This window comes from Vicugna pacos, chromosome 2 (assembly GCF_048564905.1).
Source record: "Vicugna pacos chromosome 2, VicPac4, whole genome shotgun sequence".
NCBI lineage: Eukaryota > Metazoa > Chordata > Mammalia > Artiodactyla > Camelidae > Vicugna > Vicugna pacos.
In genome coordinates, this window is record NC_132988.1 from 6,538,995 (window position 1) to 7,692,427 (window position 1,153,433).

Consider the following 1,153,433-nt stretch of genomic DNA (forward strand, 5'->3'; position numbering starts at 1 on the left):
GTGTTATCAAATATCTCAGTGTACTGTTACCAGAGATTAGGTTCTTGTCTCAACACAGAAAGAATTCAGAAAGGAGACACAGAGGTCAAGAAAGTAAAGTGAGGATTTATTAAGTGATAAGGTGCTCTTAAGGGGAGAGTGGGCAGACTCAGGTGAGCAGCTACCCTGTGTTTCTTTGATAAGATGGTTACATAGCGTATAAAAATGAATGGGCAGAATATTCATTGGTGAGGAAAAGGTTTGGTGGTTTTCCCTGATTTTCTTTCCAGCTCCACCTTCCTGAAGGGAGGAGGGATTTTTGTCCCTATTTAGTCCAGATCAGAAGTGTCATGGCGTCAGTGCATGATGTGTACTTCTAATCTGCAGGGCTAATTTTATTGAAATGAGGACATAATAAACAAAAGGTTAAATTTGGACCAGAGATTCTTGTCTTTTCCCACCTATCTTTGTCTGCCTCCAGGTCACTTGTCACCCTAAAATGTATAGTTTCTTAATAGTTCAGAGATTACTGATATTCTGTCTGCCCACAGACCCCATTGTTTATATAGTGCATCATTTCCTGCTGTTTGGCCCATGCCCCCTTTCTCTGCTCATATCTAGCTCTCTGCCTGCTTAACAATAAAATCAATATCCTATGTCCAAATACATGTCTAAAACACATAGATCAAAGATAGCAAATGGAAATGATTCTAAAACTGTGAGAGATAGGCAGATGACCCTATTTGCTAGGTAAAGCTGCGATCATTTTAAGCACAAGGCCAAATTTCAGAAATATTACTGAACTTTGGGCAAACCAGAATGCCTTGATGCCAAATATTTGATGTTTAATTGGGGATTCCAGAACACTCCCTGAGTTGTGATCTCAGCCATCAAAATGACAATAGAGCACAAAACGAATCCAGGGGTCCAGGTTGCTAAGCAGTGTTCATCTGACATCCCTCTCTACCCTGTCCTTCCTCCCAGAATCCATCTCTGTGAGACCTGTCTCCCCTTCATGTGAGTAGCAAAGAGCTGGAGGCAGTTTTGACTTGTGTAGCTTCTTCAAGGTCTTCCAAAAATTCTTAGGACTAAAGAGGGTCTTTGCTGTCAATGGGCAAAACTGACAGGAGCTCTTTCTTTTCTTTCTATTTTTCTCAGCAACAAAGAAACTGACTACCCCACATGATTGATTGAAGTCTTAAAAACAGGAAAAAAAAAAAAAGGATTTCAACTTACAGTTCTCTTCTCTCCCTTAACTCTACAAAAGATGTCTTCCTAATCAATATTTTAAATGTCTTTAAATTCATTTTTAACTCCATCCTTAAATACAAGCTATTTGATTTCCCCTCTATTGACTAGCAGACTTTGCAAGGACAAGTTTCTGAAGAATATTATAGCATGCTTCTAGGGGTGGTCCCAAGGCCATGGGCATTAAGTGCGAAGAATACATATGAAAATCACAGAAGTTTGCACCTGTGGCCACCTTCACACATCTTGCCCCTCTCCCCAACTCTGGCAACCACCAATCTCTTCTCTGCTTCTATTTTTTTTTTTAACAATTAGACTTACTATGGTGATAATTTCACAATATATACAAAAATCTAATCATTGTGATGTACACCTGAAATTAATATAATAACTCAACACTTTTTCAAAACTTATCAAACAGTATTCTTTAAAGGATGACTATAGACAGCAACAACAATAAAAAAATTCTATTTCTTGTAAATTTCAGTCTAGATTTTGATTGATATCGACTATAAATAAAACCAAGCGTAACATTCCTTCCAACCATTATTAAATATTTAAAATATTCAACTTCTGATACCAGAAATCTAAAAGGGACAGATAAATTTGCAATCAAAACAGCTTGACAAATCTTTCAAATATTTTTAGTTTAAAAATCTACATTTTTTTATCTTGATAGTTCCAAACTAACTGCAATATTTTTTTCTATCATAAAATGATTTTTTCAAACCAAAGTATATGAGGGTCCAAGTAAGTGAACAAAGAGTTTATACTTTTTAACTCCCTCTAGATTTCTCAGCTAGGTATTTGTACATATAAATTCTCTTGTAATATTTGTGAGAAACAATTTTAAGTTGTTACAATACTGTATTTTTGAGGTTCTTATTAAAACTTAAAAATTGCATATACAAATATTATTCCATGTTATATAATACTTGCAAAGTGATTTGGGAATACATTTAAATAACAAATATAATTTTATTAACCAATCTATTTTTAATGGGTAATTGTGTGGAAAATTATAAATCATTGCAGTTGTTTACCTATTTATATTTTGTTATACTTTAAAACATGGATGTGATTTTAAAATACATTACTTCAAAAATTATATTGCCATGTTTAATAAGATTAAGAATCTAAATATGTCAGAACTTCAAAAATATGTCATATGTTTCTGACATTCTTAAATGCATGTGCAGAACAGTGGTATCAGTATTTCCAATTTAATTTGCTTTCTTTTGAAAAATTGTGCATATTTATACTAGTCATGCTTTTGATTTTGAACACTTTGAGATATGAAAATGCCTGGAAACTTTGTAACATGGTTAGATGATTATTGCCTTGGAAGTGTAGTTCAATTTTGCTGACAGTGTCTTCTTAATATTTTATGTTTTAATATTTATTATTTGATAATATTTGAAAATATTTGAATATTTGATACCAATGCTCTTTCATGTAACTTAAGGAAAAATAACTTTTGTTATTAGCAAATTTCCTCTATCTAATGTATATTTAATCTAAGTCTCCAAATGTTTGTATTATAACGTTTGTACTGCAAAATAAGTACTTGCACCACGTTTATATTTTGTTTGCAAATGTGGCAGTTCCGGAGTGAGAATTCACATTATGTCAGCATATGTTACAGAACCAAACTTGGGTCCACTCACCAGATGCACAGCAAAGCCAAGCTACTGACACCAGGTTGTGGCGAAGGGAAGTACAGCATTTATTACAGGTGTCAGACAAGAAGAATAGGCAGCTCCTGCTCAAAAGACCCAAACTCCCCGCTGGCTTTTAGGGAAAGATTTTAAAAAAGGAGTGTGAGGGAGTGTCGGAACCAGCCGACAATCGATCAGGTCCAGAAACCTGTGCTGCAGGACTGAGAAAAGGAAAGACGTAACAAAGAGACAGCAAGACAAGACAAGTTGGTGTTGAGAGGGTCTCACTCTAGCCCGCAAGACGCTAGGTCAAGAGTGGACGACGAGTTTATTTCTTGCAGTCAATTTATATGATTTTAACCCATTAGCTCATACATTCCTGCACGTAGGCAATAAAGCCTAACCTCGTGACTCGTATACATTCAACTCAGGTGATACATTCAACTCAGGTGATTGTTCTCTAAAAGGATCACTGATTTGTGTGCCAATTGTATCTCTCCCTCCGAAGGTCTTTTGTGACTTAATAGCTCAGGATGTTTTCCTCAGGCATTAGCGCACCTGGTGCATTCTTTAGTAAAAGAGGTGGCGGGACAGAGATTGTTCTAACTCAATTGACCTTTGAGCCGGGCGCCCCGCACTGTGGAAGTTTAGGCCCATCCTCTGTGCTCGGCAGCCTCAATCTCAGAGCCTGGCGCCCTGCACTTTGGGGTTTTACGCCCAAGTTTTGTGCTCGGCAGCCCTCCCTCACGAGCGGCTCCCCGCAAGGGAGGGGGCTGCAGGTTGTGTGATCAATTTGTGCACCATTCTCGGATTGGTTGATGGTGAGTTAACAGCTGAGGTCACTGCAGTCAGCACTTTCAACCCTCAGGCTCCATCTGGTCTAGGGGTAGGTGCTTACAGTCATAATGCTGTTCACTTCTTCCACCTGCTGGGGTTTTAAGTACCTGCAAAACAATTCAAGGACATGGCTCAGGATACTATCCCTTAGGATAATTAGCCCTTGAGGAGGAACTAAAGATCCTTGACAGTTTTATGGCTAAACTATTATTTTGTCTCTTGCTTGACTGCTTTCCTTTGTTTCTGCCTTTTCTCACCTCTCTGATTAAATTTGCTCTTTAGAACTTGGGGAAGGCTTAGAAGTCCGAAGCTTTTCTACAAACAAGAGATGGTGATATGGGGGTGTGCCCTGGGAAGGCCCCACAGAGTCCTGCTTGGTTTCATATATACAATTAAAATCTTTTTTATAAAATTTCTGTCTTTGTTTATTCTAAATAGAGTTTGAGGTATCTCACAAAAATATCAAAATAAAACAATAAATTTACTTCTGCATACACATTGACAAAATATGTAATGCTTTTTTTAATAGCATGTAGGGTAATATATAATAGATTATTCAGTGGAGAGACTGTTGGTGTATTACTAGATCTTTCTGTATCTCTTTTGTGTAACTTCACAACCTTCATACCATTTTAGAGTGGCAATTCAGCACCTAAGAAGCACTCTGCTTATCAGAGAATATTTTTAAAACACGTTACATTTTAGTGAAAAAGTAGTCCCTAGAACCCAGAAAGAGTAAATATGCCTTGTGGATCTTTTGGGATCCTACTCATACGGTTTAGATTTCCAATTAAAATAGATCTCAAATTCTTATACAAATGCCTGTAAAGACACCCAGGAGGGAAGTCCAAACACCACTCACATTTACTAAGAGTGCATGCTAGCTTTAAAAGTTGTTGATATAAATAAATACTGGCAATTATTGAACCAATAAATCTATACTCACTTGGAAGACTGACTGAGTTCCAAATCCCTGCCACCAGTGAATTTTCTACTTAGTTCAGCCTGAGCAGGACAGTGTTGCATATATAGCTGATTCCTCTATTTGATGGAATTCAAATATTAAGGGAAAAAATTGTAAACTTAAGACTATTTTCAGCCAGTTTTTTTTTTCCTTTTGGGTAAATACAACAGAAAAACATTCACATATTGAGAGACTCAGAAAAAAAATCACTCATATACCATTCCTAAATATTTGCAGACATAATCTAGGGAAAAGGGGATAAAGAAAGCAGTGCTATACTCTTCATTATAAATATAAATAATGAGGAGAGGAAGAAAGTTATCTATCCTGAAAGAACTCTGCAAGAAACAAGGCATATTAGAAGGGCTATTCTGCTATCCCAAATTCTCTCCAACCTAAAAACTTTATCCTCACCTTCAAGATCTATGCTGGAGCCTGGAAATGCCTGTGTTGCAGCTTGAATACAGAGGAAAGAGAGGAAGTTCAGGGCCATGTATTAGTCAGGGATCTCCCCAGAGAAACAGATCAAGCAGATTTGTATATAGATAGAAAGATAGTTATTATATGGGATTGGCTTATACAGTTATGGAGACGGGTAAGTTCAGGTCTGCAGTGTGGGCCAGCACACTCGATTCCCAGGTAAGTTGGTGATGTGGTTCTAGTCGGAAGGCTAGGCACCCTGGAGGCCCAGGGGAGTCAAAAGTGTTATGAAGTCTGAGGTAGTCTGCAGGAGAATTCTCTCTGGCTTGGGAGAGGCCAGTTTTTGGTTCTATTCAAGGCTTCAACTGATTGAACGAGGCTCAACCACTTTACAGAGCACAAACTCCTTACTCAAATTTCACCAATTTAAATGTTAATTTCATCCCCAAGTATCCTTTAAATTGACATATAAAATTAACCATTAAAGGCAGTGATTTCCTTCTGTCAAGTAGAATTTGCTTTCTGTTCATGTTTATTAGCAACAATTTAATAAGATGCCCATGCCTAATGAAACATGGGTGAATAAAAGTCAGACTGAGAAAGACAAATACCATGATATCACTTATATGTGAGATTTAAAAAAAAAAAAAGGACACAAGTGAACTAATTTATAAAACACAAAGAGACTCACAGACAGAAAACAAACTTATGGTTACCAAAGGGGAAAAGGGAGGAAAGGATAAATTAGGAGTTTGGAATTAGTAAATACACACTACTGTATATAAAATAGATAAACAACAAGGTCTTAATGGATAGCCCAGGAAACTACATTCAATGACTTGTAATAACCTATAATGAAAAAGAATATGAAAAGAAATGTATATATGTATAACTGAATCACTATGCTATACACCAGAAATTAACACACCATTATAAATCAACTATACTTCAATAAAAAATAAAAATAAAAAATACATAGTCCCCTCCTGGGAATTTATGTGCCCTGGAAAAGAGAATATAGGTTTGAGAGACAGCTATATGCAATCTCCTGCATATGCAGAAATCCATGGGGATAATTTTTTCAAACTCAAATGCAAAACTATCCCCTTTCTTGAGGTCCCTCAAGTTACTTTATTTAGCAAAAGTCTGGAATCCTTGTGTGATCCACTATTCTTTGCCCCAGGTCCAGATTTGACTGCTTCTAGTCTGGAGACTACAGACTGAAAGGCATTTGCTCCTGCTCCAGCAAATATCAAAGCATAGAGCCAGAACAGGATAACAAAAACAAACCGATACAAATTCGGCCAAATGAAGAACTGAAATTACACAGCAGTTCCTGGTCCGTGGCAATGATGAAATCCAGCTGAGCAGGATTTGAAAGCCTTCTGGGTCTGTAAGTGATGTGCATTCCTTTATACTGTTGGAACCAACTTCTGCAAACTTGGAGGCTTAAAACAATACAAATTTATCCTCTTACAGTTTTGGACTTCAGAAGTTACTTTAGGGTAAAATCCAGGTGTCAGCAGGGCTAGTTCCTTCTGGAAGCTTGAGGGAAGAATTTGTTCCCTTGCCTTTTCCTCCTTCTAGAGACTTCTAGAGATTTCTAGAGTTATGGATCCTGGCCAGAAGCACATAGCTGTTTGTCTTTCTGCTTCCATTACATGCCCTACTGCTGTCTCTGATCCTCCTGCCTGCCTCTTGTAAGGCCGGTGGTCCCACCCAGATAATCTAGATCCACTGGCAAGTTCCTTTTACCATGTAGTTAACTAATTCATAGGTTTTTCCATTTTTAGGATTTGGACATCTTTGCCAATAGTCAGCCTACAAGACCCTGCCTCTTTTCTCTGGGAAGAGCCCCTTTACCCGCTGTGTCATCCATGACCTCTTAGAGGTCTTCCTGGCCATTATTTTCTTTTGACCTTAGTGGATGCTGAAGAACTCTCCTTTAGGATGTACTTTTTATCGCCTGTGACTTTTGATGCATACTCGGGAGCCTGGACCCTTTTACTCAGACCAGGCTTGGAGTCATTAACCATTATATAAAAGAAAAATTATCTAAGAAAAAAAATAATATGTTTCTGGTAGCATGGATTAGTAAGAAGCACATTGTTCTTTTTTTGGACAAAGTTCTTAAGCCTGCCTTATAAAGTGCCTTAAATCTATCATTTCCCCCCTTATTTTATTGGTAGTTGCAATAAAATTACCTGAAGTAATGGGCTAGAGTTAGAAGAGCATCCTTTTAATATGATCTGTGCTGCAGGGTTGGCATTTATTTTAAACGAGAACTCTTGGTATGAGGCCCTCGAGATTGCCAGGAGGAACAGTGTGATACTCAGTTTCGATATTATTATTAATGTTTGACAAATTACTCCAGAACTGGGAAAGAATAACTTCTACTGTCCTAAGCCAGTAAATCTGTGGAAATTTGTTATAACAGAAATAGGAAACAGATGCACGAAGCACTTGCTCGGCGGCCAGGTCAAGGAGGTTTTCAGACCCCACCAGCTGACTCTGTTGTTGCTGTGAACCAGGAACTGTTTTGTGATTTCAATTCCCTCTTTTGCCAGTCCTTTTGTTTTCATTATCATGTTCTCTTCATGTCAAAAAAATTTTTTTAAGTTAGATTTAAGGCTGTGATTTTTCTTTTCTCATACTGGCCTTGTCTGGCTTTACTATCTAGACTATTCCAACTGAATTAGCATAGAAGGAATAATTCCCTTTTTGTCTTTTCTCTATCAGTGTTTAATCCTTTGGCTGTTGGAACTGTCTTGTAAAACTGTCTGGGTCTGGTGTTTTCTGTGTAAGAGAACTTCACAGGATTTGCTAAGTTACTAAAATAGTTAAGGGGCTAATTTAGTCCTTAAGTTTTGTCTCTCTGCCTCATACTATATTCAACTTCAGGATGTTGGGGCTGAAATTCCACAAGGCACATTTTTGCTTTGAAAGTGTGCTAATGTCCTAGTCTCTGCCACAAGGGGGCACTAGAGAGTCTGGAGGAGGAACAGATTTCATCTGTAGTGTCTGCCCTTCCTGTCAACTCTTCCATCAGTGGTGTCCCAGCCTCCCTCCTTGACTTCAGCGCTGACATTTCATCCCATTGACTGTAATTGAGTTCAGTTTGTGGTTTTCCAACATTTGCAGAATCAGCTTAATGTCTCAACATCAATACATTCTCTTCTAAGACACAGAGTCTTCCATTGTGTTCCAAGGGACCACGGGATTTTTTGGGTTGATACACTCAGAGTCGCTACCAAAGATGACAAAAAAAGTTAATTGCACTCTAATTCTATCCGAAACATTTCAGGGAACTTCTGGCTATCCCTCTTCAGGTCACAACCAAGTATTTGACCACTCGCTGTGTATTCATGTCCCAGTATGGGAGAAAGTCATGGCGAACAAACACATCAGTAGATGGGAACTACACCTTGCCCAACTCTACTGACTACATTTAATCCCCGTTACACAATTAATCACTTCTACTCCATCTGCTCTTTCCAAATATATGAGGCATATTCATGATAGTCAAGATATTTTCATTAATATCTGTCTTTACTGTTAAGATACAGGTACATGAAGGGCAGAAACCAAATCTATTTTGCCCTTTATTGTGTTCCCATTGCCTGGCATGCTTCCAGACTAGAGACTCATGTTGAGTTATTGAGAAAAAAGTAATTGTCTTTCCTCATTCATTTTATATTAAAAACTTGATTCCAAGTGGTATTATGTATTATCAAATAAATGCATTCCATAGCTGGAAATTGCAACTTGACCTAATGATGCTTTGTTCAACTATTTCTCTCCTTCTATTATTTGTGCAACAAAGAGAAACAAATACTTTTAGCCTCATTCTTCACTTTGCAGGTCAGAAGGGCTAATCCTGCTACATGTGGCATCAGCTTAAAACATTGCTAATGGAAAATTCATACAAACAAAGAGCAGAGTGGAGGTTGCCAGAGGCTAGGGGTAGGGGGAAATGGGTGATGGTGGTCAAAGAGTAGGTTAAAAGGTGAGTAAGTCCTGGGGCTCTCATTTACAGCAAGGTGACTACAGTTAACAACACTGTATTATATACTTACAGGTTGCTAAGAAAGAAGATCTTAAATGTTCTTATCACAAAGAAGTAACTATATGCGGTGATGAATGTGTTACTTAACCTTATTGCGGTAATCATTTTGCAAGATATAAAGATGTCAACTTATTGCATTGTACACCTTAAACTTGCACAAGTTTCATGTCGATTATATCTCAATAAAGCTGGAAGAAATTCCTAATGGAATGTTGTTTCAAGAGTTGCCATAAACTCATTTTCACGATCAAGACCTGAGTAAAAAGTTAATATATTCCCAAAACTCATTGCGATTATCTTAAGTCATCTAGGTTTTATAACTGGCAAAGTCTAGGAAATCACCTGGAAAGAAAACCATGCACTTAGTAGTTTCTTAATTTAACAATGGTTATTGGTCATTGTATCCAAGTACAGCACGGTGTCCCAAACTCAGATTGTTCTCAGGTCCAGCCTCATTTCTGTAAAGAACGCGGAGGAGCAGGGGGAGGGACTGGGAAGGCAGAGAGAGAGGACCAGAGTTGAGATTTTCTTTTCTTTGGTTGTTTTATAAAAATGCTGATAGCACCGCAAATTCTCTAAAGTCTGGCAAATAAAACAGCTTTTTTTTTAACTAATGTAATGGCTTAGAGCAGAGGGGAAGGGATTCTGTTCCTATCAGTGAAGCAGATTCACAGGAGCCTGATGTCGATCTAATCACACTTCAGTGGACATCATCCAGTATCACCGGCACTGCCCTGGCACCGGTGACAGAAACAGTAAAGCAAGCACTGCAGACAGTTTGGAACGTCTTTAGCCTGCTGAATATTAGCTAGGGAGTTGGCTGGCTTTTAGAGTGAATTTCATCAAAGATAAGCAGAGTCAAAGCAGAAGACAAGGTAAAAGGTGATGACTGTGTTAGTTAACAGCTGTGTTGTGATCAGAGGACCTCAACCCCCGAGGATCTGAAGGACTATGTAGGCAGAGGCTTTGAAAGTCTCCTTCAGATCGAGACACATATCTTCTCTTAGTCACTGAAGTTGTGACACCGCCTTACATCCAGTTCCTAAAAAAATAGGTCCCTTATGCAATATGTGCCGACTATGTCAGAGATATACAAAAAGATATACAAAGTTATGCACTACGTTGATTCAAAACTAAAATATTATATGCCACGTCAGAAACTGACACATTGTGACTGACTGTACTTCATTAAAAAATACATATATACTTTGAAACTACAAAAGAAAAATTTATAAAATTGATGATCTCCTCAAATATAGCATAAATTTAAATAATGTTTAAGTGTGAGATTATAAATATGTTCTGAAATCATAGTTAAAGTAAGCTGGACATCAATAGTATAGATATAACTTTCTTTTCAAAATTAACAAATATATTTTCCAATTAAAAAACAAAATAAAAGATTCACTTTTTCTTCTCGATTTAGATGTTACATGGGAATTATAGAATGCCACCTTAGTTAATGTCATGTATCTGTCCTAAAGGTTGGCATAGGATACAGTTCAAGAAAGTGTGTGTTCATTTATGGAAACTGTTCTTTTTTATGATTAAGTAGATAGAGTGGAGGAGGAATCAGAAAATCTCAGATTTTATGAGTCTCTGAGATGCAAAAGTGTTCAAAAAAAAACCAACCCAGCTGTCCTATATTTGATGTATTTTCCTTCGGGGCTTGAGTAATAAACATAGATATATGGATGGAAGAATTTTATATCAAATTTTAATGAAAGGTTAATCACTTCAGCATCAATAAGTCATTTACTAGGAAAGACATTCTAATTCATAACTGTAAGGTTTGATATGTGTTTCCATTTACTAAGATGTAAGGAGAGAGAAAAAAATGAAAATAACCAAACTTAAAATATAGCTATCAACAGCCTGATGTTTCTTGATGCTAATAGATTCTTGTCAAAATAGAGGTTGACTTAAGATGACCTTGGTTGGATTAGACTAGTACTGAAATTCAATTAACTGCTGCATTAGGGTAGTAATGAGCACACTTTATTGCAGATTAGTAACATCCAGAGGAGGCAAAGCCCAAGGGTACAAGTTGTTAGGTATGCCACAGAGGTGGCAGGAAAAAAAAAATATCAAAGTATATGCAGGCAAATGGAAGCTTAATGCGATGCATTGCTTCTAATATTATAATGAGCTAGACAAAAGTCTCTTGATTCTTTAAGGGAAACCTCAGAGCAGCAAGTGCCTAAGGAAAGTTGCTAATTGTTTCTCTACAATTATGAAAGGCCAACTCTGGTAGATTGAAAAAGTAGCCACCATTATGCATGCTTTTTTATGACTATGCACTTTGGAGAGTGACTTTGCAGGTCTTTTCTTTTTTTTTTAAGAGGTAGAGAATCTTGCCGTACTCCTTGACTTTGAGCTGGTATCGTGGCTGGCTTTGGCTAAAAGAGAGGCCAATAATGTTATATGACTTCCTCCTTCAGACTCAGGAGGACTTACTTGCATGTCTCTGCTTGCTTTTTTTTGGACTCCTGAAACCTCCACACTGTTAGAAAAAGAAAAATCCAACTGTTACTGGAGAGTGCATTCTTGTCTAGTTGCAGAAAGAATTCAGAAATGAGACACGGAGGACAAGAAGGTAAAGTGAGGATGAAGTGATAGGATGCTCCCGGTGGGAGAGACTCTGGTGAGCAACTGCCCTGAGTTTTTGTGGCAAGTTGGCTACACAAAGTGTAAAAATGAATGGGTGAATAATTCATTGAGGAAGAAAGGGTTTGGGGTTGTATTTTCTGATTTTCATCCCAACTCCACCTTCCCAAAGGGAGGAGAGATTTTTTTTTTTGTCCTTATTTAGGCTGGTTTGGAAGCGTCATGGCATCAGTGCATGATGGGTACTTCTTATCTGCAAGGCTAATTTTATTGTAATGAGGGCATGAGGCTAAGGATCTACTGGAAGTCAAGTCTTCCACCATCTTGGGCCCAGTTGGTTCTAACCAGCTTATGTCTTATCCTCAATGGCTGTGTCAGTTGTTTTAATGGTTGTGCCCTGTCCCTTCCTTCCTGTCTCACAACCAAGTAAATTGGAAGCTTTAATTACCTGAATTCAAGAATTCACGAGCCAGGCAACATCTTACCTAGCAACTAGACAGGAGCTCCAAAGGGTTGTACAAAATGGAAGGTTTTTACAGGAAGAAGAGTGGGCAAGGGAGCTATTAACAAAATAAAAGAATTATTTTTAGGCCCGGACATCTTCTTTGGGGATGAGGGTGGAGAGGAAGAAGGGAAGGGCTAGGGCTTTATCATGCGAATAGCCTCTTCTTCCTCTGGGGATAGAAGGGGCCCTCGTGACAGATGACCTCATTGGGGCGGACCACAAAATTCCAGCTGGTTGGTTAAGGTGGCCTTTCTGGGCAGGTTGGAACTGCAGTCATGTCAGATATTAAGTCCAGGTTTGCTCTCCTGGGCTTTAGCACAAGTGGCACCATTTTGGGCTTGTGGTTTCTTCTTAACGACACGAATGCAGCCAGACTAGATTCTGGGAAGATGACAGACTGAATGGAGCAGAGTCAGGGGTCAGTCTGCTGATCCATCCCAGCCACGGCACATCAGAGAGCCGTGTAAAGTTGGTAAAGCTGAAACTCCTCAGTTTTTGCAGCTACACACCCTCCCCACCGTCTCCCCTCAAGCTGACTGCAGCAGGTGTGTGACGCAGGCCAGCCCAGACCTGCCAGGCTCACAGTGACTCAGCGACTCACGAGCTAAGTAAGTGTTCATTGTGTTAAACCCCCAAGTTTTGCACTGGTGTATTAACATAGCAGCAGTTAACTGGTGTCCCACTGATTATAGTGTGGATGATATTGGGTGGGGAAAATGTAACACTCATTGTCTAATACATCGTTGTGTTTTGTTTTCTTACGACTACTATGAAAACACCCTCCAACCCTATTTTATATGCATGTGTGTAAATAAAGAAGCATAAATGTGTACTACTTCTTACCCGATGTCTACATGAATTTTTGGCAGGGTTATGATTGGCACAAGTGATATTAATAGTTAGTAGTTAGCAGGAGTGAATAGAGTCAAGTGACTGAATGTTAGATTAAAATTTAGTGTTTGTATCTGGGACTCCCCAAATCTTAATTTCTCCCTCCCAGCCCCTTTTCCCCCAGTAACCATTAGTTTGTTTTCTATGCCTGTGAGCCTGTTTCTGTTTTGTAAGTAAGTTAATTTGTGTCTTTTTTTTTGTTTTTATATTCCACATATAAGTGTCATCATATGGTATTTGTCTTACTCAGTTTGACTGACTTCACTTAGTATGATAATCTGTAGGTCCATCCATGTTGCTGCAAATGGCCTTATTTCATTCTTTTTTTTATGATAAACAACAAGATCCCACCATATAGCACAGGGAACTATATTCAATAGTTCATAATAACCTACAATGAAAAAAGAATCTGAAAAGAACATATGTATGTATAAGAAACTAACACAACATGTTAAATCAAGTATACTTCAATAAAAAATTAAAAACAAGAACAAAACAAAGCAAACAAAAAAAACTTTGTGTATGAAAGGTTGGGAAACCAGGTGAGACATTTAATTTATTTCACCTTCCTGTCAATTGAGTTAGAAATATAGCATCAACTTTTGCTTCTCGCTTTTTCTCACAATCGAGATTAAAAATCCACCGTCTAGATTAAGAGACTGAAACCCGTAGGCAGTAGCATTTTCTGAGCTTTGGAAAACGGTCTCTTCCATGTCCCTTGGCCAACTGCGTTTCAGAGCCTTATTATCACACAGCACAGGCATGCTTCAGTGGTTTTTCTAAACCAAACCATTTTCCTTTTAAGCCAAGGTTTACCCAGCCTAAACCAAATTTCATTTTTCATTTATCATCCTTCAAAGATGGCTTTATAGCATCTTCTAACATTTGGTCCTGATCTCATAGCATTTCATAGTGTCTTCCTCCTGTCTGCCACTCCCCATTTATTGCCCATGAAATATAGACCTTAAAGGAAGTACAACACCTGATGTATATTTTACCTTAAATTTTTTTAATCTGAGGAACAATGAACTATATGAATGTGTATGTTTCCTCTTTTCCTATAATGCTAAAGACATCAAATATACATTTAATATTCAAACTTCTACCCAAGTATTTTATTTCTCATTTGTCAAAATAATGAATTTGGGAAACTCCCATTTTCTTCTTAAAATAAATAGAAACAAGACATGTAATCAAAAAATAAATTTTTAAAATAGAAGATATGAGGTGATTAAAAATATATATATTGTAGTCAGGGAGAAATATCAATTTCAGCTAAGAAAGAAAATGCTAGTTTAGTGGAAGGGGAACAAGGGTCCCAGTGACATCTGTGTACCTGAAAGGGTGTCTAGCTGTCGCCCTGATGGGCAACGGTTTGAATCTGCCCCTTGGAACTCAGGGTGGTCTAGGAGGTTGGAGCCTTCATCCTGCAAATCAGAAACTGAGGACACCACAGAAAGGCTTTGTGTCCAGGAGGGCACACAGGGTCTTACTTAGGTCCAAAGATATTGAACAGAGTGTAATAAATATGGAATATATTTCAGGTATATGAAAGTAATGAGCTTAGTGCTGGGGGCTCCAAGAAACCAGGGACATTACAAAGCAGTTAGTGGTGAAAGAAAAGAATGAATGGAGGTGAATAATCTCTAGTGTTGTAGCCAATATTGAAACTATGGAATTGAGTCAAAACTCAGACATTTACAAGATGAATGATCTCTTGCTTATTACTAATGTGCCTGCGTTTTCTCATTTGTAAGTAATAGTTTTAGGGTTGTTATAAAGATCGAGTTAATATTTTATTTTAGAGAATATTTCACTTTCTATAATCCTTCTTTCCTCACATTCTTTTTACATTAACCTCAGCATCTCATTGTACTTGCACCCTCTGTCTTGCAACAGTCCTTCAAAAGATTCCCTGGTCTAGACTCTCAGTGGATTCATGTCTCTTCAAATGCCAACTCCTCAGAGTCTCCGGGGAGCGTGGGGGCATTGGTCATCACTGTGTCTAAAATAGAACCCCCTCTCATTAAGCACGTTGTCTCTTCTCACTCCACTTTGCATTTCCTCATAGTTGTCATCAACACCTGATGTCATAGTCTGCATTAACTTGTTTCTTCCTTTCCTTCTACTAGAATATGGTAAGTTATGTAAGGGTCAAGACTTTGACTTTTGTTGTTGGCGTTCACTGATCTAACCCTCTACCTGGTGAACAGGTGACTTACAGTTGTCTCTCACTAAATATTTGTTCAGTATATATTGAATAAAATAAATAATTTTTACAGATGTTGTGGGAGAATAGGTTCTTGCCTTGCTCAAGAAAGAATTCAAAAACAAAGCATGGTGAAGTAAAAGCAAGTTTATTTAGAGAGATACACACCCCATAGACAGAGTGCAGGCTTCCTCAGAAGGCGAGAGAGAGAGTGACCACAAGGTGTGGAGTCATTAGGTTTTATTGGTTCTGTAATTGCATATGCTAATGAGTAGGAGGATTATTCCAACTACTTTGGGGAAGGGGTGAGGATTTCCAGGAAATGACCCCTCCACTTATTTTTGGACCTTTTATGGTCAACCTAGGCATTGTCATGACACCTGTGGATGTGCAGTGAGGCTCAAGGTCTACTGAAAGTTGTATCTTCTGCCATCTTGGTTTCAACTTGTCCGTCCTATCCTCAATGGCTGCGTCATTCCTTCGATGGTTGTGCCCTCCCCCTTTCCTTCCACTTCACAGAGACTTTTGTGCATTCTCTCAAGACAAAATTTTTGGAAAGCCCAGTGACAAGATTTCTTTAGGATGCACAAGTCATATTTAAATAAGACTCTAGTACCTATGGGAAAAGTAGCTATTTTATTTACTTTTATGTCTTCAATAAAGGATAGAAACAGTGATGCTTTTTAATTTTTTCATGTAATTAAATTATCAAAACACAGCCTATTTTTGCCTATAATTCATATTTCCTATTTCTTCAAAACAATTTTCCTTAATAGAGTAGTTTGGGAATATTCATCTATTGTCTTTCAATTAAGTAATATTTTTTGAATTCTTTATGCAGCACAAATGTCAGCTCTATTTTTTGTTTGATAACTATCTTTGATGGATAGCTAATGGATGCCTATATTTCAAATTTGAACAATGTTTCTAATTTGGAATATAAAGGTAAAGTTAATTCCCATGATTAGATCCAGTTGCTCATTGTTCAAAGAAAGTATTCTTTGTGTTTTAGACCTGGAGGAGGGGAACAGCAACCAATGAAGGAGCTTCAGGAAAGTCAGCCTGAATGGTTCTTCCCCATTTATCCTATGGAATAAAAGTGTTACTTTTATTGAAGGAAGGTAACAAACCCTGTGGTCCTTAGGGCTCTGTGCAGCTGGGGCAAAGAGCTGTCTAAAATATCAAACATTGAACTTGTAGAAGAGAGGCAGGGATGTGCACTACAGCTAGAAATACCATCTGAGAGGGCCAAGATGCCTAGGGGACCACCATCCATAAGATCAGGAACTCCATGCCTGCCCATGATGTAACTTACTCAGAAAAACAGAGAATTCCTCCACCACTACCCTCCATCAACAAACACTGAATAACAAGGAAGGGTAGAACATTGCTGTGAAAGGGGCAGGAGGAGGATAAGGATGTGAGGTGGGACCTTTTCGGTGGCACCACAGGAACAGGAAAAACCTAAGCTGAGGATATCACAGCCAATATGCAAGAAGAAATGTGACAGGACTCAGGGAATGGGGAGAGAAGAGAAGCAACTTCAAAACTCATAGGAAGCAATATCATATATAGTAAAATGAGGAGAAACTGAATATATACCCAACACACACACACACACACACACACACACACACGCAGAGGTGGTCTGTACCTGTACGTACAGGTAGAAAAATGAACAGTCCTTTTTTTTTTCTTTAACCTGGGAAAAATATTTGGGTAATTCGGATATCTTATGTATTCAGAGGCTAAGGTTTTTTTATGACCCTGACATCTATCAGAACAGCTCTGGTTACTTACTGAGTAGATAAATCATGTAAAAAATGTTCCCTTGTACTTTCAAAGACTGAAGTTTTGAGCAACTGTCGTGAAGACAGAGCATCAGTCCGCACGGCATGCAGTGTTTAATCAGGTTATAAGCCGTTCCCACTGACCGCAGCCTGGTTTGAGTTAAAGGCAGGACTTGGCCACGTTCATCTCCCAGGTTGGCAGCTCCACCAACTCTCTGACTGCCGTGTTGTGAAGTCCCTTGTACTGTGATAGAGAAGAACAAATCTGACTCCACATTAGATCTGTTCCTCTGGCTCTAACCCTGTGCTCTGTTTCCTGGGCTCAGTCATGCTGGCTCTGCACCTTTTGTAAGAGAATGTTGCCTGGAGCCTGAAATAGACAGGAGAGCCCATCCTCAAGGCTCTGACCTTTAAGGATATTAACATTTTTCCATTTATATAAAGATAACAAGCTGCAGAATAGAAAATAACATTTGTTTCACTGATGGTTTACAGGGACATCATGACCTGACCCACGTGGACAGCTGCAAGAACAAAGGATTCCAAGAACAAAGGAGTCTGACACCAAGAAGTCTGCAGCAACCAAGCATACCTTCTCCCCTTTTTAGTATGAAAAGAGCCTGAATTCTGATTCAAGGAACATGGTTCTTTGAGACATTAGTCTGCCATCTTCTCACTCTGCTGTCTTTCAGAATAAGGTTACTATTCCTCGCCCCAACAACTCATCTCAGTGTACTGGCCTGTCCTGCAGTGAGCAGTATGAGCTTGGACTTGGTAATAGAACTCATAAATTCAGGCCAGTCTGGTTTCACAGATTTGGACACATAAGTAGCCAAAAGAAAAATTTTTTAGTGGAAAATAAAATATATTATTCAACCAAAGACCAAAGATATTAAACATGTTTCAGAAATGCCTAAATGAAATATTTAATTCAGTATCATTGAATGTTAACAGTAATTGTACCGTTTGTCATTTAAAATGTTTTGATCTTGTATAACCATAGTTTTCCTAATGGTCAAATAACATATTTTATTAGACACCTACAGGAAAACTATCCAATTTTTGGAATTACAGTGTTAAATTTTGTGGTATATTTTAAAATAGTATTTTATATAAAGATAGCTGGCTATAGTTTTTTATTTCACGTTATACCATATATAATCAATGATATGATTTGTAATATTATATACATTTGAAATATTATAGTAGTAACTATCTTTTGAAACGAAGTAAGAGTCTTTATTAATTTAAGAAAATAATGTCCCTTTTTTATGACTATCAATATCAACATTTCAAAATTAAAATTTAAATATACTTGATGTCCAAGATTTTTCATGATTATTAATCTCTTTTTCAGCATGCCTGATAACATAAACATTTAAATAGCTGAACAATTAATAAGAATAAATGCCTCTGAAATTTATAGGGATTTTTCCTACCAATAACGAAGCATATACAACACAAGGAAAAACTTTCTTCCTGCCCCTTTTTCTTTCAATTGAAACGGGAAATTGTTGAAAGTAAAAGAGGTCCCGTTTGAAATCCATTATCCCCATTTTATATGAAAACAGTTCTCCAGATCACGATTTAATAAACGAATGAATGGATTTGACATTATGCTCAGAAATTGTCAGATGCTACCTACTCCCTGGGGAAGAGCAGAGGTGGTGTTTCTGGCAGGAAAGACAATGCAAACCTGCGTTCACACCACAGCACTTTTCAGGCTGAAAGCTGGTGGGTCCAAGACAGTAACCAGACGGGGACCCTGGAGCCACGGGCTTAATCCAGAGCTGTCTCGGTCCACCCGGACCTACGGTCCCTCTCGTTAATATTCGCTCTTCCATCTCAGATACTGAGAACTCCGCTCTGCCTTCATCACAGACTTTAGATGCTCACCTGGTCGTTAGGAAGCAGAGACAGCGAATATAGCTGCAGATGGAGCACGGAGAATGGTAGCGAGTTTTTAATAAAAGTTATAAAAGAATTGACAGAAAAGAGGGAGAAAAGACTGAATAGGCTTTCTTTATAGACTTTACTTCCCTGGCATCTGAGATGAAAAATCTGAGCAAGGGAATCGGGCACTGGCAATTTACCTTACTGCACCGGAGCTTGTGAAGATTGATGGCGTTTTATTCCTCCTGTACAGCGCATCAGATACATGAAAAGGGTACACGCGCCTGCCTCAGTGCGCTAAGTTTATGTCTGATTTATAGGCCGCGCAGGGCTCTCCATCAAAATAGCAGAAAAAGGTTTTAGTGTTGCTGAGAATGGCATTCTGACTTTTGTCTCAGTGTGAATTGTGATTTAAAGTGTATCGCCTCCTTGATGGGGAAATCAAACCCCTCCCCACTGCCCAGTTTACAGCTTATTTCAAAATAGGCCCTCTGTTTGGTTTGTGGCAGGTATGGTTTCTTCAGTTTTGACAGATTTATTTTGATCCTGACAATAGCATCACCAAGTAATGGCTCCGTTTTCTAAAAGGGAAGGTACTTCCTTTCGCCTTTGAAGACTTAACAGCTTATCAAGGGGATGATGTTGCAACTACTAAAGTGTCCATTGCGGGATGGAGGTGGGCGCGCCCAACTCAGACTGCCCTTAAGGCTTGAAGAAGCTTAAGGGGGAGGGTATAGCTCAAGTGATAGAGTGCATGCTTAGCATGTAGGAGGTCCTGGGTTCAACCCCCAGTACTTCCTTTAAAAATAAATACACCTAATTACCTCCCTGCCCCAGCCACAAACAACAACAACACTTCAAGAACCTTGCAAATGTGAAAATATACAAAAATGACAGCCTGTCTAATTTTAGGTTAAAAAAAAGAAAATTGACACACAATTAAATAAGAATCTCTCAGTGTTTTCATTAATTTAACATGAGACTATGCTCTATATAGTGTTTGGAATAAATGCTTCTTGTGATTGACCAGTGTCAAATCTCCTTTCTAAATAAATGTATAAATATACTTGAAGAAAGAAAAATAAGAAAGAATGAAAGGAAGTAAGGAAGAAAGAAAGAGAGAGAACCTTTAAGAAGACTTAAAAACCTTAAAGGAATGTTATATAATCTCATTCTCTTAAATTTTTAAAACATAATTTTCATTGAAATATATTCATGAAAGAATCTACATATATTTTGAGCAATATCACACAGGTCTGGCAGCTGGAAAGAGACAGTGGTTAAAGGATATTTGCTTTGACACAAAATCGCAATATTCATACAGATACTGTAGTAAATAGAAAATTTACAGAATATACAATGCTTTCAAGTTCCTTCTAAATAAATATCAAATAGTATATTTTATTTGCTATAGAATCCATTATCTGGCAGGGAAACCATTTATTCAAGGTAAAAAATAGGTATAGATGAAAAGTTTACCATTTAATGAACATATACCTAACTATTTCAAATATCTAAAAAAAAAATGACAATTTTTAAAAATTAAAATACCATAGTATCAAAACCATAAAGTACCTAGGCATAAATGCATTCAAGTATGTGTGATATCTCTAACCGAAAATAACAAAACATTGATAAGTAAATTAAAGAAGACCTAAATACATGGAAAACTATACCTTGTTTAGGAATTAGGGTGATAATATTTGCTGATCTAAACTTCCCAAATTGGTATATAGATTCAATGCAATCTCATAAATTTTCGAGACCTTTTTGTAAAAATTGGTAAGCTTGTCTTAAAAATAATGTGAAAATATTAAGCACCTAGGGTCTCTAAGAAAATCTTGAAGAATCACAAAGTTGGAGTAATGTACAACTATAATTCCAGATTTACTATGAAGCCACAATATGTATGTTACTAGGGCAAGAATAAGCAAATAGAGAATTTAATAGAATACAAAATGCAGAAATAGGCCCAAAAATAAATTTTGGAAAAGAAAAGACAATTTGCTTAGTAATTACATTGAGTCAATCTGTAGAGAGAACAAATAAATATTAACCTCCACCTAATATTAATATAGAAATTACTTTGTGATGAATTAAATAAATATGAAATAAAATACATAAAGCTTTACAAGAAAAATAAGACAACATAATGACATTAAGGTGGTGATATATATATATATAAAAACACAAAAAACACTAATCATTTAAGGGAAAGTTTGATAAATTAGCCTTCATTAATATTAAAAAAATCTTTACTTCAACAGAGACAATTAAGAAGATAAAAAGGGTAATAATAGATAAAACAAACATTTTCATGCAACATGCATCAAACAAATGAATCATCCAGATATTTTAAAGAACTCCTACATGTCAATAAGGAAGAGACAAACAATTAAATTCAAAAATTAGGTAAAGGATTTGAACTTGCATTTCACGAAAGAGGATAACCACACAGCTAATAAGCATATGAAAAGGTGCTTAATATACTTACCAGGAAAATATAGAAAGGCTAAAATTAAAAATATGAGTAACTCATAACAATCATTCATTGCAGGTTGCAACGCCAATTGGTGTAACATCTATGGAAAACTCTTTGATAATATCTACTAAGTGTAAATTTATATTCAATCTATGACAAAGACAATTCTACTCCTACATAAAAAGTAACAAAAGCAACAAGTGCCCATGTGCACCAAAAAGACATATACAAGAATGTTTGTAACATTATTCATAATAGCACAATGTTTGTCAACAGGCAAATAGACTAATGACTTATGGCACATTTATATAAGAGAATACTACAAAACAAGAAAATAAGAAAACAGGGAGCAGTCCTTCAGAGTTATCTGAGAGGCTGTTGCCAAATGAAACATAATTCTCAAAAAAGAAACAAAAAAAAAGAAAAAGGAAACAGAAAAGAAGAATACACTAATACACAGAGCAACATGAATGAATTTTAGAGATAGTCTATTGTGATAAAATTAAAACAGCATATTCCATAAATTTAAATTTCCATCACAGGAAAACAGGGAAAGATATAGAAATAGATATAGAAATCAGATGATTGATTACACTAATAATAGGGTCCAATGGCTCTGAAAGTGGTACAAAGGAACTTCTGGCTCTTCTAGAAACCGTATATTTTCATCTGAGTTCTGTTTATATAGATGGATATTTTTGAAAAAGAAAATACATCTGTGTATTAAAGATTAGTGAACCTTAAGTACTTTACTGCATGAATGTTATACTTCAAGCGGAGTACAGATAAATGTGGAATACAGATAAAGGAATGATTAAAAGAGAGTTAAGAGCCTTCATTAAATATATTAAAAAGAAAAAAGGCTAAAAGTCACTGACCTACACGTCAACCCCAAGACCGTCACATTAATGAATACAGAGTAGAAAGGAGAACATTTATTTTTTAAAATTGAAGTAAATTTAAGTATATAAAATAAATATATAAAGAAAATTAAATTAACATTGTTAAAAATAAAACAGTAAAGAATTGGGAAGATTGATCAGGAATTAAAAAAAAAGGAAGATGTAAATATCAAATATAAGTAGTCACAAGGAAGGCATTACAACATATCAGAAAAGCATCAGAGATAAGATGCAGATAGTATAAAGGACATCACATGAATAAATTAGAAAATGTAAATAGAATGATTATTCCTAGTAAAAAAAACTGCTAAAAACAGGCATTCAAAAAATATAAATAGTCCTATAAATTTTAAATGGAATAAATCTTAATTAAAACCCTTTTCATAAAGAAGATTTCAGGCTCAGTTTGTCCCCTGGTCACTTCTACCAGACATTTAAAGGAAAATGAATGACAATTTTATGACAATTTCAAAGAATAGAAAAAGATGGATTTTTTCCCCTAGTGTGTTTTATCGATTCTTATAGTCTTACTACCAAATCCTGCAAAGATATTAATAGGAAAGTAAAATCGGAGGCCAAATTCTTCATGAACATAGACGTGATAACTCTAGACAGAATATGAAAAAGGCAATTACTTTTAAATAGCAAGGATATATTTATATTGCATCATAAAACAAATTAGGTTCATCCATCGCTAAGTTCTTACAATATGTGAAAATGTATTTATAAAATTATCACATTAACAAAACAAATAAAAGTCATAAACTTTTCCGTATGTGTGGAAAGCCATTTAATAAATAGTTGAGAACTCCCTTAATGTCCCTTAATCTTAATAGGGAATTTCTATTTAAAAAAATCCTTCAGCAAACATCATACTTGCTGGTGAATTTTTGAAAGCTTTCTCTCAGAGATCATAAATGAGACAAAAATGCTCACTAGCAACAGAGCTATCATACATTTTATTGAGTTTCAGACATTCCCTTAAAGAAAGAAAAAATAAATTATATAAATATTAGAAAGAAAAAGAACCACATTACCAGACATTATAACTATGTAAATATCAAATTTAGAATATCTATTAACATTAGAATAATCAGGAATTTAGTCAGTTTTCTACATCAATTTTTGAATATCATCACTTATTAAATGATATTTTAAAAAGTAACATTAAAAAGATACTTAGAAAATAAAGCTACCAAAGATATTTAAGATCCCTCTATGTGTTGAAAAAATTTCAGGGAATTTTAATCTACCTAAATGAATAAGGAAAAATACCATGATTATACATTGGAAACTCAATGTTGTAAAGATATCAATGCTTGTATAACTGACCTACAGATGCAATATGGACACAGCTAAACTCTTAATAGTTTTTATTTACTTGATTTTGATTGTGTTGGACAAATTGATTTTAAAACACAAAAGGAAAGACAGAGGGCCAGTGTAGCTAAGACATCTTTGCAGAGAACAATAATATGCGAGGGTTTACACAATTTATCAAGACCTATAAAAACTAGATTTACTAAACGGTGCTTCTCATTTTAAGGTAGAACAAAGAGACTAATAAAAATAGAATATAGAAACTAGAAGCCATCCTACTCACACCTGGAAAATTGATTTCTGATAAGGGTGGCATTAAAGAGTACTAGGAAAATACTCTTTTATACAAATGCTTCTATGTTAATTATACATCAACATTTTAAAAATCAACTCTGAAGATGAAAGGCACAAGGTCAGATGGGTCTTTAGGTAACCGGTTGTTCTTGTTTAAAGTTTTCACTTTTAATTTTATATTTGGATAATTGACCACAGCTTACTTGTTTTCTTCTGTGAAGTCTCTGATAGTCGAAGTGTTAATATAAACTGAAGTTTGGATGTTTGCCTCTTTAACTTCCCGTGTTTAATATAGGAGGTGGAAAACATAATTATATGAGCATTCATTTTGTTCACACTGGCAAAGGACTGTTTCATGTATAGAATTTAAAAGTTTCCACTGTTGACCTGCCCATCCAAATAGCTGCTTTGTCCTTTTGTTTCCCTTTTAATTTGTCATTTATTAACTGAATTCAACAAATATGTTTGTTGTAAGCTCAAAAAAGAAAGTTCTTCTCAGAGCTCTTGCTTTGTCTAAGAGTCCGCATACAGTGGCAATTTAAAGGACAATATTCTGCACGGTGTGATTAAAAATTCATTCTTCCTCTGGAAATAGGAACTCAGCTTATCTATATAAATCATTTCAGATGTTTGTTGTGGGGTCCAAATTCTCAAGTGAGATTTCTGGTAAAATGTTCTTTACACTTTACAATGTAAAATGCATGTGCATTAGTGGTGATTATGAGATTAAAAGAATCCCAATTTTTTCCCCAGCCAGTTATGGTTGTATTAAGAAGGCATAAATATCCAGACCACAAATGGTCAGGTCTTTTATGACTTAAAAACCCATTATCCAAATGCTAGACAATTGTCATTTGTTATGACAGTTGAACAAGATAGCTTCATGAACAGAATCAGACCTGCTGGCCACATAGTCACATGGGTGTAGGCAGCAGCTCCAAGCAGGACAGTGGGGCTAAGACAGTAGATCCTATGGGGACAGGAGCTGCCTTGTCACATGATTTGAAGTGCTTCTCTTGGATGGGAGGGTGGGGGAAGGGGACGAGGGATATCTTAACCAGTAAAGGTAGGTACCACTTTGCAGAGCAACAAACAACCTTGCCGATACTTGTGACTAGTGAACAAGGTGCTAGAGAGGATTAAATGCTTGCGGGAGCCTTTCTTTAATTATTAAAAAAAAAAAAAGACAAAAAAATTTGTATTGTAAGACATGTGGTCCCATAATGTCCTGTTCACAACCACGGAATCCAGAATTATCCAGACTGAAGCTGGAAATTCACCTCTGCTTTTTATCAACTGTGAACTGGGTAAAGCACCTAATCTCTGCCTTGTTTTATTTTTCGTTAAAAAGAGAAACATCTTCCTTCTCTAGTGTGATTGTTCTGAGGATTGGAAAACAAGGTGAATTAAGTAAAACGAGCCTGCGAAAGAATTTACATATTTAGATTTACCTATTTGTTTATTTGTTCAGTGATCATGATGTCAGTTTAAAGAAGTAAAACCTATAGAAAGAAAATGTTTATTCATTCCATCCAGAGGGTTATGGACATTTATTGTTATCTACTTAATGATAATGAATAGCATTAATTTTAGTTCACCTTCAGTAAAACCTGATTATTTCATTTTGCTCAGCCACGTTTCTCAGCAATAATTCACATTGTATTTTTGTTTTGTGTTCGACCTAAATCAGTAATATTGCAAATGCCAGTCACATACACTAGAAATTCAGAGACAACTTCAAGTGCTTCAATACCTATACAATCCATTTCTACTAACTTCTGAAATTCCCACCCAATATGGTTTTTCTCTGACTACTTTTTCATCTTTATATTTCCCGCTGTTATCCAGGACATCCTGTCTTCTCTGCAATTGTCGTCTAGTTGATAATGCACCATTTTTCTCTTCCCTTCCACTTTCTTTCTGTTATTATGAATAAATGGCCCAGATGTCTATCAAAGCCAGTGTCTACATTCATATTTTAGGTTCCTTTCCCTCCCTCCCCTGCAAAGCACAATTCTATCAGTTTCATAGTCTTTCTCCAGCAGAGTTCTATTTTTTTCTCTAATAAATAATTCAGGCTAACTATAAACATACTAGAATTTCTCCATCTTAAATATATGTATAAATATCTCTACACATATGCTTGCATAAACACATGGATAAATAGATGTATATCAAGCTAAATATATATCTATACATGTGATATATCTAGATTTATCTAGATAAACGAATACACACATTATCTAGATATATCTACGTAAAATCTATCTATCTATCTATTGACCTACCTGCCTACCTACTTACCTATTTTTCTATCATTTTGCCTGTATCTGTCAGCATAGGCAAGGTATTATCTGGTATAAAGAAATGCCAAGATTTCAATGAGTGGCTTGAAACAATAAGACTCTTTTTTGCACACATTGTGTGTCTGCTATCAGTTGGAAGGGGTCTGTGCTCACTGAATTTCTTTAGGATGATAAAGCAACCTTGAATGTTGCTGGTTTCTGTAACGGAGCAACATAAATCTCTGAAGGATCTCAAACCAATTAAATGTTCTGGCTCAGAAGTAATATTTACACCTCAACTCACATATCATACCTTGGGTACCACTCGAGGTTAAGGAAGACAGGAAGTTCAATCCATGTACCCAGAAGGCAGAGTTGAAAATATCTGATGAATGCATTATTTCCACTGACAATTTACCTTTTCTTTTTCCCCAGATAGGAGGTTTTTTTATTTTTTTTTTTTTAATTGCAGTATAGTTGAGACAATCTACCTTCCATCAATAAATATTCAGTTCTCCCCATAGGCAAAATATATCCACCCCATCCCCAAAGGAAACAACCTCCAAAGCTCAGGGCAGTGACAGTAACATGGCATCCAATTTAAAGTTCAGGAACAGTGAGGGGTGCTCAGTTATGTCCTCATCAGACCCAGATGGTGCCCTTTGATCTAGAAACTTACGAAATAAAGATGTAAGCTTGACCTAACCTGTATTCAATTGCAGTAGATGAAACAGGAATAATACGATCACTATAATTGCCTTTATTCAGGTAACTGAAGAAGAGAAAATGAAGCATTTGGTCTACAGCAATTCTGAGATCTTTTGGGCAGATGATTAAGTGAGACTGGAGGCCTCCCGATGGCAGTAGATCCTTTCTTTGGTCCCCGAAGACCCTGACTCTGCCCTCCTGCAAATTATTCCTTTTTGATTTTCTCCTTGCTCTACCTGGGGGGACTTTGTGAAATGTGTGTTTTGTGGGATCTGAGAGACATTTATTAGCCCCCAGCATGGACACAGGAATCTGGGGGCACAAGTTTTGTTTTGGGTCTTGAATAGTTTTCTTACAGGTGGAAAATGTAGTCCTCTCAAAACCAGAATGAGCTTTTTCTCTGTTTAATTCAGGTTGCTTCCATGTGCTAAGAGCCTGAGACTGGTGACATACTGAACCAAAGGGCCAGATTCAAACCTATACTGTGGGACCCAGTATCTCTGTTCCTGGTCTCAATGCTACACCGACTTTTGTTTCTGGACTTTTAACTTTCCCACCTGTAATCACTTTAAAGACCAATGATTGAAATGTCACCCTATTTGTAAACCTTAAAATAGTCAGTATACACTAAAGAACTATTCAGTGCCCATCAAAAATGCCTAGTTTATTTTATAAAGTTTATATATCAAGGTTTTGAGATCATAGAGTGTCCAAAATCCACTCCTTTTTATCAATTTCTCACTATGACATGGTGCTTAATGGTCAAGAATATACTTTAACATGTGCTGTTATCACCTTCATTATATTGAGCTCTTGGATATAGAGCTTACACAATTTTTTAAATATCTAGGCGGTAACATAGCCTTGGCTTTGTGTTTTAGCAGCACATCACATGGTTATATTATTTTAAAATCATGATACAGTCAACATACAAAGTGTTTTTTTTTCCTTCGTCCTGTAACCAAGTATTATTACTAATTTTTCTTTGCTCCGTTCTCATTTATTTACAAATATAATATGATTTTGCAGAATTTTGTTATATTGCTTGTATTGTTCCATAGCAATTAATATTTAAGTTTTCCACCTTTAAACACGTTGATAGCCCGCTGTGGACTAGGTGTGTTTTTATTCGGCGCCCAAATTCACACTTCACTGCAGTGTGATGCAGTAACAATACGTCATTATAACTAATCTGTTTGTGTTTCCAGTATAATTGGAACTCTTTTAAAAAACAATTTCTTATTTTTAATTTTCAACCTCTTTGCAGTTTTATTTCTTCTTGGAATGGCATTATTCTGCACGGAATAAATTGTGCCTAATTGGATGAAGGAAAGCATCACCCATATCTGGGTGACAGGGGCCCCTGAGGAAACACAACTGCCACTCAGATTTGGGTGACATGGTGATCAATATGTTAAAAAAAATACACTGTACCTTGATTCTGTTACTCACGAAATTGACAGCTGTCCCTTGGAGGTGAGGATCATCTGCGGATTTGACAAAAACTTGCCATGGTATCACTGAGATTATTGCTGAACATGCTGAACAGGATCGGAATTACATAGGATAGACCTTAAAATGAAGAATCATCTATCTTGGAGGTCTGATTATTTAAGCAGCAAGAGTTGTCTAAAATATGACCCTATGAATCCTCTATGTGCAGCTTATGTTCCAAGATAATACTGGCTCAGGGTTGTACTTTCTGGAACCGTGGTGGAGGCACCGGCCAAAGATTCGAACATCAGCATCTCTTCGGCGTTCTGATGCTTACACGCGAGGAGACTGGCAGTCACCCTAACACTACAAGTTTTAGCTGTGTGTATTAATGATAAAATGATGGTCCCAAGTACATTATAGGCATGTTGTAAGCATTCTTGTACAATAACATTAGCTTTGTCCTCCATTGTCCTCATTTTATTCGTAGCAGCAGCTCTATCATAAATCACATTCACTGAGTGCTTTCCATGGGAAAAACATGTTTGTTTGTTTGGTTGGTTGCTTTTTATTGACATATAGTCAATTTACAATGAGTCAGTTTCTGGGTTACAGCATAATGTTTCAGTCATACATATACATACATAAATTTGTTTTCATATTCTTTTCATATTTTTTTTCATATTCTTTTGTAGTAAGTTACTACAAGATATTGAATGTAGTTCCCTGTGCTATACAATAGAAATTCGTTTATCTCTTTTATATATAGTAGTTTGTATCTGCAGTATTGAACTCCCAATTTATCCCTTCCCACTCCCTTTTCCCCCGGTAACTGTAAGTTTGCTTTCTACATCTGTTTGTTTTTCATTTGATCCTTTTAATAAGCCTATGGGGTATGCACTGGTATCGCAAATACACCCCATCGTTTTAAAAAGAGGAAACAGAAGCCCGATGAAATTAAACACATTGTTAGTTATTGACAAAGTTTTAGTTTAGGAATGAGTTCTCACTTGAAACATTATGCTAGTCTATAAAACATAATGGATTTGAAAACCCTTTGTTAAGGTGTACAATTTGGCAAACCCAAAGCATTATGCTCCTGAATAGAATGTAATTAAATACACTGCTATGGTTTGACACCAATTTTTATTAGATTACTTTACCCTTTTCTTTCTTTTGTTTAGAGATTATACTTAATTCTATTAATCAATGTGAAAATCTCACTTAAATGAAAGCTCTCTGATAAAATTAAAACTACATTAATAAAATGAAAGCTCTGGAAAAAAATTCCAAAGAAGCAATAGAGCAATTTTCATTAAGTAATAATAGAGTGGCAAACTGATAAAGATTTAGAAGATGCAACAAATAGTAATATGACTAGAAATGGCTGATGAATATGGAAAAAAGATCAACTTCATCAATGCAAACATTGAAAATTTAATTACATAAAGTATGCAAACATTTAATAAGTGTGATAAATACTATTATCCAAGGCAGATTAAGGCAGAAATTCACATTACCCTCAGATAAATTTGAAATAAGTCCAAACTTTCTTTAAAAAGTATTGCAATGGTAAAATTATATCACATATTTTGGTCACATATTTTATTCAGTTATTTCTACCTCCAGTAATTTAGTTACATAATATAAATTATGGTCAAAGATGCATGCTTACAAATATTCATTAGATTGTTACATATCATTTCACCAGAGTTAAAACAATTAACTATTTAAAAGTATGAAAATGGGATTAAGAAATTATATCATAGTCTTCAAATAGAATATTGTACTTCCATCCAACAATAAATCTCTATGAATATATAATAACCCTGGAGTATATTTAAATTGTTAAGGATAAAAGCAGGCAGCAAAATATATAGCAATGCCCATCCTTTTGACCTTGTTAAGATGCCATTGCTCCCAGCTTAATTTATGGATTAAACACCATTCCAGTCACTATCTCAGCAAGCTATCGGGCAGATATTAACAAAATGACAAAAATTTTATATGGACAGGCAAAGACTTTGAATAGTCAACATAATACTGAAGAAGGAAAAGTAAATTGGAAGATGCAGACTACTCAGTTTTAAGACCACACACCAAGCTACAGTAACATGGCATTAGTAAAAGAACAGACCAGAGGAAGCCTTCAGCCAAAGTCCCCAAAGAGACCCCCAGCTGAAGACACCCGCATTCCTGGACTGCATTCTATTTGTCCACGGGGCATAACTTGTGTGTGTGCATTTTGTGATTCCAGTTTTTTTATATTTGAGTTGATGAGTGGCATTAGTCTGTAGCTTTCCTTTTTGTAATGTCTTTTTATCTGCTTTTCACCAGTAATATTGACTTCATACAAGAGTTAGGAAGTGCATTTCTGGAGATTATGGAGAAACTGTGTTATTCTTTCATAAATATGAGGTGGATTCACTAGTGACATCATCTGGGCCTAGTGTTTCCTTTGGTGAAGGTTATTAATTATTGATTGCATTTCTATAACAGAGATAGAGCTGTCAGGAGCCCAGCTAAGCTGGGGAGCGAGCAAGACAGCCAGGTGTCAGAGTCCTCAGTTAAAGCAACAACATGCCAAAATGAAAATAGGCACCAGTGATGTCTTCAATCACTCACTGACTGCGATAGGCTAAACGCGTCCTCATTCCGTTTTCCCCTGTGAGTCAGTAAGTCGGTTCAGGGGCAGATACATCAGCACAGAGGATGGGGTCAGCTCACTCTCATGGGAGAGAAAACCAAAGGACTCCTGTAGTTTTATGGACCCTCAGGTTGAGAGAGAAAACGGGTTGGCGTGGTGATTAGGAGTAGAAAATTACTGAGTGCTGAATCAGAGTGAGGAAAAGGGTTTTCAGGTCTACCTCCCCTTAAGAAGGAGGTCTGAGCACAGGCACCTGAGGAAGGTCTCAGCCAAACCCCCAGATAAAGAGATGGACAACTGAAGACACCTGGGCTGGGAAGGCAGCTACACCTGAGAGCGTGTCCAGTCAGCAGGGCCATAGCTCTTGACTGCAGTGCTTTTCAGAAATTGCAACTCATTGTCTCTGCATCGAGTTCAAAGGCCAGCTTTCCCCTGAGACCTGCCAGGTAAAGCCTTTGTAATTAGTTGCCTATGGGCAGGCTTGAAAAATCACATTAGATTGCCCAGGAGCCAGGCTTCTTAAGAGCTGCTCAGGTTATCTATATATCCTTGTATGAGTTTTGGTAGATTGTGCTTTTCAGGAAATTAGTTGGTCCATCTCATCTACGTTATCAAATTTGCAGGCATAGACTTGTTCATGGTATTCCTTTATAACCCCGTTACTCTTCATGAGATCATTATTAATGACCCCTGTTATTTCTACTATTGCTAATATGCATCTTTCTCATTTTCCTTGGTAGTCTGACTAAAGCCTTATTAAATGTATTGTTTTTTTCCATAAATGCATACTAGACAGTGTTGATCGGTGCTGTTCATGTCATGTCCACCTTTAGTGATTTTTTTCCTGCCTCCTTGATCTAACCATAGTGATAGGAATGCACACGACTCCAGTGGATGTCTTTCTCTCTCTCCTATCAATTTTGCCTCCTATTTTGAAGCTGTGTTGTCAGGTGCATCAGTGTTTAGGACTGTGATGTCTTTTTGGAGAATCGGCATCTTAATCATTGCGTAACGCCCCTTTTGTGTTTTCCATCTTCTGAAGTCTGATATGTTTGAAATTAACACAGAGACTCCAGCTTTACTTGATTGCTCCCATGGTAAATGTTTCTCTGTCACTTCATTTTTAACCTAAGTCTTTATCTTTAAAGTGGGTTTTTGTAGAAAGTATATAATTGGGTATATGATTGGATCTCGTGTGTTTTTTTAAATAGACTCTAAGAACTTCTGTCTTTTATATGGTGTAGTTAGATCACTCATTTTAAAGCAATTGTTGATATAGTTAGTCTCATATTTGTCATGTTTGTGGTTATATTTGTCATTTTTTATATGATATTATTTTATATCCTCTCTTAGCATATCCATTGCACTTTGTAATTTTTTGGTGCTGTTCCAAAGTTTACAGTAAGCATTTTAAACTAAGCTAAATCTACCATCACATAGCACCGACTCACAGAAAGTGCAGGTACTTTTCACCAGAGAACTCCCAGTTCCTCCCTCCCATCTCAGGTGACATTTACTGCCACTTGCTTTACTAATCTATGCACTATAATCACCTACACAGTGGCACTGTCATTGCCTTAAACAAAGCATTGTCTTCTGTATCAGATAGATAAAAGAAAGCATATTTTTTATCTTCATTTATGGCTTCTCCAATGCTCTTCTTTTTTTATTTACCCAAGTTTCTGACCTACATCACTTTTCTTCTTCCGGAAGGATTTCTATTAACATTTCTTGTGGGGCAAGTCTGCTGAAGATGAATTCCTTCAGTTTTTGTTTGTTTGGAAAAGAAATTATCTCACCTCACTTTGTAGGATAATTTCACTTAATAGAAAATTTTTGGTCGGTGGGGTTTTTTCTTTCAACACTTGAAATGTTTCCGTCTATTCTCATGCTTTCTAGTGATGAGTCTATAGTAATTCTTGTCCTCATGTCTCTATATAGAAGGCGCTTTATTTTATTTTACTTTTTTTGGCCTGGCTTTTTACAATCTTTGTGTTTTGTTTTCCTTCTGTTTGAATATACCAGTGTGTGTTTCTCTTTGGTGTTCGGTTTTGTTTTGGTATTTATTCTGTTTAATGTTCTCTGTGCTTCCTGAATCTGTGGTCTGTCACGTGCCATCACATCCAATATTTCTTCTCTCTTTTGTCTCTTTCCGGCGTTCCTGTCCCATTCACACCATGCCTTTTGATGTTGTCCTACAGTTCCTGGATGTTCTGGTCTATTTTATTCATTTTTTTATCGCTTTGAATTTCAGTTAGGAATGTTCCTATTGGCCTATTTTCAAGCTCACTGATTCTTCCTTAGCCATGAGAAAGCTGTCGCTTAGGCCATCAGAGGCATTCTCCATTTGACAGTGTTTCTTACGTCCGTTGTATTCCTTTGATCTTTTCTTAGAGTTTCTATGTTTATGCTTTCATACCCACTTGTTTTTGCGTGTCCCCTATGTTTTCTGTTAGAGCATTTAGTATATTAATCTTAGTTATTTTCATCTTAGTTTAAGTTCCCAGTCTGATCCCCACATCTGCATGTCCGGGTCTGGTTCTGCTGCTTTGCCTCCTTGGCCATGCCTATCCTTGTGTTCTGCCATGTCTCCCAATGTTTTGTTGAAAACTGGGCATAGGTACCTAGGGATAAAGAGTCTTTCCTTAGCCAGACTTCAGCCACGCTCTTCTGAATCCTCTTCCAAACTAGCCCTACCCTTTTGGACTTCCACCGCCCAATGTTAGCAGGAACCCTGTTAAGTGTAGCCAGAATCCCCCACCCTCCATATCTGACCAAATTCCTTATCATCCTCACCACCCCCCAGGTGATTTCTTATTACCCTGGCCTGACTTCGACAAGAATCCTATTAGGTTGAGCCAGAATCTCACTCCCCACCATACTCTTAATATGTCCTCTTAGTAATTTTCCATCCATAAATCAGCTACTTGGTGATCGATTTCTATATTTCCTTGTTGTATTAAAAATTGAGTCTTGTTCTAACTTGAGGTTTCATTCCTGAATAAAATCTGTTTTTCTCACTTTGACTATTGTCCAGTTCTGGATTTCTTTGCCACTGGTAATGGGAACCGAGTTAAATAGGCCTTTCAGTGTAAGGTTTTTTGAAAACCTGGCCAGGAGTTAGGCTGTGATGTTTTTTGCTGTAGCTGTCGGTACCAGGGAGCTTCAGTCTCCTCAGTGCCCTTGCTTTTGTCTTTTATCTTGGCTTTGTCTTTTGAAAGTCCCCCTCCTCTGAAGGAGTCTCTGTTGTAGAGCTTTCCCACCTGTGACCCAGTGTTACACTGATGCTCTATTACTGTAGGGAAAGGAGTTTGAAAGGAGATCATTCTCCAACCTCTAAATCAAATCACAATATTTGCGTGGTCCTATGAATCAAGGCTATGATTTTCCCAAGTATTTCTTCGGTGTTATAGTTTTGTTTGGTATTTTTCCCATGGTTACCATGTTGCCAACCCAGTTCCTTGCAGCCCTGACTCCTGCTGATTCCTTTTTCCCTTTGAACTGTAAGAAGAAGGCTAAAAGGGCTGGGCTGGGAGGAATTCCCTTCCCGCAGCTGTCAACAAACCCTGCCCAAATTTTTTCACTTAAATGAAATCCTTTGTTATGGAGAAAACTCTTGATAGATTTCATAATGATTACCTTTCCTTTTCACCTGCCAGAACCGAAAAGGGACATTTGTTAGATCTTCACCATGGGAATCTGGTGAGGTTCCTAGGAGATAAAACAGACAAAAAAGGTGGGGCCCCTTGAAGACAAAAGCCCCCAGAAGTTTGTCACTCTCATATCAATCTATACACAACCTCCAGCAATGATCAAAATTCCCAGTCTAGTGTTCCCAACTATTTAGGGCTCCTTTAGCTGTAATTCCAGGTGAACAAATCTGGGGTATTTCTCTCAGGATGTACCAGTTTCTTCCTATTTTCTTCTGGCAGTTTTCCTTGCAAATTTAGTTCTCTGAGTCCAAGAAAATTCACTGATTTTTGGTTTCTCCAAGGTTTTCTCATTGTAAAAATGTGTATGTTGTCTACCAAGCTCTTCAAATAAAGCTTAACTTCATTTTTTCTTATAGGTTACCTCTGGCTGATTCCATTTTTTGTTTACTCTCCCTAGTCCAGAGCTAATTTTTAATACATTTTTTGGTTTTCTGAAGTATCTTAATATTATCTAGACTTCTCTAGATTTTTTGATTATCTATTCATTTACATAGTCAAAATTAGCTTAATATTCATGAAACTAAGATTATATAATAGTGCGATGCTGTAATGCAGACCTGATTTTTGCATTTCCATTGGCAAAGACTTGTACTTCATGTAAGTAAAGTAAACACTTATCTGTATGACATGATTTCACTGACCTCTGGGAAGATACTGTAATTCCAAAGTAACTTTTCTCCAACTGATATTTGAAATCCCTTTAACAAGAGATCAATCTTTTATATACCACAGCGAGAAATAAGACTTTAGATATCTCCTTAGAGAAGTAATATCTTGAGTTCAATCCTTCTTGGGTAGAATTAAATAACAAGTCCTTTGCAGGCACTAAAAGCTTGAAAAGAAAAAGTAATGGATCAGATAAGCTGGGGAAAAAAAGGAACAAAAATATAAACCTGGTGTGAAGAAAGTCTGAAAGTGTCCCAGCTTTCATTTAAAACACCAAATCTATAGCTTGATGAAGGAAGATGTCTTAGAGTTGAAGAACAGAAAGCCAGGTAGAACTCACCCATAGAAAGATTGTCAATCACTGCCTGCTGGAAAATCACTAACAGCACTGAACAGAAACTCAGTGACCATTTATTTCATCCCCATAAGCAGAAAGAGATCTGGAGAGCGTAAGGGAATCACTCAATATCACAGAGATAATTAGTAGCAAATAGGGAACTAAAAAATATTGACACTCCATCTTTTGCTTACATTTAGTTTTATAATATACAGTAAAAACGTATTCACTTTGAGATTTTTTAAATCAAATGATAACAAAACATAATAAAATCACAAAAGCAGGATGTTATAAAATATATTTCTCATCTTAATGTCTTGGGCTCTGAAACCTTAAAAGGGCTGATTTGAATTCTGGCGTTGAATTATTTATCTTGCATAATAGCCTGTTTCAGGATGATGGGTTGAACATATAACTCAGTGGCCCCCTGCCTACTTAAATGTGTGATACTGATAGAAAAAAAATTTTTTGAATATGTTAAGCTTTTGTTGGAAAGCTAGAAATGAAATGTTCAGTGGACAAGAAATTTCAAGGAATATCAGAAATAATGGCATGTTATTCCAAGTGATAAAGGCTTGAAAGAAAAGTGTGTATGATCAATATGGAGTGTCAGAGAACAAATCTCCCTTCCCATTTGAAATAACAACAAAATAAACCATAAATGTAGACAATTCAATGGAAAATTTATCTTATAAATAACTGGTTCAGGGAAAGTTAGATTTTCATATACTGAAGAATAAACTGTGACCTGTATCTCATACTTCATTGAAAATTTAAATCAAAATGCGTCTTAGACCTAAATGTGAAGCTAAAACTTCTAAAAGAAAACATGGGAAAAAATCTTTGCCAGCATGATTTAGGCAAAGAATGTTTTGATACAGCACCCAATAGATGATTAATTAAGAAAGGTAATTTGGAATTTATCTAAGCTAAAAACTGCTACCTTTTGAAAAGACACTGTTAAAATAATAGACATGCCACAGACCAGAAGAAAACACTTGCAAATGTCACACTTGAAAAAGGATTTTTATCGAAAATATGTAAAGAACTTTTAATATTCAGTAATGAGAAAACAAACAATCCAATTAAAAAGTGGGAAAATGATTTCAACTGACACTTCAGCAAACACATAAGAACAGCAAATAAGACACATACACCAAAAAAGCTTAATATAATTATTTATTAGAAAAATACAAATTAAAACCACATTGGTATACTACTGTATTCCAGTTAGAATGTCCGAAGTTTAAAGGGCTTACCATACTAACTAAGATGTGCCATAAATCAACATGTGATATACTGTATATGAGAATGTAACATTCTATAGTGCTTTTGGAAGGCATTTATGTGAAATTCTACACTAAAATATAGTGGCATGAAGAACAATGGTCATCTTGGTCATCTTGGGATGGGGCTCGTGAAGCTGAGATTATGTAGTGAACAGATTTGATTTTGTTCATGACGCTATCTTGTTCAACTCTCATAAGAAATAATAACTGTATAGCATTTGGATAATGGGTTTGCAAGACATAATAGACCTGATCATTTGTGGTCTGGATGTGTATGCCTTCTTAATATAATCATAATTATGAAGGGGTAGATGGCAATACAAATGTAAGCAAACTTTTAGGGGTGATGGATGTGTTCATTATCTCGTTCATAGTGTTGATTTCATATAGACTGAATATCACAGTGCACATATAAACCATGTATGGTTCAGTTCATGTCAATTAAATTTTAAAATTTTGTTTTGAAAATTGCATAGGAACTGTAAAATTTGTAGTTCAGTTTGGTTACGACTCAGAAAACTTGAACCATTCATAGCTTCAACAAATGAAGGTTTAATCTATTTTTTTTTCCAAGATAAGAATTTCAGGGTCTCATGGCCTCCTTAACGTGGAGACTTCTTACAAGTTCTTTATTCAGCTGTTACTAGTGGTGTGTCTTTTCCTCATCATATGCGCTGGGTTGCCCCTCTATCTCTAGGAATCAAGAACACATCACAGGCAGTTCAAAAAATTAAAGTACGGATCTTCCTCAATTTATAATGGGATTATCTCCTGATAAACCCATTGTAAGTTGAAAGTATCATGAATTCAAAAATGCATTTAATACATCCAGCCTCCTGAACAGCATAGCTTACTCTAGCTGACTTTAAATGTGCTCAGAACACTTACATTAGCCTACAGCTGGGCGAAATCATCTAACACAAAGCCTATTTTATAATAAAAGGGGTTGGATATCTCATGCAATTGATTGAATACAAGTGAGTACTGAAAGTGAAAAACAGAGTGGTTGCCTAGGTACAGAACAGTTGTAAGTGTATCCATTGTGTATCCTCATGGTGCTGTGACTGACCGGGAGCTGAGTCTCGCAGCCCCACCCAGCACAGGGAGAGAGCATCCCACCACATGTTGCTGAGACAGGCTGGGACCTGGGATCCTATACTTCAGTGCTCACATTTGGACAAATGTTTCTCTCCTCCGGCAACAGAACACAAAGAAACTCTAAGGGACTAAAAATAATCTGTGTGCATGCCATTTGGGACAAATTGTGAACAAGATACAAAAAGATCAAAACCCCAACTGCCATTTCTGAAGTGCCCAGAGCAAAAGCAAGGTACTGAGTATGATTCCTGCACAACACACCACCAAGAGGGTGGGCAGACACCTGAGTGCAATCCCTGACCCACTCCTACCCTCACCCCATATAAGGGACCAGCTCGCCCCCTGTCATGGACTGAGCAAGGGAACCTGTTACTTTTTTGCTCCCTTGTGCTACAGCATGAGTCCCAACAAAGTCTTGCCTGAATTCCTCTGATCAATTTCTATTGATGGCAGCATCCAAGAACCCAGGTCAGTATCTTTGCTAGTCAGGGAAAAGATCAAAATTCAAAATCTGAAGTACAGTTTCTACTGACTGCACGTCTCTTTCATAGTATCATAAAGTAAAAAAAACTCATAATTCAAACCATTTTAAGCTGGGCATCATCTTGAAATGGAAAAACAAGACACCTGTAACAGCCGACCCTATTTTAAACAGACTTTCCTGCGTCTGTATAGCTCTTTGGCCAAAAGCTTGTCTGATGGCAATCACTCTCAAAAGAGAGAGTCTGTGAAATATAGTGTTCATTTTCTCTGTTTATCTTTATCCATTGCCTCTCCAAACTAAATTGAAGTTTGCTTTTTTTTTTTTTTTTATAGCTTCTATTAGTAATGAAGAAAGCCAGGATGGATATGAGGTTGGTCGCTGGCAGTGGGTGCCTGAGGCACCAGCAGTCCTTTTCATAAGTAGGTGTGGATACAAGAGAGAGAAAAGGTCTCGAGATGGATAATATTAAAGCATGTACAGTATGATTTCCAGAGGGTCGGCCCTTCATGCTCAATTCCCATCCGCCTCAGTCCTGACAGGAGTAATGAGTGTGCGCATCACACAGAGGTGAGACGGCTGTGTGATTGGGGTGGAAGAAAAAGGGCAGTGTCTCCTGTAGCCTCCCTTCATGAAGGGTAAATGCCTCAGCCCCACCCGAGAGCAAAGTACCCCCCACGGGAAATGCAACCCCCGATCTTATTTCCTATTTTAAAAAAGCCAGAATGCATACCAAATACAAGACATCACCTTTCCACCCCGTGCCCCCAAATTTATGTCAGGGGTTTGAGGGACTATATCAAATGAGAAGATGACTGAAAATGGTCCCTTCCATGGACAGGATGAGAAATTCAACAAGCCACAGAAATCAGGCATATTGAAATTGAATTGATACTCATTAGCTCTTTTTTTATTAGTTGGTAAAGCAGAATATTTTCTAACATTCTAAAGGGTGTTGAATATTTATCCTGAAGTCCTAAGAAGCATGTTAAAATATATAAGGCATTTAATATTAAAAGATACTTTAGGATGCATTAAAAAATAATATGTCATAATTAAAAAAGAGAAAATACTGATCTAGATTTTTATAATAAGATCATAGGCAGCATAACATTATAAAATTTATACCATAGAATTCTATTCAATGTATGCCAATGTACTTACAAAAGCGATATAAATGAAATGAGAAATCTTCTAAGAAATAATAAATTATCACAATTGGACCAAGAAGAAATAGGAAACTAGAGGAAAGTAATGATTGTAGAAACAGATGGAAAGATTATGAAGGATCTTACACGTGAGATCCAGATCATTTTATAGATGAAACTCGCCAAGTATCATCAGTGGATAGTTCACTGTTACATAGAATATTCCCCAATATTAAAAAAAAATTTTTTTAGTCCAACCAGACATGGTAAAAGTCAGCACATTTAACCACTTTTGAGGTATAAGTGTGACCAGAACATGATAATAAGAAATTAGATAATGGTCACACACTTCAGATATTTCTCCCTTTCAGAAATATCTTGAAGAGTTTTTAGGTAAGCTGCAAGTACAAATACTCCACTCTACCTAAATCAACATGTGCGTATTGCTGTTTGTTTAAATCTAAAAGTGCAAATGGGCTTAGAGACAAGTCTCAGACTAGGGAAATATGAGCTACAGACATTTTCTCCTGAGCTGACAAAGTAGGTGTGAAAGGAAAATTTATATTTGTTTCCAGAGGGAATTAGCTTTGAAATGATTTGTTTTATTGTTTACCGTTCACAATCGAAATTTCTCTAACGGGTGTCAGTCTGTAGCAGGGGCCGGTGACAACCGTGAAGTTTGCTGATATTATTTATAACAAGTAAAGCCCCCTCGCTGACTCTGAGTAGCCCCTATATGAGCCGTATCAGATTTGCCTAGTAAAGCTGTGCTAATAGACTTTGAGCTCTCTGGTACGTCTTTGTGAAACTCACTGGGGAGGATATGGTAGCAGTCACCTACGATTGTAATTTTAAGAACGAATGCAGTACTGAATCAAAATTGAATTATGAATGTGGACATTGTTTCATATTTGGTGATACATAAGAATATTCTAAAGGTTCATTACAGTTTGCTTGAAGTGATTTGTTAGTGTGAGGAAAAGGAAATCATCTTAAATAGCAATGCATATGCATGATGGGCAGTCGCGCTGAAAAACAACTGGAGGCGTCACCGGCAAACACTGTCAAGTTTCAAAACTGAGGAGAAACCAGAGAAACGACAATTAGCAGAGAACACATGCAGTATTGGAATGGCTATCGTCGCATTTAACTCCTGATGCCAATGTAGGTTTTCTTTCCTAGAAGCGGAACTGACGGCTGGCAAGGTGGTTCATTTCCCAACTTTCTAAATATTTTGAAATCATTTTCCAAATTGTTTTACCAGTTAATCTGCGACTAGCCCAGCAGTGCAAGAGAGATTCCACTTTTTCTGTGTTGTGTCCAATGCTTGGTAATGTCAGACTTTGTGTGTGTGTGTGTGTGTGTGTGTGTGTGATAACTCTGGTGTGAAAAATAACTCAGTGTTGCTTTTAGTTTCATGTTTTAGAATATTCAAGTTAGATGAGCAATTTTATGCATATTTAATAACAACCAATATAACATTTTTAGTCATACAGTTTGACTGGTTTTCTATTGGTTTGTGGGTTTTTTTTTTTTTTACCATTTAAAGATGATCTTTCCTGTCTTTATTCTGAATACCAATTCTTTGTTGAATTTGCCAGATGTAAATATATCATTTCACATAGGCACTTGCATTTTCATTTTCTCATGAAATTGTTTTTATTTTAAGAAAGATGAATTTGTCCCCTTTATTTTCTCTCTCTTTCTCTCTCTGTCTTTTTCTTTTTTTCCTAGACATGCACCTTTTAATATGAAAAGGATTCCTGCAATCTGTTATAAAAGGATGAATGTGTCACAAGGGTAAATGGTCACGGACACAAAGACAATGTGCAAACTATAGAAATGATCTTCTGAGAGCTTTTTCAAAAATTTCTTTCTTGTCATGTAAAGAATGTGTCATGTTGAAGCCATAAACAAATTGCACTTTTTAATTAATATAAACATAATACACTTTTTAATCTGTAATGTTGAAAATATAAACCAAATACACGGTTTAATAGTTGCAGATGTTTTGCTGAGTGGCAGTACTGCCAAGGACGCCACCGACCCACCCATTTCCCCAAATGCATTCCTCCTTAAAGAACTCCCCCTGCTGCTCAGACATGGAGCAAGAGACCAGCTCCCTTTGATCCCCCATTGTTCACCAGTTTTTATATTAATGTTGTAGGAAGACCACTGAGCATGCGACCTACCCTCTTAATAATTTTTAAGCGCACCACGCAGTGTGGTTCCCTATAGTGCAGTGTGGTCCAGCAGAGCTCTAAAATTCGCTCACTTCTGTCACTGAAACCTCCCACCTGTTGAACAGCAGCTCCCCATCTCCCCTCCCCCAGCACCAAGTGAGCACCATTCCACCCTGGGTGTTTACGACATGTTTGCCTACGGTGGACACCTCCTAAATGTGGAGTCACCTTGCACTTGCCTTTCTGTGTCAGGCTCATTTCATTTAGCATAATGCCCTCCAGGTTCATCTGTGTTGTCACATATGGCAGTATGCCCCTCTTTTTTTTTTTAAGGCTAAAGAATATTCCATGGTATGTGTTTCCCACATTTTCTTTATCCGTCCATCTACTGATGGGCACTTAGCTCGTTTCGTGGCTATTGTGACTAATACTACCAATGAACACGGTAGCTCATGGAGCCCTGGATTTCAGTTCTCCTGGATAAATACCCCAAAGGGGATCACACGGCAGTTCTTGTCTTAATTTTTTGAGAAACCTCCATATTGTCTTCCATAGAGGCTGCACCAATGTAACATTCCCATCCACAGAGTGCAAGGTTTCCAAATTCTCATTAACCTTGCCAACACTTGTTAGCTTTCGGTTGTTTGATAATAGCTGTCCTCATGTGAGGTGCTATCGTACTGTAGTTTTGATGGAAGTTCCCCTACGTAGTGACATTGAGCATCTTTTCATATACTTGCTGGGCATCTGTGTGGCTCTTGTCACTTTTTCTCCATTGCTTCTGCTTCTTAGTACTTTTAAAAGAAGTTGGCCTACCCACTACTGTATATAAGACAGATAAACAACAAGGACCTACTGTATAGCTCAGGGAACTATATTAAATATCTTGTAATAACCTATAATGAAAAAGAATCTGAAAAAAGCATATGTATATGTAAAATTGAATCACTTTGCTATACTTCAATTAAAAAAAAATCTTCATTGGCAATTAAAAAAAAATAAATTGGCCTCAGATGAATTGAGAGTCCTTCATACGCTTTTTTCTAATATTTAAGTTTTGCTTTTCATAATTAAGCTTTAAATACATCTAGAATTTACTTTGCACATAGGATGAATAGGATTAGTGTAAGTATATAGGGTAAATAAGTTAATGAAGTGTCAACAACAAAAAAACACAACTAGTATGTTGTTAACAATATAATGCAAATTTATTCTCACAGAAATAAGCATAAAATGAGGGGACAGATTAAAGGCTGGCTGTTCATGTAACTGAAAGTACAGTGAGGGAGTACACAGGGAGACAAAAGTGGAGAAGTAACGCCATTTTCACTGCCTCAAGAACTCAAATTTGTTGTCACATTCTAACATCTCTTTAAGTTAGCATGCATCTTACAATTGCTGTTACGTATTGATTTATTTGGCAGGGTTCTCTCTGAATAGCACACAAAATATGATGTGACTTGGCCTCAACAGCACCTTAGATCTGATGAAGCCCTTTAATAAGACTGTCCTTGAGCTGGAGTGAACAGAGATATGTACATTAGTGGGGCCCACTGACTGCTGAATAGGACCAATGGCTCAAGACTCACGGTTAGATAGATTACGGCAAACTACCAGAGACCCAAAATTAGAGACTCTTCTCGGGGACAAAAATCCACTGAACCAAAAAAAGTAAAGAACTGGATTAACATCATTGTCATCAACAATACTGGAAGATAGGAAGAGTAAATCAAGACTTCCCAGGTTATAATGGGATCATTTTGGACAGAAGGAGGACCAGGAAAGGACACAGGGAGATGATAGCCATCTGCAAGCCAAGGAGCGAGGCCTCAGGAGAAACCAGTGCATCTGGCATCTTAACCTCAGACTGCGGGCCTCTAGAAGTGCGTGAAATAGATGTCTGCGGTGTAAGCCACCAAGTCTGTGGCATTTGTTTAGCAGCCTGAGTAGAAGACCGATTTGGAGGCAGAGAAGTGGGCTTCTGCTGCACAAAGCACCTGAGAATGCAGAAGCAGCTTTGAAACTGGGCGATGGGAGAGGCCAGAAGTTTTGAGGTGCATGTGAGAAAAAGCCTGGATTGCTGGAAGGGATCATTGCTAGAAATATGGACATTAAAGGTCATTCTGGTGAGTATCAGAAAGAAAAGAGGAGCGATAAAGAGATCTTCCATCTTCTTTGAGAATGCATAAGTAATTCTGAATGTTGGTAGAGACAGAGATACCAAAGGCCATTCTGATGGGGTCCAAGACAGAAATGGGCGACTGTATCCTGGAAACTGGAGGAAAGACAATCCTTGATATCATGTGGCAAAGAACATGGCTGAACTGAGCTCTAGTGTTTTGAGAAAGATACCGCTCACAGCAATAGCACTGGATATTTAGCTGAGATTCCTCGAGGTGGCCAATTCCTTTTGGTCTTTCTGACGTAGAGCTCAGGCCTTCCCAGGCGGGGCATGTGGCTGGGGTGGGGGGCTGCTTGCACAGCCAAGAGATGCTTTGGTTCCAGGGGAAGTTCCCCTTTCCAGGGCAGCCCTCTTGCTCTTTGGCCTTGGGAATCCCGTGGGCTGTGGAATAGGTACAACTTGACAGCCTGGGCCTCAGGTCAGCCTGGGTGGCACTCCCCTGCCCACCTGGCCTCGCTTTCCCGCACCCACGGGCGTCTGGGAGCCGGAGGCTCCCTGAGGCCCCAGGGCATCTTGCAGGGCAGTCAAGCCGGGATGGAAAGAGGATGATGCACAGGGTCTCCCTGGTGCATCAGGGGAACATTCATTGGTCCAGGCTTTCTGCATGTGACAGGCAACACTCGTCCCATGGCCATCCTCAAGCATCCTCTGTATGTGGAGCCAAGCACAGGACTCCAGGGACTCCAGGTCCCCTGACAGGGCTCGGAGCTCTGACCGCAGGCTTGGTGGTGCTGAAGGACGTCCCTCCAGCAGGGGGCGGCTGTGGGGAAGCTGCCCACAGCCTGGACCCCAAACCACGCTCCACAGCAGGGAAGCAGAGATGCCGCTTTGGTCCTGCAGGGTGGACACTGGGGCCCGTGCTTTGCCCAGCGGTTTCTCCAGGGCAGGTGGCCACCGGCCAGCCCTCCCCTGTTCTCCTTCCTAGGAGGGCTGGGTGCCTAGGGATAAGTTAGTGCACTGCTTCTAAAGAATTTTAAAATTAAGAAAAAGAGGAAAAACAGTATGTGATTCAAAGTTGTGCAATGACTCATCAAATAACTAAAAACTGAAAAAAATTTAAAATAGTTATTTCTGAAGGATGGGCCTAAGGGGGGGGGCTTTTTTTTTAATACCCTGCTTCTTAAGTTGTTACTGCTCATACATAAAGTAGAATGAAATAGTTATAAATAATAGGGAAAATAAAAGGTTCCTCTTCTTTTTTTATACCTGAGTTAGCTAATTTAACTTCAGTTTATTTCTTTTTCATATGTGTACAAATATTTTATTTATTCTTTTTTTTATTCCCCATCCAAACCTTTCCTATTTCCCCAAATGCTTAAGGAAAACACATTGTTTTAACTATAAGTTTATTTTACAAGTAACCCAGAAAACTTTTACATCACAAATACATCCCAAACAGTGAACCATTTTTCAACTAAATGAAAATGCTTCAATAAAATTAGGCATGACTTGAAGAATCACTGATCTCTGAATTATTGAATGATCTAAGCATTGTCATGACAGTTTTCAATCAACTTCCATCTAAATATTTATTCTGAAACTGCTTTCTTTCACAGAAACAACATTCAGCGTTAAATTCAAAACATTTTACTCATCAATGTAAACATTTTTGTCTTGTTAAACTAGTTTTTAAAAATTAATATTTTTATTTGAGCCCACTGAAGACATGTAGTATGTAGACACCATTGAACAGTATATTGATTTTATGGGTGAGCCTGTTTTCAAGCACAGTTGAAAAAGAAAATCTTTCTGAGCATGAATCAGCCAACTTCAAAATAAGTTTTTAGATCAAATCCATGTCTTCATCAGAGATTTACAGATTTTTTTTTTCTTTCTGCTTCTCTAAATACAGTTTCATTGATCCTAGAGGCCCATATATTATAATTTTGTATTTTATTTGTAATGACAAAGGGAAATACATTATTACTATTAAACTTGAAAAGAAATAGTAAACAGTTTCTGTCTGAAATGTGCATGTGTTGCTATAGTAAGGATATTATATACTAGCGGTTAAAATAAAACAGAAGTGATTTAAATTGTTAAACATCAAGCAACTTATTTATAGATTTCCCAGTAGGAACAATGATTAAGATAATGTAGTATGCATTGACTGAAAAATTAAATCAAACTACAAAAGACTTTGCTGATGGACTGTTTGTATTATTCTGTGTGCACATTATTTGGAACCACCAAAATCAAACAGTTATGTACTAATATAAAATAGTACAACCACGCTTGAGGAATGGCGTTGGAATTGATTATGTAAATCACAGAAATATATAACAGGATCATAATTATTGACAGTTGTTTAGCTTGAAGGTGAAACAAACAAAATAAATAAAGCTTATTTTAGCAATTGCATAAAACCCCAAGGTTTTTGAAATATTTCCTGTAGGGAAGAAATTATGACAACTGGATTTTATGTCATTGAAAGATATACTAAGTAGAAAATACGTTTGCATGGCTGAATAATATTGTTTTAACATTTTAATGTCAGAATAAATTATTTTCCTTTACTACTGACTGAATAACTCTCAACCATTTTTGAAAAGAACTTTTATCATCAACTCTTGAAAAGTCAAATTTCACTTAAGGAAATGGTTCTAATGTTTCAGCCTTAAAGATAGTGTTTGCTGTGAGGTATCAGAGAAGTACACGGAGAAATTCTTATGTATCAAAGAGAGCATTGGGGGGGCTATTTTTATTTTTACTTATTGAGATAATTCTTTTTTCTTTTAAATGGTTTGGACGGGCTTTACCAATAGATAATCCAAAACCCCACATCATCATAAGCACAGACCTGTATTTACAAATTCTTATGTAAAAAGAAAAAAACAATCTCCGTTAAAAAAAACTCTGTCCATAACCCAGGCAAAGAAGACACATTTGTGTATGCAGGTGTCTCCCTTTGCTAGAAATGTAGATTTTTTTTCTCTCACTGTCTTTTCACTGAAGCTGTATTTCTTCCAAAGTCTTGACCTTATATGGGGATAGAAGGAAGTTCTCATCCCCTGTTCATCTCCAAATCCACACCTTCTATGAACCCAAAAGCCTTGCCTTTTGCCACTCATGTGATTCCCAAATCCCAAGGCTCCATAGTAGGCAAACACTTTGAGAGTCCAAGCACCTTGCTGGCCTCCCAGCCTTGCTGCACAGAAGGAAATAAAACCATTTTACATAGGAAGGTAAAAAGTGTCATAACCCAGCACTGCCATCTAGAATTCTCTCATCCATGTTGAAATTAGGAAGCTCTGTCCCATGGAAACATCTTCTACTGTTGACTCCATCTAGAAGCAGACAGTCAACACCAAACATCTCCAGAGATGCCTTATTGAAGGAAGTGATCTCTGGACCTTCCCAAGGAATATGATAAGTTGAAGTTTCTTGGATCTTACGTTGTAAATCTGTTCCTGAGACTGTTGCCCCCAGGATCATACCCCTGCCCCTCCCTTGAATAGATACCAAATACTCTTATCTAAGTCTCAAGAGGAAGCTGCAAAGATTAAAAAAAACCTGGTTGGAAACAATTAGGCCCAAGATGGTGGAGGGTTTGACTTCCTTGAGCCTCATTGTAGGCTCACTGTAATGCTGCTAAATGACACACCCACCACGTCATGACAGCTGATGATTGCCATGACAACCAGAAAAGCCCATGCAAGAATTAAAAAGGAGAGCTGCATCGGTTCAAGTCCACTCACAAGTCCAAGCCGCACCCCTGTCCTTGGACAAGTCCGGAATATCCCTCACACTAATTCTTTCCCTTTTACTTCCGCCGCCCCATACACCACATGAATTGGGTTGAGAAATTGATTTGCGTACTAGGTTCCTGTTTCTTCATTCTTTGGCAATTGAATAAAACCCATGCTGTTCCAGACTCAGGATCAATTTTGTTACTGGCTGCACAAATCCAATCAGAAAGAGGACATCCCTGGTCAAGACAGGGGGTGGGGTGGGTCACAGCCTCGCCTAGGACCTGCCAAATTAGGTAACAAATCTAATCCAGCATCACCTATTCCTTGAGACTTTAGAGGACTTCCTTACACACTAAATGTGTACTGATGTCTCAGTCTCACTTACCATAGGGCATTGTTCTATTCAGGGTTCAAGGTGACATCGCAGCAGTATATTAAGCGAGCTCTCTTTTTCCTCTCCAGAATGCTGGATCAAGTCCATTCCTCAATGTATCCTCCTTTATCTAGCCTTCTGTAATTCCTACTTTTGTCTAACTCCCTTTAAAGATACATCTCTACATAAGTGTTATACAGGTTCCTTCCAGTACATATTCAATAAGCTATTTTTTTTCATTTATGGTAGCGTTGGAGCAGGCAGATAGCTAGATATGAGCAGAGAAAGCAGGGCAAGGGCCAAATGCAGGAAACCATACATCTTGTGAACAACGGGTGTCTTTGGGCAGAGAGAAGCAGGAACCTCTGACCTGAGAAGAAATCACACATTTTTGGGGTGATAAGTGTCCTGGAGGCAGATAAAGAAGGATGGGATAAGGCAGGAATCTCAAGTGTCCAAATGCAATATTTTATGCCCTCATCCAAATGTAACATTTTGCTCATTATGCCCTCATTACAATAAAATTAGCCTTGCAGATTAGAAGTACCCATCATGTACCAATGCCATGATACTTATTCAATCAAGACTAAATAAGGACAAAAATCCCTCCTCCCCTCGGGAAGGTGGAGCTGGGATGAAAATCAGGGACTATGACCCCAACCCTCACCTCAATGAATATTCTACTCATTCATTTTTACACCCTATGTAACCAACTTGCAAAGAAACTCAGGGCAGCTGCTCACCTGAGTCTGCCCACTCTTCCCTTGAGAATGTACTATCTCTTAAATCCTTGCTTTGCTTTCTTAAACTCTGTGTTTGTTTCTGAATTCTGTGTACCAAGCGACAAACATCTGCTCTCCAGTAACTGTAGGAGGATAGAGATACTTTTTTTGTTTTTTGGAGCAGAGATTATATTCCTGATTTGGGTGATGCTATGTTCTCACTGTGGTTATTTGCACAGAGAAGTGTGCTGGTTTGGAAGAACTCGAGAGGGACAAGCTTCATCATGTGATATATCTACTTCAGGTGGGGTCCCATGCAGTCTACAGACAAGGAAATTGTTTTTTGTTTGTTTGTTTGTTATTTTTTTTTCTGGAAAAGGAGAAAGAATGTCATTCTTAGCCAGAAAGTTTTGAGAGAATTTGTATATTCAAATTTTCCAAATTTGTGCTCTCAGAGGCTATCATCCTAGGACTAAAGGTCCATTTCCTATCTGATCAGGGATCTGACTTTGATATAATATAATTCCCATGACTTTAGATTACTCATCTTTTATGATTAAACCCTGAATCTGCTGTTTGACCATTATCTCTAGAATTCCAGATAAGAATTTCTACTGAAGCTTCATAACGATGCTCTCACATTCACAGCAGGATCTAAGTAGCTAATTAACACTTCTGAATCTAACAGGTTCTTTTTGCACAGCCCCAACTGCTGCTAAAAGCAGCTTTTCTGTAGGATAATGATCATTACCATTTTACAATTTAAGTACAAAATAACCACTTCCCAACCCCAAAATATTAACTTTCAAGAAATGTCATTCCAGTTGACCACAGGTAAATGCAGTGTGGTCACTGCAAATCGAGGCTGACTCCCACCCTAATACCAATCAGATATGAGGATCCTTATATCATTTTTTAAAAGTGGGAAATCTCGCTGCAGTATGAGATTCTGGCCTCTTCTGGTCTCAAGTATATTAGCCTCGATTGTCAAGAAAGAGGGATGAGGCAAAATATATGCACTGATGCTTTCCTTGGAGGACAATTCTTAGGGGAAACTGAAGGGAAGCAAGGAAGTAGGGGAAACAAACACAAGATGACATTTTAACCAAGCTGAGCAGAGCTTCACAGGAAAACAAGTGCACCAATGGCTCTAAGTAACCATCCATCAGGGGAGAAAATTAGACTTTACCCATGCCTTCAGTTCTCCTGCCCTCCGTATTTCTATCTTGCCTCATGGGGTATTAGCTCCTCTGTGTGTCTGTCATGTATAACCTGGACCACCTGGGCTACCTGGGGGGAGGGTGTCGCCAGATCACATGCCCCACGGTCCATTATGTCACCAGAATCAGGACCTGGTAGGAGGATCCAGATACTCTGTGAGTCCAGTCTGTAAAAGCAGGTACCAGAGCCACTGAAATGTCCTGTCGATGAGAAATTCATCAGTTGGTCTAAGAAAGAAATGGAAAATTTTATTTGAGTTAAATTCGAGGATTAGAACCTGGGAACAGCATCTCAGAAAGCTCTGAGAACTGTTCCACCCATTAGAAATCAAGGCACGGTTATATAAGGTTTTATTTTTTTTTAAGACAGAGGGCTGTACATCAAATGATGTATTATTGACAGTTTACATAATCCAGATCTAAGCATCACGTGACCCTTTGTAAGATCAAGAAGGAATGTTATCTTTAAGGAGTTGCCTTAGGAGAAGTTGCTCTTTATGGCTGAGCAGGAATTTCTGCCGACAGGGGAGGTTTGGTCAATGCATAATACAGATACACAGCACACAGTGGGGGGCGAGGAGGCTAAAGGGCAGAGAAGAATTTTTTTTTAACATTTTTTATTGATTTATAATCATTTTACAATGTTGTGTCAAATTCCAGTGTTCAGCACAATTTTTCAGTCATTCATGGATATATACACACTCATTGTCACATTTTTTTCTCTGTGATTTATCATAACATTTTGTGTATATTTGAGAAGAATTTTTTTATGTTTAAATTGTCCTTGTCTTGTCATAAAATGTGAATTTTATTTCACAGTCCGCTGTAGCAGATCTGATGGAAACTATCCCAAAAGGCAGGCCCCAGTTTTGGGGAGTGAGGGACACCTGCTGACAGTGGGTGCTGAGACAAAGTGGGCTAAGAGTGGAGCTCAGCTCTGAGTGGGTGGTGGGGCCCCAGGGGACAAGTAGTGCCCACTGTCCTGAAGACACAGCAAAAATTAACCCAGCCCAATCTGGCTTTTTTCTCCATACCTAATTTTTAAAGTTATTTCTATTTTCTACATATATATTTTCTAACTTTTATTTTCATATTTTCTGTACACTTCTCTTTTAAATAGCAAATCTTTGACTCATTACCTGTGAATTTGAAAGTTTCTATCCTTTAATGTGTTTGAGCTAGTTGTAGTCAACAAAATCATCATTATTTAAAAACAAAACAAAACAAAATTATCATTATTTTAAGATTTGTTTCTAGGATGCTGTACATTTTTCATTTACCGTACTTTTTTTCCTCTATTTTTCTGACTAGCTTTCCACTGTATATATTTTAAGCACATCAGTAGTATATGTCAAGTTTCGTCCTGTTGAATAAAGAGTCAAATATATATATTTGAATAATAATTTATTTGCACATTTTTCTTTGTTTTGGGGGGAGGTAATTGGGTTTGCTTATTTTATTTTATTTTATTTTGTTTTAATTAAGGTACAGAGGATTGAATCCAGGGCTTCCTGCATGCTAAGCATGCACTCTGCTACTGAGCTATAACCTCCCTCAAATATATTTTTAACATATTAATTAATATATTAAATAATTCTTTAACTACTAGATTAAGATTAAGGCCTATATCTGAGATAATTTTACTCCTGCTAATCTATAAAATTTATTAAAACATATAAATTTCTAAATGAAGACAAGAGTTTGTCATGGACTCACGTTATTTTTATCACCTGTCTTTCTGTAGTAACACTATAATTATATTTTCTACATTTTACTATGGGGTTTTTTGAATATGCAGTTGCCCCTTGAAAAACATAGGAGTTAAGGCCTTTGACCCTCCATGCAGTTCAAAATCCTTATCAGAAAAAAGTAAGAGGATGTATACTTGAGGATAAAATGGAAAGTGAGTCTGGTTTGAATTTAGATCATTGCACCATATTGAGGAAGAATCAAACAATGCAAGTTAGAAATATGACATTGCATTTCTGTTTTTTTTTTGGGAGGCAGCAAATTAGCCCAGCAACTGAGATTGTCTTTGACAAAGTTTATTTAACACAAGTTCACTGTGGGAATTATAATTTCATAGGCCAATTGTCGACAGGATAATGTTTCTTAATAAGCAAGTAAAGAAATAATATTCCAAATCAATGGTAGAGTAATCATACTACTGTTCCAGGCAGGAGTCAATGAAAGGAATAAAGTCCACATTTAATTTGAGATTAATCTTTTAGATGAGTTTGGTGTCTTGGGAGAGAATTTGCCAATGGACAGGTGGAGTCCAGCCTCCAGCATCAAAATAAAAGCCCCTTTGTTGCTAAAGGATGTTGCTAGGGAACACAGGTGTGGTGCTGACAGACAGGCTGATCTCCTCCCAGGGTCCATTGCAGGGTTTGTCACTGCTGCCAGTAAAGGAGTTGTCTTTACCAGGGCAGAAGTAAGTGCCCCCAGTTTTTCCTGAGTCTGCTATGTGGTTGACCACCACTACTAACCAACAGTAGCTTGGCCAGGGCAGTAGCAAGAATCTCAAGATCTTCAGGAAGCTAGATCAGGAAAGGGCAGCTTTGCCCAGACTGAAAATCCACTCTCGGATACTCCTCACAAACCCTCAGTATTTATAGTCTTAGCGTCCCATCACATGATGCTTCTTTATATGATTTTATTGATAAGCCCCCAGCAGGGCCCCTCAGCTACTGAGTGCTTATCCAGGATGACAGATGAGATGATGCCATCCTGTTACAACATTCTTCATTCTTATAGCAAAACAACTCTACTTCTAAAAACAACTTTTTTTTCTGTCTTTGTCATAACAAGTGAATTCGTGATTTCACTGAAGTCATGAATATGTGGGTTTGAAATCATATTACACCAAAACACAACAATCTAAAATAAGATTTCCTAGCAGATATAGTAGCTGAATGTAAGCTTACCTTTTCTCTGAATTGTGAGGAACAGATGAGGAAGAGAGAGAAGAAAGCAGGAGTAAACTGGGAGTGAAAAAGAGAAATCACAAAGGGAGACCTACGATCAGGGCCAGTCATTATTCAACTCAGTTACCTGATGTACTTTAAAAAGTAGCCTTTATATATACAGTGGAATACTACTCAGCCATAAAAAATAATGAAACAATGCCATTTGCAGCAACATGGATGGACCTAGAGATTATCATACTAAGTGAAGTAAGGCAAAAGAGAAAGACAAATATCACGTGCTATCACTTACATGTGGAATCCTAAAAAATAATACAAATGAAATTACTTACAAAACAGAAAAAGACTTACAGACATAGAAAACAAACTTATGGTTACCAAAGAGGGAAGGAATGGGAAGGGATAAATTAGGAGTTTGGGATTAGCAGATACAACTACTACACATAAAATAGATAAATGACAAAGACCTACTGTTGTGAGCACAGGAAACTATATTCAATATCTTGTAAAAACCCATAATGGAAAAGGATCTGAAAAAGAATATGTATATATATATATGTATATATATACATATATATATATATATATACACACACACACACACGCATATATATGAAACACTTTGCTGTACACCTGAAACTAACACAACATTATAAGTCAAATATACTTCAATTTAAAAAAATATAGCCTTTAAAAATTCTCTTTTATGTATTTTGTATATACTCTGAGGCTTCACATTGGTCAATGTTCTGATGCAGAGAACAGATTTCACCCCAAGAAATTTAGAATAAAAGTATTTATTATGGCATGTCAGATGACTTACAGAATTACTGAGATGGCTGAATGAAAATCTGTAGGATGAGATTCCAGATTCTATTCTCAAGTCTATGCTGCAGAACCAGGGTGCCTAAGGAGCTGCTGCTTCTGCCATGATCGGGAGGCTGTTTGTCAAACCAGGAGGTGTCCCTTATTACACATACAGACCTAGGGTGGTTGCAGTCTGAGATGCTGAATTAGCTAATTACTGGCTCCAGAACAGCATCACTGTGCTCCGGTCAGGACACTTCACATGCAAAATCAGAAGGTGCCACTAGAGCTTCCAGGTCCCACGTCATGCCTTTTCTACTATCACGAAGCCATTTCTGCTAAATCAGCAAGCCTGGGAGACACCATCTGGTTCCAGAGCCATTCTTCATCTGTTACAATATAGCCTAATAAAATGCATGCCCAATATTGTCTTCATCTCAGCTCGATTTCAAGTCTCACATAATTGCATTGGATGAAGACCTGAATCAAACTTGGATCACCAGCTGAAAATGAATTGGAGGATTTTTTGTTTTAGCTTTCTGCTCTCCAAAGGAAAGGAAAGTCACAGTAGAAGAAAATTGGAATAGATATTCTGAGCCCAACCGTCATAACTGCACTAGACTTCACTCTCACTTCTCCACTTTCATCTTTGAAATTTTCAGACGTTTTTTGTTATACAAAAAGTTACGTATTTTGTTCATCTTTGAATGTGGTTCCACAATCCAACACATTCCTACTGGAAATAAATACTTAACAAATATTTATTCAAAAAACTGATGTAATGAGGTATTCTGAGATTTGAAAATGCATTTTCCAAATACAGAATATAATGGGAAAATGTTGGGATTTTGCTGTTTGTTTTGTTATGCTTACTTTCTTTACGAAATTCTTCTCTATATGAAGAGTTATCAGCTGGAGCCTCACCTGGAATTCTGGCACATTTGGGAAATTTGTTAAAGGTTAGAGCAAACTGAACAGATTGAACAGTATTTAACAATTCTGTTTACAGAAGAAACTGGGGAACACAGGAGCAGAAAGTTTTCCTAAAGGATAGAATGATCTGAACAATGCAGTTAATCAAGGAATGATCCACAGATGTCAAAGAGAGATAGTCGTTATGAATATAACCCAATGGCTATATTCTTTATCCAGCCCTCATGGGCACATAACTGGTTCCTAGGAGGAGAAAAGGCTGTAATTAACAACCATGACAGCTGTTTTCGTATAACACAAACAAGCAAACTAAAATCTGTAAAATTTTGTAGACCAAGCAGTCATGATCTGGAACACAATGTTATGTAAAATGTAGAGAGATGCCCTCTTCCATACTTCATTTCAGACCTCCAAGAAACGGAGTTCTTTCCAAAAAGGAAAAGTCCTAAATATATATATATAAAAAGCACCAAATTCCAATTCATATCAATTTTTTTTCTCGTTTTGTTTTAACAGTTGGTAGCAAAAACCAGTTTGTTCCGCTAGCTTTATTTGTGTATGGTTTCATACTGCCGTGGCTAAGAGTTGGTGGTTGGTGCAGGACAACTGGATACTTGGGTTAGGGTCTGTAACCAAGTTAGCTTGGGTGAATAGAAAAACGTGTTTTTTGATCTTATACGTAATTGGCAATAGTGCCACCATATTTGCTTCATTCAATTTTTGCTGATATCTTTGGTAGGTAACTGATATCCATGAGCCCATTGTGTTTTTTCCCCAGGTATAAAGAGCCTCCTGCAGACTGAACCTCATAAATGAGCCTTAAAATGGACAAATACACTTGTAATCTTGTAGGGCAGTCCTTTGCTCTCTGCTACAAATTGGCATAGATCTAGTTATTTCTCCTTTCAGACACAATAAGAAAGGTAATGTAATAGTTGAAAGTTCTGCCTACTGTGAAGTTTTCCTTCTCTGTGGTCACTCTGGGACCCTTTAAGCCAAGATCTAATACTATGACGTGATTAGCACCCCTTCTTGCCAGTTAATTGTCACAAAAATCCTTGTCTGAGGTCTTAGGTGTAGATTGAGGAAGAAAGAGCGGAATGACAGGATTGGGAAGACATGTTGGAAGGTCTTCAAATTCACTTGGGCTTTCAAAGTCTGTTTAGATCTTATCTTGATAATAGAATGTTATTGGACACTCATAATTTACATGGCTACTCATATCAGATAATGCTAAATTCATGACAGACAGACGTGTAAATTCTCCTAACTTCCTGAAAATCACCACTGTTTTTTTCAGCCTTCCTCAGAGGCTCATAGCAAGAGTTCCTTTTCAAGAGGAGCCTTTTTCATTATTGAAAAGAAACATCTTTGCTCCAAGAACCCAGACTTCTCCACCATGATGATCCTATTGTGATTTGCTACAGTCTATAAAGAATCCCACATTTTAGTGCCCTTTGAGTAATCATAAAGACTTAGCAACAGAACTCTTCTCTGTGGTCCACCTGGAATATCTTTTCTTGATCTGAGTCCTATGTGAAGTTTGGGAACATATCGAAAGCGAGGTCAAATGGGATAGCCAACTCCGACAATTTTTGTGTTCATGATTCACAAAGACCCACCATATCGTGTCTCATTCTTAAAAATAGCGGAGCACAAAGTTCAGCAATGTGTTCTTAGTTTTAGAGGAGTAACCATGTTACTTAAGACATAAAATCCCCAAAACTATATGCTGTAGCAGGCTCTTGGGTTGTGGGATTGGAGTCTATTTATTTTTGTCTGTAAATAACATAGACACATGGTTTGTGACACACGTGCCTTCCTAAGTCACACAGGGCGTCTGGTAATTCCTACTTTCCAGGAATGGCATTAAGAGGTTAAAAACCTGTGTATTGTATTCTGACACTGTGTAAACATATTGATTTACCCATGAGATGAAATAGTAAGGCTAAAATATGTCCCTGTGTGGGTAAAAGAAAACTACTTCAATTATTTTCTCTTTAACAAAATGGAAGGAAAAAAATCAATCGTAGACGAGATCAATAACTGCATGAGGGACATGAAGAGGAATAAGATAAAGAAAAATAAAACAAACATACAAAAAATCCATTCCCTGAACTCCTCTGTCAAGCCTCCCTCTTACTAGTGAGCCGTAATGGTAGTCTGGGTGCCATGAAATGATTTTGCTTCAAACTAGGGTATCATCTCCCTGAAACATATTTTTTTTTAATTTAAAAATCCTATTACTTAATTTTATATCCTTTATTTTTGGGGGGGAGGGGGCAGTTAGGTTTATTTATTTATATTTTAATGGCAGTAGCGTGGACTGAACCCAGGACCTTGTGCATGCTAAGCACACACTCTACCACTGAGCTCTACCCTCCCCCAGCCTTGAAAATTTCTCATGTCCCACCTTATGCAGTGCACCATGACTCGTGCAAATGGCTAAAGGTCATTTTGGGAATCCCTAAAAGGGAGACTCTTTATATCAACTTGTGTTGGAACCGGAACAATCTTCTTTAGATAAATAAAGTGATCCAGCCAATAACAGACCTTGTGGGTGAGGCTTGACAGCATTTGGTTCCTCTGCTCAACATGAGTGTCCCACTCCTGCGTCTCAAAGCATGTGCAAAATGCTTCTTGTAGCCAGCTGTACCCAGACGTTGCTAAGGAAGTGTGGTCCTGCCTCGTGGTCCAGCCTAGCCAAGTTGGGATATTACAGAGCCATCCAGATACAAGCACTTTAGATGGATAGGGAACGATGGGTTGGACCTAGTAGCTACATCCACATTTATCATAAATTTAAGAACACTGAAAAGATAAAGTTTTCAGAAAAAGAACTAATTGGATTTTGATTGGTCGTAAAACATTTTAGACGCATTGGTCTCATTAGAAACGACAATAAAATACCCTTAAATGTCACTGATTCTCCATAAAAGGGGAGTTTCCATACTGGCCTGGTGCCAGAGGCGAGGGGTCACGGGATGTTATTGACTTTCTACTGCAAGAGAGAGTCTCCAGCTTGGCAAGGGAGTGAATCATGTTCAAACAAGAGAGAAATGGTATTATCAGGTAAGAGGGATGCGCTGATTTGCAGCAAAAGGGAAGATCATTGGGAACCTTCACAGTTCTTCATATTTAGGGGTGCTTGAATCCTTTACACCCTCTCCTGCAGCTCCAAACTAATGACAAGGGTCTTGCTCTTCCATCAGTGCCCCAAGTTTTGCATGAGAGAATACTAAGGATATGAATTGAGTTGATAATATAATTCAGCCAACTCCAAGTTTATTTTTCAGCTACCACAGGGCTGTGAGTAAAAATAGAAGATTCTTTCGACACAGGCATAGTTTCAGGCCATTCCTTGAAATAGAATTCAGAGATTGCTATTCATCACTCTTTCTCTTTAAGTGTCATAAAAATGGTCACAAGCACCCAATGGTTCTCGACTCCTGCACACCGTTCACAATGGAACAGCTCTGTGATCTCCCCAGGGACTGACCTGCCATGCCACAGACACCACCAGCAATAGCTTCATTAGTTATTTTGTCCTGGGGTACCACAGTGGCCAGGACTTTTTTTTTTTTCCTGAATTTGAACAGATTTTCCCCACCATAGGCCCCATTCTTCAAAAATCCCTCACATCTCCCCGACTGTATCCCATTCTTACAAGGACATCTGTCATCAGTTTATTTTCTTCTTCTTATTTGCTTGTTTTTGGCTCTAAGCAACAGAAATCAACTTGTCTAAGTAAAATAGACTGAGCCCTCACAAACCTGATAAATATCCGGGGAAGAGATTTGGAAACGAAGAGCATCCAGCTTCACTGCAGAGACTGAGAAGTAGGAGTGGTCACAGCAGCCTCACAGCAGAAACCAGCCTGTAAGAAGCCACCACCAGAACAGCAGGTGTGCTAAGCATTTTAATTCTTTTTAAAAATTCTTATGAATTTATTTTTTATTGAAGTATATTTGATTTACAATATTGTGCTAATTTCTGGTGTACAACAAAGTGATTCAGTTATGCATATATATTCTTTTTCATTATATGTTATTATAAGATACTGAATATAGTTCCCTGTGCTATACAGTAAGACCTTATTGTTTATTTTATATATAGTAGCTTGTATCTGCTAGTCCCAAACTCCTAATTTATCCCTCCCCCACCCTTTCCCCTTTGGTAACCATAAGTTTGTTTTCTATGTCTGTAAACCTGTTTCTGGCTTGTAAATGAGTTCATTTGTGTCTTTTTTTCTTTTTAGATTCCACATACAAGTGATATCATATGGCATTTTTCTTTCTCTTTCTGGCTTACTTCACTTAGAATGATATTCTCCAGTTCATCCATGTTGCTGCAAATGGCATTATTTTATTCTTTTTATGGCTGAGTAGTATTCCATTGCATAAATATACCGCAGCTTTTTTATCCAGTCATCTGTAGATGGACATTTAGGTGCATGTATCTTTTTGAAGAAGAGTTTTCTCCAGATATATGCTCATGAATGAGTTTGCTGGATCATATGGTAAGTCTATTTTTAGTTTTTTATGGAATCTTCATACTGTTTTTAGTTTTTTAAGGAATCTCCATACTGTTTTCATAGTGGCTGCAACAAATTAAACCCACCAACAGTGTAGGAGGGTTCCCTTTTCCCCACACCCTCTCCAGCATTTATCATTTGTGGGCTTTTTAATCATGGCCATTCTGACTGGAGTGAGGTGATTCTTTTCAGGTCAAGATTCAAATTCAGGAGGAAGCATGTGAATATTCTAACTTCAGTCATATTTTATGTGTGCCCTAGACTGAATTCAAAGGAGACCAAACCTTATTCCTTTAAACGATATCAGGGTGCTTTCAGGAAGTAGCTACTGAGTAAAGTAACGTTCACAGAACCTAATCTAATTTTCTTAGTGATGTCACCAAGAAGGCATGCATTTGATCTTTTTTTTTTTTAAATCCTAAGTGGTTCTGCTACAGTTCTCAGATATAGCATTCTAAAGAAAGGATTTTCATGATTACTGTATGTAAGGCATGTTTGGTAAAAATGCAAATTTCAGGGTCCTAGTCTTAGAAAATGTGACCCCACAGGCATGACTTGAGGCATGTGAATCTGTACTTTTAACAAATATTCCAAATGGAGGTCATAACAGCACTTAAAGAAGTGATGTCCTAGAGAATTCTAAACACATTATCAGAAACAGACAAAGCAGAATCCTTTAATTACCAACTATGCTAATTCCATGGTACATCATTAAACAAAATTCAAATTTATCTATATACCTTGCCAACTTGTTGAATCTATGATATCAGTATTTCCCTAAGTTTTCACTTATATTTCTAAATAATAAGTGATTTCATGCAGATTTCTATTTTATGGTTTCCCTTCCATTATCTAAAATGAGTAATGTGTATATTTAAATGGGCTTACGATATTATTACCTCTACATTTTTATCTTATACACTGTTAACCTCAACTCTGTGAAGAATTGTCATCTTCATTTTATAAATGATGAAAGTAAGGCTTTGAGAAGTTAAATAAAGTGATCAAAGTCTTTTAAATTGGCACAAGAATGATCAATCCAACATATTTGATCAAGATATCTGATATAAATTTATCTAGTTATTACGTGCTACCACCTCAAAGTATTTTGAATTTTCATTCCCTGACACCATCAATTTAAAATTCCACATTCTAGATTGGAGTTAATTCTATGTAATTCAAGAACTGAAAGCAGAACACATATACTACACTGTAACCATTTATAAACATCTTTTTTTCTCCCATATTAGAAAATCTTCACTTCACCCCCCCCCACAGTACGTTATATGCTGGACATTTATGCAATGTATTTATGTACAATATTTTACAATACACACAAAACTGTGAAAGCCATAGTTATATTTTGAAATCACTCTAACAGTTTTGAGCTTTTGCTTCTACAAAGCAGTAGACAAAATATGGAGCAGAGACCATAAATATTTTGTAATCACAGAGTTACCTGAAGAAAATCTTCACACGGAAATTTGAATCACTGATTAAAACAGAGGGGAGATTTCGATACCAACATGGTGAAAAAAGTAAGTTACTGCTTCTCATATGGCCCAGACTGTCGCAAACAATGTCACCCCATCTCTAACTTTACAGCACTTTATTGCTAACATCTATTGTATGCTTCTTTTAAAATATGTATTACAGGTGATTTAGTATATATGTTGTATATCTCTGTTGAACCTTCTTTGATTCATTTATTTCATCTCTCTTACTACCCGATTTCTTATTTCTCAATAGTTAGTCACTTATAAAAATAGCTGGATAAAGACCACATATTTAGTTTTCTTGTCAGGGATAAATTGATTTTGATTACTTTGTGTGTAAGTGTATATAATGGGTAGTAAACAACAAATTTATTACATGAATGTAGGGAGCCCTTACAGACCGTCCCTCACAATGCAGATAATCTCACACTGCTTTGATCTGCCTTTTTGCTGTTTACTAGACCTCCTTAATTATATACTTCAGCCACTGCTACGTAATTACTGAAGTTTAACCATGGTATGCCATTCGGTTTTAGGGAATGTAATATATTTGCATAAGAGTGAGATTTAAAGCTACCTATCTTCTCGTGAAATAAATAAAATCATTAGTTAAAGAAGGAAGCAGAATCGCAACAAGTATAAAAATTTTTGAGGGAAACAAATAATGATTTCTAATATTTGAAAATATTCTCCTTTAATGTGAATGAAATTAACATGCTCGTGTGTGTGTGTGTGTGTGTCCTGTGCGGGTGTGTGTGTCTACTTGGTCCCATAAATGAGATAAGCTACAGTATCACAACCGAAGCAAATAAGATGATTACCATTTTCTACCCATGGAAGTATGTAAGCCCAGGGCTTGCTTTAGGAACATGAATTAGAAACAAAATGATACTATATTCCCATCAGACTTCATTACGCTTCCTGGACATGTCTAATTCTATACATAGCCAGCATACAACTCAGAAAAAACCCTTAAAATACATCATCTGGCTTGTCACTAAAACATTGGTTACCAAATTTACTCTGAAATGAAAAACAAAAAATTAACACCGAATCTACCACTGCGCAAAGTGCCTCTAATGGACATCTGTTAAGTGCATAGCTGCTCCTATTAATGAAGCTTTTCTTTTCTTTTAAAAAAAAATACACATAACTGCACCTGTTAACAAAGTCTTTATTTTCCTTTTTTAAAAAAATCACATGCACAAAGTTGAAGCAAAATAATTCTGGAAACTACAAATATATATATATATATATATTTTTTTTTTAAAGAAATTGTACCTAGCTGTTGATGAGCTTAACAAACATGTTTCTTCATGCTTGATCAATAACTACTCCTAAATTTCAGTGTAACAATACCCAGTATATCACTGCAATGTCAACTCTATTTACTGTGTGGGACTTTTATTTAGCAGATCTTGAGGGTTCTGGAATTGACTGGTAGTTTGAAACTGATCTTGGATTGAATAAAAGAGAAAAAAGAATAAATGCAATAAATGGCAAGTAGGAAATCTTATCAAATTATCTTAAAAGGTCAGAGGAGAGCACTCCAGTGCCCGAGGGACCTTTCTAAACGATGTTCCTTTGGCACATTCAAGAAGTAGTTTGTAATGGTCACTCTGATGGCAAAGTATTTTGTAGAAAAAACATGAGATTGAGGAAAACGTAAAACTCTGAGAAGTTATTATGCAAATATTGCACTGAGAAACTCATAAAAATGCAGAAAACAAAAAACAAAGCTAAAATGATGTTGCATCTGCTATTCTTTGGATCTCAGATTCTCTCCAGTTTCAAAATCAATGCCAGTTGATTGCTCCTCCTATTTCTCTGTTCCATTCATCTGCATATGTTAGATGTTCTCTGCACTTAAAATCCTGGTATATCCAAAAGGAGACCAAAATACTTTCAATTGCAATTTATTTTAAGAAAATGAAGTTATGCACAGAAAATCTTTGTTATAACAAGGAAAATACAAATTGATCTTAAGTATTGTGAAAAATAATAAAAAGCATCCCCATTACAGGAATAACTAAATAGGGGTTGCTTTCTGAATAAGCAATCAAGTCTTTGAAGAAATGCTTTAGACAATACTAGAATTAAAAGCATAAACAAAGGCGTACAGATAAAAATGTGTACGTGGAAGAAAATTAAATCTCAATACAGGGCCACTTTGATATGATTAATATATTTTAGTTATTTTTTTCATTTAAATGTAATGTTATATCTACCATATAACATTAATGTGGTCAAATACAAATTGTATAGTGAGAAATCTAACTTGAACCTTTTTCTACATCTAATCTTTCCCCCATAGATAATCATTTTTCCTAGTTTCCAAAATATCTTCATATTTCTGCTAATAAATCATAATAATGTTCTTTTAAAAGGAGAGCAAAAGCTACTGTATCTTGATTCATTCTTTATAGCATATTATAATAATTCCAAGCCTCTCTGGTATTTTATTTCATAAATAATGAGATACTGTATTTTTCCATCTGGATTTACCTTTTGTCACATAAATCATGCTCCCTTTGGTCAGCCTTGGGGCACAGTATTTTTCCTTTATTTCCTTTTTCAATATCATGAGTGTAAACTTTCTAATTTGGGGACAGAGATTTCCCCTGTGAGATCTCCAAGTTAAACTTTTCTTAAGTTTGAAACAATTGAGGAATAATGACAGGCATCATTTCTCAATCAAAATATCAATTTGGCTGCTGATAGAAATGGCTTTGAAAATCATTCTTAGACAACTTATTATTTCCCCTAACAAAAGAACTTACCTTATCAGCCGAAGAGTAGATAAAAATGTTCTCAAGACTCACATCAAGGATGCTACCCCAGTAGGTGGACAGCAAAGTGTTCCCAAAGTTTTAAACTCATGATCATGCATTGTACTAAGAGCGACTGATCTGGACTCTTCTGAGGGCTTCCACTCCCAGAAGGTATTAATCTAGACTGAAGGACTCAGACCTTTGGTGTGGGTGCGCTGAGCACAAGAATGGTTTTCAAACAACTTGTGTCCATATTTACTGGACGGATTTCAGCAAAGGTGGTTGATAACTCACATGAAGACATTTAGAAAAAGAAGCCAGAGAGAAAGAGAAGCAAAATGTGAAGGAGAGGGAGTGAGTCTGAACTGGGAACAGGAACTCACAGAAGTGGGACTATGTGACATATGTGAACTATGTTCCTTAGTGCTATCTCCTTGCTATACAGGAGCGGGTGTGTGCATCACTCACGCACCCTGTCTTATACAGTCTGTGCCAAGCAGGATGAAAAGGGTGAAGAGTGTCCTTATTCCCTTGATATTTCTTCCATGCTGGACCCTACTGCAAAAACATCGACAATCTGGGATAATATATCCAGAAGTTTCAGGTGGGGCCATGCCCAACTGAGACACACAGTAAAGCCAGGTACGAAGGGGAGAAAATATTCTTCTGAAGAGGGAACTTTTGAAAGCAAGTTTAATTTTGCGTTTTATTGGTCTATTTTCCTTATTCTAGGGAAAAGAAATCAAAATTAACTACAGTTATTCTGAATTTCTTTTTATTTTACATTCAGATTCAAACTATATGTTGGATGTGTATTTTAAATTTATCTTCTAGTTATTATCTTGGGATTATTTAAGAGCAAACTGAGGAAAGGCTGCCCTCCTCCTTTACTGCCCTACACGAAAAGTAACAGAGAGATAAAAGAAAAATGCAGAAAAACCTAGAAACTCAGTGCTGCAAGCAGGTTAGGTCTGTGTCAGGGAGCCCAGGCTGATGGGAAGGGGACCATCAGGCCAGAAGCCCCTGCCCAGAATATGTGAGTATCAAAGAAGGAGGAAGACCCCAGCCATCAATCTCCTCCTAAATCACACGGATGCCAGCAGCTCCCCACTGGAATGATTTATATTATTGCCCATCATCTGGAAGAGTGGGAGGTGAGGATAATTGGTGTGACCTTTTATCTTGGACCAATGAGTGAAAGCAAAATTAGATGACAACAACTGTCTTCATAATTATTTTATGCATTTTTTTTAAACTGTAACTTGGAGTTTAAAGTTATGTTTGTGAGAAAAATTCAAAATTGATCACACTAATCACAGTCAGTGGCCTCTGTGTTGATGTTTTAACTACAAATACCACTGATTAGGAATGTCATTGACTAAATATGACATTTAATGAACTCATAACTTTCTAATGAGAAGAAAAGGCTACTGAGGTTAAACTTAATGGTTTGCAAGGACAGTGGCCTGAATAAAATGTCATCTGCTGACATCTTCAGTTAGGTAGTCTGTTGTGGGGAAAAACAGAAGTCCTTTCTTTAAAACTACTAATGACCTAAAATATAATTTGACACTTTACATATACGGCAAAGAATGAGCCTTCAAGGAAGACCGTTGTGTCAACCGTGACAGTTTTCTTCATAATTCAGATTTCTGTCATCGCTCGTGGATTTTGTGCTTTTGTACAGAATGTTCAACATTTGATTTACTAACTGACCATTTCAACGTCTACATGTTTGCTACTCATTCATTATTTGAAATGAATTAACAATGATGGGAACTGTGAAATCACAGATTCTAAGTCATCCCACGTTTGGAAAAATGCTCGACTTCAATATCAGTAATTTCTATAATTCTAATTTTCCCTACTGCCATTTTTGAGACAATGAAGCTTATCTTTTAAAGATGCTGTAATCAATAAGTATAAAAATCACAGCAGCATCATGCAGTTGATGGTATTTCTACCAAAGTAATACATACGAAATATACCATATTCCATAGATAAAAGGACATCGAACTCTGTTCCTGCCTCATTTTCTTGCATTCAGTTACTTATTCAATCATCCATTCATATATTTATTTTTTTAACGGAAGTTCTGGGGATTGAACCCAGAACCTTGTGCATGCCAAGAGCTGTATCTTTCCTCCCAATCATTCATTCATTTAACAACTATTCATTCAGTGATTATGCCCTGGCCATTGTTCAAGCATCTGGGTGTTTATGGTCCTGTTCCTCATGAGCTCGCATTATAGGATAAACTTGCACTGTTATGATTGACATCTTGTGGAAGTCTATGAACTAAAATGATAGTAATTTAGGGGTTGGTGAATATTGTTTACAGAAGTATAAGTTTTCATACACTTTGAGCTGTAAAACATGTTGCCATCAGCCAATAAGAACAGATGAATAAGCGCAAGCGAAAAAGAAAGAGATGTGTTTGGCTATTATGTGAATTAGTCATTTATCTGAAATAGAATTTCTGAAAGTCTATCTTCATTTGCAAATGTGCATCCCCTTTGAAAACAGGCATTTTGAACTAGTATAATTAAGCAGCCATTTGTACGTATTCATTTATCTAGAAAAAACACATTGGCTAATAAACTGGTACTTTGGCTAACCTTAAAAAATTTCAAAATGCTTTTCAATTGAGCGTTCCCACCTCATAAGAAAAAAAGAAAAGTGTAACTTTCCCCTTCTCCTTTTCCTCCTCCCCCTCCTCCTTATCAGCTTCCAGTGTTTCTCCTTCCATCATCTCCTTCTTCTATTTACACTCCTCTTCCTCTTTCTTAACTCCTTCTTCCCCTCCTTTCTCCTTTTTCTTTCTTGTTTTCTTCCTCTTTCTTATTTTCTTTGTTCTTCTTTTCTATACCTCTAATTATTTATTTGAAAAAAAAAAAAAACTACTTGTATTTGAATTAACCTGAAGAAAGAATCCATTTTCTTCATTAGTGTGTTTAACTATGATCTTAGGACAAAGATTGAAGACAGCTCTTCAGGTCCCCAAAGGATCTTCTTAATGGATATCCTAAGTTCAGAGCTTTCATTTTACCAATGCTGGCCTCAGGCAGTAATAAATCATGTTTCAAACTGTACACCGAATAAAAGAAGTTACAAATACCCCTGGATCAATAGCCTGGGGTTTTATCATTATACTATAATTACTAACATAATTCAACTCTAATGCCATCTAAAACTGAGTTTAATTACCTAAAGAGAACAAAATGATGGAATACAGCATGTGAGGTAAAAAAATTACACCAGTTATTTTGGCAAATACAGACCTACAGTGGAAACAATTTGCTAGCTAGGCTAGACAATTAGATGGCCACTTCAACTCTACATTAGTAACTAGTGATCACTGAAACTTAAAATGGTAAGCAATAGCTTTGCCAACTAGTAAATATCACTGGAATGATGTTTCATAAATTTGAAAACAAAAAAACATCTTTTGTCTCTTCCATCATCTGGCCCCTGCACATTTTTATTTTTTAAATTCCACATTGACTTTATTTAACTTTAATAAACATTTTATTCTTTTATTCTTGAATTGGCAAAAATCCCTTTTCTTTTACCACTGAAACTTTATCCTTACCTGATGCGCGTATGTCATCTGCCTGAAGGGAGAATGATTGAGGCTACTTAATATGAATGCCTGAAACTTTCACAAGTCAGTTAAAAGATTTCATTTGACTTTATCTTTATTCCTTAAGTTTTAAACATGTTGCAAATATTTTCATTAAAATGTATTTTAATCTAATGGTATTGATATTGTCGACCTAAATAAAGCAGTAAACTGAGGCAAGGTGAAATTAACTGAAATTGACTTCACTCTGGAATAGCAGAGGGATTGCGATTTGAGAAACAAGTGCTGTAGCGAGTTACAGGCACATGCACAGAGGGTTTGATTTGGGCTGTATTTACAAACAGGGAGAGCAAAGAGTGGGGAGTCCAGCCAGAGTCCAAGCAGTAAGTTGCTGCTTGAGGGTGCAGAGAGATTCTTGGTGTATGTTCATGGGTGAGGAGGTAAATCTCAATCTTCTCTAAACCAGGCATTTAATGGAAATCAATCTCTTAAGTTCCATTCATCTGAGAACACATGCTTGAGATGCTTCATTTTATATCCTCCAGTTCAATTCTGGATTTAAATCCTTTTACATTTTCCCCTCTTAATCAAGAACTTTCACAGAAAGCACTGCTGATCAAGCAATTTTCATTTAGGCATTTCTTTCTTTCTTTTTCTTTGTTTCTTTTCTTCCTTCTTTCTTTCTTTTTCTTTGTTTCTTTTCTTCTTTCTTTCTTTCTTTCTTTCTTTCTTTCTTTCTTTCTTTCTTCCTTCCTTCCTTCCTTCCTTCCTTCCTTCCTTCCTTCCTTCCTTTCTTTCTTTCTTTCTTTCTCTTTCTTTCTTCTTTCTTTCTATCTTTCCACCATCTTTTTTTTAATCAAAGACATTTTTAGATGGAGTATATATTCAACAGAGCTGCGGAGGACTACCTTCAGGTGTCTTTTCCCACCAAGGATGGAAAGGACAACTGGATTTTATTGGCCTCATTTTAACAAGTGTCAGAAACCTTAGCAACATTCTGCTAGGGTAGTCTACCCATGCAATAGAAATAAGAGCAAAAATAAACAAACAGGACTTATTTAAACTTATAAGCTTTTGCACAACAAAGGAAACCATAAGCAAAAACAAAAAGACAACCTAAAGAATGGGAGAAAACATTTGCAAAAGGTGAGACTGACAAGGGCTTAATTTCTACAATATATAAACAGCTCATACAACTTAATAATAAAAAACCAAACAACCCAATCCAAAAATGAGTAGAAGACCTAAACAAGCAATTCTCTAACAAAGACATACAAATGACCAATAGGCAAGTGAAAAAATATTCAGTATCACTAATTATCAGAGAAATCAAAACTACAGTGAGGTATCACCTCACACCAGTCAGAATGGCCATCCTTCAGAAGTCCACACAAAATAAATGCTGGAGAGGGTGTGGAGAAAAAGGAACCCTCCCACACTGCTGGTGGGAACGTAGTTTGGTACAGCCATTATGAAAACAGTATGGAGATTTTTCAAAAGTTGAAAAATAGATTCACCATATGATCCAGCAATCCAATTCCTGGGTATATATCCAGAAGGAACTCTAATTCAAAAAGATACATGCACCCCAAATTTCATAGCAGCACTATTTACAATAGCCAAGACATGGAAACAACCTAAATGTCTGTGGACAGATTTCTGGATAATGAATATGTGGTATATTTATACAATAGAATACTACTCTGCCATGAAAAAGAATAAAATAATGCCATTTGCAAAAACATGGATGGACCTAGAGATCATCATACTAAGTGAAGTAAGCCAGAAAGAGAAAGAAAAATACCATATGATATCAATTATATGTGGAATCTAAAAAACAAAAACAAAAAAACCCCACACAAATGAACTTATTTACAAAACAGAAACAGACTCTCAGACATAGAGAACAAACTTATGGTTGCCAGAGGGGAAAGGAGGTGTGAAGGGATAAACTGAGAGTTTGAAATTTGCAGATACAAACTACTAAATATAAAATAGATAAACGAGTTTTGCTGTACAGCACAGGGAACTATATTCAATACCTTGCAGTAACCTTTAATGAAAAAGAATTTGAAAAGGAATATATGTATGTATATGTATGAGTGAAACATGATGCTGTACACCAGAAATTGATACAACATTGTAAACTGACTGTACTTCAATAAAAAAAAAATTAGGTTTTGGGAAGTTGTCAAATATCAAAAGATTTGAACCTCTGAATAAATAAAATCATAAATCATTATGAAATAATAACTGTCAATTTAGTCAAAGAAACAGTAGAAGATGTTAAGGCAAATGCAAAAGGTTATATAGTTTATGAGCAAATCTTAGCTCTTTAAATATTGGGAAGAGTGAGTTTTCTTAAGTAATCAGATATCTGTTAAAGAACATGCAAAGCAAAGGAAATTATTTTAATAAAACACACAATCTTTGCTTTCTAAACAAATTACTTAAAAGATAAAGGAAAACCTTTCACAGTTGCTGATCAGGAGAAGACCAACAGTCCCCCAAAAAGTTGCCCATTAGTCAAATGAAAGAAAATTAAGTTCCAACTTTACAGAAGTACTCTGTTCATATTAAAACTTATTTATAAAATGCTTATAATGAGTTAGCTCAATTTGGCCAGCTTGACCGCAAAAGATTCTCTCTCTTTCCTTCCTCTACTTCTGTCTGTCTCTCTCCCTTCATAACTTTCTATTTCCATTTAGTTTGCTTTCTGTTCTCCCTTTTCCTATTCTGAAATAACCGTGTTTAGTTTAAGACAAATTTACTATTTTTTTTACTGAAGTACAATCAATTGCAATGTGTTCATTTCTGGTGTGCAGCACAATGTCCCAGTTGTGCCAAATTAACTTATTTTGTTTTAACAAACATGCATCTCTTTTTCTTAGCCGAAAACACGTTCTACTTTTTATGCATACAGAGATATTTCTCTTACCATTTCTAGTAGTTTTACTACACGTATTAGAATTCTTAACCCTTGGAAACATTAAGTTTAGTGAAAAGTAAGAAGCAGGCAATTGTAGACTGGCAAATTTACAGACACATTGTATAACCTCTAGAAGCATATTCTTTCTCCAAGTAAATTTTCCAATGTGGCACAAAACATGTTTAATATACCCAACTATCTTTAGTTCCTCTGTAAAAAGAAACCAAATGTGGCTAAACTGATTTTCAGTAATTGATATTTCAGTATTTTATCTTGCTTGAAAACGATCCAGCTATTTGATGAATATTCATCACTTAAGTTATTTTAGTATAACTTTAAAATTTCAGGTTACCAAAAAGATTGGGGAACTATTTTTAAGTAGACACATTTAAAGTAAAGCATAATTATTGCTGAAAAGTCCATTTATAAACTTTTATCTTACTTCTATTTAATTTGTTCTTAACAATTATGTTTGGATTACTCACGAAATTTTTATGAAACATTAAACAGCTAACCATCATCTTTATCTTTCTTGCTGAAAAATTCCATAACAGAGATAACGTGCGCTTATTTGATTTCTAGTAAACCTGGGTAGAGTAACAGTTTCAAGACTGCAGTATATTTAATGCTGATAACTTGAAAAACATGCCTATCTGTTCGTTTGTTTGTTTTCTTTTGTTGTTGTTGTTAGTTGGTTGGTTTGGTTTTTATTTTTTGGAGGGGGAAGTACTTAGGTTTACTTGTTTATTTTTTTAGAGGATGTACCGGGAATTGAACCCAGGACCTTGGTATGCTAAGCACGTGCTCTGTCACTCAGCTCTACCCTCCCTCCTAAGACATTCCTGTTTTAATTAAACAGACAAACAAAACTTAAAAGTAACTTTTATTTACCAAAGATTATGTCAGATCACATAAACTAGAAAAAAAAAACAATTGAGTTTCAATATTTCTGAGAGTCTAGAAATACTTAATTTGATAAGCTCTTATTTTTATAAGCCAATTAAATAGAGCTCTTTTACAAATAAATTTTGACAGCACCATCCAGAGGTAGAAAAATATCACGTCTATGACGTACATATAAACCTACAGACAGAGGCAAACAGAGTTCTTACAGCTTTTATTTTAAAATTTTAGCCAAGAGACAGGCACAATAATGCAAGTTTTACTGGTGACAGTCAGATCCCAGTTGTGTTTCTGGCAGATGGAATAAGTTAATGTTACCTGCTCAGCTGACAAACTTTTTACTGATACTTATAAGGAAGATTCAAGATTTTTTATTTGCCTAAATTCCAAACAGCTTTTTCATTTGTCTTTTTGTTTTCTTTCTGACAAGAATTTCCTCTTTGAAGTTTGCATTTCAAACAGATGCCTAGATCAGAGGTCCTGGAGAAGACTGGGTAGAATATTTACATCTCAAAGGCACAGGGAAAGAATGCAAGTTCCTCAAAGAGAGACTTTTATTTCTTAAATACAGATCTTACATAATATCTGCAAGCCTTTTGAGGTAAGTGTGGGAGGTTTGGGGACTGAAAAAAGGACAGGTGGGCTTTGAATGGCTTTGAGAGCTGCCTTTGAGAGCTGCTGTTCTGTTCTTGCAAAGACCAAGTGTGGTTGTTTTTAATCCCTCAAGCAATTGTGTTGCTACTTAAATGACATTGTACGTAGGTAGATCCACTCATCCAACTACATTATCTTCAATTTGCTTCTTTAGATCCTGGAGAAGGTCTTCAACTAAGATGAACATCAAAAGATTCCTATGTTCTGGAATTTTAGAGCTTTGCCTTTGGAATGTTTTAATAAATCCTTCCACAAAAGCTTCAGAGTGTTTTTCCTTCCATCTAGGAATATGTTTTGATTTGGCTTACTGGAGAATACTTAAAAAAAATTCTACCAGGTTCTGAAAGTCGGCTTCCAATTTAGATAACCTCTGATCATAGAGCAACTGACAAAAATTCTTTCAAATATTTTGTCAGGTTTTAGCTGGGACAAATAGTAAATATTTCTGGAAGAATTGAATGAAACTTTGGACTCAAGAAGTGTCCCTGAAGAGGACCAAAAAGACCCTACCCTCCAAGATCCAAAGTCATTCTCAAAGATAACCGAAAGAAAGAAAGATTTCGACAATTCTCCTGAGGGCTGGCAGTAATTCATAGGACCCTAGCTGCAACTGGAGTCCAACCCACATTTTTGTCTAGCCATACATATGTAGTTGGAAATGAGATGCAACTCACGTTTCTGACCGGCCGTACTTGGGGACCTCCAACCTGACAGTTGTCAAGCCAAGTTCTCGGGACACAAGACAAAACAAACAAGAAGACAACAGTTGTCTCCAGGAGAGAAAGGCTCAATGACAAATGCGTCAGGATTTGGGAAGGACGGGACACCGTGAAATTTTCCCTTCTTCTCTTGACTGGGGACTACAGACAGAGATTTGGGAGAGCAGACCTAGTAAGGATTCTTGCCCGTTGCTGGCTTCTGCCAGTTTTCCGAGGCTGTTAGCTGCAGGCTCTGGAATGAGTCGGGTTTAAGTCAGTGTATCTCTGGTATCTCCCAGAATTTGGCAAGGTTTTCTATTAATTTAATTCTAGTTTCCCTTCAGCTGCGTAAGGGACTAACTTGTAGCACTAAACACTGAATCCCTGGGAGTCTTCTCAACAATGAGAGGGACCCATTTGCTGGAATTTCTTTACGCCAAGATATGACGGTGTCTGTAAGGTCATTACTTTCGTGGACTTTTGTTGATGGTCTCTTTAAAGTGGAAAGATAATTTAGAATTAGTAAAACAGGTACTCAAATAAAGGAGGCCAGAAAGGAACAGCAAGAGTTATTTCAGTCTTACAGTCTCTTATTTTAGGTACCTCGTGTATCTTTGATTTTTCGTTAACCTTTTTAGTAAATTTTTCAGTGAAGCTATTTTGGAATTTTGGAGACTCTGGATAATTCTGCCAATTAAAATAGTTCTCTCATTTTGTTTGACTTGGGAACCCTTGTTTTCAAGTGAACTTCTTAGATAAACAATTGTGTCTAATTAGAACATTCCTCATAATGGCCATTGTCATTCTAGACTGTATTTTAGTTTTAGTTTTGCTCTCAATAAAATCCACAAGTTTAAATCTAAACCAAGCACACCCCAACTCAGAAATCAAAAAAAGTACTCATCAGAGGACCATCTGTCTTTATCTAAATCCTGAATAAAGTTGGAGAGCTTGACCAAGAGGTCAAACCAGAAGCAGATAGTGACTTAAGAAACACTGAGCGCCAGGAGCTCAGTGCGGGTCCTTCCTTCGATGCTGACGGTTGGAAGGGTTGTCATCCTTTTGGGAGGTCCTCTCCTTCCGATCCCACTTTCTGTGGCCTTTGAATGTCAAGCTGAAGCAAGCTCAATTTACCTGATATTGAGATGACTTGAGAATAGCAGAGGAATTGCAATTTGGGAATCCCACGCTGAAGTAGGCTACGGGCAAGTCCACTGAGGGCTTGAGTTGGGCTGTATTTACAGGAAAGAGTGCAAAGAAAGGGGAGTCCAGCCAGAGTCTGAGCCACAAATGCATTGGTTTGAAGACAGAGACAGATTCTTGGTGGATGTTCATGGGTCAGGAGATAATAGTCAGTCTTCTGTAAATCAGGCATTGAATGGAAATCAGTCTCTCGGTTCTTTCAGTCTCTTGGTTCTTAAGTCCAGTTCTTCCGAGGGTGCAAGCATGAATTTCTACATTTCATCTCCTCCAGTGCCATTCTAGATTAAAATTCTTTTACAATATTATTTCTATAGGTAGCTTATATATTTTATGCAATCTTCAATCATTAAGAGGAATATGTATGTATAGGCATATAAAATATCACATAATATAGGATACATTTTAATGTCTATTATATTTAATGTAATATAATGTAACAAATACACGAATGTATGTATATATATAATCATTTTAATCATTTTAGTGCAAAATAATCCCGTGGAAGGGGCCATGCCATTTGTGCGTGTAGTTTAACAAATAATTACAAATTGAACACCCATAAGACCCCAGCAGAAGAAATGGAATATTAGAAGCACTGTAGAAGTCCCCTGTGTACCCTGTCTCTGAAAATAACCATTTCTCCCCCCAGAGGAAACTACTCTTCTGCAATTCACTGTGCTAAGATGAAAAACAAGGCTCATTTACTTCATTTAGGATCTGTAGGCATCTCTTTAATAGTTACACTTTTTTGGGGGGAAGATCTCTATGAAAGTAATGATGGGTACCATTTATAAGCCCACAGTATGTGTTAAACTATTCAAAGCTGTTCACATACAGAATTTCACCTCGCAATGACGGCAACTTTCTGAGGCAGGTTCTTATGGTCCCATTTCACAAATGAGGAAACTGAGGCTTAGGTGAGTTAAACGGGTGTTTAAATTTACAGAGGCAGGAACTGGTATGTCTATTGTCATGGCCAGTGTGGCACCCAACATGGTACCAACACTCACTGAGAAACAGCCCTTTTAATCAGAGAAGCATTTTCGTGCCAGTATCACAGACGGCTTCTAGGTAAAATACCAAAGTGAGATACTGAATTGGATGAAAACAATATTTCATCGATTAGATCAGTAGATAAATCAGTTAAAATTGATCAACTGAATGTGCTCCCCTGTAATCAATTTAAATGTTTTCACTTAAAATATTCCCTCAAGATATGGCATGAAAGATTAGAAAAGAGTTATTTTAAAAAACTAAACACTTGATTACACTTTACTTTCAAACAGCTTTTAAATTATCAGAGATAGCTATAAATGCCAAGGAGATAACTTTATTTTAATACATTAGAAAAGTATATTTATGTAGATGACATGAGAGTGAGTTTTCAAGTCTGAATTCAATGACGTCTCATTAGCAACTTGACATTGGCCTTGGTGGGAGGATTTACAAACACAGAAATTGACAAGCACCAAAACACTGGGCATTTTTCTCTCACAGAGTTGGCTTAAGCACTTACTTTTGATGTAACCTTATTTTATGTATGATTTTGTTATCATTTCTAAAATGTTTCCATTTTTCTCATCAAAGAACATTTTCTCAGATGAAAAATTAAAATGTAGATTCAGTCAACCTATCTCAATTCAATATCTATTAAATGTTTTTGTGCACGGAGCCTCAGATGCTTAGAAGCTATACACAAACAAGATACAGATACTGTCCTTCTGTGTTTTAATGTCTAGTAAGAACCTTTAGATTACATTGTTTAAATATAACCTTATATATAATGTGTTGTGTAAGTTTGTCCAGACCCACACAATTTTGCGAGGGAAGAGTACATTGTTAATATTTATACTGGGGTCGTAGGCGTAACGTGGGAGTTTAAGGGGAAAGAAAGAACGCCTGCACAGATACAGTACCAATAAGCAAGGCAGTGATGACAGATTTGAAAGATGTCAACTTTAACTGATGCTCTCAATTTAACCAGGTGTTATCCGGGTGAAAAATGGTGAAAGGAACATTTTAGGTCAAGCAGGAGATAAGGAGATAAAGCATTTTCATTATAGTATAAATCAGTACAAGGTTGCAATACGTCTTTAACTGAGAAAGTCTCCCTCATAGAGAAGTAGATGTATATGCGTGTGTGTATACATAGCCAAGCATATATATTTAAGATCTATAGATAGAGATGTCAATATCTATACTCGTACTGTGTCTTATGCTGCAGCTACACTGAACGCTTCCAAATCCTAAAGAAGATATTTTCCCCTTTGGCTCTTGGTCTTCAGATATCTTCAGCATTTGGCATGGAGCGGGGCTTCTCAGAGGTGGTCTGCGAACCAGTTGCTACCAATCCATCTAGGATGCTATAAAGAACTCAACCCATTTAAAAAGCGGTTTGACATGTGCATGCGGCAACACACACAAGTTTAGCATCCAAATTTATGATGCCACCTGCTCTCACGTCGCTGTCCTTGAACAGAGTAAAATAACCCACAGTTCAAAGAGAGGCTGGAGGAACATGTCAGCCAAAAGTAAAGATAAGAAACATAAAGTCCCTTCAAATGTTAATGTTTAATAACTCAGTTACTTGTCTTCCGAGCCTGTCTTAGAAGATACTTGGCTCTGAGTTAAGTCAAAAATAAACCGTCTTTATCCTTTTACCCACCCAATTGTTTAATTTCAGGTAAAAGAGAAATAGCACCAAATGCTTAGATTTATCGATTACTGTATGTTGTTGTCTTGTTGAGTGGCAATCTTCCAATCTGGTAGACTCTTCAGTCTGATTCTAAGTGGTAATTGTTAGAATTACTGGAATCAGAATTCCTGTTAGCTCAACACCAGAACAAAGACACTGGACATACTTTTTCCAGGCTTATTTATTGAGTGAACATTAATTTACAGTCTTGTAGGCTGGGCAGATAGGTGTCCTGGTATTAACAGAAGACCACGTTAGTCCCTACTTCTGTTGACATATAAACTGTTTCCTCTAAAACAAGTTTCCAGTCGGCTAAGTAAGAAATTTCCTCTTGCTCGAGAGAGACATTTGATTGAAATTGATACTTTTATAATAAAATCCACAGGAAGAAAAGCAAACCTACATAGTGAGAGGAAAGGAAATCATTTCAGTATTAAGATCTGGACATGTGCTATGAACGGATTGAAAAGATTTTCGAAACAAAACTATTCTATTAAGTTAATAAGCAGGCCATCTGGGTTAACTGTAAGCTTTGCCCATTGGTAATATGATTAATATAGACGAGAGTCTGTGTATAAAGTTTTAAAATAATGACTTAAACAAACAAATAAATGATCCAAATACAAAGAATGAGTCAAGAGAGTGACACATATTAGAATAAAATGGTTTTATAAAAGGAGAGGAAATATTTGGTAATGCTAGCCCCTAATACCGGCCCTTCAGCAGAAAGTGACAGTAAAGCATGAGGAAATAGCATTAAGGTTCTAGGAAGCAATAAGAATTAATGATCAATGTCTTAAGTCTGTTATTTTGAACACAAGGGAAAACATATTTAATAATTAAGGTGGATTCACAAAATTTAATCTCACTGGATGTCTTAGCAATGGAGGGCATAAAGAAAAAGGAGTTTAAATCAACACAAGTAGATTGCAAATAATAAACTGAAATTCGTCTAACACTCACTCATCCCCTCACTCCTGAACTCATAAATATTTGGGGAGGTACTTTCAAATATGAATTAAACTTTTACCAATTTCATGGACAAGGCTTACTGTAAGAGGATTACTGTTTCTCATTGGCAGTATACATTTATTTTTATCTTCAAGTTGGACGGTTTGAAGAATCTGGATTAACATCGCTTGAAACAATCTTAATAGAAAGCATGATATCATAGAGTCAAAATCAGGGAGCTGAAGCTGTGAAAATTTGGGATTCTGAACAAGTTTATGAATCTAAGATGTTGGAAAATTAGTGACTAATTGAATGTATTATTAAATGTATATGACACATGGTTACTGTGCAGGGTTGAATATTAAGTAGGAAGTGGAAACAAAATGACTGCTTCTACTTTTGAAAACACTGACGTGGAAATATTTGACCAAAAAGTGGAAGAGCAGTTAAGTAAAATTCGATCCAGAAAAAATACCTGTAACTTGGGGTTTATAGGTCTGACTGTCTTTTTTCTTAAAGAAGTTTACTGTGATGACTTGGAAAAATTTTAAAAAGGGTAAATACTTGTAGGTGGAAAGGTCATTTGGAAACTGAAGAGAAATTCAGCTGTGAGAAAAATAAGGGAAATTGTGCAACATTATCAAATAAGTAAAGATCAATAATAAGAAATATTGAGAAAATTAAAAGGTAAGCCACATCCTGGGAGAAAATACTTGTATCCAGAATATACAAAGAAAAAAGCCTAAATACATTTTTAAATGTAAATCTCATTTTTAATTTGAAGTAACTTTTACATTTGTTTTGTTGGCTTGAATAAGTATACTTTAGTATCTGAATTCATTTCAAATCAAGCATATAGTGACAGTGTTGGGAAAGGCAGCCTCTTGTGCATGCAATCTTTTTTTTTTTTTCACCTTTAAAAACATTTTATTTTATTGAGATAGAATTAGTATAACTTTGTGTGAATTTAAGATGTATGATGTGTTGATTTGATACATTTAGATATTGCAGCATGATGACCACCATCTCTGTGCACACAGTCTTTTGAGTCTTTCATAGTGGGCAGTATAAAAATGGGGCTCCCCTGGGGCTCCACGTCCTCACCAAGAGCTAAAGAGACATCACAACCCAACCCGTGTGGGCTTATCACGTTGTGTGGGATGATCCTTCCCTGCTTCCAACTCAGTGTGTGCTCCTTTCCTCTACTTAAGTGTGTGTGAAACGGCACCTCACCAACCCCCCTACTGCTCTGCCCCCATTGGGGAGGGGAGGAGGTCCTTCATTCTACTGCAAAAGAGGGGTGTGTCCCTGTCTGCTGCCGCTGAGGAGACCCCATGACCAAGGGGGGACTGATGCCCTCTACTGAAGCTGATCTCACTCTGTTTCTTCTCTTTGAGAAGAAAGCCTTGGTCCATCTTTAGCTGGACTGGACTGTGTCTTCCTTGACGACTCCAACACCAAGATGCAGTGGGCAGAAGTACTCAGACTTCTGCTCCTGGTGATGGACAAAGGATGCCACTGGTATGACAGTTAGACTACACCTAAAATGGAAATAAAAGACTTACTGAATTACTACAGAGGAAGAGTTACCAAAACAAGAGTTAACAATCTAAAGAAAATTTGAAGTACATAGCCTCAAAGTTTCTTTGCTATTGTAGAAGAAAATCTTGGGGTGGAAATGAAAAGTTTGAGAATGAAAGTAGAAGAAGTATACAAAGTATATATAGATAAAACTAGAAAAGGAATGATTTATCATTTTGTGTGTGTGCTGAATAAACATTTTCTAGTAGACTTAGAGGGGATATATTTTTATTTTGAAATAAATGCTAAAATAGGAATTTTCAACAATGAAATATGTCATATGATATTTTACATCACCTAATTATTCAAATAACAATGATGATCATGTTTATCACTAATATAACTGCTGTTACCAATAGAATAATAACATGAAAGTCCTAATTTGGAGAATTGGTAGGTTTATAGACATAAAGCTCTCCAATATGCCATTTTTCCTATTTGAATAAGAATACAATATTTCCAAGTACCAGTCAATCTTAATGCATAAATGAATTTCAAATATGTCTACACTGTCCCTTTATTTAAGTAAGCAAACATTATATGGTTAAAATTATATGCCAAAAAGCCCACTCTTAAGTGATGACTTTTTATAAAAGTATATACTCACGTAACCACCACGCAATCAATTTATAGAACACACTTATCACCCCCCAAAATTCCCTTGTGCTCCTTTGAAATTGTTTCTTAATCCAAATGGAGCAATCAGGTTCTACTTTCTGTCACTATAGATTTATTTTTCACTTCTAGAATTTCATCTAAATGAGTCAACACTATGTACTCTGTTTTGTGTTTCACTATTTCATCGATGTTTCCAAAGAATCAATTTTTGATTTTATAAATCCCTATTTTTGTCCATGTATCATTTTATTTTTTCCCTTACATTTTACTGTTTTGTTATGTATGTATATACATACATTTATACATACATATTTGGTTGAATTCTTATCTGCAAATGGGAAGGGCAAATCTCCAAGAGTCTGGAAAAAAACAACTAGGGGGTTACATGGTAAATGATTTACAGAAGGCAAAGTTAGAAGGTATTCAATTTTTTATTATCCACAGAGGACAGACCTGGTGGAAAGCTCAGGGCATTCGGTGCAGGTGTCAAAGGGTAACGCCTTAGTAATAGGGCTAAATTAGCACCAGAACAAAGGATAATCTAAAGCCCCATTAGCAAACCTTAAAAACAAAGTTGTATAGACTCAATTTGGCAGTTTAAATAACTGCCAAACACACTTTGACCTTTTTTAAATCAAAATATACAACACAACGACAATAGTTAACACTGCTGTATAATATGTAGGAAAACTTAAAAATTGTTAAATTTTCATCAGCAAGACGTATGATTTTTCTTCTTATTGTTTCTATAAAAGATGATGGATGTTAACTAAACCTATTGTGTTAATCATTTCATAATATATGTGAATCAAACCATCATGTTATGTACTTTAAGCTTATACAGTGATGTATGTCAATTATTTCTCGATAAAGCTGGGGAAAAAAGTGATAAATTATAAATCCGAACATTCGGCAAATTGATATTCATCAGTACTGATATCTAATAAGATACTAGACATTCTAGAAAGCAGGAATGGGAAGCTCAATATAAATAAATTCATAAATGACATAAAAGACATAATTAGTAGACAAAGATTTAAAACAGCTACCATAAGTATGCTTAAGAATGTAAAGGAAAACACAGGCATACTAAGAGAAAAAGATATTTTTAAAAAACAAATGAAAATTCTAGAGATAATACAATATTTAGAATTTAACAAAGAAGATCATTGGAGACACTCTCCAAAATATAGTCACTGAGGAAGAAAATATCACTGGACTAGATGGCTTATTTAGAATTGATCCAAACTGAAGCACATAGAATGACAAGATAGGAAAAACAATTGGTATTTCAGGGATAATATTATATGTTTGACATACACATAATTGGAGTCTGATAAGAGAAACTAAAGCGAAAAACATTCTGAAGAAATAATGGTCCAACATTTTCCAAATTTTATAAAAGTTATAAATTATAAACACACAGCTCCAAGAAGCTCAAGATAAACATAAGGAAAATCACATCAAGTTACAGCTTAATCAAAGTGCTAACCAAAATGAAAGCAAGAAAACTTTCAAAGCAGCCAGAAAAACAAACAAGAAAAGACAGTGTAACAAAGATAAAAATGGCACCCAACTTTAGAAAAATAAAGCCAGAATATAAATAAAATAATATCTTTAAAGAATTGACAGAAAAAGATATGTCAAAGTGATTCAGGGTGAAAGAAAAATACAAGATGGAAATTTATATTTATGTAAAGAAATGAAGGCTAGAAGAAATAGTAAATATATAAGAATAAAATACAATTCCTGTTTTTTTTAACTTTTAGAAAGCAAAAAATGACTCTGAAGTTTTAAATACTTTATAACTTTTATAAGAAGAACCAATAAAAGTAAACCAAAAGGTATATATATCAATCCAACAATTCAGAGTAAAAGTAAAATGAAAATATTCAATCATCCAAAAGAAAGCAAAGAGAAAAAAAAACTTTTAAAAGGATATGACAGATAGAAAACATACAAGATAATACGCTTCAATGTCAATCATTTTGATACATATATAACAATGGTTTAAATATTACAAATATAAGGTGGGCATTGTCTAAATGGATAAAAACACACAACCCAATTATATTATTACAAGAAACAGTGTTAATATGGACAAAAAAGTTTAATTTAAAATAACATAAAATACATCATATAAAATTTATCAAAAGCTGGAGTAGGTATATTAATTTCTGATAAAATGCATTTCAGAACAGAGAAGTTTACCAGAAATAAAACATTAATTTAACAATTATGAGAGGGTTAATTTATAAAGAAGACACAAATCTTCAATACTCATGCAACTAATAATGTAGCTTCAAACTACACAAACTAAAAATACATAAAACAAACATATATATATATATAAAAATACACAGCTCTAGATTTAGATTTCAGCCCTCCTCTCTCAGGAACTGATAAAACAAATAGAAAATCAGTAAATATATGAAAGCCAAGGACAGCATCCTCACCTCAACTGACCTGACTGATATTCACAAAATGCTACATTCAGTACTGGCAGAGAACACATTGTTTTCAATGCAGATGGAACGTTCACCAAGGTGAGCTGCATGCTGGCTATGAAATAAGTCTCAGTGAGTTTAAGAGTGTGAAATCATACACATTGTTTTTCTCTGACTACAAAAGAAATTAATCAGAAATTAATAAAATCAGAAATTAATAACACACATTTGGAATATCCCCAAATATCAGAAATTAAACAACATACTTACAATAACACAAGTATAAATGAAAATTTGTAAGTGAACTTATAAAATATTAAATGAAATGAGAACGGACAGACCAAAAGTAAATTCTTGTATTAGGGAAGACTGAAAAATCTCAAGACGCTGATTTAAACTTCCAGTTTAAGCAGCTAAGAATGTAAAGTGCAAATTAAAATTTTTGCAGAAATCCTAAGGCAGAAGGGAAGGAGGCAGGGCACAACCACTAAAAGAATGACACAGCAATTGAGGATACGACATACACTGGTTGGAGCCAGGTAAGTCCAAGATGGTGGGAGGCTTAACTTCTAGTAGACCTTGAGCTTCATCACATCTCATTGCAATACATCAGCTGCTGAGTGACACCCACAGGTGCCATAATAATTCCCAGGCTGACCATGAAAGGCCAAAAAGTGGGTGGTGGCCCAATTCCTGGAAATCCTCACCCTTTCCTCAAAATAGCTGTAATCATCCTTCCACTAGTTAGCCTATGAAATTCCCCAGCCCATAAAACCTAACCGTCCCTGCACCCGGGCACATTTCTTTCTGAGATGAACCACATTCTGTCTATGGAGTGTGTATCTCTGTAAATAAACCTGCTTTCACTTTACTGTGGCTCCTTCTTGAATTCTTTCCTGCTCAAAGCCAAGGACCCTCACTTAGAGGCCTGTCCCATGGCCTGAGACCTGGGACATGACTGTCCTCTGCACCCCTTCCCCCCATTTTCTTACAACAATCTGATACCTAAAGCTAACCACAGGGTTAATTAGAAAATGCTCTTTCTACATAGCCTTTCTTCACTGATTATTGGTGAATACTAATATCTGAGATTCAAAACAACATTGGAAAACCATAAAATTTTTTAAATGCTTAATTTCTTAGGAGGACGTAAATATGCCCAGTCTACTGTGGGATTCCTTTGATTTGGCGTGAGCCAGGCGATCTTGCTTCACAGTGTCTGTCATAAACATTTATCGTGTAAGCCATAGTTGGTTAACGTTGTTAAAAAGTAATGCTTTCCAAAAGACAGATGCTAGCCAATACCTTCCCGAATAAAGTAAGTATATAATTTTATATATAAGACATAATTTGACACACAAATGTGCTTATATAGAAAATTAATTTCTAGTCTTTTAATTATTAGGACAGTGTATTCTTTCTGCCGACTTGACAAGTTAGCTTTTCTTTTTTTTCTTTCTTTCTTTTCATTTTAGTTTTCTCTTTCCACTTTGACAACATAATTAATTTTAATTAATAATTATGTAGCTCTGATGGGTAAATATCACCTTTTAAAATGAGCAAACTAGCTTCCTTGAAACCGACGTGCCTCTACGCTGCAGTGGGGGACTCTGCAAATCTCGTCTCTGGGAGGAGGACCACTCTTTCTACCGCTACCTCCAGCTTCCTTTATCTTGGATATGGGATATTTGACTTGTTAATTTAGCAACTGTTACTATTTATATAAATCTAAAATAAAGTCTTGTTTACTTGAAAGACCACATTTGACCATTTTTCTACTTTATGGAGGGGTCTGGAAGTGTAGATGTGACAAGAGCAGTAGAATGAATGCCCCTGGCTGTGGGAAACAGCATAAGGTCACTGATGCAGTGGACAGGATGGAGACACAGGATGGAGACTTCTACCAGCAAAGGTATTGAGTTTTTGCTCCAGGGCTGTCTCTGGTCTGGTTATTGAAAATATATCAGGGGACGGGTGTAGCTCAAGTGGTAGAACACATACTTAGCATACACAAGGTCCTGGGTTCAATCCCCAGTACTGCCTCTAAAAATAAATAAATAAGTAAACCTACCATCCACCACAAAAAAAAGAAATATATTAAATGGTTTAGGAGTGAATAAATCCCTTTAAAATGTTTGAATAAATAAAGGAGAATAGGAGAATATAAAACCTCTGGAGAGAGATACAGTAATTTTCTTGTTAGTATTATTATTATTTGAGGAGGGGTTGTTTCCAGTTTATTTTTCATTTTTTATTGATGATTGATTGATTTACAGTGTTAGTTTCAGGTGTACAGCAAAATGATTCAGTTATACAAATACATACATATGTATGCATTTTTATTCTTTTTTTTTTAATGGAGGTACTGGGGATTGAACCCAGGACCTTGGGAATGCTAAGTATGCTTCTCTACCACTGAGCTATACCCACCCCCTCCTGTTAATTTAATCGGGAAATGATTGTAGCTGTTAGTCTGAAAAAAATAAAGTAAAATGAAATGAAGTGAAATGGAATGAAATAAAATAAAATAAAATAATAAATAAATGACCAGATGAAGGCCTGGAATTGTGGCAGTGGATCATGGTGTTATTCATCTTTCTCAGCATCATAAGGGGCACAAAAACACAGTTTGAGCTTATTCAGAATAGAAATATTATGTTAATATGGGCTTTGCAAATTTATTAATTTGTTTTAAATCACTGATGGATGACTTTGTTTACTGAGCTCACTGATTTTGTGCACCTCACTGTATTTTCCTGCATGTGTTTCCTCTGTGTTGTGATTTCTGGCACTGGCCATCCTGCTGCTTCTGCTATGAAGCGATCTGCTCTAAGAGGACAAATATTTCCTGCCCTCTAACAAGGCACGCTAACTTGGTTGCTCTTAGAGCTGCTGCTGTAAATCTCTTTCTTAATCTCGCACACAACCCATCCTGCTCTGATCACTTCACTGCTCCTTCTGGGAGCAACAGCAGAAACTGCATCCTGCATCAGGATTCTATTCTGAACAAAGAGCATTCATAAAGGAAACTATTTCTCTCATTCTGCTATTTCTCCTCCCTCTGTCCATTTAAGTTTGTTTCACTGGAACAGACTTCACTGCTTACAGAAGGGCCAATATAATAGAGGAAAAGAAAAAAAAGTAACATTTCTGCTCTTTCTCTGATTACTAGACAACATCATTTTTCTCTCCTGTTACTCAGAGATTAATCCATGGATGGTCCTCACCTGCTGTTTTCACTCCTATTCAATTGCTGCTAATATAGGGATTATTTAAATGTATCTGGTTTAGCCATATTTATTTGTGTCAGTGCAAAGCATTCATTTATTTCTCATCTGCAGTAGACTCCCTTCTGTGCCCCCCTAGTCCCCCGCCCCCTGCATGTCACTTCATCCTACAATCCTGAACAATATATTCTCTACTTCAAAGTGATCTTCCAGGATTAGCTTCCAAAGCTAAGCACCTAGATTCTGTTAATAAGTCAAGAAGACATGATGCTTTCCCTGGGGCAGCTCATTTCCTACCTGGGACTCAGAAATAAACTTAAAGGAACAAATATAATATTTACAAACATAACAAATACTAATAGGGAACAACCAAATTACTAAGTTAAATAATAAAATGATAAGGCACAAGTTCTGGTAGGGTGATCAGAGACAGCTTCTCCAATCAGATAGCACTAAAGTAAAGTCCTGAAAAATAGCGTAGAAGTAGATATTTTAAAAAAGAGTACTTGGGGCGAAAATACTGGCATGAAAAAGATCATACATGCCGTTTGAGAAACAAAGAAATCATATGAAGGTGCCTTGCCCTGAGGTGTAAGAAAAGCTCCATGACAAATAAAAAGGTTTTAAAATATCAGTTTGGTGAAATTATTTTAAATGATTAATTAAAGCACTTTTGCATTAGGGTTTTTTTTTTTTTTTTTTTTACACTTTGTGCAATGCTTATTTCTGTTAGGAATGAAATCTGGCCTGTGTTTGCCTGACCTTAGCTGGGAAGAGCTCAAGTTGTGTGGGTTCAAGAATTAGTTAAAGTAAGTTGAATGCTGTTAAAGATACATCTTGACACTCAGTGTCTTAAGTGAGTTAGTTCATTAACACTGGGAAGTGTGGCTACACACTGTCACCTGTAAACTTTACTGTAGGGGGAGTTCTGCTCAACAGAGTTGAATCAGGAACTCAGACTGATGTTGGCTGTCCCTTCTTCAACATTTGACTTCCCAGATCACCCTAGATTAAAAAAAAAAAAAAGCTGTCACATGGATGAAGATGAAGAGGAGAAAGAATTAAGCAAGAAGTTTTGGGAAGGACTTGGTCTGGAAGTGGATTTCATCACCTTTTCCTCACTAATTGAATCTCATTAATTGAAGATTCAGACACACAATTGCATTAACAATAAGGAAGCGTAAAATACAGTCCACTGTGTGCTTAAAAGGGCGTGCCAACTTTGAAGAATAACTAGCCAGTTTCTGACCTAATAAGCAACATAGTTTTTTTTTTTCACTGTAAACTGGAGTGTTTTCCGGGGCAAATAATATTTTTTTCAGGATCTACTGTATAAAAAACAAAAATAAAATTTGCATGGATTCTTTTAGATTCAGTTCATGTTTTTAAATGCTGATAAATTAGGAGTTTGGGATTTGCAGATACTAACTAGTGTATACAAAATAGAAAAACAGCAAAGTCCTACTGTGCAGCACAGGGAACTATATTCAATATCTTATGATAACATATAATTAAAAAGAATATGAACAAGAATACATATTCTTATATGTATTTATATATATATAAACTGAATCACTGTGCTGTACACCAGAAATTAACTCTACATTGTAAATCAACTCTGCTTCAATCATTAAAAAAAAAAAAATAGATCATCACTGGAAGTGGACAGAGGCAGTTTCTATAGAGCACCATGGAGTAGCCATAGAGACATGCTGTGCCATCACATTATGTGACATAAAAATATGGGGCCAATATCTTTTTTTTACATGTAGCTGAATTCATTTTGTGTCCCAGTCGTGAAGGTCTGTGTTCGCATGTCCACGATGTCGAATCATTTGTGTTATACATGCAAGGAGGGACATAGCAGTGGGGACAGAAAGGTGACTGCAGAGTCATTTGGCATATGTAATGCTTCTCGCCCCCTTTAAGTTTGTTTCATTGGAACAGACCTCGCTGCTTACAGGTTACAGAATTTATATCAGGAAATAGAACACCAGGGAACATTTCCAAAGATCCCTGGTTGGGAGAAAGAAATGGCTAGCCTGTTTCAGATCATGTGCCTAGCAAATCCAGTTAGGTATTTTATTTCTCTTCATCAATAGCCTTGACCTGGTTTCCAGTGATGTGTGAGACAGTCCTGGGAGCTGTATTTAGCTATATTTATTTATAGAAACCAAATGTGTAATTAACATGTCTCAGGGAAGTGAAGTAAGTGTCAGTTTCATCCCATTAAGTGTCATCTAATCAAATTTCATGAATTAATGTTCTCAGGGAGCAGTGTTTCCTGGAGGTGTATTGGCTGAGGTGAGAAGTAGGGATGCAGATTAATTGGAAATCAATTTTTGGAACAGACAAGGGGCTCTTAGGTGGTATCTCATTGGCAGGTAAGCTTAAATGCTTTGGAAAATAAAAGGGAAGAAATGATAACTATGTAACATTCTTGACCATCGTTCATTATGTAACAGTCCATAATTTTACAATTACTCCTGGGCCTGTAATTATTTGGGTTTATGTTGGCAATCATATTATTTGGTTTTGAAAACTGCGCTACTAATTATTAGGTTTCTGAAGCTGTATTTTGTAGCATCCATCCAGTCGCTACTATTTATTATCTGTAGTTCTGACCCTGTAAATTCAGAACTTCTATGTGCTCCTGGGAGTATTCTTTCTTTAATGAGACATTTATAGTGCAGGGGTATTAAGATGAAACATTTCATTGAAAAGGTCATTAAACATCTAAATTCATAAGCAAGTCTGTTTAAATGATGCTATAATGGCACGTTCATGAGTACCGGAAAAATCCTTAAAGACGTATTATAGCTAGAAGTAACAGCAAATACATGTTTAAAATTGACTATTTTATTCAGCGAATTAGGATGTAAAAGTCGCAAGAGAGACTGAAGGCCGTTTAGTTTTGTAGTTTTCGTACTTTGGTGTGCATCAGACTATGATGGTCCTTGGAAGTTTTTATTCAGTAAGATTCATTTTGAAGCCGGAAATCTGTACTTCAAAAGTGACAACAAACATTCTGCAGGTAATTCTGACAGAGCCAGGCTGTGTAATTACATGTGAGAATGGCTGTTCAAGAAGAATTCTTTCATTTTACATACAAGAAAGTGATATCCATAAACAATAAGACTCCAGGTTAAAAGACTCTTTTTAATTTTGTCCAGTTTTCTTAGAGTTCTAGGCTGGGGGCGGTGGTGGAGGGAGGTGAGTATCAGTTACTGCAGTGGGGCTGGCAGTGCATTATTTTAATGTGTTATGTTTTTCGTTATATATATTTTAAAATCAACCTCTTTTTATGTTTTTAGTGCTGGTTTTACTGTCAAAATATGCATTTTTTATTTATGAAAGAAGCAGCAGAGTCAAACTTTTATTATTTAAACTTTACACTTCCTGCTTCACGTTTCATCTTTGTCAATTTTTAGTTCCAACCTCCCATTTCTGGCTTCTCAAATGGGATAATGTCCCAGGAGGATAATCGCTTTTATTGACCCTCATATCTATCTGAAAGTGTAATTTTGAGTGTTGTTGTCATGTCTTGTGTTTCCATGTGTGCCATACATCACATTTCACATTTTATTAATTTTATTTTTGTCAGTTTTTTCCTAAGATTATGAAAAAAAAAAACACAGACTTTTACATCTAACCACATCTTTAATTTTCTGGCATCTTCTTTCCTTTCAGGAGATCCCCATTTCTGTTTGGTGTTGCTCTCTTTCAACCTGAAAAATATCCTGTTTCTTTTTTCTTTTAATATTTGTTCATTATTGTATTATTTAATTATTTTATTTTGATGGGGGGAAGTAATTAGTTTTATTTCTTTTTAGAGGAGGCACTGGGGATTGAACCCAGGACCTTGTGCATGCTAAGCATGTGCCGTACCACTTGAGCTATACCCTCCTCCATCCTTACTCTTTCTAATGGTGCAACCAGATCTCCTAGTTTTCATTTGTCTGAAAAGGGTTTTATTTCACCCTTGTTTTCAAGAATATTTTCACTGTCTGTAAGATCAGTTGGACAGAACCTTGTTTTTTTTTTTTTCCCTTCTTTCTTTCCGCCTTTTAAACTATCATTCTGTTATGGAAATGACAGGCCAGCCAAGAAACAAGCACCACTCGGAGGGTTGGAGTACTCAGATTTATTACGCCGGCGGGCTCAGAGGGGCTTCTGCTCCGAAGCTCTGAGCACCTCCAAGACGTGCGCATGAGGTTTTATAGGGTTAACTACAAGCTTGGGGTATTTGGCCAATAGGCATGGAACAGCTTTAGCAACATCATTATCACAAAAGTAGAGGCAGGGAGGCAGGAAACCAACATTTCAAGGCCAGATATGTCTCTTTGGAAATCCAGCTGGCTAGCAAAAAACATGAACAGGGAATCAGCAAACCAGCAATAATTAACTCAGATTTACAAGTTAGCCCAGCAGAACTCAGATCAGTAATCCGACACTTGTTACACTTAGATTTGTGAGTTAGCTTGTTAGCCCAGCTGGGCTTTTCCTTCACAATTCCATTATCTTCAGACCTCCATTATTTCTGATGAAGAAAAAATGAGATTTCCATTATTGTTTTCCTGTATATAATATTTCTTTTTTCTTTGAATACTTTCTGATTATCTTTTGATTTTTCTATTGAATTTCTTTGGACCTGAAAGTTCATTCATTTCTATCATGTTTGTGAAATTATTTTACATTATTTTTTCAAAAACATTCTACCTTATTCTCATATGCTTCTTGTCCTGGAACTATTATTATGTGTATGTTAGTCAGTTTTATTTTGTCTGACAATTGCTGGCTATCCTGTGCCTGTTTCTCCCAATCATATCTCTCTTACTACTCAGATGTAATTTATATTGTATATTTTTTATTGATCAGTGATCAAGTTTACTGGCTCTTCTCTCATCTCCAATCTACAGTGAAGCACAGGAGAAATTTTCACCTCAGTTATTATGATTTTCAGTTTTAGAAATGTCTTTTTTTTTAATGGATCCCATTTCTCTGAGGAGATTACATATATGTGCATTCATTATCATCTTATTTTGCTTAATTCTTTGAAAATAGTTATAGAGTCTGCTTCACCTGTTTTAAACTTGTTGTCTACAAAATCTAACATTCAAGACATCTCTGGTTTGACTCCCATTGGCTGTTTTATTGACTACAAATCACATAGGCTGGTTTCCTTGCTTATCTAAATTTTTAAATTATTATTTTGTACTGAAAAACATTTATGATACACTATAGAGACTCTAGATTCTGTTAACTTCCCCTGAAGTATATTTATTTTCTTCTGATAGGGAGTTCAACCACTGGCTGATCACCTTGCCCTTAGGCAGGCTTTGTTAACCCTTTCTTGGAAAGGATCTGTGCAAAGTCCACAGTGTTCCCCAAGCTCCTCTAACTTGTAGGACTCAGTCTCCACACCCTGCCTCTCCCGTGGGACTTGGTCAGGCCTTGGTTTCTGTTGCATTGGGGAAGGCGCAGTGTAGGCTCTACTTAGGTCCTTGTACTAACTCATAAGCTGTGGTGTCTCTGGTGTCTCACCTGGATGCCTGTGATGTGAAGGAAGTGGCAAGGAGAGTTTTCCACTTTCACTGTGAGACAGGAGGGGAGGGGGCAAGGCACAACCTTTAAAAGAATGACACAGACACTGAGGACTGGACAAATACTGGTTAGAACCACGTAGTCCCAAGATGGCAGAAGATTTGACTTCCAGTAGACCATGCGCCTCATTACAGGTCATTGTTATACATTAGCTGCTAAATGGCACTCCCACAGGTGCCATGACAGTTCCCAGGCTGATGTAAAAGGCCAAAAAGTGGGCAGTGGCCCAATTCCTGAAAAATCCCAGCCCCCTCCCCAAAGTAGTTGGAATGACTCTCCCAGTTGTTAGCGTATGAAATCACTCAGCCCATAAAAGCTAACCACCTCTACACTCTGGGGCTGCTCTTCCTGCTGAGACACCACACACTCTGTCCATGGAATGTGCATCTCTCTAGATAAACTAGCTTTCACTTTACTATGGCTTACTCTTTTTTTTCTGTAAATCTTGATTTTTTTTTAATTGAAGTACAGTCAGCTACAATGTGTCAATTTGTGGTGTACTGCACAGTGTCCCAGTCATGTACATACGGCTTACTCTTGAATTCTTTCTTGCTTGAAGACAATGACCCTCACTTGGCAGCCCATCCCATGAACTCACCTGGGACCTAATACCTTGACCGTCCTCTCATACCCCCCCCTTCTCCTGCAACAGCTGGACTGGTCTACCAGCATCTCCCAGCACTGTTACCTCTTTTGCCCATTTCATTCTCAATGCTGTAGTCAATACTGTTGGGTAAATCCTATAGAGTCTTCTGTTGTGTATAGAGACTTGGTTCTTGGCGCAAGACTTGTTAGGAACCCTCAGGCATGGCTGCGTCTCCTTCAGTGGTCTTACCTGCAGAATTCAGCTGCTGGAGCACCCAAGAATTCTGATGTCTCTCCCCTGGTCTCAACTCAACCATTGTGGTTCCTGTTGGAGAACTGCTTGCTCAGCTGTCATTAGGAAATTGTCTGCTGGGAGAGTGCTTGCTGAGCTCATCTCATGAATGTCCATGCTTCCAAAATGTGTGTTTGTGTGCCCCTGCTGTCCAATGCATAATAACTCACCTTATGTACTTTGTTTGACTGTTTACAGTGGAGGGTCTGTCTCAACTCACCCTATCATACTTGGAAGTGAAATCTCTGTGTTGTTACATTATGTTTTGCATTAACAGACAAAATACATAAGCCTTAATTGCAGCTGCAGAACAGAATAAAATTGCTGTCAACCTTGTCAAAGTAAAAGTAAAATTATAGCTCACATAAGTTCAGGACAGAAAGAGCGCAGGTGCTTCCTTACCTTGTAGGAAGATGTCAATAGATAATGTTTAAAAGTGGTCTACAATTGATATAATTACAAATAAGCTGAGGTTGGAAAATAACATAATTATTCTACATTAAGTGGAATAAAAAAGGGTGTACAGAGTGATTTTAATAAGATAAATTGTTATCTTTTGTCAGTAGATCTAGTAAGTAATATCAATAAATCGGGAGCAAGAACTCTGGGATTCTTTCTCGTGGAAGTAATCATGAGAAATATTCCGCATTAGCTTCTAGAATAAACTATTAATAATGAGAGATGGGAAAAAATAAAGAGGACACTCTTGTTCTTCCTTCTAATGAGTTAAAAGTTTACGTGTGTTAAAAACTTGTAAAACACTGCATATTGAAAAAATATATCCATTTTGACATCCATGTATCGTACAATAACTGGTTACTTCTGGGTTGTATGGTGTAAAGATCCTATTTTTATTTCCTTTTTTATGTTTTTAAATAATTTAAAATTCGTTATGCGAATGTCTTACTTTTATGTTCAGAAGACACGCAGTCACAAGCATTAAGCGCAGTGTTTGGTTTGGGTTTGCTGGGTCTCACTTTGTGTTTATTAGGCTGTGTGTTTGTGCAAGCACTTTGTGTTTATTGTATTTCAAAAGCCTCTATGTAAATCTGCCCACATGTTCCTCCGTGACCCAGAGACCCTGGTAAGTTACTGTCCCCAAAATACCCAAGGGCGTCAAACAAATCTCCCAGTGCTACAGCCAAATATTTTCTGATGAAGTTTGTCCGTTTTTACCAAGAATTAAAAATTCCACGTGCTGTGAGTGAAATGAAAATATCTTCCTCAGAGTGGCACTCCACTTGTGTCCAGAGCTAGCTAGCTTGAGCCCCTAAACCTACTTACGTTTCCTCCTCTGACTTTGGGTTCATCTTATAAATGGGCCCCTGATGGACGGCCATCGCATCTAAGAGACTGTCATGGTTTTGATCTTCATCTTCTCTACTACCATGAACTAAATTTGACACATACAAGGAATACGGTATAACAGTTTAGTATCTGAGGGTACCGTAAGTCCTCATTACTTTGGAGATAATTTTTCTGCATCTGAAAAAGGAAGTGAAAAGAGCATTCTCTGAGAGGATGGCTTCTGATACCATCTGGAAGACAGCAAGCAGATTGAGTCACGATTCAGGGTTTGTGGATTGGCAACTATTTGATTACACTTGCTCTACTGTAGAGCGTGGTTATCCTCACACACTGACTTCTACCACAGGTTGTAAACCTACTACAAAATAAAATGAACAACAATACTTAACATTCTGATTTTTCTGTTTAGTGTTTTCTATGTACTTTTGAACCTTATTTCTTTGCAGGTTTGCTGACATTGCAGGTTATGTTCAAAGTTGTAGCTCCCAAACTTAAACGGAAAGGTTCATTTTCATAAGATGATTGTCCTGCTCAGTTTCATTTCATACCACTTCTCATTTTATGACACAAAAAATAGAATATCTTAAGATAGCACAGTTACGAATCATTTAGCGTCTGCAGCATATGAACATAACTGTCCTCTAAGACAATAGGAAATACATAAAGGAATTTCTCAGAACTTAATGGGCACATTTTAAACCCTACAAATATTTCTGTTTTGTGGAATCCTATCTCATGGAATAATTAGCAAAAGAATGTAGATTGTGTAATTCAATAGTCATTTCCATTAAGAAAAGCCCTGAATTTTGACCTGCATGGTTATTTAGTAGAGGAATAACTGATTATTAATACAGGAAATGTTGAATTTAGCATGCAAGTCATCCTGATGTATTCTTCTGTGATAGAATACATTTGACTTTGATATTTTCCTGAGTTCATCACCAAGAGAAAGGTAATTAAAAATAAAGATGCAATGTGTATTCTCATCACAAATCATATTTTATGATAATGTGTACTTTTAGATACACATTTAAAGGGTATCCATCATAAATTTTTATGTTGTACATGAAGAAAAGTGGATAATATTCCAAATAGGTAATAACTTTACAAATTGCATGGAAATGAATGGCACAAATGTGCTTGGGCGGTGTCTTTTAGAGAATTCATTGCTTTAGAAGTTCTTTATTTGAAAGCTTATACATTCAGAAATCTTCTCTGATCAGAACTTGTTTTTTTTCCCCCTGGTTCCTTTGTTGGTTTTGTTATGAACATAGAAAAGAAGTGAAAAACTAAACCAGAATCCAAGGGGGTATCAATATTTCCCAGTGTGTGTGTGTTTGTGCGTGTGTGTGTTTTTAAGTCCATTGCTAATTACTTGAAACATCTGGAGTCTGTAACACACTCAGAACGTTTCACTCCTCTTTTTCTCTTCCAGGATCTCTGTGGATGGATGAGATTAACATGAGGACAGATAACTCATCCAAGACAAATTAAGTGGCTTTGAAATGAAGTCTGGAGTGTTCAACATTGCCATGGGGAGATAAAACACTACCATACAATCATGTAAACGGTTAGTTGGTGTGCCCCTTTCTTCAAATGAGTTTTCGCTTGTCACTTCAGACTGTGTATCAGCTGCTTTGGCTGAAGTCTGGATGGATTTTCTTTCAGCTTCTTCACGACACCGCTTGGTCTTTACCAGTGTCCTCTGAGTGTCGCCTGTACCTACTAGAACCCAGAAAATGTCGTCGTGAAATCGCCAAAGAAAAATATGAACACTTAGGTTTGAAATGCTCAGTCTCAGTTCCGTGATTTGTAGTAAGTATCTATTTCCTAAAGATACGATGAAAATTAAAATTAAAAATAAATTTTAAATACCCCAACAATCCCTTGAAAATCACAAGCTCTGAATAAGCATTAGTTTTCTTCTCCATGTATTTACTGACATGAAGCACTACCCACAACATGATCACAAAGTAAAATTGCCTCATTTCCTAAAAACAATGAGATACACACTAAGAATTAAGAGCTTAAATTGTCACATAACTCCAGCACTACATTGTAGTTATTTTTATCCTACTTGAGCAGGCTAGACACTGGGAAGAGCTACGAGGCACTCACTCATTCTATTGTTTGTTCATTCATTCAGTCACTAGCTATCTATGGAGAATCTGCTGTATGGCAGACATTGTGAGAAGTTATGGGGATAAAGCATCAAACTAGGCAGACACGCTCCCCCTTTACAGATCCATGAAAAAGTAGAACAAGTACATGCTCTAACCTGTGCACTTACTAAACAAAAACATACCTCAGAATTTGCAATCTGATTTATGGTCTTAAACTTTAAACACAACTTGAAAGTGGTCATAGCGAAAGACAAAATTGAAACAACTCAAGTTCTGTTCCTTTGTCTTTGTAATCATTGTGCTCTTGTTTACTGCAATTCCACCGTTTAAATGCAAGAAAATGTAGCACCACAGGGGTTGCAGGTGATACTAAGCCTTAAGTGAACTGAAACAAATGTATATCTTGAGGAACTGACTCTAAAAAAGTGTGTTTACTCTTAAAAAAGCCAAATCTGTGTTTCAAGCATTAATTGTACAACTGAGAATTTTCCAGATTAACTTCCTTGAAGATTATACGTAAAATACAGTGTTTATCAGGGCATGATAATAAAATAAATGTTAATTAATTAAGTAATTAATTTAAATTGAAGTATAGTTAGTTACAATGTGTCAATTTCTGATGTACAGCATAATGTCCCAGTCATGCATATATATACATATATATATATATATATATATACACACATTTGTTTTCATATTATTTTTCATTAAAGGTTATTACAAGATACTGAATATAGTTCCCTGTGCTACACAGAAGAAATTTGTTTTTTTATCTATTTATATATATAGTGGTTAACATTTTCAAATCTCAAACTCCCAAATTTATCCCTTTCCAAACCCTTTCCCTTGGTAACTATAAGATTGTTTACTAGGTCTGCAAGTCTGTTTCTGTTCTGTGAATGAGTTCATTAGTGTCCTCTTTTTTTTTGTTTGTTTTTTTAAGATTCCATATCAAGTGATATCATATGGTATTTTTCTTTCTCTTTCTGGCTTACTTCACTTAGAATAAATAACAATCTCCAGGTCTATCCACATTGCTGCAAATGCATCATTTACTACTTTTTTATGGCTGAATAGTATTTCATTGTATAAATATACCACAACGTTATCCTGTCATCTGTTGATGGACATTTAGGTTGCATCCATGTCTTGGCTATTGTATACAGTGCTGCTATGAACATTATGGTGCATGTAGAGTTCCCTCTGGATATATACCCAGAAGTGGGATTGCTGGATCATATGATAAGTCTTTTAGCTTTCTGAGGAATCTCCATGCCATTTTCCATAATGGCTGCACCAAACTACATTCCCACCAGCAGTGTAGGAGGGTTCCCTTTTCTCCACACCCTCTTTAACATTTACCATTATTTTAAAACACAGGCACAAATGTATCTGTGCATATGTATGTGTACATACATGTGTGCATTTTAAAACAGCACATTTATTTTTATCACTGACTTTATTTAAAGTCACCAGTGTATGTTGATAATATAAAGCCAACCATGTTCAGTTGGTTTTATTTTTGTTCATGAGTTCTCTATGGAGTGTGTGATATCTTGTTGTCTGCACCAAGGAACAATATCTCCCATCATCTCAGTCTTGCCATGTCACTAGATGACACTTAAGAGCCCTTCTGTACTACTGGGATATGGGACTGGCTGATAAATGCCTTTCTTTATATGTCAGTTGGAGCCAATGAGCCTTAAACAGCACTAGGATTAAACTTTCTTACTGACTCTGAACCAGTCCCATTACACTGTATCACAGCAAGGTGATTTCCTTCTTTAAGCATATCTATCACTAAGTCATAATTTGATGACCTCCTGTTTTATCAGTGGTAGGGAAACAGTACCCAGTCACTTTTCTCATCTTATGTCTATGCTCAGGATGAAAGACGAAAGTCTCAATACCGTCAACATAGTCATTTCTGGTCTTGAAATAATTGACTGTGACACCACCAGAAAAAGTATTCTTCCCCTCTGCATGAGTGGGATGCAGGTTGAGCAACAGAGGAACCAACCCAAGCCTTCAAAGAACCCAGGCTGACAGTCTATGTCTACAACTATAACTGATATAAATTACATAACCCTCAACCCTGCAGATGAGAATGAAGGTTCCCCTAGACCAGGGGGGTTACAGTTTGGTGCAGTGGTCAGTGGGAAAAATTAGAACTGAAGAGAGTAATGGACTTGTGCATGGGGGGGAATATCTAGAAGGAAGTTTGAAATGTGCAATTTTAAATGTGAGAATACCCCCCATAAATACAAGAACACAAGAGATATGCTGAAGGAGCCAAAGGAATGATTAGTAATTAATGGAGTATTTTATAGATTTATATACTATGCTCTATAAATGGGCTGAGGAAGACATGGGGATTCTTTCTGAAAAATTGCCCTGTGACCCCAGTGATTATGCAAATGGCTTTGGATATGTTTAGAAAGAACAGAAAGTGGGGAGATCAGGATGTAGTTCTTCTGATCTTGAGTGTTTGCGGATATTCAGACAAAAAATCAAAGTTTCATTCAGAGGAAAGTTTTCCACACCACAATAGGCTCTTTAGTGAATAAGTCAGACAGAGAAATATGAATATGGTACAATATCACTTATATATGGAATCTAAAAAAATGATACAAATTAACTTATTTACATAACAGAAACTGACTCAGACATAGAAAACGAGCTTATGGTTACAGGGGGGTTGAGGGGAGGGATAAATTAAGAGTTTGGGATTAACAGATACACATTAATGTACATAAAATAAATAAACCACAAGGTCCTGCACAGCACAGGGAAGTATATTTAATATCCTGTAATAATCTATAATGGAAAACAATCTGAAAAAGAATATATATATATATGTATATGTATAATTGAATCTCTCTGCTGTATACCTGAAACTAACACAACATTGTAAATCAACTAAACTTCAATAAAAAAGTTTTTAAAATATTTTTCAGACTAAAAAGCTGCTAGATAGACTGGGATTTCAAAATTGTAGAACAGATAAACAAGATTACACTGTGTAGCACAGGGAAATATACACAAAATGGTATGATAAATCACAGAGAAAAAACTGTGACAATTGGTGAGTATATGTCCATGAATGACTGAAAAATTGTGCTGAACACTGGAACTTGACACAACACTGTAAAATGATTATGAATCAATAAAAGATGCTAAAAAAAAGCTGCTAGAATTAGAATGCATCAACACTCTTCTTTCCCTTTCTTTGAAGAGACTTCAGAACTGTACAACATCTGTCTAGGATAAAGTGCAAACCTTCTGATGTGTTGAAGGTGGGACGAAAAATGCATTTTCCCTTTAGAGCTTCATGACTTGCACCTATTCTGATAAAAATGAAGATTCTGAGCATTTGTATTTTCCCAAAGTGTTAGGGTTAGCAAGAGTCATCTGTATTCCTAAGTTAAAGTCTAACTAGCTGGACTTTACAGACTGAATATGAGGCAGAGTCTGTCTAGCAAAGTCAGGAAACGGAGGGTTGTGGTGCCGATCCACCCTACTTACCTCCAAATTTGACCCTAACAACCGTGCTCATATCCCCCTGCTGTGCTCAAAACTGGGCTAAGAAGAGTCTGGCTCTCTTCCTAACCTTACGCCTCTCACTTTACCAGTGGATCATGTGAGAAAAGGTCGGTGGAAACACCTGAATTAGTAGCCTAGTGGCTCCCACAGCTTCTGTACAGATAGGGTCAAGATGTGGCAAAATGTCTTCTGGATTGTGATGTGATTCCATAAAAGTGCTTGGTGAGATGGGGTTATGTGATTCTTGGCATCCAAAGAGGAGGAACTAGGAGCTAGGAACTCCATGAAGAAATCACAAAAAACAAAACAAAAAAACCCAAAACACAACGGTAGATTTTTCTGACCTGAAATATGGTGTTAATTCTAGGAGGAGATAGCCCACCATTACCACTGCGACCACAGGTGCAAGAAGCTACGTGGAGAGGCGCTCCCTAGCTGTCTCTACACCCTAAGCTGGGAAGAGAGCGTATCCTCACTTTGAATCTATTCAAAGCATTCCACCTGGGAGAGTCTTTAAAAGACCTACCTTCTTTCAGGAACTTAGTCCACTTCCCTCACTTCCTCCTAACCCCAGTGCCCTAACCGACACCAAGAAAGGAAATAAAACCTTGTTGTCTTTGGTAAGGAGGGGAGAAAAGACAGGTTCTCTCTTCCTACAATCATGGAAACAGTTTGGTTGAAAGAGATGTTCCAAATTAACAAGAGAAATGATAATTCACCATATAGAATTCTGTATTACTATTGTTTTAAGTGATCTGAAAAAAACCCAAACATTTCCATCATTCCTACTTCTGGTCTACTGTGGGAGAGCCAGGATCAGGTAGGTGAGGGAGAGCTGTGGTGTAGAAATATCAGAAGACCTTAGGTAAGAGAAAAAGTTAGTGGATTCCTTGATGTCTAGAGGAGGTAGAATTTGTGTGGGTTGATAGCTTACTCAAAGGGATATTTTAAAAAAATTTACAACATACTCTGGACTCTACTATGTGTATATCATCATCTAGAAATAAGATTTCCTTTATGCCTATGGAATACAACTTTTCTTCCAAAAAATTATGGGCATACCCAAGGTTATTTATAAATAAATGAACTATCTTTATAATACTCAAGAAATCTTTCTGAAAAATGATTACAAATTCAGAAAAAAGGTAGAGAAATTCTGCATATTAGGAAACAAAAAAGAAGACAGAGCTCTAAAAAGTTGAAGGGTGTCTATGGTAAGGGTCTTTATTCAACCAACATCAATTAAAAATAAAAAGCCTCCTGGATCTCTCTTACAAGTCTTGTCACCCACCACTTATGGTCAATTAATTTATAACAAAAAGGAGGCAAGAATTTACAATAGAGAAAAATCGGTCTTTTCAATAAGTGGTGTAAGTGGTGCTGGGAAAACTGAATGTCAACATGTAAAAGAATCAAAGCAGAATATTTTCTAACATGATATACAAAAATGAAATGTATTAAAGATCTGAATGTAAGCCTGGAAACCATAAAACTCCTAGAAGAAAACATAGGTGGAACGCTTTTTAACAAAAGTCATAATAATATTTTTTTTGGATCCGTCTCCTAAAGCAAAGGAAATGAAAGCAAAAATGAACAACCATGACATAATTAGACTTAAATGCTTTTGCACAACAAAGGAAACCATTGACAAGATGAAAAGTCAACCTACTGAATGGGAAAAAAAATCTTCAAATGATATGACTAATAAAGGGTTAATATCCCAAATATATAAATGGCTCGTACAACTCAATATCAAAAAAAAAAAAAAACAACTGATTAAAAACTGGGTAGAAGATCTGAATACACATTGTTGCAAAGAAGACATACTGAATGTCCAACAGGCACATGAAAACATGCTTACCATCTTTAATTATCAGAGAAATGCGAATCAAAACCACAATGAGGTATCATCTCACATCCGTCAGAATGGCTATCATCAAAATGAACACAAATAACAAATGTTGGTGAGGCTGTGGAGAAAAGGGAACCCTTGTACACTTTTGGTGGGAATGTAAATTGGTGCAGCCACTGTGGAAAACTATATGAAGATTTCTCAAAAAACTAAAAATAGAGCTGCCTTATGAGCCAGTAATTCCATTCCTGGGTATACATCTGAAAAAAACCTCACAAAATTCAAAAAGATACATGCACCCCACTGTTCACAGCAGCATTATTTACAATAGCCAAGATATGGAAGCAACCTAAGTGTCCATCAACAGATGAATGGATAAAAGAGATGTGGTATACATACAATGAAAGACAATCCAGCCATGAAAAAGAATGACTTTTTTTTCCATTTGCAACAACATGGATGGACTTGGAGGGTATTATGCTAAGTGAAATAAGTCAGACAGAGAAAGACAAATATTATATGGTATCACTTATATGTCAAACCTAAAAAAGTAAAACAAACTAGTGAATGTAACAAAAGAGAAACAGACTCACTGATAGAGAGAACAAACTTGTGGTTACCAGTGGGGACAAGAAAGGAGGGTGAGGCAAGACAGGGACAGGGGATTAAGGGGTACAAACTAGTATGTAAGAAATAAATAAGCTACCAGGATATATTGTACAGCACAGGGAATATAGCTAAGATTTTACAATAACTATAAATGGATTAAAACCTTTAAAAATTGTGAATCAGTATCTTGTACCCATGAAACTTACATAATATTGTATATCAACTGTACCTCAATTGAAAAATTAGGTAATTTGTCATTTTGACAATAATTCTTTTGGCACAATTTTATTATAATTATTTTTAAATAATAAAGAAATATTCTGACCAAAATAAAGTCTTGTCAGTTTTGAAGAAGGAGTAAATCAATCCTAGACTTCTTCAAAATTATTTACAAAATTCTGTGAATCAAATTAAAAGATTAGATTAAATGCCATGAAACAGGATGGAAGCTCTCAAGATCAGGATCCAGGGTCTCTTAAGTGTTATGACCCTGATTCATGAGATAAACAGTTAACCTTCTGCAATTTCATTTACAAAAATGCATGATGATGAAATTCGTAGCAAAATGTTTCATTCGGGGGAAGGGGTCATTAATGGTAGACACCTGCATTTGTTTGTTTTGATCTGCATTCTTCCTAAGATTTACTTGAAGTGTAGGTAATTCAAATTTCAGGTAAATGCGAATTGTAATTCTGTTCAAAGTAGTTGATTACTTCTTGAAGACCTAATGAAATTTGAAACTAAATCATGAGATTTCTAAGGGGTGCTCTGGAACTGAGCTGGTTCTATTTTCTGTCATTAACGTCATCACAACTCTCCCAATGACTGCAGTCAAGATGTACCTCACATGTAAATTAATTAATTTGCACGATATTATATTTACAGACCTGTGGGAAGGGCAAAACTCACTAAATAATGTTTGTCACCAAAAATTATTTTGAGTCTAATCTTAGAGAAAATAAGTTGGTTTTCATGTTTGTATGATATTTACTATTTATACCTCAAAATCAAGAAAGTGGTAAATTTTAAAACCCCCAAAGAAGATCAGCTTATATTAATAAATTTGCATTGTGCTTTTCCAATAGTCTAGTAAATTAAATTTAAGTGGCAACAGGATATTTGAAAAGCACTACATTAAGGTGCATGAAAAAAATAGGCAGGCAGGGCTTTTGTGAGGGTTCTTAAAAATTTCCAAGAATGTGTAACATTTTTTTTCTTTAGTTTAGTTTAGCATATACCATCCTCATAAAATATGGAAGTACTATCTCTAATCACTTAGAAACTAGAAGTTAAAATATAAAATTACTGTGAATCCAAATTAAATGGCACAACCCAGTATGTGATTTCAATAGTATGAGACTACTTAAGTTGTTTCATGGGAAAAAAAAAATCGAATCAGTTAGAGAAGCACACTGTATTAGAAAACCACTGTGAAGATGTGCAATGACCACACAAAATGCCCCGGACGTCCTTCAGCTAAAAAAGGAAAAACACAACAATTGTGTGCAATTCAAAGTTTTCCCTTCCCAGCGTTTGTGTCACAATTCTTGAAACACACTCTGGAAAACGGTAGTAATGATTATTTAATTCCAACATTTAACTCTGAAATGTTATAATATTGGCGAGGAGAACTCACAATTGGTCAGCGGAAAGAGATGGACACAGCTATTGTTACAACATGAATCGTATTGCTGAGTTATGGACCTGGAGGGGGACTGGATGGAGGATACCAGTTAGCAGACAACTGTACTTTTTCTTCACTTGCATTTCCCACTCTGTAAACAGGGAGAATTATTGTGGATGGATTCCCCTTACCTTTAATCTTCAGTTGAGATCTAATGCCTGTGGAAACAAATATAACACCTCACCATTACTTTCTAATCAAAAGATTACGGTCAGGTAACTTCAAAGTTGAATATTATTTTTTGAAAATCGGATATATATGTACGTATAAACACAAGAATTTGTTGAATTTCATTTGATCAATATTCAGCTAATCTCTAGCCACTTTACTGCCCAGTCATCCTGCATAAACCAGAGATTTTCTTATGCTTGTTTATTCTGACGAGACTCAATCCACTTGATTAAAAATAAAATTGCAGAAAATCTTGATCACATCAAACCACACCGTTTGTTTGTAAATGAGCTTATAATTTGGAGTTTGGCTTTGCTTTCCGAAGTTCCATGTGATACTGTTTTGCAAAAGAAAAAAACGTTTAGTTTTCTCTACTACTACTTACAAGATGAATATTCTCTTCACTTTCTTAGTAGAAATGTGGAATCCTGTGCTACTTATAATGTAGAAGTGGGAAGGCCGGAAGAAATCACAGATACCCAGATGCCCTTCCAGTATCCAAGTACCTGTAACCCTACTCTCTATAGTCTCTGTCACCTGGGCCAAGCCAGGAAATGACAAAATGACATTTTTGCCTGTCATGTTTAAGACTGCACAAAAATCGAACTAAATGGCCCTTTGATCCTTTTTCATTAAGTTCTCAACAAATCCCAGACAGACAGAATTTATCATCTCAAAGGCAGAGTAAGATAAAAATAAAAATAAAAACATATAATCTAAAAATTTATCAGCAGATGAAAAAGGATTTATTATGAGGCCCTAAAGCACAGTTTTGTAAGTCAGCTGGAAATGAAAAGAGGACAGAAAACAAAAACAGAAAAATCTGCACTTTCATGTTAATTTACTAGGAGACTGGAAGAAATTAACCAACAAACAGAATCCCAAAAGGTGAATGAAAACCACAAACACCTTCAATCATCTTTCACCTTCTTCCTCCTGATAATAACTCCATCCCTGAGTAAGACAGCATCATCTAATTTCATCATGGATCCTGATCATTAATCTTCTTCTGATTAAGGTCTTTACTGGTCCCTTCAACTGACTAAACTTTAGACAGTTTGTTTCTCATTATAGACCCCTGATCTCCATTTTGTCAGAGCTTTTATTTTAGGAAAAACTTACAACTGTAAGTGTTTTTAGTGCCTCTGTGAGATGTAAATTTTCTCCCAGACTTTTTCCAGCTGGGCTGGTTTTACAATGCAGGAATGTCTTTCTCAGGAACTTGGAAGCCTGCCTTTTGAATGTGATGATTAAGAAAATCGGGCCCCTGTTTCCCCATCCCTGAGGGACGGAAAAACTCTATCTTTGGACAAATGACCAATCCCATCGGCCATCCTCCGCACTAATATCGTCCTGTGCTTTTCCACTTGCTCACCCCAGTGCTTAAAAACTCTCTTGCCTTTGGTTTCAGCAGAGGTGAATTCAGTCTCTACCCCATGTTTCAATAGTCTTGAATACCGTCATCCTTGCTGTTTAACCCTACACTTTTTCTCTACACTTCCTCCTTGGAGATTGAAAGGGGCGTGGCCAAAATTGACCTCCTTTGCAAGAACTGCCACTAAGTATCCATAAAACCAACATTTCTTGTGATGATTTTAAAAAGAAACAGTAGAAGAAATATTAGGCAAATAAACCAGCAAACAAAAAACTCTGCTCTTAGTATGGGAGTTATTTCAACCCTCCTCTGACTCACCTGGCACTTTCTCGCTTACTTAGAATCAAGCCGATGGCACAGGTGGAGACAGGTTTCCCTTTTGCTGCTATCTTAGTTGGCTCATGAGAACATTTTAGCAAAAATAATTATATGTATATTAATTCAAATATAATGAAAGCTGTGCTATTGAAAATCAAGGAGGTATTTGCAAATATGTATCTGCAACTTTGTCCATGGGCCGGTAGTTTAAATAACTGGGCCGTAATTATTTCTCCTTTGCCCCCATACCAAGCGTCTTAGTCCATCTCGGCTACTGTACGAGAAATACCATAGACTGGGTGGCTTATAAACCACAGACATTTATCTCTCACAGTTCTGGAGGTGAGGAAGTCCAAGGTCATAGCACTGGAAAACTCAGTGTCTTCTGAGAGCCCTCTTCCAGGTTCACAGAAGGCCCTATCTTGCTGGGTCTTCACTGGTGGGAGGGGCAAAGGAGGTTTTGGGGGTCTCTTTTTATAGGGGCTCCAATCTTATTCCTGAGGCCTCCACTTTCATGGCCCAATCCCCTCCCCCAAATCCTACCTCCAAATACCATCACACTGGGGATTAGACCTCAACATACGAATGGGGAGGGGCGCTAACAGTCAGTCAAAACCACCAAGAGGTTAAAATTCATTATTTCTTGGACTGTATTCACACACAAAATATTAAAAATGACCTCAATCATTGAATCAACACTGCTGTATCTGACATAACATCATTATCCAATGTTTTGCACTCTTTTGCTCATTACCACTGCTCTACAGAGACTAAAATTTTTAGACTTTTATTTCCTGATCGTCTAGCTTGCACCATGAAATTTGAATATCACAGATATACTGACTTTATGTCCTGTGACTCTTTGGAAGCCCACAAACCACTGTGAAGTCCAAGATATGTCGTCCCCAAAGACCCCACTTTTGTCTCCTTGAAGGCGATATGCCTCCCTTTGAGAATGCATGGTTTAAATGATTCCTTTGTTAAGGTGCAAATCACGCAGTTCTCTATAATACTGCTTATAGGAAAACAAAGTCTTTCTCTGCCAATTAATTTATATGTGTATTATATATACCCCATTAGTTTCACCAATTTAAAATGCCATCTTAGTTTACTAGGGTCAGGCAGGAGGAAGTGGGAAGGCAGGTTTTGTGGGAGGTGGCAGAGTTTCAGATCACCCTTGGGTAGGACATAATTTTGTATGTTGACGTCTAGAAAATGTTATCAAAATAAGCCTACGTATAATTGACAATGACCATAATAAAAGTCGTTAAAGGGCCTCCAGAAATATTGAGGGAAATAATTAATCCCTTAAAAAGCAGCTTTGTGCATTCATTACCATCCTCATTCACAGCTGCTTCATTATATATGTCTTTTTATATGATGCTGAAGAAAAACAGATCATTTTCTCTTTGCCCTGGAAAGTCCCACAGCACGTCAATAGTTTTCCTCCGAGTTCTTAATGAGAGGCTTTAAATTTCAGTAAAGAATGTGCTTCTGTTGGGGAACTCACGAAGAGTTTGTGGCGATTCATTCGCAGACAATATTTTGTGGCACCATTATGCTAAAATCTTCACTAAGTAATTTCATTCAAATAATTCAATAAGAAAACACCTCTGTAAACAATGTTCTAGATCCTTGTAGCATCAATTAATTAACAGCAGTCTTTCTTTCCATCTTGCTACCATAGTATGTTCTTAAATCCATGATGCTGTTTTTAAAAATTTCACTGTGTCAATGCTTCGGTCAGAACAAGTTAAACTGACAAGCCTATTAACGTCATTTTAAATTATATTGTGATATACATTTACCTTTTTAACATACAGTTTAACACTTTTTATTTGTAGTACTTTGCCTCGGTTAAAGTCTGGTTTGCAGGTGAAATGAAAATTTCAGGACTGATTCTAAATACTTTGGTTTAAAAAATGCATGAAATAGTAGGATTTCTTAATTAGAGCAATTGTTTTATTATTAAATTTTTTAGATGATTGTCTTAATTTTGTCTTTCCTTTATATGTATATAGTATGTTAGAGTAACATAAGAGAAAATCCATGATTTAGTGTTAGGCCCTTTTAAAAAAGATATGATTTTAAATAATAATATTTAACAATAAATTTTTTACAATACAAATTTTACAATAAAATTCAAACCCTGAGCCTTTGATAATATATTTAGTTTTTAAGTGTAAATGCATGAAGTTCAAGCAAGTGGACCCTGGACATACTGCTAAGGACATGGACTCTGAAGTCAAATTGCTAAATTTGAACCTGAGCTCAGACATCCACTATCTGGATGATCGTTGGCCAATAATAATTAGTCACCAATTATTTATTCACTTTATCTCTCTTTCCTACTTCGTGTAAGAGAGACACTAATAGTGTCTAGAGAGAAAGAAACCAGACACAAAAGAGGTTAAATTTTATTATTCGATTTATATGACATTTTAGAGCAGACCACACTAACCTGTGATAGAATTCAGCACAGATAACTCTAGGAATCAGGAGTGAAGTGAAAAGATGGTAGGCTTCTGGAGTGAGGTATTGTTCTGTAGGTACCATGATGAGGTGTGCGTTACATGGATGTACGCATTTGTCAAAAGTCATCAAAATTTGTCCTAATATCTCTCTAAATTACATTATATGTAAATAATACCTCAATATTTTGCAAAAATGTGATGACGGTAAACAAAGATACTCAATATAAATCCAATCAGGTGTAGAGTGTATCATAATAGTCAAACCATCTTTGACTTTCCTGGAGGTCAGCGCTTGGTGTGGCCTGGCCTGGCTGTGGGAAAACTGGCAGTCACTAGCTTTGACACCAGCCTTCCTTCCACTACTCCACAAACATTTCTGCACGCCTTCATGTGCAGAGGCATCAGGGTTGGACAGGATAGAACCCCTGCCTTTAAGGAGTTGGAAGTGGAGCTGATGGTGGCATTTCTTATTTGCCTTCTCATCTGCAGGAGAGCCTGACACCCGGAAGAGCTCTTTAAGCTTCAGCGAAGCGGGAGAATTTGTTGGTCCTGAAATAAAAACACAGCCCTAGCGGGACTTCAGGTACCCGGGACCTAGAGACTAAAAAAGGCGATATTTTGACTCATAGCTTCCTCTGTCCCTCTATCAGAGCTACTTTTCTTTGCACGTTCTTTTACTTTTTTTGGTGGTGGGAGGGGATGTAATTAGTTTAGTTTTGTTTTGTTTTCATGGAGGTACTGGGGATTGAACTCAGGACCTTGTGCATACTAGGCACACATTCTACCACTGAGCCATACCCTCCTCCACAATTTTTTTTTTGAGAGGAGATATTTAATATTGATTTATATACTTATTTATTTAATGGAGCTGCTGGGGATTGAACCCAGGACCTACCTTGTGCATGCTGAGCATGTGGCTCTACCACTGAACTGTCCCCCGACCGCCTCCCATCCAAGCACTACCCCCAACCCTTGCACGTGCTTTCTTTCTGATTCCTTCATGAGGCCACTTACCGACACGCAAGTGTTATCTTAGGAAAGAAAGACTTTCCCATGAGACGTATGTCAAAACATGTGTCAGAAGCTAGACATCCTGGCTGTCTAGCCATATGGTATGAGTGGTGGGTGGGATTCACTTCGCATAAATCATACAGAATGGATTTCCAACACCAGGAAAATAAATGATGGGGACGCTGATGACACCAAGCATTACACCAAAACAACTGGCACCTGCCTCACTCCACAGGGAGGCGGCGGAATGCGGAAGCCGACACCATGCTGCCTGGAGGCTGGGTCCAAAAGCAAGTTTTGTGATTTATCTACTTAAGATCCTGCTGCTTCAGTTTCATTATTTTTAAAATGTGTATTATTATGCTATTTACCTTCTACTTAGAAAAATAAGATCATAAAAGAGCATTTTAGATGATAACTGTCACTACATAAATGTTTGCGTAATGAAAAAATCTAAACCCCACAGGCTCGTAGTTAATTAGAATTATTATTTTCATGTCTGTCTTTGCACGAATAGCCAGAAACTAGAGAAGGAGAAGCCTCAGAAAGCCGTGACATTGAAATTACGTTTCTGAAGAGCAGTCACACTAAATAGACCTTCATTCAAGATCTGTTGTTTCTTTGCAGTTTATTTTTGAATAACATAACCAGTACGATGCATTATCCCCTAAACATTCCGGTTTTGGAAATATTATCAGCTCTATATAGACAAGATTGCAGTGTGTGAGAACCACTATGAAACCACAGATATAAAAGAGATGAAGGCTTGGTTTGTTTCAGGAGAAAGTAGATTTCAATCAAAATGACAGTGTTTAAATGTAGCATCTCATAAATGTCAAGCTATGTTTTAGCTAAAATTTGCTAAATCTGAGTTCTTATCAGGGTTATACAATACTGAGAGATCACAGGAGTCTTTTTTATTCCTCTGCAGAATATGGTTGTATTTCCAGAGCAATTTGGAAACCCAGGGACCTCAGGAAAGTCCATTCTCTCTGGTCTCTGTAGAGAGTTGTGTAGAAATAGTTGGTCACTGTGATATTTGGTTTTATGTTTTAATAGCAATGGTGAAAACATACGTATCCCAAATGACTTCTTGGATTACATCTTGATAAAAAGCAAGCATGATTTGCCACCAAACTTCACGCTACAGGTAATTTCCTTTCGGTCTTTAGAGAGTCTAGCAATTTTACACTTTTCACTCGAGGGAGCCACTTCTGGTGTTAAAATAAAACAAAAGTAAAACTCCAACCAAAAAAAGTCCACACCTGATTTTTCAAACTGACATCCATCCAAAGACTTGCTCTGGTAAAACACAGAACAGCTGTGAAATTTAAATGAAGGACCAGAGTCAAATAGCTCCTAATTGCCTGTTTTTTCATTTGCTGCGATTGGTAATGCACCACTATGCATGTAAAACTTAGTTACACTGTAGCACGCTACAAAGATGCCGTGTGTTAATAAAGATCATGAAAACTTGTTAATATTGGCTTCCAGAAATATATTAAAGAAATAAAAGCATGTTTCTTTGTGAATGAATTTTAAATATATACCATTCTTCTCATTTTCCACTTGATTTTGGTTTGTTAATACGCAAAGAATCAAAAATAAGGAGGTTTACTTTGAAGCACTGTAAAATATATGACATTATTTAGGATAAAAAAAAAATCATTGCCACCACTGTTGAACAAATATGCTTTCTTGACCCTCAGAGGTTCTTGCAGGTTTCCAACCATGGTGACCATTGGCGGAGAGTCCTTTCAGTTCAGATATGACCATCCCCTGGCCAGTCAAATATGGAAAGTAACCTTAAACCAAGGATCGGTCTCCATGCAGAAGAAATAATTAAGGCTTGAAATCAATGCTATTAATTCATACATCTTTGTGTGTGTATACAAAACCAGTGATTAAAAGAATGTTTATTTGTGTCTAAAATGTACTCAGTAAAGTGTTTGCTATCATTACTTTCTTATTATTTGGCTTAATCTTCACTGCAAACAATGTGTACATTGTTATCTTTATTACACAAATGAAGGACTGTGAAATCCAGAAATGAGAATAATAAAGTTATGCTGCTGTAAGGGATTTGAACCTGAATCTTTAAAGCCTGTTGATTTCTCATTGGATCACACTTTTGCCTATTTCTCATTTTCTGCTTTCTATTCAGCAATGATTGAACGATTGTTCAGCCACACCACTGTATAGCTCATTGTGTAGAAAAGGTTCAGACTGCTCGCATAAAGCACATTAAGCTTACAATTTCAGTGCACATCACAATAAAATTATCCTTTTACAGTTCCTCTATCTACTGGGCACAGTATAGGAATAAAAAGTATTATCCATTCTTAATTTTTAGAATATAGTGAAAAATAAGTATTTTTTCATTTTATTTTACAATGAGGATCTCAGAAGGCAAGTGATTTGTTTATAATAGACAACCAATTTGTAGAATATCTATTACTTGAAACCATGTCTATCATATTCTAAAATTTATCATATAATCATAAAGCAATATTGTCCCCCATGTGGGTCTAGCAAGTTTGGATTTATATTTTCAGAATTGCTCCTGCCGACGTGAACTGTCACATTCACTTCTGAGCAAAATTGTACCAGGTGACACAGCATACTCCCAGCTTTCATGGCTTCAGTAGAAATATTAAATAGGTGGAAAGTTTAAAAGACCAACTGTCTCCTTCTCCTTGATCTCATCAGAAGCAATCACAGTGCTAAAACTGTTGCAGTATTCTGATCGCTTTGGAGGGAACCAGCCCTAAGGACTGAGGTAAGAAGCATGAAATGCTGGACTTGCCCAGCTTCAGAGAAGTATTATTTTTATATAAAAAAGCAAAATCTAGGCTTATATTTTGAAATACAACTACATACAAAGAATAGGGCAAGGATTCCAGTCCATATTTAGCCTTGTGAATGTGGGATTCAAACCCCAACTCTTCACTGCATGTCAAAGATTTCAGATCAATGATGTGGACAATGTTTCCTTCCAGCTATTAGTTCTTGGGAATCCAGTGGGCGAGAGTGGAAGTTATCAGTTCCACCTGAGAACTTCAGGTTTGCAATCACGTGAGAGCTGCACTCCACAAAGCTGGGAGTGTTGAGCATTGAGGACTGCATCTTTGGTAGCACATTCCCACTTCCCTGCCTTACTCCTCACATCTATGCTTCCAGGGGACTTGTCAATGGCTAACTCTATGGTGGAAATGCATGGGAGCCAATGGACCTGGAAGGATAGATAAGGAATCTGGATGAGACAAAGGAGAGTTTCCAGAATGATCTTTAATGTGGAGTGATCTCCTTGGGAACTTACCAATAGCTAATTCTGTGGAAAAGAGATTCAGGAAAGCTAGAGAAACAGAGCTAATGTTAAGAATAGATGTAGAATTTTTAGAAGAAGGAGGCATGTTGAACATTGTAGCAGAATAGATAGTTTTGGGAGTAACCAAATTGCAGATTGGAAAGAGTAATCACCTGAAGAGGACAGACTCTCAGAGATCAAAACTGTTAATTCTCATTCCAAACATCTGCCGTACAAAGTTCCTTGGCCTGGACGATGACTGCTGTTCTATTAGCTTATTGTGAACGTGTCAAAACAGCAGTTGAAACTGCTTATTGTGACCTTTCCTGATGGCTTCAAAAGAGTAATCACGGCAAACAAAAAAATGCTGGTAGAAAAGTTCACCAAAGAAAGGCAGTCAACACCCGGGTCCCCTACCCTAACAAAACAAGAAAATTAGGTATCTGGGAGGGTGGAGACCTTGAGGAACAGTGCTCTGCTCGCTCTCTCTATTTTTATAATTGCTTTGAACTAATTATGCAGAAGGATGGTTTCCATTGCTTAGATGATGGACAACTGAATGGACACACCTTGGGCAATAATTTCATTTCAGACGGTTCCAAAGCTACTCTCTTATGTTTCCAGAGATCATGTATGGTGACAGAATGCTGTCTGTTGGGTATGAGAGACAGTTAATAGTTAATGAAGAACAAAACCCACCTGAATAGTCATGAACACTGCCAACCCCAGGAAGTGGACGGAGGGTACTTTGTCTTCCTCTCTCTCTTTTCCTATCCTTGATTCAGTTAATTATATCTCCAGATAAAAAGGGCTTATATTTGACTATTCCTTAAGAATTGACTGGGGAAGTAGGAACAGGATTTTCTGCAAGACTAATGACCACGACAATTCTCTTTGCATTGCTCAGTAACCAGTCGGCTTGTCCTGTTACCAGGCAGTAGGAGGAGAATCTGTGAAAAGTCTCAATGTCCTTCCAGGTTTTCCAGTGATGTCAGTACAATGACTGAGCAGCTGGTACCCAAGATCAGACAGTTATTTTACCATTTTAAAGGACATTCAAACACTTTCTGCATAAAAATGTAGAACATATTTTGGGAAAATGACTTTCCTAGAGCACAGTGTTATTTCTAGCTGTGTCTGGCCCAAACATTCCTCTCCAAAGGATGCCAAGAAAATAGGGAACCATTTTCTTTATCCTGTTAGTAACTTTCATCTTATAATTCTGTTTCCGAGTAGGATCCCTGAGAGTGCTGTCTGAGCCCTTCCCTCAGCATGTGATAATAGTTCATCATTTAAATTACACCAAAATCACAATGAATTTCTCTTAGTTTCTCAACTCAGTACTAGACTCTAAGAAGACGGAGGAGAATAATGTGAACAGTATAATATAATCTCTCACACATTTTGGCGTGTGCTTTGACCTTAGTAAAGTAATATATATACACACATATATGTGTGTATATAGATAGATACATACATACATAATTATACAGATGTAGATATATTTCCTAGGCCAGTGAGTAAAATGGAAAATATGTATATAGGTGTGTGTGTATGTATATGTGTGTGTGTGTATGTGTGTGTATATATATATATGGCTTTGTGGCTTTGAACCTATAAACACCCGCAAATGTGGACCTTACAGATTCTCTCAGTCAGTGAAATTTTATGCTCTAAATTAACTCATATTTAAACCATACTACCATAGTAATAGATGTATATACCAATTCATAGAACATTACTTAATAGAAATTACTCAAATTTCTAATAGTAAATTGCCTGTACTAGCAACTTCATCATGATTTCCATAGCAGCTTCCCAAATCCTAGAAGTTCTGGTCTTGACTCACACAGCCAGGCAGAAACACTAAAATAATCCTAAATATTGACTTTCTTTTCATCAACCAGAAAAAAAATCCAGATTATTAAGCAAATGTGTGTTCTTGAAGTTGTGGAGAGAGAATGACCAGGTTACTCCTTTTTATAAGGGAAATACTTTAGATTTCTGAACTTATTGACAGACATAGGCTTAATCAATAGGCTTATATTATACTAAGTTCCAAAATCTAAGATAAATGCCTGGAGGAAAACCTGATATATCTGAGGGGACAAGTGTCTTAATCTTGATACTAAATTATTTCTAAAGCAGCATATAGAAAATAATTAAAGCAGAATTATACCCCTCCCCACCCCCTTTGCCCCTCAGTAACCATAAGTCTGTTTTCTATGTTTCTGAGTCTGTTTCTGTTTGTAAATAAGTTCATTTGTATCTTTTTTTTTTTTAATTCCACATATGGTATTTTTTTTTCTCTTTCTGGCTTACTTCATTTAGAATGACGATTTCCAGGTCCATCCATATTGCTGCAAACGGCATTATTTTATTCTTTTTTATGGAAGGGATAAATTGGAAGTTGGAGATTTGCAGGTACCAACTGCTATATATAAATAGATAAACAACAGGTTTCTACTGTATAGCACAGGGGACTATATTTTATATCTTGTAGTAACCTATAATGAAAAGGAATATGAAAATGAATATATGTATATATATGCATGACTGCAACATTACACTGTACACTAGAAATTGACACAACATTGTAAACTGGCTATACTTCAGTTTTAAAAAAACAGAGTTATATTATATATTCTGAATCTATGAAAGATTACTAAAAGATATTTAATTCAAAATCCATGTCAACATTTTCCAAAATTTCCCTTTCTATCCAATTTTCTTGACACATGTCTTCTGAAGCTTCTCATATATCTAAATCCCAACTCAACAATTTCCATCTCATCTCATAAGAGTGTTTTTCCTCTTTCTGCCTCCACCCTCTTTCATGAACCTTTTCTTAAGTTGAGCAACCTAGTCTCTTTTCCATTAATTAAAGTAATTTTTATTCAGAATACCACACAGTGATGAAAAATGATCAGACTGATACAGTAATTTCAGAGGTCAGTAGTAAGAGATAAAACACTCAGTGTGCACATGTAAATTTTTTCAATGCCCACATAATTTTGTCACCTGATAACTGTCTGACACTAAGGATGGAAAGTGAGAGAATACAAGCCTAAGACGATGGATCATGTGCAAAGACCAGCACAGCACTAACCTCTTCATATCAGCATTTTCCTGTTTCTGCCATGCATTACATGAATGTCCATGGCTATTCTGAGAGAGAGATTTATTTTCCTTCCATAAATGGAACTCAAAAAATGATATGGTTTTTTATTACCCATGATGCAATTTCCCATGAAGTTTTACCTTGAAAAGTAGGAAGCATCTTTTCTCTCTACATATTTTCAGTAAATGCAAGTGAAAAATGGAAGAGACCATAGACAAAAGTTCACAGTGTTAAAATAATTTTTGTTAATTAAAATAAAATACAGTGGGTTTAAAATTTTTAAGGAGAAAGCATTCCTACATTATTTGTTGAGATTGTGGGCAAAGCTGCCTGGAAATAGGATTCAGTCTATTATCTGTCTTTATCTAAGGTTAACGGCATATTAAGTGTCAAGAAAGGTCATGTTCACAGATGTGGTTTCCACTGGTATCCATGAATGGTACTGGGATTTAAAAATGTGTGTGTAGATAACCATAATGCTAAGTTCATTGGTTGGGCCAACTGGGGATTCATTCTTTCTTTTTTTTTTTCTCTTTTTCTTTTTTTTTTTAATATTTAAAAAAAAATTTATTTTGGAGGGGAGGCAATTAGGTTTATTTACTTATGTAATTTTTTTAATGGAGGGACTGGGGATTGAACCCAGGACCTTGTGCCTGCCACTGAGCTGTACCCTCCCCCCTGGGGATTCATTCTTAACACTACATTGGGTCTGTTTGCATTTCCCTTTTGGATGACTTTAAATTCACCTCCTCGGAAGATCCCCAGAAATTTACAATGCATAGTGTTTGTCATCACCCACTCCACTCCTCAGAAATGAGACTTGACTACACACATGTATTTTACATCTACTTAACAGGATTTTAAATAGTTCTAACATGGTTGCCAACAAAAAAAAAAAATTCAATATTTTATGAAACTTCGAAATATTCTTTTATTTCTCATTTTATATCATAGTCCAGTGTCGTAATTGTCAGTTTACTCCATGATTATTTTTGCCATTCATATCATCTATTTATTGCCTTTATCTTGCCTTACAAAATGTTTGGGACAAGTAAAAGTAGAAGTTTTACATCCACTTCCTATCTCCTTCCTTGTGTTTTCCTCATCAATATTCACTGAAACCAGTGTTGAAACCAAGGTGTTTGTCCTATTCATCCATGTCATACTCTTTTGATAGTATTATAACCACAATTTCAACATCTAAACTCTTTGATTATATCATCTAAACACAGTGTGTCAACAACATCATATCTAGTCACCAAAAAGCTTTGTGATGCTTGAAGTCCAAAAATAAATAAATAGATAAAGGCAAAATTTAAATACTCCAAAATTTTCAAAATTTTGAGCATGAGGAGGAAAAATAATTGGTAAAAAAAAAAAGCTAAGATTGGAAACAATATAAAATCTCCTGCACATATGTATGATTGCAATTGAAGAAAATTTAACATTGACATTCTACAGAGGCCATCATTTTTGCAAATGTCAAATTTACCCGTGTCTAAATTTAGTCATTTTTTAAGGGTCATAAATTTCAGTCATTTTAGCATAGAGGCACAGCGATGGACTTTCTGAAAGTAGTTATAGTTTGCCTTTTGATTAGCTGTTTGGGTGCAAACAAGTTTCTGTTTAAATAGGAAAGATCTAAATGCTATTATTCTTAGATTTCTCATTATTTTAATTAAAGAAACCATGATACGTTTTCCCAAAGGTTAATTTGCTTTAGAATTTGTAAGTCAATCCTTTGTTATAGATTATTCCATTTTCCCCAGAGTAGAAGTAATCAAAGAAAGGCTGGAGACATTTACAGTTTCAATTAATTAATATGTAAGTCTACTTATTGGAGCTTATAGAACAAAGATACAACTTTTAGTTATTTAGACTAGCTTGACTGGAAAACTGATTGAATCTCTGTGTATGTTTTATAATAATCTCTCCTGAAGTTGAATAGTTATTCAAACCCACCGCTTATCTCTAATTTACTCTACAGTTTGTGATCCACAGATGTTATCTCACAAGGATTAAAGTTCCCAATTCCCACCCACCTTCCACCTAATAATACAACTTGCTTCACACCTAATAGAAAAACCTGAGTTTTGCACACATCCTGATCTCCTCTCAGTATCGCAGTAAACATACAGGTACCATTTGTAAAATTAGCATCAAATGATATCTCATCTCTGATCCGGGCTTTGTCCATATGAATGTGATTTTAATTTCTAACATGTTCAAGCTCTTGTAAAGTGTTCCTTCCTTTATATCTTTAAATATCTCAAGTTGCTCAATATTTTTTAAATGATTAATTTGAGTATCTCCTAGTAACTAGTTGATCTCATTAAAACTCCTTGAAATGAGGTTTCATCAGAACATTCATGTGTTCCTTATTTTTTATACTCCTCTATTTGACTTCCACCCTTATATTACTTTATACACAGGTGTCCTGAAGTTTACAAAAAAAAAAAATCCAATCTTTTGCATTGTTCTCTTCCCTACTTCTGAAGCATTTGGTGCCACCGATAACCTATTACTTATAAATTTCTCTTTCCTCCTCTTAAGAGATCATGCATCTTTGGTACTCCTGATATATTTATGAATTTCTCTTGTGCATCAGTTTCTTTCTTTCTTTTTTGCTACTCTCTGGATCTTAGTGTCCCTAAAGTCTGAGCTGCTTTGTGTTAAAATTAGTCTTCAAAACTCCAGTTAAGTGTTTATAACTCTTAAATTTACAAACTGATATTGATTAAATCTACTGCTATGACTTAAATTTAAGTTTATTTCTCCTTTACCTCCATGTGCCCAGAACTGAGAAATGTGAAGCATTCAAATCTAAATGGCTCACTGAGTACTTAATGATGACTCAAAAGAATAAAATTAGATCACTATATAGAAAATAAACAGCAAGGTCCTACCGTACAGCACAGGGAACTATATTCAATACCCTGTAATAGCCTATAATGAAAAAAATATGCAAAAGAATGTATATCTGTATGGCTGAAGTATTTTACTGTGTCACCAGAAATTAATATAACATTGTAAATGGACTATACTTCAATAAAAAATAAATTAAAATAGAATCTGTTGAGTTAATAATGTTAAGAATCTGTAAACAATTTATTTTAATATTAGTTTGGTGAAAGTTAATAAACTAACATGTTTATTTCTAAAGTATAAATTAATATGTATAGGGAATGAATAAAATAATAAATGGAATAATAAATGAAAACATTTATAACCTTCAAAAAAAGAATAAAATTAGATCAAAACAAGACAACACAGAAAACACATTTTCGGGAAAAATATACAAACCAGCTTGGCAATGGATTTAACTCTGACATGGCTGCTAAAAGACATAGCGGTGGTGCTTTTAACTTTATGGGTAAAGTGATTTTCTACCAGTTAAAAGCAGAAAAATTAACAGTCCTGCGGGAGGAGTTTAAACAAGAAGGCAGATATATTATTATTTAGAAAGTTTCTCTTGCATCTGCGTTTGTTAAGAAAGTATTTGAGAATGTATTCTGGCACACTGAGACTGTCAACAAGGAAGAAACAGTCTTAGACACCAGGTAACAGTGCCTCTTCCTGTCAGTCACTCCCAAGGTGACAGCACAATTGCAGGGTAGAGAGTAAAGTTTTAGTTCAAGAATGAGGATTGAAAGAGGAGTCTCTCAGAAGGGCAATAAACAAAGGCAGTACGTGAGAAAGCGTGACTGAGGCAGCCGAACATACAATGAAGGCATCATAAAAAGATTCCCCGAAGAAGATTTTATAAGGTCAACAAAAAGCGGTATCACAATTACCCCATCACTACAACTGCTACTGTCTCCAAGACAACCTATGAAAGGAGTAGGAGACAAATTAAATATGACCATAATAGTATAAAATTCTGTTATTTATTTTATTTATTTTGAAGGGGAAGTAATCAGGTTTATTTGTTCATTTTATTTATTTAATGGAGATACTGGGGATTGAACCCAGGATCTTATCCAATCAAATATGATAAATATTTATTGGTTCCTGTGGTATGCCCAAACTAACTCAGTAGCCACTGTTTTAGACAAACAGTTGATATCTTTTGGGGAGGTGGAAAGTCTTTCGATTGATTTAGAAATATTTTTGTGTCTCCTCCTGGGTTTGTGCCTTTCTGTCTCCACATGGACTTTCATATGCTCTGCTCCCCCAGGTCCAGTGACACATTCTGCTCTGCGGATTGTCCAGTACACTCAGTTGGGGTTATTTTCCTCCCTCACACAGTTGGATACGTCCTTCCATCTGCCATTAGTGTAACACAGTTGTTTTGCCCTCTTTTTGGTGATGCCTGAGTCATCCTGATGTCAGTGTTGAGAATCATTCATTTTCATTATCTTAACTCAGAAAAAAGAATCAAAATGTAACTGAGCTGGATCCTGTGGGGCCTTCCAGGGTCAGACCCCTCCCCCATATCCTCTGCTGCAGATCCTTTCCGAAGCACCCAGATAATAGTACCTTGTGTGAATTTCCTGAGTGTTTCAGATGCTTAAAACCACCACCAAAGGGAAGAAATTAACTATTTGAGGATCAAGAACCACAGCCTCCAGACCCTCTGGTGCCTAAGGGTTGATGGTGTTGATCGCCCTGTTACCTCAACGTCAGCCAATCAGAAATGATTGTCCATGAGCTGATCAGGCATCTTGCAATCCTCTCCCTCATCTGGCCTTTAAATAGGCTTTGCTGAAACCCTTCGGGGAGTTCAGAGTTTTTCCTGGGCATGAGCCACCCCATCCTCCTTGCTTGGCCCTGCAATAAATCCTTCTCTGCTCCAAACTTCCAGGTTTCATTTTGTTTGGCCTCATGGTGCAGTGGGTACACGAACTTACCTTTGGTAATAAAAATATACATGTTGCTACAAATTAATCTAGCATTCGCATGATACATTAATCCAAGGACCAGGTCGATGATGGAACGTTAATGCTCAAAATTACAACACAATTCAGTTGCTCACATGGTCCTGTAAATTGGAGTGAGCAAAGATTCTCAGCATCCGTTGCTGGAAACAACAGATCATGGCTTCCAAGATCAGAGGTCAAAGAAAAAGCAGTAACAGGGACTGCGGAAGGCAGGTCATCTCTGTCATATCCATTTGACACTGAAAAGGGTATTGCTTTTAGCTTCTATCTGGGGGCAGTTATATGGGTTCTGTACTTTTCCCCCAGACTTCCAAACTCATCACCCAAAAACAGAATTTTTTAAATTCTGGAAAGGGTTGTTGTTTTTTTTTTAATTTGTACTCTAAGTTGCATGGTTATTATGCGCTCCACCACGGAACTATACTTAACCCCCCGCACCCCCAGATTTAGCACTTTTAGTGCTAAAACTGGAGCAGAAGAACCAGACCTTTTTCCAGCCTGCTGTACTAACATGTAACAACCTATAGAAAACAGTGCACGGAACAAAGTCCTTGAAGAGAAAGTTAAATGAAGCACTGAAAAGGAGAGAACGTAGAAACAGTATAAGCATATTTGTTTGGCTGGGGAGTTTGTATCAGACACATTTTCTGGGAAATGGAAGAGCAGTTTATTAAAAAAAAATCCACAATAGTCAAAAAAATTAGCTCCTGAATAAACAAGGGTCCTTATGAGTAAAGTCAGAAGAGTGGGGTTATTATCTCTTCCCTTTCTCTCTCTCTCTCTATATATATGTATAATATATATGTGTATATACATATCCATATATATGTATGTGTAGGTATATGTCTACCCTCATATATGCATACAATTTAATTACACTTAAAGGTAATGAAATAAAAGTATTATACATATATGCATATATATAATTTTCTTACTCTTACAGTATACCTATTATTTAAGCCACAGGATATCACATTTGACAAGTAAAAAATGGACATTCCAAACTTACAATCTGTGCTTCTGGGAGAGAGCAATGTTAAAATAAAGGACATAAAGGGAAGAGAGAGAAAGATGAGTGGGAGAGAACTGTTCTGAAAGTCACTTGATTAGATGTATAAAATGAAAATACAAAATATGAAGATATAATGATACTTGAACTGAGCAACATGAAATAATGGAATACCTTAACATCCACTAGAAAATGAGGCAGAATTACTCTGATTTTTATAACTATTTTTTGTTAGTTTTAATGTGGCTTACATTTTATTAAATGTGACTTGGTTATGCTAGTTTCTTTAGATATTCTTAGTAGGGGCTGACATTTTGCAAATTCAAAAAATATAAAGTCATATGATTATATTAATTTATATTCAAATAATTCACTCATATCTGTTGTGGAATCAAAATATGTTTCAAAATCTTAGAAGTGTAGTTGTAATCACCTTTTTTTTTTCCATTAATACCACTTTTAGCTGAAGATTAAGTGCTGGCATTTTCTATTTAGTATCTCAGGAGATGTCATTTTTACATTATTTTGTCTTTCCAGTATAAGAACATTATATTCTATTGGTTTTATTCATTTATGGAAATTGCAAATATCATTGATACTAATTTTCAAAAGACGTAATAGTGCTTTTTTGAGAATTTATAGTAGATTAATATGTAATTTATTGTCTGAGCTGCATGGAATCTATTCAAAATGTTACTGCCTTGCAAGTATTCACTGTGACAGACTAGATATTTGCATTGTTTTAAAATATTTCTATTCTGTACCTAAGTCAGGTGTTAAAAGTTAAATGATACCTATTTTTTCTAATAAATTAGTTCTTATTACAGGAATATTTAAAAGTATGTTATGTAAAATAAAGAAACTTGGTAGAGATTTGTAAACAAAGATGCTAAATGTATTTTAATAGGATTTATGGATACTTGTTGAATATATTTTGCAAATATATTGTCTTTATATTTTTCATAAGTTGTATCCTTAAGTTATGGAGATCATAAATTCATGGTATAAGAACTATGGGTATTGCTTCTGTAAATAATACAGGCAAAACTCAAAATTTTGATCGACTTTTGGACAAATGTCATTGATTTGTTGCTGAAAAAGCTAGAGAAACCCCATGTGCACCAAGTTATGAGTAAAATACTAACTGAACTGAAATCCTGTGCTTTGTATCAGGTTGATGGGAAAGAGGGACAGCTTGAGGAAGACGAAATGGGGAAGGAAATGGGATTTGGAGCATGTGATTACAGACAGGAGAGAAGTCTAAAGAGATCTGGTACTGAATCTTGCATGCTAATCATACTGATCTGAATATTCAACACACATCTGATGTAATTTGCTCTAAATTACCGCCCAAACAATTTTTCCTCAAATAGATCATAAACCTTTTCTGCTGAGTGTTTAAAATAAAGATTGGATCAGCTTCTCTATTTCTGTGCATTCTTCTTTTGTTTCTTATTTTAATAATATATTATATATAGTATATTAAATGTAATATATAGTAGTATTGTGTACAAGAAAATATTTATTGGCAATGATGGATTCTGAGATGTCATGGTTTTGTCTTGTTTTTAATTTTATTTTCAAATAAAATTTGTATATATTTAAGGTGTACAACTTCATGTACTGATATACATGTACATAGTGAAACGATTATTACAGTTAAGCCAACTGACATATCATCTCCCAGTTGCCTTTTTTTGGGGTGGGAGCGCCTGAGTCTACTATCTCAGCAAATTCCCAGTATTCAGTACAATATCACTAACCATAGGCAACATACTTTACATTAAATATCAAGACTTACCCATCCTATGTAGCTGCAACTTTGTGCTCTTAAACCAACATCTCCCCATTTCTCCCACTGCCTCTCCCCTGAAAACCACCATTCCACCCCCTGCCTCGGTGTATTTTTTTCAGATTCCACATATAAGTGAGATCAGGCAATCGTTTCTTTCTGTGTCTGGCTTATTTTGCTTAGTCCTCCAGCTTCATCCATGTTGTTGCAAATGGCATCATCTCTTTCTTTTTCTGAGATTGAATCATATGATGTATCTATGTAGATTCATATATATGAATATGCCCAGGTTGTTTCCACGCCTGGACTATTATGAATAATGTTGAAATGATCACGGGGAACCATTAGTTCTTTCAGTTATCGAGTTCAGTTCCTTTGGATGTATAGCTGAAAGTGAAATTGCTGGGGTCAGATAGTAACTCTAATTTTAACTTTTTGAGGAACTTCCATATTGTTTTCTGTGGTATCTGTACCAGTTTACATCCCCATCAACTGTGCACAGGGTTCCCTTTTCTCCACATCCTCCTCAATGCTTTGTTTTTTTGTTGTTGCTGTCTTTTTGATACTAGCCATCCTAGCAGGTGTGAACTAGTATTTCATTGTGGTTTTGATTTACATTTCCCTGATGACTAGGAATGTTGAGCACCTTTTCATGTACCTGTTGGCCTTTTTTTTTTTTTTGGAAAATTGTCTATCCAGGACCTCTCCTACTTATTATGATGATGATGATGATGATGATGATGATGATGATGATGATGATGTGTGTGTGTGATTGAGTTGTGTTATGTTACTTGTAACTGAAATCTAAAACTAATTCAAATGTACTCTTAATTAATTTTCTATGTATTTTCACATTTAATCTGATACTTAAATTACAGAGAAAATTTTCACATGATCATTTGTTGTATCTAAGTAACACAGCAAAGACTTTCTATCGTATAAAGGATTTCAGTCTATGTTGATGTTTGCAGTCACTTCTCGTTTGATCAATTGTTGGAATTCAAGGTGTGCGTCAAAGGACATGCTTGCTGATTTTTACCAAGGATCATTACCTAATTTCTCTCTTATTTTATTACCAATATTTACAATATTTTATGTTTATTTTATCATGGTCTTATTTCTTTAATAAGACCCCAAAGACAGTAAAATAAAAAATGAAAAAAAAGTTTGATCTTGAGTCCATCCAGACCTACGTTTGAAAAGAAGACAGCCTATTGCCTGGGTAACCTTGGGGTCTGGTCAGCAGTCTCAGCCCTTCCCTCTCTCACTGCGGGGATGTGATCTCTTTAGAGTCTCAAAATTTAGAATCCCAAACCTCTGACTTTGCACAATTTTAAAAAGAAGTCCATAGAGTTAACCCTACACATATTATCACACCACCAATATCACACCCAGAAAACTACGCATGCACACCCCCAAAACTATTCCCACACTCTGGGGGATTAAATGAGTCAAGAACTCATTATGCAGCTCTGTCAAAGACCACCGCAGAGATTCAGTGGCAGGTGATTGCAAAGGGAAGATAGAAAACTCACCGCCACGATGTTGATCAATTTTCTCTAATTGTCCAGAATCCGTAACGTGGGAACTCAAGTCAATTTGGGAGAAATCAGGAAAATATAGAGATTAATAATGAGTACTCATGATGCCTTTACCACTTGAGACAGACAATTTAAATTTTAGTTCTTGTTTTAAAGTCATGTTTCCTCGTTTAGTTCCATGAAATACAAGCAGAAGTGCTGAGTGCCATGTCTCAGGCTGGCATGGCTTCCTCCAAGGTCTTTCCACCTCTTGGCTTTCTGATGTGGTTTATCTCAGGTTGACCTTGTAGGACCACGTGTTAAAGTTGTCAGAGCACCTGTGTGAGTGAGTGCACAGACCCTCCGCCAGGCTGTGGACGGACCATGATTCTAATAAAGGCAACACGTAAACGTAGCCCTTAGATATTTGGGACCTTTTATTAAAGCACATTGACTCTTTACAACGACTACAACATGATTCCTTTTTCCAAATGGAAATTATATTTTTGCTCTATTATTGTATTTTGGGCAGGTTTTTTTTTTAAGTCATCATTGCCAAAGTAGCCACAACATGAGCTGAAAGAGAGTGCTTAGGACACATCCCAAGAGATCCTAGAAAGCGGGTGGATATAGTGCAGAGGGGGCACGAGGAGTTCAGCCTTGGGATGGGTGGAAAAATAGCTCTACTTGTGGGAAAAAAATGGAATGCAGGAACACTAGACTGGCCGGAGGGCTGATTTCTCCCTAGACCCTAATTTAAATTGAAGTATAGTTGGTTTACTATGTTGTATTAGTTTCAGGTGTATAGCAAAGTGATTCAGTTTGAGATATATATATATATATATATATATATATATATATATATATATGTATTCTTTTCCAGATTCTTTTCCATTATAGTTACTATAAGCTATTGACTATAGTACCTTGTGCTATATAGTAAGTCTTTGTTGTTTATTATATTTATAAAATCCCCTGAGTTGTAGTTGGTAATGTAGACGCCAAAGCAAAGACTACAATTCCTGTCCCTTAGATGTGGCATTGTGCCTGTAATGAGACCAGCAGAATGAGGGGGACAGATGTGTGCTTGTTCTAAGCTTTCTCTTTCGACTTCCATGGACTAAGACCCAGAGTAGGAAGCCAAGCGACCTATTTAAGATGGCAGAACACACACATCCACTTGGTCTTTGGAGTAAAACTCAACTTAGATGCTTTTGTCTGTCAATATTTGGAAGGATGGGGAGAGAGAATGTAATTTCTATCATACTTAATTAAACTGAAAGGTACACACAACATTTGATTCAAATTCAATGCATCAAATTAAAACATATGGACACATCTAACTGAAAAAGGCTAAAGAACAGATTGGTGGTTATCAAGGTTGAGGGGTGATGAGGAGGGGTGGTAATTATGGGTGAAGGTGGTCAAAGGGTACAAACGTTCATCTGCAGGATGAGTAAGTCCTGGGGATGTAATAAACAGCTTGGCGACTCTAGTTAATGATACTCTATTTGCAAGTTGCTAAGAGAGTTGTTTTTAAAAGTTCTCACCACACAAAAATTGTAACTTTGCGAGGTGATGAATGTGTTACCTTTATTGTGGTGATCGCTTTGCAATATATACATATATCAAATCATGATGTTTACGCCTTAAACTTACATGATGCTTTATGCCCGTTATATCTTTTCTGGAAGAAAAAAAGATGGTGATACAAAGTCAAGGATCTCCTGGTGCTATTTGTAGACTTCAGAGGTTACTTCTACTTATTACCCACAAACCACTCATCTAACATTATGTACAAAATGAAAGTAAAGCCCTTCTTTATCTTTTTTTTTTTTATTTAAATTGAAGTACCATCAGTTACAATGTGTCAATCTCTGGTGTGCAGCACAATGTCCCAGTCATGCAGATACATACATATATTCGTTTTCATATTCTTTTTCATTAAAGGTTGTTACAAGATATTGAACTTAGTTCCCTCTGCTACCCTCTTTATCTTTTTACCACCTACTCTTCCTCCTACTAGGATTTAATTTCTCTACCAACGTTGTCTTGTATTCTCACATACATTAAATTTTTTAATCAGTCCAAGCTGACAGAACCAAAAAGCAGTTCAAACACTTCTGAAATCTATTGGAACTTAGCTTTGAAGTTGGCAAAGATTTATTTTTGATCATATTCCTTTAAACAATGCTTTGTAGTTACTCTTATTTATGATTAATATTTTCATATTAAATTATTTCTTGCTTCTAAATGCAGTCAAACGTTAAAAAATACACTTACTGAATTCCATAAAATCTCCTAAAATACCTCAGAAAATTATTTATCTGTTTTTTGACTCTGTTGATCAAAACAATGGTAGTGGTGTTTTTAAAAAATTAATGATATTAGAGAATATTTACTATGAACACATCAATGTTAAATCTTTACTGAAAGAAAAATTGTGCATAAATGAATATATTTAAGCCAGCAGCACCACATAATAAATCATCCAGAGTATAGTTTTAGAGCAGTTTTGAATGGATAAAGATATCACATTCAAACACCTAAATAAGGAATGAGAGCACTCTAAAAAATAACTGATAAAATCTCAGAAGATGCTCAGAAAAGCCTGTGGAGAGAGGGTTTGTAAGGCCAGTTCTTTAGTTACAGAAAAATTGACCAAGAAGTCTACATGACAGCAGGACTTGGTTTACACATTTTGACTGCAGAGCTTAAAAAATCAAAAAGGAAAAATTATTCTTAACCCTCAAAACATTTGCATTCACTGCTGAAATAAGTCATTAGAAAAAGAAGCTGATAGTCACCAAGGCAGTAACTGCAAAGAAAACTTTAACATTCAATAATCATAACATTTTACAAAAGTGATTTAATCCCCCAACATAACAGTTCTAAGTGAGCAGTGTACTTCTGGAATATTGGTGTCAATCTATATTTACGTGTCAGAATAAGACACAGGTAAATATTTCTGTCCATTTTTTTCTTTCAATATTAAAAATAGTAAAAGAAACAAATAAAAAGCATGATATATACTTTGTATCATGTGAGTGTGGTAGAGAAAAAACCCGGAGGTGTGACACACGCAACTTTATTAAAGATGAGTGTGAGTTTTCCTCATACAAAATAAGTAACAGCTAAATATTATGACATTCTAAATAGTCAAATTCTGGTAAGTGTAGAAATAATACTCATTGTAATTAGACAAATTACTTTGTGTTTATTCACTTATTTATTTTTATTAACGTATAATTGAGTTACAATGTGTTAGTTTCTGTTGTACAGGAAAGTGATTCAGTTATACATATATATTATTTTGCATATTGTTCTTCATTGTAAGTTACTATAAAATATTGAATATAGTTCCCTCTGCTATACAGTAGGACCTTGTTGTTTATCTATTTTATATACAGTAGTGCATATCTGTTAATCCGGAACTCCTGATTTATCCCTCCCCTCTTTCCTCTTTGATAACCATAATTTCGTTTTCTTGGGAGTCTGTTTCTGTTTTGTAAATCAGTTCATTTGTATCTTTTTTAGACCCTACATGTAAGTGATATCATATGATATTTGTCTCTCTCTGTCTGACTGACTTCACTTTAATTCTCGGTATATAACAGTACACAGGTAAGGATTTTGTGTCCCAGAGAAAATTAAGATCAAACTAGTCTCTTTGATTCATTTGCATTGTGACCCTGGCCACATCACTAACTTCTGTGAGCCTCAGATTTGGTTGCTGCTGTTTTTAACATAAAACATAGGGAAATCAGCCTCTAACCTATAGCATTTATATTAAAACCCCTATTCTCTGCCAGACACTATGCTAGGTGCTAAGTAGACAGAAGGTTAAAGAAGACAGATCCTGACTTAAAGGATACGATATCCCAGAGAGGAAGAGTGGGTGCAGGACAGTGTGGGCAATAATGGTACGCACTGTGTGCACTGTGTGCTCGGGAAGGGAGGGCCAGTCTATCACCAGACCTGGTCAAGGTGAGTCACTGTAGAAGACGCTCTGAAAGAGGGATTGGAAGCAGTTGGATGAAGAAGGGGGGAAGCGTGTTCCAGGTAGAAGAAAGTGCATACGCAATGTCTGGGGAGGTACAAAATGACGGGGGACGTTCTTCTGGGACAAATAGAGAGGAAAGAGGGAGGGGTTAGGGTAGGTGATGGGAAGTGAGGTGTGGGGAGGAGACACCAGCCAAATTATAAAAGGCTTTATGTTCTAAAGGAAGCACTTACAGAGGATGCATCTGCTATTGAAATATTAAAGCACGTGGGTGTTTGATTTTGGTGGGGTGTGGAGGACGGTGGAAAGTTGGTGAAAATAAAAGCGAGAAGTGCAATTGGGAATCAAATCTGGATATTTAGGCAGAAATAGTGAGAAGAATAACAGAACTGGGACAATGGGGTAAAAGAGAAGACGAGAGATGCCAAATTTAATAAAGAGGAGATTTCTCAGGCTGATTGGATGACCAGGTGGGTGACAAGGGAGGTTCCAGTTTTCTGCATCTCTTGCTTGGCTGACTGCAGAAACAGGGCGATTCACAAACATGACACTTACAGGGAGAGGGACATTTGGGGATAAAGATCGTCTTCAAATTTAAACATATTTGTTTCAACTTTTAATGAGACATCTCAGTGGAAGATGCCAGACGGGCTTTGGCTCAAAGGACAGAATTCTGACATGGATTTGGAGTTCTTGAGTTTATATGTAGTAATCAAAAAATTGTCCAGCTGAGGTCATCCAGGTGAGCATACAGAGAAAGCAGAGCTCTGGAGTCCAATGATGAACATGAGACAAGCAGAAATATGACAAAGTTGTTTTGTGATGGATAATTTTTTTAAAAAACTTGATTTATCACATAGTAAATACTAAAAATATCCATAATTGAGCATACGTACAATTGGTATATATAATTATGTGTAATATAATATTAATACATAATATATAATATATATTTATTTATAATCTATAAACAATATGGTAAGCATACCCTACACAGATGCATACGTGTATGCATATTATATGTAACATTTATTGTATTATCTACATGTATAATTACTAGATTGCTACAAGATTAGAATATAAGGTAACTCAAAAACAGTGCCTGAGTGATCATAATTTTTTTTTAACATAGTAAACATTTTAAATGTTTCAGTTTATAATGGAATGTAGACGATATTAATTTAACAGAAAATCTAAAGTGTATTTGTATATTTAGGCTACCTATTTTACTTCCTTAGTTAGCTACAGATTTGCTCTATCTTTCCTGTCTTAGCCTTGGAGTTATTTTGACCCATTCTTCCCTTAAATGAGCTCCTTCCTTTCTTCATCCCATTTCAGCTCCTTCAGACATCTTTGAAATATATTTTGTCGTACACATCCAACTGATCAGAGCAAATATCAGACCAGATCTGATCTTACTTTCTAGAAGATCAAAGAAAGATCTGGCTGAGCAGAACTTAGCATTCTATTCTTAGTTTGTATTTGACTTGTTTTTTAAAGAAACAAAATAATCAAAGTGTTTCCCAGGCATTATAACATAGTGATGGCTTATCATTACCTTTGTCAAATGAATAGAAGAAGAGAAAATGTTATTATTATATAAGTGCCTTTTGTGTGTATTGAATAAAGATTTATTGCATGATAAACCAACAGATGGTTGTTTCGTGTGTGTTATGATCTAATAGCCATAGACATCTGAGTGCACAGCTTCAATGACTGTGTGATAAAGTTATTGAAAGTCTGAAGTTGCCTGAAGTCTTCAATTAAAGAAAAAAAGTATCCCCTTCAGGTCATTTCTGGGAGAATGGAAAATTGCATTGCAATTAGACTTTCTACTGGGAGACATAGCTCAATCTAATTCCATTTATAAATAACAAAAGGAACAGTGATAGCAATTTATCATCCGTCAGTGCCAAGAAATACCCTGGAGAAAGCCAGTGACCAGGGACATTAAAGACAGCATCTGTGCGTGTTCTCAGATGCTGAAACCAAAACTAAGGACCACATGTTCTGGGGACACTTAGACTTGGTTCCTTTCTCATTAAAAAAAAAAAAAAAAAGAAAAAAGGACGTTTGTGGCTTGGAAACATTAACGAAAAGAGAAATACAGAGATGAGAAAGTTAAATATATTCTGAGAAACTTGATTTTTCTCGCCAATTAAATTTGCTCTGACAAGACCATGTAGTATAGCTTTAAGCAATGCCCCTGCTACACTGAGATCCTGGAAAAACTGAGGTAGAGTATCAGATGGGAACTGAGACCACCTCCCTCACCCAACGCAAAGTCAGGATGTAACTTTTAGGAAATAACGTTTAGGAAATGTACTTCTGGAATAAATCTTCCAGTGTTTGCCCATACCATTTATTAGCTATGTGAACATCACTGAGTGACTGAAACTTTGTGTTTATACCTTGGATAATAGTGCCAATATAGCACCACCTTCATCGAGGGTTGTTTTGAATTTTAAATAAATTAACATGCAGTTAGTTAGAAGGGAGCATAGGAGATAGTAAGTGCTCAATATGTGTGAGGTATCATTTTCACTTCCTATTTTAAAATGTTACACATAGCTAATATGTCAGTCAGTTCTACTGGTAAAGATAAGTGCATTTTTAAGAAACTCAAACATTTCATCCCATAAATTCATTGCAGGAAGGTAGTCAGGGGATGCTATGGCTAATGAAGGGATGACAAAAGAAGAGAAGAAAAAAATGGATCCAGAAAAGTGTGAAACTAGATGAGAAAAGATTCCCAGAATGACGGCTGAGTGGCTGAGAAGGTAAACATCATATTGAAGCAGAAAAATAAACGGTGAAGAGAGAGGGTGGATTTAGCCAATAAAGACAACTCCACATTACTGTATATAAAATAGACAAACAACAAGGACCTACTGTAGAGCACAGAGAACTAGATTCATTTTCTTGTAATGAGCTGTAATGGAAAACAATCTGCAAACATATATATATATATATATATATATATATATATGTATGCATATGTATAACTGAATTGCTTTGCTGTACACCCGAAACTAACATTATAAATCAACTAGACTTCAATAAAAAATAAGAATTAAAAATAAAGAAGTAAAAAAGTGACTCCATAGAAATTCATTAGTTGGAAAGTTTGGGAAAGTAGTTGGCTAATATATAGACATGTATTTCCTGAAAAATGAAGGTAAATTATTAATTTTGAAAAGCGTATCAGGAAAGAGTTATTTATAAGACATATGACTAGGCTCCATGGGGAAATTTTTCTACACAAATGTACTGTAAACTTTGTTTCTGTCTTCTTACCTCTACACTAACAGTAGACAACGTTATGCTGTGTTTATAGGTCATAAACCTAGAAGACTTAGCATTATTGCATCACAGGTGTTAAGAGTTTGGAGAAGGGGAGCAAAGCTTAAAAAAGAGTAGTGTTCATAATGCCCCTGTCTTCCAAAATACGGAGTTAAATAATAGTTAACAAAAGTGAAAATATAAATGTAACAAAGTATTAAAAATTTTCAAGCAACCAAAAGATAAATTCCAATAGGGTTAGAAATATGATAAGAGACTTGGCAGGAGGGAAGGTGCAAGATGAAATAAATGAGCTAAGTTCTCATCTGTTATCAGTCAAGGAATAGCTAATATCTGAAACTGATAAATCCAGCACAGGTGAGAAGACACATGACTTTGATACATGGTGGTAACTAACACACCAGTCAAATGAAATTACCAGCGGAAGAGGAATAGGTAACTTTGGCAGGAGGTGACTGCATCTTGTTAAAGCCATTCTGTTATTTTTTTTTAATGTGAATATGTTACATATCAAAGGATAATAAAGTAGACAGTATACAAAAAATAAATTATCACCATATGAAAATATATTGAATCACACCAGCAATCAAATAATTATTAAATTTTAAATATTACATAATGTGAGATTCTTCTTTGTATGTTTTTTTTAAATTAACAAAAAATTAAATTATAATGTAAATCAGAGGATGGAAGTGATAAGATGATCCTCACAGAAGCTAGTGGAAATACGTCAAATAATCACTTTTATTAAAAATTAGTTCCTGTGGCTAAACATCTATATATGCAATCTATTGAAAGAACTCAATTTTTTACTGTTAAAAACTAGTATTAAATGTCAAATATTTTCAAATAACCTCGATTTAGAAATCTATTCCCATGCACGAGGTCCTGGGTTCAATCCCGAGTACCTCCATTAAAATAAATAAAGCAAATAAATAAATCTAAATACCTCCCTCCAAAACAAAAAATAAAATGTTAAAAATAAAAAAAGAAATCTATTCCAAGTAAATAATCAGAAATTTAATGAAAGCCAGGCTAAGTTAGAGAACAAATTTTAACAATTAAATTTTCTTTTTTATTGCACCTTCAGTATTACAATTTATTCCTTGATTTCAAAATTGGAAATATATAATTGAGTCATGATGTCATGGAATTCTGATTGCACATTTGGAAATTAAAGTATAATAGTAAGTTAATTTTACATAAGAGAAGTATCATCAATTAATAATTGGTCAAATAGCAAAATCCACTCTTCCCTCATCATATTTATAGCTAAATAAATAAAATCATATGATTCTTAACTCATTAATTTCTTGGGGTAAAGAAAGTCATGTGTGTAGATGACATGTTTCCAGGATGTACAAAGTCATAGCAAGTGGTTATTAAGTGACTACATACCTTTTAAGTATGAGGCAGACTGAGTTCTCATGGGAAAGAGAATTATTCTGTTCTCTCTGCTGAATTCTGAGGATCTAGTTAAGTATTTTCCTTAGCAGGTATTCATTAAAGGCTTGTTAAATCAATGAATTAATTAATGAATCATTTAGGAGAATTTCTTACTTTTCCTTTTACATTGGGAAGAGTGTTTTACCGACAGGAGAAACAGGGAGATGGTTGTTCAATGTATACTTTACTATGGCTGTCAAATCATTCTGGACATCTGTTGTACCTACGTTCTTTGGGTGGATGGGTTCCTTTAGTCATTAATGTTTTAGACGCTAAGGCAGCCAGGAAAATGTGAGACTCCAAGAATGCACTGAAATCTGGGGTGCGTAGCGACACTTCCACAATCCATGAACAAGGGGGAAGCTTACATTGCTGTCTGCAAGTTATGAGCAACTGACATGGGTCAGACCGGTTTTAGTTTAAAGGTGATAGAAATTTTCCTACCTCAGAATAATGGTCTAATAGATTAATACACTAATTTTCTTTTCTCTGCCATTTAAATTCTGAACATACCAAAAGTATTTATTGGGTTTTTTTGTACATTCATTTAAGATATTAGCAACTGTATGAAACTGTATTATGTTGAAATCAGAAAATTAGATTCAGCAGAAAATGGATTAAGGAAAATATAAAACTTGTTTAACCTAGGAGGGCTTTGATTGTGAGATGCGATGGAAAACAAGATTATTTAATATACCTTATGTTAATCAGTTTTATTTATTTGTAGTCACATATTGCCTATTTACTAAAAATCTCCATCTAAACTAAGTTGGAATATTAATATAAATGTATTTGATGTATTTTGGACACATAGAATATTGAGTTTCATGGTGGTGCATATGTATTTGAAAAGTTATAACATCAGAACTTTGCATTTATCAAAGGACTTTTTTCACATCCTGTGGAATTTTTATTTCTTTTCCTTTTTCAAGAGAGTTAATAAAAAGCAGGAGAAAATTCAGAGCCAGATATATCACAGCAGCTGAGGAAAAGCAAACAGCTGGTACATAAACATGATTGTAGATTCATTAGATCATGAATATATATTCACACTTATCTGTCATTTCAAGGTGAGAAAACTTTTAGTTATTGTCAATGCCATAGTGTTGCAATAGCTCATTGGACCCTGAAACTATCTGAAAGAGTATAAACAAGACATCGAAGGCATCCTTAAGGGGAAAAAAGGAAACAATGGGAGCTGAAGCCAGGAGAAAATAAAGCTACCCATATGGCTCTACGAATTACTGCCAAAAAAATAAATTCCCAGAAAATGTGATTGTCTTTATTAGAGGGGTTGATGATTATTCTAAGCACTCTGAAAATAATTCTCCTTTATCTGGAAATAGTTTAAGAAAATACTGCTCTTTTTCTGGCTCAATATTAAACCCATAACCATAAACCTTAAGTTTTATAAGTACTAGCAGTGGAAGAGGAGGAATAAGAATATTTAACTGAACTTAAGATAATAAGGATGGATAAATATTACCTAAAAGCCCACATTTCTTTTTTTTTTTTTTGGAAAAAGTGGAGAAGAAATCATCTTTTAACCTATTATGTACATATATTTTTGTGTGCTAAAAGTAAAACTTCTTTTATTGAAGTATAATCAATGTGTCAATTTCTGGTGTACAGCATTATGTTTCAGCCATATATATATATACATACATATATTCCTTTTCATATTATTTTTCATTATAGGTTACTACAAGACACTGGATATAGTTCACTGTGCTATATAGGAGAAACTTGTTGTTTACCTATTTTATATATGGTAGTTAGTATTTGCAAATCTTGAATTCTCAATTCATCCCTTCCCACTCCCTTTCCTCCCTGGTAACCATAAGATTGCTGTCTACGTCTGTGAGTCTGCTTCTGTTCTGTTAAAAAGTTCATTTGTGTCTTGTTTTTTTAGATACCACATATAAATTATATCATACGGTATTTTTCTTTCTCTTTGTGTCTTACTTCACTTAGAATGATGATCACCAGGTCCATCCATGTTGCTGCAAATAGCATTATTTTATTCTTTTTATGGCTAAGTAGTATTCCATTGTGTGTGTGTGTGTGTGTGTGTATGTATATATGTATATATATATACACATATACACCATAACTTCTTTATCCAGTCATCTGTTGATGGACATTTAGGTTGTTTCCATGTCTTGACTATTGTAAATCATGTTGCTGTGAACATTGGGGTGCATGTATCTTTTCCAATTAGAGTTCCCCCTGGATATATGCCCAGGAGTGGGATTGCTGGATCATATGGTAAGTATATTTTTAGTTTCTTTTGGAATCTCCATACTGTTGTCCATAGTGGTTGCATAAATTTACATTCCCATCAACAGTGTAGGAGGGTTCCTTTTTCTTCACACTCTCTCCAGCATTTATTACTTGTAGATATTTTAGTAATGGCTATTCTGACTGGTATGAGGTGCTACCTCATTGTAGGCATAAAATATTCTTGTTAAATCACTAACTAAAACAGCTACACAATATGCACAGAAATTAATATAAACCATTGTTTAAATGAAAACATGAATCAATGGCATTTGCAAATAATGGCTTGGATGCCCCTTAGAGAAATTTATGTTATGGAGTAAATTTCTTGGGAAATAATTTCACCTGACTTTCCATTGTTTAGGAAGGAACAAATCACAAAAATGTATGTAAAAATGTATATTATTTTCATTTATTTTTCAGTACATAAGAGGTTCCATATTTGTTTCTAAACTTTTGCATAATAAAATATGTAACAACTTCAAAAGGTTGTTTTTCTAGAAACAGGATAGAGATTGTATATTCTACAAAAATATAAAATACTATGTCATATTGTTGGATGAAACTAGTCTCTGCCTATAAGTTTAACTGATTAAACTGGTTTCAGTTCACACATATATGAATATATTCCATCTTTACTTAAGTATTTGTTTCAGTACCCTCCTTTCATGGTTTCATTTTATTCTTTATAACATGAAAAATAGATAAATTTATCATAGTCCTAATTTACTTATATTCTAAAATTGACTCTTAAAGATCTCATATTAAATTCCTTAAGGGGAATTTAATTCAATTTTTTCTTATTTCAATACCTTTATTTTATATGTTGGTATTCTATAAATGGAAATTCAGATAGTCTAAATGCTAATGAATTTTTTTGTTGACCTACAGAAAGCTCTGAATACAGAAATGTTTCAAAATCTGCTGTTTTCACGTTTAGGAATAAAATGACTTTATTGGTTTTTTTTGCCCAAAAATATTTAATGGAGACATTTGAAAACTAATATTTTATCAAAATAATGCAAACACTTTACAATATTGAGGAAAAAATTATTTTTTTTGCATCTAAATCTATTAAATCAAAACAGTTATTTTTTCAAAAAATTGATTAAACACATTTTCTTCTAATTTACACAAAATTATTTGAGATCCCTTATTTGCTATGTTAATTCTCAAATAAATATTCAATAAGAATTTTGGTTCATGCCAATTTTAATTTATAATTTGTACCATTGTGAATATTATTTTTGGTCCCTGAGTCCAAAGAAGTCTTATTTTGCTGTCACATTTCACAGACACAAATTTCATAAGAAGGCTTCATTCTGTAAAGTTTTAAGTACTAATTTTAGAGTATGTAATTTTAGACAACTTCAGTTTTACTTTCTGTTTATTTTTTTCTCCATTTGTGGGTTTTTATTTTTATTGGTCAATTTTTGTGGTTTTCGGATTTAGAAATTATGACACAGAAGTCCTTTTCTTATTTATAACAAATTTTACTGAAAGCAGCTTTAGAGGATGTCTCTTTTCTTTCTTTCTAGCATGAATTATCATTAGGAATGGAAAACAATTATTATGTAGTAAATAATTTATAAGAGGTTAACCACCACTGATTTCTTTTCTAGATAAACGTATTAGCAATGCATTTCTTAAATACATTCCTGATAAGTTTGTGTCATGTACTAATTATTTATGCTTTAAATGTGATTAGAGGAGTCATAATAATCTCAAGGAACAGAAGCATTCTCCTTCCAAAGCAGATATGGTAGGTAAAAAATCAGCATGGAAAATGCCAGGATCAGGGCAATATGCTAAACTCTTAGAATTCCAAGTTGCTTGCAGTTGGCAAAGTGGGTCATCTTAGAGATGTCATATAGAAAACAGTTCTTCAGTTTGAGGTGACAGTTACGTTTATGTCACTGAACCCAAGAGTTCCTGCAGTTTTCTGCTTCTGGGACAAACCAAAACTAACCAACCTAATAACTAATGAACAAAACAACTCTCCAGTTGCCCATTCACTGGAAAAAGAGCTTGCTATAAAATTTGTGTTCCAACTAGCTCCTTCATATCTCCTTATTTTGCTTTACTCGAGTTTAAATCTTGGTTCTTTCTTCTATTATTATATCATTTTGATAATAATGTGACTCAGCGTATTTTTTTCTTTCTCACATAAAAATACTAGCCATGACCTAAAAATGACACCCCAGTGGTAATAAGCATTTCTAACACCCAGATCTTTGTTTACAGTATCATTCTCCCATAAAAGTTTCCACAGCTTCTTAGAGAAATGACTACTTCTAGGTTTGGGGATGGAAATATACAATATGAAGTTTCAGAAAGTAAGGAAGTGCTCGAAAACAAAAACAAAACATATTGATGGGAGTGGGTCAAAGGGGCAAAAAGCCAACTGAAAGAGCTCACAATGCAGGAGGGAAGAGCAAATCTGACTCCATATCAGATCTGTTCCTTTGGCTCTAACCCTGCGCTCTGTTTCCTGGGCTCAGTCATGCTGGTTCTGCACCTTTTGTAAGAGAATGTTGCCTGGAGCCTGACATAGACAGGAGAGCCCATCCTCAAGGCTCTGACTTTAAAGAGTGTAACATTTTTCCGTTTATATAGAGACAAAATGTTGCAGAACAGAGAGTAATATTTGGAGGTTTCACAGGGACACTGTGACCTGACCCACATGGACAGCTGCAAGAACAAAGGATTTCAACACCAAGACGTTTGCAACAACCAACCACACCCTCTCCCCTTTTAGTATAAAAGGACCCTGAATTCTGACTTGGGGAAGATGATTCTTTAGGACATCAGTCCTCCATCTTCTCTGTCTGTTGGCTTTCTGAATAAAGTTGTTATTCAAACCTCTCCCAATTTATTGGCCTGTCATGGAGGGAGCAGATCGAGTTCGGACTCAGTAATAGCAGTAGTCAAAGCTATAAAAATTTGATGAAAAATTAAACAAAGTGGCATTGGATTATAACCCAAATTATAAAATAAATATCCGTAACTTTATACTGATGTAAATAAAAGACTGAAAAATAAATACATGAGTGAGGAATGATAAATCGTTTATGCAGAGAAGAAACAATAATTTATGCAAATTCTTCAACCTCAGCAAGGTGAAGTGTAACTCACTACTCCTTGAAGGCAAGCTGTCCATAATGGCTTTCTTCCAAAGAGAACAGTGTGGAAAAGGTGAGGTGGGGGAAAACAACTTTACAGTAGGGCCACCTGACAAATACTAGCTCAGGAAGGTGACCAAGGTCAACATCCACAATTATAAGTAATGATGGGAATGTGTTTGCCTGATATGATGTGTGAAAATGGCACTATCTGTGATTTTCCTCACAAAACACCATAGTTTCCATATAGTTATGAAAAATAAATGTATAAACTCCAGCAGAAGTGAGTAATACTAAATATCAGACCAGCACTTCCCAAATCTAGCAAAGTCACAAAAGCAAAGTCAGAGAAACTGTCACAGACAAGATGAGCCCAAAAAGACATGACAATTAAATATAATGCATCCTGGATGAGATCCTGGAAGGGTGAAAGAAAGTTAGGTAAGAACTAAGGATATCTGAATAAACTATGGACTTTAGTGGATGAGTATGTGTCAATATTGCTTAAATGATTATAACAAATGTAATATACTAATATAAGATACTGATGTTAGGGCAAATTTTGTACAGGATTATTGAGAACTCTACACACTGTATTCAATTTGTTTGTAAATCTAAAACCATTTGAAAACCTAAACTATATTGAAAATACTATGGATTACTACTGTTAAATAATGTCCCTGTGTGACATAATGTAAGTTGTGTAACCACAACTTAAATTCAAGTATTCAAGACACAACTAGGGGAGGAGGAGGGTATAGCTTAGTGGTAGAGCACGTGCTTTGCATGTATGTAGTCCCAGGGTTCAATCCCCGATACCTCCTCTAAAATAAATAAACCTAGTCACCCCCTCCCAAAATAAAATACTTAAATAATACAATAATAAATAAAATGTTTAAAAACAAACAAACCATGGTCTAAGTGGGATTAGTAGAAGCCATTTTATAGATTCTGTCACGCAGTAAATATTTTAGCAGTGACACAACCAGTTGCACCAAATATCTGTTCTCACTCTTTGAAGCATACTTACACCATGCTTGTCTATGTGCCATTAGATTGCAGAGATTAAGACCTGAAAGTCTTCCATAGGGTAACTTATTCAGATATTACTTTAAAATTCCCTTATTTGAGACTTCTACTCAGGAGTAAGATGTAGTAGGCTGTGACAGGCAAACATTAGCGATGGAAAAAAAAAAACAAAAACTTGACAACTTACAGAACTTAGTTTTTTGCATTTACTATATATGTGTATTTTTTTAATTAACAGATTTTATTTGTTAGATATTTTCCCCTATTATTAATAGTTTGAATTGATGTGTTACATTTGCTAAAACTGATGAACAAATATTAATATATTATTATTAACATATATATATGTGTGTGTGTATATATATATATATATGTGTGTGTGTATATATATATATATATATATATATTTAGCATTAGCATTCACTCTTGGTGTTATACAGTTTTATGGGTTTTGTCTAATGCATAATGTCATGTATCTGCCACTGAAGTTTTCTGTAGAATAATTTCACTATCCTAAAAATCCTCTGTACTTCACCCGTTTATCCTTCAACCCTTCTCCTAGTCCTAAGCAATCACTGATCTTCTTACTGTCACTGTAATTTTGCCTTTTCCAATATATCATATAGTTGTAACCATATAGTAAGAGGCCTTTTATGATTGGCTTCTTTCTCTTAGCAACATGCTCTTAATGTTTCTCCACACCTTTTCATGGCTTGATAGCTCATATTTTTTTTTTGCTGAATAAGATTTGATCATGGGGAGATACATAGTTTGTTTACCCACTCACCTATTAAAGGACATCTTGATGGCTTCCAAATTTTGACCATTGTGATAAAGCTACTATAAACATACGTGTGCAGATTCTTGTGTAGACATAAGTCTTTGACTCACTTGGGTAAATATCAAGGAGTGTGATTACTGGATCAGATGGTGAGAGTATACTTACCTTTGTAAGAAATGGCCAAATTGTCTTCCAACGTGGCAAACAACATAAAAGTCACCCAAATCAAACATCAAAAAATTAATATTGTTAGTGTTTTAGATTTTAGCGATTCTAACAGACAGAATGGTATCTCATTGTTATTTGCAATTTGTAATTCCTTAACAATATATGATGTTGAACATAGTTTCATATGATTATTTAGCATCTGTATATGCTCTTTGCTGAAGTGTCATTCATATATTTTGCCACCTTTTTAATGGAACTACTTGATTTCTTACTGTTGAGTTTTAAGAGGTTTTTTTGAATGCAAGTACTTCATTATATATGTTTTGCAAATATTTTTCTAGTTTGTTCCTTGTCACTCTTTTAACATGATCTTTCAGAGAGCATACAGTTTTAATTCTAATGAGGCCCAACTAATCATTTTTTCTTTCATTATCATGCTTTTAGTGTTGTATCCAAAAAAATTCATTGCTTACCCAAGATCACCTAGATTTTCCCCTCTGTTATCTTCTAGAACGTTTACAGTTTGTTTTACATTTAGTCTATAATTCGTTTTGAATTAATTTCTATGAAAGGTGGAAGGCCCAAGTCTAGATTTTTATTTTTTTTATTTTTATTTTTTTTTTGCACATGAATCTCCAGATGTTCCAGTACCATTTGTCAAAATGATTATACTTTCCCCATTTGATTGTCTCTGCTCCTTTGGCAAAGTTTGGCTGACTGTATTGTGGTTCTACTTCTAGGCTTTCTATTCTGTTCCATTGACCTGTCTGTCTTTTCACCAATATCATACTCTCTTGATTACTGTCGCTTTAGAGTAAGCCTTGAAGTTGGATGGTACCAGTTCTTTGATGTTATTCTTCTTAAACATTTTACTGACTATACTGGGTCTTTGGATTTCCATGTAGACTTTAGAATCAGTTTGTAGATACGCATAAACTTGCTTGGGTGTTGAGGCTGTGCTGATTTTATAGATACCCTTGAGAAGAACTGGCATCGTAACATCAATGAGTATTCATAAACATGAAATATTTCTCCACTTATTTATATCTTTTTAATTCACTTCATTATAGTCTTGCAGTTTTTTTCATATATATCTTATACATTTTTTGAGTTGTATCTGCATTATTCATTTTGTGATGCTAATGTAAATGGGTTGTATTTTTAATTTCAAATTCAAATTTCAATTGCTCATAGCTATATATAGGAAAGTGACTGACTTAGTTTAATTCCTTGTGTTTTGCATCCCTGCTATAATTGATTCTTAGTTTCAGGAATTTTTGTGAATTCATTAGGATTTTCTACAGAGACAATAATGTGATCTGTGAACAAAGATAGTTTTATCTTCCTTTCCAATATCTATACCTTTTATTTATTTGTCTTGTCTTATTGCATTGTCAAGGACATTCAGTATCGTGTTGAATAAGAATAGGGGAAGGTACATTTCTTCCTTGTTTCTGAGGTTAACAGAAAACATCTATTTCTCACCATTAAGGGTGATGTTAGTTTTGTCAGTTTTATAACTTTTTTTGTAGATAGCCTTTATCAGGTTGAGAAAGTTCTCCCCCATACCTAGTTTGCTGAGAGTTATTTTCATAAATGAGTGTTGGCAAAATTAAATTTTAAAAATATCAGAAGATGGTAGAAATAATGAATACTAAAATAGAGAAATCAGATTAACTAAATGTAATTAAAATAGTAGAGAAGAAAGAAATCTCCATAAATAATCTGATCATCAGTAGATCTTTTCTCCCAAGTGGGAATTTGCCAACTCTCTGTGTAGTATGATGATCAGATTTGCCCAGAAAGACAATCTCCACTAAGGAGAGGAGAAAAGTTAAAAATCTTTAAAGTTACTTGGGACTAGCTTGACAGTTTGGAAAATAGTCAATCCATAAAACAGGTCGAATTTACCCTGGGCTCATTTTATGAATTCTAGGGTGGCACATCAAGTGAGAGGTCTGGATGAGAAAGACAAAGTGAAAGCTCCTACAGTGTCACAGTGCTTACCATGCACACATTCCCTGATGCGGGGGCAGTGGGCTCAGGAAGAGCTGGCCACACAGCACAGTGAGTCTCTCCCTTGTGAAAATTGTAGGATGGAGCAAAAGGGCCAAACTCAAAACCTGGGCAGGATAGAATGGGGTCTTCTATAATCCATTAGCTCTGAGGAATCAGTAACCCCCTACGCTCTTAATCAAGAGACTAGGAAGTGCCTACACTTTGTGAACAAAAATTATTGCCGGCTTTATCAGTAAACAAAGGATGCTGTGGCCATTAAGTCATCAGCTGTTACTGTCACCCCCGACAGCGAGCAGGATGCAGACAAGCAGGCAGCCTGGCCTCTGCTTCCACCCACAATGGTGCCCCCTGAGGGAACTCAGGATGGAAAAGAACAGGACACTGGCCCTAGAGAGCTCAGATGCACATCAAGGGAATGGTTTCTATAAGCCCAGATCTTTGCACCTTCCCATAAAAAGAAAAACACTAAATTCCTTAACTTGAGATATCTGGGTTCCTTTAATTAGCAATAATCTTTTGATGTTCCAACTGCCTGGTCTTTGTTGTAAAAGCTCCTGTATACCCTGGCTCTTCCCTTGTCTCTTCGGAGCAGTCCCTCAGGGTAATCTGCGAGGCTGGCATACCAGGTTCAAGGGGTCTGAGTCCTCAGAAACATCCACTTAAGAAAACATGACTCTCAACTTTAAGATGGTGCATTTATTTCAGCCAAGAACTTAGCAGCTAACCTAGTAGGTCCCCCAGGAGCAACATTTGCAGTGAACAAATTGACACTCAATTAAGTGCTAACAACAACTACCTGAAGATGCTGGAGAGTGAAGAAAAGCAGGCAGGCTATGGCTGGCCGCTGGATGAAGGGAGTGTCTCTGAGTGAGTTTCCAGTTTCTCTGACTTTCAGCCTGAGGCAGGCTGCTGTCAGCACTGATGGGTGGCTCAATTTTCATGAGAAAATCTGTGAAGTCTTTCTGGCATGAAGAAGAGCACAACTACAGGGCTGAACGATGAGGGAGCAATCCTGGGAAGGCCAGAGCCCAGGGAGAGCTCCCCACCTGTGTATCAGCGGTTTAAATATCTGGATTACCCTTGAGCCACACGGATACGGGGCAGCCACTGAGCAGCTAAGGACTGGAGACCTGGTTTGGATTTCTTTACAGACAGTTTGCTGTTTGAATCAAATCAAGTTAACTGCCTGTTAAAACACCCAAACAAAATCAACAAAGATTTGATATTTTGAAGCTTCGGCCAGCCTGTCTTTTAAATGTTTTGCCTTCAGTTAGGACGCTTCCTTTCAGTTAATTTTTAAGTTTTGCAGGCTAAATTATTGTGAAGAAAACGTAACATGATTCTGAAATCAGGACATACACAAGAATACTTCAAGCATTTCACGTATTAAGCTGCAAAAATGCACATTCACATTACTCTAAGATGACCCACGTTGATGTATTTATTTATAAGTGTAGTTTTTCACTATAGTACCTGTTTCTTCGGGCTATTTTGCTACACCAGAGGCAATTTTGCATGCCATTTCTTTTGGGACTTGCCAGCTTTAGTCAGTTAAACATGAAGCGCATTAAAATATAATCTGATACATTGAGATGCATATAACATGCAACTTTCCACACTGGCATATTCACTGTTTGAAGTATTGAATGTACTCCATGCTACACAAACTTATGCATTTTGATGATTTCTACTTCTCACCCTCCAAACTACCTATCTCTCCCTTTACCTACCTACCTAGCAGATGCATTTCCTACAATAGTAAAAACTGAATTACAGGGTCAAACAGGAAAGAATATCCATTGTAAGCATCAATGAAGTGAATAGCACACTTGCAATTTACACAGCTCATGATCACAGCAATTTTCTGCAAAATCACTCCTGGATCCATATACTTCATTTTTTTTCCCTCCTGCACTACCCACGTAGTCCTTGAGCCTGATACAGTAGGTTACGTCTGCATGTCACCATGCCGGGTGAGGCAGCGCAGTGGAGGGCAGTTCCTAGAAGGGAGATGGCCAGCCACGTGTTGAAAACCCCAGAAATATATCCTACTGAAACTTTCAAAAGCAAAAGCTTTCCTGATTCAACGTTTTCTCAGTGAGACACCCCCCTCCCCACTAAAGTGGGCATGTTTGTCCAATTTCAGCCCGTATGAGAGAAAAGGCGGCAGATGGTAAAATAAACAAACCATTAAGAGGTAGTAGTCTTTAGCCTTTGCATCTAAAATGTTGCTTTGGCAAATTTTACAGAAATATATAATTGTAGGAACAAATCTCCAGAGACCTTGCTGGAGCTTTAAAAGAAGCCCATACAAGTGAAAAGCTCAAAGTCTGAGTTTTATTAGCTTCATTGCAAATTCACCATTACGTATCATTTGCACAGACAGCATGGTCAGACATTTGCAAATTGCTAGTTGAAATCCCTGATGAAGATATTGGCAGAGTGAAAACTTGAACATTATTCTATACACATCTTCAAGCAGAGGGCAGTGACTCAGCCAGAGGGTCAACATGCACATTTTTCTCATTGATCCATGGAAAACAGAACAAATTAGTATCCCTAAAATTGGACCTGTGTGGAAATTAGTCATCTGTGACTAGAACAGTAAAACTCTACATTTACAGTATTTCCAGGTCTAGTTTATTTCAAAAGTTTTGAAAAAGAAATAGACGGGAAACTTAAAATTCTCCAAAAGAAAAACCTGTTTACCTTGTTAACTAAAACTATCTTTGTATTTTATAGCTTTTTTTTTTTTTGGCATTGGCCGAGGAAAAAGGATAATGACCTTGCCTGGTCAAGGTCAAGGTCAAGCATTTCTCGTTAAGCATTCAAACTTCTCTTCAACTAATGGCTTTTGTGTTTTCCGTACTTCCACCAATTTACTATTCACACGTGCACCATGTATTTGTTTTATCATCATCCATGTTCTTTCTTCTTTCTAGAGTATTTCAGTCTTCCTTTTTCCGAATAATTCTTATCGTTCAGAACTCAGTCTTCAATAAAACATTCTCTTTGTCTTCAGGATAAGATTCATGTGACACAATGTATCCTTTTTTAATGGCAAGGAATGCAGACTTTTCACAAGAAGTTCATCTCTCCTGGTAACCGCAGACACACAAAGATAAAAGTATGAATTTCCATCTTCATTGCCTCTATTTTACCTCTCCAACATCATGCCAAAGTATCTAGATAATTATTTGTTCCCCAACAACCAAAATTATACTATGTGTATTAATAAAAATAACATTGTTAGGAAATAAAAAAATCTACCTTGGACCCAGGAAGCATCATCTCTGGGCTACCTCTGTTGTACAACCCCTGAAGTTTTCTCTACTCTTTCCTCCTATTTCTCTAATTAGACATCCTAGTTTACATGCTTGAAGATTATTTTACTATAAGAAAAAATATAATGAGCAGTATTTTCTGCGCACAAGATGTTTATTTTGTCTTTTATTTTTATATTTAGCATCAACACACTCACCTAGATTTTATTTATTTATTTTTGACTCAGCACAAAATAACAATAACAACTCCAAAACACACATTATTTACAGTAGTTATATTGTAGACTATGATGGAATGCCCCCTTATCTTATAAATCATCAAGTACCGTAAGAATATAAGAGAATGATTTACAAAATTCCTTCTTTAATAGGACAAGAAGGGGACTTCTAGCAGGTTAAAGAGAATTCCTACGGCTTCAGATCTGGAGATAGTTGGCAGAAAATTATCTAAAGGAGGCTGGGCGCTTGTTTGGAAAAATGGGATTAGATTTACACTGAGGGTTATAGGATTATGTGGGCTCTCCTAGACAGGTTTAGCGTGAAGGAGGAGCTTCATGGAAGATTCATGGAAAAAATAAGGACGAATATGAAATCCCTTAGACAAGCCATCTTTGTAGGAAGCTGTCTGTTGGTGAGGGAGCATGATGAAAGGATGAACTATGCGTAGTCCTAGATCTGAAGATCCCTGAAGGCAGGGAGTAATAAAGCTAATTCACATTCACAAATATATCTTGTGTCATAAATCATGTCACTGAGAACTAAAGAAAATTTCTCCTGTTCTTGGACTCTCATTTAATAAATTTTTCTATCACAAAATTATTCAATTAAATGAAATGGCTTGTTACCACTCTGTATCAAGGCACTGTGTATTGTGGTACATTATTAAGGTGTCCTTCTGATGTTGTAACACCATTGCTCCACTCCTACAGAGTATTTTGGTGAAAATGAAATGAATAATTATCACAAATGCTTAGTACTCTACCTTTCTAAATAAATTTTCTGTACTGCTTCTGTCTTTATTATTATTAGTTAGTAGTAGTAACATATATAATATGTCAAGTTAATATTATAAGCAGTAAATAAATTTCATCAATAAATATGTTTCCTTAAATTAGAAAATCACATGCATTTAAAGTAAACCACAGATTTGTATGTGGTAGGGACTAGGAAAAATACATGTCTTAGACTATGATTGAATTATAAGAAAAGAGTCTTAGGTGGACCAAAAAACTACGTAAACCACTTACTTTATTCCCATGACCACAACTAAAATGTTTAACCCACTATGCTTGACTTCAAGCTCTTTTAGATTGCTGGATGACTTCTGTTCACCACTTGTCCCATTTCCAAACAAAATGCAATGATTCATACATTATTTATTCTTGTACATTTTTGTACTTCCATTAGTAGTGGTAACTTAGAATTGATTCAGTTTAAGAAATAAGGGGTTTTAATGCTCACTGGGGAAAATATAAGTTTTGTTGACTCATTCTAAGCACATTCAGACATTTTAGAGATATACTCTCGTTCCAAAAATTATCACTGAATAAGACGTAACATCCAATGTATGTGATACCTACCATGTATGTCAGTAATGACAGCATTTGTGAGTTTGGTAAGTAGCCCTTTCAGAATGCAAAGCGCAAGGCAATGCTTTCTTCACGTCCTACTAAAAGCAAACTTGATTTTGATTCTTTGTTTGCAATAGTGGAGGTGAACATACCACCTTTACACTCACAATTGCTTCTAGTTTGCTGAAGAAACAACACCACAGCAGAGCCAAAGGTAGATGCTAAGTGCAAAGCTTTATGAAGAAAAGCAAAACTCAGCTATGCTTGAAATGTTTGAAATGCAGGCACTATAATGAGGACAGTATATTAACAGGTGCACAGTTGACGACTGACAGATTAAATTAATAGTTCTCACACAAAAAGAAAACCAATAAAGCCCAGTAACGGAGCGTTTGTCCAGTCAAAACATTAGGATGAAACATACACAGACTCAGGAGGTTTATGTAGAGTGTGTGTGTATTAATGTTTCCAAAACTAAAGCTGCGGAAATTTTAATCAGTGCACAGGAGATGACATAGGAGAACCCATAAATTTAAGATAAAGCTTGCCTTCTAATAATGCAATTTGGAAACATTGACATAGAGTGAATGAGATTAGTAAATCTCTCCAGTAAAGTTACTAAAACTAAATAGTAATCTATAAATTGTCAACTAAAATGGATTTTGAATAGCCTTATTCTAATCAAGGTACCTACGGTATAGTCCATTTTATGGGATTATTTTAGTAACTTAGTCAAATATATTTTATCTGCCTGGGCTGTTTATTTCCTCTCTGCCTCACCAAACCCATTTCCCACTCCTCTCTGCCCCTGTGCTCTGTGATGAGAGAGACTGGTTTTAGGGAATGCAAGCCCTGTAAATAAATAAGGAGTGCTTAAAAGCATATAAACCAGAATTAGTGTCAGCATAGACGTCAAAGAAACTAGTCTGGAAAAGAGCGTAAAGCTAAGATTGAAATGATGCAGAAATAAACAATATGTGATGATGAAGGCAGCAATGAAATACACTACAGGCAACAAAAATAAGATGTTTGATATTAGGAGAAAGAGAAGATAAACTGTAAGGATGCTCAGAGTTCTATTAAACACTCGAACGAATGACCTCATAAAATGGACCTCTGTCGTAACAGTTTCTAATTCCTCCTTTAATCTTCATTTTTCACTGACCTATAGCTTTTATTGAGATATAAAAATGCTTAAAGATGTCCGTTGTGTCACCGAATGTGTTGTGATTTCCCAAAGAAATACCTACGGCAAAAAAAAAAAAATCATTTGTGTTCACAGCTTTTAGGGTAATACGAAAAATTCCAGTATCCACAATTTTCCTGTACTTTGAAAGTTCTCTCTTAGGCACTTGAGCTTATTTGCAAATGAATCTTTTATAGTGGTCTCCAAGGACTCTTCCCTCCTGCAACGTTCTGTCTTTCACAGGTGAGAAACTTCAAGTGCCTACAGTAATTTTATTTGAGCCTTTACTGTCCTTTCAAAGCAGGTGCAAAAACCAAAACAGCATGATGTTCATCACTCGGCAAGATTTTTATGTCTGTAACAATGAAAGAAAGCTGCAAATTTGATTTGAGATTACAGGATCCTCAGAGAACCGAGTTACTACTCAGAGCCACGCCTAACGTAAACTATTTGAATCTCGGTTACATTGATTCTGTCTTGTCTGACTTCAAAGAGTTTCATTTAAAATCATACCCTTTGTGCAAATTCTCACAACTCTCCTTCCTCTTATTGATATATAAGGGAGATAATGGTTAATGAAAATAGTATTTTTATATAGGGCATAAGGGATAGGATCTAAAATGTGATAACCAGAATTCTACATTGCTCTCCACTAATCTAGTCGAATTCCGTTTGAATAAAAATGATAACCGTTCATAGCAATGTACTACAGGTATTTGTGTCATGAAATTTCAATGCTCAAACATTACTCTTGGGTTTATATATTTTTTCCAGGAGATTATACTCAAAAGATAAGAAACCAACTGGTTTCTTACTGAGTCCAACTGGTCTATGGTTTACCTGCAGTACCTACTAAGGTCTTCTCTTTCTCTTTCTGAGATCTCAGGTTGTCAATATTTCTGTCCTACCAGAAAATGATAATCTTTACTCACTGAAGCTGTGACTCCATTAATTATAGAGCAGATAATGGGCCAGTTTCCGGAAAAGTTTTTGTAGATGTTATTTTCAAATGAGTCGGAAGATCCTATATTGTATTTATCATACCTCGTTAATGAGATTTCTGACATAGTTTAGTTGTACATTTAATAAATCCAATTTTGTCCTTTTGGGAAAGTGGTATCTTCTTCATCCTAAGCAAATAATTACATGGTCATCCAAAGGAAAAGAACATAATGTAGGCAATTTGGAAAATATTTAAATATTTTGCTATCAATTTTAGCTATTTTGCAAATTAGTCAATTAATATTCATCATTCTTTTATAAATTGTACTAATTATTTTTTTCCTGAAAATTCATTGGCTTATAAACATCAATAATCTTTTTAGTAAGATAATTTTTTTGTTTAATTCTAAGGGTTAGTTGGAAAGAGGTATCATGTAAATAAAATGTTTTATTTGTTTGTATCATAATAACCCCATAAGTTGTGGGTTATAGATCAAGAAAATACAAACGGGTTGTTTGCATACACTATTAATACAAATTTTGCAAGTTTTCTTTGGTCTTTAGTCATAGGTAAGTAATTCTTGTTTTATCAATCTTGACTTATGCAGTCTGTTTTCATGGCATCTGCTTCTGGACTAAAACATTCTGAGAACACTGTGTCAATACAGTTTGAAAGCAGTCAGTTCATGGTGATATTGTCTTAGACCGGGAAGCTTATGTAAACGGTAGATGTTTAGGAGGAGAATGTATTTAATCTTAAGAAATACATGTTGAAGAATTTGTGGTGAAATATTGTGATGTCTCAACTTAATTTTAAGTGGTCCAGTAATAAAATATCTACTGTATTTATACAGTGATAAGAAGCCAATATATCAAAAATATTTTAATTAAATGGAGATGAAACTACATAATTAGTATTAATATTCCCCATTTTTCTTCCTATTTATAAAATTTTCATAATAAAGCACTGGGTAAAAAACTAGAATATAATATCAAACTAAAGTTGAATATTTCATCTAACATCACGGATGATGCTTTAAATCATGTAAATATTTACTCTTCATTTGTTTAACATAACATTGTATTGTGAGTCTTGTGCACATAGAATCTGGAGAATGCTGAACTAGATTAAGAGAAGACAAAAAAAATGGTGCAGCTGTAGGCTCCGAATATTCAAATTGTTCCCTTTTTAAAGAACTGGATATGAAAATTCTACTAGGAATAGAGAATTCTAATGGGTTATATTTTTCCTTCCAGGGTTATCCATCTTTCTCTTTGATATTAAGAATTGATACCATTAAAAGAATTTAAGATTTTTCTTGTGTAGTTAGAGGACTAAAGGAAATAGTGAGCTCCTTTTTAAAAGTTGTACTTACGAGGATGATTAGGTTTAAATATCAACTTTTAAGTACAAATAATATACAAGTAATATAACTTACTGTATGCATATGCATATTTTTAAAATTCATATTAATATGTAATATTATACATGACTATTTTAAGATAAACTGAAGACCAATTTTTCAAGAAAAAAACACTCATGGGTGAATTTTGCTCAGAGAAAATGCATAAGGGGACAGTTACCCATATTTATGTTGTATTATACTAAGATTTCATCTGGGATTTACCTCATGAAAAATGTTTTTAGTTTAGGTTATGACTTCTCTCTGGGACAATAGGGTGCAGCTGGTAGTAGAATGAATCATTAGTTTAAGAAGAAAATATTAGAGATGAATTCACCTGCTAACTGTAAAACAGTGGTTCTTTCTGTCATGTAAGATACGAAAATATTTATCTTGGTGTTAGAAGTTGAAGGTTCTTCACACATCTATTTGTATGGAATGGTTTTTTCTTACCTGAACTTCATCAAATACTCATATTTCTGAACCACACATGATGGAGTTTCCATAGTACTGGACTGAAGTTCTAAAGTGAGTTTCAATTGTCTCTATAGCTTACCTTTCAAAACAAAGAAAAAAAAGGAAACTGTTGCTTTTCATCATATATTAAGGTTCAGATATTTGGTATTTTTCCCCTTCGGGTTCGTTTGACACAAAATCTCATCACTAACATCTACTCCCTAATCACCCACTTGTGTGTTCATTTTATTTATAACCTTATATTTAGAAAAATTATATTTAATAACTGTCCTAAAATTCTCAATATCATGGAATTAAAATATATTTTTTCTGTATGTGACATAGTTAATCTTAGGAGAGATAATGAATTTAGTATGTAAAAGTGTACAAAAACATAAGTTAAAGCTGTTTTTCAATCCCTAGACTCACTCCCATCTACCAGCAATAAAACAGTAAAAACAGTTAATAGTTTGGAATCTACACATGTAGGTATTTTATATGTGTATGTGTATGTGGGTGTATTTATATATTATATATATATATAGAGAGATACTATTTAGCATATTCTATTCTATGATACTATATAACATATTAAATAAACAATATTATTCAATGAGAAGTTTTCACTTACTCATATTTCTTGTGACTCATTCCATGTCCATGGGTGAAAATCTAGCTCATTCTTTTTAAAAGCTTCATGGTACCACAGAGCCTGGAGAAGGAGATTCTCTTTCTTTGAGATTTGTTATAATATTCTGGATCACTGGTTATTCAACTGAGAATTAACACATAAGTTTAGAATCTGTGTTTGGTGTGCTGTTAGCTGTTTTCTTAGTCCTATTTTAACTTAAAAAGGTAAATGAAAAATGATCAGTGTAAATGTGACATAAAAATGTTTCCATGTCAAGTGAAGCCTCAGTGATGATCATGGTGTACAAATGAAGCTTCTGTAACAGACCAATTTTTTTTTTAAAAGATGAGAATTTAAGCATCAAATGTCTCTCATAAATTCAAATATGAAAAACTTGAAAAAAATCACTGGTACTGTAGTTATCAATATTATAGATAAATTTCTATTAGGAATTTGGCTTCAGCACATCATTTATAACATTAAATCAAGGAATCAATTGAAATTTAACTGTTTCTATATTGGTATTTAATTTTTAAATATGCTTTGATTTTGTAGCTGCACAGATACCATAGCATGAGTTTATAAATAAAGTACTATTACATTTAATATTTTAATAAAAAATATTTGTAAGATGAGAAGTTCACAATAATTTAATTTTTTTTAAAATAAGCCACACCTTATTCAATTTTAAGAGACATTGACATTGACAGCCTCAATAAGAATTATGATATCTACTTTCTTATACTAAATATTATGTTTCCAAGAATATGCAGAACTTTTACATTTTAAACCTATTTAATATTAAAAGTTAAAATGGTGGCATATTTGGACTTTTCTATGAAATGAAAAATAAAAGAGTTAAACAGAGGAAGAATTTTCCAATGTCATTGACAATCCACTTAAAATAAAGAATATAAAATGCATTAGGGCAATGACTGCATAGTTAACTCACTATGGTTTTGCCAGTGTCTGGAATATTATGGTTACTCAATAAATACCTGCTTAAAATAAATGTATAGATGAATAGATACATAGGCAAGAGGTATTTTTTTATATTGAATATAAATGTATTGTTTTGCTTGCATAAAAAGTACATTTTGATGAAGAGCGACTTGAGTGGCTATCCAAAGAATTAGTCTTAAAAGGAAAGCATTCAATTTATTGAAAACATTTTGTCTAAATTTTATGACAGAGAAAAGTCTCTAAAAAATTTAACTGCATACTTTTGAACAGAAATAAATCAGGGCACATGTACTTATAAAAAATTCAGGAGAAAGGCAGGACTTCGAGAATGGTGGAGGAAGGCTCTCCAAAAATCTACATTTCCGTAAAAGCCATGACAAACTGGCAAAAAAAGTGTCAAAACCAACTTCTCAGAACTCTGCATTTAACCACAGCTTGCAATAATCTAAGAAGTGGTTGTTCAATAATGACAGCTAAATCTTTATAAGAATAGCTAGTTTTTGACATCTGAACTTGGCCTGTTCCCATCCTCCTCTTCCCAAGTTCACAGGAGACTTTCAAATAACAGCCTCACACCCAAGAAAGCTGTGCGAACTAGTAGCCTCACAGCCAGTGGAAGAGGCGGGCCTTGTATGCAGCTAATCCTGTCCCTGGAGAACCCTGTCCCTGGAGAACCGCCACTATTCGGCACTAATGGAAGCGCCCTGCAGAAATCCCATCCCCAGGCTTGATTGTCTGATTCTGAACTTGCTCAACAGAAAAAGTACTCTCTCACAAGCAGCTGTTGAAAAACTTAGTGACAATTATTTAACATCACAGCAGACTAAAGCAGTGATACCAATTTGGACAAACAGAAAGAAAGTAAAACATTATAAGGAAGATATGAGGAGTAAGATGTCCGTAGATGTTTTGAAAAGATCCTCTTTTTTCTTAGGGATCTAAAAGATCATGTGCTCGTGCAGGGTTGTGTGCACACCCAGAAAAGCCCAAGTAAACATGCTTCCCTTCTGGCTGACTGTGAGGCTCTATGCAAGCAGAAAGTAAAGACCAAAACAATGTTGCAAACTGCCCACAGAAGCACTGAACACATGATCTCAAATAAGAAAAAAACAGTGTATTGACGACGTCTGGGAGACTTTTTGATTCCAAGCGTTTAAGGAAATCTCTGCCCAATTGTAACCTAACCACTAAGCTACATGAGCAGAGACTTCAGTAGCCGTAAATGTCAGGGAATACAGACTGTGAGGCATCAGTGAGGAAACTCACTAAGCAGACAGCAAAAATGACACAATCAGCACCACCAACAAACCATAAGGAAGCAGAAGAGTCTGATATCCACATTTACCAGTTATAATATCTGAGACATCCAGTTTTCAACAAAATGCTTTTTCAATAGATGATAAAATTCATTAAATTATGTTCTTTATAAACTAAACAAAGCAGTTAGTAGAAACTCCCTAGTGAAGAACAGATGTTGGATGCAGTAGACAAAGATTTTTAGTTAATAATTATAAATATGTTCAGAGAAGAAATGAGAATCATATCTAAAGGATTAAAGAAAAGTATGGGTTGATAGCCCGCTAAATATGTAATATCAATAAAGAGAAAAAAATTCCAGACAAAAAAAATAAAAAGAAATTCTGGAGCTGAGAAGTACATTGCTAGAAGTCCCTACAGAATTCATTGAAGCCTATTCCCACAATGTGATGGTATTTGGAAGTGGGGTCTTTGAGGAATGATTATGTCATGAGGGTGGAGCCCTCATCAACAAGATTAGTGCCCTTACAAAAGAGGTCCCAGAAAGCCCCTTCATTTCTTACACACATGAGAAGATGGCTGTCCACCTATGAACCAGACAGAAAATCTGTCAGCACCTTGATCTTGGACTTACTAGCTTCCAGAACTGTGAGAAATAAATGTTTGTTGTTTAAGCCACAGAGTCTGTCACAAATTTGGTATAGTAGCCTAAATAGACTGACATATATTAACTGAAATTTAAAGTAATCACAAGAGGATTTCAAATCTCCAACATAAGAAGAGACTTGGGTTGGCTTAATAAAGAATAACCAAACTTGAAAATAGATCATAGATATTATCCAGTCTTAGGAGTAGAGAGAGAAAAAGAATGAAGAAAAAAATGGACAGAGGCTCAGATGTCTGATGGACACCACAACATGTACCAGTGTGCAGATAATGAGATTGACAGGAGAGCAGAGAGAAAGGCAGAAATTATAATTGACTAAACAGTAGTCAAAAACATTCCATATTGAATAAAAAGCATGATCCATAAAAAAATAAAAGCATGTCCAAAGAATTCGTAACTTCAAGTAGTATGAATCCAAAGATATTTACACATAAACATCTTATAGTCAAGCTGTCAAGAGCCAAAAACAAAGAGAGACTTAAAAGCAGCGTGAGATAAGAGACTCACTTCCAAAGGATCCCTAAAAAGCATAACAGTAGGCTTCTCACAAGAACCATGAAAGTCAGAAAGTAGTAAGATGACATATTCAAAGTCCTGAAAGAAAAAGATCATCAACAAATAATTCTATATTCAGCAAGCAATCCTTCAAAAATGAAGATAAAACTAAGATAAATTTAAAAATTATGAAGAATTTATTGCCAAGACACCTGCACTATTAGAAATTCTGAAAGGAATCCTTTGGGTTGAAATAAACAGATACCTGAAAATAAGTTCAATCCATCCAAAAAATAAAAATAAAAATAAAAATAAAAATAAAAATAAAAATAAAGAGCATTGATAAAAATGTGAGTTTGTTCCAGACCATCTCAGTAAAGCAAATGTCACAATAAAGCAAATCAGATGAATTTTTTGCACATAAAAGTTAGGTTTACACTTTAATATACTCTCTTATGTGTATGCAATAGCATATACAATAATGTAAGTATGTATTTATGTAATACAATAGCAATATGTCTAAAAAAAAAGTACATATCTTAAGTAAAAAGGAATCTTATTGCTAAAAACTGCTAACCATCATCTTAGACTTCAGTGAGTCATAATTATTTTGCAGTAGTAACATCAAAGATTACTAATTATAGATAACCATAACAAATATAATAAATAATGAAAAAGTTTGAAATACTCTGAGAGTTACCAAAATGTGATACAGAGGCATGAAGTGAGCAAATGCTGGAAGAAAAATGGCGCCAATTGACTTCTTCAATGCAGAGTTGCCACAAACCTTCAATTTTTAAAAAATACGATATCTGCAAAGTTCAATAAAGTGCAGTACAATAAAACAAGGTATTCTGTACATAAGTAAACAGGAAACACAATATACATGTGTTTTGATTTTAAACTTTTCTTCTACCTGGCTTAAAAGACAATTGCATAAAGCAATAACTATAAAGCTATGTAGATGATTTATAAGGTATAAAGATGTTACTTGTATGACAGAGGTAACACAAAGAAGGGAGGTAGGGAATGAACCTATTTTGGGGAAAAATTGCATGTTATTGGAATTAAGTTGGTATTAGTCTGAACTATATAAGTTTATGAAAAGATGTAATTATAATCCCAAGCAGCCACTAAGAATATACCTCTAAATATACACTAAAAGAAAAAACAAAAGAATTAAAATGGAGGACTAAAAATATTTATTTCACATACAATAAGGCTGCAATGTAGGAATAGAGTAGTATATGAAATCTAAGACATATATAGACTAGCACAATAGCATATACAGTCTTTATCAGTAATTTCATCAACCTTTAACTGCTTAAACATTCCAGTTTAAAGTCACATATTGGCAGAGAAAAAAAAAAGTTATTCAACTATATATTATGCAGGAACACACGTTAGATTGAAAGTCACAATAGAGTGAAATTTAAAGGGTAAGAAAATATATACCTTACAAACAATAGCCAAAGGAGAGCAGGAGTAGATCTATTAATATGAGGCAAAATAAAATTTAAGAAAAAAATGTTATGGGAATCAACGAAGAACATTTTAAATGATAAAAGGATCAAACATCAGGAAGATATAGCAAGAATAAACAGGCATGTGCTTAATAACAAAGTCCTAAATGCATAAAGCAAAAACACAGAATTGAAGGAAAAGACAGAAAATTTAACAATATTGCTGGAGATTTAAATACCCTACTTTTAACAAAGGGTAGAAAAGATAGAAGAGTAAAAAGAAAATAAAAGTCTTGACAAAACTATAAGCCAAACATATCTAAGAGACATCTACAGAGCATTTCACCTAACAATGGCAGAACATATTCTTCTCAAGTTCACATGGAACATTCTCTAGGATACACAATCTGTTAAACCATAAAACAAGCCTCAATAAATTTAAAAGGATTGACATTATGTACAGTATGTGTCCTGATCACAATAGAATTAGATTAGAAATCAACAACAAAAGGAAATTTGGGAAATCCATGAATATACAGAAAATTTAAAAATTGAGTAATTAATGAGTCAGTGAAAAAATCATAGGAAAATTCAGAAATATTTTTACAAGAAAGAAAGTGAAAACACACAGGTCAAAATTGTGAAATGCAGCCAGTGTCCCTTAAAGTGAAATTTATAGCTTTCAACACATATTATAAAGAAATAAAGATAAAAAAAAATTCTCCAGATTTCACCTAAGCAAAATATGAAATAGAGAGTAAACTAAATTGAAAGCTAGACGTAAAGTTGATTAAAACAGAAATAAAAGAAATGGGAAATAGAAAAACAATAGTGAACATCAATAAAACCAAAAGTTAGATCTTTGAAAAGATTAACAAAATTGACAAATTTTTAGTTTGACTGACCAAGGAAAAAGAAAGATTTATAACATTGGGAATTAAAGAAGGTATACCTCTACTGACTTTACAAAAATGAATATATATATAAATATATATATATATATATATATAAAATAAGGTAATATGATGAACAGTTGTCAAATATGTATATATATGTGTATATATCTAATCAACATGAAATGTAAAAATTCCTGTAAAGACACAAAGTACCATAACTAAACCAAGACGAAACAAAATCTGAATAGACCTACAAAATGTGAAGAGACTGAATCAATAATTTTGAAAATTTCCACATGAAAATCCAAGCCTGACAGCTTCAATGCTAATCTCTACCAAATAGTCCAAGAATATTTAATACAAATCCTTTATATAGTCCTCCAAGAATAGAAAATAAGCAGTTTCCACTAATTTCATGAATTACATGGTAACACTAATTTCAGTGATATTTTGATACCAAATAAGACAAAACTATCCAATGAAAAGGAAACTACAGAACAATGTTTTTTAAGAATATAGACAGACAATCCTTAACCAAATACTAGCAACCAAAGCCAGCAACATATCCAAAGGATTATACATCTTGATCAAATGGGACTTATAAAAATGAAATGCTGATTTATCCCAAAATGGAGCATTTTATTATAAAGGACAAAATCCTCATGATTATCTCAAAAGATGCAGAAAATAAAAAACCTGACAAAATACACTCTTTACTGATACACATTCAAGAAATTAGGAATAGAAAGGAATTTCCTTTACTTAATAAATATCATCTATAGATAAGCCACAGGACATCATATTTAATGGTTAAAGACTGAATATTTTTTCTGCAAATAGAGATCAGGACAAATATCTATACTTTCACCTCTTCCATTTAATGTTGTATTGGAAATTTTATACAGGAAAATAGGGCAGGAAAATGTTTGAAAAGACATCAGATTAGGAAAGAAGAAGAAAAACTATGTCTCTTCATCTATTGTGTGATGTATATGATCTTGCATATAGAAAATTCTCAGAAACCACAAAAACACTATTAAGACTAATAAGTCAATAAATTTGCAGAACATAAGTTTGATATACAAAAATAATTTGTATTTATATATACTGGCAATGAAAAGTCCAAAAGAAAACTTCCATTTACAAGCACATCAAAATTAATATAATACTTAGGAATAAGTTCAGCAAAAAAAAAAAAAAAGTGAATATCTTGTTTATCAAAAACTACCAAATATGCTTGATTGAAATTTTTAAGATTCTAATTTAAAAAAATGTAAATATCAAAGTAATGAAAAACTATGACATGTTTATGAATCAGAAGACTAGATACTGTTATCATGGGGAAATTTTCTGAATTGATCTACAAATTCAGCGCAATCCTTATTAAATAATAATCGTTAACAGTTTAGAGGAAATCATCTTCTAGAAGACTCTGGCACCTGTTCCTTATCTTGTTTGTTAGTGAATTTCAGGATCTCCTATTTGTCAGTTTTAATACATTACCATATCTTTATAGATGATCTTGTACCAGCATTTCAGTACTCAAATTTGGACTCTAAGAACAGAACAAAAATTTAATTTCCTATTTTCTCACACTGATTTTACTAGTGTAGCCTTCATTCTACAGCAAAGAAGGTTAAGCTATTCAGAATCATCATAAAACCATTCATCTCCACGCAGTGAATTTTGTTTGCCCCTGTGATGAAAACAATTTAAAATCACTGCTTGAAAAGTCCTTTTATTTATCTGTTTTAAAATGTCACTCAAAATGTAATGAACCATGATAAAACAACATATCCTTTAAAATCAGTTGATGCTAAAGACAGATTTTCATAGCTGTGATAAATTTATAAACCACATCTATCATTTTTAACATCTTAGCAGAAAAGAAATCAAGATGATAGGGTGTCTCAATTCTCTCTAACAAAGAGGTTCATGTCTTCCAATTGGTAAAATTTAGTCGTGAATAGATCATATACTGAAATCTATAGACATTGTTTATGAGACTAATTTTTCCTCTTTTTCATTCGGTAGGAAGAAGATTCAGCATAATAACACCTGGAGCACAACTGATCAGAGTTTGAAAGGAAAATTAAGTCTGTTTTTTTTTTTTTTTAAATTAGCCCTAATAGGTTCTAATGGAGGTAAGTTGTGTAAACAGAGACCCTGGGAGAAGAGCCTGAAAGCAATTTACACAAGTGTCAAACACCAAGGACGACGCCTAGATGCCTAAAAGCGGTTTCTAACAGCCCCACGAAGTCAGGGAGAGAGAGTAAATGTGAACCTGTACATAAAACCTGGGTCAGATTAAAAGAGAACAAAAACAGACAGGAACACTGTTTAACGTCAAAGAACAGGTAAGTCCCACACCAGAGAGCGGTTGCTTTCAAAAATACGTTTGAGTGAATTTTATTTTAATAATCATAGTATTCAATACTTTATTTCGTTAATACATAAAACAGAGTAAGCACGTTACATGCAGCAGAGTATGTATCGGATGATCGATGCAGGAACATGAAATTCAGCTGATGCAGACGCGGTGGTTTGTTCTGGACCCTTTGATGTTCTTTGGTTACGGGCTCCTCACAGGCTTCCCTGGCGGCTTCACCCGAGGGTTGTAGATTCTCGTCGCCTGCTTGTCTGCTTGCCAAACGTTTAGTTTCACTGTGGACGTACTGATATCAGCATTTTTTCTCCATAATGACGTTTTGAATATTTGCTTTCTCCTATCTGCTCAGTTACCATGACTTCTTTCTTCTCAGATGCCATTTTTCACCTCAAATCTGTCTGTCTGATAGTCTCTCCGTTTCCCGTTAGCTCGGGAATGCAATAAACAGTATGTTTTTTAGCAGGATGTATTCCTTCGCAGTGCAAATAACCACTGAGGGCATCTATTTTAAAACACTATTTTGTCACTGCTTCTAAGCATATTATAAACATCCTGTACTGATTTTAAACGAATGGGGAACTGATAAAAACAGCAAATGGAAAATGCATTTCTGTCTATTAACACAGGATACAAGTAAAGTGGGATGTTGAATGCTCTAAAATGAGTCATGTTATCACTTCCTCGCTTACTAACTCTAAAATTAACTAGCTGGCTTTTTTCTCTAAGACTTGGTTTCAGGATTCTGAAATGGGGAAAGTAATAATACACAATTAGGATTTTACCACCTATGTTCTCAGTTGTTCGATACATGACAGATGGTATTTATCTCTGTTATTATTGCTTGTTACCTAACTCAGAGACAGGAAGTGGGAGAGGACAGGGAAATACAAGAATAGTAATAAAGGCAACTAGAGACCAAAAAATGCAGTTGTAGCGTGAGTAAGATACAAAGACAACAGGAAACAGACAAATATATAAAAAGAACAGTAAATAGGCATAGAGATTCTTGGAATAAGATAAAGAGAGATTTAGGTTTCCATATATTAGAGCAGATAAAAACACGGAAGAGAGAATTCTGGAAAAATAAATTCAGAGAAAAATAAGAAGCCAGTGAGAGACTCTGTAGATACTGAATGGAATTCATTCATAAAGATTAATATTTAAGTCATTGAGTTCTAAAAAAATCAAATATCACTGATTTTAAAATTTCTTTAATGCAGGTTACTTCCAAAATATTTCCAAATATTGTGAATGTCATTACAGCTTTCCTTCTTTTTTTAAAATAGAAATATAGTTGACTTACAATATTATGTTAGTTTCAGGTATATTACATCATGATTTGCATTTTCATACATTGTGAAGTCTAGTAACCAACCGCTCTCATACAAAGTTGTTAAATTATTATTGGCAATATTCCTTATGCTGTGTATTATATATCTCTGGGGCTTATTTATTTTATAACTAGAAGTTTGTACCTCTTAATTCCCTTTACCTATTCTGCCCCTATCCCAATTTCCCCTGCCTCTGGAAACCACACTTTTGATCTCTCTGAGTCTGTTTTCATTTTGTTTTGTTTGTCTTGTTTTTTAGATTCTAAATATAAGTGAGCTGATACAGTATTTGGATTTCTCTGATTTATTTTACTTAGTATAATACCCTCTAGATTTATTAAGGTTGTCTCAAGTGACAAGACTTCACTTATTCTGGCTGAGTAATATTTCTTTGCATATATATATATCTAGATATATATATAGATATATAGATATATATCATATCTTCTCTATCCATTCATCCATGGATGGACAGTTAGCTTGTTTCCATATCTTGGCTACTGTAAATAGTGCTGCTATGAACATTGGGGTGTGTGTATCTTTTCAAATTAGTGTTTTTGTTTTCTTTGGAAAAATACCCAGAAATGGAATTACTGGATTGTATGGTAGCTCTATTTTCAATTTTTTGAGGAGTCTTCACACTTTTCCACAGTGGCTGTACCAATTTACAGTTCCCACCAAAAGTGCATGAGGGTTGCCTTTTCACCATATTCTCGCCATCACTTGTTATTTGTTGTCATTTTGATAATAGTCATTCCAATTGACGTAAGGTGGTATCTCATTGTGGTCTTGATTTGTCTTTCTGCAGTGATTAGTGATGTTGGGCATCTTTTCATGTGCCTGTTGATCATCTATCTGTCTTCCTTAGGAAACTGCCTATTCAAACCCTCTGCCCATTTTTGAATAGGGTTGTTTGGTTTTTGTTGTTGAGTTGTATGAGCTCTTTGTATATTTTAGATATTAACTCCTTATTCAAGATCTTATTTGCAAATATCTTCTCCCATTTGGTAGGGTGACTTTATTTTATTGATGACTTCCTTTCTGTCGAAAAGCTTTTTAGTCTCATTTGTTTATTTTTACTTTTGTTTCCCTTGCCTGAGGAGATGGATCCAAAAAATAAATATTGCTAAGACTGATGTCAAATGGATCACTGCATATGATTTTTTTTTCTAGGAATTTTATGGCTTCAAGCCGTATATTTACATCTTTAATTCATTTTAGTTTATTTTTGCAAGTGGTGTGAGAAAATCAATTTTGATTTTTATGCATGCAGCTGTCCAGGTTTCCCAACACCATTTACTGAAGAGGCTGTCATTCCTCATTGTATATTTTTGCCTCTTTTGTCATAGGCTAATTGACTATATATACATAGGTTTATTTCTCAACTCTGTTATCTACGCACTTGTTTTTGTACCACTAGCATATTGTTTTGATTACTTTAGCTTTGTAGTATGGCCTGAAGTCAGGGAGCCTGGTACTTCCAACTTTGTTCTTATTTCTCAAGATTATTTTAGCTATTACAGGCCTTTTGGTTCCATACAAATTTTAGAATGATTTATCCTAGTTCTGTGAGAAATGCCATGGGTATTTTGATAACGATTGCATTAAATCTATAGATTGCTTTAGGTAGTACGGACATTTTAACAATATTTTTTTCCAATCCATGAGAACTGTATATCTTTCCATTTATTTCTGTCATGTTTAATTTTTTCATCAATGTCTTATATTTATTAGTGTATAGTGTTTCACCTTCTTAGTTAGATTTATTCTTAGGTATTTTTTTTTTTGGATGGAACTGTAAACTGGATTGTTTTCTTACTTTCTCTTTCTGATATTTTGTTGTTAATGCATAGCAAGGCAACAGATTTCTGTATATTAATTTTGTATCCTGCAACTTTATTAAATTCATTTATTAGATCTAACAGTTTTTTTTTTTTTGGTGTTGTCTTTAGGATTTTCTCTGAATAGTATCATGTTAACTGCAAACAGTGAGTTTTATTTTTTCCTTTTCAGTTTGAACTTCTTTTATTTGTTTTTCTTGTCTGGTTGCTGTGTGTAGGACTTCCAAAACCATATTGAACAAAAGTGGTGAAAGCAGGCATCCTTATCTTGTTCTTGATCTTAGAGGAAAAGATTTCAGCTTTTCACCGTCAAGTATAATGTTATCTTTATAATGTTTGTTATAGTCACACTCACAGAAATGGCCTTTATTATTTTGAGGTATATTTCCTCTACGCCCACTTTGCTGAGAGTTTATTTCATAAATAGATGTTGAATTTTGTCATAAGCTTTTCCTGTGTGTATTGAGATGATCATATTCTTCAATTCGTTAATGTGGTGTATCATACTATATTGATTGAATTTTGGATATTGAATCTTCCAGGGATCCCTGGGATAAATCCCACTTGATCATGGTATATGATCCTTTTAATGTATTGATTATTGAATTCAAATTGCTAATATGTTGCTGAAGATTTTTACATCTAAGTTTTGCATCAGTATCATCAGTGATATCACCTGTAACTTTTTTTTTGGTGATATCTTTGTCTGATTTTGATATCAGGATGATATTGGCCTTATAGAATGAGTTTGGAAGTGTTTCTTCATCTTCACATTTTTGGGGTAGTTTAAGAAGACTAGATGTTAATTCCTTTCTGAATGGTTGGTAGAATTCACCTGTGAAGTTTTGTGTTCCTTGACGTTTTCCGGGGGGAGAGTTTTGATTACTGATTCAATTTCACTACTAGTGATCATTCTGTTCAGATTTTCTATTTTTTTTTTTTTTGGTTGACTCTTGGGAGATGGCACATTTCTAGGATGTCAGTTTACTGGGTTATATATAATTTTCCATAGTAATCTCTTCTATTTTTGTACTTCTATTGTGTTGATTATAAGTTCTCCCTTTTCACTTCTGATATTATTTATTTGGCTTCTCTCTTTTTTCATGATTAGTCTGGCTAAAGTTTTATCAACTTTGTTTATCTTTTCAAAGAACCAGCTCTTGGTTTAATTTATCACTTCTATATTTTTTAAGTCTTTATTTCATTAAGTCCCATTCTGTTCTTTATTATTTCCTTTCTTCTACTAACTTTGGGTTTTGTTTGTTCTTCTTTAAAATAAATAATTTAAGGCAAAACATTATTTATCAGTATATTTAAAGATGATATTTTTTAAAGATTATGTTTCTACTTAGCTAATTCAAAGATAACATGAATATTTTGATAAATAGCACATTATAATTTCATGTTTCAGTTTATGTATCTTTTCAATTGAAAATTAAACCGCTTTGGTTTGTAGTATCTAACAGGAGTAATTATGACCTCCCACAAAATACTTCTTGTAGCTTGTGAAAAACAGCTTCCTCAACAACATCCTTTTAGTATCATGCATCTGTGATAAATCTGTTCTTTTCTTGTTTCAGAAGGAAAGGCATATACTGCAGTGACCTCAGAGGGAGATAAGCACTGCTTCAGTTCATATACCTGACTCCTCTCTGTGCCACCAGATAAATCTCTGCCAAGGTGAAGCAGGAAGGAAATAGAAAAGGAAGGAAAAGCCAGGAGAGACCCGTTTTTCTTATCAATTCCATTAACAAAATACGAAGATTCAGAATCTGAAGTCAGTAGATGGTAAATCACTTCCTAACTGACTTCACACTCACAGAAGCCCTCTGAAAGACTAACATACAAGAACTCCTTCTACTGATCATACACAGGCTAGAGATGAGGGCAAGATTTCTTCCAACCCCTTGCTGAAAAATTAATGAGCATCCAGATAAGAAGTCCGTTTTTCCCCCCAAAACCAAGTCAAGAAGTTATTTTCTCACACTAAGAATGCAAACTCAAAGTGGAACCGAATATTTAAACTACAGCAAGATGATTTCAATTCTGTAAGTGTTCTAAGAAATAGTTGTTTTTTTTTTAATTCTAAGAAAAAAAAAACCCAAAGCTAGGAAAATCTCATTCATATGAAAGAGAAAGAATTGTTGAGTAATAGACTTCAATGCTAACTAAGGGTTAATATTTTTGGTCTTTATATTGAAATATAATCATTGTTATAGATAAGGAACACAGCAATGGAGAGTTAAGAGACCTAGACTTCTTAGGAAATTTTTAAAAATATATAAATGAGGTCAAGTGGCACTTAAATAATTTTGAGGAAATTTGAAAATAATTTTGTAAGATTGTCTCTGTAGCAGTGTTTAAGGAAATAGAGAAATTCATTGTTTTAAAAAGGTTCAGAGGTAAAAAATATAATAGGTATTTCCTAATCTAAAACTTTGATCTCTGTATTTCTCAGAAACAATGTAATATCATATATTAACTTTTTATTACATAATAATCTTTTTACTGTTTTTGTAATACACATTCCCTATTTCTATCTCCTCATTGGAACATGTGTACTTTATATATTGAAAATACCACATTGCTCATGATAATAGAAAAATGTTTTAAAAGAAATGATGTTCTAATTTGTCCAATAATGCAAAGTCTAAGTCTAAATTCTTTATGAGAAATGTTAATCAGGTGACCTGATTGTTTCTGTTGCACCAGAGGTGGGCACATGATCCAGGATGGGCCTTTTATACCCTTGGTCACAGTGACTTTTTAGGTATTGAAGTGAGACTGAGTCAAGGCACAAAATAAACCTTTGTTCTTTGACTACTTTTGGAAAGAGATTCTCTTTTTGATCAAAGATATAAACAGAAAGAGAAACCTAGATTGATGCCAATATTTGACAAAATTCAGCTATCCTTGAAACCAGAAAACTGGATTTTCAGTTTACCTAAGTCAACATGTATGTAAGTCTCTGTCTATGTAAGCAAGTTTGATTTGTCTCTTATAAGTGAAAATTATTATCAAATATAAGAGGAATTAAACATGGAATTCCAGGAACATGAGCAGAGAAGTAAGGAAGGTAAATTTCTTGGTTTATTTTGATTTAAAAAATAGATGCCCCTCCACCCTAAGCCCTCTTAGTGAAGTCATCTCTGTGTTGGTTAAAAATAAAGTTAAACCTTTGATTATTTTATAAAAAAAAACTATTTACTAAATTATAACTCCTGTTAGGCATTGCCTATATTTTCAAATGAAGAATGTCACTGTACCTTATACATTTTGGTAAGAACATCTTCCTTCTTAGGGAGAAAAGCAAGAAATTGGGCTCAAAAGAGATCATCACTGGCCTTGCACATCTTGGCTTTTGTGCAAATGCACTCTTTTTAAAAGTAGCATACAAGTGATTAGTTGTATATGTATCCGAGTCCTCTGATCAAGAGGGAAGACAACCAAACAACCTCTCTTAGATGGTGATAAAGATAGATGGTGAACACATATCTTCTTTAACCTCCTGTCAGTGGCTTTGCCAAAGCAAATGAAATATGGCAGATTTACAGTGTATCAGTAAATGAGTGTAAATGACCACCATACATTTCATCTTTATGGGAGTGGAGTAGCTTGTTATAAAAATATAACACAGGTCCTTGACTGATTGCTTAATATTCACTTAGTACCAGTATGAGCTTGGCTGTATGCTTTATTACTAAACTTAGAGAGTGCTATGTTACACTTGAGCAGAACGTATCCTATTTACCCTGCCTCTACTCTCTCGGAAAAAGAGCATAATATCTGGAACAAATATATTCTTAGAATATTTGTTGTTAATTTCAGCTGGCAAATGCAAATGCCATGCTATCGTTAGAAACAAAATTAAAATAAGCATATGTGTAGTAATCTCTTGTTGTACCTTTAAGCAAATCTGTGTGGAAAAATTGTAGGTAGTAAAGCCAGAAATCGTGCTTTTTTTTTTTTAACTAAAAATATTAGACTGTATCAACAGCAATGGGAAACCAAGCTATGTATTTTAGAATTTTAAAAAATGATACATTAATGTGTACCAGTTTGTGTTCTTAGTGCTTTTGTATATAATGATTATTTCTAATTCTGAAATTCTTAGAAAGGCGAATGGATTAAAAAGAGAGATTAGAAAAAATATAAAAAAGGAAATAGAGAAAAGAAACGATTGAGAAAGTGATCTGACATTTCTTTTTTTAATTAAAACTTTTTTTTATTGAAGTACAGTCAGTTACAATGTGTCAATTTCTGGTGCACAGCATAATGTCCCAGTCATGCATATATGTGTATATATACACACACACACACATATTCATTTTCATATCCTTTCTCATTAAAGGTTATTACAAGATATTGAATATAGTTCCCTGTGCTATAGGAAGAAATTTATTTTTTAATCTATTTTTATATATAGTGGCTAACATTTGCAAATCTCAAACTCATAATTGTATCCCTCCCCACACCCTTTCCCCTGGTAATAACCATAAGATTGTTTACTATGTCTGCAAGTCTGTTTCTGTTTTGCAGAAGAGTTCATTAGTATCCTCTCTTTTTCTTTTCTTAGATTCCACATATAAGTGATATCATATGGTATTTTTCTTTCTCTTTCTGTCTTACTTCACCTAGAATGCCAATCTCCAGATCCATCTAGAGTGACTGGTCCTACTGAAAGTTTCCTTACCATGCTTAGCTATGGAATAAAAGGCTTTCTAACAATATTGAGAGTAAAGATGAAATAAGTCACTGGGACTTAAGCATCTGGGTATAAAATAAAGCTTATATCAACAAACATGCAAAGTCATTAAAATGAGTCTTACAATAGTCATAAATATAAGTGGATAAGAAAAGTTTATGTAAATGGTTTGATGGGAAAATAAGATATATTATAACATTGACATTAGGTTATCACAGCCCTGTTGTTCAGGCAGGATTCAGTCAAGGAAGCAGTCACTCTTAGATTTATGGGATAAGGGATTTACTGTACTAATTTGACCTCTTATATTTATCAATGGGACTTGGACAACAAAACCTTGAAAGGGAAGTAGGGGAACAAAGAAACTTCTAACCAGTCCATGTGAAAACACCTCTATCCTCCAATGTAGGCCTGAGATGGAGAAACTCATGGTGGGATCTTTGGGTAGCTGTAGCTCTGTGGGTTCACAGCTAAGTATATGGTGGTGGGCTTGGGGCCTCTGTTGGAAAGGTCCAGCAGTCAGAAAGAAGTGCTAAGGAGATTGTGGGAAGGCTGGAATGCATGGGTCTGTGGAAATCTTCAGTAAGGACTCCTGCTTTATGTCTGTTTTCCAAATTTCATGCACACTTCTCCTTTGGCCAACTCTACCCTAGAATGATACATGGAAGGGGATTCTGGAAAACATAGTTCCAGATTAGTCAAATCAACAGAATGCAAAACGTGACTAATGTTCTGGCCCCTTGGTATATCAAATTATCTAAAGCCAGCCTTTAGAGGAGGAAAGCAAAGAGCGTGCAACCTTGAGAAATGCACACAGAACAACATAGATTTAGTAGAAGAGATGTGCAACATTTCAACTTGACTCAAAACAACCAATTTTGACCAAAATTTGGTCAAAATTATTTGGTCTTGGTTTTTATGTAGGTACAGCTTTTGATTGTGACCAGGCAAAGGTGGCTCATAAAAACTGACTCTAATGTAGGACAGTATGTAATACAAGAAAAGCAAACTATAAATGTTTAAAGAGGACCTGTTTTCCTAACTAGACAGTGAGAAGTGCTTGCATTTAGCAGTGAAACATAATGAATAAATGAACAAATGTGAGGAGACTGAGATAGATGAAAGACACAACCAGCAGCAATAGCAGCAGGAACTAAAGAAAAGCAACAGTCATTACAGTTTAAAGAAATCAGTGCCTAGGGGATCTGAGAGGCCCTGGACCCAATAAATGTTTAAATATCCCTGCCCCAGGAGAAAATTAAAAGTCTAGGAGGACAATACAGATTCCAAGGACAGAATGACCAACCAGAAAACCAGCACAGAGCGGGACCTTGCCTTTAGCTACCTTTTGCTAAAATATTTGAATTGCTCTTGATAAAGAGAAATAAGCAACTTTGACAAGAAGAGGGCTATTAATGGATCATAAAATAAATATACATATTAATTAATATACATATAAACCTTTTAGTTAGCTTATAATCATTTTCTTATAGTGGTATTGCAGATGATTTCAGACCTTGCATTTCATTCCTAAGCACAATTTGAAGTAAGTCATTTGTTGTTAAAATAGAAATCCTTTCATCCAAGCGGAATCAACTAAACTTTTGGGAATAATTTTGGCATACTTATTGGTGACTGCTAAACAACTGGCACATTTACTGTCTGTTGAGCTGACTCTCAAAGGTGAACCTGCCAAAACATGTGTTTCTTTTATAAAAGTCTTATTTGTGGTGCTGCATAATACCAACTGGAATTTGTCATACTGTTGCAACTCTTCAAAACCCCCTCTTTCATCATAGTGGTTGGAAAGCTAAAAGCTACATTTGTCAATCTTCCTTGAAGCTAAAGTTTAGTGTTTATTTAAATTTTTATAGAGATCACTTACATGGGATTTGAAAGCAAGTTTACCTTGGATCCCTTTTTTTTTTTTTTGCACCATTGGTGCCTCACAAGCAAGACCTGACATATGTGAATATTTTTAGCTGATTTCATATTTTTGCATTTAGCTATACATTTCATAGATGTGAAGCAAACAAAGGATGCATAGCTGAAGATTCCTTACAGTCTGTGTCTCTAAATCTTCAACCAATATTGTAACCACAGAATTCCCTCTATTAAATTCTTCCCGGTTGAAATACCTGAAGTGAATTCTTACACTGGTTCTTACATTATGCTCTGACAGGTACACAGGTGCCCCTTATAAGCATTACTTGATCACACACATACTGGAATCTAACAAAATACCACTTACATGAAGTTTTAATATAATTACTTGACCGGGAAAAGAAAACATGATTTGTTGTATTGTGAGATTGTGACTCTGTAGTAATATATTTCAAATACCAAAGGAACTTGAGATCACTGATAGCAGGGTGTACCTTAAACTTCTGTGTGATCTTGCCTTAATTGTACCAAATATTCTGCAGTTAAATAAGAAGATGAAGCATGTGCAAATATATTGGAACAGTCCTAAGTAGCAACTGACTTGTAATAATCATATTAGAAGTTATATAGTACTTCTCACCACCCAAAAAAGTACAGCTATTTTGACTCTGAAATTAAAAAAAAAGAAAACAAATAGAGGAAAAATATTTAAAATAAATTAGTTATTAGTGGAAAAACGGATCCATTATCTGTAATTTTCTTACCACTGTAATGTTTTATTTATGTTTAATGACTTTCTCATTTGATATTGTTGATAAGCTTATTTAATGCAGAAAATGGTATCCAAACTTGCCTTATTCTCTGGCTTTGTTCAATTTACATGAATGTTTATTAGCTAAAGGCCCAGTCTGCCCATATCGTGAGCAAGGTAGTCAATACATTGGAAATTTCATGCACAGTAGCCAACAGGCTCTGTGATTAGTCTGGCTGATGATCTCGTTCCAGGTAAGTGCACTGTCTTTTCCTTCTCTCCTTCCCTAGAAAGAGCCCAGCTCTGAAGAGCCGTCTTGTTCTGCCAGACATGGCCTCCTTAGTCAAGTTACAGTCATCTGTCTTTTTGCTGCTAAACCCCACCTGCTTCAATGCCCCTTTTCCCCCTTCTGTTGACATCGCAGTCCAAAAGCCAAGCTTTTCTCTGCTGGACATGATGCAAGCATTTTAGTTTTCCTTTTCTGTCACACTCCACTGATCTTGTAAATCTCACACTCTTTGAAAGCAAGATAAATGGTTTTCAAGCATATAAAAATTTACTTAGGCATGTGTTTTGGATGTGTAGCTTTTTATTCAGAAGTTTATAGGAAGCTACATAATTATCAACAAATAGTATCAGACTATTTCACATGCTAGGATTAAAAGAAATATTGATTAAAAGGACCGCCAAGCTGTGCTACAAGACACAAACTCTTTACAGTTGTCAATTGCTCAACAAATCTTCCTGACCTGCGATTTCAATAGAAACAGCCTCTCCAGAAGTTTTAAGGAGATCAAAACATGGGATAAAGAAGTGTTAGGTGTTCTCTTTGTAACACCTACTTGCTTCACATATTTTTCTTCTGAAAGGAAAATCCCTTTATGATGATCAATCATAATGAATCCTATTTGTGTTTAAGATATATTTTGAGTACTGAGAATTAATCTTGCTGACACATCTCTAATGAGTAACAATTTAAAACAGGGAAACATCTATTTAAAAAATGTACAAAATAGATAAATCTTCTAAGTGGTATATGAATGTTCACTTTTAACATAAATATTTGCAGAATTTAAAAATAATCTAAAAATAAGTTTTAGGGAAAAAAAAGCAAAAATAATAAACAAGTAGAGTTACATCAAACTAAAATGCTTCTACACAGCAAAGAAAACCATTAACAAAATGTAAAGGTAACCTACTAAATGCAAAAAACTATTTGCAAATCATTTATCTGATAACAGGTTAATATCCAAAATATATAAATAATTCATACAACTCAATAGCAAAAATCCAAGCTGATTAAAAAATGGTCAGTGCATCTGAATGCATTTTTTTTCCCCAAAGAAGACATATAGATGGGTAACAAGGACATGAAAAGATGCTCAATATCGCTAATTATCAGGGAAAAGAAAACCAAAATCACAAACAGATGCCATCTTAGAATGACTCTGTTAGGATGACTAATATATAAAAGACAAGCAATAACAAGCGTTGGCAAAGATGTGGAGGAAAGGGGAACATTTGTGCTCTGTTGGTGAGACTAAATCAGTACGAGCACTGTGCAAAACAGGATGGTGTTTTCTCCAAAAAGTAACAATAGAAGTACCATCCGATCCAGCAATTCCACTTCTGGTTATCTATCTGTAGAAAATGAAACACTAATTTGAAAACATATCTGCACCCCCATGTTCATTGCAGTGTTATTTAAAATAGCGGAAACATGGAAACAACCTAAATGTCCATCTGTCTCTATGAATGGATAAAGAAAATGTGGCATGGACTTTGAGGTCATTCTGCTAAGTGAAATAAGTCAGACAGAAAAAAGTAAATACATGGTCTCACTTATATGTGGAATCTAAAAACTAACAAAATTCAAGCTTATTGATATGGAAAATTACCTGATTTTGGTGATTACCTGAGGTAAGGGATGGGCAACACGGATGAAGATGGTCAAAAAGTACAAATTTCAGTTAAATAATCAGTCATAGGGACCTTATGGCATACAGCATGGTGACTATAATTAATATTATATTGCATATTTGAAAGTAGCTAGGGAGAGTGGATCTTGAAAGTTCTCATCAAAATAAAAAGTATTGTAACTATGTATGGTGACAGATGTTAGTTGGACTTACTGTCATCATCATTTTGCAATATACACAAATTACGAATTATTATATTGTACATCTGAAACTAATATAGGGTTGTGTCAATCATACCTCTGTGGAAAATTAGCAGTAAATGCAATACAGTGTACTGTTTGCATATCTTACATTAAGCCCTCATTTCTGATACAAATCAAATACAGTGTAATAAAGAGTTTTAGGAAAATGCAGACAATAATATACAATTAAAAAGGGAAAATCAGTTTTAGCTGAGAAGGCGCCATCTGTGGATAGGTGTATATGAGACTTGGGGTAAGTAGGCAAATGTCTGGTTTTGGTATCCTCTCTAAAGGTCTGCATGAACTTGACTATTCTTTTAAGACATATGACCTCAAATCTTGCACTGAATAGCGGAGCTAGGCTGAAAAATCGACATAGCCCCTTTCAACTCCAAAATTCTATATCCCTATGAGTCCAAGTCCTACAGATGCTTTGGCACTGCTGTCTAAAGCAGAAATCAGAGCATGTGATCATGTGATGAAATTCTGTATTCTTTCCGTTTGTAAGATGTAGTACAGGAGATGTGGCAAGACACCAAAATGATGCAGGTGGGACAAGTGGTAGCATAGTGCCTGGAGCACGATCACTCAGCAAATGTCAGCTTCCCTCCTTTTTACTCTCTAGAATGATTTTCTAAGACTAAATTTTGATGCATAAGGGTTCTACCAGGGTGGTTCTGAAGTACAGAAGGCACCGTAAGAGAAAATTATGCAAATTTGTCTCTACATTTTAACTGAAGATGGTCCGTATCTTCTTCACTTACATCTAAGCATTCTGGTCTATTTATTGCCTATGCATATTACTTACTTTTTATCTTATAAATATATTTGCTGCCTAAATACAGTGTCACGTGGAGGACAGGAGAGGATAACAGCACAAGCAGGCGTCCTAAGTAGTACTAATTTGATCTTTCCTACAGGAAAGACTTCTTAAAAAACCTAAGTCACCTGAGCACAATAAAAAAAAAATGAAATTTTTTGTGTTCAACCCTGAAAAGCAATCTTCAACAAAATCATGTATTATTTTGGTGCATATCATGATAACCTGTGGTACATTTTCAAATGACAAGTATCTCTCTTAACCTATGTGCTGAGTGTAAATGATATGTTGCAAGTTCTTGCTTCCTCTTCCTCTTGATAATCACTGCAATTGTAGTATGGTGACAAGATGATGTAACCTTAAGGGGGGATAAATGATAGTGTAAATGGTTGAAAGTGAAGCATAAGGCTGCATTTCTTGATTATTCCAAAGGACCTGTTTGTCTTATGTAATTCTTCCCATTTTCACGATATATCACATTTTCAAACATATATCATAAAAGTTGATGCTAGAGAACACTGGACAAACACTGAGAGTTGAATGGACTGATCATTTCTTTTAAGTTCCCAGCGAACTTGGGCATGCGGTCTTCAAGATTCCTGAAGCAGACGTGTATAGCAAATAACTCATATATATGTTTGATAATTAGGCTCATGTCAGGGCTGCTGATAGAAGCAAACAAGTTTAAAACTACTTGTGCTAGACAAACTTAATTGTCCTTTAGAGTTCCTCACAATCAAATTTATTCTAACATTTAAGGAATCTTGGATGAGAAATAAGGCAAAAGATAGGGTACCTGGTAGAAATGTACATTGAAGGGAAAGTTTCAATAATGTGGATGACAAAGATATTTTTTTAAAGATTAAGTAGAGAAGGGTAAATGATGGTAAGACTGGAGGAGAGAGATGAGCCAGGCTTCTATAACAGTCAGAGGACGTTTGTCCTCTGAATTCAGGGGTCACCCAGCCAGTTAGAATTAGCAAGTCTCATTTGTTGTCAAAATTAACCAGATAAATCATTTGTCAAACTCCATGAATTTTCACTCACTGCAAGTTTATGAAATGGATGAATAAAATAAACACATACTTAAAGTGTTATAATTAATATTTTGGCCTCTAAAGCACTTGGACCAAAAGTAATAGGAAATTAAATGCTTTAAAGGAAAAATACCATACTTGAAAAACTACTCAAAGTTGTTTAGCATACAAGCAAAAATTCTATGACAGAGAAAATATATTTGTTATGTTCCTGTACTAAGTTGTGACCGATTGATAATTTACTCACAGTAAAGAAATTCTAAATTATGATCCTCAAATTTCCTAACCTCAAGGAGTTTCCTCCTATGGAGAGGAAACAGGGTGAGTTCTAGAATAAACAGCATTTTAATTTTTATTATGTCTAATATTTGGACAAGGTTGTTTGTTGTATGAGATATTTTAATCAAACAAGTTATTAAAAGAATAAATTCTACTCTATGAAGTAATCAAATAAAAACTCCTGGAATAAATTCCAAATTGTGAACACTTCTCCAGAGCCACACAATTGATTATTTGCTACCATGTTGGACAACACAGCGATAGGCATCTCATCCATTTTCTTGCTACAAAGAATTAATTTATTTGGGTAATTCTCAAATTCATTTTTCCACCTTAACTTCATTTCTCAACATTGCTGTGTATTTCTAAAAGTCTGTAAGACAGCTCCATTTGTTCTTAACATTCAGTTTATTTAAAAACTGAACCCATGCACCACTTCTAGAATTCTTAGTCTTTATTCTTAGGACCACTCATATGTCTTTCTCCTATAATCATACCATGTGAGGGAGTAGAAAGTACCTGAAGTTAGGAGCCAGAGTTAGGTGTGAATGCCTATGTTAGCACTTTCAAGCTAACCATTTCATCTCTATGGACCTCCAATTTTTTAATCTTTCAAATAGTCATATTAATACCTTTCAAGATGAAATATTATGCAAATTAGATATAACTCTGAGATTATTAGCAAAACAATAAGCATACAGTACCTGCTCAATAAATGTCACTTACCCTTTTTCTCATCTGTTTATATTTTTCTTACACTGTCACTTAATTCTGCCCTCACTTACCTGTCAAATAATTTCTTTCCAGGTCAGTTCTCTACTATGTTTCTTGACTGATTTTTTTACCTTCAGGTCTGTATAACAACACCTGTATTTTTGGATCAGATAAACCATCACAAAAATCTAACTCTGTTTACATGCCTATCCTGTTTTTTAAAAAATGAGTCAATATTTATTTACTCAAAACCAAAACAGTAATACCTATTGAATTGAATAAAATAATTACAGCATTTTGCAATACATTCTCTTTTCAAACTTTTCTTATTCCACAGCTCATACCATGTGGCCAAATTTAAAGTGAACATTTATCATTTCCAGAGAGGTCTTGTATTGTATTACTTGAATACTTTCTGGAATGCTATTTTTTTCCAACTGGAATACTCCTTCTATTTCAACCTGACAAGTTACTCTCATTTAACAGGAAGACTTATTACATTTAGATCTGTAAATTCTAATTCCTATTTGTACACCATGAGTAAAAATGACATTCTGGCACCTTCTATTCTACTCATTTTGGATAAAGTAATCCCTTTATAATGACAATTTCTGGTAAAATAAATGCAGCCAAGCAAATAAATGTCAGGTTGTCTTTGATTTTTTTTTTTCTTTGAGAGAATTTGACCTTTTACGGCTTATTTCTTTAGCTTGTTTGACTCTCTGTATTCATATAAACTAAGTTTTCTTGGATCAACTAAATATATCACTGTGTAAAACTCTCATTGATGTATGAATTACAAATTGCATGTTCCTGGACATTGGTAATATTAAAATGACACATTAAGACAGAGATAAAGTCAATGCTCATTGACAGAACAAACATTGACGCTCATTTTGAATTGAATTTTGACTGAATTGAAGGTTGCTATAATATAACATGCATCTTCACTACACTCTGACTGTAAATGAAATTGGAGGGAATGAACAAGGAAGAGAATTCGAGGTGTAAATACCACAGTGTGGTGTATACTGCATTTTAGTTCACCATGTGCACTATAATATTTCCACTATCCCAGTTCCACAATTTCAAAAGATAAAATATTTATGTCCGTGTCTACTGAGAGAGTATGAAAAAACTCCATCCAAAGTGAATTCAAATGACAACTGAAATCAGATTATACTACTATAAAGAATGCATCTGATTCACATATTTTTGGAAATTTTCAATTCTAAAGGTTTTAAGCAACACTAACTGAAAACTCAAAAGATATTTACAAATTATTCTTGAACTAAAAATTTTGGTATAATCTCTTCATGTTTATAAACAAATCATTTATTTCTAAATTTTATAGAGATCACATATTTTGTATTTCCTTAATTTATATCTCAGATCCACCATTGTATACATATATACCATAATATAACGTATGTATATATGCAATAACTTTATCATAATTATCTTATATTAATTTATTTAAATTGTGGCTGAAAGACCTCTAGATCTATGAAAATTTCTCAGTCAATTCAAGATGACTAAAATCTAAAGAATTTAGTAGGAAGCAAGCCAATAATATGTGTAAGATACTGGCACAAATTCTATAAATGGAAATCTTGTATTCTGGAATCTGATTACTAGCAAACAAAGGCTTTTTGATTTTCTCATTTTAATGACCTACCCTTCATGAACCTCATTATTTTATTCCACATTAAAGATCTCGAATTGGGCATATATTATCTCTAAATACAAATCTTTACCACCTTTCTCTAACACCCACTAACCAAATGTTCACAGTTGCCCTAAACTTATCCACTAAACTTTGGCTTCACCTAACTTTAATCAGACTTCTTTCCTCCCCAACCAAGTTTGAGAAAACACTAAGGCCCGAAGTGCAGAATGTATCTCCTCACCAGCTCGATGTGAGAATCAGCGAACTACGCTGAGAGACATTTCTTGATAGTTCATGGCATCCTGATTCATCACCTGCACACTCAAACTGCTTACTCTCCTCTCTCACAAAATCTCTGCCAGCCCTACTTAGGTATATGTATAAGAGAAAAGTGTTTTTTTGTTGTTGTTTGCTTGATTGGGAGAATGTTTGTGAATCACTGACATCAGAGCCTCCTCTCTATTGCAACAGCCTTTTTTCAGAAAGTCTCAGATCTAAGTCTAGATTTCTTTTTATTTGGCACTACATTCTCTTTCTCTCTCACCAAAAGAGCCACTCACTATTCAATTATATTCTTTACTGAAAACTCAGGCATCTACCTAGAAGTGGTCAGATCAATTACTAGGGTTTTATTTTAGAACGGTTTTAGGTTCACAGCAAAAATTGAGAGAAAGCTATGGAGATTTCTCATGCATCTCCTGCCCCCACCATGTAAAAACATTATCCCACATTATCAACATACCAGACAAGTCTCTTTTTACAATCGATGAACCTACTTTGGCACATCACAATCATCCAGAGTCTGTACATCACATGAGACTTCACGCTTGGAGTTGTGCATTCTATTCATTTCGACAAATGTACAATGACATGTATCCACCATCATGGCATCATATAGAGTATTTTCAAGGCCATAAATCTCCTCTGTGCTTTTTATCCCTCTCTTCTACCAACCCTTAGCAATCACCAAATCTTTTTACTGTCTCCATAGTTTTTCCTTTTCCAGAATGCCAATAGTTGGAATCATACAATATGTAACTTTTTCAGATTGACTTCTTTCACTAAGTATTATGAATTTAAGGTTTCTCCATGTCTTTTTATGACTTGACAGCTCATTTATTTTTAGTACTGAATACTGTTCAAGAATTTTGTTTATTCATTAACCTTCTGAAGGGTATTGTGGTTGCTTCTAAGTTTTGGTAATTATAAATAAAGCTGTTATAAACATTCATGTGCAGGTATGTGTGTGGACATGTTCCCAACTCATTTGAATAAATAATAAGAAACTGCCAAACTTTCTTCCAAAGTTGCCATGTCATTTTGCTTTCACACCAATGATGAATGAGAGTTTCTGTTGCTCTACATCTTTGCTAACATTTAATGCTGTCACACTGCTGGATTTTGGCCTTTGTAATAGGTGTATAGTGGTATCTCATTGTTCTTTTAATTTGCATTTCCCTGATGAACTATGATGTGGAGCAACTTTTTATGGCTTATTTGCCACCTCTAAATCTTTGATGAGGTGTCTGTGAAGATATTTAGCCCATTTTTAATCAGGTTTTTTTTTTATTGTTGAGATTTTTCTGTCTCAAGATTATGGTTTAAGGTTTTTTTCTATTTTTGGTAATAGACCTTTACCACGTAAGTCCTTTGCAAATATTTTCTCCCAGGCTGTGTCTCTTCTTATTCTCTCAACAGTGTCTTTCAAAGAGCAGAAGTTTTTAATTTTAATGAAGTCCAGCCTATCAATTCTTTCTCTCATGGACTGCAACTTTGGTTTTACTTCTAAGAAGTCATTGGAATGCCTACGGCCTTCTGGGTTTTCTCCTACATTATTTCCTAGGCTTGCTTTTAATAGTTTTGTGTTTCACATTTGGGCTATGATCCATTTTGATTTAATTATTGCAAAAAGTTAAAGATCAGTGTGTAGGTTAGTTTTTTCTGTATATGAATGTCCAGTTTTTTCAGCACAATTTGTTGAAAAGACTGTTTTTGCTCCATTGAAATGCCTTTGCTCCTTTGTCCGAGATCAGCTGATTATAATTATGGGGGTCTATTTCTGGGATCTTTAGTCTGTTCCATTGATCTATTTGTCTGTTCTCTTGCCAATAGCACATTGTCTTGATTGTATAGTAAGTCTTGAAGCCCGGCAGCATTTGTCCTTCAACTTTGCTCTTCTTTTTCAATCTTGTGTTGTCTGTTCAGGGTCTTTTGCCTCTCCATATAAACTTCAAAATGAATTTGTCAATATCCAGAAAATAACCTTCTGGTGTTTTTACTGGCACTGAATTTAATCCATAGATCAAGTTAGAAAGCACTGACATCTTAACAATATTGAAATTTCTATCCATGAACATGGAGTATCTCCCCATGTGTTTAGTTCCTTTTTGATTTTGTTCATCCGAGTTTTGTAGTTTTGTTCATAAATGTTGTACATATTTTGTTAGATTTATATTTGAGTATTTTACTTTTGGGGATGTGAATATTATAGGTATTGTGTTTTTATATTATTTTTACTTTTTATCTTGTTGATGTGATGGGTTACATTAATAGATATTTAAATGTTGTACCAGCTTTGTACGCCTGTATTAAATCACAATTGGTTGTAGTGTACAATTCCTTGTATACATTTATGGATTTGGTTGCTGGTATTTTGTTGAGAAGATTTTCATTTATGTTCATGAGAGATGTTTGTCCATAATTGTGTGAGTTTTAGCAGGTTGTGTCTTTGAAGGAGTTGTACCATTTCACCTAAGTTATCAAAATTGTGAGCATAGATAGAGTTGTACAAAGTACTCATTTATTATCCTTTTCATAATCTTAGGATCCATAGTGATATCCTCTCTTTCATTTTGGGTATTTATAATTTGAGTTCTCTCTCTTTTTATCTTAATTAGCCTGTCTAGAAGCTAATAGACCTTTTTTATTTTATCAAGGACCCAATTTTTGTTTATTTTCTCTATTAATTTCCTTTTTAAAAAATTTATTGATTTATGCTTTAATTGTTATTATTTCTTGGCATCTGTTTATTTTGGATTTATTTTACTCTTCTTCTAATTTCCAAGGTGGAAACTTAGATTATTGATTTTACATCTTCCTTCTTTTCTAACATATTCATTCAATGCCATAAGTTTCCTTATAAACACTGCTTTTGCTGTATCCCACAAACTGATAAGTTGTGTTTTCATTTAGTTACAAATATTTTCCAATTTCTTTTGAGATTTATTCTTTGACCCATTATGTTATTTAGAAGAATATTGTTTAATCTCCATTAACCCCATGTTTGGGATCCTCCAGGTACGCTTTTGATTTCTAGTTTGAGTCCATTGTAATCCAAGGGCAGGCATTGTATAATTTTTATTCACTTAAATTTGTTAATTTGTGTTTTATTTTCCAGAATGTAGCCTATTTTGATGAATATTCCAAGTGAATTTAAGAAAAAATGTTTATTCTGCTGTTGTTGGATGGAGCAGTCTGTAAATGTCAATTATACCCAGTTGATGGATGATACAGCAGCGATCAACTATGTTCTTACTGATTTTCTGCCTCCTATTCATTTCTGATAGTGAGGTGTTGATATCTCCAAGTGTAATAGTAAATTTATGTATTTCTATTTGTAATTCTATTAGCTTTTGACTCACATATTTTAACAGTCTGTTGTTAGATGTATACATGTTAAGGATTGTTTTATCTTTTTGGAGAACTGACTCCTTTATCATTATGCCAAGCTCTTCTTTGTCCCTGATAACTTTCTTTACTTTGTAGTCTTCTCCATCTGAAATTCTCTTAGCTACTCCTGTTTTCTTTTGATTAATGCTAGCGTGGTGTCTGTGCTTCTATCCACTTACTTTTAATCTATATTTGTCTTTATACTTAAAGTGGGTTTATTTTAGACAATATATATTTGAGTCTTGTTTTTTAATCCACAGTTATAATTTCTATTTTTTAACGGATACATTTAGACCATTAATGTTCAAAATGCTGATTGATGTAGTTCGATTACTATCAGCCATATTTGTTATTTTCTAATTTTGTTTTTTATTCCTACTTTCCTCTCCCATTCTCTTTTTCTGCCATTATCTTAATTAGGCATTTTATATAATTCCATTTTCTCTCTTTTCCTAGCATATTAGCTATACTTTAAAAACTGTGTTGTGGTTGCCATGGATTTTGCAATACACATTTACAGCTAATCCAAGTCCACCTTAAAATAACACTATTCTACTTCATGGATAATGTGAGTACCTTATAGTAACTAAATCATTATAATTCCTCCCTCCCAATCCTTGTATCATTGCTATTATTCATTTCACTTCTATTTAAGCATACATAGGCATATATAGAGATATACGTATACATATACTATATGTGTATGTATACATATATACATATAAGATATGTACACATGCATGCATAATCGAATATATTGTTGCTATTGTGATTTTGAACAAACTGTTCTCTCCCAGATCAATTTAGAATAAGAAAAGCAAAAGTTTATATTTTAGTTTCCTGTATTCCATCTTTGATGCTCCTCTAAGTTTCTCATATTATTTTCAGATATTATATATTATTTATATATATTATATTTTATATATATGATATTGTATATTATTTTCTTCCTCTCTAAAGAAAAATTTTTAAACATTTCTTTGAAGTACAGTTTACTGGCAACAAATCTCATCAGTTTTATGTGTCAGAGAACATCTTTATGTGTCCTTTACTTTGGAAGGACAATCTCACAGGGTAGAGAATTCTAGGTTGATGGCTTTGTTTTCCTCAGCATTTCAAATATTTTCACCCAGCTCTCCTCCTGCTAGCATGGTTTCTGTGGAGAAGTCATATATAAATCTTGCCTTTTCTCCTCAATGTGTAAAGTGTTTTCTCCCTCTCTGGTTGCTTTTAAGAGTCTTTCTTTCTTTCATTTGAAAAATAACATGCCTAGGTCTAGCTCTTTAGGCATTTTCCTTCTGCTTGGTGTTCTCTGAATTTCTAGTATCTGTTTGGTGTTTGATATTAATTCTGGGAAATTCTTGGTCATTATTGTTTCAATTTTTTTTTTCTGTTTCTCATTCTGTTTTCTCTTGGTATTCCCTTTATAGGAATGCTATATGGTTTATGGCTGTCCCATGGTTTTGGGATATTCTGTTCTTTTTTTTTTTTTTTTTTCAGTCTTTGTTATTTCTACCTTTTAGTTTCCGGGGTTTCTGTTGATATATCCCTGAGCTCAGAAATTCTTTCCTGAGCCATGCCTAGTCTACTAATAAGTCCACCAAAGACATTCTGCATTTTTGTTACAGTATTCTTTTATCTCTAGCATTTCTTTTTTGTTCTTTCTTAGGATTTCAATCTCTCTGTTTACATTTCTCATTTTTTCTTGCATGCTGTGTAGTTTGTTGATTACAGCCCTAGCATATTAATCATAGTTATTTTAAATTATGGTCTAATAATTCCAACATTCTGGCCATATCTGGTTCTTATGCTGGTTCTACCCCTTAATTTTGTTTTTAATCTTTGTTTTCTTTGCTTTTTATATTTCTTGAAGTTTTTTTCTTGATGACTGGAAATGGTGGACTGAGGAAAAGCAACTATTATAAGTAGGACTTTAGAAATGTGATGATAAGGTGTGGAAGGAGGAGAAATGGTTCTACAGTCCTATAATTAGCTCCCAGTCTTTCAGTGAGTCCATGCCTCTGGACTGTGAATTTCACAAGAGCTTCCCAGTCTCCCCAACTCCCACTCTTTCGGATGGAACTGAGCAGCTCGAGTGGGCTGGAGTTGGGTACTGTCCTTCTCCTGGGTCAGTTATGCGCTGATAATATCTCCAGTAGGTTAGACTCTAGTTAACCACTTTGTCCTAAGAGCAGACTTTTTTAAGAAAAACTGAAAGATCTGGCATGTCTCACAAGGATTCCCTTCCTCCACTCCCTGCTGAGAGTCCGTGGGGCATTTTCTCCAGTATTTACTGTAAGATCTTTGTCAATCTTTTGAAAGTAAAACTCACAAAAATGTGGGGCCCCTATGACTGGGTCTCCCTGCAGGTTGTAATTCTCAGACTTGTCCTCTCTGAACCACGAGCAATTTGTAAACTCCTGTTCAGTTTCTCCTATCCCAGCAGTGGTTACTCTGAGTTTTCTGCTTGTGAGCCCTGTTTTGGTGATACATGACTCCCTGTCTGTCTCACCAATCTTGGGAGTAGTGGTTTGCCCTTTTCCTTCACCTCCATTACAGATCTAAGAAGTATTATTGATTTTTCAGTCTGTTCAACTTTATATTTATTGTTAGAACAGAATGGCAACTTTCAAGCACCTTACATGTGAAACTGACAACTGGAAATTTCCATTTCTTTTTTTTAATTCTTTTGCCTAGATATTAACACAACCAAACACTTTCTTAGAAATTAGTATTTTCAAATTCCCTATTGACTTTTCTGTAACAAATAGTTTACATAGATTTGAGGACCACTGCATCCTAGAACCTTACCTAAGTTTATGTATATGATATGCTCCACTTCAGTGGGAACACTTACTTGGATTTTGCTGCCTTTATCACAGAAGGATATTTACCTTCATTATTATTACATCTTTTCAATCATTTTTAAACAGTTGGGAATTTTTGCCTCTAATTTTTCTAGGAAGTAAACATAATCACCTTACGGATATTTGAATGTTTTGTCAAGGTTACCAATGCTGGGCTCTAAGTGCTATTTGACATCTATGGTATTTATTTACCTCCACACCATGCTTTCTCCACTTCCCTTTTTTTCTCTTCATATTAGCCACAAACTACTCCAGGCAAATAACCTTACATCTTACTTTAACTGAGCCTCTATTCTCTCATTCACACAGTCTATAAACCTAGTAAACAGATTTTATTTCTGTTTTCTTCTTTATCACTAATATACAATCACAATCACTTTGGATCTATACTTTCTTTACAATTAATCTCTTGTTCATATATATATATATTTTTGCTTTTCAATTTCTTTGCCAATTTAATTTTTTTCTGAATTTTAGAACAGTCCCTTGGAGTATCTCTATTTTAATTTAATTGTATTCAAGTTAAAGTCTAAGTACTCTATTCAATTATCCTTTTTAAAGGACTATTTTCATTATTCTGCTTTCAGTATTTTTCATCTTCCTTCCCTTTATTCTCAGAGAAGCTATAACTACACTTTCCCCTATCAGCATTGTCCTTACAAAATTCAGACTGCATGAGTACAAAGTGCCTTCCATGATTTATAATATTTTTCACAAAATGGGAACATCATTTAGTAAGAAGATTAAATATAAATAGATTGAGGCATAGAAGTGAAAACTAACTTTAAAATGCCACACCAAAAAGTAAGTAAACAGGTAAGATGGCTGCTTCCAAATTAAAGAATCCAGTAAAAATAAAGCCACTCCTGGATCTGTTCAGTTGTTTGCTTGTTTTATTATTTTTCAAGACACACTTGACGGATTCTAACAAAAACTCTTCTACGGCAAACCAGTGTCTAAAGAACAAAAATAATGTGATGAATCGAATTCCTCAGAGTTTTGCCAATCAATGTAAGAAACTGCCCACACACGGTGAATGTATGGTTTAGTTAGCTATTTCAAATGCTCTTCTTCTAGAAACTTCGACAGCAGGACACACAGTGGGGAGCCGTACCAATCGCTGGCAAATCATACTTACTCATCTATTGATGAGAACTTGTACGAGGAATCAGAGCATTTAAGATGATTTAAAGTGTGTATAACCAACCTGGAAGACTATACATTTTAATGGCTACATATCAATTAAAAGAATCATGAACTAGCTAAAAAAAAAAAAAAACCTGGATGTCACTGGATTTTTAATTTTCTTTGATTTTTTTTTCAAATCATTACTTTTAGCATAAGGAAAGTCTGCTAGTGGATAACAGCAATGCAAGGTGCTTATCTTTTGATCATACCACCTTGTAAGAAATAGCGTATAAATTTCCACTTTTAATTAAGGATTAGGCATTGAATAGATTGGTTTAAGGGTTATACTGTAATGCTAAATAAGTTATGAATATTGCAACCCATGAAAGGTTTCTGTAAATCATTCACTGATTTGTGAGAATTTAAAAGAAATTTTAAAGAATAACTATAGGTGGCCCCAAAACAAATTTATTATTTATAAAACATTAGAGCTTGTGAATTTTAGCTGCTCTGCTACTATTAATGTGATCAAATCACAAAATATCTGACTGATTCATGAATCTTAATTATAGAGCCTACCACCCTGGGAATAAAAAAGAAATGGTCCAGTTTCTTGCCTTCATGGACTTCTGTTATGAAGTCTTTAGTTTGAATAATTATTAAAACTCCACCCACAGCTTGGTGGGTGGAGTTTTAATAATTTTCTTTAAAATTGTGGGTGATATTGGCAAAATATTGGGCACGAATAAAAATTATTGCACATGCTAGCGATGGGTTCTCTTTTAATGGGATGCAACATCCTGTAATGGATAATATTTAAATAGCTCATGTAACCTTAGTTTAAGAGCAAATGCGGCACTGGTAAACTTTTACCTTTTTACTGGGTAATCTTATTTCACTTCTCCTCTTGGTGCATTCATTTCCCCTGGTTTTAAAAATAATAATAATGAGGTCTACCTCAAAATGTTATTTTTATAATGTAACACAATGCACTTAGAACTGAGTGAGACTGGTGTCACTATAGAATATATAGATAGATAATGTATATTTGTGTAAGCATATATATATGTGTGTGTTACAAAACTCAGATTCGACTGCTCACTGCTCAAAAGCCAGTAATTCAAGAGGTAAGAGTCTGCAGAAAGGAAACATGCTTTAATCAGAAAAGCCCGCAATCTGGAAAGAAGGTGGACTCGTGTCCAGAGACCAAGTCTGCAGATTCTGCTCAGCTGTGACAGTTTTTAAGGGAAAAGTGGTGGAGGTTGAGGGGGGGTCGATCTCAGTGAGTCATGGAGGCAGGAGGTTGGGTTCTGCACAATCTCCATTGCGTGCAGACTGAGAGACTCTCTTTAAGATGTTATCTTGCTCATGTGATCGGCCTGCAGGATTGCCAAGGGGGCTGTTGAGGATTGAGAGCTAAATATTCTTTAGCTGCTTAATTCTTCATTCTTGCTTTTTTTTTTCCATATAGGAGAAGAATCAACCGGTCAGACAGCGCATAGTGTGCATTCAGGAGACATAGGTCAGGAGTTAGTTCCAATTGCTTTGTGATCTCATTCCTATAATTAGGTCCTTTTAAGGTTAGAAGGGCACAGAAAAAGGACAAAATAACTGCTTTCATATATATGATACATATATTTATAGATTATCTTAAACTTTTATAATGTCATCTTATTTAAGGAAACTTTATTTTATTAAAAAACTTAAAACAATAGATTAAATATTATCATCATGATCACATCTATCAGGTTTTCCAGGAATATCTCTATTTAAAATATTATTTTCCATCACTCCCATACTGTCATCATTCTGTTCACACCTGTGAGATTTATGAGGTTTGATTGTTACAAATGCCAGTGCTATGATGGAATAAAAATTAAAATTCAGTAGGAATGATACTGTGTAGATAAAATCAATATGACTGCACTCTAGCATTACTTACCTTTTCTGCTATTATTCATAAATGGTAACATTTTGTTTTCACAAAACATTGAATCAGGCAACACAAGGTATTTCTAAAAGGTTTCATACAAAACAGAACTCTGCCTGTCACAATTCTAGTGTCTAAAAAGGATTACTGAGATGAAATAAAGTTAAATAGCTTACTCCATTGAGTATTTAAGGATGTCAATCATTGTATCAATAAGATAAATATGAGTAAGGAAAGACTCTCTCAGGTAGTTTTTTGGAATAAACAAAAAGTAGAGCTCTCAAGCTGTCTTGCTGAGTGTTATGTTAAGAGGCTTAACTGTCTGAAACACTTTATTCCTGCACATATGATAAGTCATATTTAATATCACTCTTCCTAGAAGAAGCAAACCTAGAGAGTGAATTAAATAAAATACAGAGGGTCTTCGTGCTGAATTTGCAATATATGACAACAAAAGGAATATCCAAAGGCTTTCCTGAGTCCTCTAGGTCTGCATACTTGGCAGGATATCCTGTATAAACATAAACGAATATTTAAATCAAATCATAGATTATGAACACAATTTAGTTGCTGTTGTGTCTGTCTCAGAAAAACATGAGAATTGTGAATGAAAAATATTGCCCATCATATCAGTAAACAAGGTATGTTGCAGCCGTCAATCTGTCACATTGCAGCCGCCCCCAAAGGTGACCCTGAGGGAATTCAGGATGGAAACAGGTTGCCTGTGATCAAGCCATCAGCCACTGCAACCATCCACAAAGGTGTACCATGAGGGGACTCAGGATGGAAAAGAACAAGATACTGGTCCTAGAAGGCTATGGTGCAGATCAAAGGAGTGATTCCAATAAGTGCAGGCTCTTGCATCTTCCCATACATAGAAAAGCACTAAATTCCTTGACTTGAATTATCTGGTTTTCTTTACTTAACTATAATCTCTTGATGTTCTGACTATTTGGTCTTTATTGCAAAACTCCTATGTATCCTGGCTCCTCCCTTACCTCTTCAGAGCAGTCCCTCAGAGCGATCTGAGAGGCTGTCTCCCAGACTTGAACACCTCAGAATTGTGAATAAAACACAATTCTCAACTTTCAGGTTGGGCATTTTTTCCAGTTGACAGAGTGAATGTAATTATTGTTTTGTAATAAAGTAAAATTAACTATTAGAATGTATTATCATGAAAACATGCTGTTCTTCTAATTATTTATTAGTAATTGCTTTCAAAAGTAAGCTAGAAAACATTTCCGTTTCCACTTGAATTTGTATTCCTCATTAGAATTGTACCTTTCCATTTCTGCTTCTTACTTATCTATAGTTTGAAAGCTGTTCCACTCTTCTAGTTTGGGGCATACTTGAGCATGCTATAACACAATAAACATTCAAATGGAGTTGGAAAAGTATTTTCCACTGACTTTTTTTTGTCTTCCTGTGCTTTTTTATTATCATCATAGTCTTTGCACCAAGATACACAGCAATGATACTAGGTTTCTTTTTAAAGCTTAATATTAAATATTATATATCTTTCCTCATTTTAACTTTATATTATTCTGCCAAGGAAAAAAAAATAAAACTCACATTATTTGAAGCCTGGACACACATTCATATTTAACCAGACTGTGTAAAATTTGATGGCTTTGTTATTCCTGCTGTCAGTGGAAAATATTTTTTCCAGCCATCAACTTAAGGAAAAAGGGCAAATCCTACTGAATATATAAAAAATATTAAACAAGAAAATGACACAGCAAATTTAAATAGAACTGCTACCCACCTGATCTGACTACCTTTATGTTTTTGAAATATTTTATGACCACATTTATATATAAATGAATGAATTATTTAAAATATTAAAATAAAATTAGAAATAAAAGTTTTTACAATTTTTCTAACACATAACCTAGAAATATTCTCTAAACATTTCTATGTACATAATTTTATTCCTTCACTTTTCTATGACTAGAGATAGCATAAGTTTTAAATGGTCAGGTTAAAATGTGGTTGTCAGTATCACTAAGGTTATCTCCAAAACAATTTGCTATGTTTTGTGTTTGTTTTTCAAAATAGCATTTATGATGAAAGTCAATTATTTAAAATAACTGAGTACAAAATAATGAAATATGCATATTTCATTAAATAAAGAAATTGATGTAACTAAATCTATTTTTAACACTTCTCAAATTGCATTTAGGAGACTGAAAAGAGACAAACATAAAGGATGCTTCTCTTGTGGCCCATTGGAACTATATAATGAAAATGATTGATCACCCTTACCTGATTTTTGTGAGAGCCTAGTTTGATAAAATACATTTGAGCTTTTATATCCTTTTGAGACTTAACTGAAGGCAATCTCAAAATAGGTACTTTTAAAGTACATAGCTTAAACTCTTTCTTTTATGATTAAAGTGAATCTTGCGAAGAACTCTGAACTATGGAGAAAAACAGCAAGGTAACACGCCTGACATGGAAGCAGGCTTGGTGTGAGTTTATGGAAGATTCCATCATTACTCCTAGTCCTTCACCCCTTCTCTGTAATGAGTTATACATTCACCTAATGTTGCCATGTTCCTTTATAATGGCTATCAGTACACAGAATATCTCTTTCCACCTTCCACCCCTCGTGTGTCATGTGACTTGCTTAGACAATAAAATGCTAACAGATGTGATGTAAACAGAGGTTTTAAATGTGCTTGCATTGCTTGGCTTAGTCAATTGGACTTCTAACACCTGCCATGAAAAAGAACATGTGCTGTGGAATTGTTGGTCCCCAGAATGAAGAAGATGAATGGAGAAGAATCGTAGGGTCTAGCTGAGCCCAGCTAAGACCAAATAAGCCTAGTTGAGATCAGCCAAACTGCAGCCAACCTAAAGATCCATGAACCCAAAAAATGAACGTTTGCTGCTGCAAGCCATTGGGGTTTGGGATTGTTTGTTACACAGTATCACCACAGCTGTAGCTGCATAATATAATTTGTAAGGTTGTGCTGAGTCAGTCAGGCTCTGAAGACAGACTGCTGGATTTGAATTCTAACTACACTGTTTTTGAATTAAGTGATATAGTTAAGTTATTGACTTACATTAGGGCCCTCTTTAAAGACAGTGAAGTGCAAATAAATTTACAGGATTGTTGTGAGAATTACATGGGTTGAGATATATAATATGTTTCAAACAATACCTCGAATGTAACTGTTTGTTACATATAAATATGTTATAATTCTTAATAAAGTCTAAAATTTCACATAATTTCACCTAGAATGGTGATCTTTATGTAAAAACAAAAACATATATTAACCTTTAATGTCTAAATATAAACTGTAATGCTAGCTGTTTATAGATTATATACTTGAGTGTGCATGTGTGTGTGTGAGTGTGTGTGTATCTAAATCTCAATGTAAGAGCCAACCTGCAATGGCTCAGTGTTTTAGTATTTCTCTAAAGTATCACACTATACAGAACATTAAATTGGATGGCCACAGATATTTGGGTGGAGTAAGACATTGAAAATTCTGAACAGAAAGTTACCCAAATCTGTATTATTTCCCTATTGCTGCTGCAATAAATTATTACAAATTTAGTGGTTTAAATGACACAAATTTGTTATTTTACAGTCAGGAGGTCAGAAACCCAAAATGGGTCTGACTGAACTAAAGTAAAGCTGTTCTCAGGGTTGAGGTCCTTCTGGAAGCCCTACGTCAGAATCCACTTGCTTGCTATTCCATCCTTTAGACGTGGCCCACGTTCTTGGGCTGGTGGTCCATTCTAGCATCTTCCAAGTCAGCACTAGCAGCCACCATCTCTCTTGTTGTGGTTCCCTCTCCCACTTTAAGGATCTTTGTGACTACACTGAGGTTACCCAGATAACACAGAATAGCCTCTATCTTAAGGCCAGTTGACTGCAAACTTAATTCCATCTAATTCCCCTCTGCTATGTAATCTCATATTTCCAGTTTCTAGAGATTGGATATAGCTATCTCTGAAGTCGGGGGACACTATTCTGCCTACAAAGATACTCAGCCTCATTTCTAAGGACAAAATAATAGTGTTACCAACTTTATCTATTACAGTGAAAAACAAACTCATTGCCACATCTTGTGACAATAAAATATTTCTCTGTGTTACTGTGTATTTAAATTTCCATATGTGTTTTTTTTTTCCATTTGGGTGAACATGCATATTTGTCTGAAACAGAATGCTTTTGTGTGCAAATCTGCACATCCTATTTACATTAATAAAATCTTTCAGAAAATAACATTATATATTTTATGTATTCTACATACAAATATATTTTTTTCCTATTTAGAAAAGTCCTCCACAAGAGAAGTGTTTTCAAATAGGCTGTTTTGGGATTAAAAAATCAGTGCACATCTATTCTTTATCATGGCTCTCCTATTATACAAGTTTTTATTTTCAACCTTTATTTTTTTACCCTCTTATTCTAATACTAGCCATGCTACAGGTATTTTTTTTTTTTTTTAGTATTTTTATGACATGAAGTAAAATTCCATTCGGTAACTTTTGTCCAATAAGGTCATTTAGAATAACCTATATGAGCTTCAACTGAAATGGAAAAACTATTAAGAATCTACTTTTATTCTATTATTTTCTTCTTAATAGCAAAGTTTGTGTTTTCATATTGCTCTTCTTTTTCCCCTTGAATTCTTGATAAAACTTATTTTACAGAGAAAGAAGTGAAGTACTTTATAATTTGCTTTTAAGACGCAGTTAAAATGAAAATAAGATAGAATTATTTTATATAGATGTGATTTGCTGTCCATTAACATACAAAGAATAAAGGCGAAAATTTTAATTTAAGAAATGAATTTTCTTTCTTTTAATCTTTTCATCTTGTTAAGAATGTATTATGGGGAAGAGGAAGTTATTGAAAGTTGTAGGGAACCATTACTATTACAAACATTATTAAGCTTTTGCGTTCTGGACATCGCTTGACTGAAATTTTGTAGATCAGAATCCTCTTTTTCCTCCCCTCATTTAGATATTTTTGCAATATGTCACAAAACTATTAGATTTCACGTGGCATCTACAATATCATTTAATTCTGAAATGCCGAGAGCACAGTGGACTGCAAGTTGTTTGTTGGTGTGATCGTTCCAAACAATTCAAGGATAAATCTCGCTGACCGACATTGCTAAAGAAAATTAACGGTGTCAGCAATGTAACCGAGATGAAGGACAAAGACAGGTAGCTGTGGAATCTGAGGATAGTCACAGAAAAACACCAGTTACCCTGCATTCCCAGAAGCCTGTGTATCTGCCAGTAGCAAAAACAACACGATTTGAAAAGAACGCTAACATCACTAAGGGTAGACCAGAGCACTTCTGAGGTCAGCACGGTTTTAGTGCCTCAGCTGGCAAAATTGGGACCATTACTGTAGATTTCTTTCTTTAAGATCATGTCATTTATTTCTTTTTAAAGGCAAAGCATACATTTTAAGGACAATGGCTACCGGACGAAATTCAACTATAAACTCGTCTGTCTTCAGGTTTCAAAATGACAGACCCATTTTAAAAATGCCATAGCTCTTCAGATTGTTCTTAAAAGCAAAATCCTTTAGACGACTTTGAACTTCGTATCTTCATCTTGTTTATGCATTTGTTTCCCTTTGATTTTAAGATCCTCTAAGGGTGAGTTTCCTTCCTCTGTTCTCAGCTGGTTCTGATCTATCATGCTATTTTCAGTGTCTCAACCCTATAAGGCTTAACATTTATGGCTTTAATTTTCAGTGTCATGTTCTTTTCAAATGCCAATAAAAACTAACTTTAAAAAACACAAAAGCAGGAAGTGGTTGACTATGTTACTTTAACTGGCCTATCCGAAATAGGCAAAAAAAACACGTTCCCGATAATTGCTCATTTTTTGACCATGAAAATAAGAGAAATAGTGACAACAGTAAGTTGTTCACGCTTCCTCCAAATAATATGGAAAATACATTTTAATTCCAAATATATCTGAAGGAAATTTAAAGTTTAAAACAATGGCTGCATACTAATCATATTTATTTTAACAAGTGCCTAGATAAAACAGAGTTTAAAATACAGCGTATATGAAGAGGAATATTCACAACACAAACTAATTTCCTCTTACTCCCTTGGGCAACCCGAAGTTAATTATGGCCAAAATGACTCTCCGATCCATAATATTTTGAGAATCAGATAACCCAATCACTTGCCATTGCATTTTTTAATTTAAAAAGTCCTGTTAGATGATATGACTTGAAAATAATAATGGCAATAATCACAGTAAGTGAAAATCCCCACAGTATACAAATATTTCTGTAAATTTTAAATGTGCACAGTCATGACATTACTCACGTGACCAGTTGGAGGGAGAATGTATTTTGACAAAAGACAATCAAATGTCTTTTCCTGAAACATAATTTCAAATAATACCTTCCATGCATGCCACCTTACATTTTACAATGAATAAAAGTTTAAAGTTTTGCATGGATTTATGTCATAATATCTAGAAACTCTATCACTTACTTAGTTCAAGTGCAGAACTAATCATTTCATCCTCAATTTTACAAAAGGTTCAGGGGGAGGATATAGCTAAGAGGTAGAGCACTTGCTCAGCATGTACGAAGTCCTGGGCTCAATCCTCATCACCTTCATTAAGTAAATAAATAGACCTAATTAACCCCCCCACCAAGAAAAAGCAAAGCACAAGTGAAGGATTTAAAAAAAATTGTGAAATCTCTAAAAAAATGAATGTGCATAAATAAAGTAATGATGAAACTAAACAGAACTGAGTTCACTTTGTCCAAACAAAAATATGCCTCTTTTTTCCTTCCCCAGTTAATGCTTTAAAGTTTTCTTAAATAAAATACCCAGACCAATCAACACATTTTTATCTAAAACCATATCCGGAAGGATTTTTTATTTATTCTTTTCACAAATATTCACTTTTATTAGTCAAAGAAGCACATTGACGCTCCTGACACACTTTTTCTTGACATGTCCGTCAGCATTTGCTCAAACTTCCATACATGCCAGTTTCCGCCCCAGAACACAGCTGTATATAATGGCTGGAGTCTTCTATGACCTGAAAACACCTTTCCAAAATCACAGGCTTTCTCTTCCAATATTATACAAATGGTATGTTAGAAAAGCAGAAATCCCTCTCTGCAGGAAATTGAAACTATATTATCAAATCACACCCTGATGTGAAAATGGATACCAAACTATAATCTTCCTGCACACACGGCTAGTGTACATTGATGTGAGTGTGGTCCTGCACTGTGACTGAGCAGCAGATTAGGAGTGGAGTGTTGGGGACGGTTTCTTGGACTGACTCATGAAACTTCCTGTACAGGATCTTCCATAAAATTTCCCTTTTCTGTGGACATGATCCAATGTGTCCGAAAGCCCAAGGGTTGAAAGACAGAGAGCCTCAAGATGAAAGAAACCCTGGTGTGTAAATTACACCTAGGAAGGAAGACACAGGCCAGTCAAGAGCACAATGTTGAAATTTACTTGAGCGATAAACGTCACTCACATTTGAGTACTTGTACATTTATTAGAGTAGCTAGTTTTACATGACCTTACACCAAAATTTTGGTAAAACTGAAGGAGACACAAAATGGCCTCCCTGATGCTAAGACAGCTTACATAGTTCACCGTGATGGGTTAACTTGTTTTCTCGGAGTTCTTTCTAACAGATCCACCTGTTTTGTTCCTTGCTACTCTACTGTTTAACTTGCTTGAATGATTACGTGCTCAGTCACCCCAACCCTGTGATTTACTCCCTCCCCAAAATAGCTTGTAACCAAAACCCAGAAGCTTTTTCCAGGAAGAAGGTCATGGAATGATGACACTGAAGGAACAACCAGATCCTCCAAGAGCCCCCATGACATGGGAGGGATCATACCTGATAATGCCAAGGCTGCGGGGAGCGACCAGAAGTTCCCATGACACACGATAAACTTTTATAAAAGACTCTACTGTTCATTATCACTGATATGCTCCGTCCCATTTGCCTGTACGATCACCAAGCCCCAATCCCAATAGGGATTCACAGTTTCCAAGGCATGAGCCTGCTGTGACTCCCCTGTGGTGGGCAAAGCAATAAACTGGCTCTCTTCTTTACTCCCCAAACTCTGACACTGAGTTTGAATTCACTTTTTGGGGTGCAAAGGCTGATTTTTTGGCAACAAAGCTGGTAACTGGAAATGGCTTGCTCCCTTCACAGGCACCTAAAATGTGTGTCATTGGCTTAGTGGTTGGATGACAGGTGGTAAGAAAATAGATATTGTAAATCTTACAGCTGAAGATCTGGCAAAATGTTCAAGAAAACTATTGCCATTTAATTGTTGAAAATTTTCAAAATAGACTATGTGCTTGCCTAGCCTAACTTCACAGAAATGGAGTTAAGACCAAGTGTGTATCGGCTATGATTGGCAGCTTTTAGCAAAGTACTGTAAGATATGAGATCAAGCAAGAATTGACTGGTCTTCAAATATAGACGCTAATAGAGGAAATATAGAAATAAAGAAAGTCATGGGGTTGGAAAAGCCACCACTCCTAGATCACGTCTAGATATAAGTCAAAAGATTTGAGACTGGAAAGACCCAGTAAGACTCCTTCATTGGATAATTGTCTTAGTCTTGAGAGAAAGATCTTTCAAACTAATACTGACATATCTGAATCCTTTCCTTCAGTTTACCCCAAATTAGTGAAAAATAAGTGGGATTAACTGTAATAGATTGATAAAATAAATTAAAAAATAATGCAGATCTGAGAATTATGCACCAAGAGAACTTTGCATAGTTTTGCTGCCACATTTGCCAAAAAAAAAAGAGCAGAATTCTAATACATTTTAGAGGAATTGTTTTCTTAAAGGAAAAAAATAATCCAGAAAAAAATGGCTTGACTATATTACTTCAAATCAACCCTTGGTGTTCAGAGTTGCCAAGTAAGAGGAACGCTATAAAAGTCACATGCTACCAAATAGGTAATTTTATGCACTTCAGATGTAGCTTTGCAAAATAATAAACAAGGAAAAATTTGTCAGAAAGAAGGAAAAATAAAAGATCAAGCAATCCTGCAGAACAATGTAAAAGGAGGCCAATTAGGGAGGGTCCCACTAAGGTGATGCCCCAACAAAGCAGAAGTTTCTGCAGTGCCTGACCTGTAGGATGTTGCCACTGCTCTGGAAAAGTGATTTCAGTGTGCCTCTCATTCTTCATCTTCCCAGATGAAAATTTTTATTACGATCATGTGATAACCTTACACCTGCCACAATGGCTATCACCGAAGAGACAACAAATGACAAGTGTTGGCGAGGATGTGGAGAAAAGGAAACTCTTGTGCACTGTTACTGGGAATGTAAATTGGGGCAGCCTCTATGGAAAACAGTATGCAGAGTCCTCAAAAAAGGAAAAACAGAACTACCGTATGACCTAGCAATTCCACTGCTGCGTATTTATCTGAAGAAAACCAGAACATTAATTAGAAAAGATATGTGCACCTTTATGCTTATTGCAGCATTATTTATAATTACCAAGATACAGAAGGAACTTAAGTACCCATCAATAGTTGATTAGACAAAGAAGATTTTGTATGTATAATATATAACATATATTATATATAAGTTACTCAGCCATTAAAATAAAAGAATAAAATCTTGGCATTTATGAGAACATGGATGATTTAGAAGATATTATGTTAAGTGAAATATTCAGATAGAGAAAGATAAATTCTGTACGTTTTCACTCATATGTGGAATTTTAACAGCAAAATATATGAACAAGCATAACAAATAAGAAACAGGGAACAAATAAGTGGTTGCCAGGAGAGATGGGGTTGGGGGAAGAAATAAGTGAAGGAGATGAAGAGATACAAACTTCCAGTTATAAAATAAATGAGTCATGGGTATGAAGTGTACAATGGGAAGATAGTCAATAATTACATTGTATCTTTGGTGACAAATCATAACTAGACTTATTGTGGTGATCATATTGAAATGTATAGAAAATTTTAAATATTATGTTGTGTAAGAGGAACTAACATTGTATTGCAGGTCAGTTACATTTCAAAAAACAATAAATAAACAAACAAAGAAGCTCAAAGGGAAAGAGATCAGATTTGCGGTTACCAGAGGCTGGGGTAAAGGGGTGGACATTTAAAGGTACAAACTTCCAGTTATAAGAAAAATAAGTACTAAAGAGGTAATGTACAACATGATAAATATTAACACTGCTGTATGTTTATATATGAAAGATGTTAAGAGAATAAATCCTAACAGTTCTCATTACAGATTTTTTTCTATTTCTTTAATTTTGTTTCTATACAGGATAATATAGATTCACTCAACTTGTGGTAATCATTTCATGATGTATGTAAGTCAAATCATTATGTTGTAGTGCTCGCTCTGGCAGCACATATACTAAAATTGAAACGATACAGAGAAGATTAGCACGGCCCCTGTGCAAGGATGACACACAAATTCCTGAAGTGTTCCATATTTTTAAAATGCTCAATATCACTAATTATTAGAGAAATGCAAATCAAAACTATGATGACGTATCACCTCACACCAGCCAGAATGGCCATCATTCAAAAGTCCACAAATGACAAATGCTGGAGAGGCTGTGGAGAAAAGGGAACCCTCCTTCACTGCTGGTGGGAATGCAGTTTGGTGCAGTCACTGTGGAAAACAGTATGGAGATTCCTCAAAAGACTAGGAATAGACTTACCATATGACCCAGGAATCCCACTCCTGAGCATTTATCTAGAAAGACTCCAACTTCAAAAAGACACCTGCACCCCAATATTCATAGCAGCACTATTTACAATAGCCAAGACATGGAGACAGCCTAAATGTCCATCAACAATGACTGGATAAAGAAGATGTGGTAATTTATACAATGAAATACTATTCAGCCATAAAAACTGACAACATAAAACCCATTTGCAGCAACATGGATGTTCCTGGAGAATGTCATTCTAAGTGAAGTAAGCCAGAAAGAGAAAGAAATATACCATATGAGATCGCTCATAAGTGGAATCTAAAAAAAAAAAAAAATACAAAACAGAAACCGACTCATAGACATAGAATACAAACTTGTGGTTGCCAAGAAGGCGGGGTGGGAAGGGACAGACTGCGCTTTCAAAATGTGGAACAGATAAACAAGATTATACTGTATTGCACAGGGAAATATATACAAGATCTTATGGTAGCTCACAGCGAAAAGAAATGTGACAATGAATATATACATGTTTATGTATAAATGAAAAGTTGTGCTCTACACTGGAATTTGACACAACATTGTAAAATGACTATAGCGCAATAAAAAAAAGTTTTAAAAAATTAATAAAAAAATAAAAGGTAAAAAAAAATCATTATGTTGTGTATCTTAAACATGTACAGAGTTGTATGTCAATTATCTCTCAATCAAACCGTGAGACAGTGAACAAACAAGCCAACAAACAAACTTGCACAATGTGTTATAAGGTAGTAGTTGTGACATTCTCAATGTCATTATAAATGGGTACAACTAAGGTGGTTTGCTTTTCAATTTAATACTTATTCCTCATTCCTCTGACCTTAATTTTATGAAAATCTCAAAGCTGAACAAAAGAAATTTTTTAAAGGAATACTGTAATATTATTCATTTCTGTTTGCAGTTGTGTACTACATGAGACATTAAATACTCTCAGTAAGTACTATTTATTACGATCAGTCCTGGAATTTGCTGGCCTTGGGGTCCTCACTGTGCTCTCTCAACTCATCTTCTCTGTCTCTCGAACTCCAGTTTTCCATCGTCTACTTAAAATCTGATGCAGATTTGTCTACTTTAATAAACAAATAAATATAATAGCATCTAGGGACAATCAAAGGAAATGCAGTGTTTCTTTTTATCCTTGACAGAATTACTAAAATTAACAGGGACACTGATTAGAGGCTTGGTAAATGTAGTAATGGCACAGTGTGCATGTTTACAAAATGCTCCTATTAAATGACGTTAGGGGAAAGACAAAATTGTGAAGTTTATATGGCAGCAAATGCTAACATGTCGTTTGATTTGAAATCCATTAATGAAAAAATGTAGAAACAATTCAATATATATTTGAACTGTGTGTCATGAAAGAAACTGTCCATGCAGAACACAGGTATCAATGGAAAAATGCTAGTGCTTTCATCAGTTTTGCCTTATCATGCACAAATCTAACGTCACTGTGAAGCCACTGAATGGTTTAAGTGGAATGAGTTCTTTATAATGTAACATTTGTGGCAGTACAAATACTTTCAGATAATTCAGGCAGAAATGTGCTGATGCTCCTATTGTCTGATTATTCTTTCCAAACCCAGGGGGAAGGTTTTACTAAGATTTATGTATTTTATGTGGCTCTGAAGTATTTCACAACTTATTTACTGCATTGGTGAGCTTCTTTATACATTTATTATTATCAAAATATGCTCTTGTAAGTACTGTATTTTTATATTTGGGGAGGCTTCACATACAACATGCACTTAACTAATGACATTTCTCAGTTCTGTGATTCATAAAAATTTCTATAGCTTATCCCTCATGAATAGCAAGAGAACTCTTTATGAAAAGGAGGGAACTGTTTATTTATATCTCATCAGCAGAGTTGCCTGCAAGTAGCAGTTTTTTACTGACAAGTCCAGTTTTTCAAAATAAGGGAATGTAAACTCACACTGCACAATTCCGGGATCCCAAAAGATTCCTAAAAGAACTACTATCCTTTTAAAAATAAGTATCCGATATGAAATTATAAATGCTTAAATATTTTAAAATTAAAAATAAAAGTTAAAACTCTATATGTCACACTTTGTCCTTTGTTCACAGCTGCCCTCACTTTGAGGTATATTAATTAAAACACTACTTTGAGAGTGACAATCATCAATATGGTTTTGTTATTTTTTACTAACAAGACTGTTTTGAACTCCCTGTCTTTGAATTTTCCAACCTGAAATGTAAAATAAACTTTGAAAATCATTGTACTAAGTTAGAACAGTAATCCATCAATTTTTCTGCTGCAACTATTAATTGTGTATTTTCGAGATGGCACAATATTCTGCAATGATGCCAAACTCAAAAGTTACAACAGTGTCCAAATATCTATATTGTGTTATGATACATTTAAATATTTATGATAAATATAATATATATCTAATAATTTACCCTTACCAGTGCTAAAAACATGTATTGATAATTGATACTCAAAAGAATAATAATATTTATAACTGAGAGAGAGGAGGAGTAGATCTCTACTGAAGAAGCTTCCACAGTAATAGAAGATAGATACAGGAATCCAGGATTCTGAATAAAATACTTTTATGTTCTGTTTGTTAATAGTCTACAAGATCCTCTATAATTTGCTCTAATATATATTAAAAATATATATATAGAGAAAAAAATTATCTATCAAGCCATGAAAGACATGGAAGAAACAAAAGATCATGGTTTCCAGGTGTCTGGGGAGAGGGAGGGAGGGAGGAATGAATAGATAGAGCACAAGGGATTTTTAGGGCAATGAAATTATTCTGCATGTGGGTACATGTCATTATGCATTTGTCAAAACCCATGGAAAGTACAACATCAAGAATGAACGCTAACGTAAACTATGGACTTTGGTTGATACTAATGTGTCCATGTTGGTTCATCAATTGTACCAAATATGCCACACTGATGAGGGTAGGGGAGTTTATATCTGTGGGTGGGGAGGGCTATGTGTGAACTCTCTGTATTTTCTGCTCAGTTCTGTTGAGAACCTGAAACTGCTCTAAAAGAATAGTCTATTTTAAAAATTTTGCACTAATAACGCAGAAAGCTGAGTTAAAACATGACTGAAATATCTGTATCTTTTTTATGGAAGACATAACTCTTAGCTGCATCTTGTGGGTAGATGGACTTCTGACAGGCAGGGTTTGAGGGGAGAACATTTCAGTGAGAGGAAGTAACTGTGAACAACCTCCCTTTGGTCTTCCAGGGCCAAAAATACAAGTGACAAACCTCAAAAGTGCAAAATCTCTAACGACTTTTCTGTACTTTTGATAATCCCAAGACATTGACCAGCTGTGCTGAAGATGGGACCGGCTCCATCGATCTAAACAAAGTTGTTAGACAATTTTCAGTGTAAGGAAAATAAATTAACTTTGGAAAGGTAATTCTGAAAATTGAAGCATAGAGTCTCAGGATTATAGGGAACCAGAGAAATCACTTAGCTTAAAACTCTATTCTGTAGAAAAGTCTTCTCTAGGAAAATGTCCTTTATAAGTCATCCTGACATCCTTCAGTAATTCCAGTGATATTTTATTTCCTTCCTTATTAAAAACATTTGTTGACCCACAGCTATGTAAAGTTGGGCATAAAAATGTGAATAAGTTACAGTTTTTTTGGCATATGCAAACTAGACGTTAACAAGTTGCTAAAATATCATTCACTAGTGAAAGAATGATGAAAGGATCCCTTGTCTTTTCTCTGTCCCTATCCCATTTTAAGCCTGTCACTGAAATTAGCATATGAAATTATGGTGACTGTTTCTTTGTTTCTTTAAGGTTTTATTTGTATCTGTACCCTCAAGATGTAGCATTTGCCCATCACCTAATATGTGACCCATAAATATTAGTTACTTTACCAAATCAAACTGCAGTAAAATAAGTTTCTATGAGGAGGTGATTTAATTTACATCATAAATATGACAAATGCATTATCTTGAAGGGAAAGGAGCAAAATACAGGGGAAGTTTAGTCTCTGCTGAAGGAAAATTGTATAGAAAAGAGCAATGGCTATAAGGGGTATTAACAGCTGAACACTGAGGAGTTATGATCTTTATAAAGCCTAATAAAAATCAGAATGACTGCTATTCCAACAGAACTGTGATAAATTCAATTATATAAAACTTTGGAATCTTTTTTATCTGTATTCTTAAAGAGTTTAACACATTTTTTTTTAATTTTCTTTTTTAATCTCATTTTTGACAGTTATCCTTAATAAATGAAAACCATATATATTTAAGGTGTACAAGTTCATGTTTTGATATACGTATATGATGCGACAAGTTCACCACAATCAAGCAAATTAACATAGCCATCACCTCTACCACTGGTGTGTGTGTGTGTGTGTGTGTGTGTGACAGCTCTTAAGGTGTTATATAATATATGTAATATATCAAATGGTTCTGTTTCCTCTTGTTCTCTTTGTAGAGTGGTACTGCAAAAATATTATGAGTTCCTTTGCTAAGGCCAGAAAGCTTTTTTAGGGAGAGCCAAATTAGGATATGAAACTGATTATGGTTTAGAAAATCTAGGGAACTTAAAAGCTTTGATGAACGGCAGAGAATAAGGAGCAGGTTGCCTGTGTACTTTAGTTGGTGTTACAAAACATGAAATGGCAAAGAAAGAAAAACAACTTGAAATAGGCAAAAGAAAATCTTCCTTTACTTTTTATAAAAATTTGCTTTGATGGGTGAGAAGAGTCATTACGAGGAAGCTAGAGGGAATAGTATCTTCTTCTGTGACAGATTTGGTCCTTCATGTGACATTTATAGATATGGTGGTTACTGAATCACTAGTAAAGTTTTATTATTTTAGCTTGAGATACTCTGCCTCTGTTTTATCACTATATTTGAAAAAGTTAGTTAATTAGAGATATGGGGTCAGGTGTGGGTCATGAAAGAGCATGTCTTTAAAAAAAAATACATGGTGACTTGAAACTAGTTAGATTTCAAAGAAAAAAAAAATATTCAAGGTGAGAAGAGTGGCAACTTAAGCCTGAAGTGTTAAGGGCTTGGTGGATAAGCTGTGGATGGTGTACTGTGGATGGGATGATGTGGTATGGGTATGTATGGTGTGATGTGGATGGGGTGGTGTGGTGTGGATGGTGTGGTGTGGACAGTGTGGTATGGATGGTGTGCTGTGGGTGATGTGGTGTCCGTGGTGTGATGTGAATGGTGTGTTGTGGGTGGTGCGCTATGTTTGGATGGGTGTGCATTGGATGTGTGTGCTGAACCAAGGTGTTTTGTTTAACTTGATACTTCAGTGTTTTTCAGGTAAAAAAGATAGGGATAGGAAGGAGACTAGAGGCAGCAGTGATTCTTTATTTTCTCCCAGGAATTACATGGAGTACTATATAGCCAAAAAGTAAAATGCTCCGAGAGTTAAATAAGTGATAATATGAAAGAGTCTTCCATTTCTTCTCTGGGGATTTCAATATGATTTCAAATTGGAAGAGCACATGTTCATTTCATTTTTGGACTGATCTAAAATCAGTGTTTTGCAAAAAGAATGAAAGCTTCCACACTGTTAGTTCATATGGTTTTCTCCATGGCTGATTGTTGTAGATACACTAAAAGCTTAAAAAAACTGCAGAGTATTTTGTTACCACTAACGCTTTCTGTATAGAAGTTCAAGTTCATTGAGGGCACAGACTCAGGCAGTTTATAGCTGTCTGCTCCTTAACCAGTATGATATATCCTATCCATTACATACACATATATTAGTATATACATTCAGTTCAATGAGTAAAACAATGGTTATTCAATGGTGAATTGGAAAATAATGACAAAGGTCAGTCGTGTACAGTTTGGCGGCACTTCAGTTTTTTTTTTCTCATTTAAATTCTTTGTCCTAGCCACCTGTATTTAACCTCACCTCTGCACTTTTAATTCTTTATTGTAATTCTTTGTTCATTCACCTCCCTTCTATTTTAGACTCTAAACTACCTGAGGAAGCCACTATGCATTGTTCGCTGTTGTAGTTTGTGAAGAAAGCTGACATTTAGTTTTGGGGTAAATAAATAAATGATAGCAAAGCCATGAGAGTGTAAATCTTAACTAAGTGATGAGATGAAGGCAGTGAAAAGCAAGTAGTGTTTAAAGTGCTCTGAAGCTAAACAAATGAGTCGATTTTGAAAACCGTAACTTAAGGGTAAAGTTTTTAGAGTCTAAGGGACTGGATATTAAATAGTTTGTGTCTTATCATATGACTGATCAGATCTATGCGTCTATTTTCTAACCAATGAGGATCCGGAAATACTTGAAGAATTAGAATTTATTTATTTATTTTTTATTTCCTAAGAGAAAATTTAAACCAAAAAATGATAAGAGGATAACCTTTACAGAAAAATTACATGTCACTAATGCATATAAGGCAAGCCCTGTGCAGACAAGAACACAAGCACGTGTCCATATGTACACAATAAAATGTTCAATGAACCATATTTCAATTGATTCAAAGACAATCGATTTTAGAAGTATGGGACTTGGAGTCAGAAATTGATTTAAATTCTAGTTCTACCATTTTTTTCAACTTTATTGAGGTAGACTTAATACGCAAAACATGTGGCTACTTAATGTATACATTTTCATAACGGTTCTGTAGCCTTAGTAAGATATATGATTATCTTGAACCTAAATTTTCTTTTCCATAAAATGGAAATCCAGGTACCCGTTGGGTATTTATGAAGATAAACTACAGCAGTGTGAGAAAACTTCTAACACGATGACTGCGTTAAAGAAGGATCTCACTAAATATTAATTCTGATCTCTATCCTTGATTAGACATGGCCTATTAGTAAGTGTAAATTGAATAAGCTTTTGAACAGAATTTGGCAACAACAAACCTGAAATATTGGTGGCAAATTTGTCTGAGAACATGTCTGCTGATGGGTCTCTTGGAATAGGCACAGTGTGTAGATATTTGTGTCACATATAAGCACCCACCAGAGGACACCCCCTTTGGAGGAGACTGTCAATATATGATGTGGCTTTGATGGGAGGGACGGAGGCTTTATCTGGGATTAATAAGAGAGTCTTCCTTCCCTGAAGCTGTGTTGTCTGTCAACACCGCTGGATGACTGCATAAGCTTCCAAGAGCAAAGTCCAACACCGAGCTCCAGATATGGTGCCAGAAGGCTGCTTGGATTCAAGTTGATTATGGTCAACTCCTCTTACCCCTTATCCCCTTAGTACACTACAGACAAATATTCCAGATTAGAATATGTCTCCCTTTTCACAAAGCAGCCCGGTGATCCTTCATCCTTGCTGCCTTTGCTGTACCACCCAGCGCAGTATCCCTTGTGCTCAGGAAGCTTGCTGTGTGGCAGAAGAACAGGGCTGTCACACCGTGCCCATGCATTTCATCGAGAACACGTCCTCCATTACTCAGAAGCAGCAGCCTTGTTCCTGTCAATCAGATCTCCAATTTAATGTCATGTCATCGAACAGGCCTTGATGAATACATGTACCTGTGAATATATACACTCTTCAAGAGCCTCGTGGTCACTTACCAGATACCAAATTGTAAGCCCTAAATGAAGGATTCTAATTGTATGTCTTCAGTCCTACCATATTGTCAAACTGCAGAAGGAATTTACAATACCTAGTAGACATTCCAACACGTGTACCTCAATGACCCATCAGTAGCCCATATTCAATGCTCTCAAATCTAAATCCACAGGACACTGCTGAGCCACCAGGCCAAGATGGAATTGTCAGCTGAGGCATAAATCTCCTACTTTTCCTACGTCTCTGTGTCCCATCTACCTTTCTTTCCCTTCTACTAGCAGCCCCAATTGAGCCAATCAATATAATATGAATTGACAAATTTTGACAATTTGTCAATTGTCAAATTGACAAATTTCTGTCTTGTAACATAGGATATTTTGATTCAAAGGGTCACTTTCATTTAAGATGCTTTCCATATGCTTTTTCACCATAAGTTACTACAAGATATTAAATATAAAGCATTGTGTTGTACACCAGAAATTGACACATTATGCTTTAATTAAAAAAAAAATATATATATATATACCAAAAAAAGATGTTTCACAATTTCTTCAAAGTGACTAAACTACTGTATTTGGAGACGACACTCCATGATTATTTCATGTTTCTACATGATCCCATTCTCTGAGAAAAATGTACTGAAAATCTTCCTTGGAAGCTGGAGATAATGTCTCCTTCCAGGTCAAAGGACATTTGTTTGCTGGCCAGTTTAATAAAGAGAGAGAATTTTATCGTATTTATTCTTTTTTTTTTTTTTCAGAAACAGTTCCAGAAAAGTAGAGTCTCCTTTTCCTTCCCAGAGAAGATAGATTTATTTTCCAGAGTAAAAAGGAGGCGCCTTTTACTCACTTGCGGGGACACTGGGTAGGTCACGGGCAGCCCTGGGTAGGATCTGCGTTTCCCGATTTCTGAGTTTTCTTTGTCACGCCTCCTTTGTATGAGCAGATATTGTCTGTCCTTCACTGGGTCCTTGAATGGAGATCAGGGTTAGAAAACCAGTACAAGATATGGCTCCCGCCGCTGCTTTTACTGGGAGTGGTAATTGGTCTCTGACACAGGGTTCTCAGTTTCCCTCAGGATGTGTATGCAACACTGGCAGGCCCACATGTTAACTGAAAAGTCAGTAAAACTCCTAGACCCTTCACAGATTCTGCCTTAATATCTACCTTCAGGAGGCCTTCTAGAACCTTCCAGGTGTGAACTTTATGCCCTCCAGGATTTTGTCTCTCTTAATTCTCTCATCTCTATTTTTTTCTTTTTTTTTGGTCATTGTCATTAGTATTCTTGCCTGGAAACCCAGCAGCAAGCTACTAGAATACATAATTAAATTGATGGCAAGATAGAACTCCTTTCTTTTGCCCTGTACAAACTGTCTGGCCGTTAGCAAATGTTCAATGGAGAGTGAGTTTTATTCATTTAAATCAAACTAGACTTAAAAATGCTTTTTAAAGGTCTCAAATTTCCTCCCACTTTGCTTTTTGCCTCATTTTCATTTTTCTTTGAGCTTTGGGCACTTCAATGTTATATTTCTTTATACCCAGTATTTTTTCCCTCGTACCTTTAGAATTGTATTTAGTTTTTGTATTTAGTGATAGTGGCTCCAGGAAGGTCATATTTGCCATGTCTTTTCTTGTTTTAAATCAGGATTAATGGTTTTTCATCCTAATCAATATTTTCTGGTGTAGATCTACTGTGAAGCTGACAATTTCATCAACTTTTTGTTTATTCTTCAAACAGGTTTTATTTTAGGTTTTTCTAATTGTATTTTATACATTGTATATGTATATATATTTAAAGGTATGCTGTAAATAAAGATCTTCTTATAAACAAATACATTTCTATGAAAGGGATTGAATGAAGTGCCTGGAAAAATTAATACAATATTTATTAACTTTAAATGTTTTAGTGGTAACATTTGACCAGTACAGTTTGCTTCTTTAAAAGATTATATCATTAAGCACATTATGCCCCTTGCTCAAGGTACTTTTTCTTCTATTTTATTTTTAAAGGAACTGTTCTTTGTATGACTCCCTGCTGTTTAAATAGGCTGCACAAACATTTAAACCACAATACATATATTGAAAATAAATCTGTAATAAATCTTTGAACTTCATTCTATCTGCAAAATTTTATTCATGCTGTAGCTTTTCCATACAAAAAAGAATATCAATATTCTGAAAATAAACATCTCTAATAGTAAGTAATTCCATAAGTCATATTTCATTTTTGCTTTTCAGATTAATTCTATGCAAGAAACGCAGTGAGAGGCACAGGCACTTGTGTTTATGTGTAAGGATCTGACTATTAAGCGTGTGTTTTTGAGTATGAGTATGTGAGACTGTGTACGTGAATGTGAGTGTGATGTACCTGTGTGATTTACCTCTTTAACTAGCAAGGATGAAATTTAATCTAGAGTGTTTTGTTGTCTTTTGGTTTTTATCTGGGAAATATATTCCACTTTAAGAACAAGTGACCAAGAACAATCCTTACAAAATCATATGTATTTATTTTTTGTTTAAGTATAATTGTTGCACAATATTAAGTGTTACAGGTGTACAATATAGTGATATACAATTTCAAAGGTTTTACTCCATTTCTAGTTATTATAAAATATTGGCTAATTCCCTATGTTGTACAATAAATCTTTGTAGCTTCTGTTATACATTTAGTTGGTAACTCTTCACTCCGTCCCCCTGTATTGTCCCTGCCCACTTCCCCCTCCCCACTGAAAACCACTCGTTTGTTTTCTGTATCTGTGAGTCTTCTTCTTTTTTGTTATATTCACTAGTTTCTTGTATAATTTGGACTCCACATGTAAGTGATCTCATACAATATTTGTCTTTCTCTGTCTGACATACTTCACTTAGATTAATGCCCTCCAAGTCCATCCATGTTGCTGCAGACAACAAAATTTCATTTTGTTTTTTATGGCTGGGAAGTATTCCATTGTGTATATTTATAAAATACATATTCTTTATTTATTCATCTGTTGATAGATACTTAGGATGCTTCCATATCTTGGCAATTGTAAATAATGTTGCTATAAACTTTAGGGTGCATGTATCTTTTTGAATTAGTTTTTTTTTCATATGTACACTTAGCAGTGGAATTGCTGGGTCATATAGTAGTTCTAATTTTAGTTTAGTTTTCTGGGTTTTTTTTTTTTGAGAAACTTCCATCCTATTTTCCACAGTGGCTGCACCGATCTGCATTCCCACCAACAGTGTATGAGGGGTCCCTTTTCTCCACATCCTCACCAACATTTGTTACTTGTGTTGTATTTGTGTTCTTTTTGATGATAGACATTCTGCCAATTGTGTGGTAATATGTCATTGTGGTTTTGATTTGCATTTCCCTGAAGATTAGTGATACTGAGCATCTTTTCATGTGCTTGTTGGCCACTTGCATTTCCTTTTTGGAAAAATGTCTATTCAGTTCTTCTGCCCATTTTTTAATCGAGTTGTTTGTTTGTTTATTTATTTGTTTTAATTACCAGTAATTAAATTGAATCAGTGGTTAAGAAACTCCCCAAAAACAAAAGTCCAAGACAAGATGGCTTCACAGGTAAATTCTACCAAACATTTAGAGAAGAGTTAACACCTATCCTTCTCAAGGAGAAGAAGGAAGGAACACGAGGAAGGAACACTTCCAAACTTATTCTATGAGGTGAGCATCACCCTGACACCAAAACCAGACAAAGATATCAGAAAAAGAGAAAATTACAGGCCAACATCACTGGTGAACATAGATGGACAAATCCTCAACAAAATATTAGGAAACCAAATCGAACAATACATTAAAAGGATCATGGGATTTATCCCTGGAATGCAATGACTTTTCAAAATCTGTAAATCAATCAATGTGATACACCACATTAACAAATTGAAGATTAAGAAACATCATCATCTCCATAGATGGAGAAAAAGCTTTTGACAAAATTCAACATCCACTTATGATTAAAAAAAAAACTCTCCAGAAGAAAGTGTACCTCAACATAATGAAGGCCATATGTGACAAACCCACAGCTAAGATCATACTCAGTGGTGGAAAGCTGAAAGCATTCACTCCAAGATCAGGAACAAGACAAGGATGTCCACTCTCACCACTTTCATTCAACATAGTTTTGGAAGTACTAGCCGCAGCAATTAGAGAAGAAAAAGAAATAAAAGGAAACCAAATTGGAAAGGAAGAAGTAAAGCTGTCACTGTTTTCAGATGACATGATACTATACATAGAAAATTCTAAAGATGCTACCAGAAAACTACTAGAACTCATTAATGGATGTGGTAAAGTTGCAGGATACAAAATTAATATACAGAAATCTGTTGCTTTTCGATACAACAGATTTCATACAGCAAATTTCTCCCAATCTGTGGATAGTCTTCAGTTTCTTGATCCTCTGAAGTACAAAAGTTTCTTTTATTTCTGTTGAAGTTTAATTTATTTATTTTCTCTTTTGTCCTTTATTTTGCTTTTGCTGTCATATCTAAAAAGCTTTGCTGAGCCCAAATTCACAACGTTTTACTCCCGTAATTTATTCTAAGTGTTTAATAGCTTTAGTTCTTATATTTAGATCTCTGATCTATTTGGAGTTAATTTTGTATATGTTGTGAGTTTATGAGCATCTGATCATTCCTTTGCATGTGGATATCAGTTTTCCCAGCACCACCTGTTGAAAGATTTTTCCTTCCATTTTGAATTGTCCTAGCACCTTTATAAAAAATGTTGGCTGTAAATGTGAGGGTTAATTTCTGGATTGTGAAGTGTATCCCATTGACCTATATGTCTATTCTTAGTTTAGTTCCATAGGTTCTTGATTGTGTTGGCTTTAGAGGTTGTTTTGAAACCAGAAAGTGTGAGTCTCCAAACTTCAAAATTGTTTTGAGTCTTCTGGATCCATTTCCATACATATTGAAACTAGTTTCTCAAATTTTGTAAAAAAAAAAAAATAAAAAATAGCTGAAATTTTATAGAGATTGAGGTAAATCTGTTGACCACTGAAGGGGTTATTGACATCTTGACATTATTATGGTTTTGATTCTGTGAAAGTGAAATGTTTGTCCATTTATTTAAGTCTTCAGTTTACTTCAGTAATCTACTGTGTTTTAGCATACAAATCATGTAAATCTTTAGCTAAATTTATTCATAAGAATTTACTGTTTATGCTAGTGCAAATTGAATTGTTATCTTAATTTCATTTTCAGATTGTTCATTGCTAATGTTTAGAAACACAATTGATTTTTGTGTGTTGATCTTGTATCTTGCAACTTTGCTAACACTTACTTAAAAGCTGTTTATCACTCTAATCTTTATATATGTGTGCATGCCTAAGGATTCTTTCTGTACAAAATCATATCTTCAAAAAAGATCATTCTATTAATTACTTTCCAATATGAAAGGGTTTTATTTTTTCTTGCCTAATTGCCATGGCTAAATTCTCCAGTACAAAGTTGAATAAAAGTGATGACAAGCATAGATATCTTTGTTTTGTTCCTGCTCTTATGGAGAAATCTCTCAGTCTTTTAGCATAAAATATAATACTGGCAGTGGGATTTTCACATATTGCCTTAATCAGGTTGAGGAAGTTCCCTTTCATTCCCAGTTTGTCAAGTGTTTTATCATGTAATGGTATTATATCTGGTTACATGTTTCCTGTGTCTATTGAGGTGATTATGCTTTTTTTTTTTGGTTCTATATTTTACTAATATTGTGAATTACATTGACTGATTTTCATAATTCAATGGACTGAATGTTTTTGTCCCATCCAAATTCATATGTTAAAATTCTAATCCCAGTGTGGTGATATGTGGAGGTAGGACTTTTGGGAGGTAATTAAACCATGAGAATGGAGCCTTCAGGAATGGGATTAGTGTCTTCCTAGAAAAAGACCAGAGAACTAGCTAGCTTTTTCCTCTAGCATGTGAAGACCCAGGATGAACACAGCTGCCTTCAATTTAAAAAAAAAAGACACTCACCAGAACCCTGTAATACTGGCATCCTGATCTTGGGCTACCAGCCTGCAGAACTGTGAGCCATAAATTTCTGTTTATGCCACTTTGATCATGGTGTTTTGTTATAGCAGCCTGAGATAGGGTGAACCCATCTTGTATTACCTGGGTTAATCCCACTTGTTTCCCTAAGTATGATTCTTTTATATGTTGCTAAATTATGTTTGTTAGTATTTTGATGAGGAGTTTTGTATCTCTATTCAGACAGAATCTTGGTTTATAGTTTCGCTCCTTGTAATATTTTTGTCTGATTTTGGTTTCAGGGCAACAGTGGCCTTATGGAATGATTAAGAACTTTTCTCACCTCTTTCTGAAAAGTCAGTGAAAAATTGATGCTTTAATTCTTTTTTTCAAACATTTGGTAGGATTTGCCAATGAAAGCATCTGTCCTGGACTTTTCTTTGTGGAAATATTTTTGATTACTAAATTAATGTTTGTATGTTACATCGATTTAAGTTTTCTATTTCTTCTTGTATCTGATGAATCACTTCTCTTTTGCTATTTTCCTTCTCTTTGATTTTCTACAGTTTGATTAGGATGTATCTAGATGTGCATCTTTTTTGGAGGGGCAGTATTCTTTTTGTTTTTATGGAGAAGAAAAGTTTTGTATGTTCATCCTTCGTTATTTTTGCTGACATCACTTCCTTGCCTTAAATTTTATAATCACAATCTCTAACCCTCTTGATGGTCAACAGTTAAGTATCTATTCTGGGGTTCAGTATTCTGAGGTCAATATTTTAATGTATCTATTGGTAATTAAACTGATATTGTAATTTCCATGTAGACGTCTAGCCTGCCTCTGTCTCTCAGTTGGTCAAGAACTTAAGCAAGGAACATGGGTGTCATTTACTAGCCCCCTCATGCCTCAGGACTATGTATGACAAGCGCTATGAAATTGTGTCAGACTAAAGGCAAAGGTCCTGGATCATGACTCAATGCACTTTCTTGCAAGCAGATTAGCAAGAATTCAGTAAGAGCCCCTCTCCTTAGTGTGTGCCAAATGTTATCCATTCTTCTTCACACGTAGACTACTTACTAAGTGATGCTGGTACAAACTAATATCTATGACTGCCTTACATTGTACAATATTACATATATATCTTAATAATTGACACTTATTAAAAGTTTTCTGATCTCTAACTGTGTTATACATCTTCCCAAAAAAGAGATGTGTCTTCCAGAGAAGAAAGGAAACTTAAAAATGTTTAGTCTCCTCCATGTTAATCCATAGAAAATTAATAAGCTTTCAAGGAATATTGATTAAGTATGCACAAAATATATCAAAATATGATCTGACAAAGAACATGCTCAACTAGAAGGACCACTGATTTTGGTTATAAATGTTTTTATCACTTAAAATAATTACTTCGGGAAAGAGTCTCAAGTCCTTTTCTCATCTGTGAAATAGAATAACACTATTTTGTCAGGTCGCTGTACTAATTAAATGCATTAATTTCTATAAAGTGTAAGGCTTAATAAATATCACTTCTCTCCCTGCTTGTTCTAGGGGTACCACATGGATGCTTTAAAATAAATATGTTATAGTTACCAAGGAAAGGGGATGGGAAGGGATAAATTTGGGAGTTTGAGATTTGCAAATGTTAGCTACTATATGTAAAAATCAATTTAAAAAAAGAGAAAACAATTAAAAAATAAAATAAATATGGCCTAGTGTGTTTAATAAAACCCCTCGACTAATGTGCTCATAAGTTGTGGCTTACAGCCTACCACATCATCCTTCCAAATACATGTGACAGTGCAGCAGCCTGTCCTCTTTTGTTTTGTTTTTCTCCATGACTCTAGAATACACCGTCAATGACAAATATTAAGAAGTATTATTTTTCTAATATGAACCTTGGAGGGTTATGAAAACAAAGTTGAGATTAAGGATAAGATTTTTATCCAAGTTATTTTGTCTTAGCAAAATATTGGTTCCCACAATCAGACTTCAGTAAACAGAATCTTCAGAGACACAGCTCAGTGAGTTTTCACTTCGGTAGGAATGTTCTTATGTAAGCATTCTTCCTTGAGTTTAGCAGCATCTCCAGAAATGAGTAATATCATAGAAATGTCTGCTCGACAGATTTCACGCGTTTGACTTGCCTGCAGGCCTGGCTTACTCCTTAGAAAGAAGGGAGAGGACTGATTGCCACACAGTAGGTATTGTCAGTTCAAAGTCCCTTTCTGAGTTTGCTTAGAATTTTAATGTTGACCTATTCTTTCTCTGCAGTACAAGTTTTTCTCTTTGAAAAGTTTTCCTCTCTCTTGTTTATCCCCACACACTTTCACATATTTTAGAGAACGCTATAATAAACATTATTTTAGTAGTCAACGTTTACTGAACATTTACTATATGCCACTGCACACACACATATATATATATATATATGCTTATTTAATATTTACATCAACACTTTCAGAAGTTTATAAATAAGGAAACAGAATTATAAAGAGGCTGTAGCCCATTTTCCTGGCTGTTAAGCTATTATGTCATCCTATCATGTCTACCTTGCTGATTGCTACCATGCTGAGTTTTCAAATCTGCAAACTGTGTTTTTAATATAGCTGCCTTCTTATATGCTGACAATAGGGGGAAGCACGAGAAGGAAATTGAAAGACAACAAAGGGAAGAAGTGTCTTTCGTCTTCCTGAGCGTCTGCTGTCCTTGTCACCATCACCTCAATGGCGGCACTGTCCTCCAGTAACAGCGGTCAGTTCCAGCCTCCAGATCCGCTTTGTTCTCCCAGAACCAGCGTCGCTGAAACGCCTCGGGTACCAGTAGCGGCAGTGCACACCCCTACCTGGGAGGTCTGAGTTTCTGTTCTATCAGACCAGTCTTCTAACAGTCGTTATGACAATCTCAGCTCTTTCCCGTTATTTCCCAGATGTAAGTGTGATAGATGCTCCTTGCAGTTAGTATTTGTGGCTTACCTCAGCATTTTTGTTTCTGTTTTTGGTTTTTACTCATTCAGTTTATTCAGCACCTGTATAACCAATTCTCTGCTAAATTCCCTCATTTCAAATACCCAGTTTGGTTTCTGTTTTTCCTGCCAAGTCCCTGACTGATTAGCTCCCTTGGCTCATTTCTTTGCAATGTTAGATCTCTTCATTTAGCTCCCTTGAATGGGGACAATGGAACTGTACATTTTAATATTTTTGAATAATTATTGGTAGAAACGAGACATTCAATTGCTTCTCACATCCCAGATGAGAATAATGCCCAACCAAGTAAAGCTGCCATTTGCTCATGACCGTCTGAGAGCTGACAATGCCTAAGCCTTCTAGAATGGAGAACTGGGAGGCCCAGTTCTCTGTGGTTCTTTGTCTCCTGGGTTCTGAACCCACACCAGGTGTGCCGAGAACCTGCCACAAATATCTAACTCTCCATCAATCAAAATCTAAAGCATGCCTGTATCCACATTTCCCTCACCAACAAGCCTCCCTTGTATACCATCCCATTTTTGAAAAAATCTGAACCGGCATCCAAGATTCAAAAGAAAATTAGGCATTATCCAACATATTAATTCATACAAATTGTGTGTGTGTGTGCGTGCATGTGCATGTGCATGCACTGGGAAAGGAATGGTAATTCTACGTGCCTAGTAATCTTTAACCAGTCCAGCAGAACCACCTGACTTAACCACACTGCACAGAATTGCTTTGTTATTTACTAGTTTGGGGATTTTTTTTTAATAAAGTACTTAAGCACCATGTACCCCAGTTTCTTCATCTCTAAAATGGGAGTTTTCAAAGTATGCAACTCAAGGATTATGGGAAATTAAGGAAGTCAATAAATATAAAATGATTATGATGGCGTTGTCACATGGCAATTGTGAAATGACCACCAGCTAGTTTTATTGCTATTATTCCCGACACAGACTGGACTGCACCCTAAACTGACATAGTCTGGAAACCTATGCACTCAAAAAAAATAATGGATTCTAAAACATGCATGTAGGAAATTTCCAGAAGGTAGAAATAGTTTGCCCAGAAATATGAAAAGTGCAAACTTATCAGACAATTTCTCGCTTACATATAAACCAGTTTATTCATTGGGTGGACCTAGCTTATGCATTACTGCTTCACAGCTCTGGGCAAGAAAGCTTCTTGAAGAAAGGGTAGTGTGAAAACACTGTCTTGGCCTCTTCACCCCTCACTCTTCCTTACCAAGCACTCTTGGAAGAAGTGTGAAGGCAGATGCCAAGGCATAAACACTTGTAGAAAACAACAGCAGATAAAGGAAGGTTGCTGTGTTGTTTGTTACACTTAGACACATTGCTTAATCATGTATAGTATTTTTCTAGTTTCTTGGCAGGAAATTGAGAGCTACCCTCCACGTGGGGCTTCCACCCAGCGTGTATTCCCTTGCCAGGTCTTTCCCATCTTGGATTTCTCTGACACTTGCATTTCATACATGTAAACTGCCTTTTACTGGAATTTCATACACGTAGACTTTTACTTTTGAAAGCATTTTTATATCCTTTACTCAAAGGTATCTCATTTATCTTCCCCACTATGAGAAGTAGAGTTGAATCCCAGAAGTGGAATGCCTGAAGGTCTTGGTTGAGCCAAGTCTGAACTAAGTCTCCTGAACCTTAGCCTCACGTCTTTCCCTTAAAATCTAGGTTGGAGGTATACATTCATTCTTTCCTAGGGCAGGGGTCTTCAACTTTGGATAGGTTCACATAGGATGAAAAATTGGTAATAAGCAAATGTTAAGTATTAAAAGAAGCTGAATTTGGGACAGTGACAAGTGCGGGGTCTGTTTAGCAGACGTGCTGCGCACATTGTAGGTCTATGACACTATCTCTGGTCATCTAGGTGGAAAGGACCCAAGTAATTCAGGCTGATCCAGCTTAGCTGAGACCTCTCTGTGGGTTAAAGGACTGAACACTTAGTTCAGAAGAAATCTTTCAGGATGTTGGAGAAACAGAGATTGGAGAAAATACATTACCAAACCTCAGCTTTGTCAATCAGGTTCCCATCATGGGATACTGCAATCACTTTTGTCTGTTTTAATGAAAATATTATTTTCTGCTAAAAGTATGAGAAATATATATCTGAACATGCTATGATGTGGCAGAGACACACAGAACATGCAGCATCAGATCTACCTGTTACCAAGTCCAAACTCGTTCTGCTCACCTCACAACAGGCCAATAAATCAGGAGACAAAGTGCTGGGGCAAGGAATAGTGACTTTATTCAGAAAGCCAGCAGATCCAGAAGATGGCAGACTGATGACCTAGAGAACCATCTTCCCCAAGTCAGAGTTTAGGCTCCTTTCATACTAAAAAGGAGAGGGATATGTTTGGTTGTTGGTAACATCTTGGTGTAGGAATCCTTTGTTCTTGCAGCTGTCCACATGGGTCAAGTCACGGTGCCCCTGTAAACCTCCAGCCAAACAAACATGGTTTTCTAATCTACAACTTGTTATCTTTATATGAGTCCAAAAGTGTTAATATCCTTAAAGGTCAGAGACCTGAGGAGGGCTTTCCTGTATATTTCAGGCTCTAGGCAACATTTCTTTACAAAAGGTGCAGAGCCAGGAAGACTAAGCCGAGAAACCAGGGCACAGGGTTAAAGCCAAAGGAACAGAACTAATATGGAGTCAGATTTGTTCTTCTCTGTTACACACCCCATCTAGTCCCAGGGCATCGCCGACTGTGTTTCTATTTCAGAAGGGAAAACTCTGAAAGCAGGCAGCGGAGACACAAAAGGGCAGGAGAGATACAAAGAGGAAATTTGGTGAGGGTGGTCCTAGAAATCCCTCTTTTTCTGATGCTGTCTCCTTCACCTCTTCCTTCACTTATACCCTCTCAACCCTCCCTCTCTCTATGTATCTAAAACTCTCTGTGTAACTGAAAGCATTTTTGCTTCACAAAATTTAATAATATTTTGGTTGACAGAACAGCATGTCCACGACATAACTTTTTTCTACATTTACTCATTTCTTCAGAACAGCAGCCAACATGCTCCAAAGAAAAACAAATGAACAAACAACCCAGAGGGTTGGGGTGGAGGAAGTTACAGGGATTCCACATTTCCTAAATACTTTTTTGTTCTTGTTCGTTACTAATTCATAGATAAGCCTCAGTCCATCCCTGTCAAATCATCATTTCTAGCAACTTTACCACAAACACTTCTATTCCTGTGAACAGTAAAACCAAGAAACTCCAAGATTTAGGTTTATATATTTTTGAAAAATCCCAAAACAAAAAACAAAAAACCAGAAAAACAGAAGAAATCGTCCCGCTTTATGCCATTGCATTTTTTAAACAAAACTCAATTTATCAATTCGAGAGAGGGGAGAACATAAAAGTAAAGGATGTTGCCATAAAAGTTGGAAATATATCCTCCATAACAGCTTCTGGGGCCGATCTGCATAGCAAGTTCTTGGTTGTTTATTCAGCATGAAAGCTAATAAATCTATTTGTGAGAACCCCTAAAAGGCAATCATTTTCAGAAAAGAGCGAATTCTGGCAAAAGCTATTGTTTCAGCGAATCCAAATGACAAGAGCTTTAATATGACAACATTTGCTGTTCCGAGGGCACAGTACATTCTGGAATCATAAAAGTAGCAACACATTCTGTGTGGCAAAACATACTGTGCTTAAATCTGTCCAACTGAAACGTGCCGCTAATGGTTATGCGCTCTATAGGAAGACGAGGAAGCATGACAAATTATAACCCTACACAGATCTTGGAAAGTTGCAAGAAAATCTTCATTTTCTTTACTTACTTTTTCTTTTCATCTGTTTTGGTTACACAGCCTCTCCAAAGTCAGTTAGAAAAATCTCTCAAGAGCTTTCTTGCTCCGTGTTTCTACTTTTCTTTAGAGGAGATGCATTAACTTTTCCAAGAACAATTTTCAACTCTGTTGGAAGTATCAAATAAAATATAATAATTTTAAAATCTGAATTAAAATAAGTAATTTTTTCTTTTTGCTCCGTGTAAAACATAATGATTCATGATGCCTAGGAAGGTGAAATTCAGTTCTCACTTAATTTACTTCTTCAGTTTCTTCTGTTTGTTGCTGGGATACAGGTACTGAATGTTGTGGAAAATGAAAAGTTGACAGTCTTTGCCCAGAAGTTTACAATCTAAGAATAAAAACTTGAGACAGGTAGAATTACAATAAGAAAGCTATAGCAAAGTGAAGTAAACATTGTAGGAGGTAAGGCAATTCAAAGGAAAAACAATATACTGTGAACTTGGAGGTGGAGACAAACAGTTGTGTTTATTTAAGGACAGCCAGTCTCGCAGGTGGCGAGCGGCAAGGTATCCGCCATTATTGTTGCCCAAGGTAAGATTGTGTGCCCGCTGCACCATGAGGCCAAACAAACTGAAACATCGAAGTTTGGATCAGAGAAAGGTTCAGCAGGGCCGAGCGAGGATGACAGGGTGGCTCATGCCCAAGAAAACCCTGAACTCTCTGAAGGGTTTCAGCAAAGCCTGCTTGATGGGCGGGGGTCAAAGGGTACGTGATTAGTTCATAAACAGTCCTCTGATTGGTTGATATCAAGAGAACAGGGTGGTTAACACCATCAACCCCCAGGCACCAGAAGGTCTGGGGGCCACATGCTCTCCATCATCAAGTAGTTCATTTCTTCCCTTTGGTGGTGGTTTTCAGCATCTGAAACACTCAGGAAATTACATGAGATGCTATTATCTGGGTGCTTCAGAGAGGAGCCACAGCAGAGGGTATGGGGAGGGGTCTGGTCCCGGAAGGCCCCCCAGGGTCCTGCTTGGTTACATTATGGTGGGCTTAGATTTTTTTTTTCATAGTGGATTTATAGAGCTAGCTTCTTGTTTGGGCTCTCTAATTACTTCCTCTATCCATAATTCAGAGAATGGCCAGGAACACACAATGTCTTTGAAGGCATATCTTCACACACTGTAATCTCACTCCCTTTCTTGCTGTCACACTTAATCTCAAACTGTCCATTCCTTTAAAGTTTCTATTATGTGAATCCACCATTTTTTAAAAATTTTTTATTGAATTGTAGTTGATTTACAATGTTAGTTTCAGGTGTACAGCAAAGTGATTCAGTTATACGTATACATACATACATATATACATATTTTCTTTTCAGATTCTTTCCCGTTATATGTTATTACAAGACATTAAATATAGTCCCCTGTGCTATACAGTAGGTCCTTGTTGTTTATCTCTTTTATACATGTAGTGTGTGTCTGCTAATCTCAAACTCCTTATTTATTTTTCCCTCTCCCTTTCCACTTTGGTAACCATAGTTTGTTTTTTATGCCCGTGAGTCTGTTTTTAAAGTGGCAGTTTCTTTCTTTTTTTTTTTTTTAATTATGGGGGAGAGATAACTAAGCTTATTTATGTATTTTTTAATGGACGATTGAACCCAGGACCTCATGTATGCTAAGCATGTGCTCTACCACTGAGCTCTACCCTTCTGCCGTGAATCCTGCATTCTTAAAGGGTCCACTTTTCCCAGCAGATGATCAGGCCTGACTTCCTGTGACCCACTTTCTCCATGTGAAATGCCCGGTTTTCTCCGCTCTATCTATTTCAAATCCTGTCACTGGGGTCCAGGTCTACCTCTTCCACGGTTCTGACTCTGTCCTTTCCAGATCTCAATTACTCAGTTCCACCAAGGTTTGCTTCCTGGACTGTCAGCTCCTGTTCCTGTTTCTTCCTCCATTAAAAGATGTGCCGCTTTTGGAAATCTACGATGTATTACGTGCCTACATCTTTCCAAATGCCCTGAATCGATATTCTCAAAGCCCATCCTGTGTGATGAAATGACAAATGAGTGTGCTGTGTTTCACAGACAAGTTCTTCTGTGAACAAATACATTAAATGTAAGTGATGGGTTCATAAAAATAAGTGAGGTTTGATCTACTTTAAACCTTCCATTTTTCTCCTTAAAAAAGGGTTTGGAATATAAAATCTGGCTCTAAAAAAGATTTCCACTGGAACAATTTTCCTAATTTTTCTCCACTCAATTCTGTCCTAGTTAATGTGAAGAGAGGGGTGGGTTCCTCACTAACAATTTTCAGTTGAAATAATACCAGTGAGAATAGGGTGTATTCTGAATACAGGCAGACACACGTACACACACATTGAATTCAGCTAAAATATTTTAATGGTTTTGTTAGATTATTTTTTTCTTACAGTAAATCTATGTTAAGTAATGAATAACATTATTTATTTTTCCCCAGCTCATAGGAATTATTCCTGTCTCAAATAGATTTATATAGCAATTCTCAAATTTCACTTAACAATACAATTCAAACTCGTTAATTTGTCTCTCATCCAGCTTTTCCATAGCCATCCTTCTCTGGACACAACTCAAATTTCTTGCAGCTTTAAAAATATGACCTTATCTTTCTCATCAATCTTGTCACTTTTATCTCTTCTCTCTGCCTGGCATTCTTTTCATTTTTTTCCGCCTAATTGCTAACATCAAAGATCTTTTCAAGAGTTGCCTTCTATTTGTGAATGTCACGATGCACTCCTTTGTTCAGTCTACACTCTGCCTACTTCTCTTGGGGTCCTGAAGTTCCCAGGGTGCATTGACACTGCACATCATGGGCTGTAAAGTGGGTCTCATGCAAAGAGAATGGCCCGAGTCATCTCTGGATTAGAGACCAGAGCCAGAGGTGGAGCGATACCAGATCCTCAGAAACAAATTCTGCTGCTAGTGCTGAATATAAGCTATGTTGAATGTTTGAGGAAGAATGAAGTTCAAAAAATTTGGAAGCTTAAATTTCCACAAAGAGGGGTTTAGGAGTTACCCTCTGAAGTAATTGTAATAGGGATTTGTGGGCTTCTGTACACCGTGGTTTCCCAGGAGAGCCTCAAATAAGGTGCTATAGGGAAACACAGGGTCGCCCAGTTGCCCAGCCAGAGACTTTCCATCTGTCCTGTTCCCAGTACCCGTCCTTTGTACCTAGTTCTAAAACCACATAGAGTTCTGCACGTGGAAATAGGCAATTGCAATGTCTACAGAAAACTTTTAAGGTTTTTATGACTAACTTGGTACTTATAATAATGATTAATAATATACAGTACAAGTTCACATCATTATGAAGCTTAAAGTTTGAGAAGTCAAAACCTGGAAAAAAAAATTTTAATCAAATCAGTTTAATAGAAAAGGAAAATTCAGTGCAATACAAAATACTTCCATAACCTTGCTGGTGGCTAGAAGAAAGAACAGGAAAAAGATTTATCATTCTTCCCTCTTTTCTACCTGCTGCTTGGCCTTTCCACTCATCCAACAGTTTAATAACTCTAAAGAAGTTTCTGCCTGTACCCAGATTCAGCCCACATCTCAACTAATTTATCAAAAGCAAAGTTAGTTGGTGTAGCCTGTAACCAATGATTCATACTTGGAAGGTGGAGATAGTCTCAAGTCTACTTGTGTTTATTACAGTCTGTCCACATTGTTTTTCAAACATTCTTTCCTGTTTCAAGGTTCCACTTTACCCTGTAAGTTTCACTTCTTCTTGAAGGCTTTTATGTGGAATACTTACATTAGGAAAATTAATTTTTATTTTATGTTTATATCACACATTATTGAGATCGTACTTAAAATTACATGTTCTATGCTGATGGATTAGTTTTATGGATGAAACCACCAGGACCCTTTTCCTGATCTTCACATTCTGTTGATGATTTCAATGGCTATTATCCCAAAGAAATTAAAGGTTTAAGAAGAAAACTCAGCTTTTCCCCACACTCTCCAGCATCTGCACACATACTCCACCTTTCTCCCAATACTCAGGTCCTTCCACTGTGTTCTACATCCTATCTGTTCAAGTACATACCTTTAGCAATTTTCCTTTGTCTCTTTTAATTGTAATAAAAATTCTCTATATTAGATCATTCTAATCACCTTCCATAATGATGCTATTTCTCCTTATTTAAAAAAACTTGAAAGCAATTTTGAAAATGAAGTTTTAGCAAATGAAATCATGCAAAGCTAGCCACTAATCCATTTCACTACCTGGATGTCTTTGAAAGAGTTGTGATTCCAATTTTGCTCTTCTATTTTTTTTTTTGTTTGTCTCTGTTTTTGTTTTTTGGGAACAGGAGGTAATTAGTTTTATTGGTTTATTGTTTATCTTTGGAGGAAGTACTGGGGATTGAATACAGGACCTTGTGCATGCCAACCACCTGGTCTACCACTTGAGCTATATCCTCTCCCTTCATTCTTTCTTAATCCCAATTAAATCAGGCTTTGAAACTCACCTCTGCACCAACACTGTTCTCCTCAAGGTGCTCAATATCATCTCCATTGATAAATCCTCCTCTCAGTTCACAATAGAATGTCTTATATAACATTTGAGCCAAGTTGGATATTTTTAACACCACTGATAGCCGTATTTCACATAGTTTGCAGAATACCACATTACATCATTTTTCAACTAATTCACTCCTCTTTTTCTGGTTCCTTCTATTTCTTTCAAGACTGCTTAGTGTTAATTCTTTCCCTATTTATAACTAATCTCTTGATCTCATTGGTTCCATGCTTTAAAATATGGCAAAAGCTAACAATTTACAAAATTATATCCCTAGCTTGTGTATCAAATAAACATCTCCAAGTCAACAAATCAAAAATTTAACTCCTAATTTTTTCTTCCAGGCCTGCTCCCCCATAGTCTTCCCAATTTCTGTTGATAATAACTTCAACCTCTCATTCACTCAGTCAGAAAAATCCTGAAGTCATTTTTTCCTCTCACCTGCCACATTCATCCAGAAATCTTATCACCTCGATTTCCACCATTTCTCTTAGTCTCTTTACCTCTTCATACGTTAATTCTGGTCTAAGCTGTTGTATCAAGTTGTGATTGCTGCCACAACCACTGGGTCTCAATTTCTACCCATGTCTCTACAATCTGTTCTTAAGATAGTTGCAGCTGTGGTCCTGTAAAATATGAGATAATTTTTGTCTCTTCTTTGGCCAAAACCAAGCAATGAGCTTCCATTTCCCTCAGAGTAAAGGACAAAGACCTTACCATGATCTATAGTGCCTTGCAAGATCTGACTCTGCCATGAATTGAATTTTATCAACCCTCCAAAACCCATATGTTGAATTCCTGCTCCCTCCAAAGTGATGATGTTTGGAGGTGAAGCCTTTGGGAGATAATTGGGTTTACATGAGATCATGTGGGTAGGGCCCTCATGATGGAATTAGTGTTTTTGTAAGAGGAGATACCACAGAACTTGCTCTTTGTCTCTCAGCCATGGGAGGACACAGAAAGAAAAAAGACATTTGAAAGCCAGGAAGAGCACGTTCATCAGAACTCAACAGTTCTGGCTCCCTGATCTCAGATTTTCAATCTCCAAAACTGTAAGAAAATACATTTCTGTTGTTTAAACCATCCAGTCTATGGTCCTTTGTTAAGAGGGGCCAAACTGACTAGTACAGACTTTTATTACCTTTCTGACTTGACTTTCTTTTATCTCCTTGACTCCAGCCAGAGTCTCCTTTTTCTTTCTGAAACCACAAGTGAGATCCTGCATTAGAATCTAGTTTTACCTATACCCTCTGCCTGAAATAGCTTTTGGAAGACATTCACTTGCTAAAAGATTTCATCTCTTTCAAGTCACTTTTTAGATCACAGTTTCTTAGCAATCAATCCCACCTGCCCTATTTCAAACTACAATTAGCCACCACATCTAAACCTGCCCTGCGATTCTCCTCTCTTCTTATCCTGCTCTATTTTTTTTTAATTGAAATACAATTAGTTACAATGTGTCAATTTCTGGTGTACAGCATAATATCTCAGTCATGCATATACATATGCATATTCATTTTTATATTATTTTTCATTAAAGGGTATTATAAGATATTGAATATAATTCTCTATGCTATGCAGAAAAAAACTGTTTTTCCTCTATTTTTATACATAGTGGTTAACATTTGCAAATCTCAAACTCCCAAATATATCCCTTCCCACTGCTTTTCCTCCAGTAACCATAAGATTGTTTACTATGTCTGTGAGTCTGTTTCTTTTGTAGATGAGTTCATTAGTGTCCTCTTTTTTCTTGCTTTCTGTTTTTTTGTTTGTTCATTTGTTTCTGTTTTTGTTTTTGATTCTGCATATGAGTGATATCATATGGTGTTTTTCCTTCTCTTTCTGGCTTACTTCACTTAGAATGACAATCTCTAAGTCCATCCATGTTGCTGCAAATAGCATTATTTTATTCTTTATTGTTGCTGAATAGTATTCCATTGTATAAACATACCACATCTTCTTTATCCAGTATTCTGTCAATGGACCCTTGCTCTATTTTAAATAGAACATATCATCTAACCATAAGGTATCATTTACTAATTATGTTTATTATTAGATGCCATTCTCTGCTTACTAAATTGTAAGCATCTCAAGAACAGGGTTTTTTTTCTTTAATTTTTTTCCCAGATGAACCCCAAATGTCTGTAAGATAGTTACAGTTAAACTATAACCTTTATAGTTAAACTTCAGTGTATTTTATACTCTCTAAGGTATTTTTTTCCTAAGCACTCAGAACATTCACTCCATATGATAATTATTAATCTTTGAGCAGGTATCATAGTCTCATTTTTTCCTGATACAATTTATAATAAAATAAGTGCTTTATCTACTTCCAATCCTATTAACACTAAAATTTTGTATGGAATTAGATTCTTTTTTTCTTAACATTTCTTTTGTTAATGAATAAAACCTCATCCCTTTAGGTTATTTTCATTTGGAATGCTGAATTTGATGCTTCCCAAAATGTATATTCTGTAAAGGTCTAGAGTCCTCATCGTAAACCCCCTTGTAAAATATCACATACGTCTGTGATCAAGACAGAAACATCCCTATCCTCAATCTTGTATTCTAGCAGTCGTATTTCACACATCCCATAAGTACAAATCCAGCTATCTGAGTTTCAAACACTAACGTTTTCTTTTGACACTCTTTCAATTCACAACTCTTGTATTAAAACTTTTTCTCAAAGGTTCTGTTTAAACATTCCCATGGTACCCATACTGTCTTCTCAAATTTATGAATTTTAACCTTTAATTTTTATCCTTTATGTTAAGATGTTTCCCTGAAACCTCCATATGGTTTATTTATTTCTCTTTCTTTTGATGGATTATCAGTTCCTTTTTCTCAACTGAGTCGATACACGCAAAATAACTTTGAAAGTGAATGCAAGTTTTTAACATTCATCCCCCTCTTTTCGCTTCAGACAAGATGTACCTTTACTTTGTTTCATCAGCACTTTAAAAACTTCTAGACTACAACAAAAGCTGTAAACATTTTTTTTGTAAGTACAATTTACTCCTTTACATTTCCATTATTTTGTGCAGATTCTGTTTAGGTGTTTTGTTTGTTTGTTTGTTTGTTTGTTTGTTTTTCCTTTTACCTATTGCCTGTCCATTAGTGGGAATGAATCTAAACAGTTTTAGCCACACTGAGTAAATTCATTCTTCTGTGGACTCAAGTCCCTGTCTGAGTGTGAATTAGGCACTTAGAGAGGGCCATTAGCACCTGCCTTGCATGTGTGATGCTCAAAACAGCACCTGAGTGGCTCAAAAAATTTATGGACCTGATGCCAAAGAGAGTTACAGAGCTTGACTTCAGTACCCATGAGGAAGAGATAACAGGATCTTGAGACATTTTCTGATCCAGCTCCTTGCCTCCAGGAAGGCATATGTTGAAACTGTTCAGGACAGATCGTTTTCTAACTGCTGTTCTGGGTCTTCCATATTCATTTTCTTCTCATGAAATTGCACAACGCAGCCGCTGAAGTGTCACTCACCTGGTGCTTTTCTAATAGTTCCTGCACAGAATGGTGGCCTTGGATCATCTTTATTGATCTTACTTGTAAGTTTCCACCTATCAAAGGTTAATATATTTCACTACCCACTCTTTTAAATTGAAATAAGTTTACCATTCTACTGGTTTAAATTTAAATATCAAAGATAAACTAAGAGGGGGAGGGTGTAGCTCAGGGGTAGAGTGTGTGCTTAGCAAGCATGAGGTCCTGGGTTCAGTCTCCGGTACCTCCATGAAAATAAATGAATGAACAATCAATCAAACCTAATTACCTCCTTCCACCAAAAAAAAAAAAGATAAACTAAGATAAGTAAAAAAATAGAGTAGAAACATTTTTTTTCTCTTTTGTTTTGTTAGGAGTTGAAGAGATTTAATCTGGTTCTGTCATTGGAGCCTTGCTACTCTGAACACTCTGCTCCCTTGTTATGTGTTAAAAATAATATCTCCATTAATTACCGTATTGGATTGCTGTGAGGATTAAATAAACTTATGCATGTACTAGTGCCAAGAAAACTACAAGATGCTATTCAATTATAAGGCATTTAATCAACATCACTTCTGTGTCCCTGGCAGAATTTTGTTTATGTAGCTATTATAGCTCTTAGGATGTTGTTTCTTAGTGTTAAATGTCTCTCGTCTGGTTCCCAGCACCAAAGTTGTCAACTACCAGAAAGCAGAAGCCCTAATTTACTATCTTGTTCCCTGCCTGCAAACAAGTACAGGGCTGCAGATGTAACAGCCAACAAAGAAGTGTGGAATAAACAAGTAAATGAAATGTGCAGATTTCATTCCTGATTATCTGCAATATTAATATGTTGCTATGCTGTTAGAAAGAAAGGTATCAAGAATTCATGTGATGTAATTAAATACCCCCAAATAATGCAGACACAAATGTTGAAGAGAATATCCACACTTTAAAACTATTGGAAAGGTATAACATGTTCCAATAAAAAAAAAATCTGTATTACCATTGTGTTTATGCTTATTTATGGTACCACGGTCCTGTGTACTTTAAAGAGTGATGGACACCAGAGTTCAAGTTCAAGTTCAATAGGTCACTCCTATTTGGGAAGATGGGACCTTTAATGGTTCATAAAGGACAGGGGTGTCTACTACCTAAATTTAAAGTATTGTGAAGTGCTACCTGCTTTGTAACCATCTCAATCTCTTTTTTCAAATTTTTAGTCAAGCCTGCTCCAAATGTTGCTTGAATCAGTGGTAATTTAAGAAATTAGAGGCAGAGAAATCAGCAAAAGCCATAACATCGAGTCCGGTGTAGCCAAAAGGAATGTAAGAACACCAAGGTTCACCTAAAATATTTGAATAAGCTCTGATTTTCTCACCATGCCTGAGAGAAGTATTTACATAATATTATTTTAATATTAATAAAAGAAAGAAATTGTGTCAGTAAGCTTGAGGTGTGGAAATGTTCAGATGCTGAAAAATTATGGTATACGACAGAAAAACTATGAAGAAGTATAAAGCTTAGTCTACTAAGAAAGAAGTGAGATCTTTTTTTTTTCACATGAAATAAAATGCTTAGAATCTGGGTGAACCTTAGTAAGTGGGATTTCACAATACTTAATTCAGAATAATTTGCCTTTCATGTGGTGAGTCTACATTAAAATTCTGAAAGAGGAAACCACAATTCATGATTTTATTGTTAAGAACATTCAAGAAAAAGGTATTAAGAATCTCTTTCCCATTCTCTCCCTTTTATAATTCAATACACCGTTTCTTCCCCCCACAAAAGGAGAAATACAAGAACAAAACCGAAATACTGAGGACTCTTCAGTTCTGAATCACACACTTGTCTAATGCTCTTGAAATTTTGGTGGCTGTAATCCCAGTTGGCTAGAAGAGAGCTAATAATAAGGAAAACAAACAAACAAAGAAACACAAGGGAAACAATGGCTCATGTATGGAGGGGAGACTAGCTAACCACTCAAAACATATTTATGCAATCTGATGTTATTATATTCATTGTCACAAAGTCAACAAAAGCTTGCACAATTTTCTTCTCTCCTTGAGATATCTTTAAATAGCTAATTTTATGGCATTTAAATAAACATATTTACATCTCAGTGTAAAATATTTGCCAAGATTTATTAATATTGTTTTTGATGAAAGGAGAATTTTGTATGTTCATCATGGATGGCTTTTGTTTTTATGAAATTCTGTTTTTTTCTGTTTGGGAGAGTGGAAGATGACCTATCAGTTATGGGGAAAACTTTGGCCAACTAAAATAAGCAACAAGATAAATACAAGTTACATAGAGAATATTCAAAATATTGATTTCTCCAAATGTAAGAGGGAAATAGTGACAGGTAGAATTCCTTATATATAAGGAGGAAAATGTGAGAAGATTAAGAAATCAAAGGATATCCAAGCTATAGAGTTTATCTCACTCCCTCACTTTATAATCTGGCCAAGGTCACAAATATGATATGAAAACCTAAGTATTGTTACCTAGTCCAAGTTCATACTGCTCTGTAGTATAGGCCAATAAATCAAGAGAGGGGTTTTGGGGGAAAGGAATAGCAATTTTATTTGGAAAGCCAGCAGACTAAGAAGATGGTGGACTAGTGTCCCAAAGAACCATATTGCCCAAGTTTGGATACTAGTTTCTTTTATGGAACAAAAAGGGGTAGGTGAGAAAGTAAAGTAAAAAAGGCAATAAGTTGTTTCAAATATTTTCTGGTTCCAGCCAGGCTCCAGAGGGGCTGTGCTAATTTCTTCTTTCCTGCAGCCATTCACAGATGGGCCCAGTCAGGGTGTTTCCTGTGAGCTGAACAAAGGTATTTTAGTGTAATGCTCAGGCATGGGAGGCAAGGTTTTATACTTGAAGCTATAGGCAACATCCCTTTAGTGATTAACTTGTAGCAAAAGCAATAGAATATAAAAGTTAAAGTAAAAGAAGCAGATCCAATATGGAGTCAGATTTGTTCTTCCCTGTTACAATCACACTTCCTTGGAAACTTCGGCTCCTTCCTTTGCTTCCCTTTTTTTAGAAATCATACAATGGCATGTACTCTTTCTATGTAAACAACCAGCTTTGTTGAGCAGGTATCTTATTTAAATGCGTCTTTGGTATCACCTGGTGTAATATTGGGACCTCTTTTCACAGAATTATTTGATATTCTTCAGTAATGGGACTAGTCTCAACCAGCGTCAAGCATCAGGGTAGGAACTGTCTTTCCAAAACAGAGTGAAGGAGAGCATTTGTGTTACTGAGTCCAAATTCCTCCTGCTGACTGCACCACAGGCCAGAAGACTGGGAGGTGAGGTGTGGGGGCAAAATACCATGACTTTATTCAGAAATATGACAAACTGAGAAGATGGTGAACTCGTGTCCTGCAGAACCATCTTCTCCAAGTCAGAATTCAGGCTCCTTTTATACTAAAAAGGGGAGGGGGTGTGCTTGGTTGTTGCAAACTTCTTGTTTGCAAAATCCTTTGTTCTTGCAGCTGTCCATGTAGGTCAGGTCATGGTGTCCCTATAAAACCTCCAAAACCTCCAAAATGCTATTCTCTGCTGTGCAACTTTTTCTTTATATGAATGGAAAGGTGTTACACTCTTAAAGGTCAGAGCCTTGAGAATGGGCTCTCCTGTCTATTTGAGACTTTAGGCAACGTCCTTTCGTAAAAGGTGCAGAAACAGCTTGACTCAGCACAGGAAACAGAGCCCAGGGTTAGAGCTAAAGGAGCAGGTCTCATATGGAGTTAAGTTTGTTCTTCCCTATTACATCTGCTGATCGAGGTCTCTGTGTACACAAACTGTGTGTGCTGCAGTGTGACTGCTGCAGTGTTTGTGTGAGTCTCTGTAGCTGACACTTTAAATGTCACAGAGCAATTGGGAAGTTGTATTAACCTCTTCAGAAACATCCCTTTTGTATGTGATTTGACCTATGTGTCCCCGAATTACATCCAGTTTAAGGTTTCACCAAATCCTAAATAATTTCACTCCTTGATATGTCATGCTAGGACAGACTTCGAAGTAATCTATTTGTAAGCTTTGTTTTCTTTCTTTTTGAGCTGTCAGTCTTAGTATATCACGCATCTTCTCAAACTGAGATATCATTTCACTACTGATTCATGCGTGATGTCAACACGATTTGTCAGAATCCAGGTGGTGAGTGGTTACACTCTCTTGAGCAATATTAATATCAGTAACATCGAACACACTTGTTTCTGGGACAACACACTAGAGATGTCCTGAGTCTTTTCCCAAGGAAATGCAAACTTTTTGTAACAGAGTTTGTAATAGAGCGGGAGAAACCATCACAGACCAGACCAACGTCAGCACACGAATCTTGTCCAGCAGCTGAGCTCCCACTACCCCAGTGATGAATAGCATGGCCTCCGGAGCCAGACATCCTGAATTCATAGTCTAGCTGAATTCAAAGTCTAATATAATCAGATAAGCAAGGTCCCTAAGAGGTGTCTTCATACTCTACTGGGAATTCAACTTGCCATCCTATATCTTAATGGTTGAGTCACGGAAGTGGGTCAGTTCAATCAGGCGTTCTGTTGCTCCCCTCCACCTCCACTCCCTTTATCACCCTGGTGTCTTCCCACTGAGGGTGGCCCTGGATGGTCTAAGGTTTCCATAGCAAGTCATCTAAACTACTCATAAGTTAGTCTGTGCAGTCAGAATACGTAACAGAGAGAAGCACCATTCTTCCTAAGATTTAGTTGGTATAACGTTCTTAAAACTTAAACATTTTCATGTGTTCCAGGAAATAATAATTTGAGAGAGGGGGTTGCATCATAGCTCCAGGAAACTCAAATGAGCCATCCAAACTCGACTTTTTTCTATCTACAAGGCTAGAGACATTGTATCACGTAGTAGCTGAAGTAGGCTGTACGCCTCCTCAGTGTCAGTTTCGGGTAGCACTACCTGCCGTGTGACTACAGAGCGAGGGAGGGAAGGGGACACAGGCATGAGCAGACTCCTCAGGGGTCACCTGCAGCCTCCCAGGCTAAGAAAGCCCAGTGCAAGTGTGTTCTTGAACTCAGAGCTGTAGGGTTAGAACCAGAGTCACATATTCACATTTCTCTGGGAGTCTTGGGTCACAGTCCTTTAGGCAAACCATGGTCTATGTGTAGTACTCAACATTCTAAAATGGATTTGAATGCCCTTATTTGTAATTACAATACAAAAGAACAAATCTGACTCCATATTAAATCTGTTTCTTTGGCTTTAACCCTGCGCCCTGTTTCCTAGGCTTAGTCTTGCTGGCTCTGCACGTTTTGTAAAAGAATGTTGCCTGGAGCCTGAAATATGCAGGAGAGCCTATTCCCAAGGCTCTGATCTTTAAGGATGTTAACACTTCTGCACTTATGTAGAGACGGCAAGTTGCAGGATAGAAAACAATGTTTGTTTTGTTAGAAGTTTTACAGGGACACCATGACCTGACCCACGTGGACAGCTGCAAGAACAAAGAATTCCTACACCAAGAGGTTTGCAACAACCAAGAACACCCTCTCCCCTTTTTAGGATGAAATGAGCCCGAACTCTGACTTGGGGAAGATGGTTCTCCGGAACATTAGTCTGCCATCTTCTTGGTCTGCTGGCTTTCCAAATGAAGTGGCTATTCCTCGCCTCAACACTTTGTCTCCTGATTGACTGGCCTGTGTTGCGGCAAGCAGAATGAGTTTGGACTTGGTAACATAATGATTCATGTGTGCTGCGATTTGTAAAAATTCAGTATAGGGTAGAAAGTTGTATATTCGTTAGTGACTTTAAGTTAGAAGTTGCTTGGTGGCTTTAACTTGCATTGAGGGCAGCTTGCTAAACTTGACAAAAAAAGGCCTTGATAACTATGGGTGAAAGTTCCCAGGCTAGCTCCATGAGACTTCATGCCTCCCTGTTTCAGCATCAGTTAACTTTGTGTACATGTGACTTACTTATTTTTCCCCAGAAAGTCCTGAATGGTGTGATTGAGAACAGTGGTGATTCAAAAGGAGGGCTGACAGAAGCACCCGGGCAGGGCTAAATAGCAAAGCACAGAAAACAGTCATGGGAATTGGCCGAAACACAGCTTTCAAAACCAAAAATAGGAGAGAGTTCAGGTTCAAGGAGTCAAAGAGTTAGGAGAGGAAGAGAAATTTGTCCTCCCAGCTTCCAGCTTCTCCCCCTACTAGAAAGTAAGCCCCTTTCAAGCAGAGTCTTTGCTAGTTTTGCTCCTGTACAAGCAGGACCCAGAGCATAGCCTGCCAATAGTTGGCACTTACTAAATACTTCGTAAATGGGTGAACCAAAGACTAAAAGTAGCCCAGAAAAAATAAAGGAGAGAATTTGAAGATTAGAAGATCAGGGTAGCTGTGGACACACAGAACTCTTCTTCTATAAATGTCAAGTTGCTAATATATGCTATGCCCATTTATTCCTAAAGTGAATACTTACCAGCTGGTGGGGAGCTATGCTGCTGTCTAAAACACAGTAACATCACACTCATGGACCACCTTCTTGGCTGGTCCCCAAGCTAGCCGTGCTGCAAGGCATAGATGCAAAATTGAATTGACAAAAAAAAAAAAAAGAAAGTTGCCAAACAGCTAACTTGATTGTTAAGTTCTCACTGAATTGGAAACTTCTTATAGACAACAGTAGTATCTCATTCATCTTTGTTTCCTGATGGTGCACAGTATCTGATTTAGAGATCCCACCTTTAATTTAATTGAACTAAATCCCAATAAATTTTCTCAGTAAAGCAGACATCCTGCCCAATCAAATAAAGGCCGTTCTAATATCTGCAAGCAGAGGAGGCAGTGTTGTTACTTCTTGAAATCGCCTGCAAAACGGGTAATGCTAAGCAATGCCTCCTCTAGCTGGGAAGAAACGTAGCATTGACACTAACTTGATTTTTTAATGTCTTCCTTTCTATAGTCCCATCACTTTGAGGAATGCATCGCAAATCTGTCTTGTCTGACAGCTGGCTGCCACCCACTGCCTGTCAGCCTCTCTCAGAACAGGGAGGCTCCTGAGAGAAAGTGCATTCACACCCCTGTGATTCCTTGAATTGGTAGAAAAGCAGCACTTCTAACAGAGCTCAGCTTCCACACCACGAGGGAGCCTGGTTCTCTAGTCCCCTGGGCTTTAATTTGATCTGTGTAGAAAAGTATTATCTGGATGAACCAACCGAGACTAGGAGAATGGTGCACGAGGCGGTGCAGGGAGACAGAAATATCTTAAATAAAACAGTAACAGTGGGAGGCGAGATAATATATAGAAACATAGGACCTGAAAATGCTCTAATTGTTTCATTTTAAAGATAAGTAAACCATTCCAAAGTGATTATGGGCTAATAAAGATTACACTGATAAAAAGTGGTAGGAATAAGACTATAAATTAGAAGCCATGCAGCCTGCGTGCTTTATCAAAAGGTTTGTTTTTGAGACAGGCTGGGACCTGGAACCTGGGACTCTATACTGTAGTTTTTCCACCTGGACAAACATCCGACAAAATACAAAGTAACTGTAAGGAACTAAAAAATAACTGTGTGAACGTGCAGCTGGGGCACATTATAAACAGCAAAATACAAAAAGACCAAAAACTCAACTGCCATTTCTGATGTGTCACAGGCAAATTCAGGGTACTGCTCTGCATGCAGGCTCACCAAGGAGGCGGGCAGACCACCCAAGCCACCCCTCCAGTCCAACCCCGGGGCCCACCTCTACCCTTACCCCATTTAAGGGACCAGCTCACCCCCTCTCAGGGAGCGAACAAGGGAAGCTGTTACCTCTTTTTTTTTTTTTTTGCTGTCCAGTGCTGCAGCACAAGTGCCAATAAAGCTTTGCTTGAATTTCTACTGATTGCTTTTGATTAAGGAGTTCAAGAACCCAGGTCAGTATCATTTCTACTAAGTTAACGATTTTCAGACTAGAACTTTGAAGGACTGTTTCTGTAATGTTATAGACACAAGCCACATGTTGTTGAAACTGATATTTAAATTAATTGAATTAAATAAAAGTTTAATTAAATTTAAAAATTCTGTTCCTCAGTCATGCTAGCTACATTTCAAGTGTCCAGTGGTTTGCTAATGGCTGCATCCTCATATTAAATTAAGTATTTCTACAAGTTTCTCCAAATGTGTTAAATATTTGACTGTGATACAGAATTTCACATTTAAAAAATATGGCTTAAAACAGTGTAAATATCATAGCAACTTCTTGCTTTTGTTTCTGTTCCTCTGGGAACATAGTGACACTTCATAGTGATCTTCTCCCCCAGGGTGGCATCACAAAATAAGAATCCCCAGAGCTGGGGTATTAACCAAGGCTTCCATAACCAGCAAATATATAGTTTATTTAACACATCCATCAACATTGACATTAGTAGTACTCAATTCCAATAAAAATATGAATTTTAAGAATACCTATTTTGAAATCATTATAGATTCACCAGAAGTCAGAAAAATATGTACACTAAGGTCATACATCTTATAGGTGATCACACAATATCAAAAAGGATGCTTAACTGTACCATCACAAGATTCTCTTGTATTACAACCACATCCATTTCCTTCCTACCCTCTACTGAGGCCATCAACATTCATCCTCATCTCTACAATTATGTTATTTAACAAATGTTATATAAATGAAACCATGCACTATGTGTTCAAGATTGTTGTTTTTTTTCACCCAGCTTAATCTTCTTGAATGCCATCCAAGTTGTGTGTATCAGTAGTTTGATTCTTCTTATTGCTGAGGAATATTCCATGATATAAAGGTTCTACTATTTGTTAAATCAGTCATCCATTGAAGAACATTTAAAAAGTTTCTAGTTTTTGGCAGTTACACATAAAGCTGCTATAAACTTTCATGTACAGTTTTATGCATGGGAAAGGCTTTCAGTTCTTTTCGATAAATGCCCAAGAGTACAATTCCTGGGTAGCTTGTTAAGATCACTTTTAGTTTTAAAATGAAACTTCAGAAACTAACACAACATTGTAAAACAACTATGCTTCAATTAAAAAAATTAAAAAGCTAAGTAAAATAAGCTGTCAAATTCCTTTTCCTGATTTACTGTACCATTTCACATTCAAACCAGAAATGTACGAGTCATTGGATAATGACAAATCAATTTTGGGTTTATCATTTTTCTTTTAATTTAGCCATTCTTGTTACTGAGTCCAAACTCATTCTGCTCACCGCATGACAGGCCAATAAATTGGCAGACAAGGTACTGGGGCAAGGAATAGTGACTTTATTCAGAAAGCCCGCAGACTGAGAAGATGGCAGACTTATGTCTTGGAGAACCATCTTACTCAACTCAGAATTCAACCTCTTTATACTAAAAAGGGGAGGGGGTGTGGTTGATCGTTGCAAACTTCTTGGTGTAGGAATTCTTTGTTCTTATAGCTGTCCATGTGGGTCAGGTCATGGTGCCTCTGCAGAACCTCTAACAAAATTAATAACATTTTCTATTCTGCAGCTTGTTCTCTTTATGTAAGTGCGAAAGTGTTAATAACCTTAAAGTTCAGAGCCTTGAGAATAGGCTGCCCTGCATATTTCAGGCTCTAGGCAACATTCTTTTACAAAAGGCTTAGAACCAGCAAGACTAACCTTAGAAAACAGGGCACAGGTTTAAAGTCAAAGAAACAGATCTAATATGGAGTCAGATTTGTTCTTTTTTGTGACATTCTGATAGCTGTGTAGTGAGATCTTAGTTTGATTTTAATTTATATTTTTCTAAAGGCTACTGACGTTGAAGATCTTTCCACATGCTTGTTTGTCATTTGCATAGTCTTTTTGGTGAAATGTCTATTCATGTCTTTTGCTTGTTTTCAAATTGTATTGTTTTATTAAATACTGAGTTTTAAGAATTTTTTATTCTACATATGAGTCCTCTGTCAGATGTAGGATTTGCAAATGTTTTCTTCCAGTCTGTAGTTTGCTTTTTTATCTTATTTTTTTTATAAAGAAAAGTTTTAATTTTGATAGTTTCAGTTGACCTATTTTTTCTTTTATGGATCTTGCTTTTGGTGTCAAGTCTCAGACTTCTATATTTGATCCATTATCCATTTTGAGTTAGTTTTGCATAAGATGACAGATCTAGGTCAAGGTTCATTTTTGTCTCTGGTTGTCCAGTTGCTCCAACACCACTTGTTGAAAAAGTTATCCTCTTAAATTCTATTGCTCTGCTCCTTTGGCAAAATTAATTTTAGTTTCTCTATTCTCTTGCATTGATCTAAATTTTTCTCTCCAACAGCATCACACTGTCTTGATTATTCTAGACATAGAATGAGTCTTCATGCTGAGCAGGATGTTCTTCTGACTTGATTCTTCTTTCATTTTTTTTTTTTTCGGTCTATTCTAGGGAATTGCCATAAAATTTTTAGAGTATGTTTTTCTGTATCTAAAATTTTAAAAAAATGATTTTTTGACGGTGAGCACTGCAGTGAGTGTGCTCAGTTTAAGTTCAATTTAAGAAAAACTGATGCATTTACTATGCTGTTTTCCAATCAATGAACATAATGTGCCTCTTCTAGTATTTATGACTTCTTTGATTTTTTCCTTCAAAATTTTGTTTTCTTCATATAGATTCTGTAACAAGTGTTGTTAGATATATACATAATATTTTATTTTCTCTGCGGAAATTGTAAACGGTGTTACATCTTTAATATCAGTCTCCACTAGTTCATTGTAAATACATAGAAATGAAATTGATTTGTGTGTATTGATTTTGTATCTTATGACATACTGAAATCACTTACTAGTCATGGAAGATTTTTTGTAGATTCTCTGGAATTTTCTACATAGAACTTATGTCATCTGAATATTTTCATCTCCATCAACTTTCATTTTTTTTATAGAACAGCTTTATTGAGATAAAATTCAAATGCCATGAAGTATAGCCATTAAGTGTACAATTCAGTAGTTTTCATATATGAATGGAGAGCTGTTGCCATAATCAATTGCAGAGCAGTTTCCTTACCCTAAAAAGAAATCAATGCTCATTAGCAGCCAGTCCGCCCAGTTGTCCCCCAATCACTGATATACTTGTGTCTCCATAGATTTGTATTTTGGAAACTTGGTGTCTTGTAATTATTGAAGATACAGGCTTTTAGACTGGCTTAATTCCATTAGCATAATGTTTTCAAGGTTCATCCATGTTGAAGCATGTAATTATCCATTGTTTTATGAATGATATTTAATTACTTGCATATCCTGTTTTATAATTGTTCAGTCACAAGGTGTTAGGCATTTGAATGTTTCCACCTTTTGGCTATCAAGAATAATGCTGCTATGGACAATTGTGTACATGATCTCGTGTAGACTTATGTTTTCAGGTCTTCTGGGTATATACCTAGAAGTGGAATCCTCAAGTCATTTGATAATTCTGTATTAATATTTCAAGGAATTTTCAGACCATTTTACAAAGTATCGGCAACATTTTACATTCAGGTCTTTTACCTCCTTGGTTAAATGTATTCCTAGGTCTTGTTTTCTTTTTGATGCAATTGTAATTCAGATTTTCTTAATTTCTCTTTCCAATAGTTTGTCATTAGCATATTGAAATGCAACAGATTTTGTATATTGATTTTGTATCCTTCAACATTTGAATTCCTTTATTAGGTCTAACATTTTTTTTGTGAAGTCTTCAAGATTTTCTCTATATATCATATCACATGCAAATAGCAATAGTTTTACTTCTTCCTTTCCAATTATAGTTGCTTCAGTGGATTCAAGTTACTGGCTGATTTAATCTCCATATTCCAATGCAGATTTATACCTTTTTTTCCCATTGCCAAACGTATTATAGTTCTATGTTATAGAACCAACACTACAACTACAGCATACTGTCTGATAAAAATTCATTTGTGAATCAGTTAAGAGAAAAGGGACCATATATGCATTTATACCATCTTTAATAATTATATAATAACTATTATTGTGCTGTCAATGTTTTCTTGTAGATTCAAATTATGGTTTGGGGACTTATGATTTTATTCTGAAAAACTTCCTTCAGAACTTCTTTTAAGTTAGTTCTTCAAGTAATAAATTCCCTGTTATGTTTACCTGAGAATGTTTCATTTTCTCTGTACTATATTCTGTAATATAGTTTTGCTGGATATAAAATTCCTTGTTGTCAGTTATTTTCTTTCAGCATTTCGGACCGTCATACTGTCCTCTGGCCTCCGTTGTTTGTCGTAATGCATCACTATAATCTTCCTGGTGTTCCTATAAATGACATACGGTTTTCCTCATGTTGTTTTGAAGTATTTCTCTTTGTTACTGGTTCCAACACTTTTACCATGACATGCCTGCATGTGGATATTTTTGCATTTGAATTATTTGTGTTAATGGACCTTCTTAGATATGTAGGTTAATGTTTTCCATCAAACTTGGGGATTTTCAGCTCTTATTTCCTCAATTTTTTTTCTTCTGTTAATCCCATGATATCTATTTTGATGTGGTTAGTGATGTTCCACGTTTACCTTAGACTTTGTTCATTTGTCTTTATTCTCTTTTGTCTCTGTCTGCACATTGCATAATCATTGTGAATCCACTTTCAAGTTCAATGATGGTACTTTCTGTTAATTCAGATCTACTCTTGAACCCCAGCAGTGATGTTTTTTCAGTTGCTGTATTTTTCCACTCCAGAAATCCAGCATTTTTTTAAAATTTCTATTTCTTTATTGATATTCTCTCTTTGATAGGACATTGTTATTATCTTTTCCTTTGCTTCTTTTCTTTTAAGCAGAGTTTCCATTCTTTTTTTTTTCAGTGTTTATAATGGCTGCTTTGAACTCTTTGCCTGTTCAGCGCAACAGTTGGGGTCACTCAAAAGCAGTTTCTGTTGCTTGCTTGTTCCTCCTTTTTCATGAGTCACATTTTCTTTTTTTTTTTTTGTATGTACAGTTTTTTGTTGTTTTTTAAAACAAGATATTTTAGGTAATATATTGTAGCAAGTCCACATACCCCCAGTAGAACTTCTTGTTTGGTTGCTTATTTGTTTAGTGAATTTACTAGACTGTTAGAGTGAAATACAGTCCCCCCATACAGTTTGAAGCCTTTGATTCCTCTACACAGAGGGTGTGGCCTTAAGAATTTCCACAATCATCCTGGAATAACATTGGTTTTAGCAGGGCTCTGTTTGACACTTTCTTTGCCGGATCTCTGTATTAATCTGTCTGTCTTTGTTCTATCACACTAAGCTATTAGACTCCATTGGTTGCTGGCTGAACACACTATTGCTGCAATAAACCTTGGGGTCAACTTGTTCAATAGTTGCTCAAATTAAATTCAGGATATTTTGCAGAGGTAGTTTTTGATGCTCATCTTTGTGGTTTATTCTGAACTCCAGCAGACTCTTCTTAGCTGTTTCTTTCTCTGGTTCTCTCTAGTAAACTTGCTGGCCTACAGTTTACTTTGTTAATTGTATGTGGAGCTCCTAGCCTTCACTTAATTGTTTACAGTAAAAAATCTTTATTGTTTTTAAGAGTGCTCTTTGACCCCGATTTCTTCACTCTCTATTTCAAATAAAGTCAGTTCTTTTGTGGGTAATTTTGAAGCTATCTGTTCTTATGGCCTCCTTCTCCTCCTGTGCTAAATATCTGGTTACTGCTCTGAAACTGGGGGTGGGGATGGTACCCACCTTTCTCTGGGTGACACCAGGCAAGTGTTCTTGAATTCTCTCTCCTTGCCAGAAACTCCAAATTGCAAATGAGTTGAGGCAAATTCGAACAAGGCTCCAGTATTTTCAGCTAGTCTAGACTAGTGTAGATTCTCTGCCCTATGACTGGACAGCTGTGGACATCCAGTGCTTTTGTTCAATACATCAGGGACTACCCATTTCATAATGTATAATGTAAGTCATACATGATATTTTGTCCAACATGATAAAGAGTTTAGTCTCTGCTCACTGTCAGTCATAAACCAGAAGCTACCTTTCAATTAAAGAAAGTTTTCTAGCCGAATATGATACGTACGTACTCTGAAATCATTAGCACTTACTCAAGCTTCTTCCAACACCACTAGACTGACAGGCTTAACACAAACTTAGTGGTGAGCCACCTTATAATGCAACTCAGATCTTCTGTGAATCAAATGAACACCTATCCTCTTATTAAGTAATGTTTATTTAATATGTTTTATAATAATATTAAGCTCTGAAATGCGAACGTGGTTATCTTAAGGTCTACAGGTGACTGCACCCCGTATCTTACTAAATAGCTGAATTCTACACACTTCCCATAACATAACTTTACCCACAAACCTCTGTGCTATGTGTATTTGACCTACACATGGACTAGTACACATATCTTGACTTTTTTTTTAACAAATTAAAAGAATATATAATAATAATGGGTTTATTGGAAAAAGTTCTAAAGGGATTTAAAAGTGGTAACTACTTTAAAGAGAAAAAATTCAGCCTGGAAATTTTCAGAAAGAATTCAAAAATACAATTTCTAAATAACTTGCCTAGCACTTCAAGTATAATAAATACATTTATTTATTTTTCTATTATAATTTTTTAAACAGTATGAATTTCTTGGATGGTTGTACTCAGTAAAAATAATGATAACTATTATTAGCAAAAATAGAAACTTAATAATGGAAGGGGAGAGTGAATATACTTGGCTAACACAGTGAAAAGTTTTATGCACAATACGTAAGAGGAAGATAAATCAAAGGTAATTTATATCATGTTGGAATTTGGGAGAAGGATAAATGCATCAAACAGTTAATAGAAATTTTAATAAAATTGTAGTTACTTTCAACAATGAGTGATATACTTTTGATTTGATGAATTCATCTCAAAACATAAATACAAATTAGCCCCAAATATACTGATATTTTTCTGAGACTAAATCTACATCTTTTATTTATTTCATATAAATATGCTTGTTGCAACAAGACTAATATAAAAAAAGACAATCTGCTTCTACAAATAGCTAAAGTATAATGTATATTAATTTAGAGTTTAATTATATATGAAAGGGATTAATCTTTACCATAACAAACATCATGCTTATACAAGCAATTACATTTAATTTGAGATGGCAAATATTTAAAAAAAGACATCATCTATCCAAATGTTCATTATGTCAATTAACTCTAATACTTTAGAGAATTAGAGGGTTTTAAATAGGAATCACCTGCCTGAATTATGCTACTTTCAATTATCATATGTGAATAACATTCAAGGCATACATTTTTGCCATAATGATTTGAAATTCTCAGTTAAACATACGTTCTATGGAGTTGAAAAACTTGAATCTAGTTAAAATAGCAATTCAGTCATCTCCCACATTTTTATTTACCGTCTAATACGTGCCTACCACGTACCAAGCCCTTTTCTGGATGTGGTATAAAGAAAGCAGGCAAAAATCCCTGCTTCCATTTGGTTGCATAACGTGTATGTGTTGGATGGGTTTATAGAGATAACAAACAGACGGTAAATTATATAGAACGTTAGATGCCAATTTAGTTATGGACACGAGAATCAGCAAAAGTGATGGACTAGGCACATCCTGGAAGATGATGTCAAATTTTGAATAGGGTAGTGAGGAAATCTCACTGGCAAGCAGACCTCTGAAGAAAGACAATTCCTAAGACTGTCTGGGAATAAGCACTCCAGGTAGAGGAAACTGTCAGAAGTGGTCTTTCAAAGGAAAAGAAAGGCACTGGTGATTGGAGATGAATGGATGTGAAAAAAAAGTGCTGGTGTGATGATCAGGTGATCAGAAAGCTAAGGGGGCTCTACAGCATGCAGTTTCACGCAGACAATTTAAGAAAGTTCCAGGATCTAGAAGAACAAAGGTCTACCACTGCCCACCCACTACCCAGCTCATAAAACTGGAAGATCTTTCCCGGAGTGGGGAGCAACTATTTCCAACACCAGCTCCAGACCTGCGGCTCAGTATTTCACAGATCGTACGTAAGAATGGGGGAGAGACAGATCGTAACAACAGAGGGAAGCAGACCTCTTCTCATTAAATTCTGACTTGACTTTTGTACAGAGTGTGAAGAAACTTAAACCTGAGGGCTCTCTTAAAAACAATAGAGATTTTGGTGGTAATCAAATAAGACGAAGCTGGTAGCTACACATAAGTAACAAGCTAAAACACAGGTAGCTAATTTTTCAGAGGTAACCAGAAAAAGACGCAGGACAGAAAACCAGGCCATAAGAAACCCCTAAGGCGGGCCTCAAAACCATCCCTGCACCGGAGTCACTTTAAGTGGAGCGGACTGGGGCAACTCATCTCCCAGGGCATTGTTGAAACAATATCAGATTTAGCTGGGAATTAGTGGAGCCTGACAGCTCCGTGTAATGCCAACAGAGACAGACAGCCCAACAGAGAGCTCAGGCAAAGAAACAGTCAACGCGAAGCCTGCTAAAACAGCGTCGTCACAGAGTGACTGTGCACACGCCCAGTGCTGCCCTCCCTGGGGATCGACTTCGGTCGTCACACTGTGGGCAGTCTGTACTTTACTGCGTCTGTCCAGCCAAGTCAGTAAACACATGAAACAGTGAACAACAAGAACAGCTAGCCTAGGGCGGGAGAGCAGATAGCTAGACTTGATATGTTATCTAAAATGTGACTGTTTTCAACAAAAAGCTATGGTACATCCATAGAAACAGGAAAGTGAGTCTCAAACAAAAGGATACACCAGAAACTGCCCACTCAGTGATTCAGTTATTGAATTTATAGGCAAAGTCTTCAAAGTGGCCACCGTAAGTGGGGTCAAAGAAAGAATGGAAATAATTCTTAAAGAGCAAAGGAAGATATGATGATATAATGCCTTATCAAGTACAAAATATAAATTAAACTGATTTGAACTAAACAAATAAAAATCCTGGAGTTGAGAATTTCAATAAAGGAAAATAAAAATTTGCTAGAGTGGTTGCACGGTAGATTAGAATTGACAGATGAAAGAGTCAACCAACCTGAAGACAGATGGGGACATGAAATCCAAAGAAAAGAGAGGCAAAGAATAAAAAGAATGCACTAAGCTTCAGAGAAGCGTGTGATACTATTTATTAATCATAACAGTATACACAAAATGAGTATGGCAGAGGAAGAGGGACAGAGAGAGGGAAAAAAGTGATTTTAAAATGATTAATTGCCAAACACATGCAAACATAATAAAAAGCAATAATCTACACATCAAAGAAGCTTGATATTGACCAAGTTGTTGAAACAAAAAGAAATCCAAACCCAGATATATAATTGTAAAGATACTGAAAGACAAATAGATTTTGAAAGCAGCATGTCACATACATGAGAATCCTAGAGAATCCGCATTTTCATCAGAAAAAAAATGAAGGCTGAAAGTTAATGGGATAACATGTTCAAATTGCTAAAAACAATGACAACAACAAACCCGCCCAAAAAGCTTTCAGTCAAGAATCTTATATCTGGCATCCTGTCTCTGTGGAATATGATGGCTTTTTTGTACAGTATATTTTACAATATTTTACAGTAGCGTGCAGCTTACAGTTGGTGAATTAGCAAAGTTCTAACCATTGTTCTTTTATACAAGACTTCAGTAACGATGAAATTCTCAATGTTTTGAGACTTGTGTCCAAGTTCATTATTAAATTTTGTTGATGAATATTACTGTTGACCTGTGTGCTTTTCCAGTTACTAATGGAGTATATCATTTGTTAAATGCAAACTAACAAAACCATGCTCACATGTTTTGGTTAAGATTTAGCCATCTAGGGGCACGGGGAAGGTTACCATGACTCAAGACTGCAGGTACAAATTTCTATAGCATGACTTTCAGATCATATTTCTGTGCATGGTTTCCAAGGAGAGGCATATGATGCTAGAGCGGGTTTGGAGTAAAAGTGAAAATAGATTTTGGATAAATCTAAATGGTAGATGTGTCGACAAGTGGCGTTAGAAGTGGCCCCTAATGAGTTCTTAAGGTTGTAACATTGGGGTGTCCGTTTTCATCTCATTTTAAAGTTGTATTAATTTGTATGATAGCCATATTCTTCTTAAATTTTTTCTCACTTAAAAATTTACATAATATGACAAGCTGTCAGAGATGATTAAATGTATTGTTTCATCCTGTAAAATCTTAAATACTTAATGTGAAATCCAGTCAAGTTCACTTATTTTTTTAAAGGAAAACACTGAGAAGAACTTCTGAGTGGGAGGCATAAAGGTGAGAGGTTTCTAAAATTGCACTTTAAAAAAAAGTTGCTTCTACTTTACATCATTAAAAAGAGGTGGAACGACACCTGAGAATTGTACTGGTTTGCTCCACATGATGACACATCTCTGGAAATCTGTTCCATTGCCCAGGATTCTCATTTCATTTGTCCTTTATCGAAATCCTCCTCTTCTCACCTAAGTCTGCTGCTTTGCTGGTTTTCTTCTTTTTATCACTGATGTCACATTTGAGACCTGTTGTGTTTGTCTCTTTTTATCATCCACATTTATTCAGTTGTTATTTCAAGTTACATAGTTTCTTAGCACGCTCTGTCTTATAATGCATACTTGCCATTTAATTGTCATGTATTAAAGACCACAAACTTACGTTTTTTTTTGCAGTAGCCTACTGAGTGACATCTCTTGCTCTAATTTCCCTTTCCTGCAGTCATATCTCCATTCCATTGGCAAATAATACATTTCAAAAGTGCTGTTGTCACTGCCTTTAAAAAAAATTATTGTTGAGTTCCTATTATCTGGAATAAATCCAAACTCTTTAAGTTCATTCTCCACTTCCCTCCCTCCAAAATCCAATCATAATCCATTTTTCCTGAATTATCAGTATCATCTTCTTTACATACATATTTACCTTTTCCAGTCAGTTTTGCTCAAGGACCTCCCCACATCTTATTTCCACCCTTGGTTCTGCCCCTTTTCTAATTTCATTCCTTCATGGCTATCACAAAATTATCACTAATTTTACAGTAAAAAATATCATTTCACACGTTTTTGTTATCACTTCACTACTTTCTTCTGCCTATTAAAAATTGACTCTTTGATATTAGAGCTTTTTAGAGCAGTGACCTCATCATTTTATCCTAATTTTTCTTGACTTTCAGTTTTTACACATCCTCAAGATACTGATGAAATCATTATTTGCAACATACTTTTATCAGATGTGTATAGAGTAATGTTGATAGCCCATATGCCATCTCTTACTCTTTTTCCCATCATTGAAGAAAGAAATATCTACTCTAGAAAATATTGTACAGTAATATTACACTTCCTTCTTTTTTAAAGAATCACAAATGTCAATATTTTAAATATTACAATAATTTTTAAAAAATGGCTCCATATTTGTATGGCTGTTAATGTAAAGATGTAGAAAGAAAAGGATTTGAGTCTACTTTTAGTATCCCATTCCGACATTCATTCCTTTAACACATGAGAAGGGATTCTAAAGAAACAGACACTTTACAAGGATAGGTATCTTGCTTTAAACATGAATATGAAGACATACAGTGACTCAAGATTGATAGAGGAAAACAAACTAAATTCTTTTCTTGACTGAGCTCACATTACCTGCCCTTTACTGTATCCCATCACTTTCAAAATAATGCAGACCACTGGAAGGAAAAACAGAAGGAAACATTGGAATGCGCGTTAAAAGACTGACGGAACGCTCACAGGTTAAAATGTAAGAGGTTTATTCTTTTATCAAGCAATGTCTACAGACAGAGCATCCACGTGGTGTAAGCTACCAAAGAAGGGTGTTTGAGACAGACTTCCATTAAATCATTAGGGCACAGACACTGCAGATGGTGCATGTTCACAAAGGAGAAACTTTGCTAAAAAGGAAAGCAGAGAAGTAGAAACGTAAGCTGATTTCTGTTGTTTTTTTACATCTCCTCCCATTATGTGTCCTTAAGCTAAGAAGAAATCTACTGTATCACACAGCTCAGGATGCTATATACACGTAAGATATGACACATTAGAAAAGTTCAGGTTTCTAAGCAGTTTTACACAACCTTGAGAAAAATTTGTATTAAAAAAAGACCTTATTGGATTACCTTCAATAAATGGAGGTCATTTCAACAGCTCATTAGCATTTTTAGCAACAATAACAAAAAAACATAAACAAAAAGATTCTCAAAACATGGAAGCTATCACTTAAAGCCTGTATAATTATCTGCTTATTGCAATGAACCTACTCGCTAGTTTTAATCCACTTCTACTGGCCTCTTCTTTGCCCTGAAAAAGAGAAACAATCATTTTTACCTCTATGCAGTGTCTCAAATAAGAGGATTAGTTAGGTTTTGAACTACACACAGTCAGCGAGAGTCATTTAAGGATTATGTAGGAGTCAAACAGAAGTCATTTAGGAAAGTTAATAAAGAAGGGGGTCCTTTGTAGGGTGATATTTAAACAGCAGTGGCAATGAAGAAGCACATCCTTCCTCACCACTGTGGCGCTGTCCCCCGACTCCCAGGTTCTAACGCGCATCCTCCCAACCCGCTGATGCTCGTCAGTCCTCTAGCCAGTTTTCTTCTCCCGGTTGTTAATTTCCCTATTTGGTTTACTCTAAGCAGACATAAATAATGCTTCTTTTTTTTTTTAGAAATGAAAGTTCCTGCCGATGCAACACTGGACTACCTGAAAGGAAAAAAAAAAATCTCTTCTGCTAACAGCAGACAATCTTAAGCAGCTGACATCCCAGACAAACTTGCATTAAAAATATAACGCGCTCTTGTGATTGAAAGCAACGTTTGAGTGGACAGTACTTTGCAAACATTTTCCCATAATTGTTTTCCTCCCTTCCTCCCCATTTTCCATAGCATGCTGCAGATTGTACAATGAATGTCAAATAGAGTTTGTCACCTGTGTACAACCTAAGGCCAATTTGTGTCTTCAACTGATAGCTCATTGAGGGTTGAACACATGACCCAAGCCTGGGTTTGGTGCAAAAGATGCTAGACTTTGCTAGACTTTTCTCTTTTAATGACAAGATATTTATGGGTATGCAGGTGTTCAATATGCAGCTTTTAGCCTTCCTTTTCCTCCTGTGACATTCCCTTCAAGGCACAAAAGATTATAAACAGTGGATGGGACAGAATTTTTTGATTTAAGAATTTCAAGGTTCCATACCTTTTATTTCTGGTTTAAGCACAGCAAAATAATGGAGAAAAAAAAAATAGCTAAACCACCCTCAGAATGAAATGGTGCTTAAAGTCATTTGAAATTCCCTGCAGTTGAGTTATTCTGGAGTATTTAAATTTCTAGTTTATTGGCTTAAACATAGCTATAGATTTGATTCTTGTGATTGATATGGTTTCCCAATAAATACTGTGTTAAACGTTTCTAATCAACCAATAGTACTAATTGTGTATGTCTTTGCCAGAAAACGATGTCTATTTTATTTGGGCCGACCAAGTAACTTATGTTTGACTCGGCTATAAACTTGAAAAGTTAAGCTGTAAATTGAAACAATGGATTAAGTGCGGCGTACTGGACAACCCTTCATTCAGTGGTTATTTACCAGCACTCCTAGGCATCTCCGACCCAAATGACTGTATTTCCTTTCTCGACTTCAGTGATCTCACAGTTTAACTTGTTGAGTCGTCCGTCTAGTATGAAGAGAGAGTCCTTGGACGGGGTCATCAGGTACTGACCGAACAAGCCACTGTCCTGGATTCGCCTGTTCTTCCGGTTCCAAGGCCATTCCTCTGCCGTGAGAGGCTCCTTAAGGCTCTTTATCATCTTGACCTTCCCCGAGGCGAGCTCGACAAAAAGCACGTCGGTCTGGGTGCTGGAACTGCCGTAGATGTTGTACTGGTGGGCTTCCGTAAAGGACGGCTGAAAGGCCAGGTCAGATATGTGCAGGTTTGTGTGGATATCAAAAGTCTCCTGAATCTCCCCTCTGATGGTGATGTACTGGACCCTCACGAGGCCTTTCAGGTCATTGATGCTGACGAGGTAGTGCCCATCCGGGGAGACGTACGGAGTGCCCGTCACGTCGCTGTTGAAGCCAATGACGGAGTCGGTGACACCGTCCACCACGAGCTGCGGAGGCACCGCCCCAGTGCTGTCGGGTCTGCAGCCAACAAAGAAGTACCCTCCCAGGTGCGTGTAGGCCAGCGACTGCGGGACGCACTTGTAGTCCTTCAGGTTGATCGTCTTGATGTATGACATGGTTTCAAGGTCAATTTTTTGGAGTGCGGCTTCATCTTTATGAAGGATAAATCCGAACCTGAAAAGATGAAAACCAGAGTCAGACAGATCACTACAGAGTGGATACAATAAGGAAATGAACTGGGGGCGGGAAACGCACTGGGGGTGGGGCGAGGGCTGGGGGCGTGGGCTGTCCCAGCCCACACATTAATTGGCAGGTGTCACGATCGATCGTGTTGGAATTCATTTGAAACTGTGCTGCCCGCCTTCTTCCTCTAGGTCACCCTTTCATTACAGCCAAACGATTATAACTCGTGCTGGAGAAAGCAAAATAATTAAAAGCGATAGATCTGGTTAATTGGAACAACGAAGTTTTACTTTTACCATAGAGGGTAAACAAGGAAACATGATTTTGCTTTTCTCTAAACTTTTTGATATTGAATAAGCTTAGTTAACTGCTAGAAAAGCCAGCAAGAATAAATGTCTTGAGCATAAGAGGGGTGGGTGTGGCTCAGTGGTAGAGTTTGTCCTTAGCAGGCACTGAGGTCTTGGGTTCAATCCCCAGCACCTTCATTAAATAAATACATAAATAAACCTAATTACCTCCCCTCCAAAAATTTTCAAAAATTAAAAAAAATACATGTATCTCTTTCACTAACTTCATTTGCTGCTTATATTGTTTATGAGTATCAAATAAATCTGACGTCACTATTTAGATAACTGTCCATAATTTCTCATTTTAATTAACCTCACTACCTCAACAGATGCAGATTTTGGAGGGGTACAGAACTATTAGACTTCTGTTTATTACATTTTAGGATCACCTTGATTAACTATCTTTATGATTTTGACATTTATTTTATTATAAATTTTAAATACAAGTTAAAATTTTCATCCTTGTCCTGATAATATTGTTATCATTTTTAATGATATATCTGCATTATATTGGTTACCTTATAATGAACAATGATGAACTTTGGAAATTTATGGCATTTTTCCATTAAAGTCAATTTAAAAATAAACATATATTTTAATGTGTTGGTGGTGTCTCTAATTACTTCAATGCTTTTCATAGCATTTGTCCTGAATGCCACCTGTAAATTATCAGAAGTCCCTGTGACAAGGATGAATATATTTTGAAACCCTGACCTATAACACCAGTGGCTTCCTATTAATAAGTAGATTAAATAAGATAAAATGAGATAGAAACTACTATACAGAAAATATCCAAAATGCATATTGGCCAACAGAATATGAAAAGTAAAGAACTTTTGATTCTTTAGTCATATTGATTAAAGCACCTGCTAATATTTCCAAAAGATCATTAAAAATAAAGATCTCAGAAATATTGTCACATTGACTGTGCTCCTAAATGGAAAAAAAAAATTTAAGATGACTTTATTGTGAGTGTTAAGACAAAGTGAAATAAAACAAATTCTACAGATAGCCGATTATATTATCATCACCTGTGCAATTCATTTTCAGTATGCTAATTCTTATACAAAGTTTTATTTTTGTAAAAAAAAATTATAGTTTATGCACATAATACAGAAATATGGTGCATTCAGTGTAACAGCTCCTTAAAATTTCAAATATAAGCATCTGGTAAACTCAAAATATAAATAAACTCAGACTTAATATTGTAGAAAAAATAAGAAGAATATTCTCAAAAAATCAATCTTGTGTTGTAATTGTGGAAGACATCAAATGCAGAAGCACAAATGTTTTACTAAAATAGACATAAGACTGTAATTGCTTCTTGAAATTAACACAACATTGTAAATTACCTATACTTCAATTTAAAAATTTTAAAAAGTAAAAAGAAAGACTATAACTGCTTCTACATCATTATATTACATATAATTACAAAATCATATTATAGTTTATATATGTTTGAATATTTGTCAAGAGATTCTTTGTTGTTATTAGAGAGAGTGCAAATTCTTCCATATAAAAGAAAAACTACTCCTTTAAAAATATTTTAAAAATGTTTATTGAACAACTGCTAGGATCTTTTCATTATGCCAAACAGACAGGTTTCACCTATTATAAGGCACCGGGAATATATTGTAGAGCAAAATTACTCCCCCTGCTTTCAATGGGTCTACATATTTTGAATGATTAAAAAAACTGAAAAACTGTTAGGGATTAATGCTTAATTACAGGATTCTGCTAAACTAGTACTGACTTTGTAACTATTACTTTTGCTATATATACTTGAAATGGAAGAAGGTAATTATTGTGAAAATAATCATTCTAGTGTATTTCAGAAGGACATGCACCATTTCTGGCTGATTTCCTGGACCTTTCTCTTTTCTTGTGTCCTTTCAGTAAACAAAACTCACGCTCTACTTTTTCAGGATAAAATTTCAGCCCTGATTACAATCGTATGAAGAGACGTTTACATTGCTAACAAACACCTCTTAATGTCCCCATTAAAATTTTAATACCTGGTGTAGGTATTAAATGCTACCTGAATGTCAAAAACTAAGAAGGAAAAAAGCTCCTCAAATTGAAAACTGAATCCTATTATTTTTTTGTGTATCAGAATCAAAAATATAAAATTCTAAATATCATCACCCATTCTCTTACTTGTGTTGGGAAATCATGAACTTGGACTCTAGGAAAGGATGCTTCTCCACCCACTGACAGTCCTTAAGGATAGGCAAGTGTGTAGACGTATGATGGTGGCTGGTATCCTTGACAGAATTACGAATGATGATGGAAGATACTGTCTTCTTTCTGTTATACACTGTATGTGTGCTCAGAGGCAAAAACAGTAATGTGCACATTTAGTAGAAGCCATAAGCCAATCAAGGTTTGGCATTTCAGCTCTCCTCTTAACTGCACATCCTCTCCTCCCTTTGGGCAATGGTTTTTGAATGCCAAAGAGGAAGAAAGGGGCATGCTCAAACTACTCTCCAACTATTTTAACTGATGCTGAAGAATGTACTCAAGTTTTCTGTGATACCATCCAGCCTCTTTTGGAGGTAATTAAATTTTTTAAAAATTGGTTCAGTTGAAAATGCAAAAGCTCCACGGGGGGTGATCAAATTACATCCATGTTGGCATCCGCACTGTAGGCTCCTGCAGGACTCGAGATCTGGCTATATAAGCAGACGCACTGAGGACGCCTCCAATTTTTCACTACTGATTTATTGGGCAGGAAGTGGTGTCTCTAATTCAGAATTTCCCCCTAGTACAGATTGATATTCAGAAGTCTCCCACTGTTCATTAGTCTGTGATTAATATTTACGACGCTCTCAACTTTCATGCCTGCTTAGTATAATAAAATCCTGCATGGTACTAGGTCTAACATAGTTTGTCTAATATTTGTCAGGCCGTGTCTAGGAAGATGCAGACTATGAGGAATGAGAGAGTGGAAACGTATTCGTGAAATTCCTTCTTTTCGTAGGGAAGTAAAGCAACGCCGAAAGTGCAACCTCTCAGCACGGCGTTGTGTGGATTGGTGTTTAGGTTTGGTGAGGAGGGGAGAGTGTTTCTCAGAGAACTTGTTTTGGAGGAAGTAAGGGGTTTCGAACTGGGCTGATTTAGTTTAATGATCCATTATTTTTTTCCATATAATAGATATGTGACCTTATAGAAAGTCCTTGACGTCCACGAGTTTCAATTTTCTCATCAGCAGGAAGAGGATAAAAATATCTTGTTTTGCAGATGAGAGGGAATGTGTGTTAATTACCAAGAAAACAGTACATTCATAATAAACAAATTGTTCACACTTTACACATTAAATATCATCATTTTCCTATTATATAGCAAATACGATATTTCCTGAGACAACAGGTGGATCTGTAGATGAAAAAAGAAAAATGACCAAATTGTCTTTGTAGCCAGTATTCCCACAATGCTAAAAATCAGCAGACAGGATTACCCAAATATGATGAGATTTATTCATTTGGGAATTCAATAGAGATCACGTGGACAATAGAAATTCACATTTTTATTCTTGCTCTTGCTTGTACCTACAGGATCTATGCCCAGTCCACACCTTTGGCCAATCACCAAATTGTACACGTTATTAGGAATAAAAACTGCCTAACCCTAGTCCTTACTGATATTCAGTTCTTACTGAGGGCATGGAGCAGTAAGCCGTGGAGTGCTGGGGGAATCTGAGCTCTGCACATATGCTGGAATTTGGAGTCCATCCATACCTGTCTTATTCAAGGATTTTCAGTAAAAGTAACAGAACATTTTGTGGCTGACTTTGGGTCCTGGATCTCTCAGGACCTGGAGAGCTCCAGTCAGAGTGGATGTCACAGCAATTCAGGAGCCTTGCAAAGGAAGCAATTTGGCAGAGAGGGGAACAGGACAAATATTTAAAGAGAAGCATGATTGAAACCCTGTGAAGTCTAATAAAGGGCAGCTGGTCAGAGACGTCCACATCCCACAAGACCAGGCTACAGTTCTTGCACTGGAGGAATCAATGACTTCCTCAGATATTTCCCTGGACATTCGCCAGATAGATCTGGTCACATAAAGTCTCCCCAGGCACTGTTTCAGGCACTCACCCCATGCCATCTGACATGTTATTCTGCTCCTGTTTTGCCTTCTAATCCATCACCTGAGATGCTACTGAAGGAATCCCATCCTTTCAGTTGATGACCTGTACTAATTTGCCATGCTCAGTGTGCCAAGGGTCACAACGCCCCAAAACTGAAGTGAAAGAAGCTCCTAAGATTTGCAGAGAAACAATTATTTTTCATCTCCTGAGTCTTAATACAGTACTGCCTCTCCCCAGAGTCCACACGGATGCCCACCAGTTCTCCTTCTAGCTCACATCTAATATATAGAGGTCAGCTAAGGACCAGTCTCCATCCTAGAGGCTGGGACTTGTTCCTGACACTCTCTCTCCACTCTTATATGTTCTCTTTCCTCAAACCCTGTCATCCACACCTCTCCAGATTTTAAAACTAGTCTTTCCACGTATATCAAAGGATGCAAATGCACAGTAGTAAGTGGAGACTGTGTGTACTGGATCATCGGATTAGCCACACGCTATGTCCTGTTGATAAAAACAACTCCGATGCAATTCACAGCTGAAAAAAGGCATTTCTCCAAACTTCTCTGATGTCTCAATTACAGGAACCATATTCTTTGAAATTAAATTTCTGCACAAAAGAATTGGAACAGCCATAGGAATTTGCTGTTTTGAGATTTTACGTGTGAAAATCTATATCTAAAACATATGATCAAGTCAATAATTAGTCCTTCATAAACAGTAATGGGCAGGATTATTAATATCTTGCTTCCCTAATTAAATTCTAAGTATCTTGATTTTCCAACTGGAAAGGAAGAAATGCTTAACAGATAAGAAACTAAAATTATAACCTTCTCTCCTTGTAATTAATATATAAACCTACACACAATGTGCTGTTGAAATAACATCTTCCACTGTGTTACAGCTAACACACAGTTTTCATGTACACAAACCATAAATCTGATGTGTGCCATCAGTCACTAGGTTGTGAATTTCTTTACATTTAGTTGTTTTTTATTATCCCAGACTGATCCTTGTAGGAAAAGATTGAATACTGTTCCCACTCAAGTACCAGAGGATTTAGTTTTGATCTGAACTTCACATAAATAGCTCAGTAAAACACCCTTGCTCATAAACAGTGGTCACATTCACACTGGAGCAAAGGGGAGCACAGAGAAACTGAATTGATACATTTAGCAAAGATTTATAACAAGAGCAAGGGCAGTCTCTGAATTGTCCTAATGCTTAGATGTGTCTGAGAAAGGACGACTCTTTGAAGTTTTCTGTTTTCAACACACACGGCTGAAAAGCAAAAAGAAACTCAAGGATGTCCTTCTGCCTGACTTTCATAAGTATATTGTGGAAATTCTGTATTAAAGATTTTAGTGATATTTCTTTTTTCATATTTTCAGTTTTAATTTTTTTCTTAAAAGAAGGAGACTGTGTTTCTGAAAACTAAATCCCCTCTTTTGTTCCTTCTCAGCTATCCTATTTTCTGTTGTGGAGGGAGTTTGATTCCTCTAGGAAAAAAACTGAGACATAAATACATAATTCAATTACAGCATATTTGGGATGTCTAATTGACAGAATTAACACAGCGTCTGCAGAGTCTACTGCATCTATGAGTAACCAGGATGTACATAAAAAACAGGTTTACTAGGAATTCTGTACACACCACGTAGACTACAGACAATATTTCAAATACCAATGTCTTCCACTTTTTGAAGAGCTTAAGAGGTTAGAGGAAAAAAACAAAGAGAGAGAGAGAGAGAACTATGCCTTAAGATGGCATTTTCCAAGATTGGTTGCTATTCCTAACTTGATTTTGGAAAAACAACATGAAAATCTGAAAACTCTGCCTTCCTGATTCTATCTATTCTTCTGATTAGGAGTGTTCCATGCAAGAGTTGGTAAATGGACTAAAGGTGACATAACAGAAGTTAGTTATCGGAAGAATAGGAGATAATTTGTGAATACAGGGGTGGAATTAGAAAAGGAGATTTAAAAAATAAACAATGAACAAATTAAAAATCTTACTAACCAAAAAATAATACCAAAGTTTCCATTGTACACCTGTAAGACAGAAAAGGAGGTGAAAAAAGGTTCCAAGAGGAACCAGGTTTGGCATAATTTGGATTCTAGAGACTATGAGACCAAATTCAGTCATTATTCACAATCTACCATGTGCAGTACACTTTATAAAACCTTAGGAAGCAAATGGAGAGGAAATAAGTGGTCCCTGTTCTTAAGGTAATTATGTCAAGCAGTGAGGTGCTCATGATTATGTGCCCTGACTTGCAAAGAGTGTTTGGGGAAACTTTTCAAAGAAAAGATGGGTGTAGCCACATCGCTATTACAGCTACTGATTTGCATTTCTGTTTTGCTAGTTTTTCCCTTGAAGAGAAAGCTTATATCAGTCTGGATCCCAGAAGAAAAAGAACAAATTCTAATTGAAATAAATCAAGGAGGATGTAATAAATAGACTGTTTACAAAGAAATGGAAATTCACCACAAGGAACAGGGCGGTAGTCTGTGGAGAGCAACAGTGCAACTATTGCCACTGTTATGTTCTGGAAGGAAGGCGGTATGGGGAGAGGTCTGTCTTGGGAGGCGCTGGAACCTTTATCCGAAGAAACAGGTGGTCTCCGAGAAATCAGCAAAGTGCTCAGGGAGAGTTGGGGATTATACACTCTGGTCCTGTTTTTTCCTTGCAATCTCCAGCCAGGCTTCCCACCGGCCAGATTAACCAGAAACCCTATCATCCAGACTCCTGGGACAGAGCAAGGTGGAGAAGGGTGAAATTGCGTGCAAAGGAGCAACACAGATGTCCCCAGCTAAAGAATCTGAAACACTCCAGTCTAGTGAATGCGTGGAGCTGCATGGAGTGAGGATGGTAACACACACAATGAGTTCTTCTAACTGAGATCATTTGGCAATGGATAAGGAAAAAACGTGTAACTTGGCAAACTGGGAGAAGGAAAATTCTTGATTTTTTTACCTGAAAGGAATGCTTCTTGGATAGCATTTTTTTTTCCTTCTGGTAAAACTGTAGAAAATATTTCTAACCTCCAGTAACTAATAAAATCTTTTAAATAAATGGCAGGTACTGAATGTTCATGTCCCATGTCCCCCACTTCCCTCCAAATTCGTATGTTGAAGCACTAATTCCCCATGTGATCGAATCTGGAGGTAAAGCCTTTGGGAAGAATTAAGTCATGAGGGTGGGGCCCTCATGAGTTAGATTAGTGCCCTTATAAGGAGAGTTATGAGAGAGATTCTCTCTCTCTCTCTCTCTCTTTCTGTCTCTCTCTGCTATGTGAGGGCACATCAAGAAGACGGCAGTCTGCAAACCAGGAAGGGATCCTCACCAGAACCTGAGCACACTGACACCCTGATCTCTGACATCCCAGCCTCTAGGACTGTGACAAATAAATTTTGTTGTTTAAGCTACCTGGTCCATAGTATTTCATTAAATTAAAGAAACAAAGACAGAAGTCATGTAGTCAAAGTTACCCACATGATTAATACTAGTAGTTGCATTATTATTTTCCCATTACTTTTTGCATCTTCTTCAGCCAAGATGAAAATCGCATGAATACTTACCGCTTAACAGGCTGAGGGGTTATATGTAATATATGTTTAGACATTTATTTGGATTTAGTTTTGTTTTTTAATTTTATTCTCCTGGGTGTGTTCCTGGTATGTAAGAGTAAGGGAAGGGGGTTGTTTTGTTGCATTTTTCATTTATTTAAAGGACAATAAGGCATATATCTCACAGTGTGTCTTAATTTTTCTTCTTTTAGCACTGCATTCAGTGTTACATTCATGTCGCTCTGTGTAGTATATTTACTCTCCTATTTTATAGCCATTCACAGGAATCTGTAGGATGACCCACCATGTTTTACGTAATCTGCACACTCAATAATGTGTAGAACCACATGGCTTCATTCCAACCATCGGATTGGTGGTGGACGAGCTCAGCAAGGAAGCCTAGGATTGGTCGGCCTCTCCCTTTCAGTGTGGCTTTCAACCCTCAAGGATGCTATACGAGACTTCCTCACAAGGTGACTATAGTACCTTCTAAGACAGGAAGCACTAAATAGCCAAGTTTGCTTGTGTCCCACTGACATTAACAAATCAAATGGCCAAGCCTAGGGTCAATATGGCTGGAGACTACCCAAAAGCATGGGACACAGGATTCACTGGAGACCATCACTCTATCAACCTACCATATAAGGTAATGGTTCAAATATTGTTGTTTTATCTCAATGTAGCTATTTATTAGCATCTAATTTATTAAATAGTCCATCACTTCCCACTGATTTGGAATGCCACTTGTTGGTGGCATTTAGTCTATGTCAGAATGTTCTATTTATTTCATCACTCTTTCACTTCCTTCTTACCTAAGTTTTGCACTATTTTATTTATTGAGCCTATAAATATGTATAAATATCTAGGAAAATGAATCTTTCACCATTTGTTTCCTCAAAATTTATCGGCTTTTTTTTATGTGTGGTGATCCATAAACTTTGCAGTCAGTTTATCAAGTGGAAATATGATTGGCATTTTTACCTTCACATTTTAGAATCAGCTGAATTAACTTAAAAATGTTGATGTTTTGAGGGGATTTATTGAACTTATACACTAATGAATTGAATGTTAACATGTTTAAAAGGAATATGATATCTATTTCTATTTATTTGATTCCTTTTTCATTGCTATATTAAGAAAAAGTCATCTCTTCTTGGATGTATACATAGATAATTTATCTTTTTAGCTGCTAATGTTAATGGATTTTTTTCTCATTATACCTTGGTTTTTGTTAGTATATATAAAGTTATTAATTTCTTAATATTATGCTTAGACCCCTTAGCATTCTGAATTATTTTATTTTTGAATTAGTAGGATCACAGTTGATTTCCTAGTGTTATGTATATCTACTAATGTCATCTATAAAGACAGATAACTTTATCTCTGCTTTGCAATTTCTAATCCACTTAAGTCTTCGTCTTTGTCATTGGTGACTAGTACTCTCCTCTTATTTTTAAAATATAAATTTCACAACTGGTCTTGACCTAGTGGTGTTTCAGCAATAGAGAAAAATACTGGTGGAATGGAAAAAAGATTTCAGAAGCAGACTCATGTCATATGGGAAATTAAAAATATAATAAATATACATAATATATAGTGTTGAGTTAATCAGCTATTTAGTAAGAAAAAATATATGTGTATCTAATTTCTGACATAAGATGATATCTAGATAGATGAAAGAGTTTACAAATAAAATTAAAATAATATTAAAAGATCAGTATTAACTAGCAGCATTATAATATTACTAAAAGCATCAGCTATTTAAATATTGGAGAAGATGAGGCCTTTTTTAAGCAAGACCCCCACATTTGTTAAGTCAAAAGCTGAAGCTTGATAAAGGTTACTATATTTTTAAAAATGAAGAATAGATAATGCAATCTATGAAATAAGAAAAAAGTCACAGAAGAAGAGTATCTTGACTATATAATGAATTACCAAATTAGAAAAAGCAAAGAACTGAAAAAAAAAATTAGCAAAAAACCAAAAGGCTATTCCTCACATGAAGGAGAGCAGTAAGAACTTACAAACATCAAATGATTCAAAACTTCATAAATAATTAGGTAAATATAAATTTAAACCAAAAAGTGAGATATTTATTTTACCAATCTATTGGTAACAGTAATAAAGTATGTTTAGATTCAATAGTGGTAAGGATGTGATTAAATATGTTCTTTCACATACTATTGGTAGAAATATAACCGTTTTAGGCTTTTCTGAGCATAACTTAGTATTATCTCTCAAAACCAAAATATGACTCTGTTTTAATGAAGCAGTAACATCTCAGTATCTCCCCTTAATAAATGCTCATAAAACACAGTAGCATGTACAAAAATACTCATTGCATTACTGGCTGTGGTAAGGAAATTTAGAAACAATCTAAACTTCAAACAGTAGAGGAATGCTTAAATAAACTATGAACCATCCACCAAAGGAAATCTCATGCTGCAGTTATAAAATTAATAATGTACTGAAAATGACAGAGATATCTACAAAACTGTTTATTTTTAAACAAGTGCATAGACGATTAAAAAGAATATAATATTTTAATGCACTTACATGTAATTGCTTCAATAAATGAACTGAAAGATTACTCAACAACCTGTCTATTCTTCTAGAGAGAAAAGTGCTATGGATGATTTTACTTATTACTATATATACTTCTGAATGGTTTGAAAATTGCATGTAAGCATCACAACATATAAAGGAAACACGTAAGCTCATTATTTTTCAACTAAATAAAATTAGAGCAGTGAGATGCCATTTACATGTCACAAATTAGGAACACATATAATGTTAAAAATGTTCAATTAAATGGGCACATTTTTGTACAGCTAATATCAATCAGTGTAACTTGCATGTTGAAATAACTATTAGTTAGCCTTAAAGATCTTTCATATCCTTATGCCCTCATTAATAGCAATTCACTTCCTAGGTGACTAACCTAAAGAGATAATAATAAATACGGATAAAACTTTATTCTCAAATATATTTATAGCATTATTATACGTAGTAGTGAAAATTTGTAAAGTATTTGTATTTCTGTAGTTGATTATATAGCCATTTGATGCAAAAGAATACCTATGTTGAAAAATATTATAAAGCAGTAATTTAGGGTGAGTGTTTATTAAATAAAGTTATATGAAAAGAGCACAATATTGGATAAATGGTATAATTAAACCATTAAAAATTAAGTAAGCAAAGCCCCTACTTGCACTAAAGATAAATATGCCCAAGGTCAAGCTAGGAGATTGGATTAAATTCATTTGTTTGATTTTGAAGTTTGCAATCTTGGTTCAGGCAATGAATATAATCTACTTTTTAATAAGAGTTAATAAATATACATATGTATTAATAGTAAACATATACACATGTATTATGTATCTATATATATGTGTTTATATTTATTAATTAGTAAAACAATACGTAGGGACTCTAGATTAAAAGCTCAGGTAGCTCTCATGATAATTGCTGACCATCACTTAGTCTGGAATATGCATTTACTAAGTGCCTAGATAAGTCTGCAGACTGTGCTTGGTGCTTCAATAAAAAGATTCATCCGTGTAAAGAATCATCTTCTGAGAACTACAGACATGCTGAAAAAAAATTCTTATGATATCAGCATATGTTTGGATATCAAATTAAATGAAAAACATGTGTAAATACAAAGCATACTTGTACTGAATCAACAAAGGAAATGAGGGAACCATAAATTCATAGTACAGGTAACAAGGATGTAGTAACTGAGTATTAGACAGAGGACCAGTGGGGATGCTGATTCATAACACAAACAAAGAATTTGAGTAGTACACTGAAACTAAATGTTGTCCAGAAGAAAATGTCCAGCTGTGGTTTCAGTAGGCAGAGGGTATGAAAATAATTCCACAGAAAAACTGGAAATAGGAAAGTTTTCTCCTCTGAAGACATCATTTTTCAATGGGAATCAGAGATTAAAAAAGAAAATCTTTAAACTAGTCTCTCTTTGAAAATTTGCTTTTAAGTCCAACCTGACATAACTGATTATTGTTTCACAACTTCTATACTCAAAATAGCACCTTTGATGATTGTCCTCATTTCAACAACATTGGAAGGTTTCCTATTTTTAAGTCTATGATGTGTAGTTTGGTGACTTTACATCAGAATTTAAAATTTAATAAAATTTTATTGAAAATCTCTGAAAAGGACTATTTATTTCAGTTTTTGCCCTACTACAAATATTATGGAATTGAAAGTAAACAAGTCTGAAGTAGTTGAATTTGTATAATTCTATAACTACTACTTCATTTCTGCTTGAAAATGTAATCCTATCCACTTCAGTAGAATGTCCTCATAACTTCTTTTAGTGGCACAAAGATGCCATAGAGAAACATGTTGTGAAGTTTTAATAATGAAGAGAATAGAAAAAGAAAAACCAAAGTGTGCCTGATATTTATGTTGTAAGTCTGCCCAAATACTGTAACTTTATTGGTTTTATTTCTGTTCGGAAATGGTGATTATATTAGTTAATTCTCAGAATACTCCATGAATAAATTAGTTTTAAAAAAATCTCTGGGTTTTAAATTATAAAATTCCTACAAAGATCAAAGGCAACATATATATATATATAACTAAAATGTTTATAATAATAAAAAAACAAAAAGTGAGTTGTATTCTCACTGTGATGGAATTTAGATGGCTGCTATCTTTTTAGAATACTTGACTAATGCTAATTAATTTAGAGTTCTATAATGACATATTTTTCTTATTTTGCTAAATTGATCTAAAATGTCTTATAATTATTTGATTTGCTCTTACTTTTCAATTAGTCATAGGATTTAGACATTTAGAAAATCTTTGTCAAACCACAAACTGACTACAAGCTAAAGAAATAGATATTTCAAAGACAGTATGTAATAAAGAATACAAATTTTAAAGTGTTTTTGAAAAGTTACTTAAAAAACTAGCAACTATTACCTACAGAGAGCAACAACAACAAACCATGAGGAGGGGAGTGAATTTTATTTCTAGGGTTTCCACATTATAATAATGAACAGGGTAAGTGTGAAACAAAAAGTGATAAGGCAGATAAAGAAACAAATAAGTATGGCCCATACACAGGAAAAAAAGAAAATTAACAGAGATGTAAGAGGACTTGCTAGTTAATGACTTTAAGCAATTGTCTTAATTTTGTTCAGAGCTAAGGAAAACATAGGAAAAGAACTAAATAAAACAAGAGAATTACATATGAACAAATACAGAATATTAAAAAGGACAGAAGTTGTTAAAAAGAAATAAAACAAAAAGTCTAGAGTTAAAAATTATAATTGGAATGAAATATTTACTAGAGCATTTCAAGAGCAATTTGAGCAAGCCAAAAGAGAATGAGTAAATTTGAAGAAAGATAAATGAAATCATCTAGTCTGAAGGAAGAAAAAAGGTGTTAAGAAAACTAATTAGAGCCTAAGAGATCTGTGAGACACAATTAAGTGTATCAACATACCTGTTATGGGTGTCCCAGAAGGAAGGGAAGAGAGAAAAGGGGCAGGAAATGTATTTAAAAGAATAATGGCAAAAAACTATCAAATTTAATGGAACTCATGACTGTACATACACAAGAACCTCAAAAAACTCCAAGGACAAATACAGAGATCCACATCAAGACATATTATGATCAAACTGTCAAAAGCCAAAACTCAGCGAAAAATCACAAGAGCAGCACAACAAAAGCAACTTGTCAAGCATAAAGGATCCTCAGTAAGATTAACAACAGATTTCTCATCAGAAACCATGAAGACCAGAAGATAGTGGGAATAACATATTCAAAGCACTGAAATAAAATACTTGTCAACCAAGAATTCTATATCCCACAAAACTACCTTTCAAAGATTAAGGCAAAAATAAGACATTCTGAAATTTTAAAAGCTGAGTGAATCCATGCTACTAGATCTGCCATATAAGAAGTTCTAAAAGGTTTCATTCAGGCCTAAATGAAAAGACATTCTGACAGAATTGAGGGGAGAAATAGACAGTTCTAAAATAATAGTTAGAAACTCAAATACTCCACTTTCAATAAAAGATTAAACAACCAGACAGATTTTCAATAAGATAATAGAAGTCTTGAACAATAGTACAAGCCAACTAGACTTACCAGATGTATTTAGAAGACCCCACCCACAAAACAGCAGAATCACATTCTTGTTAAGAACACATGGGACTTTCTCCATGATAGTCCATAGGTTCAACTACAAAACAAGACCTAATAAATGTTGAAAAACCGAAATCATACAAAATATCTTCTCTAAATACAGTGGAATGAAACTAGGAGTCAGTAAGAGAAAGAAAGCTGGAAGATCACAATATGTGGAAATTAGGCAACACATTCTAAAGAACTAATGTGTCAAAGCGGAATTAAAAGAGATGTTAGAAAGTATTTTCACATGAGTGAAAAGAAATGCACAAAATACTAAAATATACTATATTGAAAACAGTGCTCAAAAGTCATTTATAGCTATAAAAAATCTACATTAAATAAGAAGAAAAATCTCAAAGTAATAATCAAACTGTGTATCTTAAAGAACTAAAAAAACAAAAAAACAAAAACAAAAACAAAAAACAAAGCCTAAAACCAACAGAGTGAAAGGATAAAGATTAGAGTGAATGTAAATGAAAAGAGAATAGAAAAACAATAGGGAGAATCAACCAAAACAGAAGATGGTTCTTTGAAAAATGCAACAAAAGTAACAAGAGAAGAATCAAATTCTGAGTCTGTAATGAAAGTGGCGATATTTCTAGTGACTTTATGGATCTAATAAGGGGTAAAGAGAATGCTATGAATAATTGTATACTAATAAATTAGATAATGTAGATTAAGTGGACAAATTCTTAGAAAAACTCCCAAAACTCACTCAAGAAAAAATCTAAGCATAAATACAGCAAGTAAAGGAACTGAATTACTAATTAAAAACCTCCCAAGAAAGAAAAGTCCAGGCTCAAATGGCTTAATTGGTAAATTCTGCTAAACTTTTAAAGAAAAAAATTCACCAATATTTCTATAAATCTTTCAAAAATAGTAGAGGAAATAGCACTTTCTAACACATATTGAAAGGCCAGCATTACCCAGACACCAAGGCTAATATCAGAAGGAAAGAAAACTACAGGCCAATATACCCTTTGAATATAGGTGAAAAAATCCTCAACAAAATACTAGCAAACCAAATCCTGAAGCACAGACAAAGGATTATCTGCCATGAACAAGTGGAATTGATTACAAGGATGAAAGGGTAGTTCAGTATAAGGAAATCAATATAATAGTTTATATTAATAGAATAAAGGAGGTCATAGTCATCAAAATTGATGCAGAAAATCATTTCACAAAATCCAACACCCTTTCATGGTAAAAAAAAATCAGCCAACTAGGAATCTCCTTAATATGATAAAGGATATTTATGAAAAACCAGCAGCTAACATTATACTCATTGTCACTGAAAACCTTCCATCTAAGATCAGGAACAAGACAAGGGTGCCTACTTTTGCCTTTTTATTCAACATTATGCTGAAATTTTTATCTAGAGCAATTAGGCATTAAGATAAAGAAATTAAGTCATTCAGATTGGAAAGGAAAAAGTTAAACTATCTGAGCTTAAAGATGACCTGATAATATATATAAGAAACCCTAAAGTGTGTGTGCATGCACACACACACACACACACACACACACTCACACACACTCTATTAGAGCTAATAAACAAATTCAGTAAATTTGCAGAGAACATTCAAAATTTCTACTGTGTTTCTATATACTAGCAATAACCAATCTGAAAATGAAATTAAGAAAAATTTCCATTTACAATAGCATAAAAATAATAAAATATTTCAGAATTGAAAAGCTAAAGTTTACATCCATAAGGAATTAAAAAGGATCCAAAATTAGATAATTAATCTTGTAAGAGAAGAAAAAAAAACAGGACTCACATTTCCTGATTTTAATACTTAACTAGAAATCTACTTTATTCACAACTATGTGGTCCCAGGATAGGGATAAAAGTTTTAGACTGATGGATTAGTATTGAGACTTGGAAATAAACTGATATATCTACAGCTAATTTATTTTTGCCAAGGGTACTAAGACTATTCAATTGAACAGGACAATCTTTTCAACAAATGATGCTGTGACAAATAGATATCCACACGCAAAAGAATGAAGTTGGCTTCCTTCCTCATATTATATAAAAATGTTAACTCAAAATGAATCAAAGATCTATAACTATAAAACTCTTAGAAGAAAACAAATGCATACATCTTCATGATTTTTGATTTAGCAATGGATATATTAGACATAACCCTTAAAGTACAAGTAACAAAATAAAAAAAAAACACAATTTGGACTTTATCAATTTTTTAAGATTTTGTATATCAGAGATCACTATCAAGAAAATGAAAGATATCCCACAGAATGAGAGAAAATATTTGCAAATAATGTGTCTGATCAAAAGAACTCTTACAATGCAAGAACAAAAAAAATGAACAACCCAAATAGAAACTGGACAAAGGGTTTGAACAGAAGTTTCTCCAGTGAAGACATACAAACGACCAACAAGCACTGAAAAGGCATTCAACATCATTCGTCATTAAGAAATGCAAGTCAAAACACAACGAAATACCACTTGATATCCATCAGGATGGCTATCATGGAAAAGATGAGTAAAACACTTACTGGCCAGGATCTGGAAAAATTAGAACTCTTATACATTCCTGATGAGAATGTAAAACAGTGCAGCACTGAAGAAAACAGTTTGGCAGTTTCTCAAAAATTTAAACATGGAATTACCGTGTGATCCAGGAAATCAGCCCTAGGTGTAGATTCCTCCAAAACTGTAAACAGGTATGCAAACAAACTCCTGTACACAAATACTAATAGCAGCACTATTCTCGATACCCAAACTGTGGAAAACCCAATTATCCACCCACAAATGAATGGACAAACAAGACGTTTACTTCGTCTGAGCTTTGCTTATTTTCTTTGTTACATAGTCTAATAATACGTAACCAGCGAGGGTTACAGAAAGACGTGTACAAAATCTGATACTTGCAGGTGCTTAGTAAATTCCAGCTATTACCACTAACGGGAATTGTGAGATGTCAAGAAAATATATTAAACGTACAAAGAGTGCAAATATCAGTCTTTGGTCCATTCTTTTCAAGGGTTTTGATCATTTTCCTGAAAAAGGAAGATAAATACATTTAACAGCTCTGACTTTTCCCCCTCAGCAGGTTTTCCTATCTGTTGACGCTTTTTTGAGGTTCGCTTAGCTTTTTGACTTTAAAATAATTCCGCATCTTCTACCGCTTGAAAAGATACATGTTGCATTATCAGGGCTAAATATCCAGCAGTTCAGAGCACCAGCTACTAATCCGTTTTGATGTTGTTCTTTAATTTAATGTCTACAATGGGTGGGTGAGTGGTGGATGGCTGGCATAGACCATTTTTAATTCAGAGAACTTAGCACTCAGATACTTAGAAATGCCATATGGAGAAATATGTCTGCCTAGCACATTCCAAGTATACGAGCTTCAGTTTACTTTGAGGCTGATTCTACATCTTTATTTATTGATGAGCTTTTCGATGCCAATCCTTCAGCATTAAAGTGTGGAAAACAAATGATTTTCCCTAAAACCCAATGATCCAGTGCAATACATAATTGCATTATTATTCTTCCAAGAGAATAAGAGATTTATCTGATAGTAAAATCATTAAACACACCTCTTTTCTTTCTGACTTATGAAAGACTAAATGTGTTGTTTGGTTGCCATGGCTAATTGGAATAAACAACAATTTAGTTTGGAGACTTGACAGGGCCAGTAACCTTCCCTTTAACTTTTTTAATTTCTTTGTGCCATTAACAGTGCTTAAATTGTCATATCACTCTTCTCACGAGCTTTTTCAGTTTTTTTCTTTGTTTCTGCTGCTGATTTTATTCCCCATTATTTGCTCATTTTATTTTAAATATGATTGAAATCATTACCTGTTCTTTCACTATGCATAGTCTTAGGTACATACAAAGTGTGGATTCACCAGCACTTGTCTTCTGAATTGATTTCTGTGAGCTTATGTTTTATGAAATTATACTCAGTATTGGTGCCTTTTCCAGTCTGTGTAAGTTGTCCATTTCTTAAAGGAACTCTATGCTTCTAACACTAAGTACATTATACTCTATTATATATACTATATTAGTATCTGCACTTGACAGTGTCTTTCTACTTAACATAAATAATACGATATTAAATTTCAACAGCAGCCTAATTCTAGAAGTAGTGTATGTAACTGATACATCCTTTCACATCTGCGGGGTTTGCATCTTTGGATTCAAACAACCATGGGTGGAAAATATTTTTAAAAATCCAATAAACAAAAAAGCCCTATGGTATAGTACAGGGAACTATATTCAATATCTTGTGATAACCTGTAATAAAAAAGGAGATGGAAAAGAATACATGTATTTATGACTGAATCATGATTTTCACCAGAAACTAACACAACGCTGTAAATCAACTACACTTCAATAAATAAAGAAAATCCATAAAGTTCCAAAAAGCCAAACTTGAATTTTCCAAAAGCTGGCAACAATTCACATAGAAATTACACTATATTAAGTATTATAAGTAATCTAAAGCTGACAAAGTGTATTGGGGGGATGTGTGTAGGTTATATGCAAATACCATGCCATTTTATACAGGAGCATCGAGCATCTCTGGATTTTGGGCATCCTAGAATCAATCCCCCATGGATACCAATTCACAGTGGCATTCATTTAACTGGTTTATTTGTTTTTAACTCTAGTAAATTTTCTCAAAAACCAACAGCTCTTAATGGTCCTGCAAATTGATGAAACTTCTTTATCTTGTAGTCAAGGCCATCTATGAAATAATTTGTATGCCCCATTTTATACTAATTTTTTGGGGGGGTTAATTAGCTTTGTTTGTTTGTTTATATATTTATGTATTTACTTATTTAAATGGAGGCACTGGGGTTTGAACCCAAGACCTCATGCATGCTAAGCATGCACTCTACCACTGAGCTATACCCTCCCCCTGCCCCATTTCATACTAATTTTCAACAATGTCACCATATATTTCAGCTTCATTTATACAGTTACTAATGAAACCATGGGTAATCACTGATTACATCCATTGCAACCCTCACCTGCCCTCACTGATCAAGGTTGTTTTAATAGTTGCTACAAAAAAACTTGCATGATCACTAAGCAGCAAGTAGTCTAAGCAATAAGATGGTCTGTCCTTTTCCAGGAACTCAGAGTCAGCTGTGTCTAGTTAGAGCTGAGCTGGTTAGGACTGGGTAATACCACTGACCTTCCAAATGGGCACATGTGACTCTCTCCAGGTGACCTTTTGACAACAGAGAGCTGAAAAATGCCACCCTCAGATCAGGCTAAGCAACTCCATGTTTGACCAGGTTTCCCGTGAAGAAGCCTCTAGCTCAACTGTGTCTTCACAGAATGATGACTATGACCTCAACTTCTTATTTCCAATTACCTTTCTCCACACTCCCCACACCTCACATCGCCCTGCTTCTTTACCCCATAAACACCCCAACCCCTTGGCCTTTGGAGAAGCAGATCTAAGACTTGTTCCTCTGTCTCCTCGCTCAGCTGCCCTGTGAATAAATTCTCTCTTTGCTGCAAACCTCGGCATGTCAGCATCCTGGCTCGCTGCATGTCAGGCAAATCAACCTGGTTGCATAACACTGATTTCTCTAACATTTTTCCTCCTTTTCTAACTCTCGATTTCCTCTTCTCATGGTGTCCTATTCAAAACGTGGCTTAGGTACTAAAGATGCATCTCTAAACAGGCAACAGTCATAGTTCTTAAAGCATTTGTAGTCTAGGATTAATAACCCAGCCCTGGGTGCCAGACAATCTGGTTTCAAATTGCACCATGTACTATGCGTGAGGTCCTCTGTGATCTAGTTTCCTCATCTGTAACATGAGTATAGAATAACATCTACTCATAAGGGTTTTGTGAAGCCTGGATTAATTCACATAACACAAACAAAATGGTGTCTTGCACATATTCACTGCCATACCTGCCTGTCAAGTAAATATTTAGATGTTTACTATGGAAGACACAAATTACTTTAATACAATGTATGGTGTTATAGTCAAGCATGAAATTCCATAGGAAAATGGGCAGTTTGCACAGACTGATAGAGATTATCAAAGTCTTTCAAAAGGAACTAAAGTTAGTGTTGGAAGACGGTGGTCAGATGGAGGAGGAAAACACATTTTATTATTTATTAATTTGTTTTTTTAATTGAAGTATCATCAGTTTACGATGGTGTGTTAATTTCTGGTGTACAGCATAGTGATTCAGCTATGTATACACATATATCTGTATTCCTTTTCATATTATTTTTCATTACAGGCCATTACAAGATCTTGACTATCGCTCCCTATGCTATACAGTAGGTCCTTGTTGTTCATTTATTTTAATATATAATAGTGTGTATCTGCAAATCCCGAACTCCCAATTTAATGCATTTTAAATGGAGGGAACAAAATAGGCAACAGTGTCTGTGACGGTGAGTCCAGCCTGCCTTGCACTACATGAGTGAAATGCATAAAGCATAGTTATTTATTTAGATCTGCTTCTAAGCTCTTGGAGAGCCAAGTGTTGGGTCAGTGTATCAGCCGTGCTTGTATCCTGAATCAGAGCTTTACACATAAGAGATGCTTCTCGTCCCATGATTTATTCCTGATAGCTTCCCAAACTTCCCTCCGACACTCCTCTCCATCACATTTCAATCTACTTCACGCAGAGCTTCCAGGATAGCCCACAGGACACACATAATCCCTCAAAAGCGGAGGAGGCAAAAGAATTCCAGTTGCTGCCTGTTCTCGAGGCAGTGAAGACACACTGCTGTTATAGCACGAGTCCCATTTCTCACACCTTGTGGCCTCTTTACTCTTTATTCAGCCCCTCTGTTCGTCTATCCAAATCACATGCATTTGCCTAATGAAACAGACATACTTTTTCTAACTATAACATGTATGCTTTTGAACTGCGTTCTTCAAATCTAGAGGTGAAACAAATGGTGGGGAAAGCAAGGAAAGCCCCAGAAAACAAAACAAAAAAACACTCCTGCAGGGAAGGGATGAAGTCCCCGAGCACTGGCTAGTTCTTCGCACCATGTCCTTGAGGACTGTCTGCCCTGGTGGGTCGGCCCGTGGACTGAACATCTACATTAGTTTTCTCACTGTTGTCCACCCCTTCCTCTTAGAAAATAAACTCCACACCCACTACTGAGACACTTTCCCATCTCTGATCAGATCCCACCCCATCTCTGATCAAAACTTTGGACGGCTTCTACCACACTCACAATCCAATGCAATTGACTGTCCTCCAAACTCACCTCCGACCTCTAGAGCCGAGTGGCCTGCCTGCTCCACCTCAAACATCCCAGCAGGATTTCTGTTCCATAACTTTGAGCTCACAGTTGCATCTACCTCAAATACTTGGCTTGATTGGTCTCTCAACATTTTTTTTAACAATAATATCATCTTTTCACAAACACCTGCTATAGTTCTTGTTGTCAACAATACCTGCTAATATTTTCCTCAATCTTGTCTACATTTTAGTGGGCTAGAGTCAGTTGCTGGAATTCTGGGCATCTCTGTGTATTTCCACATCTGAGTCTCTGGTCCTTGACATTAGTGACCTGTGATTCAGGAATCCTGTAATCTCATCCAGGGACTGCATGGTAAGGTTCTGCTCAATTCCAGCAGGCTGTTCTTTGGTTGGCATTATATAACTCCCATTTTTCATTCTCTATCAATGTCTATACATTCCTTATTTGCAGGACTATTGAGAACACTGTAGACGTTATATAGAAAGTACCCAGTACACTGCCTGGCACGAAATAGTCAGGACCACCTACTATCATTGTTCTCGCTCTTAATGAATCTTAATTAATGAGGTTCATGAGATTTCTGAACAGGAAAACTAGATTTTCCTCCCTGCTAATGAGAATCCTCTGAAGAGTCCAGAACCAGTTTTCTTATTTATCTTGCCAGACTGTTCCAGAAACCAGGTAGGTTTGGAATTACTCCAGAGAAAGTGAGTTAGGTGTCCAAGGCGGCTGCGGCAAAACTATGGAGGTACCAGCATAGCTCAGGGTATCTCAGCTTCGACCCTGGGTCTTAGGGCTGCCTGTATCACTGTGTGTCCTTGATTTCCTCTAGCAGACTGTGTAACCCCCCCCCCCAAAAAAAATAGCAAGCAATTTGAGCATTCCCTGCAGGAGGTCTAAATGCTATTCTTCAAAGTGTCCTAAGGATTTGATTTGATTTTTTGAAAATACATCACCCTATAATGCAGCGCATTTCTCTCTTAGAGGAGAGAGTATGATCTTTCATACTCTTTGTTTCTTAGTGGTGGCGCTGTCCTGGAAAGCGGCCTGAAGACTGAGAACACCTGACAGTGGACTGCAGTCCGATCGCAGCTTCACTGATCTGTTTGGAAGGGGGTTTATATCGCACTTATTACCAAGTACCTGTTAAAGCTGTTTATGGAGACCACGAAGAAGAAATAATTTTTATGCTCCTTTTAGTTTGCTATAAATTCAGAAACAAGTTTGCCTGAACAGCTGATCTGTGAATTAATAATGAGGGACTATAACTTTGTTTCACTACAGTGTGTCAAGTACTTCCTTTGTGTTTAAAAATTGATGAGGCTCAAAACTCCATTTCTTTACATGAAACAGATTTCAAAGGCATACGGAGCGATCACGACTTGCCTCCATGGAAACTTCCTTCCAAGACCAGGTTTTGGCTAATAAAAGATAAATACATTTAAAAAGTTTAGCTTTGAGCTCAGTATGACATAATCATTATATTCTTGCTTAAGGACTTCCTGAAAATATTCTGTGAAAAATCATGCAATAAATAACTTCCGGTCAAATATATCACGCCTTATCTCAGAAATGCAATCTACCTAAAGAAACAATTAACTGAGTCTTTCATCATGTGAATAATCCTCTCCGTTGCTCTCAATGGATCTATGCTTTTGAATTTTTACATCTTCTGTTGTTGAAGTAAGATCATTCACTCTGCTCTACTGTTTATTCAGTATTATCTTGAATTTGCCAAGACTAAGCCATCAGGGTAATGAGCATCCTATCACTGGGGTAGTGGGACAGATAAAGGCTATGGTGAAAATGCCCTCTCCTCCAATGTGATGCCTTAGTCCTGGGGATGGGCACGTGGCAGCTGAACCAAAGTCAACTTGAAGGTGACCCGAGGCAGTGAACAGTGACCTTCTCTAGTATTTTATATTGGTCATCATCAGACGGAGATGGGAGAGAGGACAAAGCTTGCACTAAGGTTGAAAGATTGCCCAGATATCCATGTAGTAAGAGTAATTCTTAAAGTAGTTTTAACATCATTATTTTGCTATTGGAAATGGAATGTTCATTTATTCAAAACATTTACTTAGTGTTTACAGGGGACATTCGACATGACTGTGAATGATAGAATCCCCTGAACACAAACACTCTACCCTTCTTAAAGGTTTTATTTTTGAGGAGCAGGGAGAAAACTTCCTAAATACGGTCTGTGGAAGACTTACATTTTCCTTTATTTAAAGAAAAGCTTATGAGGGTGGGTATAGCTCAGAGATGGAGCGTGTGCTCAGCATGTGCGAGGTCCTGGGCTCAATTCTCAGTACCTTCATTAAAAAAATTAATAGAGAAAGAAAAGCTTATACCTCTTATTTTTCATCCTTCTCTAAATTAAAAAATATATATATTGGTTTCATTTTGCTCTTTTCCTATTGTCTTTATTTCCTTATATAAAGGGAATCTTACTTCTTTCCTGTACTAGGACTCAGTATGCTGAAAGATTTTGTAAATATCCAGTCTCTAAAAGAGAGATTGGAACGTAAGTCAGCAGGTGGCCAAAGACTACTTTGGATTTTTGCAGATACACATTCTTCAATTTCGAGGAGGTTAAAAACACAAAAAGGTTATGTGATGTTGCAAGATTTTTAAAAAGGTAGACACTGACGTTAGAAACTGTACCTAGGAAACAAAATAATTTGTATCATAAAATGTTGCTGTCTTGATTACAGTTCAAGTTTCCCATATTTAGATGTTAACTACATCAGGGTATGAAAAATACAAAATCCAAAGGTCACGGGGTATGTCAGCTTCTGGCCCAACGTCCCCCAAGCAGCCTAAGTTTGGGATTCATTTGTAGTCGAGGCTATACTTGGTAATGCGGTGAACTGAATTTTGTAACAGATATCATAGATGTAGGATGATTGTTGAATTTAAACAGCTATTTATTGCTTGTTTCTATTTCAAACGCTGTCTACCCTGAGAGGATGATTAACACTTTGCAGTCCTTCTGTAGGACCACTGGACAACCACAACGGGACCACAAGGCATTAGACAGCAGCCCAGAGTCGGACGTGCTGGTCTGAGGCCGTCTTAAGACCTGAGACTTTGCTTTGAAGCTGGAGGGACTTTGGAGATGATCTGGTTCAATCCCTTCATTTTACAGATGAAAATCTTAAAACCCAGTGAGATTAAAGGATATACCTGAAGTCACACAGCTCACTTACTGAAGAGCTCGGATTATCAGATCCTATATTCTGAAATTCTATTCTATTCCTCACTCAGGAAAGAGATGGTCATGAGCAGAGCTTAAAACTACTGTGGGAAATGCATTTTTTTTTAAAACTTTTAAATTGGAACATAGTGAAAAAGAAAGGTTAACAATTTGGGAGTGTTAAAAGATTATAAACCAAAAAAAAAAAATGCCAGAAAAATTCTTAAAGAATAAAATGTGCCATCTTCTAGCTAGTATATCAGTCTCTCTTTGCTTAATATTATTTCTGTCATGTAACATAATTTTATGTATCTTTATATTCTTCACTATTTGCAGAGATTCAATTTACGAAAATTAACCATGTATAGTAATTCTCTTCACCTAATGATTGTTCAACAACCACTGGCTGTTAGGTGCTGCACGGAGTGAGTGGTTTTCCAAATTCTTATAGCTTACCTCAAGAAGCTTAATATATAGAGTGAAAGGATAAACAAGATCCTCGGATAGAAAATGCAATATGATAAATGCTGCAATGGCTGTGAACACCATCAGCTTTGAGAATACAGGAAATGGACAGAGTATTACATACGTAGCTAGGAAACGGTACAGGGGAAATCTGGCAAAAAATTCCTTAAAACTAAAGGCACAGTTTGATGTGGGTTTTAAACAAAAGACAAAACCTTGTAGGCAGATATGAAGGTGGATATTTTTTAGCCCAGGAATGACTCCAAGTTCATGTCTACCGCATTGCCTGTTTCCCTCTCCAAACCTGAGGACACAACTTTTTTAAAAGAAGCTAAGTTTTTATTTTAATTATGAATAAAAGTAAAATAACCATACTTTCTCTGATCTCTAGCAACAAGTGATTTGAAAATAATTTCATATATTTAATCAGTTACCTAATGATCTCCAGCAGAAGTGAAAATGTATGCCAACTGCTTCAGAGCATTCAACAAAATGTGGTTTTGAAAGAACTTTTATTCCTTACTGAAGATGGCATTAAGAATAAACTAAGTCAATACAAATGGCCAATAGGCACATGAAAAAATGCTCAATATCACTAATTATCAGAGAAATGCAAATCAAAACTACAATGAGCTATCACCTCACATCAATCAGGTGGCCATCATTAAAAAGTCCACAAACAATAAATGCTGGAGAGGCGGTGGAGGAAAAGGAGCCCTCCTACACTGTTGGTGGGAATGTAGTTTAGTGAAGCCAGTATGGAAAACAGTATGGAGCTTCCTCAAGAAGCTAAAAATAAACTTACCCTATGATCCAGCAATCCTACTCCTGGGCATATATTTGGAGGAATCTCTAATTCAGAAATATACCTACACCCCAATGTTCATATCAGCATTATATACAATAGCCAAGACATGGAAACGAACTAAATGTCCACTGACATTTAGTGGACATGACAGATGACTGGATAAACAAGTTGTGGTATATTTACACAACAGAATACTACTCAGCCATAAAAAAGAATAAAATACTGCCATTTGCTGCAACATAGATGGATTTAGAGATCATCATTCTAAATGAAGTAAGCCAGAAATAGAAAGAAAAATACCATATGATACCACTCATATGTGAAATCTAAAAAAAAGGAAAAAGAGGACACTAATGAATTCATCAACAAAACAGAAACAGACTCACAGAAATAGTAAATAATCTTATGGTTAGTAGGGAAAGAGGATGGGAAGGGGTAAATTTAAGAGTTTGAGATTTGCAAATACTAGCCACTATATATAAAACATAAAAATTTCTTCTGTATAGCACAGGTAGCTATATCTAATATCTTATATTAACCTTTAATGAAAAAGAATATGAAAATGAATATATGTATATGTATGCATGACTGGGACATTGTGCTGTATACCAGAAATTGTAACTGACTGTACTTCAATTAAAAAAATAAATAAATAGACTATGTCAAGGTTTTGGCAATAGCTTTTAATGTGATTTAATGGTCTAGGTCTACTGTTGAGATTAAAGTACACCTTGTGTATTAGTTACTATGGAAAACTAAGCATCACGTATATGCGTACAGTATAAATATACAATATAGATTTGAACTAGAAATTGGAAACCCCTTAAATTAGATGCTAAATGTTCGATAGTGGAAGTTGACTTAAAGATTTTGCACAGATCTCAATATGAATCCTTAGAAAAATATTCCCGTCATTTTTATGGTTACCTGTAATTTAAGTTAATTTTATTCAGCTCTTGGTAAGTACTGATTTCTGTAGGACTCGTGTTCCATGCTGCATCAGACATAAGAATAAGACCATCAGTTCTACTGTGAGGAGCTTGACTGACCGAGGGTCTCAGCTGCTGTGCTTTGAAATCTCTAGCTACACTTGCGACATGATCACGCTGTCCCCAGACTCCTGTGTGCCAATGTCTGAGTCCAGTACTGATAGCAGAAAAGGCCCATTTCTACTCATGTGAGCCATCTCTGAATGTGAGTCCTGGCTCTAGGACATCCAATGCATGGCTAAAGCTTCCTTAGAATCTATGCTGGACTAAGATGCTTCACCCAAACTCATTTCTTTTCTTACCATTCTTCACTCAGACTCAGACAGGCCCCATGATCAGACATGCATCAGGAGAAGACATGCACCAGGGGCAGACAGCTCTCCCAGACATCCTAGGCTCCCTCCACATTTGTTCTCACAGGTGTTTCTCCTAATTTAATATCCAAGTGTTTCTTGCACAATGCTTACTATCTACTTTTCCAAAGATCCACAATAAGACACATGCATATAAATGATACAGAAAGATAAGGTCTGATTACAATAAGCCACATCATGAATATGACAAAGTTTCAACAGAAGCCATAAATTACCATTAATCAAGAAGTTCAGCCTCCATAATAAACAATCAAAACCAGACCATCCCTTGGCAACTCTCAAAAATGCTATTCAAATTGGTCAATCAATACAACACTTTATACTCCTACTATACAGAAAAAAAACCTGGACTTTCTCAAAGGAATCAGAACCGTTTTTGTTAAGTTGATTTTATTTTCTGATTATAAAAGTCAGCATGTAGAATAGATAAACAAGATGACACTGTGTAGCACAGGGAAATATACACAAAATGTTATGATAACTCACAGAGAAAAAAATGTGACAATGAGTGTGTATATGTCCATGAAGGACTGAAAAATTGTGCTGAGCACTGGAATTGGACACAACACTGTAAAGTGATTATAAATCAATAAAAAGTGTTAAAAAAAAAAAGTCAGCATGCCATGATTTGTTAGTTACATGTGCCTTTGCACACGCTCTTTACCTACAATAATCCCCTTCACGTTTCTCCCCTTGTTTGACTGAGACGGAGGATTGCATATTTCTAAATGGGATGCTTTTTTATTTTCCTTATGTTGATGTAGGACCAATGTCTGTAAATGACTGTGTGGGCAAAAAGGGTGCAGAAAATGACTCCCTCCCTCAGACCTACAGCATCAAGGCTGTTTAGAATGAGAGTCCCAGCTCTTCAGTAAGGAGAACGGAATTTATTAAAGGCGAAGAGGGTGAAGAAAATGCTGGCAGAGGTCTGTGGATGTAAGGAAATTTAACTCAAACAGCTGCCTATAAAAGTGGGATAACGTGGAGGTATCTGAGATGATTCTCTGCCAATGAGCCTATCTGACCATTTGAGATTTTTTCATATTTATCTTTAAGTGGCCCAAAGCTTATACTTGTTTTTTTTTTCCTTTAATGTTCATAATGGACCAGAGAGAAAAATAACAACTGCTACTTAGAAATAAGCTCATTGCACTGAATGCGCTGGTCGTGAAAATGAATACACCATTCAACAAAAGCATTTTATCTAAAATCTTTCACATGGTGCCTTTTAATTCCCCTTTTATCTCCTGCTGATGATAAAGAAAAGTGGGCTGCCCAATTAGCATTTTATATGGCTATAGAATGGCATTTTTACAATGTTCCATGAAAAAAAAATTCATAAAAGTCTAAGGAACACCCGAGGTTATTTTTCAGTTCTACAACTCATAAATCTAAATGAACAAAAGATAATTGAATTGAATTAAAATATATCATTACTGGACAAAGATTCAAAAGTAAAATTAAATTGATGTATCTGTGTAATGAATTAACTACTATACTCCAGATGCTTGAATTGTTTACAGAGTACTTAATTATCATACATGAAGCCATGTTTTGAAATAGATAAACAATCTACCCTGATATGATGGATTAGAAATGAAGCAAATCTATTTTATAGTCATTCCTTTCATAGTTGAAACATAAGTATATGTTGTATCCTTTCTAAAGTTGATGCCAATAATATTTGATAATGAATACAACCACTGTTGATCTCAGAGTATTTAACACACTGGCAGCTGTGAAAGAAGCCCTCGGATGATGATGAAAATAAGGAATGAACATGCTTGTGTTCTATTGGAAGTAATTTAACCATTGAAAACACCAGAACATAACGTGACCCAATTATTACTAAACACACATTATAATCAATTTAACTTAATTGATTCAATGTCCTGTAATATAATATACTATTTTTACGTACAGTAAAAATGAGCATACCTTTAAAAAAATCCCATAAAACAAGTTTTAGATCTGTATCTGATCAAATGACAGTTTTGACATCTCTCCACAAAACAAAACAAAAGAAAAAAAGATCAGTAGGTAAACTAACAGTAAAGGCAAATTGTACATAGAGGTCAGCGTGTGTCTGTGTGTGTCGGGGGAGTGGGTGGGTTGGGGGCATGGAGTGCTACCACCTGAGTCAAGTGTTTAAAAACACTCAAACACAGCACTCCAAGGAGACTATGACCATGTGTATCTCAGTTCCAGAATTTAATAACAGTGTGAAAATTGAGGAAGTCATTTCATTTCGCTGTGTGTCTGTTTCTTAATTCATGAAATGGAAATAGTATGGTTGCTATGGTTAGCGATAGGTTAAATCATGCAAAGGACAAAACGTTGCCTTGTACAGATTAAACATTTCTTAAAGCTCAAGTATTTGTGAATGATTTAAAAATATCTTACAACTGCTGGGGTCTGGGCACCACCAATCAGAATGTGTGACGACCTGTGTACACCTGCTTAATACAAGCCCTGGTTATTTAATACACACATCTATGTACATATGTGAAATGTATGTGCCTACAGGGTAAATTGAAAGAAGTCGACACTTTCAAATGTGTATTATTAAAAATTAAGTTATACATGTACCAAATTATAGAGCTACTCTTTAGTACATCTAAGGTTAAGAATGTTCTCCAAGTAATGGCCAAGTGAATTGGCCCTGGCATATATTCTGTAAGTAACTAAAGATGGATTATCGCCATGTTCAGAAGCTGCAGGTCCTGACAGATACAGATAATGTCAAGCAATGCAATCTCTTCTCATTATTAGAGTCGTGGAGAAGAGTAAGGTGACTCTGCAGGTCATCTCACGATGACAAGGCTACTTTAGATTTCCTTTTTCCTTCCTAAGCAGAAAAAAGAATAGCTAAGTATTCCAGAGGAGGCGTTGAAAATGAACATGTTAGGACTGAACACGTAAGGGATTCACCAACATACAGATCTTCGTTCTATTCGTTATGTTTGCCGAGAACATGAGAGTGATTGCATATCTGGATTTGTTGATAACATAGTTATTTCCTTTCTCCCTACACCTACAGAAAGCTTCTGACAACCTCATTTTCCAGCAGGATGGGGTTCTGTCTTGTTTCTCTCACGCTGTTCTGAGTTTCCTAATGAACATCTACTATGCTGGTGATTTGTTCATTCTGTTCAAAACACTGACCTCCTCCTGGACCTGCCAAATATCACGTCTCCATGGCTTTTTATTTTATAGATTTTTGCTTTTACCACGTTTTCCTTTCAGCCTTGAAGAAATGAAGGTCTCTATCATGACTGTGATATCAACCACTAATGATTTTTTTTCCCAAAGGGTCTGAGAAGACTTAAACTGTAGGATTGATGTTTACAGTGGTACATGTTGTGCGTAAGAGAAATAGCTGTGGGTAATTATTTTTTAACTTGTTTTGGGTACATACTGCTGCTCCTAGTAAACTGAGTAATAGATTTTGATAGTGTTCAAGCATTTACCTGCTTGATGCTCATTCGGTAATCAGCATACAGATTTATCGTTGATTACTTGGACACTGACATTTCAAAACATTCTCCTGTAATTGATTTGACAGGTATTTATTAAGAATTCTTCCATGTCATCTTTATTACAGAACGTTTTTTCTTGAAGTATTTCTGGCCAAAGATGAAGTTCTCAACAGAGCTCACCGCAGGAGTTGTGTGAATCATCAGTGTTCACAACTGATCAAAACAAACAAAACATCAAACTGTTCTTGGTTTTGAGCCTCTTCTTATACCCGGTTTGCTAAAGAGTATGATTTGGTTTCTCTACAGCAGCAATATTAAAATTCCAAGTTAAAATGAACAAATAAGACAGCTTCCTGAGTTTTATGAGTTATTTAATACATATAGCAAATGTCAGCAGTCAATGGTAGATGACATTTCACTGTGTTTCAATTTGATAAATTCGATTTTTTTTAAAAAAAGAATCATACATTTTGAAAAAGTACTAGTCATAAAGTATGTAGGGTTCTAACTTACTTACAGACCTTACCAATTGTTTGACATTGCTGTAAAGTATGTTGATGCTAAATTGAAACTGAGAAGCCTAATGAAATATCCACACATTGCTTTGAATCAGAAAAAAAAAATCCACTGAGTAAATATCTCCAGAGTGTTTTTAGAATTCCATGAAAGACATAAATCTCAAACAAACAATCTAGGAGATTTATAATGAAACCTACCTGAGAGAGAGAAAAAAAAAATTGATTCTTTAAACCTTTAAAGAATTATAATGTTCTCAGGGTTCAAGGTTTTCTTCAATCACAAGTTTCAGTCAAATCCTCAATGACATAAAAGTTTTCCTTTAAGGAAAGTCCTAGTGAGTTTTCTCTTCTTAGCACTCAGAGAAAATGTGGATTTGTGCAAGCCACATAGATAAATGACCAGGTTGAATAAGCAAATGCCCTGATCTATAACTGTTGTAATTTCAGGAACTCTAACAAGACTTCTGCAGACAGCAGTCTTACAGGTTTGGTGTGACCCTTGAGCTGACTCAAGTGACCCAGATATTGTGAACTCCATATGGTGCTACACAAGGTGTTACCCAAGATGTTGATAGGTGGAAGCTCTCCTCAGCACCAAAGTCCACGGGGAGGTTTTCAGCAAGCTACAAACTAAGGCTTAGCTCAGGGAACTTCTTTCTTTTATGCAGAATCTCTACCCCAGACAGACAACTCAGACAAACATTACTAAGTGTAGTGTTTTTTTTTTTTTAACAAATATTTCCTGAGTGCTAATTAGTGTATCTACTGAGGAGATACTATGACACCAAATTAGTCATCCCAAGAGAAAAGGGAAATAGCGTTTATGAATCTCCTGTTGGGTGCCAGGAACTACACAAAATGCTGCCATCAACTCAAAATAGCGTGAAGGTGGTAATATGTGTATTTTAGACATAAAGAAACCCAATCTTAGACTTCCATTTTTAAATAATAGGATAACCAGTTCAAAATTTTTTTAACTAAAAAAAAGGAAAAAGATAAAAATCGGAGGGCTCATACAGAGGAAAAAGAACCAGGTCAATTAGAGCTGGACTTTGCTCTATAGTAATATAACCATAACTCATTTTTTTTTCCCTTAATTGATTGTCTCTGCTATCTTCTGTCTTGGTCTCAGATGCAGGCTTCACAGATCCTCTAGACCAGCATGCACAGAAATCAGAAGTCTCTTTCCCCAGCACCAGCAAAATGCGTATCACATAGGTTCTGCATGGGCTTGAATGAATTATTGCTCCCAGACAGAAGTCGAAGTCTGTTTGTCTGTGCCTCTGCCAGGTGCCCTGCTTCACTGAGAGAGGCTGGCTGTCCCTTACTGGCTCCCAGCAAGGGGAGGCAGTGCCAGGCTGATGAAAGACAGGACATTTTTCTTAACCCGCAGCTGGCTCCCTGGTTCCAAACACGGTCCTACGACAGGACTATTTATGTCCCACAGCTGCTGCATCAATCCCGAGGACACACCCCAGTATCTCTTTCTTTCTTCTCTCCCCCACCTCTGAAGTTTCTGTTTTAGGGCTGAGCTCCACGGGAGGAAAGAGCCAGTAGGAGGTAACTGACACCACCGGAACGAAGGTAAAGACGGCAGAGCCTTCCAGTAAAAGACCCCGTGGCCCCATTGAGGGTCGGAGCTGTCTTGACCTGATGGCTCCCCACTCCAGTGTTTTTCTTTTCTTTCTCTCTCTGAGCAATACAAGCAGCTATTTTTTGTCACTTCATCTCCCTCCCTCTATTAGAATTCTTTGTAAGTTGGTGGATGAGAAACTACACATTTGGGGGAGGCTTGCCCATGCTCTTGGTGGGCTTCCAATTTGGGAATCCCTCTATCTGCTAACAGACAGCAGGTAGCAAGTGTAAATACTTATGCAAAAGACTTGGACCTATGAAGAGGGCAGAGTGAACCCCAGCAGACAACAGTCAGTAGGATTCACTAAATTTCAATCTGTGTCCTTACAGTTCCAAAGTAGTTCTTCTTAAAAATAGTTTTTATCCTTTGTTAACTACAGTGATATGCATATTGCACTGTAGGAAAATAAGGCAAAATTTATACTTAATTTCCTGTTGGAATCTGGAAGAATGTCTCAGATGTGAATAGTTACTGCTTAATACAGTCATATGTAATAAATAGATGAAATATACTAACAGTTGACGTGAGGTTGAATGCCTTTAAGAAGAAATAAATTTTGAGGAGTGTGCTATCATAAATGACTGAGGAGTGTGCTATCATAAATGACTGAGGAATAGAAAAAAGTTGCCTGAGTTGGAGAGCATTTGAGTTTGGCCAGGAGATTGATATAAATTAAGAGGATCCAAATCAGAATCCGAAAGAGCACTTGAGACAAAAATAAATAGTTCAGTGGAAACAGCAAAGTCAAGATCTTAACTTACAACGGGGTTAGGCAAGTAAACACTGCAAGTCAAAACACATCTAATGCACTCAACCCACCGAACAGCGTAGCTTAGCCCAGCCAATCTTAAATGGGCTCCGGACACTTACATTGACCTACAGTTGGGTAAAAAGCATCTAACACAAAGCCTGTTTTATAACAATGTATTGGAAATCTCATGTAATTGGCTGAATACTATACTGAATGCGAAAGACAGAATGGCTGCCTAGGTATGGAATGGCTGTTAAGTGCACCTGTTGTTTTCCGTCCCTGGTGGTGGGGGTGACTGGGAGCTACCGCCGCCCACATCATGAGAGAGTATCCCACGGCATATCTCTAACCAGGGAAGAGATCAAAATTTGAACTATGCTTTTACTGAATTTGTGTCATTTCCACATCATCTAAAAGTGGAAAAATCCTAAGTGAAACCATTATAAGTCAGTCTGTGTAGGGGCTACTTAGCGCCACACTGGCCAGCCCATGCGTGCAGATCAGCGTTAGGAGCTCAGCCTGCTACAGGGGGTGGCTCAACACAGTTTGGACTTAACTTAGGAAAAAGAATTTAGTGGTTGTCTGCTTGGTGAACTGAAGTATGGAGAAAATAAGAAGTTTGGAGAAATGGTAAGAGTCCATTGCAGTAGCAAGGTGAGAGGGGAGGGGGTTCAGCTTAGGGCTATGTCTACAGACTGGAGAGGAAGGGATTAATAAACAGACATTAAAAAGTCAGACAAGGGCAGAGAACAAAATACGAATGCAGAGTCTGCCCAGGCCTGTAGACATCACACCATGTATTTCTCTGTCCCTTCTAAATCATTTATCTCTGAAAATCAAACTGATCAAAATGAAATTAAATACTCTATGAAATGTTGTAAAGGGTCTAAAGAGCTAGTTTCCAACCGAGGTCACCTGCTCTCAAGCACAAGTGAGAAAAAATACACGTTCAAAAGGCCACGGGGACCCCAGCTGGGGAGATTATGACACATTTTATGAAAGGTGGTTTTGAGAGAAGCTCATAAGGGTTTATTAGTTGGACAATGAAGAAAAGACATGTTGCAAATAAATGCAAATTGGCAGGAGAGTATGTGTGGATCTGTTGAGTTTTGCTGTAGTGCTGGTACTTAGGAGAGACGGAAACGTCTTAAAGGTGACTTTAGGATAATTTGTAGAGCACATTAGTTGTTAAGTTTTACCCCGAAAGTGAAAAAAGGACTTGAATCCTGTAATGTATTGAGGGCTAAGACACTGAATTTAGACAGAATTGAGTTCATAGCTGGTTCCAACACTTATTAGTGAAGCAATTCACCATACGTAGAAGAGAGCTAAAAATTTATGTAGCTGCTAGTTTTAAATGAGGCAGTGCATAAAAATCCTTAGCTCACTGTCTGATCTAGAGAAAGCGCTCGATCTTTCTTAATCACTATTAACATATTGTACAATAGCAGTAGCATTAAGAACAAAAATTACAACCAGGCAATACAACATAAGACACGCACACGATGCAGTGACTCACACTTGACTTAAGAAAATCAGACTGTAGCCTCTATATTAAAAGAAGGAAATTACAGAGAACCCCTTTAAGTGATTATTGAACAGAGGAAAATTAGAAATTACTTCAATGAAACTCTTAGACAGTGTGAATAAATGATAGTGTGTTTCTTCCATGTCCAGTACGTTTTCGTATACCTGGTCCACTTTTCCTCAACATTGTCATTCTTCTATTTCTTGGTTAAATTCAAGCTCTTGATTTCTTTCTGGGCATGCCTTAGGAAATCATTCACGAGTTTATCATTGTAAAAAAGTGGGCATCTTTAAGTTATTTATAGTATCGACTTATAATAAAAATTTAAGGCTATTGCTTCTATTTCGCTTGTAACTACAATAAGGAAAGCTGTTTCCCTGATGAATTTGAAATTTTCATGATGACTTTATGAATCTGAAGAATAGATATGATCAATCTCTCTCCTGTAAATCTAAATATTATGGTAGTTCAAAAAGTGCTTTCCAGTGTTTTGAAATTTTAGAAGATGTTAAATGGACCACTTTGAAATTAGGTAAGAGGTAGAAGTGCCAAAAGGATTATTGATATATCTTAATTTCACGTTGGCAGAGCACAAAGATCGGATTCAGGAATGTTTTAAATAGGTTAATGCAACTCTCTGTTCATAAGGTCGTAACGATGATACTCATACAGTGTATTTCTTAATTCACAGAACATATAAAAATAATGTAAATCTCAAATGACTGTTGCCAGATCTCACTCTGCTTCTATTTATTAAAAAGTCATTTGTGTCCAACAAAACCTCTTTGAATTATATTTCACTATTTCCTAGTAGGAATAAAAATGTGGACGGCAGTAGAGATTTTTTTAATGTCAAAAATGGCAAGCAAATTAAGGCTATATGCAAGAAATCAGGAAGGCATGTTTAGTCTATATTAAAATGTATAAATCTATATATATGCCACATCTTCATTACCTATTCAACTATTGATGTGCACTTAGGATGCTTCCATATCTTGGCAATTATAAATAATGTTGCTGTTAATAGCAGGGTGTATGTATCTTTCTGAATTAGTTCTTGTTTTGTGGTTGACTTTATTCCTTTGACAACTATGAAAGTTTAAAAAGCAAAAGCTCTAAACATTCTTAGAAACAATGAACAGTACATATATGCAAATTAAAAAATAAATGTGCAGTAAAAAAAAAAAGAAATGAGCCATCAAGTCATGAAAGACATGGAATAAACTTAAAAGATATATTACTAAATGAAAGAAGCCAGTCTGAAAAAGCTACAAACTGTGTGATTCCAACTAAATGACATTCTGGAAAAGGCACAGCTACAGAAACAATAAAAAGATTTTGGTTTCCAGGGGTTTGGGGAGAGGGAGGAAGAGAGGAAGGAACAGATGGAGCACAAGGGATTTTTAGGGCTATTAAATTATTCTGTATGATATTATAGTGGTGGGTACATGTCATTATGCATTTGTCAAAACGCATAGAATGTACAACATCAAGAGTGAACCCTAATGTAAACTATGGACTCTGGCTGATAATATGTGCCCATGTTGGTTCACTGATTGTACCAAATATACCACACTGATGAGGGATGCTGAGGGTAGGGGAGTATATATGTGTGGGTGGGGAGGGCTATGTGCAAACTCTCTGTATTTTCTGCTCAGTTTTGCTGTGAACCTGAACCTGCTCTAAAAGAATAAAGTCTTTTAATAAAAGAATAAATAAAATGTATGTATCTATATTTCTTAACATCATTTTTCTATATAGACTAATAACTCATGTTCTTGTTATTTTCATGTATCAGTTAAGTGAGTTTGGGTGAGTTCTTTTTTGATTAAAAATTATTCAGGGTTCAAAATTATGTATTTGATAGTAATGCAATTAAGTTTTTAAGCAGAATTTTAACAATGAATACTTTAACTAATTAAAACCATAAGCAATGTGTTCTTTCACTCAAAACTGATAAATGATCTTGACTTATTAAGGGAAAAATCTAGGCTGTGTCAGGAATTTCTTGGTTTAATTATATAAATCAGCTGCTACTTTCACAGTCATAGTATAGGTAAACTCTGATTCCTTTTTGTTCCCCAAAAACTAAAAGCTATATTTAGGTTTCGAAAATTACATAAGCTTGAAAATAAGCTTTACATCATGACACAAAATGAATTGCTGTAATTTTAGACCATTTTCTGGAAAACCAGTTGTCAATACGGAAAAAAAATCCAAGTCCTTTTCATTATCCCTTCTTCTCTCAAAAAAAAAAATGAAGTGAAATTTCCAAAGTACAGGGAAAAAGGGAGAAATTTAACTTCAGTCTAAACAAATAAAGAGGAGATTTTCAGCATACCTAACTCAACAAGCAGTTGTTTTTTTTTTTAATTGAAGTATAGTCAGTTTACAATGTTGTGTCAGCTTCTGGTGCACAGCGTAACAGTTCGGTCATACACATACATACATCTATTCATTTTCACATTCTTTTCATTATAGTTTACTACAAGATATTGAATATAGTTCCCTGTGCTCTACAGAAGAAATTTGTTGTTTATTTTATAGATAGTAGTTAGTATCTGCAAATCTGGAACTCTAAATTTATCTCTTTCCACCCCCTTTATCCTCTGGTAACCCTAAGTTTCTTGTCTATTTCTGTGAGTCTGTTTCTGTTTTATGAATAAGTGCATTTGCCTTTTTATTTTTTTTAGATTCCACATATGAGTGATATCATACGGTATTTTTCTTTCTCTTTCTGCCTTATTTCACTTAGAATGATAATCTCCAGGTCCATCCATGTTGCTGCAGATGCTATTATTTTATTCTTTTTATGGCTGAGTAGTATTCCATTGTATAAATATACCACATCTTCTTTATCCAGTCATCTGTTGATGGACATTTAGGCTGTTTCCATGTCTTGGCTATTGTAAATAGTGCTGCTATGAACATTGGTGTGCAAGTACTTTTCTGAATTAAAATTCATTCTGGATATATGCCCAGGAGTAGGATTCTAGATCTTATGGTAAGGCTATTGCTAGTTTTTTGATGAATCTCCATACTGTTTCCCATAATGGCTACACAAAATGACATTGCCACCAACAATGTAAGAGGGTTTCCTATTCTCCACACAAGCAGTTTTAAGGGTTACTTAAGGCAACTACCATTTTTTACTTCCCTCGAAACTGTTTCTATTCATTTTGGAGGCCTGTATACCCTATACCATACTGGTGTAAACACCAAAGGATAAAACCCTGGCAGTTTAATGTTTATTGCCTAATATTTTTAATATACTCAGTGGTTATGGTGAATGTGTCTACTCACAACTGAGGACAGATTAGACTTCAGAGGAGTTTTCTCAATATAAGTACTAATTTGGTGGGGTTTTTCGTTATAGTTAAATTTAAAGGCTCTGTGATATTCTTTTCATGTTCTTCAGTTTTGCTTGAACCAAACCTGACATCATGCTGCCTGATTATTTTTTTTCAATAAAAGTAGCAAGAGATGGAACGTTGTAACATAACAAGTGAAAGTTAACAAGTGAGCATTTTTCATTTAAAGAAAGGAATGCATTTATCTAGACATTCTCTGATTGACTCACAGTATCCAGTTTCTTTTTTCCTACATGAATAGCCATAGGAAGGCTACAGCCAGAGGTTGACAACTAAGTTAAAATGGGACAAAATATTAACTCAAGTGGATTCACATGGAATAGTTTTTCCAGCCTCAAATCATTGTAAAGACAGAGGATATCAGTGCCACCAATGTTGTCCTCCTTAAGACACCCCGTACCACTACCACTATTACTCCATTTAAAATAAATTTGTTTTTATGCCAAAAAAGAGAAAAGAATGTGATGTAGATGTGAACTAAGCATTTTAGCCACATTCACATAAACTTTTCAAAATATTCTGACTGCTATAATTAATTTACGCATGTATTTTCAAAGACAAAATTATTTAATAGCATTGCTTGTTCAGTCACATAGGAGTTCACCATTCAAAAGGGAGTTTTTTGGTTATGATACTTGTATTTAAACTTTTAACATTTTAATAAAACATTTCATCAAGAAAAAATCATGAATTCAGAGAATTAGATGTTATGTTAAATATATGTTAAATATATCACCTTCCTTCAACAGAAAAATAATATATCTGTAATAGAAAAGAGCAAATCCATTTTGGATCTGTTCCTGTGATTTTAATGCTGTGCTCTGTTTCCTGGGCTCAGTCATACTGGTTCTGCACCTTTTGTAAAAGGATGTTGCCTGGAGCCTGAAATAGACAGGAGAGCCCATTCTCAGGGCTCTGACCTTTAAGGGTGTAACACTTTTCCATTCATATAAAGGTAACAAGTTGCAGAATAGAAAATAACGTTTGTTTTGTTGAAGGGACACCATGATCTGACCCAGGTGGACAGCTGCAAGAACAAAGAATTCCTACACCAAGAAATTTGCCACAACCAACCACATCCCCTCCTTTTTTTAGTATAAAAGGAGCCTGGATTCTGACTGGGGGAAGATGGTTCTCCAGGACATTAGTCTGCCATCTTCTCAGGCTGCCGGCTTTCCGAATAAAGTCACTATTCCTTGCCCTAACACCTCATCTCCTGATTCACTGGCCTGTCATGTGGCGAGCAGAGTGAGTCTGAACTTGGTAACATATCCACTTAAAGATGGGAAGAATTAGAAATATCGTATACATTATTGTTTTATATACATGTTTTATGAGAATTGATTAATGATTTATCTGCAGTTTCACAATGTTATAGTCTAATCAATTGAATAAATGTATAAAAGAGATCCTGCAATGCACACATGAGATTCATGTAAGAAATTACCTCAGGTCTCAGGATAAGCCCTGCCTCCCTCTTGTGAAACATCATACTGTATCGTAACTTCTGATGTGTTTCCTCATTCATCATAATTGTTATTTGAGTCTGTTTTTACTACTAAACAAAGAAACCCAAGCAATCTAGGTAGCCATTATCATTCACTCATTCAGGGTAAACTAAGTTTGATTTACCATTTCCAGCAAAATCCCAAATCATATATAACAAAGGGGAAAAGTACATAGAAACGTGCTATGTATACACCACAGCTCTCTCCTAAGCAGAATACTGGGTCCCATAAATGGACGACCCTATGTTTTACTGAACACTTTGATGAGTTAGCATGAGTACCTCTGAGGGAAGAAGCAAGAGCTATCTTACTTTGCATAATAAAACTCAAGAGGTAGATCTTGAGTTTTATTATGTTTATTTATTAGATTAGAGTGTTTCTAATTACATGTCATTAGTGCTCCATTGATTTCTCCAGGAAAAAATGCCACAGAGCAAATCTAGTTAGAGGCTTTATTAACTTGTAGAACTTGGGAGTCTAGTAATATAACTGTGCAAAACTTTTCCTTTTTTAAAATAATTAAATCCTTGTGTTTCAAATACACCTTGCGTTTAAACCCAACCTTATTTCCCATATGACAAAAACATTGCAGAGTTAATACAGGATACTAATCTAAGGGAATATTCTTTCAAAAGAGGTTCATCCACTTAGGGTGTAATAGAAAAGAACAAATCTGACTCCATATTAGATCTGTTCCTTTAGCTCCAACCCTGTGCTCTGTTTCCTGGGCTCAGTCATGCTGGTTCTGTACCTTTTATAAAAGAATGTTGCCTAGAGCCTGACATAGACAGGACAGCCCATTCTCAAGGCTCTGACCTTTAAGGGTGCAACACTTTTCCATTCATAGAGATAAAAAGTTGCAGGACAGAAAATAACATATGTCCTGTTGGAGGTTTCCAGGAACATCATGACCTGACCGATGTAGACCGCTGCAAGAACAAAGGATTCTGACACCAAGAAGTTTGCCACAAGCAACCACACCCCCTCCCTTTTTTAATATAAAGGGAGCCTGAATTCTGACAGGGGGAAGATGGTTCTCCAGGACATTAGTCCCCCATCTTCTTGGTGTGCTGGCTTTCTAAATGAAGTTGTTATTCCTTGCTCCAACACCTCACCTCCCAACTTACTAGCCTGTCGTGTGGCGAGTAGAATGAGTTTTGACTCATTAACACAGGCAATAGGCCCTGTCCTTTCAAGATTGAGATGGAGATTGTTCATATGGGGCAGAGACCAAGTGGGGAAGCAGACACGGCTCTCTAACACAGGAAGCAGTGAAGATAAACCGAATACACACACACACACACACACACACACACACACACAACACTAGGCTGCAAGCACGCAGCAATATTATGTCTAAGCATTTTACACTCCCTGTGTGGGCTGTGCTAATATGCTAAAGAAGGTTGAAAGTACAGCTTAAAAGCAAATCCAGTAACTGTAATGAAAGCAGAAGAATGGCATTACAAGTCAAAGCTCGAAGGGTATACTGCATTCACTTCTTTGAAATAAGATGAAGAAAATTGTGTTTATGTAGAAGAAACTTTGCACCCATGTAAGCATGCAGGGAGGTTTGTCAACAATGATGTACAAATGTGTGTGCACGTGTACTCGTAAAAGGATGTAATTTGCTCAATAAACAATTTATGACAGGGCTTTTCTATTTTTCAGACAGTGCCCTGGGCTCTGGGAATGTAATGACCCCGAGAGGTGGCAGATCCTGACAATCTGGAGTTTGTGTTTGTGTAGAGTGGACTGGGGAAAAAGAGGCTCAGAGACACTGGGAAAGGGAAGGTCATGGTTTCAGAATTTGCGTGTTTCCGACGTTCACTATTTAAGAGAGTAGAGAGAAGAAGTTCCAGCTCCTGGGATATTTGGAATCCCTTTTGTTTGTCAGTTTATTTGTCTTTGTGGGAGGAACTAGTATCTAAGAATGATGGAAGTAAATAAACAAGTTTCTTCCATACAGCACAGGGAACTATAGTCAACATCTTGTAGTGACCTATAATGAAAATGAATACATGTATGTACATGTATGACTGAAACATTATGCCATACACCTGAAATTGACACAACATTGTAAATGGACTATACTTCAACTTAAAAAAAATGGGAAAAAGAAGAATGAAGGGAGAAAAGAAACCTTGAACTACTCTGAATTATGACTTTGTGAGATCTTTATCTAAGACCCATTTTTGGAAAGAATCTCAGTTGCTGCTTATCACTCTGATAGCATAGTTTTCCTAAAAAGTCATGGAACAACTGATGTTTTCAATTTCCAATGTGCTTGGATTTCAATGCAACCAGGTAATTTCAGTGCTGAAACTATCTCTACGCACCTGGCCTGTCCATGAATCAAGTCACAAGTGCAGAGCTGTCTTGATATACGGCCAGCCATATATATAATTTGGCTTTAACAGATTTGATAAAATATGAGGGATGGTGACATACTTTACTTTAACTTTCACTTTCCCAGAATGTTTATTTTTCCCTTGGAGAAGCTTTAAGGAAACATATATCAAACCCAATCCCTTCTTAATCATTTTCTTGCTGTAATTTATAATGGAAAAGCAGTGCTACAGACCTCTCTCCAGACCAGCAGAACGATGCCTGCTACCCGCTATTTCATTTTTCTTTATCCCCTGCAGTGCACACATAGCCATTGGTTGTATGGGGATCACGGCGGATCTGACCCTGGATAAGTCCTCAGTCCCCTATTGCTATATTTGATTGCCAGCACTCATTCGAATTTTGAGGGTTCTAAAAGAATGCCTCCAGTTAACGTTGTCCTTTCCAGCCCACCCAAATTGAAGAATACTATTGAGGTCCACTTTCCACAGGATCCTGAATTATGCAATCTGAGATATTCATTGGAAATAATTTCATCTTGGGGTACGTGATGGGAGAGAGAGGAGTTTTCACAAGGAAACTACTGGAACATTATTTGCTGTTTGTTTCTTTGTTTTGGTTAGCAGGTCAAATGTAGAGGAAGACAAAAGTGTGGCGCCTGGCATTTTTTGAATGTTTACATAAGTACCAGTTGCCGTCAAGCTCTCCTCATCACTGGGATTTACAAATATACTTATTTCTCTTATTGCTTATCATGTAATCATTGACTGAAATACACACACACACACGTCTAATGAACAACAATTAATTTTAAGACACCATGTAATCAATCGATCATCCATGAAGAAAAATAACAATCATAAAAATGTCAATTTCCCATCCGTTCCATTTTTGCCTCAAGAAATAGGAGCACTTTAGAGGTAGATATCTAGGAAAATATAACCCAAAGAAACGGGAGAAGTGGTTTGAAATTCTAGGCAATAAGATCAAATGGTAGTGCTGGGGGCATGATTTCAAGAGTAAGTAAGCCTTTCAAAGCATCTCTGATAGCAATAGTGTTACCTCAGTTGCTAAGTTTCCTTTCTACTTTATAGAACTAGTCCTGGAGTAGACACGTACATCAGAAATCACTGCCTTCTTGCATTTACTGTAAGTGTCCTCTGTGCCAATTGACATTGGCAGACTTGAATGAAATGGGATTAAATCTGTTCCTAGTTGCACTTCAGTCTGAGAGTGGACAAGAGATGGGAGAGGCGTGATTTGCAGGTGCTATGAGGGTCAGGCTGTAAATATGTCTTTTTTCATCATGTGTTTTAAATTTATCAAAGGTATTATTTTAGTCCATGAAATTTTAAAGAATTTCTACGAAAGCCTTAAATAGCCCAAATATTAGCTGTGCCCTTGTAACCAAGGTAAACACATCTTGCTGTTAATCCTTTTTCTTATCTCCCACCTGTTTTTTTCATGACAAATCAAAAGCTCTAAAAGAGACTTCTGCTGATTTTTGCATTTCTGGTAGCTTTACTTGATGGCTTTCTTAGTATCTTGTACTAAACTTTATCAAATTCCCCTGCTCTGAACCACATTGGCCTCCATGTAGTTCTTACTTTCATCTGCTAACTCCCCAAAATAAATCCTTTTTGGAAGAATGACCTGAGATTTTTCGGGGACATCCAGTGTAAATGTTTCTTCACTCATTGGTTGTCATTCTGCCCCCTCATTAGTTCCTCTTATTCTTTCAAGTATCCTCACCCCTCTAAATATTTACACAAAATTAAAAAAAAATGATAACATGATAAATTACTGGCAAATCTATTGTTTTTCATTTCTTATATGCAAATACTAGTGGCACCTGTACTGTAAATTGTAATCTTTACACATATTATAAGAAATTGAAATTTAATTAGTCTTCAGAATGGTTCCAAAAATAAAACAATAATTTATGTAAATATCTATTCTTTTAAAAATTTAGTTGCTTTGATGTTTAATCCAATCATTGAAACACAACTATTTTTTCTGAAAGAAAATTTATTTTTAAATTACTGTTTAATATCTGACTACTTTAAAAAATTGATAACAAAATTATTAAATTTCCGTGCATTAGCCATATCATTAAAAAATTAAGAGTAGTGGAACTATATTATTATTCAAATATACCTATTTACATGTAATGATATAATAACAGTTCTGTGAAATCAAATTTTTAGTAAAATGAAACATTTTGCTTTACATCTGTAGAGCACTTTGATGAAAAAATAATAACTTATTTTGTTTTTTATAATATTAAATAGACATAATTGATTCTTCTGAGAATTACATACATATTTTCATTTTTTACAGTCTCTTTTAATTTTACCTATCTGGATATTTTTGTACATAGAATAAGATATAATTCCAAATTGAAATTCTTCATATAAGAAATTTATATTTCTCATGTCATTACAAAACACGCTCCTTTTGTACTGCATAATCTCTTCAACTTTAGAACTATGATTCATGGTTTGTTAATCACTTATTGAAATTTAAGGTTTTTAAAGAAAATTCTCTATGAACTGCCAGTCTGAAAAATGAGTGTCTACCTAATACACATTGCCAGTTAACTGAAATGCTTGATGAATTACTAATGTGAAACACACATCTTTTATTAAATATTCAACAGAACTATTTTTGTAAAAAATAACAGAATATAAGATATAAAATGTTTTATTCTTACTTAAAATCAAATAAGCATATAATTTTAGAGTGATTGAGATCAATGTACTTCAATAAACATCAGAAAATCGTTTGTGTTATTACATCAATTTCAAGTACTTTATACTTTTTCTAAATATTTGGGGGATGGATTCACCAACTCACACTCAGGTGTATTAAAAGTATCCATTACGTGTTTTAATAGCCTTTTAAAAATAAAGTTTTAGTCAATCAGCGTTGTCAGTCCCTTTCAGAAGTGCAGGAACTAATGGGGAGACAGGAGTGTAATACACTCTCTCATCTTCCAGGAAGAGTAGTTTAGTGAAACTAAATTGTATACACAACTGGGGTTCACACATGCAATTTTTAAAGAATAATTGCCTGCTGGTCTGGAGTTTTTCTGCACAAGCAATCAAATTCAAGAATGAGGAAGGAAAGGACGCAAACTTGCTTCATTGGCCAGAACTCAGCAGTTTGGAGACCATTCTGATTTAGCACAAACATCAGTGGCACTGGTGTGGCTGAGCCTAGGTGTGTACCCAGCCTAGGGCTCAGGTTATTTTCAGATTTCTATAGAGAAGGAGCGATAAGCAAAATCCACAGAAAGGATTTTTCACTAAGAAGCTCTTACCCTCTAGTATAAAATAGAAAGAATGGTATGTGGCCTGGGCTGTGTCACTCAGGATGGGACGGAATTCAGCTGAGTTGTGAGAATGAGTAGGTGGGCCCTCCTTCTCAGGCAGTTTTTAAATGAAAATTAGTCTCCTGAAATTCAAATTCGTCAGGCCACTCTAAAAGACACCTGCTGTTAGGCTCTGAAGAAGTTTTAAAGTGCTGAGAATTTCAAACGGTCTTAAAAAGTGAACAGCATTCCCAATTTTGTGAAGATGGATGCTTTTTTTTTTAAGCTACAAGTTTATCTTTTAATACAGATTTAGGAAGTAATTGTGTTTCTCTTAAAGTCTTTAGTTTCCATTTACCTCACAGAGTAAACAAACTTGAGAATTATAGACCAAAAAAAAAAAAAAAAAGGAGAAAAAGATGAGAAGAAATCAAGCAGAGAAAAATAAAGACTTTCAGCAAAACTACTGCTAATCTCAGGGAAACTCTTGTTCCAATGCAGATTATGCGTAATCTGGACACAGCTGTTATGGGCAACTTAACATTCAAACACTATATGATTCCTACCCCTACAAAGAAATGAAGTCAGCTGGCTGAGATCACAAGCGCCAAAGGGAAAGAGCGTTGCTGGGACATTAAGGCTTAGATCTGTCTGATAGGAGACATAAGTCCTTCTTACTGCAGTTTACAGCTTTCACACCATTCCCTAGACTTAATGCCCAACTCACTGCGTGTCCCACACTATGTAAGATGCTGAGAAATCAGGTGCATAAGAAATGGACTTGGTGAGAATGTAGTTTGGTGTAGCCATTATGGAAAACAGCATGGAGATTCCTTAAAAAATTAAAAATAGACTTACCATGTGATTCAGCAATCCCACTCCTGGGCATATATCTGGAGGGAACTCTAATTTGAAAAGACACATGCACCCCAATGTTCATAGCAGCACTATTTACAAAAGCCAAGACATGGAAACAACCTAAATGTCCATTGGCAGATGACCGGATAAAGAAGTTGTGGTATATTAACACCATGGAATACTACTCAGCCATAAAAAAGAATAAAATCATGCCATTTGCAGAAATATGGATGGATGTGGAGATCATCATTCTAAGTGAAGTAAGCCAGAAAGAGAAAGAAAAATACCATATGATATCACTTACAGGTGGACTCTAAAAAAAAAAAGAGAGACACAAATGTACTTACTCACAAAACAGAAACAGATTCACAGACAGAGAGAGCAAACTTATGATTACTAGAGGGAAATGGGGTGGGATGGGATAAATAAAGAGTTTGATATTGGTAGATACTAACTACTGTATATAAAATAGATACACAACAAGTTTCTTCCATATAGCACAGGGAACTATATTCAATATCTTGTAGTAACCTATACTGAAAAAGAATATGACAAGGAGTATATGTATGTATATATCTGACTGAAACATTATGCTGTACACCAGAAATTGACACAACATTGTAAACTGATTACACTTCTATTAAAAAAAAAGAAATACAGTCTTCATTCAATACTACTAGTCTGGTTTAGGAAAGAGTGTAACAGTTCCTTCTTTCTTTACTTCCATTCCTATGAGAAACATAAATTAAGTGCCTACCAGTCAAGAGGCACTAAGGATATAAAATCCTGACACCTGTCTAGACGTTTTTCAGACATGGGAAATATAAATTATTTGAAATGAGGGTATGGCCATCTAAGAGAAAAGCAGATTAGTGTGATGAGTGATCAGAGGGAGAAGACTTATATTAATTAAACATATATTATGCATCAGATCTTCTGCCTGGCCTGGACTATGTACCAAGCACAATAGCAAGAAAATAGTCTCAAATTTGGGAAAACACAATTCATAGAAAAAGCAATCTCAGAACACGTGCCACATTTAGGCAGAAAAACGTTCCATGAATTGGTAAAAGAAAAGACCATATCTACCCTCAGGTTCTCCTGATGTGGAATAAATCCTCATTATGTTAAAAACACTTTACATATTTAAACGTCTATTTTTGGAAATGCATGCTACCTTCCATTCTTACTCTTCACTTTAGTAATAGGAAGAGTTGCTGTGAAACACAGTAGGAAGCATGATGATCATTCACATTCATTCCAAATGTGGCTCTGTATGCAGGTAGAATTGTGATAGTTTAATTTTGTCTTCTTACAAGTATTGGCAAAACACTTGTGCATTTCACTATACACCCCTAGGTGAAATCAAAACGTTTAAAAATATCCTCAAGCACACTTTTCAGTGTTTCTCATAAGTTATAGAAATAACTTAAATAAAACGTTGCCTTATATGCGTTCACATTATTTGAATGTTCTTGTAATGATTAATAGCTCCAACTTCAGATACGTAATAATCATTTTGACCTTAAAAAGACTCTAAGTTCTAAGAGTGTATCAGTTAAACATACAAACACAAAATGACTCATGGCACTCACTTTATTCAGACAAATTTAGACTCCTCTCCCCCGTAGCTATTTTATCCTAATAACACAATACACTTGTAGGATAAGAAAATGCCCACAACTATATACTATTAACTGTATTAGTGTCATAGACACAGAAATTTGGACTCAAATAATTGAATTAATAGTATATTTTTAAAAAATACACAAAGTTGATAATAGTATATCAGATACAATGACAGGGAATAGGAGAATGAGATAAATAAAAGCAAATGTTACATATTAAATTATCGATTAGTAATAATTTACCAACAACTTGAAAACAACAAAAGCATATTTATTCATCATAACACTCAATGCCAATGAAAAGATGTTTGATCCTCATCCAATTAGTATAAAAACATTATATATATTTTAGACACCATCTCAAGTGGGATCATTTTCAGTTCATATTCTTATTTCTTTGGTCTCTGAATGATTATAGTGCTTGCAGTCAGAGCTAAAAATTACTTTGATGCAAATGCTTTTCAAATATGCTGCATTTCCATTAAGTTCTACTTATTTTCCATAAAAACATGTAATAATTGTGACAGTATATCATGATTTTTAATCTCTTTATTGCTAAGCACATGATAGGCATTCTGAAAACAATAGTAAATTGCTTGACAAATATATCAAACTCTTGGAAAGCATCTATTTGGCTGCACAAAGAACAGTTTATATTTAATTGACTGTGAGCCACAACTCTAATTTATGAATCTCCCTTTTTATTTTTCCAAGTTGAATTCTGCACTCTTTCAGAATTCTTACAACTCCAACTTTTATAAGAGATAATTTTCAGTTTAATTCAAGGGAAACAAATGTACATAAGAACCAAATAATGGCTCATATAACATATCTGAAGCAGTTCCCCTCATCAAAATTTACTTGAAAAAGAGAATAAAATACTAGTTTGTTTCAGATTCACTAATATTGCTAAGCACTGCTTTACATTGTTTCGAATACATTATCAAAACACATAGTATCAGAAATTGTCAATATACAAATTCTCCCCCTTATCATCACTTAAAGCACTTCTGCAGAATCTTCAGAGTGATATCATTGGAAGTTATCACTTTTTTACTTTTTTGTAAATACTTAAAGATAAAACATGCCAACATGTTTTCTGAGGGTACAGACCTCAAACATTTTTTTAATTGATGTATACATGATTTACAACATTGTGCTAGTTTTTGGTGTAAAGCATAATGTTTCAGTTATACAAATATATATTTTTTTCATATTCTTCTTCATTATAGTTATTACAAGGTACCGAATATAATTCCCTGTGCTATATAGTAGATTCTTGTTGCTTATCTATTTTATGTACAGTACTGTGTATCTGCTAATCCCAAACTTCTAATTTATCCCTACCCCCACTTTCCCCTTTGGTAACCATAAGTTTGTTTTCTACATCTGTGAATCTGTGTTTTGTAAATAACTTCATTTGCATCATTTTTTCAGATTCCACATATATGTGATATTATATAATATTTGTCTTTCTCTTTCTTTCTTCACTTAATATGATAATCTCTAGTTCTATCCATGTTGCTGCAGATGGCATTGTTTCATTCTTTTTTATGGCTGAGTAATATTCCATTGTGTATATATGTGTGTGTGTGTGTATCACATCTTATTTATCCAATCATCTGTCATGAACATTTATAGATCTCAAACATTTCAACTTTCCATACTCACGAATACAGTGTTATATTCATTCCTATATGGGCAAAAATGATACAAGAATGTTATTACAATACATTGAATAGATGGTGATGAGAGTGGCTCTCCTGTCTGGGAGGAACTCAGGCCAAGTTCAAACATCAGCATTTTGCAAAATCCTAATAAGAATATCTTAATGATAATCAGCAAAAATATGAACTGTGACATCGATTTTAAAATGCAACCATATCTTTGTAAATTCACTTCTCTATTACACAGAAAAGGAAGTACATCACACAAAATTCATCATCATATTGATAAATGAATGTCCATCAGGCAGATGAGACAAAGCTAAATCATGTGCAATGATGTGTCTATTTGTTGGATAACTGAATTTTTCTTTTGGTGATTTCCCATGGCTTTCTATCAGAAGTAGAGAGAACCCAAAACATGGATACAAGGAGTGGGTATAGCTCAGTGGTAGAGCATGTGCCTAGCATGCATGAGTTCCTGGGTTCAATCTCCAGTACCTCCGTTAAAAAAAACTGATCATAAATAAACCGAATTACCTCCCTCCAGAAAAATCTTAAGTAAATAATTTTTTTTTATTGAAAAAAAAAGTGGATACTCATCTTAGCACTTACCTCATATGGGTGACGACAAGTGTGGGGCTGGGGATGTAAAAGTCGTCCACACGGTCAAAGTGCTTTCCCACCGGCTGGGTGTGGATGGTGTGGTGAGGGGTGTTCCCGCTGGCCAGGGTTATGACCTACACGGAACAGCACGTTTAGACCTGGCAAGCCATGTCCTCCATAGCACCAGATGTGAAGTAAATCTTTGGCAGTTGTCTGCCTAGACTCTTTACTCCCACCCTCAAATTAGTATATTATCAAGCAAATTGGAATTCTGTAATTGGTTGCTTATTTTCAAGGTAGAAGCTGCTGCTGCTACAGAGAAAAAAATCGAAAAAGGTTTGTCTGCTTAAAATATAAAACATGCATGTAAGTAACTTATGTATTCTAGAAATGTTATTGCTAAAATGAGAAAAATAAGAAGTGGACATATGAGGTAAGTGAGATACTCACTTGCTTTTTTTTTTCTTTCTTTCTTCTTCAGTTCCTTTCCTCCCTTCCTTCCTTCCCTCCTTCCTTCCTTCCTCCCATCCTCCCTCCCTCCCTCCATGGCTTTATTGAGGAACAACTGATAAATAAAAACTTCCCTCTCCTATAAAAGATTTGGAAACATAGAACAGAGAACTCAAAAAAATACCACACGAACAATTTTTGCTCTTAGAAATCTTAGAATAGAGCACCACATTTTGAACCTCTTTTTTCCTTTTACACATAGAAAATAACAGATTTAAGTAAGTTTTAATCATAGAGGTTTCTTCTAACTATTTATCATTAATTGGTCTTGGAAACTCTCATAGTTCATTAAAGAAAAGATCACCACTTTTGAGCTCCTTTATTCCTTATACACCATTGCACACCACATTCTATCAGCTCCTCCTCCCGATTTCTCACACCTCCACCTTTGCTCTGTTGCCCTTGTTGCAAAGCCATTGCTCTGGATTTTGCCTTTTGAAGCACCCTCCTGCCTTTATTTTTCCCCTTTAAATCATTTCTACATATTATCACAAAACGAAACTTCCTAAACTAGTGACTGCCTAAATTAAGTAGCATTTCATCCCCCCAAACTGAATGTTTTCCTTTGGTTTTTAAGACAGAAGCAAATAGCATTTTTATTTTTAGGGTTTTTTTCCCCAAAAGGTTAATTTCTCTTCATTCAAATGCGTATAATTTCATGAGTTCCATTGGAAATTGCCAAGCTCAAGAAAATGGATTATTACAACCGTCAGGATAGATGCAGTTATGTGACAGTCAAAAGAAATAAATAAATGAAACAGAAACAAATCTTTACATCTTAGTGGCTTAGAAAATAGAGATTTTGTTTCATACCTGTTGCTTCCTCAGAGGGCTCTGGCAGGAGATCTACTGTTCCTAGTATTTTCATTCCTTTTCCCATGAGGAAGGAGCAGCCCATGAGGGAGGATCTTTGAATGTTTCAGCTCATGAAAGTCCTCATTTGCCGGAACTAATCATATGGCCCCACCCAACCAAAAGAAGACCCCCATGTGCCCAGAGGGGGAGAGAACCAAATATGCGGTGAAGTTTTAAAGACACTATATCTATTTTATTAATGAGTTTCAGTGAGAAACCCCTCCCTGGTTTTTAGCCATTCATAATAATGCCTAAAAGACTTTAATAAAAATCAACAAGATTAATTCCAATGGAACTCTCCAAATTTTCTTCCCTTTGGATTGTATAGAAGTATATAATTCTCAAAATGCATGTACGTGTATTTGAAATTAATAATAATACTTAGACTAACAGAAGTAATAATAATAATGATAATATTTACTAAGAGCATGCTATGTTCCAATATATGTCCTGAATAGTTTACAGGCATCACAGAATTTAATACTCAAACAAAGCTATAATACGTGTATTGCATCCCAAACTTACAATGCAAACTTACACGATGCAAAAATACTTCACACCACTGAAGATTATCTGAACCTCTCTTCTGTGCTTGGCATAGTCCTAGGTTGTAAAAAGACAAAGCCACTTCCCCAGTGTAAGTCTGGGCTTTACTTCCTGATGGGTCAAGGTCCTTCTCGCTGCTAGAACTGAGCAGGAAGTAGTGAATTGCCAGGTTCAGGACCGAACCCACTGACTTTAAGGACATAGGTTGATCTGTGATATACCTTAATCAATAGGGCCAGTCTGACAACAACCTTGCTGGCCTCGCTCTGTGCCACACCTTCTGCAAACCCAGAGCCACCGTCTGCCCCGTCACCCCATCTGGCTGGGACTTACTTCCTAGCCAATGGCAGAGTGTGAAGATTTTATTCCAATTGTTTCCTGAGGATATTTTCTTCTCTAATTGTTTGTACATTTGCAAAAACACTACACAAAGATCCTAAAACTGTGCAGATGATGGACTCATACGTTTTAGCTTTTTACAGAATTTCCTAAATTTTCATAAGGCATAAATGCCCTCTAAAAATACCTATGATACATCTTTTTGAGAATTCGTCTGAGAACACTAGATGGAAAAATCACTGTCTTAATTACCTAAAATTATGACAATTCATGGAGTTTTATGAATTAATTGTAAATATCAGAGAAAATAAGACATATGGCTTTCCTAATTGACAAAGATGTATAGATTTAATAAGATTCAACATGAAAGCACAAAAGAGGGCGTTTGGATCCTTGATAAAAATGCTTCTGCACCTTCAAGGGTCAGTGGGTACCATTATACGTTCTACTGCATTAGGGCTAAACAGCTACCTCCTAGCCTGCACACCCTAGCATCAGTCTCTTTCCAGTAACTTCAATATTATGGCACAGGGACACTCCAGTGAAAAAGAGAGCTTGCCCACATGTTCTGATTTGCTCAATTCAATTTCTCCAAAGGAAAGTCAGTTCCCTTTTTTCAAACAAAACTCGAATCCCATTTCTTTGGGAGATATTTCCTGATAATCCTCTTGGGAGACAATTATCCATCACTATTCTGACATTTCTGTGGAGTCAGGTCTTTCTGAGCAAAAAGCATTGGCTAACTTGGTTAAAGGATGATGGGCCGAGCCAAAATGTCTCGGAAGCCTGAGATGGAGTATTGCTCCTGAGAGATTTAGAGGCTTAACTCATCTAAGTTGTTACTGATGTGCCCGCACACTGACTACCCCTCCTCTCCCAGGAGAAGGTTTGCCAGAGTATCTGTCTTTCTCTCTCTCTCTCACACCAAAGGGAGGGACTTAAAACAACTTAGGGACATGGGATTCCAGGCTCCTTCTAGTCACTCACCATATCACCCTATGTGGGTTGAGGATGGAAAATAAAAACTAGCACTTTCCATGAGTAAGACACAATCTGTTCTCTGATTCCGAGACCCAGTCACTTATCTGTCTGTCTGTCTGTCTATCTATCTCCCTGTCTTTATACATACAGAAATATACACATACAGTCTTTATCTAAATAAATCTTGTTATGTACTATTTTAAGAGCAATTCCTAATTCCTATATTTTATATTTTCAGATGTGAGACTAACCTTTCACTCCCACCTAGCAAATATTTTAAAAATTCACTGAATCTTATTAGTATGTTTTTAAATTAGAACTTCAGAGAAAAAGAACCCATTTTAGATGGCTAGATAATATGTGGGAATTTCTCAACACTGCTACAATGAGTCATTGTTAAAATGTATGCACACACATATATATACATATATATCTGTCAAGTCCTCATATAAACGATTTCAAACATAAGCGAATTCCCCAGAAATGACAGCACATTTTCTCCAATTCGAAATGAGCCTGCACTCAGAGAGTAAAATAATGTGTGTTTGGAGAAAAATGGAGACCTGCTTTGAGATTCTGCCCAAATCTCCTGGTCTCTGTCTCACATGCTCCATCCAACAGGCACCATTTTAAAGAGAAATGGAGACAATAAAATTCTCATGAAAATCAGAAGGAAGCACAGAACTGTCAAAAGGTAAACTATAACTTTTTTATTCCCAATGGCATGTGCTTTGTCATCATAGGTTATTCTTTTTGCACATGAATCTAATGCTTGGTAAGTATGACCTAGAACATTTTCCAACCCGAAAAAAGGCACTTGAGTATTGACAATTCTTCCCCTTCTTTGCAGATCTAGATGTATTTAAAATCCATTTCTCAGATGGAAGACCATCATTGTTAAATGGTTATAAATACCCAGTTAGATATCTAAATGCTTAAAGATCACTATTTTCTCAAATATACTGAAGTGTACTTACCTGAAGTGTCGGAGAAGCCTTGTCCATGGTACCCCAGCTGAGCACCCAGACCTGATCGTGCGATTTGTCATAGTGTAATTTCACTGGGACTGGGTCTGTGCTTACTGCCTGCAATAAACAGGAGTTGAAAAAGTTTTCAGACTGAAATACTGGGCTGAAACTAGGCTAGAAATTATGGAAGACTCCTAGCTTTTGGATATCAGATTAAACATTTCTGTTGTCCATTATCTAATTTTCTAAATCCTTATTTAATGAATTTGGAAACATGATACCTGACTCAAACGTTTTTGTACCCTTTTAGATAGTCTTATATTCATTCATTACTCATGCAAATTGTGTTTGATGGAGAAGCTATTTAAAAACTCAAGATATAAGTGATTAATATGTGTATTTTAATTTTTGAATACAGGTGAGAACTATGTTTACCCTATTAGATTTTTCTAACCCAAAGCTGGTTATTGGATTTAGCCATCTATAATGCTAAAACGCCAATGATTTGATCTACGGTTGTAACTATCATAACAGATTACCTAATTTAGTTTCCTTAATGAGAAATCTAAAACAATAGAAAAAGGAAAAGCATTTTTTTTGTATCATACTTGATATGGTAAATGAGTTTTCCTGCTAACATTTATAATACTTAGCATTTACTGAAAACAAAACTTCCAGAAAACAAATTGCTGCCAGTAAGTTATTTCATTCACCTTAATTCCAAGCTATTTATATTACAAGTGAACACCTTTTTGAAGTAATTTCCTGTAATAGTTACATATTTTCTAATTTTATAACATAAAACAAGTTGTATTCAATAAAAGAACCCTTATGCAATAGTAAAGGCATTTCATCCCCAAGTTCTAGTGAATATATTTATAGAATTTCTCAAATCCTAGTTCATGATGTAACCCTCTTCACAGTGGGTTGAACACACAGATTCATATTTTATCTAACATGTTAGCAATTTAGTCTTACTAAAGTATTTCTTTTCTAAAACCTTGTCCTATATTTTATCTATTTAAAATTCTCAATATTCTTGGATTAGAAGTAATTATTGCATTTCTGAACAGACCTATTTAAATACTTCTGTATGCTTGACCTTATGCCTTTCTTTCTGTCTAACAGAGCCATGATGTTGTTTTGGGTTCAGGTGGGCAGCAATGTTCTCAGGGAAGGTAGCCCACTAGGCTAGCAGCACAGATTTTACCCAATGACTAATCTCATTCCCCTTTGACAAGTGCTAATTGTCCCAACATCTCTAGAGGTTAGAGGTGGTCACATGGCTTATCCTAGTTTATACATTGTAAAGATGAAGATGATGGATGAATTGTGAGAATGATATGAATTCCCATCAAAATAGACAGGTGGAGACTTCCTTGTACCATCCTTTCCCTTTCTTCCCGCCTTAGATGCTGCCATATGAAGACACTAAGGCTCAAATTCCAAAGCCATTTTGAGATCATGAAACAATAAGCTTAAGAAGGAAAAGGCAACAATTTGAGGATTCAGCAGGAGAAAAATGAAAGGAGACTGAATTTTTCAGTAACAGCCTTGAGATGCTGCGTGAACCTAGAATAACTATCCTGAGACTGGATGTTATTTGTGATAATTAAATGGTTCTATTGCTTAAGGAAAAGTTAGCCTGGTATTTGGTTAATGGTACTCAGGTGAATGCCAGATGTTTCATTTCAAGTCTTCATGTACTGATCAATAATTTCAATGGGTATATAGTGAAAGAATCATCATTAACCATTACACTAATAACAAAGCAATAAGATTCTTTTGATTTTTCATATTTTCCCCTTTTATGTTAAACTTGATCTGTGTGTGTTTATAATAGTCACCCAATTCTGCATACAACTTAAAATGGAATATAATCTTTAGGCTCTTAAAATGTTAAAGATAAAATAGTTCAATAGGACAACAAAAGTAACAGTAACAAAGACATTGTTATCCAATCGGTGGGATACCATTAAAAAAAGAACAAAGATCCTTAGATAGCTTTAAATAGTAGAGAACCATTTTTTTAATATTTTATTTTACTTTTTTTGCATTTTTTATTGAGTTATAGTCATTTTACAATGTTGTGTCAAATTGAGAACCATTTGAATAAAAATTTTTGGCTGGCCAGCTCTCCTAAGGTTCTTTCCTTTCTATGAGACTCTTTCATAAATATTATCTTATGGGCATACCACAATCTCTAGGTTCTGTTAATAGCCACATAAAATGGGATAAGACACCTGAGACTGTGTCTTACCAGTCACCAGCCAGCCAGTGGTCAGTGGGCCTGGGGTCTGAGTCTGTGATCCTGCCCAGAGTGGGAACTTCTCTATCTACTAAAGACTATCTCTGCTCACTGATAGTCTCATTTCTGACAGTGTGTGGGTATGTTGCACTCCTATTTATGCCTTGTGGATGAGAAGCATTCTTTTGTTTTTATTTTTGTTTTTTCTCTTTTGGAAGGTGAAAAGAAACCCAAGGGGCTCAATGATATGGAGCAGCATTTGTGTAAGGAGCACAACTGCAGTGGAAAACCACTGGCAGGCACTATACCCCGTGCTTATGAGCAAGCATTTTTATTGTAGGTGATTAGGTTCTTGTCTTGTCACAGAAATAATTCAGAGACAAGACACAGAAGTTAAGAAAGTAAAGCGAGGATTTATTAAGAGATGGGTAGTGCACTCTCAAGGGGAGAGTGGGCAGACTCAGGTGAGCAGCTGCCCCGAGCTTCTTTGGCACGTTGGTTACACAGGGTGTAAAAGTGAATGGGCAGACTGTTCATTGGGGAGGGAAGGGTTTGGGGAAGTAGTCCCTGATTTTCATCCCAACTCCACCTTCCTGAGGGGAGGAGGGATTTTTTTGCCCTTATTTAGTCTGGATTGGAGATGTCATGGTATTAGTGCATGATGGGTTCTTCTAATCTGCAAGGATCATTTTATTGTAATGAGGGCATAATGAGCAAAAGGTTACTTTTGGACACTGGAGATTCCTACCTTTTCCAGTGTTTCTTTGTTGGCCTCCAGGGCACTTGTCACTCCAAAATGTGTGACTTCAAATCTTAGCATCTTTACTTAAACTTTAACAATAACAATAACAGTAATAATAATAATACCATTGGAAGTTACTAACCTTTCCTGTGGCTCCAAATAAAATGGAGACTGTAATAACACCTACTTCAAAGAGTCACTGTAAATATTAGATAAGGTAGTAAATGTAACAAATATAATGTGTTCAGAGTGTGCCTGGTGCCTGTTGAGCACCACAAAATACCACTACAACTACTGCTAGAGAAATTAACTGAACTAGAGGTATAGTCATGACACAGCTCATGACACAGCACCATAGCGTTTTAGAGACACACTACTCTCATTGAGCAAATGAAGAAACTGAGACCTGGGAGAGGTTATTTACTGTAATAAACAGAGTCTGTGTCCTGGAAGAGTTTGCAGGTGAGAGGCTGAAAGAACTTAAAAGAACTTGAAACGCGTTTCGTGAAATAAAAACAAGGAGCAGATCCCATGGGAGCTCAGAGGATGAAGAACGGTGTACACAATGGGGGGGTGATGCTTCAATTGAGCCTTCAAGGATGAACCTTGTTTTATAAGTGGCGAGACAGAGACAATTTTTAAAAATTCACTTATGAGAGAGGGTATGTCCCAGGAAGCGTCAGAAGGCAGTTCCTAATTAATCTTCTTTAAATAAATTAAGAGATACGTTTTTGAAGGAACAAAATACCAATTTTCAAAACAACTTCAGAATTTAAAAAAATGTTTGTCTCCAAAATTTGTGAACATGTTGTGTTTCAGCATTTCAAAGGTTTGGCATTAAATTCAGTTTATTTTGGTGTTTGGTTCTAAAAGCTCACCAGAACGGAAAAAGACATGCAGACAAAAATGAAGAAAAGTCCTTTTGACATACTTTACTGGGAAAAGGTTTAACTCTTAGGAAAAATCTATTTATAAGTTTTCGAGCATGTGGATAGAACACATTTTACACAGAGAATGTTTCCATGGTTTTCAGCAATATCATACAGCAATAACAAAAATCTTTCCAAACAACTGTCTTCAGGATCATCTTGGCTGTAACCCAATTTTCAGTCAAAAAAATATGTTTTCCTCTTGAAATTGTCAACTTTTGAAAGGGTGAAATTCCAGGTGTTGGATGTTATAAAATATCTGAAATTCCACTTTGGAAAATAAGCGATCAGTAAATTTAGACCATCAGCTTTTGTAAAAGAGAAAGACACTATTTTTCTCTCTCTCTCTCTCTCTCACACACACACACACACACACACACAAATGCTTGTCACAATTAAGTCCTTAAGCTTAATGAAAAAAGAAGGTAAACATTGTATTGCCAGTGATGGTCCTCTTCCTCCTAGGCCTCACGTCCCACGTGACTGCATCCTTCTCAACACTGAGCTCTTTGTCGCTCCTGCCCCTCTGCCCCTACACACAGAGCCTCTGGAACCCCCTCTCATGCTTCCTACCTTTGAACCTTCTGCTCATCAACTTTCTCGACCGATTTGTCAGAGCAATTTTTTTTCTTTTTTCAGTAAGCATTAGACAGATCATGACATCCATGTGCTCAAAACACTACAGCATCTTCTCATATCCCGCAGAGTAAAAGTCCAAAGCCCCTATAATGACCTGTCACTCCCCAGTCTGCTTTCTGAGACCCCCCTCCTCCTCTCCTCCGATGTCTCCAATCCAGATGCTCAAGCCTCCTTGCTGTTCCTCCAACACACCAGCCACGCTTCTGCCCTTGGAGAGCTTTCCCCTGGAACCAGGCATCTTCCACAGGTGCCCCAGCAGGTGCTTCCAGAGCACCTAGGCTGAGAATCCACCACCTGGGTGACGCCAGTCTGAACATCCTATTTCAAACTGTAACCAGCCTGCCCTTTGTGCGTTTCCCTTCATCCTCATCTTCACCAATCCCACATGAACCGCTCTGTTTTACCCTTTCCAAGAGCACTGATCACTTTCCATATTGTGTAATTTACATATAAATTTTAGCTATTTTATTTTTCATTGTCTGTCTCCATCCAGTGGGTTCTAGGCTCCAAGCAGGCAGACCTTTCGTGTTTGTGTAGCTTGGCGGTATAACCTATGCACTTAGAACAATACCTTGTAAATCATACACATCATTACATAGTTAATGACCCTCTAAATTGACTTAATTGGGAAGAACAAATCGCAAAATTGAACATGCCAAGAGCATCGTTATTTTTTTACAGTGAGAACAACTATACTCCGTGACAGGCTTATTATGAACAAAGTTTCGTTCCTAAATATTTTACAAATATAAATTATTTTTTTAATCTTCACGGAAGTCTTTGTTGTTGTATCCCATTTGTACAGATGAAAGTAAACAAAAGACAAAGGGAACCAAGTCCATCCCTTCCTCCTAGAAAACTCTCACTTTCCTCTCAAGATACCCTCACCATCCAACAGAAAGATGAATTCAGGCATCCAATACTGGTCCATATATTAAATATTTATACAGTGTACTATGATTCTTTTCTTAAGATAAAAAGAAATGTAAGGGATGTCCCAGGATTCCCTTCCTACAACTGGTCATCTTTCACTTTCCTTGTGTTGCATACACTCCATCTGGAGACCAGTGGTGTATATACATAGTTTGTTTCTGCAGCCACCAAGCATTTATCAGGAAAACTCATACAAGTCAAAAGACAATGTTCGAGACACAGGATTTGGAGAAAGCGTTGCGTATAAGCTTATCTTTCACCACAAAATTAACCACGTACACAGAATGCTGATCTAGTACCCAGCATAAATTTGTTTGGACTACCAATATTATTTTGATAGAAAAGTTGTTTTTAAACTTTACCTTGAGAAGCCTATGGAAATGACTGGAAACCTCACCACAACAGGCAAAGGCAATCCAGTTTGATCTCTTGAATGAGTCTGTGAGACGTTGTTTAAATAAAATGTTCTGATACCATAGGTTGGAAATTTCTCTCCCATCCCATAAACACTACAATTTTGTGTAAATAGTAGCTTTTGCTTGGCCTGGTCATATTCAGATAATTAAGCCACAATCCTTCTTCCAAAGATTTATTGGTTTATTAAACATATTCAGAAATATCTTTCAAATAACCTAATTCTGTGTTGTTATAATTAATGGTAGTGATCTACATATGCAGATCTTAGAATCCATGTTTCTTATTTTCCCATGTAAGTACTGTTTTCAGAGTTAATTTATCATGATGAATTAACTTCTTATTCTGCTCCTCTGTGAAAATGTTTAAAATGTATTATATAAGGTAATAACAAAAAGTTACTTGTTTCAGTTTTATCCAGATATTGATATTTTTATTTAGCATTTTAAAACATTGTTTAATAATACAATGATCTACATATTCAGGTCCTAGAATCCATATTTCTTAATTTTCTGCATAAGTACCATTTCAGAGTGTTATGGTATCATGATGAATTACTTCTTATCCTATTCCTTTGTAGAAATGTTTAAAATGGACTATATAATGTAATCACAAAAAGTGTTTATTTGCTATAGCTTTATAAAGATATTGATAATTTTTTCTTTAATAGTTGAAAATATTGTTTAGGGATACAATTTAGTTATAGTATGAGATTCATTGTCCCTTTTGTAGATCTATAAACCTCAACTCAATCCCAACACACCTAGTGTGATACAAATTTATCAGTATTCCTTAAGGGTGGGTGCACCAATTACAAATAACTTTAAACTGGTGCTCCACTGGTCATGGACCAGTTGTATCAGCTTCTAGAAAGACGGCTAATTTTGTAAAGAGGAAGTACAGAGAATAGCGACAAAGATGCATGGAACTGGAAGGGTAGCTTTGACGGGAAGAAACAGTGAAGCACATCTTGTTTATCAGGCTGACGAGGAGAGTACCAGCTGGCTAATTAAGTGAACCTAATTTAAACTAATGATGTGGATTCTCAGGATAATGTGTTAACTGCTAGAGGAGACCGCGGGTGACACTTAAGAATACCCGGAGTGATACAATAAGCCACTTCTGCATCCAAGCAGAACCTGATTTTGCTCTACAGAAAATAAAATGAGGTCAGCTGTTTACCAGGCAGTCTTTTACATGGCAAAACATCACCTGCATGTCATTCTTACCAAAATTGTTAATGGCCAGAAAAGCAGCAAACCTTTGATGTTTAAAGCAACGCCAAGGTTATAGATTACATTAAAAAATCGAGACCTTTGATTTTTAAGCGACACGTAAAAATGATATTAATGTATCCACTTAAAACAAAGATGCCCCAGTGGTAAAAATTTATCATGTTTGTAGAACCTTATGTGGTCAAGAAAATATTTGTCAGTTTAATAATAAAATATAACAGTGTTGCTCAAGGTTTTGAAATGTTTAATCCTGAAATTACATGTTTAATACCAATTCACACTGTCAAATACATGCAAAAGAAAAAGACAGAAATTTGATTTCTTAGATAAGGTCGGTATAAAACAGTAGGGATCTAGTTCAATCGGACTGGAAAAGAAAGTTTGAAAGATTAAATTTAAGTAAGTGCAGGGTTTTTTTCTGTTTGTTTATTTTCTTTTCTTTTTAAAAAATAAAGCAATTTGATTTTGGACTTCACTGTTCCATCTCTATGTGCACCCTATAAAAATTCTACAGTCATTTTTATCATGTTTGGCAGATGATTAAATTTTGAATATAATTACTATTCTTAGTCGCCACTGTTTAAATACTCAGGTTAGAAAAAGAAACAGATACAACACACCATCAGGAAGTAAAAGTTCATTGAGAAAAGAGGTCAAACTGAGAAAAGGTGCTTTACTTTTTGCAAAATTAAACTTTGCACCTTGCAGTTAACTTTGAGTATGCCCTGCCCTTGGATATAAATAAAGCTTTAAATCACAAATAAAGCTTTTTACCATTATTTTTTTAAGCAGCTAGAAATATTCTTTCTTTGAATTGTTTTAAAGCTTGAATTACTTGGATTATTAATTTACAAAACTAACGTTTCAATATCTAATCTGTTAAATCTCTCATTTACATGTTGTTTTTAAATTAGGAAAACCCTTGAGGGAATTTAGAATTCTAAGAGATGAAGTGTTTTCAAGTGAAAAACAGAGTCATTAGGTTATTTCTAATTCATTTTTATGTAGGTATTTTTGAGGACTAAAATTCACTTCCTCTAAGGTAATGTTAAGGCAAATATAAGGAAGTGTTATTTCATCCAGCAGTTGGTGGACTTCACGGAACTCAGTATCTAAATCTGTTCAGAGGCTGAAACTACACATGGTTGATAAAGAGAGCTTAGCCAAATTCAAAGATAGAAAATTGTAAATTTTTTAAAAGACAATTTTATGGGATAAATATCTAAAATTTTAGGTTGATATTTACAATCAACAGTAGACCTGAAAAAGTGGTCTCTTTATCAGAAAGAAGGTGAGATTGAATGTACCCAGTATGGAAATGTTCATCTCACAACCTAAGGTGGTCTCTGAACGTGTATGGAATAGATTGTTGCAGAATGTCCCACATCCTTGCAGCTGCTACTTTACTCTTCTTCTTTATAGCAAGGTATTCATTCGTTCCCTCACCCCACTTTAAAATCTTTTCTTTTTATTGACAGAAGGGTGATACTCAACTCCATCACATACCTTCTTAGAGCTATGTGAGCAACCCCGACACCGAACTGCCTTTTTGCTTCAAGGATTGAGTTCCCACATTTTTCCTACAATGGGGACCTATCTTTTATGTTAATCTTGGATCCTCCTGTTCTCCAAATGGAAGGCAGCGATAAAAAGTGACGCAATAAGGCTGATAAATGGTGGCACGGGGCAAGATACCTCAAGAAAAGATTAAAATTTGTTTTTGATAGTATGTTAATGAACTCAGGTCTGGTTGCTTGCTGCTCAAAAATCAGTAGTCAAAAGAGGCAGATGTTGGTAGAAAGGAAAGTTGCTTTTAATCAGAATGCCGGCAATCTAGGGAGAAGGTGGACTCGTGTCCCCAGAAGCCATCTCTGAAGATTATGCTCAGCCATGGAAGTTTTAAAGAGAAAAGGGGAAGTAATCTCAGTTGATCACTGAGATGGGGGGGCAGAGTCACCACTGTCCCTCATTGTGTGCAGGCTTGTCGACTTCTTGTGATCTTTCCTTAGTTGTTATTTTGTCTGCACGGTCTGTTCTCGAGATGACTGAAGGGGAAGCTAGGGAAGAGATCTGATTATCTATGAATTACTTACTCTTAAGTTCTTCTTTAGGCAAGTTACTGAGTGATCAAAAGATTTAAAAAGGTGTACTTAAGCCAGAGATGAGTAGATCATGAGGGCAGCTGGTTTAAAAGTTAGTTTGGGAGTTTAAGATTTGCAAATGTTACCCATTATATATAAAAATAGATTTTAAAAAAGTTTCTGCTGTATAGCACAGGGAACTATGTTCACTGCGTTGTAGTAACATTAAATGGAAAAGAAAATGAAAATGAATATATGTATGTATATGCATGACTGGGACATTGTGCTGTACACCAGAAATCGACACATTGTAACTGACTGTACTTCAGTTTTTTAAAAGTTAACTACACATGTAGCTGTGCTAAAATGATAAGGCAAAGGGGGTTTCCAAACAGCTACTTACAGAAGACAATCTGAGAATAGACAGAGGCTGTAAAACAGAGCAGGTAGAGGGAGTAAAACTGGAAGTCAACCACCAAGTCAGTGAAAATACGCGGTTTTAAATTAGTAGATCTCATCAGATTGCTTGCTAAAATGTTACTTAAGTTGGGGAAAACTTTCACCTGTAAAGCCATCTTGGACAGAATTTTCTGTTTTAGTTCTCTTAAATCAGTTCATTTAATTAGTCATAAAAACATTCCTTTTTTATTTCTCCTTGGGTTACATGTCATTAACTTATATTTTCTCTTTAATTTGTCCTTTCCCCCCACGTTTCCAAAATTTACTGCCATGACTTTCACCTTAATTCTTAGATCCTTTTACTCTCTGCTAAGATTGTGGTTATTATTATCTTCTCTTACTCAATTCTAATAGTGTTAACCATGCCTTTACTCCTTGTTCTTTGCCAAAATTCCCAGAGTTCCCTTTTAATTAGTTCTTTTTGAATAAATCATTTTTTACCTTTATACATTATTCAATTATATCTTTATATACATATCTTTTTACTTCCCTTCTTTCATTTAGAATATTCTGATTTTCTTCAGCTAATTCTAAAATTACCTAATTAAGTGTTTTATTTCCAACCTATTGTTTATATATTTTTATGAAGGTAGAAAAATTCCCTAAAAATACAGCCTTACTTGGATTCCACATTTGTACTCATGATTAGCAATATTACTTGATAGTGATATTCATATTTTAAATTTACATTGCAGTTGTTGATAGCTTAGCATTGTGTCAGAGAATCTGTATGGAATAATTTCATTAATATTTCTTGAAACTCAGTTTATGTAGCCCAGCTAGTGTTCATCTTCACTAAATGTTTCATGTAGTGAATGCTAAGGTCTGAATGTTTGTGTCCACCCAGAATTCATATGTTGTAATGCCAACCCTCAAAGATGATGATATCAGAAAATGGGCAGTTGGGAAGTGATTAGGTCATAAAGATGGAGTCCCTATGAATGGGATTCGTGCTTTTATAAAAAAATTACCCTACAGAGATCCCTTGCCCCTTCCACCACATGAGGACACAGTGAGATGGCACGGGCTATGAACCAGGAAGAGGCCCCTCACCAGATCATGAACATGCTACCATCTTGATCTTGGACTTTGCACACTCAGAAGTGTGAGAAATAAATTCCTGTGTTTATAAGCTAAGCAGTGTGTTGTATTTAATTAGCAGCCTGAATGGTGATATGAAATGATGCAGAAAATATTTAGAAGTGAATATTTAGTAATAAGGTATATTTAATCACTGCTGGATGCAAAAATTAATACTTATATCTGCTAGTTCAAACATAGTAATAATGTTCAATTTGTATATAGTATTAATTTTGTCTGTTGGTTTATCAAGAAGTATCAAATATTTCTTATTTTGATCATGTCAGTCTTATCTAGTAGTATGGCAATAATCACTTTATAAAATTGTAAGCAACCATGTATTTTTCTGTTCTTTTTTTTTTAAGTGAAGTCAAGTTTTTAAATCATTAACTTGCTTTAACTTAACACTTTGTGACTTAAAGTCTCTTTTAAAATCTGGTGTTAATAAAGCTACATCTGGCTTTTCATTTTGTTGTTCGTATATGCATGCATTATCTGGGACTGTTCTTAAATTTCAAATTTTTTTTCTTATTTTGGAGGTATATATGTTATAATCTGCGTATGGCTAGATTTTCATTACTCGGTCCAATGCTTTTTATTATCAGCTAGTTACTCCATCCATCTTCAGTTAATGTAATTAAAAACATGTTTAGTTTTACTTATACCTTGGTTTAAATTTTTTTTTTCTATTGGTCTTGGCTTTTTTATTCTTATTGTTTTCTTGTTTTCATTTCTTCTTTTCCCTTTGTAGTTATATGTAAGGTGTTCATTTAATTTTATTTTGTCATAGCAAATATAATATTCAAGATATAGATTCTTGAAATATTACTAAACATACTTAACATATGCACAAGCAATCAGTAATTATTCTCATTCTTAAATAATAGAAGAAATCTTAATATATTTCAAATAATATCAAACTTTTCTCTGTTTACACATTAGTGTACAATACTTAAATACTTTTATTTTTTGCTGTTTTTGTCCTGCATTTTCACTCTTTTAAAAATTTCAACCTTAAATTCAGGGAATATCATTATTATTGACCGTCACTATTTTATTAGATCATATGTTTAATAATTTACTTGCTCATTGTATATCAAACTTATTGATTGTTTAATTTTTCTTATTCCTGAAGCAAATAGTTTTCAGTTTCAGTTTTGTTTCAATTCATTTTGTTGATAAAGTCTGTATGTTTTGGCATCTGACACAATAAGTGAGTTACATGCTTTTTTCCACTGACCATATAATATCAGAGCATGTTTTATTTCCACTTAGTCTTTTAATATTATTTCACTTTCTTTTGGTGTCTATTATTGCTGTTGAGAAAATTGCCGCTGTTTTCATAGCAATTCCTCTCCCATTTTAAGATCTTCCTTTTGGCTGTATGTCTGGTTGTGCCATGTCAATATATTTGGATATTGATTTTTTTTCCACTTCAGTTCCATTGTCCTTTCTAAATCTGAGAGTATCTTTTATTTCATAAATTGTATACTAAAGAATAATGACAATATTATAAACAATAATGATAACATTCTTTATTACATTGTAGAAAGTTCTCATTCATTTTGACTTAAATATCAACTTTTCTCTTTTCTTTGTAGTGTCTCCTCTGGAATTTATCATTTCTACTGTTAGAAAGGATTTCTATTTTGTATGGAAAATAAACTTTATTTTTTATATACTTTTTGTATATATATTTATTTACTTTTTGTATAATATATATTGTAAGTATAATGTATAAATAAAATCTTATATATTTAAATACATTTGAGTCTCTCATTAGTGGTAGTTGTTTATGAAGTCACCAGAAACACTAAATTTCTGAATCCTGCACCATTGTTTCCAGAGGAAATGTACAGTTAGCTTCTTATCAGCTTCTGGTCACAAGATTTTCAACTCATCAGTATATATCTTGGCTTCATGAGTGTTATGAGTTCTGTATTGATCAGTTGATCAGCTGATCAATAAATAACTTGGTTTCATGAGTGTTTCTGTTCAGAGACACTTTAATATGCACAGTTAATTAATTAACATTAATTAACATTGAACTAAACAGTATTGACTCATGCCTGAATGAAGCTTACCATCAGGACACCACAGCCTTCCTGCACAAACATTTCAACCCAAGGCTCAGGTGCCATTTTGAACAGCAAAATTGTCAACAAAATATACCGTGAGAAGACACTTGTTCACGGTATGTGGGTTGAAACAAGAAGGCACCTTGTTCACCCTTAGCTGGGAGCACATCACGTGATACACTTTTCACCACTTTGCGCATGTCCTTGAGTGACTGTAAAATCATGATAAGTATTGCAGGTCTAAATAAATTTAAGACAGTAGCTGCATTTTAAATACAGAATCAACAATGAGAATCAACTGTAATCAACTACTCCACAGGAAAATCGGGAAGACTAACACTAGCTCCATGCAAACAAAATGATCTCGCAATTACGATGTACAGCCAAGATAGCCAGATGCAGAGAGTGAATACTGTATATTTCCATTTCTGTAATATTCCAAATCAGGCAATGCTGATTTATGATGACTGAAATTTACATAATGATTACCTTTGGCAAGGTAATAACTAGAAGGAGTAATAAAGCATAATTATTATTATTTTAATAACCAGATCATATGGAGAACCCATTCGGAATGAGGTCTAATTTTCTACCTTATAAAAATGTGCTAGATTCTTGTCTGAGGAATATCCACAGTCAGGATTATATCATAATATTTTAATATTTTATCCTTGTATAATGTCTTTTACATTCTCCTGGTATTTCATAGTCATTATAGGCACTTTGAAAAACAATATAATTTATGTGATTTTTATCATTGCATAAATATTTCAATATTGATATTCTCTATTAATTTCAAAATTTACATCATTGTCTGAAGATAGAAGTTATATAAATAATAAATGATGTTAGCTTTTCTCACTTTTGAATATCTAGTAGGTAATACATATTCAGCCAGTGTCGGTTTCTAGTTTGAACATTGAATTTACAGGCCAGCCTGATTATTCCTGAAAGAATTTCTAAATTTAACCTATTAGCTAAAGAGTCTTGATAATCTCAAAAGGAATGCCTGTAATTTGCTGGCTTTCGTTACAGCTGAAATCAAAGTAAAATTAACCTGGTCAAACATCCTGCAGTCTCAAAGACAGATGCATAAGAGGTGAAGTATACAGGAAAATATGTTCTCACCGTAGACACTGGGCCATGGACTGGGTACCCATGAAACCCGGAAACCCTGGAGACCTAGAATTTTCTAGTAGACAGCTGCTCATCCTTTACTCGTGGCTGTACTGTTGAATCCAATACTAGAAATTGAGCCACTATACAAGTTATGCACGGTATATTTGTAACCCTGGAAGTACCAGAGCTTTCTAATAGAACCACTTTTCATTCTTTTATTTGTGGTACCAAACACATTTCATAATGCGCAAATAAATGTATGCAGAATGGATAGGTGGGTGGATTGGATGAATTTATATATGAAGTTATTAAGAACTCTTAGAATAAGAAGCCCTGATTTTGAGCATGTTAGCAGTCTTGTGGTTCTGGGCAGGAACTGATATTAGAAGGACTGACAGCTGCTTCAATTTCAAACCAATATTAATGCAAAAAAAACCTTCCATAAATATCAGAAATGGTTAGGTTCCAGTGTGTCAGAAATTCTGATAGTAAACAGCACTTCCATATGGCAGGTGATGCTGTAAATGTTTTCTGTGCATTAATTGATAGAATCCTTAATATAACTTTATAAGATGTGTGCAGTTTTGCTCCCATTTAACAGACTATACATACCTCACAAAGCGAATTTAAGTTCATTTCCTCTGAGCTGAGACGCCATGAATCCTAACATTCAATGGCCCGGATACTGGAGCCAGACTGCCCGGGGGCAAATCCTGCACTGCCCCTGAGTCTTCGTGCAACTGAGTTTTAGTCGATAGCCCAAGTTGGACAGTCTTGGGAAGAGCTGGGCATAAAATAACTGGTGGCTCAAAAATGGAATGGTTTTTCATAACCATGGCCACGGCAACATGGAAACATGACAATGACGAGGTTGTTAGAGATTTTTTTTCTCTGTCATTGACCTATCCACATATTACTTGTTTTACTACTATAGTGAAATCTATTAAGTTCCTATTATCCAGTAAATCTACTATTGTCTCAGTCTTTGTTAAGGATCAAATGAGGAAGATGTAATTCTGTTTCTGCAACTGTAACTGGGAATACCTTAACTGGCCTTGGAAGTGGGACTCTCACTGCTTTAGACAGAATAAGCAATTCTGAGGATGATTTTTGTGTAACTGGTCATGCTGGCATTATGATGTGTTCGGGGAATCTAACTGTGGAAAACAAAAGCTATTTAAATCACTTCTTTAATTGCTTATAGGCTCAAGGATCAGAATGAGAGGAGAGTTTGCGGAAAATGCAAACATTTTCCAGTTATCCAAGGAATGAAACAAGTTATCATTGACAATAAAATAACACTGCACAAGTTACCTGGTAAAGACTATGATGCTAAAGTGAACGTTATTTAAAATTGCTTTCAAAAGGAGGAGTCATTCATACCTGAACAACTTTTTGAGACTGCACGTCAACAACAAGGACTCGATCCAAAGTTGGCTGTGCTACGTAAATGAACTTGTCTTTGACATTAACAGCTGAGGCCCACACACACCTCTGGACTTCATCTCCTTCAGCTTTGGGACAAACTTCATCCTATAATTTAGGAAATAGAAAATCAAATGAGTTTCTTAGATTATAACATGGGCATGGCCATATTATAGATAACATTGATGTTTGACACTTTACTATTTTTAGCATCAAAAGTTATATATATAAACATTTATATGTTAAATATATAAATATCTATTTATGAGTTACATGTGTTCCATATTAATATTGATGTCAAGTATATAAGTATGTAAAAAGTGTTAAATCAAGTAAAACAGTATATGGTGCCTATTTAAACTCATTAAATGTGCATAGAAATCAGTGTGCATTACCCTTCAAAATAAATTTTTCAAACCTTTATTGCTTATTTCTAGCAAGTTATAGTTCTTTCACTTGCCACTATCTGTTCATAACTCAGTCACTGCAGAAAAACAGAATAAGTCCAATGCTTCTCCCCCAAACCCCCCCCCAATCTCACACTTCTTCACCAGACATTAGATGCCACCCTAAAGTATATATTGAGCCTTTCAAAACCTCAGGGACTACCCCCTTAGCACATTCATGGTCTTTTCAAAAGCTACCAAATCCACTGCACAAGACTAAAGAAGGCTTCTAATTTGTGAAGAGTCAGATGCTTAGAAAAACGAGAATAAGGTAGTTATTCAGAGCTGTTACCTTATCTTTGATTTAGTATCAAAGTCAAATTTTACAGAATCTTTTAATCTACCCAAGCCTTTTTCTTTCTGCTCCTTTACCCTAGAACTGCCTTCTGGCTGAATACTGTGTAGTTTGTGTTTAGATGGCCATAAATGAGGCAAAAAAAGTTCTGTTTCTTCCTTTCAACATTCAATAAGTGAATGCTGCAGGTAAACATAAGCCTTTCTGATTCGTGTTGGCAGACACAATGCAAGTAGAAGAAATGTCATTTAGCTCATTTTTGCTTCAGGTTTTTCTTTTATTCACTGGTCTATTGGTTTTGTAATTCTTTCAATTTATTTCTAGTTAGGAAAATCACTAAGAAGAGAGACTTTATGAACTATACATAAAATACATGTGTAACGATAAACATTTATATAATGATAAAAGTATGATACACGCTAATTCTGATGTATTACTTGTTTCATAATTTAGGACTGATTGCTAATTATCATGTCTAATTCACTGTTTTGTGTATCCAGTTAATAATTCTTTTTTTTTTAAATTGACACAGTTGATTTACAATGTTGTGTTAATTTCTGGTGTATAGCACAGTAATTCATTTATACACACACACACACACACACACACACACACACACTCTCTTTTTCATATTCTTTTTCATTATAGGTCCAGTTAGTAACACTTAAGCTAAATTAGAATACTCTCTTCTCCAATTCAAACAAAAACATTTATTTTCCAGGAGAGATGTCATCCACCATTTGCATTTAATACTCATGAAACAAAATCAACAAAATTTTCATTATCAACATCACCTAAGCATTTCTTTTCATTAAGAGCTACAGCAGATAAACCACATTTGGCATTTAATAATTAAAATGAATATACCGTAATAACTCTCCTCAGACAGCACAACCATCATAATTGTTTTTCTTGTTTGCGTAACATTTGGTAAATAAACGTAAAAACCAGAGCACTTTGGAATGAGAAGCTCAGTACGTGGGTTGCCGTTTTTTCCTCCAAACTTCAGGTCTAAATTCCAGAGGACCTGGAGCATCCACTCATTTTTGAGATCCAGTCCAGAAGTGACCAGGTTCACCAGAACACCAGGTACATGTGATTCTCAGAACAGCATAGTTCTTCCAGGCTCCCAGGACATGAGCAAAAAAGTCTAAAAACTAAACATGCAGTGTACGTTTTGGGTAATTCTGGGGGGGTGGAGTTCAGCCCGTTTCATGGAAGGTGCCACAGTCATTCCAGGATGAGGACCAGTGGGTCACCCTGAGAGGTGTCTGTGGCATCCTTCAGAATGCAGCACAAACGCGGAGGCAGACGTCTGTCCTCCGCGCATGCCCAGAACAGAGCACGGGGTTGTACTTTCACTCATCAATTCACTGAATCATTATTGTTGACGTCCATTTTTCTGCCTAAGGATATTGAACATCTCTGACAAGGCCCTCTTTTGTGAGAATCAAATGCTGTATAAAATATGTCCTCGAGAGGCATGAAAAGGTGATGAAAAAGTTGAGGAAGGTTGATGAACGGATCTGAAAATGGGGAAATTGTTTACAAATTCTTTGCTATTGTGTGAAAGCTACCAACAAAACCTGCCAAACTAACAGAAAGTTTGAGTGACCTGACAGATCACTGTCAGGCAAACAACGGCTGAAACCAGGAGCAATTTCCACCCCTTTGTTTGCTACAAAACTATTGAACAGTAAAATAAATTGCGCTGCTGGGAATTATTTCCTATTTGTATGCTGTCCCCATAAGATGGCCCTGACTAGACTCACAATCATTTTTACAAAGCCATTAAAAGTTTCCTGACAGTCACTATGAATTTTCTTTGCTTCACTTTCTGCCATTATTTCTGATTATACTCTATTAGGTCTCATTTTACAAAAGCACTCTCCTTTTTTCGGATACACAGATTAATATTTATTTCTGTGGATAGGAATAGTAGGGGAACATTTTTCACATGCATTAGGCATTCAGTGGGATAAAAGAGAAGCTAAAAAAAAAATACCAGAGATGCAAAATAAGATTAAGATAATACATACTGATGAGGAAAATTGTCAGAAATTATATCAAAGGGTATCATTCAATCATTTTTATAGAAATGTATGCTACCCTTTGGAGTGAAAGAATTAATAAGGTTTTAGAACTAATGAGGATAAGTCCATAATAAAAAGACAATTCTAATGCATAATGAGAACTTAACTGTCTCCCTTTGGGTCACGTCCACATTTCTTCACATGTTTCCTGTGCATGCATTATCCCGTTCCAAAATTTTAAAGGAATAATAGCTACATCACTAGTAATGATGGAAATTTTGGTTTATCAATTAAAATAGTGTTGATGCTTCCTGATTTGCTACACAGAAGTCACAAATCAAACAGATGAATATATATACTCATCTTCTATGGGACTTGGTCATTTTCATTTATTGTACTGATTACCTATAAAAATATTTCGCCCACAAATCTCCAAGCTCCCATCTTTCCTTCCCCTTCTTCCTCACATTCCCCCTTGTGACATTCATGGTGAGGGTGAACAGTATTTATCACAAGCACCTCCATCTCCCTTGCCTCCAAACTCAGCAAGTTTCTGTGCTTTCATTCCTTCCTCCCACTCTTCTCTCTAATCCTGATTTGTCCACTATCCTTTGCCTTCAGAAAAAATCTGTCTACATTTAATTTATAACTGAGTTCTGTCTCCAGGGGTCTTTGAACATGCACATGTCCCTGTAATTGAAGAAACAAACAGTAAAGCAACATGAATCAGATTCATCCACCTTTCATTCCAATCACCCATCTACTTCTCCTTAGACTTCAGAGAAGCTGTTTGGAACTTTCATTCCATCTCCTGACCTTTCACTCTAAATTGTTCATACTTTATACTGGCTTTCGGGATCCTGTCTCTTCCGGAAGACATCTTGGCCTTAGAATTTCCAATTGCTCATCTTTAGTTCTTGCTGGGAAGCATTTTTTGAACACTTACTATGCAAAATAGATCATGCTTATAATTTCTGCCACAGTTGGCTATTTCAGACATGTGATTCTTTTTGGAATGATCTATCATACTTTTAAGGCCAAGATTTGCAAACAATGGCCCCAAGCCAAATTCAGCCTGCTCCCTATTTTGGTATGTAGCCCAGGAACTAAGAATGTTTTTGACATTTTTTAATGGTTGAAAATAAATCAAAAGGAGAATACTACGTTGTGATATGTAAACATCATATGGGAATCAAATTTACATAACAAAAGGATTATTGGAACACAGTTACACCCATTCATTAAATATTATCTTAATATCAAAAAAGCAAACAACTCAATTAAAAAATGGGCAGAGGATCTAAGTAGGCATTTTTCCAAAGAAGACATACAGATGGCCAACAGGCACATGAAAAGATGATCAACATCGCTAATCATCATGGAAATGCAAATTAAAACCACAATGAGACATTACATCACACCTGCCAAAATGGCTATCATTTTAAAAAAAAAACAACAAATATTAATTGTTGACAAGTATGTGGAAAACAGAGAACTCTCATGAAGAGTTGGAGGAATTGTAAATTGATGCAGACACTATAGGAAACAGTATGAAGCTTCCTCAAAAAATAGCTTCTGGCCATTTTTTGAAGAAAACAAAAATATGGTAATTCTAAAAACATATCCACCCCTACGTTCATTTCATCATTATTTACAATAGCCAAGATATAGAAACAACTTAAGTGCCCATCGACAGATGAATGGACAAAGAAGATATACTTTACATATGCCATAGAATATTACTCAACCATAAAGATGAATGAAATCTTGCCATTTGCAACAACATGGATAGTCCTACAGGGTATTATGCTAAGTGAAATAAGTCAGACAGAAAAATACAAATACTGTATGATTTCACTTATATGTAGGACCCAAAAAAACAGAACAAATGAATAAACAGAACAAAATAGAAACAAAGTCACAGATACAGAGAACAAATAAGGAGTTGCTTGCCTGAGGCGAGGAGGGATGGTGGGGGAGTGCATGAAATAGTTGAGGGAGATGAAGAGATACAAACTTCCAGTTTCAAAATAAATGAGTCACGGGGTGAAATGTATAGTGCAGAGAATATAGTCAATAACAATGTAGTATCTTTGTATGATAAAAGGCAGTAAGTAGACTTATTGTGGTGGTTATTTTGTAATGTGTAGGAATACTGCATCACTATGCTATGCACCAGGACCTAACATAGGGTTGTAGGTCAATTATCCTTCAAAAACAAATTCATAGAGAAAGAGAACAGATTTGTGGTTACTCAAGGCAAGGGGTAGGGAGAGATGGAATTAGATGAAGGTGGTCAAAACATACAAAATTCTAGTTATATGAGAAATAAGTACAGGAGATGTAATGTACACCATGATAAATACATTTAACAAGGCTGTCTGGTGTATATGAAAGTTGTTAAGAGAGTAAGTCCTAAGAATTCTCATCACAAGGGAAAATATATTTTTTCATTTCTTTTTTTATTTATATGAGATGACAAATGTTCACTAAACTTAATGTGGTGATCATTTCATGATGTACGTAAGTTGAATCATTATTCTGTACATCATAAACTTACACCATGTGATACGTCAATCACATCTCACTAAAACTAGAAGGAAAAAAACATAAATTGTCTGTCTACTTTCATGCTAGAATGGTAGACAAAGACCACACAGACAGCAAAGCCAAAACTATTTTCTCTCTGGACCTTGCAGAGTATAATTTTGCTGATCTTGATTCATAGGATATAGCCCACCCTGGGCTATATCCTATTAATTAATTTCTATCTATAACAGCTTCTTTATCTTCTGTACCCTTAAAGGTGACTTCAAGAGAGCCAGGCCTCAGACTTTATTTTTCTGCTCTGTTTCTTTGACATTAAATTCCTTTAAGAGCTCATTCACTCTCTTTGCCTTATTATAATCATGGTTAGATGACAACCAGAAATTAATCTTTGGCTTTACCATTCACCAGACCATCCTCCTTCCCTCTCTTTCCAGAAAAACTGTTCAATGAGCAATTTAAAATGGAGACACAATAGTGGAAACAAAAGTATTCTATACTAAAGGAAGTATTGAAAGTGATTCTAAAATTCGATATAAACTATATTTTAAAATGTGGAATCCAAGCACACACTCATGAACACACGCAGAGATACGTCGATGATAGACACATAACTACATAGGTGCTATAAATAAATAGAAATTACTTATCCAAGCCATCTAGCTAAGGTTTGGTGTAGTTTAGAGAAGTTTGAAAAACCAAGTAGCTCTGAAAATAACAGAAAGGCTGTGGAGTAGTAAAATAAGAAAGAATAAAATTGACAATGATAATCGTGTAGAAACCCATCTAGAGAAGCTATGCATAGTTGACATGTAAAACGTTTTATTTAAAAATGTTTAAAAGTAGACTTAATCTTCGGAATGCCAGGCCTGGGAACATAGGGAACCAAAGCACTGAAAAGGCAGGCTAATTAAACACTGATAGGTTAGCGTTCTCTAAGATACAAAGAAAAGTTCACATATCTGTTCTGCATAATTTGGATGACAAATGCATTCTGTCATCCACGTAGCTGTGAATACAAACAAATTGGCATTCACATTTCAAAGAAGACAGTGGTAAGTGTGCAACAAATAAGGTGACCCAAGACAGATACACCCAATTTGGGTACTGAATTAAGCAGCATTGTGGGTTCCTCCAAGGATGGTATATATACATCCTAGATACAGATACGAGATACGGACATGTACTAAACTACTGATAAATTAATGTTGAGTCAAAAGAGGAGAGAGAGGGTTTGACGTTTGATAAAAATCTACACTTGCAAACTTGTAAGACGTACTGGAAACCTGGTTCTCTCACTGGTTTTGATAGTTCTCATTATGTTACTTTTCTGCTTCTCTACCAATCAGGTTCCTGAGACTGGCAGGAGAGTCCTCTCCCTTGGCAGTAATTGAGAATTGGGGACAGAAGAGGGCTTTTGCAAAAAGAAATTTTAAAAAATCTTTCTCAAAATATATAACTGTAATCTTCATTGTTCTCCAGCAAATGGCCTCTTCCCCAGCTAGTGTTCTCATCAAAATTTCATAAAACACAGTGATTTTCCACAGCAAATAAAAAGCACATCACATATTTTATTAATCAAATTCTTATTAATCTATGCTCGGCAGCCATATTTCCAACACCTAGATGACTCATCCTTAATTACCATGGGTCTTATTAATTTTCTCCTTGGAATTTTCATGGCATTTATATTTGGTGCCACATAATTGGGCCTTTAATCATGTACTACTGTTCTCACCTAAAATGCTAGACTTTGCTCTTCTGACAGTTCTACACCTTCCAACACACTGGCGAAAGTGCAGTGTTTCCTCACTAAATACACATTTAGGTGTCACATGTCATAGCACAAAAAAAGGGGAGAATCACAAAGTGGATATTTCTCAATCATGACATTAAACCCTAGAATGTCATGTCATCTAGGATCATTGAGAAACAGAATCCTAGAGCAGCCTTCAAAATGTGGTGTGTGGATGGCTGCTACTTGGCATATCATTTGTCACCAAGCTTAGAAATAGAATAGAAATTGAAAATAATTGTCAAAATTGAAAAAAACTGTTACTAGGCCACTGCGTGTGCCACCATCCCCTGTTGCTTCTTCTTGCAAAGATCAAGGGTTGTCTTCCACTTAGCAATGGGCTTACCCTGTCCCTACGTGACAACTTTCCTCTTTTTTTTAACTTGACCAAAATTATGACCATTTGAGTTTGGATCCCTGACTTGACATGAATAAACCAATCCTAGATCAGTCATGGGAAAGCTTTCATACCATAAGCAAAATAAAATGTGTAGCTAAGATTCTATCATCTCCACCATTAAAAATAAAAACATTGAGATTTTCTTTAAAAAACCCCACTATTTAAAAAAATCATGTTACATTTAGCTCTTAGATATCCTATTTTTGATCATTAGTCTATCAACACATTGTCTGAATGTAATACTTTTGGTATACCAGATGCCTTAACTTCTGAAGCACTGGATCCACTTAATTTGTTATTCAATATTTCTTTCTCAATTAACTGGATATTAAATACAGTAGTCCAGTGAAAACAACACTTAAAATATTTGATAACAACTTAATATTGCTATCATATCCATGAGCATAATCAGTGGACCTGTCTCCTTGAAGAGGGTTTAGATCAGCGTGGTCTAAACTTGCCTGGAGGGTTTCATGGGATGGAAGCTACCTAATGATTAGAAAAAAAAAAAAAAAAAGATTGAACAAAAGCCAAGGTGATTGTTTCCCACATACGGTTTAAGAAGCTTTTTAGCTTTCTTTTCTTTTCTAGCTTTCTCTCTCTCTTTTAAATAGCTTTTATTTTTTAAATCCAAAACTCTCATAATCTGAGTCTATTTAGATAAATAGAAAAGTGAATAATGAAATATTTGAAAAGATAGTGTCCACTTTATCAAACGCAATAGGATGTAAATAATTATTCTCAATGAGGGTTTGTTCAGTTTATCATGAATGAAGGAAATGAAACAAGGGTTCTTTGTACTGGACTGGAATGTGTAGGTTGGGAATCTCAGTTTATTTTTATAATCATGTGGAAACATATATATTCAAGGTTGAGCTATTTTGTATACACTAGGTATAATGTATTCTTTTAAATCTTGCAAAGCAAGATCAAAAAAAAAGCACTCCATCTTATAATAATAACGTATTAAATAATTTAGTATCAATGGCTATCTCCCTTACTGGTCCATTTTTTTTAAAAGGCAATGAGGGTTAAAGTACTTTTATTGATTTTTAATTGAGATCAGTGCTTCTAATCCAGTGATACAGCTGCTTTTTTCTAAAATTAGATATATTCAATTTATCTAATTTTAGTTTCCATTTAATTTATTAAAATGTCATAAATTGTCTAGTTCATACTAGTCAAAACACAAGTAGTCATGGTAATTTAGGGGCTGATTTGCCTCAATTTGCATATTATAGAAAACTGTCAGGTAGCGTGATACTGATTCTAGGATATCAAAGTACAAAGATTATATTGTAGAAATTTTCATCCTTCCGTTTAACATAAGGAGAATGTCTTTAATTTCTTCAAGTATTATAATAAAAATTGAGTTGATAACATTACACTATCATAAACCGAGGACTGGTTTCTTTTCAAAAATAATGTACTAAAGAGAGTTAAAAAAAAAAAAAAGCAAGCAAAGTTAAAAAAAAAATAATAAACAGGCTTTGAGATCAACCAGACTTAAATGTAATCCAGTTTTACTACTTACAGTAGCTGTGTAAATACTCCTTTTAAGTTTTGTTTACCCCACTGGTATAATAATATTACCTTTCATGTTGTATTATTATGTGGGTTAAATGTAATCATGTTTGGAAAGGTCAAATGATCAATAAATGCCACTTGGTATTTTCATGTAGAAAATTCTCCATGAGCTAACATTTCACAAAAACTGTAATTGTTTATACATTCTTCACACAAACGTTTTCCTCAATTTCCCAAAATGTTTTGGAGAGTTTGCTGTGGATAGTTAAGAATTTCAGTGAGTTATTTTAAATATACAGTGATGGTTGCATATGTGGTCAGAATTTTTTTTCCTTTTTATCATTTGGCAGTTCTGTGACATTAGGCTAATTATTTGACTTTTCTCATTTCCTTCTCTGGAAATTGAGAGTATTAAATTAGGATTTGTCCATTGTTGTCATAAAAGAAAAATAATTCAAAGCTCTCTGAATTAATTTGACTCTGCTTAAACAGAAAATATTTTACCAATTTATAAAAATATAGTGTTAGGTCCACCCACATTGTTGCAAATGGCAAGATTTTATTCATCTTTATGGCTGAGTAATACTCCATTGTATATAGAGATACCACATCTTCTCTATCCAGTCATCTGTTGATGGACATTTGGGTTGCTTTCATATCTTGGCAGTTGTAAATAATGCTACATCAAAGATAGGCGTGCATGTATATATTTGAATTAGTGTTTTTGTGTTCTTTGGATATACACTCAGCATTGGAATTCCTAGATCATATGGTAGTTCTATTGTTAGTTTTTTGAGCAACCTCCACACTGGTTTCCACAGTGGCTGCAGCAATTTATGCTTCTGCCAACATTGCACAAGGGTCCCCTTTTCTCCACATCCTTGCCAACATTTGTCATTTGCAGACTTTTTGATGGTATCATTTTGAGAGGGTGAAGAGTGAATTTAAAAATAAATTTGTAGAGTGTTAAATTTCAAATATCTACAGAACATAAGAGAAGAAAACTCTCGACATTTGGTAAACGCAGGACTGGATGATTAGTGTCTTGGTTCTCCCGGTTCTTTTAAACGAGCCAGAATTCCAGCTAGGAATTGGTCCAAGTGTCAGTGAGCACTGAGAGTCCCAGGAACAGAGACTTCATGTCTGTTAGGAAAACCATACATCTAAACAGTGGGGAGACCAAATTAAATACCAAGACCACAGGTTTCACTTTAGGTCCAAGAATTAGTAAATAGAATTTGGCAAAAAGTCTTGAATTAAAAACTAACATTAAGCAATAAAAGAATTAGACAATTACGGCAAATACAAGAAAATGTAAATTATATGGACTCACAAGGTTCATGGTGTATCAACCCAATTAAATGGCAGTGCGGCTAGTTGGAATTAAAGAATTAGCTGTGTTTGTGGATTTTGTTCCCCAATGTGATGACTTGATTTGTACAGGAAGAATGGTACTCTTTTGTAACTTTGTTTAACAAAGCACAATTAGTAAGTTGGTTAGATGAAGAGGAAAAATCATTAATTTTCTTTCTTAGTAGATAACGCATGATGTTAACTGAACATAAAAAGAAAAAAAAAGCATGGGCTTTAGTATGTAAATCTCTCTAAAATGTTGAAAAGTTCATTATAATTATGACACCACTATGAACACTGTGGCATCATGGGAGGATGTAGGTCACTTCTTTCAAATACCTTCTGTACTCTAGTTTCTTTAAGTAACAACTGAGAATATCTGTATAAATGATCTGTATCGTTTAACAGACTCTTATAGTTAAAAGATCAATAAAACATTGGTTTCAATACCCAAAGTGTATACATCCCCCTCTACAATTTTTTCTGACAGCTGGATATCTAGCCTTTCTAAAAAACTTTGAAAAGAGAGAGATTTTTTATAAGGTAGTCCTTTAAATCTTGGCTGCTGAGTTTAAATCTGCCTCTTTATAACTTCCAGTCCTTAAATTTGCTGCTTCTTGAAGAACCAAAAAGAAGAATCTGTTCGTATTTATTTACCTTGATGCTTGAAGATAAATTAATGCAAACAGATTCATTTAAAATGTATTTTAAAAACAAGCAATTTTATTTCAACAGATTTCACTTCTCTGTGTTCTGATCATATTACTATAGAAAATACAGATTTTGTAAATAATACCTATGAAATGGATTATCAGGCAGGCAAAGAAATGAATTTGCAGGATCGGATTGAAGTACAAAGCTTGAGGTTTAGTGTTGGGGATCATGTTACGCCATGTTAATGAAATTATCCTTAAACTTGAAGGGATTTCGCGTAGAATTCTATTCCTCAATGCTTTGAAATTTTTATATTGAAGTGGAGTAAATTAAATTATTTCATACTGTTATAAATTGTAGGATAAAGAGAAACCAAAGTTTTCAGGAAAAAGGTCAAATAATTTGAATGATGTAATATCAGAAAATATGTAAATTTGCCTTCCCTTCTCTAAATAATCGTCTCTTTTAGTAGTGATACATCAGTTTTGGTGATGCACGTTTTACAGGTTTCTCTTTTTGGGGACCTTAGTTTAGGAGAAAGACAAGTTTTTATGCACTCCGTCCTTTCTAAGCATGTGCATGAAATCTCTCCCTGTGAATGTCTAACTCTGTCTTGGAACTGTTTAAAAAAATGTTGATTTAAAAGCATAAACTGAAGCAATTTTTTGATTGTTGAATTATCTACATTTGTTCAATACAGCGTAATACCATTTAGGAGCTGAACGTTTTTCCTGAAGTACGTAATCTCGCAATGCAGATGGCAAGGTGTCATTCTGATGGGAGTCCCTCATCTCACTGTATTGTCCAGCCCAGGAAGCCTTACACGGAAGATAGGCTTACTTGTTTTTTCAAGACTATTATTGACTGGAAAAGAATTATTCTGAAATGTGATAGATTTATCTTCAAAAATTATAAGGCTGTTTAGAGGATAATTATATGCACGCGTACTTTTAAACTGTATTGTAACTCACACGTAAATGTGTCCCACATTGGAATGCCTACACTGAGGATCATTCAACTGTATCTTTCAGGTCAACACTCTTTAAAAATTATTTTAGTATAATTTATATTATTTACTGGTTCATTATTATTATTGCAAATGATCTTATATTCTATTTCGTACAGGTATGTCATGAAAGGATCCTGCCCAGATAATTCATACACACTTGTATTTTACAATGTTTGTATCCACTAAATGAAAACCATGAAAATCCACCCATTTTAAAATTATATTTTGTAAGCCTTTAGAAATACATGTTACATTAAAAGAATAATTTAGCTCTGTACCTGACTTCTTTATAGGTAGAAAGATACAGATGAAAGTTACATTTCTCCTGTCCTTTCTCTTTAAAACTGTATCTTTATTACATTGCTCACAGAATTAATATTTAGGCTTATCTCTTTTCACTAACAAATCTGATTTGCATTCTAGAAAAATTCTTGAATAATAAAACGAAGACATTATGGAGTAAGAATCAGCAAAACGACCCCTGTGATTTAGTTCAGTGCAATTCCTTTAAACGTATACCGATCATACAATTTGATATGCTATTATTTTATTGCATCTTTTAAGTTTTCTAAATAATTTCAAAAGAGAACTATCAGACATAAGACACAGTTTTGCAAAATCATACTTATAAATAACTGTATGTTGAAAGTTATATTTTAAAGAGCTACTTTTTTAATAAAAAAATGATGCTAGTATACGGATTGTTAAATATGCTAAGCTCATTTTCTTCCGCTCTTATCACAGGGAATATATTTTTCTTCCTAAAATAGAGGTGAGATAGGACTGACGTCTTTTTCAGGACAGAAGAAAGAACGCTTTGGAGAGAGTAACTAGATCCGGTTCTGGAAATAACACTCACTCGGTGGTGATTTCAGGCAACTTCTTAGCTGCCAGTGGGCATGTCACTCCACAGTGTCTCATATTACATCTTCGTTCAAGCGGTACAGGTGGGATTTAAGACAGAATGGAACAGACGCCTAGTTGCTTGCAAGTCCTATATAACTTTCAGCTTTATCCGTTAGTTTGCTAAACAATCCATAATATATCTTTAAAAAAACACCTTAATAAAAATTTGAAAATCAATTACTGAATTAGGAAAAAAAAGTTTTGATGGGCAAAAATCAGCAGCTTAAATAATAAAGGGATGAACACTAATTTTGAGGTTTAAGTTTTGTTTTTCTTATCATTCTTTTTTTAATTAATTAATTAACTAATTCATTTTAATAGAGTTACCAGGGATTGAACCCAGGACCTCATGCATGCTAAGCATGTGCTCTACCACTGAGCTATACCATCCCCTCTTTCTTGGCATTCTTATTATAGAGTTGTATCTTAAATTTCCATATGGGAAACATAAAATCATTACATGATAAAGTATATGGAGAAATGCAAAATTGTCATTGTAAACTTTCAGCAGTTTAAAAAATGTTTAACAATCCAATAATAAATATTTTCTTTAATGAAATAAAATTGAAGGCATTCATTTACTGTATTGTTTTCCTTCCTGTAACATCTGTCAAATTATTCCCACTAAGATTGATGACCTATCAAAATATGAAAAAGATACCAAGGCAATGACAAGCCTTCAGTGTTAAATTACAATTTTGACAACTATTGTTGAAATATTAAATGTAAGCAATGAGAAATCAAACAAGAAGCCAGACTATTAAAATTAAATAGAAATATTATGAGGTTTCGAGAAAAATACTGAGATTTAAATAAATCATTAAAATTATGAATCTAACTCTCAAAACATTACAATACTTATGTAGTTTTCAATGTATTTAGAAGGAATAGAAATTAAGAATTAAGAATTCTTAAGAATTGTGTGATCAAAATTATCATCTTTCAGAGAGGAACACCAATAGAAAACATCTAATATTGACAATTCAAGAAATATCATTTCTGAGCACATAAGGTGATCAAATGTAACTGGTTGCATGAAGTCAGACTGGAGATAGAATTGCAGGGAGTAAGAAATTATTACTTTTTATCTAAGCTTTTTTGTATTACTTTATTTTTACCATGCGAAGCTATTATTTGAAAAATTCAACAGCTACCTCTTTGCAAATAAAACTAAATCTTAGACCAGAAACAGCAGGCTAAGAGCCACATAGTGGACTTATGTGATTTTGTAAGTCTCAAGTAAAATAATTTTGTATTTAATGATATTTGTAGGAATAACTTTTGTGTTAAACTCTTCAATTTTACTCTTAAAAGGTTTCTATTGAAAGGTCAAATTATTATGAGCACATTTCTCTTTAAAGTACATAAAATGTACTCTTACATGTATATAGTGAACCCTTATATCTCACATTAAAAAAAAGATTTTAAAGTGATGGCCAATAGATTGAGACACATACATATTCTGATCACATTTATCCAAGTAACTTGACTGATTCTTATCAATCCTCTTTTGAAGATTTAATATTCTATCTTAGATAAAACTTCTTGACCCAGTTAATATGTTCTGTGACTCCATTAAAATGCTGTTGCAGAGCTAAGGGTCTGGTCTAGGGGTAGATAATAGCTCAGTGGTAGAGCATGTGCCTAGCATGCACAAGGTCCTCGGTTCAATCCCCAGTACCTCCATTTAAATGAATAATTCTTTAAAACATGCTGTTGTACAGTATAGATGCTCCCCACCTGTTCCTCCATGTTAGGCTTGCATACTTCAAATATATCAGAAGCACAACATGACAGTTTCACAAGAGTGTGATGTTTAATGAAAGATTCAAGGGCCTCTTTAAATCCAGGGCTTCAAAGGCCAATACCGTAAATTTATTTCTTTTAACATCTACAGAATAATCTTCTAAAGGCAGAGTTAGAGGTAATTTACATTACTCTCTTTGGGAAGCTCTTTGCAGGGTATCACATAACCGAAAAGGGACGAAAGCGTTAGTTTTTATCATTCTCTAACCCTGTGGAAATTAAGCCTTGTTTGAATAGAGACCCACTGAGAAAAGAGTAAGGGGGAAACATTTCGATTACCTTTCTGAAAAATACAGTGGTACTGAATTCAGAAACTTGCTCCATGGCTTCCTTGGGAAATGAATTGTCTGCGTGATACAAAGGGGCAGGTGTTTTAACAATTATTTTTATGGATAGAGTTTGGAGAAGTTGTAATTGGATTGGAAACAGAAGGGAATGCTGACAAGGGAATTTGGAGTTATTACCAAGGGGATGGAGAAGTGCCCTGAAGGCCGCGCTGATGGGAGAGGGGGCACCAGCAGAGAAAGAAACGAGGAAACTGTGTTTCCCCATTTCTAATCTCAGTTTCAGTTTCTTTCTTTGTTGTTGCTGTAGTTTTGAATTTTTTTTTAAAAACCCCTTTATTGTGGTATGACTCCTGTACAGTAAACTACACATATATCAGATGTACAATTTGATGAATTTTGATAGATGTATACCTAAGTATTGTGGACACTATGGTCAACCTGTTTCTGTGTACAGATTTCATTCTAATATAGCACTAATCGTATTTATGTGTGAAGGCCAGGTGATTTTCTCATGTGGAAATCCCAAGCCTAGAAAACAGACATTTTAAGAGTGACTCATATCACACTTTCTGTAGAAAATGGGCTCCTCTGAAGTTAGCACCATATAAGTTGCATTAAAACCAGGAATAGAATCTTCTAGTCTTAAAATATAAGACCCACTCATGATGAGATTTGTGTTGATTTTCTTTGAAGCTCTTTTAGTCCCTATGAAGGAAAAAATAACAGGAGGGTGTGTGTGGAGAACAGCAGGTGGACGTGTATTAAGTAAACACAGAAGTAACCTAAGGACAAAGTATTAAAAACTGAGAGTTGTAGATATGGAAGACAAATCCCTTGAAAACCAGAAGAGCAAAAAAGTTGGTCATCTTGGGGAAGTGTGTCATCCTTGAACTTGTAATTTAAACATTTTTCTAAACTCATTTCAGTTTGAGTTCCGAATTCGTAAGCCTGGGATAGAATTCTCTTTGCTTGAAGTTCATACTGGCGGTGACAGGATGAAATCATGCATACAAGTAGGATGAAAATAGCAAGAATCCTATCTAATTAGGCTACATAACCAAAAAAAAAAAAAAGGGAAGAAGAAAGATCAAATTATAACTAAAAGCATGTTCTATGAATCTTCACCAACTCACTAGCGAAAGCTGAAACCTGATGTAATCTGACAGTGCACCAAAATTGAATTTTTATTTAGAGCCAGCAAACAGCATTTTCTGAGAGGTTTGATGAGAATTCCATATTCTACATATTTCAGTTTTATCTGAATGTTATTGGCCAGTGAGTTACACTGGGAATTGCCATACTGTCCTCAGTATCAACAGTGACTTTGAAAAATATTATATCTGTTTAATCCCTTTCTGTGGGAAAAAATGATTCCAAAAGACTCATTTCCACCACTCACACTCAAGAGATTTATCTTCTAAAATCCAGAAGGATTAGATTTTTTTTCTATAACAGAATCCCAACTATCTTAGACTGAGCATCTCTATGCTATATTTTGACCCTGTGATCTTGAATTAATAGACCCAGGAAGTTATGTTTACCCTGAAACAATTCAATGATGAATTATTCTATGAAACATTTTTCACAAACACATGAAAAGAAGGACACTGTTTTGTGGTCATTGTAGAATAAGGAGAAATATTAAGGTAAGGAGGAAATTAGATGTATACATCTTTAAATTCAAACAGTGCAGAAAAGAATGGATAACCCAAGGCTCTAAGCAATGGAATTTTCATTAAATTCATTTAGCAAAGGTTACTGACTACCTTCCATGTGTAAGGCACCGTACTAAGCACACTGGAAATTCAAATACTTATCAAAGCCTTGACTTAAAGAGTAAGATGAGACGGTTGATTTCTGTCAACTAGGCTATGACGAGGCTATGGTGTCCAGCTGTTTGGTCAAGCACTTGTCTTGATGTTGTAGTATATGTGTTTGTGGAGGTGATTAACATTTCCAATCAGTTTGCTTTAAGTAAGACAGATCACCCCCCCATAACATGGGTGGGCCTCATATAATCAGTTGAAGGCCTTAAGATTTAACGGTGAGGTTTCCCACAGAAGGAATTCTGTGTCAACATTTCCACATAGAATCTGCTTGAGTTTCCTGTCTGCCTGCAGACATCAGACTCAAGGCTACAATATCCACCTGCGTCAACAGTCTGCTGGCCTAATCTGTGGCTTTTGGATTCCAGACTGAACATCAGCTCGTATGTGAATTTCCAGCTGGCTGTCCTGCCCTGCGAATTTCACATGTGACATGCCACCCACTGTCACCAAAGCCAATTCCTTAAAGTAAGGAGATGGAGACAGAGATGATGACAGAGAGATATAGATACAGATGCAGGTAGTAATCCTACTGGTTCTATTTCTCAGGAGAAATAAGTTCTCCTGGCATAATATTCAACAATTTTCTCATGAAACTATTTTATAACTAGAAATGCAAATCTAGTGGAACGTAGCACCAAATAACCTACACGCTCTAAAATTAACGTCTTCTTGTGTTTAAATAGAAAACAAAATAGCTTCATATAGCAAATAATTATTTAGTTCAACATATATTCTCAAAGCATAATGCCATCAATTTCTTATTTCTACCACTGAATACTTGTGGATCATGAAAGTATCTGCATGCATTTCAATTATTTAAGCTCATTTCACATTAAGGAATAACAAAATAACTGCAATATGAAATAAAAGTTTATCTACCCTAGCTTTTACTTCATACATATGGACTATAATAATTACATAAGAAATAGATCTTTATTTTTTAGTATAAACAAATGCCTTTATATTCTGCATTTAACAATTATAAACAGGACATAGTTTCAGCCAAATTCACCATTCTCTATATCATTCTCGGTGCTTTAGCAAATATATTCATCAGCTGAAATCTTCTTGCATTTTAATTTCAACATCCAAAAATTAGAAATGTCATACATTTAAAACACACACGCAGTATTTGATAGTTTCTCTCTTCTTAAAAATGCAAACCTGATTTTTCTTACTCTTTCTGCTTGCTTTTCCATTAGCGTATAAAATTTTTTGTACATTTTTGTTTTATATAATACAAGAATGATGACTTTCTATCTTTCTATTTCTTTTTATTTCACAGTATGCATTTCTAGCATAATCCCATATATTGGATAATTGTAAAATTTCCAGGGGCTGTGCTTTGAAAAATCTGATGTGGTGAATTAGTTCTCAATAACTAATGATCCCTGCTTTGTCACTCCTGATGTACACGTGTGAATCAGGTTTCTCAGGCTGAAGGAGCTGAGTTAAGGCTGTCATCACTGATATCTGGTTTCCATCGCTCCAATTTTTAATTTTTTACAGGAAAGTGTACGTAATTTATATATATATATATATATATATATGTGTGTGTGTGTGTGTGTATGTATATCACTTATCACTATATATACTCAGATATATGGTGAGAGAGAGATACATAAACATAATCCTATACAATTTCTACTTCCATTGTTTTAGAAGGAAGTCTAAGTATTCAAAGGTCTTAAAGAGAAATTCAGGTAAGTAAACTTCACATCCCTATTGTCTGGACAAGTCACAAAACTATCACATCAATTTTTCCTTGCTTTTTCAGCTTTAGATTCCAAATAGTTAGCTACAACACTGCTGACCCTGTAGGAATGAATGAGAGTGGAACACTGTTGAAAAATGCTTTTGCTTTGATTTAAATAATCATTTTAATGCCACATCTCCAATATCCGTGTTAGCCCAAATTTCTCATCCATATGCTTTTATAAAAAATATAAATGGGCTATAAAATTGAATGGTTTGCTTTATCAGATGCAAATATTTATATTTAATATGAGTTTATTTATTTACACACACACACATGCCTTACTCAAAATGGATTTAGTCAGCATGGATGTGATATGACTGCAAAACAAAACAAAATTGCAGGTACAATTTAAAATATTTTTGTACTTGTTAAACTAGAGCTTAACAAACACGGTAATGAATATTTAGTAATTTAGCCAATAAGTGAAATATTTTTTTAAATTAAAAATTGTTTCATTTGTTTTGAACATTTGTAGACACATGGAGTTAAATTATTTCTGTTATTTAAAATAAGTGGTATTAGAGTCTTTGTCCTAAAGAATGTCTGGAGGGAAGCTAGCCTATTTTATCTCACCTTCACAATTTTTTTTCCTTCATCTCATTGTAGGGCATAGTTTTAAGGTGCAAAGTGTTGTCTCCATATGTCAGTCTCTGACAACACTGGCTACTGGGAGGCTGGAAACAGGAGCTGGAAATAAAGGGTCTAAACTCGGGCATTAAATACCTATTTTGCTCATATCTTGTGGCCATGCCAACCTTAAAGATGAGTACCAAGACGGGGTTGCATTCTGAAGTCTACCAGTATCTTATTTTATTTGTGTGTCTGGTGCATGCCAGCGTTTGTGTGGGAACACATAGGTAACACGGGTATGTTTAGTGTTACATATTTTGGTGTACACATATTTATGTGGAGATATATCTATAGCCATAGAAATATAAAAAATATAATTTTTATTATGTTGCACAGAAATACAGTTCCTCGTATGTCTATTCAAATAGTCATTTTGTTAGATATTTTTATTTTCTGAATTCTGTACCAAAATTTAACAGAAAAAAAAATTTCCATGAAAGAAAATGTAAATAAAAAAAGAAATTGATATTTTCCCCTCTAAATCTAAATCATTCATTCTGTTGAGACCTCTTGAAAAAATAAGATGAAGAAGAAAAGAGAATCAACATTTACAGAGCATCTAATATACCCCAATTTCCCATCAGATTAATTACAAGCTATTTTCTCTTATTTTGTTAAAGTAACTCGTGCTTATCAAAATGGGAGGCATTCTAAATTAAGAAGAAGGTGAAGTTATTACGCTGCGTTCACTTTTGGTATTTCACGTCTAGTGCCTTTATTTTAATTACAAACAAGTAATAAAGAACACTCAATATATTCTTTTCCTCTTCAAATATAAAACTTGCACAGAGTTAATACTGTCCTCCCAACACATCTCAAATATGTATAGATTTCACTGTCTTTCCAAAATATCTTTCTATTTAGCAAGACTTCTGCACAAAACCACAAAGGAATTTTAAAACTACTTGCCTGAAATCCAAGGAACTTTTCACTAGGTTTAATGTGCCTCTGAAATTCACATTCTACGGGTTGTATCACTTTGATTCCATCTTCATAAAAAACATAGAACATGTTCCCGATGCCCAGACCTTAGGAATAAAAACACATTTAAAAGTTCAAAACAAAATTGTCAGAAACTTTTGCAACCCAAAATCAGTGCCCCTCAAATTGCTGGCAGGAGATCAGTTTGGGAAGTCATGTAATTTTTTTTCATTTAATTGAAGTGTAATCAGTTACAATGTGTCAATTTCTGGTGTACAGAATCGTGTCCCAGTCATGCATATACAGACATACATTTGTTTTCGCATTCTTTTTCATTAAAGGTTATTACAAGGTATTGAATACGGTTTCCTGTGCTATACAGAAGACATTTGTTTTTTTATCTATATTTATATATAGTGGTTAATATCTGCAATGTAATGTTAATAAAGCAAAGCATGTGAGACCTTTACCATAGACCCAAGCAAATCTGTGATACCATGTAGACTTCTTACTTTATCTCCCTGATCTGTAACTCAGTGATTTCTTTAATTCAGCAAATGTTTCATCTATTTTTAAATAACTATAAATGGGGATTATAAACTCTTTGATATGTAGTGTATGTCTGCTACCTGCCCTACTTAATTTAGACGTAGATTAAGAAATGAAAGTACTTTTTGAAGGATCAGATTTGCCCTATTTTTATTAGAGTTCCCTAGGGAAAATAAAATAGCACTCATTGTAGGAATTTAATTTATATCAAGAGTTTTAGAAGCAAAAAAACCAACTCCCCAGATTTTGGAGAGTAAGTATTTTCCTAAGATAATGTTTGTAAATAGAATCGTACATAGGGGTCTTACATATTGGTTTCCCTACTGGCAGATTTGGGGGTCTCTTTTTTTTTTAAATTAATTTAAGGTCTTACAAAAATTTCATCTAAATCATACTTTAAAATTTTTTTTCCACATTGCATATTTGAGTGTGTGACTTCTCGGAAATTCATTTCACTTACACTATAAACCCACACTGATGGGTGCAGGATGCTACCAGTTAGACGTCTGGAATGCCATGGGGTTAACCCAGGTCTGTAACTGGGAAGCAGCCCCAAATGACTGCACACCCTTTCGTTTTGTTTCCTCTGCCCTGCCTTGTTCCAACATGCTCAGACTGACCTCACATAGTCCTTCCTTCTCTGATCCTCCCCTGAGTAGCTCCCTCGTCCAGGTATACTGAATTGCACCATCATGTCTATTCAGCCTAACTATACCTCACATAGTCAGTGAGAACACGTTTCTTTAATAGATAAATCATTATATTGAAACCATGGTAGTTTAAAAAGCCAACCCATTGTTGTTGAAAACGTTTCCCTTCTAAAAACATCTCTTTTTAATTTTTATTTCCACTGAAAACAGCCTGAGAAGTAAAGCCTGAGAATCATCATAAAAGTTTATTGATTTGCCAAGAACATTTGTTTATTGAACTTAAGCTGTATTCATGTGTGTTAAATATATTTCTAGTTCATTAAAAAGTCACCAGTTTTGCCTATTTGTAATGTGTCCATCTGTTCTTATGATTCAGAGGAAAATGTATCTGATCATGATTACGACTACTTTGCTGTTTATACAGAGTGGAACTCTGTCTAATAATGTATATATGTTTTAAGTGACACCAGATTGTTTTGACATATCTTACCGTTGTTTTGTAAATATTTTACAGTACTCATATTTTAATGCACGCAGTCTTTATCAGTTGATTATGCATTTTAATTCCAAAGCACACAACATTATGATGACATATTTCTGAACAGGAAGAGAAGTGGCAAGAACAAAATTCAAGTTATATTCTTCATAAAATAAAATATAATGCTTATCAGCTATTATTTATACTCATAGTGCATACAGAAATATAAACTTCATACCCAAGGGATGAAACTTGCCAAAATAATTAGTTTTTATCAAAAAAATGATGTGTATCAGTAAGTTTCCATGTAAACGTTAACAGAAGGTTGACCTGGGCTACGTATCAATGACTTGGAAATTAACATTACCGGCTGTTGAAACTTACGAGCATAAGCCAGTCCTAATGTGGTGTCTATGTTTCAGTCGTGTCAGTTACATACTATGCTTGATGATTATTACAAAGCTCTTGACATTTTTTAATGAACGTGCCTCTGCCTTCCTTCAGCTGCTGCACAGTTCTGCTCCACAGTCAATCTGAGTGTGTTTGAACCTGACAACTACTCTAAACCCTGACAATTTGCAAAGTTTCTTGAAGTACTTCCTGCCCTTCCTTCTTTGGACACTTTTTTTAGGTTATTTTACCATATTCTGGACACAGCAAGTCAGTGGGATTCCACTGTATTTTTGCACTGATGACATTTCTCGACTGTATTTTCCTCTAAAACTCACTTAATCCATCCAAATCACTTTCATAACTTACAGTCTACCTTCTTGTCTTTTCAAATGTGAACTATATACATCAGCATTTTTACAAAGTACAAACTACTTTGCAGGTTACAAATTATTGAAAAAAAATAGAGATATCATTATGCAAGTTTAGTTTCCCTTTGCATTTTATTGTTTTTAGTGGGAATATAACTCTTTAATGTTTATGAAACAGTAATGCCAACACATAGGTATAAATACATGTTAAAATAATAATATAAAATGAACAATTATGTATCAACCACTCTGCTATGAAATAAAACTTTACCATAACTCCAGAAGTATCTGAGTTCCTCTCTTTTCCACCCAAAATACTAGGTATACTTTGCCATCTTTTTTGTTAGACATATTTTGTTCCTCCATTATCATTTAGGTTTTAGCAGCAGAATTTATCATTTGAATATATGATGCAGAGGTTATTTTTCATCTGCTGCTATAATAGGATACACATATACATTTGTGTAGAATGTACTAGGCACAGAATGAAGATAATCGTAGTTGAAGACGCATGCTGATTTTCACTTTGGGGCATTCATTAGCTTTATTTATAAAGAAAGCAGTGACATATTTGTATATGTTCATTACAACTATCAAGTTTCCATGTCCTAACTTTTTTTTTTTTTGATAGGGGAGACTATAACACAGAGATAAACTCCGTTCTCTGGGTTCAGACTGCTCAGAGGCAAATCACGGCTATGTAACTTATTGTTAGGCCGTGGGAAAGTTATTCAGTCTGTGTCATAATTTCTCCATCTCAAACTAGGGGGTAACAATTAGACTTGTGCAGCTGCTGTAAAAAGCAAATGAGATGGAGAAAGTAAAACATGGAGCAGAGTGACTGGAGCATAGTAAGAGTTCAAGAAACGGCAACTGTCAGTATCTTTATGATCGACATTATCTCCTCTTTGAAACATCAGTGGGAAAAAAATACGGTGAAATCACCAGAACGTGATTCCTGTCCGCATGACTTCCAGAGATCTACACTGTGAGATGTACAGCCAGCACATTTCAGTTTTCTGTGAGATCAAGTTCATGAATTCACGAGCCTGCTGAAAATGCAACTGGATTTTCTAGCGAGGCAGTTCTCGTAGTCGATCCTTTCTAGGGGTCTGCAAAGTCAAAGTTACTTCCATAATAATGCTAAGGGGTAATCTGCATTTTTCTCTCTCAGTCTCACAAATTAGATTCTTCCAAATGTCGAGGGAAGTTCTCGGCAGGCTCCATGACATATGATGTTGTGAGTTATATCACAACATTTCAGTACAGAAGCAGATATAGAAACCCAGCATGTTTTATTCAGCCAGCTGTTAAAAGGATTTGCAAAATCCACAGTAGTGAGTTGCCTCATCGTTTTTGTTAATATTATTTAAAAATAATCTGTTATTTATGGCTGATTATATTATATTATAATGGGTTTATTACGATTACTTTTAATAAATCAGTAAATAAATATTTTTATTTTTTCTGCTTCAATTTCTAATATGGTAAATATAGAGTCCACGGAAATAACCTACATAAACCAAAGTTCTGTGACTTGTTGATAAATTTGAAGACTGTAAAAGGCTTCTGAGTCCCCAAAAGTCTGATAACCCTGTAGATTTCAATTACAATTCTCTCCTCATTAATGCTTTATACAGCAGTTTGTTACAAAAGCTCTTGACTGAGTAAAAGCTTTGTCACTGGAGTCACAGTGACAATTAGGACTGTGTGCTGTTTTGTCTTTTTTCATCCCCTGGTGAAGACAGACACAAGTACTTTGTCTTTTCCAGGTCGATTGTTAACCTAATGAAATACAGTGGCACAAGAAAGTGATCCATAATTTGTTTGTTTCTTGTGAACCTTTTTCTGCTTTGTTTTCCTTTCTATATAGAGAGGGCATATGCAAGAATCACTCACAGCCTCACAAGAGAGAAGTATTACCCAGAAGATTTTTTTGATCAATACTGCATCTTTAACTACCTGAAAGACTGAGAAAAAGAAAATGCTCAAGAGAATAGTGTATAAGAAATACAATTGTATTATGTACTATATAATACAAATATTCTATAATTTCATAATTTATATCAACAATAAAATTTGGCTGATGTATGAATTATTGGATGAATATTTAAGTCAATAACAAAAGTATTCTGTGGTGATGTTTGTCCTCCTCTGACTTTAAATTACCGTGACTTTAGCATTTAAATTATAATCAGTAGCAAATTATAATAATCCTACTATGCAGTGATTTGGTAACTAATGAAAGATAACTTAATAAGTTTGGTGTTAAATAAAGTCCTTCATTGTCTGATATAATATTAGTCTTTTCCCTTTCAAGTGATCCTAAACTTACTTTTTTTTTTTTTTAATATAGAAGAACTCTTTTTTTAGCTAAAGAAAAATATAGGCAAAAATAGATGGTCTACATAGCATTTCTCACTTTGAAGAACTCAGCAGGGAGAGATTTGGGATGAAGTTTCCACTTTTCTTCCTTGGAGCTGAAACGTTTTCACACACAGAGCAAGACCACACCGTCACCCCTCAGTAAGCCCTTTCATTATGTTCAACTAAAACAAGACTGACCTATTCTTTCATTCCTGCTAGCAGTTCTTTTGGGAGAAATTATGTCAAGTTCTTTATTAGGAACTATTAATTTAGGAGGTAGGTATTATCTGAGCACCACACAGATTGGTCAGAGTGATGTCATCTACAACCAATCCTTTAGACACAGATAGCAAACTGGTTACCAAAGGGGAAAGGGTGGGGGAGGGGTAAATTAGGAGTCTGGAATTAACATATACACACTACTGTATATAAAATAGGTAAACAACAAGGGCCTACTATCTAGCACAGGGAACTATATTCAGTTTCTTATAATAGGTCACAATGGAAAAGAATATGAAAATATATGTATATATGTATGTATGTGTATAACTGAATCACTTTGCCATACATCTAAAACCAACATTGTAAATCAACTACACTTTAGTAGAAAATAAAACTTTAAAAAAGTCCTTTTGAGTTGGAATACAATTTTTCGAACTTCCAAAGTTTTGTTTTAAAAAACTGCATGATTAATTTCACAATTAATATCAAGGTAGCAAAGTTTATAAATAATAGAGTATTTGTTTGCTATGTAATTAATATTAGGTGAGGGGAGGGTATAGCTCAGTGGAAGAGTGCGTGCTTAGCATGCACGAGGTCCTGGGTTCAATCCCCAGTACCACCATTAAAAAAAAATAACAATAAATAAACCTAATTACATCCCCCCTAAAACAACAAAAAAAGTAAATAAATAAAATAAATAAACCTAATTATCTCCCCCCAAAATAAATAAAATTTTAAAAAATGAGGTGACTCATATGTATAATTATGTATATGTGCATATGTGTATGTGTGTAGACACATGTATCTGCAAATGGATATCTCTTATCAGAGTCCTTCTTTGATTAGAAAACATTTTTTATGTAATAAAGCATGAAAATTTGAAACTGGCATTCGTTTTTAGCAGAGAAGGTAGCAAACCTGCGAATGAAAAAACTGACAGCTTGGTCACAATATCCTCAGCATCATGTTTATCCATTAGAAGGCCTGGTCTCTGCCTCACCCAGTACAATGACTCTCTAAGTCTCATGAATTTAGATGGCTTACTCTCTGAAAACTCCCTTTTTTCATTATAAATAATCCTCCAATATTGCTGTGATACAGTAATCTGGTCCCAAGAATCTTAGCACTTTTTTTTTCCTAAAAATAACTATACAAAAGGCTTATGTAAGTCATTCTTCTTTATTTCCCATCCTCCCCTCCCTGCAGGCCAACAAAACGTGAAAAATGTCAGGCTGAAGGAGTTAACAGTTGCTCTGCTTTCTATATCCTGTTTTCCCCACTTTGGTGGCAATAGATGACAAAGCTAATCAGATAGCGATGTAACACGTAAACTCTGTTGCAAGTTTTCACTGCCATGTCTGTTTGTATCTTATGTTGTTTGGTGTTAATTAGTCCAACTAATACATTAATTTATTTTAACCATTTCTCTAACATACGTGTGTGAATAGATTTATAAATATTTACACAGAATAGAAAAGACAGTCAATTTTTATAAAGTTGAAGAATTTTTTTTGCTATCAAATTATTAGATGTCATATCAAACCAATATTTCTCAAACTAGCTTCAGTTCAGTATTGAGTATATAGACATGATCAAAGTATTTGTGTGTGATAATAAAATTAGAAAATGCTATGTTGATAAAGAACCACCCTCCATCTCTTCTTGGAGTTTGAAATTAGTATATTGAAAAGTTCAGCTTAATCCTGCAGTGAGTAAAATGGTTTAAATTTCTTTAATTCAGTGCTTATGCAACCAAAACACTTGTTATTGTTACAATGTATAACATAGACCCAAATTGTTGTCTACTAAATATTAGAAAATATTGCATTAGGTTATAGTCGACTACAAGGTCATAAAAATATTGTAGAAGAGACCCAGTCATACTGAATCTTTTAATATGTATCTTGAAATCATATATGTAGTAAAATTCGTTATCAGTAAGAAAGCTTTAGCCTTTAACTTACTAGATGGAAAACTTTTTCAGAGCAAATACTTGATCTTTTGTTTATATCTCCAGTGCTTTGAAAATGCTCTACATTTGACAGGCATTTTGAAATACTTGTCAATAAATGAGTGAGGTGCTTCCTCTCTTTAAAAACATTGTCTTTCTGCACTCCTGCACACTTCAGTAACGGCTGGAAAAGAACTGAAAGGTGAACCCAGAGAAATAGAGGACGTTGTGTGTCAAGCTCAAATATCCATGTGATCAGTAAGGTAACACATAATATTTTCAGTAAAATTGATTTAGATTACAAAGTCCTGGCTAAGCTAGATTCCAATGTATATGTTTAAAATTTTTTTCAGTTCAACAAAATTCTATAGATCTAAGTAAATGTTAAGTCAAATGACATTATGAGAGGCATTATCATTTTCAACTCTCTTTCCATTACTATTAATCTTTAAATGCTTGAAATTCTTCAGTTGATTCTCTCAGGATAAATTTCTCCTGGCCATGGTCAAAAAGGAAAGTAGACAAACAGAAATCACTGCCAAAGTGGAAATAAAAATGCATCTCAGAAATATGTAGTTCCTATCTGTTATTATTCTATTATCTTTTAAAAATAGAGGTAGAATTTGCTTTGGAAGATTCAGCAATTATTTCAATAATTTTCTGTGAAATAAGCATGCACATTTGGGGTTCAGTGATCCCTCAGATCTGGTCCATTCCCTCTGGCCCACTACTACCATTTCTACATGCAATTATTGCTAACTGCAGTGCCTTGCCAATTACGGTGACATCATAAAAAGTAATTTGCAGATTCTGATGAATCTGAGTCAAGTATATCATTTTCTCGAATAGATTATTTTAAATCTTGTTTATTTCAAAAAACAACAAAGTGCTCTGATAAGTGGACAAGACATGAAAGTTTAAAAAAATTTTACCCCCAATCAGTTCTTGTCTGTTTTAAAATTATCTGCAAAAGCTACTAAATAGCTATGATTTCTCAAGCATATTTTGTGTCCAACAAGTGAAGAGAAAGCACATCACTGATTGAAGAACAGTTACTGAGATCATATATTTTCAAAGTCTAACAGAAGACAAATTTAAATAGATAAAAATGATTTCATATAACAATCTCAGTGTGACGTTAATTAATCCAGAGGTCTCCTATACTTTCAAGGGGAGCTAGAAGAATATTGTAGAATTATTACATATTAATAATTCTTATAATCTAATGATGTTAATAGCTGTTATCAATGGCAAATTAGAAGGAAGAGTTGTTTCCCACATTTTAAGGAGATTTACATACCACAAATTTGCAAAGAGAGCCCCCAGCTATTTCAAGCATTGTTTTAGAAGTCTGGCTTAGAGAGGTAAACGGACTCATTCAACTTCTCCCAGCAATTAACCAGCAAAGCCAGATCTGTGGGACCTGATCTCTGACTACATAGGTTTCATTCCTTCTATTTATAATGATAAAATGAAATCAATTTTTTAAGTGCCCAGAGAAATATTTGCTTGATCTCAAGATGAGAGTATCAAGAAACGTTATCTAATGGATGTGTTAATCACATCACATCAGTTCCAATAATGACCGAATTTGTACATTCAGGTGTGAACTATCCAAGTGGAATAAAATGAGAAGGAACAGTTCCACTAGAAGCTCTTGAGTAAACTGGAGTTTAAAGGAAACTTGACAAAAGATTTGAGGAGCTACAAATACCAAGGACAAAAAAAAAAAAAATAGTGTCATGCTCATCACTGAGAACACAACGGAAGTGGCTGGATTCCCGAGGTTTTTGAAGCTCATGAGGCATGGCCATCACAGATAGCAGTGACTCCTCTTCATATAGGAAACAACAACTGGGGAAGAGGGAGTCTTTGTAGGATTGATCGCGAAGGTGATTATTTTGGTCATTGCTTCCCAGGAGTGTAATGCTGACTTATACACAACTTTCTCCTAAGAATTGCACTAAAGCACTAGGGGTACTTGAATACCTGGTCAAACACATTCTTCCTGGCCTTCATGACTGGCTAAGAAAAGCAAGAGCAATAATAAATGACCGTGGGTACCATTTCCTGAGCGTAGACTTTATGTATGGAGTTTTTTTAAAAACCCTTTTGAGTATTAACAAGTATCCTTATTTTTGAGATAAGGAAACTGTCACATAAAGAGGCCCTAGGTTACACAGTGGTGCAGACCGGATTTGAATCCAGGTTCTTCAAGCTTATAAACTTAATTAATTTACTATATTCTCTTCAAGTGGCAATGTTCTTTTATAATTTTTCTTTTTCTGATCTAAATCAGAGGTTAGTACGTAAATTATGGTTAAGTTTGCTTTCATTTCTTTGACTTATTTGAATTTTATAGTCTTAAAAGCATTTCAATATATTGCAATGTTTCTTCCTGATTACATATCAATAACAAATCAAGATGATGAGGAGTGATACGTATCTTTAATGGTAGCAGGTTTACAGAAGAAAATTGATTTATGATTAAATAAAATGCCGAGTTAAAATAAGGTGAATAAGGCAATGATCAGAACTGAGAGTTGACAAATATAAAGATTAAACAGAATAATCAGAACAATATAAAAAATAATGGAATTCAGTACCTTCTTCTCTCCATAATATGTTAGCTACTGCAGCATGTTAAAGAGAAAAAGGAGAAAAAGAAAAATGAATAAATTCATTTGCAGAGTAATACAAATAACTATTAAAGAGGTCACAGTCTCCAGGTTATAACACTCACATAAGTGTAGTAATGGTGAATTTAACTAACTATATTAATAAAACAGTAAAATGCTATGAGTAGATATTACTGCTCTGTTCATGTCTTGAAATAGCCAATTCTATGGAATAAAGATTTTGCTAATAAACAAAAAACATTTTGTGTATTACTGAAAAGAATGAGATATTAAAGTTTATTTTATTAACATATAACTTTAGGATATGCACTAAAACTGCTTATTTGACAGCATAGTTAAAAGTTACTAACTGAAAAAGTTATATATTTTAAATTCTCAAGAATCATAATATGTGATATGCCTACACCACATGCAATATTTTGGAGCAAGAAGAGTTCATCTCAATACAGGACTTTGAATGCAGAAGTAGCTTAATTTTAAGCAGTATATGTTTTCACTTTTTAAATCAGACAGAATAAAATATACCTGAGTATATCCTGTTTATTTTAATGCACACTAATGGCTCATGTTAAATTATTTCTGGGCAACAGACAATATGTTTGTTAAATATTGCATATTGACTAAATCAATAAAATATTAAGACAGAAACACTTTTTTTGTTTTTGTATTCTTTTCCATTATAGATTACTACAAGATATTGAATATAGTTCCCTGTGCTGTACAGTGGAAACTTGTTTATCTGTCTTATATATCATACTTATTATCTGCAAATCTCAAGCTCCCAATTTATCCCTTCCCACTCCTCTCTCCTCTTGGTAACCATAAGTTTGTTGTCTAAGTCCATTTCTGTTTTGTAAATAACTTCATTTGTCTTTTTTTTATAGATTCCACATATAAATGATATCATATGCTATTTTCCTTTTTCTTTCTGGCTTACTTCACTTACAATGACGTTCTCCAGGTCCATCCATGTTGCTGCAAATGGCATTATTTTATTCTTTCTTATGGCTGAGTAGTATTTCATTGTGTAAATATACCACAACTTCTTTATCCAGTCATCTGTCAATGGACATTTAAGTTGTTTCCATGTCTTGGCTATTGTAAATAGTGCTGCTATGAACACTGGGACGCATGTATCTTTTTGAATTAGAGTTCCCTCCTGTATATGCCCAGGAGTGGGATTGCTAAATCATATGGTAAGTCTGTTTTCAGTATTTTGGGGAATCTCCATACTGTTTTCTATAATGGCTACACCAAACTTCATTCCCACTAGCATTGTAGAAGGGTTCCCTTTTCTCCACACCCTCTCCACCTTTTATCACTTGTAGACTTTTGAATGATGGCCATTCTGACTGGAGTGAGGTGACACCTTACTGTAGTTTTGATTTGCATTTCTCTGATAATTAGTGATATTGAGCATTTTCTCATGTGCCTATTGGCTATTTGTATGTCTTCCTTGGAGAATTGCTTGTTTAGGTCTTCTGCCCATTTTTGAATTGGGTTTCTTTTTTTTCTTATTAAGTTGTAAGAGCTGTTTACAGATTCTGGAAATTAAGCTCCTGTCAGTCTCATCTTTTGGAAATATGCTCTCCCATGCTGTAGGGCGCCTTTTTGTTTTGCTTATGGTTTCCTTTGCTGTGCAAAAGCTTGTAAGTTCAATTAGGTCTCATTTGTTAATTTTTGCTTGTATTTCTCTTGCCTGGGTAGATTGCCCTAGGAGAATACTGCTGAGATTTATGTCAGATAATCTTTTGCCCATGTTTTCTTCTAAGATGTTTATAGCATCTTGCCTTATATTTACATCTTTTAGCCATTTTAAGTTTATTTTTAAAAACTCTGACCGTCAATGCAGAAGAAACAATATTGGAGCACACGCTAAGCATGTGCTCTATCTCTAAGATATACCTTCACCCCAAATTTAAAATTATATAAACTAAAATCATAGCATTAAAATATGAGGCAAAAACTGTTAGGATTTGATATAAAATGTATAAATCTATAGTCATATTTTACTTCTTTAACTTATCCCCTTCAGTATCTGAAAAATGAGAGGACTCAGCCATAAAGAGAATTAAATATTATGATTTGCAGCAACATTGATGGACCTGGAGATTGTCATTCTAAATGAAGCAAGCCAGAAAAAAAGACAGAAAAATACCATATAATATCACTCATATGTGGAATTTAAAAAAAAAGAAGGCAAAAATAGAAACAAACTCATAGACATAGTAAACAAACTTATGGTTACCGGAGGAATGGGAGAGGGAAGGGATAAATTAGGAGTTTGAGATTTGCAAATATTAACTACTATGTATAAAATAGATAAACGACAAGTTTCTTATGTGTAGCACAGGAAGCTATATTCAATATCTTGTCCTGACATACAATGAAAAAGAATATGAAAAGGAATACATGTGTGTATATGTATGACTGAAACATTATGCTTTACACCAGAAATCGACACATTGTAAATTGACTGTACTTCAATTAAAATTCAAATAAAATAGAATTATATAAACTAAAAACATAGCATTAAAATATGAGTGAAAAACGATTTGGACTGGATACAAAATTTATAAATCTACAATCATATTCTGCTTCTTAACTCATCACTTTCAGTATTTGAAAAATGAAGGGAAAAAACCTGAAGTTTCAATAATACAATTACTGTGACTGAATTAGTGTTCTTATAATAAATGTTGTATGATACAAACAGAAAGGGCTTCATTTTCAAAGTTTCTTGAAAGATATTCAAGAGTGGTCACAAAGTAACTGGAAGAGAGGAAGTCTTTCTGTATTCTGTAGGTAGATTCCAATAACCATAAGTTGTTTAGACATTTTCTGACAACAAGAAAACAAATGTGAAAATGTACAACACATGTTTAAACTCGCAAAGTTCTTTGACAAATTAAATATTTTTAAAAAGTCAAATATAATCACAGTCCATATAAAACAAGAAAAAGGCAAAAACGAAAAAAATTCAACATGTGGGCCCAAAGAGTTCTGGCCAAAAGATAGTGATAGATTTAATGCAAAATAGTTGAGAAAGAGAGAGAAGAAAAAGTAGGAGGGAGAGGAGGAGGGGGAAGAGAAAGGAGGAAGGGAGAGAGGGAAGAAAGAAGGAATGACTATAAAAATTGTAATTTTAAATTCATGTAGAATTGTTGGCAGTAAATTTGATAGGCTGTGTATAATAAAAAAATCCAAGGAACTATAAATATCCAAACTGAATATGAAGAAGAAATTTGAATAGAAACCTTGGTACTAAATAAACTACTTAAAAAAAGTTTATTCCTAAGATGCTCTTAGGGTCTGAGGCCTCTATAAAGAGTATTTGTTGCCTTTCAGGAATTATATAATTCCAGTTGTATTCAGTATTGTTAGAATGTAGATCAAGATGGAAACATTCCTATTCATTTTGTTAAGGCAGTATAAAGGATGCCAATAATTGATATTAGTAGCAAAAGGAATTACAGCACACATTCACTAATAACAACAAATTATAAGTTAAATGGAAGCAAAATTCACCAGGGTATTAGATGTTTGATCATAGACAGGAATCTTCTTGGAATGAAAGAAGGATTTGGTAGAAATTAAATTAAGAAGTCAATTCATCAAATCAATCAATCAATCAATCAATCAATAGTATATTAGTATATCAAATGAGAATAATAAAATAATTTAAATTTAAGAATGTAATCTGACAAAGTGCATTGCATACTACTAAGTGTAATATCCTCTTAGCAACCTAGCAAACTAAGAGTAGGGGCATATTTTATACTAATAAAAAATGAACAAACCAAGAATAATAAACTGAGAATCAAATAGTGGATTGGGATTGTCAACAGAAATTAACTTTGGTGGACTGAGTAATTCATGTAACCCAGAAATAAATATAAATTATAGAAGTATTATAAGTTAGTAATTAAAATAATCAAAATGTGAGAACAAAAAGAGTCACAAAGATTAAATTAAAAGTACACATAAAATTAACAAGAGAGTTAAGTGACAAGACACAAGATAAATACCCCCAATTCTATATTCTCTTGCAAGAATTAGAAGATACAATAGAAGATTTCATTTACAATTGCCTCAAAGTGTAATGTATCAACAATTTACTAAAATATAAAAAGTATAGCAAATCAAGTGTAATAGTCACTAAAAATATGCTTAGATGGGACACTATATTATTCCTAGATCAAGAGAATGAATGTTATAAAGGTAACATTTATTCTGAAATTATTTAATTTAATAATTGCATGTATTGTTATTGTCTGTTTAGAACATATTCTATTATATTGTACAAAGTTAGAATGTGCATTAAATTTAAAAAATACTTTGAATCCAATTACACAGGTTTAGTAGCTGAATGTATTTTCCTTATATGACTTGACATTATTTTTGATTTTTTATATAATTGCATACAAAATGGGAGTATTTCTGATACAATATATGCATTTGCAACATACACTAATCATTCCAAATCCTGTTTCTTTATTTATCGTTTATCACAACATGTCTAATCTTAATCATTGTACACTATTCCACTACATGGATTTCTAATTTTTAAAAATACAATTGTTCGTCATTCATCAACTGAAACCTAGTACCTAGATCAAAGGATAGTATAATAGGAACTCTGTAAATATTGTTGACTGATCATTCATGTAGACGTATCCATAGATACAAATGTGTACACGTGTGTGTGTGTGTGTGTGTGTGTGTGATGATCATCCTTCTATGGACTTATTCCCATTAGTACATGGTCCTGCAAAGGGCAGGGAAATATCTAAAGCCATTGAGACTTGTCAATAGATTGATTTCCAAAGGTAGTTGCCAACACCACCAGACAGTGTTCATGCACTATAAGTTGTGTATATGTGTGCGAGCAATCCTGCGTGTGCAAGCTTACCAAATGTGAGTATATGTATATTATATACACACATATTAGTTTGATTATAAATTATATTGAAGATGTTTGCAATATATAAATAAAGTTCTCCTCTATTTATGTCCTTAATCCATTATTTCCATTAGGATGTTACTTTGATATTTGTCACATTTTTAAAAAAAGCTGCTTATATACAGAAATGATTTTACTTTGTCACATTAATTTTTCCTTCACACAATATAAACAGCTACTTATAATCAGTGCAGGCTTGATGAGGTCACTCATTTGCTTAAAAACGTAATGTGAGCATGCGTGTGTGTGTATGTGTATGAGCTCAGAATCCTCAGATCCTTAGCATAGCACATTAAGGCTTCCATGATATGCACGTGTCATTTTAAACTCACATTCCAAACATCAAGTCATTTTGAATCTCTTCATCTTTAGACATGTTACATCTACAGGAATCCTCTTACCTAAGTTCTTGACCTAATTTGCCCTGATTTGTCCTTTAAGATCCAGCTTAGATTTTTTTATCTATAGTCAGCCTGTCTGGAACATGAGTTGGGGTCAATGACTCATTTTCACTACATATGCAATCTTGTGAAACATCTGGGGCATTTCTTAATGGCTCATAACATGATCTGTCCTGAGATCTTTTATTTATACTTAGACAATCCAAAGCTCAGAGTTACAGACCTCCAGTTTTCAATATTTTTTCATGACTTAGCTGAAACGTAAAATTCTTTCTGAAGATAACATATGCCTTATAATGAAACTATGGTTCAAAGGAACAGATAACTGAAACTTATCTGGAAACTAGCAACAGAAAGTTTTATTAATGCCTGAAACTTTTATTAATGCCCTTTCAATCAGCCTTATTTTATATTTAGGGACTTGCAATTATATTCCAAATGATGGATTTGATATATAGTATGCCATCTCTTTGTGAAAATATATACAGGGGGGTGAATATTATTACATAAACAACAGCAATAAGACAGTATACATAGCAGCTTGCTATAGTACTGAACAGTTATTTTCCATGGCTATTCGTGTAAACAGCTTGGCTTTTCCACTGAATAAGTTTTTTGCTGGTCCTTGTCTTCGAAAGTGCAAGGTTTGCAACAGCGCCAAACATTTTTTGATAAAGTGCATTTCTGTTCACAGTAACATTTTAGCTAGATGTCTTATTGATGGTTTTCCCCTTTGGACTGAAGAAATTGACTGAACTTCAGCAGGCAAATGAAAAAGGGCAATGTTTAAAATATAGATAAAAATTTGATGTATCTGAGAAAACATGTGGTTAGTGTGATGGTAGTTGAAACTTCTTTGAATGTGCATACGGAGACATTTAAAATGTACTATTTCGGGGATGGAATGCTCTATGTGATATGACAGATACGTTGCCAGCCATATGCCAAATTCAAAGCCACTTTTAAGGGAAACTGTCGCTCTTTCAGCACTGATTGAAGACGATTCTCCTATGACTACACAGATCCCCAGTCTAATGTCTAGCATTGGCTGACCAGGCTGCAGTGCCAAGCTCACATTAAAGCATTCAACTCATAAACGAGACATGACTCCATGGTTTTCATGTCTATGAAGTGATGAAATGGGGTCATAAGTTTCTTTTGGAGGGGAAGGTAATTTGAACCAAGAAATCATGTTAGAAATTGGAGAGCACAGAGAGCCAGAATTGTAAGGATGTAAAGCAAAAGGCACCAGGGCGTAGAGTGAGGGCTATGATAATCTATGATAATGCAGACCAGAACTCAAGAAGACGTGAAAGGAAGGAAGAGCTATGCAACCCACTGGAGAGACAAGAGACTCAGCCATTGACTATGTCATGTCAGTCTCTGGGTTCAGAATACACATACATCTCTGGCTGTTTCATGTTGCCAGTGTAACATTCACATCAATTTTCGATAACCTCTACTTAAACAAATAGAGAGTGTCTACTCCAGGCAACCAAATGAGTCATACTGAAACCATGATGCAAGAAGTATTTCCATGTCAAAGATTTGAGCCATCATACAAAAGCAATCAAAATGGTATCCGCCTTTCCCTCCAGTGCCAAACCAAGTAAGCAGACCATCTGCAGTTGTTATGACATGATGGATAAGAATGTGTCTCAAACTTAGTGGCCTAAAATAACAACAAAGAACCTTTACGTCTTGGTGGAAGTGTCTTCTCTGGGAGGGTTCTGGCTTGGAGTTTTCCATGAGGCTTTCCTGAGTCATCTGCAGGGTTGACTTGGATCCACTTCCATGCTGGCTCACTTCTACGGCTGGCAACTTGAGTCAGCTGTTGGCAGGAGGTCACAGTTCTTGATTCATGGGACTCTCCCCAGTGCTGCTCAAGTGTCCTCACATGCTGGGAGTTGGTCTTCCCCAGGACAAGTGACCCACGAGGGCCAGGCAGAGCCTCAATGCCCTTCATGAACTGGCTTCACCTCCACCCTACTTTATGCATGATGGGGACCTGACCAATTTCAACGTGGGAGGAGATGACAAGGATGAATGTAACAGAAGAGGGGGGTCATAAGGACCAGGTGGGACACCACACAACATTAGTGTAAGCAACTGCTCACTAGGAGCATTTTTCTAACTAACATCATCTTGGCCAGATTGCCAACACCTAAGCTTCTCTTAACATAGAAGTTGTAAGCCTACCACTGTCAGGAAGTGACTTGACTTTGATAATTCTTTATGGATAAATGATTGGTTGTGGGTTTTCCATGATGAAAAATAGTGACAATATTAAACAACTGTGGGTAATTAGCTACAGTTCATAAGAGAAAAACTCTGCCTTCTAATTCACTTAGACACCCTACTGTTTTAGGTAGGTGGCAAGCAAAGTGACTTCCTCTTTTGCTCTATCTTCCATTTCTAGAGAAGATACCACAGGGTTAATTAGAGAATTTAAAAAATAAAACGATTATGACATATTCTAAGTAGCACATGGCGCATAATGTTATGTATACAAAGAGAACTCAAGATCATCATACCTTATAGAAAATAAATTAGTAGAAATGTTGACCCCCTCCCAAATTGCATAAAAGTATATTCTAACCTATCATTATGACTACCAAAGGGTTTTCTTTATTATCATTTGAGAGAACAAAATAATTAGAGGAATAGAAAATTACTGGGGTATTAATTAGTGTATGTGCAAAGAAAAAATTAAAGATGGTAGATGCTGTTGCACTGAACCTTAATTTTTATGAAAGAGTATTATTTTTAGCAATTTTTATTACTCCTCTCATGCTCTGAACTCCTCATCTTTAATATTCAATATACATATTCACATATACATATTCAATACATTTATACTACATACAATGTTAACATAGATATCTGATTATATTTAATTATGATATAAAATAAAATATATCCATTCTTTGAAGGGAATTGATGACTTAAAAAGTTATCATTCAGATAAATAAAGATTTTGAGACAAATATTTTGTGAGGGAAATTAAAAATTACAAATTGCTAATGCATTAAATATCATCACATGTAAAGCATTTTGGATAAATATATAGCTTATACTTCAGTTACATTTGTATATCTTTAAAGACATTATAAAACAGATTAGTAGCAGGGCAATAAAATGCAACAGATACCTAACCAGGATGATCACAGAAGTAGGTCGTAAACTTAGCATCTGAAATTTCTAGTAGTCACCAGATAAAAATTATATGTATATATCTGGGGGTGACTTCACACTGTCTGAGAAAGTGTTCATATAGAAAATGACATAACGTCTCATGAAACAAGCTGACGAAAAGTTAACAAAGGTTAATTTCTTCTTAGAACAGATTTCTAAAGAAATTGCATGAACTACAACAGAAAATCAGACAGTCTGAGGATTTTGTGAGCATTCAATGAGCTAAAAATGTTAAACTGTTTAGAACAGTGCCTGGCACGCACTCACACACACACGTGTATGTATACACACAATACAGGTTTATATACATATGCACATATATTTTTTTGAAAACAAAATTATATGTTTGCTAAACATACAGAGAAACACACCTTCAAAGATAAGGACTATGTTATGACTCAAAAACAAAGCAACTTACAGCAATAATATGATTTTTATGTCTTGTTTTTTAATGAAGAGAAACAATATACTGTTTGAGGGGGAAGAGTTGAGGAACAGGTATTTAACATGTCCCTTCAGACATTCTTCGCCAAATGCTAAAAGCTTAGCAGGCCCATGGCAAGTTCTGCAGTAAATTCGATTTGTCTTTTATAATTGGTTAGTGTTTACATTGTGTTGATGAAAGTGAATTCCATATTGCTTTTAATTTGCTTCTAGGCACAATCAATAAACTCCGGGCTGGGTGCTGTTAAATAACAAAGTAAAACCTGACATTCTCGATCTGTTAAATCCTCATCCTATAGCAAGAAGTTAACACGTAATTCCATCAAAAAGATGACTAACCCTAGAACTGAAATGTTCTTCCCCAAAGTACTTTAAATATGTCTTAGTTCTCATGCAGTTTTTATGATGGAGAACCCAGATGTGTGTTCTGCAATAAGAATTTTGATATAAATATATTAACAGGAGAATTATAAACCAACAATAACTTTTATAAAAGAATTTCAGTCAGCTTAATCATGGAAAAACTTGTGATCTTAAATTACAAAATGTCCTGATGGTCCCAAGATGAGTGTACCATACACTGAGTGTCCAATTTCTTCATTGAGACATTTATTAAATAGGACTGTTTTGCACTGGCCAATTCAATGTTACCCTGAGGTCTCCCTGGGATATGTTTCCTTCTTTCTGACTTAATTCTGAAAATAGTATTTACCCAAGAAAACATTAGTCTCTTTGTTTTGCTCACATTAGTGGAGAGGGAATGGCAGGTCTTGCCTAAAATAACCTCTAGACAATTTCATGATATTGTCAATTACTAGTTTATGTTTTCCTAAATTTCTCGATGGATGTACTCCTAGTTATTAGAATTTACCTACCTGTTTTAAAAATATTTAGATGAACCAAGTGAAATTCAGGTCGTTTTAATTTGCAAATGATATGATCGATAAGGAATTTACATCCAAAACATATTAATAGCTCATACAACTGAACATCAAAAAAAAAAAAAAAAAGAAAAACCCAATTAAAAAATGGGCAGAAGAACTGAATAGACATTTTTCCAAAGAGGAAATGCAGATGGCCAACAGGTAAATGAAAAGATTCTCAACATCACTAATCATCAGGTAAATGCAAATCAAAACCACAAAGAGACATCACCTCACACCTGTCAGAGAGGCTGTCATCAAAAAGAACCCAAATAACAAATGTTGGAGAGGATATTGAGAAAGGGTGCCCTTGTACACTGTTGGTGGGGATGTAAACTGGTGCAGCCGTTGTGAAAAACAGTATGGTGGTTTCTCAAAAAACTAAAAATAAAACTGCCATATGACTTAGTGATTCCACTTATGGGTATGTATCTGAAAAAAAAAAAGATACATGCACCCCAAAGTTCATAGTAGCATTATTTACAATTGCCAAGATATGGAAGAAACCTAAGTGTCCACCAACAGATGAATGGATAAAGATGTGGTTATATATATGTGTGTGTACACACACACACACACACACACAACATGGAATACTACTTGGCCTTAAAAAAGAATGAAATAATGCCATTTACAGCAACATGGATGGACTTGGAGATCACTATGCTAAGTGAGATAAGTCAGTCAGAGAAAGACAAATTCTGTATGGTATTACTTACATATGGAATATAAAAAAATACAATAAACTAATGAATATAATAAAAAAAGAGCATCCTCACAGATACAGAGAACAACTTAGTGCTTACCAGTGAGGAGCAGGGGAAGGGCAATGTAAGGGTGGGGGAGTGACAGGTACAAACTACTGGGTGGAAGACAGGCTCAAGGATGTGTTGTACAACATGGGGAATACAGCCAATATTTTGTAATAACTGTAAATGGAAAGTAACCTTTAAAATTGTATAAAAATTTTAAGAAGTAAAAAGTTAAAAAAAGATTCAGTAGTATATTTAAAGAGAGATGACACTGTAATGAAACCAGAATAATGTCTCAATCCATCCACAATTTTTATTTTTTCCTATGCTTCTTACATTGTTCCACTGAAACTCCTGGCCACAATGCTACCTGATTTTAAATTTCTAATCTCCCAGGAGCCTAAAGCCTTCTTGGTGGTGGACAAATGGCCATCACTGCTTTTAAATGCCTGAAGATGAAATTGAGAAGCACCATTCTTCCTTATCGTGTTAGAAGGGGAAATCAAAGCAGGAAGAAGTGACGTCGATGTCTAAAACCAGATAAAGAAACCACCACTACACATTAACAGTAGGAAACTGAAGTTACTGCCCTGGATGATTTTAATGCATTCGATTTTCCTTACTTGAAATATCATTGCTATTCCCATGAGTTGGATCACTACTACACATTGTTACAGTGGAGAAACATACACTGGAAAATCACAAAAGAAATAAACTGCTCTGTTCTCCTCTGGGTCTATCTTTCCTCTCTCCCCTTCTCTCCTGTCCATCCCACCTCCCCCCTTATAAAAATCCACTACAGATGCTGTATTAATGAGCTAGAACAACGCCAGCTACCCTTCTCTCTTCCATTGCCAGCGCTGAGAAAAGGGCAGATCAAACAGCAGTCAGCAGTGATACTCCGGCGACGGCGGTGACTGGCACAGAGAACCAGAGAAGAGGGTCAGAGATGCTCAGAGAGAAGTGTCAGGGAGAGAAGAAATCCAGGCCAAGTAGCAGCAGTGGAGCCGTGGGTGCCACGGGGAGAGTGAACACTGGCACTGAAACCTGAGAACATTGTCATTTGAAGCCTTCTGGGATCACAGGGTCTCCACACGTGTGATCTTTAATTACTGCTCAGGCTTAGAAGTCAGATGCACCCAGGCATGACTTTGATAATGACTTTGAGAATGTGACATAAAAACGGTTTCCTCCTCATTAATGCATGCATATTTATATATATTTAATAAAAATTATATATATATGTACACACACACACACACACACACACACACTAACATTCTCTATGAAACTTACCTTCTCCACACTTTATAAGAAGGAACTGGGGTGGGTATAGCTCAATGGTAGAGTGCCTGCTGACCATGTCTGAGGTCCTGGGTTCAATCCCCAGTACCTCCACCCACACAGAAAAATGAAGGAACAGCAAAGGAAAATGATCAAATTTGAATAAAGTAGAAATTTTTCAGTTTCTGAGGGCATTTTTTCCAACTGAGTATAAAACATTTCATGTGACTTTGAGATTCAGAAAGGGGATTTAGCTTCACAGGAGTAACAGAATATGTGACACAAGAGTAAATAAATTGTCAGTTGTCATACATGCTAATGAAGGTATAAGTAATTCCTAAATCAGTCTGAACCTCAATTTAAATTAAATTGCTACTAAATTTAAATTAAAAAACATTTAACTTGTAACTCTTTCTTGAATGGCCCCAAACTTTTAGACAGTTTTTCATTTATATCATTTTTATCCATTGTCCAATATATTGAAGAAAAATTTAGAGCTGATAATCAGTGACCCAGAATAATATCGGTGAACAGAACACACTGATTGAGCCCTTATTATGTGCAAGAGACTGTGTCAAGTATTTTAGAGTATTGGATCCATTAAAATTTCATTTCTGTAATCTCTAATTGAATTAATTTCTATAGTAATTTTAAAAAGCAAAAAAAGGCAGCCTGTGTTAAAAATATAAGAGGCTGATCAAATAGTCTGGAGTAAAAGAATAATGCTCTGAAAACACATTAATGAGCAGAGCACCCACTTCTTTGAGTCTCAAACAAAGCATTTTCCTATTAGTCTCCATAGCCAGAATTGTGTACCTGTCAACACTGTACCGATTTGTGTGAAGTGAAGGTTGCTCTCGGGGCCACAGAAGCGTGGAGCTGACAGTGGATTATCTTCTATCTATTAGCATAACGGAATTTTTTCAGTGTTAGTTTTGCTCTAATTTAATGGCTATAGCTTAATAGGCATAAGCTGCCCAGGGCATAGTTTTAATCCTTGACTATTTAAAGATGATTATTTATTATGAAGAATAGTACTTTCCAAATCTACTGGCTTTCTTCTTGGAGGTTCAGATAAGCTGATAAACCAAGTAACACTATCTTTTAGGAAATGCCAATATGCCACAGACTCTTCAAAAGATGAGTAAAGGAAGAGGACTCAGCCTCATGTCGAATGCTCACGTTCGCTGTGCTCCAGGAGCATGCCGTCACGGATTTCCACAATGCCTCCTCCTTCTTGAGATTAAACAGTCAACAGACAAGACTGTTGATCTTATACACTAGATTGGGGATTTGAATCTGGTTAATCCTACCCAGGTGATTAAAAAAAATTACTCAAATGTCTACTATATGTTAACAATGATCTAGAGTAAACACTAAATAGTGAATATGTAGCAAAGAATTTTTCCCTCTGCAGAAATATAGTATATCAAAAACTCTTAATTTGATTTTTTTCCATTCATGCTGTTCAAGGCTTTCCTTAATCTGGTTCTATCCAATAATTCACTCTCTCCAGGTGCTGCAAATTCCTAGCAAATCTTTATATGATTACATTATACAAAGTTAACAAAACCCACCATGGACTTCATGCCTATTTTCTGAGTTGACATGCTTTTAAGTCTCCAGATGTAGAAGTATTACTACAGTCACCAACGATTAGCTCAAATGTCATCACCTCGATAATGACTACGCAGTTCAGCTCAGCTGGAGTTTGATGCTTCTGTGGCTGCAGTCCTACCCCACTTGGCTTGTATGTCTATTACAGCAATTATGTTACCCTACCAGGGATCTCCGCTGTCCTTTACTTCTAACTGCACTAAGCTATAGCCTTTCTGAAAGTACAGCATAGTCTTACTGAGTGCTGGCCATATGCTAGCAGCCTGTTTGTGTGTTTGTTCTTTTCTCAGTAAATATTTCATAGGTGAAAACACAAATGAACAAACCTATTGCTCCCTGCAGATTTTTTCTTTGCCTCACACTGAAAAGTCTTATGAGCTTTATACATTTTGTAAATGTCCCTCTTCCAATAGACCATTAAGAACCGAACCAGTTTGGAGTAATAACGAAATAGTATTCATGCACTTGGGAAGGTAACTTAGCTTTGCACACATTTAAATTACATAAATCAAATTACACCTATTGTAAGATGTATTTAAATTAAATTAAGTTAGTTGAGTTGCCATGGAAATATGGAAGTAATTAAGAGGCAAATTAAAAGGAAACGGTAAGTTATAGCAAAATATTAACTACATGGCAGGTTCTTCTTCTTAAATAACTCCTGAATGTATAGTAATTCAGTATTCCTCTAATACGTGTGATCGCTGGCTCCCAAGGCATCTGTGAAATCAGCTCTAGCAGGTAGCACCAAAGTGCTTCCCAAAGGGAGGTAAAACCAACACTACCACCAGCAATGGTTAAGGGGTCCTACTTTTCCAAAATTCATCAAGCCTTGGTAGCTTTTTAACTCTTGGTATTTTAGGGGATGTAAAATGGCGTTTCTCTGTGATTATAAAGTGTGTTTCTTTAAAAACTAATGAGGATTAACATCATTTCACAATATATACTGGCCCTTCAGCTTTCCTCGTCTCTGGAAAGTCTTTAAAAATGACTGCCTCATCTTCTTTGGCTTATTTCACCTACATCTGTCTGTACATCTACTAATCTACTTATCCATCTATGACACTAAGTTATTTTTTATGTTCACAGTATCTTAATGACAAATTCTTTTGATTAGAATTTCTTAATTTTTGGGGGGGGAGGGTATAGCTCAAGTGGTAGAGTGTAGCATGCACGAAGTCCTGGGTTCAACCCCCAGTACCTCCTCCAAAAATAAATAGGTAAACCAAATATCTCTCCCCTAAAAAAAAAGAAAAAAGTAGAACTTCTTAATTTTAGTCTAATCATACTGTTTTTTCTGACATTTATTCTGCCTTTGAAATATATACCTGAAATTATCTTCTGATATTAATATAATCATAATTAATACAATATTAGATGTGATATATCTATATATATATAACATATAGTTTTTGCTTGAATATCACTGTAATAATTACATTAGAAAATAACACATCATTTTTCTTTACTCTATAGCATAATCTCAGTCTTCTAAACCCAAACTATATCTAGAAACACATTTTGACTTCCTATTAGGACATGTTTTAGACAAAAGCAGAACTATTTTGTTCACTAATAATTTATTTTCTATTGAAATTTTACTATTGGCAGAATGTTTCCTAAAGTTTTATTATTATTGAGACCAGAATCTAGTATAAAGATATGCATTAGAAAGGCAGCAGGTCAATGTAGGGGAAAGATATTCAAATGGGCCCACAATTTTACTTCTGAGACAGAAAAGTGACTTTTAGGAAATGTCATGTTTAATACCATTTCATATGTAAGATAATGTTTCACAGGTAACACAAATATGGAAATTCACACAAAGTTGGAAAATAAAGCAAAGAAGGAGGCAGAACAATATTCAAACTGTCTGACTCACTCTTTCTGGCATATTCGTATAACAAGCAGCTCTTATCAGAATCCACAATCTGGGCAAATTGAGGATAAGAGGACACACAGATGTATAAAAACGGGCCCTTTGCACACAAGTGATAAAAAGTGTACGGCGCCAACTAGATTTCACGAAACGTAAAAAAGTCACTTCCCTCCAGCCCCTCCCCCCAGAGCCTGGGCATCTGAAGGGCGCGTTTGTTTTACTAACTCTTGGCGCATCAACACCGTTCTCTGACGGAATTCGTATAGCAGAGAACTCGGAGAAAATCATGGACTGATGACAAGTCTCACTTCTTTGGGAACTTAAGTACAGGTTTCCCCACTATCTGAAAATAGAGTGCTTCTATGAAACCTTTCCCAAGCTGAAGTAGCACTGAGAGAAGCAATTGCCTTAAGACATATCTTGCTAAGGGATGCACAAAACAAATGGAGGTAAATCACAGATGCTCACAGACAGTTCCCAGCTATGGCGGCTTGGGGCTGAGATGCTGGGGTGCTGCGTGTGATTCCTGGGGATGGAGCGTGGTGGTCCCACTCTTGCAACCTCTGTAAAGGCTGCTGCAAAACAGGTTGAATATGATTTGCACTTTTCACCTTTCTTCGTAAGAATGAAAAATCCTCTCAGGATTGCTTGCCGTGAGTGAAATAGGTCTTTCGTAAAAGCAAAGTGGCATAAATTGAATTTACAAAAAGCAGGGGATACCTGGCACAGCTATTTTGCAAAGGATTTGCCAACTGCAATCCGTCTGGAGTTGGCGAATATCAAAGTGATATCCTAACATTTTACAAAATTTTGGTGTCTAGATTTTCTAAAAGTTTCCCAGAGATTTTATACTCAGTAGTGTCATTGTATATAATCTTATTCAGTCTGCATGCCTGAAGAAATGTAAATAAAATGTCATCATTACCTGCCTCATTTTACCATAAAATAAATCAGACAAATTGACATTGTGGAGTACAAGATAAGGTGGGAATGTTCTCCTGAATGTATATAACACCCTGCAGACAGAATGTAGGCAATAAATCAAAATATCAAAATAAGGAAGCTTTGAGTTGCATTTTGTTTTGTAGGCAAAAGATGCCTGATTACTAATGATTGTTGTAAGCCTGTCAATTTTTGACATTCAGATCACGCGGCATCTGGTTAAATGACAAGCAAGCTTGTACTATTGTGCAAAGAACGGCAATGCATTAGAAACAGGTCTGTTTAATGACACTGAAAACGGTGCTATTTTGAAAACAGAGCCTTCAGGTATGGAAATCACAAGGCAGATAATTTCAGCACGTTCTGGGTCAACAGATGAAAAGATTTACGGAACAAGTTACTTCACAGGATGTGACAGTATCGTTGACCAAATGGAGAGCATGAATATTAGAATTTAAGATGAGCAATGAAAGCTCATAAAATAATACATGCTTCTCAAGCATGGTTAACCTCAACATGAGTCTGATTACACTAAGTGTGTTTTATTTCATAATAAGCTTACTAATATGTAAATGTCTGTGACGAATATTAACTAAGTCGTCTTTGGGGCTTTTCAAAAGAAGTATGACTTGTTCCCTCTGCTTTAAAATATTTTTAGTATAGTCCTTCTATTGAATAATATTCAGCGAATGTTCGATAGAAAATAACAATATTTTTCATTTATTGATCTATTTCATTTTTCCTCAAATATATGTTTTTATTTGGTTCTTTTTTTATTCCAGCACTTAGCTTATAACTATCAGGGTTAAAATATCACCCTGGCTATAATGGCTGCAACTTATCTTTAACTATAGATTTTCCAAATTCCTAATTATTTTACCCAGCTCACATTGGGTATAAAAATTATTCATCGACGCCTGGTCTATTTGGCTCCATCTATCTGCTGATAGACAATGCATTAATCTACTTATATTAGCTCCTAGCCTCTGTAGATATTAATATGATCCTATGTTAATGAATCTTTTAAATCTATACAACAGCCCCTATGAAGTATTTTCTCTATGCTTTAAAAATAGGAAGTAAATGAAGATTAGAAAGGTTATTACCTTGTTTATATTATCAGAATATATTCAAATGTTGTGATATCATATTTAAACTGCTGTTATATATAAAAAGACCATATTTTAACCTATTTTAAGACCCTTATCTCTGTTTCTAAAATAGGCAAATACTTCTTAAGCATTCATATATCTTTTGAAATATTTAGACAAAAGTGGCACTATTTCACTGTACTTCAAAATCTGTGTATTGTGAATTACACTCATCACATTTTATAATCATTATTAATTTATATGAACATTGTATATTTATCTAATTTGCTCATTCAAGTAATCTTTTTTGTAGAGTTTAACCCATTTAAACCGCTTATTTAAAGAATTATAATTAATTTTAGGTCATGATAGCCAACCAATATTAATTTGCTGAAGTTAATTCTAAAGTAAAGAATGTTACAATAGCCCAGTATTTCCAAATGTTAATATTGCCTGTGACAATAAAAAAAGAAAACATTCCATATACTAGTGTGACATTTTCAGTCATTATATTCCAATATTTGCAAGAAGTTAGATTAACCATACCCTTCACTAAAGTCCCAGCAAGGTGTCATATAACCTGTGCCTGGTGCTTAATGCATCCAGGGGCTCAAAAGCTTTCAAGAGCAGCCTACGTTCACACTGCTTTCCATTTACCTTAATTCTGAAGATGAATTGTTATCCTCTGGGAATTGACTCCCATTCGGAATGGAAGTGTATTAAGCGCTGACACTCTATGCAAGATGCTTCCAAATAAATAACTTTCTACCTCTACCTGAGATCCCCCTCACGTATTTCAGATCACCTTCTACTCCCTGTTCCAAGCACTGCACAGTTGTCTATGACCCGCTTCTACTGTTCTTTGCGTCTAAGTACTCCCTGAATATCACTCCATTAAATCTTAGTTATCAATCCCTACTCCTAATGGAACTGTAAGGTATATTATTTTCAAAGATTCGAGTACAGAAAAAATCAGCTCCCTGGCCTGTCATGCTCTGCAGGAATCTTTCTCTCAATAGCACCATGTGGCTGGGAAATGTATTGTAAGAAAATAAATGTGATTGATCCAACCATAAGAGCTTGACTATACCAAAAATAGCTGGATGATTACTCTGAAGACATAGCCAAGCAAAGTCTGCATTGTGTCATTGAATCTAAAATTTGTAAATCTTTCCCTATCTTTATTGCTGTCTATATGGAATTCAATATCTCTCTTCTCTGCATCTTCCAAAAAGAAAACAGAAGAAAAGCACCTTAAAAAATAATTTTTAAATCTATAGGAATATAAATTGACCAATGTAAAGGGAAAATAAATTGAAGCTTTTCCTTTGACTCTGTGGCAAAAGTGACTCTGACAAAAAATATATATTCTTTATACAGAAAAATCTTACATTAAAGGAAAAAAATTATACCCTTATCAGCTGAGTCAATTTTTTAATGTCAAGAAAAATAATATTTTATATCTGAATATATAATAATATAGGTGTTCATATACTTTCATACCTCTATCCATCACTGCCTCTACATCTCTCTCAATGTCTATATCTATATGTGTCACTCATTTTGGAAACTCTCTGATTTTCAACAATTACTAGATTCTCCAGCCTTATTAAAAACCATTTTTGACAATGTCTCTAGCAAGAAAAAAGTAATTATTTTCAGAAAATTTGCAGGAGTTGGAGGAAGAGGTAATTTATGCCTAGCATTAGGGTGCTTTATAATATCTGCATAGAAATCCTAGTGAGTTAACATTTATACCATATGACAGATGAGGAAATTAAAACTTAGAAAGGCTATGTAATAGCTCCAAATCATAGGACTCTTATGTGGTAATACAGTGATTCTAACTCATGTCTTACTCCCAAGTTAGTGTTCTGTTATTATACCAATCTACCTTTTCAGATAAACAGTTGACACTTGAACAACATGGCTTTGAATTGTGAGGGTCCACTTATACATGGGTTGTTTTGATAAAGACACACAACAGCACTATATAATCTGTGGCTGGTTGAATCCACTGACATGGAACCACAGATACTGAGGGCAGACTGTAAAGTTATACTCACATTTTTGACTGCGAGGGGAGTGTCCTTCCTAAGCCCAACGTTGGTCAACTGTACATTGTATCCCATCACTACTAAAAGGAAAGGTGACCTTTGAAATTATTTTTGGTGAAGGTAGACAAGTGAAGAATTTTTAACCCATGCAAATAAGAAGGAGTAAGTCATCACTGGTGGGTCTGTAACTGTTTGCTTTGGTTCTTTTTGAGAACATCCACCTCTCAAAATACAAGTGTGACTTGTGTAATTAACATTATTAGTCTTTGTCCATGAAATGTCTAGAAGAGAAACCAGAGCAGTCCTTAAGTGAGGGCTTACAAGAGGCTGCAGTTTTCCCTGATTTTGGTTTTTTTATATGGAATTCTGACAATTTATTGAGTCCTACGAAGTATCCCAAGGGAAACTACCTTCTACCACACAGATGGTCTCACATTTTCCACTTACTCTCTTCTATAGTTACTAATATTCTACTCAGTTAATTTGCTTATTTAGCTTTATCCTGTTTTTAATTATGTACATTAGTTTCTAAAAATGTCCACTTCCCCGTTATCAACTGTACATAATGTATGTTCTTAATAATGGTGCAACAATAAAATAAAAGCAACAACAGACAAGTTGGAACATATTAAATTTAAAAAGTTTCTGCACGGCAAAAGAAACAATCAACTGAGTGAAAAAAAAAATTACCTATGGAACAAGAGAAGCTATGTTCAATCCATATATCTGATAAGCATTTAATTTTCAAAAAAAAGGAACTCCAGTAACTCATTAGTAAAAAATAACCCAACTTAAAAATGGGCAAAGGACTTGAATAGACTTTTCTCCAAAAAAGACAAACCAATGGCCAGTGAATCCATGAGAAGGTGTTCTATGTCATTAATCACAAGGGATGTAAATCAAACCATCATGAGATGGTATCTTCATACCTGTTGGAAGGGCTGTTAGCAAAGTAAAAGATAAAAGTGTTGGCAAGGATATGGAGAAACTGGAACCTTTGCAAGTTGTTTGTGGGCAGGTAAAATGGTGTAGTCACATTGGAAAACATTTTGGAGGTTAAAAATAGAATTATCATATGATCCAGCAATTCCTCTTGTGGGTATACAACCAGAAGAATTGAAATTAAGATCAAAGAGATGTCTTTCACTTGCATGTTCATTGCATCATTATTTACAACAGCCAAGATATAGAAACAACCCAAATATCTATCGATAAATCAGTGGATCAAGAAAATGTGTATACATACACTGTAATATTATTCAGCCTTAAAGGTACTTATATGAGGTATCTAAAAGAGTCAAAATCATGAATACAGAAAATACAGTGATGGTGGTCAGGGGAAGGAGAGAAGGGAGGAAATGGAGAGTTGCTCACTGGTTGCAAAGTTGTAGTTACATAACATGAACACATGCTGGAGCTTTGCTCTGCAACTTAGTTCCTAAGGTTAACAGTGTTGTGCACTTAAAATATTTCAAGAGGGTAGACCTTATGTTAAGTATCCCTACCAAAATTCATTCATTAATTTAAAAAAACAAAACCAAAATTGTTTAGTTTCCGTTCTTTATCCTTGAAAATGTCACATAATTTAAATGCATAAGAAATTCCTAGAAATATTTCACTTTCAGACTTAGAAAAAAAAAGCCTCTAAGTCTTTCACTTGTGTCTTGCTTCTTATAAGATGGCATGGGAAGTTCTATAAATATATATGTATTAAGGCCTGTACTGCTATGTCTTATAAAAATGATACTTCTGACTTTGACAACATATTGCTAAGACAATCTCAAAAATTATTTAAAATGCTTTATTTTGACATGTAAGAGTTTAAAGGGATAAGTAAAATAAAGTGAAAACCTGATTTCATAAAATGTTTGTAATTAAAATACACATTCATAGCACTCAATTTTATTATTTCTTCCAGTAAAATATTCCTGAAATGTAAATGCTGGTAGATAGTAATTTATTGACTCAAGAAATTATGGCTAGCTATTTCAATTTTGTGATAAGAGAAATATATAGAAAAATACATGACCAGCATTAAAAGAAAATGAAAACACAGAGCTGAAGTTAAAAACCTGTCTCATAAGCATCATCATAAAGGACAAAGAAAACTAGTTTTCAATTACTTGTCGCCTAACAGGAAGTGGACTGCAGATTGGTATTTAGGATAACTGCATAAAAGGAGTGAAGAAATTATGGTAGACCTTATCCAGGTCATTAAATCCAGTGTTCTTTTCTCTTTTTTTCCTTGAAGAATTTTATTTTTAAATTTTTGCTCATCATGATGATTGTCCTAGTCAGACCAAGTATGGACAGTGATGTACTGGGAATCGGGGCCTGGATAAGGTCCTCCTTCCTCACGGGATCTACTCATATGTGAACTTACTGCTTGAAAGAGGAGTAGGAAGATTCCTGGGACAATACTCTAATGTTGTCCAAAAACTGGGCTCAGAGCAATGGGCATGTCTAAGCAAAGGGCCCTCAAAACCTCAGGGGCCCCTGTAAAAACTTAGACTAATAGGAGATACAAATGGGTGTAACAGATCAGACATGGGAGAAGAGTCATTCCAAGTGCACATAGACCCAATCCCCACACAATCCGCTGTGGCACATGCGGGCCATGGGAGGAAAGGGTCTGAGTGTTTGCCTGTAGAGAGCTTACCTAAGAAGTGCTACAATAATGACAACCTACAGAATGGAAAAAAAAAAAAACATTTGCAAATGGTGCGACTGACAAAAGTTTAATTTCCAGAATATATAAATAGCTCATATAACTTAATAAGAAAAAAAAAACAACCCAATCCAAAAATGGGCAGAAGACCTAAACAAGCAATTCTCCAAGGAAGGCATACAAATGATCAATAGGCACATGAAAAAATGCTCAGTGTCACTAATTATCAGAGAAACACAAATCAAAACTACAATGATATATCACCCCACATCAGTCAGAACGGCCATCATTCAAAAGTCCGCAAATGATAAATGCTGGAGAGGGTGTGGGGAAAAGGGAATCCTCCTACATTATTGGTGGCACTACAGTTTGGTGCAGCAGTTACAGAAAACAGCATGGCGACTCCTCAAAAAACTAAAAATAGACTTACCGTATGATCCAGCAATCCCACTCCTGGGCATATATCCAGAGGGAACTCTAATTCAAAAAGATACATGCACCCCAATGTTCATATACACTATATACAATAGCCAAGACATGGAAACAACCTAAATGTCCATTGACAGAGGACTGGATAAAGAAGTTGTGGTATATTTATACAATGAAATACTACTTAGCCATAAAAAAGAATAAAATGTCATTTGCAGCTACATGGATGGACCTGGAGATCATCATTCTAAGTGAAGTAAGCCAGAAAGAGAAAGAAAATCACTCATTAAAAAAAAAAAAAAGAAAGAAAGAAAGGACCCTATAAACTCATCTACAAAATGGAAACAGACTTACAGACATAGTAAATAATCTTATGGTTACTGGGGAAAGGGGGTGGGAAGGGATAAAATTGGAAGTTTGAGATTTGTAAATATTAGCCACTATATATAAAAATAGACTTTAAAAAAGACAGATTTCTTCTGTATAGCACAGGGAACTATATTCAATATCTTGTAATAACCTTTAATGAAAAGAATATGAGAATTAATACATGTATACATATGCATGACTGGGACATTGTGCTGTACACTAGAATTTGACACATTGTAACTGACTGTACTTCAATAAACAATAAAATTAAAATAACCCAAATAATCATTCAAAAAAAGAAATGCTACAACAGTTCTATGAGTTCTAAATAATTTGGCTGTAACCTAAAATCCATCGTTAGCCTCCCCACTCCATCCATATCCCCTTCACCAAGTAATAATTTTTAAAAAGGACAGTGCATTTTTCTTAAAACTTCATGATACAATTAGAAGACGTACAGTGATGACAAAGGATGTCTAGCAGTAAAGTGAGAACAGCCCATGGGGTGATGTTGGTGCCAGGGCAGTGGGTGTCTCATGCTGGAAATAACCCCAGTTCTTCTCTGCCTGCTGCCAGTAAGGGCTGCTGTTCAGTCATTGGGCAACTGACCACCACGCAATGGCAAGAAAAAGAATGACATTAATATATTAAACCTATAAGATGTCCCTTGGCTGTATTTTGGAACCTTGAATCCCAAATCATTTGGGAGAGGGATTTTGCAAAGGATTTAACTTCATGTATGAGCAAATAGGAAGACAAGACCCTAAATATCTTAAGTACACTTGCCGAAGAAATAAAATCGTTTTAGTGTTGTCCTGAAAATTCCACAATCTTGTTTTTCAATCCTTCAATCTATTTTTAATATTTCAAGAATTCTATCCTTTGTACCTATGAAAACCACTTTTTGTTTGCTTGTTTTTTTTAAATACATTGCTCATTTCACAGCATTTTCTGATGCCTTTGTTTATGACGAAAGTTTAGTTTTATATGTGTGTATATGCATGACTGGGACATTGTGTTGTACAACAGAAATTGACACATTGTAATTGACTGTACTTCAATTAAAAAAGAAAGTTTAGTTGTAAAGTTGAGTATAGAGTGTGTGTGTGTGTGTGTGTGTGTGTGTGTGTGTTTGTGTGTTCAGTACTTACAGGTCTTTCTAGCAGAATCTTCCACGAAAAGAGAAGAGATGTCTTCATCCACGCCTGCTTCATTTCTTGCGATGCAAGTGTAGGCTCCTGTATCTTCATAGCGCACGTTGCTAATATGCACCTCACTGCCATTTGCTGAAAAAAGAAGGCAAATGCAACTTGTCAACTACAATTTCAGCTTTGGTAGAGTGATTTCCGATTACACAGCCAAACAGTTCTCTTAGCTTGTCCTAATTAAACTGTTTTCCTTCCTCCTTCCATGCTTTGGAGACATGCCAAATTATTCCAAGTGCATTCAAGTGTTTCATAAACTACGCTGCCATTCTATTACAGAGACCCCAATACTCTATCAAAGGCACACACACCATATTTTATATTCATTTCCTATTTCCTGCATTGCATAAAAAGTGTCACGTATGGATAACCATCATTTCATTTATGTATTTATTTTTAATATTCAGAATCCATTTTGTCCTCAGCGATTGTGACAGTTTTAATTCATACCAATATGGTTCATTTGCAGGAGAATACATGTGAAAAGACATGCCATAAAGGAATTAAGTGAGCTCATCATACAAGTATAATATTTGAAAAATGCCATTTTTCAAGTGTGTTATTGAATCTGCTTTATATAACTGCAATTATTGGGCATGGAAGGCAGAAAGAAAATAATGCATGATTTGTTTGCAAGATTTTCAGTCTTTTGCCTGAAATACCTAAAGTAAACAATATTTTATATGGAAATTGATGTGGTCCATGCTTAACAAAAGGGTTAAGCGAATGATTAATCCAACTTCTAAATCTTGGTTAAATATTATTTTAAGCTAATCCCTGAATAATGAATTGTATTCTCCAAGCTGGAAACCAGGGTATAATTAACCATTTCCTGTATGTTGGCAATATATGAGGTGCTTTCACATAGATTATTCCTTAATGTCCCAGATAAGAACTAATGATCAGAATCTGAGACTCAGAGAATGATCTTACGCACATTGCTTACCTCAGAGGTAAGGGCTGGACTTCGGTTCTACCAAACCCTAAGGGTCAGGGTTTTTCCTGCTCATTTGTGTAGGTTTTCATCTTTTCTTTTACTTGCTTTTCTTTCTTTGTGTGTGTGTGTGTGTGTGTTCTGTGATACCCAATCACAAGAACACCGTACGCCATGTGCAGTAGCAAGGGACATGACACATTGTGATGGATAAGGGACACATGATTGTTTGGGGAAAGAAGATAAAAAACGAATAGGAAATGAGTTTAAATGTCATTCCTAGGAGCCACTGGCTCTCAAGGGGTGTGTGTGAAATTTGGAGAGGTGGGAGCATTTGGAGCTGTATGATCACTTAAATCACTTGAAACTCTTTCTCAGTTTACTGCACATCTTCATTCCCCTCATCCTTTGTTGAGATTCACTATTCCAAAACAGTTGGCAGTGTTGTTGTTGTTGTTGTTGTTGTTTTGTCTGAAATAGGTCAGATGGTAAATATCTTAGACTTTGTGGGGTATACAGTCTCTGTGGTAACTAGTCATCTTTGTCCTAATATAGCGTGAACGCAGCCACAGACAAGACTGTAAAAATTGAATGTGGCTGTGTTCTAAAGAAACAAAACAAACAAAAAAGCTAACAAACAAACAAAAAACAAGCAAAAATTGCTTTATTTACAAAAATAGGCAACTTTCCCGGTTGGTCTGTGGTTATTCATTTGCAGACCCTCAGCTCTAAAAGATGGGGACTGAACAGTGTTTTAAGCCCAGATCAGCTTCTTTTATGTGAAGGGTGGTCCTCTCCAAAGAACATATTTTTCTTATAAGACCCACACACTTAACAATGGAAATTTCTGGAATTTTTGGAACATCCAATTTAGTCCTACTTCAGATTCTCTCATCTCAATATCCTTATGCTCTTCAAGTGTATATGCCCCACTTTCTTCCCCTCTTTCCCTGTGTAATCAAGCATTTCTAGATGTTTTCTACTCCATTGCCAGAATTATCAATTTCCTGGTCCATTTATCATCCTAACATGTCTGCCCTTTAGAACTAGAACAAGATGACATATCTCTGCATCTGGTGTCCCTGTCTCTAATTTTTTGATTAAATTACTAGACTATTCATAAGCAAATTTACAAATGTTCAAATTCCCAAGTTTCAATTTGCAGGATGTCACTTGCTATTTATTTCACTTGACCTTTATGTTATATTTCATACCCCACTCCACTTGTATTTCAAATCTTTATTCTTTGTTTGATGCTTCCCAGGATAATACTAACTTCCCACTCTAAGCAGGAGGTCTTGCTCTTTAAATCATGAAGTGAATAGAAGGGATTAGAAAGTAAATCCAAATCATTTCACGATATATAAGTGTATCAAATCGTCAAGTTGTATATGTTAAACTTATGCAAGTTTATATGCCATTTGTAGTTCAACAAAATCTGGGGGAAAAAAAAAGAAAAAAACTTCATCCCCAAACTTCCTGTTTCTATCTACATCTTCACTTGTATTTCCTTCTCAAAGGAAATTTTCTGTTTCTTCCCAAGGTAAATCTGCCCTCTTTTCTTGTTGATCTCTACAGCAATTTTTTCATCCTTCCCCCAGTCCATTATCCACATTTCTTCCTCTTTCCCAATATCCTTTCAAACCAATACATTGTTCAAGAAGAAAGAAAGATCTTCCTTAATCCCAAGCCTTCCCATCAGCAGCTACTATCTTCTTTTCACTCCTTTGAAAACATGGAAAGAGATTTTTATAATTCTTACCTCCTTTTTCATCTCTAAGCCAACAGAAGACTGATTTTCTAAATGCTATGAGGATGAACTAACCACTAACCCATAAAGATACTGCAATGACCTTCCTTGACCTTCCCACACACCCAGCGTGGTTGAGCCCTTTCCCATCTTTGGCTTTCTTTCCTTGCCTTCTGTAACACCGCCTTGTTCTCCTGCCTCTTTGCAAATTATTAGTCCCTTCCTCATTTATCATGATTTCCCTGCCAATACAATATCTCTGCTTTTTCAGAATTTTACTGCTTCTCCTAAACATATCATCCCATCTATGCCATAGCTAGACGTGGACCTCATGTGGAAATGCCAAATAAGCATCTGATGAATAAGTGGATAATTAAATAACTGGAAATTGGTAATATGTAACCATATATAAAGTCACATGGAATTGCACACTCTTGTGCACCCAGATTTATTTCTCAGGCTGTGCTCCCTGCTCATCTTTTATTATTTGTCACAGTTTCTCAAAATTTAACCTATTTTTTTCTTACTTTTAAAAATGAGAATAGCTATCTTACGAAGTCTTCCACTCTTTTAATGTTGAGTCTAGGGTATAACCAACTTCCCAAACTGGTCTTCCTGTATATTCCTGGGAACAAAGATATAATATGTTCATATAATAAGGTTTGCTGCTATTAAATGGCCAAGAGATGACAAAAACTGAAAGCTAAATAGCCTTTCCTTCAATTTAATTTCTGATAATCAGATCAATCCTCTTCTCAGAGTACAGACCCCAAGATGTAATCAGTAGATGTAAACATGTAAATTTGTTGGACCTACTTACATTAACACAGAGATTGCTAGGATTCAGGTTTTAAAAGTCAAAAATACTTCCTCATGTCATTTTTGATTTGCAAAAATAAATTTAATTTTTTAATTACATAAAAATGTATACTGATAAAGTGTATCAACTAAGTTGAATAAAAAGGGCAGTCTATTTTTACAGAAATAATTTTAAAATGAAAATATATTCATTTCTAACAGTATGAATTGAAGGAATTTAAAGGCCTGGAATAAGGAATATAATGCCAAGCAACACATACTCCAGTAAAATGACTGGCTTTTTACTACCCTTGGCAATGGAAATATCCAAGCATTTGTTTACTTACCAGTGTAATTAACATATATGCAAATACTTTTGCATTATTTAGACTATTTGACATTACAAAGATTGGTTGCTTTTTCACATACCACACATCTGTGATTCTTATCATCTGAATAATAACTGAATAATTATATCTACACTTTTGAATGTTGGAACATACATAGCATATTTTATATATTAGAGTGTAAGGACTTCATAACTTTAAAACAACATAAATGTGAAACATGTTTGGTAATGTTTTGATTTTTCTCTCTCTTCATTTGCAAGGTATGCTGCAAAACAGTCACTAAAGAATTTCTATATTATTGACACTTTCTGTAATACATATTTTAATGTATGATTTAACATTTAAATGGTCTCTTCAGGAACATATTCAATGAAGAGATCCAATTATTCTGTTCAGCATATCTGCTGTAATTCAGAGGACACATTTTTTAAAAAAAAATTTAATATTTTACTCATCACAAAAATAATGACATAACTAATCATTATGACAAGACTATTATTTAAAACACTAAAAATCTTAAAGGACTCTATTTCAAATATGATGTCTTAGGTACAACCATGTTTTTTTCATATTCATGACATTCTTTTGCCACCAAGACTTATTTTCTCATTTCTCCAAAGAACGTAAAATGTGTTATAAATTTTAGAATGAAATGTCTACATTGTCATTTAAAAGGAAAAAATGCAAGTGAAAAGCACCTTGAAGCGTGAGCTGCTTGGACAGCTTGGGTGTAATATCAATGCCATTCTTCAGCCAGCCAAGCTGAGGATTTGGTATGCCCTCGGCGTGGCATCTAAGGCTGGCAGTCACCCCAGGTTCTCTGGCCTGACTCTCTGGATACACCCGGATTACTGGAGGAACTACAAGAAGAAGTGGAAAAGAAAGTAAATTAGTGATACCTCGATGCTGTCTGATTTTCTGAAACAAGCAAAGAAAAATTGCAGTATGTGGACATAACAATGATATATTTTGACGATGTTATATATTTCCACAGATCTTCATTTCCAGATAATGTTATCCACTAAAATGTACCAGCATTCCCTGGATAAAAGCTATTCTGAGATGGCTCCAGGGAAGATATAAGCTGAGCCTGGGATTTCTTGATTCAGCAACTAAAGAAGCTCTTAAGGAATGATAGAAACATATAAAAAAATACAAAACTGGTTTAAAGGGGTTCTCATTTACCAAACAGGGAATAATGTGAGCATTAAGATAATTACCAGTTCTAAAGGAGGGAATTACATAAGGCTGTATGAGTTCAGTCGTATAAATAAATATATATAAATATATATTCATATGTCTAAATACGGGAGAGAACAAAAAGCTTTTCCTTACTATAGTATCTTAAAAAATTAAGATAACAATTCCATTTACAGTACATCCAAAAATTAAAATACTTAGGAGTTATTTCCACCAAGAAGGTGCAAGGCTTTTATGCTGGACACTAAACAACCTGTTGAAATAATTTAAAGAAAACCTAAATACTTGGAAAGACACCATGTGTTCATGGATTTAAATAATTAATTGATGAGATACAAGGAATTCGTAAGACGGAAGTACTCCAAAATTGATCTATAGACACAATGTAATCACTATCAAAATTCCTAACTGTGTTTTCTTTTTGCAGAAATGGAAGAGCTTATCTTCAGATTCACACAGAATCATGGGGCCCCAAAGAGCCACAACAGTTCTGAGAAGAAGAGTGAAACTGGAGTTCTCCTATCTTCTGCTTTCCAATTATATTACAAAGCTGTAGTAATCAAAATAACGTGGTACTGGCATAAAGATAAAACTTATGAATCTATGGACTTAGAATAAGGAGCACAGAGATAAACCCATACATCTATAGTCAATTGATTTTTGACAAGGATACCAAGAAATAGTCTTTTTAAGAACTGATGCTGGCACAACTGGTTATCCACATGCAAAACAATGAGTCTGGACACAAACCTCACACCCTAATGAAATTAACTCAGAATGAATCAAAGACCTACATGTAGGTGCTAGAAAAGTAAAACAGTCAGAAGAAAGCATAGGGGTAAATCTTTGTGACTTTGTATTTGACCAGAGTTTCTTAGATATGACGCCAAAACACAAGCAACAAAAGAAAAATAGGCAAATTGGACTTCATTAAAATTAAAGATTTTGGAGCATCACAGGACACTATCAAGAAAGTGCAAATACAACTGACAGAAAAGGGAAAAATGACAAGCGATATCTGATGAGATGAGTATCCAGAGCACATAATGAGGAGTTACAACTCAGCAACCAAAATGCAAATAACCTCTTCTGCACAGCAAAGGAAACCATCAACTAAATGGAAAGGCAACTTACAGAATGGGAGAAAACATTTACAAATGAGTATCTAAAAAGGAGTTAATATCTGAAATATATATATATATACACACACACACACACACATTAAAAAAATCATACATGGGGGAAGATATAGCTTAAGTGGTAGAGCACATACTTAGCATTCACAAGGTCTGGGTTCAATTCCCAGTAACTCCTCTAAAAATAAACAAACCTAATTACTTCCCACTGCCCTCTTCCACAAAATAACCTTATAACTTAATAGGAAAAAAAAAAAACTCAGTTAAAAAATGGGCAAAGGGTCTAAATAGACATTTTTTCCAAAGAAGACATACAATGGCTAACAGATGTATGGCATGATGCTCAATATCACTGATCACCAGGGAAATGCAAATCAAAACCACAATGAGATATCATTTTACATCTGTTAGGATGTCTATTATCAAAAAGATAGGATAGAACAAACGTTGGTGAGGACGTGGAGAAAAGGAACCCCTTGTATACTCTTGGTGGAAATGTGAATTGGTGCAGCCACTGTGGAAAACAATATGGAGGTTCCTCAAGAAATTAAAAATAGATCTAGTTCCCAGTCAATACATTCCCCCTTTTTGCCTGACTGATACAGATTCCTTCTGAGCTTTAGCCTCACCAGGAAAAATTAGATTTGATTTATGTCTCCTCTGTGACATGTATCAGTTACTCTAATGATAGAAAATAATATCATCAGCAGCAGTACCTTAAGAGTGAAAATTATATTACATTCATAGACACTGTAGAATGTGCTGAAGGCTTCATAGTCATGGTCATTTAAAGATGAGTCACAAGAGAGGTTAATGGCATCCACAGGTCACACAACTTGTTACAGTGAAGAGCTGAGATTAAAATCCAGGGAGCTCTGACTTCTGGGCCAGTGCAGTCTACATTTTATGCTGGCCCTAACCAACCTGGCTGATCACGGTTTGTAACAGTCCCTGAATTGAGCCAATAAGAAAGAAAATCTAATGGGTATTAAAAACAAGTATGTTCCAAATTTGACTGGTCAGGGCTTTCTATAGCAAAATATTTTTTAAATTTTTATTTTATATTAATATTATGTATACAAATACCTGATGATCCAGCAACCCTACTTCAGGTGATATTCAGGTGGAAGCCCCATAAAAAAGACTGGTAGGACCCCTTGCCAGCACCATCAGGTACCCTGGCCCAGCAGCTTTATCTCATTTTTTGCCTCTGAAATGGCTTACCCCTAGAATTCTATTGGTTCCCTGAGCTAACTCCTGATTGGCCCATTTGTAGTGCTTCATTAGCACAGAGCTCACTCCTGATTGGCCCATTTCCCTCACTCCTGATTGGTCCATTTCTCTCACTCTTGATTGGTCCATTTCTACAAAGCTCATTCTTAATTAGTCATCTTTGCTGTACATTTTTTGCATATGATGTTATAAAATGTTGCAAATAGACTGGTAGTCTATTAAAGACTGTGTAAACCTACAGACGGGGTCCAGAGCTTGGAGTGTTAACTCCTCTAGGCCCGCTGGCATAATAAACCTGAGTTCTCCAATTCTCCGAGTGCTGCTTGGTCTCTCACCCGGATCCAAGTTGCTGTCACAAATGAGCTGTAACACCAAGCTGAAACACTGAGCTGTAACATTGAGCTACAACACTGAGCTGTCACACGCTTTTCTGCAACAATATAATCAAAGGAAATACAACTATTATCTTAAAGAGACAGCTGTATGTAAGGACATCTCTCTCCTCTTCAGAGCAACATTATTCACAATAGCCGAAGTATGGAAACAACCTAAGTGGCTATTAACGGATGAATGGGTAAAGAAAATGTGATATTACTCAGTCTTAAAAAAAGAAGGAAACCCTGTCATTTGCAACAACACAGATAAACCTGGAGTGCATTATGCTAAGTGAAATAAGCCAGACAAAGAAAAACAAATACTGCATGGTATCACTTACATGTGGAATTAAAAAAAGAAAAGTTTAACTTCTAGAAGCAGAGAGTAGAAAAGTGGTTGCCAGGGGCCAGGGGGAATGGAGGAAATTGGGAGAAGTTGGTTAAAAAGGTACAAACTGTCAGTTATAAGATGAGTAAGGTCTGAGGATCTAATGTATAACATGGTGACTACAGTAGATAACACTGTAGTGATAATTGAAACTTGCTGAGAGAATAGAATTTAGTTCCGCACACACACAAAAGTCATACTATTCAATTCAAATGTGGGCTATTGATTTGAATAGACATAGACGCGTCTCCAAAAATAGGCAAAGAGCCTTATAATAAGCTCATCAAAAGATGTCAAAGTTCACTAGACATCACAGAAAGGCAAATTAAAATCACAGTGTGATACTACTTATACACACTACAGTGGTTATGAAACAACAAAATAAATACAGAAAATAATATGTATAGAAATTGGAACTCTGGCACATTGCTGCTGCTGGCAATGTAAAATGATGCAGCCACCGTGGAAGACATCAGTGGTTCCTCAGACTGTTACGTGTAGAATCTCCACGTGACCAGCAATGTCAAGCCTACGTTTATACAAATGATGAGTGAAACAGGTTTTCCATAACAAACATGTATGTGAATATTCATAATAACCACCAAGTGGAAATGATATAAACAACTACCAACTGGTGAACAGAAAAATAAAATGTGTAACCATACAATAAAATATTTTGGTAATAAGAAGGAAAGAAGTACTGATATATGCTATAACATTCTGCTGCGATATCACGCTAAGTGAAAACAGCATGACCCAGAAGACTACACGCTGTGTGAGCCTGTTTTCTATGAAATGTCCAGAATGCGTAAATGAATCAGGATAGAAAGTATGTTCATGGTTGCAGGGGGCAGAGGGGAGGGAGAAGTGGGAAATGACTGCTTAATGGATATGAGCCTTATTGGGGGGATAATGAAAACGTTTTAGAATTAGCGGGATGGTTGCCCAACATTTTAAATGTACTGTAAGCCACACTTTAGAACGGTTTGAGGTTATGTGTATTTTACTTTGATAGAGAAAGAAAAGAAAGATAAAGAAAGGCTGAAGAAAGTTTGTGGACTGAAAGATACTAAAAAGAAATATTAAAGAAATGCAAAGTGGAATCCAGAATGGATGCCGGGCCAGGAAAAATGAGCTACAAAGTTATTATTGGAAAGATTGTCAACAAATCAATATGGATTGTAAATTAGATCATGAAATTCTATAAATTTCATGATTTGATAACTGCATTTTGACTGGGTAAAAAACTTAATCAGAAAATTCTGAATTAATTAGTGGTAAAAATAAAAATTATATCAAACTTATTCATATATATACATATATGTGTGTATATATATATATATATATATAATCACAGACATTAGCAATGAGATGGCTTAAACACAATGCTACACATAAAAAAGTGAGAATCAATAGACTAAACATGATATCTGGACCACTTGAGAACTTTCTGCTTCCAATAATATTGGATATGTGATTCTTATCAATTCTGATCAATCATCTTTCTGAATAGAATGTAAAATCCTGGTCACCTGTATACATTATAGTGAAACTGCAGAACAACAAAGAAAAAGAAAAAAATCATACAAAGCAATCTCAAGAAACAAAATGACACACAAAAGAATAAAAGTCAGACTAAAAGTTAAAATTCTTACAGAAATGCTGAAAACAAAAGAGAGATTATAATCAACTTCATGCCAGTACATAACTTTAAATAAAACTAATGTATTTCTAGAAACATAAACTTCTGGCAGCCCTATACAAAAAGTATTACAAGAAATAGAGACTCTTATTACATTGATAAAAATTTACTCTAAAATAATAGTAAAATAAATTTACTAAATTTATTAAAATTTTTTTTCAAAGAAAACTGTGGAATACCCAATCTATAGAAGGAATAACACCAACCTCATACAAACTTCTCTAGAGAATAGAAAAGGGGTGTGGAGTTTCTTTGGAAATGTTAAAATATCTGTACAAATTCACTCATACTCCTGTCTTCAAAAGGTGGAGACCAATTCTTCTCAACTTATGTGTGGACTGGACTTAATGACTTACTGTTAATTAATAGAATATGGCACATTGTGGTACAAGATACCCAATATTAGGTTATAAAAGATATAGTAGCATCTTCCTATGTCTTTGGCTCACTTGCTGTTGGAGAAATCAGCTGCCTGGTCATAAAAATACTCCATCAGCCTTACAGAGATGCTTATATGTCAAGTGACAAAGAAAGGCCCCACCCCACAGCCAGCAAAGAACCAATAGTCATGAGGAGGGAGCCATCTTGGAAGTGAATCCTCCCGCGCCCACTGAACTTTCAGATCACAGCAGCCCTGGCCAATATATTGCTCAAAACCTCAGAAAAGACCTCATACCAGGACCACATAGCTAAGCTATTCTCAATTTTTTTTATCTCATTTATCTCTTATCTCTATTTGCCCATTATCATCTCAGAAAAAATAAATGCTGTTTTTAGCCACTAAGATGTAGATTAATTTATTATGTACTAGTAGATAAATAAATAAAATTCCCAATTTGTTTTGAGGACCATACAAGCTTAATATCAAAATCAGACAAGGGCATTATTTAAAAAAAGAATAATTATTGGTCAATTTCATTTGTGAAAATAAAGATGTTCCCCAAATATATTATCAAACAAAATCCAGTATAATATAAAAGTGATAACATGCCATGAAATATTTGTCTATTTATAGATACTCAAAAATTATTCCATATAATTTACTACATAATTAGTTTAAAGGAGATAAACAATATGATCTTAATATAGACAGAAAAGTCATTTATTTTCAGCACACAAAAATGAGCAAGTATTTTCCTTATTGTGATAATGGATATCCTAAAATATATAGCCAACATCTGTAAATATATGATGGAGTAAAATAAATATAAAAGAAAGTACAGATGAATTGTCAGAATAAGTAAATTTAGTAGGCTTGCATGATACAATTATACTTGTAAATATCAGCAAGAAACATTCAAAATATCTTAAATAATACAAATTTTATAAAGCAAAAAACATATTGCATATCCATGAATACATCTAACCAATAAATGGTGTCCAAGTCCTTTGTAAGAAAATTCTAAAATGTGGAAAAATATTGTTTAAAAAATGAAATAAGACTTAATAGATGGAGGAATAAAACATATCTGTGGTCTCTGTAGTGATTATCTCCTCTGGCTTTCATTACATTGATTTCAGCCATCAGAAGTTCTTTGTTCATTTGTCTTACCATTCCTCAGTCAACTGAACCAGTTTTTATGGAAACCTAAATATGCCTGTCACCTGAATGCTTTTATTTATTTTACTAAAGAGTCATAAATGGATTACCCAATACCTGTGACAAACTGTAAAGTGATACACTGATACAGAATGAGAAAATGAGGCTCATACTCTCAAGTGTACACCGTTCGGTAATGGAAGCCAGGGAACACAAAACTGGAAGACAATATAATATGTCCTGCAGTTGAGCTGATAAGGATGTGATGGCTCCAGAAAGAAAGGAGTGCTCAACACAGATCACTTTAAAAGAGTGCTGGAATTGGATTTTGAAGTGTTTTTAGGGATATAACAAGAGGACAAGTGAATATAGTGAGGGAGGCATTTATAGGAGAGGCACAAAGCTGAGTATCTTATTATTTCAATGAATGCATACTTCTTGAACTTGAGTTGTGTCGTGGGGAGTTAGATGCATATTGTATACATTTGAACTGGGAGTCAGTTACTTCATTTGTCACCAACAATTATGTGAAACAAATTCTGCATTCATTCAATAAACATACGTGCACTGATTACCCACAGGAGCCAGGCATTCCGCAAACACTATAAATGCCATTTTAGGGAACTAAACTTTGTGGAGGATTTAGGGATTATGCAATGATTGACCATTAATTATATAATTTTCAAATGGCCATGTAACTTAGATTTCTGAGAGTTAGATGAGAATGTGAGTACTTTCAGGCAAGTGATTTAGACATTTTATTTCCGATATCCAAAAGCATATTGTCGTTTTTCACAAAAATCTAATTTACTATTTCTAATATAAATATTACATGTATTCATACTGAAAACAAGCTATTCTAGATAGCTGAATTTTCTAGATTTTAGAGGGTGATCTTTTCATAATATTTTACATTTAAGATGTATATTTGTTTTATGAAAGTCTTACATGAATTACAGACCTCATATTTGGAAACTTCTATGATAATGAAAACACTACTTTGTTTGGTATCATTTAATGACATTTAGACTGAGGCAAATGAGTTTGAATCCTCACTCTGCTACTCAAATGTTATGTGATCTTGACACATTTGAAAATCTTTTTAAGATTTCTTTTTCTTTTTCTTTTTGTTATTGAAGTATAGTTGACTTATAATGTGTTAGTTTCTGGTGTACAGCATAGTGATTCAGTTATACATACATTTATATATATATATGACTATATGTATTCTTTTTCATTATAGGTTATTACAAGATATTGAATATAGTTCCCTGTGCTATACAGTAGGACCTTATTTATCTATTTTATATATAGTAGTGTGTATCTGCTAACCCCAAATTCCTAATTTATTCCTGCCTCTCTTTCCCTTAAATAACCATAAATTTGTTTTCTATGTCTGTGAGTCTCTTTTTGCTTTGTAAATAAGCTCATTTGTATCATTTTTTTAGATTTCACGTATAAGTGATACCATATATTTGTCTTTCTCTGTCTGACTTATTTCATTCAGTATGATAATCTCTACGTCTATCCATGTTGCTGTAAATGACATTAAATAGCATACTTTAAAATAACAAATGTGTTTTCAAAAATAGCTCTCATAATATTTCTATACCTGCTGGCCTGGTGACAGCATATGTTTAGCCTCTTGATACATCTAACACTGAGTCATTCTTGTGGCACTTTATTTTATTGGACATTCAAACAAATAGCCTTTTAAAGAGATATTTTAATACTTCCAGCAAACCTACATCACCAAAAGACCTGGAGGAAAGAGATGCTTTCCAAATTCTGACCTAATCTCTAACCACTTAACAACATGGGAGTTAGGGGATGAGCTTTTTAAAAAGACTTATAGAGAGAGCCAAATGGATAACTACTTTCAATAAATATTTAACAAGAGAAAGTGTATCTTGTCACAGAACTGACAGCCAAACTGAGGCTCCATGCTCTATGTGACATTCTTTGGAATAGCACAAACTTGAGACAGCCTAAATATATTTGAAAATTGGTTTGAAAGGAAGCACATCAAATATCTCAGTGATAACAACAGATTCTATATCACTGATATTAGAAAATATAGACATTATATGGGTTGCCTATACTGTCTCTGATACTCCCCAAAGATAACTGTTCAAATAAGATACTCAGTTCCCCACCCCACCCTCCCCTCCCCCGGCATTCCCAGCTGTTTCTGCTTTATTGATACACTTGTGCATGAATTGAAAGGGAACCAGTCAACAATAATTTTTTGTCATATTGGAGTTCTATACTCAATAGGTAATAAAAATAATTTGGAAAAATAATAATACTCTCATGCGACATGCTTCTCATTCAGTGTGCTAGTATCAAATGATGGTCCGAAAAGAATCTCTGAATTCACATCACATTGATGGATAAGTGATTGGCACAACAATGTTTAACCTCAGTGACAAGCCACACATTTAAACGTAGCTTATTTTTCCCAGGATACATATTATGAAATATAAATGGGGATTGATGGCAGCCTGAATTAAAAAGTCAATAATCCTCCAGAGAACGTTTCAAGCCAATTGTTACAGTCGTTCTTAGTTAGGAAGTGCACTCCATGAACTTATCTTTTCTTCCAATTGGCAGTGCATTAAAAACAGAAACTGTAAGGACCAGCAGAGGGTTTCTACATTGGATTTAGAACCCAAGTGGCGTTCATAAAGATCTTTAAGTAAAGCTCTTCTTATTTTAAACAAAAGCTAATATTTAAAAGTGTCTATTTGCTGAAAATTTCTTAATTTCCCAAATGATATTTGATGTCTTATTAAAATATCTCAGCAATTTAAATGGTTGACTTTATTTGAAAAATATTTGATATACTATTAAAGTCAAATAATATCAGTATTTAATAATATACTATTACAAACACATTGAATGGTTGAGACTACATATGATTCAATTTTATTCTCTAAATATAACTCAGTAAATGTCTGTGACTTAAAATGGAAGATATACAAGAAGGTCTAACTATATGAATTTTGTTCATGAATAAAATTTAAGGAAAGTATACAATCAGATTTGCTTATTTTGAGTTTTAAGAGAATAATTTACAAATATTTATTGAGCAACTTCTGCATGAAGCATGATGTGCTAACAACATCTTCTCTGCATCTCTCACATGTTCACACTTACTTATTAACATGACTGAGTGTGGAGTTTGGGTTTTGAAATTAGCCAAAGGGAACACTGGAAACAACTGGCCTTAATCGTCTTATCTGGTACTGATCATAAAATAAATGTCCCCAGTGAAGTGTCTACTGGTATGTGGCTACTTGGAATCTAAATATAAATTCTGAATAAGGCTTCATGTAGTAATAGATAAGGTGTATTTAAGATCCTTGAAAAATCGTGTTTTAAATTGTAAAGGGAAATAAATTACCAGTGCATTTATAGTATTTTGGAGAAGTATTAATAAATCATTTCAAGTAGACGTCACATCTCAAGGAAACTGAACTATTTCTTTCTATTACCCGGTTAAACAGTATACCACCATGTGACTAAATTGAACTAATATAATAAAACTGTAATTTATGTAACAGTTATTAGAGCATAAAGTGTAAATAACTGAATACTCCATATGGAAAGGCTAGTTCCTTTAAGAACACATACATAAAGCTGATATTTTTAACGGTTATAGAAATTAAAAATCAAAATGTGATTCTGATGCAATATTAAATTAAAAATAAAAATAGACAACTTACAGAAAATAAAGTATAATTAGTATAATTATGTCTCTGGAAATTTGGAAATCTATATAGAATCAGTTAAAAACATTTATTAGCTCAAAACCATAAAGTGTTTAATAATAGATACAAAACTGGGTACTAAAGGTTGATGGATATATTTCTCAAAAGTCCATAATAACTTTATTGAACTGGAATAAACCAGTGTTCTTCTCAGCATTAGGAAAGATCTAATAGAATTCTTCTCTAATTAAAAGAATCCTAATCCTTTTAATTAGGTCTATTAAAAGATCTAACAGAATCGTTTCATAATAGAAAGTATGAAATCCTTTCTAGTATTAGATCTAGAAAGGATCTAATGGAAAAACATGCATCATTACAATATGAAAGTCTGCCTTTTTTCATCCTGCAACTTTCATTCTGCGATCTTTCTTTAGAAGTTGCTGCACGATTGCCAGAAAGTATGCACACCCCGGGTACTTTGGAAGACTGAGTTTAGACTTAGGAGACAGAGATCACTGACCCAATACAGTGACTGCATTCTGACTGAAAACAAAAGTGAATTTAAGGTGAAGGGTCAGGTCAGAGGTATGGAAACAAAAAGACACTGATTATTTCTTTTCCGTTCCCTTGATGTCATTACCCCATATTCTTTTGAAGGACTCTACCAATGCTCTTCCGCAGATTAATCACACAGCTGCGCTGTGAGAAAAGATTCTAGGAGAGCCTGAGGGTAAGAATGTGAATGTCCCTGAAGTAGCGCGGACTCATAGCAGTTTCTGGATTGTGCTGTTTGTATTACGACTTCCTTTGTCATTAAAGCAACTTTCCTATGAAAAATTACAGACTGGGTTTAATAAATATTTTAAATGCGACTGAGCCTGCCCAGTGCCTTTTGTCTCTGACATTATTAAAGCCATCAATTTCTCTTTAACTTTGTCCCTAAGCACTCTTTTTATATTCATGACTTTCACACTGCCTCTCGTCAATATTACAAAACTCTCTGATCACGTGATCGCAGCCTTCGTCAAAGTGTAGAGGAGGCAACAAACATTTGAAAGCAAAATAGAAATGAACAGAAACACACTTACGGTCATAAACTTTTCAGATTTTTTTTTTATTATTATTAGGTCTTCCTAGTTTTCCTACAGTACTGTGACACACCACTATTTTTTAAGCTATTTTGAAAGGGACAGCAGTTCATCCCAGTTTAATTAACTAAGTCTATTCTACTAATCCTTAAACTTAGTTACCCTTTTAATCCCCAAATTCAATTATTAAAAGCCAGCATTTTCAGAAATGCTCTCTGAAACACAGAGGAAAACAAAACCGAGGCATTCAAGACAATCATAAACAGGATGTTGTTTTTCTAAATCTATGAAAAAAAGAAAACAAGAATTAATGAGAAAAATAAAGTTTAATGCATGGCACATGAGGGATGCAGTTTTTTTTTTTTAGACTTTATTTACTTTGATTTTATATATATATATTTAAATTTATTTATTTTTTTGAGGCACAGTCAATTACAATGTGTCCATTTCTGGTGTACAGCACAATGTTCCAGTCATGCATATACATACATATATTCAGTTTTATATTTTTTCCCTTAAATGTTATTACAAGATATTGAACATATTTCCCTGTGCTATACAAAAGAAATTTTCTTTTCAAATCTATTTTTATATATAGTGGCTAACATTTCTAAATCTCAGACTCCCAAATTTATCCCTTCCCATCCCCTTTCCCTGGAAACCATAAAATAGTATATATTTAATTCAAATAATTTGTCAAGAGATCTCAAGTTAATTATATGAGGCAGGGACTGTACAGTGAATATATTAGAGTAACGCCATCCAACCTGAAAAGTTGAATGTATTTCTACTGTTGCTCTATGCTCTAAAGGAAAACATACACAATTTCTCTAAGTCTCACTTTCTCCATTTGTAGAATTGGAAACCCTTTCTAGGATTAAATGGACTAAAGGAAACAATGTATGGCCAGTTCCAAGCCCACTGCTAGACATAAGTTAGCAGGAAAATGTTACGTGTCTTAACGTACACACTTTGCTTTCTGGAAATCATGTTTCTTGCCTGTTATAAACAGAATGATGGGGGCTTCAGAGGGGAAAGGCACATACTTTCAGTAGTCAATACCAATTGACTGGGGCTTCTTAGAGACCTAAACGGGTAGTAGCCTAAATCCATGAATGAATTCAATAGGAATGGAAGCTATAATTAATCAGCAATATCTATCAAAACTAAAGAAAAGGAAATGAAAACAAGACGCATGTCAACTTGCTTAAGGTTCAAGATGCAAAATATAACCCAATCTAAATCCAACATACGAATAGATTGATTCAAAGCTGCGTCTAAAAAAATTGTAAACAGATCAAGTGTATCTTCTAAGCTTTTCATCAATGACATTTGCACTCCATTAGTCATGAAACTAGTAAATGTATATACACCCTGCAAAAGGTGATTTTTTTGTGTGTGATTGGAAGTGAAAAAAAAAAAACACTGCATTAGTTAGAGCTTTAAAAGATAAGGAAAACATATGTCATTAAATATAATAAAAATATGTGGCAAAAATATATATAATTTTAGAAGGTTTGTTTATAACTTTTCTTATACTTATTACTCCAGCTAGCCTTATCTTTTTTCAACATTCGGGTAAGAAATTAAAGAATTTTAAGAATATTGTAAAACTACAAAGTATAAAATATTTTGCATCAAACAGAATTACTCAAGAGGCAGATTTTAGATCATAACCTGAAACTAGCTAGCTATGTGACTTTGAAAGACTTACTCCAACCCTTTCAGTGCCTGCTTCTTCATCTGAAAAGTGAACGTTAATGGAAAAGAATCTGAAAAGAAAATTTACATGTGTTTGTATCTGTATGTATAACTGAATTGCTTTCCTGTACATCTGAAACTTACATTGTAAAATCAATGACACTTCACTTCAATACAAAATAAACATAATGAATTGTGATTATTTAAAATAAATAGACTACATAACACATTTACGGCACAATCAAGGGTAAAGTCTATGAACAAGCCACTCATAGAAGGAATCAAAGTGTCTAATGAGTATATAAAAATATCCTTACCCATGTAGTAATCAATAACATTGAATTTATTTAAAATGAAAATCATTTGCCAAATTAAAATGATTCATAACATCCATTTAAATTTGTGGAAAATGGACCCTCTCATTGGTTAGTTTTGAGAACAGATTCCCACAAAATGTTAGCACAGTAATCCAGCATTATCTGTTCAAAAAAAAAAAAAAAACCAGAATCTTTTAATTTAATGTAACCCATCAGACATCCCTTTTACTACTAGATTTCTTGTCTTGCTTACAGAAATGCTCACACACACACCACCATCCACAGTTATAGAAATATTTTCCTCAATAATTAACTCCTAGTATTTATTTTTCTTTTTAACACAATTATATTTAAGATTAGATTACAATCTAGTAGTTTACAATCCAATTTTTAGGGTTTTTTTAAATTAAAATTTTAAAGAATTTTTTTTTGTTGGGGAGGTCATTAGGTTTATTTATATATTTATTTTTTAATGGAGGTACCAGAGATTGAACTCAGGACCTCATTCATGCTAAGCGGGCACTCTACCACTGAGCTCAAACCTTCCCTTCAGATAGATTAAAAAAAACTTTTTTAACATGGAAAGCAAAATAATTTTCTTTCAGTATTATTATTTTTATATTAAGAATAAAGCAATATATCCTCCAGAATTTTATATTTTTTATAATACAGCATATATAATCGTGCTTTAATCGCTAAATACATTTTCATCATGCATTTTATATGTTGATTTTTATTTGCTACATCACATTTATGCACATATATATGTTCATACATAAAATGATTTTACACCTTAACCGACTGCATGTCTTTCTGGAATTCTATCCATCTAAGGAATCTATATCATAAACTTTGGTTAATGTAGCTTTAAAATAAGTTTTAATATTCTTTATAACACATTCCCTCCCACTAGTGTTCATTTTATTAGGTTTTTTTGTTTTTAGTAATTTTTCCACATTTATTCTTTAACTGGAAGAAAGGGTGGCGGCAAAAAGATAAAAAAGTAGGACATGCAGAGAGGAAGGGAAGAAGAAAGAAAGAAAGAGGAAAATGGGAGAGACAAACCCTTTGGAATTCAGGCTGAAATGGCTTTAAACTTATCATTAAAGAAGGTGTCATGATTTTATCACATGATATCTCCTAATCAAGGAAGACGGTATTTTGCTTTCTTTATTATTTTTCTTTACATTATTTTATTACTATTATATTTATTTTATTATTATTGTCTCTAATTTCTTTACATTATTTTTAATCCCTTCAATAACATTTTATGCTTGCCTTAAATTAGAATGTGAATTCTTCCTGCTATTTTTTTTCTTGAACATTTACTTTTCATGCTCCTAAGGGAAAATGTGGGGTTTCTAACTATTCATACATGGTTATTGGCTGATTTCTAGTTTTCTTTTAGTTAAAATATCTTTAGATTTTGATCTCTTGGGTTTCAGAGATAAGCCATCATACCATCCACAAATATATATTAAAAGTTGTCTATTTTGTAATATGCATGTATTTCAACTCCAGAACAATTTAAATAGTGGTACAGAGGGATGATAAATTATAGCCTTGTCTTGTTTCAATGTTAAAGAAAAACATTTAACATGGCAAAAGGATGTCCTTTATGGTATCAGTATTCTAAAAATAAGCATTGTAAAAGTATAGTCTGATTGCCTTGATATCTAATTGAGAACTTTTCAGAATGGTGTTTTAATTTGATCAGATACTTTCAGCATCTATTCTTACAAGATTTTTTTTAAACTACTCTTATTGTGATCAAATATAACACTTTAAAAAGAAAAATAGAAGGACAACATTAATGCTATGGCCATCCAGCCATCAATCTGCCTATAATCTAAACATAATATCTCAAACATACTCACTGAGTTATAAAAAATTTTTGCTTAGATTTTATTTAGTTTATCTGTGAAATTATTTTATAAGTATACATTAAAATCCTCTTGTTACAGTTTTATCAGGATATATTTTGCTTGATGCAATTTTATTCTTTCTGTTGGGTTCTTAAAATATTTTGACTCTTACTTGATCTTCATGTGTTCTTTACTATCAGGAAACACTTTTTTCTTTATCCCACCCAGTGGATTTAGTATAAACAAAACTTCAGCTAATATAAACATACTACCTGTGATTCCATTTCATTTATTTTCTATACATATATTGACTTCATTAATAATATACTTTCACGTGTTTTTGCAAGTATTACGCAGCAAATTTTTTGTACTTAAGTTTTTTGATGTGAAGCAAAAATTCAGCCCACATAAATCAATTGTGATAAACATACTTGTTTTAATATTTTCATATTGTTTTATTCTTATAACATATTAAACACTGTTGCTATTTCCTGTTTTTTTCTGACTTTTCTTATAAGTTCCTTTGTATTCCTTCCTCTTCAACTGCACTATTGTGATATTCTTATCTTTAACTGTCATAGGAAAACCTTATTTCTCAAGTTGTATCCAAGAATTAGAAAACAGCTACTCCTAACTCAAGATATGAGAACATCTCCGTCCTAAATAGAGCTTGAGAATGTCTTTGCTTCCTCGTTTCTTTTTTGCTCTCTACATCCACTCAAACCTAGACATAGTGTATGAGGACCAGCAAAATCTCTGACTCAATCCCATGGCAGGGCTGAGAATTCTTTTATTCTCCTGGCCTACTTAGGGATTAGAATTTAGAGATCTCCCGCTTGTCCCAGGCAGCGGTAAATATGTGACCATAAGTAGAAGTGGTCTGATTTGTAATTGCATGGACTTATGTCCCCCCTCCCATCACCTGCTCCTCATGTGGACACACTCATGGATGGAAGCTTCTATTTCTCCTCCATTCATGGAAGAGAAATTATGTATTATCTTCTGCCATAAAATTGTTGTTGACTTACATATCACACCTCACACAAAAACTAACTAAAAATGGGTTATAAACTTAAATGCAGAATGTAAAACTATAAAACTTATCAGAAAATACATAGGTTAAAAAAAAAAGGTCAGTATCTAGGACTCAGCAGAGAATTCTTCGTCTGGACTCCCAAAAGCTCTACCCATAAAAGAACAAACAGATCAACTGGACTTTACCAAAATTAAAAATTTTGACTCTGGGACAAAGACGCTGTGAAGTATATCAAATGACAAGCTGCAGAGTGGGAGAAAATATTTACAAACCAGACATATGACAGAAGACTAGTATTGAGAAGAACTATCAAAAATCAACAGTTGGAACAAACAAACCACCAAACAAAAGAGTAGACCTGTTAGGCAGTTAGAGAGGTAGGGGCTTCGGACAAGGGGAGTGGAAAGGGGAGGGAACCATCCAGAAGATAATGGTACACCTGACCTCAGAATAAGGGGCTTCAAAGAGTTTACTTTCTCTGAATGAGTGCTGGCCAGAAGCCAGTAGAACCAGACAGCTGCACCTGCACGGTAGAGAGGAGGACCCCACATGACATGACCAAGTGCTCGTTATAATGGAATTCGCGTTGTGGTTGGGCCCCTCCCCACTGTGGGCTTTCTGTGTGCAGTATGAGAACGGACAGGAGCAACACGGGAAAGGCTACATAACCTACACTTGCCACTCAAATGGTATCAACTATCAAATTACCTTAAGACAGCCCCTAGGCAACCTCACAAAAGAAACAGGGACTCGGGGAGCTGCTGCTTTTTCTCTCTTGGGCCAGCCTGCCTGCAGCCCTCAGAGGTGTACTTTCACTTTGCTAATAAACTCTTTATTTACCGAACACTTTTGTCTCAGGTCTGAATTCTTCTCTTTCAGGTAGGACAGGAACTGGGGCTTTTCCCCTCCTAGGGGTAACAGTCCAGTCAGAAACTGAGCAAAAGACATGAGAGGACATTTTGCTGAACATGATGGCAGATGACAAATAATCAGATGAAAAGATGTTTGGCTTCATTAGCCTTCAGGTAATTGCAAATTAATACGACAACAGGATATCATTGCACACCTATCAACATGAGTAAAATAAAACCAGTAATAATGCCAAATACTGGTAAGGATGCAGAGAAATTAAATTACTCATACATTGCTAGTGAGAATGCACAATGGTGTGGGAACTGTCAGTTTCTAATAAAAAAAATCTAAACATCCAACTACAATGTGACTTAACAATAAATGTCTGAGTGTTTGTCTCAGTGAAATGAAATTTATGTTCACATAAAAACCCATGAAGGAATATTTTTTACAGCTTTATTTGTAACAGACAAGAGCTGGAATCAGCCTAGATGTCCTTCAACAGAGTGAATGGTTAATGTGTACTATGGACTACTATTCAGCAGTTAAAAAGAACAAACTATTGATACACACAACAACAGAGATAAATCTACAAATAATTGTGCCACGTGGGGAAAAAACCCAGTCCAAAAAGTATATATACAGTATTATTCCATTTATATAACATGCTTGAAATCAATTATAGAAAAGGGAAAATAGGTCAGTAGTTATCAGAGCTTAATGAGGGGGTAGGGGCAGGAGAGAAGGGGGCATGGCTTTAAAAGAGTAACATTAGGGATCCTCCTGATGATGCAACTGTTCTGTATGTTTACTGTATCGGTGTCAACATCCTGGTTCTTATTTGTACCACAGTGTTGCAACATGTTACCAATGGGAGAAAATGGGGAAAGGGTTCAAAGGCTCTTTCTGCACGGCCTCTTAAAACTGCCTAAGAAACTATAGATAGCTCAAAAATAAAATGTTTGACTAAAATGCTGATCCACTTTCAATCAAACGTGATTCATTTCAGTCATGGAGAAAGTCTTCCCTGAGTCCCTCAAAGGAAATTTGTTATCCCATTGGAAACATCAGAATGCCATTTTGCCTTTTTCAGGCAACCCTGTGTTCCTGGTCCCTCCACGCCCTCTCCATCCATAAGAGTTCTGCTTCCCTGAGACCACACCTGATGTCTCTCACTGCTAATGAGGGTCCTGGTGAGGCAGGAGAGTTGTTGGTTGTCCATACTGTTAGCAGTGGATGCTGCTCCCAACAACTAATAATGGATTATCGCTCAAACTAATGGGATGTTCTACTCAAAAACCGTATGCTTTCTATAAGTTTATTTGCAAATAATGTCATCACCATATATCTAGACAAATTAGAGAACTGGGAGTCATCTGTGACTTGTCCCTCTAACTCATTAGCTAATCTTCAAACCAATTCACAATATAATTATTTACTACACACGTTTATTCATAATTTTTTATCCCCTCTTTCTACCTTAAGTTTCTGATATTTCTACATTTAGAACTTCACTCCTTCTAGCCTTTGTGAACGCAAAATCTGTTCACTGGCCCTCTTCCCCATCGTCCTGCACAAACCCATTCTCCTCATAACAGCCAAATTATTTTTAAATTGAAAGATGGATGTTGCATCTAATCTATTTGTAATCTTTTATTACACCGCCCTCTTTTTTTTTCCAGAATAAAATTCAACTGCTTAACATGAAATGTCCTTCATTATCTGGTCTGCCACTCGACTCTCAAATTTTATACCTCACCAATTCCTTTTTAAAAACCTGTATTAAGGATGATGGTTGTACCATTCTGGTCACATTCTCCAAATACACTCAACTGTGCATTTGAAAAAAGTTAGTTTTATGGGATGAGAATAACTCAGAAAATACAGAGGGAAAAAGGAAAATAAGAAAGAACAGTGAGTTATCATTTGTGTGAAGAAAGAGTAAGATAATAATAGTAATTAATAATGAGAGTGGCTTTGTCTTGTCTCAACTTGGCTGGGCTGAATTTCATTCCCAAGAATCCCCTCTCTTATGTGTTTCCAGCTAGATGTGTCATAAGAATTGTTTTAATTCTGATTCTGTCCGAGATTTGGTGGGTGGAAGTAAAGCAAAGCCCAGTCTGAGTGTCGCGGGAGGCGCTGTGTGACCCTCAGCTCGCTGGTCTGGCGCCTGCGTGGCTGGTGTGGGGCAGCAGCTGCCGCCGCTGCTCAGCTCCCATCGCCTCCATCCGCTCCTGGGCGTAGTGAGCATCTGGTCTGTTCAATCTCGGGACACTCACTCCACCAAGGGCGGAGGCAGTCACCTGGGTACCAGACCATGTCGTGGGTCCCCGCTGATGCTCCCGGTGCGTCATCCGCCTTGTTCTTCCCCACTCCACATCCATGTCCCACCTCCAATGCGCTCCATTCTGCCCCGTGGATCTTTACGTCTGTCCTATGCCAGTAACCCCCTGTTTTGATTGTTGTAGCGTCGGGGTCCCATTTACATCATCATAAATTTCTCTGTTTATTAGACTCTGACCAATGACAGTAAAGTGTTTTGAGGGAAGGACAGCTTGCATTCAGCACACGGGGAGCTGGACTAGCAGCAAGAATGACAGAAAGCTCCTCCACGAAGAATGTCACTGCCACTGGTTCATTACCAGGTCCTCAGCATCAGCAGAGTATGTAATAGATCTGAACCTGCAGTTGTAAAACAGGTCAATTCCACGTGTGTGAGTTAACGGATGGATAAGAGCTTGTTCTCTGCGTCAGGTCCCAACAGTCACCATCATAGCATGCCGGGGCGGGGCGGGGTCTGACGTCACGCCAGCCTCAGTTTTAGTCCCTCCCTCCTGAGGCTGTGCTTGCTTTTATTGTTTCTGCTCCTGTCAGTCACACCGCTTCCTCTGCTGCTCCTGTTCATTCTCTGTCTGGCAGGTGTCACCTGCCACAGGTAATCTGATCATTCATACCACTGATCCTATCAGTGGATTTCACCAGTGCTTTCTGCTCTTGTCTTCTCTGTCATCTTGTCACTTGCATAGTATATGTGCATAAATAGATAATCTAACTCTTCTAAACTGTGCGATTTCACCCTGATAATTTAGCCAGAGAGCACAGATTGCTCTAGCCAGCTGTAGCAAATTTGGAACAATTAAAGGTATAATGTGGCATTATTGAGAACAGCTCATCTCATTTAAGAGTTTTCCAAATATTAGTCTATTATTAGATATAAAACACAATTATAAAGGAAAAGAAAGATGAAAATGGCCTAAGTGGTCCTAAAAGGTAAATACACAGATTTTTACATGTTAAAATATTTTATTCATATTAAAATAGAATAAATTAAAACGGTGATTCCTCTTTCACTGGATAGGTTTCTATTGCTCAAAAATTTTAGCAGAAAATAAATATTTAATGTTAAATTGGATTATCTTCATCGATTAAATTTATTATTATTCATATGAATAAGTCAGCCCAATTAAAGTTAAACCAATAAGCAATATTTATGATCAGAAGTACCACATTATTAATCATACATACATACACACACCTGCACATGCATACATAATAGAAACACACATACACACATATTATTTTCTAACACAGTTCCAGTATTTGAGGTGACACAATAATAATTTTAAATAATCATAACAATAAGGAATCATTATTTTTGGAAATATATTCCTTTTAATGTAAAAGTCTTCATTTTCCTGACATAAGAAAGTGTAGTTTTCAGTTTTATCAATAGATGGCACTACTATTTACTATTTTTTTTTTTGCTACACTCAAAACATTTGCGAAAATACATTAGTTTATTAAACAATATATTTTCTTCTTTTTAAAAACTAATTTTCAACAAAATTGTATTATTTCCTTAACATCATGATGTGTTATTTTAAAATATTCACTTTCAAAAACGATGCTTATAATTTTCATACACGATAAGTTACTGTCAAATGCGTCCACAAAACATCTCAGGTATTTTCTAAGAGATCTTTTTTTAAGACATGCTGACTGAGAGAAGTGTTAGTGCGGGAGATGTCTGTTGTAGTTGTTGGCAGTAGGGCTATCATCGGATATTTTGCATGCTTATTATTTCTTTTTACTTTAAAATAACCAGTGGTCTCTATAACTCAATAAGATAAAATTTTAAGAAATAAAATAAATTAAATAACCAGTGGTCTCTATTCAAAAAGTGAGTTGGAGGAAACTCTTCAAATGTAACAGAATAAATTACCTATTAGTAGTTACAGAGAACTACTGACAGTCACAAGAGCTGTATCTTCTATTGCTAATCCATCGTGCAGCTGTATGACAGACAAAATGATCTGTATTTTGTCATGAAGCAGACTTCCATGTCACTATTATCATGATGCCCGTGTACAGCCAGCTTTCTACTTACCTTCTGGCAAAGCTTATTTACACTAATTTGCGTTAACTGGAAATGTGGAGCTGGAAGCAAAGAAGAATGTCTCAGGCTGCTTTACTCACAATAAAATAATCAGTCTTCCAATCCATACTGATTTCTCATTTTCTTTTTGCATATCTCATCTGTCCTTCTTATCACATTCACCATAATTAGCAACAACAACTGTTTTTTTAGCACTTGATCAACATGGAGTCTTCACTGGCATTAAACTTTTGATGGATGTTTACCTAATAATCTTGGCTAAATTGAAACCTCCTTGAATTTAGTATAGTCTCAATAAATACATTCAAATAAACACATGTATAGATTTTTGAGGGAAAATGCTACTTAAGCCTGTGCCCAGATGTTTCTTTCTGACTCCCACTGACAATTATTTATCTGCAAGAGCGGTAACCCTGCTATGAACAAAAAAATGTAAGCAAACCAGACATTCCATGACCTGTTTTGAAACAGTTCTTTTGTACTTTACATAAGACCTTTTGGATTAAGTTTCAAAAAGGCTGTCTGGGTAAAAACTATGTCCTTGCTTGTGCCACCAGAACATTCCATTAATAACTAACCTGCTGTGAGATTTGTTCAATGGCTAATTTCGTCCTTTGAGGGTAGCAATCTACAAGCACAAATCCCATGGTAACAACACAGAGTTTCCAACTTCCACCAGTCCACAAACTGTTTAGGTGATTATTTATAGTATATTAAAAAAAATTCCAGTTCAATAAGCAAAGTAGGTCAATGAAGATTTCTTTATTTACTATTTGAAAAATACAAAATTAAGCCTATAGAAAAAGCAAAGAATTGATGAATTGTGGTCTTGTTATTTGGACCTCTAATCACAATGCTCCATATACATTAAAAATCTAAAGGAAAGGTGGTATGAAAATCAAATGAACTACAAATGAATGAAAACAAAGAGATCTAGGAACTCAGGAAGCCTGAGGTGGAACTGATGAGTGGGAGCTGCAGAAGCTGCAGGGCTTCGTGTTAAATGTGGAACATGATTTCAGCCTTAGAAAAGGACCTGACTTAGACCAGCCAGAGAAGACAAGAGACCCACGCATGCCAGCACGCTGTGTCTTGATGACTTTAAGATTAATGCACTACAGAGGAAACTGCATATCAAAAGGAATAAGGAGGTGTAACCACTATGGAAAACAGTATGTAGATTCCTTAAAAACTAAAAACAGAGTTACTATATGATCCAGCAATCCTACTCCTGGGTATATATTATAGAAAACTCTAATTCAAGAAGACACATGCACTCCAATGTTCATAGAAGCACTATTTAAAATAGCCAAGTCATGGAAGCAACCTAAGTGCCAACAGGTGACTGGATAAAGACGATGTAGTATATTTATACAATGGAATACTACTCAGCCATAAAAAGAAGGAAATGTCATCTGCAGCAACATGGATGGACCCAGAGATGATCATACTGAGTGAAGTAAGTCAAAGACAAATATCACATAATATTACTTATACATAGAATCTAAAAAATTAATACAAATGAACTTATTTACAAACTAGAAATAGACTCATAGTTAGAAAACAAATTTATGGTTACCAAAGGGGGAAGGGAGGTAGGGATAAATTAGGAATTTGGGATGAGCACATACACAGTATTATATAAGACAGAAAAAAAACAAGGTCCTACCATATAGCACAGGGACCTATATTCAGTACCTTGTAATAGCCCATAATGAAAAAGAATATGCAAAAGAATATATATGTGCATAACCTAATCACTGTGCTGTACACCAGAAAGTAACACAACATTGTAAATCAATTATACGTCAATAAAAAAAGGAATAAGGAATAAGCCATAAAAATCACATAAATAAATTACAATAATCACTCTTAAGTATTAACAAAATATAAAAAAGGTAATTTGGAGGACTCATGAAAACCTTTATACGGAATGTGAAAATATAATTCTATAGCGTCCAGCGCACCAGGGAACGGAATGCCATTGACCAAATTATTGCTACAAATGATCATCTGTTTTATTGTTAATTTCTAAAATGTTCTTTCCATTTCATCAAGTTGAAAAATGACACAGGTATCGGATAAGGAAATCAAATTTACTGTTGTATGGTGCAATAAAACATGCTAAATGACACAAAGATTAGTTACAAGAGTCAGGTCATGACTTGTCATAACTGCCTGAATTACACTAAGCTGTTGTTTTGCCATTTTAAAGTGTTGTCCTATATCGAAGTGAGCTCCAATTTAAGCATAATATAGAAGGAAAAAAATCATAGATAATGCACACTCAATGAAAACCTCAAGAAAACACCGTCACCAATAAGAGTGAAAGAGCACTGTTGTTGTTATCAAGGGAAAAGGGAAAGGGATCAGAGAAATTTATTAATTTAAATGAAGTGAAATTCATTTTTGGGACATATGGATTAACAAGTACACATGCAAATTGCAAAAGGTGTTTAAAACCTCATTAAGCTATCTTGAGAGTGCCCTCATGCTAAATCTTTAAGATCAAATAAGCCTCATTATCACATTAACCTTCTTTCGACTTTCTTGTTATACAAGTGTCATTACGTTAATTAGTCATTATACAGTTCTTTCAGTGCTGGGCACCTCATGAGCGTTCTGTAACATGACCAGTACTTGTGTGCACAGAAGTTGTCTATGACATAGCACTCCTACCAACCCGTGTAAACTAGTCCAGTTAAACCACGTCATTCCAATTTCAATATGCATGTAGGCATACGCAGACGAAATTTCATGAAGGCAAATCATTGTGTAATGTCAAAAACAAGACTGAATGCATCCATTTACACATAGAAGTGCATGTGGCATATTGACTGATACCATAAAAGAATTCTGGTTGAATAAATTTAGATGAGAGTCAATTGTAGGTGAACAGAGAACAGTAGTATCTGAGAATGAGTCATGTAACTGAGAGACTCGTTCCAGTTAACAACAGACTGACTGTACACATCTCTTTGATTCAAGCAGAGGACTGTGTCTCTCCCCAGCCCTTATTAAGCCCCTAAGTGGGAGGAGAGAAAAAGCAAGTGCTTGGTATATTTTGAGAAAGACAGGGTACAGTCTGCCCATCTCTTCTCACATTCCGGGTCTGCTCTGCTCTCTTGACCCTATGAGACCATCGGTGATTCAGCCCCATTTCCCTGCTGACGTCTTGAGGGACATCATTTACTGCTTTCCTACATGCCCAACATCTGAGGCTTTAGGAAACCTTGACAAATTCACAAGGAGTGTCTGTGGGTAACAAAAAATCGTAGATTTTGAATGGCTCCAGTGAGTAACTTAACTCTGATTGGTATATTCTTTGGGGCTGATATTTCTATTTATATACATATAAATAAACAAATTTATGGTTTATATATGGTCTCTCTCTATATATATATACTAGTCGAAAAGTTGGCTTCTGTATGTTGTAGCCTTAACAGGTAGCTTTAGGTCTTAAGCTTTATTTTATTTTTTTGACTTACTTTTTAAAATTTGTTATCATTATTATTTTTTTGCCAGTAGGGGAGGGAATTAGGTTTGCTCATTTATTGATTTATTTTAAGTGGTGGTCCTGGGGGTTGAACCCAGGAGCTCGTGCATGCTAAGCATGTGCTCTACCACTGAGTTATGCCCTCTCCCCTATCACTTTTTTTTCTATGTTTAAGTCTTGGTTTTAAAGCGGATTTATTTATTTTTTTTAACTTTAACACCTTTATGGTGATATGATTCCTACAGAGTAAACGACACATATTTCAGATGTACAATTTCATGAATTTTGATAGATGTCTACACCTGTGAAACCACCACCACAATTGAGATAGCTAACATTTCCATCACTTTCCAAGAGGTGCTTAAGCTTTAAATACAGGGGCTAATTGGACTTGACCCATTGGATGATTTTCTTCCATAAGTGAAAAGCTGTGTTATGCAGGCAGAGCTGTGCCAAACACAGACTTCAGGAGACAGTTCGCCCTGTGTACGGGCTGTCATGGTTCAATTTTGAATCACGCGGGTGCACTTTGGTCTGGAGTTTCAATCACAGTGGAAGCAGAGGTAGGGCCTTTTTACGTATCAGCAAGTGACTTTGCCTGTGTTTCTCAATCAGGTCTGTAGACAGCATTTTCGCGGGTTTTTTTTTTTTCTCGAATGCATAGGAAGCTAATTTCCATTAGTGTTACAAAGCATTAAGTACAGGTTATCGCTTTAAACTGTTAGTAGCAGCCCTAAGTAGGCAGTTCTAAAGTGCCCAGATTCCATCAACTGCCTTTAGTTAAAAGGAGGGCTCTTGGAGGGCTAAGTTCTGTAAGAAAGGGCTGGTTCAAAGGCTCCCAGGGGCTGGCCCACTGCTAGGTGGTAACAAGGACCTCGGTTCCTTATTTAGACAAACTCTGGTCATGACTCTGAGATCGCAGAGATTTACATTGTGTCTTCATCCAAAGAAAAATTATATTTTGTTTTCATGTTTATTTGTCAACAAATACAAAGTAAAAAGTATCTTATTTTAGAGAAATAAATCTTAAGGGCCAGAAAGGGAAACAACTCAATGAAAGCATAGGAAACCACGGCGAAAAACAGCAGTGAAAGCTCCGTGTCTTCATTATCTCTAAGAACGAGGTTTGCTCAGAGTGTCAAGGAGGACCTGAAGAGGTTTCAAATATACACTTTAACGTTTCATCAGGACAGCAGTAATAGAAAATGAAAACAAAACAAAGGAAGAAAGTGATTAAATTGGAGAGAGAGGTTTACTTAAGAAAACATCTTAGAGGACAGAGAAGCCACCAGATATGAAAAGAAAATTAGATCTTAATGTCCATACAAACACACACACCACACACACCACACACACACCCCACCACATACACATACACACATATACATGCAAACACATATACAAACACATACACAAAGACACATGCATGCACACAAACACATACACACAAACATGTACAATAACATATGCACATACACAAACACACACACATGCACAGAAAACAAACACACAAACACATATACACACACATATGCACATATACAAATAAACATAAAATGCACACACAACACACACAAACACATATACACAGAAACATGCACAAACACATATGCGCATACATACAAACACACACACACATGCACACACACACACAAATGCATAGTGTGGAGACATGGCTCTGAGGACTAACTTCTCTAAAAACAAGTATCATTAGAAAAAGAGGAAACGCTTTGGTTGTGTATTTAGTAAAACCATTGGGGGTCTCAGCAATCTGACAGCAGAGGGGGTTGGAAAAATCTCAAAGACCAGGCTAGTGGGATTCTGCAGAGGGATCCAGAACCAGGAACTAATGACATCTATCTATCCATCTGTTCTGAGCCTTCACTCAGCAAAGATATACTGAGTCATAACGATGTTCAAAGGCACTGCTTTAGGCACGCAAAGGGGGGAGAGAGAGAGAGGAACTCTCCCCCAGTGAGGAAAGACCACAAATGAACTATAAATATATTAAATAAGTATTTACCTTATTTAATTAAATCTGAGATGCTATTATCTATATACCACTAACGAAGAAAATGTTGGCACTTGATAGACACATTGATTTTATAAACACGCCTTGAAGAATGCGTCCCTATTTCAAAGACGTTGACCTATGAGGAAAAGAGCAGTATTAATAGCATTTTAGGATGCACACAACTTGTTAGGAAGGGATAATGCTGTCCATAAATAAAACTGAGAGGGACCGGGAGTGTGGGATGGTGGGGACCAGCGGTACTCCTAAATTGTCTAGTTTGAATAGGCTTCGTTGAGAAAGGGACGTTGAACCCAGGAGTTGAAAGTGTTTGGAAGGCAGCCTTGTGGGGGTTTGGTGAAGTCTCTTCGGGCAGAGGGAACAGCCAACGGCAAACTTGGGATGTTTAAGACCAGAACAGCAATGAGCATTAAGAGTAGCTGGAGTGAAGTTTGCAAGGGGGAGAGGAGCAGGCTAGGAAGAAACTGCGAAATCACAACACAATGGTCTTGATGGGTGTTTAAGAGACTGACTTTTAATCTGAGTGATACTGGGGGCCAGTGTAGGATTTTCAGCAGGGGAAGCATGTGACCTGACCTCATAAATGTGAAGTCGGGGATACACCAATATGAGAATAGCACGTCATAAATCTCGATCAACTGTTCACACGAATTGTGGGGAAATGTGTCAGAAAGACAGAAGAGCGTATGAAATGATCACAGCGCCCCCGGACGTAAGGTGGCAGTGACTGCAGGTGGTGGCGGAGCTGTCCTCCGAATCCAAGGGCACGTGGCCAGGGAATCTGTGGAGTTAAGGCTCCAAGGGAAGCCACAGCCAAGATGAAACATACCTAAAGGGGCCTCAGCAAGATCATGATGGACCGAGTCTGGGCAGGGGTTAGATGCTGTTCTAATGGAAGTAAAGCCCTTGGGTGGGATTACTTAGATCAGAAAGGAGAAGGTGGAAAATATTTGTCTGACTTATGAATGCTTTTGGCAGATCCAAGTGCCATATTTTCCAATCTCTCACTGCGACAGATCCCACAGGACAATACATAAGAGAAATACGTGAGAACAAAAGTGTCTGGGCTAGGCAGCAGAAAGCAGTGAAAAACAGAGCCGACCCTTCCTTCTGGCACACTGCCCAGCCAAAGGAAGAACAAAAGAGCCAAATTAAGAGGCTAATCCCGCCTGAAAGAAACAATGGAATGACTAATAGAAAGAGAGAATGAGATACAGGGGGAGATGTAGCAGAAATAAATGCAGCATAGGGTCTAGAAACCTCCACACCGAGGACATGAAACCTGGTGGAGCTCAGGGGAGCTTTAGGTCTGCACCAGCCCCTGAAGGCACATTCATCTCAATTTTTGTCTCAGAATCAGACAGGGGATACCCACCAGCTGAAACACTGTGGGGCTCCGGCGTAATCCCTTATAGACCTGGCTTCACAAATGCAAGTAATCCCAGTGTGGCGCCAGGTCCACAAAGGCCTGTTCCCAAGGACAGGATGATTGTCTTAACTGTCTTCTGAGGGAGGTGGCACCCTGCGGGGTCTGATCTTTCTCCCCGAAAGTTTATGAACACGGAGCTCTTGGGGCACAATCAGGCCAGATGTGTGCTCAGTGTATTCCCTCTCCTTTCTGAGCCCAGGGCTAAGTCTTACCTTTTTCAGACTCCTTTACAATACAAAGCACTAAATATGCGTCCTGGTCAACAGGCCAAAGTGCTGTCTGCTACCACAAGACCTGTTCTGTAAAATCTCCCACGCAATCCTTCACACGTGGTCTCTTTTGTTGTCTGTGAAACAAACCCAGACAATCCAGTGGAAGACCTTAAGGCCTTGGGAAGGGATTCTAAAGCCATCCACAGTGGTGGAGATGTTTTTCCCCTTCAATTTCTGCAGTTACAGAACATAAGACCCCTTTCATAGATGGTGTAACACTATGGATTTACTATACAAATTTTAAAGCATATTCGTCATTTCTATACTTTATCTCATGACAAATAGTTCACAGATCGGAGCAAGGACATTCAGGAGTGCTGAATTACAGGATATTACGGACTGTAGAGAGAGGATCCTGGATCGATCACTGCATGAAGCAGAGCCCCATTATCAACCCCCAACTGGACTGAAATCAACGGGATTTCTCACGTTTCCTGTAGGAAATCATTCTACCTACAGAAAAGAAGGACGGTGCTTAAACTACTGGAATAAACAGAACAACAGTACAGTCAGCAGCTTAAATAAGATAGAAGTCCTGATCTGTGTTATACAGAGGGATGCTGGCTTGAGAGCATGGATGCAATTAAGCTGTTTTCACAGAGAACCAAATACCATAGCTTAAACAAGGTACAGGCCAAAGAATGGTTTGGTCACTTCCTCTTATTGCATACTCAATGTATCTGTTTCCTGTTGCTGCTATAACACATTACCACAAATTTAAGTGGCTTCACGCAGCACAAACTTCTTCTCTTACACTTCTGAAATCCAAAATCAGTTTTACTAAGCTGCCAGCAAGGTTGGTTCATTTTGGAGGCTCCAGGGAAAAATGCACATCCTTGCAATTTCTGACGTGAAAATTGTACCTACATTCTCATTCATCAGATCCTTCTAACTTCTTGCTTCTGTCATCACATGTCCTAATTCTTTCTTTGTCTTTCTTGCCTCTCTTGTCTGAGGACCCTTATAAATTACACGTAGCACCTACCTGGATAATATCCTTATCTTGAGAACCTTAACTGAATCACATATGCAAGTCCCCTGTCACATATGGAGTAGCCTTCACCTGTCCCGAGGATTAGGATGTGACTAGCTTCTGTGAAGTCATTTTCAGTCTACCCCACCCAGGTACCATCTATTTTTGTTCTGCTATCTTCAAAAAATGATTTTCTTCCTCCAAATTAAAAATAGCTTCTCCCGCTACCATCGTCAGACCCATATTCCAAAAAGAGCAGAAATAGGAAAAAAAAAAAAAAGAGGATGGAAGGCACATATCTTTCCTCTTATGGTCATAATTCAGACATTAAATGCACCACTGGCCACCACTTTGTCACAGGACAACATCTTGCTGCAAAGGGATCTGGGAAACACAGTTTTTGATGGGTGGCCTACTAAAATTGGCCTTCTATTACTAGAGAAAACTATAGGAAATTATCTGGTAGACAACAAATCATGTTTTCTCCATTTACGGTGACAAAATTAACCTATTTCTATGTGTTTTTTTGCAGTCAAATGCTCTACCCCTGAGCTATGCCCCCTATTTATGTGTGGTTTTCATCAATTCAATCTAAGTTCTCTAACCTTAAGCAGTTAATTAAAAAAGAATCATATCTTGCCACAGCAAAACCAACTCTTTTTGGTCATTCTCCTTCCTTCATATACTGCTGAGTGCATGGCATGGCTTTTGGCAGAATTAAATACTGAACTCTGAGAACAAAGAAGTATTACTTGCAATTTCAAAATTTATTTGATATGCCTTCAGACTGTCAACCTTAACCATCCTCACTAACTTTCAGAACTTTTACACATGAGGGTCATGAGAAAATTAGACTTTAATTAGTACCACCTCTCAGTTTTAAGAATGGTTCCTGTGAGATATAAGATCACAATGAAAATTAGTAAGAGATAAGCCATCCTCCACCGGACATAAATAGAATAAATGTGAAGCAACTTTTATCACACATCGGAAGCCAGCAGCAGAGCACTCTGATCCCCAGAATAAGAGAAAAAAAGAGTAACAATGGGATGAGCTGTCTCATTGCCTCAGCTATCAGCCTAAAGGCATTCAGTTGACACTGATGCAGGGAGGGGGAACTGAAGGGTCTCAATGAACTAAAGATAAAGATATTAGAATCCAAGAAAGCTTGGCAGCTGTAATATATAGAAGAGAGCACCAAAAAGGAGAGAAATATGTAGAGAAAGAGCTACAGGAATCTGCAAAGGGGGCTCTAGGGGCTTTGGTTCAATGCACAGAATGAAAGTCCACAAAGTCAGGCAAAATTCAGTGGCTATAGGAAGCTAAAAGTCTAAAAGTTCCAGGAGCTTACACAGTGATGGGTGACATATGAGTTCACCTAATCAGACTTCAGACTGGAGGGACCCATCTGAGAAAACAGATTGGAGATCTCATAGGGACTCCAGAAACAATACTTCTTGGAAGGATGAGAAAACAAACTAATATAAAGGCTACTCCAGAAATATTCAAATGAAGTTTGAAAAAAAATCTAAAATATCAAACTGATATACAGGTAAATTAATGTCAAAACAAAACTTAACACTTCTCAAAAGTATCCAGCAAATCTTCCTCAACAATTTTCTTCATCTAATTTTAAAAAATATTTTAACTGATATGAGAATAAAAGAGAAAATTCGACTCATATGTGAGAAAAATATCAGTCAATAGGGACAAAAATTTTAGAGATGTGAAATTAACAAGAAATAATTAAAATATCTGGTATGAATAGGTTGTAAGATTTAAAGAAAAGCACAGACACCATGAGGGGAGAAATGCAGGTTATAAAAAAAGGAACTTTTAGAGTTGAAAATATAATATTTGAAATAAACTTTTAAAATACTATGTTTGGGATTAATAGCAGATTAGACAGGTAGAAGAAAGATTTTTACCTTGAAGTCAGAGCAATAGAATTTATCTATACTGAAGTACAGTAAGAATAAAGATTAAAGAGAAATAAAAGGAAAAGAGCTTAGGACCTGTGTGAAAATATTGAGCAATAACACATACCTGTAATTGGATTCCCAATGGAGGAAGAGAGCAGAAATCAATTTGAAAAGAATGGCCAATTATTTTTGTTTCCAAATTTGTTGGAAAAAAAATATACAGGAAAATCCAAGTTGAACAATCCTAGCAGGATAAATCTAAGAAGAGAAGATAAAACTAAGGCATATCATAATCAAATTGCTGAAACCCACTGAAAAAGAGAAAATCACAAAAGCAGCCAGAGAAATGGGGAAAAAAGAGTAGAAACAGAACAGACTTCTCATTAGACATCATACAAGCCTAAAGACAATAGGATAACATGTGAAAAGTGTTGAAGGAAAACAACAACAAAAAACTGCCCAAAATTCAGTTTCCAGCAGGAATAATTCTTCAATGAAGACAAAATTTTAAAATATCTTTAAACAACAATGGCTGTGAAAATGTATCCAGAGCAGACTTGAACTGCACAGTGTTAAATGATATTTACTAGGCTGAAGGAAAATCTAGAAATTTGGATTTACATGAAATCAGAAAGGGTAAATGCAAAAGTCTTGCTTTCTTGTTTTTTTTTTAATTCTTTGAAAGATATTTAATTAAAGTAAGAATAATGATCGAAGTAAAATGTGTGATGATATTATCACAACAGATGTTAAAAGGGGTGAGTCAAAGTGTACTGTATCAAGTTTCTTATTTTATATGTGAAGTGGTAAAGTATCTGAAGATACATAGTAATAAGTTAAAGTTGTATATTAGAAATAAATCAGCTACACCTAAAATTCACGCCAAGAGGTGTAGCTAATAAATGATTAGTGGAGGAAAAATAAAATTCTGAAAACTGTGTAATCCATCAGAAGGCAGAATTCCAGGAAATAGCAAATAAAGAACACGTGCAGCCATTTGAAAACACATAGCATCACTTAGATCCAGTGAGAATTAGCCCAGGATGGAGATGCTGAAGTTATCCCAAAACCACAAACTTCAAGAAAAAATAAGAAATCAGGAAGGATCTTGATTCTTTAGACTTTAATTGTTCTTAAAACTCTCCAACTTTCTTTAGACTTTCTGTCACAAGGGCAGAGAATTTAATTTTGGATATTAATCACTTTGGAGTAATTTCTTTGAAACTTTAATCTTTGAAGTATTACTTCTCTCTGGGAATTTAATAATTAGATTATATATTAAAATTTGAGTATCTCTATGATCTTGCTATGGCATAATTGGAGTATCTTGATGTGATGATTTAATCTAATTGCAGAAGCTCTGGAGAGCTCTATTGAACAGTGTAACGGAACATAATTTAGCATGGGAAAGACTAGAATCCTCAGATGAATTAATGTACTATTGTATCATATTTCAAAGCCTTCTAGAGGCAAACATTCTAGCTCTCAGGACAGGCCACACAAGGGCAGCGAAAGTCAATAAGTTAAAATCTTCCCTAAGTACGAGTGTCCCCAAGTGCAGATCTGAGAAAAGAACTTAGGTTCAAATAGTTTGGGGCGTGATTGCAGGAAGCACAAGTGAAGGAGAAGGAAAAGTAAGATAGAGGGGGAAAAAAAAGACAGCACCAAAAAGACTCAGTTCCAGTGGGGACCACCTGAGGAATCAGGCAGAATGCATCTGAGCATCTTCCCACTGAGGGGGAAGGGGGCTTCTCAGCCATCACTCGTGTCCCTCATTGGTTAAGGGCTGTCCCCGGGGACATTCAGTCCCTGGCACAATCGGGCTACCCTGAGTGCAGTGGATAAAGCTTCTTGTGTCCAATAAAGTCCTAAGGAGAGTGGAAGAGAGACGAACCCCTGCATGCTCAGCTGTCAGGGGATGTCCTCGGAGGAAGAGGAGGAAGCCCGAGTGGGGTCTTCAGCAAATCAGGATTGATCTGATTCATGTCTGATCTCAACCTCCTAAGAAAGAGCCACTTTCTGAGATCACTATATGCTTATTTGAAATCAAAAGTAAGAGTAAGGCTGGAGAACATGAAGAAGAACCTATACCCCAACTTCACATATGTCTCCGGAATCAAACAGCTGAGGAATTGTTCTCAAACCTTATCCTTAGAGTCATCAGGAGGGTTTCTTAACCGCAGACCATCCTACCTCATGACCAGAGCCTCTGATTCAGGATGTATGCATCCTGAGAATCTGCATTTAAAACAAGTATAGTGGAGCAAGACCTTGTGGGATCCTCCAGGGCCAGACCCCTCCCCATATCCTCTGCTGCAGCTCCTCTCTGAAGCACCCAGATCATAGCATCTCATGCATATTTCTTGAGTGTTTCAAATGCTGAAAACCACCACCAAAGGGAAGAAATTAACTACTTGATGATGGAGAGCATGCGGCCCCCAGACCTTCTGGTGCCTGAGGGTTGATGGTGTTGACCACCCTGTTTCCTCATCATCAACCAATCAGAGAGTTGTGCACAAGCTGACCATAACCCTGTGACCCTCTCCCTCACCTGCCTTTAAATGGGCGTTGCTGAAACCCTTCCAGGAGTTTAGAGTTTTCTTGGGCATGAGCCACCCCGTCTTCCTTGCTCGGCCCTGCAGTCAACCTTTCTTTGCTCCAAACTCCAACGTTTCAGTTTGTTTGGCCTCACGGTGTGTTGGGCACAGGAACTTGCCTTTGGTAACACAAGTAGCTCAAGCTGCTGGTCCCAGAACCACAGGTAGAGAACCACTGAGCCAGAGTAACCCTCAAGGCTTCTCTCTGGCATCCTCTAATAACACACAGTGGGAGGAAGGCAGAGAGGAGAAACTTGGTCTGTCATTTCCTGCTTTCTGCATCTTACTGTTCACAGTTTGATTCCAAGCTTAGCTGCATGTGACCAGATAACTCAGTTCAAGTCCACGACACAGAAGAAGCAAGCCACTGCTTCTCCAGACTTAAGCTACTTGCTGTCAAAAGCTTTATTAGTAAAGGTAGTGATGCTTTGATGTCTCTATGGTTAGTTCCACGTGTCTTTCTTTCAGCTGTATCCAAACCCTGAAGGAGGATACAATAGGGGTGTTCTAATAGACATCCCATAAAACTAGCAATTTTGTGTGGATGTTTCTGACATGAGTTGAAAAGTCGTCCACTCGAGATTATGTGTGAGGTTCTAAACAGTAAATGAGAGAGAAATAATAGCTTATGTTTGGCTCTATTGTGAATATGGACAAGCTTTCTGGCCAGAGGGTAGTGTAAACACTGGATGACTTTGAACATTTCAAACACTCTGTATCATGAGCTGAAGATCTAAAGACAATTTGTTTTATGTAAAAAGAAAAAGAAAAGCATGAAATGAATTCCACTGGTAGAGTCAAGCTCCTTTGATATACACATACTGTTTCTTCTGACAAGGACACAGGATCTCACTCATATTTCAATAATCTAATTTTGCATTGTTTGAAAAGAAAAAGGGCTATTGATAGATCTTCATTTGGCTTGCACCCTGGGATATGTAAATAGACTCAGCAGTTCAAAAACACTCTTCAACAAATTCCAGTGACTTGTATTTTTCAGAGCTTCTGATGGTCATCAATAATATATTTTAGTTTTATTACTAATTAGCCAATTGTTAAAATAAATGTGTTAAATTTCCAATGGAAACCTGACTTTCTAAAAGCCTTTTAAACCTTTTCTGAAAAGTGGATGGAGAATGAAAAATGAGTTAAACTAGTTTTAGAAATTTGCTAGGCCCATAAATGTGCCATTTGTCTACCTCATTTGCATTTTCTTGCAATTTCATTGTGTTTTTCAGCGCCACAGCTCCTCCTCAACTCTTCCTTTGCTATTGGCCTATAACAATATTCTGAGTGATCTCAAGCATATTATATCTACTTATACACAAAGCATATATTTAAAGTTATTATGCCAAATATGGATAATATAAAAATCACAGGACAGGGAAACCCCCAAAACAGGTACAAACCACTTGCTTAGCAAGTCTCTTGTAGGGGTGTGGTTTTATAGCTAATCCTACCATTTCTAAATATTGCATTATCAAGTGTCATTATTCTAAAAAGCTTTTGTAAAATGTTTTGACCCACCAGACACTTTTGTGACAACGCCACTAATTACCTACCCAACATTTATTCTCACCTTCCTCCCTTCTAATTAATTAAACCTTCATTTTCTGTGAATGGTAGACTCCAAGGTCAAAGAACTCTCTCTTGCAATCTCTGCATTGACAGGGTCAGTGGCAGTTATTGTTGGTGATTCCTTTGAACATCCTTTAAATGTGCTCTCACAGGTGTCAGGTGGTATCTTTCCTTCCTCTGGCTTCCCTTTTCCTTGTTGAAATGGAAACACGATGACTGGCATTTCCACTGCCATTTGGAAAACATGGGATGACGCTGAGAAAGGAAGCCAGGTGTTAACCACAACTAGCGGAAGCATAGGATGATGACGTGGTGAGGCTGCCATCCTGAACCAGGTCTTCAGGGCTTCTCTGATGCCGAAGAAAACTACACCGGTGTCTTCTTTAAGCCTCTGTGATTTGGGATCTCTGTTACAGGGCTGAAGGTAATCTCTTACTGATACGTAACACATTTTTTAACTCCACTTTTTGGCTTCTTCAAATGGGTTTAAATATTAATGATGATCTTTGAAATACACTTATTGTCTTCCTTAGTTGATAAAATGTAGTACAACAGGATTTTGTTTTGTTTTTTATCAGTTGTGGTTGAATTTGATGAATTTGTGTTCGTCTACACTACACTCCATCTCTCCCTCTTATCTCAGGCCAGAACAGAAAAGGTAGGTTTCGACGAACAGCCGGGCTGCCTAAACACCTGTCAAACCTTAATGGCCCTGCTATTTCTTTATATAGACTTGACCTAATTGAAAGTATTTCTTAAAAACTGCGATTGCCAGATGCCTTAAGAAAATGTTTTGAGTGGAGGCTTTGCATTTCTCTCTCTCTCGGACCCCATTCTCGTAGTATTTGACCAACTTGGCTACTGCAGTCAATTTTTCACTCCATTTCACATTTCTCATGGGCTCCCTTCTTTCCTCGCCTCCCACTTTCCTTACCTTACCATTCATTCCGTGGTCCATCATTACAGTCTTTCTCTTATCAACTTGTTCAACTTCCTCAGGCCTGTCTCTTTCTCACTTACTCACCTGACAAAATCAAATGTTGGTTAAACCCAAATCTCTTCTTTCTACAATTGCAAAGTCACAGCCAGCCACAACTGAGGGGAAAACATACTGATATATCTCATCTCAAGAACACCCTAACACCTCCCCAACATTCCACGCACAGGTGGCCAGCTCCATCAGCCTACGTCCCTGCAAGGTAATTATTTTATGCCTCTTCCTCTCTTCAGCCTGCTAGGGCTCTCACACACTCCCCGCTTTCAATAGTTGGTATTCTTCATTTCACTGAAATAACCCAAGCAACGGTAAAAGGATTTCCTCACGCTGCCCCCCTGAGCATCTGTTCCCAAAGAGTCTCTCTTGTTCCCTGTTTCAGCAGATTAACTATCAATCTTGCAAAGCACAACGCTTCCAGTTGTGTACTAGGCTGTATCAACTTTTTAAGGATTTGATTACTGCAAGTTTCCCCCTTTTCTCTCCTATGAGCTGCTTTTCATCTTGACTGGACTGTTCACATCAGCATGAAAGATAACCACAGCTACAGTTTTCATCAAATCCCCCCTCGTGATCCCACATCTCTCCAGCCACTGCACGGTTCTCTCTCTCTCTCTCTGTTCACTTTCAACCAAGACAATGTCATTGTTTCTCTTTCCAAACCCCATCCCTTCATGGGAACATCAACACCAAGGATTCTGAAGCAGGTGCAGCGTGGTCGGAGGTAATGCAAAGAGACCGCTTTTACTCCCAGCCTTAGGGATCTTGGTTTCTGGAAAAGGGAAGGGATCAGATCTCAGTCCAGACAATCACTGCTAATGTGACTTCCTCTTAATTAATTCATCATCTCAGCCTGATGGAGGGGGAGACAGGCGGCGCTGCTCCTGGGAACTCATTCTTCCTTGATGTCCATATTTCATCTTCAGAAAAACCTGAGATCGGAGAGTAAACGGTTCATCCGCAGGAGGGGCGAGGTCAGCTCGCCGCGTCCCCCAGCGCTGCTCAGGGTGCGTCCTGCAACGTGAGTGCCTGCAGTTCGGCTCGGAGCGTTCTCCCCGGGCTTCCCGGCCGGAGACGGCAAGTGAGCGGCTTGTACACCAAACCTACAGCGCGCTCGCGGAGGAGCCACCATTTGGAACGGTTCTCATGATTTACCAAGCACCCCAGTTCCCTGAGGAGCCTATCGAAATGCAGATTTCAAATCGAACTTCCAGAAAGTGCTGGCAAAGCCCAGGTTCTACATTTCTGATATTTTTTCATGGGATTCTGATGCAGCTAGAACGTGGACCATACACCACTCCACAAACTGGCAAGAGCTCTCGAATGGTTGGCCCTTAGACTGGACGAACAAGGACTGAAAGTGGGGATAAGATATAACAGACAGAACTAACGGTCAGCCGAGAACAAAATGGGAGAATTGCTCTCCTTAACTCTAAAAAGCAAGGAAACAACACCCCCTCAAAACCACAACAAAACAAAAACAAAGCAGTGCGGAGCATGAGCCTTGTCAAGTAGTCCATTTGTGGGTAAACAATCACAGCGAACAGGGGGAGGGGGGCAGGCTCGCTGGGACACCCCCTTCCCCAGGAACACGGCATCCAGGCGGGGAGCACCCTCCTCACCCCCAGCACTGGTCCTGTCCTCCCAAGATCGCGCACACTCTGGGGCAGTTTCTGTATCTGAACGACAAACTCCAAACATGAGACCCTGGGGACAAGCACACCTCACCGCCTTCACAGCTCCTCTGCTTTCCTAACTGGTTCCCTTGAACGTGACTTTCCAAGCCTTGACCCATGTCTAGGCGACAACAGTACTTGCACCAGAAGCCAAGGTCTCAGTCTGCTTCTGCGGGACACGAGCCTTGGTCAAACCGTGAATTCCCAAACCTTTCTGTTCATTTCTTCCAACATTTTCTTCACTGCTTTCTAGGACGCGTATCTCCCACCACAGGATGCCCATTCCAGGCCTTCTTGTCTCCAGTTGTTAACCTCAGAGCCAAGGCTCAATCCCCTGACTTCACAGCGACCTATACTCCTTCCTAAGGTCATGTCATCATGTTCATATTTATGGCTTTAAACAGTCTCTGCACACTGACGTTACCTAAATACACAACTTTGGGCTGTCACTCTGATCTCCAGACTTACATACTCAGTTGCACAGGGGACATCCATCCGGTTAAAGGTACTGAGGTTAACTTCCCAAAAGCAAAAAAACAAAGCATTGATCTCGGTCTCCAAACGTGCTCCTTTTCCATTGCAGTTAGTGTCATGACCACACACCTAAGTGCTTCCTCCAAATTCCGTGGGTTCATTTTTGTTTAAAGCTCTCTTCTCATATTCACATGCCACCCCTCAGTAATACCGCCAGATCTACTTTCAAAATATATCTTACATCTGGCCACTTGACTTCTTCATTATTAACACTGTATTTTAAGCCAACTTTATCTGTTCCCAAGACTATTAAAATAATATTTTTAAACAGTCTCAGTGCTTCCTGTCGTTTTAAAACAAATCAGAATATTCTACTTCATACAGTAAATGCTTTGATGGCTTCCAGTTACAATTAGAATAGGAATCCAAATATTTAAGTGGGACCAAGGGGCTCCATGTGATCTGACCCCAGGCTGCCTCTCCAGTCTCATAGCTACCACTCCTCTTAATTCATACCAATCACACTAGCCACCCAGCTGTTCCTACAGAAAGCCAAGTAACTTTCTGCCCCCTTTTGGTAAATCATAGAGTAAATTACTGTATACATCAGTGTGTCTGTTAATGAATCATACATGCAATCCCACATTATTAATTCATCTAAATAACTAAAATTTGAATTAAATCATAAATAAAAGAGTACTGATTGTAAGAATGGTATCCGCCTACTGGACCAATGTTCATAGCCATTAAATTAATTATTGAGATTGTAAAATTTTCTGGGATACTCAACTTCACTAATTATTAAAGAAATCCAAATAAAAACTATAATGAGGTATCACCTCACACCGGTCAGAATGGCCATGATTGAAAAGTCTACAGATAATAAATGCTAGAGAGGTTGTGGAGAAAAGGGAACCTCCCTATACTGTTGGTGGGAATGTAAAATGATGTAGCCAGTAAGGAAAACAGTATGGAGGTTCCTTAAAAAACGAAAAATAGAGTTACTAATATGTTGTAGCAACCCCATTCCAGGGCATTTATCCAGAGAAAACTCTAATTGAAAAAGATACATGCAGCCCAATGTTCACAGCAGCACTATTTACAACAGCCAAGACATGACAACAACCTAAATGTCCATCCGCAAGTGACTGGATAAAGAAGATGTGGTATATTTATGTGGTGAATATCATTTAATCATAAAAAAGAATGAAATAATGCCATTTGCAGCAACACGGATGGACCCAGACATTATCATACTAAGTGAAGTAAGTCAGAGAAAGACCGATACCATGTATCACTTACACGTGGAATCTAAAATATGACACAAATGAACTTATTTACAAAACAGAAACAGATTCACAGACATAGAAAACAAATCTATGATTACCGAAGGGGAAAGGAGTGGGGAGAGATAAATTAGGAGTTTGGGATTAGCAGATACAAACTACTATATACAAAATCAACAACAAAGTTGTACTGTATAGCACAGAGAACCATACTCAATATTCTGTAAACCATAATGGAAAAGAATATAAAAAAGAATACACATACATATAACCTAATCACTATGCTGTACACCAGAAACTAACACATCATTGGGAATCAACTATACTTCAATAATTTTTTTTAAAAAATTAAACAAAATAAAATTTTCTATATATAAATAAGTTTTCTACATCATTAGCAAGATCAACTAAACAGATGATCTAATTAAAACATTTAAATGCTTAAGGTTTTCAGTTTCTAAAATTGATATGCTTGCCTAATTGTTGATATTCTAGAGCTGAGAAATAATCTAAATTTCTTATGCTTGAATTTTCCAGTTAGAATGAGTTACTCCATAATGTTTCATGCTGGCAAAAGTGGTACAAAATTATTATAATTGGAATAGGTTTTACACTTTTGTTATAATTGGAAAAGGTTTTACAGTAATAGTTAAGTTCCAAAATTAAAAAAAAAAAGCTTTCCTAGTCTATTGTTATGTTCTTTGAATAGCTAGTGAACCAAAAAGCCATTAAGACAGCTAGACAATTCTTACCATTCACTTGGAAGATGTGCGTCTGAGAGATGTGTTCGTAGCCGTCTGCGTAGCAGGTGTAATTTCCCATGTGAGTTGTGGTAACCTTAGTAATATACAAGGACCCATCATCTCCAAAGTCCTAGAGAAAAAAAAAGGAAAATTAAATAAAATGAATTGTTTGTATTTAAAATGTATTTTAACAATTCACTTTTTAAAAAATGTATTCAGGAGCAAAGTAAATAACTAAAATATTACCTTTAAACTATCAAAACAATCATTATTAGTTCTACAAAGCTGGAAGATTTTATACGCTGTAATCACTTTTTTCTCAAGACAAATTTTGTTTAAAAAGAATAATCTCTTAGTATTGATTTGAATTATACAAATTTATATAAAATAACTGAATTTTCACATATTTATTGTAATGCAGCCTACCTTTTTAATTAATGAAAATATATATTTTTTCTTATTTATAGTTAAACAGCTCTTAATATATTTTTCACAATTGTAATTGTCCGTTAATTTTTATATCTGTTAATTCTAAATTTACCCAGAAAAATATTATAGCAGTGTGAACTTAGAGATAAAATTTATAGCCATATAAATAGAATAGGACTTTGTAAGCCTCCCAGAAACAATCAGTATATTAAAAAAAATAAATAACCATGACATTTCAAATGTATGGGGAAAAATGCATAACCATTTGAGAAAAAAGAAAGAAAAAATCCTCTCACTGTTTATCAAAATCAAATCCAAGAAGCATCTCTAGAGGTAGTAAAGACCAGAAAAACTTCTCTTTCATAAAGATAATGAATACACTGGCAAAAATTGTCAAAACCATTTTTTTTTCCAGAACTCTGGAAATAGTCAAGGGTTCCCCAGAGCATCTACTGTTAAAAATGTCTGAGTCTCAGCCAGAGCAGTGATGCTGGTGGCATCCGTCTCTTCACGGCTGCATGGGAACCTTGGACCACCAGCTTGGTACCTCTGCTGGCTGGGAAGACCGTCTTCCTAGCTGATCCTGGACGGGGAAGGACGGGTTTGGGGCTCCTCCGAGACCCCATACTCTCTGATGGATGTAGCGGCTCCCTGAAAACTTCCATTTCCGTGATTTCTTTTTATTTGAGCAAGACTTGGAGCTCAGTCTGTGTAAACAGCCCTGCCCCTGAGTCCATTATTGAAGACAAACAGCTGTACTTGTGTAACGTTACAGCTCTCAAGGCAGAGATATGAGTGGGGATGAAAATTAGCATGCCAAAAATCTTAACAGGGAAGACAGGAAGGGCAGGTGCGCAGGGGGTGGTTGAAAAGATCTGCCTGTTCCCAGGACTCTAGAAGGCGAAACAAATGTGCAGGGCTCCGTGCATGACCAGAAAAGATGGACCTCCTTTACGTTTTAGGAAAAAGACAGACTCCCTAATCTCTCATCTCTGGCTGAGCTTGAGACCTTGAACAAGCAGAGTGAAGGCTTAAGACAGACCTGTAATGCTTGCAGGGAGAATTCAATGCAGAACGTAAAACAGAAATAGAGCATCTTGCCAAAGTCTGGAACACTTACTGGTTCAAAGCCTTTAATTAAATCTCTAGCCAGTCATTAGCTTACCACTAGGTACCTGAGCAAAAATTTCAGTAACCTTATACAGCAAACCAAAGAAAAGCAGATACCTTATACTTCAGCAAAATTAAAAACTTCTGCTCTCCTTAGGAAACTATTGAAAAAGTGAAAAAAATACCCCACTGAATGGGAGAAAATACTTGCAAATCATTTGTCTCATAAAGGTTTTGTATCCAGAATATATAAAGAATGATACAACTGAACAAGAAAAAAGACAAAGAATCAAATTAAAACAATGGGTGAAGGATTTTAACAGATATTGCTCGAAAAAAGATTTACACACAGCACATAAAAAATGCTCAGCCTTATTAGTCATTAGGGAAATGCAAATAAAAACCACTATGAGATACAACTTCATACCTACTAGGCTGGCTAAAATGAGAAAAAAAAAAGGACTAACAAATTTTGGAAGGATGTGGAAAAACTGGAATCTTCAGTTTTGCTGGTGTGAATATTAAATGGTGTACCCACTCTGAAGGATAGTTTGGCAGTTCCCCAAAAAGTTAAACAAAGAATCATTATGTGTGTAACAACTGCATTTCTAGGCATATATCCAAAAGAATCAAAACGTATGTCTACATGCAAGCTGTACATGAATGTTTATAGTAACCAAAAAGTGAAAGCAACTCAAAAAGCTATCAATTGATGAGTGGACAAAAGCAAAATCGAATACCTATATACAACAGAATTTTTTTTTACCAATTAAAAGTAATGAAGTACTGATATATACTATAATATAAGTCAATCTCGAAAACATGCTAAATGGGAAAAAAAAAAAACCTCCAATTGTAGGAGTCAATTTATACGAAAATGTCCAGAATGGCCAAATCTATTGAGACAGAAAATAGGGTAGTCTTACTAGGACCTGAGGGGATGGGGTGCTAGAAATAACCACTAATAGGTGTGGAATCCTATTATTCTAAAGTTTAATAGCTATCGTGGCTGAATAATTTTGTGAATATATTAAGAACCACTAAATTACACATTTTAAAGGGGTTAATTTTATCATATGAGAATTACATTTCAATAAAGCTGTTATTAAAAATAAATTATGTATGGGATACATAAATATGAAAAATTAAATATACTAAAGTAAAGCTATGTATCACTTTGGCTAATGGAATCTTTATGAGTATGAAAAAAATGGAGCAATCTGGAAAGAAAGAATGATCACTATGCTTGTATAAAGAAGAAATGCTGTGTTACAAAACTTTGTAAGCTTGAAAGATAATAACCCACAGATTATTTATGCAAAATGAAAAAACAAATCATCAATGCATCTGAGTCCTTATTTACATAGCAGCTATCACATGCAAGATACAGCTCTAAGTAATTCATACTTGTTGACATATTTGATCTGTATAACAAGCCAATGAGAAGAGACTGCTACAGTCCTCCCATTTTAGAGCAGGGGACACTGAGAAGTGAAGTCATCTCCTTAGCTTCCCTTGGCCCCGAATTAGTAGAGCTAGGCTTAGACACCAGGTAGGTTTCCTCCAGAGTCTGGACTTTTAAGCCCCTACATATACTGCTGACCTTGCCAGTCATGAATTGGAATAGGAAAAAAAAAGACAGGAAAGGAGAACAAAGAAGAAAGTGGAGACAAAAATGCCCAAATCAAAGGAGGTCAAATAGACCTGTAGGTCTGAGGAAAAGAGGTTAGAAGTACAGTGAAAATGCATGAGGAAAAGGGAAGAAAAGCGGACAGATCTTCTGAGGTCACAAAACTACAGCCTTTAAACTAGATTTGAAAGTGGTGTCTTTACTTTCTCAGCAGCAGAGAATAAGGGTGCCTAGGCGGGTGCTGTTATACCTGTTCTGAAGATGTGGCTCGCACATTGTCAGTATCTCTTACTATAGGTATTATTTACAGGTTTTCATTCATATATTTGGTAATGAGTGGAAGTACCCTCTAAGAATTGTTTATTATCTTTTCCAACTTTTACATTTTGAATTTACTATTTTTCATGTTGATTCCCCAATTTTATTTTTAATGTATGGCTCATCTTTTAATTTTGTGTAGAACATTTTTGATTGGGATTTTTTTTTCATTCCTTATGTCAACTTTAGATTAGAAAGCCCTTTTTCACTCTAATTTAATATATTTCCCAATACTTTCCCCTCATTTCCTTGCTGTTTCCTTACTGTTCCTTACTGTTGTAATTCCATCGAACCCTTTAACATTTCTTTTCAAAAATTTTTTAAGAAAGTGAGTATCCATCTTTACCTTTTTTTCTAAACTGTAACAAATTGTGTCAGCATCATTCGTTTAAGAAAACTTTCCCCCATCTGTTACTTTTTTTTTTATCCCTGTATCTTTAAAATATGACAGCACCCAGGCACTTAGCAATATCCACAAGCAGGACTCCAAAAATCTACTCTGTAGGTTTCTGACCTTAACTGTATCCACACCATGTGCTTTACTGTTAAAAATGGCATCCCTCTAACTGACACACACAGAATGGTTATAATCAAGAAAATAATTATTATGAGCCTACTGAATCTGGATCTCAAATGACAAAAATGTTCTCTCCGTCAAGAAAGTCAAAGAGAGGGTGAAGAGGAGGAGGGACCAGAGGGAAAGGGAAACATTCTGCATGTTCTGGTCGCCATATTATTTAGCTCAAGAATAATAATTCTTAACAACTATCAAACAAAATAAAATTCCTCAACATCATATTATAGAAGATTACACATACCATGTTTCTGCAGCTTCCAGGGGGAGCTTTATCATGGACTTACAGGAAGAGCCTCATGATCTGGACAGTGGGAGAGGACTTGGGGCTTGGACCCTAACAGGGACATCACCGTGTGACACTAATGTGTGATAACACCCCTGGCATCACCACAGGCTTCCATGAAAAACCAGGTGCCTGGGTGAGCACTTCGGCAGGAGAACAGAAATTCCAAACAGAAAGGCCAGAGCTGTCCCTCTGGTTAACACCAAGGCACGCCGTGGACACACAGCTGGGTCTCAAAGGGAAATCAATTCAGGATGACTCAAGTTAAAAATATTTTGAGAAAGATCAAGAGCCAGAAAGAATTCTTGACGACCTGAAGTGTAATAGAAAGATACCCAGCGTGCGTAAGGTAGACAAGCACACAGGGGACGTACACAAGAGAAGGATCTGCCACAGGAACAGCTCAGGGAGACCACATCAGAACAAAGATGAACTTTCGCTGGACAAGAACAACTGGAAATGACCATCAAAACCCAAAGTACATCTGATATTTGTAATTATGTTTATATTTTATGCCAAACTGCACATTGGTCTTTTTAAAGTCTATTTTCAAATAATTCTTTTTAAATAATCCTTAAGGCTGAAATAAATAACTTTTCCACCTGTTTTGCTATATCACTGCCTAGAAAGCACAGCCCTTCCCTATCTGCTATAATCAAGATTCCTTCACCCACTGAAGTGAAAATTTTCCAAGACTATAATCTTGAGAATGTTTATTAAAGTATTTTATTTTGCTATCTCTGTCATTCTGCAATAGGAAATCCCTTTAATTTAGGTATTTTCTCTGTCAGAACATTGTGTGATCACTTCTAATTTATATGTATTTTCATGTTTTTTTCTCTTTCTTCTAAGTGGAAGCAGAATGTTCCACCCTCAATTGCTTTCAATGAACAACTTTATAATCACCTTTTCAGACAGCATTTCCAAATAAGCAATATTTGAATATTGCCTCCCCGCTTCAAATAAAGCATGGATTTTTTTTCACTACACTGAAAGGAAAACTCGATAAATATTTATTGAGCACTTAAATATGTCAGGCACTGTGATAAAGAGTTTAAATAAATGATGAAATTTTATCCTTTAAACCACCTTTTTAAAATGCACTGCTATTAGTGTCATGTTACATGCAAGAAAACTGAAATATAGTGATGTTACATTTGGGGTCACCAATTACTATGGGCTGAATGTTTGTGTACCCCACCTTCACAGTTCATCTGTTGAAATCCTGATGCCTTGGGGAGGTGATTAGGTCATGAGGGTAGAGCCCCCAAGAATGGGATTAGTGTCCCTATAAAAGATACCCCATTGAGAGCTCTCACCCATTCCAGCATTTGAGGACACGGGAGAAGACTCTGGCTGTAAGCCGTAAGGAGGACCCTCACACAGGACATTAACATGCTGATGTCTTGGTCTTGGACTTAGCCTCAGAACTGTGAGAAAGATATTTTTGCTGTTTATACCACCCACGTGGTAGAATTTTGTCACAGCAGCCCGGCAGAAAAAGACCTCAGCCGAAGCAAGGGGTCTCAGATTGGCATCCAACTGGTCAGACTCCTGAACTGACCTGTTTTATTATTTTGCAATTACTAACCCATCTTCCTCTTTCCCGATTCTCCACTGTTTTAGCCAAACATCAAAATAACCTGTTGATTTTTTTTTAATACAGATACATCAGTTCTACACTTTACCTCCATCCTGATTCAGCATTTCTGATCTTTTACTCTTTGATTTTTCTCAGCATTTTCCCCAATCTTAAACAGATTAAATCAAATGTGTGATTTTGATGCTCAGCCACAGTGGAGAGTTATGGCCTTAGAACGGGCACTTCTTGAATTCAGGGGCAAAATCTTGCACTTATTCTGAACCCCTATCACACCTTTATAATCTTGCTGCCAATAGACACTCCATAAATACTTCTTCAGTGATTAAATCTTTATGAGCCTCAACACCATTAAAAAGTTGCCTCGGGGCACTAATGTCTGGAAAGTAATAGGAAAAACCTAAAATAATTTATTTGGTTGAGCTGATTGCTAACGTTATTTTCAAGGCAGTACAGAAGGGAACTGTGAGGAAAAACAAGAAAATCATAGCACATTTCTAAAATTCTGATACCTTTATGGCTATTACGAAGTGACTGCAACATACTGCATAAGAATAATAATCACAAGGTTGGACAGCCTATAGGTGATGAGCATTTTTCAATCAGAACGTACAAGGCAGTGAGCATCAGGTGTGAGTATACCAGACTCTAACAGCTGAATTTCAGACCTGTATTTCACCACAGGCATTTGTCACAATCTGAAAGACAAGTTCCGTCTGTTGGAAAATGGTAAGTTTTAAATTTAAGTTTATTTTCCTATTTCATATTATGTTTGTACTCATGGTTCTAAATTCCATGGTCCACATACTACTCTACTTTGAATGAGGCTTTCTGTGTAATATACATTGCTTTGATATACAGTCACACTAAAGTCATTTCCTTTCTAATTTTGATTATGCCAGGATGCTTTTTACTTTGCAATATTGTGAAAGCTATTTTTCTAGCTTTTTACGTGTACGAAATATGCTTTCATAAAATAGCAATAAAAGTAATTTAGGCAAGTTTCTAGTTACCGAAGTTGACAAAAGTACCATTATCTCAGAATGTATGTGACTTTCTAAAAATCCTGGAAGTTTCTCACTAACCTATTTAATTAGATATTTAATCTGTCATCAATAAATAGCATAGTGAAATACAAAATTAAATAATACAAATTGAATTTGGTGAATACATTACTTTTAACACCTTTCTTTCCTAAAGTAAACAATTTCATGTATCAATTCAAGGAAACACAATAGAAAACTAAACATATATGAATTGAAATTGTTATTTCAAATTGATAGCAAACAAAAAGTGAAGCAACTGCATTCTTTGGTAAAAAAACTAAAACCAAAATTATGAAAACTTTGTGTAACAGTATTATTTGATGGTATATGTAATTAATTAGATTAATTATATTGTATTTCACTTAAGAAAACAATCCTGCAAAAAATTTCCATTAATATGAGTAATAAAAACACATAAAAATATCAATCACTTTTATAAACTATTATAGAGTGTCTTACACATACAGAGTCAGATTTACCATGAAGCTGATGGAGTTTATTTCTGAGCCCCTTCACTTGAAAACAGTCCTGGAATGCGTTTATATGATCAGATATTTTTGGGAAATTTAGAAATATATTTATAATTGTGATTTCTTTTCTTATTGTAATTAACATTTTATAATAATATAATAATAGTTTTATAATAATACTTTAACTCACATATAGCTTATAGATACCCTCATGTGTGTAATAGTGACAGATAAAAATATTCAATAAAAAATTAACTCACATATCTCAAAGTACATAGCTTCCCCTAAGTACATGTAGAAAATCCTGTTTCTTATCACTTTAAATAGACAGGAATTGTACTTTTTAATTTAATGGAATATAAATAAAACATTCAGATTTTAAACTATATTTTGAGATATTTCAAAGGGGAATACATCCCTTATTTTGATTTCATCACAAAATATGAATAACATAATAACCAAAGGTACCTGGAATCCTGGTCACCAATGAATAGTTAGTGAATTAATCACATGTATTATAGAGACCTGGTTCCATCTAAGAATAGATACATGGAAAGAGTGTCATACTTATCAAACGATAAGATGAAGCTGAGAAATCTGCAAAATCACACTGCTGTTGAACCCATCAGAGTGCTGACTTTGAAGGACAATCATGAGGGTAAAGTCTGAGGAACGCTGGCATGAGCCTCCAGAGACAAGACACTGGCAACCCCTCAGCTCTCCCAGAGCACTGGAAGTGTTAGGTGGTTAGATAAGTGGAGGCACCGGGCAGATAAAGTGGAGGAGAGGCAGCAGGGTCCAGAAGATGGTGTTATGCCCGCCTTCAGCACAAAGGGGCTTTACTTCTTCTGAACGAGTGCCAGCAGGAAACTGGTTAGAACTCAAAGGCTGCAACTGCTCGGTAGCAACAAGGACCTAACAGGACATGACCCAGTGCTCACTGTGATATAATTAGCATTGTGGTTTAGAACCCCCCATGGGTTTTTCTGTGTGCATCATGGGTAAGGACATGTGCAAAATGGGATGAGCATGACTTAGCACTCCAGGGGCAAGAGCCATCAATCAGTCAAAAGATCACCAATAAGTGAGGGTAGAAGAGAAGGGGACAAACAAACACCATTGCTATCTACTCTTGGATCAGTCCATCTCCCATTCTTGGAGGTGTTCTTCCCCTTTGCAAATAAAACCTTTAAAATCTTTCGCTACACAACGCTTCATCTCCCATGTGAATTATCTATCAGGTAAGTCAAGAACTGGGGTCTTTTCCTTCCCCATTTTGGGATAACAGAAGGAAACAAGGTGGCCATGCAAACAGGTACAGAAAACATCAACTAACTCCTTAATGAACTGCTCAAAGCTGAGCATCCCCAGTTGGGAGAGTATGGAGTCCTGGGAGCACAGACAGTTGCAACCCCTTCTCCATGGACCTCACTGGTCGCTTGTGAAAAAGCCCAGGGGCAGGAAAGAGCAGAGAAAGCTGCCCTCACAGTTGAGATGGTCCTGCGGTCCTGTGACCTCACTGCTGAGGATCCTCTCCCCAGTGGAATAAAGTCTTAAGATGCTGAAAAAAAAAAAGGGCAGTGAATCCTGTCACATGCAGTGGGTGAAAACTCACGAAGCTTGGGAAAAGGAGCGAGGCAAGACAACCTCCTAGATTCAGAAAATTAGAGATTTTTTTACACGGGAGCAGGGCAGGATCACTGAGAAAACTTGGCTGCAAGGACTCAGAGACACGTGAGCTGCCTAAGACTGCTGTTAAATGAGGAACATGTGGAAAGCCTCTTTGTTCCTCACCACCAGGACCGAGAGACAAGCAACAGCAGACTACTCCCAGCACAGGGACAAGCGCACACTGGGGCGGAGATGCAGGGTCACAGGGAAGCTCTAAAACCATGGGACCAAACACAGTCCAGAATAAAACTCAGATAGTCTGTCAGTCTAGCTCCTTAACTGCAAGGTGACACGGAAGGAACCTGAGGCTGGCTGTGCATGGAAGGTAACTGAAGCAATCAACCAAACAGAAACACATCTCAGCTCCTCAATAAAAACCTAGCAGAAAAAGAGGCATGCCTATTTCCAGCCTTAAACACTACTTACTTTGGTTTCTGCTCCCCTACACAGAGTATGTAGATTTCAGCTAAAAGTTATGAGACCTATGAAATGGAAAGGAATAAAAAAATCCACTGTTGAAAGATAAAACAAATAATAGAAGTAGAAATCAGACAGGGGATGTAAAATCACTATGATTAATATGGTACAAGCTCCAATGGAAAGAATTGAAGACATTCATGAATAGATGGGTCATTTCAGCAGAGAAATGGAAACAATAAGAAAATGTCAAAGGGCAGGCTGGGAATAAATTTAAACATATGCCCTGTAACGGAGATGCAGAATGTCTCTGACAGGCTCATCGGTAGACCCGACAGATCCAAGGAAAGCCTTGGTGAACTTGAATATAGGTCAACAGACATCACTCAAATGAAAACAAGAGAGGAAATTGTTGAAAAAATTTAATCATTTGAATTTAAAAGAACAGAGTATCCAAGAGATGTATGCCCATATCAGTCTAAAATATGTTTAGTTGAAATCCCAGTAGGAAAAAAGTGAAAGATGAGGGAAAAAATATTTTAAAATGAATGGTCAAGAAATTTCAACAAATAACGAATTAAAAACAACCAAGAAATTTATTCATACTGCTGAAGACCAAAGATGAGGAGAAATATTAAACTCTGTCAGAGAAAAGTACATGATGGTTTTCAGGAAATGGAAAGTCTTTCAGGTTTTTGAGACCAGGTGCAACCAGAATAAAGGCATCAATGTGCCTGAAAAAAAATATGTATAATTCAGAGGAGTGAATGATCCACCAAAGGGGTTAAGAGAAATCAGAGAAGGGAGGTCAATTATCCAGTGTAACGTACGCTTTTCCCGGCTAGGAGAAATTGGATCACTCAGTCATCTATAGTGCAAAAATCATCAATTAATTGTATGAACATATATAAATAACAAATATGTGCAATTTAAAATGATCAGATTCTTTTGCTATTATATATTCGAATGGTAAAACAAATCATCTCTTGATATTTGTACTCCAATAATATTCATTTCTGATGATTTTTTTAAATTGCTGTATAGTCAGTTTACAATGTTGTGTCAGTTTCTGGTGTCCAGCATAATGTTTGTCAGACATATGATACATATATTCCTTTTCATATTCTTTTTCATTACAGGTTACTACAAGATATTGAATACAGTTCCCTGTGCTATACAGTATGAACTTGTTGTTTATCTATTTTATGTCTAGTAGTTAGTATCTGCAAATCTCAAACTCCCAATTTATCCTTCCCCACCCCATTTTGATATTCTTTTCCATAGCATTTGCTTCTTACTTTCAAAGTAATTTCAATAACTATCTTTCCAATATCTTCTTAGGTCAATTTTAATATTCCATTAAGTTGAGCTTAATATCCATTGATAGATATTTTAAATTTCATGGGTTAAACTGGAAAATAATATTATGCAAAATCCACCCAGCTTTACCACCATGAATCGTATCTTGAATCAGAAGAGCTCTGGGACCCTGAAGGAAGCAAGCACATCACTCAGGAACTAATCCAGAGGCAAGGACCACACAGTAACTTGAATGTGGACATTTTAATTAAAACTATTAACTATAACAGGGAATTGTCTGCTAAAGAGTAAAGGATCCTATAAAGAACGTAGGAATAACAGATATAGGAAAAACCAGAACCCCTAGAGATGAGATCATGAACCACAGGGAGAGACTCCTTTCCTGCAGTGTGGACAGCACCTGGACCTCTTTGTAGAGGGTGGGTACATCCATGGCTCATTAGAGACTGGAGAAATTCACCGAGGCTGGAAAGCCTTCATGGGGGTACAGGAAGACATTTTTAATAGGACGCACCCATCTGGAAACCCCCCACTGAGAAGCCACTGTGGAGTTGCTGGAGAAATCTGCCCCCCCGCCTCTGGACTACTCTGAGCTGCTATAAATCAGGTACCTTTGGAGTCAAGGGGCTGGAGGAGCTGTGCCCTCTTCTGAGCTTGGAAGTTGCACATGGTGCAGGAGGCTGCCTAGAAAAACCCAGCAGACTTGGAAGAGAAACCCCTTTCTTACTCTAGTGTCTCTCTGGTACTCTCTACTAACAAAGCCACAAGAGAAACATTCAAAGGGTCCATATATAGTATTCCAGAGCAGTCATTTAAGGGTGATTTGCAACAGAGAGGCAATGCACCAATAGCTAGTACATCTCAAGAAAAATGCATGCGGAAAAGAAATAGGCGGCTATATGGTCTAGTGTGAGCCACACATTTTGCACTACACATGCTTTTGTTTTTTTTATTTACCAGTAATAAGGGGAAAGAAAGAGACAACACAGAGAAAAAAATTCAAAAGTATTGCAGAGCTAGTTACATCAGTGTTTTCAATTTGGGAAAACTCATCAAGCCGTAAACTTAAGGTTTATACACTTGTCTTATCATTTTTATATTTAAATAAAGACTTTTAAAATAAAACATACGTGTGGCAAAGTTTAATTTCTGATCACACAGCACTCCATAGAATTCATGTATTTAGCTATTGGCATATGTATTTTTCTTTATTGTAATCGCCTAGTCAAAGCAAGGACTCTGAATTGAGGATAATTGTATTTCCATGCTCTCAATAAAGGTTTGTTTTTTAAAAAAATTGAATAATGAGTTTATTTTGGAAGCAAAGACTTGTCATTCAAAATATGTATTTTCTTTGACTTCTTAGAAATTCCTAGTTTGCCTCTAATTGAAGGTAATAGCCATTATAAATGCCTTCAGGAAGCTAGTGATATTGTATAGTACTTATTTTATAGTGAAAAAAAACCAATAAATGACCCCCATTTAATTCACTAAGTTATTTTAAACTGAAGTATATTTGACTAACAATATATTAGCTCAGGTGTATAGCATAGAAATTCTGTATTTTTATAGATTATACTGCATACAAAGCTATTATAAAATAGTGACTATATTCCTTATGCGCTCCATTAGGTCTTTTTGTAACTTGTTTTATGCATAGTAGCTTGTGCCCCATAATCCTCTATAATGGCTTTGCCTCACCCCACAGCCCTGTCTCCTGGTGACCAACAGTCTGTTCTCTGTACCTGTGAGTCTGTGTTTCTGCTTTGTTATAGCTGTTCTTTTGTTTTATCACCATTATTATTTTTTAGATTATGTAATAGAAAAGAACCAGTCTGACTCCATATTAGATCTGTTCCTCTGGCTTTAATCCTGTGCCCTGTTTTCTAGGCTTAGTCTTGCTAGCTCTGCACTCATGTAAAGATAACAAGTTGCAGAATAGAAAATAATGCTTGTTTTGTTGGAGATTTACAGGGGCACCATGACCTGACCCATGTGGACAGCTGCAAGAACAAAGGATTCCAAGAAGAGAAATTCCTACACCAAGAAGTTTGTAACAACCAAACCTCTTCCCTTTTTCAGTATAAAAGGAGCATGAATTCTGACTTGAGGAACATCGTTCTCCAGGACATTAGTCCCCCATCGCCTCAGTCTGCTGGCTTTCCGAATAAAGTCACTATTCCTTGTCCCAGTGCCTCATCTCCAGATTTATTGGCCTGTTGTGCGGCAAACAGAATGAGTCTGAACTCAGTGACGCAACCTCTTGTCCTAGAATTATCATCTCTAAAAGAGAGATATTAGTGATAAAGACCATGTGACAAAGCTAAATAATTTATTTCATCAAAAGTGTTTACAAATGTGTCTGCCACACTACAGTTGTAATATAAAGGCTTATATTGTATTTTTTGTTACAATCATTTTAAATAGTTTAACAATTGCAGCTTAAGGCTGAGATTTGCATATGTTACCCACTATATATAAAAATAGATCAAAAAAACTTTTTTTAGTTTAAAAAAAGATTGAGTATTGAAGGTTTAATATGCTTGGAGTTACTTAAGTTTAAAGAGCACATTTTCTTAGTATCTTTTCAATTGTAAAGTACAAGTTTTGTTCCCCATGTAACTTTTCTGGAACATATCTGGCCTGTGAGCTGACTGCCAGAGTAAGTACATAGAATACAGTAAATACAACGAAGTCTGAAGGTCATGTATGAAATATTCATATTCTGAGAAGACTTTGATGGAAACAAACATGATAAAGTATGCAAAACATGAATTCCTAATGCAGTTCAATTATATTTCATGTCATTGACTCATTAATACAATCATGTTTATTTTTTACTTTTTAATGCTTACAACACTATACCTATATTACATTCCCAAATTCTTTTATGCTGAAAGAAAGGTAGCATTTGAGCATTTACATTTTAAAAATGAGATGGGCTTATAATGGATTATTGCTATTTAAATACTTGTACTTTCAATTTATTTGAACTCCCTGAAGAGGGAACCTCACAGGGTAACTTTATATTAGTTAGGACCAATCTCTTCAGTCATATTTGATACTCTTGTTTAATAATTATTTTATCCCAGAATTGTAAAAAAACATATCAAGTTAATAAAATTAGTATGACTATTAAAGCTTAATTAATCCTGTAGGGCTTCTGTTATACTGCTCAGTCTTGTTCTGTATGCACCCAAAGATCTGACGTTAACAATTATGTGATTCTGAGAAAGTAAGTTGAGCTCCTGGAACCTGCTTCCTCATCTTGAAAATAAGGTTAATCAAACTTGATTAAATAAGTTTGGGGTCAATTAATCTTCTGGTATATTACCTACTGCAAAATAGCCATTCATTAAATCAGAAGTAATTTGGAAGTAATTTAGCAGAGTGGCAAAAGCAAGGATTTTGAAATCAGAACCTTGGAAAGGATTTGGATTCTATTATGTACTTGCTGTATATGTTTCACAAGTTAACTGCTCTCATTGATTACTAAGAATAAAAATGTTTATGTTGCATGAAACATGCACATGAAGTCTCTGGTAAATTGCAAGCAATCAGTATCATCGGCATTTCTAATTATATTCCAGCTATCTGTTTTCATTAATAAATCTTCCACCTATACTCAGAAAACCATTCCTATATTTTATCCATTATGCTATACACTATATTTAAAATAATTTTATTCTCAAGAATTAAGTATTCACAATCATTAAAAATTCATCAATCCCTCCTCATCATTTGGTGGATAATAGCACCAAGAACAGTGAAGTAAAGGAGAGCCTCAATTTAAATATAGGACTACAATCAGGTGTCTATTATTATCCTTTACAAACTCTCCGAGAGGTTCACTGAGATGATAGAAACTGCAATCAGCTGTAGATGAAGAAGGTCACCTTCACTATCCGTAAACAAAGGATGTTGTGGCCATCAAGCTATAAACCACTGCGGCCACCTTGTTGGTGCATCCTGAGGGGACTCAGGATGGAGAAAATGGAACGCTGGCCCTAGATGGTTGAGGTACATATCAAAGGAATGATTTCAATGAGCCCAGACTCTTGCATCTTCTCATAGACAGAAACGTGGCAAATTCATTAACTTGAGGTGTCTGGTTCTCTGTAATGAACAGTAATCTTTGGATGTTTTGATTACCTGGTTTTTGTTGGGAAAATTCCTGTATTTCATGGCTCCTCCCTTAACTCTTTGGAGGAGTCCCTCAGAGTGATCTGAGACGCTGTCTCCTGTGCTTGAGTCCTCAGGATGTCCACTGAATAAAACAATTCTCAAAGTTCAGATTGTGCCCTCCCCTCCCCACCCCCAGGTGACACAATCAAAAAGGCTCAGGTAAAATAAATAAATACAAGATTAAAAATAAATAATAGCAGAGAAAAGCCTCCTGAATAATTAGGAATTTATGTATTCTCATCCTCCAGGTTCACATACAAAGGCTACATAACAAAAAAGAGTGAGTTTTTTAGGGAACTATATTCCACATCTTGGAGTAACCTATAATGAAAAATAATCTGAAAAGGAATATATGTGTGTATATGTATGACTGAAACATGATGCCGGTCACCAGAAACTGATGCAACATTGTAACTGACTATACTTCATTAAAGTGCATTTTTCAAATGTTATAACTATATCTAAGAAAAGACTCTAATGTTTTTGCCTCTTTAAATATCAAAATCTTTAAACATGAAAAATATTTAAAGAGCTATACACCTCTTTGTTATTGCATAAAGAATTATCATTGTTTCATTGAAGGTTATCACCCCCGTCACATAGTAAGAAATGTTTGAAGTGACAATGAGATTGAATTACCCTCATTAGATCAAATAAACATTAAAATCAAATGTGTTCTCCATTTCTTCCAGTGCTTCTATAATTTACACTGTCATTATGCTTCTGGTACCATCAACATTTTCCATAATTGCATGTATATAAAGTTTGTAACAGGCTGTTGTAGCAATACATTTAAAAGTGTACCAGACTTAGTTTTCCTTCTGTCAAAGTTATTTTATTACGCCACACCTTTTGAAATTATTTGGATTCTATCTGCTACTCAGCAATCACATTCTCTTAATAATGCTCTTGGTAACCTGACTTTAAAAGAGCAACATATTCTTTTTTTTTTCCTAAAGTGTATCTTCAGACTTTACTGTTAGAAAGTGTGGAGAGAACTATGTCAGACACTTACAACTCTGATCTCGTATAAAATTTTATCATCTTCATTTTACAATAAAGAGGCTTTAAATCTCAGTCCAGATCTCTCAGCAAGTGAAGGGTACACAGGCAAAGGCCCTGGCCTTCCCACACACCATTTTGCCTCCCTACTGCCTGTCCTACCTTGCCTTAGCTCGATACTCAAATCATGATTATGAACAAAGTGTACTTCACCAAAGCAATTTTGTCCTTTTTCACTCATCATTTTATAAATATTATAGATATGGATTTGTGTTTCCCAGTATTTCCTATAATTTACTTCTTTCATTTTTTTACCTAATCCACAGGTAATAAACCCAAGGTTGTATTTGTGAAGTCTTTGCCAAGATGGCTACATATTCATTACTATTTATAATTGACATAGTTTGCAGGGTAAAAATATACATTAGAAATATGCATAAACATGTTTTAAAGCTATCTATACATCATCTTACGTGTTTGATGTTTCTTCAGGATAGACCACCTGATATTTAAGAAGTAAAGTTTGCATTACTACAGTCCGACAAAACCCTTAGGCTAAATTAGTTTGCTTTTGGTTGTTGTGGTCACGGACACTAGACTGTAGCACACTGCCGCAGAAACAGAGCCTGGCGTGTCTTATGCTTTATAAATCCAACCAAAGCTTATATTCATCTTGTCAGTTCCCTGACACAACGTTCACAAAACTTTGAACAAAATTTTTTCTCAAGTCTCACTCATTAAACTATCATGAAAGTTATGGAAACTTTTAATCTACTTTATAAATAAAATGTGTGAATTCTTGTCTCTTCTCTCCCCTCATTTAAAACATACCCCTTTTTCAAATATAATCTGAACATCACTTGCATCAGAATCCCAACGAGTGCTTGTCTAAAAATATAGATTCCGACTTCTAGAACATGTTATTTACTAGATTGTGAAAGGGGACAGAACACTGCACACTTAAAATCTCCCGAGATGATTTTTAACAGATATTAATATTTGAGACCCATTATGCTCCTACTTTTGGAACTTTCTCAGTGGAAGAGATAAAGCTCTCCCTCATTTCCAAGAATGAAATATTTAGTTTCCTTAACCGTATTACCTCACACTTTCCCTTGTCATTCTTTCTAAAATATCCTCTTTTATCTCCAGTAATCTACAAAGCTAGTAACACTTCTCCTTTTGTCTACAAATAATTCTGATTTCCCCTAATAAAAATGAACCTGATCCAGCTGCACTGCCTGACATTTCAGCCCCAATATAGCTAATTTTTGCCTTGACCAATCTTCTTGAAATAAAAATTTACACCTATAGTATCTTCTATCAAATGCTGCTGATAATTTTTACATCTATGTAGCATAGTTCATGTTGGTATTATCACATATTTCTTGGCTAAGCCTCATTTCCAAACTTTAACGACTGTCCTTATTGACAGAAGAGTGAACGTAAGAATCAATTTGGAAATCTGGAATTGTGTAGGGCATAAGCACACGGGTGTTTGAACTGTCACAAAACTCATCATACACAGATCCTCGGGCCATTGGCACATCGCTCCTTTGGCTTGGAGACCAACAATGGATGGTAGAAAATGAGAGAATGTTGCTGACTGTAGGAAAAAAAAAAACATTATCGGCACACAATGTTCATGTCAAGCCCTTCCTATCATGACATGTTTTACTCTAGAAGCATTAGGTTAAAAATTAGCCACATGATTCAGTAGTGCAGACGGGATATTAGGTTTGTTGACCCTGCCTTCTCCACTTTCTTTGCCTGAAATACTTCCATGATGTCAGAAGTGCAGGAACTGTGACAAAGGAAGGCAAGGAGTGAGGGAAGAAGCCACCTGGCTCCAGATGCCACAGTCGACCAATCTCACTCTAGCTTGCCCAATCTTGACTTCTGTTATGACAGGCAATCACCTCCTTATGTATTTAAGACACTATTTTCTTTAGTTTTCTGTTACTAGTAAGCATATTCAGTCCCCAGTTAAGACAAAGATGATGCATCAGTTAGGGGCAACTTCCAATTTATTTTTTAATTGTTTTGATCATAACTCCAGTGTTGTTCAAGCATTTTCAGTGCACCTCCTTCCTCCATTTTCTCAGACATTCAGTTCACACCAAAATCCACACCTGGACATTCTAGCCTTGTGCAAACATAGACCCTGAATGTCAACAGATGTCATCAAAATCTGGCCTCTTATTGGCTCTATCTCTCTGATCTAATTTTTCATGTGATGCTTTCAGGCTGATTCTATACACACAATGTCTCATTGTATGAGATTTTAGCAGTATTTCTTTATAAACCTAAAGTGAAAAGAAAGAGCTTGACAAACTGATCATTTCATCAGAAAACTTGGGATTGATGATGACTTTGTTTTGATGGATTGACTGGATTATGCATGCTCCTCTGGAGCTGGGGGTGAGGTCAACCTCATTCAAACCCACGGACACAGAATAATAGATGCTTAATTTTAAGAAAATCAAGAAAAGCTGGACAGGCAAAATTGAGAAGACAAAAGAAAATCTTTCCTCACTGCAATTGCCTTAATTTTGACTTTTTGTATTTTCCTGAAATTAATATCAACTCTTTCTTAAATCCCCTGTTTTCAGCACTTCAATAATACATGCCATCCCACGTTGTCTCAGTTGCATCATGTAACCAACTGTCTTGTCTTCCAGCATCTAAGCTCCTTTAATATCTTCCATTCTGGACTATGCTTGAATAGGGGAAACTGAGTAGAATTTTTCCACGACTGCCCAAGGCAGGAGACTCTGGAATTGGAGTCCAATCAAGTTACGTGCCTACTACAATAAGATTGAACACCCTTCAAAGGAAGAAAAAAATAATCCAGATTATCTATACTATTTTGTTCTTCTTGTCCAATATCCAATTAAAAATCAACCATATAGACAAGCAGGAAAATTTCACCAAAGTCAAGAGAAAGAGAAAAAAAAGTACTCAATAAAAACTGACCATTAGATGACTTAGCTGTTGCAGTAAGTAAACAAGGACTTTAAATAGGATATTATAAATAGTATTAAGAACTTGATTAAAAAATACAAATAAGGATTAAAGAGATTTCAGCTAAAAACTATATAAAATGTAGTATATAGCCTATATATAATAATGTATACTATTATCTATTGTATTATATACTTAATATATAATATAAATATATATCACAATATATAACATACTTATATATTATATATTAAATATTGTGTACATTATATATCCAAATTAAAAATTTTAGAGCTGAAAAGTCAAAAAATAAAATTAAATATCATTGAATGTATTTAGCACCATGATGATGATGGCATTAGAAAGTGTCAGTAAACTTGACCTTAGATAAACAGAATTTATGCTATCTGAAAGATAAAGAGAAAAGTATTAAGGAAAAGCTAACAAAGTTTTGGAGACCTATGAAAAACCATCAGTGTTAAAATATATTCTGTTGTACCACCAAAGGAAGGAAGAGAGAAAATATGCCTAGAAAAAAATACTTAATTATTAGCTCACATTTGGAAGATATCAACCTATGGATCTAAGACATTTAACAATACTGAGATTGGGTAGCTCCAAGGAAATTATTACCTAGATATATCATAGTCAAACTACTGAAATTAAAAGATAAAAGGAAAATATTTAAAGCAGGCTGAGGATAAAAGATTACATGTCACCTCTAGTGAGAAATAATGGGCCTGATGACATAAGCATTGCTACTCCAGCTTCCTTTGGGTTTCCACTTGCACGGACTACCTTTTCCCATCTTCTCACTTTCAGTCTGTGTGTATTTTTATATCCGAAACAAGTCTCTCATAAAAAGCATACAGATAAGTCTTACTTTTGTATCCACTCAGTCTTTCTATGTCTTTTGATTGGAGGAGGTAGTTTTGTCCTTGAAAACTGAACAATGTATTCTACTAAATTAACAGAATAGTACGATCACCTTAACAGATGAGAACAAAACATTTGACAATTTTCAACTCTAATTCATGGTAAAATTCACGATGTATTAAAGCAGAAGATAACGGCTTCAATCTAATAAGGAGTATCTTGGCCATATCAATATACCATGGCCAAATTTCCTTTATCCAGGAAACCAACGTTGGTGTATATCATAAAAATCGACTAACTACAGTAAAAGATTAAAAGAGAAAATTCTCAAGACCATTCCAGAAATTCAGAAGATATACCACATGGGATAGAAAAGAATCATTGATGAGAATGACTTTTTTTTAGCACACTCAGAATAAAATAAGCATCCTTTGTCTGCCAACAGACAACACAAAACACCTAGAATAAACATCATACTTAAGGGTCAAACTCCAAAAGTCTCCTTTTGAGATCTGTAAGAAGAGAAAAATTCCCATTTTCACCACTTCATTCAAGATTGCACTGGAGTTTTGAGGAGCTTCTTAAAAAGAAATAAATGCTGAGAGGTAGGAAATAAAAGAACAATGTCAGGGTTCAACAATCTCAGGGCAAAATAATGGAGAAGTTTCAACAAAGTGTCAAGTAAGAATGCATCTAAATAATGCACTTATGTCTTCAATAGGGGAGATATTTATATCAGCAACTAAAGATTTATTTGTTTAGATTTATGAATAGATTTCTGAGGTAGAAAATCTCAGTCTCATCCTAGTTTTATTTCTAAAGTTTTCTGATATCCTCAAAAGACATATCAAGCACAAGGAGGGGTAATTAAAATTATATTTAAATACACACACACAGTTGTACTTTGGGTTATATCTAGCACTGATTTTTTTTATTTTTACACACTGGTTAGGACTTTATTTAAAAATTAGCAAATGATACTTTAGAAACATTGATATGTAAATTTCTAAAATGCATCTTTAATTTAGCTGGTGAAGACCACATTTAGATACAAGCATGAGTTTAGTCTTCCATGTAAAAACCAGATACTAAACTTTAAAAAAAAAAAAAGAAAGAAAGAGAAAAAAAAAAGCTTTGTATTATTTGAAAATACCAGTTTAAGTAGAGGATTGTAAAAATGCATAGATCTTTAATAAAAGTACTGACTGTTCAAGAGTACTCCCCTTTCACAGTATTCCTTTGACTTTATATGTGAGTTAGGGTTATGCTGTAAGCATTAACAGTTACAGCACTAGATGGCAACTATTTAGGGAAGAGACAGAAAAGGAAAAAGGGATGTATGTAAGGCAATATTCCTTTTAGGTACAATAAGCATAATAGTGTTTTAGGAAGACAAGATAAAAATTGTTCAAGGCTAGCTGGGTTCTCACGGAATTAAAACAATAGGCTAAATACTGAGCTCCTCTATGTGAAACTGAGCATCAGTGCCTTGGTCGCCATATTGGTCATCTTTGGGGTAGGCATCGTGGTACGTGCCATGTTACTCATCTGCATATTCTGCCTGGTAATCATTACCACTGATTTCCAACCCTTTTGTTCCTGTTCCTTGGCTTCCATTGTGAATGACAGGTTCTGTGGGAGCAGCACAGTATTTGAGATCATATACTTGCTGCCCAAGCTTTACACACTCATTCCTTTCTGGGAAGTGATTTTGTTGGTACCCATCCGTAGAGAAATTGTCGAGCTGCCCACTGGTTGTAATGTTAGATTCTGATCATAGTTGTCTCTTGGGGTACCCAGTGCTAACACTCCCACCTGGCTGGCTCCTTTTTTGGCCCCTATCTGCACACTAATCATGGCCTGATCAGAAAAGGTTTGTCAGTTTGCATTTTGGGATCATAAAGATGCTTTCCAGTTCCATAGGCTATCATGCCTGCTTGGCTTTGAACATCTGTTGGTTCCCATTGGCAAACCAATCATACTTTGGCCAACTTTTAATTTTCCTTCATCAAAACAACTTTATTTTTCTGCATACTTAACTCCAATGTCAATGGTTGCATGTAATCCTTTTGTTTTAGCCAGATCTGCTAGGACCACCAGGATAGTCTGAACCTGGGTCATGTTTCCATTCTCAAAAAGACCATTTGCTTCAAATATGTCATGTGGCTTCATACCATAAGCCTGAATAGCTTTAATAAAATTGCCAATATTCTCCAACTGAGGCTAGCTTACTGAGGACTCATTGACCATCTTCACTGAGCCTGGCAGTGGCTTGGTCATGAGCTCTCAGAGGATGATGCCATCCTTTAAGCCCAGCTGAAAGTTAATGCCAAAGCTCATGCCTGTCACCTCCTCTACCCAACTGTGAAGATCTTCTTCTGCCTGATGATCATACTTGGAAGCAGGTTTTCTTAACCTTGGCAGACAGCCCATAGGAAGGGCCCTTGTTGAAGTGGGTCATGATGGTTGGGGCAGCTGGAAGACACTGAGCTCGAGTCCTGGGGTTCCATGCCCTCAGCTTCCTGGCTCCTGGCCCCAAGGAGTGGTCACACTGCAAGATGCTCTTAGCTTACTCTCCAGGGTGGCCAGGAGTCACCCCAATGCTGTGGCAGGACACAGACAGTGCCTTGGCTACTCAGTCTGATGAGGTCCCTGGTACTGATTTTTTTAAATTAATATCCGCACAATGTCCCTGGTACTGATTTTTGACTATGGGAATTTTCTAAACTTTTTGGCCCAATTTTTATCTTATAATATATGGAATCCAATTAGAAATTATGATATTCATGAACACCATTGTCATCTCATTGTCAAGTGCACAAACATAAATAACAAAAAATATGACTATAAGGTCAATTTTGTTTTTTTAAATTATTTTTTAATTAACACTATTCATAAAAATATATTCATTCCATACATTCTAGTTGTTATTTCAATGTTTATTTGGCATTAGACTAAATAAATGACTACCAAATGATCATGTATTTAAAATTGTTAAATTTGAAGTATTACATTTTAAATCTTCATAAATTATATGATGATTATTGTTGCTTGTCAAATTAATTACATTCATATTGATTAAATGGATCATTTGTTGTTGATTGCTTGTTAAAATTTAACAGTGAAGTGTTTATTACATTATCAATAAAACCATTTGGTATTTAATTTTTGATAACTATTTTACTCTACATTAGTTTTAGGTTCAGCTTTCACCAGTACATTCCTTTTTTTACTGTGACACATTGTTTATAAAATAAAAATAATAAAATCATGGTATTGTGTATTTCTTACCTAAAATGACTGATTTCTGGCATGATATGATAATTCAAATCATTAAGTCAATGACAAATATCTGTTTGTTTCCCTTAAGTCTATTACTTTTCTTCATTAACTGGGATCTCTAATTAAGAGCAGCGTTGTGCAGAATATCTTGCATCCACTGGCCAGAGAGTTTTAATTTCATGTATTTGAGACATCTAAAATGGGAAAACTCCCAAGGACTTGCTTATATATTTCAAATTATTCATCTTTAATTAAATTCACATAGGCTCTTAGGCAATTAAGTTTTCAAGAGAAATTTTAAGTGAGGAAAAAGATTATAGGGCTGGGTGGACAAAAGTGAACATTTCCACTACTGGTTACATACTACTTTTATATAAAAAGAGACAATGGGGAAAATAAATGCTTCCTCACATGCGATAAGATAGCTATTACCAAGTGACAAAGTACATTTGAAGCAATTACTAAAAAATAACAACAATCATTCTATTCCTATTTTGAATTTCCTATTCCTGCCAAATTGAAGTGTGGGCCTCTACTCCGTAATTTATGCACTAAATTTGCTTTTTTTTCTTTTTCTTAAATTAATAAGATCACATGCTAAATTTTGAAAGCCTCCATGACTCCTGATTTGGAAATCCAGAGATAAGCACTTTTATTTTGATATTTTAAATTTTCTCTGGATGAATGTATCCATAGATATGTCAATGCAATTTGCCTTAAAGATTGAAATTTAGGAGATCATCTGATATAATAATTTAGAGAATAATTAGAAAACATAAAAAGATGTGCACTTCAAAGTTAATGACTATATAATGTACTTTTTTGATTCTCAAATATAGATACCCATTAAAAGCTGCTTTATATTATAAACAGAGGTACACATTTACGACAATAGGTGTCTAATTTTTTTAACCATAACACATTAAGAACTTTCATCCTTCTATGTAAATTCATTACTTTTTGTATGCTCATTATATTAAAGTGCTAGTAGACCTCTCTTTCAAAATAGAAAACTTTGCATTCCTTGAGAAAACAAAATACCACCAAAATGTCACCTAGTACTCTGCAGCAAAGTAAACGTCTAGAACAGTCTTGCTATTGTAAAGTCAAGAATTCTCTTTCCTAATCTGTTTTTGCACTTTAGTGGATATTTTTTCACCTGTATCAGTTTTCCTTCTCTAGACATTGTTGAATTTGGGTATGTTTTCTGTGTACAGAATTTTACTGCCAATGCTATGCCGTAGTCCAATGTTGTCGAGATAAGAAAAAAACCGAGAAGCAGGTGGAGTGGTGAATAACACGTGAGCGGCGTGGGGCCTCTGGCCAGCATGACAGCAGCTGCAGCTGGTGCTGGGGGTACCAGTTTGCCATTCTAGCTCTTCTGTGATTGTGAATAGCACGCGGTAATTTTCACCCATAGAATAGCAGAATGAAATATCCAGCAGAAAAGGCAGTAACAGCCTTCTGGAAAGTCCTTTTTAATCACATGCTAATTTAAAGTCTTGCTAAATTGACCAGTTTCTATGTTTACCAGTTTTTAATACCAGTATTCCACCATCATTTTAGAAAATGTCTTTTCATCAGATGCCTTGGTGGAAAATACAGAAGCTCAAAAATCATAAGGGTTAATGATATGGAATTAATTTTTGATAATTCACTGTAGTTTAATTTTTATTGCTATACTGATAGGTAGTGGAGAGCCTGTGGATTTCTGACATGATAACTTTGGATATTATCAAATATTTTTTCTGGAGAATTTAAGTGAATTTGACTAAACTAACAGCATTTCTGCTCTACGTATAAAAAAGAATGATTTCATATTTGAAACACAAATTATTAGTAAGGAAAAATTGAATTTCTCTGGATACTATCTTCAACATGGGCTTTGGAATAGTTTTATGAGAGCGACATGACAAAAATAACTCATTTTTTAATTCAAACGTAATACAAAAGGCAGAGTTAGACATGCCTGGAAACATTTCTACACACACAATGGTTGGACTTTGGAACCAACAAATCTGGCTTCATTTCTGGCTTCATTTCTAGCTTCCTTTATATGACTCTGGTTAATCAGTCTTATAGCCTCATTTTCTCATGCATAAATAAGGAAAAAAGCACCTTTCCCACAAGATTTTTATCATGTTTGAATGAGCCAGTTTAATCCAACACATTAGTACTGTGTCTCTCATGGGATAGGTACCCCAAAATGTGAATTCCACTAACATATATTTTTTTTTAATTTTACAGATTTGTTTTGAAAATCTATAATGTCTATGTTTTGAGATATGGAGAATATTTTAGTTTGGGGAAATTGTAACAAAACAATAAAAAAATCAATGACTCCCTGATGACTCTAAAGATTTTCTCATGGTATAAATGTCATAGTCTGAGCACAAATATGACTGCAGGGATAAAACTGCTTACAGGAAACATGAATGGAAATTCCACGTTTAAAAGGATGCTAAGTAAAGTTAGTATATATAACATAATATCAGCGTATAATTATTTTACTTTCTCAGCTTAACCAAAGATGAATGAGAGCTATATTAGTTTTAATGTGTGGAGAGATGCCAAAAAGGACATTTGAAATCACTTTACTCCGTTAAGTGTAATGTTAGATCCCGATGAAGTTTAAGTTTGAATTTTACAATGCATCTCATCCTGAAACCTCCGCTTCTAATTAGTAATTTATTCCTTGAAACTTCCTATCAGGTTGGCCTTGCCAATCTCAAGCCTGAGATTACAATTTGTCACTTACTTACTCATTTCTAAGACCGGGATTCCGGACTGCTAAGGGACAGTCATGCTATTCTGCGGCTAGATGGACAGAAAACTCACTGATCTCCAGCAAAACTCTATATTCCATTGACTGCTTAGCATATTCGATTCAATAATATTTCCTGGAAGCTTCCCATGCAGGTATCACTTTGGTATTTATGATATGGTTATAAAATAGGAATGAAGAAACCTCACCAGTGAACAGAGTTTGGCATTTAGTGAAGGAGCGCAGGCAGAGTAGAAATTATTTCACTGAAAATTAGTTAAATCTAAGTTTGTTTTATTTCTGGAGATCGGTGACATTTATGGTACATTCAGGCGAGCAGAACTCTCTGATTGTCTAATGGAAACCCCAGTGCAAGGAATTTCTGCCTCCTTTCTTTTCTAAGTGGCTTCTGGGCCTAGAAGACCAAATCTCTAGCCCCATCTCTAGTTTCTATCCCAAGTTACAACAAACATTTCCAAACATATATTGTATTAGTAAGAAATAGAACAAATTACAAATGATTACAGGAACATCTGCAAAGTTACAAGCCATTTACTAAAAATGTTTTTAATGAGACCAGCATCTTTGAACAGAAGGAAATACAATTTTTTTTTTCAAGCCCAACAGGTTTAAGTTTTGATTTGAATCAGTTTGTGCCAAAATTATTGAGGAGTCTGGCTCCTGGTCAAACACCTACATGTGATCTTTCAGGCCTGACCACAGGCAGTTACGGAGGCTTTACTGGGCAAGCCTCACAGCTGAAAGCTGCCTTTTTCACGCCAGACTTGGTGCAAAGCCAGTGCCTCGCCATCTTTGAGGTAAGTAGCAGTCAAGGACCTGGGATGCTCAGACCAGCTGTGCTCTTAAGTCAACTGCATCAGCCGCCCAAGTACCTCCACTTTGTAACAGGGAAAAGCAAGTCTGACTCCATATTAGATCTTTTCCTTCAGCTCTAACCCTGTGCTGTGTTTCCAGTGCTCAGTCATGCTGGTTCTGCACCTTTTGTAAAAGAATGTTGCCTGTAGCCTGAAATATACAGGGCAGCCCATTCTCAGGGCTCTGACCTTTAAGGGTGTAACACTTTCCCATACACATAGAGATAAAAAGTTGCAGAACAGGGAGTAACATTTGTCTTGTTGGAGGTTTGCAGGGACACCACAATCTGACCTACTTGAACAGCTGCAAGAACAAAGGATTCTGACACCAAGAAGCTTGCACCAACCAACCACACCCCCTCTCCTTTTTAGTATAAAAGGAGCCTGAATTCTGTCTTGGGGAAGATGATTCTCCAGGACGTGAATCTCCCATCTTGGTCTGCTGGCTTTCTGAATATAGTCATTAGTCATTGCCCCAGCACCTCATGTCCCGACTTACTGGCCTGCCATGGGCTGAGCAAAACAAGTTTGGACTCGGTAACTCTAGGAGGTGTCTTCATCAGGACCTACATATGGTCGATGCTATCCTGAGCCCACTTTATGGGGTGAGGGGTAGAGACACCTTCTTCCACCCAGCCTCACTGTTTAGTATTTTGCTCTCCTAACCCTTACTCTTCCTCCTTTCCTCCCCCAAGTCCATAAAACTGCATGGTCCTTTTGTTCAGCGTCTCTTAGCCATAAGTGACCCACCTGACCCTGGACTGGTGCTATTTCACAAGGAATCAGGAACAGTGGGAGCTCAGCCCTTTCTCTAATGTAGCCTTTTGCTTACATGGTTGCACTCAGTGACCAAAGGCTTGTATGTTACTTTCATTTTGGATTTTTGTGCCAATCAGTGTCTATGACCCTGCAGCTCAGCTCAGCCCTTGAAGTTACCTACTTCCTTCGAGCCTCTCTTGTCTGACAGCTGGGGTTGGCGATTTCTTTCCCATCAGAAGTATGAGATGATAGAAGTGGATTCCTTAGCATACAGCTGACTCTCAGGATTGGTGATCTCAAATTATAACTGGAAACTTGAAGGAGCTCCGAAACAGTAAATAACAGTGATGGGAGGTATGAATCATTTTACATTTTGGTTAGATAGGACTTTTAGAGATAGATAATACATCTTGTGTCTTCAAACTACCTTCAACAGGATGTCAGTGTAACACATCAAAGTCAACATATTTGTGTGGACATTATATTCTACTCTGAGCAAGAAACCCACTCAAAAGATTCTTCCTTTTTTTACCGATAATTCTATCATTCTTTGAGCCACTAAGACTCAAGCCTTGGAGTCATATTTTGTTCTTGCTATTTCCTCATCTGTTGACAGAGTTGCTTCAAAGGTACTTGTGGAAAAAACAGACCCTCTCTTGCTATCTACTTCAGTTCTCTTAAGAGGAATCTGATACAAAATTCCATGCCATATCATTCCCAGCATTTCCATAACACATTTGCTTAATGACAAACCAATCAGCAAAACTTAAATAAATTCCTTACAGTCCAAGTTAATAATTGATCAGATCCTTCTTCTGTATTGATTTAGTCAGGAAAACCTCATTCCTCACTAGCACCTTATCCTAAGAGCAGTACAACAATGGAGTTGCTCAATTCTGTGTCCCCTGAGTATCATTAGTCCTTTTGTACCTTCTTAAGAATGTCCCTACAGTTAAAGTTTCCAAATATTTCTTTAGAATTATTCTGTTTCTTCTCAGTCTAAAGTCTGAAGTTCCTCATTAATATTTTTAGTCCCCTAATTCATTATCTGTTCCTCTATCATAGTATTCAGGACTTGTAACACTAATTTGGTGCTTGATGCTATGTTCTTTTTTTTTAATTTTTTATTGCAGTATAATTGACTGACAATGTTAGTTTCAGGTGTAGAGCAAAGTGATTCAGTTATACATAAACATACATATATGTACTTTTTGTTTTAAGATTCTCTTCCATTATAGCTTATTAAAAGAGCTATGTTTCTATATTTATTTAACAATATAGCTAGGATTCAAAGTGCCACGTAGCCTCCTTTGGTGTGTACAATTACAAAAGCATTTTGACTTGACAACTTCAATAACAAATTAACATTTTGAAAGTATATCATAACTACTTATTTAATAAGTATAGTTTCAAATTTGAACTGGTGCCTGAATAAATGGGGTAATTAAAGCAAACTGTATAAGATATTTCAGTACATCATTTAAGTGGGAATTCAGAGAAGGCACCCCCTTTGAGTCTTGATTTATTCTGTCTTAGTGTTTCTCATTTAAAGTTTCCTCCAGTTTAGAAATATGTTGAGGCTATAGCTGGTTCATATAAGACTTATTTTAGTATGTGGCAAGATCATCTCCAACTTCAATAAAAACAACACCCTTTAACTTCTTGACATTTCACTGCATCGGGGCATTTTTTTTAAGGAAAATAGAGTCAACTAAACATGATGACAATGTTAAAAGTACAATTTAGATATTGGTATGTACTTTTTCCAAGTCCTGAAAATTTACATCATTTAAAGACAAACAACTTTCCTAAGTAAATTTCTAGGTAAATTACATTACTCTGTGTACATGACCATGTATACCTTTTTTGGTTAATGTAATTGTGTTATTTTGACTATTCTTCTATACATTGTAGCTTATATATTCTACCCTGAATTTGTGTCAAGAAAAGTATATTTTATGTATTTGACATTAAGAGTCTGAGATATACAAAATATTTTCTTTTCCATTGTTTTGTATTTTTTAGCTAAAAGGTGAATATTACATACTCCTATGACATAGTCAGTGGAGTTATATATACTTCTTCTAATATATTTGAAATTTTTTTCAGTTTTTTGATTACTAAAATATTCAAATATAATAAGATACAATTTATTAGCAAATGAAGAAGGGAATTTAAGCGAGGACAAGAGAAATAGCTTAAAAGCTTCTGGGAGGGGAAATGAACAAAATCTTATTAAATTTTTACTATTTACTTATTAATCAAAAGACGTATATGCCCTTTAACATAATTTTTCTACACATTTGTAAGGCAAGTTGCTGAAATGTCTTTTATTTCCCTTGTACATAGAAGGTTGTGAATTAGAGCTATTTTATGTCTTGCCAGCAGCCTGTTACCTAGAAAACAATACAGCAATGACTTCAGTGTTTCATGGGTGGAAATCTCTCTTAGGCCAGGGATTACGTTAAGGTCTCTAAATGTTTTAAAGTAGTAAAAATATTTAGGGTCCTTCTGCCTTCCTCTCACCAAAAAAAAAAAAAAAAAAAAAAGCTGTCCCTAACACTTAATTTCATCACCACGTTGTATAAATAATGTCTTCGTCTTTTGTTCAGTTAAATTGCAGAAAGTGAAAAAGCATATTTTATCCCCTTATCAAACTGGAGTATTAAAGAAACTTTAAATGCTTGGAGCTTAAAACATTGTTCAGGCGTAATTTTAAAAGGGTTAAAACAATTCTCATATCAGTGTGAAATAAACGTGAGGCAAAGGTTCATCTGTCTCATGAGAGAACCAGCAAGATGGTAATGCGAATTCAAAGCCCATTGGCGGACTAGAGATTTGCATCACTTGGTTCAAGCATGAGGTAATAAGTTTGTTAAGTTAAACACAAAACTCGTTAGTGTCCCACAGGGCAACAAGCAATTATTTTGTAGCTATCTTTTTTAGAGAACGGAAGTCATTTGCATCTTTTTTTAATGTACAAGTTAACATGCATATTCACAGATTCGGCGCCCTCATCAGGAGTTAATGGACACGCAAAGGTACATCCTAGAGAATTAAGTCATCCTTAGCCGGGAGTGAGTACTGCAGTATGACTTTGAAAGACATGTTGTCCTTCCACAGCTTCTAATGCCTTTGATACCTCGTCTCAAGCAATTGACTCTATAGCATTAGGCAGAAGACAGCCTCTAATTACTCTAACCTAGAACAGAAGCCAAGGTCACAGTGTTATCATTGCAACTGTGTTTGTCCTGACTTGTTTCTCTCTAAAATAAAAGTTCTTCTAGTTTGCCTTACACACATAGTGACAATCCATGGAAGATCGTCTTTATTTCCCATGTCACAATTTTTTCTGGCCGTAAGTCAAGATAGATCTTACAGCTATAAACTCTAGAAGCATAGATAATAAAATATCTCCCCTGCCATAAACTTGTACAGATCTGCTGATTCTTTACAATGACTCATTGGTAAAGATCTTGCAGAGGCATATTCAAATTAAATAATTAGCCTTAAATATGCCATAGTGGAATAGAAATGACTAAAACAGGGAGGGAATCAGTATCTTCTTTTGAACAAGAGCTGGTTTATTATTTTTAGATAAAAGCTGTAGTAAAATTGCAATTCATTTTCCCCATTGAAAGGTTTTATGAATCATGATAATGTCAGTATAAATATGCATAACACTGGTTATGTGAGTTTAAAAATGTTTACCAGAGTTGTTTATGATTAACAGAATTTTTTTGCAGAAGGAATAGCAGTAATTTATAAGCAATTGCCAGTCAACATGCTTCACTAACATAACTTTGATTTCACACACTTCTGCATAAAGTTCCTTTAGTGAGCAAAAAAAAAAGTTCTTTATTAATTGCATTTTTATTCCCTTGTCTAACATTTAATAGTGTATGCTGTTAGGAAGAAAATATGTCTCCAACCTTTGCCAAAACCCTGCTAAATGAACAGAATTAAAATAACAAATCCTTGAAGGGACAACAAAATTGGATCATATTTTACAACTTCTTTTCTCGTTGGTAATCACCTTTTTTAGCCTTCTTAAATTTTTTTCTCTGAAACATTGAATATTCAGAAATATAAAGCTGATAACTAATATGGATACTGTTACATCCAGATCACAGAACTATCTATAATATTGTTTACTTTAAATCATACTGTAACTGCTGCTTCTTGCACAAAAGGACAAAGATAAGAAAAATAAGAATCAACAATTACTGTTAAAGTGATTGGTTGTCAAAATTCTCAATCTATTTAATTACGTAATAAGATTTTGATTTTAAACACTGTGATTTGTTTGTGGTTGTGAAGCAATTATCTCTCTATAAATTTTCCTTAGTTTTTTTTTTTTAAATACATTTTGTAGCAGATATATCTCCCACAAGCTGGGCATTATTTAAAAGATTAGGACTAGTGGGAAGGAATAAATTGGGAGCTTGAGATTTGCACATACTAACTATTATATATAAAACAGATAAACAAGAAGTTTCTACTGTATAGCACAGGGAACTATATTCAATATCTTGTAGTCACCTAAAATGAAAAAGAATATGAAAAGAAATATATGTATGACTGAAGCATGATGCTGTACACCAGAAATTGATACAACATTGTAAGCTGATCATACTTCAATAAAAAAGAATGAAAACATAATAAAACAAACAAAAAGTGTTAGGAATAAACTTAACTGAAATTAAAGGGCAATGAAATATCTCCTGTGAAGTTAGTGGTATGTCCTTTAGGGAGTCTGTTATATCAACTGGCATGAGCTATGCACTTTTGAATGGAGTATGTGTTATTCTCCTTTGCTACAGAACTTAAAAATTGCTTAAAACTGTATGGATGTACTATTTGCTTAAATTATAGTTCAATCTGCACATACCAACCAAAGTGACTGGAGAAAGAGAAACTACAAAGAGAACGAAATTATTGAAATTATACTGTTAAAAATCAACTTAAATGTCATCTTGTATGGGTATAGTTCCATGGGTTTCCATAGGTCTTGTTTTGAGAAGTAAATGAGTTAATGAACTTTTTAAGGACAATTTAGAATGGTTGATAAATATTAAGTTTTCATCAAACATTATCTTGCGTAGTATGTCCTAAGTGTATAAGTGTAAGTGTGCAGCTCTACAATCAAATGCAAAAACCTGGTTTCATCCGATGTATTCAAGCCATTTATTAATCTACCGACTTCGTTACTCTGAGACAGAGCAGGGACTTTGAGATTGCTGAATGAACCATGCTGTCTCAAGCCCGCTGTGCGCTTTCCCAAGAATTCCTATTCACCATTCCTTCATCTAGTTAGTATCTAAACTACAAGACTAGTGTATTCGTAGAAGTCTTCTATGACTCCTAAAACTTAAAGTTTACTCCCCTTTTCTATTATTTATATATTTGTATGTGACATGTAGATGTATACATTTATGAATCTGTTTCATTTTGCATTATTAAATATAATGTACTTCTTTTCTTTCTTGACTGTTTAAAATCTATGAGATTTGAGGACAGAAATGGTGTCTCTTATCGGTATATCCTCACCATTTAGCTGAGTGCCTGAAAAACTGTGGTCATTAAATCAATGTTTGGGGGTGCATAAAGATGAAACAGTAACCAAATATGTTTCTCCTCATCTTTTTCTTTTCCCCACCTTATTGCATATGATGGGAGATTAAATTGAAACTGTAGTTAAAAATCAATATGCTTAATGAGAAATGTTATTAAAGAAATTGAATCTAAAAGTTGTTGAGCTGTGCTAGATTTAAATGATCGACTGCCAATAAACATCAGTTGATTGAGAATCCTTTACGTGGTTAAGAAAGTAAATAAAACCCCAGCAAGTTTTTAAATATAAAAGCCCACGAATAAACTCTTTACCGCAGAACAGCAAATATAAGAAATGTCACTGTGTCATGTGTGATTTGAGCATTTAAAAATGATGGAGCAGTTTCGAAGTCAGTACAGTGCTAACATCATTAACATAACGTTGACCAGGTAAAGGTCCTTCCGCTCAGAGTTTCTAGTCCAAAGAAGAAAGGTGAGAGTGTTAATAGTTTCATTGTGATACAAGAACTGTAGTTATTGGACTTAGTTAAGTAGTAAAGTAGTAGTAAAGAACTTAAAAACAAATCAAGTTTAGGCATAAGCATTTGTCTATTTCTAAATGACAACTGGACTTGGGTAGATGAAAGAGACAAGGGGAGGTTTCCCAGAAGAGATGCTTTTGACCAAAGGGGTAATAACACAACACGTCAGAGAACAGCTAATGCTGTGGAAAGTTTGTTGCTGTAAAGCGTGAACGTGTGTGAGGGGTAGGAAGAACTAATAGAGAACAGGCTTTTTTTCTGAATACAGTAAATGATTTTAATCTTTTCCTTTTCCCAGAAACTTACAAGAAGCCATTAAAGGGTGTTAACGAGGGAAATGAAAAGTCCAGATGTAAACCTTACAAAGCTAGGTCTGGCTGTATTGTGAGTTAAAGGGCATCTCAGTAGGTGAGGATAAATTCTGAAGGTGAGAAATGATAAGAACTTAAACTAAGGCAGCTGTGGTGGACATGGGATGACAGAATTGATTTAAGATAAATAAAAAGTTAAATTCACAAGGTTTTGTGACTTACTAGATTTGAGGGCGAAATTGAGGGAGAATGCTAGCAGGACTCAGTTCTGGGCTATGTTTACGTGCAATAGGAAACACACAAATCTGGTAGGTCCAGGGGTAACGATATTGCTTTGAATTTTGCACATTTAAATGAAGAAAACAGTGCTCAGAGGAGACATTTCAAGTAGAAGTGTAATTTGGAATATATCAGCTTAAAGATAGTAATTGAAGCCATGGGTTCAGAGACATAATATGAAAAAAACTTCAAAAAACATACTTCATCATTTTAAGAATCTGTGTAGTTATTTGCCCATGGCTTTATTGAAAGAAAAAAGGTCCAAGTGAAGTCATGTTTCTACATTACTATCCATCAAAAACTTATTTAAATAACATGATTTTCCATAATTTTGAAGACTGAACCTAAATTAAAAATTGAAAAATTGTCAGGTACGCAGTAAACCTGCATTTATTCTACTCATTCACATGCGGGCATTTTATTTTTACGTTTGCTATTGGCAAGGGTAAGTTCCAAAAGAATATGACCAAAGACATTTCAAAATGTTTTTCTAAAGCACTGATTTTAAGACTTTTTTTGAGAAGTGAATTGTAAAATGCAGTGCTCTGTTATAACAGCAGGAAAAAAAAAGTAATTTAGAAATAATATTCATTTTAAAGCAGCACAGTGCTAGGCAGTATTTACGATCACATAAATTTTACCAAATTAACAGTGAGTATTGAAACTTCATAGCATATTTAAGTGAAAGATGAATGTATATTGTATGTTTGGTATTTGTGGAAGAAATTCGACTTCCGCAGCCATGACAAAGCTTTGCTTTATTTGGATTGGAAGGTTCCGAATCATAAATATACTCTGATTTCCACTGGATTTGAAAAGCCACAATGGCCTCAGGCTTATATGAAAAATGAATTAGTGGTAAAAATTACATGCTGAATGATGTATTATAATTCAAACATTAAATGTCTCCACTTTTAGTGGAAGGGGAAGAAATGGATTACTTATAGTCTAGAGAAGAAAAAAGTCAATGGCTTTTTTTTTAATAGCTAGTTTGAATGGTATATTCTAATATATTCCATATTAGAAGACAGCACTAGAGTTCTAAAAGATTTAAAAAGAAATCTTACTAATTAAATTATTTTTCCTGGTGATATATATTCTGGGCTTGGTTATCAATGAAGAGCCTAAAGGGTAATATTGTCCCTTGCATACACGTAAGATTTCAACCTTCATACATGAGAAGAAAAAAAGTTATATTTTCACACTGCCTTAAATATTAAAATTGAGTAACAGTGTCTTTTCAGTCTCTGGGAACTAAATATGACTTAGGGATTTTACTTCTAAATTTAAGTACAGTACATGTTCCAGAACTGTATTTTATTTTATTTTTTTTTTACCAGAATAAAGTACTATTCTATATTAAGCACTTGATGGCTTTGTATGTCTGGATAGACATATAAAGAACATTTTATTTGTTATGCTTTGATAGGTTTTCTCCCAGTGCTAGTTCTGCCAACTATGTACTAGAAAATCTACTATTAAAAAAAAAAACTAGTAATATGATAAGCTGCCACACCAGCAATTGGATCCTGATATGAATGAAAATGTTTGTTTTAATTGTTTTATTGTTCGTGATTTTTTTCCCGACAGAATGCTTAGCGTTAAAGGGAGATCAACTGTACACAGTGAGAATCACCTCCAATAAGTTGTAGGGATAGAGCTATCTCAAGAATGATTAGAAGGAAAAGTCATCCAACTGAATGCAAAAAACGTGAGTAGACTTCTTAAGGAGAGGACTCTAAAAGCAAAACGATCAAAGAAAGAAACTGAAGGCTGATACAACCACGTGAAGAACTAAAATGGTGGGCAGGGACGTTCCAATTAGAATTCAAAGGGATAATCCTTCTTCATCAATGCAGAAAGACAAAGTTTAAATAAAATGTCTTATATCCTCTTAGCTGGCCTTGTAGAGGGAGGTCGAAATTGCTCTCCCGGTCCTCCTTTGTAACAGATGGCGAAACGGTACATCCAACTAAAGGATTGTATTTACCGGCCTCCCTGGCATAGTTTTTGCTGTTATAGCACATCAGTGACCTATAAACAGTGTGGGATTTTGAGGAATAAGTACCATTCGTCTTTCACTTGTTTTGTACTACTGCAAGCCTGGATTATAAATTGATGGAATATATGGATTGGTGGCTGGAGCTCCTACAGCCCTCTTGAACCCTGAGATGATCTTGGAGATGAAAACCATGCTCTTGGAATGCCAGAAAAGATAGGAGATTGAGTTCCAGATGATACACAGATCTATCAGCTCAGCTGTGGGTAGTATGTTTTATGAAAGAATAAACTTCTGTCCATTTCCTTCACTGTTTTTTTTTTTTCTGAGTCTCTTACTGAGTGCTGGATGCAATTACTAACACAGGTTAGGCAGATGTAGAAAAACAAAAATCCCAGAAAAATACTAGGAATGAGAAAACAAAAGGAATCTACAAAGCCAAGGGTTTAACTTCACAGGAACTTTCCACAGTTCAAACACTTCATTTCACTGATACAAGCCACAGTAACATTTTTAGCAATTATCATTTTAATGCAGTATTCAAACCAATTTGAGTTTCATGTAAATTGTTGCCAGACATAACAAGTAAAATATGACACTCAACTAGAGTTGAATTTCAGATCGGCAAGAATGATTTTTGATAAGTATATCCCATGCAACATCTGGTATATGCCTCTAGTAAAAATTGATTTATTGTATACCTAAAATTCAAATTAACCTTGGAGATCTGCATTTTATCTAGCAAATTTACCTGTAAAGTTCCTGAAAGTCATAGTAATAGTAATTACATTAAGTTGTTTTTCAAAGAAATAATATTTTCCTGGGGCATTGTTATTCAATATGATCAACAATGCCATATTGAAACAAGCTACTGATCATGATAAGACAATTACATATATTACATTGAACAAGTGTAATGTGTCATTGAATTTGACAATAATCTCTTCTTTATAGATGAAGAGACAGAAGCTTAAGCGTCAATTCTTTGTGATCACATAATTAAAAGTAGCAAAACTAGGATTGAAATCTAGTAAGACAAATTTGGTAAGACAAAGTTTGATTTCAATATTAAATGTAGACCAAGATGTACTGCAAGTTAATAAATGGTGAAAAACACAGATATTATAAATAGAATACAAACAAGGATTTTTAGACCTATATTTTCACAGGTGAAAACAAAGGAAAACAAAATTTTGCTATCTGAAGATGTACTGAAAATTTTCTTGGTAAAGTCAAAACGTGAAAAAGTGCTGTATTTCAACTTGTCTCTTTCCTTCACTTCTGATTACTAAGACTGTTAGGCAATTCTATTTTCCACCCACATTTCTCTCAGTTCTATACCTTTGTTTCTATGTTCACCTTGCCTTCCTTAATTGAGCTTTCTTAATAAAAGAAAATTGAAAATCAGGAATAAGTTGGTGAGAAGTAATGTCAATAGGAGAGTGTTTCTCTATACCTTGTGGTCTTCATCCTTATCCCCTGGGCAGAGCTCATCCGACCAGGATTAGGACTCAAGCTTAGTCCCATAATACCAAAATTGAAGTTTGTGTGCCAAGCTCCCCCCAGAACAGGATGATCCAAACAAGTCAATTATCTTTTTCCAAAATTTGGGCAGACAGAGAATTAAAGACACATATCCCCCCAAAATGGATAAATATATAATAGCCGAGTGAATGTAATAGCCTCTCTGTAGAACAAAGATTAATACAAGATTGTTAATAGGGTGAGACAACAGCACAATCTTAAAGCTTCATTGAATAGAAAAAATAAATTTCAAATTTCAGTGGCTATAATTGGGTATGGTTTGGTTCTGGCATTTTCTGCACATTTCCAAACTCCTTCATTACTGTATGTATTCTAACAATGAATTCACGTTGTTTTCAGCAGGTTGATGTGTCTATGCTCCTTGAAACATGTATTAGGAGGAAGAGAAGAAACAGGAAGAGGGAGGAGGAGGAAGAGAAGATGAGGGAACTAAAAACAAAGAACTAGTTTAACTGAACATTTACAATGTGCCTCATCAAGTTTTATCAGCTGTGAAATGCTTTATCTCATTAGTTCTCACACAAAAATGAGTTCATTCTACTGGTGTATGCAATTTACAGATAAGGAAGCTGGGGCATAGGGAGGTTACATAATTTGCTTGAGGGAAAATCACTCCCAAGAGACTTTATAGTAATTAGAATTCAGATAGTCTGAATCCCAGCCCATGTTGCAAATCCCAGTATCATACTTACTCGAGGAGTTCAGTGATGTTGTTTTTACTTATTTGGTGCAAAACAGAAGGCAGGCAAAATGAAAGACTCTAAACATCCACTGATCGTCAACGAGCTTCATACATAATAGCAGAATATATCAGATCTATTTTTAATATACAGGAGCCAGAATTATTTGGGTTACATTTTACAAAGGGCAGCAGAAAACTACAGAACATCTCATCTCCATGCAGTGGATAACCTCATGATCTAGAGTCAACCAGGTCACGTAAACATCCCAAGGTGTATGACTTATAAGATCAACAACTTGGGGTGAATATCTCTCTTGGCATAAATTCCCACAGGTGCAAATGGCAAGTTCCTTCCTTGCTTTGTGGAGTTGTTCTTAGGGCTAATGAGATAATGAGGTAGTGAGGTAATGAGAAGTAATATAAATCTATCCAATTAAATAAACAAAATTATATTTGCAATGCATGGGAAAGGAATTAAAAATGTACTCACAGGCTTTCTTCACCTGAGATTGGAAGTAAGTGGATATAAAAGGTGAAGGATAATTATGCTTTTTAAAAAATATGTCTATTATTTTCATCTTTTGCAATCAGAAGGTATTCACCTATTGACTGGGTGAATAAATACTAAATCTTGTCTAATATATATTAAGGAATCAGAAAGAATATTGCAAATTGTTTCTGATTCTCTTTGACATAAAGAGTACATATAATTTTAAATTTACATAATTTAATAAAACTTAAACCCACTTTCTTGAAAACAGAGAGTATACCAATAGGGTATAAAATCTGATTAATATCTGAACTTTTTGAAAGTATTCTTTGCTTATAAACAAACAGAGGATGTGTTTTACTAGAGTAAGATCATCTTGATCTTTCAAAACATCGGAAATTCATATGTAACAATTAAAAATATATTTTAAGGAGATAAAAATATAGACATTGCTTAAAACATTAAATCCAAAAAAAATTAGTGTTCTTAGTGACAAACAATAGCAATTTTTTTTTTAGTTCTAAGCAGGAAAAGGATTTAATAAAGATATTAGGAAGGTCAGAGAATAACCAGAAGATCAGAATTTTAGTCTTGGGGAATGAGAAGCCAGGAAGGTGCACAAGCCACGTGCTAAGACTGGCCAATTGGAGACCCCATTGAAGGTGAACATTGACCAACTCCAGAGCTTTTGTCACTGATGTCCTTGAAAGCGGGAGCCTGTTGCCCCAGCACTCACAAGGGAGGATGAGTAGGGAGAGTCAACTCTGTAAAGCACCTGTATTCCCTGTTCCTTTTTCTTTTTTTTCTAATTGACGTATAGTCAGTTACAATGTGTCAATTTCCAATGTACAGCATCATGTCCCAGGCGTGCATATATATACATATATTCATTTTAATAATCTTTTTCATTAAAGGTTACTATAAGATATTGAATAGAGTTCCCTGTGCTATACAGGATAAATTTGTTTTTTATCTATTTTTATATATAGCGGTTAACATTCTTGCTTATGAAAGGAAGTCTTGTTCAGCATTCCTTTTATCAGAGTCTTATCCACATATCTGCTCCCTAACTGCAAAGAAGGCCAGATAAGAAGACTCAGTTTCCACCTTGGGGTAAGCAAAAATCAAAGCATTGCCAAAATATTGAAGGGGAATTCAAAAGCGTTGGGTAACCAAAAACACACTAGATGGCCACCACAGACAGTGATGAATATGTATATGTATATATATACACACACATATATAATACATGTATATAGTTTATTTATATATATTTATATGTATAAAATTTATATACATATTAAACTTTATAGATATGTAAATACATATAAATAAACTATAAATATACTTACATATATAGTTTATTCATATGTAGACTTTATTTTGGCAGACTTTAAGCAGAAATCAGGACAAAGAAAAACATACTAAGTGATATTTTATAATTTTTATTTCACATTTTAATTATATCGGTAAATTCTTTAAAAATACTTTGATAATTTCACAGCTGATGTCATAGCATTTAATGAAAATATCAGGAGTATATTGAGAAGTTGAATGAGTATCCCTTTTCAAAAAGGCTTTGGCTTTTCCCTGCAGCTTTACTTGAAGAGCTTGTACTTCTGTGTACACTATAGATCATGAATGCTTGTTCAACTTGATTAAATATGGCTTGAAATGAAATTGAAACTTTCTGGATCTTGGAAGCATTTTTAAAATTCTCAATATTTACCTGCTCTATGAAATGTATCCAAAAATAACTTCAGCCAATTCAGTTCAATTTATGGATACCAGAATTCATCTAATATTGACATATATGTTAGACAGCTAACTTACCTGCAGTCATTTTTTCTAGAAATTTCAAGATTCTAGAACAGTCCAGAATAAAAAAGTAAGCAAAATAATTTACAAGATCCAGGCACAAGAATGTGTCCACTTTTGCAAGCTGTCCACAGAATGTGAATATTACTCATAGCATACTCTTCTACTTCTTGAAACAACTCAAATGAGCTTGTTTTGAGGTATTCAAAAAACTGAGTAAACACCAAAGATTGCATGGGCTTCTTAAAAATAATTGTGGTATAGTAAGGATTAAGATAGAAAATAAAAGATAAAATGTAGACTATAGTTTAAGATGGCAGCATTAAAAGATCCTAAAGTGTCCTCCACACACATCAAATCTACAGCTACATATTTATCAATTCCCTCCTTAAAAGACCTAGAAACTAGTTGAACAGCTGCTCCACAACAAGATAGAAACCCCACCCTGAGATGGGTAGAAGAGGCAGAAATACAGTTTCCCCCAAAACATTACACCCAGTTTTCTCCCCAAACCAGAGAAAGTCCACAATTACAAACTTCACCCTGAAGAGCAATGAGTTCAAGCCCCACCTCAAACACCCCAAACCTGGGAAACTGCAGTAGAGAGACAAACCCCCAAAGGCCAGCTTTAAAACCATCAGGGCTTATGTTCAAGTGCCCAAAATGCTGTGGAGATTGGAAAGTCTACTTTCAAGGGTTCACCTGCAGACTCATCCCACCCTCAGGCCCAGGGCAAAAACACCATTTGAAAAATACCTAGACCATATGGAAAGAGATTCCTCAGCTAATCTTAAAGTGTTTCCCGGGGCACAGGAGTCTGCTGGGGCTTCCTCCAGGGGCAGGGGCATGGCTGGGTGCCATTTGCTCTCTCACTCCACCTTAGTACAGCCAGCACTGATGGGCACCAGTTCTAGTTCTCCCCTTACCTTGCTAGTGCTGGCTGGCTTGCCCCTTCCACCTACTCTCCCACAGCCCCACTAAAGGCAACCATCTCTCCCCACTCATGATTCTCATGTGGCCCTGCTGCAGCCCGTGGGCTTGTCTGGTGCCAGGCTCACCCATGGCCCTGGCTTCACTCATGGCTCTTTTGCAGCTGACGGGCTGCCCTCAGCCCTGGGCTCCCCCTTAGTCTCACTGAGGTTGATGGGTTTGCCCCACCTAGAAGCCCTTCTGTGACCCTGCAGTAGTTGGCAGGCTCCCCCCACCCCCAGGCTAGTCTGTGACCCTCTTGAAGCCAATGAGCACACAGTCCATACAGGGCACATCCCTTGACCACCCAGTGCAGGTGGCCAAGGGGACCTAGGTTTCTGGGCCCCACAGGACTGAAACAATTGGAGAGACATTTCTTGGCAGGCTGCCACCTCCAGGACACAACACAGGCAGCACAGTACATCACATACCCAGACTTTTTGTGACAAAGGCCTATTTACTTGTCTCTGTATGCCAGTCTGAAGGGCAGGGTCTGGGCTTATCACACATCTAGAAGCTACAAAGCAGTTCTCAGCAAATGCAGGCTGGAGATGCCATCTTTGGGCTCTCCCTGGGCCTTGCTACAGCTCACCAGTACCTCCCAGAAAGGACCTTACATGGCTATCTGGAGCCCAGATTTTGCAACTGTCTCCAAGGAGACATCTTCCGATCACCTGGTCTGGAGGCCAGCAGGGCTTACGAAGGCAGTCACACAGGATTGTGTATATTCGCATACTTTAAAAGCTGCCTGAGGGTCTAGCTTCCAATCAGCCTAAAACTAGGTGCTGACAGTAATCTTCCCATGTGTAATACTGACAAGGCTTGGCATGACCTCAATAAGTGGAACCTACCAAGAATAAATTAGGCCAATTAGACAATCACAGAGGGTCTAGAGACGATCAGAACTAGGACAAGGTTGAACAATAACATTGTCTACACAAGGCTACACCTTCAAGGCTGGGAGAGGCAGTGTTTCACCTAATACATAGAAACAAATACAGAGAGACAAGAACAGGAGGAAACAATGGAATATGTTAAAAACAAAAGAACAAGATAAAAACCCCAGGAGGAAAAAAATAAAACTTAAAAGTGGAGATTTGTAATCTACCTGACAAAGAGTTATAAGTCATGGTCACCAACCATGGCAGAAGGATGGATGAACACAGTGAGAGCTTCAGCAAAGACAAAAAATACACAAAAGTACCAAATAGAAGTCACAGAGCTGAAGAATACAGTAACTGAAATAAAAAATATACTAGAAGAGTTCTAAAGCAGATTAGATGAAAAAAGAACGTATCTGTCACCTGGAAGCCGAATGGCAAAACTCACCCAAACAGAGCGGTAAAAAGAAAAAAATTAAAAAAAAATTAAAAATAACTTGAGGTATCTGTGGGATAAAATCAAGCAGAATAGCATTCAGATAATAGGTGTACCAGAAGGAGGAAACACAAAGAAAGGGGAAGAAAACATATTTGAAGAAATAATGACTGAAATCTTCCCTAACCTGGGGGAGAAAACAAACATTCAGATCTAGGAAGCAAAGAGAATTCGAAAAAAGATCCACAGCAAGCACAATATAATTAAAATGTCAAAAGTAAAAGATAAAGAGAGAATTTTTAAAACAAAAGAAAAAAAAAACAAAACAAAACTGCTGTGTACAAGAAAGCCCCAATAAGTATATCACCTGGCTTCTCAACAGACACTTTGCAGGCCAGAAAGAAGGGGCAATGATAAATTCAAAGTGCACAAAGTAAAACACAAAAACAAAAAAGTCTAACTAGAGTACTCTACCCAGCAAAGTTTCATTCAGAATTGAATTGAAGTAGACATCAAGAGCTTTCCAGATAAGCAAAAGTTAAAAGAGTTAATCACCTGCAAACCAGCCTTACAAGAACCATTAAAGGGACTTCTTTAAGCTGAAAAGAAAAGGCACTAACTAGTAATAAGAAAATATAAGAGGTAAAAATCTCACTGGTAACGGCAAATGTATAATAAAGGTAGTGGATTAACCACTTAACTAACCTTAACTAGCCTTAACTAACATAAAGGCTAAAGGACAAAAGTAGCAAAATTAACTATAACTACTATAGTTAGTTAATAAATATGCAAAATAAAATGATGTAAAATATGCCATCAAAAATGTAAAACATGGGGAGAGTCTAAAAATGTAGATTTTAAAAAATGTGTTAAAACTTAAGTTGCTATCAACTTAAAATAAGCTGTTACATGTGCACTCATGGTAACACCAAAGCAAATACTTAAGTACATACCCAAAAGATACTGACACAGAAATCTAAACATAACAGTGAAAAAAGTCATCAAATCACAAGAGGAGAGAGCAAGTGATGAAAATAAAGAGGAACTATAAAAACAGGCAAAAAACAAGTAGCAAATGGCAGTAAGTATATACTTATCAATGATGACCTTAAATGTAAGTGGACTGAATAATCTAAACATATTGAGTGACTCAATAAAGTAAAACTAAAACAAACAAGTCCCATCTATATGCTGCCAACAAGAGACACACTTCAGATCTAAAGACACTAAGGACACACACAGACTGAAAGTGAAAGAACAGAAAAGACATCTAATGCAAATAAAAATAAAAAGTTGTGTAGCCATACTCATAACAAAATAGACTTTAAAACAAAGACTCTAATAAAAGACAAAAAGGACATTACATTATGATAAAGGGGTCAATCCAACAGGAAGATAGTGCATTTGTAAATATAAAATCACTCAGTATAGGAGTACCTAACTACATAAAGCAAATATTAATGGATTTAAACTGAGAAATTGACAGCAATGTACCAATAGTAGGGAACTTTAAAACATCACTTACATCAAGAAACAGACCATCCAGACAGAAAAATCAATAAGGAAACACTGGACTTAAACAATACATTATAGCAGTTGAACTTAATAGATGTATACAGAACAATCCATCTAAAAGCAAGCAGAATACACTCTTCTCAAGTGCACGTGGAATCTTCCCCAGGATAGATTACATTTGGGCCATAAAACAGGCCTCCATAAATTTAAATAGATTGAAATAATATCAAGCATATTTTCCGATCACAATAGCATAAAACAGAAATCAATTACAAGTAAACTAAAAAACAATCACAAATATATAAGATTAAACAACACAATAGTGAGCAGCCAATGAGTCAACAAAGAAATCAAAGAAGAAATCACAAACTTCTGAGAAATTTTAACATCCGTTTATGATAAAAACTCTCAACAAAGTGGGTACAGAGGGAACATACCTCTACATAATAAAGGCCATGTATGACAAGGCCATGGCTAACATCATACTCAACAGTGAATGCTGAAAGCCTTTCCTCTAAAATCAGGAATAAGACAAGGATGCTCACTCTAGGCTCTTTTATTCAACAAATTATTGGAAGTACCAACCATAGCAATTAGATAAGAAAAAGAAACAAAAGGAATCCAAATTGGAAAAGAAGAAGTAAAATTGCCACTATTTGTAGATCACATGATACTGCATACAGAAAACTCTAAAGAGTCCAGTAAAAACACATTAGATCTAATAAATGAATTCAATAAATTTTCAGGATACAATATCAATATACAGATATCTGTCATATTTATATATAACAATAATGAAATACCAGAAAGAAAAATTATGAAGGCTATCTGATTTACAATTGTATCAAAAAGAATAAAATACTTAGAAATAGATTTAACTAAGGAGTTGAAAGACCTGTACACTGAAAACTATAAGATACTGATGAAAGAAATTAAAGAAGGGGCAAATGAATAGAAAGATACTTTCTGTTAACTGATGGGAAGCATTAATGTTGTTAAAATGATCATACTACCCAAGCCATCTACAGACTGAATGTAATTTCCATCCAAATATTAATGGCATTTTTCACGGAAATAGAACAAATAATTCTAAAATTTCTGTGGAAACACGAAGAACTTAAATGACCAATTTTAAAAAAAGAACAAAGATGGAGGTACCATATTCCTTGATTTCAAACTATATCACAAAGCAATAGTAGTCAAAACAATTTGTTTGAGGCATAAAAATAGACAACTAGATCAATGGAAAAGAATAGAGAGCCATGAAATAAATCCACACATAATTGTTAATTAATTTACAACAAAGAAGCCAAGAATATTCAATGGGGAAAGGACAGTATCCTCAATATATTGTGTTGGGAAAATTGGACAGCCACATGCGAAAGAATGAAACTGAACCACTGTCTTACACCTTACATAAAAATATACTCAAGATGGATTTGAGACTTGTATGCAAGACCTGAAAGCATGAGAGCTCCTTGAAGAAAACAGGTGATAAGCTCCTCAACGTCAGCCTTGCTGTGGACTTTTTGGGTCTTATTCCAAAAGGAAAGGCAACAAAAGTGAAAATAAACAAGCGAGACTACATCAAACTAAAAAGCTTTTGGGCAGCAAAGGGGATACAGTTTACAAAATAAAAAGGCAACCTTATGAATGGGAGAAAATATTTGCAAACCGTCTATCTGGTAAGAGCATAATATCCAACATATATTAAAACTTCAAACACCTCAATAGCAAAATAACAAACAATCCAGTTTAAAAAATGGGCAGATGATCTAGACAGACATTTTCCCTAAGAAGACATACAGGTGGACAACCAGCACATAAAAAGATGTTCAACATCACTAATAATCAGGGAAATGCAAATCAAAATCACAGTGAGATATCATCTTACACCTGTCAGGTCAACAGTTATCATAAAGAGAAGAAATAATGAGTTCTGGAGAGGACGTGGAGAAAAAGGAACCTTTGTGCACTGTTGGTGGGAATGGCAGTTGGCACAGCTGCCATGGACAACAGTATGGAGATTCCTCATAAAATTAAAAATAGAACTACCATATGACCCAGCTATTCCACTTCTGGATATTTACCCTAAGAACATGAAAATGCTTATTCTAAAAGGTAAATGCCTTCCTATGTTCAATGCAGCATTATTTACAAAAGCCAAGATATGGAAGCAACTTATGTGTGCGTCCATGGATGACTGGATAAAGAAGATGTGATAGATATACAATGGAATATTTCTCAGCCGAATAAAAAGAAGAAAATATATTTATTTTCTATACCAGACCAGGGGGCATTATGCTAGGTGAAATCAAAGGCAAATACCATATGATTTCACTTATATATGGAATATTAAAAAACAAAACAAATGAACAAACAAAACAAAACAAGACTCATTGATACAGAGAACAGATGGGCAGTTATCAGACTGGAAAGGGTAATGGGCTTGGTGAAAATGGGTAAAAGGGGTCAATTGTATGGTAAGGAGTGGTAACTAGATGTACTGTGGTGATCACCTTGTAGTGTGTACAAAGATAGATTATTTTTTACGTCTTACATCTGAAATAAAATATAATATGATACACCAAGTTTACCCCAACTTTAAAAAAAAGCAAAAATGTAGACACAACAATGCATGATGCGAGCCTACTATGACATCGTCTAGGTCCATACCTCTCAAGGAATCTTGAATGCTCCTGAGTGTAGCTGTCCTAAGGCACAATGTTCTTGATATCTTAGAGCATTAGACATTATTCTCCTGTATACTCTGAGGAAATTTCCCAGATGTAAGCACATTTAGAAAAATTTTATCAAAAAAAAAAAAACTGGAGAAGTTTTTTTTTTTTTCAAAGCATTCAAGGACAATAAACAGGAATATTAGTAAAATGTGGTAAATAAGAGTGACTCTTTGGGCCTGTGTTTTGGAGCTTCTTTAAGATGCAGCAAAGAATAAGTGAGCAGGTGATGGCTTTCTCGGGTGATAGTAAAGAATGACTGAAATTTATATGTAAAGACATCATAAAACTCCCAAATCACCAAGGCAGAGGATCGCCCCACCCCATATTCACAGACATCCCATAACATTCAATTTTTACTTCTTTTCATCATCTAAGATGACGTTCACTTTTTCATGCTCACTTTAAACAGACAGCGTGGAAAGAACAGATGAATACCCTGGAATTTGTTCTGCTTTTGTTTCATCTTTGGGGCTGGACCCTACTGAACCGAGTTTAGATTCTGAATCTCTAAGAATAAATCTGAGTGATGAAACATGTTCCTTTATTCTGGGAAAATAAACCCTTTATTTGTTTGATTAATATCCATTGTTTCAAATGCTATATGAAGTATTCGAGGCAAAAATCTGCTTTTACCCACTTTAACACTTCACAAGCCAAAGACTGTTACTCAACTGTAGTAGCAAATCCATAGAGATTAATTGTTGGTAATTAGAAATTCTTACAGCCAGACCTTTATCATTTAAGTTGCAGGGATCCCACCCACACAGTGGTACCTGTTTACCACACAGACACAAGTGATTTGGATAATTTCAAATGATCTGTAAGGGCACTTCCCAGACAGCAGAAAGGCTATGACAATGATCCAATGACTCTCTTCCATTCTACACCCAATTTCATTAAGCTCGGCAGACTCCACACAGTCTACCACGTGAAATGCACAAATTCTAAGCAACATGGATGTATGTACTCACATTGATGTCTTCCAGATCTAAGTTATTTAGGACAATGTTGTTCCTCTTCCAGATGATGGGGGGTCTCAGTGCTCCCTGGATGGCGCAGCTGAGAACAGCACTTTGTCCCACTGTTGCCGCCGTGATGCTTAGTTTCTGATCTTCAGGAAGACTCAGCTGGATAACCTCTGGAAATATAAAGCATCGGTAATGGCGATGAGCACGCGGTTTTGTAAAGTTAATGAGTATGAAGTTTCTGAATACTAGCAATTAAGGCTTTTAATTTGAATAAAATGGAAAAAAAAAGCTTGAGATGAAATGAAAAAAAATAGTAAGTTGTTTCCAATAAAAGGTCAGAATGACATTTCAATTTAATTGACTGACGGGCATCCACGTGAGGCAAAGAACTATTAAACATGAAATGAGTATCAGAAGGAGAGTTATAATAAGCCTAGCAGATTGCACCCAAAAGAGAGATAAATTATTTAACTGCCAAATCAACATGTAGTGTGTCATCGGCATTGAAATAAAAATGATGTTGTTTATTCACTGATAGATTTATATTGTAGGTGAGGTGAGCTCATCGCTGGCTGGCTTCAGAGAACACTAGCATAGCTGAATGGGTAAAATACATCGTTATGCTGGGAAATATAAATTGACTCTAAAGGAATAAGATTTATTTGGGAAGTTGAGGGAGGGAAAAAACTAAAGTTCACCCACCAAATGGCAATTTACTGAAATTCTGTCAGCTGTCTTTATCAGACGGTATGTGATGTGTAGAGTGCGCTCGCTTCCTTGCTCTTAAATTTTAAATTTAAATATATTTTTAAAATAACCATCAAACATGATTCTCCTAACCACGATGCCAAAGCAGGAAATACCATTTGTAATCTCGATCTGCTTTCCTGTTCTGTCTCCAGACAATCCTTACCAACTGTGGGAAAGAACAACTCCGTCACTGTCCCTGATCATGAGAGATGCCCAGGGTAATCCCAGCAGTCTTCACCCACGTGACAACTGCTCTTTAGTTTACAACGGACGTTCACTGACCCGCTGACATTTCTATGTCATGATGGAGTCCTGAATTTTAACTTTGCTCAGTCGGAGCCAGGGTAGACATATCAAAATCACTCGTCTCATTGAAATTTCCACGGGGTTGGGGAAGACCATGATTGCCCTTTATTCCTTTGCTGTGCTTGGCGATATTTTTCATGGGTTGTGGGGGTTCAGTGTCCAATGTGGTGGCTTTTAATTTGTAATAAACATAATCATGGACACTCTTTCTCCTCCACCAACCCCTCTTCTTCCCTTTCACCATTTTACTTACTTCCCCTCTCTTTCTGAATCCTGCCTTCATCTGGAGGAGGAAGAGGAATGCTAATCAAATAACCTTTATAGAATATAACTACTCAACAAACAGGTCTTTGACTTTTTGGTACCATCACCAATTGGAATGTCAAAAATGGCACCTATCTTTTTATCCGAAGGCCAGGATCGAACATATATAATCCTCCACATGCACTTGTTACATGTCAATGTTAAGAGATGTCTGCTGGGATGGAATGCTGGCCGCCACACCATCGTTGGATTAAAAACAAACAGAAAGAGACTGACCCTTGTATTCTGTTGCATAGCATCTTGTCTCTAAATCTAAAAGCCACAGTTTTTTAAGTCTTCATTGTTTTGTGTTGTGAAAGATGGGGGTAGGCAAGTTTTTGAAATGGAAAATCTTATGAGAGAGACTCTGTGCAGTTTATTCTTTTGATTTTTATGTCACCCATAGAAATGATAGAAATGGGAACGAACATCTTGCTCAGTCATTTGTATTGACAGTTTAATGTTCCCCAACGACATTCATTCTTGTTCACATTGTATTTCAATGTCCCCTGAGTAATAAGATCAGAAGGAATATGTTCAATCTTCTTTTCTTTAATACTCATTCTGTTATATATGTATTTATATTTATGTTAAGTCACTAAAAGAAAATATATTTGACCAATTAGGCATAGGAAACTTTTGAAATTAGCAGACACAATGTTTCTTTGTCTTTTTCTCTAGTATTATAAACTTCCAGGAAGAGAGAAAACTAAAAAGGAATAACATCATATAGAGTATCCCATAAGAATTATTAATATTTTTCCATTAACATTCAGCTTCTGGTTCCTCATCAAATCAGGTGAGAGGTAATGAGACATCCGATTCTAAAAGCAGAATGTTAGCACTGGCTATTCTGGCATTTAGAAATACAGTTGCTACTAAGTCACCTTGAAATGTCTTTACTAGCCTTTTGCATCTGATATTAGGTCCCAGGACATTCAAATTAGTTGTGCTTTTGGTAGTTATACATTACAATGCTAATTAGATAATATGAACATCTTAGAATAAATGCTGAGATCTGGCATAACATTATGTGGGACATCCTTGTAAAATGTAATTTTTGAGAGGATGCCTAATTAGAACTAAGAATTACTATTCACCCAGGGAATATTAACATGAACAGTAAAAACTTCTTCATTAATTTGGAGATTACATTTTTAAATGACTTTTAAAACAATCTCTGTAATATGTGTTATTAAATAATGATATGTATTTCAAAAAGTTTTTCAAATTCCTGCATATTTTATGCTACGCTTGTCACCTTTTCTTTAATATACTATATAGAGCTATTTCACAAAACCAATTATGCTTACATGTTAATCAACAAAATCAAGCAGCCCTTTCCTTAAATAAATTTAGCTGCAAGATTCCTTTTACCTACAAATTGTCATCTCATCTTTACTTGTCTTCTTGACAGTTACTACCAGGCTAAGGTTTACTCTCACAAAATCACAAATGTTAAACATTTTTGTTCCTATATTCTAATGTCATCTGAAATGCTTTAATAATGGTGACTAAATGCTTCTGAAACACATCACATTTGTAAATTTCATAGAGAAATGGTGATTATATATAGAAATGCATTAACAACCTGAAACAGTAGCTATGAATCAATCTATATACCAAATTTAAAGTGATCTTAAAAGGTATCAGTAAGGTTGGGTGTAGCTGAGCATTTGTGATCACAGTTATTAGTTTAGAAATAAGAGTTTCAAAGAAACTTTTTGAAAAATCAATTCTTTATCAATTATGGTTAACATACACTTTTTCAATGTACGTATTTTATAATGTAGCATTTTATCCACAAACATCTTACACCAGTTATGTACAAATCACTGTTACATGAAGCAAATAACAACTATCATTTTAGTACCCTTCTCTATCTTTTTTAGCTCCTACGGTAATGCACATTTGAAAGGTCTTTTTTTTTTTTTTTTTGAGTAAAATCATGTATCACATGACATTGAGTCTTCTGATGTCCTGACCAAAGGTAAAACTATACAGGGCAGATACAGCAGAGGGTAGGGAGTTTGTCGAAACATGTCAGTACTCTTCTGACCTACACACTTTGCCTTTTTTTGGATGCTCTCTCAAATACTCAAGGAAAGAAATCAGAGCTCTAGCCGTGATGTTTCCTTTGATCTCATGTTATGAAGACTATTAATGTCACTTCCAGACCAGCTTCTTCCGTTTGCTCACTTGGAAAAGCCAAGAGGCAAGTAAAACAGTTACTTTCTGTGGATTCCTAGTCTATAGTTTCTCACTTTCATGATTTGGCTTAGAGGCATATTAAGAGTTTGTTTTCAAAGGAATAAAAAAACTGAATTCTCCCTTAGCAGAATCCGAAGTTGGAGAGACAAGTGGAGCTAAGAACAACTTCAACTGCTGCAGGTTAGTATTGATGAAGCATTTATTCCAATAGCAACGAAGTGATAGAAACAGAAATAGGAACCTGGATTAAAAATAGTATGTAAACTTAAAATAGTATAGAAAGGAAATAAAATATTATGAATATTTATGAAACACCAGTCAAAAATAAGATGATATTAGTAACTTTGTTTGAAAATCAATTCTGTAAAATTGTAAGAAGATAATTTATCATAAACAGAATTCTCTTCTAAATACCTACATCTTTTCAAGTTCCTAAGTATATACTTATGTTGAATATTTTATTTATTTTAATGGTAGTCTCATAATCTTGCTGCATTGATCATGCTTATAACTTCTATATTATAGGAATGAAACCTAGGAGAAATTTGATGTATAATAGTTTAAAATAACATGTATTTTCCCTTTTCTACTCCACTAAATGGAATTATGAATAAAAAGCAGATAATAATTAAAATAAAAAGAAATACATCACAATTTAAGACACTTAGGAATGGTAGAAGAAATTAATTATTCTTATAACAAGAAAATCACAATTACTCAAGACAAGCTTTTTAACTAACTGGGAAATTATGATGGTAGCTTTTTGTCAATAAACAGATGATTTCCAAATAAATGTTAAGTCTAATCTAATTTAGACATGCCAAGATATACACTAATTTATTATGATAAAATGTTTAGAATTTTTATACTTGTTGCTCATCTGTAAACAATTTTATGCTTCTATCATAATGTGTAATATCAAAATAAAGCAAAATAAATTTAAAAAGAGATCTAGAAATTTCATCAATAGCAATGGATTAGATAATTTGGACTAACACTTCCACTGAAGAAATAAAACAACAACAAACAAATAAACAACCCTGGATTAAATACACATAATATGTTTTAAAGAATATATGAAACAGATAGCTTTCCCATTCTTATCTCATGAAAGAGATAACACAACAGAGGGGAGTTTCCCAGCCTGTGCCCTGAAGAGAATTCTAACTTAGAGAGACGAGGTTGCACCTGGAGTCACACATTGCTTTGGGAGTTTCTGCACCTTGAGAAGATGATTGTGCAGCCTAAATGTCCCATGTGGCTTTTCCTTCCCAGAGGCATACAGGATGGATGGGACAAGGACAGTACTGGATGGCCTCCCTCTGTGTCAGGACTTGAAAGTGCCTTACTCTGCAGGTGAATGCATGGACTGAGGACCACCTTTGTCTAGGTGTCTCATGTATCATAACGTCTTCCTGTCTATAATAAGATTGCATTATCCTAGTTCAGTTAATTATTATTATAAGCAATTTTTAAATAAAACATCCAGAAAACAACGAAGGACAATATGGCACACAAAGAGAGACAACAGCATGATCAAAATGACTAGAAATGACATATGACAGTAACAAACCCACCAGGATTAAACAATTTATATTTATGAAAATAAAATCAGTTTAGAAATTCTAAAAAGAACATAAATATATAATCTCTGAATGTTATAAGTTCATGAAAGGGCCAAGTATAAATTATATTATTTGAAAATATAATAACTGAAATTAAGGATTAAAGTGATGTCCTTAAGAACAGATTAGACATAGTACAAAAGAGAATTAGTAAACTGGAAAAGAGATTAAAAGAAACATTACAGAGGGGATTCCCAAGATGGCAGAACGGAAGGAGGCAGTGCTCACCTCCCATGAATACATCAAAACCTGCACCTACGTAAAGAACAATTCTCATAGAACACCTACTGAACTTCAGTAGACTATCTCTCTTACTCTCAGAACTACAAGGAAATCTTCACAAAACTGGATAACAATAACTTTCTACTGTATAGCACAGGGAACCACATTCAATATTTTGTAGTAATCTATAATGAATATACATTATGTATATGTATGACTGAATCAACACGACATATATCAGAAATTGACATAACTTAGTAAATTGATAATACTTCCATTAAAAAAAAGAAACATTACAGAATGAAAAGCAGAAGAACAAAGATTTGAAAATACAGATGAGGTTAACAAACATAGGTATATATGAAACTCAGAAGGAGAAAACAGAAAATGCACCAGAAACAATATTTAAAGAAATAGCAGCTAAGAATTTTCCATAAATGTTAAAAAACACCAACCTATAGATTTAAGAAGATCATCAAATGCCAAGCAAAGCAAATGAAAAAAACAGAATAATCCACACCCAGATGCTTAGTAGTAAAACTGAAGAAAAATCAAAGGCAAATCTTAAAATTATGCAAATGGAAAAATACAGATTGATCTTACAGTAAGGAGAATTCAGTAACTGATACATGAGCAAAAATAGGAACAAGAAGCTACTGGGATTAAATTTATAAGTGATGAAGCAAAGTAAAATCAACCCTAAAATTTTATTCATATACATTAAAATTAAAATAAATATACTTTCAAAAAACAGTATGAAAATTCATCTCTAGTAACTAGCCTTAAGGTAAATTCTAAAGGATGTTCCTGAGGAAGAAGGAAAATGATCTTGGATGGAAGCTTAAAGATGCAAAAATGAAAGGAGAGAAAAGAAGATATCTAAATATTTTAAACCTTAGTATTATAATTCAATAATTCAAGAATGCTTGATAATATGATATATGATTATATATAATCATACATATTTATACTAAATATATTTATAATAATATATGGTGGAAATATAATGTCTTCATAATCTTGGAATATAGAAAAATTTCTTAAACAAGGCACAAAAAACTCACCATAATAATTTATACATTTGACTACACTATAATTTAGATCATTTATTTCTCAAAAGACACTATAAAGAGACCAAAAGTGCAAGCCAATGAGCAGGAAAAGATACCTGCCATCTACGAAACTAACAAAGAGCTCATATGTAACATTAATAAAGATCTCCTAAAGATTAATAAAAAAAAGACAGTGCCAAAGATCTACCAACAAGAGACTCAAATACATGCTTTATGAGTGAATTAATCCTTCTGGCTAAGAAAAATCTCAAAAAGTGCTCAACTATACATGTAATCTGGGAGATGCAAATTTAAGCCAAACCTTTCATCTTGGTGAATTACCAAGTCTAGAAATAACATGCGTCAAGATGAACATGCGTCAACATAAATTCTAATATACCTTGAACAGGAGACAATGGAGTGTTCAAGTGTTATAAAGACATAGCAGAGGTAGCAATGTATGTATTTTCAGGATGTCTTGAATCCACAGGACAGCAATAAAAAGAAGAATTGGAAAGGAATAGGGGAAAGGAATCCCAAGTTTATCCCCCAGGAAAGGAGCTGTACTGAGGAAAATTCTGAGAATTCAAGTGAAAATGGAATTATTTCTGCCACAAGTTCTGAAAGAAACAAGACAGGCTTATAGTCACAAGCATAAATATAAATATTTAGTACTTACAACAGAAAGGTCACTTTCCTATGCCATTGGTGAGATTTAAAAATTATGAGAAGACATTAAAAAATACTTTTCAATAAAAGATATTTTATAAAACAATGAAGTAAAAAGGTTCTTGTGCAGAATTAGAATCTCATTTTTTATTCTCTTTATAACTTTGTAATAAGGCCAATACAGTATTATAGACAGGACTGTATTTTGATGACACTTCAAGCAGTTTTGCATGCTAACAATAGTGAACCTCATTTTCCTTTTTATTTATTCCTGATTCTGATATTCCTTCTGTAGTCTTATAAATATAATACAATTATCATTCAACATTTCTGTTCAATTTTATTTCACTTCTCTCTTTCAAATAAATTACATACCGTTGAATTTTAAACTGGAATATGTGAAGGATAAGGCCCTTCATTCAATGATATGTATGACCCTACGAGCTTGGAAAACCATTCTCTCCTCATGAAAAGCAGTTTTCATTTGAAACCTGACCTGACAAAAGTTGTATTCAAAAGAGAATTTGGTGGTCACTCAAAGTCAAGTTTATTCTAATTTTATGATTTGGAAAACTTTAAGACTGTATACAACTGGATGATTTTAACATGATAGATATATAGGCTGGAATAATAAGGTACTGATATTTCAAGGTATATTACACCAAGTTCAAAATTTCTTAATAACTGAGTTGCTCCTTGTAGGACTGGGGTCAAGTAAAATAATTGTCAGCATTTACTCGGTACTTAATATTCGCCAGGAATTGTTCTAAGTAATTAATTCAGTTAATTATCACATCTATGAGGTAGGTATAACTGTTCTATTTGTGATACTATTATGTGAGGAAGAAATAAATAATTGCAGTTTCACCAGCCATCTTGTGATCAGATAGGAACTTCCCCAACACACTAAGGTCACAAAACGAAAAGTTCAGGTCCCTAATCACAATTGGTGAGAAGAAAGAAAGCATCCTATTATTGGATATTCAGTAAAGCAATTGTCTTAAAAAAGATACATGCTACCGACAAAGAAGTCTGCATAGTGTGGGAGACAAAAGCATGAACTATATTACCAGCAAGACCCAAATTTCGGATGTGACCTGATGCTTGCTTCAGTTTGATTTCTAATGCACACTTTTTGGAAGATAAGTGACTTAAACTTTAAGTCTCAATTTTTCCATCTTTAAAGTAAAGATGGTACCTAACATGTAAGAATATTGTAAAGATGAGATATGATATTTTAAAATACTTATGATTGTGCATGAAAAAAAATGCTCAGTTGCTAATTATCAGAGAAATGCAAATGAAAACTACAATGAGATTTCACCTCACACCAGTTAGAAGGGCCATCATTCAAAAGCCCACAAAGGATAAATGTTGAATTGGGTGTGGTAGGAATGTAGTTTGGTGCAGCCACTATGGAAAACAGTATGGAGGTCCCTTAAAAAACTAAAAATAGACTTGCCATATGATCAAGCAATCCCACTCCTGGGCATATATCCAGAGGGAACTCTAATTCAAAAAGATACATGCATCCCAGTGTTCATAACAGTACTATTTACAATAGCCAAGACATGGAAACAATCTAAATGTCCATCAACAGAGCACTGGATAAAAAAGTTGTGGTATATTTATACAATGGAATACTACTCAGCCATAAAAAGAATAAAAACAATGCCATTTGCAGCAACATGGGTGGACCTGGAGATTGTCATTCTAAGTGAAGTAAACCAGAAAGAGAAAGAAAAATACCATATGATATCACTTATGCTGAATCTAAAAAAAAAAAAAAAAAAGACACAAATGAACTTATTTACAAAAGAGAAACAGACTCACACAGAAAACCAACTTATGGTTACCAGTGGAAAAGGAGGTGGGATAAATTGGGAGTTCAAAATTTGCAGATAATAACTACTATATGTAAATTGGATATACAACAAATTTCTTCTGCAGAGCACAGGGAACTATATTCAATATCTTGTAGTAACCTACAGTGAACATGGAAATGAATATATGTATGTATATGTATGACTGAAACATTATGCTGTACACCAGAAATTGACCCACTGTAACTGACTGTACTTCAATAAAAAAATACTTCTGCCTGTGCCTGGCCCTTAGTTCATTCTGCATAGGCTACAGCTGCTATCACTAGCGAGGAGCTATTGAAGTGTCCATAGGTTAAGACAGGAACCGTTTCACCAAGCTTATAATATAACATTATGATCACTTGGAGAAAGGTAGTGCTTATGTAAAACCATATTGGTTTAATTTTCATAGACATTACTTAAGCATGAGAGGAAAAGCCCAGCTTATCACCCAGAAGGCTGTTACACTTTACTGTGGTTTTCTACTCTCACATACAAGCTAAGTGCCCTGGAGGTTGTATTTAAATATATGCATGCGGGAAACAAAAAAAGAACCTCTTATCGAACATGATGATGATCACTGTTCTATTCATAAAAAAGCATGATGAGAGATATCAAAGAAATGTTCAAGTAATCAAGTATCTTTTCTCTGTATGATACGTTGGTATAAATATCATATATGATTTGAGAAAATTTGATATTATGACCAAAATGACTGAATGTGTAAAATACTGAATTACCTTGCTATCTTTAATCGGTTTTTAAATGTTAGGATGCTCACTTAGAGGTGGAACTCAATGTAGTCATCTGAGGTGAGTAAATTACACAGACGTATGAAAGAGACAATTCAACACGAAGAGTTTGCTGTGAATACTCATTTGTCAGTCAGGATAAAGCAATCAGCCGATTTCCTGTATGTTAACAGTGTGCTCAGCGGCGTGTTAAAAAGCTATTACAGACAGAAGGAAAGAACGTTAACCCGTGTTCATTCCTTCGATTTATCTCTGAGAAACCCCAGGGGGTTAATTTGGGAGTCAATCAAATGACACCTTATTTGCTCTGTCTTTCATAAATTGAAAAAAAATTACCATTTTTCAGATTACAGTCAGTCAGACAGAGCTCAATGAATGAACTATTCATTTCACAGAGTGAAAGAGAATTTGAGCCTTTGCCACCGAACAAAGACTTCTAGTATTGTTTGCCTAATTTAAACAATTCAGTTAAGAGAGATTGCTATCAGCCATAATGCACTGTTGTTACTGATAAAGCTGGAACTGGGATCTGGGCCATTTGCCTTCACGGTGAAGTTCTACAGAGTTCAAGTCTCTCTAAGATGTCACAGCAAGTGGACGTGAAAAATGGGCATTGAACCCTGGCTGTTCATTTTGGCAGCTCTTCACAGCATCTGAAGACTTGGCCTCTGCTATGCAAATCCAGAAACAAATTGAACAATTCATCCGGAATTAATTAGACTGTTGGGGATTGACTGAGCTCATCAAAACCGCAGGATACCTTTGTTTATACTGGAATACCAACTTATTCATGGACAACTGGGAAAACATCAGGTTTAGTCAGCGGTGTCAGCCGTGAGCCTGGGAGTCTCCCTAGTGATGCTCAGGTCAAAAGCTTCTCAAGACTGATGAACAGAAAATTGCAAAAAAGGGAGCTGGTGATCCTCAAGCCAGTCAGGCTTTAATCAGCTAATGAATTGCCCTTTTCAACCCTGAAGAGGTTTCTGTCTAGAGAGCCTTTCTTTTTCTTGTCACTTTCAAGTTTATTGACAAATTCTCAGTACTGGTCCTCCTTTTAATTTTTTAACACCTTGTACATATACATTTGCAACTAGACCATTAACTCAGGTAAGCTATAAGAGAGTATTAGAGCCTTCTTCACCTCAGCAAATGTTCCGACAATCGTGGGCTTGGCAAACTATACCCATGGACCAAATCGGACTCACCTGTAGGAGCTCATGATTGGGTTAATAAATTGTAACAGACCCCGGCTACTTGTGACCTTTAGGAAGAACAAATATGTATTGCTTGCAGGCGCCTGTGCATCTGCACTCCTTCCTCCTTGCTGTAAAAAGCAGAGACAATGCCTTGCTTACATACTTGAGGATTTAGCTAAGGGCTGCTTCCACAATGGCAAAGCCAGTGTGTCCCTTGCTGTAAATGCAGGACACGGCTTGTTTTAAGCATAGGTCCATAGTTCAGGGTTTACTCTGCTCGTTGCAAAGTGATGACCCATGCTCTCAGTTATAAACGCTGGGCATGCTTTCTGCTGTTTAGATAGTCTATAACCCCCAAGACAAGGAATTGGTGGTCTGGTGGTCTGTTTTGTAATCAACTTCTTATATCTGAAGAATGTACCTTGTTCCCCTCCCCACATGACTGCCCTGAAGATAAATTAAACCTTTGCACTCATTGTGGATTTTATGATCTCGACTCGATCCTATTTTTCCTTAAGCTCCTGCGTTCCATGACTCAATTGTCCATGACCTTTTCTTTGATTGTGCACAATAAATATGGGAGTGTTTGAGAGGTTTGAGGAGTTGGTCCCCCCCCCCGCCGCCCCGTTCTCTCTTGACTTTCCAGAGTCTCGAGTAATCCTTTCCATCTCGGTGGGACTTCTGCCGAACAGAACCCACACCCACCACCTGTTTTTATAAATAAACTTGTTTTGGACACAATCATCCATCCATTCATGACTGTGCTGTGCATGCTACTGTCTGTGGCTGACTTCAGCTATATAGGCAGAGTTGAGCTGTGGCTACAGAAAATTTTTGGTATGGAAAGCCTAAAATTGATACCCTAACTATTTACAGAAGTTGCTTAATCAATTGAAACACTGCTTGGATGGTTTCACTTTCCTTTGATATGCTTTAGTTATTTAAATATGACCTTTTGGATTCTGCTCATTCTCCAGGTTCAAAACACTAAGCAGAAAATAATTACACAGAGAATACATGAAAATCGTGCCCATTTATATATGGGTGAGCTTGTAAACTATTGATGCATTTTCTTTTTAATCTTTGAGTCCTCTGTCAATAACAGAAATAACTAGGACTGTTGCCACTCTTAGAGTCTAATGCACAATGTTAAAGTTTAAATTACATTTGTCTCATCCAAGTGCAATTCCTTAGTCCCTGGTAGTGGCATCCTGCTGGGTTTATCTTCCCCAAGTTGATCATGTACAACAGTGATCATTTCTTCCTTCTTCTTCCAATGGAAATACTAATTCCCTGGGCACATCTCTCAGCCAGAAGGAAGGCAATCCGATTTTCCCTGGGTAAGTCATTCACAATCTTACTCTGTAAACAAGCCTGATTTCCAAGAGAGTATTTACATTTTAATAGGGAACATTTTAATTCAGATCTCTCTTTAAACTACTAAAATGCTTAGCAGAAACACTTTTGAGAAGGAAATCTTCCAAGGAACCCTTGTCAACAGTGTTACTACTTTCTTTCTAAGAAATCAGAGGGATATAGTCTGACCAAGATTGCCTTAATATTTTTCTCAGTGACTAACCTTTAGACAAAACCTGTCTGGAGTACAGGTCTCTCACCTCCCTTTTCTTAGGAAAGTTGCAATTGTAAATTCTTTCTCTGCCCCTTTGAGATGTAATCTTCTCCCAACTTGTTGCCAGTTTTATAACCCAGGAATATCTTTCTCAAAGACCTGGGAACCATGCCTTTGACATGTAATCATCAGGGAAGATAGTACCTCAATTTCAGTCTCTGTGAGAGTGTAGGAGTTGAAATCCAATAAATGCCAATTAGCAGACACACACGTTCAAGCCAAGTTGAACAACTTCATCCCTAGGCCATTGTCTTTGATACTTTTCCACTTGCTCACCCCAGTGTCTCTCCTGCCTTTCTTTTCAGTGGAGTTGGGTTCCATCTCTCTTCCTGTTGTGACAGTCTTGACTTCTGCCATAAAAGTCTTGGACAAAGTTTCCCTCACCTTTTTAACTTGTTTGGTGCAGGTTTTCATTGACAATCAGAAATCAGTTTTCCTCTTCTGAAAAATTACAAATATTTGCTTACCTTCACTCCTTCTCATTCATGTTTAAGAGAGGGGGAGTTTACAAAGAATTAAAGAAAGAACAGGTAATATTTATGCATGATCTATAATTTTAGAGACGACTAGAATGGAAGAAAAACCAAGATTGGCTTGATTTATTTTTACCTCTCCCAAAATAAAAAGTCATAAATTTAAGGATTTTTATAAACCTATGATCATTGCCACAAAATGATTGTTTCTTATCATTTATAAAGCTTGGAATGCATCTTCTCTGCATATGAATGTAGTTTTAATTACTTTAAATATGCATGTCTCTTAGAATCTTCTAGGCGTAATTTAAAATAATATCACTACCATGGAACTACAGGTCTTTACAAATCCTCCATAAACGCAGAACAACTGGAAGCTCTCCAGCAAATCAAATGCCTGAGAACTCAGATTTAGGGTCATTAATCTTCATCATCAAAACAAAGAAGAGATGTGAACTTAACTCAGTAATTGTGAATAGATGTTCTGCACTTTGCTTGCTAAAATTAGCATACTAGATTTAAATTATACAGATTGAAAATGCATTTATATAAATTAGAACCTCCATAGCTTTAATTTAAATTCTAGAAGTACAGATTAGAGAACTACTAAGCACATTTGGTTATTTGAGAAAAGGGGTCCAGGATAGTAAGCACCAGAATCTACATTTTGAAGCTTTTTGTCATGCAAAAGTCTCATTTTTTAATGTCACTTCAATATTTATAATATTTCTCAATTTTGTGAAAGTTTTACTAAGTACTATATCTTTATCCTATTCATTTAAGCAAATTCTGTAAACGGTACAGACTAGAATAATTAAATACAATTATTTTTGAAAGAAACTGCTGAAGCAAATCTAAAAGGATTTTTTGTAATCCTTAAACAATAAAAGTCTAAACTACTTATAGCATCATATGAAAAACAAGTAAAACAGATATTTCTGGTTAAGTAAATAAAAAAGTGAGTCAAACACATATACTGATGAATTCCAGCCAATGTAATTTTTGTAATAAATTGTCAAATGTCTCTATTTTTACATTTAGTCTGAGTTTTATATTATTAATTTGTGATAGAAGTTTATGATTTCTATCAGATGATATTTGTTTACATTTTTAAGTTATTATTTTTGAGAATATATTTTATACATATTTTAAATTCATAAAAACATTTTATAATTGATTTTAAAGTATATACTTCACAGGATATTTCAATATATATTTATAAAATGTCAACAGAAACATCATTTTAAGATTTTTAATTTATTTCATTTAGAATTAAGACTATTTTAAGATATGATCAAACACTGGGCTGTATATAAAGTTGTCAGCAAGAATAATTCCATTTTGGCTGGTGTACAATTAAAGGAAATTGAAGGATTAATGGGAAAGAAAAACACCATAGGTTTTCACTATAAATAGAATTCTTTAACACAAATATACATTTCAGCAGGAAGCTACACTTTAAAATTTTACAGCATTGACATTGTTACAAAAGGAATTTCTTTGGAAATAAATCAAAAGTGGGAAAGAATAGATATGAAGAAAATAAAATGAAAAGAGTAGGTACAGCTGATTCAGTGGAAGAAATGTACAGAATAAAAGGCACCAAATATAAGACATCAAAACCAGACAAGGAGACCACTCACACAGACACACAAAATTATAGGCTAGTATCCATGATGAACATAAATGCAAAACCCTTAACAAAATACTAAGAAACTGGTGTCAACATGCATTAAAAAGGATCATACACCATGATCAAGAGGGATTTATTCCAGGGGTGTAAGAATGGTTCAACATCTGCCAATCAGTCAATGTGGTACACCACATTAACAAAATAAAGAATAAAAATCATACGATCATCTCAGTAGATACAGAAAATGCATTTGACAAAATTCAACATCACTTTCAACAAAGTAAGTATAGAGGGAGTGTACCTCAGCATAATAAATGTCAATAAGAAAAGCCTACAGTTAATGTCATACTCAACATTAAAAAGCTGAAAGCTTTCCTTCAAAGATCAGGAAAAGACAAGGATGATCACTATTGCCACTTTTATTCAACACAGTAGTGGAAGTCCTAGCCTCAGTAATCAGGAAAGAAAAAGAAATAGAAGTTATCCAAATTGGAAAAAAGGAAGTAAAATTGTCACTATTTTCATGACATAATATTATGTACAGAAAACCCTAAAGACTCCATTAAAAAAGTGTTAGAACTAATAAGCAAATTCAGTAAAGTTGCAAGTTACAAAACCAATATGCAAAAATCCGTTTATTTCTATATACTAACAATAAGCTAGCAGAGAGGAAATTAAGAAAATCTGAATTATAAGCACACCAAAAAGAATATAATATGTAGGAATATACTTAGCCAAGGAAATGAAAGGCCTGCACACTGAAAACTGTAAGACATGAATGAAAGACACTGAAGAAGACCCAAATAAATGGAAAGATATTCCATACTCATGGATTGGAAGAAAAAAATATTGTTAAATGTCCATATAGCCCAAAGAAATCTACAGATTCAAGAAAATCTGTATCAAAATACCAATTGCATTTTCCACGGAAATAAACAATTCTAAAATGTGTATGTAACCACAGAGACCCCAAATAGCCAAAGCAATCTGGAGGAAGAAGAACAACCCTGGAAGCATCACGCTCCCTAATTTCAAACTGTACTACAAAGCTGTAGTAACCAAGACAATACGATATTGGTTTAAAAACAGACATATAGGTCAATGAAATAGAATAAAGAGCCCAGAAATAAAACAATGAATATATTGTCGATTAATTGATGACAAAAGAGCCAAGAATATGTAATGAGGAAAGGCTTGCCTCTTCAATAAACTGTGTTGGGAAAACTGGATAGTCACATGCGAAAGAGAGAAACTGGATCAACTATCTCCCATGGTATGCAAACATTAACTCAAAATGGATTTAAGACTTGATTGTGAGACCTGAAACCATAAAACCTCTAGAAGAACACAGGCAATAAGCTCCTCTTTGACACAGGTCTTGGCGATGATTTTTTGAATTTGGCGCTAAAAGCAAAAGCAACAAAAGCAAAAGTAAAAAAGTGGGGTTATTTCAAACTAACAACTTCAGGACAACAAAGTAAATCAAAAACAAAGTGCAAAGGTACCTACCGAATGGGAAAAAAATTTGTAAAACATTTATCTGATAAGGGGTTATCTCAAAACTACGAAGAACTCATACAATTCAATCACAAAAACAAAGTGATTTTTTAAAAAAAATGAGCAGAAGATCAGAAGAGACATTTTTCCAAAGAATACTTATAGATGATCAACAGATGTATGGAAAGGTGCTCTGCATCATTCATCATCAGGGAAATGTAAATCAAAAGCACAATGAGATATCACCTGTCACCTCTTAGAATGGCTACTGTAGAAAAGGAATACATATGTACATGTATACATGTACAAATATAAGCACATGTATTATATATAATAAAATAGTAAATTATATATAAATAACTATTTATATATAAATAAATATATGTAAAAACTAGCTTACAGAAAACACGTTGGTGGTTGACAGTGGCAGGGGTGGGTGTGGGAGAAATGGGTGTACTGTTTCTGTTTTTCTTTTTAGTTTAAATAAACTGAACTTAAAAAATTAAAAGAAGAATAAAAGGCAACAGGGAAAATATCTTAAGGGGAATCTTAAAGCCATCACTTTCTCCATCACTACCCTAGCCTTTAATGTAAATAATTCTCAAAATAAAAAGTAATCCTTGTCTTTTTATATTTGCATCCCTTCTCAGAAAAAAGCAAAATCAATTTTCAATAATTTTAAACTATCAATGCTATTGTCTTATGTGGAGACATTTCATTAGTATTATTCCCTTCAAGAAAATTCAATAAACCAATGCAAGTTTGATTTTATTGTTGAATTTGGTTTATAAAGATTGTCACATCATATCCTCTAAATGTACATTTGCTGGTATTTCATTTACTTCAGAGACAGTAATACAAGCGAACACGCAGAACACAGTATTTCCCAAGCACTGCTTAATTATCAATTTAATATTAAATAAGTCAGACATTAAGCTCTCCATTTTGTTAAAATAGCAACACAGGAACAAACTGAGATCCTTAACTAATTCCCCTTATGCTCATAAAAACAAAGTTTTGTAATTAGCACAGTTAAATGGAAAGTATTTTTATATAATCCATTTTTTTATTTATCAAAATTCTAATTTGGCAGCTTTAAGGAGCAGGGATTTTCTATACTATTATGAAAGCATAAACTTTGATGTAATTTCCTCAGAAGTACAAATATTAAAATTTTAGAGGGACAAAAAAATAATAATAATGTAATTTTCCCCAAAACCATGTTGTATAATCAGATTTTAATTTTCTGCTAAGAAATGCTTATATAAATGTGCTTTTAAGAACTTTTTTTTTTTAAAGCCAGAAGGGAGTGTTCAAAATGGTGGTGTAGGAAGATCCTTAACTTATGTCCTTTCACAGAAACAACAAATGTACAACTTCATGTGGAATAATTCCCTCAGAAGAGACGTGAAACCTGGATGAACATCCTCCACAACAAAGAATAAAAGGAAAAGCACTGAGATGTAAAGTAGAGGCAGAGATACGAGTTGGCCAAGGAAAAACCCGCACCCCAGCCATGGTGATCCACCATTGGGCGGGGTCACAAAACTAGAGATTTTTTAATCTAGATCCTGCACAGGAGAGATGAACCCCAAAATGCCTGGATTTGAAAACCAAAGATGAATACACTCAGGAGAACCACAGAACTGTAGGAAATCAAAAAACACCCTTAAAGGACCTGTGTGCAGACGCCCTCAACCTGAAAGCCGGTGTAAACAAACCAGAATAAAAGGTGCAGTGTCAATAAATAGTGAAGTGTCTGCCAGGGAGGCTGGAAACAGTCGGGATGCTCCCAGGGGAGCAGTCACAGGCAGAAGCCATTTACTTGAGCTCCGGCTACCTTGTTAACACCAGCACTGGCAAGTGCAGTAATGGAATTCTCCCTCTAACCTGCTAGCACTGGGCTTGCTCTGCTGAGAGCCCTGCCCACCCCTGCACCTTGGCGAGGCCTCAAGCAAGCTGAGTGACAGCCACACCCACCAATGCATTATAGCAGCTGCAGACAGATAGCAAACATGGTCTGGAGGCCAGTGCCACCCACCAGTGCCCCACAGCAGCCACAGTCCCACCATAGCAGGAGGATACACACAGCCTACTGAGGGGACACCCACTGAGTGCCTGGTCCAGCCACTGAGTGGACAGGTCGGATTGCACTTCTGAGCCACATAAGACACCATCCAAACAAGGTCCCTTTTTCAGTACTGGGAGAGACTGCTGATACCCCTAATACATAGAAAGAAGCAAAGAGAATTAAACAAATGAGAAGATAGAGGAATAAGTTCCAATCAGAAGAACCTATGGCGGGTGGGAAACCAAATGAGCAGAGATAAGCAATCCACCTGATATGAAGTTCAAAGTCATGGTCATAATGATGCTGACCGAACTTGGGAGAAGAATGGATGAGCACAGCAAAAATTCCAACAAAGAGGCAGAGAATATAAGAAACCACCAAACAGAAGCTATAGCTAAATGAAAAGAAAGCTCGAGGGGTTTTCAATAAACAGAAGGGAATAGAGAAAGAGAAGAAAAAGAAAAAGAGCGGAGCTGCAAAGCTGGCCAGAAAGCAATTTAAAAAGTGGCAATAGGTATTTAGCTACCAATAATTCCTTTACACGTAAATGGATGAAATTCACAAATCAAGACATCAAGTTTATGCATGGATAAAAAAGACTCATCTACCTGCTGCTTACAAGAGATTTCCTTCAAAACAAAAGACACAAAGACTGAAAGTAAAGGGATGGAAAAAGATATTCCATACAAAACCAAAAAAGAAAGCTGTAGTAGCAATACTTGTATCTGACAAAATAGACTTTGAAAGAAACACTATAAGACAAAGAAGAGACTCACAAATGATAAAGGGGTCAACCCAACAGAAAGGTGTAATATTTATAAATATATATGCACCTAACAGAGGAGCATCAACATATATAAAGCAAATATTACAAACTGAAAGGGAAAAACTGAAAGCAATCCAATAAACTTCTGGGACTTTAACAGCTCCCTTACATCAATGCACAGATCATCCAAACAGAAAATCAATTAAAAAAAATCAAACTTATTTTATCAAACATTACCACTCCAAGTAATTCCAACCTTATCGTGTGACGTTCTATTTGCTAAAAACAATCTTGCAATTATTCATAACTGAATTTGAGAAATATAACATATTTATATATGAGATTGTGCATACATCACACAAACACACACATAGAAAGTAGTACACAAGGAAATCGCTTTTCCTGGGTTGGGTGTCTCTAAGGTACTCTTCAGGTTTTCCAAGAATATCCATAACTATACATTAATTCTTTAACTTTTATTTGACATATTAACTAATTTAAACATTGAGCACTTAAATATATTTTAATTGTAAAAATGTAAAGATTAAGATAGCAATATTTTCTTCCTGAATGGATCTATAAGTGTAAATTCCCTTTTCTTCAGGTAAAATATCATTTTATGAATATTAAATGTCACTTTTAAATCAAAATATAATAAAGAATCACTCTCAATTTAGGGAATTTATGTGTGCCTGACTCTTAATTTTGATCATAGCTTTATAGTAACTAAGCTTTTCATGGTGATCATTTCATAATTTATAAAAATACCAATTCACTATGTTGTACATCTGAAACTAATGTGATATTATAAGCCAATTACACTTCAATAAAATAGAAATCATGACAAGAATTACAAAATGTTCATTTCAGACTATCCAATAGAGTTGTTTGAGAAGTTTTCAGTCATTTAGTCCACAGAATTGACATACATTGCAAACTCATAGGAAAAGAATAGGATAGAGCTAAAGACAGACAGACAGGTAGACGCAGACAGAGTCAGAGAGACAGAGAAATGACAGAGACAGGCAAGAAGGGAGACAATTAAGAGAAAGAAAGAGGGCGAGGAGCCCAGGAAAGCAAGAAAATACTAACAAAGTATGGTATCTCAGGGATAAATATACACCCTAAGCTGAAATCAGTTGCCGCCACTTTACAATATATTGCTTTCCTTTAATAAACTCATTATTTATTAGCCACCAAGTATTTAATGTGTGCCTCCTTACATCATACACTCGGAAATGTTGTCACTTCCACGTAGATACAGCAATGCTTACAAATATATTATCTGTATGTGCATACACATCCTGTATACTTGGATATAAGTCTCAGTGACCAAGCTCACACAAGCTGCCCTCATGGAAATCAACTCCTCCTGGAAGATTAAAGGGAATCATTTCAAATATGTTGTCTCGTTTTTCACTCATCAAGAAGCACAGGCCCCGAGAGACGCCTGCGGACTTCAGAGGCCAGGCCTGCCGCGCGGCGGACCCTGTGACCGTGAGACGGGCGGCGGGGGCTGCTGTGCCGCCTGTCCCCGCGCCCGGCCACCCTGGTGACGAACGGACACGCCGTTTCAGGACAGGAGTCCTTGCGTGAGTTTTCTGAGATGCTGCCTTCCAGCGAGTTCCAGATCCACGTGGTGGACTGCCAGCCCATTCACGGCGGAGCCACCCGGAGCCAGACCACCGTCCTGGTGGTGACCCGGGGGACGGGGAGGTTCGAGGGCAGCAAGCAGCGGGACTGCAACCAGAACGTCATCCTGACCGCCCAGGCCTCACGGGGCAACACGGTGTGGGAGATCGCCAGTGACTGCTTCCCCTTCCAGAGCCGGGCCTGCTAGTGGGGGCACAGTCACACCCCCAGCCCGCTCTCTGCCCTGCGCGCCCCCCCACCCCCGTCCGGGGCCCCTTCCTGCGCACGTGCGTGTTTGCCATAGCTGCCCTTTCAAAATAGTAAGATTCTCTATTTTTCTGCTTGCCCTGTAGAGAACTTGGTTCTGGAAATTCTGATGAATAAAACAGTGAGTGTTGAAAAAAAGAAAAACAGAATATTTGCAACAGTCCTCGGCCCCATTTTTTAGACATTTGGGCTCAGAGAAACGCGACAAATAATAGCAAACCAATCTGGACGGTTTCTAAGGTCCACATTCTTTCAAGTTTTGTTTTCATTATTAACTGCTACTACTGGTAACACAAATTACAGAAATAAATCATTGAAAATATAGAGAAAGGATGTTATAATCATATGAGTCAAGTCGAATCCAGAGAAGGGGGTCTATCATTACAACTGATCAACAGAAAGGAGAGTGCGCATTTATCAGAGTTACGGATATATTTTCCAAGTGGGCTGCAAACCCAGTGGAGGGGGAGAAAATTTCGGAGTGAAGAAAAGTAAGAAATGGGAAAATACCAATCCGGGCTGAGATTTAATTTAGATAAATGTAAGGTAATATCCGGAACGAATTCTGAAAGAAAGAAACACATTGATGTGGGCTGGTTAGAGACCAAACAATGTTTGGAGATTAACTGTATGTTGCTATGGGAGAGAATTTTGCTACATGACAAAGTGAAGCAAAATTAAATAAAAGATGAGTTGTAGTATGGGAAGGGTATTACTACCCTTTGATCCATTTGCAGCAAACAATGAATGTTTAAAACAATAATAATTTTAATAACTAAATTTTTTGAACACTAAGTATGTGCTAGACATTGTACTAAATTCTTTATCTTAGTCTTGAAAACCCCAATTAATATTGAAGCAAGTATTGTTATTATCCTGAGGTTGCAGGTTGCGTACGAGATCTTAGGGAGGTTAAATTAATTATTCAGGGTTGTAGAGTTATGAGCAGTGGAGCAAAGATGATATAAAATTGAACACTTACAGCATAAAACTTAAAGAAAAGAAAATTAAAGGCAGTATGCAAAAACACTGAATAATAATATATAGAAATTAAGGTTTCAGTAAAACACAATTTTCACAATTATTTCTAACATACATTTAAGTGCTTACTAGGTGCTACAGTATTTCCCATGCTTTATTAGGTTTTATTAATTTGACCCTCCAAAGTCATATGAGGTAGAATGATGATTCCATTTCAGAGTGAGAAACACGGGGAGAGGGAACAGGTGTGTAACTTTCCCAAGGACACCCGACGGCGAAGCGGCTGAGCTGAACTGGAATGTAGCTCTGCGCCGCCGTCTCCAGGAGCGAGGGCTCCTTTAGCATCGTGCTACGCCAGTCCTAGCGCTGGGGAGACGGGTGAGCACACAGGAGAATGTAAGCGCTGAGATAATTAAACGCAAAAGAAAGGGGGATTATTGAAAAAGTGCTGTGCCTCGCACAGAGTGTAAGTATTAAATATTCATTAAATACATAGCAAATTACCTAAGTGAATTAGAAAGCTTTGGGGTAAACAATAGCTCACCGAGAAAATAAAAATAATAAACCGTTGTGATCTGTGCCTTCCTTCATAGACAATATTTAATGCATGCATTCGATGTGCTGGAGAGTATGTATGTGTTAATTACATTTTTGAAACAGACAGAGGCAGTCCTGTCCTCAGAGAACTTAAAATTCAAGAAAACATGAAAAAATATTATATACCAAGGCTCAACTATTTACACTTTTGTTCCTAATTGTATTCATCCAATTAGTTTTGAAACAAAATGTAATAATGTGAGATAAAGTTAAATCCACTATTATAGCAAGGATAATAAAAAGATGAAATTTTAACCTAAAAACCTTACATCAGTATGTTTTTATGTAAGAAGGAAATATCATGTTAAAAATGAATGTAATCCAGATTTCAGTTTAGGTACCTAGAGCTTTGAGATTCAAATTAAACTGATGTGAACATGGTGTTAGATGCAATGCTATATATTTTTCATATCATATTCCAAGCTCTGAATGTATTTAATTAGATCAGTCTGAACCACTCACCCATACTGTGTGTGTTGTGTCCCAATTCTAAGCTGTTCTTTGCCCCTTCCAAGACATTTTCTCATTCCTTCAACACTTCCATCTTCTTTTCAGCTTTTGTTTGCTAACTTTTACAGGAAGACTCATTATTTAATCTGCTTAATGAAGGTCTACTTTAAATCTTTCACTTTTCTGACTTTGTTTTGTTTTCGTCTTTCTCTCTCCACCGTCTTCATTTGGGAGGATAAGGGTTTCGTATAGACATTTCATATCCTAAGTGATGTGATTTATGCCACCTTTCTTAGAGATTAGTTTGTTTTTATTTCGAATGTTTTATTTTTCTTTCTATTAAATAAGGAAAACATGTACAGAAGGAACTATAATGAAGTGTATATTTCCAAACATATCTCTGAATTTCTGAGTTTTCCCTGGAAGAAAATGACTGAGAATTCAAGTATCTTGTCAAACAAGACATTTACAAGAGATTAAGCAAAAATTTTAGGTAACATACTAACAGTGGTAGTGCGAAGACTTGAAAAATAAAAGGCACTGAAAGATTGAAAATAGCAAGATTCAAAAGAATTCCATGTTTTCTAGTACATCGTGTTTGTAAGTTCCTCTGGCATTAAAGAAAAACATATTAAATCACTCAGTGCAGTGAAGTGTAGCACTAAAAACAGTAATAGTTTGTGGATGCTGTCCAGAAATCAAGCTGAATTACAGAGTCAAAGCAAAGTTTCATTATATGAGAAAGTAACTATGGAAATCAATTAATGAAGCAGCTAAATCCAGCCCTGGGTCATTATGAGTCAAGTAAAAAAAGTCTGTCTTGTGTGATTTGAAAATAATCTTCATTAAAAAGAAATGATTCCACGAAGCATGTGTCAATACTGGTGTTGCCAATGAGCACTTCAGGATACCATCACTTGGTTTTTTGCTTTACAAATGTAAAATCCCCCAAAACAAAAAAAATCACAGTAAATAAGAGAAATATAAAATCGAATTAGGAAACACTCAGATCCGCCACTTAGTCTTATGTCCTTAAGAAAGTTACACAATTGTTCCCTATTCTGGTGTTTCTAAATTTAAAATGGAGTAATAATTCTAACTCATGATTTTGGAAGATTAAATCAATGAAACCTAATAAAGCATGGAAAACAATGTAGCACACAGTAAGTACTTAAATATAATTTTAGGATAAATCCTTAGAATGAGTGAAACAAATTTGGTGACAAATTAAAATTTTTCATTCGTATTTCATATTTGAGCTGTCAAAATGAATGCCAACTTTTGTTTGTGGACATTTTAATGATGGGCATTCTGACTGATGTGAGGTGACACCTCATAAAAGCTGGAGAGGATGTGTAGAAAAAAGGAACCCTCCTAAACTGTCAATGGGAATATAGTTTTGTTCAGCCATTATGGACAACAGTATGGATATTCCTTTAAAAACTGAAAATAGACTTACTATATGATCCAGCAACCCCACTCCTCAGTATATATCCAGAGGAAACTCTAATTCAAAAAATACATGCACCCCAATGTTCATAGCAGCAATCTACAATAGCCAAGGCATGGAAACAGCCTAAATGTCCATCGGCAGATAACTGGATAAAGAAGTTGTGATATAGTTATACAACAGAATATTACTCAGCTATGAAAAATAATAAAATAATGCATTTGCAGCAACATGGATGGACTTGGACATTTTCATACTAAGGGAAGTAAACCAGAATGAGAAAGAAAAATACCATTACTATCACTTTATATGTGGACTCTAAAAAAGACACAAGTGAGCTTATTTATTCTTCTTCATTTCTGGAATGATAATTTTGTCTCTTTCAGAATTCCTTTTTTACAAGGTTTCTTTTCTTGAGCACTTAGATGTTTCATCCTGCTGCCTCTATACTTTCTTATGAGAATCCTCTGCATAATTATGAGGAGCAAGTTCCTTTTTTGCTTTTTGTTTTTTTAAGATTCCCTCTTTGTCTTTCAATAGTTTGACTATAATGTGTCTTGGTGTAGATGTCTTTGGAGTAAATTCAGCTTTGAGTCCATTCAGCTTCTTGGATATGTAGATTCATATGTTTCATCAAATTTGGGAAGTTTTCAGACATTATATTGTAAAATACGTTTTCTGTTCTCATTCTCTTTCTCTTTTCTTTCTGTGATCCCCAGAATTCCTGTTTTGCTATGTCTCTTGGTGCCTTAGGCTGTTACTTTTTCTCTATTCTTTTTTGCTTGTTTTCTCCAAAGACTGAGTGATTTCAATTGCCCTATCTTCAAATTTTCTGGGTTTTTTTCCTGCTTGCTAAAATCTGCTGTTGAACCCCTTTCATGATTCAACATCAAGTTGTGCACATTTTTTCTTTCAGCTATTTTACTTTTCACCTAAAAGTTTTGTGTGTTTCTTTTTTTTTAAATAATTTATCTCTTATTATTACCTATAAATTATATCTCTGATATTATCTAGTTATTCTTACATCAGTCTCCTGATTTTCATTATTTTGTTAATCCACGGTTTCCTTCAGCACTTCGAGCATATTTAAGACAGTTAATTTAAAGTCTTCATCTAATGAATCTAATATCTGGACTTCCTCAGAGAAGTTTTCTGACTTTATTTTTCTTCTTATGAAGGGGTCATGTTTTCATATTTTGTTTAGGATGTTTTATAAATTTTGTTAAGAATTGGACATTTTTAATATTGTTATGTGTTAACTCTGGAAATCAAGTTATCCTCCCTCATCAGCGACTGATGATGTTACTTGCTGAGGGCTGCAAGTTGTCCATTTGCTTAGTGACTTTTGTAAGCTTTTTTTTTATTTTTATTTTTTGCAAAAACAGTATTTTTTGTCATGTGTTATCACTGAAATCTTTGTTCTGTTATCTCTACAGTCATCTAATGACCTTACAGTGATTTCCTTAAATGCCTGGGACAAATATTAATTTTCCTTTTAAAAAGAGGTTTTTTTCTTTAAATTATTTCTGTAAATGCTACTTGGGAAGCCAGCTGAGCCAACCTCTGCAGCAGTTGCCCACCAAACCAATAGGCACATCAACAATGCAACCCTGATCTCTAGAGGATAAGGTCCGCATCGTCCACCCAGGCATCAGAAGCCACAGCAGGAATGTGTGCTACTCCCCTCACAGATCGCTGCCATGGGAGCTGGAGAATAGGGATGGTAGCTGTTATGTGAAATGCCAAAATTCCTCAAATTTTACCAGTCTCTTTATTCCTCAGGCACTCTCCTGGGCACTCCAATTATTTGGGGGGAATCCATAGCCTAATAGTTGAACCCCTGACTATTACTGTAGATGTATTTGCTCAATTGTTGTTTCAGTGAAGGGACCATTTCCTGGAGCTTCCAATTTAACCATCTTCCATGACATTCTAGAGGCCAGTTTGCAACCAGTAGTTAAAGACAATAAGAAGGTCTAAAAATTAAAATTCACAGCAGTGATCAAAGTTTGGAGGAGAGAGAGGAGTAAGAGAAAGTGAAGAAGAGCAAGAGTAATCTGTTTTAACAGTTCAAAGCAACGAAAAGCTATAAAGAAACATGAAAAAGTATGAGGAATAGCAAAATGAACAGGAAACCTGATTTTAAGTTCTGTGCCTGTCCTTAACTAGCTGACCAGTATCAACACATTGTTTACTCTCTGAAACTTTTGTTGCTTTATTTTTAGAATAAAGAAATTATAAATTCTTTTATTACTTTGACAAATAAAATTATGAAATGTAAATATGTAAAATTGAAACTTTTAAATGTTTTTAGGTTTTTATTTAAAAATCATCCCCATGATGTATATATAAAAAGGAAGATACTCCTTGTAATTAGCTTATAGAAATATTTTCACTTTTAATATTAAACATTTGTTGGACATTTAATATGCGCTATTTAGTGCCGATCACAAGAAATAAGTCTTTTCGGCTCAAGAACAAAACAAAAGCAGTTTGCTTTCTTCCTCCCCTAACCTTCACCCCTTGTGTTTTCCAGAAGTGCGCTCTGTTTCCCAAGTAACAGCTTGTGTTGTGGTAACTTGGAATCTGCTGTATGAGTTGCAGTATATTTTCAGGAATACGTTTACATTATTTAATAGAAAATCTACAAGAAACACATTCATAAACTCACATTTAAGATATACAAAACGAATATCGTTTTGGCCATTTCTTTTGTGGCTCATAAAATATTGAATTTCTATGGAATACAATTATGTAAATCTATGCTAATTTGTACATTTATAAGCCTGTGTTTTTATAATGCATATAACATGCTACTAATTATGAAATGATTAAGACAGAAAGATTTCTACTTAAAATGTATGTTTCAGTTACATATTCAATTATAAATTCTATTAACAATAATGTAATTTGGAGCTTCTTGTTTCTTTTTTAAGTTCTACTTCGTTGTTTCCTCAAAAGTAATGCTAAAATTCTAAACAAATAAACCTTATGGAGGCATATTCTTTCTATCTGGAAATGAGACTAAATTAAGCTTGTGTTCATTTGGTTTGCCTCTTTAGAATGTAATTTAAAAGCAATTGCATTTTAAAACCACAGAAAGCATCCTTTAGTCAAGAGACTCTGTCCCAAGTTCAGAGTATTACAATGTTGTGTTAGTTTCAAGTGTATAGCATAGTGATACGTTTATATATATATATATATAATATATTTAAGATTCTTATCCATTATAGATTATAAAATATTAAATACAATTCCCTATGCTATACAGTAGGTCCTTGTTGTTCACCTCTTCTATACATAGAAATGTGTATCTGTTAATCCCATACTTCTAATTTATCCTTCCCTCACCTTCCCCTTTGATAACCATAAGTTTGTTTTCTATGTCTGTGAGTCTCTTCCTGTTTTGTAAATAGATTCATTATATCACTTTGTTTTAGATTCCACAGACAAGTGATATCATGTGATATTTGTCTTTGTCTGACTTACTACACTTAGTATGACTGATAATCTCTAGGTCCATCCATGTTGCTGAAAATGCCATTATTTCATTCCTTTTTATGGCTGAGTAATGCTCTATTGTATATACATATACACTACATCTTCTTTATCCATTTATCTGTCAGTGAACATTCAGATTGCTTCCATGTTTCAGCTATTACAAATAGTGCTGCTATGAACATTGGGGTGCATGTCTCTTTTTGAATTAAGGTTTTCATCTTTTCTGGATATATGCCCAGGGGTGGGATTGTTGATCATATGATAACTCTATTTTCAGTTTTTTAAGGAACCTCCATGCTGTTCTTCGTAATGGCTGCACCAATTTACTTTCCTACCAACAGTGTAAGAGGGTTTCTTTTTCTTCACACCCTTCTTCAGCATTTATTGTTTGTAGATTTTTTTTTATGATGGCTATTCTGACTGATGTGAATTGATAGCTCATTTTGTTTTGATTTTCATTTCTCTAGTAATTGGTTATGTTGAGTATCTTTTCATGTGCCTTTTGGCCATCTGTATGTCTCCATTGTATCAAAAAGAATACAATACCTAGAAATAAACCTGACCAAAGAGGCAAAAGCCCTGTACTCCAAAAACTGTAAGACTGATGAAAGAGACTGAGGACAACACAAACAGATGAAAAGATACACCGTGTTCTGAGATTGGAAGAATTGATATTGTTAAAATGAACATACTACCCAAGGCAATCTACAGATTCAATGCAACCCCTACCAAAATACAAATGGCATATTTTACAGACCTAGGAAAAATAATTTTAAAATTTGTTTGGAAACACAAAAGAACCCAAACAGCCAAAACAATCTTGAGAAAGAAGAACAGAGCTGGATGAATCATGTGCCCTGATTTCAGACTATACTACAAAGCTACGGTAATGAGAAGAGCATGTTGCTGGCACAAAAACAGACACAGCTCAACAGAATAGGACAGAATGTCCAAAAATAAACCTATGCATTTATGGTCAATTAATCTATGACAAAGGAGGCAAGAATATACAATGGAGAAAAGATTGTCTGTTCAATAAGTGGTGCTGGGAAAACTGGACAGCTACATGTGAAAGAATGAAATGAGAACATTCTCTAACACCATATACAGAAATAAACTCTGAATGGATTAAAGACCTAAATGTAAGACTGGATACTATAAAACTCCTAGACGAAAACATAGGGAGAACATTCTTTGACCTAAATCACAGTAATATATTTTTGGATCCATCTCCTAGAGAAATGAAAACAAAAGCAAAAATAAACAACTGAGACCTAATAGAACTTAAAAACTCTTTCACAGCAAAGGAAACTTTCCACAAAATGAAAAGACATCCTATGAAATGAGAGAAAATATTTGCAATATTCTCATATGACTATTTTGATGCATCAAAACATCAAGGAAGAAAAAAAATTAATACATATTTTACTGAGATAGTATTTGTTACCAGTTATTTTAATCTTTGTTCATATGGATGACAAACATTCCAAGATACTTAAAATTCACTGGAATTTATATTTTGTGTTTTCTTAAGTGTTGTCATAAATGTCACTTAGAAAGAATATTAAATATATATTAAAACATTTTTGCAAATTTCCACAAGTAAAACAGAAGCTATTTCTACCCTCAAAGAAAACAGAAATATTTTAATATCTGTTTATAAGAATTGAGAAAAGCCCAGGAAATTACAGTTTTATCATATACTATAAAATCAACACAAGTTTTAGGAAAAACAAGATATGTCTTTGACAAACAATATCAGTGTATTTTTATAATGACTATTCATTCTCACAAATGCTAATGTTCTAAGAAAATTCTCCATATTGTCTTACTTATTCAAAATATAAGTTAAAATATTTCATCATAATTTCACATACTTAAGGGACAATTGATTTGACTTAAAAGAATTCTTAAGTGATTCATTCAAACACATTATTCAAATTATGTTTGAACACACTGTGTATGAAATCAACTGCTATAAAACAATTCAAAATGATTTTACTTATGTTTTGATGTTGGTTTATGAAATAGTTGTAATGGTTTGTGATTAGATTGACATTACACATTAATTACCTACATATAAATATGTTACTATACTTAATCACCATTGTATACTATTTATAAGATATTGTGGGTTATTTATATCATAGTATATTATGAAACACATTTCCTTAGTATATATTTAAATATGTTTCCAAGAAGGCACAAATAGATCCTGAAATTGGTGGTACTAGTGGAATCTTGAAAAATTAGCTATGACAGTATCCTATTTAAAACTATTAATGATTTCCCTTGATTTACAAAATGAAATATAGGCTACTCTATAGCACTGGAATTAATTTATGACACTCAAGATGCAAGTAAATCCACATTAAAATTTAAAAATCACTTGGGAGTTTGAGATTTGCAAATTAGCCACTATATAAAAAAAAAAGATTAAAAAAAGTTTCTTCTGTAGAGCACAGGGAACTATATTCAATATCTTATAATAACTATTAATGAAAAAGAATATGAAAATAAACATATGCATGTATTAGCATGACTGGGACATTGTGCTGTACACCAGAAATTGATGCATTGTGACTGACTATAGCTCAATAAAAAAATTAAATAAAAAAAATCATTTGAATCAAATGAAAGCTTCAGTCTTCCTGAAGCTCAGGGGAAGGGCCAGAGGAATAATACACTTACACAGTAATGTCATGGAGCTTGTTTGTGGTGACTTTTATTAGGCTTCCATGGGCATAGGAACCTATTAATGACCATTTATCCATGAGTAGCCATGTAGTCATCCTCCCAAAAGAAGAGCCAATCCCAGGATATCACTTTAGAAAGAACTCAGGATTGTCTACCTTCTGCACTTTATTTCTTATGACATCCTAAAATGAGATAATAAAATCAATAATAAATCAATAATTATCAGACTAGCTAACCAATCATGGGCTGATTAACTCCAAAGGTAACAAATAAACACTTTTCCACAGGTTACCCTTGCTGTTGGTTAAAACAATCACCTTTTACTGAGTGATTTCTCCTATCATACCATTGATGTCTCTAGATCTACTTTCTTGCTCTGGTTAAAGACATTTTGAAATGCAAATCAAAACTATGATGAAGTATTATCTCATACAGTCAGAATGGCTATGATCAAAATAATCTACAAATAATAAATGCTGAAAAGGGTTTGGATAAAAGGAACCCTCCTACACTGTTGGTGGGAAAATATATTGGTGTAGCAACTATGGAGAACAGTATGGAGGCTCCTTTGAGTACTTAAAAATAGAGGTACTGTATGATCCAGCAGTCCCACTCTCAGGCATATATCTGGAAAAGGTAAACAACTCTAATTCAAAAGATACACATACTCCAATTTTCGGAGCAGCACTCTTGACAATAGCCAAGAAATGGAAGCAAACTAAATATCCATCCACAGACAATTGGATAGAAAATACTGGTGTGTGTTTGTGTATGTTTGTGTGTGTGTATGTATATATATATATGTGTGTGTACATACATATATATATACACACACATATATATACATATAATGGAATGCTACTCAGCCATAAAAAAGAATCAAACAATGTCATTTGTACCAACATGGATGAACTTACACATTATCATGCTAAGTGAGTCAGACAAAGAAAGGCAAATGCCATATGATATCACTTGTATGTGCAATTTGAAAAATGAAGCAAATGAACTTATTTACAAAACAGAAAGTGACTCACAGACACAGAAAACAAGCTTATAGTTACCAAAAGGGAAAGAGGGGCAGGGATAAGTTAGAAGTTTGGGATCAACAGATACACATCACTATATATAAAATAGATAAACAGCAAGAACCTACCATATAGCACAAGGAACTATATTCAATATTTTGTAATAACCTAATGGAAAAGAATCTGCAAATGAATATGTGTGCGTATATGTGTGTGTCTGTGTGTGTGTGTATATTTTTTATATATATACAACTGAATCATTGTGCTGTACACCTGAAAATATACAACATTATAAATCAACTATACTTCAAAACATCAGTAAACAAAAATTTTTAAAAAAGAGTATGGACTTAACCAATTGCTAAGTCCCCCCTTGCTTTTTGACAGAAACCAATATAAAGTTGAATTCTGTTTCCTCCAGTCTTTCTTCAGGAAAATGCCTGATTCCCAGTTATACTGGATTGAGATGTGTACTCCCTTCATATGTTGCAGCCCTAAGCCCCAGGACCTCAGAATGTCAGTTTATTTGGAGATAGAGCTTTTAAAGGGGTAAATACAATATGTTGAATGAGGCCATTAGGAAGGGCCTGGATCCATTACGATTGGTGTCCTTACAAAAAGTGAGGTGCCAGGGATGAACCCATAGAGAGTGACAACTGTGTGAGGACACAGTGAGAGGGAGTTATCTGCAAACAAGGAGAAAAGACCCAGGTGGAACCGTACCTGCCAGCACCTTGATCTTGGCTTCTAGCCTCTGAAACTGGGAGAAAATAAAGATCTATTGTTTAAGCCCCCAGGCTGTCACATTTTGCCTCAGTAGCCTGAGATGCCCGCGGTCTCCCTGCTACAGCAAGTGAATAAACCTAAATTTGTTTGACTCCAGGTTTACTCCTGTTGGACTTTTCTGATGGGTTTTATCACCCATTTCCTGAGGGTCAAAACTACCCTTGAGCTCAGGTAACACTGCTTGAAGCAAAAAGCCTTTACTTCCCACTGGTACCCGTTGAGACTTAACTGCCAATGTCTATAAAAAACATTGGGTGAATACAGTAGTTTAAGAACAGAAGGTGTATTAGCTAATAATAAATATATAGAACTCATAGTAAGTGGTTGTGTGGAAGTAGGTGAAAATAGTTTATTTTTATACATAGAAAAGATGTGATCATTATTATTTGTATCATTTATTATTGAATAAGATTAATTTTACTTTAGAAGAAGAAATAACTTATCATTATTTTTTAAAAGTTTTATTGGAATGGCTTATATCTAAATGCCTCACTGACTTATCGAAGCAGATGTAATTAGTGCTAGAAGAATTTGGAAACTAAATGCCCAGTTGTCAAGCTGATGTTTTCCCCATGTAAACAATAAAGGATGAAGGATGTTGAATGTAGGGGAGTAAGTACGTGTGGGTGGGGAGGGTTATGTGGGAACTCTCTGTATTTTCTGCTCAATTCTGCTGTAAACCTGAAACTGGTCTAAAAAAAATAAAGTCTATTGAAAAAAAAACAATAAAGGAAAATTACTGGGAGATGTTACCGGGTATCTGCTAATCCAAGGTGTCTCTTCTGCTTATGTATGAATCACTTCAAATAATTTTTTTTCAGGGAGGAGGGTGTAGCTCAGTGGTAGAGCGCATGCTTAGCAAGCACAAGGTCCTGGGTTCAATCCCCAGCACTTCCACTAAATAAGTAAACAAACAAGCAAAAAAACCTAATTACCTCCTCCCCAGATAAATAAATAAATAAGTGTACAAACAATTAAAAAATGATATTTGTATATTAAGTATGATTCACAAATATTTTTGCTTTCTTAACAAAAGTGATTTTTAAAGTTAGAGCAAGAAAATGTACACCCACAGTTATCATTAGCTAAAAGAGATAAATCTGAGTGAAATAGCTTATTTAAAGTGTTACAGCATCACCCAGCTAACTAAGACAAACTCTCACAGAAAAGGGACATAAACTAATTTTAAAATGTTTACACACAAGGTCATTAATTCTTAAATTAGCATTGCTTTTATACAGATTGTAATTAGTGCTGTAATATAAATGATGATACCTTAGTTAGGAGATATGTGAGTTGGAAAGGAGAAAATATGATAAAAGTTTAAAAATCATACATTATTCATTATGCCTCAAATGTCTTAATGGCATAAAAATTCCCAAAGCATAAAGATTGAAGTATGTACTACATATATAATACTTTTATATAAATTAGCACAGATTATTAATGAAAATAAAACAATTTAATATGTTTATTCCAAAATTTACTTCAAAGTTTCCTCACAAATGTCTTATTTCAAAATCATTTTGCCAAATATAGTGATATGTGAAAAAATTAATTTGCTAATTCATTTTGTTCTGATTTTATAAATTTAATTTTATAACATAATGGAAAACAAGTATTATTAATCATCCTTCAATGGTGAAGTAAAATCAGAGAATGAATTCCATTGCACAAATAGAGTAGATTAAAAAACTCTTTGACAGAATTTGGTCTCTAGACAAGGCCTTTGTTTCACTGATACTTGGGATCTAAACATGGTAACACTGAAACAGAGAGCTGTAACAAGCGGAACAAAACGTCAGAAACTAAGAGATACGTACATCCCCACACAAATGTTTCCTATCTCCTTCATTAAAATTCAGTCCACAAATGATAAATGCTGGAGAGGGGGTGGAGAAAAGGGAACCCTCCCACACAGTTGGCGGGAATGTAGTTTAGTGCAGCCACTGTGGAAAACAGTATGAAGATTCCTCAAAAGACTAAAAATGGACCTACCATATGATCCAGCAGTCTCACTCCTGGGCATATATCTAGAGGGAACCTTAATTCAAAGACACCTGTACCCCAGTGTCCACAGCAGCACTGTTTACAACAGTCAAGACATGGAAAAAACCTAAATGTCCATTAACAGATGACTGGATAAAGAAGCAGTGGTATATGTATACAATGGAATAGTACTCAGTCTTAAAAAAGATAAAATGGTGTCATTTGCAGCAACATGAGTGAACTTGGAGTTTGCTATTTTAAGTGAAGTAGTCAGAAAGAGAAACAAAATTACCACATGATATCACTTATATGTGAAATCTAAAAAAATAAAAGACAAATGAACTTATTTACAAAACAGAAACAGACTCACAGACATAGAAAACAAGCTTATGGTTACCAGCTGGAGAGGAAGGTGGGAAGGGATAAATTGAGAGTTCGAGATTTGCAGATACTAACTAACATATATAAAATAAACAAGTTCATACTGTATAGCACAGAGAACTATATTCAATATCCTGTGGTAACATTTGGTGAAAAAGAATATGAAAATGAATATATGTATGTTTATGTATGACTGAACATTATGCTATACACCAGAAACTGACACAATATTGGAAACTGACTATACTCCAATAAAAGTTTTAAAAAATTAAAAAAAAAAAAAACTTCAGCACAGAAGATATCCAGGGTCCTGTCCCAAATTCAGATGCAAAGAAAAAATCGTAGATACTGTCATCCTTGTAACATGTCTATATCTCTTCTCTATTACTTTTTTTTAACCTGTGTCTACTTCAGAAAACTATAGACACCTCCAAGCTTCAGCTTATATGAAATGAATTATATATAATTAATCCTCTGCACTGTTTCTCTTCTATTACTTCAAATTTACCTAAAATAAGGTTTTTGCTAGATAGTTGACTTTTGCATTTAATATTTCCTGAAATAACATTGCTCTTTAACAGATTATTTCTCATGCTTAATGCATAGTTGCATTTCAATACTCTAAAAACATTAATCAAAAAACAATCAAAATAAGAAACCCACAGAAATTTGGACAAGGGTGAGTCCTGAGTCAGAGGGAAACTGTTCTCTTGTTGGATGCCCTCTTAAAGCTCTTTCATAACACATGTTTCATTCAGAGCCCAGCGTTTTCCATTCTTCATTTATAACTATATAAAGTCACGACAGAAATTATTTTTAAATTTTTTCAAACCAAAAATATCATTAATTTATGTTATGCTTTCTTTATGTGGTTATAACTTTTTTGTCTAAGTTTTTTCCCCATTTCTAACAATTATGTATTTTTTTAGTAATTGGGGAAAGAGAGATGAATTGTATAAAGAAAGAAAGAACAGTTTATCTTATTTGTCCAGCAGGCACAAGTATGGTGCCGACTGAAGGCCTCTTCTCTGACCTCATCAAGATGGAAGTTGGGTGCATGTAGCAATAAACTACAAATCTAGAGCTGCAGTTGCTTTCTAGAAATCAAGGTTGCCCTCATTTCTCCTTTCCTTTAGCTTCATGTTATAGAGGCTCATTTTCATGCAAACATGGATGAGAAGTCTGGGGTTCCTTCTATGACTCAGTACCCACTTGTAAGGTCAAAGAATATTGGACCCAATGGCATTCATCCACTCATAGGGTGGATACCTCAGCCTAGAAGAGTCAAGTAAGAAGACAAAGGGTGATAACCCTTACCCAGTATACCTCTTATAGGACAGAAGTATCCTGCAGAGAGAAACGGGCTACTATCTCACCAGCAGGTCCAGAGCAGTGGTGTGGAAATTCTGCCCTTGGGGAGGGGCAGGCCATAAGGGAAAGAGATCTTCACAGCCCTCTCTAAGGGGACTAACATCCTTTGGAACAGAGTGTAGGAAAGGTAAAGCCTAAGGAGGAGGCTGAAAACAGTGATTTTTGTGGTGAATAGTGAAAATGAGGCTGCCAGTTCATAATAATAACACATGAAACTGTAGACAAGCTAGACATCTAACAGAGAGGACAGGAAAAGAAATGACAACACAGAGCCGTTGGAGCAAGCCACAAAGAATGCACTGAAGTTACTCTTGCAAAATTATGCAAATTTAATTGGATCAGACTGTGGGGCAATTATTGCTCCAAGGTGTTATCAAACAATAGAAGGATCAGCTCACTAATCAGTTAGTGGAAAATAAAAACGGGATGCAGACCAGGTAAAAGCTGATCAAGGAGGTAAGGAGAAGAGACAAAGAGAGCCTAACCATAGCTGCTGACATGCTGGGTGGTGGGGTCCAGGGTGAACATGTGATGCCCAAGATAAGCTTTGGAGTCGCAATCTCAGAGGCAGAACTTTTTTTTTTATTCCAAAGAAAGTAGGTGTCGTTGAAATATTATGGCCAAATTGCCGAACAAATAAGGAGCAAAAAAGCAAGCAGCGACAAGCTCTAGAGTGGGCGGATCAGTATTCAGAAACACTGCAATATTTTGTCCAAAATGAGCAGTTTTCATCCCAACTCATTTATAAAACCAACCTTTTCCTAATATCAAAATTAGATAAAAACAACACAAAAAAGAAAATTACATAACAGTATCGTTTATGAATACAGATGCAAAAGTTCTCCACAAAATACAAACCCCGAACAGCAACATTTAGAGGACTCTCTACTATGACCAAGTGGGATTCATCTTATGAATCTAATATTGGATTGACAGCTGAAAAACCGTATCAATAGAATCAAGAACAAAAGTATATGGTAATTTGAATAGATGCAGAAAGAGTATTTGACATAACCCGAAAATCTTTGTGATAAAAATACTCAATTTCTAGAAGTAGAAGGGAGATTCCTAAACCTGACAAAATGCTACCTGTGAAAATCCCACTGTGAACAGCATGCTTGATTTGAAAAATTTAAGGGCTTCCCCCTAAGATCAGGAAAAAGAAACAATGGTTTTCAATTCTTCTGTTTGATATTATAGAGAAGGTTGAGGTGGATGTGAAGTGACTACCAATGGATGAGGGATTTCTTTCGCGGATTTTATAAATGTTCTAAAATTGACTGTGGTGTTGGTTGCACAGCTTTGTGAATACCCTGAAAAAACACTGAATTGTACACTTGAAATGGGTATGAATTGTAGGTATGTGAATTATATCTCAATAAAAGTGTTTTTAAAAAGTGATAAATGTGGGGCCAAAATCTGATGTTATGTAGAAAAAAAATAAGTTCTCTTAAATATTCTTAAATTCATTTGACCATTAAGTTATCCATTGGGAAAAAAATGTACAGCCTAAAAGTTAAGAATTCTGTTTTATTCGATGGACAAAACTGAGAACTTAAACGTGGAAGACAGCATCTCAGATAGCTTTGAGGGACTGCTCTAAAGAGGTAAGGAAAGAGCTAGGATGTGTAAGAGTTTTGCAACAAAAACCAGGTAGTTGGAACATCCAAAGATTACTGTTAATTAAAGAAAACCAAACATCTCAAGTGAATGAATTTAACTTTTCTATGTATGGGAGGAAGCAAGATTCTGGGCTCATTGAAATCATTCCTTTGATATGCAGCTTAAAATAGGGCCAGTATCCTGTTTTCTCAATCCTGAATCTCCTCAGGGTGCACATTTGGGAGTGGCTGTAGTGGCTGATGGCTTGAGGACTGCAGCATCCTTTGTTTACTGATATGACTGGCAACATTTTTCATCTATAAGGTTAACCTTCCCAGTAGTGACTCTGTAATAGGGAAGAACAAATCTGACTCCATAGTAGATCTGTTTCTTTGCCTCTAACCCTGTGCTCTGTTTCCTGGGCTCAGTCATGCTGGTTCTTCACCTTTTGTAAAAGAATGTTGCCTAGAGCCTGAAATAGACAGGAGAGCCCATCCTCAAGGCTCTGATCTTTAAGGGTGTAACACGTTCCCATTCATATAGAGATAAAAAGTTGCAGATTAGAGAATAACATTTGTCTTACTGGAGGTTTGCAGGGACACCATGACCTGACCTAGGTGGACAGCTGCAAGAACAAAGGATTTTGACACAAGAAGTTTGCAACCATCAACCACATCCCCTTTCCTTTTTACTATAAAAGGATCCTGAATTCTGATGGGGGAAGATGGTTCTCCATGACATTAGTCTGCTATCTGCTGGCTTTCCAAATAAAATCATTATTCCTTGCTCCAATACTTTTTGTTTCCTGATTTACCGGACTGTCATGTGGCCAGCAGAACGAGTCTGGACTTGGAAACAACTCTCCAAGTGCCATCACAGACTTCACAAAGACAACAAAAACCTTACCACAGAATTAAATCAAGACCTAGGGGAAAACACTAGCTTTCACATTGGTAGCCTGAGATGAGAACACTTGGGAAACATGGTCATTTGCAAATCATACACAGTTGCCGTGTTCAAATGAGCAGGTGCTCAGTAGTAGAGTGCACAGTTAATTCATCCAGGGAGTAAGTCTGAACTGGCCCTGAACAACTCCTTGATTTAATGAAGGACCTCTTTTCTTGTCAATTGGCTGTAAATAAGAAATAACTGCACAGTCGAGAAGTAATAATAATAATATGAGAGGAAAAAAAATAGCACCAAAATGTCTTTTCCCTACATGCATGCTATTATAGTTCTGCCTGAGAATGTGGAATTGACAGGTGAGGTGTGGACGCTTCAAAGAGAGTTTCTCAGACCACGTATAATAGCAGCACTTAAGTCAAATGGGATCTTCTGGCTAAGGACTTTAAGAAAATTCAAGTAATACAATGTCAAATGTGTTTCTTTGCTCTGTGACATTCCTTTGAAAAGCTAATATTCACCATAACTTTCAATATTTTCTTTCAGAGTAGACCCTTCGATTATATTAGAGAACATCTGATGAATTATATCAGAGTGTAAAAATAATGCCTGCCTTATAAAAAGAATGAAAAAATGATTATCACCTGAAATCCCCACAAAAGCAGTGACAAACTTACTTGATTATCCATTTAAAATTGCAACACACACACATACACACTTCCCTACATGTACCTCCACAGAAGTTTAAAGTTTTCCATAGATTAGATTATTCTCTCCAGAGTGTTTTGCAAATTATTTTTTCTTATGTTAATTAAAACATAGGCACACTTTCATGTAAATATCTTTTCATTTTTGATAGCCTTTGGGGTGTTTTTGGTGTGTTTTATTCAACTAGCTCTATTGATAGGATTTGGACTGCTTTACATTTTCTCTAATTAGACTTGCAATTGTTTATTAAAAGGTATGCACTTTACCTTTTCAATGTTGAATGCCAGATTCCTCCCCAGAAGTACATAATTTTCTACTCTCAGGGGATACCTTTTATCCATAACCTTCTGGAAATTTTGTTGCTGTTTTTTCAAACTATTCTATTTGTAAATGTTTCAAACAATCTCATCATTTCAAATTTTCTTTCTCTGTTTACTAGTGAGCTGAAAAGCGGTTCCTCTTGGTTGGTCACTTGCATTCCTACTTTGTAAAAATCGCCTCTATTCCCAAAACATTCTTTGGGAAAAGCTGTTTCAGGAGAGTCCCATCGAAAGGGACGGCTCATTAAAGTGTGTGAAATGGTCTGAGGTCACCTCACAATACACTTTCTCAGACAAAGAGAATGTAAATGAAAACCTGAAATTCTCGTTCGGTTTTCTCAGAACCAGAATGCACATAAGTGCATTATGTCCTCAGTCCTCTGTGTGTGTGTGTGTGTGTGTGTGTGTGTTTCTTTTCAGCAAAAAGCGAACTCTATCTTACTTAATTCTACATTCATTCTCTACTTAACGTCTAGGCATAAAACGGTTCATAAACAATAGACACAATGAGGGCTATTGTGAGGAATAGAAACGGAAAAGAAAAAAAAAGGAATTCAAATCCCCTAATCCTTTAACAAATCTCCTAATCCACTCCTGTAATGAGCGCCCGCCCTGTGAGCAGGACTCCCTGTGCCACCAAGTCTAGCATCCTGCCCTCAATCTGACTCTGTAACCTGCTTAGTTTTGTGATTATTTCAGGGTCACCTTTCCCTACTAGCCTGTCTCTTCTAGAAACAAGGACACAGAAAAATATCAGCTCTAATTAAAAATGTTTATACTTTCTGCCCAGGGAGAAAGGAAGTTTGATTTTAACTTTGCTGATTATGGAGGCAAACAGGTACCGCTTCATTTTAGCAGATAAGTTGGGACATATTTTTTTGAAAAAAAAAAAAAAAAACAAAACCTGAGGTAATTTTTTTGATCCAGTAGGCAGTAGATATGACAGGTCATTTCAATGTCAATTTCAAAATATTGCTTTCATTCTGAGTTTGAAGCCAATTTAATAATGAGTAAACGTAATGGTTTTACTAGTTTTAAAGCAACACGTTTGTAGTAAAACAGACTAGGTAAAACATTTAAACAACCAATAATTTAGTTTATTTAAAATAATTAATGTAGCGCTATTGGGAATACAGCCAGAATTGCTGCAATGAGAAATACCGATTTTAAAGAGTAGGATGGTGATGGGGGGAAAGGGAAAAAAATTGCAGAGAATCTACTACCACATGTGAGGCATTTAACATACAGGTAGGTTTCTCCCTCCATTGGAAAATGGAAACCAAAGTGCAGAGAGGGCATTAGGTTGAACGATGAGAAACTGTATGGCTAGTCCACATACTTTTGTCTAATCCCCAAGTGTTTGATACCAGCTGACCCTTCTCACCTTATTGAAACAGTCTCCTCATTGGGTTCCCACTCTGTAGTTGTAGGGTTCTTTGTTTCCAATTTCACTGGTTACTTGTTCACATCTTTTTTACTGGAGGTTTCATCTTCCTGACTTTTAGAGAACAGGGTGCATTTCCACTCTCAACTCACAATATTTCTGCTAACTCCTCACTCTTCATTAACTCCTGCTCCAAAGTACCCCCTATAAGTTCCTGGTGTCCAATTTGTACTTCCAATGCCAATCTCTCTTCTACGTGCCAATTTAACATCTCCACTTGGATGTCTGTAGGTACCCAAACATAAGATACACCAAGTTCATTCCTTCCACCGTCTTCCCCTATCTAGGGGAAGACAACCCCATTTGTCCAAATGTTCAGAGTAAAATTCTAAGAGTCCATCCTTAATTTTCTTTTCTCACTCACTCTGTGTCTCATCAAAAGATACATTCTAACTATGAAATATATACCTGAATAATCTCTAGCCTGGACCAGAGCCAGAACTACCATCCAGTCTATCACTTCCAATCTTGGTCTCCCTTGTTCCATAGATTATTCCCTATGCAGCCACCAGACAAATGCCACTAAAAAGTAAACCATTGGCTTCTTTTCACACTCAGAATCAAACCCAAAATTCTTATCAGGTTTCTACGTAGCAGAACAAGAATGTTAATCTCTTAATGACTCTGTCCCGTTCTCACCCCCTCCCGAGAGACTGGAAGTTCTATGAAACTTTAGAGATTTTATTCACTCTTTTGTCTTCAGTGTTAAGTAGGAACCTGGCAAGAGATTGATATACAATCTTTGTTAACTGAATGAATGAAGGAATTAATTGCTTAAGTCTAGAGAAGAGATTATTCTGATTATTCATGGCATTCAGGAGAGAAGTGGTTAGATAAAAATATCTGTTCAGAGGTTTCAATGTAGACTTCAAAATGGCTTGAAGTTTTTTACGGCTAGAATGGAGAAAAACTACTAGGTTAAAATTGCAAATATACATTTTTTAATCTGATATTAAAATTCACTTTTTTGGGGGACAGATTTTCCCTTGGTTTTGGAAAATTGCCTTTCGAAGACCTTTTAATGCTTGGTTAAGATACGACATATGCCTATATTTCACATTGAGAAGTTAAATGGCCTTTTTAACAGAAATTGGCAGATGTACACGTGTATGCAGATCATGTTTTCTTTAGAGACTTCACTCCCTAAACAGATGTTTAGACTCTGCTGAGCGCTTACACTGTGGAGTTCCTACAGCTGAGAGTATCAACAGGAGAGGCGATCTCTTCCCGTTCGTTGTGAGACATTGTTACTGACTTCCGGGCAGTAACTCACGTTGGCTGATGTGGAGCTTAGTGAGACATCAGTCTTTACCCACTCGAGCTTGTGTCCCGGCAGACAGCCCCTCGAAAAAGACAGAACATCAGAAACACACCTCTTGTGTAACTGTGTAACTGAATATATTTTTTAGGATCAAATAAAAACAATTGATCCCTTCAGACAACCGGGTTCTGAGATTCTTAGAATTGTGCAGAGGGGGTCCACTTAAGGGAAAGAATGCATTTCTTGTGATCAGCTATAAGTGGATTGGTAAACATGATTTTTATGTGTCATTCTTTTATCTTAATTTAACATGAAGTTTAAAAATGTGTTTTTATTGTAAACCACTCTATATTTATGTGATTTCACATTTTCTTAAATCATTTTTCCCATAAGAATGTAATTACAAGAAAAATACATTTATTATATTTCTGTATAGGTAAATATTTAATCAATTATATATTTGCATATATAGAGATATATTTATTTTCCCATTTAATAGGTTATACAGTAACTTAAATTATTTTAAAAATAATATATTTGACTAATGTAATACAAAGTATGTATTATAACAATTTGATCTGGGAAATATTCATTCCAAATGCTATAGAAGTTTATTATGTGTTATGGCATGTAGCAGAAAAAAACATACATTTGTTAACTGGTATTTGAAATCACTACACTTTGTGTCTTTGAAAATCAACTGGTATACCTCTATAATAATTGTTCTATCTTATTTATAAATGATGATACACATTTTTGAAAATTCTGGCTGTTCTTTTAAAGTACTTTTCTTTAAATATAGCAGATCTGACTATTCTGTATATTCTGTCACTGAAAAGAGAAATTGAAAGTAATCTTTCCTACATTTTCAGTCTATTATCAATGATATTTAAAGTCTTAGAGATATCTTTATATACTAAGTAAGGAATTCATTTAGATTAATGTCTTTTACTAATCTATAAGCAGCATCTTGGGGCAATTTAACAGAATTATTATCATTTTTATGTTCTTCATTAAACTGTTTTATCTCAAAATTAGTATTTCCTATATTCCCCATCTCTAAATGATGGCACTTAAGATGTAAATTATACAGCATGTATCTACAAATAAAAACACATTAAAGCATTAATTCTACAGCAACTATGCTCCACCAAGTAAAATTCTGAAGCAAGAGCCATACCCCAATACGCTTATTTTATTTCCACTGACACAGATGTTTACTTGCTATTGAAATTAGTTACTAAAATTTTTGCTTTAAGAAGAAAGAATAATTAAGTCAAAACTCTTTGAAATTCCTATGGAAGATACTAGAAACCCACTGGTTTGCATTTAGGAACCATTAATACCAAAAAATCATATACACACTATCATCTATAGTGACATTGAAAAAACTCTGAAACTTTAAATGGTTAAAAACTAGGCTCTTTATGTTGAGTCAGGAAGTGGAGGTCCAAGCCCCACGTGCCAGGTTTTTCCCTCCCTCCCTGTGAACCAGCTCTGAGTGTTACCTTTACCACAAAGTCCCTCAGAATCACATTTTGAAGACCATGACCTCAGGGACTAGAACTCAGATATATTTATTTTTCTAAATAAACTGAAAGAAAAAAAAAACACTATCCCATAGGGACAAGCTTATCTTTGGAATAAAGCTACTTAATAGAAAATATTCAAATTTTCCTTTGGTAAAGATTATACAAAATACAGTGAATTTTTAAACAGTTTGCAAAGAGATAGTGTAAAGGAGAATAATCAGGTATCAGTACACTGGTGAGCTAGAGGTCAAAGTAATTGAATTTGTAAAAAGGCACAAAGGATATCTGGTGAATTAAATTATAATTAGACTGTGATAACATCTTATACATAATATGGATGCAAATACAAACAAAAAAAAATCCTTTGAGATGTTCTTTTTCTTTCATTTCTCTGGAATAAAATGCTGAGCATCTACTGTCTTGCCTTAAGACATCATGTGGGTGTCTGGAATTCATTCCCAGAAATGTTAATATTACTTTATTTTCATCCTCTCACTGATGTGAAAACACAGCTGGGAAATTAAATGCAAATGCAAACACTTCCTTCGCAAAATGCTCTCCACCCTTGTAAACATCTCCTTTATCTATTTGTTTTAATGATGAATCCTATTCAACATTTGGTCATTATTAATTAACAACATGGATTTCATTCAAAATGAAAAAGCCACGTCATCTAAGTCTTTCTGGAATGTTGCTTTCCAGGCTCTTCTTGGCTATAAAATTATTGAAATTCAAATAATTGTCTCTCCTACTCTACAGATGAATCTCATTTGACGTTCAGCTCACATTTCATAGATCTCCTTTTAGTTCACTTACTTTAGGTGATTTTCCTTACCGGTATTTCCAGTATCTTTAAATATTCTGATGTATGTAAATTGCAATGATGTATTTCCCTATAATGACACTGTTGCTCTATCTACAGGCAGAACTAACCCTGCGGCACTTAACTAGCTACATCCTCCATCTAGACAATTTCCATTTTAATCATTCTCCCAGCCTTTATTCACTTGGATATATTGAATTATATTCTTAGCCAAACTACTTTTTAAATGGCAGACTTCATAAGGCATGATTGATTAGCTTTTCAAGCTAAATACACTAAATGTCACTAGAAGGGAACCGTGGAGACCTGTTAACCCTTTTGGGTCACCGGAAGGCCTCACAGGCTTCTGGGCCCTGGATAGCTATTGTTAAAGCGTATCTTTATTAAAAATACTCAGAGCTATATATATCCTTTTATAAGTGTCACCCTTTCATTTACAGAGAATCAGCTACATTGCTTTCTAGAGAATACACATTACAAGAACAGAAATCTGTAAGGCCAAGGTATCCAAAAGGCCAGCCAGAAAGTGCATTTCTGAAATAAAAATGCATCTTTAGAATTAATGGGCACATTTAAGGCATATTTTCCCCTGCTAAAATGCTATTTGTAAAGAAATGAGAAAATAGAAAGATTTGTAGCTAGAAACATACTTGATTAGCAGCCCTGCCTGTCCACCAAGTATGTGAAGAGTAAACTAAGCCAAAACTTCAACTGATTAGCAATTTATTGGCAGAGGATAGATTATTCACTAGATATAAAACTGATGGCGCTTGAGAGTGGACCATTTATGTTTTTTGTTTGTTCCTCTGTTTGTTTTAATAAAAGAGGCAATTGATTTCCTTCTTTCTCTCTGTCCTCCAAGAATCTGCACCCAACAGAATATTAGGTAGGGTGCAACGTCCTAAATATTGAAACTTTTCTCCCCTTTGCTCTCATCTTTCTATATCCGTTTCTGAAATGTGTATTTAAAAGACAACAACTGGGAATTTAGGGAGAGGAGTATTAAAGGTGCACTGAAACCTAAGAGAAGGAATGGCTTAAAAAAGCTACTGATGCCTGGCAAACTCAGATTTGGGCTTAGAGGTGTGACCATCAATATACACACCTATTTCTCTGAAAGTGGACATTAACCACCACCCAGTACCTGCTTCACAGGACAGGTATCTGAATTATGAAGAGTACGTTGAGGAACAGAACCAACAACAAAACAAACCAGCACTGGATTTTGAAAATGGTTCATAATCAGAGCTATGATATTCAAGAAGAGGAAACATACATTTGAAAATATTTCTACAGGAGAAAAAAATGTTACAGTTTAGGTGGTTAGTGAAATTCAAAATGGCATTAAATCTGTGAAGGATAATTGGAGGCTGTACGAAGTAGAAGGTATTTTTGAAAGGATATAAAGTTGAAATAAAAGTAATACTAAATGAGATTCAAAGGAATGGGCTCTTGGAAAGAAGGGATCACAAAGAAAATAGTATTAGCAGGATTAAAAACTAGTTGATCCTTGAACAACTCGGATTTGCACTCTGAGGGTCGACTTGGAGGAGGATATTTTTCAATTGTAAATTCTACACATGCCTTGGTTGGTTGAATCCTCAGATGCAGAGGGACTGTGGATACCATTCAGGTGCCAACTATAAATGATACTCAGATTAACCCCTGCGTTGTGCCAGCTGTACAGTCAATACAATAAGAGCAGACTGGGTAATACAAATATCAAATGAGTGATGTTGAGAAAAAGTTTGAGAAATTTTTTGTATGTAGGAAAAATAAAATGTAAATGAAGAGAGGTGACAGATAAGGACAGAGAGCAGGCCACACAAATATGATTAATGATGCCAGAATGATCAAATGAATATTGTCAGTAAATAATGCATTTTTCATGAAAAATGGCTATTTATTCTATTTTAATACAATTTTTAAAAGTCTACTTTCCATTTGTAGTTATCACAAAACATTGGCTGTATTCCCTGTGTTGTATAAGACATCCTTTAGCCTATCTTACACCCAATAGTTTGTGCCTCCCACTCTCTGATCCAAATATTGCCCATCCCCCCACCACTGGCAACCATTAATTTGTTCTCTTTATCTGTGAGTCTGCTTTTTTTTTGTTATATTCACTAATTTCTTATTTTTTTTAGATCCCACATATCAGTGATATTATACAGTACTTGTCATTCTCTGATTTATTTCACTAAGTATAATGCCCTCCTTGTCCATCCGTGTTGCTGCAAATGGCATTGTTTCATTTCTTCTTTATGGCTGAGTAGTATTCCATTATATAAATGGATAGATAGATGGATAGATAGATAGATAGATAGATAGTCTTTATCCATTTATCATCTTTATTCAGTCATTTGTTATTGGACACTTAGGTGCTTCCATATCTTGGCAATTGTAAATATTGTTGCTATGAATATTAGTGTGCTTGTATCTCATTGAATTAGTGTTTTTGCTCTTGTTTCAGGTATATACCTATGAGTGGAATTGCTGGGTCATATAGTAGCTCTATGTTTAGTTTTTTTGAGAAATCTCAATACTGCTTTCCACAGTGGCTGCACCAATTTATATTCCCACCAACAGTGTACAAGGATTCCTTTTTTCCCACCTCCTTTCTAACATTTGTTACTTGTATTCCTTTTTGATGATAACCATTCTGACAGGTGTGAGATGATATCTCATTGTGGTTTTGATTTGCATTTCCCTGATAATTAGCAATGCTGAATAGCTTTTCATGTTCCCGTTGGCCATCTGCATGTTCTCCTTGGAAAAATGTCTATTCAGTTCTCCTGTCCATTTTTTAATTTTTTTTTTTGATGTTGAGTTGTTTGAACTATTTACATATGTTGGATACTAATCCTTGTCAGCTGGATCACTTGCAGACATTTTCTCCCATTCTGTATGTTGTATTTTTGTTTTGTTTATGGTTTCCTTTGCGGTATAAAAGCTTTTACGTTTAATTAGGTCCCATTTATTTATTTTTGCTTTTATTTCCTTTGCTTTAGGAGATGAATCCAAAAAAAAATTGCTGTTATTTACATCAAAGAGTGTTCTATGTTTTTCTCTAGGAATTTTAGAGTATCCAGTCTTACCTTTAGATCTTTAACCCATTTTGACTTTATTTTTGTATATAGTGTTAGAGCATGTTCTCATTTCATTCTTTTACATGAAGCTGTCCAGTTTTCTCAAGAGCACTTATTCAAGAGACTGTCTTTTCTCCATTGTACATTCTTGGATCTTTTTTTCATGGATTAATTGACCATAAGTGTGTGTGTTTATTTCTGGGCTCTCTATTCTGTTCCATTCATCTATATGTCTGTTTTTGTGCCAGTATCATACTGTTTTGATGACTGTAGCTTTGTTGTATAGTCTGAAGTCAGGGAGCATTATTACTCCTCTGTTCCTCTTTTTCAAAACTGTTTTGGCTATTTGGGGTCTTTTGTTTCCATATAAATTTTATAATTATTTGTTCTAGTTTTGTGAAAAATGCCATTAGTATTTTGATAAGGATTGCATTGAATCTGTAGATTACTCTGGGTAGTATGGTCATTTTAACAATACTGATTTTTCCTACCCAAGAACATGGTAAATGTTTCCATCTGTTTGTGTCATCTTTAATTTCTTTCATCAGCGTCTTAGAGTTTTCAGAGTACAGGTCTTTTGCCTCCTTAGGTGGCAAAAATTCCTAGGTATTTTATTCTTTATGATGTTATGGTAAATGGGATTGTTTCTTTGACTTCTCTTTCTGAAGCTTTATTGTTAGGGTATAGAAATGCAACTGATTTCTGTACATTTATTTTGTATCCTGCAACTTTACCAAATTCCTTGATAAACTCTAGTAGTTATCTGGTGGCATCATTAGGATTTCCTACGTATAGTATAATGCAATTTTTAATAGGAAAAACAACTATTTTTTGGAGCTGAAAAATTATCTGTATACATAAAGAAAGTTCATTACATTTTAGACAAAATAAATGGAAAAGTTAGTGAAAAGATATTCACATACAATATAGACAAAACATGCAAACATATATGTACGTGTGTAAACACATACACAGACATATATATAAAGGAATAAAAGCATACATTATTTTAAAGGTTTTTTCTGGAACATAAAATGTTAAAAGACATTGTAAAATATACAGACCATGCTTGTGACATAACATTTTGTATTTATATATGTTTGTTTGCTTGCTTTAGTTTCTGTCTGAAAACAATAAAAAGACAATTACACATACATCTTTCTTAAGAAAAGTTACTAATTGCATATCCTATATTTAAAACATTCTTGAGTTATAGTCTGGGTAAGTGTCAGGAATCAAAATTAAATTCTCAGCATTTTGGCAAAAGGATATAAACATTTTTAAAGAGGTTGATACATAAGACAATATGAAAATCTCTACAATATAATTAATAGAAAAAGCAAAATTTATACCCACGAATATCATATTCTAATATGCCTGTGCTTATTTAGGAAACTCTAGAAATTCACCTAAGTGGATCGTGAAATAGATTCCTCCAGGAAGGTGAATTGTTTTGGGGAAAAGGGAAAGGGCAAAACTCTTCTGTGCCATTAAGTCTATAAATTCTTCAATATTATTTATTTCATACCATGTGTATGCAGCAACTACTTAAAAAAAAAAACTCAAGAGCAGAAAGAAAATCCAAGTTTGCAGGTATCACAATAGTTCGACCGACTTTGAGCATTGTAAAAGTTAAAACAATAGCAAATCGAAATCTAGAATTAAAAATTGTTAGTATATAAAAAGTTACTTGAAAGGGAGAATAGAATATATAAATAAAATATATGAAAATATTACCTAATACATAATTAATATATAAACATATTTTTTGAAAAAGACATTATCTTCATAAGATTCAATGACAGCAAGCATTGAGAGGAATGTAATTCGGCGCATCTGTGAAAAGACAAACTTCATGATTCGAATAAAGTTTTGAAAAGTCAATACTTCAGTCCTTGGAGGCATTTGAATATTCAAGGAGAAAGATTCCCTAAATCATGGGAATAATGATAATAGTGATTGTGTGTACCGGGCAATGTTCTAAGCACTTTCTATGCACTTGATATATATTAACTCATTTAATTTCCATTACCACCCCACTTCATAGCTGAGAAAAAAGGAGCCCAAACTGGTTAAGTAATCCACCCAAAGTAAAAAAGCAAGTCGTAGGGTCAAGGGCGCGCACACAGGCTATCTGGTTCGACCGTGCGCTAAACTACTCTGCTTCTATAATGGATTCAAACTAAAAAAAAAAAACTATTTGGTGACATGGACGATTTTGATGTGATGATTACTGAAAAAATTAAACTCAAATAATCTGAACCCAATTCTGAAAAAATAACTAAATGTATACTACGCCCACAAAAATAAGCTAGAAGAAAATATGAATAGAAATTTTAACTCGACTGCTGTCACCAATGATTGTTATTTTATAAAGACGAAATGTACCGTCATTCTTTTCATTATCATAAACATGGAAAGTACATTCGTTACACATAAATAGTTAGCTAATTTATGAAGTAACTATATAGATAAAACAGTTCATCTGGGAGCTGATATCCTCGAAAGGCTACCAATGAAGGAAGTTATTACAATTAAGAAATTCTGACCTACCAAAAGTCAATCAATGCTCTGGCGAGAAATCAAAACACAGAAAGAAAAGATTTTCATTAATTTTTATTGTGTCTGTGTCTGGATGAAGAAAAGCATTAAAGTACAATGAAAGCATAATTAATCTTTCGCATCATACGTACAAGATTTTTTAGTTTAAAAACTAAAGAGAAATGAAATGTTTTCAAGAGATATTCTCGGGGAGGGTAGAGCTTGCTGGTAAGGCACATGCTTAGAATGCACGAGGTTCTGTGTTCAATCCCCAGTACCTCCAATTAAAAATAAACACATAAATTTAAAAAAGATACTCTGATTGTCAGAGACATTGCCTGCCTATAATGATGTTGAACAAGGAAGCCAATATAATGCTACTGTACTGAATCAAATGTGAAATTTATAATGACTGAGGGTTTATCCTGGTGAGAAAGCCTGCTTTTGCTGAATTTATAAACAGTGTTTAACAACTGCCTTCTTTATTTACATCATAAGACTCTCTATTTTGACATAATCATGGTCTTCAGTTATTTTTGTCTCAATACATTTTCAAATAATTTGAATTATTGTTCATTTTTCACACATAGGGAGTCAAAATTAGAGAAAGAGAGATGATGTGCGAACGTATCTGCTCCTAATTTAAATTCAGCCAGAATCAGATTGAGTCCTAGCCCCAGGTAGACATGTGTGATTCTGCTTCAGTAGTTTTGTAAGGGAGGGAAATTACTGAACAAAGAGAGGCTGGCCAATTTGCGAAATACCATTTCACCTTATTCATTTCACTGAATGATCAACCTGTTAAACTGCTGAACAGTTTTCTCAGCATTTTCATTTGGTCCCAGACAGCTCTGTCCCTGACTCGGACCCCACAGCTTTCCATGAAATCAGGTAGAATTTTTCTCTAATCAAATACATTGTCTGCTGTGTGTAGACAGTATGTGCATTTCCCCCTCATGCCCCTCCCACTGCCCGCCACGGTGTTGGCCTCCCCTGGTCATTACAATTTCATGAGAGAAGCAAGTAGAAACAAATGGTGAGAAGGTTTTCTGAAAAAGGTGATGTCTTCATTTTGCAAAACTTGAACTAAAGAAAAGAGACAAAGAAGTGTCCAAGGAAAAGAGAGTAGCTTTTTTATAATCATGGTTAAAAGAGGGGAGGATACAGCTTAGTGGTAAAGTGCATGCTTAGCATGCATAAGGTCCTGGGTTCAATCCTCAGTACCTCCATTCAAATATAATAATCATGGGGGTGGGAAGGGATAAACTGGGAGTTTGAAATTTGCAGATACTAACTACTATATGTGCAACAGATAAACAACACATTTCTACTGTACAGCACAGGGAACTATATTCAATATCTTGTAGTAACCTAATAATGGAAAAGAATATGAAAACAAATATATATATATGTGTATGCATGACTGAAATATTATGCTCTACACCAGAAATTGCCACAACATTGTAAACAGCCTATACTTCAATTAAAAAACCTTAATTACCTCCCTCCCTCCAAAACAAAACATGATAATAAAATAAATGAATAAATTGCCTCCTCTCCCCCTAAATTTTTAATAAATAATAATTTTTAAAAATAACTAAAATAAAACCATGGTTTAAAACAATGCAAGGCAAGTTCCACGTGTGTTGAGTCAAAAATTTATGAGGATGGAAAGTGAAACAAATAGGAAACAGGAGAGCAATTAGAATTATGCACAAAGGGGAAGCAGGGAACAGATCCTCAGAAGCCCAGCTTGATCCCCAAAGTCAGAGAGAGTCATGGAGACACCTACAGCAAGACAGCAACAATTTCCAAATTTAGAAATACCACCTTGTGAAAAGTCAGAAATTAAGCAGAGGATTTTTGAAACAGAAGTATTAATTAGGAGACTCGCAATAATCTAGGCAATCAATGCTGAAGGATGAAACAATTAGTACAAATGTGGATGAGAAGGGTATTTTTTGAGAGATATTTGGTTACATAGAATTGTCCCATTGATAACGAATTGTCTGCTTAGGGCAGGGGAAGAATACACTAAGTGTAAAGATCTAAGCTTGGACAATTGGTGCTTACCTCATAGAGGAAATCCAGGAGTGACCATAGCTTGGATGGGGTGATGAAAATGTGGGCGTCTTTTGAATTTAAGATGCCATTTGTGGGAACATGTAAGTTAATTTATCAAACTCTGTGCATGTGGGTTTGTTTGGATTTGAGCTCAGAAGAAAGACAGAGATAAGGATTGGGACATACTCAATATAACTGAAGGCGTCTATCACGCAGGACTCATGTATCACTATAAGAAAGAGTAACGGGTACCAGTAGAGAAAGGAAGAGAAATGGAGGTACACAGTGGAGCCTGGGAAGAAGAATCACGTAATTCTATCTGTGCACTTTATTCTTTTCTGTTTCAAATAATTTATTGGAAATGGCATTTGTAACAGTCTATTACATATATGAATATACATAATACTTTCTCTGTCTTCCTCTTGCTCCTCTTCCTGGTTAATAATTGTGGAGAGGGAAGGTTTGACCAGAAGAGAACTTCAAGGCACTGAAATCTTTCCACCACTAGGAAAGAAAACTGTTCATGCTTCTTGTGAATATATCTCCTGTCCTTCTAGGATTTAGCTGCATGACTGCTTAGATTCCTACCATGACATAATACATATTAATCTCCATCGTGTGTCGCACAGGAATGAGAAGGGTACCTCATTGTAATAATGCCCAGGGCAATATTAAAAAGACAAACCGTAAAACCGAGTAGACTATCACTGGAAGTTACCAGACCCTGGTAACCATAAGTGTGTTTTCTATGTCTGTCAGTCTGTTTCTGCTTTGTAAAGAGGTTCATTTGTGTCTTCCACGGTTTACTTTAAATAACCCTGGACCCCGCTGTCTGCTTTGAAGTTGTCCTTTAATATCCTGTGAAGGTGTGTGGCCATAACACTGAAGTGTGTTTATAAAATTTCGGATGAAGAAAGTTTTAAGTGTCCACTGGATCCCATCCTCTCTATTTTTATAACCTCCCTTCAATAACTCTCTTAAAATGAATGTTTCATTGTCCTCTACCCATCACTTTCCTGGAGGTGAATGTTGAGAAGTGTGGGGCCAAGAGGCAGAGACAGTTGAGAATAGTTTAGGATGCTAAGCGTGTCAGATTTTCAGCTCCGTGGGTTTTAAACGCACACTTCGGAATGACTCTGCCCTCAGACCTGATCTTTCTAGCCCAGCAATCTTTAAAAAGCTAGCAATTACCACTTCATCATGTTCAGTGATACGTGACTTGTCTCCTTTTTCATCTTGTCAGTGATTTAAAAATTTGAAAGGAAGAACAAAAATAGGTATTTTAAGCAAAGCAAGTCTGAATTATAAAAATTTTTTGAAAGATAGAGAAGCAATGGTTTCCTTCCAACTTGAAATTAAAGCAAACAAAAATTTTACTCTTCTATGTGTAACTATTCATTTATTTCCACAGGCATTTATACTGAAGTTGGGGGACAGCAGTTGGCCAGTGATTAAAACTGCCTTCCAAGGAATTACAGATCCAGGATATGCAGTGATGGAGGGGGTCTCGAATGATCTGCATCACACAGAGGCTTCAGAGAGAGAAAGTGGCGATGGGCTCCTGTGTGACCTGCCAGTAACACGATAGTCACCTCTCCTTATATGTAGATGTAAAACTAGTGTTTTATTTTTTCATATATTCCTTTTGCATGAGAAATTAGGAGTGTTTTCAGCTGAGAATGTTCTAAATCAGCATTGGTTGGAATTGTGTGAGTGCCTGCACATTGTCCTATTGTGTGTATATGAGCTCTATTCTGCTTTTGCAAGATGAATGCTTTTGTTATTTGATGGCAATCTTCTTCATGACTGTAAATAAGATTCATGCCAGTCTTACTCAGTTTCTGTGTTTTGTGGCTTCAATTCTTTTCTTGTGTTTGCACATATTGAATTATACAACAGAGGAGCTTTGTATGAGGCTAATATTCCTCTGAGAATTAAAATGGATCCATGTTCTATTGGAAACTTTGTTTCTAGAATACAGTGTCAAAGGAATTATAAATGAGTTGCTTTGAGACTTTTCCAGGTATGTAATACTTTGTGAACCCATTTACAGCAAATGAGAAATAGGAAATATTAAGCATCTAAATCTAAAATATTTGTTTTTTTTTTCTAGAACTCACGAACATAGAAAACAAACTATGGTTACCAAAGGGGAAAGGGCAGGAAAAGATAAATTAGGACTCAGGGATTAAACAGATACACATTACTATATATAAAATAGATAAACAACAAGGACCAACTGTATAGCTCAGGGAATTATATTCAATTTCCTGTAGCAACATACAATAGAGAAGACTCTGAAAAGAAAATATATATGTGTATGTATATGTGTAAGTGAACCACTTTGCTGTATACCTGAAACTAACAATTATAAATCAACTATACTTCAATAAAAAATTAAAAACTATGAAACAGTTTCTTATAGGGGATATTTTCCATTTTATTTCTGTTTTATTTATTTAATATAATCTAACTTATTTATTTAAAATTCATTCTAGTTTTCTTTAAATATATTTAAATTAACTTTTTCTAAAGAATATATTTCAAAAATCAAGATTTTCCTACCCTGGGATCCTTAATAAATGACCTCAATCAACGCTTCATATGAAAATTTAGTACAGAAAGTTTGCTGCTCTCCAAATCATCTTCAATTGTTAACCTTCTATGTCCCCTTTGGGCCAGATTCTCACAAGTCTAACCCTTCCTCTGAAATGATGGATTCGGCTCATTAGCCAGAATACTGGGCCTACTGTCCATACATTTTGATTCAACACTAATTTACATTTTCTTGCTTGCACTTGACTGTAGCAGCCGCAGAGATTTGGAAGGATTTCAGATTTGAAGCTGAACATTGTACTACTAGGAGTTTTATGCTAGGTAAGTGAAAATTGTTGATGAAAACACTATGACTCTCATTTCAAAACAGAAGAAATGGAACTTGGGAGGATATAAGTATCTACTGCAAAGCAAACAAATAAGGAAAAACCAAGCCAAAAAACTGCTAGTTTCCAAGTGAAAGGAAAAAATATAAATATGTAAATATACATGTATTAATTTTAAGATCATCTATTATTTTATGAGTTATTTTTTGAGCAGTTTTATGTTCGCAGCAAAACTAAGAGGAAGGTTCAGAGATTTCCCATAAGCCCCCTGCCCTGCACATGCACAGCCCTCTCTGTTATCCACATTCCACATCAGATGGCGCCTCTGCAACGACTGATGAGCCCCACTGACACATCGTTTTCCATCTGTTCACTAATCCACATTGTACCTTCAATGGGAAAATACAAACAGATCTTTGAAAATTAAATAATGTTATTGTAAATTCATTTTAATGGATGAGAAATATGTTTTTTTCTTTTAAGCATTCTAAACTATATGAGCACTTTCTTTTTTTATAATTTGGAACAAAGTAAAAATTTATATTGTATATTCATTTTTATAAAGAAGGCGGGTCAAATTTTTTATTTGTTTCTCTTTTTAAAACTCTGTTTTCTAATGGAATAGTTTAATCTAGGCTTAACTTCAACTCCCCCAAAAAGTAAGGAAAAAATAAAAACAGCATAATTTGAGAGATTATTTATCAGTCTTTCTACTTCTGTATTCAGGAAACATAAAAACTAGGTTTCCACAGTTAGGAGAATAGGATTCTCTCAGTAAACTTAATATTTGAGGGTATGTGACTCTTTTTAAATGAAATTTAACATATTTAAACTCTCAAAAAGCAATCATATCAATTTTATAACAGTACACCTGATTACAGCATGCCATTTGCTTACAGTTACCAAAATAAACATGTTTAATGCTGTAAGAATCTTCAGAAAATAGTTTACTAGTGTCTTCTAGCTCACTGTTTTGCTACCATTTTGTCTTAGTAAAAACATACATTATGAAAAATTTTCTTGCTTAAGAAGAAGTAACATTATTACGCAAATTGACTATGCAGATAAAATGGAACTCCCCAAATAGTTCTTTATTTAATGGAATCAGTCTACCACTTAACAAGCAGTTGTGCTTTTATTAACACTAACATATTTTGTAGTACCTGAAAAAACCATCTATTTCATTCCGTGCCTAGACATTATTGATGATAATTTGGTATTGGAAAATGGAATGGAAATAAAAAAGTGACCTCATATACTCCTCCTGGGAGACAAGTAAAGGGAATAATAATGATCATGCCAAGGAAATTTCCATTCTTCTCTATTATGTTGCCAAGAAACAGTAATTACAAGAATTTTGGGTTTTTCCCCCCTATTTCTACAGAGCCATGGGAGAGTGTGCCTAATCTGAACAGGGTTGTGAGAGAATTTGTGCTGCAAATTAGATCTTGGTAGGAATGTCTGTGGATATAGAAGCCTACTGGTATCTGGTGTGTGTGTGTGTGTGTATGTGTGTTGGATTAAACTCTGAGTCCTGGACATTCTAAAGAATAAAGCCCCATCTGTTAATGAAGAGGTACTCTAAGGAACTTCGGACTTGCAGTGTCCACTGTTCACTCTGGACAATCCTGTGAAATGGAGCTCACCAGCCATAGAGTGGAGATTAACAAAATGAACCCGAGAAGAAGGAGGAAGTTTCCTAGAGAACCAGAGAGCAGGTAGAGTAAGCAGGACTGGTGACCAGGGAAATCCACAGAGGAATCAAATTGACTCTCTGCGAGCTTCTGCTTTGGTTTATGGGAAATGTCCAATTTACAGTTCAGGGTTTTGCTTTTTGTAATCAATTTATAATCCTCTTTAGTAAATCTAACCCTTTAATAATACCTGGTTTGTCCGTACAGCACTGTGTGCTAGCTTTATGGAAACTAAAGAAAAGGGAAGTGAAGTGTGGCTGTGAGTCACCCCTTGTGGTCTCATGCAGAGGCAGGTGCCCACAGCTAAGAGGACGAGCTGAGAAGGCAATCTGGACCTGCAGTTGAAGAGGAAGAGAAGGAAGGGCCACGAAGCATGGGACAGCTCTTCTACCTTATAAGCTCCTTCTGCAACAATACCATGAGACATCAAGACTTTTCAGAGTCTTTTTATCACCATTCGGACACAAGTATGAAGCAGCTCTCAAACACCATATTTGTCATATTTCATAATAAATTAAAAGGATGGATTAAAAATTAAAAATTAAGCATCAAAGATGCCTAACAAAATTAAGCAAAGTCTATATATTTATTTTGAAACTGAAAACAGCATTAACTCTTATTTTATTTTATGTTGAAACATAAAATGTTTAATAATAAGAAAAGAACTTATAATAAGAAAGAACTTATGAAATAAGTTCATAACATCAACTACTGACTTCTATTCATTGATTGGTTTTAAAGGAAAAAGTAGAGAAAGAAGGGTGTGATTTTCAGTTTTTTCTGAATCAACTACTTTATAATAACCTTTATAATTTTAAATTTTAAAATGGCCAAATGTGATACATTTAAAGATAATCAGTATGACAAATTTTAAGGATCGACTATTTAAGGCTAACATGTTTTAAAATTTCAGTGCTATTCTTCTTTTGAACATATGATGGACAGATGATCATATTGATTGAGGCTGAATAAAAAATGAGAAAACTATTTTTTTATTGTTTCTAAATGATAGTGGATATAATATTTTAAAGAGGAAGACCATTATTTATCTGATAATAGTTATATCACATATATTCTCTTACTGTATTGGATAGGAATGCATATAGATTATTTTATGACTTACAAGCTATATTTTTTGTATGATACTTTATTTTCTTTTGAGTGTCAATTTTACCTGAGAAAATAAGAGGGAAATGGTCAACTGAACAAAATCCTTGTGTTCAGAAGTAGCCATTAACCTCTAAATAATCCTGACAATGCATCACCTCACGTTGTTGGCTTTTGAAAACCAAAAAGCTTTTATCACACATGTAATTTGGCTCAATAATTGTGAGATAATAATTCATAATATACTTAGTGATGATTTTTCTCAATGACAAAATAAAGAGAGTCTTGAATGAACATGGAGAGAGGATGTTCATTTAACTCTTTCAGAGAACACACTGAAGACAAGTATTTATCAATAAGGATGAAATAAAAATCAGAGAAGCTGGCACTGAAACTGCTCCAGAGACAGGATAATGAATGTAACACACCTTGGTCAAAGTGTAGCTTGTATTATGCCAATGCTTATTGAAATGCATAAAAGTGGAATGGGAACTCCTAGTAGAAAGGTAACCAAATTAATTGCTGTTGATCAAACTCAAATAATAATGCTTTATCTACTTGAAAAATTATATGCGAAATCAAAACTGTTTGGCTTAACAAAATATTGAACTACAAAATAAGCCTGATTATTTGTATATTTTTGATACTACGTAAAACACTTGACTTGCTTTTGTTCTGACTATCCTCATCTATTTGCACATTTTAGTTAAATCACTTGCACAATCTCCTTAATAAGTTGTAATCAAGCTCTCTTGTAAGTGCTCTATTATTTTTAAATTTTATGGAGAAAAGCATTCCTGTGCAAATTACATTTAAGGCAGTAGTTGTACAGGAAAATTCCAACAACTATGTTTCATCTTATTTATGTATTATTTAGGGTTTTTTTAAATTTATTTTTTATTTTTTCTACATCTTACTTATGAGCATAATTTGTGTGTTCCAGTTGTTAAAAATGTGTTTGATGTGGTGACTGGTGTTATGGGTTGCATTTTGTCCCCCAGAAAAATTCATTTGTTGACATTTTAACCGCCAGCACCTGAGAATGTGACGTTGTTTGAAAACAGGGATCTTGCAAATGCAGTTAGTTGTTAAGATGAGGTCATTAGAGGGAGCCCTAATCCAATATGACTGATGTACTTATAAAAAGGAGAGATTTGCAAAACCAGACAAAGAGATCACACACACACACAAAAAGAAAATAGGCTAACATCATTTATGAATATAGTTGCAAAAATCCTCAGCAAAATACTAGCAAATTGACTCCAACAATGCATTAGAATGGTCTACACCATGATCAAGTGGGATTTATCCCCAGAATGCAAGGTTTTTTCAGTATCCACAAATCAATCAATGTGATACACCACATTAACAAATTGAGGAATAAAAACCATATGATCATCTCAATAGATAAAGAAAAAGCTTTTGATAAAATTCAAAATCCATTTATGCTTAAAAACTCTCCAGAAAATGGGCATATAGGGAATATATTTCAACATAATAAAGTTCATATATGACAAACCCACAGCCTACATCATATTTAATGGTGAAAAGCTGAAAGCATTTCCTCTAAGATCAAGAACAAGACAAGGATGCCCACTCTTGCCACTTTTATTCAACATAGTTTTGGAAGTCCTAGCCATAGTAATCTGAGAAGAAAAAGAAATAAAATGAACCCAGATTGGAAAAGAAGAAGTAAAACTGTCACTGTTCATAGATGACATGATTCTATACATAAAAAAAAAAAACCTTAAAGAAGTGACCAGAAAACTACTAGAGTTCATCAATGAACTTGGTGAAGTTTCAGGATACAAAATTAATATACAGAAATCAATTGCATTTCTATACACTAACAATGAAATTGCAGAAAAAGAAATCAAGGAAACAATCCCATTTACCATCGCACCAAAAATAATATAATACCTAGGAATAAACCTACCTAAAAAGGCAAAGGACCTGCACCCTGAAAACTATAAGACACTGATGGAAGAAACTGAAAATAACATAAACAGATGGAAAGATATACCATGTTCTTGAACAGGAAGAGTCAGTATCATTAAAATGACCATATCATCCAAGGCAAGCTGCAGATTCAATACAATCCCTATCAGATTACCAATGACATTCTTCACAGAGCTGGTATAAAAAATGTTAAAATTTGTATGGAAACATGAAAGACCCCAAATAGCCAAAACAGTCTTGAAAAAGAACGGAGCTGGGGGAATAATGCTCCCTGATTTCAGGCTATAATACAAAGCTGCAGTGATCAAAACAATATGGTACTGGCACAAAAACAGACACACAGATCAATGGAACAGGATAAAGTCCAGAACCTATGCACTTATGGTTGATTAATCCATGATAAAGGAGGCAAGAATATACAATGGAGAAAAAACTGTCTCTTCAATAAGTGGCGGTGGGAAAACTGGACAGCTACCTGCAAAAGACTGAAATTAGAATATTCTCTAACGCTATATACAAAAATAAACTCAAAATGGATTAAAGACCTAAATGTAAGACCAGATACTATAAAACTCCTAGAGGAAAACATAGGCAGAGCACTCTGACATGAATCACAGCAATATTTTTTTGAACCAGCTTCTAAAGTAATGGAAATAAAAGCAAAAATAAACAAATAGGACCTAATTAAACTTGAAAGCTTTTACTCAGCTAAGGATACCATCAACAAAATGAAAAGACAACCTACAAAATGGGAGAAAATATTTGCAAATGGTGTGATTGACAAGGGACTAATTTCCAAAATATACAAACAGCTTATATGGCTTAATATCAAAAATCAAGCAACCCAATCAAAAAAATGGGCAGAAGACCTAAATAGATATCCTTCCAAAGAAAACATCCAGATGGCCAATAGGCACATGAAAAGATGGTCAACATCACTAATTGTTAGAGAAATGCAAATCAAAACTACAATCTCACACCAGTCAGAATGGCCATCATTAGAAAGTTCACAAATGATAAATGCTGGAGAGGGTGTGGAGAAAAAAGAAACCCTCCTGTACTGTTAGTGGGAATCTAAATTAGAGCCACTATGGAGAACAGTATGGAAGTCCTTAAAAAAACTAAAAATAGACTTACCATATGATCTAGCAATCCCACTCCTGGGCAAATATCTGGAGAAATAGATCATTGGAAGACACCTGCACCCCAATGTTCACAGCAGCACTATTTGCAATAGCCAAGACATGGAAACAGCCTAAATGTCCATTGACAGATGACTGGATAAAGAAGTTGCATATGTATAATATATATACACACAAAGGAATATTACTCAGCCATAAAAAGAATAAACTAATGCCATTTGCAGCAACGTAGATGGACCTGGAGATTGTCATTCTAAGCGAAGTAAGCCAGAGAAAGAAAGAAAAATGCCATATATCGCTTATATGTGGAATCTAAATAAATAAAAGGACACAAATGAACTTATCTATGAAACAGAAACAGATTCACAGACATAGAAAACAAACTTATGGCTACCAGAGGGTAAAGGGAGTGGGAAGGGATAACTCGGGAGTACAAAATTTGCACCTCTTGGGGAGTGATGGAAATGTTAGCTATCTTGATTGTGGTGGTGATTTCACAGGTGTATACATCTATCAAAATTCATCAAGTTGTACATCTGAAATATGTGTAGTTTACTGTACAGGAACTATACCACAATAATGGTGTTTAAAAAAAGAAGAGATTTGCACACAGAGACACACGTATAGAAAAAACACCATGTGAACATGAAGTCAGCCATCTACAAGCCAAGGAGAGAGGCCTGGAACAGCCCACAGAAAGAACCAATCCTACCAAACTTGTATTGCGGACATCTTTGCCTCCAGAACTGAGACATAAATTTCTGTTGTTTAAGCCCCAGGTTTGTGACATTTTGTTACAAAAACTCTAGCAAACCTCTACAACTCATTTAATATATCACTTTATCCCTAAAATATTCATTGCTGATTTAGCTACCAACTTTTCTACACACTCAGTCAAACTTTTTTTGCAAAGATGACTTAAATGGGAAACAAATATAAATAGAAAAGGGTCAGAACAGAAGTCTCCTCAGGATCCCAGGTGACTGAAGGCACATATCAGGACAAAGACCCAGACTCAAACATCGATGTCCTAGATCAGGGCAGAAATAAGGTGCTCAAATGTAAAGGCTGGGAGGATAGGGTTGGCAGTGGTTTAAAGCAGTGAAAGGGGGCTCTGCCTTCTGTTTAAAATTTAACCATGTACCATGTACTTAAAACTTAAGTAGCCAGACCAATACATTTTTCTTTTTTAAAAAAAACACCAAGTATAATTGGGCTCCACAGAGCAAGAAAACTGTTGCCTTATGTCTTTTGTAGACTATTCTAAAATTTAAAGCATCCTTAAATTCAAGTTCAAATGACAAATCGAGGACAAATCATCCCAGATAGTAATTCAGGTATGAAATAAGATAGCATCCCTTTTAAGCTTCTATTGACAATATTATAATTGTGTGGAGGGTTTAAGAAGGGTTTTTAAAAGTACTATCTAGTTTGATATTTGTACTTATGCAGAATAAGTATGTCAGGTCCTACTTCAGTCTCTGTGTTTCAAGGAGAAAATAAATCAAAACAACATACAAAAAGTGATTCTTGGAAAAATTAATTAACCATTCTCAAATCAAGAATAGGAAGAATCAGGGCTGAGAAAAAATTCCAGCCCCTCGCTTGTGATTTCCATGTTATTTACACTAGGCCATATTGTGTTGACTCACACAGTAGCACTATGCCTGCACAGTGCTTTTCATAGACAGTGCACAAACATTGCTTTATACTGCAATTATCATATTGAATTTGATGGCTTCTGAAATTCATTCATGGATTGTCCCATTCATAAAATAAGCATCCAGAATATGCTATCTACTTGGACAGTGTGGTACCCCGACCCCCAGCCCTCAAAATGACCACATCCTAATCCCTGAAGCAGATTATATGTTAGGATACATGGCAAAGAAGAATTTAGGTTACAGTTGAAATTAAGATTACTCATCAATTGACCTTGAGATAGATAGGGAGATTATTCTGGAATATTCTGTCGGTGGGGGGGAATGTAATCACATGGGTTCTTGTAAGTGGAAGAGGAAGACAGGAAGAAGGGAACCAGAAATGGGCAGCTTGAGGAAGACTTGACCCAAAGTTGCCTGCTTTGAAGACGGAAGATTGGAGCCATGAACTAAGTAATGTAGTGGCTTCTAGAAGCTGAAAAGGGCAAGGAAATAACTTATTTCTAGCACCCCTAGAAGGGGTGCCTTGGCACTGCATGGATTTCAGCCCAGAGGTATCTGTGTCTGATTTCTGACCTACAATACTCTAAGGTGAAAAATATGTATTGTTTTAAGTCTATACATTTTTGGTAATGTGTTAAGGAAGCAGTAGACATTGAATATAGGTAATATCCCTGATCTAAGACATCCCTCAACCAGAGAATGCCTGACAATAAACAGAGTATTATAACAGTGTGTGGTCAGTGGTATACTGGAGAGCTTTGGGTTAGTATAGGAATATTTAAGCAAGTCCACTAAAGTCGACCTAGGGACTGGGAAGTATGTGGGACATGAAGGAAGATTGGGTTAAGAAAAGTATGAGTTAATATTATGAATTAAGGTGAGTGAACACCAGATATAAGGACCAAAAAGCAAGAAGGAATGTGGCGTTTTGGGGTAGTAGTTTGGTATGGCAAGTTTATAGGCTATGAGTAAAAACAAAACAAAACAAAATCAACAAAACCAAACAAGCTAACAAAAACTCCAACTACCATCAGGAAGGAGTAGTTATTTGACAGATAAACAAATTAAGGATGGTGCACTTGATATCTTGAGGGGAATAAGAGATCATTAAAAAGATCTCAGGATGAGTTTTGCCTTTTAGGAAGAATATTCTGGTAGAAGAAACAGACCAAGAGAGGATAACAATGGATGCAAGGAGATCATGTAGAAAGCTGTTGCTTTACCTACCTAGAAATGATGGTGGCCTGAACTCAGAGACTTGTAGGGAGAAAGAGAGAATGGACCAGATTTTGGACTTTTTAGGAGAAATATTCAACATGGATTTTTAATCCCTTGAGCAACAAGGGAAAGGGAGAAGACTATATTTTTATTGCTTTAGCCACTGGGTATATGGTGATGTCATGATCTGAGAGAGAAACACAGAAATAAAAGTAGACTTTGACATTAGATAAACATGCAATTTGGGTTTGAATAAATGGTACTGAGAATCCAAGTCACCATGTCCAGTGGGCCAAGCATGTGTTGTAGCTCCGGTGAGACATCTAATCTGAAGGTATCAATTGAATTATTACAGCACATAGATTTATAAGAGCCAAAGAAGAATGGGTTAGATCAGAAGACAAAATCTGAAGTCAGAACTTTAAGGAATTTCAACCTTCATATGACGACTAAAGGAACTTATTAAAGGCAATTGAGGAGTGACCAGAAATAGACAGGTTTGGGGGAAATAAGGTGACTGAAAAACCAAGAAAAGCAAATATTCACCAACATTCAAGTGGAGGGAATGAAAAGCAATTTCACATACATGAGGAGATACTTCATGTACTTGTAAAATATGAAGAAAAAAAAATCACTGGGTCTAGTAACAAGTAAGTTAATATTGCCATTGGCAAGAACAGCTTCTTTGGAGTAATAGTGTAGCAATCAGATTGTGAGGTAAGTAGAGGACCACTGGGTATAAGGAACCGTAAAGTTTGGATGAAAAGGAATATAAGTTGGATGACAGTTGGGAGAAAGTGCGCTGTTTCCAGAGGAAGAGACTTGAAGTCCTTAAAATTATTAATGCAAGGTGGCCATCCTAAGGTGAGACATCAAAGGTAGACCAGAGAGCAGGACAACAAAATACAAACTATTCAACATTCACTGAATGTGTAGACATATTTAGTATCTTCAATTTGCATGTTTTAGGCAGAGGAGACCACATGATCAATACAAAGACCAAATCCTCGGGGAGTTAAATTTCAGAGGGTGAAAAAGTTAATGCTTTAAATATAAAACAACAGATTTTCTAGATCTGGGAAACTGAAGAGTAATAAAATAAATTGAAGCATATTATACAGCCTAGGCTGAAGAGACTCAAAACAGTAAAGATATTCCTAAGTCACAGATTCACTGCAGTTCCAACCAAAATTCCTCAATGGGCATTTTTGCACCTCAATTTCACAATTTTGTTTTGAAATTCATCTATGAAGCATGAATTCTCAAGAACAGCAAGAAAATTATTGAATATGATCTATTTACAGAAATTTTACATATGATAGAAATGATTTACACAAGTACAGAAAGGATGGATTTGGGGGTATTAGAATAATTGACAACAGACATCACGATAGTAAGGGAAACACAAATAAAACCACAATGAACTATTTGAAAATCATCACATTGCAAAAGCATCACAGTGTGAAAGATGTGAAGAAATAGGAAAGATGTGAAGCAATAGGAATATTCATACATGCATTTGGAAATAGCTTTTTTAAAAAGGATAATTTATCAATATCTGGTAAAGTTGAAGATGTGGCTACTCTGACTCAGCAATTCTACACCTAAAACTCTGCAGTCTCTCCTCATGTGTTCAGGGAGATGTACATGAAGACCCACTCCAGTGTTGCTGGTGAGAATGAAAGCAATCAGAATAACCATTAGGGTTTAAAAATGTTACAGCTCAAGCTAAAATGAACCAACTAGAGATATGGATACATCTCAGAAACAATAGTGAAATTGAACTCGAGGGTGTTTTGTATGATATGGTTCCACTTATTTGTATAAAGTTTGAAAACATGCAAATCAACACTACGTATATTTTCCATGGCTAAATACCATATGGAAATCATGTAATAACATTCATGGGAATGATCATCAGATTGTGATGACCTATGGAGAGGGAGAAAAATGAGATTGAGGTGAGGATGCAAATGGAGTTATCTTTTTATCACTTATATCTCTGAAAAATAAGTATGGCTAATTCTTCTAAATTGCTAAAGCTGGTTATGGGTTTTTATTCTCTGTATCTTTATGTATATTTAAACTATTTCCTAATTTTAAAAAAATTAAGTAAAAAAATTAGACTCTGGTCTTAATGTAGAAAAAAATGGATACAAAGGAAACATTACCAGGGATTAAAGGTACAAGTGTTTCTTTCCATTGTAACCAAAAATAATGAAGAAAAGATGAGTATGGATAAAAAAAAAGGATAGATTTGTCTGAAATGCATGACCTACCTTGATTCATTCTGTGGGGAGGCTTAACAGTGCATTAATTAATGTCAATCAACTACAATAATGAAACAGATTCATAATGAATAGCTAATTGCTTCTTAGGCAATAGAAAATCGTAGGGCAAGAGTAGATATCCACTCTACCCAGTAAACAAAAATCCTGGTAAAAAAATAAATATATCATTGATTGCATATATTTCACAAAGTATTTGTGGATACACTTTATTTTGATTATTCATTTAAAATTGCAGGGAAATGTACCTACTGTAAAATATACCATCTTAATTTTTAAGGGTATGCTTCTGTGACAGCGTTGTAAAACTCTCACCATCATCCATGTCGACGCTTTTTGTCTTTTCACCTTTCCCATGCTCTGTGTGAACTGAACACAAACTACCCATTTACCCCTCTCCTAGCCCCTGACAACCACCATTCTACTTTCTGTCGCTATGAGTTTGATGGGGGTGTTTCATATAAATGCAGTCCCACAAGATGTGTCCTTTGGTGACTGGCTTGTTTCACTCAGCACAATGTCTTCAAGATTCACCCATTTTGTAAGATGTGTCAGTTTCTTTGCTTTTTAACATTGAATAGTAGCCCATTGTACATACACAGCACATTTTATTATGCACTCATTCATCCATTGATGGACACTTGTGTTGCTTCCACCTTTTGCTATTGTGAATAATGCTGCTATGAATTCAGCTGTATGACTATCTCTTCAACTCCTGACTTCAGCTCTTTTGAGTATATGCCCAGGAGTGGAATAGCTGCATCAGATGGTAATTTTATGTTTAATTTTTGAGGAACCATCTACCTTTCGCCAGAGCAGCTGCACCATTTTACATTCCCACCAGCAGTGCACGGGATTTTGATTTGTCCACATCCTCATCAGCTCTTATTATTTCCTGGTCTGTTGATAATCGCCATCCTAATAGGTGTGAAGTATTTCATTGTGGGTTGATTTGCATTTCCTTGATGATTAGTGATGTTGAACATCTCTTTGTACATGCTTATTGGATTTATGCGTATCTTCTTTGGAGAAATAACTGTATAAAGTCCTTTGTCCATATTTAATTGGGTTGATTTTCTGTTTTTGAGTTTTAGGAGTTCTTTACATATTCTGGATATTAACCCCTTATTAGATAGATGATTTGCAGATATTTTTTACCATTTCTTGGGTTGACTTTCACTCTACTGATAGCATTCATTGATGCCCAAAAGTTTTGTTCATTTTGATTAAGTCCAACTTACCTATTTTTCTTTTGTTGCCTATATTTTTGGCATCCTATCCAAGAAATCATTGCCATATCCAATGTCATAAGATTTTGTCTTTTGTTTTCTTCAAATAGTTTTATAATTTTAGCTCTTCTAAGTCATTGATTCATTTTGAGTTAAGTTTTGTAAACGATGCAAGGTAAGACTACAACTTCATTTTTTTTGTATGTGAATATCCAGTTTTCCCAATACCATTTGTTCAAAAGTCTGTCCTTTACCCATTGAATGGTCTTGGCATTCTTGCTGAAAATCATTCGACCTTATGTGTGAGGATTTAATTTGGGGGCTTTTCATTCTATTCCATATGTCTATTTTTACACCAGTATCACACTGCTTTGACAGTGGCTTTATAGTTTTAAAATAAGGACATATAAGATCTTCAAATTTGTTTTCCTTTATCAAGATTATTTTAGTTATTCAGGATCCCTTGAAATTCCATATGAATTTTGGGATGGGACTTTCTATTTCTGGCAAAAATACCACTAGAATGTTGGTAGGGATTGCATTGCATTTGTAGACCACTTTGGGTAGTATTGAAATCTTAACTATATTTTAAGTCTTCTAATCCAGGAACATAGAATGTCTTACAGAAAAATTTTAAATCTACTACATCTGTAACTTCTTTCTCCATAATCTCAGACATGTTGACAAATCAAAATTAATGTAAATATACTTTACTTCTAATTGTAAGTTCACAGGTTGTTTTTTAAACTGACAGATGAGTGTAAGATTGACAAGTTTTTCAAGATGAAGAATTCTGCAGTTGCATCTAAAATAATGTTTTAGCTGGAACCTATTTTTTTTAAAGGCAGCAGACTGTTTAGAGTCAAACAAGCTTCTTTTCTCCCTTCTAGTAGAATCCAGTATGTAAATTTACTTACTGAGATCACTGGCAAGCAACCATTCAGAACCATTTTATCTGTTATGCTCGACGAGGTGCAAATTCTGCCACTATTTCTAGCACATGACAGATACAGTTTTTTTTCCCCAAACTAATTCTGTTCTTTCACTAATAGATGCTTTGTTTGAATCACAATAGTATGAAAAACATATGGTTAGGGATGCATGAGGAATGAGCACATCACTCTGTAGACTTATTATTTTCTATTTTTGGACAGTATTGCATTCTGAGTAACCTACCAACAAATTTAAGAAATATATTTACACCACTAATTTCTGACCATGACTTAATGATGCATTCAACTGTGTAGATAGATTTCAGGGTCCAATGAACTGGTCACGTCAAAGGTGCACGATTTGTACCTTCCTCAGTTATTACACTGTTGGATTCTATTATCTATAACTTATTATAAAATGGCTTTCCAACAATTATGATATCATCTTATCTCTAATTATGTCCCCATCTATTTATGAAAGTGTGATGGAAGATGAAAGCAATTCTTTCACCAAATTCCACTATCTATACGTGCATTCATAAATCCCACCTTGCGGTGAATTGAGCAATTTCTGTCTTAGGGTATGGTTTCTAAGTGACATAGTTTCCATCCACCTCTAACTATTTCAGGTCTCTGATAGTTTCTACAAGGAAACTAAAAGGCTCTTCATAATCCAATCAGCACAGGTCAGTCTCAGTACATTGAAATCCAGTCTCAGCTAAAATCAAAAGAAAAAAATCTGATAAAATTGTCCATAAAAGTCTTTCCCTTAAAGCCACTAACACTGTTAGAACTATAAATCTTCTAAATGTAGGGGAACACTCTCAACAGAGACTATCTCTGTGGCGACAGTTACACACTATTAGAATCAAATGTGCATGCTTTTGGGTGTTACCCTCTTTTGAGTAGTCATTCATGCATCAAAAAATGGGGAAAGGCCAAGGAACACAAATTATAAAATTAGGGTCCCGGATAGAAAATACCAGATACAGTTTATTCTGCTTTATTGGATCTAGCAGCAGGGAGAATAAGCAGTTTTTGGAGAAAAGAATGCAATTCTTTGCTAAAAAAAAAGGTGACTACATAGTCTGGACCTTAAGGAACAATCTCAATTTGATAAACCCTACAATCTCCATAAACAGCCGTGCCAAAAAAATCCTGACATTTCAGTGACTATTAACTTGAGGAGTCAAGTTTGAAATCAAAATTTTAAAAGTTTAACATTTAAATTTAAAAACCCTAAAAATTTAAAGATCCTACAAAACTGAAAAACACTGACAAAGAGGCAGGATAATCTTACACGACCATTATTTACTTGCACTGTTTATTTTTTGCATCCATCGCTATATATGAAAATGTGCTATTTTAAGTTATAAAGACTCGGAATACAGATTTTTACATTACAAAATATTATTCAAACATGGTATTAAAATATAGTTGTTTAATTATAATATGGGGTGATAATGTGAATATTTATAGGCAATGGTATATATAACACTTTCATCTGTTGTTTAAACGTAGTTGAAAGATGTGAAGATATTTAATCATATGTTGTTAGTTGAGAGTCAAAATGTCTATAAAGGGCAAAAAAACAATCTGCACTTTTAATGAGACTTCACAAATAATATCTTTCCTATAAGAAATATGTCAACCCAGAAGTTAAAATAATTCTCAGTCAACATAACGGTAAGATACACGCCTGATCTCAGAAGCAAATGTTACCACTTCATATATTTTAGCAAAGATGCAATCATTAAAAAAAAAGTCGAGCCATCACCTATGCATTTTTCAGAATGTTACTATGAAAAGTTCTTATAAAAGAACATTCTAACAAAATGAACCGTGTCCATGGAAATATGAACTGTATATGTACCATTAAATGCAATCACTAGTTCAGATTTGTAGTTTGTTCAACTAATTTAATTTGATATTATTTCAACCTCCATTTTTTCATTGGTAAGAAAGAAAACATATTTTGAACTTCAGCAGCTCAAAAATTTTGCAACAGATTTCTCAGAATATCTTTTCATTGTAAGAAATCTACTGTATCACATATATGAATTATTCCTGCTATTATAAAATGTTACATTAAGATTTCCATAATGTGAATATTTTTGAATTTGAAGTGTGACAAAGCAAGAAAAGTCACCAATTGTTTAGGTGTCTTTTTTTGTAAATCACCACAAAGTTGTTGATACCATTATCTTGATGCAATTATTCTAGTACTAATTTTGGATAAACAATGTGTATTTTCTAAGAATCTTTTCTAGAAATTATCAGTCTTATCCTTCACCAAGTGTTTGGGGTCTTCTAAATACTCCTTAAGTCCTTACCCTCTTATTTCCCTATTACCCCTGTGCAGTCCCTCAAAATTTATCACCTAGAGGACTGCAGCTGGTGGTCAGCACTGTTGTGGTGAACGTGTAAACGTCCACCATGGGCCAATTTCCAGTTTCCAAAGTGACATCAACCTTATAGTGAAATTCCTGAAAATTTAATCACTGGTTCCAGCACATCCCTGATCGCACTCACCTACTGTTCTTTCTGCTTCTGCTCATGTTTCTTAACTGCATCTTGCACTCAGCTTCATAAACGATCCTCCCAAAGTTAGATCTGACCACGGCAAATTGCTGCTGAGGGTCTTGTCCATCAGTTTCTCCACATCGTATTCATGGCATTTCAAGATCTACTCCCTACCTCCCTCCTCAGCCTCTTTTCTCCCTAATTTCCACTTTGTCTCTTCATCTCCCTCAACTCCCAAACTCCTTGCAATTTCCTGCATCTGGGTCTTGGCTGTTACCATCTCCTGGGCAGAAAAGCACCTGGTCTCTGGCTTTCTCCCCAAGAACTCCTATTTGGGAATCTACTTAATTCAGAAGTTACCTCCGCTCAGAATCCCTCCCTGACAATGCACCTTTTTGTTGTCCTGTGGTATTTTACACGTCTCTTTTATCCTATACTATATTATTTTGTAATCTCCTTTTACCATTTAATTTCCTTGCATTGACAAGGGAAGCTGTTTCTTATCTATCTTTCTATTTGTAGTGACCAGCCTTGATAATGTCACATAAGAATATAACAAATGGGGGTTGTTGTGGATGAAGTTAATCATTGTAGCTTGAACTATTAATTTAAATATGTAAAAGTATGGAATTGGATCTTTGCACGGCTGATAAATTTGAAATTACACAATACTTACCTGCAATATATCACCCTTCTTTGCCTGGCTTCCTACTTTCTCCCTTTAATCTCTCTTCTCTCTCCTGCTTCTCTGTCTCCCTCTCCCTTTCTTCTTCTTCCATCCAACTTCTCTTTCTAACTTTTATTTTTAGTTAAAAACATCCATCCTTTTGGAATAGACAAGTACAATATGCTGTGTACTACGATGTCTAATTTATTTATGTATTTAAGTAGTATTATGGTTAATACTCAGTGAGAGCCACAGTCAGAAGAAAGTAATCATTCGATGTCCCTCAGGCAGTCACTAGCAATGCGTATGACCTCTCAAAATCATCTGTAACCTGTAACTTCTATGATTCTTTAAACATCACAGGTGCTTCTCTTGGGTCCCATCTGATAGCCAACAACAAGGGTGGACTTACATTACGTGAATGAATGGTAACAAGTTTACTGCATTTCCTGCCCTTCTATAGAAGCGATTGCAGTTGGGATGAACACAACTGGCAGTAGGAACACTGCAGATGATACACAGTGTTCCATGCCTCACAAAGCCCTCAGTCAGGCAGCTAAACAGCACTCGGTATATAGATGCCTCCTTTCCCTTTTCGTTAAGAAATTTATTTCACTGAAACCTATTTTTAAGTTGTCCTCCAAGGATATAACAAACATTTATTAAAACTTCAAGATAAATACATATTTTAATATTACATGAAATTTTCATTCTCAGATTTACTAAGGATAGCAATGGTAGATTGTGCTAAAAACTCACCAAAAGCCACTGCAAAGATAGAGCTCTCATGAATTAAGGGAGTTTGCAATATAATTTCTTAAAAGATTAAACCTTTTCATTGACTAAAATGGAGTACAATAATCAAAAGATTGAGCATTACTAAATAGAATGAGTGTCAGGCATTCATACTTTACATAGATCATCATCAAGTTAAGTGTTTTTAATTTAGTTTTTTTTATTTTATTTCTTGGGGGAGGTAATTAGTGTTTTTTTTTAATGTAACTAATTAATTTATTTATTTTTAGAGGAGGTACTGGGAATTGAACCTAGGACCTCATGCATGCTAAACATGTGCTCTATCATTTGAGCTATCCCCTCCCCCCAAATTAAGTATTTGTATAAAAGTGTGAAGATAATGTGTATTAATGATTTATTTTGTTGATTCTCAAAAAGATTGCTTAAAAACTAATGTGTTACTGGTTTTCAAATATCTGTAAGAGAAATTACCAAGAAGGTATCATGCACTGAATTACTACGAAGCCTGTTAATAAGGTATCTTATGTGGACCTTGTTAACATGATATATACATACATTTCTTATCATTGTGCTGACCCCAAGGCACTACAAAATATTTCAGTAACTTCTAAGCATTAAAGAATTATTGTTATGTTGAATGCAGCACATTAACTTCCCTAGGGTTCTCAGAGATAGCAACTGTCTGAAGTTATTTTCAATACTTCAAAAAAGTTACCATGAAACATTCATCCTTGTGGTATATAAGGTTGTACAGGCTCCATGAAAGTGTCTCACTGCTAAGTGTAGGACTGAAATAATTGGCTAGGGACACTTTTATTCCCAGACTGACAGGTTCTCAAGGGAAAGCTTACATAATTGCTGCATTGATTTTAAATCAGGAGAAAAAAAAATAGTCATTCATTTTAAAATAATATTATTTTAAAAAATCAGAAAATATAAATTTAAAGGCATTAACTGTGGGTAGGGGATATATGATTTAAATGATCGACTGATGTTTCAACATTTGGGAGATGTTGGTATAAGGTGGCATTGAATACATTTTAGCGAATCCTGTTTTTAAAGTCAAAGTCTTATTTATGTTGAGGGTATATATTTTGCCACTTAAATGATTACATTTACCCATGAGTGTGTATTTTCCTGGTTCCCTGAAAAATAGATAAGAACATGATTTTCCCACTATGTTATTTATCTGCAACTGGAATCTTGTATTTAAAATACTAGAGTAAGTTTTTAGATGGATTTGTTCTTAACATTTTAATGTTACACTGTCCAAGATGGTGGCTATCACTACATGTGGCTATTGAACACTTGGAGTGTGGCTCATAAAAAATTGAGATGTGCTCAATTACAAAATGTATGTAAGATCTCAAAACTTGTTGGAATGAAGGATAAAAAATTGTTCCTTAATCTTCATATTAATTGCATGCCGTGATAGTACTATTTTGGCTATATTGGGATAAAGGGTTAGTAAAATCAATTTCACTCCTTTCTCTTCTTTTTTTTAATGCGACTGCTAGAAAATTTAAAATTATTAGATGGCTAAATTTTTTGCTTGTGTTATGTTTCACATGAGCCAGTGTTACTCTCTTAGGAGAGGAATAATAACAGGAATGGTAATGAATAATGTGTTCTGATTATAATTTTCATAATTATGGTTATTTTCTCACAATGTAAGCCATTAAAAACATGATGTTAAACTATATTTGTTGATGCTAAGGTATGTTTTCAATATATAATTAATTAAAAGAAGTGGAATTAGAGATATCTTGAGTGTATAAGATTAACATAGTCATATACATATACATATACATATATATATATATATATATATATATATGTATGTCAAAGTGATTGTAACTGAATGATGGAATTCAAATTGATTCCTATTTTCTCTTGCAGGCCTTTCTGTTTTCTTTAACTTCTACAATAAGAAAAGTAGTCACTATTTAAAGAGAGATGGAATTATAGTAGTTAACATGAGCAGAAAGCAAAGACTCTGGCAGAACTTTTATTAATATGTGATTTGGCTTAAAATTTATGAAAATCCAAAAAACTATTTCTCTTGTTTTATTTCTGCTCTTTTTTTTCAACCAGACACAATGGATTCAAATGAATATTAGATATTCAATGTAAATCTTACGATTGCTATATGCATTGATAAGGTCTATTTAAAGATTTAAGTTTTATCTGGTTATATCCATTTAACTATTCCACAAAAGTGGGAGAACTCACTTAACTGATAGAGTCAAGCTCTCTCTGTTTATAACAGAGGCAATCATAATTATATATTAAAGTAATTTTGGCAAAAATATGTATTTTCTAAGTATTAGCTTCCAAATTCTTTAAATTAAAAAAATTGTGAAATATCAAATGCTTCAATATGGATGATTATCTGATACTATGCATTTCAAAAGCACCTTATTTTCTGTTTCATAGTAACTCTCACTTGGTCGACATATGCCTCCTAAAGGATCATTTGACAGAGCACAATCCTATAAGGAAACTTTCAACTAGAAAACTGAAATAAAATATATTCTCTCAGACTAACCTAGACATGGGAATTCAGAAAACAGTGGTAATTAAAACATGGCATTTTAATTGCTGTACATTCTTGAACAATTTTGGCCAGTTAAAAATTAAATCCCGTTAGTAGAAGCTCAGTTTGGGAATTGGAGATACTCTGAAATGAAGCAAAGGCTTTTGTGCCAACCTGCAGCTACTCTGTCACATCCAAATGGACCAGATCTGGGGAAGCAATATCATCACTGTCTCCACAGTGAGGCCAGTATGAAGAAGATGCCATCCCTGTAGGGTTTCAGAATCACATAAGGACAACACAAGGCTCAATTCAAGGCATTCCTGAGGAACTGGTATTAACAGCATTTAATTAACAAAGCCGAAGACCAGTGAATTATAGAAAAGGTTATGAAAGTATACAAACAGCCTCAGGCAAACTCCACCCCAGAATATGACACTGAAACCAGGGGAGAGTAATTTTAAGTCAGATGCGCTAAGTTACGATTGACAAGGTACAGCACAGCGTGGAAAATAAGAATGATTGGTCAGTTACCACTTCATTATTTTTTATTTCAATTTCACTCTGTGTCAGAAAAGTCCTTTTCAGTATCTCTGTAACAAAAAGAGTCAAGACTTTGAGAAATACATACAAATGCTTCACTTGAAATAAAAGACACTGAAATATCTAATTGAGTCTGCCCTTAGGAGTTACGAACAAGTCAACAAGAAAAATTTACCAGTGAGAGATCAGGGTGCGTAGCATGCCAGCAGGTATCAGTGAAAAGAAACAAAGGTGCAACAGGTACAAACTTAACAACCGAGAAGACAGAGTCATCTTTGAATGGGAAGAATTCCCATTCTTTTTTATAAATCATAGCTCAAATTGGTGTTGCCTTATCCATTGTCTTTTTATTAACAGTTGAAATATAAAAAAAAATTTTCTTTAAGACCAAAAACCTGTCCTTTTGGAATATGTCTATTGGTTGGGTCTCAGCAATCGTGTTTTGGGGGCTATTTTTCTATAAGGGCCAAAGAGCCCAGACACAGCAAAGTAATATACAGTGAAATTATCTGTAAGCCGGCAGTGCTGTATATATCCAACCACTGAGGTGGGTCTACACACACCAACATAGAAAATTACAGACATACAAACATGCAAACTAACTTTGTGATCAAAGCATGGAGGAGAAAAGTGATTTCCCCGTGTGCCAGTCAAGTAAAGTTGCTGCAGGATTTTATCCTACAATGATCTGGTGTGGGGTTAGTTTAAAGCAGCTCTAATTATCCAGTGCAGCATTTCCCAAATCAGTGTGAGGTTTTTTATCAGGATAAAAAGTAGAATGTTGCTAGCACCAGATAATCCCCTCTCTTGCCTTCTGTTCCCCACACCATCCCCTCAAGTTCCCCAAAGGAAACCATCATATTAACTACTGAAACCATGGGTGAATTTTACCTGTTTGGGATTTTAACTAAATATATACTTGATACACCCTTATGTGCTCTACCTCTTGGCTTAACATTTTGTTTTTTAAATATTTTTTTTATATCCAGTCTCCCAACCACCAGTACTTTTGCTTTGACCCCAACATTATCGACTTCCTTCCTGCCAAATCCAGTCCATTCATCTGCCCTATACTTTCTTCAGCCTTGGCAACAATTCCATATGAAAATTTCATGATGGTGTAGTCCTTTGGTTTTCTTCCTAGCTCTCTAAGGGTTGCTCTTGTTTAGTTTTAGTTTCCTACTTCTCTTTTGCCCATCTCTTCACCTACTCACCTTGGGTACCCACTCCCGGCCAGAGTATCAAATTGTAACTGCATACACTATATCTCTTTCTGTGGCCCAGGGCCCCCATCTGACCTCTGGGCCACCACAATCTCCAACCAAATGTCTCTATTTGAATATGCCAATATGTCTAAAATTTAACCAAATATATGTCCCCAAATGTGCTTCTCTTCCCATGTGCACTGATTTAACGAAGAGCATCATTATTCACCTTTGTATGCAAGCTGGAACATCGGACATCATCCTGGATCCTACCCTCTTCCTTCTGTGCATATGTAATCATACATCAAATCAAGTTGATTGTGCTTGTAAGTCATTTTCCAAATATGGCCACTTCCTTGCATTATTGCTACTGCTTGTCTAGTCCTGGACCCATCACCTTTAATCTATATTACCACAACAGTCTTAATTCTGGTCACTAAGCTCTGCTATTTTTCTCAAATAAAGTACATTCATATACTCATGACATATCAATGAATATGAATATAGTAGTCATATTTTATTGTTCGGGTTATTACATGGTTCCAATAAGTAACATTTTATTATAGCAATTATGATTTCCTAGAAAAATAAATATTCTTTTCCTTACAATGTCATTATCAAATCTATACACTATTAAGAAGACTTTCATGTAAAGAGTGATGACATTTTGAATATATTCATAATTAAGTGATTGAAAATAAGTGTTCCATGTTTTTTAACAATTTAGAATTTTAGAATCCTAATTATCTATTCCATCTATGCAATGAAAGACATTGTACGATTAGTTTCAATATAAATGCTCACAATGAATGCACTATGCTTACAAAAATCTAATTATTTTATGCTGAGGAGAAGCACACCTTCCTTTGCTTCCTTCCACACATAGAGATCATTTTGAATTGACAGATTTATTTGTGACATTAAACTTGAATCTCTAGAACACTTACACATCTTAAAGTTTATGTATATGGTTTTGGGAACTACAACTTATAATAATTAAATAGGATTTCAAGAATCTATCAGAATTACCAAAAAAAATCCTATTTCATATAATTTTAAGTCAAAGCAATTTATAGTTTAACTCAGGATATTGAGTCCAGGGAAAGCATTTCCAAAACAAATAGCCTTCCTCTGGGTAGACGATTACACCATTTTTGATTATCTAGAAAGCCCAAATGAGAACAATGAATTCCTAAAATTAATAATCTTGTAATAGCACTTTATCATCTTAATTGAATTTGACTGCAAACGTAAGTCAATAGAAACATTTATTTGAACATCACTTCTGAAATTAAATGCTTCAATTCTCTGTATGGTCATCTCATCTGATGGCAAATGGCTTGCGTTTACCTACAGATCTGATGCAAAATTATAGTGTTCCAGGCAAGTCAAACTTAATCAAACACTGCATTTTAATTTTGTGTTGGAAGAAAATAAAATGCTGAGTCATTGTGTGTTAGCATGAGTCATTATAGTTAACAACACTATTAATTCATTTTTATTTCCAAAGGAACTCTGTACTGAAAAAAGCTACACGCTTTACTATTAAGACAACAGAATGCCACAGTGCAGGGTGTTCACATTTAAGGAGAGGATATAGTATTTCTTTCTAAGTATTCAAAACTATGTCTGACTGCACTGAATATTTATTGGATCCTATTAAATAGATTTCCAAATTTGTTAATCAAACAAGGCATGATTTAAAATACTTCATGCTCACAGTGAGGATTGATTTTGAGTATCTTAATAAAAATCGAAGGGATTTTTAATAATGTCAAAAGTTCTGGAGAAAAATTATGAATACCATCCAATGCTTATTGGAAAATAATACAATAACTCGTCTTATCCAAAATGGGAAAAAAAAGCTATTTTATAGAAAGCCCTATAACTACTAAGATAACATTGTAATAGTGTAATAACTGTTGGCGATGTGCTTTTTGTTTTGCCATTAATCTTTTTCTTTTCTTTGCAAATTACCCTTTACTTTCTTCCATTTTAATACAGTGGCAAAGAGAATAACAAACTGGAACTCCAGAAATCTGTCTATCCTTGAATCCACCAGTAAATAAGTAATGGGTCAAGACAAGTTTAGCTTCTCTGGCCTTAGTTCATTCCTCTGGATATTCATTTAGGGCCTTTCTTGTTTTCTGGGCTTTCTTTTTAGGAACTCTCATGGATGCTGAATGTTAAAAATGATGACTTTTTACCCTTACTGTATCTGTCATTTTTATCAGCACCTGTCTGAGATGATAGAGTCCTCAAGGAAAGGAAGTCTATCTGTTCAAGTTGCTTTAACATCACTCTGTACACATGGGTACTTAAGACATCATTTTACAAGGGATCGCCTTTTCACTATTGCTATACATTTATATGTGATACTAATATTTTATAATAGAGGGACTTTCTAAAATCAGGTCCTTATACAAAGCCTGTGACTAAACTTTACAAATCTGAGGTGGCTGTAGTTGTAATATAGCAGAAGCAGAGAAAGAAACAGGCATATGTTTCTTATTCACATGTAGGTATAAATGTTAGGTAGTTAGGTAAGTGGGGACACCGGGCAGACAGGTGGAGGAGAAGGAGAATGGTGTGGCAGATGGCGTTATGCCCGCCTCCAGCATAAAGGGGCTTCACTTCTAAATGAGTGCCAGCGAGAAACCAGTTAGAACCTGACAGCCACGACTGCACGGTAGCAAAAAGGACCTAACCAGACATGACACTGTGCTCACTGTAATGTAATTAGCATTGTGGTTCAGCCCCCACACAATGGGTTTGTCTGTGTGCATCATGGGTAAGGACATGCACAAAAGGGGACGAGCATGACTGAGCACTCCAGAGGCAAGAGCTGTCAGTCAATCAAGAGACACCCCTCTAAGTGAGGGTATAAGAGGAGGGGGCAAACAAAGACCACTGCTACCCGCCCTGGGATGAGCCCGCCTCCCAGTCTTGGAGGGGTGCTTCCCCTTGGCTAATAAAACCTTTAAAATCTTTTGCTACACAACGCTTCTATCTCCAGTCTGAAATCTTCTCTTTCGGGTAAGACAAGAACTGGGATCTTTTCCCTCCCTTTTTGAGGTAACATGAATATCTCTTGCTGATACTGTCCATTCAAACAGGTTGGCTTTGCCATCTCCAAGGGGTCATTACGAAGCCTGGAGCCCTGTTTGATAAGGGTGACACACTGAAAGTGCGAAACCTTGCAGAGCGTGGCGAGATCACAAGGAATATTGAAACACTCCATGTAATTCCAGAATGACATAGAAAGACATTATCTTCTCTAAATAATTATGTGCATATCATTTTATCATAGTGAAGGAAAAAACTTGTGATTATTCAAAAGTATAAAAGCTTATGATTGCTGATTGCCAAGTGCTTTCATTACCTAATATCTCTTTGTGATACAAAATGTTAAAAATGTTGACCTTTTGTGTTTATTTTGACCGAACGGCAGAATCATCACAATATGCATTTAATTCAGTGCATTTACTATAGATAATTTACATAAAATTGCTACCATATTACCTTCTGATAGTTAACGACATCATATAGGTGTTCTTCTATCCAAATTCATAGTTCCTATTACACGCCTTTATAAACAATGTTTTACTATGTCTCCATTGAATGCTTTTATGGATGATTCAGATTCCCGAATTACAAAATTTTGTCAGGACACTATACTGATCTACCTTACCTTCCTTACCACATCAACTCATATCTCAAACACGATACCATTTTTCCCCTTGACAGGTCCCCATAGCAGGATTCTAGGCAAAATTCTACATGCTGATATTAACAGGCATCATTCTTCAGTCTTTGTGGTGTTATCATAAATATAGTATATTATTCACACTTTATTTTCAATATTTTTCTTACTTTCTAGCCTCACTATTTCATCATGAAGAACTACATTTTGAATAAAAATCCACCATGAACATACCATTTAATTATCCTATTGATGCTTGATAGATTGTATACCACTGAAAATATTTCCTGCTATTGCTCTAGATGTCAACTGTGTGGATCCAGATCCATGGGTCTTCATAGTACGGGGTTGGGAAAAGGAGTCGGTTAGGATGGGTCAGGGTGCTTATTTAATAAAATAAGTTAGCAAAATAGAAATAAGAATTGATATATTTCCATAGAATTTCAGACCTGGAACGGACCTTGCAGTTGGACTAGTTTCTCTGAATAGTCTGGTGGGTCATGCACTTGAGATTTTATTTATGCTACTGTAGGGGAGCAAAACTTACCACCCCAAATAGTCTATTTAGGATGCGTATTATTTCCAGGTGAAAACAATCAAGGCCCAAAAGACTCAGAAAGAAACTTCAAGCTTCCTCCTAACTACATAAAAGAAAGTAGATGGAGGACCTGTTCCAGGAAGGGAGGTATCAGCATGGATCACTATAGTACGAACTAGGTGTGCAGACAGGAGGGAACCTAGCACAGTCTGCTTGTTAACATTCCTCTCTGTGTCCCATGGTCTCTGCCTGGCCCAGCGAACATTTGTTTACCAAACATATTATACACACACACACAAGCACACATAAAAATTCCTTTGGTGATTTTCAAATACCAACCAGCTCATTTAATTTTTTCCTTTTTCTTTTACACACAGCACCTAAATCTTCCCTTTCTGTTTTTCATCTCTTAGTCTTTATTCCTTTGAATTATTTTTTAAAGACTAACCTGGCAAGTAGCTGTGCTAACCAAATCGCCTTCTAAACTTTCTTTACGAAGCACAATGACTCAATTCTAAGAAGTATTTAAGTAACTTAAACATATATAAATCATTCTAGAGTGTCTTCACATAAATATAATTTTCTATTCTTATGCTAATTATTGTTATTAATGTGTATGTAAACTTCATCTATTAATCTACTCTGGTTTCCCAGTTAAAAAAAAAAGGGTCACTGTGTAAATAATTAAATTGTTTTTGACCTATAATGACAACTCAGAAATAACCTTGGAAGAAGCATTGGAATTAATGGTGGAATTAATGTCTTAAAATCAACAAGAACTGATAGCAAGGTTTATTATCAAATATTTCCAGCTCTTCATTTTAGAACTACTAAATCCCTTAGCTTTTACATGTTTCAGTACAGCCAAATACTACAATTATCTCAGTGGTATCACTCCTCTCAAGAAACAGCTTGTACTTTGAGATCAAGCAAACACACCATATTGTGCAATGAAACGGGAAAAGAACAAAGAGGAACTTGAGAATGAATCTCATACTCACGGAATGCTCTGTAAAACTCTTCAAGAGCCAGGTGCTTGTCAGAGTTAAAATCATCGTATTTCAGTAGATCGTACAAAATACAATCAGAAAGATCCTTTCCAAGTTCTTCCTGTTTTATCACCTGACAAGAAAATTAAAATCATGTAATTATATCAGCATCTTCACAAATCTATAGCAAAATTAATTATGCATAGTAAGCACTTAATAGGTCATTTTAAGTCAGCATTTGGGCAAAGAATTGAACCTGTGAAAAATCTGGACAATTATTTTCAACCGTTTAAAGATATAAAGTTACACATTTGACTTAAATATGTACTTAGATACTAAGATAGGTAGTTAGAATTTAGTCTCAACCTTCTAATATAAAAGGACCCAGAAAGTCTGAACATTAAAAGGACATTTTATAGTTCACCCATTTCCTTTCCATGGTGAAATTGTACATTTCATCTGCTTATGATGACTCAAGGAAATATCTTCCCATGGAAATTGCCCCCGGTGTCTCAGTGACCTGTGTCAAAACAGAACAGCGCTTTCCTAACAAAAATAGTGAGGTAGTTGGTTCCAACTTCCATCTTCCTATTATTTGTGAGAAATGGAATAAGATTTTTTTTTCTCCTCTGCCAAAACTCCTCCCCAGCTGGAAGTTAGGCCACTGGCGATTGCGTATTAACTCCGTGGGTCACAAAGGAGCTATCAAGCAAACGACTGTTTCCAAGAGCCAGGTAGAATTTAATGCACTGGTGAATGATGAAGGTCTACCCAGGCTTGGGTGAGGAAAATCCTCCCGCTGCCTTTGTGCTCTGTGGTCTGCCCACGGCCTGAGACACTGGCTTTTGTATGCTCTGCTGCCTCTGTCTATAAAAGCCAGTCTTGTGAAAAGGCTCCCCAAGACTTTTCAGACTTTCCTATTCATTCTGCGAAGCTGTACAGTTGTATCCACGATCCTTCATATTCGTCCAAATACAGAGGCAGTGGTTCATATTGCTTCACAGTGTGTGGTTTATAGAGGGGATGTAATCAGAAAACACAGGGTCTGAAGTCAGCTGGTTCTGAGTTCAGGCTCTGCCTGACCCACCTAATAGCTCTACTGTTCTAACCAATTGCCCAACCTTTTCTCAATCAGAAATTAAAAGAAGGGGTAGAGCTCAGTGGTAGAACGTGTCCTTAGCATGTACAAGGTCCTGGGTTCAATCCCCAGCACCGCCATTCAAAATAATTAATTCAATAAATAAATCTAATTACCTACCCCCCCCCAAAAAAACCCCAAAAACAAAACAAAAAAGAAATTAAATAGTAACATCTCTCCTCCTGGTTGTTTTGAACATTATCTATACATACACACATACACACACACACACACACATACACACACACACGTGCACACACAATTGCAAGACTTGTATAGATAATATACACTCAGACATGATCATTTAAAGTTAAAAATGATTTTTTCAATGTAATGTGCTTCTCATTCAAATAATTTGCTGCAGATTTCCACACTAGCTTATGCACGTTACGCGTGTGTGTTCACGATGTTCTATTACTTCCTTTGATAGTGTAGTATGATTTGGGCTTTCTTGGTCATAGCAATGGCAGATTGGTGACAGTCATGTCTAAAGATTTTCCGATGTTTCTGAGCTGTTTTTAATCCTTTTTAGAACACTTTTATTAAAAGTTCAGTTCAGCCTGCATATGAGTGAGCTACAGAGACAGCTCTGAGGATGGAGCTTAGCTTGAGGGTCGCTGGAACCTCCAAGCCCAGCCCACCAACCGCCCCTCCTCCCCAGTCCCCTGAGTGCTATGAAATGACAGTACATGAGCTGCTAAATAATATTTTTACAACATAATGGTTTCTCTATTCTAGTTTACTATATTCAAATGTCACTAGTTAAGCTGGAACTTGCTGCCTTAGAGGTGAACCTTTTATCTGCTTTAATTGATCCATACAAATAGATCTTGTTGAGAGCAAGTATGAAAGCCCCAAGGTCTAGCACGATCCAGCTGGAGAAATTAACAGAACCCAACGAATGGTTGAAGCCATCGCTCCTGTAAGCCTAATAATGAGAAAACAAAGACTGCTTTTCTATTCAGAAAGCCACCAAGCTCTCAGCCACTCCCTACCTGCTATCCATTAGATGATGGAAAATGACTTTTCCGGGTGAGGGTGGTGCAGGGACTCTCCCTCGCCTCGCTACCCTCTTGCTAAAGATCTGTGGGACTAGCACTGCGGGCATTCTCAGGATGCAGCAGCGTCAGGGTTTGGTCAGATATTTTAATAACATTTTTAATGGCTTTTATTCATGCCTATGTTTGCAAAGAGATGGAAGAGAAAGTTGGAGGGAAACTTTCATCATTGTTTGTCTCATGTTTATTTCTGTCCTAATTATTTTACTCAAGTTAAGTCATGTATTAGACCAAGAGAACAGACTTCCACCTTTGTCTTTAACACTGGCTTTGGCCAAAGACTCCCTTGCTCTTGAGTTACTCTTGACCTTGGTTTGATCACGATTATACAGCTCAAGCTGGACATGCTGTTTTAGTGAATATGCTTTAGAACAGTGCATGCTCCTGGCTAGTGAGTTTTGTTTTAAAAACAAAACAAAACCTGTTCACTGATATTGACCATGCCATGTACAGGAGAGAGGTGATTCATTCCTTCATCCATCAAAATTTTGTTTGTTTTTTGGTGGGGGTGGTAATTTGTCATTGTTGTTGTTTAAACAGAGGCACTGGGGATTGAACCCTGGACTTCCTGCGTGCTAAGCGCACACTCTACCACTGAGCTGCACCCACCCCCATTTGAAACGTTTTAAATACATGTTTTCCTCCTTTATTCCATTTTTGGTCAATGAAATAGCCTACTTAAGACACTTCCAAGTGAAATCTCTCCTTTGTTTCCCAGTGAGAGATTTGAAACAGTCTGGGGCGTTCCAAATGCGGGAGATACGTTCCTATGATCTTCTAACCAGCTTGGAACAATTACTTCAAATAGTCAGCATTTTGATGGCCTTAAAGTACTGATTGTTTGACTGTTGGGAAGAAAATATATATATACATGTGTGTGTATATATATGTAAAGTAACACACTAAGCACTCTGGTGCAGGGGATTCAAAGTTGTAGGCAATTTGTTTCATTTTGTCTGGCTCTGGTTCCAAAACTTCCCACTCCAGGTGCCTCAAAATATATGTTACATCTGAACTAATGATTCCTGACAAGGCCAGAATCACTGAATTTTTGTCATTTAAGTATTCTAGGATGCTTTGGTCAAGGAGGCCACTTATAATTTCACTGGTAAAGTATCTTTTTAATTAAGACACAATTTAAATTAGACACAATTCTATTGCACACTTCATAGACTATTGTATAGTGTAAACACATTTTTTATATGCACTGGGAGACAAAATAACTTTGTGTGACTTGCTTTACTGTCATATTCGCTCTATTGCAGTGGTCTGGAGTGGAAGCCGCAGTATCTCAGAGGCATGCTTGTAAAATACACAGTATCTCGAATGATGATAACTTATATAAAGATAAATAAAACTGGAAAGAGAAACAGAAAGTGCCGGGGTAGATGTAAAGGAGTATCTCCCTGCCTATAGAGATTAACAGGTATTAGATTTCTGGGCTAAAGCATGACTTGGAAATTCAAGATTATTACACCAACTCTCATGAAAGGGATCAAGTATGTGCGATTGATTCTGATGGTCTCAAGTCAGATCATGATGATGAGACTGTTGATATGGGGGGTAGGGAGACAGAGGAGAGAAATCTTGCAGTTTGTGTCTTTTTATTTACTCTCCTTGGTGAATTAGGAGAACACATGAACTCATGGGATATGCCACTCATAAGTTCAAGTAATCTGAGCTCTTCCTCTTTCTTTGCAAATTATGTTTCTCAAATGAATCATGGCCATGTCAGAATCACAATGGTCTTAGCAGAGTTAGAGCTCAGGGATCCACTGTCTTAAAGAAAGTGCATCACATTTGAGAAGTTGAGGGGAGGCAGATACATTCACTTCTTTACTTGGCAAATGTATCCATTACATCCAAGCCCAAGGCTCAGGAAATAAACGTGCTCCTTTGGTAGTAAATAACATCCCCAGGCATTGGCTTTAAGACAGGAGGGGAGGAGGCAGGGCACAACCTTTAAAAGAATGACACAGCAATTGAAGATACAACATAAACTGGTTAGAACCAACTGGGCCCAAGATGGTGGAGATTTGCCTTCCAGTAGAACTTGATATGCTCATTGTAATACATGAGCTGCTAAGTGGCACACCCACAGGCACTAAGACAACTCCCAAGCTGACATAAGAGGCCAAAAAGTGGGCAATGGCCAAATTCCTGGAAGTCCCTGCCCTTTTCCCAAAACAGAATAATCCTCTTATTTGTTGGCATAACATGCCCATAAAAGCTAACCACCTGTGACCCTGTACCCCAGGGCCACTCTCCCTTCTGAAATGGACCACATTCTGTTTATGGATGTGTATCTCTCTAAATAAACTTGCTTGCACTTTACTACAGCTCGCTCTCACATTCCTACCTGCAGGGAGCCAAGGACCCTCAGCCTGAGTTGTGATCATCCTCTCATGGCCCCTTCTCCTGCAACAGCTGTAAGTTTCCCCCACACTGATATAGGTTGGCTCCTTAGTTACTTGGTCCTCCAAACACCCTCTTGTCCACTTTCTTTTCCTCTTCTGCCTCTCTCCCTCCCTCTCTCCCTCTTTCTATCCTTTCTCGGAAGCCACCATGTGCCAAGAACAGTGCTAGGGGAAGGCGATACATTAGTAAGTAAGAATGACATGGTGTCTGCCTCATGGAGTTAATATTCTAGGACGGTCAAGTGGGAACACGTCACTAAAAGATTACATAGACAAGATAATTAGATTTTCAACAGTGCTTCAAAGTAAACAGAGTGCAACGACAGAGAGTAAATAATATTACAGATTATAATTGTCTAATCAAACAAAGCTGGTGCTACCCTGCAACGGGTGTATTACAAGAAAGGAATTCTATGAAAATAATCACATCTTCTAAGTTCTCTTTTAGGTTTTGTAACATGCCTAACATGTTAGAAGACATTTAAAAAATCACTAGGGCCAACATTAATTTTGAAAGTCTAGCTTAAACCACCGATGGGAAGAGAGAATTTTTAAGGCATTCTCTAGGGCCCACAGGGATTATGGGAACTTGAATGCCAACATTTTAAATGCACCTTGACATTCTAAAGGAAAGATGATACAAATAATGTGTTTAACATTTTTCCAAAAATTTAATTTTAATTTTCAAGTTATGCACATTAGGAACAGCATTAAAGAAAAAAAACAAATATTTGAAACTTGTTACTAAGGTTTCCAAGTACAACTGAAGGTACTATTTAGTAATTGTAGCTCTGAGCTGCACCTACACCAACAATTATGGGCCTTCCCTTCCTCTCTTAAGTGCTAATTGTGGCTATTATTATGATTCTGAAATCTTCAGCATTTGAAATTCTCAGACCAGGAGGATCCACCTACTGGCATTGCCAATGTCATTCTAAGTCAAACACTTGGCTTCTGCTGCCTTATTTTGTATACCTGGTAGGTCTATGGGGTTTTTCAATGTTAAATAGGATTAATCATTACAGCATCATTCCCTGAAAATCCCCACTTGTCTCTTTTTCTATCCACATGAGTGCTTACTTGTTTGTATCTAGTGCGTTCCCACTAAAATAGCTTTTTATCCATGAGACAAACAGTTCTTACCAATCTCATAGTAAATGAATATGTTGACTAGACGGCAGAACCTTTTTTAAAGTCGTTAAAACTGTAACAGGTTTTATCAACTCAAAATAAAGATTAACTCTCCATTCCGTACGAAACCATTCTAATCATTTTTAAAGAAAATTGATATGTACAAAGTCTGCAGAAACATCATTGCCATGCCCATCCTGTAAGCCTAAAAATATCTAGTGTTATTTATTCTTGATTTTTGTTTAATTTGGTAAATGTAGTCACATATGGTAGTCATTGAGCAAATGGCTTTTTAAGTCAAATATATATAACACAATAATCTAAAGCCTGAGAACAAGTCGTTCTTTTTATTATTTTAATAAGGAGTTGGCATATGTGCACATTAGGGAAATATTTCATTCTAATATGCATTCCTAATGTGAATCAGCTTACTAAGATGATGGAACCTAAATGAAGAAAAGGCTAAATCAATATACTCAATACAGCTGCTTATTTAAACTCTAGAATCACGAGGGAATGACTTTGCTTACTTAAATTCTATGGTGGTTTTGAAGTGGGAGGAAAGGGGGCAGGGTGCAACCATTGAAGGAGTGACACAGCAGTGAGGACAGGACACACTGGTTAGAACCAAGATGGTGGAAGATTCGACTCCCAGTAGACCTTGAGCCTCATGGCGCACCCTCAGGGCCATGACAGTTCCCAGGCTGACCATTAAAGGTCAAAAAATGAGCGGGGGGAACTGTTTCCTGTAAATCCTCACCCCTTCCCCAAAGTAGCTGGAATAGTCCTCCTACCATTAGCATATGCAATTACTGAGCCCATAAAACGTAACTCCCCACCTCTCAGTCACTCCCTCTCTCTGGCCTTCTGAGACGGTCTGCACTCTGTCTATGGAGTGTGTATGTGTTTTTACTTTAAACTGAACACCCCGCACTTCTCAGCTTCTCTCCCTCTCGCCTTGCTGAGATGGCCCTCATTCTGCCTATGGAGCGTGCATCTCCTAAGCCGCTCTCCCTTCTGAGTGAACCTTCTTTTCATAACAAATGATCATTAACCTTCATTCTTCCAATGACCTTCCCCTACACGCAAGCCTGCCAAGAGAAACGTGTTGATACCTTAAGCCACTTCATCCTGAAATCTCTATTTCAAGCATTACAAGTCTTTTTGAGGAATAGCATATGTTCTTGGAACCACAAATATATGACCATGTAGTCAAATGCCTGACCGCACTGGTCATATACACAACACCAAGGGGAGAAACCTGGCGTGTGAACACGTTTCAGATACAGAAAATTTCTAATGGATGTTGAGGCCTTTGCAGTGAGCTGTTATCCTATGAGGCGTATATTGGAACATTATACCAACTTGGAGCATATCGCCACAAGGACACGTGCCACTGAAGCAGGGACTAGAAAAGTGCAGATTTCACCAAAGACCCAGAGAGAGCAATTCTCACTGTTGGAGAAGACAATTTAGGAGAAAGCAAGAGAGAGATTCAGAACACAGAGATGGGTCTCAGACACTTGTTTAGATCTGGGGACTAGAACACCAAACCTGTGAGGTTTCACACCTCATCAGCTTGGTTCTAGGAAAAGGCTCATTCTGAATGGGGTCCACACAATACAGCACAGACTCAAGAAAAGACACAGGGCCACTCAGAACAAAATAAATTAAATGTCCATTTACCTATTGTCAATAAAGAGAGGATAGAAAGTTAACAAACATGCTCCCCCCAAAAATCCCCTTTACATGTGATTGAATAAATACTAAATCAAATACTAACTTTGTCGCAGCAATTAAGACATTCATATGGGAGAAGAGAGAGTGATGATCTAGTCTCTTTCTGTAAAACCTAACTTGACAGATAACCCGTTCTCCCTTCTCATCCAACTCTATCCTTTGGGGAGGCAGAAATTGTCACCCAAGGGGTGAAAATGGACGTAATATACAACTGAGGAAGGGGAGAGGCAGGGGACTTCATCTGGCTGTGAGAGTGTAAAAATTAGGGCAGAAAACAGAGGAGAGGAATTTCCTCTAGCGTCCAGGACTGAAGATATATTTCCCCTGAGGAAAGAGTGCCAGATATTGGCTTTTGATAACAGCGTTGTGATAGTCTATAACTTGCCATTTGTTTTTAAGAAAGGAAGATGCTGACAACTATTAAATCTGATGTATTTGGTTATGCACACTCAGGAGGAGGTTATACACACCAGAGCAGAACCCTGTTGTTTCTGGATTCCTTCACCGACGCTAAGGAATTGGGAGCCCCAGGGAAAGTGAAGGACTTGAACTTGAGAGAGAGACTTGGGGACCTCATTGGTGGTGTAGGAGGTGCAAAGCAGGCTCTGCACAGAACATCAGGAAAGGAAAGGTGTACGGAGTGCTTCATCTAAACTGGATTTCAACCAGGGATTTGTGTAATATGTGATGTAAACCCCTCCTCTGTCTCCTTGGTACAGCTTCAATCATTCAACCAAGTCCACATTGCATTTTGCAAATGGATTTGTGTGTGTGTGTGCCTGTGCGTGTGCGTGTGCGTGTGTAGCTCAAAGATGAATGCAAAGGGACACCAGACACCTGGGTTACGGTAATGTAATCATAGTATTATTACTGTTACTACTATTATTATTATCACTATCACTCAATTACTACACTATTAGTAACTGAGGACCTATGTATGTTTAAAATACTGAAACTGTAAAAATCATCAATTACAATGTATTGTTTCTTCCTTACTCAAAACATTGCTTTCAGTTATTTCTTATAACTTGGGTTTATGGGCAAGAAAAACCGGCATGAAATTCAGTATTTGATAGTTTTGATATGTAGAGATATTTCAGTATAGTACATACCAGCATCTCAGAATAAGATATATGTGATATTTATTTTAAGTTCCATTCAATCTACCATCGCATATGTAAAGGCATGGGCACTACATACGCTGGGGAAAGTGCCCAGTAACACAGTAGTCGCTGAATGATACGTACTTGTCTCTAGGCTAGAACTCAGGACTTAATAACATCCATGCTAACTATATGAGTTAAGTTGATTAATACTTCAAACGAGATGAGCAAACCAAATACAAATAAAAAAAAATGCTACCGTTTATTTTTTCCCACCTCTTGGAATAACCAAAATCATCTTTCATCTTTTGCAAGAGCAAATGTTTTCATTATATAATGGGTATTAAAACTTTCCAGACGTTTAATAATGTATATGGTGGATTTCTGGCTTATAATGGCTGTGAATTAATGGTATTTGATTCATTCTCACCTTCCATCCAACCCAAAACATTAAAAAATGCAAAGGGTAGGCTGGAAGGAAGTAATGATCAGTTGCTCCTTCACTAACTCAAGCACAGGTGCCCCCTTTTATTTTTACTAATATCACAATATCCACAGGAAACTTATATGTGAAAATATAATTAAAGCTAGCAATGACATCATGTTTTCTATGTGCTAGCCCCGTATCTGAGAAACGTACATATTCTAAATAATACTGAGATCACGTCCAAATTACATCCTAGGTACTATTATCATAGCTAATATGTAGAAAAGGAAACAGACACAGAGGTCAGGCAACTTGCCAAAGGTCGCACAGGTAGTTAAGCAGTGGAGATGGGATTTGAACACAGATTCTAGAATCAAAGTTCTTAACTAATACAGTGTGATCATAAAAATGGTCCTTTTTGAAAAATATTTGAGGACTTCATGGGGGGTAGTGCCGCTGACGCCTTTGCTATTTGAGATATTATTCGCTTTTGATTTTTGAAATGCGTATCCCACCTTCATCTTTGTTGACTTCTCTTCTTCAGTTATTACCTGTTTTAACTCTTCCAGACCCTCAATTGTCAAATCGACCAGCATTCTAACATTGTATCAACTTCATAAAACATGACTCCTTTGAAACTCCAGTTTTGCTTTGTGATACATTTGCACTTTATAGTTGGATATTCTCAACGTATAAAAATCAGCCTCCAGCTGAAAGACTAAACGACAGGTGCTGACGTTCACATTAATGTGCGGAAGCAGTGGATCAAATGAGATCTACTTCCCTGATGGGTCAGCTCATCTTAGCAAATACTTTCTCGCTGTGATAAGCTGCTAACTGTGATACTGGAGGCCTTACCCCCTTTCTGTTGCTTTTTATTATGTCTTTTTTCTCATCTAGAAAGGCCTCTAGGTTCTAATTTCCTTGAAAATCTGCAAGAGAAGCTTTAGAATACATAGTCATTATGTGGAGTAAGAATAAAATGTGTGCAGCCAGCTTTCACACTGCATTTATAAAACCTCAAGGCCAAATTATGTTCTTTAATTTTTACTTGTCATTGGCAGTATCTTAGAGTTACACATCACATTTTTGCTAATAAGACCTTGTAAATTATTAACAGACACCATTATGGTTCTTTCCCTTTTACTCTTTTATTTTAAATTATTTTCAAATTTGGTCTTAAATTATGAGATCATATGTTTCCAAGTTTATTATTAAGGTCAGATGTATTATTGGTTATACTACTTGGCATATAGGTGCTTAAAATGCACCTGTAACCTAAAAATACACAAATCCAACACAATATTTGTGCTAGAAATACATTATGTCTTTTCCAGAGTGCCTGTTAGAATCTTCTGGGTTTTTTAAATTTCATTAACTGCTGACAAAAGAGGTACTAACTTTTCCACTATTACTGTTGAAGGCGAAGTACTGACTTCTGCGGGATGCATGCAGAAGTTCATAAACATCACCTTCCCTGGTCCCGCCTTGTAGGTACCTCAGGGATGGCCAAGATATAAATGGGATTCTGATGATCCTTTCGACTCTTGCCTCGTAACTTTCAGATGAACTGGAAGGACACTTTTCAGATGTAACAGTGAGTCCAGATCAAAGGGAGCAGAGAAAACTAACCTAAACTTTATAGCAGGTGATTTTATTTTGGGTAGAGTTGTGTTCTCCCCAATGACATTTTAAAGCCTTAACCCTAAGTACCTCAGAATGTAAGCTTTTTTGGAAATAGGGTCCTTGAAGACGTCATTAGAGAATATAAGATGAGGGTCTGCTGGAGGAGGGTGCACCCTTACTCCAATACGAGTGATGTCTTAAAAAGAAAGTGAGCTAGGAAACCACAATGCAGATGGAGGCGGCCCAGACACAGCTGACCGCACCATCGGGAAAAAATGGGAATCCCAAGAAAAAATGCCAGGCAGGAAAATGATGGGGGTTTGTGTCAAGCAAAGATCGACATCTCAGGTTCTTTTCACTTCACGCCATTATTCCTGCTGATGATACGTCCTTCCTTCCTGAGCTGACGCAGGTTTATTGGAGGAGAGAGAGCCGATTGGGACATACTTTTTTGATCAAGCCTCTTCTGGTGAGACTCCGTCTTGGGGCCAAGCTCCAGGTTTCAGTGGTAGAGATTTGCTTTCCTAGTCATCGCGCTCTCACTCTTTCCTTTTTTTTTTTTTTTTTTTAAGAGACCTGATAGTCTCTTAAAAAGAAGAGACAAGATGATGTGAAGACAACTACACAGAGAGAAGCTGTGTGACTGCAGAGGCAGAGACTGGAGTGAGGCGTCTAAAGCCAAGGATGCCCGGTGCTGCCAGAAGCTGAAAGAGGCAGGAAGATACTCCTCCCCTGAGGCTTCAGAGGGAGCGTGAATGGGCCAACATCTCGATCTCAGACCCTGAGCCTCCAGAACCAAGAGAGAGGTTGGTGTGCCCCATAGTGTGCGATGTTTTGTTCCCGCCACCCTAGGAGCTAATATAAACTTGGATGTAGCAGAAACTTGACACTTGAATAGGTCAAATGCTGATACTGCTGTTTTCTAGTGATTTGGATTTTTTTCCTTTGGATTCAGAAGTGGATAATATGACAATAATTAGACTCAGACAGATCACGTGTCATAACCAACCAGTGGTTACAGCAGTGTAGACAGGTTAATAAAGACTAAAAATTATTATGAAAATAAAAAAAGAAACAAAAACAAAACTCCAATATATTCTAATACATCAGACACACATAGAGCAAGGTGACATGCCTTAATTATAAACTCATTTTTCTTGAATTAACTAGTCATCTCTTATTATTACTACAGATATAAAATTCTAAAGAGTTTCATTCTTGAAAAATAAATTAGGAGAAATAGAACAAAATAGATATCTTAAATAAAATTATTCTCATTTTACCCTCAAATTCCAGAGTTAAATTTCATAAATCCCATTGCCTGGGATTTAGTAACTACTAAATAAATGTAGGTTGAATTAAAAAAGATAATGAAAATGATGAATATTTTCATTAACTGGATTGACAAAAACTGTACTCAATTTTGTCACAAGGTCACATTATATGAAGCCTCCATACTAAGTTACACTATTCCAAAGTGTAGAAATACTTGTGTAGTAAGACCAATATTCCATATTGTTAGATTTTTTAAATAAGAGATAGAATTGGTTATAAAGGTTGAATGGCATGATGTTGTGGAAATAGACGACTGAGTCTTTCTGGAAAATACTATTCCCTGCTAAGCGTGACAGCAAAATCCATCTTAAGATACATTTCGGAAATCATCAAGAAGTTAGCAAAATTCCTCATGCTACCACCATCTTCCTAGTCACCCCGAGATTGGGTGGTTCTCTCCATTGCTCCCTAAAACCTATGTATGTTTTTGGACAAATCTTATGTCCCTTATTTTACACTTCTACACTTCTAGATTCTTAAATCTGGGGATTACAGTTTCATTCAGAGGAGTCTGTCTATCTCAATAATACACACATAAAAATTTTCTGTTTTTTTCCAAAGTGGCTCACATAGAGATTTTTTGTTTATTAAAATATTCTCTTGAATAATGAGTTTTTAATATGTTAAAAAAAACCTTTGGTGACAAATTTCAAAGAAACAAATTGAATAATGTGGACTTCATATTAAAACCAGATTTGATATATTATAATTGATCTTTGATTTTTGAAAAAGTACCAAAATATGTGAGTGATTTAATACCTTCTTAAATCACATATTTATATTATGTTATAGATATACTCAACTGCCCTTGAATACCAGATAGACAAGTTTCTATTGACTGATAGAAAATTAAACTTTACAGAAGCCCCAGAAAATATTTGGAAATATCTTATAAATCCTATAAGATAAAGAACTAGTCATTCCTTTAGATATTTAAGGTACATTAAAAGTAGACATCTCTCTTAAACTGTACAAGAGCATATAAATGTAATTTAAAATTAATACAGCTGATAGAGTAATCAATGTTTTCTCGTAAAATATTTTATGTCTACACTTAAATAATATAAATAAAACGTATATTTTATCAATATAGAGTAAATTCAAACAAATGTAAATATATTGTATGTGCTCTACTTAAATAAGCATGTTAATTTAATCGTACCTGAGTTAGTTCATTAATATCTACAAGTCCGTTACTGTCGGCATCAAAATATTTAAACATTTGATCCACCAACAACTTCTTCCGGAATACGTCATCACCGCTAGGGTTTTCATTGTCTTGGGTAACGTATTTTCGATTTTGTAAATCTAAAAGCATGCTTTTCATCTTGCTGTATTCAGTGGCCTTGCAGTTATCTCCTGCAACAAAAGAACTATGTTATTTTCAAAGCAATATCATCAAAAAGGAATCATGGATTTTATTAATGTTTAAAGCAGAGATCTAGCAGACAACATACTTTGTACATCAGTGTCATGTTTCTACTTTGCATACTTTATCACTTGTACAAGGTGAAAAAAGGAATGGGCTATTTTCATGGGAGGGTAGACATTTTTCATTTGTACCAAATCTAATAACAGTGTATATACTGTGTGTCTTCTCTGTGCCAACGTCATTGGTTCTGTGAAGGACTTAGGAAAACATGACAGCTTCAATTAGCTCCAGTGTTGAAATGCGTTTTCTTAGTTTAACTCCACACTATGTGTTCCCATAGTGATGATTTCATAGGTTCTGAACAGGAAGCTCAGGGAGATGAAACAGTGCCCCAGGGCAGAGGGTTAGATGGTGCTAGATTTTGCACTTAAACCCATACATATCTGGCTCCAAAATAGTACAGCAAGTTTTTCACTGAAAGTAAGTTTTTTAGATTTGGATTTCTTTTGAAGAAGTTGTGTGTATGTGTGTTTATATTTTTTTCTTGATTCTATTTTTAATGATGCTAAGCTCATATTTGTATCCTTCCAAAAGTCTTTACCTAATTTTTCCGATATTTCTCTCTCTCTCCTTTAGAGCACTTGGAGCTTAACATGATGTATGCTTGCTTTTTTTTTTTTTTTGAAGTATAATGAGTTTACAACGTTGTGTCAATTTCGGTATGTTTGCATTTTTTATCTTGAAGTTTTAACCTTGAAAATATCACTTTCACCACAAAAGTATGAGCTTATTGAAGTAACAATGCATTCCATATTTTCAGCATCTCCCATAAAATAACCAGCAGAATCCTGGGAGCTGCAGAGATAATGGAAATAACTGTTTGGCTTAATATCCTCGAAAGTAACCGCAATTTCTCTAATATTGTTACATGATTATTTTACGAAGAATTTTTCTTCCAGTAGTCTCCATGCTGATGTCTTTATAAATGATGCATTGAATTGAAATGCATACTACAGATAGTAAATTGATATAAAACATACTACAGAAAAGACAGGTGCAGGATATAATTTCAAAATGAAAAAGTAGGTATTATATTAGCTAAGAAATTTTACAACACTTTAAGGAAAAAGCTAACATTACAATTGTGGTTCATTTTGACAAAGAGGCTTTAACAGAATCTACAATTTTAAAGACGGTTTCTGAAGATTTTTAAATATGTATCTGAGAAGCATGCGGGTGAAAAACAATATTTGAAGTCTCATTAAATTTCAAGACAAGATGGAAAACAATCTCTGCCAGAGCGATGGGAAACTATCTTATTTTTTAAGACTGTGAAATAACTACTGTTGTTCGGCAATTTTAGTGTTTAGCAATCCTGTCAAGAACTTCTTTCTTACCACAAAATGTAAACTTTGTGCCACCAATTAAGTCAATTTTGCATTATCCTGTTCTCAGTAAAGAAGAATGGTATGTTTCCATAATAGCAAGGACATCACTGACAAGAGAGAGAGATAAGTCCAGAGCGGTAGGGAGCAATCTGGGTGTCGGTGAAAACTGCCAAAGAGGAGCCTTCAAATATGTGCGTGCGTGTGTCTGCATTGAGAAGAGGGAGAAACTGTGATCAAAGAATGGGGAAAGCAGAACAGGACATCCCACAGCCCTATCTGGGATTTCTGTATTTGACCTTGAACCAGCATGTCCTTTCATATTTGACTGATGGGGAGAAGGATGGAGTTTGGGGGACCTGACCTGGGTCCATCAGTGATGAGAGGATAAGAACATGGGAAACGGAATTTAAATGATGAACATATTTTAACCAATATTTGAAATTTCAGGGGAGGAGATACAGTTTGGGTTGTCACACTCTAAATCTGATCAAATCAAGTAATATGATCATTGTAACACTCTCTACTAATACGTGGTTCATTTCCCAAATTATAAGTTTCCTGGCAAGTCCAGACATTGAGGTGGTTGCTGGACATCCAAAGAAAACAAAAATAAAAGGACTGTAGTCAAGGCATTCATAGTCTATGGAAATGCACAATAAACAGTCATAAAATTATACAAAACTTTGTAGGATTTTTAGATTTAAAAATAATGTCAGGGTTTTTTTTTAGTAATAAATAGGTACAGCTGTTAGTTTTAACAGATACATGTAATGCAGGCTTCCTATGTTCCATCAACTTCATGCATAATAAATCATTTAACTCTGCTCACAATTCAACAAGAAAGACCGTAAAATTACTACTATTCTATAGATGAAGAACTCGGGCACAGAGAGTCAATAACTTGTTCAAAGTTACACAGCGAGATAAGAACACAGTGATTTGTACACCCAGACAATATCTCCTTTATCCTTTATTTCCTAATTTTCTTATCCTCAGAACTCAGTTTTAAAATCAACTGATACATGGGTTCAGCACCTTCATCTAAGGGTTATTTGAAAAGCGAAAGACAAATAGAATAACAAACTCCAGGTGATATCACTGCTCCAATTACAGGTAGAGAAAGAACTTGTAAAGGGAGGGGGAAAAAGGAGTATCTGAGAAATAGCAGGAAAAGTACAGGAAAGTACTGACAAGGAAGCTAAAGGGAAAAGGACTTTTCAAGAAAGAGGGTGTTATGACCCGTTCAATGCTTCAGAGTAAAAGCAATATAAACACACACCCATGGGATGCCCTAAGGTGGAGGCAACTGGTGACATTAAAGAAAAATTTTAGCAAATAAATGGAGAATTCATATTACAATGGATTAAAATGAGTAAAAACAAAATGAAGATTTAGAAGTATTAAATGGTTACCACCCTTTTAATAAATATCAATGTGTAAAAAAGAAATAGCAATATTAATGAAAAAAAGAATAGATGCTTAGAAATAAACATTGATGTAGATTAAGAAACCACACCCACGAATAACACCAGGAAGGAGGGTAAGGAATTTTTATTTGTTTGTTTGCTTTGATAGAACTCCTTTCTCAATACTTAACCAACATTTGGCATTAGATTGGTGTAAGGAAAGGGAAAGAAATATTCTCCTGATCTCACTTCCTGCTCTTGGAGACTGGTTATGAATCCCTTCTGCTGTCCCTGCTCTAGAAACTGAGAACAAGACACTTGAGGTCCCACCTGGTGGGATCTGTACCACCCCTTCTCATGAATGTGCTGCCTCTGGGGCCATGCTGACTCTGGACTCGGGCAGTTAAAATCCACCCGGCCTTTTGGGTCCTGGAACCATGCAGAATCTCTGACTTTCAAATGGCTGCACTTGTGTAGCTGGTGGTGCCTCTCCCAGTCTCTACGGAAATGGGGATAATTACATTTTACATGTTTGACAGTACAGTCATCTGTTCTGAGTACACAAGTGCTCAACTTACAGATTCTATCAGCTATGCCTAGTATGAGTTTTTCAAAGGCTTTAATTTGTTCTTATCTCTGTGAAATTACACTTTTATCCACCACCCCCATCCATCAGTAAAAAGTACCAATTCCTGCCAACACAAAAATATTCAAATCTAAATATTAGAATTATTTACAATGAATGTTAGAAGAATATTATTTGTCTCTTTTTAGCATTTATAATTAGAATTTTATTAGTTTAATTTTAATATAAGCTGACTTCTTAGAAATCCAAAGAATACAAATTAAATGCTCTTATGGTAGTGTCATTTCTATTATTTTATTAGAATGCATACCAGAATTGATTTTTCCTCAGACTATTCAGTAACTGCTAATTGAAATCTTTTTTAAACTGCTAGAAAAATATTTTCTATTTGTAGCCTAGGGAATATATCAAAACTTAAGTATGTTGATTTAATATGTACATATGAATCAAATTCAACCATGGAAAACCATTCTACTTATATTAATTTGTAAGTTATTAAATGATGTGTAGGAAGGAATTTAAACTATCTTGGTTAAAATAGTCTGAACAAAATTAAGATAAACTTTAAATGGAGTATCTATTTAGATGTAGAAAAGATAAGGGTATAAATTGTCTCATATTACATAAATTTACTTAAATATTCATATTAAAAGGTGTTTACAGTTACACATAAGATTAATGTAAAATTGCTATGTTTCAGATACTTTTCTAATTCTTGAAATTGACTAATATAAACACACATATACATACCACTTCATAACTTTGTACATTGAAAACCTTATTATTTTTCTATAGAGAGGAAAATTTTTAAACAACGGACTTTATTTTTAGATCAGTTTTATTTTCACAGAAAAACTGAGCATAAGTATAGATTTTTCCATAAACTCTCTGACCCCTCAACATACACAGATTGCCCCACTATCAACACTCCACAATGATCAATGAACATATAGTGACATACCATTGTCACAAAAAGTTCAGCATTTATATCACAGTTCATTAAGCACTTGGGGTTCTTGGTGTTACATAGTCTATGGGTTTTGACAAATACATAGTGACGTGTATGCACATGTATCATACAGTATAGTTTCACTGCCCTAAAGATCCTCTGTGCTTTGCCTGTTCCTCTCTGTCCTCCTTAACCCCTGACAACCACTGATCTGTTTACTGTCTTCATAGTTTTGCCTTTTTCAGACTGTCATATAGTTGGACTCATGCAGGATGTAGTCTTCTCAGACTGGCTTCCACTGTCTCAGTATGCTACAGTTTATCCATTTGCCTACTGAAGGGCATCTTTGTTGCTTCTGAGTTTTGACAATTATGAATAAAGCTGCTCTAAACATCCACGTTTAGATATTTGTATGAGTTTAAGTTTTCAGCTCCCTTGGATAAATACCAAGGAGCATAATTACTGGATCATATGTGAGATTATGTTTAGTTTTATAAAAAACCTCCAAGCTGTCTTCCAGAGTGGCTGCACCATTTTGCATTCTCATCAGCAATGATTGAGAGTTCCTGTTGCTCCACATCCTCTCCAGCATTTGATGTTGTCAGTGTTTTGGACTTCACCATTCTAAGAGGTGCATAGTGGCATCTCGTTGTTCTACAGGGGATGTTTTTAGTTAATAAGGGATTGTATTTTCCAAGAGACATTGGTTCCACTAGCCTTCCCCTACTCTCTACACATGCACAATGTGATTGGGCATAATTTCATACCTCCTTAAACATTGCTGAATTGTTAAAAGAAAATGATTAAAAACACAACTAATTTAATCGACATGCCTCTTGATTAATTTTGGAAATTGATCTTACTGGGAAGAAAAGGAAAGCATTGTGAGTTAAATATTCATTCTCCAAACACTTTGTTACTTGTGATATATATTTTGTCAGTTATGTTCCACATTATCATTGAGGACTGCCTACAAATCTCTGCAAGCAATATTAAAAGAGGGTTTGATTTTCTAGCTCAGTAAATGTGATCATATACTAGAATTTCAGTAAAAGTGCTCAAGTAACCAGGTCACTTTGCTCTCTTTGCCTTGAAAGAACATTAATTAAAGTGTCCTTGAGAGACAAGATTAGGCACCCCATGCTCTGTTTCCAATTATATTCTTCAAAGGGGACACACTTTGGAGCAAGTACACAGCTTAGCTATGACGTACTATCAACACCCTCTCTCATCATCCTCACAAACACGATCACATATTATAAAGATGCAGAGAATGCTGACGGAACACACAACAGAATAAAACAGCATATGAGACAAGGGGGATGAGTATCTAGAATGGGGCTTGAGAACCGAAGTGGAAAATGTAAATTTATCTTACCTGAAGTAAATACAACTTATAATAGTAATTATCATAACTGCTCAAATGTGTGATTTTAATGTTTAGTGAATTTAACAGTCTTTCAAGTCATTATCTCTCTAGTCAAAACCAAGAAAATATAATATACTTCATACGAAAAGACATACAGCCTAGAAAAAATATACGATCGCTAATGCTGTTAAACGGTTTGTGAAATAAGTTTTTCTAATCAATTCTGGTTTTATGCTGACAATCTTTCTACAAATATTTTGTACATGATATGTCAGGCCTTTCGCCTTTTCACAATCCTACAGTTGCTGTTAAAATGTGACTGGATATTCCTTAAAGAGTATACCACATAGTTCTTATATTTCTTGTTGTGTTTTACAGAGGTTATTAATTTTGATTTACAGTACCTGGATTTATATTACTTCTAGGAGTGAAGAAATATAAAAGATAGTCTTTAATTTTTAAAGAATTTGACAAAAATAGTTTTAAAAATTAACCAAGTTACAAAAAAGGAGGTCTATCACTGCATCGAGTCGAGTCAAAACTAAGATTCATGTAACTCTATTAAAAGCAGGTCTCTTAGTAATTCTGAAACACCAAATAACTGTGTCCAATACTTTTACGACATCACTCCAATAGGTGGTTTTCAGTGAAAATGTTATTGTTTGTGTTGATCTTATGGAAGATGTGCTATTCATATCTCTGAAGCCATAGGCATATAATGATTCTGATACAATATTTACACAGCAATAATTGTGTGCTGGCACTATTCTAAGTACTTTACAGGTAAGTTCATTTAATCTTTATAACAATCCTATGCAGTAAGTGCAGTTACTATACCAAATCCTTCAAAACATAATGACCCCAATAACAGGCCTGACATTTGACTTTACGTGAGAGATTAAGAAACTTCTGATCCTAGAATTATAAGTGCATCATTCAGAAATTAACTCAGATGTTTCTCATGAGTTGCACGGAATTCACAAGGTGCGTGTATTTGTCTCTGGAGAAGACAGAGAAGACTTAATTATTCTTTCTTTTGTGATACTCCACAAATTTGTGTGAAATTTGTCAAGAATTTACAATCTTCTGAGGACTGCCTGCATGCACATACTCTGATATGCATATTCAATAATAAATTATGTTTTTTCTTTCTGCCATATTGGGACAGAAAGGCCTTTTGGTTAGTATGACTTTTAATTTCCCCAACAATCATTAAGGACACTACATAATAAGAACATCTATGACTCACCACGGCTGTCAAAACGTCATGATTTTGTGTATGCGCTTAACAAAATAGTTTCAAAAATCAAATGGCAACATAATTACCAGGCAAACTTGATAAACCACAACGATAAGCAAACACTGTAATACTTTCACATGAAAAATGTAGATCAAGCAACCATTAAGCATAGTGTTGGCTTGGAACAAACCCAGAAGTGTACTCTTACAGGAATACTGTACTCTTCCCTAAAGCATTACGTGTATCACTAAATTTTTATAGAGTAGAAGGTATGGTTGAGTTAATTTCTTCCTGAAGTTTATCTGTGATCCCTGGGTCCCTTGAACAGTTTGATGTGAAAATTTTCCAGTTAGGAAGATAATCATACACCTTCTTCTGGTCACTGGTTATTTCATTCAGTCAAGGGTTCACATCCGTCATCTCCTAATATCTCAGTTACTCTGTCTCATTCATCACAGAAAGATACAAAAGTGAGAGTGAAAAAGAGGTTTCTTCTGTACTTCATATATTTTCTATTTAGCCTACCTGACGCTTTTTTGTCAAGCAAACGAACAAGATAATAGTCATGAATGGGGATCAACCCCTGGTTATGTTTTTATCCCATTAAATTTAACATAGAGAAATACTCTTCCCAAAACAAATCTAATTCTAATCAACTGTAAATATTCAAGTACCATCACACACTAACCATGACAACAGTAGCGTTTATAACATCATGGTTGCCATTTTGTTTTATGATAGATACTTTCATACAGGCTCAAAGGTGAAGTGAGTTAATATATGTAACAATTTATAGCTTGGATTTGGGAAGAGATCTCTTGTATGTATTATGTGTGGGAGGGGCAAAATCACCTTACTGGAGTTTTTTAATCTCAATATGATGATGATTCATAAACAATTTATTTGAATAAATGTAATTTGCAAAAAGCCATGTCCCTGGAGTTGTCACTATGTGTTGTCATTACTTCTTTTAGGCACAGCTGATTTCATATTTTGATCAGTCATAACATGGATGCTAGCATTAATTGCCTCCTCACTGACCCCAAACCAAATAAACACAAATGATTCTACCAATTTGTGTCCCTCTGTGGAAGAGGATCATTCAGTATCTTAAATTAAGTCCTGGTACTAGCAATTAAATAGTCAACAGAAAATGTCTTCAAACAGACATGTATCTACCCTTCTCTAATATATATATATATATATAGATTCTTCAGAATATTTCCAAAGTGGACCCCTATTTTTGTCTGAAACTTCAGGAACTCATCCATAAAATATATTAAGAAGATTTGGTCATATAGCCTATAGGCAATGTGCATTGTTTTGTTTTCTGGAAGAATATAAATGTTAACTGTTTAATTCGTCATCATAGAAATATGACACTACTTGACATTTTCTTTTAATTGGCACATACTTAGTCACACAAAATGAGTAACAAATATCTATTTAGTCATGCACTTTTTTATGAGTATGTTTATGTTTTAAATATAGCTCATCATGACTTTGACCAAAGATTTAAAGGAAATAGAAAAGGCAGAGGACAAATTATATGTTATATAAGGGATGTGAACAAAAGGATGCAGAGTAATTCACATTGTAAAGTTTCTACACTAAGTATAGACTATGTGTGTCATAAGCAGAAATTGGGCTTATGAGACAGTGAGCAAATAAATATAGGGAAAATGATAATTTTTTTAAAAAAAGAATGATTTTATTTTTCACTGTAGTTTCTTGGAGAATTTTTTCAACAAAACATAGTAAATATTCTACATATTAGAAAAAAACAAGCATTTCCTGATGTTACTTACTAATAGAAAAACATTTTGAACACAAGTTTTACAGCAGCTAAAACTGAAAAATATATATATTTTTTAATATGAAATAGGTCAGTCTTGGTTCATTGGCAGATGATAACTTCCTCAATTAGGTAAGGGGCAAACATTTTCCATAAATTTAAATTTTAACCATTTGTTTAAGGTCAAAGTTATATTTTGAGGACATTATATGATAAACGTATTTTATCAAAAATATGGTAGTGGCAAAAGAGTACTGAAACTAACAACAGTTCCCAATGCTTTTTTGAACGTGTACAATCAACAGGGTACCACTAGTAACAGCTCACATAATAGCCATTTAATCAGTCTTGATAAATTATATTTTGAAAAGCTCCCAGAAATTGAGAGAATGAATAGTCCTAATGAATGAATAACAAATATTTTGGTAAGTTGAGGATTCCCCTCACTGGCCACTTCAATTCTTGGATTTCAAAAAGGAAAAAATAATAGGAATAATAATAATAAAATGAAGCAGGACCTAATCAAACTGGCATCCAGTGGTCAATGTAAAAATGATTTATAGTGATGGACCCCTGTGTGATGTTTAGCATGTAACCTGGGAGGAGATCGAAGAATCAAATGACCTATCAGGTCAGAGTCCAGATGAAAAGCAAAACCAAACCAGATATTTCAAATGGGAGATTTAATATAGGGAATTGGTTTCACTGCTGTCAAAGTTGGAAAAAAAAAAAAAGAATGAAGTAATTCAAAAATAAGTACAGAAAGCAGCTACATCTTCAAGGGTTGGGAGAATTAATTTTTCAATGAGATGGATTTGAGTTAATTGTGGGATATCCTGGTACCTCTACCAGGGGCCTCAATGAGGGAAAAAGAAACAGATATAGATCAGAAGCTCTACAGTTCGGAAGAAAGAAAGGGTTTGATGAATTAGATTTGTGAGTCGCTGGCAAATCATGGCAGCTGCTGTATAATTGATCAAGGAGGACATTTGTAAAGCATAAAATAAAGATGCTCACTGTCAAATCATCACTGTGCAGTTCTAAAGGGTATGAAGATACACTCTACTTAAATAGAGACTGCTAGAGCATTGATTGGTTTGATGGAAAAAGAAATGAAGATAGTTTCATCACACACCTTTACGTACTAAAGTCCATTTCTTGGAAAGGGAAAAATAGCAACTAATTGCTGCAAGTGTGATGGAAGAATCTGAAGACCAGCGACGTTGCCTTTCTCTGAAATGCAAAACTTTTCTGTGAAACGTGGCTGACATTTTGCTTTTTACCATATTCATGGATGCGTGTGTGTAAATAAAAAAAAACTGTGGTTATATGAATACAAATAAGAACAGTGTGTGCAGAAATATATCCCTTTGATATGGTATTGACTTAAAAAGGGGCTGTGAGTTGCTTTATGAAGATAAGTTTACACAAGAAAAGTTGCTTTTTCATCCTGTTGACTTTTCTTACATTCATTTTGCCACAACCTAAAAGCATGAGTTTTGAATATGTCTACGTAAAAAAAATTCATGAAAATGTGTGAAATTTCTAAAATCAATAGAGAGATGTAAAACTCCTAATTTTCACCTTATGAATAAATAGCAGAAGAAAATTACCTAAGCACTTGTCCTTTCCATGTATTTTTTTCAGATGAAAATGAATTACAAACCGCTTGTATTTCAAGCCATTTAGTTTTACAAGTGAGTTGTTGAATTATTTAATAAACATTTGAGAATAATGTCTGGCTTTCTAGTTTGTGGGGAAAGAGGAACATCAAGATTTTGCCTTTATATACCTCTAAAATTCTTACTAATTTCTTGATTGAGTTACATGTTATAAGCCATGGAAATAAAAACACCCTCTCTTTGAAGATTACATGCATTAACGTTCATATGTCTATATTTATATATGCTCTTGTATATACTAACGCAAAAATATATAATGGTTTAGTGATGTTGCATTTTCTTCAGTTAGATTTATTTTTTCTTAACTCCATAATTAAAATAATGACATATAATCTGTGTCTAAAGATTATCACTTTGTGTGATTTGAATGTCATTTAGGCCACACACTGATTTCTAGTATAGCTTGGTAAGTAAATTTGGAGTAAGCAAAGACATTATTAGGTGTCCCCAATGGAAAGTTACTTACTATTTATGGCAGGACTTTCTGGGTTATTAGACTTTAGCCTTTCATTGCCTTTAAGGTATTTTACTACCCTGTAAATTGCAGGTAACTGACCCCGATGAAAAATAATTCTTGCCTATGGACTTGCAAATGAATTCTGACAGGAAGAGAGTCAATTGATTTCTCTCCCCAGTTTTGTGGCAAAAGCCAGGTTCATGTCGATTGGCAAGTTCATGTCCACAACTGTTTAATCCATATAAATGCAGGGCGCTATGAATTCTTCAAACTGAGTGCAAATGTGCCTAGTTCCCTCATAAATAATGAGTTAATTAAATACCTAACATGTTAAATTTATATTTGTAAGAGTCGTGGTTTTTCCTTAAAATGTATCCTTTAACACTCTAGATATCTGATTCTTTTTTTTTTCTTAGAAAAAAGAAAAAAAAAAGACCTAATACAGGCTCAAAGTACTTACGATTATTTCAGATATAAGTGATTATATATCATTTATGATATGTAAGTGAATATATATGGGTGAATTTAAATATACTTCTGGCAAGTTAAACAAAGAGTGTAACAAGAAAAGATAGTGTAAATAGCAAACTTACAGAACACCTTCCAGGTTTAACTTTTCCATCCTTTATTACTGCACAAAGTAAGTTAAAAAAGAATAAAACTCACTAATTGAATTAAATCTTGAGCTTTATAAGAAAATTTCCTACACATATTCTACCAGTTTATTTTGAATAGATAGCTCTTTCATTGTTTTTAATCATCACAACATCTTTTCAAGGAGAAAATATTATTTTTATTATGATATAATAAAATGCAAAAGTATTAAGAGCTAGTATTTCCTGAAGACACAACGTTTTAATTGGCTGATTCAAAAGAAAATTCAAATTACTTCTACAGGGTCCCTTAGGCTTTGCAGCACCTTCTGGTGAATTAAGAAAGGCACTCTCCTTGGTGCTGGACAATAGACTCTTGCCTGGCACCGCAAAGAATTCAAGAGGAAGCTACAGTAAAGGGAAAGCAAGTTTGTTTAGAGAGATGCACACTCCATAGACAAAAGCACAGGCTGTGTCAGAAGGCAAGAGGGAGAGCGACCACGAGGCGTGGGGTTGCTAGTTTCTGTGGGCTGGGTAATTTCATATGCTAATGAGTAGGAGGATTATTCTGACTATTTGGGGGAAGGGGCAAGGATTTCAGGAATCAGGCCCTGACCACTTTTGGACCTTTTATGGTCAACCTAGGAACTGTCATGGCACCTGCGGCTGTGCCTTGAGGCTCGCAGTCCACTGGGAGTCGAATCTTCCGCCATCTTGGTTCTAACCAGTGTGTCCTGTCCTCATTTGCTGTGTCACTCCTTCAATGGTTGTTCCCTGCCCCCTTCTCCTGTCTCATCCTGAGTGGACATGGCTCTGGATACAAAACGTAACAAGCAAATATTGCCTTTGTGAAAAGAAGAAAACACTGGTGAATATAAACCTTCCTGGAAAGAGGAACGCTCTCCCTGGTGAATATGCCCCACCTAGGGTGCCTGGTTTGAACAGGGAGGTACAAGCTAGATTCTGGCCCCACTCACTGCCTTGGCCCAATGCCATTGTGCTGTGTACAACTGATGGCAACCTTGCCTGTTATCATTTTATGCTGGGCATCATTTTTGTATTTCACTATGAGTAAGTGTTCTAATATAAATTCTAAGGGCATCTTTCATGAGCAAGCTTCTATTTTTTATACCATTATATGTATTACTTTATCATAATATTTCATATAGAATATAAAGAGATCAGATGATAATATTTAAGAGAATGACTAAAGTGCTATGGAAATACTGCTTTTAATAGTTATCTTATTAGAGGAAAAAAAATCTAATAAGAAAACCAAAGACACAATTAAAAGGAAATGGTGTCTCTATTTAGTCAATAACACTCCTACTTGAGAAGGGTTTCTTTTCACATTTCACATTTTTCTCATTCATAGTGTACGTTTGATACCAACTTTCTGGAGACATTACACCTGATATTACTGATTTATTCCTGTCCTTACCCAGCCGTGGCACCCTAAGGAACAGACAGGATTTTGGCTGGGTGTCCATCCAACATGATTCAGGATGAGATCTTTAGCACAAATCCAACTTTTTGGAATTCTGCCAGGTTTGAGGGACTAAATAAAAAGTTATGCGACACATGATTTGAATTTCTGCTTTATGTTAATAACTCTTCAAATTATCCTTAAATGATCTTTCCCAGACTTGGTCCCAGGAAAACAAAGAAAAAATTGTCACTTGATTTGAGAAATATGACAATCCTTTTAAAATTTCAAGGAAGTACAGCTTTTTAAATAGATCAAGGAAGACAGGAAAAGTGTACCACAGAAGAAAAAACAAGCAATATGAGAAGAGGGAAAAGAGGCAGATTGTATCACACTGAGGAACAGATCTCTCACAAGCAACTTCCTTTGTTTACTGCAAGGAAGTGTCAAAGAGCAATTTGGGAGAATTAGTAATCACAAGTTATCTTAAGTGATAGATTTTTAAAAATCAATCTACAGTAGATTCGGGAAAACTTTTTCTGTAAAGGACCAGAGAGTAAATATTTTAGGCTTTCTGACCCATTCCATCTCTCGTGATGACATAACTTGTTATAGAGCAAAAGCAGATGCAGGCATATGTGAACAAATGATCATGGCTATCTTCCAATAAAACTTTATTTACACAACCGGGCTCTGGGCCATAGTCTGTTGACCATGATCTAGAGAATATTGGTATAGAATAGATATTAGTATGAAACTCATCAACATTATTCCTGGGTTTCCATTTTTTTGGCTCTTATGATGCTCTTAGAGTTTTGGGGAATCAGAGAAAAAATATGTATAGATGTATTCAATGCTGAATTCAAAAGTAGCAACTTTTTATCTCAATTTAAAAGATCCTTTAGCATTTGTCATATAAATGCATTTCAAATAATATGTGATAAATTAATATTTTATGTAAATTCAAGGGAGAATGTCAGAATGGTGGAGGGCTGCTGTTCCTCATATTTCCCAAGGAAGGTCACTGATTTTCCTCTACTGTCAAAGACTGGGCTAGACCTGGCACTTTTAGTGAAGTAACTCTTGGTCAAAAGGGATTGTTTTAGGCAGAAGAATTTTGTTAAATACAATCCAGGGTAAATTGGTGTTATATTAATTGGTGAACATAAGACAGAGCTATCATTTACCTGGTGAGGATGGTCAGGAAGTCTAGATAAACAGGTAATTCAGACCCCAAAGACGATTGTTGGCACAGCTTAAAGTAGTTTTTAAGGTATACTGAATGAGAAAATAGGACCCTCAGAAAAAGAAGTTATTCACCTTTGTTTCACATTCCAGTCACCTCAGGAGCATTAAAACAGGTGCTGTCTGGGCCTCATCCTCAGAAGTTCTGACTTAACTGATCGGTGGTAGGGCCTGGGCATCGGTGTTTTTAAGGGCACTTTAGGAGATTCATATGTGCAGCCAAGGTGGTAAACCATGATTTCAGAGTTTAAATAAAGTGGATTAAAAATCACATCCCTATTAGGGGGAAAACTGAGATGATGTTAGATCAGGTAGACCTAGTAGATTAAGCAAGGGAACAGTTCCTTGAGCATCCAAGGCTCCCTGTGATTTGTGTCTGTTGCAGTAATTGTAAATCTGAGTTAGATTAGTGGAGCTGAAGGAAAATATACTTTTTCAATGAATTGCATTTCAAGTCTCATCCACTTTCAATGTCCAGTTTAGGGGCAATCTAGGCAATGTCCCCAGGCCTCAAACTCAGAAACCTATTTTTCTTTCTCCCTTTAAACTTCTGAATCACACTTATTTTCTCCCCACGACCCTCATTTTACTTTTTAATTTTTACACATGTCTTTCTCCCCTGTTCTTTTGGACTATGATATGCTGATAATAAGGACCATCTATGATTCATTTTTGAATCATCTATAGGTTCTTGAACTGGGTTTTACATATAATAAAATTTCACTACATTGTCGTAAAATAAAACAAAGACCAATACAAAAAAATGTTTCACCTTGTACTATTTTTCCACTGTGTGCATACAATTTATAAGATTTACATATGTATAATTTGGGGAGTGTGGTGCGGCATGAGAAGTCATGACAAAGGTATTGCTATCATATAAGTTATCTTAACCTTAAAATCTGATAGTCTCTTTCTTTTAATTGTTGGATTAGCCCATTTATATTCATTATTGTTATAGTCTAAATGCATCACTTCAAAATTTATATGCTGAGACCCTGGTGCCTAATGTGATGGTATTAGCAGTTGGGGCCTTTGGGGTGATTAAGTCATGAGAGTAGGACCCTTATAAATGGGATTACTGCTCTTACAAAAGAGAACCTACAGAAATCCCTAACTGTTTCTGCCCTGTGAGGACATAGTAAAAAGACGGCTGTTTATGACCAGGAAACCCTCACCAGACAGTAAATCTGCCCCCGCCACGATCTTGAACTTCCTAGCTTCCAGAGCTGTAAGAAGTAAATGTTTGTTGTTTATAATCCACTCAGTCTGTGAGATTTTGTTATAGCAGCCTGAATGGACTAGGACAATTATGATGATTAATATCTTTGGACTTGTTTCTATAACTTTTCTTTGTGCTCACTATTGTCTTGTTTTTATATGTTTTTTTTTTTTGGATACAGTGTATTTATTTGTTTTCTTTTTATTTCATCATTTTCCGTTACAGATTTGGAATTTATATGCTTTTCCCCCTTATTTTAGTGCTAGCTGTGGGTATTTTATCATATATGTTTATTGTAGAAATATCTTTTATTCTTTCCCATGCCTTTGAGAAATGTATTTAAAATTCTTTTCATTAATGGCCCAACTCTTTTATGGGATTATTATTTTACTCTCATTTAATTGGAGTCTCCAGGAGGTAAGGAGAAATGTTTAACCTCAGCTGGCTTTATTCCACTCTGCCTTCCTAAGGTCAGTTGTATTTTTCCACCCCTACTAATAGTAGGTAAATTAACTCAGGGCTCCTTCATCATTCATCTGATTGTAGCGTTTGTTTCTTAACTGCTTTACTTTTAACTCTTTGTGCTTTCAGTCTTGCCAACCTCAATCTAATTGAAGTTAAAGTCACCTGTACATTAATATTTTCAGATGTTTTTTCTGCTTTAAACCTTTCAATGGCTTACCGTTCCTTTCCATAGTGAGTTCAAACAGAAACATGTGATGCTGTCCTGCAGTCATCACGAACTCTATTTCTAGTGTAGTTACTGTGGATAGTTTGAAATTTCTGAGAGCTGATTGCCTACTGGCCTTTCTATTTCTTTTAGCTAAGATTTCATACTGTCTATTCAGCAGGGTCATGGTGCAAAAAGCATGCTGAAGACGCACAGTAAGCATTATGTTACACACAAACTGTTTAAATGTCCATACACATCTTAAATTATTACAAATCGAGAACTATACCATTCTGGGAACACCTTAATGATATCCAGTACAGCACTTAATTTTCCTAGAGCAGTTTTTTTTTTTAGGTTAATTTGGTTTTAATCAGGTAAAATGTTACTTTTTACCACATTGGCTATATTAGCTTCTCTTATATGAAAATGACAAGTCTCCAAAATTAGGAATTGAAATGAATATTCAGCCAAACAATTGATCCACTCTGATGATTATATTTCAATTATAAAGTACATGGAACACTAATAGAAAAGATGGATTTTAAAACAAAAGGTAAATTCTTTATGCTGTTTTATAAGTACTATTTTTATTAAAGGATTTCAAACACATTTTTAAATGAATGCGATACTTTCAAGGATAAGAAATTACTTTTCTCATAAGTAGCAAAGTCTATTTGTTGCTTCACTAAGATGATATTTTTGAAGGTTTTTCTGTGGAAATATTTTAATTATAAAGCTTCCAGGAATATTATAGTTGAATTAAAAATATAAAAGCAGTGCAAAACACATTAAGCTGAGATTTGGATTTCATTTTGATACTTGATGGTTATGTCCATTATAGCTTATCAGTTAATAAACCCTCCAAGCAAAATATTTTACATTAGGCAAAGTGTCATGTCATCATCAAAGTCAAAGCTAAAACTCATATATTCCTCACTATGTGTATCTCTAAATGCCATATATATATATATATTAATCTATATGATTATAAAACTACATAATAGGGGAAACGCTATTATGATTTTCCTATTTGAGACCAGGGAACCATGGCACACAGAGGTTAACTAATTTAATCAGAGGGGCAGATTTAAGCAATGGTGGAAATGAACTCTGAATTTCACGTAATCTAGCTAAGAACAGATACCACCACACAGCCTGCCCAGTGAGAGTGATTGACAGTAGATCATTACAACTAACAATCCTGATTACAGCCTCCTCTTCCACAAATGCTTCCTCTAGTCTATGAAATACAGAAACACATCTAAACAATGGAAAAGAAAAAAAAATAGTCTTAGAGTCAAAATTTTATCAGCCCTTACTTAATATAGATATTTTGCTGGTTAGAATTTGCCAAGGGTTAAAAACAACAAACGATGGTCATAATCATTTTAAAAGTACTTAGCACTCATCAGAATACAGCAATTGAAAGCAATTTAAAGCTGTATTCCATTAGTCTATACCAGTGGTCTCCTTTGTAGCCTAAACGCAGGTTCTCAGCCCCAATCGGTATTTAACAAATCAGAAACTCTAGATATATGACCCAATAATCTGTGTTTCAACAAGTCCTTCAGGTGATACAGATGAACAGTCACATTTGACAGACACTGGATTTTACTTACAACGGCATGATCCAGTGAGAGCATCCATTTAGAAACATAAAAAACCACAAAATTTAAGTGCTTTAGAGATGAGCCAAGACTAATTTCTAGTATGTTTGTTGTAATAACCCGAGTACATAAAGGAAAAAATGGTGAAAATATTCAAACTTCTAAACTGTGTGAAATGGAAGGAAAAGTGGAAATTGCAGAGCTGGGGAGGGAGGGAGAATTTAGGCAGACCAGAGACATAAGGGAAATTATGAAGGGCTGTGAAGTCCTTATAGTAAAATCTAATGACAGTTCAAAAGATGAACCCTAGATTAGCTTAGATATTGAGACCACATATTATTAAATGACTGTTCTCAGTTACCAAAACAAGGTGCCCACGTTAAGAACCTAACTCCAATATATACCAGCTGTGAACATATGAGTGAATCACTGGAACTTTCTATGCCATATTGTTCTTATTTAATATAGTGATATCAAAACCTAACTCGTGCATTTTTGAGAAGATTAAATTACATTATACTTGAAGAGCTCACCACCATTTATGGCATGTAACTAACCCCCCTTCCCATTAGGTTCTCCTTTTAATATAAACAGAACTCATTGATGAGGGAGTCACGAGAGATCAAAGTACAACACTGATATTCTGCTTACAGATGCTTGGGGTTAGGTATTAGTGACAGTAATTCAGTTCGAAGATAATATTTTATAATATTCTAATGTCTCCAAATGTAAAATATATGAAAAAAAAAGGTTTTTGGCTGAACTATTTTGATAGAGAAAGCAAAGAGATATTTGACTGAAATTGCTTTATTATCTCTGCCCACTTGCCACTTGACATCTTGGTCGTGTGGTCTATAATTTGGGTATAACTTGCTTGACTCCAAAATGGAAATATGGAAACAAGACCAAATCTATCCAAGAATAACAGCAACCAATCGTAACTGAATATTCACCGTGTTACCAGATCCAAAACTGAGTATCTACATATTTAATCCCCACAATTATGAGATAACTGTTACGCCTGTTTCATGGATGGTGAACCATGGCATTAGGGTGTCGAATAAGTCTCCAAGAAAAGATCCAGTCAGTGAACACTGAAGCTGGGTTATAAAATCAGGCGGTTAAACTCCAAAGTCCGTGTATTTAACCACCGTGCCGTGTTTCAAGCCACTTGAAATAAGGATGTTTACAAAGTAATAATGATTCATAGCCATGATAGCAACTCAAATATTGACATACCATTCAGGACATCTGTTCAAATTTAGATTTCAACCTCCTCCAGATGTAGTACAGAGTGCCAGGGACAGGCTGAGATGAGAGTGGGCTGGCTGATTATTGAAATAGTGATGTCTCGTCTTAAAGAGCTAATTATACATTCCATTTTCATTGCTGAAATAAAAATCCCTTTCCCATTTTCATTTCGCCTGTGTGTTTCTATGGTTTAATTTTCAGATGTAATCTCCAAGGACCTGAAAAACGTTGACCTATTATTTTTAAGTAAATGCTTCACAAGAAAAAGCTTATGTTACAAATCTTTTCCTCTCTCTAATGGTTCATTTCACTGAAAGGGATACATGTAGGAAATAATACACAAACCAAGCCCAAACCAGAAAGAAATACTTCTTAAAGAAAAGGCAGAGAGGAACATTTCCATATGACTCTGACTCCCTCCTTTACAATGAAGGCACTTGAACAAAGACACTGTCAGCAGCCTCTCCGCCTGGCCCAGCCAATTTCCACTTCTACAACATTGTAAACTGATTATACTTCAATAAAAATATATTTAAATTTTTAAAAATAAATAAATAAACCCAATGACCCCCCCAAAAGAACCCTCAAAAATTAAAAAGAAATTTTAAAAAATATTTATGTCAAAGGACATTTCAGAGCCTTCATGTGGACTACATTTAAATTGTAAAATAATTTTTTAAAAAAAGAAAATCTTCCTCTGGCGGCCAGATGGAAATGAATATACAAAGACCATCCTTTTTTTTTTTTCTCAATTGGGATAGAATTGCCCTGATTTCTTTACCTCTCAAGTAATACTAACTTTCAACTTAATTTTTGTTGGGATAAAACTTTGATAAATCAGCAACCCAAAGTGACTGAAATAGTCACTGGAAATTGAAGAAGTTAATTTCTATGAAGTTTCAGTCACGCTTTAAATCAGAAAATGTCATGAAAAATACATTTTTTAAAAAATACAAGCAATAAACTGTATAAGCGTGGTTGTACTGGGTAGTTCTTCAGATAGAATAAATATTGTTAATATAAACAAATATTTAATTCTCATATGATCTCAAACAATCCCTGATAAAATAACAGAATCATATTTTGAAATATGTTTTGGTCATATTTTTAAGTAGGTGATAAGTTTATCGTAGTTTATGTGAAAACATTGCTTAGTTTCTTTTGATAGAAGTTTGGAAAAGCTAAGAACCATTAGAAAATAATGATAAATGACAGTGGATATGTTTCATTAAGCAGCTGCAAGGATTGGTACTAGGTGGTGAAAAATGCTATGCTTGTCACATTATGGAGATGAAAAATAAATAAAGCAGCATTTTTGCAGAACCAGTTTAAAAATTAAAAAAAAAATCTTTTGTAATGTCTTAGTGTTTAGATTTTTGTTGTTCATGCATTTTCTGTAGGAGGGGGAGTGTTTCTGGGAGGACAAAAATGATGCATAAATTACATATTTCCTACTTGAACTATGTTATTCCTTCTTCTTAATCATTTTCATGGCTAGTGTGTAATAGAACTGGCAAATAGCAGGGGCACTATTTGGGTTTACATATTCACTCAATGAACATTTGTTTTGTGGAGAAATGAAGGGGGCCTGAGAGTTTTTCTCAGCGATATGTTTTCTGGGGTCTGGGATTTTCTTTAGAGGAAATGTCCTCAGAGAAATATGAGTAAGAATCATTTCTGCAATATCAAGAGAGCTTTCTGTTTCATCCCTGAAGGGAGAGCAAAAAATCCTCCCTGCCTTCCAGACCTTCCAGGGCTCAGGTTTCAAATCTCTCAGCCAGCACGGCATTCGGTTTTAAACACACTGTAATCAGAATTTTCAATATGACTGATACATTCTTGTGAAACTGTAGTTGAATATATCACTTTATTTCTGTGTCAGATAAATATTTATAAGTATCTTACCTAGCTAATACTGTATGTACAAAAATAATCAAAAAGCCTTCTGAGAAAAGTGCCTCTACATAGCAGGCATTCCATCAAGTTGCTCCAACACCTGATGAGCTTTGACTGAAATGGATGGAGGACAGATTAAAAAGAGATTCCTGTTGCGCCTCTAGTACTAACACTCTCCCTTCTCCTCAGCAAAGAATCTGCAAGATGTGGCATTTTTTGAAGATCTTTCTCCTTATTTGCACAGGATTCAAAGATACAGTCTTACTTTATGGTGATACTCAATCTAAGACAGGAATCAAATCACGCAGGCATCCGAAGGCCTCGTATGTACACTTTCAAGAATATTTAGATAGTATGCTATTCTTTTTTTTTTTTACACTCTTGTCTTTTTTTTTTATTGAAGTATAGTCAGTTTACAATGTTGCCAGAGACAGAAAGAAAAAAATCCATATGCTATCGCTTACATGTGTGGAATCTGGAAAAAAAAAAAGACACCAATGGACTCTTTTACAAACCAGAAACAGACTCACAGACATATACTTATGAGGGGAAGGTAGACTGTGTGCTTAGCATGCATGAAGTCCTGAGTTCAATCCCCAGCACCGCCGTTAAATAAATAAATAAATAATTACCTCCACACTGCCAAAAAAAAAAAAAAAAAAAAAACCTAAAGAAAAAAAAAAGATGGGATGTATTTACAATACCAGTAGCTATCCCATAAGCTTATTAAAAGGGTCAAATAAAAAGCACTCAGATGCAGAAAAAAAACTCATGGTTACCAATGGGAGAAGAGGGTGGGAAGGGATAAACTGGGAGTTTGAGATTGGCTGATACTAACCACTATATATAAAATAGATAAACAACAAGGTCCTACTGTACAGCACAGGGAACTATATTCAATATCTTGTGGTAACCTATAATGAAAAAGAATATGAAAATAAATGTGTGTATGTACATGTATGAGACATTCCGTTGTACACCAGAAATTGACACAACATTGCAAACTGACTTTACTTAGATAGTGTGCTGTGCTTTACATATAAAGAAGACTATTTTGGTCATCCTTCAGGATGTTCTTTATTAGGAAAATAATGGATTCCTTGGATTCTCCCTTCACATGAGCTTGAAGACACAACCACGTGTTGGTTCTGTTATGTGGCTGAAGAGCTGCAGTTTTGGTCATAAAATGCAAGAAAGTTAGCTGTCTCCCTCTCGTCTCAACGAGAGTTAATCATAGGACATTGGTCATAACCGCCTTCAGTGTTTCTAAACCAGGTAATATAAAGATACTGTGTGTCTGTATGTCTCGATAATACCTTCTGGATCTAACACAGTGGACCCGTTCATAATTTTCCAAACCAGAGGACTCTGGCAAATGGTGAGAGGGGCGGCACAGTCAGAGAAAATGATGTGATATTTCCACTTGGCTCTGCTTCGCTCTCCCTTCACCTGCTTAGGTAATAAGGGGTAATAAACTCCACCATACGAGCAGTTTTACTAAGCCGGTATGTTCCGTCCTTCCAAAGCCCATGACGTTAATTATCTTTATTAATAGATCAATACCTAGGATGCTCTGCTGTATATTAAGTAAAATTTAAAGGCTGGCAGGTGCTATCTCTCACAGAGCCTCTTTAATTCATGTACTGCTGCTGGTAGATCATGGGAGACAAATAACACAAATGTGTTATTGAAAAGAGGAACTCCATTCATATGTGGTTGGAAGGATTAAAAAAAAAATCATTCTGTTCCATCCCTAATGATGTCCATGGCATTACTGAGCAGAAGGATGTGTCCCGAAATTCATTGAAGATAGCTGAGCTGAATATATTTTGTGACGATAGCTTGAAAATAGTTTTTGAAACTTAATCATTCACTCGCTGTGAGAAGTAATTTTTCTCCTCTAATTTATGGTAAGAATCTACAGAGAGAAGTAAGGTATGAGACACGTATATTGAGCTTTGAGCTTTCCTGGTATCCTAGTGTTGAGTATATTTTATACTTGTTGGTTTACAAATTCCAAAAGAGAATTAATTTGCTGCTGTGTTGAAAAGCTGCATGAATTCTACATAAGGCATCCCCCAAATTACTTAAAACTTTATTCTATGTGAATGCTCAATGTTTATCACTGGCTTTGTGATTGATTAACTGGGTAAAATTAATCTTCTAGCTTAATGAGCTTCAGAGTCATGCTTGAAATCTATCTAAAAAGGACCCATATAAATAAAACATTGGAATTTAATAGGTTGTAACTTCTTGAAGAGAGATAATATACACTCTGTATGGCTCTTTAATATCTATGATCCTGTAAAATATTAATGATCAAATATTCTCTTACTGACTCTTCATAATGGTCAGATTTTTAAAAATATTCAAAAACACTCATGGTGGTGAAGATCATTTTTGTTATATCTAGCAAGTTTGCATGAATGGATGCTTTTCTCCATGCAAAGATGGTGATAAATAATTTGTACAAAACTATAGTACTAATAGATTTATTCATTTCCAATTCCTGCCTCCACAACTAATTACTAACTTAGCCAGTTGAAAACAACTCAAACTTATTATTCCACATTTTCTTGAGATGAGATGTCTGGGTCTTGAATAGCTCAGCTGGGCCCCCTGCTTTGAGTTTCTCCAGGCTTAAATCAGTGTCAGCTGGGCTGCACTCCTGTCTAAAGGCTCTAGGAATAAATCTGCTCCGGAGATCCTGCAGGTTGTGGGCCAAATTCAGTTCCTGAAATTGTAGGACTGAAGTTTCCTTGCTGTCACTCTTACCTCCAAAGGCCTCTCTGTGAATAGTACAGGGGGCCCCCTGCATCTCAGAACCAGCATGGGCACATCAAATCCTTCCTACCTTTCAAATTTCGCTGAAGCTCCCTTCTGCTGCTTGTCTCTGGCTTCAGTAGCTGTAAGTGCTCTGCTCTTAAGGGCCTCTTGACTAGTTAACTAGTTAGCCCCAGAACATGTTAACAGATTCTGTGGATTGGGATGTGGATATGTTTGGGGCTGGAGACAGTTTCTGACTACCACCGATTTTTTTCAGTTATTTTACATATCCCATTTTTTTCAATATTGAATTATTTCAATCACATTTTATTTGTAAACTCCAATAACTTATTGATGTCCACTGAAACAGTCATATGCCAAAATATACATGAGCAGTTTCTCTTATTTTGTATAGAATTATCATTTTTCTTCAAAGTGAAAAACAGCTAACAGTTTCTGGATTTATGAGAAAATTCCTAAAAATATGGATGGATTTTTGTCCATTAAAAAAAAATGAATAGATAGTAAGGATTTGTGGACTGGCACAGATGGCTAGAGGGTTTTGAAGAGGTGTGTTTAATATAAATTTCAAAAACTGGGCTTATATCCAGAGAAAAATGAAATTCAAAAAGACACCTGCACCCCAATGTTCATAGCAGCACTATTTACAATAGCCAAGACATGGAAACAACCCAAATGTCCATCAACAGATGTCTGGATAAAGAAAATGTTATATATATATATATACACACACAATGGAACACTACTCAGCCATAAAAAAGAATAAAATAACGCCATTTGCAGCAATATGGATGGATCTGAAGACTGTCATTCAAAATGAAGTGGGCCAGAAAGAGAAAGAAAAATGCCATATGACATCATTTATATGAAGAATCTAAAAAATAATAACAATAATAATAATGACATAAGAGAATCAATTATTATTTTGATTTTTTTAACATGTGTAAGTATATCTGACTGTCCTTTATGATTGGATTTCCACATTCTGTTGTTTATTTTGTAGTTGGCTTTATTCCTTTGCTAACTATGTAAGTTTAAAAAGCTAAAGATCGAATCTGTTCTTAGAAACAATAATTAGTACATATATGAAAACTAAAAAAATGTGCAGTATGCTGTGTATATGTATTTACATGCAATATAATGTGTATGTGCAGTCGCACTGTAATAATTCTACATAATAAAATGGAAAAAAATATATAAATTTCAAAACTTGAATTCAGTTTCTTAATAGAGAGAAAGGTTAATTGTTTACTGGGTTAGGTACCAGAAGAGACTGGAACTGAAAATATAATCGATTATGAAGAGACTCTTAAGACATTTACAGTTTTGTGACATTATCTATATATGGAAATCTTAAGGCCCACTGACAGTTGGTCAAAGGAAGTTTCAAGAGGTCATTCCTAACCTTTATAGTTTATAGACATTGCTATGTGCACAATACTGTTTTAGCACTTTACACATATTAACTCATTTAATCCTAAAAATCCCCATGAGGTAGGCATAATTATTAAATTACATTTTATAGATGAGTAAGTAAGCCAAGAAGAAGTTAGATTTACTCAAGTTGTACAATAAGTAATGGTAGCACTTGGATAAACACATACTCTTAACATTAAGTTATGGAAATGTTTCTGTGGGTGAGTTTGTATATGCACACATTTCTCCCATGGTTGGTCATAGAGTCCATCAAAGACTCAAAGAAGGGCCAAGAGTAGTTGGAAGAAAACATGGACTGTGTCAATTTAAGTGAGGAGAGCTTGAAAAGAAAAAGTGTCCCACAGTGAAGGACAGATATTATGAGTCTAAGTAAGAAAAAGACTGAAAGTGGTTGACAGACATAACAAGATGCAGATTACTAATGACCTTAAAAATGTCTTGGAATCACGAGAGTAAAGCCAAGTTGAAGTTAGTTAGCACCTGAGTTGATTAAAGGCAGTAGAAACAGTTGAGAGCGTCTATGAATGGGATTAAAAAAAGTTTAGTAGTCAAGACAGAGGAGTGTTCAAGGGTGGCCTTATATATTTTATATTTCACAGACTAGATAGACAGGCAGACATATGTTAGACACATTAACATGTTTGATTTTTAATTGGAAGAAGAGTAGAAGAAATGAAAGTTAAAAAGGGATACTGGAAAGGGGTGTAAGCTTGCACACAGGTACAAAAAGTATCCATGGGTTGGAGGGATCGTTTCCACAATAATAGGAGGCAATTAGAAGCAATGGATCTTGATACAGGTTAATCCGCTGGTTTATAGGCATAAAATTGATGATAATGATGTTCACTCTGAATGATGAATCAAGGCCATTTACTAAGACTGTCTGAAGAAAATGGAGATAATTTGACAGAGTTGCCATGGAATATGAAGACAGAGATGACTTGGAAAATGTAGAAGCGTTACTGCCGGGGCTGAATTTGTGACTGTGATAGTTTGTGAGATCTGTGGTACTGTCCAGGCAGGGGTCAGCAGGCACATCCCATCAAGGTCAGAGAGGAGGCATTTTAAGATTCGTGATCCATAGGTTTCTGTAGCAACTACTCAATTATTGTTTTAACATGAAAGCAACCACAGAAAATACATGAATAAATGGGTAAGGCTGCATTCTCAGAAAACATTATTTGCAAAAATACGTGGTGGGCTAGATTTAGCCCTCAAGCTGTAGTTGACAGACTTTGGCTCTGCAGGAATGTATATGCATTTGGTTGTAGACAAGGAAACAGAAACTTGTACTGCACCTGGGCAGAATTTGCCAATCCGGGGACAGGATGGGCAAGATGTGGGGGTGAGAATACAGGCAAAAGAGTGCTCAAAGTGCTGGCCATGTAGGATGGACTGTGCTGGAAACATGAGCTAATTGAATCAGGAGGCTTATCCACAGGGAGCAATTAAGGGATCAAAAATCAAAGGAGACAAATAACATGTATGTTGTGTGTTACTGGGTAGAAGAAAGAGAAACTAAAGTGGATGAAATAGCATATAGTAAAATCAGGATATAGCAATTTTCTGTCTATGTAAATGATGAAACAATATTATGTGTTTTTGGCAGTGTAGAGGAGAAGAAAATAATATAAGTATTATAACTTACAGGGAAAATATAAATAATGGGGGCAGAAAATAAAAATAGTAATAAATGAGGTAGATAGATAGATAGGTAGATAGATAGATAGATGTGTATGATGTCAGAGTAAAATAATTACATAAAGATTCTCCCACAAATTAAATACTGAATTACCATATGATAGAACAATTCCATTTCTAAGCATGTACTCAAAAGAAAATAAAACAGGAACTTGAACAGACATTTGTACACCCATGTTCCTCTCAGCATTTTTCATAATAGCCAAAAAATGGAAATAGTTGAAGCATCCATCAACAGATAAATGAATAAACAAAAAGTTGAATTATTATACCATACACAAAAAATTAACTCCAAATGGATCAAAGACCTAAACATAAGACCTCAAACTATAAAAGAAGAAACATTAGGGAAAAGCTTCATGACAGCTGGCAATGATTTCTTGGATATGACACCAAACACATAGATGAGAAAAGTAAAACTAGATAAATTGCACTCTATCAAAATGGAAAGTGTGTGCGTCAAAGAACACAGTCAACAGAGTGGAAAGGAAACCTACATAACTGAGAGAAAATATTTGCAAATCATATATATGATAGGCATTAATATCTAAATTTCATAAATAACACCTACAACTTAGTAACAACAACAAAAAGAACCCTATTAAGAATGGGCAAAGGACTTGAATAGATCTTTTCCCAAAGAAGACATACAGATGCCAACAAGTATATGAAAAAAGTGCTCAACAAACTAATCATGAGGGAAATGCAAATCAAAACCACAATATGTCACCTCGCTGCCATCAGGATGGCTACCAGATAAACGCACACACACACATGCATGGCCAGATGTGGAGAAATTGGGGCCCTTGTGCGCTATTGGTGGGAATGTAAAATTGTGCAACCACTATGGAAAAACAGTATGGAGGATCTTTAAAAATTTAAAAAATAGAACTACTCTGTGATCCAGCAATTTCACTTCCAGGTTTATATATAAAATAATGGAAAGCAGGATTTCAAAGTGATGTTTGTAGCATCACTTGCAATAGTTAAGATGGAAGCAGCTCAAGTGTCCATAGATAGATCGATAGATAAACAGAATGTGATTGGTACAGACACTAGGATATTGGCGTAAAAAATAAAAACAAATTCTGACCTGTGCCACCACGTGGATGAACTGTGAAGACACAGTAAGTGAAATAAGCCAGCACAAAAAACAAATATTACAAGATTTCACTAAAATGCAGCACCTAGAGTGGTCACATTTATAGGAAAAGAAAGTAAAATGGTGCTTGCCCGGGGCTAAGGACAGAGAGAAATGAGGAATTCATATCATAGGGGCATAAAATTTCAATTGTGGAAGATAAACAGTTCTGGAAATGGATGGTAATGATGGTTGCACAACAATGAGAAAGTACTGATGTCACAGAACTGCACACTGAAAAAATGGTTAAAATAGTAAATTTTATGTTCTCTATATTTTACAACAATAAAAATAAGAACTCTATAGCATCAAATTCTTTGGTCCCATTGGTCACTGAAGTTAAGATATGTAGGTTTGGGTCAAAATATCATTGCCTACAGATTGGTGAACAAGTCAGCTAGCCTCTGAGACTCAGTTACTAGATTTGTAAATGCAAATAATATTAATAATATTATACTATGGTGGTGGTGTGAGATTGAATGAGAAAATACATTTGAAGTACTTAGCACAATGTGCGACACATGGGAAGAAATTAATAGAAATTAATTCTTCTTTATTATCATTATTATTTCAATCTCCTGAGACTAAGATGGGTAAAACGATGATAAAGCTAATAAAATAATTAGCAAATGCAAGAGGAAACAAATGAGTGTTTCACAAGAAGAGAGCCCCAGTGATGGGTGAGTTCTCTTTTGAGTAGCTGAAAAAGAAAGCTATAAAGAAGTCTAATAGGAAACTGGAAATTCTGAACCAGGTATGAAGGAAAGTTCCTGACCAGAGACATTAATTTGGCAGTTGTTATGGTAAAAGGTTTCCATTCCCTACAAAGCTATATGGTATAGCTAGAAAGAAATAGATTATGACTTCTAATTCTACTATGAATGTGACCTTGAGTACATTGCTTAAAGTCTCAGTGGGAAAGAGAATGCTTATTTCATAGCTTTGCTCTAAATATATATGTTTAATTATTAAAATATTAATATATAATTTATTTAATATAACAGTAATCTATTTAAACACATAGACAGTCCTTAGACATAGCTATAACAAGAATAATTGTATCTATCTACATAAGCACTTGATAAGATCTTAATAATAAAAACAAAAGCAACAACAGCAACGAACTAAAAGCATCACCACCAAGAGTAGCCGCCATCTGAACATGTGGAAACACTCACTACCTATCTGTGCCAGCCCTGTGCTACCTGTGCCAGCCCTGTCCGAAACATTTCACATGAATTTTCTCCTCTAATCTTCAGAAACTTCTGGGACCTATTTTTTCCCTCTCCTCCACCATTTTTATAAATAGGTAACACAAAGTGAGTAACTAGGGAGGGGATGAGAAACGAGGCCAGCTTCTTGGAGAGCATCTTTTTGGTTGATTCAGAAAGGACCAGTGAGAGAAGCAAGAGGACTTCAAGAAGGAAGGCTACTGTGTGCAAAGGAGGACCGAACAAGGACAAGCCTCACTCAACCAAAGCAGGAGAGAGTTAAACATACCTAAACCAGAGAATTTTTTTTGCAGGGTAATCAAATTATAACATTATTTTATAATGAGATTTTTAAAATGTTTTCCTTCCATGTAGATGCCAAGCACTTGAATTATTGAGTGACTTGGACGCTGTGACAGCATTTTAATGGACTTTCTATATACACGACAATTGAATCTAAATTTCCCTCACTCAGCTTTCACTGAAATGCGCTGGAGAGAGTTCATCTTAAAATAACTCTGCTGAGAAGGGAGGGGATTTTGCATAGTGTACAACATGTCCGAAAGCATAGAGGGGAGATCGCCAATGAGACATCGACTCCCAATTTTATTTGATGTTCAAATCCAGACAGGGCTTGGAAAAATAAGAAAAGAGGTCATTAATCATGGCTAATCTATGCCAATATTCTGTTGTAAATCAGCAAATTTCAGGCACAACAATTCATATAAATACTTAATGTTACACACCATGTGCCAAAGCATCAGTTATTTATCTTAGGAATTAAATATAAGCACAAAATTTACCCTAAATAAATAATTATTTCCAATTAGCACTCAGGTTTGCTCCACTGAATACAAGTTAAATACTCTGAAGATGATGATTCGTAAAAACTACTTTTACCCTATGAGTCTAACTAGTGGGTTAAGTGTTGAAGTCATACCTGACGTAGTCCCTGGGAAGTAGTTAAATATAAGATAAATCTTAACAAGAAATACTTTTCTCAGAATCCTAGAATCTCTGTCTTCAGCAATGGAGCTGAAAATTCAATAGATGTTAGAGAGAAATTTGTTCCCAAACTGTGTTCTAGGCAACATTAGTTATATAAAATATTAATAGATGATTCATTTAAAAAAACAGTTTTGCGGGGGCAAATATATTGGGGAAATATTGAAGCAAACATCCTTAAGACATTTTTTAGACCTTTTAACAAAGCACTGTGAGTTTTCAAGAGAGCACCACTCAAGTGAAGATTTTCCTTGGACACGGAGCCCATGCACTACAAGATCCATTAAGAATGACTAAGAGCTGAACTCTGGGACCACACGGACTTGGGACAAAACCCAGTTCTGCTAGTTTTTAGGTACATGACTGCAGATTGCTTAACCTCTCTGTGTCTAAATGTTCTCATCAAAAATTAAGAAAAAAAGTACACAAAAATGAAACAAACAAAACTATCTCATAAGGTTCTAATGGAGACTAAAAATTCATATTTTGAGGACTTAGAGTAGCATCTGGCAGAAAGGACCCCCCTCCATTAAAATTTGGTTGTTGTTACAACATGCTATGAATTGCATGTTGGTATCCTCCTCCCTCAAATTCATGTGTTGAAACTCTAAGCCCCAGTGTGATGGTGTTTCATGGTGGGACTTTTGAAAGGTAATTAGGTCATGAGGGTGGAGCCCTCGTGAGTAAGATTAGTTCCCTTATAAAAAGAAAAAGAGACAGACATGGGACCTCTCTCTCACTCTCTCTCTCAACCTATCTCTCTTTGTCTCTGTCTGTCTGTCTGTGTGACTGTCTCTCTGTCTCCCTCTCTTTCTGCCCCATGTGAGGCTAAAGTAAGAAAATGGGTCTCTGCAAACCAAGAAGTGAGCCCTCACCAGACACCGAATCTGCTAGCACTTTGATCTTGAACTTACAGCCTCAGAAGTGCGAGAAAAAAAAAATTTATATATATATATATAGTTTAAACCACTCAGTCTTGTATTTTTGCCATAGGATCCCAACCTAAGACACTGATTCCTCCAAGCATCTCTGAGGAGCAGTGTACCGACGGGAATCTCTGTTTGAGCACGTTTCACAAATGGGCTGTCCTACAGTTTCAATCACATTAGTCCAGCTTTTGTTACTACTTATGCTGCCCATGGTGGATGCTTGAGTAGGTCTTTGATTGAGTTAGCATAGATGTGAATTATTAGATGTAAGCAAATAATTTCATCCAAACGAGATACCAAATCTCACCAAAAGGATCCTGTTTCAGAAGTAATCAGAGCCAGTAAGAACGTTTTCTCAGGTCAGAGATCCCTTTTAGATGAGCTGGGGACTCTAACAGGTCCTTTGACAAGATAGGGGGAGTGGGGATAAGAGAAGTGGGATCACAGAAGACCACGCCAAGTTTAATAAGCACATGTAATAAACATGCTAAACTGAACAATTAAATGATCTACATGTAATAAAATGTTACTAGAGGCAGCATGTCATAGTGAAAGACTCACTTATGAAGTGATTATGGGAATGCTGATTTATTTCTTTGAGTCCTAACTTCCCTTCTGAGGTTGTTGTGAGGATGGCTAGTTGGCGTTTCCCTTTCGTGAACCCTCAACATTTTGTGGTTTATGTACTGGTACACTGTACGGCACAAGCTTCCTTTACCAAAACAGAACACTTCCAGAAACTGAAATTTTTGTTTTTTGTATTTTATAAATATGACCACCATAAAAAAAAAACACCGTTAGCAGAGTATAGATAAGATACGGTGTTCTAATTATACATAATAATTATGGTTATTTTATTATTCTATATCAAATATTCAGAATTAACTAAAAAGTTTTTGGCAAGATTGTTGACCCTTATGAAGCTGGAGGTGGAAAGAAAGTTCAAGTACAAAACATACCTTATTTTACTTCTGCCTCTCATTAAATTTTAGTTAAATAGAAAATGTAAATATTATCTACAGAAACTAGTTAATACAAACAACCAGATCAAAACAAGGGCAGAAGACCTAAAGAGACATCTCTCCAATGAAGACATCCAGATGGCCAACAGGCACGTGAAAAGATGCTCAAATTGTTAATTATTAAAGAAATGCAAATCAAAACTACAATGAGGTGTCACTTCACACTAGTCAGAATGGCCATCATTCAAAAGTCTACAAATAATAAATGCTGGAGAGGGTGTGAAGAAAAGGGAACCCTCCTACACTATTGGTGGGAACATAAATTGGTGCAGCTACTATGGAGGACAGTATAGAGGTTCCTTAGAAAACTAAAAATAGCCTTACCATAAAATCTAGCTATCCTATTCCTGGGTGTATATCCAGAAAAAATTCTAATTCAAAAAGAAACATACATCCTCAATGTTCATAGCAGCACTGTTTACAACAGCCAAGACATGGAAGCTATCCAAATGTCCACTGACAGATGACTGGACAAAGAAGTTGTGGTATATTTATACAGTGGAATACTACTCAGCCATAAAAAAGAATGAAATATTGTATTTTGCAGCAAAATGGATGGCTCTAGAGATTATCATATTAAGTTAAGTAAGTCAGACAAAGACAAATCTCATATGATATCACTTATATATGGAATCCAAAAAAAAAGATATAAATCTTTTTTACAAACTAAAAACAGACTCACAGACATAGAAAACAAACTATGGTTACCAAAGGAGAAAGGGCAGGGGAGGGATACATTAGGGGCTGGGGATTAACAGATACGCATTATAATATATGAAATAGATAAACAACTAGGACCTATGGTATAGCACAGGGAGCTATAGTCAATTTCTTGTAATAAAACGTAATGTAAAATAATCTGAAATAATATATGTATGTATATGTATAACTAAATCACTCTGCTGTACATCTAAACTAACATTGTAAATCATCTACACTTCAATTAAAATATAAATATATTTATTCTTAGAATTAAAAAAAGAATTGGTCTCTAAGTAACAAAGAGGTATGAAGTGCAAAGGAAAAAACCGATTAGCAAGAATTTGAGTAAAGAAGTTTTTAAAGAAGATGAACGGAGAGGAACAGAGAAAGAGAAAATGAAATTGAAAGAAAGAGAGCAAGTAGAGAGGTGGAAAGAAAGTGTAAATTTTGGGGAAGAGAAAGGCAGATGGGTGAAGATGTAAAAATGCACCAGGATGAGGGAACAGTGAAGGACAAGAACCAGGAAATTACAGAGGGATTCAGCATGTACAGAAGGCATCAGTGCACTTGCTGCTGAATGAAAGTCTGATTAAATAATCCCGTAGCCTTGAATCTCTAGTCAATCCAATTTATAGAACATCCTTCAACTAGGCTCTAGCCAAAAACATACTGCTATGATTCAGGGATCAAATCCAGAAAAAGGATCAAACGGGCCTAAAAAGGAGATTACATAGCTCACTTCTTGATGGATTATTGTTTCATTGGTATATAAATATTTGGACTGATTGTTCTGGTGTCACATAATACTTTAGATGTGTACAGGGTGCAAGCGAATCTTAACTCTAGGTGTCGTTTCTATAGAACAACTTGGAAACAGGAGAAAATTTCTCACCATTCACTTTAGGTTTCAATGGACTCTGGAAAGTGTGATAGAAACATTTGCTCTGTATCAAGGAGTTTAGTGCTGCCTGTGGCATCGTGTCCAACCTCTGGCTTAAAATGTTAAAAGGTTTCCCACTTCAAAAGCTTTTATACACTTACATTCAGTGCACTCTCTAATGCCTTGCTTACAAAAAGAGGTTTGAGTCAATTATGTATTTTATATTTTGCCCACTTTATGAGATAGATGTTTAATTCTTAATTCTCTAAGATGTGATAGCATTTCCCTAATATTATGGAAAGTCTCAAAAGTTGACATAATCCTGACTTCTGTGTGTTTATAATGTTTACCTCGCATATAACTAGTAGACATCTAGCATAGGTACCAACTACACATTTGTAGAATGACGTAGTGCTGTTTGAGTTTTATGTTGAAAATGTAAGATCAATTGTTGCAGATGATCAGGGCTTTTGTGAAAATAAATAAAGGAAAACCTCATGGAAAATGGAGTCAGGAAGCCCTGAAGGGAGCGCTCTCAGGCACCTGTCATTCATTAAACCTGCATAACTAGCAGGAAGACTGAAGATAAGGATTATTTTAACAAGGTCTGTTTGTGTAGAATTCTGTGTATGTAATTCTCTCAGCCTCAACGTCTTATCTTTAATGAGAAGAATGTTACTTTGCTTCTGGTACAATTTCATCTCCTGCTTTTAAGAAAAGGAAGGAAGGTCCCTCCCTGCCCTCAGCAGCAAAGCAGGAAAACCTGCTTACAGCCAGTAAAGAACAGCCACAGCCTGGAAGTCTTGTTCTCTAATTAACTTTGATTCAAAACAACCCTCCTCAATTTTCTCCAAAAATCTGATGAAAGGTGACCTTCCCTTTGTCTCTTCGGACTTTCCTATGATTCACCATAGCTTGTCTGTCCCGAACTACAATTCTCTGCTATCCCAAAATAAAATCATCTTGCTGATAAAGCAATCAACTATTTTATTTTGAAAGTTGACACTATCACACAATAAATTAAAAGAGCTTTTAAAAATTATTTTCTGAAGCAGTGGTAGATTATATCTGATGATTTATCTTTTCAAATTCTCCATATTAACCATCAAGGTTAACAAGGCTTTATCCTCTCTAAGCTCTTAAATGTATTTAAAATTTAAAGTATATTATAGACATATTTATTTTAAAGTAAACACATTATGATATTATGAATATTGGATATTTTACATATAATGGTATACATAGAAATTGTGGACGGTATCATGACAGATACAAATCATTTCAGCTAATATTTATTTATTTATATATCTGGAAAATAGTGTGTTGTCTCTTTTCACTGATGACATATCAACTTGGAGATAAAGATAATATTTAATTATGTAAACATTTATATCCTAAATAAAAAAATAATCATCTTACTATATATTATTCCATATATAGCAAAAGATTTGTCTATAATTTTAACCCCATGAATACAGATAGCCATTTATTGTACTTTTTTTAAATAAATAACAGAACTCTGGCAATTTGATTGTCCCAAATCAAGATCTATTTATCACTATAGCCATCCTACTACAAGTGACTGTTTATTCAGCTCCGCAAATAAATTAAGTCAGTAGAGTTATCCAATTAAGATTATCAAAAATGATTTCCAACTTTTGAGTCATTTTACAGTACATTATTGCTTCAAGTCTGAATGGTTTCAGCATTGCTGAAAAGTTGATATATGCAGCAAATAATTTAGTATACATCTTAGTGATCCATTTTCTGTATATAGTTTTAGAAGATTACAGAATTTCATTATGTTACTGGTTTTGCTTCACACTTTTACTGAATGATAATTTGTTAAATGTATCCATTTAAGTAATAGAAGGTAAGTCAAATGAAAGTCCTCTCTCCACCTGCACCAAGAATTTAGAAATAAGGGGAAACATGGTGTCTTTAAAGCAGGTTCTTTGCTGAAACAGCAGCTTATATGGAACGCACATATAAACGTGTGAAAAATTAGAAAATTGGCATCAGTCCTCTGGGCTAGATTAATGCGAAACATTTTCTTATATAGATGAACCCACTGGAATGTGATTCCAAATCAGGCAAACAAGCTCTCAGGGTGGACTCAGACTCTCGATCTGGGCAAGTAACTGAGATGAGTCATTAGTGAGGCTGTCCCTCACCTCTGCCCTGACACAGACATGTGTCACCACACAGGCTGAGACGGGTGTCAGGTGACATTGCTTTTCATTTCTTGGCTTTATACAATATTTAATTTAAGAGAACACCCTATGTTTAATTATACATTTATTTACATATGTTTAATCATATATTTATATATAAATTATATATTTATTTAGAATATTTAAAGAGAATACTCTACATTTAATTATGTATTTATTGATAACCACAGGTTTAAATACATTTCTGTCGTTAACATGTAAAAATTAACTTCCATAGTTACATAGCTTTGTGTTATAAAAACTTCCAATGGCAATAGATGTATGCATTGTTACTCCCTCTTGGACGCAGGAGTAGCTCCCCAATCACAGTTATTTTTTTTCAGTTTACGATCTTGCTAGGACAACCTGAAGACAGTCCCATCCTGCTCACGCAGTTCCAGAAGAAGCCGAGGGCAGTAACTGGGCTGCAGCTATTGAGGGAGCCTAAGTCACTCTTTGAGACATTGTTAGATAGAAGCTAATGACAAGACAGGATTATGAGGAACAGCTACCAGGTCTCAGGTCTCAACTTGTCAATTTCATAGAATAGCTGTATCTTTCCACCTACCCTCCTCCACCCTCCAAGTCACAGTGCCCATACAGTGCTGATTCTGCAGTAGAAATAATGCAGGTACAATGGCGGCCATTTTCTCCATGGACTGGCAATAACTGTTGTATATCAGTGATGCATAAAAAAATTAGGGGGAGGGTAGAGCTCAGTGGTAGAGCACGTGCCTAGCACACGCAAGGTCCTGGGTTCAATCCCCAGCACTTCCATTAAAATAAATAAAAATCTAAGTGCCTCTCCCTCTCCAAAAAAAAATTAGTCTTATTCTTCAAAATGGAAGGGTTATCTTAAGAGGAAAATTAAAGCAAAAGAACCAGAACAATATGTGTATGTATGTGATTCACATTTAATGACTGCCATTACATTTTGCTACTGTTTTATTCAGAATGTATTGCATCTCATGCTTCAGTAAATTTTTTTTAGTAAAGCACTGTACATGCATTTTGACTGCTTGGCTATTCATAGAAAGACTATATTAAAATGACTAATTTTAATATGAAAACAAATTTATGTGTATATATGTATGACTGAGACATTACACTGTACACCAGAAATTGACACAACTTTGTAAACTGCCTATACTTCAATAAAAAAGAATGCAAATTAAAAAAACTAATTTTACATGTCCAATATATTGCATTACCAAAGTAAGTAACTTGGCATTTTACATATGTTAACAATGCTTTAAAGGCTCTAAATTACCCAGGATTATGCTTTAATTTGCTGATATCCAACTTTGAGTAATCATGTAAGACAGGCCAAAATTATAATATCTTCTCAGTGGCGTAATCAGAGCAAAATAGGGTGTGTCATTGTTATAACCCAGAGTTCAAAAGCCAGACCTGTGGAACAAGTTGAAGAGTTTGATCATAACAAGGAAGACACACTATATTAAGAGCCACAGATGGAGCTGGGGAAACATGTGGAAGGTTAATATGAAAGCCAGGAACCAGCGTGGAGTCCATGAGCTAATTTGAGAAGACATTTCTTGAGCTGTTCTCTCAAAGGTTTTCAGTAACACCAGTGGAGAGGACACGCACATGTTACGAAGTGTTGTAAACCAGAGAAAAAAGGAAGTTAATAGCACCTCAGGAACAATGAAAAGGTCTACGTAATGATTAGGCTTGAGATTAAAAAAAAGTAATTATGCAGAAAGATCACTTATGTAAAAAAAAAATGAAAAATGCTTTTAAAAAAGGAGGCTCTAGGGGAAAAATAAAGTACAATACACAACTTTGCAGCAAGGAGAGGCCAGCCCAGAACAATGGAGAGGGAGCAGGGGCCATTAAGTAATAGCCTGGGGTCGATTCCACAGTGATGAAATGAGGCAACTGGCTGAGATTTCTTAACAGGAAGCTTATTTATATTTCCATTTTGCAAAATATCCTTAATACCTCCTAGCAGTTTCGTTTAAGTGTTTAATAGCATTTTAAAAACAGAGTTTTCAAGTTTTATAGAAATTTAAATGGTGATGGACGCACAATACACCTGAATATTGAATGTGAAGGACTCTGGTGTGTGTGAGTGTCTGTGTGTGCACTTTCAGATAAAAAGATCTGAGCTTATAAGTACTCTTAAATTATTTTAATTCTCTTAAACAAATAGATCTTAGTTTACACAGTAAATCTTAGAATAAAACATTATTTTTCTAGTCAAGGAATAACATCTTTTTTTTCCCAGGGGTTTTGAAAATTTCAGTGTATTTTGAGCCAATGGCATTGACTCCAAACCTAAATATCGTCTACTCAGTTCTTAAGACAACTGCCTTGGCTATGTCATTTTTGTATCTACTGATGGGTGCTGATTTTTTCGTCTGTTCATTTATTATTTTTGCTGGATATATTTGGTTTCCCAAGAAAATTGTAACTTCCTTAAATGCTGGGATTTAACTTTTTGAAGGGGACCACCTTGAATAATTACTTTGTTCCTCACATTCTTAAAGCTTAATAAAAGCTTTATTTAGTCATGAAAAGTAAAAAGAGGTGCATATGCTGAAATGAAGAACAATTTATAGTATAATGTAATTATTCTAAATATTAGTGTTTATGGTATATATGCATTCATTTGCCTATTGCATTAAGCTATACTGTTAGCCTTATTTTTCTATATCATAATATATGAAATAATGTGTTTATCTGATAATAATTACAAATTTAATGATGTTTTTGGAGAAATATATTTCTTTGTGTTTCATTGTAAGTACTGAGGGACTAGTATTTTTCAGTGTCCAAAGAGAGGTAAAAATGTCTATTAGAAATAACCAATAGCTTTTTTTTTTTTTTTGGTCAAATAACTTACTCAGCAAACAGCAGGCAATTTGAGTTGGTTCCTTTTATTTTATGCAGTAATAGTCAAATTACTTGTCCAAGATTTTATTTTCTATAACTAACATAAAGAAAGCTTAGTTTCTCAAATTTAATCTTTAGTTTCCAGTTTTCACCATCTGCCTATCTTTCTCTGTAGATTCTCAACGTTATAAAATGCAGTATTTGCATTTTGATATACACATAGAGTGTGACCTTTTTAGCAAAACTACATCAATCAGATATACTATAATTTATTTTCAAACCATTACATCAAATGGGAGGAAATTTTGGACTGGAATAGAAAACCCAAATTTAGTTTTCATCATTTAAATACATTTTAACTACAGCGCTCTCCTTTGAAATTTAAGTATAAATAGCATAATGTAATAAAGTCAGCATGAGAAACATGTGATTAAATCATAGTCCTCAATAATAGTAATTCAGAGGGAAATTTAGTTGACATCTGAGTCAATTACTTTTTTGAAATATTGTGTATATATCAAAAACTGAAAATATTTTGGAGTTTTTTGTCATAATTTAATGGTAAAAGTAAAGGATTATGAAAGTACGTTTTAAAAACATAACAATTTTCTCTAAAGGACACTGAAGACTTTTTAGTTTCATTAAATTTTTGAATAATCTTTCATTCGATTGTGGAATTCTTTTAAAATGGGAAATATCTGTCTCCTGACGTTTTCCAAAACTTGTTCTCAATAATACAAAGGAGCCATTTACAAAAGTTTACCAGAACTTCTCCCTTATGTTGCCTACTATTTAGAGTAATATCAATTAATAGAAATATATTCTGATTTAAAAATGAGATTAGAAAACATCATTGGAAGATAAAGTTGACAGGAATTGATTCATTTAATTATTTCCCTCCATATTCCAAGCAGAGCAATAATGGAAAGAGAGGAGGAAAAACAAATTTAGAATCACCATTAAAGACTTGTTGTGATTCTCAAGATTCAAATAGATGTATTTTAAAGATTAATTCCAATCTATGAGCATCTAATACTATATATATACATGTACTCATGGACATACCAATTTTAATTGATTAGGTGATTGAGACATAAAGAATAGCTATTTACCAAATCCATCTTTTTGAGTTCTGATTGTACTTTTAAAAATATTTTTAATTAAAGTATAGTAGATTTACAGTGTTGTGTTAGTGTGTAGTGTACAGCATAGGGATTCAGATATACATATGTATATATTCCTTTTTGGATTCTTTTTCATTACAGGTTATTACAAGATACTGAATATAGTTCCTGTGCTCAACAGTTGGTCCTTGCTGTTTATCTCTTTTGTATATAGTGGTGTATATCTGTTAATCCCAAACTCCTAATTTATCCCTCCCTGCCCTTTCACCTTTGGTAACCATAAATTTATTTTCTATGTCTGTGAGTCTCTTTCTGTTTTGTAAATAAGTTCATTTGTATCATTTTTTTAAAGATTTCACATGTCAGTGATATCAGATGATATTTGTCTTTCTCTATCTGATTTACTTCACTTAGTATGATCATCTCTAGTTATGTCTATGTTGCTGCAAATGGCATCATTTCATTATTTTTTATGGCTGAGTAGTATTCCATTGTATAAATATACCACAGCATCTGTATCCAGTCATCTGTTGATGGACATTTAGGTTGCTTCCATTTCTTGGCTATTGTATATAGAGCTGCTACGAACAGTAGGTTGCACATGTCTTTTCGAATTAGAGTTTTCTCTGGATGTTTCACCAAATCCATTTTTTTCTTCTTGAATTCAGTAGTGTGTGCATTTTTCAATGTTTCCTGTAGCAGATGTGGTTGAGTGACAGAGCCAATAAGAAATCAGCACAGGTTTATGCAGTGACTCTGGGCCAGGACCACAAGCTGAGTGGGCCCCATGGCACATTCCTTTCATGGCCCTGATGCAGATAAACAGGTGACACTCTGAAGTCATGTGCTGAAGATAATGAAGCCATTAGATGGAAGGACCCAAGTCCCTCAATTATTACTTGGAGGAAAATTAGTAGCCTTTCAGAAACATGTTTTTATTTTTACATAAGCAAGAAAAATAAGTCTGTCATATTTATGCCATCACAATGTTTTTGTTGATTTGTTGCAACCCCCTAGAGTCATTTTATTAATACAATAATATTTCAAATATCCTTAATTATTAGAATTCAAAAGGTAATTTACCAAAAAAAAAGGCTTTACAAATGGAAAATGTACATATTTGTAAACTCTTTTAAATAAAGATATTTAGTTAAACATCAGTTAAATTAAAGGGCAGTTAAGAGTTGGATGGTGAATATGTGATAGGGTCCGTTGGGCATGTTACAATTCATATTTTCTAAAAGGATGTTTTATTTGGGAGGAGGGTATTTTTTAACCACAAAAAAGACATTGAGTTTTTTAGAAAAGTTATCTGACAATTTTAGAATCTGTGCTTTCCTCTGCTGGATTATATTTTCTCTGAGGGTAAAGTTGTATATCACGAATCTTTCTAGGGCAGAGTTAGGTTCTATTTACCAAATGATAGATGTTCAATACATTTTTATTGAATAATTGAAAAAAATGTATGTTTTCTGTGTCTAAGTTTACTTTAGCAGTTATGACATTTATTGGACATCATAATATGTGATAAAAAATATTGCCAGCTGTATCAGTAAATAAAGGATGTGGCCATCAAGTCATCAGCCCCTGCTGTGGTCCCCCACGGGGAGCCGGATGGAAGTCAGGATGCTGACAAGCAGGCAGTCTGGCCTCTGCTGCCATCCTCAGTGGTGCCCCCCGAGAGGACACAGGATGTAGAACAGGACATGGCTGTAGACATTCCTTGCACATGAAAGGAGTGATTTCAATGAACCCAGACTCTTGCATCTTCCCATACATAGAAGAGTGCTAAATTCATTAACTTGAGATGTCTGGTTTTCTTCAACAGTAATCTTTGATGCTCCGACTACCTGGTCTCTGCTGTAAGAACTTGTGTATATCCTGGCTCCCTCCCCACCTCTTTGGAGCAGTCCCTCAGAGCGATCTGAGAGGCTGTCATCCCGGACTCAAGGGAGTCTGAGTCCTCAGAAATCATCACTCTCAACTTCTAGGTTGTGCGTTTTATTTCAGTCGACAAGTAAAGCACATATTTGCTCATGTTCGCTGTGTTTTATAAACAGGATGTGCACTCAAACAGGAAGATCAACAGAGAGAGAGGTGAATGCTTTGCTATGGCTGCGCCATGGACGGGGAGCGATGCCGGTGGACTCAAGAGTGTGCCAAAGGCTGTGTCGGTAGAAGCAGAATCTGCGGTCCTGTCCTCCACCAGGTCTCTGGTGAGGAGGGAAGTGATGAGAGAAGCGGACTTGGAAACTCTGCGTTTTGTAGATGCCAGTGGCGGGGAATTTAGGCCCTTTGGGAAATAGATTAACTCCCATGAGGAACAATCAGAATTACAAGACTTTCAATCTCACTAGACGTAATGAGAAGAAGGAGGCAAGTGGCCCCTACCTCTAGGAACAGTCTTTGTGACGTTAGATTGGTTATTTCTCTGCCAATATAACTTCTGGCTAGTACATTAATGACAAAATCCTTATAGATACACATTATAGTATCATATATATGTAACACTATACATTATGTGTGTAAATACTGCCTATGAGTGTATATTTATATATAAGTTCTGGTATTCAACAACAAAAGCTCTTTAAAATATTAATTTTAATTCAATAGCAAACTGGAAAATATTAAAAATTTCCATTTTGTGACTCAGAGCTAAAGGAAACAAGAATCAAATAATAATCAGTTCCAGGATTGTCAGTGAAGAGAAGGCATTCTTCCTAAACAATAGGAAATCAAGAAATACACCAGAGAGAACTAGATTTTCAAGCTGAAAATCAACACAAATCACATTACAATGAATGTATACAATTAAGTCTGATAGCATGGAATTGAAGTTTCTACCAATTTTCCTTCAGAATTATCTCATTCGAAGCATTTCTTATGAATGAAAAATAATTTCCAGTTTTGTTTTGAGCCATCAAATAACACACACCTCGTAAATGAGAAGAGAAGGAGAATCCTTTTGGCCGCTGTGCCAGGAGGGAGCGTAACAGCAGGTGATTACAATAAAAACCACCTTGTTGTTCTATAGTTAACATCTGTGCTTTCTAAATGGTAAAGTAAATGAACATAATGGATAGAGTCTTGGATTCACGTTTTGCCACCTGCCTTTACACGAGCATTTGCAGTGTCGTCAAACCACGGAGCCAGAATCTCAGATACCTGAGGCCAATTTTCCCCTTAAAGGAGTGTTTTGCATCAGTGACAAGGAACAAACACATTTTGCAATTTTGTTTGCAAAGAAAAAGCAATAATTAAGGGAAAGATGAGAATCAGAAGCATTTCTGAGATGAATAGAGACCAGAAAGCAAAGACACAGTGGAATTCCAGAATCAGCTTATTGTTTTCAATGGTTTTAAAAATATATATGATATAAATATTACAGATTTAAGTAACAACCAGTACCGATGGACCTTTTGGCTGATGTAATAACATATATAGGGATTTAACGTAGGTGAAAATATTTCCTGTTGGCAAAGCGGAGTTCTCTTTGTGGTTATGATTATAGTACAGAGAACTATTGGCCACTGATCTTAGATCTTAAGACATTTTTTTGTGTGTGTGTTTTTGCCCTTTCGGAACACCTCCCATTCTCCAAGTTGTGTACCTTGAAAGGAAGTGAACATACTGCCAACTAATTCCAGAGAATTTCTTGCCTGTTATGATATACTTTCCTAGTTCTTAAGTGGGTATGAGAATTAATAAAGATATCTATAATTGGATTTTTAAAAATTTGAGTGCTTATTGTTTTGGATCATATTTGCCTTGACCAAAATTAACTATTCCCCACTTAACTTGAAGATTTTTGTGAAGATTTTTGTGAAATTGTGTCTGAGGGTATACTTTTGTAGAGGTGGAACATTTGATTCTTCTCTGTTCACTTGCTTTGTGGCTTTAAGAGAAGGTCTTACAGGCTCTGGCCTTGAGATGCTCTGTTTACAAAGTGAAGGTATCAGTATTGAAGTCAAGATGATCCTGTGTGCTTCAGACACAAAATTAAATGAAAAATACTCTCTGATGAAATGTTTGGGAAATAGTCTCTCTCTAATTACTCAACAAAGAGACCTGTGAACCTTAAAATAATAAGGACTTCAAGAAATCTTGAAGAAAAACTGAAATAAATAAATGAACAAGTCGATCTGCATTTCCTCGAATTGACCAGAGTACTTGCACACACTGGGATGGGGGAGGGCAGTTAGCACACATATTAACATCCCCCCGCCCCCTTGGGTGCTGCATTGCTATTCTGAGTGGAAGGGTGGTAAGGGATGGCATATGGGCTCCCACCAGCAATAAACTGTTGTGATGTTTAGCTTATTTGATAATCACAATTCTTGCACGTTCTCCAAAATTCAAAATGAGCCTTTCATGACTTAGCACAAGGAACCATTTTGGCTCTTTCAGTCATTCCCAAATATCTAATCAATAGACAAACTGCAAATTCTTGTCTGGACTGTGAGATTCATTTTTTCCCCTTTGAAATACACCTCATACCACACATCTGATAAGACAAGCAAGCACCATCTGCCTAGTTTATAAACTGACATATTCATCACCTGAATGCATTCTTTTGTGCCATTTTGTGGGGGAAATGATACAATCTTTGGAAATAAAATAGAAAAATTTAAATTTCCAAGGTTACTCTCTGTCCTGTTAAGAAGTACACATGCATCATATGTGAACATCAAAATTGCTATCATTTAAATTCCCAATTCCAAAAATGTACATTGCTATATGAAAGATAATCAAATATAGTTAAATTTTTATATATTCAAATTCAATATAATATTTTATTCTAGTGTTTTTCAAACAAAATTTTCCTTTTGAACAGTAAGAACTGTTTAAAAATATCTCTTAAAGTAGTGACGTTCACTAAGTAACTTTTACTGTATTTGCAATATTTATACTTATGAATAGCATATGAGTGCATCATATATATTTATATACAATATATACATGTATACATTATATACAAATAATGCCATTCTGAAAAAAAAATTCCTACACAGAATAGATAAACAAGATTATACTGTATAGCACAGGGAAATATATACAAGATCTTGTGGTAGCTCACAGAGAAAAAAAATGTGACAACGAATATATGTATGTTCATGTATAACTGAAAAATTGTGCTCTACACTGGAATTTGACACAACATTGTAAAATTATTATAAGTCAATAAAAAATGTTAAAAAAATTCCTGTGATTTGAGAGACAATTTGCAGAAAAACATATTTTAAAAGACTAGTAAAAGTAATGACTTGTGTTTTTATTAACCTATTAAGTGATTTGAATAATAGCAAGGGACGTTGCCCAATTAAGACCATTAATTCATTCAACAGACACTTAGCGCCTCTTGTTTAGCATGTGCCGAGGACGGTTAATAGGGAGTTGAAAGCTCCCTGACGGTAAAGCTAGTGGAAAATCCCTACCTGTAAACAAACCACTATAACCCGAGACAGGGAGTGTCTGACGCTTTCATGCGTGGTATATCTGCAAATCTGGAGGACACTTCAGATTACGAGATGACTGACTAATCGTTGTCTTGGGGCAAGGACCAAGAAAGAATCCATAGATGATATGAAAACTGAACTAAAAAATGAGCTGTCAAATAGGACGAGGTGGTGGTGAATTTTGTGCGGAGAGATAATTTTTCCAGACAGCCAGAACACTAGTAGAAATGCAGGGAATTGGTAATGAGTAAGAATTCTTCCTCCACCTACATATGATGAGTCATTCTGTCCATGGAAGATGCTGAAGGATGCTGGTGGGTCATGAGCTGTTCATGGACACACTTGTGTGATGCTCTAAGGAGTTTGGACTCGAGCAGGGAGTCTATTTTAAGCAAAGCTACTATAAAACCAAATTTGGACATTAGAGTGAGCACTGTGGAAGCAGATTCCGAAGACTGTTGGCACTATTTACAATAGCTGAGACATGGAAGTAACCTAAATGTCTATGAACAGATGACTGGATAAAGAAGATTTGGTATATTTATACAATGGAGTACTACTCAGCCATAAAAATGAGGAAAACAATACCATTTGCAGCAGTGTGGATGGACCTAGAGATGATCATACTAAGTGAAGAAGCCAGACAGAGAAAGACAAATACTGTATGATATCACTTACATGTGGAATCAAAAAAAAAAATGACACACATGAACTTATTTACAAAACAGAAAAAGAGTCACAGACATAGAAAACAAACTTATGGTTACCAGGGAGGAAGGTTGGGGAGGAGGGATAAAGTGGGATTTCAGGATTGGCAGATACTGACTACTATATATAAAATAGGTTAACAACAAGGACCTACTCTACAGCACAGGGGACTATATTCAATATCTTGTAATAGCCTATAATGAAAAAGAATAGGAAAATAAATATATATGTGTATAACTAAATCACTATGCTGTACACCAGAAATTAACCCAACATAGTAAACCAACTATAATTCAGTTTAAAAAATAGGCTTTTGAGGAGCAATTTGAGATATTATGAAATTTTGGATTTTTAAAAATATTTTTCAGATATTAAAGAGAAAGACTGCACATTTACAAAAAGATATAATAAAGCTATGTTTAGAAGAGTATAAAGAATTTTAAAAAAACAAAACACATTTCCTGATTGAATAATCAAGTGCATGTTGAGATAAGAAAAAAAGGATGAGGGAAAGTTTTTGTGAAACAGTAATGAATCAGTTCTGGGTCTATGGAACTTGAGACACATCTCTGCGACTCCGAATTGCATGTGCTACACATGTGGTTGAACTTACAAATCTGGACGCTTAGGATATATGTTCAACTTAAGAGTTAATTACAAAAAGAGTTAATTAAAATGCAGGTGGTAGTTGAAATCATGGAGAAGAGCATTATTTATTTGATAATAGAGTGTAAAATGAATAAAACATTCTGGGGAACTCAAGAGAGTTGCTGATGAGGTCATCCAAAGAGAGAGTACATTGTGGAAAGAGTCAATAAGGGATCCAAGAATGACCCTCCCTTAAGACCAAAGGAAGAGGAAGTGGAACCAATGAAAGAGACTAAGGTGTTGTTAGGGTGTTGAGGGAAGTTTAGAAAAGAATACTACTGAGAATTTCTAAATCTACGAAGTGCTCAACAATCTCAAATACCACGAAAAGTTGTATCCAACCAGTCCGGGAGAATGCCTGTTTTATCTGGTAATTAAGTAGGATGACTCTGAATTTAAGGAAAGAAGTTTCAGTGGATTTGCGGGAGCAGATATCATTGCATTTTTTTTTGAGGTGAAGCGACGGCAAAGAATGGAAATGATGAAATTGGACAAGCTATTTTAAACTAGATGAAGCATTTTAACATCATCAGTCAAATAAAAAGATTCCACTATTTTATCTGTGAGGTCTCAGCTATCTTTGCATATCTATGATTCAGGAAGAAAGGAGTCCAATTACCTAAAACCTCTACTATTTAAATACCATAAAAAAAACCAAAAAACACTTTGAAAAGTTAACTTTTACTACAGCCTTGAATGAGGTTAAAAATATCTTCCATGATCTATGAAGTGGAAACATCTTCTCTTTTGTGCATATAATACTTTTTTATCTACTCATATAAGCAATGCTGACTCCCTTGAAATTACGAATACCTCTTCATCTATAAAATAGATATATTTTTGACTTTCAGGGTCAATAAAACAGATAACACTATATCATTCTGGGAGTCACAGAATGTTAACCATTTGACTTGATCATTCTATATGCTTACAAGAGTTGTCTGTTTTACCTGATTGTAACGTTATTTTTTTTATTTTGGCAAGTAGGGGTGTGTCCACTAACATATATCCAAGATTTACACACATAGACATGCGTGTGCACCCTCAAGCAGGTAACAACAGTAAATAATCACCCAAGGAAGAATTCAAGCTAAAAGCAAAATAAGCAAGTAAACAATCAAAAACACTAAAATAACACTGCCTTCTAGATATTACTAGCTGATAATAAAGATGGTAAATTGTGCATGCTTTGTTTGTGTCCCTGTAAATCTGTGTATGAAAAAATTATTTTTTATTGTAATTCTTTCCTTTTTTGTAAATTTTACTCATATAAGAAAAGAATATCAAGAGATGACACTGATGAACGTTATAATCTTTCTTGGGGACTGATGTTACCTTTATCAAACGATAGTCACTAAGTGCCCAGAAATGGATGTGAATATGAAGTGAAAAGCATAGAATTCTCTCTAAAATGAAACGCAGGCCACTTCCAGAAACTAACCGTCTTCCCATAAAAAATTCATTATAAATATCAGAAAAAAATGTTAAATATTGGAAAGTCAGAATAGATTTTGAACAATACAGACATACTGAATAAATGCTACTGTTGAAACTGGACAGTATTACGGACTTGAGACTACAGGGAAGAGATGCGAACAATGGAATAAGGACAGCATTGTCTCAGAACACTAAAATACAACTCCTTAATAGACACTTGTAAGACGATGTCACTGGCTCAGTGGCGCCATCATGTGGCCTGTGTTAAACTAACTGGTCTTCCCAAGGGCTACCCTGTGTGGTTAGGGGTCCAGGGTGAACCCTAGGGACCAAGAGACTTGATCCTGGTTCTCTTGATGGAGCTGGAAAAATACAACTGGGACCCCTCTCTTTGTCTTTCTCCTTACACAAACATCATAGAGTCATAGAGTGACCTTCAATTGCTTTTATTTGCTCAGTTTTTGAATCAAGCTCATTTTGAAAATGTAAAAAAAACAAAGACATTAAACTAAACACTCATGTTAGGAAATATACTTCTTCACATAAAGATGGTACCTTGAAGCATAGTGTCATGTTACTACTGATCACATGAATAAAATGTATATACCATATATTTTATGGTTTTATTACTAGGTTTATCATTTAAAATAGTCATTTAAATAATTAGGCATTATAAACATAAACTATTAGATATTATAAACTATAAACATTCATTACTAAATTACTAAATAACAACTAAATTTATTGCTAAATTAGATAGTAACTATAAATTTTGTATTACTAAATGCTAATAATGTTACTAAATAATATATATATATTAAATATTAAAATAGTGATAATTTAATAATATATTTGTATTTAATTTTATAACTACAGTTTACTCATATTACATGTATACTTTATTGCTATTGCAAATATTGACTTTGAGACCCAATTTTGTATTAACTCACAGTTTTAGAGAAAAGCTATTTTCTAAAAAAAGCATTTTCTCACAATACATAAAGTTGTTGGGCATTCTTGTGCTTTTAAAATATTCAAAAGCCAATAAAAGGACATAACAAATTTATAAATGACTGTCATTATTTCTCTGTTAACACAACAACAGTAAGGACGGATTCTTGGGCAGCCCGAGAGAGAGACTGGGGTGCTGGACTCAGGTGGTCAAATGTGAACCGAAATGCAATGGTGAGCATTGTATTTTGAAGGTACAGTCTGTGAATCCCACTGTGTGTGATCAGCATGGCTGCTGGCATGATAAACACTCCAGGCTTATTCCATCCCTCATCTATGATTTCACCAGGGCAGAGTCCAATTTACTTTTATCATTTCAAACAGCTCTTCTTTCATAAAGTTCATTTATACTGATATGGAGAACCAACTATGAGCCTGCAAGTGGTCCTCTAAAAAAGGAACGGCAGTATAATTGTTCTTTCAGGTTATTTCTGAAATTACACACGATCCAAAATAAAACTCAAATATCCTCACCTAAAATGAAATTTATATCTCTTTATGTTTGATAAATGGGCTCCTTAAAAACATGCTGCTTAATAATTACCATCTAATATCTGAAGTCTATCATCTGTTTTAAGTCTAACTTCAAACTTACTACTAGCTCATGTCACTAAATTAAACAACTGTATATTTCTTTAACAATATACTATGTCCAAAAACTCTCTGAAAAGGTTTTATTTCTCTCCTCTAACAAAAGGTTATCCTAGCAAAGGGAAACAATGATCAGCTATTACTGATTTTTGACAAATCCAAGTGGTTTCTGATATTATTTATTTTTCCACTGAGCAATCACAACTAACCATTCTGTTAATTTTTCTAATAACTCGTCCTGCTCTAAAGTTCAAATATCATTATAAGAAAACATTGTGCTGTACACCAGAAATTGACACATCATTGTAAACTGAGTATACTTTGATAAAAAAGATACAAGAAATAGCCAAAAAAAAAAGAAACAAAACGTAGACACATGCCATAAAACATGACAATCTTTAGAGACCTTCGTCACTTTGATCTGCCATGAGTTCTCCAATTGAATTATGACTCAGGTTCTAGATTATTCTTTACTAACCTAAGGAGGGCAGAAGGATTTCAGTACATGTTTGCTAACATGATTGTGTTTGCTCTACTATATATTTTCAACATTGTAGATCATTTCATTTGATCTAATATTTCTTTCTTGGTTTATTAAGGTATCTCCAGTATAAACTCAATTCTTTCTTCCAGCTTTATTGAGATACTATTAATGATGATTAATGATACAATATGATGATTTGATACATGTATATACTGAGAAATGATAATTGCCAAGGTTAGTCAACATCTCCATCCCCTCACTTAATTACCATTTGTGTGTATGCATGCGTGCGTGCGTGTGGTGATAACATTTAAGATCTATTCTGTTAGCAACTTGAAAGTCTGTGACACAGTGTTGTTAATTATAGTCACTATGATGTACATTAGGTCCTCAGAATTTGTTTATCTTTAAGCTGTATGTTTGTACCTTTTGATCGACATCCCTCTATTTACTCCATCTCCCAGCTTCTGGCAGCCGTCATTCTATTCTCCGTTTCTATGAGTTGAACTTTTTTAGATTATACATGCAAGTAAGAACGTAAAGTATTTGCCTTTCTCTGAATAACTTATTTTGCTTAACATAATGTCCTCAAAGCCCATTCGTGTTTTTGCAGAAGATGTGCTTTTCTTCGTTTATGGCCGAAAAATATTTCTATGCATATATATCATATTTTCTTTATCCATGTGTCTATAGATGGACATGATAGTCATGTCTTGGCTATTGTGAATAATGCTGTAATGAACATGGGGGTGCAGACATCTCTTCCAGACTAGTGATTTCATTTTCTTCAGATAAATACCCTAAAGTGGAATCACTGAATCATAATGGCAGTTCCATTTCTAATGTTTTGAGGAACCTCCAAACTTTTCCATAGTGGCTGTACAGTTTACATTCCCAGCAGCAGTGTATAAGGGTTCCTTTTCTCCACATCCTTTCCAACCCTTGTTAACACTGGTTTTGTAATAACAGCCATTCTAACAGATATGAGGTCGAATCGCATTGTGGTTTTGATTTGCATTTCCTTGGTGATTAGTGATGTTGAGCATCTTTTCATGTGCCTGTGGGCATTTGTATGCCTTCTTTAGAAAAATGTCTTTTCAAACCCTTTGCCCATTTTTTAATCAGATTTTTGGGTTTTTTTTTTTTGCTGTTGAGTTGTATGAGTTCTTTATGTACTTTGGTTATCAATCCCTTATTAAATAGACAGTTTGCAAATACTTCCTCCCATTCTGTAAGTTGCCTTTTCATTTTGCTGATTGCTTCTTTTGTTGTGTAGAGGTTTTGTTTTGTTTTGGATGCAGTCTCACTTGTTTACTTTTGTTTTTGTTGCTTGTGCTTTTGGTGTCATATCCAAAAAATTGTGCAAAGACCAACGTCAAGAAACTTTCTATGTTTTCTTTTAGCAGTTTTACAGTTTTGAGTTTTATATAAATCTTTAGTCTATTTTGAGTTAATCCATGTGGGTGGCTTAAGATAGGGATCTGATTTCATTCATTCGCATGTGAATATCCAGTTTTCCCAACATCATTTATTGATAAGACTATCTTTTCCCCATTGAGTATTCCTGGCTTCCTTTTCAGATATTAGTTGAACACACATATGTGGGTTTATTTCTAGGCTCTCAATTCTATTCCATTGGTCCATGTGTCTGTTTTTGTGTCAATGCGTATCATTTTAATTAGAATAGCTTTGTAATAAAGTCTGAAATCAGGAAATGTGATGCCTTCAGCTTTGTTCTTCTTTCTTAGGATGGATAAGTCCAATTCTTTATTTGCTGAGCAGGACCATTTTTTTCCAGAAGCCTCCTTAAAAAATGTGTGGATATCCACTTCAAGGGCTGAATAACAATCATATTATTTATATAAACTCTATTTTGCTGCTTATTTTCCTTGCCTTGGGTTATTAAATATTAGATGATAGCAGTGTATCTGGAAAATTGTGCTTGATTTTGTATTACAGAATATAATTAAAAAGAAAAAAAAAAGAACAAGAAACAACAAGAAGCCCTGTTCTTAGGAGTTCAATCATGCTACACTATTTATTTTCTGACTTTAATGCCCAGATCTTCAAATTGCATGTCTAAGAAACTATTTAATGTTCTTTAGTAGTAAAACGATGAGATTAACATACTTTTTAAATTATAATAATTGATTCCTAAATATCTTTAAAACCAAGTACATTTTTTTTCCTTTTGTGTTTTAACTAAGGCTGTTGTTTCTTTATTCACGCTATCTTTGCTGCTGTAAGAAGGTAACGTACTCTTAAAACAAGCATGACTCTTGTGTGTCTTTTCAAGCTTCAGAGTACTTAGGAGTTGCCTTGCAAACTAGTTTACAAGTCACACTGGAAAATCAATCCTAGTCTTCAATAGACAAATTGCATTTGTGACTGCAAATGATACTATCAAGGCTGATTACTCATCTTATTTGCCAAGCATGGAAGGATTCTACTTTAAGAAAACATATAAACACTACAAAACATATTGGAAACTTATTTTAGGATACAATGCAACAGCAAAAGAGAAACGTAAGACATGTTTTCAGAAATGTCAGTCTCTTTAGATTTACATTTGATAATTGATGTATATAAGTTCATAATGTGGCCCACTATTCATTTCAACAATTTGTGATGTTACTCTCTGCACGTATTTTAAAATATTTTACCTGATACTGTGTGTGTGTGTGTGTGTGTGTGTGTGTGTGCGCACCTGTGTTTTAACTGAGACAAATAACAAGTAATCTCTGGTCCACAGTGTTATTGTTGGAGTAATCTTTAAATTACTTTCTATAATCAAGTAAAAAAATTTAATATATTTTATATTTTTATTTTATTTTACCTCAGAGTTTTTTTTTAGTTGACGTATAGTCAGTTTACAATGTTGTATCAATTTCTGGTGTACAGCATAATGTTTCAGTCTTAAAAATATTTTTTAAATCAGCCTGTTTTTCTAAAGTGACTTCTTTGTTCAAAATTGTGATATTTTACCATAATTTATCATATATTAAAATTCTATAATCATAAAGACAGCAATTTAGTATTTGGGTTTGTGGTACACATTTTTGTCATTGATTATATTGTAAATAATATACAAATGAATGTTTAGCTCTTGAATGTATGTTTATTTTACTTTACTAGTTAAGGTATAATGCCCTTGTAAGCGTTCTTCAGTACTAAAACTGCAGTGACAATGATTTCAAATGCTGTTTGTTGCCTGGTAAACATTATGTGGATACTAACTCCCTCTCCTGATCTCTGTGAAGAGAAGTCACAGTGGTTAACCAACCATAACTCATCCTGCCTAGCCTTTATTTTCATCATTTCATTTTATCCTTAAAACCACAGTATCAAGCAGGTTTTATATTATTGGCATTGCACAGAGAAACTCAGGCACTGAAAGTCTGAGTATTTAGCTGGGTCAACGGCAAGTCAAGGTTGAATGGAGGCTTAAAACCTAAGCGCACCCTCCTCCACTGCCAACCCCACTCCACTATGCAACCACAAAGTACGAATGCATTCTGAGTGCACCGTGATTTTTTTCGGCAACTGATTTAATCAAAACTTGAAGTGGTCTTTGATCAAAACAAGTTAATGGGCACATTTGAATATTATTTGGAACATATTTTTAACCTTTAAACCTAGATCTCAAGTGATACTTGGGTGTTCTGATAATCGCTATTAGACTGTTATCATTTTAAATAACTAGTGAGAGGTGTTTGACAGTATCATAGAAATATTCCCTTAAAATCATGCAACCTTCAAAACTGAGGAAAATAAATCAATATTTAATGTCAGAAAAGTTCTATTACTTTTATTGGTGTTCAGGTCACATAAGATACATATTGAATAGTGTATTTAAAAAGCATCAATATCAGGATAAAAAAGTCCAAAATATTTGTACAAAGTTTTATCAGAAAATCATTATAAAAGGATGGTGAATGGATAATCCTTCTTATAGTTATAATGAATAACTTCTGTTGAGCGATTCCAATGTGTAAGCTATGGTTCTAAGCATTTTTTCATAAATCAGCTCAATTGACATAACTCTTATTTTACAAATGAAGTGGCACACACAGCGTGGTTAGGTCGCTTGCTCAAGGTCACATGGACATTCAAGTGGCAGAGCAGGGACTGAATGCCCGGCGACATGGCTGGAGGGCTGGCTCTCCCAACCACCACACCTTCCTGACTTTTTACCGCCAAGATGCCACTAAAATCACTGCTGGTTGCTTTTCCAGAAAGCAGGTTTTTCTTCTCTATTTTCTTTCTTATGTTTTATTTTCTCTCTTTCTCTAAGTGGAATTAAAGTAAAGAAAAAAATAACTTCTGGGTTTACTATTTTTTTGATGGAGAAGGTTTATTCATTCATTTATTTATTTTAATGGCGGTACTGGGGACTGACCCCAGGACCTTGTGCTCGTTAAGCATACGCTCTACCACTAAGCTCTACCCTCCCCCCAAGTTTACTTTATATTTGCAGCTATACTAACTTTTAAATTTCAGCATAATATTAAAATCATTTCTACTTAAAACCTCCAAGAAATATTAGACAACATCTACAATTTTATTTCTTTCTTGGTATTTGGTTTTAAGAAAAGTCAACAGTTTGTAGCATTGCAAACTTAACAGTAATATCAAGGTCCTAAAATGGCTACAATTTATTAGAAATCCATCAGCTTTGAAGAATCATCCATAAAAATGATCTCAGGTATAATTAGGCTTTGTGTAAATGTAAGAAATAGGTACAATAAAAGGATTTTCAGCCCTGTAATTTTTAGGATCCTGACTTCTTGATCATTTTAGCTTTGATTTAGGAGATAGAGTGTCAGTATTATTTTAAAAATTGTATTTTCGCTATATCTCATAATTCTTCTAAACCAATACTGTGTCAAATTCATTTTCTATAATGGGAATTATTTTTTAAAAAGGAATCCATTATCATTTTTAAACCATACCGGATAAACAATGCTTAATGAATTCTTAGTATTTGATACACTAGCAGGTATTGTAACATTTCAAGAAATTGATATGATATGCTACATATTTGCATATTATATATAACATTATTTCATTATTTCATCATGATGTAGTCAGGGAAGGATAGGTTTTTCTGCAGTGCTAGGCAATCAAAAAAAAAAAAAAAACCCTGTTACATGTCCACAGTGTGTTGGTTGAAGCCTTGCTCAATTTCATCTCTATTTTTGGGGCCCAGTTTTGTGATGCTGCCACTACCTGGAAAATTTTCTGGTCCTTCATTTAGAAAAGAGACTTTTGACAAACATGAATCAGTTCTTAAACTGTGAAAAGTGACATACATAACACTTTCATTTCCATTCAATTGGCCAAAGTAAGTTGCACAGCTGTCCTGAGTTCAGTAGGGTAGGGGAGTGTTGTAAGTTTGTAGTGAAGGGATATGAAAAATGGGTTTATGTCTCTACAGGGATTCATGACAAATCTGTATGTCACTGAACAAAGTAGTCGCTAAATTAATGTTCTTGAATGAATAAAGTAAAATGGTTTTTACATTAAAGACGTTTTCTTGGGAAGATCTTTAGAAAACGTGTCCATTCACTTTTCCATCTGAGGAAACTCAAGATAAAGTGGACTGTTTCCTCAGAAGGAAGCCCCAACAACCCACAGCAGCAGAATCATATTTCTTGTAGCATTGTCTCCTCAAACATCCAGCAGTGATAGGACGTCAACTTGGACATGCTCTGATCTCTTTGACTCCTTAGCTATACACGGGATATTATTTCTCAGTTACCCACGAGAATAGTATTGAAACGGTTATACTGGTTAGAGTCATAGGGAGAAACAACCTCTAAAGCATTGGTATGTCTTCTAGGTCAGGATTATCTGTGCTTGACGGACACAATCAGACACACGTCAAAGTTTCATCAGTGCTTTCCAAGCTACAACACACACACACGCAGATTCTCCAACTATATTGGATTTTTTCCCTTCGTCTCCTCTCTTTATTTCCTTCTTTGCTAAACAAGAATAATTCTATTATATAGTGCAGAATAATAGTAAAAGGTAAGCTCTTTAATATACATTATAGGAATAAAAATGGAGGAAGCAAAATCAACTTTAATAATGGAAAATATTAATTGTCAGTGTCTTTAGGGACACTACTTACATTTAACCTATATTATCTGTAAGTGTCTAGGACTTTAAAAAAATTTTTTATTGAAGAGTAATTGATTTATAAGGTTAGTTTCAGGTGTATAGCAAAGTGATTCAGTTATACATATAAATACATATATGTATTTTTTCTTTTCAGATTACTTTCTGTTATATGTTATTATAAGAAATTGAACGTGCTATACAGGAAGTCCTTGCTGTTCATCTATTTTATATATAGTCCTGAGTGTCTGTTAACCCCCAAAACCCCTAACTGACCCCTCCCTGCCCTCTCCCGTTTGGTAACCACAGTTTGTTTTCTATGTCCATGCGTCTGTTTTTGGTTTGTAAATATAATTTGTGTCACTTTTTATATTTTACACATAAATGATATTATACAATATTTGTCTTTCTCTGTCTGACTTACTTTACTCAATATGATAATCTCTAGAGGACTTTTTTCTCTCAATAGTCATAAAATTGATATCTTGATATCACCCCTGCTGTTATAAATTATCCTTAAGCAAAGGCAGCTCTTCTGGGTCTTAATATGACACAATCAATAAAATCAATTTCTGTGTCAAAAATATGTACTCGTTTATTCCATTTAAATGGAATTGTTTGATACCGCAAAGACCACAAAGGAGAGGCAAATTTTACATAAGAGCTGCTACAGTATTTATACCCTGCATTGCCTGGTGAAAATACATATTGCAGAAAATTAGGCTGTAATTATGAGTATCATTCAGCACGTAAACTTGTACACAGTTTGTACAATGCCATATGTATTTCATCAAAGTAGTCTATACACTTCAAAAGGGATGATATGGTTTCAGGAGATTTGAGCCAGAAAATGGTAGAAGTTGCTATTTATACAGATCAATAATAATGTGTTTTAGAATCAGCACCATGGGATGGAGATTACAGTGTCTGAAGAGAAGGGAAACCAAATTGCACCGATTGTATTACTGTGCACCATAACGGGTTTTTAAAACATTAGCCCATTCATGTACCAGGCTGAATGATCACTGCATGGAACAAGATGGAGAGGACTGCTTTTTTAACGCAGCTGAATTGTCTCGTGCAAAGGCTACATGTGTACGTGAGCTCATGCACGTGTGCCCGTGTGCTGGGGGAGGACAGAGAGGGCGAGGCGGCGACACTGTCCCCAGTGGAGGAGAATCGTGGGTTTGGCTCAAAGTCATGGGGAAGGTCTCAGCATGAGACAATGGTCACTGGGTGACAGAAAGCAACTGGTGTCTCCATCCCAGGATGGCTGATTATGCAGCAAATAAAGTGACCTCTCTTTCCATTAACCCACAGACCTCCAAGGGCTCATCAGAAACAACCAAAGAAACAAAGAGACAAACAAAAAACAGTTATGGTCTGTGTATTAATATGAGAGGAGACACACATGACTGTAAGTAAATAAAATCAGAAATTTGTATAAATTTGCAGGGGAGAAGGTATACCTCAGTGGTAGGGCGAGTGCTTAGCATGCACGAGGTCCTGGGTTCAATCCCCAGTACCTCCAATAAATACATAAATAAATAAACCTAGTTACCTCCCCCAAAAAATAAGAAAAAGAAATTTGTATATTTTGAAGAGGAACAGGGTATGAGTTTGGAGGTTTGAGTTAAATTCTTCTGTGTCTCCAAGAGCAAGAACTATTCAAGTAAAAATCTGACATCTTGTAGGAATTATTCCCATTAATTACACATGACAACATTGAAGTTTAGAAAGCTTGAATCCCTTGCTCACAGTAATTTAGCTAATAACTGAGAGAGCGAGGATTTGGAAGTTGATCTTGATGATTTCCTAGTTCTATTTCACAAGGAATATATAGAAATGTAGAAGCTCTTATAAAATGTTTACAGCATAAATATAAGTGAATTTTAACATAGTCTGTGTTGTTACAGTGCCTCTGTTAAACTTTTCTGTTTGGAGTGGAAAAACTTCAATTTTCTCTGGTTAAATGCCTGAACACAAACACAGGTGCACACAACCACAAGCAATGTGAGAAACACTATTTCAGTATGACTTTCTTAATGACAAATGGCCAAAACAAAAAGTATGTGCAAATATACACACATATATATATATATACACATATATATGCTTATGATGCATGTGTGTTTAATTCATAAGATTATTATATGTTTTCTATGATTCTTTTCCACATATGAAATAATTTAATTCCAGATGGTAGTGTAAACACCATTAGAATATTTAAATGGTAGTAAAATATCTTATAGTAACTCAGAAAACAAATTAAATTTAGAATCATGTATATTCCATGTATTTTATTTTTAGTATATTTTGTTTTGCATGGTGTATCATTTATAACTTTGACTTCTCTCAAAGTTATGTAAGTTAAGTATACTTTTTGTTTCATTACAACCATCTTAAATGATAGGAGAAATAGTATAAAGGAAAATCCAGTTTATCAGACACATGTGCAAACACACACACACACCAGAACACATGACTTTTCAAAGTATTTAATTTACTTTAATTGTATTTTGGTTTCATTAGTATTTTCTCTTCATGACAGTTTGGTTAGTTTGTTAAGCTATAATATTATCTGAAAATGCACTGTAAATTGGTTAATTTATGCCATCTTTCAGACTCATCTAAGACATGTATTTTAAGAAGCTGTGATATGTATATGCAATGGAATACTACACAGCCATAAAAATAATAAAATAACACCATTTGCAACAACATGGATAGATCTGCAGATTGTCATTCTAAGTGAAGTAAGCCAGAAAGAGAAAGAAAAATAGCATATGATATCACTTATATGTGGAATCTAAAAAAAAAGACAAATGAACTTATTTACAAAACAGAAACAGACTTACATAGAAAACAAACTTATGGCTGCCAGTGGGGTGTGGGGGAAGTCGATGGGAAGAGATAAACTGGGAGTTCAAGATTTGCGGATACTAACTACCACATATAAAATACATAAACAACAAGTTTATACTGTATAGCATAGAAAACTATATTCAATATCTTGTAGTAACTTATGGTGGAAAAGAATATGAAAATGAATATGTGTATGTTTGTGTATGACTAAAGCATTGTGCCGTACAACAGAAATTGACACAACATTGTAAACTGACTATACTTCAATTAAAAATATATATAAAGAATCATTATAGTTTCTCATTTTGTTAAATGAGGTTAGTAAGTTGACCCTCAGCCTTTCAAAGTGCTCACTGAATACACTCTTTAAACAAAGGCAGATCTGAAATATATACATGTATTAGAAATTATGCATCCAAATTCTAAGGGAAAATGATTGCCAAATATTAAATATCTAAAAGAATTTATTGAATATAATGTGATTCAAAACCCCCCAAAATGAACAAATAAAAATAATAATTAAAAAAAATGCCCTCAGCATGCATTTTGCCCTCTAGAATAAGGGTAAGTAGATAATTTCCTGGGTTTTTTTCCCTTATATTTTACATCATTTATGTTCATTTCTGTCAGTGAGAGGAGAGAAAAAAATTGTTTTCCTGATAGTATCCCTGATGAATTCTATCAAATCATGTCCCATTTTTTTCTAGCCCCTCGATTTTCTAACTATAATATTAATAGAACACAATTCCACTTTAGGGAAGTTATAATAAAAACCATACAGTTTAATCATATAGATGAATAAGTATTAAGTGACTGATCGGATTTTTCAAAAATGCATATTTCACTTTTAAAAAAGGAAGTCTTAAACTTTCCTTAACTGTAATCGCTTATCTGTTGCTTTTTCTGGGGAATATGTTAGCTTTTGCTAGCACTGTCACACTACTTAATAGCTGGTATTAGGGACATGGTCCCAGGGGCGAAGTTATTTCTTTTTGGGTAGGTATTTACATCTCTTCATCCTGGTCAGAAACAAAAATTAAAACTGATTTCAATTGTTCTACGCATTTCAGCATGGCTTACCCAGGTTCTGACTGAGTAATAAGATTATCTCGGGTCCACCACTTACACTCTTTGTGGCCTTAGATAAGCTACAACTTTGACTCACTTTCCACATCAATACAATGAAAGTCATCACCTGTCCTTTCCAGGATCAAGATGAAGGTTGAATAAAATTGTCCACCTTACCAGACAGTAGATAACAAAACTAAGTACCATAAAAAGACATATTTATAAACATAGAAAAAAAACCTGTGTACATTTCTTTGTAGTGTTAAGTTGAACATTAAACACAGACTAGTTCTGGAACTCAGAGTTTGGCCAGGGTGGGGCTGGTTGCAGGGGTGGGGAAAGAAAAAAGCCTTTTACTAGAATTTGAGGGAAAACTGATGTTGATGGGAGAAACTCAGGACACGTTAGGCAGTTATGCTTTGAATTATGGAGAGTTAAAAATGACTGACAGTCACCTTCTGGTTGAGCAGAATGATTGCTCAAAAGAGTAATAAAAAGGGGCTTCTGGTACCTACGGAGCGTCTTCCAGTGACCACCTCAGTGCTCGGAGTAGAGGCTGCTTGTACAGGAAAGAGGGTATTATTTCTTTGGACGAGTGCCATGGACAACTGTGGAGTCCCTACCCAACACAGTAATTCCCCTTGACACCCTTTGATTGTAAGCATTTATATTCATTGGAAATGATCCCATGCCTCTCCAATGACTTACGAAAACAAAAGATATTTAATTTCATAGTGGGTGATAGGGAGTTTTATTTCTCCACGGGATTTACTAATGTTGTTTCAACAAAAACACCAGTTTTATAGACAATCATGTACTTCCCTGAGTCAGAGAGTGTGACTCAAATGAGAAATCGTAGGAATAAGTGAATTAGGTTAAGCTATTGTGTAAATGGTAGCTGGCCTTCAAGTGACTAGAGGCGTCACTCGAAATATTTTATAAAATATGTAAGAAAGAACTATATAAACTATAATATATAAAATTCAATATTTGCTAAATTATTTTCAAATATTTTAAACGCCATATTTATCATACTGTATGCATTCACGCATATTACTGGAACTCAGAAGGTTATTATTTGTTTTTAACTCAAAGCAAAAAAAAAAAAAAAACCCAAGTCATTTGGCAAATCATTTTCCTAAATCTAAACCTGATGAAGTTGACATGTAACTCCCAGCGCAACTGAGGCACACCTCTGAGGAATACAATTGTGAGTTCTGTTTTGTATTTCTCCTTCTAGTCTCGCTACCACTAAGTTCTACAGTTTGGAAGAAAAGACGAATGTTCTCGGGAAGCTGGCTCAAGGCGGTAATATTAAAAGAGAGGAGAGTCTGATTAAGCCCTAACTGTGCTACGTAAACATAGGGAAATACTGCCAACAGCCATCTTTGGAGAGATTTCTAACTGGCATAGTCAGAGCTACTCTGCCTTCCCTGAAATCTGACAGTAGAAGGAAATTATATGTTCAGATCTGTGAGGAATATACGCAAAGGAAACAAATCTCTCCTTTGAGCATAAACAGACTCATTTATTTCAGTATAATGTCGGTATGCTTGTTTACAAGCAGAGTACTGACTCACATTTGTTTCAGGATGTATAGTTAGATTGGAAATTTGCAGAAGCTCAGAGAAATCTGCTCCTAATTATTCATTGCATCAATGACAAAACAATATATAGGAAGCGCAGGAAAAAAAGAGCAGTAAAGGGTTTGGGTCTTGGATTATATTTGAAATTTATGGGAAGGATAAAATGTCTACCTACTTTGAGCACTGTTTAATAGTTTACTGGTTTTCTGGTCAGATAGGAACATCATTTGTACTATTAGAGACACCAATCATATTACACTGAAGCTAACTTAATAACATCTAATTTTTTCTCACTTTGATTGGTAAGATAAACACCCCCAAATTAAATGCAATCTCAGTTCAATGGATATTTTTCCAAATTGTACACATTAAAGTGGTCATAATATTGGCTGGATTGGGAAGAATAATTCAACACAGTGGAGGAGGAGACACTAAGTAAAGTAACAGCATCTGGGTCTGAATGAGAAATAAAGCTCACAGAGGAAAAAAAGCAAGATATTTTAACTCCGCTGTTTGTTATTTTGTGTGCTAATTTAGTTTTTAAATGCTTGCATACATCATGCCATGAAGGAGCTTGCAGTCTTATAGAGACACAGTACAAACCACAAGTCTGTAACAGTCTTTTTACAGAGGCACAATCCAAACCACATGCATGTAACACAGAATACTAATTAGCGATAGCAGGGGGGAAATATTTGGATGCCAAGGAAACAGTGAAAGACTTCCGTTTGGAAGGTGGGAAAATTCTCATGTATCACAAGGAATATGAATTTTCCTTAAAAGATAATTCAGGCCGAATTTCTAGATCTGGAAAGTAGAAGGAAGAGCATGAGGAAAGGTCTGGTGGTGGGCAAACGTGTCTGCATAAGAAAATGGAAAGTATCACAACTAAACACCTTGTCATTTTCAAAGATACACTTCAAGGGAAATACTAATAATATCTTTAATTATAAAATTAATTAATGACTTAGGAAGGTCTGCATAGCATCAAAGTGTAGTCATTTTTTAAAAGCCATTATGAAACACCCTGTGGTTTAGTTATACGCAGTCATCAAACATTTCTTGAGCATATACTGGACTAGATACTGAATTGATTCAGAGAAACAAGAGTGAACAAGGCAGCTAAATTTGTATCTCTCTTTATAGAATGTATATTCTAACAGAAAAGAAAAGGAACTGCTATTTATATCTGTGCCTCTATTGTTTATTTGCATGCTGGTATATGTAGGCATGTGTATTTACCCTCGAAGGTAACCAAGTAATGGGTAATGTAAATTCAAATATTCATAGGTATCGTAAAGAATAAAACCCAGAAGGAGGGTAGGAAGTTTGGATGGGAGCTAAAGATAGAAGGCATAAATACCTCCTGAAACCTTCACGATGAACAGAAATGGGGCTTTGGACAACCTGAGGGAAGAGGGTTAGGGCAGAGAGCTCCAGAACTCAAGGCCCTGGGGCCAGAGGTGGTGAAGGAATGGAAAAATGGGCCATGTGGATGATAGCAAAGTAAACTTGCAGAGGAAATGACAAGATGAGGGTCAGGTGGATGGAGAATCTACCGTTTTGGTAGACTGTTGGGTAGAGCTTGGAATTTAAGCACTGTTGGAATTTCATTGACTGGGATGTTCAAGAGCAGCAGTAGCTTGATCTGACTTGCCCTTAGACTCACCATATGATCCAGCAATCCCATTCCTGAGAATGTATCTGGAGGGAACTCTAATGCAAAAAGATACATGCACCCCAGTTTTCATAACAGTACTATTTACAATAGCTAAGACATGGAAGCAACCTAAATTTCCATCAACAGATGACTGGATAAAGAAGATGTGGTATATTTATACAATGGAATACTACTCAGCCATAAAAAGGAATAATGCCATTTGCAGCAAAATGGATGGACCTAGATAGAGATCACCATTCTAAGTGCAGTAAGCCAGAAGGAGAAAGAAAAATACCATATGGCATAACTCAAAAAAAAAAAAAGAAAAAAAGGAAAAAGAGGACACTAATGAATGCATCTACAAAACAGAAATAAACTCGCAGACATAGTAAACAACTTATGGTTACTGGGGGAAAGGGAGTAGGAAGAGATAAATTTGGGAGTTTGAGATCTGCAAATGTTAGCTACTATATATAAAAATAAATTAAAAAACAAGTTCCTTCTGCATAGCACACAGAACTATATTTAATATCTTACAATAACTTTTAATGAGAAAGTATGCAAAAATGAATATATATATGTATGTGCATGACTGGGACACTGTGCTGTACACTAGAAATTGACACATTGTAACTGACTGTACTTCAATTACGAAAAAAAAAAGTGATTCTAATTGCAAAGCCGGACACAGAGAAGTGGTACGTAAAAAACACCCCTGCCGTTGGAGGTGAGGGAGAAAAGGGGCTTGGACTAGGTAGTAGAGGAAGACGGATGAAAATTGATCAGTTTTTCAAATCGGATGTGTATATTGAGGATGTTGGTTACAGGACCTGCTGACAGATGGAATCTGTGATGGGAGGGAAAGAGTGGAGTCAAAGATATTTTCTGGGTTTTTGTCTGAGCACCTCAGTAAAAATATGTTTCAATCCACTTAGAATTATTTTTTCTAAGAAATCCAAAAGATAATTCTGCAGGAGCAATTATTTATAATATTAAGTTATCAAAGTAAAGTTAACCTTAACTGCCGCATTATACTCACCTGCTTGGAATGCTGTTCCTCCCCCATCCCTTCCACCAATCTAACTGCTACGGTGCCACTTGCTTTTTATTACACGCTATCTTCCCATAGATCATTTCCCCACCAGCCTCCAGAAGTATCTTTTAACACATTTATTTCAATTTTAATTACATAATTTTTTTTTCAGAGAAAAAGTTTTGTTTTGTTTTTTATTGGAGTGTAGTTGTTTTCCAATGTTAGTTTCAGGTGTACAGCAAAGCCATTCAGTTATACATACACATATGTATTTTTTCAGATTCTTTTCCATTATTAATTACTTATTTTTTAATTTAATAATTTAAGGTTTACAGCCCCAATATCAGGGCTCCAGAAAGGCAGAGGCTGGGTCTGTTACACTCACAGATTATTCTCAATACTAGGACCTTGAAGACAGTTGAATGTCAATAAATGTTTATTGAGTGAGGAAGCGATTCTGTTTCTTGTCTCACCTCATAATTTTTCTCCAATCCTTTATATGCGATCTCCTGCTGTCTTTTTCTATCACCCTTTGCTTCCTCTTATTGCTGTCAATAACCGACTGGCTAAGTGAGAAGCAACAGCTTTCAGCCTACTTGTAGCCAATAACCAAATTCAAAGACCCGGGCAACCATTCATGCCCTTGGACTTTGAAAGCCCTTGACTTACGTGCACATATCAACTCCATAAAAGGTGTATTTAGAGAGCCTGCCTTTGCTATGTCTCGGCGCTATGCTGAGCACTGAGGATAACATATTGAGCAGAAGCAGGCGTGATCCTTGCCATTGGGAAAATTAAGTTCTGATGGAGGAGACAGACATTCGTCAATCAAGCCCCAAACAGCGTGACCTGACGTCCAGGGTAGCTGCCCTCTTCCACAGACACGGCCGTGAACTGCTCCCGTCCTAAAGCTGTCATTCTAATCCTGATTCCTGCACCACACATCCGCCCCCTCCACCAGTCTCGTTCTACTGGTTCTGCTCTGTGAGTCCATGGAGATACGTAGCCCAGGGCCTCGGCTTGGAGCCTAGAGGCCTGCTTTGTCCCTGGCTTTACCTCCGGCTTCCTCTTCCTTTGATACTCCATGGAGTTCTTCTCTTGCCTAGAGCTGTACCCTCTTCAGTGCTCCTTTTAACCACCGATTCTTGGTAAAGCCTCATCTGTAACATATTTACTTATCTTTCATTCTCTAATTCTATGGATGCGATTGAACGTTGCTGGAGAAAATCCCATCGAGGTTTTAATCAGCGGCTTTGCAAGTCTGTGGGTTGCCATCTCCATTGGGACCAGTGTTCAGTAGACCTGTCATGTGTTCCTAGTCAGGTCTCACTGACGTCCACGCTCTCCAGGAATCTTTCTTGACACTGTTTCCTCATCTGTTAGCAGATGGAATTGCTTTACATTTTTGGACTCTTTGGTCTATCAAAAGTAAGGCTCTTAACTTAATATGCTGGGACCAGCACTCTCACCTAGGGTCGTGAATTTTCCTACTGCCGTCATTTCTCTCCTGCAGGAGTGGATGAGGGCTGCTCCCCATGCCCCTCCTCACCCTGTCACCACTTGAAGGTTTATACAAATGCTAATCTACAAACCTCTCTCAGCTCTTGAACTTTTCTCTTTGATTCATCATACGTTGCACCGCAACATGAACCTTAGTAAGAGGTGTTTCACTGGGTTACGTCCATGTCCCAAAACTTTCAGAAATTCTTCCAGCCTTTAGTAGATTTCTCAATTTCTTCACCTGTTTACTTAAAATTCTGTAGCCTGACTTAAGGGTCACTATCTAAAGTTGTTTTCTACAATGCTTATTCTAACATACAGACTCCCATTTCACAGAGCCTTCCTCTGCAACAGTCTGTATCTTATTATTATTTTAAAAACTGTACTTTTCGATTTCAAAAATTTGGGGAAGAGAATTCAAATCAAAATGTCAGCTATGTAAAAGGCATAGCGCTAACTGCTGGGAATAAAACAGTAAAAGAGGCGACCTGTTCCCAACTATCAGTAGGCTCACAGCTCATGTTGAAGGGACAGATGCTTCCATACCATCAGCTAAGTGCTATTACATGCAGTCACAGAGGGATACAGAAAGGAATGGTACCCAGAGGGAGAGGTTAGGTGGGGCGTCAAGGATGGCTTTGAAGATCGCATACCGATTACGTTAAGGGCCTCAGGAAGTGAGGAATGGATTAAATAAAAGACAAATGACAGTGAGGAAACCACAACGTGTGCAATGCCCTTCTGAGATGTTGAAGAGTATGTATAGAATTTAAAACCAGGTTTGGCTGAAATGCAGAGCTAGAGGTGAAGATGGGGGCAGACGAAGTGGAACAAGTAATGACGTTACTGTTGCCATGTTTAGTTGCTTGGATATTGTAATAAAAGCGTGGGAGGCTTGCAGAATGAAGAAATAATAGGTTAGATCTGACTTTTTGTATCTGTCAGTCTGTACTCTGGCTTCAGGGCAGAGAACATTTCCAGGGGCGTAAAACCACAGGCAGAGAGCTGAATTAAGAGGAATTCATGTAAAAGGTAATGGTAGCATAAATCAGGGTAGTGGCACTGGGTGTTTAAAATACCCTACCCTGTGGACATATAAAAATTAGTTTCACCATTCCCCTAGTTTTGTGCATTTATAGTCTGTCTGATGAAATCTAGGAAGGAAAGAAAGTATATAATATTTCTTACAGGTATTTGCCTTTATCTAAGTCCATCTTACAGCCCAATATGCTTCAGGATCACTTCTTTGTTCAGCGTATGGTGTGGTGTATTTGTCAGTATTTGTGCTGATTCGATGTCGTAGCTTTTGCTGTTCTGCTGGAGTATATTCTCTCTTCTTAGAAGAAATGCTAAGTGATAGTTGGGTGGCATCATTCAAATGAGAAGAAGAATTATTCTGACACTGATTCTCAAACATCGTACCCAAAATTCAGGAGGCCAAGTTTTGGAAAAAAAAAAAACATTAAGTTAGTGCTGTGTTTTTCATGGGGCATTTTTTTCACTCTTCCTTCTGGACTCTTATTAGAGTAATAATTGAGTATAACTGAATTGCTCTGCTGTACACCAGAAACTGACACAGCACTGTAAACCAGCTATTTTTCAATTTAAAAACAATAGGGGGAAATAAAAAAAAATAAAATACACAGTAGAAGTTAGGAAAAAAAAAAGCAGCATTTGAAGAATCTCGCAGGCCAGCTTCCTTTCATCTCAGGGAGCCTCTGAAGTTGTCTCTCGCTTTAATTCTCTGATGATAAATGGGGTGTAATAATAGTTGACAGCAAGATGGAAAAGAAAATGTATAAATACGTAGAATAAACTACTCACAGACAATCTGATCAATGCATGTGTCTGTGGCTAAGAAATCATTTCTCCCTGGATGCAAATTTAGTTCATTCTATCCCACTGAAAAGCGATCTAACATCGTTAGTCCTTCCTCACCTGGTGAAACCGACACAGGACAGGCGAGGAGATTCAATTTCCTTCTTTAGGAGGAACTGTAATTGACATCACCTTAAATCTCAGTGGGAATGAATTCTTTCTGCAAATATTTCCTGCTTGATAAAAACTGTAGAAAATATTTTAAATAACTCAATTATGTATGGTTAAAATAAATGTCTTTGATAAACTCATAAAATGTACAGTGTTTTAAAACAGTAGTATTTCACCTTTACTTTTCTTTTTTTATTGAAGTACAGTCAGTTACAACATGTCAGTTTCTTCCCCTTTGCTTTCAGTAGTTAAAATAGAATATAACAAAGGGAAAAAATAGATAATTGTTTTATTTATGAATAAATATGAAAGAGAGGCTTGAATCTAAAAATATAGTGCAATGAATAGTTTTGGTTTAGTAAAAGAAGTTCGGTATTTTCTACTACAATATCAGTTCTGAAGAAGCAACAGCATCACTACCAAAATTAAGCACGTAATATCTTGCTGTCAGAAAAGGAATGATCTACAAGAAGTCCGTATAAGAGATTTCAAAATTGTAAAGATCTTAAGTGAGTGATTACCTCTTCTCTCTTTTCTCAAAGTAAGTGGAGAATTTGCAAATGCCTTTTCCTGGTAATTCAAACTATATGGAAAACAAAAGTAGTAAGGCTATGAATGAATGAAGAAAGTACTCTCCACTGAGTACCAAAAATTCTCTGCCCCAAATGCCAGTGATAACATCACAGTTTTATTCCATTAAATGGAGTCTCAAAAGTAATCACCCCTATGTACACACAAAGTTCCATTTATGAAAATCCGTACTCCTCATCTGTAATAAAGTCGTCTCTTTTATTTCTATCAATTCTGTCATTTCAGCCTTCCTATTTTGCTGGAAATGTAATTGCATATATTGTTACATTGTTACAGGTCTATAAGAAGTACAATAAAAGGGCACAGCTGGGAAATGGATGGTTTTGCTTAGGGATAAATCAATAATCTTGTTGGATGTAAACAGTGAATAATAATGATGGAAAATGTCAGTGCATGTCATAAGATAGAAGACCTCGGATGGCAGGCTGAGTTTTACTACATGTGATAACAGATCACGTTCGTTTGTTTGATCAAGGGGTTGCATCATCAAAACCATGCAGGAGGGTGAACGTCTGTATTTAGGTGATAGAGGAAGTCAACACAGAGAAAGAAAGTGAAGACCCGTGGGAATCGTTTAGAGGGTGATGCAATAGTTACAGTCACTTAGAGGGTGTTGCAACAGTCACAACAGAAACAGGCAAGACCGAGGGACTGGAGGCAACGTGAGAGGCTAGCTGGCAGCAGAATGGCCAACTGGACACGATGCAAACAGAGCAGAGGGGCTGGGGGAGAAATCCAGCCTGGTGCACCCGGATGACAGCGGCAAACCCCTCACAGCCCCTCTCAGTTTTTCCTTGAAAGTTGCCCATCTGCCAGCAGATAGCCAACTCAGCCACTGCTCAGGACCTTGGATTCCGCTGGAGAAAGGCTTCCCCGCTGCTGGGATGGGACTGGCTCATTCTGTGGTCAAGATTAAGACCATCAGGCTCACAAGCATCAAGCCGTGTCTTCTTTGATTTATCAGTGGGATTAAAAAGCCCTCTGCTTGTTTGTTGTTGTTGAAATTTGCTATAACTCAAGTGGGGAATAGTGGTCCTATTTAGCTGGACTCTCCTGAAGACTCCGAGAGCAACTTCAACTTTCGTTTTTCTGTGTGCTAGCTTGACATTGAACAAAGTATTTCTTACTGTCTCTCAGAAAGAGTATAGCTGAGATCCTGAAGCTTTTAATCCAACAGTTTCGTGGAATCCTGGGGCACTAAGAGAGTCCCTGACTATGTTATGAGAAGTAACATGCGTTCTGAAATTGGGCTGAAGTTTGAAGTTATTCATAGCTTTGGGTCAGGTAGACAAGACTTCAAATCCCATCCCTGACTCTAACAGTGTCACTATTGACAAGCCATCTAAGGCACATGAAGCTCAATTTATCCATCTGTATAATGGGGAGATGATGTCTCACTCAAAAGGTGTTGTGAGGATTAAAAGACAGAAGCACGGCACTGAGTCCAGGCATAGAGATTAAAGACGGTGATATTAATAATGAACAGTAGGCACCAAGCTGAATGTTGGAGGCAAATTAAGAAGTTAGTGCAATACATCAGAGTGAAATTATTACTTTTTTTTATTGAAGTATATAGTCAGTTACCATGTGTCAATTTCTGACATATTAGCAAGGGTGACTATTGAGTTCAATTTAAGTTGTACTGTGTTTGTAATTTTGGTGGAATATCTCAGAACAGATTTGCACCAATGCAACATCGGGTCAAGGGTGGAATGTCACAGGAACCACAGATACACAAGAGATGCATGGAGCCACTTGGTGATGACACTGAAACCTATGGATTTATACAAGTGGACCAAGAAAATGAGCAAAACGTGAAATGAGAATCAACATTTTTCCCTGGAGAAGACTTACATCTACTAAGTGGAAAACGAGAAAGAAAAGCCAACAAAACAACAATAACAAACAGGTCAGGGGAGAACCACAAAGCAACAGATTCCTGGAAAGCCAGATGAGAGAGTGTCAAATATGAAAAGGTGATCAAGAGACTTTAAATACTTCAGCAAGAGCGATCATGGTTAGCACGATGGGTGAAGTTCAAGTATTCTTCATCTCATTTAAAATTAATAGGTGTTCTCAAAATTATTGTACAATTTGTAAACAGGCTACAAAAATATTTGATGGAAATCACAGGTTAAAGAATAACACTATGAATTACCTATAAAAATAAAATAGAAGCATGCTTTCAATAATGTGCAAATGATTTTTTTCTCATTCATTAATCAAATTGTAACCTCAGTAAATTATTTTAAATCCTCTTTTATTATCATACATCAGGATGTCAGAAGTCATGACAAAAGACAGAAGCAATGAAATACTGCCTTGTTACTGTAATGTTACCATACCCTCATTTGTTTTCATTACAAGATATTTCCATAGTCTTTCCAAAATTATGAGCCCACTCTGCTCTAATTTGAATCACAAGTGGAAAAAAATAGGCTCTTCTGACGTCTGAAGATGCCCTTTCTCTTTAGCTGCTGTACTGAGTTGAAATTTACCATCTCCAAACTGCAACAGCACATCTAAAGTTCCTTTGCCTGAAACACATTGAACACAACTAGGAAATCTTTCCTAAGAACAGCTGATGGACGCTGACTTCTAACTATTGCATCTTTCTTCTCTAGTCCATGATGGGAGATTTTTTTCCCCCACATTATATAATTCAGAGAAAATAATTTAGTTCGAGAAAGGGTAGACTGCTGCTCACTGAGGCAAATTATTTTCCATATTCTACATAATCCCAGAAATTCTGGCTACTGGAGTAAGTCCTGCTAGTTCATACAGAACCTGAAGGAGATTCTGGAGTCAGGGTTAGTGTATCCCCAGAATGATGGTTCCCTTTTAAAAATTACATCCCAGACCTTTTCAACGCTGTATGTAATAAGGCTTCTATACCCCCAGCTCTGTTTTCTCTAGGATGGCAGGCAGTTTTTGCAGAACTTCTTTCTGGACATTTATGAGAATTCTTCTTTTTTAAAATTAAACACAAAACGCTTCTTGCCTTCTCCTTAAAACTCAGTCTTCTCTTGGCGTCTATGACACATGACTTTCCTGGTTTTCCTCCTTTCTCTCTCCGACCTAGATACGAATAACTGGTATCACTGGGATGTTCCACAGGCGTTTCAGTTTTCCGTGTGGATGCTTCATAGTGTTCAAAACTGAACACACAGTATTTTCCAATTTTAGGAAGGAGTATCATATTCTTAGCTGCACATAAAAGAAGTCCTCAAGGTTTTACTCATTTTCTCTTCTTCCTAATCTCACGCAGACTCAGAGTTTCATCATCCCCGACTCCACCCCCAGTGCCAACAGCCTCGCTCAAATCTCCATCCTCTGTTAGCCATCAGTGGGTTTCTAATTAGTCTCTTTAGTTCTCTAATTTTCTCTCTTATGTTCTTGCAACCTGTTGTGTCACCTAATAATAGAGTGATCTTTATTTTTAAAAAAAACCTTTCAGCTTGCTCATTGAAAACATTGTAGTCTCTGCTGATTGCACTCAGAATAATATCTTACTTTCCCTGAACTAGCAGGCTTTTTATGACTTTGCCTTTGCCTGTTCCTACAACTTTAATGCAAACTTGGAAGCTCACTTCACTTCACTTGCATTGTTGCCTGTGTGCTTTGTTTCCATTCTTCATTCAGTTCTTCAAATCTAACCCCTCAGACTTTTTCTATGGTTTCAGCTCCTTAAGATAGAGCCTGGGCATATTCAAAATTTTGACACCCTGCACATTTTATCTAAACAACGAGTGTATTATTCAGAGAAGCCTGAACATCAGTTACCATTTAATAAAATTATATCTTTTGATGATAAAATTAAAGTATAAAATCTATTTAATCTACATTTTTTTTCTTCCTATACCATAAAGTCTTTCTCTATAACTTTATAAAGCAAGTTGTTATCTGTGGCCAGATAGGACTCATACAGCAGCAGCTCACCTTGCAAAATATTGCAGCTGGGAAAATGAAGGAACAAAAGAAGCCTGAGGATTTGGTGAATTTTACATTGCTTCATTTGCATTATGCAATTAAATGGCATCTTTTTCACTTTCTCTTTGAGCTCTTTCAGGAAGAGAAGACCATGAAAGCAAGCATTCAATGTGATTTATAGTAGACGAATAAAATGACTTCTCTCCCTCTCCTCCTTGCCTCTGGAAATATCTAAGTTTATATTTAATTCAGAAGAAGAGAGATTGAAATAGAATGAAGTATTCTGGGCTACAGTCTCAATCTCAACCTTTTGCTTTATCATTTGAGGACATTTATCAAGTGGCCTTAATTCCATAATATACATTTAATATTTGTATACACGTTCACTGTGTGTTATACACCATGATTATATTTGCATGCTACTCAACATCTTGAAATTGTCCTTTAACTAAAATGTGTTTCCCTAAATTGATCATACGCTCTTTTGAAATTAATGCCTTAAGTAATATAAGGTATTAATTATTTAATTTGCTAATGTTTCAAGTCATTAATTACTAATTAATGTAATGAGCACTTTCTGTATGCCAGACATACAGATATTTGAGTAAATTATGCAGGCAACTTAAAAATGAGGAAATATAAATATTTTAAACATGTCTGGAAATTATGTTCAACTTTGAAACTAATCAAATACATTCAAAAATTTATATATATTTTCTATATAATTATTTGGATATTAAATAAATTGAAAAATAATAGAGTTCATGCTTGACAGGGTCAAAAGTAAATGGCATATTTAAATATTACTTGTGTGAAAATCACTTAGTAAAATTCTTTATGAAAGAAAGAAAGCAATATATAATAGGAATATGAAATATCCACAAACTTTGGTTTAAACCAAGTAATGAGACCATGTGCTTAGGAAAGAACTCAAAATACAAAAAAAACAAAAAACAAAAAAAAAACCACACATTAGAAGATGGTTACTTCAGGGTTTTTCAGGCAAAAGTTAGAAAAAGTTGACCGATAGGGATTTGCATATATTACAATGCAAAGTGAGAGAAACGTGGTACAAATTTCTGCTTATAGTATTGCTCACAATTACATTATATAAATAAAAACTGCATTGAAAAAGGATCAAGGTAACTAACCCAAAATTTGATCAATTTATATATTTTTAGAATAGCACAATTTTAACTAAAATAGATTTCTGCTTTAAATTGGAGAGAGAGTTAAATAAACATAGTGTTTGAAATGAAACAAGAAAAACATCTTGAAGCTAGTCTTCTGTTTCTCCCATTCTACACGTTATCCTCAGTCCTGGCGCCATATTGACCCCCTCCTGCTTTCCATAGCGGCTCTCTCTCTCTCTCTCTCTGGTATTTCTTTTTCAGTGCACTGTACCCATTACATGGTCAAGCCAAAACCTTAGGTGTCACCTTCTTTCTTTTACTATTTCAAATCAGTTAACACCGTTTGTGGATCTAATTTTCTCAATCTCTCTAGAACTTGACTTTTTCTTAAAACCACCGATGCTGTTTTAGTTTAAGTGGCCATCATCTTTCACGCAGTCCTGTCTGAACCCGCTTATTCTTTGGACTCAAGGATGTCCCACCTCCCTCAGGAATCTAGTTTCCACAATATTGTCAAAGTGATTTTTTTTAACAACTTGGTATGTTGTTATTAATTTTTGGTCATCTTCTTTCAGTGACTCCTTATCATGAACTAGTTACTACCTAAATCATTAGCATGATGTCAGTGGTTGTGTATTTGATCACTTTAGGCAACTTCCTCAAAAATAAAACTGAAATTATTGTAATTTCTTAATGCCACACTCTCTCACAGGGTGTTCATTGGTAAGCGCTTGGTCTTATAAGCATAGGCATGGCTGTTGGTGCCCTAGAAGAATCACAGTAGTAACATGAGCAATCACTGACCACAGGTCCCCATAACAGATACGTAATAATGAAAAGTCTGAAATATTGTGAAATTACCGAAATGTGACACAGAGACTCAAAGGGAGTAAATGATGTTGGAAAAATGGTGCTGACAGACTTGCAAGGATGCTATAAACCTGCAATTCATAAATAATGTAATATCTGTGAAGCACAATAGAGCAGAGCACAGTGAAATGGGCAATGCATGTGTGTGCACACGCTGTATCAGTTCTGCAAGTTCTATTTAATCTTAAAAGCTGCTTGTTTTATAGGCTTTTGTTTATCATATGTTTAACAACGTTTCTTTTCTTTATGTATGTGGAAAGCACTTATTTAATATTATGTATCTATCGGCATGATTCATCTATTTGTTGTTTTCTTTGTTCTCACTTAGGATTTTTGTTAGATTACCTGAAAAATGATCTTTTGTTAGGAGTTGTATGCAATGAAACTTTTTTTTTTCCCTGTGGAACGGCACAGAGCCGTAAGGTTAGAGTTTGTTTGGAAAGAAGACCTTTGTATTGCTTGCTTTGTCCTGGTGCCTGCTGGGGCACTATCATCCCAAATCCCATTTAAAATAAAATCACTGTATGAGGTTTTACATATTGCGGCTGTCATGTGAATTGAGCCCAAATCTCAGTGGAGGAACAGTTTGTCACTTTTATTTTTAAGAGCGTTTTCACAATTGAGATAGACAATGATGGCTTCCTCTGCAAGCAAACTGATCTCTATTTCATTGAGGTCATGGCTTTTGAAAGTCTCAGTGTTAGGCAGAAGCATTCTGTCAGGTTCTCCTTTTTACATGATTTTTTTTTTGCCTAAAATAACTGAAAATATACAAGCTCATTATCATCCGGTTTGGTCAATACTTGCTGATAAGCTAGTGGTTTCAGAGGCTATTTACAATGTGGGGTTCCACCACAACCTTGCTCTTGACCCCTCAAGATTACCCTCTTTTTTGTCATTTAACTGATTGATTTTCTGAAGCGCTTTGGGTTTTAAGTGACATTTGGTGGTGTAATGTTTCCATCTGGATGATTATTTATGTTATTTACTGCATCATACAGTCACAACTGGAAGTCATTCTTTTTCTATTTTAGAAAATGTTCATTTTATATATACTTCTCATTTCTGGCATAGCACTGCTCATAAAACTAAAAAGATGAAAAATTTGTTATAAATTCATTGTAAATTAAATATTTTAATCAAAAGACAAAATTTTAGACATACATGCAAGCAAAACTAATGGTCCTATCCCTTGAATGATGTATAAAAAATGAAAAGTGGGCCTTGAATTATTAAATAAATTGTCAAAAACATTCTTAATGACACTTTGCTAGGCCCACTTTATGGCTCTATATTCAATATTTTATAGACTATATATACATCATTTAAATAATTTTTGCATGCATTTTCTAGTTATCATCAGGAGGAAATATTACAATATGTTTAATCAACGAAGAAAGATTAGATAGAGAAGAAAAATTCAAGTGACAATTAGAGTAGCACTGCGTCTTTGTACCACATTCATGTATTTTGGCTCAATAATCATCTCTCTTTGAATTGCATTCAAGGGCAACTATAGTGCATAGCTTAAGTCCTAACTAAAACCAAAAATGGTCATGCTATTAATACAGAGTTAAATTGTATTTTTTTTAAGTGGCTAGTAATCAGATGTTTGTTTTTCAGTAATTTAAATGTCTTCAAAAGTTAAGGTATTTATTTTATTAAAATTTTTGCAATAAAAGCATCATAACTCCTTACATATATTACTGCAAAAAGTACAAAATGTATATAAATAAGAAACATGTAATGGTGTGTTTATATTTATATTTAGATATAATTAGAGTGTTAAAAGATTAACAAAGTATATATTTACCTAATAAGTGAGAAAATAATTCTACCATCTTTAAAATAAAAATATAAATTTTGTATACTCTTTCTAAAAATTTTGTTTAACTAATATTCTTCTGTTATGTAAACTTACTAAACATTCAATCCAATGTTCAGTTTTAAGTGCATACTTATTTTTATTTAAACATCCATCTATATGTATACAGATTTATGAATCTATTTATAATTCTATATTCAGGAGTAATATGAGTTCTATTTTTTTCCCCTTCTCTTTCCCAGCTTGGTTGAGATTATGTGAATAGTGAGTAAACACATGCATTCCAGCAGATGAACTGAGAAGCTCAAAGCCAAGAAGGAATCATGATTTTGCAAACATTATTGGGCGTTACTTTTACTTGAGCAGTACTAACTTCCTCAGGGCTTCAGCTGATAGTTCACACAAAGAATGTCACAGAGGAGGTGCTTGTATGACCTCATGATTTTGATCAACACATACAGCCTAAACTCTATAAAGGAAATCTCTTTCTGGTTTACTCACAGTTCGCATCTCCCTCAAACTGGGAGACCCAACAAATAAGGACATATGTTTTAAAACTTAGAAGAAAAGACAAAAGGACTGTGAAATTCCAGATAAAGGGAAAAAAATAACAATAAGGATAATAGGGCTCTGATTATAAAGTGTGAAATAAAATGTCCTAGCTGGAACATGAAAAGGGAGACATCAAGTTTACTGATATATTATTATTCCTGAAAAAAAAATCATTTTATTCAATTTAAATATTCATTCCTTTGTTCTGTCCTTTTTTATCTGCAAATCGCAAACTTCTAATTTATTCTCCACTCCCTCCCACTTTTCCCTTTGGTAACCATAAATTTGTTTTCTATGTCTATTAGTCTGTTTCTGTTTTGTAAATAAGTTTATTTGTGTCTTTTTTTTAAGATTCCACACATAACTGATGTTACATGATATTTCTCTTTCTCTGTCTGACTTAATTCACAGAATGATGACCTCTAGGTCCATCAATGTTGCTGCAAATGGCATTATTTCAATCTTTTTTTTACAGCTGAGTAGTATTCCATTGCATAAATATACCACAGCTTCTTTATCCAGTCATCTGTCGATGGGCATTAAGGTCGTTTCCATGTCTTGGCTGTTGTAAATAGTGCTGCTATGAACATTGGGGTACTTGTATCTTTTTGATTTATAATTTTCTCGGATATGTGCCCAGGAGTAGAATTTCTGGATCATATGGTAACTCAACTTGTAGTTTTTTAATATAAAGTCCTTTGAATATCAAATTTAAGTGAAATAGTGATAAACAAATTCTAGAAATTTTCTCTTGATCTAAAACCTCATTTAATTTTTCCATCCATTGTTTGACATGGATATTATCATCCTAAGCTTATAGATGATACCACTGGGCTAAGAAATTTATATTTCTGGTGGTTATTAATTTTTCCTGCAACTATGACCTTTTTCCTACATATTAGAATTGTGCTTTGAAATGCCCAATCAAAATCTCCACTTACAGCTTTGATACTCACTCTAAAAGGCAATATGGTGGCCTTCTCCCTTTTCTGAACTTCCTCTTTTTCAGTCTTTCCTCTGTCAAAAAATGGCTGATTTCTGAAACTTTGGTATTGTCTTTGATGTCTTTGACTTCAGTGCTTTGACTCTGTCTTTGTCCCACCCCGCCCTCATGGACAGACTAGCAGCACATGACATTGGACTTCCCTACAGAGTATATTCTGAATCCAAGAACTTGCCTCACCTCCTCCGCTGTCACAGTGCATTAGTGTCACAGCATCACCTCTGAGCTAGAGCCTCGCCACTTTAATAGCCTCCCACCTGAGCCCCTCTCTTTTACTCCCCTCATACTGCAAAGTCTTCATCACACAGGAGCCAGAGTGATTGTTTTAAAATATAAATCTGTTCATGGTACCTCCTGGGGCAAAACACAGCAGTGACTCCCACAAGGGACAACTTCCCAACTGCTTGGCAAAGTGAGCAGATCTCTGCAGGAACTCATCTCAGGCAACTCCCCAGCAGCATCTCAGCCACATGGAGTAGTAATTTCCCAAGCACAGGCCATGTGCATCTAACTCCATACCTTTCCAATTTCTTTGCATTTTGCCTTAAAATTTTTTCCATATTGTCACATGGCTAGCACACCTCACTCCATTAAATTCTTTGCTCAAATGTTAACTTATGAGAAGGACCATCCAAGACCTTCTTCTAAACGTTATATTCTTCTTGCAACCCTGGAACACTTTCCTATCTGTTACTACTGCTTACCTTTATCACTATTATATTTTATATTTATTTCCTTAAACTCTGCTCTCTCCCATTAGAATGTTATTTCTATGGAAGCAATAGAATTGTTTCTCCTATCTGGTTCTCTGATTCAGAATACAGTAATTTCTTAAGTGTTAATCTTTATTAAACTTAAATATTATTAACCGTGTTAGCAGACATCCTTCTCAAGATCATTAACCACATTGGCAAAGACATTTTTTCCCCCTCTGCAGTAAATTCACACTTGCCATAGATTAGGTCCTGGATATCTCTTGGAAGGTCATTATCCTGTCTACCATGTTGATTAAACACAGCATATAAATGTAACAGAACCTTGACTCATCTATTTCATATTTGTCTTTCTGAAAAATATATATGAAGCTGACACTGATATATTGTTGAACTCTAAAATGGTACGACTGCTCTGGCAAACAATTTGGCAGTTTCTTAATAAGTTAAACATATACTTACCAAATGATTTAGCAAATCCATTCTTAGGCATTTTATCTTGGAGAAGTAACAACTTATGTCCGTTCAAAAACCTGTAAACAAATGTTTTATAGGGGCTGTCTTCCTATTGCCCCAAACTGCAAACGACCTAACTGTCCTTTGACAGGTGAATGGATGAATGAACTGCAGTGTTCACACAATGGAATACTACTCAACAATGCAAAAGAAACAAACTGTGGATTACACAACATAAATGAATCCCACGGCCATTATGCTGAGTGAAAGTAGCCAGTTTCAAATGGTCCTGTACTGTGTGATTCCATTCATGTGACATTCTGGAAAAGGCAAAATGACATAGAAAGAGATGAGATTAAGTGGCTGCCCTCTGGTAGGAATGGGGACAGCGTGTGACTGCAAACAACCAGCCAAGGGAATTTGGGGAGGGGAGTAAGATAACTTCCTTGTACCTTGACAGTGAAGGTGGTTACACACATCCATATGTGTGTTAAAACTCACGGCACTGTACACCAAAGAGGTAAAAAGTTAAACCTGACTGTATGTACATTTTAAAACGATCAACCTTACAATGTTCCATGATACAGTAATTTATGATGTTGCTAAGGAATGAAGCAATTCTAACAGCTTTGACTGGTAAACATCAGTGATTTACCAATTTAATATATCTAGCCCCTAGTCTGAAAACTTTATTTCAAGTCAACATTTGTTCTTTACTCACTACACACATACACACACACACACACATTTTCATCCTTTTTTCATAGTAGGGTTAACTGCATATTAAAGTAGTATCAATTAACTTCAGGACTTGGAATCAAGAGCATTTGGTAAATATTTTTAATATATTTAGGAACACACTATACTGAATACCTAGGACATCGTCTAAAACAACAGCGAATGAAAAATAAACAGGTGTACGAACAAACACATCTCTTACTCACATTTATGTTTTAGAAAACATAGCACAAACTAATGCTGATTTCTCTGAGTCTGACGTTTGAACCCCAGCACATGTTCTTGCTGACCATCAGCTGTTTCTTCTGACAGTGATGTACCATTGATCTAAATATCCTAGAGGGAAAAAAGCGCGCAAGTCCCAGTAATAGCAGGAAAGGACTTGGTTCCCTGTGCATTTTTTTTCTTTTCCTTTCCTTTTATAAAAGAAAAATACACACACACACACACACACACAAACCTGATTTTCTTTTACACTGTATTATCTCAGGCCATCCAGCTTCATTATAGCCCAACGGAAATTATACATGCCATGTAATACTCTGCATTATAGTCAGGGTCAGAAAAGCCTTTTTCCCCCTCTATTTGGATGGTTTCTACTGCGTGATGCCTTAGTTTTGAATACAGGAATTTCCTAAAATGCCAATCTGCATGAACCCTCAAAAATTATTTATTAACCATGTGAGCAGGTATCTAGGGAATTTCATAAAATGGCCTCAAACTAATATTTGATGTTAGTTTTTATGTAGATCAGAGCCCGTCTTTGTGGCCATTTAAAATTCCTATTTCATCAGGCAATGTTTAGACAGAAATGTACAATGGCCTTACAAATGATCAAAACAGGGCCTGAATATTTGTCATATTTGATTAAATAGTATTCAGTTACATCGAAGTCCCTCTTTTACAGTTTTCCTTTGCTCTCATATTCTCTGGTCAGTTTTTTCCAGATTTTGTGCCCAGCAGTAACACTTTCTTCCTCTTAAGAGACCTAAGCCGACAGTAATGGACTTTAAGCTGATCACCTGCCTTATCTTAAATTGTTCCTTTCTATTTCAGGATTTTCTAAAATCACTAGTGACCTACTACTTGAAAACCACAAACCCTCAACTAATTCCTGACAACGGATTATTTGGAAACTTTATCTGCTGTGCCAAAGCAAAAGTGTAATATTTGGAAAACGGGAAACGTTCTTATAGCTTTTGGCATCTTTACCAACTAATAATTTTCTTTTCTTATCTGTGTACTATTTTACACTTATTCATCCCAATGTTACTATTTTAGAAACCCAGAATAAACATTTCAATCCAATGATATTACCTGTAAATCCAAAGTATTCATAACAGTTCTTTGTTAAGGAAACATAAAAATTTTAAATAACAATAAACAAGAATACTATATCTAGGGTATTTCCTTTTTACATAGATCGAAAAGGATAATGGAAAATAAAAATGATTTTAAGCATGTTTTATCTTCATTTATTTTCTCTACACACTGCCATTTCCATTTCCAGTGGAATAATCATTTTACAAAACTCGAGTTATCTTTCCAGTTGAAGGAAAAGTCACAGCCTCTTTCCGTGGGAGAGTAGCTGCCGTGTCGGAAGCTGTCTCTCACCATCCACATAGGAGGCTGACTGCTAAATGGCCCATTGAAACGTATACATAGTTTCGTTTCATGTTGCCTCCAAAAGACACCTATCCAAAATACTCAGGTGTTGTCCTATTCAGGTCAACTGGGAATTAATGGGCAAATATACGATTAAGGACAGAGTTGAACTCAGCAACACACCAGCCAACTGGATATAATTGACATCTATAGACTGTTTCATCCCCAAACAGCAGAATGTGCCTCCTTCTTAAGCTCACACAGATCATTCATCAAGAGAGATCACACTCAGGCCCATAAAAACACCTTAACAAATTTAAAAGCACAGAAGTGTACCACGTCTGCTCTCAGCCCATGATGGAATTAAACTGGAAATCAATGACAGAAAGATAACTGGAACAAGTCAAATATGTGGAGATTAACAACATACTTCTGAAAAACACATGGGTAAAAGAGGAGATCTCAAAACAAATTAAAAAATATTTTGCATTAAAGAAAATGAAAACATAAGCTTATCAGGAAGACTGGGGCACAGTTAAAGCAGTGCTTCGAAGGACTCACGTCCCTCCCCCATCCTCGCTGCTGCTTTATTGAGATACAAGAGACATACACATTGGATAAAGGTAAGGTGTACAATGTAACAATTTGATGTATGTCTGTATTGTGAACTGATTCCCACAATAAGGTTAGTGAACACACCCATCACCTCATATAACTACAGTATTATTTTACAGTGAGAATATTTGAGTTTTTTTCTTTCAGGAACAACCAAGTACATAAGGCATAAATATTAAATATAATCACCATGCTGTAAATTAGATCCTCAGGAGTAATTCAGCCTGTGACTGGAAGTTTGTACCCTTTGATCACCTTTTCCCCATTTCCCCCCTCTCCCCAGCTCCTAGAAACCGTCCATCTACTTTGTTTCTAGGAGTTTGGCTTCTTCTTCTCTTTTTTTTTTTTTTTTAAGTATTCCACATACACGTGATATCATCCAGTAATTGTCTTTCTTTAACTTAGTTCCCTTAGTAGAACATCATCAGGGTCCATCTATGTCATCACACATGGCAGGATTTCTTTCTTTCTCATGGTTTAATAGAATACACATATATATGATTCACTCATCTATTGATACCCAATTAGGTTGTTCCCATGTCTGGTTATTGTAAATAATGCCACACTAAACTAGGGATGGAGGTATCTCTTCAAGACAGTGATTTCATTTTCACTGACTATACACCCAGAAATGGGATTGATGGATCATATGTTGGTTCTATTTTATCTTATTTTGAGGAAACTCCATAGGCTTTTCTGCAGTGGTTGTGCCAATTTACATTCTCACCAGTAGTTCACAAGGCTTCCTTTTCTCCACATCAGTGCCAACATGTGTTTCTCTTGTCTTTTTGGTAATAGCCATGCTAACAAGTGTGAGGTGATACCATGTGGTCTTCATGTGTATTTCCCTGATGATCAGATTAGTACATTTACATGTACCTTTTGGCCATTTCTATGTCTTCTTTGGAAAAACATCTATTTAAATTGTTTGCCCATTAAAAAAATCAGATTATTAGGGTTTTTTTGCCAGTGAGTTATATGAGTTTCTTATACATTTTGGATATAAATCACTTATCTAATAAATGGCTTGCAAATATTTTCTTCCATATCTTAGGTTGTCTTTTCATCCTCTTGGTTTCTTTTGCTGTGCAGAAGCTTTTTGATTCGATGTGGTTCCACTTGTTGATTTATTTTTTTGCTTGTGCCTTTGCTTTCACATTCAAAAACTGTTGCCAAGATAATGCCAAGGTATTTTCCTCTAATTTTTTTCTTTTTCTTTCAGGTTTTTTTTTTATTGATTTATAATCATTTTACAATGTTCTGTCAAATTCCAGTGTAGAGCACAATTTTTCAGTTATACATGAACATACATATATTCATTGTCACATTTTTTCTCTGTGAGCTGCCATAAGATCTTGTGTATATTTCCCTGTGCTCTACAGTATAATCTTGTTTATCTGTTCTACAATTTTGAAATCCCATCTATCCCTTCCCACCCCCTGCCCCCTTGGCAACCACAAGTTTGTATTCTATGTCTATGAGTCTGTTTCTGTTTTGTATTTTTTTTTTAGATTCCACATATGAGCGATCTTATATGGTATTTTTCTTTCTCTTTCTGGCTTACTTCACTTAGAATGACATTCTCCAGGAGCATCCATGTTGCTGCAAATGGCATTATGTTGTCATTTTTATGGCTGAGTAGTATTCCATTGTAGAAATATACCACATCTTCTTTATCCAGTCATCCGTTGATGGACATTTAGGCCATTTCCATGTCTTGGCTATTGTAAATAGTGCTGCTATGAACATTGGGGTGCAGGTATCATCCTGAAGTAGGGTTCTTCTGGATATATGCCCAGGAGCAGGATTCCTGGATCATATGGTAAGTCTATTTTTTCTTATAGAAGTTCTATGGTTTCATGTTGTATCTTTAAGTCTTTAATCCATCTTGAGTTAAATTTTGTGAATGGTTTAAGATAAGGGTAAAACTTCATTCTTTTGCATGTGGATACCAATTCCGCAACACCTTTTATTAAAGAGACTGTCCTTCCACCATTGAATGTCCTTGGCTGTTGTATGAAATATTATTCAAATACATATGGGTGGGTTTATTTCTGGGCTCTCAATTCTGTACCACTGGTCAATGTGCCTGCTTTATGGCAGTGCTGTTCTCTTTTGATATAGCAATATAGTTTGAAATAATAGTAATATAGTTTGAAATCAGGAAGTGTGACAACCTCAAGCTATGCTCCTCTTTTTCAAGATTGCTTTGGTTATTTGAGGTCTTTAGTGATTCCATACAAATTTTAGAATTGTTTCGTCTATTTCTGTGAAAAATGTCACTGGAATTTTGATCAAGATATGCATGAATCTATAAATGGCTTTGGGTAGTAAGAATATTTTTTAAAATGTTCATTCTTTTGGTATGTGAACATGGGAAATGAACCCATTTATTCATGTCCTCTTCAATTTCTTTCATCAATATTCAGTGTACAAACCTTTTACCTCCTTGGCTAAATTCTAAGTATTTTGTCATTCTTAACAATATTACAAATTAGATTATTCATTTTGCTTTCTGACAGTTTGTTGTTTGTGTATAGAAACACAATTGAATTCTGTATGCTGATTTTGTTTTCTGAAACTTTACTGAATTCATTTATTAGTTTTAATAGGAGAAAACCTAGATGACCTTGGGTATGGCAATGACTTTTTAGTTACAACACAGAAGGCATGATAAATGAAAGAAACAATTGAGAAACTGGATTTCATTAAAACTATAGACTTCTGCTCTGCAAAAGGCAACATCAAGAGAATGAGAAGCCAAACCACAAACTGGGAGAAAATATTTGCAAAAAAATCCATGTCTGATAAAGAATTGTCATCCAAAATATATAAATAAATTTTAAAACCTAAAAAAAAAGAAAAACCTGATTAAAAATTGGGCCAACTACCTTAACAGCCATCTCACTAAAGAAGATATAGAGATGGAAAATAAGCACATATAAAGATGCTCAATATCAGATGTCATCAGGGAAATGCAAAATTAGGCAAAAAGTTATCTCTACATTCCTATCTGAAAGGTCAAAATCTAGAACACTGACAACACCAAATGTTGGGGAGAATGTAGAGCAACAGGAACTCTCGTTCACTGCTGTCAGCATCGTGACACAGAGCAGCCACTTTGGGAGACAATGCGGTGTCTTCTTACAAATTGAAACATATTCCTACCATACAATCCATCAATTGCACTTGGTATCCATACAAAGGAGCTCAAGTCTTATGTTCACAAACCTCCTGCACACAGGTGTTTGTAACAGCTTTATTTGCAATTGGCAAAACTTGGAAGCAGCCAAGATGTCCCTCAGTATGTAAATGGATAACACAATGTGGTAGATGGATAAATCTGAGGGATATTATTTGATGTTAAAAATAAGAGGTACCATCAAGCCATGAAAAGAAAAGGAGAAATCTTACATGCATATTACCCACTAAAAGAAGGAAGTCTTAAAAGGCTATATACTGTAGGACCCAAACTACAGGACATTCTGGAAAAGGCAAAACTATGGAGGCAGGAAAAAGATCAGTGGTTTCCAGGGTTTGAAAGGGAAAAGAATACATAGGCAGAGCACAGAGGATTTTTAGGACAATGAAGCAATCTTGTATGATATGACAATGGTGGATGTAAGTTATTACGCATGTGCCAAAACCCATAAAATATAGAATACCAAGAGTGAACCCTAAAGTAAACCACGGACTTTGGGTGACAAAGATGTGTCAGTGCAGGTTCATGGATGGTAACAAACGTACCATCTGGTGCAAGAGGCTGATAGCAGGGGAAGCCATACAAGTGTGGTGCCAGGAGATACGTGGACACTGAAATCTCGGCTCAGTTTTGCTGTTAAACTAAAACTGCTCTATTTTCTTGTAATAAGCATGTATAAATGATCCGTCTAATTTCTAACCTAATTTCTCACTGTCACATACCTTTGTCATCATTATCAGGCTTATATTGTATCTTGGGCAGCAGTTTGCTAAGTAATTCAAAATTTGCGTAAAAATATAGATTTCCCCCAATTTGTACTGTGATGAGTAGGGAAGCAAAGACAGCCCTCTGGGACAGTAAAAATGTTCCAATGCAAGTAATCTGAGATTTAGAATCATGAACTTTGTTAGCATTTTGATGACGTCCAATTTCATCAGGAACCTATTACTAATGACTAAAATAAACGGATATAAAAGGTAATTAATAGGCGAAAAACAGGTGCTGGTGTGCATAGGGAGATGTCAAGCTCATGAAGCCAGGGTAGAGCTTCTCACGTCTGAGGTTCTCCCAGAAATTAACTAACGGTGTTGCCAGCAAAGCAGGAGACCCCCAGGTGCATTATTCTTTGTTCTTTATCATAAAATTTTTCCTCACCTTCTTGAATGTTTTCTGTAAGATCTATTCAATGTTTATAAAATGTATCTTTTTGTAAAAATATGCCTGTGGTGCAGAATATTAGACATTCATTTGAACTTCTGAGTGTTTACATCTATTTAAGCAGCTCTTGTCTGGAATGGTTCTCTCACCTGGAAATAGAACGGTGTAAATTACAAGGGAGAGATGGGAAGAGCTCAGGAAGAGGCGGCTACAGGCAAGGAGGTTAGTGCAAACTTGCTACTGACCAGATGAGGAACTCAGGACAAGCTCAGACCTCTACAAGTCTCACAGTCTCAATCCATCCCGTCTACACTGGAGGAAATACCGTGAGGGTTAATGAGTCAGCAGACGTGAAAGACTGACACGAAATGCCCACTGTCATCTTCAGGGCTGAGGCTGCCTTTCTTCTCCCTTCCTCTGCTCTGTGTTTCCCAGGAAATTTTGATACACAGTGGAATGGAATGCAATATACAATGGTGCTCACCTTCCACTGAAAGTAAAAAGAGCACAGAAATACAGCTTCAACAATATAATGAATGCTTTACTTAAACTCGTCAAATGCCACTTAATTAAACTGGGCTTTCTTTTCTGTGAACTGTCTCCTGTGTCAAGTCTAATAATTTAGAAATCAGATATATCTATATGCAAAACACATTTTAAATAATAGTATCATTTTTAGGTATTTAGATGATACTGCATTTCTCCAAAACAATTTTTTTTCCATTTTAATTAAAAATCTCTGGAGTGTCATTACGTCACCATCGACGTAAGTCCTTATCAACTTCATACCCTGTACTTTACAGATGTTAGGAAGTTACGTCTAAGGCAAGAGCATTCTGAAAATATTAAAGTGTTAACAAGTCTGCCTCCCTATCTCTCTTCAGATTACAAAAAACATTTTTATTGAGGGAGGAGTATAATATGAAAATTAAACACTAAATAATTATTCTACAAAACAACAATAAAAAGACTCAAGCTCTGTCTCTCATACAGTTAGTCATAAAGTCTCAGGTAGAAATTGAAACTAAATTTTGGGATATATCTCCTTTTGATTTTAAATTATTTCTATCCATGAGAGATGTCATGATAAATGGAAACTAGAATTTTAATTTTAATTTTAAGAGGTGAATTTAAGGTTAAGGTAATTATAGTCTTCAAAAACAGAAAAGTCTTTATCCCAGTCAAATGCATAGGAGACCATTCATTTTTTTCTTTTAATTTTGCAACTGATCTTTGTCATGTTTTGAGACCCTAATACATACCCCAAATTCAATTTCTACAGCTGGAAACTGAGAAAATTCAGGAGAAAAATTAGGTGAATTATTCTGATGACTGGCTTTGCTGCTTAACTTAATTTTAAATATCTGAATCATTTCTACGATTGAAGGAGAGAGATCAGCACAAATGATCTAAATTTCAACTGGGGATGTTTTTGATTGACTGCCAGATCCTAAAATGTTCAAAGTAGGAGGCCGTTACTGTCTGCATATTTTTTTAATACTATAACTTTAAGGGAGTAGAGTGGTCTAAAAAACGATGCAAGTAGACACACGCAAGGATGGGTTCTGTAAAATTTGCCATTTGCATTGTCACAAGCTGGAAACTTAGGAAATAAATGAGGACGAGATCATATTTGATTCATAGTTACATAAACGGCTGAACGAGCAAACGTCAACAAGGGAAAATACTCGAGCTATTTCTTTGCTCAATACATTCTTGATGGCATTACTAAGTTTTGGAAATCTAACTGCGCATTTTTTTTTTTTTTTTGTTCCTTGGTTGGCTTTCGGGGGGGGCAGGAGGTAATTAGAGTTTTTTTTTTGAACTTTTTTTTTTAGAGGAGGTACTGAGGATTGAACCCGGGACCTCATGCATGCTAAACCTGCACTCTACCACTTGAGCTATACCCACGCCCTTAACTGTGCATTTTGAACTCTAAAAATAAATTAAGTCCCCAAAAGAGCATAGACAAGAACATATTAATTAATTAAAAATTTAAAAAGTCAGTGGGCTGCTAATATGTTTTTCTCAATGCATGTGTGTGTGTTTTCCTTTTGGCAGGAACCCTTAATTTGGATTAGTTAGGTAGTCACAGCTGCTCTCATGTGATGCCAGTGCCATCAAAATATGAAAGGTGTTAGAAGAATAATATGGAGAGAGACTGAAAGGACTTAAACACAGTATAACTAATTAGCTAGAAAACTCAACCAGGTCCTGTTTGCTTTCCTTTAATCAACGATTATTTCTCAAAAGCAAATTACACACCAGCCCTTGGGCTGCACACAGTTGAAGCAACTGGCAATTCTATAATAGTCCTGTCTTGAATGAAATTACTGTTTAATTTGGGAAACCAGATAAGGAAGTTAAGTTCCGTAATTCATATTGGTGGATAGCTGTACCACACAGCCTCTGTTAGAGGAAGTTCTTTTATTTCGGTTGTGAATGGGAGGCATTAAGACAAATATCTTCCACATTCATTAATCATATTTGGATACAAAAAGGGCCAGTCCTTTGAACAACATGAATGGATTCTGAAGTAGATAATTACAAATGAGTAACTCTCCACATCATCCTTACCTGCATCTGTGTCTGAAAGTCATCTTTAATGATATCATTGATTGTAAAGCTCACTGTATTCTTAAAGCTCCATCACCTTTGTACTATATTCGAGGGCTATATGCCTAATACATAAGAAAACGGACACATTTTGTTTTAGAATGTACACATGCTAAATCTGATACTGAAACACACCACAAATATTTGTATAACAATCCCAGAATCCCTGGATGGTCAGCACGACAATCCTGATTTAAGCCATCCTCTACAAAACGACTGTAGCATTGATTTCAACGTCCATGTTGTAAGAAAATTGATAAACAAAAACCTCCATTAAATCGTCGGGAGACCAGCAGGGGGAGCTCTCAGGCTCCGCGGTAATCACAGAGCCCAAGAAAGTCTCCTCCTTTTCCTTGGCCAGGACCCAATCAATGTGAAAGCATGGACTCTTTATTTATTACAACCCCGACGACTTCCTTTTCCCATCTATAAAAGCATTCTCCTTCCCTTGCTGTGCAGGGGACTTACGCATAGCTCACCATGGTTGCAGACCCCAAATTGGGATTCTCTGTTGAACCCAAATAAACCCATCTTTGCTGGAGAAACATCTGGCAGCCGATTTTTTTTTTTTTTAGCTCCAGGCCAAAATTTGTGTTTAAATATTTTTTGCCAAGCTTGGTCAACTTAAGCTTTCAAGTAGGTAAATTCATGACTGCTTACTTTTTATTGGCTTGGTAATTTATAGGAAATGCAATATTTCATGGTTCTAAAGAAAGTCTGTCGCAAATTCACAAATCCCAAATCCCATAAAAGCATTAGCAGGTAAGGCTGAGAGTCATTTAACCTAAATTGATGTTGCATGTTTTCAAGGGTATTGCCTAGTTATTTCAGCACAGATAAATTAAACTGCTCGTTCAGACCTCTGACCAAGAAGGGAAAAACTAACAACAGCACGACCAACAACAAAAAAACTATTACTTTACCCACTATTACCAAGGTTGTCTCGTCAAAATTCAGGTACATGTTTGATCAATTGTTATTTCCTCCATAAATCAGTGTTGTCTTCTATTTCTGAGCGGCATGTTATACTTATTTAATTATCTATTTATTTTTAATATATTTTATTGAAGTGTAGTCAGTTTACAATGTGTCAATTTCTGGTGTACAGCACAATGCTTCAGTCCTATATATACATACATATATTCATTTTCATATTCTTTTTCACATAAGTTACTAAAAGATATTGAATATAGTTCCCTGTGCTATGCAGCATAGAGTTGTTTATCTATTTTATATATATTAGCTAGTATTTGCAAATTTAGAACTCCTAGTTTATCCCTTCCCTCCCTCTTCCGCTCTGGTAACCATGTTTGTTTTCTATGTCTGTGAGTCTGTTTCTGTTCTGCAAATCAGTTTATTTGTCCTTGTTGTTTAGATTCCACATATAAGTGATATTATGTGGTATTTTTCTTTCTCTTTCTGGCTTACTTCATTTAGAAAGACAATCTCCAGGTCCATCCATGTTGCTGCGAAGGGCATTATGTGATTCATTTTTATGGCTGAGTAGTATTCCCTTGTATAAGTATACTATAACTTCTTTATCCAGGCATCTGTTGATGGACATTTAGGTTGTTTCCATGTCTTGGCTATTGTAAACAGTGCTGCTGTGAATGTTGGGGTGCATGTATCTTTTTGAATTAAGTTTCCCTCTGGATATATGCCCAGGAGTGGGATTGCTGGATCACATGATAAGTGTATTTTTAGTTTTTTGAGGAAACTTCATACTATCCTCCATAATGGCTGCACCAAACTACATTCCCACTAACATTGTAGAGGGTTGCCTTTTCTCCACATCCTCTCCAGCATTTACCATTTGTGGACTTTTGAATGACGGCCATTCTGTCTGGTGTGAGGTGGTATCTCATTGTAGTTTTGATTTGCATTTCTCTGGTAGTTAGCAATACTGAGCATTTTTCATGTGCCTATTGGCCATTTGTATGTCTTCACTGGAGAATTGCTTGTTTAGGTCTTCTGCTTATTTTTGGATTGGGTTGTTTGTTTTGTTCTTATTAAGTTGTCTATCTATCTATTTAGCTGTCATCTAGTTCTCTGATCTATACTATTGCATCTCTTTACTTTCCCAATTGTAAGTGCTTCTCAGATTTTTTTCATCTTTTGATATATCCCTAGTGATAAATTTAGCATCTTTTAAAAGTTTTTTAGATTCATCTCTTAATATTTTCTAGGATTCAGTCCAGTATTTATTCCACTTTAATACATACATGAGTAAAATTGATGAGCAGGGCCATTTATTGATCAAATATTCACTCGTATGTAACTATTAGTCTTCCAATTTAAATCACTTTCTCCTTAAGACTAGTCTTCGTGAGATATTACCTACAGATAATCTTGCACATGTAAATGTTCAGCAGGGACATACCTCATATAATTCATTCATTTTACAGGTGAGGACACCTAAGTCCAGCAAGAATAGACCTCATAAAGATATTGATTCATGTAGCCCCTGCACACCAATAGCCACTCAAGTTCATGCTTTCTTTTTCTTTTCCCCCCCAGTTAACCCATTGACTTCATCAAAGTCCAACTGGAAGCATAAATGGGCTTGATGAATATTGGTTAAGACCTTACCCATTTTCCTGGAGTAGTGCTGGCACAACTTTCAGACGAACTTTGATGAGGTCAATGAGTTAATGGGGGAAAAACAAGAGACAAGAAAGCATACACTTCTTTTTCTCCTGCTCATCCAATCACACTGCTTTTCCCAGCCTCCCTTAAGTGAGGCACAGCCAAGTGACTGAGTTCTGGTCAACGCCACGTGGTAGGGCAAGGTGTTTCCCTTGTAGCCTGGCCCATTAAAGTCCCCCACGGGGGATCCTCATCCTTTCTGCACTCCCTGGATGACAAAGGGAACCTACAGACCTGCCACAGAGCAGAGCCCTATGGTGGAAGCAGCAGCCCAGGTCTCTGATTATAGCATGGAGCAGAGCCCGCCAACCCTGAAACCCCCTGAAAAACCCCTACTGGACGAGAGCAGGTGGAAGCAGTCATGGTGCATCCTGTTACGTTGCAGCAGACCTGGGAATTGCTTGTGACAGGAAGCAGCACCCTGGACTAATAAACCAGCACTGATGGTGCCCGTGGGTTACTTTGCATTTTGTCCAGAAGAGGGTTTTGTCAGAGATTCCACTGAGGTCTGCAATCCAGCAAATGCTTTCTGAGTTCAAACACAATGACTATTTCTAATGGATGATGGGTGACAGAAACGTGAGATTGTATTTAATATATACTTGGATTTTAGTAATCAATTGTTGTGCATTTGGCAGATAAATTAAGAACTAGTCACACTCTGATTCTGTCTCTGCCTCATTTTATGACTCCAGCCAGACAACAGTACACCAAACATCAACGGTGCTACTAAATGCTTCTGACTTGATGTGTTCAGTCACTTTTACTCATTTTTGTCTATGCTGACATAAAGAGTACTAAACATACCATGTATTTCCCTATAGATGTTTAGTTTCCTATATATTTCAACTGTTGTATCCTTTATTGAAGGAACACAATAAGGCAGGAGGTTTGTAAGTCATACATACGAGGAAATAATTATTAATTTTACCATATTAAATTAATTCATTGATGATTCATATTTTCTTCATAAAATAATTAACTCAAAATTTCTTCAAGACCCTTCTATGTATACAGCACATTATCTTATTTTTCCCTCTTTTAACAAAGCATTTCATGTAGAGATGAACAGTGTTCTTGCATTACAATTGGTATTTTTTATTTGGATTTCTGATATAAGTTGTACTGGTAATTAGGAATTTATTTATGGATGTGCATGCCAAATGTGTGACTATGTTTATAACTGAGAAGAATAAAAAGCATTTAATTTTTTTTAATCTACAATTAAATACCAGTCTAAGTATCTTAGATTTAGCAAAACTTTAAATAGCGTTTAATGATTATTCATCATAGAGGTGTCTGAATGCTTTTTCTTTAAACAGTATTTGGTTTTATTGAAAGACAGTGATTCTATCTTATTATAATACAATGGATTCATTTGGATGTTATTCGGCTGGAGAAATCCAGGACAATGATAATTCATGCTTATCCTTGAACATCCCAGGGAAGTAAATCCGTTATCTTCCCCAGGAAGTTCATGAAATAAACATGTTACCTAGGAGGATTACAATAACCTTATTGGAGATATAAATACATTTTTCGACTCCTGTTTCTGATGTGAATGGTTGTAATCCAGCCATTTGGAAAATATGATTTTCCACGCTTCTTACTGCTTTCTCTAATTGACTTTCCATGCTTAATACTACCTCTCTCCAATGACCGTAAGATTTTCTTGATAAAAGGAAATTAAAAACTTAGTTGGTTATTTTCATTATAATGAAGATTCATGTTTTATAATCAGATCTCATAATTTTGAAAAACATTAGCAGATCACAAAGTCAGTGCCAACAGCACAGATATGAAAGGAGAGATCCCAGCCGTCTGATAACGGTTCCGAAGCACGTAAGATTTACAAAATTAAGACACCTCCATGTTTATTCCTCTTCCTCTCTGTGTTCATAAATGGAAATAAATTCATCTATATGACATATTTAAAACACGTTTTGATGAAACCCATTAAGGTGAAAACTAAAGTCATTCACATGCCACAATTTACCTGACTGGCACCTAAGAGATGTACTTTATTAAGCTATAGGTTGACAGCATATTGACCTTTAGCTGTAAAGTGATGTCAAATATTACAAATTCAAGTTTGAATGGATCATAGCATATCATAGTGTAAGTCCTATTTCTCTATTAACTATTAATGTGAAACAAATAATCTTTTAAGACCAGTTTTATCTGTTTTCTTATTTCCAGTGTTACTTTGAGTAAAAAGAAAAAAATACAGAAATACTTTGGAACCAGCAAAATTGTTTATAAAATTTAGTTATTAGAAGTCATGGAAATACTCATGTTAGAGAAAATATTAATATTCATCCTCTGTGTCCCTCTGTCCTTCTCTGTCTGTCTCTCTCCTTTGGTTAAACAATGAAGCTATATGCTGTGTTTTTAACTGCAAAGCAGCTGGTATCAACAGGGCCCCTAATGATTCTGACTTAATAGATAAATTAGACGCTGCTCCCCTAGACCCTGATGTCTGCTTCAGTCTAAAAATACCATCATTTCCTACTGACCTAGCTCACTCTGATTTTTCATCTTCATAACTATGAATTCCTCAGTCTTTGTATTTTCCATTGTCAATTCTGTTCCTTGCTGCTTCTGAATTATTAGCTATTCACTTTTTACTTACACTATTTTGATCTTCATTTGTTTTATGTGGTCAAAAGTCTCCCTTTTCAACTCACTCATTGTTTCTTCATGTTGTCCCTGAAAAATTTACTCCTTTTTTAAGAATTGTATTTCCTTAGTTTTGTTGTTGTCTTTTACACACCCAGAATAGAATTCAGAAAACTTTGTTCTCTTCTTTAAAGACAAAATGGTATTCTATTTGCCAGGATATCAGGGCAAGGTCAGAAAAGACAATTTAGTTGCTAAGATAAATAATCTGGTATAGCAATGATAAGAAGGGAAAAAAAAGATGATTTACATATTTGATTTCAAGTCTCCATTCCTCTATTTACTCTAGTTATTAGCTGGTGATCTTGTCTAAGTCATTATCTCTTATAAATAAAATGACCTTTCATAAGTAAAATGTGGATAATATCCCCTTGCTCATGATGATGTTTTGAATTTTAGACAAAAATCACATCTGATAGCATATAGTTAGAAATCAATAAATTATAGATGTATTATCGAGTTAGTTTGGGGAAAATTTTGAAAAAGAATTCCGTGTACTCCTCACACATATGATGATTGAATTAGCAGCATACAAATATCGCATAACTTACCCAGTTAGGTAATTTAATATACAGAAATCCAAATATGTCAATGACTACAGAACGTTTTAAGCCCAGCAAGGAGAAAAGAGGGACTTCGCTGACCTCCTACTTACTTTCTGACCTAATCACTTCCTTGACACGCCTTGAGGTTAATGGTAATAATCTTTCTCTCCAACACAAATGTCTACCGTCCAAGAAGCCTATTTGAATGACCGACCGTAACTGACAGGGTAGCTTTGACCGTCACCTGTCCGGTAAGCTTTCCTACCAGTCCACATCAGCTATCTGTGCTCAGGGGTGCATCTAGGTTTGTGTTATTCCTCGTGTGTGCTTGTTCTCAAATATTTCACACTCCAGGATCCCACGATTGTAAATTGCTGCTCTTTCACTTCAATCACGTCATTGTTTGAACAACTACCAGCTTTGACCTTAATGCAACCAAAAACTTTCTCATTTTCTACTAACCTTTCAACTTAAATCTGTTTTCATGTGCTTCCCTGTTTTAGTGACAGTCCTATATAAGCTGAATGTTCATTTTGTTATGCAGGGATAAAAATCACTGATCACATTATTTTAGTTACTAAAATAATTCAGAATTCATACAATTTTGCCATTACTCTAAACATTTTTTCCTTTGTTTTAAAATTGAAATGCAATCAGTAACAATTTGTCAGTTTCCACTGTACCAGTGTCCCAGTCATTCATATGCATACATATATTCATTCTCACTAAAGGTATTACAAGATATTGAATATAGTTCCCCTTGCTATACAGAAGAAATTTGCTTTTGTTTTTTAATCTATTTTTATATATAGTGGCTAATAATTGCCTGGTTTCAAAAAAAGAGACAAAAATCTATAAGTCTGTTTAATATTTTAGAACTCTTCTCAGTTTATACTCATTACCCTAGGACACCACCAAAGCGGTTTTCTTTGCCACAGAAGTTTTAATCCTAGCTGTCTTTGGATACATAAACCTTTAGAAGTGTGTAGGTTCAAAATATACTAAATATATCTATGCATATATTTTCCACAGCTCTTCAAATTTCAAAAATTAACCCGAAGTTAGCTCAAATTATTTCAGATTAAACTTTTACTAAATCTTGGGGGAAAGGAGAATGTAGCTCAATGGTAGAGCATACATGAGGTCCTGGGTTCAATCCCCAGGACTGCCATTAAATAAACAAGCAAACAAACAAACAAACTTAATTACTTCCCCTCAAAACAAAAACAGTTTTTCAAAAATGTGCAAAATCAGTAAGACAGCTCAAAAAATATTTTAAACCCTTAATAAATCTCATACCACACCTTAAGTTTTGTTACTAATTTCTACAGATGCGAAACATTGTTAATGATATACAGTAAATTAGAATACTTCTGAATATCATTTCTGGAGCCATCTTTCTAACAATTTAAATTAACAGTTAATAGGGGGTTTGTGGGTGTAGCTTAGTGGTAGAGCACATGCTTGATGTGTGCAAGGTCCTGGGTTCAATCCCCAGTGCTCCTATTACAGGGGAGAAAAACAAATGAAAAAACACATAAATTAATAGTTACAGGAGAATATAGCAAGTAGAAATTCTTCAGATTTTCTTCCAGAAAATAGGTCAGGAATTTTTTTTTTGTTGTTGTTATTGGTTAAATCAAGTATTTATTAAAATTAGTGTCACCTGCTTCTTTCTACTTTTTCAGTGTGGGTAAGGGGACATTTGGTGGGAGGTCCTTGATTTTTTTTTATTTTATCTTTTTTTTTTACATTTTTTATTGATTCATAATCATTTTACAGTGTTGTGTCAAATTCCAGTGTTCAGCACAATTTTTCAGTCATTCATGGACATATACACACTCATTGTCACATTTTTTTCTCTGTGAGTTATCATAACATTTTGTGTATATTTCCCTGTGCTATACAGTGTAATCTTGTTTATCTGTTCTACAATTTTGAAATCCCAGTCTATCCCTTCCCACCCTCTACCCCCCCCCCCCCCCGGTAACCACAAGTCTGTATTCTCTGTCCATGAGTCTATTTCTGTCCTGTATTTATGCTTTGTTTTTGTTTGTTTGTTTGTTTTTGTTTTTTAGATTCCACATATGAGTGATCTCATATGGTATTTTTCTTTCTCTTTCTGGCTTACTTCACTTAGAATGACATTCTCTAGGAGCTACATAGCATTTTATACCAATATTTCCTGCTTTACTAAACTTTTAATTAGAAGTATGACTCAAATATTTAAGTACCTCCTATAAAAATGTTTGCCCTAATGTTGCATCTTCATGCTGCAAATATCCATACCTGCTTCTTGCAATAAACAAAGAGAAACAATTTTTACATTGATACAAATCTGTGTTTTCCCACCATAGCTAACATTGCTGTTTTAACGCTTAGTCACACAGTAACGAAGATGGATGTAAATCCCTGTACAACCATTTACCATCTGGTTAAGCAAATACACTTAAAGATACTTCTGCAGTTGTGATCAAGCGACAGCAGATCTAAGAGCAGAGAGAGCTTGGACTCTAAAGGGATGATTGTACAGCCGTAGTTGGCATCATTAGAGACCAATAAAATCTTTATGTTCCGTTTGGATGGCGAGGACCTTGATCAAAGAGAAACTCAAATTGCTAAACAACAAAGAAATGATCCATTTAGCAGTTGTCTTAAATTTAAGACAGATAATGGAACTTCTAAGTCATAATTAGTTTTTAACACTGGAACGATGGTTTTCAAGTTCTATATTTTATTCTGATACTTTAAACTCCTCATCTTACGATAATTCTTTGATTATGGTTTTGCTTCATTTTTCTAATGTTGCCATCAATGTCAGCTAAAGGCATTGCATAATCTTTCGCAGGTAAACCACCGGATTATCAGAATGCTTTCATAGCCTTTCCAATTAAATAGCACAATAAGGGAAAAAAAATCATTAAATGTCTTTTAACTAGGAAAAAAATAAGCAGACATGCACTTTTGTTTTCTTATCAGGGAATTTGAAACTGTTTCTGAACGTCGGCTATTTGTCATGTATTCTGTTAACAGTGAACTCTTACATAGCTGCATAACGTCTATTAAAACAGAACACAGGAGCACAGTGCACTGCTGACTGTATGCAGCAAAAACGGTGACTCCTTAGAAATCACCCTTAAGAATTTTCAGTGTCCTAGATTGACTTCAATGCTTTTTTAATAAATTAATAATGGTATTTTTTTTCTTTCTTCTAAAAATGCAATAATCTCAGTGCCTTAATATTTTAATTATATTCCAGACTGGAGAAGAATGCCAACTTTTTTAATTCTGCAAACTTAATTTTACTGAGACTTTGCTAGGGAAATGCCTCTAGAGCTTAAATTCTATCCTTTGTGAAAAATATAGGTATGTTTTTAATCCTATTTCTATAGGCTATGTTACAGAATTATCAAAGTCAGGAACTGGTATAGAGTTCTCAGTTTCAGAGTTTTATATGGAGAGGACGTTACCATTCACCTAGCTCAGCATTATGGTCAGGGATGAGGGTATTTTTAAGTCTGAGATGAGAGGCTGGATAAAGTCACAGAGTTAGAGGTGGAGTTTAGAGTAATGACAGGCTTCCCTGACTCCAGCGCTCCTCTTTCTCTCCATGATACTATAAAACTACTAGTTCTAATGTAGTAGGAAAGAACAAATCTGACTCCCTATTAGATCTGTTCCTTTGGCTTTAACTCTGTGTTCTGTTTCCTAGGCTGGTTCTGCACCTTTTGTAAAAGAATGTTGCCTAGAGCCTGAAATAGACAGGAGAGCCCATTCTCAAGGCTCTGACCTTAATGGTGTAACACTTTCCCATTCATACAAAGATTTAACATTGCAGAATAGAAAATATATATTTGTCCTGTTAGAGGTTTACAGGGACACCATGACCTGACCCACGTGGACGGCTGCAAGAGCAAAGGATTCCAACACCAAGAAGTCTGCAACAACCAACTACACCCACTTCCCTTTTTAGTATAAAAGAGGCCTGTATTCTGACTTGGGGAAGATGATTTTCCAAGCCATTAGTCACTTCTTGATCTGCTGGCTTTTCAAATAAAGTCATTTGTCCTTGCCCCAGTATCTCGTCTCCCAATTTACTGGCCTGTCTTGATGTGAGCAGAGTGAGTTTGGACTTGGTAACACTAACTTTAGAAAAATCAGATCTCTTCTTATATTGTCACGTAACTACAGGACCACCACCTATGTCCAATTCACTGCAGATGTTTGAACAATTTCAACAAACAACTATTTTGGTCATTTCAGTGTGTCTGCCTGTGAACAAAGAAACGTGTGTTTCTTCCAAATGTGTTTATGCAGACACACATGCACACGCACTTATTTGTGTGGTGCATATTTATACCATGAAGTTCCTATGAGGCAGAAAATTATTTTCAAGAATGTGTTCATTGTTTAGTAATGCTCTCTTGGCTATATCAGTGATTGTCAAAAGTAAATCAAAGCCCAGGGATATCAATCAGAAATGCGTTTCATATGTACAGGGCACTTACGATGTGACCAGGACTGTGCTTTGAGAGTTTCATTTTTTAGAGTGTTCATTCAGCACAACCCTGCAGGGTAGGTACTGTTCTTAGCTCCATTTTGCAGATAGGAAAATGGAGGCTCATATGTCTGGCTAACTTGCCCAAGGTCTCAGAGCTAATAATTAGCAGAAGCACAGCCAGCAGACATAATCTGACCCCAATGCCTGTTCTCTTAATCACTGGGCCACATTGCATTTCATGAGTATATTTCAAAAGTATATTAGAAATGCCCTTAATTCTACACGAATAAGAAAAAGATCAGTTGGTATATTTCTTTCTTTCAAATAAGTATTAATTTAAAAAAAGAGACTATTATACATCATGTCCTTTTCTTAGTAACCAGCTTTTAAGTGAGATTTATGATTCACACTTAACTGAAGAGCTCAATTAAGTTACAAGGCTTACCACACGGTGAGTAAGTAGCAAAGATTGAAATTGAGACCAATCGTTTGATTTTAAGTGTGGAGCTAGTTCAAGGAGAGAAATATGAAACTGAATTTATACAGATGTTTTGCAGTTGCCTGACAAATATCCACCGCAGTTGGAGCTGGGACACTATATATGATACATCAGAGCAGAAATACAGCAAGCAGCAGAAAATCATAAATTTAATGATTTTAATTCACTTTTAGGGCATACGTAACTCTGTGCCAGCCGCTGTGATAAAGGTGTTTACACATCATGCTGTTCAAGCCTCACTAAAGACCATTAGGATTGTTTTTCACATGTCACAATATTTTTCGCATGTCCTAGTCATTGAGCGGAGAAGGACCTGGCTTCTAGGTGGCAGGTGTGGGGTTGGGAACAAGTATTCTTGACCCAAGAAGCTAGACTTTCTAGTGCAGCACAAATGAGAATAAGGAGCAGCATATCACTGCTACTTTCCTATGATCTTTCCCACCAGATATCTGACAATATCAGGCTTCATCAGTGACACAGGACTGCCGCCCGGACCACAAGAGAATACTGGTTTCCTCCTCCTCCTACGTAGTCATGGACATAGATAGGTGACACATAGGATCAGTACTTGCCTAGATAATTAAACCATCAAGTGTTAGTTTAGCCTTATCTTTCTGATACATTGTCATGACCTCCGAATTCCATAATGATGCTAAACTCTCAAAAATACTGCCAATAATTACATAGGCCTTTTTTTGGTAACTTCGTTGTTTTGCTACCTGAACTGTTTCTTTCTTTAATTAATGGTAAAACTGATAGATTACATATTTTATAATGATGGACTTACATATAAATTTACTTTGACTTTCAATGATTGAAATACACAATATTATTTTGTAGGTGAAAATGGTTGAATATTAGCAATTTCTTATGCTTCAACTGATAATACTATCTTATTTTCTAAAATGTTCATGCTAAACTTGGTTATCCGGTAATAATTCCTTTAACTGATCTTCACCAGAGTATTAATGCCTTATGAAAATTTTAATTTAAACACTGGAGAGATGTTTACCACCCCACCCCACCACACACGCACACAAATTAGACAGTAATAAATCAGCTTAATGCAACTGGGAAAAGTTAATATCTTCCATTTTGTTTCATATAATATTAGGAATTAGTTTTATTCCTCAATAAATATTAGTGATTATAGTATAAATAATGGAGTTTGTATCTAATAATGCTGCAGGTGTAGAAAATGATGAAACATTAAAATTTTAATATCCTAAACCTGAAAAACTATTACATTTTTTCTAATTAAATAATCAGGGATTTACATAATTTCAAAAGAATTTTTATAAAATATTAAAAATTATAATTTTTATTCCTGAAGGCCTTTTGAATTATAGAGGACTTTATTTTGTATATTCACATCCTACATTTTAATTTCAGCATGGAAGCATAAATCAATCAACTGAGTAACCATGTACTCTGCAATGTATTGATTTTCTTCCTTAGGTGATTAAGGATTCCAGTGGCATATAGACATATATACAAATCTTTTAAAAATAGTATATATCATATTTTTAAAATAAGACATTAAACATTAGAATTCAACTGGATCATACTGTTTATAAGATAAAAATATTCAGAGAAAAATTATATATTTCATTCCATTTAATTTATTTGCAACAAGTAATTAGGAGAATACTAACTGTATTAATAGTATTAAATGTGAATATTAATACTAATACCAATTGAATATACTAATATTAATACTAATACAAATTGAATACTAATTGATATATTCTAATACATACATTTGAAAGTAATCATTTTTGTATCTATCCACCAGGTAACTAAAATATCTAAGCTTTTTGTGGCAAGATTGCTGTACTTATCATAGTGAAAAGCTTTTGTTTTTCAATAACGGTCTAATATTTAGAAAATGTATGTTCACCGAAAAAGTGAGCACATCGTGGAAAGATGTTTATCCGCCCCTCGATTCCCACCATTTCCCCTGGTTTTTAACCCCTTGCCTTAATTTGGTGCACTTGTTACATTAATGAACTGACAGTGACACATTATTATATACCAAGATCTGTAGCTTACATTAAGGTGTACTGTGTGTTGGACAGTTTTATGGGTTTTGGTAAATGCATGATGTCACGTATTTCCTATGAGAGTATCACACAGGATGAAGAGTTTCAGAGCACTAAAGATCCCCTATATTTCACCCATTCACCCCTCTTTTCATCTCCAAAACCTTGGCAAACCTTAATCCTTTCACTGTCTCAACACTATTGACTTTTCCAGACTGGCTTTTTCATTTAACAGCATGCATTTAAGATTCCTTCATGTCTTTTTATGGCTTGATAGCTTATTCCTTTCCACTGTATTAATGTATATAAATTATTGTATCATACATTTATTATATTATATCAAATTATTATATTAACATTATAAATATTAAAATATACTAATATATTATAGATATATTTACCTAGTACATATTAAAACATATAAAATAAATATAAGTATTATAAGTAATTTTTAATTTAATTTATATTTACATTCATATTTACATACACTGATGCATTTATTTTTTGGATGTGCCACTGTTTATGTATCTATTCACCTATTGAAGGACATCTTGGTTGCTTCTAGTTTTTGGTGATTATGAATAAAGTTGCTATAAACATTTGCGTGCAAATCTTTTTTTGTGTGGGCTTAAGTTTCAACTCAAATAGATGAAAAACCAGGAGCATGGTTAGCAGATCATAGGGTAAAACTGTTTAGCTCTGTAAGAAACTGCCTAACTGTCAGCTAATTGGGCTCACAGATTTACTGAAATTTTGAAGCAGAGGAAATTATCACAGTAGGGGACACTTCTGACTGTTCTACAGTGATGTTTTTAAAACCTGCATGTATGAACCCAAAGAATACACTTTCTTATCCTTTCCAAGATCAGGTATGAGTCCTCAGGAAGATTTCCAACAATTACTAATATGCATTTTAAATTTTAAAAATTTAGAGTGCTAATCTATGATTGAATATCATTACTCGCAATAAATCAGATCTGTGGTATCTGCAACGGTTCACAAACCTCCTTATACTCAGATTGCAGGGAAGTCTAATTCAGTCCTGAGATCTCAATTACAACCAGCTCTCAAGTGTAAAGTGTAATTCTTATATTTTTAGACAACCAGAATGTGAAAGTCACTAAGAGGTAGTAATTAAAAGGGTTCAATTTTATGTCAAGGTCAAGTTTGTGTCAAGTCTTTTCGAAAAACGAAAGACAAAAAAAAAAAACCCACCATTTGCTATTGTCAATTTGGGGATTTCTTTGATTACTTTTAGTGGTTCTAATAGGTATGTATTAGGGTCTAATTGTTGTTTCTATTTCCAATTTCCAAATAAAAACATGATTTTTGAGCCTCTTTCTATACATATTTGCATCTGTTTTCCTTCTTTAGTGAGGAGTCCATCACTGCTCAGCTCTATCCCCCTTTGCAAGTAACAGTGCAATAGTTCTCTTTGAGGAAGACACTCTCCCTGCAACCCATCCCCTCTTGGAGGCGGTAACTCCATCCTCAATATCTGAAGGAGGCCTGGCGTAAGGAGTGAGGTGGTGGGCAGGGGTTTGAGACGGGCGTGGGACGCAGCTGTCAGACATGGGATGCTAACGGGATGCTGTGTGAGAGAGGCCGTCTCCCCTTGGACAGGACCCTGGCGACAGTTAAGTCCCAGGTGCTGCAGACTCTGAGAAGTCCACTTCCCGGAGCTCAGGTCTACAGAGCTGATGCGGAGGAGAACTGAGGCAGGGCATGGGCAGAGGACACATCCATGGGAAACCATTTGAGCCCCTGCACCCAGCTTGACTCTACTCTTACGATTTTAACTTTACGTACCATAGATGTCCTACTTTCCACTTAATCCAATTCTTCGGATTTGTTGTCACTTACAAAGTGGCAAACAGATACAGTTACACATAAGGTGACCCTGAAAGGCCTCAAATTATTCTGCCAGTCGTAGCAGAACTTCCAGAGAAGCATCTCTCTTCCTATTAATTCAGTATTTTAAGCTATTTCTTATTTACTGAACGTCTACTAAATGTCAGATGCTGTTCTGGGGTGTGAAGATACAGGGATGAACTATCAATGTTCCTAACTTCACGGACTGTTTCATTCCAGTGGGGAGGAGACAGAGATAGCCAGACAGCACGTGCCGGCAGGTAAGGAAACCAAGGACAAGTGCAGCCAGGCATCCTGGAGGGAGCTCCAAGGAACCTGCATGGAAGAGGCTGTGTATTTAGAGAACGTGTCACCAGTGGTACGCCTGACATTGAACCGGGGACAGCAAGGCAAGGATGTAGAGGATGCTGGGAACCACAGCTTTAAACAGAGGCTGAACAGGTGCATGAAAAATGTCTTTTCAGATCCTTTATTCATTTTTTAATTGAGTTGCCTTTTTATTTTTGATCCCGTGGATCACAGAAGACGCATTTGGAGAAAACCCCATCATACGTGAAACACAGAGCCAGAGGAACAACACAAGGAGTGAACAGGAAGTGAAAGACCAGAAATCCCTTGTGGGGGAGGGTACAGTTCAGTGTTAGAGAGCGTGCTTAGCATGCATGAGGCCCTGGGTTCAATCCCCAGTACCTCCATTAAATAAATAAATAAGCCTAGTTACTTTCCCCCACACCTATCCACCCCCCCAAAAAAAGACCAGAAATAAGGGGAGCAACGTGTGCCTACTAAGCCATTTCCTGCGGTGTCTGTGTGCGCCTTGAACCCTGAGAAGATGCAGAAGCATCCCAACAGTGGAGCCCTGGCCCTGATCAAGTCCTGCTGGGTTAGTAGTCACTCACCGGTTCTCCTTTGCAAAGAGGTTCTTATGGTTACACGTGGGGGTGGGTGGGGTGGCATAAACTGGGAGTTCGAGATTTTTGCAGATACAAATATATACATAAAATAAACAACAAGTTTATACCGTGTACCACAGGGAACCCTATTCAATACCTCATAGTAACATGGTGAAAAAGAATATGAAGACAAATATATGTATGTATATGTATGACTGAAACACTATGTCATACGCCTGACATTGATGCATTGTTAACTGACTATACTTCAATAAAATACATCTATATACAAATAAAAAGATTCTAGCAATAGTTAAACATGTATGAGACTTTCTGTACTGTTTAACTCTTTAGAAACCAGTTAGTCATTTATTTATAACCTGAAAATGTTTTTCTAAACTGCTCTTACTGTCATCTTTCAAGACATCTGAAGGGATATTCTTGAATATTTATTCTTTTCTTTGTTCCTTCCTTTATTCGCTACATATTTACTGAGTTGTTACCTTAAGGCTAGACTTGGCACAGATGGTTTGTAAGGAAGAAAATGTCCCTGCCTTCACTGAGTTTACCTTTAATAAGAAAGGTTGACAAAAACCAGAAAGCAAAAATTGCCAGCAAGATTTCTGTTATGTTACTAAGCTGTACTGAATGTACTCTCTACTTGAAAAATTGCACACATTATACATAAAATTAAGTACAAAATACTTAATGCATTTTGAAGAAAAATATCAAAATACCTTTTGGTATTTTGGACAGGAACCCAAAGGCCCTTGGGTGGCCGTGAGCTCGCTGTGTTTAAATATCAATGAAAACAGGTGTAAGGCCGAAATGAGTGAGAAGTTAGGGATAAAAGTGATAAAGTGTAAAGTACAGCTGTTGACCAGATCCTGTGAAACCTAAATTGTGACTCAGAGACTACATTTTGTTTGGGGTATTAAAATACATTTTACATCTTTTGAGAGAGAGAGTAACAATCTCATTTGTCTTCTATAAATTTCATTCTCATCTTTGAAATGGATATGTAGTTATACAGACTGGCGTAAGGCTGGGTATGTATCAGTTCAACCCCAAATAAAGGTGAGTGTATAGGTGTAACATTTTGATCTCTTTTTTTCTTCCTTTTCTAGACATGCTTTGCTATATGTATTCCGATAAGTTTCCTTGCTGAGTTCCTTAAAATACTTACCAACTTAATATTGTTACCAATTATGTTTTACACATGGCAATATTTTGCCTAGTTTTTCATTAAGTTTAATGAAGATTGCATCTTCTTAAAAAAATTCTCTAAAATCAATTTAATATGTAAAGCCATGCGATATCTAATCTGATAAATGAGAATTCATTCCTTTAAGTCCACTAATTGAAGACAGAGATTCCCATCAACCTGCTTCTAGGTACGAATAATCCTTAGCCAAAGTACCTGTTTTCTGTTTGCTACAGTCACAGAGAGTTTTTTTTTTTCTTTTTTTAAATCCATCATCTTTTTTTAATGGTCAGACAAGAGAACAGACACATATTAAAATATCAGACAAAGGCAATAGGGCTAAATTTAAATATAGCAGTGATTTTCCTTATCTTCAGTGAATTTGTGTCATTAATTTCAGTGAGGCTGAAAGGATTCACACATAAAACTTTTTAAAAATAATTCCCCAAAGAGTATTTTTGCGGATACACTTCATCTTTGCTACTCTCACATCTGGTATCTTACCTTTTGCTAGCTTGCCCACCAATATTAAGATTTTGAAAACTGCTTTTGGATGTTTGAAGGGTGAGATCTAATTAATCAGCAAAGTCAGGCTGCTCACCCTACAAGAATTGACAGTAGACAATATTAAATGCCTTTTCAGGATTTTTATTGTGGTATTTTTTTAATGAGTGTTATTCCTACAGGGTACCAAAACTCAAGCTTTAATACTATTTTTTTCATGAACTTCATTCATTTTTTTGATCAGGTTATTAAATGTTCTATAACTTTCTGTCATTTTATGTGCCATCACTTTTAACAAATTTTAAGAGTCGCAATTGATGTGACTGGCCCCAAGAGTCCTTTTCAAATGTAATTTTCATTTCCTTCTGGCATAAAGAGATAATTTAAAAAACCTTTCTTATCTAGATCCCTCAAAAACCATTATAGCTTTGTCCCATAAAAATAAGAAAAATGAGAACCACTTTTTTTCATTCATATCTTCAAGTATTATTACTGGAAACCACCCTTTCATTTCTTTCTTTCTTCACCGTTATTCCTTTTTAAGGATAACTTATTAAAACATCTTGTTATAACTATATTTGAATTTTAGTAAAATGTACTTTTTATCAGTTGCTGTCATACAACAAGAATCTTAGGTATCTCAAGACTTCTTTTTTTAATTCTTATCAAAAGGCAGATAGCTCAGTTATTGAAGTCACATTGGATTTTCCCTGAAATTAGACATCAACATTATACTGAGGGTACAGGGAGCATTCCTTGTGATACTTAGTTACAGGCAATACATCTCTGTTGGGGAAATTGTATGTGGATTTCCCCAAAGTATGTTTAGTCTTTTTTCTCCAAAAGCATGCAAGGCAGAGATCAATCACTGATTAACAGAAGTTCAGATACAGCCTGTCCCAAATCCTTCCTGTCTTACTCTGGGCCCCTCATTTACCTTCCAAGTCTCTTGTGCTTTCTTCAATCATGTAAAGATAGAAGGTGAAAGGTAATGTTATGACAATGACAGAAACTGTGTTACTAGAAAAACTCAAGAGCCAAGCTCATGAGAAAAAACAATCAGGAAAAAGAAAACTTACCTTGTCTATTCTAAAACGCACTAGGATAGTCCTATAAGGAAAAAAAAATAACTCCTTTTTTTTATAATCTCAAATTCTAAAACTTCAAGAAATACGTTTTTCTCAACTCTCATTAAGATTCCCCGATATGTTAACTTAGATACAAGCAAAAAAACCCCTGATGAATATCATCACTTCCAAACTCACAGATCTTGGCACTTAAACATCAGCCTTAGCCTGGAGATGAAGGTGTGCAATATGAATGTGATGATGTCACATGTCAGCCTATGGTGAAAAAGAATATGAAACGAATATGTGCATCTTCATGTGTGACTGAAGCATTGTGCCGTACACCAGAAATTGACACAACATTGTAAACCGACTATACTTAAATAAAAAAAAATACATATACAGAAAAAAAGACAAAAATATTATTAAGAAATCAAGAGGATCATTTCTTAAACTGGCTCACAATTTAGTTTGTTCAAGTGCTTTACAATTTGATAATTAGAAATAAGAGGTTTATTTTCTCAAAATTCAATCCATTATTAATTAGTGATGAGAGCTAATTATTTGAAATATCTCATTCATCTTTTCCTCAGAAAAAGAAAATTTTACGGTTGAAGCTTTACTTTATTCTAATAATCTAAGCAAAGCAATACTGATAGTGTTTGGTTTATATAAATTTCTTTTTTTTTTTTTAAGAGTAAGGGTATATTTATCATAAGAGAGAAACTGGACCATAAAAGATGGTTTTTATGCTATCCTTAGAAAAACAAAAACCACAAAAAACCCACAAAACACAAAAAAATTTCACTCAATAAAGGAAAAACATTAAGAGGGGAGGGTATAGCTCAGCAGTAAAGTGCATGCTTAGCATGCGAGAGGTCCTGGGTTCAATCCCCAGTGCCTTCATTAAATATAAATAAACAAAAAACCTAATAATCTCCCCCCAAAAAAGGTTAAAAAGAGCACAGTAATCTTAGTGTAAAGTTAAAGTTTTGTATAAATATGTATATATGTACATATGCACTACTATTTTTAAATTGGCATTTGAATTACTTAATTCTTACCTACTGTGAGGAATTTATCATAGGCCTGGGCAGTTGGGTGATACTGTGCCTTAGCAAATCTGATATATAAAAATTCATTTTTAATAAGCCATAAAAATACTATCCTTTTGTCAAGTAATTTTCATTTCATAGGAGATGTTCCTTCACACTGTAGTTCCTTTAACCATTTTAATGATTAAATTAGGTGGAGTTGTGATAGAAATTTTGGTGGACAATAAAATACACCTGCAATGCAACTCATTGTGTTCATGTGGTGCTCAGTCAGAAACAACTGAACTTTGTGTGTTTACCTGGAGATGCTGCGCCAAGTCCCAGGTGGTCTGTGCTCAGGAAACAGCCTCTTGAATGGCCTCTTGGTATAATATGAGCTTAAATCAAATGGGTCACGTTCACTTTGAGAGAAGTGTATTCTCTCAAAATTTGTGAATATGCATGACTTAGATAAAGCCAAAAAAACAACAAGAAGCGATTTCTCCTGTTGATGTGAAGAGTCTGGCCATGCACTGGTAGGTAGGAATAAAGAATGTGACCTTTGCCCCTGATGTTCAAAATGAGGGAAACGTGGTGGTGTGGACGGCAGATTCATGGCTGAGATTAACCGAGCACAGAGGACACTGATCGTTCAAAGTGCAACCAAGCCAAGAGGAGGAGGGTGGACAGGTTTGAGACAGAAGTTTCCTTCAGACTCAGAATGTGGCTGAGCCTTGAGTCTTCTGGGGGACCTACCTTCAGACAGTTTTAATGCATGACTTTAGCACATGAACTCTGAAATTAGAATCCAGCCTGTGTAAACTTGTGATAACTTCAAAAGGTCAAAACTTCCAGACTCCGAGTCAGTACAGAAGATGGATTTTGAGACAGAAGGATGGAAGAGAGGTCTGAGTGTCTAAGAATGAAACATATCTAAGTGCCCAGGGAAAATGACAAGGAACCAAGCAGAGTGGAATCTTATGAACACTTACTGATCATGAATTACAACCATAGCTCTAATAGAGAGGAAATCTGACTCCTTATTAGACCTGTTTCTTTAGCTCTAACCCTGGGCTCTGTTTCCTGGGCTCAGTCATGCTGGTTCTGCACCTTTTGTAAAAGGATGTTGCCTAGAGCCTGAAATTGACAGGAGAGCCCATCCTCAAGGCTCCGACCTTTAAGGATATAGCATGTTTCCATGCCTATAAAGAATTGCAGAATAGAAAATAACATTTGTCTTGTTGGAGTTTTACAGAGACACCATGACCTGACCCACATGGACAGCTGCAAGAACAAAGAATTCCAACACCAAGAAGTTTGCAACAACCAACCACACCCCCTTTTTAGTATAAAAAGGGCTTGAATTCTGACTTGGGGAAGATGGTTCTCCAGGACACAAGTCTGCCACTTTCTCAGTCTGCTGCCTTTCTGAGTCGTTTATTCCTTGCCCCAACACCTCATCTCCTATTTATTGGCCTATCATGTGGTGAGCAGAACAAGTCTGTACTCAGTAACAGTTTCTTCTTTGTTACTAGTTGCTGATGGTCAGGTAAGGAGACTTCGCCTATATGCAGGAGTCATACAGCAGGCGAGTGATAAAGGCAAAGGGATTGGAGTCACCACAAGTTTTCTATGTCTATGAGTCTGCTTCTGTTTTGTAAATAAGTTCATTTGTCTCTTTTTTGTTTTTTTAGATTCCACATATATGTGATATCATATTGTATTTTTTTTCATTTTCTTTTTGGCTTACTTCAATTAGTATGACAATCTCGAGGTCCATCCATGTTTCTGCAAATGACATTATGTTATTCTTTTTTATGGCCGAGTAGTATTCCATTGTATATATTTATGCTACATTTTCTTTATCCAGTCATCTGTCAATGGACATTTAGGTTAGTTCCATGTCTTGATTATTGTAAATAGAGTTGCTATTAACACTGGGGTGCATGTATATTTTCTCCATAGTGGCTTCACCAAACTACAATTGGGGTCAAGTACTTTGGTGGAAAAAAGATACGTTTTTGAAATAGCTAAAAGCTCTAGCTCAAATTGATCCATTCACTCTAATTTGATTGGAAATAAGGGACTAGAGGGTCCTTTTTATGCACTTAAGAATTTGGTTCTCCTGGGCTTTTCTTAGGAAACAGGGTCAGAAGATTGAGTTATAAATGAGGGCAATGCTGTAGCCTCTTCCAAAGCCACAGTGTAAGGACTTAGTTCGATCAGGGCCACAGCATTCCAGTCTCAAAAGCAATGGGATGGTCCCTGTTGGGACAGAGGGGTGAGGAGGGCTGGGGGAGGGCTGGGGTGAAAAGGGGCTTTGCCTCTGAGTAACAGATTATTTTATCTGCAAGTAAAATTTCTAAATTCCTGGGATGACCTGGAGTCAAATACAGCAACTGTCTGCTCCCTGTGCTTGTAAGGTAACTGTCTGGCTATCTAGATAAGATTTTTGCCTATTTAAGTATTTATTTTGTGTAGGATTCTGATGGTGAAATAATTAGAATTACATAGTAAGGGCATGGCCTTGTCCTTTTCTTTTCATATATTTAAAGATCTGTTTAAATGACTCTTACTTCCATACCTGCTGCTTCCAGGAGATGTAGACACAGCGGTGCCAAATTTATACAGGAGTCAGTGTGCATGTTTGCAGTGGAATTAATGAACAAAGCAGCTGTAGTGTTATGTACAAGCTGTTTCTGAGCTACGGAGATTGTGCCAATGTGCCGTGTAAATGTTTCCACTTGTTCAAGTTTTTAAAGGCCAAAACCATGTGCTATATTATTGAAGCATATTTTTTCTCCAGGATTTGAAAGCAATTTTGACATAAATTTAATTAAACCCCCACAAACCACTCATGTTTTGTAGTCAGTCATCATAGCTTAATACCACAGTGATTATCCTGAGTGCTGGAAAACACACCCCATACCAACCTACGGGATCTTTCATGTTTCACCGTAAGAGCAGTTGATGTGGGCCGATTAGTCTCTCAAGCGAAAAGGAAACAATGATCAGTTTCATTGTCTTATATAGTTAATCTCCAAACATGTATCTGTTTGGAAAGTCAGTCAATCTGGGGGTCCAAAACATGACTGATGGGTTTTGATAAGACATGAAAACTCCCCTCAAGGCTGGAGCTGTAATGTCAACATCCTGTGCTTGTTTGAGAGAAAACTGATCAATGTCCAATGACCAGACAGGTACAATGCAAATGAGTAGTTCCCCAAATCTTTCTCCTCCTCATGGTGTCTCTTTAGTCAAAAGAGGCCACACACTACATACATGACACTAGGACCTGAGTTTGTTTAGATGCTCATTGCTTTGGCATACACTGCATCACAAAACTTCTCCTGGTCCTTGTCTCAAAGTCAAGTGAAGGACCAGTATCTCTGGTTGTGGGAGTGAAGAGAAGAAGGTTGAAGACATGAATTCTTACAAAGGAACACTGCCTCCTTATTAAAACTAATATGCAGTAATGTTCAAAGCCGCGTGAGTTAAGAGGCAGGATGAAAAGGTGAAATTAGTTCTCAGCACAATTCTTTTGAGCTCTAAAGCCCCTGTTGTCGTTTTCTGATTGTCTCACTTCTTTCTTGAATCTTGTTATCAAGATCCCTCCTCTCCTCTTCTAATTTGGACCTCAGACTCAGTAGCAATAAACCGCCAAGAGAAACAACTATAGATCCAAAAATGATGATTGGATGTTATGTGGTACATACTCCCTAGGATAACAAAAAAATTTCACTCCAACAAAGAGCACATAGGTATGTTTCAACATAGAATGATTTTAGTGTATCTAACTATTATAGATGCTAATCTAAAGTAATAGCATGAGATTTTTCTGGCAACTGGGAAAAACATCCTTGGTCATTGGTCATTTATCGATTGATCTAGCCACTGGTCTCCACTTAGTTGGCAAAAGTAAGAACTATGTCATCTTCACCTCTGGATACAGCCTTTAGAATGGGTCTGTCACAGGACTGAGTGACAATAAACGATCATCAGCAAACAGTCAAAAAATTATCATTGCTCATGCATACCTATTCACGGCATACATATGTACATATGTCATTTACATTATTGCCTGACTCCTTTTGACAAGCGTGTGACACTTCGAACATGTTTAAATTAAATCAAGCATATGTAACGTTGTTCCTTTCAATCAACTAGACTAATGCTCAATTAGATTCAAAGGCTCGTGCGTCTTTCTCAATTTTTATTAGCACTTTCCTCCTTTTTAAGGAAAAAAATTGTTTCAAAAAGTGAATTAAATGTCAATAACCCTGGACACCTCCACATTAAGTCTGACTGTATTCCAACATCATTGGGAGCCAGATTGGCTAAAATGTATACAATAAAGAAAATGTTTAAGTGAAGAAATATTTGATAGAAAATAAATGTTTGAGCTGCCTCACACTTGCAAATAATTTGCTTAACCAAATAAAGCAGTTTCATTTGTCAAAGAGTAATCTCAAAACAATGACTTCTTAATAATGTTGACTTACAGGCTGACCGTGGAATCAATAATAAAATGATATTAGATATGTGTCAAGATAATTGCCCATCCACATTGTTTTCAAGAGTTATCTGCCCATAGTGATTTTTTTCCCCTTAATAGAAACATTTTGTGTAATGTCCCCATGTCCATCACGGCAACTGCAAATTGATCAGAGAGATGGAAAGCCATTGAAGTTAAGTAGCTATTTTAAGCTTATATGCTTGCCAAATTCCTTGGAAAGGTGCACCCTGGCTAACTAGTCTAAACAGATTTCACTACTGGAAGTTTTACCTAAGAGGCACAGGTGTAAACTTAATACTAGCATTAGGAAGTTAAGCCAAAATATGTAATACAATGTCTAGGGTGTAAAGATCCATTTTGGTCAATATGCAAGCTGAGGCGAAAGATATTCACCAAGAGATCTCTGGATGCTAGAGTAGCAAACACACAGATAACAGAATCATACTATCCATTGAGCAAGATGCAAAATATGGTTGTGGACTCTTTCTTCCTACATAATTCTTCTTTTTCTTTTTAACATGATGGTACTGGGGATTGAGCCCAGGACCTTGTGCATGCTAAGCATACACTCTACCACTGAGCTATACCCTCCCCCCATAAGCCTTCCCTGGAGAAATTAAATCCTGGTTCAACCCAGTTCTTCATCTTTTCAATGCCTTACACTGAGCAATTGACTGTGTTTGTAGAAAAATACACAGCCATGACAGATCACTCTCACTTTAAGTTTACGAGCAGAGATACGACAGCATTCCTGGAAGCCCTGCTGTATCCCCTGGTCCATTCTCTCCCTCCTTGTTTCTTGTTTCACAACCTTTTTCCTTTGTTCTCAAATCACCTAAACTTTCTTCTCTGATGCTTTAAACGGATGCTTTATTTCTTACTTCATTAAGAAATTACAAGCAACCAGATGAAAACAACACACATTTATAGGATGAAATATGCCCTGTTACTTGCACCAGAAAGCGTCTATTTTTGCTTTCCTTCTGTTGAGTGGATGAAAAATCCGTATTCTCATCTGAAGCTACATCCGCCCCTTGTGCGCTAGGTCCCAGTCTCTCAAGCCCACCCAAAGGCTCTGCTCTGGCGATAGTCCCTCTTTCTCTTGTCCTGTAAGTTTCCCCTCTCTGTTTCACTAGCCCTACCTACACGACCCCCTCCAGGTCACGATGCATGGATACATGATAGAGACAGAGACCGAGGCAGAGATGGAGATATCCCTACAGACATCTGCTCCTCTTTAGCAAAACACTCTTCCCATGAGCTTTCTCTACCTGAGCTCTCACGTTCTCAGCCCCTGTTTTCTCTCTTACCAACTCTTACCAAAGTCAACCATGGCGTTAATCTTTCCAAATCAGTGGTCATTTCTCAATCCCTGTCAGACTTGGTCTTAGTAACATTTAATTCAGCTCACCATTCTGGCCTCCACGAAAAACGTTCTTACTTAGCTTCTGTGTCCCTTCACGCTCTAGGTTTTCCTCCTGTATTTCTGCTGACTGTGTGTCTGTCTTGTTTGCTCTGCCTCCACTTCCTGGTGGCTGAAGTACAGCAAGGTTCTGTCCTCAGCCCTCTTGCTTCCCAGGGTGCACTCATTCATGCTCTAGTTTAACTCAGCTGCAGAGTCCTTTGGTCTTGCCTCTTAATTGACGTGCTTCTAACTCCTAAAAAATGTCTCAAAGTCTCGTGCTCCAAAATCTTCCTTGATTTGTAGACTCATATCCAACTGCATAAATGGCATCCTTCCTTGCTTGCTTAAAAGGGATTTGAATTTAACTGTCCTTAAATGTGCATGTGTGCGCGCGCGTGTGTGTGTGTATTCCTCACATCCACTTCCAAATGTGAGTCCACCAGTGTTTCGCATTTCAGTAGATGATGCCTCAAATTATTTCTTTGCTCAGCTTATTTTTTTATTATTAATAGACTATTTTTAGAGCAGTTTCAGGTTCACAGCAGAATTGAGCAGAAATTACAGAGTTTACACATAGCCCTCCCCACCCACACAAATATATTCCCCTACCCTCAACATGCCTCATCAGTGTGGCATATCTCTAAAAATCCTTTGTGCTCCATCTATTCATTCCGCCCTCCTTCCCTTTCCCCATACGCTGGAAACCACGATCTTCTTATTGTTTCTATAGCTTTGCCTTTTCCAGAATATTTCTTTAAATTCCATAAACTCCAGGTCCAATCCACAGCAAATTATATCAGACAGTCTGACATGTAAATCTAACGTAAAACACAGAAACATTTTATGTACAGTCTTGGCACATCTTTTCTACTAAATGTTCTATAAATGAAATCATTGTACTTATTCTTCTATGAATCCACCTAGATTCTCAACGTATTATTCTGATCTCAATTGTAACATTTGATTTGGCTGCCTGCCATATTTTGATCTTCCTCCTGGCTCTATCATCCAAGAGTGGCCAAATTGTGACCTCCATCCTTTAAGTGCTGCTCAGAAATATTTCACCTGTGGACTTCTGAGTCACAGTATTACCATTAAAATGAATGGCACTCATCAGGGAAGACCGAACCGGGACCTAAGTTATTCTGAATTTTTGGGAGGAAAACTTTGGAAATAGTATCAGTTATTTGAATTTATGTTACCATTTTTTATATTATATTTTGTGTTAAATTGTTATGGATTTGTGGAAATCATCATTGACTTATGGTAGACATAGACCAGGTGAAAATTTCCATTCAGAAATCTGTAGTATTACCACAAAGTTGTATGCTAGGCCAGTCTGTGACTGTCATTTCTTTATACGTTACTCTTAATGTTTTAATTCTAACAAAATTTGGAGATGAAGAACTTATCTAGGTTCTATCTATCTATCTATCTATCATCTGTCTATCTATCATCTATCTATCTCTATGTAGAGATCTATCTATATACATTATATATAAAGATATATCTATATATAAATCAATCAACTTGTAGTTCCATAATCTTTCTACATATTGTGGACTTCAATTCAGCCTGGTCTATTGGATGAATCTATTGAACAAGCCATTTTTGAGTTCTTTAGAAATGGTCAAGAGGAAAAAGTACTGACAAAATGTAATTGCAACTCATGTCTTGATCTCAGGGTGTACCTTTAGAAAGACTTGATACAAACCATTGGAAATTCATGTATTGAGAGAAACAAAGGAACGTGACGTGTATCATTCTCCCTGAACACACACCACCCAGTAGACTAACACTCTATTTTATCCACGAAGTTGTTACAAATTTACAGCTAGCTGATGCTGTGTCGTGAATTAAAACCAACCTGATTGCATATTATTGCACTAAATTAAGTATTTGTTAGTTGAATTGAAAGCGTTTTTATACTTGGCTTAACCAGCATCAAAAGAGCACTGGCTAATTACCTGTGCCTTTTTCATTGTGCTGGAAAGAGTCAAATCTCCTTTACTCATTGTGATTTCCTCCAAACGTGTTTTTATATAACTCTCTAGGTGATAACCACATGCAAAGCTTCTTTTCTCATTTAGTTTTACATTTTTATTAGTAGAAAGTTTTCAAATTTTCTGAAAAATCTAGAGGCACCCCTTCAGAAAGGATTGTAGAAGTGAAGTATAAATCAGACTAATGGAGAAAAATTTTCAACTGCACTTTCTAGAACATTTTCTCCTCAATTACACATACTGAGTACAGTCTTTCACCATCTAGTTTTTGCAAAGAAATATCAAAGAGGAAAAATCATTCACATTGACAAATAACAGTTGTTAAAAATGTTCTTCACTTTGCAAATTGTAGAAATATCACAGTGGACATTTGAGAATACGAAACTAAGAACATAAACACAATAATTGAAGGTGTCCATGAGAGGTAATGACTGAGATAATATTTAAATAGCCTCAAGACAGATGACAAATTATTTGCACTAATAAAATGTTCTCATTTTTTCCCATCACTATTGAAGATTGCATTCATAACTATTAATAGAATATTCATATATCCATAGAAAACATGAAATAAAATATTAAACTAAAATATTTATTTTATAACTGGACACTGAAAATGATACACATAGAAACGTACAAAAACAAGATAAGACTATTCATGTATCTGAACATTAAATTTAGTTCCTATATGTCCTCAAAAAAGGAAAATTTGACAACAAAAAATAAATGCAATAAGAAGTCCACATACTCTCTAAATTTCTTTGGAGATGTAGGGGAGTAAAATAGCGTTGTTATACATCTAATAGATACTCTATTTATAGTATAAGATAAGCAAGCTAAGTGTAAAGTAAGTCAGTGAGAAAGGTGACAATGAGGTAAGATTTTTCAAATGTCAATCAGGAAGCTAGTAAAAAACGTGTTCCTAAACTTGAGTTAGTTTTTGTCTTTAAGTATCAGAAAACTTACCACCATCAAGGAGTCTATTGAGATCTGGCAAATTCAGTTCTGTAATGATTTGACCAGCATCTCTTTATGCAAGATTATAAACCAAATGTAAACCTAAAAGAAAGCATGTGTGGCTTCCCAGACTCAAGTTTGAAAATTTAATGCCATCAAATGTTCACAGTCATTGAAGTTTCAGTCTTAAACCCAGTCATTATCTGTCACTGCGTTCTTCTGTTGCCCAAGAACTGTGCTAAATGCATTATTTAATCCTTACAAGTACCACAGTGAGAAATACTGTTTCTAAATAACGTAAAGTATTTACATGGAAATTACTATAAAAAGCAAAGTTTTAAAAATCACAGGCAAGTAAGATCTGATGGTATTATAGACTTAAGTAGAAATATTTGGCGCATACGTGCACTAAAAGAGAAGCCAAAATCCCTTGGTTCCTGTCCCAGTGGCATTAACTTACTGTGTGAATGTTGGCAGGCCATTTTTAAACTTTTAGACTTACTGCCTTCTGGCTTGTTATTATAATGAATTAATAATATAATAGTTGTGAAAGCATTTTGACAGAAATAATACCCAGTATTTCTCATTTCTCTCTCCCCACCTCCCTCCCTCCCTCTCTCCACAGTTTTTTGTTTTTTCTTTTAATACATTTGTTGGGTGGCCTAATACTTGAATCACCCTTGGCTGGAATATTTTTTCATATTATATGTAGAATCTATCACATATCTACCATCTATCTATAAATGGAAGATAAACACGTACCATATGTGATGTTTACAACATCCTTTACAGAGTTTTCAAAAATCAGAGGAGAAACAAACAGTTGGTATGATTCTAATAACAAATAGTGAATTTACGAATGCACCCACAGTATTGACTCCTAAAGCCTGTTACAGAATGCGTTACACAGAGGATTCTGCAGTTCCTGCTTGATGAGAAGAATGACGGCAGAACTATGTTCTCAACGCTGATTAAAAGTTCAATGCAAAATTAACATTAAAAATGAGATACAGAGGGGAGGGTGTAGCTTAAGTGGTAGAGCGCGTACTTAGCATGCACAAGGTCCTGGGTTCAATCCCCGGTCCTCCCTCCAAACATAAATAAACCTAATTACCTCCCCCCACCAAATAATGAAAATAAAGAAAAAAATTTTAATTAAAAAAGAAGACACACAGCTCAGTTGGTTTTGTCATCCAATCAGAAAAATGTAATAGGGATCTAAAGAAATTTAGGGATTAATATAATTGATTTTATGGTTGTGGGTACAAACTATTCTGAGGCACTAGAGTTTCTGAGTGTCAGCATTCTGGCCTCAAAAGAGTTAATGTACATTTATGATTTGCCATGTTATTCACTTCACCACCCCCTGTAATTCTGTTTGGCCAATCCTGACTAAACACCAGACAAAACAGAACAGAACAAACCAACCAACCTCTGGGTACCATTTACCAAAGTTGATATATTTATCAACATAATTATTTTTCATGAAGTGGCACACAAGTCTGCTTAAACATAAAATAGAAGATTTACAAAGGTGCCCTTAAAAAAAAAAAAAAGACACTAAAAGCATTTGCAGATTTGCACATGGCATTTACTGATCTAATTTCAAACATCATTGGCAACCTAGTTTTCTAGCCTATGTTCTATTAAATCCTGTCTTTAAAAAATAATAATAATCAGGTAAAAGAACAAATTAAAAATGGTATGAATATCGCTCCAGATTACCCCGAAGAGAAAGAACACAGTGTCGGCTCTCATTCAAGGAGCGCAGAGAGAGCTGTAAAAACCATATTTCCCAAGTTGTTATTGTTTGTGATGCACATTTAAGTGCACACAACATTTGCCTTTACGGCAGCTTTATTCTCAACACAGTCAATGGCAAAAGAGTTTCTGTACAATTGACTTTCTCATAAAACGGTTTAATTCCCTACTCATTTTGGCATAGGTTGTAGCTTGAGTTTCTTATATTCCAGCTTCTAGACCCTGAGTGTGTAAATTCTGCTGCTTCTCGTGACAGACCGACCCGGGGCCGGGCTGAGATGAATTTTTCTTTGTTATATGTACCCACATGAATCACAGCAGTTAGAAAGCTGTTTGGGGATGGGGCGGGGCGGGTGGTGATGGGGGAATTAAGACAAAACTCCCATCACAGTGAATAGCTAGGCATTATGTCAAAATTGAAAGTTTTATTCTATGCTAAGCAACACCATAAAGTATTTGATGCCAATAAACAAATTTCACAATATTCTGTATCTCCTGGTAGAGAATTTCTTCATAGTCAAATACATGTGAATGGAAATCATTAGAAAAAAATTATGTTCATCGATGTGTGCTTTATCTAGCATTCCACAAGTCATAAATCACTAAAGAAAATTCTTAGTGAATTCATGTCCATATTTGAGTTAGCAATAGTAAATGCTGAGCCTACTACGAAGGCATTTAAATATTTAATGCAAATAATAAAAAGAAGATATATTGATATTGGTAGAGCTAAAGCTATAAATTAGATATATGTGTTGATATAGAGACAGAAATATAGATACAGATGCTTTTAATCTGGACTCAAATCTTAATTTTAAAACAATGAATAGATACACAGAGTCCTATCTGTTTCACATATTGAATTTATCAGATTTATGTGTGGCACTTATATTCAAGCCTCTGTATTCACCACCATGGCCAAGAAGGTAAGTTCGTAAAGACCTGCAGATATTTTAAAAATTAATTTTAAGGCACTAAAAATCTTTCAAAGCAGAAGGTAACAAACCTTTATTGATAAGATCCAGATAAAACATTTTTTAGCCTCTGCAGGCCATGCTGTCTCTGTTGTAAAGATTCAACTCTCTTTTTGTATCTCAATAGCACCAGGGCCCTAAACTACCAGTGGGACCATGTTCCAATTAAACTTTGCCTAAAAAAAATAAGCAGGGACCTGGACTTGGCCTATAGGTTCTTGTTTACTGATTTCTACCCCAAGATTTTCATAATCACTTTATGTTAGATCTAAATGTAGCATTGTTTTTAAGGAGGAAAACTTATTTCTGTAATTTTTGTTTTGATTTTTTTCATTTGAAAATATCTAATTAAGTATAAGTTTATTGCAGTTCTTGAACATAATATTTTGACTTGCTTCTTCCTTTGGGCCATTATTGGGAAGAATACAAATTGTTGAAATTCCGCAGAAAATATAATCCACAATCACAAGAATTAACTTTAGCCATCTCAGTTATCAGGTCTTCAGGTATCCAGAATCTCTTTTATGACCAAAATTTGGCTAACTGCACACTAATAAGACAAGCAATTTATTGTTTTATTCTATATTATTCACTTCCCTTCTTCTGAAATAAAGTCTTTTTTCTGAGTTATATTTTAGACAAAACACCAAAACAAATAAACAAACAGAAGACCCACACATTCTGGGACCTGGGCAATGTGCTAACCCCTGGTAACTCACCCAGGTTATATGAATTAAATTGTAATACTACATATGATGGGAAAGCACTTTGAAGCAATCATAGATCTAATAAATAGGCTTAGTACAAGTCTGAAAAGCAAAGGTGTTTCAAACCACTGTTTCACGAAGTAACTCACCAGGAAGGCAACCTTCCTAGCTATATCCAGTTCATCTGTTTCTGTGCAGATTGACATCTTAAGTTGCATTATGCTAAACCTCCAGCAATAACGCAGAACGTTAAATACACCAGATATTTTTCCCCTTACATGATATTTAATAGCATATGTTTCTGTGTGATCAATTGCTGGTTGTCAGCTGGGCAAAACCTCAACATTAAAATATGATTCTAAATGGACTTACTAGCATTAAGTTTACATTATTATTATTTATATAGTTCTGTGATAGCATGCATTTGTGGAACAGTAAAATTCTCACTATACCATCTCAGGTCAGAATCATAGAAAGATACATGCTTCTATGAGTATTAATGCACAATGATCATAGAATCAATGTTAGCCATTTATAAAATAGATTAGATGGAAGATGATAATGAACCGAACTTGAAACCAAAGAAACTGCTATTCTTTCTGTAAAAGAAGACAATCTGATATCATCAAATTCTCAGTGTATGTATTCAAGGTGCAGAGAGTTCACTAGGGTAAGGAAGTTCTTATAATTTATCTAAATTGTATCAAGGGCTTCTAGTAGCTACAATGACTACAGCGCATTTCATCTTGTACCATTTGAAAAGCTCTGTGTATTTTTTTTTTTTTACCTTGGGAGTAATACTTTATTGATTCTACCAACTTTGAAAAAAAAATTTAGTCATTTGAACTTAATTGGAGGGCAAATGAACAACATTATACATTACCATAAATCTAAGCTAAGAATTAAAACATTACACAAACTTTTAAGGGTAAATATACTTCAGAAACAGTCTGAGAACTTGGAGGTGGAACCAATTAAAGATTAGAAATCACATATTGATCACTGACCTATTTGAATGATGGAAATTGTATATGTTGAAAATGTTAGAATTTCAGTCTGGATGATTGTAACAGAAAAGGACAAATCTGATTCCATATGAGATCTGTTCCTTTGACTTCAACCCCGTGCTCTGTTCCCTAGGCTTAGTCTTACTGGTTTTGCACCTTTTGTAAAAGAATGGTGCCTAGAGCCTGAAATACACAGGAGAGCCCATCCTCAAGGTTCTGATCTTTAAGGATATTAACACTTTTCCATTCCTATAGAGATAAACGGTGCAGAATAGAAAATAACATTTGTTTTGTTGAAGATTTACAAGGACACCATGATCTAACCCATGTGGACAGCTACAAGAACAAAGGATTCCAAGAACAAAGAATTCCCACACCAAGAAATTTGCAACAACCAAGCATTCCCCCTCCTCTTTTTAGTATAAAGGGAGCCTGAATTCTGACTTGGGGAAGTTGGTTCTCCAGGACATTAGTCTGCCATCTTCTCGGTCTGCTGGCTTTCCGAATAAAGTCACTATTCCTTGCCCCAACACCTTGTCTTGAGATTTATTGGCCTGTTGTGTGGCAAGCTGAACAAGTTTGTAGTTGGTAACATTGTGACTATTAATAAGCAAATATTCTCTCCAGTATGAATAAATAAACAAGAAATAAACTTATAAATAATTAAGTGGCATTAAAAATGTTCAATGATTTATTTATCTAGCATGTTAAAATAATTTGTCAAATAACTAATTCAGCAGTAGTTTTCCATAAGAGTTCCCGATGATTCGGGGTACCTTGAAAATAAATACCAATAACTTTTAAATTTTAAATAATTGTCATCTCGGATTTACTAATTGGGTTTAGCATGAGTTTATCACAGTTATTTCTGTGTGTATTTCCAGGTTGCATATAATTTGAATTATGTGGGGCAAACTGAAGCCATCGTTTTTAATCAGGAAGAAATGGGATGTTATCACAGCATGGCTTGGCATTCATTCTTCCCTCAATTTTACTCCAGGTACATTTCACTGGGTGGATTTGGCCTGGGGACTGAATTGGCCACTTGGTGTCCCTAAGAAAAGCACCCTGATTGGGAAGCCATATGGTGCAATGCTATAAGCTGTATCACACCGTGAGTCATATTTTGGCCGGCTTTGTTCTCACAGCTCAGAATTGTATCTGTGTAAATTTCTACACACTCACTGCTTGTAGGTGTCATTAGGCTCACATTTTCTTTCTCTTTTTAAACACTTGCCATAAAAAAGTGTTGCTAGAGTTTAAACTGAAAGGCATCAGTTGAGAAGAGGAAAGAAATAGAGAAAGGGGGCACGTTAGGCTCACCCCGCATTTACCTTTGAAGAAGCAGTCTTCGTTGTGAACAATGGTAATCTTGTGCTTTTTCAGGCAGGCTGCTCTGTGCACTGCACAGTGGTTTTCATAGAATTCTCCATCAGATCCACACACAGGTTTGTAGTGCCGATTGCAAAGGTCCACGCAGGCGCATTCCGCCTGCCCTGTCTCTCTGCTGAGAACGCAATGCCTTCCCAAACCACAGTATTTGTTTTCACAAGATCCCCAAGGGCCATCCTGAATCAGGAATCCTGAGGACAAAGAACAGAAAATCATTTGGATTCTTATGTCCAAGTTATACACTGCTGTCAACGCTTCAAATGAAAAGAACAAAAAAAAAAAAAGTCCAAGAAAAATATAATATAATCAGGGTTCCATTGCGTTTAGCAGAGGAGGGACTTGTGGCAGAACTAGCAGATGAACTTTTTACAAAATACCCTTGACATTTTCCCTTTCTTTCCTCCTCCTCGAGCTCTCACCTCCCAACCCAATGAGGAATATGGTCTGTAAGGACAAGGGCTGAAAAGCCAAACTGCCTCAAACCAAATTCTCTATCACTTACTAGCTTTATGTCTTTGAATAAATTATTTCTATTTGCCACATTGTACCACCTTCAATATGGGGTTAAGAGTATAGACCATCTCCTAGAAGTGTAGCAAACATTGCATGTACTAAACCTCAGAAAGCACAGCCCTGGCACACAGTAAATGTTTAACAAACGTCACATTTCACATTCACAGCATTCCAATAGGAGAAAGGAAATGTACGTATTGAAGGCAGGAAATAAGGGGGAATAGGAGTGAAAAACAGTGTCTTGAAAACTTCTTGTGAGGTTCGAACAGCAGATCCTTTCTTGTCTGACCTTTGCCACTTGGCAATCACGGATGCATTTCTTGAGCAAATGAACAAATCATGAAGAACCTGTCTTGTTATTCAGTCTAACAATCTCCATTGGCATCAGAAAAGTACAGGTGGATCAAACAGTCTTGTACTAAAATCAAACTAAGCGACTTCAGTCCTTTTGCTTTTATGGGTAAATTGGCTTTTCTTGTTTGAGAATGTTATCTAACTGAAAAGTAAAAACGTCTATATATAAATTTCTCTCTCATCATATATATTTATTTCTGTGTATATATATATATATATATATATATATCCAGGAATAATATGTACACATATATACATGCATATATATGTGCATACATACATTTACTATCAGTGACAATTATATATTGCAAAAAAACAACTTTTGAGTGGTTATAAACTTAAATTATAGTAACTTTATTGGATGCTTAGAGTATATTTTCAGATGATTGGTTTAAAAGCCATCTCTCTACATGACTGCATCATAATGATTGAGAGTATGGATTCTGATCCCAGATTTTAAATCACAGCTCCAACAGTTGCAAACTTCAGAACTTTGGGTGGGTACCTAACCATCTGTAACTCAGTTTCCTCATCTGTAAAAGGAGGATAATTGTATATCCTTGGAGGTTTACTAAGATTAAAGGGCTTGAGAGAGAGAGAGATCAAGATGGTGGAGGAGGAAGAGACAAGGCTCACCACCCCTCACAAACACGTCAAAACTATAAATGCACATAGAGTGACTTTTGCTGAAATCTACCTGGGATGAACAAAACAGCTTTTCTACAACCAAGGCTATAACTAAAGGTTCACATGGAGTCTGATAGGAAGGAAGAAGGGGTCAGGCACAGACCTGCATCCCTGGTGGAGGACATAGAAAAGGAGGGGATACACAGGCTTGGGAATCCTCCCTGGGGAGCAAGGGATTCAAGCTACATGTTAGATACCACAACCTGTGGGTCCAACACCGGAAAAGTGAGTTCTCTTAGCTGGTTTGAAAATGAGCTTCTTGGAAGGCTATAAGGAACCGAGTCTCCAGGCTTAAAGAGCACAGACACAGACTTAATTCTATTCACATCACAGAGGCAGCAGATTGAAACTCCCCGGGGCCCTGGCCAGGCTGCCAGCACTTCCCCAGCACACCCTCAGCCTGCATACGCTCCTGCTCCAGCCCGTCATGCTCCGGTGCTACTACACCCACTACTATGGAGGCTGTCATTGCCAATGGGAGTGTGCACACTTGGAGGGGATGGGGCCAGCTCAGACCCCAGCCCTGCTCTGACCAGGGCAGATGCAGTCATTGCCAGCTCATGAGTTCCTGTGCATACCTGAGTTGGGGTAGGGCCAGCTCACTGGTGCAGCACTGCGTCTGCAGCCCCTACACAAAGCATGTGCACCTGGGGCAAATGTGAAAGCAGCACAGAAGTGCAGCCCCAAGCACTCAGGCGCTCTGCCCCTGCCCTAGTTAGGGCAGTAAGGTCTACTGAGCATAGAAGCAGCCCTGGCTCTGGCTCTGGCCCCACCAACTCCAGCCCGACCTCCCAGCAACACACCAAATCCAGGGGACGATGCAACCTGTGCTTACTTCAGACCTCGCACTCCCACCAGAGCCACAGAACATACCCGACTGAATAGCGATGCTCCCACGCAAGGACACTCCCTCAAGATTGGGATGGGTAATCTAACTAGTTCCACCAAATTTTACAGAGACAAATTTAAACAAAAATGGGAAGAAAGGAACGCTTCAAATGAAAGAATAATAACAACAAAAACCCCAAAATACCCTAAAGAAATAGAGAAATGTAATTTACTGATAGAGTTTGAAGCAACAGTAACAAGAAGGCTAACTGAACTGGGGAAAACATAGATGAACAAAGTAAAATTTTAACAAAGAACTGGAACATACAAAAAAAAAAACCAGTGAGAACTCAAGAATTCAATAAATAAAACAAAAGACACAATAGAGGGAATTAACAGCAGACGAGGTGATAAGAACGCATAAGTGAGCTGGAAAGTAGAATAATGGAAATCACTCAATAGGAGCAGCAAAGAGAAAACTTTTTTTTTTAATGAGCGTAGTTTAAAGGACCTCTGGGACAGCATGAGGTGCACGAACATTTATATTATAAGGGGCTGAGAAAGAAAAGAGAGAAAGGATAGAAATATATTTGATCAGATTATGGCTGAAAACTTCCTGAAACTTAAGAAGGAAACAGGTATCCAGAGGGTCACAAACAACATGAACTCACGTATCATAATTAAAATGGCAAAAGTTAAAGACAAAAAGAGAATGCTTCAGGCAGCAAGAGGAAAAACAGAGTCACTCACCAGGGAACCCCCATAAGGCTATCAGCTCACTTCTCTGCAGAAACTTTGCTGGTCAGGAGGGATTAACATGATATATTTAAAATAATGAAAGATAAAAGCTGTAACCTAGGAAACTCTACCTAGAAAATTTATCATTTAGAATTGAAGGATAAAGAGCTTCCAGATAAGCAAAATCTTAGTTAATTGATATTAAATTGACCTTACAAGCAGTGTTAAAAAGTCTGTTAAGTGAAAAAGAAAAGGCTACAATAAGAAATAAGAAATTATAGCGTACAAAAAAATTCCACTAGTAAAGGCAAGTATATTGTAAAGGCTGTGAATCAGTTACTTAAATAAGCTGTTATGAAGATTAAAAGACAAAAAATTATCAAATCAACTATAGCTGCAATCAGTAGTTAAGAGATAGACATTATAATGTAAAATATGACCTCAAACCATAAACTATGACCATAGAACATGGTTTGGTGAGTAAAAAAAAACACATAGGTTTTAGAATGTGTTTTTACTTAAATGATTATCAGGTTAAATCAAGTAGATACAGGCCAACAGATATGAATGCCATGGTAACCATAAATCAAAAACCTACAATGGGTATAGAAAAACTAGAGAGAAAGAAATGCAAGCACAACTCTGAAGAAAATCATCAAACCACAAAGAAAAAACTAAAAATTAAAAAAAAAGTAGAAAATAAAAACCCCAGAAAATAACAAAATGGCAATAAGTATACATCTAGCAATGATCACTTTAAATGTCAATGGACTAAATACTCCAATCAAAAGACATAGGCTGGCTAACTGGATAGAAAACAAATGAACAAAAAACAAGACCCATCTATATGCTGCTTTCAGGAGAACCACCTTAGAGCTAAAGACACACGGACTGAAAGTGAGGGGATGGAAAAATACATTCCATGGGAAAATGTAAGCTGGGTAGACTTTTTGTTTTAAAGTCGATTTTAAAGCAAAGTGTAAAATAAAGGACAAAGAAGGACATTATGTCATGATAATAAGATCAATAAAATAAGAGGATATAACGTTTATAAACATATATGCACCTAATATAGGAGTACTTAAATACATAAGGCATAAAGGGAGAAATTGACAATAATACAATTGTAATAGGGGACTTTAAAATCACACTTACATCAATGGATAGATCATCCAGACAAAATTAATAAGGAAACAATGGCCTTAAATGACAGATGGAGTTAGTAGATATACGTAGTGCATTACAGCCCAGAACAGCAGAATACATTCTTTTCCAGGACACATGAAACATTCTCAGGATAGATCACATGCGAGGCCATAAAACAAGTCTAAACAAATTTAAGAGGATAGAAATTCTATCTAGCATCTTTTCCAACCACAAATGTATGAAACAAAAAACGAATTACAGGAAGAAAAATGAGAAACATACAAGCACATGGAGAATAAACATCATGCTACTAAAAAACCAGTGGGTCAACAAAGGTTATCAAAAAGGAAATTAGAAAATACCTTGATACAAATAAAAATAAAAATACAACTCTTCAAAATATACAGAACACAGCAAAAACAGTTCAGAGAGGGAAATTGATGATACAGGCCTATCTGGAAAAGAATAAAAATCTCAAATAAACAACCTAATATCTAAAGAAATTAGAAAAAGAAGAGCAAAGTCCAAATTCAACAGAAGAAAGGAAACAATAAAGATTAGAGAGAAAATAAATGGAGACTTAAAAAAAAAGAAAAGTCAGTGAAACCAAGGGCTGTTTCAAATAAATAAATAAACAAACAAACAAATAAATAAATGCCTTTAGCCAGACTTAATAATAAAAAAAGAATACCCACATAAACAAAATAAAAATGGAAGGTGATAAATTACATCTGATCACAGAAATACAATCATAAGAGAACATTATGAACAATGATATTCCAGAAATTGTACATCTGGAAGAAATGGATAAATTCTTAGAAACATATATATCAAGACTGAATAAGAAGCAATAGATAATCTGAACAGACTGATTTCTAGTATTGAAACTGAGTCAGTGACCAATAAACTGCTGACAAACCAAAATCCAGGATGAGATGTTTTCACAGGGGAATTCTACTTGACTTACTATGTTTCTTTCTCAAACTATTCCAAAAAATGAAGAGGTGAGAACACTCCATATTCACTCTAGAGGTTACCATTACTTTGATACCAAAACCGTACAAAGACACTAAAAATGAAAATTACAGGCCAATATCCCTGATGAACATAGATGCAAAAATCCTCAACAAACTGAATGCAACAATATATAAAAAGGATCATTCACCATGATCAAGTGGGATTTATTTCAAGGATGCAAGAATGGTTCAATATCTGCAAATCAGTCAATGTGCTACACCACGTTAAGAAAACAAAGGATAAAAAGCATATAATCATCTTGATGCATGCAGAAAAGGCATTTGATCAAATTCAACACATATTTATGATAAAAACTATCAACAAATTAGATGTTTAAGAAACATTACCTAAACATAATAAAGGCCATTATGACAAACCCACAGCTAGCATCATACTCAGTAGTGAAAACCTGAAAGCTTTTTCTCTAAAATCAGTAAAATCAGGAACAAGACAAAGATAGCTAGTCTCACCATTTATATTTAACATAGTATTTGAAGTCCTAGCCACATAAATCAAATAAGAAAAAAGAATTACAAGGCATTCAAATTGGAAGAGAAGATGTAAAACTATCACTATTTGGAAATGACGTAATACTATATACAGAAAACTCTAAAGTCTCCACCAAAAAACTAATGAATGAATCCAATAAAGTTGCAAGATACAGGATTAAGAAACAAAAGTTGGCTTCTTTTCTATACACTAAAAATGAAATATCAAAAAGAGAAAGCAAAAAAAAATCCCATTTACAATAGTATCAAAAAGAATAGACACATAGGAATAAACTTAATCAAGGAGGTGAAGTCTTATACTTTGAAACTATGAGACAATGATGAAGGAAACTAAAGATGATGCAATGAAATGGAAAAATATCCTGTATTCATATATTGAAAACAATAATATTGTTGAAATGTCCATACTACGTAAAGCAATGTACAGCTTTAGCACAATCGTTATCAATATACTCATGACATTTTTCACAGAAATAGAACAAATAATCCCAAAATTTATATGGAAGCACAAAATACCCTGAACAGACAAAGCTATCTTGAGAAAAAAGAACAAAACTAAAGGGATCACATTACCTGACTTCAGATACTACAAAACTAAACTGATCAAAACAATATGATACTGGCACAAAAACAGACACATACATCAATGGCACAGAAGAGTGAGATTAGAAATAAGCTCACACACATATGGCCAATTCATCTAGGTTAAAGGAGGCAAAAATATACAATGGGGAAAAGATAATTTCTTCAATAAGTGGTGTTGGAAAACTGGGCAGTGTAGTAACATGTAGAAGAATGAAATTAGAATGTTTTATCACACCTTATACAAAAAATAAACTCAAAATAGATTAAAGACTTACATGTAAATCAGGAAACCATAAAACTCCTAGAAAAAATCATAGACAGTACACTCTTTGACATACATATTAGCAATATTTTTTTTATCTTTTTCCTTAAGCAAGGGAAACAAAAGCAAAGATAAACAAATGGGACCAAATTACACTTAAAAGCTTTTGCACAACGAGGAAAACTATCAACAAAACAAAAGAGCCGCCTACTGAATGAGAGAAAATACTTGCAAATGATATGTCTAGTAAGAGGTTAATATCCAGAATATATGAAGAGCTTATACAATTCAATATCAAAAAAACAAATAATGCAATTATAAAATGGGCAAAAGATCTGATAGGTTTTCCCAAAGATGACATCCAGATGGCCAACTGGCACATGAAAAGGTGCTCAACATCACTAATCAACAGGGGAATGAAAATCAAGACCACAGAGAGATATTACCTCACAGTTATCAGAATGGTTATTGTCAAAAACACAACACATAAAGTTGCAGGGTTGTGAAGAAAAGGGAACCCGACCTAACTGTTAGTAGGAGTATAAATTGGTATATCCCCTATGGAAAACAGTATGGAGGTTCTTCAAAAAATTAAAAATAAAATTACCATATGATCCAGAAATTCCACTCCTGGGTATATATCCAGGAAAGTTGAAAAAAAATTCCAAAAAAAATGCACCCTGATGTTTATACCAGCATTATTTACAGTAGCCAAGATATGGAAGCAACCCAAATGTCCATCGACAGATGAAAGGATAAAGAAGATGAGCATATATATATATATATATATATATATATATATATATATATATATAATGGAATATTACTCAGCCAGAAAAAATAATGAAATTTTGCTATTTGGAGCAACATGGATAGAATTGAAGGGTATTATGCTTAGTGAAATAAGTCAGATGGAGAAAGACACATGTTATATGCTTTCATTTATATTTGGAATCTAAAAAAATTAAACAAAATAATGACTATAACAAAGCAGAAACACACTCATTGATGCAGGGAACAAACTAGTAGTTATCAACAAGGGGAAGAGGGGAATGGGTTGGGGGTAGGGGATTAAGACATACAACTACTAAGTATAATATAAATAAGATATGAGGATGTAATGTACACAGAGAAAATATAGCCAATATTCTATAATAACTTTAAATCTAGCATAATCTATAAAAATATCCAGTCACTATGTTGTACACCTGAAACTAATATGACATTGTAAATCAACCAAACTTCATATGAAGAAAAAAGTCTTGGCAATTCAGCAAGGTAGCAGGTTACAAGATTAACGTTCAAAAATCAGTTGCATTTCTGTATACTAATGATGAATCAACAGAAAAAGAAAGTAAAGAAACAGTCCCCTTTAAAATAGCACCCAAAGTAATAAAATATCTAGGAATAAATCTAACCAAGGAGGTGAAAGAATTACAGAAAATTATAAACCATTGATGAAGGAAATTAAAGTAGACTTTAAAAAATGGAAAGGTATCCCATGCTCCTGGATTGGAAGAATCAATATTGTTAAAATGGTCACACTGCTCAAGGCAATCTACAGATTTAATGCAATCTACAGATTTAATGCAATCCCTATCAAATTAATCAGGACATATTTCACAGAACTAGAACAAATCATAATAAAATGTATATGGAACCATCAAAGACCTAGAATTGCTAAAGCATTACTGAAGAGAAAGAAAGAGGCTGGAGGAATAACTCTCCCAGACTTCAGACAATACTACAGAGCTACAGTCATCAAGACAGCATGGTATTGGTACAAAAACAAGCATAGAGACCAATGGAACAGAATAGGGAGCCCAGAAATGAACCCACAAACTTTTGGTCAAATAATCTTCAACGAAGGAGGCAAGAATATACAATGGAATAAAAACAGTGTCTTTCAGGTGTTGGGAAAACTGGACAGCAGCATGTAAAAAAAAGCTAGAACACTCCCTTACACCATAGACAAAAATAAACTCAAAATGGATCAAAGACTTAAACATAAGACAAGATACAATAAACCTCCTAGAGGAAAATATAGGCAAAACATTATCTGACAGACATCTCAAAAATATTCTCCTAGGGCAGTCTACTCAAGCAATGGAAATAAAAGCAAGAATAAACAAATGGGACCTAATGAAACTTACAAGCTTCTGCACAGCAAAGGAAACCAGAAGTAAAACAAAGCAACACCTACGGAATGGGAAAAATTTTTTGCAAATGAAACCGACAAAGGCTTGATCTCCAGAATATATAAGCAGCTCATATGACATAATAAGAAAAAAACAAACAACCCAATCCAAAAATGGGCAGAAGACCTAAACAAGCAATTCTCCAAGGAAGACATACAAATGATCAATAGGCAAATGAAAAAATGCTCACTATCACTAATTATCAGAGAAATGCAAATTAAAACTACGAGATATCACTGCACACCAGTCAGAATGGCCGTCATTCAAAAGTCCACAAATGACAAATGCTAGACAGGCTGTAGAGAAAAGGGAACCCTCCTTCACTGCTGGTGGGAATGCAGTTTGGTGCAGCCACTGTGGAAAACAGTATGGAGATTCCTCAGAAGACTAGGAATAGAATGACTGTATGACCCAGTAATCCCACTCCTGGGCATATATCCAGAAGGAACTCTACTTCAGGATGACACCTGTGCCCCAATGTTCATAGAAGCATTATTTACACTAGCCAAGACATGGAAACAGCCTAAATGTCCATCAACAGATGACTGGATAAAGAAGCTGTGGTATATTTCTACAATGGAATACTACTCAGCCATAAAAATGACAACATAATGCCATTTGCAGCAACATGGATGCTCCTGGAGAATGTCATTCTAAGTGAAGTAAGCCAGAAAGAGAAAGAAAAATACCATATAAGATTGCTCACATTTGGAATCTAAAACCAACCAACCAACAAACAAACAAAGCATAAATACAAAACAGAAATGGACTCACAGACATAGAATACAAACTTGTGGTTGCCAAGGTGGCAGGGGGGTGGGAAGTGAGAGACTGGGATTTCAAAATTGTAGAATAGGTAAACAAGACTATACTGTATAGCACAGGGAAATATATACAAGATCTTATGGTAGCTCACAGAGAAAAAAATGTGACAATGAATATATGTATGTTCATGTATAACTGAAAAATTGTGCTCTACACTGGAATTTGACACAACATTGTAAAATGATTATAAACCAGTTAAAATGTTAAAAAAAAGTCTTGGTATGTGTAAAACTCCATTTGTATGTTAGTTATTGTTATTACTATTTTTAGAAACTAGTTTCCTTAAGAACATACACAAATAAAAATGTATTTCAATAATCAATTATATTTTTTTTAAATAATACCTAAGATGTATTTTTATGTTCATATAATTACATGTATTTCCAAATAGAATTTAGAAAAATTAAAATGACAGGAAAAAGGACCAACACTGTTAATAGTATAATTAAGAAAATAATTTATAATTTTTGATAGTAGTGTAAATTGGAACAAATCTTCTAGAAAACAACTTAAAATTATTTGGTCTCTGACACCATGATCTAATTGTTGAGAAAACATTCTATAACACTTAGAACAAAAAATAAGAAAAAGATTATTTATTGAACCAAGCTTTCCAATGCAGTATTATTATTTTAAATAACTGATAATGACACTGAAATATTTAGTAGATTTTAAAAAATATATTTAATGCAATTCTCTTGAAATCTGGCATTTAGAATGGCCTAGAGAAGTTTAATAACACAGATTCCACCTTCACTTTACCCGAGAAGTTCTGATTCAGTGGATCTGGAGTAAAGCCCCAAATTTATATTTCTAATTTCCCAGGTGGTCATGATATTTTTGTTTCTGGGGTCAAACTTTTGGGCCTTCGGCTTAATGAAATCTTAGCTGCTAATTAAAGTAATATAACACAAGCAAAAAACTAGGTAAATAATTATAAAATGTTCTTAAGTGGAAAAGATGAGACTTTTAGGTTATGATATAAACCAGATATAAGAATGCAAGTATTTGGATAAAATTAAGAAAATATATGGAAAAATGAACACAATTCATTAGCTAATTGGATATGATACCAGGGAAAATTTTCTACTTTTACATAATTTTTTTTTAATGTTCAATGCAATACATTAAAAAAGAAAGTCCATAGTTGTGTCAGTTACAACTGTAAAATAATGACTGGTTTTGTTTTGGAAAATCTTTTTTCTCATCCTTATACCAGTACTTATGCCAATTGTTGATCTAATGTTTATAGGATCCAAACTGGGGCTGCCATTATAACATAGTTGTGTTTTGTCTAGTTTTATATCTCGTATTTGTTTATTTCCCTACCATCTTGCTAACAACTAGTTTCTTACTATGAAATAGTTTAAGATTTATCAATTGGGTATTTTATTATTTATAATTGAAGAATGAGATTAAGGTAAAGTGGTCAAAAGATTATTTTACATTTTTCTGTCACAAACTGAGGATGCTAACTGAATAAGTAGAGTTTCCTTTTTGAGGAAGAATAATTTGCCATGAAATGAGGTCATTTTGGTATATTTAGGTTGGTATATTTCCTAGATTCTCTCTTCTTCAAGTTTTCCTCTTCTGGCCTGTACTCCAGTTCAGAGACTTGTTTTAGAATGGCCAATAGGACATTTTCTAGAAGTTAATGAACTGTTTTATACTAGCCAGAAGCTGTGTGTTGCATATAGCTGCTATGATTAAAATAAATTTAATTAATTCACATGCAATCCAAAAGAAAGCTCATATTATGTAAATGAGCAGCTAGAACATATCCTTTCTGACAGTAATTATCCATGACTAGTGCTGAACGTAAGTTTCAGCTGAGATTAAATCAATTTAATCTGATCAACACGTCAAAGATTTCTTTCAAGTATACTCAGTCAGATAACACACGAAGTGAATTTTAATCAAGAACTTATACCCTGCTCTCTCACAACTTGATGAAATGACGTTTGTTCCTCCAAAAGTGCTATATATTCAACAAGTACAATCTTTTGTAACCTCTGCTTTCAGAGCATTACAAAAATTCCTCGGATTTAAAATAAACGTTACGGAAACATTAAAAGATGAAAGACACCAAATATAAAGCAAAATCATTCTACGTAATTCTAAAGATGGTCTTTTCAGGTTCTCAGTCATGATGCAATCCTCTTCAAGTGACTTAATATATACTTTATCAAACAGGTTCTTAACAGAGAGTGGACCTAAACTGAAATAAACTTTAATAAAATTATTATTTTTATGTGCAAGGTGCTATATTAGATGCTATGGAATAGACACAAAGAGTAGTTGTTGACACTTTTCCTAGGGGCTTACAAAGGGCGTAAGTCAGGATAAGGTCCCAATGAGAGAGGCAAAGATTTAGGGACATATTTAGGGATGCAAAGGAGCGTGAGTTGGCTAATAACAGACACGGTCTCACAAATAACGTATCATGTCATGGTGGAAGTTATGTTCCAGGAATGGGTTAGGAGTTCAGAAGACTGACATAGGGATAGACAGGGTATGAAATAAAGGCTGATGCTGGATTTAAAACAGTAACAGCAGAGGGAAGAAAGAATCAGATTTGGGTGAGCTAACAACCTCTAATGGTGATATATATATGTATGTGTGTGTGTGTGTGTGTGTGTGTGTGTGTGTGTATATAATTGATTTAGAGTGCCAAGTAATTTGAGGTGTTAATTCTCTCATAAAAATATATAATGTTTCAGTATGAAATGTTAAATACTATCTTAATTTTGACTTGTCAGAAAGAACAACAAATTCTGGAGAAAAGGATTATTGTCTTTGCTTTTCCATTATCTATTAGTCCGACCTCAGCCAGGCTGCAATCTCTTTGCTCCAGATGATCAAATGGTAAGATAAAAGGAAACTGATAAACCACCTTTAGAGTTACTCTCATCCAAAAAATACTTCCGTTTAAGAATGCTTGGCAAAACAGTTTCTAATAAAAGGTAATATCTGAGAAGCATATTTAGTAATCTTTGTCTCGAATGCTTAATACTCAAACTTCACCTTCATTTAACAATCCTAGGCTCATAACCCCCTAATTTAAATAAAATTTGCATACCATAGAAATAGCATTAGCTATACAAAATGCAGAATTATTTTTAAGCTAGATTTTCTGAATTGCTTTTTTTTATTCAAAGATTTTGTCATTATTTTGTTTTTGTATCATGCTATAGTTACAAAAATGGACTTGAAAGTCTGAGTCCTTTATTTGTATTCCGATTGTTACTGCAAATGTGATTTTCGGCTAGTTAGTTAAAGTCACTGCGCCTCAGTTTCCCCACCTAACTGGAACAGAAGAAACTGTGTGTTATTTAAATGAATATGTAAAACTGAGGTAATCATAATCATTATAGTAGCATGTGGTTGTTGAGGGGATTAAGTGAGATGACGCACTGAAAATGCCTGGCATAGGGTGTTCATAAATATAGTTATTAAAAAGTATCATTTACTGTAGCTTTGGCACATACAATATATTGGCTCAAGATCATTGGAATATAGAAAGAACAGCCTTATGACTCTAGTTTTTGTTACATATTTTGAAATGTGTGTTTTCAAATAATGCACCTAAATTTCTCAAGAGTATCCGCTAGGTAAGAATTTCCCTCACTTGCAAAAAAGCAAGCAAGCAAGCAAGCAAGCTCTTATTTATGTAATGGAATATTTTGATTTAAAAATAAGAATTTTGGTGACATTTTGCTCCCTATGTATTGTGAAACCGTTAAATTCTTTAAATCCAAAATACAATTTCCCATTGCATACTGTAAACTCTAACAAAACACACTCAGCCCTGGCAAACTTCATGGCTAGTTCAAGTAAATAACCCAAACCTGAGAAGATTGAGCACAGTATGATCTTTTCAGGAGTTTTAATGACTAGGATGTGTATTTCCTGTGGCTAATTTGTAAAGGTGGTCAAAACAAGACTGCCTGACTGCAGGTCTGCCCAGTGGGCCACTGCTGAAACATTGTTTGAACGGTCCCATATCTGCAGTTCAGTGAATCTGGAACCTTTTTCTCCAACTTATTTCAGACAATCCATTGGACTTCTGCAAGCACCTTCATGAAATGCTGCAATCAAATTTATTTTAAAAGAAGTAAACTTGCAAAAAGATAGGTATAAAAAAGCCTGGGGATTCAGTTAAATTACATCTATCCAAATTTTACTTTCTGTTTAGTGCAAATTAGTTTTTGCCAGGGCAGATGATTTTTGATCTGTCATTTCAAAGATTAGATGATCTGGGGTCACTAACCAATATGGCAACAATTACTCCTTATTTCCTGGTCTCAACTGCATTATGAGCATTCTAATTATGACAGCTGAACCCTGGAAGAGCTGAAGATATACTCTCAAAATTCCAGCTTCCACTTGTGACCTTCAATAACAAAATTATTTTTCCATATCATTAATTTTATCCTTTCTAAGTCCCATCTAAGAACCAATATTTCTCTATTAATATCTCAATATTGTAAACTGTGTTGTACACTGGAAACGAATGCAACATTGTAAAGCAACTGTACTTCAATAAAAAAATAAAATAAAATAAAAATTTTAAACTCTAGTCCCCTGAGAACTTAGAATACTTATAACTAATACTTTACCAGGTAAAAACACTTTCATCATCTGTATTATTTACATAGATCATACAAATGGATCAGAAGCCAAAGAAATCTCACTCTCACAGTTTCCACTAGTGCCTAAAAATGTCTTAACATTATAGACAGGTAGACAGATAGATAGATAGACAAACAGATAAATCATAGGTGAATATATAGTTATTTAAGGCTTTCTTTTAGCTATCCCTGATTATTAAAAACAAAATGTCTGTTCTAAAATGTTTTAATTTAGTGAAGATTTTGAGTGATATTAAAAAGAAGAAAAGTATTTTTTTTGCTTAGTATTTGGGTGCCACTGTCCACTAAGATGTTGATTGGCATTGTAAAAAAGAAACTAAATTAATTAGCAACCATTAAAGAAATGCTTTTTATTTTATGTAAGTCTATGCAATGAGAGTAAAGACATATGCTAAATCATCTGTGAGACTAAAAATATTTCAAGCTTTGGAATAAACCCAAAACTTTAAAACATCATGATTTCTTATTAAAGTTTAAAGCAGTATATGGATTTTTCTCACATAAAGTAGATATTTTCACACTGTGATGAAACATATTAAATACCAAAACAAAAAGTTGAAAGTGAAGATTGATTATAAAAATCAAATTATATAATTGATGCTAACTGATCAAATTATAATTTGATTTTAATAAAAGGGTAGACATGACTAAGTAATCTTTAGGTTCTGATACTAACCATTAGAGTGAGACCAGTCATATGGCTAAGAGGGAACTGCGGGAAGACAGGAAGGCATAGCTAGTTCTGTTATAACTACAGGAATCAATGACTGCTAGAGAAATACTGCTTTTGGTGAATTTAAAAGTTTTCATTTTAAAATTCACTTTCCTAAGTTATTTCAATATACTGAATCTGTTTCAAAAAATCATTTTGCTTTAAATGAAAGAGGGTTTTAATGACTTGATTTTATGTTTTTAATTAAGGAATAATTTTTGCAAGCATTTTTAGTTTCACAGCACAATTGAATGGAAAGTACAGAGAGTTTCATAAGCCAGTCACAAAAAGACAAATACAGTAGGATTTCACTTATATGAGCTTCTTAGAGTCACCAAAATCATACACATAGAAAAGAATGGGATTTTGACTGGGACCGGGGGAGAGGGTGTGGGGAATTCTTGTTTATAGGTACGGAGTTTCAGTTTCACATGATGAAGAGGGTCCTGGAGCTGGATGGAGGTGATGGTTGCACAACATATGAATGTACTTAATACCACTGAACTGTATACATAAATAACAGTTAAGTAGCTTTTATGTTATATGCATTTTACCACTAAAAAACTGGAAAAAAATTTTAAGGTCCAGAGATTTCCTAAGTATCTTCTTCTTCCAAAAACACAGCCTTCACCACCATCGAAAAATCTGAGCACCTACCATTTGCAAAAAAAAAAAAAAAAGAGACCTTTACATATTTCCTAAGAATCAATTTATTACAACACCAGAAATTCTATATTTCTCTAAGTAAGTTATAAAACTTCCATCTCAGTCATTTTTGAGATAATTTTTTTCCTCTTTTAACAGTTGAGGCCAGTGTTAGGGCGGGTTTACTGAAACAGCCAGGCACAGGACATAAATACATGGACCTCAGGTTCAGAACCCACGGTTTATTACTGGTATAATTCTGGTTTCTGTTTTCTTGGTTGCTCAAGCTCTTTGAATATTAAAAAAAAAAAACAAATTAGGACAAAAGGCACTGTCTCTACACTCCTCAACTCATTTCCTTCACCCTCCTATGTCTCTCCTCCACCATCTGTGATTTAAAACTATTTCATATCTGATTTGCCCAAAAACTTGACACATTCTCTGAATTCTCTTAATGCCCCCAGCTTAGGTGTTTGGAATAAAAGCAGGCTTTTTTCAGCTTTTGATGCCATTAACTTCCCTGAGGTCACAGACACAGATTCAATCCACTGCTTGAATTGGACAAAGGTCAAGGAGAAAATGTAGACTACAACCTGAGAAGTGGGAAGGGATGAATTTGGGGGTTTGAGATTTACAAATGTTAGCTAGTATATATAAAAATAGATTTAAAAAAAAGTTTCTTCTGTATAGCACTGGGAACTATGATCAGTATCTTGTAATAATGTTTTAATGAAATAGAATATGAAAACAAATATATGTATGTATATGCATGACTGGGACAATGTGCTGAACACCAGAAACTGACACATCGTAACTGACTATACTGTAATTAAAAAAAAATAAGTAGAAGAATATAATCTGAAATGTATTACGTCACCACCATAATGAAAAAAAAAGGTAACCCAGTCTAGTAGGGTTGTAGAAGGCATTCTAGAAGAGAAAAAAGCTGGCACTGTATAGGAATTGGTCATGTAGAGAAGACACTCATACAAGGAGATTTGGGGCAAAGGTGTGAACAGATGCATAAGTGATTTAGTGTTGCCAAAGTATGATTGGGATTGTTAAAAGATGCCGGTAATGAATTAGGGAAATGGTACTAGAAGTCCTGAAGGCTATGTTAAGGATATGTTACTGGGGCTGTGCACGTTAGTACTTAATAGTTTTAAGAAGGAGTACATGTAGAGGATAGAAAAGAAACCACATGAGTTAGGAAGTTATCCACACCCACAGTCTAGTTGAACATCATGTGGGTCAGACTAAGGAAAGAACTATAAAAAAAAATTGATTTATGGAATAATATTGAATGAGTTGGAAAAGAAGGATGCAAAAAGGGTAGTTTTGAACATAAAGGAAGGAGCCAAGGGTATAAATAAAATTTTTGTGAAAAGCAATGTCAGCAGTTGAAGGGATTCATAACCAATATTCTTAATATTATTGGAATAATAATAACAACACTAAGCACAAGGACAATAAATAATTGGCTATGGATAAGTGACACAGCTGAGAATGGAATCCAAATCTCTTTAATTATAGCAATCTGCAAAGTCATGCTGCTTTTCATCAATACTCAATCATCTCACTTGGAAGAGTGGAGAGAAGACCATGGCACTGTTCAGAGCAACGGTCCTACTTGTCCTGTGTGGTGGAAGGATTTGAATGGAGGAGAAGATAAGTAACTCAGAAGAAAGTACTGCACTCAGGGTACAAGGAACAGGGTACAAATACAGGAAACCAGGCAAAGTTACCTAAATGCTTGCCTGGCAAATCGTTTTGTACTTTAATATCACTAACAGTCTAGGAATTAAGTCCAACATAGTCTTTGCTGAAATGACCATCTATTGTGATGTGTCTCTAATACATATGAAAATAAGAAATTCTCTTTCCATCCACCCCACTAACAGAGCACTTTTTTTTAAATGTAAGATTGCCAAGATCTTAAATATTTTTTTCAAGATAACTATTTATTATCTCCTTTATATTCATAAGCTCTGATACTTCCCCGCCATTCTCATGAGCCTGAAAATTAAGCTTTATGTAGCAGAAATAAAATTTAAGTATGTTAAAACTAATTATCCTAACAATAAATATAATTATCATATTAGATGTTTAATATATTAGCATTTAAAATCCCATTTTAATAGCATAAGCCCCACTGTGATCTCTAGGTCTTTGGTCTTAACTGATTTTTCTCTATCTTATAGCACAAATATTTTGGTTCTGCCCCATATCACTCTGTTTATTACTTTCTGAAAAAACAATTTGTATTTTAAACTTATTCTATATTTAGGACTTCTACATATTTGGAATCATTTTTCCACAAAATGAAGTCAGTATTTTTGTGTGTATGTGTGCGTGTATACATATATGTATGTGTGTATATATGTATACACACATGTATACATACCATGTATCTGTCTGTCTGTCTTTCTATTTATCTATCTGTCTATATCTGAGAGAAGCCCCTGGCAGCCTTCATTCAAATCCTTCCACCACACAGGACAAGTAGAACCATCGCTCTGAACAGCACCATGATCCTACCTCTCCACTCTTCCAAGTGAGATGACTGAGTATTGATGAAAAATAGCATGACTTTGCAGATTGGTATAATTAAAGATACTTGGATTCCATTCTCAACTGTGTCACTTATCCACAGCCAATTTTATAGACAGATAGATAGATAGATAGATAGATAGATAGATAGATAGATAGGCACATATTTTATTGAAGTATAGTCAGTTTACAATGTTGTGTCAATTTCTGTTGTGAAATTAATATTTTTAGTTAATTGCTTTACCAGAAGTTTTTAAATTGTTTTAAAAAATTATTTTATTATTTTTTTTTAGCTAATTGCATTGTTCTCTTAGCCTCCTGAATATTTTGGTTGTGGTGTCCTTCCCATCACTGGCTTTTGGTTTTTTCAAACCATTGATAAACTCTGTACAAGTTAATACAACGAAACAGACCAGGACACTATGATACATAAAGAAATATGTTTTTAAATACTTTTTTTAAAATGTTTTAATTTACATATGATAATCTTCTGCACATACACTGTTAGATCACGTATAATTTGCTTAGATAATAATATTGTTTCTCTATTTCACGTCATTGGCAGACAGGTATGGCAGACTTGTTGCAAAAGTTAGTTTGTGATCTGGCTCCTCAGTCTCCCTACTCTGCCAACATATCTGGCACCAAGACTCTTCTCCAGTGGTTTCTCTCATTCTGTATCTCAGGCTTCAGGGCCTCAGGATCCCACTGGACTGATAGTTTATGGTGTTTGCAACTCGGTGATGATCCATGTTTCCTTCCCTTGCCCATCTTCTCCTTTTTTGGGTGTACAAGCTAAATTATAGAACACTTTACATAAACGTAATGCCCTTAGCATACTGAAAAGTACACTAAGATACATGCCATGTGCGTAGGCTCACAGGGCACTATATTTTAGAAGGGATGGGATACAATTAAAACAAATACTTTGTAAGGTGCAAAAAACAAAACCTTGTCACATGGGAGATACAAAGCGATATGATGTTTGGAGGTGGAAGACATTTATTTTGAAGGAAAGTAATAAAAGCTTTCTAATAAAAGTCAGATTTGATCAGGGATTTTTTTTTTAATTGTTAGTCTTTTGACAGGTGGAAATATGTTGGAAACAGAAGAGCAAACGGAGACAAAAGAGCAGTATTCTGTGTTTTACAAAACTTGACCCTGCGATCAGTTTTACATTATCCTTACCAGCCGTTTCAGAGTGATCATTTCCTAAGTGGGTAAGCCCATCGTGTTTATTGTCCCAGTTAAGGCCATCCAGCAAAATCTCCTGTATCTCTTCCTAAACTGCTTGTTTCTAAATAATTGCTTATCGTATACTTTCAAAAATTACCCATAAAAAAGAACAATATAGTTCTATGTATTTAGTTCTTTGAGTGAGAGTTCTCAAGTAGAAACGAATAAGAAAACATCTCCAAACCAAGTCCCCTTTCTAATGACTTCCATTATGTACACTGCCTAAAACGTTTCCTGAAGCGTTCTTCCTCCTCTGATCTTTTAGCCTATCATATGAAGTAAGTGCTCTTTGTTTCCTGTTTTACAAATAAGGAAGGAATTCGCTCAGAATGGATACTTAGCATGTCCTAAGTCACAAAGTTGTGAGTGATGACACCAAATTTCAAACTCAAGTCTATTTGAACGCTTAGCAATTATGTGATTCTGCCTGGATGCCATTTCTATTGATTTGTGTGATTCCTGTGGAACATACAGGACATATGCATTGTAGGCGTTTGGAAATGAAAACTTGATCTTAGTAGAAAGCCCAGGGACCTAAGCTTTACAGTCAGCTATATAAAATGATAGGTGAAGATATGACTGAATGTTTCGTAAAAAAAAAAAAGTAAATAAAAGTATACGTAGAAAGGAGAGTTGGAAATACAGCAACTTGGACCTCAGAAGTTTCCCCTCAGTCATTAAAAAACTGGTAACTTAAAATCCAACAGTAACTTGTTCTGTAACCTTGGCAACTTCCTTGGTTTATTTTTGCTTTCATTTTCTCACGAGTAAAATGGAGATGGTAATGGAACTGATCTTAGTGAGTTACTGTGAATTAAAGCATATAAATCCTGTAAACTAGCAACTGTCAGATAATGGGCACAACTTTCATGCTAGCTGTTACTAACATCAGTATTATCCCTGCTGATGTTGTTGTTGTCGGGTTATTTCATTCTAAAAAGCAAACCAAACAGTTGGCAATTTTCAAAGGAGTTACAATCCAGAGTTTATGTGCTATGAATACTTACTGAAACAATACTTAACACGATAGACTCCCAGGTTAGCCCACAGACTCTACTTAGTCATGAATGCTTCAATAATATGGGCCCCATTAATGATATTACAGAAGATAAACATTATGTGTGAAGTGTTCTTCGGTAAAATGTGGGCAGCAATTTAACTTTGGATCTCATGACCATACTTCTTCTATTGTATGAAATGTCCTGTCCATACTGTCAACTTACCAAGTTATGGAAGTAAGAACCCCCGCCAGTTCATCCTTTGTGACGCTATTTGGCAGGATATTTGTAAGGGGTCATTAAAGAGAAGGATGAGAACATAAAGATCGTAGGGAGAGAAAACTGTGGAGACAAGTTATTTCTCTCAATTTGATTCCCAGAGAATCTTTGTTTCCAGTTCATTCTCTTGGGAACACAGCATCAAGGATGCAGATCTCCCTACCTTTCCTCAACAAGTCAACCATCCCATGTCTTCCTGCAAAAGACAATCCTACACTACTTCATGTCCATCTGCTTACCAATGGCAGTCTGCATAGACCCAAGGAAGCTGGGGTTATGGAATATGTCTCTGTTATAAAAATTCAGGGTGACATCTAGGGCTGCATGGTCAGAGCCATATCTGCAATGATCAGAGAGAAGTAATTAAAGGCTGAACGTTTGGCAGGAACAGTTCAGGAGAAGATGAGGGCTTTTTTCAAGCTGGTGGGTGTCATTTTCTACCTCCTCCATTGCACGTGTCACCGTGGCTTCTGATTCTCAGTCTTTTTGGCCCTAAATCAGTTTCCCTATACTCAGCTTTCATCCAGTCATGCCCAATTAATAGATTTCCTTCCTAGGTTTCTCAGTGGCCTTGATGGCAACCAATAGGATAAATCTATACATCCTTCATAGAGATTCTTGAGAAAAGCATAGATTTAAAGACCCTCTCTTTAATATTTTATTAAACAAACAAGCAAGCAAAAAATAGGAACAATTTCCACCCAACACACAGCTTCCTTTCATGAAACAGAGTTTCTTGATACTTCTTTCTTTGGGGAATTTCAGAAATTAAGAAAGCAATGATGTTTCTTTGATGTTTTGCATACATATATGCAATATACCTAAACATATGTGTATATGTGCATAGATAGTCCTCTTACGTACCCTTCTGGTCTACTATGGAATACTGAACACACAAACATCTTTTTGCTCCCTCTTTAAATCTTTCAAAACCACTAAAATGAAATTATTTTAAAAAATACATACAAGGATGAGGAGAACTGGAGAACAGACAACAATGAAATACTGGAAGTCTGACAGCACATGGATAAATGGGAACTGACCTACTTGCCCTAAGGAGGCTGACTCCCAACCTTGTAGTGGGTAGAGAACCTTATTTAGTGCACAGATGCCTCAGAAAGTACATACACTCAGCAATACCAAGTACCTCTGGAAATGAAAGCTCAGTCATTGGGAAATAGGGAGGGCTGCTGAAAATTGTTTGAGAAGTGGTTAAATTTCCAGATCCCTTCCACTGTACAACCCTGGTAGAAGTTTGGAGGTTGATTTACTCAGGACACGACCACATGGAAAATGAGGACCATGGGAGGCTGTCATTTGCCCCAGGGCAGTCCATTCCAACACCTGCAAGAATCCGAAGTCACAGGTACCATCTTTAGGCAGATGACTCAAAGACTCTTCTCTAGGGAATTTCATTCTGGGGGCTCCCTAAAACTGATCCACCCAGGTTACCCACAGTGAAGCTTTTGGTTCAAGATCTTACCCAGTGCTCAGAAATTCCAAGTCAGCTTTTAGATATCCTTCTCTTAATCAAAAGCAGGAAGCTAGGATTAACTGGACATCTGGGTAAACTGTCTAATGTGGAAAATCAGACCAAAATAAACAAACAGATAAAATAATATGGGATGAGAATATGCAGAGAGAAAACAAATGAAATATCTTTTATTTCTAGGAAGATATACATAATAGTGAATCCTGAATTAATAAGAAAAAAACTTTACAAAAAACAAAAGAGCTATTGGGATTTAAAAACTTGATTGTTAAATTAAAAAAAAAACTTCAGGAGAAAGTGTGGAAAATAAAGTTAAGAAAATCTTACAGAAAATAAATAAATAGGAAAAATAAAAGATTACACACAGGAAAGAAAATATAAAACAACATAGATATCATTTCCAGAATTTCAAAGTACAAATAATAGAATGTCCAGATGGAGAGGGAAGGAAAACAGATGGTGGGAAATAATTAATAAAATTATTAAACTATTTCCCAGACCTGATGGATATGAGTTGCCAAACTGAGAGATTTCAGCCAGTGCCCAGTAAAAGAAACTGAAATAAATTCTTGCCATGACACATAGTGAAATTTTAAAACAGCGAAAACAAAGAGAATGATCTACAGGCTCCCAAATGGAAAAAGAAAATGTTCAGCCACACAAAATGGAATCAGAATTGCTTCTGAGTTCTCAACAGCCACAGGGCAGCATGAAGGCCACCAGGCAGCACAGAAGTCTGAAGGGGAAGGACCTTGCACTGATGGAGTCCTTGCTCCTGCTCTCCCATCCATGTCCCCCCCCTCTGAGGACGATTCTTCATCTTCAGAGATGTTTTTCTGCTTTGGTGTCCTCCTAGGAGTTGGAGGTACGAATGAAACTTAGAAGCCAAGAAATGCAGACCTCTCCCTCTGCTCATATGCCTGCTGGACTTTATGACCTGGTTCACACTTCAGCCCTACGTGTTACAATCTTCCTGGTCTTGGAGGCATTCCAACACACTGACTTCTATGAAATCATCTCTCTTTCCTACCCACACACCCTTCTTTCTTGGTCTAACCCACGATCATCCTACAGGTCTCTCCTGATATGTCTTCTCATCTAAGAGGCTCCACCTCCCCCTTCCTTTCCACCCTTCCTTGTCCTACTTTACTGCTAAAGTGTCAATGCACTTTTGCAGAATTCTGTGTTTTTTCTCCATGACATCTAAACAAAATTGTGATTAAAGGATTACATATTTGACTATTTGTTAAATACATTTGTCTCATACATCTGGGTCCCAAGAGAGCAAAGACATGTGTTAGTTCCACAACTATATTGTCTGGGGCTGGCAGATTCTCTGGTGAATACTGAACAGTGAACAAATGAATGCTTGATACAAAGTTGATACTGTACTGTATGCAGAAAGATCAAAATGCATCATCAAGTGGTACTACATTGTGAAGTATTTTAATAAGATATATATGTATAGATACATATATATATATAGCATTTAAAGTAATATTCAGCAAAAATGATTCTTTTAAAATTCCAGAAGCTGGGCACAAATTTTACCTATAAGGTATATTATATGAGAAAATTTGTTTTATGAAACACTGGTGCACATCTTCATCTTTGTGTACCATGGCTGATTAAAATGTACTGTTGGTAGATTAGAGCAGTAAAATGTCCAATATTGAAAAATAATAAATATTAGAGTTTATAAAAATATAACATACATAAGAAATATTTCAATGTATAGTACATATCAAAGTGATTGTCTTTGATCTCCATCTTGTGTGAGAACTATAGATGTAAGATAATATAATTGTTGCATTCTTATGAATAAGTATTATCTTTAGTTAAAATTTTTGTCTAAAAGGAATAAGTTATTCTCAAACTTAACTTATCTTTTATTGGTGATGTAAGTCATAGAAAGTTTTCCAGTGGTTAATTTTAATTTATTAATCAGTAATTTAAAAAAATTAATTTAAATGTATATTTTTTGCTCTAGTCTTTAACAAAGAGAACACTTCATAACATAAGAATATAGTAAGAAACTGTAGCCACAGGAAAAGGGAATGACAATGAGCATAGTACATCACCTTCCTAGTTTTAACTGAGACCCTTAATCATATCATCTAAGAGATGCAAAAAACATTGATAACATAATTTAATTATTATGCTGTACAAAATCCTGTCACTTTTTACATAGGGACATAAAATTGTGGAAATATTTAATAATAAGGATGCATTTGAAAAATAAGTTCATTTTTTTGCTTAGACTAAATATAAGAAAACTATGTTTCCATATATTAAATTAGAGTACAGGAATTATAATGAATTCTTAAAATGCATATTCTCATTAATGTTGGAGTACCTATAACTTGAAATTATATGGGAAATATTTGTAATATGAGAAGCTTTTACTACTGTAGATATATTACTTTATGATTCTTTAATCCCAAATAATAAAGATAAGACTGAATTCTATTTTAAAGTTATTCAGTCAATGGTTTCACTTTTCTTCTTTATAACTATTAGCTGATTCTCATCTAGTTGGCACTCAGGCTCATTGAGCTGGTTGACACATTTCATAACTCAGGCATGAAAATGATCACTCAGTAAGAGGACTGTGCAACAGGAGTTGGGTTTTGTTACTTATGGAAGGGAAACACATAGAAATTCTTATTGCCAGTTTGGAGAGTGTGGCTCCATTTGACCAGAAATAAAGTATCATTCTCAGTTATTGAACCAGCTGTAACATGAGGAAAACTGTGAATCAGAATGGTTAATTTTAAATTTTTGTGCAAGGTGACATCAACATTAACAGTGGAGCAGGATATTCTAAGGGCCCATCATTCCAAAGAAACACCGAAATACTGGGCAGAAACTGTCAGAATCTGCTTTATCAGAACTCCGGAAATAGTCAAAATTTAATGGAAACCCAGAGAATACTGAAGCCAGAAAAAGGCAACTTGGAAGTGGTAGAAAAGCTCTGTGGCACTTCTGTTTGCTCTTTTCCATCCCCTTTCCCAGGTCTGTTGTAGAGTTGAGGATGTCAGCCATGTTTCCAGATATCCTGGCTCTGAAAATCACAATAATTGGAAATGCAAAATTCACTAGAGGCTTTCAATAGCAGATATTAGTCAGCAGAAGAAAGAATTAGAAAACCTGAAGATAGGTAAATTGAAATTGTCCAGTCTGAAGAAGAAAATGAAAAGGAATAAAGAAGAATAAATAAAGCCTAAGAGAATATGGGGTGCCACCAGATGTGTAAAATATAAATCATGGTAATCTAAGAAGGAGAGGAAGAGAAAAGGGAGCAGAAGAAGAAACTGAAGAAATAATGACAAATTCTTTCTAGAGTTTTAGGTGGGTTTACCCATCCAAGGAAGTTCAAGAAAGATAAGCACAAAAATATTCACACTGAAACACATAATCAAACTTTAGAAAATGAAGAGAAAGAATCTTGAAAGAAACAAGAGAAGGGACTTGTTCTTTAAAAGAGATCCTCAGTAAGAATAACAGCTAATTTCCAAGCAGAAACGATGGAGGGCAGAAGGTAGTGGGATGTTAACTTCTGCATGCTGACATGAAGATGCTGACAACCAAGACTCCTGTAGCAGGTAAAACTATCCCTCAAAACTGAAGGAGAAATGAGACATTCTCAGATAAACAAAAGGTGTAGGAGTTCAGTGCTTGTAGACCTGACCTCCAAAGGAAGTCCTCCAGAGAGAAATAAAAGGATATTAGACACTAACTCAGTACCATATCAAGAAATTTTTAAGAATTGGTAAAGGGAATGACACAGGTAAGTACGAAAGCCAGTATTATTGTATTTTAGGGCGGTATCTTCTTTTCCTTTAACTGTACGACACTATAAAGCAAAAGCTAATCATTTTAAATATAGATTAATGTGTCTATAGTGGATAAAGATCTAATTTGGGAAAACAACCATATACAGGGTGAGGGATGGAACTTATGGAACAGTGGGTTTATATGCTATCAAGGCTAAGGTGATATTGATTCAAAATGGATAATTATAAGTTTAAGAGATTAAATGCAATTTCCAGGGGAACCACCAAGAATGTAACTAAAAATATGCCTGAAAGAAATGAGAAAAGAATCAAAATGATACATTACACCAACAACAACAACAACAAAACAAACCAAAACAAAAAAACCAAACCTCATTTGATCACAAAATAAGGCAATGATGGAAGAAATTGGAGGACAAAAAAAAAAAAAAAGACATATGGAAAAACAATAAGAAAATAGAGAAGTAATTGCTTTCTTACTATTCATTACTTTAAATTTAAATGGATTAAACTCTCCCTCAAAAGGCAGAATAGGAAAGGATAGGTGTAAGAATAGGAAAAAAAAAAAAAGGTGATTCAACTATATGCCATCTATGAGAAATTCACTTTAAAGACACAAATTAAAAATGAAAGGATGGAAAATAATATCTCATGCAGGTAGTAACCAAAAGAGAGATGGGATGGTTATACTATATCAGGCAAACCAGACAGTAAGTCAAAAGTTGTTACAGGGGACCAAGAAGGATTTTATATATTGACAGCAGAATTATTTTGTCAAGAAGATAAAGCAATTACAATCATATTTGCAACAAATGTCAGAGGTCCTAACTATATGAAGCAAACATTGACTGAATTGAAGAGAAAAATTTATGGTTCCAAAATAGTAACTGCATACTTCAACAGCCCACTTTTAGTAATGGAAGAAAATAAGTAGACATAAGATCAATAATGAAATAAAAAACTTGCACAACAGAATGAATCAATTACACCTAATGATCATATTCAGGAAACTTCACTTCCAAATAGCAGAATATACAATTTTTTCAAGTGTAAGTAGAACACTCCCTAGAATAAAAGATATGTAAGTCACACGGGTAGTCTCAACACATTAAATAATGGAAATGATCCAAAGTTATCTTCTCCAACCACAGTGGAATAAAACAAGAAATCAATAGCACCGTGGACTATTCACAAAAAATGTAGCAATTAACAACACATTTTTAAACAACTAAAAGATCAAAAAAGAAAACAAAATGGAAATTAAAAATACTTTGAAGTGAATGAAAATAAAAACATAGCATTCTAAACTTTATGAGATTCAGAAAGAGAACAGCTAAGAGAGAACCCAGCTATAAATGCCTACATTTAAAAAAAAATCTCAAATCAGTAACCTAACTGTACACTTCACAAAACTGGAATAAGAAGAGATAAAGAAACCCAAAGCTATGCATCCATTATGGAAAACAGTATAAAGATTCCTTATGAAACTAAAAATAGACATATCATATGATCAATCAATCCCACTCCTGGGCATATATCCAGAGGGAACTCCAATTCAAAAAGACACCTGCACCCCAATGTTCACAGCAGCACTGTTTACAACAGCAAGGACATGGAAACAACCTAAGTGTCCATCAACAGATGACTGGATAAAGAAGTTGTCGTATATTTGTACAATGGAAAACTACTCAGCCATGAAAAAGAATAAAGGAATGCTATTTGCAGCAACTTCAAAGACTTCCCAACAAGATGAATTCACTGATTACACCTACCAATCATTTTTAAAAACTTACCCACTAATTCTTGAACTTTCTAAAAACAGAAGAGGAAGGAATATATCCTAACTCATTCTATGATGCCAACATTACTCTACTACAAAATCCAAAAAGCTATCACAAGAACAGCAAATCATAGAACAATATCCCTTATGAACACAGATATAAAAATCTTCAACAAAATATTAGCAAATTCAACCCAGCAGCATATTAAGATGATTATGCCTCATAACCAAGTCGGATTTGCTCCAAGAATTCAAAGATTTTTTCAACATATGAAAACAAATGTAATTCACCATTGCAATAAGTGAAAGAGGGAAACATGACCATCTCAACTGACGCTAAAAAGCATTGGATAAAATTCAACATGTTTTCATTAAAAAAAAAAACACAAACAAACAAACAAACACTTAACAAACCAGGAATCGAAGGGAATTTCCACAACCTCATAAAGATCATTTACAGAAAAAAAAAAAAATACTGCTAGCTCATACTGTATGACTGAAAGCGTTCCCCCTAAGATCAGGAACAAAATATGGGTGCTCAGTTTCCCCAATCTATTCAATATTGTACTGAAAGTTCCAGACAGAACAATCTTGGGGAGTAGGGGAGGAAACAGAAGTCACTTAAACTGGAAAGGAAGATGTAACATGCTTATACGTATAAATATCCTAAGGACCTATGGAAAAAAAACTATGATAGTTAATAAAAAAATTCAGAAAGTTACCGGATACAATATAAACAGAAAAATCAGGTTGTTTTTTTTTTTAAATAAACTAGCACTGAGTGAACAATCCAAAACAGAAATAAAAAATTTTATTTATCTTTTTATTTATGTATTTATCTATTATCTTTTTATTTATTATTCTATTATGTATTTACTTATTATCTATTTTATATATGGTAGTTTTACCAGTTGGGAACCAAACAGATAAGGAAACAGGAGTGCCTGTGCAAGCTGGACGCCAGCAGCAGGGAACTAGGGCAGAAAAGTCTGTATCACTCAGTGGTAGATTTGGGGAATCTGGATGATCCTGCCTTTCTGTGCTGTTTCTTCCAGGTGAGGCTTTCATTTGTACATTAGGAGAACTTGAGTCTCTCTTTCATGAAAACATTTGTTATTACTGTTAACATAATCTAGCAATGACAGAAGGCTCCTGATAAATCAAAGGAAGGCTATTATTGTCATCGTTTCCAAAGCCAAATGTATATTATAAACAGGTCTCGGGTATTTCCCTCCTGGAATTCAACCACAGTCAAGCAACAGAAAGGCTAGTTTTTTAGATCTCCTTTTTTGAGGAAGCATTCTATCCACATTTCTTTCCCCTTTCCCAATTTCATAAGCTACATATAAGGAATGAAGTAGTCCTGGAGCAGGCATAACATTCTTAGACTCTGGAATCAGGAAAAACTAAGAATAAAACTAACAATAAAAAAAAAAGATAGAATTCTGAGAGGAGACTTTAAGAAGGAGCAACAGAGAAAAAGAGAGCTAAGGACATTTTAAAAAATTTCATAACACTTTCACATTATAATTCTAATTTAAAATTTTCTAGTGATCTTTTCCTATTCTGATCAATATCACATATTTAACTGGATAAAATAATTTTTAGCACACGCTGATGCAAAAAAGGATATAACTCAGGCTTACCAAGGGTTTTCTTATAGATTCATCACATATTTCTCCTTATGCACTCTAAATCATATTTCAAATTCCTGGATCAGAATTAGTTATAAAGCAGTCTGATTTGTAAATTCATTAACTTATTTTTTTTAGCAATATTGCTACGTCTTCTGGGCTCCAACTTTGCCTGGTCATTTCTGAACTTTGAGGCCTAAGTGAATTGTTGTGTACCCATTAATCACTGTTCTCTCACCTCCTCCTGTGAAGATGGCTTCAGAAGATATAAAGCTTTACTACAATTTCAAATGACACAGAATTCTGGTGAGAACACTCACATAATGTGTGTTGTTAAGTTAATTAAACAAGGAGACCGTTTAGACTGAGGTAGCTTTAATGCCGCAGCGACTTACATAAGCAAAGAAAAATCTAAGTCTGAAAATTCCTCAAAGTTATGAAGTCCAAATGCTAAGAACAACCAATCACAAACAGCCAATGAGGCGCTAGGCTGCAGCCAATCCAATAATGACCTTTTTCTGCTTTCACATTTTTTTCTACATAATTCTTCCCTCTGACTTCCTGTAGCTGAGTGCTCCTAACCACTTCTGTTTTGGTGTTGCCCAACCTGAACTGATTTTTACTTAAATAAACTCTTAAAATAGTTACCATATGTCAGTTTATCTTTTATCAATGTGTCCCATTTGTTTCTGCCGGGACCTACTGGAAACCTTGGAGTTGGTGTAAATATTATTTTAAGCTGAAGACATTTGAAATTCAACAGATAGAGAATGAAGCCTTCTCTGAGTTTCCCTTGAATGACTAAAGTCTGTAACTTCTCGGAAATAAGGCTGCTTTAATTCCCCTCTTCAAGGAGGGGTTCACTCTCAGGAGAAAAAACAAGAATGAACCTACCATAAATCCCATCATCCCAAATAGAAAGACCACTCACACCTGTGTAGATAAGCAGCATAAGAATTTTTTTCTCCCCTGTGTTCTCCTAAGAACCCATACGTCTTTCCTAAAGAAATGTCTCTGTTCTTCCTATACGAGCCTTGTCTTTTTCCCTTTTCCCTACGGCACTAGGTACTTAGACTTCTAACTTAAATTATTTAACCAGCCAGCTACTTCTTTTGTTGTCTCCACAGTGCATAGCCTGCATACGTATAACCCTTTTTCTCCTGTCAATCTCTCTTTTGTCCATTTAATTTGCAGGGCCCCGGTACTCACATTAAGAGGGCAGAGGAAAAGTTGTTTTCCGCTTCTATGATTTTATGCTACTCTCTTAAAAGTCACTGTGCGTTTTAAAACTGACTTATCTCATACAGAATATGTATTGGATTTCAGATATTTTGATGAAATCAGATTGTGAGTGTAAGTTAGTTTGTTTTTATCTTTTGGAAATATTGTCATTGTAACGGAACAGTATCCTGTTATAATTTGATGATTTTGAAAGGCACCTGAGAAAATCAAGTAATTTAAATGGCTAGGCTCCATCCGTTGATTTTTGTCTCTGTTTTCATTCTTAACTTAAAGTACTATTAATTGCAAATTCACAACAATGAGTAAAAATATCCTCATAGCCGATTATGAATCATGGTAGAATATCTTCTGGGGAATCCTCAAACAAAGTAAACAGTGGTGAGTCATTTCATCTGCTTAGTTCTTGTTTTAGTTAGTGTTTTCGTTTGCAGATTTGCAAAGGAGAGCAAGTGTTTGGACTGTGCTGTTTGCATACAGTTGTAACTAATCTTTGAATGTTAAAAGCTGGATTTGAGGGACCCCTTAGAGTGGAGGCAATATTCAGAACCTAGCCAAAACAGAAAATAGGTTTATTTTGTTATTGTTGCTTTGCTTTGTTTTCAGTACCACATGTTCTGGTCTGTTGAGAGTAATTTAAGAACAATGGACCTCCAATGTTTCAGAATGACCTTCAAATAAGGATGTTCACACCTTGACCACAGCTAATTTTATGAGGGGAGAGGACACCTAATCCAAACTCTGTTGTTTAGACTTTATTTCTAATTTGAAGTCGGAAGCAAGAGACTACTGGATGGTTTCAGGATGTGGTGGGGGGATTCTAACACGCAGAAGTGGAGGGTGGGTCATCAGAGCTTCTGCACAGAGCATGGCTTGCGTCCTGCTGAGGGACTAGACAGTGGAAAAGAAGGTGCTATCTGGGTATCCAGTGACAGTGGACTCTGGTTCCTGTCCCCATCGGCTCATTAAGCACAGTTCTATATCACGTGTTTCGTTGGGTTTATGAGACACACTCGATTCTAAATTCTCCTGTTCTTATTATTCCTTAAAGCAACTTAATTTCCATCCTTGCAAACACAATTATAAATAATCAAAACTTACATTAATGCAACAATGGACAAAATGATTCTTGATGGTACATTTTGGACACGTGCAACATGCTAGGGTTCAAGCTACCAAGAGGAATACATGATATAAGTGAAGAGAAAAGGTTTACGCCCTGCTCCTTCATAGATATAACAGACTGGGAATTACACAGCACACGCAGAACACTCAAGACTCACGCTCACCTTTAGCCCTCCTGTCTAACAGCTGCGCTCCAGATGTGTAAGCCATGCTTGCTAATTTCTGTTGATATGTCTATGGGGTTGCTTTGCTTTATATTATTTAAAAAATCTACCTGCAAAAGTTCATAAAAGACACTGCAGTAATTTAAGATCTACTGAAAAATTAAAATGCACATTTTTTTAGACAGAGAAAAGCTCATTTTAATTTTTAAGCACTATATAGATGACAACCGTGTTAATGCATCTTAGCCTTAGATGTCATATATTTATACTCACAAGAATGTACATAAATATGTAGAATACATACAATAGACATAAATGATTGTTCATACTCGTAGTTTTGCGTTTATTTTCCTCCAGATTAAATTTTAATCTGCAATGTGTGCTTTTCTTATTTCAACACGGAATTTATTATAAATAGCTGAGGTTAATTATGGCTGCAAACAAGATTATATTTCAAACAATTCGTGCGAGAAAAGGGCCAGAGAAATTATTACTGTGGAAATGCTCATGGACTTTCTGTATTCCCCTTGCTGTTTTCCACCTTCCTCTCTTCCTCAAGAACAGGGTGTGAGCTTGTGGGCATGCGTGGGGGGGATGTTCAGGGTATCAATGATGAAAGGACAGCGTGTGAAAGAGGAAGACGGAAAAGCTCCAAGGCCAAGGTGTCTGAGAAATGCTGCCATGAGAAGGATTCCAGGGACGCAGGGGGTGGCTGGAAAATTCAAGAATAGATAGCAGGTCTTCGGGACGAGTCTGTGGGGGTTATGAACAGAGCTGACGTTGGTCAGACTGGTCCTACTTGTTTCTGACAGAAAGCATACACCCTAGCTGCACACGGAACAGAGTATCTGGCCGCTGGAACTTGAAGCCCAGGGTTGATCCTGGTTTTGGACGCAGCTCTTTGCAGGTTTGCATCAGTGTCATCACGAAAGTTGTTCTTACCCTCAAGCCCTTTTCCTTATTGTTGGCCTCATCTTCTGTAATAGCCCGTCCCCCCAGCAGCCGTGATGATTCCAGGCTGCTCTGGATGTGCATGGAGCTAACCAGCATCTTATCTCAGGAGAGTCCATACCATCTTCTGGGATATCAGTGCCTTCCAAAGATTTCTAATTGGCCCTGACTGGATCATGCCCCTATCCCTGGATTAACCCATATGTCCCAAAAAAGAGGTAATCTCACAGGTCAGGTGGGGTGACCTCCACTTCTCACTCTTTACAGTAAAATGTGGACAGGTTGCTAAATAGCTTTACCAGATTAATAAATGCAACTTCCAAAAATAATTTATTATAGTGCAGGGAAAAAAAAGCATTGCATTGCCTTTTAATGGTCTTGAGACAGAAGTAAAGAAAGGAATCCCTTTTTAATTACTTATTTCTCTTTATCTATGCTGATTTACATTACTTGAGACATGGAGTGGTTTATCACTTGAAAATAATTGTTATATACATAATGTAAAGACAACACTAAACTGGACCAAAAGGAAGGATTTTGTGAAGCATTAACATTTTGGGGGACATCTGGGATAGGAATCACATAGCAATGAGAATGAGGAATAAAATTATCTTTCAGGAAGGCGGGAATTAAGTTCTAATCTCACACAGTAATTTATTTCTCTCTAAACATATTTGGGGATATGACAAATCTGTACCTATTTAGCTTATTTTGGGATAGAATTTATATATTATTAAGTGTGTAGGTCTCAAATATTCAATTTTCACAGTATTATATACTCAGTATCAACAGTACCCATGTCAAGATAAACCAAGTTCACTTCTGAACTTTCCTGTCAATTTCCAAGTTCAACTCCCCAGCCCAGAGAGAAGCATCCTTCTGTTTATGTCTGGACAGAGTATCTAGTGCCCATAACACTCTTAGGGCTCTGTGGAAAGGTTTTGATTTATTTTAAATCAGATAGGGAAAGTGAACTTCAGGTAGAAAGGAATGCTAGATACTACTTTTCATTATACAAGAAGAATCATAAGGCACAATCTTTTTTTTTTTTGCATAAGGGAAAGAGCCCTTTGAGGCAAACGTGCTTAGTGTCACGGAGTCATAATGCAGCCCTGATTTCTAGAAAAAAAGCTTCGTCTGCTTTGGACCTCGTGGAAATGAAATCAATCATACAGAATGTACTCTTTCTATGGAATTTTGCTGAGAACTACCCATGTTACTATGTAAAGTATCTGTTCTTCCATTTTTAGAGCTGAGTAGTATTCCATTACATGAGTATATGGATATCCGTGTGCCCGTCCACCTGTAGATGGGTACTTGAGTTGTTTCTTGTTCTGGGCTATTACAAATAAAGCTGTGATGAAGGTTCATGTCTTTGTAGGAATATGCTTTCATTTCTGAGGTAGATGCCTGGTAGTGGCATTGTTTTGTCATAAGGTAGGTTGACATTTAATTGTATAAAATATCACCAAGCTGTTATGCAAAGTGACTTACTATATTACACTCTCACGTGCAAGTTCCACATGCTACGTCTTTGCTAAATCATGTTCTTGTCATCGATCTTGATTTTAGCCATTCTGATCCATGTTGGATGCTATTTCATTGTTGTTTTAATTTTACGTTTCCTGATGAATAATAATGTTGAACCTCTTTAAATGTACTTACTGGCCATTTATATTCTTGCTTTCCAAAGTTTCCGTTCAAGTCTTTTGTCCATATTTATTGGGTCATATATCATTATATACTGCTTTTTAGAAGTTCTGTATATACTCCTTTGGCAGTTATAAATGTTGTGTGAGGGTGTGTGTGTCATATAGTGCCTTGTCAGTGCCTGTCAATTTCCTTAATGGAGAGTTTTGATTAACAGAATTTTTATTTTTTATGACGTCCTACTTACTATTATTTTATTTTTGGGATTTGCTTTTTTGTGTGCTAAGATATCTCTGCCTAGGCTGAAATTGTGAGGTAGTGTCAAGGCTACATCATTTCCTTTCTTTCTTTTTTTTTTTTTTTCCACTCAAAGAGTTTTGTCCAGCCTAGGTGTGATGAGTTTCCATCTAAGTTTTAGAATCATATTTCAATTTCTACTAAAACATGTCTTCTGGTATTTGGACTGAGCCTTATTTAAATCTGTAGATCAATCTGAGAAAAATGAGCATTACAACAATATTGTGTTTTCTAATCCATGCATTTGGTTTGCCTCTCCCTCCTTCAGATTTTCCATAAAGTTGCCTTTCAGGGCTTTTCTTAGATTCGTTAGACTTACACTTATTTATTTAATGTAAAACTGTTGTTAATGCTGTTTTATTTGATTTCTAATTGAGAAAGAAATAGAGAAAGAAATAGAGATTGATCAGTCATTTCCGTTACTGTCTGTGTCTCTGTTTTCTGTTACCCTCTGTGCCTTAAAATCTAGGTTTTGATCAACTTGTGCTACTTTCTTGCTCTTGTTTTAATCAGTCTCATAGTGTGAGGAATATTTTCAGTTTTTGTCCTTCTAAAAGTGGTTTTTACTACTTCCCATTTCTGAGTGATTTTTTTGCAACCAATTGAAGTCTAGGTGGACAGTTTAATGAATTTTTAAATTTTCACGCATTTATTTTGTATTTGGCCTTTTAAAGATGTTCCATCGTATTCTGACCTGCATACTTTCTGATGACAACTCAGCTGTGTCTCTTGTTGGTTTTCACGTGTCCCCTAGATTCTTCCTCCGGAAGATTGTGTTACCTTCCCATTGATGCTGCAGCAAATCACCACAAACTGGGTGGCTTCAAATCACAGATCAGTTCTCTTATAGTTCTAGAAATCAGAAGTCGGAAATGGTCTTATTGGGCTAAAACTAAGGCATTGGCAGTGCTATGTGCCTTCTGGAGGTTCTAGAGAAAAATCTGCCTCTGGTACCTTCTAGAGATGCCTGTGTTTCTTGGCCTGTGGCTCCTTGCTCCACCTTCAAGGCCAGCAATACAGCATCTTCCAGTCCCTCTCCCCTCTCTCTTTGTTCTGTTCTCTTTCTCTGACTCTCCCTTTTGTCTGCCTGTTTCCCTGATGAGTTCCTTTGTGGTTATATTGAGCCCACCTGGATAGTCTAGGATAATCTCCCCATATTCATGCCCTTCACAGCATTAATTGCATCAGTAAAGTTCCCTTTGCCATGTAAGGCTCTGGAGATGAGGATGCAGATGTCTCTGGGGAGTTAGTCTTCAGTTTATACACAGCTATTTACAAATTTTCTCTTTATATTTGATTTTCTTCCATTTGTCTTTGGATATGCCTGGGCACAGTTCTTCCTCCTGCTTAATGTTTGCTGTGACTCTTGAGTCTGTGGGTTAAGGTCTTCTACCATTTTTTTTGAAAATCCTAGCATTATGTTATCATTTTTTTTCCCTCTTCCAATTTTTCTCTTTCCTTTTAAACTTCAGTGTATACATTAGGACATTTCTTATTGTTACACAGACCTCAGATGTTTTATCTAAAGTCATTATCATTCTGTATTTTTCTACATGTTTTAGATCATTTTAAAAATCAGTATTTAAGTTCACTGGTCCTTTACTCCCTTGCGTCCGTTTGTATGATATCCACACTGAAATTTTCTTTTTATAACATCTCCATTTGGATTTTTTTAAATAGTTGATGTTCTCTGCTTCAATTCTTAATCTGCTCACTCATTTTCTTTTCTGCTGTATCTTTTAACATATTTATCACAAGCCTTTAAAATTCTCTGTTAAGTCTAGTACTTGGGCCATCTCTGCATTTGCCTCTACTAACAGGTTCATCTCTGAAGGATGTTACATTTTATGACTCCTTTCTCATATCTCATCATTTAAAAAATTAAGGCAAAAATGTGATAAATAACATGACTTTAAAAAATGGTACCCCCCACTCTCTGTCTCAGTGATAATGTGGGTCTCTGAGCCAACGAGTCTGATGTTGAGAAGTTCTAGGAGAGGCTGACGCCGCGGTTAGATTGAGTTCAGTACTGATGTGGCACATCCCTCTCAGCAGAACTTGGGCTCTCAGTACAAAGGACACGGTAAAAACTCCCTCTTGATATACAGCACAGTCCCAGCACGTTTAACCATGGGGGGTTTGGCTCTCAGGGGTTGGGATGCCGAGGAAGACCGTTTGCTTTCTACTCCAGCGTCCGGCTTTACGGATTCAGGTGTTCTCTTTCTTGCTCTCTCCTCTGCCCTGAGCCCATCCTTTGAAGGGCTGTGGTCCACCATTCAGCGAAAGCCAGGAATGCCTGAGAAAACTCCTCTCCACTCTCCTCTCCTGCTGCCACCCTCAGCTGCAGGGCCTCAGGCTCTGAGAAGACTCGGTGCACCTCGGAGACATGGTCATCAGCTCCTCTGCTGCCCGCCTGCAGCCGCCACGCCCAGCATTTCCCAGGGATCAGGACGCTGACCTGGAAGCATCTCTTAACAGGCCTGTCCTCCGCTCAGTGTTTGGCAGCCACAGCCCCCCAGAGACTGGAAGCACAGAACGTCTCAGATTGGTTCTGCTCAATGGTCCTGCCCACAGCCTTCGACGGGCTCCCAGGGCCTCAGGAAGGCTCGCTCCATTCACTCTCTTGCTCTGTCTCTTTCCTTTGGCCACAACTCCAGTTCTCAGTGAAGACTCTGGAAAGGGTTAGCAGGTAGGTGGAGACTTGCTTGGAGGTTGGGTCCCTTTAGGATTCTCAACCATCACTGTAGACAACACTTGGCTATTATTATTATTATTATTATTATTATTATTATTATCATCATCATCATCATCACCATCATTATATTTTCATTTTGCCTTGTATCTCCTTACTCTCTTCTTTAGTGAGTTCCTCCTCCTCCTTCCACTGCACCAGGGATGGAAGCAGACATAGCTTTCTTCTCTCCTAGGAAGAACCGGTCACGTCACAGGTTTTAGTTTACCAAGATTTCCCAATGCAATCTGACGTCTCTGGCGGGTTTTTACAACTATGATTTTGTCAGTTATCTGGCTTTTTCTCATTATTACACTGAAAGTGATATTGTTCTGCCACATTCTCTGTCTTACTTTAAAGCAGAAAGCTGCAATGTTTGATATTAAATGTGTAGTGACTAGTCTGAGCTGAAGGCATATCTTCCTAATTAACTTAGCTACTAATATTTAAATTATTTTATCCATTAAATACATTAGAAAGTGTAGTGTAAGTGAAGTTTAAAAGTCAAATGCCATTACGTATTAAGATCCATAACTTTTGACTAAAGAATCTTACAGTACTTTTTTCTGCAAAATGGTTGAAATATATTTTGAGATTTTAAACTTATCTGTTTGGTGTCTGTAAATTTTCATATAATATATCCTTACATGGGAATACAATTTTATTTTTAAGCAGAATTGTGTGTTTTTTAGAATAATGGCAGTAGAACAATAAAGACATTTTCATAGAAATATTTTAATTAACATAAATCTAAACTCAATTTATATGAATAGAAAAAGATTTAGATGCAGCTACAACCAATTTCACTGATTTCTCATTTAGTTAAAATATACAGCCTTCAAGGTATTACACGTTTATTTTTTGAAGTAATGAATATATAAGCCCCTTGACAGAACATTAAATTAAAAATAATCTCTGAACAAAGAAAGCTTTACAGACATATAATCTAACTTGACAAATAACTAAGGGGGTTTAAGAGTTGAAAGTGGCGAGATAATGGATCTTCCTTTCAATGTGACACGTCCATCGCACAAGTCTTTGATCAGACTTTCAGGTACTGTTCTCATCTCTTTCTTTTTGATAGAAAAGACTGTTGACATTTGTCAGACACAAACAATAGTCCTGCTTTTGACCTTATTGAAAACTATGCCTCAGGATGGAAAGTGAGAGAGAAGAGGAAAATTCCGACAAGGAGAAGCAGTGGGACAGGATGCAGTGTTTTCCAAGGGGCTATTACAGACAGACTTGAGATCCCTGGAAGGTAACTTAACCCATCATGTAATAAGAAAGAAAGAAAAAATACTGCAAAGTGCTTTTTGCTCAAACCTTGAGAAATATCTCAGAGTTGTAGTTAAGTTTTCTTTTGGCCATCAGACAGACACTTAGCACAAGAAATCAACTCTTTGGATTTAAACAGTATTCTTACGCAGTGAAGAGATCGCATCTGGCCTTGATGATAAACATGATTAAGGTCTTAGGTTCATTTTTAAATTCAATAAAATAATTATATGCATCCACTTATTTAGCAAAGGACATTTATTTAGAAAGGAATTCCTAGACATGGTACTAAGCTAAGGAAGAAAATGATCAAGGTGTTGATATGTTTTAGTTTCTATCAGACCAGGTAAGCGGAGTCTCAAGGTTAACTGCTTCCGAAAATAGTGTTGTATTTAGCCATTACAGTCATAACTGTAAGAACTATCATTTTATTAAAAACACCACCATGTCCAAAAAGATGATGGGTTTACAGAGAATTAAGCCTACATTAAATTACCTGATTATTTACTATTGGCTCAGCGCAAGGTTCCCCATCTTCGTGAGTATAAGGCACAACTCTTAGAAATGACTTACACAGTTGACTGCCTGAAGGCCCTGAAGATAGATGGATGATCAAAGTGTTATTTTAGTTCTCATTCTTCCCTTAAGAATCTATTATCGCAGGCAACCTAAGTAGGTCCTTCAGAGCATACTTTAAAAATATGGCTCTGGGTTCCCTATATTCAGAAGAGTTGTTGGCTAATTTATGGTCTAATGTGTGAGTCTGTGGACTCAATTCAAGTACACTACTTCAAGATTTGTACTGTAACTTTACAACTAACTCATCTAAATCTTAGTACGAATTGATAACCATAAAATATAAATATTCTGAAATTTTTAAATGTAAAACTTTATATTTAACACTATATTCCATTAACTTTTGACTAGTCATGCTTAAATAATTGGAAAAATATAGAAAACTTATTTTAGGATAATACATTTATTTTATACAGAAGACGGTATATAATAGACATTGCTAACTTATAAGCTGTATGTGTTCATATTAGTTCACACTTTAGTCTTGTATTTCACAGAAATGACAAACTTCTTTATGTAGGTAGATTAAGTTTGCCTTGATGCAGTCAAAAAAACAATCATTTTATGTCATTTTAATAAAATTGCAATTTTAGGTCATCACAAAATTACCAAATGAATCTTTTAAAAAAATTGGGTAGAGATATTTTAAATCCAGAAGAAAAAACAAGAAAATTGTTTCACTTTGTGTATCTCAAACCCTGTAGTTATCCCACAGAGATTTTTTTCCAATGATTTTTGAATATTTTCTATATAATTATAAGATATATAACTTGGTAGCATCTGGTAGCAGTTTGAAAAGTGCATTTAATTTGAGGTTGGTTTTTCCAAAAGGACTATGCCCCATACTGACAAAGTAAATTATTCTTTTGTATCTAAGGAACAATTACAAAAATTGATTAGGTACCTAAACACAAAGGAAACTGTAACTAATTCCATAATGTGGAATTCCTCCATACCGTATTATTTGACTTCAAAGCAATAACAAGGTAAATAAATAATAAAAAAAAGTCCAGAAGTAATTAATGCAAATTTTAAAAACCCCAAAAAACTGTTTGACATGAATTTTGTCTTAAATAAGAATAAAAACAAAAATGTCCATACCTTTAATTAATACATTAAAATTTTCCTCTAGTTTCTCAAACTTACGGAATACAGTTGTAATATCTCTTTTAATGTCCTTGTGTACTAATTTAATTATCTCTGTCACATGATGGTTTTGACTGATCGCTATTTCTTCTCATGCGTGTTATCCTTTCCTGATTATTCATGTGTCTAGTGAATTTTGATTGGATAGAAGGAATTGCAAACTCTACCTTCTTGGGTGCTTGATATGTTTGTATTAATTTAAATGTTACTGAGTTTTTTTTCTGGGATGAAATTAAGTTACTTGGAAACAGTTTGATCCTTTTCTAACTTCCTTTCAAGCTTTGATAATGGGGTTCAGAATAGTATTTACGCCAGTGCTAATTTTGACTCATTTCTCAGGCAAGACGTTTTCAGGACTCTCCCCAATACGCCACTTCTTGAACTGTGAAGTATTCTACTTTGGATGTTGGAAAAACTAGGGACTATTCCTAATCCTGCAAGCTCCAGGATTATTCCGTCTGGTTCTCCTCCAGCCACAGACCATTTTCTCACGTGTTTGTGCTGCTCAGAACTTGGCTGAAGCCTGATGGAAGAATTTCTGCAGATGCCCAAATGTCCAATTTTTTTTTCCCTCTGTGCAATTCTTTCCTTTTCAGTACTTTATCCTTTAAACTCCAGTTGTGTTAGCTTCCCTCAAATCCAACTCTGTCTCCCCAGTTCTCTTTTTAAGCTCCTTTCCTTGTGCCATGGTGTGGAAACTTTCCAGTCTATGAATTCTACGTGCTTAGTTCTCACACTGTTGATTTCCTGTCTCCCAGGGATCACTGTTCTTCATTAGCTGATGCTCAATGCCTTAAAATTATTTTTAAACATATTTTGTCCTGATTTGTGAGTTGTTTCAGGTAGAAGGCTATTCCTTCATCTTAGAAGCACAAATCTCATAATAGTTTGAACTTTTACTCTTATAAAACTATTATTTTATGCTTGGTGACAAGAACTTTAGTGGTTAGCAAAGACTTATAACTTTTAAATACATGTATCCATTTCATTGATTCTAAGATGCAAATATTCCCACATTTTAACATAGATGCAATAATTTATAGGATTTCATTTTTTAATTTGTAGTATCAAAATAAAGTCTGACAATTAATGACATTCCCTATTCAGTGTAATTGGTTATAAACCATTTAGGTAAATAATTCTTAACTACTTAATGCATACTAATTATATTTTCATGTTTAAAATATGCAGACCCTTACGTAACAGAAATTCTACTGACAATCAAGATAATGGAAACAACGGCATGAAATTCTGTCAAGCTTTTAAATGAATGTATTTTAATAATATCAACAATTTCTAACTCCCTTAATAAAAAGTAACATATGTGTGAGAAATACCGTGCACTCAGATTAGGTATATTTCTCGGTATAGAGGGGGTCTGGGAGAGTGTTTTCAATAACTTGTCTTCCCTGCAGAGTTACGTGCCTCACAATTCATTGGGTGAGAATTAGCCACCTGAGGGAGCTCACTCAGAGGTGTGCTAATGAATTATCCTTTAGCACAAACAGTAATTCACAAAGTGGTGTTCTGGTTGCCTGGGAGAATGAACTATGCCTTACATTTACATCTAGGGAGCTGTTTACACAGAAGACCAATTCTGGCTTCTTGTGTGCTCGGCACGACAAAGCTAACATTTCCAAGTCTTCCCAGACCCCAAACTTAACCACACTGAAACACCAAATCAAGCGAAGTAAGGCAGATAAACATTTATTATCTACCGTGTAATTAAATAAAAGAAACTTTTGACATTCGAATGTTCAGTGAGCTATTTGCTTTTTCAAAAATGTTTATTTCTATGCTAAAATAGAAGTAGACTGAAATGTATAGAATTTTAACATATTTTAACCTATGAATGGTATATATAGAGTCAGGGCCGAAAATCAGTGCCAACAGAGTTCTTGCTAATATGTTTGGTCATTATGTAGAAATATTTATACCTGGCTTAAATAATTTATTTCAAATTACTTAACTATAATGCTCTTCCTGTATGTATCAATGCTTGCTGTTGATTTCAAGACAGAAGTGAACCTCCTGCTAAACTATCTGCTTCCCACCAAATGCAAGCCAGATACCACCCTAAAATAGCAAGAACACCCTGAGAAGATGATTCAAAGCAAAAATCATTTTAGAACATTCAGATACGGATGGGAAAACCTAGTTAACAATTCAGTATTGGAGAGTCTTGAGTCTGTGAAAGAAAAATACTGCAAACCACATCAGTAAACAAAGAATGCTGAAGCCATCAAGTCATCTAGGCTGCCAGCACCCCCGAGTGAAGATGAGCCTGTAGCCCGGCCTCTGCAGCCATTCACAGTGGTGCACCCTGAGGGCACTCAGAATAAGAAAGGACAGGATACTGGCCCTAGATAGCTGGGTGCTTGTCAAAGGAATGAATCCAATGAGCCCAAATGTTTGCTCCCTCCTATACATAGAAAAGCACTACAGTCTTTAATGTGAGATGTCTGATTTTCTTTGGTTAACAAGTAATCTTTTAATGTTCCAACTACCTGGTCTTTGTTGTAAAGCTCCTATATATCCTGGCTCCTCCTTACCTCTTCGGAGCACTACCTCAGAGCGATCTGAGAGGCTGTCATCCTGGCTCAAGTCCTCCCTCCAAATAAAACATAACTCTCAACTTCTAAGCTGTGCATTTATTTCAGTCAACAAGTCACACAGAAAATAAATCAGGGAGCGTAGTGAGTTCATTTTCAAGTGAATACGAAAACGTTTACATTTAAATTGTTGTTCGATATATATCTCATTAAATATAAGCACCTGGTGCAGGTTTCTGATGCACACTCTTTTGATCATGTATTTTTAATTTGTTCTATTTTTTATTGTCATAAAGGAAAGCAGAGGGATAACTCTGGTTATAATAGGGTTTTCAATTTTAAATGATACTGCTGCTTAGTTACTAACAACTGGAATACTTGCCCCCAAAGAGGTAATGAGCAAATAAGTAATATGTACTGTGCTTCACCTTGAAATAGTTAATCTTTAATTCAGGGTCTTTATTGATGAGACATTATTTCATATAAACTGAAATTCTCTCAGTCCAGGAAACTATGATTTCATCCCTAAAAACAACAGTTAGTGATAAATTTCTCCACAGAACAGAACAATGTCAGTGTCTCCAAAGTTAAAGATATGACATTAACACAGGTTTTTAAAATTTGTAAAACCCAGTTAGTCCCTGAATATTAATTTTAAAGAAAGATGACCTTCCCCCAACCTCAATTAGCAATTGTATCCTGGTCCTGATCACTAGTACATGACCTAATTTCACCATAATACTTTTTAAAATTCATGAAATAGATACAGTCATTGTAGAATTTGATTGCTCAAATTAGGTAAACTTACATACTTTTTAAACAAATAAACTGCTAACCAGTTTAATATGTACTTATGATAAATATAGTAATATGTGATCACTAAGTTATTACAAATATATTGTCATATAATGTGTATTTATTGCAACAGAATCTTTTCATTTTTTGAAAAATGTCCCGCTCACAAAATAATAAAAAATGAGTAAAATCTAGTAAGCCATGTACTTCTCTGTGTACCCTACTTTCAAATATAAAACCTTTTATAATAGTAAATACAATATTAAATTTGAAAAGATTAATACTAAGAAAACTACAAAACAAAATTTGATGATTTATGTAAATATTCCCAAATAGATTGGAAGCTCCATGAAGAGTTCAGCTTACTGTTTAAATATGTCACCTCAGAACCTAGCATTGCTCTCATTGTGTAATTATTTTTCTATAAATTAGAACATATTTTCAGCTTGCTAATCTAGCCAAGACTGCTCCCTTACTGAGACATAACATGTCTCCTTCCCTCTCCCGGAACACTCCAGAACACACTAATTTTGTACATTCCTGTGAATTTAGAGGAGTAATTGTCCATCCTGCTCTTTGAAAATGGAATTGCAGGCATTGTATAATAGCATTTTCTATGATTACCTTTACTGTTGATTATCTGTCATTTAATTTTCATAAGTTGATACCCCGTCCTTTGAGCTCCTCTGAGGCAGGCACTAAGTGCAATTTTCAGGCATGTTCACAGAACTAAAGAACTTTTATTTCCCAAGGCACTTGGGAAGGACTATCATTTAAACACATTCATTTCCCAGTTAAGGAAAATTGATGTAAAAGTTTTATGTGCCGGATTTGTGATTTTGAGTTCAGGATCCATTTTCCTTTCTCCCAACTAGCCCCCTGTTATTACAATTATGGATAAAATGACTATTCCTCTAAAAATGGTGTCTTGCCAGTAACAGCAGTATATATTTTCATGAGTGTATATATATACATATATATGTATATATACACACACACACATATACATATATGTCTCTGTGTGTGTGTGTAATTAATAAGCATTGGTAGTTGCTATTTACAAATAATTATTTGAAATATTATTTGCATATATGTTTAGAACCCAGTGAAGGAGTATTTTAATTTATAAGGATATTTTAAGGGAGGAAATAAATGTGTGTGTGTGCATGTGCGTGTGTCTGTGTTGGTGTAAACTGTATTTCAGGAGGTAAGTCTTATTATGAAAGAGGTGGCTTATGCTTTGGGGTTAGAACTAAGTCTGAATTCCAGCCAAGCCACTTGCTATGCGAGCTGTATTTTGTTAAGCCCCAATTTACCACTACTGGGGAACACAGTAACTATCCTACAGATTTACTGTCAATTTAAATGAAATTATTCAAGTAACATGTTATGCAGAACACCTGAATACATGAGTGTTTCTGTTATATTTTTCCTTGAACTTCCTTGTAAATGAATTTTAAATAACTGTGAAATAGAATGTCTCCCTTTGTTCCAGCAAGTTTCCAGTCACCCGCAATCCACAAAAATATTCTTTGTCAACATGATACAGGTTTTAAAATCCCCTACCGACTGTATATGCTTCTAAGAAGGGTAGTTTTAAGAAGATGGTTTTGAATTTTTAGAATTGGAAACAGTTAAGGCATTCATAGCTATCTGCCTCAATTGTAGGGTTATTTATTGCACGTAATGCATGCAGAACTGAAATATTGCAGTAGTCTTGGTGTCTTCTTAGATAATTTAATCCCCCTCTAATATATTTCCAATTTAAAAAGACTCAAACAGAGTAAAAGTAACAAATTATGATATATGCTTGAATACTCATATAAAGAAAATCGTAACAAACAATGGGATTTATTTAAAACACAGTCTTCTATGAACTGGCCATTTCTAATGCCTGACCTTTGGTGAGAGATTGATGTCTTTTGGTAGAGAGTTCCTTAGATTTACTTTTTTATAGAAATCTGTCCAACTATTGTTGTTTTCAACATAATGTGCATACATATTATTATCAATGAATGGCCTTGTCTAAGTATTAATTGATACTATGCTATGTTGAACATATTCAAAAGGCACTTGCACTTACCCTGTTCACGCCTGACACATGTCTAATTGTAAAATACACTGAGTGGTGATTTAAATCATTTCTGAACCGACCAAAACACTTGGGAAATTGGATGTAATAGTGATCTTATGAGAGTACTTGCATTTAGCAAGGTATCTCCAGAAATTATGAATTTTATACTGATTTGTATTACTGGGACAAAGGATTTCAGAGAAGATAATATAGAGTAATTTTAAGTAATATTCCTTTTTATCTATTTTCATTTAAGCATTATGAATGTTACATATTAACTATTTACACTTGCAGTGATCTGTGCCCCTATTGAATTCTAATGTGACCGCGAAATATAGTTGTGAATAAAAATACTGCATTGAAGGTGGCGTTTATTGTTATTTGAAGACCGTCTCTGAGCGTATGTTCTGGATTGGCAGTCATCGGACTGAGGTGGAAAATTTCAAGTCAGGTATCACCTCTAGCAGAAAATGACATCTTCACACTCCAGCACACTGATGTTGGTTTCTGATTATTTAATTAACAACCAATTTATCAAATTTTCTATTAGGTTCTACAGAGCTTTGCAGCAGCTCCTTAAATGTGGTTTACAACGTACATGTAGATTGTTACGGTTTTTCTTTCAAAACCACACAGCACAGTCAGGCTACATTGCAAGGAATTAAAGAATACAAAATCTTAGCTCAAAGCCTAAGGAGTAGCTTAGCTATTTATTATTTACCTCGGGGAATCTCAGGTTCTTGCATGTAGCAGAGAGGGAGATTTAATAACATCAAAGGTTAACTATTTTAAAGACCCCCTGTGGTCTTTCTTTTTCTGTTACCACAGGAAATCATCTGCCGAGCTTTTGGTCCGTTTACTGTGCTCGTCTATGAAACCAGGTAATATTTAATTTATAATGTTTGCCTCATTCTCAGCCTATAAATATTAATGGCTTCCTGTGTTTGCCTTCTAGGACGCAACATGATAGAGAAATTTGTGAAACAGGATTTCTGACTTCTGGTTATAACAGTTACATTTTGGAACCAAACACTTCCTAATTTTATAACACATATGGTCACAATTTTTGAGAATTTTTTTCCTGAGCTCCTGGAAAAGTAGGATAATTTTTTGTAACAAATAAGACCCTCCTTACTTAGTGGTTCATCGTTATGTTGCTTCATTTTATTTTAGAGCTGGATAATGCTTATTTAATCAACAAGAAAACGCTGAGAGTTGATATAAAACTGTTGAGATATCTTCTCGGGGGTTGAGGGGAGGGTTCAATCCCCAGTACCTCCATCATAAATAAGTCAACAAACAAACAAACAAACCTAATTACCTCCCCCTAAAAAAAAAAAATCTTCTAAAACATTATCACAGCTAAAGAAGAACTGATTACTGGTAAGCATCGACAAAGTTTTTTTTTTTTTTTTTTTCTTAATGGAGGTACTGGGGATTGAACCTGGGAACTCATGCTTACTGAGCATGCACTTTACCACTGAGTTAGACCCATCCTCCTACATTAATTGTTCTGCATATTTTTTGAAAACACATGTTATCCACGTGAAAGTTGAATTTTTTTATTACACAGGAATCCTTCCTATGTCTACTGGGTCCACTCCCCTTGTTACTTGATCATAATTTCCATGCAACATCCATGGTCCCTTTTTAAAAATATATTGAGTCTCAGCCCATGACCCACCTTCTAGACACTTTTCTGAGTGGCCTAACTTTGTTGAACTAGAGGGTGAGTCTACCCTTATTTATTTCAGGTAATTAGCTCTTCTAGCAATCTCATTCTGAGCCCAGGAAAGACTCAAAGACTTTTGGTAACTTCACCTTGGAAGAGTAAATGGAATTTTTGTCTGGTCTAGACAAGGGGCGAATATTGACTGCTGTTTCATTTTTAGATTCTATACAATTAATAATTCGTTTAACATCCTTCCTGAGAGCAAAGTCGGTGGTAGCTCAGAGTCTCTGGGAAGATCAGGTGGGATTTGTCTTCAGACAGGAATTGGCTCTGCCCAGCAGAAATAAATCTGGAAGGGACGTGACCTACATTACTATAGAAGCCATTATTATTTTTTTTTCTTTTGCTTCCTACTCTCCTTAGAATATTTAAGTGTGTCAGAAGGTGTTAATTCTGCTTAATATTGAACAAAGCAGTTCTCAGGCCCTTTTTCAGATCGCGCTGATGGAGGCATTTAAGGAAAGGAAAAATGATGAGGGTTATCATTTTCTACTGGTAAGTATATTTAGAAACTTGACTTAGCTGCCTTGGAAATAATGTTTCTCTTTTGACCAATTACTGGTAGATTACAGATAATCTGCCACAGTTTATAATGTTCCCACCTACTTAGTTTACTAATTTAGGGATCATTGAATAACCAGGTAGATGAGGGGCGACACAGCTAGGACTCAATACATTTTAGTATACATTTGTGTATGTGTATTTCTTATTGTATGTGTGAGCATGTGTGCATGGATGTGTGTAATTTTCTTATTGCCACAGAGATAACAGAGCTGCCATAAAATCCTGCAGTAGGAAACATGGAGCTGCAACAAGAAAACATATGTACTTTCTTTGATTCATACTAAGCAGATGAATGAGATTGTGGAAATTGAAATTCCGGTTCCTACAGACATTTGGCTTACAGCTATACAGTTGGAAAAGACCTCTCCTCATTTTGCTGATCTCTAGCTGTCCATTCCAGGTTCCACTAACTTCCTCACTTGTGTAGCTAAGTATAAAAAGAAACAGGACATGCATTATTCAGGCAGTCTTTTTGAAAACATTTTCATAAGCACTTAAGGAAATATCTTAAAAGAGGTAGTTATTCGCTGAATTGTCTTCATCCACAAGATTCATATTTTGAAGTCCTGACCCCTAATATTCAGAATATGATTTCATTTAAAGATAGGGTCTTTCCAAAGGTGATTAAGTCAAAATGAGGTCAGTATGTGAACCCTTATCTGATATGACTGGCATTCTTGGAAGAAAAGGATATTTGGACACAGTGATGGACAAAGGGACACCAATGTGAAGACACAAGGAGGTGGCCATCCACAAGCCAAGGAAAGATCCCTAGATGGGGTCCTTCCCTCATGGCCTTCTGAAGGAGCCAACCCTACTGACACCTTATCTTGAACTTCTAGCCTCCAGAACTTTGAAAAAATAAATTTCTGTTGTTTAAGCAACCTAGTCTGTGGTCTTTTGTTACACAGCCCAGCAAACTAACACAGAATCTCTTCCTTATTTTCCCATCCTGATCCTATTTGGCTGCATCAATATCTAGATCTTACAGTGGAACTATTTTGCACAAGATGGACTTAGTGACAACTACGTTAGCCCTAATAAACCTGCTAAACTTCTATACAAAAAATAATGAAAGATAAACTGACTCATTTTCTATCTCCCCGCCAGCTTGTCATTATTTATACACAATAAGTTACCGGCTAATCCTCATGAGTTCAATGTCATTAATGAAAAACTAGAAACTGCTCTCTAAACATCAAGCAAGAATTACATCATTAAAACACAATAAAACAGAATACTTTCTAGGATGCCCTCTTTTGACTCATCTCTGAATGGTCTGATAACAACTTGAATAAAGTAACTTAATGAATAAGAAAACTATTTTTTCCTACACAAGCAGTCTTGTATTTATTTCAGTTTTCAAGTTTCTCAAGAGATGATTGATTCTCTACAAGTGACACAAAAGAGCTATTTTAAAACTAAAGTTTTCCTTAATCATTCCATAATTTTTATTTTTTGTAAAAAACAGTTTCACACAAAGTTGACCATTTAATGTGACTCATAGATATACAATGTTATAGTATTACTCAAATATAAGAATTTGAAGTAAACATTTTTAGTTTTAGTTTAGTTTAGCTGAGATAGTCAACTAGTTACACCTACCTCAAAATGTTCCAAGCTAGGGTCACAGCTGTTAAAGGATACTGGACACATAATTGCCATGTACTGTTAAGAAGGTCCACTTTATGAAATTTCCTTTTCAATAATCTTGAGGGTTATTGAGCTAGAAAGGAGACAAATATCCTGTCTCCATATACCCTCAACTAAATCAATACTTTCCTCAAATACAATACAAAAAAAAAAACTAACAACAACCAAAAACAAAATCAAAAAAAAAAAAAAAGGAAAAGAAAAAGGGAAAGGAATGAAATTAAAGGAAGGGGGAAAAAAGAACCCTTAAGGAGAGGAAATTAAAAAGGAGGATGGTCTCAGATATAAGGAAAAGAGAAAAAAAAGTTTAATTATAGAAAGTAACTTTGTAAGTTGTTGCTTTGTTAAATGATGTGAAGATATAAGAGACCAATGCAACAAGCATATATAACAGACAGACAGACACAACATAGAGACATAACAGACAAAAAAAAATGCTCACACTAATACCTGGGTATCATAGTTTGTGTTAATATTAACTACCTCAAGTCTGTGCGCCTGACACACAGTGAGGCTAAACAAGCGTAAACATCAGGGTGTGGAGCAGAGAAAGGTTGATTGCAGGGCTAAGCAAGGAGGATGGGATGGCTTCTGCCCAAGAAAACCCTGAACTCCCCGAAGGGTTTCAGCAAATCATATTTAAAGGCAGGTGTGTGATCAGCTCATACACAATTCTCTGATTGGTTGATGTACGAGAGGAGACATTGAGGTCATAAGGTGGCAGATGACAGCAGGCACTGCTTTGAGCATGGTTGGTGGTCTCCCGAGTCTGGCACAGCTCAGAAAATTCGAGTTCTCCACGATACAAGAACGTGTCTGACATCACACACCCCCCGGCCACCTAGTTTTCCCTTGAATGTCTGAACCACAGCGACTCCATTTTGACTTTCAAGTGCATCCCCTCCTCAAGGCCAAAGCAGATGTACAATGCACGTCCAACAGGCCACAAAACAGGCCACTTTGGTTGCCAAGGTTTAAGTTAAACTATGTATAAGCCAGAATGACTTCCCCACACCTCAGTATGTGCAGGTTTTCCCATCATTTCCCCTTTTGATTGCAAAGTAGGAAGCACTCATGGTCAAAATATTAGTCCCTCAGTGCTGGGGTGAGGGCTCCCGCCCCAGGTTTAGATTATGTCCCTTGGTGCTAGGCCTCCTTTCAATTTGCCTAGGTGTCCATGTGGGGGCAAAGTTAGCCAGGTGTTGTGAACAGGCTCAGAGGCATGCTAATGGGGACACACTTTACAGGCCACACATTCATCACTTCCAACCCATTGTTACACGAGCGTAGTGCGTGTGCTTTTAGCAACAGACACAGAGCAAGCACTGCTGTGCACCATGAGAGGTTGTGCTGCGACAGCTGCATCAGAGAGTTCTCTCTCTAGCCTAAACACTGGGGGCAACAGTGTGGTTGGAAAGAAAACAATGACTTTCAATATTGATAGGAAGACAAACATCTGATAAAAAATTCGATTAGAAAATATAGATTAAAAGCCAGTGATGTTTCAGACAAAACTAAAAAAAAAAATCATAACTGTATCCACCAGTTCACTCAATCCTATGTAATCAATCCTTTTTATTAACAGTTTTGTGAAATCAGAGTTTTCATTAGACTTTGAAAATATCTTATCCAGCTCAACAACATGATTTAAAAGAAACCCGTACTTGTCAAAAAGTCCTTTCTATCAATCTTATTAAAGATGAAGCAGCTCTGCAAAACATCAGCTTAACTGCCTATGAGTGACAAAACCTAAAAAGGCAAGGCTCAAGATCTGGTTACAAAGTTTTTGACTTAATCAAGCTTAATCAAGTTGCTGTGGCATACAGCCTTTTAAGATAACAATGGAATTATGACTGACAGCATTATACCAGGATGGATCTAAATTTCAAAAACCTTACATCACTTCCAGAACATCTATCTTAGTAACATTTATCCATATCGTATAATCTGAGGAGACTCATCACTCCTTTGACAATGTCACGTAATGTAACATACCAACAATCCCACTTAGTTTAATATTTTCCTCTGAGATGTCTCGGGGGTCCTCTCAAGCATCCCAAAGTTAGCTGACGTCAAAAGAACTTTGATTAGAATTTGATAGGAAGTTTGTCAACAACATCAAAAAGCTTCACAGAATCTGTAATCAGAAGTATTCTAAATAAACTTGTTCTCTTAACAGAGAGAAATCAGATCTAGTCCTGCACTGGTCTACTTTTAATAGCAAAATCCATTTGTCTACTTAAATTTAATCTCATCTCAGCCCAATCATGCACAAAACTCCTTTTTCAGGGGTTCCTTTTTAAAAATTTTCCCTTAACAAAATGCAATTCCATTCCTCACACTTTTCACTCAAAACATATATCCTACTTTTTTACTGTGTAGTGAAACGTTGCCTTTATTCATTTTAGCAGCTTTAATGATATATTTAAATTAGAGTTCTCAACTCTTAAAAACCTTAATTTCTAGTGAAAATCAACAAGTAAGCAATTATAAACTGTCTTTTACATTAGCATTCTGTAGATTGGCAAACTTAAGTTCCAATAATAATTTCCATGAGCATGTGCTTTTTATAGAAAATATCATACTTACTAATAGTCCTAACCACCTTTAGTTTAGTAAAGGGAAGACAATATTTAGTAAATAATGTTCCAATATCTTATTTTGGGGGGGAATCACCTAGCTATTCAATAAACTTCCATCATTTAATTTAAGTTAGCACAACTGTAAAATTTCAAGTTACCCAATATCTAGAGAGATCATTTTCAGGTAGACATTAACTAATCAGAATTAAATCTAAAGAGTTCAGTCAAAAGCTTTTATGTTATTTGCATTTAATTGACTTATAAGAATTTTGTCAGAATTTTGTCAAGAACTTTGTCATAGCAAGGTAGTTGAATTTTTTTTTTTCTTCTGTCAAACTCAGAACAGAAACAACATAAACCTATTGGCTTTCAGTAAACTCAAGTGTAATAAAAGATGTGTCTTGGTGTTGATTATACCAACAAACTTAAGCTAGCATTAATGTCCGTATTAATTTAGTATTGAGTATTTCCTAGATCACATGAGCTCTTTTACATGCTTTTACATAAAGACAGACAGAAGCAGAGATCAGCTTTTCTCCCTGAGTTTAAAAAAATTTTTTTTCCTTGAGAGCCCAGGTAGATCATTTATAGGTCAAAGGCACAGAAAGAGAAATGCGAATTCCTCCTCTAATGGCTTGTACAGAACTCAATCATCTTGGCTATTTTCAGTGATTTTTTTTTTTCTTCCAGTTCCCAAATATCCACTTCAGTTTAAAGAAATAATAATAGTAGATAATAATATTGACATCATCTCTCACATTCATGTGCCTCACTTTCAACAAAACAAAGAAGAGAGAAAAGGATTTGGACTCAGGAACCAAGACACACACACACACGCAAGCGATAAAAGCCAAATTCCAAAAGGCCTGTTTTCATATAATAGCAGAGCCCTGAGGGTCGTTGTTCTCCAGATCTCAGGGAGTACTCAGCTCACACAGCGTTCCAATAAAAACATCATTTTCTTTCATTTATGGGAGCAGAGCTGAAGATTCCCCAGTTTTGCGACTTACACTCTAGGAGGACTGTATATAAGATGAAACAGAGTTCTGATTATCTACACTTCAATCAATCAAACAATCCAACGTGGTCTCTCAGGGTCACAGTCCCTCATCCCCAAGAAGGACATTCCCAACTAAAGCCCCATCAATCCAAAAAGGGAGAACCCCAACCAATACCCATCAGAGATGGAGCTGAATGAAAGACCGAGGCTAGACAAAGGGGAAGTCCCAGCGGTCGCTCCACCACAGGTGAGGCCAGTGCAACGGGGGGGGGGGGGACACCCCGGTGTCCTCACACGTGGGCCCTGTTAGTCAAAGACGTCTCAGCCGCGGCCCCTGCAAGTACTGACATACACGTACAAGCAACAAACATGGTCCCACAAACAAAAGTTCAGGCGAGGTGCAGCCTAAAAATACCACTTCCTCTCCCAGGTGGAGACCTTTAAACAGAGGGGCCCAGCTCCTGAAAGAGGACGGACCCAGAATGGCTTACTCCTTGCAAGGGATGGAGCCCGGATGGAGCAGCCAGAATTTTCCATCTTGTGCAAGTCAGAGTGGCTCACCCCAAAACCAGACACATAAAACAAAACAACAAATAAGCTGCAGTCACACAGACAACCCATCCGAGGAGGCGTCATTGCAAACTTCCATCCACTCCCAGACGGGAGGCCTGCAAACAGAGCAGCTCAGCTCCCCAAAGAGACACGCCCCCAGGGACCCCCTTCCCGGCGGGAACGAGCCCAGACGGTGGAGAGAAGCCCCAGGCTGGGCGGGCTGGAGCCACTCACCCCCGGCGACACCGAGGGCGGACGCAGCTCCGGACGTTTTCCGGCTCCAAACAGGCTCGTGCTGCCGGAGCGGGTCCCTCCCGGTTCCCCGGAGGGAAGTGAGCTCCGGCCGCTGCTGGGACCAGGGAAGGGGTGGCCCCAGACCCGGGTCGAACTGCCACGGGCACAGACTCCTGCGCTGGCTTCATGAAGATTGTTACCGAAGGCAAGTTCATGTGCCGCGTGAGGTCAAACAAATGGAAATACTGGAGTTTGGAGCAGAGAAAGGTTGATTGCAGGGCAGAGCACAGAGAACAAGTAACTCATGCTCCCCCAGAACCCTGAACTCCCAGAAGTGTTTGAGCAAAGCCCATTTAAAGGCAGGTGAGGGAGGGGCGGGGGTCGCAGGGTACGCGATCAGCGTGTGCCCAATTCTGACCCGCTGATGTGGAGGGAACAGGGCGGTCAGCTCTATCAACCCCTGGGCGCCAGGAGGTCTGGGGGCCACGTGCTCTGCACCATTAAGTAGTTCATTTCTTCCCTTTGGTGGTGGTTTTCAGCATCTGAAACACTCAGGAAATATGCGTGAGATGCTATTATCAGGGCACTTCAGAGAGGAGCTGCAGCAGAGGGCACGGGGGAGGTCTGTCCTGGGAAGGCTCCACAGGGTCCTGCTGGGTTACACTAATTTGACTTTTCTTTTTTAAAACCGTTAATCACTGGAACCAACTGATTTAAAAAACCTCCTTCTTTAAGTGTCTATTCTGAAAAAAAAGTTGTTAAAAAAAAGGTCTTCCAGACAAATCTTTTTCTTTTAAAAAAAAATTTATTAGGTTAGGCTTGCTGCTTTGTTTTGTTTTGTTTTTGGGGGGGAGGTAATTCGGTGTATGTATGTATGTACGTATGTATTTTTAATGGAGGTACCGGGGAATAAACCCAGGACCTCGTGCACGCTAAGCAGGTGCTCTACCGCTGAGCTATATCCTCCCCCCAAGAGAAATCTTAATAATGAGAATACTTTATGTTGCAACAGAAGAATTTTCCCAAGGAAGAGTTTGCCTTTAAGCATCTTCTGTGCTTATGAATGTTTCAAGGAAAAAATGCTTCTTCCTCTGTTGTTTGTTTTAAGAATATCCGAATTGATTAAAAAAAAGTGATATATTTCTGATTTTTGAAAATACCGCGATTTCTCTTATGAGTTTGGCAGATATGGTAGTTAGTTTATTTCCCTGACTGTCAGTTTCCTCACCTGTAAAATGTATTGTTCTTAGAGTTAAATTAATGATATAAACAGAGTTCAGTGTCTGAGACAAATGTTACCAAAAAGTAGGTTAAGGAAGAAATATACCTTCATTATTAGTTAAGTAAGTGGGAAAAATTAAACACAAGTGTAAAATGTAAATGCAATACTTTTGAAAAGGTGTCATTCTCACCCTTGAAATATGTGACATAGTCTATAAAAGAGACAAAAGCACATATAGTTGAAAAGTAGTGTGTTTATAAATCAAGTAGTTACATTACTTCATATGTGGAGCACACATAAGGAGAAATTCAAAAGAAAATCTGTGATTTTTCTCACAGCAGGTATTTCAAACAGAAATTCCCCACTGAATATCTGACTGTCCATTTGGGAAGAGGATATTAAAAGTAGTAATCCAGGCTTTAGAAGGACCCTCAGAGACATTCTAAGACAACCATTCATTTGATATTTTAATCTCCTCCAAAGCATCTTAGCCAAGCAACCATTCATCTATGTTCAAACACCTGTTGTGACAAGCAATACCACAAATTCCCTGCCAAGACTGTCTCTAGCATCTCCATTATTCAAAGCTAATATTCAGTTTCTACAGAGCCAAATGCATTTCCTTTCGCCTCTCCTTAGTAATCCTTTTGGACACTAAAAGAGAGGAAAAATCCTTCTTGTCATAACTGACTTTAAATAAGCAAAGACAATTATTTTGCTTCCCACTAAAACTCACACACAATGTACACACACACACACACACACACACACAAAACACACACACATTCAGACTTTCTCTTTTTCAAGAGAAGTGTGTAAAGACCAGGAACTTATGAATTGGCTGTGAAGCTTTGCAACCACTGGCATCCTCTGTACAAGTTCTAAGACTGGGGGAAAGAGTAAGGGGCTTTATCATTTGAAAGTATTGGGCCACATACATATATGAAAAAAGTGCTCCATGGTGAGAACTGGAAGAAGGTAGTTATCAGTTAACCTTTTCTGGCATATGGCCTATTTATAGGAGAGAGTGTGTTTAATTCATACTTTTTTTTCTGATACTTTACTGTTCTGTTTCCCTTCCCTACATTTCTCAAGCCGTTTTGTCTACCCAAGTGTAGGAACAAACATATTTTACCGGGTCTTACAAAAAATCTTGGCCAAGACGTTGACAGGTTTAAGATTACAAAATATTTACCAAGGTTTTGATCAGAATTTTATGATCTACACAAATTTGACAAGCATTTCTTCTATAATCCAAAAAGATACAATAATACAGTTTCACAAATGTCTAAGTACCTTTCATTTTGCATTTCTTTTGAAAGGAATACATTTATAAGAAAATACTTTAATGTATTTGGGCCAAATTTATCACTGGGAGAAATGAACTAAAGTCATACATATAGAAGATGTGCAATTGACTATCACAGTTGGTTCTTTCAAGATACTTGGCCCCTAGGAGATGAAAGAATGACATTTGCTTGGGGGATTTACTTCAAAGTAGCAAAATAGCATATAGTTGAAGACATAAAGAGGGACAGTCTGATGTGGTGCGCTGTTGTTGGAGACAATGATAACTCATTGAAAGTCTGCGGAAACGATCAATACATCTTATAAATATCTTCTCCCTAATAATAAAAGTCTAACTTAGAGTAGGCATGAGTCACGCAGTTGGAATGCCGACTAAAATTAAAAGAGATTATGTTTATAGTCTATAGAGCAGTGTGTTCAAAGAGCAGAGAATAAGACCAAACATAATAGATCCCTGTGCCCAAAGAAATGAACAGTCAGTGACAGATGGACCAAGGATACTTGTTTGCAGACTTCAGCCTTTGGGAGAGAAGGTAAAAATAAAAGTCAAGACTGTCTAAGTGAGGACAGAAATCTGTCTATAGAAACCTAGAAAGGAACAAGGCTGTAGTAAGATAAAGAGCAGGATAAGTTAGGGAGCGGAGAGATCAACATATTAATGTAGATATTTCATTTTAGAAGAAATCGAGTTGTTATACTTCCTGCTGAGTGGGAAGTTAGGCCTAAGGGAAGGAAAATGCAGTGGTAGAGTATTCCTCAAAGTCTAAAACAATCTCGTTCTCTATTTCTTTTTTTTTAACTTTTTTTTATTGAGTTATAGTCATTTTACAATGTTGTGTCAAATTCCAGTGTAGAGCACAATTTTTCAGTTTTACATGAATATGCATATATTCATTGTCACATTTTTTTCACTGTGAGCAACCTCTGGATCTTGTATGTATTTCCCTGTGCTGTACAGTATAATCTTGTTTATCTACTCTACATTTTGAAATCCCAGTCTGTCCCTTCCCACCCCCCGCCCCCTTGGCAACCACAAGTTTTGTATTCTATGTCTATAATCGAAGAATTCAGCAAGGTAGCAGGTTACAAAGTCAGTTGCATTTCTTTCTCTATTTCACTGACTCTAAAACAACCAAGTGTATAACAATGGTGCAACCTTTATTTCCAGAGCAACAAAGAATGGTAACACCTACTATTACAGATGTAATGTAGGGTACCACAGGGAAAGAGGGGACAGGAGAGGAAATCTTAGTCTCAGGATGGGTAAGGGCATTTTTAAAATTTTTTATTTTAATGAGGTTGACTTATGAGCCTAATCTTAAGTAAAAACCAAAAACATAGGAGAAGTGAAAAAGAAATGGGAGGTGATGATAATGTATGAAGAGGAAGTGAGGGAGGATTAGAGAGGACATAAAAGGGATGGTATATGTTTGAAAAAACTGCAATTAGCTTTATTTTAATATTCATAGAGTGTAGATTCAATGCAGGAAAAGAGAAAGAGAGACAGAGAGCCAGTATGACCTGAAGAGGTTGGGGGGACCACAGTCTTGTGTTCCAGGCTCAGAAATCTCAACTGGATTCAATGGAAATTCAGGAAAACTATGTGATTAAAAAAAAAGATTACGAACAATTGCATTAAGGTAGAAGATATTTTTTGAGTGGAGAAGAGTGAAATAAAAGATTGTTTTGTATGATGAAAACAGTCCAGATGGAGAATATTTTTTGAGTGGAGAAGAGTGAAATAAAAGATTGTTTTGTATGATGAAAACAGTCCAGATGGAGAAGATGAGGACTTGGGTAAGACTATGGTAGTAGGAACAGAAAGGTTAAGAATAGATTTTAAAAACAACATGCGTTGACAATCACAGGGTGTCTTCTGTATTTGGCAAGTTGACCTTCACTGTATCAATACCATTTTCCAGGATGGTAAGGGACCCTTTGCAGTATGGAAACACCTTGATTGATTCTAAATAGCACTGAATTTGGAATTTAAGAAGAAAAGAGCAAGGAGAATAATAGTGATTTCTGAGCTATAATATTTTGAACTATAACATTGTGGTGACAACTGAAGTTTTATTATGGCACGTTGCATTTCTTTCAAGACAAACATTTTCAAACATACTTAATTCACCTAAAATTCTATTTATCTTTCAGGAATCTGGTGTCCAGATTGAACAAAAAATGAAATAAAAAGCAAAACATTGCCTTTTGGAGAAGGCATTTGTGCAGTGAGAAACGAGTTTTTTCCATCCTGAACAAAAGCTCTCTCAGGCTGGAATGTTGAGCAGAAAGTTTTCTAAAAGGCACAAAATTTTAATCCTGGTTTAAGAACGAGGCCATTGCTATCAGAATATTAGAAATAAAATTCCCACGGGAAAGCATGGAAATATTCAGAATAGAGCCTCTGAAATGCAAACAGAGCAACATGATTTCAATAGATGATTGGAAATTGATTTATATTCTAAGCAGCTCTGTCTGATTCAGTTATATTTGAACAATGAAATTCAAGTGACTCATGTAGAAATTAGAGTTAATACCTGGCAAGGATTCTATTTCATTCGTGTACTCTCCGTAAGCAATGCAATTACATAAAAAGGGAGCTGGTTCATCGTTAAGAAATGACTTTTCCATCTGGGCTTGTGAATTATTTTACTCGAAAACAATAATAATTTCCTACTAATGCATATGTCAATTACTACCATAATATCATAATAGCAATGGCAAATATAAAGTGCTTGTTTATTTTTTAATGTTCATTCATATAAAAGGACTCAGACTGGAGATCTCATAAGAAAAACAGAGTGGTGTTCTCAAATCAGATAGCATCTGATAACATATTGTCCATCATTTTAAAAATGCTCTTTTTAATAGATCATAAACTGTGAAATATCAGAAACTTCATATAGTTCTACTTTAAGATACGAGAAATTAATTTGACAAAACCCACATTAAAGCATTCCTAAGCTACTTTTTAGGGGTTCTAACATTTTTCATAGAATCCGGATGATTTAAGAGGTACCTATTAATTATGTTCACAATTTCTGTAAGGCGCCCAGGGAACCATCCTCATACATGAATATACTATTAGAAGGTGGCCAGAAACATGGAATAAGAATCGTGATTGGCTTAAAAGTCTTGGGGAAAATATTTAAATCAGTAGTATGGGTTTATTTTCTGAAAACTATATATCTCCTAAGTTTAAATATGAGAACAAAAAAGACATCAGTCATAGTCTATCTATTGACATAAACAAGGCAAAAATCCTAGTTATAAACCGTGCATGTCTCAAACAAAAAAATCTACATAAACAATAATATAAACACTGGTTTATATCTCAGAAATACATCTTTCCTTCAATTCATTGTTAAATGTTCTTTTTTATAAATTTTTAAACATTTTTTTTTACTGAGTTACAGTCATTTTACAATGTTAAGTCAAATTCCAGTGTAGAGCACAATTTTTCAGTTATACATGAACGTACATATATTCATTGTCACGTTTTTTTTCTCTGTGAGCTACCATAAGACCTTGTATATATTTCCCTGTGCTCTACAGTATAATCTTGTTTATCAATTCTGCATATGCCTGTCAGTATCTACAAATTTTGAACTCCCAGTCTGTCCCTTCTAACCTCCCTCCCCCTTGGCAACCACAAGTTTGTATTCTATGTCTATGAGTCAGTTTCTGTTTTGTGTTTATGTTCTTTTTTTAGATTCCACATATGAGCAATCTCATATGGTATTTTTCTCTCTTTCTGGCTTACTTCACTTAGAATGATGTTCTCCAGGAACATCCATGTTGCTGCAAATGGCGCTATGTTGTTGGTTTTTATGGCTGAATAGTATTCCATTGTATAAATATACCACTTCTTCTTTATCCACTCATCTGTTGATGGACATTTAGACTGTTTCCATGTCTTGGCTATTGTAAATAATGCTGCTGTGAACATTGGGGTGCAGGTGTCATCCTGAAGTAGGGTTCCTTCTGGATATATGCCCAGGAGTGGGATTATTGGGTCATATGGTAAATTTATTCCTAGTCTTTTGAGGAATCTCCATACTGTTTTCCACAATGGCTGCACCAAACTGCATTCCCACCAGCAGTGAAGGAGGGTTCCCCTTTCTCCACAGTCTCTCCAGCATTTGTCATTTGTGGACTTTTGAATGATGGCCATTCTGACTGGTGTGAGGTGATACCTCATTGTAGTTCTGATTTGCATTTCTCTGATAATTAGTGATATTGAGCATTTTTTCATGTGCCTATTGATCATTTGTTTTTCTTCCTTGGAAAATTGCTTGTTTAGGTCTTCTGCCCATTTTTGGATTGGGTTTTTTTGTCTTTTTCTTATTGAGTCATATGAGCTGCTTATATATTCTGGAGATCAAGCCTTTGTTGGTTTCATTTGCGAAAATTTTCTCCCATTCCGTAGGTTGTCGTTTTGTTTGCTTATGGTTTCCTTTGCTGTGCAGAATCTTGTAATTTTATTTAGGTCCCATTTGTTTATTCTTGTTTTTATTTCTATTGCTTGGGCAGACTGCCCTAGGAGAACATTTTTGAGATGTATGTGAGATAATGTTTTGCCTATATTTTCTTCTAGGAGGTTTATCGTATCTTGTCTTATGTTTAAACCTTTGATTCATTTTGAGTTTATTTTTGTGTATGGTGTAAGGGAGTGTTCTAGCTTCATTGATTTACATGCTGCTGTCCAGTTTTCCCAACACCATTTGCTGACAAGACTGTCTTTATTCCATTGTATATTTTTGCCTCCTTTGTCGAAGATTAGTTGACCAAAAGTTTGTGGGTCCATTTCTGGGCTCTCTATTCTGTTCCATTGGTCTATGGGTCAGTTTTTGTACCAATACCATGCTGTTTTGATTTGTAGCTTTATAGTATTGTCTGAAGTCTGGGAGAGTTATTCCTCTGGCCGCTATCTTTTCTTCAGTAATGCTATGGCAATTCTAGTTCTTTTGTGATTCCATATACACTTTAATATGATTTGTTCTAGTTCTGTGAAATATGTCCTGGGTAATTTGATAGGGATTGCATTAAATCTGTAGATTACCTTGGGCAGTGTGACCATTTTAACAATGTTGAGTCTTCCAATCCAGGAGCATGGGATATCTTTCCACTTTTTTTAAGTCTTCTTTAACTTCCTTCATCAGTGTATTATAGTTTTCCATGTATAAGTCTTTCACCTCCTTGGTTAGCTTTATTCCTAGGTATTTTATTACTTTGGGTGCTATTTTAAAGGGGATTGTTCTTTACTTTCTTTTTCTGTTGATTCATTGTTAGTGTACAGAAATGCGACTGATTTTTGAACAGTAATCTTGTAGCCTGCTACCTTGCTGAATTCTTCAATTATTTCTAGTAGTTTTTGTGTGGACCTTTTAGGGTTTTCTATATATATTATCATGTCATCTGCATATAGTGACACTTTTACCTCTTCTTTTCCAGTTTGGATCCCTTTTATTTCTCTCTTTTGCCTGATTGCTGTGTCTAGGACTTCCAAGACTATGTTGACTAGGACTGGTGAGAGTGGGCAGCCTTGCCTTGTCCCAGATTTTAGTAGGAAGCTTTTGAGTTTTTCACTCATAGTTGAGTACTATGCTGGCTGTAGGCTTGTCATATATAGCTTTTATTATGTTGAGATATGTTCCCTCTATACCCACTTTGGTGAGAGTTTTTATCATAAATGGGTGTTGAATTTTATCAAATGCTTTTCTGCATCTATTGAGATGATCATGTGGTTTCTGTCCTTTCTCTTGTTGATGTGATGTATTACATTGATTGATTTGTGTATGTTGAACCACACTTGTGTCCCTGGGATGAACCCCACTTGGTCATGATGTATAATCTTTTTTATGTGCTGTTGGATTCTATTTGCTAATATTTTGGTGAGGATTTTGGCATCTATGTTCATCAGTGATATTGGTCTGTAATTCTCTTTTTTGGTGGTGTCTTTGCCTGGTTTTGGTATCAGGGTGATGGTGGCTTCATAGAATGAGTTTGGAGTATTCCCTCCTTTTCAGTCTTCTGGAAGAGTTTGAGAAGGACTGGTATGAGTTCTTCTTTGTATGTTTGGTAGAATTCCCTGGTGAAGCCGTCCAGTCCTGGACTTTTATTTGTAGGGAGTATTTTTTATTGCTAACTTGATTTCATTTGTAGTGATTGGTTTGTTCAAGTGGTCAATTTCTTCTTGATTCAGTCTTGATGGACAGTATGTTTCCAGAAACTTGTCCATCTCCTCTAGGTTATCCAGTTTGGTTCCATATAGCTTTTCATAATATTCTCATATGATATTCTGTATTTCTATTTTATTTGTTGTAAATTCTCCACTTTCCTTCCTTATTTTGCTTATTTGTGCTCTCTCTTTTTTCTTCTTTGTGAGTTTGGCCAGAGGTTTGTTGATTTTCTTTACTCTTTCAAAAAAACAGATATTTGTTTGATTTTTCTATGGTTTTTTAAATCTCTGTTTTATTTATTTCCTCCCTGATCTTTATTATTTCCTTCCTTCTGCTAACTTTTGGGGTTTTTTGCTCTTCTTTTTCTAATCCTTTTAGCTGATGGGTTAAATTGTTAATTTGAGATTGTTCTTCTTTTTTGAGAAAGGCCTGTATTGCTATAAACTTCCCTCTTAGTATAAATTTTATTTTTTATTGAAGTGTAGTTGATTTACAATGTTAGTTTCAGGTACATCGAAAAGTGATTCAGTTATACATACACATACACATATATATATATTTTTTATCACATTGTTTCCCATTATATGTTATTATAAGACTTTGATTACAGTTCTCTGTGCTATACAATAGGTCCTTATTGTTTATATATTTTATACATAGTAATGTGTATCTGTTAATCAATCCCCAACTCCTAATGTATCCCTCACTCCCTTTCCTCTTTGGTAACCACAGTTTTTTTCTACGTCTGTGAGTCTATTTTTGGTTTGTAAATAAAATTTGTATCATTTTCTTTTAGATTCCACATATAAAAGATATCATATTGTATTTGTCTTTCTCTGTCTGACTTACTTCACTTAATACGATAATCTCTAAGTCTATCCATGTTTCTGTAAATGCCATTATTTCATTATTTTTATGGTTGAGTAGTATTATATTGTATATACACTATTAAATATTCTTGAACTCATTCTCACACCCTTACCTTATCCAACCATTAGCAAGTTGATTATGTTTTCTAATTATCTCAATAATCTTTCTATACTGTCTTCTATCACTTGTAGCTATATCAAGTCAAAGTTAACATGGTGCACAGACTACGGTTCCTCAGCGGTCCCTGCCTGCTGGTGCTCACTCACTTGCATACTACCTCCTGTCTGCCCCTCACTCCCTGGGTGATTGTGGGAGGAAACAGTGACTTGCTTCTTGCCAAAAGAATGTAAGGAAGCAACCTAAGTGTCCATTGACAGATGACTGGATAAACAAGATGTGGTGTATTTATACAATGGGATACTACTCAGCCATAAAAAAGAATGAAATAAAGCCATTTTCAGCAACATGGATGGACCTAGAGATTATCTTAAATATTACATGAAATCAGAGAAAGACAAATACAACATCACTTATTTGTGGAATCCCCCCAAAAATACACAAATGAACTTATTCACAAAACAGAAACAGACTCACAGACTTAGAAAACAAACTATGGTTACCAAAGAGGAAAAGGGAGAGGACGGATAAATTAAGTTTAGGATTAACAGATACATACTATTCCATATAAAACAGCACAGGGAACTATATTCAATATCTTGTAAAAACTCACAATGGAAAACCATCTGAAAAAGAACATATATACATATATATGAATCACCTTGCTGTATACGTCAAACTAACACAACATTGCAAATCAAATATACTTCAATAAGAAGTGTAAAAACAGAAAGTGGAGAATGTATTGGGATACTGTAAGATCTGGCATCTGTCTCATTAGCAGACTTTTCACGAGAGAGATACAGAGTCAGAGGATCCAGTTAAACTTAGCCCTGACTTCTGACTCACAGAAACTGAGTCAAAAAATAGATTGAAATGTGTTTCATTTTAAGCTTCTACATATGTGACCCTTCATTACCAAAAACAGATAACACAGTTACCATCACACTCACCTTGGCTTCTCATAGTTTAATAGCTTCTCCTCTGGCACCATCCGAATCCCTCTACACCACTCAGCAATGAAAAGAAACCCCAATCCCAGTACCTACTATCTTTTCCCAACCACTTAGAGTCCTCCCTTTAATGGTTTCTCCATAAGAAATGCTTGTGTCCTTAATATGGCCTCAAAAAACTTACATGCCTGGCCATTCCCTATTTCTCTAGTCTCTGATAATTCTCCCTAGATAATACTTTGGGGATCCTCTTATTGGCCATGCAGTCAAATTCAGGAAATAATTTTCTAAAATGCCTCATCTTTTGTATTACTTATTGAATGTTATCTTTCATGGTAGTTTTAATTGCTCCAATATAACCATGACTAAGAATAGTGATTTGAGCATAATTATTTTATGTCAAATGAAGCTATGATGTCTGTAAAGCTGTCCCTGGTCCCTAGGTCAGGCCCTATTCTGTTAAATATTTTGACAATATGTGTAAGAGAAACTAGAAATAGTATTCAATTAATTTAAATAGCATAAAATTAGAGGGAATAGTCAATGGATGGAAAAATAAAGTATTTCAAAATATTCAATCAACAAAACTGTGACTCACTTTCTTCACTGGCAATGAGAAATTCTTCATTCGCTATGTAAATAATATGTTATGTTATACTTATATAACCCATAAGATCATAAAGAAGATTAAATGAGTTTACATGTGGAAAGCACTCAGTTTTATGTCTACTACAAAGTAAGTATTCAAAATGATTTTTTTAAGTGTTCAAAATGCAATTCAGTACAATGCAAAGTACTCCCACTTGTGATAGTTTTAGGGAACTTAGAGTACTAAGGAGGGAACCTCCCTCCAATTTTGATAACCAGGGTCGGGAGACCAGTGTTCATAGCAGCACTATTTCCAATAGCCAAGACATGGAAACAACCTAAATGTTCATCAACACATGCCTGGATAAAGAAGATGTGGTATATTTATACAATGGAATACTATTCAACTATAAAAAATAACAAAATAATGCCATTTGCAGCAACATGGATGGACCTGCAGATCATCATTCTAAGTGAAGTAAGCCAGAAAGAGAAAGAAAAATACCATGAGATATCACTTATACACGGAATCTTAAAAAAGAAAACAAAAGAAAGAAAAGAAACCAATGAACTTATTTACAAAACAGAAATAGACTTACAGACATAGAGAACAAACTTATGGTTACCAGAGGGGAAAGCAGGTGGGAAGGGATAAATCGGGAGTTCAAGATTTGTGGACACTAACTACTATACATAAAATAGTTAAACAAGTTTCTTCTGTATAGCACAGAGAACTATAGCAATACTTGTAGTAACCTATAATGGAAAAGAATATGTAAAGGAGTATATGTATGTATATTTATGGCTGAAACATTATGCTCGGCACCAGAAATTGATGCAACATTGCAAATGGACTATACTGCAATAAAAAAAAAAAAGAGTGGGGGGGGATTTTAACTGTGTGTGTTGTATAAGACCCAACTTCTAACACTGAACAAGCAAAGAAAGGCAGGGATCAAATTGGAGTCACTTAATGACCTCTTCTATCATTTCATCTTTGCCCACATTCATCCCAAGTGGAAAAATCTCAGACTATAAACACATTCTCCTTTGAAATAAAGATGGAGGAATATGGGCAAGGGGCATTGGTACTGTTACTTCTTGCTTTGTTCCCCACAGCCAATCATAAAGGCTTCTCTTTGATGGTCTTTGTACACATAGAGTGACTCATTCAAACTAGGCATAAGGGCTGGTAAAGGAAGAATGGGATATACTGTTTCTCCTAATATAAACATTAACATTTATTGGTATAGGATCCAGGCATGAGTAGTTTGTATGATATCTGTCAAGTGATTTTAAGGCACAGCTAAGTGAGAAATTTGCATAAGTCTAATTAACCCCATGGGACCTAGAGAGCAGAAGGAAAAAAGTCTTTGAGATACATGAGAATTACAAATTCATCCAAAAATTTCCATGGTTCACACTTTATTACTATCAAGATAATCAATCTCTGAAAATAGACACCATCTTTTTTGATTTAATAGATGACTATTCTGGGCTACCTTTGTTTGGTGCATTCACAGAAGGACAGTTTTAAAGTCTCAGTCGTAAGTTAATCTTTTCCTAATGGGCCAGAATTCACCAAAGTAGAATGAGGCAAACCAGAAGGTTCCATTGCTATAATATCCTTTATTAATCTATATCCCAGTGAGGGACTGAGAAGCCATAGTGCTTATGTGTCTGTTTACATCACCACAAAGATTTACCATAAAAAATCTGTGAGATACTTTGATGCTCTCATGACAATGCAGAATCCCCTAATAACTCCTGTTATTGTCCTGACAGTATCAAAATGAAACTAGTTGTTTCCACTTTTACTTACATTGTAAACAGCCAGAGGCAACCTACTGTGCCTGTTTAATGTGGTTTGTACACAACAGCCATTGAAAATAATGGCTAATAAGAGTTCTTATTAATAATTCACAAATCATGATAATTTGCTAGACCTAAATGGTGTTATTCATGCCTCGCTGAAGTAAATCAGAACACCAAATAGTCAGCTGCATATTTATATGCATATGCTCAATCCTGTGAAGCTATTGATTATAAAATGTTAATGTCTTCTAAAGTGTTAAAATAACCCTCAATAATAAAAAGAAAAACCTTTCAGTGGACACTGATGGCTATTCTGAGATACTTATTCTTTTGTCTCAGTCACATTAAGCTGACTGATATACTTTATTTTCATCTAAAAAATAATACATCCCTCATGTTTTATTATTCACAATCTAAAAACAGTTTTAAATTTCAACAATGCCCTATACTATGTATCATTTATACATCCACCTATTCTATCTATCTGTGCATTTGAAAGTAAGCTGTGATGTCATGAAAATCATCTCTAAATATTTCAGCACATATCTGCTATGAATAAGGACAGATTTCTATATAACACAGCATTATTGTAACACTAGATATACTTGACATTAATTTAATACTATCGTGTAATATATAGTCTCTACCTTTTTCCAACTCCTCCAAGATTTTTTTTTTTGGATCTAGAATCTAATCAACCTTTGGTGTTTATCTTCTGTTCCTTTTCCTGTAGAACAGCACTGTCATTTAGTGTGTGTTTTGAAGAGTATGGGACATACTACTTGTCTTCTAGAATGTCTTACATTCCATATTAGCCTACTGGTTTCTCATAATTAAATTTAAATCTATTTTTGGGGACAAGATTACCATGCAGGTGATATTAGGCACTTACTGCATTATAATAGGAGCTATGTAATATCACGTTGTTCCCTTTCTGATGATTTTGCTGTATCTCTTAATTTAAATGGTAACAGCACTATCTCATCATTCACTAGGTGTATTCTTTTTCTCTCTAAACCAAAAAATTAATCTGCATTGAAATATTTGAGTATGAATACCCTGAGGTCCACCAAACGTTCAGACTATTAATTGGATAGATCTATCTAATCTTTAGTAGATTGAGTCATGGGAAAGTTGTTCATTGTTTGGATCTGTATTGGTCACAAGGCTTACTCTGGCCACAGAGATGTCAGTGGAGGTGAAGAAATCACGCTTCAATGTCCTTGCTCAGTTGGGCTTATTCTTTCACACTCCTGCCTGTCACCACAAGAATAATGTGACCTTGAAGAGCTACCGGACCAAGAGAAAGAGAAATACATAAGGTTGATCTGAACCCAATATATAGCCTGGAGTAGACATATCTGAAGGAGAAATAAATGTTCTTTGTGCATGCAAAGACTGTATGAGAATGAAATATACAACATGCATGGATGATCTTTACTTGTAGAAACTTTGGGTTTCAAAAAATTCTCTAATTTTTCCTTCCTTCCATACTTATTAACTTTCCTCTAAAAAACTCTCTCTCTCCTTGCTTTTTTGTGAGTCTCTATGGATTCAAATTTTTTTTTATTCAGTAGGTTATAATTTATTTACATCATTATTCCTTTTAAAATTTAAATTATGTCAAACTGTACAGGGGGATGCCCTCACCACTATTGGGTTCCTTGCATATGACCCTGTTGTCTCTGAACACTTCTTTGCTTTCTGTAATAAGAGCATATTCACTGCTGCCCAGACATGGGGTCACCCATTTCTCAGAGATCTCTGACCCACATTAGTGAGAGATGCTCTTTAAACATCAGGATGTAGACTCTAGTCTCAGTCTTACTATGGGTGATTGCTTCCAGTCACACTGGGGGACAAAGCTAAGGTTATATACGCATATAATTCATGATTTCACACAGATGCCTCCAATGCAAATCCAACATTATGCATTTTTCCTACCTAAAGGCCAAACTCTTCCGAGAAAAATTACTTGAATTATTTCCCACCCCACACAAAAAAAGAAAGAGATAGGAAAGTGTAAGGAACTGACTACATTGTCAAGAAACAGATGGATTTAAAATGAAACGCTGGGAAAGAAGGAACAGCTGCTTAAGATCAAAGAACAAATGACAAGTTACATCCGCAGGCACCTGTGCTTTTGTTTTCTTTATTCCTAAACATGGCAGGTTTTTCTTTTTCTCTCCCCTCCCATTTGTCTTTTTCTTTGCTCATTATAACTCCCTCCGAACATTTTCATCTTCCCTATCTTTCTTTTTAGAGTCTTCAGTTTAATCTTTTGTTTCTCATTTGTCATCTGTAACATGTGGAAATTAGAAGAGAGTGAGTGATATTTTTTATGCTCTAGCTTGGTCTCTAAATTTATCTGTTCAAGACACTAGTCCCTTTTCTTACAATAATAAAAAAAAAGATCCACAAAAGGAATTTAATAATAAGCCTAATGTGGTTGTACTTTCTTCAAGTAGTTTTTGCAAAACTTAGCAAGAATAAAATCTCTGAGCTTTTTTTTTCTCCCAAAAGCAAATGAACACTTTATAGTTCTAAGATATATAATTCCTGAAAAGTCAGTGTAGGAAAAGATTTGAGGAGGCAACCAAGTAAATCACATGTGTTACCTCTTTACTAAAAGACAGATATAAAACCCTAGCTCCCGCAATTGAAATTCGCTATCGTGCACAGCACACATTCTACACCAGAAGTTAGATCCATTAAAAGATAATGAAAATGCTTTACTGTTATAATGCTGATCTGGCATTTTATAGTAACTTTCCCATAAGAAATCAGAGTAGTGAACACACTTCCAGAGATTATCTAACAAAGCCCTTTGCTTTTTGATATTCTACAACCCCAAAATGTAACACTTTCATGTTGTCATGACGTTGTTTAATTCAGAATTATTGATTTAATTCTGGAGGTGTGGGTAACTGTTATAAAATAGCACTTAGACTATATATATGTCAGATTTCTCCCATATTTCTTCTTATGCCCTAGTAATAAGCCATTATACTTCCTTTTCTTTTCATAATGATATGTAATTATAGTGTCACCTCAGAGCACGTAACTAGTTGATACAGATGACACTTTGTAGCAACGTAAGTTTGGATTGTCCCTCTCAGTTCCTTGGAATTGGTCTTCAGCTTGACATTTTAGTGTTTAAACATATTTTTTACCTTTTCATTCTTCTTTTTGCATATATATGTTAGGCATTAGACATTAAATGAGCTCTTAATTAATATGTACTTTATATATTTACATTGAACATTTATATAACGATTGTGAACACAATCAATATATGTCAAAATCTGTAGATAACCTCAATGTTGGTCCTGATTTTCTTCAGTTAGAAATAGCTACATGTTGAAATAAAGTATACTTAACTTTTATAAAACCTTCAAAAAAACCAAGCTTATTAATTCTGATTGATTTCTCTTTGATTCATGGAAGTTTTAGAGTCCACTTTATGATGCCTGTAGCTCTAGTTGGTTTTCAAGATCGAATTTGAGCTACAGCAGGTTTGTGGAAGGGCAGGCTCTGATTTTTGAGTATTACCCACACCTTCACAAATAGCAACAGAAATGACACCAAACTGAGACCTGGTCTGGGTCAGGAAAAGAAGCTGGGTGAAGACGTCACCTTGTGAGAATGAACTGCATGGACAGGATCTGCCTATTGATTGATTTGTTTGGATTAAGACTTGTTTCCTAGAACTGTTGTGGGTCCTCCTCCCACTGACTGTATTCACAGGAAGTTGAGACCGAATTCGTAAAAATGTCTGTTGTAAGGAAGAAAAGGCACTCAGCAATTAGAAAACAGAAGCGTTCTCTGTGTACAACTGCCATTTTCTACAACACAGTGACCGACATGGAAAACAGAGTTGTGCTTAGGACAGTGAATGGTCATCCTCTCCTGGCCCTTTGCTGAATTCTGTAGACTTCTTTGTATTTATGGCCATATTTGCATTAAATATTACTTTGTTTAGAAAATGCTATCCACATACCTGTAAAAGACTGCCTTTTTGAATACCTGAATAATATTTGAGTTGACATCCATGACATGGAAATAGAGTGTTAATTTATATCCACAGTAATTACGGCCTTATATATTCAACTATGGTCCATTTTGATGGTAAATTAAGAAAAGTTATAAAAGCAACTGCCAGCTTCTTCACTCATTAACACATTAGAAAATATCCATGGCCTACTTTTTAGGACTGTGCAATATTCTTTTGAATTTCTTGAGAATTTGATATTGCTTATAACACATTAATTGTATTATAACAATAGATAAGATATATTACAGAAAAAAATATACTGTACTATGCACTCAGTTGCCATCAAAATACACAATTTATTCCCCAGATTCTGGAAGCTTCTACAATGTTGTATTATTCAAACCTAACTCAAATACTAAATTTTGGCATTCGAATCTTTAAAAAAAAAAGAGGATATTCTTAGAGCAAGCATTAAGTTAATCAAAAGGATCAAGAAACATATCCAGTTTTGCATGCATTGCACTGACAAATTAGGATAAAACTGGGAAAAAGCACTTTCAAGAAGGTTTTTACAACATGCAAAAGAATGATCTCTTAAGAAAACCACGCTTTCTACACATCAATTGTAAGGGGTATATTTTTCAATACTTGTGTCTGTGGTTTGAGATTCACAGCTGCTATTTTAGCATTCATGTGAAATGTAAGTCTTAAAGAGTTTTAAATATCTATGCATTTCATGAAAATTAAGAGGAAGGATTAAAATTGGAACTCAGGACATTCATTTACACATTAAAAGTATGAGCTCTATCTTATTCATTTATTCCAGGATCATATTGTTTACCCATTTAACTTTGGGGCATGCAAAACAAACTTCTTAAAACCACAGAGTACAAAATCACATAATTTAGATTAAAATATGCTGTCATGGTTAATCTCACGTAATTGACAAGCATCCCCAGAAAAATTTCTTATAAAATGATTTCAGCGTCAACCTCCATGTAAAACTGTTCTCTTCTATTTCCTTTTACTCTTTTTCAAGACAATATCCAAGGTCTAAATCCTTTCATTTTTTTATCTAATATATATATTTCCCCGAAAGCTTTCATAATGAAGTTTAAAGGAATTACACTAAATAATACAATATTCTATAATATTGTGGAAAATATTTAACTCCTATTTTATATCCCCTACCATGCTATTTTAAAATGCGTGTTTCTCTCTACTCTTTTTTTAAATTTCTAGAGTCAAAATTACCAAGAATGTTTTTCTAACCAAGTAATAGGTAAAGTGAAATAAATAAAATCAATTAGGGTTACATGCTTCAAGTTCATCTTCTGCAATTCTTTACTTTTTCTTCTTTTTCTCTGAGGTTTTCTGCTATAGATTTCACCTCACTTTTTGATATTTCACACACTTGTTTGTGACAGATATTATATCAATAATTAGCATTTAAGTGTGAATGTTTTACCTTTATTAATATGATAAAAAATATTTCTTATTTTGCCAACTGTTTGTAGGTAAAACTTAATAAGGAGGATTAACAAGTATAGCAGAAATAATCCTACTCACTTTAGAATCAGGTTTCTGTAATGCTATTAACTATTTTTAAATGACTTTTGTTTCCAGATACTCAGTTATTTCCAAATGATTACAATAATATTAACAATAATCAATTGTCCTTATTTTAATATTAAAGAATACAATCAAAAGATAGTAATGTGTTCACTACTCCAGCAATGGTTCTGCAAATTTGATCATGTATCAAAAAAACTAGCACAGCTTTTATTTTATTTGTTCACCCTGTGCTATACAGTAGAAACTTGGTGTTAGGACAGCTTTTACAAAACTAGATTCTTTGGCCCCTTCTCAGAACCACTAAATCAAAATCTTGAGTAACGGGTTAAAGAGTCACTCTCTCTCTCTCTCTAACATTTTTCTGAGTGATTCTTACATTTACCCAAGATTACTTTACTTGTAAATCAAATATGCCCTCAGAATTGTTTAAATATACTGTTGCTTTCATATCTCATTATAAAACAAAAATTATATTTTAAGATTCTTCAATCTCACTATCAAGGATGTTAACATTCTGGAAACTTCATGAAAAATTATTTTTTTAGTTAGCAAGAATATCTTTTATAAAAAGTATTTTTATTGAAATATCTTATAGTAACTTATGGTTAAAAAGAATATGAAAATGAATACATGTATGTTCCTATATCACTGAAGTTTCATGCTGTATACCAGAAATTGACACTACATTGTAAACTGACTATACTTCACTAAAAAAGCTTTATTAACGTTATGAATCACTTTAAGAAATAGTGCACATTTTGGGAAAAACTTCATTTGTAAGACCGATTTGTGGTTTACCCAATTATTCCATCTATTAATATTGCATGATGTGGACAAAAAAAATTTGACTGGCATTTCAGTAAATGATGAACATTACCTGCCATCAAGCCATCAGGCACTGCAGCTCCCCACCCTCTGCCTATCCCCCAACATGGTACCCCCTGAGGGGACTCAGGATGGAGAAAAACAGGGTTCTGTCCCTAGATGGTTAAGACGCATATCAAAGGAAGGATTTCAATGAGCCCAGACCCTTGCATCTTCCTATACATCCAAAAACACCAAAGTCATTGATGTGTGATGTCCTTTTTGTGATTAGCAGCAATTTTTTGATGTTCAGCTACATATTTTTTTTTTTTCCAGCAAAAACTCTATCTCCTGGCTCCTTCCTTAGCTCTTACAAGTTCCTTGGAGCAATCTGAGAGGCTAGATCCCAAGCCATGGTCCTCAGCAAAGCCACCAAATTAGACATAATTCTCAAATTTGAGGTCGTGGGTTTTGTTGTTGACAATGGTTTCACCACACATTTAAGTTGTAAATACAAATAAATTTGTTTCCGAATCAAATAACTTTCTTAAAAATATAATTGACTCAGAATTTCATTGAAATAAAGACTAGCTAAACTTTTTGATAATGATGGTGGATTTAATTTTGAACGCACCTATAATTTTAAATATCCATATACCACTAGGTAAACACTTAATATCACTTAGTTTTGATTGCACCTTATAGTTGCCTTTTCAAAAATTAAATAAGATTGAAATTATTGGAGGGAAGGGAAGTGTAATTCTATGAACATTTGCATACAGATTATCTATTGTTACCTACATACCTGCATCCTATGTATACCTAATAATTTGAATGCTATGTAGCTAAGCATATAAACCATATTATTTAAATATGCATTCCTTTGAGAGGTAAGGTCCTCTTAAAACTACTTTCTCTAGTATTACTTCGCCTAGTATGACATGTGCTACGGTCACAATTTATTTAAACATCACCTCTTTGTAAAGTTTTTCACATTTTTCCCCTGCAAATGCCACTGTGCTCCTCTCAGGCTCCAAAAGGCTTTTGGACCAAACATAATTCAGTCACATTATGATTTTTTGGAACACGTTTTCCCCTTAGAATATGAAGTATTTTAACGTAGGGCATGGGAACTTTAACAACTGCAGCCTCAGGGTTTACCAAAGGTCATGGTATTTGTAAACACTACATAAATATTTGTGTAAAGAACGAAGAGTGACAGACATTAGAGGAATAAATGTCCTGCCTAAATGAGTTTTTAAAGTTAATAATTGAGGGATTTTGCAGTTGTTTCCAATGCAGAAATAGTTTCATTGACGTCTTAGTTTCTAGAATGAGATGACTGAATGGAGGCCAGATTTTTCAGCGGAAAAGCTTTCTGAAAAGTAGAGGGCGTGAGGTGATGGACAGACAGAGGCCAGAAAGAAGGGTGGATGGAAATATCACGCCTGGCATTCCTGGTTCCAGCCTGCCTTTTGCTCTTCCTAAATAACTGCTGAAGACAAGAATCAGATGTAATTGATGAAATTTGGGGAATTTACTACAGGTCAACCATAAGCCTTGAAAGATGAACCCTAAAAACATGATATTTGGATACTAAAAATTGTGAAACTGGCTTTGGCGCCTGAGGGAGAGAGGAGCCTTGACCTTCAGTCATTCCAGGGGGGACACACACAATGAAAACCTTCCTGCCCCAACCTCTCCCCCTTCTCCACCCCTCCTTTTCCCTCATCAAGCCCATGCATTAATTTTCATGCAGAGGAAACCTGATCCAAAACACAATCCCGGTTTCTTTTTGTATTACCTCTGTCTTTCTGCCTTATGGCTCACAGAGGTTTTGTTACAGTGGTGGTTGAATTTATTTGTCTTCACAGAATCAATTCTGTAACCCAAATAAGTGTGTCTCTTCCAGTCGGTTTTCAGAGACAGTAACAAAGTAGTGAGGAAGATATTTTGGAAAGGCAGGGAAAGGAGAAAAAAGGTTTTACATACTTAAAGGATTTAAGTAGGCTTCTAAATCTTAAGTAACTTAATACTATATAATATGAGAAATCAGTGAATTTACCCAGCCTAACAGATGAAGTCAGAATTAGAAGGAATATTCCTACTCAAAGACTATAAAAAATTCTGACTTGCAGGCTGAAACTTGCTAACACAGAAGGACTTCATACCTGAGTGTACCTTTAATTAAAATAATCCCTGTGCAAGAGGTTGGCCACCTTCAGCTTGGCTTTGAGAGATCAGTAAAGCTTAGACTAACAAACCATATTAAAATTTAGGATTTAGCTGATCCAACTTTATCATTTTACAGACTTAAAAAGTGAGTCTAAGAGAAGGAAAGAAACTTAACTCTAAGGCATTTCAGTTGGAAATTTTAAACTAAGGGTACATAGCGCGTACTAGACATTTTATTGAATGAGAGTGCACGACTGACTTGAAAACCACTAAAAGCGCAACAGAGGAAACTCACTGACAGTTGAAAGATGCTTCTAGTATCAAATTCGCTGTAGCGTGTTCTGTTGATTTCACAAAATTGCAAAAGGTAAATAGGATCTCCAGAAAGTGAACAAGTTTCATCTCAGGAGCTAATTAACACGACGTCTCTGTTTTCATGGCCTACAAACCCCAAAATATAGAGGTTACAAATAGCCAAGCAGACAAAGGGATCTCTTGTATTTAGGCTGATAGAGTCACTGAAAACAGAAGACGGAACATTTACAAACAAAACGGTGATACAGAACACAGCAACACCAAAACATCCAGAATGTGTGTAAGTAAATTATAGTGACAGTGCTTCCCAAAGAGATGCCCAATCTCAAAAGGAAGAAAATCGTGTAGAAAATAAAGCTTGAAGAATAATTGATTAACTAAAAACTGCCATATTATACTTTTTCAAAGGACGCTAGCTGGCTTTATTAAAATATGAGAATCTCAACATCCAGGAAGGCAAACTCCTTCAACGCATACACTTTCGAAACTGAAAAAAAAAGTCAAGAATATGATGAAACTACTGAAAAGTTCTTTCCTCATACATGCAACAGTTTATGAACAAAAGATGTTATTTCTTAGATATTTTAGCTTTTTTCCCTTTTCTGGTGAAGTTTTAAAAATTAAGCAATATATAAAACGTTAAGTCAGTTTTTAATTGAAAGTTGCGGCAGAACTAATTCTAATAATGAAATAACCCCTTACAGCAAGTCTTTGAATCATTAGAGGATTTTCAGATAATTTCTTGTGAATGCAAACAAGATAATCATAGAAGTGTGTATCAAGTAGCCCTTTCTTCAAACACTAGTGGTCATGCATATTCAACAGAATGCAAATATTGACTTTTCTGATAGCAAGTGGATCAGATTGAAACGTGTCTGCTGGGGAACTGTAATCATTCTGCGGAATGTGGCCATGACCTCCATGCCCCCTATGCCGAGGATGTATTCCACTTGAATCTCTGATTCTGCTAACCTTTAAACAGTTTCCACAACTTGAGAAATAAAACAGACATCTGGAAAAGGGCAGTCTTTGCCAGCACAATAAAGGCTTGGAAGAAATCAACAGGCCTCGCTCGTGTCTCATAATGTTTCTCGGGAGATCCAAGCCAAAAATGCCTAAGGTTGCAATTGACTTCTCAAAAAGACAAAGTGCACGTGAAAAGCTTTCCTCCTCTGAGTAAACTGAGAAGAGAATAGAAAAGGTCAGCCAATTGTATGCTAAATAATCAATAACTACTGGAAACATACTAGTCAGATTAAAGTATTTAATGTTTCAAGGAGGAAACTACCCTAGTACTTTTCAATCAAGATATTGTTAAAAATATTACAGCGTGTTTCACATTTCATGAACATGGACTTATCATGCTCCAAATACCAGTTAAAGCAGAGCTATAGAATCAAAGCTTTAAAAAATATGGCTAACTGGACTGGGACATAGTGCTGTACACCAGAAACTGACACATTGTAACTGACTACATACATCAATTAAAATTTTTAAAAATATGGCTAACTGTATATTGACTTTTATCCATGTATTCTAACAAGGTAAAAACAAGCACTACCTTATTGAAATATTAAATGCATTACGTGCCAGTCCAATGTCAGAAGGTTACTTACAGCATGATTTCATTCATCTGTTACCCTGGAGAGGTGACATACAGGGACAGAAATGACATCAACGGGGAAGGTTTGGCTTTGGGGGAAAAGCATGAGGGAGTATGTTTAGCTGATGGATCTGTCTAGCGTCTTGATTTTGGTGGCAATTTCAAGATGCTAAACAGGTCTTAAAACTCATAGATTTGTGCATAAAAATAGGAAATAATACATTTAATTATATGTGTGTGGATAGAGAGAGATTTAGGCATAGATATTGACATAGGTATTATTAGATATCTATTCATATATCTCTTGATTGTGTTGATAAGCCTTGTATGTATGAATATATTGTCAAACTCATAGAGCAAATCTTGCACATAGATGTTTACAGAAGCTTTATTCATAATAGTCAAAACTTGGAAGCACCCAATATGTCCTTCAGTAGGAGTATGGATAAATAAACTATGGTTCATCCAGACAATGGATTATTATTCAGCACTTAAAAAGAAATAAATTATCAAGCCATGAAAAGATAAGGAGGAAATTTAAATGCATATTACTAAACAGAAAAAGCCAGCCAGTCTTAGAAGGCTACACACTGATGATTCTAACTGTATAAATCTGGAAAAGGCATAACTGTAGAGACACTAAAAAGATGAGTGATTGTCAAGCGGTTACAGGGGAGCAAGGGATGTACAGGCAGAGCACAGAGGAATTTTACAGCAATGAAAACACTCCGTATGAAACCTTAATGGTGGATAAATGTTATTTCAAAAAACCCTCATAAACACCCATAACTGAATTATACCTAGATAAACTTTTAAAATTATATTAAATGCATTTAGATGTATAGGAAATAACTTTGGAGACGCTATTGCTAGAAATTTAAAGTCAAATTCAAATATTCAAAATAAAACCCCAAGATGAAATTCAGATACTTTACAGTCTGGTGGCTCCTATTCTAACAAGTGATGATGGTTTCTTGTTCAGTCCACTGTGTTTTAAGAATGTAGACAATATGAACCATCTTAAAGCAGTTTCTATGTGACTGTCATTTCATAATAAGACTATAATATGCTAGATTTTTGGCAGGAAAGATATACTGGGCTACATACAAAATGCCTTCTTTATCAAAACACTTGAAGCAAAAGTACTCAATTTTGTTTACTTTTTGTTTTTTGATGCATTTTCAAAGAAAATTATGTTATAAAATTAAGATCAATAAAGTTACTTAAATTTTAAACACTTTAAATATGAATAAATTATTAAGTATTACTTTCTTAAGAACATAAGTATGATAAAATTTTGTTAAGCTAAAAAATAAAATATATCAATTATTCTTCTTTTATAAATTTACATATAAATTATACTGTTATGTAAATTTCCTTTTATTACAACTCATTAAGAAATGCAATGAGAAACACAAACAGATGTAAAAATTTATAGGATGATAAGATAAGTACTACACTGAAAGGGTATTTAGCTTTTATCTTAAAGTTCAATCTTGTTCTTTTCCTGAGTACATATTTTTAGCTTAATTCCTTATGAAGCATCATATGCTAGTTAAAAATGAATTGAATTGACAACTCGCTCCTGAGCGCCTTCCAGTGAATGAAATACGTGAGATTCAGTGAATGAAAAAGTTTCAGATTGAATCATAGCTACCAAATGGTCACTCTTTCTAGCTAGGTGTTAGGTATGCATGCCCAAACTTGCTGTCTCCACTCACCTAGAAATCAGAATATAGCAGCGACTTGCAGCATGTTAGCAGTGGGGTCCCAGGAGTGACTGAACAGAAAAGGCTTTATTAAAAAAAAAAATTCTCCAGATGTGGACCAAATTCCCAATGCTAATTTCCTAGCAAAACTTATTACACTGTTATTGATTTGGAAAAACCATCAAGGCATACAAATAAAAGGACTATTAATATATTTGAATGGAAAATACCACATCTTGATTTTATATAATTTTGCATTTTATTTTCATGTAAGTCAGTTCACATAATGCATTGGTATCTCTAATACCTACTGAATAATCAATGTTGTTTTATAATCTGCACCCAATTTTATACTAGGATAACTAATCTTTGGGAAAGCAGAAAAAAAACTGAGAAGAAGACACTTCTTGAAGAAGTTGGAGTACTAAAGTTGTGAACTCATTTAGTGGCTCCATTACCGACTATCCTCAACTCTATGTATGTCCTTTCTCTCACTAAGTTCAACATTTCTAATGGAAGGTTATTATTTGGAGAGACTTTCACATCTTCAGTCAAATATTTAAAGGTAGAAATATAAGGCAAGCCCTACATTATTAACTTATTAAAATATTCATATGCTAATATTCCATCAACAAGATGTACAGCAGTGACCCAAAAAGATGGAATCTGTGTCCTCAGGTAACTCACATTTTAGAGAGGAAGGCAGACATTAATGGGATAAGCAAACAAAATATAGAGTTTCTCAGAAAGTGATAAGGCCATGATGAAAAAGAAAGCAGGGTAGAGAAGTGACAGTATGAGAAGAAAGGGAAGTTTCAGTCTTTAATAGAAGAGTCAGAGAAGACCTCATGGAGAAGGTGGCCTGTAAGCACAGACATCAGTGGCATAAAGGAATAAACCACATGGAGAACTGGGAAAGAGGGCTTCAGAAAGAGGGCGGATGGAGTGCAAAGACCCCAGGAAGAGAGGGCCTGATCTGTTCTTGCTCAAGAAGCAGCAAGGAAAACAAAAACAAACAAACAAAGGATAAATACAAAACAGAAACAGACTCATAGATAGAATACAAACTTGTAGTTGCCAAGGGGGCGGAGGGAGGGAAGGGATAGACAGGATTTCAAAATTGTAGGATAGATAAACAAGATTATACTGTATAGCACAGGGAAATATATACAAGATCTGCTGGTAGCTCACAGAGAAAAAAAATGTGACAATGAAAATATATATGTTCATGTATTACTGAAAAATTGTGCTCTACGCTGGAATTTGACACAACATTGTAAAATGATTATAAATCAAAAAAAAAAAAAGCAGCAAGGAGGGGCGGTGTGGCGGGAGCTGCATGAGTGAAAAGAAATAGTGCTGGTCGAGGTCTGAGAGCTGGAGGCAGGTTCACCTCCCGTGGGGCCTTGTGAGTAATTTTGGGTCTTTGGCCATTACACAGGCAGCATGCCACAAGAGTGGATTGAGCAGAGGAGCAACTTTATCCAAATCATCCCGGATGCTGGATTGAGAAGAGTTTGAGGGGAAGAAAGGGCAGGCACGGAGTGAATGACGGGGGTAAATTTCCCAGCAGAGATGATAGGGGTGTTGACAAAAGCAGAGGTGTGAGGCCACTTGAACCACCTTTATACTGTTAACTAATTTATGACAAAGGAGGCAAGAATATACAATGGGGAAAAGACAGCCTTTTCAGTAAGTAAATGGTGTTAGAACGCTGGATAGCTTTGTGCAAAAGAATCAAACTATTTTCTCACACCACATACAAAAATAAACTCAAAATGGATTAAAGACTTAAATGTAAACCCTGAAACCACAGAACTCCTAAAAGAAAACATAAGCAGTACACTCTTTGACCTTGGTCTTAGTAAAAGTATTTTGGATATGTCTCCTCAGGCAAGAAAAATAAAAGCAAAAATAAACAAACGGGACCTAATGAAACTCAAAAGCTTTTGCACAGTGAAAGAAACTATCAACAAAAAAGCAACCTACTGAATGGGGGAAGATCTTTGCAAATGATATATCCAAGAGGGGTTTAAAATCCATAATAAAACAAAGAACTTAGGTAACACAACATTAAAAACACACAACCCATTTAAAAAATGGGCAGAAGACCTGAATGGACATTTTAAAAAAAAGTATATACAGATGGCCAACAGACACATGAAAAGATGCTCAACATCACTCTTCATTAGGGGAATGCACATCAAAGCCATGAGATATCACCTCACACCTGTCAGAATGGCCATCATCAAAAAAGACAACAAATAGCAAGTGTTGATGAGGAAGGATATGAAGAAACGGGAACCCTCGTATGCTGTTGGTGGGAACATAAATTGGTACAGTTACTACGGAAAACAGTATGGAGATTCCTCAAAAAATTAAAAATAGGACTATCATATAATCTAGCAATCTCACATCTGGGCATTTACCCAAAGGAAATAAAAGATATTAATTGGAAAAGATATATGTACTTCCATATTCACTGCAGGATTATTTACAGTAACCAAAGTATGGAAGCATCCTAAGTGTCCATCCATAGCCAAGCAGATAAAGAAGATGAGGTCTGCATAGATTTATATACATACATATACACATACATGCACACACACACATTTATGTACACAATGGAATTTACTCAGCCATAAAAAAAATTACATTTTGCCCTTTATGACAACATGGAAAACATGGATGGACCTAGAGATTATCATATTAAAGGGAAGCAAGTCAGACAGAGAAAGACAAATAACATACGATCTCACCTATATGTGGAATCTAAAATATAAGACAAAAGAAAACAAAAAAGAAACAAAATGAAAACAGACTCAGATACAGAGAACAAACAGGTGGTTGCCAGAAGCAAGGGGGGAATGGAGGATGGGCAAAAGCGGTGCAGTGGATTAAGAGGTATATAATAAGTAAGCCATAGGGATGTAATATACAGCATAAAGGACCTAATCAGTGGTATTGTAATAACTTTGTGTGGGGACACATGATGCTCAAACTTAGCATAGTGATAATTTCACAATGTATGCAAGTATCAACCTTTATGTAGTACACATGACAGTAAGGTAATAATATTGTGTGTTTATTAAATTTCAATTACAAATAAATAAAAAAATTTTGAATATTTGTATAAAATAAAGACTTTTTTTAAAAACCGGAATTAAGTGCAAATTTTATATAATCTATTTGACATTTGAATAAGCGCATAGCTTTTCTCATTTGAGTTATTACAAAAAACTGTACTACTAACAAAAAAATGAAATCCTTAACTGGACTTTTCTTCTTCAACAATATAAAAATCTAGCAGTTACTATCGTAACCACGTGATCAAATGTAACATCCCTAGTAAATTGTCATGATGTGATTCTTGATGTGATGTTATCAAAAGTATATAATATATACAGTATTCTCACCAAAATGTTTAATGTGAGTATAATCACAAGAGAACAACTAGATGTAGATGGTGGAACATTCTCTACAATAATTGACTTTGAACTCATCTACAAAACAGAAACAGACAGACAGACATAGTCACAGTCTTAACGGTTACTAGGGGAAAGGGGCTGGGAAGGGATAAATTTCGAAGTCTGAGATTTGCAGTTGATAACCATTATATGTAAAAAAGGTAAAAAAAATTCTTCTGTATAGCACAGGGAACTATATTCAATATCCTGTAATAACTTTTAATGAAAAAGTATATGAATACAAATATATGTATGTATACGCATGGCTGGGACATTGTGCTGTACACCAGAAATTGACACATTGTAACTGACTATACTTAAAAAAAATCTTAATACTGTCAAAGAGAAACAAGAGAGGGGAATATGCTAGATTAAAAGAAACCAAAGACCTATGACAAACGTGTGTAATGTATAATCTGACTGGACCCCGATTAAAATAACTTCAATAAAGGATATTTTGTAGACAATTAGGAAAAAAAGATTACAGTTTCTTAGGCCTACCCTTACTGTAAGTTTAGGAAGGGAAACCATATGCTCACTCTTTAGTTAAAAATAATGATGATGGTAAAATAGCGTTGATGCTTTGTGTGCTATATGCCAGGCGAATCGGGTACAACTGTGTGCACTTTTACAGGCACAGCACTTGTTACTCATAAACACTCTTATCGGATAAATTTCAAATTACTTCCTGTTACAAAGAAGGAAAATGAGAAGTGACTTCCCCAATTTCACAGAGTGAGGAGGCAATGGACTCAGGATTCCAAATCAGACAGGCTAACGCCAGAGCCTACACTTGGCTTGCTATGAATCTGTCAGATCTTTATGTATTACCTACATCCTTTGGATGACCCAACTCCTCTGAACAAATGCTCTCTTAGTACAGAAAGCGAAGATAGTTCTTATCAGCCTTAAGCAGATGGACCAGTGTAATTCACCTGTCAGAACCCAAGAATGCGGGAATTAACACTCTGACCAGTACTCTTGTACGAAAGATGGGGTTATCGCATCAAAAATATGAATTAGGAGAGAGACCACTAATGAATTATTAATTTATATTCTCAAAATATTTCTCTAAATACATTGGCAGTTTCCCAAATATCTATTAACGTGTAGTGAGCTTTTTATGTGATTGGGTGTATATTCCTTTTAATGTAATGAAAACACGCTGCTTCTCTGAGGTAGCCAGGAGAACTCTCTGGGGATTCACACCCCTCTTCAGATCACCCATCAGAGTCTTACGGCCTGTTGCTCTCCTAAAAAGACCGTCTGCTACTCAGTCACCTCATACGGCTGTAAAACCACTTTATTAGCAAGACAAAAGTACACGGGAGTTAGCCGTGACAGAATTATTTGCTAATTAAGGCCCCCAAACACCAGAGAGGTAAAGCCTGGGCTCTAGGAAAAGGTGACTTTTGCTAATGAATTCAATCCTGAGAACAACTGTATGGAGTAGCAACTACAATCTCCATTATCGATCAAGCTAGCTAAGACTCAAAGGTAATACGTACGTTGTCCAAGGTAATATATCCTGCCTGCGACCACATGTGAACCATGAACTATCTGACTTCTGTGGGTGGCCTGGGGGTGCCTTGAACTAGGGCTGCTCACCAGTGGAATCTCAGCAAAATCACTCTCTAGAACTTGCTTTTCCTTCTGGCTCCATTGTCACAATGTGTGGCAAACATCCAGGCACTTGGAAGCCATCTATGGCATCTCTTCCTGCTCCCTCACATCCAAACGTCCCCTGCTGATAACTCTTAACTCCTCCAGATCTCTTAAACCCTCTCGCTCTGCTCAGACTTCATCACCACTGCCGTAATTTAGGCGTTCATGTTTCACACAACTGCCCCCTCCTTCACCTGCCTTCTCTGTCTCCTTCATTCAGTCCATGCTCCATACAGCTGCTGATGCCATCTTTCTAACACAGCAAAATAACCAAATGAAGAGTCATTTAATGGCCTTTGCCCACAGCATCATATTTTTCTTGCATCCCAGTGCATCCTGTCGTGTACCACCTAGCATGCGCTCTCCCCACTTTGGACCCAATGGCCTAGATTATTGTTTGATACACATGCCAACTTTATTTGCTTCCTGAAATCACTGCGATATAGATTTATGTTTTTGCCTGTCTTAAAAGTTTCATTATAAATAAGGAACTCATCTGTATTTTAAGAAGGATAGCTATTGCTAATTAGAAAATATTTTTAACATTGCAAACATCGCTCTCTTGCGATAGATGTTATGACAAGGAAATCTTCTTTTTATAGTTAAAAATATGTACCACATTTTAGTAGGCAATTATATTTAACGTGTGAAATCACCACTCCGATAAAATTTATGTGAGTATAGTCAAAACACATGCTAATTAGATCTTTCACAGGATGAGTCAGACAGATGTATATTGTGTTTTTCTTTCATAGTTTTACAATGTTTTATTTAACTTTTTATTATTATCTTGGTGAAGAGCAAATAAAGTAGCTAAATCAACTTTTTAGAATTATTTTGAATGAATAAGGTCCTCAGAGACAGAAAGATAAAGATATTTAGAAACATAATTTTCATCACGTAACTTATTTGATGAATTAAACACAATTTATCTTTTGTATAAAAATTTTATATTTTAATAGATTTTCTTTATTTTTAGAATATATCAGGATGTGTATCATAGATGAGTTCATAGTGTCCTTTTTTTTCTTTTTTTTTTTTTTTTTCAGATTCCACATGTGAGTGATATCACATGGTATTTTTCTTTCTCTTTCTGGCTCCCTTCACTTTGAATGACAATCTCCAGGTCCATCCATGTTCTTGCAAATGGCATTATTTTATTATTTTTTATAGTTAGCAGAGATTGTAAACAATCTTATGGCTACCTAGAAGACGGGGTGAGAAAAGCTAAATTTGGGGATTTGAGATTCAAAAATGTTAGCCACTATATATAAAAATAGATTAAAAAAGGTTTCTTCTGTATAGCACAGGGAACTATGTTCAATATCTTGTAATAATCTTTAATGAAAAAATATGAAAATGAATATATGTAGGTATATGCATGACTGGGACATCGCAATTTTCCTTACAGTATATATTCAATATATGTAGCTGAATGACGATTTGATTGAATTGCTTTTGGATTAATAACCAGCCAATTCAGACAATTGATTCATTCATGCAAACAGACCCTTAAATGGTTAGATCATTGGCCTTTAGTACTATAGAAAAGGAATTACACAGGGAAATTTAATCATAAATTTGCTTTTGGAGGGTGAACTACTTAAGTCATATATACACACACACACACATATATATGCATTTTTTATATCCTGGGAAAACAAAATATGTACTATTGTATTTATGTATTAAACAAAAAATAGCTTTCTTATACAGGAATATAAAGATTTAAAAATTGATTTGTCAAACATTCAAGTGATTAAACATAGACAAAAGAAATAGGAGAGATATTATTCCATTACTTCAAAGCTCATGACATTTAAAAAAAAATTAACAAATTGGGCGCCAGTTAAGAAGGTAAATGGTGAAGGAGTAGCAAATTGGAAAATAATTTTGTGAATTCAAATTTTACCAATATAAGTGGAATAAGTACTTTTTTAGTAAATAGTAAATAGTACAGGAAATAAATCATAACAGTCTAATCCTTAATGGGAAATATTTACAACACAATATTAAGCTCTAACTTTATATTTACATTGCTCCTGCTATACAGATGTATTTTGAAGTAAATGTTATGTTGTTTTATTTCATAGGATATTTACTTTTCAGCATATATATCTAAAAATATTTCCCACATCAAGTGTCAAGTATATGATTTAAAATAATGATTAAGATAAGGTGCTGGGTGATCTATGGCTTTTGGATTTTGATCCTGGCTTCACTCAAATTTGTGTTTTTTCTTAGGTAAAATACTTCCGATTTTCCTGTGAATTTCCCATTTTTTTTTTTAAGTACGAGATTCTATAAATGACAGGAACTTGTGACCTCCAGTCTGATGTTTAAGTTTATTACCATGATGTCTAATAAGCAGATAAAACTTTCATCCCGTTATGTAATTCAAGATAGGCTTTTACAAAAAATACAGAAAAAGAGTATCTTTAAATACTCTATTTCTTCTGGCCATCTTAATTTTAAGGAAAAAATAAAAACATTAAAAATGTAAGAGTGAGAGTAAAATATCACCTGTTTTGCTTGGATGCAAAGCAGATGCGAATAATTGAAAAAAGTCTTCAGAGAGCAACAGAAGAAAATAAATGAGGTGACAGTTAAACTGAAAATACTTTCAGGGACTCATGACTTTAAAATTTTCCTTCTTAGTCTCTGAAATAACCCCCATGGGGTATAACCCTGCCTGTAAGTGGTAACTGCATGTGATGATCATGTTAATAATGGTAGCTTCATTAAAGGAATTAGGCCTCCTATCTGAGCAAGTTATTCCAGATCCTGGAGGAAGAATTTAACAGGGGCTGAAAATATTATTTCAATGAAAAACAATGCTGTTTTCAGAAATGTCTAGGATAATGTCAAAGATGGCTAAGAGGTTTGATTTTTTAATTCATAATGGTGTTAAAAAAAAAAGAAAAGAAAAGAAAAGAAAAAAAGAATATAAAGTGTGCTAACAGAGAAATGGGGTGGGGAGGAATAAATTGAGAGTTCAAGATCTGCAGATACTACTATATATAAACTAGATAAATGACAAGTTTCTACTGTATAGCACAGGGAACTATATTCAATACATTGCAGTAACCTATAATGAAAAAGAATGTGAAAAGGAATATATACATGTATAAGTGTAACTGAAACATTGTGCTGTACACCAGAAATTGACACATTGTAAACTGACTATACTTCAATCAAAAAAAAAGTACATGTAGGTACTTAAAAAAAAGAGAATTTCATAGAGCATATGTGTTTTTAATACTGTTCACAAAATAATTGATGACATATTGATCAAAATGAGCTATGAGAATTCTATAAAAATATGTCCAATATTTAAGTTATTAATATGTTTTTGTTAACATTTCAAGTTTTTAGACCTATTCAAGTTTTAATGAAGATTTCTTATAAAGACATTAATTTATTTTACTTTCACACTGAGATAAATATGAAGTTAACTATTTAAGATAAAGATTATGCCATAATAAAGAAGCATCCTGGACAATAATCTCACGTAGAAGTATGAGGTTATTGTCCAGGATGTTTTATAATGCAATCACTACAGTGATATGTACAGAATGTAAATATATAAAAATAAAATCAATTATTAAAAGTGCATGATAAATTTTAAAAAAATGTGTTACCTGACTATATGGAAAAATGCTGTGCCATATGGACCAAAAGTTACAATTTATTTGTTCTATTTAAAATACAGATAGAAAATAAATAACTAACAGTCCCCTGAAAGTAAAGTTAAATGTTGAAAATGCAACATAAACTTTAATCTGGTAATACAAATTGATATTGATGAGAAAACAAATTCACTTTGAAATCTTCTGCTTTTATATGTAGTAAATCTCTTTCTCATTAGTTGTATGCAGTAAATATTTTATGATGTCACTAAGATATTTGTACTCATCAGCAAATCGATTGTCTTAAAATGTCTAACAAGAAGAGAATCCTCCTCTTCTGGGAAAATTACAATGCCTTACACACACACAAATGATCATTTGGATAAGACACTTTCATGCAGCTGAATTACCTCCACCATAGCCAACAAATCTCCTTTATGCCGCAATTATATCTTAATTTTTGAAATGAAAAATTCAAGTGTAATCCGTTAAGTCTTAGAAACATAATAGCCCTGCATAAAAGAATGATGTAAAAAGCACATCCCCTGTCATTCTTCCTTAGATAATTCACATGGGAACCATCAAAGTCAGTTCGAAGTCTAGTCTAGAGTCAGAAAAGGTTGCACAGGTCAAATTCAGCTCTGATTTCCCAAGTAAATCACATGTAGACTTTTAAACACAGGTAACCGTTTTTGCTGGTTTCTTCAGGCAGCATAAGGTCAACCTGTACTAAGTGATTGAAGACTGAAATTGATTCTAATGAGGTGATCTGAGGTGCTGGACTTGAAGTTCTTGTGCTTGGGGGCTATCAGGAGAACAGATGCCAGTAGGTTTGACTTCTGTTAGCATCAGCCAGAATCCCTGTGTGGACACTCATGCCTGCCAGGCACAAAGACTCGAGCATCCATAAGGTTGAATAGTTCATGCTTTAGATTGAAGATTGAATATTTTCCTTTTTTTATTGTACCACTTATAGTCATAAAATAGCTGAACACGCTGTATTTCTTGCACTTTTTTAGAATTTAAACTTCTGTGAAATAAAACAGCAAAGCTAAGGTAGTATTATTGGATGATGGTCCAAAATCACCTCTGTACAATGAATGACCTTTCTAATCGACTGGGAGATTGAGAAATTGTGTTACTAACATAAATGCTATTATTTTCTAAAGAGAAGGTCATAATTGTAAACTATATTACAGGGATTGTGGAAGTAGATATAAAATAGGACTCAAAGGGGCATCAATCCTTGGTCCAAAATAAGGAAACACCAAAATAAAGACAGAGAGAGAGAGAGAGAGACCTGGGAACGTTTGCAAAGGGATTAAAGCTGTAAGTGTTTTAAGTGAGAGTAAACATCCAGTTACGTAAACATAATGAAATCTGATATCTTGTGGGTTCAGATCTCCTAGAAACTGTAAGTGGATCAGCAAGCACGATTCTTAATTTGATTTCAAAAAATATCCAAACAACCACAACAGCAAGAAGTCCTGAGATTTTGTAATTTTGAATTTCATGAAAACAGACAAATAAGAATGATCCGCTACCAATTATTATCTACCCACCCTGGGCCAGGAACTGAATGCAATAGTCCCACCCCCTTATCCACTGGAATGTGGGAAACTGCACATAGTCCCAAATCTTTCATATACTGTGATTTTTTTTTTCCCATGCTAACTGGCAAGGACCTTATATAGGGTGGATACGCTGGACAAAGGGTTGAATCACGGCTCCAGAGGGACTGAGGGGGTGGTGTGAGATTTCATCACATCACTGAGAATGGTATGAAATTTAAAACTTAAGAATTGTTTATTTCTAGAATTTTCCACTTAATTTTTTTTTTGTACTGTACTGTTGACCCTGGCTAACTAAAATCATGGAAAGCTAAACTTCAGATTAGTGAGGACTGCCTTACTGCATTTTACATCTTTATCAGATTCATATTTTTAAAAAAGGGAAACTCCATGTATATATCGTGTACAATGCAAGACTGCGGTCCAGATAAGATATTAAAAATGGTGGATTCCCTTCAGGGAGAAAAAAGTCAGTGTTTTATAGGTGCGTCTCACTGTTTTCTATGTGCATCTCCTTAATGCATTCACTTTTTATGACAAGCTTATAAGGCAACTGGTATCACTCCCTCCTGTATCGATGAAGAACGTCAATGTAAGGAGTGGAACTGAGCAGACATTTAGCAACTTGCAAGGACTGTGAAAAGAAGGTTATCATTGAATAGAAGCTAAGAGTCACACGGTCATGAATTCGAATGACAACGAAGTCACTTGCTGGCCATTAGATCTTAGACACATTGCATCATTTCCATGAGTTTTACCTTTCATCATTGTACATGAAGGGTCTGATAGCAAATTTATATGTGGGAACTGTTGGTCGGATTAACATGTTCAAGGCTCCTTCTGATCCGGGCATATGCCTGTGTGTGCGTCCGTGTACAGAGAAATAGATGCAAAACATCCAAGAAGTGGGGTACACATTTGATGCTTCAAGAAATGGTAGCGCTGTTACTGTTCGCACCAGGATTCAAGCCCGAGGTTATTTTAACACCACAGCCATTGTTCTCGCGGCATTAGTGCGAAAACCACAAGCTTCTCATTCTCTTGCTGCTTTGATAGAGATTAAAAAAAGGGATTTATTCCTCTTTACTTTTATTTTTATATAAAATTCTGTATGTTGTTTTAGACATCATGATGGTTCCAAGAAGTATGACACTGCCTATCCATTAGGGAGATACTTTTTAGATTACAAGGGTAATCATAATTGTATAAAGTTCCAAGATAAAATTGAAACTGCCTACTGTTTTCTTTAAAAATGTATCATTATTTTGTTTGATCAATTGAGTTAGAAAGTTAGCATTTCATATAGGAAAACTATCTAAATCCATGATACGAAAAAATTTCACGTTGGGACCAACCTCTCTATGACCACAGAGAGACTGATATTTTATGATTTAATGTGCAGCTTTTATAACTTCTATGTCGGCTTCATTGCACAGCTTTAATTAGCACACTAACACAGAAATATTGATTCAAAATAATTTTAGAGGAAAATATTGACTTTAAAATCAGTAAAAGTCCTTTCCCCAAATCCAGCGTGCCATCCCACGGTTGATGAGTGCTCATATTTCACGTATAAGATTAGTGGAAACTTCCTCTCATCAACCCTCCAGCCTCAGCACAGGCGATCCATAGGACAGAGACTCACCCAGGGGTGTTCATTCCATGTTGTCTTGTCCTGCCAATGATTTAATTAAAGTTGCTGTTTTCACTTTGTTAACTATGAGATTATATATATTTTGTTAGCAATCCTATTGACTAACAAATGGCTACAAATGCAAAAATCCAATGCACTGTGGTTTGCTTCCGGCTACGTTCTGTTGTAGTCACACATGAGAACACCAGATTCTAGTCCTAGACACACAGAGACATAATACAACTAGTCAAAATAGTGGCAACCTACCCCATGAACCCAAATATATGTGCTTTATGTGAATTCTTTCCCTATTACATCAGAAAGCTTCTCTTCTGTCTTACTGCAGGATTTTGCTACATTGGTAATCAACTACCACATTATTATTACAGTCATTTGTTTTCATGTCTTTTCCTCCCATTGACCTTGGGTTATTAAAGATTATTAGCAGGAGGCATGGTAGGGGAGGGTATAGCTCAAGTGGTAGAGCACATGCTCTGCATGCACGAGGTCTTGGGTTCAATCCCCAGTGCCTCCATTTAAAAAATAATTACATAAGTAGATCTAATTAACTTACCCCCCCCAAAAAAATTAAAAAAATTTTTAGCAGAGGTCATTCATTATCTTTTTCCTCTTGACTTTTCTATCACAATATCTGTCAAGAAGTAATAATACGTTACATTTACATTTGCACTGCCGGCGGTTCAGATGTTGGTCACTCACTGATTCCATTTCCTAGCAACAACTCTAAGGCAGGAACTGCCATGTCCACCTAAGAGACGGGAAACTAAAACACAGCAACTGCAGTCATTAAGAATTTACATTCAGGTGATTGGCTTTGAAATTTGGAATCTCAGCCATTACGGTATGCAGTATTAGCAGATTTGGTTTTAAACACATGAATGCTTAGGGAAAACAGGAAGGGAAACAAAGGAAAAGAAGACAGAAGGAAAGAAAGAAAGAGAGTAAGAAGATAGCAAGTCGATAAGGCAGCAAGGTAGGGAGGAAAGAATAGTATTTAACTTGTGTGTTAAATGGTGAAGACAGAATAAATGGTATGATTACTATCCATAAGAGTGACCCATTTAATATATATTTTATATATACATATATATAACTTAAATGTAAAATGTTTACGCACAAATAAATGCAATATTTCATTAAATTATATGCATGCAAATTATATATAACATTTTATTCATTTAACACTTATAAGAATAAAGTGCTTTTTCACATATTGCTTCATTTTTAACTCTACCACCCCTCCACTAATCCTATGGCTATAGGTAATTCATGTATTATTGTGATTATTTGGCAAGTGAGAATAGTCTTGAGTAAACGAAATGAGTCTTCTGGAAACAGCTTGGGAGCAAAATCAAGAAGAGAAGCATTAGATCTATTTGGAAAGCCAGGAAAAGATTGTTTTATCTTTTCTCTATCATTTAATGGTGGCATTATTCGGCAAATTACATCACTTATCCACATTTTGTGTTCTTCACTTTATGGAATAGACCTTACTATTTCTTTTTTCCTAAGCTCTGGACACATGGGTCTAAGTTCCCTGCTCTACACGTTCCTTCACCTGGATAGCACACAGCGTAAATTCACACATCCCCAATGGAGCTTGTGTTACTCCTTTTGCTCCTGGCGGTCTTCTCCAACCTGCATCGTTACATCAGTTAGTGCATCCTTGAACAGATGAACGACAGATACAATCAGGTGACTGAGCAAGCTCGCCAGAGAGGGAGTTCAGTGAGAGGACCACTGAGATGGAGACTGGGAAACCAAGAAACTTTGAGAAGACAGGAAAGCCAGTGAAAGAGGAGAGGGAGGAGTAGAGAAAGCAATGGGGTTGGGGGAGATCCTACAATTACCTGCTCTTTCTTGTTTCACTTCAGTCACCTCCTTCATCTTGTGACGCCGAGGAACACAGATACTGGTGAGTGCCAGGCACACCTCTAACCCCTTTCTATCCATGACCACGTGACTCCCCCTGTGACATGGGGGAACAGATACTGTTTGCACCTCCACCAGGGCAGAGACAGACTCAGTAACTGTCCTGAGCAAATGCTTCTAGTAAGTGGATTTAAACCCAGAAACCCACTCCCTTATTCCTTTGCACACAGCTCCTTCTGCCTGTATCCACAATTTTAATTCTACAAGTTGTGCTGTTGTCATGTTTTGATCTTAAATTGTGTATATGAACATGCACATCTCCTCCCCAACCACCCTGGCCAACCTCCCAATGCACACACAAAAGTTAACTGGCTGCAGTTACATATACATCTTGAACATTTTGAGTTTCCATTGCATAAATCAATCTTAACACAGGCTTCAATTTTTGACTAATGTAGATAAGGACTTTAAAAGAGATAAGATGCTGCAGTGCCCCATGGGGAAGGCTAACATTATATTTCTGTATAATTTTTAATTATTTGGGTAGATTCTTGCAGTGTTTTATCATTACCACATATAATTTTATTATTGATAAGACTTGTATCTTTAATACATGTTTTAAAAAAGTTTTCCTTCATTTCTTCTAAACATAATTAACGATTTAGATCCCCTGCAAACTCAGGAAAAAAAATCAAAGACATTGGGGTAACAGTAGAATTTGAAAAATAATTTTCTGACCTTTTTCTTGGAGAGTGATGCTTAAAAAAATGAGAGCCAGATAAATAAATACATTATATAAAAATTTAGATAATACATGTTCTCTGTTGGGTTTTTTTGTGAGAAAAAAATTATATGCTGTTATTAACAAGTAAAAAATGCTGTGATTAATGTCAATTTTTCTATATTTCTACAGTAGAATGATTATTCATGAATCAGAATCACTAGTCCTTTGCTAACAGGAAAAGAACCATATTTCCTAAGTACCAGTGTTGTTTGATGCTCTAAGTGACTTAATAATAAGCATGCTCAGGTTATTTTTCAAGTATGGTTCCTGCTTTGAAAATTATTCAATTCCTATGGCTCCTAAACAACATTACAATTTTCTATTTTTGTGGTAGATTTTTTTTTCCAAATAATGCACAGTGACAAAAAACAATGAAATAGTCTCACGGGTCTGGGAAGTAATTGCTCAAGTCTTTAAATTATTAGATCAGTAAGTATTACTTTTTGAACTATAAAGTAAGTCACCTGCTAACATCCCATGTCAGTCCTTGGGATATTTCGGCTTTCTGAGAGCCTATAAGAATCTTCTTTTCAGATGGCGAGGCAAAAACCTTAGTACCCATCACTTACTTTCCAACAGTATTTTTTAATGCTTTAGAATATTTAATTCCAGCTAATTTTGGTAAAAAGAGCGCTGTTGGATAAAAGATGGTTGTTTGATTAAAGATGTTTCAATAGGAAAGTCGTATTTTACATTTTCTTTTAATCTAGAGATGGTTTGTAACTCATGCACTATTCTCCTGACAGGGACAGAAAAATCTTGTTTGATGTTCCTGTTTTGTAGAAATAATGGTGTAATCACTGTGACATTTGCTCATATTTTACAGGAATAAACAATGAGTTATTGAATGCAAGTTTCATCTGTGTTCCAGGAGACAGACACCATTACTCCAAAGACAGTGAAATAGGTAGGAAAAAGGCTGGGCTCTACCCTCCTTCACTTGAATGGCTTTAGGCCGTTCTCTCCTTTTTTAAATATTTAATATGGAGGATGACTTGACTAAACTTGGGACCGATTTACACAGTTCTCCTCGAGGACAGTAATTTGTATTGTAGTATATTAAATTAAACAGGCGTAGTTACTCGTAAAGCTATTGGCATGCAAGCATTTTTCCCTTCTACTTAGCTTACATAAAGAGATTTGATTACGTAGAGAGATTAAATTGAAAAGGGAAAAAAAACACACAAATAAAAGAGGGAACATTTTAGAAATTGACCTTTGATTGACAGAAGCGTCTAACATCCCACACAGTGTCCAATTATTACATTTAAACTACTAGTTAGCAGTAACTGCGTCTCTTTTAGCAAAGCCGTCTCTGAGATGCCATTCCTGTGACAATAATCAGAAGTGACAGCCTCGTCCACCTTTTATGATAATGTGGCACGCAGCCTTGTTAATCTGACCCACTGAAATAAATGAAAAATGTACTCATGCCCTGGTATAATTGTCGGCAGCAGTATTTGAGCAGGCTTCATTTGTACTTCACTCTAACATCCCCTCTCAAGTCTGATGTAAACGTTATCACTATTCATAATGAGCTTGGATCGCGGGGTGGGGGTGCAGAGAAGAGTACTTGGAGTGAACCAGCACGTGACCTTAAATGTCAGGGAAGTGTTGTGGTTCCTTGGAAAAGCAAAAAGCCCAAAAGGATACCATAATTGTTCCAGTAAGAGCTTGCAAAATGCAAAAGGCTACCATGATAAAATCCGCCACCGAAAAAGCACTCCTTGAGTTCATATTTCAAGGTTATATGAGTGCTGATTGCCCTTTAAATTACCAGGAGACAATATAAGAGAAAAATACTACATCTTAATATATAATTAATAATATTTAAAAGCATTAACTCATAGACTTGAAGGTAATGGGTGGCATAAAAATAAAAATAATAAAACTGCTATCCACACAAAGTAAGGATTACGAGTTCTATTCCTACATTATTCTGTGCATGCATAAACATTTCAAAATCAGTTAGTGTTTTGTGTTTCTTCCTATGTGCATTATAGAAATCATCTTTCAACTCAACATACTTCTGACCAGTTTTCTACAAACTAGGTACGGTGGTGGCAAGCTATTAAGATGAAAAGTAGGGTTCTATTTTTGGTGTTCAGTTTTTGATGGGAAATTTTAAACACGTTTGCTTGGTACTCTTTTGTTTGTTTGTTTACTTTTCTATTGTTTGGTTTGAGGAAATGGAACCTATTACATCTTTGGACAATTTTCCTGTCTTTTCACTCGTACAGAATATAAATGGAAGTGGTGAGATTCTGAACCGTTTCTTGGTGCTTTGTCCCTCCTTGTAGGTTAATTTGCTTTTTATAGAGTTCAACCCACTGAACTTAGGAGTTTAGCAGACGACATTATTTCAAAATAACAAGCTTGTATCATGCAACATATCTCAAACCTTTTTCTCTATTTTCTAATGCATTTGTAAACCAACAAAATCATAAACGTATCAAAGCACCTTGAGGTGGTGATGAATTATTGATAAAGATCATGAGCAAGTTAGAAGGGATGTGTATTTCTGCTTAATAATATGTCTGTCATGCTAAGGAGGAAAAATGAGAGAGAAACATAGGCGAAACACGTCCCATACCATACAGCTCACCTATTTAAAGTAGACAATTTAGTGACTTTCCATTATAGGCACAGGATTGTACAACAATCCCTAAAATTTTAGAACATTTTCATCACCCCAAAAAAGAAGCCCAGTGCCTATTTGCAGTCATTTCCCATCTTTCCCCTTCTCTCTCCTGCCTGAGTCAACCACTAACATACTTTCTGTCCTTACAGACTTGCCAATTCTGGATATTTCATATAAATGCAACCATATTAGATTTTTGTGTCTGGCTTCTTTCATTAGTATAATGTGGTCAAAGTTCATCCATCCAAGTATCAGTTCTTCATTCCTTTTTTGTTACAGAATAATATTCCACTGTACGATGGCAAGTTTGTTCATCTGTTTATCAGTTGATGAACATTTGGATTGCTTCAGTTTTTTCTCTTTTTGCTATTATGTGTAGCACAGCTATGAACATTTGTGTACAAGTTTTGCCTGGACATATGTTTTTATTCCTCTTGGGTATATACCTAGGAGTTGCATTGCTGGACCGTATGGTAACTCTGAGTTTAGTTTATTGGATTTGGGGGAATTGCGCATAGCCCAGAAAAAGCCAGAAACACCAGAACAGTTTGTAGATCCTCCAGGAAGAAAGAACACATCTGTTTCACTGCCTTCTTTCTTTGCTGTCGTGTTATGGGAATTATGCAGTGATGCCTGGAAGACTGGGGGTTCCAAGTTTGGGGAGCTCTCAAGCCAGATACTCAATGCCACTCTTCTGCTGAGCCACCATACTTTTTATCTCCAAATCACTAAGATTTCCATCCTCAGGCTGCCATACCTAGGTTACATGCCAAAGATCTGACTAGAATTTTTCTGGAATAATCTCCCCACAAATTGGCTCCTAGTCCAGAGACCAGATTTCCAAAGTAAAACCAGAACATATGGTTGACATATGGGCCAACAGCAGGACCGAATATTGAAAATCATATTTTCCTAAAATTTTGGAGACATAATTCTCCCTCCGTGTCTTGGCTTCCCTCTGCCTCGCCCTCTCTGGGAACCTGCCTCCTCATTATTTCACTCTCTTAACTTAGACTGCCTTTCAGTTGTGCTGTTTGCTTGACGTGTGTGTCTCTTTTATGAATATTTCTCAAGCTCTGCCCATTTTTCAAGCACCATATCAAACCTCACTCTTTCAAAAGCCTTCTGAAAATCCGCCATTTGTTACTCCTCTGCAGTCTCGTGTATTCTGTTATGACATTTCTTTCCCCTGTGTATTTTTGACTTTTCTAGTAGACTGCAAGCATCCGAAGACAGGAAAAATAGTTAATGAGTTTGCATCTTTGGTGTGCCTAGGGGAGTATTCTGTGCTTACACTGAGTTTAATAAGTCTGTGGATTCTAAATCCCCATGAGATGTCTGGGCCACACTACCTACGGCATCTCAAATATTGATACACACTTGCAGGAACCCTCTGTGGGGGAGGGTATCTCTGGAAGGCAGCAGATTGAATGAGACAAAAACTTCAATATCACCTTTCAGGTTAGGCTAAGAGAAACAGTATATTTATCTGAAGAATATGCCACTCGCAGAAATCTTGATGATTTTCCAGAGGGAAAAGCACTGAATTTTAATAAGCATTCTCCCAACTTTCCAGATTATCAGCACATGACTCTCCTGCCTTGGTGAGCATCTTGCCGAGATATCTGAACAGGATGTACAGACTCTTCAAGTGAACATGGACGATTAATAAAACAGAAAAGCACAGTTAAAACTGAAGTAAAGTCACCCCAATTTTTTTTCAATCGTAACTCGAAACACTCCAATTATTTCTTCAATGAAGAAAACTCTGTGGCAAAGTATCAATTAAAAGTATCAATTAAAAGTCCTAAGCATATAAATTTTCATCTCTACCCTGCTCATGAATTTTGGTAGAAAAATCCCCACTTGAACAAAGTTGAAAATCTCATAGAAAGTTTTATCTTTTAGTTAAATTATGCAGGAAACTATTTAAATATGTCAAATGCATTTCAAGTGAATATCAAGTATCTGAGTGGTTAATAATATTATATTGGGCACTTGGAGACTTTTCCCAGAGTGGATGAAGAGTCGTGCTTTTTCACCTTCCTCTATATGATATGATATTTCATTAGAATTTTTAAATTTTAGAGTATTTTGAATTGTATTCACTAAAATGTAACCTCTCAGGATAGTTTCACAAAAAGCTATTACAGTCTAAACGTTCCCTACGGCCACTTCAATAGTCATTCTGTCCCCCTGAGATTTGGGGAAGGACAGCACGGAAGACCAGGGGGCAGAGATGAGGTGGACGAACATTCTCCCTCTCAGGACGCACGTCCCACAAGAGGAACTCCACTCCACTAACATAACACTCCCGGGTCACTCAGGAGAAGGGCTGATGGGAGAGTTGAATTTGGGAGAAAAACTAGATTTGTTCTGTTTAATCCTTTTTTTTTTTTTTTGAAGATTATTCTCTACTCTCCACAATTTAGACTGGCTTACAGTTTGGGATCATGGCACATGGTTCTCCATCAGGCATTGGTAAACAAGAGTCATTTTTTGTTTTAAATTTTTTGGGGGGAGGTCATTAGGTTTAATGATTTATGTATCATTTTGAATGGAGGTACTGGGGATTGAACCCAGGATCATGAGCATGCTAAGCATGTGCTCTACCACTGAGCTGTTCCCTCTCTTGTAAACAAGGGTCTTATGTTTCTTCTGTTTGTTTTTGAAGAGGCTTAGATTGGGTTATGCAAAGGAATTTTAAGTTGTCAACAGCCTTAAACCAAACATCTGTGATTGATTTTTCTGCCTTGGCTGGCCATCCCAGCTTATGAAGGACTTGTCCACTAGCAATTTTTAAAAGAGATGGAAAGACATCCCTGCAAACGCCAGGCCATAAGCAAAGGTGCACTGACCTTGACAAAGACATGGGGCATCCTGGGTTTAAGCAAAGTGGAAGTTACATGGATCTCAGAAGCCAAAAATGCACTGTATGTGAGCAGAAAATTCCACAGCACACTCAAAGCCTCACAGGCTTTCGAAAGAGGCAGTGTCCGTGGGTCCTGGCTGAGCGTATCTGCAGCAGCTTGATGGCACTGCCCACTCCCCGTGCATGTGTGAAGGCAGTGAGTACCTGGGAGATACCATCGGGGCTACAGAGGTGTGAGTCATCAGATTTAACTGAAGCAAGATTTCAATTGGATGGAAAACGGCACCTTCCTATATGCCTACCATTTAGACTTTATAGAGCGAAATAGTTTTTCCTACTTGCACCACGATTTTCAGTCTACCTGCCTGGAATGACTTTTGTATTTCAAGGCAGCTGGATTCCAAGCACACTACATAGCACTGAAGAGGTTCAGTTTTTAATTATTATTGTCAGGCTTAGATTTGATGCTTCAAATTTCATTTTACACTCAGGGCTAAAGAAGAAAGTGTGGAAGAACTAAGCTTGGATTCAGGGACTTAATCCACATGCCCGAGATCTGAAATGGAATAAAATAGTGTTAGGTAATGAAGTTACATCTAGTTAGCTATCCAGGGATTTGCTGTGCTTTGAGAGAACATGTTTGATAAATTCGCAGACTTGAGATCGTACAAAACTGCATGGCAAAAAAGCGGAGCGTGGCAGGAAGGCAGGAGGGATGATGATAGATTCAGTCCATGTTGTGGTTAGTCGGCAAAATCTCCTGGGTGGGATTGTCCAAGCCAAGAAAGTGAAGGTGTACAAGATTTGTTTGAACAGCACATGCAGTTGGCAAACAGAACAAACAAGTTGAAGTCTTAAAAAGCAAACAAACAAACAAAAATCTCTGGATGGATACAAATGGATGCTGACAGAAGCAAGGCATTTGGATCCAGGAAATTATTATCTCTTTACATGGTAAAGAAGGGAAGAGAGCAACTTTATAAATAGGTCACAATGGCTTTTCTAAAAAAGAGAAGAGTAAGAGTCGGGAAATGAAACAACTGACATTGTCTTCCGTTATTGTGTGAAAAATGTCTGCTAGAAATCCCACTCAAGATCTATAGAGAAGATGTGGTATACATACACAATGGACTATTACTCAGCCATAAAAAGGAATGGAATTTTGCCATTTGCAACAACATGAATGGACCTGGAGGGCATCATGCTTGGTGAAATAAGTCAGAGAAAGGCAAATACTGCATGTTTTCACTTATGAATGGAATAAAAAAATGGAATGAATATAACAAAACAGAAGCAAACTCACAGATACAGAGAATGAACTAGTGATTACCAGTGGGGATAAGGAAGAGGAGGGACAAGGTAGAGGGGTAGGGGAGTAAGAGGTACAAATGACTATGTATAAAACAAGCAAGATACAATGATGTAATGAACAGCACAGGGAATGCTGCTAACTAATATTTCATAATAACTTTAAATGAGTATAATCTATGAGAATTTTGAATCACTATGTTGTGCACCTGATACTAATATAATATTATATGTATCAACCTTACTTTAATAATAAAAAATCTAAAACATTAAAAATCTGAGGAGCGGCAGTGACTGGGAAAACAACTCTTGGCTGCGTTCTCACTATGTTCTTAGTGCAAACTTTCTGAAGCATTAAAAGACCAGCTTGGTAAGAACACCACATCCCTGACTCTCCAATATCCTCCTTTTCCTATGTTATTTTTTCCCCTACAACCCCTAGGGACATAGTCACCATAAAACATCAGAACATAAGCCTTTCCAAAGGCTCTGCTTTTAGAGGAAATTCTGTTAAGACAGGAAATTAAAAGGTTTTAATATGCTGGATGAGAAAGAAAATTACATAAATTAAGACTTGCCAAAGCTGTTTCGTTGTGTATTTCCAGACTTCAAAAGAAGGTGGGCATGTCTCAACAGCCATTATCTGAGAAAGCAGAGTGTTAAGAGATTACTTGTATCCCAGACACGGTACACGCTCCGCCTTAAATAATCTCCTGATGAAAGTCTTTTCTGGTTGAAATTGCTTTCAAAGTTCATGGACTGTGGGCCCCGGCGCAGAGTAACAGGAGTCCTGGAGTGACTGAAGCATTGCACACTTTCCCTCTATGGTCTCATTTCCTCAGATAACGAGGCTCTATTTTGGTCTTTGCCAGACCTGAATCTTAGGCTCTGAAGAATTAATTCTGAGTGGATAACTTTGGGTTCTAGAAATGAGCCACTTTAGAAAACCTCTTGGATGAGAACACAGATGTTGACAATCTTTGGGCTCTCTAGCAAAATGACTTGACGTGAATCTCATTGAGATTCTGAGTTTGTAGGGGGACTGTGGCCACCCCAGGGAACACGTGCACCCAGCTGCCGCTGCTCAGTGAAGCTGCCTCACCACCAGGCTTGTGCATCCTCAGGTCTCCTGCTGAGCAGGATAAAAAAATGGGGAAAATTCTATTTTCTCTAGATTTACAGGACCTGGTAATTGATTTTTTTTTAATTTTCATTCTTTGGACTCTAGTGTCTTTGGATTTCAACTTACATAGGGATATATACTTCTGATTAAATATCTTTAATAGCTTCCACAGGCTTCAAGTAAGAATGAGATTTATCATTGTATTTGAGGTATTTCTACATTCTTGGCCATTTTTGGAGTCTCTAAAGTTATATAATCTCAATATGGAACTTTGGGTGAAATATAGTTCACAACATGGCTTAATTTGGGAAGTGAAAGAGAATTGGAATGGATTTCCAGATTTGAAGGGAGTAGTCTTAAAGTTATTTTTTGGATCCCATTTCAGCATCTTCTGGGGACAAAACCCACACCAGCCAGCAGACCATTAGTAGCTCTGGTCAATATGGAGTTTGTGACTTCACAAAGTCCTGTAACTATCCCAGTAAATTCCAAGGACGATGCTCACATTGCAGATTGAATGTAAATTTGGTAATTTAGCCAAATGGTTGAAAGGTAAAGTTTACAAAAATCTGGGTGGACAGGGTGGACGTCCTCTCTGCTCCTATGATCTAGTAAATTTCCCTTCAAGTCAGTGTGTGCCACTGCCTGTGAGTTACCGGTGCAGGTTCCTACCTCTTGGTTGGGAATCACAGGACCTGTGGTGTGCAGGCTGCATACCAGGTGGGCTGTATGATGTAAGCCTGCAGATAACCTGCCAGCAAGTTCTCTCCAGATGGAGAAGACAATAGTCAAATTCTTTGCAACATTTCCACCTGACCTTGATCTTGTTTTGTTTTGTTTTCAGATAAATTCACTGAAGACTCAGAGCCCTAAGACAAAAGTGAAAGCATGTTTCCTTTGACAGAGTGTCTCCTGATATTTCCAAATTCCATTACATCATACTGAGATCATTACACAAGATATCTGTTACCAAAGAGGTAACCATGCAGGGGGACATTGTGTTGGACGTGCAGTAGATGCACTGAGACTCAGTATACGGCTTCCACTGCCATTGTGAAGAGCAGTTGGAAACAGGCTAATCTCGGAACACCCAAACCATCAGTCTGCTGGAAGGCATAGTTTTCTGTACTTTATCACTATTTATTTTATACTTCCAGCAGACCACTTACTAAGTCAGCGTAATTAGATCAATGGAGGATGGGGTCAGCGGGAACTGTAAAATATGTTAGAGGGGGAGACAACCATGGACAGCACTTTTTCCTAATGTATAAAGCTTGGGTAACAGGTTATGATACCAATGTTTTTCAAAACGTGATTGTATCTCACGTAAACCATTGTTCTTTTGTAACAGGGAAGAGCAAATCTGACTCCAGATTGGATCTGTTTCTTGCACCTGAACCTTTATATTCTACTGCTTTTGCCACAATTAAGGCTGTGAAATGCACCAGGTTTCCTATCCTCAAGGCTCTGACCTTTAAGGGTATAATGCTTTTCTGTTTGTATCGACGTAAAAAGTTGCAGAACAGAGAATAACGTTTGTCTTACTGGAGGTTTAAAGGAACATCGTAACCTGACCTCCTTGGGCAGCTACAAGCACAAAGGATTCCTGCCCCCGAGAAATTTGCACCAACCAACCACACTCTTCCCATTTCAGTATGAAAGAAGTCTGAATTCAAACTCGGGTAAGACGGTTCTTTGGAACACTAGTCCACCATCTTCTCTGTCTGCTGGCTTTCTAAATAAAGTTGCTGCTCCTTGCCCGAACAACTCATCTCTCAGTTTATTGGCCTGTCATGCAGTGAGCAGTTTGAGCGTGGACTTGGAAATACTTTCAAATACAGCTGCCTCTTCTTAGCTTCCCCAATGCAAATCTCCTCAAGTTTCTTAAGTGGTATTTTCCAACCCATTCTACCTTCTCAGGCAGAGCTGGGCGGGGTGAGACACTTAAGCTCCTGCCTTGAGCACCCGATTTGGGAGGATGCCCCAGCACCCTTCTTTGGCTGTTCCCTTCTAAGCAAGGCAAGCAGTTCAAGGGGCGAAGTGTAAGTCTGGGCGTTGCTATCTTCTGGGACTTCTTTGGAAGGATTGGACCCTAGAATCCCCGAATAAAGAACATGAACTTGCTTCCTGGACCTACATAGGAAAGACTATTTTTTTTTTTAATTTTCAAAAGAGGTAATAGGGTGGAAAGGGCATGCAAGTAGGGGAGAAAGAAGAGGACAGACCATGGTGTATGGGAAGTGGGCGGAGGGCTTTATTTGCACTCTTGGTCCAGGACCCACAAATGTTAGAATCCAACCTGTTTAAAACATGCATGAAGCAAGACTGTGCGAGTGAATATAGGTATAACCAAATTTCATAGGGTTTACACTGTTAGACTACTGTGTTCCATTTAATTTCTCAAACTCCTATTGGCAGTGAACATTGTCGTGGATTGGTGACAGTACTCTGAGAATTGTTTTATCTGTGGATGATTATTATTTGGTAGCATGATGAGTGACAGTAACTCTTAAATAATTATGAGATGTTCTTGCTGATATATTTAGTGCATCACGGAAACCACAGTTCAGCTTAGGTTATTTCTCCCTTCATCCTTGCTGCCACTGAAGCCTGCTTACCTGAATTTCGTTTGTGCCCACCTGTATAATATTTCTCCATTTTGTTTCTAGTAACTTTACATTTCTTTAATTAAAAAAAAAAAAACAGACGAGTGCCATCTGCCTGTTCAGTGTTCCTTCTCAACTTCCAGAAAACTTGAGAAAGCATTCTAAATAAATGTAGACCCAGTTTCTGTTCTCTGGTCCCCTCAGCTAACACTCAGATTGAAGGTGCTGCGTAAAGTCCTTTCTTTTACTTCAATCTGGGCAGATCTGTCTTCCCCACTAACCACCCCCATCTCTTCCATGCTGAATAACCTTTTAAATGATAAAGCATGGAAACAAGTAAACAATCTGTTCAAAGTCTAAATGGCCCACATATTATTTATTGTGTGGCTGCAGTAATTGCTCGACTGATATTTATTTATTTAAAAAAAAATCAGAGGGCTTGGAGGGGAGGTAATTAGGTATTATTTATTTATTTATTTATTTATTTATTTATTTAGATGGTGGTACTGGGGATTGAACTCAGGACCTCACGTATGCTAAGCATGCAGTCTACCACTGAGCTATACCCTCCTGCTGATTTACTGGCATTTAAACACCTTTATCCTAATCAAAGACTTACACAACTTTCTGTTGTTGGATTTGTAGCCTTCCGATGATATTCCTCAAACTATTTTGGTTTGTACATTTGATTTTGTCAATCAACCATGAAGGACGCTTTTTCTCTCTGCCTCTGAAATTTACTCCCTTTTATTATATGGCACATGTTTTCCCTCAGCTGGGGAAAATGGAATTTTAAGTAGTCCATGTAGAATCCTTAAAGTGTCTTATAAAATAAAAACAACTCGAGTCAATCCCAAATTCATGTATCTTACTCATTAAAAATTTAGCTGAACATCACATATGATTCAAATTCCAATTCATTTTTTAATTTGTAATGAAAATATGATTCCACATTTGTAAGCTTCAACTCTTGAAATTAAATGAATGAAATTTTTATAATGCGGCAATAAATGTAAAAAGTTAATAACAGGCTACACCACATTGTTTTTCTAGATTATACATTTTAAAAGGGAATATATCTGCTATTGTTTAGACAGAACAGTGGTAAGAGTAGTTAATTTGGAGAATAAACAATGCATCACATTCCTGCTTAGAAATAGTCCAAATAATTCACTGTGTATTGCATTAAATGCTTTTATGTGAAAGTAACTAGTATTTGTAACTGAATATGTTTTCTAATTCATTCATCACTTATTCACAAGTATTTTCTAAATATCTTTTATGAAGGATGCACCCGCTAAGGTTTTAAGAGAGGTACAAATCTGGGTCAGTCTTGATTTTAACCATAAAGTCACTGGCTTGTGTGTGTGAGAGTGTGTGCGTGCGTGCGTGCGCGTGCGTGTCAGTGAGTGATAATATACAACAGGATTTTCAAAAGGTGGAAAAGGATTTAAATTTTATATCTTTATATTTCTAAGTATGTATAAAGCTATATAAATTTATTTTAAATATAGTTCATCTATATATGAACTTGTGGAAATTATAATTATGACTGATATTTAATACTATATATAATATGGTCACTATATATGCATATCTATGTATATTCATAAACTATGATTTAGATTTAATTAATATTCGTTGAATATCTAGGAGATTCCAGGTAACGTGCTAAGTACTTCTCATATATGTTGTTAGAGTCATTATCTTATTTGGCCTTAGCAAAGAAAACTATTTAAAAATCCCAAATTATATATGAGAAAATGTAAAGAGAAATGAAAAAAAATACATACAATCTGAACATCTTTTTCAATTTGAACAAATAACACTACACACTGATCTCTTGAGTAACCAGGGTCATGGACAGAAGCCTATGGATAAACTCACATTGTGGATAAAACTAACTACTTAAGTTGTTGAAGATGTGGATTTAAAGTAAATCTGTTCAGTTACAATTAAATCCAATATTTAGAAAAATAGGTGATTAAGTTCAGTGTCGTAAATGATACTGATGTTGGAAAGTATCCTTTTCCTTAAAAAAGTATCTTCTGCTCCCATCCAAGACAGCTTGTAATATATTTATTAAACAATTCCTTGAATCTTAGTTCAGAGGTCAAATCACTCAGTGAGTTGTAAAGATAGTGTTTAAGCTAAGAGTTCTTGAGTGTTAACTATGTGCCGGAAGTGTTCCAAGTACTTCTATACGCAGTCATAGTTCATGCGCACAACAGAACAGTTAGATGGATGCTATTGGTTGTCTGTCTTTTAGGGCAGAGACAGTCAAGGCTCGGGCTAACGAGGAGGTGTGCCTGCAGTCCCCGGGCTAGTGAGGACCCCAGCCAGGGTCCGACCCAGGCATTGGACTGGATCACACCGCACTGCGATTTGACTCTGCTTAACCAGACAGCAGAGAATGAAGTTACCTCCCACTCAGTGAAAACACACACACACACACACACACACACACACAAAGAACAAATAAACAAAAAAGTGTTTCATACAAAAATTATGCTTTTTCAGCACATGTATGTCATGTGCTCTTTGCTGATTGACCCAAATGATGATTGCCTTATCAGACGCCTCAAAGAGGTAAGTTAATGTTTCCATTTTGTTTTCTTTTATAATTGAAATTGCAGTAAGTAAAATTAATCTTTTACTTTTTATATCACAGAGCAATGTTTTTTATTTTATGGCAAAAGTTTAAAAGTTTTTCTCCCATTTAGTTCATTCAACCTGTCCACAATTTTATTGGCATGAATTTTTCACTTAGATTCTGACATTTAAATAATTAACCTATTTATTCAATTTGGGGGGGGGGGCTGGGACCTTTCTATCTTACGATGGACACAATGTAATTTATATCAGTTACTATGCAGTTTCAAACAATGAACACATTCTCAGATTTAGACTTATCCAAAAAGAGAAAGGTTTCACTGGCTTACACATGCAGAAGGATGCTTACAGATAATTGTGAGATCAGCAACCCTGAGTAAAAGCAGTAAGTTTATTTTCAATTATTTATTTATGTATTTATTAATTCATTCATTCATTTAATTTTTGCAGTAAATTTATTTTAAATGAAGCTTCAAACATTTATTAGGTGTATAATTTTGCATGAGTTGTTTAACTTTTAAGATTCATTTTCCTTACATGTAAACGTGAGTCTAGTTCTCTGGGCTTTTTTATAGACATATTAAACTGAGAAATAAATCTATGAATAGGTATGTGGTACATGGTAAGAGACTGATCGACTTTAGCTCTTCTATTAATTTCCTTACAACAAACACAACAAAAGAAATACACAAACAGAAACTAAATCACATCTATGACAACCTACTCTTGTGATTGTATTAATTATATTATTTACATAAATCTTTTATATTATATGATCTATCAGATCATACAATTCATAATATTGTGTATTATTATGTATTATATATTGGTGTGTGTATATTAACACTTTATATTAGCATTCCATGTATCATTTATATAATATCCTTCATACTAAGATTTTTTTAAGAAGACAATTGAAACACTTTGTCTTAAAAGTTATAATGAGATAATAATGTTCTATCAATGCCTGTGAGAGGAGAGATGGTTGCATAATAGAGCAGAGGGATTATCACACAGAAAACTGAGGAAAGCGATGATACCCCTAGACGCTGACTGCCAGCCTGTGTGCTCTAAGCCATCCTGTCAAAGCCCTGCTGCTTCTCTTCCCCGAGGAAATAAAACAGTGGAGACCAAACAGGGCCAAGGAATGACGTGGAGTCCTTTCCTTTTATGGATTCATGAGAATTACATAATGAAATTAACACTTAATTCCCATGATCCAAAACCACTGGTAAGAGATTTGAGGGCAAGCCTAAGAGATATGTAGTTTTTCTCTGGATATATGCCCAAGAGTGGGGTTGCTGGATCATAGAGTAAGTCTATTTTTAGTTTTATAAGGAACCTCCATACCGTCCTCCTAAGTGGCTGCACCAGTTTACATTCTTGTAATGAGCCGTAATGGAAAAGGAATTGAAAATATATATTTGTGTGTGTATATGTATATGTATATGTGTGTGTATATATATATGTATATATGTATATGTATATGTATAACTGTACTGCTTTGCTGGATACCTGAAACTAACACTGCAAATCAATTACACTTTAATAAAAAATAAGAATAAAAAAATGAGCACAGTGAAAAAAAAAGAGAGAGAGAGAGAGATGTATTTTGCATAACTGGAAATAATTTCTAGTGTAAGGTTTGACAGCTTGGTGGGAGTGTAATTTCAAGGTAGCAGTGGTTTAACCTCTCCAGGATGGAGTTTATCCTTATGTGTTGCCTGGACTCGAATTTCCCAGCTCTGTCTACCCTTCTGCCTCCACCACTCGTTAGTGCTGGTGTCTCACCCGAAGTTTCAGGCAGGAGCTGAGATAGAGATTGTTAGTGGAAGAGTGGAGAAGAAAAGCTGCCTGTACTTTTTATGGGACTTTAGATTTTTTTTTTTTTTTTGAAAGCAGCACTATCCTGTGGCATGGGCAGGTTTCCTAGGAGCTGCAGCCTAACATCCAGGAAGACACTGTATTTTTCCTGTTTCATCCACTACTGTATCTCCAGGACCAGAGCTGTATTTGGCACATATTTGATGCTCAACACCAAAGACTGAAGAGTTTGAATAAGTGACTGTATGAGCCATCATTATGACTGACTTGAGAATCTCCTACTGTTACACTTGCCAGCTACATAGGGCCATCTCCTTTTACATTTTCCTGAACAATATATGTGTATTTTTTTCTGCAGTTTGATTTTAACAGCTGGTGCCTCCTGGCTGTTGTTGCCTGCGTCAGCTTTGCAGACTGGTTTTCTTCTGGAGTCTTTCCCAAAGATCTGGCAAGCAGAACTCTGATAATCCCTTGGCACCTGACTTTTTCCATACCAGATCCCTAGGCTGCGTGGATGTATCGATCAAGACTTTGCTACAGACAACAGTGTCTGCACTATTTAATATAAGTGAAAGATCTTTATGAAAGGATATAGGAAATAGCACACAGGACTGAAGAAAAGGGTTGTATACTAAGCTTTTAGAAATAACTTCTAAAACCCATCAGAACTGGAATGCCAAAGGGTTGCTGCCTTTGCCATCATACGGACCAACCCTCATCAGGAAGTTATCCCCCTAGCGGCGAGACTCGGAACTACACCACCTTTGCCGTTATCCGGGAAAGGAACATTTCTCCCCACCCCACGAAACTGTCCTTGTGTTCCAACAGGAGTTTCATAAAAGGATCATGCTTGCATGAATTTGATTAGAGAACCCTAAAATAGACCCAGAAAGCTAACTGCAAGGGAATCTGGGAAATGAAGCTCTCAATTTCCTAGACTCTGTAAAAAGTCTATAAAAAGAAAGCATGCTAATTGGGGCTTAAAATGGTTGTTGAGTGAACCAATTCACGGAATCCACCACAGAGTCTTTGCGAAGTTTTGAGAAACAAGCGTATACATGAAAACTTCCAAAAGAAGAATACCGGAAGTTTTATTTGCAGAAATATATGCATGTAAAAATTTTCTGAATTCACACATACCAAGCTGTTAATGACGGGCATTTTTAGACAGATAGATTATCAGTGAAATGTACTCTCTTCTTAGTATATAATATTCTTCTGAGGGTTATATAATACACGGAAAGCACTTAGCAGAAGAGCTAGCAATAAAAAAGTACTCAAAAATGTTAACTATTCATATCTATACACACACACGCACACATATATAAAGCAAGATAAAGCAACTGAAGCAACTTGCTTAGGTGAATCACTGTGAATTATGGTAATTGTTCTTTTTAACTTCTGAATCTGATTCTTTAAATGATGACATATTAACTTTCTGGAGAGAAAAAATATATGTGTATTTCTCTATCCATATGGAAGTGTAGTTGGTTTACAATGTTGTGTTAATTTCTGGTGTACAACACAGTGATTCCCTTATACATATATATATTCCTTTTCATATTCATTTTCATTATAGGCTATTACAAGATACCGAATATAGTTCCCTATGCTATGCAGTAGGACCTTGTTGTTTATCTCTTTTATAACATATAGTGTGTATCTGCTAATTGTGAACTCCCAATTTTCTTTTCAGGGATTTTGAATGGTGAATATCCTTAGAAATAGAAAGAGTGCCTCCCTCTGGAACTGGAAGCAAGTGTGCTTACTTGTCAGGTGTAATAATAACACATCTCTCTGCAGTCAAATGTCAGGTGTGCTTCCTGTCCATTATAAAATGCCTGGGTTTCCTAAGCTGGGCAGGTGGGGGTAGTGGTTCTCTCCTGGAATGCAAACTGTTGCACTTGCAGGCATCACATGGTCCTCTTCCCATCACCCCATTGGGATCGGCCCAAGTCCTGGTACTCTGGCTACTTTTATGGCTGGGAGGAAGAAACTGTTCTTTTGCTTCTGAAATGGAAGCCTAATGACTTCTGCCAGCATCCAGAAGAGTGAGGCTCACTTGTTAATTAGTTGGTGAAGAGGGTAAAATCTCAGACTGTTCTCCATAAGTGCTCTGTATTTAATAACTCATTTAATCGTCAAAACAAACTCATCAGGAAGGGACTGTTATTATGCCATTCTAGGGGTAATACAAGTGGGAACATTATTCTACCAAGGTCAGATAATTTTTCATAGTCACACAGGTCTAGTGGCAGACCCAGGATAGAAGCTCACTGTGGTCCTAGAGCCTAAGTGCTCAGGCACCAAGAAAAACTGATTTCATATCATCGTGAAGCTCTCAGGTTTTGTTCTGCTTGTTGTAAAGGGAAAAATGGAATCATGATTTCAGAAAATGGAAGAAAAACTTGCAGTTTATCAAACTGGAAAACTGCTGAGCTTGTACCCAGTATTTCTCAATGCTGTACCTATTAATCAGTATTAGCCTTCTGTCTAGCCTGGGCGATCGCCTCACACAAGCATTATTTTTGCCACTGTAGGAGTGAAGAACAAATCTGACTCCATATTAGATCTGTTCCTTTGGCTCTAACCCCGTGCTCTGTTTCCTATGCTGAATCATGCTGGTTCTGCACCTTTTGTAAAAGCATGTTGCCTAGAGCCTGAAATAGACAGTAGAGCCCATTCTCAAAGCTCTGACCTTTAAGGGTTAATACTTTCCCATTCATATAGAAATAAAAAGTTGCAGAATAGAAAATAACAATTGTCTTGTTGGAGGTTTACAGGGACACCATGACCTGACCTAGGTGGACAGCTGCAAAGACAAAGAATTCTGACACCAAGAAGTTTGCAACAACCAGCCACACCCTCCTGCCCTTTTTAGCGTAAAAGGAACCTGAATTTTGACTTAGGGAAGAGGGTTCTCTGGGACATCAGTTTCCCATCTTCTTTGTCTGCTGGCTTTCTGAATAAGGTCATGATTCCTTGCCCCAACACCTCATCTTCCAATTAACTGGCCTGTCATGCGGCCAGCAGAATGAGTTTGGACTTGATAACACCACCAAATTTTCTACCAATACTTTTCTAGTTTCAAATTACTCTATGAATCCTTTCTGGTGTGTACTGATGTCTCCTTTGTTTCTCATCAGCCTCACGTGACTATTTAAATATCTGTAATTCACTGAGGCCCCACGACCTGGAATGTCTTCCCTCATTTTTTACTTCCCTTATTCCTCCCTGTTCTTCTAGACAAGATCTTCTCCCCCTATAAGAAGAAAACGCATATCTTTTTTTAAAGTCCATTCCCACATTCCCTCCCCACACTTCACCTTCCCTGGGAGCTTACATAGCATTCTGTGCCTTTGCCAAATGATCTATCACACTTTGTTGGTGACTGCGTTTGTCTGTCCTAAGCCCTAGCTCCCAAACTCACAGCCAGTGTTACCTGCCTCCTTGAGGCCAAAACTTGGTCCTTAATCTTAATTTCCCTGGCTTCTAACTTCATTTCTAATATTTAAATTCCCAAATGTTGGTTGAATGAGGCTTTGTTATTGAATACAACTGTACTTACCATAGCTTCTTTTCTGAATTCTCGGGGCAGGCTAACCTGAACACAATATTTCTAACAGCAAGCAGCAATTATTTCTAATTGAAGCAATAGTTAGTTAACTTTTAAATCAGTGGGTTACATTAGTTTTTTAAAAGTTCAAGACAAGATACAATAAACCTCCTAGAGGAAAACATAGGCAAAACATTATCTGACATACATTTCAAAAATTTTCTCCTAGAAGAAATAAAAGCAAGAATAAACAAATGGGACCTAATGAAACTTACAAGCTTCTGCAGAGCAAAGGAAACCAGAAGTAAAACAAGAAGAAAACCTACGGAATGGGAGAAAATTTTTGCAAGTGAAACCGACAAAGGCTTGATCTCCAAAATATATAAGCAGCTCATATGACTCAATAAGAAAAAAGTAAACAACCCAATCCAAAAATGGGCAGAAGACCTAAACAAGCAATTCTCCAAGGAAGACATAGAAATGATCAAAAAGCACACGAAAAAATGCTCACTATCACTAATTATCAGAGAAATGCAAATCAAAACTACAAGGTATCACCTCACACCAGTCAGAATGGCCATCATTCAAAAATCCACAAATGACAAATGCTGGAGAGGCTGTGGAGAAAGGGGAACCCTCCTACACTGCTGGTGGGAATGCAGTTTGGTGCAGCCACTGTGGAAAACAGTATGGAGATTCCTCAAAAGACTAGGAATAGACTTACCATATGACCCAGGAATCCCACTCCTGGGCTTGTACCCAGAAGGAAATCTACTTCAGGATGACACCTGCACCCCAATGTTCATAGCAGCACCATTTACAATAGCCAAAACATAGAGACAGCCTAAATGTCCATCAACGGGTGACTGGATAAAGAAGATGTGGTATATTTATACAATGGAATACTACTCAGCCATAAAAACAGACAACATAACACCATTCATTTTGGAACGCAATTCATACCATCAGAACATATAATCTTCTATCTGGGTTTACGTTCAAAGCAAGTTCCAATGTATCGCACTATACTTTTTCTTCCACGCAACCTCATGCATCTTGACCAGGACCCGGTAAGAACATTAGTCTAAGAAATATGACAGGCCACCTGGAGATTATTTTATATCTTCCAGTAGGGAAAATATGTGGATCTTAATTTAGAATTATATAAAATAATGAGGCAAAATAAAATCAATGCATCTTGACCTCTAATCTTAACATTTTGTAAATTAAAACTTTTTTTTTAAAAAATTAATGTCTACCATGGATGTATTCAAAAATAATTACAGACATTGCAAAACATGTTGAGATAAGAACTCACATAAACCAAGAACTTTTCATTGCACTCTAAAGGGTTCTGTACTTTACCTCATTTAATCCTTAAAGCAGCTCTTGGCAGTATATTTATATTACAGGAGAGAAAAGGAGATTAAGAGTCCTAAAGTGGGGAGATATATAATTGAGCTTAATGTGCTGAGTCTAAACCCCATGATATATCCTGAAAAGTGTTATATAAATCAGTGCTTCTGAGAATGTGGTTCAGGTAACTCTAATGCTTGGAATGATAATAGCTCTTTCCTGAAAGGTGGCTGAGCAGAGGGGAAGAAAGAGATCTTTGGTTAAATACAATGGAAATGCTTAATAAAGCAAATGCAGGCATTGCTAGAGGATTATGTAAATTTTCACAATATCACAGGGCATGTTTGACCAGAGTTTTTCCTTATTCTTCAATGTCCAGTGGATCGGAAATCCGTGCACCAATTTAAGGAACAAGGATATTAATTTTAGTAGAATGATAGGCATTATTTTCCGGTAAAAACATTTATAGCTTTTTATCTAAATCATTATTATTACCCATCTAATGACTTAAAACTGTGAAATACCATTTATAGATATTTAAAAGGGAAATTATATGATCTTTGACATAATAGGTAAAACTTCAAATTAACTAATCTATCACAGTCTGACAAAGAAATGCATGTCTACTTTGCCTTATAGAAGTCACTGAACATAACATCATTTACAGAGTCATAAATTATCTTTACATAAAATGTATATCCTTCATAATTTAAAAAAAATGAAAAAAATTATGAAATATTAAAAATGACTACATTGAATGTTAGGTTAAGACCTTGGATAAAAAAGAAGAAATATATATTTTTTAAAAAGTCAAGTAAATATAGTGTATTTAATAAAGTCAAATGTCATGTTTAAATTGACAGGGGAGACAAAGCAAAAAGGGAAAACTCACAGACCACACAATTTCTTATTGGAAGATAAGACAGTCTTTTGCCAAAAAGAAAAAAAAAAGTCGTGTTCACATGACCATTACAAAAATTATTCTTTCACAAAGGCTAACCAGTTAATTGCACGTAAGTGAAGATACTGCTGTAAGCTAAATAAATGAAGCCATAAAACACATTTTGGTTAATATTACTTGAAATTTCTTGAAACATGATATTCAGCTATTTCAGGAGACAGTATGTGAAGTTAAAAAAAAATCTTTTGGAAACCATTGAACTCTGTTAAGAGTCTAGAATAAAGATATTTTGTATTCATGATTGAAGGGAAGACCAGGGCTGGGATGTTAGTGAGCAGGTTAAAAAAAAATAAAGAAAAAAAAAGAGAAAAATGATAATAAACTATGTAAAGAAAAGCCTGAACAGAGAAAATATTTGCAAAGGATGTGACTGACAAAGGCTTAATTTCTAGATATATAAACAGCTCATGCAACTTAATAACAAAAAAACAAACAACCCAATCCAAAAATGGGCAGACCTAAACAAGCATTTTTCCAATACTCAGTACCACTAATTATCAGAGAAATGCAAATAAAATTTCAATGAGGTATCAGTTCATACCAGTCAGAATGGCCATCTTTCAAAAGTCCACAAAAGATAAATGCTGGAGAGGGTATAGAGAAAAGGGAACCCTCCTACATTGTTGGTGGCAGTGTAGTTTGGGGCAGCCACTATGGAGAGTCCCCAAAAAACTAAAAATAAACTTAGAATATATGATCCAGCAATCCCCCTACTGGTCATATATCTGGAGAGAACTTTAATTGGAAAAGATATATGCACCTTACTGTTCATAGCAGCACTATTTACAGTAGCCAAGACATGGAAACAACCTAAATGTCCATTGACAGATGACTGGATAAAGACGATGTGGTGTATTTATACAATGCAATACTACTCAGCCATAAAGAAGAGCAAAATAATGCCATTTGCAGCAAAATGGATGGACCTGGAGTTCACCATTCTAAGTGAAGTAAGCCATACAGAGAAAGACAAATACCATATGATACCACTCATGTGGAATCTAAAAAAAAATAGACACAGATGAACTTATTTACAAAACAGAAATAGACTCACATAGAAAACAAACTTATGATTACTAGGGGGAGAGGGGTTTGGAAGGGGTAAATTGGAAGTCTGAGATTTGCAGACAATAACTATTGGATATAAAATAAACAATAAGGTCCTATTGTGTAGCTCAGGGAACCATATTCAATATCTTGTAGTAACATATAATGAAAAAGAAATGAAATCTATGTATATGTATGTATGACTGAAACATTGTGCTGCGCACCAGAAATCAACACAACATTGTGAACTGATTATACTTCATTAAAAAAAATGAAAAAAAAAAGAAAAAAGAAAAGAAAAAAGAAGAAAGAAAAAGAGAAAAACCTGAACAATATTTATTTGATATTACATGCAGCATTAAATCATTATTTCTTAAAAAAAATCAAATCCAGTTATTCTGGGTTGTTTTCCCAACCTCATCAAACCTATTACACCCCTCCTATTTTTTCCTATTACACCTTGATTTCTTTTAAATAGCACTGTCTCCTGATGGGTAAAGGGAGCTGCAAAATTAATCATCCTGAAACCAAAATCAATGGCCCATTGAAGGAAAGTATATACTGAAAAGTAGAGAATGTATGTAACACGGATGGGGAAAGACAATGTATAATATAAACTGAGCCCTTCTTGGCATAAATGAGACACAGAATCAGATCCTATTGGAAACCTCTTCTGGTTGATGATAATATTACCTTTAGGTGGGGAAGGACTTTTGTCTTCCTGTTTGCTGTGGGAGGAGATCATGAGGCAAGATCTTCTAAAACTGGACCAAGTTGCATAAATGAGTTTCTTTAAAGAATGGAGCATGGATAATACCTTAATTCCATGAGAAGTTATTACTTACAGTGAAATTCCTACTTAAAATTTATTCAGGAGGACATTTGGGGATATCATTTTAGGTTATCTGTAGTGAATATATTTCCATTCATTCTTTTTTTTTCTTTTATGGAGTTATACATTAGGACTTAAATTTTTATACGTTTGAAAGTTTGTCCAAGTAACTATGACTGTCTTGCGTATATAATGGCATCCAGAATTTGCATCTATGTGTTGTTTTTGTCTCAAAGACTCTACTCACTTTGACACAAGAACTCACAAAATATAAGTCACATAAAGAGATTTGACACTTTTTTTCTAACAGTGGAAGATCAGAAATGGAACAGATTTCAGCTAATAAAATCAGAAAAGTCTGGCAATGTGTTTGCAATAATTGGAAATCACATTTTTAATTGATTACTCAGCAATCAATTTGTATTTATATTGTTAAGTTAGGAATAGAGCAAAATGGATTGAGATATTTGAGGGCTCATGTTAGTAATTAAAGTGGCCAGTCGGTCACTACTAAGCTGTGTATATATGACATTGATGTTTTGCTGCAAGGTGCAATAATTACTCATAAGAATGTATTTGACGCCATCTAATTTCAAAAGTGCATTTAAAAAAAACAAATAGAGTGGAAACAGAATTGTTCTGATATAATGCAACCGGTGTGGCATAAAATATATGTAAAATAATTATCGTTTCTTCACATCATTTTACAACATTAAGATTATTTTTTAAGAATTATTATCACAAGCCTGCTCTAGGTATACTTGTCTGGGGTTTATCCAACATCACAGTTTGCCAAAAGCAAGCAAATGAACCAAGAAACCAGTCCTTCAGTGGACATTTTCTAGAGGTGAGTTTTCTTATCTCTTAGGCACTTGGACTTTCTAAGGATTTTATAAATAACTATGGACTCCAATGGTCCAAAACCACAGTTTTCATAAATCCAATAAATGGTTATTTGTCTCAGCAATAACTTTCTAAACTGAATACCACGGAACCTAACATTCATAATGCATGATATTGTAATCCATTAAAAAATATAGTGACTCTGAATTTCATTTATGGTAAGAATTTTCATTGCAGGTATGACTTGCTGTGCTGGCTCTATTTTATTTCTTAAACATAAAGAAATGCAACAATTAGACAGAACAGTCTCATACATGGCTCATCTACATGATTTACCATCTTTCTGTTTTACATGATCTTTTCATTTGTTAATATATTCAGTGGCTTTAATGAACAAGAATTTGAAGATCAGTTTCTATCCCCTCACCGTCCCTGACCTGGAAGGAGTGAACTGACCTCAGAAAGTCAGGGAATTTGGGTTAAAGAGCCCTGAATATTCAGGCAGCCCAAATTAGGCATTTAGCATTCCAATCTCATAGCAACGCCCCTTCTGCCCAATGGAAATATATATATCCCTGTATATCTGACTATTTTTAGTACTCTCAGTTGCCAATCTGGTGATGTAGGAAATAACAGAGAATCTGAATGTATGAGTGTATAAAAAGTACATAGAAAAGCACTTGTATGTGCATTTGTGTGTAGAAAGATTGCAAGCTTCATAATTCTTTAACAGCATCTATTGTCTCACATTCTTTTAATTTGATTAAGTATGATCTTACATAATATTTTCTGTTATTGTTCAGTATACATGAGAATGCATGTACCATAGGAAGAGAAACTGTGCAGCTTACCTTTTCATATACACAAATGTATCTGACATAATATTTACCATATGGAACCTGTTGAGAATTACAGAGTTTTGAAGGATGCGTGATTGTAATAATAGCATTGTCCAATGAACTTATAGAAGTATAAACATCAGAATTTCAAACAGGCAGAAATTTTTGATATTACAGGCTGTGTTAGGCTAATATTTACCATAAAAGAGGAATCACTTCTGGAAGGGTTAAGTCGTTTGTCAAAGATCACAAGTATTTGGTGAACAAGCTGACATGAGCCTTACATCTGTCCCTTAGAATGTTACCAGGTTGCATGTACCATGATCTAATTTTTTTCTTAAAGTTACAAAGTACTGAGTAGTTTTTATATAAATCAGCAGTATAAAAATATTTGTAAGCATGACATTAAAGAAAAATCATGCATAGATAATAAAATTCATATGTGTCAAATCCATGAAAACGTAGAAAGCATTTCTCATAACAGTGTGGTAAATTTACCTAATGTACAATTGGTGATTGATTAAAGTATGACCCTTTTTAAGATAGAGCAAAAATGATAATATTGATCTGAATTATTTGCTTTGGATATGATTTCTCAAAATGCTGACATACTTGGATGCTCATTGTTGCCTATAATGTGTGCCTGCGGATGAAAATGAGATAATATATGTAAAAAGCTCAGCAGAGCGTCTGACATTATTAGACATTTACCAAAGACACATGTTCATAACATGTAAATGACTAGCGCGAAACCCACTTTAGTCCTCAGTGTCCCTCCAGCGTAGACTCTTAACAACAATATAGCTAGTGATGAAAGGGCAACATACTTTGTTTTATCAGATCTGAATGCGAGAAGCCAAGAACATCCAGCTGAGAAGAAAGGAGGGAAAACTGTGTGATAAAAGCTATTGGATCTTTTTGGTGAATGGATAAACATTCTTTTATTGGCAGAACGAGGGCAAAGTTGATCCTGAGGAAACGCCGTAGTGTAACCAGGTGCAAACTTCCCACAGTGATTTTATCCTTCTAATTGTAGTAAAACTTCAAGCCATTTTGGCAAATTAAAGACTCAATTACGTTGACAGAATTTTGAAGCTATTTGTAAAGCGAGGCTTATTTAAATTTTCCGCAGAAACTGTTATTGTTTTATCACTTAAGACCTCTGGAGAGATGCTCTTAAATAGGCCTGAATCAACCAAAGAGAAATTTAAAAATTCTCCTGAGAAATCGTGGCAGAGGGTAACTGATTTGTTGTGCTCCTTAAGAGTAGAACTATTCTTCAAAAGAAATCATTTCTTGATAATATTTATAAAATTCTCAATGGGTTTTAAACCCACAATGCACTTCATTTTAACATATCAGCCTGTCCCTGGAGAACGGAGTAAAATATGGCTTCCGGGGTAGTCCGTCCTTCTTGCACACCCATGGGACCGTCTTCATTTTTCTGCTATAATCTTTAATGTAACTTTCAGGAAGGATATCTTAAACAAGTGTAAACCTCAAAATTGTGTACTAAATAGAGATTAGTCTGTCTCATTGAATAATAGGCAATATAAAGATGAAAATGAGTTGGAGAATCCAGTAACGTACTGACTACTGAACCGAAATTCACCTTGTTAGTGGAATTCCATATAAATATCATTTTAGAATATGTAACATATGGATTTGTATGCTATCTCAAAGTAACAATAGAATAAGAGCATGTACAAGTGTCAAATAATCACTGATAGAATTGCAAGTTTCCAAACATTTCAATATTTATCTCCATGAACACAGAAAAAACAGGGATTGATTTTCATTGGAGTGCTTTGCGAGTTAATGTAATTTCAGGTCACTGGTATCTTGAGGTTGGAATTGCTATTTTAAGCAGAAATAGGCACCAAATGCAGAAAATTAGAAGATTAAAGGCTCTCTGTATACATGCTTGACAGTGCAATAAACGTGTTCTAGCAAATGAGATTACCGATTAATCAGGAAACCCAGAGAATTACTGGCTCAGAATTGGTTATTAACATCAAGTGAGGGCACAGCTCACAATTCAACTATTAATGATGAGGAAATGTACAGTATTTAATTTTCAGAATTTTTTGTTATCTAATAATGGGTAAACTATTGCTTTTATGACTCAGATTTTTCCTCTCAGTCTTGCTTTAACACATTTAAATGGCTATTCATAATTTCCAGTAAGATAATGTTTCAGGATGATTCCCATAAATATTCAAGAAAAAATGTAGATTTATTCTAAGCAGAGGGAGGCAATAAGTCCTAATGCAACCATGTATCTCTGATTTACTTACACCTCGGTAGTCTAGAAGACATTATGTGAGCTTTCTGGGACATGAGTCAGCCAATAGCAATGAAAGCTGTGACAAACATCATCTTGACAATTTTATTACGTTATAAAAGAAAACACGTTCCTAGAGGGTGGCTGGAAAAACAGAATTTCTACTACTTCAGACGATATAATTTATGTACTCCAAGACAATCAGGTATCAAAAGCAAAGCTATACTAAACTTATGCCAATTATAGCAAAATTATAAATATGATTTAAGATTAATCTGAAACACGAGGCCCTTCATGAAAAGGTAGATGTGCACTCAGTATGCTTAAAACGCATACATCATTTGAATGAACGTCACACAGCCCATCTCGGAATAGAAATTCCCTTTGGCAACACAGAAATACAAAACTTTGAGTTAATATGAGTGTTTTGAGGATAAATAAGGATAATGATTTCACATATAAAATAACAATTCATATTTCAGTTTGCTGAAAGAAAACACAATCTGGGAATTCCTGGAAGGACAGTCTTACATAATTCACTTGAATAAAACATACCTAGCAAAATAAGAAAGCATGAATTTTTATATTCGTCAGTAATATAGACACAGATGATCAAACAAGGGGTGAAATGGTGGCATGCAGTCAGTTGTGGGATAATGTGCAGAGATAGTTATAGTTGAACTTGTGAAAAGCAATCATGACTGGTATTATCATTAATGTAGAGACCCTCAGGGGTACAACTGCCCTTTTATCATTTCAGGAGTACGTGTGACCTTTGTAACTTCTCCACAGTCATGTTTTTAAATTTATTTGTATAGAAGTCTAAAAAAAAAGTAATAAGTATATTTCCCTATGCAAAAATGATGGAATAAAACAGGGCAATTGTGCTTTGCTCCAGTCAGGCTCAGTCCTAGGGCACATTTGGGAAGGGTCATGTGGACGAGTGTCCAAAATGCAGACTAAGGGCCAGTGCCTGAATGGAAAGGCCAGAAAGAGTTAGCTGGAACAACCTGTGAAGTTCTATCATTATGATCCACCGGAGCACACACTCAGGGAGACGTTTTACTGAAGGATTACAATCTACTTAGAGCGATTCACCATCTCAGTGAATGCATTTCAAAAGTCAACATTGTCTTCATGGGGAAAAGAGCCTCCTTATGTCTGACTAGCATTGACATCATGCCAGATGAAATGTTATCACCAACTATAAAGATATAATTAAGCATTTTCTTGCATTTTCGGAGAAGATAAAAAGAGACGGCAGTGACTAAATAGTTGGTTCTCCACAAAACATATTTTGAGAAGGTTCGTTTGCTAACTCTGGACTTGACAGAACACCAACTCTTAGGGACAATGCTTGGTGAAGGATGGCAATGGGGACAGCTCAGGGGATAAACAGAAAGTTGTCTTGAGGTTTCCAAAAGCACTACATGAAGAAAGGAAATCTTAAGAGAGAATCTTCGATGGCCTTGGGGAATTCCCAGAGGGTTCACAATGGTTTTATAATTATACTGAAGATTCTGAAGTTTCATTTTTTTTTCATGTTTAACTATATTTTCAAAGTACCATTAAATCTGTTTTCTTTTTCTTCTATACTTAAATAAATGTATAAAACTATGATCTTAAAGCAGTCATTCCTTACCTTTGATTCTGGAACTTTCTTGACTTTTTTCCTGCTGGAATTAAAACAGAAAGAGGTCAGAATTTGTAAGAATTTGATCAACAATCTGATATAAAGCATCACTATAACTAAAGACTTGTTAAAATATTTTGTTGTATGTATAGCCAGGAGTCATTGTAACACAATTCTCACCTTAAAAATATTTTATATACATTTTTTTTATTAGAGTAGTAATCATTCTTAGTGGACATAAATTTTTTTCTAAGAAACCAATACATATAAGAAATCAATGCATATAATATAAATAAGAATTTATAAATAAATGGCTAATGAATAATAATCATTATGCCTCTCAAATGCCTTGGTCTGTTCCATTTAATTCCAACAGATATTGAATGACATCTTCAAAATTTGCTTTCAGTCTTTACATTAATCATAAATGGTGAGGAAAAAAAAGTTTAAGGGCAAACAATGAAGAATTCACTAAAAATAACAAAAGATGTTTCAACTGTTTTCCCTTCAGTTTAGCTTAGAATTGGTCCCTGTCTCACTTATCTGAGGCTAAAGTTGACAACAATTCTATTATTTATTCAAAGCTGCTTCAGTCAGACCTGTCTTTCAATTTGACATACTCCTTATTAGTTACCAGGCAACCCCAGAAGAATTAACTTGCGTTCAAGTTTTTAAGTAGAAATTGTGCACTCTATAACTTCTCAATTAACATTCAAGCACAATTTACTCTGTCTAAAAGTTTCAGGGTCTCATACTAAAAACAATTCTGAAATATGCTTCTAATAAAAATTATATATTTAGATGCAGAATTGTATGAATGTCAATAAATTTTGGTAAAAAGTGTGAACATAGTAAAAAAACATACAAAACGTATTTTGCTGCAAGCATTCACCTAGTCAGATTTCAGGAATAAAAAATGTATATTGACAAATGTATATTTATTGAATCAGCTAACCCAATGTATGAATCTACTGGACTTAAATATTTTGTGTTCTAAGGCTGTTATCCTAACCCATCCAACCTTTGTGTTTAAATTCCATACTGTCCTTTGTTAACTAATTTATTTCTTCCAGTTCTGATTTATTTTTAATTTAGAGTTTCTGTTGTTCATTTAAACTAAAATTTAAATATAAATTACTTGTTTTAAAACTACCTTATTTTTTCATAATTATAGGGCAAGCACACTTAAATTTTCCAAATAGATACTAATGAAAAAAAAATCTTTCTCTGTCTCTCTGTCTCTGTATCCCCTCCTTTTTTGCCATTCATTCATTCTTTTAGTCATTCATTCTTTCACAGATTTGTATCGATCACTTTTATGTGCCAGACACTGTTCCAGGTGATAAAACTCTAAAGGATGAACAAAATAGAAAAAAATGATGTCTGTATGGAAACTAACTATGATATAAATGGTAATCAATTCTACTTAGAAAAAGATACACCATAGAAGGTGGTAGTGTGGTGTGACTGCCTGCAATTTTATCCAAGTCTACTATGATAATAATTTTTGAGTAAAATTCTGACTGAGATAAAGGAATGATCTCGGCATATATCTGGGGAAAACATGTTCAGGAGAGAAAAAAAATTGCAGATTGACTGAGATACAAGAGATCTTGGTATTGTCAAAAATACCAAGGAGACTTGTGTGGCAGGCAGGTGGCGGGAGGGGAGTTAAGGGGGAAGTGCAATAAGGGAGTTAACAGGGGCAGACAGACCAGCACTGGAGTAACTGATTACTTCTTCAGCTTTTGCATTGAGAGAGCTGAGCAAAACATTGTTTCTACTCAGGGGAGTCACATCATCTGAGTGACATTTCAGTAGACTCATTCTGGCTGTTGAGAATAGTTTGAACAGGGCAAGGATAAAATTAGAGGGACCAGTAGAAGGTCTTGCAGGAATCCTGGTGGGAGGTGATAATAACTTGGAATGAATGGTGTGGTACCAATGGAGCTAGAATATCAATTAGAGCTGGAAAGATTTGTTGATAGAATGTTCTGGATGTGAGACAGAACAGACAAGGGTGATCTCAAGCATCTAAGCCCCTAGAAGAATGGCGTTACCTCTAAGATAAGAAAGATGGCCAAATAAGAAACACTTTTATACCTCCTTCGCTTGCCTTCTAGAATTGTTCCACTTTGTGAAATTTTCTCTTGTTATCTGGCTATGCCTGTTTTAGCTCATTTGCTGATTCTTCCTAGTCTCCTCAATTTCTAAATACTAGATTTCCAGACACTGAGCCCTGATGTTTCTTCCACATACCTCATTCCTTGGGTGATCTCATCTAGTTTTCCAGCCTTAAGTGCAATCCTTTGCCTAGGGACTCTCAAATTTATATCTCTAGCCAATCCTTATCCCTGAGCTTCAGATTCATATTGAAGTGTATTCTTGACATGTTTACTTGGATATCTAATAACAACCTACCTGTCATGTCTAAAACCAAACTCTGACCGTCCCTTACTTCTTTGACCATCTTTCTCATCTGCCCCATCTTCTTCATCTCTCTGTCCTTCTGGTTGCTCAGACACTTAAAGTAATCTTGGTCTATTCTGTCTCTTAAGAGTGAAGAGCCTGAAATTTTCATGGGTATGATATTTGACTTTGATTTTACTTTGAATACTACTTTGAAGAGGCAATGTAGGCTGATGGTCAAAATGTCTAAAACTTTTGAAAGGTCCTTCAACAAACATACAAATTTAGAAACCACCAGCCTATGTTTAAATCATCAGTATCGCATCTGGAGAACATATAGTAGAGTTAAATGATCTAGAACTGAATACTGTAAACAACATAAGAAAACTATAATGTCAAATTAGCCAAAGAGAATAGGAGGGTGGACAAGTTATAGGAGCACAAACAGGAGAGCATGGAATCATGGCATACTAGGGAATGTATTATATAAGAGAGAAATTTTCAATAATGGGGAATTCTTTTGATAGCTCAAGTACAATTATGTGTAAGACAATGCCAATCTCTTGTACTGACATAGATGAAATTACTGACTTCAAAGAAAACTCATTTTTGGTGATGTTTGGACTTGGAGGTAAAATTGAAGTTAGTCAAGGAAGGAGAGGGTGATTGAGAAATGTGTGATGTGGTGAAATGGGATGGGAGAAACATGACTGGGAAAGAAAGGTCTGGGATGGTGTGTCGCTGAACATAAAGCAAAGTCTGCAGAGATGTTGTGTTTGCTTTTGCTCATTTGTTGTTCTGTTTTATTTTGTATAAATTTAGAATATGTTATTTATATCAGTGAGAATTTAGACTGTCTAAATGATGGGAGATACATAATAGAAATGGAGAGAATTCAGATAAAAGGGAGAGATGATTAGACTATATTTATAAGGTTATTGAAAAGGTAGATGTGATATAGAATATAAGTGGGGACAAAATTTAGTTAGAAGGAGAACCGGTTTCTCTGCAATAACTGGTGGGCATAGGAAAGCATGGTTTTAGGTGTTGGAGGTTTGCAGGTTTGACTTGTTGAATTGAACGCGTGCAGTTTGGGATGACTTATTTTCTTTACGTAATGGAACGAAAGTTGGCTGAGTGGTAGAGTAGGAGGGTTTGTCAGAAATTTGAGGAGATAGAGTAGACTTTAAACCTATTGGTTTTTGTGAGAGGAGTAAAACAGCTTGGTGTTGATGGAAGCCTAATTGAGTTTGGCTGTCATAAATATGCAGTGACATTGATCTTAGCCTTACTTTAGCAAGAGTCAAATAGGCTTAACACTCACTGATGTCATATTTTATTATGTTCTTTTCTTAAAACCCAATTCTCTATTTGTACAAGTGTACATAATTATAAATTCCCAATGAAATATTTTAAAATATTCTACAAATGGGAAATGCTTCAGAAGCCTGTATTTAAATATATGTGTATATATGAATTTAATATATTATAAAAATGTAAAATTCATATGTATGTCATACATAGAAAAACATATATATATTTAGGATTTTCAAAGTCAAAACTGTTCCAACTTGTTTCTATGACTAAAATATTGCATATTCACTTGGTAATATATATTTTCCACAATTTTATTTTATAAACTGTTACCTCATATTTGAAGTGTTAATTTTGAAATGAGGAAATATTAAGAAAATTGGAATTATTGAATTATGTGAGAACTCTTAAGAGCTTGGAAAAATTTGTTACCCTGGTTGTGTGGTACATTTGAGAAACAATCTTGCACCAGGAAATCTTAGGTCTTGTCCATAAGAGTAGAATGCCAATCTCTTGGTATAACTCAATTTTAATATTCTTTCAAAAGATTTTCTGATAAAGTGATCTTGTCTTAATTGAATAAATATATACTTGGCCACATAAAGAAGCTAAATAATAGCAAATGATCTGTGTTTTACTTTGTACCATATCATTTCTTAGAAGAATCCCAACGTGCTATATTGATTACATAAATAAACTCCATGAAATCCAGCCCAAAGGTAGAAATGAGCAAATAGATTCTTGCAGGCAGTATGTTAAAGATTAGCAAAGATAATCTGGACAGAAGCATGGATTCAGAGAAAACACATGATCATAAGGTATGATCTCTTTAATGTTAAAAAAAATATATAATAAATGGAACTGAGCTAAGTCAGGGTAAAATTAAGTCTAGTTGGAAGCAATAATTTTTAAAGGAGATATGGTGGTCCTGAAGCATCTAGGCAAATTAAAATATACCCAAATAACATCAATACACAGGCAGCTAGTCCTTTAAGTGGGCAGAATGTTATCAACCTGGACGATCTTACTGAGCATTTCTTAACCAGCATTTGGATTTTGGTATGACATTTATTAACATCTGATGATGGCTGTATCATGAAAAATTGACTTCTTATAATCAAACACTAAAACTAAATATCTGGCCACCATTTCTCCAGACATAGTTTACTGGATACCTTCCATCTCACTACTCTCTGGGTAGAGACAAAACTACCTAAATGCTAAGCACATCCTCTCCATCATGACAACATTGAGTTATAGACATCAGACCATCCGTGACTTGCCCTCCCATTCCATGCTAGAAAGTTGAAATCACTCTAAGGAAAAGGCAGGGACCCTACACAGGAGATACTCATGGATACTCTATTTTTTTTATTGCATATGTATGAGGTTAGATAAATGGGACTACTTATGTGCCCATTGGTCATTACCAGGAATCCCACAGGCTCTTCACACTGAGAGATGAGGAATGAAACAAGTGCAGGTAGAATTGAGTTGGTTCCTTAAAAAAGTAAACCAATTCTCTCTCTGGTTTTGAGAGAGTTCTTTTAGTCTTTCAGCAGATTATTCATGAGCGTAATTTATCTATGCTACGTGAAGGAAGTGTGTAGAATGCAAGCATCTTCCCACTTTCGATACAAGAGTGATGAAGAAAATATTTCTGGGTTGCTATTGTTTTTTTCTCAGCTCATGTAACTCAGGTCATTAATAAAAAGCATATGATACAGTCATGGTAACTAACATGATAATTAACATGGTAATACAAAAAAAAAGTTATTTTCTTCTGAAGAAATCCTGCTCATTCCAAACATTACATTCTTTCATTGAACGGGTGTCACAGGCTGAGAAACCATAGACTTCACCTCTCTTTTCAGTAGGGAGAAAGGTATTTTTATTTATTTATTTTTCTTTGCCTAAAATGTGCAATGAAGTGCACTCAAACTGTGCTTAGGTTGACCATGTGCTGGAAGGAAAAAAAAAAAAGCAACGTCTGTCATGGGATTTAAGACAAATCAAATGTATGCAAGAGTTTCACTAGTGTATTAAATAAAGCACATATGAATCAACTAAACTTAAAATTTTTAAATGAACAAAAGTTACAACTAAGTTGCTAGTAGCCAGAAGTAACGTGTCCTAGTTGAGTGAATCTTGCTCTCAATTCATAAGATTCACACTTTTTCTTGAAGTAAATTGATGTCATCATTCACCAAAGGTGGCCATACATGTATGTGAATATCTATTTTATATACACACTATGGAAGCTCAGGTAAATGTGTGTAATTTTAAGTTAACGACTTAAGACCAATAGATTCTATCAGTGAAAATAGAGAATGGATGGAAAGAAAATATATATAAGTATAAATTTTAGTGGCAAACATACATAAAAATAAAGTTTAATAATTTCAGAAGTTTAAAATTCCTAGTTTATATTCCTTCTCAGAGCTCTTCCCTTCTCCTTGATGTAAATAATAATTGTTTTCCATACAACTGCCACCAAACAAAATTTGTGGAGTGCTAATTTACAGCAGCTTACTCATGTTCAATAAATAGTTGTTTAATATTTCCATATGCTTGGTGGTGAAAATATACAATATTAAAGATTTTTAAAATATGTATTAGAAGTATTCAGTAATATGGGTTGTAAATTCATGGAAGTTGGGAAGAGAGACCATTTCAGTAGAGCCAGTCCACAACAATCTTGTAAGAAATCTTTTCCATGCCATTATGATACAAGCACACCCATGAACACGTGAACTTCCTCCCCAGGGACTCAAACACACACACACACACACACACACACACACACACACACACACACACACACAGAGGCATGCACATCCTTTCCCAAAGCGTACTTTGTTGGTGACAATTTAATTATAAATTGCCTGGAAAATAAGAGGTAATGGCAATCAGAATGCAGTATATCTGGCCTCCTAAATCTTGGGTTTATCTATGTATTTTTGCTAAACTGTAATAGTGAATTTTCAGTCTTACTTGGTTTAATCACAACCTTCTTATCTTTTATTTAAAATGATTTCCCTTGGAATGTGAATCATGTTTCTGATTTAATATCACCTCCTTAATAAGCCTCAGTCCCTGACCATTCTCCCTAAAACAACACCCCCATTACTATTTGATTTCTTTAGCTTTTTATTCATTTCTCAGAGAAGTTAATACTTCCTGGAATACTGTGTATTTCTTTGTGCATGGTATGTTCCCTTTACAAGAATGTATGTTCTGTGAGTCTTAACTGGTATATCCACAGTGTCTAGAACTATCTAGCACCATTCTTAACAGAGTGTCTGAATTCTAGACCTTAACAGTCTGGTGGAGGGACAGGCAAAACACACCCACACACACACACACACACACACACACACAAAGTGAAATAAAATGTGACATTCAGTAGTGGAATTATGTATAAAATCTAGACAGCAAAGTCAAGGGAACAACATGTTTGCTCTTCACCTAGGCAGGTGAAGAATGCTCTGGGAATGCAGAGGACTGTGGGATACACAGAGAGAAGATGAGGTTGTAAAAATAAGTAGTTGATCTTTACAGCAAAAGGAAGAGGAGGAGTCTGTGCAGAAGACATAGCATGGACAACATCATGGACCCATGAGAATGCATGGTAAGACTGAAGAACCACCGATGGTGTTTGTGGTAGTGCAGAATTGGGATGGTAAACTTATTCAGTAGAGTTGGGCAACTTGTATGTTTCAGCTTTTTTATGAAATGAGAGTAATTTTCTTTTTCTTAAAGAAATGGCAAAAAAAAACAAACAAAAAGAAAAGAAATGGCATTGTATATATTAATAGTTGAACATATATATAAAATTGGATTAAAATATTTGCTAAAGAGACAGAGAGCAAGAGAGAGAGATCTAGCTTTACAGAGACATTCAAAATACAAACTTCAAAAGCGATGACTATCCATCTACAGCTACGTCTCTTCTGGCTTAATTGTTGATGTGATGTCATTAATTCCAAGTCAAAAATCACTGTTACCCCTCAGTGTAGATTCATATCATATTTGATGTTTTATAGAACTTTAAGATAAGATAAAGAGAACTTGTCATTGGATTGATGTATAGTCTCAATATTACTTCAGATTCTGAATCCCATAAGCAAGGTTTCAAGAGAGACAAGCACAGGATTTAAAAAAAAATCAAAATAGAACTAAATTTGCTCACCAAATTTCTTTGATAGTCAATAATACTTGTATTATACTTTTATGCCATACATGGTAATTTTACATATTACCTTTAGAAGTTTTATAATGGAAATTTATTTGTACTTACATTTAAAATAAAATCAGTGATTATTATAGGAGAGATATAATTAATTGCATTCATGGTTTAAATCTAATTGTAAACATCAAAGGGGTTTTTTTTTGTCTGATTGTGTGTGTGTGTGTGTGTGTTCAAGGAAAATGGATAAGACACATGAATAAACAGTTATTACATATTGTGTCAAATACAATCAATAAGAATTTGCCCAAAGTGCCTCAAAGGATATCTTTGGTTGATTGACTCATGAAAGAGATAAACAAACAGAATCTTAAAAGGTAAGCATTTAACTAGGTGAAGGAATTATGCTATACAGGACAGAAAAATAGCATGGCAACATGAGGAATTAGGTAGTGAGATGTTCTATATTGGAAATATCACAAAGACTCATAAGCAGAGTAGATAATGAAAGTAATCGAAAGGGAAATTATGCAAAAAAAGCCACCACACAGTAAAACATACATAAGCACTTCTCTTCATATTAAAGTATACAATTTTCATTTATTTCACAATAAATATATATTTGAGGATTTTTTTTAAATGCTAGAAGAAAATGCTCTTTTACCTAACTTATAATCTTAAGATAAAAATGACCTGTCTAGGATGCTACAGAAAGGAGAAAACCATAATTGGAAAGGTGATTACTACAATGAGTTACAACAGAATAACCATGAAGTTGTAAAAGAGGACAACAAAATCATGAAGGGTGGGAGAAGGGATCAAGAAAATATAGATATTTTTGTTGTTCTTTATAGAATGGATTTCAACTTATATCACTATCAGTTTAAAATGAACAGATATAGTAATGGGTTAATAGATGTACAAAACATGGGGACTACAAACCAAAGCTTACAATACAGTCACAAAAACTAAAAAGAAACCAAGATAATACAAGGAAAATTATCAAACCACAAAAAGAAAAAGAAAAGAACAAAGAGGAAATTGCAAAAGCAAGTTCAAAATGGCAATAAAGACACATCAATCAATAATTACTGTAAATGTCAATGGACTAAATGTTCCAATAAAAAGACATAGAGTGGCAGACTAGATAATGAAATAAGAACCTACAAAATGCTGCACACAAGAGACACACTTTAGGGAGAAGGACACACATAGATTGAAAGTGAGAGGATGGGAAAAGATATTCCATGCAAATGGGAATGACAAGAAAGCTGGAGCAGCAACACTGATTTCAGACATAATATGCTCTAAAACAAAAGCCAGAAAGAAAGCTAAAGAAGGACACTATATAATGATTAAAGGAGCAATACAAGATGAGGATATTAACTCATTAACACATATGCACGCAATATAGGAACACCTAAATACATAAAGCAAATACTAACAGATATAAAGGTAGAAATTGATGGAAACACAATCATAGTAGGAAAATTTAACACCCCATTAACATCACTGGACAAATCTTCCAGGTAGAAAATTAATAAAGCAACCGAAAAACTAAATGATACAATAGAACGAATGCACTTGGTTGATACTTTCAGAACACTGTATCTCCCAAAAATAGAATATACATTCTTTTAAAGTGCACATGGAAGATTTTCTAGGATAGATCATGCACTTGGGAACAAAAGAAGCCTTAACAAATTTAAGAAGATAGAAATTATTTTAGCATCTTTTCTGACCACAATACCATGAAACTAGAAATAAACTACAGAAAAACAAAGGAAAAAAAAGACAGCGTGGAGATTAAACAACATGCTACAGAAAAACCAATGAGTCAATGAAGAAATCAAAGAAGAAATCAATAAATACTGTGAGACAAAATGACAATGAAAACCCAACCACACAAAATTTATGAGATGCAACAAAAGCAGTCGTAAGAAGGGAGGCATAGCAATACAGGCCATCCTCAAGAAAGAACAATATCAAATAAACAATGTAATCTATCAGCTGAAAGAATTAGAAAAAGAAGAACAAACAAAACCAAAAATCAGCACCAGGGAGGAAATAATTAAGATCAGGATGGAAATGAATAGAGATTAAAAAAAAAAATAGACAAAATCAATCAAACCAAAAGCTGTTTTATTGATAGAGTAAACAAAATTGCAAATCACTCACCAGGCTCACCAAAAAGAGAAAAGACAGAGCACAAATAAACAAAATAAGAAAGGAAAAGTGGAGAAATTACAACCAACACGACAGAAATACAAAATATCATACAAGAATATTGTGAACAATTATATAGAAACAAATTGTATAACGTAGAAGAAATGGACAAGTTTCTGGAAACATACAGTCCACCAAGACTGAATCAAGAAAAGTAACCACTTGAACAAACTGATCACTAGAAATGAAATAGAATTAGCAACGAAAAACCTCCCTGCAAACAAAAGTCTAGGACAAGATAGCTTCACTGGGGAATTCTACCAAACATACAGAGAACAATTCATACCAGTCCTTCTCAAACTCCTGTAGAAGACTGAAAAGGAGGAAGTACTCCAAAACTCATTCTATGAAGCCACCATCACCCAGACAGAGACACTATCAAAAACGAAAATTCCAGACCAATATCACTGATGAACATAGATGCAAAAATCCTCAACAAATATTAGCAAACAGAATCCAGCAGCACATAAAAAAAGATCATACACCATGATCCAGTTGGATTCATCCCAGGTACATAAAGCTGCATGAACATACGCAAATCAATCAGTGTGATACACCATATCATCAAGAGAAAGGACAAAAATCACACGATCATCTCAATAGATGCAGAAAAAGCATCTGATAAAATTCAACACCCATTTATGATAAAAAAAAACCCTTACCAAAGTGGGTATAGAGAGAACATATCTCAACATAATAGAAGCTATATATGACAAACCTACAGCCAGCATAGTACTCAATGGTGAAAAACTGAAAATCCTTCCCATTAAAATCTTGGACAAGGTTGCCACTCCCACCACTTCTATTCAACATGGTCTTGGAAGTCTTAACCACAGCAATTGGGCAAGAAAAGGAAATAAAGGGAATCCAAATTGAGAAAGAAGAAGTAAAATTGTCACTATATGCAGATGACATGATGCTATATATAGAAAACCCTAAAAGCTCCACAAAAAAACTACTAGAGCTGATAAAAGAATTCAGCAAGGTAGCAGGATACAAGATTAATGTACAAAAATCAGTTGCATTTCTTTACACTAAAGTTGAATTGACAGGAAAAGAAAGTGAAGAAAAAATCCCTTTTAAAATTGCACCCAAAACAATAAAATACATAGGAATAAATCTGACCTAGGAGTTAAAAGACATGGAGAAGCACAAAACTTTGATTAAGGAAATTAAAGAAGACCTAAAGAAATGGAAAGATATCCCATCCTCTTGAATTGGAAGAATCAATATTGTTAAAATGGCTATACTGCCCAAAGCAATCTACAGATTTAATGCAATTCCTATCAAATTACCCAGGACATTTATCACAGAACTAGAATAAATCATATTAAAATTGATATGGAATCACAAAAAGCCCAGAATTGCCAAAGGAATATTGAAGAAAAAGAAAAAAGATAGAGGAATAACCCTCCCAGACTTCAGACAATAATACTACAGAGCTACAGTAATCAAAGCAGCATGGTATTGGTATAAAAACAGACATATGGATGAATAGAACAGAACAGAGAGTGCAGAAAGGAACCTAAAACTTTTGGTCAATTAATATTTGACAAAGGAGGCAAGAACATACAATGGAATAAAGACAGTCTCTTCAGCAAATGATGTTGGGAAAACTGGACACCTGCATGTAAGTCAATGAAGTTAGCATATTCCCTCACACCATACACAAAAATAAACTCAAAATGGCTTAAAGACTTAAACATAAGACAAGTCACAATAAACCTCCTAGAAGAAAACATAGGCAAAACATCATTGCACATAAATCTTAGCAATGTTCTCCTAGGGCAGTCTACCCAAGCAGTAGAAATAAAAACAAAAATTAACAAATGGGACCTAATTAAACTTATAAACTTATGCAGAGCAAAGGAAACCGTAAGCAAAACAAAACAACAACCTATGGAATGGGAGAAAATATTTGCAAAAGATGAAACTGACAAAGGCTTGATCTCCAGAATATGCAAGCAGTTCATATGACTTAGTAAGAAAAAACCAAACAACCCAATTCAAAAATAGGCAGAAGACTTAAACAAGCAATTCTCCAATGAAGACATACAAATAGCCAATAAGCACATGAAAAAATGCTCAATATCACTAATTATCAGAGAAATGCAAATCAAAACTAAAATGAGGCATCATCTCACACCAAATGGATAATGCATATTCTAATGGCTTTCAGATCCTTTATGCATGAATCTCATTTTTGTGTGAAGAAGTTTGATATGTGATTGGAGGTTATCTATTCTATGATCATGTTACCACTTCCAGGTATTGATACTAAACTACTCTGTCTTTAGATTGAGGTTTGTTTGGAAAATACATAACCAGCATTGTGTCACCTGACAGGGATTAAATATGGAGAACAATAAAGTTCTGATCTCAGAAGTTCACATTCTATTTGGAGAGACTGATACCTTTTATTACATAATAATGATAAAGCATTTATAGAATGATGTGAAAACAAGAATGAGAGGGGCAATTGTCTGCTGAGTATGGGACAAAGGGAGAAATCACTGTGAAAATGAATTTAAAGAATTCAAGCTAAGATTTAAAGGTAAGATTTAAAGAATGACAAAACAATTTTCTGGGGAAAAGAGCTTTAAGCTATGCTAAGACACAGAGTTGTAAACTATTTAATCCTTTGGGAGGAACTCTGAATATTTCAGCATAGCTCAACTCTATACTTCTTTAGACATGAGAATTACATAAAAATATATTCAAAACATTCTCTCCTATTTTCAGAAGAAAATTTATGCCCACTTAATATTATAGTTACTTGGTAAAGAGTCATACAAATTCAAGTAAATAATCATGTCAATAATTATAACAGTTTTTACAGTGGGTTTTTGGAGTGTGAAAAATAATGATGATTTTCCTAACATAAGTCACTAATTAAAGGATTTGGAATAAATAAAAATGTAAATCACTAATTAATTAATGATTTTGACACAGAAATTAGTGAGGTCTGATTTAAAATGCAAATGTTTACATTAGAATTCTTTCCATTTTATGTTTATCCCTCAGTAGATTGGGATTTGTAATTTATTACGTCTACAAATGGATCATAAGTAATAATTGTCATAGGAATTTAATGATTTGATTTTTAAATTTCCCATGATCTGGAGCATGTAGTATGCTTTCTCAAGGAATTTAAATTTACAGAGACTATCAACAGGTAACTCACATTTATTGTGGAGAATATACTTTGTCCATAAAACTGTATCCTGCAATGTAGAAAATATAATCACCTGTAGCCAGGTATCGCAGGTAAACCCAAACTAATATAAGATATTCTCGGTGCAAGTAACCAAGGGAACCAAGTCTTGGGGAAATAAGCAGAAGGAGGTCAGTAGCATGGAGTCGAAGTATAAACACAGCCACTGACCTCCCAGTAGGCAGAGATTGGTTGCAAGGGTCTATGAAAGCTCGATTAGGGAATACAAATAGAAGGAGAAGAAAAAGGGGGAAGAGAAGAAGGAATAGAAGGGGGAGGAGGAGGAAGGAGGTAGAGAAGGAAGAGGAGGAGAGATTAAAACACTTACATCAGTCTTACTAGGTGGCAAGCAGTTTCTGAGTTCTTTACACATATCATCTCATTTGAGGTCACCGAAGTCACGGTCTAGCTTCCCCTACTTTCATGCTCAATCTGTGGGCTCACGACAGTCTCTAGGGGTTGATGACCATGACATGTACAACACCATTTTCAAGCAAATTACATGAGATTGGAAGCAAAACCATGAGTTCACCTGCTGTTATTAAAGGAAGAGCTGCCCAGTTGGGCTGTCCCTGAAATAAGTGGAAGAACATCTGATAGGATTTCACTCATGCTTAGGCAGGCCGGTGACTGTAACATTAGCCTCATTTTAACCAAAGGGTAAGTGAGGCTTAGGGCCTTGTGTTTATACGAGTTTACTATTTTCAACTTTATTAAGAAACAATCGACAAATATAATTGTATGTATTTAAGGTGTACAACCTGATGATATTTTCAAAACCGCACATACTATGAAATGATTACCAAAATCAAGAGATTAACACATTCATCACATCACATGTCTAATTCTTTTTGTGAGTGGTGAGAATGTTTAAGATCTCTCTGAGCCTTTCAAGTACAGTCATCCCTTGGGATCTACTCAGGATTGGCTCCAGGACCCCCAAGGATACCAAAATCCATGGATGCCCAAGTTCCTTATAAAAAGGACACAGTACAGTTGGCCCTCCATATCCATGGTTCCACATCTGGAGTAATGAAGGATCGACTGCATATAATATGGCATGATCAAATATAGTCACTTAGATCCTCAGAACTTAATCTTCTAATAATTCTTTATGTCTACCCTTTGACCTACATCTCCACAGTTCCCCTTTCCCCCAACACTTGGCAACCACCATGAAATTGGCTTTTTGAAAATATTCTGCATACTTTTTATTGAAGTATAGTCAGTTACGATGTGTCAGTTTCTGGGGAACAGTACAATGTCCCAGTCATGCACATACATACATATATTCATTTTCATATTCTTTTTCATTAAAGGTTATCACATGATATTGAACATAATTCCTTGTGCTATACAGAAGAAACTTTTTAAAACCTATTTTTATATATAGTGGCTAACATTTGTAAATCCCAAACCCCCAAATGTATCCCTTTCCATTCCCTTTCCTTGGTAACCACACAATGGAATACTACTCAGCCATAAAATAGAATAAAATAGTGCCATTTGCAGCAACATGGATGGACCTAGAGATTATCATTCTAAGTGAAGTAAGCCAGGAAAAGAAAAAAAATACCATATATAACACTCATATGTGGAATCTCAAGAAGAAAAAAGAAAAAAAAGGACACTATGAACTCTACAAAACAGAAACAGACTCACAGACATAGTAAACAATATTCTACATATTGATGGTAATTTACAGTTTTTGTCTTTCTCCTCCTGGCTTATTTCACACAGCATAATGCCTTTCAGTTTCATCAGTGTTGTCCTAAATGGCAAGAATTCCACTTTTTAATGGCTGAATATTTCATGCTCAGTATCTATTCATCTGCCCATGAACACTTAGGCTGTTACTGTCTTGGGTGTTGTGAATAATGCTAAAGGAACACAGGGGTGCAGAGTAATTTATTTTCCTTCAGATATACACCCAGAAGTGGGATTGCTATATCATACCATAGGTCTATTTTAAGCTTTCTGAAGAAATCTCTACTGTTGTCTACAGTGTCTGCAGCAATTTATATTCCCACCAATAATGCACTAGGGTTGCCTTTTCTCCACATCTTCTCAATACTTGCTATCTTTTGTCTCTTTGATACCAGCCATTATGACAAGTGTGATTCGTATTTCTTTGTGCTTTTATTTTTCTGATTTCTGTTTCCCTGATGATTAGTGACACTGAGTGTCTTTTTATGTACCAGTTGGCTATTTGAATGTATTCTTTAGAAAAATGTCTATTTAGTTTCTCTGTCCATTTTATATTGGATAATTTACTTTTTTGTTATTGATTTGTATGAGTTCTTTATATATTTTTGCTATTAACCCTTAATCAGATATATGATTTACAAGTATTTTCTCCCATTCTGTAGGTTGCCTTTTAAATTTATTGGCTGTTTCATTTGATGTGCAGAAGCTTTTTTTGTTTGATGTAGTCCTACTTGTCTATTTTTGCTTTTGTTGCTTATTATTTTGGTATTATTTCCAAAAATAATATTTTCCCTATGTTTTCTTCTAGTAGTTTTACTGTTTCAGAACTCTTTAATCTATTTTAAGTTAATTTTTATGAGTATTGTAAAATAGAAGACAGTTTTATTTTTCTGCATATGGATATCCAGTTTTCCAAACACCGTTTACTGAAGAGGCTACCCTTTTCCTGTTGTGTGTTACAGGTTCCCTTGTCAAAAATTAGTTGACCTTATATGTGTAGGTTTATTTTGGGGCTCTTGATTCTGTTCCACTGGTCCGTGTGCTTATTTTTATGCCAGCATCATATTGTGTTGATTACTCTAGCTTTGTAACATAGTTTGAAATTAGGTATGAAGGCTTCAGCTTTGTTCTTTCTTCTCAAGATCGTTATGGTTATTTGAGATCTTTTGCGGTTTCCTACAAATGTTAGGATAGATTTTTTTTTTAATCTGTGGAAAATGCCATTGGAATTTTGATAGAGAATGCATTGAATTGGTGATTTCTTTGGGTAACATTGACATTTTCACAATATTAATTCTTCTATACCAAGAACACAAGCTATCTTTCCATTTATTTGTGTCTACTTCAATTTCTTTCATCTGTGTCTTGTAGCTTTCAGTGTCTAGGTGTTTCACTTCCTTGGTTAAGTGTATTCCTAAGCATTTTATTGCTTTTGATGCTGTTGTAAATGGGATTGCTTGCTCTCTCCTAGCTTGCAAGGTTTCTGCTGAGGAATAGTCTTTTTGAAGTTCTCTTGTATATGATGAGTTTTTTCTATTACTTCTTTCAAAATTATTTCTCTGTGTTTGATTTTTTGAGGGTTTAATTATAATGGGTCTTGATGACGATCTCTGAGTTGACTCTATCTGGAGATTTTTGAGGTTCGTGTACTTGGGTGGCTGTATCTCTCCCCAGATCTGAAACGCTTTCAACGATATTTTTTTAAAAAATAAGTTTTATGTCCCTTTCTCCCTCTCCCTTTTCTTTCTAGGACTTCTATAATGCAAATATTGTTTTTTTAATGGTGTTGCATAATTCACCTAGGCTTTCTCTTTTTTATTCTTCTTTCTTTTTCTCATCTGACTCAATAATATCAGGAGACCTGTCTTCAAATTCACAGATTCTTTTTACTGCTTGATCAAGCCTGCTACTGAAGCTCTCTGGTGACTTTTTTGTTTTTATTCATTATTTTCTTCAGCTCCAGATTTCTGTTTGTTTCTTTTCTGTGATTTCTATCTCTTCATTGAATTACTCATTTGGTTCATGTGTTTGTTTACTGAGTTCATTGCTTTATCTGTGTTCCTTTACATCTCACTGAGCTTCCTTAAAATCATTATTTTGACTGATTTTTCGGGTACCTTGCAGATCTCCATTACTTTGGGGTCAGCTACTGCAAAATTATTGTATGCCTTTGACGGTGTCATGGTTCCTTCCTTTCTCATGTTTCCATTAGCTTCACATTGATGCTTGTTTATTTGAAAGAGCAGTCACCTCTTCCAGCCTTTCCAGACTGGGTTCAGTGTGGAAATATTTTCACCTGAACATGATTACAAGGGTACTGGCTGAGTGGGTACAGTGTTTTGGTTCCAGGGAGGTCACATGAAACTCCATCAGCCTAGGTTAATGTTGGCAAAATCAGTGGGTGTTCTTCTGTTGCCAAGACTACAGAGGTTCTGTGGGAGGCAGTGGTAACTTGGGCTATTTCAGTCCTCAGAGGTGAAGGCTCTTAGAGTCCCCTTATTCTTTTTCACCCATGGGAGGATGTTCTAGCCTTGGGGATCCATCTTGGCGACAGGTCTAGCACATTAGCACTCAGAATAGCAGTGAAGCTCGGATCCTGGGACCAGGTGCACATAGAACTTCCAAAGTGCCTGACTCCTGGGGTGTAGACACACTTGCTGCAGTGGTGGTGTCAGTGTCTGAGGTCCAGGAGGGTGCCAGTCTCCTATGGAATCAGGGTCTGGATCTCTGGGACCCACTGCAGTAACTCAAGCTGTTGCAGGGGATGAGGGAAGATGCTGCAGTGGCAAAGTCCTGGGTTAACAGAGTACAGTGGTGGTGGCTTGTGCCTAGGGGACAGAGTGCAGGAGCAGCATGCTCTGGGGAAGCTGGGTCAAAGTCCTGACCCCAGCCCCAGGAGACAGTTGCAGAACAGTAGCCACTCAGCTCCAGTAATGACGAGTCCAAGGCACAACTTGGGACTCCAAGCATAGGGCTGCATCAGTGCAGCCTGGAGATGGTGGGTCAAAGCTGAAACCTAGGACCTGGGGTAATCACGGAACAGCAGAAGCTTAGCCCCAGTGATGGTGGAATGAAGCTGTAACTCAGAATTCCAGTGGCCAGTCACACAGGTGCAACAGCACAGCCACAGTGACGGTGGATCAAAGCCTTGCTTTAGAACCTGGGCTGGGTGAGGAGGGAGGGTGCAGAGAAGAAGTGCTGGTCCTGTGTGTATATAGTGAGGCACTGTGCTGTTCCAATCTTGGGAGCAGGGCACAGCAGTGAGGCAGTGAGTGGGGCCCCCAGAGAGCAGACGCAGAGTCAGGAGCCCTGAACATCTCCACCAGCTGAGTCCACTGCCAGAGAAGACTTAGTGGGTCTTCAGTAGCAAAGGCTGCAGATATCCGTGGCAGTGGGGCTTGCATGGGATAAAACACCTCCAAGTACCCAAATACTTCTTGGTGCTGAGCTGCTCTGGACTGAAGGATGCAGATAAAATACTTCTTACGCTTTTCTGTGTGGCCATCCTCAGATTTTGGTTTCTGCTGCTCCTTTTCTAGAGCTCCTTGCCCAGAGCTACTTTCATCAGTTTACAGTCGTTTATTTATTGTTTCTGTTGCGTTTCTGGGGGCAAAGGGCCCCGGAACCTCCTAGCCCTCCATCTTGCTGACGTCACCTCCTATTTACAATTGTTGTCAAAGCCTCTTCCCTCAAAAAACTCACAGTCTCCTCTGAAGGATGAAAACAGGCAAGACACAGAATACATAAAATCTCAGAATAGTTTACAGATGACACTCAATAGCATATTATAGACCAAGGTACAACCTGGGTGGTCAACAATAAATCTGATCTCCCCACTGCTGCTAATATTATTTTCTCCCTACTCTGAAAAATGCATCAGCTTCATAAATACATTTAGTATTATACACACACATATTTAAATTTGACAATTAAAACCTTATTGACTCCACAGGCATATTATTTTCTTTCCACTAGATATTCTGGGGAAAAAAAGTCTCCTCAGAGATACAGGGTCCAAAAGCAGAGGAGGTAGCTGGAAACTGACTCTGAAACAGTGAGTGTCTGTCCCACTCAGTACACCCTATGTGGGGACATGGACAAATGATCTTGGAATAGTGCAAATGGAAGTGTTAGAACTGAGATGCTGGCATAATATTAAACCCTTGAAATGGACTGGGGACATATATTTTCACCTTGTACCACTTCTGATTCTTTGTGAAAATATACAAAGAAAAGATTAAAACATGCAAGTAAGAGACTATAAAATATAATAAACCATTGGGAAGATCAAAGATTGTCATGACTGGTGCAGATGACCAATTAAGAGTGATGGAAAGATGGATTGAGAGAAATCTTTGGAGATTTGCTCTTGCTTCCACCTCTACCTAGTGACAAAAGTCTTATTAATGCCCTTTCCAATGGTACCATAACACATATGTCTGCATCAAAACGCCCAAAGCCCACTGCCAACAGAATACTTTGAGTGCAGCCCAAACCCCCGGCTGGCATAGGCTGGCTGATTATATATTCTTGCTCATGTAATTCTTTATCTACTGTATTTCAAAATCACAAAGATTTATGGATTGCAATCTAAGGGCATTAGACCTACACAAAGCTCTTCCTTTCAAAGTGTTAAAAGGTAGACTTCTCAGTACAGGAGCTCAGGGAATATTTGTAGCACCTGGAAGATCAGAAATCTTCTTTGGTGCCGAAGGATTTTAACTCTGTGACCTCTTTCTCTCAAATCAAATCAGGATTAACAGAGTACAGTGCCTGACTATCTGCCCTTCTCAACTTAGATAACATCTTCCCATCGGAACATGATTTTGCAGATCAAAACAACTAGTCACCTTAGAAGTACAATTACTAAAATAGTTGAACTCAAATACAATTACTGGAAGGTCCATCAAAGCCAAAATAGACAACATAAACCATGTGAAATAATTATAATTTTAAAATAAACATGATGGGCATACTGAAGAAAATGTTTTAGTAAGTGAAATAATAAGTAATCACAGAAAAAAACTAAGTAGATATATCAAATATAAAAAATATAATAGTTGAAATGATGAAGTGAGAAATGAATTAAAAAGCAGGATGAAGGAAACCCAACGGTTAGTAAAGTGTAAGACTTAATTAAGACAAAAAATCCTGAAAAGAGAGTTAGAAAATCTATCAATGATGCTAAGTGATATAAACCTTCTAAGTAGTAATGCCATCGACTGTTAATAGGAATTCCAGGAAAAACAGCAATCTAAAAATGAACATAGAAAAGAGTAGAAGAAATAGTGAAAATGCATTATCCACAATGTTCAATTAGTCTAGAATCAAGAGAGCTTAAAAAGTATTAATTAGGATATAAGAAGAAATTTACAACTACTTGCATTGAGTGAAATAGAAAGAGATCAATGACAAACATATATGTATATATATGCATATAACATATATGTATATATAACATGTATATATAAGTATATATATTTAAATTCCACAAAGAGTAAGTAATAATAATAATAATAAAATAATTATATAGATATCAGACTTTTCAACAGCAATGTGCTTGTAATAAGACAATGGAATGTTTTAAATTACTAAATTTATTTCTTAACATTTATGTGTGAGTTCATAATAAAATATCCTTAGGCATAAGAGTGGCAAAAAAAATAGTTTCAATATTTTCAGTTGTCAATAATTCAGCAGAATTCTCCACTGTATGACTTTCTTTCTCCTTTCACTTTGAAAGTCACTCTTTGAGAAAATATTTTATTACGATGAGAGAAAAGACTCCAGAAGAATTACAAAGAAAATAACCTCATGACATCAAATATAGTGTTGCCTAAATAACAAGGACTTAAAAAGGAAAAAGGAAATAAAAACTAGTTCTTAAGGTAAAGGGAGAGATACTGACTACCAACTTGCTGTGTTTTGGGAGGAGAGGCAGAATTAAACAAAGGGTTTGAGTCTAATCTAAATAAAATGTGTGTTGTTCTATGGGAAGATATAAATATTAAGGAAATTAATAAATCAATAAATAGAATATAAATCTGAGTTTTAAGTATGGATTTCCTACAATAATGATAAAAACCAAATGATAACATTTAGACCAATTAAAGAAAATGATGCCTATACAATGAAAGAAAAAAGTAAAATGAACAAAAAAGTACAGTAAAACACATATGAAATATAAACAGCAGATAGCAAAAACGAAACCAAATGTAGGAGTAATAAATAATAATTGTAAATGGTTTAAATTAACCATTTAAAATTCTGATGGGTTAAAAAATAAGGTCTAGCAATATGCTGTCTTCAGGAAGCACTTAAAAGACAAAAATGTCCAGTTACATCCATCTATGCAAATAAGAACAAAAATATATTTGACATGGCAATACTAGAATCTGAGATCACACGCTTGTAAAAAAAATAGCAAATATGGTGACGGTATTAGAGAAAAATTATAGTTGTAACCGGAAGCATAGAACAAGAAGATATAACCATCATCAACATGTATTCACCTAGTGGACTTATCACTGAATTAATGTATAAATTAATTATATAAAATCATGATTCAGTGGAGAGATAAGCAATATATATACACAAATAAACAGGTGGGCCAACAATTGGTGGTGTGGTCTTAAACAATATCCCAGAAATTGAAAATTCAAGCAAGGCACAGTCTGAGCCATGAGATCTAAAAAGAACCCGCTCAAGCTATTAGAGAGGTAAAGAATCCTGTACACAATGAAGACAACATGCATTGTTTTAAAGCACGCATGTCACACTTATAACAATTGAATATGTATTAGGTCATAAGTGGAGCATCATAAAAACCAATGGGAAAATTATGCATATAATTTTACCAGATAATAATCAGCAATGTTGGAATAATAACAAAATGATGCTGAAATTAGCACCCTGTAACCAGAATCTAAATAATGGATTACTAAACCATCCTTCGATTAAAAAGGAAACCATAAAGTGATTCTGAAATATTTAGATTGAAGCAAAGGAAATCACTGCATGACAAAATGCATGGAGCTCTCGAAAAACAACTTTTGGAGGAAATTTATTGCTTTAATTATCAGGAAATAAGAAAGGTTATAAAATTCAAACCGCACATTCAACTTAAGAGGTTAAAACAGTTGCAGCACAAACAAAAAGGAACAAGAAGGGTAGGTATCAAGGAAATAGAGAACAAAAAGAAATAAAGAATATAAACAAAATTTAAATTGGGACTTTCTTTTTGTGAAGATGAATAAGACAAATGCTTTGCAAGACTGAATTGAAAAGTAAAAGAATGTTAAAAGTAAACAAAATGTGGTATGAAGAAAATTGGAAATACAGAAAACTAAGATTTAATGTAAAGCATATTAAAATAGTATATTCTAATATGTCTCATCTAATAATATAATTGTATATGTAAATGATATATTTCTGGAAAAAAAGCAAAATATCATAATAGTATAGTATTTTTATTTACCTCTGCATAGGTAAGTAAATTTTTTTTAAAAAACACCACCACAAATACAAACAAAACAACAGAAATGCCTGAAAAATCTCTCTTTCCAAATACAAAGACCCAAATACTTTAGCAGATGAGTTCTACTATATGTTTAGGAAATAAATGTTTCATATATTAGAAACAATTTTCAAGAAAATATAAAATGACAAAAGATGCACTACTGTTTATGTGAGACTAGAGCAATCAAGTAAAAACAATTCTCTGCAAACCATATACTATAAACACTTAGAAATTCTCACAAGTTCCATAAGGCACAGGGTAGGAGGATGGCCATTACGGCGTTGTTTGTGGTAAAAGACACTGGTGGCAGCTGACGAGGTCATCACTAGGAGACCTGATTTGTGAAGACTGGGCATTCAACAAATAGAAACAATAATCAAATGTCATGAAAGATCTTAAAAACAAAGTACTGAACGAGAAATTAATCAATGGCACAAGAACAAAAGCAATGCTTTTTATGTGAATTCAAAACACAGAAACACAAGAATATACAGGTTTATGAGAGTACGCACAGAGAAAACTTAGTCATCGAACAAATTAAACTGGTTGACATAGGGAAAGAGTTAAATAGAGAATGCTGATAAAAAGAGAGATTGATACAATGGTGGGTAAATGATTGGTAGGTACATAGATGATTGGCAGGTAGGTAGATAAACACACAGATACATACTCATAGAAAAAAATAAAAAGATAATTCATTTCACTAGATGAGGATAACAGGTACTTAACATGCCTTAATTAGCTGTTTTGTATGGAATTCGAACAGAAGAGATGTGTACATACATATCCACATAATTTTTTAAAAAATAAGATCTTTAGCAAGTAGAAGCAACAAGGGAATGTGCCATTTCTAGGCTGAGCTCTCCGCTGGGGGAAGATAATTTCCCTCGTATCTGTAACTATGGGCATGTCCTCATAAAGATTTGAAGTGCAAATTTATACTACTGATATGACCATCAAAACTCAAGAAATAAATTTAAAATGTTTGTACTTTGGTAAAGCTTTAAGATCCTTTAAGCAGAGAGGTTTTCATATCTGGTAATCTGTGTTCTCGGCTCATGACTGACAAGGTTCTCAAAGACAGGAATTAGAAGAACAGAATCTCAGAATCCAAACTGACATTTATGACATGTGAATGTCAGTGGAAGCAAAAATAGACTAGCTAGGCTGTCCCATGTCTCAAACATTGGGGTTACTGGACATAGAATATAAAATGAAGAGATTAAAATATTTAAGGAGATGCAGGGAATTAGAGACATACAAGTAAGGGGTGGGACCCTTTTAAATGTGTACCAAGATAATTAAAAATTGTAATAGAAAAGAACAAATCTGACTCCATATTAGATCTGTTCCTTTGGCTTTAATCCTGTGCCTCGTTTTCTAGGCTTGGTCTTGCTAGCTCTGCACTCACGTAAAGATAACAAGTTGCAGAACAGAGAATAACATTTGTTTTATTGGAGGTTTACAGGCCACACCATGAGCTGGCCCACGTGGACAGCTGCGGGAACAGGTAATTCCTACACCAAGAAGTTTGCAACAACCAACCACACCCTCAACTCCCCCCACCTTTTTTTTTTTTGGTATAAAGGGAGCCTGTATTCTGACTGGGGGAGGATGGTTCTCCAAGACATTAATCTGCCACCCTCTCGGTCTGCTGGCTTTCCTAATAAAGTCGCTATTCCTTGACCCAATACTTCGTCTCCCAGTTTATTGGCCTGTCGTGCGGTGAGCAGAACGAGTTTGGACTTGGTAACAAAATGACCTAACTAGTTAACAGGTTGAACAGCACCAAGCTGAAGAACTGGAGAAGCGGAAGACAAATCTGAACAGCTCAACCAAAGAAACTGGAATCAGCACAGCTGACTGTCAACAGATGTCATCAGAAATACTATTGTTTGACAACATGTGTAGAGTTATTTGTGAATATCAACTAGATTTGGATATGCAGATATACTGTGAAGTAGCCAACCCACTTTTGATAATGTATACTAGAGTAATTTCTGCATACGTTCTCTTGGAAAAATGTATCAGAATGCTCCTAGCAACAACTGTAATAAAAATCTGAAACAAACTATCCTTCATCTGGTAAATGTAGCATATTTATAAGTGGAGTATTAATTATAGAGGAAATAAATAAATTGAAGCTATTGAAATCATTATGATTAAATAAAATGTTACAATTCTATAACATTTTATAACACATAAAATCACTATCATTTATCAACATATCCATATATATTAAACTTGCAAAGAATACAATGGGAGTGCTTAACACAAAATTCAAGGAAAACACTTTCTTCTTTTAAATTTTATTTTCTATTGAATTGTAGTTGATCGACAATGTTAGTTTCAGGTGTACAGCAAAGAGATTCAGTTATACATATATATATTTCTTCTTTTCAGATTGTTATTATAAGAACTTGAATATAGTTCTCTGTGCTGTACAGTGGGTCCTTGTTGTTTATCTATTTTATATATAGTAGTGTGTATCTGTTAATCCAAAACTCCTGATTTATCTCTCCCTTTCCCTTTCACCTTTGGGAACCATAATTTGTTTTCTATGTCTGTGAGTCTGAAATTTGTAATTTTAAAAAACTCATCCAAGTAAGTAGAATAGTATAAAGCTTTTAAAGAGGTAATTAAGTAAGGAATATCTTTGGGAAGAGGTACAAAGGGGCTTAAACAATATTTTTGCGATCTTATTTCTTTCTTTGACAATCCCCATAGGGGTTTATTCAGTTATTTTTATATGTTATTATATATTAGAATTATTTTCTAATGAATGATAGGAAAAAAATTTATCTAAATGCTGAATTCCAACAAACTAAACTAAAAAGACAACTTAAAACATCTTTTGTTAATTTTGTTATCACAGAGGAAATACGCTGATGCATGGAGACTTGATATCATGTGTCTGCACAGGTGTATGAGTGAAACTGCTGCTTCATATAAAAGGCCGAGTGCAGCAGGTTGCAAATAGGTCCCGAGGGGAAGGAGTGTGTGGACCACCTGCCCGATTAGCACTGTGGCTGAGCAGAGCTGACAAGCAGCTTCTATTTTTATCTAATTTTTAAATTCCAGGAACCTCAGTTCACTAAACCATAGCTTTCTAGTAGGACTGGACAAGCTTTCCATCTGTTAGTCCTTCCTAACCTGGATTTCCCTCAAGGGCTCTACTCATAGACGGTTACTATTTCTGATAAACTCTTCACATCCTCTGACATTACATTATTGGGAAAACAAAACAAAACAAAACAAACAACTCCACAGAGCTAAAATTTAAGCAGAACAAGTATCTTGAAATAATTTAAAACATTATTCATACTATCAAAAACTCACTTCAAGAAGATTTAAGAATTAATATAGATTCTTGATAAATTCTTACACATTTTTACGATTTATAATTACAAAAATTATCCAAGATTTATTATACAAAAAGTATGTTCTATTATTTTTAATGTTTTTGCCTTATGCATAATATAGACCTGTATGCAAAGTTAAATATATTTACAACTACTTGAGCTATTTTGCTTGAAGAAACAATACAAATGCACCTGTGAGGTTATGAAACATGCCTACAATTGCTCTTTAAATGTTAACTTTAATTTCACTTTGTATTCCATCCATTTTTATATTTGGGAAGATATAATGCTGGGGTATTGGCAATGAGAAAGTAGTATGCCACAAACACTTTCTGAGATAGTGTGATGCATTATGAGAAAATTTTAGTATTTAGCCAATTACACATATGTGCATTCTTAATTGATTCCATTAATAGTTATAAGCTAGAGAAGGTACATATATACTTGTGAAGCTTGGAACAGGTAATGAGACACATGAGGGCGAGGGTGGTGGAGATTAGGGTCCTTTATGTGTTGTTCTGGGACATCAGTGCTGAGGAAGATTTTCCAAGAGTTAGGGACAAGGCTAGACTGGAATTATAAACCTTTCATCTAAATCAGTGGCCATAAAAGAAAGCAAAGGTATCAAGTGACAAGGAAATAAATCAAATGTTTATGTCGGTTTTCCAAAAGTGAGAATACATCTGATCAACTTCAGATTTTCAACTTGTCGTCTATTCAATTAGAGTATTATTTGAACATTTTTAGGTTGACATACAATTTAAATGGAGTTAGATTTCTAAACTAATATAAGGGGGATACACTACTTGCTTTGTGTCAAAGAATAAAGTCTTTGAATAAAGCCAAAGAATAAAGAAGGTGTGGTATATTCACACTCTTAGTTAAGAGAGAAAAATCAATTAGCCTACAGTCTTTCAAGGTTACAATTCATTATTGCATCTAAAACAACGCATAACTGTATTGGAAAGCAAATTCATTAATTCTTCACTCTTTGAACAGGTGTGATTCTATCAATTTGAAACTTAAGGAACAATATCTCAAGATCATTGAGGAAATCTTTTTAAAATAAGGTAGAAATCTTATAAACTTCTTAAATAGTTAGAAAGTTACATGCATATCTTTTAAATAACAGTCAAAATTTCTAAAAGTGTGAGAAAGTATCAAAAGTCTGAGACCATCTAAAACTATTTGATATTGGAACCCCAATGGGTGCTGAGTGGCTAATACTTGTAATGCAACAGGAGTGAAGGAGGAAAAGAAAAAGGCCAGGACCCATGTGTTAATTTTTTACACTCATTGGTAGTCAGAGATTTTCAGTTCTCACAGTGGAAAAATTAGCCCCAGAACTTCAGGCATAATTGAAGTCATAATGCATTCTTATATGTGCATGCTGTGGTTGGGTTAAAGTATTCACATTTCAAACTTTTGCGAAGTCAAATAAAAATTAAGATGCAGGAGAGTAATCTAATTAGATTCAAAGCTGTCAAATTTAGCCTCATTGGAAATTGAGAAGTAGATGGAAATGAACATAATATCAGTTACTGCGTATTTATGAGGTCTATGTAAGATCATCAGTATTTTCACGTACAAACCACCTTCTGTTTCAGATGCCCGTTAATATCATATTGGTCTGCCAAGTCAGTGCACGAAGAATCACAATGGTCAGGAGAAGTCAAGAGCCACAGTGGAATGGGAAAGCTAATAATAGCCTGTAAATAGCATAATCTATAACTCAGAAAAATAGGAAATGGTTATGTCTATAAACATGGAGAGAACAGGGCAAGATCACGCTGACATTTTAAGGGGACTATAGGGAATGACTGGGCTACAAAGAAGGTCGAGGTTAAGAGATCAGAAACATCCACACAGATGTCTGAATTGTGCACGAAGGCCACAGGTCTGGAAAAAAAAATTTCGTATTTCTCAAATTTTGAGTGTGCATAAGAATCGCTGGGGAACTTGTTAAACTGAAGACTTCCTTAAATTTCACTTTAAGAGGAGTGAATGAATTCAGTATGCTTCATCTAAAATATCTTTAAAATAAATTCTTCCTAGGAGCCTTTTCTTATACTTTCTCTCAAAATCATGTTGGAAACGTAGAATAAAAACACATCATAATTGAAGGTTACATTCAGTTGGTTTGTGTTTATTGGGGGATTCAATTAATTCTTTGTACTCAGTTCTTCCCTTTGTTCTCTTGTCCCTAAACATTTTTCACTCCAAGACTTTCTTAAAAATTGTTGTTGAAAAATTTTGTTGTAAAATTGTAGAATAGTGGTCTAATGCTAGATTTGTACTCAAATCGGTGGAACGGTGGCTGAAACTATAAGCACCATGATACAGCAGACCCTCTGTGACTCACAGTGAGCGTCTTTGAGTTTTGGAATGGTGATTGGATTTCTCTAAAATAATTTCAGAGTTAGTTTCTGATAAGAATAAAACTAGCTTTATAATATACAAGGCTATGTAAGCTTCTAAATACATTCTAACTCTTTTTTTTTTTTTTAGATAACCCTCATTTACTTCAGTTTTTATACTGTGATATTGGTCATTTTCAGACCTGAGCTGTATCTGGCATCATTTCAAGTTTCAATAAGCATTGTTCTTACAAGCTGTCCTCCTATAAAGACAGGATAATTTAGGCTATTTAGCAGATTGAGCTACGTCACACGATGGCATTCTAAGTCAGAAGATGTCTGTGAAAAAGTCCACGGCTGTGATGACCATCTTTCAACCATAAAACAAGTTTCCAAGTGGCTGGAATCCCACATTCAGCCACATGGAGACAGTGAACTCTAAAAATTCCTACAACACAGTGGAAATACCCATTCTGGCCACTTTCTCTAAAATATTCAGGATTGAAATTCTCCTTTTATAGTATCAGTGTGGAAAAAAGGTGATCGTTATAATTATTTTTCCTGCTTGATGTGGAATGACTTTATTTTTAACTGATAGCTATAAAGTAATTGTTTTAAGGTGCTGGTTTTCAATGTCCCAAACAAAACAAAAATAAAATCTGTGGCCATACCCTACACAAGTTTTCCACTCTATCCAAATCCCATCTTGACTAACTTCGCTTTAGAAAAGAACTTTGTAATCCTGGAGTTTCTCAATTGACACCTTAATGCTCTTATTTTATTTCTTAAACCAGCTTCTGCCCTAGGTTTTCCTCTCAGGACATGAGAACTCTAGGCACTGTTTTTGTTCTTGTTTGGTCATAGGCCTCCCTCCTCTTTCATTTTTTTCAACTCCTCTCATTTGGTCTTTGATTTTTATAAGTTTTTGCTTTTTAAAAATATTATTGCCTTTCATGAGATGCTTTATCAAGAGGTATATTATGTATCTTATTTACATCCTGTGACACATTTTTGAAAATATTTAAGGACATTTTTCAACATACCTGACCACAATTAACATCATGAAAGGTAAGTGCTTGTTCAGAGATTCAGGATCATTATGTTGCTTTTGGCTTAGTTCAATTCCTATTAGAATTTCCTAAAGTAAGTTGAAACCTTCTTTTCTCAGTACCTGCTTTACTTGCCTTAGTAAATGCAGATAATGCACACACTATATTTTCCCTCTTTTATCTTTCTTCTGGGAACAATTTACATTCACACACTTGACATTTCCCATCCTCATTTCATATCAATCTCCATATACTGTCAAAGTAAGAAATCAATGTGGGATTGATTATTAATTAGTATAATTAAATATCAAATAATATTTTCATCTTCCTCATATACACTTTTATAATTAAAAGGTATGTTACAATAAAGTTTAAAGAATGCTTAAAAGTATGTATTTCTACTCATACAACTTAGTTGCATAATTGAGCGTTTTTTGTCCATACTAAGCAATATCTTCAAACTGTTCATGTTTTCTAAAAATGAATGATGATAATAATAAAAGCCATATACTTCTCTTCTAATATATTTTGCAAATGGTCCTCAAATCAAGTTCCTCCATAAACAAAATGTTGTCTAGTCGGATTCTCTCCAGTTTCTTATAAAAGATACTGATAGACTCTTGTCTTAAGTTTGCATAATTCATCTATTTATTATTTGTGTTATATGCTACTATTTTAAATTGCGCTTTTTCCCTTTTCTTTTCAAATATATTCTAAATGCCCTCCCTTGTGATCCTACTGACTCTTCCAGTTCCTTTGTTGTATCTTAACATCATTTAATCTCCCACATGTCCTTAACTCTTCTGAGGTTAGTCCTTTAACTATGATGTGGTTATCCTTGTTTGCTTTTGTTATCTCACTCCATTATTTTCACTTCATTCTTTTCTTCTCCTGTCTATCATCCATAAAATTATGAACTATTTTTTGACGTACTGGTTTCCCAATTGTTTTTAATCTTTGAATAACAAAGACTCTTTCCAATGCAGTTGTTATAAACTTCTTTTACATAAGGAGACTTTTACATTCCTTATTTTCTAAATATAAAACCATGATTGCATTTAAATTTCAAAAAGCCTGTTTCAATGGCTTCCTGAGTTTTATTGATAGTCTGTATTGATCAACGTGCTGTATCAACTAAAACTCTTCGTACTGAAATGAAAGGACACAGTAAACTCATCCTTCCAAATCTTATATTGTGTAATAATGCTAAATTTAGATGCTAACTTTTAAAAGAAAATCAATATGTAACATTGTATTTAAGAATTAGCTATCTAAAATTTGGCCTGGACAGTTAAGTCATTTAATTTTCTTTTTCCTGAAATCTCATTGATTTGCTATTGTTTGATTAAACTAACTGCCATCTCTTAAAATAATTCTATTTCTTTATCCTCTAAAACAATACATGCCTTTGAAAGATTTGAATTTGGACAATTATGCTTTCTTAATTCATCTCTCTGGAATTAATCAAGGTTCCAATTTCACAAAACTTTTCTGGGAAGTTACTCTTATTACTTATGAAGTGAAGTCTGAAAATGAAACATGTTTTTTCTGTCCTGTCTCCAGTTTTTCTCTTCTGTTCCTCCTGGAGACTTGTGTACACTTTCTAAATTCACCTTTCATCCTGTAGATCCAGTGAAAAATAGACTAAAAAATTAAGAAACACATTTTCTTCCCTTTCTCTTGCTCAATATTTACCTTAATTACTTTTTCTAGCTTTTCTTTCTTTCTTAATTATTCAGCTATATCTCTATTGGCATATTCATTTTTCTCTTGGTTTCCTTGTTTAAATTTCTTTAACAGTTTTTACTATGACAACAGGCCTTTCTGCAACCCTCAGATCTATTGTTTTCCTCTTAAAATAGGCATGTAACCTACTGATGAAGAATTCTTAATTAAAAGTAACCTATTGGGTACTTGCATGATATTTTCCTGATTGCCTCTGGGTCTTGTTGCTGGAGCAGTGAACTTTTATCAATAGATGGTATATGTGATGGTTAGTGTTCTATGTCAACTTGACTGGGCCATACAGGGTGCCCACACATTTGATCAAACACTTTTCTGGGTTTGTCTGTGAGGGTGTTTCTGGATGAGAGTAACATTAGAATCAGTAGACTGAGGAAAGCAGATTGCTCTCCCTAATGTGGGTGGGCCTTGCCCAATCAGTTGAAGACATGAATAGACGGAAAAGACTGAGTAGGAGGGAAGTCCTCCTGCTTGATCACATGAGCTGGGATATTGGTCTCTTTACCTGCCTTTGGACTTGGATTGAAATATTGGTTTTCTGTGGGTCTCAAGCCTGTTAGCTCTCAGACTGGAATCACCCATTGGCTTTCCTGGGTTTCCAGCTACCAACTGCAGATCTTCGGGCATCTCAGCGTCCATAACTGTGTGAGCCAATTCCTTATAGTAAATCTCAATCTCTCTCTTCTTCACATATTTGAAAGCATCAATTTTAGATACTTAATGTGTAAAATTATCCTGCCCTCTTGAAGAATCCACTCCTTTATCATTATGAAATGCTTTTCTTTTTCCCCAGTAAAATATACTTTACCCTGAAATCAGCTTTGTCTTACAGTGACAATGCTAGACTAGCTTTTTTCTTTAATTCATGTCACCATGTGATATCTTTTTCCATCCTTTAATTTATAATCTATTTGGATATTTACATTTAAAGTGCATTTTATAGGCAGCATATAATTAGCTCTGGTCTTTTTATCCAATCTGACAATCTCTGCCTTTGAATTTTGATATTTTGACAATTTACATTTAATGTGATTATTAATGGACTTAGATTGGAATCTGTTTTCTCACTATCTTTTACATCTGTATCTTCTGTGGTTTGTTTACCTTCATTTTATTCTTCCTCCTTTTTGATTAACTGAGCATCCTTGCTGTCCTTTTATCTTCCTTGTAAGGTGTTGATTTGCCCTCTGTTTATCTTCTTTGGTAAGGTGTTCTTTCAGATATTTTGCCCAATTTTAATTGGGTTGTTTGTTTCTTATTGTTGCATTTTAAGAATTCTTTAACTATTTAGCTACAAGTCCTTTATCAGATATGTCTTTGCAAATATCTCTCCCAGTCTGTGGTTTGTCTTCCCAGTCTCTGACAGTGTCCTTTGAAGAGCACACATTTTTAATTTTAATGAAGTCTAGCTTATCAATTATTTCTTTCATAGATCATGCCTTTGATGTTGTAAATAAAAAGTCATTACTATACAGAATATATATATTCTAGGTTTTCTCCTTTGTTAACTTCTAGGAGCTTTGTAGTTTAGTAGTTTTCATTTAAGTCTATATTCTATTTTGCATTAACTTCTTCCTTATTACCTACAACTCTTCCACTTTTTAAAAATTTGTATTGGTCCTTTGAGGATTATAGTACACAGATTTAATATATCTGTGTCCATTTTGAAGCCAAATTATGTCATCTTGCATAATATATCTGTTTTAAATAATAGTGTTTTCATTTCATAAAAATAAACTTTTTTTCCCCAAAGTTGTATCATATAATGAGAATCAAGGAAAATAAACAAAAGAGTGGAATTTGTGGAAAGGTTCACCTGTTTCCTATTCCTCCCACATAACCATATCTGCCTGTAAATTATCCCTTAAGACTTTTCTTGGTCTCATTTTTTTCTGAGGTTGACTTATCAAAGGAGATTTCCTTGGCATACTTTAGAAAGACATGATTGAGCAATTCCTCTCAGCACAATCATAATTCATTCCAAGGAAATGTGCACTAACATTTATGAAAATTATTCATTTCCTAAAACCTCTAATTTTTTTGGTTTCTAACATCTATAATTTCTAAATATTCTACCAATGGTACTTCAGTGTAAACCCTAGAAACAGGAAACGCCAGTAAATAAAAGATTAGACATTGAGAGAAAGCCCAACTCTCTCAGTTTGACTTGATGAAAAGCAAGGTGATGTTGGAGAGGTACATTCTGAGCATAAAAATAAAATTGAGCAACACATGAGTTTTTACATATAACATTGGTTCATAAGAAATCAGTAGCTAAGAAGGATATCAGGGCTCAAACTTGATTTCCCCACCCCAGTTTCACTACTTCTTTTATTTATAATGTGCTTATAACATATCTAAACTGAGCCAAAACAATTAAATTAGCATCTTTTGATGTTAGATTTTTTAACCCCAAAATTAGGTGAGCCTTGGCATCAGTTTTGATGAACTGGCATGGTTGCTTAGATATTATATATGCCATGAGGATGTTGTAATATCAATATCCACAGCAAGTGATCAGGGAAGCTTTGGTGCAAAGGAATCTTAATAGATGGAGGAAATATGCAGGAGTCTTAAGTCAAATAGCTGGTCTTTATAATTGTTTTCAATAATGTCAGATTAATTGACATTAGTTCAACAGACTAAATGATGCACAGTTAATAAGGAATATCTAATCAGAGCTCACGATATTACTTTCACCTCTAAATAGTCAAAGTGCAAGTGTTTATTTGTTAAAGTATATAGTTTTTTCCCACCACTACATACAGAGGACAAGGATAAAACCTTACTAAGAGAATTCCAATTATGGTTATTCTTCCAAAATGTAAAGTTACAATATATTTAAAATGTTGAAATGAAATATATAATAAAGTATTTATAATGGAAGATAACTTTGTTCTTAAATTTATTAAGAATCTATAAGGGAAAATCTCTTAAATTAACAAATGAATTCAAAAGTAATTATTCATTTATTTACTACTAAGTCAATAAATAAATATATGACATGATTTTGTGTCTAAATATTAATTTAGTTCTATAAGCAGAGCTGTTTTATAGTTATATAATATAGGTATCCCTCAGTGAAAACGATTTTACCAGTGCAATTGCATTTTGACACAACAGCAAACACTTGTAATGTAATACATTTGAAATCTAAAATCCAGTTACAACATAGTTGACATGTTTAAGTTTAGAATGTGTGATGGTTAGTTTTATGTTTCAACTTGACTGGGCCAAGGGGTGCTCAGATATTCAGTCTGACATTATTCTGGGTGTTTCCATAAGGGTGTTTTGGGGGGAAAAGCATTTAAATAGGTAGAGTCACTAAAGCAGACTGCTCTCTAGTGTGGGTGGGCCTCATCCAATCAGTTGAAGGACTGACTAGAACAAAAAAGTTGACTGTCTTCAGGAAGAGAGAATTTCTCCAGCTTGAGTCTCTTAAATCTGGGACTTTTTTTTTTTAATTGCCTTTGGACTTGAACTGAAACCTTGACTCTCCTTGGTTCTCAAGCCTGCCAGCATCCAGGCTGAAAGTACACCACCAGTTCTCCTGGTTCTCAGACCTTCAGGCTTTGACCAGAACAACACCATCAACTCTCCTGAGTCTCCAGTTTGCTGACTCACCCTGCAGATCTTGGTTCTTACCAGCCCCCATAACTGTGTAAGCCAATTCCTTGCAAGAAATCTCTTTCAAAAATACATGCACATCCTATTGCTTCTGTTTCTCTGGAGAAACCTGACTAATACAGAATGTAAAAAATAAGTTGTTAATGAGTTGCTGCTGTTAAATCACTATATCATTGTGTGTCTGCTTTATGATATAAACTCAATATCATGGTATTATTTTGAATTAAAAAATAACTTCTTTTACATTAACCATTTTAGGAAACTCATTTTTTTTCTTTTTTCTTTGTTTCTTTTAGTAAATTATCTGATTGATTACACTGAAAACATCACAGTAAATTTCTTTATATGAATGTAAACTGTGAGCTATTTATTTGTGCTATGTCTTTGATCTTTGCAAAAAGAGAAAAATTCTACATCAAGAAATATCTCAAGCAGCAGCAAAACGTAAGACCTAAACAGTTGTACTTTGAAAATTTTCTTCGAATTAAGAAGTCTATATTGGACTACAGTAGCAAGTGTAAAATAATGGATATTTGTTTGTATTGTAGTTTACTTTGGTGAATTAATTTTGTTTGGGGTAGTAGATAGTGGGTAAAATTACAGGGAAATTAATGGCTGTAAAATTTAAAAAAATACCTATACTTATTTCACTTTCCCAGTTTATAATATTGAAAATTCTTACTTTACTCCTTTCCACAGAAATAAGGTGGGAAAGATCAGGCAATGTTTTCAGTGTTTACAAGTTTTGCCAAAGAAAAACAGACACTATCTTTAGAGAATTTTGAGATTCCTGAGCTAATGAACTTTGAAAGTAAAATTGAACAGTGCATTTTATATTTTTAGCTGCTCAATGACAAGTCTTATATTCTAAAATTTACCTTTCGCTCTTGCATTTCTACATCTCTCAGTTGTTCCCTGCTTAGGAAAACTCTCACTCTACCAAAAAAAAAAAAAAAATAAGAAAAGAAAAGAAGAAATTAGGTTAGTTCAGCACAATTAGCCCTTCACAAAGTCAGCTGAATTATGCACAGCGCCTTCCCAATTTCAGGTGATTCTAAATTGTTGCCTTTGGTGACTTCCAGTAATTCCCCAGGCACAATATTCTGCTCACTACTTAGTAATTTACAGATTTACTATTTCCTGTTACCTAAGAAGACTGAAAAACCTTTTTTTCCTGCCAGCTACACTTAATTATTTTTTACAATCATGACGGTACAGTTTCCTTTGAATATTTATTACTGTTTAATTAATGGTATACTTTTCTGTATATATGTATATTTATTGACGTACAGTCAGTTTGCAATGTTGTGTTAGTTTTTGGTGTACAGCATAGTGATTCAGTCATACATACATATATTTGTTTTCATTTTTTTTTCACTGTAAGGTACTACAAGATATTGAATATAGTTCTCTGTGCTATACAGAATAAACTTGTTTATTTATTATATATATATTATATATATATATTAATTAGTGATAGTATTCTTAATAATGCTGGCTAAATTTTCTTTATTTTTAATTTGAGTCTTTTGTTATTTCCTGTATTTTTCCATATATATATTACAACTATAACCAACAGTTTTTTTTTCAGTAAGACTGCAAATTTCAATATAGAATACTGAAGACACTATGTTCTAGGGGCTTAATGAGTATATGTTGAATTGACATCATATATATAATTTTAATTATTAAAATACTAAATCCATAAAGCATAACGGACTGATGTAGCTCTCCTACTAGGCACCCCTTTGCATAATAGTTGGAATCATTGTCTATTTTACCATTATATGAGCTTCCTATAAACAAATCCCGTATATTTTTTCTTTTTTATCTTTTTATTCATGGCAAAATCACCAGCGTCAGAGATAAACAAACATAGTAATTTAATAAAATGAAGTCATTATTTTCATCTTTAGATATATAGGAATTTATCTCATTAGGACATTTACAGGGAATTCATATTCCAAATAACAGTTTTGTATAGCCTGGTCACTGTCTTCCCTTAATTTGTCCCATGTCTCTGTGAAAATGGTCTGAAGCTGATAAGAGAGTTTTGCTGGAGACTGACATAAAATAACCTAGTAATAAAATGAAGAAAACATTTTTAAGGAGAGCTAGGGGGCAAACTACTAATTTCTCATCAGACTAAAACTGAGTGTCTATAAATAAATAAGAGGAAGGAAATATGCCAGGCAATGCTAAGTGCTGTGAAATGGTTACAATAAGGATAATGTGGTTCCTAGCTTCAGAAATCTGTTAGAAATACACACACACACACACACACACACACAGACACTCCTTCCAAGAACGCCTAGAAACTCTGGATAAATATAACAAATTTTCATTTAAATGCATACCTGAGCTTTCAAGAAAGAGAGAAATAAAGGTACTAGAAACACATAGGAAAGTGAAAAATCAAATTGCAAGAGTCAAAACGAATACCTCACATTCCATAAACTACTGATATAGCCATTCTGGGTTTTGAAAGATGTCGCCCACATGAAGCAGGAGATGAAGCCTTGAGCTTCCAACAACTGCCTTATATCTGTAATGATTGCAAAAAAAAAAAAAAATCTGCACCTTCAGTGGGGCTCTACCCTTAATGAAAATCTGAACTAGGTAGAAAATAAAAATATAGAGCATTAGAGCAAGAAGAAAACAAGGCAACAATCTCTGATTTATTTTTGGGGAATTGGGGAAATCTCTGCAAATATAAATTATAACCATGAGCCCACCAGGGCAGGTTTTATATATGCAATGCTTGTGCCATAGGAAAACCTCAGGCAAGTTATTAACATAACTTTGGGCCCTGGCTGCCTATATCACTAAGTCAAATCAAAAGCTAAAGCTTTCCAGAGAGACACCAGCCAGGAAATACCCTACAGGTATCTCTCAACCTCCTGATCTTTCTGTCTCCTCTCTGTGCTGCTGGTTAGATAGACAGAAGATGCAAAATTTCTCTTTCCCACACTTCCTTTTTCATGTGGGATTGGATGTAAGTTGGATGTTACCAGTTTGATGCACTTGCATCAGATCTGGACCACAATCGTTGAGGCAGAGGCCATCTTCCTGATGCTGTTGCTAACAGAAAGCAAGGTGGTGATGACAGTGAGTGTTGGACACAGCTGAGATGGCAGGAATTAGTGTTCCACCATCCAGCTGTCATTACCATGAGGATCTGAGGCAGGAGCAAGGGAGAGATGCATGGAGCATGACAGATCCATGTTCCAGGGCATGGCTATCACGTTCACAGGTATGAGAGTAAGCTATAGCGCCAGCACTGATAGCTTTCTGATGTCAAGAACTGTGAAGGATCTGAGAATTTACACGACTTGCACTCTAACCAGTTACTCCACTCCAGCGTTGGGGATGCAGGCAGAAGACACCAAGGGTTCACAGGCAAATGACTTTATCACTAACAGCGTAAGCAGAAAGTAGGAGCCATGTGCTGGGTCCTCTTCCTGCTCAGTTACCACTAGATCGGTGTAGAGACACTCACGTGTTCACTGCACATCCTCCTTAGATGCAAGCCCACGTGGAGACTGGTTAATAACAAGGTTACAAAGGTTGACATCATGGCTGAATTAGTGCAGTGAATATCATATCAGTGTGTATTCCACAATTAATGGAATTTAGTGTGTCTTCTTCTGGGCACATGGATTCAGGTTAACAGACACACACTATTGTATATAAAATAGGTAAACAATAAGGACCTACTGTACAGCACAGGGAACTAGATTCAGTTTCTCGTAATAACATATAATGGGAAAGAATCTGAAAAAAATATATATCTATGCTTATAACTGAAATGCTTTGCTGTACACCTGAAACTAATATTGAAAATCAACTGCCCTTCAATAAAAAACAAAATTAAAAAAAATAGGTAGTTGCATTACACTATAGGAGAAACGACATCTGGAGATGGAGAAGTGGGGAGGGATGGACAGAGGGTCTTTAGGTATACCTGTTTTTTTTTTCTTTTTCTTTTTTCTTTTATCAAAAGAAATATGAAACCAATCTTGAATCTCTCACTATATGGTTATGAGCTCATGAGTTTGTTTATCTTGTATATTTTTATATACTGCTTTAGGTATTTAAAAGTTTAAAAAATTCAATAAAATTAATATAATGATATTATATTATTACATAATATAATATATAATATATAATATAATAATGTATTCATGTTTACTTGTCCCTAAACTTTCATGTGTAAATATTTCAATATGGTGATTATTATCCCTTAATTAGCAAATTCTTCAAGACAGGAGCAGGACAATCTCAAAGCATTTTAATGTCCACAGAGACAATGATATACATGAGCACTGGAGCAGGAATTAGGAAGATTTGATTCATTTAAGGAAAATAAAAGAACAGAAGAAAAAATTACCTAAGAAGAACACGCAACACAATCAAATTGGGACTAATTTTTAAGACACGAAAGTATACTTTGGATTTGAGGTAATGCTAGTGTGTGCTATAAAGAGCAAGAAACTGTTGCCAGTTTTCCCTAAAACAAATCCATTAGATTTGTTGAAGAGAGAAAGCGTAGGGTACACACTTTAGGACAATGATAATTAAGGGATTGAAGCAGCCCAAAGATGAAACACCATCTTGATGGGAAAAGAAAGGCATATATTCCTAGAGGAATCATAACTTTTTCCAAAAGTAAAATGACAGAAATTGCAGACAGAAAAACTGTACCCCCTCCCTAGAATGCTGTATTTTGTCCTGCTCCACGTGAACTTTTAAGTAGTCTGTCTTTTTTTATCACTAGCTGAAAAACATCTCTTGAAAAAACATAGTACTGAGATTATATGTGTCTGAGTTCCCTAAGCCCCTTCAGACACGATTCATTTTAATCAGTTTTAAGGGTAATTTTACTCCCATTTTTTATTCTATTAATTTTTCTATGAAAAAACTTGTAAGGATCTTTTTTTTCCTGACTTAATTTATTTAATGTGTGTCCTGAAACTGACATGAATAATTAAATCTCAGGCTGCAGGGCATAAGCCGATTGCTAGAGGGTTTTAAGGAGCTATTTTTCCTTTGTGCACAATACTGTGTAATGACAAATTAAAAGAGAGGGGGCGGGGGAAAAGTTTGCTGTTCAATACTTCATCACTGGTACTGAAGTAAGGCACCAATCTGGAAAATTCTGCAGCTGAGGTTCATTCTAGACATTTTCGTAAAGAACTACAAAGAGTACTCTTTATAAATGTACCAAAGATTAGCATTTCCCTTTAAATGAATTACAAAATCGTGGTTCAAAGTTTTACTAATTTTCTAGTGGGACGTGGGTCATCTCATTATCTTGTCTCCAAATCATTGCTTTTTATCTTAATTTGAGTATCAATCATTTGAAATTGAATCTGAACAAAATCCCCCATGCTACCAAATTTGCTAATTTTTTTTGCTATTAAAGTTTTTATGTGAATTTGACAAACTGTGCAGTAGATTCAATATAGGGCCTTCTAAACACAACTTTCAAATCCTAAATAAATTGACTAAAAGGAACTTAGGATGTTTCAATTGGCTTCATTTAGAAGCATTGCTGTGGCTAACATTTGTAAATCTCAAACTCCCAAATTCACAAATGTTAGCCACTATATATAAAAATAGATTTAAAAAATTTTCTGTATAGCACAGGTTAACTATGTTCAATATCTTATAATAACCTTTAATGAAAAAGAATATGAAAAGGAATATATGTATGTATATGCATGACTGGGACATTGTGCTGTACACCAGAAATTGACACATTGTAACTGTATTTCAATAAAAAAAAAAAGAAAAGAAAATACCCAAGGGTAGAGGTCAGCAAGTACCGATTTACAAAACAAAGCAAAACAAAAATAAAATAAAATAAATAAAAGCATTGCTGTGACCAAGCATTAATAAGCCTTGGTGTTTTAGACAACATTATTTTGTACAAATTATGTCCATGGGATTTTTTTTCCAAAATAAGAATTGAAATCCCTCAAACTATATTAATAGATTGATTTAGCTGAAAAGTGAATTTTAGCAAAAATGTTTTTAATGTCTGCCCTCTAAATAATCTTCACCATAGGAAGCATTCTAAATTTTCAAAGATGAATATTTAATTGTTCATCCTTTAATGCCAGCATCTCAAGGTTTAGCAGCTTTGGAGTTTATACAAAATGAGGGTTTTCCTGGGTCAGTGGCACCCAGCGGCATTTAACAGGCAAGTCTCAGAGTCCATCACAACCGACACCATATAACGGACCACAGTGGAGCGGGAGTTCAAAGCGCCCCTGGGAGAGGACCTTCTGCTAATGCAGCGGACCGCAGGCAGGCGTCGGTGAGAACGATTCAACTCACATTTATTTCCAGCCTGGCGTCTGTTTCGTCAAAAGCCAACCTGTAAATTGATTCATCAGTGGGCAGAACCCAGATAAATCAAACAAGATAAGATGGGGAAGGAACCCCAGCCTTCCCTCTCGGTCCTCCCAACAAGAGGCAGCACACGTCTGGGTGGGAAGCCGAGCTCAGACTTGTCTCGGTGGAGTCAGGCTCATCTTTAATTTCTAAGGAGGCCACTGAAAACACATGCCATTTATTATTTAACAACCCGGTAGAGTCAATATAATGATTTGGTAAACAGGGGCTCATTCTGGTGTGGCATCTTATCCGTAGACCCCATCAACTAGAAAGAAGGTAAATGATATGAAAATAGAACCAGCATGTAAATGTAATCGGCTTTAAAAAAAAAATACAGCATGTTGGAAGGTGGTCTCTGAAATTTTATCCGTGATTAGCCTCAGGGCACTGTCAATGTAGGCGCCAGATGCCAACTTTAATTTTCTTTTCATTCTTTCCCTTAATACTTATTGGATTTAATGTGTTCTTAACTCAACCATTATCAAAACACGTGCTTTAGCTACCTGATTTCACAAGGCACCAGGCTGAATCCAAAACCTATGTAACATAGATTAGGGGAAATATGCTCATATTTTTTTTCCTTCCTTGACATCATTTCCACCACATATATTACTGCCTTTGACTTATATCTTCTTTCTCCTTATCCCCACTTCTTGATCTGCCCCCCCCCACCCCGCCGCCACCTTATTTTTGCTATGCTTTCTCAAACTTCAATTTTGATAATGGATGTTGCTCACTCAATTAAGTCCCGACCTGGTATTCTACTGTCAACATTAACGATATTTGAGTGTTTATAAAACTTTTAACAATTATTATTTTTAAGTCATTATGGCTTTTATCTCTGTGGGATGCTTTTGAAAATTGACCCAATCTCAAATATAATTCCCTTTTTACTACTTTTTTAATGTTGAAATGGTCGCAATTTGTGTGTTTTATTCCAAATGTATTTTGCCTGGAAGGGATTATTTCCCCCTTTGGTTTTCCTGTGTCTTTCAAAATGATTATTGAGCTGATTTTTAATTTTTTTTCAAAGAGTTCAAACTTTAATTCCTATGTACTCAACAGACACCTCCATTTAAGAAAATCACAACATAATTTTTACCTTTGAAAGATGAAGTTCACATTTCAGCAATGTTCTGTAATTTAAAAAATAGAACGAAGTATGTCTGAATATTTGGTTAAATCCAAGTGTATAAATAATGCCTTAACATTACACGTTATCCTGTGTAGCAAGGTAACCATTCTTTGGATATTTTCAAGCAATGACTTGTTTCTGATAAGAAATTTATTTTTTGTATCTATACAGGTGATTTACTCATGCACCAAATCTGAGGAAATGTTATTGTGTGAGTATATAAAATGCAGCAACTTAGAGGTTTCAGAACTCTGTTCAGATTCCCTGGGTTCTTCACCATGATGGCTACTTTATTTCTGCTCAGGGGAAATAAATCAAACTTTATTCTTTTTGAATAAGAGAATGAAAAAAAAAGTAATTTAAATTCTGCCCAAATGAAACTCTGCAATGATCATTTCTTAGAGTAGCTGATACAAGACTACTCCAATTATTGGAAATTAAGTTGAACAAAAGCCTGCTTGGCTATTTATTAGTTTTTAATTTTATTTGTATTGGGGGAAAATCAAGCAAATCACAGGTCTGCTGTTCTGTTATGATTGCCATGCACAGAGGGAAGAGCTTCAACTTGCTTTTGCTTTGTTTTGACTTTAATCAAGAGAATGAAACCTTGGGAAAACACTGGTAAGAAGTAAAAGCTTAGAAAAATTAAAGGGGTTTTAAACAAATTATTCCTGTTTTAATCAAATTCACATTTATGGTCTAAATGAATTCCGTCCTCCTCACTCTCTCCCATTACCACCCACCCCCTGCAAAAAAAACAGTCCTCAAAACCAAAAACAGATTCATCAAATCACAGATAGAAGAATTTTAATTCGAGACAATTTTCCAAAGGCAATTACTGAGCAAAGGCTTTGGACACTTACAGGCTAAGAGTCTGATGATTAAGTAAAAATTAACCATGTACTACATTTTTTATTTTCACTTCTGAAGGTTATCACAAGGAGAGAGAGGATAGATCTTCACTTCGGTAAAGTATGGAATACATTTCGTAGTATCATTAAGGGGTGCTGATAGGTTGATTCTGCAACAACTAAGGGCCCTCGCACCTGTTTGCATACTTGTTCACATTTTCAATGCCAACAGCTATATCAACATTCCGTAAGTTTCAGGCATTGTCCTGGTATAGACAAAATAATATGTTGATTTGACAGTAACATAAATCTAAGTGGAAAAAAATGAATAAAACGGGGATTTTTATCTTTAACAAAAATAAAGATAAGACACTGGTTTAACTCTCAAAACCCAAAGCCCACCAAATTCACAATAAAAGAGCTTGACTTAACCACATGATAGAAAAAACATCTCTCCCACCAAAAAAAGAAAACAAAAACAAAAACAAAAATTTTGATTCTAGACTGTAGATTCTAGAGTAACTAATGTGCACCATCTTTAATAGGATGGGGAAAAAAGAAAAGAAAAAAAATGAAACAACTAATTTATTATTAACAACTTAAGTGCTTTGATATAAATGTCATATCCAGAAGGAAGTTTTAGGTTAGATTGGGGGAAAACCACACCTAGAGAACTGGGTTGTATTCCAGACAGCACACTTCATGGGGAAGGGATAAAACAGATTGCATTTAGCAAAGCAAGAAGGCAGAAGGACTTGAAACCAAGTCATAAAAATAATAGTTAATGAAACTAAAAAAAAAAATAGCTTAAGAAATAGAGCATTTCAGAGAATATGGCAGCCCTGTTCAGATATTTCCAGGGCTTCTCTGGGAAGACTATTCGCTATTTCATGAAAAAAACAAATCACAAAGCTGAATTAGCACCAGTAAGTGAAAGCTACAAGGGGATAGATTTTTCAAAATAGCATGTTTTCACGTTGCAATGAGGAGTTTCATCCACTTACAAGTGGTTGCAAGTTATGCAAAGTTACCGACTATAAGCTGAACGACTAACAGGCATTTTTGAGATTGTTTAATCTCAAAAGGATAATCATCTGGTAAACAAAATGTTTAACACATTCAAAATAATAACACACTGTGATCAACTATCTTATGTTAAGAGAAGGAACAGATATGATTTAAATTCTTACATACTCATTAGACATTTTGATTTTATTTGGAGGGAAAAGGGGAGCTATTTTGTTATGTGAAGAAAACTAGAACATTTTGAGTTATGTTTTTGCCAGTAGTTCTCAAATTTTATCTGGAGCCAGAATTACCACGAAGGCTGATTTAGTAGGTCTGGATGGTATCTGAGAGTTAACATTCTTAACAAATTCCCAAGGGATGCTGGTGGGGTCAATTCCAGAACCACACTTTCTGAACCACTGCCTAAAGGCAGCGGGTTTGTAGTAGTATTGCTAACTCTCAAGCAGGTTAAGGGCCTACTGAAACAGCAGGGCAAGCTGAGTTCCAGGTTAATGTGCAGAACTGAGGCAGGCTGGGACCTGGGATCTGAGACCCTGTGCTGTAGTGCTGGCACCTGGGCAAATGACTCCTGGAGCAAGAAGATACAAAGAAACCATAAGGCACTAAAAATAACTGCCTGCGTGCCAGTTGGGGCAAATTATAAACAAGATACACAAAGACCAAAACCCAAATGCCATTTCTGAGGTGTCTGGAGCAAAATCAGGGTTACTGTACATGATCCCTGCACACTCTACCACCAAGAAGGTGGGCAGAACACCAAAGCCACCCCTCTGGCTTGACCCTTGGACCCGCCTCTAACCTCCCCCCATTTAAGGGACCAGCTCCCCACCCTGGGGAGTGAGCAAGGGAACCAGTTAGCAGTTCTCGCTCCCCAGTACTGCAGCACAAGTCCCAGCAAAGCCTTGACTGAATTTCTTGCCTGGCCTCTTACCAACGTCCATTGATTAAGAAGTCCAAGAACCTGGTGGGGAACACAATGTGTAGACTTTCCAAAATATGATTAACTGAAGCGTGATAAAAATTAGCTTCTCTACAAAATTATGTTTTATTAAAAATTAGCAAATTTTTTTTTATGTTTAAGATATACAAAATGAATAACTTTGATTTTCTTCTCCTTAAACTCTTTCCATTGTCCCCTTGTCAATCCCAGAATAAGAGCCAAAGGTTTTACTGATTGTTTCCAGTATCCTCCATCACCTCTCTGCTCCTCACCTCTTTAAAAGGATTCACTGCCTCTCTTTTCCTGTAGGCTGAATACTCTTAAACCTTGAAAATATTGAAATAATTCTCAGGGTTTTTGAATATATAGGACCTTCCTCCTGCTTAGAACACTTTTTTCCTTCTTTTTACTATGTACCACCAACATTTATTTTCAGATTTCAGCTAAGTTGTTTCTTCACTTAATCCACCCCCTCCAAAACCAGTTGCATGTCCATTGCACCTTGCAAGTTTTTGCTTGATGAATTATTTCCCTGCACGTTTAAGTATATACTGTTGAAACCTCTGCCCTAATACACACTTAAATAAAAGTAGATTAATATTGGAAGATTTTAACTACCTGCCTTACACCACCACCTTGCTTCATATTTTTCAACTGCTGTCAGTTGTGGCTTAAGCCAAAGATATTTTCTTAATTATGAACAGAATCTCTCTGGCCTCAACAAAGGTGTTGGCCCCTTTGGGGATTCTGTTCACCGTAAATTGTCATTAAAAGTTTCCAAGCAGCTTTCCCCAGACAACCGGGCAATTAAAGGAGGCTAATTAAAGAGATGATCCAAACATGCCCTCTGGAAGTTCTGTTCTTATTATTTGTTTGGAGGTTCACTCTCCCAGGACTTGACTGTGGCTCGAAAGATTATAGGTTTGATTTTCCTCCACTAATGTCATGTACGTCTCATAGTCAGCCACCCACCTCAGGCATCACACATTTACATCCTCCCTGCTTCATGTCGCTGCATTATTATTTCCTTTGTTCTGACAAAGACTGCAGTGGTAAAAATAATCCCTGACATCTGCACAAAGTTCCAATCAAAGTGGCTTTCTTTACATACGGAATCATTTTACTTTATTACTTATACTCAATTTATTTATGCAATTATTTTATACATATACATATGTTTAACATTTAGAAATATTGAAAATTCTATACATATTCCTTCTAGAATATATATTCTTTCTAGAATATACTCTTTTCTAGAATATATATTTTCTAATAATATATAATAGACTATTACATATGACTTGAATATACTCTCTCCACATTCTTATTATATGATTATATTTAATTTCTAAGTTGAAAAGTGCTTAATATTGCCTGTTTAAAAATTGATATTGTTATGTTTTTTCTTTTTTTATATTCAACTCTTAGATATGGAATTCTAACCATTAGCATAATGGTTATCTACCCTGAATGCACTTTAGAATTATGCAGGAACCTTTATAAATATTGATGCCTGGGGCCCAATCCCAGACATTCTGATTAGGTTTCTAAGGGAACTGGCCAGACATCTGTACTTCTATATGCTCCCTGGTGGTGCTGATGTGCCCTCAAGATGTATAGCACTGCTCTACAGGCCCTTAGAGTCCATCTGCTTCTGTGAATCTTGAACTATTCTTAAAATGCTCAAAGAAATTTGACAGAAATTTAAAACCTTTTTCTACAGATTTGTGTAATGTTTCACCATGATGACACTAGATAGAAGTTTACTGTTGGGAGTGAGTCATATTTATGATCACTTATAACTGGTAAGAGGTGAAATTCCCAGCAGATGGTCATTTTGCTGCCAGGCATCACTCCGCTTGACTTACACATTCCTGGTAACAGCGCTACCACAACAATGGACGGAGATGCTTTTGAGGTCATTGCTATGGACTGAATGTTTGTAATACGCTGATGCTTAATCTCCAGTGTGGAGGTATTTAAAGGGGAAGACTTTGGGAAGTAATTAGGTCATGAGGGTGCAGCCCTCACTAATGGGATTAGTGCCCTTACAAGAAGAAACAAGAGAGAGCTCTCTCTCTCTCTTTATCCCTCTCTCTCTCTCTGTCTCTCTGTCTCTCTCAGTCATGTGGTGATGTAGGGAGAATCATTACGAATGTTCTCACCAGACACCAGATCTGTCACCTTGATGACTGACTTCCAAGTCTTCAGAATTGTGATAAGTGTCATTTAACCCACCCAGTCTACAGTATAGTGTTTTCATTACAGCAGCCTGAACTGATTAAGACAGTCATTTTTTAATTGTTTGATAAGTTAAAAAGAAATAAGAAAAAGAGAAATAAGCTACAGTAGCTTCATTTAGAAACTCAATAATTCTACCAATTGTCACATAATTAAAAATTAGCTGTCTGTGTTTTCTGGTGGTATAGAGGCTTCTATTTTATAAACATTGGCAATTTCAATAAGCTGCTAGGTCCAGCAAGTCTCTATAATTAATGGTAATAAGATTGTGAGAAACATAAGATATTCAGAAATGAATACCAAAATTAATGTGCTTTTCAGTGGCAAGCACTCTTTCAGAGGAATAACACTTTCTACAGTAAAATCTTATTTTACTAATTATCAGCAAACATTTTAAAAATAAAATGCTGAAGTCAATTTAGTAAGGACTGAGGAAATATGAAAGCTGTTTCAAATGCCTTACATTAAAGAGTATAAATATGAAATGCTATACCTGAGAGACTACTTTATATGAAATAATTAAACAAATCATGTTAAGAACTTTGATGTTTTTGCCATGTACAAAAGCTGTAAGAAGTTGAAATGGATAATCCCTACATTTCCTCATATGTCAAAAGCGATAAATACCTTTAAGAAACATTTAAGCTATAAAGTTCTGTGATGTGTTTATCATTAAAATAAATACATAATTGAGGAGTGACTGTTTCTGAGTCAGATATTGCATACTAATTCACATTATATTAAACTTTCCAAGGGGACTTAGCAAGAAATTCTAGAGCTTCAGTTTTAGTATTTCTTTCCTCTTAAAGAATGAATGTTCAGTCCCTTAATCATTCTGTAATTGTTTTGCTCAATATTTGTCAGCAGTGGCATTAATACAACATCTGCTCCTATCCCCCTTTTTTTTTAACTAGGTGGACAAAAGAAAGATCTATAACTAAAATAATTCTTAGGAGTCATTTTGAAATATTTTACAAAAATAAATATGCTGATACAAACACTTTGAAAAACTCTCTGGAATTATCTATTAAAGCTAAATATACACCAACCCTATGATCTTACATTTACACTTCAAGAGAAATAAATGCACATGCCCAGTAAAAGGCATACACAAGACTGTCTGAATAGCCCCAAGCTGGAAAATAGTCAAGCATCCACCAAGAGAACAACACATACGAAACTGTGAATTTTGTGTGATAAAGCCCTTTAGAGTAATGAAAACAATATGTCTTTACTATATTCAACAGTGTAGATAAATAGCACAGAGTATTTAGCAAAACAAAAAAGAGAGAAAAATGTAATACATTAAAGAGTACCTATTAGTAGCGTTCCATTTATATGGAGTTCAAAAGCAAAACATTTATGGTGAAAAAATGTGGAAGACTAATTACCTTCAGAAGATGGGATTGATTAGAAGTGGTAAGAAGAAACTTCTGGATTGCAGGAAATAGTCTGCATTTTAATTTGAGTGTTAGCATTGTGAGCGTATACATATAAAAACATGTATCTAAATGTACAATGATTGCCTCAGTACATTACTGTATCTAACTTGCATCAAATTAAAAATTGAAAATTGATCTATTTCAATAATTTTCTTTAACAATACAGTCTGGTTACTGATAGCAATACTTTGAGAAAGAGTGCTTCATACATGCCAGTTTGTGATTTAAATCCTGTATCATAATTCTCAAAATATAGCATCAACATTTTCTTTCTAGGAAAAAAATACCCTAAAATAGAGACTGGATTAATTGCACTTTAGTGTTTGTAACTGCAGAAAGATATTAAGCCAGATCCTTAACATGGTTAATTTCAAGAGATGTCAAAGTTGTCAGCTGCTGTGTATAGCAGCAATTAAGTCTAAAAGTCACTAGAGCAGTTTCCCAAATTGCGTTTCCCAGAATATCAGAAAGTGTTCAAAATTCTCTATAGTTCATTTAGTTGGGAAATTCTAGGTTAAGTAAAATTTAGAATATTCCTCAGACTTTAATATGCTCCTGTGCATTGTGGATTTCCACAGAAGCATAATACTCAGTTTTCTTAAATGACTTGGTCATTAGAATCCATTTTCAGCAGAACATTTCACAGAAATAATGTTCTCAAGGGCAATGAATGCAGACGTCTGGGAACTGAACAGGGGATTTTATTATATCAATCAAAAGGAAAACCCCTAAGATCTTTAGGAACATTTTTCCAGAGAGAGGGACACTGAACACAGCAAGAGATTTTTATCTACAGCATTTAGATCGATTATATTTACCTTTTTAAAGGTGGGGGGAAGTTATTCTAATAATGAGCTCAAATAGTTGGGTGATATTTCACAGGGAGAATTTAAAGGAATTTCTTTTCTTTTGTGGAAATACATAGTTATTTGGAATTCCAAGTTTTGAAGAAAATGTTTCTATATAGGAGCTGAAAATTGGGTAGAGTTGGTAGAAATAGTGTTGTGATGGAAATATGTGTACACACAATACACACACAGGTTGCATGCATGTAAATACTACGACAGAGGGTTTTGAACAAATTTATCAAAAAGTGTATTGCTATTGTGTAGAGTTCTGTCTACTCTTCGTTAGATCAGGATTTTATTCGCAAATCCATCTCTACTTGATGCTAACAACTTGGGCACATAACAATTAGGACCTAAAGTTTTCATTAGCCAGGTGAAGATGTTAGATTTGTAGACAGATAAGATGCATTTCAACTTTAACTTTCGGTGATGCTTTTGTCATGTATGTATAAATAAAAGCAATTATGTTTCCCTCAATTTTAATATTTTCTCCTAGAAAAATCTTTTAGAATTGTCCTCAATTTAAAAAATATGTATATATACATATATGTATTTCTTTTTTTACCAAAAAAAAAGTCTTCCAAGGCAATATTTCATTATTTCTTCAGAACTTGGGATAGTCTATGTTCAAGAATATATATATATATGTATATATATATATAGACTACATATATGTGTATGTATATATATACTTATGTATAGACTATATGTGTGTGTGTGTGTATTTCGTTTATTTAGTTGCAGCTATCTTTATCTTTTGGGGATATATTTGATTTTTGGAACTAGCTAAGCCACTGGAAACCATAATCCACAAAATCACTAAGTAACCAAGACCATCAATTCTAATATTTTCACTTTTATTAAGCAACTGAAATATTGTATTTAAACAAGACCTTTTTATGAATCAAAATACATTATGAATCAAACTGTATACAAAAATAAATCATAAATGTTCTAGGTGAAACAGATGTAGAATCAAGAGGGCGTTCTGCTCAGCCTTCTGCCTACATCCCATTTTCATGTATTATTTCTTGGTCACAACCACATAACCTTAAAACTAGGCATAAAATAGAAAGGGAACTAGTGATCACTCACCGATGTCTACACATTCCTTCCCTTAGGATCTCTAATACTTGATTAATAAATGTTCTCCATTCAAAGAAAGAAATAGTTCTGTGGACAAGCAATGTAGCCTTAACTTTTATTCCAATACAATACGGCTTAAATATGAGCAAGCTTCATATGAATTATCAAATATATTCACGTATGTATCTTAAATATCTATCAATCCAAAATAAACTTAAAAGATAAATACAACAAATAAAAGCCAACAGTACTCAGTTGATGATACGAGATTGCTACATTGAGTGATACACTGTTGACGCTATGTTAATGCTTGCCGCGTGCCTGTGGTGCTGAGAGGGATGTAGAACTCAGTAGGGTTAAGTACCTTTTACTTCCTTATTCTTCAAAGATGAAATATGAGTTCATTTTTAAAACTTGTTAAAAATTAATATATAATGTGATAAAGCAAGAGATTTTTCTCATTACAATAGTTGTGTGTTCGCTTACTCTTTTCTTAATTGGAGTTTTAATTTCTTCTTTTCAGTGTTATTTCTGCCATTTATGGTTTGCATATCATTAATCTTCTCAGGAAAGTGAGTTATAGAGATAATATTCTAGGGAAATACTATTTTAGATCTTAAATTGGGTGTAACTGATTAATTTTAGTGTCTCATAAACTGACTGGAATAGATGAATTCTCACATTTTTTAACAATGAAACATGTATGTTTTTGAATTATATATATACTTATATATTATAGTAATATATATATAATATTATTATATAATTTATATAAAATATAATAAAATAATTATTATATATACTTGTAAAATATATTATTATATGTAATTCTAAATATATATATTAATATACATACATATAAAATGTATCCATATATATCTTCAGATGCACTGTAATAAAATATAGCATTATTTTAACCATATCTAATTTGTGTTAACAGTTATAGCTTTTCATTAATTATTGTTTTGTTAAACATTTGAAACATCTGTCCAAATGTAGACCCTTTTCATTGTCTTCACATTGTTTTCTCTGAAATCACACTAAAGAGGCCAACAGCGGCTTTATATAGCTTGAAATTTTACAATAATATAAATAGTTCTATAAAATAGTCACTTATTACTTCCAGGAGTTACTTTGTCAGATTTTGAGTAGAGGGTCCAGAACAGACCCACATAAAGACAGTTAACTGATCTTTGGCAAAAAAGCACAGGCAGTAAAATGGAGCAAAGATAGCCTCCAACTTCAGAATATCACATTATATTAGATTTTCCTACATACTGACAATGCACATGTGGAATCTGAGATTCAAAACACAGTACCATTTACATTAGCACCCAGAAGTATTAAATACTTAGATATAAACCTAACACAATATGTACAAGGTCTATACAAAGACAACTACAACACTCTGATGAACAAAATCAAAGAACTAAATAAATGGAGAGATATTCCATGTTCATGGATATGAAGGCTTAATATGGTCACCATGTCAATTCCTCCCAATTTGACAGATTCAATGCAATTCCAGACAAAATTGTAGTAGCTTACTTTATGGATATTGACAACTGATTCTAAAGTTTACTTTGAGAGGCAAAAGACCCAGAAGAGACTATACAAAATTGAAAAAGAACAACACCATATGTCCATGAATGACTGAAAAATTGTGCTGAACACTGGAATTTGACACAACATTGTAAAATGATAATAAATCAATAAAAAATGTTAAAAAAAAAAAAAAAGAACACCACCACAGTGGAAGGACTAACACTAATGCACTGGGGACTTGTTATAAAGCTACAGTAATCAAAAGAATGTGCTATTGGTGGGAGGACAGACAAGCAGCCCAGAGTAGAGTCCAGACCAGATCCACAGTATTAGAGTCAACTGATCTTGGGTGAAAAAGAAACAGCAATACAATGGAGCAAAGATGGCTTTTCCAACAAATGATGCTGGAACAATTGGACACCCATGTGCAAAATAATGAATCTAAACACAGACATTAACCTCTTCACAAAAGTTAACCCAAGGTGAATCATAGGCCTACATGTAAAATGGAGACTATAAAACTCCCAGAAGACAACAAAAGAGAAAACAAAGATGACCTTGAGTATGGCAATGACTTTTAACATAAACAACAAAGGCATGATTCATGAAAGAAATAGTTGGTAGGCTGAACTTTATTAAAATTACAAAAAGCCTGCTCTGGTGAGGAAAATGAGAAGATAAATCATGGTCAGGAAGGAAATATTTGCAAAGAGCACATCTGATAAAGGACTGCTATTCAAAATATACAGTAAACTTATAAAATTCAACAATGAGGAAACTAACAACCCAATTAAAAATGGGCAAAAGAACTGAGAGACACCTACACCAAACAGGATATACAGATGGCAGATAAGCATATAAAAGTATGTTAAACACCCTATGTCTTTAGTGAATGGAAAATTCAAGCCAGGATGAGATACTACAATACATATATTAGAATGGCTAACATCCAAAAATTGCCAACACCAAATGCTGCAAATGTGGAACAACTCTCGCTCATTGCTGGTAAGAACGGTAAATGATAGAGCTACTTTGGAAGACAGTGTAACACTTTCTTAAAGAACTAAATGTACTCTTGCCATGTGATTCAACAATCACATTTCTGGGAATTTACCCAAATGAGCTGAAAACTTATGTCCACAAAGAAACCTGCACATAGATGTTTATAGCAGCTTTATTTTTAATTCTCCCAGTCAAGCAACCAAGATGGCCTTCAATAAGTAAGTGGGTAAATATACTGTGGTACATCCAGACCATGGAATATTATTTAGCACTAAAAAGAAATGAGCTATCAAGCCATGAAAAGACATGGAAGAAATCTTAAATGCATATCCCAAGGGCAGGAAGTCAATCTGTAAAGTCACATTCTGTATGATTCCAACAATATGACATTCTGGAAGAGGCAAAACTATGGAGACAATAAAAAAGTCAGTGATAATGGGAGGTTATGGCAAAGGGAGTGATAAATAGGCAGAGTACAGAGGATTTTTAGGGCAATGAAATTTTTCTGTATGATATGACAATGGTGGGTACAAGTTATCATGTCTGTGTCAAAACCCATAAAGGATAAACCACCAAGAGTGAACCCCAAGGTAAACCATGAACTTTGGGTGGTAATGATTTGTCAGTGTAAGTTCATGGATTATAACAAAGGTACCACCTGTTGCAGGATGTTGACAATGGTGGAGGCTGTACAGGTAGGCATGATGCCAGGAGGTATGGGGACCCTCTGTATTCTCTACTCAATATTTCTGTGGCTATAAAACTGTTATAAAAATAAAGTCTATTTAAAAATTGAGAAAGGGAAAAGAGGCTCCTTCCTAAGGAGAAAATATAACCACGCTACCAGTATTGCTGATAGCGTATGTAAGCGACCATCTGACAGAAGGCTGAAAGTAGACGTTTTTTGTTGGATGGGTCTACCAATTGGTAGTATAATGATTGGCAGTATAATCTTTGAATGGGCCATGTGTTTAACCCACACAGCTGATAAACTGCAATCACTTTCAGACAGCCTGATGGCTAGTTCAATGTCTTAACTAAGTATGTTTTTTCCAGTGCGTAGTCCAGCATACGTGCTTAGCCACTCCATTTATTTTACCATAGACCAACCCCTATAAAGCCAGCTCTGCACCAGCTGTCCCTGAAGGATGGTCCCTTTGTGTATGTTTAAAGATAGTCTTGAATGATGTTTTCAATCAATTCATTTGAGATGTTTGTCTCACCAACAATCACAGGCAAATCAACATGTGTATTTAAGAACACCTCAATTTGAATTATGTTGTTCAGTACTTCGTGTGTAGTAGGGACTTAGCAAACACTGTTGAAATAATGAGTGAATTTACTTTTTTGTTGGTAAATGCTGGACTTGAAGAAAAGTGTGAATCTGGGGGACAGAGTATTAAAGGAAAGCACAGCTGTTCTGGAAGACAGGAAATCCGTTATCATCTCAGCTGAATGGCACACAGCCGTGTGACCTTCAGCAAAGACCTTTGCTTCTCAGGCCCTCACTTTTCCCATCTGTATGATATGCTCTTAAAGATAGATTGAATATTTGCTACTGTCTTATAGCTCTAAAAACACCGCCTCTCAGCTCATATATGGAAGGCCTGATGCCAGAAATGAGCAGTGAATAATACTAGTTAAAAAGAATACTATCCTTTTCAACTGTGGTTTATACACCTCAGGGTTTTTATCTCTTAAACATTTTGAATGTCATATTCGTAAATCAGGATATTTCTTTTTATTTATAATATGAGGCTTTGCTAATTGAATTTGCATTAGAATTTTAATAATTAAAGATGTACAAAACTTATAATTTACACATTGAAGACGTGAATGTAAATACTAGCTTGAGCTGTATTAATATTCACTTATCTCATTCAGCTGTTCTTAACTTATAACCCTCTTTCCTGCATCTACAAGTTTAGAGTATCCACATTGAGCCCTGTTATAAACAATCACACCCACATTTTATTTTTTGAACAACGTGCTTAATCAGTAGTAGATCTGGGTGTACTAATAATAGTTTGTTTTTTGTTTTTCTTTTGCAAACTGATGTGAACGAGCACTATCCTTTCCACAGAAATGATGAGAAAAGTACTACTAGATCTAAAGATAAGAAGGCTTTGGGAGTCAGCCAGAGGGAGATGAACAGTCACGGCCAACCTGCACCTTGGTCCTGAGAGCCTGGTATTCCTTGATCGGTAAAAGGATCAATGACTGTTTAGGGAAACAGGAATAAAGCCATTTTTTAAACTATCAACATAATTTTTTTAAATGATCAAGTTGGGTCAGAGAAAGCACTGTGGCTTAAGTCCCTTGAAAGTTCATACTGGGGCTGTAGAAAACATTGTAAGTGCCCAAGAATAGTGCATAAATGGAGTTTTCTGGAATCCTGAGAATTTGGATCTAATGTACCATATGAATTTGACTTTACTTGACTACTTTGTTGTGAGTCATGGAAAAGATGTGAGTAGAAGCTAATGCATCACATTTTTACCATTTCAAAACTTCACATCTTCAAGTGAAAGCAGCTCTATTTTTTTTAAGATGTAAGTATTACTTTTAAAGATTTACAAAAAATATCTTAATGTAGGGTCACAGACGTGTAAAGGAACAGACTTTATAAAGCTCACCACCCTCCCTGTCTGTACTAAGATTGCTTTAAGAGTTCATTTTTAAAAGGATCAGATGACAATTTTCTATAGTAGTTTATAATCTTGAGAATTTTTGAAGTCAGAAATATCCTTTTATTGATTTATTTTTGTTAAGCAAAGCGATTCAGTCTACTGCATGCCAATTTTCCCCAGATTAGCAAATATAACCTGGTTTAATGGAATAAACATGCAGGCAACGTATTCAAAGGTCAACAAAACATTTTCTTTTTACCTTAAAGTCCTAGAAAAGACAAAATTAACAGGTAAAAGGGAGGATGAAGCTACACCTATGTACCTGGTTTGCAAATTTACTTTGAAACACACCCAGCATTAGTTTTGGCCTTAGATACACTTGATGGTGACTCTGACCTCCTGCTACAGCCGGTACTCGCCATGTGTTTTGGGAGACAATTCTCCAAGGGTCCCTCACGTTTCTGCACAACTTGGAAGCAGAGACACCAACTGCCATTTGCTCTGGAGTATCTGTTCCAGGATGTTTGTATAGCAGAAATAGACTCATGGACACAGGAAACAAACTATGGTTACCAAAGCGGAAAGGGCATGAGGGATAAATTAGGAGTTAGGGATTAACAGATACACACAACTATGTGTAAAACATATCAAAGACAAGGAACTGCTGTACAGCACATGGAACTATATTTAATTTCTTGTAATAAACTATAATGGAAAAGAATCTGAAAATATATGTAGATATGTGTGTATGCATATGTATAACTGAGTCACTTTGTTATACACCTCTAACATTGTAATTAAACTATACTCCTATAAAAAAATAAAGTTTGAAAAAGAATGTCTGTATGTCCCGCTCTTTGCTCTGGAGGGGGACATGATCTCTGTGTTCCAAGGCTGCCTTGGAACACAGAGATCATGTCCCCCTCCAGAGCAAAGAGCAACTGTGTTTACAGCCTTAGAAGACAGACAGTTTATCTTGAATCAGAGCAAAGGCTACGACTATTGACCATCCAGCATCCTAAAGATAATGTCTTCCTCTGGTGCAAAGAGCAGGCAAGCTTTGGTCCATATAATGTTCTTCAACCCACAGACCACAGATCTTGTGTAATAACATACTGTATGATGTGTGCAGGTGTAATCTGGCCCTCTTTACATTGCCCTGTGGAAGCTGGGCTCGGGGCATTAGCTTAGTTAATAGCGGAACTTCATCTCTCAGAAAAGAAAAAATCGTTTTTTTCAAACATAATTTTTTAATTTTAAAAAATCTGATATTTATGAATAGTATTCAGCCATTATGATATCAATGGAATGCATACATCTATGTATTAATTAATATATTCCTTAACATTTAATTGGTTCTTTGACCAGCACTCCACTTCCCTCATCACGACCATCTTTGCTCTCGGACAACAGCCCAGCTTGCTTCTTGACCTCTCCGAAAGACACTAACACTTTTAAGGGCCTTCCCTTGAAGAAGCTGCAAACAGTCAGATATTTCAGATGGAATGGCCCAATTTTTTGTCAGTTAGGAAATAATGCTCCTGGGTTTGCCTGAAGGTTTCCAGCCTCTGAGCAGTTACCTTTTTGATGTGGTGTTTAACGTTTTTTTTTTTCCTCTCCTTCCCTAGAGTTCTCTCCTGCCACTCTCCACCCTTCCTCACGGATCATTCTTTTAATACCAAAAGGAAAGCATCACCTCCCACAAATGACTTCTTTGAATTCGACTGTGCTGCGTGTAGACCGATGCTCTCTGGGTCTATTCCAATTATGCAGACTCTCTGCCCCATTCACACAGTAACTACTTTCATAGACAAATATTTTGATTTAGGAAGTAAAGGAATCATAAGGCAATTTTAGTTTGCGCTCTAAAGCTGGACATAGCATGTCCTGGACACATAAAGATGTGAGCAATTTCAGATCTTATAGTGGTCCCACTAGCTACACTCAAAGGGCGCTCCTTGTTGTCCTTATGAGATCTTCCCTCAAGCCTGACTCTGATGATCATTATTGGCACACAATGTAGCAGTGTGATCAGTGTTGTGGGTAAGAAAAGGGATGTAAGATAAAGCATTGATCTTAACGGGGTTTACAGCAAACCAATTAGGATATACGGTAACATGCTGAAATATTAGTATACGCATATTATAGAGTTGTAAATACAGCAGGAGGTTTAATTGTGATAGAAAATCATCACCCAGCAAGAAACAGAAAAAAGAAAGAATGGATGGAAGAGAGGATGAAAAGTCTAGAAGTAGAAGTGAAAGGGGAAACCAAGGTAGTCCAAGGAAAGCAGCCCGGAAATCTTGGTTAGGTCATAGGAGGTTAAGGTCTAGATTTTTCTCTGTTGGTGAGGATAGACCATGGTTATGCTGAGATAGCAAACAAACCCCACATCTCAGTGATCTAAAGCAAAAGCTTTTCCCTCATTTCACATTGCCAGGTAATCATCAATCGCCAAGGTGGTTTACTCAGCCCAGTGATTTAGTCACTTGGGATGATTTAAGCAGCCGCCACCTGGAACAGATGATATTTGTCATGTTAGGAGGAAACGAGAGTTCAGGAAGGTTTTGTCATTGTGATCGAACGTTCAGCCCGGATGCACTCCATGGCGCTCCTTTAAACTCATTAGCCAGAACTAGACACATAGTCCCACCCAAGCACAAGGAGACCAAGACATGGCTGACTACTACGTGATCAGAATATAAAGAGAACAGGAAGTTCTCAGGTCAAATTGCTACAAAAAGTACTCATTGTGGAACCTGCGCTAAGTATCTAGGCTTGATATGAAACCCTAAATCCTGCTTCCTAACATTCTAAGTATGTGGTATTAATAGGTGCTAAACATTGGTGAACCCCAGTTTTCTCATCCATCCAATAACGATAAACCACTTACAACATGAGGATCTTCATAGGATTAAACCAATGTATAGAATAAAGCTAACAGACTGCCTGGCATAGAATCAATGCCTGGTGATACTGTTAAGTTCTGTAGAGGATGCTCTGAGTATACCAATTCTGGAGAAGGCTCAAAATTTGGGGGACTTCAGGAAACTTTCTTACCAATGCACATTGCCATGTGTTCCGACTATGCTCGACACCCAGATTCCTAGCTGCAGATGAGCATTTAGGGGAGTGACTATTGCTTTCTGGTGAGTCTCCATCGGGAAGATGCCCTAAACCAGAGCTACAGCAACCTTCAGAAGAAGGCTTGTTTCAGTCTGGCCAAGAAATAGATGTGGGAGTACTGCAATGGTGCTTATGTAGGGGCAGGAGAAAATATGTGGAAGAACATTAGACGGTTCTCTTTGAGGTCAATGTCGCGTCACTCTATGACCATCATCACCTTTGTTCTTCTCTGGTCCTTTTCCCCCATTTGTGGTCTACCAGGGCTTTTCTCTACCTCCTGCTGAGCTCATTGAGTCAATCTGTCCCCCCTTCTTCTCCTTGGGAAAGTTACTTTTTCCTCTCTGGGTTTTAATCATATCATTTGGATGAACAGTAATACTATTCCTTGCATCCCATTACTGTAGAATTAAATTACAGCAATTAATGTATGTGAGAGTACTTAGCACAATGTAAATATGCTGTGGTTGTTTTAAAATAATGAAAGAAGCAGCCACTGTTTGGATTTGCATTTTCTAATTGTATTTTGCAGTTTTACAGTGCTAATGAATCCCTACGTTTATGTTTGATAAATGCTGGTTGGATAAACACATTGGATGAAACACATGATCAGCTCCCTCGGATACATACTACGGACTGTAATTAAGATTTCTATAGTTAGCACGATGGATTTATGTCCTTCATTTTTATCCTGAGACACAGACAAATGTGTTTTCAATCGCAACTGTGTGTATAGGGAGAGTTGTAAATGATACAGCTTAAGTACCTATATATTTATATTTATATCTACAATATTTCTATGTAAGCTGACAAATAGGTCTCACATTTCATTTTTTGCTCCCCAACGGGAATTCATTATACAGCTGGCACACAAGAATTCAATAAAAAATGAATTCTGTACATGTATTTGTTCAGATGTAAGGTACTGACACCTCTCTGGGGAAATTGTGGAAAATGGTTAATCAGACCTCAAGATCTATTGTATCTATTATTCATTTTATAGTTTGTAGTTAATAATTAATATTTAACACCAGATAAATCTAAGACAAACAGAAAATCTCATCTGCATTCCCTAAGTCTTACAGAATTATCGAGGTTTATATTCTTTGCAGTTTAAATAAAACTATGTAGGTTAAAAAAGCAAATGAGAGAAAATCAATTTATGTAATGCTATTAAAATAATGTATTTTAAAGTGCATTAATATTGCTTTGTTGGTTTTACTCTGATGAAATTATAGAAAAGGAAATTATTTCAAATTTATTATTAATTGTAATTAATGATACAATGTGATTATATATGTATATCATCTTGACATATTGTAGCCAGCAGACAGAATCATTCATTCCACATGTATTTGTTCAGCATTTACTGTGTGCTGACTTCTGTTCTAGGGGCTGTGGGATACAAGATGAATAGTAGCCTAGATTTAATGGAAAGACACATCCAACAAACTAATACATAATTGAAATAGGTATCTTGACAAATAGTGATGTGCTCTGTGAATTGAAATAAATCAGAAAGGGGAGCCAGGGAATGTCTATGTCTGTTCCATTTCCAGTTATGCTTGGGAAAACCCGGCCAATAAAGTAGCCTATGAGCCTAACTGGAATGGGAATCAGTGGAAAAGGGGATGACCAGGTATCCCTGGGATTCAAATAGTTACTGGTCCAAGCCAAAATAAATTCTATAATGAGATTGGTCTTCAAGATTTTAGGAAAGGAAGGGTAGATCCCAGTGGTGTGTTAGGCAGGTAAGAGACCGGTTAGAACCCAACAGCCATGATTGTGCAGTAGAGACAAGGACCTAGCCAGACATGGCCCAATGCTCATTGTAATATAGTTAGCATTGTGGTTAGGCCCCCATGGGTTTTTCTGTGTGTATCGTGGGTAACTACATGTGCAAAAGGGGACAAGCATGACTAAGCACTGCAGGAGCAAGAGCTGTCAATCAATCAAGAGACCACCTCTAAGAGAGGGTATGAGAGAAGGGGAGACAAAGACTATTGCTATCAGCCCTTGGATCAGCCCGCCTCCCATTCTTGGAGAGGTACTTTTCTTTTGCTAATAAAACCTTTTGTATTTTTGCTACACAACTCTTCCATCTCCCATCTGAATTCTTATCTTTCTGGTAAGACAAGAACTGGGGTCTTTTCCCTCCCCCTTTTGGGGTAACAATTGGGTAGGGGTTGACAGGAAGTAGAAAGTATCTGTTGGGGTTTTTGCAGGGACCTGAACAACTCAAGGTGTGTCTTTATTCCTATCAAATACACACACACACACACACACACACACAATCACAAAATGCCTTTTATAGCTTAATGTCACCTCTGTCCCCAGTCACTTGAAAATTAGATATTACCATGACATTCTCTGCCTCTCTGCTTTCAAATACCAACAATCATGTATTATTTCTAACTATTTAAAGGTACAGACTAAAGAGATGGAAAAGATCGGGAGGTGACTTTGATCAGTTTGGTGGACATTAGCGTTTCCAAAATAGGTTTAACTCATTGTGCCGTTTCTTTTCTTTAAAGGTTAATTAAATCACATAACAATGGAGGATAAGTAATTTATCTTCAACATCCAAAGTTAATTCAGAATCGTTTATAAATGTACTCTAATACATCCAAGTCTGCGGTATTATATTTTAGCAAGGGGACAATCAAAAACACCTAGTCATGCATTCTACCTGTCATTTATTTTTCTGCCATCAATTCAATTAAACAGTAGCTACTATATTCATGGCACCACAAATGAAAAGATTAGAAAGACACAGTTTCTAACCTCAAGACACCTCACTTAGGGCAGACACACAGCATGGAATAAATATTCACTGGGTCTCTAACAGCATGAGCCAGTATGTTGAATTAATAATGTGTTTTGAGAACATTCATAAAGGAGTTATTATTTCTAAGTGTGGGATAAGGATATCCTTTATCCAAGGATAAAACTTACTGTTAGTCCATGAAGTAGAGGAAACAGGTGATAATTAAAAGATAGTGGAACAAGACTAATTTTCCAATTGTATTTATCCAGGCCAAACACACTAAGAACTTGCTTACTTTTCCATGTGACTAAGTTTATTATATTTTATTTATTTTCTTTTGTCTGCCTATCAAGTCTATCTTGCATGTTATATAATCTAGCCAACTGATATATTTAATAAACGCATGCATTCAGAAAATCTCTAACATTTCCAAGAAGTTTGATTTGTTATCTATAGAATGAAAATACGTACATCTTCATAAGATTATTTTAAATATTAAATAATATAATAAATTTAACAGCATAGCCTAGTATCTGGCACATAAAAATCCCAGTAAAGGTTAGCTATTTTATCAGATTACTATAATATTATGAAATAATTTCATCAAAAATATATGCAATGTAAATGCCAAAAGCATGTATTGAATGTAAGGGAGAAAATCAATATAATCGTGTTTATTTATTTTACCTATTTTTTAAAGGACAAGTGACAAGAAATTTTAAAATATATATTTTCCTTTCATAATTTAGCATTTCTTATCTTTTGTATGCTGTCTATTAAAACCAAAATGTGTTATTTACTTTTATTTGATCGAATAAAAGTTGCTTTAGTCTCTTGGTTTCAGTATCATGATCTGTTACTAAAATAAAAGCACCAGATTAATTTATTGTAAGTATATAATCTGTATCATTTATAGTATGCCTAGATGTCAATTTACTTTATGCTTGAAAATATTTAACATAAAGGAATGACATAATTCCTCAACATTGGACCACCCAAAAAGATAATTGTTGATGAACTTAAAATGCCTAATGATTTCTATAAAAATAAAAACTTTGTCAAACTATATATCTCCAGATGGTATAGACGTCCTTTTTGTTTAGCTTTATGGCAAACTCAAGAGCACAACATTTTTCTTTCCATTTAAAAAGTTGTAAACTAAAATTAATATGGAAAAAAGAGAAAGCATCTGGGAGTTTAGGTCTTAACGTATTTCCTTATTCTTACAAATCCTTTACTATTACTTCACGTAAACTTTTAATGATATCTTTTTAAATGACCCATCTCTATACTTTGTCAAGAGGTATTTAATCCTCCAGATTGTAAATTTCCAAAAGTACTACCGTTTCATGTTTTATGTGTGTTTTTGCATGTAAGTTATATTCTGAAAGCATATTCTGAAATAAGTGCTCCTAAATGAGTAGTAACTCAGACATCGAATAGTTTAGCTCATAATCTACAGGCACCATGAGTCAGTTCAGAGTGTGACTGTACCTTGTGTCGCAATCTTATGAGAGGCTGGTAGGATTTAAGGCCATATCCCACTTCTTTGGTTGGCCTTCCTTCGGACTCCAGAAAAATGAATCCAAGAATCAAAACAGCTGGCCAGCACTTAAACATCCTTATTGGTTTACACCTGTGAAAATTAACAGTGCAAATAATCAGCAAATACATGACATACTGGAGAAATGTATCAAGAAATGTTCAATAGCAAATAGAAATCGCCACTGAGCTAATCGAAACTTGGTGGTGAATGTCAACAAAATCCATCATAGGTAAGCATCTCTGAATAAAGATTATGAACCTCCTGATCATAATAAATACTGTTTCTTTGTTTCACTCATACAGCTTTATACAACATTCAATAAGTAGAAACATAGGGGCAAATAAAAATATATTGAGGAAAAATTAATAAACATAGGCTGAAAGAAAACGTACTAAAAACAAAGAAACCATTAAACTTTGATTTACTTTTAAGCATCCATACAGAATACATTTAACAACATATTTATAAATTTCTAACTCCTCATTGACTACATTTGATGAATAAAGTTTAATAAAACTGTAGCTGTCATAATTTACTGGCAAAGATCAGTGAAAGGTTCATAGGATAGTCTTCCATGGTAGGTACAACAGAAATTATGCAGATGGGGTATATTGAGTTATGAATGCATTTTTCCAATAGTATCTAAAAGGACATTTCCTAGAAAATTGCTTTTTAAGTGCTTTAAACTCAAGTCCTATGATTCTTTCCACAGCTCTATATTATTGGATATACCAGAGAAAATTGTAAAATGGCATAAACATATTACAATATAAAGTCGAAGCTCTCTTCCAAACAAATCTATGCCTTGAGTTCATCTATATTTTTCTTTATCACTTTCAGAACACATATCTGCCCCTGTTGTGACAATAGGAGGCGCTCTTTCTCTTGCCGAATCCAATCTGTTCATCTGACATCTTGAGAAACTTTGCCAATTGACTAACCCTGTTTTTCAGTGTATTGAAACTCTCTCTCCACTATTTTCCTCCGTCTTTAACCATGCTCAAATTACCTATGGTTTAAAATAATTTCCCTCCTCTACTTTCTGAGTTTTCAGAAAGAGTTGTCTGTCTCTTTCTGTTCATTTTCTGACCAATCATACTTCTCTCCTCATCACTCTATCAAAGTATTTTTTTTTCCTCAAAAAATGATCACTTTAGTTGATGTCTGTAACATCTGGCTCCTCTGTTTCTATGGAATTTGTAAAAATGCCTTCTCAGTCCTTTGGCAAGTTCATCCCTTTTTATTTTGCCATGAAATACTATATTTTGTTTAATTCTATTAACCATTTATCCTACTCCATGCACTCAGCCAGACATTCAACAGAGTCTATGGCTGTAATTATATGTATTGCTTCTCATTCAATCCCCAGATTGATATAATTAGCCTTCTTCACAGCTCCACCTTCATGTTTCTAAAGCGACTCCTCATGGTATTCATACCCCACATCAAGCCATGCTTTTCCAGACTCTCATTCATCCACTTGATGAAGCCAGAAACAAGGGAGACACCTTTGACATCTTCATGTTAAACCCATCTCTAAGTTCTGTTAGTGCTACCTTCATAATATATCTCTCAAACATCAGTTCCTTTCTAAGACTCCTGTCACAACCCTAATTCAAGCTACTGGCACCACTTAGCTCTTGAAATGCCCCAAACCCATCATTCCTGGCCTTCCACACTTAAACACATGCATCTTCAATCCTTTTCTACACAATGGCCTGAGTCATCACCTTAAATTCAAACATCACAGTGTTGTTGCCTTTACTAGTAACTTTGGGCTATATTTATTTGTCCTTGAGATAAAGAAGAAAATCCCTGGATCCTACAAGGTCCTCTAGCATCTTGGCTCTGCATGTCTTCCTTTTGTCTTCAAATAACCATTCTCCAGCCAGACTAATCTTCTTGCAGTTCTTTAAACTTATTTTGTTCATTCCTACCCTAAGGCTTTTGTATATCCATTTCCTCCAACTGAAATACATTTTTTCCTCATTTATCACCCAAATACCATCACATGTCAAAAATATCCCATAGAATCGTTCCCCATAACACCAAGCCAGTTACGTTTCTTGGTTACTTTGCTTACAGATCAGTCTTCCTTCATTTCAGAACATCTAATTATACACCATTAATATGAATACTTTAATGAATCTGGCTTTCTTCACTGGACTAAATACCTGCCTTCTCCTTCAAGTTTCATGAATGTTGGAATCTGCTTTGTTTCACCCCCCCCCAAGCATTAGATCACCTGGGCCTACCAAATCGTTTGACACTTACTGGACACTAAAGGAATGAATGCATAAATGAATGTCATCTCACCTACAAGGGTAACAAGAAAGATCGTGTTTTCCTGCATTCTGACCACGTTGAATACAATTTCTATTTCCACTGCTGCTACAAAACATCTGAAAACGAACCTGGGAAAACTAAATATTTTCATTTGCAATCCATCCTTTGGCTGTCATTTTGATGTATGGTCTAATCCTTCTCTCAGAGGCAAATATTTGTTTCACAAGACAACTGGATGGAATATTTTAAATCCAAGATAGAGACCAAGAATAAAGCCAACAATTGAGGTGAAGGAAGATTTTCCTCAGAGCTCTGAATATTATGATACTTCTGTTGTGAGCCGGGAGACGGAGGGAGGGGGCCTGGCAACAATCCTCTTCCATCACGATTCTTGTGAAGGTGAGGTCCTAAATATTCCAAGTGCTCATTTAAAGCTTTGTCTTTTTTGTCTTTCTCTGTCCTCTTTCTTTTCCCTTCCTAACCTCTCTGTCTCTTTTCCTTTGTGTGTATACACACACACACGCACACACACACACATCTCCCACATCAGAAAGAGTTCATCTACTATAAAATATAGAACTAATGAACAATGAATTAATTTTAGTAGGTGAATAAAAATCTCACACATCTTGGGTGCGTAAACTCCCACACATCAATAATTAGATCAACAACCTCCTGAATTTTTTTTTTCTCCCAAAGGGCAATAGGATAGGAATATCTACTTTAAGAAATTTCAATAAACGTTGGAAAAATAAGTCAGCATGTAAATCTTCAGTGTGGTATAAACCTATTTATACTATTTCGATCGCCTCCTACTGTGAACCATGATTAACTTTTTTCACTGGTAGTCAGGATTTTCAAGCCTAAAATTTCTTGAAAATACCATGTTATACAAAAATAAAAATGCCTTTTCTCAGCAAAAATGACTGTACAACTGGAGTGATTTACTTGGTATTACAGATGAAGTGAAACAGAACTAATATTAAAAGTCAGATAACTTTTTTTTTTTAGGAGAACACTGATTTCTATTACAGATGGGCATTTGAGCTCAGCAGTGGGGTGTTAGACAAGACAAAGAGCAAAGACTAGTTTCTGTGCTTATCTTCTGTGAATGGCTACCTCATAAGATTCCCTCCATTGAAATATCACTAAGAAAAATACTAGAATTCAGTTATACAGTTATCAAATGGCAACTTAAACAGAAAGAGGGCTCTTCTCAGTGGATGCTCAGAAAATACCAGCTTCTTCCCTCTCCCCATCTACAGGATCCAAAGAAATCATTGTTCCATCTTGAAAAGTTTACTTGTCCACAGGTATTCTGGAAATTGTAAATCAGCAGTAACTGATCCCATGATATACTGACTCATAATCTCACTTTCTCAGTGTAGTAACCTCTGAAAACCTGCTAGATTTCATAATTAATTGGCAGTTTGTTGACAGCTCAGGAAGAACACTGAAAAGCATGTGACTGAAACAAACAAGCTGGAACACATGGTGAGATAATGATCCTATGACTTTCCCTCCTAACCTCAACGTTTATATTAGAAGCATCAGAAAATAACCTCACAAGGGGAGGGTAATGGCTCAGTGGTAGAGCACTTGCTTAGCATGCACGAAGTCTTGGGTTCAAGCCCCAGTACCTCCATTAAGAAATACAAATAAATAAACTTAATTAACTCCTCCCCCAAAAGAAATAAATTAAAAAAAAAACTTCACTATTGACTTAGAGAAAACAAAATGCTTGTGTACCCAAAAGGTTTCTGTCTAACTTCAAAGGTAACAAAGTTGGACTTAAAAATCATAAGGGGGATGGACAGAGGTTTCTTTCCTTCAAAAATAGTGTTTTTCTCTGAATCAAACTATTTTTTTTCACCATATGGCATAATATGCCACGTTGCTTACGGCAGTAGGGTTTACAGTACTTATGTTATTCCGTAGATTCAATTTAGAGGCATTTTGATTTGTTTACAGATTCCATATAATTGAATGTCTCAGCATTTGGGAAGACAAAATAAGAGGGTTAAAGCATTGCCTTAGGAACGAAATGCAGCATTTGAGGTAGAGAAGGAAACTTCAGTGTCACGGCTATTAATGCAGAGAAAGTCAAGGAGGAGCAAATCCCCAATATTATCAAATGTTTCAGAGAAGTCGAGCATCCTAAGAGTTTCACTAGGAGCACCCTCACTGCATCTCCCCCCATCCTAGAAAGACAGATTTCGAGAGATAGCGGCAGCACCTCCTCTGGGAAACCTTCCCTGCCATCTCACACCAGCTCTGCTGTTCTCTGCTGCAGTACGTGAGTGTTTACCTTGCACGTGGTTATTGATTTAGGAAGGCTTCCACCCTCATATGGATATGGAAGGAAATATGCAATAAATTGGTTCTGTGACAATTAGCAAGTTTCTAAACTTCCACTGGCCTCTCTTTGCTCTGTTCTGTAACAGGAAAGTGCAGAAATAATCACAGGTGATTTTCCCCTTTTTGGTATCCTGGAATTCAATGAGACGGAGAAACTTTGTGTCATGCTGTACAATCTAAGCAAAATCGATTGCCTTACTTGGACCCCATCTGTAAGAAGAAATTTATTTGCTTATAAAGTCTAGCACTTGTACCAGATTCTTCCTACTGTGTAGATTTATCGATCTGGAGAGAATACAGGTTTGAGAGAGAAAATTATGATTTCTATTTTTGAGACGCCTTTTGTAGTCCTATTGGAGATATTAAATGGACATTGAGATATGGAACCGGGAGCTCAGCAAAGAGGGATGTGCTGGAGACACCTGTTTGGGGTTGTTAACGTTGATATTTCTTCTCATCTCAGTATGAAACGGGAAGCGGTTAGAGAGGAGAAAAGGTCTAAAGACTAAGCCCTCAGGTAGGTTTAAAGGCTGGAAGAGAAAATTAAACGCTGCTAGGAGGTAGAGGAAGTGAGAAGACTGAAATGGCAATTTTAGAACAATGATAGATGGGCATTTTCATCAGAGCAGGACTGGAGGCCAGAGCTGTCTTCATCATTCGACATCCTGTATTTTCACTGGTTTGCTCATGTGTTCTCTGTGTCCAACCAGAATGTTCTCTCCATAAAGATGGGGCTTTGTTAATCATTTGTGTGAATCAGAGCAGTACGCGGCACACAGCACAAGCTCAACACATAGCTTTGATTAATTAATTAGTCAACTAATTAATGATGATGAAGTAATGATTTTAAATTGTAGGTATACATTAAAGGATGCTTAAAATTCTTCACATGATCAAAAATAATTCATGAAATCTAAGAAATCAATCTAGAAGCAAAAGGCTTTTCTTTAAGCCCTGGATCAAAAAAAGCTTTGAGCCTGGCTTTCAATCACAAGTTCTTTTGAAAAAGCCTCACTTGCCAAAGACGGGCCTTTTCCTGCCTTGGCTCCACTGAACCTGCAAGACCAGAGACACTGTCCCACGTCCGTCAGGCTTGTCTGCTGCAGCGACTGTTTTCATCTCCTGACCCACTTTAGCAGGACACCCACCACTGTCAACTCTGGGGTTAAGATCTACTTTAATATTTCTCTGAGGAGGAAGTATTGTCCATGAATCCAGTTTTATAACAGGCATTGGATTCTTTCCCATTCAGGGAAGAAGATTATTTCCATTCAGCAGTGAATTATCCTCATCAGAGCAATGGATTCTCCCCCATCAACGTCCTATGTCCTAATACTCATTCTAACAAGCATCACTAAACAAAAGAAAACCAAATAATGAAACCACTAAGAGTCGTACAACCACAGGGAAAGCAACAAAGGCAGAACAGATCATGTGTACCCTACTAGACACGCCGGGATGGTACCTTCCTTGTGGTATTTAATCACCGCAAAACATTTTCTGATACAATTGCTTATATTGAATTATTCTCCAAAGAAAGAGAAACTTCTGAAGATAAAGCGTCCAAGGCTGACTCCGATCAAATTTGACCCATGGTTCTGTTACACAGTTCTACTTTGAAGACACACACAATGTGGCAGATATAAAGGGAGAGCCTATAAAAGAAGTAGCCATAGAGAAAAAAACAATTATTCAGACCTTATCCAACTGGAAGAGTGAATCTTTCACTTACATTTGCTTTAGACCAGTGTAAGGGAAGACGTAAGCTAACAAATGCAGTCATAATGGGAGAGTAGTAGCTTTAATGGCCAGATTGCACGGAGAAGACTGGTTCGAATCTATACAGACGCACCAGTAAACATGGAAATTTCTTTATCCTTAATCCTATGGTTCATATTGTGAGTGTGTCTAAAACTTTTCAAAGTAATGCTCTAAGTTGAAGGATTATAAAATGTGCAGTATACTTTTTTTCTTAATATCTGGGATAAGAATAGAATTATAAGCATTAAATGATAAGAATTATGATCATTAAATTAATTTCACTCTTTCAAAGAAGGAGGAACTTGTATTTTAATGACATCTGAGTCATTAATTCAGATGAACAAAACTGTCCAGATTTTAATCAATTATACCTTTCAATAGCAGCTTAATTTGAAGCTGAAAGATGCTAAATATAGATAAAATATATTCATTGCCATTTTAGAAGGACTGCAGTCTAAAATGCATAATAATTTAAGCTCACTTTAGGAGAAAGCATTCACACTAAATTCCATTTAAGTGAAAAAAATGTATATTATCCTGCTTTAAACTAGTGAAAATTTGACATTATGGAAAAAAAGCACGTTAGGGGGGAAATACTGTTTTCCAAAACCATCTTTGCTTTACAAAAGTATGTGGCAGTTACATTAAGTCTTCTGGAGCGCTGAAAAAAATTTTTAAATAAAATATTCAAGTGCAACCTATAATGCCAGATAACAGAACGGAAAAACATACTAGAGACCTAGTGTAAAGCTTTCCTTTTACTTGCGAGGAACAGGAAAACCAGTGAGAATGCGGTTTGCCTATGAGATGAGCGGTGAGGGCCTGGAACACAGCTGTCCTGATGCCGAGGACACAGGTCGTATTTTTTTAGATGCTGCAACATACCCAGCTAGAATCCATTCACTGTGGATTCTAGGAAAGGTACAAAGACACAAATGAAGCTTTGCTTAGAGATAGCATCTCTCTGAGCCCTTTCACCCTTGTATTTGCTACTTGCTAGGGATCCTGAAAGCCAAATGCTGGGACACCAGAGTCACCACCTCTTCAGAATCCTGTTGTGTAAGTAGAATTTTTGGAAAACTTTTTGTTTGTACATTTGTTCTATCACCATGATCTTCACTGGGAAGATGGTTATACAGAGTTATGGTTCAAGTTATACACAGATGGTTACAGTTATTCTCCTGTAACTATAATTACATTTTCTATATATAAAGTTATATATATAATAAATATATATATAAAACTTGTGTTAGATATATAGATGTAATTATATAATCATGTAGATATTTCTGGTTATACATACATAAATGGTTATATATATAATACAGAATATGTATATATATTTAAAGAATTTGTTTTTGTTTTTGCTCTTGCTAAAACAGAATTATTTCATTAAAGAATGAACTTTGGGTTTAGCTGGCTTAACCCAGGAAATATTCTTAAGTTGTATAAACTTACAGTAGGCTGGACTTTCACCTGTATACACCAGTGTCTCAAATTTAGGCAGAAAAACACTAATACAAGCTTCAGTGACTCATTTTCAATCTCCCCAAAGAAGTCCTGGGACTTTATAATACATCCATGATTCAACAGTCAAAAGGCATATTATGTGTAGCCTGAAGTTAACTTAATTCCCTATGTCCATTTTCATGATGACTTCAGTAGACACTATTTTAAAAATAAACTTGATTCAATTCTTTGTGTACAGCCTATTAGATCACGTGCTGTCAGTTTCTTCTTCACAATGAATGACCTCAGTTATCTTAGAGCAGATTGGATCCTAATATTCTGGATTATATATGTTTTTATGTACATGTAACAGACCATCATTCTCCCTCTTTGCTCCATAACGTGGTGAAAAGTGACAGGTCACGGTCGGGTCCTAATCTGACTGAGTTTATGTGACATAGCTCACCTGCTGCTCTTAAATTTCTCTGCTGTTTGCCTTACCTTACGTGTGACTAGTTCAAAGTAAGAAGCCACTTCAGTATGGTTCCTCTACTTCTTTTCCACTTTTTAAAACAATTTTATTTACTTTATTGTTATTTGAAGGGGGAGGGAGATAATTAGGTTTATTTATTTATTTATTTGATGGCGATACTGGGGATTGAACCCAGGACCTCGTGCCTGCTAAGCATGTGCTCTACCACTGAACTACACCCTCCCCCGGTTCCTCTACTTCTGTATTCAATTTATTACACAGGTTAAATTTCTGAGTGTTAATTTATTTTCCCTGAAATATGACACCAAACAGGCACTTTTTTTTCTTGTTTGATAAAATGAAGATATTGATTTATAAAAACCTGACCAAAAAGTCCTTTTAATACTGAGCGTGCTATAGCAGAAATAACACTCATCTAAAAGTCAAAAATGGATTAGGCTTGTGGCTGTGTTTCTAAACTGTTTTCTGAACAAGTGTCTCTCAGCTAGTGCACAGAAGCCTCTTCATGAAGTGAGCCCTTTATGGGACCTTTAACCCTTTTCCCTTCAATCTCTCAATAGTCTCATTTCATTTCACCTTCCAGCCATCCTTTTGCAGGGCCTTTTTCCACTTCCCTTCATTCACCTGACCTCTGAAAGCTGATATCCCAGCTTAATGTTAGATTCATACAAGAAAATTTTAATCAGAATAATAAAGTTCATTTCTTCTTTGTCTTTTTATTTTTATGTTCAATACTAAATCAAAAAAAAAATAAGGAGCAACAGCTGCATGTCACAGTAATTTAAACTGAAAGATATAAAAAATACCTTCTTTCTTTTCAAAGTAAGTACCAGCTGGAAGTGATTATGCAAACCAAAACTAACCAACCACATCGACCGTAGTTTTTCTCTCTTTTCTCCTATACACTACGGATGTAACTTACTACATATTGCAAAATGGTAGCTAAAAATTAGCAATTTTATATATGCTTGGTGTGAAAGGCCTGTTATTCCACTTTGTATCTAAACTACAATAAGTTTGCCTATTTGCCTGATATACTATGAAAAAAATGAAAAATGATGCTTTGAAAGTTTTAACATAATAATATATTATATGACCTTGAAGATACTGCCCTGGTTCAAGACAAGAGAAAATTATTATAGGTTATGTCTTCTGGATTCATTGCCTTCTACCTTGATGAGCACTTAAAATGTAAATTAAGGGAGAATACAGCTCTTAGGATTGACTCTGCCTAAAATCCCAAAGGTACTGTGTTATAGATTTTATTTGCTATTAAAAAAAATCATTGCAATTTTGTCAATGTCAGACATTTTAAATTCAACCTATTCCAGACCAAATTTTCTAGCAGCCTATGTTCTTTAAATCTGGAACTACACTTAGTATAGAAGGAAAAAAGAAATCTGTCACAGTTTAGCAATGAATTCCTGCATAAGAAACGACTTAATTTTCCTCTGTATTTAAAACTGAAATGCCAGGGGGGGAATCTCTCCCGTTCTTTCAGATCAGCTGAATCTCAGAGGAATTTCTAGCTGAGATTCAGGAAAGTGTGGGGAGAGTCCAAGGATGGAGCCCAGAGTCAGCAGAAGTCATTGTGACCCAGTATATTTTCCAGAAGGACCTCATGCCTCCCCAGAAGGGGAGATCTTAGCCACCTGCTGTGCAGAAGAAAGAGGAAACTCGATTAAAGTTACTTCTAGCTCCCTGGGAGGGGGTTCTGACAGTTTCTCAGCATCAAAACCTCCATGTTTTCCTGGGAGACAGGAAAAGCAGATAGTAAAGCATATAGATCAACTTCAGCTGAGTCACAAAAGAGGGACGCATTCCCAGAGATCTGAAGCAAAGCAGACAAGAGTATTGGAAGCTTCCCAAGAAACTCCTAACAGGCATTAACAGGAACTATTCCAGCCAGTTATGCGGCCAGTGGTGACCAGTGATCAAAACAAGTCATTAATGAGCAAAAGCCCAGCAAAAGTCGGGTTAGTTTTCAGCACGTGACGTAAGAGAACTTGCATTTTATGTTATAACCAACAGTTTCCAAAATTCACAAGTAAACTACAGATAAAAGGTTGGATTAAGAAGAAGAAGAAAAAGGAACATTTTATCAGATCGGGGAAGAAAGAAAACTGAAGACGGAAAACAAAATCAGTCATACAATGTTTTATATTGTAACAGTAAAGAGAATATTTGGGATATTGACTCAGAGACAAGTATACCATGTGCTTTCACAATCTTGATAACAAGCTATCAATACAAAATCCACCAGTGTAGGTAGCCCAGATACGTGAGTCCAGTCAATGTAACTGTAAAAGTTTACTAGAGTCTACAATCTAGAAACACATTTTTCTAGAAGAAAATAAAGGCAAGGCACAGGGACTAATGTGATCTCTGAAAATCTCACCTGTGAGGCTTTTGGGGGTGAGTCCTTCTAATTAAATTGAGGGGTAAATACTACACAGAATGGAACTGCATAAACTTGGAGCTGACTTGCCACTCCATCAAGATGCTGCCTCTAATGTGAAGGCAGCTAACAAAAATGTAGTCCCTTGCAATTCTGCAAAATCCACAGTAACTTGCCAATCAATATTTTTATTTTATATATATATATTTTTTTGTTTAAACCATTTTGGGTCTCAATTCCTCTTCTTCTCTGGGTCATGAATATGTAAAACTCACAGCAGAATTGGTTGGGATGGAGACCAATTAACATTTATCTGCCTTCCTTTGTTCTCCTGGAATTAGAACCAGAAATGACCCTAACAATGCCTTGCAGCTAGAGGTTGGAAGAAAGGCCTCTCAAGTTTCTTTAATAAGGGAACCTATTGCCAAATGGGTCCTTGAGCACCCAGAGAGGAGCCAAGAAAATACTGAATACAAGCTGGAGAGCCTATCAAAACTTCCCTCAAGCACACTTAAATGCTTCTTTTATTTCATTACTTTTTTTGAAAAAGCAACGTACAAGCTGGACTCAGCCCGCTGATTGTCCTGTAGTTAAACACACAATTAGCTGAGACCAACTCTTAGAGGGCAGAATTGCCCATAAAGCACAGGGGAAAAACTACCTCAGGGAACCCCGCCGCCCCTCAGCTTTGGCTTCTGACTTCTTGTATTTTTAATAAATTTCTGACTATAGTCTCTAGTTTTTACTTTTAAATATAATGTATATAATTTTAAATTTAATGTATACAATTCATCCAACTATTTAATGGATTGGGATAAAGCCAAAACTTTTAAGAAAAAAAAATCCTCCTTTTCACAAAAATATTATATATTTTCAGCTAAAGTTTTTTTCACTTTAGTTTTTCATTTGGTCTGGAATTTATTTGAGGTGTGTGGCTTGAGGACAAGATTTTATTTTATTTTTATTTTATTTCATTTTACTTGCATTTTAATTTTATTCTATTTACAATTTCTGAAAAAAGTTTATCTGCTTTATAATTCTGTCCTGGTTAAATACTAGGTTTGGTGCATCTGTGATTAGGTTTTTTTAATTCTCTATTTGGTTCCATTAACTTATCTATTCCTAGGCAGGTGTCACAGATTGTAATGACTGGAGTTTGATAAGAATTCTTGCTTTTCAGTAAGGAAAACCCTTGGTCTTTTCTCCTTCTATATCCATTTCAGAATGAGCACATGAAGGTCTTTAGCAGAATGTGTTGCCATGCATGTTTGATTTCCATTTATTTTTAATTCTTCAGAACAATTAACTGTAGCGGTTTACTATCTAAGCAGCACATGAAATTTTTTAAACCCTTGTGGAAAGCTGTCTAATAGGTGAATATACATTTTTTACGTGTATTAAGACTGCAGACATATTTTAACAGATTTCTGAATTTTTTTTTTTGCACGTGTGTTGTTTTTTGACCACTGTCTATCTTTGATTCTTTAGTTTCCTCTCCTACATTCTGTTGGATTGATACACTTTGAAAACATTCTCTTTTTCTCACTTAGAAGCTGAAGAGGAGTTTCTATTGTCCAAAGTATTCAATAGATGATCTTTCTTCTGAAAAAGAAAAAATCTTAAGCTTTAAATATTTTGATCTTATATGAAATTAACAAGAATAATTGCTTTACTTTTAAAAGACAATAGATTATTATATTTAAAGTCAAAAGTGATATCTAACTTCTGTTTTTTCATTTTTTCCTTGCACATCACATATTTCTAGTGGTTTACTTGCATGAAGTAAACTTCTCTATAATTTTTCAGTGTGGGTCAAGAAGAAGCAAATTCTCTTGTGTTTTGTGTCTTAAAATATCTTTGTCTTGCTCTTACTATTAGATCATATTTTAGAGAGGCTAGTCATTCTAGGTTGGTAGTGTTGCCTCTCCAGCACTTTCAAATGTCTGTGGCATATACTGCTTTGATGACAAGTCATCTGTTAATCTATTTGTCACTCTCTAGAGGCAATGCGTTCGTCCTTGGTAGCTTTTAATATTCTCCTTGTTAATTGTTTTCTTCCGTTTTTTTTTTTTTCAGCAATTTCCTCTTGGCGAATTTCTCAATAGTACTTTGCGATTTATCATTTATTTTTCTTTTTGTGTATAATCTAATGTCTTTCCATTTAACTGTTACTTTAATGGTCTATTTGTTTTGTCAAGCTTTCAAATTGTTTTCTCTTTTAAAAATATCAGCTTATTTTGTCTTTGATTTATTCTGACTTCATTTCATAATGCCTTCTTATTGCTGCACATTATGCATTCTTTTACTTACTTGATGATCTTAAATATATTAATTTATAAAATTTTCAGGCTAAAAAAATTTCTTCTAGAACATAATCATCTTCAACGCCATCTTTGCTTATTTACTTGTAGCATTGGTGGCCCCGGTCCCACATTTGCAGCTCTGGACTCCTGCCTCTGCTCAAAGCACCGCAGTATCACCAAGCTTGTGGTCAGCTTGCCGGATCACAAGAATTTTTTCTTTTTTAAAGTGACTAGCTCTCTCAATACAATAAGTTATTTAAGTTGCAGAACCAATCAGACTTTTTTTCTCCATCTCAAATCAATACTATTCCAGTGCCTGGACTCAGTTTGGTTCTGGCCCCCTCCATGAATTTGCATAGAAAGGTTTCTTTCCCATTAACTCAAAGGACTGATTGTCCAGGCAACTTTACCTGCTTCTCTTGTATACCCTTCGATTTTGCCACCAAATCCTCCCCTTCCCCACAAAGTTAGACCTCTTTGATTTCCCTTATGATTATATATGTTTTATGCTTGGGAAGAGCCTTAGAGGATAACTAGGGAAACAAATTCTGTTTTGTTTTGTCGTGCCAGTGTACTGACGGAGATGCGCTCACACTCCATGCAAGTAACTGTACTTGCAAAGATGAACCAAATATTAACGATTTATTGTGTAGTTCCAAAAAATAAATTTGTGTTGTTAAGAATTCAAAAAAACAAGTGGATTTCACAGAAATATCATTTGCTAGTCATTGAATGATTATTGTTTTGGAAATTTCCTTAGGCAATTTAAATGCATGTTTGTTAACTTCTTTCGTGATGAAAGTTAAGTGGACAATGTTTTTGCATTTATAAATGCTTTAAAATATAAGCATGGATACAAAATGCTAATTTTACGTTCTATTGGTGTATGACTGGACCTTCACCGTAAAAGTCTGGAGAAAAGAAGAGAATACCAACCTGAACGGAGGGACTTTTTTAAATTTTAGACGAAGAGTGACATATTATTATTCGATTCATAAACTAATAGAAATGCTTGGGTGGTCCAAATTGATAATACGTGAAAGTCATGAATTTATTGGATTTACAATCCTGGAAATAATTCAAATGATGCATTAGGGAAATTTTTATACATTAAAAAATATATATCTGTCTATTTGTAGTGATTTCCAGAAACTATAGAGCAAGTGATTAATATGCTAAATTTAACTTACTGCCAACATAAATTCAATGAAATGTGAATTTTATAAAATTTTATAAAAACTAGAGCTTTATATTTGAAAGGCATCTTAGAATTGATGTAGTCTAAGGTCAATTCTCACAAATGAGGAAAAAAACAGTATAATGAGTCGAAATCGGATGGTACTTAGCTAATTGCTTCTAGTAATAGATGTAGACTATTTATAGACACATGTATGGGAATATGTCTAGACATAAAAGTTCCTGATACCTAGAGTTCTTTTCAAGTTTTTAATTGAAGATTCTAATTGAATACGTCCATATGAGTATATTAATATTATAGGAGAAAGATATCTAGAATAAGAAATCAGGATAAAACTGCTGATAATTTCTTTGTCCTGTTCTAGCAATGTGTTTGGCTATTTTGCACGCATACTTCTGTAACAGTGCTTGTAAATGACATTTTTTTCTCATTGTGGAAATGACTTTATACACAAGAGGTCAGTCACACTTTGGCAGTGTGTTACCTCCAAGTTAAATTTAACTTTGACACCTCGCTGCTCAAGACTTTATTTTTATCTTTAATTAATTTGTGTTGTTAATAGCCACTTCTTACATGAAGCAGAATGCTTTGACTGTTGTAGTGTGACTTGTCATCATTTGCATTTTAAGTTTAAAAAAAAATTTCTCCCAGGGAACACAAGTGGAATTCAATATTTCCAAAAAAAAAAAAAAATCTCTGCAGGTCTTCATATGTAAAAAAATATGTAAAGAAAAGTAGTAAGTGAAAAGAAAACTTTGACAGTATACTTGATGTTATACAGCAAATTCTTAATTAAAACATAGTAATCAAAACACATATAATGAAAAACAAATCAAGAGAACATTATTTACGTTCTTCCCCCCAGAAGAATGTTAAGACAATGCTGTGTAATTGTGAAACTTTTCCAAATTGGCCTTGAACTGTCTCCTGTCAGTATTAATAAGAGAAGGCATCTCTCAGCCCCACGCTGACAACAAAATGAAAACAAGAACAAAACCCGTTACATTGGAATCAAATATTAATTTAATGCAAATTAAATAATCCATTTCATACGAGTATATTATGCAAATACTACATGTAAATAAATAATAGAACAATTTTTAAAACTTTATTGCTTTACAGATCGTACTCTGAAATACATTTGCTATGAAGGGAAGAGAGGAAGCACTTAATCAAAGAAAGCTATCAATTCCTTTTAGATTTACTCATCACAAGATTTAAAATGTGCCATTTTTTAAGAGGCAACGTGGTAGCACTATAAATATAGTTTACGAAGACAATACAGTGAGATGACCAATATGAAGCAATAGAATTAGAAGAACCTAGAGGCATAAAATCCACACAGGTATGGAACATTTCTCATTGTCTGAAATCACCCTGCCATTTTAAGCAACAAACTGAAGGTCTTGTGAAATGATTTTCTCCTGCTATCCCTGAGCACTTGACAAAGTGTTTAGGAAAAAAAAAAAAATCATGTGTGTCTGGTCTTTGAGAAACTTTCACTTTGTGTTCTGTTTTCAGTGTCTCCGTAAGTTCATTCCAAAGGACTATTCCTAGATCCAAAATTCCAGTATTACCCGCATAAAATGTTCCCTCTTAACTACATATTCACCAGTCATCAAGTGTGTCATAAATTGATTCATGGGTTTGAAGATTATAGTCTTTTGAAATGAACTCAGTCAAGCCTGAACACTGTGAACATTTTCCATGCAACCGATTAGAAAGTGCACAAACAAAATACCTAAGACCCATGTAAAAAGACAAATATTACCCTCAACAATCATATGTTTCGAATGACTGATAACTACGTTAAATTAAAAAGCTGCAAATGAATGTGATCATCTTCTTTCTGTTTTGTATTTACATTAGCTGCATTAGCTCAAAGAGAACCATAGGAAAAACTTTTTTAGATATGTGGAGGCCGACAGAGTTAAAATGATAGAATAGTAACAGTACCAAACAATAGCAAGTTATCGGCTCACCTTATCAACACTTCCATAATGTAGGTGTGGTAAGAAGTATTAAATACGGTCAATGATTATGCCTTGAACATATTTCTGTGCTTATGGACATGATGTGTTCTCTTAAGCCTTGGTAATATGTAATATTATTCCTTGTTAATATATATATATAATCTTATTATATATATAATATATAGAATCCTAATATATATAACATATGTATAATATATAACATTAGTCCATATTAACATATATGTCAATCTTAATATATAATACGATTATATATATGTATAGTATATAATATTAGTCCTTGTTAATATATACATGTCTGTCCTAATAGTGGTAGATTTAAGCCACATTGCTCATTAGATATATGAATAATGTTAAATGGAAAAGAAATTGCTTTTAAACATCTATTTTTTTACAGACATATTCTAGCCCAAAGACTTAAAGCCCATGTGAACGTGTCGTTTGAATTAGACCACAACCTGGATTATGCTCATTGCAAATGTGGCGGTCCAGTGGGTTTACATACCTTCGTCTGGTGAATTCATCAAAACTCAGTCCCATCAGATGATTTAAGAAGATGCCTAAGCCAGCAGGAACGCGTTACTACATGATCACCCCTTAAATTACATAGCGTTAGAATCTCAGGTGTCATCTGGGTAATTTGAATGATCACGGGCCATGCTTTCTCACTGGGAAGATCTTCTATTATTTCTTATTTGTGGGCCAATAAAGCCCTAGTTACATTTCATACTAAACCAGTAAATCCACGACAGCCTTTGTCAGCATTCACACAGAGAAAAAAGTGTGGGCTGTGCTTGTAACAAGGTCACAACTGCTTCATATCAAAAAACAACTAAATTTTAGAATGGAGGACTCTGGCTGCTTAGGGACCAGTTCATTGATCTTCTCTAAAACTGGCCATCTGGTGGCATCGTTTCGAATTGAAGTCACGTTCCCAAAGATGTACTCTGTTCTCTGGAGGATGTGGCTAAGCCATTCAACTCCCTTTACGGAGATTATAGTCATCAAGTGTCAGAATGACATAAAATTAGTCCATGGAATTGAACAGTACCTGCTGTAGAGGGGGTTTCTCACTGAGAGAAGACTTCCTGTGCTAGGTGGACACCAGCCGCATCCAAATGAAAGTCAAGAGCTTCAGCAGGAGGCGCGCGGTGCGCCCTGATGCTGCCCGGTGTCCTTCCCCCCTCGCTGACTCTCCCAGCCTCTGCATTCAGACAGGCAGACCTGATGCCGTGCCCACAGCTTTCAGATTTTGGTGGGCAAGAGAGTTTTGAATAGAGAGTGCTGTTCCAAGGCTCAACCAAAGAGATTCTGATTTCAGGGTCCTTAGCTGAGATCCAAGAATCTGCATTTCAAACAGGTATCCTAGGTGACCCCAGTGCTGGCAGAGAAGGCCCCAGACTTGTGAAACACTGCCCTGGACTATCTGCTCTATTCACATGAGACACAGATTAACCTCGAAGCGCACGGATTAAACTTGCACATCGCGGTCTACGAAAAATACTTGTGGGTGATGATTTGCTTTTTAATGAAACTGAGTGTGGAATTCCAGGGCCTGGAGACTGGTTTTGTTCTAGACCTAAGCAGGGCGGGCTGAATCACATCTATTTCAAGTATCCTGATTTACAGAGCTGGGGGCCAGAAAAAACACAGAGGCCAGATACGGGGCACTTCAGAATTTTAAAAATTTAATCTTTCCACCCTGAGAGGGAGGAACTTGGTAGCGGCATTAAAAAAATCCCTGCCCTGCCAGTTCATCAGAGTTTGACAATAGGGCACCTTTGTTAGAGGTGAGAGATGAAATCATTTTCAGACGCAGGAAGAAGGTGCAATCAAGGAAATTTCAGGCGTCTGTATTTCTCTGGGGGATTTTGCTATCTGCTCTCTGGGAGGAACTAATTCCAACTAATCTAGGGGAGGAAGTTGTTGGGCCCCCTAAGATTGTCAACCTGTGAACTCTCATATGCTATTCAGTTACTGTAACTAATTATTTTAAATTCGGCTTTGGCGTAATTATTAGGAATTGATCAAAACTGTCTCAATCTGTAGCAAAGAAGTAGCAGCAATAGAATTCTAATGTTCAGAAGCTCAGAGTCGAGCTTCATCTAAGTATCTTTGTGTGCTTTTGAGCTTCTGACAATATTGGTGGTTTTCCAAAACACAAATAAGGTAGGAATGAGAGTCAGGTCTGCAGTGTACAATTAAGCAACTCCAAGGTCACACACAGAACGTTGGAAGGTCACCCTGAGTCTCCCTCTGGGGTCCCCACTCAGGTTTTCTACAGCATACAAAGCAGAAGAGGGGGACTGCCCTGATGGCCACTGATGACTTTTTCTTCAACTCCCCGTGCTTTTTTTCCTCCTCATTCTTCCTTCTTCTCGCCCTCATTTTTCCTTGTTTAGGTATTCTGTTAGAGCAGGCAGATAGCTAGATAGGAGCAGAGTAAGGGGGGCACAGGCCAAATGCAGGAAACCCTACAACATGTAAGCACCAGGGATCCCTGGGCAGAGAAAGAAAAGCAGGAACCTTTGGGTTGATAAGTGGTCATACCTTTTTAGCTGATGAGTGGCATGGAGACTGACAAAGAAAGGTGGGAAAAAGCAGAAATCTCCAGTGTCCAAATGCAACCTTTTGCTCATTACACCCTCATTTCAATAAAATTAGCCTTGTAGATCAGAAGAACCCACCATGCACCGACATCATGGACTAAACATGGACAAAAATCTCTCCTCCCGTTGGGAAGGTGGAGTTGGGATGAAAATCAGTGAATATGACCTCAAACCTTCCCCTCCCCAGTGACTATTCTGCCCATTCATTTTTACACTCTATGTAAGCAACTTGCCAAAGAAACTCAGGGCAGCCTGCCCGCTCTCCCCTTGAGAGTGTACTATCCATCCCTTAAAAAATCCCCACTTAGCTTTTTCAACCTCCATATATCCTCTCTGAATTCTTTTGCAGCTGGACAAGAACCTATATTCATGGGCAACAATTCCATGCAGCATCTTATTTTATTACAAATACTGAGAACATTCAGATACTTTAAAATGATGCCCTTCTCTCAGTCTCGGTCAGTGTTTTAGCTGGGGCCAGGCACAGGGTGGCCTAGATAAATACTCCTAAAGTGAAGACATAAAGCTCTATCAGAAGTAGTTCCTTGGAAATTATGAACCTTCCTAAATTTGGGATAACTGGTACCTTAAAGAGATGCTTCCTTTCTTCTGTGTCTGCCTCGAAGGGATTTGCAGTGAGCAAGTCTAGAACACAAAGGACAGAGATCACAGTGCTCATGTGCCAGCTTCTCATCCGTCTGTCGGGACCTATTCTTACCTGGCGTCCCCACAGCTACCCCCGTTCTCCGGGGCTGTCTGACATTTTCCCTGTCTCCAAAGGAACTGAACTCATTGTGCTTACGTTAGAAATGCACCTAATCCTGAGAGCTGGGGAAATTGTGATCTGGCCCCAACTTTTGTAAATCACTAAATTTTTTTTTTTTTTTTTTTGGTCAATCATAGGAGTTGGCGTGAATGAACTTTCTGGTCTCTTAAAGCTCAAAATTCAGATCTGTAACACATAGCTTCCACTATCCTCCCTTTTTCCCACACACAGTTTATTTTCTCTCACGTCTACCTCTGGGCCCTCCTAACTATAAAATGCTGAGAAGTAAGAATAACCCTGGAAAAGTTAAGCGCTGTGGCGTTAAGCGCTCAGGCGATGGAGGCTTGGTGGAAGTGCGCTGGGGGAGAATGAGCTTAGTTAGTTGACCTAGAAAGGTTAACGCAAAACAATCCATTTGAAAATATGTGATGACGTTGCCCCTGAAGTTTCCCATCTTGCAAAGTGGATTTTTTTTTTTTGCAAAGTGTATTTTAATCCATAATTGGTGGATGGGCTTCAAGCTAGCAATTACGCACACTTTTCTGTTAAATGACACAGGAGCCCACCCGTTTTAATTTGTTTGGAAAGCTATCTGAAAGAAATAAAGGAAAAAAAAAAAGAATTTGGTAGCTGATCAGTTTCCAAGGTGGGTTTTTTTTAACAATGCAATAACGTTGGAAGAAATTAACAATTTAACCCCTTTGGATTTTGCTCCTGGAGAAGGTAATCCCATAGTCCCTTTCACATACTGGAGGAAAGCGGACCAACCAAGGAATTACCCTCCACGGGCCTCAGAGGAGGGGTTTTAACCGAGTGGAATCATGGCTGGTGGTCTCATGTTCCCATGAATGTGCACAGCTCAGTCTGGCGGAAGAGCTGTGTTTACCACCGCTGATGTTTATAATCAGTGTTAACAGAGGAAGCCGAGACCGTCAGCCAGGCGGTCCTTTTCTTCTCTTGTTAACTGGTCTTGTTATTACTGTTCCCTCAATTTCCTGGAGGATTCATGTACATAATCATGTCAGCTGCTAAGCTGGTGGGAATTGGAGCCATTCTGCATTTTGAAAGCATTAGCGTGTGCCAACTTAGCAGCTACAAAAATTGACGCTCTGCCTTCCACTTCTTAAAAACTTCTAGCAGCTTCAGTATCTCTAGTTTTGTGGTGGATGTGTGTTGTCAGCATAGAAAAAGTTGTGTTTCTGTAATTATCTCCCTAATGAGATCATCCTGGAGCCAATCAAAATAATGAAGTTTTCTAAATAGATTTACTCGGGTTTCGCTACTATTAGTATTTGTTTGAATCATCTGGTTAAGCTCTTTGTGTTCATCATATCGTTAGTCAGATAAACTTTATGCCTCCATTTCATTTATACTTAAATTGCAATTAATAATAATTGATTAGATCAGAATAGCTCTTATTAAAAAAATAATTTATTATAAAAAGGATGTATATTCATTGTAAGCATTTATAAAATACATTTGAGGAAAAAAACCCAATAAAAATTTCTTGTAACTCCACCATCCAGAGCCAATGATGCTTAATATTTTGGTGCATTTCAGTGTTTTCCTTATGGATGTAATCTAAAACAAATGTCTTAAAGGGGAGGGTATAGCTCAGTGAAGGGGGAGGGTAGAGCTCAGTGGTAGAGTGCCTGCCTAAGATGCACCAGGTCCTGGGTTCAATCCCCAGTACCTCCATTAAATAAGTAAACCTAATTACTTCTCAACCTCCAAAACTTAAATTAAGTTAAGTTAAAATAGATATCTTACAGTACAGTTTAATCCATTTCTATATGGCTTCACCTCTCCCCTTGGCCCCCTGTTAAGCCACAAAAAGATATCTCATTGAGGCTTTTGCATCCTCATTGCTGTTAAATTTAATGAAATTCTCAGAATACTTTCTTACTGGTCTTGGCTTTCCCTAAATATTTGGATATCACTATATATTTCAGTCTCTCTCAGCTCAGGGGTCATACCCATCTTATTTAGCTCCGTAGTGCTAGCACAGTACATGGCACATACTATGGCCCCTTAGGTATTTTGTTGAATAAACAATCACATCCTTCATCTTCAAACAATATCTGTATTCTATCTTATGGCAGTAAACTTTGTGGATTTCCCACTACTTTTCTACAAGAGCGCTCCAAATCTTATTTTTGTCTTGTTCCTCGCTGCTTTCAATGCTGGTGTCTTCCTGTTCCACATTTCCATCTCTCACAATCCACCTGATTCTCCACATATTCTCCTTATTTCAGTAGCCATCTAGATGGTTACCGTTCCTAAATCAAAATCCATTACAGATCTTCTCTTCCCAGATTCATCACTGTGAGTGTCTACGGTAGCTTTCCACTTTGACACACGCGCGCGCGCACACACACACACACACACACACACACACACACACATCTCAGAAACAACAGGTCCTAAGCCAAAAAGCTCACCCTCTCGCCTCTCCCCAAATAACCATCTCTCTGGGAGATCTTTAGGAAGGTTCAGACCTAAAATGGGCTTGACCTTGAGGAAAGCTGAGACTCCAGTTGTAGGTGAAAAAGGAGAAGAATTGAAGACACCCTGGAGGAGGAACATGCCCGTGGTGATTACTTTTGAGAGAAATGTATCTGCAAACTAAACTCCTTCCTAGGAGTGTGTCGCATTTACAACTCTAGGGTTGGGGGATGGAGGACGTGGACGTAAAAGTCCCTGTGAAATGGATTAGGACTGAGGGAGATTTGGCTAGAGAATTAACCAATAAACCTGGACAGAACTCCACAGCAGTCGACTGAATTAACAAGCTAAACAAGTCAGAAAGGGGCCATCACTCTACACTGGGAAATCCAGCCTGGGAATATGGCCACTTACACACCGAAAGCACATCTGCCAGTTGACAGTATGATTGCAAAATTATAAATTTCTTGCCAAAAATTATATTTTCCAAAACGCATTCTGCAGAGCATTCGTAATATATTAACTGGATTTATAAGGGAAGGAAATTGACTTAGGTGGTCAAATAAAATTTTAAAAACTGAGATAAGAAATAATTTTATGAAGGACTTCTCAGAGGCTTCAGTTTGATAATATGTACTGGAGACTCCAAGAGGAAGCTGTAGTATGCAGGGTTTCTTAAATGTATTTAACAGCAACTCCTAGTTTTTAACAAGAGCATATTAAGGGATAAATAGACATGATTAAACTTTGAACTAGATGGCTATAAATAATTGCAGGCACCCTACTTGCTGCACTGAGTACTAAGTAAAACAAGAATTTAAAAAATGCATTGCACTAAGCAATTAAAAACATGTTTAAATTCTATCTAACTTTGCCTCAGCTATTTTGCTATGTTCGCTATAAATCAATAGTTATCATCATAATTCTGCCAGAGAAAATAAATAAATGCTGGTGAATATTTTCTGCATGATGAGTAATTACAGTACGTGCCCCCAAATTTTCAACGTGCATATTTAGTTGTTCACAAAAACAAAAACTCTGTAGACATGGTCTAGGTCACAGCCTACGGAAGTCCACTATTTAGAATTTGGAGACTTTCTATATACATATGAACACACACTCGGACTAGATAGACATAAATAAGTGGAATATAAGCCTCTCTCTCGTAAATGTACAAAGTGATGTATGCAGGTCGACAATCCAGCTCTAATCCGAATATGAAACAGGTTTCTGAGAAAGCACAGTGTGACAGAAAGAATACTTCAGAGTTACAGAAACTCCAATTAAGTAATTAAATGAGCTAATTAATTTGATTAGTATTTATTGTAATTTACCCAATTGACCAATTAAAGGACAGTGACATACTGGAGCTCATCTTAATATGTGCAGATATGATTCTGTTAATTAAATTTAAGACAATGTTTGATAAAAACACTTAGCAAACTCAGAATAGAAGGGAACTACCTAACCTAAAAAAGGACATCTATTTAAAAAAAAAGAAAAGAAAAAATATTAAAACATCATACTAATTAAAATAATTATTAATAAACCAGCAACAAAAAAAAAAGGTTCCCATTATCAGTTCTATTTAGGATTGTTCTGGAGCCTTAGTCAGTGTAGTTAAAAAAGAAAAAATGAAATAAAATCTAATCTAGGATTGGAGAGTTGAGCAAAACTCTGTTTATTTTTAATGCTGTGATTTTCTATATAAAAAGCTCCAAATGCTTTTTTGTTATTAGAATAAACAAGGGTGGCTGAACCCAAAGGAAATTCGGCATGCAGCACACAACTGCAAGTCTCTAGGCTGCAACATTCGGTTGGAAAATATATTAAAAAAATTAACATTTAGAGTGTCAATAAATAAACATAAAAGCTCTTTATGGAATGAATTAAAATATTTTAGTGAAAAGATTAAACAATATTAAATGAATGGTGACATTGACTATATCTTGGAGAGAATTCTCTATCATAAATATATCAATATTCCTCAAACTGAGCAAAAGAATCAGTGCAGGTCTGATCTACACCCCAATGGGGTTCTTTACAGAACCTGATAAACTGATTTTAAATTGCATATGAAAGGAAAAAGAGCCAAGACTTCGGAGAGATGCCACAGGAAGAACCAGGTGGGGAGATTGACAAGTGAAGAGAATGTCAGCCAGAAAAAAGAATAAAATAATGTCATTTGCCACAACATGGATGGACCTGGAGATCATCATTCTAGGTGAAGAAGCCAGACAGAGAAACAAAAATACCATATGATATCACTTGTAAGTGGAATCTAAAAAAAAAAAAAGAGCTTTACTAGAGGTAAAGGGGGTGGGAAGGGGTAAATTGAGAGTTCGAGATTTGCAAATATCAACTACTATATATAAAATAGATAAAAAAGCAAGTTTCTTCTGTGAAGCACAGGACACTTTACTCAATATCTTGTAGTAACCTATAATGAAAAAGACTATGAAAACAAATATACGTATGTATATATATGACCGAGCGTCATGCTGTACATCAGAAATTCACACACTGTAATTGACTATACTTCAATAAAAAATAAAATTTTTAAAAATTATAAAAAGTGAAAATTAGAAAGAAAGAAAGAGAGAGCGATGACATCTGCAGTGACAGAAGGGAGCAAACTGTCTAGTAGTTCAAGGAAAGTGTGACCTGAAGGCTGAGCAATGTCTGCAGTAACCACAGGGCATCTGACCTCAGTGCAGATCTCAGGGGCCTGTAAGGCCAGTTCTGGTAAGGATGGATTTGAAGACAGAAATTTGAGAAAGTGGGTAGAGATGACTTTTCGAGGAATTTTGAACAAAACAAAAGAGAGAAATGGAGTGACAGCTGAAGGATAATTGTGGTTCAAAGAGTTTTGCTTGTTCGTTGGGTTTAAAGATGGGAAAATGACAACATTCTTTTCTGCTGATGAAAATGGTCCGGCAGAGCCGAACCCATGGATGGGGTGGAAAGAGGGGAGAGAATCCTTGGAGCTGAGTCCTTGAGCAGCTAAGGGAAGAGGTGATACAGTCATTGATTTTTCCAAAATCTTTTTAAAGAAGATGAGAGAACAAGGATGCTCCGTCAGGCACGAATACCTGCATGACATTCACTGTGATTTCTGTCAACTGTTAGCAAAGTGACTTTAGTCAAATTATTTCGACTCACATTCAGCTTTCACCTGGGCAATCATTATTTCTTACGAGACTGCTGTGTGAGTTAAACGACACCTGACAATTCGCTTACACACATTAGTCTCTCAGACAATGACAGCTATTAGTATTCCAGTTTGTTAATGAGAAAATCAACCCATCCATCCCTGAACTGTTTCTCTGATTGCTAGCATCATTGAAAGTCTCAAAGGTAACATCAATAGCTGTTTAGCAAACTAATGCAGGGAGTTTAGCTAATATACTGTATATAATATAGGGTAAAATGGAGTATGTTTTGCTGAGGAAAAAACCCACTGATAATCCGATGATAGATAACATTAGAAATATTAACTCAAACAATACCTACGCTTCTTTTCGTAGCAACTGAAGTTTATATTAAATTAGGTCATTTTGTTTCTAGTATAGATACTAAACTACAATGTCCAAAAAAATGACTTTTAAAAGTTATTCACTGTAGCTTGATCTGTATTAAGGCATTTGCATATGCTTGCTAAATTTAAATTAAATTAGATTTAGCCCAAGTTATCTTACTTTAAAATGTTACTTACGAATTCACATTCTCACTGCCAAGTGTCCTTATAGAATTTAAATCTGAGAGTGGATGATCGTTTTTTCAAGATCAGAATTTGTACCAAAGACAATCTTACACATGTTTAATGGTCAACATAATCGTTAATGCTCCTTACTAATTGGACATGTAATTGGCATCATTACTAATTTAAATGTTGAAATCATATTATTTTCTTCTTATATTTCCTGTTTTTACTGCAAGTGTTACTTGACTTCCATAATTGTTGTCAGTAGCACTAGTTTGGATACCTGGATAATCACACTTCAAGAGACTAAGGCTTAGACAATCTCAAATCTCAACAGCTAAAGTGGCATTACATCTGACTTTAAACGCACACACACACACACACACACACACACATACACAGAAGCATGCTTTTATAGAGTTTCTAAGCAGAATTTTCTCTAAAGCTCTTTGTTTTCTTTCAAGATTACACAGTTGGAGTGTGAACATTACTGTTCTCATGATAGTGCATATTTTAGAGTTCAAATTATCTACTGAGAAAATCCAAGACGGTGACATTCCCAGGGTGACACCCCAATTACAGAGCTTCCATCATTCTGTCTGAAACAAAACCTGCCAACGGAGTTGAAAGCTTTAGTTAACCACATTGGGAAAGCCAGGAAGAGCAAGGAAGGGCCTTCATAGGGCTCACTGGGGAAAAGGACGTGTCTGGCAACTGGTCTGTGGGAGATAAACAAAACGTTCTCTAATGTGATCCAAAGTTAACGAACTTTCAAGCATGCACAGAAAGAACAAAATCCAAATGCACACATCACTGATTTATACAACTATAACTTAATTATTGGGGAGAAATTTCCATTTGTGTTATATGTTCTATTATCGATGTAACTCAATTGGATTGCCTTCTTATATTTGCATTTTAATGCACTGTGAGGATTTAATTTGAACTTTTCTCCCACAAGGCTATTCCAAATGGGAAGTTATTTCTAGGTGACTCTTTGAGCTGTATTCCATTCATTACCATCAAACATGTCATATATGCTATGTTGCATACAATCACTTAGAGTCTGTGATTAGTATGGAATCAAATTCAACTTAAATTTTTAAATAACTTTGTCAGCTCGGGAGGATGACACCAAATCTTCGTGATGAGGTTGTATATATCACAGAACATCACGATCGTCTTGAAAATGTGAATAGAAAAATATAATGATCAAAGAAAGAAAAAAGTGAATGCATATTTCATCAAATTACCAGTACAGAAAAGCAAAAAGAATTAACTAAAATCAGAAATGCATGTCATATGGTGATCCAGTGTGTTAAATGAATATTTTCAAAACCCTGTGTTTTTGTTTTGGAATTTTCTTATCAAATGCTTATAAAGGTGTGTATTTTAGAAATGTGAAGCTTCTTCTAAACAGTAGATATTCACACAAAATTATTGTTATAGGTTGTAAATTATGAAGTGAGAATCTCCAAAAAACGTTTAAAGTTGTAAGTTTCTATATAATACGATAGCATTTGGAATAAGTACACATCCACTATCAGTACACACACACACATAATTCATACAAGCATGTGCATTTATATATAAAGATAGAAACTTATAAAATAGGAGAATTTATTTTTTGACAAATAACGAAAGTGAAATTTTATAACTATCTCAACTTTTTCACGGGGTTTAAGAAGTAAAAATAAAAATGTCTATTTAGAAACATTTAGGGCAAAATGCCTATGGAATGTCACTAGTGGTTATGATATAAATAAACCTTTCTTTTCAAAAGGTCTATAAAATGCAAGTTTAGAGAGGTTTTTATACAGTGTATAGTCAGTCAAGATTGTAGTTTCTCCTTTTCTGTTGAAATAAGAGTCAGTTTACAATGTTGCATCAATTTCTGGTGTACACCATAATGTTTCAGTCACACATATACATACATACATACATTCGTTTTCATATTCTTTTTCACTAGGATCACCAGGATTCTATTTTTCAAATTGCATTCTTTGCCTGTGCTATATATCCTTTGATAGTTGGCAGGAAAAAGTCTTCTCCTAGAGTTAAAAAAAAAAGAATGAACTGATGGAGAGGACTCCGTCTTATGACACTGTTATCTCAACACAGGCATCAAGATATGCCACAGAGGGAAAGAAAATAGAGAGAAGTAGGGACCTGCCCTTCAATGTTCCCAGAGGGGAGAGACCCTGCTGTGTCTACTCTGCTTTCATTGGCCAAACAAGTCATTTGGCCACACCTCACGGTGAGAGGACGTGGCCCTGTGATTAGGAGTAAAGAACTGGTGAGAAGTCATCATTTCTACCACGATTCAGAACCTTTTATATCGTAGAGTTGATAATACCCAAATGGGCATTATGATTCTCCAAGGCTGTATTGAATATCCTCAACTTTTTGAAAAAGTGATTTTTTTTTAAGTAGAATATTTTTGCATGAAATGTCTATGAATATATCTTGAAGAGCACTTTATGCTATATTTTAACTCTGGGACAGATAAATAGACTACAAGTATTTCACAGTTGTGTTTTAGTAGTTAAAAATTTGATGTTTTTATTTACTAAGATATATCTGTAATAATTTCTTATTCATATAGAATGATAAGGAAGGAAATAATAATGAATTTCTGGAACATAGACATTCACCAATTAAGCATGTAAATGTTATTTTCTTTCTAACACTTGGATGGGCATGTCTATATAACTAATAACATCAATGTCTATAACTCTATTATCTAAATATCATTTATATATTTGTCTATTATCTAGATAAAGAATACTTCTTCTGTAACTGAAATACTTGTGAAGCTTTGGGATGAACCTATCCTAATGGCAGGATCAAATACAGAATTCCATTCCTAGGATCAAATCTTTAATAATGACCTTCTGTCATAATTTCTACACTCCTTACACAGAAGAGTATTAAAACATATTCAACTTTATGATTTTCTGTACAGCATAAAATTACTGATTAGCCAAAGAAATGAATCACTATATTTGTAGTGTAACTAGTCTCCTTGTCATGCTTTTCTTTGTCTACCTCATTTTAAAAGATTTAAAAAAATTTTTTTAATTTTATTAATTTTAATGGAGGTACTGAGGATTGAACCCAAGACCTTGTGTTTGCTAAGCATGTGCTCTACCACTGGCCTCTACCCTCCCCCTTAAAAGATTTTTATAGTTTTCACAAGACTTAGATTTACAGAAAAGATAGTACATATTTTGCATACTAGATCATAACTCAACTCCTAGTATCTCTTACTAGAAACATCTTATTAGTGTGATATATTTGTCACAATTAATGAACCAATACCAATACATTATTACCAACTAAAGTCCATACTTTATTCTGAGTTCTCAGATTTAACGTAATGTCCTTTTTCTTTCCCAAGATCTCACTGAAGACATCACATGACGTTTAGTCATCAGGTTTCTTTAGGCTCTTCTTAGTTGTGTTCTTGCTTGTTTTCTAACTTCTATTTTTTCAAAATTTTGTAAATATTCTTATCCGGGAATTCGTTTCTAAATGTATCTACTTATTTTTAAGTCAGTCTCTCTAACCTACCATGAAATGTTTCTTTTCAAATAATGCCAATCAAGTCCAACATCAAGAAACATTTCACCAGAAGCTGTTTTCACAACAGGCAAAAATTGGATTTTCAATCTACAACCGTCCTTTGATGCTTGGTTTCCCCAAGTGTATCCTATAATAAAAGCTTTAAGATTTTTTTTTTGTACAGAATCATATATTCACTCTATTATTGTGAGAAAATACAAAATAGAGTGATAAGTCCACATTGGAGTCAGTTTTGTACACAATTTAAGTTGGAATTCTACTTGGGATCAATTCACTTTTCTTTCTCTGAAGATGCTTTCTAGAAGCATTTTTATTGTTTGTATCATTTCCTTAGCTTGCTTATTCACTTGCATCTACAAAACTAATGTTCTAACTATATAGATTGCTTAAGTAAATAACAGGTATTTATATCTGAATGGCTGATGCATCTTAATCACCTAAATCACAATCTAAGTTACCCGGAATCTGGCAGCTTATTGGTGAATATTCAATGAAGTTTGATATCTAAAAGTAATAAATAGATATTTAAACAATGAAGCTATCAGAGCCTTCCCATATTAGATAAGTTTCTAAGCAAATTATATTATTCCCTACTGGGTGATCAGACCTTCCCTCTGACACCCACAACTAGTCCATCATTAAAAAAATCCTCGAGTACAATTCAAATTAATGTGAGATCAAAGGCATTACTGATATTTTTTTTAGTGTGAAAATTATTGTGTCACCTTAAATTCTGTTATGTCTAGAATTTGGAGTTTTATTGCATTTACAACCATTTTATTGAGTATATACATGATTCTAGTGGATCTTCAACTTTTAATATGTCAACATAATACTCTACTGAAAATGTAGTTGTATACATTTGTAACTATGAAAATTCTAACTGACATGAGAGTTTTAGAAGATATACATCATATATTATAAAAATAGAATATTACCTATGTCATATTAAACAGGATTAAAGTTAGACTTTTCACTGTCAATAATAAATTATCACTTATGTAGTTCACTCCCCAAAAGTTAATTGTGTTCATCTTAAACATGTAAAAGTATTGTACAGTATAGCGCAAAAAAATGATAAGAAACTTCTTAAGTCCATGTGATTTATTACCATAGTTTGTTTTTCAGAGTCAGGCATTATTAACTTGCATTTCAAAAGGAGTGATTTACCAAATCAATTTATAAATGAATACAGCTTGTATAAATTAAAATGACTTTTAAGTGCTATAAGGATTGCAAAGGGGTATTCTTTTTTTTTTTTTACTAAAGTATCGTAGATTTGCAGTGATGTGTTAGTTTCAGGTGTACAACAAAGTGATTCAGTTACACATACATACATATAGATATATTCTTTTTCAGATTCTTTTCCATTATAAGTTATTACAAGATAGTGAACATAGTTCCCAGTGTTGTACGGTAGGTCCTTGTTGTTTATCTATTTTATATATAGTAGTGTGTATCTGCAAATCTCTAACTCTCAAATTATCCCTTCTCACTCCACACCCCACTGGTAACCATAAGTTTGTTTTCTATGTCTGTGAGTCTGTTTCTGTTTTGTAAAAACATTCGTTTGTATCCCTTTTTTTGTGTGATTCCACATATAAGTGATATGATATGATATCTGTCTTTACAAAGGGGTAAACTCTTGAGAAGTGCCACATTTAGTGCTCAGCCTGCAAAGAATATACATATAAAAGGAAAACAAACAACAAAGCAGTGTTTGACATCACTCGATCCAAGTTTGTGTGAAGAAAAATACTGAAGAGTCAAAATCAACTCTTCCTGTTTATATTCTTCACCATATAATCATAGCGATGAGGCCCATAAATGGAATTTTAGTATTCAAAAGTTATTGCAGTAACAACCACCCTGAAATTAAATGGCTGGATGTCTCTGAATGTATGCCAGGATTGTTCACAAAAATCTGAAAATAGGGAGTGATTGAAATGAGACTCACACATGGTTGAGTTCAATTTCAATTAAAATAAAATGACTTAATATTAGTTTTCTTATTATTGAATTCAGTGAAAATAAAGATTCCACCACTGAAAAGTCAGCATAGATCCATGTTGTCTGTATATTTCTATCTACATTAATATGAGTATACATATATTTAATTTTATTGGAAACATAAGATGATTTTTAAAATATGTTCGTTTCTGATAAAAATGCCACGTAGTGATTTTATTTAATTTGTAAGTAAGTTTCAATATTATGTTCAGTTTATCATCTGTTTTTAAGATAGGCTATTTGGAGTATGCCAGAAATAGATCTGATTGTCCACTATTTAGTGAGGACTTGAATGAAAAACAAAGAGATAAAATTGCATTAATAAAATGTTTGATTTTTTTCTGGTAAATTAGGGAAAGTTTTACTTCATGGTGTTTTTGCTTTTTCGCTAACAATTGACAATTGCTTAATTAAAAAATAATTGAAGATCAGGATGGCACTGGAATAAAACATCTTTGTTTAGAATCTTAGATATTCAAGAGATGAGTTGCTCTGAAGAAATACTTAGGTACTTGAGAAATTCAAGTGCTTTCTAGAGAAACAAGCTGAGCTTGGTGTATTTTTATTGAAGACTTTAGACACTGAAAAAAATCAGCAAAATATGACACTAAAACTACAGGGTTCTTCGCAAATAGATATTGGGCCTTTAGCCTCCCAAGAAATCTTGGGCTCTGTTTGCCCTTAAAAGCTCTTCTAAAACTTTAGTAAAATATATGGTGTCTAGAATTGTGCTTGAAACCCAACAATTGCTCAATAAACTATTATTATTATTATTATTATTAATCCATAGACTCCAATTTTCTTTGATTCTGTAAAATCAAGCTTCCCTTCCCTTAGATTAATGGTCAAATAATATTCAGGATGATTTACAACAGAAGACTTTCTTCTAAGAAACCTATTAAAACATCACATAGGCAAAGGTAAATAAAAATCTAGAAAGTGCAATTTTCACTATTAAATCAAGAAAAACATTGGAAAAAAAGAAAGTCATAACACACAACACTACGGCCAAATATCTCAAACATTACTAGCCTGAATCTATTGATGTAATCATTTAAGAAAATGATATGACAATAGGTATCTCTAATCTCAAGAACAATCAAGTGATTTTACTAAGTAATTCAACCTCTAGGGAAATTTTATAATAACAATATAAAATCTTTGGATAGATTTCAGATGTACATTTCAAGGGTTTGTAGATCACTTAATGTTCATATAAAAACTCAGTGACAAAGAATAATAAATAGTAAATAGCAAATTAACGAATAGTAAATGAATAAATAGTAAGTAGATTTAAATCTTACTAAAAATGCAAATTTAATATGATCTTACATATGCCACTATTCAATTTAAATATCCTATAGAAAAAGGCAGTTAATTCCAAAACTGACATTATGCAAAGAAATAATCTATTAATTTAGTATTAAATCAAGATTAATGATATTATCACATTGAAGCTATATTAAGAAGTTATTAATAAGAATATTTATTTTGTTTTCAAGAGTGCTTCTATGTAACAGCTCATTCCTACACCAGATGCTGGGATGCAACGGAAGTCCTGTGTATCTGAGCAAATGAGTGCAGTTGTGGGATACGGTCTGCCATAATCTCATGACTATCACAGATTTACTTTAAGCCTACTGTTGTTCATATGTCCCTTAAAAACTCACACCTCACATCCGTCAGAATGGCCATCACTAAAGAGTCCATAAGAGATAAATGCTGGAGAGGCTGTGGAGAAAAGGGAACGCTCCTACACTGCTGGTGGGAATGCAATTTGGTGCAGCCACTGTGGAAAACAGTATGGAGATTCCTCAAAAGACTAGGAATAGACTTACCATATGATCATGCAACCCACTCTAGGGCATATATCTGGAGGCAACTCTAATTCTAAAAGAAACATGCACCCTAATTCTCATAAGAGCACGATCTACAATAGCCAAGACATAGAAGGAACCTAAATGTCCATCAACAGACAACTGGATCAGGGGGAAGGGTATAGCTCAGTGATAGAGTGTATGCTTAGCATGCATGAGGTCCTGGGTTCGATCCACAGTACCTTCATTAAAAAAATAAATAAACAAAAATAAATAAATCTAATTAATTCCCCTCAGCAAAAAATTATAAAAAAAAGATTATTGGATAAAGAAGATGTGATATATTTATACAATGGAATATTACTCAGCCATAAGAAAGAATAAAATAATGCCATTTGCAGCAACACGGATGGACCTAGAGATAATCATATTAAGTGAAGTAAGTCATAAAGAGAACGATAAATACCATGCAATATCACTTATAATGTGGAATCTAAAATATGACACAAACGAACTTATTTTCGAAACAGAAACAGACTCATGGACAAAGAAAACAAACTTATGGTTACCAAAGGGAGTAGGGGATGGGGGAGGGATAAATTAGGAGTTTGGGATTACGAAATACAAACTACTGCTTATAAACTAGCTAGACAACAATATCGCACTGTATAGCACAGGGAACTACTCTCAATAACCTGTAAACAACATAATGGAAAAGAATTAAAAAAAAAAAAAAACAGCTAAAAGTAAGTGTTCAGATTCTCTCTCCTGGGTTGAGATCCCTGCACTAACGTCTGAAACCTGGGGCAGTAAAAACCTGGGGATCAAAGCGGGGTCCTCAGTGTATTCCAGTATTTTAGAAATCAAACCCATTTACCTTCTGTAAGAACTAGGGCAATGACATTTAAAGAGAAACAGTGCAGCTTCGTTAATGATTTAAATGATTGTAAATTCTGTAACCTCCAAGAGGTTACTCTGCGCATAAGGACGTCTTTATTCCCCAGATGGGAAGAAGACTGCAGGAAACGCACAGTGGCATCAGAAAGCTAGTATGAAAATAGGCTTAATGCCTTCTTGAGCCTCCTGTACTGATGTTCACACAGTTGTTAACCTAACTGAAATGTTCCACAAAACATACGTAATTAATGAGGTGTCCAGTTGAGCGAGACCTAGCGTCCAGAGCTGTTTTCACAGTTGGGCGCACACTTCCATCCTAGATATGACCAATTAAGTCGTCCCATTTGTGCACAGACAGGAAACAAATTCCAAAACTCTTTCCCCTTCCTCAGGCCTCGGGAAACTTGGGAAATAGGACACTTACCCAAAGAAAAGAAATAATCGTAGAGAGTATTTATTCGAAATCTTTTGTTGTCATGAATTGTAAATATGTAGACTTCAAATGCAAAGCATTTGCTAGAAATGTTTCTCTTCACTTTTTTTTTATAGCTCAATTGATTATGGCTTCATGGGAAATCTCACTAAAGGAAGTAAGTCAGGCCAAGCAATGGCACAATGTTTGCAAGTTATTTCCAGCCTTACTTTTTTGTAAATGCACTCTTTCTTGAGACTCTGCCAAATAATTGAGATTCGTGCATCTAATTGTTGCATTTATTTTGTCAAGTTGTGAATGGAATTTTATTAATTTGATTTTCTTTTCCCATTTCCTTGTGTGGTTCCATGATGTCACACGTTTTGGTAAAAAGAACATAATTACATAATAACTATTAAACACTGTAGTTTCTCAAGCATGTGCACAAACCCAAAAGGCATTTGAAGCATTTCGCTTTCCCTAATAATGCTATAAGTGTCTGGGATAATGGCTCATCTGATATAAATACCAGCCCACTGGATCACTGCCTCCAAGGAACACAGTTGAGAAATACTTAAGTTTTCTATGAAAGACTATGAAGTTCTGAACAAATAAACTGTACAATGCACAAAGAGTATAAATTAATGTTTGGATTAGCTTATTTAAGTCCCAGAATTTAGATATAATACACTTTGTCTAGTGTGTTTAAAAGTGGAAAGAAAAGTTAACCTAAATAACATAGATTGAATACATTGTAGCACAAAGAGGGAAGCTAATTTTCACTAATAAGAAAACCACAAGTAAAAATGTAACTTTTTCATGATGAGAGCTTTTGAGTTTTTGTCAACACTTTGACATTAAGAATGAAAGAGGGGCGAATGGGTACAGCTCAGTGGTAGAGTGCATGCTTAGCACACACGAGGTCCTAGGTTCAATTCCCAGTACCTCCATTAAATTAAAAAAAAATCTAATTCTGTAATAAAACATATATATATATATATATATATATAATATATATATATATATATATTATATATATATATATATATGTAAGAATGAGAGAGATATTCCAAAGAAGCCAGCTAAATGACCAGTAGGTACATAAAAAGATGATCAATGTCACTAATCATCAGGGGAATGCAAATCAAAACCACAATGAGATCCCCTCCCACCTGTTAGGATGACTATTACAAAAAAGAAAAAAGTCAGGCAACGTGTTGGTGAGGATTTGAAGAAATTAGAATCCTTGTGCACTGTTGAGGGAAATGTAAATTTGTGCAGCTATATGGAAAATAGTATGGAAGCTCCTTAAAAAATTAAAGCTAGAATTCCCATATGATCCAGCAATCCCACTTCTGGGTATTTAGCCGAAAGAACTGAAGCAGAATCTCAGAGATATTTGCACACCTGTGTACACTGCAGTATTATTCATGATTGCCATAAGTAACGGTAGCTTATTGGAAACTAATTAATGAGTACCTTAGAATGGGAGAATTGGCACCTGTGAAGACCCCGAGGTCAGGTACACTCTCATCCATCAGTAGTCCTTTCCCTGTTCTACTTTTTATCATAAAACTTATCAGTGCTAGACATTATCCTTTGTCTCTATTGGTTTGTTATTGTCTGTCTTTCCACAGAAAGAGCAGAGTGGGAACTTGGTCTCTCATTCCTTCTCAACCCCCATCAACCAAAAGGGCACCTGAAACATAATAGGAACTTAATCACTATTAGTGAATTAATCATTTGTTTTATAATAAATTAAGACCTTATTATTTTAAGAAAATTACTGTTCATTAAAATTAACATTTTGAACTTATACACTAGGTAATTTTCTTTAGCTTCTGTCAAAGATAAAATGACCTTAATTGTATGTAAACTATGAAAGATATGAGTCCAATGAAATTTTTCTGCATAATTAATGTTAGTAAAAGTAATTGTGGAGTTATTTACCAATCTTTAGACCAAATCAGCAAGAACAAAATTATTAGTATCATTATGCAATATTCCTTCAGAGGTAACATTCATCGTTCTGTAAATTCATCATGCATCATCTGTAGAGCATAATGCTGAACATAAAGTCCTAATTTGCATGGAAAGACTCCATGTTGCATGAAATAAGATAATAATAAAAAAAATCCTTTGTGTGGTTTGTAAATTAGTCAGGGATCAGATAAAGAAACATGAAAACAAAGCAGATTATCAAAGTCGAAAATCTAAAAATATCAACTAATTCATAAGAATAAATGTTACATACAGTCTTACGTGAGCAAGACACTGTACAAATTTATTACAATCTTACCTGTATAAAACATTGCATAATAGAAACATACATAAAAAGAATACATTTCAATGAGGATTAAATAATAATATGTGTATGAAGTAATTTTAAACCACATAGGCTTGTGCACATAGAAGGAATTCCTAGACTTCTTCCTTTAAGAGCTTAAGATTAATTGGATAGAATAGCCTAAAAGAGATTTAAAAATCCCAAACAATGTCAAACTGTCCACTGCCTCTAGTCCAGGTCAGAAATGCTGGGGAGGACAGACAAGAGCTCAGAGGCACTACCTCAATGAAGAAAGACTGAAGTTCAAGCAGAAGTTGAACCGGGTACAGTAGACAGGGTTTCAACGTGACTCCCAAAGACCCGCATTCTCGTGTAACCACTTCGCCTTTAACTTGCTTTTGACCGACGGAACGTGGCCAAGGTGATGTGATAACACTCTTGTGATTATACTACGTTCTGTGGCGAAGAGGTGAGATTTTAAGATGTAATTAAGGTTTCAAATCAGACGACTTTATACGTATGCAAAAAGGAGATTCTAGCTGGATCTGATCTAATGGTGAACCCTTTAAAAAGCAGTTCTAGAAGTCAGAAACTGAAGAAGTCAGCAAGGTTCTTTCTAGGCTGGAAGAAACCATCTTCCATGAGTTATGAGCTGCAAAGATATAAATCCAACCCACAGCCTGGAGGAAGAAACAGAGCTTTGAATAAGAGCTCAGCCCTGGATGAAACCTTGAAGTGAGATCCTGAGGAGGGGTTCCAGCTGGCCTCTTCCTAGGCTTGAAACCAATGGAAACTGCGAGGTCATAACCATTTAAGCCACTAAGATCATGGTAATTTTCATGCAACAACCTAAAACAAATATATGTAAAAATGGACATTTTGGTGATATTTAGGGTGACAGTGACCTGATATTTATTGCAACAAAAACTACAGAGACTCTAAAAAGTACACATGAGCACAATTTGCTCTTATCCTGTGAGAAAACTTGGCTGGAAAGAGGAGTGGGGTGGAGATTGGGATCCTGGAAAACACAACAGTTCAGACAAGACTTTGCTTTTCTATACAGGGAAAGAATCATGCTTTCTGTTTTGACCGATCTCTGTTTTGCAAATGTACGTTGTACATATGAGGAAAACTGAAAATCAGACTGATTACTTGCAGGGTGTAGAACCAATTAGAAGGATCTTATAACCAAGCAGAGAATTGCACCTTATTACAGGAAAAATTAGATATCCACTGATGATTTCAGAACACAGTGACATTTGAAAGCTTCCTTTAATCAAGAGGAATCCAGAAGAGGTAAGAGGTCTGTATCAGCAGAGTAGAATGATATGATCAGGCAGCTGCCTCAGACTGAGCCTGGTCTAAGTCCAGCTCTGTAGGTAACATAACTCTTTAAGCTTTGGTCCCTCAATATCTACCCCATAGGGTGTTACGCATAGAAAATGAAATAACGTTTATAATACTTAACGTCTTTCCTGGCGTGTTACGCATCATCAACATTTTGACTTGTCATTAGAATCATTAATTATTATTACCACACGAAGAAACAAGAATTAGAAAGATCCATGTAGGAGATGTCAAATTAATTCCAGTTGAGATGGGACAGTCTGGGTCAAGGTAAAAATGACAAGAAGATAGAATAGAAAATAGAGAATTAGATAAAGCCGTCTTGCAAAGGGAGGAACGTCAAAACTTGGAGACTCGCTGCATAGAGAAGAGTAAGAATGATGTGAGTGGAAAATATGTACGCATTTGCAGACCTAGGGGAATGGGGAAAAAGTGTGTCATCAACTGATAGGCAGAAAAATCAGGACGGGGGGACCATATTAGGGATAAGATGGAGTTCATGGAATTTTCCTTGTCACCATGAAATCAGAGTCAAAATGTCTAGCAAACCTGTATAAATACATTAATGGAGTTCAAATGTGGGCTAGAGCCCTCGGTCTGGAAGGTATCTGTGAAGAGAGAATAATTGTAGCTGTTGGAGTGAATGGCCTTCCCGCAGGGTGTTAGAATAAGGAACCACATACAGTACACGAAATGGTACAGAAATTTCAAGATTAAAAGCTTTTACATCAGGCTTCATTCCAAAAGTCAAACACTGGGGATTGCTCACCAATACGTAAAATGTTTAATAAAAGCTCTATACATCTTTCCACTTTTACATTAAACTTTCCACAAATCAAACTTTTCTTTCTCCTTCGGGGTCCATTTAATAAAGGACAGCCCGAACTTGGATAACGAGGATTCCCTAGGGAATCTGATGCAATCGTGTGGCTCCTCCAGGAGTGCTGTTACTGTTACAGATATCAGCACTCACCTCTTCTATTCAGTCAGCCTCAGGGCTGCGTGAAAGCAAAGAGCATCAATCCTGGCCAACATCTGTACCTCAAATAGAGAAACAATAGACTAAAGTAGTCAATGCTTCCTAAGTGTTCAAGAGCTCACTTCACATCACCTCTTTCCGTGTGGTACTTCCGAACTACCCATTGTATTCTGATGATTTTACTTCAGTTTATAGGTTGAACTATTAGCAGTTGACTAGTCTGAAGATTCAACGTGAGTTGCAGTTGGTAACACAAGTGGTGATCTGCTTCAATGGGTGATTGCTTGAACTCCAGTTTAAGATGTATGTGTATTCAAATGTAGCATTCAGGAGGACTTTAGGAAAATAAAACAAAAACAAAGGAGCTCTTGGGTAACCACTTTATCATATTGTTTCTTATTCTATTTGAGATTGAAAGGGGGAATACTGTCTGCTGCTAATATTATACATAGTCTATAAAATTGAATAATGTAGCACTTTTTTAACACTAAATACAGAGGAAATGGTCCTTAAGACCTCTGGTATTGTACATCCAAAAGTGTGTATAGTAAAGAATAAATGACATGAAATCATTTCCAAGTAACTTAATAATTAAGGGAAAAAACTTGGGACAAGAGGGGAAAAGTAGCATTCACATTTAGCAAAGAAAAGATCATAGAAAAAGACTTGACTTCAAATAAGACAGATCCACTTCAATATTTCACCTAAACAGAGACACCAGAAGTTCACACTGTAGATACAAGACTAGTGAACCAACTTCATTGCCTAGTCCACCTAACCCTAGCTGTGTGACCACGGGCTGGAGAGGTGGAAAGCTTTGATCTGAGTTTTTGCTTTCTTATATCTAAAATGATTGGTAATAGAAATTTTACATGGCTATGTAAAAGTAAAAATGTTAATATGGAAAAAATGACCTTGTATGAATAAAATATATATGTACACATATTAGTACTTTGAAGGGCATCTTTCTTTCTGTATTTTTTGTCTTCCTGTGTAGGCAAATCCACGCCCACAGACCATATGCTCGGATATCAACAGGTAATCCATTATGAGACAGCAAAAGCCTGTACTAGCAGCAGCTCGCTGGCCCTGTTTCTTTGGGAAGATAAATGAAACCACTTCCTTAACCCTAGATGAGGTAGTCCAGAGTCGTGTTGACACCAGGGCCTCAATAACCCCTGTGTCTTTGGAAAAAAGGGGCACATAATCACAAAGGGCGTGGGGGGGTTGGTCACTTCACCCCCACTTTGAAGGTTTTAGAAACTAGAAAAGCTAAGGTCTTAGTGTTCCTTAAAACACTGTCTAATGTGTTTGGTGGAATTGGTCCAACCAGGGACGGCAAATTATTTCCATTTCGTCATCGTCTTTGGGGAACACAGTTCAGGCTTGTGTGTCTTAATTGCTACTGTATTTATATTTTAATTGGTACCTTGGTGCTACTTACACAGGGAAAATATATCAGTAAAGTAACTTTCTCTTAACTGTCAATTAAAAAGAATATATTTAAATAAAACTCAATGTAAGAAGTATTTTTCAAGTCTTTCGCACTGTGCTTTGGAATTGTTAGCAGTGCCATGAACCAGCTACGAGCTGGGATGATATTCTCTGTACTGACATGGAAATGAACTCACTAAGCAACTACTTGGCTTTAGAGATTTGCACAAGTTGATACCCAAAACCACATTAAATTTGTATCAATTACTGGGCTTTAAAGCAAGAAAGGTTAGAGTTAAGCTGCTCTTCTTCCCACATTTTACCACATCTATGCGTGAAAACACTGATACACAAATAACAAAAATATTTTAGGTGCAGGAATATCTGGGCTCTGTTCCTCAGAAGTACCTGGCTTATTACCAGAAGATATATAAGAAGTAAACTTTATGTGTCTCTTTTAGGATAATAACTTCCAAATTATTCATCATTACTCATACATTTGTACAATCAGTGTAGTACTATAATCTCTTCATAGGTACACATTTGTTCCATTTCTTATTCCTGGCAAATTTTCGTTTCCAATTGTCCCTTCCCTCGCTGATCAGCATGAGAGCTTCGGAATGACATTTTCATGGCAAGAAAACAAAAACTGGCGTGTGCTTAGGCATACCAGCCTAAATGAAACATGACAATAATTGGAAAACACCTTTGCCACTGAAAATTACATTTTGTATTATGGCTTAGCATGTAAGTTACTTTTATAGTAACTAGAATTTCTTGAGCTTCCATGTTCCAGATCATTCCCATCGCATGTTTATGGTAGAGTAGAATTTACCAAAAATTATATATATGATTATATATGAAGATAGATAGCTAATATATGCATATATACATAATTGTATGTGTGCATACATACATATACATGCACACACCCACAGACACATGCCTTATAGTAACATTATACTATTGTTTAACTCTTGCTCTTTCAAAAAATCCATATTAAGACTCATTAGAATTCTGAATTGATCAAAAACACTATCTCATCTGTGATAGCAGTATTAGCTTCTTTGATACCAGGGTACTTGAAGCACAAAGGGACCAATTGTTTTGTTGTCTGGTGACCAATTTAATGAGAAAATTGTGATTTTCCACAAGGCACCCTACAGCTCACCTTAAGTAGACTGTGCCCAGAGGACACTGGAGATGCTGAAGCAGAAGGTGATTAAGTCTGTTTTGTGGAGAATAATTGGTCACATGCTTGTTACGATGATGTTAACAACAGGGAGTATTTTTCTAGCCTATTAGTTCACAAGAGTCTTTTGAACTTTATAACATAGTAGATAATTTTTAAAAATACTAGCAATAGTATGTTGACTTGGAGCAAATATGAAGGGTTGGTAGGAACATATTATTCAATGTCTTTTGTATTCATGGCTAAATGAGCATTAAACATAAAAAGATGGCCATCATTCAAAGAAAATTCTCAATAAACTATTAAATATGATTTTAAAAGTTACTTTAAAAAAGTCAAGATGCTAAAACTTTTTAGCATATTTCAGGTTTATTATTACTTTCTTGATTTCTCTACTGTACATGTTAATAAACAGAAAAAAAAGCAATAAGTAGCCTTGATGACATCGAATTTAAATTGTTTCAACTTTATCTTAAATTCCAAACATATATAGTTATTAATATTGTTTGTAAGAAAAAGATGACATCTATCCAGCAATATCATTTTGAAATTTTTAACTAAGTCAATGTGCTTTAAGAAACTAAGAAACAAGAAAAACAATTTGGACATGTTGTGACATTAAATTATTTCAATAATTTGTCTATACGCTTTATGAAAGTTTATCATCTTGAAGTAAAAAGTGCTTTATATATTTGCAGTGCCAATGAAGTGAAATGAATGAATGCTATAGCAAGCTGTCTGTTGCAGTGGTATTGAATACCCCCTTGAATTTCACATGGACAAGTTATAACTCCAAAACACGGTCATTTCTTTGTGGAACAAAGAATTAATGAAGGATCACTACATGTGAATATCTTCAATAGATGTCTTCAAAGTTGGCAATTTTAGTTTTTTACAGTTAGAATTGCATTCTGTATCCAAATACAATCTTCAATGTTCTAATTTTGGACTTACTATGGTCACTTAATTTTACCTTACTTCAGAACTAATACATAAAAGTTCATGGGTAAAAGAAAATCAGGGTAAAATGCTACTAGTATTTTAAGTTTGCAGTCTCATGGAGCCCACCTTACTGGTTTCACTATTGCCAATAACATATTTTGATTTTGGTTTTCAGTGTTTCACCATTTCATTGTGACAACTCTAAACTTCATCTACAAGAATTCTGAAAATTGGTAGTTCAAGCTTTACTGTTTCTACCCAAACAAATACATACATTTTAGAAAACTTCATGGAAAAGGAAATCAATGAGATACTCATTTGGGTGAATATAGTGGTTATATATGTTACTACTTTTAAGGTAAGTTACAAAGTTAAACTATATGTTTATGTTTCAATATAATAAATAACAAAATAAAGCTGAAAAATTTAAAAGCCATCATTCTGTTTGAAATTCCACAGTCTGAGTATTTAGACCAATATAATTAGTTTTAAAGAGAAAATTTCAAAATGTACAGAAGAAAAGAATAATTCTATAAACAATTAAGAGACACTGGCATAAGCTTTCATATATCCTACTTTGCTTTTCTACCGGCTTAGTCCTTAAAAATGTGCATCACTAATTTATGTACAATAACATGACTGACAGGAATCCTACAAAGCACATCTGCTCAGGGTAAAACATGAGGACAGCTAAAGAGGATTTACATTTGACCTCCAGTGTTTGCAGTAATATCCATTTCTCATAACAATCACTGGGCTATAAATAAAATAAAAAAAACCTCTACCCAAAGGAATTATTTTAAATACTAAACTCTAAACCTAAAGTTCATCCTTGTAAGTGTGATACAACTGGAGTAAGCATTTTCATGATAATTAAAGATATACAAATATTTAAATTTAACCGAGTGTACTTTTTTAGTTGCTGAAAAACATAGCCCTAGTCAGTTGAACGATATTTATTGTCTGAAATAGCTTATATTTTACCCTGTCCTGTTAGTAAAGGACATCTAGTTGAAACCTGAACTCTTCTCTGAGTGTAAAGGAACCTCCCCCCATGTCTTCCTAGCCATCACTTACACTTAATCTAATGTCACTAAGTGACATAAATGAAAGGACGCAACATTTACCAGGCAAACCATTGTGCCTATCAATAAAGTCATGGGTAGTCATAGAAATACACAGGGCACCAGCTAACTTCTATCATTTAATAATTGTTCACTATGGGAAGTACTTTCAGGGGTTTTCTGCACTGAATTCTGTCTCCAGACACATTCAAAACGCACTGCCAATTGACAAAAGGAACATAGCTTCAAAAGAAAATCGCCTAAGTAGAGAAAAGCTCTCCGTTAAGCATGCAAGAGGTTAAACATTGCTGAAATAGCGAGACATTTTCTCAGCCCACGCTTCCCAGTTCCATTCAATTACCAACAGCAGTAGCGGCTATAATACAAGGTAACATTGTGTTATTAAATCAGAGTTTCCCATTTACATCCACCTCTAACCTGAGGGGGTGAGGAGGGGATGACAGTCACTAGTCAGTAGCAGAACAAACAGCCCCCAACTTGGAAATACACATGACCTTGGGGTACAGAATTCTCAGAGACTGAGTTTCACAAGTTCTATTTGGATCTACTGCATAACAACACATCTAAACGAACCCAGTATGGTATAAATGCTCCTAGCCCTACCACCTCCCCTCCAAATTAATGTTAAGAAAGATTTGCACTTCGCAGCCTATGCTTTAGATACCAGAACTAATACCGATTATCAGAGATTAGTCCACTCACATATTTTTTTAATGTTACATTTGTTTTAAACAACTTGTTGGTTGATTTATTTAATATAATTTACCAACATATTTGAGGACTTGCCTGGAATGGTTCCTGTTCTTTGAGCCGTGCTAGAAGTGTTGCTCTACAAAATTTATATTTATAAGCAAGATGTAACATGATGACATTAACTTCACACACACACACACACACACACACACACACACAAAACAAAGCCCTCAACTTCCCCTCTAGAATTCAGTGAATAATCACCAATAGGCATTCTCATAATAGTAATGAGAGCAGTCATTATTAAAATAATTGTTGCAATCATTGCCAACTGTCCCGTTTCAAATTATAAAAATAATCATAACTTGCTCTTAAATTTTTGTATGGCAGTCCGTATTGCTCCCCCATCTGTGAAAAAAATATATATATAATAACGTTCTTTTTCTTACCTTATTTCAACAGTCAAAAAAGTCTCCCGGAAAGAATCTTAAACGGTGTGGATATGTAAATCACAGTAATAATAATAATAATTTTTAAAAATTAAAAAAAAAAAACAAAAGATGGTCTTTGCTGGGAAAAGGTGGAAATAGTTTGGTTTAAAACTATGGAAATCCCCGAAGTCACGCCTGAATGGGCGCCCAGGTAGCAAACAGAGGACTCTCTCCCACGTCCGATACCACACTCCTTTGTCAAGTTGATCGGGTCCAGCTGGTGACGAGGGTCCCGCAGGGCGCAGAAGGTGGAAGAGGGCGTTGCCTCGAGGTGCGGGAGGAGCCGGTCCCGAGTTCAGCACCGACCGCGCCGTGGACAGCACCCGCTGCTCTCACCTCCGGTTAGTCTCAGTCACTGAACCAGGCTGATTCTCGCGCCTCCTCCCCGAGCAGGGGCGGCTGCCACTCACCCCGGGCTCGCCCCGCCCCGCCGCCTGACGTAACGATTTTGCATACGGCTCCCCCCGGGAGGCGCGGGCCGCCCCCTGGACGCGGCTCCTGCCGGGGTCGGCTGGGGCAGCGCAGGCGGCCGAGTCCGGGCTTAGGGTCGGCGTGGGCATCGCTGGACGTCACGATCCATCACCGCCCGCCCTGAAGAAGCTGAGCGGAGCTTCGCTTTCGCTGGGACGCCGCTCTGCGCGCTCCGGAGACCTCAGCTGGCCGCTCCCGCAGGGAGACGGGCGGAGGGGGCCGCGGGGCACAGAGGGCAGGCTGGGGGCCGGTGGAGCGGGACAGGGATGGGGGACAGAAGGGGTCCGTGCAACCACTCCAAGAAAAACAAACCAAAAAATCTGTCTGATCTTCCTGGCCAAACTTCCCTCCTTCTCCCGGCCATTTGTTTACTGGAAAGGATGTGTTTTGATGTTCCGTTCTCTTTCCGCGGTTCACGGAGCTGCTAGAGGGAGTCGCTGCAGCAGAAACTTGTTCTGGAGGGGAAGAAAAAAAAAAAAAAGCTTTGAGCACTGGGAGAAAATGTGAAAGCTTGCAATACTTATCTTTCGTAAACAGAATGAATGTTTTTTCTTTTTTTCTTTCTTTTTTATAATGAGTGCTGCATAGCACGTATCAGACTTCGTGTGTTCCCATAAAATCTGCGGAATCCTCCCTCTCATTCTCAAGATTCAAATACGTTATCAAGTTAAATGGATTTGGAGGTTCCAGGATTAAACACATCATTAAATTAAAGAAAAAAAAAGTGAGAGTTTTCAAATCCAACTTCCACTGCCAACATTCTGAAGGTTATGCCGTATTTATTATGTCCAATATATCAATTTTTTTATGAAAGATGGGGTATGCTGGAAGCATTTCAGAACCTTTAGCAATTCTCTCAGTGTATGTGATGTTTCTTGTCCCCATGAGGCTCTATCTAAGGTTCTTGATGGCAGGAGAAAGGGGGCTGCGATGCCAGATTCCTGACTGCTTAAACTTGTAAACACTTCCAGTGAACTGAAATGATCAATCATCCTACAGGGTCATTATTCACATTCTATCCGCATTTCCCCCCAACAGCCACTAGCCATCAGGATATAGTTGTACAAAGACATGGCGAGTCCAGCCTAAACCGTCTTAAGCTTGATACATTATTTTTCATGAAAACGTCGTTTATTCAAGAAATCTCATAGCATTCAACACGTTGTTTACCATCAAAATGCACACATACTGATACATGTCATCATAGTCCTGAAGTTTAAAATAATTTTGGGTTGAGTTTACTCATGAGTGTTTTCAGGGACTCTGGTGAAATGAATTCACTTGTTTATAATCCTATCTGGAAAAATAATTCATAAATTTGATTTTTCTGCCATGTTTCAGAAATTATTTGAAGAAGCATACTTATTTTGTGCACATATATATCCAATTCCTTCTTAGTAGTTACTTACACAAGAGCAAAATTGAAGGCAAAAATACAGTATTTTTGCTTCTGAGGGCTTTCTTTTTACTAATTTGCATCCACATGAACCTTTCTTTTCAGTTTTATTCCCAAATATGTCAGTTTCTTTCCCAAACAGTTTCCTAGGATTATCTCTCTGACACATCTAGACCATAATGCTTGCATTCCAGGTAATCTGCAATGTTGAATCTCCCTCTGACCACTCTTGATTTTATGTAAATATATAAATGGCATGTCACGCCTTTCTGCACTGCTTACTACATACACACACACACACACACACACACACACACACACACATGTTCTAAAAGTCCCTCAGTCCCAAAGTGCTTTTAATAATGGTTTCTGACACCAGAGGAGGGCATGAACAATGACATGTGGGAGCAGATGGTCATTCCGCAATTGCAATTACAACGGAGCCAGCGGAATAATCTTGTTTTTAGGCTGATCAAAGCACATGTGTTTTGTTTCTTTGGAAATGTCACATGACATATTTTGGTCTGCTTCATACCAACCTGCCAAAATGTCAGTGAAGACCGAAAAGTTCACTATAGAAACATAGAGAGTACATTATAAAAATTCTTACATGATTCCACCAAAGCCTGTGGTCATGTTGTTTAATAGACACTATCTCTCACTTCACTCCAGTGATCATACTGTCGGGGGTTATGAATTCAATTAAGGCAGGCATAATATTATTCAAAAGCCTAAGGGAATGAAACTGGAAAACAAAACCGTGTCTCAAGTATGGAAAGAAAAAGCAGAATAATTTCTCATTGTCTCTAAAAGAGAGAGGACAAAAGAAGGAAGAAAAGAAAAAAGAAAAAAAGAAAACAAAATAGAACTATTTGGGCATACATGCATGGAGATGCATGCATACAGAAAAGTAATGGGAAGACAGCACCTTCCTAGGGGAGTCTAGGTTTTGTTCTCTGCTAATTGGCTATGTAACCAAAAGCAAATTATTCTCTCATCACTCTCATCATTCGTAAAATGTGGATCTTGTACTAAGTTGTCACTAAAGTCCGTTACGTACCTGCCATCTTGTGAGTCTACATTAGAATTCAAACTTGTGGTGAAAAAGAGTATGAAAACGAATATACGTATGTTCATGTAGGATTGAAGCGTTGTGCTGTACACCAGAAACTGACACAGCATTGTCAACTGACTACACTTCAATACAATTATATTAAAACAAGAATTCAAAAACTTTAGAAATTTTTATATTGGAATTTGATGTCTTAAGAGCTTTCCCCTTAGGTGGGAAAAATTGGCATCTGTTGTTAAGACTGTGAAAATGGTACCTTAGAGTAGTTAGTTTGGGAGACGTGGAAAGGGCAGAGTGACTAGAACCAGGGATGAGTTAAGAGGTCAGAGAGTGCATTTTACCTCAGAATGAAACTCAAAGAGGACCGAGTGGGTCTATTAAAGTAGTCACGTATTTTTGCATAAGCAATATTACAATATTCCCACATAGTCACACGTGTAATTACTGTGTAGGATATTGAAAGTAACTGTAGAACAACAGTAAGATGCCAGGCATGCAGGGAGGGACTGGATGGCTTTTTAGTCGTAAATGTCACTAGAAAGATGACTGAAATATTAAGTAAGGATACTCAAGGAAAATATTTTTAAGGCTGAATAACCAACATGTACTGAAGGGTTTTAATTCAGGTAATTTACACGAGCATATTAAAATGTAATAGACAGACATTATAAAGTGCGCTGTGTTGTTGTCTTGTGAGTGCGCATCTATACTTGTATGAAAAATTTACCTTTTAATCACATTGCTTTTCAGTTCTCTATTTTCGGGCTCCTGTCGCGTCATCAAATTTTACAAGCGCCTTTTCAAATGATAATTATACTAATGTATTTGTAGTCCATTAGAATTATAAACACTCTAAAGAAAATAACACTGTATGAGTTGTTCATTTTTTCTTTTTGGATCAATTCTAAGAAGGTTGGCTGAAAGTTAGGAACATGCCTATTTTGAAAAGCAAAGGTTCACCACTTTGGGCTAGGTAATTTGTACTTTCAATTTGGAGGGGAGTGAAATAAGGCAGGGCCAGGAAAAATCACCACCATAATGGCCAAACCTTCCTTCATTAAAGAGAGTGGTGAGATTACAACTAAGCACAACGTGTCTCTGTTAGAGACCTCGAACCTCCTGTAGTGCGGGCTTCTGTACGATGGTGTTTTCTCCTGATAGGTACAGACGTGTGGTTTAAAAAGTGGGATGGCGCATTGAACAATTAGTTCTCATGAAAAAACAATTTCTGAAATTTAATTTAAACCTTTCTTCTCCGCCTTTGGATGCAATTCCAAGTGTTAAATATGCAGTGTTTTACAATATTATTTGAATTTGTGACACTTGAAAGTATATTTTCCTTTTCCAACTTCCTCTTTTGTTTTCCTTCCTTACTTCTTTTATTTTGTTTGTTTCCCCTGTCTAACTCCTGTTCCTTCATGATCTTTCTCTCTACTGTTTATCAATTTCAAAAAAAATGTTTTTTAGTTCAATAAAACATTCTTTACTGATGTGTCTTGTGTTATAGGATATTTAAATACAACACTGTGTTATGGATGGAATATTGATACAATGCATTTATATATAAATTTCTTAACTAACCCAGATTGCTGATTTTAAATGCACTTTGTGAGGAAGGTGTGAGAGGGAAAGTATGCGCTGAAGAGGATTTTCAGATGTTTTCTTTAAGATATAGACATAAGATTTAGGATACATATAAGAATCAAAACTTCAGTACTAATACATAAAGGTCTAGACTAAAGAACACTGTTCAGTTACACACACACGTTTTTGACTCAAGTGGTATTTCCAATCAACTACATAATTTCATGAGATTATATTAGCTTATTTTTTAATATGTGAACATTGAGATTATGTTTATATATATATATATATATATATATATATATATATATATATATATTTGTCTCCACTATCATAGTGCAGGCATTGTGTTGGTTTTGGAGAAGAGATTTTTACATGTATCATGAATAATATAAAAGTCACTTTTTTTTTTTACTAGTATTCACTTTAACACACAGGGAGATACATCAAGAAAGATTATTTTTTAAATTTTAATCATGCACTCACCATCACAATGGTACATTTCATAAATGATTAGAGATTTTTTTTCAGAAATAATATGCTAAAACTTTTATATGACTCTTTATCACTCAAACTTTTAGATCAATACACTTATGAACTCTAATTCCCACTGTGCAAGTGGACTTTTCAAATTCTTCAGGAACCTGGAATGTTTAATATGAATAAAAGTTACAGGTTTAAGACATTTGTTGATGTCAATCTGTATTGAGGTAATATTACATAGAAAAAGGACAGGACCTATTTCAAGAAACACTGCTAAACTAAAAAGGTAAAACCTACAGCGATGAACAGAACAATACAGGTTGGGCTTAGGGAATAGATTTGTTCATTATGGTCAATAATCTAAGGTTCGTTATTGTGAATAATTATCATCAATAATTTGGGATCAAATTAAAATTCTGAGTTTGAATTTAGAATTAAATACTAACAGCCATTCAAAAGACCACTGAAGACCACAGAAAAAGTGTGGGTCAGGGGTGCTGAGTGTGAAAAAGCCTATAAACCTAATATTTCTCTTGCGATAAACACAGATCCTTAGCTTTTTAAATTTTATCTTCTAAATTGAAGGGAAAAAATAAAACTGGCTTTTTATATAAATCATATCAAGGGAAATGAATATTCACTGTCTCAGGTTTGTTACCTACTCCAGGGTTCAAGTTTCCAGGCACTTTCGTCTTCCTTAGTTAATAGCTCCTTTACAGACATGCTCCCCCTGACTTCTAGGTGATAACACTGTGAATTTTCCCCAGAGCTGCTTTTCCTTTTTGTTTTAGCTTGGTCAACAGGATTCTGTATGACCTAGAATGAAAGTGATGGGAATAAGATTTCAGTCAATATTGTCATCTATCAATATGTCCATGCGCAGAATTCTCAGGCTGTTAAGGGTGGTGCCAAAATGGGTTGCTTTCCAAAAGGGAGTCTCAGATGAAATGATGGATTTCAAAAATACTTTTGTAAGTGTAACTCAATAAATTAAAATTTGTTTTTATATGGCCATGTGTCTATACGTTTTCAATTAGCTTCTTAGGAGGCTGACATAAGCCTAGGAGAAACTCATTTAGTTTTTGGCTTAGTTAAAAAAAAAAATCTAGGAATAATTGTGTAATTTTTTTATAAACTAGAGAGAAAACAACCTAATTCTATTTTCCCAGTTTTATAGAACAAATGCATCGAAGTCATCTTTGTTTTGTATGAATGAACTTTCTTGTTAAGAGTTCTAGAAGTAGGGAACTATAATTAAAGTAACTTCCATTAATAGAGCCTGATTGATGAAGACGCTGATAATAACTATGTTAAGAAAATGATAGAAATTTTTAGTAAAATCAGAAAAATTCAAACGTGAGGTAATACAAACGCTTCAGGACTCAACCTGATCTTCTCTGGTTAAATTAACCTTAGAGCTGTTATTTTACACACTCTATATTGGTCACATTTATTGAAATTAGAAATGATCAATTTAAGTGGATCAACTGTATCACTATTTCCATTGTAGTTTTTAAAATCTATTCTGGGAAAGTTTTTTTCTTTCTTCTATTATTTTCATAATTAGTGTAGGGGAGGCAATTTGAAATCTGGTAATATTTAGTCTTTGGGCTCTAAAAATATTTGTGCCATTTCACAAGTGTCATTGAACTATGAAAATAAAGTACAAGAACTTACTGATGCTCAAATAGATGATTTTAATTTTTGGAGTTCCTGTGTTTAGGAGACCTCTTAGGGCATCTATTGGCCAATGTTAGTATTGCAGATGAGAATCTGAGTGCAGCAGTGTGAACTTGAGTTCTGTGTATCGAAACAATTATTTAAGTGCATGATGATGAAGAGATCTATGACAGAAATGTTTAATGTTGATTGCTGGATGTAAAGTATTAAGCAAATAGATGAAAACACAATATGGCATGGCAGTTGATCTTATAAAACTTCTGTAACACTACGCTTACATTTCAACATTTTCAAAATATATCTTAATTGTCTCAGAATCTATAAGTCACTGTTGGGTTAGCAGCCATCAATCAATATTTTAATTAAATTGTGTTTTTTTTTTCTTTCAGGAGTATCAAAATATTGTATTTTCAAATTTCAGAGAGGCACACAGAGTAACATATTTTACATCACAGGCGTTGAGAGCAGAACGTTGAGAATACGATGTCAAGTCTATGACTGGAAGCCTCCCGTTCAGAGACTGCAATGAAATGTGTAAGGAAATACACTACTAGACGTGGAACTAATCCGTGTACTGGGCCAGATGGAGAGGTCATCCTGTCCAAACACCACAGCCACTTGCTAGACGTGAGGTTCCTCCAAGGAAACAGATGGGAAAGTACTTGGGTCTGTCTAGCGCCTGTGTGTATATAACACATAACATTAATATGTTATCTAGTAAGTACTATGTAGATTAATAACTATAACTAAATCATAATATGATACATTTAAGATGGATGTAAAAATATTACCAGTATATATAAAATACTACAAATAAAAATTAGGAAAATGTCACAACTACAAGGAGATAAATTGACAGAGAAGTAAAGAAGAGTTTGGTGAAGTGAGCAATTGCTACTGATTTCTCTTGTTCTTTTTGGCCTTCCCCGTGTAGAAGGTCCTTCCAGAGCACACAGGCTAAAGCAGCTGTCCCAGTCTGTTCCCAAGAGTGGTGCTAGCGTTGTCTGGGAGGAAACAGGCTACAGGTCAAGCAACGGTGTAGATGTTACCTTTCTTACAGACTTACTCATTAATGTTGATTTCTGTTGATTAATATATAGAAATGATTGAACTTAAAAAAAGCAAACATTGCCAGGAAAGAAACTTGGAAACAATTCTATGGCACCGGTTAAGATCTCACAATCTAACTTCTTTTGTATTTACTAATAGCACTCCCCAGCCAGCGCCACCTGGCCTCCTGTAACTGAGTTTGAATCTCACCCCATGGCGCCAGTGGTTGAGGGAGCCCCGAGCCCACTTTCGTCCAAAGAGCTACAGGTCCAAGTGACACGTGTCACTTCTGAGCTGAGAACTTAGTGAGATCCTGGTGAGCTCTTTACTTTCTATCAAAGAAGTGGGCAATGTCTGAGAGACTGGCCGCTCAGTTCCCTGGACCCCTGGGGGACGTGCCTGAGCCAAGAAGCCCCTGCTGACTGTGATGGTTAATTCTGTGTCAACCCGACTGGGCCCAGGGATGCCAGGAGAGCTGGTAAAACATGGCATCTGAGTGTATGTCCATGAGGGCGTTTCCAGGGCAGATGAGCATCTGAATCGGTAGACTGAGCAAAGATCACGCTCACCAGTGGGAAGAGGCACCGTCCAATTCACTGCGGATATGAACAGATCAATAAGGCAGGGGAAGGGCAAATTCACTCTCCGTTTGAACTGGACATCTATTTTCTCCTGGCCTCAGTCATCGGCACCGCGGTACTTGGGCCTCTGAACTCAAACCAGGACTTACACCATAGCCTCTGCCCCACCCAAACCCCCATTTCTCTGGACTCCATTGAATTGCACCAGCAACCTTCCTGCTCATTCAGCTGGCGGGCATCAAGGGGTTTCTTGGTCTCCGTCATTGTGTCAGCCAACTCTCATAATAAATGTCTACCTTTCTATCTATCTATCCATCTGTTTCTCCATCTACTATCTATCTACCTAAATCTTATAGGTGCATTTTCTCAGGAGAACCATGCACATCTAATGCACTGACCATGGTGGATGTGAAAAATGAGCAAGAGATGAAACTTGGTTGTTTTAGGGCACTGAGATTTGAAGTTCCCTAGTCTGTTACCACAGCATAGACGGCTTCAACTAACAGATAAATATCAGCACTGGAGTTGATTTTGCAATAATTGCGGATGCATAAACCTCTCACAGCACGTGTCAACACTGAGGAGACGTCTCCATCTTCCTACACGAAGGATGTCACTGATGGCCTCAGATAGAGCCTTACCGCATGTATCTGAAATTAAACAAAACGAATCTCATCCTCATAGACTGGTGCGATACGGTTCCCCTGTGCGGACCTGAGCCATGCTAAATTTTCCATCCTTCTGACCTATAGACACGACTCTCGAGCTATTTGCTTGGCTTCTGTTCTAGACTTTTTTGGTAATGACTATCTTTCAGTTAAGGATTCCATTTCCTCCTACCCACATGTGCCCAGAATAAGAGCCAAGCCACTTCCTTGGTGATTCTTTCCAAGTGTTCCTTTAAATATCCTTTCAACACATAAAAATCAGGTTCCTACTCTGAAACAGATATGCTGGGAGTGAGAGAGACAAAGATAGATAATGTAATACCATAAATACAGCCCATCTAAGGCGTCACGATAGAATGGAATAAGTCCTGAAATATGATAATGTGCCTAGAATCATCCCAGTTCATTACGAGCCTTACGGCTGTTTCTACTAGGAAGTAAATTGCTGCCTTGAAGATTCATTCCGAAGCATTGGCTGGTACTTTCCATGGCCTTTGTCCCCAGGTGTAAAATTCCTGATCTCTGAATTTCAAAGTACTGTCTGGCTGTATTCTCTATCTGCATACTCCACCCACTTAGCTGAGCAGCAGATATTTACATGCATAGTATCCTATACTATCTACCTAAAATTGATAATGAATTACTTGTTTCTTTGAGTCTTGTGATTCACCCAAATGGCTGAATTTCAGCAATTAGCCTTCTTGCATTGTTAAACCAATCAGCTGTTCTAGTTTTATCAAACCCTCCTGCTTCCTTCCCAGACTCGTGCCAGTCTTGTTATGATGACACTAACTACTTAAAAAGTTTCCAAGAAATTTTGCCTTGAGTGCTAAGAAAACTTACAGGGGAGGGGAATTGGCATTACATGAGAAAATATGTGGTATCAAACACTGCTAGCCTCTTCAAATGGTTCTCTCTTTTATAACCCACGATGATACCTGAAGTCTACCACTGCTACTGACGTACAGCTGAGGAAGAGGAGAAAAGTAAACTAATCTGCTGGTTGTTAATGATCAATAAGTGCAATACACCAGAATTAGTTCAAGCCTAACTCAGAAAATCTTTCCACTTGACCACCAATAGTGTGTCTTCATGGCCCCTAGTATTTTCAAATTGTTTTGCTGAGGTATCACAGAAGGAGTCAGGGACAAGCACTTCTATTTGGAGGAACAACAGATTGGTTTACAGAAGAGAAAATGGGATTCCAGGCAGAGGGAAAATGTGAAAAAAGTTGGGGGTGGATGAAAGAGCTGTTTGTTTTATGGTTTCTAAAGTAATCTGGTCCAGGAAAGCATTGGGTACATAAGGTTCATGGAAGGAAGTCCAAAGGCACAAGAAGAGTTTCTTTGAAAAGTTGTATCCGATTATTACCCCCCGACTCCCGCTTTCTCCTCTTCCTTTTCATCCTCCAAATACTGTGACCTTTAGAGCATCTGCTTCAAATATTCTTTGGAAATGACTCTGGTCAGGATCAAAGTGATCCCCTTTTCAATAAATCTTGAGGACACTTCTCCTGTCCTTAGTTCTCAGAATTGCCCACTTCTGCAGAAAGACACACTTTTCATTTGATTTCCAAGGTGCAAGCTGCACCCTCTATTTGAAAGAAACTGCTGGATCATTTTCAGTCTACTGTCCTTGCTTTTTCTTTGCTTTTCTTCTCTTGTCCTTTTTTTCTCTCTTTTGTCTTCCTTCCTTCCTTCCTGTCTTCCTTTCTTCCTTCCTCATTCCTTCATCCTTTTGACTCCCCCTCATCTGTTGGGCTGAGGTCTTTCTCTGGGTTGAATTCTCCACCTTTCTCTCTTTTTTATTCTACATATTTTCTTTAGACTCTCCCCAACACCTTCCACAACCCTCTATAATTTGTGTCCCCTATTCAAGGCTCAGAGTCATATGCTTCACTGAACAATGGCAATTAAGTAATTCACAGACATCGAAAACACAGCACATCCCAAATTGAATACATCTATCACACTGAAATCTTCTCCATTAATGTCCCTTTTTTTATTGGGCTACTCCTCCATCCATCAGAGTTGAAGCTCAAAACGTGGTTGTAAGGTTTTAGTTCTCACATGTCACTGTCTTCAGAATTTCTGATTGCACTCTCTGCATTCTTAGTTAGACATCCCCAAATTATGGTCAACTGCATCTTCAATTTCCTCAAAACTGCTGCCTTTATTATATTACATGCAATTCCATATGTAAGCATGTATCCTGTTTCCTACGCTATAAGCTTCATGAAAAACTTCATTATAAGGTCTCTAATTTTAGCTCATAGTATAGAATCAGTACCTAATGAAAGTTGTGCTGAACTCCATGAGTTCAGGAATCTTAGACTTTTCTACATCCTAAATGGTGACCTTTCATATAGGGGAGTGACAGTGTGCAAGTTGAGGGTGGGTTACGGGGTGGGGGGAGCGAGAGGGGGAATGGGGAATCAAGAGTTATCGTATTGAAGAAGAAAGAGAAGAAGAAAGAAAAAACCATCACCATCACCAATAACAAAAACCCCTAAGGAGTTATTATTGTCTGCTAACTTAAGTGAAAATTCCTGGATTTGCCTGAATTACTCTCTAAGCTCCTACACAATTAAAATTGGACAACATAGGTTTTCCTGAGCTTCGTAGGTTTATTTGTCATTGCTATACACCTTATTCAGACCTGTCGTCATCCATGAGACCTATATTAGATATCATCAATAATCTACCAGTACCTGGTTGCCTAACTGAACTCTTTGCTTCCTTTCTTACCTCCATTAAAGTGCATTTCCTAACATAAACTATAATTATTGTTTAAAAAACCTATGTCATATTATTTCTCTTCCTTGCTTAAAAATTATCTAGCTTACTTACTGTTGTTCACAGGTCCTCCCACCCACCCCCAGGCAAACACATCTTCAAGGTCGGAAGCTACTTCTCTCCTTTTCTTAACCGAGTTTCAAACACTGAAACATTCTTGCTGTTCTCTGAACATAGGATGCTCATACTCATTTTAATGACTTCATATTTGATGTCTCTTTTACCCAAGTTTTGTTCCCCAGATTTCCTTACGGGTGAGACTTTAACATTTAGCCCTAGGGAGTGGACTTTTTTCTGCCTACCAACCCTGTACACTATCAGCTCTTACCCTTTATACTGTTAGGTAGTTAGATAAGTGGGGGCACAGGGCAGATAAGGTGGAAGAGAGGGGGGATGGTCGGGGAGATGGCGTTATGCCCGCCTCCAGCATAAAGGGGCTTTACTTCCTCTAAATAAGTGCCAGCAAGAAACTGGTTAAAACTCGACAGCCACAACTGCTCCATAGTGAAAAGGACTTAACCGGGCATGATCCAAAGCTCATTTTATTATAATTAACATTGTGTTTTATCCCTCCCCACCCCCATGGGTTTGCCTGTGTGCATCACGGGTAAGGACGTGGGCAAAGAGGACAAACATGACTGAGCACTCCAGGGGCAAGAGCTGTCAATCAATCAAGAGACTGTTTGTATCTCTAAGTGAGGGTATAAGAGAAAGGGAGACAAAAACCGCTGCTTTCCCTCCCTTGGATCAGCCCCCCTCCCGTTCTTGGAGGTGCACGTTTCCTTTCCTAAATAAATTCTTTAAAATCTTTTGCTGCACAACTGAAATCTTATCTTTTGGGTAAGACAACAACTGGGGTCTTTTCCCTTTCCCTTTTGGAGTAACAATACTGCTACTTTTTCATAGGATATATTAAAATTTGAAGATATATTAATCATTCATTTATTCATTCACTCATGTCTTCTCCCACTCTAATGTCAGCTCACTGAGTGTAAACCTGACATATGTATGTTTCTTCTCTGTGGCTTGGATAGCTGTCTTTAATGTAACTGCTCAAGGTATTTCCTGAGTGAATGTGTTCACGTATTTGATAATGCATTTGTTTGTTGTGCCTTTTCACTTTTTAAAAATCTACCCATTCTTCAAGAGTATACGGAATGCTATTTCTTTCAGAAACTTTATCTGATTTGCACAACTGCTATGACACTTCCTTCCTTTGAACACTGTAGAATTCTGTTATGATGCTCTTTTCTGACTCTATTCAAAGGCTTTTTGTTTCTTTCTTTAAATTCCTCACTCTAATCACTAGTGAGCACCTCAGGATACGCAAGTTTGATATTCAGAATGTGATGTGAATTTCTGACTCACAGTAAACACACAATCTAGAAACATATAAACTTACTTATGTCTTTGTTGTCTACCCCTAAATGAGATTTTGGTCTCCTTTTTTGTCCATTGCTAATCCTCTTCTCCTCAACACAGGAAAGCCGAACAGAAAGCTGCAGAAAGAAGGAAAGCCTGCCCATTTTCTCACTAAAATTCAGCATTTCCTAAAATATCCTTTCACCCTGTCCATCAAAGTATTAACATCATCATCATCTGGTAAATGTATTCCAAGCCTGCTATATTTTGTTATCATCATTTAAACTGCTTAATTGATCAAGCAGAGTTCTAAGATTACTAGAATTTTAATGATGCCTAATTATTCATCAGACAAATTATTAATTTAATATTCTATGAATGGTTTAGGAATAAAAATAATATATCAGCTTCTAGGAATAGTGTGGATGGAAAATGTAATATCTGAGAATAAGCAATACACCCTGAGAGTCATAAGTTTCAACCTCCTGACATGAACTGAGATGTTTTATTTTGCTCTGTAAAGCCTTTTATTGAGTCTTCGTCTACACTTACCTTTGGTAAATGTAGGTGAAGGGGATGTAAGCCAGGCTGACTTAAGAATATATACTTCAAACTTTGACTCAGGTTTGGAACTTTTAAACCAAACGTACATGAAAACACTGACAAAATAGTACCTGTTAGTCACACATGGCTACGTATTCAGTTCCCCTTTGCCATGATCTTGTTAATGACACAAACGCAATTTATAAGATTTCAAAAAATTAAGAAAATGTATGCTCAGGTTTCAGGGGTGATGTACAAAAAGTGGCTATTTCATAGACACTGTCTATATGCCCATTGTAAAAACACAGATGGTAACGTTAAGCTGAGTTGTCTGCCAAACATGTAATCACTAGCAATTATTAGCTGAGTTGATTGTATTTGTTGAGTAGTTTTATTGAAGAAAAGTACAGAAATTGGCAAACTAATTTCTAGTAATGTGAGATTTCTTCCCGTCAGTTAAAAAAAAAAAAGATAGGAACTATGTCTTGCTTTATAAACAAAAACGATCAGCAGATACTAATTCATTTAAGGCATCTTTAATCTACTAACAGGAAAAAAAACCTTGTGGCAAATAGAATAAATATTTCTGTACTATAGAATTTAAATATTATACACAGATGACAGTTATTTTACCTAAAAATAGAGACTAACCTATTATAATTATCATAGACATAGAAATTTATAACAAATATAAAAAGATGTTTTACATGAAAACAATTATACTTAAATTATCTTCAATCATGCATAGGAATTATAAATAGCAATAAAATGTTACTAAATTTTTATGAAATCTTTATAAATTGATAATATTTTAATAATATTTATAATATTATTTATGTTATAGAATGCTTCTTAAATTACTGAAAATACTTCTCTGAGGGCATTTTATACCAAATAAATAAAAGTGTTCTGTTTGCCAGCGAAATGCAAGACAGAAATTAAAAGTTATAAACAAAGAGAAACAACACATTTTAAAATGAGTCTTAAAATTAATGTTCCATTTACTATGTTTACTGTGGAGCATAAAATATCAAGACAAACTGGTAATGGAAATTTATGGAAAAAACGTTCAAATAATCAGATGCCTTAGACATAAGCAACAACCTAATGCACATAATGCAATGTTTTGCTTGGTTATTTATTTTTACTTCACATCAGGCCCTGTTACTGGCACACTGTTTTATATACTTACTCTAGGCAAGTGACAAGGTTCACTTAGCTGCACAACATATATCCCAGAATAATCCTAGTTGACTTCACAGAGCTGCCTCTTCAGTTTCAGTTCACAGACACCCTGTCTTATTGCCCACCTTTGTGTTCAATTAATAGTCCCTTGTTTCATTATCATTTTAACACTTAATCAATCCTAATTAAACCAGAGCTGAGGATTCTTAACACCTTCTACCTCATCTGTTGCAGAATTTCCTTTTTTTTTTCCCTACAGATGTTCATGACGTTTGCTCCAACCTTAACATTTTCATGAAACACTTTGACAGAGATGGATGACTGGACACTAATTCAACTTTAATTATACTTCAAGTCTATCTCCAAATATGAAAGAGAAGATCTCACATGACTTGCTTCTAAGTTACAGTTATAGTTGCCTGAAATACACACATGAATTAGATTGGCAAATATTGGCATATAAGAGAAGATAAAATAGGCTAATTTTAGATTTTAGAGGAAGAGTTTGATGTGAAATATAAGGGAGGGATTTTATTATTTGGTATATTTATGATTTTAATCATTACAGAAGTGTTTTTTTAGCAACTCCTTGGGTCAGGTGCTGTAATAGGCATTGAGTATGTGGTAGTGACTGAAGAGAAAATCTACACCACATTAATAGAATAAAGGTCAAAAACCATATCATTATCCCAATTTATATAGAAAAAGCATTTAACAAGATTAAATACCCTTTCACAGAAAAACTCTCAAAAAAAAAAAAACTAGAAAGAGAAAGAAACTGCATCAATATAGCAAAGGCCGTATACAAAGGGGCACAGGTGACATCATACTCAGTGGTTAAAGACTGAAAGCTTTTCCACTAAGATCAAGAACAAGGCTAGGCTCTCTTGCCATTTATATTGAACATACTACTGGAAGTCCTAGACAGAGAAATTAGTCAAGAAAAGGAAATAAAAGCATCCAAATAGGAAAGGAGAAAGTAAAAACATCTCTGTTCACAGATAATGTGATCTTACATGTGGAAAGACTTCGATTTCACAAAAACAAAACAAAGCGAAAAGCAAAAACAAAACTTGTTACAACTAACAAACAATCTCAACAAAGTTGCAGGACACAAAAATCAACATGCAAAAATAAACTGTGTTTCTATAAACTAACAATGAATCATCTGAAAATAAACTATGAAAATGATCTCATTTGCAATGGCACCAAAAACAATAAAATACTTTGGAATAAACTTAAACAGGAGGCAAAAGACTTGCCCACTGAAAACTACAAAACATTGATGAAAGAAATTAAGGTAGATACAAATAAAGAAAAAAATCCTGTGTTTATGAACTGGAAGACTTAATATTGTTAAAAATGTCCACATTACCTCAAAGATCTACAGATTCAATGCAATACCTATCAAAATCTCAATGGAATTTGTTGGCAGAAATAGAAAAAGAATCCTAAAATTTATATGAAATCACAAGGGACCCCTAATAGCCAAAACCACCTTAAGAAAAGAACAAAGTTGGAGGCCTCACACAAGCTGCTTTAAAAACATATTACAAAGCTACAAAAATCAAAATGGTGCAGTATTGGCATAAAGACAGAAATGTAGAGCAATTGGAAGAATAGAGAGCCCAAAAATAAACCCTCACGCATACGGTAAAATGATCTTCAACAAGGGCTCCAAGGCCACACGTGGGAGAAGGACAGTCTTTTCAAAAAATGGTGTTAGAAAAATAAGAAAAATGAATATCCACACGAAAAAGAGTAAGTTGGACCTTTACCTTACACCATAAATGTGATTTAGTTCAAAATAGATTGAAGACCTAAATGTAAAACTGTAAACACTCCTAGAAGGAAATGCAAGGAAAAATTTCGGACACTGGATTTAGCAATGATTCCTTTTGATGACAGCAAAGGCACAGGCTATAGACAAGCAGGAATTCATCAAATTTAAACATCTCTGCACATGAAAGGAAACAATCAACTAAATGAAAAAGAAACATAAGCAATGGGAGGGAATATTTGAAAATTATGTAGCTTATAAGTGGTTAATATCCAGAATGAATGAATAACTCCTACAACTCAGAAACAAACCGATTCAAAAGTAGACAAAGGACTTGAATAGGTATTTCTCCAAAGAAGATATACAAGTGACCAGCAAGCATATGAAAAGATGCTCCACAAAACTTACCATTAAAGAAATGCAAGTAAAAACTACAATGAGATATCACCTCAGACCCATTAAGACAGTCACTATCAAACAAAACAAAACAAAACAACAACCAGAAAACAAGCATTGGAGAAGATATGCAGAGATTGGAACTCTTGTTTTCAACCTTGGTTATTGTTGATAAGAATGTAAAATGGTGCATCTGCTATGAGAAACAGCATTGAGGTCCCTCAGCAAATTAAGGATGTAATCATGACGTTATCCAGAAATTCCACTTTCAGGTATATACCCACAAGAACTGAAAGCAAGATCTAGAAGAGATATTTGATACCCAGGTTAACTGCAGCATTATTCACAATGGTCAAGAGGTGGAAGTAACCCAGGTGTCAATCAATGAATGGATGGGTAAATAAAATGTGGTGTAAACCTACAATGAGATTGTTTTCTGGCTTAAAAAAAGAAGGAAATCCTGTTATATGCTACAATATAGATGCACCTTGAGGACATTATGCTAAGTGAAACAAGCTACTCTTGAAAGACAAATGATGTATGATTCCACTTATATGAGGCATCGAAAGTAGAAACACAGTGGAGAATGGTGGTTACCAGCAGCTGACATGGAGGGAGATGAGAGGTTGTTCAATGGGTTTAGAGTTTCAGTTCTTCCAATGAAAATTATTGAGATATATGTTGTACAACTATGTACATATAGTTAACACTACTAAACTGTGCATTTTAAAATGCTTAAGAAGATGACTTTTGGTTATGTATTTTAACTACATTCATCCTCAAGTTTATCCCTATCTTAGATTAGAAAACTGTCATTTTAAAATATAGTATCTAGAAAGGGTTAAAAGTAGGATTCACATTGAATTCTGCCTTTATCTAACAACCATGATTTCTTCCACTCTTCATACTGAAGCAAGTCTTGTCTCTAAGGCAAAAGTCGAGATTTATAGACTGGATCAATGTATTATTTTTTGACTTTGTTTTGTTTCCATGGGTGAGGATAGGGTCAGGATACCTTAAGGTTGATGTGAAACTAAAAACAGACTTACCATATGACCCAGCAATGCCATTCCTGGGCATATATCCAGAAGGAACTCTAATTAGAAAAGATACATGCACCTTAGTGTTCACAGCAGCACTATATGCAATAGCCAAGACATGGAAATGAGCTAAAGGTCCATCAACAGATGACTGGATAAAGAAGCTATGATATATTTATATAATGGAATACTACTCAGCCATAAAAAAGAATAAAATAATGCCTTTTGCAGCAGCATGGATGGACCTACCTAGAGACTGTCATTCTAAGTGAAGTAAGACAGAAAGAGAAAGAAAAATATCATATGATATCACTCATATGTGGAATCTAAAAAAAGAAAATAGAAGACACCAATGAACTTACCTACAAAACAAAAAGGTACTCGTAGACATAGTAAACAATCTTATGGTTACTAGGGTAAACGAGGTGGGAAGGAATAAACTGGGAGTCTGAGATTTGCAAATATTAACTACTGTATATAAAATAGATAAACAAGTTTCTTCTGTATAGTACACAGAATTATACTTAATATCCTGTAGTTGACTATAATGAAAAAGAATATGAAAACAAATATATATATATGTATATGTATGACTGAAACATTATGCTGTACACCAGAAATTGACACATTGTAAACTGACTATACATCAATCAATTAAAAAAAAACTGATGTGGCTTCATATAAAAAATGAATAATTTTTTAAAAATGTAAAAAGATTGATGTGATGCCAAAAGTTTATAGGTACTTCCACTGTATCAGAGATTTTCCATTGTCTATTTTAAATAGTACATATACACTTACTAGTAATGGAGCAGCAGCATATAGACTTGAAGATCACAAGTAACTTTTAACCTCATGAATGGAGGAGGCTGATGTCTTTGGGGTATTCTCTGCCTTCTTGAAGATGGATTTCTAAATAAATGCTAGTAGATACAAGATACCAGTGGGTCTGTACATAAAGACTTAAGGACAACAGAAGAAGTGAAGGGAACGACGCAGCTGACCACAGATGGTATCCACTAAAATCTAGATTTATTGCTTGGTTTGTGGTCAACTCTATGATTACTGATTATTGCCTAAACGAATAAATGCTCTCTCGTCTATTACCCTTTCTATGGTGTAGAATATAGCCAACCTTGATTACAAGATCAAGGAAATTCCTGATTTGAATTTTGGGACATAGAAAGTCATGCTTCCCAGATTCAGCAGCATTTTCCTCACTTTACACATCCTCCACTGAAATTCATCTTCTACACTGAATTTTTCTTAAACTACTGTACAAATTCTCTTATTCTCCAGTTTTCCTATTTCCATGTCTTCCCTCTTCTATTTTATTCATAACTTTAAAGCGACATTTTTCTTTCTCTGTAAGACTGTAGCTTTCTCTGTGTCTCCTGATCCAATCATGACTTCCATGAACTCTTGAGCCTCACGGCATCTTCCCTCTTTTGCAGCCTTGTCATCTGGATCCTTTCCCCTCTGCTTTCACAGTTGCTCACCTTCCTGCCTCCCAGAAGCATGACCTCTAAACAGACATGCTGAGGAAATGTCAGGATGATGATGGGCATCCTCTAAGAACTAGGACATTCCTACAATTACTATAAATATTTAGGATTCATATATCCTTCCTCTTGTCCTGATTCCAGATACAGATGAGTAACATCAAGGATATTGGCAAAACAGAACCTAAAACCAAATACTCTTTTCCTCTTTTTTCTCTTTTTATTTTCCCAAATGTACACTTACAATGCAGTAAAACATTTATTTTTAAGATATGGGTTGACTTGGAAGAATAATTATATTATATATATATTATATTACATATACATAATCCCCAAGAAACCTTATTACAAAAAACAAATGGGAAAGAGTAAGCATTTAGTGAACCAGTTTGTTTACTTTCATTTTCTTTTATTTCTCCCATTTCCATTTCTACCCCACATGTATGTCCATCAGTGTCCTTGTCACTTCCACTTCGTGATTAAATGATCCTGTTACTAATTGAACTGGAACAATTTCTCAGCCTGTGAGAAGTATTATATTCCTGCCTCACTCTCGGCATCACCATCATTTCATATTTGTTTGACTTTTTAACAGTGCTGCCAGTAGTATTTATAGTCTAGTATTGTACTCTACAAAAGTAAGCAATTATTTAATATTTGCTAATTGATCAATTCTCTTTAGTGTTTTGCAATATAGCTCAACAACATTTGATGGGAAAGGTGGTAAGAATTGTATTATAGAGATGCCTCACATGAGTCCAAGAGATTAGGGTTAGGCAAAAAATAACTAAAAAAATTATGTAATATCAATATATTTAAGACTTATAAGAATTTATAGAAGCATAGTTGAAACACATTTTTGTCTACTTCAAAATTTCATAAATTTTTTAATGGAAATTCATGAAATTTGCTAGAGCAATTTGATTTTAAACCAAAGGGAATCAGCTTTGGAGATTTATAACTTGGATACATGTACTTGAATGTTTGTAACTAAAATCACGTTCTGTGTCCTCAACATGCACTTGTACAGAGGAAACAAAATAATATAATCTTTGACATCCCTGTATCTTGACACAGATACTTATTATGTTTAAGTGTATTTCAGATGTCATACGTTTGAAAGCAGCTGTTAATTTTCCTCCAGTAAGAGCTCTGTCAGTCAGGGAGTCAGGTAGGACTCTGAAAATTAGTATGAAGAGAGTTTAATAAAAGGGTTGCTTATAATGTTGAGGGAACAGAGCTATGGATCAAATTACATCCTCCGAAAAAAAAAGATGTGCTGAGTCTTAACTTTCAGAAGACAACGTATTTTTGTTGTTTAAGTCACCCAGGCTTTGGGACTTTGTGGCGGTAGCCCCAGCAAGCAAAGACAACCGTGTGGGAACAGCAGGAGGCGTAGTGCCACCTGCATCCTCAAACTGTCACAAACACCCATGGGTCTGATGGGTCTGATGGGGCAGGGAAGATGGGGAACAGGTATCCGGTCCTGCGCACAAAAAGAGAGACTGCAGGGAGATGCCTGCACTGTAAAAGGTGAGGCTTTACTTGGAGAGATGCAGTTGGTCAAGAAAGCCCCTCCAGCTGGAAATGGGGGAATAAATGCATTGATTTTGTTTTGCGCCTTCCCATTTCCAGATATTCTTTTGATGCCACCCATTGACTGAACTCACCTGGGAAGCATTGATGTCATCCTCTAATGTCTCAGCCTCTGGAGGCACAGAATGATGGGGTGGGATGGTAGGGGAGAGATTTATATGGAAGGGCAAAGGTAAATTATTCACCACACACTCAGTAGCTTTTAGAGTATGTTTCATTTATTCATTTATTCACTCCCTACTAAATTTCTACACGAGAGTATTAGTTAAAGTTAAATGATTTTTGTTACAATGTACTACTTTTGAAAACTTTTTAGATCTAAGTAATATCCTTTCTTTTTTAAAGATTTCCACAGAAAATATTTATCATTATATTAATAATATTAGTGCATAATAAACAGAAAAGAGAGGCGAGAACTGGCAGGTAACATTCATTGTTAAGTTGCAAAACAGCACCTGCCTGTAATTTAAATATTTTCACACAAATATAGTGAAAAAATATTTCTTTAATCTGAAAGTTAAAATTCAATCCAAAAGTATCAGTCTATTACAATCAAAAGACACACGTTTTCATTATAATACAGTTATATACATACACAATTACAATAGATGGCTGAGAAACAATTTGAATTATTCAGAGATGACATGGAAATAAAAGACTGGCTATCGATTTGCCAGTGCAGGACATTCAAAGTGTAACCAAGCTGTCTATCTATGAAATATTCAGCTGTTATTGTTTTAGAAATTCCCTAGAGTTCAAGTCTAAACTATTTAATCGGTTTAGCGAATATGTGGGTTCAGATTGTAACTCACCTTCCGGGTGTAATCTTGTTTGTCCGAAGCCACAGGCTAAAGCCTCCAAACTTCCATGAGCAGAAGGCACTTGAGAAAGGTGTCTAATCTCAGGTTCAATTTTCTCATCTGTAAGATGAAAAAAGTTGATGCTATCTCTTAATGTTACTATGATACAGGAACATTGTGCGGTGATGTGCACATTGCCTAATGCATTACGTGGCAAATGATAGAAATAATAACTGTCGTTATAATAATAGTGGTGGTGTCATTATTTTTTCCCCCCTGATGGACTAGACGCGTAAACCTTAGCTTATAAATGCTGAAATCACACCTTTGGATACTTACTAACTCCACTCATTTTATCTACCAGCAAGTCATTCCATTTATAGCCACACTGTTTTGCTCTAAAATAATGGTGCTGCCTGACATCAAAAATGAGATGTTTCTTCCCAAAATTTGTCTTTTTTCTTGTACCTAGAATTTCCTCAGAATATTTCAAGGATTTTTCTTGCTCACACCTCACTTAGGTTCAGTGTAGACACGTGCTTTCCCAGAGACATGAATATTCTTTTTAATTATCCTCCATCTCCCTTCACCACCTGCTCAGATAACGCAAGAAAACATCTACTGTCTTTATGATTTCTATCACTTTTCATCCCATTTATAATTTAAAATTAAAAGGCTGAGACTATAAAGTTTCACTTATATTCAACAAAGAGCTCTAGACATCTCAACGGGCACGAGATATAGTTAATAGAACTGAACTGAACTATAGAGTTTACAATTTGCTCAGATGGTGGAAGATCTTATGTGAAATTTTCTTATCAGAAATAAACAACCAAATAAGGAGAGAGAGTGGGAGGAGATTTTTGGAGGGGATAGAAATGATGCCATCCATTGTGGGCCTTATTTCAAGGATATATGCTGATCTCCATACTCATTGGCTTGTCTGTATTATTATGTAAAGCATTTTGTGCTCAACAAAATGGTAAAAAGAAAAATACAACCACTGAATTTGTTTTTCAGAGGCTAGATACCGCATTTACCACATGTATCAGATGCATTTATACTTAAAGAAGGAAAAGACCAAATTTAAAATATGAGGGGAAAATTCTTTTCACAATTATAAATATAGAGCTAGTAATAGGTGTATGCAAGCCCAGAGTGAAGACATTTATTGAGAAATTCCAAATTAAAAAAAAAATCCAATCCTCTGATTCCATTAAAGAGGCCTCATTTCACTTCACAGCCCCCCTAAATTTCCATTGACCTACCTCCTTGTTACCCTCTAATCAGGCATGAATTTCTTCAGGGATCAACTTTCCTGTTAAAATTAATTTTTTTAACTCAGAGGAATATGTTTATTCTGAGTTACCTTAAACATCGTTTATTGATAAACGTGGCATTTTAGTACTGTTTACCTGTTAGTATGGTTTTCTTGAGTTTTCCATGAAATATAAGGAATATGACCATCATTCACTTTGAGGACTTGATTACAGTAACCTAGGGCTTCTAACCTCTATTATAAATAGTGTTCATTGTGTGGGAAAATATGACAGAAACCATGACAACTTTTTAAAATTACTATTTGTGCTGAAGGGTAAGGAGCTTGTTAGGCAGGATAACAGACAAAGAGGGAAGAAAAATCAGTTGTGAAAATATTGGAATACACGATTTTCTATGTTAATAGTTTGTAAAATCAACCGTACATGTAAGAGCGACCTACATAGCTAGGAATTCTGCCATCAAATATAAATTTGCATCTTAGCATTTGAAGTGTTATAATTTACAGGAAAACATTGTCAGAGAATCCATGATAATTGAAGCAGCTTTTTCAGGAGGAAAAAAAAAAAAGTGTTTCCGGCCAAGAACACAATCAGGATGTTTTTCACATGTTTGGGGGTCAGGTTCCCAGTCACGCTGGATGCAAACCATGTGACCATGGTTAATTCCTCACTCTTTCTCATATTAAGTACCAAATCCTATTCAGTTTATATCTGTAACATTGCTTCATTCAGCTTGCAATATACATATTCTATTGTTCTTTGCGTTGTCTCAGTCCTAGTTCAGATTTTTAGTACATTTCCTGAGATGACTGAAATAGACACCTAATTGGTTTCTCTGCTACAGGTCTTTCTTATCTTCATCCTTTTCGACACATTTCTTTCAAATTAATCTTCCTAAAGCATTGCCCACATCATGCCATTATCCCACTAAAAAGCCTGTCATGGTTGCCCATTGCTCCAGTCACCGTATAATTTGTCATCCAAACTGGAAGTCTGGTGAGAGTAAAAGAGCCGTGATAAATTGTCACCCTCAGGCAACACAGGTAAACCAGGCTTGTCCTGGCTGGATGGAGAGTGTGGTCATTCTCCCTGACAATTCTCCCCAGTCTATTATTCTACTGAAAATGTCTACAACCTCTTAAGACAAACTAACTTACTGACTACTTATCTCTGTTTTCATAGAAATAAAAAGTGGATGATTAGCTCTCAGCTTCTGTGACAATAAAATAAAATAGCATAAAAATACATGGAATATGTCAGGCATTCAAGTAATGTTATTATCTGTCTTACCCAATAAATTTCATGAAAAAAATACGGAATACCCACTCTCAACACGGAGCACTGGTAATCGATGCCATGTAGGTAGTCTTATTCTGTTGACACTATTAAGCAATAATTAATTAGAATGGTGTTTAAGATTAGATAAGTCTCTTTAGAAATTTTCACTATTTATTTGTGCCCTTTAAGTTTGGTAAATCTAAAATGGGATCAATAAAACAATTATTTTGGGTGGGTGTACATATAATTGGGGTATATTTTGTTGTCCTTTATCTTTAGAATATGCACACACATAATACTATTTCTAACAGTGTTGCGTGTATAAGGTTAAAATGTGAATTTTAATTGAAATTTACTTATATCATCATATTTTTCTTAAGAATTTACAACTTGCCTCTCTTGAAGACTTATCTTGTAATGAGATATAGCATTTGATATCCCCTTCATCAAACAATTACAGACATGTTAAATTATATCTTGATTAGGAAGAAGAAAAAACAACCTTGCCTACAGGAATATCTTTGACATGTGTTAGAAAGATATTTTGCTACTTTTCCTATAATCAATTTATCATTTTATAGATAAATTAATTGAAATTAGTCTCCATGAAATACAGTTGATCAAATTTCAATTATATTATCAGTATATTATGAATCTGGTTTATATTCAGACATAATTCTCCACAGGCTAAAATCAAATTAGTAAAAATCTGTTTCCTGCATTTCAATTTATCAAGGTAAATTTGATAGTAATGGCATTTTTTCAACTTTTCCTGTTTCCTTAGACAATTGATATACTAGAATAAAATTTATTTCTAGTATCTTATTTTTCTATTTTAATTTTTTATCTCGTTATGTCCATATTAGTGCAGCTTTAATTCATAATGACCTTACAATTCTGTATTTTTGGAGAAAAGAGAATTTTATGCATTTTGTTATTTTGTTTATTATTTTAAGTATATTTTATTTTTATCATTAGTAAACTGTAAAATAATATTTTAATTTAGTAAGGTTTGCTATTATTCATTTCATGATGGAGATTCTCCCTCAAATATTCATACAAAATTATAAATAGGTAAATTTTGCATGTATTATTTATAAACTGTATCAACCATTAGAACCCATTAAAAACCTGTGCTTTGCTTCACTAGGGAAAATTGTAATCTATTATAAATTCTGGGTCAAATCTACTGTACTGTATATGAAGATACGTCTGGTTTTTTTTTTTTTTACTATTTCTGAGATTGATATTTGAAGATACTGAAATGCTCTTAATAGTGTACAGTTGAAGCATTTAAACACTATATCCAGCCATTTTTAAATACTATTTATTTGTTTAGAACCTTCTCTTAATGACAAAGAAACGTTAATCCACCCCTCTCTTCATATCACAAATTCCAAATCATTGGTGCTTTAAATATCGATCAGTTCCTTGTTACATTATTAAAAATATCTAATATCTTTTGGGTCAAACTGTATTCTCGAAACTACAGTAAGAGTCAAATCTAGCACAAAAATCTGAATGTGTGTAATGGAAAGGCTCATTATCTGGAAATTTATTCGTTGAAATTCTCTATGTGAATTCTCCACTTGCATATTTTCAGGCTAAGAATGATTAAAGTTTAACATATAATTTCTTAATCAAATGTACACTGATTATGATAACTGCATGTGGAATAACATACTTTCTGGGCAAAATGTAAAGGTGAGGTTTGATGTTAACACTTTTTTAGTCTCCTGGACCTGCAGCATCCTAGCGGCTGCCTGTACCTTAGAGACCCTTTGAAGGGGAAAGCTCGCTACCACACCTCCTCTCATGGTATCTAACTTCTACCTGTATAGCTAGGGAGCAAGGTCACACAGGACAGTTTCATTTGTGAAAATGTTAAAGCTTACTATTAAAGCAAGTATAAAAAGTAATTAAACTGACTTGGAGCTCAAAGGTCACCTGGCTTGACTTGCTTGGAATTTCAAATAATACGGCCATTCTTCCTTAGAAAGGAAGCATGTGTGTGTCTATTTCAAGTCTTCTACCCATTTTTTTAATCAGGGTTGTTTGTATTTTTGCTGTTGAGTTCTAGTTCTTTATATATTTTGGATATTAACCTTTATCAGAGATTTCATTTACAAATATCTTCCTTCATTCCTTAGAGGACCTTTTCATTGTAGAGATAGCTTCCTTCACTGTGTAAAGTGTTTTTTTAAGTTTCTTGTAGTCTCATTTGTTTATTATTTTGCTTTTGATTCTCTTGCCTGAGACAGATCCAAAAAAAAAAAATACTGCTAAGACACGTGACACAGAGCACACAGCACGTGCTTTCTTCTGGGATGTTTATGGTTTCAAGCCTTCCACTGAAGTAACCCATTCTGAGTTTATTTTTGTATATGGCATGAGAAAGCAATTCAGTTACATTCTTTCGTATGTGCACATCCAGTTTTCACAGCACCACTGATGGAAGAAGCTGTCTTTTCCCAGCTGTATCTCATTCCTTCCTTAGTCACATTAATTGACCAGCTAAGTGTGTTTACTTCTCGGGTCTCTATTCTGAACACAAATGACCTTTGTCTACATTTTGCTGATGTTGGAATATCCCTGTTTTGACTTTCTGTTTACTTCAAAAGGAATGGTGTCAGTGTAGATGTGCATGGGTGTGGATGTTGGAATCACACCCACGAACGAGCTTGATGCCTGACAGTGGTACGAAGTAGAAAGGTCAGACTTTGCATTCAAACATTAGTTTTATGTTAATTAAAAATTTCCCGAGGGCTAGTGTGATCATTTTAATATCTAATATTCAGAAACCAACTTTTGACATTTTCTGTGTGGTGAGAAATAATACATTTAGAAAAGCTGACAAATCATTGCTTAAACATTTGTTTAACAAACATGTTCCCTGTTTCAAACACGGTGCTAAGCTAAGGAGATAACATTTTTCCTTCAGTCAGATAAAAGAAAAAAAGGACAATAATAATGCAATATTATTATGAAATGGTAAGTGTGTGCATTTAACCCTACAAAGACCTAAGACGTGGTTAGTGCTGTTTCTCTGGGTGCTCATCTGTCCCATCAATACAGGTATGGAAGCTGAGGTCAGAGAATCTGTTCAATTTGTGCACGTTCACACGGCGTGGACTTGAGATCTGAGTTCATACTCCAGGCACTTAATTACTCCTGCTTTAACAAATGACAAAGACAATTATCACTGATAAATCACATTGTTATAACTGATAGGCTAGGTTAAATCCATAATCATTTTTATTTTCTCTGGTGGTAAAGTTAAGCTAAATGAATTTAGACACAAATCAGTAGTAACTCTGCAATATCTCTTGACTCATAAAGTTAGTGGGAAAATGTAATTTTTACATTTTTTTCCAAATCTGAGTGTGTGCCTGGAAATAGGTGTATGTTGTATATATACATATGCAATCTTTTTTCTCTGTTTCCTCTATACAGTCGGGAAGTGAGAAGCATCTAGACTCTATCCTTGCATAAATTGGCACAGCTAAAGTTTGAACTGATACAAGAGAAAATATTCTCCTGAAATACGGGGATGCTTTAAATTTCATCACTCTTCACTCTGCTGAATGGCCACCTCCTCCCTCTCCTCCCACTTCCCCGTACCCTCCTCCCCTCCCCCTTCTCCTTCTAATCAGGTTATAGTGTCCTAGTAACAGTTTATCAAGCAATGCAAGTACTGTAAATAATAAATTATCCTTTTCTCTGTCTTTTTTGTGCTGTGGTATTACATACTGTACCATTTTGATTCAGTTTTTCTATTAGCCATATTATAACATTTCAAGAATGGGAGAGAAATACTATTACTTTATTTATTTTTTTAACATTTTTTATTGAGTTATAGTCATTTTACAGTGTTGTGTCAAATTCCAGCGTAGAGTACAATTTTCTAATTATAAATTTTTCAATTTAAATTCTGTGACATTACTATTCTTTTGAAAATGATAATTTATTAAAATATGGAGCACATAGGCAAGTTCAATACAATGATTTTTAAAGGTATAAAAGACATATTAAATTATAATAAGACAGGTGGTGTTTCCTTTACTATTTTTTAATCCATGAATATCTTTCTTTATAAAGTTACAAGAGAATATTTTACAATAATAGAAATCGAAAGTAAATTGGTCATAATTAGTATGTCTTTCCCTGCTTGTTCTTGTTTGTGATTTAAAAGAAAGAAAAATTTTTCTTGGAATAGGACATTAAATAAACATGTAAAAATTTAAAAATGAACTTAATATCAGGCCTCCATTTAATAAATTTCAACTATACTTAATTTTTATATTTATTAGTGGCTTATGTTTCCTGGAAAGTTTTTTTAATGTGCTAAATTATGCAATTACTTTCAAGAAGGTCTACTTCCAGTAAAAAGAAAAAAAAAACCACAAAATATGAAGTAATTTGTTGCATTTTACTTAAGACCTGTGGGTTCTAAATAAACAACATAATCCATAGTTAGCTATAAATACTGATTGCCTTACAGCAAGTGAATTAATATAAAAGCTAAAAATATCCCCTCTGCTTCTCTAGAAGGTAATAAACAACGGAGCTGATTCATTTGTTTAGTCATTCAAATAATTATCAAGGACTTAACGTGCGGCAGCAGAGAAAAAAGAAGAAAGGCTTTCCCTCTCAGGGAGCTCACAGCCACGTCTGTGCTCACACACACACAGTGATGGGTGCTGATGGATGCTGTGGCTAAAAGAAGTCAGGGAGAAGACGGATGAGAATGAACCATTTCAGGTAAAGAAGGAAGACCTCTTGAGAATGTAACACTTCTAAGAGATCTAAAAGTTGCCAGCAAGAAAGCCACGTGATCTTTCAAGGGCAAGAGTTCCAGGTAGGGAGAATGGTATCTGCTTAGCAAGTTTGAGAAATAGAAGAAGCCAGGATGATGGTAGTGGCAAGAAAAAAAAGAAGACAAAATCTGAGATGCAGGAAAGAAAAAAAAAAAAAAAGAAAGGAAGAAAGAAAAAAAAACTGGGAGGAGGGAGGTAGGGGAGGATGCAGAGCAACTCAAGGTGGGGAAACACAGTCTACACAAAACATTCCACTGGGCTTGATCTGGAAGTTCTCAACAATAGGATTCAGAAAGTATTCAACCCTTTTTGGTCCAGTTTCTTTTCCTCACCATAGTGTTCTTGAGACCAGCCCATGCTGATGAGTGTATCTGCAATGCATTATTTCTTATTGATGGGCCGTATTACATTGCAAATTACATCGCTGTTTTTCCTCTTTTCTCATCTTGACTTTTGTTTATTGTTTCCTCTCTGAGGTCTGTCATGAATATAGCTGATAGCAATGTTCTTGTTCAAGCCTGTTTGTTGACACTTATTTTTAGATCATCTTAGCTAAAGACTATTATTTGTTTTCTAGGGTTGTTACAGCGAAGTGCCCCATACTGGGTGGCTCTGTAGAATAGACCTTTTGAATAAGAGACCTTTTCTATGAATAATACAATTTTATAGTATTTAATTTTTCAAACATTTCTAACATAGAGAAATGCAACTGAGTTTTTAGTATATTGACTTAGCATCCTAAGAACTTAAAAATTCACTCATTAGTTGCAGTAGATTTGCATATGTGTTTAGGATTTCTATACACATAACCATGTAATCTGCAAGGTTTCTTACACTCTGTATTTATTCTACTTATTTATCTTGAGTTTTTGCTGGTGAATATTTAAACAGAAGATGTTAGGATAAATATCAAGTCATGTTTCCCCCCAAGAAATAAGGGGGAAGTGTTCAAAACTGTAGCACTGGGCATAGTATTGGCAGTAAGATTTTGTAGATCCCCTTTGAAACATTGAGGATACTCTGCTTACTTGGCTGAAATTTTTTTGAAAATCAGAATGGACATAGGATTTTATCACATGATTTTTATGCATTAATTGAGAGGATTGTGTGGTTTTTATCTTTTATTCTGTTAATCTGATGAAATATTTGACTTAAATTTAAAATATTAAAATAACATTCAATCCCTGAATAAGCTCCATTTTGCCATGTCAGATCATAGTTTTGTGCATTGTTGAATTTGTTGTTATTATATGGTGGGACGTTCTGTACTGGCATTTCTGAAAGATACCTGCCCGCCCTCATCTTTTCTTGTAACACCTGTCCCAGCTTGGAAAAGAGGCTGAGTGAGTTTGGTAGTCCTCATCGCCTCTCTACTTGATGGGATTGTCCAAGGACCAAGGGTAAGGATTTGTCATCTTTAAACGTTGAACAGAAATCAACATTTGAGCCATTTTTGGTCTAAAGTTTTCACTGAGGGAAATAGTTTGAATAGAAACTTAATTATAAAGTAGATATAGTTCTAATTATATTTTCTATGACAATTTCTTTTTTTAATTGAAGTGCAGTTCATTACAATGTGTCAGTTTCTGGTGTACAGCACAATGTCCCAGTCATGCATATACATACATGTATTTGTTTTCATACTTTTTCATTAAAGGTTATTACAAGATATTGAACATTGTTCCCTGTGCCATACAGAAGAAACTTGTTTTTTTATCTTTTTTATATATAGTGGCTAACATTTGTAAATCTCAACTCCCAAATTTATCCCTTCCCACCCCTTTTTCCCAGTAACCATAAGATTGTTTACTATGTCTGTGAGTCTTTTTCTGTTTTGTAGATGAGTTTCTATGACTATTTCTAATTACATTTACCTACCCTTCCTTTTCAACCTTTATCCAAAACTTTCTTTCCTCCTTATGATAAAATCTTTGGAGGTGGCCTCATTCTTCTGCATTTTAAAATTTAATATAGCAATAAAGTCACAATGAAGCAGTGGCTTTTGTAACCCATGCTGATGATCTTGCTCTCGACACTTTTAGCATCGTTAGGCTGGGCACTGGACTTTCTGTATGTGCTGAAGTGCATTAGACTTTATCCGCATTTCCTTTTTGACTAAATCATAATTTTTTCCCTCATTTGCATCATGTATTATCGAAAGTTAAATAGTCTCTGTTCAAAGTGAGCAAGGATGTTTCTAACAAAATGATGCTTGTTTTCTTGATGACACTGACGTATAAATAATAAATTGGTCAAATCTATCTCTCATTGTGTTGATTTTTTTTTAATGTATTCTAAGAGATTGGCAATTTCTCTTGCCTTCAGTTGAACTACTTGGCTTTTAATACAAGGTCTTTTTGCTCATATATAAATGAAAAACTATAACGTAGCTGTAGATTTTTGTGTGTTCCTTCTTTTCTCAGGTTCCCTAGACTAGTTTATCTCTTTCCATGCGAGGAAACAAAGTCATAGACATTTTTAAAGCAACAAACATCCATTTTACTATATTAAATGTAAACCCCCACTACTGTTTGCAAGCCTTTTTGTATACAAGATAACTTTTTGTCTCAGTGTCAAATCATAGTATGCTCTTTTTTGTAAAGGTATATTAAGTGACTGTGAAACTTAATGGATGGAGTTCTGAAAATATATGTGACTCAACTGAAGTACCGGCAACGCTGACGTCTCTGGCCATGTGCACGTGTCAAGCATTTGCAGTTGTACTGTAACTGATGTTTGGTTAACCATAATTAGATACTAATCTTATAATTGTTATGATTGTAATATATAACATGATTTTTATCTACTTTAAAAAAATACAGATTAAAATTTTTTCTTATCTGATAATATTGGCTAAATCTCCCCAAATAGGGCAAAAAATATTAGTAAAAGCTACTACCAGTATCTTATTCTTGAATTTAATAGAACTGTCTTCAGAGTAATAACACTTAATATCATATTTCCTGTTACTTGAGGTAATCAGACTTTATTTTGTGGAATTAGTTTCCTGAATTGATTATCTTAGTTTAATTACAACTAGTATCAAAGTGTTGAATTATAATATGCATTTACTTTAAAATGTTAAATAGTTCAGTAAGATTTGTTAAAAATATGTCCACTTCTCCCCTTTCATTTAAAATTCCACCAAAGCATTTTATTTCTATTCTTTCACCTGTTGCTTTGGTACTAATTTCTACATCCCTAACTATGTTTCTATTTTTATTTATTGAGTTTCTCTCAATTTAAAATTTCTGTTTTATTTTTATTTTCATTCTTGACTTTTCACTTTGAAAGTTGAAGATTTTGCTCACTGTTATTCAGCACCCAACCAATACACACAGACACACACACACAGATATAATTTGCATCTCCTCAATATATTTCAAGGATAGTATTTATTTGATCAAAAATCAAGATTGAGAGACAAAAAACTTTAGGCAATTCAAGACTCCAAAAAATATAGTCCCTCAGATCTGGGGATCAGCCTTTTGAGGAGCAATCACCTGAGGTTGTCACTTTTGCAAGGTTATTTTGCATTCTTAACATGCCAGGTGAATCTGGATGCTGGGATGAACAGGTGGTGCCAGAGTGAGGCTGGCAAGACCAGGCAAAGATTTTAAAATCAAAGTTGCGTCTGAATTTCTTCTGCCTTCCATTCCCATGTGTGCCTTGATTTTTAAAAACAGTGGGGATTTTGGAGTGCGTGTATCTTTTTGAATTAGAGTTCTCATCTTTTTTCCGGATATATGCAGACAGCACTGTTTACAATAGCCAAGACGTGGAAACAACCCAGTGTCCATTAAAAGACAATTGGTTTAAGAAGATGTGGTGTATATACACAATGGAACTACTTAACCTTAAAAAAGAATGAAATACTGCCTTTTGCAGCAACATGCATTCTCCGCTACAGCATCGCAGAGAGTAGCCTTGGGGCTCTAAGGATGCTGTGTTCTCTGCCCACTCATTCCTCTCTTCTCCCCTAACCCCAGGCAAACCCCTGATCTTTTTATTGTCTCTTTAGTGTTTACTTTTCCAAACTGTCATAGAGTTGGAACTACTCATATGTAGCTTTTTCAAATCGGCTTCTTTCGCTTAGTGAGTGCACTTAAATTTCTCCCATGTCTTCGCCTAGCTTGACAAACTCTTTTTATTTTTTAGCACAGAATAATATTCCACTGTCTGGATGTATCCATACTTAAAAAACAAACACATTCTATGTGTGTATCTGCTGGCTTTCATTCAAGGTTAACTGTTTCCAAACGTATTTGTATTTCTTGCTATGATCCTTGTATATTTACCTGCGGCAATTCTTTCAAGTCTATGTTTTAAAAGTATCTAGCTTGGCCATGAACTTGGATACTACCAACCTGAGACCACTTTAAATTTCTTCTGCCTTTATGTTTCTCTGTTAGTGTGAAGATTGCCATGAGGTAAGGAACCTATTTTTCTGTGTTGTTTGTGTCTTCATCTTGTTTTTCAGTTTTGTTTTGTTTTTTTTTTCACTTTTCACCCACCCCCAAGTAAAGCAGAGGCTGATACACATCTCCAGCATCTCCTTGTGCACAGTGAAAATTTTCTTGTGCTCCCACTGTATGCCAAAATATCTGATCCTGCCCCCTTTTTACCCATTTACTCAGGGCATTTCATACATTTTAGGTAAGAACTCATTAAAGACCTGGCTTTTGGCCACTCGGAGACATTAAAGAAGACCATGCAAACTGAAGTTCCTCCCTAGATTTGTGCCTTCTCTTTTTTTCCGCCTTTTGACTTTATTTTTAACTTCATATTTTGAATTAATTCCTGACTTACAGAAGAGTGGCAGAAACAGTGCAGAATTTTCATAAATACGTCATCAAAACCCCCCTGGTATTGTCATCTTAAATAGCTGTAGTGTGATTATCTGAACCAGGAAATTAACACTTGTGTAACACTATGATCTAATCCAGGCACTATTTGAATTTCACCAGTGTATCCACTGACTTCCTTTTTCTGTTCTAGTATCCTTTCTGGACTCTATGTTCCTCTCTTTCTTGTACTCTATGGGTTATGATCTGAAAACATCTACTTTTATGTAATTATTTTATGGAGGTCAAACTCTTCTACCTTTGGCCATAAAGAGCTCTTGCAGATGTGTGCTTATGTTCTTTTACCATGTTCCCTTCACTTGTCCTCTCTCTTATTTCACCTTATTCCTCCTTCCTCCTTCATTTTCTTCTTTCTTCCTTCCCTCCTTTCCTTCCTCCCTTCTTCCTTCTTTCTCTAGTTCTTTTTCCATCATGGCACCACAATGTGTTTCATGTTCATCCTGTATATTTTCTGTCTCAGCCCTGCTATCAACCACTTCTGCAAGATATTCAGGATTTTGTTTTCTTTTTTTTAAACATAATGTTGCTTTGAGAGTCGTTACTTCCACGTCCTCTCAGTGGCTAGGAAGTATATGTACATATTCTAACCACACATATGCACTCATCTGTATTTCTATACTTATGTGCCTATCCATATCCATATTTCTGTTTATCTATCCTCTTCTTCTCTCTCTCTTTCATCTTTCTATCAATCATCCCTCCAAAACTGGGTGCTTATACTGACATGTTGGTTCAAATGTAAATTGTTTCAGCCACTATGGAAAGCAGTATGAAGACTTCTTCAAAGAATTAAAAATATAACCACCATATGGTCCAGAAATGTCCTTGCTGGATATTTATCCAAAGAAAATGAAAACCCTAATTAGAAAATACCCTCTATGTTCACTGCAGCATTATATACAATAGCCAAAATGTGGAAGCAACGTAGGTGCCCATCGTAAATGAATGGATAAAGAAGATGTGTTTTATATATATATTACAGTACATATATGGAATATTACTCAGCCTTAAAAGAGGAATGAAATACTGCTCTTTGCTGCAACATGGATGGATCTTGAGGGCATTATGCTAAGTTAAATAAGTCATGTGGAGAAAGACAAATGCTGTATGATTTCACTTGTATGTAGAATCTAAAAAACAAAATAAATGAACAAAACAGAAACACAGTCACAGATACAGAGAACAAAATGGTGGCTGCCAGAGGGGAGGGAGGAGGGAGAAATAGGTAAGGGAGAATAGGAGGTACAAACTTAAAAATAAATAAATTAAATAATACAATTTCCATTTGGGAAATTCTCTAAACATCTGTCAGGAAAAGCTTCTTAAGCATGGATAATGATTCTAATTTCATTCATTCATAAAATCCTGTGTATCAACATCATCAACCAAACAGCAATCTGGCTATTTTTAGAGACTCATCAGAAATCATAAAACAGACTTGTTCCTTTAATTGTGTGCCATGCAATTTCTACTTTAAAAAAAAGTGACAATGAATGTTTTTAGTTATTTTAATCCTAATTGTTAATAACACTTATTAAAACTATGAAGTACTAAAAAGGTGATAATCTCAAAGTTTTGCAAGTTTTCATTTTTTGAGCTTGACTCTCTTTCTTAAGTGAGCAGTGAAGATATTCATCTTTTGACTGAAATTTCTCATTAAAAATATTTTAATAAAGTTGATCAGGAGAAAAAGTAGTAAACAGAAGGAAAAGAAGGAGAGCTTTTCAACTTTCTCACTATTCAACTTTCTAGAACTTTCCCTCCTCAACTCCAACTGTAAGTTACATTCTTCATCTAGAAGAATGATATGCAGGCTCAAAAGTGTAGAATTTGCAGAGATTTGTAGGAATTAAAGTCTACACTTGTAAAGAGGTTGTAAGAGAGAATCATTCTTCTAAATTAGTTCAAGACTCTAGTTTTATAAAATTACATTATAGTGTCCTTAAAAAGAAGTTGCAAGTGATATCCATTACTAAAACTATGTTCATTATTGTAGAGAGGTAGAAGAAAAATTATGCCAGATAAACATAACACCAATTCTTAAAAAGATGAGGAGGGTTCATATTGATATAAATGTGTTTCAAAATTGAAATTAACTTTTAATTAAAAGTTTAGAATTCTGCAGGAATGAAGAAATGTCACAGCACTGGGGAAGTTAAAGGGCTCTTGAATGAGGAATAAGGTCCAGAAATGATCAGGAATGTACCTTTTAACTGAGTAAATCAAATGAGTACTCTTATTTGTTTTTTGGGTAATTGGTTTTATTTTACAAAAGTCTAGTTTAGAAAAATAATGATGTGGTTTACAGAAACCTGAGGTTTACGCCATAATAGTGGTAGATTTAGATAATCAAGATGTTAAAAAAAACTGATGAACATTGAGTTCAAAAACAGACCATATTAGATGCTCTTCAGAGGATTTCTTTTTAAGATAGAAGCAAAAAAAAATTTTTTTTTTGAAAAGTGTTTTTGAAAAGTGATCCATCAAAGAAACATAGCAACACCATGGTGCCAATGATTGCTTATTCTTTTGATCCATTATAAAGTGTTAACATAGTTTAGCTTTGCCACCATTGAAAAGGGGAATACACAATTTAATAATAATAATTAGATACTTAAATACCTCTTTTCAATAATGGATAGAAAAACTAGACAGGAGGTATCAGGGAAATAGAAGAATTAGGTAGCACTCTAAACCAAAAGGAATTCACATAAATCTATGGGACACTCAATGTAGAAACAGGAAAGAACGAATTCTTCCCAGATTCAACATGGAACATTTTTAAGAATGAAACCAAGCAGGACCCTTCCAGGCTTTCCTGGGGACAGACCCGCATGGTGTCTCCTTCTTCTTGTTTATAGAAAAGATTTAACCTCCTAGGTCTTCCCTGAATTCCAAGGAGCAAACTTAATTAGAAAAGTGAGAAAATGCAGAAACAAAGGAAAATAGTCAAGCAAGAGAAAATAATAGTAGTTTAGCCATAAAACAGGGTCAAGGACCTTTAGCTCCTCCTCGAGAGCTAGAGATAATATTCCAAGTGGTGTCCTGGAATCATTTTGCAGGTACTGCAGCCTCACCAGATGGGTGATGACCATGAGAACACATACCCCAGACCCGCTGGAACCAGAAGGCTGATGATGTTGACTCAGGAGATACCACTTGGTTACCTCCTCACCAATCAGTCAGCAGAAGGTCCATGAGCTGATTAGGCGACGTACGACCCTCTCCCTCAGCTTGTCTTTCCAAATCTTCCCCTTAAAGCCATCATGAGCTGCCTGCTGTCCTTTCTTGGTCCCATGTTAGGCGCCTGCAATAAACACTGTACTTTCCTTCACCACAATCTGGTGTCAGTAGATTGGCCTTACTGTACCTGCTCCAAGTGTACCCACATTTGGTTCGGTAATGAGGATAGACCAGACTGCTAGACCTCTAAAAAGCGACATTAAATTGAAATGATTTAAATCATAAAACATATTTTTGTAGAAATTAAAAACAAAAACTGATCCTAAAATGTATATGGAAATGCAAAGAAACAGGAATACCCAAAGCAACCTTAAAAATGAGCAAAATAAGTGGACTCACAGTTCCTGATATCAAAACTTACTATAAAGCTGTGGTAATCAAGACAATGTGGATCTAGATTAAGAATAGAATATAGATCAACAGAACAGTGTTGACAGTGAAGAAGTAAACCCTTACAATTACTGTCAATTGATTTTTGTCTAAGGTACCAGGGCAATTCAGTACAGAAAGAGTGGTCTTCTCCACGAATGGTGATGGCAACTGGATGTCCACATGCAAAGAAATGAAGCTGGACCTATACATGTATTTGCATTTTAGACCAAATGCAAAGATTAACTCAAAATGTATAATGTATCCAAGTATAGAAGCTAAAGTTACTAAATTATTAGAAGAAAATCTCAGAATAAATCTTCATGACCTTGGATGTGGCAAGGGTATCTTAGATATGACACCAAAAACAAGGGTGACAAATAAATAGGTCAATTCAACTCTTCCAAAATTAAAAAGATTTTTGTACTTCCCAGGATAAAAGAAAGTGAAAATATAACCCATAGAATGGGAGAAGATAGTCACAAATTTTATCTCGTAAGGTGCTGGTATCCAGAATATATAATGAACAACTACAACTCAAAACTAAAAAGGAAACTCAGTTCAAACTTGGGTAAAAGGTATTAACAGACATTTCTCCAATGAAGATGGACCAACTGTAAAAATATGAAAAGATTCTCAACAGAAATGGTCACTATGAAATGGAAATCAAAATATTTCCTTTCTGTAAATCAAAACTTTTAAATAGAACTACTATATGATCCAGCAATTCCACATCTGGATATTTATCTCAAGAAAACCAAAACACTGATTTAAAAGATACATAAACACCAGTGCCCATTGCATGCTTATTTATAATAGCCAATATATGGAAACAAAATATATGGGTGAATGGATAAGAAAATATGTATATGTATTTACTTATTTATTTTTAATGGAGTTTCTGGGGATTGAACCCAGAACCTTGTGCATGCTAAGCATGCACTCTGCCACTGATCTATACCCTAAGCCCCCCAAAATTATGCTACCCTCCCCCTCAAGTGTATTTTTTAAATGAAACCAATTTTAACCTCTTGCATGACTAGATTTTTTAGAGGAGCCAAAAACCAGTTTCTTCCTTTTGACCAGGAAGGGAATTTGAATCATAGGGATCTATGTAAGAGGTCCCAACTTTTCTTTCCTTGGTTTTGGTGCCCTTTCCTGTTTTATTTAAAGCTGTTTACACTAGAGTCTCATTACTGCTAATGAGTGTTTTGCTCATATTGATCTTTTTGAGGTGGTGTTTTATTTGACATGTTAAAGACTTTATTCATGTCTTCAGGCTCCCAGGGTGGTTTGATGCAAGCTTGAAAGCCTGGGCATCTTTTGTGAATGGCTTTCTCTTTTCCTTTTTTTTTGCCTGATATAATGGGAACTCTGTTTATTAGTGAATTGCACCTATACGTTCTTATTAGGCTACTAATTTTGGAACTGGTTAGAATTTATTAAAGATATAAAATGTTCAGTTTAAAAACATGCACATTTAATCATTCCGAAGGAATAAAATCAGTAGTACAAATGTGCATGAACAAACAAGCATTGACGTTTAGTGATTCAAAAGTTTTCTTTGTGTATATTTTAAAAATACAATCAATTGTAAAGAGTGATGTGGTCCTTGCATGAGGATATGTTCTTCAAGTCTAAAGAGAAAACTTATTTTCTGGAACCTAATCTGTGATTAACTTATAATACAATAAATATCCATCAATGAAATATCCTACAGGGAATGGCAAAATCCCATGTACATCAAGGGTTGCCAAATTTTAGTCTTTGTTATGCACTTCATATGATTAAGACTAGTATCTACGTTTGGCTAATAGGAAATTCAAACACTTCTATCAGCAAGCAGTGATCATGTCCCATCTTACTTTTTTATAATAATTTTCCACATGGTTGTCAATTTATATTTCAATGTACCTATCAAAAAATATCTCTGCATTTAAAACCACTGAAGGCTGTCCATTGTTACGGCTCTAAGATAAAAGCCAAAAGCCAATCAAGATTTTTTTCAGTCTCCTTATGCACTTTCATCTCCTAAAATTCCCATCCACAAAGTTCAGTTTAAACTCCTTAAGGCATTTTGTATTTACCTTGTTTGGCCTATTTCTCTTAATCTAATTTCAGGTTTAGTGTAATGCTGAAAAAAAGTCCATCGTTGTTTAAAAGATCACAGACAATAGCATTAAAGCAGAAAAGGGCATTACCTTAACCTCTTGAAATGTACATATGTGATTAAGTTTCAGAGAAAACAATGTGCAGCCCACTGTTTCCTTGGCACATACCTTTATTGAACTTTTACTTTGTATTTGGCACTTTTCTAGGCAGGAGAGGCTCATCAGTGAATAAGAGAGATGAAAAAAACATGTCTCCATGGAAATTAGATTCTAGTGCAAGTAAGGAGGTGGTAAACAAACTAACATTTTTATATATAAATATATAAACTAACATATATATATATATATATATATATATATATATATAAAGTCCATAGCAAGCCACGTTGTGTGATGTGTTAATGAGAACAAAAATATAGCCAGAAAGGGGGCTAAAGAATGTCTGTAGGGTGGGATTTGCAAAGCTAAAATTCAAATGTGGTCATGAAAGCAGCGCTGAGAATGTGCCCTTTGAATGAAGATGTGAAGGAGACTAAGTGAGCTCTCCACAGACCCTGAAGATGCCAGGCAGAAGCACATCAAATATAAAGACACCAAGATGAGGCATACCTGGTTGCGCAGAAAAAGCAGAGGCAAGTGTCTATAAAAAGAGCGATTCAAGTAGTAGGAATAAACTTGGTCAGAGACATGCGATGAAATTTACTAAGGCTTTGTAGTTCACTGTGATAACTGGATTTTGCCTAAAATGAGTGACGTTCATGGGCTCTGAGAAGGTGAAAATCAGTCTTCTCAGAAAACAATCTGTCCTTTCTTTCATCAACACTGTTTCTAGAAGAACACAGTCAAGACCACATCATAGTTACAAAATAACCACATTTTCCTTAAATGTGATTTCTTTCTTACCAGCCCCAAATCTCTCTTCTTGTTTTCTGAACAAAGATTAGCAAGCTATCCAGTGCTGACCTGCCCTGCGAATTAAGAGTATCTAATCCAAATAGACTCTTGCCTTTTAAATTCCTCCTTAAAATCTTATCATTAGACCCTCCGCATAAATGCTATCTTTCTGACACTCACAGACACTCTGATGTAAACTTTCTCTTCCTACACCAAGCTGAATCAATCTAATATTGACTACAAGTGTCCTACTGCTGGGATTAGATAGTTCTGAGCAAAGGACCGATCATATTATAATTTATATTTTGCAACATCTAGGCTGTTGTGTTACATGCAGATGGCAGTTGGACAAGACAGAAGAAGGGAAATCGATTAGAAGGTGAACACAAGAATTCAAAGGTGAAGTAATATGGCAGTGACCACAGAAGGGCTGGAAAGGGGTTGGATAGTGAATGTTTACCAGGGAAGAGCTGGCAGCAGTCCCTAATGGACTGCATGTGAACGCACCAAAAGAAGCATCAAAGAGGACTCTAAAATCCTGGGCATAAACTGCTGATAGAAAACATTGCCACTTACTGAAATTGAGAAAACTGAAGGATAAGCAGATTTAAAGAGGGGAGTTCTGCTTTGGACACGGGATGCCTGAGATTACATCGTGGTGAAGATGTTGAGTAAGTAGTTGGATACAGGAGCCTAGAGTTCAGGGGGAGTTGGGGCTAGAGATATAAAATGATGACTTCTCCCAGTTTAGAAGGCATTCGTAGCCAAGAGACTGGAGAATGCAAGAAGGGAGTGACTGCATTTTTCTCGTATTTGTATTTTCCAAACTGATTAGCTGTATTTTTATAACTTTAGTCAGATTCGTCTTTGCATGCTGTAGATGCTGTGGTCTCCATAAGAAAGAGTGGATTTTCATACTATCTAATCTTTACAAAAGCCATTAAATTAGTCTAATATGTCCAGAGTATTCGTTTAAAATTTTTAAAGAGGCAAAAAATAGAAAATCCAATTTCATAATATTCATGTCACTTACTTTTACTATTTAACTGTATACATTATTCTGACACTACCTGAGTATTACTAGAGCTGTCACTGAAAAAAGCCTAGGACGGGAGAAAAATTAATTCAGTTTCAAAATCTGATATTTTCGTCTAATGTTTCAATTAACGAAACAGTCAACTGCTTTCTTCAATTGGTTATTTTATGACATGACAATATGCATTTTAATCATTCTACACTGCAGATAATCTCTCAGGATATATTGATACTGACTGATAAAAATCAGCTTTTTAACATTTTAACCAGTGTTTCAGTAATCAGTTGTTAATTTTAATAGAATCAGATTCTGTTTTGACCCATATCTGACATATAAATGGGATAAGTGTGAATTGGAACATGGTAGAAGGTTGAATGCCAATAATTTATCCTAGATGCCAGTAATGTTTATTTTTATTGTCTTCTGATTAGTCTAGTACAGACATCATGTCTTTGGTTTTGTCCAGCCATTTACTATAGCAATATTTCTTTTTTCTAATTTAAGACTAAATGAGAATTCTTTAAAATGATATTCCCCTAACTTGATGTATCCACTTTTAAGAAAAAATAAAACTAATATCTAAAGACCTGATTGCCTGATTGTGGGGCTTATGTACAAATCTCATATGTCATTCAAATCTTTTGCAATGCAATTTTTTATAGAGGTATACTCAGTTGCAATGTGTCAGTTTAAGCTTTAAACTGAGCAAGTGAGGAACAGAATTAATATCTACTCTGTGCCTTGCACATAGCGGGGTTGTCATTTTTTGTTTCACGGAAACCTCTTAACAATGTGGGTAAGCTTATTTTCGTTCAGTTGTTTAAAATAAAGAAACCGAGTTTCATAAAACAAAGGCAATTTGTTCAAGAACAACCTACCAATAATAAGAGCCATAACCAAGATTTAAATTAAAATCAGCCCAATCGGAATCCCTTTACCTTTCATGACATGCCTGGCCTGCTTCAACTTATAAAAATTAAGTGTATTGTAGATGGCTTTATTGATTAACCTAGCCTAGATTTCCCCCCACCTCCAACTTTCTTTAAGAAACTAATTTTTCACTAATTCAGTCAGGAGGCATTACCGAGTGACCATCCCATTTGGTTAAGTGTGGATAATGCCAAAATAAAATAAAACATCGACCCTAGTTTAGACAGGAAAGGTCTTGTGACTCAGTTGTACACAATGCCATACCATAGAGCTGTGCATGAAATGCTACTCTGGAATCAGAAACAAGATAATTCAGTTAAAACCCCAAAGCAGTGGGGAGATTCAGAGAGCCCGTGAGTCTGTTCAATGTTTAGAGACCCTCCAGACAAAGAAATGAGTATAAAGCCATTGTATTCAGAAGGAACAGCATATGTGAAGACACATGTGGAAGCCTGTGATGGAAGGTCTCGTCTGGGCAGCTGTGAGCAGGTGAAAGGCTGTTGCATACATAACCATGAGGAGGAACAGGCCATGAGGCTTGAGATATAGACCCAGCTAGATGATTAAGAGCTTGGGTACGAAGCAATGGGCTGTAAATATGTACTTATATTTTCTACGGAACTGAGCTTTGAAGAATGAAAATGTGTGCTCTTTAGAACTACAGAATTGTAAGCAGCAGACTCTAAAGCAAATTCTGTGTCAAGAGCAGAGTTTTCAGTGATTTATTGGGATGTCACTCACAAAATTGTTCTGCAACTTCTGCTGGTTATTTGCAAACACCTTTATGGAGCAGTATTTGTTCCCTGAAAGGGAAAGTTATTCTAGTGAAATATATTTGGGTTATTAGGTTGCCTGGGGTGCGGATAGGATTTTGATGAATAATCAGACCCATATTCAGAATTAAATGTTTTAGGTCACAGTGTCAGCTCATCCCTGCGTAGGTTTTGATAAGATTTCAAAGATAATAATTTTAAAATAAAAGGAATTGTTAAGGTTCTTTTTTTTTCCCCAGTTGCTTTCTATGTTATTTTGTGCTGAGGATCCGTACCACCTTGTATGATTATATGGGTGTGATTAGAGGAATAAAGAATGTCATGTGTAGTTTTCATAGAAAATCAGACCCTACTAACATTAGAACATTCATTAGAATATACCAAAGTTGAACAACTTTTAAAGGAAGAAGTGAAGACACAAAAGAGTTAAGGGGAGAGCTCAAAGTCACAAGAAATTCAGTGAAAAACCCAGGTCTGAAACAGATCTACTCGGCTCTATGGTAATGGATTTATTTTTTTCCCACTACACCTCGGTTTGATTTCTGGGTAACTTACCCTAGCTGTTGCTTTCCAGGAAATGAATAAGATTCAACATTCACATGTCAAATAATGAGGTACTGATGGAGAATAGTTCTACACCACTGAAAGGAGCAAATCCAGCAGTGGGTTCAGATGCCTAGAAACTTATTTTACTTAGTTTCAAAGTATTCTAGTTAAAAGGTATTAGAAAGACATGAAATGATAAAGTATATATATATTTCCTCCTTTCTATTCTAGAACTATGTTAACAGTTCACTAGGACAGACCTTTATACACAGAGGGCTGTTGCTTGATTAACTTTGCAGGTGCAGTATCAGAATAATCATAGTGTGTTTACTGTGTGTCCAAAATGTCGACTGATACCTGAACAAAAAGAATGATATAAAATTTGCCTGGAGACACCACAAATTGGTTTGCTCTTCTCAATATAGCCAGTATTTCATTTTTAGTTGTAGAAAACCTCAGAGATGGAATTGCATAGATGTTGTAACATAAATACTAAATCTCTATTTCCTTCCTTAAATTTTCAAAAAGATACTTTGGATAAATTCTACTTAAGTAAAATTCTACTGACGTCATTTTTCACTCTGCAAAGGACAATTTCAAAATAATACTAAATGAACATCTCATAGAGATAGTTAAAAAGTATCTTTTGCCTCTGAAAAGAGTATCGCTTTAGAATTGCAGTTATTCAAACTTATTATTAATCAGTTTTTTCTTTCCTTTTTATTGTAAAAGTATGAATCCCTTGTATGTGGATTTAAGAATTATTTTAAAATCAATTTTGTTAAAATATAAAGTCTGTACAGATAATACATTGACCTCGCTGAAAGGGATGTGGGAAGTAACTTTGCCTGTTGTTGAGCTCTGTAAGACTAAAAGCAAAAGGAACTGTAAGTAATAAGCACTGTACTCTAGTTGATATACCGGTTTTCCACAAGGATTCAAGTTGAAAATTCTGATACCATTGTGCATGCATCCTGGAACTGAGTAATCTTGTACGTGGACTGTGGATAGTGGAGCCAGTTTTCTCCTTGTTGGATTGAGACATTACAGAAATACAAGAAGAGAAGGTTGAAATAACCCAGGTGGAAATGTATTAGAGAGGGACATATTAATATAAACTCATGTGTAGTTAATATAGATACAAAGGGTGGCTCATAGAAATACTTATAGATATGTGTATATGCAGAGATCAGTGTGCACACACATATTTTGTTGTTCTCTCATCTGAGTGGGGCTAGAAGCAATGACATTCCTGTAGCAATAAGAACACGTAACATTCAGGACTGGATTCTAATACCATTCTCCAGGAAGAGGATCTGGGGCTCCTTGGGGAATGGCTGTTTTTAGGATTGAGGAAGGAAGTATACAAGGAGCAAAGTAGTGGTGCCAGACAGCAAAGACATCCTCAAAATAAAATAAAATAAAATAAAATAAAATAAAATAAAATAATAAAATAGAAACCCACATTCACATCCACAGTTACAAAGAAGGAGAAGTTTAACTTCCCACTCTTTGCACAGTGACTTTCTCCTACAGTTTCCCTAGGGGACAAGACAGGGAGTAACTTGCAGAGAAAAAACTGTGCAAATACCACGCAGCCTGACATAAAAGTCAACATCATCAGCAGTGAAGAATTATGTTGATGTACAGTCCCCTGATATGATACAATGAAAAAGGAACTTGATCTCTGTGTTTTCCGCCTCAGCCAACCCCATAACTTCAGTCTAATGGTGAGAAGTACATCAGACGAATCTCAATTGACAGACATTCTGCAAAATATCTGCCCCGCCTTCTCCGAGATGGCCAAGGTCGTCCAAAGCCAGAAAGGTCTGAGAAACTGTCACAGTTTAGAGGAGCCCGAGGAATCACAACTACAGTAAAGGGCTGTTCAGGAAAAACAAAGAAAAATATCTTGAAATGATAAATTTCACTTAATAATGATGCAAAATATTGGTTCACTAGTCATGATAGATACACCATAGTAATGTAAGTTTCAATAATAAAAGAGAATGGGGATGAAAAATATGGAAACTCTGTATCATCTTTGCTTTTCTCTGAAAATCTAAAATAAAACTTTAAAATGTATGATAGTTTAGTAACCTAAAGAAGTCTTAGTAGACTTGTAGAAAGTAAGTGTATTTCGCTTGAGGAATCACACTAATGATATTACTATCATTAATATTTAATTATATAATTTAAAATTTGTTTTTAATTTATTTATATTTATAATTAGTTTACACATTAATTTTAATTTAATATTTAACACCATTAGTAGTAGCAAATAATGATATAATAATAGCAAATGATACTATAATAATAGCATATATTTGTAAAAATATTTTGTCAGTCATGGTTCTTAGTGATGTAAATGTACTGTTTCATTTTAATTCTGAAAATAGTTTAAAAATAGTTATATTTTTAATATAAATAGTTTAAATTACAGTGTTTTATATCTATCTATCGATCTATATATATGACACTTGTAGTGTTGAATTTTTCCAGGGGTTTGGTCTTTATTCCTGTCTTTTTCTCCCACCCCAGTAAACTGAGCAGTGATACTATTTACAAGGACTGAATCATCATTTGTACCTGATGACATCATTTCAGCATCTAACCCTTTCCTGGCTTCCAGTTTGGTATCTACAACTGTTCACGGAACATTCTTTCGTTAACATATTCTCCAGATCTCAAGGTTTCCTTGTAGAAAGCTAAAACCAAACTCCAGTTTTTCTTGCTCCGGATTTCCTGTTCCAAACCAGCTTTTCTTTGCTCCCACTGAGTATGAAGACGGTCTTCCACCCAGTCCCCCATGCACCAAGAACTTTTGTATCTAGTTCACTTCCCCCCTTTCTCCCTGCGCTTAACTCGCACATATTTTATCACGTAGAGAATTTCTTAAGCTACTCCATGGTGTTGCTGCCTCTGCATCCGTTTTGTTTGGCTGAGCTGCCTCTGGGGACCTGAAACTAACTCCAGCCCCTCCCGGGAACACAGAAAAAGAGCTAACAGAATCACAAGCAAATGGAAGTTCCTCATATGACTTCCCCAACAGCCTTGTGACCATCTCCCCTGGTTCCCAGGACCTGCTTACCTTATGCCCCAAGACCCTAGTGGGGCTTGCCGAAACCCTGCTCTTTTGGTTTAAATTGACCAAATTGGCCTCACCCCAGGAACCCCAAAGCACTGCATGCAGAGACCCTAATTCAGGTCCTGTCTTTCTCCAGTGTGCCCTCTGCCTCCACCTCCCTGTGGCCCCTGGAAGCATGCCTGGTGTTTCCTTCAGAACCTGAGAGTAATAAACTGCTAGATTTCAATTCCTCTTGTGTCTGTTGTTAAAACAGATCTCACCAACCAGCACCCTGTGTTCCACTTAAGTATGAATTTGTCATAAGTCACTAACTACTTTTTTTCATTTTTTTCCCCTCTCTTGCCAGTCTTTGGTAGCCCTTTTTTAGTTCAAGTCTGGGATTCCCATCTTCCAATTTATCTTCCACAGATCCAACCTTTAGCTTCCTAAAACAAAAATTAGCACCTTAGCAGATAGGATTAAAACCCTTGATATATCCCTAATGCCTCAGATCCAAACTCCTGACCATATCTTATCAGCTGCTTCGTATTTGTTTCCAAAGAATCTTTGGTGGGACTTTGATTTGGGTTAAATTGTGTTCCCCAAAAAGATATGCTCAAGTCCTAATCCTCTTGCCAGTGAATGTGACATTTGCAAATAGGGTGTTTGCTGATATAATCAAATTAAAATGAAGTTTTAGGAGATTAGAATGGTCTCTAAATCTGATGACTGGTGTTCTTAAAAGGACAGAGATTTTGGAACATAGGAATGCAGAGGACACAGAGGGATGAAAGCCATGGGCTGACAGAGGCAGAAACTGCAGTGATACTGATTTTTGTGTCTTCTTTGGGATCCATTTTAGCGAAAAGGTTCTAAAGCCAGCAGATCTTAACACAGGAGCAGAAATGACTGCCGGAGAACATCATACCTAACACGCGAGGACGCGGCTACTGCTCTCTTATTGCTGCTTGGGCTTCTGCTCTGTTTGCTCACCACCCTGCAGGTTCCTTACGACCATAAATAAAAGTCCCCTTGACCCCACTACTCTGTCTCCCTAAACTCTGTTCCTAATGTTACCCCACAGGGGAAGGGAAAAACCTCAGTTCTTGTCTTGCCAGGAAGAAAATAATTCAGACGGGAGACTGAAGCATTGTGTAGTGAAAGATTTTAAAGGATTTATTAGCAAAGGGAAAGTACCCCTCCAAGATTGGGAGGCGGGCTGATCCAAGGGCGGACAGCGATGGTCTTTGTTTACACGCTCACTGGGGGGGGGGTCACTTGATTGACTGACAGCTCTTGCCCTGGGGTGCTCCGTCATGCTCATCCCCCTCTGTGCATGTCCTTACCCGTGATGCACACAGTAAAACCCCACGGGGGAGGCCTACGCTGCAATGCTAATTATAATACAATGAACATTAGGTCATGTCTGGTTAGGTCCTTATGGCTACCACTCAGTTGTGGCCGTCAGGTTCCAACTGGTTTCTTGCTGACACCCATGTAGAGGAAGCAAAGCCCCTTTATGCTGAAGGCGGGCACAACGCCATCTTCTGGACCCTCCAGTCTCTCCTTCACCGTATCTGCCCAGGCCCCTCACTTATCTAACCACCTAACACTACCACCTCTGACCCAAGTTCTCTGTAGAGTATCCTGCGTCTTTTCCTTTAATTACTGCCTCTCCACTTCTGCTTAGGATTCCAGCCTATAGTTCCTCCCTGGGGAAGTTTGAACGCAGCAGTTCTCACATTTTAGTGAAGCTCAGCATCACCTGGGGGCAGGTTGTCACAGAGATGGCTGAGCCTCCCCGCACAGTCCCTGATTGAGTAAGTCTGAGGGCGGGTCTGAGGATTTGTATTTCTAACAAGTTCCCATTTCTCCATGGAGGAATGAAGAGATGGGCATTTTAAAATGCTAGAAGCAGATGACGGTGACATAAGACTGGACTGGACGTTACCTGTCACCTTTTCCAGTCCAATCTACTTTCTCTTGAGAAACGAAGACCCTTAGAAACTAAGGGGGCTAGGTTAGATAAAACTACTTCTTTTTTTTTGTGGGGGCGGGCATAAGTATGTTTATTTATTTATTTTTAACGGAGGGACCGGAGGTTGGACCCAGGACCTCATGCGTGCTAAGCACACACTCTACCACTGAGCTATACCCTCCCTTGCTCCCTTGGTAAAACTATTCTTAAGAAACTAAAAAACTAAGATGCACATTGAGGTGTGAATATGGGTATTCAAACGCACATACAAACACACAGGCACACACGCATATTTACATTTTTTAACATTGTCTGTATGCATATGTGTATATTCAGAGAATTTTGATAAGATAATAAGTTTTAATTCTCTCATTACCAAAAAAAAAAAATGCTAAGGAACTGCAGAAGCTGGAGGGGGCAAGGAAGGGTTATTCCCTGGAGCCCTAGAGGATTCAGAGGGGGCACTGATTTCAGGCTGCATTTCTGGGGATGTAAAAGGGTAAGCTCCTTTTGTTTTAAACCTCTCAGACTGTTGGGCTTTGTTAAGGCAGCCCGAGGATTTAATACAGATTTTTTCTGATTCCCAAGACACTGTCTCTGCTTTGTATGTCTCTGATTCTGGTCCCTGATGGAAATGGCACCCTTCGTATTGTCCACAGCATAACTCAGTCATGAATCCTGGACAAACTCCATGACTCTTTTAGGTGGAACTATTGGCTTGTATCTGTATTTTCTTGGAACCATTTATAAGGATTTGCTAAAATATTTAAAAATATTTAGTTTATGTGTTTCACTGTTAAACTGTAATTTTCTCAAGGCAATAGTTCATTCCTAGCACTTAGCTGAGTATCTGGTACCAGAGCTCTCCAGTAAATTTTATTAAATGACAGTGAATGACATTCCCTTTGTGTTTTCACATGCATTATGTGGGCTGACCATATATAAGGATATTTAGCACTTTGAAATAAATACTCGTGTATAATTTAAGAACATATTCGAAAAGATTAAATGTAATTGTATGAAATGGCATAATCTATAATTTAATATTGGTTTCATATTATTTAAAATGTAATATTAAATTTAATATTTAGAGAAGTAACTATATCCACCTCATTAAAATTAGTGGATTTTTTAAAATAATAAAATCTTGAATATTTTTCTCAGTTTTAACTTAAAATGACATATGTTTCCATGAATAATATTGACCTTCTTATTGGAATTGTCTAGGGAAGTAAAAACTTTCCAATCTAAATAAGATACATTAACATCTCACTGTAAACAGATGTTAAAGGAAACCACAGAAAGATAATTGTACTTTGATACCAATTTAATCATCTTTCCTGCTCTAATTAAAGGAGGAAATAAATGATCCCTTGAGGGACTTACAGCATTAATACTGCAAATGCCTCATTTAAATTATTTAGATATATGCTTTATTGCATATCACTTTAAAGGATCCTCCCAAGTTTAGACAGAATCTAAATAGATTTAGGAAAGTCACACACAAAAGGGAAATACTGGGTACTATTGATATTAAAGGGGAAAAAAACAGGAGAGGAGTCAATTATGTGAAAATTTTAAGTTATCTCCTGTTCCTAATCTAACTCATAATGAGAAAAAGAATGACACACATAGAACGGGGACAGAATTCATCAGATGTTTCATCAACAAGAACAGAAAGTGATACAAGGACATTCTTGAGATAATCAACCAAATGTCAGCTATGGGAGGAGCGTGGCCAGTCTCACCGCCGCGATGTACGATTGATTGTTCAGGACTCTGCGGGAATCGCTCAGCACAAGAGGAATACAAATTAGATCTCTCAGTAGTTCAGACCTGTACCAGCGCCTCTCTCTCTCACGAAGGGAGAAGCTGAGAATTTGAAAACATCTTTCAGCTTGTTGTTTTATCCTTTGCCTCTACAGGAAGGCAGGGAAACACTCCCAGCCCCAGAGCAGGCAAAGAGAATGAGAACAGTGGGTGGGGGTTAGAGAGGAACTAGAATGATGCGAGAGACGCTGGTAAACGGGGCGTCACAGCGATGTGCGTCGCCAGAACGTCAGGAAAATCAGCGCTAATTGGAAGGAAACGCAGAACTCTAATGTGAGTTTAATGTTTACAGATCCAGTAGCGTAAAAGTTAGATGTGCGAGGAAAAGACCAATAAAAAAATAATAATAATAATTGGCACTCTGCTGCGTGGCTGTTCCTTTCACTTGTGGAAAGTACAGAAAAAAAATTTTTTGAGGAAATACACCATGAGGTGATTCACTGGGTGCATTAAAGACAGTAGGGTCCCATCAATAATTCCAACAAAAGTTAGAATGGAAAGCAATTTGGACCATTGGAAAAGATGCCGGGTGGCGGGGAGAGTTCGCAAATGACCCCAATGGGAACCTGCACCCACTGGGGAGTTTTATTTCTCTCAACGACGTTAATAATATTAGAGAAATTGAGGAATTATTTAAAAATTTTAAATGGTTTGACTCCTATTTACACATTCCCTCTAGGTATGATATAGTATAGTAGCAAAAAAAATAAAAATGTTTTTTTGGAACAGACCAGGATTTGACCACTAATTTCATGATTAACTGACTGTGGCCTTGGTCAATTCTCCTAACTTTGTGGAACTCAGTGTCTTCATTTATAAAACAAGAATGTTAAAACCCTGCCTCATACCTGCATTCATCTGAGTGGAATAGTATTTGTAAAGGACAGTATCCTGCCTGGCTCATTGCTGGGGCTCAAAACATTTTAGACCATCATGTCCCACCTAAACCATCCCGTAGGCAACAGATCCTTCTGATGTTCAGAAGCTGTTTAAAATGTATTTTATATATTTTGTTATATTCAAAGATCATTATACTAACTACTATGTATAAATTAGATAAACAATGCCCTACTATATAGCACAGTATTCAATATCTTGTAATAGCCTATAATGAAAATGAAAAATAATATATAAATATGTATATATTTATATATTAAATTAATCATTATGCTGTACACCAGAAATTAACACAACCTTGTAAATCGACTATACTCAATAAAAGAGATCAGTTTGGTAGGGGAAAAAAAACCCAAATCCCCAAAGATCATTACATAACCCAGTACATAAAAGGGCAAAAAAAATAAAATGATATATTTAAGAAAGAAGAATGCCAAAAGTCCAGAGCAGAATCACTGAGACTAGTTGTAAGGCCACCTGGTCTGGAAGAGGCAAGTTTCACACTTACATTAATACAACTGGTTATAATTAATGTTGTTATTGTTATTATCTTAGTAATAATGATTTTAATTCAGAGGAGATAGTTATATTTCTTAATGGCAAGAGAAGCAACTTTTCTGAACAATAGTCTGAGAAAAGGATCTTTCTCAGTATGTATTTCAAGAAACAGATATGAGACTCAATGCTTAGATATGCCTCGACTTTGAAGAGGTATGTTCCTTGTTCAGAACACTTTCATTTTTAGTATTTTGTTAATTTCCAAAAGTGGTATAACATTGACCAAGGCTTATTGTAAAATAATAAGGATTATCTAATTTGTTGCACATTCTTTCTTGGTTTGATTTTTGATAGCTATGTAATCAGCATGAAGTGTTATTTTTAGAAATTTTGGTTACTGTCCATTATAATTATAAATTATATTTTATATAGAAAACAACATATTACTTTGACAGTATTAACTGTATTGGTTAGAAACTACCCAGTCTTCATCATTATATTTTCCTAAACTCTATTTTATTAATGTACTGCTTGTTTGTGCTTTTTGTCCTGTTCCCCAGATTAAGCTCAAAAAGCTTTCATGTTTTTTGATTCATTTTTGTAAAAATATGAATTCAGATGGATTCATCATAATTTTCCTTATTTTATGTGCATATTTCTGATTTTATCTTCCTCACATTCCTGTTTTACTTTGGGTTGTTTTTCAATTCCTTTTGCAATATTACCATTGCTCACTATGTTTATTTAATGTTCCATTTTCAAAATAATTTGTAATCAAATTTTCTTAAGAATTCTCACTGGTCTAAGTCTCATATGTGGACAGATCACATTATCATTTACATTATTTCTTAAGTTTTCCATTTTTGTGTTTTTAATTACTTTTTGATTCATCTGTTACATAAAATAATATTTTATTTTTTACTAATTTCTAGTTTTTGGCATGCAGATTTAATTTTTGACATGAAGTGTACCTTGCAAAATTTTTTGTTTTTAAATTTGATTTCTCAACATTTTCTTTTTGATTTTATAATATATTTTTGTAAACAAATTATGAAATCATAAAAATGTTCTTTAACTTTTGTTGTATATTAAATACACTGAAAGTACACTATTCATTTCAATTTTTAATTTACTTATTTTACCTATGAAATTTGGTTAAAGAATAATGAGCCTTTCCATACAATTTGAATTTTAAATAGTTTAAAATATTTTATGTTGTTATTTGTTATTTATAATTTCATTATATCTATATTCTGAAAGCTTTTTGGTGTTGGGGACTATGTTAATTTTTTATTCTTACTTAGTACAATGCTAGACATAAACTCTCACTAAATGTATGCTATATAACTAATGGATATGCATTTTAAGCTTTAAATTGAGGATTATATTTCTTCTAAACTTTTAAGATTACATTAAAATAAAAATAAGAGAAAATGTAGAGAGTAAGTCAATATAAACACTCCGTAACAACTTATAAAATTCACATACATCAATGTTAAGAAATTCCTAGATGTAGTTTATGTTATTGTTTACAGAGAAATACTATAACGCAGTCAATCCAAAATCATGGAAATGGAACTGTTACCGAGTCCAAACTCATTCTGCTGGCCGCACGACAGGCCAATAAATCAGGATACGAGGTGTTGGGGCAAGGAACAGCGACTTTATTCGGAAAGCTGGCAGACCGAGAGGATGGCAGACTAATGTCTTGGAGAACCATCCTCCCCTAGTCAGAATACAGGCTCCTCCATACAAAAAAAAAAAAAAAAAGGTGGGGGGAGGTGGTATGGTCGATTGTTGCAAACTTCTTGGTGTAGGAATTCTTTGTTCCTGCAGCTGTCCACGTGGGCCAGCTCATGGAGTTCCTGCAAAACCTCCAACAAAACAAACGTTATTCTCTATTCTGCAACTTGTTGTCTTTACGTGAGTGCAGAGCTAACAAGACTAAGCCTAGAAAACAGGGCACAGGGTTAAAGCCAAAGGAACAAATCTAATGTGGGGTCAGATTTGTTCTTTTCTATTACAGAATGAAAAATTTTAAAAAGAAGGAAAATATAATAAATAGAATATTTTTATTCTTTTATCTTCCTTTTCTAATACATTTGATAAAGATAATACCTTTACTTTTAACCTGTCTGCATATTCACCTTTAGGTGGCTTTTCAGTGAGATATTAAGATGAGTTGTTGTTTTATATCTTTATTAAATCTAAAGTTTTATCTAAATCTATACAGTCTACCCCAAATTTCCTGATGGTTCCAAAAATGTATGGTTTATTAAGTCCTTGAGAGGAAATACTGGAAATTTTAAGTGAGCCCCCCATCCCACCCTGGGAGCCAGTGATAAAATTCACTTATACCTCCTCAATATTATATGTGGAAATATAATAGCCAGTTTATATTAAAACCTAGACTATCACGCTACCCTTCCTGCATCCTTACATGAATTTGAACTTTCTCCTTGAACAAGGTGGAGGGAACTGGGACATACCACACTTTTCCCCAGCTTCCCTTATCTCAGGTAATTTTATGATGTCTACTTGCATTCACCATGATGCCATGAATGTTGAGTTTTCTTTGTAAGAAATTGTGATTGCCTGTGTATGTGTGTGTGTGCGTGCATTTGTGTATATTGAAAGTCTATTTTTATGTCAGTTTTATTTATAGTTGTTTTTCTAAAAGTGTATTCATTGGATATATATTGCTCAAATTTATCCCACAGTGGTGTTTCTAGAACTATTTAATAACATAATAATTGTAGGTTCTATAGTAGTGTTAATATTTTAAATACTAGTATTGTTTATGCTTTAGTTTAAGTACAGGTTTTCTATGGATTTCTTTTTCTTATTTTTTTTTTAGGGGAGGAAATAATTAGGTTTATTTATTTACTTATTTTTTAAGTGGAGGTACTAGGGATCGAACCCAGGACCTTATGCACGCTAGGCAGGCACTCTACCACTGAGCCATCCCCTCCCCCTAGATTTGTTTCTACAGATATATCAATTTTGTTATCTCAAAAACCAACTTTCACTAAGCCAACTTTAGTATGTGTCTTTTATTAATTTCTTCTATTGACTCTATTATTTCATTCTTTCCACACTTTTACTTTAATTTGCTGTTTATCTTTCTAAATTCTAAGGAGAATGCTTGGCTCACTGATTTGCAGTCTTGTTTTCTATTATATGCTTTAAAGAGATCATCCTTCTGTCAAGATTATCAAGCTGTATCCGTCAAGGTTTGACGTGGAATATTTTTTATTAACACTCGTTTCAAAGTGTTATTTAAAACCTATTATGATTTGTTCTTGGACCCATCAATTGCATAGGAGTGTATTGCTTAATTTCCAAGCACTGAATATCTTCTGGTTTTCATGTTGTTACTGGTTTCTAATTTAATTCTACTGCAAAGACACACTCTGTATGTGTTATATCCTTGGAAATTGGTGGAGAAAATCAGCTTGGGAAAATAAAATTCAGTGGAAACAATACGCTTAAATCTGACTTCTCAACAGAAGAAAACAAAGTGTAGCACTTTTTTTTTAAACATTGAAAGAAAGTAAGCTATCATCCCAGAACTCTAGCTCCAGTGCAAATATCCTTCAGAGGAAGGAAGACAGAGAAAAGGCACAAGCAATAAACTCATGCTAGAGTAAATTCTAGAAAGAGTACTGCAGGTAGAAGAACAACCTCAGTGCCTTGCAGGGGGCCTGATCAGTTGAAAGTTGCATGCTTTCCAAATGTCTCTTGTTACAGGAAGAGTTACAGTTTTCTTACATCTGGCATTTGTTTGATAATTGGTAATGAGACCCTGCATGGCTTCCTTTTATGCTTTTTTGATTTACAAAATACTGGAAAAAGATTGAGATGGTGGCTTGTCAATCAACTTCCATTTGCTGAGTAGAGTCCTCCATGATGTTGTTTAATAGCATTGGTGATCATATTTCTTTCCCTAAAAATTGCTGGGTTTCCGTAAGATAATAAAAAGTTTCATGGAAGGAATATAATCAGTGGGAAGCCATGTTTTGTTTTACAACTATGATCAGTGACTTCAGGTTTTCTCTGTTTTTAATGTAGAATGTGTCAGTAGTGCATCCTTAATGCTCTTCTCTGCATTCTTTTATGGTTCCTTTCTTTTTCAAAAGATATGTGGGATTTTTCAGTGGTATATACTCATTCCTCTGACATTTTCAATGATCTCTTTCTACTCTTTTTGCTGATCTCAGGGGAATGGGTCTCACAGGCTGATGTTGAAGACATGTCCACTTTGTTCGCTTAGTCTGGTACCTGATGATTGATGTGAAGAAATTTCAAATTTAGTAATTAGATAGTGGATGCACCAATCTTGAGCTGCCACCGGAAAATAATGTCTTTCTTCAAGACACTGAAAAGAGACTTTTTCCTTTGCGTTTGTATGCCTGGCACCTCTGTCTGCTCCACAGGTAAATGTAGTTTGTTTTGCAAGATAATTACGATCCTTTTGAACAGAAGAAATAAACTAACCCCATTTCCTATTTTTTTGTTGCTTATATTAGTTGCACTTTGTTCCAAGAAACAAAATCATTCCAGGCAGTTTAAACATAAAGACATTTAATCCAGTAAATTTTGTAAATTTTACTAAATTATTAGAAAGGATAAATGAGTGAGAATCAGGAGGCCACAGATGAACATATCAATCTGGGAATGAAAAAGCCAGGAGAAGGAAGCCATCCTGAATCCGCCATCGCCTTCTAAATCCAGGAAGGAGTTGAGGAGACACCCATGTCCTTCTAGGTTTTTCTTGCTGAACAACAGAGCAAAACACCAGTGAGACAGCAGAAAATTAGTAAAACTTAATTTGCGTCTAGAACATCCAGCAAGAGATTCTGGGAAATGTAGTTTTTAGAAATAGAACAAGGCACATAGGAGGAACAAATGGATATTGAGAACTCAGCAAACGTATCTAACACGATCAAAATGTCTCAATTTTAATGAGAAGTACGTTTGTTTTAAAAAAGCATTGCTAGTTTTATTTTTTTCCCATTTTGGAAGATAATAGCATACTTGAGGGTGATGATTTCTCTCTTTTGTGAATCATCATTAAGGACATTGACCAAAATCTTGCCTTAGCTACACACTGGACTTTGGTCTAATTGCCTGACACTGTTATTATTATTATTATTATTATTATTATTATTATTATTATTATTATTATTATTATTATTATTATTAATTTCCTGGATGCAATACCATTGATATCTGTGCTCCTCTCAATTAATTTTAGCTCTTGATTAAGCTCTTTTAGCTTTTTTAATCTCTTGATTAATTTTACATTTTGACTTTGGCATGGCAGTACTATGCACCTATACTAGTACTACAGTACTACTACTAATAATGGTACCACTGTGGTACGGCTGGTACTATGTGTAGTACCGCTACAATTCTCATGCAAACAACCAATGACTTGGAGTCTAAATACAGTTGAGATAAGTCAATCATATGCCTAGTCTGGCCACATGTTTCTCTTTTTCATGGCATAATTATTTTTTTTTTCTGAACATCCACTGGGTATTTTTACTAACAATAAAGAGAGGTTCTACGTGAGTCACTGTCTTACTTAACTCCCTTTCTTAAAACCCATCTTGCTCATTTTGCAGCAGATACTAGGATGGCCTCATGGATTTGATAGCAAAAGATACGGAAAGACACAGAGTACTTCATTTTGGAGGACAGACTGGCCCATCATGCTTAATAATGATGTGAACCACTCCTAAGAGATTGCCTGTTAACTGGGCTCTATGACTTTTCCAGATAGTTACAAAATCTGTCTCCATCTCAGCTTGCCGCAGATCAGTTTTGACCCAGGTAGGGACGTTCATGAACTGAAGGTGACAACTCCTAGGATACTGGGTCTCACTGATGGAAAGTGACGTAAGGTCAAGCTCAGACACCCTGTAGGATAACTTCACCTGAGCCTTCACTCACAGTTCTATACTTTTTGCCATCTCCATGAATTCTGAGAAGGGGACTGGGATGGGTGCTAGCTTTTACTTTATTAATTTATAAATTGCTCATGATCAGCCTTTGTTGAACAGTATCTCATTAGCATAATTCCCATATAAGTGATGTTATGATAATATTAGAAAGGAAGCAAATGAAAAAAATAATATTCTTCCCCTAACTTCTAAAGTACCAGAATATGCAAGTATTATTTGGGATGCTTCGTTTTGCTTGCTGTATTCTTTTTATGTGTTCCTTATCACGTTAGATTTCTTTTTGGCTTTCTACCTACCTCACACTAATGATAAATGGCAGGGAAGGTGGTAATGGAAGTCAGGCAATGACTGTGAATGCACGTATCAACCTGAGGAAAAAGTAATGTGAAGTAACTGCCTTAGGATGGTAATGAGGATGGTACAATTTAATACTATTTTCTAGCCTTGTTAGAAAAATGGATGTTGTACCATACTTAGCTTATTATAATTTTTGTCATGAAAATAATTCACTGAAAAATAATGCCTGAAAACATGCCTTCTCTTTGAAATCGACTTCTTCTGCATGCTGTCCCATCTTCTTCAAGTTTAAAATAAATTACGTGGTTGATCCACAGATAATTCCATGTCATTCAGACAATTGGGAATAAATTTCCTGGGCACAAAACTGCAACTTAAATATTTGCTTTAAGAAATGTTCATATTTTTAAAAAATTAAATTTGATTGAAATGAACTGACTTGTAGTTTTTACCTAAAACTCTAAATTTATTTTAAAATACATGTTGCTGGATACTTGTAGTTTCTCAGAAGTTGAAAATGTTGTGTATAATTTTATTTTTTTATATTTTGCTGTTTTTATGTTTGACAGAAGATATCTTGTGATTTTTGATATTTGGAAAGATGAGAGAGAAGACCTTCTGGAAGAAATATCTCAAATTATAGACAAAGTTTTACAAGATGATTAACGTTTTCCCTGATTAGGCTCCTGGTTGTTAATGGTGATAAAAAGGTGCTGAATCCTTTAAGGTTTGGAATTCAGTACAATAGGATAAGGTTATTTTCTAATTTATATTAATAGCATAAAAGACATACTTTAAAGTGAAGCTGAGATCATAACACTGTAAATCAACTATAATTCAATAAAAAATTTTAAAAATTGAAGCTAAGGAAATTAAATAACTTCTACTAGCTATGAAGGAAAAGGTCCCAATGTAAAACTACATACTATGCAAGCAATGATCTGGTGGTATTAAAGTGTTATAGTGTATTATAATTATTAATAAGCCAAAAAAACAGAAATGAATAAACTTAATGTTGGTCCAGCCATCTTCCCACCCAATGTACTGTTCAAATGAATGGGAGTAAACAATGGAAAAGCAAAGTAGTGATTTATTAGCTGAGTATGGACCCGAACTTTAATACCAAAATAAAAAAAATCAAGCAACAAAAATAACAAAATTTATCCCTGATGCCTGCCACAGAGTGGGCTGAAACTATATGCTCTAGAACCTTCTTGTATCATGGCATTAATACTTTGCCTTAATGCTAAAGTGTGTGAACACAACAATTCTTCCTGGAGAAGTCACCTCACATGAGTTAGTACCGGTCTTTACTATTTTGATCATAAAATAGCAGAAGAGTTAATGACAAAATCTCATAAGCACCGACAGTCTAGCTCTGCTAAAACTTTTAGTATTCAAAGACTAGTATATCCTTCAAACTGAACTATTTATAATAACCCCTCTTTTCTGTGGATGGGGAAATGAAATGGCAAAAGACATCGAAGATCTCTTTTCCCCAGGAGCAATTATTCAGCACTCAGTATTTATTAGCTAAATAGGCAGATACATTAATTCCTCTAAATCAATTGAGAAAACCAGACAGATATCTAATAGTACAAGAAGACACATTGCAATGAGTGCTGTAGTGGAAATGAAATGGTAGCAGTGCTGGACTTTCTATTCCAATTCAAAATCATTGTGTTCTCTGAGATGTGGATGCATACTAATATTTCAAGAGTTGTGTCAGCTGATGGTAATAATCTCAAGATCAAAGTTCTGTTTCCAGTTGATGACAATCTTTCAACAATTTAACACCCAGAGCAGTTTTTTTTATTGAAGTATAGTCAGTTTACAATGTTATGTCAGTTTCTGATGTGCAGCATAATGTTTCAGTCATACATATACATACATATATTTCTTTTCATATTCTTTTTCGTTATAGGTTGCTACAAGATATTGAATACGGTAGTTAGTATCTGGAAATCTCGAACTCTCAATTTACCCAGAGCATTTTCTTTGGACAGGGCTCACTTGTCAAAAACCCTGAAATACTTTATTTTCCCCTTGTCAAAATCTGATTGTCCACTCCAGCATTCATCTCCAAAGACCATTTGCTTCATAACCTTGACCAATTTTAAGCTTGCTGAGTACAGCACACACTGGAGGTAGAATGCAGATGAATGGTAGGTAAGAACTCACTGAAGCTTATAGGAATCATTCATTTATCTTAACAGCATGAGAGCATGATTGCATCCAGATAGGACATGTGAGATTCTAGAAGATGACTTAAAGTAGTTTATGATAACTCTAGGACATAGATGTGGATCTGATTTAGTCTGTAGAGTCCAGCCACACTTACTATTCAATGCAGGACTATAGCTGCTCCTGCTCATGTATCTGGTGCTTGCTTCAGGCAAGGAAATATTAGAAGATTGCTTTGGTCTGTCTAGTTTCCTTACTGAATCACTTCCAATCTTCCTCTGTCATTTGGCTTCTCAAAGTCCCAGATTCTTCTGGGATGGGGCAAGGGAGAGGAAAGAGAAATGGAACATAGAAGTTCTCAATCAGTCCTTTCATAAGCATATTGCTTATTCTCTGGGTCTGACAGAAGAATAAAGCTGACATTTTCTTTCAAGGGGCTTGTTCTTGGATCAAGTTGGCAATGTCTTTTTGTTTGGCTTCCTACATCACTTCAGCTACAGCTTCTTTGATAATCCACTCCACCCAGAAACTGTGTTAAGATCCCATGGTCACTTTAGGTGATCCTCTTGGATATAGTTTTAGATAATTACAGCTGGAGTTTCAAGCGATCACCCTGCTTCTAGGAAATACCCTTTTCCTCTGCATTCTTTCTCTGGATAAACCACAGGAGGATCTGATGCCCAACACATGACCATCTCCTTCGAAGCTGCTGAGAGAATGGTACCCAGATTTTATTTTGAGATTTTCTTGATTGGGGCCTATCGTGATTAAGTTTACGTTTCAACTTAGTGAGGCTATAGTGCCTAGATGTTTGGTAAAACATCAGTCATTAAAAGGATCATTAAAAGGAGAGATTCTGGGAAGATGGTGTAGGAAGCATTGAGAACCTGTGTCTCCACCTAGACAAAAATTGTACTTACAGAATGTGTTTGTAATAACAATATGGTGGCTCTGAGTGGATTGAAGGTTTGCAAGTTCCAGGGGAAAACTTGGATGGAAATTGTAGTTAATTTCAGTCAATTTCAGCTCTTAGCCTTGTAGCAGCTCGCAATCCACTCCCCTGCCCCTTAGCCCCATGGCAGGTAGCCCTGCACATTTATCTGGAGCACCCTGCAGTCCACATGCAGTAGTCAGGGCGAGAAAAGGGATTCTGTCTTTAAATAACAGAGATTTATGCTGTGACTGCTGCTTCTGATGACAAAGGTGCAAAGAAGCGTGCAGCTGCAGTTGTTGCACCCCCTCCCACTATTGCCATCCCACTCCTTCTGGCTGAGATGACTTCCAGGGGCCAGTACACTCTCTTCTCAATTCCTTCACTTTTCTATATATTTTTTTTTCTTTTTCCCTTTTTAGAGTCCGACATTAAAGACAAAGACATTTTAAAACAACTTACTTACACAAGATAAATTAGAAAGTCACTTTTCCTTTCAGGAAAATGAGTAGGCTCAAAAAGGATCTGAAAAGACCTGTAAGACCCAAAGACCTTAGATTGATCCTGAGCTCAGACACAGACCATGAGAAGCAAAAAATCAAAAACAGAGTGAAGGGTATAGCTTGGAGGTAGATCACATGACTAGCATGCATGAGGTCCTGTGTTCAATTCCCAGCACCTCCATTAAATAAATAAGTAAGTAAGTAAATAAATAAATAAATAAACAAATAAATAAATAACCTAATTACCTTCCCCCAAGAAAAATTAAATTAAATTAAAAAAAACAAAAGCAATAATCAAAAACACAAAGAAAACACAGCAAATGGTGGGGAAAAGGAAGAATCTGATTGATTAACTGAATTACCACATTATTAGATGCAAATATCCATTTTTCAATGAGAAAATGTAATATAAAAAAATCAGGAAAGTATGATTCATTCAAAGAAAGAATAAATAAAGCAAAAGAATCTGTGCCCGAAAACGTCCTGATGGCAGATCTACAAGACAAAGACTTTAAAGACAGTCTTAAAATCTTTAAAGACTTTGAAGACAGTCTTAACAGATACCCAAAGAACTAGGGGCATATGTAGAAAAACTCAAGAAAATGATGTATGAGCAAAATGCAAATATCAATAAACATTTAAAAAAAAACCAAAAAACAAAAAAATTCTGGAGCTGAAAAGCACAATAACTGAAATTAAAATGTCACTAGAGGGATTCAAAAGCAGATTTTAGCAGGTAGAAATAGAATCCACAAACTTTAAGATAGGACAATGGAAATTACCAAGTTTTGGAACAGAAAGATAAATGATTCAAGGAAAACAAGTAGTCTAGAGGGCATGTGGGACTCTATGAAGGTGATAAATATATGCATTGTATGAATCCTATAGAAAGAAGAAAGGGCCAAAGAAAATATTTGAAGAAATAAAGGCTGAAAACTTCCCCAGTTTCATAAAGACATGAACATAAATATTCAAAAAGTTCAACAAACTCCAAGTCAGATGAACTCAAAGAGACCTACACCAAGGCATATCATAATCAAACTTTCAAAAGCCAAAGAAAAAGAGACATTTAAAAGCAGCAAGATTGATAACCTCAATAAGATTGTCATCAGATTTCTCATTAGAAACATTGGAAGCCAGAGGCAGTTGGCTGACATATGCAAAATGTTAAAAAAAAAATTGTCAACCAGGAATCCCATATTTGGAAAACAATATCCTTCTAAAGTGAGAAAAATTAAAATATTCCCAGATGAACAAAATCTCAAAGAATCTTTTACTATTAGACTGTCCCTGCTAGAAATGCTAAAATGAGTCCTGCCAGTTGAAATTTAAGGACATTAAACAGTAACTTGAAGCCTTATGCAGAAATGAAGATCTCAGTAGAGGTACATGCACAGGCAATGATGAGAACTAGTATTAGTGTAGCAGTGGTATGTCACTCCACCTTTTGTTTTCTACATGAAATGAGAAACTAACACATTAAAAAACTACATTAAAATTATTAGTCTTAAGTCTGGTATTATTGCAACTTTGGTTTGCAACTCTTCATTTTATTTCTTACACAAAAAGAGACTAATGAATTATTAGTCTATGTTTTGAATGAGTGTAAAGATGGAATTTTATGACAACAACTGAGAGGGGTGGGGATGGAGCTATAAAGGGACAGAGTTTGTGTATCTTATTAAAATTAAGCTGCTATAAATTCAAGTTAAATGTTATAATTTGAGGATGTTAAATGGAATCCCCATGGTAACCACAAAGAAAATAGGTATAGAAAATATACAACAGGAAATGAAAAAGGAATTTAAGCATTTTACTACAAAAAGATAAAATAAGCACAAAAAAGAACAATAACTATATGATAGTAAAATATTCAATATAGCAGGAATATATAATAGTTATAAACATTTATGCATCTAATAACAGATCATCAAAATATCTAAAGTAAAAATTGAAGGAAAAAATGGACAATACTACATTTACAATATTCCTTCCCCCCATTCTTTGCTCCCCATTCAATACCCCATTCTCAATAATGGTAGAACAAGCAAACAAAGTGAATAAGAAAACAGAGGACTTAAGTAACACAATTAACTAGCTGAATTTAATAGACGAGTGCAGAATACTCCATCCAACAAAAGTGTTTACACTCTTCTCTAGTGCACATAGAACATTTTCCAGAACAGAATTTATGAGACTATTAAGTCTCAATAGATTTGAACTATACATGGGATATGGGATATGTCAATGCAGTGAAGTTAGAAATGTAATTAGAAAATTCACAAATTTTTGGAAATCCAATAACATTCTTTGCTTTGTTGTGTTGCCTTTGCTCCTTCATCAGAGGTCAGTTGACTACGTTATGAGGGGTTATTTATGGGCTTTCTATTCTGCTCCTTAGATCCATTTGTCTACACTTCTGCCTGTACCACACTGGCTTGATTACTGTAAATTTATAGTAAATCTTGAAGTCAGGTGACATCAGTCTTCCAAGTTGTTCTTCTCTTTGAATATTGTATCAGCTATTCTGGGTCTTTTACTTCTTAATACAAAATTTAGAATCACTTGTCAATATCCATTAAGTAAGTTGCTGGAATTTTAACTGAGATTGCATTGAATTATAGGTGAAATTGAGAGGAAATGGCATCTTGATAAAATTGAGCCTTTCTATCCATGAACATGGAACTTCTCTTCATTTATTTAGTCCTTTGATTCTGTTCATTAGCGTTTTGTAGTTGTCATCATACAGATCTTGTACGTAAATTGTTAGGTTTATTCCTAAGTATTTAATATTTCTAGGTGCTAATTGTAAGTGCTATTGTGTTTTAAATTTCAAATTCCACCTATTCAGGACTAGTACATAGGAAAGCACTTGACTTTTATATATTAACCTTGTGTCTTGCTGAAACCACTTATTAGTTCCAAGAGTTGTCAATTTTTTCAGACTTTTTACATAGATGATCTGTCATCTGCAAACAAAATCAATGTTACGTCTTCCTTTCATTTTGATTTCTTGCCTTACTGAGTTAGCAAGAATTGCCACTGTTTTTGATTTTAGTTGTTATCTCAGCTCTCAAGGTGACTGGGTTCACATTAAGATATCACAGTGAATCATTCTTATATAGACAACCACTTATTTATAGGGAATATGATTAAAGAGACTTAGCAGTGAAGTAGCCACCTCAATCTTAGACACTCAATTTCATCTAGTGTTTGTCAGCCTCATCTCAGGAATAAAGCTGAATCTGTCATCCACACCCACCCATATTTTAGGCTACCCACCTGGAGTACATGAGATACTTTAGGCAGAGAGAAATAGTTTTATGTTTGCCAGGCAGATGAAAGGATTTAAACTGACTATTACTGCTCTAACAGTCAAATTTTCAGGACTTTTGCAAGCTGGTTGTTAAACACAGTAATCATTAAAAATTAACTATTATAAATGTATAATTAAATTATGTTAAATGCAAAAATAATTACTCAATATGCATTACTTTATTTTTTGCCATTATAACATTTCACTTTCACTGAAATACTTGACGTAACTCAGGTCAATTGTTATCAGTCATGTGAAAGTACTACGCAGTGGAGTGCAACTGCATGACTTGACAACTCATTTGGTAACTTGAAATTGGTTATGGTAAGAGAATTTACAGCATGGACAGCACTAAAGGTAGGCTTTTGTTTTGGGGTGGGGGTATTTTTTAATTTACTAGCCCTCCACTACCTAGTGTGTTTTTCTTCTATATCTTGTTTATGTACATATATTTTTCAAATCTTAAGGTGTACTCAGATATCACAGTCTGCATATCACAGTTGGCATGGGGGCCGTGTTTGACCCTGTGCTGGTTTCTTAGCAACTGCACCCTAGATGCATACCCAGAGCAGCCTTTCATAAACTTTTCTCTGCAATACCTTTGATGGATCACAGGCAAGATCACATGAACTAAACAGTCACTCAGACTCACCGCCTTTATCAATCACTATCATAGTTTTCTGCCAGGGATGTTTCAGGACCACTTGAACTTTATTCTCATTAATATACATTTTTCTCACTCAATATATAGGAATTAATTTAATTAGTCTATCAGAGTCCAAAATATTTTACAAAATTATCATACTTTTTATATCTGTTCAGCAACTGGAGAGCTAAATAATCCTGCATTTTACTGTATTGTGGTTGAATGCAGTCAGGCTTAAATGCAGAATTTTAACAAGAATATGGGATAATTGTGTTTAAAATCACAAAATATTACAAGAAATTGAATACAGTTTCCTGTGCTATACAGTAGCACAATTGAACCTTGTTGTTCAATTTCTTGTAATTCCTTGAATTCTTATATTCAATTTCTTGTAATAACATATAATGAAAAAGAATCTGAATATATATGTATGTAAATGCATAACAGAATTGCTTTGCTGTACACCTAAAACTAACATTATAAATCAACTACGCTTCAATTTTAAAAATTAAGAAAAGAAAAAAATCACAAAATATTCAATAAGAAACATAATATTTCTAATCCAGTCACTCAAATTAGTTAGTTGATATTCTCAAATTTAGTTTTTTTAATATATCTACAAATCCTGAAGACTTAAATTTTTTATTTAAAAATTTAATTGCCAGCACATACATTTATAGTAAAATTGAGTTGGAAAAACAATGAGTGTGTATAAACATATAGACACAGATCACAGATTATATTCAAGTTAAAATACTGGTTTACTTTAATTGTATTTGTTTAAAAAAACAAAATCAATTCAAAAATAGAATAGACAGTAGAGGTTTGCTGAGGTAAGAAAAATCTGAGTTCTAATTCTAGCTTTAACCCTTGTTATTTGTGTGAACTTAGACAAGTTAAATAACTTTAACTTCATTTCTTTAACTAAAAAATACCATATTATTCATCTTAGAGTTGGTACTATACTGAAAAGAGATATTCAAATAAATATCTTCGCTAATGAGCAAGAGTTAAGTTGTCATTCTAGTTTACTAAATGTGGGGCATAACTATAGTCCATAAGGAAATAAAAAATGGTTTTAAAAGACAGCAGTTCAACAAACATAATTAAAATTTCTCCTGGTAGTGTAAATTAAAGCATATATTGGCTAAGTTATTCTACGTTAAGTCCTTAAATTTAATTTTACAAAAGCATGGAGGTACCCATGAACGTGGTACAACCACAATAATTTTAAGAGAATCTGTATCAGACTCTCAACTTTCAAATGTACAACTTCCTAAGAGCGGTCAGACTGAGAAGAAGCAATGCTTTGTTGCCCTGCTCCTCTTACGCGATAGGCAGTCGCCCACTTTTCAGAAGAAAGGTGTCCTCTGTCATCCAGGAGCTCGCTGGCTGAGATACATTTTCCACGTTTGGGTTACAAAACCAAGATCATTCTCTCCTGTGATAGAATATTTGAATTTTAAGAAAGGATTTGTGCCTGGGGTGTGAATTATTTCACGTGGATTGCATTAGAATGAAAACCCCAAAGTGAGATGGTTCTCTAGGGGAGACCTATTAGCAGGCTTATTAGAAATGAAAATGAATTCAGAATTTTTCTCATGACAGAAAGTTGGTCTGACTTGGCTGATCTGTGTGACAATGAGAGTTTTTTTGCCGATTAAGTAACGCCATGACATTATCCATAATTTCAATAAGATAAATCAGCAGCTTCAAAATTTCAAGAAAATATATTTAATCCATATATACAATACAAAGTAGGTCAGAAAATATCCTTTGCAACTTTTTAAACTTATGCCGAAAAATAAAATATATATAAAAAGATATGAGGGGCTTTAGAGTTCTGCACAAGTATTGTAAGGTGTTGGTAGAAACAATATTTGAAGACCAATATTTTAATACATAGACAGTTGATTACTAGATGAAAACTAGTATTTTTGGTAATTGGTATAATAGTATCCAACCATGAAATTCTGTTATTCATCTCAGACAAAAATATGTATTCAAGAGTATTATCATCAGATACCAGCAATATTTATAACTTTTTGACATTTCCAGATAATTAGTTAGCAGTACCAACACCACATCTGTAAATTTGTACAATATTATGTATTTACTGATACAGGATCCACTGACAATTACTAGTTTTTCATTTGAGATTTTTTGGTTAATGAAATGTATTTTTTAATAAACAAGATGGAGATTTCCCTATGTAACAGAAATCACTCTAGCTTTTGGGATTCAGGAATTAGTTTTTTTTAAACTTCTCCTTTCATTTAACTCATTCTAGTGAATCATCTGGCTACAAGTCTCCTGTGTGTTTTAGGAATCAGGTCAGTTGAAATAAAAGAACCTCCCCCCGGTCTCCCCATACTTGGGAAATCAGTGTAGCTCCCACTCCTGTTAAGGACTTACTGACGCCAGAGTAGATCCCAGTATTTCTACCTGAAGTGGTTCTGATTGGTTAATACTTTTCCTGGTGGAGCCTGGCCCAGAAAACAATGTGGAAACCATACCTGACATATTGAATAAGGGTGTGGTAGGTGTCATGCTATAAAAGGAATTCAAACACAAAGAACAGTGGGGTCATTGGCTACAAAGAAGAGGAATAAAAAGCACAGAAAGGGAGAAGAGAAGATGTGCTGTTAGTCTCCAGAAGACAGAAAGAACTGAGTGTTTAGAATAAAGGACATGGAATTTGCATCTAGGAAAATGTTAGTTCTTAGCTGGTAGAACTCCTGAATAACTGAAGTACTGTTAACAGGAAAATAACTGGTTTTACATGATATTAATATGCAGTTTTAATTCTATTATTATTGTAATTTATTGGTTTAACCATGTCTTGATAAAACACACAAGAAATGTTGTGAAATATTATAAATATAATCATTCTAGATATGTATTATTCTCTGTTGAGAATGGACAATGACAAAGCATCACACTTCTAGTCTGCTAACAGAGATAAGAATCTTAAAGCAGAACCAGAAATGCTATATAATTTGAACAGGACTTTTTCTACGGATCTCCTGGCAAAATTGGACAAGGAGATTTTTTTTCATAAAGTTTTGGGGTTTATGCTTTTTTCTCATTTTTTGAGATACAATTAAAGTGCAAAATTTTTATTAATATTGCAATAGTATGGTGATAACGTTTACACATTTTGAATGAATAAATTAAAAAAACTTGAGTGAATTATTTTGATGGAAAATATAAGCCATTCTTATTTCAGGATCAACAATGAAAATAAAGACATAAAACTGAATAAAGAATAAATTGTTTACCTACTAGCTTCCAAAATATGTTTGCAATGTTGGTAAAGTGGGTAAAATAAACTGTATAGAATATTACTGAGAAATAAGGAAAAGAACAGAATCTATTAAATTAAATGTTATATATATATATATATATAATATACATATATATATATAATATATATATATATATATATTATGTGCACTATTGTGTTTCCTTAGCATTGACATTTTCAGGATCACTATAAAATGCATTTCCTTAGCTGTGCAGACATGTTGATTTAGCTTAAATTTTGAGGAAAGCTCATTATTCTTCTAACAGTTTGAGTCTTCTTAGTTTGGGGAAGAAAACACCACACTTTCCATTCTTATCTCTATCCATTTAATCTTTGACATAACAAAGGCAATCCAGATGTATAAAATAAAAGAGCACAGAGAAAAATTAATTAAAATATATGCTTTATGACTGTTAAAATGAAAATTAAAGATTATTTTTCCAAAGTCTTTAAAAATTATTTCTGAAAGCCTGACAGATATGTCTGACAGATATATATTCATATAAAATAAATAAAACATAGCTGACAGTTAATTTGATTAAACACAAATACTTTATTACTCTAAATATGCATATATTCATCAGATTTTAAATGTACCTTGGGATTTATGATTTTTTTCCACACCACAAATAATTATGCTCAAAACCATAATTAAAAGTATGTTTTTTTCTGATACCCGCATATCTTGTTTAACATACATTTCTAAGAAAGATAATATTCATGATCAGAACTTAAAATTAATACAGAAATATATATTAATACAACCTATACTTTCCTGAGTACCAGTACACTTACAAATGTTGAGTTATTCTTAAACTTTAGAAATGAAATATATCTGTGATTTAGTGAACTATCTTATTCCTGAATTCTTGAGATCTCTGAACATTTTTTGGAGAATGAAAGAACACAGAGAAGAAAGGAGCTTGCTAGGGAAATGTTCTCACATAACATTAATCAGGTTCACAATATAAAAGTTCATAAAACGTTTCAAAGTTGTTATTTCATTCTGGGTGACTTCACAGCAATATGTTTCACTCGATTTTATAATGCTTCCCAGAAAACGTCTTTACTTAGATTGAGCGCTCTGGAGTTCTTTTGCAGATATGCATTTAATGTGCCACTTAAGACATAAACAGAATGAAGTATGCACTGGGATAGAGTACTTGGGATGGGTGAGCATTTTGTTTTTATTTTTTGAAATGTAGTAACTCTAACTTGTATTATAGTAGGCTGTCGTTTTAAGGGAGTTGTTTTTGTGGGGGATTTTTATACTATAAACCTGTAAGACTTTGTGTTAAGAAGAATAGGAAATGTCTGCTTTTATTTTACATTTTTTAGCCTATTAAGAGCTCATTTTAAAATGTAATGAGTCATCATGTCAGAATCATGAAAAATAATCTCTAAGTAGTAATTTGTTTAAATATATCTTGTAACCATCCTAGTGGAAAGTGATGCTGAGAGATATAGGTTATGCTCGTTTTGTTCTTGGAATTGGAAGGTATAATTCAAACAGAAAACAAATGCGGAAAAAAAAATGATTACAGGCTATTTTGGATGATTCATTCATTTTCCTTTACATAATAACTCAGTTCTTTGTTGAGCCATAATCTGACATTTCACTATTTTATGCACAGAAATGTGCTCCTATTCATGTCATTAAATAGGAATCTAATTTGCAGCAATATTATTAAGGGGAATATATCCATTATCCATTTTATTATGTTTTATGATATATATGAAGACGCTAGAGTATATTAGTCATTGAGATAATGAGTAGATATTTTCTGGTGTAGAATTATAATGAATAAGTGGCATTTACATTGGTTATTTATCTACTCTGCTATTTAAGGAAGGTATGCCTGCAGCAGTTACCCAGGGCTGATGCTTTATCACCTTATACAGACATAGTGAAGGCATTGGTGGGTTAACTGGACAAATCAGAACCCTTACACCAGCCTCTCCATCTCACTTCTGGTGATTTGGAAGGTTAGAGATCTTGGTGCTGGACTTGTAACAAATCCAGGAAAGATGGATCCCACGCATGCGTGTTCCCTAGGAAGCATAAACCACTCTGGTTCAAAACCTGACTGATGTTCAATAGCGAAGAGTTCTTGGGCATCTTATTTCCGGTGTCACTGTCAGTTTCCTCCTGTGTAAATTGTGGATGATGGTGATTAAATATTAGGATTGTTATGAGGAGCAAAGAATTAGTGCAGGAGGAGGGGAATACAAGTTACCTTGGTTCTTAGTAACCACCCCCCACCAAAAGAGTTTCTAACAGGAGGTGGAAAGCATGATATAAGCAGGAGATTTTATTCGTGGAGTAAAAATGTAGTAACACATGGTACATCCCCCAGGAATTGGGGGTGAACCAATCCAAGAGAGGAAAATTGGTGCCGCTCCTTTGTTTCCCCTGTTTTTATGTCCTGGTTTAGAGGCGTTTTCTTGATTGATTGATTGATTCACAGCTCACGTTCTTTGAGTGCTCGGGCTGACTGACAGCTCCTGTTCCTCGTGCTCAGGATGATTGACAGCTCACATTCCTTGGGTACACCTGTCTCCTTTGCACATGTTTTTACCCATGATGCACACAGAGAAACCTACAGGAGGAGCTCAAACTACAATGTTAATCATATTATAATGAGCACTGGGTCAAGTTAAGCTGGATCCTTCTCTCTGCTGTGCAGTCGCAGCATTTGATTCTACCCAGCTTTTTTGCTGGCCCCTCATTTAGAGAAAATAGAAGACTTTTGGAGTCCCTTATCCTGAGTGCAGGCGTACTGTTATTTTCTGGGTTGCTCCCTCCCCCTTCCTCTCCCTTTGTCTGGTGCTTATTTCTATTTAACTGCCAAACATTAGTACGTACATAAAGCATTTAGAAAGTGCTTGGCACATGGCAAATGATATAAAGGGCATTATCACCATCATCATCATCATTATCATCATCATCTCCATCACTGGCTGCAGTAATGAATAATGGGACGCTAGTTGTAGAAAGCTCCATAGTTTTCATTGTCCTAATTTTGTATACATTGTATTCCACCAACATTGTTGCACGTATCGGTAAAACTATGAAACAGATTAAAATAACTTCTACACCACTCAACTGGCCTTGTCAGAGCAATTTTCTTCCATGGCATCTCTTTGATTCTGGTTACACACTGCCATGTCACTGCTCTGTTGCTTCTCCCATACACCAAAGCAATTCTTAGAAGATGGCCTAAATGTAAGTGAGCCAAACACCAAAACCAAGTTCTGCCTGAGCTGTTATAAGAAAAGAGTGATACACGTCAAAAGAGTGTATCCTAATATGAGAATTGGATACAGTCATCCTTTGGTTTCCATGGGGGATTGGTTCCAGGACCCCATTCTTCCCCAGACATCAAAATCCATGGATGTCCAAGTCTCTTGTTTAAAATTGCATATAACCTATTTGCATATAACCTACTCACATCTTTCTATATACCTTACATCATCTCTGTATGACTTATAATGCCTCATACAATGTAAATACTATGCAAATAGCAAAAAATACAGTGTAAATGTTATGTAAATAATTGCCGATGTGCAGCACATTCAAGTTTTGCCTTTTGGAACTTCCTGGAATTTTTAAAAAATATTTTTGATCTGTGGCTGATTGAATTCAAGGATACAGAACCTGTGGATAAAGGGGCCAGGCTGTATAGTCTAATGGGGAGCAAAAAGAAACATAAATCCTAAGTTACATCATAAGGCAGCAAATGACAAGTGTGAGTGAGGGAGAGATGCTAGGGGCTATAAGGCTTAGAGAAGGGGAAGTCCACTTTTTGAACAATTTCATGGAAAGAGGAAATACTGTAGAAAAATGAGTAAGACTCAGGAAAAATTCCAAGTAGGGAATTACACCAGGGGAATGGCTTTTGTGAGGGAGAACAAAGTGGGAAGGGGATAATATGTAGACTGGTTTATATGGAGTAAAAGCGATCATCGGAAATTGTGAATTTACTTTCCTCTTATGTAGCCCTGACTATTTGCCAAGTGTTTTTGTAAGCTCTTTCCAATTGTAAATTAATATATTCTTTAACAATATAAGTGCAAGAACACTGGTGTGATTATATTAATATGAGACAAAGTAGACTTCAAGGCAAGAAATAGTGTTCAGATGAAAAGAGGAACTTACCATAACGTTAAAATGTAAAGTCATCAGGAAGAAATAATTCTCACTGTGAAAGTCTGTGATAATAGAAAATCTAAATAAATGAGTAAAGCCTAAAAGAATTAAAGGTTTTTCATAGACTATATGTTAGGCCATTAAAGAAGTCTGAAAAAGTTTTACAAGAGTGAAATCTTAAAGAGCAATTTCTCTGAGCACAACAAATTAAATTAGCAGTCAATTACAGTACATATATGGAAAATCCACAAATATTTGGAAATTAACCACATACTTTAAATATAAATCAAATTTTGAAAAAGAAAATCCCAAGGAAAAATAGAAATTATTTCAAACTGAACACAACAAATCAAAATTATAGAGGGCACTAAACCAGTGTTTAAAAAAAAAACTTTAGTTGTAACTGTAAGTTTTATATTAGAAAAGAATTAATTATATAAATTCTGCGCCTTAAGAAACTAGGAAAAAAAAGCAAATTAAACCCTGAGAAGTTAGAAGGAAGAAAATAAATATTAAGGACTGAAATAAAAATTAAAAGGGAACAATAATGGAAAAATTAATAAAGCAAAAAGGTGATTCTTTAAAAAGATTAATAAAACTCTTAAGCTGCTAAAAAGACTAATCAAGAAATAAAGGAAAACCATTCTTAAATATGAGGGATTTAAGAAGTCTTAAGAGAAAAAATATACGCAATACAAGGATAAAAAGAAAACCTTAAGGATAATTTTATGCCAGTATATTTAACAACTTAGATGAAATAGGCAATTTCTGTGAGAAAACATCAAAATGTATATCTTCGATCTGATAAAGAACATCTATTAAAACAAATAAAAAAGCTAAACTAAACTAAGACCAACATTTTAGTTAATGGTGAAATATAGAATGCTTTATCTTTTATCAGGGGAGAAAAGCAAATAAATTTGTTACCACAATTTCTATTTCACAATGTACTGGAATCCAATCAACACAAGATGGCAAAAATAAACATATTTAAAATGCACAGAAGGGAAGGTTTTAACTGCCTGTGTTCACAATTAATAAGATTATATACAAAATTCCCCCCAAAAATTTTAATTTACCACAAATAGAATGCTAACTTATCTAGGTCCCAGCATATAATATCAATATACACATATCCGAAATCAACAATAATAATGATAATAATTGTAATAATAATTGTATATTTATAAACAAACAACTATTAAAATTCAGTTTAAAATAATTATATTTACTACAGCATTCAAAAACATAATTATGAATAATTGTATCAAATGTTAGGGACCTCTATATCAAAAACTAAGGATCATGAACATTAATGTTAAAAATGAAAGAAGACCTAAAAAAAGAGAGGTACACAACGTATATGAATAGGACTCTGAAATCAAGTATAGATGTTAGGCCTCCCATGCTGGTCTATATATTCAACCCAATCCCAATCATATCCCAATAGCTTATTTCTTTCTTTCTATTTCTCTTTCTTTCTTTCTTCCCAATAAAACTTAACAAGATGACTCTAAAATTTATAACAAATGAAACACCTAATACAATAATAAAGGAAGAAAAATTTGAATAAAATATAAACATTTAATGTAATTTATAAAGGAAGAACAAAATTATTATAAATAATTACCATAAATTCTAGATCTATAATAAATAAGACAGTGTATTATTGTCATAAACATAGACATATAGGTCAATGGAGCAAAACAAAATGACCATCACAGCCTTATACATTTAAAGCCAAGGGTTTTTGTCATAAGAACATTCAAGGAAAACAACTACAACAAAAATCAAACATGCAGAAAAAAGTTGAAGAAAAGGGATGAAAGTATAAAACAATTATCTTAACTTCTACCTCATGCTATATATAAAATTTATTTAAGATGGATCATCAATCTAAACATAAAGCTGAAACTATAAAGATTTTAGCACAAGACTTAAAAAAAAAAAAACACTTTTCCAACCTTGGGGGAGGCCAAGATTTTTTAGAGTGAACGTGAAAAGCACTAATCATCAAACAAAAATATTGCAAAATTGACTTCATTTTAATTAAAAATTTCTTGCCATAAAAAGACATGCATTTAAAACAAACAAGTCACACACTGGGAGAATTTATTTGTAATACATGTATATATATCTGACAAAGAACTTGGATACGCACAATTTATACTAAGAAATATATCATTGGCCTTTGTCCTCATTCCTTCCACAGAGCAACTAAAACTTGGAATTTCCTAAGTGGTAAGAGCCATAAAATTGTCTTTTGTCATGAAAATGAGGTGGCTTTTGGAAAACACTTAAGGATGGAGGTCTGCCAGGGGAGCCAATTAAATGATTAGAAGGTTGAAATTTTTAGTCCCACCACAAACCTCTCTGGAGGAGAGAAGGGCAGAGAATTGAGTTCAATTGTCAATGGCCAGTGATTTTACTCAAACAGGCTTAGGTAATAAAGCTTTCACAAAAACCCAAGAAGATGGGAGTTCAGAGAGCTTCCAGACTGGTGAACACAAGGAGATTTAGAGAGAGTGGTGTGTTCTCAGGGAGCATGGAAGCTCCACACTTTTTCCCCATACATCTGGGCTTTTCCTGACTTACATCCTTTTGTGATAAATCAGGACTCTAGTAAGTAAGTATTTTCCAACTTCTGTGAGCTACTCTAGCAAATTAATCAAACCGAAGGAGAGGATTGCTGGGACCTCCAGCATATGACTGGTTGGTCAGAAGCACAGGTGACAACCTGGACTTGTGGCTAACCTCTGAAGTGAGAGGTAGGACTGAGCTCTTGACTTGTGGGATATGACCATTAACTCCAGGGTTATAGCATCAGAATTGAATTGCAGTACACCCATCTGGTGTCAGAGAATTACCTTGTATGGGAAAAAATCCCACACATCTGGTGTTGTAAGTGTAGTAATAGTGAGAGTGAAGGAGACACACTGGAGGAGGATGGAGTTTTCCTAAAAAAAAAAAAAAATTCCAGAACATATAAATATCTTTAACAAATCAAAAATAGAAAAAGATAATTTTTAAAAATGGAAAAATATTTGCACAACTTATAAAAGGCTTATATATATATATATACATATACACATACATACATATATATATACACAGAGAGAGAGAGAGAAGCTAATAAATATAATTAATCATCCTATGATTATTAAAACCATAAATGCAAAATCACCCCTACTAGAGTGACAAATTAGTGACTGACAATATCAAATGCAGGTAAGCATGTGGAGAACCTGAACTCTTATACATTTTATGTGGGAATGTCAAATGGTCCAGTCACTTTGGAAAATTGTTTGGCAGATTCTTATACAATCAAACAGTTGTCTACCCTATATTCCAGCTATTCTACTCCTAAATTTTTACTCAAGAGGAATAAAAACATGTCCACAGAAAAATCATAGACAGAAGTGTATAGCAGCTTGATTCCCAAGCACCCCAGTCTAGATACAACCCTGATGGTTTTCAATAGGAGAAGAGACAAGCAAATTTTAGCATATGCATTCAATGAAATACTACACAGCAATGAAAATGAACAGACTAGTAATGAATACAAACACATGGGTAAATCTCAAAAATATTATGCTGAATGAAAGAGACTAGACACAAAGAATACATATGATTTCTTTTTTTGAAGAGTAAAAACAGGTAGAAGTTATCTGTGGTGATAGAAGTCAAAATAATGATTTTCTCTGAAAAATGGGTATTGACTAGAGGAGAGTGCAAGGAAACTTTCTGAGCTGACAAATTCGTTGTACAGCTTGACTGGAGTGCTGTTTATATTGGAATCCAAACTCATTGAATTGTTCACTTAACATGTGTGCCTTTCATTTTGTGTAAATTATATCTCAATTAAAAAAAAAGGAAGAGGGGCAAATACTTGATCAAAAAGGCTAGGAACCTATCAGAATAGATCCCCCTGGCTAACACATGCTATCACATTATGAAAATGTAATAATTTTGCCCTTGCATGTGGATAAATTGCAATTAACACCTTTGCCCAAGTTATTAGATATAGGTACTCCATTTGCATAGACTAATTAGGGAAGATTTTTCTTCCCAAGTGACATACTGTAAGCTCAACTTCTACCCACCCCCCAGTACCTCTGTAGACAGGTGATTTTATGTAGAACATACTTTATACAATTTCACATTGCAGCCTTGGACCAGGGAAATGAGTTAAGGTCTCACTGGAGATGACATTAAAGTCAAGATAGACACCAATGTCTATTAAGCAGAGGTATAGCCTAATAACATTCTAGAGGAGGTTAGAGGCTAAGGCAGGCTGGAATAAAGAAGATAATTTGGGGACTAAACTCCAGTGTTGGCAGCGGATATGGAAAATAAAGTTCATACCATTGTGAAAAATCACTAGAATTTGTAGGCTGATGCTACATGGTTGGCGTGGGCATGGGGGTTCTTGGGTCACCATGAGCGGCTGGGCATGTTGATGCTTGCTCTGAGGCTTTCAAGGGCAGAAGCACTTCTAAGGCTTCATTGTGTTTTCCAGCATCGCCGGGAGCCTGTTTTCTCTCATGATGAGCATCTTTTCTCTGTGGGTTGTTACCTGAAAGTTGTGGAATAAAGATGAATACAGCCCAGCCCTGACTTGAAGTGTTGACAGTCGAGTGAAGCTGGCATTTGAGTGTTCTTCAAAGGAATGATGTTACATCATAAAGCCCTATGGAAAATTATCTCAGGTGCACAGGTAAACAGCTGGTTAACAGCGTACTAGGAGACAATCATTACTTCATTCAAGGAAATTCTGCAGGGTGAAACGCAATAGAAACAGGGAGATCAACGTGTGTAAAAACGGATACACACAAATAAGTTTGTGCACAGGGAGGGAATGACACGGTTTAATTGCAGTGTTGAATATATATGTTAAGGAATAGGACAAGAGGTTTTGTAAGTGTAGGCTGAGGCCGTGTCGGGGGAATAATGCCACTTTGTTCTGTGGGTTGGATTTCGACAACTGATCCTTGCTTGGGCTGAATTTTAACTACAGATATTTTATTGCTTTATGAGATGTGTTTAACCATTTCTGAACTAGTTGCAAAGATTCAGACATTGGGAAACTTCTCATAAAAATAAAAATGCCAATCTTACCTTGAAAAATCAGGAGATCTAGCAACACTGTTTTCCCACAATTTTACTCTGTTAAGATAAAGTGTGTGCTTCTTACTCTCTTATTACATGACTCTTATTACTCAGTTATGTTACTAGCTGGGTATTTATTGGCATTTGTGTCAGTTTTCCTTGCTATACATGATAGGTAGTTAAGCAAGCTAGTAGATAAATTACTTAGTGAACAGATGCATTAGAAATAAAGTAGATTGGTGACAATATCATGAATACAATAATCTAGTTAAGATCTAATTCAGGCTTTTGATAAGGCTATGAAAATGAGAATAGAATGAAACAAATGGATCCCAGGGATCTGTATGACGCAGAATAAACAGAATATCACAGCTGATGAGTGAAGGTGATTGCTTAGTGATGCTATTTTATAAGCATCTAGAGGATTAAGGGTAACTATGGTTAGGTTAACGCTACATTTAAATATTTCCTTGCATCTAAATTAGACATTTCACCTTTAAGTATACACTGTAAGTCTTCACAACCTTGGGAAAAAAACAGAAATAGATAACATAGGGAAGTATCTTCCAAAAAGAGAAAATAAATATGGACAACAGAGTGAAGAGGAAATAAAGGTATTACAAAAATGAAAGACGTCGGTTTCATCACTACCAACAACCTACATCTTTGTTTCTCCTTTAGGGCCCAAACTTGGAAGCAGTGATTTTAGAAATGGAGAAAATATATATTGGGACTATAGGATTGCTTCTCCCCATCCTCAGCTAGAAGGTGTTGCAAGGACTCTGGAGGAATACTGGTGTTAGCTGTGCTAAAAATTCTATGTTGGGTAAACACGAGCATAATATGAATTAAGGTTTTCCATGGCCAATGTATGATGGGCAGGGGGTCTGGAAGAACCAGATTGCCTTTCTAGGAATATATAAAGGTGATGTGGACGTGTAAATGGCTGGGACAGAAAGAAGCAGCTTTAATGAGTGGAGGTACTATGACTAGGGAAGGGATCATGGGCTTCTGGGATGGGTGTGACATAGCATTCCCAAAACCAGGTGGACCCAGTGGTACCCAGCCAACTAGCAGTTCAAAGGTGACTGCAGACAACACACTTCCTAGAAGATGACAGCACAAACTTCTGTACCGTCAGCATGGATGCCTTCTTCTCTCCCTTGCTACCAAAATACATACCTTTCATACTCATTTGCCATTTGGGGAATTAGGAGAGAAGGACGAGGGGGAAAAAGCAACCTCTGATATTTAAAAGACACTGAGCTACTTGAGTAAGTCTATTTAAAATCAGAAAATAATAAGAAGGTATTAAACCACACTTAGAGTTAAACAAAAAGCAACAAACATGTACACATGTTCGGTTTTTTCCTACAATTACCTGGATGAGGAATTGGAAGGGCGACATGTAAGAAAGATAAGGTTAGTTGCATAAAATAAACAAGCTGCAATTTCCTCGTGTATCCGTCAGGTAGAAGGTGCTGCTTTAATCCACTAGGACAAATGGGTTGATAATAATGCTATATATTTACTGAATGCTAACAATGTTCTGGAAACAGCTTAAGTACATTACATTAATTATAGTGATTACTCTTTATAAGGAAAAACAACAGCAACTTTGAAATACATCTTGTCATTTTCACTGTTTATGGATAAGACAATTGGAATAAACAGAAAATAAGTAGCATTAACAGACAGGAAGCTATTAAACAGCAAAGCTAAATTTTGAATACTAATAGTTGGAGTTGAGTGCTTCCCTTCTTGCTTACTCTGTTATTCTTCTAAGACAGTAAACATCAGGGGAGTGCCAATTTGTAAGGTACACAGAATGGCTCTGGTTTTTACTAGTTAGATTTAAGTTAACACTATTATGCACAAATGGGAATATGCATTAAGCCCTGAAGACGGGATCATAGAACATAAATTCCCTCACTTTTTTTCACTAGCATATAAAAGTGGTTGAAGCAATAAAAATATAAACATAAAAATGCAGAAGAATTTCCCTTCATTACTGAACTTCTTGTCCTGTTCAAAACATCCATGGAGACATTCGGTCCATGCCAAAATGTCCTTAAAATTTGGTTCTGTCCAAAACATCTATACAGATTTTTTCCTACACCAAAAGCTCCTTGATATTTCATCAACATTTAAGACAGCAGTAATGTGTTCTTTAAGAACTTAGAAAAATGGATCATCTCCCCTTAAAAAAAAAAAAAAGAGCAACATTATTTATAGGAAAACATTAATTTAACCATTAGGAAAATATGGTATCATTTACAGTCATTTTGTTCCTCAATAAATAAAGTAATAGAAAAACTTAGAATCACAAAATGTTAATACTAGGATAGATTTCAGAGACTGTCTAGTCAAATTATGGCATTCACTTGGAGGCAAGATAAATTTGGGCCTTAAAAGTGCACGAAGTAAACTTGACTCCAAATACTCAGAGGGAGTTTGGCCAAGTAATTAAAACTTAAACAAGGAGTTGCAGAGACAGAGATGTCCACATGAAATAAGAAAAAAATGTACATCTGCTCAGAGATTTTCAATATATGGAGGAAGACAGTAATTAGATTTTTTAGGAACGCATCATGAGATCTATTGCCTAATCCTTTAAGGCGGAAAAATGACCCAGAAAACATCTCAATCAGCTAGCATTCTCGACTCAGGTAACCCATCTTAACCTCAGAAATCCAAGCCAGAAATTGGAGAGAACTTAAGCCTGAAACCCGGGTTCCTGATTGTGTGTGTGACTGTGTGTGTTTCTAAAAACATTGAAAAGGTTTAAATAGTCATCTAAGACATACAGTAATAAACAGGGAGACCCTCTTAAAAACCACTATAAACATATTTCAAACAGAATTTCAGGACAAAGGAACTCAGTATCATACCCTAGTTTTTCACTCTTTCAGAAGTGTTTGGAATCATTCTGCTTTCTTAACTCAACTTAACATCAGCTAAGCTCATGTTTTGTGTTTGCCGATGCATTTTCTGGGGAAACAGTAGAGAGAAAGGTGACAAGATGACAGAGAGCTTTGTATCCCCACCAGGCCATGCCTACCTTAACTCACTACAGTCTCAAGTTTATCTAACTTTGTATTTGCGCTTTTCTATAATATTTAATTTAAACAAAAAATATTTAATTTAAACTTAAAAATTCAGGAAAAAAATCTAATTGAGAGAGTCAATGGTGAGCCAAATGACAATGTGAATTTGTATCACTGTTTACCCAGTGCTTTGTTTGTGTTGAACCAAACCTGTCTCACACTTCAAGTAACAATGCCTTGAAAAAGGACATACACATACACGCACATACGCATACAGACACACGCATACCCCACACACCACACAGTTTTACTGTTCAGAGACATTAGAAGATTTCTGATGTCTACTTTTGTGAAATATAAATACATAAAATATTTTCCTTTTATTTATTTTGCTTTGTTCTTTAAATCAGTATTAGCTTTAAGTTTGAAAAGTGTTTTAAAAGATGCAGTGACTTTTTTTATTAGCAATCTGAAATTACACTAATAGTTCTTAGGATGAGTACCTACAAAAATATATGGAAAACTTAAGTGCATGTGTGATTGATCCATTATTAAATGGTAATACCATTAAGCTGAATCCATCCATTTTCTCAAATCAGATTTATATCTGATTCAATAGTACAATATAACATAATACAAATAAATATGTAAATGTGCTACACAATCTGTTCTATGATACACACATATATTTCTTATAGCATATATTATATTTCAGTGACTCCAGTGGATTAAAAGCTGCAGAGAATATCAAGCTAAGTAGATGTTGGGGAAGTTATTGATAGACTGTAAAATTAAGCAATGCTTTCTCCTGGCTAAGACATCACTCTGGTTGCAGCAAGAGCTTATTATATTCCAAGGTATTATGTTGTCTTTTACAAACAGTATTTAATTAAAAAAATGAATCTTTACAAGGCAAATGCAATTATATTATATAATTCTGCATATGAGAAACCGAGGCCCAAGAAAAGTTAAATAAATTGTCCAAGGTTATATAGTTAGGGAATGATAGAGTCAGAATTACAAAAAGATCTAACTAATTCCACCATATAGACACAATATAGCTTACATCCTTTCCCCCAATCAACTTTCAAAAGAAATGCAAGCTGGTTCCAGAAACCACCACAAGTTAATAAGAAAGAAAATCTGTTCATGATGTTACAATTCTTCATTTTGTGTTCATTTCAAACAGCTGTTGCATATTCTAGTTTTATGGTAAATAATGGCTCTTTAAACAGAGTCAGGGCTGAGCCACACAGTTAGCCAGGCCAGGAGCCAACCCCACCCACCAACATGCTGACAGCAGCCACGGCCCAACCACAACGGAAGGGCACATGCAGCCTGCACAGGGGATACCTCTGGACACCTGGCTCTGGTAGCAGATCCAACAACTGAAAAGCTAATGTAAAAGTTAAAAGACAGAAGCAATAAAGTCATTGATATCTAGAATAGTTAGTTAAGCGGTACACAAAATAAAAAGATGTAAAATACGACATCACAAACACAACATGCAGGGAAGAAGTAAAAATGTAATGTTTTTGCAATGCACTCGAAGGAAAGTGGCCATCAATGTAAAACAGACTCCTAAATGCTTAGGTTGTTATATAAAAACCTCATGGTAACCACAAACCACAAACCTGTAACAGATACAAAAAATAAAAAAAGAAAGGAATATAAATATAACACTAAAAAGTCATCAATCAGAAGGAAACAGAATAAGAGAGTGAGAAAGGGACAGAGAAAAACTACAAAAGCATCCAGAACACAATGAACAAAATGATAAAAAAAAAGGACATACCTACCAATACTTAAGTACTTTAAACATCATGGACTAAATGCTGACATCGAAATACATAAGGTAGCCAAATAAATTGAAAAAAAAAAGAGACTCATCTTCATGCTGCCAATGAAACTCATTTCAAATCTAAAGACCCACACAGACTGAAAAGAAAGAGATGGAAAAAGATATCATGCAAACACAAACAAAAAGAAAGTTAGGGCAGCATTGCATCTAAGACAAAATAGGCTTTAAAACAAAGACTATAACAAGACCAAAGAAAGGCATTGCAAAATGATAAAGACATCAATCCAACAAGAGGATGCGGCTCTTGTAATTATCTATGTAAACAACTTATAAGCACCAAAATTCATAAAACAGGTGTTAGCAGACATAAAGGGCAATATTGGCAGGAATAAAATATTAGTAAGAGATTTTTAACACCCACTTCTGTCAACGAGTAGATCATCCAGACATAAGCTCAATAAACACTGGCTTTAAATGACTTAACAGATATAAATAGAACATTATACCCAAGAAAAATAAAATGCTCATTTTTTCCAAGTACACATGAAAAATTCTTCAGAAAAGATCACATGATGTCACAAAACAAGTCATAATAAATTTAATAAAATTGAAATCAAATCAAGCATCTTTTCTGATCACAATGGTATAAAAATAGTAATCAACTACAAGAAAAAAATTTGAAAAAACAAAATCATATGGAGGCTAACCAACATACTTCTAAGTAATCAATGGATCAATGAAGAAGTCAAAGAGAAAATTAAAAATACTTCGAAAGAAATGAATAAGGAAACACAGTCTTCCAAAATCTATGGGACTCAGCAAAAGCAGGTCTAAGATGAAAGTTTACAGTGATGCAAGGCTACTTCAGGAAACAAGTAAAATCTCAGACAATCTAGCCTTACACCTGAAGGAACTGAAAAAAAAAGAACAAAGTCCAAAGTTGGCAGAAAAAGGGAAACACTAAAGATCAGGGTAGAAATAAATCAAATGGGGATCTAATAAAAAACAATTGAAAAGATGAATGAAACTAAGAGCTGGTTCTTTGAAGAGATAAACAAAATTTATAAACTAATAGCCAGATGCATCAAGGAAAAAAGGAGAGAACATAAGTAAATAAAATTATAAATAAAGGTTAAAACTGACATCCCAGAAATACAAAAGATCATGAGACTACTATAAACAACAGTATGTCAACAAATTGGACAACTTAGAAGAAATAAATATTCCTAGGAATGTCCAGTATTCCAAGACTGAATCAAAAGGAATAGAAAATCTAAACTGACTGATAACTAGTAATAAAATTGAATCAGTAATCAAAAAACTCTTGAGAACAAACAAAAAGCCCATTATCACATGAAATCACAGGTGAATTGCGTCAAACATTTAAAGAGAGTTAATACCCATTCTCCTCAAAGTATTCAAAAAAGTTGAAGAGGAAAAATATACTTCCAAAACTATTCTACCAGGCCAGCATTACTCTGAATCTCTCATTCTGGAAACCCGTTTCCAGTGCAAATTTCCAGATGGATTTCTGGCATTAATGGTTAGAGGGGCCACACATAATTCTACCTTTAAAATTTTTTTTTCGGGATCAGTATATTTTAGTCATTAGAATCAAGAAACATATAACGACCTCTGGTTTAAAATAAATATGTATATATAAATCATGTAAAGTGTCAGCCCCAGGGCTCAGCTACACCTGCAAGAGTCCATCACAATGTTCTCTCAGGCTGCCAGATAAGCTAGTAAAACAAAAATGTTCTAATGGAAAAATGGATCCTGAAGACATAGGCCAGCTGTTGAATCTCCTTTGTCTGCAGTAGTCTCTGTCCGAGGTGTTCTTATGTCACATTTTATGTCAGTAAATAAGATACTCTCAGAGATTCACAGAGTGTGCTGTCATGCTGGCTAAGATGAGGCTGCATCCAGGCTAAATCTGCATCAGTCCCAGAAAAGATGACTTACTGTTCTCTTCAGGATAGAATGGGTCTAATAACACCAACGTGATACCAGTGCAACCATATCAACCGCTCAGCCGTCGAACCTGCTCTTGGTGAACCCAGCACATCTCCCTGGCAGGAAAGCTGAGTCAGCTACTCTCACAGCTGAAAGCTCATGCCTGGTGGACCCTGACAAGAGATGCAAAAATCTCCACATTTTGTCCTCATTTCTGGGGGTCCGTCATCAGCCCTCCTTACAGACCTCTTTGCTTCCAGACCCTGGCAATCCAATCTGGCAACTTCATGCTACTCAGGGATCACTGTGTCTTCTGTACTTTTCTTACCTTTGATCAATTCTTCCTCCATATCAGGTTGACACCCAGCTGAGAAGTTTGGGAAGATTTCCCCTCATTCTGCCTTTTGGGGCCACCACTAAGTGGAGTTGTCCTAGAGAAGCAGCCCATTTGCAGTCCATTCACTTCCGTATATTGAGGACCAGCCTCAGGTTACAGGCCGCTCCCCGGAAGCCTAGAGGTGTCAGCTAGAAGAGAGACCCTCGGTACTAGGGAAGCGTGTTGTGAGGGCTGCGTTTCTTATTGCTGAAAAATTAATGATTCCTCTGCCCCTGTGTGCGCGCTATCCGGAATGTACCAATTCCATTTCATAAGGGATTGATACTGTTCACCCTCAAACTTTTGAAATGGTGGATCTTACACTATGCACGCAGCTCAAGATGCCCGGCTCTGGACGTGGTCAAACAATGTGTGAAGGTCAGATGGAGTGGCTGCTAAGGCCCAACAGCACATCAGGAGCTGGTTTGCAGGTGACGAATGAGTCCTTGCTCCAGCAGCATGATTTTGAATCACACCCTGGGGCATACTCATCCCCTGCGACGCTCCTGCTCAGGCTGCCCAGAGAGTCCACACGCTGTCCTTAACAGTCCTTTTATACTGCTGGCACCTGCTGGGTCGTGTGCACTAAATGCCGGTCATTTGAACATCGGTCTGAATGTCCTGCTGAATACTGTCTTGCTCAGACCCATTTAAAACTTGCAGCTTTATGATTCACCCAATAAATGGGTTGAAGTGGTATGAATAAGTGATTTATATACAGATATACCTTCAAAAGGCAAAGAGACTCAGAGAGCTCTGTGCTCTTTTTAGTGGTGGAACGTGCAAGATGAAATCATTTTTCATTACATTAGAAGGGGTGTTCCAGCATACACTAGGAAAGAGAAAAAGGCTTTCTTTGAAAAGGGCCAAAGGGTGCACTTGAGGCCATTAAGGCCTGTGTTGTAACCCCCAGCTCTGCTACCGCGGCCGAGCAGAAGAGCAAGCTTAACCTGAGGAAATACTGCGAATGTATGTTGCTGTGTCTCTCGAGCAAAAGCTCTTTTTTATTATCCTTTTTCACAGAAATTAAAAAGAACCCAGTTATCAGATTAGCAGCAAATTCCAGAATCTGAGTTAACCATTTTTTTTATTTAAAAAAAAAAATAAGATTTTGACTTTGGACAGAGGTTGGGACCAGAACTATCACTGGGTTAAATTTAGGTCCATGTTATCTGCCTGTGATGCTTCTGGTTTCTGTAAATATCAAAACTGAAAACTGAACGGTGATATGATGGTAACTATCACTCGTACCTTTGAACATGGCACCAATCTTCACCATTTTGCCTGGAATAAGACATTGCTTCTGATTTATTATTTTTGTCCTAGTCTGGAGGGAGGGAAAAGAACAGTTTCAGAAATTTCCAATTGGTCTTTTTTTTTTTATTATAATGGATTTTTATGTCACAGGTCAGAGAACACAGGTGAGGATTCTGTGCTGTCTATTCCTATGATAAAGTCAAGTGCAGGGAAACAGTTACAGAATTCTCAGTAGACCCGTTGGATCTATCATGAGGCGGGTTTGGGCCTTGTCCCTGTCGCCTGAGTTTGACAGGGAAAGAGGGCTGTGTTATTTTGGTTCACCTGATATTAATGTCAACTGACAACCTGCATCCAACAGTCCATGAAATCTGTGTGCTTTCCTTTCCCAGTGGGTAGCTACTCTCATGAGTGGGCTCAAGTCCCTTTAAGAGAAAAGTGGTGATTTACATACTTGCTGTGAAATTTTGTACTTCCTCAAGGGTACCTGGCCTCCAGTTTAATAAATGGCCTCTAGGTTGAGAAATAGCTCAAGTCTGGAAAACTTTCAGTGGATTGTGATGGTTCATCCTGACACTTAACATCAGTCTTCCCTTGCTTCACATTCACTCACTTGCTCTTAGCCGGTTATTTATGTCAAGAAACAACTTAATTGACTGCCCATCCATTTTGCTGCTAGGAAGAAACAACACGGGCTCTTGCCAATGTCAGTGATGACGATGGTTAAAGTCCACATGGAACGCCATTCATCTGGCACCTAGTGGTTATATGTTGACATCGGACTTCGGCTATTTCAGAATCCTGACGTCCCCGCTGACATTAGGTAAACAAAGCAAAGCTGCATACCTTACCATCAATCCTTGCCCACAGGGGACAGCCACCACTAAGTCTCTCAGATATGCCAATACCCCCCTCACTAGTATATTTCTTATCTTTGTGTGGAGTGCTTCTGAACCATCCTGGAAATCATTCTCAGCCACCAAGTTCTCACGTCTTAGATAACCAATTCATTCCAGTATGACCGCATTTCAGAGCCATTTGAGCTGATAATCAGGACTCTGCTGAGATGGTTATGGTGGCTCTAACAGATTTCCTATAAATCATCATTGTTTCCAAGCTTCAATTAGCTCTTCCAAGTGCATATTATAACTTCAGGCATCCTTGCCGATCTGCTAAATTTTGAGTCCCAAGAGAAACCCGCCATACCGATAAACTTTCCTTTACATTCTTATATCCTTCCCTCACTAGCCCAGCCACACCGAGATCTACTACGAGATATTATGTTGCAGTTGCTCCCAGTGTATGTTACCACAGGCTCCAGCTCTCTGGTCGTAGCAGGGACAATGCTTGAGGGCTCCAGGATGCTGTGGCTTTACTCTTCCTCTTGAGGTAGAAACAATGAAAAGAGACAATGGAAGATCTTGAAGAGGCTAAGCATAATCACTCAAAGCATCTTTCTTGGCTGAGAGTTTACCATTGTCTCCAGGCAACGCGAGCCCACGTGCCTCTGGCAAGAGGAAAGGAGCCAGTCTAAACTCAGAGCATTTAGAAGACTAGTGAATTCAAAGTGCCCAAACACCTCCCCCAATATACCAATTGCAGGTCTCTGAGTTCCCCACTTTTCGAAATATTTTAGCATTGGAGCCAGAAATTTAACTATAGCTTCCTTTATAATTTCACTACTTTTGCTATCAAACCCGGGGCCTGATTTCCATCGCAGGCTGCCACTGGCCTGCAGGAGATGAGTGTCTCTTTAAACAGCGCAGTGATAGCCTTTCAACTTCACACTGTGCCTTGGATCAGCAGTTTGCCGACCTCAGATGGTTGTTTTCTTCAGGGTCTTTATGGCCATCAACAACTGTCAAACAGCCTCTCAATCCTTACCGTCACCACTCCTCCATTGACTTTCAAATTCTCAATCTACTGCATGAGACAGGGCTTTCCCTTCTGCCTTTCTACCTCATTTGCAAGTGAAAAACCGCAATAGTGGGTGACGCCTACATGCATTAGGGATATTCTTTGCACTGGTGACAACAGGCAATGGTTTCTTGCTAACCATCTGACCAATAAGTAATCTAATTCTAGAATTCCATTATAAGGGTCTATTTCCAAGGATGCTTTTGCTACTAATTGTCTTAGGTAAGCTCTTCATCTCAATAAGGGGGGAATAAAGGGTGTTAAACACTGATTTGAGAACACTGAGTATATGAATAAATGAAAAATGGGGCTCAGTCCCCCTTGGAACCTATGAAGACAGCGATGATCAGATCTTCAAGCTGTATCATCCAAGGGGTGAGGAAGCTGCGGTGTGCTCTTCCTCCACGCAGAACAGTTGTGCCTTGCCCCCATCAAAGATGTCCATGACCTAATCCTCAAATCTGTGACTATTTTCAGTTACATGGTGAAGGGGGATTACCATTGCCTATGGTATTAAAATTGTTCATCACCCAATATTAAAATAAGAAGATTATCCTGGGCTATTATCCAGCTGGGTCCAGTATAATCATCACAGACTTTAAACTCAGTAGAGGGACACAGAAGAAGAAAGGCAGCTCAGAGTGGCCTGCTGTGAGAAGGATGTGACCCTAGCGAGCTTGGAGTGTGGAGCAAAGATGGTATTGGTTGAGGGTGTGGGGGCCTCCACCCGCTGGAAAGGCGAGGAAATAGATTACCCTGTAGTCTTCACGCAGGAACACAATACTGCCAATACACTGCTTTTCATCCCAGTGAGACTGTGTCCAACTTTGACCTACATAACTGTAAGATGATACATTTGTGTTGGTTAAGCCCTGAAGTTTGAGGTCATCTGTTACAGTGGCCATCGGAAAGTGATCACAATCCTCAACGTATATGCCAGGCTCCACGCAGTGATCTATCTCTGCAGCAGAAGACAGCTCTCAAGCAGACAGTTTTGGGTGGCCCCAGTAAAACGTCAAACATAGATGAGGGTGACAACAGTTGTCTGCTATAAGAATGTCTGCAATTACCTTTAGAAGGTAACGTTATTTGGTAATAATGATCAAAAATGCTGAACAGGAGAAAATATGTTAAATGGAAAAGAAAAGGTAAATCCATTCTTATTTGCAGATGCTATATTTGTTTGCCTGAAAAACAAGAGAAAAAAAACTGATTTTTCTTTTTGGCTAATTGTGGGGTGATTCGATGAAATGATTTGGCACAAAAAGAGAATATGAAAATGAGTAACTAATAACAGCCTGTTGGAAGATGAAATGGATAGCCATGCCTGCATTAGCTTTCTACTGAAGCATGTCAAATTGACACGAATTGTGTGGCTTGTAACATCATTCATTCATTATTCTGATGTCTGGCACAGCATGACTGGGTTCTCTCTCCAGACGAAGGTCAAGCTCTTGGCTGGCTGCCTTCTTATTTGAAGCTCAAGATCTTTGTCCGAGCTCACACCTGTTATGAGTGAAGTTCTGTTCCTTGTGGGCGCCTCATTCAACTTTCTGTTGTTTTGTTGGCTGTAGGTCGGGGGCCAACCTCAGTCCCCAGAAGTGACCCTCAGGACACTGCCTGATGACCCTGTTCCTCTTTAAGCCAGTAACAGAGTGTCAGCTCCTTCCGGCGCTTCAAAGATCGGACTTTGCCTTCTCTGATCTGCTGGAGGAAACACTGCTTTTAAAGGGCTCCCCCGATAAGTCAGGTCTACCCAGGCTGATCTCCCTTTAGCCATAGAATGTAATACAACCATGGTAGTGAGAGATCCACAGATTCACAGCTGCTGGGAAAATGTAGAAAGGATTATAGAAGGTAGAAGGTAACTCTGGTTCATCTCAGAATTCTGCCAACCACAGTGCTTTTTAATAATAGAATAAATGTTAAAATATCCAAGACATTCGTAGCAGAGGTATAAAGAGATTTTTAAAATGTGATTCTGTGGAAGGAAAGGAATGTTTAAACAAAAAAAAGAAGAGTCTACCATATTGCTGGAAAAAAACCAAGACCTACAAAAAATATGCGAAATATCTTTATAGTTGTCTATGAGTTGAGATTTAAAAAATTACGCTTTTTTCCAGGTTAGAGGGGAATAGACTAGTTGATTTGAAAGTTTATAAATAACATACAAAGTAGAAATACATAGTAATAATAGACAATGTAGGAATGACACTCCTTAAGTAATAAATATCATACAATGCTATTGAAATAATTAAAGCATCACACTGCTATCATAAAATTAAAAAGAAATAAAGGAGTGGATAAGAACATATATCAAAAGTTCATTTATCACAGAGAAAAAAATGTGACAATGAGTGTGTATATGTCCATGAATGACTGAAAAATTGTGCTGAACACTGGAATTTGACACAACACTGTTAAATGATTATGAATCAATAAAAAATGTAAAAAAAAGAAAAAAAAAGTTCATTTCATACCCATGAGGGATAAGTGAAACATTTGAAAAATAGGGTTAGTTACTGATTGGTTTTCTGGGAAAATAAATTGATCCGTAACTCATATTTTCTTTACCAAAATAATTAGCAGGTGTATCAAAGATATAAATGTCCAAAAAGGACAAGATATAATCTTATATAACTTTTTAGTAATCTTGGGATGAGGAAGATTTTTTGATATATGTTACAAGTTGCACACATACACACACACACAAAGATATACAAGGAATATAACAAGGAATGATAATTTCAAATGAATCAAAAGTTTAAAATCTTCCTGAAAGACTTCATAAACCAAGTGAAGAAAGAAATGCAAAACTTGCAAAAATATACAACAAGCTTTGCAACGTATAACAAAGGACTGATTTCCACAACCAGTTACAAAAATAAGAAAAAATACTAAAGATCAACAATCCAGAGAAATTTGGCAAAGGATCTGAAGTTAATTCACAAACTAAGACATTCAAATGAAAATTTAATGTCATTTAGAATAAGGAAAAATGTAGATTAGTTTTTTAATCTCACAGATGATCAAAGTTTCAAAAAGTTGATAACATACTATGTTTGGAAGATGGAGGGAGAAATTAATATTGTCACCCATTGTTGGCAGAAGAATAAATTAGTACAATTACTGTGGGGGATGATTTTGCACATGTGAGCTTGTGTGTGTCCACACATATACCTACTTATATTTGCAACCGCTCAAAACAATGTACATATATGGTTATTTATTGCATCAGTATATACAGTAGTAAAAGATTAGATCAATTAATCAGAATTTTCTAGAGGATTAGTTAGATGAATCACACAGTCATTAAAAAAAATGGGGGCAGTCCTTTTACATAATATGGAGGAATTTCCAAGATACATTTTTGGTGAAAGAATTAGGTAGAAAAAAGTGTGGAGTATGCTAATATTTGTGTAATAAATTAAAAACTTATAAATATATTGCTTTGTATGTGCATAGACTATTTCTGGAAGCATACACACACTCAACAATTTTCACCTCTGCAGTCAGGAATTGACTCCGTTCATCTTCAGAGTAGGGAATAGAAAAATATTTACTTTGTATCCTGCTACCATTTTTACCCTTTGAATGTTTACCCTTGTGTAAACACTACTTTATAAGTATTGAACCTTTAAACATAAATTAATAGGAAATACAACAAACCTGACTTAGACACAGGGCATAGTCAAGTAACAGTAAGTTAACAGTAAATTAGCAGCAATCTGCTCCCTGTTTCTGCCGGATTACGGTGCATATAAGACGTCAGAATGCACGTATCTTTGATCTACATGGTGATGGAGTCATTTTCAGGTGCTATATGGTGGTAGTAAAATGTATGGTAACGTGTCAAAAAGATACACATCTAAATTTGTCTTCTAAAGGGAAGACTATAACTCTACCTCGAAAGTCTCAGCAAACATCTCATAATTTCTCAAGGGCTTTGCCCAGAAAGCGTCACCATTTGGACCTCTCTCCGTGGGCTGGTTAAGACCGATCTCTGCCCTCCAGAGCCATGGCAGGTGTGGGAAAGCAGCACCCGAATCAAGTGGATGGCTTCCCAAACGCAATATTGGGAAGTCTTAGCCAAAATTAGGTCAGAATATTAGCAATTTATCGTTAACACACTTACATAGGATACAAAATATTTGAGAAATAAAGGTATTTGTAAAGAAATTTTAGAACAATATTCAGTAAACATCTACATTGCAGTTTATCCAGGCCAGCAGAGAGCTTATATTTTGCCCCCTGTGATTGACCTCTGGAGATGTTTTTAGCAAACACAGTATGTCTCACTTTATTGAGGGATGTTAGAAGAAAAACTTCAATGTTTACTCTAATCCTGCTTTTAAAGGCATTGCTAATTACACTGGTGTCCTATTTACAGGTAACGTGGAGAACAAATTAATTTTTCACCTTAAGATGAGCAGTTGGTTTGTTTGTATTTTGTAGTCCTTGTGCGTTATCAGTCTACTTAATTCCTCATTTCATTTTAATTTTCAAAGCTTAGAGCCAAATCTGTGGCCCATTGTGTGTTTATATTGGATTTATGTTATACATTTTTATTGTCTTGCTTGATTTCTCATTTTGAACCCCCTATTCCTCCTTTTATGATTACCTTATGTTACCTACATTTTTCACATATTTATGATCAACCTCGTAGGGGAATGATGGATGTAAGAACAGAATTAAGTTTAGGCTTGAAATCTAAGCTTTGTTGTTGAATTTCGGCTCAACAACAAAGGCTATATTTTGATACATGTATCTTTCTGGGCATCATGATTCAGAGGCTGAATTATTACTCCTGGACTGTGACTAACTCAAGATAATGGAATGCCAATTTAGTAAGAGCATGTTTTCTTAAGAATGTATAAGTATTCTAAAAGCACTACAGTATGTTCTTTCCATATGGATTTTTACAAAAGACAAAAGCTAAAGAATAATGAAAAAGCCAAGCCTTCAAGTTTATTTCCAAACTAACATAACTTGCTTCTCACAGATTTGGAGTTACATGAGATTTATTAAAATGTACTTTCAAATAAGTAATATAGATAGATAAATAGGTAGATAGATAGATAGACAGACAGACAGACAGACAGACACCTCCACACAATGGAAATTTCCATTTGAATGTTTCAGTATGCATCATAAAATCAGGTTTGTAAGTAACAGAATTCAAAGTATTTCAGTACAAATCATGCAAATCCCATCTCATTTCCACAAATAGTGGTAGTAAACTGGCATATAATTGCACCTATTCACATCTAATTAGCTGGCAAAACACCTTGGCTACATTTATCCAATTTGCAAGTGGAAAGAGAAAGCATATAAAAGAGGTTGCAGAATCCATCCTGTGCCTGCTTTCGCCATTTACTATTCAGGTTCTTAACAATGAAACTAAAATATATGATGCCTGTTACTGTTCTGTTCCTAAACATAAATACATGTGGTATTGTAATTGCTAGGGACTGGGAGAAAGGGAGAACAATGATCAAGAAAGAGCAATAATAAATGCATTGTTGCTTTTATTTTAAAGACCTTTACTTATTTACTCCATGGAAAGACAAAAAAAAAATGAGAGAAAAAGTAAAGAAAATGAAATGCAGAAAATATAGGATATCGGCCACAGTGAATAATGGTAAGAGCCTTAAACAGAACTAATTCAGACTTTGGAATTAATTTACTTTTAGGTCTTGCATTGCTGCTTCTTAATCATTTTCTAAATTGCAGCCTGCAACATTTGAATAAATGCAAAAGCACATATTTGTAAAGGAACTGAGAAAACAAGAGTCCTTCTCAAATGATATTTTGTAAGCACTGTAAAATGAAGTTTTCCTTATTAAAATATAACAACTTGAATGAATTAATTATATGCAAATTCAAGTTACTTTTTTATAATCCAAGTGTATAAGTGAATCATTACTTTGTGTGAACTACAATTTTATGTTTATTTAATTACTTATGCAGTTGTCTCAGTTCATTGTCTCCAACAGTTTATAATAAAATGACCTATTTTAAACTATTTCATTATGTTTTTATTTTTGTCTGTTATATTACTGTAGAGAAACTCCTCAAATATAGTAGATATTTTTTGGCCATGTTTAATTTTGAAGACATATTTGGCAGTGAACTAGAATACTACATTTAAGCAAAACTTTTTCACATCAGAGTTTTTTGTAATTAAAAAAAAATTGTAGATGAAATGTGTAATTGTACGTATAGGAATAAATATAGAACAAATAGCTTGTTCAATTGAAAGATGTGAAGTCACAGACGATTTGAACTAGAAGAAACCTTAGAGAACATGTAGCGATTTTCCAAATGATTATTACATCCTTTTCTGGAAGAATCCTCTAAGTCATATTGTGTTGTAAAATTGGGTATTTTAATGGAATAAGCCCCAAACCACAAACTTAGAAACATGATGTCTCTTTTTCTCACTGATCGGTGCACACGCACAGAGTGTTGGCTTATAAAATTCTTTGGTGCCGGGTGACTAGTTGACCATGTGGCCCCTTCTCCTCCAGGTAGAATAAAGCAGGTGCAGCTCCTTGACCTCCCCAGCAAAGGGACCCAGCTGCTGTGCGCACATCATGTTCTTATTTATAGACTGTAATCATATTGCCAAGTGGCTTTATTAACTTTTCTTTCTCCATTAACATCAATATAGATGAATGCCCTTAGACTTTTCAACATTATGTAAAATATGACCTTTTCATTTCAACTTTCTTTACACAATGATTCTGCAAGATGGCCTTCCTATGTTTATAGTGACTCATATCTAATTTCTCCTAATTGCATTGCTCTCATGTGCAGAACTGCTTTCACCACCATAGTGAACTGAGTTAAACCATATTATATAACATTATTCCTAAATTAAAGGAAAAAAATCAAGGAAATCTCTCCAAAAGTGGCACTTCCAACATACGTTCCCTAAGCTTTACTCAGCATTGGATATTATAGAAGGTAACTTAATTTTTATTAGAAAGATCAACTTGTTAAGGTTACAACAAAAAATGTCTGGCAATCGAGAACTTACCACGCAGTCTGGTTGGCCTTTCCTGTGAGATTTCCTTGGCCAGCATAGGTTCTGTTATAAGACTTTAATTTCTTTCATGCCCAACCTCTATCATAGCATCTCAGTTAGTCTCTGTTCTACTTAGACTAGGTGGTGTGAGAAATATGGAAGAAATGAAAAGGAAAGACACACACAATAATTACCATTGATGTCAACGCATACTTAGTACTTATATGGCCTGTGTAAATCCTTATAAAACTGAATAGAGCTTTTGCTGGACTGGCCTAATATAAACATATTTATTGGATATAAATATATGTAAACTAGTTGAAAAAGGCTTGACCAGATAAAGGGAAGTTTGTATTTGGGTCCAGCATAGAGATTGCATTGGAGGGAGAGGGTAGTATAGAGTAAGCCAGAATCAAGTAGGTATTTTGAAGAACAGAAGCGTTTTGTATAAACAAGCTTGAAAAGTAGAAGATATTAGGGATTTTATGTAAATTATGCTTTACATTTAATATTGATAACCTGGAGAAAATTTGCCTCTATTTACCTAGCTGACTGGACATGTGAATTGTTTGATATACCACTCAGAACAGTCTCCTCACATAAGAGATTTTGCTACGCTTCAGATTTTATAGCAAATTGGCACATAATAAATGGAAAGGCTAGGTCCAAATGAATGAAAGATCTGTGGTAAGTAGATAGAACACCCTCTTCATTTTTCTTTGTATTGAGTGCTATAAAACTAATTTCACCATTTCTTCATGAGACTGTTTAATAATGTTTACATTACTGCCTTTTATTTACATTGTTTAGGTAAATCCTACATCAGGTTGTGCAGAACAGTCATTTTGCGGAAAAATAACATTTTTTCCATTGTGAAGAGAAAACACTGAATGTGGAAAATCCATGATCTTTCGTTTGCATTCTGCAAGTTTTCATGCAAAAACTCAAGTTATGTGAACAACGTTTATATTGCTTATAAATCATTTCATTTAAGCAGATTAATCAGGTCCTATTTTTGCATTCATATATTTGGAAATGCATGTTAAATGTATATGTTGTCAGTTACACTCAGATTTAATAGTTGCAAAATATCAATAAGCAGATGCCGTATCTTCTTGGTACAAGTATGTAACCAAAACCATATTTACCGCTCATAAATTCTGTTTCCTCTCTGTATCTGTTTGGCACAGTTGACGTGTTAACCAAAGCTGTGTGGATACGCAGTGCGGACTGAGTGCCATTTATAAGTTTGTGTATTATCATGAATAAGCAAGCCCTGTACTGTTACTCTGTTTTGTGATTGTTAACAATGCTCTGAAGAATACAAATACTGACTGAAGTAAAAATAAATCGAATAAGAAACAAAACAAAGCAGCAAACAAAAACCTTAACTCTCTATATTAATGAAAAATCATCAAACTAGCACACATATTGTTCTAAAAAGATGCACAACTTCTGAGGTCTCTTGAGAGCCATAAAAAAGTTGTTTTCTTCATGTAAGAAATATTTTGAGAGGATACGTGTATGTAAGTTGTATCAATTGTTCCAAATTATTTATCACTGTAACCTCATTCCATTATGCTCATATAAGACATTAGGTCAAGCAGTATCTTTGATTAAACTAAAGTATGTGTCAATTAAATTTTAATAGCTTTTTATTAATCAAAACATATATCATTTAGAAACTCTGATCACTAGAGAAATTCTGTCTCAACATGAAGTTAATATAATTGCAACTAAAATAAATAAAAATGAAAAATGTGAAATGTGTTTTTTAAACAACATTGTGTTTTATAATATGCTTATTGAAATATCAAAAAATGTCTGAGAATACCTATTAGTCCTTTAAATGACTTGTATAGGACCGTGAAGATTCCAGGCTAGAAACCGCTGAGATCAGAGTCATCTGCTTGGATAAGCACATTCAAATATTTAAGCTCTGCTCCTTGTTGTCTTTAAATAATTCTCCGATCTATTGCATCAATTACAGCAGGCTCATAAAAATAAGACATGTTTTTAAAACTTTTTATTGTAGAAGTTTCAGGTTCACAACATTATAATTCAACATCTGTATACACTGCAAAGCAATCATCACATGTCTAGTTACCATCCGTCACCATACAGGTGACCCCTTCACCCATTTTGCCCACTCTCTCAACTTCCTTCTCCTTGGGTAACCACTTGTATCTATTCATTTGTTTTTGTTTTATTTTGCTTGGTTGGTTTATTTTTGTTTGTTTTTTTTTTTCCCACATATGAATGAAATCATATAGTATTTGTCCTTTCTGTGTCTGATTTAGTTCACTGAGCATAATACCTTCAAGTTCCATCCATGTTGTCACAAAGAACAGGATCTCCCTCTTTTATATGGCTGAGTAGTATTCACTTGTATTTATAAATACACACCTTTATTGCCCATTCATTCATCCCTGGATACAAATTGTTTCCATATCTTGGCTATCATGAATAATGCTGCAGTGAACACGGTGGTGCATGTATCTTTTCGAATTAGCATTTGTGTGTTTTTTGGATAAAGACCCAGAAGTGGAGCAGCTAGGTCATACGGTAGTTCTAATCAGGACGTTCTGAGGAATCTCCATATTGTTTTCAAAGTTACTGCACCCGATTACAGTCCCACCAACTGTGTATAAGGGATTCCTTTTCTCCACATCCTCTCCAACATTGATTATTTACTGTCTTTTTAATGTTAGCCATTCTAACATGTATGTGGTGATATCTCATTGTGGTCATTTTAATTAACATTTCCCTAATAATTAACAATGTTGAACATCTTTTCATGTGTCTGTTGTCCATCTGTATGTTTTCTCTGGAAAAAAATGTCTTTTCAGATCCATGCACTCATCAATACAAATGAGTTATTTATATATGTTTTCTATATGAACTCCTTACTGGATACATGATTTGCAAACATCTTTTCCCATTTAGCAGGTTGCCTTTTCCTTTTGTTAATGATTTCCTTTGCTGTGTAAAAGCTTTTTAGTTTAATGTAGTCCCATTTGTTTCTTTTTACTTCTGTTGCCCAGGCCTTTAGTGTTATAACCACAAAAACATCTCTAAGACCAATGTCAATGAGGTTACCACCTATATTTTCTTCTAGGAGTTTTATAGTTCAGATCTGACACTTAAGCCTTTAATTCATTTTGGGTTTCTTTTTACATACGGTATAAGAAAGCGGTTCAGTTTCACTCTCTTGCATGTAGTTGTCCAGTTTTCCCAACACCATTTATTGAAGAGACTGACTTTACAGTCTTGGACCTTTGTCATAAAATTAATTGACCATATAAGTCTGGCTTAATTTCTGGGCTCTCTATTCTGTTCCACTGATCTGTGTGTCTGCTACTGCTCCAGTATCATGCAGTTTTGATTGCTGTAGCTTTGTAGTATAATTTGAAATCAGGGCAGGTGAGACCTCCAGCTTTGTTCTTCTATATCAAGATTGCCTTGGCAACTTGGGGTCTTTCTTGGTTTCATACAAATTTTAGAATTGTTCGTTTCTGTGGGATTGCATTGAATCTGTAGATTGCTTTGGGTGGTATGGACATTTTAACAATATTAATCCTTTCAATTCATGAAGGATATCTTTCCATTTATTTATGTTGTCTTCAATTTCTTTCATCAGTGTCCTAGACTTTTCAGAGTGCAAGTCTTTTACCTTCCTAGCAAAATGTATTCCTAAGTATTTTAAATTTTGATGCAATTATAAATAGAATTATTTTTAATTTCTCTTTCTGATAGTTCATTATTAGTGTAGAAATGCCACAGATTTCTGTGTATAGATTTTGTTTCCTATGAATTTAATGAACTCATTTGTTAGCTCTAATAGTTCTGGTGGTGTCTTTAGGATTTTCTATGAATGGTATTGTGTCACCTGCAAATAGTGACAGTTTTACTTCTTTTCCCAATTTGTATGCTTTTTATCTCTCTTGTCTGATTGTGGCTGAGTCTTCCAATACTGTGTCAACTAAAAGTGGTAAAAGCGGGCATCCTTATTTTTTTCGTGATTTGAGGAAAAAAGCTCTCAGTTTTTCACCACTGAGTATGTTAGCTGTGGGTTTGTTATATATGGTCTTCATTATGTTGAGGTATGTTCCCTCTATACCCATTTAATAAGAGTTTTTATCCTATAGTTGTTGAATTTTGTCAGATCTTTTTCTACAACTATTGGCATGATCATACAATTTTTAATCTTCATTTTTGTTAATTTGTTGATTTGCAGACACTGTACCATTCTTGCATCCCTGGAATAAATCCCTTCTAATCATGATGTATGATACTTTTAATGTACTATCAGATTTTGTTTGCTAGGATTTTTGCATTTATATTGATCAAGTTTATTTACCTGTAATTTTTTTTTTTTTTGGTTGTGTCCTTATCTGGTTTTGGTACCAGGGTGACAATGGTTTTATAAAATGTGCTGGATATTTTCCTCCTCTTCAATTTTTGGGAAAAAAAATGAGAAGAATAAGTATTAAATCTTCTTTGAGTGTTTCGTAGAATTTGCCAGCGAAGCAGTCTGGTTCTGGGCTTTTGTTTATTGTGAGACTTTAAAGTACTATTTTGATTTCATTACTAGTAATTGGTCTAGTCAGCATTTTTTCATGATTCAGTCTTAGAAGATTGTTTCTAAGAATATCCCCAATTCTTCTAGGTTGCTCAATTTTAAAGTAGTCTCCTATTGCCCTTTGTATTTCTGTGGTTTCAATTGTAACTTCCCCCTTTTCATTTCTGATTTTATTTATTTGAATCCTCTTCCATTTTTGGTTAATCTAGCCAAAGGTTTATCAATTTTGTTTATTTTTCAAGGAGCTAGCTCTTAGTCTCATTGATCTTTTCTACTGAGTTTTTTAGTCATTCTTTTAATTATTTTTCACTCTGATCTTCGTTATTTCCTTCCTTTTTACTAATCTGGGGTTTTGTTTGTTCTTTTATTTCTAGTTCCTCTAAGTGTAAAGTTATTTATTTGGGGTTTTTCTTGTCTATTGAGGTAGGCTTATATTGCTATGAACTTCCCTCTTAGAACAGCATTTTCTGCATCCCATAGATTTTTAATGTGCCTTGTTTCTATTTTCATTTGTGTCTAAGTATTTTTTGATTTCTCCTTTGATATCTTTGATGACCCATTAGAAGTTCAAGAGCATGTTGTTTATTTAGTCCTCATATTTTTATGATTTTCCCATTTTTCCTTTGTGATTGATTTCTCCTTTTATACCACTGTAGTTGGAGAAGATGCTTGTGATGATTTCAAAATTCTGGAGTTTATTGAGTTTTATTTTGTGACCTAACATGGGATCAATCCCAGAAAATGTTTCATGTTCACTTGAGAAGAATGTGTGTTGTACTGTTTTTGAATGGAATGTTCTGTACATATCTGTTAGTTCAATTTGGTATAATGTGTCATTTAAGTATGAAGTTTCCATATTGATCTTCTGTCTAAATGATATATCCATTGATTCAAAAGCAAAACAAATTTTTAAGGATTTAAAAACAAACAAACAAACAAAAAAGTATGTCCAGGAGAAAAAAAAGAGATTCTAGATTTACAGATTTTTTTCCCCAATCTATCACCCTTACTTATAATCTCAAATGCCATGTCATTTTGTAACTTTGATTTTTAATCACTCTTCTTGACAGCATCTTTTCTTCTTTACAGTAAATAGAACTTTATTGGGGTATAATAAGCATATGAAGAAATTTACTCATGTGTCTACATAATTTAGTGATTATTAGTAAACTGGCAGAGTTGTACAATTATCAAAACAATTCAGTTTGTCTTTTTCATCACTTTAAAGAGATTATTTCAGATTATTTGCAATCTTTCTCATCTGCTTCCCCAGGAATCCAATAATCTATTTTCTATCCCTATAAATGTACTTTTCATATAAATGGAACCATGCAGTATGCCATCTTTTAAGTATCGTTTCTTTCTGTTAGCATAGTATTTTGAAATTCATCCATACTTGATTAAATGTCAGTAGTGCATTTCTTTTTGTGCCTGAGTGGCGTTTTATTGTACCAAATGTATTGGTTTTCTAAGGCTGCAGTGACGAAATACCACACACTTGGTGACTGGAAACAACAGACACATTCTCTCACAGTTCCGGAGGCGAGAAGCCTAAAATCAACGTGTTGGCAGAGCCATGTTCTCTCTGAAGATTCTAGGGGAGGATACTTCCTTGCCTCATCTGAGCTTCTGGTGGTTGCCAGCAAGCCCTCACGTTCCAGGGCTTATAAAGGCGTTACTCCAATCTCTGCCTCCGTCATCACATGGGGCTATTCCTTTCTTGTCTTTTTGTCTCCCCTATATTCTTTTAATATAAAAATATCAATCCTTGGATTAGGATCCAACTTATTTCAGTATGTAACTAGTTACATCTGGAAATACCTTGTTTCCAAATAAGGTCAGATTCTAAGGTTCCAAATGGACATGGATTTTATGGAATATAGTATGCAACTAGCATACAAATTTTGTTTATCATTCACTAGTTGATGGAAATGTACATATTTGCAGATTTTAGCTATTATGACTAACACTGCTATGAATATTAGCCTGCATGTTGTTATGTAAATATAGTTTTCATTTCTCTTCAGTAGATATCTAGGTGTGGGATTGCTGTGTAGTATGAGAAATTTGCATTTTACTTTAAAACTTTTAGTTACAGAAAGAGCATTTAACTCTGAAAGATATCATACCAGGCAATATGCTAAACACGTGTGTGCATTATCTCATTTAATGCCTATGGAAATCCCATGCAATAGACTGTTGAGACTCCAGTGTGCTATAACTAAGTCAAAAATCAAACTGAAGCACTGTTGTCTGCAGGAGGCAATCAGAGAGACTGTTTTAAGGGAGAGAAATGTTACAGAAACTGAAAATAAGAGTGAGGCTGATTCATGGGGAAGGCACCTGAGGCAGGAAGGTCAGGCAACTTTCACGGGTCTGGGCAAGTTGAGATACAGGTTTGTAACACTAGTGAGAAGAAAGCAACAAGTCAGCTCTGACTCAAAGTGAATGCTTTATGTTTCTTTTTCTTTTTTTTTTTTTTTAAAGACCCAGAGCCCAGAAGCTATCACTTGTTTTATTTTCAAATGACCTCACATAATTAACCTGCTGATTAAGATCTACTTGAGACATATCAGGAGGTTCTTATCATATTTGTCTATGGTTCATGGAGACCGGCAGAAAAATTTTAAAAACTGTAAAAATTTAGCTTGACTGTACAGCCTGTGGCCACAGGATACAGTCTAGTACCTGATTCACAGTACCCTTTGTTTTAACACTGTATGCCTGTGCTCTGACTACATAAAAGAATTCATCTTACATCGTGTGATGGCCTTTCATGCTGAAGTTCTAAGACTTTCTTTTTATTGCATAACCTACCTAACATTTCAGCATCCTGATTTCTATCTACATACAATATCTTCATGCTAAAAAGTACTGCTGGAAGATAAAAGCAAATGAGAACTTAAGTTGATACAGTTAAAATCATAAACTCACCATACTTTAAGTTTCTCTTATATTAATGGAGTATTTTATTTATTTAATTCTCAAGTTCAGTGTGTTAAATAGATTGATTAATACTACAACTTGAATGTTCAGAGAAAGATTTCCCACCTTTTACTGATGGAACAAAGATAGACAACAAAAAGTACTCAGAAAAACATTTAAAATTTCAGTAATGTCCCGTAATAGCTTCTTTTTCCAATTGTCATAGTTTCTAGGAACTTTGATTCATATGTTGATAAAAGTTAATACTTTAATTTCAAATTCTTATTTCAAGTTAACTACTATTTAAAAAAAACAAATTAATATCTGATTTGTTTTTTTTTTATTCTAATACCTAAACCCTATGAATGTTTTCTTTTCCAGGGTAGCTTCCTGGCCAGAAAAACTTGTGTGTCCCTCTGACTATACCATGAACTGTGTCTGACTTCTGAGTTCTGTACCCACAACCTTCTCTCGGCATTCTCTCCCTAGCAGGCTTGTGTCCAAAGACTCTAGTGTTTCTTCACTTGGCACTTGTATTTGACTCAGCTTCATTTTTCCTCTCAGATTATGAATTGGTTTTATATTAGAAATTCCCTTTTTCATTCTCTAGACTTACGGATGACTTTTGCATGAATGTTCTTTAAATTACTCCACAGAATTCTCCCTCCACTCACGTATTCCTTAAGCCAGTATTCTACCTGTTAAATGCTGGTGCCAGTAATGCCAACATGGAACTCAGCATAGACAGTTCCTTACAGACCAAAGTCTCAAATGCTCAATCATGAGCATATCTAGTAACTGATGTATGGTCTTTCTCTTCTGGAAAATTATCTGTAAAAGAACTTCATGAATTGAAATAATCAATTTTTTTTCATGAGCTATAAAAATAAATAGAATAGTCATGGTATGTTCCAGCAGGCAGAAAATCTACTTAATGAAGCCAATGATATTGGGTTCCACTTCAACACATTCTGGAAAATTACATGATAGAGCTGTCAAAAACAAAGTCCAACTGAACTGTCATGATTGTACAAAAGCAACAATCTGAAGGACAAAGTGAGTCTTGCCTAACCCTATGACCTGCAAGGCCAAGCTTCACGTGATTAAACTGCAGACCTTCAGGGATGAATCAGCTTTCATGTAATGTTAACCTTCTATGACACAAGGAAGAAATGAATGCGAGGACTGTGTCATTGATAACTCAATAGAAAGCATAAAGTTGGCATATTTTTTACTATTTTCTCTAATGACATTTAAAACCAAATCAAATTTCCTTTTATTCAATGAATGAAGAAGTCAACTTCTAGCAAATTACCTGGAATAATTGATTTCTAAAAGCTGGCTTGAAGGAAGAAAGGGTATACATTTTTTATTCCACTTTTAAGCATGCCAACTTGGTTGTCTCCTTGCCAGACAGTGGCTTCAATCATCTAGGAAGCTTTGTGGGAAGCTTTGCTTTGCTCTAAATTTCCATCCATTGAGGGAGAGTCAGACTGAGGGACCAGCCATCTGATAGTCCTTATTCCCCCCAGTTCACTACTCCTGTTGGTACAGAACTCATCCCCCTTTTATTCTGCTCTATGTTTGGTCTTTGGATGCTGATCTGTACTGCTTGCTGAGTTGGACTTCTGCCTTCCTCTTCCTGCATAAGCTCTTGTTGCATAAGATTGTTTAAACCATCCAAAACTCCCTCAGATGTTCAATGCCCAATCTCTTGATTTCCTATTATAAACCCAGATTCATATGACAATAAAAATAAAATGTCTTTGCAGCACTTTAAGGACAGGAATTTTTGTATATTTTATTCCCTGCTTTATCCCCAGTATGTAGAAAAGTACCTGACATACCTATCTATAAATATTTGTTTAATAAAAGTGTTAACCTTTTTTCTAAATTTAGTTACTGCGTAGACTTAAATACATTCACACCAAACATAATATGTTCAGGATTTACCTAATAATATCCAATTCTTGTTTCAGTTACACTTGGCCTGGCCCAGAACAGCCCAACATCATCTGTTACGAACATAGGAAGAGAAAATTATTTTCTAAGGGTAAAATAACAGTTTAAAAAGTATGAAAGACACTAAAGTTCTAAAACCTTGACCTTAAAACTTGTAATTGAAGAAAATAAATAAATCACACAAGAAAGATTCTTGGCGACAACTCAGGCTATACTTCTAGCAAAGGTATAAATATATCTTCCTATTAATTGGCATTTTATCACATAATTTACACTTGGAGATTAATTTGAAAACAAAAATAGTTCAGTTTAATATTACAGGAACTAATATCAACAAGAAGTGTTTTTATCTAAAAATAGAATTATAACTTATCGGTGAATAAAACTATCCATTCTTTCCATATCTCTTATGGTGTTGATGACTATGTGTTTTAGATGAGGAAGGCATGCTTTTCAGAGAAGAATATTTAAAAGGAGATCTGTGGTAATTACCCTTATATATTCAAGACCATGGATTCTTACAGTGACTTGGAAATTTTCATGGATAAATACTGGTGCAGCTTAAGTAACATTTTCTTAACTCAATAAGGTCCTCGTTTTACATGTCTAGGTAGATTTTTTGATTCTTCTCTTCGATAAGGACGACTTCACCTCTGTCATAATTATCTCATATCTGAGAAAGTAAACAGAGCAAAATAAACCAGCAAAATGCTTACCAGGGCAATTTAAACTCCCCCTCTCCTTCAGAAACCTCAAAAATGTACCCTTCAGGGCCAAGTGTGTTCTACTGACTCTTATTTGGTCAGTGTCTCTCAACCTTGCGTATGGTTTGAAATTATCCTTACTTATCTCTCAGTCTTTATTTCTCTTTTTTATTAAATTTCAAAAGCATTAAAAAAAACTGAGTGCTAATAAAACCAAGTACTGTTGACAGTTGTTCATATTAATATTCATGAGATTCATCCTCATACTAACTAGTTTAGTTTTCATCAGATTAATGTATACTTCCTATCTTAGGGAAGAAAACATTGACAATTGGCAAAAGAAAGTGATTTTTTTTTCCCCAAACCACTTGTTTCATTAGGGGAACTGGACTTGAAGCCACCCAATCTTTGAATTATTTATCCCTCTGAAAAACCTCCAGTGGTTAGCACAGTGACCAGTGTACAGGAAGAGATTAAACACATGGTCAGGTAAGCTATTAAATAGATGGATGTTTGAGTAAATATTTCTGAAGTTGGTACTTTTTCTTTCAGTAAAACATGCCTCATGTCATTGTGTTGTATATATTTGCAGAGATTCATTAAATATGTTAAGTGATCAATTTTGCTAGTGTATATTGGAAGAGGAAGAATAAGTTAGTAGAAACTCAAAAAAATTTCAACTCAAAAGACTGTCATTTTCACAACTATTAATCTATTTTCCATATTGATTGATAGTCAATGTGGACATTTTCTAGATTACACTGGGTTATTCTCTAGTATGCTAAGGAGCAACTTTGTCTGATGAAATACATGCTTACTATGACTTTATTTTGTTTGATTTATTTATATTAGTTGTACTTATAATCGTACCACATAATTTAAAGAAATACAGGCATACCTTGGAGACATTGCAAGCTTGATTCCAGACCACGGCAATAAAGCAAATACCAAAATAAAGGGAGTCACACAAATTCTGGGGATTCCCAGTGCATTTAAAAGTTTACACCACACTGTAGTCTAAGTGCAGTAGCATTGTCTAAAAAAGCAATGTATATATCTTAATTGAAAAAATACTTTGCTAAAAATGCTAACCATCATCTGAGCTTTCAGTAAGTCATGATGTTTTGGCTGGTGGAGTGCCTTGCCTTGATGCTGATAGCTGCTGACAGATGGTGGTGCTGCTGAAGGCTGGGGTGGCTGTGGCAATTTTTTAAAATAAGACAGCTTGCCCTCTTCCTTAGTCATGGTGTCCCGGTGCTGCTAGGACTCGAACACTGGGGCATTCGTGTTGCTCTCAGCCTAGGTGAACTCCATTTCATCCAGCCCTCACTGGTGCACCAATGTAGGAATGCCTTGTGCTGGACATGACTGTGAACTTCTCAGAGAGTACTGAATGTATTCTTCTGGATGGCCAGGCGGTTGTTGCCGATGAAGGTGGTAGACTTTCTTTGCAGCTCGGGTGGGATGTCACGGAGCACTGCTTTCACACAGTTGGGGATCTAGTTGACAAAACAGCTCTTCTTGTTTCAGAGTTAAACACCTATACACATCTTCCTCCTGCATGGACATGTGGCCCAGCCACTGAACGGGGCAGCCAAGGTCAGTTAGTGGCTGTGATGGGGATCGCAGGCAGACATTGTGCTCTTGGAGTGAGATATCTGCAGGATGAGCTCGAGCACCTTAAGGGCCTGGTACTACTGGCTACCCCTGGTGATCAGTGGGGTGAAACCAGGATGAAGAAATGCAGGCAAGGGAAGGGCACCATGTTCACATTGCGCTCACACAGATCAGCACCGAGTTGTCCCAGGAAGTGCAGGTGCTGTTTTTGGCTTTAGGGTTTGGGGGCAGATGTTATAGAAGGCATTGTTATCAGTGCAATAGGTCTCATCTGTGGTTTCTAAGAGCTGGTGGACTGAGAGGGTGCATTGTAAGGCTCCACCACTAGTGGGAACACTTGAGCAAGGGCACCACACTGAAGGTGTGATCACTGAACACAGATATGATATTGACAAAAAGGTTGAAATATTCTGAGACTTACCACAAAGGGACGCAGAGACAATGAGCAAATGCTGTTGGAAAAATGCTCGATGCCACGAACATTCAATTTAGGAAAAAAAAATAGTCTGTGAAGAAGAATAAAGTTTAACACAACAAAAAGAAGCATGCATGTAGTACATAAGCCAATGGAGGGAATGAGAAGTGAAAGAATATGATTGTTTATTTTAAATTCTGTCCGTTTTGCAAATTCTGTTGGTTCTGTGTTTGCTTCATAAAGGTAAGTGACTAAAATATAACTAAATTTAAGAGTAGGCCAAAAGATAAATTATTAGAAAAAATAGAAATATAGAACCATAATGATTTCAGATTACTTTGCCATGGTCTTTAGAATTACACTTAGCTTAGAGAACTCAACTGAATATAGTAGGTGATGTTCCACGGGTGTAATTTATAAACGAAAGATGAAAAATGTTAGTCATTATTAAGATCACACCTACGGGAAAATAGACTCTACATAAAAGATTATTGAATGAATGTACTTTTTTATGTTTTAAATGTAAAAGCAATGCTAATGATATATAGTGTAATTTTGTTAATGATCTGCCTGAGCCAATGCTTTACCTTAACCAGCCAAATATTGATCCCAATGAACATGAAGCAATAATGCCTAATAACATACATAAATTGGAATATAAGAGGCTAGGTTTAAGATAAAAGAAGAGTAATGGAAGTAGAGAACCCATTTAAGAGCCTTGACTTTACAGAGTAAGGATGAGTGGTGTGCATCAAAAATTTAATAGAATCAGATTATAAAGATGTGAGATCACATTAGATGATCCCTTGGGGACAGTTTTGATTCTGTAAGTACAGGAAAGCAAGCAACTGTCTACTGTAGTATATAAAATAATGTGTAACCAAATATGTCTTTTTTTCTCTAAGGAAAGTAATATTAAAAAAACCAAAAACTGGAAACATAAGGCTGCCTATGAGAATGGAATCAGCTAGAAAGCAAGGTGCTTGTGCATAACTTTGTAAATCAGACACTATTGTCAAATGTCTCTCTGTTCTGTGTGTGACAAAAAATAAAGAAAGAATTAAGACCAGCAGTTAATCCACCAAGTTAAAATTCTGTGTAAGCTCAGATCGGACCGTGCTTTGTTTATTCACATTTTGCACATCACTCTACTGTTACTATCTGCCGTCTACGGTGGTGACGTAAGGATATTCTTACCATCAGACCTTGTTACTCCCTAGCCCTGTAACTGCTGTTTCTATATTCCCTAGAATTCTCTTTATCCTGTCTCTGCCTTTCTATCTTATTAGGCTATCTTGGTGCTAGTTAACAGTAGTCCAATCCTTTTAATCATCAAATAATCTTTGTATTAATTGTTCCTTCTTCAAACTTCTGTGTGATTTCTGTTACTGACGGGACTCTGATTGTTACAAAAGTGGACTCTCCTTATCCCGGTGAAATCAATACACAAGCCCTTTCTCAGAGTTTTAGCATGATGCATTTCAACTCACTGTAAGTTGCTGGACTGCTATTTCACAGAAGTTCTTTCAAATACTAGAACAGAATTAACTACAAAAATAGTTCTTTTTTTTGCATAGTTACATTACAAACATTTTTCTAAATGAGGTTTACGTGGGAAGAACATATTTATTATGCAATTTTCATTGATAGGAATTTTATTCAGATATAAATTGAGTGTGGTGAACTGTGCACATTTAACATAAAAAACGTGATGAGTTTTTTAAATTATATACTGCTATAAAGTCATCACCGGACTCAAAATAGAAGACATGCCCATTTCCTCTGAAAGATCCCCTTTAAGATTCTTTATTAAAGTTCACTTTTCCCTTCGTCTCCAATCATAAGCAACCACTGATTGTTTTGTGGCCACCATAAATTAGATTTTATTTTCTAAAATTATATATATTAAATATATATAATTATAATGATAATAATTATATATAATTAATATATAATAAAATTATATATTATATACTGAAAGAAGTCACATATATGATTTCTTTCAGTCAGTGAAATGATTTTGACATTCATCCATGTTCTTGCTTGTTTCAGAGGTTTGTTACTTCTCATTGCTAAGTATTATTCTATTGGATGGAGATGCCATAGTTGGTTTATCCATCACATCAATCCATACACACAGGACCTTTTCAAACTGAACTGTTATGAATCAATCTTTTATGAAAATTCAGTTATAAGTCTTTGTTTAGACTTATCTTTTCATTTCCTTTGTATAAATAACTTGGGATAAAATTGTTGCATAATATGGTAGGTGTTTAACATTTTAAGAAACTGCCAAATCATTTCTTAAAATCATGTGTAATTTATATTCTCATTGACAATATATGAGTTCCTGTTTCTCCACATCTGCATCAAATTTTCACTGCCAGTCCTAAAATTTTCACTAAAAGTAGATTTTAACAAAGACTTCATTAAATTTCTTAAGAACTTATAGGCATATGTAGAATAGATAAACAAGATTATACTGTATAGCACAGGGAAATATATACAAGATCTTGTGGTACTCACAGCAAAAAAAAAATGTGACGAATATATGTATGTTCATGTATAATTGAAAAATTGTGCTCTACACTGGAATTTGACACAACATTGTAAAATGACTATTACTCAATCAAAAATGTTTAAAAACATTTCTTAAAAACAAATGATGTCCAACATCATTACATGGGAAATGCAAATTGTAACTATATCAAGAAATTTCTACCAAATGTTCACCAATGAATTGATTTAGCATTTTTGTTGACCAAATAAATGGGTCTACTTTGGCTTCTATTTGGTTCTATCAGTCTATAGGTTTAGCCTTCTGACAATTCCACAGTCTTGATCAGAGTCACCAAACAATGACCCACAAGCAAATTGGGCCTGCTGCTATTTTTTATAAAGTTTTGTTAGAACACAGGAATCTGAATTGTTTGCATAATTATTTATTCAGCTTTCATGCTACAGTGGTAGAACTCTACCACTGTAAATGTGAAGACACCAAATGTGTGGCCTACAAATGCTAAGAAAAAGTATGTGAACACGGAGTCTCGATTACTTTGAATGTACATGTCGAAATTGGGTATTTTTTTTCCAAATTTATTCTTTCATTTAAATTTACTTTGTAAGTTTATGATTCCTTATCAGATTTGGACTTGATCTTTACATGTTTTTCAAAAGTGTGCTTTAATTTGCCATAGTTCCATGTATAAATATTTGTTTTACATACAAGTATTTGTCACATGTATATTTTTATATATATATAGTTTATATTTATATTCATCCAGACGTTTACCACTTATTATATTCATTACTCATTCTTAAAGATTAGAATTTTCCTCTGGAATAACGAATTAAATTATGTTTATTTAACATTTCTCTCTTTCAATGGGGATTTGATATCAACAGCTTCTCCTAGATTTTCTTTATTTAAATCTACTTCACCTTAGTTTTTTTTTTTAATTTTAGTCTTAAAAATGTTTTTCCAGTCTCTTTGTCCTGCATAGTTTCAGCACAGAAGTCAGAGGTCATTATAATAATTGTTCCCCTATATTTAATGTGTATTTTTCCAATGTATTTCAAGCATGTCTATTAATATTGGCTTTTCAAGCATTTCTATTAACTTTGAGGTACTTGGGGTGTGTGTGTGTGTGTTTTTATTTATCCTGTTTTGATGAGCCTCTTGAATCTATAAATCTGTTTTTCTCTCATTTGGGGGATATTCAGCTATTATTTGTAGGAACATTTTATTTGTTCAATTTGCTCACCTTTCTTCTTTTGGCATTTCAATTACCTGTATGTAGAAAAATGAGTGAATAAAATGGGAAATTATATGCCACACATCTCAGGGGCTCTGACCATTTTCTTCATTAATTGTTTCTCTCTTCTTCAGATTGAATGATATTATTATTAATCTATCTTCCAACTTCCTAAACCTTTCCTCTGGCATCTCCTTTCTGCCATGAATCCCTGCCTCTCAATATTTCATTTCAGAGATTACATTTTTCCCATTCTAAATTTTCCATTTAAAAATATTTTCTATTTCTTTAGTGAAATTTTCTATATTTAAGTCATTTTCTTCAATTACAAATATTAAGAACTGCTTTGAAGCCTTTGTCTGATAAAACCCACCTCTGGGTCACTTGGTGTCTGTTGCTCTTCACATTCTTGACAGAATTATGCCATGTGTAGTAGGGAAGAACACATCTGACTCCATATTGACCTGTTCCTTTAGCTCTAACCCTGGGCTCTGTTTCCTGGGCTCAGTCATGCTGGTTCTGCACCTTTTGTAAAAGAATGTTGCCTGGAGCCTGAAACAGACAGGAGAGCCCATTCTCAAGGCTCTGACCTTTAAGGGTATAACAATTGCCCATTCATATAGAGATAAAAGGTTGCAAAATAGAAAATAACATTTGTCTTGTTGGAGGTTTACAGGGACACTGTGACCTGACCTGTCAGACAGCTGCAAGAATGCAGGAATCTGACCCTAAGAGTTTGCAACAACCAAACATACCCCCTCTCCTTTTTTAGTATAAAAGGGGCCGGAATTCTGACTTGGTGAGATGGTTCTCTAGGATATTAGTCCCCCATCTTTTTTGGTCTGCTGGCTTTCTGAATAAAGTTGTTATTCCTTGTCCCAGCACCTCACCTCCCGATTTACTAGTCTGTCCTGCGGCGAACAGAATGAGTTTGGACTCGGTAACACATTTACTTTAATTTTTATGTGCCATATAACTTGTGACTGTGTCCTAGACACTGAAAGCCATGTACCATGGACATTCTGAATTGTTTTACATTGTTTTGAATGGAGTTGATGTTTTTGTTTAGCAAAATCTAGGTTGGACCAAAAGTCTGCTGTACCTTTGGTAAGTGGGAGCTCAGATCTCCAATCGGTTGACTTTTGGCTTCTCCTGTGCATGCACACAATCTTAGCAAACTCACATGTAGAGTTTGGAGTTTCTTTCTCTGGTTCTTTCATTCCCAGGGTGTGCTGATTCCTGTCTGGTGACCCTGATTCTCCAGGCTCCTTTTCTTTGATTCTTTCTTCTAGAAATACAGCTGTACTTCCTTTTGGTCCATCAGCCACTCCTGCCCTAAAAGAGGAAATGCATTCATGGGTGCCACTTCCTTTCAGGCTGAACTCCTCCAAATTCTCCCTGCATGTATTCACTCATCAGAGCCCCCGTCAGATAGTTTTATTCCATATTCTGTCCAGAGCTTATAGCTGTCCTTTTGTTGTCTAAAATAATTATGAGGTTTTTAAATGTCAGAATAATTCGTGATCACTTTAGACAGCAATACAGTCAAAGTTTAAAATAAGTAACAAATGATCATTGATCTCTTAACAACTAATAAAGAACATTTACTTCAAAATTAGCATTCTTATTTTGTATTCATGACTTAAATGTTCACATGACAAAATATTAGATATAGAATGCTTATCTTGGCATATTTTCTTTTAAAATCATGTGAAAATTTAGCATAACTCTGACTCTTGTAGTTTTACTATTCATTCAGAATTTCTAGATTTGAGGTCTGAATTCTATTTTTCTTTTGATGACAACAGTTATTTGCTAATAGTCCTTATAGTTTAATATATAGTTCACATTAGTTTATGCAAATAAATTTTATTAAAAACAATTCAGTTATAAATTAAATGAGCATCTATCTTTCTTCTGAGAATACTAATTTACTGTTAAAATAATGCCTTAGTACAATATGTATTGAATGCTATAGAGTACATACATTTTCACTTCAAGATTTTATTTTCAAAGAACAGAAAAATATGAAACTGCCTCATTTACTGTATGTTACTTTTTTTTAAAGAAAGACCTGTAAGACTTGTTCTTGATACTGCTTCTGAATCGTACACTCATCTCCATAGCGTTTCATATTTTACTGTAGCTCTCAAATACATAACCTTTTCCAAATACCAAGCTTAGTTCAATCTCCCTCAGTGGTAATGCTAAACTTTCTTTCTAAAGCCTTAAAGTGTAACTTAATATCCCATTGTCTTGCTTCTCTGCGCCGATTGGCTGTTCCCAAACATTCAAATGTCAGGTGTTTGCATTTGGTAGCTGGGAGGGCATTTCTTTTTATTGTGGGTAGTGTGTTGCCCATTATTACCTGCACTTCTTTTTATGGGCAGGATAATGATATTCATGGGAAGCTGTCTGCTAGGGAACTAGGCGGAACATTGCAGCAAATCTGCATCACAATGCACTGCCCTCTTTTTACTACTGTGAGATAGGAGTAGACCGTGGAGGACATTTCCTACGACCTTCACTGTTAAGTTCATGTAGAAAATCGGTTTGGGATCTGATTATTTAGGAGGACATGGCACCAGAATATTAATCAAGTAAAGGCATGCACAATTTGGAACCTGCCTTTTTTTTTTATTCCTCCTCAACCCCTCAGCTTCTTTTTTCCTCTTCTTTTTAAATAAAATATTTCCATTTTGAAAATTAAATGGAAGAAACAGGTCAGATTGTAGAACAATAACTTTTACAGGGACATATGAGGATCCTGTACTGACATAAAGCAGTGGATAAAGCAGTGGTTTTAGGAAGAGGCAATGTGAAAGAAAAGAGAAAAAAAATTAATTATATTCTGACCTGGTATAAACACAGGCAAGTAATCTTGTAATGATAATTCTCTAGGTTATTTGGGGGTCCACACAGCCAGTTTCAGAACCTCAGTCACTGATGTTGTAGACATCATGGTATACAAGTAGCTGTGAACAGGTACCAGACCAGTAAAAGCTCAAGATTATTTTTCAGGCAAAATATTTATCAACCCATATTTATTTGGAGATTTCCAAGCAATTTATTATGGCCAAAAATTCAGTGGTGGATGAAACCACTGAACCACGATAAAAAACTTGGAGTCATGTGTGGTAAACGGAAAGTAATTAAGTAATGCTAAATTGTAAATTGTGAACTATAATAAGTGCTATGAAAGAAAAGCATAGGGAGTTATGTGGCCATATAACCAAGGGATCTAATTTAGCCCTAGTCTTAATAAAGTCTCCTTTAAGGAAGTGAAATTGAGCAGTGAACTGAAGGTCAAGTAGAAACTAACCAAAAAAAAAAAAAAGAAAAAAAGGGCAAAAGTATCATCTCCGTACAGGACGGTTCAGTTTTACAAGAACCTGAAGTGTCCACTGGTCACAGCATTTTTGAGAAAACACTAAGAGGTTGTTGTAACTAAAGCCAAGAGAACACATGGAAAATAAACTCAAATGCACTGAGTAATACAGGATTTTGAAACGATGTTAAGGTTTGACTTTGTTCTATGAGCCATGAGAAATCTTGGAGGAGCTAACAGAAGAGCACTAGCAAGCTCAGATTTGCCTTTTGGATGTGATCTCTGGGGCCGGGCTGGGTTGATCATTTTAAACGAGAGATGTAGGTATGAGGGCATTAATTAGAAGTTGATCCGCTTTAGGAGGAGGTTTGATGGAACATTGGACTAGTGTAGCGGTATCATGAACGGAAAGACGTTAATTATCTGAGAGAGGTTTAGTAAATTAAATAGAGTGGACCTGATGAGAGACTACTCCTTCTGTAAGCAGACCATCATCAAGGTTATACGGTTTCTGACTTGAACGACAGTTGGTTGAGGATACTTTCACTTAGATGAGAAACAGCCTCAACATCCTTTTGTCATAAGCATAGTTTTAACTATGGTCAATGTAAGGTCCTGTTGAAATATTCTGGAAATAAGGTGGAGGAATCCACTGGCTATGTAAGTGTGGAACTCAAAAGAGAACCCTGGGGTCAAGGCATAAATTTGAGAGTCATTTATGTATAGTTGGGAAACAAAGTCATGAATATGAATAAAAATTCAATCCTGTCTCAAGTTCAAGAATCAGGCCTTAAAAGGAATTTTAAGAAAGAAACAAGTGAGAAATAATGGGTCCTGTAATGTATAAAAATGCACTTTATTTTCTTGCAATTGTATGTAGTAAACTGAAGAAACTGGTAATGTTAATATAAAACTCAGACCAATTCTTCTTCTCCAAATATTGTTTTGTATCTACATGTATAAATTTTTCATTGAGTAATTTTTTTCTGTTTTCCTAGAAATCATTTGCTTTCAAATCAATGGCCACCATTTTAAAAATTTTTGAGTTTTAAACACATTTAAACCTGAGAATTTTTTAAAATTGAAGTATAGTTGATTTACAATATTAGGTTAGTTGTTGGTGTACAGCAGAGTGGTTTATTTATACACATATATATTCCATTAAAGATGTGTGTGTGTAGATATATAAATATAAGTATATAATATAAATATACATATATAAATTGCCAAGTTTTTTTTTAAAGTATGTACACAACACTAAGAATAGCAAACAACAGGTGACACTTCTGAAAATACTGTAGACAAAATTCTAACAGGTTCATCTTCTTCCTCAGGGAGGAAAGGATCATGCTGCTCAGATAGTCTTTTTATTTCACATCAAAAAATGAAACCACCTAGAAAGTAAAGGACCAAGTCTCCCCATAAGCACAAATAGATAAATAAATGGGTAGATAGATAAACCGGTAATGTTTCTAACAACTCCAGAGTAGTTATAGGTACATTTGAATTAAGGGACTGGATTCCAGAGATGACCTGTCACACTCAGTAGGCAGTGAAACTGCAGTAAGAGGACGTGTAGATGAAATGGTTATGCTGGTAATTGGTGAATAAGTTTTTTTTTTTCCATTTTGCTCAAATTTTCCATCAGCTCATTAAACCCTATTTCTTTTCTGCTTAAAAATGGCTAATATCTTTTATACTATTAGAGTAAAATTCGATGATGAGTAAATCATTCAGGCATTAAAGTCTTTTATTCTACATTGTATTTATCAACATGCTACTTCATTCCCACTGTACATAAATTAACAGGCATCAAATCCAATTAGTACTTCTCAATTTTAATATAAACTTTTAGATTATCTATGTTGATATGTTTAAATATGTCTGTGGTATGCTACATAAAATCAAGCAAAAAAGTATGATTTGATTTTTTTCTTAATTGTATTTAATTAATGTCAGGGATTAAGTTTTACAAATACACCTAGGTTATGCAGCAACATGGATGGACCAAGAGATGATCATGCTAAGTGAAGTAAGTCAGACAGAGAAAGATAAATACCATATGATATCACTTATATGTAGGAATCTAAAAAATGTTACAAATGAATTTATTTACAAAACAGAAACAGACTCACAGACACAGAAAACAAACTTATTGTTACCAGGAAGGAAGAGGGAGGGACGGGATAAATTATAAATACAGGATTAGCAGATACAAACAGCTATAGAATAGATAAATAACACGATCCTACTGTATAACACAGGGAACTCTATTGAATAGTGTGTAATAACCTATAGTGGAAAAGAATCTAAACAGGAGATATATATGTTTGTATAACTGAATCGCTATGCTGTAGAGCAAAAACTAACACAACTTTGCAAATTCACTGTACTTCACTTAAAAAAAAATCCCTTGACACATAAAAAAAATAAGTCATCCTGGGTTACAAATATAAAGAATTTAAATTATGTTTAAATATTAAGATATATTTCCCATAAGTTTTTTGATTTGATTACAAGAAAAGAATAATTTTCATTCTGGGCAAATGTGTCACGTTTGTCAAATTGTAAAATGTTTGCTATAAAATACTTGATTGTCTTCTATGATACTATACAAAAAAAATCAAACAAAGGTTATTTCCTTTATTAATCTAGAATTGCTTTATCATTTGGCATTTTTCCAAATACAAGGAATGGCGTTAAAGTCAATAATCTGCTCCCAAAAAATCAGATGGACTGCACGGACCACAGCTACAGCTACTAGCCATTGTTTCCCGTGGGGAAGATTGTAAAAGTGCCATGTCAAGCCCGACCCATCAGATGATTCCTTAAAACTTGAGTAAAACACCTATATAAAACATCTACCATCCGAGGATGCAAAAAGACTAAAAAAGAATCACTCTCTGTTCACTAACCATTTGATATGATTGTTAACGAACAACGGCTTTCTAATTCTGTAACACTGATGATTTTCTACCAGCAATGTAAGACAATAAGCAAGTAAATTATATAAACAAAATAATTACAGGGAGTATCAAACTAATAAGAAAACAGAATTGGTCAGTGAATAAAGAAAAGATTAAGATGCAGATAAATAAGTCATGGAGATGTATTACACAGCATAAAGAATATGGTCGATAATATTATAATAACTTTGTACTGGAACAGATGGTTACTAGATTTATTATGATGGTCATTTTGTAACGTATTTAAATGTCAAATCTCTATGTTGTACACCTGAAACTAACATAATATTGTGCACCAACTATATTTCAATACAAATGAATAAATAAAATAAAATAACAAATATTGAGTAGCTAAATTTGACTTTAAAAAATACAAATGACTGTTAAAAAAAGATATCTGAAGAGCTAGGAGAGAAGTTACCATTTAATGAGGAATACACTTTAGAATTTTAATCAGAACCATTCTCTGGATTTATGGTACATCCTTACACATGCTGTCTTATTGAAGTTATATAATACTTGGAGAAAGAGAATTACTTTACAAGTGAGGAAATTGAGGCACAGAGAGATCATGAAACTTTTCCCTATATAAACCTTCCTCAGAAAAACAGTTTTGTTGGAAATAAGATATTGAGAGACCTGAAACTATACCAAAATATCTTAAAAGATTCCAGAGGGGAAAACTGTTAAAAAAAAATTTAAAAAATTAAAAATAAGATCCAGAGTGGAAACTTTGGAGTATACAGTTGAAGTGGAATGAAAGTGAAAATTACTGATATTGAAAAAAAATCAATCAAGCCTGGTGTTTTTGATGTGCTGTACCATATATTTTGAAATTTATGTAATTACGACAGTAATTGGTTTTAAGAGGAAGCCAATGAACCACATAGATAAATATCAACTTAATCTTGGAAATCAAAACACATAGAACCTGGGGGAGTAAAACACATAGAATGTAAGCTCTGAAACCAGGTTTTCTAGATTCACATTTGACTTCATCTTATAATCACATGACCATACCATTTACTAACTCTATTCTTCAGAGTCTGCATTTACAAAATGGGCACAGTAATCGTGATTATTTCCTGGGCACAGTACATTAGATTATATAATAGTGATTATTAATAGTGAACAGTAAATAGTGATTAAGTGACTCAGTATGTGTGAAGTGCTTAGAATTCTCCCCAGATTAATATCAGGCACTCAGTTGATGACAATGATGTCATCAGAAGAGTTCCAAGGAGAGGACTTTACTTGGAGGTTGTAACATCAATCAGAGGTTGAGAAGCAGGATGAAAATTCTCTTCCTGGCTCTATGTTAGGAAACATAAGAATGAGTAAAAATTCCTACTGGTGTGGGATTAAAAGGAAGTGGGTTCTTTAAGATAAATTCAGGTATCAGCTAGGGATATACACACATCTTTTAAAAAAAAAATCGAAAACATTTAGCACGTATTGCTTTAAATGGTAGGAGAATATATAAAAAGGTGAAATTCCCAGGGGCCAAAACTAAAGATGGTGCTGAAAGTTACAGAGCTGAGTACCTGACCACCCCTTAGCTGCCTCTTGGGGATTTTGCTGGCCATGGATTGGCCATGCAGGTATGGAAGACAATGCTTTGGAACCACCTGAGTCAAAGCGGTGGTCCTCAGCAGCTACAGGATGACTGAAAGGAGGGTTACAAAAGAAACCTGCCCACAGGAAAAGAGATGTGAAATCAAAGCAGCTTCTATTTTGACCTGAGATCTTAGTAAGGGGAAAAAAAATCTCCTCCAAGAAGTCAAAATCTCAGACCCATCTCCAAATGGTCTTGGGCTTCCACGTTATAGCATCTGTGTGATCACTCCAGCAAAAGGCTAGAATATTAGCATCAAAATGTAGTAGCGTACCACTTAATCACTAGATCAGATTGCCTGCAAGCAAATGTCTGGTTGCCAAAATATACTCTTCAAACTGGATCTCAGAGGATTTCCAGAGATTAAAGCAACAAAATACAAGGACACAATTCTAAATTACAAAATGAACAATAAAACAAACCACCACAAAAGATAATCAGGGGAGGAGGGGACGGTACAGCTCAGGGGTAGAGTGTGTGCTTAGCATGCAGGAGGTCCTGGGTTCAATCCCCAGTACCTCTGTTAGGAATATATAAATAAATGAATAAACCTAGTTACCTCCCCCTCCAAACCAAAGATAATCAAGGGAAACAAACAAACAAAAATAGCTGAATTAGAACATTGTGAGACTCCAGAATATAAAACCATTAGCTATAGATGAAAAATGTAAATGTACAAATATTAGGGGAAATTTAAAACATGATAAAATAAAACACCATTAAGTGGTATACTTTAAAAAGAAATACAATTTCTAGATATTATATTAATAATTGAAATTCAAAGAATAAAAGGGTTAATCATCTGTTTAGGTATAACAGGCGATAATTAATACATTAGGAGATAGATCTGTAAACTCTTTCAGAACAGAACACAGAGAAATAAAGGAGTTGGGGAAAATGTAAGTGAGCTTAAAACCAAAGTAATATGAAATGAAAAAAGTAGAAAATTCAGAGGAAAGATTAAAAAAAACCAAACAAAAAAAACAAAAAACCAAAACAAAACAATGGATAAGGAAGGAAATACTCAAGAGAAAAAATAACGTATATCACCAGATTCAGGAAGCGTCACAAATCCCAAACATGATAAAGCACCTAAACGCATTGAAATTAAACTGCCGAACATCCAAAATAAAGAAAAAATTCAAAATAAAATTTTCAGGGAAGCATACAAATAATTGCAGTTACACAGAGTAGAAGACTGAAAGAGGAAAAAATGAGTTAGAGTTGAAAATGTTCTTCAAAGTTCTGAGCAAATCTGCCAGACCTGAATTTTGAACTTGGTAAATGGCTGATCAAGGCATGCTTGGATTAACAAAAGTTAAAGAATTCTTCACCGATAGAGTTCCACTGAAATAATTTCTAAAGAATGCTCTTCTGGAAGAAGAAAATTGAATGTAGTCAAAATGAAACGTAATAAAAATGACTATATAAAAATTTTAAACTTGGAATTAAAATACTGAAGACAATAGTGTTAAATGACCAAAGAGTAATCTCATTAAATTGATTTTAAGGTTTATCTGTTATTCAGGTAGAAGAAAGTGATTAACTTGACTATATTGTTGAAGAAATCCTATATATATTAATGATGAAAACTAAGAGAGAGAGAATAATGGATATTTTAGATAAAGCATGTGACCAGAAAGCACAAAAGAAATTATATAGAAATGTTCTAAAATGTCTTATTTTAAAAATCATGGCAATTAAATAAATAAGAGAGAGAAAGAGTATTATGTACTTTAATAAGCACTCACCAAAGACAAGAAGATAAAGTGGGAAAACAACCAAAAAAGCACAAATAGCTTTATTAAACATAGACATGAAGAGAGAGTGAAACTTACTACTGTTATAAAACTTTACACGACAATCAATTGTTTTATCAACTAATATTTGTGTTTCAAATAGATAACATAACAAAGAAAAGGACACGGGGGGTGGGGGGAACTAACAAATTAGCTTACAGAATGGGAGCTATAAATACACGTTTCTCTGTAGTGACTGATCAAATCAATCAAAAGGCAAATGAAAAGTTTAAAAAAAACACACACAAATTAAGCAAATTTAATTTCCCAAAAGTCAAAAACAGAAAAATGCATCCTCAAATTTGAGAATACACAGTTACATGTCAATTTAATAGATATGGATCAGGTACTAAGACTCAAAATATGTTAAAAAATTGATGATTTTCAGACTGTTTTACAACTGGGAGTCAAATTAAAATTTGAACACAAAAAAGTTGACAAATAGTCAATAGAAAAGCAAAGAGATTCCATAGGGGAAGATGTGGGATTGGGGTGGGATAGGAACAACTAGGTAAAAACACATCAGAAAATCAGAAAGGGGAGGAGAGGCCATTTCCTTGCTCTAGGATGTGACCAGTAATTACGGAGGGAGAGACGCAGTGGGGACTGCCTAGTCTCAAACACCCCTTTCAGCACAAGGTAACTGGTATCAGAAGAGGCTGCTGGATGTGGGTGACTCCGAGGAAGGCTTGCTGGAAGCTGGTTTCTCCCTGGAGGGTAGTGAGGAGGGACGGTGTGAGGCAGTGGGGCACACTGAAATGCACATTTCAGAGTGTGAGTTGTCCAAACGCGAATGAGGGAACCTGGTGAAAATAGAAGCTATGTTTTGGGTGCACAGACTGTGAGTACTGTGGTCTCATCAGGGTCTCTCTTACAGATGAAGGAAAGAGTCACGGGGTCATATTCCTGCTCCTTATTAACGGGTAAGGAGCTCTGGGTTTTCAGAGGACTTAGCATATGTTTTTCTCAAGTGCCTGATTGTGCACTAAAACAGTGCGAGAAGCTTCGTATATCCCCCAAGTACATAATCAAATTCAGAATCTATTTTACATTTCCTTTGACCACCATTTAGCTGTCTTCAGTCTTATGCCTTCTTGTTATGTTTTAAGACTATACTTTCACTGTCTCTGATTTTCATGCACACATAAATGAAGAAAGCACGTGAGATGCATTGTCAAATTAACGTTCCCTGCTGCCCTGACAAGCATAAACTAACACTGAAAGCATTTTTTCAAGCAGACCAGATCTATCACAAGACCTTATATTTGTTTGAAATAAGATAGATAAGTAAATAATCAGAGGTTCAAATAAAACAGCACTAATTTACAGCAAAGAATATTATATATCATAACCCAACTCTCCTAATTTTCTGTCCTATAGCATCCCCCAAAAAACAAAAAGCCAAAATCTTACTCCACGTGTAACATATATAGCACATATATCTAATTTCAAAATTCCTATGAAGTATTTAAACCTAAATATATAGCACAGCACGTCAGTTGTACATATGTAGATATAGTATACACAATATTTAAGGCTCAAACTTATAGCCTGGCCCTTGAAAAACAACTTATTTTATATTTTCTTTAGAATAGAAATTGGCTTAAATAAGCTGTTTTCAATATATAGCAATGATAAATTTGATTATGAATTTTAACTCCCCTACATTAAAGTACAAAATAATATATTTGTAAGGTAAAATAATTTCTGTAATTAACTTATTTGAGAATTTAAAACTTGATTTTAATTGCCCAGTTTATAATCATGCCCATGAATCTTGGCTTCTAGGAAAGTGGTTAAGTTTGAATGCATGGCCCAAAATCTGTGTTTCATAAAGTGATTTACAGTTTTAAAATATTATAAATAAAGGCTTTAGGATGGATAAATATTACTCATTTATACTAACAGTTTTGCAAATAATTGCTTAAAAGAATATGTTTTTAAAAATAGTATGAGATTTGAGATTTGTGGGCAAGGGTCCAAATAAAAAAAATAACTTTCTCACAATTTAAATTTTTAATTTAAAATTAGTAAAACATCTGGACAAGTTTAAAGATGAATAAATAGCAAATAAATAAATAGTGACTTTTTGGAGAGACATCATTGCCTTCAAAAGTTAAAGAATTAGGATTTCACGTATTCTGACAATTCCTGTATCAATATCCTCATCTGTGAAATGTTGATAATAATAGTATCCACTTCAGTTCTTCTATGGATTAAAAGAGTTAATGTCTGAGAAAAGTACCGCGTGTTCTCTAGCGGGGAGCAAATGCTGAAGGTAACGCCTGATGTAATGCACAAGGCAAGCTGTGTAGGTAAATGGTTATGTCTTTAAAATAAAGCCTCCTGCTACAAAAGGGCACAGAAAAGGAGTCTGAGCAGTTTGCATTTGGGTTTTGGTGGTAAACCCATGAATCTTGAGTAATAAGATTGCATAGAACCACACACACACACACACACCAGTCAGTGCCTCTAAAAACTGGTGAATTCTGAATAAGGTCTGCAGACTGTACCAACATCAGTTTTTCAGTTTTGATGCTGCTCTCTGGTTCTGGAAGTTGCTGCCCCTTCAGGGAGCTGGGGGAAGCACACATGTAAAGAGAAGAAAGAAAGAGATACTGGGGTGTGTCCTCGGGATTGATGCAACAGCTGTGGGACATAAATAGTCCCGTTGTAGGACTGTGTCCTTGGAACCAAGGAGCCAGCTGCGGGATAAGAGAAATGTCCTGCTTTTCATCAGCCTGGCACTGTCTTCCCCTCCTTGGAAGCCAGTCAAGGGGCAAGTAAAACTGTCTAATCACCTCTCTCAGCCCCACTGCATTTTGGGTCCATTTTACCGACAAGGACAATATTGAAAGATCACAGATGTCTTAGTTGCAGCCCCTTTGATGATTTCAAATATCTTAAATGAGATTTAGATTTAAATAATAAACATTTGATAGCTTTTTTTTTAAAATTGATAATAATAAAGTTAAGCCTCCTATAAATGTAGCTGTCTCTGGGCTTTTTCCTCATTTGACTTCCGTTTTGAAACAGACAGACCTCAGGGACCCTCGATCTTCTGTTCCTCCCTTTTGTACCTGAAAACCAAGGTCAGTTGGGGGGATAACATATATTTAAAATATTCTACTGTTAATTACCAGATACATAAGGCCAGGTCACGTCTTCTCTAATTCTGAGACATACATGCAAACCAACACTTTCAGTGAACACATTTTCAAGTATCAATATTAAAAAAAAACTGAAAACAATGCAAGAATTAATAACTCCCACTCAACCCTTTTTTTTTTTTTGGTTCTTTTTGCCTAGTGGCAAAGATTGTCAATTCCACTCCAGAAATACTCTCTTTAAATACATAAACTTTACACCACCACACAGAATTTAATGAAATGTCAGAAAGCATACAAATGGATATACGATTACTTAACTCACTTACAATATTCTGTTCACTGTGACATATACACGTTGAACATCATCTAAGAGATATTTAATTCCAGAAACACCAAAAAACCTTGTGTCTATGCAAGTCCAAGGAAAACTTATTAACAGGCTGAAATATATGTAGTTTGTGTCTATAAGTGTACATCTAGTAAATAAGAAAGTCACATAGGACATACTGATCTGCATTTAAAAACTATTCATTTTTGTCTTATTTCCTTACAATGGGTCTAAATTATTTCAAAATTTTATTAAATTGTACAAATGATTTGCTTCTTTTATAGCATTTAATATTTTCTTTCAGATTGACCCTGTATAATCACTTATTTGATCACATTTATTTGAACCTGTTTATAGAAACACTTTGTCAACTACCTTACATTGTAGAAGATATGACAGAAAAATCTATGTTTCTATTTTTGTAATTGTATCTGTATAAAATCACTGATTGGATTTTTTGGAAAATTGGCCTTTATAGCAATGCCATTTGAGAAAAAATAAGCTCTGGGTCGAAGCTCTTTAAAAGTACAGCCATTAAATTAAATGAAAAATAAATAGAAATACTACTAGTATATACTGTGTACGTTTCTGCTTGTCAATGAGTATATAAATTTATTGTCAGCATTTTGATCAATGTACCTTTCCTCTTTAATATACTAAGCTTAATTTGACCAGTCTCCTACTGAAAAGCATTTAAGTCGTTCCAACTTTTCACTAGTATAAACCACTCTGATGCGTTTTTATACTCACACCTTTACACACTTGCCCATTTAAGCTGCAGATAAGTGGCGGGAAGTGAATTTGCCAGAACAAAGGCCGTGAACTTTGAAGGCTTGTGATGTTAAATGGGACCAAATAAAGTTGATGCTTCTGCACTGCAACTTACGACAGTGCTCCGCATCATTTGTAACAGAAATGCTGCAAGTAGAAATTACATCTCATACGTTTCTTTGATTTGCTTTTGTTTGCTTACCAGTGTGGTCAAATATTTCACATTTGCTTATTTGCCCTTTACACGCTTTCTTTTTGAATTAATCTCTGCCATTTCTATGCCATTTTTCTTTTATCACGCATAAACTTTTCATGTTGATTTATAAAATCTCCTTATTTGTTTAAGATGTTAAACTGATCTTTCACCTGTGGGACTGGCTGTGATGCACTTGATTGCTTTAGTTAGTTTTTCTTATTTTACCTTCAATTTCCCTTCTTGCATTTTGATGATAGTAGCTTTTTGCTGTCAAATCTACCACTTACACTCTTTGTGTATTTTTATTTTTGGTATTTTGCTAAGGAGCAATCTTATGGCCTAGTAACAATAACAAAAATACATCAGAAATTCCTTCTGATAGTTATGGGGTATATTTTCCATTTTATAAATATTCTTTCTTTTACTTTGATTTATATTGAACTCATTTTGGCGAAATCGAGAAGAAGGGTGTAACTGCTTTAGATCCAAGTCTCTAACACTTTGCCCCAGTTTCTCTTTTGAATATTTAATTTTTTCTTCTATTGATGTCAGACTTCTGGTTTGTAGATTCTTCTTTTTGTTGCGTTGATCTCAGTTTTTATTCAAGGGACAATTGCCCCACTTGCCTGATGCTGTAGGGGTATTTTTTATTAATTAATTTTTATTTATTTAAAAAAATTGTTGAGTTTGTATTAACAAAAAAATTATTAATACATAATTAGGTTTATGTATTTTATTTTTAATGGAGGTGCTGGGGAATGAACCCATGACCTTGTGCATGCTAAGCATACACTCTACCACCGAGCTATACCCTCCCCACCTGAAGGGGTATGTCTTAATATCTGTTAGGGCTCTCTCATTTCTCTGCTCAAACACAAAAAGCTGGGCTAGTACCATGTATTTATTTTTCCAGCACATGTTGTCAGAAAGAGCCTCTTTTTGGGTTACACAGCTGCTGAAAATGTAGAATTATAAGAGATTATTTTTTGCCAGAATGTTTTTTTTTCACTCTTCTGGGACTCAATAGCATAATAGTATAAATTATTTCCAAATTAATTTCTCATTCAAACACATGTCTGTTTAATATAAAATGAACTATTTGGGAGATAAAAATGTAATCATAAAGTTTACATAAAAATAAGTGAATATGAGTATTTATTGTATACTTTACAAAAATGGGTTGAGCTTAGTGCAGGGGTAAAAAAAAATAATTGTTGAGAAACAACATTTAGAAAAATGGTCTGAACTCTAACCACATAGGACATTAAATTATCTCAAGTGATTCAGAATCTAATTATATAAACCTCAGTGGTAAACTTAGCCAGGTCTATGGAATTCATGTGTATAATTTTCACCCAGTTTCAGATATGTCACATTGAAACAATATTACATCCATTGCAGCATTTATTCCCTCTAAGGATAAATTAAAACTTTGAGAGCAAAATTTACCACGTGAGATAAATCTTCAGATGAGGGGTCAGAGGTCTAGAGAAGTTAAGTGACTCTCCCCAGAGCACAGTGATACTTAAGTGCTCAGCAGGGAGTGGGGACCAGTTCCCTTAATCCAGGTGGTTTTTGTTACACTTGCCAGGCCTTTTCCACTCAATCTTTTATATTACTTTTTTTCACAAGTCTTACAACAGCCATGCTGAGGATAAGTACTCTTTTTTCTCACCAAGATAATTCCAGTACAGCTGGGCAAAGAGGACAGAATCATGTGTGATTTGATGCCTCAGGGACTCTGCTAGCATTATTATATCTGCTTGCTAGATAGAAAAACACTTCCCTGTGACAAATAGAACCTTGTGGAGCCAGAAGTACAATCCTAAAGAAGGCTGATGAATTCTTTTGAGCAGTATGCTAAGAAGACATCCCACTGCATTCTTACATCAACGCCTTGAATTCTTTTAAACTTTATTCCTAGTCTGTTTAAAATGATCAATTTTTATCAATTATAATCTCAACAATAGGGAAATAATTAAATGATACCTATTATATATTTTTTGAGACCATTGCTCAGATTTAAAAATTATGTTTTGCAAAAGACATTTAATGGTATAGGGACATATTTTTGATAAAAACCTTAAATGAAATAAAGTTATATAACATGATTTTATTTTTCAGAAGTGTATATATGTATGTATATTTATGTATATATGTATGCTTTTGTACATATTTATGAATATAACCAGAAATATATAGATGATTGTTAACCTTGGTAATGGCTAGGTATTTTCTTGTTGAGTCTCTTTTTTGTATATTCTGAGGTCTATAATTGATACAGAGTTTCCAATCATAAGGAAAACAATGTTGAAAAAAATGCTTCCTCAGTTGTTTCACGGCAAAGCTTAAATAATACCTTGACAATGCTTAATTTTGAATACATTTTAATGTTTATAAAAGTTTTCATGTATGCTATATATACTAAAACTGAAGAAAGATTAATCTTTTTACAAATGGCACTATCATTACTCTAGGTAAGTCAGCTAAACCTTAGTAAATGAATTAAAAATAGTCAGAAAAATAAATTTAGTCTATATATGGAAAACTAGATCTGACTTAAGAGACATGGTGTAGCAGTACAGAGTTCAAATACTAGAAAAGTAAATTGTTTTCCTCTCATTTTATACAAAATTTTGCATGGTTCTTTTATTTTAACTTCCTGAAATGGTAGAATCAGGTTTTAGAAAAAGCAGTCAGTGAATGCAGAAGCTAGATACTGCTTAAGAATAATAATCATAATCAGTAGACCTTAAATCAATTAAAAGATTACTAAGTAAATAGGAAGTAAATCAGAAAACCCAGTATGCACACAAACTTTAGGGGAGATGGATTTTTATCTACATATTTCAACGTAGTCCAGAAAGTAATTCTCCTAAGGAAATTAATTACTTCCTTGTTGCAGCAATTTCATGTGATTTGGGGGATAATTAAGCAAGTCAATGAATATAAATTGCTTATCAGAATACCCAGCACATAAGTTTTCAGCTCAACACATTAGGCTACCCCTAGCATTACCATCAATGTTATTATCCTGTGTGTGGATAGTCACTGTACTATTTTTACTGAAGCCGTAATAATCTTGACTGTTTCACTGTTTATATTATTTGTGGGGGAAGTCAATCATGTAAGATAGATTGTATCAAAATATAGATTATTTATCCCAACAGATTTGGTTCTTAAGTATCAACGGTGTCAAGTAAATGTACCTGTTATTTGAGCATCATCTTTGTGTACTAGTTTTGACAGTTTATAACTGCATTATTCCCCTTTTCAAACCTGAATTGTTGTTCCACTTGGTATTGTATCTAATCACCTTGTCTACCTGTATCATACCTTACTTTTGATAATTCCTCTCACTGAGCCTCAACCCTGGATTTCAAGATCTGATTGCAGGCAGTTGGACATTTTTTCAGATTTTTCTTCTATTATAATTTAATTAGTGATTCAATAAGCAATTATTAGATATATTCCATGATCACTCGACATCATTTCTTTTAAGATTAGCATGGGCAGTTCTGAGTATTGTTTACCAAAGTTCTTCTTTCCATATTAAAATTAATATGTTTTAAAGTTTATCTGTTTAAAAAACACAAAAACATGTGTCTGAAATTAAAGATGTAATCAAAGTGAATAAAAAATTTAGGATGCAAGAATGACTTTATTATTATCCACTAGAGTAGACGTCTAAGCAAAGAAAAAAAATTAGATACTTAAAAAGAATTATTATAATGCTAAAAGAAACAATCCATCAGGAAGACATAATCAACTTAAATCTGAATACATTAAACAATGGACCATCAAAATAAATAAAGAAAAAAGGATAAAATGTAAGGGAAAAACAAAAAAACTATAATTATAATTGATAGAAATACTAAGCAGAAAATCAGCAAGGATATAAAATACCTGAAAATGCAGTCAATCAATAGGATCTAATGGACATATATTAAAGATTCTACCCAACATCAGCAGAATACACACAGTTTCAAGTGGCTACAGAACATTTACCAAAATATACCAATACCCTGGGTTATAAAACACATCTCAAATTTAAAAGAATTGCTATCATGGAACGAGTTACCTATTGTGCAATCAAAGTAGAAATAAAAAAAAAATACAAGAGGAAAATCTCTAAGCACATGGAGATTAAACAATGTACTTGTAAATAATTCAAGAGTAAAGAAGTCTTAATGACAAATATTAAAAATGTGTAAAAATGAATATGAAAATAAATAGTATGCAGCTAAAGCAACATTGAGAGGAATGTTTATAGGATTAGTGCTTATATTAGACAAAAGAAAATTGATCAAATCAAAAATCTAGTTTTCCATCTCATGAAACTAAAAAAAAGAGAACAAAATATGGCAAAAGCAATTGGAAGGAAAAAATTAATCAATGAAATTGGAATTAAGAAAACAGTAGAGAAAAAGTAGTGATAAAACAGCTGATTCCTTGAAAACAGTATCAATACAAATGATGAGCCTTAAAAATGACAAAAGTTTTAAAAGAGAAGACATAAATAACCTATATCAAAAATGAAATAGGAGATATAACTACAGATCTTGTAGCCATTTAAAAATGATAATAAGAAATGACTATTCCATTTCTCGGAAAAAATGGGTCAGCTCTTACATGAAAGCCACAAACTGTGAAAACACAACTAAATTAAGATAGGTAGTCTCAATATCCCTATTATCATCCAATAAGTTAAATAAATAATTTTAAAACTCCAGAAAAATAAATTGATAGACCCACTGATGAGTTCTAGCAAACGTGTGAAAAAATGAATAACAATTATGCACAATTTCTTCCAGACAATATAAAAGGAAATAATTTTTATGGACTCATATGAGATCAGTATCATACTGATACTCAAATCAAAGACATCACAAGAAAAGAAAGCTGCCAAACAATACAGATAAAATTCTTCAATAAAATGCTAGCAAACCAAATCCAGCAACATACTAAAAAAAATTACACACAACTGAGTGAGATTTATTTCAGACATCCAAGTTTGTTTTAGCATTCTAAAATCAAACAGTGCAATAAAAGAAGAAAACTCATATGACTATGTAAATTGACACAGAAAAGCATTTGACAAAATTCAATACTCATTCGTGATTTTTAAAAAATCCTGCATTATAGCAACCTGATAAGTAGCATCTACAAGAAGGAGAATAAAGAGCAAAGGAGATTGAAAAGGTATTTGAAGAAATAATGAATGAAAACTTTCCGAACCTAAAGAAGGAATCAGATATTCAAGTACAGGAAGCACAGAGGGTCCCCAACAAGCAGAGCCCAAACAGACCTACACCAAGACATATTATAATCAAGATGGCCAAGGTTAAAGACAAATAAATTATTCTAAAGGCAGCAAGAGAAAAATAGTTAGTTACAAGGAAACCCCCCATAAGGCTTTCAGCTGGTTTCTGTACACCTACATTGCAGGTCAGAAGGGAGTGACAAGATATATTCAAAGTTCTGAATGAGAAAAAGCTGCAACCTAGGATATCACAGAAAAACAAAGGGAAAAAAATGACAGCATGGAGACTAAACAGCATGCTACTAAAAAACTATGGGTCAATAATGAAATCAAAGAACAAATTTAAAAATACTTTGAGACAAATGACAATGAAAAAGACAACCATACAAAATCTATGTGATGCAGCAAAAACAGCCCTAAGAGGGAAGTTCACAGCGATATAGTCCTTCCTAAAAAAAGAAGAATGATTTCAAATAGACAACATAACCTACCACCTAAAAGAATTAGAAAAAGAAAAGCAAACAAAACCAAAAGTCAGCAAAAGCAGGAAATAATAAAGATCAGTGAGGAAATAAATAAACAGAGATTTTTAAAAAATAGAAAAATCAAACAAAGAGCTTGTTTCTTGAAAGAGTAAACAAAATTGACAATCCCCTGGCCAGGCACACCAAGAAGAAAAGAGAGAGAACACAAATAAACAGAATAAAAAAGGAAAATGGATAAATTACAAGCAATACCACAGACATGCAAAGTATCATAAGAGAATACTAAAAACAACTATATGGAAACAAACTGGACAACCTAGAAGAAATGGACAAGTTTCTGAAAACATACAGTCCCCCAAGACTGAATCAAGAGAAACAGACCACTTGAACAGACTGATCACTAGAAAGGAAACAGAATTAACAATTGAGAAAAAAAAAAAAAAACCTCCTTGCAAACAAAAGTATAGTGCCAGATGGTTTCATTGGAGAATTCTACCAAACATACAAAGAAGATTCAAACCAGTCCTTCTCAAACTCTTCCAAAAGATTGAAAAGGAGGGAATATTCCCAAACTCATTCTATAAAGCCACCATCACCCTGATACCAAAACCAGACAAAGACACTACCAAAAAGAAAATTACTGGCCAATATCACTGATGAACATAGATGCAAAAATCCTCAACAAAATATTAGCAAACAGAATCCAACAGCACATAAAAAAGACCACACACCATGGTCACATTGGATTCATTCCAGGGACACAAAGATGGTTCAACATAAGCAAATTAATCAGTGTGATATACCACATCCACAAAAGAAAGGACAAAAACCACATGATCATCTTAATAGACGCAGAAAAAGCATTTGATAAAACTCAACACCCATTTATGATAAAAACTCTCCCCAAAGTGGGTATAGAGGAAACATATCTCAACATAATAAAAGCTCTTTATTACAAACCTACAGCCAGCATAGTACTCAGTGTTGAAAAACTGACAGCCTTCCCACTAAAATCTGGAAGACAAGGATACCGATTCTCACCACTTCTATTCAACAGTCTTGGAATCTCTAGCCACAGAAATCAGGCAAGAAAAAGAAGTAAATGTATTCAAATTGGATGAGAAGAGGTAAAATTGTCCCTATATGTGGATAACATGATACTATATATAGAAAAAACTAAAAGCTCCACCAAAAAAAAAAAATTACTAGAGCTAATAAAAGAATTCAGCAAGGCAACAAGATACAAGATTAACATACAAAAATCAGTTGCATTCTTTACACTAACAATGATTTAGCAGGAAAAGAAAGTAAAGAAACAATGCCTTTTAAAATTGCATCCAAAACAATAAAATACTTAGGAATAAACCTGGCCAAGGAAGTGAAACAATTATACATGAAGAACTACAAAACATTGATTAAGGAAATTAAAGATGATGTAAAGAAATGGAAAGCTATTCCATGCTCTTGGATTGGAAGAATCAATACTGTTCAAATGGCCATACTACCCAAGGCAATCTACAGATTTAATACAATCCCTATCAAATTACCCAGGATATTTTTTACAGAACAAGAACAAACTACCCTAAAATTTATATGGAATCACAAAAGATACAGAATTGCCAAGGCAATATTGAAGAAAAAGAACAAAGCTGGAGAAATAATTATCCCAGGCTTCAGACAATACTGCAGAGCTACAGTAATCAAAACAGCATGGTACTGGTACAAAAACAGACTTATAGATCAAAGGAACAGAGTAGAAAACCCAGAAATAAATCCACAGACTTACAGTCAATTAAGTGTCAATAAAGAAGGCAAGAATATATGATGGAGAAATGATAAGTCTCTCAGCAAGTGGCATTGGGAAAACTGGATAGCAGCATGTAAATCAGTGAACACCCCTTCACTCCATATACAAAAATAAACTCAAAATGGCTTTAAAGATTTAAATATAAGACAAGACATGATAAATATCCTAGAAGAAAATAGGGGCAAAACATTCTCTGACATAAATCTTAGCTATATTCCCCTAAGACAATCTACCCATACAATAGAAATAAGAGCAAAAATAAAGAAACTTATAAGCTTGTGCAGAGCAAAGGAAGCCATAAGCAGAACAAATCGACAGCCTATGGAATGGGAGAAAATATTTGCAAATGATGTGACTGACAAAGGCTTAATTACTAGAATATAAAGACAGCTCGTACAACTTTAATAACAACAAAAAACCAAACACCAATCCAAAAATGGGCAGACCTAAACAAGCAATTCTCCAGTGAAGACATACAAATAGCCAATAAGCACATGATAGAATGCTCAGGATCACTAATTTTCAGAGAAGTGCAAATCAAAACTACAATGAGGTATCATCTCATACCAGTCAGAATGGCCATCATTCAGAAGTCCTTGAATGATAAATGCTAGAGAGAGCGTGGAAAAAAGGAAACTTCCTACACTGCTGGTAGGCGTGTAGTTTGGTGCAGTCGTTATGGAAAACAGTATGGATATTTCTCAAAAAACTAAAAATAGACCTACCATATGACCCAGCAATTCCACTTCTGGGTATATGTCTGGAGGGAACTCTATTTTGAAAAGATGCATGCACCCCAATTTTCCATAGCAGCATTGTATGCAATAGCCAAGACATGGAAGCAACCTAAATTTCCATCAACAGATGAGTAAAGAAAGAACCTGTGGTATATTTATACAATGGAATACTATCTATCCACAAAAAGAACACAATAATGCCATTTGCAGCAATGTGGATGGACCTAGAGATCATCATTCTAAGTGAAGTAAGCCACAAAGAGAAAGAAAAATACCATATGATATCACTTATATGTGGAATACTTTTTAAAAAAGAGACATTATCAACTCATCTACAAAAACAGACTCTCAGACATAGTAAACAATCTGGTTACCAGGGAAAGGGAGTGGGAAGGGATAAATTTGGGGATTTGAGATTTACAAATGATTTACAAATTTCATTATATAGAAAAATATATTTTTAAAACGTTTCTTCTCTATAGCACAGGAAACTGTGTTCAATATCTTAAGAAGGGGTGTGGGAGGGCAATGCAAAAGGTTAATTTCATAATGTGTGATTGTCCTTATGCTATATTTTTGTAATAATAAGTTCTGAGAAATGAAGAAGAGATTGATTAATTTCAGCAGGTAGGGGGGACAGGGAGAGGGTGTTAGGGTAGGCATGGTTATAAAAGAGCAACACAGGGGATCCTTCGGGTGATGGAACTGTGCAGTATCTTGACTGTGGATATATGGATCTAGAAAGTGATAGAATTGTATAGGACTTACACACACACACACACAAATACACACAAGCACAGATTAGTGCTATTAAGATCAGTAGAATGCATCAATGTCAGTATCTTTTCTGTTATATTATAGTTTTGCAAATTTTATTGATGAAAACTGGGTAATGTATATGCAGGATCTCTTCATATAACTTTTTACAACTGCATGTGAATTTACAATTGTCACATTAAAAATTTCAATTAGGTGTATACAATAATTCCTATATATGTATATATAAATATCTTCATAAATATAAATATTTGATGAAATGCTGACCCCCTTGTCCAAAAACCAACATCTATTTATTAGACCCCAGAAATTACAAATTTTCTTACAAAGTTACCATGGGAAACCACCCTTTAATAAACAAGAAGCACATATTATCTTAATGAATATATATGTACAGAGAGACTCACTTCATACACTCAATTTAGGGAAATTTTTCTCCCATTAAAATTCCACAACTACACAATCTTGACTATTATGGACTACAAGAAAGTAAATAAATGGGTGGTTTCTGCTACCAACTATGTTAGTAATAGTAAAATGTTCTAAGAAGTAAGCAATCATCCTTATTAAACAAGATTCTTGTCTTTTCAGTAGTTTAGAAAAGCATCTTTAAGAGAAATGACTTGTTTAGGGTTGAAAAGTCAGGAAAGAGACTTTAAGTTTTTCATCCAAATAGCATAATCCTACAAGTTTTCCCATGTATTTTGACACTTCCCAGCGTTCCAGGTGTTTCTGAGAGCTACCTAAATTAAGCCATTAATAAATCACTGGGCTTTGTAGAGGGACCATGTGCTGGCCTGGTGGCTCTGACTACATCTGAGTCTAAAGAAAGAAAATGACAACCTCAGAGGGCCATGGTCAGGAAGGAAGAGTGCCTTCAACATTTCTAATTAAAAACAATTTTTTGCATACAGGCTCAGGGCCAATGTAAGGACTGAAAGTTTGCGTCCCCTAAAATTCCTATGTTGAAGCCCTAATCCTCAATACAATGGTACTTGAAGTTGGGGTCTTTGGGAGGTCGCTGGATTAGATTAGGGCATGAAGGTGGGGCTCTCATATTAAGATTGATGCCCTTAGTAGAAGAAGAGACAGAAAAACCCTCTCTCTCTCTGCCTCCCTCTCTCCAGTACATTCACCAAGGAAAAGCCGTGTGAGAAGGTAACAGGAAGACGGTCACCTGCAAACCAGGAAGAAGGCCCTCAACAGACACCAGGTTGGCTGGTACCTTGATCTTGGTCTCCCACCTCCAGAACTATGAGAAACAAATGTCTGTGGTTTAATTGTTACAGTAACCTTGCAAGACTCAGACAATACACTTGATACAGCCAAATTTCCAACAGCCCAGCCCTTCAGTTTGCTGAACTTAAAAACTCTGTCCCAAGAGTAATGAGAAAAATTTCCTGATTAGTAACTGAGGGAACAATGGACATTGCTCAGATCAGCTTCTCATAAATTTCCTTTTTAAAGTGGTGCTACTTCCACACTTTGCTTCTCAAGTCAAGGTTCCTACTGAGGGAGAACCTGGATGGATGTGTAATCCTGATGGGAACCCATAGTTGACATACTATTTATTTGGCACCTTCCAAAATGGCCCAAACACCGTAAGGAACACAAGTATTTTCCTCTCTATATAGAGCATATATATATATATATATATACATATGTATATATATGAAGATTATACTATAGTCTGGAAGTATTAGATCAGGCCATATTTGTGGATAAATTAGCCAAAAAAGAAATATAGATTCTAAAATGGTCTGATATTCACTTGTTTGTTTTTTCCCATTTTTAACTGAAGTATAGTTGATTTATAATGTTGTATTAGTTTCTGTGTACAGCATAATGATTCAGATATATATATAATATATATATATATTATATATATTCTTTTTCATATTTTTTCATTACAGGTTACTACAAGCCGTTGAATATAATTCCCTGTGCTACACAGTAGGACCTTGTTGTTTATCTCTTCTGTACATAGTAGTTTGTATCTGCCACAGGGATCAATTGGGAGTTTTCAATTGGCAGATACAAACTACTATGGTATTCACTTGTTTGGTTGATTGGCACTTGGACTTCATGTTGGCCTAGAGTAAAATTTAATTTGGATGCTAAAAATTTATTTACCTTATGTAATGGGAATACACAAAACAGCTAGAAATGTAGGTGGAGCTGTAACAAATGATTCCTATTCAATCACAGCCTACCTCTGCCCTGAGAACCCTCATGGGGTAACTCTGAAAACTCTGCTGGTAAGGAAGGAGCAATTTGTGAAAACTTCCTCTTAGTCATTGTTCTATGTGGTCTGAGACTACAGGCAGGAGATTCACTCCTGAGTGGGATCTCCTGATCTCTGTGAGAAGGTTACGATTCTCAGGTGGCAGGGACCAAATACAACAGTCAGTATAACAACAATTAAATAATGTAAATGATCTAATCATAGGAGCTTTTAAGAGAATGAGGAAGGCATCTCTAGAACAATTGCTCCTAGGCTGATAAACTGAGGAAACTGTAGGTCTGGGGACTTGAGTTCTTACCAAAGCCACTACAGCAGAGAGTTAGAACCCTTCTCTTTCTCCAGATGTGAACCATGAACACTGAGTGCCTTGGAGGGAAGTGATGTCTGCAGACTCTCCAGGAAGGACTTTGCTCTCAAGTTCCATGTATACATTATGGTATATTAATAAATGGACAAGGAGGCCTGAGTCTACCTCTTGAGCGGAACAGTGAATTCACAGAATCATTAGCCTTCAACTTCTGATTACGCAGTTGGAATAGATATTTGAAGTAAATACAGAATCCAGCTATTGGTTCCATGATCCTTGGCATAAATGTTTTGATTTGAAGGGCGAAGAAGATGTACTTAGAAGTTACTTTCTATATCAAAAGAGTAAGAAAAAAATTGTTATACCCTGGGACAATCATGATGGTAGAACCACATCAAAGATTTGAAAGTTTTCCAGGTGATTTTTGTCTCCCTATTTGGACTCTGGAAAAGGTGGATAGGTCTTAAAAGTAAAAGAGGACAGTTATAAACTTAATAAGGTTTCAAACTGCAATTTTTTTCAACTATGCTCTCTTTATTGGAGCAGAGCATATATGCCTTCATACCTGAGGTACAGGCATATATCAGAAATCATAAGCAACAAACAGAAGAAAAGCTTGCCTTCTCCTGGAAAGAATAGCAATGCTCATTGTCTATTCTGACTCCAGGATATGCTAATTCTCTATCTGTGTCCCACAACCCAGTTGAAATAGATACCAATTCTCAACAATTCGCAAGACTTCCCACTGTCTCACTACCTAGAGTAAACACCAACACATAGCTGGGATGAACGCTAACATCCTTGATCATAAGGTCGAGAGAGGGTGATCTTCACATAGGAACACACCAGTTGCGTCCGTCCCCAGCCTGCTTCTCTCCACCTCAACACTTGTTTCCCTCACTTCATTTCTAGAATTTTGTGAGGAGGTCACTTATGATGTGTTGACCGAGGATAAATAAAACTGGTGATAGTTCCAGGTGGATCTGCCTAATATACTGGCAACAGCCAGAAAGGAGGGGTGTCAGACCTGCTCAACGGTGGCTTAAAGGGAAGTGGAGAAGTTACATTAATCCAGGGAATTCAGTTGCATTTCATGTGGTCTGCTTTGTTTGGGAAGCTCAGCACCTTAAGTATCTGTAGACTCTAAGTTCAACTCCTGTTGGAGATTTTCCTAAATATACCGATGCAGTTATCACATCCTCAACAATTATAGATGGAAATTATATTAAAAATGGTCAATTTATGTATTGAGTTGATATTTCAAAGTTGATCAAAAACAATGCTACACTGATAATGAAGATTTGATGTTACTTATTATTGTTACAGCAGCTTTTAACCTTGGTATTTATTGAAAAAAATCAAATTGTGTTTAATTCTAGCAATTTTATTTAGGATCTATGTCAACAAAATGTCATTTTTATTATTTATTTATTTAATTTTTAAACATTTTTTACTGACTTATAATCGCTTTACAATGTTGTGTCAAATTCCAGTGCAGAGCACAATTTTGCAGTCATACATGAACACAAACACATTCATTGGCACATTCTCTTCTCTGAGATACCATAAGATCTTGTATACATTTCAGTGTGTTATACAGCATAATCTTGTCCATCTATTCTACAATTCTGAAATCTCAGTCTATCCCTTCCCACCCCCCCCACCCCACTGGCAACCACAAGTTTGTATTCTATGTCTATGAGTCTATTTCTGTTTTGTATTTATGCTTTGTTTGTTTGTTTGCTTGTTTTTAGATTCCACATATAAGCGATCTCATATGGTATTTTTCTTTCTCTTTCTGGCTTACTTTCACTTAGAATGACATTCTCTGGGAGCACCCATGTTGCTGCAAATGGCATTATGTTGTTGGTTTTTATGGCTGAATAGTGTTCCGCTGTATAAATATACCACATCTTCTTTATCCAGTCATCTGTTGATGGACATTTAGGCTGTTTCCATGTCTTGGCTATTGTAAATAATGCTGCTATGAACATTGGGGTGCAGGTGTCATCCTGAAGTAGAGTTCCTTCTGGATATATACCCAGGAACGGGATTCCTGGGTCATACGGTAAGTCTATTCCCAGTCTTCAGAAAGTCATTTTTAAATTGTTGCCATTAACTACGTTATTAAAGAAATGAGAAATATATTAAATATTATTTATATCTTAACTACCTTCTTAATATTTGATGTTACTTATACTGTGAGGTACACATAAAATAAATAAAGGCAGATGAGAATTGACAAAGGCATCATTTTATCTGATTATAATACAGTCAGGTTAAAAAATTACCAGAGAACGATTTGGATCACCTGTTTTTAAGGTTATCCAACATACAGGAAGAAATACACTAATTCATGACTCAGCTTTAATACCGTTCACTCTTGTTCAATATTGGCAGCAACTTTTAGAATTTGATACCAAAGAACGCTTTCAATTCTCAATGTGAAAAAGAGAATCATTTGTCCTTATTGAACTTGGGTGGTTAGGACAGAATTATTTATAGGGTATTATTAGAAGGCACCTCAAAGGCGTTTCTGACACACAAGCCACAGCATAAACTTGCTTTGCTTGCTCCTGGCTTCTTTGTTATGTTCCCAGAGAAGCAAATAAAAAGCTTTCAAATCACTTGGTTTTCAGAATTCATTCAGCCTATTTTCATAAATCACATGTAAAAGGCCAGATACTTTTAAACTCACCAAGGAAAATCCATTCATGGGTTTCATAGAGCCAGAAGGAAGGTAATCTCCCTATGCCCTGGGTGAACACTTGTTTTATTCCTTTCACGTAACTCTAGTCTTACACCAGGACGAGCAATGAGCTAGGACTAAACACAGGTTTCCATCAATTATTCTCATTCCAAAAGCCTCACCTTCAAGTTCGACACTTGGTCAAGGCATCAGTTCAATTTAAACAAAGAATAACAGAAATCCCGGAGGGAAAGTGATAAGGCATAGCCGTTAAGTGATGACGTTTTGGGGATAGGATTCCTTCCTGATGACGGTCTGTCCCCACTGTCCACCAGCTTCAGAGATCAGGCAAGTCATTGACCCTCTCCACCTTAATCTCCTCTTCTGTGAACTAGGAGAATAGCAGTCCCACATCAAGGGGTTGTTGGAAGGATTAAATAAGATAATGCATATCAACAACCTGAGGCAGAACTCAGTAAATATTAGAAATCTACTTTCCCATTACATTTTGTAGAATCGCATACAAGGAAAAAAATATATTATCTTTTTTTTAAAAAAAAGTACATTTTTCAGCATGCCACCTAAGGATCATGACACAGATCTAATAAATTGCTGTTTTCTTAATTATAAGATTTTCTGCAAAAGCTAACCTTTAAGGCTCTTTTACTGTTTATAAGCATGCTTAGTTAAAATATGTTGAATTATTCATGATAACTGAAACTGTGGATACTCTGTTAAAATTTGAATACATCATAGTTTTATAATAAATACAGTCTTTGTTAATTATTAATCAAACTTTGTAAGATGACAATGTTTTGGCCTGATTGGGTAAATGAATCAATACAGGGAAAATTAAACAATGCACATCTTATGATCCTCAAGATTATACCACAGTCATCACATACCACTTTGAAGAGGAGAATGATTGCTCGTAGACTATCCTTTGTCAGCTGAATATGGTCTTCACTGAGATCTTTATTGTTTTGTAGAACTTTGTAGATATTTGATTATATTCATTATATATATATATATACACATACACAAAAATGTTATATATATAACTATATACATAACTATTTGCATACATAACCATGTAATTAAATATATTGTACATATCTATCTACATATAGAGAGACAGAGACAGAGAGAGAAAAAGAGGGTGAGGGAGGAGCCTAAAGATAGATGTATCTTTACTAAGTTTGTTTTGTGAATAGGGATTTGGCAGTGCCATTTTAATAGGATGGAAAGTGGGGAAAATAATTCATGTTCACCAATAATCATTGATAAATAGTGCCCTAGAACAGATAACCTCAAGGATGGTCTTACCTTCTCAACTACCGTGTGTATGACAGACTAACAGAGCTCATAAATCAGCTCTTTCAAGACTTGGCGAAACCTCTGAGAGTATCAGCATTCTGTGATGTCCAACTTCTTTTGATTTTTATTTTTTATTGAAGTATAGTTGATTTACAACATTGTGTTAGTTTCCAGTGTACAGTTATTCAATTATACATATGTGTATATATATATATTCTTTTTCAGATTCTTTTCCATTATAGGTTATTACAAGATATTAATATAGTTCCCTGTGCTACACAGTAGGTCCTTATTGTTTACTTATTTCATACATAATAGTGTGTATATGTTAATCCTATTTTGCCTATTTTATTGGTTAAGAGCAACATTTTGATATGTGCAATTTACTATACAGTGGAGATCATTATCTTGTTTATGCCTTTAATGAGAAAACGTCCATTATTTTACCAGTAAGAATGATATTTCTGAAAGATTTCTTACAGATGCCATCTTTCATGGTAAGGATGTTTCTCTCTATACTAAAAGCGCTACACTGCTAGGTAATTTTACAAACGTTACTTCACTTAGTTGTCACAACAATCAGTGTCATTATCCCTAACTTCCAGATGAGGGAAATGAGACTCAGGAAGATTAATGAGCATCAGGACCATGAGACTAAGTAGGTAGGGGGTCAGAAACCAAACCAAAGGCCATGAAGTCCATGAATTTCACTATACTCACCTTCCTACTCCATTGTTTGTGTCTCTAGTTTACCGTTTTTATAACCCACCCCACAACTCATGGCCACACTGATCTTTCAGAAGTAGCACTTACATCATTTTATTACTTATTTTCAGGAATCACCAGTGACTCCTGTTACTTTTTATCCTGAACTTTTTATCACCATATCAGTAAACCCACTTGTTTTTGTACCCCAAAGCACCAAAATCTATTCACTTTTATTACCTATTGGAAATTCTCAGCCCATTAGGTCTCTACGGCATGCATACACAAGTTCTGTTTTGTAAACATATAGATAATGACACTTTCTTCTATGATTTTGCTCCCTTCTACAGGGCTAAATGTTTAAAGACTTGACTTTCTGTGTGCCCTTGCAGCTAGAGGTGGCTGTGGGACATACGTTTGGCCAATGGGGTTTAATCAGAAGTTTTTGAGAGGAAGTTCTGAGACAGCCATTTAATAAAGACAGACTCAATTGGCATTCGGTTCTCATGTTTAGTCTCCAGGTCTTAACCTTCTTCTCAGTTGGAATGTTTGAGCCAAACCTAGAAGTGAAACAGATGTACTGCAGCCATGAACACAGTTACATCTCCAGGCAGATAGAAAGAGTTTAAGGGATTGATAAAATGAGCTGCTGTACTGATTTACCTCCGCCTAATTCTGGACTTCAAATTAAGGGAAAAAAAGGAATATTTAAGAGTTTAAGCTACTATTATGGAGTTTTCTGATATAAACAATTTTGATCTGATTTTCTTTCCCCTTTCTTTCTAATATCCATTTCCACTCCTCACTTCCATAGGGATTAATCTAATGTGTTCAGTGCATGTCCTTCATCTGCAAATGTTATTACAAAATACTTGCTGTTGTTTCATGGATGTGTTAATTTAATTTATACAAATGGCATTAAGCTTTAAGACGTATTTACCATTTTTCTCCTTCATCCATAGATTTTTGAGCTCCATCCATGGTGCTACATGTATTTTAGTCTCTTTCCTCTTACTGCTTCTACCTTTCCATAGTAGTTCCCCATTTCTTATCTATATACTTAGAGATAGACGCCCTGCCACAGCAAGTAAAGTTTCCATAAATATCTTATTACTTGTCTTCTCAGGTCCTTTGAGAAAATTTCCCCCTTTTGGGAATGGAATACTCAGAGTAGGATCATTGAATCTTAAAGTATATACATGCTTAGTTTCCATAAGTGCTGTCAAGGGTTTCCTTCTTTTGTAACCTTGTCACCAGTAGATTGCATCCACATTGCTAAATTTTTTCACTCTGGTGTATTAATTTGTGGTTTTATTTTCCTGATTACTTATGAAGCTTACACAGCCATTGGACTACAACACTAATAACCTTCTTGTTCATTTCTTTGTCAGTTTTGCTGTTGAAATATTTTCTTTTTATTCTGTAATTAGAGCTATTTCTGATTTGTATCACGATTTTTTTGGTTTACTTTTGGATTTTAGGAGATATTTAGGAATATCGTTCACTGGTTGTTTATCTGTCTGTGACTTTGGTTACAGAGACTATCAGTGAAGATACATCGTGTGTGTGTGTGCCTGAGTGCATGTGTGTCGTTGTCAAATCTGGTTTTCATTTTCTTCTTTGTGCTTTTTAGATTTCATTCAAGAAGCTTTTCTCACCCTTGGCCATAAAAAAAGTTCTTCCCAGTTGCCTTCTATTATCTTTGTACTTTATCTTTTCTTGTACCTTTAGGGCATTAATGCATTCTGAGTGCAACATTATTTGGAAAAAGGAGTGCTATAGCTGTGCTCTTCAAAGCATTGCTAGTTTTCTCAATATTGCCAACTAAATAAACCATTTCCCCATTTATGATAAACCATTTCTCATTCATATATATACATATGTATTTTTTTTTCTGTGCCTTCTCTTTTGTTTCCTAAATCAAATTTCCTGTTCTTATACCAGTTTAGTACTATGGTTTCTTAATACATAGCAGTATTCATCAGGGAAAGTCCTCTTATTTTCTTTATTAAAGTCAACTTAGACATCTCTGCAACTGAAATCTTTCATTTGCATTTTAGAATAGGATTGCCACATGTCTCAGAATGCTCATCTGGAAAACTTACATTGATTGTATTGATGATATGTTTTATTGTGGAGGAAACTGATGTGTTTGACATTTAAATATAGCTATTCATTCCTGTATATAGTATATATTTTCATTTGTTTAAATCTACATTATTTTATTTATGTATTTTATTCCTATATTATTTTATTTATGTATTTTATTCCTATATTATATTTATTCGTATTATTCTTTATTACAGTTATAATTTACTGTATAAAATGTTAGCTCTTTATGTTGGTTCCCAGGTACTTTACAGTTTAGTTGTTACTATGAGTGATATTTGTTTATTATAACATTTGTTGATTGATTGCTGCTGCTACCAAGAAGTGCAGTTTATGGTCACAAGCTGATCTCTATCCAGTCACCCTGACGGACTTTCTCATCTGTTAATTCTCAAGCTGTTTATATGACAATAGCACATTTAAAAGAAATCTTCTTTTCCAATTCTCATACTCCATATGCATTTTCTTTATAGCTTTACCCGCCCTTTCCAGTAATGCTAAACTTTAGAAGTGATAGAAAGTATCACTGATAATGTATTAAGTTTAATTTATTAATAGGAATGTGCATAAAGTCTTTTAAGTACATTATTTGATGTTTCTATCAGTGGCATACCTTTTATAAAAGTAGATAAAATACCATATAGTCTTCATATTCATAAATTACATGATCTTTTTCTTTCTTTTTACTTAACTGGCTAATAAAATCAGTGGGACAGATGTTCTAATATCTCTTTTTTCCTGTAATCACTTAAACGCCTTTTGCAAGATAATGATTATCTGTTCATTACAAATATGATGGATCTTACCTCTAATGTCATGCAAAATGAGTAATAGAGCCCCAAATATTAAGGAAATAATCAAATATTAAACTGTACTTGTTACATCTCTAGGAAGTTGATATGTAGACAGTAAATAAACAAAAATACATAAAATTTTAGCAGTTCAGGAAACCACAATGGAAAAATTGTAAATGTTTACCATGAGGTAATCTACAAAAAGTCTTATTTTCCCCCAAAGGATAAATAGCATACAAAGCGTAGTCTCCATTCACAATGCAATACAATAGAAATTAATAATTTTTAAAAAATGACAAAAGAAATGCCAATTTTTCCATATGAAATAAAATTCAACTTATAATAGAAGTGACTATTTTTAAATGACAAAAGAAATATCACTTTTTTCAATACTAAGTAAAATACAATTTCCATACTTAATAAAATGCAGCTCACTTATTAAAAGAGGAAATTATAAAATAAATTAAAACTACTTAGAGATGAATGCCAGTGGAAATGTTAGATGCCAAATTTTACAAGGTACAGAAAAAGACATGTAGAGAGAACTTTACAAATAAGTCACATGAGAGAAAAAAAATTAGAGAAATAAAACTAATGAGCCAGCAGCCAATTCAAGAAGATGGAAAAGAAACAATAGAAGAAATTGAAAAAGGGATAAAAATAAGTATTAAATAATAATATAGAAAACAAAGAATACATAAATAAGGCTTAGAGAACCAACACAAGCTTTTGGAAAAGATTAACAAGAAGGGAAAACATCCAGGAAGAAAGAAGGAAGGAATATGTGAATTAAAGCGTCAAATATGTACTAACATAATAAAGGTTTAAAACAGAGTAGTATGCACGTCTACGTACTAATTAATTTCATCAACATCAGAACAACTGAGGAATTTTTACAAATATGCTAGAATTGGGCAAAGAAGAATTAGGAAATTTGAATAGACAGATGTAAAGTCTGAAATGAAATAAAAGATCCTTCTCTTAATTTTCTTTGAGCAAATATGGCAAAAGTGACCCATGGTAGGCAGAATAATTGTCCCCCAAAGATGTCCAAGACCTACGCCCTGGAACCTGTGCATGTGTTACTTTACCCCTCAAAAAGGAATAAAGTTGCTAATCAGCTGACCTGCGAAGGATAATCCAGGTGGAACCACTGAAATCAATCGAATGAGCCTGGGAAAGCAGAGGGGGAGCAGGAGACCCAGTCAAAGACATGTGACAACGAAAGAAGAGACAGAAGAGAATCTGGGTCTGCAGGCACTTGGCCCACTATTGCTGGCTTTGAAGCTGGAGGGACGAGGTCACCAGCTGTAGGCAGCACCCGGCTCTGACAGGCGTCCAGGAGACAGGACCACAGTCCCACCACCTCAGGAGGCTGATACCTGCCAGCCATCCTAATGAGTAAAGACATGAGTTCCCCTGGAGCCTTCCATGAACAAAGCAGCCCTGCCAAGACCTTGAAGTGAGCCTCGGAGTCAGACTTCGGAACTGCAGAATTCTGAGATAAGAAATCACTGTTGTCTCTTCACGTTTGTAATAATATTTTGCAGCAGCAAGAACAAGCTAGTATCTGATCTGATCTTATTTTGACCTTTATTTCTTGCTCCTCCACAAAAATTCTGTGCTTCAACTATATTCATTTACTAGCAATGTCACAGGTCTTCATAGATAATGAATTTTAAGCTTAGGCACTTTTAAAAGATATTTTTTCGTTTCTCTGGAATTCTGTTCTGTAGGAGCCCTACTTTATTATCAAGCAGAATACAAAAGGACTCTTCTCCAGAAAGACTTCTCTGACTCCATCCTCTGCACCTTTGCCTTTCTTCTCTTCTCTTTAGTGAAAACAATAAGACTCTTAGTTTGATGGGACAAGGGCTGTATCTTATTTAATTTTCAATTTCTGACTCAGAATCTCCCACATGGGAAGAAGGAACAAATACTTGTTTTCTGAATGAATGGCATGTTGGCAGGAAATCTGACTTCATACAACTGGGGAGTCAATCAGGATCCAAACGAGGAAATAAATTTCACATAGAGACCCAGAGAAACATAGAAATAAAGCTTTGGAAATATTTTGTAACCACCCAAAACTGAAAAAAAAAAAAAAAAAAGACGGGATAATGTTTGGATGTGCATGCACCCCCCAACCCGCCCCTCGCCGCCCTGGAAATCGTCTTTCTGTTGACCCAGGTTTCAGTCAATTCACGTTGACTAATAGCCTACTACATCAATAGTGACATATCACTAAACTCTGGTGCACATTTTGGACCAGAGGAAACAGCTTTGAAATTATTTCCAGGATTGCCTGACTACCTCCATGTCCCCATCTTTTAAATATTTTATTTCTGGTGTCAGCACAAATGTTATCAATTGCTAAAGGAAAATTCTCAAGGGTAAACACCAGGTCTTTATTCGATTCATTCCTCAGTACTTTCTTTTTTTAATATCATGTAGCAGAGTATGCTGCACCTTGTATGCATTGAAACGATCTAAATCTTTTATTTTTAATTTAGGAAGTGTAATAAACCTGATTTCACTCCTCACTGGATTTTTCCTTATTAGACAAGTGAGTCAAGCTGCCTCTGTCTGTGCCGGGGCTGTGCACACACCAAAAATCATTGCTCCACGCTCAGAGCACTCCAGATGGCTTTCCAATTGTGAAACCAGGAGTCTGGTCAGGCTTATCTCTTGGTGGCACTTGATTCTGGGCTGCTGAGATATTTAAATGACTGGGCGCCATCCAAGGACACCTCAAGACATCTCATGTGCTCTATTTTTGACAATTCATATCATTTGTTGAAAATAATATCTTATTGGGAATAGGGAAGAATCAATATTAAGTTGAAAATCATCTTAATTTCTTCCTTCAAGTGTTTTTTTCCAGATCATTCATAAAGATTTTTAAAAAGGCTGTTTCCCTGAGTTGGATAAATCACTAAAGAATGAATTGACAAATAAAAAAATCTATCTTTAACGTCCAATGTGCAAAAATGAATGGGAAAAAAAAGGACTATTGATTCCAAATGAAACTGCCCATTTTAAGCAATTCATCACATTAAAAAACAATCACTGTATTTCAGAACTTTACAAAATAAGACCAGATACAAACTCAAAGTTCAGTACAACACTGATCAATCTTTGACTTTTTCCAAAGTCTTTCAAACTCTAGAACCTGACAAAGACACTAAATAAAACACCAATATTTATTTTGACCCTTTATGACATTAACCTGGAAAAGCAACATGATGATAATCATGCCACATTTTTAATTAGCTGTTGTTATCTTTTGAAAGTCTTGAAAGTCGGAAAACTGATGCTTACAGAGGTTAATTATCATAAAATAACCTCGCTTATCTCAGTCAGAATTCAAATTCTTATCTGTTTACCCCAAAGGCAAATAAGATATCTAGGATTCTGTTTCCCTTTTCTCTAACTGATAAACATATATGTGACTGTCTTTTATTTAGCACATACAAGTTTCAAAGAATAGTAACTTTTTATGTATAAAATAGTCTTCATTCTTCACAGGAACTCATGCATGATTATTCCTACAGAAAGCACTGGATACAGTATAATAATATCTACTACATAATAATAATCTACTACAATTAGTACTCAATGTTAGCTTCTCGTGTTGCTAGTTTTATTCTGATTCTCCTTATCGTTTCTATTTTAGAGGTTAAAAAACATGAACTCCGTAGCTAAATAAACTCCCCCAAAGTTATACAGATGGTAAGTGGCTGGGTAGGAATTTGAAAGCAGTGCTTTTTTTTTTTTTCTTGTTCTATTTAGTAGTATTTATCAAACCAGATCTGCCAGGTATCACGTGTACAAGTCCAAAATCATAGCATCCTGAAACATTCTTGTTCTCAGATCTTGAGTGTCCAGATAACAACATACAAACACCCTAATGATGTGTTTGCCTCTAAATAAGATCCTCTTGACATGATGTAAAATAGATTCCCTCCTTCTCTAATCAGGTTTCACAATTAATCTGATAACCCCAACAGCTTTGTTCCTGGGCATGTTATTTACTTTTACGTACTTACCATGCCACCAGAAATACGTCAGACTAAAAATATAACGTTAATTTCCATTTGTACAAAACGCTGAATGGCTTTTATGTTTGATATCTTGTAATATCCTTTAATGAAAGAGAATATGAAAATGAATATATGTATGTATATGCATGACTGGGATATTGTGCTGGACACTAGAAATTGACACATTGTAATTGATGTACTTCAATAAAAAATAATGAAATAAAATAAAATATGTTAAGATTTTCATATGAATTCTCATTGAACCCTTATAGCAAACATCTGAAAAACCCTGTGAGAAAAGACACAAAATATTTCACAGCATTCATCAAAGATGGACAATACACAAGATTATGCAGCTAGGAAGTGGCAGAGAAGCCACTAGTATTATTGCTTTTATATGTGATCTTTTATATGTGATTCCCCTGTTTTTTTATCTCACCACATTCTCCTGATCTCCTCACTGATCCTACTTCACTCCTATTTCTTCATGTGCAGATTCTAGATTCAAAAGATGCACTAAGTGGTCTCAAAAACAGATGATGGAGTTCTACAGATATTTGACAATTTCTTCTGAAATTCTTTTCTTTTAATTTTTCTTCTAATAAGGGAGCGCATTAAATACAAGAGAAGGAATAAAAATATTCAAAGAGCTCTTTTATTGCTAATCATTTGTTTCACAGTCACTGCAAAATAAAAAAAAATATGGTAAAACTTCTTTAAATTTTGGTGAGAAAAATCTCTTCTGTGAAGTACTAGCAACTGTGGACACTGCTGTTCGAGTTTCCCTTTGGTGCATCCTTTTTCACCTATGGGGTTAAACACAGATGTTAAAAAGAAACACTATTGTGTTCATTTCACAATGGTATTGAAAGTAAAATTGCTAAAGAAATTGACATCCAGTGATCATTTCTAACTGGTGGTCAGTTAGATCTCTTGCCTCGGCACCATATAATCTGTTAGTCTTACTTGCAGGACAATTGACATTTTTAGTCTTATATTTTAGTAAATTGAAAGTCCTGTCTTCACATGAAGAGTATATTATTTAAACTTAGTGTAATGCCATTTGACTTTTACATGGGAACTCATATTAAATAACATCTGTATGGAGTAGAGAAGAAATAATGTGAGTGTCAATTGGCTACTATTTTATTAATTCCCATTCATTTAAAATGTCAAAAGTAGAGGAAGCAGTTAATCTAAAGCACAAAGTTAAGTTCAAGAACCTAAGGACGTGTGATGTGATATTATTTAGAAGAAAAATTGTATTATATAAATCTATAACAGTTTCTGCCATGATTTTAAAACCTTTATTGTAAAAATTATAATGCTTTAATTTTCTTAATTCTTGGCTGATAATTTTTTTAAAAGAACCAATATTTTTTTTCTAAAAACAAAAAAGCATTTTCTATTTTACTTAAATGTTTTCTTTTGCCCAGCCTCTAAAACCAGCTATCCAAGAATGTATGTGAGCCCATGTACATTGACTATGTATTCTTTATCATTTGTAGTGTCTGTCCTATTCCAGGTAATGGCCTCTCCAAGTCTGAGTGCATATTTGATGTCCCCTGTGATTCAAGATTGAGAGTTAGAATGTCAGTGGACACTGATTGGGTTGTATCATTTTTAATTTTGCTCTTGGAGTTTGTTTCTTACATAATTTTTTAAAGAAATATTTGATCTGTAAATAGAAGATGGTATAATGAAGCCACTGAATGTAAACATTTTCATATTTGGCCAGAATTCCTTTTCTGAGGACAAAAATATCACAGACATAGATAAAGACATGGGTAATCCTCCACAAGACGTATTCTCACCTGTTTTCATTCGCAATAACTACCCAGTCAAATCCAAGAGATCCAACAGCTTCCTTCATTTTTTCCCATCTCTGTCCTATTCAGTTCAGATTTGGCTGTTTCTGCTTGTATAGCCCCAAAAATCTCTTTTCAAGAAATAGTCCAGCCACACCCTTGTTGTTATCCTCTGAATATGCTTTCTCACTTTTTGCAATATAAATAGACTAACATAGTTTTTTTTCAATTATTGAGTTCTGCTTCCTTTTTATTTGACCATTTCTCCTTCAATTCATCTCTGTTCTTTCACATTTTCCTCCAAGTGGTCAGGAGGAACCACGGCATTCCTTCTGCACTGCTTAGAAGTCTCTTCTGTTAAATATCAAATTTCATTACTCACACTTCCTACATTCCACAAAACACTAGAACGCAGTTCAGGCAAGTTCTTGGCCACTTTATTACAAAAATCATCTTTTCTGTGGTTTCTAAAATTAAGTTCCTCATTTCCATTTGAGACTTCAATAAAATTGCCCATAGTAAACATACTCCGAGCACGCACCTCCAAACCTTCCAGCCTCCGCCCGTTACCCAGTTTCAAAGCCGCTTCCATGTTTTTAGGTATTTGTTACTAAGTACCCAACTCTCACTACCAAAATCTATGTTAGTCAGCTTGAGCTACCATAACAAAATACCATAGATGGAGTGACCTCAGCAACAGAAATGCATTTTCTCATAATTTCAGAGATTGGAAGTTCAAGATCAAGGTAGTAGCATGATCTGCTCACGGTGAAGGCTCTATTCTTTGGTTATACTGTCTGGTTGTGTCCTTACATGGTAGAGAGAGTGCCTCTTTAAGGGCACTGATCCCACCATGAAGACCCCACCCATGCAACCTCATATAAATCCAATAATCTCCCAAAGGCCCCATCTCAAAATGACATCACACTGAGTTTCAGTTTTCCAAGGTAGGAATTTGGGGGTGTTCACATTTCAGTCCATAGCACTGAGTACTGGGCAATGGGAAATAATTAGACTTTTTTGAAATTGTACACTGTCTCAAACTTACAAAGGTTTTTGGACACCAAAACACCACAGTGGTCCACCAGTCAGACTAGACGCAGATGACGTTCAAGTGATCCATCTAAGTTTTGTCTAGAGTTTGTCTCTCAGTGAGTTGAATGCATTCTTGGTCATATCTTGTGATTATCCCAATTCTGAAATGCTTAATAGGAATAGATATACACATTAATTGTCAAGAGTCTTCTGCTAGTTCCTTAATGATTAGCATGAAGCTAATCTCACAGTGAAAACCCAACAGAAGCCACAAGAACTTCCTCCACCTGCCAAAACAGTACATCAAAGCAGACCCGCATGCCTGGGAGAATTACAGATATTAGGGCCACCACCGAGGTCTTGACAGAGGTAGGGGGTAGAAAGTCCTATCACTTCACATTTGATGTGCCTCTTGAGCTGTGCAGAGAAGACATGCGTTTCAGGTACTGATGGTGAATTATTATAAACTTAAAGAGGTGAAGACCTCTTTACAGTCACAGTTGCTATTCCGGATACAGTTTCACTGCTTGAACAATGAACACAGCTGGTGCATGTACTCAGCTACTGAACATGAATACATTTTTTTTTCTGTGTCTGTGAATGAATATCACCAGAAACAATTTGCTTCCAGCTGGTACGCTTAGCCATACACTTTCACTAACTATCGTGCCTCAGGGCTGTATCAGCCAACCAGACCGATAGCATCATCTAGTCACAAGGAATTACGTCACAACTCCAGTCCAATCAAGTTGGTGCATTAAATTGATGGTGTCATGCTGACTGGACCCTGATGAGCTGGAAGTAACAATGACAAAAGGCACATTGGTATGACACAGGCATGCCCGAATGTGGGAAACAAACCCCCAAAACACAGCATCCCGTCACTTAATGAAATTTCTCAGTGTCCCATGGTCTAATGGGCAGGGTTTGGAAAACTATTTTTTTAAAGCAGAGAATAGTAAATATTTTAGGCTTTGCCATACATTTCTAATACAACTACTCAGTTCTGCCATTATAATGTGAATCAGTCAGGGGCAATATGTAAAGAAATGAACGTGGCTATTTTTTTTTTCAATAGCTTTCTCTAAAAAATAGGATTGGGTTTGATCCACAGGCTGTGGTTTACTGACACTTAGTATAGAGCATATTGAGAGATCTCTTCAAAAGAAAGAATATTTTGCTGAATCTGCTCCTTCCTACAACTGAAAAGGCCTTATGGTCATTTTGTTTCTTTGAGGCAATATGTAATTTATTTCTGTGCACTCCTGTCATCCATTTTGGGGTACTCCGAGGAGCAGATGGTTTTGAGGAGTCCCATGACAAGCTGCTCCAGTTCTAGACGGCCATGGAGTTGGCTTGGCTTCTTGGGCCACGTGACTCAGGAGATTCAGTGCTGCCTGGAGTCTCTATGGCAGAGAGAAACACCATCATGAAGCCTTTGAGAAGTCACTATGGGTGAATCACAGCTCAGCGCAACACAGACCCTTAAGGTTACAGGACAGGGCTCTCCCATCCTCTGTGATTAACTCTTCTCCTGTTGAGAAGGCTTAGTACTAGACCGCAGGAAAGACTAAAGGCTTGGTCGGTGACAAGAAGACACAAGGCAACCTGAGTTGCCCATCATAAAAAAGTAGCATCTTACCCAGCAAACCATCCATTTGGGTATCCTCGTGGTAGGCACCCTTTTTTAATGAAGATGAACTATATGTGAATGACATCAAGAATGACCTGGAAAAACAAGTCACATGCCCACGTGATGCAGGTATGGTTCAACAGGTAAGAAGTGGACCCCAGACAAAAATCCATATATTTGATTCTGAGATTGGCAGTAATTATTTTGATATCTTGTCATAATTTACCACATTTTAGAATTAAATGAGCAAGTTAACATGACATCTCGATACAAATCTAGTAAGTGGTAGAGTCGGAATTTAAAATAGGTTTGTCTTACTCAAAAGCCTCTATTATTAGTGATTATACCAAAATTGCCTCTCTATTAATATAAACTAAGGTTTAGAACTGGGATCATTGTTATGACATTCTCACAATTGATACCCCATCTTTTTGCTTTAAAGATTACTTTGATATTTATATTTAGTTGTAAAACTATATTAAATATTCATTGGAATGTATGGCTTCTAAGCAATCATTTTTTGCAATGTCATCCCCAGCCCGTTCTTAAAGTGTAGATTTAGATCCAACTTTCAGACAGCTTGTATGTGTGTGTATTTATGTGTGTGCGTGGTCTTTGTTTATATGTACTTATATAGGCATATGTATTGTTTTTCTGGTTAAGAAGAAGCATGTATGATACAATTTCTGAGTCATTTAATTACCTCAAGAAGTATTTACATGATTTTGGAAACTGGACTTTTCTAAACACAAAATTCTCTGGCTCAAGTTTCTTTTCATTAAAAGTTTCTAATGATTTTTGATCACTATAGAGAGACCTCTGACTTTGTTACCATGTTTTTGTTTAATGTTGGCTTTTTGAGGGCTCAGTGACTGTAGAATTTGTTCATGATTCGGATAATTTTAAAACTTTTCTTTATAGAACAGTTCTTGTTTGTATAATTTATTTATTTTTGCTATAATCTTGTGAATCTGTTTTTTTTAATATTTCTCATTTTTTAAGCACAATCAGTATACATTTTCCTTTTATAATTTTATTGTTCATGCAGTTTTTCCTCTTGTAACCCTGTTATCTTTTTATCTCAGCATGTCCTCCTGAACCTTCCGTTTTCTTATGACTTCCTGCCTTTTTAAAAATTAAAATTAAGTTTGGATTTTTTTTTTTTTGGTTTCTATTGTAAATGATTTCCAGAGTTATGTTTTTCAACTGACACAGGACCTGAAGGATGACCTACTGATCCTGTTTCTGCAGGAATTTTTTCTGTAAATCACATGCTTGGAAACAGTTTACCCAGAATCAGTGCTGGAACAGAAAGGATATGTGGGAAATCACACATCTTTCATCTCCTGACCTATCTCTTGAGTGATGTTTAACTCACTTCTTAGATCTACAATTTCATGTTTGCAGTTCCTATTAACCAGTCATCATTTATCAAGCGCTGTCTAATTTTACTGAGGTGAGATCTTTGCCTCTTCACAGTTTCTGGATCTCTGCCAGGGAGAAATGATAGATTTTTTTGTGTGTGTGCAACAAAAAAACCCCAGGACTGTATGGTTCCTGATGCATTTCTTGTTTATAATTTGCTCATAGCATTTTACTCAAGTGGCAGGAATGTGGAAAATCAGATGCATAGCAGTGTGCCCTCCACAGTCTCCTGACTCCTCCTCATTGCATGACTGCTTTGATCCTCTAAAAATTCTTAGTAAAGAACAGAACTCATTACTGCATTCCCCTCAGAAGCAAAATCTATGAATTAAGATGTTTTATAAGTTTTCTGGTTGAAACACCCAAGGTTTGCGAGCCTAGAGACGGAGAGCGTGCATAAGACACAGGTAGGGGAGTGGACGGGAAATAACCTTACTTTCTTTCCATTGAATAGTGTTTCATACATCTAATCAAACTCAGATCTATCATTCAGTCACTGTGCAATTAAATAATCCCATAGAGATTGCGGGACATTGGAATTACTCTTAGATCCAGACAACAGAACGCGTGACTCATACAATCGCAAGTCATCCCATCTGAACGTTCAGCAGCATTTGTAAAGAGATTGGCATCTTATTCTTGAAACCCTTTTCATTTCAAAGTTAGACTCCAGGATACCTCTTTCTCCGTTCTCATACTTCATCTGTTGCTCCTTTTCAATTCACTTTTTCTGGGTCGCTTGCGTCGCTGTGACCTGTTAATGTTGTATTTCACCAGGGTGAGTGCTAACATACTTCTCTTCTCTCTGTAACTTGACTCCTGATGGGATCTTAGCCTATTTGATTGCTCTACTATGTATAAATACAGTTCCAATCCTATTTCAAACTCTGTACTCTTGATTTATGTATGTTAAAAGTTATATACAACTCTACATCTAATTGTCATCTGATAGTCATTAGTAAGATTTCCAAAACCTAAGTTTTCTCACAGACATTCAATTTGGATAAAGGGCAACTACATATTTTGGCTCACATCACGATTCTTAAGGTCATCCTTTTCCTTTTTTCAGAACTCCCACCTCCACTTAATATACCACCAAATACGCATAGCTCTACCTTCAAGATAGATCCAGAATCTAACACGTACCATCATCTCTAACGCTTCTACCGTATGCAAGCTGCCCTTCACATCAGCCACTGCAATAACCTCCCGACTGTGTATCTCCCTTATCTCCCTGAAATTAACTCTCCACCCAGGAGCCTGAGAGCTCTGTTTCTTTTATTTTAACATAAGGCGCAATACATCACACCACTGGTGAGATAAAACTCACCAATACTTTTCCATCTCCCTGTATTATAACATACACATGTGGCTTATGACGGTCTACAAGTAGCAATGTTTCATCGCTTCTAATAAAGTGTGGAAACCTCACTTCTATTTAAGACCTTTTACTATCTCCAGTTTTAAATGCTGTCTTGAGGATCATATAGAATTTTATTTTCATTCCAGTAATCAAGTATGACGTAAAAATCATATACTCACATGCTCATCTATAAACTTGGAAGGAGCATTTTACATAAGAACTCACTTAAAATTCAAGAAAGGGTCTCTTGTTTGGACCCATACGATACGACATGAAAAGTACCTTTAGCTAGTTTTTAAGGGGAGACCTGCTATTTACAAATTTTCTTCATTTTTCTCTGCAAGAAAATGCTTTTTTTCCCTATGTTTCCCTCCTGAAAGATAATTTCACCCAATATAGAATTCATGGTTGACAACTGTTTTATTTCAGAACATAAAAATAATCATGTCACTTTCTTCTGGCCTCCATGGTTTCAGATGAGAAACTAGATCTCATTTGAATTGGTTTTTCCCCCACAAAAATATATATTCCTTCTCTGACAGCTTTCAAGATTTCGTTTTTGATAAACAACAAGGACCTACTGTATAGCACAGGGAACTATATTCAATGTTTTGTAACAACATACAATGGAAAATAATCAAAAGAGAAAAATATATATGTTTGTATATGTATAACTGAATCACTTTGCTGTACACTTAAAACTAACATGGTAAAACAACTACACGTCCATAAAAAATAAAACTGAAATTTTTTTTTTTGTCATTAGTTTTCAAAAGTGTAATTATGATGCATTCTGGTGTGAGTTTCTTTGAGTTTGTCTTGTTTGTCACATAAATGTTGAAGACATAACTGCTAGGAAACAACCTATTTATATAACATCGTAGCGCCATTGTTTTGATAGGAATAAGATCATGAAAATGGTAATGGAGAGTCAAAAAGGATGTCAGAGGCAGTGTCATATAAAATGTTAATAAATTCCACATGACTAAAGTAAATTACTATAAATCAAGAGGTATTTTAAAATTACAGACTAAAGTATGAAATTTGAAAAAGAAAGGTTAAACAAGAAATAAATGGTGTGGACAGAATTCCTATTGTATAGCCAAGAATTTGGCCGGTATTGGTCTCTGGTTCCTGGGAGGGAGCTTCCAAATTTCCCAAGTGATGGAAGGGTCTTTGTTATTCGTGGTCTGTTCTAATAATTTATGCTAATGATGGACTCCCTAGACAGTTTATTCTGATAAGGTGATTCAGGATGGGGGCTGGCCATTCCAGAAAGACCAACCATGTGATTAGAAGGTTGGGACTTTGAGCCATTTGATATTAACACAACATTCAGGGAATGAAAGGGAATACAGACTGAGTTCAATCCCATGGCCAAAGATTTCATCAATCATGTTTATGCAATGAGACGACACTAAAACCTCCAGCCACCAAAGCTCAGATGGGCTTTGCTGTGGAACAAGAGCCTGTGCGTGTTGCTACATGCTGCTATGCAAGGAGGGTGACCAGTTGTTGAGGACATAGGAGCTTCATGTTTGGAACCCTCCCAGACCTCGCTCCAAGCATCTCTTCTTTGGTTGACTCTGATCTGTATCCCTGCTGCTATGAAGAGACTGCATTTGTAAGTATAGTAAAGTCAGCAAATTCTGTGGGTCATGTTAGTCAATTATTGGACCTAAGGGAGAAGCAGGAACTCTCCCATTTGTGGCCAGCTGGCCAGGGCTGTGGGTGTCTGGGAACCCCAAACTTGCAGCTGTTGTCTGAAGTCGGGCAGTCTTGTAGAGAAATGTCCTTAACTTGTGAAGTCTGGCCTGACTCCAGGTGGTGACCCAAGTCATTGTGACCCAGTTATTGGTGGCATTTTTGTCAATGTTATTAGAATAAATCCTGAGGTCGCATTTTTCCATATCTGCAGACCAAGGAAGATTTCTTAGTAATTCACATTTTTTAAATTTTGCATTATAGCATGTACTTTTTATCTTCTATTTTTAAGGAAATTTGCCTTAAATGTTGCTTGAGAGTATAATAATGAATAAATTGTATCTGCAACAATATTTAACATGTATTTCATAATTTATATTACAAGCTTTTTTTCTATTTTCAGTTAAGTTTTCAGTGGTGGTAAATGGCCGATAGACACAAAGCCTTTTCAATTTGAGTCTGAAGATCTGCTTACATGAACTGAATTGCATTATGACACATAATCTTTGTATTTTAATTAATTAATTAATATGTATATGTATGTATGTCTGTATGTTTATTTTTGTGTGGTATGTTCCACATTGCATTACCTTAGGTTCTTATTTTTCTTAATATTAGCTTTGGGGGGGGGAGTAGATGGTACTTTTACTGCAATAATTTAGAAGAGAATTTTCTAAAATGTTATTCATTCTGCAATTTGACTGTAATTGTGGTGGGGGTTAGAGGCATTGATTCAAAGTAGAATTTGAAGATGTATTATGAACAGTGATGCCCTGGATCTTTTTGTATTAAGGTCATGATTAGGGCTGGAATGCTGAGGTTGGTGTCACAGCATGATTCCTAATGGATTCATGTTCGAGAACTATGAAAAATAGGTAGATGATAGAGTAAAAAATAAAAATAAATAAATACAGGAAAGAATGCCTGCGTAAAACTGTATAAGACAAGGTACAGCACATACTTCTTGTGAATGTCTCTAAATCTCACGGAATGTAGTATCAAAAGAAAGATGCATTCTCCTGTACTTTGTTGGCTGTGGAGCGACACAGCATGAGGACCGCTGCCACCTCAGGGCATTTCTGAGGCTGTTGCAAAGGGGACGACACCTGCAGCAGCAGGAGAGTCGCCCCAGTGCTCAGTACAGCAGTGACAGCACCTGTCAGAGTCTGTACTTCCCAAGGCAGCATCCGTAAGCGCCTAACAGCACAGTGAAGATGCTGACAGGGAGAAAGATCCTCAGGAGAGCGCCCGTTCCATCAGATAGAACCTTGCAATGCCTGCGGAAAAAATGGTCAAACCAGCAGGGAGCTGGCAGGTTACAGCCCCCAGAAGTCCATGTAAAAGGTGAGCAGGGCACCTCTTGGGCCTTCCAAAAAATCCCTGAAGCATGAATAATAGAGAAATATCTGAGGGGAAATATGAAGGATCCTAAGAACCTCGGAGATAAGGTGCATAAGTTCATGAATTGTGGAAGTAAAGCACAGACAGTTGAGATCTGGGGAAATTAAGATGATGTGTCCATAACACTTTTTAAATGAGTTTTGTTATGAGATAGTAAACTTGTAATTGCCAAAGAATAGATGGTTTCTTAAACAAAATATATTTAAGTCCTTCAATAATTTTCTGAGTAGCTGTTACCGCTGACTCATAATTTCTGAAACACATTTTAAAGTATAACGGGAAATATTTGAAAAGTTACATTATGGAGATGAAGCAAAAACTTCGCCATTGCTTTAAAGTCTTAGCATCGCCCAGGAAGAATGATGAATAATTTATCTGGAGTAAATCCAACAATTTTCTGTAATGTACATAAAACACTCTTCTGAAAATGTCTCCTCCTTCAGGGAGAAGAGATTTTCTTTGCTTTTTCATGCAACACAAATGTTTTGGAGACACGATTCTGAAAAAGATGTGGTCCAAGGGCTCGTCTTTGATAAGCCCAGTCCTCAGGTTGTAAATGAGCTGTGCACCAAGAGTTCCTCTTCATTTCATTCTTTCATTCTTTCCATTTGTTTGAGCTCAGAAGTGCCTGCTCCCATAGAATTAATGTTATAAAGAGTACTCAAGTCCTCAGTGCAGAACAGCTCCTCTGCCTGATTTTACAGTCCCCAAGAGAAGTCAGCAACTAATTGGTGGTAACAGAACAACGGCAAGATTAAGGGGGAGGAAAAATTAGAATGAGGACTGCCATATTTACTTCCTCCCTGAATGCTGTAGACCACGATACTGATGGCTCGAACTCCATCATATTCCCTAATCCACCAGTTGTAACATTATTACTGCCTCTCACACCCTCCCAACCTAGACCCGCTTGGTACTCTGGAAAGCTACCTTCCTATGTTCTTGTAAATGCAAAGGAAAGGACAGAAGGAAACATCTCATACTTGCTTTCAGAACTAGTCTAAAGTGTGGAGGAGACAGTATAAATATCTACTACTCCAAGGTAGAATTCTTAGGCAATTTATTTATTCAACAGAAGCGTATTGAAGGCCACTACATGGAAAGTGCCATACGGTGGTGAATCCAGCCTTGACCTCATTAGACTGACAGTCTAACGAGACAAACAAATGACCTTCCAAGAATAAAATAAATGAAGAGCTAATTAGGGCACGTGCATGATGCTATGGGAGCACGTGGAGCTCTCGTGGAAGGCACGCATGTATGGTTTTTCAGTTGGAGCTGTAGGATGCTGAAGAGATGATTACAGGTGACATGTGGAGGAAAGCATTACACGCAGAGGGCCTGCCAGAAGCAAAGTCCATGCAGAGGCCCAGGGATAGGAAGCGCTGAGAAGTAAGCCTCGTGCAAAGCCCTGGAATGATCTGAATGTGAATTGATGCAGTTAGATGGAAGGAGAATGTCCGGAACTGCATTTATAGTTCAAAACTAACACCTGGCTACTAATGAGCGGATGCATATAAGAGTTGGCAAAGGAATAATGGTTATTTATGCATCTGTTGCAAGAGATGATGGTAGCTTGGATTAGGATGATCATGAGAGAAAGAGAAAGAGTAGAGTGAATTCTGGACATTTTAGGAAATGTATGATTTAGTCTTGAGATGGATCCAGCACAGTTAATGAGAAAGAAAGTTGTGAAAAAAAATCATTATTAGGTTTAAATCCTCCAGACCAGCCTTCCACAATTGCACAGGAGCACTGATGTAAATACATAGGAGATAGCAGAGAGAGCCCACTTGAAATCATTTGGCTCACATATAACATAGACCTTATCAAAATGACACCATTTGCCCAAGAGTAAAATAGAAATTTTCTGACAATGAGAACCAGAGTGACAGCCAATTGGTCACAAACCACAGGGTGCAGAATAACACAGTCAGCACCTGGGACAATGAGAGGACACAGCTGAAATACTGGGAGACCCCCTACACCACAGGGTGAATGGGGTCAAGAACATAGAAAGAGGAGCTAAGCTGGTCCATTATCAAGGATGCTTAGTGTCCCCAGCTGTAAGTCAGATATAATTAACCCTGAGGCAGGTAGCACTCAGATTCTGTGTCCTGCTGGGTAGTCTTTTAGGGTTACTCAACTCTTTCATGCTTCTGAATTTTTAAAATAGCAACTTCAACTTGCCTGTGATGTTTTCACTGCTTCTTTAAGTTCAGAAAACAAATTAAATTATCATTGGAAATGTTGGTAATTAAATATAGAGACGGTTAAGTAACTCAAATAAATACTATTAGCCTTAAGTTTAGAAATAATCTGTGCATGTTAAAACGTATACAATGTTTCTTAAAAATATAACATAAAAATATAACAAAGGTTAGAGGGGACCCTAATGTATTCATTTTAAAATTCATCATTGATGTTGCTCTTTTCATTTTAATCTAGACTATCTGAGTGAATTTGTCTATCTTTGAGTACAGTGTTATAATGTAGAAGATAATTAAAATTTTACTATCATTTGTTATTTAATTTTATTTTCAAGAATGTGGTATTTCCAACTATGATTGGTAAGCATCTAAGCTCACTCCAGCGGTCAGAGTGGGACTTCAGGGAGGAAGATACAGATGTTTGAGGTGGGAGGCAGTGTGTCCAGGAACCCACGGAAGCTTCCGTTGAATTCAGAATAGACTGAGAAGATACAGGCCAGGTTCCAATAGCACCAACACAGCCTACGTATGGCATCACTCAGATCCATTCCAGCTTCACTCGAAGTTCAATCTATCCTCTCTCTAGGAGGCCAGAATCACTAGTTGACAGTCAGAACTGTAGGACTGGTGGAAATTCTACCATGTCAGCCGGTGGAGTCATTTCATTCTTGGGATCAGGACATTTAATCCAACAGAGACAATGCTGTGGCTGAAAGCGTAACTTTCTCTAGGTGGTGCTTGGGGACAGTGGTGAGAGGAGCCCGTTCCACTTTAACTCTTTGGTTTCTCTAGGTTGTTGAGATGCAGCATCTTGTAATGGCTCCTTATTCAATATCTGGAAATACACCTCAACACTCTACAGGGTACCATTCCAGAGTTGGCGCCTTCTTTTTATGTTTAAGGCCACTCCAATGTTCTTTCTGGCCCATAACTTCTGGATAATATGGCATAAGATGGGACAAGCATCCATGATGTGGACTCAGCACTGGTCCCCGCCAGTGACAGGTGAGACATTTAGTAGCTGGGTTAATATGGGTCACAGAGATCCACCACCAGATCCACCCACAAGCCTACTACCCAGAATTTCTTGTATATGGTCCTCTACTCTTTCACTACCCAAGACACTAATTCTCCTTCCAAGTCATTTGTCACTGCCCAGAAATCTGTATATACCCTTGCTTTAGCAATTTTCCCTCCAAGCAAAGTGGATACGCAAGCATATGGCTTAAGACCCTAGCTTTTGGAAGAATTTCGATTCACTGTTGTCTTCAGAGTCACCACTAATTTGGATTGTGATGTAGCAGAAGTCCAGTTTTCTGGTCAAACCAACTTACCCAGCTGATCTGCTCTAGATCGAGGCCCAAGATTATTCTTCTACATCAGTGACTCATGAGGAATTAGTCCCTCCTCCCCTATGACACCATAGGGTGGGGCTTAAGGAGAGAGGTCAATGTGACAAAGAGAGATAGCATAGACATGGATGCACATAACTGTTTATGTTCTCACTTACACACTTTACACATGGTTAGACTCCATCAGTACCCAGCTTTCTGATTTGGCACACCTGACACATCAAGTTCATGAGGGTCAACTCTGATCCCATAGTCCTCACTGTTCCATCCCTGGGTGCTGAGTATCTCCTGGGACCTAGTAGCATGTCAAAATCTGCTGGTTTCTGCTACATAAATCACACCTTTTCTCCAGAAATGCATGAGTCTTCACTGTTTCTCCCCGATTATTGTTTCCAGAAATTCCATGTAAGATGCTCATTTACCTCCAACTCCTTTGGGTCTATCAGGTAAAAAGACCAAGCTGGCAAACAGCTTGCACCAGAGCCTGGATCTCCTGCAGAGCACTGTTTTGCTCTGGGTCCACCCAAAGTTGGTAGTCTCTGAATTACCTAATAAATAAATTGAAGCAGTATTCCAAAAAGAGCTATATTCTGCTCCAAAATCCAAAAATGCCTATGGAGTGCTGTTCCCTTACCAGTGGTAGGAGAGGCAAGGTGTAACAATTTGTCCTCCCATTGATGGGATGCTTTGGCGTCTTCAGGCAAGTGGAGCCCTTACAAAGTCACCAATGTGATTGGTCCCTGAATCATCACAACATTTATTTTTGACTCTTTATTGTAAGTGAATCTTACCAGGGAAGTGAAAGTACTTATTTCTCTTCATCAGGCCCCCTTAATGTCATTGATCAATAGAGAATCTGATCTAAGAGCATCAAGGTGACCAAATTTTCTTTAAATGTGTAAGAAAGTTACTGTAGCTCTGAGGTAGGATACAATGTGTATCACCTTTCCTTATGGAGACTGAAAACATCATGTTGCCACATCATTAGCTATGTACACATTCCAGAGCTGGTTAAATCTTCAATTATGAATTGAGTATTTCATGGTCTTTATCCCCTCAGTGGGGCATATCTACTTAATTATTGCACAATTAAATTGAAATAATACATCTATGACAGGTTCAAGGTGCTCTGCAGAAGGGAACAAGAACCCCACATAGAAGAGTCCCCTGGCTAATGAGGACATTCCAGTTGCTTTCTTGGAATCACATGTCACATACATTGGAAAATTGGTCTTGGTGACAAATGTTTTAAACCCTAGGAAGATGCATGATTCACAGTGAAGTCCACTCATTACATGACCAAGACTGAGAATCACTGGAAAGTAAGGACACTTCACCTGCTGGCACAAATATCACCTCAACAGGAGAATTATTACATCTATGCCATCACACTGGGCATGGAGGGAAAAACAAAGAGAAAAGGACTTGGCTCAGTGGAAAGTAATACTCCCGTACATACTAAGATGTACATACCAAAGTGATGGTCGACTTTGAGAAATATGAAAATGCTTTAGTTGGTAAATTGGAGACTATGAGGCAGAAAATATTTTCTCTAACAGGAGTTACTGATAAATAAGGTCAAAGGAAAACAGACAGACAAACATCTTAGTGGTCTATGACAATAAAAGTTCATTTCTCCCTTATTGTCCATGCTTATTCTCAGGTAAGGGGCATTATGAGCATAGAAGGGGCTCACGTTCTCAAGTTACCTCCTGCTGGGACTGAGGCCGACATCGTGTTTTTATCTGGAGCTCTTCACTCGAGAGAGCACAGAGAAAGAGGAAGTGTGTCATGCAAAGCACAGGCTATTTTCCCACTTCTTCCTGGAACTGATATTGGCATTTTATTGGCCGAAGGCAGTGACATAGCAAAGCCCAGTCCTGGGAGGGCAAGGCAAAATAAGCACCTCCTTCACAGAAGAAAAGGAGCATTTATGAATCTACCACCCTGGGCCTTGGAACATAGTTCATTATCACCATAAGAGCAAGGGTCATAGGCTCCCCTGGTTATGAGGCTCATGTCAGTTGCAGTGACCAATTGCTGTAAATACCAGTTGGTCAAATCATATGTTTAGAAATTTTTTTGTACAAATCAAAAGTAGAAAGTTGTAGATATCAGTAAACTAACAGTATTGAATTTTTCTCCTTCATCTCGGGGTTTTTGCATCTTGTGACGAATGGATAAGTATAATGAACGTGGATCCATTTTTCTCCCAAAATCATCCACAGGTGAAGAGACTGCAGTCCCCAGGAGGAATCTTAGCACAAACCAAGATGCTACTTCTCATCTGTAACTTCAGCTAAAACCACATATCTAATGCAGCAACAGTGAAGGAATGAAAAGTAACTGCAGAAATAAAACACTGATACTAGATAATCTATTTAAAATAAAATATGATTGAAGAGAAACAAAGGGGATCATGAAAATGAAAGGTTATAAACAAATTGTCTCTACAGCCAAACGCTAATGGACCTGGAAGTCTGAGCAGAAAAAGAGTCAGAGTGCCATATTAGGAACAATCATTCAAGAACTATTTATGGAGAACCAAATATAGTCCAGGTATAGCTCTTAGTGCTTCATATTACTAGTGAAACAAACATCCCTTCCCTTGTCCTGCTAGAGGACCTTTTGTGCCTGTGTTTGCAGTTCTGTAGGCAAAGATAGAATATATTTATTCAATCACATATGTATGTACATGTAAATATATTCAATATACACCTATCATTGATGTGTATCCATAAAATAATACAATGTAGGCTGAAAAAAGAGAAAAAATGCTTTATTATGACAAAAGAATATTGAACTAGATGAAAGTCTTTTTCACATTGTAATTACGACTTGCAAGTCAGTCACACATTGCTATTCACAGAAAGCTTTAAAATATTACTTTAGGGGATACAGTTCTAATTTTTATTTAATCATTCTTATCGTTTATTTGAAGTAGGAAGTATCCTGCTGCTTTACATTTTCTGTGTCTCTGTGAAATATCGGCACAGCAATGAAGTTCAAAAAGAAAATCCCTTTTAAATTTAAAATAGTAATTAGACTAGGAATAATAATAAAATAATACTAATACTGCTACTAATAAATAAACAAATCAGTGTATCAGCCAGCAGTGCCTTGCGCTAGTGCACAGTATTGTCTCTCTTCCTTGAAGAAGGTGGCGAACACCATCACCTTTGAGAGAGAGAAGATACGCAGAGATAGGGAACTCCAGTGAGACAGCAGTCATTACTTTGCCCTGCTCCATCAATGGTTATGCGACTTAAAAACACCAAGACACATTTTAAATCAAGTTCCTGAAGGATAAATAATGCAAATGCTTTGTCACATCTCTTCATAAAAGTTTTAGTGAAATCTGCCTATGTGGGTTTCATTATTTACTATGCCCACCTTTTATTGTCGTTGCTATTGTTGCTAGAGGTGTGGAGGGTGGGGAGGGGAAAGGTGAACATGTACAGAAAACATGTAATTTGATTCAAAATACAGAACTTAACTATATATTTGAGTATAGAAGCACCCCAGCCATGGGCCATGAGCTAGGGCACACTTGAAACAGTGGTTTCACACTATTGAATGTGTGATTGCAGAAGAGGGGTTGGCTGGGAATTCTCATCAAGTCAAGTGCAGAACGACATTGCTATAGACTAAGAAGAGCATTCTAGAAAGACAGGCTCACAGAACAAATGAACATCATGGCAAAAGAAGCAATACACATTTTTAAGTGATACAATTTGATAGAACAAAATAAAAATGAAAATTAGAATTGGAAAACTCTGAAATGAGGTGATAAATGAACGGAAAACATTTCAGATGAATCAATGAATTCTGAACTAGAAATAAATAGACATGAATAAGTATACAGATAAATATGCAGTTCAGCAAAAACACATAAAAATGTTTAGAATAATAAGATCTAATAAGATGATTCCCTAAAGAAGAAAAGAAAATTAAGTAAATTAAAACTAATGCTAAAATCTGTAACTCAAAGAAGCTCCCCCTCTCAAAAACAAAAAAAGATTTTAAAATACATTTAGAAAAACTTACCTGATATTATCAACCCAGAACAACCAACAAGATAAATTCCAATATAATTATCAGATTTAAAAGAAGAAAGGAAGGAAGGAAGGAAGGAAGGAAGGAAGGAAGGAAGGAAAGAAGGAAGGAAGGAAGAAAAGAAAAGAAAAGAAAGAAAGAAAGAAAGAAAGAAAGAAAGAAAGAAAGAAAGAAAGAAAGAAAGAAAGAAAGAAAGAAAGAAAGAAAGAAAGAAAGAAAGAAAGAGAAAGAAAGAAAGAAAGAAAGAGCAAAAGAAAAAAAAGAGGAAGAGGACATAGAGAAAGGGAAGTAAGGAGGCAGGAAGAAGGGAAGAAGGGGTTGGGCTAGAGATGTCATTTAAATATTCGAGTGAAAAGATCAAATCACTCTTCTGATATGAAAAACAAAACAAATGACAAGAAAAATAACCAGATTGGAATTGTTACCAGTTTCCAAAAATAACATGTTATGCCAAAATAAATATATTTGAGCTTGCAAGAAATGAAAATGGGAGCCAAAGATTTTATGAAGCTAAACTGGTTTCTAAGCTTATAGACTGCAGACAATTTGGAAGAGAAAGCTAGGAGAACTCAGACCTCAGAGAAACAAAATGACTAGTCAGACACTGACATACATCATCACTAGCAGAGAAGAGAAAGATTTTCATTTAGTACAAAGACTAAATGAGGGTTTCAAGACAGAGGAACCTTACATAGAGATTATGCACTCTGATAATGTAGATCTACAACATTTAAAAATGGGACGAAATGACAAAAATATATAATTTTTTTTGAATCATAATGGTCACAGTAATATTGGTATTGTTCAAAGAGAATATTGCGCATGAAATGCAGAATTAAATCAGTGAATAATTATTATGTGAAATTCTACTTCTGTTATCTTCTCTGTCCATGAAAGCTAAACTCTTCATTGTGAACAGAGAAAAATAGATGTAACTGGAGCAGAAATATACAGCATGAACCTAGAATATCTTTTCAGGACACATGGCACATGGCAAAGAAACTATCAAAAACTAATGTGTTTTTCTTTCTCTTTCTGGCTTATGTCACTTAGCAGGATGATCTCCAGGTCCATCCATGTTGCTGCAAATGGCATTATTTTATTATTTTTTATAGGTGAGTATTGTATGATAACACTTAGTATGTGAAATCTAAAAAAAAAAGAAATGACGCAAATAAGCTTATTTACAAAACAGAAATAGACTCACAGACATAGAAAACCAACTTATAGTTACCAGAGGGAAAGGGAAGTAGGTGGAGGGATAAATTTGGAATTTGCAGATACATACTACTATATACAAAGTAGATAAACAACAAGGTCCTGCTCTATAGCACAGGGAACTATATTCAATATCTTGGAGTAAACTATAATGAAAAAGAATATGAAAAGGAATATATAAACATATAACTGAAACACTATACTGTACACCAGAAACCAACACAACATCATAAACCAGGTATACTTCAATTTAAAAAAAAGATTAAAAATTAATGTTGCATCAAAGGTACCTAAAGTCAATACAAAAAGGCATGTTGAAGATTGGGATGGGATAACCTATCACTTTATTTCATTGATCTTCAGCTTGAGCTTAAGAAACCAAGAAGTAAACTGAAAAATTCAGGTAGGGCAGTCAACCTATAGTATCCGTCACAGGTGGTCAGGAAAGATACAAACTGCAAACATGAATACTCAGGTGTTACAAAATTGTTTCTCTTGTTTTATGATACTGTTTAAACAGCCCAGCAGCTTTCCAGTCCCTACCCATACCTTGTACAACTAAGAATGGTAAAAATTTAATCATCAATATAGTAGACACCAGACCATCAGCAAGGGCACTGGCGTAATACCAAGGGTGTCACGCGGGCACATGGGCAGGCTGGCTCCGAAGCCACCTTGTAGACGTTTAAGAACACACGGAGCTAAAATCCATGCCCAGAAAGAACAATTTAAAAAGACTCATTAGTATCCCATTGTATATCAATTAACGTAATTTTGTGGATTCCTGTCACACACTAGACGCTATGATAAGCATTTGAAATCTATCAACTTTAATCCAACCATCATATCACATGAAAAGTCTATCTCTTATTCTCCATATGAGGGAGGAAATCGAGAATCAGAGAGCTTAAATGACTATCTAAAGGCACATGATGGAAAGTAAAAAAAAGCTAGGTATCAATTTATTTGACAAGCTCTGAGTTTCATGTTTTTTTCCCACTATAAAATATACAATATTTTTCCACTATAAAATCAGCCAAAATGTTTTTCTTTGAATAAAAGCTTTTTCATTTATTAAGACCCAATTAAGATAGTCCAACTTATCTCCTGATATTTTTACGAATGTAACTTGTTGATCTTTCTTCATTCTGAGTATTGAAATAACAGTATTTTTGTCAATGTTGTGTTAAATGGATTTTAATGTGGTAATGAGGCCTTAGAGCTACTAATTCCATTTTGAATCAGTTAGGAATCCAAATTGCAAGCTATATAACCATCCCACTCTGATCATAGAAGAAATGTTTCTGAAAATGGATTTGGTTTGTTCCCATAACCGCCAGAGTAACTAGAAAATTAAGTTTGAGGTTTCACAGACAGGAAGATCACACCCAAATTGGCACTGTTAGCCATCTGAGAACCTAACTGCCGCCGCTGGTAAGATGCTAAATGCTGTATGTAACTGGCATGGCCAGTTCTCTGTTTCTGGACACCAGTGCTGTCCCTGGCACCCAGGAAACTACTTTCTGAGACAGTCCCCTTAGGTTATGCATGAGTGACCCTAGATTCTCACTTTAGTCCCGGGGTTAATGCATTTCACAGCCTGGGTCATGTGCTTGCGTCTTGGCTATGAAGGACGGTGGGAAAGTGCGTGTGTCTCTCATTTTCATTTTCTCGAGTAACTAACATACTCTGCCTTCTGCACAACTCACACGTGGGTGGGGGGGAAGACCCAGAACGTCGAAGAAAGTTCAGACACTTTCCACCAAAAGATGACAGATCACCACCACAGCCATGTTTCCTACAGGTTCAATGGCGTTGATCTGTCTGATGCTTCTCCATTTTTTTTTATTTAATCACTTTACTGTGGGCAACCGTAACTAAACTGGTTTTAAAATAATTTGCAAGTTCCTTGTTATTTTCATTACTTGTAAGAAGATATACTATTTAACTAGATTAAAAATATAACTTCTTTTGCCTTAATTAGTAGAATATTTTCTCTCAGCTCAATTTGTGTGTGTGTGTGTGTGTGTGATGGGACAGAATATTTAACTTCAAAGGAATGCTACTCTCACAAATACACCAGGAGTAGCCTGGAGCTAAGGGCTATTTGCCCTCAAAATTTCTAAGAGCTTAATTCTCTAAATGCTCAAAGATACCCCTTGCCTTTACCTATCTCACAAAGCAATTTCAGGTAGCAGGGACCATGGTGCTGATTAGATCATTTTGTATTTATAAGGAATGGCAGCTTAGTTGCTTCAGAAATAATGCACATCTTATTCACCTTAAATAAATAAAAGTACTTCATACCTGTGAAGCACCTTTGATCTAGAGACATCAAAATATCTCAAGGCTTTCATCTCCGGAACTTTCATAACACTTTTTAAAAGTTAGGCAGGTCGTAATTATGACTTTATTTATTGTACAGTTGAAGAATATAAAATATAAAAAAGAGAAGTAGAAAAGTTTGTCTTACCACAATAAATATGAATTCAGCGGTTGGGAAGGAGAGAGTGGCAAGGTCCACTCACCGTCACTGACCTTTTTCTAATCAAAATGCCCTTGGAGAATGATTTTCCTCACTTCAACTAATAAAATAAGACCCAGAGACATATCTTCAACTCATACAAGCTAATTTTTAATGGTGTGAAATCTACGCATAGCTGATGTACGATTCTTGATTGAGTATGATTTAATGAACAGAAATATTAAGGTGAAAACTACTTCCTAGTATTAGAGTAGATTTAAATCAGGAAAAATATCATTGCTGAGACTTGAAATCACCTTCTTCTTCCCACATATCAGAGCTAAAACCAGGTGTGTTTTTCCCATTTCCTTCCGGCATTGCAGCTTAACAGTGGTTGAGCCTCAGGAACCAAACTCAAACGCCTGAGAGGAGTTGGGGGGTTAACTGATGTTGGAAACACCAACTAACATGGCAGCCGCAAACCGTGGTGTGAAAAAGCATTGTTAACAACCTGGGTACCGTTTGGTTTCTGTTTTTGTTTTTGTTTTTCATGTTAGGCAAGTACATGGAGGAACAAAACATTTTCAGGCATTACAAGGATAACATTTTTTAATCTCCAGGTTTGAATCCGTTGTCATAAAGACAGCAAGCTGCCCCCACATGGTTAGATGATTATCGGAGATGATTTGTATTCATTTCCTTCTGTGTTTCAGAAGGAGCACAGAGTTGCTTTCTTTGTGTAACAAAAGAAATGTGTTTTCCCTTATACATAAAATGGTTTCTCAAAGTATGTGATGTTTTCTACACATGGGTAAGGGAATACGTGCACTCTAGTCATTTTCTCACATTTTGAATTGAGATGTATAATTTTAAACAACTAAACAGCTTGCTTTGCTCATTGGCTTATTGTCATTATTAGGATGGGAACTCTTCTCATCAAGTGCTTTTGACTGATGCATGTGGATATGACATAGAAGAAACGATTACAGGCTAATTGAGATTCTAATAGAAAGATTCATCTTAGTACTGTTCAGCCTTTTCATGGAGGCATTTTGCATCTCATCTCACATTGGTTCCTCTTTCACGCTATGTCTGGTGCCATCTCATAAGAAAATAGACAAGAGGCAGACAGAAAGAGGGGGAAAATATGAACAGATCGTAAAATGGATAGTTAACCCTTGAATTAATTCAGAGATGACAGCTGTGAAGATATGAGAGCACCTTCTCAAAATCAGAGACACTAAACAACTCAAGGATTCAATAAATAATTTAGGTTCCTTTCTGCATAATATTTCTGGAATATCTATCCAAGCACACTGCAGGCGGTGTTTTATGTAAGTAAAATATTCATATCTATTCAATTGTGAATTAATAACTGCACACACTTTAACATTGTACTTAGGGAAGAAGCAATTCAACTTTGACACTTAAAAGACTCTAATTCTGCTCGCAGACACAGCATGCATTTCTGATTTCCCCACGCTGAGGAAAGTTTTCTTCATTTATTTAAATTGTAATATTGGCATTTTGCCCTCTAGAAAGTCAAGTGAAAATTCAAAAGGAAATGTAATTTGCTTTGATCAAAATTGCACAAAAATAGAAAATGAAAAATAAAAGTAAAAAATGAATGAAAATGTGTTGCAGTGTTTGCACATTTTAAATACTAACAGTATAAAATCATATACCCTTGTATATTCCATTATATAAATTTTGGCTGTGTAATACAGTGGTTTAGAAAGAATTCTTTTTCAATGTGGGAAATTATTTTTATTTGTTTCTTTACATCAGGTAAGTTGAGGAAGTTAAGGTACAATAACTTCTGACCTTGTTCTATTTCCCTTCGATGGTAACATGTAATGTGAAGGAAAATCTGGAAGGAAACATCTGTGTATTAGGGGGAGGTAATATTATGCTCACAGAATGACCTGAGTCTCGGGTGATTTTCAGAAGCAAGCAAGAGAATAGCTGATACCATGATGAAAAATGTATAATAACTTATTTAACATTTCTATATTATTTTCATTGTATTCTTTCACATTTCTCAACTTCTGTTACATATTTAATGCAGGCCTGGGCAGCTCTGAACAAAGGGCACGATTGTCAGGAGCAACTGTCAGTAGTTGTTAAGTGAAATAAGATATGATGTAAGAGCTGTGCCTATCAAAATACAAAAGGGCAGACGTAGACAGTCTTCCACTTTGGATGGATAGATCAAGGAATACTATTATGAGCTGACATGCTAGGTTCCTGATTTCAGTTCAGGTTCGAAATCCTAACAGGCATGGCGGAAAGCTGAGAAAGGAACGGCTCTCCTAATTTCCTGTTTGTGACTCTAGGTGGCAGCTGCTTCCCGAGGTCCACACATCCCAACACAGGGCATCAGTAGCCATGGAGAAAGGCAGGATGCTGTGGGTGAGGCAAGGCCCCATGGTACCAGCAGTGCTGGTGCAGAGGGGGACCAGAAAACAGACAGGATTTCCCCTGCTCTGCCTTCAGCAAGCTTTGGATGCTTAGATGGGACCAGCAATGGCACCACATGGTTATCTAAGCCCAGAGAAAGTTGCACAGACAGAATGGATGCTAATCATAGGAGCTTTGTCCCCCAGCTGCTGGGCATCCAAGTGTCTTATGGAATAAGAACAAAATGAGAGGTTCTGTAAGTCCAAGCATTTAGATGAAGTTGGTCTGAAACAGGACTAATTACAGAGGAATTGACCTGTTAAGCTGAGCCTCTGTCCTTTTCAGTCCTTACTTTACCCCTTCTCTGCTCCCGAGAATAAGCTTTACTATTAAGCATGGTAAATAAATCATAGGCTCTGGGATTTCCTATTGAACATGGAAGGTTAACCCCGTATGCATCTTTCTTTTCCCTCTTAAGACATCCATGAAATGACAATATAGAATTTACAAGATATAGCAGCTACAGGTTCAGATCAAATGGGAAAGGTGACTTCAGTGGATAGGAGATGTTAACTACAGTTTTGAGGCTAGAAAGGAGACAGGGTGGTAAAATGGTAGGCAGAGCAGGAAAGAGATAAACTGCAGATTTTAAGGAAAATACTAACTCAGAATCACGTGGTATCATAAGTATGTGGGCTGAAGTGTCCCACCCTACAGGCATGAGACTAGAAGTTTATTTTCTCCAGAAATTGAACGATATATTCTCCCCTTTCAGGCACATCAGAAATGGTAGGTGGAAGGCATAAGTTATGGAGTGGAAAATAGGAGATTAATTAAATTTGTCACATCCAGCAATGGGAGCCCCAAGCTTCCCCCTTCCAACTCACAGAATCTTTCTAGCCAAGTGTAGGCTCCCAGGAGAAAATGGAAATTTATTCTTAAAAAGAGTCAAGAAATTTCTCTGGATATCGGCGATTGTGTCCTTTAAAAATAGCTCTGAAACTGAGCAATTTTTATCAAAATCCATCCATTCACCCTCCCCAGCAACGCAGCTTACACTGAGCTCTTTTATTCTTAAATGGGATTCTAAGGCTCACCAGCCATTTATGGAATGTTTCCCATACCATAGACCCTAATTTAAATAAAGAATGTAAATGGTTAAAAAAAAAAAGACATGATGCGAGGAACAGAAGGTAAACATAAATAAAAAATGTAGCAGTTAAATTTCCTGGAAAAGATCTGTCAGCTATAAAATAATGGGAAGCTACGAAGGAAACCAATCTGACATCAGGAAACAACTATTAGAAATGAAAAACATGGTAGCTAAAATAAAACAAGCAATAAAATGATCACAGGAGAAGATCAAGGAAACTTCCTAAGTGTGCAACCAAAAGAAAGAGAAAAGAAAAAGCCTAGAAAATGAAAAAAGAACGTCAATGTAAGGACGTCGCTGATGGAATGATGGGGGTTCTAAACAGTGCGGACAGAGAGAATCAAAAGGAGGAAAGAGCAAAGAAGATGCTTCAGCCAAGTTTACTGAGAAAAAGAGAAGCCATTCTAGGTGTCCCACGTAGGCACTTTCTCAATACAGAAAATTAGAGAGGCAGACACCCTGTAAGGGCTGGAAGCAAAGATTCAGGAAACTGAATAGAAGGAGGTGATACCCAGGCGTTCTCCATGTACCCACTTCGGGTCTCAGAATTCTAAGCTTTGCCAGGCAGCTGCTGTCCAACAAGCATCTTGGGGAAGGTGCATCACTGCTGTGGATTTTGGTTCTTGCAATTCTGCATTGAGAGTTTATCATTTGCCCAGTGTGTGCACACAGCTGTCCCCGGTGGACTTCTCATTGACAAATTCTAACTCACAGTGGTTTGGGAAGGGGATTTTGATAATTCCCTTCTACCATGCAGAGGAGATACAAGGTGGCTGTGATGACATTGCTTTGACCACAGAGAGCAAAGCACAAACTATCTGGAAGCAAGGACCATCTTTTTTCCAGTTGGAAGTGGCCAAGAATTTCCCCAGCACCACTAGTGAGAAATAACAACACCAAACCATACCTATATCTTAAAATCAAATCTTGAAGATGAAAGGAAGATTCAAAAAGCTTCCGAAAAGGGGGAAATAAGAAACCCCAGAAACAAAAGCAAGAGAGAAAGTCGGAATGACAGCATAGTTCTCAGAAGCAGCAATACACAAGGGAAGAAAGCCTTTAGAAACCTGGAGAAAGAAGAATTTTAATCTAGAATATTACACTCAACCAGCATGTAAATCGAGGTAAAAGATACATTAGAAACATTCTCATTAAGCAAGTACCCAGAAAAATATAAGCTTTTATCCCCTTTAATTTCCTGGTAATTGCTTGAAATATTGCTTCAAAAAAGAAGAAATAAGCAAAAAAGAAAAAAAATGTATGACATGCAAGAATTAAGGCTGATAGCCATGCAGTACTTTAACCTTGCTTTTAAAGAGTCCGGACTGGAGCAGAAAGATAGGAAGATGAGGTACTCTGGAAAGGAGACTTCTGAGGAGTGGGGAGTATGAATCAATAGATCAGGGAAAATAAATTTAAGCATGCAGTTCACATAACAAGTGAAAAATGTAAAAGTTCATCAGATTAGAAAAAAAGAAAATATAGTCATTGTAAATCATTTGATCTACTATTAACAATATTTATATATTCATAACAATGCTCATACTTAACATTTAATAGAATTGCCGAGAGTTCAACTTTATTCGAGGAGGAGAAATGGCAGGATGAGTGAAGAGAACAGAGTCCTTGTTTATTATAATGTAATTACGTGTAATGTATTACATAGACAAGATAATATCATAACCCAATTGTAGCAGAGTAGTAAGTAAAAGTAGATAAGAGCTCAAATTTATACATGCAGAAATGGCAATATGAGATAGAATTTTTCATTGGGAAATAAAAACAAAAACGCAGCTAAGAGATAAAATTTGTTGCTTTAATATGAAGTATGAGAAAGTGAATTATAATCCCACATTAGCTTAAGAGGAGAGTGAAGAGTTCAGCCTGGATTCTCCCTCTTTCTCAAAAAAACAAGTACATATCCTAATTTGAGGAATTTTTCTTTATTATCTAAACCATTCCAAGTGAGCTTCCAGAGGATGTCAGCTATGGGACAAAGCAGAAATACAACAAATCAAATAACTCTGATTAGGAATTGATGAAGCAGAGTCATTTACTCAGCAAAAAATAACTATGTTCTACTTAAATATGTATATATACAAGTACTATATATATAGTAGTATAGAATTATAGCATTTTATCAGTTTATAAATATATAAAGAGTTGTACACATCAGTAAAGGTGCCTAATGTTGCTTTTTGTTTGAGTTGTGGGGAAAAACAAAGCTATCAATTACATAATATAAATGACTAATGAGCATTCTGAAAAATAATAATAACCAATAAATTAATAGCTATAGCCAATAAAATCTTTCAATACTCAAAACAACTCTAAAAGGCAGATAAGATAGTATCAGTATTCCCATTTAACAGACAGGGACACTGAGACACAGAATTCAAGAGACCTGCCCATGGTCTCGTAGAGTCAGTGGTGGAGCCACGATTCAAACCCGGGTGGTTGGGTTGAAGCAGTGACCATCTTATATGCCGTGCACTGTGTCTTGAACTCAATAGGTGTGAACTGAGCATCTTGTCCCTGAAACCTGTCTGTATTCCACAGTATTGAGCTGCACAATCGGGCAAGGCAGAGTCCTGCGTAATTCCAGACCCACTGCTGTCTTTCCTCCTTGTGCTGCCCCACACTGACCACCTTCATCTTGTCCTTACCTCCACATGCCTTAGTATCTTCTCCCATCTTCACTTTGGAGCTGCCTGTTACTCCCTCCTCATCCCTCCATTTCTAATCCACCTTCTTTGTTGACACCAGAATTAGCCCCCATACAATTATTTTTTTTAATTTTTTTACATATATATATATTAACTGAAGTATAGTTAGTTTACAATGCGTGTCTATTTCTGAAACACAGCACAATGTCCCAGTCATACATATATTTGTTTTCATATTCTTTTTCATTACAGCTTAGTACAGATATTGAATATAATTCCCTGTGCTCCACAGTAAAAACTTGTTGTGTATCTATTTTATATATAGTGGTTCATATCTGCAAATCTCAATCTCCCAATTTATCCCTTCTCACCCCCTTTCCCTGCTGGTAACCATAGGTTTGTTTTCTATGCGTATGAGTCTGCTTCCATTTGGTAAATAAGTTCATTTGTGTCTCTTTTTTATTGCTTTCTTGACATGTATTAATTCCTAACACATTCTTGACCGGTATGATACATTTTTCTCAATCTGTTCCAAATTAACTCTCACATAAGTATACCAGGACCATCGAAACGCTGGATGCCCTGTATTTCAATGCCTTCCTGCCTTAGTTTGTCTCTCTCCTTGCTTGCAGAGCCAGTCTTCCACCTCTCGTGCTATGGGAATTCTACTCAGCCTTCAAGGCTAGGTCAAATAATCACTTTTTCCTTTTAAGTTTGCCTGAAGCCCTTAAGACATTAAGTTTCTTTCAAATTTCAGTTCAGTTCTATTTGTATGGGTTTGTGTCCATACCATGGTTTTGCAAACTTTATTATTATGTTTTTGCTCTTCTTGTTCATTGTTACCTTTAGTTGTATGTGCAGCAGTGAAAATGTGCCCATCAAATCTCCTGATGCAGGGACCACTGTTGACTAGCAGGTGCCACTGCTGGGACTCCCTGGATCCACCTGTAAGCACTTGCTGAAGCCAAGCTTCCCTGACTAGGCAGCTCATCTTCTGAGATGCAGGACTTACTCAGTGGGCAGCTTTGTGCTGTAACTCTTCCTCTCATTCCTTTTTCCTTCCCTCTCAAATTCGCAGGGGTCAGACCTTCTCTTTCCTCCTTTTCTGCCTCTCTCTCTCCCCTTTCCTTCACAGGAAAGTATTCCTACAGATAATATCTTTTAGGTTTAATTCTCTAATAAAAGCCATCTGCTTCTTGAAGGATCAAGAAGCCTTCTTGAGAAAAAAATGTTGTATTTCTTATATAAATTTAAATTCCCTGGAATGTCATATGGTAGTTTGCACATAATAAGCATTTGACAAACATTTTCAGTCATGGTTTCCCCCCAGAATTTACAATAGATTCCTTGTTATTGGGATTTAAATGTATTTTGCTGAATGTGGAACAAAGTGTTTTGATCTTCTCTCAAAAGTGTCTGTTTTAGTCATACATATACATACACATGTATGACTGAAACATTATGCTGTACACCAGAAACTGACACATTGTAAACTGACTATACTTCAGTAATAAAGAATGCAACTTTTTAAAAAAGTTTGTTTTGTGAGTGTGTGAAACAGGTCACTATAGAGCATAAATCATCTAATGTTGTTCAATCATTTCAGTGAGTACAATTCTTTCCACTTTAAGAGGAAAAAAACCTCAGTTTGAAAATAGCTCTTGAAAAGCTATAAAATATTAGCCCACACTTCTGAGAAATCTGGAGGTGTCTGTCATCACACACAGTTGGACTCAGAAGCTCAAATACACTCATCAAGACCTAGTCTCATACTTTTCATATGTAAATTCTACCTTCATATTGATTCTGAGGTTTTCTCTGATCTTTGGCACATTTCTCCACCCACCATGGACATAAGCCACCAACAGATCCAGGCTTACATCCTCTCTTCTTAACAACTCTCAGTGACGGGAGTGAGGGCTACTGAGACAGGGAGATAAGGAGGGAGAGAGGTCAGGCAAATCTTGTTGATATGGCTCATGGTTGGTTCTCACTGTACCCACCTGGATTACCCATCTATGTATAGATCAGTCATTGGCTATGGATGGAGAAGTTGATCAATTAATTTATAGATAAATCGACTTGTTGGCATCTGTATAGCTAAGAAACTACTTTAAAGACAAGAAAAGTCTTGCAATCTCAGGGGTTAGAACATTTAGCCTTAGGAATGTGTAAGAATGTAGTAACCTATAGTGAAAAAGAATATATGTGTGGATGTGTATGACTGGGACATGATGCTGTACACCAGAAATTGACACAACACCATAAACTGACTACACTTCAATACAAAAAAGGAATGTGTAAGAAATGCATTCACAGGACATAAAGAAGGAAGCATTCATTAGACTCTAAAGCTAACAAGAAGAGCTGGACCTTTGCACTCTACTGCAGCCATATTTAGTCAACTTTCAGCAAACGGCAAGTTTTGTCATCAGAGCAGTATGTGACTGGGTTTCTTCAGAGCTCTTGTTGGCCGTGAGGTCTCCTCTGACTCATGGGGGTCTGGGACCCCCTGAAGACCTGCAACAAGCCCTGGTTTCCCATCCCCTCCTCCAGAGGGTTGCTCTTCTAAGGAAACTCAAACCTTTCCGGTCAAGTGTGCTGTCCTGCTCCCGTCCTCATAACCCTCTCTACGTGTTTGCTTATATCTTAATTTAAAAATTAAAATTCTGGGTAGTACAGGTCAAGTTAGCTTGGGGATTTAGTTATGATTTGGTTTCAAATGGATTAAAATTCAGTATCAGGAGGGACTTTTTTGCTGCTTGCAAAAACCTTGGCTATAAATACCAATTGCTCAGCCATAGTTGTTTTGCTCTTCAGGGCCAGAAACAGATTTTACTTTCAAGAACCAAATGGAGCTTCTGATGCCACTCTAGTCAACTATCATTGTCCTGGATTCTCCAAAGTCCCATCCGCATTTTGGGGAGAGGACAAAAGCAGACTGGCGTGTCATGTGCTTTGCTTTGGAGAAGAAAGTAAACATGGAGGGTACAATCTGTGCATGTAATTTCCATCTCCCTTCCCAAAAGAGTAAGAAAGGCAGGGAAGAAGGGAGGGGTGAATACAGGAAGGAAGGAAGGAAAAAAAGAGAAAGGAAAAAAAAGTTGTGTTGTAAGAGAGTAAAAACTAATCTGAAATCAACAGAGTGAAAGAAATCAGAGTGGGACTGCACACGTGAAAATCAATCTTGCCACTAAGCAGACGGCTGACACAGACATGGATGAAGTCAGCTGCCAAGGCAGCAGGAGGCTGTTTCTCCAAGGTCATGCCACAGCTCTCGAATGTCATACCAGCCCTCTTCTTAGGGGTTCCTGCTTCCTCACCGATGACTTATCCCACGACTGACCATGGCTCTCGAACACAGATCAGAGATCCTCTGTTGCTAAGCTGCCCTCACCTAGTGGCATCGATCAGTGGAGAAGTGAACCCTCGTCTCCTGTAGCCTCGCCTCAGGAAGACCAGCCAACCCACTCGCTGCGGCCTCCTACGATCATTCAGTGCAAGTGTGTGTTTTGCAGAGAAAAATTCTCCCTGTTTCTTCCTGGGTCCTTTCCTTTTTGCAGAAAATAAATAAACCTCATGTGGTTGGAATACCAGTTTAGTTCTTGGTTGACTTTAACTTTTTGAGGTAAATGATTAAATACTGTATTCATAATTTACTGTATTCTATTAGCTTTATAAGTCCTTTACATTTACTAATAAATAAGCCTTTTAAAACCTTTAATATTTTTATAAAGCTAATAAATTCAATTTATAACTACAGTGACTATTCAGGCCTCTTAAATGTGTATACATACAGCTTGTATGATTTTTAAGGTTACTATTTAAAGCCACACTATACATCATTTTTTCAAGTAAGTATCTTAAATTAGAATGTCAATATTAATCTATTTTAAGTAAATTATTTTAAATATTGCACATACTTAAAAATGATCACATTATTCTGTAACTCAGTTTGTACACTATTGATTTTATTATCCATTTTCGATATTTAAGTTTATTTTTTCCATTATGGAATATTTATGCAACAAAAGAATAACAGTGGCATAAAGGGAACAATTTTGAGTGAATAACTGAGGGCAGCCTGCTGATATGTTTGTGGTTACCAATCAAAGCAACGTTCCCTTTTTTTATTGGTGTATATCCTGCATAAAGACAATCGATCATACAAAGCTTTCATGTGCAGTTTGATGAATTCTCACAAAATCCATGTGGCCAAATAACCAGCATGCAGAATAAGAAATAGTGTTATCAGCAACATGGAAAGTGCTTTATGCCCTTACCAGTCAATATCCCACAAAGAAAATCATTATCTTGACTTTTGTCCCAGAGATGATTTTTTTCTGGTTTTGAACTTAAAAATCAATGAAAACACACAGTATGATATTATCTTCCCAATTAGCTTAGGTGTTTTTTTCACCAGAGAATTTGCCTAAGATGCAGAACAAGGGACTCTGGCCTCCAATACTGATTGGACTCACTGAACCCTATTTACAAATATCATAACAGAAATTCCATAATTTTAAAACTTTGGTTAGCTTTGCTTTCAAAGCTCACATGCATAACCTTTAAGCCATATCCATTATTGCTAAATGTTTGTCCACTATGAGAAGCACGCAATCCTGCAGATTATTAAAAAAAATTTATATAATATCAGTTATGCTTGCATTTATTTCCTTTAATATATCTACCTACCTTACAATCAGATTCTTCGTAGTTCTCAAAACTTTGCTGGTTTTATGGTCATATTTCTAGAATTAGTCTAAGAAGTTCCTTCAGCAAGTTTTCCTCTCTAACCCCAAATTTTGTGCTCTGTAAAAACAGTCAAATAACATTATATATTTATAGAATTGCTAAGACTGAAAGAACTAAATTATGTAAGTATGCCTAGCCCACAATAAGTGCTCAAAAAAATTGTTTTGTTAATAAGAATGGTATCCTACCCTCTCTTCACTCATTATAACTTTAAGAATTTATTATGGAATTAAAAATAATTGTACATTCTTAAACATAATCTTAATCATCACACCAATTTTTTTCTAACAGCCTTAATGAAACTTGCCTGAGTAATCATATATAATTTGCATAAGTCCTGATGTTTTGCTGAAATAGGGCCTATGTAGACTTGTCATTTATTCAACTGTTACGGGAAAATTACAACAGAAAATGGAGATAATTTTTGTGTGTATTGCTTAACTTAATTAACTAACATTGTGCTGTGGTAAAGTACGAAGTACAAAGGTACGGTAGTCCTGGATGTACTTCCCTGAGACATAAAGGAAGCGAATTGCAGAGACATGGGCAGAGCACTTACTAAAATAAATAATGAACAGAAAATGAAAACACAGTTACACATGTTATCAGAAATGCCTGCAACTTTCTTTTCAGAAAAACCAATTGCTTCACTAATTAAAAGTATCCCAGGATTACTAAAGAATGATTAAAATGTTTCAAAGATAAATCCAATACACAGTACACAATACGGATGGCGCTGGCGTGTTAATGCAGGTTTACTTAACTCATTTTATCTTAAGTACTTGTTCAAAGTGACTGTAGCTGTCTTCTTCAAACTAAATGGAATAAGTAAGAACCAGTGTAAAATTATTGATACATTTCTGACACTTCTATGATGCGAATAGCTAGTTAAATTTACATTCAAATTTATTAGCTTTCAAAACAAATACTGTAGTGTACTTAGCATGTAAAGAGTTTCTTTTATGTTTCTAAAAGATTAAATAATTTAAAATAGACATCTATGTCTTAAAAATCTGATGTAAGTCCTCCTTTAGAGATTATTTTCCTATTTAGGGGCACATAAGCAAGATAAACATATTTCTTTGCCACAGTGTGACAGTTACCTTCCATCAAGCCTCACTTACATTCCCATGGTTCTTTGGCCAAAGTCTAAATTACTTATTTGTTTATGTCTCTATCTAATAGGAATACTCAAAATATCTCTGAGACACTCCCTGTGGAAAGGCTAAGATTTCTCATGAAATAATAAAGGATGTTCAAGAAGTCTCAAAATAGATGTGCAAATCTATGTTCCTCTGAAAAATAGAACCAGTAGACTTAATATATGCAGATGGTCCCTGACATGCTATTTTGAAATTATGATGGTGTGAAAGTGATACACGTTCAGTAGCGACCAGACGCCACATACTGACTTTTGATCCTTGCCAGGGGGAACCATATATGCTGTAAGATGCTCTCCTGTGACCCTGGACAGTGGGCATTGCTGCCCATCAGGCGAGTAAACAGAGGATACACTTCCAAACCATTCTGGACCCAGACAACCATTCTGTTTCCACTTCCAGTACACGATCCAATCAATGGCATGAGATACTCAACACTTTATTATAATGTAGGCTTTGTGTCAGGTGGTTTTACCCAACTGTAGGGCAATGCAAGTGTTCTGAGCACACTTAAGGTCGGCTAGGCTAAGCTGTGATGTTCGGTAGGTTAGGTGTGTTAAATGTATGTTCAACTTAGAAAATTTTCAACCCATGATGGGTTTATAGGGACGCGACCCCATAGTAAGTTGAGGAAGATCTGCATGTATTTACTGTATATACAAGTAGATTTATTATAAGGAATTGGCTCCCGTGATTGTAGAGGGTGAGAAGTCCCGAGACCTGCAGTTGGTAAACTGGAGACTCAGGAGGGTGTGTGGTGCAGCCCCAGTCTGAGTCTGAAGGCCTGAGAACCTGGAGAACTGATGGTATGATTTCAAGTGCAAGTCACAATCTGAAGACGAGAGAAGCCCAAGGTCTCAGCTTGAAAAGAGCTTTCTTACCCTGTCTTTCCTCCTATTCAGACCTTCTGTGAATGGAATGAGGCCCAGCCACACTGGGGAAGGCAATCTGCTTTACCCAGTCTCCCAATTCACACGTTAATCTCATCAAAACAACACCATCACACATGCACACAGAATAATGTTTATCAGATATTTGCACGTGCCAGGGCCCAACCAACATGACATGTAAAATTAATCATCTCAAGTCCATCCATCTTCAACTTGGCATCTTACGTTTCTCCTTAAACCATAATGAATCTCCAAATAAAGACAATAACAAGGTCCTAAGTCTGCCTGACATAATACAACAATTCTGTAACGACTGAAGGCACAGTTAACCCCTCACCCTGAAGAGCAGGTACAGCCTTTGGGTGAGGTCTACGCTTCTACTCAATACCCAGAACTTGAATATTATCATGTAAAATTAGCAATAGTTACACACCATGCTATAAAGTCAATACATCTTATGTTACATAATAAGGGGACGAAGAGAAGAAAAAAAATGTTTGCTGAATTTGCACATTCATAACAAAATACGAAGGAAATGCTCATGACAAATACACTCCTCCTTTCCGTTACCTAGTCATGTGTCTTTAACTGGTTTTTATAACACCTCCATCCACCGCTTGTTCTGTATCCCTTTTGCCTTTAGCAAGCACTTCAGCTGATCATGGCTCTTTACCTGGTGCAATGATCCAAATATTTACTCCTGAAGACACTGGGGCATTAGTAGCCCTGCCTAGACTGGGCTGTAGTTTTTGCTTTAACCTTAATCCCAGGATGTGGTAATAATAAGACCAGTCCTATGGGATCTCCTGTATTCCAGATACGAGCTTCCTTACTTCCATTGTGGAGGACAGTCCAATACCCCTTGACCGTCAGTATCAATCACTCCAACCAGCAAGTAACTGTCTTCTCTGCCTGCTGATTCAGAGTCACGAGAAGCCCAAAGAGGTGGCTAGCAGTCAACTCCTAGGTCAATGGAATCATCGTTGAGCTTCCTAGAGGAAATATTTCTCCCTTTGAAACTAAGACCTCTAGGCAAGCAGAGCACAAGGTCGTGGGAACAGGAAGCAAATATTTTTCTAGGGGGTCACTAGGGATAACAGCGAGTGGTGCCACTCCCATCCCACGCCTTGACTTTGAACCCATGAATCAGAGCTCTGGAGGAACCAGCAACATATATTAGACACTGATTCAGATCACACAGAGCCTTCGGGAGAACCTTGCTCCAGCCCTGCTAGGCATTGCCACCTAGCTGGCATTGAACCTAAGTCTTCAAAACATCATTCCACCGTTCTGTCAAACTAGCTGCTTTGGGATGGTGAGGAACACGAAAAGATCCCTGGATTCCATGAGCAGGGACCTATTGCCACACTTCTTTTGCTGTGAAGGGAGCTCCTTGGTCAAAAGCAATGCCATGTGGAATATCATGATGGCAGAGAAGACATTCAGTGTCTACAGATGATAGTTTTGGCAGAAGCTTTGCACGCAGGGACCATGAATCCATATCCAGAGTAGGTGTCTATTCCAGTAAAAGAATGCTGCTCCTTTATGATGGAAGCAGCCCAGTGTGATCAACCAGTCACAGGTAGCTGGCTGCTCGCCCCAGGGGATGGTGCCACATGGGGGCTTGGTGTTGGTCTCTGCAGCTGGCAGGGTGGGTACTCAACTGTCCCTGTAGCCGGGTCAGCCTGAGTGAGCGGAAGTCCATATGGCTGAGCCTGTCCATCACCTCCATCCCTGTCATCATGGCCACTTTGTCCATGAGCCTTTGGGTGATGACAGGGGGTGGCTGGAGAAAGAGGCGGGCTGGTATCCATGGAATAGGACATCTTATCCACTTAATTATTAAAAATATCCCCCACTGAGGTCACCCTTGATGGGGCATTCAAATGGAACACAAATATCTTCATGATTTTTGCTCAGAGAGAGTCATCCACAGAGTCCTCTTTTCCAAATGTTCTGTCACCAACTCCCCAATCATGTTTCTTACAAGGCCCTGACCATTTAGCCAAACCATTGACCACAGCACATAAATCAGTATAAAATACACAACTGGCTATTTCTCTTTTTACATAAAGTAAATAACCAGGTGCTCTGCTCAAAGTTCCTCCCACTGGGAGGACTGCCCTTCACCACCGTCCTTCAGGGACGTCCCAGGAAGGGGCAGTGGTGCTTCAGCTGTCCGCTTTCAGGACGCACCTGCTTCCCTCAGACCCACCTGTGAAACAGACCCCAGTCTTCTCTTCCTCTGACCCCTGATCATAAGGGGCTCCCCATGGGGTCACAGGGGAGGCTAAGGGAGAGAAGGCAGGGTGGCAGGAGGGGGACCATTTGGGCCACTTCTTCATGTCACTTGCTTGTGCCTTCAGGGCCTGCTCAGTCCTAATCATGTATAAACTGCTTCCACTGGATGATGGAGTGCTGACCTGCACGCCCAACTTTATGGCTTGGTGGGTCAGTTAACACCCAGTTCATGGTGGGAAGCTCAGGTTGAAGGTAACTTGATCCATGCTTAGTCTTCAGTCTCTCCTAAAGCCCAATAGCAAGCCAAGTTTATTTATTTATTTTTCTCTCCAGAGGAGAGTGGTTGTCTGTAAAGGAAGGCAAAATCCTGAGACTGCACTGCAATTTACCTATAAGTGGCTGCCAATGGCTCCAAATAGTGCCCCCATGTGCCTTCAAGCACCGCTGGCTCTCCAACATCATACAGCACCAGGGCTAAAGCTGGTTCACAGCAGCCGGGACTTCCAGCAGCATCTACTCTTGCTCTTGGCTCACTCAAAACCAAGTGCTTTTTGGGTCACTTAGTAAATGGGCCAGAGTAACACATAAATGAGGAATCGGTTATCTCTCAAATCCAGAGGCCCACTACACACTGCGCCTCTTTTTTGGTTATGAGAGGGGCCAGATGCAACAACTCATCTTTCACCGTAGAAATGGTATCTCAGCATGTCCCACACCACTGGACCCTTAGAACCCTGGTTCTGATGCACAAATATATGAACAGTAAGTCTAAGGTGTTCCTACTCCTTGCTCTCTGGGTCCAACGATCCTAACTTCATCAATGCAAAATATCAATGTCATACTTTATGCCCAGGAGAGCCCAGGGTGTGGTAAGTCCTGAGAAAAAGAAAAACTCATGTTGTAATTTCTGGTCCAAGTCCAAGAGGACGAGAGACCAATGTCCCTGTTCAAGGATAGTCACGCAGAGGAGAGCAAGTTCTCCTCGCTCCACTCTTTCTTCTATTTGAGCCTCCAAGAAATGGATGAGCAACCCCCTCCAAAGCGGGGAGGGCCACCTGCTTTACTCAGTCAACTGATTCAAGTGTTAATCTTGTCCCAAAACAGCCTCGGTGACACAGCCAGAAGAACGTCTAACCAAATAAGTGGACATTCACATGAAATTAACCATCACAGTAGGCATGTTCTTATTTCCTTGAAAATTTCTATCAATCACTCAGATTTCTTCTCTGCATACATAGTACACAACCTAATTCATATATGGCACAGTGAGGCAAGCAGTCTAGGCTAAACAAAGGCCAATATCTTTTCTGAAAAAGGCTTAATGTTTTGGGCTTTTTTTTTCAGACCTAAGAGATTAAGTTTAAATTTAACATAATAGTAATGCTAGTATAAAATTATGTGACCTAGCTACAAAAAACACAGTGCCAATTATAAGAATGAAAAATTTCTTTCTCAAGGCTAGTGTGGATGTTATGTTGTAATTTTGTCTCCATCCTAAATGATTAGTACTGTAATAGATCAAAAGGAATCTTCCTGTGTTTATTTTTTGTTTCAAGATTTTAAAAACCGTGATGTGTGCTCAGTACAATAAAGCTTGATGTTGCTAATCCTAATTTCTCAAGGAATTTAAAACATTATGGATAAGTTTCAATAACAAATATTAGTTATCTTTGTAAGGAAATGTATAGTAAATTCTTCTTCAAATATTAATAGGTTATTTCCTTTTAAAGAAACATAAGTGTTCTATTTCACAAATAAATCCTTTATCCATATTGCTAACTAATGAATCAAAATTTATTGAAAATAGCTTTACCGTGATAAGTCTTTAGATTGCTATCTAAGCCTTTGTTTCTATTATGCTTCAAAATAAGACAGACATTTAGGTGGTAACATATTTAAACACATAATGGTGAATTAGAATTTAACAAAGAAAATGTGTACTTTATCATAAAGAATTTATTGTCCACCAAATAATATCTTAAACATATCTTTTGGAATTTTTGGAATTTTATTTTCTCATAGCATCTATCTATCTACCTATTAGTATATTTGTGCCCTTTTTATTTGTGCTTTCATTGGCAACTGAAGTGAGAACTTCTTTCTAATTAGGCGTAAATCAGACTCCCTTGGCTCAAGTCCACAGACTGCAGACCTACGATCATGACTCGGTCATGCTTCTCAACCAAGGCTGTTGGCATCCGTGTAGATTTATACTGAGGTCTCCAAGAGAACTACTAAATTTTCCAGAACATACAGTGTCCCAATAGTGCGAGGGCCAGGGAAGATTAGAAATATGGCATCAGAGTTTTTACAGATGGTGTGCCCTTTACGGGAAGGTGTAGCCATGAAAGACTCGAAGTTTTTAAGCCTCAAGTCACACCCATAGCTTCAGTGACCATAATGACTACAGAGTCCACTATGTTAAATTTAAAATAAGTAAGAGGTACAGTTTTAAAGTTAGGAGTCTCTAACTTTTTAAATGGGGGGGGGGATTCTTTCCTAATTACCACTGTCTTTCCAAAGAGTAACTCACAGTTGCTAGTGGGTTCTATGAAAAGTGTGTTGGATTTAATCACTTACCTTTGTTTCACTCAAATTTCTTTTCTACTTCCCTTTCCATTCATTCTTCCTCCTATTTCCCTGAAGCATGTCAGATAAAGCAATTGCAATTAGAAATGATGGGATTAAAACAGAATATTTTGGTTTTACTTTCCAACACTGACAGTGCTCAGCCAAGAAAAGATTGGTCAAAGTAAGACTTTTTATATTACTTTGTTTGGTGGCTGCCAGTTAAACTCAAGGTTACAGTTACTACTGATAACTCAAAAGGCCTCGTGTATTTAATATCTAACAAAAGCCACATTCTTGGCATGTGTTAGATGGTCACTGATGAATAGAGTCTATAGATTTGTAAACAATTTGTATATGGAGAAAGAGGGAGAAAGAAATGTCTAACTGAAACTTATAACTGTATGCTTATGCTGTACACCAGAAACTGACACATTGTAACTGACTATACTTCAATTAAAAAAAATAAAGAAATGTCTAAGATGGATACAAAACCACTTGAACATTGGGAAAGGATGTTATTACTCTGGGGGAAAATGGAGTATGAATCTTATATAGTGATGAATAATTTGATTAAGTTTGTTTTAATAAGTGAAAGAATCATTAAAAATCATTCAGGAATCCATGATGAAATAATAAGAAAGATTAAAATGTACATTTTACTCTCAAAAGCACACAGTAAAGAGTTAATTGATTCTTTTTCAAGAATATTGCATGAGATGCTAGACTTTCTCAATTTTCTTCTAAAGTCTAAAATATAGATCAGAGTGTTTAGCAGCCCACGGTGAGGCTGTTTTTCCCTTGCTTTTGATGTTCTGATGTCTTTTCATGTGGTACTAGGAGAGAGTGTAGGCGAAAGATAATATGAATTTAAAATGGTTTTAAACATTATTGATCTCCGGGTGAATTGCTTTATCTCAAATTATATGTCTTATTTTCAAAAATCTTTTTTTTTCTTCTCTGTAAAATATTAGTCTGATCTTCCCTTTCCTGGAATCTGTTCTGAATTTAATTTGAATGCAGATCAGTTGGTTTTCTAAGTTCCTAAGGCAAATTTAAGTCTTGGGGCTCAACTGTCCTTCTTCCTTGTCTTCATTTATCTCCTTTTCCTTGACTTGAATTATCCTCTGCTTAATTTCTAACTTTCTGTTTGTTTTTATTTTTTTTTCAACTGAAGTATAGTTGATTTACAATGTTGTGTTAGTTTCTGGTGTACAGCATAGTGATTCAGTTACACACACACACACACACACACACACATATATTCTTTTTTAGATTCTTTGCCTTTATAGGTTATTACAAGATATTAAATACAGTTCCCTGTGCCATACAGTAGGTCCTTTTTGTTTATCTATTTTATATACAGTAGTGTGTATCTGTTAACCCCAAACTCCTAATTTATCCCTCCCTGCTCTTTTCCCCTTTGGTAACCATAAGTTTGTTTTGTATGACTGTGAGTCTGATTCTGTTTGGTAAATAAGTTCATTTGTATTTTTTTAGATTTCACATATAAGTGAATCATATGATATTTGTCTTTCTCTGACTTACTTCATTTAGTATGATCATCTCTGTGTCCATCCATGTTGCTGCAAATGGCATTATTTCATTCTTTTTTATGGCTGAGTAATATTCCATTATATATATATGTCATGTTTCCTTTATCCAGTCATCTTTTGATGGACATTTAGGCTGTTTCCATGTCTTGGCTATTGTAAATAGTGCTGCTGTGAGCAGTGGGGTGCATGTGTCTTTTCAAATTAGAGTTTTCTCAGGATATGTGCCCAGGAGTGGGATTGCTGGATCATATGGTAAGTTTATTTTTAGTTTTCTTAAGGTGATTCCTAACTCTTTATGTTGACACCTGATCCTGCTCTTTCTACCTTCTACTCTCCCAAATACCTTCTGGATATCTGCACAAGGATGCCCCACAGCACTCAACCTCATCATAAGCTAAATCAGACTTCTCATGTGGGATGGAGAACTTGCTCCATTCCACTGGCTATTTTTGCATGAGCTAAACCTGTTCTTTCCAATTTTAAATGGTTGAGGGCAGGATTAAAAGAAAAATAGTATTTCATAGCCCTTTCAAAACAATTATATAAAATTCATATATTAGTGGTCATATGTAAGCGTCTTACTGGAAAGTGTATAGGCTGATGTGAGTAAATATTGCCTTTGGCCAATCTAGGGCTAGTAAGATAAAGACCTTATATACAGCAAAGCCTAAATATTTGCTATCTGGTCTTTTACAAAAGATAATGGTGACCCCAATGTAGAATATGAGGTCCATAAGGGCAAGAATTTCTCTGCATTTTTCATTGCTGTATTTCCCACATAATAGAGGACAAAAGAATCCACTGGACAGAGGGCATTGTACTTGTCTGCTCCCAAGAATATTGGCTCAATGAAAAAAAGATAGGTACAATGAATCTTATTTATGTCTAATTCATCTATTTTATATCATTAATAATCTAATCTACTATTCTCTAACCTATTAGTAAGTCACCTTTTTAAACTTCAGTTCTTGCATGAGTCCTGTTAGTTCTCTCTCTGCAATCTGTTTGAGTTTTCCCTTCAACTGTCCATTTCCACCACCCCTGCTTTAGTCAGACCTGTATAGCATCACACCTGTAATGTCATCGCTAAGCACCACTGCGTCATGTGCTGCCACCAGCAAGCCTTCCTTCATCCTGCTGCTCCATTTTGGTGATTACTATGCACTGTGCTGCACTCAGAAAACACAAGATAGAAAAGAAAAGGAATCAGTAGCAATTGAATGGGAGGTAAGGAGATGGAGACAGAGATCTGCTATTCCCGGAAACCCACTGAGCACTGGCCCTTTTCTCTCTTCCTCACAAAGATGCTACACAGCAAATACTCTGAGATGTAACTTCAGATGGAACAAAACAAAACAAAAAAGAACGGTTGATCAGAAAAATTACTGCTTGCTAACTATTGCATACCATGTGAATAAATGTGTTCACAATTCATAGCTAATCTGTACTCACTCCAAAGCCTTTATTTTTTTACTTTGGAAACAGACAGAGCCTAATAGGAACACACCACTGATGTGCAAACTACACCAATTATTGGAAGAACCCCCGACAGTGAGGGGCAGGGCAATTACCGCCAGGTGTCACAGAGTCAGCAGCAAACGTCCAGAGGGACAGTGAGATGCGACTTCTAGGAGGGAGGGACTGCGATGTGTTTTGCTCACTCTGATGACATTCAAATCAAAGGTCAGCGCCACTGCCAGCAAAGGGCATCACCATATACTGAAGGACACATGAGAGAAAGAAAAACACAATTACACAGACGCAGGAGAGCCTGAGAGACACTAAACCTGTGAGGAATATATTAGTTACTATTCATAACCACAAACAAACAAGAATGCCAAATTAAGCAGCAAGTGGATGCTTTTTAATAATCATAACAATTCCTTCCCTGATGTTTTTCGGTTCCCACTTATGTCATATGTTGCACAAATTTTAATAAATATGACTAGTGGCTATTAAATTATAATTTATTTGCTCATCTGGCCAACTTTCTTAATGTCTCTGTACACCTTTCAACATACATAAAATGCTGGTGTTTAAATAACTGTTCTATAAGGCAGATCCTGGTACTTCATTCAGTGATTTTGTGGGTTTTGAAATATTGATGTTAAAGACTGTTTTGGTATGGTAAAGAAAACAATTGTTAAGGACATGGTAACCTTACAATTCTGCATGTGTGTGTGTGTGTATCTGTGAAAATATGTGATATATGTGGGTGTGTATCCTTAACATACAATTTATTTTATCAGTTATATACACAATAATATCATGTGATCAGTAAACATAATTATTTTATCAGGCTCATTCATACTCAGTTTTTCTCCTCAAATAAATGATCTAATGCTGTCAATGAACAGTGTTATAGGTTAATTTGGCCTTGATTGCAATTTGGTAGATTGCAGTTTTACATTAGAAAATTTAATAAATACATGAAATAAAGTTATTTTATTTCTATAACATGAGCAACTTTCTTTCTCCTAAATGTTTTCATTTGTGTCCCCAAACTAAGTAATAATAGAAAGGAATACAACACACAATTTTCCCCTTATTATCTTGGAAGATAAGCATTTGACTAAAATATAAAATATTTTGTCTAGTTTTTTGCTATTAGAGAATTATTTGTCTAAGTTGAACTCTAGTTTGACTTTTAAGTGATAAATTCTTTGTGAGATAGTTTTTGGGATAAACTCTGAAATTGATAAACAAACTGTTCCTGCACATAGAGGAACAAGCAATTTTGAAGTTAATTCTAGGTGTATCTTATATGACTTGACCAGAGAAGGTGTAGAAAGTAAACTATCAACAATTGTCAATTAACACATACAATTGTGCATAATACTTTGACTAATGTACAAAATAATGTCATAAATACTGTATAATCTCACTTACATGTGAAATCTGAAGAAGTTGAACTCATTAAATCAGAGAATAAGTAGAATGGTGGCCTCTGGGGGTTGGAGGGGAGGAGTAATGGGGACACATTGGTCAAAGAGGACAAACTTTCAGTTGTAAGATGAATAAGATCTACGTGAGGTGATGGATGTGTTAATTAGCATGATTATGGTAATCATTTGACAATGTATTTGCATATTAAATCATCATATTGTATAACTAAAAATCACATTTTACACTTAAATACATACAGTTTTGTCAATTACACCTTACTAAAGTGGGGAGAAATAAAAATAAAACAGATTAATGCCCTCCCGAAATAACTATTTTTAAACTAACCTCTATAGTTACTGAAAAGCATATTAAGAATGGTAAGTACACAGATGAATTATCTTTATCCTCGTGTCACAACTTTTTCTCCCTCACCTCTTAACCCATAAGAGGTGAGCATTTTCACATGAGGCTGTAATGATGTTTGTCCGATTTTCACCCCTCAGAAATAATTGTATTCAAATGAACAAATTCATGGCGTGTTTCACTAAGACTGTTTACTTTGTTAAATATTCTACTTTTCGTGTCTGTGCTAAAGCTTTGCAGTCTAGTTTGAGGCAGATTTATAATTTAAAAAAAAACAAGAATTCAGTGTTTGAGGTGCTACAGTAAATCCAGTGCCATGAAAACACACTGATGTACAGCAGAGTCAATGAGAAATTGTGGTTTGTGTGTCTGTGTGTGTGTGTTTTAAGTTTCTAAGGTATCCTGAATTTATAGTGCTGTGGTAAGCTGGCCAGTTCAGACCAGCAGTCTCACCCAGAAGGCTGCCTGAGCAGGAGGTGGATGTTAAGATAACTAAGTTTTTCATTCTACAAACAATGGACTTCTTTACAAATTCTAATCCTTCTCACCCTCATACACTCCAGGGATGTGCAACTTGACAAAATAGTCCTTTGTGTTTTTAATAAGGTGGCCCCTGGCTGAACACCATTACCTTGTACTTCAAATAAAGCAGGAGAATGTCTTGAACTTGAAAGAGAAAATTATTTGCTATTGATGCTCTAAGGCATAAAGCTAATAGTATCCATTCGTCTTTCCAAGTAATATACCACGTGCTCAAAATTCTGCGCTGGCTTCACGTTGTGCTATCTTAAGTTGCACTTACCTAGAAGGGAAACATTCATTATTTTCCCACCTCCTTACTCAAGTCACCTTAGCTGGATTCACTTGACATTTCTCTGACACGTGTATACATCCTGCTCAAATTTTGCTTATTTACCTAGTATACTAGCAGGTTTAAGAAAAGATAAATGAACACTCAAAGGTGAGATTCAATTGATGGTGGTAAGGTACTAACTTGAGCCCTCCAGGCTGCGGAGGAGCAGTATTACAGGTGCAAAAAGGCTGGTGGATGAAAAAATACAGACATTACATAGGAGTCTGCAGAATGACACTGCACCCCCGTGCACACCACCCGCTGTCCACACTTAGAAAGAAAATGGACTTCAGTCCCACAGTTACCTGGGTTTTCTTGGGGGTCAACAGAGACAGCTCTCAGGGCTTTGTAAACTCTTCAGCTTACGTAGGTATACACCATCAATGATATAGTGATATTATTTTTCCCGTCAAAGGAAAAAAAAAACATTATCACTCTCTTTTTCTACACACAGACAAGAATTTCAGCTCCTCATCATAAACTCACTATTCCTACTTTAAAAAGGAGGACTGAGGTACCTATTGTGTGTGCACGGAGTATTTGCAAGGAGTGAGGTGTGCACACCCATGCATTAGAACCTGATTTCATCAGTTAAGACACAAGTAACATTGCACAGAGTTTAACGCGAACTTTCCCCCCAAGTGCTCATTTACCAGTTGGATGTGACCTGACAGAAAGCATTCCTTAGAATCTGTAGGAAAGACAAACAGGTCCTCAATTACTGGGCCCCTGGTAAACATTCTGCTAATTAGTGGTAGTTTCATAAGACGTTTATTAGATTACATGAAACACATTCAAGTAATGTGGTTACTCAAAAGATCTCCGCCTTCAGAACAAGAGAAATATATTAGATCATATTGCTAAGCAATTTTTCTTGCTGACAAGGGCAATTTTTCAGCAACAACACTACATATAGAACAGCAACACAGTGGGAGGATGGAGCAGATGGTAAAATTCAGTCAGACATAAATCTCTTCCACTTTATCTCCTTTGCAATAGAGAGAAGACAAGAAGAGCAAACATGAATGATGAGCGTCGCAAGGAAGTTTAACACCCTGATACCGAAATCATATACCTGCTGCAGGACTGACATCTGGAAAAATAAATGGTGTTTAATAAGATTACGATAATTAAATGTCAGACATTTTTTTCCAAATGTGCAACAAGGACAGAAATGAAATGGTATTACCCATTTTGATAACGGCAGACATGCAATTATTCAAGTTCCTGTCTGCCTATTCACTCGTGTAATTTAGAGATTAAAAATATTTTTACTCTTTGTATCAGTTAAAATTTGTTGTTTACTTAAAGCTTGACTCAAAATTAAATCTTTCGCAAATCCTAATACCATCCCTCCGAGCTCACTCTAATTCTTAGCCTTTTAACCTGTGTCTGTTCACGTGACGTCACAGGATCAAGGGTCCCAAATAAAACTCCTCTTTCCGTATGAACCCTTGTTCTAATGTTCTGATCCACACTGATTTTTCTCTTACGTAAACTCTGATTAAACACATACTCGCTAGTCATACATCTGAGCACCAATTAATTGCAATTGCATTTGAATGTAGCTTTTACTCTCCAAAAATATTTAACTCCCCATTCTGTTGGAGACAGGTAGCCATTTCTAACATTTTGTCTTTTATTTACTATTCTCCCAATATCTAAAACAAGGTAAATTGCAGGACAGGATGTTTTTGTTTTAGAAATAAGTTCATTTCAGTTGTTAAAACCATACTTGCGTATTTTGGGGGAAAAAAATCTCAGTTGAGAACTTTACAGAAAGGGAGTGACAAAAATCACCTTAAACCCACTACCCAGACTAATGTTAATATTAATATTTCAGCAAAATCCTTTCTGGTCCTATTGTCCTCTCCCCTCTCTCTATGTATCTCTGTATCTCTATATTTTTCCATAAACAGGATGAAATATGTTTATCCAATAATTCATATTGAATGAATTAGTCATATTTACTTAATTAATCTGGTATTGGCTATATATATTACATTTATATATGTATATAACTTTCTCTCTTTTTCACACCACCAATGTAATCCAAATTTTTTTCTCCAGCTAGGGACTGGGAAGAGGCGGGAACGAGGAGGTTCTGTTAATGTGTAGTAGGTATGTTACCCCAGACAGGGAAAAAAACTGTGTCAATTATTGTTTTGTCCAAAAGAGAAGAATTCAGATCAGAGACGAAAGCATTGTGTAGCAAAGGACTTTAAAGATTCTATTAGCAAAGCAAAAGTACACCTCCAAAAGTGGAAGGCAGGCTGCTCTAAGAGCCAAGAGTTAATAGCAATGACCTTTCTTTGTCTCCCCTTCTCTTATACCCTCACTTAGAGGGGGGTCTCTTGATTGATTGACGGCTCTTATCCCTGGAGTGCTCAGTCACACTCGTCCCTTTTGCATATGTCCTTACCCATGATGCACACAGAAAAACCCACGGGTCGGGGCTAAACCAGTGCTGATTATATTACAATGAGCATCGGGTCATGTCCAATTAGGTCCTTGTTACCATACAGTTGCAGCCATCGGGTTCTAACAGGTTTCTTGCTGGCACTCATTTAGAGGAAGTAAAGCCCTTTTATGCTGAAGGAAGGAATATGAGCATCTTCCAGACCGCCCTCCCTCTCCTCCACCTTATCTGCCTGGTGCCCCCACTTCCCTAGCTACCTAGCTTCAGTACTGCAAGATGAACAATGTTCTGCAAATGGATGCTGGTGATAGTTGCACAACATTGTGAATGTACTTAATGCCAGTGAATTGTATGCTTAAAAATGCTTAAGATGGTTTATTTTATGTTGTGTACATTTTACCACAATAAAAACTAAACCAAAAACAGAAAGAGTTTAGACATTTCAACTCAGGAATATCCCGTAGCCTAGTGTCCCTCACAAAGTTCTACAGCACTTGGCTCTAATCAGAGACCGTGCTAGGCTCCAAATGAATCTGAATTATGTCTATCTCAATAAATCCAACATACTGAGAATTTTAAACACTATTTTTCTTCCAGAGAGAGAAAACAATTAAGTACGATGTTACTGAACAATGTTATGATTATTGTTGGAAGAAGCAAGCCAAATTGGTTGTGAATTAAATTTCCACTCACTGAAAAAAATTAAAATAAAAAAAACCCCTTGCATCTGCAAAGATCAATATTGAAGTTATTCAAGCCTTGGCTTTAAAACAGGGTGAAACAGGGCAGTCTATTTTAGTATGACTTTTTGGGCAGCAAGGAGCATATAAATAACAGCAAGAGAACAGATATTGGCTTAAGCATGCAGAGAAACTCATTTCCCTAATGACCTAAAAGTGAAAGTTTACTTTAATCATGGTGCTGATTCATTTCTCCTGTTTTTCTCCTTTTATTCATTTCACATGTGGTTGTATATCTCCTGGACTTGTACTCAAAGGCAGCAGTAGGACCAGGCTTCATAAACACCAACCCTATTACCCAGAAGGAGACTGTCTGTGTGCCAGAACTCCCAGCCAGCATTCTGAGCTTCATTCTAAAATAATCATCGTTGCCATGTAAATGCCATGGGCTGATCGGCTTAGCCCTGCGTTAACTGAAGCGATCACCATGGCAGTGAACACGAACATACAATGGCTACTTTAGGCCATCTCGGATCACCTTCTGTAGCTGGGTGTGAGGTCAGTGGCTGTTACACAATGGGAGAGTGGTGGCACCTTGTCAGTAGACAATCCTAAGTGCTATTATGGATGATGGTCTGCTCTTAGGCACAGTATTTGTGGAGCAGTATAGAGTCTGAGGCCAGAGAAATTATGCAAAAAAAAAAAATCAAGTTCAAAAACAGAAACAGGATCACAATTAAGAGATACAGCCAAGAATGACAATCCATCAGAACCAGCTTAATAGAGAGCAACATGGAGACCAGCCAGAAGGGTCTACACCAGAGAAGAGCCTCAGAGCTCCACTGAGGGCTCGCTGCTTGGCAGAACGGGTCAGCAGATCAGCATGCGTGGAAGCAGCTGGCTTCATTCTTAGTTGATTCATGCAGCAAATATTCTTTGAGTTCCACTCTGTACCAGTCTCTTGTGATAGTCTGGTGAAAAAAAACAAAAAACAAATTTCTTGCCTTTGACACATACACTCAAGTGAAAATAAAGCACAAAGTAGGTCAAAGAGATAAGAGATGCCTGTCGAGAAGCACGTCTTGTATTTTTACATGGGATGGTTGAGTATGGCCTTACTAGGAAAAAAGATGTTTGAGCAAAAATATGAATAAAAGTGCTCAGAGCAGAGAAAACATCAAGTACACAAGCACTCCAGAGAGAGAGTGTTGAACACATTCAAAAATCAAGGTCGCACCGTGGCTGGGAGGAGACAGGATAAGGGAGAGACTAGTCAGAGGCAGCGCCAAACCAGGAAGACGCCCAGCACTCATGGCGGCTTCTAGGCCACTGTAAAGGCTTTTTCTTGGGTGTGGAAGGGAACACTGGAAGGGTTTTGAATGGAGAAGCAATATGATCTGTTTTATGTTTAAAAGAATCACTTTTACAAATGGGTTGGAAATATACTATGAGGCAAGGAAAGAAGCAAGGAGATTAGGTAGGAAACTATGCAAGTCGTTCAGCTGAAAGCTGAGATAGTTCGGACAAGGGTGGAAACCATGGGAACAGGATGAGTGTGGGATTGTTGATACTGATGACAAAATGGACAGAATCTGCTACCAGGTTTGAATGTGGGATATGAGACAGGAAGAGGAATCAAAGGTAACTCCAAGTGCAGCGTGAATAACTAAACGATGAAATTCAATTCGAGACATGTTGAGTTTGCAATGACTGTTAGACGGTGTTAAATGGACAGTTGGTAAACAAATGTGTGGTTCACACAGATAACCAGATAGAGATTTTGAAGGCATAGACACATGGTTCATAAATAGTCTTTGGAAGAAATGATAGTACCAAGTGATTGTAGGAAAAAGAAGTGATCGGAGTGCCATGCCCCAGGACTCTCCAACATGCACAGATCAGGGACACAAAAAGCAACGGGCAGAAAGGGGCTGGACTGAACCAACAGGGTGAAAGAAGGCTTCGACAATTAAAGAACTTCCATGTCAAATACTCTGATGGGTAGACTAGATGGAGCACTGGGGCTTGCTCAATGGGTCAAGCCACGTTGAGGTCACTGGAGATCTCAGTAAGAGGTGCGTTTGTGGAGTGGTGGTGGCATAAACTGGCTGGAATGCATTTCAAGAGAGATTTATGAGAAAAGTTGGAACTGGCAAGTATTTATAATATTTATGTGAATTTTTGCATTAAAAATAAATAAAAGATGGATGTGAGGCCACGAGAGGGTATTGTTTGTTTTCAAGTGACATATAACCAAGTGTTTGTACATTAATATAATAGTGAACGGGAAACACATGGAGAGAGAAAGAGGAGGGGAGACTGGGGGGAAGGTCACTCCTGTTAACTGTTGAGCGTATAAAGATGACTTCCTTTACAAAAGAGCTTACAAATCATTATTTAATATATTCAATAAACACATTTCATAATTTAATTTATTCTATTAAAATAAATGTTTAGGGGATAAATTTAAATTGTATGAGCACTTGATACTGAAAGAATAAAACATAAAAAAGTTTAATTAATAAAAACAAATCCAACAGGATTTGAACAAAGCTAGATAGATTGTTAAAAATTTAACCAAAAAAATGAAAATTAAATTATTTTATTCATGTGGGAGAGTCCTTGTGAATACAGGGGAAGATTTTGCCTATTAGATTAAAAAAATGATACATATAAATGCTACTGAACTCAAACTATTTCCCATTCGGCCCTTTGATCTACTTGAAAGGAAATAGGGCCATGTCCTTTGCCATGTGTTCTTGAATACCAGGGCATGGCAAAATGAAACACTCTGAGAGCCTTTCAATTACCCGTGGCTACTGTCCTCAGTCACCGACATGGCCTGCAGTTACTAACTATGCCTATGAAGAAGAATGAAATAAATAATGAAATATAGTTTGTTTTTAGTACAGATCAAGTAGATACAAATTGCAGTGGACTGGGAATAAGATAACCCTGGTTTTAGTATACTGCACGGTCGTTAAATAGGGCAGGTGTAACATTCAGACCTGGCTTTAAATCCGGATTCTGCCCTGTTGTAGTTTTGTGGTCTTATACTATGGCCCTTAAGAAGCTTTTAAAGACTTGTGTTTCTTTAACTCTTAACTGGGGATAAAACTACCTTACAGTGCGGTGGCAGAAGTGAAATAAGGTAAAATGATGGCGGCAGACACCAAACGGTGCCTAACTGCTAGGCACATAACAGGGCTCCACTTCCTGTAAGCTCTAACTCTGAGTACTTAGCAATGTATCATTAGTACCCTCTGCACGTCACAGAAAAGCTGCAACACAGCTTTTAAGTTTTGTTCCAGCTCTACAAGTACACAGTCCTCCTAATGTTAACAAGTACTAGATGAACCAGCACATCTGCTAAACATTCCAATGGCTAGCATCCTCCTACTAGACGTGAGATCCCATGAGACCTTTCTTCCTCTTAACAACCCCATGAGGAAAGAGCACGGTGGTGTATCCATCCACGAATGAGGACACGGAGGCAGGAGGTTAAGTGGTTTGCTGCACTGCACACTAGAAAGTGGTGGAGCCAAGACCTGAACACAAGTACTGTGACTGAACATCCTCTGCTCTTTCATGAAGATCAGGTTATCCGGCATGCACGAGAATCCTCCTTTAGTAACTATATTTTACTGTAAAAAATTATCTGGGTTTTATTTTATAAGATTCCCTGAAATGTTTTAGATGTTAAAATATATATATGTATTTTGACATAATGGGTCAAGTATATATATATATATATAATGTGTGTGTATGTGTGTGTGTGTTTGTGTGTGTGTGTGTGTGTGTGCGTATTTCCCAAGGCCTTTTAGTTTCTTTGTTTCCCCTTTCCCCCTGAGGGGTAAAATGTTTTCTAAATGATCCAATTGTCTGCAGTTAGCTCAACAGGGCAGTAGCCATTCCAGTACAGACAGGCGAATGCACACTCTGCCTCCATCCTACGGGAACAAAATTGCATGGGCTATGGAGTGGTAAATGTTGCGGTAAAATGAAAGAGAAAGTGATGACAAAAAAAAGATGACAAAAACCATTTTTCAACAAAACACTGTTTTTTAGAAGAACAGTTTTGGAGGTATAAGAATATTTTATCAACTAACTTGAATATATTCCATTTAAATGGAATATTTAGTGTCTAATGTTAAGTCAGTCATACCCGAAAGGGTATCACATGATTGCATAGTGGGAAAAGCTGAATTGTGTATGAAGATAGCACAAGAGATGTCAATAAGCAAGAAATATTTGTGAAACAAATATACCGCATAATTGAGAGGATCATGAGTAAAATAATGTAATTTTAATTTGATTTCAGTGAAAAGACAACTACAATTAAACCTTAGTATGCTGTTTGGTAGAGACGCTATCTAAAGAAGAAAAAAAAAGTGCTTACACATAAAGTTCAAATTATTAACATTTTAAAATACCAATGTGTGACTGAAACTATTTGGAAGAGTTTTAATGGAATTCAGAATGCCAGTTCTTATTGGTATATCTCAAATTGTCCAATTATCTCCATCACTTCTGCCAACTCAGAGGTCCAGGTTACTATCATCTTTGGCCCAGGCTAGCATAAAAGTCTTTAATTGGTGTCTGGCATCCAGATTTCCCCTCCTGAAATCTACACAGCAGTCAGTTATCTTTTCAAACTGCAAATGCAATTACATCAATTCTTTCTAAAATCTTGCCCTGGCTTCCAGTTGCTCTTGGGGAAAGACACCAAAATAAACCCTCGACATAGTCTATCAGGTTTCACAGCTTACCTCGTTCTCTCTCCCTGTTCTCGTTGCAAACACACCTGATCCACGCCCTAGCCAGAAGTGCCTTCCTCAAATGTGTCACATCTCATGTTCCCTCCCATTCCAGGCTCTTTACATAATCGGTGCCTTTTGCTTGGGACACTGTTACAGGACCTCACAATTCTTGATTTTCAGATCCCACTAGAGATGTACTTTTCTCAGGGAAGCTTTTGCTGTTTTCCAAGGCTGAGCCTTCTCTCCTTGTTGTGGCTGTTGCTACATGCTCTTATTGATTTCTGTGCTTCTCCGCTGAGTATGTACATATCTCAATTTGTAACTATACATACATTTGCATTCATTTGATTAATGTCTGTCTCCTGTCATTTAAAGTCCCCAGAGACCCTAAAACCTGCTACTATGTCTGTTTTTTGTTCACATTATATCATTATCTTTAATCATGGGCGTTCAGTAGGTATCTTTCGACATCTGACTGAAAGCTTTAACAAAAATTGATGTAAAATATGTAATAACATAAATTGAATTTTTGGATTTTTAAATTGAGTTTATATTCAGCTAAAATGTTCTCATATTCAAGTAACATGGTTTACAATCAGGCAAGTGGGATTTATGTCCACTACTCTATTGTTACAGTCTAAGAAATGTATGAAACATTATCTTCAGTAATCCTGATAAACAGACGCCACTACCAGCCTGGGATACCTAGATTCAAGTGCGGCCACCAAGGGTGCCCCATCACAGGTAAAGTGCATGAAAGATTCCACCTTGAATTTGTACCTCCTCTGGCCATTAAATCCAATGCCCACTCTCCTTAAAGAAACTGCTGCTACTAAACCCAGTGCACCACTTACCTTTATTTTGATAGTCAATACTCAAAATATACAGCCCCCAGATCCCAATCTTTATATTTATATTACTCCCAAGCGACTTTTCATGTTCTTGAGCCCAGTCTGTCACCCTTTTTTTCTCTCAACTCTTCCATCCACAACTGTTTTTCTCCATCATCTCCCAGGTCTATTATGTTTGAAATTTTTATTTTCATTCATTTATTGAAGACTAACATTATTTTAAAAATAAGTCTATTCTAAAAATAATGTCTTTTTCCCAGGCCTTTCAAACATATTTCAGGTTTTCCCACTGACGCTAATCCAAGCAATATCTTTAGTGACTATGCCCTTAGATTCCCCTTCAGTCTACTGGGATTTATATCCAAATATTCATATGTTATAATTGGTTCACCGTGAGAACCTAAATGAAATTACCTATGTACAGTTCTTCACAGTTCCAGAAACAACAGTAGCATTCAAACTGTAGAATAAAACTATCATTCTGGACCATTACTACCTTACCCTTGTTATTACTAATGAAAAAAAAAAACATAAAACATGATCCACTGAAACTAATATAATTTGAGAATATTATATGTGTCTCTACTATGACATATCAACTCACACCAGTCAAAATGGCCATCATTCAAAAGTCCACAAGTGATAAACTCTGGAGAGGGTGTGGAGAAAAGGGAACCCTCCTACACTGCTGGTGGGAATGCAGGTTGGTGCAGCCACTGTGGAAAACAGAATGGAGATTCCTCAAAAGACTAGGAATAGACTTACCATATGACCCAGTAATCCCACTCCTGGGCATTTATCCAGAAGGAACCCTACTTCAAAAGACGTCTGCATCCCAGTGTTCATAGCAACACTATTTACAATAGCCAAGGCATGGAATGTCTATTGACAGATGTCTATTGACAGATGACTGGATAAAGAAGGTGGCATATTTACACAATGGAATACTATTCAGCCATAAAAATGACAACATAATGCCATTTGCAGCAACATGGATGTCCCTGGAGAATGTCATTCTAAGTGAAGTAAGCCATAAAGAGAAAGAAAAATGCCATATGAGATCACTCATATGTGGAATCTAAAAAAAAAAAAAGAAAAGAAAAAGACAAACGAACATAAATACAAATCAGAAACAGACTCATAGACACAGAACACAGACTTATGGTTGCCAGGGGGAGGGGGTGGGAAGGGATAGACTGGGAGTTCGAAACTTGTAGATACTGATAGGTATATATAGAATAGATAAACAAGATTATACTGTATAGTGCAGGGAAACATATACAAGATCTTGTGGTAGCTCATGGTGAAAAAGTATGCAACAATGAATATTTGTATGTTCATGTATAACTGAAAAATTGTGCTCTACACTGGAAATTGACACAACATTGTAAACTGTAACTATAACTCAATAAAATAAAATTAAAAAAAAGACTTAATGGCCAATCTAGGGATATTTTTCTTTGAAGATATCTACTGATGTGAAGTCAAAAGCAAAAGTAGAAACACCGACACATGGAGTCAAAACTTAACATTTCCAGGAACCAGGATAAGAGTGTGTAGGGAATGATTTGGTCACAATTGAATCATCCAGCGTAGTTTTAGCTACTGCCATGTAGTAGGTGTGTTTCATGACAGTGTCTACTGCTAACCGTGAGTCATTCTTACAAATAAAATACATATTCTGGTTTCTGTTTATGATATAGAAAGATGAAAAAGCATTATAGCCATCTTAATAATAAGAAAAATTGAAAAACTTACAAAATCATAAATTTATTGAATTCACCAAAGATCTGAGTTTGGATGGTCCTTAAAATTCTACTAGAACCAATCTGGATGTATTTATTAATAATTTTTATGTTACTCAAGTCAGTGGATAGCTTTTAAAAATTATCTAAAATCTTTTATTGAAACACTTTCCTTTATTTATTTTCACAGTGTATTTATGTGAGTCTATTTCTGGACATTTTGTTTTGTTCTGTTGAAACATTTTTTTAACCATAGGCCAGTGAAACTCTATCTTGATTACTGTAACTTTATAATAATTCTTGAAACATAGTAATAAATATGCTAACATGATTTTACTATTTCAAGATTATTTCCTTTAAGAATTTTTATACAGCTATAAATTTTAGATTCAGCTCGTAAAATTCTACTAAAACTAAAGCATGTTAGAAATTTTAATTAGGATTGCATCAAATCTATAGATCATTTTAAGGAGGGTTGGCATCTTAGCAAGACCGAGTTTTCTACTGTGTGAATGAACATGCTTTATACCTTGATGTCCTCTCTTACACAGTTGCTGGGTCAGGAAATTGTTAAAGTCATTGTGGGGAAAAATAATTGATGGCATCTAATAAGTTAAATATATACAAATTCTATAAGCCAGTAGTTTCCTGGGATTTACCTAAATCAGGTATGTAATATTTTCCCCCAAAGTTACTTCTAAGAAATTTTTTGTCATATTAGCCATAATAGCTACAAAAGTGAACAACTTAATTTATGCCAACAATAAAATGTACATTTAAGTTGTAGTATATCCTCAACATAGAGTATTGTACAAAGAATAGAAACAAACTACCTCTCCATCCAAGAACATAGAGGAAACTTTCAAATGCGCTATTGAATGAAAGAGGTTAATTATAAAAGGATACATATTTGTACACTTCCATATGGTTAAGTTCAAAAACAGGCCAAGAAGAGATCTTTGGTTCACAAAGTCAGAGTAACATTACGTGCTGGGAAGATCCGGGGTACAGTAACCTGGAGGAGACTTGGATGTTTCTGCTATGCATACAATTTTATCTGGGGGTTGGGGATTGGTTAAAAAGTGGGTTAACTTTGTCGTAATTCATTGCTACCTCCACTTAGGATCTGTAATGCTTTCTTCATTTTTGGTCTAACACTAATGTAAATATTCACTTTAAGAAAGAAAATTATCTAAAAATCGGTCCATTTTGGACACTTGAGCAGTTCTCTTGGAGAAGAGTGTTACCAACTGTCTATTACACCTGACTCGCTTGCACACATCCCTGACCCCGTGCCTGCACACTCCTGTCTTCCTCAACACATAAAAGATTTGAAACTGAAAAAAGTACTTTACGCAGGTTTTTGATAGCTGGATTTTCTTTCTTTGTGGAAATGGCATCTATAAGAAAAGTTCTTAGAAGATGATACAGGCTTATAAATTATTCACAAAGAAGGGGTCATTTGAGTTTCTAGATCTTGCCGTTTTCCATCTCTTCTTTATGCTTCTTTTTAAAAACTCATGTATATTTCACACATTTTTTTCCCCTCCCTACACATAGAATTTTCCCAGGCTCAAAGTTATTTTTCTCTCTGCTTTCCACTTTCCCCTCCTTCAGGATAGGATTATTTTTCTTTGAAATTACTGTACTATTCTTTGTCTCCTTCGCATACAAAGATTCCATATCTTCCTAAATCATTATTCTCATTTTAATACTGATATTAGCACATCTAATTTAGTTCCTTTACTTCTCTCATTCTACTTTGTTATCCTCAAAATTCTCTTTATTGGGTCCCAATTTATCTGCTAATGAATCTTCCTTTGTACATAATTTTACGTCTAACAATTCTGATGTCCTTATGATTGGTAAGATCTAAAGGAAGCTCTTTTCCTGGGATTTCTAATGATTTATGAAAATCTCCTGTCAAACACACAATAAGCATCAAGCCCTACTGGTAATATGATCATTTTCACGTCACTTCTGGGAAATTATCCCAATATTCTATCTTAAGTTACTAGAAACTACAAACCTACCAATTATCACTTCCTTTCTTCTGAATTTCAAATTATTAAATTTTCACACTCTGAAATACACCATCCTAGCCATCTTAGGTTATTTTTGTAGGTTTAATAATATGTATTATTTTTTGTTTTTGTTTTTGTTTTATTCATCACTGACTTTTGCTTCTCAATGAATTTGTGGTATTTACTTTCATGTCTGAGTAGAAATTCTTCATTATTTACTACATGTCAATTATCACACACACGCACACACGTACACTGCAAAGGAAACTGTTCTTTTTTTTTTTATTGTTGCCTCTTATGTTCAGATTGTTGTATTTTATGCTCAGAGCTTAATCATTATTTTTATAGTGTATATATGTGTGTATATATTAACTATCACCTACCTTTTTGAATTTGTATGAATATTAAGGTAATAAATCACCTCTGATATATTTGTTATATGGTTCACTCAATTCTGATTTTTGCTATGACTCTGATATTTTTATTTTTCTCTGCAAGTTTATGACTTTAACAATGCTTCTCTGGTTCCTCTTTTTTTCATTTCTGTCTGATGTATTTTCGCCTCTCATTTTACATCCTTCCCACTTGAAGTCTCGTCATTGTTGTATTCCTCCCCTTCCTGCCACTTCCTTCTCCTTCCGAACTTCAGAACAGAAATAAAACAGCCTCCAGGTGACTTTCTGCTTCTTTTGCCTTTTTAAAACTCAGTAGTTCCAGCAACGAACTTGTTCTCTCTTTTTATTTTTCTCGTCCCCCGATTTCTCTCCTGCTGATTAGGCTTCTTTTATTGTTTATACACCATTGCTCTAAAATATGTCCTCCTTTTCTTTGTACACATCTACGTCAATATGTGGCTTCCATATGTTCACTGTAATGTAAACATATTACCTGCATGATCATTTTGTAGCCAGTGAGAGCAGGATGCAAATCCTGCCTCTATAAACTAAAACTACTCAGTGTTTAATAAATGACTTGGCCTCTTAATTGTGTGCCTTTAAAAAGTGAAATTAAAAACATCACCTTCATAAGCGATGACAGGGGTGAGAGGGATAAGTTGGGAGTTCAAGATGTGCAAATACTAACTACTATACATAAAATAGATAAACAACAAGTATATACTTGGAACTGTATTTGATATTTTGTAACCTATAATGAAAAACAATATGAAAATGAATATATGCATGTTCCTATATGACTGAAGCACTGTGCTGTACACCAGAAGTTGACAAACATTGTAAACTGACTATACTTCAAATATATAAATAAATAAATAAATAAATAAATAAATAAATAAATAAATATTAAGTTGATGATAGGATGTGTGCATTAAACATTGTAACATATTTTAAGTGCTTAACAGAGTATCCAACATTATTCAGAACTTTAAAACTACTGGCTCTCTTTTTTGGTGGTATTTTAACTCATTTTATTGTTAAATAAGGACTTAGACAAGAGATTAGGGGAATTAACATTCTTGAAAGGCAGAATGGGTATCCAGCTATCCAGATCATTTTATTTTAAAATGTATTCCTAATTGTTTAATGATTATTGAGATAATACCTATGTGTAATACTGAAAAAGGCAAATGTTCAAAAGAGTGGTTGATGAAAAGTAAAAATAATATCTTATTTTTCTCCTGGTTCCCTTCATGAGAGAAATATTCTTAGCAGTTTCTTCTGTACCTTATTAAGATATTCTATGTGTACACGTTTTTATATCCACATCTCTGTCTCACATAACTAATTATATATCTAATAATATACACTCTATCTTATATGTTGTACACACATATGTAGATATCATTTGTGTGCTGTATACATTAATATGTTTGACAGCTCTGCTTCTCAGAATGTAGGTGCAATATTTCCAAATAACCCTGCAGACATACCTACCATCAGAAGGTAGCTCAGGGGTCAGGAAATAATCTTAGGTTCTCTTAACATTTTCATATACACATTTTTGAGAAGTAAGTTTAATTTTAACCAGAATTAGGAAATATCAATCAGTAAATAACAAAGATGCTAAAAAAAAAAAGGTGTCCTGCAAAAATTAACATAGCCAGGAAAAATATGTATTGCTTTCATAGGAAATACTAGAAAAGTGTAATAAAAGAACACACCTAAGTTCATGCTGATAAGCAAACAGCACGTAAGAAACTTAAAAGTAACAGATTTCAGAAAGTGACGTTAGTTCAATCTTACTTTCACCAGTGCTTACAGATCCACATGCAAACTGCTCATAACAGCACTTTCGTAGCAGTAAATCTGGCAATTATTTGAATCTTCCAAAATAGGAAAGGACATAAATAGTGCATAATATACTTGTATGTTAGGGACCAGAGTGAAATAGGTCTGACCTACTGAAAACGAAAGAGATGCTAAGGAAAAGTAGATGCCACTTTTGTAAAAGAAAATAAATTCACTAGACAGATAGATAAAAAATAGATACAAATATATGTAAGTAATACATATATATATATACACACACATATATATCAATGCATTTAGAGAAAATTGTTTCAAACATGACACCGTCAAACTGTTAGCATTTGCCATCTGGATACATGGGAATTGGACTCAGGAGTGTGGGATGTCATCAATTTTAATTTATGTACCACTTATGATTCTTATAAATATTGAATATTATGAGTATTATAAAGTATTATAATCATTGTGGTTTCCACGAGAAACATGATATTTTGTGCTTTTTCTCATACCATGTAACAGCCTCTTCTCACTCTGTTGGGTACCACTTTTTACAAAGGATGCAACATTAAGTTCACACCTCTTCTCTACAGTGACATCTTCACCTTCTTTCTCACTGCTCCAACATCCCTCACCCCTTACCATGATCAAGTACACAACTTGAGCTGATAATGACCTCATATTTCACCACGAAAATAGACGCTGTCAGAAACACTTCAGTCTCCTCAAAACTAAGCTTATGAACATACCAATGTCTGCTTCTGTTTTTTCCTTCTTCTTCACCAAGAAATGCAAGAGACATCCCTTAGTTTTCAGTTTCAGTCTCTTCTTATGTGAGCTGAATTCTTTCTCACTTTATCAAGGATTTATATCTCCGTTATCCTTTCTGGATCCTTTTTCAGAAATAACATCTTCTTAAAGACAACTTATTTTAGCATAAAAAATCTGACACTTTTGCACTCCTTTAAAAATAGGAAAGGGAAGTCTCCTCTGATGGCCAAGAATACGACTAGCAAGTGTCTCCATGTTTGCTCTTTAGAACCAACTTTCCCAAATAGATACTGTGCCTTTTCAACATGCTATGAATTTTCTTCATGGGAAGATTTTAGCTCCCTCTAAAAAAACAGCAGGGAAAGAATGTGGCTATCTCCTAGTGTTCTCATTCTCTCTCATACAAACTCCTTTCCACTGTCTTACTGTCTTTGGATGAATGTTATGCCGTACTTTTTCTTACGCATATTTAAGATAATTTGATTTTACTGGACCAGCTTTTCACAAGAGTTTCCTGATGAGGTGAAGTGGTACCCAGTGAAACTTCACGCGCAGCTCCGTCTTTTCCATGTCGAGGGCTGTCCCTCTGTCGTGACACTGACATATTCTTTTGTCAACGTTTGGCATCTCTGGAACATTATACCTCTTATGCCTCTAAGAATTTATCAGGTTTAGGGAGTGTTCCTTTCCCAGCTATAAGCTCTTCAGTTCCTGCAAAAGGCACAAAGGGACAAAGCTCCTGCCTTCCAAAGTAATATATTTTCTTTCAGAAGGTGGATTTATTTGCTCATGTGTTTTCTGTTCTCCTCTGGGCTCCCCTAATTACTTTTTACTTCACTCTTTCAGATCCCTGTTTTCATATACTATTCGATCTTATCCCTAATCGTAACAATTTCCATTCAAAGTGGTTTCTTCTAGAGAAAATAGTTTCAAAGACCTGGCTTCATTAGACCCCTCTGTTTCAGCCATGCTTTTTCTACTATATTGTTACAGCTTTTTGTAGGACCTGCTATATACTCTGATTATCAGAATTGCTTTGGGGAATACTTACATATAAATTACAATCTGAGGTTTCCCCAGACCTTTAGTTTTTCTAAGAAATAATATATATTTTCTTCATTACGTTGGATTGTTTCCATGAAAAGAAAGGTGATTCAGAACTAATTGGCTACCATGTTTCCACTTGTAATGCATTAGTATAAATCTGAACAGAATCCTGCAGGAGGGGAGGAAAGTTTTTATAAATATCTGAAAAAAATAAAATAAACTTTTTTTTCCCCCAACCTAGAGAATGAGCCAAAGCTGACAGGTTTCTCTGTGAGTTTTTGTTTTTGTTTTAAATGATAGATTGTTTCTATTCTTTCTTTACACTGTGTCCTAGTTTTTTCATGGATTTTAGTTCCAACTTCTCTCTTTCAATAGATCAAGGTAATGTATGTTGTCTCTGCTGTTCATTAAAATCAAAACTGCTTGGATAGACAGTCTAGCCTCTAAAGCAACTAAAATTTTCACAATAGCAAATCACTCTGGGTTTCTTTACTCTGTCTTTATTTCTGACCCTTAATTAGGTATGATGTCTGTATTTTCTGCAAATTCTGCAAATTTTCTGCAAAAAATTTTTAAAAAATTTATTAAGGGGTAATTGATCTGTAACAGTATATTAGTTTTATGTGTACAACATGATGATTCAACATTTTATATATTGTGAAATGATCACTGTGGATGTTCTTCTTTTAAATGTTAATTTTTGAACTTTCCTAACATTTTGTAGCTGTTGGAGTTTTAGTATAAGGAATTCTCCATATTACCCAAATAAAAATAAATCTGCATATCCTTTTTGATCTGGATTCAATCTCAATCACTGGAAAAATGACAATCATTTACGACCTTCATTTTATCAAGTCAAATAGTTAAAGTCTCTCTCATCTTAATTGTAATTTAATTCTCAATCTCCTTTACAGTGGATTTTGTGGGTAAAAAAGCAAACAAAGACCTTATGAGTTTCCTAATAGACTTGATGGCCAATTCTCAGTTTCATTTTTTCCCAATGTCATTATTTTCATTCTGTACACTGTCTCTGGAGGTAATCACTTCATTCTCTTAGATTTAAATAAGTATAAATACTTATTCTGATGCATTTGCTGTATTTTCTAAACTTGGTAGAAATAATACATTTGTATAGTAAGGAAATGGCATCTTAATAGTACATTTTTATCTTTAATAAATGCCTTTCTTACACTACATGTAACTGTGCCTTTAATATGAGAATCCATAAAATATATTGTTTCCAATATTAAGTTCTCAGATTTTATTATGTGTTTCCTTATTGTCTGAAAATGACAAATAAGTAATCCAATATGGCAGTTTACTTTCTTAGGTCTCAGAAAACCATGAGTAATTCTTCTGCTTCGGTGTTTTTTTTCTGTTCAGCTTGGGTCTCTCCTGAAAGTATCTACCCTTCTCCCTTAAGTCATTCTGTGTTTCATTTATGCATCAGAGTAAACTTATTGTTTATCTTTGACACAGTCTTAGATACTTTCAAAATAGGAAAGCATTTAAATAGGGAAAACCAGTACTAGCTAAAGTCCTGGGTCATATTGTTTATTAAATATGTCAAAATATCAGAAATATAAATATACCTGAATATATCAAAATTTCAGTGCATTTGAAATATAAAGCAATTTTATAAAAGTAACACATTCTACAAGTTTTTTTTAAAGATTATGAGTGGGTGCCATGAAATAAAACACAATAATTTACTTAAGTGTAAGTGAATTGTAGCTAATGTAACATAATATACTTAGTTAGCTGATTGCTATAATAGGTCTCTCTGACACTTCCCAAACTTCAGGAGTCATGCAAATACTTAAATAGAAGAAACTCCAAAGTGTCACATTTTCAAGCTCTAGAATTTACCCACACACTGCATCATTGCCAGGGCCCTTGAATCACAGTCCATTAAAGTATATGTAAGGGTTATCTAGCCTCCGAAATAGTCAAATTTAAGAGGGAGTTGTTAAAGAATAAAAATTTTCCACAGCAACAAAAAAACCAGAAGACAGGCGGAAGCAAACTGATTCCTCGAAGAACCTGTTGCCGTCTCTTCCCACCACTCTGCACCCATCATGCCTACCTGTCTCTTGAGATTTGAGCAGGTTTACTGAACATGAGTCACAGCAAACTCAGACAAAGATGTACGACATTATTTCCATATAACTCAACTTGATTTCTGACTATGAGTCTACATTCTTCAGGGCTGACAAGAAAAATGAAAAGTCAGCGTTTACTAGACTTAAACTCACCTGCTTCTGGGATTCTGCTGTCATTACATTTTTTTTTTTTTTGCAATCTCAACTCTTAAGCAGTAGTGATGGGAGTGGGTTACTGACCTCTGTTTTGATTTTCATGCATTTGTATTTCTGGTCCGATTATTCTAGAATACTCCCATAGCATACTTGGGACACAGAATCTTGATCTTTGTAAGTCTGCATGTGGTCCCACATGCCTGGGTACCACACAAGGGTCTTGCTTCCTCTTGGAAGTGATGCTGGCCTGTCTGTGGCCAGGCGGCTTCTCTTCTCTCTCTCCATCCACCCACGCTTCTCCTTCTCTCACTTGAGGAGATCTTTTACTCTTATGGGGAATCTGCTTTTCCCAAAACCACAATACTTTCCTGGCTGTGCCCAATCTCCTAATGGATCAAACACCAGAAAAGACACGTGTACCCCTGCACTCTCTGATCAGTGCATCACAAACATACCAGGAGCTAATAGGTACAGTGTCAGCATTCCTGTGTTTTACTGAATGGTGATTGGAAAAACATACCAAGAGGAAAAAAAAAAAAGCAAAATATTATCCATCTGCACACAGTAGTTAGTATCTTGCTTATGGTGATATCATAGACAATCTAGCTAAAATGCTCCAAAGTGTTTAAAAATAGGTGGATACCAAAATAAAATCTCTAGCATATTTTGCTGACTCCACTGCTTTTTTCTGGACATTCTTATTCAGCTGCATGATTTCACCCAAATGGGCTCTAATCAATGGTATCTACAGTTTTCTTTACTGTTTCGTATTGAACTGAGGTTTTTTAAAATTTTTTAATCAAAATTATATATGCACATATTTAAAAAGTCAGGTAAGTACAAAGGTTGTTTATATAGTGAAAAGCAACAGAAGCCCTTGTTCTTCTGACACTGACCCCCAAGCCCTACTTCCCTGCTGCAGTCTTTCTTAAATTTGCTTTTTCTGGCAATTACACCCAAACTCTAACATGTTTATGCAGCTTTTTTTTTTATGGATTTAGGGCTCCAAACCCCTCTGTCTCCTCTTTCTGCTTCCTCTCAACAGATTTATATCATCCCTGTTCGTTATTTCAGTGGAGAAATTGTGTTCTTGGGGGTGGAGTCTACTCCTTGCTGGGCAGTCTACATGCTCAGGAGGACGGAGTTGGAGGTGCCAAGTGATGCCCTCAGTTAAGCAATCTAGCTTCTGTCTCAGTTTTCATTTCTTTCTTCCAACACATACAACATTTAAGTGCTGAGCTTCTCTGTGGTTCAGTGGAGATTAGTTCCCATTACACACGTGAACTTTTCCACATACCAGGCTATGGCTTCCTGTCTCTTGCTCCATCCAGTTTACTCTTCTAGAATCTTTACCTTCCCTAAACATATTTCGTCCAGAAATTTTTATTCCCCTGATACAGCCTCTCTCATTCTTTCATTTTGTGCATTCTTAGGATCGTAACAAAATAAGAAATGAAAACAACTAGCACAAACCAACAAAAATAAGGTTAGGGTTAAGGTTAAGGTTAGGCAAACTCTGACAAAGATATACAATAACATTTTTTTATAACTCAACTTGATTTCTGACTGTGTATCTACATTCTTCAAGGCTGACAAGAAAAATGAAAAGGCAATTCTCACTAGATTTAAACGTAACTGCTTCTGGGATTTCACCACAATTATGGTGTCTTTTATGGTGTCTTGGTAAAGCCAAAATTAACTTCTACAATCATCATAATTTTAGTGAACGCTCTAGAAAAAAGATAATATAAAGATTTTTGATTAATCTGCCTTTTGAACAGTCATAGCTCTTTAAAGACTTCTTTAACCCTCTCCATTAAACTTTCCATCCCTTTCTCTCCATCATGCTTAAAAAAATGCTGCCATTTTAGATGATGTAAAAGATGACACTACCTATTATTTTATAATTATCTATCACTGTGTGCTGCATGCTGATTTAACATAGAACTGTGTGGTCCAACATTAATTAAAGCTACCCCCACCCAGGAACAAATATGGAAAAAAATGACAAGGAAAATATCTTAGAATGAAAAGCAATTTTAATTATGAAAAAGCAAACATTAAAAAAAACACAGATACAGTTACAACTTCTATTGCAACTGATCATTCTAATGGGATCGTGTTTCACATCCTTTCAGAGTACAGCGTAGAGGCTGGCTAATTACTTCCCTCTTTCCACAGAAGTGGGGACCTGAGCGACTGAGATTTCTCTTTAGTTTTCAAGACTGAAATTTTCACATTCAGATTTGTGGATTCTCTTGAAAAATTAAGAGGCTCTCAAAACTCTGGACCTGCTTTTCCCCTTCAGTATTACTCACAATAAATTGGAGTTCAAGACAGACAGTCTAGATCAGGTTGCCATAGTTCCTACGTGTATTTTTCAACTCAACTTTCAAAGGGTTGCACTTAATTACATTTTATAGTTGGTTCCTATAGTCATTTAATTTATTACACAATGAAAGATATATGTATATAGACACACTTATAGATATAGCTAGACATATACTAAAAGAAAAAATAACAGTATTAATGTGATAGTGCTGAATATATTCAAGTGTTTTATTGGCAATATTTTGATACATTTTCTTCATCTTTTTGGATTAAAAATTGAGCTGCCGTTAAATGATGGGTGCTAAGGAGCTCCGCTCTGAAATGCCAGCCTGATCCACACACCGGAAGAACTGTTTGCTGTTTTCTGCCGAACAATCGTGGGTACTCTCTCCAATGGCACAGCCGACATTAACATACAGAGAAGCACAAACTTGCCTTACATCTTCTTAGTCTCAGCTAACCTGGCGTCAGGAAGAGAAGTAAAATGCAGGTCACGACAGCAGAGATGCCGTGCTTACAAACTATCTGGAAACATCTTATTGAAGTCAGCGTCACAGGTGGTTGGTTACCATGAAGATCTTTTAGAAAATAATCAACAATTAAATGCAACTCCTAGGATTACAAGAACAAAACCTCTACTGTGTATTTGAAGTTCAGACCCATGTACCTGCTACTTAATTTCCATTTTCTGGTTTTTTATTTATTCTTTTTGCTTCCTCTCCTCCAAATTCTAGAAAAGTCATTTACACACTGTGTGTCGCAACTCATCAGTGGGTAGTGAAATACATGCACTGTATTTTTGCACTTTTAAATGAAATAAATAGGATGGAGTGGAATAGAAACCATCACAGCACATCCTCACATGGTCTCTTAGCAACAGCTGTGTACATTGCAATAAATGGGTCATGCTATGAAATGTAGATTTTAAAAAGTTTTTAAGGCAAAAAAAAAGCAGTAGATGTAAGATTTTATTTTAGAAATCTATGTATAAGGCAAATGCTTGAAGAAAAAAAGTGATTATCTCTGCCCAAGGTTTTTTCTCTGCCATAAATAAAAATGACATATAAGCCTTCTGAATCAGAACATACATCACCTTAGATTTTTCTTCTTTTTCTCTTCATTCTTTAGACTATCTCACCCCAAAATTAATTTGCTCATTCTAAACATAATTAAATGTGCCTACAGAATGTGAAAATCTACCTTAAAATAGAAAAATATTATAATTTGACTTCTTAAAAGTTGCTTTTAAGCACATGCCCTATTTCGGAATTACTAGGAGATAGAGTGAATCGAAATATAACTAAGAATTTCTCTTTGTAAATTGCTAGATTATCTTTTCTGTTGTCTTAGACCCTAAATCCTTCCTTGATGAGAATTTTGCTCCCTACACTTAGCTCTCTTCCGTCTCAAACCTCACCATCAGATCTACTTCCAGAAACATAAACAGATTTATAGCAACTAATATAAAGACAGGCACTCAGTGGACACTCCATAAATATTTGTTAATTATAACTTTGTCTTGACCAGATTGCTCAGCTAATTGCTTTAAATCTCCTGTAGCAATTTAGTTACACTGCACGGAATTTGGTACATCAATTAGAAACACCCTTCCCAAATTTGCATATAGGCAGATGAGACTTTCCTCAAATTAATTTAGATCCTTTTATAACAGACCATGACAATATTTTGAGGTCCAAAATGAACCTGAGACTAAAAATGTTGAACTATATCATAACTAATCCTGACTATGCCAGATACCCTTATTACGTTCCCTCTGCATCTGGAGTGTTTTAGGTTGGAGAATATTAAATCAATAAATTTGTGATTCCATCTGTCAAAAGTCTATAAAGCCTAAAAACACGACCAAATGTAATGTTAAAAGTAGACTTCCGAGTCTGCCTGTGTTCACAAGGAGATACGTGAGCAAACAATGTAGAGTCACACACAGTTCACTTTTCCTTCAGTGAATTTTGCTCTTTCTTTCAACAGATACACTACATGTTTCTTAACTTTAATGTTCTCTCTGCATCTTCTGGGAATTTGTCTAACAATGTAATCTGCAACATTATGGTTTCTCTTTCCCCCCAGACACACGCATTTGCAATCTTTCTTTCATGTTTTGAAAACAAAGTACTTGAATACATAAGTGTGTACTTTTAAAAATTAAAGAAAATGACGAGATAGAAATGGAATAGAATATACATTAAACATTCATGACATCGTCTAGACTCTCGCTGTTTATATGCTTTCATCAAATGTCCAAATATGGAGTAATTTTATAATTCCTTTTCAATGCAGAGTTCTTCCATGGAGGCCATTAATTAAAATCTTATTTTTTAAGAATCCTCCAGTTGCCTTAAGCGCCTCCTTCAGGAAATCACAAGTCATTTTGTGACTTTTATTTTCCATCTCTATTGGTATTTTGTTCATAAGTGAAGAACTGGAGGGGGAATCACCTCGGTGAAATACTTTCCCCAACAAAACAGACCTTCTCTACAGGCCAAATTAATTTTGTTATCAAAGCAGTCCAGCCACCACCAGGCAGGAATATTGGTATATTGAAAACCTCCCAGATTCCAGGAGGGCCATCTCTGAAGTCTGGTCACACTGGCTCATTTGTCATTCTGTCCTGAACTCAAGGGAGGGCAGAGCAGATCTGGATTACCCACTGGAGGGCACTCAGACAGAGCCAGAGAGGATGCTCTGCTTCTGTACGAACTCACTCAGACAGCAGAACAGGCATTGTAGACACCAAAATACCCTTTAGCCTGTTGGCTACCATGGCCACCAGAGGAATTCCTGTAGTCAGTGTTGATACATCGCGTGGGTATATTTTCCCCATTCTCATGAATATTTCATTCTGTTTTGCCTATGTCAAAACCTGAAGATGTTTCCCTAAAAATTGGGGAAAAAGTTTTCTTCATCTGAAGTTACCTTCATTCAAAAGTATTATTTAAATGTATCTGTTCCTCACTTTTTTTCTTTATTCTCCTCTAAAAATTAAAACTACTTATTTCATAGAATTGTAAGCACATTCATTGTATTTAAGAGTTAGAACAAAATCAAAATGGATACAGCCCAATCTTACTTCTTAGATGTCATTGCAAACATCATCCTATTCTGATCCCTTTCTAGAGTTGTGTGTAAGTTTTAAGTTTCTTTTTTTAATTAAATTTTATTTTTTATTATTCTTTTTTGAATTGAAGTATAGTCAGTTACAATGTGTCAATTGCTGGTGTACAGCACAATGTCCCAGTTATGCATATACATACATATATTAATTTTCATATTTTTTATTAAAGCTTATTATGAGATATTGAATATAGTTCCCTGTAGTATACAGAAGAAATTTGTTTTTTTCTTTTAATCTATTTTTATATATAGTAGCTAATATTTGCAAATCTCAAACTCCCAAATGTATCCCTTCCCACTCCCTTTCCCCAGTAACCATAAGATTGTTTACTATGTGAGTCTATTTCTGTTTTGTAGAATAGTTCATAGTGTCCTTTTCTTTTTCTTTTTTTTTTAGATTCCACATATGAGTGATGTCATATGGTATTTTTCTTTCTCTTTCTGGCTCACTTCAGTTAGAATGACGATCTTTAGGTTCAACCATGTTACTGCAAATAGCATTATTTTATTCTTCTTAATGGCTGAGTAGTATTCCATTGTATAAATATACCACAGCTTCTTTATCCAGTCATCTGTCGATGGACATTTAAGTTGTTTCCATGTCTTGTCATTCTTAGATTTTACCCTCCTATTGAACAAAAGTTGAAAACCAGACAATAATGCAACAAAATAAATCAACACCTAAAAGAAAAATGCATAATAAACAAAGGAGATTTTGAAGGTTTTGTGGGGAAAAGAAAAGCAATGAGAAATTTAGGTAAAAATCTAAGAATGGCATAATTCAGTTTCTTTCATAATGTACCACAATGGGGACTGATCACATCCCTACAGCCCCTCAAAAACAGTAGAGTAAATGAAAATAAAGTGAAATGAGACACTCAGAATTCACTTTGATTTTCTCTGAAGCATGTCTTTACTTATCAACTATTTACCACAAGCCTATCATGTAGAACAATTGAAAGTGTTGGGTTCCAGGTACTAACAAATTAGGAATAAGGATTACTCCCCAAAAATATGAATATACTTAAATTGTATGATGAAATGACTTCAGCCAAACTTTGATGCCTTGAATCAACAGCAGGACACCTGGGCTTGCCACTGGACGTACGTTTCTGGACTTCAGTCTCCTCTTGAAAACTGAAAGAGTTGACTTCTGCATAGATTCTGAAATTCCTGTTTTGCATATATTAATGATTCTGATTTCCATTATCAATATTGTCAACCCACATTCTCTTCAATCTTGAGCTATACAAAAGTGATCAAACACAACAAAATAATTACTAAATCAAGACCACGTATACATGGTTATAGTGCATATGTTTTTATATTAGGGGTTTCTCACAATAAAGCACTTTGACTGTGATTGGCAGTAAAATGCTCTGTCGCCAAACGCTGTCAATCCTCCCTCACACGTGTCTTCCAAATTTAGCCTACTCTCTGCATCCGCCTGTCACAACCTACGTCTGGATCCTCAACATTTCTCCCCTGGATGATTATAATGATCGCCTCATCAACTTTCTTAACTGACACCCCATTTCTCCCTTACTCTAGTTTACCCTCTACAGAGCTCTCAGTTATCTTTCTGAAAGGAAAATGGTCCATGCCACCCAGCTGCTGAAGAACTTTATTATATACCATATAGAATCCAAATTCCATACCTTGACAAGATCTATCCTCAACCTGTTACACATGGTCATCTTAAACCAACACCTTTTAGACCCAGCCCCCAACTTCATTGCTCCTACTACATGACCTTCCTTGACTTTTCGGCACATGCCAGCCCTCGGTGCAACACGTTGCTTCCTGGGTGCCTGGAATGTGGCCGATACTCAGTAACTATTTCTTGACGGAGCGAACAAATAGATTTAATGCTGTTGCTTTCACTTGGTGTATACAAACTTCCGTATCTCCTTCCAGTCGAAGTCATTTTTTTAAGCTCAATTTAAATATCACTTCTGCATTCTCCCTTGACTTACCCACACAGGAAGTTGTTCCACTCTTGCTTCTGCAGAATTTCAGTAAGTTATCTTCAGTAGCACTAACATATTCTGCTATCTGTTTATGTTTAAATCAGAATATATGTGTGTGTATATATATATTCAATACTTAGTCTCTCCCAGGAACATACAAAAAACTCAATAAATGTTGGATCAATGATATCTATATAAATACTATAAGAAATAAAATTACATATTTATTAATTTATAACTGACAAAATATTTCCTATAATCTATGAGAAAAATATAATGAATCATCATTTCAAAATCTGGCATTGAAATATTTAATTTAAGTAAATTACCTACTATAAAAGCCAGAATATGATCAGTCATTATATAATATGAGAAAAATAAATCCATTTGAAGGTCTACATAGGACTTATCAAAATAGTACAAAACTGATTGTTCTGATAACCATAGTAGCAAAGATTTTTTGAAAGTTTAAAATTAATTTATACTTAGAATATATTGGTGAAAAGTACCTTACTTTCAATTAGTAAGTTTAAATTATACAGAATCATAACACTGAAGTAATATTTTAATTAAAACACAATATTATAAAGTAAAATACATATCTATTTTTGGTAAATAAGATTCAAAACTAAAATTGTAGCCACATCTCCCATGACAATTTGTGAAAGTGGAAGTACGTAAAAATTATTTGAATTCAGTGATTTCAGTATGTTATGTTTTAATAAGGGGTTAAGTAACAAATTCTCAATGTTACTATCTATGACCATTTAAAAAAATATGATGGTGCCTCAGTAGGTCATGAGTCCCTTTAAAATATATACTTAAATTATCCTTCAATCAGAAAAATACATATATCTTTTCTTTAAGTAATGGGTTTCTGCAAAATGGAACAAAAACAGTTTCACTCAAGTTTGTATGTATGTAAGCATCAGTAGTCACTTAGCTTACTCTACTTGTGATCACAAAATTTAGAGGCTTTCATTATTTTTAAAAATCAATTTTTATTGAAGTATAATTGACTTACAATATTACCTTCATTTCAGGTTTACAAAATATTGATTACATTTTTTATACATCACCATGGTAAGTCTACTTACCATCTGTCACCATACAAAGTTATCACAATATTACTGACTATATTTCATGTGATGTACATTGCATCTCTGTGACTTATTTATTTCACAACTGGAAGTTTGTACCTCTCAATCCCCTTCACATATTTTGCCCAATTCCCCATCCCCTCCCCTCTGGTAGCCTAAGTTTTTTCCTCTATATCTATAAGTCTGCTTTTGTTTTATTATGTTTGCTTGTTTTGATTTTTAGATTCCACATACAAGTGGAATAATATGGAATTCTCTGTCTGACCTATTTCACTTTGCATAATAGGTTTATCCATGTTGTCACAAATGGCAATATTTCATTCTTTTTGTGGCTGAGTAATATTCCATTATATATATTATATATATATATTTATTTATGGACACAGGTTGCTTCCATATCTTGGTTATTGAGAACAGTGTTGCAGTAAACATTGAGCTGCATATGTCTTTTCAGATCATGCTAAGTATACATAACATGATGAACAAGAACATGGAAACTGAATGTAATTTTTAAGTGCCTAAACTGATGTGATTAATCTCAGTAGTGGCCAAACACATGAATGTGAAGATATCAGTAAGACTGACATTTTCAGTAAGGCTGGACACTTGAAAACAACATATCTAGTTACCTAAGCAAAGATACATCATAAAACACTGGATGTGAGGGGAAAATGTGAAAAATCAATAATGAACAGCAATAATTTAAAAAACATCAGTAAGTAGAGATGAGTCATCATACCCCTGAACCCTTATTTTAAAAGTATAAGGAAGAACTTTCTTTCTAACAGACACAACTGCGGAATGAGGATGGTTGGCTTTGTGAAGCAGTGAGTTTTCTGTCTCTGAAAGTTTGTAAACAGAGACCCAATAACTACTTGGTAAAGTTGATATGGGAGGAATCCAGTCTGGCTTTCTGCATATATACTGGCCAGCTGCGGAGGGCTGCCTGTCTGTCAAGGCCCTAGGAATTAGCTTAATACTCTGCAGTCACTGTCTTTAAATTCTTAATTTTTTTGGACAAGAAACTCCACCTTTTCACTTAGCACTGAATTCCACAAATTATATAGACAGTGCTGAGTATCAGACCAGTAATATGAATGATATACTCTTAATGACTCTTCTGATACTGGATTTCTTTGATTCAGTGGGCTTCCTTTGGGAATCCAGAATGGGAAACAATCTTTGAATAATGATGTTGCATGAAGCCTCATGGAGATATGGGGGTTAGTAGCAAGAAATATGAAAAAAAAAATCAATTCAACCTGTGTTTATCTAATCAATTATGATGAACTAAATAGAGGAATATGACTTGGGCAAAATGGGATCGTCCTAAAACAGCAAATCAGAATTAAAGGAATAAAATGGGACAGTTATGGAGGAAAATGGGCAGAAGAGCTAATTACTGCTGTGACATCTGTACAAAGTGAAACAGCCAAATAGGCAATTAATGGGGTTAACAGCAATGGCAAGGCAGGACATGATGACTTGGGCAAAGTAAGCCATTACTTGTGCAAATGCCGGAGGCTCGATGAGCTATTAGCTGTGCACGTGGCCCTCTTGAAAATGTTAATTGCAGTAGATATTGCATTTTTTATCTTATCAAAATAAAATTGGGTGATTTTTCACCCTATAGCTACATTAAATCCTTCAAAAGTCTCTGTATATAATAAGTTTTCTTCAAAACCCAGTGAAATAAGTTTCAGTTTTCACGTGTTTCCCTCACATCTTCAGAGCAAGATCTAAAGACATCTCTGCAACACTGGTATTACTACTGTCTTGACCCTGCCCTTTAGATGTATCAAACATTCTCCACTGCAGGCGTGAGGGGTTGATTTCCCCCGACCCTTCTAAAATCCCCATTTGTATGTCATACAGAGAAATCTGGAAAGCCCACATGGCTCAGTGCAATTTTCTCATAGAAAACTCCTGCTTCTTGAGTCCCAGGGTGACAGGCAAAAAAGCTCCTTTCTAATCTGAGGTGGAGAGAAATGAAAAAGAAGGGAGCAAAGCCATTTAAGAACCAAGGAGGAGTCTACACAAACACCTTAGTTTTTAATATTGGCTTTAACCTTTTAGTTTAAATCAAGTTGCAGGTCACATGAATCGCTCAAATAAAAATAATGTAATACTTACTGATGTGAGATGTTAATCATCTTATTAAAAATATGAAGATTAGAAAAGTTGGCTTTGAGAGAAGTATTAATATTGCAAATCCATTTTTTAATGACTAATTATAAAACTGACAGTACTTTCTGTGTTAAGGTTTTCCAGAGAAACAGAGTCAACAACTTATATATATATATTTATGTTTATTTACATCTGATTATATTATATATAATTGTTATATACAATATAAACATACATCATATGAACATATATGTATATACAATATGCACATATATTATTATATCATATTGTAGTAGTATTATTATAATATGAAACATCATGTTATTATATTATATTATATGTAATATATAGATATGATACTTATGGGGGTCCACTGACTCATAGACTGAGACCTGATTCTTCTCTGGGGACAGAAATATTGTCCCCAAACATCTCTACTGGTAAAGATACAGAAAAAGATAAACTCAATTTTGCCTCGAATATTTATTCATTTGAGATATATGCCCATACATATATATACAATATAAATATACTCTTCATATAGGAGAATTACCTGATCATAATTAAAACAATAAAAAAAATCAGAGAATAGCATTATGGGGGTGAGTGTAGGTGAAGTGAATAACATTTGTAAAAGTCCATGCTAAGCGTATCCAAAAATATGAAAGTCTGACATTTGAAAGCTCCATGTCTCTGGCGATAGAATAAGGTCTTCAGACAGGAATTAAAGTAAAAGTGTTTTCTGATTAGAAAAGAATCTTTGAACAAATAATACAATAACAGCTTTCCTAACTGTAAGGAAACATTTCTAGATGCATCTCTGTTTAAATTTCATGCAGCATAAACCATGTATAATCACCCCCTCCTTCATCAGAGAAGATGTGTTCTGGGTCAGAATGTTAGCTCCCATGAGTGAATTAGTTCTAGATTTACGCTGAGGCTTGGATTTGCTCAAAGCATATCATATGAAAAGCAAAACCTGAAGCAGAGAGAATCACACAAGAAAATGCTCCATTGTTGAGAGTCGAAGGCATATGCTATTGGAATGTGCCATTTGAGCTCTATTTCACTCTGTTTAACCAGCTGGGAGCTGGTAGTTTACTTCACCCTGGGATATGGTTTCCACTTTCTTGTAAAATTAAAGCTTTGATATAAGTCATCTTTAATCTAGAAAACTAAGACACAATTGTGAAACCCAAGAGCTTCGAAGTGCATTTTGATTCTGGAAAACAAGTATGTCATGAAATTAAAACCATTCATGCTTACCCTCGAGATTTGTGTCAAAATAAAAGATTTATAAATGCATGCATGCCATTGTACTTCTGTCAAAAGAACTTGTATAATGTTACTGCACTTCTGAGACAGAGAGAGGATGATGAAACAGTTTATTCTTTATAGCTTTTTGCATCAAAACCAAAACTATCAAAAACAGCTTCCATATCTATTAGATATTTGATATGAAATTGCAAAGTACAATTAAAGACACAAATTCCATTGTGTGACATGCTTCTCCGATTTCTCTTTAGACGCCAAAACCCGTATTCCTGTTCACAGAAGGCAAGCCCTAAAGTTCCTCCATCAAAGGCAGAACAGTAAATCAAAAGGGCCTGGCTGATTTTGAAGGGTGTCTGCTTGGATCCGAACAACCACCTGCTGCTTCTGTTATGAGGAGAGAATTGAATGTTTTTCCTCCCTTTTTAAACTGGGGGTTAGCTGTGGAGGGTTCTCCTTTGCAAATGACATAACTTATGTGTTCTGTATGTTTCACGTGTGTCAGGCTGGAATAGGTTTAGTTTCTACTGTTGCTGTCTACGAAATGAGGCCCGGAGAGTGAGAAATGAAGCAGAGAACAGAAGGTGATTTATTGTGAAATTGATGCTGAGTGGTTCACTGATCCAGAAGGCGGCATGAGGGACGATCACTGAATTACTGATCCATGATGTATTTACCGCCACACCTTCATGCCACTTACACTCAAATCAAAGGGCGAAGATGGTGACATCGCTCTAAATTAGAAGACACAGCAAAGCAAAGAACTGCTAAGCTGGGATTTGGAATTATTGGAGAACTATGTACATATACTGTAACAGTAGAAAAACAAACACGAACCAAAGAAATCTTGGCTACCGTTGTGCGAATTATATTTTTAGCTATTTTTCTAATTTATGAGCAATAAATATGTAAAATTATTTCTACATATTAATTGCCAACCAGGGGAAATGATACTTTATTGACGAATTTATTCATATTAGATATAATTTACATAAATTGAATACACAGATTTTAACTGTAATGCTTGATGAGTTTGGACAAATGAATATACCCATGCCACCAACACCCAAATTAATATAATAATCATTATCATTATCACCACAAGTTCTCTTATATCCATTTCTAGTTAATAATCGTGCTCACTGGGAAACTGAAGTCCTGATTTTTACTGTACTGTTATCAAACCTTGTGGGGGACTTATTATAAATACAAATCTACACATTGTGGAAGATGTATTGCAAAGACAATTTCTGTTACCTTTTTATACAGGTGTTGAGTTTTATTCTAGCAAATATCTAAATTGCAATGGATGATCTCGAACATGCGGACTTTGTCGTGATGAGTCTATTTCATTTGCCTCTTTAATCCCAGGGTGAACGCCTTAGTCCTTGTCGCTACAAAGCCCAACTTCTGTAACAATGCCATCAAATGGCATTCAAATTAGAACAGGGTGTCCTTTGCCTTGTGCAGCAGCTGAAAAGTCGGCTCTTACCTTTCAGCATCCTCTCTGAGGCTCCTTACTGGGCTCCTGGAAGTCTCTTGCTGACAGTGCTCAACTCAGGTTTAAGGTGCGTTTATGCATCATTGTTGGTTACTGTCCTGTTTCTCCCTCCTTTTCAGATCCCTCTCAATTTCCATATACAGCGTCAGTCCCAAACTTCAACTCCGACCCCATCTCCAGGGCAGCTGAGGCTTTCTGTTCAAGTTCTATTTGCTGTGGACACCGGCGGAATCCTCACAGTGCGGAACCTTTCATCAGAAGGTAAATTCACCCCAGTTTGATCATCCTCCACTGTCTTCAAATTGTGCTCGTTGAAATGTTGTCCATAGTTTATAATTACTCATTTTTATAAAAACTATTTTGTGCTTTCAGAGCCAAAACCCCTGTTCTGTCATCACTTGAAAGATTTATTAAATAGAAGCACTGTTCTTGTTAAACCAAATCCTTATCGTATGGATTACTTAATTGAACAAATAATAATATATAAATGTGTAACTTTACAATGTAAAATATTTCCAAAAGAAAAACAGATTTTTGAGGGAAAATATGAGAAGCAGATACCTTAGATTGGATTTCACAAGTACCTCTTTGGGACATTTGTAAGACAAAGATTTGTCAGATAACAAGGGGTGGAGAGTGGTTTTAGAGGTAGAGGGGAGGGTCTGGACCACAGGAAAGGACTGGTTTCACGTAGGAAACTGAAGTAGGCCAGTGTGACTTGGCTAGAGCAAGCAAAAGAGAAATACCAGAAGCCAGTCAGGGACACACCACTTAGGATTTTGTACAAATGCTTGTAAAATTTACAAATCCACTGGGAGGCTATCGACAGTTTTCAATCCAGGTAGTGATATGATTTTGACTACATTCTGGAGTCATAATGTAAACTGGCTAAACTATGGAAGTCAATTGGATTATGTCAAGTGCAATTGATAAATGAAAGATGGTGAGAACCTGGTAGCAACAGCAGAGGAGAAATTACAAGAATTGAGATGTGTTTTATGAAAGAACAGTGGGAATTTTGAAAACATTGTCTTTAATTTTTAAAATATTATTTAATTGTGTAAAATCAGTAGTAGCTCATAACAGATTTGAAAAAAAAGCTTTGCCAGCAATTATTATATTTTTCTGTCCTTTGTAAATCTTATCTTAATTTATTAAATAACGTATGGCATAAGACATATATTATTGCTTAAAAATGTACAGTTATAAAAATAATCTTTGAGGTCATCTAGCCCAGTTCCCACAATTGTTTCAAAAACACATCAGGAACCAGTTTAAATCTGGAAAATTATAGCAGCTGAAAATTCTGACTTCTAACGAAATGAAATCTGCCTCATAATTTTTACTGAAAGTTACTTAGTTAATGATTATAATGAGTAATGCCCACTTCACCCTGATGAACTTTCTTAAATCTTAAATCTTGGGTATATGGTTTAAAATGTTTAGTATTCTTTTTTTTTTTATGATTGTTAATATGACAACTTAGAAGGATGTTCTAAATTTCTAAGCATCCTTTCATTTCTCCTGTCCTCACTTAGTTTTCTTCACTTTTGATCCTCTTCCTGATAGAAGTTTATACAAATCAAGAAATGTGTAAATGTGAGACTGTCTACTATCTACGAGTCATAACCTACTTCTGAAATGGTTTAATGGGCAATGGAAAATCATCAAATGACTTTGTGTTTCTCGTTAGTGTCTGCTATATTTAAATGCCAACATTTTTTGATGTTCTCTCTCTCTTTTTTCTTATTTCAGTCTTAATCCAAATGTTTTCCACCAGCCTTCCTTTCTTAAGTTCATGTATATATATATATATATATATATATCTACCCTCTGGACATGGCATATCAAGCCAATACCTAATTTGTTCAATACATTTATTTTGCACAGTCTTGTCATTGCCAATTGCAGCTTGTTCTCCAGTGGTGTGTCCCATGCTCTGATAGTATTTCTGACATAGGATACACTTAAATCTTTATGGTTTCATGTTAAGGCCATATCATATTTGCCTTCTAAAATGTAGGTGAAGGACAAGTAGTTCCTTAAAACTTTTAAGTTATTGTTCCTGTTAATCATTTATTCAAAACCATTTTCTTTTCTGAACCAATTAAAACCCCTTTACAAATTATTTAAATGTTTCTTCACCAGCCCTAATGTCCTCACACACATGTCGATGTGTGCCCATGAAATATGTAACACAGCTCCACATGTAAAAGTTTAAAATCAACATTGGATGAGTGTTTTCTTCCATAATTCTGCCCTCTATGGTCATAATAAGCATGAATAATTCCCTAGACCATTATAAATAACTCTCTCCAGGGCACTTTAATCCCAGCCTTGATGTCACAACAAATTGAGAATTTCCTTTGAAGTCCAAGGCAATGAGACCATGTAGATATTGCTGCACGTCTTAGCGTACACATGGACTAAAACATAAATGAGGCATAGAGAGTCGTGATATGGACTTTGAGATTCTTCTCGCTGAGGAATCCCTGTCCCTGGTCAGAAGTGATCTGGATTTGTCTTTTGTTTTCACTATAAAACTATAGTGGACCTTCATCTATATCTTTACCTTCCTCTTCATCTTCATCTTCCTTTCCATCTTCTTCATCTTCCTCTTCATCTTCTTCCTCTTCTCCTTCATCTTCTTCTTTATCTTCATCTTCCTTTTCCTCTTCCTCTTCTACTTCATCTTCATTTCCCTCCTCTTCTTCTCTTCCTCTTCATCTTCATCCCCTCGGCAGTATGTTGTCACACTATAGCCCCACTTGACTACAATTTCCATGGAACTAGGGGTCTTGCTTCTCTCTTCGTTTGACTAGACCCGCAAAGCCAATCCAACACCAAATATACTAATCCTAAAAAAATTAAAAAATACAAATCCTAAAAAGCAAAATAAAATAAAAAACCAAAAAAAATAATATTGGCAAACAAATGAATAAAGCATTCTTCATGAGGCCTCTTAGTCCATCCTTGTACCAAGAGCTTTACTTCTACGTGCCCAGAAATGCTTAGACTCCATCGGTGAATTCATGTTTGTTTTGTACAGCAAGTCTTTATTGCAGGATTATTAGTGAAGCACTTTCTAATTGCTTCATAACCTTTTTTCTGTAACCCTTGGATAGCACTCTTCACTTTCCAACTTTGTAACAAAGTTTGTTCGTAGACACTCTTGGGGTTCCTAGTATAGTGACTTAAAAAAGGCAGGCACATGTGTTAGTGTTTTATGGTAGGGCCACACCAGTTTTTGTATCTTCTTTGATGCTTTGCATGACTTTGTGACTTGTCTAAGACAATAAAATGTGTGCAGCAGGGAAGGGTCTGATTTCTGGGGAAAAGCTCTAACAGCCAGTGCACCTGTCAGTGTGGTTCCTGCCTCTAGTGACAGTAGGTGATGAGGCCCGCACTGGGATGGTGCCCTTCATGCGTAACTGTTTCACTTCAGAAATGTTTATTCTCTTCATGTTAAAAACATGTCCCCCTCTATCTGAAAAGAAAATATATGGACAAAGATTTAGCATTAGATTATAGACTATACATATTTTAAAAGCCACATTTATCAGAACGGGGATTTGGAAATGGAATTTGGGATTTTTAATAGTGTTTAATATTTTTTACACTGGAACTAGAGTGTTAATAATACTGAACTAACAGCTATGCTTTGGGGTCATCACAAAAATAGAAGAGTTTCACAGACAGTGCTGTTAGCCTTCCAAAAATCTATTCTTTCTTTTTCTTTATGATAAGAATGGTGATATTTACAGAGCAGAAACATACCCAGTTAAAATGTTTGGTTTTTAAAGGTTCTAGAGAGCTAGGTACTGAACATTTTAGGATCATCATTTCTGTTATTAATTTACCAAAAACCTCCTTCCATTCTAAACTAAATAATACTAATTGGTAAATTCCTTAAGGGTTTCCTCCCTGGCCGTACTTTTCATGTGCGGGGAGTGGCCATGACAGGCAGTCCCGTACTGGATAGGGAGGATCTGGACAAGCTGTTTAAGGAGGGGCAGTTTGGCTGACTTCTCTCGGTATCCTCTGTCCTCCTCATGTGCCCTCTTCCTGGCTACCTGCCTGGAGGACAGATGGGATGACCAGAAGCGGATCAGGCAGATTACAACCATGAGGAGAAACAATCGTACGCTAAGAATGGCAGAGAAGGATGGCTGTACCGTCCCTGAGCTGTTTTCCCCTGTCTTTACTCTTTCCCTAAGAAAAGAACCCCTTATATAGGTCAGTGAATTAGGTTCTTGCCTATCTGTTACCACGCAGCCGAAAGCCATGAGTAACTTGCCAACTACTCTCTGCACAGTTTGGGAGAAAATAATCAAAGTTTTAAATCCATGAACTTGGTAATATACCTTAAAATTAAATTTCTGGGATTAAAAATAAACATATCCCATGTTTTTTGCCCCCACCCCCACCCCCCCACTCTCCTTGTCATTTACCACTGTGGGCTGCAAGAAAAGTTTAATCACAGTAGGTAGCCTTAGTTTAGAAAGTTCTGGATTCCGTAAGAAACACAAACTATATTTAATATATATTAAAGAATTTAAATGTATCCATTTTATACAAAGTCTTTAGGTAGAACATGTAGTTAGTGACCATTATGCAGTAGAATAAAACTGTAATAGCGGATCTTTTGTTTGGTTCCAGTGCACTCTTAGGCAAGTTGCTTAAAATTTCTATGCTTCTTTGTCCTCATCTGTAAAATGGAAATAACACTTATTTTATGGAGTTATTATGATTAATGGCAATACTTTCCTAAATGGATGCTCAGTAATTGGTAGATGTTAATTTTTTCTTCTGTGTTTTCAGGTATAGGTATTGTTAAAGAACCTTTACTAGGGAGCCCATCTAGGGATGGAAGATTCATCTGATTTTGAAAAAATGATCCCTTTTAGCCAGGTGATAATTCATGAAGAAAAGACATTGTTATTTTTTTCAACAGAAGATATTAAAATCTATCCTTATTGAGTGTGCTACTACAAAAAAGGAGGTAACGAAAACATGGGGTATGTTTTATCTAACTCTAGAGAAACTCTGAGAAAGGAAGTCATCAAGGAAAAAGACAGAGGCTGTAGAGAATTGATCACTTACTTGCAACTGATGTACATTGCCTGTTGCCTGTATTGACCGCCATTTTGCATCCATGCCCAACGGCCGTTAGAGTCTGAAAAATCTGGAAAATGAACACTTCACTTCCTATACTTTCTTATAGGTGGGGTTCTCATGGGTCTTAGGAACTGCTGTTTGCACGCACTCATGTGAGATGTAAAACGTGGAAATAAAGCAGAAGTGCTCTTTCATTTATGTTTAGGTGCTTTCTGTTTGCAACACTGTAAGGAAATGGGAACTTTCTCCAGCGTCACTGAAGCCCGACCTCTGCCCTACAGGTGTTTAGGGGCTGCTGTGTTGACGGCTGCAGCAATTCCATCTTGCCTACTGATAAATCACAGATTCAGTGAATTTTTAAACTCGAACGTTTCCGTGATGCTTTCTTTTTCTTTTCCTTTTTTTCTTTAACAGCTTTATTGTGGTATAGCTCCTGTACAGTAAACTACACATATTTCACATGCACAATTTGATGAATTTTGATAGATGTAAACATCCATAAAGCCACCACCATAATCAAGATCGCTAACATTTCCATCACTCCCCAAGAGGTGCAAATTTTGAACTCCCAATTTATCCTTTCCCTCCCCCTTTACCCACTGGCAGTCATAAGTTTGTTCTCTATGTCTGTGAGTCTGTTTCTGTTTTGTGTCTCAGGCAGGAGCCCCCCTCGGTGGTCAGTTTTGAAGGTTCTGGGAGTCCTGCCAGGGAGGACCTGGAAAGGGCACAAAAACTCTCCCTGACATCCGGCAATGAATTTGTGAGCAGCAACTTTCGGGAATTAAATGTTTTTCTGTTTAAAGTATCCAGAGTAGTTTGGTTTCCCTACTGAACCCTGATGGAGATGACTTGAAACCAAGAGAGCACTTTGAAATGCAATTCTTTTTTCTTACAAATTAAGGACTTTCGTTCTTCTTCTTTCCACACTGTTTCTGCTTAGCTCTGCTATCTGAACACTATCCAGCAACATCACAGTTTCTTTTTAAAAGCGTTGTCAAAGCTGTTATTATAGAAAATTCACAGTTTAAAAGCATTATATTTCTGCTCCCACACTCCTACACTCACTCACTCACTCTACCTGTAACAACTGTTTTTGCTCTAATAAACAGTATATTTTGACTCTAAAGAGATGTTTCTGGCAAATAAAAGTTGCCATAGAGTGACTAAAGGTAAATGAGAAATTCTTTTACTCTAGATACTGCCATTTTTGATGAGAAGATATTATTTGAGCAGCGAATTTCCCTGACATTTTATTTCCAAAAGTTTTAATAATGTCCCAATCAAGAAATCAAAAAATATTTAGCATAATTGTGTGTATACAAGAATTTCACTTTTGTTTGGTTGTGCCAGGATAGATGAAAGGAAGGAAGGAAGGAAGGAAGGAAGGAAGGAAGAAAGGAATGGAGGAGGGAAGGAAGGAAGGAAGGAAAAAGAAAATTTATAGAGTAGAAATATACAAAAAGAGTATTTGCAATTACAGAAATAAAAATGCTGAACTTGACATAAGGCTAACAAAATTAAGTATGGAAAGGCTACATATAAATACATAATCCACCCCAAGATGCATCTCACCACTCCCACTGGTACTCACATCGCCCTGGTGTGGTCCTCTCCCAAATTACACCAGGGTAGATCTATGTGACCAGGAGACTAACAGAAGTGTTAGGAGGTCACTTTGAGGTCCGGTTATGAAGACGGCTGGGAGTTCTCTCCTGGGCTCCTTGTTTGCCTGTCCTCTTGGTCTTTTTCTTTCCTTCCTCACTCACTCTGGGGGGGGCAGCATCTAATCAGGGGAACCCCCCTATTCAGAGGCTCAGAGAGCAGGGAATTGAAGCCCCTGACACTCAGCCCTCTGAATGAGTTTAGAGGAGATTGTCAGGCACCTTCAGGTGACTGGAGCCACAGACAACGTAAGTGCAACTTGTGAGAGACACAGAGTCAGAACCACCCATTAAGGCTCGTTGGGATTCCTGACCCTTGGAAAATGCATGAAATAACACACATTTGTCCCTAAGTTTCGAGGCACTTTGTTATAAGCAACAGATAACTAATACAATATATGAATATAAAACTTGGTCTATGTGTATCTGCACGTGTGTATATATAATATACAAATATCTATGCATATACATTTACATTTAACTTACATAAATGTTGCAGATTAACGTTAAATATAAACATTTAATTCAACACTGGTTTCAGTGCAGCATTGGAATTGATAGCCAAATGCCCTAAAGTAACTTGAACTGTAGACACCTACTGCCATCTCTTGGTGATTTTAATCACTTCCATGCTTATTTAGCGATTTTTTTTTAGGGCAATCTATATTTGGAATATACACAAATATATTCCAAGCCCTTGAATATCAGCTATTTTATACAGGAAAATATTTTGTTATTCATATTATTTAGTTAAATAGAAACTTATCTTAAGGAAAATATACATTCATTATAATGTCACAGTTTCTCAAAATGTCTTCTTTTTGCTGTACATGTTTTAAGTTCAAAGTCTCCTTATGTAAAGTATTTAATTTTATGACCACTGTTTTCTAAATCACTAATAAAAGCAAACTTTTTTCAACTTAGTTTTTGTATAAAGTGCATTGCTCTTTCCCCCCTAAGTCTTATAGAAGTTGGAGAAGCTGAGAAGGGCTGTGAGTAACGAACAGATAGTTTGTTAACCAATTGCATTATTCTAAACAATGGTTAATTAATGGATTTTTACTTTTACTGAGTAAATTAAAATATAATTTATGGCCTGTAGTATTATATCAATTACTTGGAGAGAACCCTTAAACATAAAAATGTAAAGTTCACACCAACAGTTGGAAAAATATTAGACCCCGCTTTCACAAAACTTTCTGAAAAGAATGACGTGGAAAACCATCACGGCTGCCATGATACGCTCTGCCCCAGCTGTCGTAAGGAATAGAAAGCAACTCTCAGCTTATACTCAGCATTTCATACAGAAGGCTTCTCTTTTAGAACAGCTATTCTGGTGACACCTAAGAAATGTTTGTGTTCCACAAAGTATCAAATCACTCTCAGTTGCTGTTTTTTATTCCCGTGCTTTATCTTCTATATTTCTTTTATTCTGTACATTGCTTGTCACATTTCGAGCTGTTGCCATGTATTTAATAATGGTGATATTGAGTATCTCAGAAAGAACAAAGCAAGATGGAATTGTGCAACAGCAAAAATGACAGATAAATAGATAGGTAGATGGATAGATAGACAGACAGACAGATAGATAGTTGGATAAATAAATATCCCACTTGCGAAGATTATAATGAAGACTCTAAAAGGAACACTAAATCCAACGCAGGCAGATCAAATTTATTTTCTTGTTAGTCTGTCTTCTCCTACTGATTAATCTTTCTGTCCCAGTGAGCTAGTCATTATAGATAATTGGTTAGTGTGTTATTTCCATGCTGAGTAGAATAGTTATGTTACTGAAAGCATTTTTTATAGGCAGAATATTGACACTTGCATAATTTAAGAAAAAAATGAATCTCATAAAACACCTGGTATTCATTAGTTCTTTTTATCTATGTGTTTCCTGCTCAATATTTTGATCACTTACCCCCTTCTGTGTAGATGACAGAAGAAAAATCTCTTTCCTGAGTGAAAATTTGTATCTGTATGAGGTGCACATACAGTGCATTGCAGGACATTTATATTCCTACTGTTCCTCTTTAAAGCTGAAGATGAGGTTGAGCTAGTCAAGTATGTATGAAAGCGTTGATTGAGAAGAAATTTATGAGAATCCAATCGACATTATCTCATTTTCGACTTACATTTTTTGCCATCTTATGGGAACTGTGGCTGAATCTGTCGGAAAGAAATTAGCAAAGACTCAGGGATAATTTCATAATGTACAATTAATGAGCAATTTCCTTTGATGGCTCTTTTACAAGTGTTGGATAATATAGGAAATTATCCACAAAGGACATTCCATTCTCCTGTTTATAATTAAACTTGATGTTGTTAACAAATATTTTCTTGCAACTATACTGACCTTATAAACGTGCGTTTGAAACCCAGCATGATAATCTATTTAACAATGGATCAGTTTGCACTTACCAGGAACTGAAGGGCATGAATATAGCAGTTTTTGACATGATACTGTTTTTCTAAAACTTCTTATGTTGAAATGTGAAGATAATTTAACATAACATATATTTTATTGCAAATTATACAAAGGAGTGCGAGTTTATATACATAGAAATCAGTAGTAATTATGTTTATATATTATATCACTAATCCTATTTAGTGACTCCAACTGGCCAACTGCCTTGGGGCCAGTAATACATATTGATAAATGTTTGCATCTAGCCTTTTAGTTTGTTCTAACTGTTGCTACTGTGTTCTGTCAAGTAATGTTTATTTAGAATAAAAAGAATAGTAGAAATTGATGCTGATTATGGAAGCCACAGCCGTAATTTAATTTGTGTTCATTATTAATAGGTCAGACTGTGCCAGAGACAAATGTCCACACAGTGAATGCATTAGTCTATTGAACACATTACTCAATAATTGTTTAGGACATGATGAACCTCCTGAACTTTATATATGCCTCCAGAGAATGGCAACTGGTAGTCTATGGAAACAGACTAAACTACAAAGATGAAGTTACAAGAATCTTTGGGGTGATATTAACACATGGCAGCATGGAAGACGTCCTCTGATCATAAAATGAAAGCAAAAGAAAAAAAGAGCTGAATGAGATGGAAGGGAAAAAAAGGACAACAAAATACATTTAGAAAGTGGAAATCAAGAGAGATGTTTCCAAAATATATTGATACATATTTCGCTTTGTGAATTTCATGGGGTAAAGGTGTGGTGGGTAAGCGGTAGGATGAGACAACATCACTGGAATCAGTTGATGGGTTGAGTTCTTTGCTTGGAAACCACTTGTTTGTTCAGTTCTTCATTCATTCATTCATTCATTCAATGAGTATGAATTTAGCATGTCCCATATTCCAGACACAGTTTTAGGCATTGAATATTCCATGGTGAACAGACATCTGCTCTCTTAGAGTAAAGTTTCATTTGGTATTGCTTCCTGTTGCAAGAGTTTCACTTGTCAGATGTGATTAAGTGTTTACCTTACAAAGGTAATGAGGGAGAACTCCCCCATGGGGGTGGGCTTAAGGGCAGTGTCATTATAGCAATCTGCTCCTGAGTGACACTTGAAGATTAACTTAGTTAAATTAGTTGCAATACTTGTTTCTACTTTGAGATTCCTGTTAGCCCAACACGTTGGGGTCTACTTGTCAATTTAGTTTGGGGATGATTTTTGTCATAAGTCACCTTCAGGCAGACTTCTCCCCAAATCAGTAAGTCTGACCTTTTCCCTTAGTGAATGTCTCTGGATTCCTGTTGCTTATCCTCATTTTCCTCCTGGTAATGGCCTTGATCTCAGGATGGATGAACAATGGTACCCAGTAGAGGGTCAGAAGAATGGCTATCTTCCATAATCTCAGATAGTTGCCCTGATGGCCCATGTTACATGGCAATTCCACCCTCAAAGTGAAAGAATCTTCACATTGAGGAAGTGGGGAGAGAGATTCAGTGTAAACTCTTGGAAAGATGCAGGAGTATAGATTCCTCAGTTACAGGAACACTCTCCCATGTCTCTAATTCCTTTGACCTAACAACATGGTAAGTACCAAGTCTAAATATAACTTCCAGAATCATCTGGGTGAATAGCTTTTGCCTCCATTTCATAGCCCTAAGTTTAGTAATATTGACATTATTGAACTTCACTACAAAACAGTGATAGTTAAGAAATATACCCAATCTTTTATTTTCCACCTCTACCACCACCATTTTGCGTTTTGGGAAATGGCTTAGTACAAAGAACCAACCACCTTTCCCTTACGGTGTTGGCAAGACTCACTGCCCACTCTTACTCAGAACTTCCATAAGACTCACTGTGACACCCTTGGTGGCCTAAGTCCAAACACAGACATTTTCCCTTGCACCTGAACTTGCTGACAAGGTCATACACAGATTGTCAAATTCCCTGTTCTTTGTCTGAAATGATTAACTGAGATTAAAACCAATTTTTCCCTGAAACTAACTGGACACAGAGGTAAAAACATTTCTGTACAGCTAATTTACCAGGACTTCCTCTTTTTGCAAATCAATTCCAAGTGTAAAACACAAGACCTGTAGCGTCTACTCCTCTCATAAAGCTTAAGGCAAAGCCGTCTGCTGAGACAGTGTGATCTCGGGTCTGGGGTCCTCTCCTATTGCAATAGGCTGAGTGAGATCAATTCCTTTACCTGTTTGATTTTTGCCCTTGGGGATGTACTTCAACCAGGCTCTATTAGCCTGTATGAGCTATGGACGTTAGTTAAGATAATTGTCATTGCTA

The 1,153,433-nt window shown here is 35.5% G+C and overlaps 1 protein-coding gene, 1 non-coding gene and 2 pseudogenes across 2 annotated transcripts; 2 read left to right on the forward strand and 2 right to left on the reverse strand.

Moving 5' to 3' along the window:
- Positions 1–196,686: 196,686 nt before the first annotated feature.
- On the forward strand, positions 196,687–196,793 carry LOC116276834 (U6 spliceosomal RNA). The gene has a single exon (XR_004186317.2). It is a non-coding gene; the product is annotated as a U6 spliceosomal RNA (small nuclear RNA).
- A 48,175-nt stretch (positions 196,794–244,968) lies between these two features.
- Positions 244,969–870,204, reverse strand: FSTL5 (follistatin like 5). Its single transcript, XM_072972286.1, has 15 exons — positions 870,054–870,204; positions 806,812–806,842; positions 684,203–684,451; positions 560,884–561,080; positions 547,759–547,879; positions 465,740–465,906; positions 417,439–417,559; positions 376,115–376,276; positions 371,531–371,665; positions 337,737–337,855; positions 317,510–317,659; positions 302,179–302,286; positions 297,980–298,104; positions 246,807–247,517; positions 244,969–245,118 (listed from the first exon to the last, which is right to left on the reverse strand). The coding sequence occupies exons 1-14, from the start codon at positions 870,177–870,179 to the stop codon at positions 246,815–246,817; spliced, it is 2,514 nt and encodes an 837-aa protein (XP_072828387.1). The 5' UTR covers positions 870,180–870,204; the 3' UTR covers positions 244,969–245,118; positions 246,807–246,814.
- Positions 438,775–439,788, reverse strand: LOC102537606 (calponin-3 pseudogene; annotated as a pseudogene).
- Positions 482,182–486,597, forward strand: LOC102537348 (NTF2-related export protein 1-like; annotated as a pseudogene).
- Positions 870,205–1,153,433: the final 283,229 nt, after the last annotated feature.

Bases quoted from the DNA above. Each gene is read 5' to 3' on its own strand.
- FSTL5 (XM_072972286.1), bottom strand. From the start codon at position 870,179: ATGTTTAAGTGCTGGCCAGCTGTTTTGATTCTTGGATTCATTTTTCTG. The intron at 684,452-806,811 runs GTAAGGAATGAC...CTTTGTCCTCAG, and splicing joins AGAAAGTTCCAGAATCAAAG to GATTCCTGATTCAGGATGGC. The intron at 376,277-417,438 runs GTAAGAATTGTC...TTCTTCTTGTAG, and splicing joins GCACATCTTCCAAGTGAATG to TTCCTCCAGTAATCCGGGTG.